The sequence below is a fragment of the Chiloscyllium punctatum genome, chromosome 33 (assembly GCF_047496795.1).
Source record: "Chiloscyllium punctatum isolate Juve2018m chromosome 33, sChiPun1.3, whole genome shotgun sequence".
In the NCBI taxonomy this organism is placed as follows: domain Eukaryota; kingdom Metazoa; phylum Chordata; class Chondrichthyes; order Orectolobiformes; family Hemiscylliidae; genus Chiloscyllium; species Chiloscyllium punctatum.
The window spans coordinates 28,351,049-29,466,440 of record NC_092771.1 but is presented as its reverse complement, the minus strand read 5'-3'; the positions used below and the strand labels follow the sequence as shown (position 1 = coordinate 29,466,440).

At 42.9% G+C, this 1,115,392-nt stretch overlaps 2 protein-coding genes and 1 pseudogene across 5 annotated transcripts; 2 read left to right on the top strand and 1 right to left on the bottom strand.

Moving 5' to 3' along the window:
• Nucleotides 1-29,122: 29,122 nt before the first annotated feature.
• LOC140458519 (uncharacterized) lies at nt 29,123-58,856 on the bottom strand. Of its 4 annotated transcripts, none has more exons than XM_072553250.1 (8): nt 58,781-58,856; nt 48,364-48,772; nt 47,556-48,038; nt 39,429-39,659; nt 39,295-39,329; nt 39,013-39,199; nt 31,867-31,901; nt 29,123-31,737 (listed from the first exon to the last, which is right to left on the bottom strand). In XM_072553250.1, exons 4-8 carry the CDS (start codon nt 39,461-39,463, stop codon nt 31,511-31,513), a joined length of 519 nt encoding a protein of 172 aa, XP_072409351.1. In that variant the 5' UTR covers nt 39,464-39,659; nt 47,556-48,038; nt 48,364-48,772; nt 58,781-58,856; the 3' UTR covers nt 29,123-31,510. The 4 variants fall into 4 exon arrangements, with proteins under 4 accessions (XP_072409351.1, XP_072409350.1, XP_072409353.1 ...); XM_072553249.1 differs by having other exon boundaries at nt 48,377-48,772; XM_072553252.1 differs by having other exon boundaries at nt 29,123-29,483; nt 48,377-48,772.
• Nucleotides 58,857-412,344: 353,488 nt separating this feature from the next.
• LOC140458518 (fibrillin-1-like) lies at nt 412,345-987,055 on the top strand. The gene is made up of 65 exons (XM_072553247.1): nt 412,345-412,976; nt 419,045-419,127; nt 419,307-419,405; nt 445,352-445,447; nt 453,787-453,882; nt 521,312-521,509; nt 541,954-542,079; nt 591,954-592,079; nt 626,793-626,945; nt 628,938-629,159; nt 629,257-629,394; nt 629,714-629,833; nt 654,537-654,662; nt 654,912-655,034; nt 665,114-665,236; nt 670,239-670,391; nt 717,230-717,283; nt 718,549-718,674; nt 728,760-728,885; nt 744,393-744,512; nt 746,943-747,080; nt 764,285-764,335; nt 769,201-769,326; nt 783,351-783,575; nt 788,704-788,829; nt 801,539-801,667; nt 803,682-803,807; nt 808,867-808,992; nt 811,561-811,683; nt 828,903-829,028; nt 829,243-829,368; nt 868,593-868,715; nt 869,372-869,494; nt 870,731-870,856; nt 871,895-872,017; nt 872,155-872,277; nt 873,896-874,057; nt 878,910-878,978; nt 879,087-879,212; nt 881,857-881,982; nt 882,111-882,269; nt 882,358-882,426; nt 886,636-886,761; nt 890,769-890,891; nt 893,562-893,687; nt 899,569-899,685; nt 901,741-901,869; nt 910,400-910,519; nt 912,479-912,601; nt 916,637-916,789; nt 920,212-920,280; nt 920,852-920,977; nt 921,563-921,682; nt 922,563-922,685; nt 924,058-924,189; nt 924,296-924,421; nt 936,465-936,671; nt 940,173-940,298; nt 943,878-944,000; nt 966,192-966,308; nt 971,055-971,183; nt 974,550-974,669; nt 980,437-980,668; nt 982,579-982,756; nt 985,655-987,055. Exons 1-65 carry the CDS (start codon nt 412,792-412,794, stop codon nt 986,042-986,044), a joined length of 8,679 nt encoding a protein of 2,892 aa, XP_072409348.1. The 5' UTR covers nt 412,345-412,791; the 3' UTR covers nt 986,045-987,055.
• Nucleotides 987,056-1,007,127: 20,072 nt separating this feature from the next.
• On the top strand, nt 1,007,128-1,007,858 carry LOC140458332 (general transcription factor II-I repeat domain-containing protein 2A-like; annotated as a pseudogene).
• Nucleotides 1,007,859-1,115,392: the final 107,534 nt, after the last annotated feature.

Sequence of the window (1,115,392 nt, the reverse complement as noted above, 5' to 3'; positions counted from 1 at the left end):
AACTCGCAAATGTCTGTGACCATATGCATGTCCTGCTGTCTCTTAAATGTCCCCAGTGACCTCACTTCCACAACTGCTGCTGGCAACGTATTCCATGCTCTCACAACTCTCTGCGTAAAGAACCCGCCTCTGACATCCCCTCTATACTTTCCTCCAACCAGCTTAAAACTATGACCCCTCGTGTTAACAATTTCTGCCCTGGGAAAAAGTTTCTGGCTATCAACTCTATCTATGCCTCTCATTATCTTGTACACCTCAATTAGGTCCCCTCTCTTCCTTCTTTTTTCCAATGAAAAAAGTCCGAGCTCAGTCAACCTCTCTTAATAAGGTAAGCCCTCCATTCCAGGTAGCATCCTGGTAAACCTCCTCTGAACCCTCTCCAAAGCATCCACATCTTTCCTATAATAGGGCGACCAGAACTGGTCACAGTATTCCAAGTGCGGTCTAACCAAAGTTTTATAGAGCTGCAACAAGATCTCACGGCTCTTAAACTCAATCCCCCTGTTAATGAAAGCCAAAATACCATATGCTTTCTTAACAACCCTGTCCACTTGGGTGGCAATTTTAAGGGATCTATGTACCTGCACCCCAAGATCCCTCTGTTCCTCCACACTGCCAAGAATCCTGTCTTTAATCCTGTACTCAACTTTCAAATTCGACCTTCCAAAATGCATCACTTCGCATTTATCCAGGTTCAACTCCATCTGCCACCTCTCAGCCCATCTCTGCATCCTGTCAATGTCACGCTGCAGCCTATAACAGTCCTCTATACTGTCAACGACACCTCCAACCTTTGTGTCATCTGCAAACTTGCTAACCCATACTTCAATCTCCTCATCCAAGTAATTAATAAAAATTACAAAGAGTAGAGGCCCAAGGACAGAGCCCTGTGGAACACCACTCACCACAGACTTCCAGGCAGAATATTTTCCTTCCACTACCACTCGCTGTCTTCTGTTGACCAGCCAATTCCATATCCAGACAGCTAAATTTCGATGTATCCCATTCCTCCTGACCTTCTGAACGAGCCTACCATGGGGAACCTTATCAAATGCCTTACTGAAGTCCACTGCTCGACCCTCATCAATTTGTGTAGTAACATCCTCAAAGAACTCGATAAGATTTGTGAGGCATGACCTGCCCCTCACAAAGCCGTGCTGACTGCCTTTAATCAAGCCATGCTCTTCCAGATGGTCATAAATCTTATTCCTCAGAATCCTTTCTAACATCTTGCAGACAACAGACGTGAGACTGACTGGTCTGTAATTGCCGGGGATTTCCCTATTTCCTTTCTTGAAGAGAGGAATTACATTTGCCTCCTTCCAGTCCTCAGGTACAACTCCAGTGGAGAGCGAGGATGAAAAGATCTTCGCAAGTGGCGAAGCAATCACATTTCTTGCTTCCCAAAGCAGCCGTGGACAAATCTGGTCCGGGCCTGGTGACTTGTCAATCTTAATGTTTGTCAAAATTTTCAACACATCAGCTTCCTCAATCTCTATCTGTTCCAGTATGCTTACCTATTCCTCAATGATTTCATTCACTACAAGGTCCTTTTCTTTAGTAAAGACAGAAGCAAAAAACTCACTTAGGGCTTCCTCTACCTCCTCAGACTCCACACACAAGTTCCCTATGCTATCCCTGATCGGCCCTACTCTTTCTTTGATCATTCTCTTATTCCTCACATATGTGTAAAATGCCTTTGGATTCTCCCTAATCCTTCCTGCCAAGCCTTTTCGTGCCCCCTCCTGGCTCTCCTCAGACCATTTTTGAGCTCTTTCCTCACCTGCCTGTAATCCTCTAGAGCTGAGCAAGACCCTTGCTTCCTCCACCTTACGTAAGCTGCCTTCTTTCTTTTGACGAGAAGCTCCTCTGCTCTCGTCATCGAAGTTTCCTTTATCTTACCCCTTCTTGTCTGTCTCAGAGGAACACCTTTGTGCATCACTCACACAACTGTTCCTTAAACAGTCTCCACATGTCTATAGTGCCCTTTCCATGGAACAATTGCTCCCAGTCCATGCTTCCCACCTCACGTCTGATAGCATCATAGTTTCCTTTTCCCAATTAAATATCCTCCCATTGTGCCTGCTTCTCTCCTTCTCCATAGCTATGTAGAATATGGGGCAGTTGTGGTCACTATCCCCGAAATGCTCTCCCACCACAAGATCTGACACCTGCCCTGGCTCATTGCCGAGCACCAAATCCAAAATGGCCTCTCCCCTCGTCAGCCTGTCAACGTACTGAGTTAGGAAACCGTCCTGAACACACCTTACAAAAACAACTCCTTCCAAACCATCTGCTTGAAGGAGGTTCCAATCAATATTGGGAAAGTTAAAGTCACACTTTACAACAACCCTCCTACATTCACACTTTTCCAAAATCTGCTGACCAATGCTTTCTTCAATCTCCTGCTGCTATTGGGGGGCCTGTAGTAGACTCCTAATAAGGTGACTGCTCCCTTACTGTTCCTAATTTCCACCCATACTGACTTAGTAGGCAGACCCTCCTTGACAATAGTAACTTCTGTAACTGTGATACCCTCTCTGATTAGCAGTGCTACACCCCCTCCTCTTTTCCCCCCTCCCTATTCTTTTTAAATGTTCTAAACCCTGGAACATTCAGCAACAATTCCTGCCCCTGAGAAACCCATGTCTCTATTATGGGCACAACATGATAGCACCAGGTCCGGGACTCCGATCGGGTGTATAAAATTCTGAAAGGGGAGGGCGAACAGCCAGAAATTGTGCTACATATTGGCCAGGAAAAGGCCAGGAAAAGGATCGAGGATATAAAAAGTGATTTCAGGGAGTTGGGGTGGAAGCTCTAATCTCATCACTCTAATCCATGCTCTAAGTTCATCACTTTTATTCCTGATACTCCTTGCATTAAAGCAAACACACTTTAACCGATCCCTTGGTTCTTTCCCAGGAAATTCCTTCCCACTGGCTGTGCTACCTCTTGCTCTTGCCTCATTTCCATGAACTCTCACCTCCGGTATATAGCTCAGGCTCCCACCCCCCTGCCATACTAGTTTAAACCCTCCTGAACCACTCGAGCAAACCTTCCACCCAGGACGTTGGTCCCCTTCCAGTTCAGGTGCAACCCATCCTTCTTGTACAGGTCCCACCTTCCCCAGAAGGCATCCCAATTAACTACATATCTGAAGCCCTCCCTCCTACACCAGCTGTATAGCCACGTGTTAAGCTGTGCCCACTCAATGTTCCTCACCTCGCTATCCCGTGGCACCGGTAGTAAACCCGAGAACACTACTCTGTTCGTCCTACTCTGCAGCTTCCACCCTAACTCCCTGAAATCACTTTTTAGATCCTCGATCCTTTTCCTGGCTATATCATTGGTGCCAATATGTAGCACGATTTCTGGCTGTTCGCCCTCCCCTTTCAGAATCTTATACACCCGATCGGAGTCCCGGACCCTGCTTGCCACCTTGCTAATATATATGGTCACTTACTTTCCTTCCCAGCAGCCCCTCTGGTCCATGTCGCTTCCACAGCTGTTCTCACTCCTTCTGTGGAGGGAAAACACCTCTGGCCACTACCGGTAGGTAATTTTAAAATTTAAAATAAAATTCCTGCTTAAGGGATAACGCATCACATCATTCAATTATATATTTGAAACAATGTTTATTGAATGCCTCTCCATTGCCTTAGCTACATCGTTTGCAATGTTGCATTGTTGTTCCTCAGCAGGGGCTGAAATTGGTCTTTGTTTACTGATGTGAAACTCCGTGAATTTCACACTGTGTCACATCCTCGTTGAGTTAACAATGAAACTGTCAAAGACCAATTGCAGCCCTGAATATATCCCATATTCCAGCCACAACATTCCATGACCCGGGTCCTTTGCCGTTTGAGAGTGGAATCTCAGAAAGTGACAAGTCTTTATGTTCTGCGTTGGTAACCACGTTACTGCAGCACGGTCAGTGAGCCAAGCAGCTGCTGCCAGGGGTTTGATTCAATCAGCCGATTAGGTGAAAGATTTATCTGCAGGAAGCCTTGCAGTTCAAGCGAGTACCATCTTATAACCTGTGAAAACACATTGGATTTTGAGGATATCAGCTGTACTGTCACATTTATGGTCCCTGTGCTCTCTGCCTGGATAGTAAGATGTGGAGGTGACAGTGTTGGATTGGGATGGACAAAGTTAAAAAATCACATAAAGCCAGGTTATAGTCCAACAGGTTTATTTGGAAGCACTAGCTTTTGGTGCACTGCTCCTTCATCAGGTAGCTGTGAAAGCCAGTGCTTCCAAATAAACCTGTTGGACTATAATCTGGTGTTGTGTGATTTTTAACTTTGGATAGTAAGAGAGAGAAACACCTTTAATGTGCTCCACTTCACGTGGATACAGTAATAAATTGGGACTTTCTCATTACGTGATACAAAGATCAAAGAGTCTTGGTGTTGGCTGAGGTGATTAAACTGAAAGACTGAATCTACTCACATCTCACTTCATGAATATCATGGTTGTCTCCATCTCTAACAATAAGGAACATTTGATAACGTAAGGTTTGAACAATGTAAAATTATTGTAAGTAGGATACTGCATAAGATTTTCCAGAACTCGCCAGATTCAGGAATTGTCAAAATCAGGAAGTGATTTCAAATGGGCTTCCGAACAGATCAAATGGGTGAATTCGAAAAGTATATCTTCTCAAACATTCCAAGATAACTTAGATTAGATTACTTACAGTGTGGAAACAGGCCCTTCGGCCCAACAAGTCCACACCGACCCATCCTTAAATCTCTTTGCCTCTTTACTACTTTAAGACACTCTTTAAAATCCACCTCTTCACCCCAGCTTTGTATCATATTCCCGAATATTGGCTTATCTGGCTTGATGCCAAATTTAGTTTTTTATTCCAGTGAATGTTATATTGCTGGGACTACGACAGGGACGCCAAGACAGCAGACTTCCTAGCAGCACTAGAATGCACACTCAGGAACAATGGACTGACAGAAGAGACACAACAAACAGTGAGACAAAGTATCGTGCCGCTGATAACAAGAAAAAGACAAACATATAACCTCAACACCAAGGAGAGGGAAGCACTAAAATCACGAAGAAACGATAAGAACATAATCATACTACCAGCAGACAAAGGCAGAATGACTGTCATCCTGGACAAAGCAGACGACATCCAAAAAGCAAAGAATAAAAGGAAATGTTGCTTTGGAAAGCAAGGGAAACAGGTGGTAGTGAAGAAGGATATATATAAATAAGACCACAGAGGGAGGGTGTCAATTGTGAGGCCAGAGATAAACATTTTGCCACGGACAAGACCAGATGAGTTCAGAGATAAACAAGAGTAGCGAGCGTCAGGCTTAGAGTAGTGGGAAATGTAAACAGGGGAGGAACAATGGGAGGAGGGAAGAGAAACGAATTACATAAATATTGTGTTACTTGTTAAACTTGGTGTGTGTGTGACTACCTTTTAAATAGTAGACACTATACCCCTTTTGCAAGAGCATAATAAATGACACTACTGCTTCAGATCTTGTCTCAGACTGAAATTATTGAAGTGAGTGAGCTTCGTTTCTCACACCTATAGCCAGAGTGTAAATGTGTGCTTTGTCCATTTCAGTGTTCTGTATAGGATTGACAATGATCATCGGAGCAACTTCAAGGCAAGATTCTATTGGAGCTTTGCAAGGTCTTTGGCATTGCCAGGATGGTAATGGGACAGCATTAATGTTCCCTCTAAGCTGCGGAGTTGCACAGACACTCTGAGATTCCACAAACACCGATTGTCATGCTGAAACATTGACTTACGTTTTTGAAAGTTGCTGCTGTACACAGAAGCCAGAGTGCCACACATCAGAAACATAACTCAAAGGAGCATTGATGGTTAGTGCCAACAATTCACCAGTACATGACATCACCATCTACACATGTTGCCTCCTGAGAGTAAACAGGCATGTCTTGAGTGTGTTCTGGAGCTGGTTTATCTTAATAAACAGTTCACTCATCCAGTGGCTGATCACCACTTCTTTGGACAAGCCTCTGTCCTCCCTGTGGATCACCTCAGACTCCACACCCATTCAGATCTGGATGGCCTGGTCAATGAGTGGACAACCAACTGTCAGACAAAGCTAAGTCAGGTGTTCACGATGTTGTCCAAGAGATGAAGAGAGAAATGCTGAGAAGGAAAACCTTGAAGCAACAAGAGTCGCCATTGATCCAACTCCTAGTGTCCTGACTGATCTTATCCCTGATCTAGGTGAACCATTAGAGAGCCTGGCAAATTGAAGGTAACAATACAGATAGGAGACTGTGAGGATTTCTTTGAGTAAGTGCTGGATAGCATGTAATGGATCCTTTAGCCATAGGTGATGAAAGTGAGAGAGGGCACCAAGCAGGGAATTGCAATAGCTGTGCTGTGACCTTCACCAGCAAGTGGCAATAGGGAGGAAAACCAACTGAAACAGCTGCACTCAGCCTTCCTAGAAAGAAGAGTTTCTCTGTGGGAAGGAGGCCTCATGGCATGAAAAAGGAGACAGACAAAGTAATCCTCAGCCCAATCTAGGGTTCACCAGCTTCATTCCATTGTAAAACACTGAAACATTGAAAATGGGGACATGGGGAGGCCATTCAGCTCTTCGAGCCTGTTCCACCATTCATTATGATCATGGCTGACCATCTAACACAACACCCTGTTCCTGCATTCTCCCCATATCCTTTGATCCCTTTAATATGAAGAAATATATCTAACTCCTTCTTGAAAATATTCACGACTGTATGGTGGAGAATAAGTACTTCTTTATTTAAGATTACTTCCCTTCACGTTTATAATGACTGGTAAACTTCGACTGTCAGGCAGGACAGATCACATCTGGAGTGAGACACAGCTAAAGTGAATATATAGTTTGGGGATGTTAGAGCAGCGTAGGAATTTAGGGCAGAGGGGAAGAGCTGCTTCTTGCTTGCTCATAGATTATAAGGTCTTTTTAAGGATGGACAGATCGATGAGGCTCCTCCTGTGGAATTTGGAACCGTGCAGGTAAATACTGCTGAGCTATCTGGCTTCACATTGAACAGCAGTGAACTGGACTCCATTTCATCTTTGATCATTTTGAATTGTTTACATTTCTGCTTACTTTTCTTAAGTTTGTCTTTTTCACAATCCCCATTTTTCTCCATTGTTCTGTGACACATCATTTTCTGAAATTCTGAACTGAGGTCACTGATCCTGCGCAAGGTTCCAGTGTCCGTGTTGTAGGAGAATCACTCAATGTTTTATAAAAAATTACCAGGAGACACAGAAAATCCTTCACAAAATTAAACTTTAAACTTGCAAAATCAAAGCTATTGCAGCCAGAAAAATGTCTTCCCTGACCGCCCACAATTTCTTTGTTCTCCTCCAGCTTATACAATTTGTTGGTCTCGCGCTTATCAGATAACACTAGCATAGCCAATCATGAAGGCTTTCTGAACTAATCATTGTCTGCCATACTGGTTCCCTCCATCACACTTAACCTATCACATTACAATACCAACATCTTTAGCATTAGCTCATCTCCTGGTGATTTAGCTAACCTATCACAATGCACTATCATTATCTGTTACTGGAACCCTATAACATTATTCCGGGCATACATTGCAACACTATTACAAGGGGGCATAGCTTTAAATTAAGGGGGGGTAGATATAGGACTGATGTTAGGGGTAGGTTCTTCACTCAGCGAGTCGTAAGTTCATGGAATGCCCTGCCAGTAGCAGTAGTGGACTCTCCCTCTTTATGGGTATTTAAGCGGGCATTGGATAGGTATATGGAGGATAGTGGGTTAGTGTAGGTTAGGTGGGCTTTGATCGGCGCAACATCGAGGGCTGAAGGGCCTGTACTGCGCTGTATTCTTCTATGTTCTATGTTCTATGTACATGACTGCCATAATAACTTCCACATCCACGGCACCAGAGGATGGGTTACAGTACAGAGGATGGGTTACAACCCTGATTGTAGGGTTTGGAGATAGACGGATCCTGTGAGAAAATGCCAGAAACAGAAAGGGTGATTTTAAAAATCCATTTGGGAAATATGACTAAACGCTCAATGTGAATCATAGCTCTGCTGAATGACTGATTCTAATCCAAGTAAACCCTGTCCACACAGTCTGGATACAGACACATCCTCATTCCCAGTATTACTCTGACAACGCTCATGCCTTCTACAATAGAAGATGATTGTGGTATGAGTTGCCCTCAATGGGGTATTTGTATCTTTTGTGGCAATACCTTTGAGAACCCCCACAACATAAGAACTAGTTTCAATAGAAGTTACAACAGCTGCTGATATCAGCACAGGTAGTGCTGTACCTGGGCTAGCACTGAGCATGTAGCTAGAAACTGTAACACTCTTCCCTCAGCATGTCACACTGCAGTAAGTTGGAGACTGAAACCTTTATACCATCAGAGTTGACAAGGTACTGAGAATATATGAGATGCGTCCAAATATTCTGAAGGAAGTGGGAATGGAAATTTTAAGGGGCACTGGTCATAATCTCTGTGTCTTCCCTGGACTCACGGCAGGTGTCAGAAAACTTGAAAATCGCAAACATTCTAGTCTTGTTCAAGAAAGTTTACAAAGATAACTCAGCAATTACAGGCCAGTCAATTTAACTTGAGTGGTGAGGAAGTTTCTGGAGACAATTTTCAAATTAAAGATCGAATCAATGGTTACATGGAAAAAGGGGGCTCATTAAAAAAGGCAGTATGGATTTCTTAAAGGGAAACCATGTTTAACTAAAGTTGCTAGATAGTTCAGAAGTGGTTCAGAAAGGCTCAATGAGTGGAAAACTGTTGATGCAGTGTTCATAGACTTTCAGAAGACATTTGAAACTGTGCCAGAAAACAGACTTGTGAGGAATGTTATAGGTCATGCGGTGATGGGGTCAGTCTCAAGACAAACCTGAAACTGGCTGAGTAATAGGAAACTGTCTGAAATAATCAATGGATATTTTTCGGGCTGGGGGAACATTTTTCCTGGAACTGCCCAGGGGTCAGTTTTGGGATACTTACTTTTCCTGGTAAATATATTAATGAACTTGATCTTCAAGTGCAGGGGGCAATTTGCAAATGACACAAACTTGGAAGAATTATAAACAGTGAGAAGGAGAATGTAGAACTTGAGGGAAACATGGACAGGTTCGTGGAGAGGCCAGATGGGTGGCAGATGAAGTTCAATACTGAATAGTGTGAGGTGATGTATTTTGGTAGGAAGAAGTTAAATGACAATATAAAACAGGGGTTACGATTCCAAAGGGGATGCAGGAGCAGAGAGACCTGGGTGTACATGTGCACAGATCATTGAAAGTGGCAGAATAGGTTGAGAGAGCAGCATTTTTATGAGAGGGATAGAGTACAAGAGTAAGGAAGTAATGTTGAATTTGTACAAGACATTTGTTGGAGTTCTGTATACAGTTGTGGCACCATGTTATAGGAAGGATGTTATTACATTTAAGAGAGTGCAGAAGTGGTTTATTAGAATCGTTCCAGGAATGAGGAACTTCAGTGATAAGGAACGATTGATGAAGTGGGAGCATTCTCTTCAGACAGAAGATGGTTGAGTGGAGACCCGGTAGAGGTTTAAAACCCATGAGCCAGCTGGATAGAGTAGACAGCTGTTCCTGCTTGTAAAAGGACCAAGAAGAAGAGGACATAGATTTGAAGTGATTTGCAAAAGAAACAAGAGTGGTGTGAGAAAGAGCATTTACACGTAGCAAGTAGCGAGGCTATGGGATACACTGCCTGGAAATGTGGTAGTGGCAGGTTCCATTGGGGTATTCAAGAGGCCATTAGATAAAAGTAATGTACAGGAGTAAGGGTAAAAATAGGAGATTAACACCAAGTAATGATGCTTGTTTACTGAGTGAGTCCAGTAAAGAGCCTTCTGTGTCAGAACAAGTCGGTAATTGTGTGACCAGTCACATGCCATGATGCAGTGATGACATCATCAGCATGTCTCTTAAAGCTGCATTACCTACTGGCTCAGTGACGCAACACAACAAAGTGAGGCTGTTGAAAGTCAGTACACACAAGGCCGGTCAATAACTGCTTCACCAATTACTTCCTCTCCATAATAAAGTTAGGTGTGGGATTGATTTCGGATGATTGGACAACAATCATTCTCTATCAGATCCTAAAGCAGACCTGCTCGGCAGTCAGCATGGGCTGCACAGTGCCAACTAACATTCGGACTACAAATAATGTCAGGCAATGACCATCTCCAAGGACAGAATGTCTCATTGAATCACCTCTCTGTTCAAAACTGTTCCTGTCATCAAATCCTCCAATGAAATTCTGCACGTTCCCATAAATCGGAAATGTATCAGGATTCTCCGTGTACATACTGTGGTGACTCGAGAAGCTCTGAGGCTGGGAATCCAGCAGTGAGCAACTCATCTTGTGAGCCCCCCTGAACCTGGCCCCCATTTACAAGGCACACACCAGGAGTTGTAGCTGATGAATGTAGTGGAGCATTTCTGAAGAAACACGTATTCATCGCTTACTCATCAGGACATTTCACAAAAATACCAATAAGAGAGGAAATCAATATTCATACTGCACAGCAGGAGAGTGCTGATTGATTGTTGTCAAGGAGAATGCAGCAGTTAATGATAATTGACAGTTAATTGCCAGGCTTGTTCAAATTTCAAGCCATGGAGATTGATTCTAATTGGTCAGGCATTGGCTTGAGAAATGAACCAGTGAATGGTTATCATTTATTTTGCTGAGTTGAAACAGGTGCAGTGGGTGGACACATCCTTTTTTCTGCAAGAACATGGCTCTGTGTATTGCTATCTGGAGCCTCTGGGACAAACATTTGAGCCAAACTGTGAGTCCAACTCAAGCCTCTCACAATCCACTTGTTAACCAATCAGCACTCTCCTCTTATACACTGTAAATGTCACTTTTGCTCTTTGTTGGCGTTCTTGTGAATTGTCCTGATGAATGTCAGACAAAAAGTTATGAGGAACTGTATCTTATTTCAGCAATGAACATGAATACTGTCAGAATGTCAGAGTCAGGGAATTTATGAAGCCTGACATAAAGTGGAAGTAATGTATGTTTGGATTCAAAAGGGTTCAATCAAACAAAAGTACAGAATATTAACCATCAGTCCATGGCATGTCCCCAGAACAAACTGACTAGCTTCCACTTCCCACATTCCGATCTCATTTGCAATCTCAAATGTTTATTCAATTCTTTTTGAAAGATACAATGGCTTCCACTGCATCCACTGATGGTGTCTTCCAAGCCTTACCTTGTTGCTTCGAATCTCTCTTCAGTATTTTATAGGAAGTGTTAAAGTGTTAGCCTGTTATTAAACTATGTTAAAATAGCACAATGATGATTATGATTCCAAAAGAAACTGATATTTCCAGATAAGTAACAGTTGACAAATAATGGAAAGTATTAATCCTTGCCTGTAGCACCTGGGAACATGAGTAAAAGGCACACACACAAAGCACTGAGTTTCAGTTCTGATTCCTAGCTAACCTTTCTTCTGCAGAAGCTGAGTTGCTGCTTTACCATAATCTTCTCATCTAAAACCAAAGAAAATGTTAGTGCTGTTTTTAGAGACAACAGAAGACAAAGACAGCTTCCTGTTTGACCCACAGAAGCATTGCATCATCTTGCACCACCCATTCTTTGAAAGGCTTAGCATCGACCACAGTTTAAATATTGGATTAGAAGATTATAAAGGCGAGAATTCAGCGTCTCCTACATCATGCCATCTAAGTGTTCCTATAATTAATCCAATGTCTCCTTTCCCACAGTTTTCCCAGCAGCAATAGGTAAACAGGATTGTTCGTCTGTGTTCAAATTTCTTTTCACCAGATATAGCTCAAACCCATTTTCTTGAATTTCAATCTATTTTCAATGGAGTCAGAATTTACGGCCAGAATAGTGGTTGATAGAGTATTTTAATCACACTTTAGTTTGTAAGCATTTTGAAATTCCAATATTTGTTGCTCTCCTCTAGTTATGCAAAACCGAACCGGAATCATACCGGAGGGATTGGAAAAAGGTGAATGTTGTCTCTCTTTCCAAGAAAGGTAATAGGGAAATCCCTGGCAATTACATGCTCAGCAAGGTTTTGGAAAGCATTCTGAGGGATAGGATTTATGACTATTTGGAAAAGCAAAGCGTGATTAAAGGCAGTCAGCATGGCTTTGCGAGGGACAGGCCTCACAAATCTTATTGAGTTCTTTGAGAAGGTGACAAGACAGCTCAATGAAGGTTGAGCAGTGGATGTGTGTATATGGACTTCAGCAAGGTATTTGATAAGGTTCCCCAAGGTAGGATCATTCATAAAGTCAGGAGATATGAGATACAGGGAGATTTGACTATCTGGATTCTGAATTGGTTGGCTGACAGAAGGCAGAGAGTGGTTGTAGGTGGAAGGTATTCCGCCTGGAGGTCAGTGTTGAGTGGTGACCCACAGGGCTCTGTACTTGGGCCTCTGCTCTTTGTAGTTTGTATAAATGACTTGGATGAGGAGGTTGAGGGGTGTGTTAGTAAATTTGCAGATGACACAAAGATTGGAGGTGTTGTTGATAGTACAGAGGGCTATTGCAGGCTGCAGCATGACATAGACAGGATACAGAGCTGGGCTGAGAAATGGCAGATGGAGTTCAACCTGGATAAATGCAAAGTGATGCATTTGGAAGGTCAAACTCGAATGCTGAATATAGGATTAAAGACAGAATTCTTGGCAGTGTAGAGGGATAGAGGGATCTTGGTGTTCAAGTACATAGATCCCTCAAAGTTGCTACCCATGTGGATAGGGTTGTTAAGGAAACATATGGTGGTTTTGCTTTCATTAACAAGGGGATCGAATTTAAAAGCAACGAGGTTTTGCTACAGCTCTACAAGTCTCTGGTGAGACCACACTTGGAATATTGTGTCCAGTTCTGGTCGCCTGACTATAGGAAAGATACAGAGGCTTTGGAGAGGGTGCAAAGAAGGTTTACCAGGATGCTGCCTGGACTGGAGGGCTTTCCTTAGGGAATGAAGAGAAGTTGACTAAGCTTGGACCTTTCTCTCTGGAGTGAAGGAGGAAGAGAGGAGACCTGATCGGGGTATACAAGGTAATGAGAGGCATGAATAGAGTGAATAGCCAAACACTTTTCCCCAGGGCAGGATTGACTGGCACGAAGGGTCATAGTTTTACGATATTAGGAGAAAGGTATAGAGGGAACATCAGAGGAAGGTTCTTTATGCAGAGAGTTGTGAATGCATGGAATGCGTTGCCAGCAGTGGTGGTGGAAACAGAGTCATTAGGGACATTTAAGTGACTGATGGACATGCACTTGGATAACAGTGAGTTGAGAGTGCATAGGTTAAGTTATTTTATTTTACATTAGGATTAATCTTCGGTACAACATCGTGGGCCAAAGGGCCTGTTCTGTGCTGTAACTTTCTATGTTCTAAAAGGTGATAGAGAGCTCACTTCCTGAGCTGCAGCAGCCCATATAGTGTAGGGATACCCACAGTGCTGTTAAGGATGAAATTCCAGGATTAAGACACAGCAACAGTGAAGGAACAGTGATATATTTCCAAATCAGGATGGTGTGTGACTTAGAGGGGAGATTGTAGATGATGGTATTCACAAGCATTCGCTGTCCCAGTCCCTCTCAACAAAGGGGTCGCAGGTTTGGGAAATGTTGCTGAAGAGACTTTGGAAATTTGCAGTAGTGTATCTCGTAGGTGGTACACATTGTTACTGCTCAGTGCCAGTGTTGAAATAGTGGATACTAAATTAATGCATGAGCCCTTTATATGTCATTGGAGGTGCTCCCTTCCAGGAAAGTGGGAGTATTCCATCACATTGCTTTGTGCCTTGTAAATGTTGGAAAGAATTTAGGAGTCAGGAACTGAATCAGTCACTGCAGAATTTCCAGCTCCTAATCTGTTGTTGTAACCACGTCATTCGCAAACCTGGTCAAGCTACGTTTCTAGTTAATGTAGAGACATTTCCTCAAAACCTCCCTCCACTAATACGGAGGGCAACACGGTGGCACAGTGGTTAGCACTGCTGCCTCATAGCGCCAGAGACCCGGGTTCAATTCCCGCCTCAGGCAACTGTCTCTGTGGAGTTTGCACGTTCTCCCCGTGTTGGCGTGGGTTTCCTCCAGTTTCCTCCTACATTCCAAAAATGTGCTGGTTAGATGGATTGGCCATGCTAAATTGCCCATAGTGTTAGGTGAAGGGGTAAATGTAGGGGAATGGGTCTGGATGGGTTGCTCTTCGGAGGGTCGGTGTGGACACTGTAGGAAATCTAATCTAGAATGTTGACGGTGGAGTTCCCAGTGATGAAAATGCCGTTAAATGTCAAGGACAGCTGGTTAGTCTCTCTTCCTCTTATTGGAACTGACCATTGCCTGACATATATATTGTGGGGTAAAAGTGAGGACTGCGAATGCTGGAGATTAGAGTTAATATTAGATGGCGCTGGAAAAGCACAGCAGGTCAGGCAGCATCCGAGGAACAGGAAAATCGACATTTCGGGCAAGGGCCTTTCATCAGGATTGAGGCTGGAAGCTTCAGGGATGAGAGATAATTGGGACGGGGTGGGGCTGGGGAGAAGATAGTTGAGAGTGCAATAGGCAGATGGAGGAAGGGGTAAAGGTGATAGATTGGAGAGGAAAGTGGAACGGATAGGTGGGAAGGAAGCTTGACAGGTGGGACAGGTCATGAGGATGGTGCAAAGCTGGAAGTTTGGAACTGGGGTGAGGTGTAGGGACAAGAAATGAGGAAACTGGTGAAGTCCACATTGATGCCCTGGGTTTGAAGGGTCCCGAGGTGGAAAATGAGACGTACTTCCTCCAGGCGTTGGGTGGTGAGGGAGTGGAGGTGGAGGAGGCCCAGGACCTGCATGCTCCCCAGCCCCACCCCCTCCCATTTGTCTCTCCATCCCCAAGGCTTCCAGCCTCATTCCTGATGAAGATCTCCTGCCCAAAATGTCAATTTTCCTGCTCCTCGGATGCTGCCTGACCTGCTGCGCTTTTCCAGCACCACTATAATCTTGTATATAAATCATGTGAATGTTTCTACCACTTATTAGCCTGAGCCTGGATAATGTCCATATTTTGCTGCATTTAGGCATAGACTGCTTCAGTATCTGAGGAGTCTTGAGTAATCCCGTACATTATGCACTTACCAATGAACATCCCCATGGATATACCCAGTAAGATGGACTTCTGAGGCCAGGGCTCAACTGCTCAGTCAGCATTTTGCTTTGTTTTCTCCTTCTTGCTTGTCTAGTTTTTTGGTTATACTTTCTTGTTTTTTTATTACCTAGCCTTGGAAAGAGCTTAATTGCAGGGACAGCACCCATTGATGGCGGTGAGAGGGCCCAACAGTGCAGACCCAAGTAGGCCCAGCAGCATGGCCTCAGAACGGTGGCATCAGAGGTGAGTTGGGTTTCCTGATGGCTTCTGATGAGGTGGTCCTGGCGCCAACTAATGGCTGCTATTGAGGATGGGAGTTTGGGTCCCCAGCAGCAGCTGCTTCCAGTGCAGATCCATGGGGGTGAAAGTGCAGGTGATTTTGGGCCCAGTAGGAGACCTAGTGGCATCAGCAGCTGTCTGCATCGGTGACATAGAACATAAAACATTACAGCGCAGTACAGTCCTTTCAACCCTCGATGTTGCACTGACCTGTGGAACCAATCTGAAGCCCATCTATCCTACACTATTCCATGTTCAGCCATATGCCTATCCAATGACCATTTAAATGCCCTTAAAGTTGGCAAGTCTACTACTGTTGCAAGCAATGTGTTCCGCACCTCTACTACTCTCCAAGTAAACAAAACTACCTCTGACATCTGTCCTATGTCTATCACCCCTCAATTTAAAGCTGTGTCCCCTCATGCTAGCCATCACCATCTGAGGAAAAAGGCTCTCTTTGTCCACCCTATCTAACCCTCTTATATGTCTCAATTAAGTCACCTCTCAACCTTCTTTGCTCGAACAAAAACAGCCTCAAGTCCCTCAGCCTTTCCTCATAAGACCTTCCCTCCATACCAGGCAACATCTTGGTAAATCTCCTTTGAACTCTTTCCAAAGCTTCCACATCGTCCCTCTAATGTGGTGAGAACTGTATGCAATACTCCAACTGCGGCCGCTCCAGAGTTTTGTACAGCTGCAACATGACCTCATGGCTCTGAAACTCAATCCCTCTACCAATGAAAGCTAATCCACCGTATGCCTTCTTAACAAATGTATCCACCTGGGTGGCAACTTTCAGGGATCTGTGTAGAGACACTCCGAAATCTCTCTGCTCATCTATGCGACCATGAGCCTTACCAATAGCCCAGTACTCTTTACTCCTGTTGCTCCTTCCAAAGTGAATCACCTCACACTTTTCCACATTAAACTCCATTTGTCACCTCTCAGCCCAGCTCTGCAGCTTTTCTATGTCCCTCTATAACCTACAACATCCTTTGGCACAATCCACAACTCCAAGGACCTTAGTATCATCCTTCTATGCCCTCATCCAGGTCATTTATAAAAATGACAAACAACAGATCCTTGTGGTACACCGCTTGTAACTGAACTCCAGGATGAACATTTCCCATCAACCACCACCCTCTGTCTTCTTTCAGCTAGCCAATTTCTGATCCAAACCACAAAATCACCCTCAATCCCATGCCTCCGTATTTTGTGCTATAAGCCTACTAAACGCCTTACTGAAATCCATTTACACACATCAACTGCTTTACCCTCATCCATTTGTTTGGTCCCCTTCTCAAAGAACTCAATAAGGTTTTTGAGGCATGACCTACCCTTCACAAAACCGTACTGACTATCCCTAATAAACATATTCCTCTCTAGATGATTATAAATCCTATCTCTTATAACCTTCTCTAACACTTTACCCACAAACCAAAGTAAGGCTTACTGGCCTATAATTACCAGGATTGTCTCTATACCCTTCATGAACAAGAGGACAACATTTGCTATCTCCAGTCTTCTGGCACTATTTCTGTAGACAATGATGACAATAAAGATCAAAGACAAAGGCTCTGTAAGTCCCCTCCCTGGATTCCCAGAGAATCCTAGGGTAACTCCCATCCAGCCCAGGGGACTATTTTCACATTTTCCAGAAGTACTAACACCTCCTCCTTGTGAATCTCAACACCGTCTAGTCTAGTAACCTATATCTCAGTATTCTCCCCGACAACATTGTCTTTTTCCATTGTGAATACTGATGAAAAATATTCATTTAATGTTTCCCCTATCTCCTTGGACTCCACACACAACTCCCCACAACTGTCCTTGATTGGCCCTATTCTTACTCTAGTCATTTGTTTATTCCTAATATACCTAGAGAAAGCGTTAAGGTTTTCCTTGATCCTATCTGCCAACGACTTCTCATGTCCACTCTTCTTAGCTCTCTCTTTAGGTCATTCCTGCCTCGCTTGTAACTCTCAAGCATCCTAACTGAGTCTTCATGTCTCGTCCTTACATAAGCTTTCTTCTTCCACTTGATATGAGATTCAACTTCTTTAGTAAACCATGGTTCCCTCGCTCTGCCACTTCCTTCCTGCCTGACAGGTACATACTTATCAAGGACACGCAGTAGCTGTTCCTTGAATAAGCTCCACATTTCAATTGTGCCCATCCCCTGAAGTTTCCTTCCCTATCCTATGCACCCCAAATCTTGCCTAATCGCATCATAATTGCCTTTCCCACAGCTATAGCTCTTGCCCTGCAGAATAAACCTATTCCTTTCCATCATTAAAGTGAACATAACCAAATTGTGATCACGATCATCAAAGTACTCACCTACCTCCAAATCTAACCCCTGGCCTAGTTCGTTACCCAGTACCAAATCCAATGTGGTCTCACCCCTTGTTGGCTTGTCTACATACTGTGCTGAAAACTGTGTTGCTGGAAAAGCGCAGCAGGTCAGGCAGCATCAAAGGAGCAGGAGAATCGATGTTTCGGGCATAAGCCCTTCTTCAGGAAAGAGAACCAGTTCAGTCAGTCGAAGGAGGGTGTCAGTGGAAGGGTACTGGTTGGTACGACGGGAAAGGAAGAAGCGGAGGGCTTTGAGTCCTTCGTGATGGGGGATGGAGGTGTATAGGGACTGGATGTCCATAGTGAAGATAAGGCGTTGGGGGCCTTCGACTGACTGAACTAGTCCTCACTCTGAAGAACTTCTCTTTCCAATCCTCCCACTTCCTCCAAACCAAAGGAGTAGCCATGGGCACCCGCATGGGCCCCAGCTATGCCTGCCTCTTCGTCGGATATGTGGAACAGTCCATCTTCCGCAGCTACACTGGCCCCACCCCCCATCTTTTCCTCCGCTACATCGATGACTGTATCAGCGCTACCTCGTGCTCCCACGAGGAGGTTGAACAGTTCATCCACTTTACTAACACCTTCCACCCTGACCTCAAATTTACCTGGACCATCTCAGACTCCTCCCTCCCCTTCCTAGACCTCTCCATTTCTATCTCGGACGACTGACTCAACACGGACGTTTACTATAAACCGACCGACTCCCACAGCTACCTAGATTACACCTCCTCCCACCCTGCCCCCTGTAAAAACACCATCCCATATTCCCAATTCCTTCGCCTCCGCCACATCCACTCCCAGGAGGACCAATTCCAATACCAAACAACCCAGATGGCCTCCTTCTTCAAAGACCGCAATTTCCCCTCAGACGTGGTTGACGATGCTCTCCACCGCATCTCCTCCACTTCCCGCTCCTCCGCCCCTCCAATCGCCACCAGGACAGAACCCCACTGGTCCTCACCTACCACCCCACCAACCTCCAGATACATCAGATCATCCTTCTTCATTTCTGCCACCTCCAAACAGACCCCACCACCAGGGATATATTTCCCTCCACTCCCCATCAGCGTTCCGGAAAGACCACTCCCTCCATGACTCCCTCGTCAGGTCCACACCCCCCACCAAACCAACCTCCCCTCCCGGCACCTTCCCCTGCAGCCGCAAGAAATGCAAAACTTGCGCCCACACCTCCCCCCTCACTTCCCTCCAAGGCCCCAAGGGATCCTTCCATATTCATCACAAATTCACCTGCACCTCCACACACATTATTGACTGCATCCGCTGCACCCGATGTGGCCTCCTCTATATTGGGAGACAGGCCGCCTACTTGCGGAAAGTTTCAGAGAACACCTCTGGGACACCCGCACCAACCAACCCAACCGCCCTGTGGCTGAACACTTTAACTCCCCCTCCCACTCCGCCAAGGACATGCAGGTCCTTGGCCTCCTCCATCACTAGACCATGGCAACACGACGCCTGGAGGAAGAGCGCCTTATCTTCCACCTAGGAACCCTCCAACTACAAGGGATGAATGCAGATTTCTCCAGCTTCCTCATTTCCCCTCCCCCCACCTTTTCTCAGTCCCAATCCTCGGACTCAGCACCGCCTTCTTGACCTGCAATCTTCTCCCCGATCTCTCCGCCTCCCACCCCCTCTCCGGCCTATCACCCTCACCTTAACCTCCTTCCACCTATCGCATTCCCAACGCCCCATCCCACCTTTTATCTTAGCCTGCTTGGCACACCCTCCTCATTCCTGAAGAAGGGCTTATGCCCGAAACGTGAATTCTCCTGCTCTTTTGATGCTGCCTGACCTGCTGCACTTTTCCAGCAACACATTTTTCAGCTCTGATCTCCAGCATCTGCAGTCCTCACTTTCTCCTTATCTACATACTGTGTCAGGAAACCCTCCTGCACACGTTGGACAAAAACTAACCCATCTTAAGTACTCGAACTACAGTATTCTCAATCAATATTTGGAAAGTTAAAGACCCCCATAACTACCCTGTCTTTCTTGCTCCTCTCCAGAATCATCTTTGCTCTCCTTTCCTCTACATCACTGGAACTATTCAGAGGCCTATAGAATGCTTACCACAGAGTGACCTCTCATTTCCTGTTTCTAACCTCAGCCTATACTACCTCAGTACAAGAGTCCTCAAATGTCCTTTCTGCGCCATAATACTGTCCTTGACTAACAATGCCACACCTCCCCCTCTTTTACCATCTTCCCTGTTCTTACTGAAACATCTAAACCCTGGAACCTGCAACAACCATTCCTGTCCCTGCTCTATCCATGTCTCTGAACTGGCCATAACATCAAAGTCCCAGATACCAACCCATGCTGCAAGTTTACCCACCTTACTCCAGATGTTCCTGGCGTTGAAGTAGACACACTTCAAAACACCTTCCTGCTTGCCAGTGCACTCTTTCTCCCTTGAAACCATATTTCTGACTCAATACTCTCAACCTCCTGGACACTGAACCTACAATTTAGGTTCCTATCCCCCTGCTCAATTAGTTTTAACCCTCCTGAAGAGCATTAGCAAATTTACCCCCCAGAATAGAGGTACCTCTCTGGTTCAGGTGTAGACCATCCTGTTTGTAGAGGTCCCACCCACCCCAGAATGAGCCCCAATTATCCAGGTATCTGAATCCCTCCCTCCTGCACCACCCCTGTTGCCACTCCTCTCTCTCCCATTCCTCACCTCGCTAGCACATGGTATGGGCAACAAACCAGAGATAACAATTCTGTTTGGTCCAACAGGACCTCAAAATGGACTCATGGCAGCAGTGCAGTTGGAGTTGAGTTTTGGCTAGTGTGGTACCCAATGGCACCAGCGGCTACTGCACTGGCGAGGGTGTTGGTGGAGGTGAGTTGACGTTGAAGAATGGCATCTTTCATTCCAGTGGCAGCGATGGGGCAAGGCAGACCGATGCTTGGCCCACACGCCCATGGGCCGTAGCAGAGCACTTCACAAGAAGAACTGTAGAATTGAATCATCTTCTTTCTCCATTTTTCCATTTTTCTGCCTTTATTTTCCTGTGTTTCAAGATGGTGCTGGAGAGTGGCGACATTATGCAACACTGTGTTTTGTAACAGAATACATGTGACAATAAACAAATAAATACAATATATGGGACAACGACGTTTCTTTGCAAAAATGATATCAGTGAACTTTTTCTTAAATGTAAGGATTCTCACCAAGAATTAATTTACCATAAAATTACAAACCACTATTTCCTATTACTATGCTGGAGGAGCTGTGGATGGTTGGGTCTTGGTCACTGCCCTGAGGAACTTCTGCAGAGATGAGGTGGCTGGCCCGCCAACAGCTACAACATCTGCCTTTGCATCTTAAAATTCACCCCTCTGATCAAATGCTTTGGCTACCTTTCCTATGGGCTCCTTTCTCTTTCACCAGTTTCTAGTTCTTACCCTCTAAGATGGACATGTTCAGAACAGTTCAGCTTTGGTACTAGTTCCTCGATCAAGGGCAATGTAACGATTCGCAGCTCGAGTACTGGTTGCAGTTGTGGATATGTTCGCTGAGCTGAGAAGTTAGTTTACAAACAGCATAGCCAACACACCCATAGCAACTGCACTGGTTCCTCATTGCAAGCTTTGACTTTCATATAACAAACAAAAAAGGGGAAGTCTGATGAATGTTTTAAACACAAATTTAAATTGCGGTTAATGGCTCATTTTCCTACCAAACAAAGAAAATACCTACTGGCCTAGAAATATCTACTCATTGCATGGTCTAAATGGGGCACATAATTATCAGGAAAATCAGAGACTGAAGATTTTTATATGTTAGGTTGGGTCCTCTGTGGAAAATCTCACGTGCTTGTCCATCAAGGTAGCAACTGTGAGTAGCCGAGTCTTCGCACTTGCTTTACTGACAGTCATCAGGAACATTTCACAATCGCCACAAAACGTCCTGCTACTTTATACAGAAGAGGCTTTCATGCTGAAGTAAAATTGATCAGTTAAGATCCAAAGAAGTCATATGGGACTTGAAATGTCAACTCTGTTTCTCTCTCTCTCCACAAACATCGCTCCACCAGCCTGAGCTTTCTCCGCACTTCTTTGATTTTATTTCAGATTGCTATCTCTTCACTTTTACTGTAAGTGTTAGTACAGCATTCATTCGGATTCACTTCACTCCAATCCTTGTTCTGTGTTGTTCACATTACAGTTTTCAGAACTTGGTTCATGATTGGACTCCAAAAAACAGGGTTGGAACATTCTGCTAATGGTAGGTAGCACGAGCTAAATAGCACGGAGCATTTTTTCAAACAACTTTTGTGACAGGAGTACCAGGGAGCAGGCCTAGATTTAAATGTAGATTTTATTGCCATGTTTACTTGAGTACAGGAATACAGGAGTACAGTGAAAAGTGTACAAAGTCGTCATTCTCTGGTACCACCTTACTATACAAAAGCCAAAAGAAAAAGAAACATCTTGATTCCACTATTCCCCCCCACCCCGCTCTGCTATGAATCCTCACCCCCACCAGGAAAACGCACTCACACAAAGTCCATCCCTCAGTCTGTAAACACTCAGGCACTCCAGGTACCCACATGCCGCAACATCTGGAACACAACCACGTCCAGATCACTGCCACATCCGGAACACCACCGCATCTGGAAAACCACCACGTCTGGAACACCACCGTGTCTGGAACACCACTGCATCTGGAACACCACCGCGTCCGGAACACCACCGCATCCAGAACACCACCGCGTCCAGAACACCACCGCATCCGGAACACCACCGCGTTTGGAACACCACCGCGTCCAGAACACCATTGTGTCCAGAACATCATCGCATCCAGAACACCACTGCATCCGGATCACCACCGTGTCCAGAACATAACTGCATCTGGAATACCACTGCATTCGAAACGGCACCGCATCCGGAACACCACCACATCCAGAACACCACCACGTCTGGAACACCATTGCGTCCGGAACATCATTGCATCCAGAACACCACTGCATCCAGAGCACCACCGCATCTGGAACACCACCACATCTGGAACACCATTGCGTCCGGAACACCACCACATCCAGAACACCACCACGTCTGGAACACCACCACATCCAGAACACCACCGGGTCTGGAACACTATTGCATCCGGAACATCATTGCATCCAGAACATTATCGCATCCAGAACACCACTGCATCCGGAACACCACCATGTCCGGAACGCCACCACATCCGGAACACCACCGCGAATGGAACACCACCACATCTGGAACACCACCATGTCCGGAACGCCACCGCATCTGGAACACTACCACATCTGGAACACCACTGCGTCTGGAACACCACAGCGTCTGGAACACCATTGCATCCGGAATACCACTGCGTCCAGAACACCACTGCATCTGGAACACCACCACATCCGGAACACCACCACGAATGGAACGCCACCGCATCTGGAACACTACCGCATCTAGAACACCACCACGTCCGGAACGCCACTGCACCTGGAACACTACCACATCTGGAACACCACTGCATCCGGAACACCATTGCGTCTGGAACACCACCGCGTCCAGAACATCATCGCATCCAGAACACCATTGCCACTGGAACACCACCGCGTCCGGAACACCACTGCATCCAGAATACCACCGTGTCCGGAACATCACCAAGTCCGGAACACCACCGTGTCTGGAACACCACCGTGTCCAGAACACCACCGCATCCGGAACACCACCGCGTCCAGAACACCACCGCATCCGGAACACCACCGCATCTGGAACACCATTGTGTCCGGAACATCATCACAACCAGAACACCACTGCATCTGGATCACCACTGCGTCCAGAACACAACTGCATCTGGAACACCACCGCATCCGGAACATCACTGTGTCCAGAACACCACCGCGTTTGGAACACTATTGCGTCCGGAACATCATCGCATCCAGAACACCACTGCATCCGGAGCACCACCGCATCTGAAACACCACCGCATCTGGACACCACCGCATCTGGACACCACCGCGTCCGGAACACCACCGCATCCAGAACACCACCGCGTCCAGAACACCACTGCATCCGGAACACCACCGCGTTTGGAACACCACCGCGTCCAGAACACCATTGTGTCCAGAACATCATCGCATCCAGAACACCACTGCATCCGGATCACCACCGTGTCCAGAACATAACTGCATCTGGAATACCACTGCATTCGAAACACCACCGCATCCGGAACACCACCACGTCTGGAACACCATTGCGTCCGGAACATCATCGCATCCAGAACACCACTGCATCCGGAGCACCACCGCATCTGGAACACCACCACATCTGGAACACCATTGCATCCGGAACACCACCACATCCAGAACACCACCGGGTCTGGAACACTATTGCATCCGGAACATCATCGCATCCAGAACATTATCGCATCCAGAACACCACTGCATCCGGAACGCCACCGCATCTGGAACACTACCACATCTGGAACACCACTGTGTCTGGAATACCACAGCATCTGGAACACCACCGCGTCTGGAACATCATCGCATCCATGACACTATTGCCACTGGAGCACCACCGCATCTGGAACACCACCGCATCCGGAACACCACTGCATCCGGAACACCATTGCGTCTGGAACACCACCGCGTCCAGAACATCATCGCATCCAGAACACTATTGCCACTGGAGCACCACCGCATCTGGAACACTACCACATCTGGAACACCACTGCATCCGGAACACCATTGCGTCTGGAACACCACCGCGTCCAGAACATCATCGCATCCAGAACACCATTGCCACCGGAACACCACCGCATCCGGAACACCACTGCATCCAGAATACCACCGTGTCCGGAACATCACCAAGTCCGGAACACCACCGTGTCTGGAACACCACCGTGTCCAGAACACCACCGCATCCGGAACACCACCGCGTCCAGAACACCACCGCATCCGGAACACCACCGCATCTGGAACACCATTGTGTCCGGAACATCATCGCAACCAGAACACCACTGCATCTGGATCACCACTGCGTCCAGAACACAACTGCATCTGGAACACCACCGCATCCGGAACATCACTGTGTCCAGAACACCACCGCGTTTGGAACACTATTGCGTCCGGAACATCATCGCATCCAGAACACCACTGCATCCGGAGCACCACCGCATCTGAAACACCACCGCATCTGGACACCACCGCATCTGGACACCACCGCGTCCGGAACACCACCGCGTCCGGAACACCACCGCGTCCAGAACACCACCGCGTCCAGAACACCACTGCATCCGGAACACCACCGCGTTTGGAACACCACCGCGTCCAGAACACCATTGTGTCCAGAACATCATCGCATCCAGAACACCACTGCATCCGGATCACCACCGTGTCCAGAACATAACTGCATCTGGAATACCACTGCATTCGAAACACCACCGCATCCGGAACACCACCACGTCTGGAACACCATTGCGTCCGGAACATCATCGCATCCAGAACACCACTGCATCCGGAGCACCACCGCATCTGGAACACCACCACATCTGGAACACCATTGCGTCCGGAACACCAACACATCCAGAACACCACCGGGTCTGGAACACTATTGCATCCGGAACATCATCGCATCCAGAACATTATCGCATCCAGAACACCACTGCATCCGGAACGCCACCGCATCTGGAACACTACCACATCTGGAACACCACTGCGTCTGGAATACCACAGCATCTGGAACACCACCGCGTCTGGAACACCACCGCACCCAGAACACCACCGTGTCTGGAACATCACCACATCTGGAACACCACCGTGTCTGGAACACTACCGCGTCTGGAACATCATCGGATCCAGAACACTACCACATCTGGAACACCACTGCGTCTGGAATACCACAGCATCTGGAACACCACCGCGTCTGGAACATCATCGCCTCCAGAACACTATTGCCACTGGAGCACCACCGCATCTGGAACACCACCGCATCCGGAACACCACAGCACCCAGAACACCACCGTGTCTGGAACATCACCACATCTGGAACACCACCGTGTCTGGAACACTACCGCGTCTGGAACATCATCGGATCCAGAACACTACCACATCTGGAACACCACTGCGTCTGGAATACCACAGCATCTGGAACACCACCGCGTCTGGAACATCATCGCCTCCAGAACACTATTGCCACTGGAGCACCACCGCATCTGGAACACCACCGCATCCGGAACACCACCGCACCCAGAACACCACCGTGTCTGGAACATCACCACATCTGGAACACCACCGTGTCTGGAACACTACCGCGTCTGGAACATCATCGGATCCAGAACACAACTGCATCCGGAGCACCACCGCGTCCGGAACACCACCGTGTCCGGAGCACCACCGCATCCGGAACACCACCACATCCAGAACACCAACCCATCCGGAACACCACCGCGTCCGGAATACCATCACATCCGGAACACCACCGTGTCTGGAACACCACCACATCTGGAACACCATTACGTCCGGAACACCACCGCATCTGGAACGCCACTGCATCTGGAACACCACTGCATCCAGAACACCACTGCGTCCATAACACCACTGCATCCGGAACACCACAGCGTCCGGAACACCATTGTGTCCAGAACATCATCGCATCCAGAACACCACTGCATCCGGATCACCACCGCGTCCGGAACACAACCGCATCTGGAATACCACTGCATTCGGAACACCACCGCGTCTGGAACACCACCACGTCCGGAACACCATTGTGTCCGGAACACCACTGCATCTGGAACAACACCGCGTCCAGAACACCACCACGTCTGGAACACCATTGCGTCCGGAACATCACTGTATCCAGAACACCACTGCATCTGGAGCACCACCACATCTGGAACACCGCCGCATCTGGAATACCACTGCGTACGGAACACCACTGCATCTGGAACACCATCACGTCGGAACATCATAGCATCCCGAACACCACCGCATCCAGAACACCACCGGGTCCGGAACACCACCGCATCCGGAACACCATCGTGTCCAGAACACCACCGCGTCTGGAACACCATTGCATCTGGAACACCACCACATCGGGAACACCACCGCGTCCAGAACACCACCACATCCAGGACACCACCGCGTCCCGAACACCACCGCGTCTGGAACACCATTGCATCTGGAACACCACCGCGTCCAGAACACCACCGTGTCCAGAACACCACCACATCCAGGACACCACCGCGTCCAGAACACCATTGTGTCCAGAACATCATCGCATCCAGAACACCACTGCATCCGGATCACTACCGCGTCCGGAACACAACTGCATCTGGAATACCACTACATTTGGAACACCACCACGTCCAGAACACCACCGCGTCTGGAACACCAATGCGTCCGGAACATCATCGCATCCAGTACACCACTGCATCCGGAGCACCACCGCATCCGGAGCACCACCGCATCTGGAATACCACTGCGTCTGGAACACCACCGCATCTGGAACACCAATGTGTCCGGAACATCATCGCATCCAGAACACCACTGCATCCGGAGCACCACCGCATCTGGAACACCACCGCATCTGGAACACCACCGCATCTGGAACACCACTGCGTCTGGAACACCACCGCATCTGGAACACCATCACGCCTGGAACATCATAGCATCCAGAACACCACTGCATCCAGAGCACCACCACATCTGGAACACCACTGCATCTGGAATACCACCGCGTCCGGAACACCACCGCATCTGGAACACCATCACGTCTGGAACATCATAGCATCCAGAACACCACTGCATCCAGAACACCACCACATCTGGAACACGACTGCATCTGAAACATCACCACGTTTGGAACATCACCGCATCTGGAACACCACCGCATCCAGAACACCACCACATCTGGAACACCATTGCATCTGGAACATCACCGCATCTGGAACACTGCTGCATTTGGAATACCAGCACATCTGGAACATCACTGCATCCAGAACACCACTGCATCCAGAATACCACCGCATCCAGAATACCACCACATCCAGAACACCACTGCATCCAGAACACTACTGCATCCAGAATACCACTGCATCCAGAACACCACTGCATCCAGAACACTACTGCATCCAGAATACTACTGCATCCAGAACACCACTGCATCCGGAACACTGTCACATCCAGAACACCACTGCGTCCGGAACACTGTCACATCCAGAACACCACTGCAGCCATTAAAACCATCACACCTGGAACATCACTGCATCTGGAACACCGCTGCACCTGGAACACCCTCAACTCTGCCAACAGGTACTCAGGCCCAGCCATGGCCTGGAGCTGCACTGCCGCCGCCGCTAGAACCATGTGGCTATTCTAGATTCAGAAAGGCTTTTGACAAGGCCATGCATGGGAGACTAGTTCACTCGCCAGCTAAAAGCCCTTGGCTAATGACAGGGAGTGCTGGCCGAAGTGTACTGTGGGGTTTGGTCTCTTGTTGCTTTGTGTTCATTAATAATCTACATATGAATGTAGAGATACGATCAGTAAATTCACATAATGGCATGAACATTGGTGATGTGATAAATGGTGAGGAGGAAAGCTTTAGACGACAGAATGATATAGACAGGCTTGCCTGATGGGTGGAACAGTGAAAATTGATATTTAATCCTAAACAGTTTGACATGATGCCTTTTAGGATCTTTTATTTTTCCTTATTCATTCAGAGGTTGAGGGCATTGCCGACTAGGCCAGCATTTATAACTCATTCCTAAGTGAAGCCTCAACCACATTGCTGTGGGTCTGGGGTCACATGTAGGCCAGACCAGGCAAGGATGGTAGTTTTCTTCCCTAAAGGACGTTAGTGAGCCAGATGGTTTTTTTCCCCGACAATCAACAATGGATTCATGGTCATCATTAGACTCCTAATCCCACCACTCAAACCAAGGTACCCAGAACATTATCTGGATCTCCGGTTTAATAGTCCTGCAATAATAACACCAGGCCATTTCCTCCCCTTCTGAAGAAGATCAGAGGATCAGAGTAATTAAAGTGAACAAAGAAAGGATGACAACAGGAACAGTGTTATATCTGTGGAGAGAGAGGACTTGGGCAGTGGTCAGTGCTGATTGGTCATGATCTTCTCAAACCCCAGAGATACCAAGCCTGACTGTCATGATTGTCACAGGCATTGGTTAACTTATTCAATCAGCTTAGCATAAAATCACTGCTCGAGTAATTACTCTGATCACCATTTAGATTTATAAAGCAATTTTTATTGAATGATTTAATGCACAAGTTATATTTGCATATCACAGAGCAGCATGCCTTGTTCCAGAGACCCGATATGGGTGTGGTGGAAATTAAATTGGTCTTTGTCAGTTCTGTGAAGCTCACAGTTAATCAGTGGCCAGTTTCAGGCTGTGCCAAATTTCCATTCCAATCAAAGTCCATTTGGTAAAGATCAATTTCAGCCCTGGATGTGTAATGGATACTTTGTCCCTCTGTGGGATCCCACAGATCTATCCTGTGTTAGTGAGGTCGATCTCTTCAAACAGATTCTATGCTGTAATTGGTTACAAGACACACTTGCCCTGGCAGGGGTCAGTTTCCATTTGAATTCTGTTTGCTGCCCCTTTCCCGAAAATGGATGGATGGACTGAAAGACAGTTTGCAATCATAGAGTCTTTCATAACCACAGGATGTTTCAGTAAGCATTACAGTGAATGAAGAAACTTTGAAATATAGGAAATAGCAGCCAATCTACACACAGCAAGCTTCTCTGAATAGTATTGTGATAATAACAAGTAAAATATTGACCTTAAAATAATGCCAAAGGACTCTTAAAGGCTAGCAGACAGATGAAAGGGGTCCTATCTTTAATGTTTCATCCAAAGGCAGCACCTTTGACACTGCTGCACTCCCTCAGTATCTCCCTGTTAACCTGTATTGTGCACTCGATTGTCACTCAAATTTCCTGATACACATTTTCAGCCTGTGAAGTTTCACAGTGAATCTCTAAACACATGCTCCACATTCCTCAGGCATCAACAAGCCATGCTCATCGCTACTAATTCTAAACAGCACTCCAGCAATATCAGGGTGATTACCCATTTCATAGACCAGCCTTCATTCCAGGCTCCCTCTCTGTCACTCCCACACTGAATGAGGTGCTGTGTTAGCCTGGAGGGTCAGGCAAAGCTGGGCGGGACACCTTTCACAACTCGATGTTACAAGACAGAAAAGACCACCCTCTAGAGATCTAGACAGTCCCAGATGGAAAAGGTGAAAGGGTATGGTGTTAAAGCTAGCATCAACAAAGCATTACTGGCATAGAAAGGTCAGGTGATGAAGGAAAACCACTCTGAACATCATTGTTTCTGTTTTTCTTTGTTTCAGATCTTCTGTATCTTCAGGTTGTTTTATCTGCATGTTTTAGCGCGCACTGTGCTAAGCTTTAATACGGCTTGTGCTGAGTAGAATTGGCTTTGTGTCAAACCTACGCTGCACCAGCTCTGGGTCCCCTCATTTCTAAATGATGGAGGCTAAAAATTGGATCTTGCTGCACCACAAACTACATTTGGCCATTAAGCTGAGCCAGGTGGATGGTGAGTTGAACCGTAAGGGTTCACCCGCAGCCTATTTCGTTCAGAAAGACTCGCAGATCACACATCAGTCAAGCTTCTGATTGGTTATCTACTAAAATTACAAAGCTGAAGCAGGGAGTCCCAGCAGACGCTGGGACTGTGGTTTCTGCTGGACCCTCAGGTGGAGGATCAGAATGAGCGAGATGTGTTATTCGTGCAGGGGAGGGTTGGGGGGAAGGGGGCTCTATGGGGTTGGGGTTCATGGGAAGAGGTGGGTCACCAGAGAGGGCAGTGAGGAGGCTCAACAGTCAGGAGTCCCGCACCCTGGGTCGAGCCCCTTGGACCTGCACAAATCAAGGACTGTTTCCCCTGTTGACCCACGTCAACAAGCTGACCTTCCTGCACCTGTTCACCAGTCGGCTCAACAAACTCAGAATCACCTTGTCTGGAACTGAAGTAATTGCAGTTCACATGGAATTAGGTCCTTAAAGTGATCATTAATGCAGCACTCCAGGCAACCTCATCATTTTGGAGTTGGTGGGTATATCCATTATCTGGCTTCCCAGCACCCAGGAAGGAAAGAGGAAAATTCCTGACCCTAGTTTCAGTCCCAGTCTGTGAGTTCTAGACATCACAACAAGGACAGAGCATCAATCACAAGGGGATGGAGCAGTTTGAGGGAGGGGACAGGATGTAATCGTTTAGGAGCTCACCTCCCAGACTATGGCAAGGTTCAGGGTAAAACCAATCTTCTACTTTTGTCGTACAACAAGTGTCAGACCCTTTACTACTGGACTCTGCCAGATGGACCTCTAAAGTCTGAATGTGGGTCAGCCCAGAGTTGCTGACAATTTGATCACAAAAACTTTGTCTTGATATCGGATTTCTCTTACACCCATTATATGAGTCAGGAGAAATGGTGCGGCAATAGCTAATTGTATCCATCCCGCCACACAGCAACAGTCCTCCCTACCCCTTTCAGGTGCCTGCAGTGGGAAAATATTCACTACCTGTTCCTGAATATGATAATTCTAAGATATTTAAATATTTGTGAAAAACATGCACCACTATGAATTTAAACATGAAATCCTCCAGTTAGTCAACTGTGGCATGGTTTCGTCTGTGTAGAATAAATCGGATTTTCCTCCATTTTTAACAGGCCATGCTTTGGGTCATTTGCCTTCATGTCAGATTGTGGTACTGTATGTCTGAGACTCTCTTCCCCTGGGCTGCCAATCAAAGAGTACATTGGATCTCCTTGGTTGAGCAGTGACTGATTGTTGAGCTCGATGGGTGCAGAGGCCCTATGGCTCCTGTCATCTTCGCCTAGATGTGAGGAGATAGCATGTTTAATGAGATTCGCAACAAACCATGGACATCTGGGAGATGTTTCATTCCATTAAACTTTAGAATGTTTACAGAGTGTGCTTAGATTCTAAGATCTAAACTACTTACTTTCCACTTCCTGAATTTCAGTCTTGTCTCCATCTCTATGAAAACACAAAATGAAACATGAAGACACACAGACTTAGACAATGTTAAACAACAGTCCGCAGTTCTTGTTTTGTTAAAGTATGTGGAGAGGTGATTATGCAATATCATCTTTGTTGTTTTGTCTCTCTCTTTCTCTTTCTCTTTCTCTCTCTCACTCTGTTCCTCTTTATCTGTCTCTCTCTCTCTGTGTCTCTGTCTCTGTCTCTGTCTGTCTGTCTGTCTCTCTCTCTCTCTGTCTCTCTCTCTGTCTGTCTGTCTCTGTCTCTCTGTCGCTCTCTCTCTCTCTGTCTCTGTCTGTCTCTCTCTCTCTGTCTCTCTCTCTTTGTCTTACTCTCTCTGTCTCCCTGTTTTTCTCTCTCTCTTTCTCTTCGGCTGGCTATCTCTAGAAATGTGAAAGATTTTGAAGGATTGATGGCAGGAGTATGTACTGGGGATGGTGGGAAGAAGGAAAAAAGGGATGCTGTGTCTTAGGGTGGAAGTTAAGGGAGGGGGGAAGCCAAAGGGAGTGGTGTTACGACAAGTAATTAAATAAAAGATTTATATGGAAGAGTTGTGAATGGCAGGAAAGCTGCTATCTGATCACAAAGTAAAGGTTTTAGCAGTAAACTACAAACTAGCAAAAGAAAAACACATAAAAATGAAATGAGGACAGAGGTGAGGATCTAAAATGTTTAAACTTCCTGTTGAGTCTGACAGCTGTGAAGTACCTGATGAAAGACGAGGAGTATGCATTGAGCTTCATTGAAACACTATGGCAGGTTATGGACAGAGTGGTCAGACTGGGAGAAAGGTAGACAATTAAAATGACAGGCAAGTGGGAGCTTGTGGTCAAGCTTGTGGATCGAATGAAGGTCTCAGTCCCATAATGTAGAGGAGACCACATCATGAGCAACAAATACCTTGTATAAAATTGAAACAAATACAACTAAATCACTGTTTTATTTGGAAGGAGTGTTTGTGCTCTTAGACTGTGAGAAAGGAGGATGCAAAAGGATTGATGTGCTTGGGTAATAACTCCATTTGGGAGTGATGGAGCTGTTAACCAGATACCAAGGAGGAAGCAGTCCCTTTAGAGTGTTGAATGGAGAGACAGTGAAAGGGACTTTGTCCCACTTATAATAAAAACAGAAAGCACTCATGCCGTCTCACTCCTTCAGCCTACACACGTGTTCCTTATGCCTCAATCCAATCACCTACCATCTTCTCTCATACCAGCTCTGTCCCCATCCAGCTCCCAAGACCCCTCAAACTCTTTATGCCAAGTTAAGGTACTTTGATATCCATGTTTCCATAGTATAGACCTAATAGCCCTAGTGATAATAGGGTATGTTAAAAATAAAGCTATAAAAACAGTTGGTCATTTAGTCATAACATTCCAATTTCTTTTAAAGAGACAGATTTACTTCAGAAAAATGCAAATGTCAATCATCCAGGCCCTTGAAAATATCAAAAGCAGAAACTGCAAGTACACCTTACACATTTTACATTTGAGGAAATAAAAATTGTGCAACTGACAGGATACCAGATGAGATGAGATCTTATGTTTTTCCGATATTATTATATCTCTTGTTGCCCAATACCAGCCGAGGCCTGATGAAGGGCTCCAGACCGGAACGTCGATTTTCCGGATCCTCGGATGCTGTCTGACCAGCTTTTCCAGCACCACACTCCCAACAGAGGATAACAGAAATGTCAATCAAACAAACAATTTCTTACCCTGGGTGCCAAAGCTCCTCATAATGCATACGGCATACTGAAAGACCTGGGCACCTTTAGACCTAGGCTGGTATAGAACATAGAACATAGAACATAGAACATAGAACAATACAGCACAGAACAGGCCCTTCGGCCCACGATGTTGAGCCGCACTTCTATCCTAGATTAAGCACCCATCCATGTACCTATCCAAATGCCACTTAAAGGTCGCCAATGATTCTGACTCTACCACTCCCTCGGGCAGCGCATTCCATGCCCCCACCACTCTCTGGGTAAAGAACCCACCCCTGACATCTCCCCTATACCTTCCACCCTTCACCTTAAATTTATGTCCCCTTGTAACACTCTGTTGTACCCGGGGAAAAAGTTTCTGACTGTCTACTCTATCTATTCCTCTGATCATCTTATAAACCTCTATCAAGTCACCCCTCATCCTTCGCCGTTCCAACGAGAAAAGGCCGAGAACTCTCAACCTATCCTCGTACGACCTACTCTCCATTCCAGGCAACATCCTGGTAAATCTTCTCTGCACCCTCTCCAAAGCTTCCACATCTTTCCTAAAGTGAGGCGACCAGAACTGCACACAGTACTCCAAATGTGGCCTAACCAAAGTCCTGTACAGCTGCAACATCACTTCACGACTCTTGAATTCAATCCCTCTGCTAATGAACGATAATACTCCATAGGCCTTCTTACAAACTCTATCCACCTGAGTGGCAACCTTCAAAGATCTATGTACATAGACCCCAAGATCCCTCTGTTCCTCCACCTGACCAAGAACCCTACCATTAACCCTGTATTCCGCATTCTTATTTGTTCTTCCAAAATGGACAACCTCACACTTGGCAGGGTTGAACTCCATCTGCCACTCCTCAGCCCAGCTCTGCATCATATCTAAGTCCCTCTGCAGCCGACAACAGCCCTCCTCACTGTCCACAACTCCACCTATCTTTGTATCATATGCAAATTTACTGACCCACCCTTCGACTCCCTCCTCTAAGTCATTAATAAAAATTACAAACAGCAGAGGACCCAGAACTGATCCCTGCGGAACTCCACTTGTAACTGGACTCCATGCTGAATATTTACCATCTACCACCACTCTCTGACTTCGACCGGTTAGCCAGTTTTCTATCCAATTGGCCAAATTTCCCTCTATCCCATGCCTCCTGACTTTCCGCATAAGCCTACCATGGGGAACCTTATCAAAAGCCTTACTAAAATCCATGTACACTACATCCACTGCTCTACCCTCATCCACATGCTTGGTCACCTCCTCGAAGAATTCAATAAGACTTGTATGTCACACATTGGGCAACAAGGGACATAAGAACATCATAAAAACATAAGATCTCATCTCAGCCTCAACTTCACTTTCCTTCCTGCTTTCCACAATCCTTCAGCCCATTACTATTTAAAAATCTGTTTACTTCCTTAGAGTCATGGAGTCATCAAGTCCTACAGCATGAAGACAGGCCCTATGGCCCAAACGGGTCCATGCCGACCAAAATGTCCATCAACATTAACCCCATTTCCCTGCACCTGGCCCACATTCTTCTCACCCTTTCCTATCTATGTATCTGTCCAAATGCCTTTTAGATGTTGTGAATGCACCCACCTCAACCATTTCAGCTGGCAGCTCATTCCATATGTGTACCACCCTCTGTGTAAAATTCTTACATTTATTCAATGTCCCAGCATCCACTGCACTTTGGGGTAGTGAATTCCACAGATTCATGATCCTTGGAGAGAATTAATGTCTCCTCATTTCTGTTTTAAATGTGCTACCCCAACCCTAATACTGCGACCTAGATTACCCCAGAAGGGGAAACATCCTTTCTACATCTACTTTATCCATCCCTCTTAGCATCTTCTTAATCTTAATTAGATCTCCATTAATTCTTCTAAACTCCAGAGAGTTTAGGGCTAACTTGCTCATCTCTCTTTATAAGAGATCTCTAGAATCAATCTTGTGAATCTCCACTGAACTGCCTTCAATGTAATTACATCTCTCCTCAAGTAAGGAGACTTAAATTGTACACAATATTCCAGGTGTGGTCTCACTAGTACTTTGTACAGTTGCAATAACTACTTTTCTACTTTATTCCTTTAACAGGTCCAAAAGGTGGAAAATGGGATTAGACTAGTTAGGTAGTTAGACGCTAGAATAATTAGATGGTCCAAAGGGTCTTTTACAATGCTGTAGACCTCTATGGCTCTGATTCAATACCCAAATTAATATCTGAGCTCATTGCTAAGAATGCATAATGCACGTATTTTCGCACCCAACTCCATGAAAATCCAACCCCCTGTGTTTGTATGTCTCTCTCAGTCTGTCTGCCTCTTTACGTCTTTGTTTCTTTGGCTTTCTACATCTTTGTCACAAACTCTGACTCTGTTTCTCCCCAAGCTTTCTTGATGAGATCAGCTTTAGAACATAGAACATAGAATATAGAACATAGAACAATACAGCACAGAACAGGCCCTTCGGCCCACGATGTTGTGCCGAACTTCTAACCTAGGTTAAGCACCCATCCATGTACCTATCCAAATGCCGCTTAAAGGTCGTCAATGATTCTGACTCTACCACTCCCACGGGCAGCGCATTCCATGCCCCCACCACTCTCTGGGTAAAGAACCCACCCCTGACATCTCCCCTATACCTTCCACCCTTCACCTTAAATTTATGTCCCCTTGTAACACTCTGTTGTACCCGGGGAAAAAGTTTCTGACTGTCTACTCTATCTATTCCTCTGATCATCTTATAAACCTCTATCAAGTCACCCCTCATCCTTCGCCGTTCCAATGAGAAAAGGCCGAGAACTCTCAACCTATCCTCGTACGACCTACTCTCCATTCCAGGCAACATCCTGGTAAATCTTCTCTGCACCCTCTCCAAAGCTTCCACATCTTTCCTAAAGTGAGGCGACCAGAACTGCACACAGTACTCCAAATGTGGCCTAACCAAAGTCCTGTACAGCTGCAACATCACTTCACGACTCTTGAATTCAATCCCTCTGCTAATGAACGATAATACACCATAGGCCTTCTTACAAACTCTATCCACCTGAGTGGCAACTTTCAAAGATCTATGTACATAGACCCCAAGATCCCTCTGTTCCTCCACCTGACTAAGAACCCTACCATTAACCCTGTATTCCGCATTCTTATTTGTTCTTCCAAAATGGACAACCTCACACTTGGCAGGGTTGAACTCCATCTGCCACTCCTCAGCCCAGCTCTGCATCATATCTAAGTCCCTTTGCAAACGACAAATGCCCTCCTCACTGTCCACAACTCCACCTATCTTTGTATCATCTGCAAATTTACTGACCCACCCTTCGACTCCCTCATCTAAGTCATTAATAAAAATTACAAACAGCAGAGGACCCAGAACTGATCCCTGCGGAACTCCACTTGTAACTGAGCTCCAGGCTGAATATTTACCATCTACCACCACTCTCTGCCTTCGACCGGTTAGCCAGTTTTCTATCCAATTGGCCAAATTTCCCTCTATCCCATGCCTCCTGACTTTCCGCATAAGCCTACCATGGGGAACCTTATCAAATGCCTTACTAAAATCCATGTACACTACATCCACTGCTCTACCCTCATCCACCTGCTTGGTCACCTCCTCAAAGAATTCAATAAGACTTGTAAGGCAAGACCTACCCTTCACAAATCCATGCTAGCTGTCCCTAATCAAGCAGTGTCGTTCCAGATACTCATAAATCCTATCCCTCAGTACCCTTTCCATTACTTTGCCTACCACAGAAGTAAGACTAACTGGCCTGTAATTCCTGGGGTTATCCCTATTCCCTTTTTTGAACAGGGGCACAACATTCGCTACTTTCCAGTCCCCTGGTACCACCCCCGTTGCCAGTGAAGATGAGAAGATCATTGCCAACGGTACTGCAATTTCCTCTCTTGCTTCCCACATAATCCTAGGATATATCCCGTCAGGCCCAGGGGACTTGTCTATCCTCAAGTTGTTCAAAATGTCCAACACATCTTCCTTCCTAACAGATATCTCTTCTAGCTTAACAGTCCGTTTCACACTCTCCTCTTCAACAATACGGTCCCTCTCGTTCGTAAATACTGAAGAGAAGTACTTGTTCAAGACCTCTCCTATCTCTTCCGACTCAATACACAGTCTCCCACTACTGTCCTTGATCGGACCTACCCTCGTTCTCGTCATTCTCAGGTTTCTCACATACGCATAAAATGCCTTGGGGTTATCCTTGATCCTATCTGCCAAGGATTTTTCATGCCCTCTCTTAGCTCTCCTAATCCCTTTCTTCAGGTCCCTTCTGGCTATCCTGTATCCCTCCACTGCTCTGTCTGAACCCTGTTTCCTCAACCTTATGTAAGCCTCCTTCTTCCTCTTTACTAGACATTCAACCTCCCTCGTCAACCAAGGCTCCCTCACACGACCGTTTCTTTCCTGCCTGATAGGTACATACATATCAAGGACACGTCGTATCTGCTCTTTGAAAAAGTTCCACATTTCCACCACATCCTTCCCTGACAGCCTATGCTCCCACTTGTCACCACTTTATCAGCTAGATCCACTGTGGTGATAGTGTGGAACTCGCTACCACAGAGTTATTAAAGTGAATAGTTTAGATACATGAAATGGGAGGTTGGACAACTTAGAAGAGAGAAGGCAATAGATGGTTACTCTTGTGGATTTCGATGATGGAAAATGGGCAGACACTTAAGTGAAGCATAGACACCAATTTTGACTGGTTGGGCTGAATGACCTGTGCCATCTATCCTGTGTGATCCTGTGTGATCCTGTGTAGTAATGTAAAGAGCAGCAGCTAAACTGACACTTTGACTCAAACAGGCTGTGAAGTGTGAGAAGTGAAGATGTCCTAGCTCCACTGAGTTTGAAGTTGAGAAATCTTGTTAATAGAGTGTAGAGAGATCCCTACCCTGTAACCCAGTGGCACAGGCTAATGTACAGTGATTTAAATAATGCAGGGTTTCAAAGGAAGTGGAATACAGTAGAATCCTTACTGTGTGGAAGCAGACCATTTGACCCATTGAGTCCGCAGAGTACCCCACCCAGACCCACCCTATCCACCTAGCCTGCACATCCCTGGACACTGTGAGCAATCCATCTAACCCACACATCTTTTGCAGCTCCAAAAGCTAGCGCTTCCAAAACACTTTAACCTGGTGTTGTGTGATTGTTAACTTTTTCCACCCCGGTCCAACATCGGCATCCCCGAATTATGACCTATTTGTTATGGTCTTCGAGGAGGGTCATGGTGGAGAAGAACTCATCTGTCAGTATGGGCTTCCACATAATTTAAATCATTTTCTGATCCTCCATAAACTTCCCTGCTGTCAGTTTTGTCAGTAAGAATATGGCAAGCTGTTTACCTTTTAACTGCTGGCTCTTTGATCAAACAATACACATGCTCTGTGGAAGCAGAGGTTGTGTGGATTTTCTCCTTCCCTTTGTCAGGCCTTGGCTGGTTTGGTGGTGCTGGAACCTCTGTCACTGAGTAGGCAACAAGTTCATTTTCAACTGACTTTTCCCTTCTGGGAACCACTGCATATGCAACACCTAGACAGAAGAACAGATACGCATCGTGTGATTTTACTTTCAACTCTGATTAAAAACAGACTTGGTAGAGGTGGAGAATAATTCAAGTCACTTACATTCATTTTCCTGTGTTAGTTGAGCATTATTATCGCTATAGTTATTAAAAGAAAAGAAGAAACTGTGAATGTTTCATTAAATGAGCAGAAGTTACAACAAATTTGCCCCAAAACTGAGAAAAGCCCATTCATACCTCAGTCCTGTTGTTGAGAGTTCGCCACAAGACATGTATGAGATTGGAAAGACAAAGTTAAAAATTGCTGTGAGGAGTTTGCACTCAATTACAATTTTCTAAGTTTGAATTCAACAATTTAAAGTTCTTACTTACCTTTGGCCATTTGTTGTTTTCTTCTGATTAAGTAAACCCCAACAATGCAAATTGGTACGACCACACATACTACGGCTATGATTGCGATGATTGGTTCTGCAGAGAAGAAGTAGCATTAATACAGGAACAAAACATATTTTCGTACCACAATTTACGGAATTATCAAGCTATGGATCAAATTCTGCAGCTTTAACCCAACTTGATATAACTTCAATTGTTTGAGACTCTAAGTGAATTTTTTGTAACCTTAGCTTTTATGTTTACCTGTAGCTGCATGAAAATGTACCAGTCAAGTTAAAACCTGCACTCATCCAAAAGCTTTTGGGATGTGTGTGAGAATGTCCTCCCTTAGGAATGGAACTAATGTCCTGTAGCAAAAACCAATGAGAAATCAATTACGTGGCACTGGTCAATTGGATCAAATGGTCTGTAAAGATTGAAGCCATTTAACTATTTCACAACATGAAAACAATGTTTACCAATAAATAAGAAAGTTTGTTCTGGGAAGGAGATATATTGATCAAGCATATGAACCCAATTACATTGTCATTTGAATTTCAGACAACTTTGAAATAAAGAGGAAGACATGCACAATTGGACAGGTGAGTGAATTAAATGTGATATAATATGAAGTACAAACACAATGGTGGAATTTTATGAGGTCCTGAGTGACATTCATGAGGTGAGATTGTGACCGAGTTGTGAAAGAAGGCTGGGAAGGTGTTTCTTGATGTCACGAGCAACTTGCTGCATCGTTCATGCCAGTTGCTGCACAGTGAAGTAGCAGCAAGTTGCCAATGAAAGGAAGATTCTAGTTTGTAAAGCACCTTATTAATGATACAGCTCTCCTCAGTAATATTCAGATTCCTATTGACTGAATGTGCCAAACAAGCTGGACATCACATATTCTTGACACGGAAATCAGAGAGGGTATCTGGCGTATTCAGCTCGCTGCTCACTCAAAAGGACCTCCATGTTGGACACCAGGCACCAACGTGGCAGGACATGATCCATGGGCACTGCCACACAAACTGCTTGTCCACAGACATTGGCATCTGACATGTGACAGTCTCCAAGAAAAACCATCACAGAAAATCATCAGTGCACTTACTGGATGTTTCTATACTTCAGTGCTGCCCCTCAGGCTGTACTGGCAGCTCTCATTGAAATCCTATAGCAAGGATATTGTGTGCTCAGGGAGACACACCCAACTCATGGACTGAACCAGGTGGTAACTCCAGGGTGTTCACCTACTGTCATAGCATTCACTCACTCTGTGTCTACCTTGATGCCCTCAGTACCCTGGCCTCTCATTTTCTTTGGACATTTCCCCTCCCCAATGAGAGGAAGCAGGTTCACTGTATTTCTGTTTTGCTGTGCTGTTTAGCACAGACACCAAGCCAAGAAGCTTGTCATTATGGCCTGCAGCTTTCAGTCAAGAGAAGGGAGATAGCCTTCACTCAGGGGCTGCCAGCAGAGTCTGCCAAGGGTAATCCCCGATACCAGTCTGGGGGCTTGGATACAGTCAGGGAGATCAGGGTCAGGAAGAGCGAGCAACTGGATATTGGGCAGCCCACCAATTCCCTTGACACTTTCTGCCCTACTGTGGACTGTTTCCCTCTTAGAATGAGAGACAGGCAGTTATTACAGGAGATGGAAGTGGTGGCACGGCTATTACTGTTGGTGCAGTTGGGAGGTGTCCCAAGCAGGAGAGTAGGCAGTACAGAGGGAAAGCAGGGGTTAATGATGTCAGGGTTGGGGAGGGTGACAGTGAGTGTGGAAAGATGTTGCAGTCAATAGTGAGACTTATGGAATGAGCCTTAGTGGGAGCTGGGTGCAGTAACAGACTGAGGGTAAGTCTGAGGTATCAGAGAGAAGATAATGGCATCTACCTTACCTAACCTTCTTCATACAGAAGATGGGTATTCCTCCAGATGGCTGAGACTGCTTTAACCCAGGTGGCAATCTCAGACTAGGTAGTGATTGGGCCTAATGTGTGTTCCTGGGGAAGAGGAAGCACAGCTCTCCCCACCCCCCCACACCTCACCCTCATCCCCACCTTTACACCACCCACACCACCCTGTTCAGTAGCACCCCCAGTTTCCTCCACACAAAGGTGGGACACTGATTACCCCATTTCTGACATATCTGTGGCAAATATCAGGAATGATGCAGAGCAGTTCCAGACTGACAGAGCTTGTCCCTGTGCACAACAGTCTTTTAAAGATTGCACTGGCACCACGAAAGCTGGTAATTTATGAGATATCCTTGCAGTGTGAGTTGATCCAAGGTGGGAATAGAATCAGACAAGAGGAATGGGAGTAAGGTAGATAGTTAATGATGTGAGTTTAGTAATACACAGCATGACATCTCACCTGGTCTCCTGGACAAAATCTCTTTCAAATAACTCAACATGACCGGACACTTGGACAAAAAAAAGATTCAGCCCCCAAAGTATTAATGTGTTACTCTGGTAATGTATTACTGTGCTAATCTGTTACTCTGTTAATGTGTTACTGAAGTAATGTGTTACTCTGTTAATGCATTAAATGTATTACTGTGTTATTGTGTTACTGTGGCAATGTTTTACTGTGTTACTATGTTAATGTAGTAATGTATTACTGTATTAATGTGTTACTGTAGTTAATGTGTTACTGTGGTAATGTTTTACTGTGTTAATGTATTACTGTGGAAATGTGTTAATGTGTCACTGTGTCATTATGTCACTCTGTCACCGTATGGAATTAAATGTGAACAATTAATTTATATTTAACATTATAGGAACATTTTACTGAATAGTTATGTCTCTCCAGGCTGCCTGAATGAGATATAACTATAAGTTCTTAGAATAAAAGATAGAGTTCATTAAAACTGGTCCGACCCCAAAAGGAATTGGAATAACTAACCTCAGGCATACTCAAATATTGTCACCATTGTGATAAAATATGGATTATCAATTTCCAAATTACATCATCAGATGCGTAATACCAGGCAACTTCTCAAACTGGAATAGTTTTAGAAAGGAAAAGCACTAACTGAAAATAGTCACAATAATCAGCTGTCCACAGATCGGGCTACATGAGAAAATTTGTGAAATAAACAAATGACCAGTCTCTCCTGAAATTGACATGTTAGCATTAGACTCAGAACCTGCATTTCCTACCTGACTTTACATGATGTTCTCATGTGGAAGATGAAAAAAAAATCCCCTGCCATTTTCCAGTTTGGAGACAGTGAACCGATATGTGGGTAGAAACAACAAGGCTCATATTTCAAATAAACTAAAACAAAGAACTGCAGATCCTGGAAATCTGAAACAAATCTATAACAGTTCTGATGAAGGACCACTGAACCCAAAATATTGACTCTGCTTTCTCTCCACAGATGCTGCCAGACCTGCAAAGTTTCTCCAGCAATTCCTGTTGTTGAATATCAAGTAATTGCTTATAGCAGAGCTAGACAGATGGATTTGTAACGAGAGAAAGCTCTGCCTGCTTTCTCAAGAAGGGCACTACTCCCAAAGGTAATGCTATTGGAGAAAAACAGCCATCACTGAGATCTGCAAAACACATGGCTACTGTTCATCCAAACCAATTGTGGTCTTAGGTTAAACTGAACAACTCAAGAACATTAAAATGCGACAGACCTGTGGAGACAGAAACAAACTGTCAAGTCCAATAAGACTCTTCTTTAGACAGTTCCAATACACTGGATTGGAAATGTTAGTCCTGTTCTTTCTCTCTTCACAAATGATGCCAGATATGCTAAATGTCTCCAGCACTTGTGTTTTTATTGGAGATCTCCAGCACATGAACATACAAACAAGGGGCAGGAGTCAGATATTGGAATCTGCTGTGCCAGTCAATAAGGCCATGATAGTTCTGATTTATTCCACATTCCCTCCTTACTTACCAAGAGTCAATCAATGTGCACCTTCACTTTCACTGCCTTCAGTGAGAAAATATCTCTCCTCACCTCCACCTTAAAGGGTTTATACATTGTCATACATTTTCTCATGAGAGGAAACATCCTTGCCACAGGTTAATGACTGGTCCCCACACAAGGGTGCCCATGTCATTACAATTCTGTTCTGGTTATGGGTTGTGTCCCAAACTGTGGACATAACATGAGGTGAAAGAAATTTAGTTCCAGGCAAAAGATAAAAGCGGGTGTTAAAAACTAATAGCAGCACCTGGCCTGTATGTGTTGAATGTGGGTATGCTAGTGTTGGGGGGCGTGTTTCATTATGATAAACAAATAGACATATGCACAAGGAGCAGGTTATGTTGGTGAGGAGGTACTGTTTCCTGTTCTTTACTCAACCCCTCCCTCCATTGTTCACAGCATGGTTAATTTAGAAAGCACCCCTTGCCTCGTGGACGTTTTTATCCAACCAAAGGTATTTATATCTCGAAAGGGGTTAATCAAACTAAGTTTTTTAAAGTTCAAGAAGCAATCCTACAGTCCAAAGCTGTGCAGGTCAGGTGAATTGGCCATGCTAAATTACCCGTAGTGTTAGGTGAAGGGGTAAATGTAGGGGTATGGGGGGGTTGCGCTTCAGTGGTCAGTGTGGACTTGTTGGGCCGAATGGCCTGTTTCCACATTGTAAGTTATCTAATCTAATCTAATGAGTTTATTTGCTACTTAAATGTGTTATGACTATAGGGTATGACTATAGAGATAATGATAGTTCAGGTTGCATACCATCTTTTATTTTGAAATATTGCTGTCTGAGTTACTGTTGATACTCTTCAGGTACAACCTCCAATAGTTCTTCTCAGGAATCTGTGTAATTACTGGATTTTTAGATACGGCTGGTATTAAAAATAAACACATGTTGCACCTAAGAGATCAATATATCTGTAACTTTTTTTAGGTTATGGTCCATTGTCATGACAACATCCATCCTGTTAAGAGTCCTCTGGAATGTGTTTCAATAAAGTTGCCTCTTAGTCTACAAAACATCAGTGAACACAAGCATCGCCTGTGTAGCCTTTTCTCATAAGACAATCTTCCAATTTCAGGTATGAGTCAAATAAACTTTCTGTGAACTGCCTCCAATTGTATTTACATTCTTCAGGGAGTGCAAGGGCCTAGTGGTATTATCACTGGACTGTAAATCCTGAGACCCGGGTAATGTTCTGGTAATGTTTGAATCCTGCCATGGCAAATGGTGGAATTTGAATTCAATAAAAGGAAAAAAGAACAGCATTAATAATGGAATGATGAGCATTAATCCATTGTTGATTGTTGGAAAAACCCAGCTGGTCTTACCTGGTCTGGCATCCTTGTGACACCAGACCCACAGCATTGTGCTTGACTCTTAACTGCCCTCTGGGCAATTAGGGATGGGTAATAAGTGCCACCTCGCCAGCAATACTCTCATCCAGTGAATTAAAAAAATAAATAAGAAGACCAGTACAGTACAAAGAATTCCATATGTGATCTCACCGATACTCTGTATAACTGAATCATAACCTTTCGTCTAAACCTATTCCCCTTGCAATGAATAGAATTTTTTTTTAGTTTTCTGAATTGCTAGCTTTACCTACATGCCAACCTTTTGTGATTCATGCACGAATACAGCCAAATCCCCCTGCATCTCTGAGCTCTGCAACCTCTCAATCTTTATAATAATGCCGTTCTTTCTTATTCTTCCTGCTGAATTGGACTATTTCATATCTTCCCTCATTACACTCCATTTAGTAAAGGTAAAGCTTAGATTTAGATTTTATTGTCATGCATATCAAGTGTAAGAATACATGAGCACAGAGAAAAATGTACAAAATCACATTCTCAAGCCACCTTGGTGCAACACCAGAATTTAAAAACCAACAGAAATAAAAGATAGCCAAAAGATAAGAATGACATCCAGATTTTAAAGTGTAAGTCTTATTTCCATAAAGGTGTTTGGAACCACTGATACAGGCCCACGGGCTAGCCATGACCTGGACTCTCGGACAGCCTATGAGTCTCATTTGATGGCCGGGAGAGCCGTGCTCCCATTCGAGAGAAATGGTGAGTTTAACCTGAGGGTCGCCTCTTTGCAGGGGAGGGGCAAGGTCGAGCAGATAGGACCTTCACAATGACCTCAGCTGGGGACAGGACCTGAATTCACGCTGCATTACAAACTCGCTGTCCAGCCAACCAAGCTAACCCAGCCTGGGATCTATGCCCACTCAAAATCTCTCCAAACTCCTTTACAGCTTCTGTACCATTTTGTCTTTGACAAGTTGGTAATAATCAGGATTCATATTTTACCAGAATAATTTTCATTCAATTACAAAAAATCGTGGGGATTTAGGTACAAATTCCACATCTCCACTACCCTCAGTCTTCAGGAGTAAGTAGAAAGAAGAAGCAGAACAATCCATTGAAAAGTGGGTACAGAATATCTCATGCAATCAAATGCTTGGGCAGCATGGTGGCTTAGTGGTCAGCACTGCTGTCTCACAGCACCAGGGACCTGGTTCAATCCTTGCCTTGGGCGACTGTCTGTGTGGAATTTGAACATTCTCCCTGTGTTTGCATGGGTTTCGTTTAGGTGCTCTGGTTTCCTCCTACATTCCAAAGATGTGCAGGTTAAGTGAATTGGCCATACTAAATTGCCCATAGTATTAAGTGCAATGGTTAGGGGAATGGGTCTCAGTGGGTTACTCTTTGGAGGGTCAGTGTGGACTTGTTGGGCCGAAGGGCCTGTTTCCATACTGTAGGGAATCTAATCTAGTCATTGTCACATCTCTATTTGGGAATCGCCACAAGTAAAAATGAAAAAGAGTGAAGGATTAAGGGATTAGTGTGGAAATTCCCGGATGTGACTGGTTCAAAAAGCCTTTGCTATTTTGGATGGCAATGGCCGCAATGGAAAAAGCTGAGTCAGTGCTTAGAAAGGAGATGTTACAAGAGGATACAGTCTTGTTTATCTGGGACAGAGTGGGAACAGCTTAAATTGGCCAAGGATCATCAAACAGCACCAAGCAATGTCCGCATGCTGTAGTTAAGGAGGAATGGAAAAGGACCCCTCATGTATATGAAAGTAATGTTAGCAATAAGAATACTGACTGGCATGATTTGATAGTGGAACTCATGAGGATCTTGGAATGGACTATGTACATATTCTTTGCAGGTCCCCAATGAACCAAAGTAACTATTGAGTCTTGTTCAGAAAGACAGTATCTAAAAGTATCTAAATGTGACGTTAGGGAGCCAGGGAAGGCAATTGGAGATTTTTTGGGAGTTAAGAATTCACTCACATGTGACATAACCATCCAGAATTAGGGAAAAGACCATATATGACAAGATGGGAACAGCCTGTGTTAGCATTAACCCCCACAAAATGTGAATGAAGAAGAGTTTTCCTAGATTCAAAGATCCACAGCTGCTTCAAGTCAGCCCAGACCACCTGAGTTGGGAATCATGCCTTGTTCTGGATACCAATTCATAACATCACTAAGTTTTTCAAAGTAACAGGAAATGCTCAAAATGGTTGCCCAGTTTGAATGTTCTATTCTCCCTTTATCATTATGTCTAAAATCCAATAGCGAGGGGAGACATTTCACAGCAGTATCTAATCAAAATGAAATGAGAAAGAGCAAAAGATGCAATAGAGAAGGGACTTTTAAGTAGAGGCAACATTGCTCTGTATTTTAACCCCTTGATGTCCCTGTCCCAGGGGTATTTGATGGGGACAGAGCTGAGGGGTCATTACTTTCAGTTTACTTTCAGTTTAAAAGATGTCAAATAATTCATAATCCAGATTATTGTACTTAATTTTCCTGTTTGTGTGAGCTATTCTGCTGATCATGGAGTATCTTCCAGATATTGAGTTGCCTGAGGATTCACTACTCCAGACTTCACTGCAGGTTTCCTGGGGTGACTGGTTAACAAATGAAGTTGAACTAACTTTTACATCAGATACAAACTGCACAACACATCCCTCAGGTGAATTATTGTTGGTGTTAAATGATTCATATTTCAAACTGTCAGACTTACGTTTCCTGTTTGTGGGCGTCCCATCACTGGTCCCCCAGGATATTCCAGATGTTGAGGTGGGGCTGTGAGTCGATTCCACACTCGACTCTGTCACAGTGAGGGAGATATTTGCTGCAATCTTCCAGATAGGTTTCCCTTTCGTCACACCGTGTATAACACAGAGATACCTGCCCGTGTCCATCACCTTCACTGACTGAATGGTAAGGTTGAGGAACTGTATTTTAGCAGTAGGATTAGGTGAGCTGTGGTTAAAGATTCTTTGTGCTGACTTGCCATCCACACAGCAGCGGGTGTTAGAATGAGATTCATATCCCTCAGTGTGAACAGAGGACAGGCACTTGTTAATATTTCCAGATGTGATCCAAAGCAGAGTGAAGGGCAAAGTGTGGTTAAGTTCAAATTGGCAGGGTAAAGTCACATTGTCTCCCTCTGGCGCTGTCAATGATGAGGGGCTTTCGTCAGTAGAAAATATTTCATCAGATTCTAGAAACAGCATTGAATAGAACAGTAATCATTTTATTAATATCTGAAGTAGAACTTTGTGAAATGATCACGTTAACCCCATCTACACGTTTGTCCATATACCTGGGCTGTTACCTCCTCAACAAAATATCCAGCAAAACTAGCTCCTCGGAAATCTGTGTAAGCTGTCTGTCATGGCTCTACTTGTTTATACATGCAGTAATTACAACTTAATAAAGACTCCATAATTGTCCAATGTCAGCTCTCTGTCCTAAAACATGACCAAATCTCATTTTGTATTTCTCAAATATTCCCCCCGTAATCACTCCCTAATACCTCCTCTTACCCAGTTCACATACCACTCAGCTTTACTACCAAGTCCAGGTGGTAGTTTTCACATCCAGGTCCTGTGAGTGTGATCCAGGATGGACACATCGATAAGGATCCTCCTGTGGAATTCGGAATGGTGCAGGTAAATACTGTTGAGTTATCTGGCTTCACATTGAATGTCATTGAGTTAGTCTCCATTTCATCTTTGGTCATTGTGCATTGTCTGCATTGCTGTTTACTTTTCTTAAGTCTGTTTTTTTCACAATCACCATGTTTATTCTTTGTTTTGCTACACGTCATTTTCTCAAATTCCAAACTGAGGTCACTGATCCTGCACAAGGTTCCAGTGTCTTCATCACCAGACGATGAGTTACAGTGCAGAGTGGGGACATTCTCTGATTGTAGGATATGGAGATTGATGGAGCCTGCAGGAAAATACCAGAATCAGAGGGAAATAAAATGTATTTAATTAAAAAAAATTAAACTTGCAATGAAAATCACACTGTGAATGAAGGAAGTGTGAATGTTTTTACATCACACAATGAGTTGTCAGTTATTTATTGTCAGTTCTTTCACAAATTTTTGGAATTAAGATATTTGCTTGGGATCCAATGACTGAGAGCAATATAGAATACAATATTTTATTCACAATGTCCAATTATACTGCAGACTCAATAATCTCAAAATGTTTGAGACAATTGGTGGAAATGTTTAGTTGTTCCTAATCCATAGATTTACAGATTCATAGAGTCATACAGGACAGAAACAGACCCTTTGGTCCAACCGGTCCATGCTGAACATAATCTCAAACTAAACTAGTCCCACTTACTTACTCTTTGCCCATATCCCTCCAAACCTTTCCTATTCAGATACCTATCGAAACGTCTTTTAAACATTGTAATTGTGCCCACACTCGCCACTTCCTCAGGAAGTTCATTCCACACTTTGCCCCTCATGGGTCTTTTAAATTATTCTCCTCTCACTTTAGGAACATGCCCGTTAGTCTTGAAATCCCCTTTCCTAGGGAAAAGACACCTTCCATTAACCCTATCTACACCACTCATGATTTTATAAACTTCTATAAGGTCACCTCTCAACTTCCTATGCTCTTGTGAAAGTCCCTATGCTCCAATGAAAAATGTCCCGGCTGATCCATCTTTTCTTTATAACATAAACTTTCCACACCTAGCAACATCTTCTTCTGAACTCTCTCCAGCTTATTTATATCTTTCCTAAAACTAGGTGACCAGAACTGGATACAGCACTTCGGAAGAGGCCTTCCTAGTGTCCTGTACAACCTCAACACGGTGTCCCAACTCATACTCAAGTGACTGAGCAATAAAGGCAAGCACATGCCTATATGTGATGTAAACTTCAAAGAATTATGTACCTGAACCCCTACATTCCTCTGCTCCAATGTAGGCCCTACCATTAATTGTATAAATCTGACCCCTGTTTGTTTTACCAAAATTCAATACCTGGCATTTATCCCAAATTGAAATTTAGATAATTTGAAGCCCCATGAAAATTGAGTGAGGGAACTGGAGCTGGAGCTGGATGAACTGCAGATCACCCGGTAGGCCGAGGGAGAAATTGAGAGGATGTACAGGGAGGTAGTCACTCCTCGGATACAGGGTAAGGACAGCTGGGTTACAGTCAGGGGGAAGAAAGGGAACTGACAAACAGAGCAGGGATCCCCTGTGGCCATTCCTCTCAGCAATAAGCATACCATTTCGGATACTGCTGATGGGGATGGCCGACCAGGGGAAAACCATAGTTGTTAGGTCTCTGGCACCGAGGCTAGCACTGTGGCTCAGAAGGGAATGGGGGGAATAGAAAAGCGCTAGTGGTAGGTGACTCATTAGTTTGACGAATTGGCAGGAGACTTTGTGGCCAGGAACGGGACTCCCAGAAGGTATGTGGCCTCCCCGGTGCAAGGGTGTGGGATGTTACAAATCAGGTTTACAAGATTCTGAAGGGGGAGGGTGAGCAGCCAGAAATCGTGGTACATATTGGCACCAATGACATAGCCAGGAAAGGGATTGAGGATCTGAAAAATGACTACAGAGAGTTAGGTTGGAAGCTGAAGAGCAGGACGAGTAGTGTTCTCAGGTTTGCTACCGGTGCCACGAGATAGTGAGGTGAGGAGTAGTCAGCAAGTGCAGCTTAACACATGGTTGCGAGGCTGGTGCAGGAGGGAGGGCTTCAGATATTTAGAACATTGAGATGCCTTCTGCGGAAGGTGAGACCTGTACATGAAGGATGAGTTGCACTTAAACTGGAGGGGTACAAATGTCCTGGGTGGGAGCTTTGCTCGTGTGGGTTGGGAGGGTTTAAACTAGTTTGGCAAGGGGTTGGGAATCAGAGCTACACATCTGAGAGGGGTTTAGTTGTAGACGGGGCAGTGACAGGATGTAGTAAATCTATCAGGAAGGTTTTTCATGTGATGAAACAAAGGGATAGGTTAAACTGTGTCTGTTTTAATGCAAAAAATGTCAGAAGTAAGGGAACTTAGAGCATGGATCAATACTTGGGACTATGATGTTGTGGCCATAATGGAGACATGGGTTTCACTGGGGCAGGAATGGTTGCTAGATGTTCCAGGGTTTAGAATGTTTAAAAAGAACAGGGAGGGTGGAAAAGAGAAAGGGGTGTAGTATTGCTAATCACAGCTACAGAAACAAAGGTTGTTGAGGAAGGTTTGTCTACTGAGTCAGTATGGGTTGAAGTTAGGAATAGCAAAGGAGCAGCTACCTCACTTGGAGTTTTCTACAGACCCTGTAATAGCAGTAAAGAGATCAAAGAACTCAAACTCATAGATTTTGGAAAAATGCAGAAGTAGCAGGGTTGTTGTTGTGGGTGACTTCAACTTTCCCAATGTCGACTGGAACCTCCTTAGTGCAGATGGTTGGGATGGAGCCGTTTTTGTCAGGTGTGTTCAGGAGGGCTTCCTTACTCAGTATGTAGACAGACCGATGAGGGGAGAGGCCATTTTGGATTTGGTGCTCAGCAATGAGCCAGGACAAGTGTCAGATCTCGCAGTGGGAGAACACTTTGGTGACAGTGATCACAACTGCCTCACATTTTCCATAACCACAGAGAGGGAAAGGAGCAGATACCATGGGAAGATATTTAATTGGGGAAAAGGAAATTATGACGCTATCAGACAGGAGTTGGGAAGTACAGATTGGGAGCAATCGTTCCACAGAAAGGGCACAGCAGACATGTGGAGGCTGTTTAAGGAGCAGTTGTCGTGAGTGATGCTTAAATTTGTTCCTCTGAGACAGGCAAGAAGAGGTAAGATTAAGGACCCTTGGATGACAAGAACAGAGGAGCTTCTCATCAAAAGGAAGAAGGCAGCTTACATAAGGTGGAGGAAGCAAGAATCTAGCACAGCTTTAGAGGATTACAGGCTTGTTAGACAGGAGCTCAGAAATGGACTGAGGAGAGACAAGGAGGGGGCATGAAAAAGGCTTAGCAGGAAGGATTAGGGAGAACCCAAAGGCATTTTACTCATACGTGAGGAATAAGAGAATGATCAGGGAGAAGGTAGGGCCGGTCAGGGATACTGTAAGGAACTTGTGCATGGTGGTTTGGGCAAATAGGGGCAGCTCTAAATGAATTTTTTGCTTCGGTTTTCACTAAGGAAAGGGACCTTGTTGTGAATGAGAACTTTGAGGAGCTAGAAAATAAGCTTGATTAGATCAAAATTGATGAAGTTGATGTGCTGGAAATTTAGGTAAACATTAAGATTGATAAGTCCCCAGGGCCAGACCATATTTATCCCAGGTTACTCCGGGAAATGAGAAAGGATGTTGCTAAGCAATTGGGGAAGATCTTTACCTCCTCACTCTCCATGGGGAGTCATACCAAAGGATTGGAAGGAGGCGAATGTTGTTCCTCTTTTCAAGAAGGGGAATAGGGAAATTCCTGGCAATTACAGACCAGTCAGTCTTACGTCTGTGGTCAGCAAGGTTTTGAAAGAATTCTGAGCTATAGGGTTTATGACTATTTGGAAAAACGCAGTGTGATTAAAGGCAATTAGCATGGCTTTGTGAGGGGCAGGTCATGCCTCACAAATCTTATTGAGTTCTTTGAGGAGGTGATGAGACAGGTTCACGAAGATCAGGCAGTGGATGTGGTGTATGTGGATTTCAGCAAGGCATTTGATAAGGTTCCCCAAGGCAGGCTCATTCATAAAGTCAGGAAGTATGGGATACAGGGAGATTTTGGCGATCTGGATTCAGAATTGGTTGGCTGACAGAAGGCAGAGAATGTTTGTAGATAGAAAGTGTTCTGCCTGGAGGTCAATGTTGAGTGGTGTCCTGGAGGGCTCTGTTCTTGGGTTTCTGCTCTTTGTAGATTTTATAAATGACTTGGATGGGGAGGTTGAAGGGTGGGTTAGTAAATTTGCCAATGACACAAAGGTTGGAGGTGTTGTTGATAGTATTGAGGGCTATTGCAGGCTGCAGCGCGGCATAAACAAGATGCAAAGCTGGGCTGAGAAATGGCAGATCGAGTTCAACCTGGATAAATGCAAAGTGATGCATTTTGGAAGGTCGAACCTGAATGCTGAATATTGGATTAAAGACAGGGTTCTTGGCAGCGTGGAGGAACAGAGGGATCTGGATGTGCAAGTGCATAGGTCCCTCAAAGTTGCCACCCAAGTGGATAGAGTTGTTAAGAAAGCACATGGTGTTTTGGCTTTCATTAACATGGAATCGAGTTTAAGCGCAATGAGGTTTTGCTGCAGCTCTACAAAACCATGGTGAGACCAGACTTGGAATATTGTATCCAGCTCTGATTGCCCTATTATAAGAAAGATACGGAGGCTTTGGAAAGGGTGCTAAGAAGGTTTACCAGGATACTACCTGGACTGGAAGGCTTGCCTTACAAAAAGAGGTTGACTAAGCTCGGACTTTTCTCCCTGAAGAGAAGGAGGGAGAGAGGTGACCTGATTGAGGTATACAAGTTAATGAGAGGCATGGATAGAGTCAATAGCCAGAGACATTTCCCCAGGGCAGGATTGACTGGCACAAGGATCATAGTTTTAAGATATTAGGAGAAAGGTATAGAGGAAATGTGAGAGGAAAGTTCTTTATGCAGAGAGTTGTAAATGCATGGAATGCGTTGCCGGTGGTGATGGTGGAAGCAGAGTCATTAGGGACATTTAAGCGACTGCTGGACATGCACATGGACAGTAGTGAATTGAGGGGTGTGTAGGTTAGGTTATTTTATCTTAGATTAGGAATAATCCTCGGCGCCAAAGGGCCTGTTCTGTGCTGTACTTTTCTATGTTCTATGTTCTATGAACTCCATCCGCCATTTTTCAGTCCATTGTCCCAAATGATCGAAACCCTTTTGTAATCTTAAAAAATCTTCTTCACTCTCTACTATTCCACCAATATTGGTGTCATCTGTAAGCTTACAAACCGTGCCTCATACATTCTCATCCAAGGAGATAGTGAGGACTGCAGATGCTGGCGAGTCAGAGTCGATAAAGTGTGGCGCTGGATCAGCACAGCAGGTCAGGCAGCATCTGAGGAGAAGGGTCCAGCCTGAAATGTTGACTTTTCTCCCCCTCAGATGCTGCCTGACCTGCTGCACCTTTTCCAGTTCCACACGTTCTCATCTAACTAATTTATATAAATGACAAACAAAAGAGGACCCTGAGAAAAACCGCTGGTGACAGGCCTCCAGTCAAAAAACAACTCTCACCATCACTCTCTGTCTCCTGCCATTAAGCCAATTATGTAACCAATTGGCAAGCTCACCCTGAATCTCATGTTACCTAACGTTACTAATTACTCTACCATGCGAAACCCTGTCAAAAGCTTTACCAAAGTCCAAACAAACAACCTTGAATGCTCAGCGGCACGGTGGTTCAGTGGTTAGCACTGCTGCCTTACAGTACCAGGGACCTGGGTTTGATTCCAGCCTTGGGTGACTGTCTGTGTGGAGTTTGCACATTCTCCCAGTGTCTGCATGGGTTTCCTCCCACAGTCCAAAGATGTGCAAGTTAGGTGAATTGGCCATGCTAAATTGCTCATATAGTTTAGGGATGTGTAGAATAGGTGCATTAGTCATGGATAAATATGGGAATGGGTCTGGGAGTCTTGTTGGGCCTGTATCCATACTGCAGGGATTCTATGCTCTGCCCTCATTAATTATTTTGGTAACTTGCTCAAAAAACGCATTCAAATTTGTGAGATACAATTTTTCCAGTTGAGACCTGAGTGATCACAGCCATAAATGGTCAAAGCGTAGCAGGGAAAGTCTTATTTGAAACTGCCTGAACCCTGAGTTCCTCACTGGTGACTCTTTGAGAACATGCCGGACTCACTGAAAACTGCCGCACTAACAGGAAAAACCATTGCCTCTCTTACCCACACCTTGCACAGCCTGGCCCTGTCAAATCCATGGACAAGTTCTGCATTCATCCCCAGATCCTTCCCTCATCCCTTCATCCTTTAGCAAGTCCACTTTATTGCAGGACTTCACAATCCATCTCCACCTCCCCTATCTCATTGCTTGATAGCCATCCAACCTGCTCCCATTGACTGCTCTGTTGTCAAGCCTCCATTCCTCATACTGCCCTCAGTGTTTCTGGAACATCCATTCCTACCTCACTTTCAGTGCTGCTAGAACCTATCACAATCTAATACCCTTGACCACACTCATATCTTCTGGCTTTCACAGAACACAGGCTCCCAAAACCAGAACCATCACCCATATCCTACCCTACAACAGCATCTAGCTCATCAGTCACTCCTGTCTTTTCCCTTCAAACACTGAGTTTAAACTTTTCTTAACATCCCTCAGACACTTACACAGAGAAACAGTCACACTGAACCATTCTCAGCTGCTTATCAATTACCTTCCCTCCATCTTAGATGCAGAGCTAGTGTTGATTAATGATTGCAGTATGTGGCTCACTTATAATCTTTCAACCTGTACCCAGATGGTGTGAGCCCCTACAATATCCAGCATCAAGCTGATAAACAGCAAGTGACACTCAAAATATTCAACTGACAAATTTATTCTTGGAAGAGGTGATGATGGACTAACTATCTCTTTTGAGACACAAAAAAACTGCAGATGCTGGAATCCAAAATAGACAGACAGGAGGCTGGAAGAACACAGCAAGCCAGGCAGTATCAGGAGGTGGAGAAGTCAATGCTTTGGGTGTAACCCTACTTCAGGACTGGGGGGTGGGTGTAAGGGGAGCTGCAGATAAAAGGGGAGGCAGGGGCAGGAGGGTGAAGTAGTGATAGGTGAAGACAGGCAGAGGTTAGGACCTGGTTGGTCAATGGGAAGAATGAAGTGGCTGGGAGTGGTGGAAGGGATGGGGAGGGGCTGGGAAGGGAGTCAGGGGGTAGGAAGGGAGGTTATTTGAAATTGGACAACTCAATGTTGAGTCCTCCGGGCTGTAGGCTGCCCGGGGGAATGTGAGGTGTTGTCCCTCCAATTTGCGGTTTAGTTCATTGTGGCAATGGAGGATGCCAAGAATTGTCATGTTGGAAAAGGAGTGGGAAGGGGAATTAAAATGGGCAGTGATTGGGAGGTCAGGTCAGCTCCTGTGGGCCCAGCTGAGATGCTCGGTGAGCCATTCCCTCAGTTCACACGCGGTCTCCCCGTTGGGAGTATCTGATATGGTAAACTAGGTTAGAGGAGAGGCCGGTGAACCTCTGTCTCACCGGGAAGGACTGTTTGGGGCCCTGGATAGAGGTGAGGGCGGGGGGTAGGGATGGTGGTGTACCAGCAAGTTTTGCATCTTTTCTGGTTGCAGGGGAAGGTACCTCAGGGTTCGGGGGCGGGGAGGGGTGTTGGTGGGGAGGGTGGCACAAACTAAGGGCTGTCGAAGGGAATGGTCCTTATGGAAGGCAGAGAGGGGTGGGGAGGGGAAGATGTTCTTGGTGGTGGGCTCTAGTTGGAGTTGGCAGAAGTGTTTAAGGATGATATGTTGGATGTGGAGACTCTGGGGTTGTAGGTGAGGTCCTTATGCCTGAAATGTCGATTCTCCTGCTCCCTGGAAGCTAACTGACCTGCTGTGTTTTTCCAGCACCACACGACAACCAAGAAAGACAAGGGCAGCAATGGCAGGGAGCAACCTCCAAGTTCCCCTCCAGGTCACAAACCATTCTAAACTGGACATAAACCACTGAGTCTAAACCTGAAACTGCCAACCTGAATCAGGGGAATGCTCGCAACACTTGCTTCAGCGGAATTGCAACCATTCAAGAGGAAAGGCCACCTGAAGACCCTGATATAAGAGGCACCACAGAAACATGTTACAGAGAGATCTGGGTGTTCAGGCCCATTGTTCTCTGAAGGTGGCAACACGGGTCAGTAGAGTGGTCAAGAAGATATACGACATGCTTTTCTTAATCGGACGGGATATTGAGTGCAAGAGTTGGCAGGTCATGTTACAGTTGTACAGGACTTTGGTTTGACCATATTTGGAATACTGCGTACAGTTCTGGTCATCACATTACCGAAAGGATGTGGGTGCTTTGGAGAGGGTGCAGAGGAGGTTCACCAGGATGTTGTCTGGTATGGAGGGGTGCTAACTATCAGGAGAGATTGAGTAGATTAGGATTATTTTCATTGTAAAGAAGTAGGTTGAGGGGGGGGGGGGGGGGGGGGGGCCCTGATTGAGGTCTACACAATCATGAGAGGTATAGACAGGGTGGATAGCAAGAAGCTTTTTCCCAGAGTGCGGAACTCGGAGTCCCGAGGTCAAGGTGAGAGGGGAAAGGTTTCAGGGAGGTATACATGGAAAGTTCTTTACACAGAGGATGCTGGGTGCCTGGAACACGTTTCCAGCAGAGGTGGTAGAGGCAGGCACGATAGCGTCATTTAAGATGTATTTAGACAGATGCATGAATGGGCAGAGAGCAGAGGGATACAGATCCTTGGAAAATAGGTAACAGGTTTAGGTAGAGAGTCTGGATAGGCACACCATACCACCCCTGTTGTAATCTGAGGTAACCCTCTTAGCTGTCCACTACACCTCCAATTTTGGTGTCATCTGCAAACTTACTAACTGTACCTCTGAAAATAGGAACTGGAGTAACCCTGGTTGAGTGTTGCAGACTGGAACGTTCCAAGGCCTACGTGCTGAGGGATGCTGCTGCTGCCAAGGTGCAGGGGGGAAAGATCAGCTTCGGAGGTCTTTCTGCCAAAGTACAATGGGGGTCCATCCAGTTATCGGATCCTCCCAGTGACTCAATGTACGTAAGTGTAGTTTTGTGTCAGTAAGAAATGTCTTGGATTTGTTCGTTCTCCATGTGGAGACTGCACAGAACTGATCAGCTCTAGTGACTATGTGTGAATATGAAGATATTTTATGAATGAAGTATCTTTGAAATAAGAAAGGAATATGTCATTCAGCACTTCAAGCCAGCTCCATCAGAACCTTGTTCCTGTTTTTCCTCCCTACCATTTGAATACTTGAGCCCGAAGAACTATATCCAACACCTTCCTGAAAACACTATTCTGGTCTCAATTTTTTTTGTGTGTCAGACAATCCCACAGGCTCCCCACTCTCTAGGTGCAGAAATTTCTTCTCAGTCCTAAATGGTGCACCCCGAAAGTTTAAACTGTGAACCCTGGGTCTGGACACATGGGCCATCAGGGACACCTTTCCTGTGCCTACCCTGTCTAGTCGTGTTAGAACATTATAGGTTTCTATGGGATCTCCCCCTCATTCTTTTGAACTCCAGTCAATATAGTCCTAACTGATACAGTCTGTCTTCAGGCATCAGTCCTGTTACTCCTGGAATCAATCTCGTATCAGTCTGGTAAACTTTCATAGCACTCCCTCCCTAGTCAGAATATCCCTCCTCAGATAGAGACTGAAACTGCACACAATACTCCTGTACAGTCTCACTAAGCCCTGTACAAGTGCAGCAAATCCTCATATGAGGATTTAATGCAATCATCTTTGTACTGTTGTAACACGGGGTTTTAAAATAAAAGACATGCCCAGCGTAAATGGAAACTGTTTGTCCTATGCTGCAGTCAAATCCATTGCTTCCACATTCCACATTCCACATTCCTGTATCCACATCTAGTTCAAATGCTTGTATAATTTTTATTTAAAACACACCAACTTGTGTCTATATATACGCGTGTCCATATTAATAAATATCTGCATAAAATATGCAGCTATCTAGCTGGCAAAACCGTCTGTGTAAAGAACTTTCTTCTAATCTCTTCTTATTCACTTCATGCAAATTTTAAACAGTCAATGATTCATAATAATCTTGTGATGGCTAGTGAATACATTTTCTGAAAGCAAGGACTGTGATGTGCCCTCATTAGACATCCAAACACCAACAGCGCTAGTAGGAGTTGCCACTTAAATATTTATATTTCTCCATTGAGATACAGATAGATACAGACATTTCCAGGTGAAGTTTAATTCTTACCATTAACTTGTTGAAGTAGAACAAACAGACTGAACAGCAACGCAGTGAGTGCCATGTCAGTTTCCTGGTCTATTGCTGAAAAATCTCAATAGTTGTTTCACAATCCGTTTCTGAATTCTGTTAAAAAAAAGAGAAGTTATTCTTAAAGGAGTAGAAGGAAACAAAGGACAGCTTCCTGTTTCTCAATTCAATGCAATTTAGAAAGTGGCATGTTTAAAAAGTATATTTTTTTTACCGTATGTGGGATTGCTGGCCTGGCTGTGTCTTGCCTATCTCTAAGTGTCCTGGAGGTGAACTGTCTTCTTGAGACACTGGGTCTCACAAGGCTGTCAGGGAGGAACATAAACAGGAATTGCTGGAGAAACTCAGCAGGTCTGGCAGCATCTGTGGGAAGAAAGCAAAGTTGATTTTTCAAGTCCCATGACTCTTCATCAGAACTGTTAGCAATTGAGAAAAAGTGGCATTCACGCTGAAAGTGAAGTGGGGGATTGGGTGAGGGGGGGGGGTGCTGCTGGCTGGGGAAGGGTGAGTGGATTGTGGGGGATGGAGCCCAGAGAGAGAGAGACATCAAGGGACTAGGTAAACAAGGAGATAATGGATAGCAGGCCAGGACAGAAGAAAAGCTGAATGACAGCAAACTTAGAATCCCTATAGTTTAGAAATTGGAGTGCAAATTTGGTGCCCAATATGCCAACATTTTCATGCACAGGTTCAAACAAGACTTCTTCTCTACACAGGACCTCCAACCAACATTATACACCAGGTATATTGATGATATTTTCTTCCTCTGGACCCATGGCAAGGAATCACTGAAACAACTACATGGTGATATCAACAAGTTTCATCCCACCATCAAACTCACCATGGATGACTCTTTAGTGTCTTGGACACATGCATCTCCATCAAGGATGGGCACATCAGCACCTCCCACTATCACAAACCCATGGATAACCTCATAATGCTTCACTTCTCTAGCTTCCACCCTAAACATATTAAAATAGCCATCCCATACAGACAAGCCCTCGCATACGCAGGATCTGTTCAGATGAGGAGGAACATGACGGGCACTTGGAAGTACTCAAGGATGCCCTCATAAGAATGGGGTACGATGCCCAACTCATCAACTGCCAGTTCTGATGTGCCATGATGAGAAACCGTAATGACCTCCTCAGGAGACAGACACGAGCTGCAACCGACAGGATACCCTTTCATTGTCCAGTACTTCCCAGGAAGCAAAAAAACGACACCATGTTCTTCACAGCCTGTAACACATTATCAATGAGGATGAGCACCTCGCCAAGACATTCCCCACAGCTCGCCTTTAAACAACCGCCAAACCTCTAACAGATCATTGTTCACAGCAAACTGCCCGGCTTTCAGGACAACGCCCTACAAGCCTGTCATGGTAGACACTGCAAAATGTGTCAGAGTGTGGACATGGATACCACCATTATGTGTGGGGACACCCCCCACCATGTACGTGGCAGGCACTCATGCGACTCAGCCAACGTTGTCTCTCTCATACGCTGCAGGCAAGGATGCCTGAGGCATGGTACATCGGTGAGACTGAGCAGATGCTACAACAACTGATGACTGGACACCGCACAACAATCAACAAAGAGTGTGTTCCCTCTCAGTCGGCGAGCACTTCAGTGGTCCGGAACCTTTGACCTCCGACCTTTGGGTGACTGTCCTTCTAGGTGGACTTCGGGACAGGCATCAATGCAGAGTGGGTGAACAGAGGCTGATAGCCAAGTTTGGTACCCATGCGGATGGCCTCAGCCGGGACCTTGGGTTCATGTCACACTACAGGTGACCCCACTAAACTATACACTCACTCACACACATGCACACAAGTGCACACACACAAACATACACACACACTCCTGCAGACCCACACACACTCATGCAGACCCTCTCTCATACACAAACTCTCATATGCTCACACATACACACCCCACAATCACACCCACACACACATCCTCTCACTGACTTATACACCATTACACTCGCACACATACACACACAGTCTCTCACAGACACTCACACCCCCGCATGCAGACACTCACTTGGTCTCCCCTGCATGCACACACATAAATGTTTGAGGGGTGAATTTGTACTTGCAGAATTACATTTTATTTTGCTGAAAAGCCATGTAAGTCTATGTAAGACTCTGTAAATCCCACTTTAGAAATAGAATCAGTCTGACCTAAAATTGGGTCACAGACAGACTTTAACCTCACACCTTCAATGCATTATCTGAGCTGAAATGGCACCTATTGTTAAAGCTATCTTAAGAATGTAACTTTAAAAAAGTTCTGGGATTTACATATGACTGAACTGAAACTACCATGGTCATTCTAAAAGATGAAAGACTCAAGCTAAATGTGTTTAATATTACATTCATGACACTGCAATCCTGTTGCTATAAAGTCTGTGTCTTATGATTCTGCTCCACAACCAACTGATGAAGGAGCAGCGCTCCGAAAGCTAGTGCCTCCAAATAAACCTGTTGGACTATAACCTGGTGTTGTGTGATTTTTAACTTGGAAAAGCATGAGTCAGTTAGGGATAGTCACCATGGCTTTGGTCATAACTAACAAATTTGCTTACATTTTTCAAAAACTGTGATCAAATGTGTGACTGAGGAAAGTTCAGCTGATAGAGTTTAAATGGATTTTAGCAAAACTTTTGAAAAGGGCCCACATGGCAGTCTAATTGAGAAGGTTAAAGCACATGGAATTCAGGGAAGTAGATAAGAAACTGGCTTAGTGACAGGACACAGAGGGTAGTTTGAGTTACTGGAGGCCAGTGCCCAGCGATGTACCACAAGGATCAGTATTGGGATCCTTAGTGTTTGTTATATTAGTAAATGGTATAGATGAAAATATGTGGGGTGAATGTTAAGCAAGTTTGCAGATGACACCATGGTTGGTAAAGTGGTTAATAGTGAAAAAGATGGTTGTAGGTTAGAGGAAGATATAGATGGGTTAGTCAGATGTGCGAGGTGATGCACTTTGGAAGAAGAAAAAAAGTGAGGGAGTATTTATGGGGTAGCTTAGATGATCAGAGGGATCTTGGGGTAATTATCCACAGATCTCTGAAGTCAGCAGAGCACTTGAATAGGACAGTTAAAAAGGCATATGGGGCACTTGCTTTCATCGGTTGTGGCATAAAAAGAGAAAAGAGGTAATGTTGGAGTTGTACCTATTGTTGGTTATGCCACAGGTGGAATACTGTGTGCAGCTCTGGTCACCTCCCTACAGAAAGGAAGCAATAGCGTGAAGGGCATACAGCAGAGCTTCATCACGATGTTGCCTGGATTGGAGCATTTTAGCTATAAGAAATTAGATTGTTTTATTTAAAGCAGAGAAGGCTGAGGGGGGGACATGATTGAGGTGTATACGATTACAAGGGGTATAGACGGGTGAATAGAGAGCAGTTGTTTCTCTTGATTGAGGGGTCAATCTCGAGAGGGCATAGTTTTAGGGAAAGGGGTAGGAGACTAAGAGGGGATTTGAGAAAAAAGAGGGTCATAGAAATCTGGAATGCATTGCCTGGGAAGGTAATGGAGGCTAGAAACCTTACAACCTTTAAAACATATTTGGATGAGCACTTGAAATACCATAACATTCAAGGATATGGGAGAAGTGCCGGAGATTGTGATTAGCATGCCCAATGTGGTAGGTATTGTTGGTGCGGACTCAATGGGCCTCTGGGCCTTTTCTGCACTGTATAATTGCATGGCTCTAGGTCTCGGCTGCCCTGGAAGACATCCCAATGATTCACATACCTGAAGCTCTCCTCCTACTCCAGCTCTTTAGCTGCGTATTTAATTGTACTATCTTCCTATTCCTAACCTCACTGGCATGTGGCACCTCCTGAGATTAAGATCCTAGAGTCCTGCTCTTCAACTTCCTACCTAACTCCCTGAAGACCCTTTGTGGGACCTCATGTCTCTTCTTGTCTATGTCATAAGTGCCAGTGCACCATGGTCTCTGGCTACCATTTTCCCATTGCCTGCTCAGACACATCCTTAACCCTGGCACCAGGGAGGCAGCACACCATCCTGGAGTCTCTTTTGCAGACACAGAAAAGCCTGTGTGTGCGCTCTTACTACTGCTTTGCTGCATTTTGATCTCTCCCTGCTATACTACAGAACCAGCTGTAGCGCCACTGTTCAGGCTGCTGCTGTCAGTATACTTGTTGGCGAGGGGAATAGCCATAGGGGACTCCCACACTGTCCACCTGCCCCTTCTCGCACTTACCAACCTAGCTGCGTGAACTGTGGAAGTGACCACATCTCTAAAACTGCATTTGGACATGGACTGCTTCAGTGTCTGAGGGCTGATAAATGCTGCTGAATATTGTGCAACTATCAGCTCATATCCCCACATCTGACCTTATGATGGAGGGAGGGTCATTGATGCAACAGACGAAGGTGGTTAGGCCTGAGGAACTCCTGATGTTCTGGAGCTGAGATGCCTGACCTCCAACTGCAACCATTGTCCTTTGTGCCAGATAAGTCTCCAATCAGCAAAGTGTTTTACCCCTGGTTCCCATTGCGAAGGCTCTTTGATCCCACACTTGGTCAAATGTTGCCTTGATGTCAAAGGCAGTCCCTCACTTCTCTTTTGAATTTGTTAGTTGGAGCAAGAAATTGGGAGTTGAGTGAGGTTTCACAGACTGAACATCAGAGGTCAGTTTATTGTTCAGTAAATGCCTCCTGACTACATTATTCATGTCACCTTCCACCATTTTGCTAATGCTTAAGAGTAGACCGAAGGGCAGTAAGTGGTCTATTGGAGATGTTCTGTTTCTTTGTGAACAGGACATACCTGGGCAATTTTCCACCATGCTGGTTAAATGCCAGTGTTTTGACTGTACTGGAACAGCTTGCCTCGGGGCGTGATTGGTTTTGGAGCACAAGTCTTCAATATTCTTGCTGGAATGTTGTCAGGGCCCATTGCCTTTGTACAGTCTGGGCACCACACTGAAGAGATTTACAAAAATACTTTGATGGATGAGAATCTTTAGTTATGAGGACAGATTAGGACTGTTGGGAAGGGTAAGAGGAAATTTGATAACAATTGGGATATTAGTTCGCCCATCCAAGCAGAGAAGGGACAGAGGGGTGAGAGGCTCTAAAATATCAAGTATTTATTTCTGAGAGTGCCATTGTGAGTAACACACCCATCAGACTCGTCATTTTTCATTATCCATCAGACTGTGATATTTATTCAATGCTGGAAGGGTTACAAGACACTAAATCATAGCCCGTCGGTGTCCCACAATGTTGATCATGCAGTCTTCCCAGTCATACCCTGGTGTAGTACAACACTGTGTGTGGTATGAGCAACATTATAATGTGTGGTTTTCCTCCAGCCGCAACCTTGCACAGTTAGCTAAAAAAAAGTCTTCAGCATTTCGCTTTACAGGAAGCAGGGAGATATATGCACTTGCATGTATCTTGCCCAATGATATGGGGCAGGGTTTGGTGTAGTATGGTGTTTAAGTACAAAGATGAGTATATGCTGCTCTTTGTGCTCCACCCACTGTTCCTGATCCTTCCCCTTTCACAAATCCTTCTTTTCCTTTCCCTTTCATTTACTTATCTAACTCCTCCTTAAATGAATCTATTCTAGTCACCTGAACTTCTCCCTGGCAAGTCTTTCTGCATTGTACAATTCTAGCTCCCTCATGCTTACTTATTTGCTAGTGGTGGCTCAGCGGTTAGCATTGCTGCCTTCCAGTACCAGGGACCTCGGTTCTATTCCAGCCTCAGGTGACCGTCTGTGTGGAATTTGCACATTCTCCCTGTGTGTGGTTTTGTTTCCTCCCACAATCCAATGATGTGCAGGCTGGATGCAATGGCCATGCTAAATTGCCCATAGTGTTCAGGCTAGGTGGGTTAGCCATGGGAAGTGTAGAGTTACATGAATAGTGGATATATAGTGGATATAGGATCTGGGCAGGATGCTGTTTGGAGAGTCCATGTGGACTTGATGGATTGAATGGCCTGCTTTCACACTGTAGGGATTCTATATTCACCAGCAGATAGTGCCTGTCAGCAGATTTTAAAATGGAAATAGACCACAGAACAAACAGGTTGAAACAATCTAAAGACAGGACATGAGCCCAGTTTCCTCCTAACTCCTGGCTTGAAGTATCAGCAGCCATCCCTGAACCATTATTAAATTAAATATATAAATAGCTCTTGAACAAGATGCAAAGAAATTTTACTAAACTGGTATCAGGGACTTTGGTTAAATGGAAAGCCAACAAAAGCTGGGGTTTATCTCCTTAGAACTGAGATTTATTGGGAGATTCATTAGAAGGATTCAAAACAATAGGGAGTGTAGATTGAGTAAAGAAGCAGGAACTGCATCCACTGTCAACAATGGCAGTGATTGATTGTAATTATTAGTTAAATAAATCAGAGAGGAAATTTTGATTTAGATATATTGTCACCTGTATAAAACTACAGTGAAAAGTGTCACCACCTTGTATTACATCATCATAGCCTTACCAGACCATAAGGGCAGCTCTCTCATTAGTGATAAGCAACTGGTGGTGACTTAACCTGAGGGCCACCAGATCTCAGGTGAGGGAAGAGAGTGAGAAGGAGAGTTCTTCATAGTAACCTCAAGCCAGTGAGGGGAATTGAACCCATACTGTTAGTATCCCACTGCTCAGTAAAGCAACAATCCAGCCAACTGAGCTAAACCAATTCTCTGGCACCACCCGAAAACAATACAATGCAAGATTTCACTGAACCTGTGGAAACCAAGGAGAGACAATGGAGCATGGTGGCTCAATGGTTAGCACTGCTGCCTCACAGAACCAGTGACTGGGGTTTGATTCCAGCCTCAGGCGATTGTCTGTGTGGAGTTTGCACATTCTCCCCGTGTCTGATTGGGTTTCCTCCGGGTGCTCCGGTTTCCTCCCACAGTCCAAAGATGTGCAGGTCAGGTGAATTGGCCATGCTAAATTGCACATAGTGTTAGGGTAGGGGAATGGGTCTGGGTAGGTTACTCTTCGGAGGGTCGGTGTGGACTTGTTGGGCTGAAGGGCCTGTTTCCGTACTGTAGGGAATCTAATCTCCAAAGAACCGAGAAAACTGTGAGAGGATGTACATGCGGGTGGCTCCATTGCACGGTACCATCTCCATGGTGCCCAGGAGGAGCTGAGCCCCGGGTCATGAGTAAAACACTGACTGACTCTGTTGCCACATCTTGAAATTGGGGAATAGTTTTTAATGTAACAAGTTATTGAGTCATAGAATCTTACAGCATGGAGACAGACCCTTCGGCCCAAATCATCCATGTCAATTAAATTTCTCAAACTAAACTAGTCCCATTTGCCTGCATTTGACCCATATCCTTAAACCTTTTCCCATTCATGTATTATCCCAATAATTTTTAAATGTTATAACTGCACCTGCATCTACTATTTTCTCTGGCAGTTCATTCCACAGATGAGCTACCCTCTGAGTGAAAAGGCTGCTTCTCAGGGCACTTTCTCAGCTCACCTTAAAATTATGCCTCTAGTTTGAAGTACCCAACCCTACGCTATTCGCCTTATCTATGCCTCTCATGATTTTATAAACCTTTATAAGGTCACCTTTCAACTCCTTACACTCCAGTGAAAAAAAGTCCCAGCCTATGCAGCCTCTCCTTATAACTCAAACCTTCCAGTCTGGTAACATTGTTGTAAATCTTCTTTACACTCTCTCCAATTTAATAATATCCTTCTTATAGCAAGGCGACCAGAACTCTACACAGTGCTCCAAAGGTGGTCTCACCAACATCCTGTGCAACTACAACACGATATCCCAACTCTTGTACTCAATGGTTTGACCAATGAAGGCAAGCGTGCTAAATGCCTTCTTTACCACTTGTCTAATTGTGATGCAACTTTCTATGAACTACGTACCTGAACGTCTAGATCTTTCTGTTGTATAACACTCCCCAGTGCCCTACCATTAACATTTTTGCCCTTGTTCTGCCCTTGTTCATTTTACCAAAATGCAATACCCCACATTTATCTAAATTAAACTCCATCTGCTATTCCTAGGCCCATTGGCCCAATTGATCAAGGTTTATTTGTAATCTTAGATAACCTTCCTCACTGTCTACTTTACCACATATTTTGGTGGCACCTGCAAACTTACTAACCATGCTTTCTACATTCTCATCCAAATTGTTGATACAAATGCCAAACTACAATGATACCAGTGAGAATCTCTGCAGAATATCGCTGGTCGTAATGCCCCAGTCTGAAAATCAACCCTCCAGCAACCACACTCTGTTTCCTACTGCCAAGCCAACTTTGTATCAAATTAGCAAGCTCTCCCTGAATCCCATATGATCTAACTTTACTAAACAGTCTACCACACAGAACTTGGTTAAAGGCCTTCCTAATGTCCATGTAGACGACATCTATTGCTCTGCCTTCATTTATCTTCATGGTCACATCCTCAAAAAACTCAAACAATTTTGTGAGACACGATTTCCCACACACAAAGCCATGTTGACTATCCCAAATCAATCCTTGCCTCTCCAAATGCGTGCAAATCTGACCTCTCAGAATCCATTCCAACAACTTACCCACCACGGACATCAGACTCACTGGTCTACAATTCACATGCATTTTCCTGCCCTTTTCCCTGTAACCCTGGATTCCCCTTCTGATAAAGAATTTACCCAGTTCAGCCTTAGATATACACAAGGATTCTACCCCCACAGCTCCCCATGGCAAGATGTTCTAAAGACTCGTAACCCTCTGAGAGAAGAAGTTCCTCCTCATCTCATCTGATGTCCCTTTATTCTGAGACTGTGCCCTCTGGTCTGTCCCATGCGGGGAAACACTTTCCCAGCATTCCCCCTGACAAGCCCCTTCAGAATGCTATACATTTTCATGAGATGGCCTATTATTCTTCTAAATTTCAAAGAATAGGGTTCTAATTTGTTTTGCCTTCTATACAATCCTTCTATCCAAGGTATCATCTCATGAACCTTGTGTTAACTGCTTCCAATGAAAATTTTCCTTAAATCAGGGGATCAAGATTGCTCACAGTACTGAGGATGTGGTCTCACCAGTCACAATAAGATTTCCCTGCTCTTATACTCCAATGCCCTTGAAATATGGGCCAATATTCCATTAGCTTTCCTGATTACCTGCTGTACCATTTGTGCTAGCTTTCTGTGTTTCATGGACAGATACCCCCAGGTCCCTTTTTGTGTGTTTTTATATCACACAGGGGATGTGAGCTTCACTGACTAGATCAGTATTTATTGCCCATCCCTAATTGCTCAGAGAGCAGTTAAGAGTTAACACATTGCTGTGAGTCTGGAGTCACATGTAGGCCAAACCAGGTAAGGATGACAGATTTCCTTTCCTAAAGGACATTAGTTGAGCTTTTTACAGTTTTTTTTCTATTTAATCACATTTTCCCACATTATAGTCCATTTTCCAACTTTTTTTCACTTACTTAACCTGTCAATATCTCTCTGTAAGCTGTTTGTATCCCACTCACAACCCGCGTTTTCACTTATTTTTGTGTTGCCTGCAAATTTGGCTAAGCACATCTGCTTCCTTCCTCCGAATCATGAAATATATATAGTAAACAGTTGTGGTCCCAGCACTGATCCCTCTGGAGCCCCACTGGTCACAGGTCATCAAATGAAAAATAACCACTTGCTGTTTCCTGCCCATAAGCCAACTCTCTATCCATGCTGATATACTACCTCCAACACTGTTGTCATATGGCTTACCCTATCGTGAAATAAAAACTGAAGGAACTGCAGATGTTCTAAATCAGAAACAAAAATATATATTGCTGGGAAAGCTCAGTATGTCTGACAGCAACTGTGGAGAGAAATCAGAGTTAACATTTTGGGTCAAGTGACCCTTTCTCAGAAGGGTTCCTTTTAAAAGAAGTTCTGGGATTTACATATTAATGAACTGAAACCTGCAAATCATTCTAAAAGATGAAAGACTTAACAACAATTGAGGTTTGTTCAATATATCGTTTTACTTGCATGATGCTGTAACCTTTTGCTATAAATTCTGTGTCTTATGGACCTGCTTCACAACCACCTGATGAAGGAGCAGCGCTCTGAAAGCTAGTGTTTCCAAATAAACCTGTTGGACTATAACCTGGTGTTGTGTGATTTTTAATGTTGTCCGATACTGGTACCTCCACATCATTGGAATTACAATGGTAGTTGCCAGCGCAGCCTAAGGTGCAGCACTGAAGCAACATCCTGGAAGTGGATCAGAGATGAGCCATGAGATGTCTCAAAGGCTGGCATCTTTCAGAGCAGCAGTATCCAGGTACCCACTCCAAGTTCTTTGTCTAGATTTTTCAAGGTTGAGCCCATTTTTGGCTCATTTGTCAAGATGGAAATATCAACGAAATGTGTTGCGTCCTTAATAAGAAATTCAACAAACAAATAACTCGTTGAGGCTGTTTTTGTTAGAGAGAAGAAGGTTGAAGGTGAATTAATTGATAATCAGAGGGTTAGATAGGGTGGACAGTGAGAGCCGTTTTCCTTGGATGACGATGGCTAGCACAAGGGGACATAGCTTTAAATTGAGGGGTGGTAGATATAGAACAGATGTCAGAGATAGTTTCTTTACACAGAGAGTAGTAGGGGTGTGGATGCCCTGCCTGCAATAGTCGTAGACTCGCCAACTTTAAGGGCATTTAAATGGTCATTGGATAAACATATGGATGAAAATGGAATAGTTTAGGATAGATGGACTTCAGATTGGATTCACAGGGTGGTGCAACATTGAAGGCCAAAAGGCGTGTACTGCGCTGTAATGCACGGTCTTCTATGTTCTTGGTTGATTTTGTTATCCTTAATATGGGAATCCCAAAATATTTCACAGCCAATAAAGCAAACAAATGTCACTGTTATAATCTAGGAAACATAGAAGCAAATATGTCAGAGCAAACTCCCACAAACAATAATTCAATAATGACCAGCTTATGTTAATTCCTGTTGGTTAAGACACATACATTGACCAAGACAATGGTAAAACTCTCCTGCTTTTCTTCAGAATGTTTTATATTCATCTGAGAGGGCAGACAGGATTTCAGTTTATTGTCTCCTCTGTGCATTACAGTACTGCCTCAGTGCTGCACCAGTGTCAGTGTAGATTTTGTTCTCAAATCCCCAGAGTGTGACTTGCACCCACAACCTACTGACTCAAAGGTGAGACTACTGTTTGGGGGTTAGTTGCAACTCGTACCATACTGACCTCAGCCACCAGACTGCCTGAGATTTTCATTAAAGGTAAGAGAAAGCTGCACCTCTTGAACATGTAACAAGGAATCCAGTCTTCCCAGTTGAATGAGCTTTGGGAGGATTTACTTCGTGACATCTGTGTCCCAGTAACTAATTGAGCAGCATTGAACTGCCAGTCCCAAAGTCTGAGAATGGGATTTGTGACTGAACAGTGCACAGAGGCCATGAATCTACTGACAGAAGCTTTCTATACTCAGTGTTTCAAACAACTTTAGCCACCATTCGAGGACATGCAACGGTGAAGAATACTCACAATTATTAATGAGACGTGTACTGGGTTATTTCACTAATGTTTGGAAACAAACGATTTTCAGGAATTCTGCTCCCTGCACCATTCCAAAGACCTATTGCTTGTCAAAGCCAGTGAGGAGTATGATGGAATATTCCCTACTTGCCTGGATAGGTGCAACTCCAACAACACGCAAGACTCTTGACATCATCCAAGTGAATGCAGCCTGCTTGATATCCATGAGTCACCTTAAAGACCCACTCTGTCCAACTTCAATGCATGGTAGCAGCAGCACACACCCTCTGCATGATGCCCTGCAGCAACTCACTAAGTCTGTGCAGACAACATTTTCTCTGTGGTAAAAACAGGACTGCAGATGCTGGAAACCAGATTCTAGATTAGAGTGGTGCTGGAAAAGCACAGCAGTTCAGGCAGCATCCGAGGAGCAGGAAAATCAACGTTTTGGGCAAAAGCCCTCATGGTCCCTACTAACACAAAGGAAAAAGGCAACATACAAATAGGAACACTATCAGCTGCAAACATTCTCCGAACTCACACAGTGTCAGAACCTGGAAATTATATCTCCATTGTTTTATCGTTGCTGGATCAAAACCATTGCAGCAGTGGGAGTGGTGAGAGCAGGGGGCTGCTGGGATGGTAAATTTTTCCTGCTAAATACTTAGATCATGAATAGGTGGAGAAAACACACAACTGGAGGTGAAGCAGACACGGGGTCTGCTGGGTACGTGAACTGATATATTCAGGTTGTGGCTGAATCCGAGACACTACACGTGTAATGTCTCCCACCCATCTGCCTCCTCTAACCAATAAAAAAGACCCTGTGTGGAGGGTTGCTAAGGTAAGGACTTTAAAATTTATTCAATCTCTATTGGCAATTTTAGAGCAGAGGGAATGGAGGCTCGGGCAGCTGCATGCTTCTCTTACAGGATGTGGGAGGTAAGGGTCACCACTAGTGTCTCTGCTGACTTTGCCTGTGGAGAAGTGCACCCAACTCCAGCTGCTCACAGACCATGTTAGGGAACTGAGGCTGGATGAACTTTGGATCATTCGGGAAGCTGACAGGGTGATAGAGAGGAGTCATAGGGAGGTGGTCACACCTAGGTTACAGGATAAAAATAGCTGGGCGATCATCAGGAGAGGGAAAGGCAATAGGCAGACAGTACAGAGACTCCCTGTGGTCGTTCCCCTTGACAATAAGTATACTGTTTTGGATACTGTTTGTGGCGGGGCGGCCGTATCAGGGGAAAGCCACAGTGGTCAGGTCTCTGGCACTGAACCTGACTCTGTGGCTCAGAAGGGAAGGGGGGAGAATAGGACAGCGATAGTGCTTGGAGAATCAATGGTTTGTGGAATGGACAGGAGGTTCTGTGGTCGTGAACGAAACTCCCAGATGATATATTGCCCCCTGGCTGCCAGGTTCAGGGATGTCTTGGATCAAATCTACAGGATTCTTATAGGGGAGGGTGAGCAGCCAGGAGTTATGATAAACATCAGTACCAATGACATAGGTAGGGAAAGAGAGGAGGACTTGAAAAGTGAATATAGGGATTTAGGTTGGGAACCAGAAGGCAGGATGAGCAGAGTAGTAATCTCAGGATTGCTACCAGTGCCACGTGCTAATGAAGCTCGGAACAGAGAGCGAGTGCAGATAAACATGTGGCTGCAGAGCTGGTGTAGGAGGGAGGGCTTCAGATACATGGATCATTGGGATATCTTCTGGGGAAGGTGGGACCTGTACGAGGAAGACAGGTTAAACCTGAACGGGAGGTTTGTGAAAGCTCTTTGTGAGGGTTTAAACTAGTTTGATGGGGGGGGGGGGGGGGGGGGGAGGGGAGGTGGGAACTGGAGATGGACCAGAGGATGTTGTATTTGGTGGACAGGCAGATACAGTGTGCAAGAGAGCCTGTGAGGAAGGATAGTCAGTTGATAGGGCAAAGTTGCAGTTAGTGTAATAGGTTGAAATGTGTCTATTTTAAAGTAAGAAGTATCATGAATAAGGGCGATGAACTCAGAACATGGATCAGTACTTGGAACTATGATATTGTGGCTATTAAGGAGACTTGGATATCACAGGGGCAGGAATGGTTGTTGGGTATTCCAGGATTTAGATGTTTCAAAAGGAATAAAGGGGGAGGCTAATCAGGAATAGTATCACAGCTGCAGAAAGAGAAGTTGTTGAGGTGTGTTTTTCTACAGAGTCAGAATGGGTGGAAGTCAGAAACAGGAAAGGAGCAGTCACTTTATTGGGAATTTTCTACAGACCCCCCCAATAGCAACAGGGATACAGAGGAGTAGATTGGGAGGCAGATTTTGGAAAGGTGCAGAAACAACAGAGTTGTTGTCATGGGTGACTTTAACTTCCCTAATATTGATTGGAACCTCTTTAGTTCAAGTAATTTGGCTGGAGCAGTTTTTGTCAGGTGTATTGAGGAAGGAATCCTGACTCAGTTTGTAGATAGTCCAATGAGAGGGGAAGCCATATTGGATTTGGTACTTGACAACGAACAAGGTCAGGTGTCAGATCTCTCGGTGGGAGAGCATTTGGTGATAGTGGTCACAATTCCCCGACCTTTACTATAGTCATGGACAGGGGTAGGAACAGACATTATGGGAAAGTAATTTGGGCAGGGGAAATTACAATACTATTAGGCAGGAACTGTGGAGCATAAATTGGGAACAGACATTCTCAGAAAAATGTCCGACAGAAGTATGGGAGGTTGTTTCTGGAGCACTTATTGATAGTGCTGGATAGGTTTGTCCCACTGGGGAAAGGAAGGGATGGTAGGGTGAAGGAACCTTGGGTGACAAGGGATGTGGAACAACTAGTCAAGAGGAAGAAGGAAGCTTACTTAAGGTTGAGAAGGCAAGGATCAGACAGGGCTCTAGAGGGTTACAAGGTAGTCAGGAAGGAATTGAAGAATGAACTTAGAGCTAGAAGGGGGCATGAAAAAGCTTTACCAGGTAGCATTAAGGAAAACCTTAAGGTGTTCTACACTTATGTGAGGAACAAGAGGATGGCCAGAGTGAGGGTCGGGCTGATCAGGGAGAGTGGAGGGGAATGTGTCTGGAGTTGGAGAAGGTAGGGGAGGACCTTAATGAATACCTTGCTTCAGTATTCACTAGTGAAAGGGACCTTGTCATTTGTGAGGACAGCATGAAACAGGCTGTTATGCTCGAACAGGTTGGTATTAAGAAGGAGGATGTTCTGAAAAGTTTGCAAAACATAAGGATAGATAAGTCCCCTGGGCCAGACAGGATATACCCAAGGTTGCTACGGCAAGCAAGGGAAGAGATTGCTGTGCCTTTGGCGATGGCCTCACTGTCCACTGGAGTAGTACCAAATGATTGGAGGGTGGCAAATGTTATTCCCTTGTTCAAAAAAGGGAATAGGAATGATTCTGGGAATTACAGACCCGTCTTATGTCGGTGGCAGGCAGATTAATGGAAAGGATTCTGAGAGATAGGATTTATGATTACTTGGAAAACCATAGTTTGATGAGACATAATCAGCATGGCTTTATGAGGGGTAAGACACAGCTTCACAAGCCTTATTGAATGCTTTGAGAATGTGACAATGCACATTGATGAAAGTAGAGCAGTGGATGTAGATTTTAACAAGGTGTTTGATAAGATTCTCCATGGTAGGTTACAGAGATACAGATAAATTTGGCTGTCTGGATAAAGAATTGGCTGGCCCAAGGAAGACAGACGGTGGTAGTAGATGGAAAGTATTCAGCCTGGAGTTTGGTGACTAGTGGTGCTTTGTAGGGATCTATTCTGGGATCTCTGCTCTTTGCAATTTTTATAAATGACATGGACGATGAAGTGGAAGCGTGAGTTAGCAAGTTTGCTGATGACATGGTTGGTGGAGTTGTGGATAGTGTAGAGGGCTGTTGTAGGCTGCAGTGGGACATTGACAGGATGCAGAACTGGGCTGATAAGTGGCAGATGGAATTCAACCTGGAAAAGTATGAAGTGATTCACTTGTAAGGTCAAATTTGAATCTAGATTGCAAGGTTAAAGGCAGGATTCTTGGCAGTGTGGAGGAACAGAAGGAACTTGGGGTCCATGCCCATAGATCCCTCAAAGTTGCCAACCAAGTTGATATGGTTGTTAAGAAGGTTTATGGTGTATTGGTTTTCATTTTCAGGGGGATTGAGTTTAAGAGCCACGAGGTTATGCTGCAGCTCTATAAAGCCTTGGTTAGACCACACTTGGAATATTATGTTCAGTTCTGGTCACCTCTTTAGGAAAGATATGGAAGCTTTAGAGAAGGTGCAGATTTCCCGGGATGCTGCATGGACTGGAGGGCATGTCTTATGAACAAAGGTTGAGATAGCTAAAAGTTTTCTCATTGGAGCAAAGAAGGATGAGAGGTGATATTGATAGAGGTGTGCAAGATGTAGAGAGGCATAGATAGAGGACATAGCCAGAGACCTTTTCCCAGGGTGGAAATGGTTATCACAAGGGGATATAATTTTAAGGTGACTGGAGGAAGGGATGATGGCACAGTGGTTAGCACTGCTGTCTCACAGCGCCTGAGACCTGGGTTCAGTTCCTGCCTCAGGCGACTCTCTGTGTGGAGTCCTTACTGAAAGCCTTAGCTGCACAATCCTCATCAACGTATTCAGTCACCATTTCAAAAAACTCAATTAAATTAGTCAGACAGGATCTCCCTCGAACAAATCTGTCCTAACTATCTCTTTCCAAGTGTTGATCTCAGAATTTCTTCCAGTAATTTCTCTACCTCTAACGTCTTACCAACTGGTCAGTAATTATCTGGCCTATCCCTACTGCTCTTCTTGAACAAAGAAACTGTATTAGCTATCCTCTAGTCATCTGGCAGTTGGCCTGTGGCCAGTGAAGTATTAAATATCTCTGTAAGGGGCCCGAGCAATTCCCTCCCTTGCCTCCCAAAGCAGATTGTGATACATCTCTTCATGCCCTGGGGATTTATGTTTCATTATGCTACTAACACATCTAATATCTCCTTTTTATTTATCTTAGCATACTCTAGACCCTCACCATCCCAACTAAAATCCCCAGCTACAATACCACCCACTCTTTTGGGGTGGTATAGTGGCGCAGTAGTTAGCACTGCTGCCTCACAGCATCAGGGACCTGGGTTTGATTCCTGCATCGGGTGACTGTCTGTGTGGGTTTCCCCAGATGCTCTGGTTTCCTCCCACAGTCCAAAAATGTGCAAGTCAGGTGAATTGGCCATGCTAAATTGCCCATACTGTTAGGTGCGTTAGTCAGGGGGTAAGTGTAGGGGAATGGGTCTGGGTGGGTTACTCTTCAGAGGGTTGGTGTGGACTTGTTGGGCTGAAGGGCCTGTTTCCACACTGTAGGAAATCTAATCTTTGTGGATAGAGATGAGAAATATTCATTTAAGATCTCACAATGACCACACGTTGCCCCTTTGGTCTCCAATGGGCATCAAATCTTTCTGTGGAAATTCTCTTGATATACTAATAAAAAGCCTTAGAATCAACCCCCTCCCATCCCAATCACATCCCTCTTAATCCTTCTCCAGCTGTTCCCTCACTGTTAAACCTAACCCAGGTTGAATCACCTCATCCACTGAATAGCCCCACTTTTATTATCATTGGCCTCCAGGAAGTTGGACCTATCTCCACGTGGGGATATAAACAGTGATACAAAAAAACTCATTGATGGCTCCCTGCTCTGGCTATCAGCCTTGCTTCTGGGGGTGGAGCAGATAAACTGTGGTTGGTATCTTAAATGGTGGCTTCACCACAACCTTCGGCCTGTGGGTCAGGTGACTGAAACCTTAGCTCTTTTATTTGTATGATGTTGTTATGGGGGCAGCATTTAGGTAAGAAAGAGGAGGGGGTGCCAGGCAAGATCCTTGAGGGTCACCAGAGGTAACAATGCAATAGCATGCACGGGAGTACAGTCTTAGCAAACTGAATAACCAACAGGGGATATTGGAAGGTGATGGTCAACTCATGCAAAGAGATGAAAAGATGGTTTATGGTGATCAGAGTTGCAGAGGAAATGTCATTTGCATTTTTGGGTTTTTGTTAGTTCATTCATGGCATGTAGGTGTCTCTGGCTAGGCCAGAATTTATTGCCCATTTCTAATTATCCAGAAAGCACCTAAGAGTCAACTATATGGTACAAGATGATTAGGGGGTTAGATAGGGTTGACAGTGAGAACCTTTTTCCACGTATGGAGTCAGCTATTACAAGGGGGCATAGCTTTAAATTAAGGGGGGATAGATATAGGACTGATGTTAGGGGTAGGTTCTTCACTCAGCGAGTCGTAAGTTCATGGAATGCCCTGCCAGTAGCAGTGGTGGACTCTCCCTCTTTATGGGTATTTAAGCGGGCATTGGATAGGTATATGGAGGATAGTGGGTTAGTGTAGGTTAGGTGGGCTTTGATCGGCGCAACATCGAGGGCCGAAGGGCCTGTACTGCGCTGTATTCTTCTATGTTCTATGTTCTATATTAGTGTGGGACTGGAGTTATATGTAGGCCAGACCAGAGAAGGATGGTTGTTTCCTTTCCTAAAGGACATTGGTGAACTAGATGTTTTTTTCTGACAACTACATTCTTAATTCCAGATTTTTATTGAATACAAATCCCTCCACCTGCCAATGTGGGATTCAAACCTGGGTCCCTGGAACATTACCAGGGTCAACAGTCCAGCCATAATGCCACTAATTTGTTACATCCCCTTAAGGTCTGGGATGAGGTGGAGTGAGAAAGGGAGGATGATGAATGGGGAAGAAGAGATGAGCTATAAAATGTATGGTGTGTGGTGAGGTTTCTGGCTGGCCTATGGTTGAGATGTGTGGGTGGGGTTCAGGGTGGGTGGGTGTTAGTGGTTTTTGTGGTTGAAGTGTGGGTGAAAATTTTGTGCAGGGTGTATGTTGATCAGAACCTATGTACCAAGGGTGAAGAGCAAAAATTTGAGATACTTGTTTTGAAAACTGAATTGAAAATGCATTTTTGACAAAGTAAATAAGTGAAGTAACATCAGGAAATAGTGATTGACGTGATAAAAATCTAAAAGTATTGAGAGGAAGGAAGGCCTTTAATGACAAGATCTGTGTTTATAGAATGTTGTACCCCATCAAAAGCTTTCAAAGACTTCACCACAAAGTTATTCTGAAGTAGGAATATGATGCTTACCATTGTGAATGAGGAGATAAGGAATTGTAAAGTTTGAGATTATGGAACAGAATAAACTAGACAGAGATGGAAATAAGGGTTCAGGATTAAGAAAGGACAAGGGATTAACATTCAGAAAAGCACAGTAATTCAGAGACTACACCTCAATAGTACTTCATTGGTTTTAAGTTGAAGTGGTGAATGGTGCTATATAAATGCAAGTTCTTTTACATTTTGTTCTCAAAACAATAATAAAACTGGAGCTAGAATTGTTACGAGAGCAGACAGGGAGGATGGGGAACGGGAAAGTGAGAGTGAGGCCACAATGACAGAATCAGTGAGTGGAATCTCCTCAGCCCTAAACAACAGGGACTAGGGTGAGAAATTTAGGAGAATTGTGTAAAATGTCTAGTGAAGCTTTGCTCAATGTTGAGGCTGCTAATGTTACATCTTCCAAATAAGTTCCAGATGAGATTCTCACTAGTCAGTGGTCAGTGGTCCATTAACAGGGATAATTGCACATTATCACCCTCATTGGTACTTAATCTCAGCTTTCCTCTATCCTACCACCCATAGGATCGAAACTAGCTACTGGGAATTCCTGAATGGAAGTCTGAGTGGGTATCTGACAACTCCGATTTGTTATTTGTTCCTCTAGATCTCCACCGTGGACATTCAAAACCAACATTTCAGGGCAGCAACTGCAGGTAGCCCAAATCTACTGGTATCAGGCAGGTACTAGCTTCTCCACATCTTTACAGCTCAATGGCTCTGATGGACTGAATGCTGCTGCATGGGTATGGTGTACACAGGGTTAGGCTCCCAGAGCTGTGTTTGCCAACACCAACAACTGTGCACAAAGGGCTCTGCCTGTGAGATCCTTTATGCACGCCTGGACTCTCAGACGTACCGCATGCTGCCCTCGAAGCAGCTGTGGTGGGGACGAGACCGTCACACACCTCCTTCTGGAATGTGCCTACACAGAAGAAGTCTGGAGAGGAATGCAGTGGTGTTTGTTGAGGTTCGTCCCGAGCAGTGCCGTGACGCGGGACTCTGTGCTCTATGGTCTGTTCCCCGGGACACACACCGAGACGAACATTAACTGTGCCTGGAGGATCATCAACTCGGTGAAGGATGCTCTCTGGGCGGTCCGAAACCTGTCGATCTTCCAGCTGAAGGAGTTGACCCCAACTGAGTGTTGCAGACTGGCACATTCCAAGGTCCAGGACTATGTGTTGAGGGACGCGCTGAAGCTTGGGGCAGCTACCGCCAAGGCACAGTGGGGAAAGACCACCATGTAACATCTGCCTACCTAAGAAGAACAGGGGGCTCACGCAGTCACTTGGGCTCTGCTGACGCCTCAGCTAAATATATGGATATATGATTGATAAACGTACAGACCTGTATATACAGATGATAAATTCTCTGATCTCTGTAGGCAAAGAAATGGAATGTTTACGTATGTATGGCATGACCAACTGTACAGGCCATCAAAATATTTTATGAATAAAGTATATATTTGAAATTTAAAAAAAAACTGTGCACAACTATACATGCGCTCATTGGTTAACACATGGTTCCGCGCACTGACATTATGACATTGACTTTATATCTGACGTCATACAAAAATGCATGACCATACACGTGTAGGGAAGCTTGCATGATTTTAAACTGGGATTCACTGGTGGGAAGAGATATTTGCAGGATATAGGGGGAGTTGCCAGAGTGAGAAGAGAAAAGGGCCCAGAAGCCAAAGGGTGGGCCTGGGACAAGGAAAGCCCAGGTGTTAGGAGGTCCTTTCTCTTTCTGTCTATCATCCACACTTCCTCATGGCTCTCACCACCCACCTTCTCCTTCAGGTCTCTGCCAGATTCTGACCTCCCCATCTCTCCCACTCTCCCACTCTCCCCATCCTGATCTCCACCCTGCCCTGTCTTAATCTCTTTCTCCATAAAACCATAGGATAGACGAGCAGCATAGGGCAGCACAGTGGCTCAGTGGTTAGCACTGCTGTCTCACAGCACCAGGGTCGCAGGTTCAATTCCAGCCTCGGGGACTGTCTGTGTGGAGTTTCCCTGTGTCTGTGTGGGTTTCCTCCCACAGTCCAAAGATGTACAGATCAGGTGAATTGGCCATGCTAAATTGTCCCATAGTCAAAGGGAAATGGGTCTGGCTGGGTTACTCTTCAGAAGGTTGCTTCTTAAACCCATTCCCCTGCCTTGATCTCCTTACTAAACAAAAAACTTTCAATCTCTGTTTTAAATACACTCAATGACTTGGCCTTGAAAATACACAGAGATCAGTCAGGGATCCGGCCAGTTGTCAGTCAGAACTGCCTATCCATTCAGTCTGGGGTGGGGTTGGGTTGGGTTGGGTTGGGTTGGGGGGGGGGGGGTTGGCGGGGGAATGTTCTGAAGAATAGTCATACTGGACCCAGAACATTAAGTCTGTTTGTTTGTCCACCGATGCTGCCCGACTTGCTGACTTTCTTCTACATTCTGTATGTGTGCTTTTTCCGATTTCAACATCCATACATACACACACACACACACACACACACACACACACACACTCTATCTCTCTCTCTCTCTTGTATATACACACTGTTATGAAGATGTGGGTGTCCTGTACCTTTCAGAGAGTTAAAAGCTAGCAGTGACAGTGTCCTCAATAAGACACAATGCCTGGAAACAACAAAACAGATTCACATTAGGCTAATCAGTTTAAATTGTGCCCCCAAAAATACCAAACTCCAAACCAGTTTGAATTGAGTACACTGATAATCTTAAAAGCCAATGACATAATCCAATGCTTTGGGGGGTATAAGACTGGGGAAAGTTGAACAGTTGAGAGGAGAACTGCTCAGCTACCAGCACGTAAAAAGGTTGCCTGAAAAATAGCTCTCTTAAAAGCACCTTTATTGATCAGTAACCTGTGAAGCAGAAATTCCTAAATAAAAGAAAAGAAGATTGGAGTTCTGAGAAAACAAAAGCTGCCTGATTTTGAGATAAGAAGTTTTGTGTTGTAAATCATAATCGGGAGTTTTATTGGACTAGTATTATAGAAGGGAAGGTAACAGATAGGTTAGAGTAAGGAATTGTAAATAGTTGCTAGTTAATTATTCTGTTATACTTTAAGAAATAAAGTTGTTAATTTTTACTTTAACTATTTCTTGGTCTATCGAATTTTCTCAGTTTACTGCACGGGATAAATCTATTCTGTGTTGTTGGTTTTAAATTAAGCAGGAGAGTTTACCCCATGTCGTAACAATGCTCACATAATCACTCACTCACAGACACATCCACACATACACTCTTACACACACTCTCACACATTTAAACTCACTCACACACATTTGTCACACTCACTGTAGAACTCATTGATGATGAGATCATTAATTGGGGTTGTTAACCTGTGCCAATCAGGGAGCCTTGGCTGACAGAGATAAATCGGAGATTCCCTGGCCAAACTGGCCATAAACAGGTCCAGGCAGCGGACCATGGAGGGGGTCGCTAGGGCCAATTGCCTGCCCCTTTTCCATGGTTACGTTAGAGCCCGGGTGTCTCTGGAGAAGGAGCATGTGGCGTCCACCAACACGCTTGAGCTGTTCAGGGAGAGTTGGGCGCCACAGGGAGTGGAGTGTATTATTTCATCGTCCAACTCTATTTTGATTTAATCTCTGCCCTCCCCTTCACTGTTTGATCATGCAGCATTGTTCTTTGATGTGAAGGGCACTGCTTGTCACTGGCCACTTGGGTGTTTCTTTTCTTCCTGGTGGTGGAAACTGAATAAAGATTTACTTGGTGATGGGATACTGGCAGTTATTTCACACACACACACACACACACACACACACACACACACACACACACACACAGAGTAAGGGAGGATAGATTGCCCAAATCAGTCTGTAAAACATAAAAATAAGTTTATAGTTCATAGCTGCAGAGCCGACTCTGGTGAGCTCACTTTCAGTGCTGAGACAGTTTAAAGGTGTACCTGAGTTTTCTGTTCTTTGAGGCGTATTGCTGTGGAATTGAATTCCTTCTTTAAAAAGAATCTGGCTCCTTCAGAATGGAAACAAATTAATAGACTTGGTCCAAGCTGGTAAGTTGTAAGGAGAGAGGGAGAGCAGGAGTTCCACATAGCTCAATTCCTGCACCAATTCTCCTCAGAAACCCATATGCATGAAGCATACAAATAATTGAATTAGTCATGCTATCTCTCTCTAACTGTCAGTCATTCAACCATCATTATATATTCCAATTATAGCTCAATAATGTCTTAACCGTGGGCTCCATTGTCTAAGCAACTAGTTTTTAATAATTCACCTTCAATAGTTAAACACTTCAAGAACAGATGCCTGTTAACAGGGTAGGATGGGAAATCATTTGCAAACCCAGGTTGGAATGGGATCATTGTCTACGGTGGGATTTGCAGACTTTCTGTCTTATTCCAATAGGATTGTCTGGTGGGGTGATGAATAATGTAATTTAGAGTCAACAAGTTTCTGTGACAACAAAGTTTATTTCTTTCAGAAGTTTAATTCCTGTTTTAAGCTGATTAATTTAAAATGAGCATTCAATATAAGCACAGCTTCACGGCATATGGAGCTCCTGAGTTCTGACTGAGGACCCCCTGTGGAAATACAACCATAGAATGAGAAATATTACTGGCAGTTTCAAACTACTTTTCCAGCAGATTCCATTGAAACACTCAATTTGAGCCAAAAAACAGAGTCCTAGAGTCATGGAGTCCTCCATGGAGCCATGGAGACAAGCCCTTTGGCCCAAACTGGTCCACGCCAACCAAAATGTCCATCTATGCTAACCCCATTTCCGTGCACTTGGCCCATATCCCTCCAAACCTTTCCTATCCATGTACTTGTCCAAATGCACTTTAAATGTTGTTAATGTAGCCGCCTCAACCACTTCTGCTGGCAGCTTATTCCATATGCGCACCACACTTTGTATAAAAAAGTTGCCCCTCAGGTTCCCTTTTATTAATTCCCCTCTAACCTTAAACTCATGCCCTCGTCCTCAATTCCCCAACTCTGGGGTAAAAAACAGAGTGTATTAACCTTATCCATACCTCTCGTGACTTTATACACGTTTATAGTTGCCCTCTCAGTCTCCTACACTCTAAAGAAAGAAGCCCTAGCTTGTCCAACCTTTCCCTATAACTCAGACCATTGCATCCTGGCAACATCCTCATAAATTTCTTCTGCACTCTTTCTAGTTTAATAACATCTTTTCTCTAGCAAGGTGACCAAAATTGAACACAATACTCTAAGCGCGGCCTCACTTACGTCCTGTACAACTACAATATAACTTCTTAATTTCTATACTCAATGCCCTGACTGATGAAGGCCAATGTGCCAAAAGCCTTCTTCACTGCCCTGTCTACCTGTGACTCCACTTTCAGAGAACATTGCACCTGAACTCCAAGGTCCCTCTGTTCCGCTACACTCCTTAAGGCCCTACCATTCACCAAAACTCCTAACTTGATTTGAGTTTCCAAAATGCAAGACCTCACACTTTTCTATATTAAACTCCATTTGCCCAATTCTTGGCCCACTTCCCCAGCTGATCAAGGTCCTGCTGCTATTTCTGATAACCTTCCACACTGCCCACAGTACTGCTTGCTTTAGTGTCATCAGCAAACTCACTAATCATGCATTGTAATTCTAATCCAAATCATTGACATAGATAAGAAGCAGCAATGGGTCCAGAATCGACCCCTGAGGCACTCCACTAAGTCACAGGCCTCCAGTCCGACAAGCATCCTTCCACTATTACCCTCTGCTTCTTACCATCAAGTCAATTGTGTATCCAATTTGCCAGCTTCCCCTTGGATTCCATGCAATCCAGAGCAGCCTACCACGTGTAACCTTATCAAATGCATTACTGAAATTCATATAGACAATGTCTACCTCCCTGCCCTCATCAATCATTCTGGTCACTTCATCAAAAAACTTGAACAAATTTGTGAGGCAGGATCTCCCACTCACGAAGCTATGCTGACTATTCCTAATCAAACCCTGTGTTTCCAAATGCATGTCTATCCTTTCCCTCACAATCTTCTCAAGCACAGATGTTGGGCTTTACTCTTTTAAAAAATATGATAATGGTGGCACAGTGGTTAGCACTGCTGCCTCACATGTAAGTGACCTGTGTTCGATTCCAGCCTTGGTTAACAATCTGTGTGGAGTTTGCATACTCCCCCCATCCCTCTGGTTTCCATCAATGTGCAGGCTAGGTGGGTTAGCCATTATAAATTGCCCATAGTGTCCAGGGATGTAAAGGGGAGGCAAGGGCCTATTGATACTATCACTGAACTGCTAATCCAGAGACTCGGGGAATGTTCCGGGAACTCGGGCTCAAGTTCCTCCTTGGCAGATGGTGGAATTTGAATCCAATAGAAATATGGAATGAAATCTATAATGATAATCACGAATCTATTGCCACTTGTTAGAAAAACCCACCCAGTACATTAATGCCCATTAGGGAAGGAAACTGCTATCTTCACCTGGTCTGAGTAAAAACAATGATTGCAGATGCTGGAAACCAGATTCTAGATTAGAGTGGTGCTGGAAAAGCACAGCAGGTCAGGTAGCATCTGAGGAGCAGTAAAATTGATGTTTCGGGCAAAAGCCCATCATCAGGAATACAGGCAGAGAGCCACCTGGTCTGGCCTATGTAGGACTCCAGACCCAACGCAATGTGGTTGACTCTTAACTGCCCTCTGGGCAATAATTGCTGGCCATCCAGCGATGCCCTCATCCCATGTGTGAATTTAAAAAAAAGGTTAGGTGGATTAGCCATAATAAATATGGGGATAAGGTAGGGTTCTGAGTGGGATGCTCTTCAGAGGATGGGTGCAAACTTGATGGGCTGAATGACCTCTTTCTGCACTGCAAGGATTCGATGACTTTCATTATCTCATGACATCTCAAAGTCCGTTTCAGCCAATTAAGTAATTGTTAAGGGTTACCTTTGCTGTGGTGTAGGATATGTGGCAGTGAACTTAGGTAGGGCAAGTTCCTTACAAGTGGCAACATGATAGTTACCAGTTAATCTATTTTTGATACAGTTTGTTATGGACAAGGAGAGGGATGATGGGATAGCTATTCCTCTTCTCATTTCTCAGATGTCTGTGACAAGATATATTTGAGAAGAAATCTTCTAACTGTTTGGTGTTGTGCTTCTCAGTCATCAACATAAAATAAGTTTTTGGATAAGTTTACATCAGAAGTAAAGGCATTGTTCATTCACACAAAACTGAAATGTAAAGACAACAAAATACATTCACTTTCTCATGCTCACAGAAACACAAACACAAGGAAAGATGGATCCTCAAAACAAAACATTTAGTTTTGTTATGAGGACAAACACGAAAAGAAAATCAGATGTGCCAATTTCAGTCCTTTCAGATGTATGTGGTGCAGGCCTGAGTAGCTTGTCTCTTGAAGCACTTTAATAAGTGGAAGTTGGCAGCCTCAGGGTTTCTAGACAAAATCATGGCCAATTTTCTGTTGAGAACCTTTGTGGGTGAAGGCAAGTTTTCTTTTATTCAATCATGGGACATGAGCGTCCCTATGTGGGCCAGCAGTTAATGCCAATTCCTGGTTGCTTTTCAGGAAGTGGTGGTGAGCTGCAGTCCATGTGCTATAGGTAGACCCACAATGTCCCACTGGAGGGAGTTTCAGCTTCAATGTTTGGAGAGCTGTCTCACAGACTAGTCAAGCAACAGCCTGACACAGTTAGTCTCATGGAATCATACCTTACAGACAATGACCCTGACATGACCACTAAGAGTAGTTCAGTAGCAGCACTACCCCTAATCGAGCTCATGGAAGGCTCTATGGAGGACTTGAACAGTGAGGCAATATGGGCAGAGCTCTGAAATAGGAAGGGTGCGGTAACAATGTTGGGACTGTATTACAGGCCTCCCAACAATGAGTGCGAGATAGAGGTACAAATATGTAAACAGGTTGCAGCATAAGGAGGGAGAAAGTATTGGTTACTCTAAAAGGCATTAAGGTGAACAAGTCTCCAGGTCAGGTTACTGCGGGAAGCAAGAGAGGAAATAGCTGGGGCCTTAACAGATTCTTTGCAGCATCCCTGAGTACAAGTGAGGTCCCGGAGGACTGGAGAATTGCTCCCTTGTTTAAGAAGGGTAGCAGGGATAATCCAGGAAATTATAGACCGGTGAGCCTGACGTCAGTGGTAGGGAAGCTGCTGGAGAAGATACTGAGGAATAGGATCTTTACATTTGGAAGAAAATAGGCAACATGGTTTTGTGAAAGGGAAGATCGTCTTACCAACTTAATAGAATTCTTTGAGGAAGTGACAAAGTTGATTAATGAGGGAAGGATTGTAGATATCATATACATGGACTTTAGTAAGGTGGGCGGCACGGTGGCATGTGGGCGGCACGGTGGCATGTGGGCGGCACGGTGGCACAGTGGTTAGCACTGCTGCCTCACAGCGCCAGAGACCCGGGTTCAATTCCCGCCTCAGGCGACTGACTGTGTGGAGTTTGCACGTTCTCCCTGTGTCTGCGTGGGTTTCCTCCGGGTGCTCCGGTTTCCTCCCACAGTCCAAAGATGTGCAGATTAGGTGAATTGGGCATGCTAAATTGCCCATAGTGTTAGGTAAGGGGTAAATGTAGGGGTATGGGTGGGTTACGGGTCGGTGTGGACTTGTTGGGCCGAAGGGCCTGTTTCCACATTGTAATGTAATGTAAAAAATGTGTTTGATAAGGTTCCCCATGGTAGGCTGATGGAGAAAGTGAAGTCGCATGGGATCCAGGGTGTGCTAGCTAGATTGATAGAGAACTGGCTGGGCAACAGGAGACAGAGAGTCGTAGTGGAAGGGAGTTTCTCAAAATGGAAAACTGTGACTAGTGGTGTTCCATAAGGATCTGGGTAAGGACCATTGTTGTTTGTGATATTCATAAATGATCTGGAGGGAGGTATAGGTGGTTTGACTAGCATGTTTGCAGATGACACTAAGATTGGTGGAGTAACAGATAGTGAAGGGGACTATCAGAGAATGCAGTAGAATATAGATAGATTGGAGAGTTGGGCAGAGAAATGGCAGATGGAGTTCAATCTGGGCAAATGCAAGGTGATGCATTTTGGAAGATCCAGTTCAAGAGTAAACTGCACAGTAAATGGAAAAGCACCGGGGAAAATTGATATATAGAGAGATCTGGGTGTTCAGGTCCACTGTTCCCTGAAGGTGGCAATGCAGGTCAGTACAGTGGTCAAGAAGGCATATGGCATGCTTTTCTTCATCAGATGGGGTATTGAGTACAAGAGTTGGCAGGTCATGTTACAATTGTATAGAACTTTGGTTTGGCCACGTTTGGAATACTGCATACAGTTCTGGTCGCCACATTACCAAAAGGATGTGGATAGTTTGGAGAGGGTGCAGAGGAGGTTCATCAGAATGTTGTCTGGTATGGAGGGCATGATTTGGAGGTGCCGGTGTTGGACTGGGGTGTACAAAGTTAAAAATCACACAACACCAGGTTATAGTCCAACAGGTTTATTTGGAAGCATTAGCTTTTGGAGTGCTGCTCCTTCATCAGACGGTTGTGGAGGACACTAGCTATTAAGAGAGGTTGAGTAGATTAGGATTATTTTCATTAGAAAGATGGAGGTTGGGGTGGAGGGGGAACCTGATTGAAATCTACAAAATCATGAGAGGTGTAGATAGGTTGGATAACAAGAAATGTTTCCCAGAGTGGGGTCTCAATTACTAGGGGTCACAAGGTCAGGGTGAGATGGGAAAAGTTTAAGGGAGATATGCATGGAAAGTTCTTCACACAGAGGGTGCCTGGAACGTGTTACCAGTGGAGGTGGTAGAAGTGGGCAGAATAGCATCATTTAAGATGTATCTAGACAGATACAGAAATGGGCAGGGAGCAGAGGGATACAGATACTTAGAAAATAGGTGACAAGTTTAGATGGAGGATCTGGTTTGGTGCAGGCTTAGAGGGCTGAAGGGCCTGTTCCTGTGCTGTAATGTTCTTTGTTCTCATCCGGTCCTAAAGGATATAGCTAATATATTGCATCTGTGGCGAAGGAAAAAGAGGGAAAAACATACTTGGCCTCATACTTAGTAATCTGCCAGCTACAAATGCATCTGTACCATGATGTACCACGTAATTGTATAAGAGTGACCATCACATAGCACTTGTCAAGACAAAGTCTCACCTTCACAGTGAAAATACCCTCCATTGCGCTGTGTGGCATGACTGGCGTGCTAAATGGGACAGATTTCCCATTTAGAAACAGACCTTGTAACTCAAGATTAGATATTCAGAAGATGACGAGGGCCATCAACAGCAGCAAAATTGTACTCCAGCACAATCTGCAATCTCATGGCCTAATATATCCCTCATTTGACCATTACCATTAAGGGAGGGGATCAACTCTGGTTCAATGGAGGGAACAGGAGGCCATGCCAGGAGCAGCACCAGGTATATCTGAAAATGAGATGTCAAACTGGCAAAGCTGCCAAATAGGACTTCTTGCATGCCAAACAGAATAAGCAGCAAGTGATTGACAGAGCTAAATGACCCCAGAAAAAACAGATCAGTCCTGCCACAGCTATTTGTGAATCATGGGGGATAGTTAACACAATGGAGGAGGAGGCTTCACAATTACATTGTTTGTGTGGGATTCAGTGATGGTAACACTTTGGAATGTTAGGGGGTGATTGTTAGATTGCCTCTTATTGGTGATCATTGTCGCCTGGCATTTGCGTGGCACAAATATTTGTGTAAAAGTCAAAACTTTTAGACCATTTTTTAAGTTAAATTTATGGGGTCGACTATTATTTTGAGGGGCAAAAATTCATGGTACAGTCCAAAATACTGTATCATTAGCAGAAGCCCAATTGATCTCTAAACAATTAAACAAAAAAAAACACAACAAATTACAGAAATTACTGGATAAAGACCATAGAAACAAAAATGAATTGTTAAGTTTTTAGTTATACATACAAAAAGTGAAGTCATAAAGTCATAGAGACGCACAGGACGGAAACAGACTCATCCATGCGGAACAGGTATCCTAACCTAATCTAGTCCCGTTGGCCAGCACCTGGCCCATATCCCTCTTAAACCCTTCCTATTCATATACCCATCCAGATGTCTTTTACATGTTATAATTGTATCACCCTCTGTCAACACATTCCATACATGCACCACCCTCTGCATGATAAAGTTGCCCCTTAGGACCCTTTTAAATCTTTTCCCTCTCACCCTTAACCTATGCCCTCTAGCTCTGGTCTCCCCCACCCCAGGGAACAGACCTTGTCTATTTACCCTATACATGCCCCCTATGATTTTATAAACCTCTATAAGGTCACCCCTCAGCCTCCAACGCTCCAGGGAAATCATCTCCAGCCTATTCAACCTCTCTCTATAGCTTGAACCCTCCAACCCTGACAACATCCTTGTAAATCTTTTCTGAACTTTTTCAAGTTTCACAATATCCTTCTGATAGGAAGGAGACCAGAATTGCACACCAATGTCCTTTACAGCTGCAACATGACCTCAAATGAGTGCTCTGTCTAATAAAGGAAAGCTTACCAAACGTCTTCTTCACTATCTTATCTACCTGCGACACCACTTTCAAGGAGCTATGAACCTGCACTCCAAGGTCTCTTTGTTCAGCAACACACCCCAGGACCTCACCATTAAGTGTATAAGTCTGGCTCTGTTCTGATTTGCTTTCCCAAAATGCAGCACTTCGCATTTATCTAAATTAAACCCCATCTGCCACTTCTCAGTATAAATAGAATATTGCTTTAAATCACAATTACATGATACATCATAAATTAAACATGTCAAAGACAAAAGTTCATTAAAATCCCACAAAATCACACTGTTCAACATCTTCAGCACCGAATAAAGCTTCAGGATCATCAGGATGAATAATATCATTGTATGGATCCTCTTTATCTTCGCTGACCTTGGTTAGTGGTAGCACATCATCCACTTCTTCTTCATTTCTGCCATCCCATAGATATTTGTCCTTTGTACCATCCAATGCCTTCGAAATTCCACATTTCTTGAATATTTTGAAAATACTGTCAGCTTTTGTTTCCTTCCATAACTCAACAATCCATTCACAGATCAGTGGCAGTGATGGAGCCCACGTACCGCTTCTTTTGCATATATTTTTTTCTCCATAACCCACCCAGTTATTCCACTTCTTTCTCATCATGTTTTTAAATGACTTATTGATACCATCATCTATTGGTTGCAAAACACTTCTAAGTCTGTCAGGAATTGCTGCTATGCCAGTGTTATGTGAGCGGATGTTACCAACTGATTTCTTCACTAGATGCGACCTAAACTGGTCCCAGATGAGCAAACTCCTTTCCTTGCGTAGTCCACCAAATCATAAATTCCAAACTTCCTTTATTCATTTTCTACATCTACCTTCATCCATCCAGCCTTGGGGATGTATATGGATGACAATTCCTTTTGGAAATTTCTCCTTTGGCTAAGTTTTTCTCTTAAAACAACCATTGGTTTAAACTTAATGCCAATCAGCCAATGAAGAAAGAACTAAAGTAAACCAATTTTTCTCATGGCCAGTGGATTTTCACCAATACTGTTTTTTGTCTGTTATGATTCACAGTTCAATTCTCTGGCATGTCAGGACTGCAGTCATAGAGTCATGGAGATGTACAGCACGGAAACACAACCTTCGGTCTAACTCATCTGTGCCGACCAGATATCCCAACCCAATCTGGTCCAATTTGCCAGCACCCGGCCCATATCCCTCTAAACCCTTCCTGTTCATATACCCATTCAGATGCCTTTTAAATGTTGCAATTGTACCAGCCTCCACCACCTCCTCTGGTAGCTCATTCCATTCACGCACCACCCTCTGCATGAAAAAGTTGCCCCTTAGGTCTCTTTTAAATCTTTTCCCTCTCACTCATTACCTATGCCCTCTAGTTCTGGACTCTCCGAACCCAGGGAAAAGATGTTGTCTATTTACCCTATTCTTGCCCCTCATGATTTTATTACCATCTATAAGGTCACCCCTCAGACTCCAAAGCTCCAAGGAAATCATCCCCAGCCAATAGCTCAAAACCTCCAACCCTGGCAACATCCTTGTAAATACTTTCTGAAGCTTTCAGGTTTCAGAACGTTCTTCCCACAGCAGGGAGACCAGAATTGCACACAATATTGCAAAAGTGTCCTGACCAATATCCTGAACAACCACAACATTACCTCCCACTCCTCTACTTAGTGCTCTGACCAATAAAAGAGAACATACTAAATGCCTTCTTCACTATCCTATCTACTTGACACTCCACTTTCAAGGATCTATGTAGGCATTTTGTCCATGTTCTCAATGCATGAAAACTTGTAGCCTTCCTTTTGCCAATTTTGATTATAAACTGGTGAACCTGCAGTATCTTATCTGCTCACTCAGAGGCAGCTTTTGTGCAATCTTTGCTTTCTGCAGAAGTACTAAGCCATGCACCATCCAGCACTCAATTTAAAATCCGAAAATCCATCTTTCTTTGATTCGCTTCGTGCATGGATTCGGATGGCTTCACCATTAACACATTTTCCATTTTGACGATTGTCAAGTACCCACTCAGCAACTTGTTTCTCCAATTGTGGCCATTTGCTAGGTTTACCTCAGTTGACACACTTTCATTTTAACATTGTCTAAAGTTGGTTCGATATCTCAGTCTCTCACAAGTTTCTCCCAAACACAAAATTCTCTTACTGCTGCTTCAGCTATTTGTCTTCTCTGCAACATCAGTCATTTTCAGTTTAAATTTTGCTTACATCTTTAAATATTTTGCCTTTTCTGGAGGGTATTTTTACACAAATTCATGAAGAAACTTCAAAACCTCTACTAGGTATACGACTGTATTCTATGAGGTTGGTTATCACCTGACTCTGACCTGATGAGTCTTAAACTTTTGCACCAAACTGGTACGAATTGTACATCAAATCACATTATAGCACAAAAAAATTAATTTCTTCATCATAACATTTATGTATAGGATAATACTTTGAGTTAAAAATGTTGATCTTTTATCTGTGAAGAACTAGGGTTGACTTTTAAACCAGATACATGGAAAAGGCCAGATTAGGTGTTTAACTTTTACATGAGATTGAGTTTTAATCGAGTATAATATGGTATTTATCACTTATCAGCCCAAACCTGGATATTGTCCAAATATTGTTGCAATTGAACATTGACTACTTCACTATCTGAGGAGTCATGGATAGTGCTAAATACTGAGTAATCAAAAAATAAAGTGAACATCCCCACCTCTGACCTTATGATGGAGGGAAGGTCACTGATGCAGCAACTGAAGGTGGTTGGGCCTTAGCGATTACCCTGAGGAACTCCTGTAGTGATGTGCTGGGGTTGAGATGACTGATCTCCAACAACCACAACTACTTTCTACCATGCCAGATTTGACTCCAACCAGTGGTGAGTTTGTTCCCTGATATTCATTGATTCTAGTTTCGCTAGGGCTCCTGGATGCCACACTCGGTCAAATGCAGCCTTGATGTCAAGGGCTGTCACTCTGACCTCACGCCTGGAATTCAGCTCTTTTGTCCATGTTTGAACCTTCGGTGTAATGACATCAGGAGCTGAGTGGCACTGGTGGAACACAAACTGAGGGTCACTGAGCAGATTATTGCTGAGCAGGTGCTTCTTGATAGCCCTGTTGATACCTTCCATCACTTTCCTGATGATCAGGCGTAGACTAATGGGGCAGTAATTGGCTGAGTTGGATTTATTGTGGGTGTAATCCTGTGATTACAATGTTTGAAGTCTTGCATTTTAATCTACTGCCAGCTCCCTGAACTCACTTATGCAAGATCTCAACCCTTGTTCTCTCTATATTGTTGATATCAATGTGTACCATGACCTCTGTCTTATCAACCCTGCTTTCAGAACCCCTGCAGCCACTGAGTGACATCCCTGACCCTGGCACCAAGGAGGCAACACACCATCAAAGAGTCATATCTGAGGCTGCTGAAATGCCTGTGTGCCCCTACATAATGAATTTCTTACAATTGCTGCTGTTTCCTTCCTCCTCTTCTCCTGTCCAGTCAGGCTGCTTGTGGTATCAGAAGCCTGCACTCCGTTGAGGTAGCAGTCCCATCCTCAGCTTCCAGAACAAGAGATCGCAGGGAACTCCTGCACTACCCATCTGTTTCTCTTTGACTACCTAGTGCTCACCCATTTCCTTTTTCCCTCCAATCCCTTCAGATGTGGTGTGACCATCTCTCTAAATGTTTTACCCACAGATCTCTGTGCCTCATGGATGTGCCACAGTGTCTCCAGCTGCTGCTTGAGCTCTTAAACCCAGAGTTCCAATCTGTGCAGTTGGGGGCACTTCCTACACACGTGGTCATCCTGGACACTGGGAGATTCTGTGACTCTTCACATGTGACAGGTCAGACATTCCACTCAGCTGCCCTCATTTGCCATGATTTAAACTACCTTAGTCTTCCTTAAACTTCTTTAGCCTTACTAGCTAACTCCGTCCCTAAATAATTTTAGACTTCTTAAAAATGTCAGCGATTTATAGTTCCCTTACCTGCCAATCAGTTCACTGGTTTCCTGTGCTGCTACCCTCATTTTTTCCCCTAAGACAGCAGGAGTAAACTTTTATATTCGCTGCTCCATATACCTCTCCCACAGGCTCTGACTCCAAGTCCTTAGGTGCTGAGCCAGATGAGATGATTTTTTAAAGTTTAGGGCGCTAAGGGTGAGAAAGGAAACTGCTCCAGGGAGATTGATTTCCTCCCCTGCTTGTAGACCTTTGAAGGTAATGGAATCTCAGGCCTGATGATACCTTGAGCATTCCCAGATGGTAGTTGTTTAGCTGATGCCCTCGCATGGAGCCAAAGGTAAAATGCCAGCAAACTAGCAGTTTGATTCTAATCAGGCCTTAGGGCAGTTTAATCTGCTGCCGATCTCTTGGAGCAGTGACCCTCTCACTGCCTGGTCCTGCTGGTGGGAAAATGTCCTTGAGGCTGGACTGCATCTGGAAACTATCTGATGTTGCTCCCCGTTATTTTACTAGGCTCCACCCTCCTCCCGACCCATCAGATGTCCATGTACCTCTTCTTACACCAGCGAACCTTTAGGAACTGCAGAAACCAAAGGATGATGATAGTCAGTGTTCCTGACACAATCACCGTATACTTCACTGTGGGTGCAAGGCTGCATGTCTCTTGGCTCACTATCATTGATTGGTTTGCTGAAAAAAACAGAGTTTGAGAGAGAAAACATTCCGTCAATTCATCTGTGAGCAAGAGCCCCCTTGTGGAGAACAATCATTTGAACAATATTAAAATGAGCAAGGTCTGGCCGTTTGTTCCTTAGAGATAAATGGCTGGTTTAACCTGATGGTGTCACCATGCCTCAGGCAAGGGGAGAGGTTGAGGAGGAGAGTCTTTTCTGGTAACCTCAGCCAGTACAGGAATTAAATTCATGCTCTTGGCCCAGCTGTCCAGTCAACTGATCTAACTGACCAAGGCATGCAGAAACCCAAGTACGTCAGTTGGACTGTCCTCTCTTGGTTTATTTGGTGATTTATGATTCAGTTTGTATCAGTCTTGTTCATTCAGTCAGTGTTCATTCAAGTTCCATTCTAAGGACTTTAACACAGAATTTACACTGCCATTGGCAGTATGATACTAAAGAAACATTGCATCATTAAAAATGCTATCTTAAAATGAGATATCAAACTGAGGTCCTGTCTGTCTAATTGTATAATCATCAACAACAAACATTTAGATTAGATTCCCTACAGTGTGGAGGCAGGCCCTTTGGCCCAACAAGTCCACATCGACCCTCCGAAGAGTTAGCCACCCAGACCAATTCCCCTCTGACTAAGGCACCGAACATTATGTGCAATTGAGCATGGCCAATTCACCTGGCTTGCAGATCTTTGGGGTGTGGGAGGAAACCCACGCAGACACGGGGAGAATGTGCAAACTCCACACAGACAGTCACCTGAGGCTGGAATGAAACCTGGGTCCCTGGCTCTGTGAGGCAGCAGTGCTAACCAGGGCAGCAGCCCCTTAGTGCCTTTTACAATGAAAATTCCCAAATTGTTTTAGAGGAACATTATGTCATAAAATTGCTCACTACTTCATAAAGTGAAATGAAGATAGATAGTCAAATAAATGGTTAAACAGGGCTTTAAAGATGAAAGTGAAGTTGAAAGGGACAGAGCTTTAGGGAAGAGAATTGCAAAGGTCAGGGTCTGAGCAGCCGAAGCCACAGCCGCTGATATGGAACAATTAAAAAGCAATACTCAAAGGCTAGAATTGGAGTACATACATCATGGAGAGTTGTGTAGTTAAAGGAAAGCAGAGAACAGGGGGGCAATTAGACATGAGGAAACAAGCCTGACAATGAGCCGAGTCCCACTTTGAAGGTAACAAAGACATGCGTCATGTATGACTTGCACTAAGAAAGCATGATCAGAAATCCAACATGACAACAAATGCCTGACAGGCCAGAAAGCTTGCAGATTGTAAACCTGCTTCAAATCCACCTTCAGATTCATTCAAGAGAATTATCCAAAAATGATATTTCAGTAGACAATGATATTTCAGTAGACAATGATATGTCCGTGTATAAATTTATGGAACTGTCTTTGATTTTTAAAAGATTTGTATAATACAGTTAAGATGGTAGCCAAAGGTCAAGTGACATTTTCAACTTCTGTACAGACTATTTTTTGTTTCCAGCAAGTTCCCAAGTGAATAAACCTGGGTGAGAGCTTTCCCTTTCAATGAACTTACACAGAAGGAACAAATGCCCTACACCTATTGTGGAATTTACACCTATGTTTCTTTATGGTTTATCCAAATCTCAAAATAAATGAAGTTCCAGACCTCATATTAACAAATTCAAAATATTACAGGGAATGCACCAACACACCATCATATGCAGTAGGGACAGAAGGCCATCCATTCTCAAATATTTGGTGATGTCTTCTAGCTTTAACCATTCTGAGTGAACAACAATTGATCATGTGACCCCAAACTATCTTCATTCCTTCATGCAAGAAGCAGGGAGAAGCTGATCTGTCTACACAAGATGATACAGAGAGGAACAGCACCTGCAGAAAGAGGTTATACTCAGATTTTCATTTTCAAAATCCACCATAACAAAATTCTAGCTACTGACCCTGACACTGCCTAGTCCACCCCTTGGCAGACAATCTCTTCTTGAATTAGTGTGCAATGACAGTTTTTCCTATGACAAGCAAAGACGTGGATTTTGAGTAATTATTTTGTTTACAACCATATCTTTAACAAGTTTGTATGTGCTTGTACATGTATGTGAGTAATGTAGCCTTTCAACTTTTGGGGTGAATGTGTGAACAGATTATCCTCTCGATGTAAACTCACAAAAACCTACTGCTGAATTTTTTTTCTCAATACTATATATTAGAGGTTAAGAAGCACCAATCTTACTTTCCAATAGTGTCCTAATAATAACAGGAATGAAAGAGGGACAAAAGCATCATTTCTCTCCCTCCACCCCCCTCTCTACAATACATGTGCTAAAGATCTAAATGATTTAACTGATGGAAAATGGGATTAGAATAGTTAAGTGTTGCTTTTGATTGGGGTGATTGTGATGGCCAAAGGGCCTTTTACTGTGCTGTACATTTCTACGATTCTATAAGGGTTTTAACAGCTGATGAGCTGAGACAGTGGTGGAATCAAATAATGTTGTGGAGATGACAATAGGTGCTTATGGTCTTGTCACACATATTGGTCTTAGAATCACCTTGCAGTCAAACGTACCATCAAAGTTAGTCTGTTGCTTTTTGTTTGGTAGCTAATGGGGTGTACAACTGGGACTGAAGAGTATACTTTCTGCCTTCACAATGTTTTAACTGGAGGAAATCTCTGTTCATTCAGTATTGGATGTTGATAAGCAGTTTTAAAATTTCTAACCAGTAGAGGGCTCAAGAGAGGTGATGGTGAAATTGAGCTGAAAATTGTAACATACATGTGAAAAATAGCACTGTGCTTTTGGATGATGTCACCAAGGGGCAGTGTGCAGCTGAGAAATAGAAGGATTGGAGCAGCGAGAGAAGTCAGTGCAAGTGGAGGAAGATGGTGCAGTCAGCCATGTTAAGGCTGCAGATAGCGTGGGGAAGAATAATTTGCCTTGGTTGTAATCAGATAAGATGTCACTTGTAATCTTTTCATTTAAAAGTTCTGGTTGAACGATAAATACTGGGCAGGACACCAGGAAGAACTGCCTAGCTCGTCATTGAAGCAATGCCATGAAATAGTTTACAGCCATAACCCCATAAGACATCAGAGCAGGCAGAGGCCATTCAGCCCATTCAATGAGATCATGGCTGATCTGATAATCCTTATCTTCATTTTCCAGCCTTTCCTCCATGATTCTTGATTCACCTCCTGATTAAAACTGTCACTCTCATCCCTGAATACACTTAATCACCTAACCTCTGCAGCCCTCCACACATTCACTACTCTCTAAGAAAATAAATTCCTTCTCAACTTTGTCTTCCCTTTATCTGAGATTAAGCTCTCTGGTTCTAAACCCTCCCAAGGGGTAAAGGAGTAAATAACCTATTTGCATCTGCTTTGTAAAGTCCCTTAATCTCTTGGTATGTTTCAAAAAGGTAATTTTTCATTCTTCTATATTCCACTAAGTGCAAGCCCAACCTACTCAACTGCTCTTCAGAGGTGCTGTACCTCCATACCTGGTATCAGCTTATTGTACCTTCTCTGCATTGCTTCCAATGCCAAAATATATTTGCTTAGATAAGAGGCTCAGACTGTTCACAGTATTCCTCCCGTGGTCTTACTTGTACCTTGTATAGTTTTAGCAAAATCTCCCTATTTTTATACTCTATTCTCAATGAAATAAAGGCATTTGAAAGGCCAATGAAGCCAAGGACTAATATCTTAGATGGAAGACCATACTTTTGTATATGCAGTTGTCTCTCAGTAGTGCATTTGAGCATCAGTCAGCAATTTGTGGTCAAGCATCTGAAACATAGTACGGAAAGACACCTTTTGTCCTTTGACCTTATTCCACTATTCAGTAAGGTTTGATCTGTATCCAAACTCCACCTTTTCCCCCAGATCTGTTAATTCCTTTGCTTAATAAAAAAAGTCTAGGATTCAAAATTTCTCTCCTAGTTTACTACATACCGGGAAATACAACCTTTGGTAGATATTATAGTGTGTAGTATTAAAAGATTTGTAATGACAGACCTGCAATGGATAGTGGTGGAGGCAAATACAAAATGGGCATTTAAAGCACTTTTAGATAAGTACATGAATTAGTAAGAAATGGAGGGATAAGGACCATGGACCGGCAGAAGGGAGTAGTTTAATTTGGCCTGTTCCCTTTCTGTATTGTTCCATATTACACATTCTATATTCTATAACCCATATCCTGAAAATGGTTTGATCACCTAAAATCAAAAGTGGGTGACTGTGAGGATTTCAGAATTTAACATTTTGGTGGATAAGGATGTTAAAAGTACCTCATTAATTCAATTTCTCTCTCAACAGATGCTGCCTGACGTGTTGATTCTTACAACGTTTTCTCTTTCTAATTTCTAATTTACAGCATCCATGACACATTACTTGTGTTTTGCTAAATTCAATGTATATCTCCATCATTGGAGGAAGAGGCAGTGACTGTGTTATGTCTGTTTCTGTAATTCATTATCCATCTGTGCTTTTCTTAATTATTTCTGTCATCGTCTGGATGGGGTATTCGATGGTATCAATTACACAGCTGGGTCTTAGCAAGGTTATTAATCAGACCGTTATATGAGAAAGCTTAAATCATCTGTATTTTCAATTCCCTGCTAATGAGTCTGTCATATTGTACAAGTTTGCTGTCTGTGAACAAATTGGGCTTCAGTCAAGAAGGAGACACTACTTTTTCTTAATGTTCCAGTAACTGAGCCAGGTCTGATTGATATTCCATAATTCTGGCAGTAAGTGCAATGATATGGGCTGAAGCCTGCTCACTGTAACTGAACCACATCATATATGTTACTCAGTTATTGCTGATTTGTGTTTCCAATACATAAACAGCAGGGTAGGTACAGAGGAAATATTTCCTCAGGCCAAATAATTAAGAATGAAGGACACAAGCTAGAAAAAAATAGAGCTAGGTGCTTCAGGAGCAAAATTCAGAAGCAATTTTCTCACAAGGGGTAGCAGAAAGCTGGAGCTCTGGGTCGAATTTCCATACTGATTTGGAAATAGGGCAGGAGGTCTAGATAAGGGCATTGAATGGTCAGTTGTTAGCAATTATCAAAGGTGGGCTGTTGGTCTGAGTCTCCCACACACTGTGGTGTCAGAACAAGGCCTTATGGGTGGCGGACGGCCAGGGTCAGGGTCGGGAGTAGTATCAATCCTCCAGGCCGACTTTGAGCCCCAAACTTGGCCAATGGCCACAGCTGAGGCTGCAGATTTCCCTGTGGAAGGATTTTCTCTCTAACGTGGACCTGATGGCTATACTCTTTTTTAAAAACATGTAAATGGCTCGATTGCAGGAATAGGTGATGTAATGGTAATATCGCTAGGCTAGTAATCCAAAGCCTGAGCATAATGTTCTGATTCCTTGAGTTTAAAACTCACTTTAGTAAATGGTGAAATTCAAATTAAATAAAATCTGGAATTAAAAAATAGCTAGCCAAATGATGTATTCATTGACAAGTGCTGTAAAATATTATCTGGTTCACTAATGCCCTTCAGGGCAGAAAATTTGTCAATCTTTCCTGGTGGCATGGTGGTTCAGTGGTTAATATTAGTGCCTCACAGTGCCAGGGGCCTGGGTTTGATTCTAGCCTCGAATGACTGTCTGTGTGGAGTTTACACGATCTGCCTGGGGTTCTGCTAACTGCTCTGGTTTCCTCCCACAGTCTAAAGACATGCAGGTTGGGTGGATTAGCTATGGTCAACGCAAGGTTCTGAGGATAGTGTGCTGGGTGGGTTTGCTCTTTGGAGGGTTGGCATTAGGCTGAATGACCTCTTACACACTGTAGGGATTGTGTGATTCCTGGTTGGGCCTATGTATGACTCCAGACCCACACCAATGTGGTTGATGCTTAAATGCTCGGTAGGAAATTAGGAATGGTAACAAGTTTTGGCCTTGCCAATGACTCACATTCAATGCAGTTTTTAAAAAAAAAGTAGCTGAGAAGGCACCCAAGATGGAGTTTTCTCAAACATCAAGAATCATAGAATCCCTACAGTGTGGAAACAGACCATTTGGCCCAAAAGTCTACACTGATACTCAAAGGAGTATCCTATCCAGACACATTCCTCCTGACTAATGCACCTAACCCACACATCCCTGAACACTATGGAGTAATGTGGCATGGCCAATTCACCTAACCTGCACATCTTTGGACTGTGGGAGGAACTCCCTGCAGAAATGGGGAGAGCGTGCAAACAGACAGTTGCCCAAAGCTGGAATCAAATGTATGTCCCTGGAGCTGCAAGGCACCAGTGCTAACTACTGAGCCACTGTGCCACCTCATAGCTCTTTCCAGGCTGAAGGGCTTCTTACTGGACGCTAGGTGTGGAATCTTAACTAAAAAAAGTCAGTGTTATTAAAAAGTAGCCTCACAAAACTAAACAGTAGACCTTGATGAAATCTCAAGAATCACCTTTAAAAAATCATTTTGACACCCTGTGGCAATATGATTTACTCTTGTTTCTTTTACCAGCCATGATCTAATTGAATGCTGGAACAGATGCAAGAAACTTTTGTTATTAAACTGCCTGTATTTGTTCAGGGCATTTCTATTCTATAAACAAGCCCTAACTCTTCCTGGAATTAATTCATTTTTGTTCCTTTGAACCTATAGCTTTCAATTCATTTCCATTTACTCTTTCAATGAATATCTATAAAATCATTCACTTTTGAAAGATCTCCAATGGCTTTCAGACACTAGAGAAGCTCCCCATAATCTTGGTCAAACTTTAGGTTTTCAAATTTAGGTTTTGGGATGCTATGGTGGCTCAGTGGTTAGCACTGCTGCCTCACAGCACCAGGGACCTGAGTTCAATTCCTACCTTGGATGACTGTCTGTGCAGAGTTTGCACATTTTGCCCGTGTTTGTGTGGGTTTCCTCCCACAATTGAAAGATGTGCAGGTTAGGTGAACTGGTCATGCTAAATTGCCCATAGTGTTAAGTGCATTAGTCAGGGGTAAATATAGGGTAAGGAAATGGGTCTGGGTGGGTTACTCTTCGGAGGGTTGGTGTTGATTTGTTGGGCCAAATGGCCTGTTTCCATACTGTAGGGAATCTAGAAGAACGTGTAATCTGTACTCAGGAATCTTCCAAAGCCATCAATAGAAAGAATCTATGATGGAAAGTTTTAACAACTTTTGTACCCCCTTCATTCTCTGTGTTCTAGGGAAATCCCAATTTGGTGAAAGAATTCACCTAACCTCATACCAGCTGGTGTCAGGGTCTAGGTGTATTCAAGGCTCAAATTATGCGAATGGCTTTAACATTCTTTTGCTCATTTTCCTATCAACACAAATGTTTGAAGGTAACAGGACAGGTTGAGAAGACTGTTGTAAAAGCAGACAGGGTCAGCTTTAACACTGGAGACAGAGAGTATAAAAGCAAAGAAGTAATACTAAACTTTTATAAATCATGTGTTAGATCTCAGCTGGAGTGTTGTGTCCAATTCAACACACTTGAGTTGGTTGCCAATTTGAATTGGATGTATTCCTGGAGGTTTCATCACATGATCTCTGCTTTCAACTGACAACCCAGTTCAACAGCCTTTCTCCAATCTCTAATATTTTTATAACTAACAAACAACATTGTTCAGAAAATGAGTTGGTCTCAGCACAGTCCAGCAGATTTAGTTTCCTATATCCTGTACACCTCAGAAAAATCCTGAGGAGTTGGCAACATCACATTTTAGGAATGAAATCAAGGCCATACAGAGGGTGTAGAAGAGATTTGCTCTAATGGTACCTGGGGTGCGGGATTTGAGTTACTGAGTGTGGAAAGACTAGAGAAACTGGCTTGTTCTCCTTGGTCCTGAAGAAGGGTTACACCCAAAACGTCGAATTCTGCACCTCTTGATGCTGCCTGGCTTGCTGTGTTCTTCCAGCCTCCTGCCTGTCTACTTGTTGTCCTTGGAGCATAGAGCATTGTGGGAGATTTAATACAGGTAGAAACTGCCTCCATTGGCAGGAGGACCATATGTTGGAGAGCACAGACAAAAACAATTGGCAAAACAAATCACAGGAGAATTTTTTAAAATCTCATCCAGATTTTAATAGTCTGAAATGTATTTTTTTGAAATCTGGAATCAAATGTAGGTCCCTGGAGCTGTGAGGCACCAGTGCTAACTACTGAGCCACTGTGTCACCCCATAGCTCTTTCCAGGCTGAAGGGTCTCTTACTGGACGCTAGCTGTGGAATCTTAACTAAAAAAAAGTCAGTGATATTAAAAATTACCAACATCTACAACCGTTACTCCAGTGGTTCAATTTTGAAAATACTTGAAAAACAGAAATTTGCAGTGATGTGAGGAAAGAGGAGGTAAGACTAATTGGACAGACTTTTCAAAGAGTTGGCACAGGAACAATGGGTTGAATGGCCTCAGTCTGTATTATATAATCCTGTCCACAAGTGGGTGTATTTAACATGAACTGGAAATGGGAGAGGAGAAAAAGCACAAAAAAGTCAGGGATATGGCAGAGCTGTTTTGGGCGAGATGTTCCTCAGAGGGTTGATGCAGATTCGATGGGCCGAATAGCCTCTTTCGGTACTTTAGGGATTATATGTGTGGTACCAACTGAACCTAGATGGGAACAAGTTCAGTCTGGGCAAGGTCATGATTTCCATCACAGAAACGAGTCCCCGAATTGCAACAACTTTTATTCATATAGTACCTAATTAGAGTAGAAAAATGTCCCAAAGGATTTCACTGAGTTGTGATCCAAAAACATGGATGTGCAATCTGAAAGGGACTGGGTGGTAATAAATGGTTCAGTGATATAAGTTCAGTGAGTTTTAAGAAGGGTCTTGGAAGAGCAGATGGACAAGGATAAGCATCGTAAATTGGAGGAAAAATATTCCGCTTTCAGTCATGAAAATTATTCCCAAAACACCCCCCTCCTGAATTAAAATGTGACAGGTGCAAGAGGCTTCAACATGTTCTCAAAAATATGTTAAATTGGCTGCTTTTGGAAAGAACTTTTCAGCAGAAAAATAAAAATATTGTTGGAATCAAAACCTACTGGGGCTTAATGGTGATCTCCTTGTCTTTAAATCAGGTGGTTGTCAATTCTCACTCCATATACTTCATCTCAAATCAATGAGAGCTCTGTGCTACTGAAAAACTGAATGGAAGTTAATTCCCTCTGAGATAAAAATGGTGGCAGGGGTCATTTAATCAGGGAGGAAGGTCCCAGGCAGATCCTACAATCTTCCCGCCTTAGTCCAGGATGAGATAGCTCAGAAAAAAAGTCTTACTGTTTTCCTCAAATTCATAGAATCCAAATTATATTAACTCACTGTAGAATCATAGAATCCCGACAGTGCAGAGACCCTATCCGGCCCATTGAGTCTGCACCCATCCTGCAAAGAGCAGCTCACCCAGACTTTGCAACCCCATAACCCAACATTTCCGATGGCTAATACACCTAATCTGCATATCCCTGACACTATGCGGCAATTTAGATGGCCAATCCGCCTGACCTGCACATCTTTGGGCTGTGGGAGGCAACCAAAACACCCAGAGGAAACCCACACAGACATGGGGAGAATGAGCAAACTCCTGAGTGAGAACCACTGAGTCACCATGCCACCCGGATTTGAAATCGTGGTTTAGTGCCCACTTCAAGCATCAACCTCCTGCTGCTGGTATTCACCCAGTGGCCAGTGGAGAGACTAGCCAAGTGGGAAGCTGGAAACGAAAACCATGTCGGGGCTTCCAGGAATCTCTCATTCAAAGACATTCCACATCTGGTAAAAGGGGGAATGGCTGAGGACCACACCACTGGCTTTGCTGCTGACCCTGAGTCCACCTGCAGCCCCTATCCCATTAACATTTCACTGGGTCACTCAGAGGGTGACCAGTGGCTGTTAGGGTGAAAGAATTTCTCCCACAGAAAAGGCCTGCCATTGTACACCTAATGCATAATTCATAGTTAACTACCACAGGAACCAATGTGGGACTGTGGCCTCTCCAGTCTGCAGGAATGGCCCCTCTGTGCTTACATTAAATACCTGCTGTCTTTCAGATGAGTATCACACAGAACCCTGGCAGCCTTCTCAATGGATGTAAAATATTCCATAGGACAAATGGAAAGAAGAGCAAAGGCATTTTTTCCCAACTGATCACTATTTATGCTACATTTAAAATCAATAATCCATATCTGGTTCACTAATGCTCTTAAGGGAAGGGAATCTGTCAACCTTTATCTGGTCTGGCCTTCATGTGACTTCAGACCCATAACTGCCCTCTGGTCTATTAGGGGTGAGAAATAAATGCTGGTCTGACCATGAAGGTAAGAGGGATTTGTCATTAAACCATATAATTGTTGTCAGAGTTCAGAAAGTCAGTACATGTTCTTTTCTTTAGGAACACAAACATCGGCAGGTGTAGATTAGATTAGATTAGATTACTTACAGTGTGGAAACAGGCCCTTCGGCCCAACAAGTCCACACCGCCCCACCGAAGCGCAACCCACCCATACCCCTACATCTACATCTACCCCTTACCTAACACTACGGGCAATTTAGCATGGCCAATTCACCTGATCTGCACATCTTTGGACTGTGGGAGGAAACCGGAGCACCCGGAGGAAACCCACGCAGACACGAGGAGAATGTGCAAACTCCACACAGTCAGTCACCTGAGGCGGGAATTGAACCCGGGTCTCTGGCGCTGTGAGGCAGCAGTGCTAACCACTGTGCCACCATGCCGCCCACCCGTGCCATGTAGTTGATTAAAGGCCGGGTTTTATGGCAGAATGTCTTTTGTTGAAATTGTAGCAACATGAGATTGGTCCACGTTGCATGTAAATATAAAATTTCGTCCAGAAACATTGATTTCTGGAGATTGATACTTGAGGCAGGCATTGCCTGGCATGGAATCTGGCTGTGATGTTAGCAAAGCTTGATACTTAGCAGACTGATGTTAAAGTAACTAGATCCATACCAGATTGAAACAGGGCAGTCCAGAAATTAGAATTAGCCTCTGCAGATTCCATAATGTAGGAGGGGAGTGGGGAAGGTTGGGCATGCTGGTGTTCACAAGACTGTAAGACCACCCATTGAAACTGCTCGGTCATTCAATTAAACACGTAACAAAACAACCCAGAGGTCACAGGCAAATCCATATCCCTGTGAGAAAGAAGGAATCAAGGAAGTAGATAAGCCAACCATGCTTAACCAGGAAAATTAAGAATAGCATCAAATTGAAAGTAAAATATACAATGTGGCACAGATTAGTAAGCCCAGGAATTAGAAAGGTCTAAAAACTAACAGAATACAACCACATGAATAATAAGGAAGAAAGTAAACATTGAGGATAAACTTGCAAGATGGACAGCAAGAGCTTCTCTAAATATATAAAAAGGGAAAGGCCAAAGTTAACATAAGCCCCTTAGGGAACAAGGCTGGTGAAATAGTAATGAGAACCAGGAAGTGGCAGATGTGAATAAATCCTTTACATCTGTCTTCAAAGTAGAAGATATTAATATCATTTCAATAATACTAAATAACCAAGGGAGGAAGGGAAAAAATATAATAGCTAACATCACATAGAAAGTGCTAGAATTTCTATTAGGCTAAATATTGACAAGTCACCTTGACATATTGGGATGTATTGGGATACAAAATCAATTGGCTAACAGAGATAGTAGATGCAGCGCCTGTAATCTTTCAAGAATCCTTAAATCCTGAAAGAGTCCCAGGGGTTTGGAAAATTGCCAATATAACACCTTCATTTAAAAAAGGAAAGAGACAAAAACATAAATATAGACCAATTGGCTTCTCTTATTGGAAAAGTTGCATTTAGACATAGAAAATGTAATCCAACAGGGTCAGCATGGCTTCATGAAGGGGAAATCGTGCCTAACAAATTTAGATTTGACTAGATTCCTTACAATGTGGAAACAGGCTCTTTGGCCCAACCAGTCCACATCGACCCTCCAAAGAGTAATCCACCCAGACCCATTTTCCTCTGACTAATGCACCTAAGACTACGAGCAATTTAGCATGGCCAATTCACCTGACCCACACATCTTTGGACTGTGGGGGGAGTCCAGAGCACCCAGAGGAAACCCACGCAGACACGGGGAGAATGTGCAAACTCCACACAGACAGTCACACGAGGCTGGAATCAAACCTGGGACCCTGGTGCTGTGAGGCAGCAGTGCTAACCACTGATCCACTGTGCCACCCACTAGAATTCTTTGAGGAGGTAACAAACAAGATAACAAAAGGATAGAAATTTTTACATTTTTAAAAGACTTTTGATAAAATTCTGCACGTCAGACTACTTAGTAAGAGCCCATATATATAGACAATTGGCTAACTCATCGAAGACAGATTTGGAATAAGGAAGGCATTTTCAGGATGGTAATCTGTATCTGGCGGAGTGCCACAGGGATCAGTGCTGGGGTCACAAATATTAATGAAGCTATATTAATGACTTGGACGAGGAAAGTTAATAACGCCAAGTTTGCAGATGATACAAAATTAGGTATGAAGGCAAAAAGTGAGGATGACACAAAGAGTCTACAGAGTGATAAAGTTAAGACAGTGGATAAAAATTTGGTACTTGCAAAATAATGTGGGAAAACGTGAGATGATGCACTTTGGCTGGAAGAATTGCTATTACTTAAGTGGCGAAAGACTGCAGAGAGTTACAGAACAGAGGAAATTGGGAGTCCTTGTGCATGAGTTAAGAAAAAGATAGCATCCAAGTTCAGCAGGGATTAGGGAAAGCAAATTGAAGCTCACCTTTAGTTTAAAGGGAACAGAGGATAAAACTACAAACCATATAATGCACGAGTCAAATCACAGCGGGAATAAAGTGAAGGTAATCCACAGGAGGTTCACTCCCAGGGACACAGATTCTGTCTTATCAGGAGAGGCTGAGTAGGCTGGGCTTGTATTCACTGGAATGTAGAAGAATGGGAGGCAACCTTATTGAAACATGCAGGACTTTTAAGGGACTTGACAACGCAAATGTGAAAAACTTTTTCTCCTTGAGGGAGAGTTTAGGACTAGAGGGCATAATTTCAGGGTAAAGAGTCACACATTTAAAGCAGAGATGAGGAAGTATGTCTTCTCTTGGACGGTAATGATTTTGCGGATTTTGTTTGCCACAGGAGGCTGCTGAGGCTGGGGTTTTAAGTTTATTCAAGGCTGAGATAAACGTATCTTTAATCTGGAAGAGTAATGGGGAAAAGGAAGGAACGTGGATTTGAGGATTATCAGATCAGCCACAAACCCGTTGAATAGATGAACAGAGTTAATGAGGTGAATGGACTACTTCTGCTCCTATGTCTTATGATCTCATGTCTACCACAGCCACTTTTCTATCATGCTTCACCTAGTCACAGCCTGTTACGTGATCATTTTGGAAGCCAAACATTACTACTCTCATAACTATGCAATATAAAAAAAACACCTTGACTGATACCAAGACCACCCCAATTGTACAGTAATAAACTGCAGCCAGATAGAGACCAAAACTATCACAAACTCAGGAATACAGGAACTGCTATTTGAGAAAAAAGTTCAATTTTGGTATCCACATGATAGAGTTGTTGACTACTGGCAATGATCAAACTCTAACAATTAGTCTGTAACAGACCTAGGTATGAGGTTAGAAAAGTCCCAATGCTGGAGGAACTTGAGAACTTTAGGCTCAGAATCACTTATCATGTCTCAAAGTTACTCAACTGTTTAAGACTGAGAAATAAAAACTTAAAATTATGCTCAAAATGAATGTTAAATCAAATCACAAAAATATACCTTGAACCTTTGTGAGAAACGCTAGCCACTTGAAAACAATGAGAATCATCGTGTTTCCTGAATGAACTGAAGGAAATTTTCAAAATGTTTTCCAGCCACAAAATAGGCTTTATTAGCTTTATGCTAATGAGGGGGAAGGATTGTGGGTTTCCTGTTTGATGTCAAATAGACCTTTTCAATCTATTTATAGCAATGGGATTAGTGATTTATCACATCAGCTCTCCGTACTGTATGGGGTGGGCAGCTGCTCACATATTGTTAGATATCAGCCATGGCCCACAGGGAGCACACTGAGGTCAGATTCAGAGTTAAATTTCCACTCCAGAGACTGGAGTTTAAAATCCAGTCTGACACTCCCCCTGCCTTCTTTCAAAGGCCAGCACTTATTGTCCATCCCTAATTCCCCAGTGGTCAGTTAAGAGTCAGCGTAATTGTTATGGGTCTGGAATAACATGTAGGTCAGACTGGGTAAGGATGGCAGTTTCCTTCCCTAAAAAACATTTATGAACCAATTGGGGTTTTTCCTGACAATGGATTCATAGTCATTGTTAGATGATTAATTCCAGACTTTTATTGAACTTAAATTCCATTATCTGCTACTACAGCATTTGAATCAGATCCCCAAAACATTACCTGCATCTCTAGATCAACAGTAATGCAATTATACCGTGACGCCATCAACTCTCCAGTATCAATAATGAGGGAAATCTTCAGAGAAGCCATCTTTTAGATGAGGTGTTAAACTGATGTTTTGTCCACATTCTCAGGTGAATATAGATTTGCTGGCTCTAAGAAATAACGTAATGAAAATGGATTGGTTAATCATTAGAAGTACATGTTTGTCTAAGTTACTGCTGTGTACAAATTGGCTGCTTTGTTTCTCATCTTGCAACACTAAGAATAATTCAAACATTTTTCACTGACTTTAAAGACTTTGGGATGTTCTAAGAACATGAAATGTGCCTTATAAATGGCATCTAGCTTTATTTTATACTCAAATGCCAATACTTTGTGCTCCATGTGTGGTAACCATTTATATCAGTGATCGCTATAAACCTTTACATAAAAAGGTGAGAAATAAATATTCAATAGCAACAAACACATACTCCTATACCAAGCAACTGCTTTAATACCACTGAGAAACCAAATTTGATGAACTGATCTGGAATTGAAAGAAATGTTTACAGTAGATCATCTTTTGTTATTGAACGACGTTCAAATAAGCTGAGAATCAGCTAACCCATTTGATATAAGATTGCTAAGAAGAGAGCTAGGAGCGAGGTATAAAGAAATTTCTTTACTCAGTGAAATGTACTGCTTGGGAGATTGGTGGAGGCAAATTGCATAGGAGGTTTCAAAGGAGAGCTGGAGATGAATTTGAAAGGGATGAAGTCAGAGGGCTACAGAGATAGGACTGGAGAATGGGACTAACTGGGTAGCTCATTCACGAGCTAATACAGACACCAACTAATGGGTTGAATAGCCTCTTTCTGGACTGTAACATTCGACGATTCTATCTATAATACAATAACATTTTAACGACTGTAACATTGTGTTCACAAAACTCAGTCAGCATGTCAATTAAATTAAGCTTTCCTAGTTGACATGAAAATTCATTATTTTATTGCGTATCTCCAAGGGCACATTCATCCTGAGATGCCCTCATCCTCTACTTGAGTAATATACACCATTCCTACTAAGGTTGCAGGTCATTTAAAGTTGTTGGCCCTCTGATTGGCCTAGAAGTTCAGAACTTGCCCACCATCCTTCAGTAAGTGGGACTCACAAGGCGGGCTATTCATTGAATTCCTCCAAAAAGGGTGCACAAGCAGGGTAGTCTTGCATATCTTCAGGGTGAAGTCTCATATTTGCCTCCACTTGGAGCAGAAGAACATAACAAATAGGAGGAGGGGTAGACCATAGCCCATTGAACGTACTATTCAAATTAACTTTTGCCTTAACTCCACGTTTCTGTTTATTCCTCAATTTCCCAAACAAGAAAGGCACTGAGGTTTCACCCGGTGACTCTCATTTTGTTGTTTAACTTTCTCCACATTACAAGTGACTTCCCCTCTGGTGAAGGTCTTGGATATTCAGAAGCAGAAATCAAGATGATCATTTTAGTAAAAATTATCCATGTTCCAAATTTGACAAGAAAATTTTATATCATTAATTTGGATAAACATTATTTTCCTAAAACTACTAAGGATGTTGCCAGAGTTGGAGGGTTTGAGCTATACAGAGAGGCTAAATAGGCTGGGCTGTTTTTCCTGGACCTTCAGAGGCTGAGGAATGACTTACATAGAAGTTTATAAAATCATATTCTGGATTAGTGGTGCTGGAGGAGCACAGCAGTTCAGGCAGCATCCAAGTAGCTTCGAAATCGATGTTTCGGGCAAAAGCCCTTCATCAGGAATAAAGGCAGTGAGCCTGAAGCGTGGAGAGATAAGCTAGAGGAGGGTGGGGGTGGGGAGAAAGTAGCATAGAGTACAATGGGTGAGTGGGGGAGGGGATGAAGGTGATAGGTCAGGGAGGAGAGGGTGGAGTGGATAGGTGGAAAAGGAGATAGGCAGGTAGGACAAGTCCAGACAAGTCAGGGGACAGTTACTGAGCTGGAAGTTTAGAACTAGGGTGAGGTGGGGGAAGGGGAAATGAGGAAACTGTTGATAAAATCATGATGGGCAAGGGTAGAGTGAATAGCCAAGGACTTTTCCCCAGGGTAGGGGAGTACAAAACTAGAAGGTATAGGCTTAAGGTGAGACAGGAACGATTTAAAAGGGACCTAAGGGGCAATTGTTTCACACAGGGGGTGGTGCATGTATGGAATGTGCTGCCAAAAGAAGTGGTGGAGGCTGGTACAATTCCAGCATTTAAAAGGCATCTGGATAGGTATATGGTAAGGAAGGGGTCAAAGGGAATGGGCCAACTGCTGGCAAACAGGACTAGATTAGTTTAGAATACCTGATCAGCATGGACGAGTTGAACCAAAGGATCTGTTTCCATGCTGGACATCTCTATGACACTATAACAGGATTTAAAACTTTAAAAAGGAGTGGTTTCAAAAAGACATTTGATTATTTTGTTGTTTAGAAATGTATCAGAATAATGTCAAAAGTAGGTCACCATAGGACTTCAGTTTGGTTTCTTTGTTGCAACAAATGGCACAAGGCCCACCAGGGATAGGCATGAGATGCCAGCCTTGACAGGAATGCCCACATCGCTGGCATAAATGTAAGAAAGGCATATAGACTATTTCTATCCAATCAAACAAAGGTTGTCAGTGGTGGAAGGATTTTGAGAAAAAAATTGAGTTAAGGAGAAATGGATGTGATAAAGATTTGCTTGGATTGATGAGGTAGTAAGTGGTTAGCACTGCTGCCTCACAGCGTCAGTGACCTGGGTTTGATTCCAGCCTCAGGCGACTGTCTTTGTAGAGTTTGCATATTCTCACCGTGTCTGTGTGGGTTTCCTCTGGGTGCTCCGGTTTACTTCCACAATTGAAAGATGTGCAGATTAGGTGAATTGGCCATGCTAAATTGCCTCAGGGATGTGTAGGTTAGGTGCATTTGTCAGGAGAAATGTACAATAATAGGGTAGGGAAATGGATTTGGGTGGGATTCTCTTCGGAGGGTTGGTGTGGACTTGTTGGGCCAAATGGCCTGTTTCCACTGTAGGGATTCTATGAATTCTTTGAAAAACCATAAGACATAGGAACAGAAGTAGTCTATTCAGCCCAACTGGTCTGTTCAGCTATTCAGTGAGAGCTTAGCTGATCTGATAATCTCCAACTCCAGTTTCCTGCCTTTTCCCCATAACCCTTGATTCCCTTCCTGATGAACAATCTATCACCTCAAGTATACTTAACAACCCAGTTACAACAGCCCTCAGTGGTCAGAAAAATTCCACTGACTCACTAGCCTCAGAGAAGAAATTCCTCCCCATTTCCATCTTAAATGTGTGTCCCCTTATGGAAGGGAATTGCCTTAAAATATTTTGATATATTGGGACCAAACTCCAGGAAGGATCCCTCCAAGCACTGAGAATCTAAGAGATTTCCACATGGAAAAAGTTCTCTCCTTCTGAAAATTCACAACAGGACTGCCCAAGTAGACCCATTGTTTCAGCCTGCCCACAGAACACATCTCTTCCGACCTTGACTTGGTCTTTTCTCCCTGGTCCAGTCCCTGCAATTCCTCTGACAGTTTCTGCCAGTTTCAGAATTTCCAGTTTGCAGGCTCCAGCCGTCTCCTCTTTACCATGGATGTGTATTGCCTTTATACATCCATCCCCCATCAGGATGGGCCCAGGGCTCTCCGCTTCTTCCTGGAGCAAAGACCTGAACCATCCCTACCTTCCACCACCTTCCTCCGCCTGGTTCTGTCCTCAACCGGAACAACTTCTTCTTTTGGTGGCATGGTGGCTCACTGGTTAGCACTGCTGCCTCACAGCGCCGATTCACACCTCAGGTAACTGTCTGTGTGGAGTTTGCACATTCTTCCTATGTCTGTGTGGGTTTCCTCCGGGTGCTCCGGTTTCCTACCACAGTCCAAAGATGTGCAGGTTAGGTGAATTGGCCCGTAGTGTTAGGTGCATTAGTCAGGCGTAAATGTAGGGGAATGGGTCTGGGTGAGTTGCTCTTTGGAGAGTCAGTGTGGACTTGTTGGGCCGAAGGGCCTGTTTCCATACTGTAGGGAATCTAATCTAATTCTTCCATCTCTGTCGCATATGTTCCAACGAGGTTAAAGGGTGACTCAGAAAAGTCCACCTTCTTCCTCAACATCATTGCTGACAAGGTCCTCAACCAGGTCTGATCCAGCGAAAGGGTTCCCCTTGTCCTTATCTACCATCCCATCAGCATCCACATCCAGAAGTTCATTAGCTGCCATTTCTACCACCTCCAGTAAACTGACACCACTGGACATATTCCCCTCCCCTTGTCTGCCTTCTGCAGGCACCATGGCCCCCCCCAGGACACTCTGGTCCACCAAAAGGTGTAACACCTGTCCATTTAACTTCTCCCTCCGCAGTATCCAAGGACCCAAACATACAAAAAGTGCTGAAGCAGCACTTTGCCTACATTTCTCACAATCTAGTTGACTGCATTTGCTGCTCACAACGTGGTCCCCTATACAGTGGGGAAATGAAGCATAGATTTGCAGAACATCACTACCTGGTAAGGCAAGTATACCATTCAAGATTGGAGATGGTTACAGAGAGTGGTGAACTCGGCCTGGACAATCAGAAAGGCCAACCTCCCATCTATAGAATCCACCTACCAGGCCCGCTGTCAAGGAAAGGCCGCCAACATTCTCAAAGATCCATCCCATCCTGACAATGCTTTTCTACAACCTCTACCATCGGGGAGAAGGTACAGAAGCCTGGACACACCCACCAGCCAGTTTTGAAACAATATCTACCCTACTGTTGTTAGAATACTGAATGGACTCACAAACATTTAACATTAGCCTGTTTTTGTTTTTGTTTTTGCGGCGGTTTACCTATAATTTACTTAACTCTACTATGCTACTTAACTCTGTATTCTGCATGGATTGCTCACAAGACAAAGCTTTTCACTGTGCCTTGGTACATGTGAAAATAAATTCAATTCAATTCAGTTCTACGTTTGGCCCACGTAAAAGACCCTGAACTTCCAGTTGCCTGTGACTTTAACACACACCCTGATTCCTGGCCAACATCTTGGTCTCAGGCCTGCTGCAGTGCTTCAAGCTGGAAGAGCACCACCTCATTTTCTGCTTGGGGACCCAGACTCACTACTGAATTCAATAATTTTAGGGCCTGAACTATCTGATGCCATTGCCCCCAACCTCCCCACTCTGGGCCTTGTTATCATATAGTCTGCCAGTACCTATTGTTAGTCACTAACAATCTCCATTAACAGCTAATCACTCTCCCAGCCAGATTGTTATCCACTCCTTTGTCTGTCCAACTGTTTTCTGTCTCTTTGTGCTGTATCCCCACCTATCACTTACTCCTTAACCCCCTCCGCCCACCTTATCTTCTGCATATAAACCGACAAGTTCCGAGGAAGGATCACCGGACCCGAACTGTCAACTCTGATCACTCTTCATAGATGCTGCCAGACCTGTTCAGCCTTTCCAGCAACTTCTGTTTTTGTTTCTGGTAAAATTTCAGGCTGCAGCTGAGGTTCACCTCCTTCATGCAGGGTAATGAGGGAGGTGGGCCTAGAGATTACACAACTGAAAACCAACAGGTCAATTAGAGGGCATTAAATTAGTTTGGGCCAAGGGAGATATCCATTATCAAAGGAAATAGATCAGTCACCCAATAGCCCTTTGGTTTCATAGAATCACAGAATCCCCACAGTTTGGAAGGAGGTCCCATGGCTAATCCACCAAACCTGCACACCTTTGGACTGTGGGAGGAAACTGTAGCACACAAAAAAAAACTCATGCAGACATGGGGAGGATGTGCAAACTCCACAGCCGGATACTGGAATCAAACCCAGCTTCCTGGCACTAAGAGACAGCAGTGCTAACCACTATATCACACTCAAATGGAGAGTGGGATAGTGCCAGAGTTCTTATTGAAATCCAAGATGGTTAAGTGGAATCCTCATGAGATTTCAGTAAAGGTAGACATCTTCACCTTGTAAGGCAACTTGGCAAGAGCTCAGCGGGTGGGATTGGGGTGGAAAGGATTCAATTGAAAGAGAATGTTTCTGATCAGTAACCTTGTCAGGAAATTGAGCCGAAATGTTTGGGGATTGTCCAGAGAGGTACACGGTTGGTGATTTTGCTTCACAAAGCAATTATTGCTTAAATGGTTAAGAGAATTTTTTTGTCAACTGCATCTGTAGTAACTTTAATGGTATTATTCATGGATCACACAAATTACTGGCCACAAATATATCCCCACCCCTTCTTGCTGAGCAAAGGGCCTATTACATTAAATCACAGGCAGATGTTCGAAACTTCTTGAACAGCTCAGTAAAACCATCAGTGCAATGTTCCCAGGCTGCTAAGAAAGCAAACAGAATGTAATGATGCATAGCAAGGGTCTGAACATAGAAATCCAGAGAAGTCATTTTCAAACTGTACTTGGCCTCAGTGACACCACATGTGGGTTTTTGTGTGCGGTTTTGATCTCTCTCTTTCAAAGAGAGATTGGCTAACAGACAGAGAAGGCCAGTCAGTGCAAAAACAGAAATTGCTGGAGAAACTCAGCAAATCTGGCACTGTCTGTGGAAAGAAAGCAGAGGCAACATTTCAAATCTGCTGATCCTTCTTCAGAATCTCTCCTCACATTTCTTCGATGTACTGGCATTGTCCTCTGCAAGCATTGATTCTCAAAAGGTAAAAAAACACAGTAAAACTTGTAAATCTCACAGGCTGGTCCGACTCATTGTCTATACTTCAAAAACCAAGGTGTAGTGCAACCAGGATGATCATTTCCAAGTGTAAATGTTCTTTTATTAGTTTACCCTCTGGGTTGTATTGAAGGGTACACCAGCAACTTGCATTGAAAGGCCACAGTAGGGATACTTTGTGCACATTGGCAGACACCTGGCTTGGAAAATAGTTCAGGAATGTTCTCTTTTTTAAAATTCATTAATACGATGAGGGAATCAACGGCCAGGTCAGCATTTATTTCCATCCCTAATTGCCCAGAGGGCAGTTAAGAGTCAACCACATTGTGAGAGTCTGGAGTCACATGTAGGCCAGACCAGGTAAGGGTGACAGTTTGCTTCCCTGAAGGACATTAGTGAACCAGATGGGTTTTTCCCAACAGTAGATTCATGGTCATCATTAGACTCCTAATTCTAGATTGTTATTGAATTTAAATTCCAGCATCTGTCATGGCAGGATTTGACTACAGGCCTGGATTACTGGTCTCTGGATTAACAGTCGAGTGATAACAACACTAGGCCATCGGTTCCCTTGCTCACTTTGCATCTACCTGTACTTGCTCAGAGGCCATTCAGCCCATCAATGCTTTGCACTGCCACGCCATGCAATTAGTGCAATCATAGAAGCAGGCAGCTTTGTCTTTCTGCCAAACAGTCATCAGCTGATAAGGCTGTAGGCATGTGCCAGTGGCTGATGTGGCAAGCACACTGCATGTGCAGCAAACAGGCAGCATGTCTCAAATGTTTATGGGATTAGTCCTCAATCAAGTCTACAAAGACATCTGTCAGTCAAGACAAAGGAATTCAAGGACTGGCTCCTATACCAGGTGAGGGAATTGGCCAAGCCAGACTTCTGGTTGGAGGGAGTGGGTCACAATTCTTTCCTCACAATCAGTGAGAAACCTGATGTCAGGCACCTCCAACACTTCAGGCTCTCTCTGCCTATTAAACGCTGTTGTCTTCTGTCATGAGAAAACAGAAGGCAATGAGTGAGATTACTGTGGTCAGTATGACTGTTCATTTGTTACACGTGGGGGAATGGTGGGAAGATGACCTGAGGGACTGAGGAAACAGATTGGAGGACATGCAAGATTAGTGTGGGAGGCTGAATGAGGAGAGTGAATAGTAGCAGATGCTATAGGCAGTAGAGAGAGTGATACAATAAGAGGTTTGCTCAGAGGTGGTTGCAGTGACAGGGATAGAATATGTGAGGAGGCAGGCAGAAGAGAAGGACTTACCCTACCAGTGAAGTAAAGATCATTGACCTTCTTTTTGTGTAGCTGGCTATTCCTCTGCCCCATGGAAACAGCACTGACCTGGCTGGTGACCTCGGACCGAGCCGGCAGGGTCTGGAAGAGTAGCTTCCCCTGGCAGTGGAGGCCACTTTCTGCAATAAGTGGATGGCCCTTCTTTGCAACACATTTCCAGGAGGACCTCAGGTCCCTGTCAGATAATCACAACGCCATCCTCCCTTCCTTAAATATCTTCTAATTCTGATCATGACCCGTGCAGGGTAACTTCAGAATACCATGCTCATTTAATACGCAGTGGCATTTTAAAGATGGCATTATGTGGCAGATATCTCTGGAAATGGCATGTGGTAAGAGGTGGAAATCAGACATGAGACATGTCATGGGGTTGGGAAGGCTATTAATGAGACAAAAAACACTGCAGCTGCTAGAATCCAAAGTAGACAGGCTGGAAGAACACAGCAAGCCAGGCAGCATCAGGAGGTGAAGAAGTCGATGTGGAGGTTGACAAGTGCCTACCTACCTTGGATTCCAGCATCTGCAGTTTTTTTGTCTCTGCCTTCTCCTTTGTCTCTCCAGCCTTTCTTCAGCTGATCCTGCTGCCAGGTATGATTCTCTGTAATTTGTTCTGAACACCTCTGTCTGCCAAATTCTGGTGTCAGAAGTATTATCTAAGAGTGTCATGTACCTTTATGAATAGATGATGGTTCTTTTGGTGAGTGTGGAAATGCCCTCATCTTTTATACACTTGGCAACCTTTTAATTTCTTTACAATTAGATTGGTTCCAGGTAGTTAAACCCATCAGATTTAAATTTGATAGGTTTTCAGTATCTAAGAGCTTAGTTTAAGTTAATTGCTGATTCAAGCTAATTGCCAAAACATCAAAAGAAGCCTAAGGTTTCTAACCATGCAGCCAATTGTTACATGTTTCCATTGTAGAACTGTCTGTACATCTGCAGCTGCTTACTGGCATTTTCTGGCTTTTCCTATAGGAGCCCTCTCTAGGAAAGTGGAGTTTTGGAATTGCATCTTCTGGGGTGCAATAAGACACTGCCTTTAAAACTTCTGATTGCATTGAATCTGTTTTGCTACAATTGTTGTAAAGACTGGACTGACTCTATGTGAGTATTCTTCTGTCGCCATGGAAACATTGTGACAGTCGATGTGATCACCTAAGTTGAAAGCTGTATCTGCTGGAAGTCTTGCAATTGCTGGTCGACACGTCTAGCCCTTCATTACCACTCTTGAGTAGTTTCATAGCTTGATTAACCAGCTTTGTAACTGCTTGTTCTATGAAGCATATATGGTTTAAAATGTTTGAACTTGGATAGTGGATGAATGGCTTTCCCGTTCTGAAGGCATGCATTCTTCTGCTGTTCTTTAATCTTTCTACTTTCAATTTAACTTTGTGCACTCCATCAATGCTTTCAGTACTGTAGTCAGTGTTGCTTTTTATTTTTTGGCTCAATGTTTGCTTTAGGGGTTGTTCTGTTGGCTCTACACTGCTCTTGAAAAGTCCACTCAATTTTGATATTTGCATTTAAGTTCATATTTTCTAGGTTCAGCATGAGGTTGATTCCCAAGGCTGTTCAAATGAAGTGGCTTCTCAATAGGCATAAACCCAGCCAACTTGAAGATAGTCAGTTTCCAAATAAATCTTATTTACTCCTGCTTTTGTACTTTGGAAACTGACAGACTGCTGCTTTTCCTTTTGTTTGTTGCTACTTCACTTCACCTTCAGATTTGTAAGGCTGGCTTCTCTTTTGCTGTTATTTCTTTCAGAAAAGAATCTCAGCTGCACACCATGCAATAATATTCTTGTTACCTAAATGTAACACAAATGAGGTACGTGGATTCTGTTTATTGAGGATCTGTGATGGGTTCATATACATCACAGACTTAAAATTCACACAACACCAGGTAAGAGTTGAAAAATGTGGTGCTGGAAAAACACAGCAGGCCAGGCAGCATCCAAGGAACAGGAGGATCGACGTTTCGGGCATAAGCCCTTCTTCAGGAATGAGGCTGGTGTGCCAAGCGGGCTGAGATAAAAGGTGGGGGGGGGGGGGGGGGGAGGGAATTTGGGGGAGGGGTGCTGGGAATACGATAGGTGGAAGGAGGTGAGAGTGAGGGTGATAGGCCGTAGAGGTGGTGGGGGTGGAGAGGTCGGGAAGAAGATTGCAGGTCAAGAGGGCGGTGCTGAATCTGGGGGTTGGGACTGAGATAAGGTGGGGGGAGGGGAAATGAGGAAGCTGGAGAAATCTACATTCATCCCATGTGGTTGGAGGGTTCCTCTCTCACTGCACCCCCCAGGTCATCTCCTCTGTCCTGAAGCTCTTCAGTCACGTCCTGAAACAACGCCTAGGAACCCTCCAACCACACGGGATGAATGTAGATTTCTCCAGCTTCCTCATTTCCCCTCCCCCCACCTTATCTCAGTCCCAACCCCCAGATTCAGCACCGCCCTCTTGACCTGCAATCTTCTTCCCGACCTCTCTGCCCCCACCCCCTCTCCGGCCTATCACCCTCACCCTCACTTCCTTCCACCGATCGTATTCCCAGCACCCCTCCCCTAAATTCCCTCCCCTCTACCTTTTATCTCAGCCCGCTTGGCACACTAGCCTCATTCCTGAAGAAGGGCTTATGCCCGAAACGTTGATCCTCCTGCTCCTCAGATGCTACCTGACCTGCTGTGTTTTTCCAGCACAACATTTTTCAACTCTGGTCTCCAGCATCTGCAGTCCTCACTTTCTCTTAGTTGATCTTAACACCAGGTTAGAGTCCAACAGGTTTATTTGGAAGCACTAGCTTTTGGGGTGCTGCTCCTTCATCAGGTGGTTGTGGAGTATAAGATCATAAGACACAGAATTCATAGCAAAAGTTTACAGTTATCAACTGAAATGATATATTGAAAAAGACCTGGATTGTTTGTTAAGTCTCTCGTTTTTGTTTAGAATGGCCATATTGGTTTCAGTTCTTTCATATTTAAACCCAAGAACTTTTTTTAAAGCTACATTCTCAAGTGAACTTTAACAATAGGTGCCATGTTAGCTCAGATAATGCATTGAAGTTAAAGTCTGTCTGTCTGTGTCACAGATACGCAGCTTCAAGTGCTAGAGTGCAAAGATGGCAAATTGACCTCTACATGACTGAGGCCAGATGCCAACTTGCTGTCACCTCCTCCTACCATCCCCTCGATTATGACCCCACCTTCAAGTCATCATCTCCCAGACCATCAATAATCTCATCACTTCGGGAGATCTCTCATCTACAACCTGATACTTCCCGAACCCTGCTCCAGCCGTTTCTTTCTCCTTCCCAAAATCCATAAATTTGACTGCCCCAGTCACTCCATTGTCTCTGCCTGCTCCAGACGCACCAAAGTCATCTCCTCAGTTCCCTGAGTCCTCACCTTCCACCCCATCAACCTCTGAATCCAACACATCATCCTCTGATATTTCTGCCACCTGCAATCAGACCCCACCACCAGAGATATATTTCCCTCGCTACCCTTACCTGTGTTCTGCAGAGACCATTCCCGCCATGACTCCCTCATTAGGTGCACACCCCCCCAAGAAATCCACCTTCCATACCGGGCACCTTTCCTTGCCACAGCAAGAGGTGTAAAACCTACACCCACATTGACCCCCTCACCTTCATCCAAGGCTCCAAAGGATCTTCTCACATCAGGCAGAGATTTTCCTGTGCATCCAAAGGGGCATGGATAGGATAAATAGACAAAGTCCCTTCCTTGGGCTGGGGTAGTCTAGAACTAGAGGGCATAGGTTTAGGGTGAGGGAGGAAAGATATAAAAGAGACATACTTGGCAACTTTTTCACGCAGAAGATGGTACGTGTATGGAACATGCTGCCTGGGGAAGTGGTGGAGGCTGGTACAATTGCAACATTTAAAAGGCATCTAGATGGGTATATGAATATGAAGGGTTTGGAGGGATATGGGGCCGGTACTGGCAGGTGGGACTAGATTGGGTTGGGATAGCTGGTCGGCATGGATGAGTTGGATCAAAGGGTCTGTTTCCATGCTGGACAACTCTATGACTCCACTGTATCCGTTGCTCTCAATGTGGTCTCCTCTACATTGGGGAGACAGGACACCAACTTGCAGAATGTTTCAGAGAACATGCACCAAACAACCCCACCACCCTGAGGCCAACCACTTCAACTCTCCTCCCACTCCACGAAAGGCATGCATTTCCTGGACTTCCTTCACTGCTAAATCCAAGCCTTCCAACACCTGGAGGAAGAACGTCTCATCTTCGCCTTGGGCCCCTCCAACCACACGGTATCAACATCGGCTTCACCAGTTTCCTTATCTCCCCTCCTCCCACCTAATTCCAGATCCAACCCTCCAACTCGGCACTGCCCTCTTGACCTATCCATCATCTTTCCCACCTATTCACTCCATCCTCCCCTCCAACTTATCACCATCTCCCCCACCTGCATCTACCTATTGCCTTCCTAGCTACCTTCCCCCAGCCCGCCCCCCACCCTCCTATTTATCACTCAGCCCACCTCCCCCCCACCCCCAACACATTCCCAATGAAGGGTTTATGCTCAAAACATTGACTCTCCTGCTCCTTGGATGCTGCCTGACTGCTGTGCTTTTCCAGTGCTACATGTTTTGACTCTGAACTCTCCAGCATCTGCAGTTCTCACTTTCTCCCGACCTAACCTGTCCACCTTCCTACTCACCCATCCACTCTACTTTTCCTACTGACCAATCACAATAACCCCCAACTGCAACCACCTATCACCATCACAACTACCTTCCCCCCAACCCCATCCTCTCTCCCTCTTTATATTTCTGAAATATAAATATTTATATTTATTCTTATTTCTCCCCCTCCCAAGTCCTGATGAAGGGTTTCAACCCAAAATGTTAACTTTTTCTGCTCTTCAGATGCTATCTGACCTGCTGTGCTTTTCCAATTCCATATTTATTGACACTTGAGTTCAAAAACCTGGGGCTGGTAGTCATGTGACAACTTCTGAGTACTTGATTTATTTGTGTATTGAGCTCTTAAAGAGACTTTGCTCCAAAGCTGATTGAAGTAACTCCACAGAGACCGGTATCCCATCACCAGGTCACCTTTTATTTACATGTACATAGTACTTGACACAGGTCTGACTTCCTCAAAGCCAGCTCTCAAAGTGAACAGAACCTCTGACACTCCTGTCAACTAGGGCTCCCTGATTAGACCAGATTAACAGTCCCAAACAGAGAACCCATATTCTATGAGGCCTACCTGGCTGACCTCATTATAATGACTACTCTGATAACACAAACAGGGGTTATAGCCAAAACCAGTGGAAGCCAGGCTAAAGGCAATGTTGGGCTATCAATGGTACCTGGCTACCAGATCATAGTCTTGGGATCTTGACAGGCCAGGTTTGACAGGCTTATTGAGCTGTGTTAAAGAGGGGCTGTGACACTGGTGGAAGACTACCTATAATTGAGACAAGGAACTCCCCTCCCAAAGGAAACCCCTCTTCCCCCAAAAGCAGGGTCCTCACTTTACCAAACCGCAGATTGACCAGTAAATGTTGCTGGGCTACTTACTTGGCAATGGGCCTCACCTTGCAACAGGTAAAACCGTGGTAGGGGCAGGATGAGGCACTTCAAAATCCATTAACTGGCCTTTAAGGACTTCAATAGGTCCAAACTGGTGGATGCCAACACCACTCCCACTAACTGCCCCTTAAAAATGGAAGACAGGCTGGGAGCTGTCAGTAGGAGATTGATATGAAGGACTCTGGACTGTCCTGAGGGTGCTGCTGAAATGCTAGTTTATTCTTAGTAAAAGGAGTCAATGTAATGTTTTCTGTTGCTGAGTTTGCTGCCATGACCTCTTTCATGTAGATTCACCGACAGTGAAGTTTTATGAATTAGCCCACCATAATTTGTCAAGAGGCACTGGCAGAGACTCCAGTGTTTGCTCTGAATATGACCCCACTTAATATTTCAGCCACTCTTGTGTACACAGTAATGAAAGATCATTGACCTAATGCAGTCTCTGCAATCCAATTGTCCCATTCTTACTCCATGGTTTGAATCTTATTTAATTAACTTACTTTATCAACATCCAGTTACATAAACACAGAGAGTTTGTTTCTAAGCAAACAATATGTTGGACTGACACAGATGATGATCTGACCTCTCAGTCTGTCACAATCATTTCTGGAAAACATTGAGATTAAAGACTATTTGACAATGTTAAGATGATTTCTGTATCACTAATAGCCGATAGGATGTTGACTCATGATAATTAAGTAATGTTTACACGACAGATGATTAACAAAAACATCGTTTAAGCCCTCAGTCTGGCATGAGGGTTGGGAGCAGGAGAAGAATTGGTCAGCACGGCTGGCTTCTCTTTTGTTCCCACAGAAAGGGCCGATATATTTAGTAGAGTGCTGCTTTTCATAAGGATAAGTGCCAAGTCCCTTCCCAAAGCAATTAACTTCCTCTAGAATACTTTGACTCTTTCCCACTCATGACTGTTGAGCAATGAATGGTGGGACGTAGCAACAAACAATTAACTGTTCCAAAATCTTCGGAATAGCTGGGAGTGTGTAAAGGTGCCAAGGTCAGTGAGTGGTTTGTCTTAATTAATTCACAATTGAAACATAGGAACAGGAGTAAACCTTTTAGGTCTGATAAGTACTTAAATGATTGTTTATTTGTATCTTGATACCATCTACCCAAGTTGGTTCCAAAATAAGTAACAAGGTTGCTTGTCAAAATCCATCAACCTGTTATGAAATTTTCAATTGATCCCCAACTTCATCAGTTTTTTGCTGAAGGAAAAGCACCTAGAATTTTTTTACTGGTTCTTGTGTAAAGGGGTTCTTCCTGACAATACCGTGAATACCTTTGCTCCGAAGTTAAGGCTATGTCCTTTTTTTTAATGGATTATCCCAACAAAATAGTTTTGCTCTGTCGACCCTATCAAATCTTTTAATTGATTTCAACATTTTAATTGAATTACTCCTTAGTCGGTCACACTCAAGGGGATACAAGCTTAACATATGTAACCTTTCCTCATACTTTATCATTTAAGCTGCTGTGCTTTCTTGAAACATGCCACTTTAACCAGAAATCTTCCCTTGGATGATGTGACATCATCCTCCTTGTCTTTCCTAACTGATTGGTGAACCACAGTTGGACCAACAAGAGGTGAGGCTATACTGGATTTGGTTCTAGGTAATGAACCAGGCCAGGTGTTAGACTTGGAGGTAGGTGAGCACTTCGGGGGCAGTGACCACAACTCGGTGACTTTTACTCTAGTGATGGAGAGGGATAAGTGTGCACTGCAGGGCAACAGTTATAGCTGGGGGCAGGGAAATTATGATGTGGTGAGGCATGACTTAGGATGCGTGGATTGGAAAAATAGGCTTCAAAGGAAGAACACAAATGATACGTGGAGATTGTTCAAGGAACAGCTAATGGGTGTCCTTGATAAGTATGTACCAGTCAGGCAGGGAGTAAAGGGTCTTGTGAGGGAGCCGTGGTTTAATAAGGAATTGGAATCCCTTGTGAAAGGGAAGAGGGCGGCCTATGTAAAGATGAGGCGTGAAGGTTCAATTGGGGCGATTGAGTGTTATAAGGTAGCCAGGAAGGATCTAAAGAGAGAGCTAAGAGCAGCAAGAAGGGGACATGAAAAGTCCTTAGTTGGTAGGATTAGGGAAAACCCAAAGGCTTTCTATAGGTATGTCAGGAATAAAAGGATGACTAGGGTAGGTATTGGTCCAGTCAAGGATAGTAGTGGGAAGTTGTGTGTGGAGGCGGAGGAGATTGGTGAGACACTAAATCAATACTTTTTGTCAGTATTCACTCAGGAACAGGACACTGTTGCTGATGTGAATATTGAGTCACAAGTGATTAGAATGGATGGCCTTGAGGTACGTAGGGAAGAGGTCTGGGGAATACTGGAAAGGGTGAAAATAGATAAGTCCCCTTGGCCTGATGGCATTTATCCTAGGATCCTCTGGGAAGCTAGGGAGGAGATAGCGGAGTCATTGGCCTTGATTTTTATGTCATCGTTGTCTACAGGAATAGTGCCAGAAGACTGGAAGATAGCGAATGTGGTCCCCTTGTTCAAGAAGGGGAGCAGTGATAGCCCGAGTAACTATAGGCCAGTGAGTCTCACTTCTGTTGTGGGCAAAGTCTTAGAGAGAATTGTAAGGGATAGGATTTATGAACATCTGGATAGGAATAATGTGATCAAGGATAGTCAGCATGGTTTTGTGAAGGGCAAGTCATGCCTCACAAACTTTATTGAATTCTTTGAGAAGGTGACCAAGGAAGTGGACGAGGGTAAAGCAGTAGATGTGCTGTACATGGATTTTAGCAAGGCGTTCGATAAGGTACCCCATGGCAGGCTAATGCAAAAACTACAGAGGTATGGCATTGAGGGTGCATTAGAGGTTTGGATTAGGAATTGGCTGGCTGGAAGGAGACAGAGGGTAGTAGTTGATGGTATAGGTTCATCTTGGAGCGCAGTTACTAGCGGTGTTCCACAAGGATCTGTTTTGGGACCATTGCTGTTTGTCATTTTAATAAATGACCTGGAGGAGGGGCTTGAAGGCTGGGTGAGCAAGTTTGCAGATGACACGAAAGTCGGTGGAGTTGTGGACAGCGAAGAAGGATGTGGCAGGTTACAGCGCGATATAAATAAGTTGCAGAGCTGGGCAGTAAGGTGGCAAATGGAATTCAATGTAGCTAAGTGTGAAGTCATTCACTTTGGTAGGAGTAACAAGAAGATGGATTACTGGGCTAATGGTAGACTACTTGGTAGTGTGGATGAGCAGAGGGATCTTGGTGTCCATGTACACAGATCTTTGAAAGTTGCCACTCAGGTAAATAGTGCTGTGAAGAAGGCATATGGTGTACTGGGTTTTATTGGTAGAGGAATTGAGTTCTGGAGTCCTGAGGTCATGTTGCAGTTGTATAAGACTCTGGTGCGGCCTCATCTGGAGTATTGTGTGCAGTTTTGGTCGCCATACTACAGGAAGGATGTGGAGGCATTGAAACGAGTGCAGACGTTTAACAGGATGTTGCCTGGCATGGTAGGAAGATCGTATGAGGAAAGGCTGAGGCACTTGGGACTTTTCTCATTAGAGAAAAGAAGGTTTAGGGGAGATTTGATAGAGGTGTACAAGATGATTAGGGATTTAGATAGGTTTGACAGTGAGAACCTTTTTCCGCGTATGGAGTCAGCTGTTACTAGGGGACACAGCTTTAAATTAAGAGGTGGTAGGTAAGGACAGATGTTAGGGGTAGATTTTTTACTCAGCGGGTTGTGAGTTCATGGAATGCCCTGCCAGTAGCAGTGGTGGACTCTCCCTCTTTATGGTCATTTAAGCGGGCATTGGAGAAGCATATGGAGGTTATTGGGCTAGTGTAGGTTAGGTAGGCTTCGGTCGGCGCAACATCGAGGGCTGAAGGGCTCTGCGCTGTATTTTTCTATGTTCTATGTTCTATGTTCTATAATGCAAAATACTATGGCTGCTGGAAATCTGAAATAAAACAGGAAACGCTGGGGCAGCTGTGGAGAGACAGATAGATTTACCCTCCACCACTGATACAGTGATACCAGTGTGTACTACATATAAGGTGCACTGTCGGAACTCACCAAGGGTCCTTCCAGAGCACCATTCAAACGCATGACCTCAACAAGCACAAGGACAGAAGATGCAATGTAACATCATTGCCTTCAAGTTCGTCTTGAAACCACACACTATCCTGATTTGGAATTATACCATTGTCCTTTCATTATCACTAGGTCTAAATCCAAGAACTCTTCAACAGCACCGTGGACTGAAATGGTTCAAGAAGACAACTCACCCTCACCTGTGATGTTGTTTGCTTTTTTTTGGCGGCACGGTGGCTCAGTGGTTAGCCCTACTGCCTCACAGTACCAGGGACCCGGGTTCAATTCCTGCCTCGGGCAAACGTCTGTGTGGAGTTTGTACATTCTCCCCGTGTCTGTGTGGGTTTCTTCTGGGTGCTCCGGTTTCCTCCCACAGTCCAAAGATGTGCAGGTCAGGTGGATTGGCCATGCTAAATTGTCCATAGTGTTAGGTGCATTAGTCAAGATGGGTTGTTCTTTGGAGGTTCGGTGTGGATTTGTTGGGCCGAGGGGTCTGTTGCCACACTGTAGGGAATCTAATCTAAACCTTCTCACGGGCAACAAGGGATAGACAGTAGATGCTGGCCCAGTTGGTGATGCCCACACACCAGGAACAAATATAGAAACTATGTGTTCAGTTGAGTATCATATAGGTGTTGGCTATAGTACAGTTGATAATGCTGTTCTTACCGAAGTCAGAAGGTGGTAAGTTCAAGGCTAGAGTACAAAGTTTAGGCTAACACTCTCAACCAGGCAGTAAAGGAGTGCTTTCAGACAAGACAATAAACCAATGCTTTGTCTGCCTTCTTATGTAGATGTAAAAGATTCCACTGTGCTATTTAAACAAGAGGTTCATGTTCATCTTCTTCAATATTTATATTGAATATTTATTCAATATTCAATATGAATCATTAAAACAGATCACCTGGTCATTATCTAATTGTAATTTTCTGGAACTTTGTACACTGACTGTTGGTTTTCTTACATTACAGCGGTAACTGCCCTTCAAAAGCATTTAACTGGCTGTAAAACATCTTAGGACATCTGAGGTATGAAATATGTTACATAAATGCACATTTTTTTTACTAATTTAAACTGCATGAGGAAATGTAGGTTTAGTTAATGTAATAGCAAGTTAGTAGCACTGAATACAGGACATGAGTCATGGTTTCCAGCCCACACTTCTGGTCCTTGTAGCCTTAAAGTTAGAACAATTACATGCTGCCCATTTCTGCCAGTTCTCACATTTTGGGTGTAATATCCTGAGTGGGTTACATAGGTACCTTCAGTAGACCAAATAAAAGCAAAAATACTGCAGATGCTGGAAATCTGTAAAAAAGAACTGAAAATGCCAGAGAAACTCATCAGTTTTTGCATTTGAATAATAACTTTGTTTTTCTCTCTCCACAGATGCTGACAGACCTGCTGACTTTCTCAGCCTTTTCTGCGCTTTATTTAGTAAAGTAATCTCAAAAACGTGACAGGAGGCTGCTGTGGAATATCTGATGGATTAGAAAACTTACTGAGTCGTAAGCTTCATATGATCAGTAGGAGAGATCACCTCTGGAGTCAGCCACACCTGCGTTACTGTGTATCTCTGGGAATTTGGAGCAGCATTGGATTTTGGTACAGAGAGAAAGTGGTGCTGTTTGCTTTTTATTGTTTCATAATTTGTAAAATGTTTTTAACAAGATAAATTGAGGCTCAGGATCAAAGGCCCAGCACAAAACAAAAAGTAACGTCACAGGAAAACCATGTTTATTGTTTGGTAACAGCTGCTAATTTGTTACAAGTTACTTTCATTTTAAAGATAAATAGGAGAACTATTTTGAAGATTATAAACTGAATGACGAGTAGGACATTTGTAAAATATCTGAATTGAAATTATAAGTAAGGCAGAGATGCAGGGCCAGGCGATTTGCTGTAGCTGCATAACATAGGAGCTGGTGGATTTCATTGTGGTTCATAATGACCACATCTGCAGCAAGTGTTGGTTGCTTGAGGAAATGCAGCTCAGAGTTGATGAGCTGGAGTCTGAGCTTCAAACACAGTGACATATCAGAAAGGGGGAGAGTTACCTGTCTGCCATGTTTCAGGAAGCAGTTATACATTTTGGTTTAACCACTTCAAATTTGGTTTGTGGTCAGGAGGGTGTGAGCGAGGCAGGTAGAGAGATCCGGGAGATAGTGCTGAAGGAGCCTCAGCCCTGGAACTTTGTTGAACAGGTTTGAGAATCTTGCTCCCTGTGCGATGAGAATGGGAGTGTAGGGAGGATGTACAAACTGACCATTGCACTGTGGTACAGGAAACCATTCAACAGTAGGAAGAAAGATAAATATAATTATAATTGGGATAGTATAGATCAAGAGTCCTGCAAGTTGTATTGCCTGCCTGGTGCCTGAGTTTGGGATATCTCATCTGGACTGCAGAGGAAATTAGAGTGGGAGGGTAAAGATCCAGAGGTCATGGTCCATGTAGGTACCAGCAATGTAGGTGGAATAGAGAAAGAGATTGAGGGAATATGAACAGTTAGGAGCTTAATTAAAAAACAGAAACTCTCTGATTACTACCTGATCCATGAGTTAATTGGTATAGGGTAAACAGATTGAAGGGATACATGTTTGGCTTAAAGATTGGTATGGTAGAAATGGGTTTGAATTCTTGGGATATTGGCAACAAAATTGGGGAAGGAGGGAATAGTTCCGATGGGATTGGCTTCACCTGAATCTTTCTGCGATCAGAATCCTGGTAAATCGCATAATCAGGGCTGTAGATCAGGCCCTGAATTATTGGGAGAAGAATTCAGTTGCATGGAAAATTGAAGCTAATGGGGAAGGTATCAGTGCAGGTTAGTGATGAATCATATTGTTATTAGAAAGGAGAGGGACAGAATGTGTGATTGCCATATCACGCTAATGAGTCGTACAAGAGTATGGAAATGCATAAAGCATTCAGAATAAAATTAATGTAGTGCAAATTGAGGTCTGATTCAGTGGTGATTACTGAGAGACCAGGTTTGGAAATTGAATATCCATGGGTACTCAGTCTATCGCAAGGAAAGGCAGGAATGAGGAGGAGGTGGTGTAGTTTTGTTAGTAAAGGATGGGAATGTGATATAGGCAGCAGAGATCAAAACATAGAAGCAGGCAGTGTAGAAACAAGAAATAGCAAATGAAAAAAATCCCAGATAGAAATAATCTATAGGTCTCCAAACAATTGTCCCAAAGTAGGGAATGGTATAAACCAGGATATACTGCAGATTTTTAAGAAAGTTGCAACAATAATCATGGGTGAGTTTAATATTCATATAGACTGGATTGATCAAATTGGCAAAGGTAATCTCAGTGAAGAGCTAACTGAATGTATTAGAGACTGTTTCTTGGAGCAATAAGATGAGGAACAAACCAGAGAGCAGACTATTCTAGATTTGGTATTGTGTAATAAGGTGAGATTAATTAATGATTTCATACCAAAAGATTCTCTTGGGAAGAGTGATCATAGCATGCTAAAAATTCAAATTCAGTTGGAGGGTTAGAAACACAAGTGTTCTGGAGTTAAACAAAAGTAATTACATAGGCATGAGGACTGACTGGCCCTTGTGGATTGGGCAGAAAACTGCAAAGTGGGACAGGTGATGAGCTGTGGCAACTGTTCTTGGAGCTATTCTCCAATCCTCCTAAATGAGACATATTCCAGAGAAGAAGAAAGATTGTAAGAGGGGGATAAAACATCCATGGCTAAGCAAGTAAGTTAAAGATATTATAAAGACAAAAACCAAGGCCTATCACATTGTAAAAGCAAATGACAGATTGGAAGATTTGGAAACCTTGAATGTTCAATAAAGGGTGAATAAATAAGTCATAAAAGGAGCAAAGGTAGATTTGAAAGAAAATTAGCATAACATATAAAAACAGAAAGCAAAAGCATCTGTAATTATATAAAAGGGAAAAGAGTAACTAAAATGAATGTTGACTGCTTGGAGGATGACACTGGGTACAGAAACGACAAATTCACTAAATCAACATTTTGTTTTAGTTTTCATTGTGGAGGATGCTAGCACCATCCCAATAGTAACAGGTAATGCAGAGGTTACAGAAAGGGAGAAATTTAGAATAAACATCACCACTAGGGAAAAGGTACTGAGAAAAGTATTGGGATTGAAAGTAGACAGGTTTCCAGGGCCAACATCCAAAGATCTTAAAGGAAGTGGCAGCAGAGATAGTGGATCTATTGGATGTAATATTCCAAAGTTCTCTGGATGTGGGAAAGGTTCCTGAGATTGGAAAAATGTTACTATAATGCCCTTACTCAAAATGAAAGGGAGGCAGAAAGTAGGGAACTACAGACCAGTTTGTTTAAGATGTGTGATTGGAAAACTTGTTAGAATCCATTATTAAGGAAGAAAGAATTTAGAAAGTCAAAATACATCAGAATCAGCATGAAGGGTAAATCATACTTGGCTAATTTGCTAGAATTCTTTGAAGATGCAACAGGCAATGTGGAAAATGGGAATCCCAGAGATGTAGTGTATCTGGAGTTCCAGAAGGCATTTAATAAGATTAACACACAAGGTAAGATTATATGGACTTAGGGGTAATTTGTTACTTCGGAAAGAAGGTTGACTGATGAAAAAAAGGAGTCAGGATAAATGGCTCTGGTTGGCAGGATGTAACTAGTGAGGTGCTATAGGATTTGGTCTTTGGCTCCCAAAAATTTATAATCTATATTCGTGATTTGGATGCAGGGATAGAAAGTATTATCGCCACATTTGCAGATGATACTACATTTAGTGGGAAAGTGAATTGCAATGAAGAAATAAGAAATTTACAAATAGATATGGATAGGCTAGGTGAATGGGCCAAAATTTAGCAGATGAAGCTTTTATCATGGCTATCCAGTTTGGTCAGAGAAATAAAAAGACAATTTCATATCTAAGTGGAGAGAAACTTCAGAGTGCTTTGGTACAGAGGGATCTGGGTGTCCTCCAGCATGAGTTGCAGAAAACCACTATGTAGGGACAGGTAATGAGGAAAGCAAATGGAACTTAGGTATTTATTACTAAAGGAATAGAGTAGAAAAGTAGGGAAGTGTTTCTGCAACTGTACAAGGCGTTAGTGAGACCATACCACTTTGCACACAGTTTTGGTTCCCTTATTTGAGGAGGGATGTAGTTGGAGGTAGTTCAGAAGAGGTTTACTAGATTGATTCCAGAGAAGAGTCTTATGAAGTGAGATCGAACAGTTTAGGCCTATACTATCTGAAATTTTGAAGCATGAGAGGAAATATAATTGAGGTATATAAGATGCTGCAGGGGATTGATAAAGTAGATAGAAAAAGAATGTGTCCTCATGTGGGGTAATCTAGAATGAGCGGTCATAGTTTTTAGGATAAAGCGTTTCAAATTTAAGTCAGAGTTGAGGAGAAATGACTTCTCTCAAAGGGTTGTGAATCTGTGGAATTCACTGCCACAGAGTGCGATGGGGGCTGGGACATGAATTAACTTAAGGAAGAGATCAATTGGGGGGGTAATGGGTTGAAGGGCTAGAATGAGCAGGCAGGAAAGTGGAGTTGAAGCCAAAATGAGATTAGTCATGATTGTACCCAATGCCAAAGCAAGCTCAAGGGGCTGAATGCCTTATTCCTGCTTCCAGTTCTTCTGTTCTGTGTAATTTCTTATTGAATGATGCTCATCATTCATTAAGGTGAAGAAAAATTGGATTGCAAGTTACAGCAATGTTTATCAATAGCACATTATTCCTTTTCTGATTATTGTGAAAGAGATAACATATTCTCTTGCACATAATGGGTGGCATTACCTTAAAACTAGAATCTGTCATCTGTTCAACTACCAGCAAAGGTGCCGTTTATTTCAATAGATTTAGAAGAGGGCTTTCATTTCAACAAAGCATGCTGGGATATCTTAACCTCCAGTGCTGCCTCTCACTCCCTTTTATCCTTCGGTGAAAGAAAGCATGTGGTTTCATGTGAACCCATGTCCAGGTTGAATGTGCAGAAACACAGCTTTAGAAGTGAGTTGTGTAGATGGAAGCTGGTGGTTCCAAATTACATGAAACTATAAAATAATATGATAGAATCAAAATTCCTTTTTTCATCAGGAAGGCAGCCAAGGGTTGAAGCAAACAGGAAAGTGGAGTTAAGGCCATGGTTAGATCAACTACTGATTTAATTCTGATCTGAAACTCTTCAGATTATTTCCAGTGCATGTGCGAGTGAGGGTAAGAACAGGAGGATATGGCAGATGAATGCATGGCTTAAAGAATTGGTGCAGGGAGCAGGGATTCAGATTTTTAGATCGTTGGGATCTTTCCTGGGCCAGGGGTGATCTGTTCAAGAGGGATGGATTGCGCATGAATTGGAGGGGACCAATATCTTGACAACCAGGTTAGCTAGTGCTGCAAAGGAGATACAGTAATCAGAAATAGTTAGTTGAAGAGACAGGTCAAGCTAGAATATGATAGGGAGCGAAGAATGTCTGTTGGATTAAATTGTATTTTTTCAATGCAAGAGGGCTGATAGGCAAGGCTGATGACGTCAGAGTGTGGATAGGTCTGTGGGACTGGGATATTATAGCCATTACAGAAACATGGCTAAGGGAGGAACAGGACTGGCAGCTTAATATGCTAGGGTACAGGTGCTTTAGGTGGGACAGAGGTGGTGGAAGGAGGGAAGGGGGTTTTGTATTTTGCAGTCAAGATTAGAGTGGTGCTGGAAAAGTACAGCAGATCAGGCAGCAGCCGAGGAGCAGGAAATTCCTGATGAAGGGCTTTTGGCCAAAACGTCAATTTTCCTGCTCCTCGGATGCTGCCTGACCTGCTGTGCTTTTCCAGCAGCACTCTAATCTTGACTCTAATCTCTAGCATCTGCAGAACCCACCTCCGCCTTTTGTATTTGGCATTCAGGCAAGTCTCACAGCAGTAGCTAAAAATGAAATAACTGAAGGATTATCTAGTGAGGCTTTGTGGATGGAGATAAGAAATAAGAAGGGCATGGTGAAGTTATTGGGGTTATACTATAGGTCCTAAAATAGTCAACTGGAATTAGAGGAACAAATATGCAGGAAGATTGGGGAGATTTGCAGAAGCAATAGGGTTGTCATAGCAGGGAATTTTAATTTTCCTAACATAGACTGGGACTGCCAGAGCATTAAGGGCTTAGATGGGGTGGAATTTGTTAAGTGAGTTCAGGAAGGGTTCCTCAAACAGTTGAAAGAGGGTCCTACTTAGGAAAGGGCAAATCTCAACCTATTCTTGGGAAATAGGGCAGGACAGATGACTGAGGTGACAATGGGGGAGCACTTTGGGACCAGTGACCATAGTTCTATTATTTTTAAAATAGTTATAGAAAGGGACAAAACTGGTCCACAGGTTCAAGTTCTAAATTGGAACAAGGTGAACTTTGCTGGAATTAGACAGGAGCTTGCAGGGGTTGATGGGAGTAGTTTGTTTGCAGGCAAAGGGACTTCTGGCAATTGGGAGGCCTTTAAAAGTGAGATAGCCAGAGTTCAAAGTCTATTTGTTTCTGTTAGAGTGAAGGGCAAGGTTGGCAAGAATAGAGAAGTCTGGAAGACAAGAGATATTGAGGTTTTGACCAGAAAAAAGGAGGCTCAGTTACAGGCAGCTGGGACCAAGGGAATTCTTGGAGGTATACAAGGGATACAGGAGTTTGCTGAAAAAGGAAATCAGGATGGCGAAAAGAGGGCACGAAATGGCTTTGGCTGAGAAGATTAGAGTGCATCGAAAGAGGTTCTTTAAGTATATTAAAGGAAAAAGAGTAACTATAGAAATAATAGCGTCCCTAAAAGACCAAAGTGGACATGTAGGTGTAGAACTACAGGAGATGAGCGAGATCCTCAAAGAATATTTCTCCTCTGTGTATACCAGGAGAAAGACCTGAAGACTTCGGAACTTGGAGAGGTTAAGGATGATACCTTCTGGACAGTCCTTATCACAGTAGAGGAGGTGTTGGATATTTTAGAATGTATGAAGGTGGATAAATCTCCTGCTCCAAGAACACTTCAGGAGGTTCGAGAAGAAATTACAGGGGCCCTGCCTGATCATTTTGCATCATTGTTAGACATGGGTAAGGTCCATGAAGACTGGAAGGTAGCAGATATTGTCCCATTATTGAAGAAGGGCTGCAAAGAAAGGCCTAGGAACTATCGAGTAGTGAGCTTAACATCTATGATGGGTAAGTTACTCGAGAAAATTCTGAGGGATAAGATTACATTTGGAAAGACAGGGTTTGATTAGGAGTAGAGCTGAAAACGTGTTGCTGGAAAAGCGCAGCAGGTCAGGCAGCATCCAAGGAACAGGAGAATCGACATTTCGGGCATAAGCCCTTCTTCAGGCCCGAAATGTCAATTCTCCTGCTCCTTGGATGCTGCCTGACCTGCTGCGCTTTTCCAGCAACACATTTTCAGCTCTGATCTCCAGCATCTGCAGTCCTCACTTTCTCCTCTTTGATTAGGAGTATTCAGCATGGCATTATGAGTGGAGATTATGCCTCACAAATTTGTTAGAGTTCTTTGATGAAGTGACCAGGAAGGTTGATGAGGGCAGGGCTGTAGGTGTAATCTATATGGATTTCAGTAAGGCCTTTGATAAGGTTCCACATGGTAGGCTGCTCTGGAAGGTTAGATCACATAGAATCCAGGGTGAATTGAATACAAAATTGGCTTGATGGTAGGAATCAGAGGGTAATTGTGGAAAGATGCTTGTCACACTGGAGGCCTGTGACTCATGGGGTGCCTCGGGGTCGGTGCTGGGCTCACTGCTGTTTGTTATGTACATCAATGATTTGGATGAGAATGTACAAGGCATGACTGGTAAGTTTGCAGATGATAATAAAACTGGCAGCATCATGGACAGTGAGGAACTGTGTCAGAAATTGCAGCAGCACCTTGATCATCTGGGAAAGTGGGTCAAGAAATGGCAAATGGAGTTTAATATAGATAAGTGTGAGGTCTTGCATTTTGGGAAGTCAAATCAAGGTAGGGGTTTCATGGTGAATGGTAGGGCCTTAAGGAGTGTAGTGGTACAAAGGAATCTTGGAGTTCAGGTTCATAGTTCTCTGAAAGTGAAGTCATAGGTAGACAGGGCATTGCAAAAGGCTTTTGGCACACTGGCCTTCATCAGTCAGGGCATTCAGTCTAAAAGTTGGGAAGTTATGTTGCAGTTGTGCAGGGTATTGGTAAGGCATGGAGTATTGTGTTCAGTTTTAGTTACCTTGTTACAGGAAGGATGTTATTAAACTGGAAAGAGTGCAGAAGAAATTTAGAAGGATGTTGCCTGGACTTTATGGTCTGAGTTATAGGGAGAGGTTAGACAAACTAGGACTTTTCTCTTTAGAGTGTAGGAGACTGAGGGGGGACCTTGTAGAGAGAGATAAGATCATGAGAGGCATGGAATGGTGAATGCACTCAGTTTTTTCCCCAGGATTGGGGAATTGAAGACTAGAGGGTATCAGTTAAAGGTTAGAGGCAAAACAGTAAAAGAGAACCTGAGGGGCAACATTTTTACACAGAGGGTGTTACGCATATGGAATGAGCTGCCAGTGGAAGTTGTTGAGGAGGGAACACTAGCAACATTTAAAAGGCATTTAGACATATACATGGATAAGAGAGGATTAGAATGATATGGGCCAAGTGCAGAGAAACAGGGAGGGACATTTTATTCGGCATGGACCAGTTTGAGCCAAAGGGACTGTCTCCATGCTGTTGGACTCTATGACTCTATAACTCATATGACTCACAAGGTTCAAGAGACCAAGTGACCTACTCCTCCTTGTAATATTTTTTGTGCTACTGTTATGATCTGTATTGTTCAACCTGAGAGGCTGCCATTGATTCAATCAATAATTTTGAAAAGGAATTAGATTGCCATTAAAGATGTGGGACTTAGAGGGTGATGGACAAAAAAAAATGGGAATGTGGGACTAATCAGAATTACTCCACTCTGAGTCAAATGGCCTCCCTCTGTGCTACAAGTTCTTATGATTCTTCTCAAAGATGCTGAATATTCCAAATATGAAATGAACCAATTATAATGCTATACAATAACATGAACACAATGTTGTACAGTAAACTAATAAGATAAAAGATTAATGTGCTAACGCATGAGAAATCATTTGTATACTGGAGACAACACATCAATCCTGAACAATTCAAAAGAAACTGTAGCTCATTAGTAGCAGTGTCACCACACCATCAGTCACATTGAAGAAGGAATTTTTAGTCGGTCTGTAGGAGGTAAACTGTTTCCTTTAATCACTGATTTTGGGTTTAAACTCTGTGAGGATGGAATTTGACATGTTAATCTGCCAAATATACAAGAGGAAAATTCAGGAATCGAATTTCAGCAGATCTGCTGACTGGCCCGGATCACCATTCTGAGGCTTTACACTTCAGCTAATTGCAATATAATATTTTTGTTAAAAGAGTGAACATCCAGCCACACAACAAAGCTCTAGAGCTGTATGCTTAGACTGTAGTAGAGTCAAAGTTTCCTGGATATTGTGGAGTACAGTAAAATAAATTTGGTATTGGATAAGTCACCTCAAGATCACAAGTTCAAACTCACCAGTTGTAAGTTGTGAAATTGAATTCAATAAATCTGTCTGCCCCATAACATTTGCCAGATGGTCACAAAAACCTGTTTTCGTAACATCCAACAGGAAAGAGAAACTCCTAACCTTACCAGGTCCATTCCATACATGATTGCAGTCCCATATTGGTGATATGAATTGCTGTGACGCATTTGTTCACATCCTGAGAAAAGAAAGGAGTTTTTTTTCTGTAAAACAAAGAACTAGCATTTATATTGTGTGTTTAATTACCTTAACCCAAAAGGGATTCACAGTCAATGAACAACAAATTGAAGTGTAGTTGTAGTTGTAACATAGAATGTACACCAGTAAATGGCTTCAAAACAAAGTTCCAGAAACAGCAACGTGACAATGACCAGACACATAATCTGTTTACGTGACATTGGCTGATGGAAACTGGTCAGGAAACTGGGAGAACTCTCCGGCTCTTCTTCAAATAGTTTCTGAAAGACAATGCCAAATTCAACCTTTACCATGCTCCAGAATAGAAATACAGAATATTTTTAAAAGGGAAAGAGACAAGTAAATGTTTGACCGCAAAAGGTTATGATTAACCTCATACACGAAACACAGGGAGTCAACATATAGCTACAGCAAGAAAGGGGAAGCAACTGGTACCTTGGATTTTATTGCAAGGATGTTGGAGTCAAACAAAATAAGAAAAAAAAGAAAAGAACGGTGACCAGAAACAGGCCATTTGGACCATTCAATAAGCTCATGCCTTATCTAAGTTAGCAGCAGTCAGCTAACCCAAAGTGATCTATTTCTTCCTATTCTGTTTCCTGCTAATTAGTCAATTCTCTATTCACCCCAACCCAACTAAAATTCTGCTCTCTGTCAACAGTTCTTGACTTGTGTAGGGTCATTGAACATTAAAGCAGAGGTAGAAATATTCTTAACTATTAACAGGGAGTAAAAGAACAATCAGGAAAGTGGATTTGATGCCTCAATCAGATCAGGCATGATTATATCTCCTCTACATTGGGGAGACTGGGCGCCTCCTAGCAGAGCGCTTTAGGGAACATCTCCGGGACACCCGCACCAATCAACCACACCACCCCATGGCCCAACATTTCAACTCCCCCTCCCACTCTGCTGAGGACATGGAGGTCCTTGGCCTCCTTCACCGCCGCTCCCTCACCACCAGATGCCTGGAGGAAGAACGCCTCATCTTCCACCTTGGAACACTTCAACCCCAGGGCATCAATGTGGACTTCAACAGTTTCCTCATTTCCCCTTCCCCCACCTCACCCTAGTTCTAAACTTCCAGCTCAGCACTGTCCCCATGACTTGTCAGAACTTGTCCTACCTGCCTATCTCCTTTTCCACCTATCCGTTCCACCCTCTCCTCCCTGACCTATCACCTTCATCCCCTCCCCCACTCACCCATTGTACTCTATGCTACTTTCTCCCCAGTCCCACCCTCCTCTAGCTTATCTCTCCACGCTTCAGGCTCTCTGCCTTTATTCCTGATGAAGGGCTTTTGCCCGAAACGTCGATTTCGAAGCTTCTTGGATGCTGCCTGAACTGCTGTGCTCTTCCAGCACCACTAATCCAGAATCTGGTTTCCAGCATCTGCAGTCATTGTTTATACCTCATTGAGGGACAAAATAGCCTATTCATGCTCCTAATTCTTCAGTTTGCTTGTTAATATATTTTTACATTTCCTGCTAGTTTTCTCTCATACTCCAATTTCTTGCTTTTTGGCCAACCTCTGTTAGTTTTGAAAACTTTTCCAACCAAATTTGACTGAAAAGCAAGAAATTGGAGTATAAAAGAAAATTTGTATGAAATATAACAGATATTTTCTAAATTTCCCACCGTTCTTAATTTCCTTAGCTAATCAGGGTGGTGCGTCAAATATTTTCTTAAATATCTGCCATGGCTTCCTTTAGAAGCATGGAATCCCTGTAGTGTGGAAGCAGACCATTTGGCCAATCAAGTCCACATAAACTCTCCGAAAAGCATCCCACCAGACCCACCTCCCTATCATATCCCCATAACATCCTATTTACCATGTGTAATCTACTAATTTCTCAAATTGAATGTTACATTCCACCATGTTATGATCATTCTTACTGAGAGGATCTTTTACTCTGAGGTAATTAATTATTCCTGTTTCATTACACATTACCTCATATCTCCTGTTTGGTTCAAGAACATATTGTTCATATACTCTATGATCACATCTTCCAGGATACCTTTGTCACTTAAATTCATCCAATCTATAAAATCTCCCATAAGTAGTGCCATACATTTCTTACAACCCTCCCATTTCTTTTCATTGACTTATACTCGGTCTTAGTTGAGCATAGCTGTTGAAAGAGGGCCTGTCATTCCACTGATTTCTTATTTATCCACAATGAAATTGATTCTACATTTAGATCCTTGGAACCAAGATAATTAGATTAGATTAGATTAGATTACTTACAGTGTGGAAACAGGCCCTTCGGCCCAACAAGTCCACACCACCCCGCCGAAGCGCAACCCACCCATACCCCTACACTACAGGCAATTTCAGCATGGCCAATTCACCTAACCTGCACATCTTTGGACTGTGGGAGGAAACCGGAGCACCCGGAGGAAACCCATGCAGACACGGGGAGAATGTGCAAACTCCACACAGTCAGTCGCCTGAAGTGGGAATTGAACCCAGGTCTCTGGCGCTGTGAGGCAGCAGTGCTAACCACTGTGCCACCGTGCTGCCCATAATTTCTCACTATTGTTCTGATCTGATTCTTTACTAACAAAGGTACTAATTCCCCTTTCCTTTTCTTCTATCTTTCTGAAATGTCAACTGTGCTTTCACTCCACAGATGTTGTCAGACCTGCAGAGTTTTTTTTAGATTACTGTACAGTGTAGAAACAGGCCCTTCGGCCCAACAAGTCCACACCGACCCTCCGAAGAGCAACCCACCCAGACCAATTCTTCAACATTTACCCCTCCACCTAACACTACGGACAATTTAGCATGGCCAATTCACCTAACCTGCACATTTTTGGACTGTGGGAGGAAACTGGAGCATCCGGAGAAAACCCACGCAGACATGGGGAGAATGTGCAAATTCCACACAGACAGTTGCCTGAGGCGGGAATTGAACCGCCTGTGGCGCTGTGAGGCAGCAGTGCTAACCACTATGCCACCATGCTATGCTGCCCACCGTTTCTCCTGCGATTTCTGTTTTTGTTTCAGATTTCTAGCATCCTTAATTCTTTGTTTTATTCTAATGTTGAACAGCAGTCATATATTGAGAGCCACACTCCTGCTTCACACTAAACACATGTTCATGGCTAAAAAGACAAAAAAAAACACAGAAGTATAAAAATTACAGACAGGAGCCTCATCTCAATTTTTATGAGCAACTTGACACTTCTCCTTTAAGAGACTGAAATGGAATTGGCTTAGTGTGTGACTACTGTGAGGGAAAAGGCTGAAGCTGATTAATAAGCAAACAATAATTTATTCTTCCTTTCATTGAGGGTTATATCATAGTTTTGGCTTATTAAAATAACCATGAATCCCTGCAGAAATGTATTTATAACTGTTGTTGACAAAGAAATGAGAGTACAGAGTGTTCTAATCTGAGAAGTAAAATCCACTGAGAAAAAAGATAGAAGTTAACTAAAGAGAATAAATGTCAAGTTAGAACTGAGCTCACCACTGGGTCTGGAAAGCTCTGCTAAGCACCATTCGACTTCAGTCAAATATGGGGATATGGGATTTGATCACTCTCCTGGTCCTCTGGGAGTTGAAAAGTGTGGCTCTGGAAAAGCACAGCAGGTCAGGCAGCATCCAAGCAGCAGGAGAGTCGATGTTTCGGACATAAGCCCTTCATCAGGAATGTGATGGGGCGAGGGGGCTGAGAGATAAATGGGGGTGGGATGGGGTTGGGAGCGTAGGTAGCTGGGAAGGTGATAGGTAGATTCTGTTGGGGTCTGATGGTGATGGGTCAGAGCGGAGGGTGGAGCAGGTGGGTGGGATAGAAGATGGACAGGTAGAATAGTTCAAGAGGGTGGTGCCTAGTTGGAGGATTGATCTGGGATAAGGTGGAGGGAGGGCCAACTACACGGCATCAACATCAATTTCACCAGTTTCCTTATCGCCCCTGCCCCCACTTCATCCCAGACACAACACTTCAACTCGGCACCACCCTCTTGAACTGTCCTACCTGTCCATCTTCCTTCACACCTATCCACTCCACCCATCCACCGACCTATCACCATCACACCCCACATGCCTTCCCAGCTACCTACACTCCAGACCCACCCCTCTCTGAGTTATCTCTCAGCCCCATTCCCCCCTGTCCTCCACATTCCTGATGAAGCGCTTATGCTCAAAATGTTGATTCTCCTGCTCCTTGGATGCTGCCTGACCTGCTGTGTTTTTCCAGCGCTACATTCTCGACTCTAATCTTCAGCATCTCCAGTCCTCACTTTCTCATAGTCCTCTTTCAAGTAATCTTCCATTTACTTCCTTTTCGGATGCTTTCAAAACCAGAGGTTATAAACATTATAGCGTCATAGAAATGTACAGCATGGAAACAGACCCTTCGGTTTCACTCATCCATACCGACCAAATATCCTAAACTAATCTGGTGCCATTTGCCAGCACTTGGCCCATATCCCTCTAAACCCTCCCTATTCATGTACCCATTCAGATTGGAATTGTACCAGCCTCCACCACTTCCACTGGCAGCTCATTCCATACATGCACTATCCTTTGCGTGAAAACGTTGCCCTGTAGGCCCCTTTTATATCTTTCCCCTCTCACCCTAAACCTATGCCCTCTAGTTCTGGACTCCTTCACCCCAGGGATCTTGCCTAATAATCCTATCCATGCCCCTCATGATTTTATAAACCTCTATATTGTCACCCCTCAGCCTCTGATGCTCTAAGGAAAACTACCCCAGCCTTTATCTATAGCTCAAATCCTCCAACCCTAGCAACGTCCTTGTAGATCTTTCCTGAACCCTTTCAAGTTTCATAACATCATTCCTATAGGAGGGAGGCCAGAATTGAATACAATATTCCAAAAGTGGCCGAACCGATGTCCTGTACAACCTCAACATGACCTTCCAACTCCTATACTCAGTGCTCTGACAAATAAAGGAAAGCATACTAAACGCTTTCCTCACTATCCTATCTACCTGAGACCCCACTTTCAAGGAAATATGAGCCTGCACTCCAAGGTCTCTTTGTTCAACAACACTCCCAGTACCTTATCATTAAGTACATGCACAGTTACAGAGATAGAATTGGGGGTGTGAGTCTGAGTAGTGTGCTCTTTGGAGGTTTGGTGTGGTCTCTATGCAGCTGAATGGCTTGCTTCCGCTGTAGGGATTCTAAGAAAATATAGATACATGGGAACACCACCTGCCAGTTCCTGTCTGAGCCACTCACCATCCTGACTTGGAAACATGTCACCGTTCCTGCCCTGTTGCTGCGTCAAAATCCTGGACCTGCCTCCCTAAAGGCATTGTGTGTCAACGTATAGCACAAGTGGTTCAAGTAGGCAGTTCACCTCACCAGTTTCTCAAGGGCAATTAGGGATGGGCAATAAATGCTAGCCCAGCCAGCGATGCCCATATCTGAGTGATTTTTAAAAAAAATGCTTTATAACTGTACAACAAGATTTCCCTACTTCTATGTTCTACACCCCGACTAATGAAGGCAGGCATTCGGTATGCTTTCTTCACCACCTAGTCTAACTGTGCTGACTCCTTTAGGGATCTTTGGACTTAAGAAGCTTTTTCTCTTAGTACTCCCAAGGGATGTGAGATGGCACGGTGGCTCAGTGGTTAGCACTGCTGCCTCAAAGCATCAGAGATCTGGGTTCAATCCCAGGCTCGGGCAACTGTTTGTGTAGAGTTTGCACGTTCTCCCCGTGTCAGCATGGGTTTCCTTTGGATGCTCCAGTTTCCTCCCACAATCCAAAGATGTGCAGGTTAGGTGAATTGATCATGCGAAATTGCCCATAGTGTTGAGGAATGTGTAGGTGAGGTGCATTAGTCAGGGATAAATGTAGGGGAATGCGTCTGGATTGGTTACTCTTCAGAGGGTGTGGACTTGTTGGGCCAAATGGCCTGTTTCCACACTGTAGGGATTCTATGGTAAGTGTATAAGATCTGCCTTAATTTGCCTTTCCAAAATGTAGCACTTCACATTTATCTAAACTAAACTCCATCTGCTGCTCCTTGGCCCATTGTACTCTGAGGTAAGCTTATTCACTGTCCACTGGACTTCTGCCAATAAATCTAACAGGTAATTCATGAGAAACTTCTTTAGCATTTGGAACTTATCACCCGTGTGGAATAATTGGCATAATTAGCACACATTAATTAAAGGGAAATGCTCAATAAATACATGAGAGAGGTAGGAAAGATTTTTTCTTTATTCATTCATGGGATAAAGGCATCACTAGCTCCTATGTGTTGAAAGAGTTAGATAAAGAGGGAAAGGAATAATATCTTTATACGAAGAACACCAGAATAATAGATGAGTTAAATAATCTGCTTCTGTGCTGTGGATTCTATGCAATTTCGTCTGATCATGACTAGAGATAGAATTTAGGGGTAATGACACCCTTCCCCCTTGTAGATATCTCTATGCAGCATCAGTACTCTCTGATAAACTAGAGGAATGTGGGATTGATAATTAGAAGCCAAAGGGGGTAAGTCAGTTTTTCCACATCCACAACAACCACACCTCCCAATCCATTGGATCATCTTCCATTTGGCAGCCCCACTTAGAACTGATGCAAGATACTCATCAGAAGTGTGTGAACTGAAGTGAAAGATAGCCAAGAAGCTTAGAGTTTCACACAGTCTGAATGTGAGTTGCCAGATGAATCTCACACATTCTAGTTGCTGAATATTATAGACTGCTGCATAATAATAGTTGATGGGTCTGTGAATAGTCTGTGGAATTGAAAGGTTTGAATTATGAGTGGATAGTTGGGCAGTTGGCAGCAGAACCTTGGCTGGAAATGTCCTAGCATCACATTTTAAAATGAGAAAATACAGAATACATATAACTTTCCCAGACATCACAAGAATGTATTTGCAGAATTGAAATAGGAAATTCCCAAAGACATGAAGACTGCTTTTCAAACTCCTGGCCCTGAACTGAGGCTCAAGCCTGCGGAGGTGTGTGATTGTGTAGTTCAACATTCGCACCAATATTAGTTTGAGAACTATAGTTCCTTGCTATAGGTATAATCTGTTTTTCAGATGTATTCAGTTTGTAGGAGCTGAAGAGGTGAGCAGGTGATAACTTTGATATTTCATTGTCTCATCTCAATATCTCAGATCAGGAGCAATAAGATCATGAGTATCCTGCACAAGGGCACATACTTGGTTCACAGTAGTCTCTCTATTCTGTGCCAGTTTTTTTTCCCATTTGGCAATAGCTCCCTTAAAGTTTCAAGTCATCCAGATAATTTTACCTATCTTGAAAGCTTCCTTCCATAATGTCTCTTACAAGACCAATTCCTCTCAAAATGTGCTCTATCCAGAGTCTCTGCCTTCCCTAATCATATTCAAACATTTCTTTTTGTCCATTCAATCTCTATAGCATTTCATCATGTGTTGCTTTTTCTGACTAGCTGATCGTTTCCAACAAACCCACATTTCAAAGTTATTCAGCAAGTTGGTCTCCTTCCATAAGGTCCATACCACACATTCACATAAAATAGTACTTCAAATCAAGTTCTTTACAAGTCCCTTTCTGAATAGTTACTTTCTTTCATTTTGCTATCCTTATTTCTTTATTGCATCTTCTACCCACATGTATTATGCTTCCAAAATACGTGAATTCTTGCACGTTTTCATTTTCATCCATCTATGAATACATTAATACATCTCCCGCCTCAGGCGACTGACTGTGTGGAGTTTGCACGTTCTCCCCGTGTCTGTGTGGGTTTCCTCCGGGTGCTCCGGTTTCCTCCCACACTCCAAAGATGTGCAGGCCAGGTGAATTGGCCATGCTAAATTGCCCGTAGTGTTAGGTAAGGGGTAGATGTAGATGTAGGGGTATGGGTGGGTTACGCTTTGGCGGGGCGGTGTGGACTTGTTGGGCCGAAGGGCCTGTTTCCACACTGTAAGTAATCTAATCTAAGTAATCTAATCTAATCTTGAAGTTATCACTGATGCCTCACAGCACCAGGGACTTTGGTTCAATTCCACCCTCTGGCAACTGTGGAGTTTGCACAATTTTCCTGTGACTGAGTGAGTTTCCTCTGGATGCTCTGGTTTCCTCCCACAGTCCAAAGATGTGCAGGATAGGTGGATTGCCCATGCTAAATTGCCCATAGTGGTCAGGGAAATACAGGCAAATGGGTTAACCATGGGAATTACAGGTTACAGGGATGAGTCTAGGTAGGATGCTCTTTAGAGTGTCGGTGTGAACTTGATAGGCTGAATGGCCTGCTTCCACACTATAGTGATTCTATAATTTTGAGGGATGAGCTTTGATTTTGTTAGTGTAGATTAGATTAGATTACTTACAGTGTGGAAACAGGCCCTTCGGCCCAACAAGTCCACACCGACCCTCTGAAGAGCAACCCACCCAGACCCATTAATGTTTGCTTTCGTTCCAAACTTCATGCCTTTTGGTCGGGGTTATCCTTGGGCAAAGGGATGATTGAATATAGCAAATGTCAGGAATCTGCTGTGTTAAGAACTAGTTAACATTTCCCCCTAGCCCTTTAAAGTTCCTGATTGTCAATAGATTTCACCCACAGCCTTCAGTTCATTGTGTTTCTGTTTTCCATGATTTATTACTTTGAAAATAATCTGAACTTAAAATTTTGCACAGTTGCACTGAGGCTTTTGCCTAAAACGTCGATTTTCCTGCTCCTTGGCTGCTGCCTGATCTGCTGTGCTTTGCCAGCACCACTATAATCTTGACTCTGAACTCCAGTATCTGCAGTTTCGCAGTTGGCAATACAGCCAACTAAATAGATCCCATACCTTGGGGGATGGGTTAGACCTATCTCAGTCAGTATCTGAATCATAATATTCAAGAATATTATCATTGCCATTACTGCCCAAATGGCAACTCAAACACTGAATCCCAGTTGATGCTCCAGTGCAGAAGACAGAGTGTGTAATATTGTCAGAGGTGTTGACTTGCTTAACCAATCTTTTGGAATTCTATGAAGACATTACGAACATGGGAAACCAATGGAGACTCAATAGATATAGTTTATCTAGATTTGCAAAAGGCATTTGACAAGGTGCCACCCAAAAGGCTGCTGTGTAAGATAAAAATGCATGGCGCTACGGACAATGTATTAGCATGGATAGAGGATAGGTTAAACAACAGGAAGTGGGAAATAAATGAGTGCTATTTGGGTTGGCAATCAGTGACTAGTAATGTGTCTCAGGGATCAATGTTGGGATTGCAAATATTCACAATTTATATAGATGATTTGGAGTTGGGGATTACATGTAGTGTGTCAAAGGTTGCTGATGGCACTAAGATGAGTGAGAGAGCAAAGTGTGCGGAGGACTGTTAAACTTTGCAAAGGGACATCGATAATTTAAGTGAATGGGCAAAGATCTGGCAGATCCAGTACAACGCTAATAAATGTGAAGTCATCCATTTCAGTAGGAATAACAGAAAAAAAAGGACTATTACTTGAATAAGAAGAAATTGCAGCATTCTGCTGTGCAGAGGGACCTGGGTGCCCATGTGTATGAATCACACACGATTGGTCTGCAGGTACAACAGGTAATTAAAAATAGCAAATGGAATTTTGTCCTTCATTGCTAAAGGGATTGAGCTTAAAAGCAGGGAGGTTATGTTGCAGCTGTACAAGGTGCTGGTGAGGTCACACCTGGAGTACTGTTTGCAGTTTTAGTCTCCTAACTCGAGAAAGGGTATACTGGCACTGGAGGGGGTGCAGAGGAAGTTCACTAGGTTGCTTCTGGAGGCTTATGAAGAGGTACTAAATAGACTGGGATTATATTCATTGGAATTTAGAAGAATGGGGGAATCTTATAGAAACATATAAAATTATGAAGGGAATGGATAAGATAGAAGTAGAGAGGATGTTTCCACTGGCAGGTGAAACCAGGACAAGAGGACACAGCCTCAAGATTAGGGGGAGCAGATTTAGGACTGAATTGAGAAGGAACTTCTTCACCCAGAGGGTTGTGGATCTATGGAATTCCCTGCCCAGTGAAGTGATTGAGGCTTCCTCAATAAATGCTTTTAACGCTAAGATGGATAATTTTTTGAACAGTAAAGGAATTAAGGGTTATGGCGAGAGACGGGTAAGTGGAGCTGAGGCCACAAAAAGCCATGATATTATTAAATAGCAGAGCAGGCTCGATGGGCCAGATGGCTTCCTCCTGCTCCCAGTTCTTATGTTAAACCAAAATTCTGTCTGCCTCTTCAGATGCATCAGGAGATCTGTATTATTGTGTGTCGGAAGTATTCCTGATATCCTGACTGAAAACAACAAATGCTGGCGATCACAGCGAGTCAGACAGCTCCCACGGAGAGAGAGCAAGCTCATGTTTTGAGTCCAGATGACTCTTTATCAGAGCTGACATGAAGTGTGGAGCAGACAGCATTAATACTATAGTTTGGGGTGGGGGGTTGGTGGTATGGGTGTAGAACAATGGTGTGTCTCCTGCCAGACTTGAAAGGACAGACAGTCCCACTGGGATAGGGGTAGAGGAGATAGTTCAGGATAACAGAATGTAACAAGCTACAAGCAAGGGATGAAATGGGAATTAGTTCACAATTTGAAGGTGTTGAACTCAATATTAAGTCCAGAAGGCTGTAAAGGGCCTGGTCTGAAAGTGAGATGTTGTTCCTCCAGTTTGTGTTGTGATTCACTGGAGCATTGCAGCATACTAAGGACAGACATGGATATGCGAGCAGGACAATGTTAAAATGACCGGCAATGGGAAGGTAATGTTTGTGCACAGATTGGAGGTGCTCTGCAAAGCGTTCACCCAGTCTGCATTTGGTTTCTCCAATATAGAGTCGGCCAAATTGGATTTAGTGAATAAAATACACAAGATTGGAGGAAGTACAGGGGAAGTCCTACTTCACCTGGGAAGACAGTTTAGGCCCTTCTTTCTGGATTAGTGGTGCTGGAAGAGCACAGCAGTTCAGACAGCATCCAAGGAGCTTTAGGCCCTTGGATGGTGAACAGGGAGGAGGTGAAGGGGCAGGTGTTGCAACTTCTGTGGTTACATGGGAAGGTGCCAGGGGGATGGAGGGGTGGTGTTGGTGGTTGTGAAATAGAATAGGGAGTCCCAGAGGGAATGATCCCTGCAAAATGTGGACAGGGAGTGAGGGGAAGATTTGTTGGGTGGTGGTGTTCTGTTGGAATTGTCTGAAATGGCAGAGAATGGTCCTTTGAATGCGGAGGCTGGCGGGATGAAAAGTGAGGACAAGGGGGACTCGATCATACTGTTGTAAGTGATGGGAAGGGGCAAGGATGGAAGCACGGGTGATAGGTTGGATGCGATTGAGGGCCTTGTCAACCACAGCGGGGGGGAAACCACAGTCATGGAAGAAGCAAGTCATGTCAGCAGCTCTGATTTGGATACCGTACCTAGCATTCATCAGTCAATTAAAAACTGAGGAATTGGCTATTTATTATATTTCCTGTGGAAACCTTGCCCTACATAAGTTGATTAGTCTAACAACATGGATTAAATATTAAATTATGATGTGTTCTGAGATGATATGAATACAACTGTTAATTGAAATTACTTTCTTCAGTTATTTCCTCTCCACCTTTTGTGAAGACATTTTTAATGGCCTTAAATATCCTAATGCCCCTAAAGTCATATTATCTCAGTCTATTGAAAGTGAAATGCAGGCGAGCCTTTTCCAGGATGTTTCCTTACTGAAGACAGCTTTTGATTTCCCAGCATTCATTTCGGAAATTATATCTAATTTGCTTTATTTTTTCTGCAATATGAATCTTGGGGTTGAGAAAGTGCTCTTCCAGTATTATTACACAGCACGGGCACAATGGAATAATATCTTTTCATCTCCGTGTTTGAGTCAAGACTTAGTTCGTTGGATGAAAGTCTCCTTTTTTCTTTGGTTGCAATGAACTTGGTAAATTTCAGTCTAGTTCCTAGAAATCTGTAACATAAAGCTGCTTTCTTGTACTATTTGCCTTTAAGTTAGAGTATCAATGGCTGAAAATGATGGTTAGAGTCATAGAGTCATAGAGAATAGAGACGGGGAAGAAATCCTGGCTTTGTTGGTGACACTCATATTCAAAAGTGAATTGAAAGGAAAAACACTTCATTAATGATGGAACTACACAATAGCACTGAAAATGTGCTGCTGGAAAAGCGCAGCAGGTCAGGCAGCATCCAAGGAACAGGAGAATCGATGTTTCGGGCATAAGCCCTTCTTCAGGCTGATGCCCGAAATGTCGATCCTCCTGTTCCTTGGATGCTGCCTGACCTGCTGCGCTTTTCCAGCAGCACGTTTTCAGCTCTGATCTCCAGCATCTGCAGTCCTCACTTTTTCCCTACACAATAGCACTGCCTTGCAACACACCATTCAGCCCATCAGATCCAGTTCATTAAAATTTTGCTATAATTTAGGTCATAGATTTGGAGAATGTTCAAGGAATTGAGTGCTAACAGGCTAGACTTTGTCTTGAAAGGAACAGAAACTTCTCTCCATCACCTACAAAATAGCTGAGAGTTCCTGGAGCTGGTCCGAGATCACAGCCATGCACATCAATGGCAGCTGCTAAGGTGAATTGATCTCTACAGGGGGAACATGGACTGCTCCAATTGAGGGCAGTCCTGGTGAGTAGCCTTAATCTTTGATGAAGCTGTGTCATTGTCTTTCTAGTTCCTTGGTCAATACCGGTGGATCAACCAGCTTGCTACATCATTGCAAAAGGACAGTTAAATGAGGGATCGAAGGTGGCGGTGGTCTGAGTGGTCTGCTGTGCTGGGCTCTGTGCCATACGCCCGAGCAATGTGGACCTTTACCCACCCCTCACTAACCACCCCCAGGAGAAAAAAGTACTAATTTAAACTTGTTGATCATCTGGAGCTGCTGAAATCATGTGTGACAGTTTTAAGGCCAGGATGAAATCAAAGGGGCCTAAAGGAGCACAGCAGACAGGACTCTCCCTACTGCATCGAGGGTGCGGGCAGCCAGTGTTCAAACTCCCGTGGCGGCCCCTTTGGATCTAACAGGACAGCAACATTTACTCTCAGAATTTGCCAAACTCTGAGAGAAGATTGAAGCAGCAGTAGAACGACTATTTGCCATGCTGAGAAAGCAGGAGTAGGAAATCCAACTACTGGACTGAAGAATGGAGGCAGTAGAGGAGAGGACTGCGGCATCTGAGACCATGGCAGAGGGCTCAGGAGGAAGGATCAAAACGCTGGAAGACTAGGTTCGGGACCTTCAGGAACAAGTCGACGACCTTGAGAATAAAAATAGGAGAAAAAACTTGCGGCTTGTGGGTCTTCTGGAATGTGAGGAAGGCGAAGACCTTGTACTCTTCTTGGAGGGGTGGAAAGACTGGGAAGAAATTCACAGGATTTAATGTACGAAGGCTCAAGAGTAATGTCTTTTTCAGGATTTCTCTGGAGCCCTAATTAAGAGAAGGGCATTTGATGAAGTCAAGAAAGAATTAAGGGACCTGAGCATTCAATATCCCTTGAGGTAAATGGCCGAGTTGCGTTTTACCCACGGGGGATGGTATATAGCTTTGACTCCGCAGAAAAAGGCAAAGGACTTTGTGAATTCTTTGAATTGAAGGACTTGAGTTGGGGTAGGAGGGGAGGGGGCATCGTTGCGGACAATGGTATGGGATTTTTTAATTGCCCCTTTTATTCACTTCTCTTTCCCCCTTTCTTTTTTGTGGTTATTGGCCTTATATGTACAGCCTTGTTGTAAAACTGGAATTATTTTACATATCAGTCGGTTGGGTATTATCTAGGGCTCCTTTTTTTTACTGCTGTCCTTTTGATTTTGTATTGGGGTGGATATATCTGTGGTTAAGATGAGTGGAGTGGGGATGGTCATCCATTGTTAGCTTTCAGAATGTAAATAACAGATTTTCCTCATTTGTGAATTGCCTGAGGCTAGAGCACGGCCTCAGCTACAGGGAGTTAAGATGGTAGTAAGGATTTGGGAGGGTTGCTTCAGTCAAATGTAGTGATTAGGTTTTTAGTTGTAGTAGTTTTTATAGGAGTAGTTTTTAGATTACATACAGTTAATGTCTTTGTAGCTCATCTCACCTCAGATAAGCTTCCTTCTCTTGGGAAACCATGGGCTGCCCTGGATGCATGGCTAGTGACTTGTTCAGGTGAGGCACCCGGAATATAAAAGGGAACCATTCTTCTATTAAAAGAAAGATGTTGTCAAGCCTTCGGAAGGAAAGGGTGGACATTGCCCTACTGCAAGAGACGCACCTAACTGATAAGGAACGTCTGAAACTGCAGTGGGGGGAGGGTTATGGCAGGGTATTCTTCTTCTCCTTCAGCTCTAAGAGTAGAGGAGTGGCTATACTGGTAAGAAGGATCCTCCCTTTCCAGGTAACGGAGCAGATTAAGGACGAACATGGACAGTTTATCATTCTTAAAGCCCTAATACATGGAGAAGAGCATGGCGTCGTGAATGTATATTGTACCCCCGGTGCACCCCCTTGCAGTTGCTAAATTAATGAATCATGGGTTGTGCCGCATGATCATAATTGCCTAATAGATCCTGAAGTTGACAGGGTGCCAACAGGCCTGGCAGGTATACCCGCACAATCTAAGCAGTTGGTGGACATGTATGAAGAGTTGGGACTAGTGAACATGTGGAGGCATCTCCACCCTATTGGAAGAGACTTAATGTTCTATTCCAACCCATATAAGTGACATACGTGAATTGACATGTCTTTTTTATGCCAATTGACGGTATGGACAGAACACTGGCGTGCAAAATTGTGAATATAGCTGTCTCGGATCATGCGCCAGTGTATTTAGATGTTAAAATAAGGGTAGTGGAATGGATGCATGGCACTGCCACATGGACCCATTTCTGTTAAGGGTTAGCAAATTTGTTGAGTATATCAGAAGAGAGTTCAGGGCCTTCTGGGATATCAACTAAGGTACGGCCAGTAATTCGGCAATACTTTGGTCGGCCACTAAAGCATATTTACGAGGCATGATCATTTCGTATTCTGCGATTAGAAGGAGGCAGAGGGAGGAGCAACAACAGATGCTGGAGGCCCAGCTGCAGATAACGGACGAAACATATTATAATAGGCCCTCTTTGGTCAAGTTGCAGCAGGTCACGGCCCTCCAGGTGGCTCTCAACTCATTGCACATACAAATGGCTAAAAAATGAGATCTCCTTTGCTTAACAAAGACTGTTTGAATTTGGAGATAAGCCAGGTAGATATCTGGCATATCTGGCTAAGAGGAAAAATGCTATTAGGGAGAAGGCTGGTATGATTACCCATGAGTTGAAGAAGATTTAGGGAAAAGTTTACAGAGCTATATTGGTCAGAGGGAGGCGAACGCGGTGCAGCGAGAATGCAGTCCTTTTTTGAGAATCTGGACCTCCCCAGTATAAACATGAAACAGGCTTCTCTATTGAATGCACCTGTAATGGTACAGGAAGTGCAGGAAACAATAAGGCATCTCCAGGATGGCAAAGCACCAGGGCCAGATGGATTCCCAAGTGAATTCTATAAGGAATTCATAAATGTGTTGGTGGAGCCACTTCTGGGGATGTATAGCTATTCAAATGAACAGGATTGTCCGCTGCCTTCTCTTAGGGCGGCTAATATCGCTCTCATTTTAAAGAAGGGGAAAGACCCTGAAGAGTGTGCTTTACATAGACCAATTTCACTGTTGAATGTAGAAGATGCTGGCTCTGAGGGTGGAAGAGGTCCTGGCCCATATTATAAAAGAAGATCAGACAGGTTTTGTTAAGGGCCATAGCTCGTCCAACAATATCAGAAGGGTACTGAACATGGTGCAGGTATACCAGCAAAGATTGATCCTGGGTTTGGTGGTCTCCCTAGCCGCAGAAAAAGTATTTGATTGGATAGAATGGCTGTATCTGTTTGGGGTCCTAGAGTGCTTTGGTCTGGGGGGGGATCCTTTGCCAGATGGGTGGCAGTATTGTATAATGATCCTAGGCAGCAGTCATTACAAATGGAGCTAAGTCAGATAACTTTAACATTGGGAGAAGTAGTTGACAGGGGTGTCCTCTCTCACCGCTATTATTCACCTTGGCAATTGAGCCTGAAATAGTGGCGCCAAGGGTGAGAATGCAGGAGCAAATATGCTGACGACGTCCTTTTGCTCTTGGCCACTCTGGAGAAGTCTGTTCCTTGACTGATTCAAACAATTAATTTATTTGGTAGTTTCTCAGGCTACAGGATCAACTTTACAAAATCGGAAGTGATGTTGGTGGGGGGATTATTGGAGGTGCCTAATCTGAAGGATGGAATGCAGTTCCCGTTTAAATGGTTGTCAAAAGGCTTTTTGTTTTTGGGAATTTTATTACCCCTTCCTTCCACCAGCTGCATAAAGCTAACTATATACAACTATTAGAGAGAATAAAATAGGATTTGCAGTGGTGGGAGGGGTTACCCTTATCATGGTTGGGCCGAATAGCCCTGATTAAAATGAATGTTCTTCCTCACCTGCTGTACCCCATGAGAATGCTCCAGTTGCTGTTACCCAGACGAGTGTTACAGAGGCTCAATGGTTGGCTAGGGGCCTTCATTTGGTGCCACAGGTGCTCTCTAATTAAATTTACTAAATTGCAGTTTTCGCAGGGTGAGGGAGGGGTGGATCTTCTGGATTTGAAGAAATATCAAATAAGCGCCCTGTTAGCATAGGTTGGTGACTGGGTATGGGGGGAATTCGGAGTCAATTTGGTTTGACATTGAAGCCTCGCAATCGAGATGTCCTCTAGTTAATTTATTATTTATGGATAAGATGAAATCCGTGACCGAGCAGTGTAAGAATCCAATCGTTTTAAATATGGTGAAAGCTTGGAGGATAATGAGGCAAGACGAGGACAATTGGTCTAAGACCTTGCCATTTACTCCTTTGGTGGGAGCCTAACGATTTAAACCTGGGGCAATGGACTCCGGCTTTAAGTTAATGGAGAATAAGGGAATCTCATGCCTGGGTGATTTGTTTAAGGGGGTGGTCCTGATATCATTTAGTCAGTTAAGCCAGAAATGTGGATTGTCTAATACGGACCTTTTCCGGTACTTTCAGATAAGGGACTATATACAGAGGAATACCACGCTCCTGGCTCAGTGTTACAAGTCAGACGTGGAGAAAAGAGTACTCCGGTGTACGGGTGCTTTTTCAGTCAGTACTTTGTATCATTTACAGACAGGTCATGCCCTGGGGATGTGGAATTGACAGCTAGGAGAGGATATTTCATCAGATGTATGGGAAGACTAGATTCCCTACAGTATGGAAACAGGCCTTTCAGCTCAGCAAGTCCACACCAACCCTCCCAAGAGTAGCCCACCCAGACCCATTTCCCTCCCACTTAACACAACGGGCAATTTAGCGTGGCCAATTCACCTGGCCTGCACATCTTTGGACTGTAGGAGGAAACCCACACAGACATGGGGAGAATGTGCAAACAGTTGCCTGAAACTGGAATTGAACCTGGCACCCTGGCAGCAGTGCTAACCACTGAACCACTGTGCTCCCTAGATATATAGGGAAATGTAAGGAAAATTTCAGTATGTAACAGAATGCAGGCCATGCAATTAAAGATCTTACACAGGGCTCATATGGCGCCAGAGAGGCTAGCGAAGTTCAAGAGAGGAGTGTCATCAGGGTGTCCCAAAAGTAACATTAGTATAGGCTTTCTTACACACTGCTGCTGGTCATATTGTAAGATCCAGAGATACTGGAGTGCTATAGTAAGGGAGCTAAAGGACATACTGGGGATTGAAATTAACAAGAATCTGGTATTTCTTCTTCTTCAGAAACACCACCAGGTCATATGGGGTGGCATAGGCCGGAGATGGAGCATCTCCTCCAAGATTACCTCACAAATATGGTGCACCACAAAATGGAGCCATTTTACAAGACGTGGCAGACCTTTTTAGATTATATTGACACAGACATCTCAGCAATATTAATTAGGGTTGTGGGTTGCCAAATTTGCCCTCTCTGGGGAAGAGATTGTGTAACATTCTTACCCACTTTGCGTGGAAGAACATTCTAGTGAATTGGACGTTGGAAAAATGACCAGGTCTTATGGGGTGGCGTAGTCTGGTGATAGAGCATCTCCCCCAAGACCACCTTACAAATATGGTGCATCACAAAACGGAGCAGTTTTACAAGACTTGGCGGCTCTTTTTAAATTATATTGATACTGACTTATCAGCAATATTAATTAGGGCTGTGGTATAGCCGTGGGAGTTAGTATGGGTGCTCGTGGGGCGCTGGGAGGAGGAGGCTGGGGAAAAAAGAATATGGGTACTGTAGCTGGTGCTCCCAGGGATGGGAGCCTCAGTGGAGGTGTTATGAGTGAAATAGAATAAAGTAGTGAGATATAAGTTAGTTGAATTTAGTTTAAGTTGATATTTATTTAATTTGTTTGTAGTTTAGTTTAAGTAGATATGTTTGTTCTGGTAGAATAGTAGATCGTTCATTAATAATAGTATCGTGTTATAGCTTTGTTGTACTGCCTCTATGTTTCTGCTTTTAAGTGTTTTTTTGTATATAGGTGTTTTGTAAAAGATTTAAAAAGGTCTTCAACAAAAATAATTATTAAAAAAAAACTACATGTTGGCCAGACCAGATAAGTATAGTGAAGGAAATCTCTTAACCATTTAACAGCAATTTGGTTGATTAATCTAGTAGTTTAGTCACCAATGTAACTAGCTTTTAATTTCAGTTTTATCAACTAATTAAATTTAAATTCCTCCAACTGTTGCACTGGGGATTTTTTGCCCCCTCATCTGATCCTATTTGCTAGAGTAGTTTAATGTTAGTTCATTTTGTCCCTTACTACCATACTGTAGTTATCATTATCCATATCACTATCATGCAATATTATATTGTTATTTCTAATTAATGTGGAATAACTCATTGTCTGAACTTGAGTTATGGTTTTATCTAAAGATGTGGAAATCAGTCAATTGAGTCAAGCATCAAGAAACTCACATCTCCTGATTTAATTTACATTTGAACAAAACAGTGCATATATTGAACATGAATGGATTGCCTGCAAATATTCAGCTTGGAAATACAATAGAGTCAGAATCAGGAATATACAAATGGACTATATTCCAGCTTGGCAAAGCAGAAGAGAAAAGGAAATGGATTTGGAACAGCAAGAAATGGAAGGCTCTGTTCCTGCTGCCTCTCAAAAGCCAGAACCAATGATAAAATAAATCAGGGGAACATTCAACAAGAATGCAAGGTTTCTACAAACTTTGTTACTACGTAGGATCCAAGACATCAACTTAACAGCTGTGGTATCAGGCACAGCTCTTACATGTCAAGGACACTTAAGAACTTTCCAACTTTTGTCTCTGAGTCTGTTTGTTGTTACTGTTTGCTGCTTTGCTGTAGGATTAGTAAATAATAAAGTTCCTCTCCTTCACTGAAGAAAACATTATAGCTGGCTCTTTAATTTTGAAGAGTACTGTGTTTTAAATGTAGAATGATGAAGCTGCGTGACAAAAGTATAAGTTGAGATCAACTGAGGGTGTTTAAAACAGTGCAGTGAATTCACTGTTCCTCACTTAGTTGTCACAGATTCAACAAGATGCCAGCCCCAACATGGCTCACCTGTAATGCAGTTTCATTTTTTCCTCAATATAGGTGCCAGTGTCCAATGAATTGAAACCCATTTACCAGAAACCAATCTTTAAGAGGCACACATTTAACTTTCTGATCTTTTCAGACCCTATGACAATTTGATTATCAATCAGATAGTAATCTAGGGATTATTTCCTTTGTGCTTCTGCTTTATAATTTAGGCCCTAGCAGTTCCTAGTCCCCAAGAAGAACATTTCCTTAGCTCCTTATTAAAGAGAAGAAGAGAAAACAGAATCTATAATGTTCAAATTGTACAGATAATTTGGGGAAATTCAATTTCATGTTTTGAACTATCAGCTTTCATAAGTATGCATCTCTATTAGCTGCATATATTTCCACTTGCTGAATCTTATGCTGATTTGTGATTTAGGTATTCTGCATTGTGATGCTCTAATTAAGAACATTCTGTACTTCCAATTCAAAATAATACTGTATCCACATTGAAGTTAAACTATTGGCATCTGTTCTGTCTAGGCCAGAGGAAATTATTGCTGATAGCCATCACTGAATCAGCAGTTTCCTTCATTTAACTGATTGGAATGAATTTATAAATTTAATTAGAGATTGCTGGTAATAATGGACTGATTGATTTTGCAGCTCATTCAGCCCAACCATGTTTTGGTGATAAAAAATAGAAGCAGACCGACATTCTGCATAAATCCCCTGATGCTGCAATTGCTTTGACCTCCACAGTTCATAGCATGAGGATTTCATCATTAATAATGCTTTCAGGGTGAAAGGACTGTGGTGTAGAAGAAAGACTAATGGAAGTGAAAGAAAAACTTTCGATTTGTTATAGACCAAATGAAGCCCCCTCAAAATATATTAGGGAAGATAGCCCAGATCCTAACTTTTTTTTATTTTAAAGGTAGATGCAATTTGATTGGTCAAGCCACTTCATGTTAAGCAAAACATACTTTAGTTTTACACTACTGTTAAAATACAGACAAAATAAAAACAAAATAATTAGCTTAACTATAACTATTGAAATGCTTAACAAAATGGTATATCTACTAAATGTTACTAATGAACTGTTCCAATATGGTAACATCCCAGAAACACACCCTTGGCAAAGTTAAACTCGATAAAATAGACTGTTTCACATGCAATTCTAGCAGCAGGAAGAGAACCCCAGCTTTTAGCTGTAACAGAGAAAAGAATAAAAATTTCCACATCTAGCCTCAAGAACCCAACCGCTGAACGCTAAAACTAAAAATCTTGATTCTGTTGGAGCTTGACCTCACCCATTCAGGCTGCTTCTTTTGTTCCAACTTTTAAAAAACCCAAGGCCTCATAACCTACTTCCTTTATTGACGTTGAGCAGACTGTTTAGAGCCTCTGTCTCAACTTTTCTTCATAAAAAAAAGACCAAAACATATCTCTTAAAGCCTGATATCATCATACATTTAAATAAATACAGGTTATTCTGCTATAATGCGACAGTTGTGTCCCTCTAAAACCTTGCACTATGGGAAACTGCTGAAGAGATTGCGCTGTAGAAAATCCCGTGAAGGAAAACCTTGCATACCCATTCAGCAGCAAGTTTGTGTTATGCATACAACATCCACGATTCATCAATTGCGTTATACCAATTTGCACTGACGAAACATACATTATAGAAAGACTACCTGTAGAGATTTTCACAAGCTCAGAACATCCCAAAGCACTTTATTAGAGTCAATGAAGTCATTCTGAAGTGCAGCTCTAGCTATAATATATAGCTATAATATAGACCGCTCCCTTCATGACTCCCTCGTCAGGTCCACACCCCCACCAACCCAACCTCCACTCCTGGCAACCGCAAGAAATGCAAAACTTGTGCCCACATCTCCCCCCTTACTTCCCTCCAAGTCCCCAAGGGATCCTTCTATATCCACCACAAATTCAGCTGCACCTCCACACACATCATTTATTGCATCCGCTGCACCCGATGTGGCCTCCTTTATATTGAGGAGACAGGCCGCCTGCTTGCGGAACGTTTCAGAGAACACCTCTGGGACACCCGGACCAACCAACCCAACCACCCCGTGGCTCAACACTTCAACTCCCCCTCCCACTCCATCAAGGACATGCAGGTCCTTGGATTCCTCCATCGCCAGACCATAGCAACACGACAGTTGGAGGAAGAATGACTCATCTTCCGCCTAGGAACCCTCCAACCACAAGGGATGAACTCAGATTTCTCCAGTTTCCTAATTTCCCCTCCCCCACCTTGTCTCAGTCAAATCCCTCGAACTCAGCACCGCCTTCCTAACCTGCAACCTTCTTCCTGATCTCTCCACCCCCCACCCCCACTCCGGCCTATCACCCTCACCTTGACCTCCTTCCACCTATTGCATTTCCAATGCCCCTCCCCCAAGTGCCTCCTCCCTACCTTTTATTCTAGCCTGCTGGACATACTTTCTTCATTCCTGAAGAAGGGCTCATGCCCGAAACGTTGATTCTCCTGTTCCTTGGATGCTGCCTGACCTGCTGCGCTTTTCCAGCAACACATTTTCAGCTCTGATCTCCAGCATCTTTCCTTTAAAACCAAATTTGGAGACCAGAACTGCACACAATACTCTAGGTGTGGTCTCACCAGGGCCCTGTACAGCTGCAGAAGAACCTCTTTGCTTCTATACTCAATCCCTCTTGTTATGAAGGCCAGCATGCTATTAGCCTTCTTCACTACCTGCTGTACCTGCATGCTTACCTTCATTGACTGGTGTACAAGAACACCCAGAACTCTCTGTACTGCCCCTTTACCTAAATTGATTCCATTGAGGTAGTAATCTGCCTTCCTGTTCTTGCCACCAAAGTGGATAACCATACATTTATCCACACTAAACTGCATCTGCCATGTATCTGACCACTCACCTAACCTGTCCAGGTCACCCTGTAATCTCCTAACATCCTCTTCACATTTCACCCTGCCACCCAGCTTAGTATCATCGCAAATTTGCTAATATTATTACTAATCCCATCTTCTATATCATTAATATGTATTGTAAAAAGCTGCGGTCCCAGCACTGATCCCTGCGGTACCCCACTGGTCACTGCCTGCCATTCTGAAATGGAGCTGTTTATCACTACTCTTTGTTTCCCGTCAGCCAACCAACTTTCAATCCAAGTCAGTACTTTGCCCCCAATACCATGTGCCCTAATTTTGCTCACTAACCTCCTATGTGGGACTTTATCAAAAGCTTTCTGAAAGTCCAGGTACATTACATCTACTGGATCTCCCTCGTCCATCTTCAAAGTTACATCCTCAGAAAATTCAAGAAGATGAGTTTAGCATGATTTCCCCTTCATAAATCCATGCTGACTCTGACCTATCCTGTTATTACAACACATCTGGATAGTAGTTTCATCCTTTATAATAGACTCCAGCATCTTTCCCACCACTGAGGTCAGACTAACTGGTCTATAATTTTCTGTTTTCTCTCTTGCTCCTTTCTTAAAAAGTGGTATAACATGAGCCACCCTCCAATCCACAGGAACTGATCCCGAATCTATCGAACTCTGGAAAATAATCACCAACGCATCCATGATTTCTAGAGCCACCTCTTTCAGTACCCTGGGATGTAGACCATCAGGCCCCAGGGACTTATCAACCTTCAGACCTAACAGTCTCTCCAATACCAATTCCTGGCAAATATAAATTCCCTTCAGTTCAGGTCCTTCAGCCAGTGTTACCTCAGGGAGATTGCTTGTGTCTTCCCCAATGAACACAGATCTGAAATACCAATTCAATTCTCCCGCCATTTCTTTGTTCCCCGTAATATATTCCCCTGTTTCTGTCTTCAAGGGCCCAAGTTTAGTCTTAACCATTTTTTTGCCTTTCACATACCTGAAAAAAGCTTTTACTATCCTCCTTTATATTTTTGGCCAGTTTACCTTCGTACCTCATTTTTTCTGTGCATATTTCCTTCTTAATAATCCTCTGTTGTTCTTTAAAAGCTTCCCAATCCTCCGTTTTCCCATTTATCTTTGCTATGTTATACTTTTTCTCTTTTAACTTTATGTTTCTTAACTTCTCTCGTCAGCCATGGCCACCCATGCCTCCTCCTAGGATCTTCCTTCCTTTTTGTAATGAACTGATCCTGCATCTTCTGCATTATACACAGAAATATCTGCCATTGTTCCTCCACGGTCATCCCTGCTAAGGTATTGCACCATTGAACTTTGGCCAGCTCCTCCCTCATAGCTCGATAGTTCCCTGTATTCAACTGAAATATTGTCACTTCCGATTGTACCCTCTCCCTCTTAAATTGCAGATTGAAGCTTATTGTATTATGGTCACTACTTCCCAATGGCTCCTTCACTTCGAGGTCCCTGATCAATTCTGGTTTGTTGCACAATACCAGATCCAGAATTGCCTTCTCCCTGGTAGGCTCCAGGACCAGCTGTTCTAAGAATCCATCTCGGAGGCACTCCACAAAGTCTCTTTCTTGATGTCCAATACCATCCTGATTCTCCCAGTCTACCTGCATGTTGAAATTCCCCATAACAACTGTAGTAACAAGTGCAAATGTCAAAAGAGCTGTCATGGTCCTGTCATCAACCATTTCTAGTTGCAGAAGATTGTTTCTGCTTGTCAGAGGCCGTTTAATGTCCGTTCTTCTGGTTTGTAATTCAACTTGAAGACAGAATTATGAAATCACAAGCAGAAATGTATGATATCTTGAGCTTTTAATACCGCTCCTGCCACCTAAATAGTGAAAAACACTGAATCATTAACTTTTCACAGTTTTCGTTCATAGCAATAATGTTTGTAGGGCTCACCTTAAACAGGCTTCAAACTCTCATTTATAATTAGTTCCATTAAAATTACAAAAGCTAAATTTAAATTGAACTTGAGACCTTTTCAGATATGCTACATTCATGAAAGAGATGAGTGATGATAAATTATGAACTTATTTTTCATGAACCAAGCTACAATAATTAAGTTGTAAAAATGTTATTGGTGCATCACTCTAGGTGTGCATCTCACCCTCCAATTCTCCTCTTTGGAACTGCATTTCAACGACTCACCAGAACGAAGGACCCGATACCCAGCATGAGCAAAACCAATGTAGTGTACAAAATCCCATGCAAGGACTGCACAAAACACTACATAGGACAAACAGGAAGACAGCTAATGATCCACATCCATGAACACCAACTAGCCACGAAACGACATGACCAACTATCCTTAGTAGCCACACGCAGATGACACACAACATGAATTCGTCTGGGACAACACTACTATTATAGGACAAGCCAAACAGAGAACAGCCAGGGAATTCCTAGAGGCATGGCACTCATCCACAGGCTCAATCAATAAGCACATCGACCTGGACCCAATATACCGACAACTGCAACGGACAGCTGGAACTGACAACCGGAAGCGGCAGATACAAATCACTATAAATGCCGGAGGAAAGATCACAGAAGTGCTTCACAGGAGGCTCCCAAGCACTGAGGATGTCACCTAGACAGGGGACAAAACGTCTGCAACACAAATTCCCAGCTCAGCGAACAGAACCACAACTGCATTTCCCCACTCAACTCTTTGATGTAATTTTCATTCTCTGTCTGGAAGGCCAGGGGTCAGACTTATTCTCTGCTCTACCAATAGGAGGAGCCCTCCTCCAGGACATACTAGGAACTCCTAGCTCTCCGTTTCTCACCTTTACTGCATAATTCACATCAGATATCCAAAGATGTTATGTAAAACACTCATGCATGTTAATGACATGTCATTTTGTTGGATGCATCCTTTTGAAAATTATTGGAAGCTCTTCTTCTTCCCTTTTGTGAAAATCTATTTAGATGAATTCATTTCCATGAATGCATCTACAAATACTTACATTTACATAGCCCCTGTAATGTAAAAAGTCAACTCAAAGCTCGTCACAGGACCTTTCAGACATAGTTAGATGAAAGAGGCCTGAATGTCCTTGTTGTTTCAAGAGCATAACTCAATCAGCTTCGGTGAAGTTGCTAACTGAGAGAAAAGCTGTGATTTGCTTCATATAACTTTTTATTTCTTACCATAGGGAGTGGTATTATTGGTTAGTAATAGTAATTCAGAACCTCAGCAAATGCTCCAAGGAAATGCAGCTCCCACCAGGGTACATGATGCAATTTGAATTCAGTGAAAAGCCAGTCTAATGACGAACATGTAACTATTATTGCTCATTGCAAAACAGCCCACTTGACCCTACAAGGTCCTATTAATGAACAGCTGGGGGCTAGTGCCAAAACTGGGAGAGCTGACTCACAGACTAGTCATAGTTGTACTCATGGAATCATACTTTACAGACAATGTCCCAGACACCACCATTACCATCACTGGATTTGTCTTGTCCCACCAGCAGGACAGACCCAGCAGAGGTGGTGGCAGAGTGGGATACAGTCAGAATAGAGTTGCCTTGGAGCCTACAACATTGACTCTGGACCGCATGAAATCTCATGGCTTCAGATGGGCAACTTCTCATGGGCAACTTCCTGCTGATTACCATGTACCTTCCTCCCTTGGCTGATGAATCAGCACTCTTCCATGTTGAACAATACTTGGAGCAAGCAATGAGGATGGCAAGGGCACAAAATGTATTCTGGGTGTGGGATTTCAATGTGCATCACCAAGAGATGCTTGGCAGCAGTACTACTGGTCGAGCTGGTCAGGTCCTAAAGGACAAAGCTGTTAGACTGGGTCTGCAGCAGGTGGTGAGGGAACCAACAAAACGGAAAATCATTCTTGACCTCATCCATACCAATCTTCTGGTTACAGATACATTTGTCAATGACCACATCAGTAAGAGTGACCACTGCATAGTTCACACTGAGAACAACCTCCACCATGTTGTGTGGAACTATCACCATGCTAAATGGGACGCAAGACTGGGCATCCATGCTGTGAACCATCAACAACAGCAGAATTGTACTCCAATACAATCTGCAACCTCATGTGTCAGCATATTTCCCCACTCCACCATAAGTGCAGGAGGGCATGCCAGGAACAGCACTAGATATAATTAGAAATGAGGCAAAAGTGAGGACTGCAGATGCTCGAAATCAGAGTCTACATTACAGTGGTGCTGGAAAAGCAGAGCCGGTCAGGCAGCATCTGAGGAGCAGGAAAATCGACATTTCAAGCAAAAGCCCTTAAAAATGAGGCATCAACCTGGTGAAGCCACCAAACAGTATGACCTACATGCCAAGCAGCATAAACAGCAAGTGATCGCAGAGGTAAATGATCCCACAACCAATGGATCAGATCTAAGCTCTGCAGTTCTGCTACATCCAGTTGAGAATGGCGGTGGACAATTCAGCAACTCACTGGATGAGAAGGCTCCACAAATATCCCCATCCTCACTGATGGAAGAGCCCAGTAGATCATTGCAAAAGATAATCAAAGTAATCTTAAGCCAGAAGTGCTGAATGGATAATCTCAGCCTCTTCCACTGGTCCCCAAAATCACAGATACTTGGGATAAGCCAACTTGGTTCACTTCACATGATATCAAGAACCAGCTGGAGAGACTGAATACCGCAAAGGCAATGGGCCTGAACAACATTTCAGCAATTGGACTGAAGACTTATGCTCCAGAACTTGCCGCTCCCTTAGCCAAGTCCAGTTACAACACTGGTACCTGTCCGACAATATAAAAGATTCTCCAGATTTATCGTTTAGGTAAAAAGCAGGACAAATCCAGCCCAGCCAATTACAGTGCCATCAGTCTACTCTCGATCAAGGGTAAAGTAATGGAAGGGGTCATCGGCAGTGTTATCGAGCAGCACCTGCTCAGCACAAACCTGATCAGTGACACCCAGACTGGGTTCCACCAGGGCCACTCAGCTCTGACCTCATTACAGCCGTGATTCAAACATGGGCAAAAGAGCTGAAGTCCAGAGGTGAGGTCAGTGTGGTAGCCCTTGACATCAAGGCTGCATTCAACCGACTATAATATCAAGGAGCTCGAGCTAAACTGGGTATCGGGGACAAACTTTCCACTGGTTGGAGTCATACCTGGCAAATAGGAAGATCATCATGGTTGTTGGATGTTAGTCATCCAGCTCCAGGACCTTTCTGCAGGAACTCCTCAGCGTACTGTCCTAGGCCCAATCATTTTCAACTGCTTCATCAATGACCTTCCCTCCATCAGAAGGTCAGAAGTGGGGGCATTTGCTGATGATTGCGCAATGTTCAGCATTATTTGTGATTCCTCAGATAGTGAAGTAGTCCATGATCAAATGCAATAAGATCTGGATAATATCCACTCTTGGGCTGACAAAAGTGGCAAGTGACTTTTGCACCACATAAATGTCAGGCTCTGACCATCGCCAATAAGAAAAAAAATCGAACCACTATCCCTAAACATTCAATGGTGTTACCATCATTGAATCCCACCCTATCAACATCTTTGGGGTTAACGTTAACCAGAAATTCAACTGGACCCAATAAATAAACACAATGGCCTCAAGAACAGGCCAGAGTCTATGAATACTGCAGCAAGTAACTGACCTACTGACACTCCAAAGTCTGTTCATCATCTACAAGGTAGGAGTGTGATGGGATACTCCTCACTTGCCTGGATGAATGCAATTACAACAACACTTAAGAAGCTTGACAACATTCAGGACAAAGAGGACCGCTTGATTGGCACCACATCCATAAACATCCGCACCCTCCACGAGTGACAGTCAGTAGCAGCAGTGTGTACCATCTACAAGATGCACTGCGGAAATTCACAAAAGATCCTTATATAGTACCTTCCAAACTAATGACCACTTCCATCTAAAAGAACAAGGGCAGCACATATGTGGGAACACCACCATCTGCATGTTCCCCTCCAAGCAACTCATCATTCTGACTTGGAAATATATCTCTGTTCCTTCACTATCACTGGGTCAAAATCCTAATGGCATTATGGGTTAACCCACAGCAGGTGGACAGCAATGGTTCAACAGGGCACCTGCTTCACCACCTGCTTCCAAAGGCAACTAGGGGCACAAATGAGAAAACCAGATGGTTTGATCAATGGCTGTTTAGGGAGGGAAATCTGTTGTCCTAACCTGGTCTGACTTATATGTGTTTCCAACCAAGAACAATATGGTTGATTCTTAACCACCCTCTGTGTAATTAGAGATGGGTTATAAATGCTGATCTGGTCAGTGATGCCATATCCCATGTACAAATTTGAAAAATTCTTTCCTCCTGTGTCATTCTCATTACTTCTGTATTGTTTCTCGGAAATCCTATCCCATTGTGTTTAACTTTACTCCCAACAGTTTCCCACTATGACTATACACAGCTCTTACCAATTCTTTTAAACTGAATCTAATTTTAATCTTTGTTCTAAATGGGAGCAAGATCAGAAGTGGGGATCCCAGTTATGGGGAGCAGTCAGGAATGGGAAAACCCCCATCCATCCCAGCAGATAAACTAACTCACAAGAAGATTGAGCCCGTGCTTTAAGTTATCTGGGTTGGCAGCTCAGAACATAAGGAACCAACACTCTGAGTGAGTAGGATGTCAGAGTCTGTGTCTTGAGATGGAACAGGTATTCATACCTTGGCAATTCGCCTGCATGCCAAGGACTCACATGTTCAGGACCCACAATGATTCACAGATGTGCAGTTTGGCTATGTAAAGCTAAAAAAGACCCAGAGCAAGACTGAGTCAATTTACATAACCTGGCTTTATAACTTGATTGTTTTGTATTTTGATATAATTCTAGTGAATTTGCACTGCGTACCTTACAATGCCAATATTTCCCTCCTGAAGTGTAGCACACAAAATTGAACAATTACTCCAGGTGGAGTCTGACCAAACTTTGCACCATTGAGACAAAACTTCCTCTCCTTTGTTTCAATTCCCTTCATTAAGAACAACATTCCATTCGTCTTCTGTAACCCATGTCCCTTTGCTCCACCAGTTTCTAGTCTTCTATATTAAGAAAATATTCCAACTGGTCTTTTTTAGAACCAATGTTGTTTTCTAATTCACCACATTGAACTAAGTCTGCCACTGTTTTGACCATTCATTCAATCAATATTGTTGCTTTGTAATTTCCTCTTCTTTAAAATTCAGTGTCAGTTATGAAAACATATATGACACCCTATTCCTTCATCTAGATTATTACGACATGAAGAAAATTCAAGGCACTTCAAGATGCTGGAGTCCACTACTTGGGACACCACTCATTTAACTGCACTATCATTATCCTCCGCTATGTCCTGTTTCACAATCAACTGCTGATCACTGATCAATGATTAATTTGGTTCTGAATTTGGTTTATAGAATCCCTTAACTTGCAGAAAGAGGCTATTTGGCCCATCAAGTCTGTACAAGTCTCTTAACAGCATCCCATCCAGACACATCCCATCCCCTAGCTCCTTATGGGGTCTTTACTGTGGTTAACCTACCTAACCTGCACATCCCTGGACACTTTAGCACAGCCAATCCAGCTAATGTGCACATTCTTGGACTGCGGGAGGGAACTAGAGCACCTGAAGGAAACCCATGCAGACACAGAGAGGATGTGCAAACTCCACACACACAGTCACCCAAATCTGGAATCAAACCTGGGTCCAGCCAACTCATTACTTTCTAATGAATTTGCTCAGAGATGTTATTACACACTTCTGGATCAGGTGGAACTTGAACTATGTCAATCCATTCGTTTCACGTTAACATCAATCAGTAATTTCACAACTTGACTACCACCTCACAATCACACTCTATTACAAATACTATCTTTCATTTATAGCATATAGACTAAAGCACATAGAATTTCAACAAGCGTCCTTTAGTTGCAGATCAGTGGAACTCTTGAAAAAGACATAAAAACAACCACTTATTAGCTTATCGGTATTAACACTCAGAACATTATTTCAATGAGCCACTACATACTGCAGCACAGAGGAACTACGCAGAGCGGAGAAAAATCACCAAAACAGTGTGTTCAAAAAGAATGGTACCAATGAACACAGTCTGCTGATTTCTCAGCAACAAACCCAACCAAGCAGACAAAACGTGTCCAGAAACCCGAGCCACTCTCCCCTACATCAAAGGCATCTCAGAAATTACTGGCAGACTACTCAGACCCCTTGGCATTATGGTAGCCCACAAACCCACCAACACACTAAAACAGCAGCTAATGAACTTGAAAGACCCTATAGAGACAACAAGCAGAACTAATGTCATTTACAAAATACCAGGCAAGAACTGTAACAAAGATTACATTGGACAAACAGTAGAAAACTAGCCACCAAGTTACATGAACATCAACTAGCCACAAAATGACATGACCCTCTCTCACTAGTATCCTTACGTACAGATGAGGAAGGACACCACTTCAACTGGGACAACACATCCATCCCAGGACAAGCCAAACAGAGACAAGCACAAGAATTCCTAGAAGCATGACATTCCAACCGGAACTCTATCAACAAACACATCGAGTTAGATCCCATCTACCACCCCCTGAGGAAAACAACAGGAAATGACATCACCCCAGGAAATGACATCACCAACCCAAAGAAACCCAAACATATAAATAGAAAGCAGGAATCATCAGCAGTGCTTCGTCTGGAAGCTCACTGAAGATGTTGCCTAGTATGGTGATGAAACATCTGAAAATGAACCTTCTAGCTCAGCGAGCAAACCTACTTCCAGAACTGTTAATATTATTTCATTGGGGTACATCAAGGTTATAGCAAAACATTTCGAGAATTCCCAAAGAAATTGAGGGTGAAGATTTTAGTCAGTGCAGAGAATTTCTTTAGGTCACTTTTTTGTTTGACTTCCTTTAAGATCAGGCTCAGCCAAGGTCAAAATTCAGAATTCAGGTGTTGTTTACACCTTCATTCAAAAACAAATAGGCAGTCAGAAATATTTTCATCTCAAAGTGTTTTACGCTTAGAATGAAATGTGGAATTTAAAGACAATTTATTCCATATGTAAGCTGGGCAGTCATGCGAGTGTGCTTGGAAATTATTTTCTGTGGTATAGCCCAAAGACTCACAAAACATGATTTTATTGGAAGCACTATGGTCTACTCTAGGTTTCAGCTCTGTAGTAAAATGTGAGGGAGTGATTGGAACAGAATTGGTGCATTCACAGGATGGAAGTGATACAGGGCTGGAGCAGCCAAGTAGAAAGAGATAGCAGAGCTGACTAACACTTTGAATTCCTTTATTGTTTTGCCTTAGATCGACTCAAAAGCTAAACAGGTTGGAAGATACTCTCTATACCGAGCAAAACATGTCACCCTATGTTTTAGCCAATGGAAACTGCTCACGTTTATTTTAAGTTCTCTAAGCTAAGCCATCATTTTTCACCCATATCTCTTCAAGAACACCAATTGTGATTCTTTTATCATACAAGTCATCAAAGAGTTCATCCCATGTGTTTGCTGTTACCAAAGGAAAAGGCTCTTTCTCCAACATAATGCAACTAGGTCTGGAAATTCACACATTTCACTTTGCATCTTCACAGGCTGGAATAGACAAGCACTTGTATTGAGGGTCTCACCTCAGGGTGTCAACAGAAATCTGAGCAAAGGACTCAGGGATAACCCTCCTATTTATGCAGCTGCTAAATGGGTATGTACAGAGTTGGAAAATGAAAAGAAATTCCACACTTGTGACTGGTGTCTGCAGGAATTGCTCATTGCTGGCTCTCGGCCCATGAAAGGGAAACAGACACACCCCCTCCAGCTGCCCTTTGATTCAGGTCTGGTGGCAGGAATCAGAAATCGGACACAAATCACCTGTGCAATCTGGCAATTAGCTCCATCTCTTTAATTAATCATGTCATGTGATGCACAAGAGACTTTTGCCTGAGAAGAACATTTTCGACTTCCAAGTATATGCAATAAACAAAGACCGAGTGATAGACATCATAAAATTCATCCAATGAGTTCTTAACTACACTAAGAGACCAGGACCATTTTGGCTGAGCTCAACACACCAGATGTGTCCATCCATTTACGGGCCACATGGGTGGATTCCATGTAAGCTCTGGGGTTCTATGCATAATTTAAATGTAATTAATTCTAATTTTAGTGTTTTCTATAACAATCACCTGATTAATACATTCCTATTCATATTTGGTCATGTTTTTCTAATATGCCTCTTTTATATGTAGTAGAACGTAACATAGTGCAAGAATGTATGTGTGTGTGTGGGGGGGGGGGGGTGGGGGTAGTACTAAGCAGTGAATAATGATTCAAACTCTTTCCTTGAGTATCAATGGGTAATCAGTTCACGGAACACCACTACAACTGGAGCAGATGGAAATGCATGGAAGAGTGGGTCAAAATTGAAGTTCCTGGCATTGATATCAAACAGGAGGGAGAATTGTATTAAAGTTGAAGTACACAGGGATTTGGCAGGGCTCCACTGCTCGGAAAAGACAGACTGGACCAGAGTTGGAGAATTCAGAGTAAGACAGGATTGGAGCAGAGCTGGGACACTCATGTAGTGAGGGATTGGAGCAGAGCTGGCACAAACAGGGAGTAAGGGATTGGAGCAGAGCTAAGACACTCGGAGTGAAGGATCGGAGCAGAGTTGGGACACACAGGAGTGAGGATCAGAGCAGAGCTGGGATACTCAAAGAGTGAGGGATTGGAACAGAGCTCGGACAGAGGGAATTGAGGGATTGAGAGGAGCTGGGATACACAGGGAGTGAAGGATTGGACCAGAGCTGGGACACTCGGGGAATGAGGGATCAGAGCGGATCTGGGACACCCAGGGAGTGAGGGATCGAAGCAGAGCTGGGATATACAGGGAGTGAGGGTTCAGAGCAGAGCTGAGAAACACAGGGAGTGAGGGATCGGAGCAGAGCTGGGATACACAGGGAGTGAGGGATCAGAGCAGAGCTAGGACATACAGGGAATGAGGGATCGGAGCAGAGCTGGGATACACTGGGACTGAAGGATCAGAGCAGACCTGTGACACATGGGGAGTGAGGGATTGTAGCAGAGCTGGGATACATAGGGAGTAAGGGATTGGAGCAGAGGTCGGACAGATGGGGAGTGAGGAGTTGGAGCAGATTTGGGTCAGACAGGGAGTGAGGGGTCGGAGAGGAGTTGAGACACACAGGGAGTAAGGATTCGGAGCAGAGCTGGTAAACAAGGGAGTGAGGGATCGGAACAGAGCTGGGACCCACAGGGAGCGAGTGTTCGTACCAGAGTTGGGACACTCAGCATGAGGGACTGGAGCAGAACTCGGACACGGGGAATTGAGGGACTGAGGAGAGCTGGGGCATACAGAGAGTGAGGGATTGGAGCAGAGCTGGGACACATAGGGAGTGAAGGATCAGAGCAGAGCTGGGATACCCAGGGAGTGAGGGATCGGAGCAGAGCTGGGATATACAGGGAGTGAGAGATCAGAGCAGAGCTAGGACACTCGGAGTGAAGAATCGGAGCAGAGGTGGGACACACATGGAGTCGGGGATCAGAGCACAGCTGAGACTCATGGATTGAGGGATCGGAGCAGAGTTGGGACACAAAGGGATTGAAGGATCGGAGCACAGCTGGGAAACAGGGAATGAAGGATCAGAGCAGAGCTGAGACACTCAGGGAGTGTGGGATCGGAGCAGAGCTGGGACACACATGGAGTCAGGGATCGGAGCACAGCTGGGATATCGATGACTGTATCGGTGCTGCCTCATGCTCCCACGAGGAGGTTGAACAGTTCATCCACTTTACCAACACCTTCCACCCCGACCTCAATTTACCTGGACTGTCTCAGACTCCTCCCTCCCCTTCCTAGACCTCTCCATTTCTATCTCGGGCGACCGACTCAACACGGACATTTACTATAAACCGACCGACTCCCACAGCTACCTAGACTACACCTCCTCCTACCCTGCCCCCTGTAAAAACGCCATCCCATATTCCTAATTCCTTCGTCTCCGCTGCATCTGCTCCCAGGAGGACCAGTTCCAAAACTGTACAACCCAGATGGCCTCCTTCTTCAAGGACCGCAAATTCCCCCCAGACGTGATCGACGATGCTCTCCACCGCATCTCCTCCACTTCCCGCTCCTCCACCCTTGAGCCCCGCCCCTCCAACCGCCACCAGGACAGAACCCCACTGGTCCTCACCTACCACCCCACCAACCTCCATATACATCATATCATCCGTCGTCATTTCCGCCACCTCCAAACGGACCCCACCACCAGGGATATATTTCCCTCCCCTCCCCTATCAGCGTTCCGAAAAGATCACTCCCTCCGTGACTCCCTCGTCAGGTCCACACCCCCCACCAACCCAACCTCCACTCCTGGCATCTTCCCCTGCAACCACAAGAAATGCAAAACTTGCGCCCACACCTCCCCCCTTACTTCCCTCCAAGGCCCCAAGGGATCCTTCCATATCCGCCACAACTTCACCTGCACCTCCACACACATCATTTGCTGCACACGATGTGGCCTCCTCTATATTGGGGAGACAGGCCGCCTACTTGCAGAACGTTTCAGAGAACACCTCTGGGACACCCGGACCAACCAACCCAACCACCCCATGGCTCAACACTTAACTCCCCCTTCCACTCCACCAAGGACATGCAGATCCATCACCAGACCATAGCAACATGACGGCTGGAGGAAGAGCGCCTCATCTTCTGCCTAGGAACCCTCCAACCTCAAGGGATGAACTCAGATTTCTCCAGTTTCCTCATTTCCCCTCCCCCCACCTTGCCTCAGCCCCAACCCTAGAACTCAGCACCACCTTCCTAACCTGCAATCATCTTCCTGACCTCTCCGCCCCCACCCCACTCCGGCCTATCACCCTCACCTTAACCTCCTTCCACCTATCGCATTTCCAACGCCCCTCCCCCAAGTCCCTCCTCCCTATCTTTTATCTTAGCCTGCTGGACACACTCTCCTCATTCCTGAAGAAGGGCTCATGCCTGAAAAGTCGATTCTCCTGTTCCTTGGATGCTGCCTGACCTGCTGCGCTTTTCCAGCAACACATTTTCAGCTCTGATCTCCAGCATCTGCAGTCCTCACTTTCTTCCAGTGAGGGATCGGAGCAGAGCTGGGATGCACAGGGAGTGAGGGATCGGAGCAGAGCTGGGATGCACAGGGAGTGAGGGATCGGAGCAGAGCTGGGATACACAGTGAGTGAGGGATCGGAGCAGAGCTGGGATACACAGTGAGTGAGGGATCGGAGCAGAGCTGGGATACACAGTGAGTGAGGGATCGGAGCAGAGCTGGGACACACAGGAGTGAGGGACCGGAGCAGAGCTTGGATACAGGGAATTGAGGGGGTCAGGGACACACAGGGAGTGAGGGTTTGGACCAGAGCTGCGACACACAGGGAGTAAGGGATCAGAACAGAGCCCAGACACACAGAGAATGACAGGTCGGAGCCGGGCTGGGACACTCGAGGAATGGGGGATCGGAGCAGTGCTGGGATACACAGTGAGTGAGGGATCGGAGCAGAGCTGGGATACACAGTGAGTGAGGGATCGGAGTAGAGCTGGGATACACAGGGAGTGAGGGATTGGAGCAGAGCTGGGATACACATGGAGAGAGGGATCAGAACAGAGCTTAAATACACAGTGAGCGAGGGTTCAGAGCAGAGCTGGGACACACAGGGAATGAGGGGGCAGAGCAGAGCTGGGACACTCAGGATATGAGTGTTTGGAGCACCTGGGACACACAGAGAGTGAAGGATCGGAGTAGAACTGGGATACACAGGGAGTGAGGGATCGGAACAGTGCTGGAATACACAGTGACTGAGTGATTGGAGCAGAGCTGGGACACACAGGGAGTGAGGGATCAGAGCAGAGCTGGGACACATGGGGTGTGAGGGATTAGAGTAGAGTTGGGACATACAGGGAGTAAGGGGTTGGAGCAGAGTTGGGACACACAGGGAATGAGGGATCGGAGCAGAGCTGGGACACACAGAGAGTGAGGGGGCGGAACAGAGCTTGGACGCTCAGGGAATGAGTGTTTGGAGCAGAGCTGGGACACACAGAGAGTGAAGGATAGGAGCAGAACTGGGACACACAACGAGTGAGGGATCGGAGCAGAGCTGGAATACACAGTAAGTGAGGGATCAGGGCAGAGCTGGGACACATGGGAGTGAGGGGTCGGAGCAGAGTTGGGACACACAGGGAGTGATGGATTGGAGCAGAGTTGGGACACACAGGGAGTGATGGATTGGAGCAGAGTTGGGACACACGGTGTGTGGGATCAGAGCAGAGTTGGGAGTGAGGTATCGGAGTAGAGCTGGAATACACAGTGAGTGAGCGATCGGAGCAGAGCTGGGATACACATGGAGTGAGGGATCAGAACAGAGCTGAAGTACACAGTGAGCGAGGGATCAGAGCAGAGCTGGGAAACACAGGGAATGAGTGTTTGGAGCAGAGATGGGACACAGAGAGTGAAGGATTGGAGCAGAACTGGGACACACAACGAGTGAGGGATCGGAACAGAGCTGGGACACACAGGGAGTGAGGGATCGGAGCAGAGCTGGGTCACACAGGGAGTGAGGGATCGGAGCAGAGCTGGGACACTCGGAGTGAGGGAGCAGAGCAGAGCTGGGACACATGGGGTGTGTGGGATCAGAGCAGAGTTGGGAGTGAGGGATCGGAGCAGAGCTGGGACACACAGGGTGTGTGGGATCACAGAGCAGAGTTGTGAGTGAGGGATCGGAATAGAGCTGGAATACACAGTGAGTGAGCGATTGGAGCAGAGCTGGGACATACAGGGAGTGAGGGATCAGAGCAGAGCTGGGATACACATGGAGTGAGGGATTGGAACAGAGCTGGAATACACAGTGAGCGAGAGATCGGAGCAGAGCTGGGACACACAGGGTGTGAGGGATCGGAGCAGAGCTGGGACACACAGGGTGTGAGGGATCGGAGCAGAGCTGGGAACACAGGGAGTGATGGATCGGAGCAGAGTTGGGACACACAGGGTGTGAGGGATCGGAGCAGAGCTGGGACACACAGGGTGTGAGGGATCGGAGCAGAGCTGGGACACACAGGGTGTGAGGGATTGGAGCAGAGCTGGGACACACAGGGTGTGAGGGATCGGAGCAGAGCTGGGAACACAGGGAGTGATGGATCGGAGCAGAGTTGGGACATACAAGGCGTGAGGGATCGGAGCAGAGTTGGGACATGTAGGGAGTGAGGGATCAGAGCAGAGCTGGGATGCACAGGGAGTGAGGGATCGGAGCAGAGCTGGGATACACTGTGAGTGAGGGCTCAGAGCAGAACTGGGACACATGGGGTGTGAGGGATCAGAGCAGAGTTGGGAGTGAGGGATCGGAACAGAGCTGGAATACACAGTGAGTGAGTGATTGGAGCAGAGTTGGGACATACAGGGAGTAAGACATCGGAGCAGAGTTGGGATATCCAGGGAGTGAGGGATCGGAGCAGAGTTGGGACATATAGGGAATGTGGGGTCGGAGCACAGCTGGGACACTCAGGGATTGAAGGACTGGAGCCGAACTGGGACACTCAGGGAATGTGTGTTCGGAGCTGGGACACTCGGAGTGAGGGACCGGAGCAGAGTTTGGACATACAGGGAGTGAAGGATCGGAGCAGAGCTGGGATACACAGTGAGTGAGGGATCGGAGCAGAGCTGCAACACACTGGGAGTGAAGAATCGGAGTAGAGCTGGGACACACGAGGAGTGATGAATCGGAGCAGAGCTGGGACACTCGGAGTGAAGGACTGGAGCAGAACCCGGACACAGGGAATTGAGGGGATCAGGGATACACTGGGAGTGAGGTTTCGGACCAGAGGCGAGATACACAGGGAGTGAGGGTTCGGATCACAACTGGGACACACAGGGAGTGAGGGATCAGAACAGAGCCCGGACACACAGAGAATGACGGATCAGAGCAGAGCTGGGACATGCAGCGTGAGGGACCAGACCAGAACCCGTTCACAGGGAATTGACGATTGAGGGGACCTGGGACACACAGTCCGTGAGGGATCAGAGCAGAGCTGGGAACACAGTGAGTGAGGGATCGGAGCAGACCTGGGATACACAGAGAGTGAGGGATCGGAGCAGAGCTGGGACACACAGGGAGTGAGGGATCAGGGCAGAACTGGGACGGGAGTGAGGAGTCGGAGCAGAGTTGGGACACACGGGGAATGAGAGGTTGGAGCAGAGCTGGGATACACAGTGAGTGAGGGATCAGAACAGATTTGGGACACACAGGGAATGAGGGATCGGAGCAGTGCTGGGACACACAGTGAGTGAGGGATTGGAGCATATCTGGGACACATAGGGAGTGAGGGATTGGAGCATATCTGGGACACATAGGGAGTGAGGGATTGGAGCATATCTGGGACTCATAGGGAGTGAGGGATTGGAGCATATCTGGGACACATAGGGAGTGAGGGATCAGAGCAGAGCTAGGACACATAGGGAGTGAGGGATTGGAGCATAGCTAGGACACATAGGGAGTGAGGGATTGGAGCATATCTGGGACACATAGGGAGTGAGGGATCAGAGCAGAGCTAGGACACATAGGGAGTGAGGGATTGGAGCATAGCTAGGACACATAGGGAGTGAGGGATTGGAGCATATCTGGGACACATAGGGAGTGAGGGATCAGAGCAGAGCTAGGACACATAGGGAGTGAGGGATTGGAGCATAGCTAGGACACATAGGGAGTGAGGGATTGGAGCATATCTGGGACACATAGGGAGTGAGGGATCAGAGCAGAGCTAGGACACATAGGGAGTGAGGGATTGGAGCATAGCTAGGACACATAGGGAGTGAGGGATCAGAGCAGAGCTGGAACACGTAAGGACAGAGGGATCAGGGCAGAGCTGGGAAACACAGGGAGTGAGGGATCGGAGTATAGCTGGGACACGCAGGGAATGAGGGATCTGAACAGAGCTGGGACACACGGGGAGTGAAGGGTCGGAGCAGAGTTGGGATCGATACAGAATGACTGGTTGAAGCAGAGCTGGGACACACAGGGAATGAGAGGTCGGAGCAGAGCTGGGACACACGGGGAGTGAGGGTTCGGAGTATAGCTGGGACACTCAGTGATTGAAGGATTGGAGCAGAGCTGGGACATGCAGAGTGAGGGATTGCAGCAAAGTTGGGATAGATACAGAGTGACTGGTTAGAGCAGAGCTGGGACACACAGGGAATAAGAGGTCGGAGCAGAGCTGGGACACACAGAGAATGAGGGGTTGCAGCAGAGCTGAGACACATAGTGAGTGAGGGATCAGAGCAGAGCTGGGACACACAGGGAGTGAGGGATCAGGGCAGAGCTGGGACGGGAGTGAGGGGTCGGAGCAGAGTTGGGACACACGGGGAATGAGAGGTCGGAGCAGAGCTGGGATACACAGTGAGTGAGGGATCAGAACAGATTTGGGACATACAGGGAGTGAGGGATCGGAGCAGAGTTGGGACACACAGAGAGTGAGGGGTCGGAGCAGAGTTGAGACACAGGGAATGAGGAGTCGGAGCAGAGATTAGATTAGATTACATTACAGTGTGGAAACAGGCCCTTCGGCCCAACAAATCCACACTGACCCGCCGAAGCACAATCCACCCATACCCCTACATTTTACCCCTTACCTAACACTACAGGCAATTTAGATTAGATTAGATTAGATTACATCTTTGGAGTGTGGGAGGAAACCGGAGCACCCGGAGGAAACCCACGCAGACACGGAGAGAACGTGCAAACTCCACACAGTCAGTCGCCTGAGACAGGAATTGAACCCGGGTCTCTGGCGCTGTGAGGCAGCAGTGCTAACCACTGTGCCACCGTGCCGCCCACTGCTGGGACACTCAGAGATTGAAGGGTCGGAGCCGCGCTGGGACACTCAGGGAATGACTGTTCGGAGCTGGGACACTCGGAGTGAGGGACCGGAACAGAGTTGGGAGATACAGGAAGTGAGGGATCGGAGCAGAGTTGGGATACACAGGGAGTGAGGGATCGGAGCAGAACTGGGATACCCAGAGACTGAGGGAATGGAGCAGAACTGGGATACTCAGGGACTGAGGGATCAGAGCAGAGCTGGGATACACAGGGAGTGAGGGATCGGAGCAGAGCTGGGACACACAGGGAGTGATGGATTGGAGCCGAGCTGGGACACTCAGGGAATGAGTGTTTGGAGCAGAGCTGGGACACTTGGCGTGAGGGGCCGGAGCAGAATTCGGACACAGAGAATTGAGGGATTGAAGGGATCTGGGACACGCAGGCTGTGAGGTTTCGGTCCAGAGTTGGGACACACAGGGAGTGAGGGATTGGGGCAGAGCTGTGAACACTCGGAGTGAGGGATCAGAGCAGAGCTGGGACACACAGGGAGTGAGGGATCGGAGCAGAGCTGGGACACTCGGAGTGAGGGATCAGAGCAGAGCTGGGACACAGGGAGTGAAGGATCGGAACAGAGTTGGGACACACAAGGAATTGAGGGATTGGAGCAGAATTAGGACACACAGGGAGTGAGGGATCGGAGCAGAGCTGGGACACACAGGGAGTGAGGGATCGGAACAGAGCTGGGATACACAGTGAGTGAAAGATCGGTGCAGAGCTTGGACACACGGAGTGGAGTTGAGCTGGGACAACTATTGAGGAGCTGAGTGGAGCAGTTCGGAAGTAAGGAAGAAAGGGAGTAGAATGCACTGTCCTGAGTGTACCTGCTCTGTTCCACGCTGAGGTTGATCCTCACCCATAGAACATAGAACATAGAACAATACAGCACAGAACAGGCCCTTCGGCCCACGATGTTGTGCCGAACTTCTATCCTAGATTAAGCACCCATCCATGTACCTATCCAAATGCCGCTTAAAGGTCGCCAATGAATCTGACTCTACCACTCCCACGGGCAGCGCATTCCATGCCCCCACCACTCTCTGGGTGAAGAACCCACCCCTGACATCTCCCCTATACCTTCCACCCTTCACCTTAAATTTATGTCCCCTTGTAACACTCTGTTGTACCCGGGGAAAAAGTTTCTGACTGTCTACTCTATCTATTCCTCTGATCATCTTATAAACCTCTATCAAATCACCCCTCATCCTTCGCCGTTCCAACGAGAAAAGGCCGAGAACTCTCAACCTATCCTCGTATGACCTACTCTCCATTCCAGGCAACATCCTGGTAAATCTTCTCTGCACCCTCTCCAAAGCTTCCACATCTTTCCTAAAGTGAGGCGACCAGAACTGCACACAGTACTCCAAATGTGGCCTAACCAAAGTCCTGTACAGCTGCAACATCACCTCACGACTCTTGAATTCAATCCCTCTGCTAATGAACGATAATACTCCATAGGCCTTCTTACAAACTCTATCCACCTGAGTGGCAACCTTCAAAGATCTATGTACATAGACCCCAAGATCCCTCTGTTCCTCCACCTGACCAAGAACCCTACCATTAACCCTGTATTCCGCATTCTTATTTGTTCTTCCAAAATGGACAACTTCACACTTGGCAGGGTTGAACTCCATCTGCCACTCCTCAGCCCAGCTCTGCATCATATCTAAGTCCCTCTGCAGCCGACAACAGCCCTCCTCACTGTCCACAACTCCACCTATCTTTGTATCATCTGCAAATTTACTGACCCACCCTTCGACTCCCTCATCTAAGTCATTAATAAAAATTACAAACAGCAGAGGACCCAGAACTGATCCCTGCGGAACTCCACTTGTAACTGGACTCCATGCTGACTCCACTGTTCATAAACACAAACCATCCAGCAGTGCTATCCAAAAAGAATTCGGAACTCCTCGAGGACATTTTTCCTGTCACTGCCTACAGGGGAAATGAGAAGAAAATATGGGGAATAAAATTAAGAGAACTCCAACTCAGTATTTTTAATTTAAATTTATTGTTTTTACTGCTCAGCAACTCACCCATCATTCTTCCTCGATATTTACAACAGAAATTGACAGCAACTCTGGTAGCTGACCATAAGTTTACCAGTGACATGTTAATTTTAATGGATTACCATCAACATTAAACCAAGGCCCAGAAATCTTTTTTTGCTTTTGTTTGAGTACTAATGTGTGACTCACAGCTAACAAAGTAAAATCACTGCATCACTCTTGCACTTCTACTGACTTCTATTGACAAATTCATTAACCTTTTAAAAATGAATCTTATGTAGAAGCCTAATTTATGTGCTTCCTCACAGATTTATGGATTAAATGCACTTTTTAAAAAACTCATTCTCAGGATTTGACCATCTAAGGCTATCACTATTCCTTAATTTCAGTTTCCTGCAGTAAATGGTGATACAATTGAGTTGCTTGATGTTCATGCCCCTGCAAGAGGAAGATGCTGTGAATTGGAGTCACCCACAGAACTGGATAAAGTTGGCAGCTTGCTTTATGAAAGCATTTTAGTGAACCAGTTTAATTTGTACTGCAGTATCTTTTGTGATCATTTCTACTGTCACCAGATTTCAGGAATATTGTATTACAGATATACAACTGAACAATCAATGTGCTGCCAACAATGAAAGTTAAGGTTAGCATCAAACTGAAAAAAGATCACACACAATGTGGCAAAGATTAGTGGTAAAGCAGAACCATAGCATTATAGATGTAAAGAGGTTTGTCGGCCTAGCACGTCAATGCCAGTCATCAACCATCTATCTGCTCTAATCCCATTTTCCAATATTTGGCCTATAGTCTTGTTTGCTATGGCACTTCAAGTGATAATCTAAATACTTTTTCAATGTCCAGCCTTTAGCAACATTCCAGAGAAGTGCAAATATCTATCATTTTTTGGGTGAAAAAAAATCTTCCTTAAATCCTCTCCAAACCTTGTATTCTTCACCTGAAATCTACTCTCCCTGGTCAATGATCCTTCTACAAAGTGGAAATGTTTCTTCCTGTCTACCATATTTATGCCCTTCAATTTTGGATAAATTGATCAGACCCACCTTCAGCCTTCCCTGCTCTAAGGAAAACAACCTATCTGGAACAAGACAAATTGCTGGCAAAACCCAGCAGGTCTGGCAGCCCCTGTGGAGAAAAAGCAGCGTTATTGTTTCAAGGCTCAAATTTCAAGACTCTTCATCAGCCTAACTAGTCTCTTCTTCATAGTTAAAATGGCAATGCAATATCTTGGTGAATCTCCTCTGCACCTTCTCTAGTGAACGACATCTTTCCTATATTTGGCAACTAGAACTGCACACTGTACTGCTAACATTTCCATCATACCCCTTCTGTTCCTGTATTCAGTGCCATGACTAAGAAAGGCAAGTATCTCATATGCATCTTATACACCTGCCGTGTTGCTTTCAATAATCATGCACACCGAGGTGCTGTTCTTCCAAAATCACCTCCCATACATTGTTTTACCTAAGGGAGTTCACAAAGCACTGCACTGTGGATGCTGGAAATCTGAAACAAAAACAAATTCCTGGAGAACCTCAGCAGTTCTAACAGCATCCAATGCTGGTAAGTGGACACAAAATGTGAATTCCATTCCTCCCTCCATAAATACTGTCAGACCTGCTGACTTTCTCCAGCGATTTCTGTTTTCATAGAAGCCCTTCAGTTCAGAAAGAGGCTAGTTAAACCATCGGGTCGTGTACTGAAGACCATGCCATTCAGACTCATCCCCCCTAACCTATCTCTGTAATCCTGCATTGACCATAATTAATCTACCTAGCCTACATATCCCTGGACACTACAGGGCAATTTAGCATGGCTAATCCACCTAACTTACACATCTTTGGACTCTGGGTGGAAACCAGAGCAACCAGAGAAAACCCACGCAGACACGGGAAGAACACACAAACTTGACACAGTCACCTGAGGTTCCTGGTGCTGTGAGGCAGCAATGCTAACCACTGTGCTACGTTTGTTTCAAACTCTCTTGCCTTTTTAGTCTTCCCAAAATGGATAGCAAGTCTATATCATCATGTAATTGAAGGTGCACCCCCCCTTTCCTTTTTCACATCATCATCAATTTTCGTATCCTTTGCAAACTTACTGATCAAATCTCCTAAATTTCATGTCTAGATCATTGATGTACACTACAAACAGCAAGAGAGCCAGCATCAAACCCTTCAGTACACTACTGGACACAGGCTTTGAAGCACAAGAACAACCTGTAACTATTACCTTCTATATCCTGCCTTTAAATCAATTTGGAATTCAGTTCGCCAAATTGTCTTGGATCACTTGCCTCTTACCATTGGGGACTTTGTCAAAGCCTCACTAAAGTCTATGTAGACTACATCCACTGCACTCAAAATATCAAGTCACCCACTTGAAACTCAATCAAGTCCGCCAGACCTTATATCCCTCTGACAAAGTCATGCTGACTGCATTTAACTAATCCCTGCCATTCTAAGAGATTAATACTGTCTCTCAGGATTTTTGACAGACATTTCTCAACTACAAAAATAAAAGAAACTATGAGAGTAAACAAGCAAGTAATATAAAAATAGACAGTGAGAGCTTTTGTAAATATAATGAAAGATTTGAGTTATAAGGAAAGGTCGGACAGAAGCATAGAGTCATAGAGATGTACAGCACGGGAACAGACCCTTGGGTCCAATTCATCCATGCTGACCAGAAGGCCTAACCCAATCTAGTCCCATTTGCCAGCACTTGGCCCATATCCCTCAAAACCCTTCCTAATCATGTACCCATCCAGATGCCTTTTAAATGCTGCAGTTGCACCAGCCTCCATCACTTCCTCTGGCAGCTCATTCGATACACGCACCACCATTTGAGTGAAAAGGTTGTCCCTTAGGTCCCATTTAGATCTTTCCCCTCTCACCTTAAATTTATGCCCTTCAGTTCTGGGCTCCCCCAACCCAGGGAAAGTGCTACAGCAAACAACCCAGGTCCCTCATGATTTTATAAATTTCCTCAGCCTCCAATACTCCAGGGAAAACAGCCCCAACCTATTCAGCCTCTCCCTATAGCTGAAATCCTCCAACCCTGGCAACATCCTTGTAAATCTTTTCTGAACCCTTTCAAGTTTTACATCATCCTTCCGATAGGAGGAAGACCAGAAATGCACACAAAGTGGCCAAAAGTGGCCTAACCAATGTCCTGTACAGCTGCAATATGACCGCCGAACTCCTATATTCAAGACCAATAAAGGAAAGCATACCAAACACCTTCTTCACTATTCTGTATACTTGCGACTCCACTTTCAAGTAACTATGAACCTGCATTCCAAGGTCTCCAGAGAGTGGTGGCTGTGTGGAATGCTCTGCCCCAGAGGGCAGTGGAGGCCCAGTCTCTGGATTCATTTAAGAAAGAATTGGATAGGGCTCTTAAAGATAGTGGAGTCAAGGGTTATGGAGATAAGGCTGGAACAGGATACTGATTGGGAATGATCAGCCATGATCATATTGAATGGCGGTGCAGGCTCGAAGGGCTGAATGGCCTACTCCTGCATCTATTGTCTATTGTCTATTGTCTCAGCAACACACCCTTCATCAATCCTCTTCGTTACTTCTTCAAAAAACTCAATCAGGTTCAAGAGACATGATTTCCCACGCACAAAGCCATGTTGACTATCCCAAATCAGTCCTTGCCTAGCCAAATATACGTATACCCTGTCGCTCAGAATTCCCTCCAACTTGCCCAACCATGTCAGGCTCACCGGACTTTTGTTCCCTGGCTTTTCCTTACCACCTTTCTTAAATTGTAGCACCATGTTAGCCAACCTCTAGTCTTCCGACATCTCACCTGTGACTATTGATGATACAAATATCTCAGCAAAGGGCTCAGTAATCACTTTCCTAGCTTCCCACAGACATCTAGGGTACATCCGATCAGGTCCTGGGGCTTTATCCACCTTAATGCATTTTCAGACATCCAGCACCTCCTCCTCTGTAACATGGACATTTTTCAAGATGTCACCATCTATTTCCCTACATTCTATATCTTCCATGTTCCTCTCCTCAGTAAACACTGATACAAAATACTCGTTTAGTATCTCCCCCATTTCCTTCGATTCCACACACAGGCTGCCCTACTGAGGGGTCTTATTCTCTCCCCAGTTACCCTTTTGTCCTTAATGTATTTATAAAATCCCTTTGGATTCTCCTTAGCTCTATTTGCCAAAGCTATCTCATGTTCTGTTTCTGGTCTCCTGATTTCTCTCTAAAGTTGTTATCTCTGGTTTGTTACCCTTGCCTTGTGCTAGCGAGGCGAGGTATAGGGTGAGAGAGAAGTTGAACACGTGTCTACAGGGATGGTGCATATTGGAGGGTTTCAACTACCTGGATAATTGGGGGCTCATTCTGAGGTAGGTGGGACCTCTACAAACAGGATGGTCTACACTTGAACCAGAGGGGTACCAATATCCTAGGGGGTAATTTGGTAATCTTATTCAGGAGAGTTTCAACTAATTCAGCAGGGGGAAGGGAACCAAATTGTAGTTTCAGTGCCCAAAAGGTTGAGAGTAGTGCGGTCAGAAATATGGTTTCAAGGTCGCAAGAGTGCACTGGCAAGCAGGAAGGTGGTTTGAAGTATGTCTACTTCAACGCAGGAGCATCAGGAGCTTGAAGCATGGGCTGGTACCTGGGACTTTGATGTTCTGGTAATTTCGGAGACAAAAATAGACCAGGGCCAGGAATGGATGTTGCAGGTTCCGGGGTTTAGATGTTTCAGTAAGAACAGGAAGGATGGTAAAAGAGGGGAAAGGTGTGGCATTGTTCATCACGGACAGTATTACGATGGCAGAAAGGATGTTTGATGACTCTCTACTGAGGGAGTATGGGCTGAGGTTAGAAACAGGAAAGGAGAGGTCACCCTGTTGGGAGTTTTCTATAGGTCTCCGAATAGAGATGTAGAGGAAAGGAGAGCAAAGATGATTCTGGATAGGATCGACAGTAACAAGGTAGTTGTTATGTGGGACTTTAACTTTCCAAATATTGACTGGAACTACTTTTGAAAGTTCTTGCCTAATACCGTCAAAATTGGCCTTTCTCCAATTTAGAACTTCAACTTTTAGATCTGGTCTACCCTTTTCCATCACTATTTTAAAACTAATAGAATTATGGCCACTGGCCCCAGAGTGCTCATCCACTAACACTTCAGTCACTTTCTTTCCTTATTTCCCAAGAGTAGGTAAAGTTTTGCACCTTCTCTAGTAGGTACATCCACATATTCAATCAGAAAGTTTTCTTGTACACACTTAACAAGTTCCTCTCCATCTAAATCCTTAACACTATGGCAGCCCCAGTCCAGGTTTGGAAAGTTAAAATTCCCCACCATAACCATATTACTTTCAAGAACTTTCAAAAGCTGAGTGGGGACAGATGTTCACAGGTAAATGGACAGCTCGGAAACATTCAAAAATGAGATTACAGGAGTCCAGAGACAGTATGTCCCTGTCAGGGTGAAAGGCAAGGCCAGTAAGTGTAGGGAATGTTGAATGACTAGTGACATTGAGGTTTTGGTCAAGAAAAAGAAGGAAGCATATGTCACGATTAGACAGAGTGATCAAGTGAATCCTTGGAAGAGTATAAAGGCAGTAGGAGTACACTTAGAACATCGCACATTACAGCGTAGTACAGGGCCTTTGGTCCTTGATGTTGTGCTAACGTGTGAAACAATCTGAAGTCCATCTATCCTACATTATTCCATTTTCATCCACATGTTTATCCAATGACCATTTAAATGCCCTTAAAGTTGGCGAGTCTACTATTGTTGCAGGCAGGGCATTCCACACCCTTACTACTGTCTGAGTAAAGAAACTACCTCTGATATCTGTCCTATATCTATCACCCCTCACTTTAAAGCTATGTCCCCTTGTGCTAGCTATCACCATATTATTCTTACAGATAATTGAGATCTCCTTACAACTTTGTTTCTTAATTTCCCACCTACTACTGGGGGTCTATAATCCCAATAAGGTAATCATCCCTTTCTTATCTCTCAGTTCCACCCAAATAACTTCCCTGGATGTATTCCCAACAATGTCCTTCTTAATTACAGCCATAATGTTATCTCTTATCAAAAACATCACTCCCTCCTCTCTTGCCCCCCTTTCTATCCTTCCTCGAGCATTTGTACCCTGGAAACATTAAATTGCCATTCCTGCCCATCCCTGAGTCAAGTCTCTGTAATTGCTATGATATCCCAGTCCCATGTTCCTAACCCAATGCCCTGAATTAATCTACCTTCCCTGTTAGGCCTCTTGCATTGAAATAAATGCAGTTTAATTTCTCTGATTCTCTTTGTTCTGGCCTGCCCTGACTGTTTGACTTGCTTCTGTTCCCAACTGTACCAGTCTCAGATTGATGTCTTTCCTCACTATCTCCCTGGCACCCAGATTCCTCCAAGGTCAGCTATGAACTTCGCTGTTTGTTAGACCATAAGACATCGGAGCAGAAGTTCGGTCATTCAGCCCATCAAGTCTGCTCTGCCATTCAATTATGGTTGATAAGTTTCTCATCCCTATTCACCCACTTTCTCCCTGTAACCCTTGATTTCTTTGATAATCAAGAACCTATCTATCTCTGTCTTAAATATAGTCAATGACCTGGCCTCCACAGCTTTCTGTGGCAATGAATTCCCGAGATTCCCCACTCTCTGGCTGAAGAAGTTTCTCCTTCTCTCTGCTCTAAAAGGTCTTCCCTTACTCTAAGGCTGTGTCCTCAGGTCCTAGTCTCTCCTACCAATGAAAACAACTTCCCAACGTCCATTCTGTCCAGGCCATTCAGTATTCTGTTTGTTTCAACTGGAGCACCCCTCATCCTTTAAGGCTCTATTAAGTATAAACCCAGAGTGCTCAAATGTTCCTTATATGTTAAGCTTTTCATTCTTAGGACCATTCTTGTGAATCTCCTCTGAACACACTCCAGGGCCAGTGCATCCTTCCTGAGATATGGGGCCCAAAACTGCACACAATTCTCCAAATGTAGTCTGACCAGAACCTTATAGAGCCTCAGAAATACATCTCTGCTTTTATATCTAAGTCCTCTCAAAATAAATGCCATCATTGCATGTGCCTTCCTAACTCAATCCGCAAGTTTACTTTGAGAGAATCCTGGACTAGAATTCCCAAGACCTTTTGCACTTCAGACTTTTGAATTTTCTCCCCATTACAAAATAGCCAGCACCTCTTTTCTTCCTACAAAAGTGCACAACTTCACACTTTCCCACGTTGTACTCCATCTGGCCCTTTGCCCACTTTCCTAACCTATCCAAATCCTTCTGCAGCCTTCCTGCCTCCTCAATGCTATCTGTCCCTCTACCTATCTTTGTATCATCTGCAAACTTAGCCAGAATGCCCTCAGTTCTTTCATCTAGGTCATTAATGTATAAAGTGATAAATTGTCCAACACTGAGCCTTGCGGAACACCACATGTCACTGACAGCCATCCTGAGAAGGATCCTTTTATTCCCACTTTCTGCTTTCTGCCAGACAGCCAAGCTTCCATCCATGCTAGCATCTTATCTCTAACACCATGGACCATTATTTTACTCAGTAGCCTCTTGTACAGTACATTGTCAAAGGCATTCTTAAAGTCCAGGCAGATAACATCCATTGGCTCTTATTGATCTAACCTGCTCATTACTTCCTCAAATAATTCTAGCAGATTTGTCAGGCATGACCTCCCCTTGATGAAACCATGCTAACTTTGCCCTATTTCACCAGACACTTCCAAATATTCAGAAATCTCTTCCTTCACAATGGATTCCAGGATTGTATCCATGACTGAGATTGGGCTAATCGGTCTGTAATTTTCCGTATTTTGCCTTACTCACTTTTTAAACAGGGGTGCCCCATTAGTGATGTTCCAGACTTCTGGGACTCTCCCTGATTCTAGTCATTCCTAAAAGATCACCACGAATGCCTGTTACTTCTTCAGCTATTTTCCTTAGAACTCTAGGGTGTAGTCCATCTGGTCCAGGTGATTTATCCACCTTCAGGTCATACAGTTTTTCTAGCAGCCTCTCCTTGGTGATGTCTACCATACTCTGCTCTGCCCCCTCACTCTCTTGAATTTTTGGGACATTACTCATGTCTTCCACCGTGAAGACTGACACAAAGTAATTATTCAGTTCCTCAGCCATTCCCTTGTTCCCTCATTAACTATATGGTATTCAAACAGATGAAAGACTTAACAATCAATTTCTCAATGTATTATTTCAGTTACATCACACTGTATATTTTTGCTATCAATTCCGTGTGTTAGGATTGAGCCCTCCACTATCGCCTGATGAAGGAGCGATGCTCCGAAAGCTAGTGTGCTTGCAATTAAACCTGTTGGACTATAACCTGGTGTTGTGTGATTTTTAACTCTGTCTGCTCCATAACAATCTTCTGCCAAACCGACAGGCCCGGGTTGAGAGGAAAAAGTTTTAAAAGGGACCTGAGGGGCAACTTCTTCACACAGAGGATGATGTGTATATGGAATGACCTGCCAGAGGAAATGGTAGAAGCAAGCATAACTACACTGCTAACTGACACAGCAGTGAATCTGCACACTTACTGCCTTTGCTGTTTAGGGACGTTTGGACAGGTACATGAATACAAAAGGTTGAGAGGGATAGGGATAATGAGTAGGCAAATGAGACAAGTTTAGTTTGGGAAACCTGGTCAGCAAGGACAAGTTGGACTGAAGGGTCTGTTTCCATGCTATATTGTCTATATAAAAATAATCAATTTGAACATAGCTTCCATAGGCAATGAGTCTGGGGAAATAATAATGGGAAGTATAAAATGGTAAAGGTATAAAAATACTTTGCATCATTCTTCAAGGTAGAAAACACTAATAGCATTCCATATACAGTAAATAGTTCCCTGGAACTGATAGGTTGCACTCTGGGATAGTACAGGAAGTAGCTACACAAATAGTGCATGCACCGGTAGTAATCTTCCAAACATACTTAGAAATGGAAATGTCCAAGAGAACTGGAAAACTGCATTCTCTAACATTCTCATTCAAAAAGGGGAGAAAAAAAAAAGTAGCCTATAGGCCAGTTAATTTAACATCAGTCATTGGAAAAATCTAGAGTCTATCAGAAAGGATGTAATTTCACAGTATTTAGAAATACATAACACAACCAGAGTCAGCAGGGCTTCATAAAGGGTAAATCATGCCTGACAAATATATTAGAACTATTTGATGATGTAACAAGCAGGATAGGTAAGAAAGGAAGAAATACATACAAAGGCATCGAGCACATCGTCAGGAGTCAGAGAGAGAAAGAAACCTACACTGCTAACTGACACAGCAGTGAATCCGCACACTTACTGCCTGTGCTGTTTAAGTTCATGTATCTCTGGACTTCAGAGGGCGTCTAGGAAAAATTAACAAACAGTGAAATTCAACTTGGAGGAACCTGTATGGGAGAGCTCACAGCAAAGGAACAGATGAGTGCATGGTTTTAACGTGTAACCTTGCTGCAAGTCTGCAGTAGTGGGCTCTTTCTTGATTGTATGTTTCATTGAAATCTGTCTCTTCAGTACATTTTAAAAATATAAACCATAAGTGCTAAGTTAGCATGGAGCACTTTTTTAAAGGCAAAAAGAGGGGCTATTTTCTGGGTCTGTAGTTTGTGTAGGAGTAAAAATGGTCTTTAGAACATCGAACATAGAACATTACAGTACTGTACACGCCCTTTGGCCCTCGATGTTGCACCGACTCGAGGAACCATTCTGAAGCCTATCTATCCTACACTATTCCATTTTCATTCATATGTTTATCCAATGACCATTTAAATGCCCTTAATTTTGGTGAGTCTACTACAGTTGCAGACAGTGCCTTCCACGCCTCTACTACTCTGAGTAAAGAAACTACCTCTGACATCTGTCCTATATCTATCACACCTCAATTTAAAGCTATGTCCCCTCATGCTAGCCATCACCATCCGAGGAAAAAGGCTCTCACTGTCCACCCTATCTAATCCTCTGATTGTCCTATATGCCTCAATTAAGTCACCTCTCAACCTTTTACTCTCTAACGAAAACAGCCTCAAGTCCCTCAGCTTTTCCTCATAAAACTTTCTCATATCAGGCAACATCCTAGTAAATCGACTCTGAACCCTTTCCAAAACGTCCACATCCTTCCTATAATACGGTGACCAGAACTGTACACAATACTCCAAGTGCAACCACACCAGAGTTTTGGACAGCTGCAACACGACCTCATGGCTCCAAAACTCAATCCCTTGACCAATAAAAGCTAACACACCATATGTCTTCTTAACAACCCTATCAACCTGGTGCCAACTTTCAGGGATCTGTGTACGTGAACACTGAGATCTCTCTGCTCATCTACACTGCCAAGAATCTTACCATCAGCCAGTACGCTTTATTCCTGTTGCTCCTTCCAAAATGAATCATCTCACACTTTTCCACATTAATCTCCATTTGCCACCTCTCAGCATGGCTCTGAAGCTTATCTATATCCTTCTGTAACCTGCAACATCCTTCAGCAGTATCTGCAACTCCACTGACCTTAGTGTAATCTGCAAATATACCAACCCATCCTTCTAGCTCTCATCTAGGGTCATGTATAAAAATAACAGCCAGCAATAGTCCCAAAACAAATCCTTGCAGTACATCACTTGTGACTGTACTCTAGGATGAACATTTCCCATCAGCCAATACTCTCTGTCTTGTTACAGCTAGCCAAGTTCTGATGCAAAACTGCTAAATCACCCTCAATCCCAGGCCTCTGTATTTTGTACAATTGCCCACTGTGGGGAACCTTATCAAACACCTTTCTGAAATCCATATATGCCACATTAACCATTTTACCCTCATCCACTTGTTTGGTCACCATCTCAAAGAACTCAATAAGGTTTGTGAGGCACAACCTACCTTTCGCTAAACCATGTTGATTATCCCTAATCAACTTATTCCTCCCAAGATGATTATAAATGCTATCCCTTATAACCTTTTCCAATACTTTACCCACAACCAAAGTAAGACTCACTGGTCTATAATTCCCAGGGTTGTCTCTACTCCCCTTCTTGAACAAGAAGTAGAATGGAGTACTTTAGTAGAGTACTGGCTTAGTGGTGCTGGAAGAGCACAGCAGTTCAGGCAGCATCCAACGAGCAGTGAAATCGACGTTTCGGGCAAAAGCCTTTCACTCCTCCTGTTGGATGTGGGAGTTTAGGGAAAGTTTCCATGTTATTGGTGATTATGTCTGTAATAGCTGTGTTTGGTTGTGAATTCTATTGGATCGCATGGATCAGCTGGAGTGACAGTTAGAGGCAATGAGGAATTTGCAAGAGCAAGGGGGTGTGATTGATGGCAGTAAAAGAAAGGGAGAAAAGCTGCAGATACAGTCAGATAGATGGATTAACTCCAGGAAAAGTAGGAGGACTAGGCAGGAGTCTCCTGTGGCTATCCCCATCTCTAACAAGTAAGTTGTTTTAGAAAATGTAGGGGGTGATAGATTCTCAGGGGAATGTAGCATGAACAGCCAAGTTGCTAGTATTGAGACTGGCTCTAATGCAATGAGGGGTACGTCTGGTTCCAAGCGATCGATTGTGACTGGGGACTCTCTAGTCAGAGGCACAGACAGACATTTCTGTGGCCAGCTGCGAAAAATCAGAATGGTGTGTTGCCTCCCTGCTGCCAGGATCAAGGATGTCTCAGAGATGGTGCAGAATGTTCTCAAAGGGGAGAGGTACCAGCAGGAGGTCATTGTACACATTGGAACCAATTACATAGGAAGGGAAAAGGATGAGATTCTGAAGGGAGGATATCGAAAGTTAGGCAGGAAGTTAAAAAGGAAGTCGTTGAGGGTAGTAATATCTGGATTACTCCCGGTGATACAAGCTAGTGAGGGGAGGAATAGGAGGATAGAGCAGATGAATGTATTGCTGAGGAGCTGGTGTAGGGGAGAAGGGTTCACATTTTTGGATAATTTGAATCTCTTCTGGCGCAAAAGTGTTCTGTACAAGAAGGATGGATTGCACCTAAATTGGAAGGGGACTAATATACTGGCAGGGAGATTTGCTGGAGCTGCTTGGGAGGATTTAAATTAGTAAGGTGGGGGCGGTGGGATCCAAGGAAATAGTGAGGAAAGAGATCAATCTGAGACTGGTACAGTTGGGAAAGGGAGCGAGTCAAACAGTCAGGGCAGGAAGGAACAAAGCAGAGAACAAGATAGGACTGATAAATTAAACTGCATATATTTCAATGCAAGAGGCCTAACAGGGAGGACAGATGAACTCATTGCATGATTAGGAACATGGGACTGGGATAGCATAGCAATTACAGAAACGTGGCTCAGGGATGGGCAGGAGAAAGTGAGGACTGCAGATACTGGAGATCAGAGCTGAAAATGTGTTGCTGGAAAAGCGCAGCAGGTCCGGCAACATCCAAGAAGCAGGAGAATCGACGTTTCGGGCATGAGCCCTTCTTCAGGAATGGGAATGGGCATCAGGAATGGGCAGGACTGGTAGCTTAATGTTCCAGGATACAAATGCTAAAGGAAGGACAGAAAGGGGGTCAAGAGAGGAGAGGGAAGTGGCATTTTTGATAAGGGATAGCATTATAGCTGTATTGAGGGACGATATTCCCGGAAATACATCCAGAGAAGTTATTTGGGTGGAACTGAGAAATAAGAAAGGGATGATCACCTTATTGGGATTGTATTATAGACCCCCCAATAGTCAGAGGGAAATTGAGAAACTTGTAAAGAGATTTCAGTTATCTGTAAGAATAATAGGGTGGTTAGGGTAGGGGATTTTAATTTTCCAAATATAGACTGGGACTGCCATACTGTTAGATGGAGAGGAACTTGTTATGTGTGTACAAGAAAATTTTCTGATTTAGTATGTGGATGTACCTACTAGAGATGGTGCAAAACTTGACCTACTCTTGGGAAGTAAGGCAAGGCAGGTGACTGAGGTGCCAGTGGGGGAACACTTTGGGGCCAGCGCCCGTAGTTCTATTAGTTTTAAAATAGAGGTGGTAAAGGATAAACTGGATCTAAAAGTTGAAGTTCTAAATTGGAGCAAGGCCAATTTTGACAGTATTAGACAAGAACTTTCAAAAGCTGATTGGGGGCAGATGTTTGCAGGTAAAGGGATGACTGGAAAATGGGAAGCCTTCAAATATAAGATAACGGGAATCCAGAGACAGTATATTCCTGTTAGGGTGAAAGGAAAGGCTGGTAGGTGTAGGGAATGCTGGATGACTAGAGAAATTGAGGTTTTGGTTAACAAAAAGAAGGAAACATATGACAAGTATAGACAGGAAAAATCAAGTGAGTCCTTAGAAGAGTATAAAGGCAGTAGATATATACTCAAGAGGGAAATCAGAAGGGCAAAAAGGGGACATGAGATTGCTTTGGCAAATAGGGTTAAGGAGAATCCAATGGGTTTTAAATAAATACGTCAATAACAAAAGGGTGACTAGGGAGAGAATAGAGCCTCTCAAAGATCAGCAAGGCAGCCTATGTGTAGAACCAAAGGAGATGGGGCAGATACTAAACAAGCATTTTGCATCAGTGTTTACTGTGGTGAAAGGCATGGAATATATAAAAAGAAGGGAAGTAGATGGTGACATATTGAAAAATGTCCATATTACAGAGGAGGAGGTGCTGGATGTCTTGAAATGCATAAAAGTGGATAAATCCCCAGGACCTGATCAGGTGTACCTGAGAACTTTATGGAAAGCTAGGGAGGTGATTGCTGGGCCCTTTGCTAAGATATTTGTATCATCAATAGTCACAGGTGAGGTGCTGGAAGACTGGAGGTTGGCTAACATGGTGCCACTATTTAAAAAAGGTGGTAAGGAGAAGCCTGGGAACTATCGACCAGTGAGCCTGAAGTCGAAGGTGGACAAGTTGTTGGAGGGAACCATGAGGGACAGGATTGACAAATATTTGGAAAGACAAGGTCAGATTAGGGACAGTCAACATGGCTTTATGTGTGGGAAATCATGTCTCACAAATTTGATTCAGTTTTTTGAAGAAGTAACAAAGAGGACTGGTGAGGGCAAAGCAGCAGACGTGATCTATATGGAGTTCAGGAAGGCATTCGATAAGGTCCCCCATGGAAGTTTGATTATCAAGGGTAGATCTCATGAAACACAGGGAGAACTTGACATTTGGATACAGAACTGGCTTGAAGGTAGAAGTGAGAGGAGGGTGGTGGTGGAGAGTTGCTGTTCAGACTGGACGCCTTTGACCAGTGGTGTGCTACAAGGATCTGTGCTGGGTCCACTATTTCCTGTCATTTACTTAAACGATTTGGATGTATAGGAGGTATAGCTAGTATATATAGCTAGTATAGCTAGTAAGTTTGCAGATGACACCAAAATTGGAGGTGTAGTGGACAGCAAAGATGGTCACCTCACATTACAACAGGATGTTGATCAGGTGGGCCAATGGGCTGAGGAGTGGCAAATGGGGTTTAATTTAAATTAACGTAAGGGGCTACATTATTGGAAAAGCAAATCAGAGCAGGACTTATGCACCTAATGGTACAGTCCTTGGGAGTGTTGCTGAACAAAGAGACTTTGAAGTGCAGGTTCATAGTTCCTTGAAAGTAGAGTCACAGTAGATAGGATAGTAAACAAGGTGTTTGGAATGCTTTCCTTTATTGGTCAAAGCATTGAGTATAGGAGTTGGGAGGTCATGTTGCAGCTATAAAGGACATTGGTTAGGCCACTTTTGGAATATTGCATGCAGTTCTGGTCTCCTTCCTATTGGAAGGATGTTGTGAAACTTGAAAGGGTTCAGAAAAGATTTACAAGGGTGTTTTCAGGGTTGGCGGATTTCAGCTATAAGGAGAGGCTGAATAGGCTGGGGATGTTTTCGCTGGAGCGTTAGAGGCTGAGGGGTGACCTGCTAGAGGTTTATAAAATCATGAGAGGCGGGGATAGGATAAACAGACAAGGTCTTTTCCCTGGATGGGGAAGTCCAGAACCAGAGGGCATAGGTTTAGGTGGAGACCGTCCCAACGGTACAGATCCCCCTGTTCCAAAACTGATGCCAATGCCCCATGAAGTGGAATCCCTCTTTCCCACACCAATCCCTTAGCCACATGTTTACTTGCCTAATTTTCTTGTCCCTATGCCAATTGGCACGTGGCTCGGGCAGTAATCCGGAGATTATGGCCCTTGAGGACCTGTGCTTCAATTTCCTGCCTAGTGTTTCGTAATCCCCAAACAGGTCCTCCACCCTAGCTTTGCCTATGTTGTTAGTACCAACGTGGACCACAACAACTGGATCCTCCCCTTCCCGCTCCAATATCCTTTCAAGCCGGTCAGAGATGTCCCGCACCCTGGCACCGGGCAGGCAACACACCATGCGAGACTCCCGATCCGGCTTGCAAAGTCTGGAGTTTGAAAGAGAGAAGGCAAAATCGGATGTAATGGTGTTAGAGTTAAATAAAGGTAATTATGAGGGCATGAGAGAGGAGCTGACAAAAATAGATTGGAAGCAGAGGCTAGTGGGGAAGACAGTAGAGCAAAAATGGCAGGAGTTTGTGGGTATAATTGAGGACACTGTACAGAGGTTCATCCCCAAGAAAAGAAAGATTATCCAGGGAGGGATTAGACAGCCATGGCTGACAAAGGAAGTCAGGAAATGTATGAAAGAAAAAGAGAGATCCTATAAAGTGGCCAAGAGCAGTGGGAAATCAGAAGATTGGGAAGGCTACAAAAACAAACAGAGGATAACAAAGAGAGTAATAAGAAAGGAGAGGATCAAATATGAAGGAAGGCTAGCCAGTAATATTAGAAATGATAGTAAAAGTTTCTTTCAATACATAAGAAACAAACGACAGACAAAAGTAGACATTGGGCCACTTCAAACTGATGCTGGAAGCCTAGTGATGGGAGATAAGGAAATAGCAGGAGAATTTAACAAGTACTTTGCGTCAGTTTTCACAGTGGAAGACAGGAGTAATATCCCAACAATTAAAGGGAGTCAGGGGGCTGAGTTGAGTATGGTTGCCATTACAAAAGAGATAGTGCTAGAAAAGCTAAAAAGTCTTAAAATTGATAAATCTCCTGGCCCCAATGGGATACATCCTAGAGTTCTGAGAGAGGTGGCTGAGGAAATAGCGGAAGTATTGGTTAAGATCTTTCAAGAGTCACTGGAGTCAGGGAAAGTCCCGGATGATTGGAAGATCGCTGTTGTAACCCCCTTGTTCAAGAAAGGATCAAGACAAAAGATGGAAAATTATAGGCCAATTAGCCTAACCTCGGTTGTTGGTAAAATTCTAGAATCCATCATTAAGGATGGGGTTTCTAAATTCTTAGAAGAGCAGACTCTGATTAGAACAAGTCAACATGGATTTAGTAAGGGGAGGTCATGCCTGACAAACCTGTTGGTATTCTTTGAAGAGGTTACAAGTAGGTTAGACTGGGGAAACCCAGTGGATGTGGTCTATCTAGACTTCCAAAAGGCCTTTGATAAGGTGCCACACGGAAGGCTGCTGAGCAAGGTGAGGGCCCATGGCGTTCGAGGTGAGTTACTGGGATGGATTGAGGATTGGCTGTCTGACAGAAGGCAAAGAGTTGGGATAAAAGATTCTTTTTCGGAATGGCAGCCGGTGACGAGCAGTGTCCCGCAGGGTTCAGTGTTGGGGCCACAGCTGTTCGCATTATATATTAACGATCTGGATGAAGGGACTGGGGGCATTCTAGCGAAGTTTGCAGATGATACGAAGTTAGGTGGACAGGCAGGTAGTACTGAGGAAGTGGGGAGGCTACAGAAGGATCTAGACAGTTTTGGAGAGTGGTCCAGGAAATGGCTGATGGAATTCAACGTGAACAAATGCGAGGTCTTGCACTTTGGCAAAAAGAATAAAAAGCACAGACTACTTTCTAAACGGTGAGAAAATACGTAAAGCCAAAGTACAAAGGGATCTGGGAGTGCTAGTCGAGGATTCTCTAAAGGTCAACATGCAGGTTGAGTCCGTGATTAAGAAAGCGAATGCAATGTTGTCACTTATCTCAAGAGGGTTGGAATATAAAAGCACCGTTGTGCTACTGAGACTTTATAAAGCTCTGGTTAGGCCTCATTTGGAGTACTGTGTCCAGTTTTGGTCCCCACACCTCAGGAAGGACATACTGGCACTGGAACGTGTCCAGCGGAGATTCACACGGATGATCCCTGGAATGGTTGGTCTAACATATGAGGAACGGCTGAGGATCCTGGGATTGTATTCATTGGAGTTTAGAAGATTAAGGGGAGACTTAATAGAGACGTACAAGATTATCCATGGCTTGGAAAAGGTGGACGCTAGGAAATTGTTTCCGTTAGGAGAGGAGACTAGGACCCGTGGACACAGCCTTAGAATTAAAGGGGGTAAATTCAGAACAGAAATGCGGAGACATTTCTTCAGCCAGAGAGTGGTGGGCCTGTGGAATTCATTGCCGCAGAGTGCAGTGGAGGCCGGGATGCTAAATGTCTTCAAGGCAGAGATTGATAGATTCTTGTTGTCTCAAGGAATTAAGGGCTACGGGGAGAATGCGGGTAAGTGGAGTTGAAATGCCCATCAGCCATGATTGAATGGCGGAGTGGACTCGATGGGCTGAATGGCCTTACTTCCACTCCTATGTCTTATGGTCTTATGAGGAAGTGCTGGATGTCTTGAAACTCATAAAAGTGGAAAAATCCCCAGGACTTGATCAGGTGTACCCTAGAACTCTGTGGGAAGCTAGAGAAGTGATTGCTGGGCCCCTTGCTGAGATATCTGTATCATTGATAGTCACAGGTGAGGTGCCAGAAGTCTGGAGGTTGACTAACGTGGTGCCACTGTTTAAGAAGGGTGGTAAGGACAAGCCAGGGAACTATCGACCAGTGAGCCTGAAGTCAGTGGTGAGCAAGTTGTTGGAGGGAATCCTGAGGGACAGGATGTACATGTATTTGGAAAGGCAAGGAGTGATTAGGGATAGTCAACATGGCTTTGTGAGTGGGAAATCATGTCTCACAAACTTGATTGAATTTTTTGAAGAAGTAACAAAGAGGACTGATGAGGACAAAGTGGCAGACCCGATCTATATGGACTTCAGTAAGGCATTTGACAAGGTTCCCCATAGGAGATTGGTTAGCAAGGTTAGATCTCATGGAATACAGGGAGAACCAGACAGAGGATGGTGGTGGAGGGTTGAGTTTCAGAATGGAGGCTTGTGACCAGTGGAGTGCAACAAGGATAGGTGCTGGGTCCACTACTTTTTGTCATTTATATAAATTATTTGGATGTGAGCATAAGAGCTACGGTTAGTAAGTTTGCAGATGACACCAAAATTGGAGGTGTAGTGGATAGCGAAGAAGGTTACTTCAGATTACAAAGGGATCTTGATCAGATGGGCCAATGGGCTGAGAAGTGACAGATGGCAGATGGAGTTTAATTTAAATAAATGCGAGGTGCTGTATTTTGGCAAAGCAAATCTTAGCAGGACTGATACAGTTAATGGTAAGATCTAGGGAGTGTTGCTGAACAAAGAGATCTTGGAGTGCAGGTTCATAGCTCCCTGAAAGTGGAATTGCAGGTAGATAGGAAAGTGAAAAAGGCATTTGGTATGCTTTCCTTTATTGGTCAGAGTATTGAGTACAGGAGTTGGGAGGTCATGCTGCGGCAGTACGGCACATTAGTTAGGCCACTTTTGGAAAATTGTGTGCAATTCTGGTCTCCTTCCTGTCGGAAGGATGGTGTGAAACTTGAAAGGATTCAGAAAAGATTTACAAGGATGTTGCCAGGTATGGAGGGTTTGAGCTATACGGAGAGGTTGGTTGGCCTGGGACTGTTTTCCCTGGAGCGTCGGAGGCAGATGGGTGACCTTATGGAGATTTATAAAATCACGAGGGGCATGGATAGAGTAAATAGACAAAGTCTCTTCCCTGGGGTGTAGGAATCCAGAACTAGAGAGCATAGATTTAGGGTGAGAGGCAAATAAAAAAAAGAGACCTGAGGGGCAACTTTTTCAGTCAGAGGGTGGTATGTGTATGGAATGAGCTGCCAGAGGAAGTGGTGGTGGCTGGTACAATTGCAACATTTAAAAGGCATCTGGATGGGTACATGAATAGGAAGAGTCTAGAGTGATATGGGCGGATTCTGGCAGGTGGGACTAGATTGGGTTGGCATATCAGGTTGGCATGGATGAGTTGGACTGAAGGGTCTGTTTCTGTGCTGTACATCTTTATGACTCTAAGTGACGTTATTGAAACAAAAATGTATCTTAGGTAGTTTGATGGGGTAAATACCCCCCCTTGTGAGGAGGCCACATCAACTCAGAATGAAGGCTTGTCCCCTCAAGACAGAGCTAAAGAGGAATTTCTTCTCTCAGAGGATAATAAATCTGCAGAATTCTTTGCTGTAGAGGGCTACTGAAGCTTGGTCATTAAGTATATTCAAGGCTGAGTTAGACAGATTTTTAATCCGTATGGGAATAAATGGTTACAGGAAAAAGGCAGGAAAGAGGAATTGAGAATTATCAGACCTACTAGCTGAGCTACAGAGCAGGCTCAATGGGCCAAATACCTACTTCTGCTAGCTGCTCTGATAACCCCATGGTCACAATGATCAGGAGTTATTCTGATAATTTCCTGCAGAGTGCAATAATGCAATTTTAATTTCTGGTGCCTGTAAAATATATTGGAAAACCTTATTGTTAAAGCTTCATCTGTAAGAAAAGGGCAATACCTGGCTGGGGAGTATTTGTAGAAAGAAAGAACTCACATTTATGCAGCCTTCCTTAAAAAGTTCCAAAGTATTCTCATCAATGAATTACTTTGATATTTGTTGATAGGTGGCAATTATGACAGCACAGCAAGATCCCACATCAACAACGGGATCATTACTTTTTTTTCTTAGCACTACATTGACCAGCACTGTCCTCCTTTTCTTCCAATACTGCCACGGGACTTTATGGAACTATCTGATGAAACGGACCAGACCTCTGCAAGACTGCAACTCCGACAACAGGAAACTCCCAGGAGCGTTAGCCTGGCCTGTGCATCCACAATTTGGATTTAGTTAAGATGTGGGAGAACTAGCGGACACCGCATGCTGAAGTAAATGATCCTCAAGGGAATGTTGTGTAGCACTCTGGCATCCTAATGAGTTAAACGTTACTGAAAGGTGGTCTCATCAACTTGCACAGAGCTGGAGTGGAAAAATATATTTGCAAAATTTTGTAAAACTCACAACTTGTTCTGCGTTAAATGTCGCGACTTTCTCAGGAGACTGCCTTTGCCTAATGAACTATTTATTCACCATTGCCTTCCGTGTGGTTTCCTTACACATTGTACCCATTTAAAGTGGAACAAACCCAAGCGGTAAGATAACTTCCAAGGAATGTTTCTAGGGTTCAAGACAAGTTTACATCAGAAAATTGCTGTGCACGCTTTCTACGAAGAAATAAATCCACATAATTACTTCAATTACTTCAAAAATCAGGCAATAAGGTATTGTGTAAGTATGTTTGCAGGTTAAAGCAAGGAGTCTTATTTCATTCACTGAAATCTTTGTGTTTCACAGATTAAAGAACCCCCAGTTGTTTTTGAATAGTCTTTGGAGGCTCATTGACGCCAAGTTACATAGCTTATTCCACATAGCCTGTCAAATGCAGCATTGTCAGTGTGCCAAATTCTTCCCAAAGCCTTGAGGGAGCATGTTCAGCTGGACATTAAAAGAACTTTCCTTGAGAATGCTGTCAGCTCTCTGCTTCAGTCGGATGGCTCGATGCTCACAAATACTTTAGCGACAGATCACACTGTCTTTGTCCAAAAAGTTAAACAAAGAATTTATTTTATGGCGCTGCCCTTCTATTCCCTGACTGAAAGCCCGTTAGATAACTCAGTAAGGAGGAATGGAACTCAGACAGGTGGGGCCTCCTGGCTCATGTTCAGCGAGTTCTCAGCAGCTGGACGCTGAACAGATCCCAAGCTAATAGCCAGCTAGGTCAGTAACCTTCGGCTGCAGCCACATGACAAGGAACAATCGAGAGGCTCGCATTTATTCGCTCTTAAGTCTAACTGTCAGTCGTCACGCCTGCCAGCCCTACTGACCACAGCATTATAAAATGACAGCTCAGGCACAGCGAATATTTTTAAAGCATACAAAGTTTTTTTTCTCTTTTAATTGTAGTGTTTGACGCACTGACTAATGCTTTCCCTGCCAGCAGTGGAAAGAAGGCACAATCCAAGCTGACTTGTTTTCCCACATAGAAAGATGAGCTGCAGCCAAATCCTCAAATTCGATCCCTGCAGCTTCTATTGCCTAAGTAGCTTTTTAATGGTTTTCCTCAAACTCCCTGAGAAATCTTTCTCTCCATTCCTCAATGGCATTTCTGGTCCGAATAATTCAATTAATGCAAAAAAGGGGCATTTTAATTCAAATATAAAGAAGAGTTTCCACTAACTATCGAAATGGTTGGCTTGAAAGACCTCTGAACATTTCAAAACTTTGTTAAACCCCTCTTTAAATGAGAAAAATTAGACTGGTTAGGAGTCGATAGGCTTGGTGATTTCTTTTTTGTCATTGTACTTGTTTACAATTATTATTTTTTAAAGAAATCTAAAAATGCTTTCAACATCTTCCATCACTTCTTTCCAAGAGAGAACAGACCTGGAGTATCTATAATGTCCTTGTTCTGCATTTTTTCAATACATCAGTGTAACATTCTTTGAACCAGGAGATCGGCCTTACAATCGGAATTCCCGTCCTATAATGCAGGCACGTATCAATAATTTGAATGGAGTTTGGTTTGCAGTACAACACCAAGAATATATCTTAAAGTTTCAAACTGTGTTTTAGGAGGGGGAGTGATTGAGATGTATAAAATTGAGGGGTATAGATAGTGTAGACAGTGAGAAACGTTTCCGTTTGATAGAGAGATCAGTGACCAGTGGGTATAGATTAAAGGCTTGGGGCAGAGGTTAAGAACTGATGTGAGGAAGAATATCTTTCCACCCAGAGGTTAGCAGGAATCTGGAATTGACTGCTGGAAGAGCGATCGAGGCAGAAATCCTCACAACATTTAAGTATTTAGAGGTGTGTACCTGCAATGCCAAAGCACGCAAAGCCAAGTGCTGGAAAATGGGATTAGAATAGTTAGGTGATTGTTTTTTGACTAGTGGGACATGATGGCCTTGAAGGGCTTTTCTCTGTGCTGTAGAACTCTCTATGATTTTAACACTGGGGTGAGGGTTATTTCAGAGTTTTTGTTTCCTCTATCAATGGTCAATCTTGTTGTCATTTGTAAAAGATCTGGAGCTTTAAAAACATGATTTTCAGCAACTACAAGATTTTACTTTGGATCTAATTTCCTGGTTGGTTAAACATATGTCTCACTTGAATTTGGAAATCCGATTCAGGGGTTTTACCCAGGACAGATAATCCCACATATTGAACAGAAAAGCCTACCACTTCCTAAGGTCTTAGTCCCAGGAATTTGACATTCTTCTCTCCATCCACTGGAATGTGATGCTTCCCTCCCCATCCGCAGGAGTTGATATTTCCTTCCCAGTTCCAGTTTGTTTGACACTTTCCTCATCATTCCAGGAATTTGACATCCCCAGAAATCAGACACTTTCCTCTCATTCATGGGAATCTGACACATCCTGCTCAGCACAGGCATTTGCCACATCTCTCCCAATCCCAACAAACTGACACCAACCTTCACAGGAATTTCATACTATCCTCCCCATCCCCAGGAATGTGACATCCTGAAACTATGAAACATCCTCCATCCTCCTTCAGAAATTTGATGCATCACTCCCCATCCTTTGTGGCAGCATGATGGGTGAGTTGTTAGCATTGCTACCTCACAGTGTCAGATTCCACCTTCAGGCAACAGTCTGTGTGAAGATTGCACATTCACCTCACACCTTTGTGGGATTCTTCTGGGCACTCTAGTTTCTGGCCACAGCCCAAGGATGTGCAGGTTGGGTTGATTGACCATACTAACTTGTCCATAGTGTCTAGGGCTGTACAGGTTAGGTGGATTAGCCATGGGAAATGTAAGGTTACAAAGATACGGTAGGGGGATGGGTCTGGGTGGGATGCTCTCCAGAGGGTCAGTGTGGATTCAATGGGCTGAATTGCCTGGTTTCTCTCCTGGGAATTTTACAGTTCCTTCCCAAGTGAGGAATGTGACTCTTTGTTCCCCATCTTGGAAATATGACATTCCCCTCCAATAGGATTTGACACACACTTTGTTGCTCATCCCAGGAATTTTATACTTCCCTCCACAGGAATCTAACATTTACCTAAACAGGTACAGGAATTTGGGGAATATGGCATTGTCCTTCAATCCAGAAATGTGACACTCTCCACCACGTCCTCCCACCTGGGAATTTTTACACTTAATGCCATTTTGCTGGGAATTTGACACCTCCTTCCTAATCTCAGGAATGAGACACACTCTGCCCCATTCAGGAATTTGATACCTCTTTTCCCAACACCAGGAATGTGGGACTTCACTTACCATCACCAGAACTTTAGAACTGCCTTCCCAACCCCTGGGATTCTGACATTTTACTTCTCATTCTGGGATTTTGACACTTGGCTCCTCTGCCACAGAAATCTGACACTCCCATTTCCATCCCAGTCATTTAGCACTTTCTCCTCTTCCCAGGAATGGGGTATTTTCTTCTAGCCCAGGAATATAGCAGTCCCTCCCCATCCTGGAACTTTGAAACTATCCTTCACGGGCCTTTGGAAATTTTACACTTCACTCAGCAGTCCCAAGAATCTGACATTCCCTCCTTAACCCTGGGAAATTTGACACTCTCATGCCTTGGGAGTCTGACATTAATCTCTCTTTCTCTGGAAATTTGGCACTGCCCACTGTACAGTGCGGAAAAAGGCCATTCTACCCATCAAGTCTGCACTGATCCCACCCAAACAGCATCCCAACCTGAAGTGCACATCCCACCCCAAAACCCTTCATTCACCATAGTTAAACCACTTAACCTACACATCTTTGGACGATGGAAAGAAACCAGAGCACTGTGGCAGAAACACATACACAGTCACCTAAGGCCAGATTTGAACCCGAATCCCTCGTGCTGTGAGGCAGCAATGCTAACCACTGAGCCACCATGCCACCCCAAGTTCTATATTGCTTTTCTGACATGTATCCACTTAACGTTGTTATGAGGCCATCTGTGGTTTGGAATGAGCACATCACTCACTCGTCATATTTCAAGCAGGGACATAGGAAATGAGCCAAGACTGAATTGAATTAAAATGGAAACCAGCCTCTCACACGTCATATTATGGTGTGGTGGAAGTTGCTGTGTGTTTTGTCAATGTTTTAAATAAATTGGAGAAACAGGCAAAATAATAACATGAAGGATATTTGGAAGACTAATATATCTCTGTCTTTAAACTTTCTTTCATCTCCCTGTCTGAATGGGACGTAGAAAATGTCCAGGCTATAGATGCTGAGCAAGACTGCATAAGTAGTATCAGATCACAAGTAAATATTTGCTGATGTTGATATTCTGTAACGAGATTTGTGGTCTTTCAGTAACATGCAAAGAGTTTTCTTCGGATTAGGTTTGACTACAGGTGCCAAGCAGAATAAAGGCTGCAAGAGCTGGGACCAGATACTGCCTTCTGCATCAGGTGTCTCTGTGGGTGCACTACCAAAACTTCTGCATTACAACAGTTACTATAGGTGGATAGTGGTTGTAGACACTTTGTGATGTTCTGAGGTTGTAAAGTGGGATATAAAAGTGCAACCACAATGAAACAGAATACAGGAAAGAGACTGAGTGCTTAGCAGCATGGTGTAAAGATAACAATCTCTCCATCAACACCAGCAAAATGAAAGAGCTGCTCATTGACTTCAGGAAGCGGAGTGAAGGGCACGCCCCTGTCAGCATCACTGCGGCACAGAGGGACTACGCAGAGCAGAGAAAAATCACCTCTACTGTGTATTCAAAAAGAATTGGTACCCAATGAACACAGTCCACCGATTTCTCAGCAACAAACTCCAACAAGCAGACAAAGCACGTCCAGAAACCCTAACCACTCTCCCCTACATCAAAGACATCTCGGAAATGACTGCCAGACTACTCAGACCCCTTGGCATCATGGTAGCCCACAAACCCACCAACATATTATAAGAGCAACTAATGAACTTGAAAGACCCTATACAGACAATGAGCAAAACTAATGTCATTTACAAAATACCAGGCAAGAGCTGTAACAAATACTACATTGGACAAACAGGCAGAAAACTAGCCACCAGGATACATGAACATCAACTAGCCACAAAACGACATGACCCTCTCTCACTAGTGTCCTTACATACAGATAAGGAAGGACATCACTTCGACTGGGACAACACATCCATCCTAAGACAAGCCAAACAAAGACATGCATGAGAATGCCTAGAAGCATGGCATTCCAACCGGAACGCTATCAACAAACACATCGAGTTAGACCCCATCTACCACCCCCTGACAAAAGGAACAGGAAGTGACTTCACCACAGGAAATAACATCACCAACCCAAAGAAACCCAAATATATAAATAGAAAGCAGGAATTTTCAGCATTGCTTCATCTGAGGCCCACTGCAGATGTTACCTAGTAGGGTATTGAAACGTCTGGAAATGAATCTTGCAGCTCAGTGAGCAAATCTACATCCAAAACCTCAGCTTGAGCTAGAAATCTTCTCAAAACTTGCTTCCATCCATTGAATCCAATTATACTGCCTCGAGAAAGCAACCAACATAATCAAAGATCCCTCCCACCCTGGTTATACTCTCCTCCACCCTCTTCTGGCTGACAGAGGATATAAAATTTTGAATACATATATGAACAGATTCAAGAACAACTTCTTCCTCGCTGTTATCAGACTTTTGAATGGATCTCTCAAATGTTAATTCTGGTCTCTTTCTCTCTACACCTTCTCTGTGGCTGTTACACTGTATTCTGACCTCTTTTCTGCCACCCTGATGGACTTTGTATGGTACAATCTGCCAGTATATGTCTCATTCCTGAAGAAGGGCTTATGCCCGAAATGTTGATTCTCCTGCTCCTTGAATGCTGCCTGGCCTGCTGTGTTTTTCCAGCACCACATTTTTCAACTCTGGTCTCCAGCATCTGCAGTCCTCACTTTCTCCCAATCTGCCAGTATAGCATGTAAAACAACACTTCACTGTATCTCGGTACATGTGACAACAATGAATGAATAAATCAAGTCTTTCTTTATAGACCATCAGAGACACATTGTTTATGCTGACAACCTGAAACTAAACTCTCTGGACTTAGTTGGATATGATTCTATAGGAAGACAGTCCTCAGTACTGGACAAAAACATCACTTGTGTGGGTTTGTCAGTGCAGATTGTTCAACAGAAATAGAAACTTCAATCAATTCCAAGGTTCAGCCATCTAGAGTAAAAATTCTTGTAATATTTAATGTTTGGAGTCTGTTCCTTTTGCCATATTGGATTACCTCTTCAATGAGAACCTCATTGACAAGACAACTTGTCTGTGGCACAGGCAACTGTTAAACAGAAGATTGTAAGGGAACCTAACACAGGTAAATGGAAGTCTTTTTGTGCTGTTTAAAAGTAAGGGCACAATTCAGCATTACATTTTCCATTGAGTCTGAATGCATCAGGTTGAATGAAGTAATTAATTATAAAATAGTTGAGAGCTTGTGGAATTTCTGACACCCAAAAAAACTTGGGCAGTGCTACATCATTGGAGTTGTGCTCCTCCACCCTCTCCCAGATTTGTTTCTTGGCTTCAACCCTGCTTCAAAGTGAAACAGCAGACAAGGAACACTAAGCTCAGCTGGGTACTCAACCAAGTTAGTGACACTGTTAGCCAGATAGTCTGGCAAACTTACAATGTATCTCTCAGTATTTGATGTAACTCCAATGACGCTATCCACAACAGCTGCATTTGGATGGTATTGTACTTTAATAAAATCGATGAAAAAAGTGGATAGATTGTCCAAAGTTATTCATCATAAAATCATAACTAAATTAAAGAAAGCAGAGGAGAGAGGGAACATAGGATTGCTTGTTAGATTGGGTTTTTCAATTCCTAATTTAGAACGAGTCCATAAATTAATATGACCAAAGTTTCAAAAGGACTCTTGATTAATTTCTGCTATCTCCCACACTCAATAGTTGATTTAAAATTCATTATCAGGGAGATTTAAATTGCGTTGGTGAAATTTAATCATGTGTTTTTGTAATCTTTAGCCCAAGCTTGCAAAAGTTGTTTTCTTTCTTTTGCACCAGTCAGGATTGCGTCCCTGTGCCTGTCACTATGTAGTGCTAAAGGTTTATTGGAAAGTTATTATTTTTAAAATCTAGTGGTGTTTAGGAAACTCCCAAATTTGAGTGAACTACATGTGAAGCAATCTTGTGTATGATTAAGGAACAAAAATTCAGCAAGACATTAGGGATCTTGATCAATTATGCCAGACAGTCAAGGAATGTCAGACGGAGTTTAATTCGGATAAATGTAAGGTGTAGTATTTTGTTAAGACAAACGAGGGGAGGATTTACAGTGTTAATGGTGGTACCCTGGGGAGTGTTGTCAAACAGAGAGACCGAGGATTGCAGGCTCATAGTTCCTCGAAAGTGGTGTCACAAATAGACAGGATGGTGAAGGCACACTTGCCTTCATTGGTAACAGCAATGAGTATGGGAAGTTGGGATGTCATGTCACAACTGTACAAGACATGATAAAGCCCATATTTGGAGTACTGTGTACATATCTGGTCACCATACTATAAGAAAGACGTTGTTAAACTGGAAAGGGTGCAAAAAAAGATTTATAAGAATGTTACCGATACTGGTGGGTTGAGTTATACGAAGAGGCTAGATAGGTTGGGATTTCTTTCCCTGGAGTGTAAAGAGGCTGAGGGGTGACCTTATAGACGGTGATGTGTATATGGAATGAGCTGTTAGAGGAAATGGTAGAGGTGGGTACAAATACAATGTTTAAAATATATTTGGACAGGTACATGGATAGGAAAGTTTAGAGGGATATGGGACAAACACAGGCAAATGGGACTAATTCAGTTTAGGAAATGTGGTCAGCATTGATGAATTGGGCTGAAAGGCCTATTTCTGTGCTGTATATCTCTATGACTCCTAAAAACTTCTATTCCAAATTCCACATCCATTCTTTTGGGTTCAGCAACTTGGTTTATGTAAGTGGACCACTTGCACCTTATCATCAGGAACTGTGTCTACCTGCAATATCTAATACCAGAACTGTGTGATCAAATGACTCGCGAAACCGATAAATGTACTCGGTCAATCCTCTGAAAGATGATTAATTAATATTTCAGTGAGGCAAGGCCTGATTAGTCTGATTTTCCTTTCACTGGGATGGTGCTGAGCTTTTTAAAGAATTGGAGAATGTTCCATCACACTCCTGACTTGTGTTTTGTAAACGGTTGACAGGCTTTGGGGAGTCAGGAGGTGAGTTACTCACTGCAGGATTCTTAGCTTCAGATCTGCTCTTGTAGCTACAGTATTTATACAGTTGACGCAAGCTCAGTTAATGGTCAATTAACAAGTCTTTATCTGACAGTATTGTTTAATTTGTCTCTGAATTCACAGGATTTTGCTAACTTCTTTATAATTACTACAAACTGGGAGTTGGATTTACCATCATGCTGTTTCTGCTTACAGAATCTCAACCTTTCAGTAATCACCAATCATTTTGGTGAAAAATGATTGCATAGGACTCCTATTATTTCTTCAAATATTTTTGAATAGCAGCTTCTCTGGCTGTACCAGGCTCCCTAGGATGTTAAAACACTTTCCCCCAGAATAAAATATTTTATTCATTAGCAGGGTTTAAAAGCCGCAAGGTTATGCTGCAGCTGTAGAGACTGCTGGTTAGACCGCAATTGCAATATTTTGTTCAGTTCTGATCACCTCATTATAGGAAAGATGTGGAAGCTTTAGAGAGGGTGCAGAGGAGATTTACTAAGATGCTGCCTGGACTGGAGGGCTTGTCTTATGAACAAAGGTTGACGGCTTTTCTCATTGGAGAGAAGAAGGATGAGAGGTGCCTTGATAGAGGTGTACAAGATGTTGAGAAGCACAAAGAGTGGATAGCCAGAGACCTTTTCCCAAGGCAGAAATGTCTATCATGAGGGGCATAATTTTAAGGTAATTAGAGGAAAGTTTAGGGGAGACGTCAGAGATAGTTTTTTTACATAGAGAGTAGTGGATGTGTGGAATGCAATACTGGCAGTTGTGGTAGAGTCAGATACATTAGGGGCATTGAAGCAACTCATGAATAGGCACATGGAAGATAGTACAATGAAGGGTATGTAGGTTAGTTTGATCATAGAGTAAGATAAAAGGGCAGCACAACATCGGGGCCTATACTGTACCGTACTGTTTTATGTTCTATGACTTACTGTCCACTGGAGTAGTACCAGATGATTGGAGGGTGGCAAATGTCATTTCCTTGTTCAAGAAAGGGAATAGGGATAACCCTGGGAAATACAGACGAGTCAGTCTTACATAGGTAGTGTGCAAATTAGATTAGATTAGATTACTTCCAGTGTGGAAACAGGCCCTTCGGCCCAACAAGTCCACACCGACCCGCATACCACCCAAACCCATACTCCTACATTTACCCCTTCACCTAACACTACGGGCAATTTAGCATGGCCAATTCACCTAACCTGCACATTTTTGGATTGTGGGAGGAAACCGGAGCACCCGGAGGAAACCCACGCAGACACGGGGAGAATGTGCAAACTCCACACAGAGAGTCGCCTGAGGCGGGAATTGAACCCGGGTCTCTGGCGCTGTGAGGGAACAGTGCTAACCACTGTGCCACCGTGCCGCCAATTATTGGAGAGGATTCTGAAAGACAGGATTTATGATTATTGGGAAAAGCGTAGCTTGATTAGAGATAGTCAGCATAGCTTTCTGAGGGGCAGGTCATGCCTGACAAGCTTTATCGAATTCTTTGAGGATGTGATAATGCACATTGATTAAGGTAGAGCCATGGATGTGGTATATATGGATTTTAGAAAGGTGTTTGATAAGGTTCCCTATGGTAGGCATAGTCAGAAAGTAAGGAGGCAGGGAATATCAGGGAAATTTGGTTGTCTGGATACAACATTGGCTGGCCCAGAGAAGACAGAGGGTGGTAGTAGATGGAAAGTATTCAGCCTGAAGCTCAGTGACCAGTGGTGTTCCACAGGGATCTGTTCTGGGACCTCTGCTCTTTGTCACTTTTATAAATGACTTGGATGAGGAAGTAGAAAGGTGGGTTAGTATGTTTACTGATGACATAAAGGTTGGTGGAGTTGTGGATAGTGTGGAGGGCTGTTGTAGGTTGCAACAGGACATTGACAGGATGCAGAGCTGGGCGGAGAAGTGGAGAATGGAGTTCAAACTGGAAAAGTGTGAAGTGATTCATTTTGGAAGGTCAAATTTGAATGCAGATTACAGGGTTAAAGACAGGATTCCTGGCAGTGTAGAGGAACAAAGGGATCTCGGTGTCCACATCCATAGATCCCTCAAAGTTGCCACCCAAGTTAATAGGGTTGTTAAGAAAGATTATGGTGTGTTAGCTTTCATTAGCAGGGTGATTGAGTTTAAGAGTCTATAAAGCCCTGATTGGACCACACTTGGAATATTTTGTTTAATTCTAAAAATCACACAACACCAGGTTATAGTCCAACAGGTTTAATTGGAAGCACACTACCTTTCGGAGGGTCACTCCTTCATCAGGCGATAGTGCGTGTTTAATTCTGACTGCTTCATTATAGGTGGGATGTGGAAGCTTTAGAGAGGCTGCAGAGAAGATTTACCAGGATGCTGCCTAGACTGGAGGGCATGTCTTATGAAGAAAGGTTGAGGGAGCTGGGGCTCATTGGATCAAAGAAAGATGAAAAGTGACTTGATAGAGGTGTACAAGATGATGAGAGGCATAGATAGAATGGACAGCCAAAAACATTTTCCCGGGACAGCAATGCTTATGGACAGACCATACCTGGGCAATTTTCAATGTTGTTAGGTAGAAGCCAGTGTTGTAGCTGTAGGTTACAGCTTTTTGGAGAAACGCTAGTTCGAGGAGTTTTGCTGGTTCAGTCTTCAATACTATTACTGGAATTTTGGCAGAACATGCCAATTTTGACCTGCTGGATCTGTTCAGAATCTATCCCAATTAACACGGTAATGGTACCACAAAATACAATGGAGGGCAGAATCAGTGTGAAGGCAGGACTTTGTCTTTCAAGGACTTTGTAATGTCACTTCTTCTGATATTCTCACAGACAAATATGCAACAGGTAGAGACTGAGGAAAAAGTTTCTCTTGTCGGCTCCTTTACCATTTATCACAGGCCTAATCTGCCAGCAATGTGCTCATGATTTAGCAAATTCAGTCAGTAGTAGTATTATCAAGCTACTCTTCATGACAGACATTGAAATCTCCTAAAGAAAAGCATTCTGTACACTTGACACCCTTGATGTTTACTCTCAGTGGGTTTTTAAGTGGGTTAGGGGAAATGATGTCTTTGTGGTATTCTCACTAGGATATTAATCCAGAGACCCAGATAATGTTCTGGGAATTTGAGCTTAAATCCTGCCACAGAAGATGGTGGAAATGGAACTGAAAGAACAACCTGGAATTAAAAGTCTAATAATGACCTCAAAACCATTGTCAGTTGACAGGAAAACTCATCACAGAGTCATACAGTATGGAAACAGACCCTTCGGTTCAAAACATCTTTGCCAATCAAAATCCCAAACTAAACTAGTCCCACCTGTCTGTGCTTGGCCCATATCCCTCCAATCATTTCTTATTCATGTGCTCATCCAAATATCTTTTAAATGTTGTAACAGTACCCGCATTCACCACTTCCTCTGGAAATTCATTCCACACATGAACTCTGTATAAAAAAAAATTGCTCCTCAAGTCATGTTTAAATCCTTTCATCTTAAAAATATGCCCCCTTGTCTTGAAATTCCTCACCCGAGAGAAAGATAAGGCTTTTCACCTTATCTATACCCCTCGTGATTTTATAAATCTCTATAAAGTCACCCCTCAACCTCTTAAGATCCAGGGAAAAAAAGTTGCAGTCTATCCAGTCTCTCCTTATAACTCAAACTCCCCTTTCCCAGACAGAGGGTGGTAGTAGATGGAAAGTATTCAGCCTGAAGCTCAGTGACCAGTGGTGTTCCACAGGGATCTGTTCTGGGACCTCTGCTCTTTGTCACTTTTATAAATGACTTGGATGAGGAAGTAGAAAGGTGGGTTAGTATGTTTACTGATGACATAAAGGTTGGTGGAGTTGTGGATAGTGTGGAGGGCTGTTGTAGGTTGCAACAGGACATTGACAGGATGCAGAGCTGGGCGGAGAAGTGGAGAATGGAGTTCAAACTGGAAAAGTTGTAAATGTTGTAACAGTACCCGCATTCACCACTTCCTCTGGAAATTCATTCCACACATGAACTCTGTATAAAAAAAAATTGCTCCTCAAGTCATGTTTAAATCCTTTCATCTTAAAAATATGCCCCCTTGTCTTGAAATTCCTCACCCGAGAGAAAGATAAGGCTTTTCACCTTATCTATACCCCTCGTGATTTTATAAATCTCTATAAAGTCACCCCTCAACCTCTTAAGATCCAGGGAAAAAAAGTTGCAGTCTATCCAGTCTCTCCTTATAACTCAAACTCCCCTTTCCCAGCAACATTCTGGTAAATCTGTTATGAACCCTCTCCACCTTAATAATGTCCTTCTTATAACAGGGTGACCAGAATTGGACACAGTACTCAAGAAGAGGGCTTATTAATGCCCTTTACAACATAGAACATATAACTGTACAGCACAGGAACGGGCTCTTTGGCCCACGATGTTGTGCTGAACATGAACCAAATTCAACTAATCCTTTCTGCCTGTCCTTGGTCCATATCCCTCCATTCCTTGCATATTCTTGTGCTTTTCTAAAAGTCCTTTAAATGCCCCTATCCTATCTGCCTCCACTACCACCCCAGCAGTGCGTTCCACACTAATACCACTCAGTGTAAAAAACTTGCCCCTCGCATTTCCTTTGAACTTTCCTCCTCTCACCTTACACGCTCCTAATGTTAGACATTTCAACTCTGGGAAAAAGATTCTGACTGTTAATCATTTCAATGCATCTTATAATTTCATAGACTTCTATCAAGTCTCCCCTCAACCTCCACCACTCCAGAAAAAACCCTGCATTTTCTAGCCTCTCCTTATAGGTTGTACCCTCTAATACCCTTTTCTGCACCCTCTCCAAAGCCTCAACATCCTTCCTTAATGTGGTGAGCGGAACTGAACACAATTCACTAAGTGTGGCCTAACTAAAAAATTATAAAGCTGTAACATGGCATCCTGATTCTTGTACTAAACTCCCTGACCAATAACAGCAAACATGCCATAGGCCTTCTTCACCACCCTGTCTACTTTCAGGGAGCTGTGGACTTGAACCCCAAGATCCCTCTGTCCACCAACGCTCTTCAGGGTCCTGCCATTGACTGTATACTTTTCCTTAATATTTGATCTCCCAAAGTGCGGCGCCTCACACATGGATTAAACTCCACCTGCCATTTCTCTGCCCCTATCTGCGACTGATTTGTATCCCTCTGTATACTTTGACCCACCTTCTACATTATCCAGAACTCCACCAACCTTTGTTTCATCTACAAAGTTACTAACCCACCCATCTACAGTTTCATCCAAGTCATTTATATATATCACAAACAGCAGAGGCCCCAGTACGGATCTCCAGCCTGAAAAATAACCTTCCACCACTACCCTCTGCCTTCTATGGGCAAAACCAATTCTGAATCCATGCAGCCAAATCACCGTGGATCCCAAGCAGCTTAATCTTCTGGATGTGCCTACCATGAGGGACCTTTCAAAAGCCTTACTAAAATCCATGTAGACAACATCCACTGCTGTACCCTCATCAATTACCTTTCTCATATCCTCAAAAAATTCAATTAACTTAGTAAGACGTGACCTGCCCTGAACAAAGCTATGTTGACTGTCTCTAATTAGGCCATGCTTCTCTAAATCCACATAAATCCTATCCCTAAGAATTCTCTCCAATAGCTTCCCAACCACCGATGTGAAATTTACTGGTCTACAGTTTCTGGATTATCCCTAGTTCCCTTCTTGAACAGATGAACAACATTAGCTACTTGCCAGTCCTCTGGGACCTCTCTAGTGGCTAGTGAAGATACAAAGATCTTGGTCAAGGCCCCAGCAATCTGTCTCTTGCCTCTCTCAATAACCTGGGGTAGGTACGATCAGGCTGTGGAGACTTATCCACCTTAATGCTCTTGAAGAGACCACTTCTTTCTTCATTTCAAAATGCCCTAGCATAAGAGCATGCTTCACATTAATCTAACTATCCTCCATATCCTTCTCCTGGGTGAATACTGACACAAAGAATTCACTTAGGATCTCACCCACATTCTCTGCCTCTAAGCACAAGTTCCCTCCTTTATCCTTCAGTGGTCCTATCTTCTCTGTTTTTTATGTATGTATAGAATGCCTTGGGATTCTATTTAACCCTACTTACCAGGGTCATTTCCAAATATTGACGGGAAATACTATAGCTCGTGTACTTTGGATAGGTCAGCTTTTATCCAATATGTGCAGGAAGAAGGTTTCTTGACACAAGTTTTAGATAGACTAACCAGGGGACGAGGCCACATTGGATTTGACACTGGGTAATGAACCTGGCCAGGTGTTAGATTTGGAGGTAGGTGAGCACTTTGGTGATAGTGACCACAATTTGGTTATGTTCACTTTAGCGATGGAAAGGGTAGGTATATACCGCAGGACAAGAGTTATAACCGGGAAAAAGGCAATTGTGGTGCAATCAGGCAAGATTTAGGATTCATAGGATGGGGAAGGAAACTGCAGGGGATGGGCACAATTGAAATGTGGAGTTTATTCAAGGAACAGCTACTGCGGGTCCTTGATAAGTATGTACCTGTCAGGCAGGGAGGAAGTGGTCGAGTCAGGGACCCATGGTTTACTAAGGAAGTTGAATCGCTTATCAAGAGGAAGAAGAAGGCTTATGTTAGGATGAGATGTGAAAGCTCAGTTAGGGTGCATGAGAATTACAAGCTAGCCAGGAAAGACCTGAAGATAGAATTAAGAAGCACCGGGAGGGGTTGAGGGGGGGGGTACATGAGAAGTTGTTGGCAGATAGAATCAAGGAAAACCCTAAAGTTTTCCATAGGTATATCAGGAATAAAAGAAAGACGAGGGTAAGATTAGGGCCAATCAAGGACTGCACTGGGAAATTATACATGGAGTCCGAGAAGACAGGAGAAGCCCGAAATGAATATTTTTCGTCACTATTCACACTGCTAAAAAAAATGTTGTCGAGGAGAATACAGGCTGCTAGACTAGACGGGATTGAGGTTTACAAGGAGGAGGTGTTAGCAATTCTGGAAATTGTGAAAATAGATGTCCCCTGGTCCAGATAGTATTTATCCTAGGATTCTCTGGGAAGCCAGGGAGGAGATTGCAGAGCCTTTGGCTTTGATCTTTATGTTGCCGTTGTCTACAGGAGTAATGCCAGAAAACTGGAGAATAGCAAATGTTGCCCCCTGGTAACTATAGGCCAGTGAGCCTTGCTTCAGTTGTGGGTAAAGCTTTGGAAAGAGATAGGATTTATAATCATCTGGAAAGGAATAGGATGATTAGGGATAGTCAACACTGTTTTGTGATGGGTAGGTCTTGCCTCACAAACTTTGAAAAAGTGACGAACCAGGTGGATGTGGTAAAGCGGTTGATGTGGCATAAATGGATTTCAGTAAGGCGTTTGATAAGGTTTCCAAGGTAGCCTATTGCACAAAATATGAAGGCATGAGATTGAGGGTGATTTAGCGGTTTGGATCAAACATTGGCTAGTTGAAAGAAGACAGAGGGTGGTGGTTGATGGGAAATGTTCATCTTGGAGTTCAGTTACTAGTGGTGTACCACAAGGATCTGTTTCGGGTCCACTGTTGTTTGGCATTTTTATAAATTACCTGCATGGGGGCACAGAAGGATGGTTTAGTAAATTTGCGGATAACACTATTGTCAGTGAAGTTGTAGACAGTACTGAAGGACGCTGTGGATTACAGAGGGACATCGATAAGCTGCAGAGCTGGGCTGAGTTGTGGCAAATGGAGTTTAATGTGGAAAAGTGTGAGGTGATTCACTTTGGAAGGAGCAACAGGAGTAAAGAGTACTGGGCTAATGGTAAGATTCTTGGCAGTGTAGATGTCAAATGTGAACTTGCCTGATAACAGCTCTTCCCAATTAACACTTCCTGGCTCTCGCCTAATACTGACATAATTTTCCTCCCCCAATTTAGTACTTTGCCACAAGGTCCTAACTTATCTTTGTTCAGCGCTATCTTAAAACATAAGGAGCAGTGATCACTGTTTCCAAAATGCTCTCCCAGTGAAAGGTACTTGGTCAGGCTCAATAGCCATTACAAGGTCCAGTATGGTCCCTCCTGTAGTTGGACTATCTGTATACTGCTTCAAGAAACTGTCTTGGATGCATTGACTAAATTTTGCCCTGTCTAAGCCTCTTGCTGTCAGGGAGTCCCAGTCAATATTGGGGAAATTAAAGTCACCCACTCCGGCAACTCTATTTTTATTGCATCTTTCCATAATCTGCCGACATATTTGTTCCTCAATATCTGTTGAGGGCCCTATCATATAATTCTATCAGAGTGATTGCACCCATCTTACTTTTGAGCTCTCCCCATGTTGCCTCAGTGACATTCTCCCTGATTAAGCATACCACGCCTCTACCTCTTTTAACCACCCTCTCTAACTAGTCTAAAACAACAAAACCCTGGAACGTTGAGCAGCCAGTCCTGTCCCTCTCTCAACCAAGTCTCTATCATGGCCACAACATCATAGACCCATGTGCTGATCCAGGCTCTAAGCTTATCCGTCTTATCTTCCTTGCATTGAAATACACACACTTCAGCCCATTCGTACCATTGTGTTCATTTACCTGTCTCTGCCTGTCCTTTCTTTCTGATTTATTGGTCCTAACATCTTCATTCTCCTGAATCTCTTCACTTGCTGACCTGCTGCTTTGGTTTAAACCCTCCTGAGTAGCATTCACGAACCTCCTTCAACTTAATGTCCAAACTCCAATACTCAAAAGTCTGAGTAACGAAGGCTTTTAGGGAAGGAAACTGGCCTACATGTCACTCCAGACCCACAGCAATGTAGTTGACTCTCAGGGCAATTAGAGATGGGCATTTTCTAAATTAATAAAAAGGAAACATGGAGTGAGTGTGTCACCTGGATCAGCTGGAGATTTCCTTGTCTATGTCTAACCTGATGGCATGAGACTTTATGCTGTCTACAGTCAATGTTAAGGATCCACAGGGCAATTGTCTCCCAACTCTATTATCACTGTCCCACAGGAGGCAAGTCAGTGGACAGTTTCAGCACTGAAACTCTTGGGCTACTTTTGCAGAAACTTCCGACATCTCCAAGTCTCTTATTTCACTGTTGAGAAAGACATGGCATCACATCTGGTTCACTTTCTTGGCATATATCCAGCTACTGCGTTAAACAGGATTGTTAAACAGCATTGTGCTGAATGATGTGTTTTTGGAATTTAAATACAGATATAATACTGAAATGCTAATGAATTGTTAGACTGTTTTTGCTTTGAGGCACCCATTAAACTGCCATGAATTATCGCAGACAGCACATACCATCTCTTGCATATTAAATAGCAAGAGGGATCACCTGGAAGTTTGAATTCAGTTGAACATTATATCTGTATCTCTAAAATTGTTTCAGATCTACTGCACCTCATCAACCGAGCCTTTTGTCACTGACACCGATGTTCATTTTTTTAAAACATGGTTTTTTTTGGCCTGCTGCCAATGTGGAAATGAATTGTAACTGAGGCTTGGTGTTATGGCCTAATACTTTTGGCTCAGTCCTCTGGTTCTGATTCATTACTGGTGAAACTCAGACTCCATGCAGCAGCCTGGTGCACATTTCATGTTAATGGATGGCCACAAATTCTGAATCTGAAATAAACAGATCTGTGCTCAATTAAAGTAAGAAACTGGCAGCGATGAACAGGTCAGTAGATCCGACAGTGTCAATACCTTCACCAACACTGGATGAAATTTGAAACTGGCCACTGAGTACAAGATGAGCATTGGGGACCAGTTCCTATAATAGAGGTGATCGTCTGCAAGCTTTCCCCTATTTCTGACAATCTTCTCCTGAGTTTCGACTGTGAGTTTTCATCAAAAATTCCCTGCACCGACTCAGGAGCTGTTGAATCGAGATATGTCCACGTGGCCAAACACTGCAGGTTATAGCTGACATTTTGCCATTGTGGCACTGAACCACAACTAGCTGCTAGAGTACTGATTGCTAAAGAGAGAGGAGAATCAATTGTTGCCAAACTCTGTTAAATCTTGTGCAGCACACACAGAGAAGTACTGATAGTTTGCTGTTGTTTAAATGCACGAAATTTAAAGGCTGGCTCATTATTCTCTATTCCTCTATTCTACCTTCATGAAAAGAACACAATATGTCTCTACATCTGCCCTCCAGGAGTGAAGTACTTTTTCCTCAGTGGTTAGTAATTACACACATTCTGATGAATGACTAAATTATCTTTGCCAGAACACATGTATTGAGTATACAAGTATGCATGCAACACCTGTGATTATACAGCTATGCAGCATTTTGGACTGCAGTGAGACCTGGACAATATGTCAGTATAACACTAAGGACTCTGAATTCTGAGGAAGGGTCACTAAACCCAAAAGGTTAACTCCGACTTCCCTCCACAGATGCTTCCAGATGTGTTGAGCTCTTCCAGAAATTTCTGTTTTTACTATATATACTTGAGTAATAGTCAATCTCATGTAAAATAATCTGGAATTTTCCATATATCTGTTGTAAAAGTTGACCCTAGTTCTTCACAGATAACAGATGAACGTTTATGAGTCAGTGTGCCGACTGTCACGTCCCGTCCAGCTTTCCAGTCTGCCGGTTGTTTCTCTTCACTCCCTGTATTCTAGTCCGTTGGCTGTTGTGTTCCGCACCGGGTTTTCAGAATTACCATAATTTGATTTTTTTTTGTGTCGTTTAGGGATTAATTAGGTTTCTGCTGATGATATGGGCATGAATTTCAGCCCCTCAAAAATAGTTTCCATGTCTAGCCCATAAATTTAACCTTAAGAAGTAGTCAAAAAATGTGACTATTCCTTGAGTATATACAGTATTTCAGATTTACCAGGTTGTTGCCTGGGCTGGAAAGTTTCTATTACAAAGAGAGATTGAACAGATTGGAGTTAATTTCCTAAGTATTTACATGTGCATTTGCAATGCCGAGGCAAACAAGGCTATAGGCTAAGCGTTGGAAACATGATTAGAGTAGTTAGGTGGTTTTTTGAGCAATGTGGATACAATGGCTGAAGGGCCTTCTTCTGTTTTGTATGTTTGTATGTACTTCATAAAGGCAGTTTATTTTCCATCATCAGTTGCTGTATCTCTTAACAGTCTTAAAGTCTTTCAACCAACATCAAAGATATTATAAATGTGAAAGATTATGCCTCCTGTACCAAGTGCAAGTGCAGGAGAAGAAAAATGAAAGAGTAGTAGGCCTTGGGAAGCCAAAAGGATTAGCCAAGCAAATCTGATCAACAAAGGCCATTGAACAGCTTTCCCTCAAACAATGACATTTTTATTTATGTTTGTCTGTGTGTTGGGCACATTTTATATGGGGGTTAGAATTTTAACTAGTGGAGAGATAGTTCATAACTGTCATCTGTAGCTATAATCTGTATCTTTTCAATAAATACTAATTATTGTACTGTATAGAAAATTGGTCCATGCTTTCAGTCAACTTTGGTCTAAACCCTGGGGTAATATTTTGTACTGTTATAAAATGTTTAACTTTTGTGAATCTCTGGAACAGTGGGGCTTTATTTTCAGCATGCAACCCCAACAAGGGAGGACCATCATACTACTGCTATTGTTCTTCTTGAAGTCATCTTTATAAACAGTCAAACAAAACTCCAGCCAAACCATAAGACCAGAAAAACATAAGAATAGAAGTAGGCCATTCAACCCATTGAGTCTCCTCCATTCAATGAAATTATGGTTGATCTGATAATCCTGCCTTTTCCCCATAAACCTTGATTCTCATATTGATTAAAATTCTGTCTATCTTGGAATTGAATATACTTAATGACCCATCTTTGGGTCTGCAGTAAAGAATTCTGTAGATTAACTCTGCTTCATGAGCAAAAATCCTCCTTCGAGGGTGATACCTTACTCTGATATTTATATGCTGAAAATGTGTTGCTGGAAAAGCGCGGCAGGTCAGGCAGCATCCAAGGAGCAGAAGAATCTACATTTCGGGCATGAGCCCTTCTTGATTTCCTGAAGAAGGGCTCATGCCCGAAACGTCGATTCTCCTGCTCCTTGGATGCTGCCTGACCTGCCGCGCTTTTTCAGCAACACATTTTCAGCTCTGATCTCCAGCATCTGCAGTCCTCACTTTCTCCACTGATATTTATATGTATGTATATATGTTTGTGTGTATATATAGATTCGAAAAAAGAATCACTGGACCCGAAATATTAACTCTGATTTCTCTGCACAGATGCTGCCAGACCTGCTGAGCTTTTCCAGCAAGTACTATTTTTGTATGTGTATATCACCATTGTTTTTCTTTGATCAGTACATACTCAAATCAGAGGTAGAAGGATTGGAGAATATGGTGAGCAGGTCTTTGGGACATTTGGTGACTGAATCCTTCTGTCTGTGGATGTTGTACTTTGTTTGCTGGAATACTTGCATTAATCTGGTGCCATGGCCTCTGTTGGCTCACTAAGTGTGGAAATGTTTAAATGTCACAATGCCACAATTTACACTTACCTTTTTAAAATTCCTGTTGAATAAGTGCAAGGAAATATTTAATGAAGTTTGCAATGGAATACAAATGCATTGGTTGCAACATATCTTAATTGTTTTAGGGCGGCACAGTGGCTATCACTGCTACCTCACAGCGCCAGGGACCTGGGTTCAATTCCAGCCTCAGGGAGTCTGTTTGTAGTTTGCACATTCTCTCCATGTCTGTGTGGGTTTCCTCCGGGTGCTCTGGTATCCTCCCACAGGAGGGTGCAAGTTAGGGTGGATTGGCCATGCTAAATTGCCCAAAGTGTTAGGTGCATTAAATAGAGGGAAATGGGTCTGGGTGGGTGACTCTTCGGAGGGTTGATATGGACTTGTTGGGCCAAATAGCCTGTTTCCACCCTGTAGGGAATCTAATCTAATCTAATATTCAGTATTTCTAAACTTTATAAGTTGAACTAGTGGAATTATTTGTTTGGGAGCACAATTTCTACTTCTGCATTATGTAAACTTAGATTTCAAAGCTGCAGAACTACTTTGAAAAGAATGAAGGGGACCGTGCTTGAGGAAAGTTGGACCAGCCTGGCTCGGAGCCCCTGTGTCTAGTTTAGCCTCAGCTTGATGCCTGCCCGTGGACAGAATGGTGAGTGTCTGGGCCTGGGGGGAATTGTGGTGGGGGGAGGAAGGGGTTTAATGGGGATGGGGGAGACGCCTGTACCCCCTCTCCCCTCCTGGGGTGGGCGGGGCATGATTAAGAGAGGGCCCTGTACCCTGTGTCCCCTCCTGGCAGGGTAAGAGAGGGCCCTGTATCCTGTCTCCCCTCCTGAGGGGTGGTTAAGAAAGGGCCCTGTACCCTATCTCCCCTCCCTTCCCTTCCTGGGGGTAAGAGAGGGCCCTGTGCCCTGTCTCCCCTCCCCTCCTGGAGGGGGAGTGGTAATAGAGAGCTGTGTACCCTGTCTCCCCTCCGGGGGGTAAGAGAGGGCCCTGTATCCTGTCTCCTCTCCTGTTCCCTGCTGTGGGTAAGAAAGGGCCCTGTATCCTGTCTCCCCTCCTCTCCCCTCCTGGGGGTAAGAAAGGGCCCTGTACCCTGTCTCCCCTCCTCTCCCCTCCTGGGGGTAAGAAAGGGCCCTGTACCCTGTCTCCCCTCCTCTCCCCTCCTGTGGGTAAGAGAGGGGCCTGTGCCCTGTCTCCCCTCCCCTCCTGGAGGGGGAGTGGTAATAGAGAGCTGTGTACCCTGTCTCCCCTCCGGGGGGTAAGAGAGGGCCCTGTATCCTGTCTCCTCTCCTGTTCCCTGCTGTGGGTAAGAAAGGGCCCTGTACCCTGTCTCCCCTCCTGGGGGTAAGAAAGGGCCCTGTACCCTGTCTCCCCTCCTCTCCCCTCCTGTGGGTAAGAGAGGGGCCTGTGCCCCCTCTGCCTTGTAAGAGCAGGGCCAGTGTCCCCTATCTCCACGGTGTGTGAGCAGGACCTTCCCGGGGTGGTAATCATAGAATCTCTTCTGTGTGGAAGCAGGCTATTTGGCCCATCGAGTCCACACTGACCCTAGCATCCCACCCAGACCTGCATCCCCCATCCCCACATTGCCCATGGCCAAACCATCTAATCTGCACACCTTTGGACTTGGGGAGGGAGTTGGGGCACCTGGAGGAAACCCACGCAGATACAAGGAGAATGTGCAGACTCCACATAAGACAGTTGTGTGGGGGTGGAATTGAATCTGGGTCCCTGGTTCTGAGGCAGCAGTGCTAACGACTGAGTCACTGTGCTGTTCCCAGCAAGTAATAACAGATTCTGTGCTCCATCTCTCCAGGGGGTAATGCAGATCCAGTGCCCCATCCTAGAATTTGATGGTGAGGGGGAGATTGTATGGGCCCATGTCTGCCCGTTTTTCCTAGGGTATAAGTTGGCCAGTGCCCTCACACATGGGGTGGGTCTCCTTCATAGAACAGTGCCAGTGTCCCCTCTCCCCAGGATGTTTGAGGGGCACTTGTACCTCCTTTCCTGTGAAAAGAGCAGATGCCTTCAAGCCCAGGATGGGAGTAGTGATGGTGTCCTTTGGGTTAGAACAGTTCCAGTGTCCCTGCTAGTAAGGGTGTAAGAGCAGATTCTCTGACCCTCTTCCTCCCTGCTTTAAGAGCTGGGCCTGACCTATATTTTCTGGGGGTGGTGTTTGTAAGAGACAAAAGGCCTATTTCCACACATTCTGGATTCTATGATTACCGCCCCAGGAAGGTCCTGGTCACACACCGTGGCGATAGGGGGCACTGGCCCTGCTCTTACCAGGGCAGACGGGGCACAGGGTCTTACCCTCAGGAGGAGAGGAGAGGGGAGACAGGGTACAGGGCCCCACTCTTATCCTCAGGAGGGGAGGGGGAGGGGATAGGCAGGGTACAGGGCCCTTTCTTATTCCCCCCTAGGAGGGGAGACAGGATACAGGGCCCTCTTTTTCTCCTCTGTTCACCCTTCCTTGGAGGAGGGAAGTGAGGACAGGAAGAATAGAGTCTAACCACTTTAACAGTCAAAGCCAGTTTCCATGGGGGAAAATGAGGGGTGGTCATAGAGGCAAAGGATTAAGGTATACCGTTGGTCACTGTTTAAGTACATTCAATTCAATTGCATTTTGAACTGCTTTGCTTAAGTTTTCTAACTGAGAGTGCTCAAGTTAATTACGTTCCAAATCATTCTAAATTATTGCAAATTGCTCTTTATTTTTGCAATGTCTATCTGTGAACTGTTAATACATGTTTAATATTATTTGTTTACCAGCTCAAACAAATACAAACTCAGTGCTGTATTTGCTCTAAAATCCTTCCTTTCCACTCCCATCTTTAATAAACCAGCTATTTTACTTTTAAATTATGCTTCACTACCAGGGGTTCTGAAGGGGACAGTTTGTAATAACATGGTGTTTCGTTTTAATGATCTTTAAAATGTTGCTGTTTATTTTCCATTTTGAGCCTGTCTTGCAGAATGCAGTGCCTGAGTTGTAAGTGGTGAATGCAATACATGGAACAAAGGCTCTCATAACTCTCCTTTTGACATTCATTCACATGGAAGGGCAGTATGTGTATGGAATGAGCTGCCAGAGGAAGTGGTGGAGGCTGGTACAATTGCAACATTTAAGAGGTATTTGGATGGGTATATGAATAGGAAGGGGTAGGAGGGATATGGGCCCTGGCAGGTGGGATTAGATTGGATTGTGATATCTGGTTGGCGTGGAAGGGTCTGTTTCCATGCTGTATATCTCTATGACTCTATGAAAGGGAATGATTTACAATGTGTGTGGGTCAAGAGGCAAATGGCTGGTTAACTGTTTAATGGGAATGGGGTCAGAAAAATAGGAGCTGAAACCCATGGGCAAGACGAACTTGGAGAAGGAGGGTAAGATATTGGGGTGATGCAGGAGGTTCAGTGTTCAGACAAGATGTGTATGGAATACAAAAACTGGCTTAGTGAGAAAGTAAAAGGGAGGAAGCAACTGAGACAACCAAGCAAGGTTTTTAAAATCTTAATGACAATAAAATTTATGAGTTCCTCGCATTATTAAAAGGTGAAGATGTCAGATGAGAATCACAATTATTATGGTGTGAGAAGAAGGCTTTTTGGCCCATTGTGTATGTACTGACTTTCTGAGTGAAGGCAGAGTGGTACTATCGCTAGACTATTAATTCTAGGAATGACTGCTCAAATCCCGCCACAGCAGATGATGGAATTTGAATTCATTGAAAATCTAGAATTAAGGGTGCAAACCTTTGTTGTTTGTCATAGAAACCTATCTGGTTCACTAATGTCCTTTAGGGAAGGAAACCTGCCAACGTTACCTGGTCTGGCCTTCATATGACTCCAGACCCACTGTGATGTCGATGTTTCTAAACTGTCCTCTGGACGACTGCCCAATTAGGAATGGGCAATAAATGCTAGCCAGTCAGCAATATCTACATCCCTAAATTAATAATAAAAAAATTCATCCCAATCTTCTGTCTTTTCCAGAAACCCTGCAAATTGTTCCTATTAAATAATCATCCAGTGTCCAGAATAAGTGAATTGACTTGCCTCCGCCATTTTGCCAGGCATTGTATTCTCAACCCTAACTACCTGCTATGTGAAAAACCTTTTCTTAACATCTCACACTTGGTTCATTTACAAAACAGTTTAAAACTGTGCCTCTGGTTCTTTTATTAGTGGGAACAGTTTGTCCATATCTACTCTATCCAGACCCCTCATGATTTTGAAAACTTTTATCAAATCTACACTTAGACTTCTGCTGCTGAAGGAAAACAGTTCCAACTTCTCCAATCTTTTCTCATACTTGAAGTGTTTCATCATTGGAACCATTCTAATAAACCTCTTCTCCAATATCTCTCCAATATATTCATATCCTTCCTATACTTTGGCACTTAGAATTATACACAATACTCCAGCTGAGGTATAACCAGTGACCTATATAAGTTAATCATGGCAATCCTGTTCTTGTATTCTGCAAGAATCCCTAATAATGAAGCCTAGAATAATGTGTGCTTTATTAACAGCTCTCTACCTCTCCTGCCTTTAACAACTTATGTACATACACACCCAGAATCTTTTACTTCTGCATACCCTTTAGAGTCACACCCTTTATTTTCTGGAGAGAAAGCAAGTTAATGTTTCGAGTCGAGATGACTTTAACTTTAAAGGTACCTCCGGTGACCTTATAGAGGTTTATAAAGTTGCAACATTTAAAAGGCATCTGGATGGGTATATGAATAGGAAGTGTTTGGAGGCATATGGGCTAGGTGCTGGCAGTTGGGACTAGACTGGGTTGGGATACCTGGTCGGCATGGATGAGTTGGACCGAAGGGTCTGTTAACGTGCTGTACACCTCTATGATTCTATAACTTGTTGTCTCTCCACAAATGCTGTCTGACATGAAGTGATCTCCAGCATTTGTTGTTTTCAGTACTGATTCCAATGCCTGAGGTAATTTGTTCCTATCCTTTATTTTATACTGTGTTTTCATGTTCTTTATCCCAAGGTGTATTATTCTTAAACTTCAAGAACTTGAACTGCTAGCTATACGCTTACGCCATCAACTTGTCAATATCCTTTTGAGTTTTTAATTCCGCCAGATTTTCTGCAAATTTTCAAATTGCCTTCTACACACCAAGATCTAGATCTTCATATATATCAGGAAAATAAAGGTCCTCAATACCCACCATTGGGAATCCAATATAAACTTCTTCCATCCTGGAAAATACTCATCAACGATTACTCTGTTTCATCTTAATCAGCCACTTTGCTGTTGTCTCTTTTATTCCATGATTTACAACTTTCTCCACAACTTACTGGCACTGTGTCAAATGCCTTTTGGAAGTCCATGGACACAACAACCAGTTGCCCTCATCAACCCCTCAAAAAACTCTAGCAAAATAGTTAGAAGTGATTCCCTTTTTAAAGGGATAGGATTTAATGAGACAAGTGGTAGTGAAGGTAAGAAGCTGAGAATTTAGGTTGTTCTTCAGGATGGCCCTAGAGTATTTGGTGGGTTTAGCAGAAGTAAAGCTCACATCAAGTAACCCTCGATATGGTCCAGATAAACTTGATGAATAAACTCTAAACAAATTACATGCAAATGAATGAAATGGCAGCATGTAAGATACAATTACAACATTTAAAGGGCGTCTGGATGGCACGTGAATAGGAAGGGTTTAGAGGGATATGGGCCAAATGCTGGTAAAAGGGAATAGGTCAGATTGGACTGTCTGGTCAGTATGGATGTGTTGGGTGCATAACTCTATGACTCTATGATGTAAAGACCAGCTGGTTCATCTAATTGGCCTCAGACTCAGGATGACTGGAGTCAAAACAGTCATAGAGTCATACAGTATGGAAACAGACCCTTTGGTCCAAACATGTTGAATATAATCCCAAACTAAATTAGTCCCACCTGCCTGCTCCTGGCCCATATCCCTTCAAACCTTTTCCTATTCATGCACTTATCTAAGTGTTGTTTAAACATCGTAACTGTGCCCATGTCCTGCACTTCCTTAGAAAGTTCATTCCACATTTGAGCCACCTTCTCTGTAAAAAGAAAATTGCCCTTATGTCTCTGTTAAATCTTTCTCCTCTCACCTTAAAAATATGTCCCCTAGTCTTGAAATCCCTCATCTGAGGGAAAAGACACCCACCAGTAACCCTATCAATACCCCTCATGATTTTATAAGCCTCTATAAGGTCACTTCTCAATTTCCTGCGCTCCAGTGAAAAAAGTCCTAACCTATACAGCCTTTCATTACACTCAAACCTTCCATATCCGGCAATGTCCTGGTAAATCTCTTCTGAACCCTCTCCAGCCTAATAATATCTGTCCTATAACAGGGCGACAAGAACTGGACACAGTACTCAGAAGAGGCCTCATCAATGTCCTAGGCATTTCCAAATCCCTACTCCCAAATCCCTAATTTCCAATCTTCTGGGAGAAGCAAAAACAAACCCAAGATCACCACGGGAAAAAGCCTGGCAATATCTCTGACTCCTTCAGGTGACAGAAGCCATCCGGATATCCTTTTCTGTTTATCGACAAATGAATGAAGTAATCTGTGCTCCATTCTCGTTCAATAACTTTTTATGTGGCACCTTATTGAATACCTTCTGGAAATCCAAATCCTCTATATTTACCAGTTTCCCTTTAGAAACTCCACTTGTTATATCCTCAAATTTGTCAAACATTATTTTCGTTTAAAGAAAAACCATGTTGACTATGATTGCGTTAAGCTTTTTTAAATGGCCTGTTATTTCTTCATTAATAACGGACTCTAGTATTTTCTAGCAAAAGTGCAGCAGGTCAGGCAGCATCCAAGGAGCAGGAGAATCGACGTTTCGGGCATGAGCCCTTCTTCAGGAATGAGGAAAAGGGCTGAAGGGCTGAAGGAGAAGGGCTGAAGAAGGGCTCATGCCCGAAACGTCAATTCTCCTGCTCCTTGGATGCTGCCTGACCTGCTGCGCTTTTCCAGCAACACATTTCCAGCTCTGATCTCCAGCATCTGCAATTCCTCACTTTCTTCTAGTATTTTCTAAACAACATTTGTTAGGCTGACGGGCCTATAGTTTCTTACTTTCTGTCACCCTCCCTCTGGGACAGGGATTTAACATTGACAGTTTTCCAATCTACTTGAACCCTCCTGGAATCTAATGAGGTCTGGAATATTTTGACAAATGTTTCCAAAATCTCTACACCATTTCCTTTAAAATCCTTGGATGCAGGCCAGCAGGTGCTGGTGACTGGTTTTGCCTTCAGTCGCATCAGTTTGTCAAATACTTTGTACTTTGTGTCAGGGATCGTTTCAAGATCTATCCTCCCATTATCACCTTGCTTGTCTGATATCTTTTGGGATGCTTATGATGTCCTACACTGTGAAGACTGATGTAAACTATTGGTTTAAATTATTATTTCCTGTTGTGCATTATCAATTCCCCAGTTGCATCTTCAAAGAGTCTTACCTGACTGTCTTTCTTTTTATGTACTCATAGAAGCTCTTGTTATATGTTTATATAGTTCTTGAAAAATTTACTTTCATAATCAATTTTCTTTCCTTTTATTAACATTTTGGTATTCTGCTTCTGATTCCTAAAACTTTGCCCATCCTTTGATCTTCCATTAGTTTTTGCAATTTTGTATCTGTTACCTCCTTAACCTCCTTTGTTAACCACAAATGGTTCATACTTTTCATTGAGTCACACCTTTTGATTGGGACAAACTTGTGCTGAGCATTATGAAGTACTTTTAAAAATTTACTCTTCATTACTGACCTTCCTCTTAGTGTATTTTCCCAAAGCATTTTAGACAACTCTTTCTTCATATCTCTGTATTTGGTTTTGTGTTTAAGTTGAGGACACAGATTTCAGACCCAATTGGTTGCCCTCAAAATGCATTTGAAATTCTACCATGTTGTGATCACTACCCGCGAAAGGATCCTGAATTATAAGAACGCTCATCAACCTTATTTCATTGCACATTACTAGATAGCCTGTTTCCAGGGAGACTTTGCAATGTACTGCTCTAAGAAAGGGAGAAGAGAGGCACAGAATTCATGAAGGGGAGGGAGATAAAACGCAATGTGGTGGAGTGTCAGTTTGAGTTGAGAGGGTTGAAGGTTGAGTATGTTGTGGTACTGGATGAATTATGCCATGCATTTTCACCCTCCGGTCTAAGTCAGTTTGAAATGGTACTAATCCAAATGAAAGATCAAATTAATTCTGCTCAAAAGCTTCAAAATTCAGAGGTACTCAGGAAAATACGAATAGTGGGAAGAGAAAATCACGTGTAACTTCAAGTTAAAGGTTTGGAACTAATTGAAAAGAATAACAAAGATGTGAATAAAAGTCTTTGGACACCAGCAAAGTCATCTAAACCAAACTGGATATTTTGCTAAGCTTGCAGAAGCAAAAAATTAAGAAGCGATTTCTGAGTAACCTTAAGTTATAAGGATAAGTTAGTTACATATTTTTAGGAGATGGTAGTATAGTGGTTATGTCACTAGATTAATAATCCAGGGGTCCAGGCTCATGACTTGAGGATTTCAAATTCCAACGCAACAGCTGATGGAATTACATATAATTCATAAACCTGTTAATTAGTTTCAGTAATGGTGACCATGAGGACTGTCATCAACTTGTTGTCAATACCCAGCTGTATTCACTCATGTCCTTTCACAAAGCAATGCCATAAGGGTCTAACAGCACATCTTTCTTTGCAAAGAGCAACCCTTCCATTCTGCCACTGGATGTTTTCCAGGAGGTTTTTATTATACTTAGAATACAGAAATAAAGACTTCCATAGTATTTATGTGCTCTCAGCAAAATTGTGATCAAAAATAAAAAAAAGCCTCTTTGGAAATTGTGCCATTTATATGCACAGCATAGATTTGGTTTAAAGTGTCCCATCCCCCATACATCCAAATCCTGCTATTAGGAGTTAAACTAGTGGTGGGAAAATTGAACTTTCTGCCATTGGTGGAATCAAAGCTTTTTGTCTTCCTTGATCCTAGAATGGAGTTTAACAGTACAAAACATTATTTCTGAAACATTTTAGAGTAATAGATAAAGTCATAGAGATGTACAGCATGGAAACAGATCCTTCAGTCCAACCAGTCCATGCCGACCAGATATCCCAATCCAATCTAGCCCCACCTGCCAGCACCCGGCCCATATCCCTCCAAACCCTTCCTATTCATATAATCATCCAAATGCCTCTTAAATGTTGCAATTGTACCAGCCTCCACCACTTCCTCTGGCAGCTCATTCCATACACGTACCACCCTCTGTGTGAAAAAGTTGCCCCTTAGGTCTCTTTTATACCTTTCCCCTCTCACCCTAAACCTATGCCCTCTAGTTCTGGACTCCCCGACCCCAGGGAAAAGTCTTTGTCTATTTACCCTATCCATGCTCTTCATAATTTTGTAAACCTCTATAAGGTCACCCCTCAGCCTCCAATGTTCCAGGGAAAACAGCTCAAATCCGCCAACCCTGGCAACATCCTTGTAAATCTTTTCTGAACCCTTTCAAGTTTCACATCATCTTTCCGATAGGAAGGAGACCAGAATTGCATGCAGTATTCCAACAGTAGCCTAATCAATGTCCTATACAGCCGCAACATGACCTCCCAACTCCTGTACTCAATACTCTGACCAATAAAGGGAAGCATACCAAACACCTTCTTCACTATCCTATCTACCTGCGACTCCACTTTCAAGAAGCTATGAACCTTCACTCCAAGGTCTCTTTGTTCAGCAAACCTCCCTAGGACCTTACCATTAAGTGTATAAGTCCTGCTAAAATTTGCTTTCCCAAAATGCAGCACCTCGCATTTATCTGAATTAAATTCCATCTGCCACTTCTCAGCCCGTTGACCCATCTGGTCATGATCCTGTTGTAATCTGAGGCAACCCTCTTCGCTGTCCACTACACCTCCAATTTTGGTGTCATCTGCAAACTTACTAACTATACCTCTTATGCTCACATCCAAATCATTTATGTAAATGACAAAAAGTAGAGGACCCAGCACCGATCCTTGTGGCACTCCACTGGTCACAGGCCTCCAGTCTGAAAAACAGCCCTCCACCACCACCCTCTGTCTTCTACCTTTGAGACAGTTCTGTATCCAAATGACTAGTTCTCCCTGTATTCCATGAGATCTAATCTTCCCAACCAGTCTCCCACGGGGAACCTTGTCGAACTGAAGTCCATATAGATCATATCTACTGCTCTGCCCTCATCAATCTTCTTTGTTACTTCCTCAAAAAACTCAATCAAGTTAGTGAGACATGATTTCCCACGCACAAAGCCATGTTGACTATCCCTAATCACTCTTTGCCTTTCCAAATACATGTACATCCTGTCTCAGGATTCCCTCCAACAACTTGCCCACCTCTGACGTCAGGCTCACCGGTCTATAGTTTCCTGGCTCGTTCTTATCACCTTTCTTAAACAGTCGCACCACGTTAGCCAACCTCCAGTCTTCGGCACCTCACCTGTGACTATCAATGATACAAATATCTCAGCAAGGGGCCCAGCAATCACTTCTCTAGCTTCCTACAGAATTCTAGGGTACACCTGATCAGGTCCTGGGGATTTATCCACCTTTACCCATTTCAAGACATCCAGCACTTCCTCCTCTGTAATATGGACATTTTGCAAGATGTCACCATCTATTTCCCCACAGTCTATATCTTCCATATCCTTTTCCACAGTAAATACTGATGCAAAATACTCATTTAGTATCTCCCCCATTTTTTGCTGCTCCACATAAAGGCCGCCTTGCTGATCTTTGAGGGGCCCTATTCTCTCCCTAGTTACTCTTTTGTCCTTAATATATTTGTAAAAACTCTTTGGATTCTCCTTAACTTCTATTTGCCAAAGCTATCTAATGTCCTCTTTTTGCCCTCCTGATTTCCCTCGTAAGTATACTCCTGCTTCCTTTATACTCTTCTAAGGATTCATTTGATGTATCCTGTCATATGCTTCCTTCTTTTTCTTAACCAAACCTTCATTTTCTTTAGTCATCCATCATTCCCTATACCTACCAGCCTTTCATTTCACCCTAACAGGAATATACTTTCTCTGGATTCTCGTTATCTAATTTCTGAAGGCTTCCCATTTTTCAGCCGTCCCTTTACCTGCGAACATCTGCCCCCAATCAGCTTTTGAAAGTTCTTGCCTCATACCATCAAAACTGGCCTTGCTCCAATTTAGAACTTCAACTTTTAGATCTGGTCTATCCTTTTCCATCACTATTTTTAATCTAATAGAATTACGGTCGCTGGCTGCAAACTGCTCCCCCTGCCCTGAGTCACCTGTCCTGCCTTATTTCCCAAGAGTAGGTCAAGTTTTGCACCTTCTCTGGTAGGTACATCCACATACTGAATCAGAAAATTATCTTGTATACACTTAACAAGTTCCTCTCCATCTAAATCCTTAACAGTATGGCAGTCCCAGTCTATATTTGGAAAATTAAAATCCCCTACCCTAGCCACCCTATAATTCTTACAGTTAACTGAAATCTCTTCACAAATTTGCTTCTCAATTTCCAGCTGACTATTAGGGGGTTTAATACAATCCCAATAAGATGATCATCCCTTTCTTATTTCTCAGTTCCACCCAAATGACTTCCCTGGATGTATTTCCGGGAATATCGTCCCTCAGTACAGCTGTAATGCTATCCCTTATCAAAAATGCCACTCCCCCTCCTCTCTTGCCTCCCTTTCTATCCTTCCTTTCGCATTTGTATCCTGGAACATTAAGCTGCCAGTCCTGTCCATCCCTGAGCCATGTTTCTGTAATTGCTATGATACCCAGTCCCATGTTCTTGACCATGCCCTGAGTTCACCTGCCTTTCCTGTTAGGCCCCTTGCATTGAAATAAATGCAGTTTAATTTATTAGTCCTACCTTGTCCCTGCCGGCCCTGACTGTTTGACTCGCTTCTGTTCTCAACTGTACCAGTCTCAGATTGATCTCTTTCCTCACTATCTCCCTGGGTCCCAGACCCCCCACCTTACTAGTTTAAATCCTCCCGAGCAGCTCTAGCAAATTTCCCTGCCAGTGTATTAGTCCCCTTCCAATTTAGGTGCAATTTGTCCTTGTTGTGCAGGAAATTTCACCCTCCATTTTTCTATTTATTTGGGATCAAATTGGAATTGTTTCTTGATAAGAATGAGGTCACTTATTTCTGGCTATGCAGCTGATTAACTCTGCATTCTTTAGCTTGTATTTGATTGGATGGATCAACTAACTGCAAATGCAGAGCATGCTGTATTCTTATTTGATCAGCAACTCATCAATATAACCGAATCAGAGATGTCATTGTACAAAGGGAAGTTATTCAGCTCATCAGCCTGCACCAGTCTGTTAAATGTACTTTATTGTCTGCATTCTGTCATCACCATCTACAGCACAAATATCTATTTAAGTAGCACCTCTAATATAGTGAAACATCTCAATGTGCTTTACTTGACAGGCAAACAAATGAAGTGGTAAGAGTGTAGAGGGCCCACTCTCTTATTTATACATATTTTACTTTTTTTTTCTCTTTAATCATCAATGACAACCTCTTTATTTTTTGCACTGGGTATCTCCGCAGGAAGCCATTGCAAAATAAGCACCAACACCTTTCAGTTCTGAACAAGAGTTGTAATGGATTTGAAATGTTAACCCTGTGTTTCTCTTCACAGATATTGCCTGTGTTTCACCAGCATTGTCTGTGTTTGCGTTTCAGATTTCCAGCATCTGCACTATTTTGCTTTTATTTGATATGATAGTTGGTCAGATAGAATGTAGACAATAAAGTACATATGCCAACACCTTGGTCAAAGTGGTAGGTTTCAAGAAGTGTCTTCAAGAAGGAAAGTGAGATAGTGAGACAATGGGCTGGAGAAAGTAAATTACAGAGTTTGGGAACTAGGCAACTGAAAGCACAGGCACCAACAATGAATTAACTTGACTGGGACAGCAGCAGAGGCCAGAATGAGAAGTTCACAGATTTTTATTCAGTCATGAGATCTGAACTTTGCTGGCTGTCTATGCCTGAATATGCTGGAGAAGGTAGTGGTGAGTTGCCTTCTTCTAATAATGCAGTCCTTGAGGCATTAGGACCCTAAAGTTGCTGTTAGGAAGGGAGTTCCAGGATTTTGACTAAACAGTAGTGAAAGAATGGTGATATAGTTCCAAGTCTGGATGATGTGTGGCTTGGGGGTGAACTTGCACATGGTGGTATTCCCATACATTTCTCCTTCTAGGTGGTGGAGGTCATAGGTTTAGAAGATACTGTCAGAGCAGCCTTGATAAGTCACTACAGTGCTTCATGTAAATGGGACACATTTGATGCCATATGTCTTCATGGTGAAGGGAGCCAATCAACAGCTGCTTTATCATAGATGATGGCAAGCTTCTTGGGTGTTATTGGAGCTTCACACAGTCAGGCAAATGGGGTATATTCCAACGCACTCCTGACATGTGCCTTTTAAATGGTGGACAGGCATTGGGGAGTCAGGAGTCAGTGACTGTTGTAGCCACTGTACTTATCTGTATTTATTCACAGTCAGGGAGGGAATGGATGACCACCAAGCAAAAAACAGACATCTGGACATGCAGTGTAGGAGTCTTCTGTGGGCATTCTCCTCCAAAACAGATATAATACTTTAGGTAGCTTTGGGGGGATGGCCTTTTAGGGGGAAGTAACTGTTTTACCACAGTTGTCTCTGTTGTTCAGGATAGAAGGAATAAATGTGGAAATGCTATAGTAGTGAAGGATTTAATATTAAGGATAATCAATAGTTTTTGTGTGGCCATAAACAAGATTCCAAGATGGTATGTTGCCTTCTGGTTGCTAAAGTCAAGATTGTTTCAGAGCTGCTACAGGACATTCTAGAACGGAAGGATGATCAGCCAGTGGTCATGGTACACATTGGTACTAACAGTAAAGTCACCTTCGTCCCATTGGGCTGCTCCCTCATAAGAGAGAAACAACCAGTCATGTGTTTAACCTGAGGTCACCAACTCTCAGGCAAGGGGAGAGGTTGAGAAGGCGGGACCCTTAACAATGCCCTCAGTTTGTATAGAATCCTGCAGTGTCTTAAGTAAAAAGAAGAGAGGAGGTCCTGAAAACAGAATGAAGGGAGTTAGGAAGCAAGTTTCAAAATTAAAACCTCAATAGCCTTGATCTCAGGATTGCTACCAACGCCACATGTTGGTTAGAGTAGAAACAGCAGCACAAATTAGATGAATATGTGATTGGAGAGACATTGTGAGGGAGAGAAATTCAATCTCCTGAGATCCTAGTACAGCATTGCAAAAGACAAGCTAAAGTATTTAAGTTATGGTCATTGGTACAACCCCCACTCCAGGATGTTGGTCGTGGAGGATGTTGGTAGTGGAGGTAGTGGAGTTACTTATCACTTATCAGTCCAAGCCTGGATGTTGGCCAGGTCTTGCTGCATTTGGATATGGACCGCTTCAGTATCTGAGAAGTAGTGAATGGTGCTGAATATTGTGCAATCATCAGTGAATGTTCCCATTTCAGACCTTATGATGGATGGAAGATCAGTGATGGAGCAGCTGAAAGTGGTTAGGCCCATGATATAGCCTTGTGGAACTCCTGCAGAGATGCCCTGGAGTTGAGATGATTGACCTCCAACCATTTCAACAGTGGAGAGCTTTCCCTTTGATTCCCAATGACTCAATGACTCCAGTTTTGTCATTCTCAATGCCATACTTGGCATAATGCTGTCTTGATGTCAAGGGCACTCAGCCTCACCTCACCCTTGGAGTTCGGGTCTTTAATTTGTGTTTTCACACAAAGGTTCAAGGGGAGGGGCAGGATATTCAGGGAGGATGTGAAGTATTTTTTTTCCCTGAGTCTGGAATGCTCTGTCTGGAAGGGTGGCAGAGAAGGGTTGCCTCACATCCATTTAACAAGTACCTGGATGAGCACTTAGCACATCAGGACATTCATAGGTTTGCGCCATGTGTTGTTAAATTAGATTAGGTTGAAAGTTAGGTGTTTGTCCATGCATCGGTGCAGAATTAATGGGCTGAACAACCTTTTCTGCACTGCATGATTCTGTGATTCCATGATTTTCTCAGATAAGATGTCACACATTAATGCTACTTAATAAGAAAAGAACCCATGGTTCAGAGGTGATCTATTAATATGGATAGATGATTGGCTAACTAATAGAAAACAGAGAGTGGGGATAAGGGGGCATTCTCAGGATGACAACTAGTGTTGTGCCACAGGCAAGTCTGCAGATGACATAAAATAGATTGGAAAGCAGGTGGTGAGGAAGACACAAACAGTCTGCAGAGGGAACATGGATAGGCGAAGCAAATGGGCAAAATCTTCGCAGATGGAATATAATGTGAGAAAATGTGAGGTTATACCGAAATAATAGAGGAGCTGAATATTATTTAAATGAAGAAAGACTGCAGAAAACTATGGAACAGAGGGATTTAGGAGTCCTTGTCCATAAATCACAAAACAAAAAACATCAAAGTTCAGCAGTTAATAGGAAAGGCAAATGGAATATTGAGCTTTATTTCAAAAGAAATGAAGTATAAAAATAGGGAGGTTTTGCTAAAACTGTTTAAGAGACTAGTCAGACCACATCTAGAATACCGTGATCAGTTTTGTGCCCTTTATCTAAGAAAAGATATATTGGTATTGTAGGCAGTTCTTAAGTTCACGAGACTGATGCCAGTTATGGAGGGACTATCTTACATGTAGAGGTTAAGTAGTTTGGCCTGTACTCATTGGAATATAAAGAAAGAGAGGCAACCTTACTGAAACATACAAGATTTTTGGGGGATTTGACATTGCAGATGCAGAAAGATCGTTTTCCCTTGTGGAAAAGTCAAGGACCAGAGGGCATAATTTCAGAATAAAGGGTAATACATTTAAGACAGAGTGAGGAGGCATTTCTTTTCCAAGAGCATAATGAATCTGTGGAATTCTTTACCTCAGAAGGCTGATGAGGCGGTGTTATTAAGTCTATACATAATTGTTGGGTACCATCTGGTTTAGGCACCATTACTATGGGTGAGTTCCAGTCACTGCAACTCACTTTGACTATGTTGTCTTGGAACATGCATTCAATCTCTTTTTGAACCTGAGCCAACTTTAATGGGTTAAGTCGATAAGGATGTTGTTTAATTGGAACAGCATTTCCTATATCTACATTATGCATAATTAGCTTTGTACTTCCCAGCTTATTCCCACATATTTCCCCATGCAATAGTAATAACTCTTTAAGGTCATTTCTATTTTCCTGTGGAAGGTAACTCATCTCAATTTTTGAGACCATCCTCATGGTCCAATTTAATTTGAGGAACGTCCAATTCAGAATCCTCTGAACTTGGTTCTTCACTTTGTGTTGTAATGAATAACACAGTCTCCTTTTACTTTTTTTTCCATATTTAAATACCTTTTGGGCATATTCACATGACACACTCTGTGAGATTTATTTCTACCTGGAATCCTCATCAAATAGTTCATCTCACTCAATCTCCTTTAGATTTGCCTATCACTGGAAGTAACACTAAAACACTTTATTTCTGTTAACAAAGTGAATGGTTTTTGATTTTGGTTGAGTTTTTGATTTTGTGTCTGCTTCCTATTTCATCATATGCTGTGATATATTTAAATGCTGTCTAGCTGACGCCCCCGCTCTATTTCATTGTTCCCTAAAACTTGACACATAATCCAAACATGTGGTCTCTGAATTCTGACTTACCAATTTCTCCTTAATTAATTTTAGCAGTCATCTCACTTCATGCCCAAAAGCTAATTCAAATGGACTGAATTTGTTCGATTCATTTGGTGAATTCCTAATGGCAAAAAGTACAAATGGAGTTCCTTTATCTCAATCGTCTGGATAGTCTTGACTATTAGTCCTTAACATGGTCTTTAAAGTCTGATGCCACCTTTCTAGCGCTCTTTGTGATTCTGGATGGTATGCAGTGGACTTGAATTGTTTTATTCCTATGCTATCCATGATTTCACTTAAAAGTTTTTATGTAAAGTTTGACCTTTGATCTGATTGATCTCTGTGGGTAGTCCACGTCGCGTGAAAGATTTGAGTAACTCTTCTACAATCCTTTTAGATGTGATATTGTGTAATGGAATGACCTCTGGAAATCCATTTTTGTCAACAAATACTGATTCCCACTTTCTGTTTTAGGTAGGGATCCTATACAATCAATTAAGATCTTTGTAAAAGGTTTCTCAAATACAGGAATGGGTATTAACAGTACTGATATATATATGACATGTCTTGCAAAATCCAACTACATCCTAATGCAGTCCAGGCCAGTACAAGTGATTTTGTATTTTAGCTTGAATTTTGCTTACCCCTAAATGACCTTTTACTGGTAATTCATGTTCTACCTGCAAGACCTTATTTCTGTAATCCACTGCTAATATAACTTGATGAACTTCTGCCTATTTCTCATTCGTCTGAATATGTGATGGTCTCCATTTCCTCATCAAGACATCATTTTCAAGGTAGTAACATTTGGGAATACACTCAGGTTTTTCTTCTGTGTACACTTTTTGATAAAATTGCTTCAATTTTTCATCTTTCTGTTGTAACTCAGTTAACTTCTCTGAGCTAAAAACATCCACTTTGTCCTCCACCTGTTCCTGTTTTGTCTTGACCATTCAATCAATCATGGTCTTTGATAATTTTACTTCAACTTCTTTATCTGTATTCTTTGATTTCTCCACCTGTTTCAACTGGTGGCTTATCACACAGTCAGGAAAAATCCCAGGATTTTTAGATTAGATTCTCTACAGTATCGAAACATACCATTTGGTCCAACAAGTCCACACTGACCAACCGAAGAGTAACCCACCCAGACCCATTTACCTCTGACTAATGCACCTAACACTATGGGAAATTTAGCATGGCCAATTCACCTAGCCTGCACATCTTTGGACTGTGGGAGGAAACCGGAGCAACTGGAGGAAACCCACGTAGACACAGGGAGAATGTGCAAACTCCATACAGATAGTCACATGAGGCTGGAATTGAACCTGAGGCCCTGGTGCTGTGACACAGCAGTGCTGACCACTTGTGCCACTGCCCTTAATGAGGGCTCATCCGAGATCTGAACCTGGGATCTCTTGCAGGTCCACCTAGCTGAAGGCCCAAAGCGAGAATCATACCCCTGGAACAACGAGTCACAAGCCCCAGGACAGGATATGTTTCCTGTAATACCTCAGTTGCCTGATCCTCAACTGGCTTTTTAACCACAGTAGGCAGCACTCCTAGTTCTGATCTAGTTATATCGTTAGCAAGGACAAATTGTATGCCTAGAGCCAAGAGTTTCTCCAGTACAGTTACTATTTCTCCACTTTTCAACGGACACTCCAACCTCATTTTATATAATGGAGCACTTCTCATCTCACCATGAATTCCACATACTAGCATCTTTTCTGGCAATAGCCCTTCTGAGTTACATATCTCCTCATCTATCAATATCAAAGATTGACATGATTCTCTATCTCTTAATATTGTAACCTCTTTACCTGCTACTCCTGGCTTATGCAGGTAAACCTTACCTTCACAAGTAAATTGTTTAAAAAGTTCTGGCATTTCCTTCCCAACCAACCTCTGACCAGGTTGTACATTCGGTGCAGCTTTTTAGTGTCAACTGTGCTTTCCTTTGCTACTTTAAAAAAAATCACTGGCTTATTCCTGTTTTCTTTCATCTGTCTTCCCAGTGCTTTTTCTAAACCACCAACACTGTGACTTCATGTGGCCTACTTTATTGCAGTGAAAAGACCTCAGCCTTTTAACTTCTGCTTCCCTTTTCTTTTTACTCTATGGTATCTTCATTATCTTCATTGAGAACAATTTTTCCCTTACCAACTGAGGACTTCTCTTCTTCATGGATTGAAATTGATGTTGGAAGCCAAACGTTGATTTATGAACCAATTCGTAATCATCAGCCATTTCAGCTGCTAATCTTGCTCTTTTAACTCTCTGCTCTTCCACATGAGTTCTCGCTATCTCAGGAAGTGAATTTTTGAACTCCTCCAAAATAGTATCTCTCTAAGAGCGTTATATATTTGACCTATTTTTAATGCCATCATCTACCGATCAAAATTTTGTTTGATCCTTTCAAACTCAATGTATGTTTGACCAGAGTCCCTCCTGAAGTGTTGTCTGTAACCTTCTGGCTCAAGCTGATATGTACTTAAGATGGCTTTCTTCATCTCCTCATAATCCCCAGATACCTCCTTTGATAGTGATACCTCACTCGCTCTGCCTACCAGCTTTGTTGATCACTTGGTCACTGGCTACTTTATTTGTTTAGGAAAACAAGCAGGAGGCTGGAAGAACAAAGCAAGCCAGGCAGCATTAGGAGGTGAAGTCATTTGTTTAGCCACTTTCTCGAATGAAATGAAAAAAACGTCTACATCCCTTTCATTAAATTTAGGCAATGCTTGAGTATATTTAAACAGATCCCTACCAGGCCTTTGGCAATGATGGGTTTGCTCTTTCTCACTGAGGCTACTTTCTGCCTTCACCTCCACCATTTTAAGCTAACTTCCTTTAGTGCCAACTTCTGACGTTCAAACTCTCCCTCCTTCTCCCTTTCTTCTGCTAATGCCTTTGTCTCCTTTTCTTTTTGTCTGGCCAGGGCAATTCTTTCCTTTTCTCTTTCCTCTGCTTTTAACCGTAATTCAAACTGTTTCAGTTCCTTTTCATGTTCAAGGTGCTTCATCTGCAATTGAACTCTCGCTATTTCCAAAGATTCCAATGGCATTTTCAGCAAACCTAAATGTCGAGCTATTGCTGTAATTACCTGTCCTTTCCACACAGATGAAGCCAACTCCAACTCCAGCCTATCAGCCAATTCCAGCAACTTTGCCTTGCTCACCCTTAGTAAAACCCCTAAAGTCACTTCTTCCTCCCTCAGAAAACTCTTAGTGATTGAAAGAGCCATTATTACACAAAGCACCGTTTAAACCAACCAAATTCATCACCTGGAACAAAAGACTCCAACATCTACCACTCACCACATTTTGAGTCCAACAACCCTAAACCTAAAGTGGAGTAATAGGATCCATCCAGAAAAGAGCCCACAATCTGTTGTGGACCAGGCCAGACCACCTCAAAATATTTTAGAAATGTAACCTAGACCCTAACGTTTTCTTATTTTAAAGGCAGATGTGAAGTGGATATTCCAGGTGTGATGCAGCTGGTTAACCACTCAACTTTAAGCAAAACAGAATTTATTTAAACGCTACAGTTGAAACATGAACAGAAGAAAGTGGAATTTAGAATAACTTAACTATTGGAAAACTGAACCGACCTGGTGTAGTAACTATTCCTAATTAGCTGTTCCAATACCATAATATCCCATAAAAATACCCCTTGACAAAAAGGTAAATTCAAACATAGGTTCTTACAGGCAGGAGGGAGCAGCATCAAAAAACAGATCTCAGAAGAAAGTCAGAGGAATTCTTTACTGAAGCTTGCAACTCCCCTGGACACTCACATCTTGTAGATATTCAGGATTGCAGATGCTGCAAAGTCAAAGTTGATAAAGTGTGGAACTGGGAAAAAAACACAGCAGGTCAAGCAGCATCAGAGGAGCAGGGGAATCGACATTTCAGGTCAGAACCTTTCATCAGGACTGCTGGTGGGTGCACAGTAGCTAGCACTACTACCTTACAGCGCCAGGGACCGAGGTTCACACAGGCAACTGTGTGAAGTTTATTTTTATTTTATTTGCAGTTCTAATGAAAGGTTCTGACCTGAAATGCTGACTCCCCTGCTCCTCTGATGCTGTTTGACCTTCAGTGCTTGTTCCAATTCCACACTTTATCGACACTCCCATCTTGTGACTGCTACACCTAAGGCAAACTAAAATAAACATGAACTGGGAGAACTAGCCACTCCCCTTCCATTATTAAACAAGACTCTTTGGCACTTCTGCCTTATAACTTCTCTTTAAAGAAACCAAGGACAAAATAACCTTTTTAAAGTGACGGCATCATCACATTTGAAACAAAAAAGGAAGGTTTAGGAGACTGAAATTGGACAGGGCCGATGAGGAATATAAAGAAAGCAGGAAAGAACTCAAGTATGCAGTTAGGACAGTGAGAAGGTGCCATAAAATGACCTTGGCAAGTAGGGTTAAAGGGAGTCCCAAGGCATTCTGTAAATACATTTTAAAAAATGATAACTAGGGAGAGGGTAGGACCATGAAAGGAGAGAACTTGTGCTTGGAGACAGAGGATGTGGGTGAATTCCTAAATGATCTTAGTCAAGGCCCCAGCAATCTCCTCTCTTGCCTCTCTTAATAACCTATGCTAGATACCATTTGGCCCTGGGGACTTGAACCCGGAGACTGGTGAGTAGCTAGTGTTGTTTTTCTGTTCAAGAAGGGAAATAGGGATAATCCAGGAAACTATAGACCGTGACTTTCACATTGGTGATTGGCAAGCTATTGGAGAGAATTCTTAGGTATAGAGTTTGTATGCATTTGGAAAAGCATGTCCTAATTATGGACGGTCAGCATGGTTTGGTGCAGGGTAGATCATGTCTTGATTGAATTTTCAAGGAGGAGACAAAGAAGATCGATAAGGGTAGAGAAGTGGATGTTGCCTATATGGATTTTAGTAAGGCTTTCGACAAGGTCTCTCATGGTAGGCTCATCCAGAAGATTAAGATTAATGGGATCCACAGTGGTTTGGCTGCATAGATTCAGAATTGCCTTGCTCATAGAAGGCAGAGACTAGTGGTGGAAGGGAGGTCCATGATTAGTGGTATTCCAAAGAGATCCGTACTGGGACCATTGCTGTTTGTGATACATGTAAATGACTTGGATGAAAATGTGAGGGGTGGATTTGAAGATGATAGGAAGATTGGTGGTGTAGTGGATAGTGTAGAAGGTTGTCAAAGGATATAATGGGATATAGATTAGTTGCCGATATGGGCAGAGAAATGGAAGATGGAGTTTAATCCGGGTAAGTGTTGCACTTTGGGAGATCCAATGTTAAGGAAAAATATACAGTTAACGGCAGGACTCTGAACAGCATTTATGTACGGGGGGTGATCTTGGGGTTCTAGTCCATAGCTCCCCAAGAGTGGTCACACAATTCAACAGGGTAGTAAAGGAGGGGTATGGCATGTTTGCCTTTATTGGTCTGGGAATTTAGAGTCAGGATGTCATGTTGCAGCTTTATAAGACTTTGGAAAGAGTATTATGTTCAATTCTGGTCACCACATTACAGGAAGGATGGAGAGGGTTTGGAGAGGGTATAGAAGAAGTTTACCAGGATGCTGTGTGGATTAAAGGATTAGAGTGAGCAGGAGAGGCTAGAAAAACTCAGGTTGTTTTCTCTGGAGCCACAAAGGCAGAGGGGAGACTTGATAGAAATTTATAAAGTTATGAAATACATGGATAGGGTTAACAGTCAGAATCTTTTTCTCAGAGTTGAAATGTCTAAAACTAGGAGCCATGCGTTTAAGGTGATGGGGGAAAGTTCAAAGGAGATATGAGCGGCAATTTCTTTACACAGAGTGGTAGAATGTGCTGCTAGGGGTGGTGGTGGAAGAAAGTACAATGGGGCATTTAAGAGACTTTTAGAAAGATGGAGTTAGTTTAATTTGGTGTCATGTTCGGCTGAAGGGTTTGTTCTTGTGCTGTATAATCCTATCTTCTCTCATTGTCAATATTGTACTTGTACTGGAACAGCTTTACAATTGGCACGGCTAGTTTGAGAGCATAAGTCTTCAATTCTGTTCTCAGGATGTTGTCAAAGGTCATACCATTTGCTAGGTACAGTAAGTAAAAGTAAAAAATAATGTAGCCATAGTATCTTCAGCTATGTCTTGATATCCAGGATTGAATTTAATTCATTGAAGACTGGTAGCTTTTATGCTGGGAACCTAGGAGTGGCAAAAATGGATAATTGCCTTAGTGTTCTGGCTAAAGATGTGTGCAAATCAGTTGTGCCTTTTGCACAGCTCTGCTGGTGTCCCATATTGTTGAGGAAGGGATATTTTTGGAGTCCTCATCTCCTATTAGTTGTTTAAATGTCGACCACCAGTCATGGTTGGATGCTGCAGAACTTTGGGCACTCGTTGGTTGTGGAATCACTTAGTGTTATCTACTGCATACGGAATCTATTGTTTGGTATGTAAGTAGTCCTGTGACTTAGCTTCACCAGGCTGGCACCTCATTTTTAAAGTGTACCTGATGCTATTCCTGGTATGCCATCCTGTACTCTTCATTAAACCAGGGTTGATATCCTGCATGGATACTAATGGAAGAGTGAGGGTTATGCCAGGCTATGAGATTATAGATTATGTTTGAATGCAGTTCAAACACATTGACTCATGGACGCCCAGTTTTGAGTTACTAGATCTGTTTGAATTCTTTTCTATCTAGCATGATGGTAGATCATGCCAAACAAAAGTCATGTCTGAAGGTTGTGATTTTCGAAGAGATTACAGAGTTAGGGAGGTGGGGTGGGGCGGGGTTGAGAGCATGAAGAAATTTGAAAAGAAGAAATAGAATTTTTAAATCAAGCTATTGCTTGACCGGGAATCATTCAAAGTCAGTAAGGAGGGGAACCTGACTTGGTGCAAGGCAAGACACAAACAGCAGGAATTTAGGTGACCTCAAGTTTATAGAAAGTGGAATGTGGGAAACTAATCAGGAGTGTGTTGGAATAGTCTAAATCCTGAGGTAACAAAGGACTGGATAAAATTTCAACAGCAGATCAGCAGAGGCAAGGGTGAACATGGAGGTAGGAAAAGGTGGTTTTAGTGCTGACAGAAATATGAGGTAGGAGGGTTATCTCAGAATCAAATATTGCAGAAAGGTTGCAAACTGACTGGGCTAATCTGAGACTTACCTAGGACAATGATGGAAGTAGTAGTTAGGAAACAGAGTTTGGAGTAGGTACTGAAAGGGAAAGGGAGGTTGGAAATTATTAGATAGTTTGTGAGGATGGAGGGATGAAAGTTTTTTTTTGAGGGTAGTGCTGATGATAACAGAATTGAAAAGTATAAAAATGGAACCTGAAGAGAGAACACTATGAACAAAATCAGCTAACATGAGGAGCAGGAAGTGAGTTTAATAAAAACAGAGTTGAAGGAAATGTTGGTAGGGCTCTTGGGCAAGATTAGGTCATAGAGGGCATGAAGGGAGATAAAGTGAGCGAAAGATAGTCCTATGTACAGCCCTGAAAGATTGTGAATATAGTTAATTCACTAGAGAGGTAACATAATATTTCCATTTGTTTAAATGAACTATGAATTATTCCTTCTTTTTTTTGTTTTTGCAATTAATTTGTGGCAATGATTTTGACATTTCTGGTTTGGCTCAATTCCATTGCCATTCTTAACAAAAGTTATTTCAATATCTCAGTTCATTGTGGCTGCATATACTTTTGTTAAGCCCTTAGCTTCATGTTCTGGGATGTGCATAGTAGCTGCAACTAGACAAATGCAAATTCTTTTTATAGCACACGAAAAGAACTACACAACTCACCCAAAGAATGTTTCCTCTTTCTCCTTGACCTTAGTCTGGCATTTTACTGATCAGTATAGTTCACTGGATAGCAGAAAGTAACACAACCTATTATTCACTATTGCCTGGTGCCAATCTTGCACATTTTAATGTTGTCTATTCATGTCAATTGCAAGTACTACACTGAATAAAAGATGGGAAAATCTAAACTTAGAGGTGAACTGGTTTGTACCACGTGGCTACCATTCAAATCAATGCAATTTTTGAACTTGGTTGCAACTAATATTTCAAAATATGTAGGATGCAACATGATCAAACATTCAATCTGCAATGCAGAATGAAATAGCTCCACAGAGGCCTATATCCCCATCATCAAGTCACCTTTTTACGTGCATGGTACTTGACACTGGTCTGGCTTCCTCAAAGCCAGTTCTCAGAATGAACAGAACCTCTGATATTCCTGATTATATCTGTCAGCCAGGGCTCCCTGATTGGACCAGATTAACAGCCCCAATCAGGGAACTCAAATTCTATGAGGTCTGCCTGGCTGACCTCATTATAATCACTACACATGAGCAAATTCTTAATTTACTAAAGTAATGGATTGTAAAGTAGCTACACAATGAGAATGAATATTTAGTTGAAACAACTAGAAGTTATGGCATGTTTAACTTTAGCCACAAATGATTTTGGTAAATTCTGCTTGAATGATTTTAAAGTGTAATCAATTCTTTGTGAATTTATCATCAGCTATAATGCACCTCTGCGGGGAATTTGTAAAGGTTCTTGCTTGCAATGTGTAATAACCTTAATCTTGTCCTCAGCTTGCCAAGTATAATTGTTCCTTCTCTTAAAAAAGTATTCCTGTCACTCTCCACTTCGTATTTATTGACGTGCTCTACTCCTAACCATCTGCCTCCAGTGCATAATGTTTCGCCCTGTTTTGCAGAACACAGTCTTTTTCTTTCTCTCCTCCTCCTTCTCTCCGTAGCTAAAATACACCCTGTTTCTTTCTTTTCCCTTCCAAATATGTTTATAAAGTGACTCATTTCCCCCCATTCTTCAAAAAAAACTTTCGTAAGCTGTTTTATTTTAGTTTGCCTTTTGTAATGTACCATCTGTGAATGAAACATTACTGTCTTTCGGATGAATTGGCAGAAAGAATTTCTGAGAAAACAATCCGCCTGAATCCCAATTTTAGACAAGGAGAAAGTTAAGAAAAATGATTGCTTTTGCTTTGCCATTTCAGTTTCTGACAGGCAGAATCTATAGTACTTCTGGTTCATCCCAGTTTATATTACAAGTAGGATTTGCAATTAAGGAGTTAAACTTTTTTAATGAAAAGATGCATTGTTTGTCCAAAATACCTGCCCAATATACTTGTAAACTTACACACAAAACCATTCTGTCTTGAACATTTTAGAAAGTTTATAATACAAACAGGCTTCAACTAAATTCAGAACCATAATCAAATTATGATATTTAATGAGTACAAGTGCCCAAATGGTCCCACAACTCTTTTTTTAGTATGCTTCCCTGCCCAGGACTTACACACTTAATGGTAAGGTCCGAGGAAGTGTTGCTGAACAAAAAGACCTCGGAGTGCAGGTTCATAACTCCTTGAAAGTAGAGTCACAGGTAGATAAGATAGTGAAGAAGGCGTTTGGTATGCTTTCCTTTATTGGTCAGAGTATTGAGTACAGGAGTTGGGAGGTCATGTTGTGGCTGCACAGGACATTGGTTCGGCCACTGTTGGAATATTGCATGCAACTCTAGTCTCCTTCCTTTCAGAAGGATGTTGTGAAACTTGAAAGGATTCAGAAAAGATTTACAAGGATGTTGCCAGGGTTAGAGAATTTGAGCTATAGGGAGAGGCTGAACAGGCTGGGACTGTTTTCCCTGCAGTGTTGGGGGTTTATAAAATCATGAGAGGCATGGATACGATAAATAAACAAAGTCTCTTCCCTGGGATGGGGGGAGTCCAGAACTAGAGGGCATAGGTTTAGGGTCAGACGGGAAAGATATAAAAGAGACCTAAAGGGCAATATTTTTCATGCAGAAGGTGGTATGTGTATGGAATGAGCTGCCAGAGGAAGTGGTGGAGGCTGGTACAATTCCAACATTTAAAAGGCATCTGGATGGGTATATGAATAGGAAGGGCTTGGAGTGATATGGTGGTGCCGGTGGGACTAGATTGGGTTAATTATCTCATCAAATCTCTTCCTTGATATAGATCAGTTGAAAATATGGATGGAGAAGTGGCAGATGGAGTTTAATCTGGGTAAATTTGAGGTATTGCACTTTTGGAGATCAAATGTTAACAAAAGTAAACAGTTAATGGCAGGATCCTGCAACAGCATTGATGTACAGAGAGATTTTTGAGTTCAAGTCCATAGCTCCTTGAAAGTGGTCATGTGATTAGATAGGGTGGTAAAGGAGGAGTATAGCATGCTTGCTTTTATTAGTCGGGAATTGAGTACAAGAGTCAGGATGTCATGTTGCAGCATTATAAGACTTTGGTTAGGCCACACTTCGAGTATTGCATTAAATTCTGGTGGCTACCTTACAGGAAGGATATGGAGGCTTTGATGAGGGTGCAGAAGAGGTTTATGAGGATTTGAGGGTATGAGCTACAAGGAGAGGCTAGAAAAACTTGGGTTGTTTTCTCTGGAGTGGAGGAGGCTGAGGGGAGACTTCAAAGAACCCTTTAAAATTATGATTTGGAGATGCCGGTGTTGGACTGGGGTGTACAAAGTTAAAAATCACACAACACCAGGTTATAGTCCAACAGGTTTAATTGGAAGCACACTAGCTTTCCGAGCGACGCTCCTTCATCAGGTGATAGTGGAGGGCTCGATCATAACACAGAATTTATAGCAAAAATTTGCAGTGTGATGTAACTGAAATTATACATTGAAAAATTGATTGTCTGTTAAGCCGTTCATCTGTTAGAATACAGTGATAGTTTCACTTCTTTCATGTGTAAATCACAAAATCTTTTTTTTAAAAGTTGCATTCTCGGATTAGCTGTTAACAATGGTGATAGCTCGACAATATGTTGAAGGCGTTAGCCCCCTGTGTTCTCTGTCTATGACCTGATGTTTAGATTGATTCTAATCTAAAAAGTGAGATAACAGAGTTTTACATAAATTCATGCAGTTTATGAGCAAAGTGTAATGTAACTCTGCAAGTACAAATTCACCCCACAAAATATATGTGTGCATGTGGGTCTTTGTCTGTCTTTGTGTGTGTGTGTCTGTCTGGGGTGGGGGTTGTGAGTGTGAGAAAGTGTGTGTGTGTGTATGTGTGTGTGTGTGTGTGTGTAGTGAGTGCAGAGTGTCTTAAGTCTGTGAGGGAGTGCATGTGTGAGTGTGGGAGTGTGTGTGTCTATAAGGGTGTGTGTGGGTGTCTGTGTGTACCTGTGTCCGTGTGTATGTGAGAGTGTGTGTATGTAGGAATATCTGTGTGTGTGTATGTAGTGCAATGGTGATCACCTGTAATGTGACATGAACCCAAGGTCCCGGTTGAGGCCCTCCCTATGGGTACCGTACTTAGCTATCAGCCTCTGCTCGGCCACTTTCCTCTGCTGCCTGTCCCGAAGTCCACCTTGGAGGATGGTCACCCGAAGGTCCGAGGCTGAATGTCCTGGACCACTGAAGTGTTCCCCAACTGGGAAGGAGCCCTCCTGTCTGTTGATTGTTGTGCGGTGCCCTTCATCCGTTGTCGTAGCCTTTGCTTGGTTTCCCCAATGTACCATGCCTCCAGGCACCCTTGCCTGCAACGTGATTGTGGACATAGATACCACTATTACGCGTGGGAACACCTCCCATCTTGTACATGGCAGGTACTCATATAACTCAGCCAACGTTGTCTATCTTATACTTTGCAGGCAAGGATGCCCGGAGGCATGGTACATTGGGGAAACCGAGCAAAGGCTATGACAACGGATGAAGGGCACCGCACAACAATCAACAGACAGGAGGGTTCCCTCCCAGTTGGGGAACACTTCAGTGGTCCAGGACATTCAGCTTCGGACCTTCGGATGACCATCCTCCAAGGTGGACTTCTGGACAGGCAGCAGAGGAAAGTGGCCGAGCAGAGGCTGATAGCTAAGTACGGTACCCATAGGGAGGGCCTCAACCGGGACCTTGGGTTCATGTCACATTACAGGTGATCACCATTGCACTACACACACACACACAGATATTCCTATATACACACACTCTCACATACACACAGACACAGGTACACACAGACACGCAAACAGACACCCATACACACCCTTATAGACACACATACTCCCACACTCACACATGCACCCCCTCACAGACTTAAGACACTCTGCACTCACAATATACACACACACACTTTCTCACACTCACAACCCCCACCCCAGACAGACACACACACACAAAGACAGACAAAGACCCACATGCACACATATATTTTGTGGGGTGAATTTGTACTTGCAGAGTTACATTGCATTTTGCTGAAAAACTGCATACATTCATGTAGAACTCTGAGCTCAAAAACTGCATGAATTTATGTAAAACTCTGTTATCTCACTTTTTAGATTAGAATCAATCTAAACATCAGGTCATAGACAGAGAACACAGGGGGCTAACACCTTCAACATATTGTCTAGCTATCACCATTGTTAACAGCTAACCCGAGAATGTAACTTTTAAAAAAAGGTTTTGTGATTTACACATGAAAGGAGTGAAACTATCACTGTATTCTAACAGATGAAAGGCATAACAGACAATCAATGTTTCAATGTATAATTTCAGTTACATCACACTGCAAATTTTTGCTTTAAATTCTGTGTTACAATAGAGTCCTCCACTATCACCTGATGAAGGAGCGTCGCTCCGAAAGCTAGTGTGGTTCCAATTAAACCTGTTGGACTATAACCTGGTGTTGTGTGATTTTTAACTTTATATAATTATGATATGCATAGATAGGTTTAACAGTCAGAATCTTTCTCCCAGAGTTGAAATGTCTAAAACTAGAGGATGCATTTAAAGTAATAGGGGAAAGTTCAAACGAGATGTGAGGAGCAAGTTTTTTATACAGACAACGGTAGGATTCTTGAACATTCTGCCGGGTGGCGGCGGAGGTAGATACGATAATGGCATTTAAAAGATTTTTAGATAAGCACCTGAATATGCAAGGAATAGAGGGATATGGACCGAGGGCAGGCAGAAGGGATTAATTTAATTTGACATTGTGTTGGGTACAACATAATGGGCTGAAGGGCCTATTCCTATGCTATACAGTTCTATGGCCTATGTTCTCTGATGTAAAGTGAAAATAACTTCCTTTACATTATATTTAATGAAGGTAAAACAAAGTGTTGTATTCAACTGTATAAATTCTGATTTTCAGGTGAAAATGCCATTAAATCTACCTGTTCATAGGTGGCATGTGGAGGAGGAACTCAAAGGGGAACAAGGAAATGGCTGAGGAACCGAATCAGTTCTTTGCGTCATTCTTCATGGTGGAAGACAAGAGTAATATCCTAAAAATTCAAAGAGTGGGGGTCAGAAACATGTACTGTGACTCCTCCTGTGCAAGGAGGAGGTGCTACAAAAACTGAATGGTCTGAAAATGGATAAATCACCTGGAGCAGATGGGCTACAGCCTAGAGTTCTGAAGTAGATAGCTGAAGAGTTAGTGGAGGCTTTAAGAGGTGATCTTACAGGTATCATTGGAGTCTGGTCCCAGAGGACTAGGAAATTGCTAATGTGACACCTCTATTTAAGAAGGGAGCAAGGCAAAAGATGGAAAAGTACAGGCCGATTAGTCATTGGTAAGATTTTGGAGTCCATTGTGAAGGATGAGATTTCTGAATATTTGGAAATGTAAGGTAAAATAAGGCAAAGTCAGCACAGTTTCATCAAGGGGAGGTCATCCGTTAGAATTCTTTGAGGAGGTAACAAGCAGGTTAGACTAAGAAGAGCTAATGTATGTTATCTATCTGGACTTCCAGAAGACCTTCGATAAGGTGCCACACAGAATGCAGCTGAGTAAGATTAGGGCCCATGGTGTTAGAGGCAAGGTGCTAGAATAGATAGAAGCTTGGCTGTCTGGCAGCAAGCAGAAAGCAGGAACAAAAAGGTCCTTCGCAGGATGGCAGCCAGTGATAAGTGGTGTTCCGTACGGCTCAGTTTTAAAACCCTAACTTTTCACTTTACACATTAATGATCTGGACGAAGGAATTGAGGACATTCTGGCTAAGTTTGCAGATAATACAAAAATAGGTGGAGGGGCAGGTAATATTGAGGAGCTGGGGAGGCTCAAATATGTAGAACAGGTTAGGATAGTGGGCAAAGAAGTGGCAGATGAAATACAATGTGAGAAAGTGTGTGGTCATGCACTTGGTAGGAAGAATAGAGGCATTGATTATTTTCTAAATGTTAGAAAAATCAGAAATCTGAAGTGCAAAGGGACTTGGGAGTCCCAGACTAGGATCTCTTAAAGTAAACTTGCAGGTTGAGTCAGTAGTTAGGTAGACAAATACAATGTTGTCATTCATCTCGAGAGGACTAGAATATAAAAGGCAGGGATGTACTTCTGAGGCTTTATAAGGCTCTGGCCAGACCACATTTGGAATATTGTGAACAATTTTGGGCCCCATACCTCAGGAAATATGTACTGGCCCTGGAATGGTCCAGAGGAGGTTCATGAGAATGATCCCAGGAATGAAAGGCTTAACACATGAGGACTATACTCAATGCAGTTTAGAAGGATGAGGGTGGCTCTGGTTGAAATTTTCAGAATACTGAATGGTCTGGACAGAATGGATGCTAGGAAGATGTTTCCATTTGCAGGAGATAAGAGGATCCAAGAACACTGTCTTAAAGTAAAGAGAAGACCTTTCAGAATGGAGATAAGAAGAAAATTCTTTAGAATAGAACATAGAACATCTGGAAGTCCAGATAGATAACATACATTAGCTCTTCTTAGTCTAACCTGCTTATTATCTCCTCAAAGAATTCTAACAGATTACCTCCCCGTGATGAAACTGTGCTGACTTTGCCTTATTTTACCTTACACTTCCAAATAGTACAGCGCAGTACAGGTCCTTCAACCCTCAATGTTGCACTGACTTGTGAAATTAATCTGATGCCCAGCTAACCTACACCGTTCCATTATTATCGATTGGTATGTCCAATGCCCATTTAAATGCCCTTAATGTTGGTGTGTCTACTACTGCTGCAGGTAATATGTTCCATACCCCTACTACTCTCTGAGTAAAGAAACTGCCCCTGACATTTGTCCTAAATCTATCACCCCTCAATTTAAAGCTATGTCCCCTCGTGTTAGCCTTCACCATCCGAGGAAAAAGGCTCTCAGTGTCTACCCTATTTAAAATGCAAGTACGTAAAGAGCCTGATCTGAAACATTTGTATCGAAAGGCAGTACAGTTAGCAGGCCAAGCAGCGGCTTCTACCAATGCAACAGGCTTTTGAACTTAGCCAAACAATTGAATGAGGCACTTAAATACCAAAACAACCTACTGAATTTAAATCTGATGGTTTTGATAACATGGGATCAATCCTATTGAAAGAAATATTGATATATCATCAAGGGTATGAAAGAAGAGGGCAGTTGGACAAAACCACAGAGCGAACAGCCCTCAGCTCTCGCTCAAGAGAAATTGGCTCTCACAGTCATCTGTGTATTAGAGAAAGCATCTAAATAACAGAGGCATTCTGACAGAAGAATCAGAGGAAAAGCTGTTCCTGACAGAAGAACCAATGGAGAAGTGAGACGAAGCTGCTCTTTTAACAGGGTTATGCAGTCCTTGGCTTTTTTTTCACAGTGGTCATAAATATCACAGACTCCAAAAAGTCTGGAGGTGAAGGGTCTTAGGACCAACTTGATAAAAGCTAACAGAGACTGCCTCAGGCAGACGGCTTTCAAGTTTTAAAACAATCTACTTGTACAATGAAAGGAGTGTGGCCAGTTCTCCCAGCTCAGCTTTTCTCTGGTTTGTTTCTTTTAGCAATAGTGTGAAAGAAAGGCTGCTGGATCCAAAGGAGCAGGTCCAGGCTGGTACTCGCTCTCTGACTTCTCTCCTGTAAGACCCTGTGTTTAATTTTTCCTTTCGTGCCAAGGGATGCTTATGGCGACTGTTGCAAGAATTTGGAACAGCATCATTAAGATGATCTGTTCGGTTTTTAGATAGGATAAGTTATTTGGTATACTGTTTTCTGTTGTTTGTGTTTCATTCAGCAATCTTGTAAATAAATTCTGTTTTGTTTAAAACAAAGTGATTTGACCAGCTCATTTTCTCCTGGAATATCTGCATTACACCTGCTTAAAGTTAGGTCTGGGCTATGTTCTTGAAATGTTTTGAGGGGTCTGGTTTAGTCCATAACAGATGGGGGCCTCTTTGTGGGATTTGTTTTGTAATTCCAATTTGGGATTAGTGTTGTTGGACTCGAAGGCAGTGAGTAGTAGGTTTTAGTGTGTAGTAGGAATTAGCAGACAAGCTAGGATTAGAGCTGTCTCCTTCCATGTGGAAAGGAGAGATAATTACAGCAATAACTTAGCATTTATACTTGCTGGAAACACCATCAGAATTTTTAGAGGTGGCTGAAATTCAATTGAAAGTAAAGCAGCTTGAGTTAGAGGCAAAAGACAAGGAATTGCGATTAAAAGCTTAAGAGAGAGAAAAGGAGAGAGAGGAGAGGAAAGGAAGAAATAGAGGGAGTCTGAACTTCAGAAATTGGCACTTAGACAGGAAAGTCAGCTTGACAGGATGGAGATGAAGGCTGAAGGTAGGCTTAGTGTGGGAGAGAGTGAGAATGAGCAAACAAATGGTCGCCAAAGGTCTGGTGAGAAACTGTTTAAATATATTCACGCAATGCCTAAATTTGATTAGAAGGATATGGAAGCCTTTTTCATCTCATTTGGACAATGTGGATTTTGTTGATTCAGTAGGTAGAGCTAGTGAGGTATTCGCATCACTATCAGAGGAAGTATCGGGGGCATATGAGGAGGTGAAGAAAGCCATCTTAAATGCATTTGCTTGTGCCAGAAGTCTGCAGGTAACGTTTTAGGAATCCAAGGATTCCTAGTCAAACCTACATTGAGTTTGAAAGGATCAAATATTTTTTTTAGATTAGATTAGATTACTTACAGTGTGGAAACAGGCCCTTCGGCCCAACAAGTCCATACCGACGCGCAACTCACCCAGACCCATTCCCCTACATTTCACCCCTCACCTACCACTACAGGCAATTTAGCATAGCCAATTCACCTAACCTGCACATTTTTGGACTGTGGGAGGAAACCGGAGCACCCGGAGGAAACCCACGCAGACACGGGGAGAATGTGCAAACTCCACAGTCAGTCGCCTGAGGGGGGAATTGAACCCGGGTCTCTGGTGCTGTGAGGCAACAGTGCTAACTACTGTGCCACCGTGCCGCCCATCAACAAAAACATTGTTGATATGTGCATTAAGAATAGAGCAAACCTATGATGCTTTTAGAGAGACAATTATTTTGGAGGAGTTCAGAAATTCACTTTCTAAAGTAGGGAGAACTCGGGTGGAAGAGCGGAGTTAAAATGGCAAGGTTAGCAGATCTGGAGAGATAGAAATTGAGGAAAAGAGAAATCCTCACTTGGAAAAGGAAAGGTACATCTCGGTGAAAATCACAAGGACAACTTACCACAGGGTTAAAAGGAAACCCTGGAAGGGGAAAGAGAAGTTGAAAAGCTCAGATGTTTTCAGTGCAATAAAGTAGGCCACATGAAATCACAGTGTTGGTGGGTTAGGAGAAACACTGGGAAGCCAGATGTAGGAAAACTGGCTACGCCAGTAAATTTTGTTGGAGTGCTAACTGAAAGCACAGTGGAGGCTAGAAAGCTGCACCAGAAGGTACAAGCTGGTCGGAGGTTGATTAAGGAGGAATAGCCAGATCTTCTTAAACCATATACCTGTGGAGGTAAAGTATATTTGCAAAGGCCAGGAGCAGCAGGTAGAGAGGTTACAATATTAAGAGATACAGGATCCTTCTCAGTCTGTGATGCTGAAAAATGAGGAAATTTGTACTTCTGAAGGACTATTGCCATAAAAAGTAATGGGAATTCACAGTGAGACAAGAAGCATTTAATTATGTAAAATGAGGTTAGAGTGTCCAGTGAAGAGAGGAAAACTTGTGGTAGGAGTACTGGGCAAACTCTCAGCTCCAGGAATACAATTTGTCCTTGCTAATGATATAGCTGATTCTCTGACAGGAGTGCTGCCTACTGTGGTTGAAAAGCCAGTGGGAATTCAGGCAACTGAACTATTGCAGGACACATATCCTAGAATGTTTCCTGACTGTGTGGTAACGAGGTCACAAAGTCACCAGCTGAAACAGGTGAGATCGAAGAGGACAGATAAGAAAACTGAAGTGGAATTAGCAGAGACCCTGTTTGATCAGATGGTTAGCACAAATCAGGAGCAGATAGGTAACAAAAGCAGGCATCTTTAGCTCAGATTAACTAAATTAACTGAATTAGAGCAAAAAGATGAAAATTTAAAGCAATTACATCAAAAGGCATACAAAGCAAATGAATTTGAATGTATTCCTGAATGCTATTTATCTTAAAAATGATTTTTAATGAGGAAATGGAGACCATCACATATTCAGGCAGGTGACAAATGGGCAGAAGTTCATCAAATCGTATTGCAAGTGAGGTATAGAAAGGAGGTGTTGCGAGTGGCGCATGAGCTACCACTTGGGGGTCATTCAGGAGTGAGGAAATCACAGGCTAAAATACAAAAACATTGCTACTGGCCTGGATTGCACAAGGATGTAGTTGAACTTTGCCAGATGTGTCATTCCTTGCATAGGTCCCTTACCTCAAAGAAAAATTGGGAATCAATATTTGTTCACTATAATGGATGTGTCGACTAGATTTCCAGAGGCCATTCCATTACGCAATATCACAGCTAAAAGGATTGTAGAGGAATTACTCGAATTTTTCACTAGATACGGACTACGGACAGAGTTACAATCATATCAAGGGTCAAACTTCACATCAAAATTATTCAAGGAATTATGGACAGCTTAGGAAAAAAATAATTCAAAGCTACTGCGTACCATCCAGAATCACAGGGAGTGCTAGAAAGGTGGCATCAGACATTAAAGACCATCTTGAGGGCTTATGCTCAAGACTATCCGGATGATTGGGATAAGGGAATTCTGTTCATGCTTCTTGCGATCAGAGATGCACCAAATGAATTGACCAAATTCAGTCCATTTGAATTAGTTTTTGCGCATAAAGTGGGAGGACCATTAAAATTGATTAAGGAGAAATTGGTAAGTCAGAATTCAGAGACCACATATTTGGACTATGTGTCAAATTTTATGGAACAATTAAATAGTTAGCTAAACAACATTTAAAAGTATCACAAGATACAATGAAACAGGAAGCAGGCAAGAAATCAAGAACTCACAATTTTGCTATCGGGGATAAGGTATTAGTGGATCTCATCAAGTCGAAAGGAAATTGAGTGAGGTGAACAACTTGACAAAAAGAAATCTCACAGTGTGTCATGTGAATATGTTCGAAAGATATTTTGACATGGAAGGAAAGCAAGAGGAGAATGTGTTATTGATTACAACACAGAGGGAAGAACCAAGTTCAGAGGATTCTGAATTGGACATTCCTCAAATTAGATTGGACAAAGAGAAAGTTGTCAAAAATTGGGATAAATTATTGAGTTACCTTCCAGAGGAAAATTGAAATGACCTGAAAGAGTTATTACTACCACATGAAGATATAAGTGGAAATAAGCTGGGAAATACTAACCTAATTATGCATGATGTAGATATAGGAGATGCTGTTCCGATAAGCAACATCCTTGTTGGCATAACCCTCTAAAGTTAGCACAGGTTTAAAAGTAGATGGAACACATGCTCCAAAGTAACATAATCAAAGTGAGTTACAAAGTGGAACTCACCCATGATGCCAAAACTAAATGGTACCCCATGGTTATATGTGGACTATCGCAAAATCAGTGCAGTTACAAAGACTGATGCATAACCGATTTCATGTTTGGAAAACTGTGTTGAGAAGGTGGGACAAACAACTTATATATTGAAGTTGGACTTGCTCAGAGTCAGAGTCATAGAGGTGTACAGCGCGGAAAAAGACCCTTCAGTCCAACTCGTCCATGCCGACCAGATATTCCAAACCCAATCTAGTCCCACCTGCCAGCACCCGGCCCATATCCCTCCAACCACTTCCTATTCATATACCCATCCAGATGCCTTTTAAATGTTGCAATTTTATAAACCTCTATAAGGTCTCCGGAGGATACTGGCAGGTACCTTTGTCAGAAAGAGCAAAGGCATTTTCGGCTTTCGCAACGCTGAATGGACTGTATCAATTTGAAGTCATGCTGTTTGGCATGAAAAATACGCCAGCCGCATTTCAAAGACTAAACAATAAGGTCATTGACATGCTACCCAACTGTGTTGTATATATCGATGACCTGGTAATTTTTAGTCACACACGGAAGGAATAATTACAACATTTATCAGACTTGCTTGATCAACTTCGGAAGGCAGGCTTGGTGATAATCATGGCTAAAAGTGAATTTGCCAAAGCCCAAGTCATCTTCTTGGGTCATGTTATTGGACACGGACAAATGGCACCTCAGATGCAAAATTGAAGGTGATTGGGGAGTTTCCCATACCATCGACAAAAAGAGCAATGCTACGGTTCTTGGAATTGAGTGGATTTTATCGAACATTTGTACCAAATTTTAGCAATGTGGCTGCTCCATTTACTGAATTGCTAAAGAAAAGCAAGAAGTTTCAATGGACTGTGGACTGTCAGAAGGCATTTGACAGCCTCAGATTTGTGTTAATCACTGCCCTCGTATTAGCCACACCTAATTACGCAAAGCCTATCGGAGTGGTGCTCTTGTAAGATGATGAGAAGATAGAACGACCTATTGGGTATTTCTCCAGGAAGTTGAACATTCATCAGCAGAAATATTCCACAGTTGAGAAGGAGATTTTGAGCTTGGTGTTGGTATTACAACATTTCAGTATTCATGTTACCAGTAACGCATGTGAGACAGTCATATACACTGATCATAACCATTGAAGTTTCTGGAGAAAGTTAAGGATAAGGATACCAGACTGTTTAGATGGAGCTTGTTGTTACAGCCATTCAATTTGAAAATTGTGCATGTGGCAGGATGAGAAAATGAATGAGCAACAGAGGCATTCAGAGGCAGGAGTATGACAGACTGAACCAGAATGTAGCTGTGCATGTTTGTACATTTATAGTCAATGAAATGTATCTGTGTGCTTTAGAGTACTAATAATTTCGGTTTAAGGGGTTTTAAAATGAAGCCACCTTTAGATATTGATGTTTCTTTTTTTAAGGGGGGAGGTGTGACAAAGCTACTCCTTTAACAAAGTTACCATGATGCGGCGGAGCCGATGTTGGACTGGGGTGTACAAAGTTAAAAATCACACAACACCAGGTTATAGTCTAACAGGTTTATTTGGAGGCACTAGCTTTCGGAGCGCTGCTTCTTCATTAGGTAGTTGTGAAACAGGATCATAAGACACAGAATTTAGAGCAAAACATTACAGTGTCATTCACATTAATATGTAAATCCCAGAACTTCTTTTAAGTCACATTCTCAAGATAATTTAATATTTTAATAAAAAGAAGTTACATCTCAGCTCAGACAATGGCTTATACTCTATCACACTCACACATACACTTTACCAAGATGCACAAATGAAAACGTACATTCTCTCACGCACACTCACACACACTCACTCTCCCTCTCTCGTGCATGCATACACACATATAGGTCTATGGGGTGAACTTGCATTTGCAGAATTATATTTGCAGATACAGACTATTTTGCTCAAAAAGCACACAATCTGTAGACAGTCAATGCAGGCAGTCAGTTCATGTAATATTTTATAAATTCCTACTTTGGAAATAGAACCAGTCTGACTCAAGACTAGGATACAGACAGACTCTAACCTCACACCTTTATTGCATTGTCTGAGCTGAGATGTTACCCTTTTTTATAAAACCTTAAGTTATCTCGAGAATATGACTTAAAATAAGTTCTGGGATTTACATATTAATGTGAATGACACTGTAATGTTTTGCTCTAAATTCTGTGTCTAATGAACCGAAACCTGCAACCCATTCTAAAAGATGAAAGACTTAACAGCAATCTTGGATTGTTCAATATATCATTTCAGTTGCATGACACTGTTTCACAGCTATCTGAAAACTAGTGCTTCCAAATAAACCTGTTGGACTATAACCTGATGTTGTGTGATTTTTAATTTAACAAAGTTATGCAGTCCTTGGCTTTTTCCTTCAGGGAGGTTGAAACCGACACAGGCCTCAGGCAGAAGGCTTTCAAGTTTAAAAAAAAGCACTTGTACATGAAAGGGGTGTTGCCAGTTCTCCCAGTTCAGCTTTTCTCTGGTTTAGCTTTTTTTAGCGGTAGGGTAGAAGAAAGGCTGCTGGACCCAAAGAAGCAGGTCCAGGTTGGTACTCTCTCTCTGACTTTGATCTGTAAGAACTTGTGTTTGATTTTTCCTTGGGTGCTCAGGGGTGTTTATGGGGATTGCTGCAAGTATTTGGAACAGCATCATTAAGTTGCCATAATCAGTTGGGTTTTCAGATAGGATAAGCTTTTTGTTACTCTATGTTCTGTTGTTTGTGTTTCATTCAGTAATCTTGTAAATAAATTCTGTTTTGTTTAAATTCTGGTTTGACTTGCTGATTCTGTCCTGGATTATCTGTGTTATACCTGCTTAAAACAACTAGCAAAATTAGGATCTGGGCTATGTTCTTGAAATGTTTTGAGGAGTTTGGCCTCGTCCATAACAGATGGCACAGGACATTACAGAAGACATGCAACCTGGCTGTAATTTCAAAAGACCAAATTCTATTTAGCATTCCAGTGGAATCTTGTTTTATTCAGGAATAGTTAGTAGTTAGAAGGGATTTATTCACTTTGTTAATAGTTTAGTTGATTTGTTTACTTTTAGAGTTAGATGGCACGGTCGCACAGTGGTTAGCACTGCTGCCTCACAGCGCCAGAGACCCAGGTTCATTTCCCGCCTCAGGCGACTAACTGTGTGAAGTTTGCACATTCTCTCCGTGTCTGCGTGGGTTTCCTCCCACAGTCCAAAGATGTGCAGGTCAGGTAAATTGGCCATGCTAAATTTCCCGTAGTGTTAGGTAAGGGGTAAATGTAGGGGTATGGGTGGGTTGCGCTTCGGCGGGTCGGTGTGGACTTGTTGGGCCGAAGGGCCTGTTTCCACACTGTAATCTAATAAATAAATTGTTATTGTTGATTTTGAAGTGAGTGTTCTGGATTTATTTTATTTAACCACTAGAAGTTGCTGAAAAGTAGGTCACACCACTTTTAACACTCTTTTTACAGATTCTAAGATGAAGTGTTCATTTTTGGGTGTTTCAGTTTTAGTTCTTGAGGGTGAGTCAACCTCCACTTTATAATAATAAGAAATTAAGAAAATTTGGCTTGTTAAGTAGCGCTAAGATGTGTAACTTTATTTCTGAGAATGAAGTTTCTCCACAAGAAGTTTGGGGTCATGAAATTAACTGCATGATTTCAACAATGTTGATTTCTTAATCTTTCAAACACAATTCAAATAGCTTATGTTCAGGAATAAAATATAAAGAATATATTGCTTCTCTATTTCCAATGTCAAATTTCAAACAATCTTCAACCTTATCCTAAACTATCTATGTATGATTCTATACCATGATTTAGATGGGATATTTAAACCATCAGAACTAGTGACTGGCCAAAGCAGAAAATGTTGCATAAAGTACCAAAGGTTTGCCTATGAATGAACAATATAAGCTAAATTCAGTGATTCTATAGTTATTAAATCTTTCAATAAATGATAACATGTCAGTAATAAGCTTACAATTTCATATTGAGGGCTTTTGTGGTGCAGTGGTTGTGTTTTTACCTTTGGGAAAGAAGGCCTAGGTTCACATCCCACCTGCTCCAGAGATGTGCGATAACACTCCTGACCAAGTTGATTTGAAAAATATCTGCACTATCATAATACCAACTTTCCGACTTGCAGCTTCCAGCTATGACCCTCCCTCCTAGCAGTCTTGTGATTTCAGTGGATCTATTTCCCTTCATGTGTGGTGTCATTGTAGCACGAGCCTCTGTTAACATCAAACAGAAACAGCAAAGATAATGTAAGGTGGGAATAACAGTAACAATGCCTGATACAACTCAGCTGAACAACTTCCAAATTTATATGAAAAAATTCTAATTCATATATAAATAAATATGTGAATACATACAAGGCAGCTTAAACTGTTAGAACTGCTGAACAGGCAGAAGAAATGATTAAATGTCTTTTCAAAAATTAATCCTTACACATCCCTTACTACAGCGAGATTTCAGCATCCTGTGTTTGCTACATCCCCGTACACAGCTACAGAAAGTCTCTTTCTAGCATGTTGCTCTGATCTGGCCATATTTGTATTGGCTGAGTTCTTTGGACATGGTCATACACACCCCTGCAGAATATAAATGCCATACTGTCAGATCTTGAGACAAACTACTCCCTGTAGCATATACACATCTGCTAGTGTACTACAGTATTCATTCTCTGGATAAAATTACAGTTTTGTTGATGCAGTGATATACTTTAGAAGATAATGAAAATAAACCTCAATGAAAAACATCTTGCAGGTACATTTCTCCAAATTAATAAAAACATCTTAATAACTTGATGAGAAGAAATGAAATATACTGCAGCCCAAATTATATTAATGATTTAATTTAAAGCATTCTATTGCCCAGAGTATCCATCATAGTATGTTGAAGCCGTGAGAAATCTGCCATTGTTTTCTGTTGGTTCAGCTGTTTTTATACAGGTTTTCATTGTTTTAATTACAACAGCACTTGAGGTCTAAAAACATTTCTTAAACTGTTTTGGCATTTGTCCCTTATATTGGCAATAGTTCTTATAGACAAGAAAAAAATATTAAATGGGAACCAAAATAGGGCTTTGGAGCCAAAGAAAATAAAAGGCATGGGAAAAGTCTTAGAAGAAAATAAAAGGTTAAGCTAGGTGACAAAGTTTAAAGCTCTTGAGATAGTGTTACTTTTCTAAAATATATAGGGCAGAAACATTTATGTCTAATGCTAGATTTGTGGCTCGTTTTTGGCTAAAATATGTTGCAGCGCCTGCTGTTCTGATTATACTTGAATTTGCGTTAGGGTATGTTTACTTGCGTGTTTTTCTTGGTTCGATTGCCTGGATTTTTGAAAATTGAGAAACCAGTAGTTAACATATCATTTGGCTTAAGTATACTGGGCAGATTTAATATCCAGCAAGACATGGTGCTGTTTTAGTCAAGAGATTTAAAAATTTCCAAATTACGTAGCTAACCACAGGATGCTTCACGACCAGAATGCCTTTAAGAAACTTTCATTCTAGAAAAGAGTCTTGAAGGAAGTTGTTTTTATTCATTCGTGGGATGTGGGTGTTGCGCGTTATGTCAATTTTTATTCCCATTCTGAGTTCCCCTTCAGAAAGTGGTGTTGAGCTGCATTCTTGACCTACTGCAGTCCTTTGGGTGTAAGAAGGGAGTTCCAGGATTATAACCCAGTGACAGTGAAGGAACAGTCATATAGTTCCAAGTCAGGATGTTATGTAGCTTGGAGGAGAACTTGTAAATGCTGCTCTTGTTCTTTTAGATGGCAGAGATCACAAGTTTGGAAGGTGTTTGAGAGGTAGCTGAGAAACAGTTTCAATCTCTCGCGAGAAACTCATACTTGTACACACATGCTGACGATGTATGTGCAATCTCTATAGTCCATTCCTCCATGCCTGTGTGCAATCTCTGTGTAAAGTAATCTGTTTGATTGGAAACATATTAATACAATTTAGATATGCTGGGCATGAAATGGCATTGCGCCAACTTTTTGGCATATAGGCAAGACACACATTTGAGCTACCCACCACATCCCCAAGGTTTCAGCATAAAGCTGTAACTTCAGCTCTTCTTGTTCCTTTTAAAAGCATACTGCATCTGAAGTGGAAGGTCATAAGATTGTGGAAACGTTTGAGAAATTATCATCATAGTATACGGAAGTAAATAAATGACTGAAAGACATAGTGCTCAATGCATCAGTAGTATAGATTGGAGAAGAAAATACTGTCATAGTGCAAACTTCACAACTTTAATAACTGATCATGGATTATGCAAATTGCAGGGCAGGCTGTTTCAACAGGCAGTTAACCCTGAATGTGACAAGGGAATTTACTTCTGATCAGAAGGCAAGCTGCAGAATTGTGGTCTCTGGATGTGTAATCAATGTTGGGGGTGAAAGAATCTAAAGAATCATCAATAATGTCACACCACAAACTTGAATGAGAGAATATTATATAAGAATTCAACTCTAGGATTCTTCGACAGCAGAACTCTGAGAAGAACAACTCTACACAAATATAGATTCCAGCATTAATCGGGTAATAGCTAAGTTGAGTTGTGAGACTTAACTTGCTTACTTGATGGGTCTTATTCTGGTTGCAACGTTCAATAAATTTTAAGTAATTATTTCAGTATTTGATTCTGTATGAGATTTCTTAGGTAGCTTGTGGTAACTTACCCACAACAATATCCCATGGAATGAAGTTGACAGGACACCAGCGAGGAAAACCTTGAAAAGGGAGTAGGAGGAGGTGACCAATGATGAGATCCAGATTATGCATCCAGAACACTGGCAGCAGTGCCATAAGAGGTCCAATACCTCATGCAGTTAAGGCAAACTCTGAATACATCTTCACATAAGACCAAAAATATAGGAGCAGAATTAGGACATTTGGATCATCGAGTCTGCTCCGCCATTTCATCATAGCTGATATGTTTTTCAATCCCGTTCTCCTACCTTCTCCTCGTAATCCTTGATCATTTTACCAATCAAGAACCTATCTATCTCTGTCTTCAATACACTCAATGACTTGGCCTCTGCAGCCTTCTGTGTCAATGAATTCTACAGTTTCATCACCCTCTGGATGAAAAAAAAACCCATCTCAGTTCTAAAGGGTTTTTCTTTGAGTCTTAGTCTCTACTAGCAAAAACATTTTTTCTACATCCACTCTATCAAGGCCTCTTAATATTTAGTTTGAATCAGAACCCCGTCATCCTTCTAAACTCTATTGAATATGCATCCAGAGTCCTCAACTGCTAAGCCATTTTTGTAAACTTCCTCTGCACCTCCTCCAACACCATGACATCCATCTTTACGTATAGAATCCTTCTTTACATGGCCAATCCATCTAACTTACACATCTTTGGACTGTGGGAGGAAACCAGAGCACCCAAAGAAACACTTGCAGTATATGCAAACTCTACACAAACGGTCACCCAAAGTTGGAACCTGGGTCCCTAGTGCTGTGAGGCAGCAGTGTTAACCACTGAGCCACAAGGCTGCTTTTGGGGCCCAAAACCTCTCACCATATTCCAAATGCAGTCTGATCATAGCTTCATATAACCTCAGAAGTACATCTATGCTCTTGAATTCTAGCCCCCCTGAAATGAATGCTAGCATTGTTTTTGCCTTTCTAGCTGCCAACTGAATCTGCACGTTAACCTTGAGAGTCCTGACCTATTTCTCTTAAGTGCCTTTGTGCTTCAGATTTCTGAACCCTTCCTCTATTTAGAAAATAATCTACACCTCTATTCTTCCAACCAAAGTTCATGATCTCACACTTTCACACTTTGTATTCCATCTGCCACTTCTTTGCCTACTTTCCTAGCCTGCCTAAGTCCTTCTGCAACCTCCCTGCAATCTCTGCAACCTTCTCAACACTACCTGACCTTCGACCTTTCTTTGATAGCTTCAAACTCACCATATCACTGCTCAATGCATGACACCCATCACATGACTAGTGGCATCCCATTAGGTCTGATGGCTAACATCATCTTACCTTTAGACAACTACCAAGCTACCAGCCTCACACCCACCTCTCACTACCAATCTAGCTATGGCTGGCACATCCCTCAAATGGCTGCAAAAGCATGAATGTCCTGCCCCCTCTCTTGGAGGATAAGGTGGTACATGATAGAATGGTGCATAGAGACACAGAAAATAGGAGCAAGAGTAGGCCATTTGGCCCTTTAGCCTGGTACACGATTCAATATAATCTTGGCTGATCAACCAACTCAGTACCCTTTTCCTGCTTTCTCCCCAAACATTGATCTCTATAGCCCTAAGAACTATATCTAACTCCTTCTTGAAAACATTCAATGCTTTGGTGAAAACCACTTTCTATGGCAGACAATTCGCAAAGGCTCATGAATCTATGGGTGGAGATGTTTTTCCTCATCTCAGTCTACTCCATGATTTTAAATTGTGACTCCTGGTTCTGGACTCTCCAGTCATCAGCAACATCCTTCCTGCATTTATTCTATCGAATCCTGTTAGAATTTTATCAAGTTCTATGAGATTTTCCCCTTCCCATTCTTCTAATCTCCAGTGAAGATAATTTTAACCATTCTATCCTCACTACATGCATCAATCCTACCATTCCATCACCTGACGAAGAAGCTGTGCTCCGAAAGCTTGTAATTTCAACTAAACTATTGGACTATGCAAAAACAGAAATTGCTGTAAAAGCTCAGCAAATCTGACAGCATAAGTGAACAGAAACCAGAATTAACATTTCGGATCTGGTGACTCTTCCTCAGAACTGTTGGATTATAACCTGGTGTTGTGTGGTTTCTGACAAAGAAGAGGGGCAGCTGCAGCACAACTTTGTTGAAAATATCCTCTCATTTGATTTGATATTCATTGCTACCTGATACTGGCACTGCACAAATATTGGTGATTTATAGAGTTGAGATCAACATGGGTTGAGATACCCAGCATGAATAACATACAACCAGGCCAGAACTGATGATTATTTTGTTCATGAACTTACTGGAGAACATGGTCGCAGTTGAGGACTGCTGTAGAGGACTCAGCTGAAGACTTTGATGGCATGTCTGATGTATGTTCAATGTATATTATACTTGAAAACCTGGGTTACCAACTGGGCAGAACCATAGGCAGATTTGATTTGTATTTTTATGCTGAGTATTACTAAATGAAGGATATAATTCCTTTTTGATTTGTCCTGTGAGTCGTTCAGAGCATTTAAAGTTTGTTGATATTTGAATTTTTACAGAGGGACACTTCTGGCTTGTTGCTGGATTCTTGGCAAGTAGTTGTCACAAGATAGATTTAACTTTAAAGCAGCATTGCACACCACAAAAATGATGACTGCAAACAAAATAAGAAAAGTGAATGGAGAGTGTTGTATTTTAATTAAAAATAAACGAACAACATTTTTGTCAAGGTGGAATGCAAGCTTGTATGCTTGAATTGTGAATAAATAATTTCTAAAATGAAAAAAGCTTACATGGAACGACAATACAGTATAAATGAAATCAGAACAGTATAAAATAATTTGGATGCACAGCAACAATTTCATAAAGCGGAAAAAGTAAGTAGGCAGTGTTACTGAAGCCAGTTATGTGGTTAGTGAACTCATTATAAAAAACTTAGGCCTCACCCCGAGGGAGAGTTTGTAAAGGAGTACATTATTGTGACCAGAACTTTATGGGTTCCAGGGAGACATTATTTCAGCAGATGAGCTTGCCTTGCAAAACTAAAAATCATACAACACCAGGTTATAGTCCAACAGGTTTATTTGGTAGCATGATCTTTCGCAGCCCTGTGCCTCCATCAGGTGGTTGTGGTTCATTGGATGACGGATGGTATGGAGCTGTCCTTATGTGACGAATGCCACTTGACCTTAGGAAATTTTTGAATTCCCTGATGGTAACTGACATCCCATTGTCCGTTACCGGTACTTCCGGGAGTCCGTGTATCCTGAACGATGCTCGCAGCTTCTCAATCATCATTTCTGAGTTTGGCAAATGAACGTTATGCATGTCCAACCACTTGGAATGGGTGTCCAGGAATATTGAACCCATGAATGGACCGGCATAGTCATGGATAACCAATCCAGGATTTACGCAGCCATTCCCATTAATGTGGGAGCAATGCTGGTGGCAATTTTTGTCCTTGTTTGCACTCTGGGCACGGTGCCACACAGCAATGTCAGCATCAAATTCTTAGCACCAAAAATAGCTTTTTGCAAGCATCTTCATCTTGGAAACCCCTGGATGATCCCGATGGAGTTCAGTCAGTAACTGGCAGCAATCTTTACTCAGGACAATTACCCTTGCTCCCCATAGTAGTATGCCGTCCTCTACAATATTTGGCCTTGCCAGGTCCAGAAAGGTTTAGGAGAAAGTGAGGACTGCAGATGCTGGAGATCAGAGCTTAAAAATGTGTTGCTGGAAAAGCGCAGCAGGTCAGGCAGCATCAAAGGAACAGGAGAATCAACGTTTCGGGCATAAGAAGGGCTTATGCCCGAAACATCGATTCTCCTGTTCCTTTGATGCTGCCTGACCTGTTGCGCTTTTCCAGCAACACATTTTTAAGCCCAGAAAAGTTTCAATCCTGGTTGTGATGGTCCTTCTGTTTCTCCCATTATCTCCAGCTCTTTTAGTTTTGCAAGGACAGGATTTTTTAATATCATAGAATCCCTAAAATGTAGAAACAGGCCCTTTGGCCCAACAAGTCCACATTGACCCTCTGAAGATTAACCTCCTCAGACCCATTCCGCTACCCTATTACTGTACATTTCCCCTGACTCATGCACCTAACCTACACATCCCTAAACAATTTAGCATGACCAATTCACCTATACTGGTCATCTTTGAACTGTGGAAGGAAACCGGAGTACCCGGAGAAAACCCACGCAGACACGGGGAGAACGTGCAAACTCCACACAGACAGTCGCCTGAGGCTGGAATCGAATCAGGGTCCCTGGCACTGTGAGGCAGCAGTGCTAACCACTGAGTCACTGTGCTGCCCACTCTTGTGTCCAGTTGGATGTTGTCAGTGATAACTGGAAGGGTGTCCACAAAGTTTAAAACCAAAACTGACTCTTCCGGGGAGGCACCACCAGCAAGGTATCTGCCAGTGGAAGGTGGCTCAAGACATCCGCGTTAGCCACTTGGCTTTTTGTACAGTGTACTAACTTGTACTTATTTAAAAATCATAAACATCAGGTACTTGAACTTTTATGTATTGAGAATAAGGGCCCAATTATGTGATGAGAATAAGGGCCCAACACTGAATTTTACCGGATCTATGCGCAGGACCACCTTCAGTTGCCCTCGCAGGGGTCTACCATCTGTTTTTGTGACAAATTTCTGTTTGTAAATGTTTTGGCGGAATTTTCTTAAACCAAAGATGATCACCAAACCTTTCTTTTCTGTCTGGGCATATTTGCATTCAGCATCAGCCAAAGTCTGGGAAGCATACACCATGGGGTGTTTCTGTCCATTGTGCTTTGCATGTGTGAGTTCAAAACCCACTCTCAATGCCATCAAAATAACTGCACAGCGGCCGATATCCTGTCACCAAGTCACCCTTTATTTACTAGTGCACAGTACACTGACTGTAGCCAGCCAGCTTGTAGTTGGTCCCCTGAACTGAGGAGATTCTAAATTTCCTAGTTATTTTAGTAGCCAGGGCTTTCCTGATTGGCCAAGTTTAAAACCCCTATCAAGCACCTTGTAGTCAACAAGATCTTGCTGATTCCAATCACTACAGGGATGCATAGTTAGAGTTGAGATTCAGAATCTTTTTCCCAGAGTTGAAATGTCTGATACTAGGGGGCATGCATTTAAGGTGAGGGGGAAATTTTAAGGAGATATGAGAGGTAAGCTTTTTATATAGAGAATGTAGGTGTCTGGAACATGCTGCCGGGGTGCTGGTGGAGGCAGATATGGTAGGGGCATTTAAGGAATTTTTTTGATAAGCAAATGAATATGCAAGGAATGGAGGGGTATGGACCAAGGGCAGGTGGGAGGGATTAGTTTAATTTGGCGTTATTTTTGGCAGAACATTTTGGGCCAAATGGCCGGGTTTTGTGTTGTACTGTTCTGTGACACATGGAGAAAGGCAGAACTATCTAGAAGCTCAGGAAAATTGTGCAGTTTTTTTCAGAAAGAATCAGGCCATTTAGTAATGAAAGGCCTGAAACAGTGGTCAGTACAAGTCCTGAATCATTAACATCTGGAAGAGAAGAGCTCCAGAAACAGAAGGGCGTAGAAGAGAGGCTTAAGAATCCTGTCAAGAATTAAATAAATTATGTTAGCATTGTGGTTAAGGATCTCCAGACGAGATATTAACTAAATAAATATCACCATATTGTTGAAATTTACTGAAAAGAAACTAATAAAAGCCATACCAGTTGTACAAGGAACTTTCAAGTTGAGACAGGGTGACCTTTCATTGAAGATTGGAGTATCTGTGAGGTTGTTCTTGAGGATAAATGAATTGAATCTTTATTTTCTGATGTTTGTGATAAGAGTTTTTAAAAATTTTTGTTATGTGCAAAGTGGGTATTGTGTTTTTTTTTTGCATGCAATAAACCTTGCTTGTTAAAGGTAGATTGACAGTCTCATGTTCAGAAACTGACCAGCTATGGTTTATCAAACCAGGTTTCAACCTGGGATCCAATTTGACCAGTACTGCCATCAGCTGGGATCATAACAAGTGGAGGTTCTTTGTGGGATTGTGTATCTTTAAAAATGAATGAGTGAGGTTCTGAGTTTAAGAACAGGAAAATTGTCATCAAGTATATTATCTAGGCTCAAATTTCAAAATAGCTTTGATTGTTGCTAACATGTTTCTGAAATAGAAAATGTATAAGAAGATAGAAAATGGTTCAAAATCATTGACAGAGTGACCAACTGAAACAGTCTGCAGCTAAATTGCAAGCTGTTACTCCTCACTTGGGTAGTGCATTGGAATCCAAGTTCTGCAGTTCCCAAAGTCAGCACAAAGCTTAAAGGTATGATAGACACACACGAAATACCCAGTTTCCAGATCCTGGTTGATAGACAGCATGGACCAGGTGACAGTATTTAATAAGAATTACTATTGATTACAAGTAAATAGACTATAGATCTAGGTGAACAATGCCTAACTATTAGCCTTTAACTCTGTTACTTTGAAGCCAAATCCTCGACAAACTCTCCTTTGAACAGAGACACCAACAGGAAAAAAACAAAATGGGTGTTCTGGACAGAGAGAAAACCGGCAAAGCATTTCAGTGGTCTCTGTTCACAGAATGTGCCAAGATGGTTCTTGGACTGATCAGAATGCTGTTCCTCAGTCTTCCTTCTCTGGATGCTTTCACTGATTTGCAGGAGGAATGCTTACAGTAGGTCTCTAATTTATTAAAAGTCATAGCTTACAGCAACTGCTGAAGGAGAGATATATTGGTTTTCTTCAGGTTTAAAGTGGCTTTTACTGCACTGAACAGATTCAACTCCTGAGCTGGTGGAGGTCTAATGCCTTTTCCCTGTGCTGTTCACAGGCCCCAGCTATTCAGCTATGTGGGAAATAATCAAATAATTGTTAACAGGCAAAAGGTCTGTCATTATTAACTAGTCATTAACAGTCTCTTGAAACGCATGCTGAGTTTCTCTGTATAGTGATTGCTATATTGATGTCAATCATGACACTGATTTCCAATTCCATTGCCATGCATGGACTTTGAAAATACACAGAAGAGACAAAATTAGAGGGAATGCTGCTGGTCACTAGTCCACAGACCAATTAGCTATTTATTTCCAGCTGAATTTCCATTTCTACATACTCCCCATCTCCAGCTTGTCAGAAAAGAACACTTAAATTACTCCTTGAACAAGGAGTTGTGTGTACAATGCTTACAATGAGTGTCAGGATACTTGCTTTAAAAAACTGCAAAAAACCTTCAGCAATCCTTGTTTTTGCAAGCAGTTCTTTCCCATTCCAGTCCACAATTGAGAAAAAACAGAAAAATGAAAAGTCATGGTCTTAACATGCCTCCAATCTTAAAAAATGTGAATTGTCTTTTTAACTATGCATTCCATGACAAAACGAGTGAAACACAAACAATAAAAGCAAGACTGACATCCATATATTTTCCTTCCCCTTTTAGAATTTGACACAATTTTAGCATTTCTTAAACCTTTAACTTTTTGGATTTTAGACTTTTTTCCAGCATTGTGAATGGTGTTTACATTAAATGGCTGCAGCAAAAGATACGTCTGAATATTCTTGCATTCTGGGTTTTAAACTTTTCGGTGAAGTCCGATGGAATATAATTGGTCTAAATCAGTCTTCGTTATCATGTCAGAGGAGAGGGTTGATATCTTGGAAGGATCATCAAATGAGTTGGACACACCATTGTTTAGTCATTTTCATATTCTAATCACTAAATCTGAACTATCAACATCCTTTCTCCCCCAGCAATCCACACTCCAACCCTGCAATTACAGCATAAATGCTGTCTCCACCACACTTCATGTCAACTCTTATGAAGAGTCATCTAGACCCGGGATGTTGATGTTGTGGCCATTTCAGAGACATGGATAGAGCAGGGACCAGAATGGTTGTTGCAGGTTCCGGGATTTATATGTTTCAGTAAGAGCAGAGAAAATGGTAAGAGGGCACAGATGTTAGTCTGTCAAGGTCAAGCATTGTTAGTCAAGGACAGTATTACAGTGGCAGAAAGGACGTTTGAGGACCCATCTACTGAGGTAGCATAGGTTGAGGTTAGAAACAGGAAAAATCGCTCTGCTGGGAGTTTTCTACAAGCTAGCAAATATTGTCCCCTTGTTCAAGAAGGGGAGTAGAGACAACCCTGGTAATTACAGACCAGTGAGCCTTACTTTGTGGTGGGTAAAGTGTTGGAAAGGTTATAAGAGATAGGATTTATAATCATCTAGAAAGTAATAAGTTGATTAGGCATAGTCAACACTGTTTTGTGAAGGGTAGGTCATGCCTCACAAACCCTATTGAGTTCTTTGAGGTGACCAACCAGGTGAATGAGAGTAAAGCGTATATGGATTTCAATAAGGCTTTCGATAACGTTCCTTACTGTAGGCTATTGCAGAGGCATGTGATTGAGAGTGATTTAGCGTTTGGATCAGAAATTGGCTAGTTGTAAGGAGACAGAGGATGGTGATTGATGGAAATGTTCATCCTGGAGTACCGCAAGGATTGGTTTTGGGGTCACTGCTGTTTGTCATTTTTATAACTGACCTAGTTGAGGGCGTAGAAGGATGGGTTAGTAAATTTGCGGATGACACTAAGGTTGGTGGAGTTGTGGATAGTGCTAAAGGATGTTGTAAGTTACAGAGGGACATAGATAAGCTGCAGAGCTGGGCTGAGAGGTGGCAAATGGAGTTTAATTTGGAAAAGTGTGAGGTGATTCACTTTGGAAGGAGCAACAGGCATAAAGAGCACTGGGTTAATGGTAAGATTCTTGGCAGTGTAGATGAGCAGAGAGATCTTGGTGTCCATGTACATAGATCCCTGAAAGTTGCCACCCAGGTTTATAGGATTGTTAAGAAGGCATACAGTGTGTTAGTTTTTATTGGTAGGGGGACTGAGTTTCAGAGCCACGAGGTTATGTTGCAGCTGTATAAAACTCTGGAGTGCCCGCACCTGCATACAGTTCTGGTCACCGCATTATAGGAAGGGTGTGGAAGCTTTGGAAAGGGTTCAGAGGCAATATACTAGAATGTTCCTGGTATGAGAGAAGGTCTTATGAGGAAAGGCTGTAGTACTCGAGGCTGTTTTTGTTAGAGAGAAGAAGGTTGAGAGGTGACTTAATTGAGATGTATAAGATAATCAGAGGGTTAGATAGCGTGGTCAGTGAGAGCCGTTTACCTTGGATGGTGATGGCTAGCACGCGAGCTCATAGCCTTAAATTGAGGGGTGACAGATCTAGGACAGATGTCAGAGGTAGTTTCTTTACTCAGTGTAATAGGGCTGTGGAACACCCTGCCTGCAACAGTAATACACTTGCCAACTTTAAGGGCATTTAAATGGTCACTGGATAAACATATGCATGAAAATGGAATTGCGTCGGATAGATAGGCTTCAGATTAGTTCCACAAGTCGCAACATTGAAGTCTGAAGGGCCTATACTGCGCTGTAAAGTTCTATATAGACTTGAAACATTAGCTTGCTTTCTGTCCACGGATGTTGCCTGACCTGCTATGATTTAGAATTTTTTTTGTTTTCATTTCAATGAGGTCAAATGAGTTGAAGTAAAAAAATCACAGAACGTGCAAGAAAGTTGCTTGCAAGAATGTTTCAGCTAGTACATAAAAAGCCCAACAAGGGAGGAGGCACGTCTGGATCTAATATTCAGAAATGAATCCATGGAAGATGCATTAGCAGGGGAGTATTTTTGAGATAGTGTAGTGATTGGAACCAGGGCCAGGTGGATCTCATTAACTAAGAGATCCTTGACTGGGCGGCCTGGATCAATCAGGAAGCCCTGGCTGACAGATATAAAAAGAAGATTCAGTACGTTTCCTCAGTCCACGTTCAGGCTTTGAGCTGGCTGATCAGAGAACATATTGAGAGCACACGTAAATAAAGTGGACACTGTCACCTGTCCGACTGAGCGTGGGGAACACCACTTAAGTGTATGCAATCACTGAGCCTTATGCAGGGCATATCCTGAGTAGAGAGACCTTACCTCAGCCCACAGTAAAACCCAACAACAAAGCCAAGCCTCGGCCAAATGGCTAAAAATTTCTCAGGATTTGGACTGGCAAGTTTTTGTATGTGAACTCAAGACAACAAAAGAGTCCTAAGAGACCTGACTTGAGTAAGAGAACTCAAAGGCCAATATCCAGGAGAGTGCACATCCTGGAAAGTTTACCTATATGTGGGTTGGAATAGTTAAATTGCTTAGCAACATCCAAATCAGAACCAATTAAAATAAATGGTCACCCAGTTCTCACGGAGGTCAATTTTGGTGCAATACAATTTCGCTCAGGGCTTCAACTCTAAAGTTTGCAGAAGACCTCAGCCCATCTCTATAACCAACCATAGAATCATGCAGTAAAGAGGGCCTTCAGTCCATCAAGTCAGTACCAATAACAATACACTGAACAATACAATAAAAATACACTATTACCTACAGTAAGACTGAAACGGAGGAGGTTGAGGGGTGACCTTATAGAGATTTATAAAATCATGAGGGGCATAAATAAGCTGAATACCAAAGATCTTTTCCCGTGGGTACAGGAGTTCAGAAGTAGAGGGCATATTTTAAGACAAGAGGAGAAAGATTTAAAAGGGGCCTGAGGGGAAACATTTTTACACAGTGAATGATTAATTTGTGGAATGAACTGCCAGAGGAACTGGTAGATGCAGGTACAGTTCCAACATTTAAAAGACGTTTGGACAGGTACATAAATAGGAAAGGTTTAGAGGGTCATGGACCAAACACAGGTAAATGGGATTAGTTTAGTTTGGAAAACGGGTAGGCATAGATAAGTTGGACCGAAGGGTCTGTTTCCATGCTGTATGACTCAATGTTATGTTAGAAATGAAATTAGAGGCTGGAAAGCGAAGGAATCATCAAACCAGTGCAGTTTGCAGAATGGGTAGCACCAGTCATACTGACTGTGAATCCTAATAGCTCAGTTTGCCTTTGTGGGGAGCTTAAACAGTATACTGCTTCTCACAGCTGGATAAATACCCATCGAGGACTTATATGCAAAACTGGTAGGGGGAGCTGTCCTTCACAAAACTGGACATGAGCCACACTTACCTCCAATTGCAACTAGATGAGGAGTCCTGGAAGTAAGCCACGATTAATACCCATAAGCATTTGTACAATATTCAAGACTGTCATTTAGCGTATCATCAACCTGCGCTGTTTTCCAGAGAACGATAGCGAACATTTTACAAGGTCTACCCAAGTGTGTCATTTATCTGGATGATGTGCTAATAACCAGGAAGACCAATAAAGAGTACTTGTACAACTTGAACATAGTGCTTAAATATTTCCTCCCAGCAGGCGTACATCTTAAAAGGGATAAATGCATGTCCCAAGTGCCCCAAGTGACGTACTTGTGCTACAGAGTAGGCAAAACCAGGTTACACCCATTGGAAGATAAAGTGAGGGTGATCAAAGTTGCCCCTGCTCTAATGTCTGTACCAGAGCTGAGGTCCTTCCTTGGGTTGATTAATTATTAGAGGAAATTCATATGCAACCTGGCCTCCATCTTGGCATCCTTACTCTTGCTATTGATAAAGGATCAGCTTTGGAAATAGTTGGGGTAGCCGAGAAGCAGCCTTTAGGGAAGTGAGAAAGCAGCTACTATCATCTAAGGTGTTGGCCTACTACAAACCCAAGTGAGAGGCGGTGCTGACATGCAATGAGTCTCTGTACGGTTTGGAGTAATGTTGACTTACTGGTGCCCCAACAGACAGGAACACCTGATACCACATGCTTCCTGGACATTGGCTATTGCTGAATGCAAACATTGCCAGACAGAGAAGGAAGGTTTGGCAGTCATCTCTGTGAGAAAGTTTCACCAATACCTTTACAAACATAAGTTTGTCATAGTAATGGACCACAAACCCCTACTAGGGCTACTTAAAGAAGACAAGGCTGCACCACACCTAGCTTCTGGCTGAATTTAGTGGTTGGCCCTTATTCTCAGTGTACACAATTACAAGTTGGAACACCATCCAGGAGGCCAAGTGGCAAATGTGGATGCCTTGAACCACCTCTCACTGACAGATTCTTCATCGGTGATGCCTCCCCTGGGGCAGTCTTTCTCGTTTTAAACTTTTAGGACACCCTTCCCATCACTGCTGACAATGTCCGAGTGTGGACACAAAAAGGTCCCATCCTGGCAGAACTAGCTGGTAGTAATGGGAGAAACAGAAGGGCTATCACAATCAGGACTGAAATCTTTCTGGATCTGGCAAGAGTAGTTCACCATAGAGGATGGCATTTACTATGGGGAGCAAGAGTGATTGTTCAGAGTATAGGTTACTCTCCCTCGTTATGGTCATTCAAGTGGGAATTGGATAAGCATATGGAGGTTATTGGGCTAGTGTAGGTTAGGTAGGCTTCGGTCGGCGCAACATCGAGGGCCGAAGGGCCTGAACTGTGCTGTATTTTTCTATGTTCTATGTTACTGCCAGTTACTAGCTGAACTCCACCAGGGTTATCCAGGGGTTTCCAGAATGATGATGTTGGCAAGAACACAGAACACAAAACAGTACAGCACAGTACAGGCCCTTTGGCCCTCAATGTTGTTCCGACCTTTTATCCTACTCTAAGACGAGACAAGCCTACATACCCTTCATTATACTATCTTCCATAGAAACATAAAAACATAGAAAAAGTACAGCACAGAACAGGCCCTTTGGCCCACGATGTTGTGCCGAGATTTAATCCTAACGTAAAGTATAATAACTTAACCTACGCACCCCTCACTCACTGCTATCCATGTGCGTGTCCAGCAGTTGCTTAAATGTTCCCAATGATTCTGCTTCCACCACCACAGCTGGCAACCCATTCCATGCATTCACAACTCTCTGCGTAAAGAACCTACCTCTGACGTATCCTTTATACCTTCCTCCTAATACCTTCAAACTATAACTCCTTGTACCAGTCAATCCTGCCTTCGGGAAGAGTCTCTGGCTATTGACTCTATCTATTCCACTCATTATTTTGTATACATCGATCAGGTCTCCTCTCTTCCTCCTTCTCTCCAGAGAGAACAGTCCGAGCTTATTCAACCTTTCTTCATAAGGCAAGCCCTCCAGTCCAGGCAGCATCCTGGTAAACCTTCCTTGCATCCTCTCCAAAGCCTCTGTATCTTTCCTATAGTAGGGCAACTAGAACTGGACACAATATTCCAAATGTGGTCTCACCCAGGACTTGTAGAACTTCGCAGCTCTTAAACTCGATCCCCTTGTTAATGAAAGTAGAAACACCATATGCTTTCTTAACGACCCTATCCACTTGAGTGGCAACTTTGAGGGATCTATGTACTTGCACAACCAGATCCCTCTGTTACACCACACTGCCAAGAATCCTGTCTTTAATCCTATATTCAGCATTCGGGTTCGACCTTCCAAAATGCATCACTTTGCATTTATCCAGGTAGAAGTTCATCTGCCAATTCTCAGCCCAGCTATAACATCCACACTATCCACCACTCCACCAATCTCTGTATCGTCGGCAAACATACTAACCCACGATTCCACTTCCTCATCCAAGTCATTTATAAAAATCACAAAGAGCAGAGGTCGCAGAACCTGATCCCTGCGGAACACCACTGGTCACCAAGCTCCAGGCTGAATACCTTCCATCTACCATGTTTGTTGGCCAGGATTAGATGCAGATAGGGCTGCATTGGTGGGGCAGTGTCCAGAGTGCCAACAAGGACAAAAGTTATCACTGGCAGCGCTCCCATATTCATGGGAATGGCAGGGTAAATCATGGAATAGTTATACATGGACTATGTCGGTCCTTTCATGGGTTCAATGTTCCTTTCATTGTGGATGCTGATTCAAAGTGGCTGGACAGGCATATATTTTATTTGATTTATTGTAGTCACATGTACCAAAGCACAATAAAAAATTTTGTTTTGTGAGCAGATCATAGCAAATAAGGACGTAGAGATCATTGGGTGCTTAGACAGAGCAAGGTGTGTAGGTCACCCTGCACAGGAGATGCATAAAGCAAGATCAACGTTAGCAAGATTAAAATTAATTGAAGTTAAAGAGTCCATTCAGCAGTCTAATAACGGCAAGGAAAAAGCTGTTCATGAATCTGTTGGTCCATGTGTTCAAGCTTCCATATCTTCTGCCCAATGGAAGCGGCTGTAGGAGAGCTTTACCGAGTGTGAGGGGTCTTTGATAATGTTGGCAACTTTCTGTGGAGTCCATGGATGGGAGGTTGGCTTCTGTGATGGTCTGGCTGTGCACACAATCTTCTGTAGTTTCTTAACAGTCGTGAGCAGAGCAGTTGCCATTCCAGGCCAATATGCAACTGGATAGTATGCTTTCTATGGTGCATCTATAAAAACTCCAGTGTTCACTTGGCAAACTCAGGGATGACCATTGAAAAGCTGGGAGTATTGTTTGCTATACATGGACTCCCGGATGTATTGGGCAAGGACAGTAGGACGTCATTTACCAGTAGGGATTTGAGTACGTCTTAAGTTGAATGGTATTTGGCATGTTTGGACAACTCCATACCATCCACTGTCCACAGTTAAGGTGGCAGAGGACTGGAAATTTGCTGACATTGTCTCATTATTATAAAAATGGAGGAATGGATAAACTAGGAAATTACAGACCAGTAAGGCCTTCACTGGTGGGAAAGGTTATTAAAAAGAAGTCTGAAGATCAGAGGCACAGATTAATCAGGGATAATCAGCATAGATTTGTTAAGGAGAAATCGCTGTATGGGAATCAACAATTTTGAGGAATCTGGAGGAATACAAAGATATTAAATTTTAGATAACAAGCTGAAGGACACCAAAATAATAAAGAAAAATGGCTAGAGTCTAAAAGTGCTGTAAAGATCGGCCACTTCGTCCTTGGTTGAGTCTGGCATGGCAGTGGTGAAACAGTAGCATAAGGGCAACACAGCAACATCGCTAAGGTGGGCCTAACAGCAAGAAATGCGACCCTGGCGTTGGTAGGTCTGGTGCATGTGATGGCAAGGCGGTGGCATAGGAGAGTCAGTCCAGCGATGAGAGTTGGTGCCTGAAGAGTGGTGACTTCAATGTTGGTTGGGTCTGGTGTAGTTGGTGGTGAGGCAGTGGAAGAGGGACGGCAGGACAGGGGTCATTGATGGACTCTATTTAAGCTACATCTTTCTTTTCTTATTCTTAAACTATTCAAATTGACACTGGATTGTGGTGACTGTAGAAAAGCTTTTCACTGTATTTTACTGTTTTTCTCAATATAAAATATACGTGAAAATATATAACATCATTTATCATTCAAGAAAATAATATGCTTTCATTAATAAGATTTGATATTCAAAGTTAGCTGCTGCAAGTTAAATGGAAGACTTGGCAGGAACATCCAAGAAATACCCTGGAAAGGGTAGATCAGGAAAGAAAGTAAGTATTAAAATATCGCAATAGCACAGGTGAAGTGTGTTCCCTTGAAATTAGTAGGAAGGGGCAGATGGTTCCCAGCAGTAAAGCAATTCTTCATTAATTATTGATGATGAAAATCAGACCACTGGAGTTTTGGAATATATTGCAAAAGGAATGGTATTCCTTATTGTTCTAATCAAGCAGGTAAAGTAAGCAAAATGCTGAAAGACCAAACCAATCGCTGATGCAGCCTGATGATACAAATTTTCCTCCAGTAGGACGAGTGAAGAAAAAAATTAAAACAATTTAACAAGACACTTTTGGATACAGGTTTGTCTGCTATCTTAACTAGGGCATTTGTTTAACCAGGATGGTTAGGTTTACTGAGCCCTGGAGGGGGGACTCATGAGGTAATACGGGAAGATATGCAACACTTCCGATTTTTTGTTTGGGGGTTTGCACCAAGCATGTTTTTTTGTATTCTTTTGTTTTTTTTTGTTTTATTAGTCACTTACTTATTTATTGCTGTTGTTTTGCATAGTGTTTGGTTTTGTTTTGTATTATAGGGTAGGTTAGTAGTTAGTAGACAGTAGTTTATTGTAATTTGCATTTTTCTTTATTATACTGGTATTTGTTATTTGTTATATTTTCAATAACTCTACTTTTTTGTAAAGTCAAAAACAGGGTTTTTTGCTAATAAATGTATTTTTATTAAAGCTTTTCATCTTGCACAAATAAGGACAATTTACAAAAATACCAATGTAAGCCACAAATAAAAGATCTTAAACTAAGGGAATCCTTAGGAAGCAGCAATCATAATATGGTAGAGTTCAGTCTGGAGTTTGAAAGAGAGAAGGCAAAATCGGATGTAATGGTGGGACAGTTAAATAAAGGTAATTATGAGGGCATGAGAGAGGAACTGACAAAAATAGACTGGAAGCAGAGGCTTGCAGGGAAGACAAGTAGAGCAAAAATGGCAGGAGTTTGTGGGTATAATTAAGGACACTGTACAGAGGTTCATCCCCAAGAAAAGAAAGATTATCCAGGGAGGGATTAGACAGCCATGGCTGACAAAGGAAGTCAGGAAATGTATTAAAGAAAAAGAGAGATCCTATAAAGTGGCCAAGAGCAGTGGGAAATCAGAAGATTGGGAAGGCTACAAAAACAAACAGAGGATAACAAAGAGAGTAATAAGAAAGGAGAGGATCAAATATGAAGGTAGGCTAGCCAGTAATATTAGAAATGATAGTAAAAGTTTCTTTCAATACATAAGAAACAAACGACAGACAAAAGTAGACATTGGGCCACTTCAAACTGATGCTGGAAGCCTAGTGATGGGAGATAAGGAAATAGCAGGAGAACTTAACAAGTACTTTGCATCAGTTTTCACAGTGGAAGACAGGAGTAATATCCCAACAATTAAAGGGAGTCAGGAGGCTGAGTTGAGTATGGTTGTCATTACAAAAGAGATGGTGCTAGAAAAGCTAAAAAGTCTTAAAATTGATAAATCTCCTGGCCCCGATGGGATACATCCTAGAGTTCTGAGAGAGGTGGCTGAGGAAATAGCAGAGGCATTGGTTGAGATCTTTCGAGAGTCACTGGAGTCACGGAAAGTCCCGGATGATTGGAAGATCTCTGTTGTAACCCCCTTGTTCAAGAAAGGATCAAGACAAAAGATGGAAAATTATAGGCCAATTAGCCTAACCTCGGTTGTTGGTAAAATTCTAGAATCCATCATTAAGGATGAGGTTTCTAAATTCTTAGAAGAGCAGACTCTGATTAGAACAAGTCAACATGGATTTAGTAAGGGGAGGTCATGCCTGACAAACCTGTTGGTATTATTTGAAGAGGTGACAAGTAGGTTAGACCAGGGAAACCAGTGGATGTGGTCTATCTAGACTTCCAAAAGGCCTTTGATAAGGTGCCACACGGGAGGCTGTTGAGCAAGGTGAGGGCCCATGGTGTTCGAGGTGAGCTACTGGGATGGATTGAGGATTGGCTGTCTGACAGAAGGCAGAGAGTTGGGATAAAAGGTTCTTTTTCAGAATGGCAGCCGGTGACGAGCGGTGTCCCGCAGGGTTCAGTGTTGGGGCAGCAGCTGTTCACATTATATATTAACGATCTGGATGAAGGGACTGGGGGCATTCTAGCGAAGTTTGCCGGTGATACGAAGTTAGGTGGATAGGCAGGTAATACTGAGGAAGTGGGGAGGCTGCAGAAGGATCTAGACAGTTTGGGAGAGTGGTCCAGGAAATGGCTGATGGAATTCAATGTGAACAAATGTGAGGTCTTGCACTTTGGCAAAAAGAATAAAAGCACAGACTACTTTCTAAACGGTGAGTAAATTCATAAAGCCAAAGTACAAAGGGATCTGGGAGTGCTAGTCGAGGATTCTCTAAAGGTCAACATGCAGGTTGAGTCTGTGATTAAGAAAGCGAATGCAATGTTGTCACTTATCTCAAGAGGGTTGGAATATAAAAGTACCATTGTGCTACTGAGACTTTATAAAGCTCTGGTTAGGCCCCATTTGGAGTACTGTGTCCAGTTTTGGTCCCCACACCTCAGGAAGGACATACTGGCACTGGAACGTGTCCAGCGGAGATTCATACGGATGATCCCTGGAATGGTAGGTCTAACATATGAGGAACGGCTGAGGATCCTGGGATTGTATTCATTGGAGTTTAGAAGATTAAGGGGAGACTTAATAGAGATGTACAAGATAATACATGGCTTGGAAAGGGTGGATGCTAGGAATTGTTTCCGTTAAGTGAGGAGACTCGGACCCGTGGACACAGCCTTAGAATTAGAGGGGGTAAATTCAGAACAGAAATGCGGAGACATTTCTTCAGCCAGAGAGTGGTGGGCCTGTGGAATTCATTGCCACAGAGTGCAGTGGAGGCCAGGACGCTAAATGTCTTCAAGGCAGAGATTGATAGATTCTTGTTGTCTCGGGGAATTAAGGGCTACGGGGAGAAAGCAGGTAAGTGGAGTTGAAGTGCCCAGCAGCCATGATCGAATGGTGGAGTGGACTCGATGGGTCGAATGGCCTTACTTCCACTCCTATGTCTTATGGTCTTCAACATTTCTCCCGTATGAAAGGAGAATGCCAATTGAATTGCAGTTGGAGTCTGATTTTTAGAGGCTTTTCACACAGAGAATGCACCAGTTAATGATGATTGACCATTGCTACCAAGCTTTGTTTAAAGTGTAAACCAGGCAGGTTGACACTGATTGGTTCAGGTAATATCCTGAGAAATTAAATATTGAATGGTTGTCACTTATTTTGTTGAGTTGGAACAGGCATAGTATGTGTACATTTTCAGTTTGCCTGCCCAGAATAAGGCCTGTCTATTAGTATATAAACTTCCAGTACACATTGGTGCATCAAGTTGACTGACAATCCTAAATTGGTTGCCAGCATGTTTTTTTTGATAGCCAGGATTATTCAACAAATGTTGTCAATTATGCCATCAGGTCTAACATTGAAAACTGTTTTGAGTCTTGCAAATACAGGGCTGTTTGGACATGGTCACTACCGGATTGTGGTGAACAACCAAAGGAATATGTTGTCTGATGCAAACTACCAGTCTTTGGGACGTATGACTTACGTACCTGACATTGCACATCACTGAAATGCATAAAGCACATTACTCATTTGCCTTAGAGGTAGAACATCTTTTTTGGCCTAACAGCAGCATCCAACCAGCCTATGCTTACAAAATTCATAACTGTATCCAACACAATATGCAATTGAAGGATGTTTGAACAAATAATGTCAACTGGAAGAAATAAAAATACTCCCGTTTGAGGTTTTGTTGCTGGCGTTAAGGTGTTGGTATGACTACCTGCCATTAAAAGTGAGATTCAAAGAACCTTTTCAAATAAACAATATATTCAATGATGTGAATTGTACAGAGAGTAGTCCAGACAGGAAGAAAAATCAACTAGCATGCATATGGTAAAGTTACTATGACAAGGTAACTTTCGGTGGCACAGTGGCCCAGTGGTTAGTACTGCTGCCTCGAAGTGTCTGGGACCCAGGTTCAACTCAAGTCTCAGGCAACAATCTGTGTGGGGTTTGCATGTTGCCCCCGTGTTCACTGGGTTTCTTCTGAGTGTTCCGGTTTCCTCCCACTATCCAAAAATGTGCAAGTTAGGTGAATTGGCCATGCTAAATTGCCCATTATGTTCAGGACGTGTGGGTTAGGTGCATTAGTCAGGGGTAAATGTAGAGGGAATGGGTCTGGCTGGGTTACTCTTCAGAGGGTCGGTGTGGACCTATTGAGCCAAATGACCTGCTTCCACACTGTACGGGTTCTAAGGGACAATGAACAGAAGTGTGTTTGCAGTGGTTAAAGACATAGGGAGTGAAATATAAATTGGAGTGATCTGAAAATGAAATAGAAATTAAAATTTCTAAATCAAACTTCCAGTTATTAGAATAATAATACACAGATTCTCAAAACCTTTGATGGAATATTATGCTAACTCACAGATAACAATTGAGGTGACTTACAAAAGCTATTACAGACTCACAAATCAATTTGTATCTATCGGCCTGAAAAAACACCTTTGACTGTATACAATGTCAATATGGGGAATGCATGGCTCATCAAACTGTATCCTTATAGATATAACCCAAAGAAATTCACCCAAGTGAAATAAAAGATAAAGTTCAGAATGGACAGTGACATTATTGAACTGAGTCACAGAAGCTAGTGCAGAAATCAGATTGATCACAACTATTGTAAATAGATTATTCAAATAACTTCATGGTAATGTTGATGGAGTAGTAGTCCAGAACTCTAGGCTCTTGTTCTAGGCAAAACAAAAACCCAAAAAACTGCGGATGCTGTAAATCAGATACGAAAACAGAAATTGCTGGAAAAGCTCAGCAGGTCTGGCAGCATCTGTGGAGAGAAATTAAAGTTAATGTTTCAGATTGAATGACTCTTCCTCAGAACTGATTTCTGAATAATAGTCTGAAGTAAAAAGCCAGTTTAATGACAACTATGTAATCACTGTCGATTATCATCACAAACCACAACTGGACCTGCCCTTAGCTGCTTGCCTACACAAGTCTCCAGACCCATACCAATGTGATTGACTCTTAACTGACTTCTGGGCAATCAGGAGAAAGTCAGGACTATAGATGCTGAGATCAAAAGCAAGAAATGTGGTGCTGGAAAAGCACAACCGGCTGGCAGCCTCCAAGGAGTGGGAAGTCGATGTTTCGAACTTAAGCTCTTCATCAAGAACTTATGCTTGAAACATTGACTGTCCTGCTCCTTGGATGTTGCCTGACCGGCTGTGCTTTTCCAGCATCACACATTTTGATTCTGCACAATTAGGGTAAGCAATAAATGCTGCCCTAGCCAGTGAACTCCATTTCCCAAAAATGAATTTAGAAAACATCAATGCAGTAACAAAGGCAGAGAAGGGCAAAGTTATTAAAACTGACTTGTTAAGGGGATCTTGGCAAGTTCCATTGATTGATTCTGCCAAAAATATCAGCTTTTACAACATCCAATAGACTTATCTATGTAAAGTTATGCTGTTTAGAATGAAAAATTTAATAGCAACTTTTAACTATTAACCAACAAGATCATCAAAGGATTATCTAACTTTTTAAAATTCATTCATGGAATACAGGTGGTACTGGCCAGGCCAATATTTGTTACCTGTGCCTAATTGCCCAGAGGGCAGTTAAATGTCAACCACACTGTTGTGGATCTGGGGTCACATGTAGGCCACATTAGGTAAGGACAGCAGATTCCTTCCCTGAAGGACATTAATGAACCAGGTGGGCTTTTCTGACAAGTCCAGATAGTATGTAGAGCTACAAAATAAAGACTACCATAAATTTTCCTGTGCCTAAGACAAAATTTTGTGGTGTATTGACATGAGTGTATTTTATCAAAAGGTTCTACTGAATTTCAACACTATATTGGCTCCTTTGATAAGTTTATTGAAGCAAGACAAGAAATTTGAATGAACAAAAGAATGGCGAAGTGCTTTTGACAACCTGAAAACAGTGTCTGCCACACCCTCCCACGGTTAAGTTAAACCAAGCTATTTAAACTGACTGTTCAAATCATAAACAATAGTAATAGCACAGTGTTATTACAGGAAGATGAGGCGTGGATTAAACAGCAGGTCAGGCTTTTTTTCATGCAAATTCAATGTATATTGACAGAAATATTCAACCATGGAAAAGGAGACCAAGTTTGACATTGGCTGTTTAACATTTCAAGTCTACATATAGAGTCATAGAGGTGTACAGCATGGAAACAGACCCTTCGGTCCAACTCGTCCATGTCGACCAGATATCCCAACCCAATCTAGTCCCACCTGCCAGCACCCACCCCATATTCCTCCAAACACTTCCTAATCATATAACCATCTAGGTGCCTTTTAAATGTCGCAATTTTATAAACCTCTATAAGGTCACCCCTCAGCCTCCGACATTCCAGGGAAAACAGCCATAGCCTATTCAACCTCCCCGTAGCTCAAATCCTCCAACCCTGGCAACATCCTTGTAGATCTTTTCTGAACCCTTTTAAGTTTCACAACATCTTTCTGATAGAAAGGAGACCAGATTTGCATGCAATATTCCAACAGTATCTAATAACTCTACAGAAACTGTTACTTGGACATATCATAAATGCCTAATTTTTTGAAAAAGATTTAAGTTGGGGAATCAAGGATTACAGGAAAATCACAGGGAAGCGGATGTGAGGAATGTCCAATCAGCCATGCTCCTATTGATTGGCAGATGGGCTCAAGGGATCAAACGGCCTGATCCTGTTCCTATTTCTTATGGTCTTATTTCATGAAAGTCTGAGTGTTTAATTGGGTTTTAATGCTGCAACCATACAATTTAATCTTGGAAAAGACACTTTTATAGCAGATTCTTTATCTAAGGTAAAATGAAAGAAAACACATGTCCAGATTAAAATAGAATTGATTGGCAATTTCTTGTGTTTAATCCAAATATTCTTACCAAAGTGAAATCTGTATAAGCAGAACACTTATAGTGATGCGTAATTATTGTAAAAAAATGAAAAATGCCTCTTAAAGATATTTATTTATTTATTTTCTGCTGAAGGTTCATGATATTTTATTACTTGGATTCTAAAGTGGACTGAACCATGCAAAGCTTTAAGTTTGATTTGTATTTTTACATCATGCATTTTAAGAAATTAAGGATATTGTTTTAGTTTTTATTTGTCTGTGAATACTAGAACATAGAAAAGTACAGCACAGTTTGGACCCTTTGGCACTCGATGGTGTGCCGCCCTTTTATCCTACTCTCAGATCAAAATAACCCACATACCATACAGTTTACTATCATCTATTTAACTATCCAAGAGTCGCTTAAATGTCCTAACGTATCTGACTATTACCACTGCTGGCAGTGCACTCCACGCATCCACCACTCTCTGTCAGAGTATCTGAAATTTACTGATATATGCATTTTGTAAGAGAATCTAAAGTCTTGGAGTAATACTTAAGTGAACAGTTCACTGAAACAGAAGTAGCAACATAGAACGTAGGAGCAATTACCCATTTAGCCCGTTGAGCCTGCTCCACCTATCAACATAATCATGGTTGATCATCCAACTCAGTACTTTGTTCCCACTTTCTCCCTCTGATGCCTTTAGCCTGAACTTCTATTTAATTCCTTCTTAAAAACATTCAACGTTTTGGCTTTACTGCTTTCTGTGGTAGCGAATTTCACATTCTCCCCACTCTCTGGTTGAAGAGATTTCTCATCTCAGTCCTAAATGGCCTACCTGTATCCTTAGTCTATGACCCCTGGTTCTGGATCCCCTGCCACTGAGGATATCATTCCTGGATTTACCCTATTGAACCCTGTTAGAATTGTATAGTTTTCTATGAAATATCCCTCATTCTTTTAAACTCCAGTGATAATAATCCCAAATAATCCAGTTTCTACCATCCCACAAATCAATCTAGTTAATCTTTGCTGCACTCCCTCCTTAACTGAACATATTTCCTCAGATAAGGATACCAGAACTGTACATAATACCCTAGCTGTGATCTCACCAATGCCCTGTACGTTTTCAGCAAGACATCCCTGTTCCTGAACTTGAATCCTGTCACTTATGAAGGCCAAGATACTATTTTCCCACTTAACCACCTGCTGCACCTGCACTGCTACTTTGAACGGCGGGCGTACAAGGACAGCACTTCACCTTTCCTAATCTATTGCTATTCAAATAATATACCTTTGTGTTTTTGCTCTCAAGGTGTATATTCTCACAATTGTCCATATTATATTAAATGCTATGCATTTACCCACTCAACTTGTCTAAATCACATTAAACATCTCTTCATTCTTCTCACAGATTAACCTCCCAACCAGCTTTGTGTTAACTGTAAATTTGGAGATATTACATTTAATTCCCTCTTCCAAATCATTAATACAGTGAATATCTGGAGCTGAAGCACTGATCTCTGTGGTACTCCAGTAATCACTGCCTGCTACTAGGGAAAAGGCCCATTTTTTCCTATTCTTGGTTTCCAGTGTGTCAACCACTTCTCTACTCATGGCAATGCACTACCTGCAATCACATGTGCATTAGTTTTACATGCTAATCTCTCATAAGGTCATAAGACATAAGAGTGGAAGTAAGGCCATTCGGCCCATTGAATTCACTACGCCGTTTAATCATGGCTGATAGGCATCTCAACACCACTTTCTGGATTAGTGGTGCTGGAAGAGCACAGCAGTTCAGGCAGCATCCAAGGAGCTTCGAAATTGACGTTTCGGAAGGGCTTTTGCCTGAAACGTCGATTTCGAAGCTCCTTGGATGCTGCCTGAACTGCTGTGCTCTCCCAGCATCACTAATCCAGAATCTGGTTTCCAGCATCTGCAGTCATTGTTTTTATCTCAACACCACTTACCCGCACTCTCCCCTTAGCCCTTAATTCCTTGCGAGATCAAGAATTTATTAATCTCTGCCTTGAAGGCATTTAATGTCCCAGCCTCCACTGCGCTCCATGGCAATGAATTCCACAGGCTCACCACTCTCTGGCTGAAGAAATGTCTCATTTCCATTCTAAATAGACCCCCTCTAATTCTAAGGTTGTGCCCACAGGTCATAGTTTCCCTGCTTAATGGAAGCAAATTACAAGTATCCACTCTTTCTTATCTATGCATTATCTTGTAAGTTTCTGTTAGATCTCCTCTCAACCTTCTCAACTGTAATGAATACCATCCCAGGATCCTCAGCCATCCATCGTATGTTAGGCTTACCATTCCAGGGATCATCCATGTGAATCTTTGCTGAACACGCTCCAGTGCCATTATATCCTTCCTGAGGTGTGGGGCCCAAAATTGGACACAGCATTCTACATGAGGCCTAATTAGAGCTTTATAAACTATCAGAAGCACATCGCTGCTTTTATATTCCAACCCTCTTGAGATAAATTACAACATTACATTTGCTTTCTTCATCACGGACTCAACCTGCAAGTTAACTTTCAGAGAATCCTGGACTAGCACTTCCAAATCCCTTTGTACATTGGCTTTATGAATTTTCTAACCGTTTAGAAAATAGTCCATGCCTGTATTATTTTTTCCAAAGTGCAAGACCTCGCATTTGTTCACGTTGAATTTCATCAGCCATTTCTTGGACACTCTCCTAAACTGTTTAAATCTTTCTGCAGCCTCCTCACCTCTTCATAACAACTTACCTGTCCACCCATCTTTGTATCATCGGCAATCTTTGCCAGAATGTCCTCAGTCCCTTCGTCGAGATTATTAATATATAAAGTGAACAGCTGTGGCCCCAATACCGAACACTGCGGGATACCAGTTGTCACTGGCTGCCATTCCGAAAAATAACCTTTTATCCCAACTCTCTGACTTCTATCAGACAGCCAATCCTCAATCCATGCCAGCAGCTCACCTTGAACATTATGGGCCCTCACCTTACTCAACAGCCTCCCGTGAGACACCTTATCAAAGGCCTTTTAGAAGTCTAGATAGATAACCTCCACAGAGTTTCCCTGGTCTAACCTACTTGTTACCTCTTCAAAGAATTCTAACAGCTTTGTCAGGCACGACCTCCCCCTACTAAATCCATGCTGACTTGTTCTAATCCAACCCTGCACTTCCAAGAATTTAGAAATCTCATCCTTAACAATAGATTCTAGAATTTTACCAACAATTGACATTAGACTGATCAGCCTGCAATTTTCCATCTTTTGTCTTGATCCTTTCTTGAACAAAGGGGTTACAACAGCTATTTTCCAAACACCTGGGACTTTCCCTGACTCCAGTGACTTTTGAAAGATCACAACCAACACCTCTGCTATTTCCTCAGCCATCTACCTCAGAACTCTAGGATGTAGCCCATCGGGGCCAGGAGATGTATCAATCTTTAGACCTTTTAGCTTTTCTAGCACTTTCATTTTTGTAATGGGTACCATACTCAACTCTGCCACTGACTCTCCTTAATTGTTGGGATATTACTCCTATCTTCCACTGAGAAGACTGACATAAAGTACTTAAAGTTCTTCAGCTATTTCTTTATCTCCTAGCACTAGCCTTCTTGCATCAATTTGGAATGGCCCAATGTCTACTTTTGCCTCTTGTTTGTTTGTTATGTACTGAAAGAAACTTTGCTATCATTTGTAATATTACTGGCTAGCCTAACTTCATATTTGATCCTCTCCTTCCTTATTTCTCTCTTTGTTATTCTCTATTTGTTTTTGTAGTCTTCCCAATCTTCTGAATTCCCACTGCTCTTGGCCACTTTTTAGGCTTTCTCTTTTTCTTTGAAACATTTCCTGACTTCCTTTGTCAGCCATGGCTGTCTAATTTCTACCCTCCCCTCCAGATAATCTTTCTTTTCTTTGGGATGAACCTCAGTACTGTGTCCTCAATTACACCCAGAAACTCCTGCCATTGTTGCTCTACTGTCGTTCCTACTAGGCTCTGCTTCCAGTCAATTTTCATCAGTTCCCCTCTCATGCCTCCGTTTATTTAACTGTAAGACCGTTACATCCGATTTTGCCTTCTCTCTTTCAAACTGCAGACTGAACTCTACCATATTTTGAAAGCTGGCGCCTAAGTGTTCCCTTACTTTAAGATCTATTATAAATTCTGACTCATTACATAGCACTAAGTCCAGAATAGCCTGCTCCCTTGTGGGCTCTATCACAAGCTGTTCCAAAAAGCCATCTTGTAAGCATTCTGTGAATTTCCTTTCTTTGGATCCACTGGCAACATTATTTACCCAGTCCACCTGCATATTGAAGTCCCCCACGATCACCGTGACCTTGTCTTTCTGACATGCTCTATCTATTTCCTGTTAGATCTTGCGCCCCTGGTCCTCACCACTGTTAGGAGGTTTGTACATAACTCCCATTATGACTTTTTTGCCTTTGTGGTTCCTCAATTCCATCCACACAGACTCCACATCATCTGACCCTATGTCGTTCAGTGCCATAGATTTAATTTCATTCTTAACTAACAAGGCAACCCCATCCCCTCTGCCCACCTCCCTGTCTTTTTGATAAGTTGTAAATACTTGAATATTTAACTGCCAGTCCTGAATCCTCTGCAACACATCTCTATGATGCTTACCACATCATAATCATTCATGATGATTTGTGCCATTAATTCATCTACTTTGTTACAAATACTACCAGTATTCAGGTATAGCGCCTTAATGCTATTTTTCTTATTCTCATGCTTTCCAACATCTCTTGTAATATGTCCTAAGTTATCCTTCCTTTTTGCTTCATTCCTAGTTGCCTTGAACTTAAACCCTGCACAAATGCTAAACTGTTGCTTTTCCTTCTACCTGACTCCGTACTATCGCCTTCCCTTTCCCTTCCCCCTGACTCACAAGTTTAAAGTCCTAGTGACCACCCTATTTATCCTTTTTGCTAGAACACTGGTTTCAGATCGGTTCAGGTGGAGACCGTCCCATCGGTACAGATCACCCTGGTTCCAAAACGGATGCCAATGTCCCATGAAATGGAATCCCTCTTTCCCTCTTAGCCATGTGTTTGCTTCCCTATCCTTTTGCCAATTAGAACATGGCTCGGGCAGTAATCCAGAGATTATAATCCTTGAGGACATGAACTTCAATTTTCTTCCTAGTGCTTGATACTCCCCAACAGGTCCTCCTTCCTAGCCTTGCCTATGTTGTTAGTGCCAACGTGGACCACAACAACGGGATCTTCTCCCTCCTGCTCTAATATCCTTTCAAGCCGGTTGGAGATGTCCTGCACCCTGGCACTGGGCAGGCAACACACCACGCAGGACTCTCGATCTGGTTCGCAAAGGATACTATCTGTCCCCCTAATTATAGAATCCCCTATAACAACTACTTGGCTTTTTGCTCCCTCCTCTGGAATGGACTTCTGCACCATGGTGCCATGGTCAGCTGGCTCATCCTGTTCACAGCCCTTTTCCTCATCCATACAGGGAGAAAAAATCTCATACCTGTTGGATAAAGTCAAAGGCTGAGGCTCCTCCACTCCTGAACTCAGAATCCCCCACCTGCTTCACTTACAGTCACACGCTGTTGTCCCTGATCATTAACTGAACTCGAATCGAAGGGTGTGACTGCCTCCTGAAACAAAGCATCCAGGTAACTCTCCCCCTCCTGGATATGCCGCAGTGTTTGAAGCTCAGATTCCAGATCATCAATTCTGATCCGGAGTTCTCCAGCAACCAACACCTGTGGTGGATGTGGTCTCTGCCATTCACAATGGAATCACCCAGCTCCCATATCATACCGCTACAGCACATCACCTGTCCAGCCATCTCTACTTATTTAATTAATTTATACAAATTTATGAGTCAAATCATTTCTAGTACTTGTCTATGGTCTTATTCAGGTGAAAGTGAGGACTGCAGATGCTGGAAATTAGAGTCAAGGTTTGAGTGGTGCTGGAAATGCACAGCAGGTCAGGCAGCATATGAGGAACAGGCAAATCGACATTTCGGGCAGGATTCCTTCATCAGTAATGTTTCCTGATGAAGGGTTCCTGCCTGAAACATTGATTTTCCTGTTTCTCAGATGCTGCCTAACCTACACTGCATTTCCAGCACCAATCTAATCTATGGTCTTATTCAACTAACCAACTATCAGTAAACTTTTAATCAATCACACAATATACAAGAAATATCAATTGAAAAGCCTTCCCTTATGTGGGACGTTGTCAAAAGCCTTCTGACAGTCTAAGTAAACCACATCCACTGACTCCCCTAATCAGCTGTATTAATTAAATCAGAGAGGAAAAAAAGGATGCTACCTCTCAACAAGACATCCATGATATAAGAGAAAGATAGAACCATCCAGAAGGATAGGCAGGTTTCTTTCAGAGAGAAGCAGGTTATTCAAAGAAAAAAGGCCTTTAACAGCAATAGTGCAGTTTAGCAGTTTCCAAAACAGTCATGGCAGAAGGAAGTAAATCCTGAGTGGCTTAATGCCAATAAGAGAAGAGCAACAGAAACAAAAGCTTGTAGAGGATTAATTTAAGGAACTCATGTTAAGAATCAATTGAGAAGTGTTCGCAGTGTATGGGACCCAGAAACCGACTAAATAAAGAAGATTGAGTAAATTGTGAAATTTCTGAAAAGAAAGCGAGTATAGCCTTGCTAAATGAACAATGAACTTTAAAGAGGAGACAGTATGACCTTTCACTGAGATTTGAGTATCTGTAAGATTGTTTTTGAAAGTAAAAGGATTGAATCTTTATTTCTGATATTTTAATTAGACCATCTGAAATCATTCTCCTATAGCGTAAAATAGTCTGTGTTTGTTTTTTGTAATAATAGTTGACATTCTTTTGCTAAAAGTATATTGGACCCTCTTGCAAAGGTATCAATAACTGACTACCATGGTAAACAAATTTCAAAAATATATGTTCTGTCAAGGCAAGTTCCACTTTGGCAAATGGCTTTTTAATATTGTCACCGATTGGGTTCATAACAAGTGGAATTCAGGAATCCACATTGAGATGCTAGCTTGCCAGGTTACCTATGTCAATGTCTTGTGAGGGGGTCCTTTAGTAAGGGACATGGTTCTTAAAAAAGGTGGTTACCGTCTGGATGTAACTTTGCTCACTGAGCTGGAAGGTTTGCTTACAGACGTATCGGTAACATCATCAGGAGCCTCCAGTAAAGCACTGGTGGCATGTGTTTAGGTTTCCTTGGGTTGGTGACATCATTTCTGTGTTGACATCATTTCCTGTTCTTTTTCTCAGGGGATGGTAAATGGACCCAAGTCAATGTGTTTGTTGATAGAGTTCCACTTGAAATGCCATGCTTCTAGGAATTCTTGTGTATCTCTCTGTTTGTCCTAGGATGGATATAGTGTCCCAGTCGAAGTGGTGTCCTTCCTCATCTGTATGTAAAGATACTAGTGAGAGTGGGTCATGTCTTTTTGTGGCCAGTTGATGCTCATGCATCCTGGTGGCTACCCTTTTCTGAGAGAGATGCAGATAATCCTTTTCTTTCAGATAGTTGTATGGTTTTGATGATCTGTATCCCTTTAAGAGGGGCCTCTTGGTTTGAGATCGGTCAAAGGAATCAACAAAGGCTGTCTATTCAAAAAGCCAGGTTCATTAGTTTATTAAATTAAGGTACCTTGACGCAATTCTATCCAGCAACACAGAGATTGAAGCTTCTGTGTTCCAGGGTGAAGTTGCGCAATTTCATTTGAAAATTACACATTATTTATATGTTTTTTAAGAAATAGTACAGCCTTAATTACAAGAAAGACCAATCACATATAATATAACATGATTAACAGCAAGTTGATCCAATGATATTTCCTGGGAAAGGGTTCTTAATTACAAAGAAAAGTCCAATCAATTGTAATTTGGTGATATGATTGAAGAGAGGCGAATCCAATGGTATTTTCTTTAATAAGGATATTTAATGTATGTAAATTGTCATGCCATGTATTAGCTCAAGGTTAGTTCAAATGGTAAATTAATGTGTCAGTATTCATCTTATGAAAACTCTATTGTCCTCTTATCTTTAAACTGCAAGTTAATTCTGCAAATCAGCAGTATGGTTCACAGGCCATTTTGTAGTATTCTTTTAAATCGAGAAACTATTTTGTTGAAATAAAATTCTACATATTTTGTTGCCTAAATTTCAATTTTAGATCCTCATTCCCCTCTTTGGTCATTTTATGATCACACCATAAAGGCATAAATCAAATCAATTCAATTCAACAGCAGCAAAAGACTGCCATACTTGCTCTTCCTCCGAAGGGGAACTAAGGGCAGGCAATGGTGTTTTCTCATCTTCATTTAAGTGGAGAAGGAGCATTTTCTGGGTGGAGCCAATATTGTCAATAGAAGTTAATATTTTAGCAATAATACACTTAACTATAGCAATACCAATACAAAGACCAATTAAAACAATAGCACCATACATAGCCATATTAATAAGCCAGTTGTATCATGAACCAAAACCCCAATCTCTCCATCCCACACCTTCAATCGACTGACAAAAGTGCGTATCTTATTAATATGTGTAGTAATGTTTTTAATAAGATCAGTGACCCCCATAATGCATTTTTCTTTAACTATAGTGCAAACTCCAACTTCCTTCGCAAGTATGTAATTAAGGGCATATCGATTTTGTTGGGCAAATAGGCGCAATTCTGAGAGCATATCTCTAAGCTCTATCAAGGCAGCACTTGTCTCATTTCCCAAAATCATGAGCCCGCAAATCAAATAATTACGATTCTGATGACTAATAATTCCTGAAGATCCTCCTAATGAAAGAACACTAAGAGCTGCATATGCTAATGAGTGAGCCTTGCTCCTTGATATGGCCTTTGGATTCTTCCATTCTGCACAGAAGTCAGGAGAAACTGAACGTTAAAGAGGGGAATTTTGACTTTGTTGCCAGGTAATTGGACAGGGAACAGTAGGTGGAAAGAGTGTTCCTATAGCTACAGCACGAGGAGTACTTGCTTCTTTTAGGACAAGGTAGTTAGATGCTTTATTATAACTGAAAAAAAAATCCTGGTTTAGTATAGATAATAGAGGGACCTTCCCAGTAGGAAGTGGGCCTATCTTTGTGACTTCCCGGAGTATGTGGATAACCCATGACTACATAATTTGGGCCTGGGCGTTGAGGGTGAAAATCATCTAATTGAATAAGGTGAGTTTCCTGATAAGAAACATGGTCGAGATCCCAAAATGGCTCTACCCATCCAATAATTGGGAAAATGTTAGTGCCGTTAGGGGTACCATAATGAAGGTGGGTGTTATTACCTTCTCCACATAGAGTTTGAATTCCAGCGGTAATAGGGATACATTTTTCATTTAGGCATACACATGAGATGCGAGGTCCTTCAGAAACGCAGTGACGACTAATACATTTAATCATAGCACAGGGAATAATTTTAGACACTTTTAGATAAGCACATCCCCATCCCTTACCATTGTAGCAATTTGGATAAGATATTGCAAATTTATTGGAGGAAGTCCATAAACAAGTAGCAGGTGGGGATAGGTAATAACTAAAAGAGATATTATGTCCTGTAAATACTTTAGTATTGTTCCATATCCCCATATTAGGATTTGGCAGGATAAAAGGAGTAAAAGAATCTCTCGTTGAAGTAGGAGCGTAACAAACTACTTCATCCTCTGCAAATATTTTATGATAGGTTTCTAAAAACAAATTATAGGTTAAAGGTAACATTTCCTCTTTGTCTCTTTTATTACGTGACCTATATAAATGAGGACAAGGCTTATCAGGGTTTCCATAGTACAACTGAAATCAAATTTATACATAACACCTTGACAAGGTAAAGACCATCTGGAGTTTTCCTGTAAATGGACTGTTCGATCTTTTTGATGCAGTTGTCCGTTATGACAATCATCTTGGGTAATATTCCATTCATCGAAGGAGTCAATCTCTCGGCACACAAGAATGTCATCCTGACATAGGTGATATACAGTCTCTTGTTGCCCAGGATAATTAGACAGTGATGAAAAAATGAATGAAGAAAAGAAGTCAGAACCAAATCAGTAGATCATAGTTGCCTTTTCGATTTGTAATTTTCTTTTTGTTTTAGATATTTTAACTTGCCACAGAAATGACTACCAGGAATAGAGTTATTTTCATCCTAATATATGGACTTGCCTTGGCCGGTATTAGTATACAAGAGGGGACCATTTATATGTGTGATCCTGGACAACAAGAGACTATATACCACCTATGTCAGGATGACATTCTTGTGTGCCGAGAGATTGACTCCCTCGATGAATGGAACATTACCCAAGATGATTGGAAGTACATGGAACATTTGACTTCAAACACAAAGAGATCAGCTATAACGTTATTGAATGGCAGAGCAGGCTTGAGGGGCTGAATGGTCTTACTTGAAACTATTTCATGTATTCATATGAACCAGAGATACTGACTGCTGTGAACCCATACCTTTTATAACAATTTTTACTTCCTCCTCTGACATCCTACAGAAGACACTCTGACAAACACACCAAAACCATCTGAAAAACAGTATGCTTTCAGTCACTTCCATTAGTAAATGTTCCAAAAATGTAACATTGACTTGGAAAGCACAACATGAATGGGTGGTAAAAGTAAATTCAATAGTTACTTTCAAAAGGGAGTTGGATATGTACTTGAAAAGGGAAAATCTGCAGGTCCATGAAGCAGGAGAGTGGGATTAATTTAATGGTTAAAGGGCAGGGCAGAGATATGGTGGTTCAGACAGCTTTGTTCCAAGGCATGGTTCTTTGCACAGGATATTTTGGATGACAGTATTTCCCATTTGGGAAAGAAGTCATCCCACCACAGAAAACTGCCAGCCAATTGGACGACTGGCAAATCGTAGTCCCCAAAGCACCAGGTTCAAATCGACTACTGTCAGTTCCCAAAGTAGAAGAGGTTAAGGAAGTCAGACTAATGGCAAATCTGGGTTATAGGTCAACAAAAGGAATGAAGAGAGTTGGGTCTGGGTGGGTTTGAAATTGCTGGGTGGCAAAAGGATTAAAGAGCAGTACAACCTTGGGGGTGCCTCCGATGGGCACAGGGGATCTCAAAGGAGGTGATCCCAAACCTTGGGCTAAGACGAATCTGTACAGTTGATACTGCTCGGGTTCGAGACTCCACTTGCCATCAGTAAAATAGCAGCAAGGGTGGCATGAGGTATTTATGTGTTCATTAATTGGCTGCTGTAAATACCTGAACAAGGCGAATGGATCCTTGACAACTCCAAAACACCCATAAAATGGGAGACTGGTTAAGTCTCCTGCCTGCATTTTATCAACCTCATGGTTTCAAATCTGCCAGTGGTGGAACACGAAATTCCACCTTATCGTCTTTTAATCACCCTCTGAAATAGCCAACAAGCCAAGGCAAGTTGGAATGGGAAACAAATATTTGACTTGCTGGTGATAATAAATCCTGAGAATAAATTTTTTAATTGATTTGCTTAAAATCAAGGTTCAGCAAAAATTCCTACAGTTAATATTTGACAAATCTGCTCAAAGAATATATTTTTGTATTTCTGCTCAAATATTTTAATCTAAAAATGCATCTCAGAAACTTCTTCTTTCTCTCTGAAATGCAATCTTCACTCTGGAGAAGTCAGACTGAACTTAAAACATTAACTCTGTTTCTCTCTCTGTAGATGCTGCCAGACCTGCCGAGTTGGGTAATCCACACTGGAGGACGGAAAAGAATTGTGGCTGTAAGAGCTGCTCCTTTTTTGAGGTATTTTCAGTGTTGGACTGTATTTGTTAGGGTTTAGAGGGATATAGGCCAAGTGCTGGCAAATGGGACTAGATTAATTTAGGATATCTGGTCAGCATATGAGTTGGACCTAAGGGTCTGTTTCCAAGTTGTACAAGTCTATGACTCTGTGAGAAACTCCAGCATGGTCTACTTTTATTTGAGATTTCAGGAACAGCACTATTTTGCTTCTATTTATGCACTCTCCATTCCGTTTGCCAGAGGGCACCATTTTCAGGTCAGAGAATAATAAATTAACTATTTTGCCAAATGCCAGGAAATGGGAGCTATCCAAGCAACACTTTTCCCATGTCTAATTCACCTTGAAACTACTTTTAAATTACTGTTAGTCACGTGTTGTAAATAATTGGTTAACTGGATTGCAGGAATCTTACTGCTACCTGCATAAGAATTGAAGAATATATGAAGCACGAGGATAGTCCACTGGTCCTTTAAGCCTGTCCTGCTATTCATGAGGATCACTTAAAGGTGCTCAGAACTGCTGGCACTCACATAGCAGTAGAACAGCCAATAAAACTATTAAATACTTTATCCATTCCCCATACTCGTTTGGTACTTAACTGAAGAAAAAGTGTTCACTTGCAAGAGGTTAAAAGGTATTATAAAAATGCTTTCTCCGAATTCAGATGATCGCTTGTGGCACCATTAGACTTCTTGTGGAACTGGGGCCAGACTCCAGGAAATAGCCTCACTGCTCACCTGTTTCCATTCAATCTCCAATGATGGACATTAACAGTTTCCTTTCTTTCTCAGAAATGCAGCACCTCAACTCTCTTCTATTCATTTCCACCGCAAAGGGCTCCAAGCCAATGGATGAGCCTTCTTTGTTCCCTGGTAATCCAGTTGTGTAGCTCCTAATTCGTCCAGTTTCAGAACAAGTGGGGTGTTTGGAGGGAAGACAGAGGGTATCTGGATGAGCCTCCCTCTCACCTAGTGTAGCTATTGTTGAGAATGCCAGTATAATCCTAAATTTAATTGCTGCCTTCATCCATGGTTACCCTGGTGTTGCAAATTGTAAATCACTTTTTCAGCCTTAAACGTTTCAATTAAATCACTTCCCATTTCTCTAAGCATTTGGAAACGAAGGGTTAGAATTCAGATAGCTAGCCAGGTCTTTAGAAATTTACAATCTTTTGTTTATAAATCTTTTTGAATCAACCTGTTCAGAGTTGTTGCTACACATCTCTGCAGCAGGTCGGACTTGAATGTGGGCCTCCTGGTTCAGAGGTAGGGACACCATCTCTGCACCAAAGAGGGCTCTAATCTTTCATTTTGTTCTTTCTTTCATTTTTATATCCACAAGACCCTGTGCCAAGAACCCAACTCCATTATTTTTGATTCACCCTAGACAATAATGAAACAATTAACAAGCATTAGCTAATGGGACTGAGGGTGGGGAAAGACGGAGGTGTTTCAATTTTGTTGGAGAGGGAATTAATGCACTCCAACCCCACGCCTTTTTAAAGGCTTCAAGGGTATTGATGAACAGCACGGGCTTCCTCTCCAAAGGCATCCAGATATAAACGTAAACATGGAAGAGGGGCAGCAAGTCAGGAACTAGGACCCCCTCTGCAGCCAGCTGCCCAGATATGTTGATGGATGCCTTAACCAGACCAAGATTAGATTAGATTAGATTAGATTAGATCAGATTAGGAGCAGGCCCACAAAGAGATCTTCCAACTTAACCTGCCATTGTGTACAGCAGGTGCCCAAAAGTTAGGAATATGGAGTTGAAGTGCAACCGAAAGAACAGCAATAGATTTTTAAAATAAGTATTCCAAAGCACCGAAAAAGAAACGGTTGGGTTAGGAGTCTATGAAACACCTTAACCTATGGTTGCATTTGACTATTGTATGCAACACCCTCCAGCCCAAGATTCCCATACAAAGTGGCAGGACTCCAGCATAGAGAGCCCTTCACTGAGGATGCTCACCACTATACAACAGAATGACAAGGAGTGAGGAGGTATTGGATAAAGGAGCAGAAGTGGATGGTGTGTAGCAGCACCAGCTTATAGCACAAAATGCACTTGGGACAGAATCCCCCGAGACCTTATTCATTGTAGAAAGTGATTTCAGTCAGGTCAATCTCAAGAGAATGCTAACAAAATATCACCAATACATCTCCTGTCCCACCAGATGGCTAAACACCTTTGACCATTGCTACACAACTGTCAAAAATGCCTACTGCTCCATACTCTGTCCACACTTTGGAAAATCAGATCACAATGCTGAGTTTCACCTCCTAGTAGAAGCAGAATACTGTGAGGACACAGTACAGAAAGCAGTGTAGTGCTAGTTTAATACAGAGGAGGAGCTTATGTGTAATTGCTTAAAATCGGTGAACTGGTGTATATTCAAGAATTCATTGGCCAACCTAGATGTGTATGCCACCACCATCACGGGCTTCATTAGCAAGTATGTAGAGGACTGCGGGCGAATCCCTCCGTTCTCCAACCGGAAAGCATGGACAAACTGGGAAATCCATTACCTACTGAAAATCAGGTGCTTGGCATTCTTGACCTTTACTGGAAATCCAGATACGACCTCCGTAAGGCAATTAGAGGAACCAAGAGGCAATACCAGACTTAGTTAGAGATTCAAACTAATCACATGGACACCCCCGCCTGTAGCAAGGCCTACATGACATAACGGGCTACGGAGTGAAGCAAAACAGAAGGGTGGACAAAATATCTCCCTCCCTGATATGCTCAATGCATTTTACTGTCAGTTCATCTGACAATCTCAGACGCACCTGTTCCCTCAGTCACTACTCCAGAGGTCAGATCAGACTTCTTGAGAGTGAACCCATGGAAAGAGAATGGTCCAGATGGAGTCCCTGGATGTGCACTCAGATCCTGTGTGGACCAGCTGGTGGGAGTATTTGCTGACATCTTTAACATCTCCTTGCTACAATCTAAAGTCGCCACCTGATTCAAGAAGACCATCATCATCCAAGTACCAAAGAAAACACATGCAACGTGCCTCAATGACTAATGCCTGGTCGTTATAAAGTGTTTTGAGAGGTTGCTCATAGGTCATATCAACTCTAGCCTTTCAGCCTGCCTTGATCATTTGCCTACCAATGCAACAGGTCCACGGCAGATGCAATCTCCTATCCCTACACTCATCCCTGAAACATCTGGATACTAAGGATACTTCTACTTATTGACTATAGCTCCATCTTCAACACTATAATCCCAACAAAACTATCTCCAAAGTCTGAGACTTAGGTCTCTGCTTCACCCTCTGCTACTGGATCCTCAACTTCCTGATCCACAGACCGCAGTCAGTGAATATAGTCAACAGCACCTCCTCCACAACAATCCTCAAAACTGGCACGCTGCAAGGCTGCATACTCAGCCCCTTGCAGTACTCCCTATATACTCATGACTGTGTGGCCAAATTTCGTCAGAACTCCATCTATAAGTTCGCTGGTAACACTACCGTTGTAGGCCGTATGCCAAACAATGATGATACAGAATACAAGAAAGAGATAGACTGCTTGGTGGCATAGTGAAAAGATAACAATCTCTCCTTCAATGTCAACAAAACTAAACAACTGATTATCAACTTCAAGAAGCAGGGAGGAGGGCATGCCCTATCTACATCAATGGAATTGAGGTGGAATGGTCGAGAGCTTCAAGTTCCTAGGAGTGACAATCACCAACAATCTGTCCTGGACCACCAAAGTTGATGCAACAGTCAAGAAGGCACAACAGTGCCTCTTCTTCAGGAAGCTAAGGAATTTCGGAATGTCCATAATGTTTCCCACCAACTTTTATAGATGCACCATAGAAAACATTCTATTTGTATGTACCACGGCTTGGTAAGGCAACTACTCTGCCCAGGACCATAAGAAACTACAGAGAGTTGTGAACATAGACCCGTGAATCATGCAAGCCAATCTTCCATCCATTGATTTCATCTACACTTCTCACTGCCTTAGAAAGGCAGCCAACATCATCAAAGACCACTCCCATCCCAGTTTAAGTCTCCTCCACACTCTTCTGTCAGGCAGAATATATGAAATCTGAAACACATGTACTAACAGGTTCAAGAACAGCTTATTTCCCGCTGTTATTAAACTTCTGAATTGACCTCTCATACTTCAAATCTTATGTTGATCTTGCTTTTTGTGCACCTCCTTTGCAGCTTTGATTTTATATTATTTATTTTGTTCTATCACACTGTGCTCTTTGTATGGTATGATTTGTCCGTACTGTATGCTAAACAGAACTTTTCACTGTACCTACGTACATGTGACAATAATAAATCAAATCAAATCAAAATATAGGAAACTACTTCACATCACATGGGTGGGCATGAAGAGTATTTCCAAGAGGCGGAGCTGGCTCTGGGTGCGGAATCCTGAGGGAGGCTTTAGTACCTCGGGCTAATATGCAATTCTCTCTGAGCAGGGATATATGCACATGGGACAGCACTGTGCATCTGAGCACTGTCCAATTGGTATACCATGCCAGGTCTGAGCTCCATTGTTTTCAGGCAAGGAATGGTGTCAGCTGCAAGCTGATGAGCGCTCAGCTTGCCAACTCCTGTAGCAACACAGCCCAACTCTCCAAAACCCAGTGTTATAGATCAGGCCAGAACCCCTCAAAAAGTTTCAAGAAAGTAGAGCAGACATTGCTAGTTGTTTTAGCAGATATAATATGGGATATTCCAGGAGAGATGCAGCTGGTCAAACCATTTAGTTTTAAACAAAACAGGATTTATTTACAAGATTACCATATGAAACAAACAAAAGGGAACAGACTAGAATAACTTAACCTATCCGAAAACCCAACAGATTACTGCAACTTAATGTTGCTATTCCAAGTACTTGCAATAATCCCCATAAACACCCTGTGGCACAAAAGGAAAAATCAAACCCAGGGTCTTACAGGAGAGAAGTCAAAGAGAGAGTACCAGCCTGGACCTGATTCTTTGGGTCCAGCAGCTTTTTTAACCCTACTGCTAAAACCAAACCTACAGAAAAAAGCTGAGCTGGGAGAACTGGCCACTCCCCTTTTAATGTACAGGCGTTTTTTAAAACTTGAAAGCCTTTTTACCTGAGGCAGTATCTGTTAACTATAATCAAATTGGCCTTAAAACCCTTCAAAACTAGACCTCTCAGGAACTCTGCGTTTATGACTGCTCTGACAAAATAACCAAGGACAGCATAACCTTGTTAAAGGAGCAGAATTGTCACAGCACCCCCTAAAAGAAACAATCAATATTCAAAGGTGGTTTGATTTTAAAACCCCTTAATTTTATACAGTTAGTATGGTGGCATGGTGGCACAGTGGTTAGCACTGCTGCCTCACAGCGCCAAGGAGCCGGGTTCAATTCCTGCCTCAGGCAACTGTCTGTGTGGAGTTTGCACGTTCTCCCCATGTCTGCGTGGGTTTCCTCCGGGTGCTCCAGTTTCCTCCCACAGTCCAAAAAATGTGCAGGTTAGGTGAATTGGCCATGCTAAATTGCCTGTAGTGTTAGGTGAAGGGGTAAATGTGAGGTAATGGGTCTGGGTGGGTTGCTCTTCGGAGGGTCAGTGTGGACTTGTTCGGCCGAAGGGCCTGTTTCCACATTGTAAGTAATCTAAAAATTAAAAATGCCCATATACATTACATTGACTGCAAACAAGCACTACTACATACGATATGTTTTACTCCTGCCACTGAACACCTCTGATTTCTCATTCAAGGCTTGATAACGTGTTGGCAATCACATTTTGTTGTCCTACCACATGCACAATTTTCAACTTGAATGGCTGTAACAAGCTCCATCTAATCAGTCTGGAATTTTTGTCCTTAAATTTCTCCACACATTTCAATGGGTTATTAGTGTGGATGATTGTCTCAGACATATTATTGGTAACAGACACATTAAAATGTTGTAACGCCAACACCAAACTCAAAGTCTTCTTCTCAACTATCAAATATTTCTGCTGATGAATGTTCAGTTTCCTGGAGAAATACCCGATAGATCTTTCTATTTTCTTGTTGTCTTCTTGTAAGAGCACAGCACTGACACCCACATCATTCACACTGATAGCCATTTGAGTGGTTTTGCATAATAAGGTGTGGGGCAGTGGTTAACACAGCTTTTGGGCTGTCAAATGCCTTCTGACAGTCCTTCATCCACTGAAATTTTCTGCACTTCTTCAATAAGTCAGTGAGTGGAGCAGCCACACTGCTAAAATTTGGTATAAAGTTTTGATAAAATCTACTCAATTCCAGGAATTGTAGTAGTTCTCTTTTTGTCAATGGTATGGGAAACTTCCCAATTACATTTGTTTTTGCCATTTGTCCATGGCCAATAACATGGCCCAGGAAGGTGACTTGGGCTTTGGCAAATTCACTTTTGGCCAGGTTTATCACCAAACCTACTTCCTGAAGTTGATTAAATAAGTCTGATAATTGTTGCAAATGTTCCTTCCATATGTGACAAAAAAGTCATCAGGTCATCAATATAAATGACACAATCCAGTAATCTGGAAATGACCTTTGAAGTGAGGCTGATGCATTTTTTTAATACCAAACTGCATGACTTTAAACTACTACAGTCCATTCAGTGCTACGAAAATTGAAATTACCCTAGTTCTTTTGGACAAAGGTACCAGCCAGTGTCCTCTGAGCAAGTCCAACTTAGAAATAGTAGTTGCTTGTCCCACCTTCTCAACATAGTCTTACAAATGCGGAATCGGATATGCATCAGTCTTTGTAATGGCACTGACTTTGTGATAGTCGGCCCATAACTACTGGGTACCTTCTGGTTTTGGCACCATTATTATGGGTGAGCTCCAGTCACTGTAACTCACTTTGATTATGTCATCATGGAGCATGCGTTCAATCTCTTTCTGAATCTGTGTCAACTTTAGAGAGTTATACCTGTAAGGATGTTGCTAATCGGAATAGCATCCCCTACATCTACATCATGCATAATTAAGTTAATAGTTCCCAACTTATTTCCACACATCTCCCCACGTGATAGTTATAACTCTTTTAGGTCATTTCGATTTTCCTCTGGAAGGTAACTCAATAATTTATCCCAATGTTTGAGTCCTTATCAAATAGTTCACCTCACTCGATATCCTTTCGCCTTGATAAGGTCCACTAAACCTTGCTCTTAAAGGTTCACTGATCACTGGAAGTAGCAGATAATCTTATCTCCGATTGCAAAATTGCAAGTTTTTGATTTCTTGTCTGGTTCCTGTTTCACTGTATGCTGTGATACTTTTCAATGCTGTCTAGCCAACTCTCCAGCGCTATTTAATCGTTCCCTAAAATTTGACAGAGTCCAAATATGTGTTCTCTCAATTCTGACTTACGAATTTCTCCTTAATTATTTTTAACAGTCCTCTCACTTCAGGCCCAAAAATAAATTTAAATGCACTGAATTTGGTTGATTCATTGATCACAAGAAGTACAAACGGAACACCCTTATCCCAATTATCTGGGTAGTCTTGACAATAAACCCTTAACTTGGTCATTAATGTCTGATGCCACCTTTCAAACGATCCCTGCAATTCTGGATGGTATGCAGTAGATTTGAATTGTTTTATTCTTAAGCTGTCCATAACTTCCTTGAATAATTTTGACGTGACGTCTGACCCTTGATCTGATTGTATCTCTGTGCGTAGTCTGTATCTAGTGAAAAATTTGAGTAATTCCTCTACAATCCTTTTAGCTGTGATACTATGACACATCCATTATTGTTAACAAATACCGATTCCCACCTTTTGTTTTAGGTAGGGGTCCCATGCAATCAATTAAGACTCTTGTAAAAAGTTCCTTAAATGCAGGAATAGGTATTAAATGTGTGGGCTTTATTACTGCCTGTGGTTTTCCAATTACCTGACATAATTCTACTACATCCTTGTGCAATCCAGGCCCGTAAAAATGTTTATTTTATTTTAGTTTGGGTTTTTCTTACCCCTTAATGACCCTCCAGTGGTAGTTCATGTACCACCCGCAATAACTCAGTTCTATAACCCAATGGCAATATAACCTGAAGAACTTCAGCTGATTTCTCATCTGCCTGAATATATCATGGTCTCCATTTCCTCATTAAGACATCATTTTTAAGATAATAACATTTAGGTATAAATTTGGATTATTTTTCTGTGTATGCCTTTTGATACAATTGCTTCAAATTTTCACCTCTCTGCTGTAACTCAGTTAATTTATCTGATCTAAAGATACCTGCTTTTGTCATCCATCTGCTCCTGTTTTGTGTCAACCATTTGATCTAATAGGGTCTCTGCTAATTCCACTTCAACTTTCTTATCTGTACTCTTCTTCAAAAAACTTAATCAAGTTTGTGTGACATGATTTCCCATGCATAAAGCCATGTTGACTATCCCTAATCAGTCCTTGCCTTTCCAAATAATGTACATCCTGTCCCTAGGAATCCCTCCAACAACTTGCCCACCACCGACATCAGGCTCACTGGTCTATAATTCCCTGGATTGTCCTTACCACCCTTCTTAAACGTTAGCTAAGCTCCAGTCTTCCGGCACCTCACCTGTGACAATCAATGATACAAATATCTCAGCAAAGGGCCCAGCAATGACTTTCCTACTTTCCCACAGAGTTCGAGGGTACACCTGATCAGGTCCTGGGGATTTATCCACTTTTATGTGTTTCAAGACATCCAGCACTTCCTCCTCCGTAATTCAGATATTTTTCAAGATGTCACCATCTATTTCCCTGCATTCTATATCTTCCATGTCCTTTTCCACAGTAAACACTGATACATTATACTCGTTTAGCATTTCCCCATCTCCTGTGGCTCCACACAAAGGTCGCCTTGCTGATCTTTGAGGGGACCTATTCTTTAGGTAAAAACAATGACTGCAGATGCTGGAAACCAGATTCTGGATTAGAGTGGTGCTGGAAAAGCACAGCAGTTCAGACAGCATCCAAGGAGCAGGAAAATTGACGTTTCGGGCAAAAGCCCTTCATCAGGAACACATGCAGAGTGCTTGAAGGGTGGAGAGATAAATGAGAGGATGGTGGGGGTGGGGAGAAAGTAGCACAGAGTACAATAGGTGAATGGGGTTGGGGATGAAGGTGATAGGTCAGAGAAGAGGGTGGAGTGGATAGGTGGAAAGGAAGATAGGCAGGTAGGACAAGTCATGGGGACAGTGCTGAGCTGGAAGTTTGGAGCTGGGGTGAGGTGGGGGGATGGGAAATGAGGAAACTGGTGAAGTCCACATTGATGCCCTGGGGTTGAAGTGTTCTGAGGCGGAAGATGAGGCGTTCTTCCTCCAGGTGTCGGGTATTGCATGGTGGCTTAGTGATTAGCACTACTGCCTCATCGCACCAGGGACCTGAGTTTGATCCCACCGTTGGGAGACTGTCTGTATGGAGTTTGCACATTCTCCCTGTGTCTGTGTGGTTTTAAAAAGAAAGTGCTTGGGACCTATTCTTTCCCTGTTATCCTTTTGTCCTTAATGTATTTGGAAAAACCCTTTGGATTCTCTTTAACTCTAGTTGCCAAAGCTATCTCATGTCCCCTTTTCCCCCTCCTGATTTCCTTCTTAAGTATACTGCTACTACCTTTATACACTTCTCAGGATTCACTCGATCTATCCTGTTTACACCTGACATATGCTTCCCTTTTTTAACCAAACCCTCAATTTCTTTCATCATCCAGCATTCCCTATACCTACAAGCCTTTCCTTTGACCTTAACAGGAATATACTTTCGCTGGATTCTCATGATCTCATTTCTGAAGGCTTCCCATTTTCCAGCCGTCCCTTTACCTGCGAACATCTGTCCCCAATCAGCTTTCGAAAGTTCTTGCCTAATACCGTCAAAATTAGCTTTCCTCCAGTTTAGAACTTCAACTGTCAGATCTGCTCTATTCTTTTCCATCACTATTTTAAAACGAATAGAATTATGGTCGTTTGCCCCAAAGTGCTCCCCCATTGACACCTCAGTCATCTGCCCTGCTTTATTTCCCAAGAGTAGGTCAAGTTTTGCACCTCCTCTAGTAGGTACATACACATATTGAATCAGAAAATTTTCTTGTACACACATAACAAATTCCTCTTAACATTATGGCAGTCCCAGTCTATTTTTGGAAAGTTAAAATCCCCTACCATAACCTCCCTACTATTCTTACAGATAACTGAAAACTTTTATAAATTTGTTTCTCAATTTCCCTCTGACTATTAGGAGGTGTATAATATAATCCCTAAAAGGTGATCATTCCTTTCTTATTTCTCAGTTTAACCCAAATATCCTCCCTGGATGTATTTCTGGGAATATCTTCCCTCCGTCCAGCTGTAATGCTATCCCTTATCAAAAACGCCACTCCCCCTCCTCTCTTGCCTCTCTTTCTGTCCTTCCTGTGGCATTTGTATCCTGGAACATTAAGGTGCCAGTCCTGTCCATCCTGTCCAGTCCTGAGTTCATCTACCTTCCCTGTTAGACCCCTTGCATTGAAATATATGCAGTTTAATCTCTGCTTTGTCCCTGCTTGCCCTGACTATTTGACTCACTTCTTTTTATCAACTCTACCAGTCTCAGATTGATATCTTTCTTCACTATCTCCCTGGGTCCCACGCCCTCAGCTTAATAGTTTAAATCCTCCTGAGCAGCTCTCGCAAATCTCCCTGCCAATATATTAGTCCCCTTCCAATTCAGGTGCAATCCGTCCTTCTTGTCCACGTCACTTTTACCTTAGAAGAGATTCCAATGATCCAAAAATGTGAATCCTTCTCCCATACACCTGCTCCTCAGCCATGCATTCATCTTCTCTATCTTCCTATTCCTACCCTCACTAGCTCGTAGCACCAGCAGTAGTCCAGATATTACTACTCTTGAGGATCTCCTTTTCAAATTCCTGCCTAACTTTGTATATTCTCCCATCAGAATCTCATCCTTTTCCCTTCCTATGTCATTGGTTTCAATGTGTACAATGACCTCCTGCTGGTCCCTCTCCCCTTTGAGAACATTCTACACCCTCCCTGAGACATCCTAGATCCTGGCACCAAGGAGGCAACACACCATTCTGAGTTTTCCCTGCTGGCCACAGAAACGTCTGCCTGTGCCTAAGACTAGAGAGTCCCCTAACACAATTGATCTCTTGGAACCCGATGGACCCCTCATTGCATTACAGCCAGTCTCAATACCAGAAACTTGGCTGGTTGTGCTACATTCCTCTGAGAATCCATCACCCCTTACATTTTCCAAAATAGCATACTTGTTTGAAATGGGGATAGCCACAGAAGACTCCTGCACTACCTCCCTGCCTCTTTTACCTTTCCTGGAGTTAACCTATCTATGTGATTGTATCTGCAGCTTTCCTCCCTTCTTATAACTGCCATCCATCACATCCCCTTGCTCTTGTGAATTCCTCATTGCCTCTAACTGTCTCCCCAACCGATCCATGGAACTGACAGGATTCACAACCAACGGCATTTATTGCAGATACAATCCTCAGTAACACGTAAACTCTCCCTAAACTCCCACATCCGACAAGAACACTCTACTAAAGGCCATTTTTGCTTCTTTCAATCTACAGAGCCAGAAAATAGCTCTGTCTTATTCCTCTGCAAAACACTGCACCAGGCTAACTTAACACTTTCAGCTTATATTTTTATGTTTAATCAAGAGACATATCTCAATAAGACATATAATCAAGAAAGAACCCACTCTACTCACTACTGCAAACTTACTGTGATGCCACATTTAAAAATATTCACTTATCTGTTTCTGTGTTGTGACCTCTCCCAAACAAGTTTCTCCAAGATTAGTTGTCAATTTCACTGTTTGTTAATTTTCCCAGACGCACTCCGATGTCCACCGATACATGAATTCAAACAGCAAAGGCAGTAACGGTGCAGGTTCATTGCTGTGTCAGTTAGCAGTGTGGGTTTCATTCTCTCTCTCCTGCACTGACCTTACCATGTGCACCTTTTGTCTGTTCCTCTCCCTTTTAAAAGTGCTGTTGTTTTGACTTTTTCTTCTCCCAAGTTCTAAAACAATGCAACAATGTATAAAACAGTAATTGCTGCTCCTAGAATTCAAGGAAATCACCTCCACTACCTAAAATACATCAAAAAAGAATCAGCTTGTTATAGCCAGAAATTTTTCCTGTCCTCCATCTTGGATTACCCAGAATCCTTGTATAGATTAGATCAGATTAGGTTCCCTACAGTGTGGAAACAGGCCTTTCAGCCCAACAAGTTCACACTGACCCTCCGAAGATTTCTAATCAATATGCGCAGAGATGTTATTACACACTTCTGCTGCAAATGGGACTTTAATGCAGGATTCCTAGCTGAGAGGTAGGGACACTAGCATTGAATCATAGATGTCTCCCCCACCTCCCCCATGATTTGATACTTGTTTAAATTATACCTTAAAGACTAAGATCAGAGATAAGGAGAAACCCTTTTTACAGAGGATTGTTCAGCTATGGAGATGACAAAAGGTCTTGTTCTTCCAGCTTGCGTTGAGCAATCCTCTGTAAAAAGGGCTTCTCCTTATCTCTGATCTTAATCTTTAAGATATAATTTAAACTCGGCAAGGTTGACTCTGATTAGTCAAGATATTGAATTGAAAAATGAACTAGAGAACGGCTATCAACTGTATGTTGATTTGAAACGTACTCAATATGTTTACAAGTTATTTCAGTCTGCGAAGAAATGGGTCCAATTAATTAATATATGTAGCTTCCAGTATATGCAAATATGTGACACTGTCAGCCTGATTGACAATCCGAAGTTGATTGTGTCAACACCATCACTATTTTTCTTTAATTTTTCTTCTTTTTTGTTTTGGAACTGTGACTTAAAATTTAAAATTGAACTTTTAACAGCAGCTTTTCTAAAAAAAAACTGGCCAGCAAGATAATGCAGCTTAATTATTGATCAATGGACACTAGACAAATCGGCGCTGTATAAAAATAGGTTTTTTAAATTTCTAAAAGTCTGCTGATACAGTTTGTATTAACAACTGACTTTGGTACTCTAATGAGCCTGCGAACAATTCAGCATCCAAGGATTTCATGAAGATCTGGTATCAGTCTTTGGGAACTATTTATTGAACTGGGAAATAATAATTCTTTTCTTTTTAAATGTATTCCTTAACTCTGTTTACCTTTCATTGCGTTGTGAATCTAGTTACAGTGAGGCTGATTAATTTGACTTGCTATTCCTGTATTGTGACAGTTTCCAACAAACCCTTCACACAATCAGGATTAACTAGTCACATTCTGTGAAAAATGATCTGATCAGTGTAGTCTTTACAGGAAATGTGAGAGAAAACATTTTCACCCAGAGAGTGGTGGGAATCTGGAACTCACTACCTGTAAGGGCAGTAGAAGCAGAAATCCTCATAAAATTTAAGAAATATTTAGAAACAAAATCAGAAATTGCTGGAGGAATTCAGCAGGTCATGCAGCATCTGGGGAGAGAAATCGGAGTTAACATTTCAGGTTCAGTGACCCTTCTTAACTGATTGTACCTCTGCAAAAGGTTAGTAAATATGCTAGAGAAGGAATGGGGAAGGGGAAAGAAGTTAATAATAGGTGCAAATGGAGTCCAAAGAGAGAAACATAGGACAGACATAGGAATCAGTGAAAGTCAGTCTGGGAGAATCAATATCTGCTAATGGGGCCCATATGATGACAAGGCCTGGTGAGTGGGGGATGGATTAAGGACATGTGAGAAGATGTTCAGGCCTTAAGATTATTGAACTTGATATTGTGTCCAGAAGCTTGCAGGGTTCTCAAATAGAAAATGAGGACTTGTTCTTCCAGCTTGCACTGAGCTTCGCTGGAGCACTGCAGCAAGCCTGAGACAGAGATGTTGACGAGGGAACACAGTGGTGTGTTGAAGTGGCAGCAACTAGAAGCTCAGGGTCTTTTTTGCAGACAGAATGAAAGTGTTCTGAAAAAGTTACCTAGTCTGCATATTGTCTCCCCAATGTAGAGGAGATCACATTGTGAGCTGCAAAGTATTTAGTATGGGCACTTGCAATGCCAAGATATTAAAGGCGAACTACAGAGTAATGGGATTAGAATAATTAGGTAGTTGTTTTGACTGGTGTGGATGAAATGTGCCAAAGGGCCTTTTTCTATGCTGCAGATCCCTTGGACTGTCATTATTCCACAGGATAATGTTCATGTACATAATTCAGAAACATGTTTATACAATTGCGTGAATGACTCAGATCTTATTTTTGAGACTGTCAATTAGGCCAATCTTGCAACATATGAAATTGCCAGAATCCTACCAGTGAAGGTATTAGTGTGGAAGACAATAGTAGAGACTCTACTGGGTGATTTTTCATCTAGAATTTAAGGAAAAGGAACTTATTTGACTGCTTCATTCCAAAGGTAAGTTTGAGTTCAGAATGAGACCATTAAGATATACTATAGATTCATATTTGAAAACTATATCAACTGCATTTCAGAAATATGCAAGATTTAGGAGGTCAGGTGTCATTCCACTGAATAAACGTTTCTCATGGAATCCAAAAACAATATGTATGACAGTGAGTCTAATGGGATCCCATGCAAATACTGTTAAAACTGAACTCAGCTGCATGAGCTGCTGAGTTCATAAGTTCAATGAATACTGATGATTTGGAGGTGCCGGTGCTCATGCTTCCAAATAAACCTGTTGGACCATAACCTGGTGTCGTGTGATTTTTAATCTCAATGAATACTGATTCACACAATTGTGGCAAGTCTAGGTCGCCATGATATTCTGCTGCACTACAAATGTCTCTTGCTTTCTTGAATGGAATTAAATGATCACTTCAGTTGAATATGATGCACATCTGACCCTATAACACTCATTCATTGAGGAAGACTTCAAGTTTACTTGTTGCCACACAGGTTCCCTGGCTCTCCAGGGACCCCTGACATGAACATAGTCAAAGTGAGATAGGTAGTTAGATTGAACAACCTCATCAATGTCTAGTCCTTTGTATATGCTTTGGAACAAACAAAATCAAAATTAGCAAATGAACTAGATGACACCCCCTTAAAGGAGTTCTTTTGAAAAGCAAATTGCATGTTAGTTTTTACTGCAAGGACACTGGAGTAAGTGAAGATTGTCTTGCCAAAATTATGTAGGACTTATGTGAATCAACACTAGGGATACTGCGCACAATTCTGATCTCTATATTTAAGAAGGAATGCGCATGCCTTGAAATCATACAACAAAGATTCCTTAGACTGATTCCTAACCTTTGAAGAAGTACTAAGTAAATCAGCCCATACACTTGAATTTAGAAGAACAGAATGGAATAAGCCCTTCTTCTCATTCCTGAAGAAGGACTTATCCGAAAAGTCGATTCTCCTGCTCCTTTGATGCTGCCTGACCTGCTGCACTTTTCCAGCAACACATTTTTAAGCTCTACAGAGAAGTGCCAGGTTGTGTTGTTGGTTCACAGAAAAATACTTAGAAGGAGGATAATTTTTTTGACTGTTCTGGATTGCAGATAATCCGTTGACTAAAAAGATCAAAGTTCACCAAATTTTGTTTACAGTGTTAATATTGGCCCATAATAAATAATCTAAGCATGTTACAAGATCTCTGAGCATCTGTGGAGGAAGGCAGCCGAAAACAGAACCAGGTAAGGACAGATTGGAAAGTTCTCAAATGGAGTTTCCAGTGAAGACATTTGGAATGAGAAGAAATTTTAAGGAAAAATGTGTCAATTCCGTAGAAAATAAATTTACAACATTACCAAAAACTTTAGATGCACTAAAATCATCTTTGACTTTTCTCTTTGGATAGTTAGAAAGGATTAGTTTTGCTTCAGTTGACAGGACTCATCAAGGAGAAAGTAAAGACTGCAGATGTTGGAGATCAGAGTTAAAAGTGTGGCACTGGAAAAGCACAGCACGTCAGGCAGCATCCAAGGAGCAGGACAGTTGACTTTTCGAGCATTAGCTCTTCAAAAGGAATGAAGGGGAGTCATCAAGGGATTATCAATGAAAAGGAATATTGTGAAGGCCAGCATTTCATTTTGTCACACGTATTTCTCCATGCTTGCATCATTATTGTCCACTAGAACATAGAACATTACAGTGCAATACATGCCATTTGGCACTCGATATTGCGCCGACTTGTGAAATTAATCTGAAGCCTATTCCATTTTCATCCCAATGTTTATCCAATGACCATTTAAATGCCCTTAACATTGGCGAGTCGACTACTGTTGCATGCAGTGTGTTCCACGGCCCTACTATTCTCTGAATAAAGAAACAACCTCTGACATCTGTCCTATATCTATCACACCTCAAATTAAAGCTATGTGTCCTCATGCTAGCCAAGAACATCTGAGAAAAAAGGCTCTCACTGTCCAACCTATCTAATCCTCTGATTATCTTATATGTCTCAATTAAGTCACCTCACAACCTTCTTCTCTCTCACAAAAATAGCCTCAAGTCCTTCAGTCTTTCCTCATAAGACCTTCCCTCCATATTAGGCAACATCCTAGTAAATCGATTCTGAACCTTTCCAAAACGTCCACATCCTTCCTATAATGCAATGACGAGAACTGTAAGTAATACTCCAAGTGCAGCCGCACCAGAATTTTGTACAGCTGCAGCATGACCTCCAAAACTCAATCCCTCTACTAATAAAAGCTGTATGTCTTCTTAACAACCCTGTCAACTTGGGTGGCAACTTTTAGGGATCTATGTACAAAGAACAAAGAAAATTGCAGCACAGGAACTGGCCCTTCGATCCTCCAAGCGTGTGCCGATCCAGATCCTCTATCTAAACCTGTGGCCTATTTTCTAAAGATCTGTATCCCTTTGCTCCCTGCCCATCCATGTATCTGTCTGGATACATCTTAAATGCCGCTATTGTGCCCACCTCTACCACTTCCACTGGCAACGTGTTCCAGGCCCCCACCACCCTCTACCTGAAGAACTTTCCACGCATATCTCCACTAAACCTTTCCCTTCTCACTTTTAACTCATGACTCCCCGTAATTGAGTTCCGCACTCTGGGAAAAAAACTTTCTGCTATCCACCCTGTCTATACCTCTCATTATTTTGTAGACCTCAATCAGGTCTCCCCTTCAACCTCCGTCTTTCTAATTAAAATAAGCCTAATCTATTCAAGCTCTTTACATAGCTAGTGCCCTCCATAAGAGGCAACATCCTGGTGAACCGCCTCTGCACACTTTCCAAAGCATCCACAACCTTTTGCTAATGCGGGGACCAGAACTGTACGCACTATTCCAAATGTAGCCTAACCAAAGTCTGAAACAACTGTAACATGACCTGCCAACTCTTGTACTCAATATTGAGTACAAGAGTTGGTAGGTCATGTTACAGTTGTATAGGACATTGCAATGAAGGAAAGCATGCCATATGCCTTCTTGACCACTTTACTGACCTGCGCTGTCACCTTCAGGGAACAAGGGACTATACACCCAGATCTCTCTGTATTTTCCCTAGGACTCTCCCATTTACTGTACAGTTCGCTCTTGAATTGAATCTTCCAAAATGTATCACCTCGCATTTGCCTGGATTGAACTCCATCAGCCATTTCTCTGCCCATCTCTCCAATCTATCTATATTCTGCTGTATTCTCCAACAGTCGCCTTCACTATCTGTTGCTCCACCAACTTTGGACATCGAGATCTCGCTGCTCAAATACACTACCAAGAATCTTATCATTAGCACAGCACTCTTTATTCCTGTTGCTCCTTCCAAAGTGAATCTCCTCTCAATTTTTCACATGAAAGTCTATTTGCCATCTCTCAGCCCAGGTCTGCAGCTTATCTATGTTCCTCTGTAAACTACAATATCCTTTGGCACTATCCACAACTCCAATGACCTTAGTTTCATCCGCAAATTTACTAACCCATCCTTTTATGCCCTCATCTAGGGCAGTTATAGAAATGACAAACAGCAGTGACTCCAAAATAGATCCTTGCGGTACACCAGTAGTAACTGAACTCCAGGATGAACAATTTCCATCAACCACCACCCTCTGTCTTCTTTCAGCTAGCCAATTTCTGATCCAAACTGCTAAAATACACTCAATCCCAAGCCTCCATATTTTGTGCAATGGCCTCTCATGGGGAACCTTCTCAAATGCCTTACTGAAATCCTTATACATCACATCAACTGTTTTATCCTCATCCACCTGTCTGGTCACCATCTCAAAGAACTCAATAAGGTTTGTGAGGCTTGACCTATTCCTAATCAACTTATTTCTCTCTAGATGATTACATATATTATCTCTTATAATCTTTTCTAACACTTTAGCTATAACTGAAGTAAGGCTTACTGGTCTATAATTACCAAGATTGTCTCTACTCCCCTTCTTGACAAAGGGGACAGCATTTGCTATCCTCCAGTCTTGTGGCACTATTCTTGTTGATAATGATGACATAAAGATCAAAGCCAAAGGCTCTGCAATCTCCACCCTGGCTTCCCAGACAATCCTTGGATAAATCTCATCCGACCCAGGGGACTTGTATATTTTCACACTAATTTTATGTTTTGTCACCTACAATAATTTTCTCGTAATTCCAGCAAGTTTTCTATTAGATTGGAGAGTTGTGAACATTTACCTCTGGGACGTGTAGTAATCTACTATTACAAAATTACTGCTGAAATGTTGACACACAATAGGCAGAATTTACCATACTTATCTAGATTAGATTAGATTCCCTACAGGTCCTTCGGCCCAACAAGTCCACACCGACTCTCCGAAGAGTAACCCACCCAGATCCATTTCCCTCTGACTAATGCACCTAACACTATGGGCAACTTAGCACCTGACCTGCACACCTTTGGACTGTGGGAGGAAACCCACACAGACACGGGGTGAAAGTGCAAACTCTACATAGACAGTCGCCCGAGGCTGGAATCGAACCTGGGACCCTGATGCTGTGAGGCAGCAGTGCTAACCACTGGGCCAATGTGCCACCCCATCTATAGCAGGTTTGGTAATAGGGGTGCTGAATCAGTTGGGCCGCTGATGGGTGAATATTCTGTTTTGTTCCCATCTCCCATTAAGTTGGGGTCATGAAAGCCTGTGGTCAGCTTTCCGTTGTAAGGGATGAACCTGATGCCTCTGGCATTTGGCAAGCAGAGTGGGGGAACTCACCAGGAAGGAAGCCTGAAAAGAAACTCTGTCAAAGCAGCTTTGAGGTTCCATGGGGCTGATACTTGTTCGAAGGTACTTCACGTCTGATTGAAGGTTATGTGTCAGTAAGATAGCCATATCCCTGCCCTTGTAACTGATTCTGTTTTCCACCACTCCCATTCCCACTGCCCCATTCCATAACTTTCACCCCTTGGCCCACCTCCTGCTATCAGACCTGTTGTCTGAGTCTACCATCAAACACAAACTTTGATAGTTGTGTTATCAATGGCAGACATCATATCTCCATTGTTTCTGTTGAGAATAACACACTTACTGTCCTGATTGGTCAGCAGCCCTCAGATGTAGGCATCTTTGACTCCAGGTAAGGATAGGTCCCTCACTAATTCTCCAGTCAACGGATGAGAACCTCATCAATTACATTCAATATATTCTTCACCAACCAGTGCAAAATGGAATAAATTTTCATTACTGAATTCAATGCATTTTGTTTTAAGCTTAACAAAGGTCAGTTTTAAATATTTATGAGATGTATTAACTTTAAAGATACATGAGCTAAACATAATGCAAAATGTGCTTAAGTAAAGTGGAATTTGTAATAATTTTCATTCAGATTGCCTTTATGTAATTCCTCAGAGTTTTAGTGTAATTACTGTGCGTCCATGAAAAGTCTGGTTTCATTCTAACATAAGCTGACGTCAGCCATTTATTGGTGCATATTCCCAGGTGGCAACTGTGGAACACTTGATTCTACAAGTTGTCATATCACATAGAAGATATTTATACTTACATTAACTGCTCACAAAACAGTAGAATAAAGACAAATATATGGAGAGAAACAACAAAAAGGATAAAGACACAAACACAGTTTATGGCACTGTTAACATTATCTGTTAGGCTGATCATTTTTTTAAATTTCAGAAACAGAATAGCTGTCATATAACAAAAAATGTAGAGTGGGATTAGCAACAGCAAATGACGTTAACTTGACTACAACTGCTGTCAAACAAACATCAACAATATGTAACTAAGTTAACGCCTAAGCAGTTGTACATATATTAAAACTGAACTAAGTGTCCTCAAGGCTTTCTTTTCATTGTAGATCAGATCCCTTAGTTACAATTCACCCATTTGCTGTAAAATTCTGCAGTTAATGTTTAAGAAAAACAGTAACATAAACTTTGCAGGGTGTCTGCCATTTTTTTTAACAGTAAATATCATTGAATGGATACAGAAAATGTTGAATACTGCAAATGTCACTCAGATGAAGAGATCACATTTCAAATGAGCACACTACAATTATTGACTTGGAGACTTGTATTATATATTAAATAATAATATTTGTTACAAAATGGGCATAGCAAAGTTCCTGGTTCTACAAAACATTCTGAGCTGAGCCAACGTGGATCACTATTATTCCACTGAACAGTCTGATGGATGCCTTGACTGAGGTTTTTGTTACCCCCTTGACTGCCTGTAATTAGTTCTCTTTATATTAAGGCTTGGGTTTAGATCCCATCTGCTCCAAAAGTGTGTTATACCAAATATGAACAAGTTGAGGAAAACCTAACATTTATTTATGTATGTCCCTACACTGAGGGAACCTGTATATCACCAGGGTCACCAATTGTAAATAGAGCCACCCAGGTCTTAATCTTTAGTAGTCTGATTAAATAGCAATTAATTCTACACAGTGGGGAACAGTAAAATTTAATATACACGCCACACGAATGGCAGGGTGAAACTGAATTAATGGCTGGGTTTCCTTTATAAATCAAACACTCTCAGAATGGTATTCACTTGGGAGGATGAAAACTGTCCTTATTAGTTTTCACACGAACCAAATAAGTATTGTCAAAAGTTAGGTGGACCACACAGTGACCATACAATGCAAAAGGGCTTGCATTTATTTTGTACTTTTCTTGACTTTTGGACAGCCAAAACATTTTAAAGCCACTGAATTACTTTTGAAGCATTTTTATGATCCCAGCTGATGGTTTCTACTGGGCAACTTAGATCCTAGAATGAAACCCGGCTTGATTGACCATATGTTAATTTATGTAGTCAGTCACTGTAGCAGGGTCATACAAGGCAGTATCTGTATATTACACAAAGAACAAAAGAAAATCATGGATTTGATGATAGTTAGACCTTAAATTAAGCTTCAAAGTGTTCTCCAACACTATTATTTTGCAGATACTCGGATTCAGAGAAATTTCATCCTTATCTTAACTCTAAGTGTTTAAATAGAGTCTTACCATCTTCCTTGAATGGCCAAGACAATTTTATGATTCCTTTCAGATTGCACTGACATGAATCTTTCAGAATTCTGATGGCCTAAACCTTTTCAAATCTAATAACTTGAAGATTCGTATGTATAAGCTCTCTGGCTGGGAAACTTCACAGACTAGAAACCACTTCTGCTGGGGTGACGGTTTCTCCTGAACCAAGAGTGTGAACTGAGACCTTCCATTGTGAAGTCAAAACTAAACTAATGGTCTTGATGTACTTACACAATCTATCAGTCATCATCACAATAGTATAAACATTTTATCCAATAATATGATAGGTTTTCCTAGGCACTTAAATGTTTTCACATACTTTTTGAAAATATTCTAAATGACACTGTCTACCTGCTCGCATCCACCTGCCTCCATTTTGCTACTCAAATCGCAAAATATATATATTGTACACATTTCATTATGGTGTAGGCACTAATGTACTTTAGGGAAACTTATTTATGCGCAGTTACATCCCACGAACAGGCACGTGATTACCACCAGATAATATGTTTTAGTGATCAGTCTACAGGGTTGCTGTGTCACCCGTCTTCCTGTATGCATTGGAGACACCTCAATTCCATGGGTGACATGGGTCCAGTGTAGTCTCTGTTCTGCTACTCTAGTGCACTTTGTATGGCATAATCTGTCTGTATTGCACAGAAAACAACACATTTCACTGCATCCCTGTACATGTAACAACAGTAAGTCAAACTCAAACTCACTGGATACTGCAAAGACTACAAGCCCTGACAACATTCCAGCAATAGTGAAGACTCGTGCTCCAGATCTTGCTGCTCCCTGGGCCAAGCTGTTCCACAACAATTACAACACTGGTATCTAATTGACAATGTGGAAAATTGTCCAAGTATGTCCTGTACGTAAAAAGTAGGACAAATCAAATCCGGCCAATTACCAATCCATTAGTCTATTCTCGATCATCAGTAAAGTGATGGAAGATGTCATCAACTGTTCTATCAAGCAGCATCTGCTCAGTAATATCCTGCTAAGTGATGCCCCGTTTGGGTTCCGCCAGGGCCACTCAGCTCTGGAACTCATTACAGCCTTGGTCCAAAGCATGGAAAAAAGAGCTGAATTCCAGAGGTGAAGTGAGAATGACAGCCCTTGACATCAAGACTGCATTTGACCAAGTGTGGCATCAAAAAGCCCAAGCAAAATATAAATGACTAGATTTGAATGTAAAAGGCATGGTTAGTAAGTTTGTGACTGATACATTGATAGTGAGGAAGGTTATCAAAAATTACAGAGGGATCTTAATAAGGTAGAAGACAGAGGGTGGTGGTGCAGGGTTGCTTTTCAGACTGGAGGCCTACGACCAGTGGAGTGTCACAAGGAATGGTGCTGGGTCCGCTACTTTTCATCATTTTTATAAATGATTTGGATGTGAACATAGGAGGCATAGTTAGTAAGTTTGCAGATGATACCAAAATTGGAGGTGTAGTAGACAGAGTAAGGTTATCTCAGAGTAGATTGGGATCTTGATCAGATGGACCAATGGGCTGAGAAGTGGCAGATGGAGTTTAATTTAGATAAGTGTGAAGTGCTACATTTTGGAAAAGCAAATCAGAGCAGGACTTATACACTTAATGGTAAGGTCCTGGGGAGTGTTGCTGAACAAAGAGACCTTGGAGTGCAGGTTCATAGTTCCTTGAAAGTAGAGTTGCAGGCAGATAGGATAGAAGGCGGTGTTTGGTATGTTTTCCATTATTGGTCAGAGCACTGAGTATAGGAGTTGGGAGGTCATGCTGTGGCTGTACAGGACATTGGTTAGGCCAATTCTGGTCTCCTTCCTATTGGAAGAATGTTGTGAAACTTGAAAAGGCTCAGAAAAGAATTTTAAGGATGTTGCCAGGATTGGAGGATTTGAGCTATAGGGAGAAGCTGAATAAGCTGGGGCTGTTTTCCCTGGAGCATCAGAGGCTGAGGGGTGACCTTATAGAGGTTTATAAAATCATGAGGAGCATGAATAGGATAAATTGACAAAGTATTTTCCCTGGGGTGGGGAAGTCCAGAACTAGAGGGCATAGGTTTAGGGTGACAGGGGAAAGATTTAAAAGGGACCTAAGGGGCAATTATATTTTACTCAAAGGGTGGTGCGTATATGGAATGAGCTGCCAGAGGAAGTGGTGGAGGCTGGTACAATTGCAGTATTTAAAAGGCATCTATATGTGTGTATAAATAGGAATGGTTTAGAGGGATATGGGCCAAGTACTGGCAAATGGAACTAGATTATGTTAGGATGGATTATAGGTCGGTATGGATGAGTTGGACAGAAGGGTCTGTTTCCATGCTGTACATCTCTATGACTCTATGACTCTAAATGGGGAAGTGGGCTGAGGATTAGCAAATGCAATTCAATACAGATAAGTGTGTGGTGTTTCACTTTGGAAAGTGAAACCAAGGTAGGACTTATACAGTAAATGGTAAGGTCTTGAAGAGTGTTTTAGAACATAGGGATATAGAAGTACAAGTACATAGCTCTTTGAAAGCTGCATTGCAGATAGACAGGGTGGGGAAGAAGGCATTTACATGTTGACGTTCATCGGTCAAGGCATTGAGTATAGGAATTGAGGCGTTATGTTACAGTTATATAAGTTATTTGCGAGGCCGCGCTTGGCATATTAAGTACAGTTTTGGTCACCCTGTTATAGGAAAGACATGGTTAAACAGGAAAGAGTGCAAATAACATTTACGAGGATGTTGCCAGGACTAGTAGGCCTGAGGTATAGGGAGAGGTTTCGCCAGGATAGGACTTTATTCCTTAGAATGTAGAAGAATGAGGTGGTTACCTTATTGAGGTGTATAAAATCATGAGGGACATAGACAGGGTGAACACATGTAGTCAGTCATCTTGCCACGGATAGTGACTTGAAAACCAGAGGGCACAGGTTTAAGGTGAGAGGGGAAAGAGTTAAAGAGTACCTGAGGGGCAACTTCTTCTTGCAGAGAGTGGTGTATGGACTGAACTGCCAGAGAAAGTAGTTGAGGCAGGTATAATAGCAACATTTAAAAACACTTGGATAGGTACATGGATGGGAAAGGTAGAGAGGGATATGGACCAAATGTGGGCAATTGGAACTAGCTGAATGGGCATCACAGTCAGCATGGACAAGTTTGGGCTGAAGTACTGCTCTATGATGTATTGCTCTATGACTTATGGAATCAATGGGTATAAGGGGCAAACTCTCTGGTGGTTGGAGTCATACCTGACACAGAGGAAGATAGTCATTGTTGTGGGAGGTTAGTCATCTCAGGTCCAGGACACCTGTGCAGGGGTTCCTCAGGTAGTGTCCTCGTCCCAAACATCTTCAGCTGCTTATCAATGACTTTCCCTCCATCATAAGGTCAGAAATGGGAATGTTCACAGATGATTGCACAATGTTCAGCACCATTCATGACTCCTCACATACTGAAGCAGTCCATATTCAAATGCAACAAGATCTGGACAATATTCAGGCTTGGGCTGACAAATGGCAAGTAACTTTCACGCCACATCAATGCCAGACTATGACCATCACAAAGAACAGACAATCTAATCACCGCCCCTTGGCATTCAACAGTTACCATCACTGAATCCCTCGGTATCAACATGCTGGGGGTTATCATTTACCAAAAACTTATCTGGACTTACCACACAAACATGGTGGCTACAAAAGCAGGTCAGAAGCTAGAAATACTGTGACAAAGTAACTCACCTCCTGACTCCTTAAAGCCTGTCCACCATCTACAAGGCACAAGTCAGGAGTGTGAGTATGCTCCTCACTTGTCTGGATGAGTGCAGCTCCAACAAAACTCAAGAAGCTCGACACCATCCAGGATAAAGCAGCCCATTTGACTGGCACTACATCTACAAGCATCCACTCCTTACACCACTGACATTCAGTAGCAGCACAGAACATAGAACATTAGAGCGCAGTACAGGCCCTCTGGCTCTTAATGTTTCGCTGACCTGTGGAACAATCTGAAGCCTATCTATCCAACACAATTTCATTTTTATCCATATGTTTATCCAATGACCATTTAAATGCCCTTAAAGTTGGCAAGTCTACTATTGTTGCAGGCAGTGCATTCTACGCCACTACTACTCTATGAGTAAAGAAACTACCTGTCATCTGTCCTATATCTATCACCTCTCAAGTTAAGGCTATGTCCCCTCATTCTACCCATCACCATCCGCAGAAAAAGGCTCTCACTGTCCACCCTTTTTAAACCTTTGATTATCTTATATGTCCCAATTAAGTCACCTCTCAACCTTCTTTCTAATGCAAACAGCCTCAAGTCCCTCAGCCTTTCCTCATGAGACGTTCCCTCCATACCAGATAACATCCTAGTAAATCTCCTCGGAACCTTTTCCAAAGTTTCCACATCCTTCCTATAATGCGGCGACCAGAACAATATGCAATACACCAAGTGCGGCTGCACCAGAGTTTTGGATAGCTGCAGCATGACCTCATGGCTCAGAAACCCAATCCCTCTACCAATAAAAGCTTACACACTGTATGACGTCTTAACAACCCTATCAACCTGGATGGTAACTTTTAAGGATCTACTTACATGGACACCAAGATCTCTCTGCTCATCCACACTACCAAGAATCTTATCATTAGCCCAGTACTCTTTGTTCCTGTTGCTCCTTCTAAAGTGAATCACCTCACACTTTTTTGCATGAAACTCCATTTGCCACCTCTCAGTCCATTTCTGCAGCTTATCTATGTCCCTCTGTAACCTGCAACATCCTTCAGCACTATCCACAACTCCAACAACTTTAATTTCATCCGCAAATTTACTAACCCATCCTTCTATGCCCTCATCTCGGTCAGTTATAGAAATGACAAACAGCAGTGGCTCCAAAATAGATCCTTGCGGTACACTACTAGTAACTGAACTCCAGGATGAATATTTCCCATCAACCACCGCCCTCTGTCTTCTTTCAGCTAGCCAATTTCTGATCCAAACACTAAATCACCCTCAATCCCATGCCTCCGTATTTTGCGCAATAGACTATCGTGGGGCTGAAGAAATAAATAGGAGGTTGGGGGTGGGGCTGGGGGGGGGGAAGGTAACTGGAAAGGCAATCAGTAGATGCAGGTGGGGGGTGATGGTGAAGGTTGGAGGGAAGAGTGGAGTGGAAAGGTGGGAAGCCCCCACATGGGCCCCAGCCATACCTGCCTCTTGATCAGATATGCTCCTTCCTGTGATGTCACTCTGATTTTTTTCAGAATAAGCAAATTTATATGAAGTGTTTATACTCACCACTCCGTTAACCTCCTAGGTATGTGGGCCCAAATCCTCAACTGTAAAATTTTTGTACTCATTACTCTGTACACCACCTCCACAGGTTCCAATTCCCAGGTAAGTAATAAATTTCTTTTGCATCCTCTCAAGCAGCCTCACATCATTCCTAACGTGTGGATGAAACTATCCATTTGTGTCTTATCCAAAGCTTTATCAAAGTTCAGCATAACGCTTCCACATTTGTACTTAATGTGTTCATCGAAGACCAAGATCCATATGTTTTGCTAACCACTCTCTCAATGTTTCTTGCCACATTCAAAGATCAGTGCATGTGCTGCCCATTTCTGCTATTGCTTTATAATCTTCAGAACTGTGCTATTTACTCTATATTACCTATTCCTATCCCTTCTACCAAAATGTATCCTCTCATAATTCTCTGCTTTAAATTCCACCCGCCATTTGCTTGCTCATTCTGCTGTTCTACCAATGACATGCTGAGGGCAATTTGTACACTCAATTTGGCACTCCAAATTTGGTATCACTGAAAAATTTTGAAATCCCACTCCATAAATCAAGATCTAAGCCATTTACATAGAATGAGTAAAACAACAGGCTTAACATTTAATTCTTGTTCAATAACAATTTACCATCCTCCATTTGTCACGACTTCTAATCACTGATTTTTCAGGTAGACCCCAAGTCAGGCTGAGTGCCTAAAATGCATCAAGGTCAAATGATGTACAGAGGCCCTGGGTTACTAATTTAGGAGAGGACAGATGTTAAAGCTGACGAGGTCTTGAAATGCTTCCAAGAATGCCCTTCTCTTGATATATTTATAATTGGCACCATCACCTTAGGCAAACAATGGACCAAAACTGATCTGCCTTGGATTTTGATTTGGTGTAGTCTTCAGTTGGATTCAATTGGATTTTGATCATAAAATTGTGATAGCCTCATGCTCCAGCATTAGCATCCATTTTATCAATCAAAATTAACCTGTTTGATTCGGAGCTGAGTTTTAAATCCAATCCTTATCCTTTCCACCTTAACATTTCCCACAACTGTTCTGAACTCAACCCTATCACTCTGAAGCTCTTATAATTGTAACCAACTACAGTTTCTCAAATGATCCTCCTTGGCTTTCCACCCACCGTAAATCCTAATTTTTCCAAACCTGTTTATGTTTCACCTCTTGTATTTCAGATTATATTCCCTACAGTATAGAAACAAGCCCACACCGACCACCCGCAGAATAACCCCCCAGACCCAGTCCCCTACATTTACCCCTGACTAAGCCACCTAACATTATGGGCAATTTAGCATGGCCAATTCACCTGACCTGTACATCTTAGGATTATGGGAGGAAACCCACGCAGACACGGGGAGAATGTGCAAACTCCACACAGACAGTTGCCCGAGGCAGGAATTGAACCCGGGTCTCTGGCGCTGTGAGGTAGCAGTGCTAACCACTGAGTCACATTGCACACTTATAAAACATTCAATGTTTTCAGTTCTCACAACACATTAAAAATAAATTTTTGATATCTTTAAATCCCTCCATGATCTCCATTCTAACTTATCACAACAAACTTTACTAGCCCTAAGTTCTTTCCCAAAACCTCTCCAACCTCTGTGTATCCCTGTCCTTTCTCAGTTACAAGTCATATCCCGCATATCGCTTCCAATCAACCTCACTGCTGCCATTTCTCTTCTAACATTTAAAAAATTCTTCCAATACTCAGGTATTCAACAAATTTTCGATCAGTCTTCTAAATTTTCTCTTTCTTGGTTTGGCATTCAGAACTGAATCATAGTATCCCTACAGTGTACAAGCAAGCTGTTCAGCCCATTTAGTCCCCACTGACTCTGATTTACCAAATGGTACATAAAGAGCATATCACCAATGTTGGCTCTGCTGCCATATCTTCCTTTAAGTCCCTTAGTTAGTCCCTTTTGAAAGAAAATGTAAGACTACTATTAACATATTTCCCTTAACATGTTACAACATGTGGGCGGCACGGTGGCACAGTGGTTAGCACTGCTGCCTCACAGCGCCAGAGATCTGGGTTCAATTCCCGCCTCAGGCGACTCTCTGTGTGGAGTTTGCACGTTCTCCCCGTGTCTGCGTGGGTTTCCTCCGGGTGCTCTGGTTTCCTCCCACACTCCAAAGATGTGCAGGTCAGGTGAATTGGCCATGCTAAATTGCCCGTAGTGTTAGGTAAGGGGTAGATGTAGGGGTATGGGTGGGTTGCGTTTCGGCGGGGTGGTGTGGACTTGTTGGGCCGAAGGGCCTGTTTCCACACTGTAAGTAATCTAATGGAGACATTCAGCCAAATCAAATCATCTTCCCTAACCTAACCCTGTATTCACAAAAGAGTAAATCTAAAATATTCAATCACCTCCATATTTGACCCCAATGGTTCCCAACCAAACGTTTTGAATGACCAATACCATGTTTATAGCATAAACAAGAGATTTAACAATTTATTAATAATACAGTAGTTTTAACAGAGCAAAGTTAAACCACAGGTAGTTAATTAATGTCTAAGATTTAAACCCCAGTCTCTTTAATTTTACTTGCGACTCTCACACAAAGTCAAACAGACAAACAAATACAGGTATGAGATAAATCAAAAGAAAAAGAAATAAATGAAATGGACTTGGCCAGTTCACTTAAGCTGTTTCCATGATTCTTAATCTCACAGGCACATTGTATCTGGTTTCTGATGACACCTATGCATGTAATAAGCTTCCAGTAGGCTCCAAAGTATGTTTATTTAATTCTTATAACTGAGATTCTATTCTGTGAACTTTCAATAAGCTGATATTGAGAGGACACCAGGGAGCAATCAAACCCTGTCCTATAGCCTTCATAGGCACATTCCTTCAGATCCAAACACAAACCCATAAATGAGTTCAAACGCTGACCTCTCCCTGCCAAATTAACTGTCTTCCCACATTCCCAGTTAACATTCGACATCTGCTTGAGCTTAAGGCCTCTCCAGAATCGAAGCATCTATAGAGCACTTTTTAACAAGAAACAACCTGCGAATAACTATCAGGCCTAGCCTTGTGAACAAATAAGTTTGTTCTCCTTTTAAAAAAAACAACTGCTGCTAACAGTCCAAAGGTCACCTTGAGGTCTCAGCTTAGAGTTCACAGTTCCTAACCAAAAATTATAAAAAGAATGTTTAAAAATATTGAAACATCAGCAAAGGTTCTAATAACTGTGTAACTTTACTATCCTGACCCTACTTTGCTTATTTATACTGCCTTATTATATTGACCCTGATTTTCACTTATTCGGGCTGTTGCTCAGTTAATTGCTTCTTCCAAAAAATAAAACACTTTTAAAAACATGAAGCATTCAATCTCTATTTCTCTGTGATGTCCCTATTGATTTGTGTTTTCAAAGCAGTAGACCCTTAAAGCTGCTGTTGTCAAACTTGGACTTCCCTCCCTCTGATCACTTGAAGCTGAAGAACATACTCGTACAAACTTAACTTACAAAAAAGATCTTACAAATTAGGAATCAAAAGAAGTGAAAAGCACCCATTCCCTTTTGCATCAAATTCCCACAGTGATCCAAATTTCCAAAGTACACACTCACGCAGGTTGTGTCTCACTCAGGGTGTGTTCTCTCCCAACTGCTCGTGCAAAGCTTACTTATCATTACATGACAGTAATTAATTTGGCACTGGACACTTTAACTCTTGAGATTGGGCTTGTGGTCCTTGGAGTAGATTATGAACAATTTTGACTGAGTAAAGAAGAATATTCTATTTCCACTAGTTATTATGTCAGTAACTAGGAGTCACAATGTTGAGATTATCAGCAAGAGAGCCAGAATGAGATCAGGAGAAACTTCTTTACTGAGGGAATTGTTAGTATTTGGAATATGCTGCCTGGGAGAATTTTGGAGGTGGATTTCATAGGAGGCTTCAAGAGAGAACTAGATATTGATTTGAAAGGGATGAATTTAAAGGGCTATGGAGAAAGGGCTGGAGAGTGGGACTAGCTGGATAACTCTTTCAGGAGGTGGTACAGACAAGATGGATCAAATGGCCTTCTTCTACACTGTAAAATGCTTTACTAATTTATTCTACTCTATTTCAGTAAAGATTTCCTTTAATAGCAAGTGGTATGTATACAGAATCATAGAATAATACAATGAAAATTGTTCAGTCATCAATGTATTTGTTTCTTCTCTTTGAAAGAGATATCCAATTAATTTCATTCCCCTGCTCTTTCCAAATAAGTGAATTTTTTCCCTTTCTAAGTTTACATCTGGGCCATTGGATTATTCATCCAGTCAATTAACCATTACATGAGTGTACCTATGTGTTGCCAAATTCAAGCTGATTTGGCTTACACGTGGAATCCACTTTCTTCACTTTATCACATTAAACTTTATGTGAGTTTTATAAAATGGTATTCCGATCTTCAACTTATTTTGCATCAGCTTGACTGCATTACAACATTCTAGCATGACCTTTCATTCTTTTCTCCCATACTTTGGCTTATTAACAGCAAGTGATGAAAGCTGTGGAATGTGCTCACTGACAGTTCATAAAGGGTGAGAATAAGCTGATGTGTCAGTTCAGTATAGTAGCACATATTGCTATGTCTAAGATATTTCTAACGAGTTGTCTAACTGCCAGCACTAAATAAAGTTTGCTTTGTTTTACTCTTTACTAAATTAACCATGCTGAATTTAAGAATAAATGATTTCAAGGTGCCAATTTTTGCATTAATTAGTAATCATGGGAGATTGAGATCATTTTAAACACAATTTTGATTAGAAGAAAATTTAAGTCAACACTACTTTTTGTTTTCAAGATGAGTTGATTAAATTATTACAGAATTGCCTCCAGGGCAACGTAGAAAATGTTATGAGGGTGTGCTTTTATGAGCCTACAGGAACGGAAATGGATGAACTATTAGGCAGGAGCCAGGATTTTGATTTCCCAGTGGCAGGTTGAGATGCAGATATTATGTCAGTGGCAGGCTGATGGCTTGTAGGACATAGGTAGACAAGCTGCAGGCTGGAACCCTTCTTCAGGACTGGTGATAGGTGTAAGGGGAGCTGCAGATACAGGTGAGGGGGGGAGGGGTTGGGTGGGGTGGATGGTGTAGTAGGGCTAGGTGAACATAGGTACAGGGTATGACCTGATTGGTTGATGAAAGGAATGAATCCAGTTAGAGGATGGAAAGGAAGGTTATTTAAAATTGGAGAACTCAATGTTGAGTCCTCTGGGCTATAGGCTGCCCAGGAGGAAAATGAGGTGTTGTTCCTCCAATTTGCAGCCTGATTCACTGTGGCAATGGAGGAGGCTGAGGATGGTCATGTCAGAAAAAGAATGGGAAGAGGAATTAAAATGGGTGGTGACTGGGAGGTCAGATTGGCTCCTGCAGGCCTGGTGGAAATGTTCAACGAAACGCACCCAGAGTTTATGTTTGGTCTCACCAATGGAGAGAAGGCCACATCAGGAGCACCGGATACAGTAAACTAGGTTGGAGAGAGGCAGTTGAACCTCTGTCTCACCTGGAAGGACTGTTGGACCCTGGATGGAGGAGAGGGATGGGGAGAGTGGCACGAGTCAAGGGTTAACGAAGGGAACAGTCCTTGTGGAAGGCAAAGAGGGGTCGGGAGGGGAAGATGTTCTTGATGGTGGGGTCTAATTAGAGTTGGCTGACGTAGGATATAGGGCCTAATATTGTCCTATGGTTGATTCTCACTTGTAATGTATTTATATTCCATGAACACTAGCAACTTCTAAACATTTTGAGGTTTAAGTCTAGCTGCATGATAAAGTCAGCCATGCGTGAGAATCTTTCGGAACCGAGTTCACATTTGTTTAAAAGGGCTTGCAACTGTCAACTAAATACAGTTGTGTCTGAGATCAGTGATTTTCCTTTTCCAGTAAGGAAATGCTTCTCCTAATTCTCAGAAAACCTGAATGTGTGGCTAGGGAGCCCTGACAACATTCCCCAGCACTAGTACTAAAGACATATGTGCCAGAACTTGCCACACCTATAGTCAAGCTGTTCCAACCAATCTCCAACACTGGCATTTACCCAACAAGGTGGAAAATTGCTCAAGTACATCCTATACACAAAACACAGCCAATTAAGCCCTGAAAGTCTGCTCTTGTTCATTAGTAAAGTGATGGAAAAAGTAATCATCACTACTATTAAGCAGCTCATCCTTAGCTGACTGATGAAAGTGAGGACTGCAGATGCTGGAGATCAGAGCCGAAAAATGTGTTGCTGGAAAAGCACAGCGGGTCAGGCAGCATCCAAGGAGCAGGAGAATCGACGTTTCGGGCATAAGCCCTTCTTCTTTTTCAATAACTGACTGATGCTCAGTTTGTATTCTCCAAGGGCCAGTAATCTGCTGACCTTATTAGTGCCTTGGTACAAACATGGACAAAAGAGATGAATGCGAAAGGAGAGGTGAGAGTTGATGCCCTTAACACCTAGGTCACATTTGGCAGAGTGTGTCATTAACCAGCCTTAGCAAACTTTGAGTTAATGAAAATCAGGGAAGAAATTCTCCATTAGTTGGAGTACAGCTGGCACAAACAAAGTTGGCTGTAGTTGTTGGAGGTCAGTCATTTCAGCTCCAAGACATCTCTGCAGGAGTTCTTCAGTGAATCACAGAATCATAGAACCCCTACAGTGTGGAAGCAGGCCATTTGGCCCAACAAGTCCACACCAACCCATTCCCCTACCCTAATGTGCTGCATTTCCCCTGACTAATACGCCTAACCTGCACGTCCCTGAACACCATGGGCAATTTAGGGTAGTATCCTAGGTCAAACCATCTTCAGTTGCTTTATCAATGACCTTCCCTCCATCCTAAGGTCAGAAGTGGAGATGTTCGCTGATGATTGCATGAAGTTCAGTACCATTCATCCTCAGATTTTGAAGCATTTTGTGTCCAAATTCAGCAAATCCTAGACTAAAGTGGCAAGTCACATTTGTGCCACAGAAATGCCAGACATTAGCAATCTCCAACTATAAAGAAATTGATCATTTTACCTCAAGACACTTAGTGGCATTACCATTACTGAATTGTTCACGTTAAACATTGTGGAGCGGTGTGGGGTGGGTTCCCAATGATTCAGGAAGTTATTATGTCATAGAGATAGCAAGCCATAGCAAATCATTCTCCTTATCCCTTATCTGCAACATAGTAAAATTTAAACATTCAAAGTTACCCTAATGGTGTCCAATCAGACTTTACAGTAACAGATACCAGACACCACATTTATATTTAAGGAAAATTAATTTATTATTAAATTAAAACTAAAACTAAACAAATTAATCTAAATAATGTCAATGATTTAAATCCATCTTCTTTGAAATTTGCCCCAATCACACACTGACAGACAGACAGATACAGTTAAAGATAAATTAAAAGAAAAATAAAGGTGATGTAACTGACTAGTTCACTTAAGCAGTTTCAACAATGCATAGTATCACAGGCACATGTATCTTGATTGATCTTTGAAGATACTGGTTAATGAAAATAGTTTCCAGTAGGGCTCTGACGAATATTTATTACAACTGGGTCTTTTTTTGTGAATAGCAGGCACAATCCTTCTGCTGCAAACATAATCCAAAAAGTTCAGCCTCTGGCTTCTCCCTGTTTCCCCTTGCTCTGGCAAGGAGCAGCTAGAAAGCCAGCTACTCCAGTCATTTGGCCATGCATCATGAATAGCCCAACATTAAAAAAAGAAAAATTCACCAATATCAGCATCCTCCACCAGGCTAATATCCCAGCACTGAGGCACTGACCATCCTTGATCAGCTGGGATGGGCTTGGTATGTCATTCGCATGACCAACATGAGACTCCCTAAGCAGGTTCTTTACTCCCAGTCTGAAACAACAGGCAAGCCCCAGATGGATAAGGAAATGCTTCAGTGATACTCTCAAGGTCTCATGAATGAAGTACAGCAATCTCACAGATATCTGGGAATCACTGGTCCAAGACCATCCAAAGTGGAGGAGGAACATTCAGGAAGGTGTTGAGCACCTTGAGACTTGCCATCAAGAAAAAAAGTAAAAGTCAGGAGAAAACAGTGTAAGGAATGCACTGCCACACCAATGTCCCAACCACTCTTTCCCATGACCACCTTCTTCCCCAGGTGTAACACAGGCTGCAGAAGCTGCATCAGTCTGTACAGTCACCTACAGACTCACCCTGAGTGTGGAAGAGAGTCATCCTCGTCTGTGAGGGACCGCCAATGTTGATGAAGGTGTTACTGAAGTAAAGAGGATGTGGATTCTGGTATTATGTTTCTTAAACAGTTAACATTAATTAGTTTGTGATAATTAAACTGCTTTTGTCCTTGTCATCCACTATGAATTTGATATAAGTTTCTGACACAAATTCCCTTCATCACAATGATAACTCTTTCTCTATACCTGCCTCAGTGTATTTGCAGCTCATCCATGACCTCATCAATGACCCATTCAACTAATCCAATATTCTCCTTTCACCTTTACCCTCTGTAAATATCAACTCTTGTGCTTGACTTCTATCACACACCAAAGTTCAGATCTCACATAATTTTTACTCTTGTTGACTTAAATCTGCAATAAATTTATGATTATTATCTATACTTCCTATCCATATGTTTAGACTGCTTCATTGCATTACCATTGAGGTTGTAGTGAGACACCAATTCCTTTCCAGTCCCATTTCTCTACTGGTCAGGATAAATTTAAGTTTAAAGAGAATGGTAATATCACTAATTATGTATGTTTTAAACTGTACCTAATTTGATATTAGATACAATTCAGCCAGGTTTCTTCCAACAACCAAGTATAATCAGCATATCACAAATAAAAGTTACTCAAACAAATCTGCAAAGATCATTGATGAGAAAAGTTTCAACTGTGCAAAGGTAGATATGACTTATATTCTAATATCCCAAACTTAACATGAGGTGAATATGGGTAACAGGCTTACACAGAACACAACAAATAGCAAAGGCAATCAAAAGCATGAATATCTCAGCAATTTCACCCACCATTTCCTACAGCTACTTCCAACACAGGCCTTAGTGACAGTGTGGGTTAGCAAATCTCATTCCCGATAAAGCCCTTATGCCAGAAACATTGATTCTCCTGCTCCTTAAATGCTGCCTGATCTGTTGTGCTTTTCCAGCGCCATAATCTCAATTCAGCACATCTCATTAAAGTTTCACAAGGCATTACAAGTTCTTCACTTTTGATGACCTAGCCTTGAAACTGCCTCAAAATCTGCTGTTCGTTCACTGCCTCAACAACTGCTCACATTCTGTTTGATCCACCTTCCTTCCTTGGGTCTAGGCTTCCAAGATTTTTGGAAACTTTACTCCAGTATTTACTCATTGGACAACCCCAGCTTTTCCACAGAAGTTTCACCAAGCCAATACTGCTCAGAACTTACTTCCTCAGCTCTAATATAGCTCAGTTGCACACAGAAAATACTGATTGTGGCTTTCAACCTCAATCTCTGCTGTACTCAACTATTAATTATACTTCTTCTGTCCCTTCATATCTCCTAAGGCTACCTAAAACCCTCACTATACTTAAAGTTTTCAAATACTCCTAGACTTCCTTCAGCCCTAACTATACTAAACCCAGATTTCAGATGCCGAACCAGGAATTGTCCTTCATGGTTCCTAGGACTTCCCCGTGCCCTCACTACACACAACCTCAATATTAGGCTGTTGTTGAGCCTTTCACAGTTAACAGGACTTCTCTGAGCCTTCAGTACACAGAGCTATTCACTTGTTCTTCGACATCTCTGAGCCCCATCTGCATAGAACCCGTTTAATCCAGTTGTCTTTACCAGCATTGTTAGAAAAAATTATAGAATCATAGAACCCCACAGTGTGGAAGCAGACGATTCAGCCTACCAAGTCCACACTGACCCTCTGAAGAATATCCTACCCACCTCCCAACCCTATCCCTGTAACCCTGCATTTTCCATGGCTAATCCATCTACCTTGGATACTATGGGCAATTTAGCATGGCTAATCCACCTAACCTGCAAATCTTTGCACTGTGGAGCAACCGGAGGAAACCCACGTAGGCATGGGGCAAACTCTGCACAGACAGTTGCCTGAGGCTGGGACCAAATGTGGTCCCTGGCACTGTGAGGCAACAGTGCTAACTATTGAGTAAAGCAGAAAATTTTGGATAATCTCAGCAGTTTGCACAGCATCTGTGGAGAGAAAAAAAACGAACTCTGGCCCTTAAATTACTTTTCAGTGACCTCTGAACTGACTGAAGTGACTTATTGAGACCATTGTTAACAGGATCGCATGCTTCAAATGAAGGAAACCCTTAGACCTCTTTGTCCTTAACTATTTCCATTTTCTTGCAGGTTTAAACCACAAATGCCTACAAACAACAAAAAAGGAATTAATTACAAACCCTTCCTACTTATGTAACATCCTCCAATCATATAATATGCCTACCAATACCATTTTTGACCTTCTCTGTCTTTATTCCTCTGGTTCTGCCCTCTTGTGCAAAATCCCTTCTTTTGCCAACCACTGTCAGTCATACCTTCATTTATTAAAGCTCAGCAGTTTGGAATCCTTCCTTACAATCTTCCTCTTGATATCCTTCTATGCCTTTAAGACCTCCTGCAAGCTTTAAATTTTGACCTTCCAAACACAATATCATTCTTTAGTTTGATATCATTTCCATTAGGTAAAAACAATGACTGCAGATGCTAGAAATCAGATTCTGGATTAGAGTGATGCTGGAAAAGCACAGCAGTTCAGGCAGCATCTGAGGAAAATGATAGAGGAGGAAAACTTCTTCAAGGCAGGCATCCTTTTCCTGCTCCTCGGATGCTGCCTGAACTGCTATCATTTCCCTTGCCTTTCTGTCAAGTGCATTGATTTACTCTTCCAATGAATGATATTAATGGAAGCTAATATGAGATTGTTAACTTGCTAGTTGAGCTGGTAAGTTTGTTTGCAGACTTTTCATCACCATACTAGGTAACATCATCAATGCAGCTTTGGTGAAGCATGGTGACGAAATGTCTGCGAACAAACTTACCAGCTCAGCGAGCAAGTCAACAACCTCATCCACAACCTGAGCTCAAAATCTTCTTGAATACTTAAAACTGGGCTCTGTTGATTTTCCAGCCTCTTTGTGCACGTTAGTTATGAACATGCATTATGCAAAGTATATAATACTAGAAGGATTTCAGTGTGTAGTGATGGAACTAGGGGAACCTTATTGTCTCCAAGGTCCTTGAGTGGGCTTGTTAACCCAGGCCAATCAGGAAACCCTGGCCGACCAACATAAATGGGGTATCACCAATACCCTGGAGTTGTTCAGGGAGAGGTGGGCGCCGCAGGGAATGGAGTGCATTATTTCCCCCTCCAAGGGGCAGCACGGTGGCTCAGTGGTTAGCACTGCTGCCTCACAGCACCAGGGACCCAGGTTCGATTCCAGCCTCGAGCGACTATCTGTGTGGAGTTTGCACATTCTCATTCTCCCGTGTCTGCGTGGGTTTCCTCTGGGTGCTCCGGTTTCCTCCCACAGTCACAAAAGATGTGCAGGTCAGGTGAATTGGCCATGCTAAATTCTCCATAGTGTTAGGTGCATTAGTCAGAGGGAAATGGGTCTGGGTGGGTTACTCTTCAGAGGGTCGGTGTGGACTAGTAGGGCCGAAGGGCCTGTTTCCACACTGTAGGGAATCTAAAAACTCTATTTTGATTTAATCCCTGCCCTCCCCTTCACTGTTTGATCACACAACATTGCCTTTTGATGTGAAGGGCACTGCTTGTCACTGGCCACTTGGGTGTTTTCCTATCTTCCTGGTGGTGGAAATTGAATAAAGATTCGTGCACCTTGTGTCTCTCACTGTGTCTCACACCTGCACACACACACCATGGGTGCTGGGGAAAAATAAGCACTACCGCAGTTAGGTGGTAGTGTGGGGGTTAAAAAAAAAGAGAAAAAAAGAAAGAAAAAAAAATCAAAAAAAAATCATGCAGCATTGCCCTCTGAGAAGTGCACTGCTTACTTGGGTGTCTCCTTTCATCCTGGTGGTGGAAATTGAATAAAGATTTGTACACCTATTGTCTTTCACTGTGTCTCATACCTGCACACACATATCATGAGTGCTGGGGAAAAAATAAGAGCGGTAGTGTGAGGTTAAGAAAAAAAAATAACCAGGAGATATAGAGTCTCCTCTGAAAGAAAAAAATACATAACAGAAGATTTACAGTCTCCTCAGTTTAGGGCAAAAAAACATAAACAAGGATTTAGAATCTCCTCACTTCAGGGGGCTACTCTGAGTTGGCTGGCCACAAATAAATAAAGGTAAAAACAATGACTGCAGATGCTGAAAACCAAATACTGGATTAGTGGTGCTGGAAGAGCACAGCAGTTCAGGCAGCATCCAACGAGCAGCGAAATCCTGATGAAGGGCTTTTGCCCGAAACGTTGATTTCGCTGCTCGTTGGATGCTGCCTGAACTGCTGTGCTCTTCCAGCACCACTAATCCACTTTATAACCTGTCAAGTGTTTTGTATTGTTCTTTTTTGGATTGTAAAGAAGGAAGCCACTTTTAGACAGCAGCAAATGGATACATTACAGATGGAGTGTGTCCTCTGCGTGCTATTTGGTAACTTCACTGTGCTTCCTCTTAAACCAATGGATACCTTCTAATCAACCTTTTCGAGGGGAAATCTCTGTATGGAGCCAGAGGATATTGGTAGAGTGTGATCAAGAAGTTTACAACTGTGTTCACTTGGGAGAAGGAAAATGTAGATACTGAATTTGGACAGGTGGACTATTAGGTACTTCAGCAGACTGATAAAGGGACTGAGGGGGTATTGGAGGTGTGAAAGTGGACAAATCGCCAAGTCTGAATGACTTTTATTCCAAGCTGCTGTGGGGGATGAGGGATGAAATCATAGGGTCCCCGAACCAAATTTTCAATTCCCTATTGACCACAGGGGAGATGCCACAGGATTGCAGGACAGCTAAGGTGGGTCAAAGTTTCAAGAAGGGTGGTAAAGATAAACCAGGGACTAACTGATCAGTGAGTCACACACCAGAGGTAGAGAAACTATTGAAAAAATTCTGAAACACAGAAGCAAAGTTTCTTCAGGAATAGTCAACATGGCTTTGTCAGAGGGAGATCATGCCTAACAAACCTACTGACTTTCTTGAAGAGTTGACCAAGTGTGTAGATGAGGGGTAGTGCAGTTGATGTAGTTTAAATGGATTTCAGCAAATGTATCCCAAGTAGGAGACTGAGGAAGAAGATAAAAGTTCATGGGATCCAGGGTAATTTGGCAAGTTGGATCCAAAATTAGCTCAGTGACAGGAGACAAAGGGTTTGCAAGAAGGCAGTTTGTAAGACTGAAGACTAGTGTCCAGTGGTACACAGAGATCAGTGCTGACTGAATGAATAGCAGGATACTAGGAAGCTCGAAGGAAGGGATGGATCTTGAAATGTTTATCCACAAATCCATGAAGATGAAATTGCAGATTAATAGGATAGTTAAGAAGGCACTTACTTTTATTAGTCAAGGCATAAATTATGAAGGAGAAAGTGAGGACTGCAGATGCTGGAGATTGGAGTCGAAAGGTGAGGCGCTGGAAAAGCAAAGCAGGTCAGGCAGCAGCCGAGGAGCAGGAAAATTGACATTTCGAGCATAAGCCCTTGATCAGGAATGTATGTCGATGTTTCGGGTATAAGTCAACTCTCCTGCTCCTCGGATGCTGCCTAACCTGCTGTGCTTTTCTAGTGCCATACTTTTTGACCCCACATACATTATAAAAGCAGGGAGATCCTGTTAGATTAGATTAGATTACTTACTGTGTGGAAACAGGTCCTTCGGCCCAACAAGTCCACACTGACCCTCTGAAGAGCAACCCACCCAGACCCATTCCCCTACCTTTACCCCTTCACCTAACACTATGGGCAATTTAGCATGGCCAATGATTACTTTGATTATTTCACGGCCTTTAAAAAGCACTTGGATAAGCATTTGAAATGTCATAACATTCAAGTCAATGAGCCTAGTGGGATTGGTGAAGATTTAGGGTAGTTTTCATGGTACAGATGTGATGGGACAAAGGGTCTCTATTGTACTGTATGATTCTAAAATGTTATTACACACCTCTAGATGACTACTCAACTCAATGGTGGTGAAGTAGCAGGGCTGCGTGCAGACTCTTGAGCCCCAGGCTCATCTGCTGCTACCTGCTCTTTTTCTTTTCTTTTTTGTTTCTTCTTGTTCATTTTTCTTATCTTTAAAGTCTTTTGCAGTGGATTAATCAGAAGCATCAGTACAGCAGCGAGAGCAGGCTGTGCATGGAATGGCAGCAGCCTCCTAACCATTGGAGGCACTGGTGGCAGCAGCAGCAAGGATGACATCCCAGTGTTCGGGGCCAGCAGTGGCAAAGCTCCTCCAATGTTCAGAGGAGGCAGTGGCAGCAGACCTTTCAAGATGGCAGCACCTGAAAGGTAGAATCTTAAGAGGATGGTGGCTGGAGTGGGACTCTTAATGAGGTGGCAGTGTTAGCGGCTTGGCCTGGTAGCAGAGCCAGGGACTCCTGGTGTTGATGAGTTGGCAACAGTGGCGCAGTATGCCTGGAGGGGGGACTCCTGACATCATCGAGGTGGCAATGGAGCCAGGGACTTGTGGTTGCGGGTGAGGCAGGCCTGGAATGGAGAGTCCTATTTATTGATGAGGCAGCGGCAGCAGCTGTTCCTGGTCATGATAGGCCTGGAGTCAGGGTCTCCTGGTCATCAGCGAGGCAGTGGCGACAGCAGAGCTGGAGACTTCTGTTTGTGGGGCAAGTGTGGGATCAGCACAGGACATTGGCGGTTGTGATGAGGGTTGCCCAGTGGCAAAGAGATAGCACCTAAAAAGCGTGGCAGTGAGGTGGTGAAGGAGGGATCGGTCATTGTTTCACTGGCTCAGGACTCCTGGTAGAGATGGTGGAACAAAGCTAGACTCTCTTTCACTTACATCTTTTCATCCTTAAACTATTTAAACTGGCGCCAGATTATGAAGCTTTTCACTGTATTTTACTGTATAAATTCACTATAAAATACAAGTGACAATAAATCATTCAATTCAACAGAGCAAATAGGATGTGAACCCAGGCTTCCTGGCTCAGAGGTAGGGAAACTATCACAAGAGCATTTACCTCTTGAACCAATAATTCAGTTTTTAAAATAGCTATAGTTCTTGATGAGCAAACTGCAGTTTGTACAGCAAACTCCTGTACAAACAAGAGGAGGTTTTATTTTATTCATTCATGGGATGAGGGCGTTGCTGGTTACCGAAGGCCTGGTTTCTGTGCTGTACTGTTTCATGTTCTAAAGTTCATTTGCAAATAGAAATCCAGCAATGCAACACTTGCACTTCATGTATCTCTGAAAACACTTCCGAGAATGGTGCAATGCTTCCAATAGCAACTATTTTGTTCATGGATAATGGCTCACAGTGATGAAGGAGACCACAACAAACAAATTAAGTGATGCAGTAAGGACATTTACACCTCGAGACACTGTCTCAAGGATATGACCTTTATTTAAACTTTAGGTTACAGAAAATTTCTTCAAATTCTTCCTACTTCACCAATGTCATTTTGTCAGAAATGGGGCTGAATCAGCAATAATGGTAATGGCCTATTCTCAGCAATACCATTAATGAAATATTACTAAGAAATGTGAATCTATATTTTTTCCTGATTTTATAATAATTTCCACTCTGCTGGTAAACTGTACTTTTGACTTTGATCCAGTACAAAGGTGATATCAAACAAATATCTGATGAAGTATAAAGGGATTAAATATTTTTACCAAAATGGTAATGAATATGAATGTTATAAGCTAACCTACTCCACAGTATAGCTATGTGCAGTTTTACATTGTAAATAGGAGATTCTCTCTGAAAGTGAACTCGTGACATTTAATAATGCAGAACATTTTAATACAGTGCACTCATTATATGCAAACAATAGGATGATTTTGTGCACTGTTAATTTCGCTGATTTTCTCAGTATAATGGACATATTATCTAATCATTACTGGGACAACTAATTAACAACAAACATCAAAATAGACAAGTAATTTTCAAAATGCTGAACCAGCTTTTTAAGACTGCCATTAATTAACTGAGTTGGCCAGGGGCAGGACATAATAGTTGAAACAATGCAGGAAACCAAAGTAATGATCTTGGTATTCAATTTGGGTTCATTTATGTCTATGAAGGCCAAAATTTACTACAGAAGGGAAATGCTTTCCCTCCTTTTGTCCCATATCCTCATTTTAACTGCCAACTACATTTGTTGAACAATCCTTTGTTTCAATTGAAGCAGAAGCAAAGCAGATGTTGTCCACATTAATGAGGTAGGGTTCTCATGGAACACTTCCATTAGTTATCCTTGAGTACTAAAATTAACTTGAATGCAGTCTAGTTGGAACCATTCTTTTCTTGACTTGGTCCTTAATGAGATAGCTACAGTTGTTACTCAACTCATATCACAACTGATTTTCACAGGAAGGTGGATAATGAACACAGAACAGTACAGTATAGTACAGGCCCTTCAGCCCATGATGCCCAGCATTTATATTAATCTAAGATCATCCTAAACTACACACCCCTCAAATTTCTGCTGTCCACGTGCTTGTCCAGTAGTCACTTTAATGTCCCTAATGTCTCTGACATTACTACCACCCCTGGCAGTGCATTCCACACACCCACCACTCTCTGCGAAAAGAACCTACCTCTGATATCTCCCCTAAACCTTCCTCCAATCATCTTAAAATTATGACCCCTCGTGACAGCCATTTCTGCTCTGAGTAAAAGTCTCTGGCTATCTATTCTCTGGCTCTCATTACCTTGTACGCCTCTATCAAGTCCTTCATCTCTCCAGTGTGAAAAGCCCTTGCTCCCTCAACCTCTCTTCATAAGACAAGCACTCTACTCCAGCAGCATCCTTGTAAATCTCCTCTGCACTCTCTCTAAAGCATCTATATCCTTCCCATAATGAGGCGACTAGAACTGGATACAATATTCCAAATGTGGTCTAATCAGGATTTTATAGAGCTACAGCAAAACCTCGCAGCTCTTAAACTCAATCATTCTATTAAAGAAAGCCAAAACACCATACGCCTTCTTAACAATCCTATCAACTTGGGTGGCAACTTTGAGAGATCTTGTCTTTAACCCTGCAGATAACTGGATTTAATCTAACACAAAGTACTCTCCAAGGTTTCATTCAAAGAGGTAAAACATGGCAGGAAAGCTCTCAGTTTGCTCCTCTTGCTCCATGTGGCAGGCCAGGGACAGTTCCAATTCACCAGATCAGTATGTGTGCAGGAAGTGTCTCCAGCTAAAGCTTTTGGAAACTTACATTTCAGAGCTGAAGCGGTGGTAGGGGTCACCATGGAGCATCCGTGAGGCAGACAGTATTGTGGATAGCACCCATAGAGGTGGTCATACCGCAAGCTCAGACTCTGCAGGCAGGAAGGGAATGGGTGACCAAAAGACAGAACGAGAGAGATAGGCAGGTAATGCAGGAATCTCTTGTGGCCATTCCTCTGCAAAGCAGACATACTGTTTTGGATACTGTTGAGGGGAATGACTTGTCAGGGGAAAACAGCAGCAGCCAGACTAGTTGCACCATGGTTGGTTCTGCTGCACAGGGGAGGCATAAAATGTGCGCTAGGACAATACTTATCTTGGCTTATATGTTAAGGAAACAGACAGGTGTTTCCATGGCTGCAACAAGACTCCAGGACGGTATGTTGCCTCCCTGATGCTAGGGTAAGGATGTCTAATTGGAGGAGAGGGAACAGCCAGTGCTTGTGATACAAATTGGACATAGGTAAAAGAAAGTTAAGAAATGGGACTACAAAGGTAGTGATCTCAGGGCAATTGGTGCCATGTGCTATTCAGACCAGAAATGACAGGAGATATTGGATGAATTTATGGCTGAGAAGATGGTGTTGGGGGAGGGTTTCAAATTCCTGGGTCATTGGGACCGGTTCTGGGGGATGTGGCACCTGTACAAATTGGACGTGTTACACCTGGGCAGGACTGGGACTGATGCCCTAGGGGGACTGTTCGCTAGAGCGGTTGAGGATGGCTTAAACTAATATGACAGGGATGGGAAAATATGTAAGGAGTTAGCAAGGACATAAACAAAAGGTAGAAAAACCAATTAGAAAACTGACAGGCAGAGAAACCAAGGACAAATTTCAAACAGGATTATTGAGAAAAATACTGGGAGCAAGACAAAGAATGTTAAAAAGACAATCTTAAAGGCTTTGTGGCTTAATGCGCAGAGCATTTGCAATAAATTGAATGAACTAATCGTGCAGATAGATGTACCGTAAATGGATACAATATAATTGCTGTTATGGAGATATGGCTGCAGGGTGACTAGGGATGGAAACTGAATGTCCCAGGGCATTCAGTATTTAGGAAGGAGAGGCAAAAAGGAAAAAGGTGGTGGATTGGCATTGCTGGTTAGAGGAAAACAATACTGAGAAAGGATATTAGCTCAATGTGGAGTCCGTATGGGTAGAGTTGACAAATACCAAAGTGCAAAAAAACATTAGTAGGTGTCACATATAAACCCCCCTAAACTGCAGTGGTGATGTTGGGAATGGCATTGAACAGGAAATTAGAGATGTATGTGATAAGGGAATATCAGTGATCATGGGTGATTTTAATCTGCACATAGACTGGGCAAATCAAATTGGCCACAATGCTGAAGAGGAGGAATTCCAGGAGTGTATATGGGATAGCTTTCTTGACCAATATGTGAAGGAACCAACTACAGAGCCGGTCATTTTAGACTGGGTACTATGTAATGAGAAGGGAGCCCTTGCCAACCTAGCTGAGCGAGACCCCTTGGGGATGAACGACCATAACATGATAGAATTTTTTAACAAGATGGACAGTGAGGTCGTTGATTCGGAGACTAGGGTGCTGAATCTTAATAATGAAAACTATGAATATACAGTAGCGCCTCGACATACGAACGACCCCGTTCACGTACAAACCGGTTTACGAACAGGATTGTATGTAAATTTTGCTTCAACGTACGTACGAAATTCAAAGTACGAACGCAAAAAGCCCGTGTGCGACCACATGGTTTCATTGTTCTGCTTTGCTACGCACTTGATGAACACAAAAGCTCTTGGGCCTCGTGTGATCTCATTCAATTCATCTTTGGCACGTGCGCTGTGAACAGCCGTCCAAGCATTCTTATGCTATCCGAACAACGGGAAAAATTGATTCAAATTGCGAACTTTTCGGTTCGCGAAACGGGTCCCGGAATGGATTAAGTTCGTAAGTCGAGGAGCTACTGTATGAGGCATGAGTTGGCCTTGATAGATTGGTGAGAGTTACTTAAAGGGATGACAGTGGATAGGCAATGGCAAAAATTCAAGAAACATATGAGGGAACTGCAACAACTGTCTGGCACAAAAGCAAAATGAGTAAGACAGCCAATTCATGGCTTACAAAGGAAATTAGAGATATATCCAATCCAAGGAAGAATCATACAGATTGGTCAAGAAAAATAATAGGTCTGAGGATTGGGAGCAGTTTAGAATTCAGTAAAGAACGACCAACGGATTGATTAAGAAGGGGAAAATGGCACGGTGGCACAGTGGTTAGCACTGCTGCCTCACAGCGCCTGAGACCCGGGTTCAATTCCCGCCTCAGGCGACTGACTGTGTGGAGTTTGCACATTCTCCCTGTGTCTGCGTGGGTTTCCTCCGGGTGCTCCGGTTTCCTCCCACAGTCCAAAGATGTGCAGGTCAGGTGAATTGGCCATGCTAAATTGCCTGTAGTGTTAGGTAAAGTGTAGATGTAGATGTAGGGGTATGGGTGGGTATGCTTCGGCGGGGCGGTGTGCACTTGTTGGGCCGAAGGGCCTGTTTCCACACTGTAAGTAATCTAATCTAAAAAAAAATGGTAAAGTAAGCTTTCAGACTGATACTAAGAATTTCTATAGGTATGTGACGAGAAAGATTGGTAAAGACAAACATAGGTCCCCTACAGACAGAAACGGGGGAATGTATAATAGGGGACAAAGAAATGGCTGAGCAACTGAATACACACTTTGGTTCTGTATTTACAAAAGAAGACACAAATCAGATACCAGAAATGTTGGAGAATGCAAGATTTACTGAGAGGGATGAACCGAAGGAGATCAATATTTGAACAGAAATGGTGCTGAGAAAATTGAGGGGATTGAAGTCCGATAAATCTCCAGGGCCTGATAATCTACATCACAGTGTACTTAAGGAAGTGGTTATAGAAATAATGGATGTATCAGTGGTCATCTTCCAGGAATCTATAGACTCTAGTAGAGTCTCTGCAGATTGCAAGAGAGCTAATGTCACTCCAATATTCAAAAAGAGAGGTAGAGAGGGAATTATAGACCAGTAAGCCGAACATCGGTAATGTGAAAAATTCTCAAATCCATTATCAAGGACTTTATAGTGGAGCATTTAGAAAGCAGTGGCAGGACCAGACAGAGTCAGCGTGGATTTATGAAGGGAAATCATACTTCACAAATCTGTTGGAATTCTATGAAGATGTAACTAGTAGAGTTGACAAGGGGGATCCAGTTGGTGTGGTGTCACACATGCATGCACGCAAGACATGCTAGCTCTATATGCAAACAGTAATCAAACCCTTTTCTCCCTCCCTGTGCCACACATACGCAGATAAAATGTAGGCAAATGGGACTAGTTTAGTTTGGGAAACCTGGTTGGCATGGACAAGGTGAACCAAAGGGTCTGTTTCCATGCTGTATACCTCTATGATTCTATTCGCCTAACCTTGCATGTACCATAGCTAACCCACCTAACCTGCACAACTCTCGACACTATGGAACAATTTAGCATGGCCAATCCACCTAACTTGCAAATCTTTGGACTGTGAGAGGAAACTGGAGCACCTGTAGGAAACTCACACAGAAAAAGGGAGGATGTGACCATTGAATAACCATACTGCCCATTATTGTAATGAAACTGAGGTATATCTGTGTACTTTAATATGTTTGGGCTGTTGGAATTGAGGTTTTACATGAGTTTGTCTGCGTATTTGAAGTTAACAATTCGGTTTTAAAAATTATTCCAAGTGAGAGGAAATTACCCCAAGTTTCTAGAGAATTACTCAGAGGGCTGAAAGGGAGAACTTTCTAGATTCTGGCTTTCATCTTAAAAAGTGTTGAGAAGGATGAAGTAACATGAGCTACTCAGCATTTGCAAGAAAAAGTGTTTAAAGTAATGAAATTATCATAGAACACAAAGTTATCATTAATCACAGATCAGACAGTTGGAATAAAGTGGCTGGCGAAGAAGTGATTTTTGTTTTGGAAGTATTTTTTTAAAAAAACATCAAGGAATTGAGGGTGTGCCAGGGTAGACAATATAGACAGTAGACAATTGGTGCAGGAGTAGGCCATTCTGCCCTTCAAGCCTGCACCACCATTCAATATGATTATGGCTGATCATCCTTAATCAGTATCCTGTTCCTGCCTTATCTCCATAACTCTTGATTCTACTATCCTTGAGAGCTCGATCCAACTCTTTCTCAAATGAATCCAGAGACTGGGCCTCCACTGCCCTCTGGGGCAGAGCATTCCACACAGCCACCACTCTCTGGGTGGAGAAGTTTCTCCTCATCTCTGTCCTAAATGGTCTACCCTGTATTTTTAAGCTGTGTCCTCTGGTTCGGCACTCACCCATCAGCGGAAACATGTTTCCTGCCTCCAGAGTGTCCAATCCTTTAATAATCTTATATGTCTCAATCAGATCCCCTCTCAGTCTTCTAAACTCAAGGGTAGACAAGCCCAGTCGCTTCAGTCTTTCAGCGTAAGGTAGTCCCGCCATTCCAGGAATTGACCTCGTGAACCTACGCTGCACTCCCTCAATAGCCAGAATGTCTTTCCTCAAATTTGGAGACCAGAACTGCACATAGTACTTGAGGTGTGGTCTCACCAGGGCCCTGTACAGCTGCAGAAGAACCTCTTAGCTTCTATACGCAATTCCTCTTGTTATGAAGGCCAGCATGCTATTAGCCTTCTTCACTACCTGCTGTTACCTGCATGATTACCTTCATTGACTGGTGTACAAGAACACCCAGATCTCTTTGTACTGCCCCTTTACCTAACTTGACTCCATTTAGGTAGTAATCTGCCTTCCTGTTCTTGCCACCAAAGTGGATAACCATACATTTATCCACATTAAACTGCATCTGCCATGCATCTGACCACTCACCTAACCTGTCCAGGTCACCCTGTAATCTCCTAACATCCTCCTCACATTTCACCCTGCCACCAAGCTTAGTATCATCAGCAAATTTGCTAATGTTATTACTAATACCATCTTCTATATCATTAATATTTATTGTAAAAAGCTGCGGTCCCAGCACTGATCCCTGCGGTACCCCACTGGTCACCGCCTGCCATTCCGAAATGGAGCCATTATCACTACTCTTTGTTTCCTGTCAGCCAACCAACTTTCAATCCAAGTCAGTACTTTGCCCCCAATACCATGCACCCTAATTTTGTTCACTAACCTCCTATGTGGGACTTTATCAAAAGCTTTCTTAAAGTCCAGGTACACTACATCTCCTGGATCTCCCTCGTCCATCTTCAGTTACATCCTCAAAAAATTCAAGAAGATTAGTCAAGTATGATTTCCCCTTCATAAATCCATGCTGACTCTGACCTATCCTGTTACTACTATCCAGATGTGTCATAATTTCATTCTTTATAATAGACTCCAGCATCTTTCCTACCACTGAGGTCAGACTAACTGGTCTATAATTTCCTGCTTTCTCTCTCCCACCTTTCTTAAAAAGTGGTACAATATTAGCTACCCTCCAATCTACAGGAACTGATCCCGAATCTATCGAACTCTGGAAAATAATCACCAACGCATCCATGATTTTTCGAGCCACCTCCTGATGTAGACCATCAGGCCCCGAGGACTTATCAACCTTCAGACCTAACAGTCTCTCCAACACCAATTCCTGGCAAATATAAATTCCCTTCAGTTCAGGTCCTTCAGCCACTGTTACCTCAGGGAGATTGTTTGTGTCTTCCCCAATGAACACAGATCTGAAGTACCAATTTAATTCTTCTGCCATTTCTTTGTTCCCCGTAATATATTCCCATGTTTCTGGCTTCAAGGGCCCAATTTTAGTCTTAACCATTTTTTTCCCTTTCACATACCTAAAAAAGCTTTTACTATCTTCCTTTATATTTTTGGCCAGTTTACCTTCGTACCTCATTTTTTTCTCTGCGTATTTCCTTCTTGGTAATCCTCTGTTGTTCTTTAAAAGCTTCCCAGTCCTCCGTTTTCCCACTTATCTTTGCTATGTTATACTTTTTCTCTTTTAACTTTATATGTTTCTTAACTTCCCTCGTCCGTCACAGCCACCCTTGCCTCCTCCTAGGACCTTTCTTCCTTTTTGTAATGAACTGATCCTGCATCTTCTGCATTATACACAGAAATATCTGCCATTGTTCCTCCACTGTCATCCCTGCTAAGGTATTGCACCATTGAACTTTGACCATCCCTTCCCTCATAGCTCCATAGTTCCCTTTATTCAACCGAAATATTGTCACTTCCGAATCCAATTAGGTTCCCCATGGTTGGCTCATTCAGAAAGTAAGGAGGCATGGGATTCCAGGACATATGGCTATCTGGGTACAGAATTGGCTAGCCCATAGAAGACAGAGAGTGGTAGTAGATGGAAAATATTCAGCCTGGAGCTCTGTGACCAAAGGTGTTCTGCAAGGATCTATTCTGGGACTTCTGCTCTTTGTGATTTTTATAAATGACTTGGATGAGGAAGTGGAAGGGCGGGTTAGTAAGTTTGCTGATGACACCAAGGTTATTGGAGTAGTGGGTAGTGTGGAGAGCTGTTGTAGATTGCAATGGGACATAGACAAGATGCAAAGGTGGGCTGAGAAGTGGCAGATGGAATTCAACCTGGAAAACTGTGAAGTGATTCATTTTGGAAGGTCGAATTTGAATGCAGATTACAGGTTTGAAGGCAGGATTCTTGGCAGTTTGGAGGAACAGAGGGATCTTGGGGTTCATGTCCATAGGTCCCTCAAAGTTGCCACCCAAATTGATAGGGTTATTAAGAAGGCATATGGTGTGTTGGCTTTCATTAGCAGACAGATTGAGTTCAAGAGCTGCGAGGTTATGCTGCAGCTATGAAGCCCTGGTTAGACCACATTTGGAATATTGTGTTCAGTTCTTGTCACCTCATTACAGGAAGGATGTGGAAACTTCAGAGATGGTGCAGAGGAGTTTTACCAGGATGCTGCCTGGACTGGAGGGAAGATCTTATGAAGAAAGGTTGAGGTAGCTAGGGCTTTTCAAATTGGAGCGAAGAAGGATGAGAGGTGACTTGATCGAGGTGTACAAGATGATGGGAGGCCTAGAGTGAATATTCAGACATTTTCCTAAGGCGGAAATGGCTATCACGAGGGGGCATAAATTTTAGATGTTTGGAGGAAGGTTTAGGGGAGATGTCAGAAGTAGGTCTTTTACATACAGATAGTGGGTGCTCAGAAGGCAGAACCAGCAGGGGTAGTAGTCAGAAATATTAGGGCCATTTAAATGACTCTTGGATAGACACATGTATGTAGTAAAATGAAGGGTATATGTAATAGTTTGATCTTAGAGTAGGATAAAAGGTTGGTACAACATTGAGGGCTGTAGGGCCTGTACTGTGCTGTGTGTTCTACATTCTATAAGTTTAAATTAAAGAAAAATTATAGGAAGATATTATTGAGAATACTTGACACTTTAACACATTATTGACAATGATGGTTGCTGTCAGATGACTGGATAAAAGTGGAATCTCCTGAGTTGTCTAATTATTATAACATTTAGGTCATTTCATCCACCGTGTCCATGCCAACTCTGCAACAGCAATTCAGCTAGGCCCACTCCAGTCTCCCTACAGTCTCCCCACCATGGCCTTGATAATTTCTTGTGTCAGGTGCTTATCCAGTTTCCTTTTTGTAGCCACAGTGAATGTTCCTTCACTGCACTCTGTTAATGTATTCCTGATTCTAACCTTCCATTGCTTTAAAAAAAAAATTGTTTTTTATGTCAATCACCTAAATTTACTGTCTTCTGGTTCATGACTTTTCGACAAATTGCCAGGAGGAGGCACGGTCTAATAACATTATCGCTCGTCTAGTAATATAGAACATAGAACATAGAAAAATACAGCGCAGTACAGGCCCTTCGGCCCTCGATGTTGCGCCGACCGAAGCCTACCTAACCTACACTAGCCCAATAACCTCCATATGCTTCTCCAATGCCCGCTTAAATGACCATAAAGAGGGAGAGTCCACCACTGCTACTGGCAGGGCATTCCATGAACTCACAACCCGCTGAGTAAAAAATCTACCCCTAACATCTGTCCTATACCTACCACCCCTTAATTTAAAGCTGTGTCCCCTAGTAACAGCTGACTCCATACGCGGAAAAAGATTCTCACTGTCAACCGTTTCTAAACCCCTAATCAACTTGTACACCTCTATCAATTCACCCCTAAACCTTCTTTTCTCCAATGAGAAAAGTCCCAAGTGCCTCAGCCTTTCCTCATACGATCTTCCTACCATGCCAGGCAACATCCTGGTAAACCTCCTCTGCACCCGTTCCAATGCCTCCACATCCTTCCTATAGTATGGTGACCAAAACTGCACACAATACTCCAGATGAGGCCGCACCAGAGTCTTATACAACTGCAACATGACCTCAGGACTCCAGAACTCAATTCCTCTACCAATAAAGCCCAGTATGCCATATGCCTTCTTCACAGCACTATATACCTGGGTGGCAACTTTCAAAGATCTGTGTACATGGACACCAAGATCCCTCTGCTCATCCACACTACCAAGTAGTCTACCATTAGCCCGGTAATCCATCTTCTTGTTACTCCTACCAAAGTGAATGACTTCACACTTAGCTACATTGAATTCCATTTGCCACCTTACTGCCCAGCTCTGCAACTTATCTATATCACGCTGTAACCTGCCACATCCTTCTTCGCTGTCCACAACTCCACCGACTTTCGTGTCATCCGCAAACTTGCTCACCCAGCCTTCAAGCCCCTCCTCCAGGTCATTTATAAATTGACAAACAGCAATGGTCCCAAAACAGCTAGTAACTGCGCTCCAAGATGAACCTATACCATCAACTACTACCCTCTGTCTCCTTCCAGCCAGCCAATTCCTAATCCAAACCTCTAATGCACCCTCAATGCCATACCTCCGTAGTTTTTGCATTAGCCTGCCATGGGGTACCTTATCGAACGCCTTGCTAAAATCCATATACACCACATCTACTGCTTTACCCTCGTCCACTTCCTTGGTCACCTTCTTAAAGAATTCAATAAGGTTTGTGAGGCACGACCTGCCCTTCACAAAACCATGCTGACTATCCTTGATCACATTATTCCTATCCAGATGTTCATAAATCCTATCCCTTACAATTCTCTCTAAGACTTTGCCCACAACAGAAGTGAGACTCACTGGCCTATAGTTACTCGGGCTATCCCTGCTCCCCTTCTTGAACAGGGGGACCACATTCGCTATCCTCCAGTCTTCTGACACTATTCCCGTAGACAACGACGACATAAAAATCAAGGCCAATGGCTCCGCTATCTCCTCCCTAGCTTCCCAGAGGATCCTAGGATAAATGCCATCAGGCCCAGGGGACTTATCTATTTTCATCCTTTCCAGTGTTCCCCAGACCTCTTCCCTACGTACCTCAAGGCCATCCATTCTAATCACTTGTGACTCAATATTCACATCAGCAACAGTGTCCTGTTCCTGAGTGAATACTGACAAAAAGTATTGATTTAGTGTCTCACCAATCTCCTCCGCCTCCACACACAACTTCCCACTACTATCCTTTATTGGACCGATACCTACCCTAGTCATCCTTTTATTCCTGACATACCTATAGAAAGCCTTTGGGTTTTCCCTAATCCTACCAACTAAGGACTTTTCATGTCCCCTTCTCGCTGCTCTTAGCTCTCTCTTTAGATCCTTCCTGGCTACCTTATAACTCTCAATCATCCCAACTGAACCTTCACGCCTCATCTTTACATAGGCCGCCCTCTTCCCTTTTACAAGGGATTCCAATTCCTTATTAAACCACGGCTCCCTCACAAGACCCTTTACTCCCTGCCTGACTGGTATATACTTATCAAGGACACCCATTAGCTGTTCCTTGAACAATCTCCACATATCATTTGTGTTCTTCCCTTGAAGCCTATTTTTCCAATGCACGCATCCTAAGTCATGCCTCACCGCATCATAATTTCCCTGCCCCCAGCTATAACTCTTGCCCTGCAGTGCACACTTATCCCTCTCCATCACTAGAGTAAAAGTCACCGAGTTGTTGTCACTGCCCTCGAAGTGCTCACCTACCTCCACCTAACACCTGGCCTGGTTCATTACCTAGAACCAAATCCAGTATAGCCTCACCTCTTGTTGGCCTGTCTACATATTGTGTCAGGAAACCCTCCTGCACACATTGGACAAACACCGACCCATCTAACGAACTCGAGCTATAGCTTTCCCAGTCAATATCTGGGAAGTTAAAGTCCCCCATAACAACCACCCTGCTACTTTCACTGTTCTCCTGACTCATCCTCGCAATACTTTCCTCTACTTCTCTTGGACTATTAGGAGGCCTGTAGAAACCTCCTAACAGGGTGACCTCACCTTTCCTATTTCTAACCTCCGCCCACACTACCTCAGATGGCAAGTCTTCCTCCATCATCCTTTCTACTGCTGTAATACTATCCTTGACAAGCAATGCCACACCTCCCCCTCTTTTACCCCCATCTCTGACTCTACTAAAACATTTAAACCCTGGAACCTGCAACAGCCATTCCTGTCCCTGTTCTACCCACGTCTCTGTAATGGCCACAACATCGAAGTCCCAGGTACCAACCCATGCTGCAAGCTCACCTACCTTATTTCTTATACTTCTGGCATTGAAGTATACACACTTCAAGCCACCTTCCTGTTTACAGGCACCCTCCTTCAAGATCGATGCCATATTCCTAATCTCCCTACACTCAAGGTCCTGTACCCGCAAGCTACATAACCTGGAGACACAGGTAATGTCTTGTAGCAGATGGTGCAATTTGAATTCAATTTTTAAAAATCTGGAAATAAGAGTCTAATGATGATGATGTAACGATTGTGGTCAACTGGACTAAAACCCATCTGGTTCAGTAATGACCTTTAAGGAAGTGACCTTTAAGGAAGGAAATTCCCAGTCTTACCTCATCTGGCTGATGGATCCTTGGAAATGTGGTTGACTCTTAAAAGACCGAGCATGCAACTCAAGTGAATCGACTGCAGAAAAGGATAAAATCTGAACACAATCATGGCATTGACTATGGTACCTGAAACAACAATGGCAAACACCCATTCAGCTGCACACTCCTCCTTACTAATATACTAATGTCAAATTAGGAGAGCTCTCTCAGAGACTTGTATGGCCCACCAACAGAACAGACCCAGCAAAGGTGGCAGGAAGGAACTACTCTAGGAATCCTCAAATTGACTCTGGACATCATAAAGTTTCAGGGCAACAGATCAAACAAGGAAACCTCTTTCCTTAAGCCTTTGTCTAGCATTATCTCTGCACAGAAAAACACTTACCATTTTAAGTCCAGTGATGCTTCATCTGAACTGGCAATAACTGGGAAAAGGTGGATTTTATGCCCAGCAAGAGAAAAGAAGGGTAAGCAAAAAAAGAAATAGCTGACGAGTAAAGTGAGAGAGATAAATACTAGCGAGAATCAAATGAGAAGTGTGAACAGTTCAAAATAGATTGACTGTGTAGGCAGTAATCACTGAACTACGAGAGTTAGGAGAGTGGGGGAACGTAACCAATCTGGTAACCTGAAATAAAACAGAAATTGCTGGAGAAATTCAGCAGGTCTGGCAGCAGCTGTGAAGAGAAAGCAAAGTTAATGTTTTGGGTCCAATGACTCTTCTTCAGAACCGATTGGAGCTAGGAAAGGCTTGGTAATAAACAAAACAGAGCTGAAAATGTGTTGCGGGAAAAGCGCAGCAGGTCAGGCAGCATCCAAGGAACAGGAGAATTGATGTTTCGGGCATAAGCCCTTCTTTAGGAATGAGGAAAGTGTGTCCAGCAGGCTAAGATAAAAGGTAGGGAGGGCTGAAGAAGGGCTGAAGGGCTTATTGAAGAAGGGCTTATGCCCGAAATGTCGATTCTCCTGTTCCTTGGATGCTGCCTGACCTGCTGCGCTTTTCCAGCAACACATTTTCAGCTCTGATCTCCAGCATCTGCAGTCCTCACTTTCTCCTCCTAATATACAAAACAACCTCGGTAATCCAAACGTTAATTATCTGAATTTTGGATTATCCAAGTAAGATTTCAAGGTTCTGTAAAATCGTTATCAGTTATCCAAACAATCAGTTCTCCGAATAATTATTCATCTGCCTGTCTCATTCGGATAATCAAGGTTGTTCTGTATATGGATGTTGGGATGGGAGGAGTAAATGATAGGTGGAGATAGAGCCTAGAGAGTACAGCAGTTGGGCAGACAAAGGAATGTGTAAGTGTTAGCTGGGAGAATCAATATCTTATAATGGGGACCTGATCTCTCCCCTCATTACGGCCCACCCGATCTTGATCCGGATCAGAGGGTGATGGTGGAGGGCTGTTTTTCAGACTGGAGGCTTGTAACTGGTGGAGTGGCACAGGGATTGGCGCTGGGTCCACTACTTTTCTTCATTTATATAATAGATTTAAAATAGTAATGGAAAAGGATCAACCAGATCTAAAAGTTGAAGTTCTAAATTGGAAAAAGGCCAATTTTGACGGTATTAGGCAAGAACTTTCAATTCGCAGGTAAAGGGACGGCTGGAAAATGGGAAGCCTTCAGAATTGAGATAACGAGAATCCAGAGAAAGTATATTCCTGTTAGAGTGAAAGGAAAGGCTGGTAGGTATAGGGAATGCTGGATGACTAAAGAAATTGAGGGTTTGGTTAATAAAAAGAAGGAAGCATATATAAGATATAGATCGAGTGAATCCTTAGAAGAGTATAAAGGCAGTAGGAGTATACTTAAGAGAGAAATCAGGAGGGCAAAAAGGAGACATGAAGTACCTTTGGCAAACAGAGTTAAGGAGAATCCAATGGGATTGTACAAACACAATTGAGGACAAAAGGATAACTAGGGAGAGAATAGGGCATCTCAAAGATCAACAAAGCAGCCTTTGTGTGGAGCCACAGAAAATGGGATAGATACTAAATGAGCATTTTGCATCAGTATTTACTGTGGAAAAGGATATGGAAGTTATAGTAGCAAAATAGATGGTGATACCTTGCAAAATGTCCATATTACAGAGGAGGAAGTGCTGGATGTCTTAAAATGGTTAAAGGTGGATAAATCCCCAGGACCTGATCAGGTGTACCCAAGAACTCTGTGGGAAGCTAGAGAAGTGACTGCTGGGCCTCTTGCTGAGATATTTGTATCATCGATAGTCACAGGTGAGGTGCCGAAGACTGGAGGTGGCTAACGTGGTGCCACTGTTTAAGAAGGGTGGTAAGGACAAGCCAGGGAACTATAGACCAGTGAGCCTGAACTCAGTGGTGGGCAAGTTGTTGGAGGGAATCCTGAGGGACAGGACGTACATGTATTTGGAAAGGCAAAGACTGATTTGGGATAGTCAACACAGCTTTGTGCATGTGAAATCATGTCTCACAAACTTGATTGAGTTTTTTGAAGAAGTAACAAAGAGGATTGATGAAGGCAAAGTGGTAGATGTGATCTATATGGACTTAAGTAAGGTGTTCAACAAGGTTCCCCATGGAGACTGATTAGCAAGGTTAGATCTCACGGAATACAGGGAGAACTGGCCATGTGAATATAGAACTGGCTCAAAGGTAGAAGACAGAGAGTGGTGGTGGAGGGTTGTTTTTCAGCCTGGAGGCCTGTGACCAGTGGAGTGCCACAAGGATCAGTGCTGGATCCTCTACTTTTTGTCATTTACATAAATGATTTGGATATGAGCATAAGAGTACAGTTAGTAAGTTTGCAGATGACAACAAAATTGGAGGTGTAGTGGACAGCGAAGAAGGTTACCTCAGATTACAACAGGATCTTGACCAGATGGGCCAATGGGCTGAGAAGTGGCAGATAGAGTTTAATTCATATAAATGCGAGGTGCTGCATTTTGGGAAAGCAAATCTTAGCAGGACTTATACACTTAATAGTAAAGTCCTAGGGAGTGTTGTTGAACAAAGAGACCTTGGAGTGCAGGTTTATAGCTCCTTGAAAGTGGAGTCGCAGGTAGATAGGATAGTGAAGGCGGCGTTTGGTATGCTTTCCTTTATTGGTCAGAGTATTGAGTACAGGAGTTGGGAGGTTATGTTGTGGCTGTACAGGACATTGATTAGGCCACTGTTGGAATATTATGTGCAATTCTGGTCTCATTCCTATCGGAATGATGTTGTGAAACCTGAAAGGGTTCAGAAAAGATTTACAAGGTTGTTGCCAGAGTTGGAGGATTTAAACTACAGGGAGAGGCTGAACAGGCTGGGGCTGTTTTCCCTGGAGCGTCGGAGGCTGAGGGGTCATCTTACAGAGGTTTACAATATTATGAGAGGCATGGATAGGATAAGCAGACAAAGTATTTTCCCTGGGATCGGGGAGTCCAGAACTAGAGGGCATAGGTTTAGGGTGAGAGGAGAAAGATATAAAAGAGACCTAAGGGGCAACTCTTTCACCCAGAGGGTGGTACGTGTATGGAATAAGCTGCCAGAGGAAGTGATGAAGGCTGGTACAATTGCAATATTAAAAAGGCATTTGGATGGGTATATGAATAGGAAGGGTTTGGAGGGATATGGGCCAGGTGCTGGCAGGTGGGACTAGATTGAGTTGGGATAGCTGTTCGACATGGACGAGTTGGACCAAAGGGTCTGTTTCTGTGCTGTACATCCCTATGACTCTATGACTCTCCACTCACCCCAACCTCCTGGTCCTGATCTTTACCCCACCCCACAACTTAATGCTAATTTCTCTCCTCCTCTCAATTCCTGATCCTGACTTTCCCCAACCCTACCCCTGTCCTGATTTATCATCCACTAAATCCCCAAACTCTCCTCTCACTCATCCCAGTCCTGATCTCTCTTCTCTCCCCAACCCAGCTCCAAAGCCTAGTGCCTATGTTTTGGTGACAGCAAACACAGCCTCTGAATGATGTGGTACGTGTCAGAGGCTGGGAATCTGCAGTGAGTGAGTGACTCTTGAAAGCCTCCTCTACATCTGATGGAATACTGTCTATTTGCCTGGATGACAAAGAAAATGATACAGCAGCTTTGCAGTGCAACTATTTTGATAATGATACCTAGACTCTGTACACATAGAAAACAATGTTAAAAGGGTTGAAGAGGGGAAAACGGCATAACGGCAAAATTATTGGCTCTTTACTTAAACATTCACGGTTTTTAGAGCAAAATAAATGAATTAAAAACACAAATAGATGTTAATGGACATTACCATCATTATGGAAAGATGTTTAGGCCATCTGGGTGGCACAGTGGCTTAGTGGTTAGCACTGTTGCCTCTCAGTGCCAGGTATCAGATGTCTGGGAGTTTGCACATTTACCCGGTGTCTGCATGTGTTTCTTCCAGGTGCTCTGGTTTCTTCCTACAATCCAAAGATGTGCAGGTTAGGTGGATTGACTATGCTAAATTACCCATAGTTTCCAGGGATGTACAGTCGAGGTGGATTAGTCATAGGAAATGCAGGATTATGGGGATAGGTTAGGTCTTGTTGGGATATTCTTTGGAGGGTTGGTGGGAACTCAATGGGCTGAATGGTCTGCTTGCACTGTAGGGATTCTATGTTTACAAGGACATCAAAGCTGGGACCTAAGTATTTGGAGGTGTGAGACATTTTGAAAGGTCAGGCAGAAAGGGAAGTGTGATGCAGTAGCTTTATTAGTTTAAGATGGAATAAGAATGATAGCAAGTAGCGATGACACAATTTGCAGATGACACAAAGATTGGAGGTGCCGTTGATAGTATTGAGGGCTGCTGCAGGCTGCAGCGTGACACAGACAGGATGCAGAGCTGGGCTGAGAAATGGCAGATGGAGTTCAACCTAGATAAATGTGAAGTGATGCATTTTGGAAGGTCGAACTCAAATGCTGAATATAGGATTAAAGACAGGATTCTTGGCAGTGTGGAGAAACAGAAGGATCTTGGTGTTCAAGTGCATAGATCCCTCAAAGTTGCCACCCAAGTGGATAGGATTGTTAAGAAGGCATATGGTGTTTTGGCTGTCATTAACAGGGGAATCGGGTTTAAGAGCTGCAAGGTTTTGCTGCAGCTTTACAAGACACTGGTGAAACCACACTTGGAATATTGTGTCCAGTTCTGGTTGCCTTATTAGAGGAAAAATATGGAAACTTTGGAGAGAGTACAAAGAAGATTTACTAGGATTCTGCCTGGACTGGAGGGCTTAGCTTATGAAGAGAGGCTGAATAAGCTTGGACTTTTCTCGCTGGAGAGAAGGAGGAAGATAGATGACCTGATTGAGGTATACAAGGTTATGAAGGGCATGGGTACAGTCAATAGCCAGAGACTTTTCCCCAGGGCAGGACTGACTGGCACAAGGGATCATAGTTTTAAGATATTAGGAGGAATGTATAGAGGAGACGTCAGAGGTAGGTTCTTGATGCAGACAGTTGTGAATATGTGGAATGTGTTGCCAGCGGTGGTGGTGGAAGCAGAGTCATTAGGGACATTTAAGCAACTGTTGGATGTGCACTTGGACAGCAGTGAATTGAGTGGTGTGTAGGTTAGGTTAATTTATTTTACATTAGGAATAATCCTTGGAACAACATCATGGGCCGAAGGGCCTGTTCTGAGCGGTACTTTTCCATGTTCTAAATCAGAACACAATGAAGGCTACGAAAATGGCAGTGACTGTAATCTTCATGTAGATTGGGATAGTCAAAATGACATTCACAGTCATGATGAAGAAGTCATACAGTATATTTGGAATAGTTTCCTGAACAATATGCTGTGAATCCAACCAGGGAGCAGGCTAATTTGAGTCTACTAAATTGGAATGAGGCAGATTTAATAAAAGATTTCCTAGAGAACAGCGAACATAAGATAGTAGGAATTCATATTCAGTTTGATAATAAGCAATGAGTCTGGAACAATTGCGTTAACATAAGGGTAATTACATAGGGATGGGGCAGAGTTGGCTTGAACAGAGTGGGAAAGGAATTTAGTTAAAAAAGACAGTTAAGGAACAATGGGAGATATTTAAGGAAATGGTTAGAACATAGAACAATATAATGCAGAACAGGGCCTTCGGCCCTCGATGTTGCACCAACCTGTGAACTATTCCCAGCTTGTCCCCCTGTACTATCCCATCATCATCCATGTGCTTTTCTAAGGATTGTTTAAATCTCCCTAATGTGGCTGAGTTGACTACATTAGCAGGTAGGTTATTCCATGCCCTTACCATTCTCTGCGTAAAGGTTCTGTCTCTGATGTCTGTCTTAAATCTATCACTCCTCAATTTGTAGTTATGCCCCCTCGTCCAAACTGACATCATCATCCTAGGAAAAAGACCTTCACTGTCTACCCTATCTAATCCTCTGATCATCTTGTATGTCTCTATCAAATCCCCTCTTAGCCTTCTTCTTTCTAATGAGAACAAACCCAAGTATCTCAGCCTTTCCTCATAAGACCTTCCCTCCAGACCAGGCAACATCCTGGTAAATCTCCTCTGCACCTTTTCCAATGCTTTCACATCCTTCCCGAAACATGGCGACCAGAACTGTACACAATATTTCAAGTGTGGCCGCATAAGTGTTTTGTAATGTGCATGATACTGCGGCTCCGGAATTCAATCCCTTTACGAGTGAAACCTAACACACCATATGCCTTCTTAACAGCACTATCAACCTGGGTGGCAACTTTCAAGGATCTATGTAGATGGCCTCCAAGATCCCTCTGCACATCCACACTACCAAGGATCTTTCCATTGATCCAGTACTCTGCCTTCCTGTTATTCTTCCCAAAGTGCATCATCTCACATTTAGCTGCATTGAACTCCATTTGCTACCTCTCAGCCCAATTCTGCAGTTTATCCAAGTCCCCCTGCAACCTGAAACATTCTTCCAAACTGTCCACTACTCCACTGACTTTAGTGTCATTGCAAATGTACTAATCCATCCACCTATGCCTGCATCTAAGTCATTTATAAAAATGACAAACAGTAGCTGTCCCAAAACAGATCCTTGTGGCACACAGTCAATCACTGTCAATTCCATGCCTCTGCATTTTCTCCAACAGCCTACCATGTGGAACCTTATCAAAGGCTTTACTGAAGTCAATGAAGTTCATGGCTCACAGTAAAGATATATCCCAGTGAGAAAGATTCTAGGAAGAAACTAACCATGGTGAACAAAGAAAATTACGAATAGTAACAAATTGAAAGAAAAAAAGGTAGAGCTACAATGTTGCCAAGACTCAGGGTAAACTTGGGTAGCAGAGTTGTAAAAGTCAAAAGATTGTTATACACCAAAGAATAACTGCATTCACATATAATTACAATCCACACTTTTATGTGAGAACTTTACTTCAATAAGCCATCCTCCATAAAACTCGCACCCTATTGATTACTAGCTCCCCATATTTATTCAAGCAATTCAAACCCACTTAAATCTTGATTAATGTACCAATCACCTCTTCTCTAATTCAGTTAGGTCTCAGGTATTCCTTCAGAGCATATCAGATAATAACAAAGATGACCCGGGGATCTGATGTATCCAAGGATTTTAAAGCAAGTAATTCCAAGATAGCGGATGTAGTGGAAGAATCTTTAGATTCTGGCCAAGTTCCAGTGGATAGGAAATGGAGCACAAATGTAACATTTTTATTCAAAACGAATAGGAAATAAATCAGTTAACTACACGCTATAGAGTCAGAAGTCTACAGCACAGAAAAAGGCCCTTTGTCCCATCAAATCTGCTCTGTTTAAAAACAACCTAACTAATCTAATCCAATTTTTTTAGCACTTAGTCTGTAGTCTTGTATGCCTTGGTACTCCTTAAATGTTTAATTTCTTAAATGTTACAGGGGTTTCTGCCTTCACCAATCTTACAGGCAGTGAGTTCCACATTTCCACCATTCTGTAGGTGAAAAACATCTTTGTCACATCCCCTCTAAAACTCATTACCCTTACCTTATGTCGATGCCCCTTTATAGTCCTTCACCATGGGGAACTGTTTCTTCCTGTTTACCCTGTATAATTTTATGCATCTCAATTACATCCCTCCTCAGTTTCCTCTGCTCCAAGGAAAACAATCCCAATCTATTCAATCTCTATTGATAATTGAAATTCTCCAGATCAAGCAACATTCTGGTAAATCTCATCTGCACCCTATCCAGTGCTATCATATCTCTCCTGCAATGTGGAATCCAGAACTGCACAGTGGCCTAACCAACCTTTATACAGTTCCAGCACAACCAGCTGGTTCAGTGGTTTGCTCAGTAGTTGACACTGCTGCCTCACAGTGCCAAGGATCAAGGTTCAATTCCACCCTTGGGTGGCTGTCTGTGTGGAGTTTGCACATTCTCCGCATATTTGCGTGGGTTTGTTCGGATGCTCTGGTTTCCTCCCACAGTCTAAAGATCTGCAGGTTAGGTGGATTGGCCATGCTAAATTGTCCATAGTGTCCTGAGATGTGCAGGCGAGGTCGATTAGCCATGGGAAATGCAAGGTTATAGGATAGGGGGTGGGGTGCTCTTCAGAGGGTTGGTGTGGACTTAATGGGCCAAATGGTCTGTTTCCACACTGTAGAGATTCTATGAAACTTTTTGCTCGTAAACTCAGCTCGTATTGCTCAGTTAATAAAGGCAAGTAACACATATGCCTTCTTAATCTATCTTTTATCTACATGCCCCACTACACGACCGCTGGACATGCGTACTAAGACTGCTTTGATCTCCAGTGCTTCCCAGGTCCTGCCATTCATCAGGTATTCCCTTGCAATGATAGAACCCTGGAGAGTGTTGTCAAACAGAGAAACCTAGGGGTTCAGGTACATAGTTCCTTGAAAGTGGCATCACAGGTAGACAGTACGATGAAGAAGGTACTTGGTATGCTTGTCTTCCTTGATCAGAGCACTGAGAAAAGGAGTATTGGGATATATGTTCCAGCTGTGCAGGAAATTAGTGATGCCACTTTTGGAGTACTGTGTACAGTGCTAGTTGTCCTTCTATAGGAAGAATGTTATTAAATAGGAAAGGGTGGAGAAAAGAATTCCAACGATGTTGCCTGGACTGGAAAGCTTGAGTTATAAGAAAAGGCTGAATAGGCTGGGACTGTATTCCCTGGAGCATAGGAGGTTGAGGGAATTACTTTATAAACTCACAAGAGGCATAGATAAGATGAAGAGCTATTTTCCCTGGAGCAAAATCTGTGACATTTATAAAATCATGAGGGGCATATATAGGGTGAATAATCAAGGTCTTTTCTCAGGGGTAGGGATGTTCAAAACTAGAGGGTACAGATTTAAGGTGAGAGGGGAGAGGTTTAAAAGAGACTTAAGTGCAAGTTTTTCCACACAGAAGGTGTCATGCATGTGGAATGAACTGTCAGAGGAAGTGGTAGAGGCGGATACAATTACAATATTTAAGACATTTGGACAGGTACATGAATAGAAAAGGATAGGGACATGGGTCAAACGCAGGCTAATGGATCTAGTTTAATTTGGAAAAATGGTTGGCATGGATGAGTTGGACTGAAGGGTCTGTTTATGTGCTGTATAACTCTATGATTCTGTTGTCCTGCCCAAATAATCACTTCACACTTATCACGTCTGAATTCCACTGATCAGCCTATCTGCCTAGCCTGTCTGTATTGTCGTGTAATTGAAGGCTATCATTCTCAATATTTACCACACCACCAATTCTTGTATTATCTGCAAATTTACTGGTCAACCCTTGTTCATTCAAGTCTAAATAATCTATAGAAACCACAAACAGCAAGTGACCAAACACTGACTCATATTGCAAAACCCAATGGACACAGATTTCTAGTCAGAAAAACATCCCCGCACACATCACAGTGATATAAGGTTAGCTTCTTTTCCCATTATGCTTTAAGATGTTAGCTGTTAGCCAGATGGCTATACTGATATGCTAGGTTATGGGGTTATAAATTATGGTTGAATACAATTCTGCTGTTGTGAATGGTCCACATTGCCTCATGTGCCCAGTTTTGAGCTGCTAGAAATACTCTGAAATAATTAGACATAGAACATTACAGCGCAGAATAGGCCCTTTGGGCCTCAATATTGTGCCAATTTCTGATGGAAACCGCTAAATCACTCTCAATCTCATGCCTCTGTATTTTGTGCAATAGCCTGCTGTGGGGAGCCTAATCAAACGCCTTACTGAAATTCATATACATCAACTACTTTACCCTCATTCACCTGTTTGGTCACCTTCTCAAAGAACTCAGTAAGGGTCATGAGGCACAACCTACCCTTCATAAAACCGTGTTGACTATCCCTAATCAACTTATTCCTTTCCAGATGATAACTGTTTCCAACACTTTATCCATAACCAAAGTAAGGCTCACTAGTCTATAATTACCAGGTCTGTCTCTACTCTCTTTGGACAAGAGAACAACATTTGCTATCCTCCAGTCTTCTGGGACTATTCCTGTAGACAATGACTATGTAAAGATCAAAGCCAAAGGCCCTGCAATCTCCTCCCTGGCTTCACAGAGAATCCTGGGATAAATCCCATCTAGCCCAGGGAACTTCTCTATTTTCACACTTTCCAGAACTGCTAACACCACCTTTTGCAAACCTCAATCCCAACTAGTCTAGTAGCCTGTATCTCAGTATTTTCCTTAACAAAGTCTTTTTCCAGTGTGAATACTGACAAAAACTATTCATTTAGCGCATCCCCATCTCCTCGGACTCCACACACAAGTTCCCATTACTATCCTTGATTGGCCCTAATCTTACTCCAGTTTTTATTCCAGATATACCTATAGAAAGCCTTATGGTTTTCCTTGATCCTATCTGCCAACGACTTCTCACGTCCCTTCCTGGCTCTTCTTAGCTCTCTCTTTAGGTCTTTCCTGGCGAACTTGTAACTCTTAAGCACCCTGAGCCTTCACGTCTCATCCTAACATAAGCTGCCCTCTTCCTCTTGACAAGAAATTCAACTTCTTTAGTGAACCATGGCTCCCTCGCTTGACAACTTCCTGCCTGACAAGTATACATTTATTAAGGACACACAGTAGCTGTTCCTTAAATTAGTTGCACATTTCAACTTTGCCCAGCCCCTGCAGTTTCCTTCCCCATCCTATGCATCCTAAATCTTGCCTGATCGCATCATAATTGCCTTTCCCCCAGCTATAACTCTTCCCCTGTGGTAAATACCTATTCTTTTCCATTGCTAAAATAAGTACAACCGAATTATGGTCACTATCACCAAAGTGCTCACCTACCTCCAAATCTAACACCTGGCCTAGTTCATTACCCAGTACCAAATCCAATGCGGCCTCACCCCTTGTTGGTCTGTCTACGTACTGTATCAGGAGACCCTCCTGCACACATTGGACAAAGACTGATCCATTTAAAGTACTTGAACTGTAGATTCCCAGTCAAGATTTGCAAAGTTAAAGACCCCATAAAATCTACCCTGTCACTCTCGCTCCTACAACAGGGTGACCTCTCCTTTCTTGTTTCTAATCTCAGCCCATACTACCTCAGTAGGTGAGTCCTCAAATGTCCTTTCTTCCACTGTAATACTGTCCTTGATTAACAATGCCACACCTCCCCTTCTTTTACCATCTTCTCTGTTCTTACTGAAACATCTAAATCCTGGAACCTGCAACAACCATTCCAATCCCTGCTCTATCCATGTCTCCGAAATGGCCACAACATCAAAATACCAGGTAGCAATTCATGCTGCAAATTCACTCATCTTATTCTGGATGCTCCTGGCACTGAAATAGACACACTTCAAAGCAATATCTTGCTTGCCGACGCTCTCTTGCGACCTCACTACTCTCAACCTCCTGTATACTGGAACTACAATTTAGGTTTCCATCTCCCTGCTGAATTAAAGAGCATTACGAAATCCACCCCTCCCCCCATGATAATGGTACCCCTCTGGTTTAAATGAAGACCATCCTGTTGTAGTGGTCCCACTACCCCAGAATGAGCCCCAATTATCCAGGAATCCAAAATCCTCCATCCTGCACCATTCCTGTAGCCATGTGTTCAACTCCTCTCTACCCCTATTCTTCACCTTGCTCACACGTGGCACGAGTAACACACCAGAGATAACAATCCTGTATGTCCTAGCTCTAAGCTTCCATCCTAGTTCCCTGAATTTCTGCCTTAGATCCCCATCTCTCTTCCCACCTACGTCTTTGGTGGACCATGACTTGGGGCTGCTCCCCGTACCCCTCAAGGATCAAGAAAACACATCACAGATCTTGGCAGCTGGGAGGCAACACACCAACCATGAGTCTCTCTCGTTCCCACAGAATGTCCTATTTGTCCCTCTAACTATGGAGTCCCCAATGACTAATACTCTGCTCCTCTTCCCCCTTCCCTTCTGAGCAACAGGGATATACTCTGTGTCCCATTGCTTACCCCGGTAAGTCGTTTCCCCCTCCCCAACAGTATCTAAAACAGCTTACTTGTTATTAAGGGGAATGACCACAGTGGATCGCTGCACTGACTGCTGGTTCCCTTTCCACCCCTTATTGGTAACCCATCTACCTTCTTCTTTGTACCTGAGGTGTAACCAGCTCCCTGTAACACCTCTCAATAACCCCTTCGCCTGCTGAATGATCGGAAGTTCATCCAGGTCCAGCTCCAGTTCCCTAATGTGGTTTTCGAGGAGCTGGAGTTGGATGCACTTCCTACAGATGCAGTAAGCAGGGACACTAGTGGGGACCCTTACCTACTACATTCTGCAGGAGGAACATTCAACTGCCCTAAACTCCATTCTCACTATTTTAAATTCCCAACAAGACTACAGAGAGCTAAAAAAAATTTAAAAAGTCACCTTGCCAATCCGGCGCATAGAACCTTTTTTTGGTCAGAGGAACAGGATGGGTGGGAGACACTAACCGAGTATTGTCTCAGGAAAAGCAACTCCCCTAATCTATAACCTCACTCGCCTGGCAGTCCCGTGTCCTTTCCGATTCAGCCTGCACTTTGCCTATACACAAGGTAAGTTTTTACACTTTAAATTTACCTTCCTGACAGGCCCATTGTCCTTGCTGTCGCTCTTCCCTTGATTGTGGTGCTACTGCCTCACAACACTATGGATATCCTTGATGTGATTGGACTTCGGTTCCACAATGAATGTGCGATGCAATGGCCCTCCTGTTGTGGTACATCTTTACATGGGTCTGGCTACTTTCTCTGTATACGTCACTCAAAGGGAAATTGTGCTGTATACCATCTGATTCAGTCTCAATGCAATTTTGGTCTGAGGAAGCTGCAGACTCCAATATGTGTGTAAGTTATTCAGCAGTATAATAAATTCTCAAAATTCTTGAATTAATTAAATAGGTAATTGGTACCTCATTTATGTAAGTTCAAAGAAGTACGGTGGCATGCTAGCTCAGTGGTTAGCACTGCTGCCTCACAATGCCAGGAACCCAGGTTTGATTCCAGCCTCAGTCTGTGTGGAGATTGCACATTCTCCTTACGTCTGCTTGGGTTTCCTCTGGGTGCCTCCAACAATCTAAAAATGCGCAGGTGCAGGACGGAGGGTTTGGATTCTGGATAATTGGGGCTCATTCTGGGGTAGGTGGGACCACTACAACAGGATGGTCTTCATCTAAACCAGAAGGGTACCAATATCATGGGGGGGGGGAGGTGGGGTGAATTTCGTAAAACTCTTTGGGAGGGTTTAAACTAATTCAGCATGCTAAACTGCCTATGGTGTTCAGGGATGTGTAGATTAGGTGTATTAATCAGGGATACATGTAGAGTAATATGGTAGGGGAATGGGTCTGGGTGGGATACTCTTCAAAGGGTCGGTGTGGACTTGTTGGGCTGAAGGGATTTCCACACCAGGGATTCTATGAGAAAAGATTTGTACTCCAGAACTTGCCACCTCAACCAAGCTACCTAATACAATACTGGCAACTACCTGGCAATGAGTCATGTTCCATACCCAATCACCTTCAGCTTCTACATCAGTGACATGCTTTTATCATAAAGTCAAATATTTCCCTTTGATTATGCAATTATTAGATACTATACTAGTCTATATATGCAGCATGATCCAGACAATATCCAGGTTTGGAATTAAAAATGGCAAGTAACATTCATGTCACACAAGTGGTTCCCTTGTTCAAGAAGGGGAGTAGGGATAATCCTAGTAACTATAGGCCAGTGAGTCTCACTTCTGTTGTGGGCAAAGTCTTAGAGAGAATTGTAAGGGATAGGATTTATGCACATCTGGATAAGAATGATGTGATCAAGGATAGTCAGCATGGTTTTGTGAAGGGCAGGTCGTGCCTCACAAACCTTATTGAATTCTTTGAGAAGGTGACGAAGGAGGTAGATGAGGGGAAAGCGGTAGATGTGGTATATATGGATTTTAGTAAGGCGTTTGATAAGGTCCCCCATGGTAGGCTACTGCAGAAAATACAGAGATATGGCATTGAGGGTGAGTTGGAGGTTTGGATTAGGAATTGGCTCTCTGGAAGAAGACAGAGGGTAGTAGTTGATGGCAAAGGTTCATCTTGGAGTGCTGTCACTAGTGGTGTTCCGCAAGGATCTGTTTTGGGACCATTGCTGTTTGTCATTTTTATAAATGACCTGGAGGAAGGGTTAGAAGGTTGGGTGAGCAAGTTTGCGGATGATACGAAAGTCGGAGGAGTTGTAGACAGTGAGGAAGGATATGGCAGGTTACAGCGGGATATAGAGAAGCTGCAGAGCTGGGCAGAAAGGTGGCAAATGGAGTTCAATGTAGCTAAGTGTGAAGTGATTCACTTTGGTAAGAGTAATAAAAAGATGGATTACTGGGCTAATGGTAGACTACTTGGTAGTGTGGAAGAGCAGAGGGATCTTGGTGTCCATGTACACAGATCTCTGAAAGTTGCCACCCAGGTAAATAGTGCAGTGAAGAAGGCTTATAGCGTACTGGCTTTTATTGGTAGAGGAATAGAGTTCCGGAGTCCTGAGGTCATGCTGCAGTTGTATAAGACTCTGGTGCGGCCGCATCTGGAATATTGTGTGCAGTTTTGGTCGCCATACTATAGGAAGGATGTGGAGGCACTGGAACGGGTGCAGAGGAAGTTTACCAGGATGTTGCCTGGTATGGTAGGAAGATCCTATGAGGAAAGGCTGAGGCACTTGGGGTTGTTTTCTTTGGAGAAAAGAAGGTTTAGGGGTGATTTGATAGAGGTGTACAAGATGATTAGGGGGTTAGATAGGGTTGACAGTGAGAACCTTTTTCCACGTATGGAGTCAGCTATTACTACAAGGGGGCATAGCTTTAAATTAAGGGGGGGTAGATATAGGACTGATGTTAGGGGTAGGTTCTTCACTCAGCGAGTCGTAGGATCATGGAATGCCCTGCCAGTAGCAGTAGTGGACTCTCCCTCTTTATGGGTATTTAAGCGGGCATTGGATAGGTATATGGAGGATAGTGGGTTAGTGTAGGTTAGGTGGGCTTTGATCGGCGCAACATCGAGGGCCGAAGGGCCTGTACTGCGCTGTATTGTTCTATGTTCTATGTTCTAAGTGGCAGACAATGGCCACAGCCAACAGGAGCAAATCTAACCATCTTCCTATGACAGTCAACAACACTGCCATTGCTGAACCTCCTATCAACGTCCTAGGGGTTAGTAGAAAATTTACTAATCAGATCACCTACACTTTGTTCCAAATCATTCATATATACATATGTATATATTACAAAAAACTGAGGTTCCAGTGCTGATCCTTGTGGAACATCACCCGTCACAGACCTCTAGTCAGAAAAACATCCCTCCACAATTACCCTTGTCTTTTCTGATCAAGCCAATTTTGTATCCAACTTACCAACTCATTGTGGATCCCATATGACTTAATCTTTTACCAGAGGGACCAGCCTACCATGAGGGATCTTGTCAAATACTTCAGTAAAGTTCATGTAGACAGCATCCACTGCCTTACCCTCATCTTTGTCACTTCCCCAAAAACCTCATACAAGACCTCCCCACAGACAGCAATGCTGACTATCCCTAATAAGTCCATTGTTTACCAAATTTGAGTAAATCCTGTCCCTAAGAACATCTTCAATAATTTCCTTATCACTGAAGTAAGGCTTGCCAGCTTGTAATTTCCTGGATTATCTCTGTTGCCCTTCTTAAACGAAGCAACAACATTGGCTATTCTGCAGTCGTCTGGGTCCTCACTTCTGGCTAAAAAGGAAACAACGGTCTCTGTAAAGGCCGTAGCAATCTTCTCCCTTACCTCCATCAGTATCCTGGGATAGATCTCATCAAGTTCTAGGGACTTATCTACTGAATGTTTTTCAAAATATTCAATACTATCTCCTTCTTAATATTGATGTGCCCTATAACATCCATCTACCCCTCTCTAATATTACATCATCCATGTCCTTCTTGATGAATACTGATGGGACCTCACCTACTATCTCTGGCCTAATGCATTAATTCCCTTCCTTGTCCTTAAGCTCCCTTTCCTTAAGTACTGTCTTGCTCCTAATGTACGTACTGGGTGATTTTAACTTTCCCAATATTGAATGGGTTTCCCTTAGTGCTAAGGGTTTAGATGGGCACAATTTGTTAGGTGCATCAAGGATTTCTTGAAACAATATCCAGCTAGTCCAACTTGGGAAGGGTCAATACTAGATCATACATTAAGGAATGAGTCTGGCTGAGCAATTGAAATGTCAATGGGGGAGCATTTGAGGAACAGTAATCATAATTTTGTAAGTTTTAAGATAGTTATGGATAAGGATGAGACTGGTCCTTGGGTGAAATTGCTAAATTAAGAGAAGGGTAGGACTGACAGTGCAACATTCCAACATTTAGATATTTCAAGCATAATAGGGCAAGATATAAAAGGGATGAATGAGTCATCATATTGATTCAGGAAAATCACAGCTGTATTAAAGACAGGACATCATGGATGACTTATCCAAAGGATGTCCATTGTGTAGAGCTAAGGAATCCGAAATTTGCCCCTCATAATTTTATAAACCTCTATAAGGTCACCCCTCAGCCTCCGATGCTCCAGGGAAAACAGCCCCAGCCTGTTCAACCTCTCCCTATAGTCAAATCCTCCAACCCTGGCAACATAGTTGTAAATCTTTTCTGAACCCTTTAAGTTTCACAACATCCTTCCAATAGGAAGGAAACCAGACTTGCATACAATATTCCAACAGTGGCTTGTACAGCCACAACATGACCTCCCAACTCCTGTACTCAATACTCTGACCAATAAAAGAAAGCATACCAAACACCACCTTCATTATCCTATCTACCTGCAACTCCACTTTCAAGGAGCTATGAACCTGCATTCCAAGGTCTCTGTTCAGCAACATTCTCCAGGACCTTACCATTAAGTGTGTAAGTCCTGCTAAGACTTGCTTTCCCAAAATGCAGCACCTCTCATTTTTCTAAATTAAACTCTACCTGCCATTTCTCAGCCCACTGGCCCATCTGATCAAGATCCCTTTGTAATCTGAGGTAATCTTCTCCACTGTTCACTTCACCTCCAATTTTGGTGTCATCTGCAAAGTTACTAACTATACCTCTTATGCTCACATCCAAATCATTTACATAAATGATTAAAAGTAGTGGACCCAGCACCAATCCTTGTGGCACTCCACTGGTCACAGGCCTCCTGTCTGAAAAACAACCCTCCATCACCATCCCCTGACCTCTACCTTTGAGTTAGTTCTGTATCTAAATGGCTAGTTCTCTCGGTATTCTTTGAGATCTAACCTTGCTAACCAGTCTCCCATGGGGAACCTTGTCAAACACCTTACTGAAGCCCATATAGTCCATTCCTCTGCCCTCATCAATACTTTGTTAGTTCTTCAAAAAACTCAGTCGTTTGTGAGACATGATTTCCCATGCACAAAGCCATGTTGACTGTCCCTAATCAGTCCTTGCCTTTCCAAATACATGTACATCCTGTTCCTCAGGACTGCCTCCAACATCTTGCCCACCACCGACGTCAGGCTCACTGGCCTCTTCTAAGGATTCATTTAATCTATCTTGTCTATACCTGATTTATGCTTCCTTCTTTTTCTTAAAGAAACCCTCAATATCTTTAGTCATCCAGCACTCCCAACACCTACCAGCCTTTCCTTTCACCCTAACAGGAATAAACTGTCTCTGGACTCTCATTATCTCATTTCTGAAGGCTTCCCATTTTCCAGCCTTCCCTTTACCTGGGAACGTTTGCCCCCAATCAGCTTTTGAAAGTTCTTGCCTGATACCGTCAAAATTAGCCTTCCTCCAATTTAGAACTTCAAGTTTTAGATCTGGTCTATCCTTATCCATCATTATTTTAAAACTAATAGAATTATGGTCGCTGGCCCCAAAGTGCTCCCCAACTGTCTTGGGTGAAGTCTTCAAAGGTGATTAAATACATTGACAAGGGTAGTGCAGCTGATGTGTTTACATGGACTTCAGTAAGGCTATTGACAAGGTCAAATATAGAAGGCTGGTCCAAAAGGTAAGAGCCCATGGAATGCAAGGCAAATTGACAAACTGATTCCAAAATTGGCTTACAAATAGGAAGCAACAGGTAATGATGGAGATTTATATTTTGATTAGAAGCCTGTGACCAGTGGGATTGATGCTTAGATCCTTTTCTGTTTGTTGTGTAAATTAACAACTTGGGTATGAATGTAAAAGATATAATTAGTAAGTTTGCAGATGACATGAAAATAGGTGATAGTGAGAATGGTCTCAGGCTACAGTCTGATATCAATAATCTGGTATATTGGGCAGGGCAATGGCAGATGGAATTTAATCCTGAAAAGGATGATGTGATGTATTTTGGGTGGTCTATTAGGGAAGGATAGTGGGTCCATATGGAGTACTGTGCTACAAAGGAACTTTGGACGACAAGTCCATAGATCACCCAGAAGGCATCAGCACAGATAGACATGTGATAAGAAAGGCATATGGAATGACTGCTTTCAGGGCACAGAATGTAGGAGCAAGGAAGTCTTGTTTATAAAACATTGGTTACACCAGAGATGAACACTATCTTCTCATTTGAATTATTTATGATAACAAAATCCACTGATGCGCTCTCTGTTATATCAACTTTCTCTTTTATGATTTTCTACAATCTGTAGTCAGGCAAGTTGAGTGGTACTCTTGTTTTGCTTTCTTGATGATCACTTGCACTGTATAACAGATCACATTTTTCACTTTTTCGCATATATATGAAAATGGAAGTTGGACTACTCTAACCAAAATCCCAAATATGATTTTCAACTTGAAAATCAAGTGCTGCAATTTGTTGAGCTATACAATTCAATGTTTATTTTTGGAAGCTGTAAGACAGTTAGAAACTGAACAGCACTTTCGAGTCAAGGAAATTTAATTGATAATAGTTCTCTGCAGAGTGTAACAGAAATCTAGAGTCTGCAGATCGAAAGATGCATTCTTCTTCTACCTCTCTTTGCGAGAGAAAGACACAAAAAGGTTTAAATGAAGGATTTCAGAAAAGATCTAAGTTTACCTGATCAACAATTGAACTGAAGTACAACCATCACCTACAGGCAAGTATATCATCGTTTCAAAAATCAAAAGCACTGACAGAAAAATAATTTTCTATCTTGCGGTCAAAACTTTTGACCATTAGAATTTTGTTTATTCTGTGCACATTATTTTTCCACCCATAGTTTTGAACTGTTTTTCTGTTGTCTATCTTAAACATGATTGTGTGATCATATTTGGGGTTTTGAAGGGGTATAGTTAACATAGAATATAGAACCGTACAGCACAGGTAAGGGCCTTTCCGCTCATGGTGTTGTGCCACAAGTGATGCTAATTTAAACTAATCCTTCAGTCTGCCCTTGGTCCATATCTCTTCAGTTCTTCTGCACTCATGTGCTTATTTAACAGTCCCTTAAATGCCCCTACTGTATCTGCCTCCACCACCACCATTGGCAGTGTGTCCCATACTCCTACCACAATCTGTGTAAAAAGCCTGCCCTTCATATCTCCTTTGAATTTCCTCCCTCACATTAAATGCATGCCTTCTAGTTTTCCACATTTCAACTGTGGGAAAAAGATTCCGACTGTCAATCCTTAAGTTGTTACATAAATTAGAATTTTCTTAATTACAGAAGCAATCTGAATTGATTTTGTACTATTAACAGTTTAGTGGTCTCATTGGAATTGTATATGTTTGTACATTTTGCGATAACTGATGGGACATGAATGTTATTGCACTCTTCCCAGTGAAGTTGTGACAATTCAAATTAATGTTAAACATTGTTATCTATATGATATCCCAAGATGAAATTTATCTTTTGGTTAAATGAATCACTAACAAAATTTGATTTGGCCTTAATTTTTTTTAGATTGGCTTTAAAACTGAGTCAATATTGGCTGATAGATCAACAATACTGGAACAAAACAGGCACTCACTCATTGTAATTGAATGAGGGTTTTACCTATATTAACAGAGCAGGCCTGTTCTGAGAGATGTTGTCACGGAGGAAAAAGCATTATTGTGTTTTCATTTGACATCACATAGGGTATAAATACAATTGATTATTTTACATGAAATTTAAAATGCATCTTCTTGGATTTGTTTCACACTGAAATGTAAATCAAATAAATTCCTGATCTAAAAAACCTGTGGATGCAGGAAATCAGAAACAAAAACAGAAATTGCTGGAAAAACATAGCACATCTGGTAGTATCTTTGGAGAGAAAGCAAATTGACCCTTCTTCAAAATTCCTCAATCTGTTTCTCACTAAAATGTAAATCCAGTAGTCTGCTTCATAGTGAAGTGTACATCCAGTAAATCCTTTATCTAATTCTTACTGTGTGTAAATTTTGCATATCCTTAGTTAAAAATCACACAACACTAGGTTATAGTCCAACAGGTTTAATTGGAAGCACTAGCTTTTGGAGTGCTGCTCCTTCATCAGGTGGTTGTGCATCTCCAAATCATTGCATATCCTTGACCGGGTTCTTAGTTAAATGTAAATCCAATGGTGTCTTTAAAATTGAAATGTAAATCTAGTAAATTCCTTGTTCTGTTTCACAGTTAAGTGTAAATCCAGTAAATCCCTTGGGTGTGTTTCAGATTGAAGTGTTAATTTCAGTAAATGCCTTGTGTCTGTTTCACATTCAAGGGTAAATCCAGCAAACCCCTTGGGTCTGTTTCATACTAAATGTAAACTTAGTAAATCTATTAATTTGTTTCACGGGAAGTCTAACTCCAGTAAATACTTTGATCTGTTTCTCACTTATATGTAAATCCAAACAATCCATTTGACTTCTGATATTTTTAAACCTACCTGCTGTTAATCCAAATGTCTGCATAACATTGAAGATTGCTGTTTGCACCCTTGATTAGTGGTTAGTTTCAACAAATGCCTCTCCGAGTTGGGAAATCAAAAGATCATCAGCGAAATGATTCTACAATTAATTTGAAAGTGTAGGCAGTACACATTCTTATCTAGCCATGCTTTATTTACGTCAACTACTCCTTAGGATTGCAAGCTCCATATCCTTATCACACTTTAGATAAAGAGATTTCTCCTTAATCCCCTGTTGGTCAATTGGTAACTATCACATTTATGACATCTAGTTTTGATCTTGCCAACCTACAATGTCAGGGTGCTGGATTATTAATGAATTAGGCCAGATTTGACAATAGTAAGATATCAAATGACCATGAATAGAACTGCCCTTCACATATTGCACCAAACATTCAGGTTTTTCAAATAAAACACATAAATTATTGCAGAAACTCAGGTCTGGCAGCTTCTGTGGAGGGAAAGCAGCATTAGGTAATGTCTCCCACCCATCCACCTCCTCTAACCAAAAAAAAGACCGTGTGGAGGGTTGGTAAGGTAAGGACTTTAAAATTTATTCAATCTCTATTGACAATTTTAGAGCAGAGGGAATGGAGGCTCGGGCAGCTGCATGCTTCTCTTACAGGATGTGGGAGGTAAGGGTCACCACTAGTGTCTCTGCTGATTTTGCCTGTGGAGAAGTGCACCCAACTCCAGCTGCTCACAGACCATGTTAGGGAACTGAGGCTGGATGAACTTTGGATCATTCGGGAAGCTGACAGGGCGATAGAGAGGAGTCATAGGGAGGTGGTCACACCTAAGTTACAGGATAAAAATAGCTGGGCGATCATCAGGAGAGGGAAAGGCAATAGGCAGACAGTGCAGGGACCATCCCCCTCAACAATAAGATACTGTTTTGGATATTGTTGGGTTGGACACCCTACCAATGGAAATCCTCAGCAGCCAGGTCTCCGGCACTGAACCTGTTCTGTGGTTCAGAAGGAAGGAGAATAGGACAGAGATAGTGATAGGAGATTCAATGGTGAGAGAAACAGACAGGAGAACCTACAATTGCATAAGAGATTCTTGGATAGTAATTCCTCCTCCTACCACCCTCTCCCCCACCCCCCACACTCCCCAGTGCCAGGATCAGGGATTCTCTGAGTTTAAAGAATTCTTAAAGGGGAAGGAGAGCAGCCAGAAATCATGGTACATATCGGTACCAATGACATAGCTAGGAAAAGGAATGAGGACCTGAAAAGCGAACATAGGAGTTAGGTTGGAAGGTAGAAGGCAGGACGAGCAGATTAGTAATCTCAAGATTGCTATTGGTACCACAGGCTATTGAGGCTGGGAACAGAGAGCGAGTGCAGATAAACACACGGCTGCAGAGCCGACATAGGAGGGAAGGCTTCAGATACACGGATCATTGGGATATCTTCTGGGGAAGGTGGGATTTGTACAAGAAGGAAAATTGCACCTGAACTGGAGGGGGCACCAATATCCTGGCTTGCTAGAGCTCCTTGGGTGGGTTTAAACTAGTTTGGCAGGTGGGTGGGAGCTGGAGTTATGGATCTGAGGATGGAGTAGCCAGTGAACAGCTAAATACAATGTGCAGAGAATCTGTGAGAAAGGACAGACAGTTGATAGGGCTAAGTTGCAGTCAATGTAATGGGTTGAATTGTGTCTATTTTAACGCAAGAAGTATCAGGAATAAAGGTGATGAACCGAGAACATGGATCAGTATTTAGAACTATGATGTTGTGGTCATTATAGAGACTTAAATATTAGAACACAGACCATAGAAAAGTACAGCACAGAACAGACCCTTTAGCGCATAATGTTATGCTGAGGATGAATCCTAATGTAAAATTAAATAGCTTAATCTACGCACTCCTCAATTCACTGCTATCCATGTGCATATCCAGCAGTCGCTTAAATGTCCCTAATGACTCCGCTTCCACCTCCACTGCTGGCAATGCCTTCCATGCATTTACAACTCTCTGCGTAAAGAACCTTCCTCCGACGTCCCCTCAATACCTTTCTCCTGATATCTTAAAACTATTACCCCTCGTACCAGTCAATCCTGCCCTGGGGAAAAGTCTCTGGCTATTGACTCTATCCATGCCTCCCATTATCTTGTATACCTCAATCAGGTCACCTCTCTTCTAGCTTAATTGCCAGGGATTTCCCTATTACCCTTCTTGAAAAGAGGAACAACATTTGCCTCCTTCTAATCCTCCGGTATGACTCCCGTGGAGGGTGAGAAGGCAAAGATCTTCGCCAGCGGCTTAGCAACCTCCTTTCTCGCTTCCCGGAGCAGCCTAGGATAAATCTGGTCTGGCCCTGGGGACTTATCAATCTTAATGTTTGCCAAAATTTCAAGCACATCAACTTCATCAATCTTGATCTGTTCAAGCCTGGATTCCAGCTCCTCATAGTACTCATTCACAACAAGGTCCCTTTCCTTAGTGAAAACCGAAGCAAAAAACTCATTTAGGGCTTCCCCTATCTGCTCAGACTCCACGCACAAGCGCCCTACACTATCCCTGATCGGCCCTACCTTCTCTTTGATCATTCTCTTATTCCCCACGTATGAGTAAAATGCCTTTGGGTTCTCCCAAATCCTTCTTGCCAAGCCATTTTTGTGCCCAATCCTGGCTCTCCTCAGTCCATTTTTGAGCTCCTTTCTAGCAAGCCTGTAATCCTCTTAAGCAAAGTTAAATCCTTGCTTCCTCCACTTTACGCAAGTTACCTTCTTCCTTTTGACGAGAAGCTCCTGTGTTCTCATCATCCAAGGTTCCTTAATCTTACCCCTTCTTACCTGTCTCAGAGGAACTGTCTGGAGGGCCAGGAATTGTTCTTGCATGTTCCAGGTTTAGATAAAGGAATAGAGGGGGAGGTATAAGAAGTGGGGAGTGGCATTGCTCAGGGATTATATCACACCTACAGAAGGGGAGGTCGTAAAGGGAAGGTTTCCCTAAACAGTCAGTATGGGTGGAAGTCAGAAACAGGAAAGGAGCAGTCACTTTATTGGGGGTTTTCTAAAGACCCCCAATAGCAACAGAGACACAGGAGTAGATTGGGAGGCAGATTCTGGAAAGGTGCAGAAGGTTGTTGTCACTGGTGACTTTAACTTCCCTAATATTGATTGGAACCTCCTCAGTTCAAATAGTTTGGATGGATCAGTATTTGTCAGGTGTGTCCAGAAAGGATTTCTGACTCAATATGTAGATAGGCTGACTAGAGGGGAGGCCATATTGGATTTGGTGCTTGGCAATGAACCAGAACAGGTGTGAAATCTCTTGGTGGGGCAGCATTTCGGTGATAGTGATTCATCGTGGGCCGAAGGGCCTGTTCTGTGCTGTATTGTTCTACAACTCCCTGACCTTTACGATTGTCATGGTGAGGATAGGAGCAGACAGTATGGGAATGTATTTAATTGGGGGAGTGGGAATTCCAATGCTATTAGGCAGGAACTGGGGCGCTCAAATTGATTACATTAGATTACTTGCAGTGTGGAAACAGGCCCTTCGGCCCAACAAGTCCACACCGACCCGTCGAAGCGCAACCCATCCATACCCCTTTTTACCTAACACTACGGGCAATTTAGCATGGCCAATTCACTTGACCTGCATATCTTTGGACTGTGGGAGGAAACTGGAGCACCCGGAGGAAACCCAGGCAGACACAGGGAGAATGTGCAAACTCCACACAGTCAGTCACCTGAGTCGGGAATTGAACCCGGGTCTCTGGCACTGTGAGGCAGCAGTGCTAACCACTGTGCCACCGTGCCGCCCTTTGAATTGGGAACAGATGTTCTCAGCAAAATGCACAACAGAAATGTGAAGGTTGTTTAGGGAGCTCATGCTGATTGAGCTGGATTGCTTTGTCCCATTGAGGCAAGGAAGGCATAGTAGATTGAAGAAACCTTGGGTGACAAGGGATGTGGAACATTCAGTCAAGAGGAAGAAGGAAGCTTACTTTAGGTTGAGGAGGCAAGGATTAGACAGAGCTCTACAGAGTTAGAGGTGGCCAGGAAGAAATTGAAGAATGGACTTAGGAGAGCTAGAAGGGGGCATGAAAATGCTTTAGCAGGTAGAATTAATGAAAGCTGCAAGAGGTGAGGAACAAGAAGATGGCCAGAGAAGGGATAGGGCCAATCAGGGAGAGTGGAAGGAAATTGTGCCTGGAGGGGAAATCCTTAATGAACACTTTGCTTCAGTATTCACTAATGGGAGGGACCTTGATGTTTGTGAGGAACAGCGTGAAACAGGCTGATATACTCAAACAGGTTGATGTTAAGAAGAATGTGTTGGAAATTTTGAAAAACGTAAGGATAGGTAAGTCCCCTGGGCAAGATGGGATCTACCCAAGGTTTCTACAGGAGGCGACAAAGAGATTGCTGTGACTTTCGCAATGATCTTTGCATCCTCACTGTCTGCTGGAGTAGTGCCAGATGACTGGAGGGTGGCAAGTATTATTCCCTTGTTCAAGAAAGGGATTAGGGATAACCCTGGGAGTTAAAGACCAGTCAATCTTACTTAGGTGGTTGGCAAATTATTGGAGAAGGTTCTGAGAGACAGGATTTATTATTACTTGGAAAACCATAGTTTGATTACAGATAGTCAGCATGGCTTTGTGGGGGGCAGGTCATGCCTCACAAGCCTTACTGAATTATTTGAGGATGTGACAAAACACATTGAAGTTAGAGCAGTGAATGTGGTATACATGGATTTTAGCAAGATGTTTGATGAGGTTCCCAATGGTAGGCTCATTCAGAAAGTAAGGAGGCAGGGGATACAGGGAAATTTAGCTGTCTGGATACAGAATTGGCTGGCCCACAGAAGACAGAGGGTGGTAGTATTTAGCCTGGAGCTCAGTGACCAGTGGTGTTCCGCAGGGATCAGTTCTGGGACCTCGGCTCTTTGTGATTTTTATATGACTTAGATGAGGAAGAGGAAGGTTGGGTTAGAAGGTTTGTTGATGACACAAAAGTTGGCGGAGTTGTCTATAGTGTGAAGGGCTGTTGTCGGTTGCAACGGGACATTGCCAGGATGCAGAGCTGGGCTGAGAAGTGGCAGATGGAGTTCAACGTGGAAAAGTGTGAAGTGATTCATTTTGCAAGGACAAATTTGAATACAGGGTTAAAGGCAGGATTCTTGGCAATGTGGAAGAACAGAGGGATCTTTGGATCCATGTCCATAGATCTCTCAAACGTGCCAACCAATTTGTTAAGAAGCTGGATGGTGTGTTGGCTTTCATTAGTGGGGGATTGAATTTAAGAACCACAAGGTTATGCTGAAGTTCTACAGAGCACTGGTTAGTCAACACTTGGACTATTGTGTTCATTTTTGATCACCTCATTATAGGAAGGATGTGGAAGCTTTAGAGACGGAGCAAAGGAGGTTTACCAGGATGCTGCCTGGACTGGAGGGCATGTCTTATGAAGAAAGGCTGAGGGAGCTAGGGCTTTTCTCATTGGAGTGAAGAAGGATGAGAAGTTACTTGATAGAGATGCACAAAATGATTAGAGGCATAGGTAGAGTGAATAGTCAGACTTTTTCCCAAGGCAGAAATAGTTATCACAAGGAAGCATATTTTTAAGGTCATTGGAGGATGATTTGGAGGAGATGTCAGAGGTGAGTTCTTTTCAGTGTGTGTAGGTGCGTGGAATGCACTGCCAGCAATGGCAGTAGAGTCAGATACATTAGGGACATTTAAAAGACTCTTGGATAGTACATGGATGATAGTAAAATGAAGGGTATTTAAGTTAGTTTGATCTTAGAGTATGATCAAAGTATTATCATATAGTATCATAGAGTATGAAGGGCCTGTGCTGTGCTTTACTATTCTATGTTCACGGTGTGAATCTAGTGATCATGACTCAGATGACGTAGAGTCCATTTGGATGGAGATAAATAACAAGAAGGGAAAGTATATACTAGTAACAGTAGGATATAGACACCCAAACAGTATCCACACAGTTAAAAAGGCATATTCAACAAATATTATGAGTATGCTGAAATAATAGAACAATAATTATGGGTGACTTTTAAATTTCATATTGATTGGTTCAGGCAAGTTGGAAAATATAGCTACAGCAATGAATTCTAGAGTGAAATCAGGAGAGTTTCTTAGAGCTATATTTTATGAAACTAACCAGGGAAGAGACTATCCTGGATTTGGCAATGGGCAATCAGGCAGGCTTAATAAATGATCTCCCAGAAAGTAGTGATCACAATATGTCAGAATTTAATATTCAGTTTAAGTGGGAGAAACCCGAGTTGGAAGCAACTGTCTTTAATTTAAATAAAGGACAATATAATGAAATCTGGACAGTTACCGAAAGCAGACTGGGCAGTAAGGAAGCAGCTGCAGACGTTTAAGGAGATAAATCATGACTCTCAGCAAAAAATATATTGCAATAAGGAAGAAAGCTTCTAAGAGAGAGATAAGGGTCAAGAGTATGGTGCTGGAAAAGCACAGCAGGGCAGGCAGCATCTCAGGAGCAGGAGAAGTGATGTTTTGGGCATAAGCCTTTCATCAGGCATTCCTCGGAATCTGCCTGACCTGTGCTTTTCTAGCACTACACTCTCGACTCTGATCTCCAGCATCTGCAGTCCTCACTTTCTCCTGAGAGAGGGATAAACCAATTATGGCAAAACAAGGAAGTTAGGAAAATATAAAGTTGAAAGAGAAAGCATATGAAGGAGGCTAACGTCAGTGATCATCACAAACACTGGGATAAATTCAGAATCCGGCAAGTGAGGACGAAAATAGAGGAAGAAAATAAACTGAAGGTAAACGAGTGAGAAATATGAAAAACTGATAATAACAGTTTCGTTAGATGGATAAAAACGAAGAGAACGGTCAAAGTGAACATGAAGTAAAAATGTATCAAGGGAGTTGGCTATAGGGAATAAGGAAGTGGCAGAGGAGCTTGTAGTGATTACAACGAGGTCAGTCCAGTTGACCTCAGAATATGAGTTCACTGATTGGGGCTATTAATCTGGTCCAATCAAGGAGCCCTAGCTGACAGATATAAATGAGAGTACCAGACAAAAAAAAATAAACGAGAGTGCCAGAGCCCGGGTGTCCTTGGAGAAGGAGCACGCGGTGTCCACCGACACCCTGGAGAAAAAAAAAGAAAAGAAAAAAAAAGTAAAAAAAAAGAATAAACGAGAGTACCAGACAAAAAAAAATAAACGAGAGTGCCAGAGCCCGGGTGTCCTTGGAGAAGAAGCACGCGGTGTCCACCAACACCCTGGAGTTGTGACTGGTCACAAAAAAAAAATATATAAACAGGAGTGAGCCCAGGTGTCCTTGGAGAAGGAGCACGCGGTGTCCACCGACACCCTGGAGTTGTGACTGGCCACTTGAGTGTTTCCTTCCCTTCTGGAGAGATTGGACCATTTCTGTGACTGTGCGAGGACTGTTCCTGTTGCAAAATAAAAAATAATAAACGAGAGTACCAGACAAAAAAAAATAAACGAGAGTGCCAGAGCCCGGGTGTCCTTGGAGAAGAAGCACGTGGTGTCCACCAACACCCTGGAGTTGTTCAGGGAGAGGTGGGTGCCACAGGGAGTGGAGTGCATTATTTCCCTGTCTAACTCTATTTTGATTTAGTCCCTGCCCTCCCCTTCACTGTTTGATCACACAACATTGTCCTTTGATGTGAAGGGCACTGCTTGTCACTGGCCACTTTGGTTTCTTCTTTCTTCCTGGTGGTGGAAACTGAATAAAGATTTGTGCATCTTGTGACTTTCACTGTGTCTCACACCTGCACACACACAACATAAAACATAAAAAACAGAAAAAAAAAGAAAAAAAAGGAGTATCAGAGGCTCTGTAAAAAAAATAAACAAGAGTGCCAGAGCCTGGGTGTCCCTGGAGAAGGAGCACGCGGTGTCCACTAACATCCTTGAGCTGTTCAGGGAGAGGTGGGCACCGTAGGGAGTGGAGTGTATTATTTCCCCCTCCAACTCTATTTTGATTTAATCCCTGCCCTCCCCTTCACTGTCTGATTACATAACATTGTCCTTTGATGTGAAGGGCACCGCTTGTCACTGGCCGCATGGGTGTTTTCTTTTCTTCCTGGTGGTGGAAATTGAATAAAGATTCGTGCACCTTGTGTTTTTCACTGTGTCTCACACCTGCACATACACAACATGGGTGCAGGAGGAAAAATAACCACAGTTAGGCGGTAGTGTAGGGGGACAAAAAAAAACAGGAGGGTCAGACATCCTGAAGAAATAAAAAGAACAAGAGTGCCAGAGCCCGGGTGTCCCTGGAGAAGGAGCACGCGGTGTCCACCAACACCCTTGAGTTGTTCAGGGAGAGGTAGGCACCGCAGTGAGTGGAGTGCATTATTTTCCCCTCCAACTCTATTTTGATTTAATCCCTGCCCTACTCTTCACTCTTTGATCACACAACATTGTCCTTTGATGAGAATTGCACTGCTTATCACTGGCCACTCATGTGTTTCCTTTCTTCCTGGTGGTGGAAATTGAATAAAGGTGTGCACACCTGTTGTCTTTCAGTGTGTCTCACACCTGCACACACAACATGGGTGCTGGGGAAAATATAAGCACTACCACAGTTAGGCGGTAGTGTGGGGCTTTAATTAAAAAAAAGAAAAAAAAAATAAACAAGCGTGCCAGAGGTTCTGTTCACTTGGAGAGCTTGCTCAAGAGATCTGGATCAGCGTCAAGATCTCTTCACGTGTGAATAAATGATGACTTGGTGACAGGATACCGGCCTCTGTGGAGTTATTTCAGAGTTGAATTGACATTTGCATCAGTTTTTTTGGAGACATAAAGATGTACAGCATGGAAGCATACCCTTCGGTCCAACCCGTTCATGCTGACCAGATATCCCAACCTAATCTAGTCCCACCTGCCAGCACCTGGCCCATATCCCTCCAAACCCTTCCTTTTCATATACCCATCCAAATGCCTCTTAAATGTTGCAATTGTACCAGCCTCCACCACATCCTCTGGCAGCTCATTCCATACACGTACCACCCACTGCGTAAAAATGTTGGCCCTGAGGTCTCTTTTATATCTTTCCACTCTCGCCCTAAACCTAAGCCCTCTAGTTCTGGACTCCCCGACCCCAGGGAAAAGACTTTGTCTATTTATCCTATCCATGCCCCTCATAATTTTGTAAATCTCTATAAGGTCACCCCTCAGACTCCGAAGCTCCAGGGAAAGCAGCCCCAGCCTGTTCAGCCTCTCCCTGTAGGTCAGATCCACCAACCCTTGTAAATCTTTTCTGAACCCTTTCAAGTTTCACAACATCTTTCCGATAGGAAGGAGACCAGAACTGCATGCTGTATTCCAACAGTGACCTAACCAATGTACTGTACAGCCGCAACATGACCTCCCAACTCCTGTACTCAATACTCTGATCAATAAAGGAAAGCATACCAAATACCGCCTTCACTATCCTATCGACCTGCGACTCCACTTTCAAGGAGCTATGAACCTGTACTCCAAGGTCTCTTTGTTCAGCAACACTCCCTAGGACCTTACCATTAAGTGTATAAGTCCTGCTAAGATTTACTTTCCCAAAATGCAGCACCTCACATTTATCTGAATTAAACTCCATCTGCCACTTCTCAGCCCATTGGCTAATGTGGTCCAGATCCTGTCATAATCTGAGGTAACCCTCTTCGCTGTCCACTACACCTCCAATTTTAGTGTCATCTGCAAACTTATTAACTGTACCTCTTATGCTCGCATCCAAATCATTTATGTAAATGTCAAAACGTAGAGAGCCCAACACCGATCCTTGTGGCACTCCACTGGTCACAGGCCTCCAGTCTGTAAAACAACCCTCCACCACCACTCTCTGTCTTCTACCTTTGAGCCAGTTCTGTATCCAAATGGCTAGTTCTCCCTGTATTCCATGAGATTTAACCTTGCTAATCAGTCTCCCATGGGGAACCTTGTCGAACGCCTTACTGAAGTCCATATAGATCACATCGACTGCTCTGCCCTCATCAATCCTCTTTGTTACTTCTTCAAAAAACTCAATCAAGTTTGTGAGGCATGATTTCCCATGCACAAAGCCATGTTGACTATCCCAAATCAGTCCTTGCCTTTCCAAATACATGTATATCCTGTCCCTCAGGATTCCCTCCAACAACTTGCCCACCACCGAGGTAAGGCGCACCGGTCTACAGTTCCCTGGCTTGTCTTTACCATCCTACTTAAACAGTTTGTCAACCTCCAGTCTTCTGGCACCTCACCTGTGACTATCGATGATACAAATATCTCAGCAAGAAGCCCAGCAATCACTTCTCTAGCTTCCCACAGAGTTCTCAGGTACACCTGATCAGGTCCTGGGGATTTATCCACCTTTAACCATTTCAAGACATCCAACACTTCCTCCTCTGTAATCTGGACATTTTGCAAGATGTCACCATCTATTTCCCACCATCTATGGTAGAAGATACTTTGAACATTCTTAAAGAGTATGAAGGAGGAATTAAGCACCAGAACGATCACTAGAGGACGAGCATTAGAAACTAATCGGGCGAAAGACCGATAAGTCCCCTGATCCTGATGGCCTGTATCCGAGGATCCTAAAAGAAGTAGTTTACAGACAGAGTGGATGCATTGGTTGTAACTTTTAAAAAATTCTTAGATTCTGGAATAGTACAAGAAGATGGTACAACTCACAATGTGACACTCTATTCAATAGGGGACGGAAGCAAAATTGGGCAACTTTAGGCCATTTAGACTAATATTTATTGTTGGAAAAATGTTGGATTCAATTATTAAGGAAGCAATACCAGAACATTTGAAAACCATAAGTTAATCAAGCAGATTTGATACAGTTTCATGGAAGAGAAATTAACTATTAAGAGAATTCTTACTATTGGAAAACTTAACCAACCCAATGCACCATCTTAACCAATTAACTGCTCCAATAATAATAACATCCCTTAAACATGATTTGAAGGTGCAGACAGACTTTAACCTCATACCTTCAATGCATTAATTGAGCTGAAATGGCACCTATTGTTCAAGTTCACTTGAGAATGTAACTTTTTAAAAATGTTCTGGGATTTACACTTGAAAGAACTGAAACCAACATGGTCATTCTAAAAGATGAAAGACTTAACAAACAATCCAGGTCTTTTTCGATATATCATTTCAGTTGCATCACAATGTAAACTTTTGCTATAAGTTCTGTGTCTTATGATCTTATATTCCATACCCACCTGAAGGAGCAGTGCTCCGAAAGCTAGTGCTTCTAAATAAATCTGTTGGACCATGGTGTTGAGTGATTTCTAACTTTGTAATCCCTTAAACAAACCCCTTGGCAAAAAGGTAAATTCAAAAATGATTCTTGCAGACAGGAGGGAACAACATGGAGTCATACAGAATGGAAACAGACCCTTCCATATGACAAACCTCTCATCTCTGGGATCAATCTAGTGAACCTTCTCTGAACTGCCTACAAAGGCCACTACATCGTTCCTCAAGTAATTCCTCTAATTAACTCTTCCATAAAATTTGACACATAGTCCAAATATATAGTCTCTGAATTCTGACTCACCAAATTCTCTTTAATTAGTTTCAGTGGTCCTCTCATCTCATACCTAAAAACTAATTCAAATGGATTGAATTGGTAGATTCATTTGGTGAATCCACAATGGCAATACAGTACAAACTGAATTCCTTTATCCCAATCATCTAGACAGTTTGGACTATAAGTCTTTAACTTGGTCTTTAAAGCTTGACGCCACATTTCAAATGCTCCCTGCAATTCTGGACAGTGTGCAGTGGATTTGAAATGTTGCATTTCTAAACTATCTACAACTTCATGAATAAATTTGATATAAAATTTGACCCATAATTTAATTGGATCTCTGTGGGTAGTCCACATCTGGTGAAAGATTTGAGTAACTCATCTACAATCCTTTTACCTGTGATACTGCATACTGGAATGTCCTCTGAGAATCGAGGAGACATATCCATTATTGTCAACAATTACTGATTCTCACTTTTTTCTTAGATAGGGGTCCTACACAATCAATTAAGACCCTTGCAAAAGTATTCTCAAATGCAGGAATGGGTATTAGAAGTGCTGGTTTTATTACTGTCCGAGGTTTTTCAATTACCTGACACATATGACATAGAACATAGAACATAGAACATAGAAGAATACAGCGCAGTACAGGCCCTTCAGCCCTCGATGTTGCGCCGATCAAAGCCCACCTAACCTACACTAACCCACTATCCTCCATATACCTATCCAATGCCCGCTTAAATACCCATAAAGAGGGAGAGTCCACTACTGCTACTGGCAGGGCATTCCATGAACTTACGACTCGCTGAGTGAAGAACCTACCCCTAACATCAGTCCTATATCTACCCCCCCTTAATTTAAAGCTATGCCCCCTTGTAATAGCTGACTCCATACGTGGAAAAAGGTTCTCACTGTCAACCCTATCTAACCCCCTAATCATCTTGTACACCTCTATCAAATCACCCCTAAACCTTCTTTTCTCCAATGAAAACAACCCCAAGTGCCTCAGCCTTTCCTCATAGGATTTTCCTACCATACCAGGCAACATCCTGGTAAACTTCCTCTGCACCCGTTCCAGTGCCTCCACATCCTTCCTATAGTATGGCGACCAAAACTGCACACAATATTCCAGATGCGGCCGCACCAGAGTCTTATACAACTGCAGCATGACCTCAGGACTCCGGAACTCAATTCCTCTACCAATAAAAGCCAGTACGCCATATGCCTTCTTCACTGCACTATTTACCTGGGTGGCAACTTTCAGAGATCTGTGTACATGGACACCAAGATCCCTCTGCTCTTCCACACTACCAAGTAGTCTACCATTAGCACAGTAATCCATCTTTTTATTACTCTTACCAAAGTGAATCACTTCACACTTAGCTACATTGAACTCCATTTGCCACCTTTCTGCCCAGCTCTGCAGCTTCTCTATATCCCGCTGTAACCTGCCATATCCTTCCTCACTGTCTACAACTCCTCCGACTTTCGTATCATCCGCAAACTTGCTCACCCAACCTTCTAACCCTTCCTCCAGGTCATTTATAAAAATGACAAACAGCAATGGTCCCAAAACAGATCCTTGCGGAACACCGCTAGTGACGGCACTCCAAGATGAACCTTTGCCATCAACTACTACCCTCTGTCTTCTTCCAGAGAGCCAATTCCTAATCCAAACCTCCAACTCACCCTCAATGCCATATCTCTGTATTTTCTGCAGTAGCCTACCATGGGGGACCTTATCAAACGCCTTACTAAAATCCATATATACCACATCTACCGCTTTCCCCTCATCTACCTCCTTAGTCACCTTCTCAAAGAATTCAATAAGGTTTGTGAGGCACGACCTGCCCTTCACAAAACCATGCTGACTATCCTTGATCACATCATTCTTATCCAGATGTGCATAAATCCTATCCCTTACAATTCTCTCTAAGACTTTGCCCACAACAGAAGTGAGACTCACTGGCCTATAGTTACTAGGATTATCCCTACTCCCCTTCTTGAACAAGGGAACCACGTTTGCTAGCCTCCAGTCCTCTGGCACTACTCCTGTCGACAAAGAGGACACAAAAATCAAGGCCAATGGCTCTGCAATCTCCTCCCTTGCTTCCCAGAGAATCCTGGGATAAATGCCATCAGGCCCAGGGGACTTATCTATTTTCACCCTTGCCAGAATTTCCAACACCTCTTCTCTACATATCTCAAAGCCATCCATTCTACTTATTCGTGCCTCAGTATTCATATCGACAACAATGTCCTGTTCCTGAGTGAATACTGACGAAAAGTATTCATTCAGCGCCTCCCCAATCTCTTCAGCCTCCACACGCAACTTCCCATTACTATCCTTGATTGGACCTATTCCTTCCCTAGTCATTCTTTTATTCCTAACATACCTATAGAAAGCCTTAGGGTTTTCCCTAATCCTACCAACTAAGCACCTTTCATGTCCCCTCCTTGCTGCTCTTAGCTCTCTCTTCAGGTCCTTCCGGGCTACCTTATAACTCTCAATTGCCCCTATTGAACCTTCACGCCTCATCTTTACAAAGGCCGCCCTCTTCCATTTAACAAGGGATTCCAACTCCTGTCTGGCAAAAGTCAAATGCATCCTTATGTTGTCCAAGCCAGTCAAAATGTTTTTGTATTTTGGCTTGAGTTTTTCTTACCACTAAATGACCTCTTATTGGTAATTCATGTGCTACCCGCAACACCTCCTTTCTACAACCCACTGGTAATACAACTTGAACTTCTGTCCATTTCTCATCCATCTGAATATGTGATGGTCTCCATTTCCACAGCAAGACATCATTTTTAAGATAATAACATTCAAGAATACACTCAGGTTCTTCTTCTGTGTACACTTTTCAATACAATTGCATCAATTTTTCATCTTTCTGTTGTAACTCAGTTAATTTCTCTGAACTAAAAAAATTTACTTTGTCCTCCGCCTGTTCTCGTTTTGTCTCAACCATTTGAGCAAACATGGTCTCTGATAATTCTTCTTCAACTTCCTTATCTGTATTTTTTGATTTCTCCTCCTGTTTCAACAGGTGTCTTTGTGATCTATCATAGAGTCAGGAAAACCCCCAGGATATACTTCCTGTAATATTTCAGTTGCCTGATTTTTCACTGGCTATTCAACCACAGTAGGCAGCACTCCCACCTGTGATCCAACTATATCATCAGCAGGGACAAATTGAATTCATGAAGCCAAGAGTTCCTCCAGTACCAGTTCTCCACTTTTCAACAGATGCTTCGACCTAATTGTACATAATGGAGCACTTCTCATCTCAACATTAGTTACACATATTAGCACTTCTTCTGGCAATAATTCTTCTGAGTTACGTATCTTCTCATCTCTCAATAATGAAGATTGACATGATCCTATATCTCTTAATACTGTAACTACATTACCTAATGCACCTGGCCGATGCGAATAAACCTTACCTGCACAAATAAATGGTTTAAGATGATCTGGCACTTCCTTCTTAACCAACCTCCAACCAGGTTGTACATTCTGGTGCAGCGTTTTAGTCTCCACTGGGCTTTCCTTTATCATTTACAAAAAAATCAGTCTTATCCTGTTTTCCTACATCCATTTTCCCAGTGCTTTTTCTAAACCACCAACACTGTGACTTCATGTGACCTACTTTATTGCAGTGAAAACACCTGAGCATTTTAACTTCTTCTCCCATTCACAGATTTTCTTTTTACCATGTGGCAAGCTACCTTTGTTATCTCCACTGAGATCTACTTTTCCCTTACTTCCTGAGGATTTCTTTTTTCCCCAGTTTCTATCCCTCACGGATTGAAATTGATGTTGGAAGCCAAATTTTGATTTATAAATCATCTGCCATTTCAGCTGCTCATCTTGCTCTTTTAATTCTCTGCTCTTCTACAAGAGTTCTCACTACCTCAGGAAGTGAAGTTTTGAACTCCTCTAAGAGCGTCATATGTTTGACCTATTTTTAATGCCCTTATCCACCTATCGAAAATACATTGAGTTTGAAGGGATTGAACAAAGTATGTTTGATCAGGGTTCCTCTTTAGATTCCTGAAACATTGTCTGTAGGCTTCTGGTACACGCTTATTTGCACTTGAGATGGCTTTCTTCACCTCTTCATACTCCCCAGATACCTCCTCTAATAGTGATGCAAATACCTCGCTCAATCTACCTACCAACTTTGTTTGGATCAACAAAATCCACATGGTCACTGGCCACTTCATTTGTTTAGCCACTTTTTCAAATGAGATGAAAAAGGCTTCTACATCCTTCTCGTGAAATCTAGGCAATGCTTCAATATATTTAAATAGATCCCCACCAGGCCTTTGGCTACAATGGGTTTGCACATCATTATCCTCTTCACTAAGCCTACCTTCTAACTTCACTTCCATCCTTTTAAGTTGACATTCCTGTCTAATTGCCAACTTCTGAAGTTCAAACTCTCTCTCTTCCTGCTTTTCTTGTCTCTCTGTTTCTGTTTCTTCTGCTCAGGCTTTCCTCTCCTTTACTTTCTGTTCTGCCAGGGCTAGTCGTTCCTTTCCTTTTTGTTCTGCTAGGGCTAGTCTTTCCTCTGCTGTTAACTGTAATTCAAACTGTTTCAGTTCCTCTTCATGTCAAAACTGCTTCATCTCCAATGAATTCTAGTCATTTCCAAAGACAATGATGGCATTTCCAGCAAATTTAAATGTTGAGTTATTCCTGTACTTTCCTTTCTTTTTCTCACAGACAAAGGTAACCCCAAGTCCAGTTTGTCTGCCAATTCGAACAACTTTGCCTTGCTCACTTTTTGTAAAGACCTCAAAAATCACTTCTTCCATCTCCAGAAAACACTTAGTGACTGAAAAAGCCATTACTACACAAAGCACTGTTTAAAAAAAGCGAATTAAACACCTGAAATAAAAGACACTAAAACCTACCACTTGCTGTCTTTGAGTCCAATATCCTAAACCCAAACTGAAACAATAGAACAATCCCGGATGAGCCCCAGTCTGTTGTGGACCAGGCCAGGCACCCTCAAAATATTTTAAGAAGATAGCCTAGACCCTATTTTTTTCTTATTTTAGAGGCAGAAGTGATATGGGTGTTCCAGAAATGATGATACTAGTCAAACCACCTGGCTTTAAGCAAAACAGAACTTATTTAAACATTACATTTGAAAGACGAACATAAGAAAACAGAATTTAGGATAACTTAACTACTGGAAAACTTAACCAACCTGATACTGCAATTCAACTAACTAATTGCTCCAATATAGTAATATCTCAAAAACACACCCCTTGGCAAAAAGGTAAATTCAAACACAGATTCTTACAGACAGCAGGGAACATCCAGAGAGATTTCAGAGAAAGTCAGTTAGGATTCCTGTGATGATGCTGCCCCCTTAACAAGGTTATGTTATACATAGATTTTTTCCCAAGATGGGTCGCAAAGGCAGAGGTGCTGATTTGTCCGGAAATGGTGACTTTGAACAATGGCAAGGGAGTGGCCAGTTTTCCCAGTTCAGGTTTTTTTTTCAATTTGGTTTGTTTTAACAGGCAGTTGGAAACTGCTAGGAACACAGAGAAGCAGCTATAGTGAAAAGAAGTTCCATGCTTCAACAGAGGTCTTGCCTGAACTTTCTCTCTGAAATCTTTCCTGCCTGTGTTTGAATTTACCTTTTGCCAAGGGGTGTGTTTATGGGATATTGCAGGGATTGGGACAGCTCCTTTGTTAAGTTGCGATAGTCGGTTGGGTTATCAAATAAGCTATTCTAAATTCTGAGGAGAAAGTGAAGACTGCAGATGCTGGAGATCAGAGCTGAAAATGTGTTGCTGGAAAAGCGCAGCAGGTCAGGCAGCATCCAAGGAACAGGAGAATCGACATTTCGGGCATAAGCCCTCCTGAAGAAGGGCTTATGCCCAAAACGTCGATTCTCCTGTTCCTTGGATGCTGCCTGACTTGCTGCGCTTTTCCAGCAACACATTTTCAGCGCTATTCTAAATTCTGGTTTTATTTGTTCGTGTTTCATGCATAGTATATAAATAAATTCTGTTTTGTTTAAAGCTGAGTGGTTTGACTAGCTGCATCATTCCTAGAAAATCCACTTAACATCTGCCTAAAAAAAAAGTTAGGGTTTGAGCTACGTTCTTAAAATGTTTTGAGGAGGTCTGGCCTGGTCCATAATAATCCTTTACTGAAGCTTACAACCCTTCTGGTACAAAACACCTTGTGACTGCTACAGCTAAACAAAACTAGAAAACTCTGAATTAGGAGAACTGTTAAACTGTTTTAGCTTTTCAGCTCCCTTGATTCTTTGTCATCTCTGTCTTTATAACCTCTCTCCAAACAAACCCAGTACAAAATAACCTTTTTAAAGTGACAGCATTGTCCCAAGTCTCAACCAGAAAAGATGGGAGGTATTAATAGATACGTTATATTTGGACTTCCAAAGGGCATTTGATGAGAAGATTAAGTCATAAGAGCCCATGGATTTGAAGGTAGTGTATTGGCATCAAAAGAGAACTGGTTAATAAGCATGAGAAATCATGTTGGGATATGGGGTTATTTTTCAGATTGGCAACCTGTAATTGATGGGGTTCCGCAGAGATCAGTGCTGGGACTGCAACTGTTTACAACATACATTAATGACTTGGAGGAAGGAAGCAAATTTATTTTGGCCAAATCTGCTGATGATAGAAAATAGTCTGAATGGCAAATTGCGAGAGGCACAATAACAGTTTACAGAAAGATATTGATAGATGAAGTAAGTGGACAAAAAGTTGGCAAAAGGAGCATAACATGGGAAAATCTAAAGCTGTTGATTTGAAACGGAGAACAAAGGAACATTATTATTTAAATGGAGAAAGGCCGCAGAAAGCTGCAACTCCAAGGGACTTAGGGGTGCTTGTGCATGAAACATGGAGAGCTAGCACACAGGTGAAGCAGGTAATCAGGAAAGCTAATGGAATGAAGGGCTTTTGCCCGAAACGTCAATTTCGCTGCTCGTTGGATGCTGCCTGAACTGCTGTGCTCTTCCAGCACCACTAATCCAGTAATGGAATGTTGGCCCCTATTTCAAGGGTTGGGAGTATAAGAGCAGGGAAGTCTTACTGCAACTGTACAAGGTGCTGGTGAAACCATAACTGGAGTACTCTGAGCAGTTTTTGTCTCCTTATGTAAGGAAAAATATCATTTCATTTGAGACAGATCAGAGAAGTCTCATTATGATGATGCCTGATATGGAAGGATTTTCAGCAAAGGAAAAGCAGGTTAGGGCTCTACTCACTGGCATATGGAAGAATTTGAAACGTACAGAATTCTTAAAGGGCTTGACAGTGTTAGAATTAGCATTAACCTTTATTGTCACATATACTCAATGAGGACAGTGAAAAGTCTTATAGCTTTGACAAAGAATATGCCCTTACTGGAGCAATGCTAGTTCAGAAATAGCACACACTCTGAAACTGAACCCTGCTCTCCTACTTGACAGGCGGGGAAACAAACCACTCTACTAATAAGAAGCTGCTGGTAAATGTTGAGAGGATGAGGTGAAACATGGAACAGAGAGCATAATCTCAGAATAAAGGGATGTTAATCTAACACTGAGATAAGAAGGAATTTCATATTCGCATTTTTTTGTTTTATTCAGGTTCTTCTATTTTCTTTGTGTGACATTTTGTTCAAAAGAAGTGCTGGTAATTGGCAGTGGGGAAATCCCCGCACTTAGGACATGACTACTGTGCCGTGAGGGCCTTTAAAGAACACTGTTAATCTCACAAGAGAATCTGGGTCATTATATTTAGTGTGTTATCGAATCAACTCTTTTTGAGCAACACCTCTCAGTAGCACCTTAATAGAATTTCTGATCACCAAGTGAGAACAGCTATCACAGATCTCCTGTCACATCAGTAACTCCAAAACTAATTCACATCTGCTTTCTCCAAGCCCCAAATTTTCTTCTGCTTGGAGTATTTAGCCAATATGCACATGCAAGATTAATATTTTCAGTCTATCATCCATGTAGCAAATCATTTCATGCTCTAACAAACCTGTATATACTAATTTCTTCCATCACCTCACTAAGTAACAACTTGTAAATTTATATCCATACAAACTGTTTTGTTACTCCATGATTTTCTAAACATTCATTTTGTAATCATGTTTAACAGTTTTTCCAAGACCAATGGTAAACTAACAAGTCTTGCTATCAAGTTTGTTCTTCTTTCTAATTCTTCAAAGATGTTAGTTTGGCTACTTTCCAGCGCCACTTGTTTCTCTTCAGTCAAACCTCATTTTGTTTTTAACCTATCCTCGTGGTTTCTTTCCTCATTTTGGTGAAAACATTTTTCTAAAATCAGATTTCTAGCTTTGATTCACATCCTCGCTTCAACCATTTCGCAACATCACATCTTCAGAACCTTTCCTACATCAATACAAGTTTCTTATATCCTCATTGGACAGTATATACTTAATTATTTTTATAATTATTTTGTAGTACAAATGCTCATCCTCTTAAACCATATGCTATTGTAAAATGCCCAGTTCACCCATTTTCACTTGAAGGTGGTCCCTCTACTAATGAGACACAATAGCAGCCTTCTACAGGGTGCACTGCAGGAATTTAACAAGGTTCCTTAGACAACACCTTCAAAATCCATTACTCCCATCATCTAGAAGGATAAGGGAATCGATGGGGGAGACAATGGTATAGTTGCTAGACATATTTGTAGTAATTATAATGAAGTCAGGACCTAATAGAGATATGATCGCTTTTACTCAGCAATTGAAGAACCAGGGGAATCTGCATCAAGGTTTTTGAATAGGTTAAGATGACTGGCAGAAGCATGTGAACTGGGTTTAACCCTTAATGAGATGCTCATAAACCATCTAGTATGTGGGATGAATGATGTGACTATGCAAAAACATTAACTTGCTGAAACTCAACTAGACTTCAAACAAGTGCTACAACTGACTTTATCACTGGAAAATGTGTCAAGTGGGGCACGAGTTGCAAAGTATTTTGATGGAAGTGGACACCCTCAGTCTGCCTAAGCTTGGGGAACACTGCTTCAGTGCGGGCAATTATATAGCTTCACTCAGGAAATAAGAGTAACTCTAGACTGGCCCACATCAAAACACCAAAACAAAGCTAAATCTTGGCTAAACAGCAACAATTTTCTTCAGGATCCTGCTGTTAACACATAGTAATTGTTGTTGATGTGCGGATTCAGGACACCAACAGAATCCTACTAGTCTTTAATGGAGTAAAATTACTGGTAGTCCGATGCGCAGGAGAGTTCATACTCTGGAAACTGGGTCTGGTTTGCAACAATTAAACTGTTTAGCAACATCCAAATCAGAACCAATTAAGATCAACATCTGGTTAAATAACCATCCAGTTCAAATGGGGGTCAATACCAATGTAGCCATATCAGTGGTCGCAGAACCAGTTTTTACTAAAATTCACCCTGGATTCCACCCTAAAATTTATGCAAGACTTCACAATGGCTGAGAACCTATACTTGCAGATTATGGGTACAACTTCTGTTCCAGTCTCTTCTAAAAGGTAGCTGGTTCGGTAACCAATGACTGGAGTTGAAGGCTCAGACCAAGCTTGATCGGGTGAAATTGGCTGTGAGATTCACCTAGATTGAATCAACATTTTTCATGTAGAAAACGGCTACCTGAATAAAGTCCTAATGAAATACCCAGAAGATTTTCAGGGGTATCTAGTTTATCAGAGGAGCCAAAGCAACTTTTCATGTTGACCAGGAAGGAATTCTGTGATTCTGCAAGTGCCATTTGCCTTACAGGTAAAAGTAGAAGCAGAACTCAGAGACTGGATAGTGGAGGAATCATCAAATCAGTCCAATTCATGGAATGGGCAGCACCGATTGTACCAGTTTTGAAGCCCGATGGGCCAGTTCACCTTTGTGGGAATTTTAAACAAACGATAAATCATTATTTACAGTTGGATAAATACCCAACCCTTCAGACAGAGGATTTGTATGCAAAGCTGGCAGGAGGTTTGTCCTTCACGAAGCCTGACGTAAGACCACACTTACTCAAATTGCATTTAGACAAGGATTCTCAGAAGTATGGTACAATTAATACCCATAAGAGCTTTCACCAATATATGAGATTGCCATTCAGCATATAGTCAGTCCATTTAATATGATTACATCTGATGCCCTGAGCAGATCATCCAACATGCACTAAAACAACTAAATGGTACAACTCCACAATGCTAGCTGTAAGGAAACCGTTAAGAAGGTGCACAGACACATCAATGAGGTTCAGAATCAATCAAATGAAAGGCAAATTTGAGCATGATCAAGCCTTTCATTTTGTTCACCTCATCACACCATATCATGTGATGATCCAAACCTTTTACAGCTATTAATATTGGATATCCTGAAAAGGCAGGATGGCACTCACAAGATCTGAAATCAACAAAGGTGCTAATGCCAATATATTGCCATGTGATGAGGTGGCACTCAATGGTACAACTTTTGAAAGACTGTTTCTCAGTGCCAAAACAGAAGCTTATTTTAACGCTTCAGAATATTTCATTGGTAGATAACAATGATCCAGCAATGGTAAAGCTACAATATACCTGTAGTCCCAATTCACGACATTCATGGCAGAACAGACCATATTATGCAATAAATCTGTGAACAATCTGCAAGGATATGACTTTGAGATGTAAACCTCATATCAGTATGATTACATCTGATACCCTGAGCAGATCATCCAACCTGCACTAAAACAAAGATATTCCCCTTGATCAGTAAGTTAAAGCTGTACACTACAAAGTTGAAAACATTCTGTTACACTTTGGTCAAAGTCAGTGTGGACAGTTGAAATCAGCAACTGCCAAAGATAAGCATATAACAGTTGTAAAAGATCATTATCCAGGATTAACCTGATAGTATTAAAGATTCATTTTTAGAAGATTTGTTCATTTTTCATACAGAAACAAACCTGTATATCACAAGTAAAACATTTTCTAATAACAAAAGCACTGCATCAAGACTTCATGTACATGTTACACCAGGGACACATGGAATAATGAATGCACAAGATGGCTAGCACTTGAATCTATGTACTGACGGGTTATGAGTCAGGATATTCAATGACTCATGAACGTGTTTGAAGCATACTAAATGTATCAATCTCAGCAGTGGAGGCAGTCTCCACATCCATATATGATGTTCCATCTGCTCCTTGTTTAAATCTAGCAATGGACTCAGACACAGTCTGGAGGAAAGATTACATTCTTATGAGTGATTAATTCTTCTCATTGCCCATGATTTTATGACCAAGCAACACAATGGGCATATCTGTTGTCAAGATGATTACATCTACTTTCAGTTCATTTAGTATCCTGAATCAAATGATGTCAGATGAGACATTAACTCATTTATTGGCAAACCATTTCAAGGCATACGTGCTAAGTTGGAGTGACCCATATCACTCCTGTATACACATTCAACACAAGGTAGCAGAAGGTATAGTACATACTATCAGTTCAATAATTACATGCACTGACAAAACATAATTTTTGAAATGCATGATTGCATTTTGATGCAATGCCAATGAAGAAGAGATTAGTAGCCTTAATGCAACAGTTGCTCAGAAGGCAATCTTGCCCAGCAAGATTGACCATTCCAAGATAGAGGGAAATCTTCTTCAAAGACAGAATGAAAGACGAATCCAACATGAGTCAAAAACCAAAAGAACTGCAGATGCTGGAAATCAGAAACAAAAGCAGAAATTGCTGGAATAACTCAACCGGTCTGGCAGAATCTGTTGAGAGAAATCAGAGTTAATGTTTCGGGTTCAGTGAACCTTCTTCAGAGTTTTTGCTTTTTGAGTATAGCTAAAAGACCAGATGGAGAGGTCCAGGTGGAAGGAGAGTGTTGGAGACGGGTGAAGGAGTCTGTGGGACAGGGAAAGGACTCTTGACCAAAGAAATAGGCATGGAGGCAAAGGCAACAAAAGAAGAACTCAACATCATGTTGTGCTTGAAATTCATTAAGACAAGGATGCAAATGGATAAAACTGAGACTTTTGCTGAGCACAAAACGTTCAGCATCAGAGAGCAAAAGGTCAGGATGAACATAATGCAAAAGGTTCAGGATAAATACACAGCAAGAACTGGGGTTGGGAAAGGGGATGAAGTCAGAGGGAAGGGGGCTGGAGAAAATTTCAGGAAGGTCGTGGGTATCTCTGAGTTGTTGCATCTTGTGTACCTTGATGCCTGAAAGGAAAAGGTTTCTTATTAGCATGTTAAGTGAGCCGGAGAGTGAAGTGGAACTAGGGAGCAGTGCAGCTCTGAGCCAGCATGAAGCAGTATCATTGGAGAGAAAGGTTGAGAGTGTCCATATGACAACGCATGCCACTGAGTGTGGATATCAGGATGTGGTGAGAACAGCTGTCGGTGAAACATTGAACATCATCATCTTTGATCCTGGGCAGATTCAAAAAATGAAGGATGAAACTTGACCTGGAATCCACGTGGGGTGAATCTGAGCCACAGGCATTCACAAAAGAACATGATGTGGCTATAGAAATGAGTTTTAGCAAATATCTTGTCAAACACCAAGAGCAACAGCAAAATTAGTGATGATGAATATGAAACAAGATTTGAGTGGAAATCCTATCAGAGAGAGAAGCAGAACCTCTTGAAACAAACCTGGAAGAGACGTGGCAGTGAGTTAAACACTAAGTAAGAAATCAAAATAACAGTGGAGATCAGAAACCAGAAACAAAAGTAGCAATTGCTGGAAAACCTGAGCAGGTCTGGCAACATCTATAGCGAGAAGTCAGAGTTAACATTTCAGATGTATTGACCATTCTCCAGAACAGGTCACAACATGACAGCAAGTACAGAAGTGGTAAAACTGTGTACAGTGCAGAGTATGAATTAGCAGTTTAAATATAATTCCCTGAATCATGTTGGGAGTACTGTCCTGGTGATTTGAATATCAAGGGCGTGGAAAGGGCTTTAAATATGTACGGAGGGAGGGTTCAGACAAGGCATATAAATGCTGTAGAGAGGATCAAATAAGGAAAAGTGTTTAAAAAGACAACATTAGGGCTCTTCACTTATCATTCAGAAAACTATATGTCAATTAATTTCAAAATGGAATTAATGGCTGTGCTTTTATAACTATTACGTGGACATGATCAAGTCTACAGGATTCTTAAGGGAGAGGGTGAGAAGCCAGTGGTTGTGGTACACATCGGTAGCAATGACATAGCTAGGAAAAGGGATAAGGACCTGAAAAGCGAATATAGGGAGTTCGGTTGGAGGTTAAAAGGCAGGACAAGCAGATTAGTAATCTCAGGATTGCTGTCGGTGCCACAGGCTAGGAACAGAGTGCCAGTGCAGCTGAACACATGGCTGTAGACCTGGTGAAGGAGGTAGGACTTCATATATGTGGATAGTTGGGATACCTTCTGGGGAAGGTGGGACCTGTACAAGGAGGATGGGTTTCTCGTGAACTGAAGGGGTATCATCCTGGGTGGGAGGTTTGTGAAAGCTCTTCGTGAGGGTTTAAACTAGTTTGGCTGGGGAATGGGTACCATTGTTATGGACCAGAGGATGGGGTAGCTAGTGAACAGGCAGATACAGAGTGCAGAGAGTCTGTGACGAAGGGTAGACACTTGATACGGCAAAGTTGCAGTCCGTGTGATGGGTTGAAGTGTGTCTATCTTAATGGAAGATGTGTCAGGGTGATGAACTTAGAATACAGATCGGTACTTGGAGCTATGATGTTGTGGCCATTAAGGAGACTTGGATATCACAGGGGCAGGAATGGCTATTGGATGTTTCAGGGTTTAGATGTTTCAAAATTAATAGGGACGGAGGTAAAAGTAGTGGAGGAGTGGCATTACTAATCAGGGATAGTATCATAGCTGCAGAAAGGGAGGTCGTCGAGGAGAGTTTGTCTACTGAGTCAGTATGGATGGAAGTCAGAAACAGGAATAGAGCAGAGTTTTTTTGGGGGGTTTTCTATAGACCCCCCAATAGCAACAGAGATACAGAGGAGAAGATTGGGAGGCAGATTTTGGAAAAGTACAGAAGGAACCAGGTTATTGTCATGAGTGACTTCAACTTCCCTAATATTGATTGGAACCTCCTTAGTGCAAATAGTTTGGATGGAGCAGATGTTGGCAGGTGTATCCAGAAAGGATTCTTGACTCAATATGTAGATAGGCCAACTTGAGGGGATTTGGTGCTTGGCAACAAACCAGGTCAGGTTCAGATCTCTCGTTGGGAGAGCATTTCGGTGACAGTGATCACAACTCCCTGACCTTTACTATAGTCGTGGAGAAGGGTAGGAACAGATGGTATGGGAAAGTACTTTAATTGGGAGGGAAAATTACAATATTATTAGGCAGGAACTGTGGAGCATAAATTGGGAACAGATATTCTCAGGGAAATGTGGAAGTTGGTTAGGGGGCATTAGCTGTAAGTGCTGAATAGATTTGTCCACTGAGGCAGGGAAGGGATAGTAGGGTGAAGGAACCTTGGATGAAAAGAGATGTGGAACATCTAGTCAAGAGGAAAAAGGAGGTTACTTAAGGTTGAGGAGGCAAGGATCTAGAGGGCTACAAGATAACAAGAAAAGAACTGAAGAATGGACTTAGGAGAGCTAGAAGGGGACATGAAAAATCATTGGCGGGTAGGATTAAGGAAAATCCTAAGGTGTTCTATACTTATGTGAAGAACAAGAGAATGGCCAGAATGAGGGTACAGCCAATCAGGGATAGTGGAAGAACTTGTGCCTGGAGTCAGAGGACGTAGGGGAGGTCATTAATGAATACTTTGCCTCAATATTCACTAGTGAGAGGGATCTTCTCGTTTGTGAGGACAGTGTGAAACAGGCTCGAACAGATTGATGTTAAGAAGGAGGATGTGTTGGAAATTTTGAAAACATGAGGATTGATAAGTCTCCAGGGCCCAAAGTTACTACGGGAAGCGAGGGAAGAGATGCTCCTCCTTTGGCAATGACTTTTGCATCCTCACTGTCCACTGGAGTAGTGCCAGATGATTGGAGGATGGCAAATGTTATTCCATTGTTCAAGAAAAGAAATAGGGATAACCCTGTCGTTGGTGGGCAAATTATTGGAGAGGATTCTGAGAGATAGGATTTAGAATTATTTGGAAAAGCATAGTTTGATTAGAGATAGTCAGCATAGCTTTGTGAGAGGCAAGTCATGCCTCACAAGCCTTATTGAATTCTTTGAGGATGTGACAAAACACTTGGGTCAAGGTAGAGCAGTGGATGTAGTGCACATGGCTTTTAACAAGGTGTTTGATAAGGTTTCCCATGGCTGGTTCATTCAGAAAGTAATGAGGTATTGGGATACAGTGAATTCTGGCTGTCTGGATACAGAATTGGCTGTCTAATAGAAGACAGAGGGTAGTAGTGGATGCGAAGTATTCAGTCTAGAGCTGGGTGACCAGTGGTGTTCTGCAAGGATCTTTTCTGGGACCTGTACTCTTTGTGATTTTTTTCAAATGCCTTGGATGAGGAAGTGGAATGGTGGGTTAGTAAGTTTGCTGATGACACAAAGATTAGTGGAGTTGTGAATAGCGTGGGAGGCTGTTGTAGTTTGTAATGAGACATTGACATGCAGAGCTGGGCTGAGAAGTGGCAGACAGAAGTCAACCTGGACAAGTGTGAAGTGATTCATTTTGGATGGTCAAATTTGAATGCAGATTATAGAGTTAAAGACAGGATTCTTGGCAGTGTGGAGGAAAAGAGGGATCTTGGGGCACCCGTCCATAGAACCCTCAAACTTGCCACACAAGTTGATGGGGTTGTTAAGAAGGTGTACTGTGTGTTGGCTTTCATTAGCAGGGATTGGGTTTTAGAGCCACGAGGTTACGCTGCAGCTCTATAAAGCCCTGGTTAGATCACACTTAGAATATGGTGTTCAATTCTGGTTGCCTCATTATAGGAAGGATGTGGAAGCTTTAGAGAGGATACAGAGGAGATTTACCAGGATGCTGCCTGGATTGGAGGGCATATTTTATGAAGAAATGTTAAGGAAGCTAGGGCATTTCTCATGGAGCGAAGAAAGATGAAAGGGTACTTGCTAGAGATGATGAGAAGCGTAGATAGGATGGATAGAACATAGAAAAGTACAGCACAGTACAGTACGGTCTCTCGGCCCACAATATTGTGCTGAGCATTTATCTTAATCTAAGATCAATTTAACCTACACACCTCTCAATTTACTGCAATCCATGTGCTTGTCCAGCAGTTGCATGGATGTCCCTAACGTCTCTGACTTTACTACCACTTCTGGCAGTTTCATTCCACGCACCCACCAATCTCTGCTTAAAGAACCTATGTCTGACATCTTCCCTATATCTTCCTCCAATCACCTTAAAATTATGAACCCTTGTGACAGTCATTTCTACCCTGGGGAAAAGTCTCTGCCTTTCTACTCTATCTATGTCTTTCATTACCTTGTACACCTCTATCAAGTCACCTCTCTTCCTTCTTCTCTCCAAAGTGAAAAACCCTCGCTCACTCAACCTCTCTTCATAAGTCAGGCTATCCAATCCAGGTAAACCTCCTCTGCACCCTCTCTAAAGCATCTACATCCTTCCTATAATGAGGTGACCAGAACTTGACACAATATTCCAAGTGTGGTCTAACCAGGGTTTTATAGAGCTACAGCAAAACCTCATGGCTCTTAAACGCAATCCCCCCCATTAATGAAAGCCAAAACACCATACATCTTCTTAACAACCCTATCACCTTGGGAGGCAACTATGTACATGAAACCCAAATTCCTGCTGTTCCTCCACACTGCCTGTCTGTAATTCTGTATTCAGCCTTCAAATTTGACCTTCCAAAATGAATTACTTCGCATATATCCAGGTCGAACTCCATCTGCCACTTCTCAGCCTAGCTCTGCATCCTGTCAATGTCTTGTTGTAGCTTGCAACAGCCCCCAACATTATCTACAACACCAATAACCTTTGTGTTATCAGCAAACTTACTAATCTATCCTTCCAATTCTTCATCTAAGTCTTTATAAAAACTACAAGTCGAGAGGCCCAAGAACAGATTCCTGTGGAACACCAACTGATCACCGACCTCCAGGCGAAATACTTTCCATACTTTACCACTCACTGAGTTCTTTTGGCCAGCCAATTATATATCCAGACAGCCACATTTCCCTGTATCCCATACCTCCTAACTTTCTGAATGAGCTTACCATGGGGAAATGCATCAAATACCTTACTGAAATCCATATACACCACATCCACTGCTCGACCTTCATCTACTTGTTGTGTATTCTCAAAGAACTCAATAAGGCTTGTGAGGCGTGACCTGCCCATCACAAAGTCTTGCCAACTATCTTTAATCATATTATGTTTTTCCAGAGACTTTTTCCCAGGATGGAAATGGCTATCATCAGGGGACATATTTTTATGGTGACTGAAGGAAAGTTTGGGGGACATGTCAGAGGTACTTCTTTACACAGAGAGTGTTGGGTCTGTGGAATGCACTGTCAGCAGTGGTAGTAGAGTCAGATACATTCGGGACATGTAAGCAATTCTTGGATCGGCATATGGATGATAGTAAAATGAAGGGTCTGTAGGTTAGTTTGAACTTAGAGTAGGATAAAAGGTCGGCATAACATTGAGGGCTGAAGGGTCTACATGTATTGTACTGTTCTATGATTACAAGGAGATCAATTCTGGAAACTAAATATTCAGCTGTACACAACATTCTGAAAGAGTAGCAGGAAAGGAAGTGGGGTGGATAGCTTTGATAGTACAAAATGGAAAAAGTACAAAACCAAGAAATAAACTTGGATTGGATGATGTCGAATCCATAATGGTGGAGGTAAGAAATAACAAAGGAAAGAAGACACTGGAAGCAGTGGCGATAAGCCCCCTAACATAGCTTTGCAACAGAACAGAGAATAAATCAAGATAATGAGAGCATTTAAAGGAGGCAGTACATGAATCACATGCAGATTCCAAAAGTTAAATTTGCAAAAGTAGCACAAGACTTCATATGTTGAGAACAATATGTTGTGCATCCAACATATGAAGGGATTGGACTAGACTGGATCTGTTAATTTCTAAGGAGGTAAATATAACAAACATTACTGTCCTTCAAGTATAAAGTAGAAAAACAAAGTTATAAAGTTAAAAGTTCAACATCACAGTCCTTCTTAAGTGCTTAGCCATACTGGCTCACTCCCTGAACTGGCTGGATCTCCCCTGCAGATGACAGGAACTCTTTGGCCGCCTGCTCTCACCCCCATCCTAGATGCCAGGAGACCTTCTACTGCCTGCTGTATGCACTGCTGCCCATTGTGCTCACCAGCTGACTGCCAAAATCTCAGATTAAGAGACTTTCAAGGAAAAAGTGACCATAACAAGATGGTGGCGGTGAGTAGGCAGCATCCAGGCTTCTGACTCCAGGGTTTGTACACTCTGTCCGGTTTTCTTTTTGTTCATTTTTTACTTGGCTTCTGGAAAGAGCTTGGTCGTGGAGGCAGCAGCAGCATCGCAGCTCCATCAAGGTCCGGAGCATGCCTGCGGCAAGGGGCCCGGACGGGATTTTGGCAGTCAGCTGATGAGCACAATGGGCAGCAGTGCGTACAGCAGGCAGCCGAAGGTCTCCTGACATCTAGGATGGGGGTGAGAGCAGGCAGCCAAAGTCTCCTGGCATCTGCAGGGGAGATCCAGCCAGTTCAGGGAGCGAGCCAGTATGGCTAAGCACTTAAGAAGGACTGTGATGTTGAACTTTTAACTTTATAACTTTGTTTTTCTACTTTATACTTGAAGGACAGTAATGTTTAACTTTTAACTTTATTTCTTTATTTTTCTACCTTGTACCTAAGATGCTGCCAGGAATGGCGACTTTCACTGTACTCTTGTACTTGAGTACATGTGACAACAAAATCTATATCTAAATTTAGCATTTAGTTTGAGAGTGAGAAATTTGGGGCAGAAACAACTGCTAATCTTAAACAAGAGTAATTACTCTGGGGGAGGCGATGGCCTTGTGGAATTATTGCTAGACTATTAATGCAGGTTCACCGAAGAGTGTAGGAGGGCATACCAGAAGCAGTCCAGACATGCCAATCTAGTGAACAGGACTACTTGCATGCCAAGCAGCAAGTAACAGCCAGATCTAAGTGAGCCCACAATCAATGGATCAAAACTAAGCTCTGCAGTCCTGTCACATCTAGTCACAAATGGTTGTGGATAATTAAACAACCCACTGGAATAAAGTGAGGACTGCAGATGCTGGAGATTAGAGTCGAGGGTATGGTGCTGGACAAGCACAGCATGTCAGCCAATATCCGAGGTGCAGGAAAATCAATGTTTCAAGCAAAAGTCCTTCATCAGGAATGAGCATTTCTGCTCATTTCTGATGAAGGGCTTTTGCCTGAAATGTCAAATTTCCTGCTCCTCGGAATCTGCCTGACCTGCTTGTGCTTGTCCAGCACCACACTCTCGAACCCATTGGATGAGGCAGCTTCATAAATATCCTCACTTTCAAGAATGGAAGAGCTTAGCTCATTAGTGCAAAACGTAATGCATTCATAACAATCTAGGCCTCCTCCAGTGTCTCAGACATCTGTTTTCAGCCAATTTCATTCACTCCATAAGAGATCAAGCAATGGTTGGGTACTGCAAAGGCTATGGGCCCTGACAATATTCTAGTAATAATACTATAGATGTAGAATTATGCTCCAGAACTTACCGCAACTCCAGCCAAGCTGTTCCAGGACAGCTACACGACTGGCATCTGCCCAACAATATGGAAAATTGCCTAAGTATATCCTGTATGCAAAAAGGACAAACTCAACACAGCTACTTATCGCCCTATCAGTCTACTCTCAATTAGCAGTAAACTGATAAACAGTATAATAAATTATGCTATCAAGCAGTACTTGCTTGGGCAATATCCTGCTCATTGACACCAGATTAGATTGAGTTGCTAGCGTCACTCAGCTTCTGACCTTGATACAGAGGCTCAGTGGGTTACCCAGCTTATGGGATGATGCTTCCTTTCAGGGTCATGTTTCCATATCTGGTGCTCCTTCTAACTTTGGTTCTCACCATCTTCTCCCTCCCTACTTCTAGATTTCGTTTTCCCTCCCTTATAAGACTCCACACCCAAATCCACCTCCCTGATCCTGACTACAGTTTCAGCCAGCTATTACTCAGACTATTGGTAGGAATGACATTTTTATAAAAAAGATTAAAGCTTTACACAATGTATATAAAAGGTTAGGTAGAAGATTATAAAAAAACTTACAAGTGGTAATCTCTGGTTTACTTCTGATGCCAAACTCAAATGAGGGAAGGAGCAAAGGTATAAGGAGATAAATGGATGGCTGAAGAGGTGGTGCTTTACAGCCATATAGCATTGAAAAAGATCCTCTGGTCTAACCAGTCCATGGTGACCATCATCCCAAACTAAACTAGAGGAGGGTGGAGCATTGAGCTTCATAAGCAAGTTGAGAACTAACAAGAATGTTCTCATGTGCAGCAGTGATGATCAGCTCAAGTTACATACAGATCTGTAACTTACCTCCAACCATCTCAACACACAATGAATTTGGAAGAAATAGTACATCGTGTAGCATTGTAAGGGTTAGAGGACAACACCCTTGTAAATGCATGATGTAGACGTGCCAGTGGTGGACAAAGTCAGAACTCACACGACACCGGGTTGTGGTCCAATGGGTTTATTTGAAATCGCAAGCTTTTGGAGCACTGCTCCGTCGATAGGTGAAGGGAGTCAAGAAAGGAGGGGGAATGGTATTTTTGATGTAAGAAAACATTACTGCTGTAACTGCAGAAGATATTTCTGAAAACTTGTCCAGTGAAAAGGTATGAGTAAAGTATGGGTAAATGTAGGGGCATGTGTCTGGGTGGGTTACTCTTTGGAGGGTCAGTCTGGACTTGTGGGCCGAAGAGCCTATTTCCATACCATAGGGAATCTAATTTAATGGCTTTGTCAAGTGTGTTCAAGAAGATTTTCTTTTTCAATACGTGGATGTGCCTACTAGAAAAGGAGCAAAACCTGACCTTCTTTTGGGCAATAAGGCAGGATAGGACTGAAAAGAAAGTCGGGAAACACTTTAGGTCTAGCGATCATAACTCTATTCATTTTAAAATGGTTATGGAAAAGGATAAGCCTTCCATAAAAGTCAAAGCTTTTAATTGGAGTAAGGCAAATGTTAATGGTTTGAGACAATAACTTTCAAAAGTTGATTGGAGTAGACTGTTTGCAGGTAAAGGGACAACGGACAATTGAGAGGCTTTCAAGATGATGTGGATTCAGAGGCATTTTGCTCCTGTTCAAGTGAAGGGTGCGACTGGTAAGATTAAGGAACAATGGATGAATAATTTAGGTTCTAGTCAAATAAAAGAGAATCTTTTATTAGTTGCAGACAACTGGGTTCAAATAATCTCTTAATCAATATAGAGTGTAGGGGCATCCTTAAGAATGAAATCAGGAAAGCAAAGAGGGGTTATGACATAGATAAAGTTAAGGATAATCCAAACAGATTCTATAAGGCAGGACAGGTGACTGAGGTGTCAGTGGGGGAGCAATTTGGGGCCAGCAACCATATTTCTATTCGTTTTAAAATTGTGATGGAAAAGGATAGACCAGATCTAAAAGTTGAAGTTCTAAATTGGAGAAAGGCCAATTTTGACGATATTAGGCAAGAACTAATAGTGGGCGGCACGGTGGCACAGTGGTTAGCACTGCTGCCTCGCAGCGCCGGAGACCCGGGTTCAATTCCCGCCTCAGGCGACTGACTGTGTGGAGTTTGCACGTTCTCCCCGTGTCTGCGTGGGTTTCCTCCGGGTGCTCCGGTTTCCTCCCACAGTCCAAAGATGTGCAGGTTAGGTGAATTGGCCATGCTAAATTGCCCGTAGTGTTAGGTAAGGGGTAGGTGTAGATGTAGGGGTATGGGTGGGTTACGCTTCGGCGGGGCGGTGTGGACTTGTTGGGCCGGAGGGCCTGTTTCCACACTGTAAGTAATCTAATCTAATCTAAACTTTTGAAAACTGATTGTTCGCAAATAAAGGTACGGCTGGAAAATGGGAAGCCTTCAGAAATGAGATAACAAGATACCAGAGAAAGTATATCCCTGTTAGGGTGAAAGGAAAGGCTGTTAGGTATAGGGAATGCTGGATGACTAAAGAAATTGAGGTTCTGGATTAGTGGTGCTGGAAGAGCACAGCAGTTCAGGCAGCATCCAAGTAGCTTCGAAATCGACGTTTCGGGCAAAAGCCCTTCATCAGGAATAAAGGCAGTGAGCCTGAAGCGTGGAGAGATAAGCTAGAGGAGGGTGGGGGTGGGGAGAAAGTAGCATAGAGTACAATGGGTGAGTGGGGGAGGGGATGAAGGTGATAGGTCAGGGAGGAGAGGGTGGAGTGGATAGGTGGAAAAGGAGATAGGCAGGTAGGACAAGTCCGAACAAGTCATGGAGACAGTTACTGAGCTGGAAGTTTAGAACTAGGGTGAGGTGGGGGAAGGGGAAATGAGGAAACTGTTGAAGTCCACATCGATGCCTTGGGGTTGAAGTGTTCCGAGGCGGAAGATGAGGCGTTCTTCCTCCAGGCGTCTGGTGGTGAGGGAGCGGCGGTGAAGGAGGCCCAGGACCTCCATGTCCTCGGCAGAGTGGGAGGGGGAGTTGAAATGTTGGGCCACGGGGCGGTGTGGTTGATTGGTGTGGGTGTCCCGGAGATGTTCCCTAAAGCGCTCTGCTAGGAGGCGCCCAGTCTCCCCAATGTAGAGGAGACCATATCGGGAGCAACAGATACAATAAATGATATTAGTGGATGTGCCAGTCAAACTTTGATGGATGTGGAAGGCTCCTTTAGGGCCTTGGATAGAGGTGAGGGAGGAGGTGTGGGCGCAGGTTTTACAGTTCCTGCGGTGGCAGGGGAAAGTGCCAGGATTGGAGGGTGGGTTGTTTAGGGGCGTGGACCTGACCAGGTAGTCACGGAGGGAACGGTCTTTGCGGAAGGCGGAAAGGAGTGGGGAGGGAAATATATCCCTGGTAGTGGGGTCTGTTTGGAGGTGGCGGAAATGTCGGCAGAAGAAATTGAGGGTTTGGTTAAAAAAAAGAAGGAAGCATATGTAAAGTATAGACAGGATAGATCGAGTGAATCCTTAGAAGAGTATAAAGGAAGTAGGAGTATGCTTAAGAGGGAAATCAGGAGGGCAAAAAGGGGACATGAAGTAGCTTTGGCAAATAGAGTTAAGGAGAATCCAAAGGGTTTTTACAAATACAATTGAGGACAAAAGGATAACTAGGGAGAGAATAGTGCCCCTCAAAGATCAGCAAGGTGGCCTTTGTGTGGAGCCATAGAAAGTGGGGATATACTAAATGAATATTTTGCATCAGTATTTACTGTGGAAAAGGATATGGAAGATATAGACTGTAGGGAAATAGATGGTGACATCTTGCAAAATGTCCATATTACAGAGGAGCAAGTGCTGGATGTCTTGAAACGGTTAAAGGTGGATAAATCCCCAGGACCTGATCAGGTGTACTCGAGAACTCTGCAGGAAGCTAGAGAAGTGATTACTGGGCCTCTTGCTGAGATATTTGTATCATCGATAGTCACAGGTGAGATGCCGGAAGACTGGAGGTTGGCAACTTGGTGCCACTGTTTAAGAAGGGCGGTAAAGACAAGCCAGGGAATTATAGACCAGTGAGCCTGACCTCAGTGGTGAGCAATTTGTCGGAGGGAATCCTGAGGGACAGGATGTACACGCATTTGGAAAAGCAAGGAGTGATTAGGGATAGTCAACATGACTGACACCTCAGTCACCTGCCCTGCCTTATAGAAGCAGTAGATGTGATCTATATGGACTTCAGTAAGGCGTTTCACAAGGTTCCCCATGGGAGACTGATTAGCAAGGTTAGATCTCATGGAATACAGAGAGAGCTAGCCATTTGGATACAGAACTGGCTCAAAGGTAGAAGACAGGTGGTGGAGGGTTGTTTTTCAGACTGGAGGTTTGTGACCAGTGGGATGCCACAAGGATTGGTGCTGGGACCTCTACTTTTTGTCATTTACATAAATGATTTGGATATGAGCATAAGAGGTACAGTTAGTAAGTTTGCAGATGACACCAAAATTGGAGGTGTAGTGGACACTGAAGAAGGTTACCTCAGATTACAACAGGATCTGGACCAGATGGGCCAATGGGCTGAAAAGTGGCTGATGGAGTTTAATTCAGATAAATGCGAGGTGCTGCATTTTGGGAAAGTAAATCTTAGCAGGACTTATACACTGAATGGTAAGGTCCTAGGGAGTGTTGCTGAACAAAGAGACCTTGGAGTGCAGGTTCATAGCTCCTTGAAAGTGGAGTCGCAGGTAGATAGGATAGTGAAGGCGGCGTTTGGTATGCTTTCCTTTATTGGTCAGAGTATTGAGTACAGGAGTTGGGAGGTCATGTTGCGGCTGTACAGGACATTGGTTAGGCCACTGTTGGAATATTGAATGCAATTCTGGTCTCCTTCCTATCGGAAAGATGTTGTGAAACTTGAAAGGGTTCAGAAAAGATTTATAAGGACGTTGACAGGATTGGAGGATTTGACCTACAGGGAGGCTGAACAGGCTGGGGCTGTTTTCCCTGGAACGTCGGAGGCTGAGGGGTGACCTTATAGAGGTTTACAAAATTATGAGGGGCATGGATAGGATAAATAGACAAAGTCTTTTCCCTGGGATCGGGGAATCCAGAACTAGAGGGCATAGGTTTAGAGTGAGAGGGGAAAGATATAAAAGTGACCTAAGGAGCAACTTTTTCACGCAGAGGGTGGTACATGTGTGGAATGAGCTGCCAGAGGATGTGGTGGAGGCTGGTACAATTGCAACATTTAAGAGGCATTTGGATGGGTATATGAATAGGAAGGGTTTGGAGGGATATGGGACGGGTGCTGGCAGGTGGGACTAGATTGGGTTGGGATATCTGGTTGGCATGGACGGGTTGGACTGAAGGGTCTGCTTCGGTGCTGTATATCTCTATGACTCTATAATAAGAAGGTAAGGCCCCTTAAAGATCAAAGCAGTTGTCTTTTTGTTGAACCTCAGTAAATAGGAGATATTAAATTAATATTTCAAATTTACTTTTACTGTGGAGAGAGAAATGGAGGCTACAAAACTCAAGGAAATAAATATTGATGGTTTTAAAATAGTTCACATTACAGAAGAGGAAGATTTAAAGGTGTTAGAGAACATACAGGTGAATGAAACTTATGTATCCCAGAATGCTGTGGGAAGTAAAGGAGGAAATTTAATGGCACCTTGCAGAAATATTTGCACAATCCATTGCCATGGGTGAGATGCCTGATGACCAGTGGTTGGCTAACGTGTCTTTGTTTAAAATGGATAGTAAGGAGAAAACATACAACTATAGATCTGTGAGTCAGACTTCAGTTATAGGCAGGTTGTTGGAGATGATTCTAAAATATAGCATTTATAGACATTTAGAGAGGCAAAATTGATTAGGGACAGTCAGCATTATTTTGTGCGAGGAAGATCATGTCGCTTAAACTTGATTGACTTTTTTTGGAAGTTACCAAAAAGATTGAGGGCAGAGCAGTAAACATTGTTTACCTGGACTTTAGTAAAGTCTTTGACAAGGTTCGACATAGTAGACTAAGTTAGGTGAAATAAAATTCAGGACGAGCTTGCCAATTGGATACAATAATTAGCTTAACGGCAGGAGACAAACAGTGGTGGTAGGAGGTTGCCTTTTGGATTGGAAGCCTGTCACCAGATATGTCGCACTAGGATTGATTCTCAGTCATCTTTTGTTTGTCATTTATGTAAATGATTTGAATGAGAATATAAAAGGCATAGTTAGTAAATTTGCAGACAACACCAAATTGGTGGCATAGTAGATAGCGAAGAAGGTTTTTCTAAGGTTACAAAGGGATCTTGATCAAATTGACCAATGGGCTGAAAAAGTGGCAGATGGAACACAATTTGGATAAATGTCAGGTATTGCATTTTGCTACAACAGACAGGGGCAGGATTTGTACAATAATTGGTCGGGCTTTGGTTAGTAGTGCAAAACAGAGGGACCTAAAGGTTCAGGTACATAATTCTTTGAAGTTTGTGTTAAACATAGACAAGGTGGTTAAAAAGGTTTTTTTTATATAAAGGCTTGCCTTCATTGCTCAGCCCTGAGTTTAGACATTGGAAAGTCATGTTGAAGTTGTACAGGACATTAGTGAGATCTCTTAGTTCTGGTCACCCTGTTATACCATGAATATTATTAAGATAGAGAAGGTTCAGAAGATATTTATCAGGATATTGCTGGGTTTCAGTTATAAAGAAAGGCTGGGACTTTTTCACATCGCAGTGGAGGAGGTTCACAGGTGACCTTACAGAAATTTATAAAATCATGAAAGGTGTAGATAGGGTTTATGGTAGGTTTCTTCTCCCTAGGATGGAAGATTTCAAGTTTAGGATACATAAATTTAAGGTGAGAGGAGAGGTTTTAAAAAATCATAAGGGGTGTTTAACTTCCTGAGGAAGTGGTGAATGCAGGGACGGTTGCGACGTTTAAAAGACACTTAGATGAGTACATGAATAGAAAAGATTTGGAGGGATCTGGGCCTGGAGCAGGCAGGAAGGACTAGTTTATTTTAGGATTATGTTCCATGTGGACTGGTTGGACCGAAGGGTCTGTTTCAGTGCTGGATGACTGTCGAGTGGGAGTGTTGAATTGCTATGGCGTTGCCCGGCTTCAAGTCGTCACGCTGTCTGGGGCAACAGGCGGTGTCAAAGGGACAAGATCGGATCCGGCTCGTGAATACCATCTCTCTCCAAGCGCAGTCAATGTCGAGACGCTGCGAAGAACGACTTACGTTTTAGGTTTCCTCCGCGACCCTTAGCTCCGACGCCGCGGTGTGGAAATCCCTCTGGAACCTTCTACCGCCGGCCACTGGCATCGACAGCTCAGCTCCTCGTGCCACGGAGCAGCAGTTAGTTGTTGGTGCTCTCGCGAGAGCAGTGCGTGCTGTCGCCCGGGGGGTGGGGAGGAGGCGGTGCACGAGCGGGTGACGGTTGGAGGGAAGGAGCGAACAGTGAACGGCTGCGGCGTGAGCTATTACACAGCCCAGTCTCGCACGGCACCAACTACATGCAGGCGAGTGGCTGCGGCAAGCTCGGGGGCCAAGACTTGTATCTATATATTTATATAAGAGAAAAATATACATTAGTTTTTTAAATACAAAAGCCCACTCGGTATGTCTTTCCCCCCTCTCTGCCGTTCAACTGGATCTCAACTAAAAGTCTGAACTTGGATTTCTTTTTTATCTTCATCTCCAACGCTCCTCAGTTTTCTTTTTTTCTTTTGGAGAGATTTAATTTGTTTGGCTTGCCTCTCGAAATCGAGAGGTGCCACTGCAATTGTGTTCGGTGTTTGCACCCCCTGCCACCAACTTCTCTATCTCCTGTCTGCCTTGGAGCACCGAGTATTTGGCTGAGACGGGAGGGAGTCCAGCCCCGGCTGCACTATGTGGATACGGTGGCTGCTGAAACTTTCCGTGGGATTTACAACTTTCTTATCTGTTGCGGTGCAGACAGGCGTAGGTGCGGCGCAGCAGAATCCCAATGCTGATAAATATAATAACAACAGCAACCAGAAGACTGCAAATAGGTTAAGACGACGAGGCGGATCAAGCCAGGACGTACTGAAAGGGTAAATGTTACCGTTACTCGTGGGATTTATTTTATCTGCAAATATATCATCTTATTTTGCATAATCTAGTCTGTCCGCACCTTGCAAAAAACAATCTAAAGTCAATGATTCAAACTTAAGCTAATGACGAGATGGTTATTCTGTTTAACCAAGCGTCTGGTTTCTGCAGTTAAATGTAAATCGGACGTCAAGGCAGACTTTTTAATTAAAAACACGATTTTTATTTTAAAAAGGCGGACTTGGCGAGTATGTTACATTAATATTTTTCTGTTTGGAAATCCGTGTAATGCTTTGCTGGAAGTGGTTATTGCCAATGGGCTTTTTTTTCGCCAAAGTAAATACTTTTTTGTAAATACTGAATTTTAGTTCACGATTGCATTTCCACCTCAGTATATGTAGGCTTCTCTGTTCGTTCCCTCCCGAAGCAGCTCTCAAATTCCTGGATGTGAAGTTGCAGGGACGTGTAGGTACAGAGAGAAAAGAGCCCCCCGTCTGTACCTCTGATTTCTCTGAAAAATATTAACCCTTTAGCAGATGCTGTGAATTACTGTGATAGCATTGCGCTCTTTTCCATCTGGAACTTGTTTGCATTTTTGAATGTACAATTCGGTGTCCCAGAGTGCTGAAGTTCGATATTCTAAGCAAGACGTGAAACTTTATTTTTGCTAATGTTTAAAGATGATTTTGCTGAACTTCTCTCCCAGGAACTTCTCTTCCTCTTTCCAGGGACGAGATGGGTCGGAATCGAACTGTTCTCGCAACTTTTTTTAAACTGGCAAAGTTATCGGCTATTTTGTTGCTTGTTGGAAACATTGCTGTTTCTAACCACAGCATTAACATGTATATTTAAGTGCCAAAATGAGATTGGGGGGTGGGGATGTTTGAATCTTAGCTGATTATTCTGATGACTGTAATTTTTAAAGGGATACAGGGAATATGCAAGTGCTTTTATTGCTCGATTATTCGCTGTATCCGAAATGTCTTGCACTCAGTTTTACGAGTGCAGTTAGTAGATGTAACGAGACTAGACTCTGCGATTACCCAAGTTAGTTCCATCTTCGGGCCAGGTATTGAAATGAAAACAAGCGCAATTGGAAACCTAACGATGCAGGAGTAGGCAGAGAATTTGAGATAAATGAATAATGGTTACCTAAATATCACTTAACGATCAGGGAATCGAAAGGAAACCCCTTGTTGGAGCACAACAGCCTCTGGTAATATTTCCCTTTTTCGTACAATTTTTGATCGCGTATGAGGACTTTTTTTTAGAACTTTCCGGGGAGGGAAATGTGATGTCGTTTTTGCCAAGTCTTCCAACTTCTCTCCGTATTGAAACGGCAACTGGATTACAAGTTCTTCTCAAAATACAGATCCCTCCCTTATAGCGCAAAATTTGCGAGTTGTAATGTATCCGCTACTAAATCTTTTAAAGGTTTGAAACTCTCACTGTATTTGGAGAAAACAGGAGGGAAACATGCCGCCTTTAATTCTCCATTCAGTGTGATTTTTTTTCAAAAGGGATGTAGTGTGGGGCTACGGGATGGATTTTAAATTGAGAGCTCTTTCGATGAAATGGCAATGATCAAATAGTGTGTTTTCAGCAATTCTATAATTCTAAATACACTTTGGAATCCACATTATAGGAGGTATGTGATATCACTGGAGAGGGCACAGAGGGGAATTACCAAGTTGCTTGGCTGGAGAGTTTATGAACAGAGATTGGACAGACTGGGAGCAGTTTCCCTTGGAGTAGAGGCAATTGATATCTTTAAAACTAAGAGCATAGATAGGGTAAACAGGGAAAAAAAAACTTTTCCCCATGACTGAGGGATCAGTGACCAGGTTTAAGGTTTGGAGGAAACACCTTACACCCAGAGAGTGGTGGATATCTAGAACTCATTGCCTGTGAGGGTGGTTGAGGCAGAAGCCCTCAAATGTTTCAGAAATACTTTGAGATTTGCACTTACGATGCTAAAACATACAAAACTAAGTGCTTGAAAATAGGATTAGAGTAGTTAGTTGGTTGATTTTGATCATTGCAGATGTGGGTGGCTGAAGGACCTTTTTCTGTCAAAGATCTGTTTCAATAAAAGCTTGCCTTCAAGGATAAATGCAAGTCTTTTCAGTCCATTTTTATCAACACTTTGGATGAGATTAAATGAGGTACGGTTAGTAAGTTTGTGGATAACACCAAAATTGGTGATTATAGTGGACAGGATCACCTTAAGGTCACCATCAGCCTCTGATGCTCCAAGGGAAAAAAAATCCCAGCATATCTAGTCTCTCTTTATAATTTAAACCCTCCAGTCCCAGTAACATCCTTGTAATTTTTTTTCTGCACCCTCTCTAATTTAATAACATTCTTCCTAAAGCAGGGTGACCAGAGTGAGGTACCAATAAATCTTGGTTAGATGGCCCAAATATGCAGCTTAATTTCGATAAATGCAAGCTGTTGCGTTGTGATAAGGCAGACCAGAGTAGGACTTGGACAGTTGGACTTGGTAGGCCCCTTGGGAATGTTATAGAACAGATCTAGGGGTGCAGGTTCATAGTACCTTGAAGGTGGTGTCACAGGTAGATAGGGTGGTGATTATGTTTGGCGCACTTTCCTTCATTGGTCAGTGCATTGAATATAGGAGCTAGAACCTCATACTGAGGCCATACAGGACATTGGTGAGGCCACCTTTGGAATGCTGCACACAATTCTGGTCACCCTCTTGTAGGAAGAATGTTAAACTAAAAAAGGTGCTGAAAAAGTTTACAAGGATGTTGCTGGGACTGGAGGGTTTAAGTTGTAAAGAGAGGCTGGATAGACTGGATCCTTTTCCTTGGAAAGTCAGAGGCTGATAGGTGACTTTTTTTTGACATTTATAAAATCATTAGGGACATAGACGAGGTGAGTAGGCAAGGCCTTTTCCCAAGGATAGGAGAGTCCAGAGTGAGATGACATAGGTTTAATGTGAGCTGGGAAAGATTTAGAAAGGACCTGAGGAGCAAGTTTTTCCACAGAGGGTGGTGTGTGTATGGAATGGGCTGCCAGAAGTGGTGGAGGTGGGTACATTTACAACATTTTGAGACATCTGGCAGGTACATGAATATGAAAGGTTTAAAAGGATATGTCCCAAATGCAGGCAAATGGGTCTAATTAAATTTGGAATACCTGGTCAGTATGAATAAGTTGGACTGAAGGGTCTGTTTCTGTGCTGTATGACTTTGACTCTAATATGCCAGTTCACTTCATAACCAATTAATTACTTTCTGGAGCAACAATCTTTGACGTATGTGCAAGTGTAGCAGGCAGTATTTACTTTAGGTTTTAACATTCAGAAAGTGAAACATGACTGGAATAATGTTGGTGAGGGCACTATGTTAAGCATCCTCTGTATGAACACATCCACATGATTGGGTGGCATTGGAACAACCAGTACTGCCTGAGCCTTTGAGTGGAATATGCCTTCACTGCCATCATGAGAAAGAGTTCTCCCAACAGATCCAAACTGGCAAAAAAGGAGGAATTTTCCACTCTGAGCTGGGCCTATGACTTCCCAAATGCACAATCGGATGGCACAACTGACCGCTACTTAAACTTAGTATTATGCTGTGATTTTCATGGTATCAAATTACTTTTGAAGTGAGTTCACTATTGTCAGAAAAATGGCAGCCAAGTTGTGCACAGCAAACAGCCACCATCTAAAATGGTATGAACAAGACTATCTGTTTTGGTAGTGTTGATTAAGGATTTGATATTAGTCAGGACTTTGGGATAACTCCCCTACTTTTGAAATAGTGTCATGGCTGCTTTTTATTGCCCCTCTGCATAGGCAAATGGGGCATGGGCAGGGCAGCATGGTGGCTCAGTGGTTAGCACAGTTGCCTCACAGTGCCAGGGACCAAGGTTCAATTCCACTCTCGGGCAACTCTGTTGAGTTTGTACGTTTTCCTCATATCTATGTGGATTTCGTCTGGGTTTTGCGGTTTCCTCCCACAGTACAAAGATGTGCAGGTTAGGTAATCCACCTAAGTGGTAAGTATGGGGTTACAGGAGGTGGCGGCGGGGGTGGTGCGTGGGATTATGAGTGGGATGCTCTTTGGAGGATTGGTGTGGACTTGATAGGCTGAATAGCCTGCTTCCACGCTGTAGGGTTTCTGTGATTTTTAAAAAAAAAATCCCACTTAAAAGATGGCATTGCTGACAATATGTACTTCCTCAGTTCTGCATTGGAATGCCAGACTTTATTTTTGTCCTCAAGTGCTGGAATGGGCCTTGAACCCAGGACATTAGGACTTGAGCAAGTGTGCTTTCAACTGAGCTATGACTGATGCACAAATGTTTTGAAAATAAACCCTTAAATGTTCAATGTATTTGAGGAACATAACTTTATTTTTAAATCCATTTGGTTTCTCACTGTGCAATATTAATAGTGCAGTCATTAGTAATAGCTATAAATTTGCAGACTGTCCAAATTGCAAACTTTACTTTTAATGGAGGGAAAATATTTTTAATCAAAGGAAATCAGTTAATGTCCAGTCTGAAGTCAGTCCCAATATTGGAGTCTAGGTATCTTCCAGATATTTTTAATCAAGCTGTCTAGACATTTTATTACACACCTCAGGAGCACATAGCACTTGAACTCAGATCTTCTGGCTCAGAGGTATGGGTGCTACCATTGCACCACAACTGGAAATCTTCCACTTTTCCTTTCATTTATCTATTTAGTCCAACTCTCACATGATATTCCTTGCTATTAGATCCTGCCTAAAAACAATAACAGATACATTTATGTTTTTCATCTTGAAATTATTGAATATTGCACCTTCCACATAATTTATTAGAATAATCTCACTGGTTTTAAAGTTAAAAATCACACAACACCAGATTATAGTCCAACAAGTTTAACTGGAAGAACTAGCTTTCGGAGAACTGCTCCTTCATCAGGTGGTTGTGGAGTACACAATTGTAGTGCTTCCACTTAAACCTGTCCAACACTAGCATCTCCAACTCACTGCTTATGTGACTATTAATTAGTCTTAATGAAAAAGGCAAATTTTTAGGACTTGTGCTTTTGCTCTGAAATTCATTTCAATAGTAGTGTCTGTGTTCAGTTTTCTTTTGGAAAACTCTTTATTTACATTATACAGTTTTCCTTTAATCCTCTAAGAAGTTTTAAGCCAACAGCACTGCCTAGCATACTATTTAAGAGTCTGGTCAGAAATAGAAATTTACAGTTGAGTTGGATTTTGTAGTTTCCTTCATGTTTTGAAGTTTAGGGGGTGCGTTAATTTTCCTGAAACAGTTGCACTTTATATTAATGTATTTATGTATGTACATAGCACATAAATGCAGTGACCTCTAGATGATCCATTTATTCATGCCATTGGAACGGTGAACATGTTCTGTGATTTGTAAAGGATATACCATCAGAGAGAAAGTGGGCCATTGTGAATATAATGTTATTCATGTAATAAACAATTTCCAGATATTTTCCAAGATATTCTTGTGAAAACCTAGTTTTCATATAGAAGTGGCATTGCTTGAATTAGCTTTTAAAATATATGCAGGTATTTCTTTTACGATGCTATGTTTGCATTCTTGTACAACCAAGCATTATAGGAAAATTGCGCTTTAGAAATAGTGCTTGAAGTGTTGGTGATGTAATCCCATTACAGCTAACACACATTTTAAAAATTCGTGCTTTAAAATCAGTGCCCCCCCCTTCATCAATCACGTTACAGCGAAATTAGTGTTAACAAAATGCACGTTTTAGGCCATATGAGCAACAACATTCACAAACAGCTCTTTTGTATTGCCCTGCATTGTGTTCCAAATTGCGCACAAATCAACTTGTGAACAGACTTCAGAATGGAACCCATTCGCAGCATGGGGACTGCGTAAAGAAATGTGCAAAATACTGTATCCAGTTGCAAAATACGAGTTGCATTAGGAGTGGCACCAGTTGCGTTTTGACTATGCCTAGACGTGTTAATATAAACATAAAGATGAAGCATTTATCTTGTTAAAACATAGAGCATTTTTATCTCAATAAATTTAATTGAATCCTCCTTTTTAGGCCAAATGTTTGTGGGTCACGGTTCCATTCATACTGCTGCCCGGGTTGGAAAACGTTACCTGGTGGAAACCAATGCATTGTCCGTAAGTGAAAGAAATGGGAATTGGGGTAACAGTTGTGAAGTAATGCTGGAAATCAAACAAGTTAATAAAGATGGGAGTGTTAAAGGAGGAGAAAATATTGTAAAGCTATTCATTTCTATTTTTGTCTTTTGTTATTTAAGAATGCATTGAGATTAAATACGCCTTTTCCCTCATTTCAGCAATTTGCAGGAACTCTTGTGGTGACGGCTTTTGTTCACGACCAAACATATGCACGTGTCCAAATGGTCAGATAGCGCCAACATGTGGTTCAAAATCAGGTGAGTGAAATTGATTATTTAATGAGGTGATTTATTTATTAGAGTTTATTTTGAGAATGTAATTAGTATGGTTGAAGAGAAATCGAGAGATGTAGTATCCTTGAATTTCCAGAAGGTAATTGAGATGCTACATTTAGATTAATATGCAATCTAAGGGGTCATTGACCTGGGGTTAATAGGGAGCATCAATGGAAGACTCTTTAATAGAAAAGAAGCAAGGGTTATGATGTATAAGCTTACAGGTTATAATTACTGATGTGACTGTTCTGGGGGCTCAAGTATTTCTGATTAGTGATTAGATAAAGAGACAATGTTTCCAGGTTTGCTGACCATACCAAGATAACTGGAATATAAATTAAGAATACCCTGGAGGTGTAGACCTGTTAAATGAGTGGGCAACTAGAATGGCAAGGGTATAGGAACCCAAGCAGGGAGATGGGCAACAAGAATAGAAACAAGAGAAAGAAGAAAGAAGCAAAAATGAAAAGATAGCGACAAATAGAGCCATAGAGTGAAGTAAAGCTGAGGAACAAGGTTAAAAAGACAAGTCTAAAGGCATTGTGTTAATATGCAGACATTCACAATATGAACAACATTCACAAACAACTGTTTTATATTGCCCTGCATTGTGTTCCAACTTGCGTACAAATCAACTTGTGAACAGACTTCAGAATGGAACCCATTCGTAACATGGGGACTGCGTAAAGAAATGTGCAAAATCCTGTATCTAGTTGCATTATGGAGACATTTGTAGGGTGACCAAGGATGGCAATTGAACATCCACCCGTATTCAGTACTTAGGAGGTGCAAATAGGGAAAGGAGGTAAAGCATCATCATTTGCAAAGGAATGAAAAACCAGTGTAATCGTTGGAAATGGCATTGGCTTGGAAAACTGTGGAATTTGTGTGGTTTTAGGAAAAACCAGGGAGCAGGAATATTTAGTGATTGTCTGTCGGCCCCCAAACCGTGGTGGAGAAGTAAGGGAAAATGTTATGCAGGCAATTAGATACGTGGACCATAAAGGTACAATTTGTAATGAAGGATGATTTTAATCTTCTTGTCGATTGGACACCAAACAAGCAATAATACTGTGGAAAAATGATTTCTTAGAATATATACATGTTCAGATTTTAGACCAATATGATGAACCAACTTGAAAGCAGGCTATCCTATACTGGGTATTGTACAATGAGAAAGGTTAAATTAACAATCTAGATGTTGCAGAGTCTGTTGAGAAAGAGCAACCGTAAAATGATTGAATTGATCATTAAAGCGAATGTGAATTGGAAACTAGGGTCCTGAACATAATTAAAAGGAACTACAAATGTATGAGGTATGAGTTGGCAATGATGGATTAGGGAACCTTGCTAAAAGTGTTGGCTGAGAACATGCAATGGCTAATGTTTAAAGAACCTTGCATGAATTGCAAAAATAAGTAGGATAAGTGGTTCAACCATAGCCTACAAAAGAAATCAGGATAGTACTAAATCAAGATGAGACTTCTAAAATTGCCAGAAAAAGCAACAAGTCTGAGGGCAGTTTAGAATTTTGCATAGGACAAAATTTGATCAGTAGGGGTAAAATAGAGTATGAGAATAAATGTACAGGGAATATATTAGCTCCTTTGAATATGGCCGTAGGCTTGCTCGCTGAGCTGGAAGGTTCATTTCCAGATGTTTCGTAACCCTACTAGGTAACATCTTCAGTGGGTCTCAGGTGAAGCACTACTGATAGGTCCTGCTTTCTTTGTTTGGGTTTCTTTGGGTTGGCGATGTCATTCCCTGTGGTGAAGTCCTTGCATACGGATGGGGAAGGACACCACTTCAAATCAGACAACACATCCATCCTAGGACAAGCTAAACAAAGACACACGTGAGAATTCCTAGAAGCCTGGCACTCCAACTGGAACTCCTATCAACAAGCACATCGAGTTAGATCCCATCTACCACCACTAATCCAAAGAAACCCAAACCTATAAATAGAAAGCAGGACTTATCAGCAGTGCTTCGCCTGAGGCCCACTGAAAATGTTACCTAGTAGGGTGACGGAACATCTGGAAACGAACCTTCCAGCTCAGTGAGCAAACCTATATCCAGAACCTCAACCTGAGCTACAAATCTTCTCAAAACTCACTTCTTTAAATACGTAAAGAGAAAAGACTACTGGAAATGTAGGTCCCTTACGATCAGAATTGGTGAAAATAAAAATGAATTGCACTCATATAGTGGTTCTGTTTTGATGAAAGAGAATGCAAATAATTTCTCAAATGTTTGGGGATAAAGGGTCTTGTGAGGGAGGAGTTGAGGGGAGGGGGTAAAATAATTTTCAATTTAAAAATTAAAAAAAAAACGAATGGTGTGGAAGGTTGACAAATCACCAAGGTCTGATAATCTGCATCCCAGTGTGTTTACGGAAGTGACCTTGGATGCATTGATGGTCATATTCCAAAACTCTGAACCAGTTTGTATAGATTGGAGGGCTACAAATGTAACTGCACTTTCTTTTGACTGAAAAAGGGGGAGAAAAACATAATTGCAGATCAGTTAGCCTAAAACCAGTCGTGGGGAAAGTACTAGAGTATAATGTAAAATGCGTCATGACACCATTTAGAAAGCATTACTTTGGTTAGGTAAAGTCAGTATGCCTTTATGAAAGGGAAGAGACAAAAAAAAACTGTAGATGCTGGGATCCAAAGCAGACAGGCAGGAAGCTGGAAAAACACAGCAAGCCAGGCAGCATCAGGAGATGCAGAAGTTGACATTTCGGGTGTAACCCTTCAAGACTGGGGATGGGTATGGGGTGAGCTGCAGATAAAGGCAATGGCGGGGGCAGGGTCGTGAAGTGGGGCTAGGCGGTGGAGGGTACAACCTGCTTGGTCAATGGGAGGAATAAATCCGGCTGGTGGTAGGAAGTAGGGGGAGGGGGAGGGGGACGGGCTGGGAAGGGATTTGGGGGTTGGGGAGGGAGGTTATTTGAAATTGGAGAACTCGATGTTGAGACGTTTGGGCTCTAGGGTGCCCAAGCAGAAGATAAGGTGTTGTTCCTCCAAGAGGTGCTGTGGTTTGTTGTGGCAATGGTGGAGGCCAGGGGTGGTAACCTTCTCCCATTGGTGACTTCCTGAGGCTGCCTGACTTGCTGTGTTCTTCCAGCCTCCTACTTGTCTACTTTATGAAAGGGAAGCCATGCTTAATTAATCGACTTTAGTACTTCGAGAATGTAATTTGCGAATAGGTAAGGGAGAACCAATGAAAGTGGTGTAAGATTTTTAATAGACTTCACAGGAGGATAGGAAGCCACTTTGGGTGTGATCTAGACAAGTTGTGTTTGGGCAAATAGATGCAGTATAACATGGTTAAAGTTTATACACTTCATTGAGGAAAATTAAAGGGCAGCATATTACTTAAATGGTAATATATTAGATGTCTTTGTTAAACCAATCAATAAAAGTAGAAGGTAGGTGCAGCAAACAATTAGGAAGACATTACAAGACAGTTTGTATTCTTTTTATTTTGTCAGGGGATCTGAATTTTATGGGTGAGGCTAGCATTGATTGCCCATCCCTAATTATACTTTACCTGAGTGGCTTATTGTGCCATTTCAGAGACCAGCTGAAAGTCAACCACATTGCTGTAGATCCAGAGTTGCTTGTAGATCAGACCAAGTAAAGACAGCCCATTTCCTCTGTTAAAGGATATTAGTGAATCAGATGGAGGTTCTTACAGCAAGTTTCAGTAGTTACATGGTTATCGAAAGACCAGCTTTTAAGTCCATATTTTTATTCAAATTTCTTCATTTGCCATGGTGAGTTTCAAAGCTCTATCACAACATTTGGTCTGTCAGCATCTGTGTAGAGAAAGTTAATGTTTCAAGTCCAGTAGAATGTGGGCATATAGTATTGAGAGAGGATTAGCCATGATCATATTGAATGATGAAGCAGACTCACAGGGCCAAATGACTGACTTGTGCTCCTGGTTTCTTTGTTAACAAGGTGATAGATACAGTATAACATGGGGAAGTGTGAGGTAACTTTTTTTTATTGAAAATGTAAAAGAATTTTTTATGATCTGTGAAACTTGTAAATGTTGATATTCAGTGGGTCTTGGGTATATTGTAGTTGGAACATAATTAGCTTGCAGGTAAAGTGTGCAATTAGGAAGAATGTTATTGCTAGGCGATGGAGAATAAATAAGGAAGCCTTGTTATAATTATTTGTTGAAACTACTTTTGGAGTATTGTACTAATTTGGTTGCTAAACCAAAGGAAGGATATGCTTATCTTGGAGCCTGTCTGATGAAAGCCAATTCAATTTATTTCTTAGATGAGATGGTTATCCTATGATTGGCTAAGTAAGTTGCGATTCTAATTTCTGGAGTTTAGGAAAATTAGAGGTGACCTTATTGAAACATACAAAATTCTGAAGAGGCTTATCATGGTAGATAATCAGGTTGTTTCCCTGTCTGGAGAATCTAGCATGTGGGAAGGCAGTCTTAAGATAAAGGATCCTTTTAGTAATAAACAAAAAATCCTTCAGTCAGATTATGAATCTTGGAGGTTCTGTTTCAAAGGTTTGTGGATTCTCAATTGTTGAATTTTTTTTTTGTTTTTTTATTATTTGGGTATTAAGTCCAGAATCTGTTGTCCTCAAGGTGGTGAACCACTGAGATACAGACTTCTGATGTCTCGAGGGAGCATCAGATCTGGATGTAGGCAGTAAAGTGAAGCTAAGGCAAAAGATCAGATGTGATTATACTGCATGGCAGAGCACATTCAAGGAGCAGTATAGTTGTCCTTTTTCATTTCTCTTAATGTTGTTTTCTATCGAGCTCTTGCTTTTGTGAATTATTTCTTGTTTTCTACAATCTTTTTTGCATTAGCCTATAAGTTAAGCTAATTAATATTTAAGGATGCCACTTGAGTCCTTTTCCTTCTAATTCCCTCTAATTTCATGGGGAAGTGCTTGAGTTTTGACTTGCTTCCTTTTGGTTTATGGTGAGATCCAGATGATGTGTAATTCTGGGCTGAATTTACAAGCCTCACCTTGTGGGGATGTACACTGACATACCATTGTGCTGTGTGACCATATGACTTCCCAGTGTTTTACATCCCATCAGGTTTTATTCACAATCACTATTTGTTGAGTTCTTTTTACTTGGATGAAGTACTATCCTATTAGCTCGTTATAAGATTTATACTGAATAACGTATGGTTGTTGACAACACTTTTTGAAGACTTGGAGCCATTTTACTATTTTGAAAGATGCTATACAAATGAACATTGATGTTACGCTTCTCCTTTTGAAGTGACATGGAGTAACTTTCAGTTCCTAGTGAGCATTTGGATCTGAAAGAAAAATAAATCTTTAGGCTATGATAGTATTATATTTTGTCTGAACTGCTTTGTTTAGTCATCTTAAGGTGTGAGTCTTGTCATAAGTGTAGGAAAATTTAATAATAGAAGAAACTTAACTCTAATTTTATTCCAAATGATTTAACTGTGCAAGTAGAAATGAAGAATGGATATGATTTATTGGTGATTACTGAGACATGGTTGCAGGAAGCACAAGTTTGGGAATAGACAATAGGTGCAGGAGTAGGCCATTCTGCCCTTCAAGCCTGCACTACCATTCATTATGATCATGGCTGATCATCCTTAATCAGTATCCTGTTCCTGCCTTATCTCCATAACCCTTGATTCAACTATCCTTGAAAGCTCTATCAAACTCTTTCGTAAACAAATCCAGAGACTGAGCCTCCACTGCCTTCTTGGGCAGAGCATTTCACACACCCACCACTCTCTGGGTGAAGACGTTTCTCCTCATCTCTGTCCTAAATGGCCTACCCCTTATTTTTAAGCTGTGTTCCTCTGGTTCGGACTCACCCATCAGCGGAAACATGTTTCCTGCCTCCAGAGTGTCCAATCCTTAAATAATCTTATATGTCTCAATCAGATCCCCTCTCAGTCTTCTAAACTCAAGGGTATACAAGCCCAGTCGCTCCAGTCTTTCAGTGTAAGGTAATCCCACCATTCCAGGAATTGATCTCGTGAACCCAACGCGGCACTCCCTCAATAGCCAGAATGTCTTTCCTCAAATTTGGAGACCAGAACTGCACACAATATTCTAGGTGCGGTCTCACCAGGGCCCTGTACAGCTGCAGAAGAACCTCTTTGCTTCTATAATCAATCCCTCTTGTTATGAAGGCCAGCATGCTATTAGCTTTCTTTACTACCTGCTGTACCTGCATGCTTGCCTTCATTGACTGGTGTACAAGAACACTCCGATCTCTTTGTACTGCCCCTTTACCTAACTTGACTCCATTTAGGTAGTAATCTGCCTTCCTGTTCTTGCCATCAAAGTGGATAACCATACATTTATCCACATTAAACTGCATCTGCCATGCATCTGTCCACTCACTAACCTGTCCAGGTCACCCTGTAATCTCCTAACATCCTCCTCACATTTCACCCTAATACCACCTTCTATACCATTAATATATATTGTAAAAAGCTGCGGTCCCAGCACTGATCACTGCGGTACCCCAATGGTCACCGCCTGCCAAAGGGAGCTGTTTATCGCTACTGTTTCCTGTCAGCCAACCAATTTTCAATCCAAGTCAGTACTTTCCCCCCAATACCATGCACCCTAATTTTGCTCACTAACCTTCTATGTGGGACTTTATCAAAAGCTTTCTGAAAGTCCAGGTACACTACATCTACTGGGCCTCCCTTGTCCATCTTCAGAGTTACATCCTCAAAAAACTCCAGAAGATTAGTCAAGCATGATTTTTCCTTCTTAAATCCATGCTGACTCTGACCTATCCTGTTACTACAATTCAGATGTGTCGTAATTTCATCCTTTATAATAGACTCCAGCATCTTTCCCACCACTGAGGTCAGACTAACTGGTCTATAATTTCCTGCTTTCTCTCTCGCTCCTTTCTTAGAAGTGGTACAACATTAACCACCCTCGAATCTGTAGGAACTGATCCCGAATCTATTGAACTCTGGAAAATAATCACCAACGCATCCATGATTTCTCGAGCCACCTCCTTCAGTACCCTGGGATGTAGACCATCAGGCCCCAGAGACTTATCAGCCTTCAGACCCAACAGTCTCGCCAACACCAATTCCTGGAAAATATAAATTCCCTCCAGTTCAGGTCCTTTAGCCACTGCTATCTCTGGGAGATTGCTTGTGTCTTCCCTAGTGAACACAGATCTGAAGTACCAATTCAACTCTTCTGCCATTTTTTTGTTCCCCATAATATATTCCCCTGTTTCTGTCTTCAAGGGCCCAATTTTAGTCTTAACCATTTTTTTCCCTTTCACATACCTAAAAAAAGTTTTTACTATCCTCCTTTATATTTTTGGCCAGTTTACCTTCGTACCTCATTTTTTCTCTGTATATTTCCTTCTTAGTAATCCTCTGTTGTTCTTTAAAAGCTTCACAGTCCTCCGTTTTTCCACTCATCTTTGCTATGTTATACTTTTTCTCTTTTGACTTTATATGTTTCTTAACTTCCCTCGTCAGTCACGGCCACCCATGCCTCCTCCTCGGATCTTTCTTTCTTTTTGGAATGAACTGATCCTGCAACTTCTGCATTATACTCAGAAATATCTGCCATTGTTTTTCCACTGTCATCCCTGCTAAGGTATTGCACCATTGAACTTTGGCCAGTTCCTCCCTCATATCTCTATAGTTCCCTTTGTTCAGCTGAAATATTGTCACTACCAATTGTACCCTCTCCCTTTCAAACTGCAGATTGAAGCTTATTGTATTATGGTCACTACCTCCTAATGGCTCCTTCACTTCGAGATCCCTGATCAATTCTGGTTTGTTGCACAATACCAGATCCAGAATTGCCTTCTCCCTGGTAGGTTCCAGCACCAGCTGTTCTAAGAATCCATCTCGGAGGCACTCCACAAAGTCTCTTTCTTGAGGTCCAATACCATCCTGATTCTCCCAGTCTACCTGCATGTTGAAATTCCCCATAACAACTGTAGTAACATCTTTTGCGACAGGCCAATTTCAGCTCCTTATTCAACTTAACACCCTACATCCATACTACTGTTTGGGGGCCTGTAGATAACTCCCAAGAGGGTCTTTCTACCCTTAGAATTTCTCAGCTCTATCCATGCTGACTCTACATCCCCTGATTCTAGGTCCCCCTGCACAAGGGACTGAATATCATCCATTACAGAGCCACCCCGCCCCCTTTGCCCATCAGTCTGTCCTTACGATAGCATGTATAGCCTTGAATATTCATTTCCCAGGCCCTGTCCACTTGAAGCCACGTCTCACCTATCCCCACAATATCGTAGCTGCCAATTTCCAAAAGAGCCTCAAGCTCATCCAAGGATACTCCGTGTTTTCAGAAGGATAGGAAAAGGAGATGGTGTAGCTTTGTTCGTAAAGGCAGCGATCGTTGTTGTAATGAGAAATGATACATGCTGGAGATCAAGCCTGGATAGAAATAGCAAGGGAAGGAAGTCCGTAATGAGGATAATCTATAGGTCCCCAAATGATAGTTCTGCAGTGGGGCACAGTATAAGCCAGGAAATGCTGCAAACTAAGAAAGGTTTGGAGAGGGTGGACGCTAGGGAATTGTTTCCGTTAGGCGAGGAGACTAGGACCCGTGGACACAGCCTTAGAATTAGAGGGGGTAAATTTAGAACAGAAATGCGGAGACATTTCTTCAGCCAGAGAGTGGTGGGCCTGTGGAATTCATTGCCGCAGAGTGTAGTGGAGGCCGGGACGCTAAATGTCTTCAAGGCAGAGATTGATAAATTCTTGTCACATGGAATTAAGGGTTACGGGGAGAATGCGGGTAAGTGGAGTTGAAATGCCCATCAGCCATGATTGAATGGCGGAGTGGACTCGATGGGCTGAATGGCCTTACTTCCGCTCCCATGTCTTGTGGTTTGACAGTCATGATTTTATCATGCAAGTAGACTGGATTAATCAAACTGGTACGGGTAACTTTGATGGAGAGTCCATTGAATGCATGAGAGCTGTTCCTTGAAGCATTCTGGAGTCCCATACTGATGACCTGGAGCTAAACAGAATTACATAAGTATGGGAAAGATTAAGCTATAGTGGACTTGGCAGGAAGACTAAAAGGTCGGAAGTTGATGTGCACTGGTAGCTATTTGAGGATATATTTAATTCTTCTCAACTAAAATATATTCCAAAGGAAGGTAGATTGCAAGAGGGGGATAAAACATCCATGGCTAAGCTAGGAAGTGAAGGATGTAAAGACAGAAATTAAGACGTACCACATTGCAAAGGCCAGCGGTAAGCTGGAAGATTGAAAAACCTTTAAAGATCACCAAACATTTACTTAATTTATCTTTGCTACTTTTATTATTTTTATGAAAGAAAACTAGTGCAAAAAGAAAACTAGGGGATGGCAAAAACTTCTAAGAATATAAAGAGGATGAAAGTAGTGAAAGTGAATGTAGTCCATTGGTGGATGATACTGGAGAGATAATGGTGGGGAACACAGAAGTAGCAGAAGGACTAAAACAATATTTTGCTTTAGTTTTTATGGTGCAGGACAATTGTACCATCCCACTAGTAACAGGTAATGTAGAAGTTATGGAAAGAGTATTATGGACCAGACCAAACCCACTCAATATCAAAGCTAGCCTAGACTCTATCTTTATTTTATTTAAAGACAAGTGTAAGGTACTGTGTTCCAGATGTGATTCAATTGGTCGAACTACTAGGCTTAAGCAAAATATTTTCTTACACCACAATTAAAATTCAAACAAGGGAATTGGTGTAACTTTAAACATTTATCAAGATAAAATATTATTTAACTGTTTATCAATGTTCTGATATAGTAGCATCCTGTAAAGGCAAATTCAGCAAAACAGTATTTTCTCTCACTTGCTTTCTCCTTCAGTCTAGGAGAAGGAAGACTGACAGAAGGAATCTAGCAGCAGAGAGGGAGAAAGAGCTGTTTATAGCAGCTTCAACTCCAAAACCCCAACTTCAACAAATGAAAGCTAAATCAAAATGCTGGGTCCGTGTGAGCCTGACTCCACACACACGTGCTGCTTTTGTCTTCATTTTTTTTTGAAAATCCCAAAGCTATTTACTCACCTTTTCATGGAGCAGACATCTTGTCACCTGGTTTGCAAAACCTTTCCAAGAGAAACCGGACAGAACAAGTTCCTCTTTAGAGGCACATTTTGTCCCAGGAGGAACTTGGTAATCATCAGCAAGGGAAAAAGTACTGTGAACTTGGGGCTGAAGACATAATTCTCCAGGCCCCATTGCAGAAATTGTTAGAATCCAATATTAAATAGGTAATAACAGGACATTTGAAGAGTTAAAACACAATCCATCAGACTCAGCATAGTTTTACGAAGGGTAAATCATTTGATTAATTTGTTTTGCTTAGACGTGGTGTTAGAGGTTTAGATGGAGCATAATTTGTAAGGAGCATCCAGGAGAGTTTTATAGTGCAGTGTATAAGTAGTCCAACTTGGGAATGGGCCATACTGGACCTAGTGTTGGGGAATGAGCCTGGCCAGTTTCAGTAGGGGATTATTTTGGGAATAGTGATCATGATTCCGTAAATTTTAGAATACTCGTGGATAAAGGTGAGAGTGGTCCTAAAGGAAGAGTGCTAAGCTGGGGGAAGGCCAACTGTACCAAAAGTCAGCAGGAACTAGGGAATATGGACTGAGAGCAAGTGTTTGAAGGTAACTCCACATTTGGTATGTGGGAGGCTTTTAAAGAGAGGTTGATTAGGACTGCAGGACAGACATGTGCCTGTGAAAATGAGGGATAAAAATGGCAAGATTAGGGAACCATGGATGACAGGTGACAATGTGAGACTAGCTAAGAGGAAAAAGGAAACATATGTAAGGGCAAGGTGACTGAAAACAGACCAAGCTTTGGAAGAATGTTGGGAAAGCAAGACCAATCTGAAATGAGGAATTAAGAGGGCTAAAAGAGGTCATGAAATATCTTTAGCAAACTGGGTTAAGGAAAATCCCAAAGTCCCTTATTCATATATAAGGAGCAAGAGGGTAACTAGAGAAAGAGTGGATCCACTTGAGGACAAAGGAAGAAAGTTATGTGTGGAGTCAGAAAATAGATGAGATTCTTAATGAGTACTTTGCATCGATATTCACCAAGGAGAGGGACATGATGGATGTTGAGGTTAGGGATGGAGGTTTGATTACTCTAGGTCAGGTCGGCATAAGGAGGGAGGAGGTGTTGGATATTCTAAAAGGCATTAAAATCGACAGTCCCCAGGTCCAGATGGGATCTATCCAAGGTTACTGAGGGAAGTGAGAGAGGAGATAGCTGAGGCCTTTACAGATATCTTTGTAGCATCCTTGAACACAAGTGAGGTCTCAGAGGGCTGGAGAATTGCTAATGTTGTCCCCTTGTTTGAGAAGGGTAGCAGGGATAATCCAGGTAATTATAGACCGGTGAGTCTGATGTCAGTGGTAGGGAAGCTGCTGGAGGAGATACTGAGGTATAGCATCTATTTACAATTGGAACAAAATGGGCTTTTCGATGATAAGCAGCATGGTTTTGTGCAGGGAACTTGTGTCTTACCAACTTAAAATTATTTGAGGAAGTGACAAAGTTGACTGAGGGAAGGGCTGTAGATGTCATAAACATGGACTTCAGTAAGGCGTTTGATAAGGTTCCCCCTGGTGGGCTGACAGAGAAATGGAAGTCATGTGGACTCCAGGGTGTACAAGCTCGATGAATAGAGAATGGGCTGGGCATCAGGAGACTGAATAATGTGGAAGGGAGTTTCTCAAAATAGAGAACTGTGACCAGTGGTGTGCTGGGACCCCTGTTGTTTGTGATATGCATTAATGATCTGGAGGAAGGTATTGGTGGTCTGATTAGCAAGTTTGCAGATGACACTAAGGTTGGTGGATTAGCAGATAGTGAAGGGGACTGTCAGACAATGCAGCAGAATATAGATAGATGGGAGAGCTGGCTAGAGAAATGGCAGATGAAGTTCAATCTGGATAAATATGAGGTGATACATTTTGAGAGGTCCAATTCTAGAGTGAAATATATAGTAAATGGAAAAGCCCTGGGGAAAATTGATGTACAGAGAGATCTGGGTGTTCAGGTCCTTTATACCTTGAAGGTGGCAACACTGACAGTGGTCAAGAAGATATTCGGCATGCTTTCCTTCATCAGGCAGGGTATTGAGTACAAGAATTAGTAGGTCATGGTACAGTTGTATAGGACTTTGGTTCGGTCACATTTGGAACACTGCGTACAGTTCTGGTCGCCACATTACCAAAAGAATGTGGGTGCTTTAGCGAGGGTGCAGAGGATGTTCACAAGGATGTTGCCTGGTCTGCAGGGTGCTAGCTGAGAAGAGAGGTTGGGACTAGATTAGGATTATTTTCATTAGAAAGACTGAGTTTGAGGGGGGACCTGATTGAGGTCTACAAAATCATGAGATGTCAACAGGGTGGTTAGCAAAAAGCATCTTCTCCAGAGTGGGGGGCTCAATTGCTAGGGGTCATGAGTTCAAGGTCAGAGGGGAAAAGTTTAAGGGAAATATACATGGAATGTTCTTTACACAGGGGATGGTGGGTGCCTGGAATGCTTTGTCAGTGGAGGTGGTAGAGGCAGGCATGATAGTGTCATTTAAGATGTATCTAGACGGATACATGAATGGGTAGGGAGCAGAGGGATACAGATCCCTGGAAAATAGGCGACAGGTTTAGATAAAGGATCTGGATCGGTGATGGCTTGGAGGGTTGAAGGACCTGTTCTTGTGCTGTAATTTTCTTTGTTCTTTAAAACCTCGAATTAGGGCTCGGAAACCCGCACTGCCCGGTTCTACCTCCTTCCCAAGATCCACAAGCCTGACCACCCTGGCCGACCCATTGTCTCAGCATGCTCCTGCCCCACTGAACTTATCTCTACCTACCTCGACACTGTCCTATCCCTCCTACTCTAGGAACTCCCCACAAATGTTCGAAACACCATCCACGCCCTCCACCTCCTCCGAGACTTCCGTTTCCTCAGCTCCCAACGCCTTATCTTCAATCCCCCTACACCTGCATCCGCCATGCCCAGGGACTCCAAGCCCTCCGTTTTTTCCTCTCCCGACGTCCCCAACAATACCCTTCCACCGACACACTCATTCGTTTGGCCGAACTGGTCCTCACCCTGAACAATTTCTCCTTTGAATCCTCCCACTTTCTCTAGACCAAAGGGGTAGCCGTGGGCACACGTATGGGCCCCAGCTATGCCTGTCTGTTTGTTGGCTATATAGAACATGGATCTTCCATAATTATACCGGCACCACTCCCCACCTCTTCCTCCGCTACATTGATGACTGCATTGGCGCCACCTCATGCTCCCGCGAGGAGGTTGAGCAATTCATCAACTTCACCAACACATTCCACCCTGACCTTAAATTTAGCTGGACCATCTCTGACACCTTCCTCTCCATCTCCATTAATGACGACCAACTTGACACTGACATTTTTTACAAACCCACCGACTCCCACAGCTACCTGGATTACACCTCTTCCCACCTTACCTCTTGCAAAAATGCCATCCCGTATTCCCAATTCCTCCGCCGTATCTGCTCCCAGGAGGACCAGTTCCACCACAGAACACACCAGATGGCCTCCTCCTTTAGAAAGACTGCAATTTCCCTTCCCACATGGTTAAAGATCCCCTCCAACGCATCTCGTCCACATCCCACACCTCCGCCCTCAGACCCCACTCCTTCAACCGTAACAAGGACAGAACGCCCCTAGTGCTCACCTTCCACCCTACCAACCTTCGCATAATCCAAATCATCCGCTGACATTTCCGCCACCTCCAAAAAGACCCCACCACCAGGGATATATTTCCCTCCTCACACCTTTTCTGCCTTCCGCAAAGACCGTTCCCTCTGTGTCTACCTGGTCAGGTCCACGCCCCCCTACAACCCACCCTCCAATCCTGGCACCTTCCCCTGCCACCGCAGGAACTGCAAAACCTGCACTCACACCTCCTCCCTCACCTCCATCCAAGGCCCTAAAGGAGCCTTCCACATCCATCAAAGTTTTACCTGCACATCCACTAATATCATTTATTGTATCCGTTGCCCCCAATGCGGTCTCCTCTACATTGGGAAGACTGGGCGCCTCCTAGCAGAGCACTTTAGGGAACATCCCCGTGGCCCAACATTTCAACTCCCCCTCTCACTCTGCCGAGGACATGGAGGTCCTGGGCCTCCTTCACCACCGCTCCCTCACCACCAGACGCCTGGAGGAAGAACGCCTCATCTTCCGCCTCGGAACACTTCAACCCCAGGGCATCAATGTGGACTTCAACAGTTTCCTCATTTCCCCTTCCCCCACCTCACCCTAGTTCCAAACTTGCAGCTCAGCACTGTCCCCATGACTTGTCCTACCTGCCTATCTCCTTTTCCACCTATCCACTCCACCCTCCTCCCTGACTATCAACTTCATCCCCTCCCCCACTCACCTATTGTACTCCATGCTACTTTCTCCCCACCCCCCACCCTCCTCTAGCTTATCTCTCTACGCTTCAGGCTCTCTGCCTTTATTCCTGATGAAGGGCTTTTGCCCGAAATGTCAATTTTGCTGCTCCTCGGATGCTGCCTGAACTGCTGTGCTCTTCCAGCACCACTAATCCAAAAAAACAGTAGTACACTGCTGCCTCACAGTGCCTGGTACCTGGGTTCGACTCCAGCCTCGGGCAACTGTATATGGAGCTCGCACATCTCCCCATATCTATGGGGGTTTCCTCTGGGTGCTTTGGTCTCCTCCCACAGTCCAAAGATGTGCATGTTAGGTGGATTGGCCATGCTAAGTTTCCTATCGTGTTCAATGGTGTGTAGTTTAGGTGGATTCACATGGGAAAAGTGGGGTTACAGGGATTGGGGGGGTCTGGCTTTCACAGTGTATGAATTCATTGATTCTTTGAAGACTAACAAGCAAGTAGATATTGGGGTTCCAGTAGATGTAGTATATCTGGACTTCCAGAACACGTTGGTCATGTGCCATGCCAGGTAGATCATGTGAGGTTGAGGTAATTTATTAGCTAGGCTAGAGGATTGGCTAACCAACAAAGCAGAGTGTTGGGACATAGAGCCCCTTTTCCTAGTTGGCAAGATGTAACTTGCGGGGCACCTGAGGGTTTGTTGCTTAGTTCCCCAACAGCTTACAATCTATATTAATGATTTTAATGCAGAGATAGAAGCTACCCCAGTCAGATTTGCAGATGACACGTAAAATAGATGGGAAAGTAAATTGTAACAATCGTAAATGGATAGGCTAGATAAAAGAGCCAAAATTTGGCAGATAGGGTTTAATTTTTTGTAGGTGTGAGATTATTGATTTTTGTCAGATGAGTAAAAAGGTAATTGTTTCTCTCCATTTAGATAATTTCATAATGCTTTGGTGCAGAGGTTTCTGGGTATCATGTATCACAGAAAGCAAGTATGCAGGTAATAAGGAAGGCAAATAGGTTTTGGCATTTATTACTGGAGGAATTGAGTGTAAAACTATGGAGTGTAGTACAGCTGCAACTATACAAGGCAATAATAAGACCACACCTGGAATATTGCATAAAGGTTTGGTAGTCTTTGAAGGAGGATGTAGTTGTATTTGAAGGCAGTTCAGAGGTCATTTACTTGATTGCAAAGATGAGTGATTTGTCTTTGAGTTTGAGTAGGTTAGGCCTATATTTTGGAGTTTAGAAGAATAAATGGAGATGTAATTGAGCTAGATCTGCTAAAGATGATTGACCGTGCAGGTGCAGAAATAATGTTTGTGGGGCAGACTAGAGTGAGGTCACAGTTTTTGGATAAGAATGAGCAAATTTAAATTAAATATGAGAAACTGCTTCTCATTGTGAATCTGTTTAAGCACTGCCTCAGCATGTGGTGAATGCTAAAGGATTATTTAAATTTGAGAAGTTGGTCAGATTATTAAATAGTAATGAATTGAAGATGCGCAGGAATGTGAATTTTAATCAGTTGAGATCAGCCATGACTGTTTTGAATGGCAGAGCAGACTTAAGGGTTGAATTGCCTACTCTTGCTCCTGGTTCTTCTGATTTGTTCTAATTTGATAAAGCTGTGGTGCATGAAGAAGCATGTGGGATTCTTGGAGGACTGGAGGTCTGGTGCAGATGTGGCACTAAAGGTTGGCCACCTAAAAGATGTGTTCTGCATATTTTTGTTAGCAATCTGGATTCTCCTTTACAGTTATGAAGATTTTTTTTATATAAATAGTGATTGCTGAGAATTACCAGTATCTGTCTTTCCCCATATCTATTTCTGGCTATGTTAATATATAGAACATAGCACAGTACAGGAATATATAGAACATAGCATAGCTTCAGCCCTCAATGTTGTCCTGACCTTTTATCCTACTCCTAAAATCAAACTACCTTACATTTTACAATCATCCATGTGCCTAATCAAGAGTTTGCTTAAATGTCCCTAATGTATCTGAGCTTACTACCACTGCTGGCAGTCCATTCCATGTACCCACCACTCTGAGTAAAGAACCTCCCTCTGACATCTTCCCTAAATCTTCCTCCAATCACCTTAAAATTATGCCCCCTCATAATAGCCCTTTCTGCCTTGGGGAAAAAAAGTCTCTGGCTATCCACTCTATCTATGCCTCTCATCATCTTGTACACCTCTATCAATGTCACTTCTCATCCTCCTTCGCTTCAATGAGAAAAACACTCAGTGAGGCTTGTGACACATGACTGCCCCTCTCAAAAACCATGCTGACGATCTCTGATCAAGCTATGCTTTTCTAAATATATGGTAATTGAGAATTTATAGTCATTACCTTCAATCACCTAGAACCACCAGGCTTGCAAAGGTGAGAAGAGTGTCAGGAGAGGAATGGCATGCAAGTTTGTTGGCCTGCGATGCAAGTGGATGGGTGAAATGATGGAATTGGATGCATGTGACCATATGGCAAGGAAAATTAATAGATGTAACTTATTCTTCAGAAGCATTCTGTTGCATTGAAATTATCATTTACTATTCTTGAGTGAAAATTTTTGAAAAGCCATCAGGTGTATTAGATTAAGGTGGTATTGTCTGATACTTGCAATGTACAGGATTAAAATCCTGAAACACTGTTCCCAGCAGCAATGTGGGTGTAACTGCACTAGATTACAGTGGTGCAAAATGCCAGGCCACCATTGCCTTGGGGCATATAGTGATCTGTTAACATCTACCCTGTAGAGCTTCTACTCCATGAGCATGCTGTGGTACAAACATAGATTCCAGTAAGGAGTGGTAGTAGTGTTGCAATGTAACTTGACTCTTGAGTAAGTAATTTATCATGGGATGTGACTGATAGATAAAATATTTTCAACAATAAATGCTGACGTTAAGGCAAGCAGATTTGAAGGAGATAGAATGTTCATAACTCAAATGATATTAAGCCCATTGGATGCTTCGGTCAGGAGAAAACATTTCCATAACTACTAAAGTAGGAACTGTTGAATAGCATCATGGCTGATCCAATATTTGTGACTCCCTTTTCTAATAACTCTACCTCTACTGATCAAGAATGTATCTTAAATATACACAAAGTTCTTCCCACAGTTCACTGCAACAGCGGGGTTCCAAAAACACTAAGCCCTCTCAATTCCTCCTTGTCTCAGTCTTAAATTGGCACTTTAATTGTGAGACTGCCCTGTCCTAGACTCTTCCAAGAGGGGAGAATCCTCTCTGGATTTATTCTGTCAAGAATTTATCCCCTTAAGAATCCTGTATGTATCAATGAGATCAGAAGGTTGTGGTAGAGAGCTGTTATTCAGACTGGAGGCCTGTGACCAGTGGTGTACCACAGGGATCGATGCTGTGTCCACTGTTGTTCACTTTTTATATAAAATGATTCGAATGAGAATTTAGGAAGTATGGTTAGTAAGTTAGCAGATGACACCAAGGTTCATGGTATATTGGTCAGTGAACCTAGGTTATCTGGGAATGCAGTGAAATATTGATCAATTGAGTCAGTAGGCTGAGGAATGGCAGATGGAACTTAATTTAGATAAATGCAAGGTGTTGCATTTTGGTGGGTTAAACCAGGGCAGGACTTGCACAGTCAATGGTACGGCCCTGGGGAGCGTTGTAGGACAAAGATGTGGGAGTACAGGTTTGTGTCACCTTGAAAGTAGAGTCACAGGTAGATGGTGGTGAAGAAGGGGTTCAGCATTGTTTCTTGCATCAGTCAAGAGTATTGAGTATCAAAGTTGGGATGTCTTGTTTCAGCTGTACATAACACTGGTAAGGCCACATACTGCATGCAGTTCTTGTCACCCTAATGTAGAAAGGATATCATTAAACTTGGAAGAGTGTAGAAAAGATTTAGCAGGATACTACCTGGACTGGAAGGTTTGAAGTATAAGGAGAGGTTGGATTTTATCTGGAGCATAGGAGATTGAGGGGTGACCTTTTATAGAGGTTTATAAAATCACGAGGAGTGCAGATTGGGTAGATAGCCAATAGCTTTTCCCAATCATTAAGGAATCCAAAACTAGAGGAAGTGGGTTTAAGATGAAAGGAGAGAGAGATAAAACAGTGCAGAAGAGCAACTCTCTTTCACATAGCAAGTGGAGAGTGTCTGGCATGGTCTGCCAGAGGTGGTTGTGGAAGCAAGTATAATTTTGATATCTAAGAAATATTTAGACAGGTAGATCAACAAGGATACATGTATCAGGATGTGGATCCTAATAGGCAATTGGACTAGTTTAATTGTGAAAATGGGGAGGGATGGGCAAGTTGGGTTGAAGGGCCTGTTTCCAATCTCTAGAGCTCCATGACTATCTCGTCTTGTTCTTCTAAACTCTAATGAGTACAGTCCCAACCTTTGCTCATAAGACAATCTCTCCATACCAGGGATCATCCTGGTGAACCTTTTCTGAATTTCCTCCAATGAAATAATGTCTTTCCCTAAATAAGGGGACCAAAACTGCTTTCAATATTTCAGATGTACATTTAACTGAAATTCTATGGCCATAAACAAGTCATAAGGTTGGACTCTTGATGAAATTTATATTCATATTTCTAAATCTGTATTTACACGTGAATAGTTTTGTATTTTTAAATATTTTCATAACAATTAGAAATTAAAGAAGTACTGCTGCAAGGATATTAATGTAGCAGAAGATTTGCTATTAATTTATCAGGAATTTATCATTTCACTTGATCACATGAAGAATATTAAAATGAATCAGACTACCAAAGGCTCCTTTTCAAGAGATGTACTGAAATTAATTTACAGAAGATTTCTTTTGGGCATTCTGGAGCAAAAACTTTCCAAGGAGGTTGAGATTCCCTTCTACACTGAGTAAATGAGTATTTCCTTGAGTACTGGAAGAGTAAGTTTGTTTTGTTTAACTGTGCAGTGGTTAGCTGAGTTTGTTACTGGCATTTATTGTGTTAAGATTTAAAATGTCTTATTTCCCAGCGCTGCTAGCCAGCTGGGATTTGAATACTTAATGAGCATTACTGTTTGAGCTGACCGGTCACAGACTTTCAATTATCCTGTGCAACTGAAATAAATTCACATCAAAAGTATTTAAATGTTACTAACCCCAGCATCTGCAGTACCACTTCTGCCTTACCTATTCCATGGCTCAGATATCTTGGTGGCTTCAACCAGCTTTATATTCAGTTCCAGTTTTGCTTTTTACAGAAATTTCGAGGTTCCGTTTCTGTGTCAGTTTGGATCTAATCCAAAAATGCGAGTTTTTAAATCAGTGCATCACCAGCACATCCATCAAGTCATCCCGACTGGTTCTGCAAGCAGCAAATCCCATCATAAGAACTTTAATAGAGTAAATTGCAAGGAAAGTTTGATTAATTGACACCTTTTTAGTAGTATAAAACCAGATTAGGGTTAAATTCATGAAGCTACTCAATCATTTACAAAAATAGTGCGCACAGATGAGTTTCATAATGATAGTAAGAATGTAATGTTGCGGAGGATGTAATTTTGTTGGATTACCTTCCTGTGAAGCATTTGGGATTTTTTAATGTTCACTATTCTGAAAATATGAGTAGATTTTCTTAATTGAAGGGGACTACAATTTAAAATGTTATATTGAGGCTAGCTGTCATTTTGATTAAGACAACAGATAATTTCCCTCCAGCTTAAAGCTCTTCAAAATTATGATCATATGACTATATATTTTTATTGGCTTCTATCCTATCAAGCATGTTTTGATATGATAAATATAAATTGAAAGAGTAACTTTTTGCATAATGCTGTGAATAATAAATAAATTTGTATGTGCAATTAGAAGAACTATTCATGCAATGAATTAGTGAATTTAAGACCATTTGCTAAACAGGAAATGGTGCGATCTGCATGTTTCTCTTCTTTTATTTCCCATGGTTCTTTCCGAACATTCATGTTTGGATAAACAGTACTTCTTTTGAACCCATGAGGTGTTTTTTTTCTGCAGCATAACAGAAAAAAATGCACTAATGTAGGAAAATGTGCGTTTTTGGCAAGAGAATGATAGCTGGAATTTAGCAAAGCAGTTTAGATCTGCATTTATGCCAAGTGAATCTCTACAGTTTGTTTGTATTTCATAGTTTTAAGATGAATATTCAATCCATAAATAACCAAAAACATTGTGACAGTTAAATTATTGAGTTGAATCTGTTTATGTTCTCTATTTTGTGATGCAGAATTAGTTTGTTGGAAAGCACAGCTTTAATAGAAGGAAATCTTGAGGTTAGATCTTTGCAAGATTAGAATCTCGAACATCTGCATTACCCATCCTAATGAGGGAAGATGTATTTTGATGGCGTGATTGAAATGTTACTTAAAAGTTAGTGGCAGATATTTTTGTGCGAAAGACTACTCCTTTTAGTGAAGTTTCAGCTTTGGCTTTTAGTTGTAACAGAAATTAGCGTCATAGAGATGTACAGCACGGAACAGACCCTCCATTCCAACCTGTCCATGCCGACCAGATACCTCAACCCAATCAAGTCCCTCCTGGCAGCACCTGGCCCATGATCCCTCCAAAGCTTTCCTATTCAAATAACATCCAAATGCCTTTTAAATGTTGCAGTTGTACTAGTCTCCACCACTTCCTCTGGCAGCTCATTCCATACATGTATCACCCTCTGCATGAATAAGTTGCCCCTTATGTCTCTCTTATATCTTTCCCCTCTCATCTTAAACCTATGCCCTCTAGTTCTGGACTCCCTCATCTCAGAAAAGATGTTATCTATTTATCCTATCCATGCCCCTCATGATTTTGTAAACCTCTATAAGATCACCCCTCTGCCTCCGATGCTCCAGGGAAAACGGCCCCAGCCTGTTCAGCCTCTCCCTATAGCTCAAATCCTCCAACCTCCAAGGATGGCAACATCCTTGTAAATCTTTTCTGAACCCTTTCAAGTTTCACAACATCCTCCTGATAGGAAGGAGACCAGAATTGCACTCAATATTCCAACTGTAGCCTAACCAATGTCCTGTACAGCCGGAACATGACCTCCCAACTCATGTACTCGATACTCTGACCAATAAAGGAAAGCATGCCACACGCCGCCTTCACTATCCTATCTACCTGCGACTCCACTTTCAAGGGGCTATGAGCCTACACTCCAAGGTCTCTTTATTCAGCAACGCTCCCTAGGACCTTACCATTAAGTGTATAAGTCCTGCTAAGATTTGCTTTCTCAAAATGCAGCACCCCACATAATGGAGATGAATTAAACTCCATTTGCCATTTCTCAGCCCATTGACCCATCTGATCAAGATCCTGTTGTAATCTGAGGTAACCTTCTTCGCTGTCCACCACCCCTCCAATTTTGTTGTCATCAGCAAACTTACTAACGACACCTCTTATGCTCACATCCAAATCATTTATATAAATGATGAAACGTACTGGACCCAGCACTGTGGCACTCCACTGGTCACAGGCCTCCAGTCTGAAAAACAACCCTCCACCACAACCACCTTCTACCTTTGAGTCAATTTTGTATCCAAATGGCTGGTTCTCCCTGTATTCCATGAGATCTATACTTGCTAACCAGTCTCCCATGGGGAACCTTGTCAAATGCCTTACCGAAGTCCATATAGATAACATCTACCATTCTTCCCTCATCAATCCTTTTTGTTACTTCAAAAAACTCAATCAAGTTTGTGAGACATGAATCCCCACACACACAGCCATGTTGACTATCCCCAATCACTCCTTGCCTTTCCAAATACATGTACATCCTTTCCGTCAGGATTGCCTCGAACAACTTGTCCACCACTGATGTCAGGCTCACCGGTCTATAGTTGCCTGGCTTGTCCTTACCACCTTTCTTAAACAGTGGCACCACGTTAGCCAACCTCCAGTCTTCTGGCAACTCACCTATGACAATTGATGATACAAATATTTCAGTAAGAGGCCCAGCAATCACTTTCCTAGCTTCCCACAGATTTCTGGGGTTTCTGGGTTTGCTTTTCTTGTAGTTCTTTGTAGTTTTGTGTTTACAAATGTTTGCAAGTAGCAACCTGGTGTGGGAATTATATAATGTATTGGATTTTTAATCATTTATACATTGAGCATTGATTTAAATGATTTTGATAAATGTTTATTTCTGAAGATATGAATAATCTAAAGGGAAGGAGGAAATTTATTGCAAATTTTATAACAAATTATGAATATGTTAGAATTGAGTTTTATTGTCATGAGAAATGCTGGAGTTTGAGTGCTGGAGTGCAATGAAAAGTGTGTAGTCACCTTTCTTTAGCACCATCTTGGTTCAAAAACCAGAACATAACAAACAAAAATAAAAATAAGCAAAGCAAGAAAGAGGGCATCTCAATAATGGTCTTTGGAATTCTCAGCCTCCGATGTAGGCACTGGGGCCTGTCCACAGCCTGCAGTCTTCTGCTGACCTTGTCACATCTGATTATCGAAAGGTTTGCTCTCATTGCCTCCATCGCCTCTGATTGACGGGAGGAGTTGCGAACTTGCTGCCGCCGTGCGTCACACCACCGTGAGGCTGCTGACATTCCTTGAACAGAGTGCTCTTGTTGCCATGCTGATGACCTGCTGCACAACTCTTAAAGAAAACTCTGAATGATAAGAGATTTCAAAGAGGCATAGAACGGCTACACGAGGAGGGAAAAAAACTTGGCAGATGGAATATAATGTGGGGAAATGTAGGCTTTGGCATGAAGAAAAGAAGAGCTCAATTATTTAACTAGAGCAAGACTGCAGAAAGTTTTGGAAAAGAAGAATTTGACAATCCTAATCCATAAATCACAAAAAGCGAACAGCCAAGTTCAGCAGATAAAGGGAAGATAATAGAACGTTGGCCTTTATTTCAAAGGGAATGGAACATAAAAGTAGGGAGATTTTGTTGAAACAATATAATACACTAATCAGTCTTCAAGATTACTGTGAACCGTTTTGGGGGCCTTCTCTGAAGAATGAAATACTGGCTCTGGAGGCAGTCTTCAGTTGATACCAGTATGGAAGGATTGTCTTATGAAGAGAGGTTGAGTAGTTTGGGCCTGTACTCAGAAGAATGAGAGGAGCTCTTATTAAAAGATTCTTTTGAGGTCTTGACAGGATAGATGCAGAGGGGTTGATTTTCCCTTGTGGAAATGCCTGGGATCCAAAGGCATAACATTAAAATAAGGGGCTGCATATTTAAGACACAGATGAGGAAGAAATTCTTCAGTGAGTAATGAATCTTTGGAATTCATTAACACAGAGGGCTGTTGAGGCAGCGTCATTAAGTAAATTCAAGGCTGAATGGATATTTAATCAGTAAGGAAATCCAAGGAATACAGGAAAAGGTAGCAAAGTAGAGTTTAGGATTATCACATTAGCCATGATCTCATTAAATGGTGCAGAACGTGTGATTTTTGCTTTTCAACAAATTCATTTTAGTTGTATTTCACGTAAAATCTCCCTTTACGTTTATCTCATCTCACTTAGCTGCATACTCTGCAGCTGAAGGGACAAGCAAGTAGCCAAACATATCTTCATAACCTTTGCCAAAGTATAATCCAAGGTAGAAAGGTTGCCACTTTTCTGGTTTTCAATTAAGCAGTTGATCTCTTTGCAGTGGTGTCATCTACTTGCCTTCCAGGGAAGTGTGAAAGCTAATGCCAAATAAGATTGGCATTTATTGTAGGGCTAACAATAATATGTAAGTATATTTGTTCTTGTGTTACAGCAGGAGTCAAAGAATTTCTTTTAGGCCTCAGATGTTTCTGAGGGCGACTTTTATATTTTGGGCAATTTTTCTGGAGCATCCTTTTTCACTCTGGATAACTCCTTTATTAGATGATACAGTCACTTAGCACTATCTTCTATATTTTTTGATAGCCGTTTCTTTTTAGGTAAAAACCTGGCACATGTACCAAAGTTTGCATACATCTATCTTCTAACTTGAAAGCTATAATTAAAAAGATTTTTTGCCTAAGACATACATTCACCAAAATATGGTTAAATACATCTATTATGTAAAATGATGCAACATTAATTCTGATTTTCCAGGGATTATGTCTAACTAGGAAAGATACTTGTAAATAGCTTACTGGTCATCTATGTGAAATTGAATGCATGTTGAATATCATCTAAGTAAACAGTTTTCAGAGTATCTATTGCTTTGTATACTCTATACAAAGACTGTTTTAAAAAGAAACTCTATACTCTATTGTGTCTCTAGACATTTAAAAAAAATGTTGCAGCCTCAGCTCTTTGATTTTGCTTTGCCTTTACAGAAAGTTCACTTGCATATCTTCTGCTATTTAATTATAAACTCCAACAAACATGGTCAGTATTGGATTAAGTTACATGATGCATAAAGTTTGTGGTAACTATCCAACAATTATTGGATCACCATCTCCCCTTGACTGATGCCTTGGCTCTGTTGTCACTTTAAACCCTCAACCCCCAAGACCCTCTGGGTCAGTCCTTACCCCTGGCTGACACACAAACCTAAGTATCATGTGTTGAATAGTGACTTGTGATCTTGTGAATCTCTGCATGGTAGCCTTTCACCTAATTGAAAGTTATTCCTCTACCCCATCCAATCATGGGCTGCCTCTCTGCTTTTGCTGCTCCTTCAATCAGAGCTTACTTCTCTGAAAACAAGAGAGGGATCTTATGATTGGACTGCAGCAGCTGCATTGAAGACAGAATGTGAGGTTGGAGGAAGAGGTCTTCACGGAATGTGTTCATCACATAGTAGTGACTCTTCTCCGATTGATCACCTTGCCTTCACTCATCTTCCCGCCAAGCCCCCCAAAAAAATGTATTTTGAAGGTTATGGTTGTAGCAGTGCTATTTAACTGATCATCGTGATAGGTTTAACTTAATTTTAGGATTAAAGCTAAATTTGACTTTTCAAATATTTTAATGTGGGATGAGAGCATTGCGGACTAGGCCAGCATTTATTGCTCATCTCTAATTTTCCAGAGGACATTTTAAGAGTCAGCTGTTGGTCTGCAAGCACATACAGGCCAGACCAGATGATGATGGCAGTTTCCTTTCCTAAAGGGCATTAGTGAAACTGAGCTCACTGAACCCTAAAACTGTAACGGGCATGTCTTTTCAAATAAATTAGTAGAGGAGCATGCATGTTTGCATTTAGAGCTTGTCTGAGAATTTTTAAGTGTACATACTTAGAAACTGTTTCAGTGGAATCTGTCAGGGTTATTTTAAGCAAATGGTTCAGCCTTATCTTTGCCACAATGAATTCAAGAGAATTGGACCAAAGGGTCTGTTTTCATGCTGTACATCTCTATGACTCTATGATTACTTGTTGGTATTCATTCTGGGGCTTCTGAATTTTTTTTTAGTTTTCAATCTGAAATTATTAATTCGCTTGAGTTTATTTTAAACCTACAAAAGTTTGATTTGTACACAATGGTCTAATTGTTGAACTAAATTGCAGCCCAAACTGTTTATTTTGCAGTCCAACAGTGTAACATTCGATGCATGAATGGTGGCTCCTGTGCTGAGGATCACTGTATTTGTCAGAAAGGATATATTGGGACTCACTGTGGACAGCGTAAGTAATGTTACCAATAGATAATTCTGATTCTTAAAAAGATTGTTTTTTAAATTCAGTCTCCTTCAATCATTATGTAATCAACTGCTGTGCTCACATTTCCACTGTATGTATTTCCTTAATAAAAGCAAAACTATTGCTGGGAATACTGAGCATGTCAGACAGCATCAATAGAGAGAAACAACTAATGCTTCAGGTCAAGACGATCTTTCATCATCAGAACTGAAGGAAGATGGAATGTAAGCTTTTTAAAAAATGAGTGGAGCGAGGAGATAGGAAGAACAAAAGCGAAGCTTTGTGATTGGTGAAGGGTGGAGAGATTAAATAATAACGACTTTAAATTGTAAAAGAGTGGTAATGGGTATTGTACAGAACCAGAAGTTGTCACAAATGGTTGTGTAGCAATCTTTTGAGTATTGCATGAAAAAGACAAAAGATCAGTCTAATCCAGCAAAACAAAACAAAAAGGGGGAAAAAGGAAGAAAACAGAAGAAATAAAATGACAAGTTGGGGAACTTAGAGTTCAGAAGCAATAGAGTTCCAAATCTAAATATCAAGTTTTGTGGTTGTTTTAATACCAGATTTATAACATCAATATTTTGGCTTTCTCATTTAGCTCATATTTCTCTTATAGTGACAAAGACACACAGGAGCAAATTAGGTGGCAGATTTTGGAAAGGTGCAAACATAACAGGGTTGTTGTCATGGATGACTTCAATCTCCTTAATATTGATTGGGACCTCCTTAAAGCAAATAGTTTGGATGGAGCAGATTTTGTCAGGTGTGTCCAGGAAGGATTCATATGTAGATAGCCTCCATATGTAGATAGCCTCCCCTCTAGTCCGCCTATGTTGGATTTGGTGCTAGGCAATGAACCAGGCCGGGTGCCACATATCTCAGTGGGAGAGCATTTCAGTGATAGTGAGCACAACTCCCTGACCTTTTACTATAGTCATGGAGAGGGATAAGGAGCAGACTGCATGGAAAAGTATTTAATTGGTGGAGGGGAAATTGCAGTGCTATTAGGCAGGAACTGTGGAGCCTAAATTGGGAACAGATTCTCAGGGAAATGCATGACAGAAATGTGGAGGTTGTTTAGGGAGTACTTGCTGATGCTAGGTAGGGATCAAGGCAAAGAAGAGATAGTAGGGTGAAGGAACCTTGGATAGCAAGAAGTGTGGAACATCTAGTCCAGAGGAAGAAGGGAGCTTGCTTAAGGTTGAGAAAACAAGGATCAGATGGAGCTCTGGAGCGTTACAATGTAACCAGGAAGGAACTGAAGAATGGACTTAAGAGAGCTGGAAGGGGACATGAAAAAGTGTTGGTGGGTTGGATTAAGGACTACCCCCAAGACATTCTACACTTGTGAGGAACGAGAAGGTGGCCAGAGTGAGGGTATGGCTGATCAGGGGCAGTGAAGGGAACTTGTGCCTGGAGTCGAGGAGGTAGGAAAGGTCCTTAATGAACACTTTGCTTCAGAATTCACTAGAGAGAGGGACCTTTTCATTTGTGAGGACAGTGTGAAACAGGTTGATATGCTCTAACAGGTTGATGTTAAGAAGGAAGACATGCTGGAAATTTTGAAAACTGTAAGGATCGGTAAGTTCCTTGGGCCAGACAGAATATACCCTAGGTTACTATGGGAAGCGAGGGAAGAGATTGCTGCGCCTTTGGCAACGATCTTTGTATTCTCACTATCCACTGCACAGATGATTGGAGGGTGACAAATATTATTCCCTTTCCTGAACAAGGGGATAGGGATAACCTTAAGAGTTACAGACCAGTTGGTCTGATATTGACATTGGTGGTGGGCAAAGTTTTGGCAAATATTCTGAGAGACAGCATTTATAATTATTTGACTTTTAGAGATAGTCTTTGAAGATGTGACAAAACACATTGAAGGTGGAACAGTGGAGGTAGTTAGCAAGGTGTTTGATGAGGTTTCCCATGTTGGGCTCATTCATAAAGTAAGGAGGCATGGAATACAGGGAAATTTGGCTGTCTGGATACAACATTGGCTGGCCTATTGAAGAGAGGGTGGTTAATGATGGAAAATATTCAACCTGGAGCTCGGTAACCAGCAGTATTCTGCAGGGATCTGTTGTGGGACCTCTACTGTGACTTTTATAAGTAACTTGGATGAGGAAATGAAAGGGTGTGGTTGCTGATGGCACAACATTCTAGGAAGGATGTAGAAGCTTTAGGTGCAGAGGAGATTTACCAGGGTTAGATTAGATTACATTACTTGCAGTGTGGAAACAGGCCCTTCAGCCCAACAAGTTCACAACGACCCGCCGAAGCACACCCACCCAGACCCATTCCCCAACACCTAACAGTACGGGCAATTTAGTGTGGCCAATTCACCTAACCTGCACATTTTTGGACTGTGGGAGGAAACCGGAGCACCCGGAGGAAACCCACGCAGACACTGGGAGAATGTGCAAACTCCACACAGTCAGTCGCCTGAGGCGGGAATTGAACCCAGGTCTCTGGCGCTGTGAGGCAGCAGTGCTAACCACTGTGCCGCCCAGGATGCTGCCTGGACTGGAGGGCAGGTCTTGAGACGTTGAGGAAGCTAGGGCTTTTCTCACTGGAGTGAATGGGGGTGAGAGGTGACATTGATAGAGGTGTAAAAGATGACAAGAAGCATAGATACTAGTGGATAGCCAGAGACCTTTTCCCAAGGCGGAATATGGCTGTCATGAGGGGCATAATTTTAAGGTGATTGGAGGAAGGTTATGGGGCGATGTCAGAGGTAAGTTTTTTATACAGAGTGGTGATTGAGTGGAATGCACTACCAGCAGTGGTAATAGAGTCAGATACATTAGGAACTTTTAAATAATACTTGGATAGGCTTATGGAAGATAGTGAAATGAAAAGTATGTAGGTTAGTTTGATCTTAGAGTAGGATAGAAGGTTCGCATAACATCGAGGGCCAAAGGGCTCTATTTTATTTCTTATTTGAATAAAGTATCAGTCATTGTTTTTTGCGGGAAAGTTATCAAAGAGGAGTCTTGAGTCCCGAGTTTGATGATACAATTCAATCTTCGTGCAGAGCTCTTTACCAATGCAGTGTGGGGGAGAAATGTGAGGTAGTACCTGAGATACTTATAGTCCCAATCAAATACTGTATATTTTTACATTCTAGCTTTACAATGCCACATTGATCTTGCAGTTTATTAAAGACACTAACAATAGCTATTTCCCTTCAACAAATACATTGACTTATACCCTCTAACTTCTTGACTTGAAGTAATCACCAAACATCATCGCTTCACAATAGCCATGTTGACCTCACCATAGGTGACTGTTTGTTTGATCTTTGGACTTTCTGTTCCTTCCTGCCAGTATGCTAATGTGACTAACACCTGTGCTCTCCAAGCTTATTTCTTACCAGCATGTTTATTTCCCTATGTCATGCCAAGCTATAACTATATTTTCCTATGAATCGCCTCTTCAGTTCCCTCTAATTGTCCTTGTCCACGCCCAAAGTGGCCATGATTTGGTTATGGCACTTGCCCAATACATAGACGCAGCTATCTAAGAATGCCCTCAATTTCCCTGTTTCTCTAAATCCTTCACTATCACGGTTACCAACTTTTCAGCTTTGGGATACTGTTTGTGTGGGAGTGAGGGCCCCTTTATGGCATCTACAGGTAACAACATATGTTCCTGTTTGTATGGCCCACACCTCTGGGTCCTAGCTATCAAAGAATCTCTACAGTGTGGAAGCAGGCCATTCAGCACATTGGGTTCAGAGAGCATCCCACCAGATTCACCTCTTTCCGCGCCCCCCTCCCCCCAGATCTCTGCTGTGAGGCAGCAGTGTTATCCACTGAGCTGCTATGTTGCCCCAATCACTCCCCAGATTCTCTGATCATCCAAGTCTACCTGCAATGTAGCATATCCTTTTCTTCCTGTCCATATTGTGGTGAGAAGATTGCCATGTTATGCTTTGGGTTTCTACATCTGTAGTCACATGTGACTGTTCTAAAAGGTAAATTCCCAGAATGGCCCCTTCCTTATTCTCACATAACCAGATCTGAATGAATTCTGCAACATTCCTGATTTGGTTCACTTAGCCAAGCTTTTTCAGTTCTTCTAATTTCTTTAATTTGGATTTGAGGAGGTGAGGGACAAATCCATATTGGTCATCAACTATGGATGTTCCTCTATCTGTTAACATCATACACTGCTGGCCTGTGACAGTGTTTCAATATAAATATTCTTGCATTCCTCCCAATTAAGAATGCTCCTCCCTCATGTATTTGCATAGGCATCCTTAAATGCCTGCACCCATCTCGTGGGCGTCAGTCAAACTTGTCTGTGTGGGACCTTTTTAAATTTGCTAAATTCTGCAACACACTCTTACAGACTTTGGCCCTATTAAGGATGTGTATCTCATTGTTGGTGAGACTGACCCTCTACCAGTTTGTCCATTTTCTCCCATTAAAGGCCTATCATTCCCTTCTACATAGACAATTCGTTTAATGGCATTTGTCTCTATATTGAGATAAAACGTTCTAATTTAACTTCCTTTCTCTCCTGTTAATTCTCCTGCCTATTTCTCCAGCCCTTAAGTAGAACCTGCAGAGATGCCATAGGCGTGGGTCTTTGATTTATAGGGTGTTGTTATCCCACCCATCATCATCCTTATGTCCATATGCATCCATTTTGTTGTCCAGTTCTCCCCAATCAATATCATTTATCCCATTACAGTCTGTCAGTTTAGGTGGGATACTGGGCACCGTCTGACCTTTGGCTGAGTGGACTACATCTGAGTGTTGTCACTCATGCTGCTGCAGCTTGTTAGTCATATTCCTGACACAGGCTGTCATAGAGCTGCCTTCTCCTATTTATCCTTTTTCCTGTCCTAGCCACCAAGCTTGTTCTGGTATTGGGGCTTTCTGGTATTGACTATTTCTTGATCAATTTCTGATTAACTGATGTCTGTACCTGCAGCACTCTGGCCCCCATATCACTTTTCCTGTACCTTTAGTTTTACAGTCCATAAGACACAGGAGCAGAAATTAGGCCATTCAGTCTATAGAGTCTGGTCCACCATTCGATCATGGCTATTAAGTTTCTCAACCCCTTTCTGCTTTCTCCCCATGAACCTTGATCCCCTTGATATTCAATAACCTGTCTATCTTAGCCTTAAATATGCTCACTGACATAGCCTGCACTCCCTTCTGTGGCAATGAATTCTATAGATTCACCACACTCAGGCTGAATGAGTATTTCCTTATCTCCATTCTAAAAGGTCTTCCCTTTACTCTAAGGCTATACCCCTGGGTCCTAGTCTGTCATGCCAATGGAAACATCTTCCTGACATCTACTCTGTCCAGGCCGTTCAGTATTCTGTATGTTTCAATTAGATCCCCTTTTATCCTTCTCAACTCCAAGTGTAAAACCAGAGTCTTCAAACATTCCTCAATGTTAAGCTTTTCATTCTTGGACCATTTTCGTGAACCTTCTCTGAACATGCTGCAGGGCCGGTATGTCATTTGAGATATGGGGGCCAAAACTGCACTCGATCCTCTAAATGTGGTCTGACCAGAGTCGTCTTGAGCCTCAGGAGTACATCCCTGCTTTCATATTCAAGTCCTCTCAAAATAAATGCCACCATTGCATTTGCCTTCCTAACTACTGACTCAACCTGCAAGTTTACCTTGAGAGAATCCTGGATTAGAACTGCCAAGTCCTTTTGCACTTCTGAATTTTCTCGCCGTAGTTCGTGCCTCTGTTCTTCTTACCAAAGTGCACGACCTCACATTCCCACGTTGTACTTCACTTGTCCCTTCTTTGTCCACTTTCCTAACCTCTTCAAATCCTTCTGCAGTGTCCCTGCCTTCTCAAAGGTACTTGTCTCTGTATCTATCTTTGTATCATCTGCAAACTTAGCCAGAATACCCTCTGTTCCTTCATCTGGATAGTGAATGTCTAAAGTGAAAAGTTGTGATCCCATCATTAAGCCTTGTGGAACACCACATGTCACTGACAGCCATCCTGACAGCCATCCACTCTCTGCTTTCTGCCAGACAGCCAAGTTTCTATCCATGCTAGCGCCTTGCCTCTGACACCATGGGTCATTACCTTACTCAATAGACTCCAGTGCAGCACCTTGTCAAAGGCCTTCTTGAAGTCCAGATAAAAACATACATTGGCTGTCCTTGGTCTAACCTGCTCATTACTTCCTCAAAGAACTCTAACAGATTTGTCATGCATGACCTCCCCTCAATGAAACCATTCTGACTTTGCCTTATTTTACCAGACACTGCAAATATTCAGAAATCTCGTCCTTCACAGTGGATTCCAGGATCTTACCCATGACCAAGGTTAGGCTAATCAATCTATAATTTCCCATATTTTGCCATATTCCGTTTTTAAACAGGGATATCACGTTAGTGATTTTTCCAACCCTCTGGGACCCTCCTTGAATCTAACGATACCTGAAAGATCACTATTAACACCTCTACCTTTTCTTTAGCTATCTCCCCTATCACCCAGATGGGTGTAGTCTATCTGGTCCAGGTGATTCATCCACCTTCAGGCCATTCAGTTTTTCTAGCACTTTCTTGGTGATGGCAACCATACGCAGCTCTGCCCCCTCGCACTCAAATGTTTGGGATATTACTTGTGTCTTCCACTTTGAAGGCTGACACTGAAATAATTATTCAGTTCCTCAGCCATTTCCTTGTTCCACTACTATCTCTTCAGTGTCATTTTTCAGTGGCCCAGCATCCACTTTTGCCTCTCTTTTGCCCTTTTATATATCTAAAAGTATTTCTTTTCTGTTACAGGCTAACTTACCCTCCTATTCAATCTCCTTATTTCTTTTTGTTGCCCTCTGTTGGTCTTTGTCAGCTTCCCAATCCCCTGGTTTCTCACTGCCCTTTGCCACATTATCTGCTTTCTCTTTTGCTTTTATGCTATCCGTGATTTCCCTAGAACAACCATGGTTGCCTCATCCTCCCTGTACCATGCTTATTTTTCCTCCAGGATAAATCAGTGTTTCCTGTTCTGGTCTTTCCTCCTACTCCCTCATGCCTCTGTAGTTGCCTTTACTCAGTTATACTGTTTGCTCTGATTCTGTCTTCTCCCCCTCAAATTGAAGAGTAATTTCAATCATTATGATCACAGCCTCCTATGGATTCATTCATCTGAAGATCCCTTGTCAAATGTGCCTCATTGCACAATACTAAATCTAGTATTGCCGTTCCTGAGTAGGTTCCACCACCAGCTGCTCCAAAAAGCCATCTCGTAGACATTCCACAAATTCATTTTCTTGCAATCCACTACAAGCTGATTTTCCTAGTCCACCTGCGAATTGAAATCTCCCATGGTCACTGACTTTGCCTTTCCTGCACATCTTTTCTATTTCCAGCTGTATCTTGTGCCCCAGCTCCTGACTATTATTAGGAGGCCTGTATGTAACTCCAACTATGGTTTTTTAACCTCTAGTTCCTCAATTCTACCTACACAGATTCTACAACATCTGACTCTATTTGGTTTCTTATTATTGATTTAATTTGGTTTCTTACTAATAAGGCAACCCACTCTCTCTGCCCATCTTTTGATAGGATGTATATCCTTGAATATTCAGCTCCCAATCCTGATCCCCTTGCTGCCACATCTCTGCGATGCCTACCATGTCATACCTGCCAGTTTCGGTCTACGCCACAAGCTCATTTACTTTATTCTGCATGCATTCATATATAGCATCATCAGTCTTGCAAAAGCCATTCCTCTTCTCATTGTCATCCGTTTGTCCAGTGTGCTTGACGTTTGATTGCTAACCCTTTCTGTACATTGTCACATTTGTGTCTGTGCTGGAGATTTTAAGTACCTCTGAGTTCTGCACTCTTACGTCCTCGTTTAATTCAGGTTTTCTAATTTTCCCTATAACTGAGGCCCCCCCCCCCCCCCCCCCCAAATCCAATTTAGTTTAAAGCCCTGTCTACAGCCCTAGTGCACTCTGAACCTCCCCTGTGACTGTCGTGACTGTTCTGCCAGTCTGTGGTTTTGCACCCTACTAGAATGCTTTACAGTCTGAATTTAGATGTCCTGCTTAGAGGCCTTCTCTTTGTTCCTAGTATAGGTTCTCTAATTCTCTATCCTGTTTTGCTGTGGATTATTCACCCATTCTGCTGTCAGCTCTATAAATAGAAGGTCAATTGTGGTTTTTTATTTTCTCGATTAATGCCTTTGTTTTGTGAAATTTAAAAACAAAGTTTCCGTGTTTAAGAAAATAGATGAATACAAACACTCAACATTATTTTTTGTACAGTGAAACAAATCCTGAATGCATTTCCAAAATTAAAAATGTTGTTTTTCAGCTACCTGTGAGAATGGCTGTTTAAACAATGGAAGATGTGTTGCTCCCAATCGATGTGCCTGTACTTATGGATTTACAGGAGCACAGTGTGAAAGAGGTAAGATAATCTTGTGCGTAACTGATTCTAAACATATCGTGATTCACTTGGACTGATGCCTGGGATAATTGTGTTGGCCTATGAAGAAAGGTTTAGCCATTGGATTTCAAAGAGTGAAGTGATTTCAATGAAATATAAGATTCTGAGGGGCCTTGACAAGGGTGGATGCTGGACGTCTTCTCTTGTAGAAAAATTTTCTATATTATCAAATAGTTACTGCCGTATTAATTTACATTAATGCTAAATGTTATGTTCTATTTGATTGTCATCTCTTATTTAATTTAGTGTGCAAAACTTATGAATATAAATTTTTCTGCTTCTGGTTTGTTTTTGACATGTGAAATCTAAGCTATTACTCCATGTCATTCCTCAAGGAAGCAAGAGGTGTGTACAGCCTGTAGCATTCTAGAGTCGGCCACGTCTTTTTGTGACTGCTTGGTCCCAATTTATTTTGTGGCATATCTGCTGTTTAGTTCTTTCAGACTAGATGAGCTGGTTGTAGCGTTTAGAGTTGGCCACCATTATTGAAGGCGTTTATCCACCTTTTTTTAAAACAAAAATTCACCTAGTAGGTTTGGGAACATGTTTCTTAAATTGATTCTGTGATTCCTCATCTTGTTAAACCAGCCAAGGGCGTATCTTTAAGAATGTATCTGAAGGGCTTTTTAGCAGTATGATCATTGCTTGGAATTGCTCCCATAGCATTTATTGTTTCTGTCACCTAATGCCACAAGACTCGCCACATTCTTCTTGGCAGACTGCAATATACACAGCTGTTCATTCATGACAGCATACATTTGGCCTATTCATTAATATTTCCCAGATCTTTCAGTTTATTTTACATGGACGTACGTGACTCATGGTTTACTTGTCTTGGCCAGCAACAATATTTATGTGCAGGTTATCTGAGGTTGGAATCGTTAGGCAGTGCAACAGTGACCAAAAAATTGCTGGACCTCCAACCAGTTGACACATAACCAGTGTCCGCTCCCATTTACTTCTCATCAGATACACAGTGACTAATGTTAGTATTTTGATCCTTTTGTAACTTATGTAGTTTTCTTAATGTTTGACACTGGTATTCGTGACACTGATGCTTGAGGTCTTACAGCACTAAGTGTTACTTCTTCATTAAAGGTGCTTTGAGGAAAAAGAAGGAATTGCATTCATAAACTATGGTGCCTTTTTATGACCACTGAATAGCCAAAAACACTTTGACAATTCAAATACTTTTAAAATTTGTAGTCATTATTTAACCTGGGGAATGTGGCTGCCAATTTGCACAAACTCCAGTAAGTATTTAATGACCAGAATCTATTGTGTGATGTTGATTTGAGAGATAAATATTTGCCAGGAAACTGGTGATTCGAAATAGTGAAATGAGATCTCTAATGGATACATGAGAGGGGGCTTTGGTTTAACATTTTATCTAAAAGATCACAACTCCAACAATGCAGTGCCTTCCCAGGTACTGAACTGTGGTGTCAGCTAAATTGTCTTGTCCAAATCCTGGAGTGGGAAATGAAATCACAATCTTCTGACTTAAAGCATGCTTTTATACTGACTGAATTATAGCAGTCACTAAAGTTTACTCATGATGTTTTAGAAACAAAGAAAAACGGGTAGACCATTTAGTCCCTTGAGCCAGTTCCACAGTTTTACAACATCATGGATGATCTGTGACTTAACTCCATATTCCTCCTTTGGCTCCAATCCCTTAATTTTTTGTTGAGCATAGATATTATCTATTTCAGATTTAAAATTAACAACTATCTAGCATCCGCTGGCTATGGAAGAGAATTCCAAACAGCTACTGCCCTTTCTAATCTGTCTCTCCTCAATAGTCTGGCCCTAGTTCAGACTACCTCCTATACCTCCTAGTTCTAGAATCCCTAACTATAGCCATAGAGATGTACAGATGGAGAAAAACTCATCGGTCCAACTCATCCATGCTGACCAGATATCCTAAATTAATCTAGTCCCATTTGCGAACATTTAGCCCATATCCCTCTGAACCTTTCCCAGTCATGTCCTCACCCAGGTGCCTTTTCAATACTGTGATTGTACCAGCCTCTACCACTTCCTCTGCTAACTTATTCTATACATGCACCAACCTCTGTGAAAAAGCTGCCCTTTCGGTTCCTCTTCTTTTAGTTCAAACCCTCCAGCCCTGGCAACATCCTTGTAAATCTTTTCTGAACCCTTTCAAGTTTCACAGCATCATCTTTCTTTCAGCAAGAAGACCAGAACTGAACGTAGTATTCCAAAAGTGGCCTCACCAATGTCCTGTACAGCTGCAACATGACCTCCCAACTCCTATATCCATACACTGACCAATAAAGGCAAGCATACCAAAAGGTCTTCACTACTGTCTACATGGGACTCCACTTCTGAGGAAGTATAAACCTGCACTCCAAGGTTTCTTTATTGAGCAACATTCCCCAGGACCATTTATATGTCCTGTCATTTATCTAAATTAAACTCAGTTTGCCACACCTTGGCCCAGCCTAGCAAGGTTCCACTGTGTGAGGTAACCTTCTTCACTGTCCACCACACCACCAATTTTGGTGTTATCTGCCAACTTGCTAATCATACCTCCTACTTTCGCATCCAAATCCTTTACATAAATGACAAAAAGCAGTGGACTCAGCACTGTTTCTTCAGCACACTGCTGGTCTCAAGCCTCCATTTCAAAAAGCAACCCTCCACCCTTTTAAACAAAAGGGGTAACAGAAACCGAGACCTGCCACATTCCCCCGCCCCGACACTACCTGCATCAAACACTCTGGGACTGGGACTGCGCCAGGTGAAAGGCAGAACAAGGCCCACACTGCTCTTTCAAAGCTGTCTTGACTTTGTTAAACAAAAATAAAGACCCTATTACTCTAGAGGGGAGAAACAAAAACAGAAAAAAAATGCACGCCCTTGACTCTATCCCTGTCAATTCCTTTGGGCAGGGACTAAAAGTGGCCAAGGTGAAAATAAACTCTAGCAAAATGAAAGAAAACAAACAACTAAATAAATAAATTGCCACTGCTCCATCCTCAACGAATGCTACTGGAACAGTGACAGTGTGGTTTAAAATCCAGAGGATGTTCCACTGCTCATTTAAACTAAAAATAAAAGTCGCCCCCCCCCCACCAACCCAGTCTCCAAGCACATTTTAGTACAGGGACAGTATGTGGCTAAAATAAATGCCCCCTTGTAAGAGCTCAGGGGTCTAACATTGGAACAAAGTGAAAATAAAACACCCAGCTTCCCTGGGCAACAAACCAAAAACAAACTCAAAAGGCAAAACAGAAACTTGTATTCCAGAAACAATGAACAAAATCAGAATGTTACTATCCAGGTTGATAATGCCCTCCGGCCCTTGTGGCGCTGAGCTGCCTTGAAAGGCCTTGATCTGTCAGTGAGCACTGTGTGCACCCTCTCCAGGGATACCCGAGCACAGATGTAATTGTGACAGGAGGCAGACGTTAAGAAACAGCGAGCCCCTCTTTCACTTGCTGCCTGAAACTGTTAATGGCCATCTTGACTAGACCCAGAAGCAAAGCCACGAGAAGACTTGTAGAGTTCCCTACACTGGGTGCCTGTAGATCAGGAGTGTGGGACTAAAATGCAACCAACGTTTTAACAGCAGCACCTTCAAAGAAAGCTAAGGGTCTGCAGGCGATCGCATTCAACTTGTAAGTGGACGATTGTCTCTTCCAGGCCACACATCTACCATATGCCAGGTTGCCTGCTCAGTTGCCAGTTGCACGGGACTGCTACGTGCAGTACACTTCACCCCACATGTAAGAGGGCGGACCCCTTTGTAGAGAGCCCTCCACTGTGGATCTCTGCTGCCTCAGAGCAAAACATCAAGGTGCTGAGTGGAGAGTGCGCGGCAACAACCTACACAAATAACACCTCCATGCTGTTTGTAAGGGCACTGGGATCGTATCCCGAGATGGCTCAGGTTGTGGGGCACCACGTCACGGGAATGGGTCCATGATACAGACCCAATATCAAGTTACTGACGGACAGCGGTCAGTTTTTCAGCATGCCTGATTAGCCTCTAGTGCACGTGAGATGTCCTTGTCAGTTAAGCTCTGGATAGCTCGGGTCATGAATTGGAGGGATCCTCTCAGTCAACTGTGCTGGCATTATCTAGTCCGCTCCTCTGCTATCCAGTGTGTCCCCAACTCTGTTCAGCTCTAAATCCCAAGCTCTCCCCTCCCTTGGCCAGTGCAAACTGCACTGAAGGAGGAGCCTATTTCTGAGCAGCAGCTCCCTGATGAGAGCAGCCATTCCCAGAAGAGGAGAGCCCCATTGTGAGCCGACCGTATCCCAGACCCTAGACAGGCAGTTCCTGGAAGAAAACGTGAGGCCGGGCCCACTTCACAAATGAGAATGTATTATAATGGAGGTTGTACACCTGATGGAAGAAATATATCATTGGAGCACACCACCTTGGAGGCTCAGTGTAAAGGTATCACTGCTGGGTCTGAAGGCAGAAAATCGCTACCTAGGTGTGAAGGCACACAAGTACCTGACCACCCCCCTCAAGCGGGAGACTGAGAACTGCAGCAGCAACCCAATTTTACCTCTTGTCCCAGAGAAACCATTTTTCCTGGATGTAGTGGCAAAGCGGGGGAAGGACCAAAGTGACCAGCTGGGACCACAACATGGCAGCCACCAGCTGGTTTGTGACCAGCCCTCTCGCCCTGTAGGACAATACTGAACAGTCCTGTCCAGTGAGCTAGGTGAGCGGTCACCTTGGTTTCTAACTCGTGCCAATTTGCTGGCCATGATTCCTTAGCAGGGTGAAGTTGTACTCCCAGATAGAGGTGGTGAGTGGTACTCCCATGGGAAAAACCTCAGCTCCTCTAGCTGGGGCTCCAGAATTCCTGAACACTTGTTCCAGTTGATTCGTAGAGAGGATGCCACAGTATGCAGTCATGCTTCCTCTGGAGATCAGCTGGGCCTGTGAACATGAGGATCACTTTGGCATGCGACAGGAGAGTCACCCCCAGCCCTGGCCCGTGCAGAGCCAAACCTGAAAGCTGTGTACCCAAGAGGTACACGGATGGGTTCACACAGAATAGAGTTGGCCGGACAGGAGCAGCCTGAACACATTACCCCCTCAAAGCGCAGGCCATCAACCTTCACTGGACACTCTGTACTGCTGTGCTCTTCCAGCACCACTAATCCAGAAATCTTATATGGGCAACAGAGTGGACCTGAATCTGAAAGCTCATAGAGTCCTGAGCAGGTGCTTGTGATCTACTTTGTTTGAATACCTTTGCCTGACTAAAGGAGAGCAAGCTGCTTGACAGGCCAACCTTCTGAGAATAATGGATCACATCCTGGACTAGGTGGATGTTGTTCTGGTTGCTCTGTCACGGGACACTGTAGGATTGGTCTGGGTGGATCATGTGGTCCAGCACGGTGCCAAGGTGAGTTGATTTTGTAGTCCGTGCTGAGGAGAGACAGCAGACATCAAACAAATGGAGATTCCCCCTTCTTAAACTTGACAGCCCTGCGCTAAGAATGGGTCTTGCAGGTCTCAATACATTTCCCCCAGGACATCCAGCTTTGGACACTCCCCCAGAAAGACAGTTGAGGCCACTGATTAATTCCTTCAAGCTCTGGCATGGAGCCCCTCGGCACCCTTGGGCTGATCTGCAGCACACTGACTGACAGAATTTTGCAAACTTCCTTGCTGGATGGATCCTGAGAGAAGAGAGCCCTATAATAATCCCTCATTTGCTGATGCCCTCTAGATCAGAAACTAGGGTTCTGTAGGCAGTGAGCAGCACAAGGAGCTGCTGGCAAAACCCTGTGCCCGATCTCCTCCAGCAGGTAGTGGAAGGGGGAGCTATGGTTGAGATCCCAAAAGAACTCGACCAGCAATCTTTCTCATATGAAGCCAATGGGATGTACATCCCAGAGTGTGGCAAACTTCTCTTACACCTTTCTCAGGGTCAGGTCCACATTGGGCTGACTAAGGTGTGATTCCAGGTCAAGCACCTCCTTCTCCAACCTCTCAATCCTGGATTTTTGCGTCTTCTTGCCTCCTATGCTATTGCTGACAGAAGACACAGACGGGAGTTACCCACATCCCACCATAGCCTGAGAGAATGAGCTCTGCCCACACCAGATTGCGATCAGAGAACGGCACCTGTTGCATCAAGGCCTTTTGGAATACAGGGGGCGTACGTTCTAGAAATGTAGAGGTGGTCAATTCTGGTGAGTTAGCTCTTGCTGATGGAGCTAGGAATTGACACGAAGAGGCAGTGTCAGGGATTCCTTTGCGGCATGATTGGGGGCGGTGGGGTGGGGTTCCCTCCTACTGCTCAGTAAATTGGGTTTCATTGTTTTAACTGGTGGTGGCAGCACATACCCCTGTGGCCTTCTCTCCCCTTCAGATGCTCTCCACACATCCCATTAGTGTCCATAACTGAGGTAGTTCCCTCTGGCGGCTGAGGGGGTGTCGGGAGGGGAGGGGCATTGGCACCTGGGTGTTGGCAGAAGCCTTCGAGGCAGGGTGATACCTCCAGAGATGCCCCATCTTGCAAGCATGACAGTGCACATCCCTGCTGACCAGAAGACTGGTTTACAGCACTTTTGTGCTCAACCATGCTCCTCTGTTACCATCACCTGGGCCAGGCAAATGAAAATCTGTCAATGGAAGGAGTAGTTGTGTCACAGGTGCTCCTCCTTCAGAGCGCAGTAGTGGCACCACAGTTGACCTCACCTCCCAGCTGGTGGAGGAGAAGGAGTTCAGATGAACCAAAGGGTGAGATGTTCAATAAAATTACCCTCTGAGCAACTACCTTCAAGGGGTGATAGGTAAGGACATCCCACCAACAATAAGCCTCTTGTTCCAGGGCGCAGTTCCTTCACTGCCTGTCAAAATTCTGGAATTCCCCTCCCTAATGGCATTGTGGATTAACCACAGCAAGTGGACTGCAGCAGTTCAAGAAGACAACTCGCCACTGTCTTAAGGAGAGCTAGGGACAGGCAATAAATGCTGACCAGCTAGTGATGCGCTCCTCCCACAAAATAAGTTTTGAAAATGCACCGCCTGTTTGCTCTTCAGAAAGCACAACCCCTTTCCATGAATCTTTGCAGCAACAATAGGGAGGGCACCGTCTACCCCTCCAAGGCCACTTTGCATACTTCAATGATCATGTTGGGGTGAATGTAACATTTTCACCCCAAGTTCTTTAGTGGAATAACAGCCAATTGGGCCCCAGGGGAGTGGGGAATGCAGAGGATGCAGCCACCTCTGCGTAGGAACGACTGGGCCCCACCTGGGATGTTGTTTTCGTGGGTTCTGTGGTTGCCATTCCCACCCGCCCACTTCAAAAACCAGGAGCAAATGTGAATTGAAAACTAGAGGGCATAGGTTTATGGTGAGAGGAGAAAGATTTAAGAAGGACCTGAGAGGCAATTTCTTTACGCAGAGAATGATGTTTATATCAGGGCAGCATGGTGGCTCAGTGGTTAGCACTGCTGCCTCACAGCACCAGGAAATCAGATTCAATTCCCACCTTGGGTGACTGTGTGGAGTTTGCACATTCTCCCCACATCTGTGTGGCCACGCTAAATTGCCCATAGTGTTAGGTGCATTAGTCAGGTGTAAATATAGGGTAGGGGAGTGGGTCTGGATGGGTTACTCTTCAGAGGGTTGGTGTGGACTTGTTGGGCCAAAAAGCCTGTTTCCATACTGTAGGGAATCTAATCATTTAAGTGGGCGGTACGGTGGCACAGTGGTTAGCACTGCTGCCTCACAGCGCCAGAGACCTGGGTTCAATTCCTGCCTCAGGCGACTGTCTGTGTGGAGTTTGCACATTCTCCCCGTGTCTGCGTGGGTTTCCTCTGGGTGCTCAGGTTTCCTCCCACAGTCCAAAGATGTGTAGGTCAGGTGAATTGGCCATGTTAAATTGCCCGTAGTGTTAGGTGAAGGGGTAAATGTAGGAGTATGGGTGGTTTGCGCTTCGGGTTGGTGTGGACTTGTTGGGCTGAAGGGCCTGTTTCCACACTGTAAGTAATCTAATCTAATTTATATGGAATGGGCTGCCAGAGAAGATGGTTGAGGCAGGTACAATAGCAACATTTAAAAAAATCATAGAATCCCTACAGTATGGAAACAGGCCATTTGGCCCAACAAGTCCATACCGACCTCCTCCAAAGAGTAACCCACCCAGACCCATTTCCTTACCCTATTACTCTACATTTGTGCCTAACCTACACATCCCTGAACTCTATAGGCAATTTAGCATGACCAGTTCACCTAACCTGCACATCTTTGAACAGAGAGGAAATCTGAAGACCTGGAGGAAACCCACACATTTGGACAGGTACATGGATGGGAAGGGTTTAGAGGGATTATGAACCAAATGCGTGCAATTGGAACTAGCTGAGTGGCTACATGGACCAGACCAGGCCTTAAGGGCCTCTTTCGAGGCTGCATTACTCTGACACTATGATCTTCCTTCACACACACACACACACAGTAAAAGAAACAGAGTCCCATTAGCCCTTGCCTGCCAGTTCAGGCCCTTCAGGCCGCTGTGCCCCAACCTGCCCCTCAATCCTCAGGTCAAAGACAATATTCCCCAAAGCACAGAGGCAATAGTTGTAATATGTTGTAATACAGTCACAACGAATTAAAAAGGAGATGGCCCAGGTTCTGAACAGTTCCAGGCCCCAGAATCTGAAATATGGTGTCTCACTGCAAATGTTCAGGGCTGAATCCTTCAACTGAATAAGTCCAGGCTCCAGGAGCAAGCCTCCTAGGTACTGGCCGAATAGAAGTACAGACCACCACGCTTCTCAGGGCAGCAGCAGCAGCAAGCCCCAAACTTCAGTTCTTCCATGCTACAACACCTGAGGCTCCAGGCCTCAATCAGCAGCAGCTTTTCCCCACCATGTGGCAGTCTACAACTCGTTGAGGAGAAATGCAGGCTTTCAAAGGCAGCAGCAACAGAATTTGAGTCCCTGTGGGCAGGCAGGCTGCAACACACAAACCCTCAGCCAGATCCAGCTGCTCTGTTGCAACAGATTTTGCTGTTCCAGCTGCCCAATTTCTAATTCCAGCAGCAGAGTGCAGATTCCTGGTACAGAGAAATAAACCCACCACCACCACCCTATGTCTCCCACTTCAAATGAATTTTGTATCCAAATGGCTAGTTTTCCCTATATTCCATATGATCTAACCTTGCTAACCAGTCCAGGACCTTGTTGAATGCCTTAATGAAGCCCGTATTGACAGCGCTACCACTTTGCTTTCATGAATCAGCTTTGTTACTTCAGTAAACACAATCAAGTTAATGGAACACTATTTCCCATGCACAAAGCCATGTTGACTATCCCTAATTAGTCCTTCTCTTTCCAAATATATACAAATCCTGTCCCTCAGAATCCTCTCCAACAACTTGGGGAAGCATGGTGGTACGATGGTTGGCACTGCTGTCTCAGCGCAAGGGACCCTGATCCGGCCTCTAGTGACTGTCTGCGTGGAGTTTGCTCATTCTCTCCATGTCTATGTGGATTCCTCTGGGTGCTCTGGTTTCCTCTCACTGAGCAAAGATGTGCAGGTTAGGCAGGGGCATGCAGACAAGGTGGATTAGTCATGGAAAATGCAGGGTTACAGGGATAGGATAGAGGGTTGGGTCTGAATGGGTTGCTGTTTAGAGGGTTCACAACGTTCAAGGATACACCTGATATGGTCATGTGGAGTTATCCATATTGACGTGTTTTAAGACCTCCAGCAACACTTCCTGTTGAACATGGGCACTTTTCAAGATATCACTATTTCTTTCCCCAAGTTCTCTAGCTTCAATATCCTTCTCCATAACAAACACTGATGCAAAATACTTGTTTGGTATCTCCCTTATCTCTTGTTGTTCCACACACAGCCTTGCTGATCTTGCTGATCTTTGAGGCGCCCAATTCTCTCTCTAGTCCGTCTTTTGTCCTTAATGTGTTTGTAGAATCCCTTTGAATTTACCAAAGCCATTTTGTCCTTCTGATTTCCCTCTTAAGTATACTCCTACTACCCTTCTACTCTTTTAGGGATTCACTAGACCCTGCTATCTATACCTGACACATGCTTCTTTCTTTCTCTTGACTAAACCTCAATTTATAGTGCAATCCCAATAAGGTGATCATTGCTTTCTTATTTTTCAATTCTATCTAAATAACTTTATGGACATACTCCCTGGAATATCTTCTATAAGTACAGTCATAATGTTATCTCTAATCAAATCACCATTGCCCCTCCTCTCTTACCCCTCCTTTCTATCTTTCCTATAGCATCTATACCCTGAAGCATTTAGACATGGATCTGCTTTGTCCAACACTCTGATTAGCGGCAGAAAGGGGAGGAGTAGAGATGGTGGCTGGGAGGAGAGAGGGGTGACTTCACAAACACTTTGTATGAGGCACAAATCCAGGATAGGACCCTCTGAGTCCTGTATTCAAAAATGTAAGAGAACCGGGAGTAGCCAGGCTTAGGGGATACCATCTTTACAGGGTCAAGTTTCAGCAGAAAGTGTGTATGGCCAATGGAAATAGTTTATCTTTGTCGACCCTGTCTTTTCCTATTATCTTGAAGCCTTTGATCAAATCACTCTTTAACCTAAATCCTAGAGAAAACAAGCCTAATTGTAATCTCTCCTCAAACATGTTCCCTGATGTCCAGCTATCATTCCTGTCAACCTATGTTGTACTCCATCCAAAGTTAATATTGCTTCCTGAGGTGTGGTGCCAAGATCTGCCCGTAGTGCTCCAAGAGGGGCCTAATCAGAGTTTTATAATTTTCAAGTCATTAAACTTAGAAAGTTATTTCTGTTTCTGAAACTGACAGAGTAGTGTGTGATGACAAATACGCCTCTAGAGAGGTCCTCTCTAGAGTATCTCAGGCAATTGTGCAAGGACCTTACTCTTGTTGACATACACAAAACATGTCCCTAACAAATTAACATAACAGACTCAAACTATTGGCAGATGATTGTAGAGTGCTCATAGTGAGAAATTTGAGATGAAATCAATTTGTAGCAAGGTGATCATCTAGAGTTGTGAAAATGGCAGAAGCAATGGGAGCTAGTTGCTGCAGTTATGCTGGGTCTTAGTGAGGCCACACATTGGGATGTTGTGTAGTTTGGCTTCCTTATGAGGGACAGTGCACTTGTTATAGAGAGAATATAACAAGATGTTAACCTCACTGATTTCTGGGATGACGGGACTGATGTGTGAAGCAATGTTGAATTGATTAGGATTATATTCTTGGCATACAGAAAAGTGAAGGCAGGTGGTGGTCTCATTGAAACCTTTTAAAATTCTAACAGGACTAGATGGGTATATGCAGGAAGAATGCTCCTTATGGCGGAGAAATCCAGATACAGGTGTCACAGCCTAAGGATACACCAGGGTACACAAAGAGCTTTTCAGACTGAGTCATAGTCATTGAGACAGAGTTTTACAGCACAGAAACAGACCATAAGACACAGAAGCAGAAATGAGACCATTCAATCATGGCTGATAAGCTTCTCAATCCTATTCTCCTGTTTTCTCCTCATAACCCTTGATCCCCTAAACAATCAAGAATTCTAATTTTTTTTGTCTTAAATGTACTCAATGACCTCGCTTCCACAGCCTTCTGTGGCAGTGAATTCCAAAGGTTCACCACTCTCTTGCTGAACAAGTTTCTCGTTATCTCCATTCTTTTACTCTAAGACTATATCCTTGGGTCCTGGTCTCTCATGCCATTGGAAACATCTTCCCAACATCCACTCTGTCCAGGTCATTCAGTATTCTGTATATTTCAATTAGAACCCCCCTCATCCTTGTAACTTCCATCGAGTATTGACCCAGAGTCGTCAAATATTCCTTAAAGCTTTTCATTCCTAGGACCACTCTTGTGAACCTCCTCTGAACATACTTCAGGGCTAGTACATCTTTCCTGTGATATTGGGTCCAAAACTGCAATCAGTACTCCAAATGTGGTCTGACCAGAGCCTTCTAGAGTCTCAGAAGTACACCCCTGTTTTTATACTCAAGTCCCCTCAAAATAAATGCCATTGTCTTCCTAATTACTGACTCAACCTGCAAGTTTATCTTGAGGGAATCCTGGGCTAGAACTCCCAAGTCTCTTTGCACTTCAGACTTCTGAATTTTCTCCCCATTTAGAAAATAATCCATGTTTCTATTCTTCTTACCAAAGGCTAATCGGCCTCACACTTTCCCATGTTGTACTCCATCTGTGACTTCTTTGCCCACTGTCCTAACCAGCCCAAATCCTTCAGCAGCCTCCCTGCCTCCTCAATTCTGACTGTCCCTCCACCTGTCTTTTTATCATCTGCAAACTTAGCCAGAATGCTGTCAGTTCCTTCATCTAGATCATTAATGTATTTAGTGAAAAGTTGTGGTCCCAACACTGAACCTTGTGGAACATCACTTTTCACCAGCTACAATCCTGAGAATCTTTATCCTCTCACCTTAAACCTATGCCCTCTAGTTTTGGACTCACCCCACCCCTAGGGAAAAGACCTTATCTATTTTACTCAATCCATGTCCTACATGATTTTATAAACCTCTATAAGATCATCCCTCAGCCTCCGATGCTCCAGGGAAAACAGCCCAAGCCAGTTTAGCCTCTTCCTATAGCTCAAACCTCCAACCCTGGCAACACCCTTGTAAATCTTTTCTGAACCCTTAAAATTTCATAACATCCTTCCTATAGCAGGCAGACCAGAATTGCATGCAGTATTCCAAAAGTGGCCTAAGTAATGTTTTGTACAGTCACAGTATGACCTCCCAACTCGTATACTCAATGTGCTGGCCAATAAATATATACCTACCACGTTGCTTACAAATCAAGAACAGAAAAGTAAAAAAAAATACAAGCTTCATTGCTACACTAAGGCCATGCTATGTTCCGAAAGTGCTGTAATTTGAATGAGAGGTTAAACAAATGTTTGTTTGTTCTGACTGACAATTAAGGTTTAGCGGCATATTTTAAAACTTGTTCTTCTTTGCTTTTTCTCATTGTGCTTTTGTGAATAGTAATGCTACATATATGGTTTTATGATCTACTAATCCTTTTCAGATTTTAGGGAATCTTGTAAGATTACCATCAATTCTTTTCCTGCTCCTGAAGCCACTTCTTGAAAGAAGGTTCAGAGGACTCAACAGAGTTTATTAATTTTCCTCATACTTTTATCTGTTTTGATAGTAGTTATTTTAACTTCCTCCCAGCCTTGTGCTCCTTGATTTTCCACTTTTCTTGGGATGCTTTTAATGTCTTCTGCCTTGAAAACAGGATGTTTAGGAGTGGACTGCTGTGTTGGAAAGCTAGCTTTTACATGATTGGCCAAATGATGACCTGTGCTATAAATGATTAAAGAACTCTAACTAATGCAGTAGCATGGAATTTGACAAAAACTTTAACCCAGGCAAAACCCAACTTTGCATAATTCAAGTATAATTGCAGATGAAATCTTGAATTTTGAAAATAAGGTGCACAGCAAAGGAGACTTCATAAAATTAAGTAAACAAGTACAGTGAGAATCATGGAATTGTTACATGATAAAATAAGGTCACTTTGTATGTCTGTGCTAGTTTTCAAAGTGGGCAACTTGCCTAGTGCCATTACCAATCTTCTCGCTCCTTCCTTTCCCATTAATAATTCAATTCTGTTTTTAATGCCTCAGTTGAATCTTCATCCATACTGGGGCAATATATTTCTTCTCTGGTCTCTGTTGCTTGTTTCACCTATGATCTTAAATCACTACCCTCCCATTCTCGATTCTTCATAGTGTCATAGAATCTGACAGCACTGAAACAGGTCCTTCGGCCCAAACTGGTACATGCTGAAACCCCATTTCCCTGCACTTGGCCCAAATCCTTCTAAATCTTCTCTGTTGATGTGTTTGTCCAAATGCCTTTTAAATATTAATGTACCCGCTTCAAATGCTTCCACTGGCAGCTCATTCCATATGTGTACCCCTCTGTTTAAAAGAAAAAGTTGCCCTCTGGTTCCCTTTTATTCCTTCCCCTCTAACCTTAAATGGATGCCCTCTAGTCCTCGAGTTCCCCAGCCCTAGGAAAAAGACTGAGTGCATTCACCTTATCCATGCCTCTCATGATTTCACCCCCCCCCCCCCCAAAATATAGGCTATAATCTACTGTTCAGCCCTCATCAACTTTCCTGGTCACTTCATCAAAGAACTCTAACAAATTTGTGATGCAATTAGTAGGAATGTTTCCTCCCATTTACTCTTCCTGAGCCATAATGATCTTAAGGAAAAAGTTTAAAAATAGGGGCATGTTTGAAATCATGAATGGCTAACAGACATTATAGAGTGACGTTATGGCGTTATGGAGTGAAGGAAAAATTCAGACACTGATTTCCGCTGAAGTTTGATTTTGCAAAGAATCTCTATCTGATGCATAAATTCACCAAGAAGTGAGATTTTCTCTCTCAGAAAACATTTGCAATGCTTGGGCAGCCACAGAAAAGTATTATTTTGAAAAGTACCTTAATAGGAAATGCTAGCCTTTCAGGAAAACAATAATACCTGTTGAAGGAGCATTGCTCTGAAAGCTAGTACTTCCAAATAAACCTGTTGGACTATAAGCTGGTGTTGTGATATTTAACTTTGTGCACCCCTAGTCCAACACCGACACCTCCACATCATTGCAAATACTTTGGATTAGGGAGGGTGTAGGTTACCTAAGTGCTTTGTTCCAGAAAATGGTCTACTAAGATAAGGTTGTTCAACTTGTGCAGTGGTGAGAACTAGGAATGTGTGACTGCAAATGAGGTGAGTAATGGGACTTAAAGTAGGAGTTTGGGAACTTTGGCTCTTGCAGATACCTTAGAGATTTGAGATTCTTGCAGGGTGGTTGGGCAGATTGACTATGACACATGTATCTGAAGCCATTCAAATGGGTACGGTGAATAAGGATGCACTGGTGTTTTTTGTCTTCGTGGGATGTGGGCATTGTTCGCTTTAGTTGTTCAGGCGGCAGCTAAGAGTCAACCACTTTGCTGTTAGTTAGAATCTCTCACATGCCAAACCAGACAAGAGTAGCAAATTTCCTTCCTTATTTTAAAATAGTTATGAAAAAGGTTAAGGCTTCCATAAAAACTAAAATTTTTAATTGGAATATTGCAAATTTTAATGGTTTAGACAAGAACTTTTAAAAACTGATTGATTGGAGTAGACTGTTCACAATAAAGGACATCTGATAAGTGGGAAGCTTTCAGAAGTTTGATAACGTGAATTCAGTCATTATGGTTCTTTTAGAGTGAAAGGTAAGGCTGGTAGGATTAGAGAACAATGGATGAATAAAGATATTGAGGTTCTAGTCATGAATAAAACAATTGTACATTGAATATAGATGAATGGGTTCAAATGAATCTCTTGAACAGTGTAAAGTGTGTCGGGGTATTCTTAAGACTGAAATCAGGAAGGCAAAGAGGATATGAGAGAGACTTGGCAAATAAGTTTAAGGATAATCTAAAGAAATTCTACAGAGGAGTATTGATTATTCGACGTTCGATTATCCAAGTATCTGATTGTCTGGCAAGATCGCAAGGTCCCGATGTTTGGCTAAACAGTTATCTGACATTCAATTATCCGGAATTCAATTAACTGATGTAATACTCCCTGCCCATGTCCTTCGAACAATTGAGTTTACTCTGTATATTAAGAGCCAGAGAGCATAGGGTCCTGAAAGATCAAGTATGGAGTCTCTGGAGATGGGAGAGATACTAGTTTAATATTTTGCCTCAGATTTTACTGTGGTGAACGAAATGGAGACTGGAGAACTCGGAAATAAATATTAATACTTTGAAAACAGTTAAAGTTACAGAACAGGAAGTGCTGAAGCTCTTAGGAAGTATCAAAGTGGATAAATCTCCAGAACCTAATTTAGTGTATCCCAGGACGTTGTAGGAAGTCGGGAAATTGCCATGCCTCTTGCAGAAATATTGTATTATCTTTAACTATGGGTCATGTGCCGGATGACTGGAGAATGGCTAATGTTGCCCCTTTAAGAAGGGATTTAAGGAGAAGCCTGGGGACTACATGCCTGAGTCTGACTTGGGTGGTGTGTAAATTGTTGGACACGACTCTGAAAGATAGGATTTTTATGCATTTGGAGAGACCAGGAATGATTAAGGATAGTCAGAATGTGTGAGGAAACAATGTCTCTCAAACTTGATGGAGTTTTTTTTTGAAGAAGTAATCAAGCAGATTGAGGGTAGAGTAGTTGACATTGTTTACTTGAAGTTTAGTAAAGTCTTTGACACGTTTCCTTATGGTCGATTAATTAGTAAAGCTAGATCACGTGGGATTCAGGGTGAGCTTGTCCATTCAATTCAAAATAAATGAAACAGAATTGTATATTGGACATAGACAACTGGGTTCAAATGAATCTCTTGAACAGTAAAAAGTATGTCGGGGCATTCTTAAGACTGAAATCAGGAAGGCAAAGAGGAATGAGAGAGCCTTGACAAATAAGTTTAAGGATAATCCAAAGAAATTCTACACATAGGAACCTCGATTATCCGGCATTCGATTTTTCTGAATATCACAGCAGGATACAGAGTAATGGTGTAGGATTTTTTTTTGGATTGAAGGCCTGTGACCACTGATGTTCCACAGGGGCTGGGTCCATCTTGTTTATCTTTAAATATGATTTAGATGAGAATACGGAAGGTATGATTAGTAAGTTTGCAGATGACACTAAATTGGTTTTATAGTGGACACTGAAGAAGGTTATCTAAGATTACAAAGAGATCTTGATTGGGTCAATGGGCTGAAGAATGGGAGATGGAGTTTTATTTCGATAAATGTGAGGTATTGCATTTTGGTAATACAGACAAGGGCAGGACTTGTACAATTAAAAGTAGGGCTTTGATTAGTGTGGTAGAACGTAGACCTAGGTGTACAGGTTCTTTGAAGTTTGCATCACGTTGATATATATATAGGATGGATAAGAAGCATTTAGCAAGCTTGCTTTACTTGCTCAGACTTTTGAGTATGAGAGTTTGGACATTATATTGAGGTTGTCTAAGACGTTGGTGAGATGTCCAGTTCTGGTCACCCTTTTATAGGATGGAGATGGTTCAGAAGATATTACTGGGACTGAAGAGTTTGAATTTGTCGAGGAAATTACTTCATCGAAGACATTGAGTCTTGTTTCCGGAAGCTTTATTTTTTGTGAATTCACAAAGAGGCTGCCACAGTCATCACTGTCTCTCACTCTCTCGAACTGAACAGTCAGCCTATACTTGTACAATGATACAAACAACTTTGCTTATATTCTGTAATCTACAATCATTCAAGATAAAGATAAGCATAGTGCAGCCTTTATTCTTTGATGTTGCTCAAGAATAGAGATGAGCTGATGATACACTCCCTATATTTTGTCAAATTATAATTACACAACCTCAGTCTTTATCTCTAGTCGTATTTTTCCACTAAAGCCATGAGTCTGAGAGCCAACTTACCTTTTTCTCTTCATCAAGTATCCCATCATGCAGCAGTGTTCTTACTACTTCCACAAAGTTATAAGGAGAGGCTGGATATGCTGCGACTTTTTTCACAGGAGGGTAGATGGTTGAGGAGTGACCTTCTATTTCAAGAGTAGGGAGCATATTTTTAAGGTGAGAGGAGAAAGATTTAATGAACAATTTTTTTTGAGTCTTGTGTGAAATGAACTTCCAAACGAAGTGTTGGATGTGTGTAAAATTGCAACATTTAAAAGACATTTAGATAGGTATATGAGTAAGAAACTCATTTACATGGACAGTTTGGACCGAAGAGTCTGTTTCCATGCTGTGTATAACACACTAACTCTGAGTGACATAGAAATGTAGGGACAAGAGTATGCCATTTTGGTCCTTTTGAACGTGCTCTGCTTTTCAATATGATCATGTCTGATCATTTCCTTTTGCCCCATACCCTTGATCTTTCTCCTCTCTCATTAAAAATATGCTCCATAGTCTTGATCCTTTTAGTCCTGACCGATTCAGTCACTCTTTGTATGTCAGTCTGATCATCCTAGGAATCAGTTTTGTAAACTTTTGTTGCACTCTCTCCGTAGCCAGAATACTTTTCCTCAGATCAAAACTGCACGCACCACTCAGGTGTGGTCTCTAACCAAGGCCCTGTAACTATGTGAATTGAGTGAGTTTTTGTTATAATCGATAGTGGTTAAATGCTATCAGTGCTCACCATTTGGATAGGTTTTTAGTTTAGATTTTTATTGAAATCAAATTTCACCATATGCTATGATGGGATTTAAATCAATCTCCAAAACATTACTTTGGATTTCTCAAAGTAGTCCAGTGACATTAGCATTATGCTACTGATCTCTTCCATCCAGCAGGGGGCAGTATTATCAGGATAGGCTGATTTTCCCCAGAACAGCAAGTGAAAGTCCAGAGGCAGTATTGTCTGCACAGTGGAAGGTTTGGGAGATATGTGCGCAAGAAATTTGCAGAAGAGGGGCAAATACAAGCGATCTGCTTTGCCTACACATGCTAATTAAAGTGCTCTGTGGAGTGTCACCCATATTTACTTAATGTTAATTTTGCATGTTGAAGTATAAGTATAGTTGAATGTTTTACTGTTTAAACTTTGTACAGTAAAGATTGTTTAAAACAAGAATCTTGTGCTTTGTTCTTTTGTAAATTCCTGAGATCTTTCACCTTCTGTACACTTTTAAGAAAATGCCACCTAGTCAGATTCAGCATGAATTCAATGGTCAGGCCTGAGGTTACATTGCCCTACTTCTGTGTTCGTGATCAGTCACCCAACCACCTAAGCATTGCTATAATTTTCTACATCCTATTCTGCTAGTCGATCTGCTCTTCCTGACATATCAGGCTATCAATTATATTTTTTGACTGCAGTAAAACTGGTTGTATGAACGTAACTTTGACATGTTACACAAGGTTTTGTGTTGTCATAGTCTGATGTACAGCACAGAAACAAACTCTTTGATCCAACTCATCTATACTGATTAGATATCCTAATCTAATCCCATTTGCCAGCACTTGGCCCATATACTTCCAAACCTTTCCCATTCATGTACCCGTCTGGATGTATTTTAAATACTGTAATTGTACTAGCCTCCAACACTTCCGATGGCAGCTCATTCTGTAAACGCACCATCTAATGTGTGAAAAAAGTTGACCCTTGGGTCCATTTTAAAAAATTTTCCCCCTCACCCTTGTGGCCTCTAGTCCTGGACTCCCCCAACCCAGGGAAAAGACCTTGTCCATTTACCTATCCAGGTTACCCCCTCTGCCTCCGATGCTCCAGGGAAAATAGCCCCAACCTATTCAGCTTCTCCCTATAGCTCAAACGCTCAATTCCTGGCATTTCTGACCCCTTTCAAGTTTAACAACATTCATCCTACAGAAGGGAGATCAGAATTGCACACAATATTCTAAAAGTGGCTTAACCAGTGTCCTGCACAGCTGCAACATGACCTCTCAACTTTCATACTCTATGTTCTGACCAATAAAGGAACGCATACTAAACACTGCCTTCACTATCCGATCTCCCTGACTTTCAAGGAACTATAAACCTGCACTCCAAGGTCTCTTTAACTGGTAACACTTCCCAGGACTTTATCATGCCTTGATTTGCCTTTCCAAAATGCAGAACCTCACATTGATCTAAATTAAACTCAATTTGCCACTCCTTGCCCTACTGGCCCATTTGATCAAGATCCTGTTGAACTCTGAGGTAACCTTCTTCGCTGTCCATAATACCTCCAATTTTGGTGTCATCTGCAAACTTGCTAACTATACCTCCTATGTTCACTTCCAAATCATTTATATAAATGACAAAAAGGAGTGGACCCAGCACCAATGCTTATGGCACACCACTGGTCACAGGCCTCCAGTCTGAAAGGCAACCCTCCACCATCACCTTCAGGTATTCTACCTTCAAGCTAGTTCTGTATCCCAATGGCTAGTTCTCCCTGTATTTCATATAATCTAACCTTACTAACCAGTCTATCATGAGGAACCTTGTCGAATGCTGTACTGAAGTCCATGTAGATTACGTCTGCTGCTCTGCCATCATCAATTTTTGTTACTTCTTCAAAAACTCAGTCAAGTTAGTGAGACATGATTTCCCACTCTCAAAGCTATGTTGACTATCTCTAATCAGTTCTTGCCTTTCCAAATACATGTACGTCCTGTCCCTCAGGATTCCCTCTAACAACTTGCCCACCACTGATGTCAGGCTCACCGGTCTGTAGTTGCCTGGCTTTTCCTTACCATCTTTCTTAACTAGTGGCATCATGTTAGGCAACCTACAGTCTTCCGGCACCTCACCTGTGACTATCGATAGAACATAGAAAAATACAGCGCAGTACAGGCCCTTCGGCCCTCGATGTTGCGCCGACCGAAGCCGACCTAACCTACACTAGCCCAATAACCTCCATATGCTTATCCAGTGCCCATTTAAGTGCCCATAAAGAGGGAGAGTCCACCACTGATACTGGCAGGGCATTCCATGAACTCTCAACCCGCTGAGTAAAGAATCTACTCCTAACATCTGTCCTAAACCAACCTCCCCTTAATTTAAAGCTGTGTCCCCTAGTAACAGCTGACTCCATATGCGGAAAAAGGTTCTCACTGTCAACCCTATCTAAACCCCTAATCATCTTGTACACCTCTATCAAATCTCCCATAAACCTTCTTTTCTCCAATGAGAACAGCCCCAAGTGCCTCAGCCTTTCCTCATACGATCTTGCTACCATGCCAGGCAACATCCTGGTAAACCTCCTCTGCACCTGTTCCAGTGTCTCCACATCCTTCCTATAGTATGGCGACCAAAACTGTACACAATACTCCAGATAAGGCTGCACCAGAGTCTTATACAACTGCAACATGACCTTAGGACTCCGGAACTCAATTTCTCTATCAATAAAGCCCAGTACGCCATATGCCTTCTTCAGAGCACTATTTACCTGGGTGGCAACTTTCAGAGATCTGTGTACATGGACACCAAGATCCCTCTGCTCATCCACACTACCAAGTAGCCTACCATTAGCCCAGTAATCCATCTTCTTGTTATTCCTACCAAAGTGAATCACCTCACACTTAGCTACATTGAACTCCATTTGCCACCTTTCTGCCCAGCTCTGCAACTTATCTATATCCCGCTGTAACCTGCCACATCCTTATTCACTGTCCACCACTCCACCGACTTTCGTGTCATCCGCAAACTTGCTCACCCAGCCTTCAAGCCCCTCCTCCAGGTCATTTATAAAAATGACAAACAGCAATGGTCCCAAAACAGATCCTTGTGGAACACCACTAGTAGCTGCACTCCAAGATGAACCTACTACCCTCTGTCTCTTTCCAGCCAGCCAATTCCTAATCCAAACCTCTAATGCGCCCTCAATGCCATACCTCCGTAATTTTTGCAGTAGCCTACCATGGGGTACCTTATCGAACACCTTGCTGAAATCCATATACACCACATCTACTGCTTTACCCTCGTCCACTTCCTTGGTCACCTTCTTTAGAATTCAATAAGGTTTGTGAGACACGACCTGCCCTTCACAAAACCATGCTGACTATCCTTGATCACATTATTCCTATCCAGATGTTCATAAATCCTATCCTTTACAATTCTCTCTAAGACTTTGCCCACAGCAGAAGTGAGACTCACCGGCCTATAGTTATTAGGGCTATCCCTACTCCCCTTCTTGAACAAGGAGACCACATTCGCTATCCTCCAGTCTTCTGGCACTATTCCTGTAGACAACGACGACATAAAAATCAAGGCCAATGGCTCCGCTATCTCCTCCCTAGCTTCCCAGAGGATCCTAGGATAAATGCCATCAGGCCCAGGGGACTTATCTATTTTCACCCTTTCCAGTGTTCCCCGGACTTCTTCCCTACATACCTCAAAGCCATCCATTCTAATCACTTGTGACTCAATATTCACATCAGCAACAATGTCCTGTTCCTGAGTGAATACTGACGAAAAGTATTGATTTAGTGTCTCTCCAATCTCCTCTGCCTCCACGCACAACTTCCCACTATTATCCTTGATTGGACCGATACCTACCCTAGTCATCCTTTTATTCCTGACATACCTATAGAAAGCCTTTGGGTTTTCCCTAATCCTACCAACCAAGGACTTTCCATGTCCCCTTCTCGTTGCTCTTAGCTCTCTCTTTAGATCCTTCCTGGCTACCTTATAACTCTCAATCGCCCCAACTGAACCTTCACACCTCATCTTTACATAGGCTGCCCTCTTCCCTTTTACAAGGGATTCCAATTCCTTATTAAACCACGGCTCCCTCACAAGACCCTTTACTCCCTGCCTGACTGGTACATACTTATCAAGGACACCTAATAGCTGCTCCTTGAACAAGCTCCACATATCATTTGTGTCCTTCCCTTGAAGCCTATTTTTCCAATCCACACATCCTCAGTCATGCCTCACCGCATCATAATTTCCCAGCTATAACTCCTGCCCTGCAGTGCACACTTATCCCTCTCCATCACTAGAGTAAAAGTCACCGAGTTGTGGTCACTGTCCCCGAAGTGCTCACCTACCTCCAAGTCTAACACTTGGCCTGGTTCATTACCTAGAACCAAACCCCGTATGGCCTCACGTCTTGTTGGCCTTTCTACATATTGTGTCAGGAAACCCTCCTGCACACATTGGACAAACACTGACCCATCTTACGAACTCGAGCTATAGCTTTCCCAGTCAATATCTGGGAAGTTAAAGTCCCCCATAACAACCACCCTATTTTCACTCTTCTCCTGAATCATCCTCGCAATACTTTCCTCTATGTCTCTCGGATTATTAGGAGGCCTGTAGAAAACTCCTAACAGGGTGACCTCACCTTTCCTATTTCTAACCTCAGCCCAAACTACCTCATATGGCAAGTCTTCCTCCATCGTCCTTTCCACCGCTGTATTACTATCCTTGACAAGCAATGCCACACCTCCCCCTCTTTTACTCCCCCTCTTTTACCCCCACCTCTGACCCTACTAAAACATTTAAACCCTGGATGATACAAGTATCTCAGCAAGGTGCCCAGCAATCACTTCCCACAGAGTTCTAAGGTACACCTAATCAGGTCCTAGGGATTTATACATCTTTAGACATTCAGCAACACTACCTCTTAATATAGACATTTTTCAAGATGCCACCATCTATTTCCCCACATAATTAAGGTTTTTTGACAATCCAAATTCAAGATGTATTTAGGTATGCTTTATTTGTGTGCTTAATATGCTCTGAGAATACTAGTATGCATATATATAATTCGCTGTTCTTGCATGAAAGATTTATTCAATATTTGGTAACCTTGGCAGCCATCATTCATGTTCACTTAATGATGGTGCTGTCCAAAATGAAATGCTGTCTAAAAGCTATTAAGATACCTAGTTTAGAGTTTTCTCTAGTCACTGTATTAGTAACACTAAAAATAATACCTTCTTTTTTAGTAAAACCATAAATTCATTTTCTAAAGTTTATTATTTCATTAGAAATAATAACCATGAGCGAGTCCTGATGCAGCAAAAGCAGATTGCAATTATGTAACACCTTTCATACATTAAAATGGCCTGCTCTATTCACGAGTATGATTATACAAACTTTGACACTGCACAAGCAATGTGGCCAAAAGTTCAGTCAAAGAAGCAAGTTTAATGGAGCACTGAGAGGTGGATAGATTTATAAAGGGAATTCCAGAGCTTGGGTTTTAGTAGCTGAAGGCACAACTGTCAATAGATTAGGAGATGCAAACTGTGGATGTGCAAGAGGTCAAAAATTGAGGTGTAGACTTCAAAGAGTTTTAGGTCTATAAGTGGTCACAGTGATAGGGAGGGCTGAGAGTTTTGAGGGGTTTAAGAAAAGAATTTTGAAACTGACATGTTGATAGTCATTGTAGGTCAGGGAACAATTTACTACACTAAACTCATGAGACGTAAGAACAGAAATAGGCCATTCAATTGATGAAGTTTGCTCTGCTATTTGGTGAGATTGATAATCCTCAACTGCACTTTTCTGCCTCCCCCCACCCCTCACCCTTGATTTCCTTAATGATTAAAAATCTGACTATTTCAGGCTTGAATATACTTAACCCAGCCTCTACAGCCATTTGTAGGCCTCAACTTTTGTTCTAGGACTAGGTACGTTATTTTCCATCACCATGTGGGTCAAAAGCATTCACACTCAAGTATGCAGTCTAACTGGTGTTAGACCTGATTGAATGTTAGAAGCAGATTTCCTTCTGTCAGAGGACATTAGTGAACTATTTGGGTTTTTGAACAATCCAGTTACCTTTTTGACCTTTAATTTTCTGACCTCATCTCATACATTGAAATCAAATCAACTATTGCAATCATTAACTTATTATGATGAACATAACTCAGAAATTCTACCTGTTTGTGATTGGACAGTTAGATCGCGTAAGAATATCAAATGTTAACATGCAAGAGATGCCACTAAAAACTGGTTATCTTAATAGCCAGAGGCCAGCATTTCATTTTGGAGACCACCATCATTAACTGAAAATGAGTGATTGCTAACAAGTATATCAAATACTGTGTAAAATATTTCATGCAATCTTACAGCAAATCTTACTTTTAGACTTTATATTGGAATCTTTCATACAAGTCAGTTCAAACCTTGGTATCAATGTGGTACTTATGCTAAAATTTGTAACCTTGGTCAGTCAGTTATGCAAATACTTAGCAATTTATTAACAGTATAGTAATGTAAGCAGAGCAAAAATTAAACAAGAGTATTCTAAGTGCTTTAAAGCGAAAGACTTTTATTTACAGCAAATGTGCTAAACGGCTTCTTAACCGCCCCATCTGTATGTGGTGGAAACATCAACATTATGTACCTGAACCCTTAGGTCTCTCTCTTTGACAACACCACTCAAGACCTTCACCCTTTTTGAATTCAATAAAGGCTGCATCTTTAAATTCTGGAACATTTGCATATTGCCTTGGGCACTAAGTTATGTACAACCAATAAATCTTTTTCTTAGTGTCATAATCCTTAGAAATCTCCTCTGACAGCAAAGCATATATTTCTTGTGCTTGCTTGTCAATTTACTCTGCATGAGCGATGTCCAGTCTTGTTTTGTCTAATTAATTTGTCCAGCCATTTTTTAAATGACACTAAGAATGACTCCATGTCCTTTTCTTCAAATTTTAATCAGGTCTATGCAGACTTAAACATTTCCTTATTGGACTGATGCATCTGATGTTTCCTTTTAAATTGAAACTCATTTCCTGGCTTTCTTTCTCTTGCCTTTCTAATTCTAGTTGCCTCATTTCTTTTTTTTTCTCAATTCCTTTTCCTGTCTGCTTAATTCCATTTCCTTTTTCTTGTCATTTTCTGCACCTAACTGATTTTAGGAACTGATTTACCCAGCCTGTCTCTCATTTCCTCTAAACCCAAGTAATGTGCTCGTACCTCAATTATCCATGCCTTCTTGGCTTTTTAAGGCAGTGCTACATCCAGTTTCCCTGACAAGTCATTGAACCTGAGATTTGAAAGTTCTCTTAAAACTCCCAGGGACAATTCTTAAAATCAATCAATGTCATTTCCAGATTGTCACAAAAGTTAAAGAATTTGAAAAACTTGCCGAATTCCCAGTTTACATGATTCTCAGACCTAGTTGACAGTAATTTTTAATAAGAATTACTAATTATTTTGGCTTGTACAGATAATTGCTTACAAACTGCTGGAATCTAATTCTACTAGTTAAAACTTTAATCCCCCACTTATAAACATTCCCTCAAACATACATACTGACTGACACAGAGTAAATAAATAATATTTGGGCAGAGGGAGAGTCTGGAAAGGCAGTTCGGTGTTCCCTGTTCATAGGATTTGCTGGGATGATTTTTATGTTGATCTTTCTACCCTGGGTGTTTTCTCATGTTTGTAGGAGCGGCAGGTTGACTAATCACACTTGCAAAGGCCTCTGACTTATTAATTAAAAATCACCGTTTACAGCAACTGCTGAAAGAAACTAAACTGATTTTCTTCACGCTTAAACTGTTTTTTTTCCTGCAGGGAACAGAGTCAACTCTGGACCCTCTGGAGATCTGATTGGTTCTCCCTATATTGTTTACAGCCCTAAGCTGTTCCACTACCTGGAACCAATCACATAGTTGTTGGCAGTTAAAGAAGGCCTTCATCATTAATAATTGTTCATTAGTCCACAGACCAATCAGCTACTTGTGCTATTTTAGTCCACAATCAAAAATACAAAAAAAAGGATAGACTTTACTTAATGATCATTTCCAGCAAGAGAGAATCTGACCCCTCCTGTTGACATTCAGTGGCACTACCATCACTGAGTCCCCTATTATTAACATCCTGGAGGTTACCATTGACCAGGACACGTTGGATTCCAGAGTGAAACCTGGCTTAATTAACTTTTGCAGTTGGTTAACATGGCAATTAGTATTCAAATATACCCACTTAAGGCTGCCAATGCCCAATAACAGAGGAATTAAAGGTTATTGTACAAGAAAATGAATAAAGTTGTGTGTTTATACAACAATTTTGAAAGATTGTAACTTTAAAAAGTTTCAACTTTTTTTTCCCCATGATAGCTTTTACAGAATAATTTCCAGTAAAGCATCTTTCCTACCTTAAGTCTTTAACTTCTTACTTACCTGACTCTTGTGTTCTGATGACCTAGACCACTTTATAGTTCTGCCAACTTGAAAAAACTTGTACACAGACTCTCATAATTTGGCGACTTCACACGTTCTCACATTCTTCAAACTAAGCATTCTGAATTTTCCACCAAAACATCAGGCTAACCTGCGTGAGGATGATACTATTCTTTTGCACCGAAAGCCAGTTCTCCTGAACTGAAAACTCAAAAAACTAGTGGCTTATTGTCTTTTTTTTTGTATGCTGTAAAAGTTAAACGTCATAGATATTTGATCAGTTAACATTACATATATCTTGATAGGCACATGTTTAAAAATAATATCTTCACAAAACTGAAACCACAAACCCATTAAATTTAACATTAAAATCCAAATTCCTAAATAGTATATTCATAAACCTTTATCTTGCATATCCCCGAGATGAAAATGTATCCTTAAGATACATCATTATTTATATTTAAAAATAAAAGAATATCTTTATTCTGCTCAGACATGTTATGGACTTTAAATCCAGATCTTCCACCCAGAGATAAGGGACACTGCCACTCCATCACAAGTGCAACATTAACGTTTCTATTCTGTTAACTTGAGGAATATATATTTACATACAATGCACTAGGCTTATCATAACACTCAAGCAAGTCAATTTTGGCCTGAATTATATTTCTCATACTTTCTCTTGTAATTTTTCTGACTTTTCTAAATTTTTTTTGTATAATATGTAATATTATATTCGAAATGAAACAAGCTTTGATTTTTGTTACTGAACCTCTCCTAGAAAAAAAAATGTTTCTCATAAATAAGTTTGAGTGTTGTTGGATATGGAAACTTCAAATTGATGTAGAGCCAGCGCTAGGCTTGGTGTCACTACCTCCAACTACCTCCACTATCAAATCAATCCCTATCCTACATTCATATTACCACTGCACCAAAACTGTTACTGGCATCCACAGCTAGTATAGATGGTAATTTGGTGCTTCTAAAGCTGGTGCCAGTTTCCCAGAACAGCTTTCAAATTGTCAACGGCAGATTGCAATCTTTTGTTCACATTCTTTAATAAATTCTTCATGGAAATTACTACAGTGCTAAAATTTGGATGGAACTTCCATTAAAATTTATTAGTGCCAATAATCTCAGAATTTCACATTTTGTCTTCAATGTAGGAATATCTTCTTCTTTTTACTCAAATTGGCCTTCAACCACAATGTGACCTAAGTAAGTTACTTGTTTTGGCAAGTTTACATTAAGCCAATCTACGATTCTTTGAATTAGCTCCGAATTACCTCTTTGTAATCAACCAGACAGTTCATTCAAGTGAAGTAAATGTTCTTACCAAGGTTGATTTTACATTTAACCAAATCATTGATGTTGACAACACAGTTGTATAATCCTTCAACAACCTTGTTGGTTAATTGTTGAAATGTCGCCAGCGTACTTTTCTTTCCAAATGGCATGATCTTGCATTGATAAAGTTTGTCCGGTATTACAGAAACTGATATTTCTTTAGTTCTATCACACAATGGAACTTGCCATTATTCTTTTAATAAGTCAGTTTTTGTAATAAGTTGTTTGTCCAATCCTCCTAATAGGATCGACCAATCATGAAATTGGCTAAGAATCGTCCTTTATTACTGCCTTGGCTTTGTAATAATCAATAGCCTTTTTGACCCATCCAGGTTTGAAACCATCACGATTGCTGAGCCTCAGCTACTGTGACTTGGTTCAGTAATCTCATTGCCAATCATGAATTTCACTTCACTCAATTGACCTAATGTCTCTGGCTTGAATCTGTAAGGATGGGTGGCATGGTGGCTCAGTGGTTAGCATTGCTGCCTCAGAACCAGTCACCTGGTATCGATTCCAACCTCTGGCGACTGTCTATGTGTAGTTTGCACATTCTGCCTGTGTCTGTGTGGATTTTCTCTAGGTGCTCCAGTTTCCTCCCACAGTTCAAAAATGTGCAGGTTAGGTGAATTGACCATGCTAAATTGCCCAGAGTGTTCATGGATGTGTAGGTGAGGGGATTTGTCAGGGATAAATGTACAGTAGTAGGGAAATAGGTCTGGATAGATTACTCTTCAGAGGGTCGGTGTGGACTTTTTGGGCCCAATGGCCTGTTTCTGCATTGTAGGGATTTTGTGATTTCATAAGACTCCCAAACTAGAAATGGTGTTGCTTTATCAGTAAGGTAACCTTTACCTTAACAGCATATTCAGCCAATGACCTTTTCCTCGCCTATGTACACAAATTGATTTAAGACTATAATAGCTTTAGTAAGTTCCTTTGACATTTTTCTAGGAGGTAGCATACGAATCAATCTAACTTGTTAAACACTTCCATGCAATCCATGTTTACTGAAGGGTTAGTTTTTCAATTTTATGCTTGCGGTTCATTCTCTAATCATTGTGATATTTTATTTCACTCTTTTTATTGTCATTGCGTATACATTTTTCTTCTGATTGTTCTCCCCGTCATAGTATCTCTTTAGAATATGAGTATTACACACTCACTGACCTTTCCTCTTTCACAAGTAATTATTCCATAATTGGTATGGTTGACAATTTTTATTTAATAAAATGTCCAGTGAACCTCTCTTTTAATGGTTTTCCAGAGACAAGTAACAATGCAAATATTTTGTCTCCATCGATAAAATTCTGAGCTTTGGCCTTTTTATCTAATCTGATTTCTGGTGAGCACTTTTCAAATACATTTTGGTCAACCCACATGTTTCGTTTAGTTTTTCTCTAAATGTTGTCACTGTTTCAGAATTGTAGTCTTTGAGCTTTGATTTAAAGATTTTTCTTTGATCAATTTAAGGGGGTCCTTTCATCTCATGTCTATATATTAATTCAAAAAGACTGCATCTTTGGCTATACCTAATGGCAAACATTAACAAGCGTTTTATCCCAATCATTTGGACTTTTCGGAGTACTCCTTATGAAGGGTTAAGCCCAAAACGTTGACTCTTTTGCTCTCAGTTGCTGCCTGACCTGCTGCGCTTTTTCCAGTACCACACTTTATTGACTCTGACTTCTCCAACGTCTGCAGTCCTCACTATCTCCTATTTGGACCTTTCTGACAATAATCCTTAATAATGGTCTTCAAAAGTCAATGTCATATTCCTAGTGCCTTGAGAGAGATTGTAGCTGCAAATTGTTTAATTCCTAAACTTTGAATATATGTGACACCCTATTAGGTAAAGGTTCACACTTTAACTATTTGGGCCCTATAATCTATTAAGAATTTGCTTAACAGTTGTTTGAAAGCTGATATTAGAGTTCAACGAGCAGGTTTAATGGATGGGGTTTCCCCAGTATCTGATATCTATGGCATGTCTAGCAAAAGTTGACAATGTACTTCTATTCCTGGCTAATAAAAATGTTGTAATATATTAGCCTAAGCAAAATTTGGAATTTTATGAGCTACTTGTAAAATTTCATTGTCATACTTTATGGAACTAACACTGGAAGGACTATTGCCCATTCTTCATTTGCTGGTATTTGAGGTGCTCTCCATTTCCTCATTTAACACTTTGTTAAATACAAGTTGATCTTCTGTAGTGCACGTTTTGTGAATATGAATTCGCTATAACACGACTGATGAACTGGGGACACTCATTCTAAGCACGAGCTTTTAAAGCGTCTGTTGGTTATATTGAGATTTTGGCCACATTAGTTTAAATGGTGCTGCTGCGACGTGATTTTCTTATAGCAGGATTGCACAAGAATGGAACTACTGCGATATAGCAAAACTGACTGTAATAACACATGGCTATTGATTCAAATTCAATTTCTGAATAGAATCCTTGGTAAAAAACTCTCAATTTAGGTGTATTTCTAGTAAAGAAAATTGGTGAATCATGTCAGCCTCATTCTCACCTCCTTCATCCTTATTTACATTTTTAACAATTGTGTCAGACAGCTAAATTTTTCAAGTTTTATTATAAACTCCTCTTCTACCTGTCTAATCCTATAGCACTGAGATACAGTCACACCCAATATAGTCATAGAACATTACAGCGTAGTACAGGCCCTTCAGCCCTAAATGTTGCGCCAACCACTGGAACGAATCTGAAGCCCATTTAGCTTACAGTATTCCATTTTTGTCCATTTGTCTATCCAATGACCATTTAAATGCCTTCAAAGTTGGCCAGTCTAGTATTGTTGCAGGCAGTGCATTCCACGTCCTTACTACTCTCCGAGTAAAGAAACTGCCTCTGACATCTGTCCAATATCACCCCTCAGTTTAAAGCTATTCCCCCTTATGCTAGCCATTACCATCCGAGGAAAAAGGCTCTCACTGTCCACCATATCTAACCCTCTGATTATCTTATATGTCTCAATTAAGTCAGAAAACTATCTAGGTTTTCTTCCCGTAGCACCACAATTTCTTTCACTTCTACTAGTGGTTCCACAACCCTCTGTAATGCCAGTATTTTTGGACCAGCCAGGTTATCCCCCATAGGAACTTGCTGGGATTTCTGTAGGGATTTGTTGCACTGTCCTAAATTATTAATTTACTATGTTACTATTTAATTTACTTCGATGAAATGGATTAACCATATTGGGACAGGTTTGTAATCTCTTGTGTATGCTTCTAATTGTTACCTTCTCCTTGACTAATCCCACGGGAAGATTAATTGTACCATCAGCTAGCATCAGTGAATGATTTCCTCCATTGTCTCTTAATGTTAAGGACATTCGTTCCTAATTTTCACTGGTCTGATTTTCTTTATCAGTAATGGAGAATAAAAACTCTGTCCTGTCCTAATCATCTCTGTTCTTAGCAGATCCTAAGAGAACATGCTGCACTTATAGGACATCTACGATTTTATTACCCATTTCCTTTCCAGGTGTGCCCTTCCAAGAATTTCTCGCATGGATTGAGTATTGTTATTCTAACAGCCTATTGTCAAAAGAACAATCTGAATAGTAACTGGTGTCCATATTCATTGCTGTATCTATCAACACACTTTGTAACATTAAAGTCCAAATGTCTTCTGGCTTCTTCATCTTTTGAAATGAGGTGAAGTATGTATCCACTCTATTCTCTGTAAATGTAGGTTTCTCCATAAAGGAAATTCCTCCGTGATCCGAATTGATGTTTAAAATACTACCACCTATTCTTTTTTCTTTTATTCTTAATTTTGTCTTTCCAAATAATGATGTTTGGATTGTCTCTCTTCTCTTAGAATTGCAGACAGTTAACTTCAATTTCCCTTTTTTTGTTTTTCTTTTGGATGTCCAGTTCAAGCCATTTTTATTTAGAACTTAATTTTCTAATTCTGGCAGTGATACATTGATTTCAGGTATTCCTCCTTTTAATTTAAATGCTAACTCATCACTAGCACCTCACCCTAATGAGATGCTAGTTTTATTTCTTTAGTCTTTAGTCTTAGAGAAGGACTTCAAGGTGGCTCAGTTGTTAGCAGTGCTTCTTCACAGCACCGAGACCCAGGTTCGACTCCAGCCTTGAGTGACTGTGTGGAGTTTGTACATTCTCCCCATGTCTGTGTGGGTTTCCTCCGGGTGCTCCGGTTTCCTCACACAGTCCAAAGATGTGCAGGTTAGGTGAATTTGGCTGTGCTATATTGTCCATAGTGTTAGATGCATTAGTCAGGGGACATGTAAAGCAATAGGGTAGCAGTAATGGTCTGGATGGGATACTCTTCGCAGGGTCAGTGTGGACTTGTTGGGCCAAGTGGCCTGTTCCCACACTGTAGGGATTCTAAAGCAAAATCCTCTGTTACATTGCAAAGGCTTTCCTAGGAGAAGACAATGTTCAAGGCCAACTTTGTAATCTGTGTAATATTCACCACCATAACCCTTCTGTTTTATGTCAAGTATCTCCATATAATAATTTCTTTAAAGATTCACAACTACCTCTTAATTTATTAAATTTATATCCTCCAAGAACCTCTTCTTTATAATCGTAGCTGATGTTAATACGAGACAAGTCAAATTCTTAGTGTCAAACCTGTGTTGATAGATCATAACATAAATTTTATAGATTAGATTACCTGCAGTATGGAAACAGGCCCTTCGGCCAAACAAGTCCACACAGACCCTCTGAAGAGTAACCCATCCAGACCCATTCGCCTACCCTATGTTTACACCTGACTTGGCAATTTAGCATAGCCAATTCACCTGGCCTGTACATCTTTGGATTGTGTGAGGAAACCCACGCAGACATGGCAGACAGTCGCCCGAGGCGGGAATCAAACCTGGGTCCCTGACGTGTGAGACTGCAGTGCTAACCACTGAGCCACTGTGCCGCCCTTTTGTAGTTAGATACTGTGGTGCTTCGTCATTGACAGCCTTGTGAGTATGTTGTGTGTTCTTGAACAAAAGTTTTTATGCAAAAGAGAACAAAGCTAGCATCAGTCTTATCTAACTCTTTAATTTCTTACTTAACTGACTTTTACCAATTCTGATAGCTGGATACTTCTTTCCAGTTCTAATGGCCTGGATTCCTTTTCAGTTCTGATAGCCTGCACCTCTCTTCAGTTTTAATAGCTTGAAAACTTTTACATAAATTCCCATAACTTGGAGATTCTATAAACTTAAGTCTTGCTGGAAATTTCTTCACAATAAATGGACCGTCGCTCTGCGACAATGGAACTGTTCTCCTGCACTGAAATCTGATTCTTAACTAAAAAAATCTAGTGCTGACTGGTCTGTTTTTCTTTGTCATTTAAAGTGCAAAATAAATACTTTGTCTCACATGAAAGTGTAAAATACATGTACAGTAAGTAAAATTGCTGGAAGCAAGTAATACACTTCTTTAAAGTCATGTATTTTTTTCCAATATGTAGCTGTTCATTTTCCACAGGATCTTTATTGCCTCTTTCCCACTTCACCTCAATTTTTAATTGATCTGTATAGATATAGAAGGCAAAGAATTAGCTAAGTCCTTGATACAAAATAGATGACATCCTCAGTGCTTGGGAGCCTCCTGTGAAGCGCTTCTGTGATCTTTCCTCCGGCATTTGTACAAATGCCGGAGGAAAGATCACAGAAGCGCTTCACAGGAGGCTCCCAAGCACTGAGGATGTCACCTAGACAGGGGACGAAACGTCTGTAACACAAATTCCTAGCTCGGCAAACAGAACCACAACAATAAGCACCCGAGCTACAAATCTTCACACAAACTTTGAATAAAATAGATACTGTGAGAAACGAAGCTCACTGTTCAATAATTTCAGTCCGAGTCAAATTCTGAAGCAGTCTTTATTCATACGGTCTTGCAAGCCGGGTGACCATAAAGTAGGCACCTCGATCAGGAGGTTACATTACAATTTATACAGTTCAGTTGAGTCTCTCAGTAACTCCCCTTTTACTTCATATCTGATAGTTGTATTGCTCTGAGCAGTTGCTAATCTTATTGGCTTACCACATCTGTCTGTGGCCTGTTGTTGGCATGCAACCCCCCCCTTGATAGCTGAGTCTTATTACTTTTGCTGACGCAACACTGGGTCTTATTTGGTTATCTTGTTCATACTAACTCCCTGTGTGTGTGACAATTGCATTGTCATGTCATGTCAATACATCTGTTTCTACCAGTCGGTCACCTCCCTTTTCGGCTAGTTATTTCTTGGTATATACTCTCATGATTCCGCCTTGCAATTATTGCAGAAGCAAGATACAGTTACTTGTAACTGTTTGTGCAAGCATATCCAGCTTAACGTACAACCATCCCTCCTCACCCCCCCCCCCCCCAAATGACTCAGTCTTGTGATTTTTGCAGAAACAAGGGCCTCTCACAGATGCCACGTAACAAAATCAGTGTCAGGCTAGTATTTGTCTTTGTTGGTGCAAGGCCTGACCTTGACGCTGATGGACAATGGGCACAGCTTGCGGCAGACAGATGCTAGAGTGTCTCCAATTCCTGGATTAACACCAACATAGACACTTTCACACTTCCTGTCTTTCATTCTGTTTCTCTCTCATACTTCCTCAATGCAATTGCAGACTTGCTCTCTCATGCTCACTGTCAGGTTCACATATTTTCTTCTAGTATCAGTTCCATGCTCTCTCATGGCCTTTCTCGCGCGTGTGCTTTATCTTGCACCTGACCTGGCACAAGTGCTCTGTCTTGGGCCCTTGCTGTGCACGTACACTCTGTCGTGCGCGCTTGTTGCACGTTTGATCCTCACAGCCCTCTCACCCCCACCCACTTCCCTGAAACACTTTCTCTTCACATGCCCCCAGACCCCGGTTGTGCTGTTTGCTCCCACACCCCCATTGTGCTCTTTGCTCCCACACCCTTGTGCTGTTCCTACTACACGCCGCCCTTTTCCCCTCCCAGTTACGCTATGCCCGCCCTTAATGGTTTTCCACTGTCGTCACTACTCCATTGCGCTCTTTCCCCTGCTTTCCCACTCGTTTAATGGAGGTGAGAACCCAGGTTATTAATCCAGAAACTTGGCTCATGCTCTGGAGACATGGATTCAAATTCCGCAACGGCAGATGGTGGAATTTGAATTCCATTTTAATGATCAAAGTTTGGGAGAAGATTTGTAGCTCGGGTGCTCGTTGTTGTGGTTCTGTTCTCCATTTTAATGAAGAACCTACTGATGATCAAGGAGTTGTTGATGATCGTCAGAAAAATCCATCTAATGTCCTTTAAGGAAGGAATCTTCCATCCTTACGTGGTCTACCTACATGTGGTCTACCTACATGTGAAAAAAGACCTCCACAGAGTTTCTATGATCTAAAATCAGCACTGAGTATCTATAACAGTGGGTGTGACACAGTGCAGATGGTCCCACATTCACCAAGCTGTGTAGCCTTGTGGTGAAAGTTACCTGCCACCAGTAAATCACAACTGGTAACAGCAGGTATTTCTGCTCATTGTTTCAGGCACATAGTTACTTCTGGTATGAATTAATGTTCCAATAGCTGCTGGTGATGACTGGTATTTAAGCAGTAAAGACAGGTAGGTGCTGTTACTGGTGCCAACTATTTTTTCTTTCTGGGTGAGTGTCTGTCAAGGATATTGCTGTTCATGTTGAGATATTTCTGACTTTATATAGTTTATATTTTCCTAATAAAGTTGTGTTTTTTTGTGAAAACATTGGCAGTCTCATGTGAATATGTTCAGTCACTATCCACCATGGTAACCACCTACAAAAATGAATCTTATGATTTATCAAGCCAGATTTGACTCTGGGCTTTGCTTTACCCAGGTATTACTGTTTGCTTGATGAGCGTTATGGGTTCTTGAGGGAAAGGGAATAAAAATTGCAACACATGTTCAGAATAATAATGAAGCTCAAACAAATTGTGTATCAATGCTTTACTGAAGCTTATGACACACTGAGCCTTGAACTCATCTCACAGATGAATCAACAGTTTAATGTAGTCATATACTCTGAATCATTCCTTACAAATGATGTCACAGGCAACACCTTTGTGCATCTCTTGTTATGTCTTGACGGACTGGCAGGACACACCCAGTAGAGGTAGCAGCACAATGATATACAGTTATTTGGAATGTTATCTTAAGAGTCCTCAACATTGAGTCCGGACTCCATGAAGCCCTATGACATGAGGTCATTATAGGCAAGAAAATGTCCTGCTGATGAAACGCTCTCCAACCTCCTACCAAAAGCTGATGAATTAACATGCCTCCATTTTAAACACCACTTGGAGGAAGCATTCAGTGTGAAAAAGGTGCAGAATGTATTTTGTGTGGATGAGAAATGTTCATCACCAAGAGTGGTTTGGCATCACTGTTGACTTGATCTAGTTCAAAAGTGGTGGATTGGGTCTGTAACAGGTGCCGGGAGAACTAATGAGGGGAAAAAACATATTTGACCTCATCCTCCCCAATACGTTGCAGATGCGTTTGTCCTTGATAGTATCTATAACAGTGACCACTATGAAATCCTTATAGAGATGAGGCTCTTGCTCACATTGAAGATGTTCTTCCTAGTGTTGTGTAGCGCTGCAAATTTACCGTGCTAAATGGATTAGGCTTTGAAAGGTGGGGCATCCTGGTGTGCACGTCAGCAAGAACAGAATTATACTCCAAAAACAATCGGCATATCCCCCATTTTATTGTTACCAGGCCAAGGAGTCAATCCTGGTTCAATAAAGACTTCAGGAAGACATGTCAGGAGCAGCACCAGGTATACCTAAAAATGGAATGTCAACGGAGTGTCACGACATGGCGGTAAACTCCTCTGCTAATTAAACCAAACACCCAGAAAAGCTCACCTCTCTTTGTAATCTGTTAAAATATGAGACTCAGAGAACTCCCAAATTCCACTATTTGAAGAAAATAACATCAATTTATTTTTTAAACTCTAAAAGTGAACATTAAACAACAACTATTCACAACTTTAAGCCCCCCTTTCTCTTAACTGCTTATTATCTGTCTCAAACTCTATAGCAATGTATTGTTCCAATAAAACACATTAAAATTACCTCAGCTTAATTTCATAACCATACAGGAGCTGTCATCTTCAGTATCTTTCTTCTTCCAGCTGAAGATCTCCCTGGGTCATCTTCTTTCTTTTTACTGCAAATATGTTTCAGATGAAAAGGTACGTTTGATAGACAGTGTTTCCCAATTTCTTCGATCTGTGTTGTGTTGATGGCATTTGCTCTGTCTGATTTTCAAAATGCCTGCCTTTTTTATATCTTTAACATCACATCGTCTCATTGGTTTGATGTTGGCAAAACAGTAAATTGAAACTCTATTCGGTTTTGGTATCCTGGGGCATAACTTAAACTGGTAAAATTTGAATTGTTATCAAAACAATAACCAACTCAAATATCCATTTCACAGCCAAATGTTATATGTTTTCAATTTCCCAGTACACTCTGAGACTGCCATCTAGTCATATGAGAGGTGCTTGTAAGCTCTCAGTTCAGAACAGCATTCACTCTCTTAAAGGTACAGTACACGGCTTCAAGTTCATAACACTAGTGAAACTGCAACACTGGCCTAAAACCAGAAATATATGGAGAAATCCAACCGGTCTGGTAACAACTGTGTAGAGAGATATAGCATTAACATTTTGACTTCAATGATTCGCAACAGTTTCCTGCCCTTTCCCCATAACCTTTGATTCCCCTATTGATCAAGAATCTATCTGTCTCAACCTTAAATGTATAGAAGGATTCTTTCTCTGCAGCTCTTTGTGGCAAGCAGTTTCACAGACATTCCTCATCTTAGTCTTAAATTGGCACCCTTTAATTGTCATTCTATGCCCTCTTGTCCTAGATTCTCCCATGAAATCTCCGTTCTGCATTTACCCTGTAAACTCTTGTAAGAATCCTATATGTTTCAATGAGATCACCTCTCATTCTTCTAAATTCCAATGAATTCCAACCAGTTTAATCCTTGCTCATAAGACAATCCCTCCATACTGGTGATCATTCGAGTGAACCTTCTCTGAATTGCCTTTAATTAAATAGTATATTATTTGAAATAAAGCAACTAAAACTGTACTCAGTACTCCAGACACAGTTTCACCAGCACCTTGTACAGTTGCAATCCTGCCCATCTCACAGTTATCCAGATTGAATTTTATTTGCCACTGATTAGCCCATCTTTATCATCCTGTAATCTAAAGCTATCCTCTTCACGACGTTCTACACCACCTACTTTTTTTTATCATCCACAAACTTATAGATCAATCCTGTTGACTTCAAGTCCAATTTGTGTATATTTTCCACAAACAGTGGAGGTCCAACAGTGATCCCTGCTGTGGAATCCCACTAGACACACTTCTAGTCACAGAAACAGCTCATGACCTCTGTTTCCTGTGAGTCAGCCAGTTGTGGATCTAATTAGCCAAATTGCTTCAGATCCCATGGGATCTATAATTCTCCTATGTGGGACCTTAATAAAAGCCTTGCTGAAGTCCAAATAGACTCATCTACACACCTGGTCATCTCTTCAAAATATTCAAACAAATTGGTCAGGCATGACCTTCCCTTAACAAAACAATGCAAACTTTGCTTGTTTGCCTATCCAAGTGCAGATTAATCTATCCCTCAGAATCCCATCCAATGGTTTCTCTATCACTGAGGTTAGACTAGTTAGCCTGTAGTTTCTTGATTTATCTCTTGCTCCCTTCCTGACTGATGGTACCACATTGTTTGTCCTCCAGTTCCCTGGTATCTCTCCTGTGGCTAAAGAGATTTGAAAATTAATGACAGCACCCTGCTGTTTCTTCTCTTGCTTCAGTCTGGGTGGTATTTCATCTGGCCCTGGAGGTTTATCCACTTTTAAGCCTGCCTGACTACTCAGAACCTCCTCTCTGTCTTCAATTATATCACAGTCTTCCTCCTTGATGTCTATACTGACATTGTCCCTGACACGAGTGGACACCAACATAATGTACTCATTTAGAACCCGACCGGTGTCTTGTGGTTCCAAGCACAAATTACCTATATGCTCCTAAGGGAAGTGGGGAGATGAGGAGAGCATTATTTGTTGGGGACTCCATAGTTAGGGGAACAGGTTCTCTGGGAGTGAGAGAGATTCACGATGTGTTGCCTCCCGGGTACCAGGGTTTGTAATGCCTTGGATCGTGTTTTCGGGATCCTTCGGGGCAGGGGGAGCGGCCCTAAGCCGTGGTCCACAAAGGAACTAATGACATAGGTAGGAAAAGGGATGGGGATTTAGGGCAGAAATTCAGGGAGCTTGGGTGGAAGCTTAGTGCTAGAACAAACAGACTTGTTATCTCTGATTTATTGCTTGTGCCACATGCAATCGAGGCAAGGATTGGGGAGAGAGAGGAGTTGAACACGTGGCCACAGGGATAGCGCAGGACGGAGGGTTTCAGATACCTGGATAATTGGGGGTCATTCTGGGGTAGGTAGGACCTCTACAAACAGGATGGTCTACACCTGAACCACAGGGGTACCAATATCTGGGGGGGGGGGGGCATGGGGGTGGGGGGTGGGGGAGGTGTGGAATTTGCAAATGCTATTCGGGAGGGTTTAATCTAATTCAGCAGGGGGATGGGAACCTAAATTGTAGTTCCAGTGTTCAGGAGGCTCAGAGTCCATAGGTCAGAAATAAGGTTTCAAGGTTGCAAGAGTGCACTGGCAAGCAGGAAGGTGGTTTGAAGTATGCCTACTTCAATGCCAAGAGGATCTCGAATAAGGTGGGTGAACTTGCAGCATGGGTTGGCACCAGGGACTTTGATGGCCATTTCGGAGACATGGATAGAGCAGGGACAGGAATGGTTGTTGCAGGTTCTGGGGTTTAGATGTTTCAGTAAGAACAGAGAAGATGGTAAAAGGGGGGTGGTATGGCATTGTTAGTCATGGACAGTATTACAGTAGCAGAAAGGACATTTGAAGACTGAGGTAGTAAGGGCTGAGGTCAGAAACAGGAAAAGAGAGGTCACCCTGTTGGGAGTTTTCTATAGACCTCTGAATAGTTTCAGAGATGTAAAAGAAAGGATAGCAAAGATAATTCTGGATAGGAGCGAGAGTAACAGGGTAGTCTTCTGGCACTATTCCTGTCGCCAATGACAACATAAAGATCAAAGCCAAAGGCTCTGCAATCTCCTCCCTGGCTTCCCAGAGAATCCTAGGATAAATTCCATCCAGCCCAAGGAACTTATCTATTTTCATGCTTTCCAGAACTGCTAACTCCTGCTTGCGAACATCAATCCTGTTTGGTCTAGTTGCCTGCATCTCAGTATTCTCCTCGACAACATTGTCTTTTTCCAGTGTGAATACTGACAAAAAATATTCATTTAGTGCTTCCCCATCTCCTCAGACTCCACGCACAACTTCCCACTACTATCTTTGATTGGCTCTAATCTTTTTCTAGTCATTCTCTTATTCCTGATATACCTATAGAAATCTTTAGTGTTTTCCTTGATCTTACCTGCCAACAACTTCTCATGTCCCCTCTTGGCTGTTCATAGCTCTGTCTTCAAGTCATTCCTGGCTAACTTGTAATTCTCAAGAGCCCTAACTGAGCCTTCACGTATCACCCTTACATAAGCCTTCTTCTTCCTCTTGACAAGAGATTCAACTTCTTTAGTAAACCTCGCTTGACCACTTCCTCCCTGCCTAACAGATAGGATTTATAATCACCTGGAGGAATATATTGATTAGGAATAGTCAACACGGTTTGTGAAGGGTAGGTCGTGCCTCACAAACCTGATTGGTCACCTTCTCAAAAATCTCAATCAGATGGATGAGGGTAAAGCAGTTGATAAGGTGTATATGGATTTCAGTAAGACGTTGATAAGGTTCCCCATGGTAGGCTATTGCACAAAGTATGGAGGCATGAGATTGAGGGTGATTTAGTGGTTTGGATCAGAAATTGGCTAGCTGAAAGAAGACAGAGAGTGGTGATTGATGGGAAATGTTCATCCTGGAGTTCAGTTATTCATGGTGTGCAGCAAGGATCTGTTTTGGGCCGCTGCTGTTTGTCATTTTTATAACTGACCGAGATGAGGGCGTGGAAGGATGGGTATGTAAATTTTTGGATGACACTAAGGTTGGTGGAGTTGTGGATAGTGCCAAAGGATGTTGCAGGCTATAGAGGGACATAGATAAGCTGCAGAGCTGGGCTGAGAGGTGACAATTGGAGCTTAATGTGAAAAACTGAGATGATTCACTTTGGAAGGAACAACAGGAATAAAGAGTACAGGTTTAATGGTAAGATTCTTGGTAGTGTAGATGAACAGAGAGATCTCGGGGTGTCCAAGTACATGGTGTCCTGAAAGTCGCCACCCAGGTTGATAGGATTGTTAAGAAGGCATACGGTGTGATAGCTGTTATTGGTAGAGGGTTTGAGTTTCAGAGCCACGAGGTCACGCTGCAGCTTATAAAACTCTGGCATGGCCACACTTGGAGTATTGCAAGCAGTTCTGGTCATTGCATTATAAGAAGGATGTGGAAGCTTCGGAAAGGGTTTAGAGGAGATTTACTAGGATGTTGACTGGTATGGAGGAAAGGCTGAGGGACTTGAGGCCATTTTTGTTAGAGGGAAGAAGGTTGAGAGGTGACTTAATTAAGACATATAAGATGATCAGAGGGTTGGATAGGGTTGTCAGTGAGAGCCTTTTTCAGTGATGGTGATGACTGGCACAAGGGGATGTAGGTTTAAATTGAGGGTTGATAGATATATGACAGATGTCAGGAGTAGTTTCTTTACTCAGCATAGTCGGGGTGTAGAACGCACTGCTTGCAACAGTCATAGATTCACCAACTTTAAGGACATTTAAATGGTCATTGGATAAACAGATGGATGAAAATGGAATAGTGTAGGATAGATGGGCTTCAGATTGGTTCCATAGGTCGGCACAACATTGATGACCGAAGGGCCTATGTTGCGCTGTAATGTTCTATGTTTCACCAGTCCGCCCTATATTTTGTAGAACAAAGCCTTTCTCCTTCCCTTTGCTTTCCTGATTACTATTTTGGTTCAATGATCAAGGATGTGACACTGGTATATTTCTTGGACTGAGTCATGCAGAATATCTTTGGACTGATCCAATTTTATTGATATCTGTCTTCGTATAAGGGTGCCATAAGCAACTTTTTTACTCTAGAATCGGGCAAACAATTGTTTCATAAGCCTATAGCTATGATATTTTTGTTGCAGTATCACAAATGCTATATAACTGCAATTTTTGTTGCCCTACCAACATATTTTAAACAAATTAAAGATAAGGCAGATTGGAAGAAACTTTTCCCCTTGGTGGAGGGACCAGTGACGCGGCATGGGCAAAGAGTTTGGCTAAGGAGATTTAGGTGAAATGTGAGAAAAAACATTTTCACCCAGAGGGTAGTAGCAATCTGGAACTTGCTGCCTATGGTTGTGGTAAGGCATATACCCTTATAACATTTAAGAAGTATTTAGACATGCACAAGGCACTCAAAGCTGTAGGCCAAGTGCTGGAAAATGGGATTAGGATAGTTAGGTGGTTGCTTTTAACTGTCACAGACTTGATGGGCCACAGGGCTTTTTTCCTGTCCTGTAGACCTCTGTGACTCTAAATTAAATTGGGTTATAATTTAGAGAAGAAATTATTTTTTGTTGGTTTTAGCTGTAACTAGACACTGCCAATTCAGGATCTGATATAGGATCCTGAATTGTATTGCAATAATAATTCTAATAAGGCCTGACTAAACCTTATCCATTAAAAAACTTTGTTTCAGAATAGAATATTTTGTCAAAAGATAAAGTATGATTCTACTGAAGTTTCTTTCTGCTTCAGCAAGCATTTGAATAAAAAGATATCTGCACTTAATGTTCTGGCACTTCTGGCCATTGGACACTGTCTGAGTTCTTCTATCTGTGATTTGGTTTTGTAAGAGTACAAATTGTTGCTGCTTTGTACATTATTAGAAATGATTTCATCTTTTAAGTTGTTTTAACAGTGATGATATTGCATTTTTTGAAATGAAGCATTAACTTTTGTAACACATCATAATTTTTAGTGTTCTATTGTAAAGTGAATCTGAAGGCATCTTGAATTAAAGGGAAATGTTAGTTTTCTATTTATGTTGAGGCAGTTTCACTTGGATTTAATACAAATAATTCTGTCTTATCTGTTCTCATGATGTGTATAACTGTCCAATGAAATATTGGCATACTAGAAGGCTTGAATACAATGGCCTGATATTTACTGTGTCCTAACATAAGAAATAAAAGCACAAATTGGCAATTTAACTCCTCAACTCTGCTTCACCATTTAATATGATCGTGACTTATCTCAACCTCAAGTTCACTTTCCTACCTGATCCCCATTACTCTTTAACTAGTTAATAATTAAGAATCTATCTCTCTACTGCTTAGCACCCTCTAGATTCTGGGTTGATGAATTGTATAGATTCATGATCCATTGAGAGAAGTAATTTCTCCTCATCTTAGTTTTAAATCTGCTACCCTTAGCCTTAAAACTATAACCTCTCATTCTAGGTTTCCCCACAAGATGTATGCACTCGATATCTCCGTTGTTGATCTCCTTAGCATTTGAGCTCAGTTAGATCTCCTGTGATTCCTCTAAACCTTAGTGAGTCTAAGCCTAAACTGTTTAATCTGTCTTTGTAAGATAAGCCTTTGATCTCTGGAATTAATTTAGTGAACCTTCTCTGAACTGCTTCCGATATAATTATGTCCTTTTCCCAAGTAAGGATACCATGACTGTACACAGTACTCGAGACGTGATCTCACCCACACCTTGTATAGTTCAAACAGGGCTTTCCGTTTATACTACACTTCTTAAGCAATAAATGTCAACAGTGCCAAATTCCATTTCTTGTGAGTTGGTGGGGTAGGCGAATAGAGTTTTGACTCTAAGTGTGTGTCTTTATTTGTTCAAGCAGGTTTTTCACCCAAATGGCAGCCGAAAAGACAGATTTGGCTCCTTTTTGGGCATAAGCCTTCCTTCTTAGGGAATGTTTTGGGAGTGGTCACAATCTAGGTGCAGGTCGAGGATCTGCAGCTGGGTAGTAGTGTACTTGTGGAGGAGCTTACCAACACTTCCTAAAAATGTGGTGTTGTGATAAACTTGAGGAAAAATTAAACCCAAAGAGTATATATGAGGCATGCAGTGTCATTAAGCAATTTAAATAGACAACACATTTCTTGGGAACAAGTTGGTTGCACGGATCATTAAAATTAAAATGTGAGTGATTGAGGTTGGACTGGAAGTTCACTGTGATTGGCGAAGGTTTAAACTAAATTGGCAGGGAATGGGCATCAGCATAAAGGAGTAAAGGGCAGCACAGTGGTTCAGCGGTTAGCACTGCTGCCTCACAGCACCAAGGACCTGGGTTTGATTCCAGCCTCGGGAAACCGTGGAGTTTGCACATTCTTCCCATCTACTCTTCTTCCATGGCAAATATCGAGGCAATGAGGACATTTTATCAGGTGGGATGGTAATGGGTGGTAATCAACCTCGATTAAGTGCATAGTGGGAATGGTGATGGACAAACTACCTTCCATCAAATAAGGCCCTTGCGTGAGAAATTAATGACCTCTTGCTGCCATGCTACGTGGACCCGTCTTCATTTACAGGGAGTGATCATAACTTTGTTAAATTCCAAATTGTTACAGAAAAGGACAAAGATGAGTCAGAAATCAAAGTTTTTGACTCAGGTCAGGCTGACTTTAATAACACTGGATATGACTTGGCTAGAATAAACGGGGTCTACATACTTTCAGGGAAGTCTTCTCAGAACATTTGGATGCATTCAAGAAGGAAATATAGAGAGTAGAGAGCCAACATGTAGCAATAAAGAAAAAGGTTGGGGCCATCAAATCCTGAATGTCAAGGTATATACAGCAATGAATTAAGAGAAAAGGTAAAGTTATAGTAGATCCCAAGGGCTGGTCTACACCTGAACCTGAGGGGCACCAGTGTCCTTGGGGGGAGGTTTGCTAGTGTTCTTGGTGGGGGGGGGGGTTTAAACTAACTCTGCAGGGGCATGGGAACCTAGACTGTAGCTTTAGGGTGCAGGACCTGGAGTGTAGGGAGGTTAGGAACATGGTATCAATCTCAAAGGAGATTGATAAACAGGAAAGTGGCTTGAAGTGTGTATACTTCAATGCAAGAAGTATACGAAATAAGGTAGGTGAACTTGCAGCGTGGGTTGGTACCTGGGATTTCGATGTTGTGGCTGTTACGGAGACATGGGTAGAACAGGGACAGAATTGGCTGTTGCAGGTTCCAGGGTTTAAATGTTTTAGTAGGGTCAGAGGTGGGGGTAAAAGAGGGGGAGGTGTGGCATTGCTTGTCAAAGATAGTATTTCAGTGGTGGAAAGGACGATGGATGAAGACTCGCCATCTGAGGTAGTTTGGGCTGAGGTTAGAAATAGGAAAGGTGAGGCCACCCTGTTAGGCGTTTTCTACAGGTCTCCTAATAGTCCCAGAGACATAGAAGAAAGGATTGCGGGGATGATTCAGGAGAAGAGTGAAAGTAATAGGGTGGTTGTTATGGGGGACTTTAACTTTCCTGATATTGACTGGGAAAGCTATAGCTCAAGTTCGGTAGATGGGTCGGTGTTTGTCCAATGTGTGCAGGAGGGTTTCCTGACACAATATGTAGACAGGCCAACAAGAGGTGAGGCCATACTGGATTTCGTTCTGGGTAACGAACCAGGCCAGGTGTTAGAATTAGAGGTAGGTGAGCACTTTGGGGACAGTGACCACAATTCGGTGACTTTTACTCGAGTGATGGAGAGGGATAAGTGTGCACTGCAGGGCAAGAGTTATAGCTGGGGGCAGGGAAATTATGATGCGGTGAGGCACGACTTAGGATGCGTGGCTTGGAAAAGTAGGCTTCAAGGCAAGGGCTCAATTGATATGTGGAGCTTGTTCAAGGAGCAACTATTGAGTGTCCTTGATAAAAATGTACCTGTCAGGCAGGGAGGAAAGGGTCGTGTGAGGGAGCCGTGGTTTAATAAGGAATTGGAATCCCTTGTTAAAGGGAAGAGGGTGGCCTATGTAAAGATGAGGCATGAAGGTTCAGTTGGGGCGATTGAGAGTTAGAAGGTAGCCAGGAAGGATCTGAAGAGAGCTAAGAGCAGCAAGGAGGGGACATGAAAAGTCCTTAGTTGGTAGGATTAGGGAAAACCCAAAGGCTTTCTATAGGTATGTCAGGAATAAAAGAATGACTCGGGTAGGAATAGGTCCAGCCAAGGATAGTATGGGCAGTTGCGTGTGGAGGCTGAAGAGATTGGGGAGACACTGAATGAATACTTTTCATCAGTATTCACTCAGGAACAGGACATTGTTGCTGATGTGAATACTGAGTCACAATTAATTAGAATGGACGGCTTTGAGGTATGTAGGGAAGAGGTGTTGGAAATTCTGGAAAGGGTGAAAATAGATAAGTCCCCTGGGTCTGATGGCATTTATCCTAGGATTCTCTGGGAAGCAAGGGAGGAGATTGCAGAGCCATTGTTTTTTGTGTCCTCGTTGTCGACAGGAATAGTGCCAGAAGACTGGAGGATAGCAAATGTGGTTCCCTTGTTCAAAAAGGGAGTAGGGATAACCCTAATAACTATAGGCCGGTGAGTCTCACTTCTGTTGTGGGCAAAGTCTTAGAGAGAATTGTAAGGGATAGGATTTATGGACATCTGGATAGGAATAATGTGATCAAGGATAGTCAGCATGGTTTTGTGAAGGGCAGGTCGTGCCTCACAAACCTTATTGAATTCTTTGAGAAGGTGACTAAGGAGGTGGACGAGGGTAAAGCGGTAGATGTGGTGTATATGGATTTTAGTAAGGCGTTTGATAAGGTTCCCCATGGTAGGATACTGCAAAAACTACGGAGGTATGGCATTGAGAGTGAGTTGGAGGTTTGGATTAGGAATTGGCTGGCTGGAAGAAGACAGAGGGTAGTAGTTGATGGTAAAGGTTCATCTTGGAGTGCAGTTACTAGCGGTGTTCTGCAAGGATCTGTTTTGGGACCATTGCTGTTTGTCATTTTTATAAATGACCTGGAGGAGGGGCTAGAAGGTTGGGTGAGCAAGTTTGCGGATGATACAAAAGTTGGTGGAGTTGTTGACAGTGAGGAAGGCTGTGTCAGGTTACAGCGGGATATAGATAAGCTGCAGAGCTGGGCAGTAAGGTGGCAAATGGAGTTCAATGTGGGTAACTTTGGTATGAGTAACAAAAAGCTGGGGTAATGGGCTAATGGTCGGATACTTGGTAGTGTGGATGAGCAGAGGGATCTTGGTGTCCATGTACACAGATCTCTGAAAGTTGCCACCCAGGTAAATAGTGCGGTGAAAAAGGCATATGGCGCACTGGCTTTTATTGGTAGAGGAATTGAGTTCTGGAGTCCTGAGGTCATGTGGTAGTTGTATAAGACTCTGGTGCGGCCGCATCTGGAGTATTGTGTGCAGTTTTGGTCGCCATACTATAGGATGGATGTGGAGGCACTGGAGCGGGTGCAGAAGAGGTTTACCAGGATGTTGCCTGGTATGGTAGGAAAGGCTGAGGCATTGGGGCTGTTTTCATTGGAGAAAAGAAGGTTTAGGGTGACTTGATAGAGGTGTACAAGATGATTAGGGGTTTAGATAGTGTTGACCATGAGAACCTTTTTCCACGTATGGAGTCAGCTATTACGAGGGGGCATAGCTTTAAATTAAGGGGTGGTAGGCATAGGACAGATGTTAGGGGTAGATTCTTTACTCAGCGAGTCGTGAGTTCATGGAATGCCCTGCCAGTAGCAGTGGTGGACTCTCCCTCTTTATGGGCATTTAAACGGGCATTGGATAGGCATATGGAGGATAGTGGGCTAGTGTAGGTTAGGTGGGCTTGGATTGGCGCAACATCAAGGGCTAAAGGGCCTGTACTGCGCTGTCTTTTTTCTATGTTTCTATGGCTCAAAACAGCAGAAGTCCTAGAGGAGTATAGAATATGCAAGATTCAACTTAGAAGGGAGATCAAGAGAGCTGCAAGTGGATATGAAAGGACACAGGGAAAATAAAGGAAAATCCTAAATTGTTTTACAGGTATTAGATTTAAATTTATTGTCACATGCAAATAAAAATACAATGAAAAGTGTCTTTTCCTGTGTTATATAAATGTGTTGCAAAGTTCCTGCACCATATTGAAACCCTGAATATAATGCAAGATTTTACTGCCATAAAGTTCATCTTTCTATACTCTTCTTGGTCCTCCTCCTCTGCTCGTCCAATTATTGCTTAACATTGGCTGGCGTCTCTGTAATAGGTGCTGGACTCTCGATTATGTGTCTCCATTGCTGTCACAATCGTGACCGTTGTGTCCAAGTTGGCACCATGGGCCTGCGGATGTGCAAATTCCATATCTCTTGGTCCCCATCTGATGACCTCATCGGGGTCCTCTGCTCCATCAGGTGCCCAGGCTTAGCTGCAGACCAGCCTATGAGTCTGGCCAGGAGAGTCAACTTGTGACTTGTTCTTCACTTGCCTGGAGACCCTGGAATGGGATGGAGCAGGGTCTGGATCAGCCATGCATTGCTGTTGCTGCTGCCACTGCAGGCCACCACCTTTATTTGCACTCTCTAGTTTTAAAGAAAAAGGAAAAAAAGAAAAAGAGCAAAAGCAAAAAGAAGAAAAGAGAAAAAGAGAAAGAAAGCAGACAAGAATAGACAAGCCCAAGGCTTAGACCTGCTACTCCACCGCTATCTTTCCATATGTATTAACTACAGGGTATATTAAGGGTAAAATGATAATAAGTGAAAGAGCAGGGTTCGTTAAGGAACACAGTTCTAATTTGTGCATTAGAACCAGAGGATTTATGATTCTAAATGAATAGCTTGTGTCGATGGTCAGTAGTGAGAGGGACAGTATGTTATAGAAATCGAGGAGAAAGGTCTGTGATAGCTTGGATATAGAAGAGGTTCTGAGTGGTCTGACAGGCTTATACATAGATAAATCTGCAGGGCCAGGTGAAATATATCCCAATGTTGCAACTGAGTGTGGCAAGGAACACTTGCAAAGATTGTCACTTCCTCTCTGACCGCAGGAGAGGTGCCAGAGACAGTTAATGTGTTACTATTATTCAAGAAGGGAATAAGGAATAAACTGAGTCAGTTAAACCTCAGTGGTGAAGAAGCTATTGGAAACAATTCTAAGGACAGAATTTAATATGCATTTGCAGAAGCAGGGGTTAATCATGGACAGTCAGCATAGTTTTGTTAACAGAGATCCTACCTGTCCAATCTGATTACCTCGTTAAAAAATGCAATGACAGGTATGTAGATGAGAGCAGTGCTTTTGATATAGACTACTTGGACTTCAACAAGGCTTTTGATAAGGTCCTGCATGGGAACTGATAGCAAAGCTACAAGTCAGTGGAATCCAAAGAAATTTGGCAAATTGGATACAGAATTGGTTGAGGGGCAGGAAGCAGACGGTAATGGTTTAATGGTGTTTTGCCGATTGAAAGTCTGTGTTCAGTGGGATTCCACGGAAGGGATCAGTGTTGGGGCTGATTCTGTTTGTAGTATATATAAATAATGTAAACTTGAATGTAGGAGGGTTGATCAGTATGTTTGCAGATATTTCAAAAATTGGTGGGATGGTAGATAGTGAGGAGGATAGCTTCAGGAGAATAGAAATGGGGTAACCAGTGGCAAATGGAATTCAATCTAGTTAAATGAGAAGTGATGCACTTGGGCAGAACAAACTAGGCAAGGGTATTAATACATGATGACTAGTAGGTCCTGGGAATCAGAGGGACCTTGGTGTGCATGAATGTATCAGGACAGGTAGATAAAGAAGATATACGGGATACTTTTGCTTTTTTTAAGCTAAGGTATAGAATTTAAGACCAGGGAGGTTTTGCTGGAACTGTTTAAAATGTTGGTTAGACCACACCTAGATTATTGTGTGCAGTTTTGGAATCCACATTATGGGATGGACGTGATAGCATGCGATTTACCAGGAGTGTTGCAGAGGCTGGAGATTTTCAGTAATGAAGACTGATTGGTTAGACTGGGATTGTTTTAGTCAGAGCAGAGAAGATTGAGAGCAGACGTGATCGAGTTGTATAAACTTATGAGGAGCATAGATAGGATAGACAGGAAGACACTTCTTCCATTGATGAACAGTGACCAGAGAGCAGAGACTGATTATTTGTTGGCATTATTAGCTCACTTCAAGACATCTCAAGGTATGATTGCTTCCAGATGTTGCAGAAGCAATCAGCCTGACCTGAGTGTTGGCCAGATGGAATATGTAGGAAAGGCAACTGGAGTGAACCCAGCTGTTTCTCAAATTGCAGGAAATCATGGATGAGGATGAGTGTAGTGTTTCTGAAGGAATTCTGACCAAAGCGTATTATTTGCTGAGAGTGATGGCAGTCCTACAAAGAGTATTTGTTGGTATGATTTTGAAGCAAGATTTATGAATGTGCATAAAAATGAAACAAATATGTTTTGACTGGCTAGTAAATTTTGCACTGATACAACTAGGGATTGAGGCTTAGTTAGTTATTAGAGCCTCCATTTACTGTTATTTTTGTATTACTGTACCTGGTATAAAGTATATCTGATGAATTGCTATTGATGAAAACTATGTTAACCTGAGCACTTGATAATCCTGTATTTCATAACTACAGAATAGCAGGTACTGTTGGATTTTATTGCTGCCCTAGCGACGTTGTGTTGTATTTGAAATATATTGAACAGTCATCAAGAAATGAGGCATGTCAATGATAACTTTGACTGTGTCTGTTTTTGTGAATTTCAGTAGATTTTGGAAATGGATTAGTGGTGCTGGAAGAGCACAGCAGTTCAGGCAGCATCCAAGTGATTTCAAAGCTACTTGGATGCTGCCTGAACTGCTGTGCTCTTCCAGCACCACGAATCCAGAATCTGGTTTCCAGCATCTGCAGTCATTGTTTTTACCTCGTAGAATTTGGGAATGCCCAGCCCATTTTGAGTAAGCATGTGATCTTAAAAAGTATTTGCATCAGAACACCAGCTAAGGTATAATACTTCACTCAGATCAAATTTGAACCCAGATCTAACCATCATCCCTGATATCGGAAGTTACTTGAAGCTATACTTAAAGTTTGTTTCAGCTTCTGTTAGAGATTTTTCAAGTGGTGATCCTGTATTCACCTGCAACCAACATCTCTGTAAAGGTGAAGCATTCAGCCTGTTTTAAAATGGAATCAAGCTACATATTAATTAGATTTGCTTTAAATTAAATAATTCTTGTGCAGTGTTTGCAAACCATACAGAATAATGGAACAGGCCTAATAAAACCATTGTGCACTTTCTAAAATGACAAATATTAATTAGAGATAACTATTTCATATGAAACAGCATTTAGTGAACAATATCAATGGAACATCTAGACTTCTGAAACAGAAAATTATTTTCTTTTTTCTTTCATGGGCATAACTGGAAGGCAAGTATTCATTGCCCTTGAACTGAGTGCCTTGCTAGGCAATTTCAGAATCACCCATATTGATATGCATCTGGATTTACTTGTAGGCCAGACTGGATAAGGTTGACAGATTTCCTTCCATGAGTGAACCAGGTGGGTTCCTATGACAGTTGATCATGGTTTTGTGCTCTCTACTGAGACCATCTTTATGTCAGATATATGAACTGAACTGATATTTCATTAGCTGTTCTGATGGAATTTGAACCAGTAACCCCAAGCTATTAATCTGGACTCCTGGATTACTCATCCAATGATATTACCACTATGCCACTGCCTCTCCCTCTCCCATTAAGTTTTAAATTACAGGGAGTCCCCAGTCTGTGAATGGGTTTTACTTTTACTTAGTAAAATGCAACCTGCTTTAGTAATATTCAATATTCTTTCCAAAACAGAAGCCACATATATTCAGTTGATGTTAAATAGAAAATAGCGATGGAAAATATTTGAGTGCATCAGAGTTGTGACTGCCCTAAACATAAAGCCACATTTAACCAAGAAGGCCTTGCCAAATTGAAGTTAACCCAGGGACATCTCTGCTGGTTGGAGTTACATCTATTGCTAAAGAAGATGGTAATGTAATGATTGTTAAAACTCAATAATCTCAGTCCTAGGAAGTAACTGCAGGAATTTCCGAGGCTAAACAATGTCCAGTTGCTTCATTAATGACCTTTTATCCATCTAATGGTCTGAAATGGGATATTTGCTTTTGATTGCACTATGTTTAGCACCATTCACAACTCTTTCAGAGACTGAAGCTGTCCATGTCCAAATGCAGCAAGTCTAGACAACTTCTAGACTTGGGTTAACAAGCGGCAAGCAATATTTATGCCACAAAAGAGCCAGGCAATGATCATCTTCAACAAGAGAAAATCTCCCCATCTCCCCATGACATTCAGTAGCATTATCATTGCTGACTACCCCAGTATCAACATTCTGGGTGTTGCCATTGACAGGACTGAAGAAATTAAACTGCACTAGCCATACTGAGAATACAATTGAAAATCAGAGACTAGGTATTCAGCAATGAGTAACTCACTGTCAGTTTCTCCGATGCCTGTCTACCACTTCCAAGGTACAAATCAGTAATGTGATGGAAACTATCCATTTGCCTGCATGGTTGCAGCTCCAACAACATTCAAGAAGCTTTGACTTATAAATTATACAATGCTAGTCTGAAGTAACGGATTAGCTCTAACATGGAGTCAGTGGACTGATCCATATTCAAGAGCTCAGCAGGCAACCTAAATAAGTAGGCCTCTACCATCACAGACTTCATCAGAAAGTGTGTCGAGGATTGTATACCAAAGAAGTCAATTCAAGTATTCCAGAAACCATGGTGAAGTAAGAGATCCATTCCCTACTGAAGTCCAGGTCTGAGATGTTTAAATTAGGTGAACCTGGCCTGTACAGGAAATCTAGGTATGACCTTAGAAAAGCCATCAAGGACACCAAGAGACAATACCAGATTAAACTACGGTCCGAGACTAACTACATGAATACATGTCGATTGTGGCAAGGCTGATGTGATATAATGGGCTAAAAAGTGAAGTTGTGAAGTTTCCGCGGCTGACAGTGAGAATGCAGAATGATATCTTGGAGAGAGTGCAGAATATTCTCAAAGGGGAGTGGGACCAGCAGGAGGTCATTGTACACATTGGAACTACCGACATAGAAAGGAAAAAGGATGTGATTCTGAAGGAAGAATATAGGAAGTTAGGTAGGAATTTGAAAAGGAGGTCCTCAAGGGTAGTAATTTCTGGATTACTCCCAGTGCTATGAGCTGGTGAGGGTAGGAATAGGTGGATAGAGCAGATGAATGCGTAGCTGAGGGGAGAAGGTTCACATTTTTGGATCATTGGAATCTCTTCTGGGGTAGAATTGAAGGATGGATTACATCTGAATTGGAAGGGGACTAGTACACTGGAAGGGAGATTTGCTAAAGTTGCTTGAGAGGATTTAAACTAGTAAGGTGGTGACCCAGGGAGATAGTGAGGAAATAGGGCAGCCTGAAACTGGTACAGTTGGGAAAAGGAGCAAGTCAAACAGTCAGGGAAGGCAGGAACAAAGCAGGTAGGACTGATATATTAAACTGCATTTATTTTAATGCAAGAGACCTAACAGCAAAGACAGATGAACTCAGGACATAGTTAGGAATATGAGATGGGGATATCATAGCAATTACAGAGATGTGGCTCAGGGATTGTCAGCACTGACAGCTTAATGTTCCAGAATACAAATACTATAGGAAGGGGAGCAAAAGAGAAAGGGAATGATGTTTTTGATAAGGGATAACATTACGGCTGCACTTTTGGAGGGATATTTCTGGGAATATGTCCAGGGACATTGTTTGGGTGGAACTGAGAAATTAGAAAGGGATGATCACCTTACTGGGATTGTCCATAGATGCCCCAATAGTCAATGGGAAATTGAGAAAAAAATTTGTTAAGCGATCTCAGTTATCTGTAAGAACAATGGGGTGGTAATAGTAAGGGGTTTTAACTTACCAGACATAGACTGAGACTGCTATAGTGTTAAGCGTTTAGATGACGGGAAATTTAAGTTTGTACACAAACATTTTCTGATTCAGTATGTGGATGTACAGAGCATTGCATACCAAAAAAATCAATTCAAGTCCAATTATTCCAGAACCCATGATGAAGCAGGAGATCCACTTCCTACTGAAGTCCAGGTCTGAGATGTTTAAATTAGGTGAACCTGGCCTGTACAGGAAATCTAGGTATGACCTTAGAAAAGCCATCAAGGACACCAAGAGACAATACCAGACTAAATTGCTGTCCCAGACTAACTACATTAATGCATTGTCGATTGTGGCAAGACTGATGTGATATAATGGGCTAAAAGTGAAGTTGTAAAGTTTCTGCAGCTGACAGTGAGAAGATGCAAACTTTGACCTACTCTTGGGAAATAAGGCAAGGCAGGGACTGAGATGTCAGTGAGGGGACACTCTGGGACCAGTGACCATAATTCTATTAGTTTTAACATGTGATGGAAAAGGATAGATAGGATCTGAAAGTTAATGTTCCAAATTGGAGGGAGGCCAATTTCGACGGTATTAGGCAAGAAGTTTCAAGAGTTGATGGGGTGGGGTGGGGGGGGGGGCGGGGGGGGGATATTCGCAGATAAAGGGATGGCTGGAAAATGGAAAGCTTTCAAAAATGAGATAACAAGAGCCTAGGGACTGTATATTTCCTTTAGGGTCAAAGGCAAGTCTGGTATTTGCAGGGAATGTTGGATGACTAAAGAAATTGAGGTTTTAGTTAAGAAGAAAGAAGGAAGCATACATCAGGTATAGACAGCAGGAATCAAGTGAATCCTTAGAAGAGTATAAAGGCAGTAGGAGTTTACTCTTAAAATGCATAAAGTTAATAAATCCCCAGGACCTAATCAGGTGAACCCTGGAACTCTGTGGAAAGCTAGGGAAATGATTACTAGACCTCTTGCTAAGATATTTGGATCTCAGGATGCAAAGATAGTCACAGGTGAGGTGCTGGAAGACTGGAGGTTGGCTAACATGGTGTCACTATTTAAGAAAGGTGGTAAGGAAAAGCCAGAGAATTATAAACCTGTGTTCCTGACATCAGTAGTGGGCAAGTTGTTGGAGAGAATCCTGAGGGACAGGATTTCCAAGTATTTGGAAAAGCAAGGACTGATTAGAGATAGTCAACATGGCTTCGTGCGTGGAAAATCATCTAGGAGTAAGTGAGGACTGTAGATGCTGGAGATCAGAGTCAAAAAGTGTGGCGCTGGAAAAGCACAGCTGGTCAGGCAGCATCCGAGGAGCTGGAGAGTTGACATTTTGAGCGTTGGCTCTTCATCACATTCCTGATGAAGAGCTTATACTCGAAATGTCAGCTCTCCTGTTCCCTTGGATGCTGCCTGACAGGCTGTGCTTTTCCAGCGCCACACTTTTTGACCCCGGTGTGGGAAATCATGTCTCACTAACTTGATTGAGTTTTTGAATAAGTAACTAAGAGGATTGATGAGGGAAGAGCGGTGGACTTCAGTAAGGTGTTTGACAAGGTTCCTCATAGTAGACTGGTTAGCAAGATTTGAAAAGTGTGGCACTGGAAAAGCACTGGATCCAGGCAGCACCTGAGGAGCAGGAAAGTCGATGTGTTGGGCATAAGCCCTTCATCAGGAATGTGGAGGGGGAAGGGGGCTGGAGATAACTAGGGGTGTGTGGTTGGGGCTGGAGGGGGGAAGGTAGCTGGGAAGGTGATAGGTGTATCCATGTGGGGTTAAAAGGTCCTGGGGGAGAGTGGAGAGGGTAGGTGGGAGGGAAGATGGACAGGTAGGACAGGTCAAGCGGGCAGTGCCGGGTTGGATCTGGGATGAGGTGCAGGGTGGGGGGGGGGCAGAAATTTGGAAACTAGTGAAGCCAGTGTTGATGTCATTTGGTTAAAGGGTCCCAAGGCAGAAGATGTGGCAATCTTCCTCCAGTTGGTGGGTGGCTTTGATTTGATGGTGAGCAAAGTCAGGGATTTACATGTCCTTGGGGGAGTGGAAGGGGGAGTTGAAGTAGTCGGCCACAGGACGGTGGGGTTGATTGGTGCGTGTCCCAGAGATGTTCTCTGAAATGCTCTGCGATTTGGCCTGCCCGATGTAGAGGAGACCACATCGAGAGCAACGGACACAATAGATGAGGTGAGTGGATGTGCAGGAAAATAACTACTGGATGTGAACAGATCCTTTGGGACCTTGGATGGAAGTGAAAGGGGAGTTGTGGGTGCAGGTTTTACACCTCGTGTGGCATCAAGAGAAGGTGCTGGTTATGGAGGGTGGATTGGTGGGTGGCGCGGACCTAAAGAGGGAGTCACGGAGAGAATGGTCTCTGTGGAATGCAGATAGGGGTGGGAGGGAAATATATCTTTGTTGTTGAGGTCTGATTGTAGGTGGCAGAAATGATAGAGGATAATGCACTGTCTCCGAAGATTAGTGGGGTGGAAGGTGAGGACTCCACCTGTGGCTGATCACTTCAAATCCCCCTCCCATTCCCCCAAGGACATATAAATCCTGGGTCTCCTCCACCGCCAAATCAATGCCACCCACTACCTGGAGGATGAACGCCTTATCTTCCGCCTTGAGACCCTTCTACCACACGGCATCAACATCGACTTCACTAGTTTACAAGTCTCCCCTCCTCCCACCTCACCCCAGATCCCTCCCTCCAACTTTGCACAGCCCTGTTGACTTGTCCTACCTGTCCATCTTCCCTACTACCTATCCGCTCCACCCTCCTCACTGACCTATCGTAATTACCCCCCACCTGCATCCACTTATCGCCTTCCTAGCTACCTTCCCCCCCCCCTCATCCATCACCACCCCACACCCCCAATTATCTCTCAGCCCCCTTCTCCCTCCACTTTCCTGATGAAAGGCCTACACCCTAAACGTCGACTCTCCTGCTCCTCGGATGCTGCCTGACCTGCTGTACTTTTCCAGTATCACACTTTTCAACTTTGACTCTCCAGCATCTACAGTCACCTGATTAACAAGGCGAGATCACATGAAGTACAGGGAAGCCAAGTCTCCATAATACAATAATGTCATAGTTCCAAGTATTAACCAAAGCTCCAGGTTCATCTATCTTGCCTATTATACTTCTCGCAATGACACACATGCATTCCAGGCCTCTCCTGCTGTTTTCTGTATTCTTTCCCTTCCTGTTCTTGTTTTTAGTCATGTTTGCCTTGATTTCTATCTGTCCCTTAACTTCTGCATCACCAGGTGAAAGTGAGAGCAGGGTGGAAATTGGAAGCGAAATCGGTATACTTCTCCAATGTTGAAAGGTCACTGGACCTGTAATATTAATTCTACTTTCTCTTCACAAACACTGTGTTTTTCAGCAGTGTCTCTGGTTTTGTTTCTGACTGTCTCAACTGAACTAAAATCCTCTTGTAATAGATGCCAATATACCATTTGTCTTTCTTAAAGTTTGCTGTATCTATTTGTCTCCCTTTATTGACTGATGTACCAGATCTCTTGGTACACTCGCACATCGCAATATATCACCACTTGAATGATCCATTTCTTTCTGTTTTCACACCAGAGAGTACAACCATGTTGACTGCATCTGCCATGTTTGTCTGCTCACTCAATTTGCCTAAATTGCCTTGAACCTCTTTGCATCCTCCTTATTAACTCCACCCAGCTGTGTGCCATCAGCAGTCATGGAAATTTTGCATTTGACTCAGTGGTTAGCACTGCTTCCTCACAGCACCTGGGACCCAAGTTCGATTCGGGTGGTTGTGTGGCGTTTGCACATTCTGCCCATGTCTGTGTGGGTTTCCTCCGGGTGCTCCGGTTTCCTGACACAGTCCAAAGATATGCAAGTTAGGTGAATTGGCTGTGCTACATTGCCCATAGTGTTCAGGGGTGTGCAGGCTAGATGCATTAGTCAGGGGACATATAGAGCAATAAGGCAGGGGTAATGGGTCTGAGGTGAGATACTCTTTGGAGGGTCGGTGTGGACTTATTGGGCCAAATGGTCTGTTTCCAGTCAGGTCATTTATGTATGTTATGAATAGCTGAGGCCCAAGCATTGATCTCAGTGTCTCAGTGGCCATTTAGGAAAATAAACATTTCATATCACTTAGTTTTCTGTCTGTAAACAAATTCTTGATCCATACCAATCTATTACGCTCTATCCCATGTGCTTTAACTTTTCCCACTAACCTCTTACATGGGACATTATCAAAGCCTTCTGAAAATCTAAATGTGCCATATCTACTCTACTAATTATATCCTCAAAAAGCTTCAGCACATTTGTTAAGTATGATTTGTCGTTTATAAGCCCACCCTGGCTTTATCCAGTCCCATTACTGCTTTCTAAATGTTCCATTGTTGCATCTTTTATGAAGAATCTTAACATTTTTCATACTACTGCTGTTAGGCTAACTTATACATAATTCTGTGCTTTTTCTTCCCCTCCCTTTTTAAATAGTGGGGATATATTTGCCGCCCTCTAATCTTCAGCAACAGCTTCAGAGTCTGTAGAGTTTTGGAAGGTGACCACCAATGCATGTAGTATTTCCAGGGTCACTTCCTTTGGTACTCTAGGACATAGATTATCAGGCCCAGGTTATTTGTCAGCCTTTAACGCCATTAATTTGCTAATACTATTTTGTTACACATACTGATTTCTTATTCTTACTGAACAGTTCAGAAGAAGGGTCACTAGACCTGAAACACTATCTCTGCTTTCTCTCCACATGTCCTGTCAGACTGTTGATTTTTTATCCAGCAGTTATTGTTTGTGTATCAGATTTCCACCATTTGCTATTCTTCATTTTAATTTTGACTTTTGACTTTGTCTTTATAACCTTGTTAGTCAACTTAGCCTTATTTTGCACAATGGCCTCATTTGTTTCTTGCTCTTTTTGTTATGCATTCCATTTTTGCTTACCTTTCTATCTTTTGTATCTATCCTTGTTTCTGCCTCTGTTTCCCTACTCAGATTTCTATCTCTTTGCCATTCTAGTTGAAACCTTCCCGACAATACTAGAACATAGCCCATTCCTGAGGGTATTGGTCCTAATCCTGCCCAGATGCTTGTCCAGGTGCCACCTTCCCAGGATCCAGTGTCCCAGGAATCTGACTCTCTCCCTCCTGTTTCCATTTTTTTGAGTCACATGTCCATCTGGTGTATCCTTTTGTTTTTACTCACACTAGCAAGTAGCACTGGAGTAATATTTTAAAACAAAACCCTGAACTTAAGAATCTAATGATGACCACGATGACCATTGCTAATTGTTGGAAAAACCCATCTGGTTCACTAACGTCCTTTAGGGAAGGAATTCTGCCATCCTTACTTTGTCTGGCCTACATGTGACTCCAAACCCACAGCAATGTGGTTGATTCTTAACTGTCCTCTGGACAATGAGGGATGGGCAATAAGTCCTGGTCAGCACTCCCCATATACTGTGAAGGAATAAAAAGTAAATCTTGAAATTTCTTCCCTTGAAGTCCTGCTTTTCAATTTAGGTCCTGATATCCTATATCCCTTTTTATTTTGTTAATAGTACCAATGTTTATCATGACCACTGGCTGTTCACCTTTTCCTTCAGAAAGTCCTGCACAAACTCTGAGACATTTTTGACCTTGGCACCAGAGAGGCAGCATACCATCCTGCCTTGTAAAAGGGGTCCCTTTTACAACTGCATAAAAAGCTTTCTGTTCACCTTATTATTGAATTTCCTCTCACTATTGCTGCTATTGTCCCTCCCCTCTTGTATACTAGAACCACCCCAGGCACCATGGCCTTGGCTTCCACTGTTATCCGCAGACAAGTCATTAATAAAAACAAAGAAACATAGAAGATAGGAGCAGGAAGAGGCCATTTGATCCTTTGAGCCTGCTCCACCATTAATCACGATCATGGCTGTTCGTCCAACTCAGTAGCCTAATGCTGCTTTCTCCCCATAACCTCTGAATCTATTTGCCCCAAGTGCTATATCTAGCTGCCTCCTGAATGCAATCAATGTTTTGGCATCAACTACTTGCTGTGGTAATGAATTCTATCGGCTCACCACTCTTTAGTGAAGAAATGTCTCCTCATCTTCGTCCAAAATGGTCCACCCGAATCCTCAGGCTACAACCCCTGGTTCTGGATGCACCTGCCATCGGGAACATCTTCCCTGCATCTACCCTGCCTGGTACTGTTAGAATTTTAATAGTCTTTATGACATTCCCCCTCATTTGTCTGAACTCCAGTGAAAACAATCCTAAACGTCAATTTCTCCTCATACATCAGTCCCGCCATCCCTGGAATCAGTCTGATAAACCTTTGCTGCACTTCCTTCAAAGCAAGAGCATCCTTCTTCAGAAAAAGAGACCAAGACTGTATACAATATTCTAGGTACAGGATAGGTCTCACTAAAGCACTGTGTATCTGACTGCAACAGCACTTACCTGCCTCTGTACTCGAAACCTCTTGCAATGAAGGTCAACATACCATTTGCCTTCTTTACCACCTGCTGTACCTGCATGCTTACCTTCAGCAACTGGTACACAAGGGCACCCAGGTTCCGCTGCACACTCCCCTCTCCTAATTTATAGCCATTCAGGTAGTAATCTGCCTTCTTGTTTTTGCTTCCAAAGTGAAGCATTTATCCAAATTATACTGCATCTGCCATTGATTTGCCCACTCACCCAAGCTGTCCTGACCATGCTGAAGGATCTCTACATCCTCTGCACAGTTCACCCTCCCACCTGACTTGGGATCATCTGCAAACTTTGAGATATTACCCCCCCCAAGAGTATCCAAATGGTAATATCTGATGGGGGGGGGGGTGGCTACAAGGGACTTCAGCATTACTTTCCCTCCTCTGTTCTGCCTGTAGTCACCCATCCCCTTTCTACCTGTTCATTTTTTACCAGCAGTGTGATTCCTTTACTGAACATGCTGTCTGTGGCAGTCTGAGCTTTGCAGATGGCACATAGTGAGTTGAACCTGCCATTCCAGCCTCAACATGCAGCTGGACATACTTCGTGAACAGATTGTTGCTAGGGACACTGGAAGAGATATCATGGAAGATCGGTTGAAACAACAGTATGATATACTAATAGATTTGGGTTAACCAGCAAAGTTAAATTTTGTGTATCAAAAAGGCAAAGCAGATTTTGTGACACTTTCTGTAAGACTCTGAAAGCAACAGTGGTAGAGAATATGAAGGAGCATTATTTTTAAAAAACCCTGAAATAAAATAAGAAAAATATTGGAAGAATCATTTTGACAGTCTGTATTGAAAGATTTAAATACCTGACCTGCTTGAATCAGAAAAAGAGTTGATATTGATCTTGTATTAACTAGAAATAGAGAGTGAGATAGAAGCAGCAATAATGGGATCAAAACTGGATAAGTGACTGGATTAGATGAAAATAACTACAGAATTATTTAAAAACATGGAAAGAGCTTAACGTTTATGTTTGTGGAGCTGTGCAAAGGTATTTACCTACAAGGAGATTGCATTCACTATGTAGCTAAAAACAGGCTGATGTCTGGTTTTGGAACAGAAGGTAGTATTGAGAATTCTAACAGAAGAGTGGGTGTGAACAAATGGAGCTGCTTTAGAGAATCATCAGTTTAGATTCCAGGAAAGAAGTAGATGGAGTATTCTGAAGAGGTAGAAAAAAATCTAGAACAAAGAGAAATGATGAATAGCTAATGGGGAACCGGAACCGTGTGATTTTAAGAGGTATTTGACAAGAATGTTGCTTATCATCAGTCTTCTCCAATATTTATGGAAAATTAATGAATCCAAAGGTCTCAAACATCGCAGATCACTATCTTTCATTCCATGTGATACCAAGAAATGTTTGGAGGTACTAGAAACTGCAAAGGCTATGGACCGTGATAACATTCCGGCAATAATAATGAAGATGTGTTCCAGACCTTGCTATGCCCCTAGCCAAGCATTTCCAAATTATCTACCTGAAAATGTGGTAAGTTACCACAAATGTCCTGTACACAAAGAGCAAGAAAAATCTAACCTGGTCATGTAACACCATATCATCTTCTTAGTCATCAGTAAAGTGATGGAAGGTGTCATCAGCAGTACTATGAAGCAGCAGTTGCTTAGCAATAACCTGTTCAAATGACACTTAGGTTGGTTTCCTCCAGTGCTACTCAGTTCCTGTCCTCATTACAGCCTTTGTTCAAATTTGGGAAAAAGAAGGTGAACATTGGCGGACCAATGCATGTCTCAAAGTCACCAAGAAATAGTTACATATAGAAGGAAGAGATCGAGAATAGGTACAAAAATTTGAAATATTTTGATACATACTATCTGCAGATAGAAGATGCAACAAAGAAATAAGAACAAGGTAGTAGTAGAAAAGGCCATATTTGGTGAGCTATGATGTGGAGGTGCCAGTGTTGGACTGGGGTGGACAAAGTTAAAAATCTAACAACACCAGATTAAAGTCGATCAGGTTTATTTTGGGCATACAAGCTGTCAGAGCGCTGCTCCTTCATCAGGTAACTAGTGAGGCAGGATCATAAGATACAGAATTTATAGCAAAAGATCACAGTGTCATGCAATTAAAACGATATATTGAACAAACCTAGATAGCTGTTAACTCTTTTGTCTTTTAGAAAGGGTTACAGGTTTCGGTTCATTAATATGTAAATCCCAGAACTTCTTTTAAGTCAATTCTCGAGATAACTTAAGATTTTATAAAAAAAAGGTGACATGTTAGCTCAAACAATGTATTAAAGGTGTGAAGTTTGAGTATCCCAATTCTGAGTCTTTATCTGGATTGGCTGCTTGCATATTGTGTGCTTTTTAGAGCAAAAATAGAACGTATCTGCAAAAAAGTTCTGCAAATGCGCAGTCACCCCATAGACTTACGTTTGGGTATGTGTGCATGTGAGGGAGAGAGAGAGTGTGTGAGTGTGAATGTGTGTGAGAGAGTGTGTGTTTGCGTGTGTACATGCTTGATAAAGTGGTGTGAAAGAGTATGACAGAGTATAAGCCTGTGAGAAAATGTGTGCATGGGTGTGAGTGTAGGGATTGTATCCGTGTGTGTCTGAGAGAAGAGTGTATGGTATAAGAGAGGTTCTGCGTAAGTGTGTGTGTATGTGTGAGTGTATAGTGTAGTGGGGTCAACTGTAGTGTGACATGAATCGAAGGCCCTGGTTGAGGTCATCCTCATGGGTACCAAAATTGGCTATCAGCCTTTGCTCGGCCACTCTGCGTTGTTGCATATCATGAAGTCCACCTTGAAGGATGGTCACCTGAAGATCTGAGGCAGAATGTCCTTGACCACTGAAGTGTTCCCCAACTGGGAGGGAACATCCCTGTCTGGAGATTGTTGCATGGTGTTGTGTGACTCAGCCGACATTGTCAGCGTTCTCATATGCTGCAGGCAAGGATACCTTGAGGTATAGTACATTAGCGAGACTAAGCAGACGCTACAACAATAGATGAATGGAACTGCGCAATAGTCGACAGACAGGGATGTTCCCTCCCAGTCGGGAAAGACTTCGGTCAGGGAAGTTCGGCCTTGGGTCTTTGGGTGATCATCCTCCAAGGTGGACTTCGAGGTATGCATCAGTGCAGAGTGGCCGAGCAGAGACTGATAGCCAAATTCGGTGCCCATGAGGATGGCCTCAACTGGGACCTTGGGTTCATGTCACACTACAGGTGACCATCTGATGTGAACACACATCTGTAGTGTGTTCTCACACACAAAGAACACATACACACACTCTTATATACTCACACAGTCACGTGGTCTCTCTCTCTCTGACAAATGCACATGCACCCCACATACTCTCACCCACGCACACATCCTGTCACAGGCTTATTACTCCATCACACTCACACACATGACCAAGCACACACACATGCAAGCACACACGCAAACACACACTCTCTCACGTGCACGTGCACTCTCACACGCACACACACAATCTCTCTCTCTCTTTCTCTTTGTCTCTCTCTCTCTCTCTCTCTCATCTATGGGGTGAATTTGTATTTGCAGATACATTCTATTTTTGCTCAAAAACACACAACCTACAGGCAGTCAATCCAGATAACATTTTATAAATTCCTACTTTGGACATAGAGCCGGTACAACTAAGATTGGATACAGACAGACTCTAAACTCATACCTTTAATGCATTGTCTGAGCTGAGATGTCATTTTTTTTTAATAAAACCTTAAATTATCTTGCGAATGTGACTTAAAAGCAGTATTAATGAAATATTAATATTAATAAAATCTGCAACCCATTCTACAAGATGAAAAACTTAACAACAATCTACATTTGTTCAATATATCATTTTAATTGCAAACTAGTGTGATCTTTTGCTATAAATTCTGTGTCTCACGATCCTGCCCCACTAGTTACCTGATGAAGGAGCAGCGCTCTGAAAGCTTGTACTTCCAAATAGACCTGTTGGAATATAACCTGATATTGTGGACTTGTAACTTTGTATTTGCCAAGAACAGATTTAAATGGAAAGCTGAATAAACATTTCGAGAAGCAACTTCAAAAGAAATTGATTTGAAGTGTTTTGTATGGATCTTATGGAAAGAGGAGATAGACTTGTTGAATAGCTTTTAAATGTGGGTTTGGAAGAGAATGAACAGGATTTGTTGGAGAGAACAAGTAACAAGATGAAATGTTGTGGAGTGTAAACAGTGAAAGAAATTTGTTGAATGTGATTAGGAAATTATTAGGAATAATTTGATTAGGGATAGTCAACATGGTTTTGTGAAGGGCAGGTCTTGCCTCACAAACCTTATTGCATTCTTTGAGAAGGTGACCAAACAGGTGGATGAGGGTAAAGCAATTGATGTGGTGTACATGGATTTCAGTAAAGCGTTTGATGAGGTTTCCCACGGTCGGCTATTGCAGAAAATGCAGAGGCATGATATTAAGGGTGATTTAGTGGTTTGAATCAGACATTGGCTAGCTGTAAGAAGACAGAGGGTGATGTTGATGGGAAATGTTCACCCTGGAGTTCAGTTACTAGTTGTGTACCCCAAAGATCTGTTTTGGGGCCACTGCTGTTTGTCATTTTTAGAAATGACCTGGATGAAGGCGTAGAAGAATGGGTTAGTAAATTTGCAGATAACACTAAAGTTGGTGGAGTTGTGGACCGTGCGGATCATCACAAAAGTTAGAGATTTAAATAAAGTAGTCAAAGGTTTACTGTTTACCTATCTAATAGACTCAGTTTAACAAAACACTGACCAGACTTCTGTACTTTCCTGTACTACCACAGGAAAACAAAATATGAATCATTGACTTAAACTTTCCTCGGTGACTCTCTAGCCACGTTTCTAAACCCTATATGCATGCAGACATTTACACATAAACAAACAAACAAATATTAGGAGTGGAGAAAAAAAGACTAGAATAATAGTTCAGTAGCACTAGCCTACAGGATTTGATCAGGTATCCTTTTCACTTCCCAAGTTCTTCCAATTCTAAGATTCTTATTCTTCCCAAATCCTTTACTACAAACACAGGGCAGTTGGCACATTAATTGTTCAGTCTTTCAGTCACTGTGTGAAGGCTTACAGCAAAAGGTGAGAAAGAATCTTCCAGGTTTTGGAACAGCCCTTTCTCTATTACAGTTTGGATGCTCTGTCCCTGTATTATTCACACATAGTGTTTACCTGCCCAGGAGACAGTCAGAGGGTTGTTGTCATTATCATTATTTGGAGATGCCAGTGTTAGACTGGGTGTACAAAGTTAAAAATCACACAACATCAGGTTATAGTCCAACAGGTTTAATTGGGAGCACACTAGCTTTCGGAGCGACGCTCCTCCACTATCACCTGGTGAAGGAGCGTCACTCCGAAAGCTAGTGCGCTCCAAATTAAACCTGTTGGACTATAACCTGGTGTTGTGTGATTTTTAACTTTGTCATTATCATTGTCAGTGATACTGTCTATCACTTCCTTCCATGGGGTTGGTAATTTGTTAGATTGGATTTGTCCTGCTTTTAATGAAAAAGACAACCTGGTCAATTTTCCTTGTTGTCTGGAATATGACAATATTTTAGAATTAATGGAGCAGCATAGCTAGGGGAATGGCTAGCTCTAGAGTCCTATATGTTTGGGTGCATGTCTTGCTCATTCTCCCTTATCTCTGAGAAATTGGTGGTAAACTACCTACTTGAACCTTGAATAGGGATGGCATATGGAGGGAAATGTGCTAAAATGTTGCCAAGGTCAACAGTATCTAGTGCATTCAACTTTTTCCTGATGTCGCATTAAGTGAATCAAATTGTCTAAAGGTTGGCATTGTCATGCTGGGACAGTTCTCCTTGAAAAAAGTTGCAAATACATCAGCCTAGTTTCTTTTACTGATTTGTGGGGCTGTCCTTTTATTGAGGATGAGAATGTTATGAAGCACGTCCTACATGCTGGACCATGGGGTTTACAGATTGGGGTTGAATGCAAGTCATCTTATGCTAATGCCTCAAAGGTGCCCAGATCTGAGCTGCTGCACCTGTTCTGAATCTATCCAATTTAATATAGTGCTAGTGCCACAACCTGATGCGTTACTTTGAAGACTGGGCTTTGTCCCGACAAGGTCTGCAGAATTGTCACTTCTACTACAATTGTTATTGGTAGGTAGATTAATGTGCAAATACCCAAGTAGAGCTTTCTTTTTTGTTGATTCCCTTCCCACTTGCCAGAGGCTAAGCCTGGTAGAAATGTTGCTGATGAATTCATGATTTCGGACAGTACTTATGTCACTGAGCCACTCTCGGTGATGAACCTCCAAGACCCCATCCAGGCTTTTTAAAAAAATACTTTTGTGTTATGTGGGTGTCGTTGGCAAGGCCAGCATCAATTGACCTGACCCACTGGGATAATGTGCTGGAAATCAAATCCCACTTTCTCAGAGTTATCAGAAAAGCTAAAGATTTACACACACACATGTGCACACCCACTTGTGGCACCCACACGCATTGATAAGGTGTGGCGTATATTTTCTGCATGGCACACCATTTCCCATTCGGTATATGAAATAGATGGGATGTTAATTTTTTGGCTGCTTTGCCTAGGTTTGTACCTTTGGAACTGTACTCCTTAGGATAAGTGGAGAGTTTTTCATCATACTGTGGACCTACCTTGCAGGTAATGGGCAGGTATCGAGGAGTCAGGAAATTAGTTGCTCACTGGAAATTCCAAATCTACAACTTGCCTTTGTAGCCGCAATACCTTTATGCCCTTGTTCAGTTCAACTTCTTGAGAGTGATACCCAGGATGCTGTTAGTAAAATGCTGATGCCCATTGAGTGCCAAATGGCAGGTGAGGTGAATCGACTGTAATGGTACATTTTGTATTTCAGATTACAGAACTGGACCATGTTTCACATCAGTAGAAAAACAGATGTGCCAAGGACAATTGACTGGCATTGTCTGTACCAAAATCCTTTGTTGTGCAACAGTTGGACGAGCCTGGGGGCATCCATGTGAGATGTGTCCCGCCCAACCACAACCATGTCGTCGTGGTTTTATTCCAAATATTAAAACAGGAGCTTGTCAAGGTAAGAAATTAATCACATTTAGAATTTTTGAAATGTAATTAAAAATCATGTTTAATTAACTTCTGTTGTTTCGTAAATACAAGATGAAAGCAATCTTAAGGAGATTATTCATCCTTAGGGCATGGTTCCCTAAATTTGCCAAAGATTGGCTATTGTCAGTTGGAGTAAATACAAGAAATCGTTTGATTACAGTGCTTGAATGTATACAATATTTTAGTGAACCAAATGCTAAGACCATAGAACAGTACAGCACAATATAGGCCTTTCGGCCCTCACTGTTGTGATGAGCATTTATCATAATGAAGATCAGCCTAACCTACCCACCCCTCAATTTACTGCCGTCCATTTGCTTGTCCTGCAGTCGCTTAAATGTCCCTAATGTCTCTGACTCTACTACCACCACTGGCATTGCATTCCAAGCATTCACCACTCTCTGCGTAATGAACCTACCTCTGACATTTCCCCTATGCCTTCCTCCAATCACCTTAAAATTATGACCCCTTGTTACTGTCATTTCTGCTGTGGGGAAAAGTCCCTGGCTATTTACTCTATCTATGTCTCTCATTACCTTGCAAATCTCGATCAAGTCGCCTCTCTTTCTCCTCCTCTACAGTGTGAAAAGCCCTAGCTCACTCGATCTCTCTTCATAGGACAAGCCCTCTGATCCAGACAGCATCCTGGTAAATCTGCTGTACACCCTCTCCACACCATCTACATCCTTCCTATAATGAGGCGACCAGAACTTGACACAATATTCTAAGTGTAGTCTGATCAGGATTTTGTAGAGCTGCAGCAAAACCTCGCGGCTCTTAAACTCAATCCTCCTGTTAATGAAAGTCAAAACGTCGTATGCCGTCTTAACAACCCTAACAACTTGGGTGGCAGCTTTGAGGGATCGATGTACGTAGACCTCAAAATCCCGCTGTTCCTTCACACTGCCAAGAATCCTGTCTTTAACCCTGTATTCCGCATTCAAATTCAACCTTCCAAAATGAAGCATTTATCCAGGTTGAACTCCATCTGCCACTTCTCAGCCCAGCTCTACATCGTGTCAATATCTTGTTGCTTGCAACAGCCCTCAACACTATTTACAACACCATTGAACTTTGTGTCATCAGCAAACTTACTAATCCACCCTTCCACTTTTTCATCCAAGTCATTTGTAAAACCTACAAAAAGCAGAGGCCCAAGAACAGATCCCTGCGAGACAGCACTGGTCACCGATCCCCAGGCGAAATACTTCCCATTCATTACCACTCGCTGTCTTCTTTCAGCCAGCCAATTCTATATCCAGACAGCCACATTTCCCTATATCCCATATCTCCTAACTTTCTGAATGAATCTACTGTGGGGAACCTTATCAAATGCCTTATTGAAATCCATATACACCACACGTACTGCTCAACCTTCAACAACTTTGTCGTCACATACTCAAAGAGCTCAGTAAGGTTTGTGAGGCATGACCTGCCCCTCACAAAATCATGCTGACTATCTTTAATCCTTTAAATGTTACCTTTTAATTGTTCTGCTGCTTGTTCTTAAAAACAACTGAAAGAAACATTTTTGAATGTTTGCCAGTTTTTAGCCAAAGTCGACCAAGTTTTAAATAGTTATTTATGTAATATATTAAGCATGCACTTCAGATGTAACATATCTTTTGCATTTTTATGAAATATATATCATTAGTAAAGATTAGATTACTTACAGTGTGGAAACAGGCCCTTCGGCCCAACAAGTCCACACCGCCCCGCCGAAGCGCAACCCACCCAGACCCCTACATCTACACCTTACCTAACACTACGGGCAATTTAGCATGGCCAATTCACCTGATCTGCACATCTTTGGACTGTGGGAGGAAACCGGAGCACCCGGAGGAAACCCACGCAGACACGGGGAGAATGTGCAAACTCCACACAGAGAGTTGCCTGAGGTGGGAATTGAACCTGGGTCTCTGGCGCTGTGAGGCAGCAGTGCTAACCACTGTGCCACCGTGCCGCCCACATATGTAACATTAGGAATAAAGTAAGACAAACTAACAGCATTATTTAATCATATTGGAACAGGAAGGTCAAAAATGAAATTTCCCTGGAGGAGCTTATGATTAGTCATCTTTAGAAACAATTCTTTTGAACAGTGTTTAGAAACATGACTCTTTCACTATCATGTTTATGAAAAGTGGCAGATTTGAATATTTGGTGATATTACAGAAATGGATAGTTTGTAGTAATAGGAGGCTAGAGATGAAATGCACCTTGAGAGATATTGCAGGGGGTAAGATTTTTAAATTTCTGAGCACAGACTGTTATCTGGAGAGATGTGAACTGTAGAGACCAGATTGTTCCAGTTTCAACAGAACGTGGCCTTGTTAGGTTTGTTTACTAGAGTTGTTGAAAAGGATATACATGGTAAGCTAATTTGGCAGAAAGATGGGGTAACAAGGTTAGGCATTCGAAAGGTGAAACAGGAACAAAGGATTAATAGAGATCAGTAGCACTTAGAGAAACGAATAGGAGATTATTAGGTAAAGTCAGACTAAGAAAGTTTAAGATAGATTTACTATGCATGCATGTAAATGCAAAGAACAAGGTAAATAAGGACAATGACAAATAGCCTTATGGGAGTATTGCATTCTGGTGATTGAGGTGACCTGGTTCAAAGTTGGGTTGGACTGTTTGGAATGTATTCTTGGATATAAGAGATTTAAGGGAAATAGGATAGTAGCATTATTTGTGAATGAGAATATTATATTGCTGGAGGGAGAGGTTGTCCTGGAGGAATCAAAAACAGAATCCATTTGGTTAGTGTAGTGATTGTAACACGGTCAACCAGAATATGAGTTCCCTGATTGGGGCTGTTAACTTGATCTAATAAGGGAGCCTAGCTCATCGCAACAGTTGTCTTTGTGTTGGGCGCATGCATTTCTGTCATTATGTCATTATTTGGGAAGCTTGACTTGTTCAAGCCTGCTGTTGAAAATTCGGCCCAGTATGTGGAAAGAATGCATTACTTGTTCCAGGCAACATTGTGGCAGATGAAAGACAACAAGTAATTCTCCTGACAGCTTGTAGACCCACAGCTTTATTGGTTATGAGGAGCCAAAAGTTTCCTGAGGCATAGAAACTAAAGCCTTCCAAGAGTTGACGATGTAGTTAAGGAATATTATGACACAAACCCTCCTCTCATTCTGAAATGCTCTTGGTTTTATTCAGCAGTTCAAGAACCAGGGAATTGCTGTCGGGATTTTTGTCAAGGTTAAGATGACTGGCACAGGCATGTGACTTTGGTTTAACCATTAATGAGATGCTGAGGGACCATTTGGTATGTGGGATTGATGATGTACCCATGCAAAAGTGCCTTCGAGCTGAAGCCCAACTAGACTTCAAACAGGCATTCTGTCATTAGAAAATATGGCAAGTGGAGCATATGAGTTACAGGGTATGTCAGTGGAAGTGGACAACCTTGCCAGGCCAGCTAAGCCTGCAGGACAGCACTGAATAAAGATAATTGCATAGCCTCAGTCAAGACATACACTGAACAGAGGAACTTGCAGTAAAATCCCAAAACAGAACCTAGGCCAAAGGGTTAACATTTTCTTCAAGATCCAGGTCAGCAAGCCACTGCAGTTGCTGCCGGTATGCAGACTCAAGATAGCAAAGGAGTCCCACTAGGCCTGAATTGAGTAATAGAACGAATAGGCCGGTATCCAGGAGTGTGAACACTCCAATAAGCCCATCTACATCTGGCTTGGAACAGTTAAATTGCTTAGCAACATCCAAATCAGACCAATCACAATAAACGTTGTGTTAAATAATCGCCCAATTTTGATGGGTATTGATACCTGCTTGGCCTTATCACTGATTACCAAGCCAGTCTTTACCTACATTTGCTGTGGACTCCAACCCTTAAAATATGCATAACACATCAGCTAGACTGAGAACCTACATCAGGGAACCTTTACAGATTAAAGGCACAACTTCGGTTCCAGTCTCAAATGAGAAGCAGCTTGTTTAGTTACTAGTGATTGTAGTAAAAGGCTCGGGCCCAAGCCTGATGGGGCAAAATTGGTTGAGAAAGATTCACCTTGATTGGCTCAACATTTTTCAATTAGAAAACGGCTGCCTGAGTGAAATCCTAGTTAAATATCTGAAAGTTTTTCAGGAAGGTCTGGAGACTATCAAAGGAGCCAAGGCCACTTTGCGTTTTGACCAGAAAGCAATTCCATAATTCTGCAAGGCCCGCAGAGTGCCATTTGTCGTATGTGCAGAAGTAGAGGCAGAAATCAAGAGGTTGGAAAGTGAAGGAATCATCAAACCAGAATAGTTTGCAGAATTGGCACCATTGGTCATACCGATTGTGAAGCCTAACAGGTTGGTTTACCTTTGTGGGGATCTTAAATAAACAGTAAACCCCTTCTTGCAGCTGGATATTTATTGGGTATTTACCCAATGTCATGCAAGGTGGACTTATATGCAAAGCTAGTTGGGGTTGGCTGTCTTTCCCAAAGCGAACTGCATACTTGCAATTGCAGTTAGATTAAGATTCCCAGATTATGCTACAGTTAATACCCGCTATGATTAGTATCAATATACGAAACTGCCCCTTGGGGTATCATCAGCCTTTGCCATTTTTCAGCAGTCAATGGAGAACATCCTACTGCAGGTCGCCATTTATCTGGATGGCATGCTAATAATGGTGAAGACTATTAAAGAGCACTTAAAGAACTTAGACATAGTCCTTAGATGTCAGACATATGCCTTAGAAGGGAAAAAAAGTGTGTTCCAGGCACCCCAAGTAACCTATTGGGCTACAGAATCAACAAGACCAGCTTACACACAATGGAAGGTAAATGGAGGATGATCAAAGGTGACCCGGCTCCCACATCTGTGCTGGAGCTTAGGTCTTTCCTTGGATTGGTGAAGTATTACAGAAAGTTCATACACCTGCTGTTGAAAAAGGGTCAGCCTTGGAAATGATTATGTAACCAAGACGTCTCCTTTAGGGAAGTGAAGAAGCAGCTAGCATCACCTAAATTGTTGGCAAGTTATGATCCCAAGTGAGATCTAGTCCTGACATGCGATGCCTCCCCTAACAATATAGGGGACGTCAAAAATGAGGACTGCAGATGCTGGCAATCGGAGTCTAGTTTAGAGTGGTGCTGGAAAAGCACAGCAGGTCAGGCAGCATCCAAGGAGCAGGAAAATTGATGTTTTGGAGAAAAGTCCTTCATCAGGATATCACTTTTGCCGAAATTGGGGTAGTGTTGGTTCACAGATGGTCCAATGGAGAGGAATGCCCAATAGCATATGCTTTGCAGACTTTGGCTGATACAAAACGCAAGTACATCTGGATAGAGAAGGAAGGTTTGGTGATCATCTATGGTGTGAGAAAGTTCCAGCAAAATTTTTATGGATGTAAATTTGTAATAGGAACATACCACAAACCCCTGCTAAGACTACGCAAAGAGGAGGCAAAAGTGAGGACTGCAGATGCTTTTGCCCAAAACGTCGATTTTCCTGCTTCTCAGGTGCTGCCTGACAGGCTGTGCTTTTCCAGCACCTCTCTAATCTAGACTTTACGCAAAGAGGTGAAGGCCACACTGCCTACAGCTTCAGTACTAATTCAGCAGTGGGCTTTCACTCTAAGTGTGTACAACTACAAGTTGAAACATTGTCTGGGAGGCCAAATAGCAAATGCAGACATTGTGCTGCTGTTGTGAGCTGCCTCTCACAATCAGATATAGATTAGATTACATTACAGTGTGGAAACACGTCCTTCGGCCCAACAAGTCCACACCGACCCGCCGAAGCGCAACCTACCCATACCCCTACATTTACCCCTTACCTAACACTACGGGCAATTTAGCATGGCCAATTCACCTGACCTGCACATCTTTGGACTGTGGGAGGAAACCAGACCACCTGGAGGAAACCCACGCAGACACGGGGAGAACGTGCAAACTCCACACAGCCAGTCACCTGAGGCGGGAATTGAACCCGGGTCTCTGGCACTGTGAGGCAACAGTGCTAACCACTGTGCCACCATGCCGCCCTATACTGGAAGATCTGTTCTGGTTTTAAACTTTCTTGGCATCCTTCCGGTCACCACTGACATTATCAGACAGTGGATGCAAAAAGGTGCAGTCCTGGCAAAACTAAAACAAGAGGAAACAAAGGGACCATCACAACTAAAATTGAAACTTTACTGGATCAGATCGCCATAGAGTACGGTATTTCATTATGGGGAGCAAGAGTAATTGTCCCTAACAAAGATTGCTGCCAGATACTGGCTGAACTCCCCTAGGGTTGTCCAGGGTGTCCAAGATAAAAATATTGGTGAGAAGTTATATCTGGTGGCCAGGATTGGATGCAGACATAGCTGCATTGGTAGGGCAGTGCCCAGAGAGCCAGCAAGGACAACAGTTCCTGCCAGCAGCTCCCCCATGTTCATGGGAATGACTGAGTAAACCCTGCACTCGGTTACACTTCGACTCTGCGGGTCCTTTCACGGTCATTATTGATGCCCATTCAATATGGTTAGACATACATAAAGTTAATTTGTCAAAGACAGGATGACAATATGTGGGCTCCCAGAAGTGTTGATCACAAACAACAGGCAATCATTTACCAGCAAAGAATTTGAGTATTTTCTAAATGGCTTTCAACATAAGGACAGCTCCATACTGTCCGTTGTCCAATGGTCTGGTGGAAAATGCAGTCCAAACTTTGAAGGCAGACTGATAGAAACAGCCTACGGCTTCGCGTGATACTCAGTTCCTTTGATTATTGGATCACGTCTCATGCAACTACAGAGATAGCTCCAGCTGAATTGCTAATGGGGAGAAGAGTCCGCACCAGGTTTAATGTGATATTCCTTGATCAGACTGGGAGGACGAAACAATATCAGGAATGGCAATGCCAGATTCAGGACTCCTGTCAGCATCAGATACCATTTACTTCAGGGGATGAAGTTTGGTGCCGAAATCATGGAAGTGGCCTGCAAGGCATCATCAGCATGAGGTCAGGTCCCATGAAGTACAAAGTTTGGGTTCTTTTCCCTGGGTTAGGGAAGTCCAGAACTAGAGGCATAGGTTTAGGGTGAGAGGGGAAAAATTTAAAAGGGACCTGAAGGGTAACTTTTTCACACAGTGGGTGGTGTGTGTACGGAATGAGCTTCCAGAGGGAATGGTGAAGCTGGTACAATTACAACATTTAAATGGCATTTGGATATTTGAAAAATAGGAAGGATTTAGAGGGATATAGGCTAAGTGCTGGCAACTGGGAGTAGGTTAGGTTAGGATATCTGGTTGGCATGAACATGTTGGACTGAAGGGTCTGTTTCCGTACCATACATCTCTATGACACTTGAGTCACCTCTCATCCTTCTTTGCTCCAGTGAGAAAAGCCTAACTCTCTCAACCTTTCTTCATGAGACATGCCCTCCCGTCCAGGCAGCATCCTGGTAAATCTCCTGTGCTCCCTCTCTAAAACTTCCATACCTTTCCTATAATGAGGTGACCAGAACTGCACATAGTATTCCAAGTGTAGTTTAACCAGGGCTTTATAGAGCTGCAGCATAACCTCACAGCTCTTAAACTTAATTGCCCTGCTAATGAAAAGTTACACACCATACAACTTCTTAACAACAAGTTGTGGCAACTTTGAGGCATCTATGGACATGGACCCCAAGATCCCTCTGTTCCTCCACACTGCCAAGAATCCTGCCTTTAACCCTATAGTCTGCATTCAAATTCGACCTCCAAAATGACTCACTTCACACTTTTACAAGTTGAACTCCGTCTGCCACTTCTCAGCCCAGTTCTGCACCCTGTCAATGTCCTATTGGAACCTACAACAGCCCTGCACACTATCCACAATCCTACCAACCTTTGTGTCATCGGCAAACTTAATAACCCACAAATCCACTTCCTCATCCAAGTCATTTATAAAAATCACAAAGAGCAGAGGTCTCAGAACAGATCCCTGTGGAACACTACTGGCCACTGAGCCCCAGAATGAACACTTTCCATCCACTACCACTCGCTGTCTTCTTTCGGCCAGCCAATTCTGTATCCAGACAGCCAAGTTTCCCTGTATCCCATGCCTCCTTACTTTCCAAATGAACCTACCATGTGGAACCTTATGAAAATTCATATACACCACATCCACTGCTCTACCTTCATCAATGTGTTTTGTCACACCCTCAAATAAGTTTTGCTCCAAGCTTGCTATGTTCCACCAGCTAACTTCAACTAAGACTTCTGCAAACTAAAACTAAAAAGTTTTTCATGATAGGGGTGTTTTCCCCTAATCAAAGATATGTAAATTGCTGAGCTTTCTAACTAAAAGCAGCCTAATGGTTGTTAATGTTCATTCTGTCTGGCTGTATAACTGTCTCAATGATAGCAAGTTCATATTTACATCTCATTTCTGGTTTAAAAAATAAATGTGGCTTCGGAGATACTGACAAATTAAGCGTTAAATTTCCTCATAACACAGACCAAAGCCTACATGCCATGTATTCAAAATTCAAACTCTAAAATAAATGATATTAAAATATGTATAAATCTCACTAACCTTGCATCACAGAAGCTCAAGCTTGTAGTTGGGGTTTATTGGACTGAGTTGTTGAGGGACTGGTGTTAGTGCAGGGTAATAATTCAAGATATATGGGTGGGTTCTTATTGACCATGGGAGGGAAAGGACATTCTCCCAATCATTATCACTCTGGTCCCAACTTGGAAATGTATGAACGACAAGGGCATGACAATTCCAAAACCATGGGTTCTGGGAATGAATTGGGAGGATTAACCATTCAGGAAGAGACTGAACAGAAGTAAGGAGGCTGAAAGGCCTTTAGAGACAGCAACACAGAATGTACATGAAGGATGGGGTATAATTGTTCATCTCAGGTGGAGCCTGCAACTCATAAGGATGAAGTAGCAACCTTGTCATTTTTGCACCAAACTCAACTGGGCCATAACAAGAGAAAAAGGTTGCCACCACATGCAGAGTGGATGGAGTAAGTTACTATTTTTCTCTTCAGGAGTAGAGTATAATTCTTTACATGTCACACCATCTTGTAGTCGAAGTAATTGTGCATCGCTGATTATGTAATGCCATCTATCAACCATCAAATTGGATTTTGTTAAAAGGTTTTTTTTGCAAGAGTGAACATAAAAGCATTATGACCTCAAGTAATCGTGACAGTTACATTTTTTGCATTGATTGTTACCTATAATGTCAGATATGCAAAGTCACGTAGTTGCAGACCTCAAAATTTCACTGTTGTTGCCATTTCTTCTTCTTTCTTATGTAGCAATGAAGATAACACTTGTCAGCACACCTAACTACTTGTGCAATGACATGGTCTGTGATATTTAGTGATCGCTTTATTTGGGAAGAAGCACTATAGTGGTGGATAAGTGCTTGAATTTTACTTCGTTCCTTTGGATCTGAATTAGGTGACATAACCAAGAGCGCCATATCAAGGCATGACATTAGCTTCTTTGCGAAGCCTCCATGACAAACTGTGTCGATGCATAATGTAGTACTTGTGATTGCAATCAGAAATATTTCTAAAGAACAGTCTTACCAGGCTTGAAAAGTTTACACTGTTTCTTTTTTCACATACACTGCCAGACCTGCTGAGTTTCTCCAGCATTTGTATTTGTTTCACTCCATCAGTGTCCAACTTATCTGTGTCCATAGAGGCCAAGTTTTGAAGATATACACCAGATATTCTGGAAGCTGCCATGCTGTGTGCACGCTCATGAGTTTTCAGGTTCTGAAATCCTTTCAAGTTCCTTGGGTCTTAAAGGTTGCTGGCTAACGAGGATGGCCCCTTCCAAACATGGCTGATAAAACCTTTACGAAATGGCCAGACTCTCTCACAACAGAAATACAATATTGCCCATGCTTCCACCAGGACCATAATGGAGAAAACCATTGAGGTTTCAATAATTGGACTGCTCCAGCAGGGCCTTGCGAGGGTGCATTGCACCGTTGTGATTTTTGTGTCCTTCACAATGGTAGCTGATAAATGTGGTAATGAGCAATATCTCCCAAATGCAGATGAAATGAGGCATCAAAAATGACCTTCTTTGGATGATGATCAGGACATTGTTAAGGAGGGATATCCAGGAGACCAAGATAAGTTGTTGAGCATGAGAGGTCAACCAGACCCTAATTGATATGTGCTTCCAGGATGCATGCATTGGATTTGAACTTCCTTTACATTGTGTTCGGTTCTATTGAGTAAATTGCTGTCAGCTGCTGGTCAGTCCAGAGTACACATGGACCTGGTTATTTTCAGAGCAGCTGATTCAACTTTGAAATATTTGCACTTTACAGGGCCTCCTCACCATTTGGGACAAAGCAGCAGTCACCGAGGCAGGGCAGTGATATGGCATGGTACTAAGATGAGATGGCTATATGCACGTGTTGTCTGAAGCCTTAAAAGCCACCTCACCTCAGCACCTTGCCATATCACAACCCCGTTACTTTTAAACTGGGAGCAAAATAGGGTATCCAAGTGTTGAGCAGTGCACTTCCTCATGAAAGACAGCAGATTAAGAGTACCTTCTTTTCATTCTTGCATCATTGGCTGTCTAATTAGACTGCTAAATTGTCCTGAAATGCTTCAGCAACCTGTAAACAGTGTTTAATATGAGAGAGGCATCACTTTGTACAGTTTCAGTCAGCAGGCAACTGAGCTATGAGGGAGAGTGAAGATGTGAACTTCCCATTACATATCTCCCAGATTTGAATAAAAATACACTCTCTGAAAAGCTGAAAGATAGTATTAAACCTATCCCACAGACATATGTGAAATCCTTATTGATTCTATCCTGTCACTGTCAGAGTGGATGTAAGTATGGATAAACTATGCAGGGCAGGCCCCAGATTTGGCTTCAGTGTTGTCCACATTAAAGTACAATGCCTTGGTTACAGTTGACAACATAATGGCTCAAGGACCCTTAATGCTGTCTGCAACGAGGGAGTCATTTGCTTTTAAGAGATGAGCAATGCTTGGACATTACAACTTCTTTCATTCTTGAGATATTTGAAGAGGGTGCTCATTTCTGAAATGGGTGCAACTTCACCAGATTTGACAACCTAGAGCAGATAGTTTAAGAATGTAAGTGAGCATATCTTTCTGAAAATACATGATTATTTACAATGAAGTGTGATCTGTGCCACTTTTAAAACCTTCAGTGGGGTGTTTTCTTATTTTCTTGTTCACTATGTCTAAGTGGAGTCCCAATTTTTGCACCTGGGGTGAAGGGAGCCTGCTCTATAGTCAGCCCTGTTGGCCTGAAAAACCTGGTTGATCACTCCAGGCCTTCTGAGAGTGTCCTGTCCAGATGCTCACCTTCGTTGGCTTTGACTTCTGCGGGTTTTGACACCACAGGCATTGGAGAGGTACTGGGGAGGAACCTCTGGAGTTGTCTGAGAGGAAGATTCTGGGTACTTATGTGTGACTCTTCTCTTGGAACGCCTGCAGGTATCCCTGGGTTCTCTGAGAGGAGGGAGTACCTGGAGTAAGGTGAAGCTGCATAGACGTTTATGCTGAGTAGTGTCAAAGATAGATGAAGTGCATATCTGTCAGGTACTGAATGTGGTGAATCTGGGTCTTCATGGTGGTAACCAAACTGTCAATGAAGGAAGTCATACACATACATGCTGGAACCAGTATGATACTGATAATGTTGATGGACACCTCTATCCTTTGATTCAATTTACTGACTGCCTCTTTCCAACCGACCTTATGTTCCTGTGTCTTTGTGTATTTTGATGAAGTCATTAATGGCAGAGACCATGGGATTGTTTTTTGCCTGGGGCTGAGCAAGTGCTTAGTGCTGGCAGTCCTCTGAGTATTAGAATATTTCTTTCTCAACTTGCTGTACGTACATGCCCTTTACATTTTCTGCACTATATCAGACCAAACCATAAAGGTATGCAAAATTTACTGAACTGAAAATAAATCTTAAAAATAGATTGTAATTTAAGTTCCTCAGAACTTCCATTAAGATACTATGGGTAAGTGTTAAATTTTACTGTCTCTCAGCGTTATTTGAGCAGAGTGCAAAAAGTAACATTTAATGAAGGTGACTGAAATCCAACAAAACTCATCAGATTCCTTTACATTTATTTAAAGTAAAAGAACTCAAATGATGTTGGCCTAACATGGCAAATTTCCTCCTCTGTTCTCCACACAAGTGATGCAAACTCCACAGGTTGTAAAGTCTAACATTGATTATATGTGTCTCTAATTTATATTAAAATAAGAGTGCCTAATTTATTATTCCATATGATTTCCATTGAGAGTATTATTTTAGTTGAATTGTTTTTTGACAATTCTGGTAGAAACAATTTATTGCCATGAATTTGTTTATGGAAAATGCTTGTTTTGATTTATGCAGAATCTGAGAAATGTAAATCAAAATATTATAAAGTATGAATACTTTGAAATCTGAAATAATGAAGCCATTTAAAGTTATGTTTTTGGGTGATCATGACATACCAACTCTGGGAATTCTTTTTACTCACCCTCAATGTCAAATACTTTAGATTAAATCTATATTATTACTAACAAAAGTCCTCAACCTCTGTCTGAACTGAGGCCCACTCAGCAGAAACTATGTTGCTGATCAGCCCTATTATAGCTTGCTTCACGAAAGCTTTTGGAAAGATTCTGTGCTGCATTTGGCTTCCATTCTAATTCCTCCAGCTGTGTAAATTCTTGTGTTATCTGTGTCTGGAAGGAAATATGGAAAGATTAAAATGGAAGCTTTCCTAGACTGGTGTACTTACTAGTATCACACATTTGAATTTGGAAAATTGTATACTTGCTTGTATTCAGGAATTGATTTTAAGATAATATATTTATTATAATTTTTTAAAATTACCAGATGCCAGACATATCATAGGGATTCGGATTTGTGCTTCTTTAGATGCTACACAGAACAGTTAAACTACAAATGTTTATATTCAAAACTATTGAGTAAATTCCTGCAATTAATATGAAGGAAAGTATTCACTCAGTGAGAATCGAATTTGACTACTAAACCGTCTTAAAATTAATAATGAGGTTAAAAATTCATATCATCACATAATCTGAAGCACGAGTATCAAATTCATAAATTTTTGAGCACTTATTTGTCATTAAGCAAAGGATGTAAATCTCATCCAAAAACTCACTTGTCCACACATCCACTCAAGAATAAATGCCCTGGTTCTGCTTCTAAAATTTAGGATTAATCTGCTTGATAGAATATAATATTGAGGAGAGATCTATTTCTTCCATGTTTTTGTCCAAGTTCAGCTCTACTTCTCGCCACCATCTGAAAATGAATGCATTTATTTATTTATTTAGATTAGATTACTTGCAGCATGGAAACAGGCCCTTTGGCCCAACAAGTCCACACCGACCCTCCGAAGAGCAACCCACCCAGACCCATTCCCCTTCATCACCCCTTGACCTAACACTATGGGCAATTTAGCATGGCCAATTCACCTAACCTGCACATTTTTGGACTGTGGGAGGAAACCGGAGCACCCGGAGGAAACCCACGCAGACACGGAGAGAATCTGCAAACTCAACACAGACAGTTGCCTGAGGCGGGAATTGAACCCGAGTCTCTGGTGCTGTGAGGCAGCAGTGCTAACCACTGTGCCACCATTTTCTTTGTTCTTTCATGAGATGGCTGCATTGCTTTGGGTCTGGAGTCATTGGGATTTCCCACCCTATAGGGCAGTAGTGTAGCAGATGGATTTTTGAGAGTTAACTGAGGCTAACTTTGTATAGATTTAATACAGGTGTTTTCCTAGGGTTGGGTAATCAAGGACGACAGGGTATCGGTTTAAGGTTAGAGAGGAAAGAATAAACAGGAACCTGAGGGGCAACGTTTTTACGCAGAAGGTGGTACACACATGGAATGAGCTGCCAGCGGAAGTGGTTGAGGCAGGTACGTTAACAACATTTACAGGCATTATGGGCAAATACATGGATAGGAAAGGTTTAGAAGGATATGGGCCAAGTGCAGGGAAATGGAGTTAGTGTGGATGGATGTTTTGGTCAACTTGTGCCAAAGAGCCTGTCTCCATGCTGCAGGACTCTATGATTCGATAACCTAATTTAAATGACGTCAGTTACTGTGTTGGGATTTGAATCACTGGACCTCTGGATTACTAGGCTAGTAACCTGACCACTATGCCCTTATTCTTTCAAAGAAATAAGGATATAATTGCATTGGAATATATATATCTTATTTTTCAATGTTGCTGCATTAATTTATATCCAATATAAAACAGGTGTCCTATGATGCCAACTGCTTGTAGTTATATAGAAGCATATAGAATCCCTACAGTGTGGAATTAAGCCACTTAGCCCAACAAGTCCACACTGACCCTCTGAAGAGTATCTCACCCAGACCCATTCCCCTACGCTATTACTCAACATTTCCCCTAATGCCCCTAAGCTGCACATACCTAAACACTATGGGCAATTTACCATGACCAATTCACCTAAACTGTACATCTTTGGATGTTGATTCACATTACATCACATCACATCACATTGGGCAATTAGAAAGAATTGACCAGATATTTCTATTTTTTTTTGTTCCTTTCCTTGCTATTTCTTTAAAAGCTTTGGCTTTGAAATGGGGTTTCAACTTGCATGCCTCATCAATTCTATAGAAGTACTGTCGGAGGAAATATCTTGCTATCTCTCCTTTTGAAAGAGTAAAGAAGAATCAACAGAAAGAGACCAATCACTCTTGAACACAAATGGTGTTTGCCAATAGGCCATTCCACAATATATAAATCATGATATTGGATCAGAAGATGCAGAATCTATATAGTTGGATGTAAGAAGTAACAGGAGAAGAGGACACTGATGGGAGTAGTCGACTGGACCACTGCCAGTAGCTACACAATAGAACAGAGAATAAATCAGGTAATAGCCCTGTATAGACTGCACATCATCCCTGCACATCATCCACCTCTTTTCCCTCATCTACCGCCTGGACATGCCTTGGTGTGCCCATTTGCCACCTGGCAGTGGGGATCTCCAGTGGAGGGCTCTCTATGCAGGAGTCGTCCTCCCGCTTTTGCTTAGTGATCTGGGGTGGAGGGTGCTACTTGCAGCAGTCCCCTGCAACCACAGGTTGTGGTGGTTCATGGGCTCCCAGCCCAACTGTTTCTTCTGTGGTGCTGCGGAGTCCATGTACCATGTATATTTTGGCTGTGGGCATTTGCCATCTCTTTTTGATTTTCTTAAAAACCTTCTTCTCTGGCTCTGGTTGCACTTCAGTCCCACGCTCCCCGGGCACAGATGGGAGGGTAGGTCAGAAGACGTCCTCGTGGGTTTGCTCCTGCGCCTGGCCAAACTGGCTATAAACAGGTCCAGGCAACGGGTCGTGTATGCGGTCGTTATGGCTGATCTTCCACAGCTATGTCCGAGCTCGGGTGTCCCTGGAGAAGGAGCATGCGGTATCTCCCAACTCCCTCGAGTTTTTCGGGGGAGGTGGGCACAGCAAGGAGTGGTGTGTTTTATTTCCCCCTTCAACTCTATTTTGATTTAATCCTACCCTTCCCTTCACCTTTTTGATAATGTAGCATTGCCCTTTGATGAGAAGGGCATTGCTTGTCACTGTCCACCCAGGTGCTTCCTTTCTTCCTGGTGGTTGAAATTGAAGAAAGATTTGTACACTTGTTGTCTTTCACTGTGTCTCACACCTGCACACGCACACAATATGGGTGCTGGGGAAAATATAAGCACCACTGCCATTAGACAGTAGTGTGGAGGTAAAGAAAAAAATATAACCAGGAGATGCTGGAAAAAATAAATAAATAATAAGAGCATGTAAAATGGCAAGACATTAATCAATTATATATAGTATATTCAAGGCTGAGATAGGTTTTAATCAGTCAAGGAATTGCAATTACAAGGGAAAATGCATGTAAACCAAAACCAGCAAATCCATTCTAAAAGATGAAAGATTTAACAATCTAGGTTTGTTCATTGTATCACTGTAATCTTTTGCTCTGAATTCTGTGTCTTATGTTCCTGCTTCACAACCACTTGATGAAGAAGCAGTCCTTTGAAAACTAGAGTTTTAAATAAACTTGTTGGACTACAGCCTGGTCTTATGTGATTTTTAGCAAAATTAGGAGGCATCATTGATAGCGAGGTAAGTTATTAAAAATTACAAAGGGATCTTGATCAGATGGGGAAGAGGGTTGAGGATTACCAAATGCAATTCCATACAGATAAGTGTGAGGTTTTGCACTCTAGATAGTCAAACCAAGGTAGGACTTATACAGTAAATGGTAAGATCCTGAGGAGTGTTGTGAAACAGGGACCTAGGTGTACAAGTGCATCGTTCTTTGTAAGTGGCACCACAGGTAGAAAGGGTGGGGAAGAAGGCATTTAGCATGCTGCCATTCATTGTTCGAAGCATTGAGCATAGGAGTTGAGACATTATTTAACAGTTATATAATTCGTTGGTGAGGCCGCACTTGAAGTATTGTGTACAGCTTTGGTCACCCTGTTATAGGAAAGACATAGTTAAGCTGGAAAGAGTGCAAAGAAAATTTATGACAATGTTGCCAGGACTAGTAGGGAGAGGTTGCCAGGATAGGACTTTATTCCTCGGAACATAAGAGAGTGAGAAGTGACCTTATTGAGGTGTACAAAACCATGAGGGGCATAGACAGGATGAATGCATATAGCCTTTTTTTCCCAGGAATGGGAATTCAAAACTAGAGGGCATAGGTTTAAGGAGGGAATGTGGTGCAACTTTTTCATGCAGAGAGTGGTGTGTATATGGAATGGGTTGCTAGAAAACATGGCAAAAGTGAGGACTGCAGATGCTGGAGATCAGAGTCAAGATTAGCGTGGTGCTGAAAAAGCACAGCAGGTCAGGCAGCATCCGAGGAGCAGGAAAATCAACGTTTCGGGCAAAAGCCCTTCACCAGGAATGAGGCAGGGGGTCTCCAGGGTGGAGAGGTAAATGGGAGGGGGATGGGGCTGGGGAGAAGATAGCTAAGAGTACAGTAGGTGGATGGAGGTGGAATTGAAGGTGATAGGTTGGAGAGGAGGGTGGAGCGGATAGGTGGGAAGGAAGATTGGCAGGTAGGACACTTCATGAGAATGGTGCTGAGCTGGCAGGTTGGAACTGGGATGAGGTGGGGGGGGAGGGAAATGAGGAAACTGGTGAAGTCCACATTGATGCCCTGGGGTTGAATTGTTCCAGGCGTTGGGCAGTGCGGGAGTGGCGGTGGAGGAGGCCCAGGACCTGCATATTCTCGGCAGAGTGGGAGGGGGAGTTGAAATGTTTGGCCACGGGATGGTGGGGTTGATTTGTGCAGGTGTCTCGGAGATGTGCGAGAAGGTATCCAGTCTCCCAAATGTAAAGGAGACCGCATTGGGAGCAACGGATACAATAAATGACATTTGTGGGTGTGCAGGTGAAACTTTGGTGGATGTGGAAAGCTCCTTTGGGGCCTTGGATAGAGGTGAGGGGGGAGGTGTGGGTGCAGGTTTTGCAATTCCTGCCGTGGCAGGGATGGTGCTAGGAGGGGAGGGTGGGTTGTTGGGGAGCATGGACCTGACCAGGTAGTCTCAGAGGGGAACGGTCTTTGCGGAAAGTGGATAGGGGTGGGGTGGTTTGTAGGTGGCGGAAATGTCGGCAATGTCGGCAGATGATGCGGTTTACGTGGAGATTGGTAGGGTAAAAGGTGAGGAAAATGTGGTTGAGGCAGGTACAATAGCAACATTTAAAAAAACATTTTGATAGGTACATGGATGGGATGGGTTTAGAGGGATATGGACCAAATGTGGGCATGAGTGGACACCATGGACCTGTTTGGACCAAATATCCTGTTTCCATGCTATATTACTCTATGATTCTAAGTAGGTTGTTAACTGCAAATCTGAGTAAAGCTATCACATTTCAGGTTAACCTACAGTGCTGCAATGTTTCTGTCATGGTGTGGTTGATGCTACCAGTTCCCCTGTTATTTGCTTATTCTGGAAGACCATATATATTGCATGCATATATATCTAATATATGTAGAATATTTGCACTTTATTAAAGTGAATAATCTCATGATTTTTGCCCCATAGCTCCTCAGTAAATCTCCTATTTCAGAAGAAGCAGTGTGATAATAACTTATAACCCCTGCATTTCCTGGTCACCATGCTGTATGCGATGCTTTTGTGGTTATCTTTTTGTTAGTATCTCCAAGGAATTGATGGCTCATTAATTGTTGTGAACAGTGGAAGAGATTTAAAAATGTTTGAGTAGCTGAGTTTGTCACTTGACTAAGTAGCTAAAAGAAAATATCAATCAAGTGTGCCCATAGGTTTTCTGTGTTCATATGGCTTAAGGAGGAAGAGTAGTAGAATGTGATAACAAAGCTTTCATTTCTTTCACACTTTTGTTCACACTTTCTTTCCTCCTGACTGCTTTCCCAACTGCTGCCATGTGTTTGTCATATTGGGTGAATGTTGGTTGGGTAATCTATTGTCAGGCTTCCTCCTTCCTTTTACTCTTGTAAAGAAAAATGTAGGTGATGTTTTCCAGTTGCAGTGTGATGGAACCTAATATCATGGCAATATGTTTGCAGATGTGTGCATCATGTGAAACTTTCTGTGTGACATTTCATGTAAAACTGTCGATTGAAGAATGCTTGGTGATAAAGGATGGCAGTGTAAACCATCCTGTAGAATCTCCAGGATATCAATGTTAAAATTTTGGAAAATCTTCAACATAATGAGGATAGATAAACTAGTAGAAAGTGAGGTCTGCAGATACTGGAGATCAGAGTCAAAAGGTGTGGTGCTGGAAAAGCACAGCAGGTCAGGCAACATCCAAGGAACAGGAGAATCGAAGTTTCAGACATAAACCCTTCACCATCAGGAATAAACTAGTGTCAAACAATGGGAGTTCTTGGACGGTCTATTAAATTCTGATTACCACATCTAACCTGTGTCAGATCATTAAACTTCTAACATGGCGTTTCTTGTGGAGGCTCATAGAAGTAGCACTTATTGTCAGAGCCTTCTACAATTGTAAAATCCCCACAGAGTGGAAATAGGCAATTCGGCCCATCAAGTTGACACTGACCTTCCGAAGATATCCCACCCAGACATCCCCATCCCTGAAACCCTGCATGTCCTACGGCTAATCCACCTGGCCTACACATTCCTGCATACTATGGGCAATTTAGCATGGCCAGTCCATCTAACCCACACAACTTTGGACTGTGGGAAGAAACCGGAGCACATAGAGGAAACCCACGCAGACATGGAAGAATGTGCAAACTCCACATGTCAGTCGCCGGAGGGTGGGTTGAAACCAGGTTCCTGGCGCAGTGAAGCAGCAGTTTTACCTTCTCTTGCCCAATCTCTCTGATATATATTTTCACTGTATCTTGGCTGGTAATTTACCCAAGATGCTAGAAACTGATAGCAACCTGAAAATTAGAGGCTTCATATAACACTTGCAGCTGAATTTGTTTCAGTAACATTCCATGCAATTAACCATTTTTAGAAGGAACTTATTTTTCTGACGGTTAGTGATAGAGCAAGAACAAAATTCATTTGAGCCTGTTTTCATAGCTTGAATCCTGTCTGAACATCACAACTGATGTTTCTTTCAGAATGTGTGTCTCCAATGAATTCCAGGGTTCAAATTGTCTAAATCAAGACACTCGAAGTACAAACAGATCAGCTGTTAAAACAGTCTGATGGTTCTTCAGGCTGATGGAGTGACAATCTTGAGTTTGTTAAAAGTGCCGAGTGTATTTACTCCACTTCAAATTAAGATAAATTGCAATATGCACTTTTGACTTGAAAAGTACAATATATGTGATTATATTTGTTCACCGAACTGTTAAAATTGATGATTTTAATTTATAGGTGGTAAAATTTAAAAAGTACTTGAAATTTAAAATCAGTGCAATCTTGTTGGTGAAATTCACTGTTGCTTAATGTTGGTTACATTTATGGATTCCATTTGCCTCTTTTCTGTTACTGACATAAGTTTTTGGAAGTGGCACATTATTGATAAATTAAAAGGATTGTCTTCTTGAACTCTTTTATATGCTTAACATCAAATCAGAGAAAAAGCTCAAGTGAAACTTGTGTTCTACTTTGATTTCCAAAATAATTTAATAAATGATGTCAGCAGGAATCTGAGTAGTCTAATTGTCCCTAAGTACATTGGTGAATAGGAATGTGAAAATGATTTCTTGCACTGTGCAGATCCATGAGATCCATCATTACAGATTTGACTCCTTAAAATAAAATTTACAAAATGGATACAGTAAATAGAAAGATAATTGTAAACGTTTGTTGTTGAATATTACTAAGGGTTGTGCAATTTTTGAAAATAAAAGATTGAATTAATAAAATATTTTCATTTACTTTGATAGATGTCGATGAATGCCAAGCTATTCCGGGAAGCTGTAGTGGAGGAAATTGTATAAATACTGTAGGCTCCTTTGAATGCAAGTGCCCAGCTGGACATAGATTTAGTGAAGTGACTCAAAAATGTGAAGGTAAGACAAAAGCATATTATAGATCAGTGCACAACAAATATTTTAAAAATCATTGATTTTGATTTAATTGACTGTAGACATTTGCATTCTGGAATTGTTGTGGTGCTGTTCGCCGACTGGGAATTTGTGTTGCAGACGTTTCGTCCCCTGTCTAGGTGACATCCTCAGTGCTTGGGAACCTCCTGTGAAGCGCTTCTGTGATGTTTCCTCCGGCATTTATAGTGGTTTGAATCTGCCGCTTCCGGTTGTCAATTCCGGCTGTCCGCTGCAGTGGTCGGTATATTGGATCCAGGTCGATGTGCTTATTGATTGACTCTGTGGATGAGTGCCATGCCTCTAGGAACTCCCTGGCTGTTCTCTGTTTGGCTTGTCCTATAATAGTAGTGTTGTCCCAGTCAAATTCATGTTGCTTGTCATCTGCGTGTGTGGCTACTAAGGATAGCTGGTTGTGTCGTTTCGTGGCTAATTGGTGTTCATGGATGCGGATTGTTAGCTGTCTTCCTGTTTGTCCTATGTGGTGTTTTGTGCAGTCCTTGCATGGGATTCTGGAATTTTATATATACTTAACAACAAAAACAAATCACTCAATAAATAATTCTATCTTCATCGTTTTTAGAATTTGTGAAAATTAAAAATTGTAACAAAGATGTACTCATTAAATAAGTTGTATCCTAGAATGTAAATATAGTTGATAACATTTGTTTTTATGGTTGTTTCCACACACCTTGTCATGTCAGTGCTCCACTGGAAATGAGGCAGTATTTTGAAATTAGTAAATCTGTCTTTGCCACAGCTATGAATCATCTCTACTGCAGCTGTGAATTTACTGTTAAATTCTCACATAGTTTATATTTCTTATTAAAATAAGTTTGCTGCATCCTAAATTTCTATAGAAACTATGAAGCAGAACATTTGGTCTATTTAGTCAGTGTTGTGTTTACCCTGATAAGCCCACCCTGTTGCCACATCCCTTTCCTCACCTTTTCTTCACATCACTCATCTAATTTATTAATATTGGCATAGTCTCTCTTTTAGTCACAAGCTCCAACAGTGAATTTTACAGCCTTATGGCTACTCATAAAAAAAAGGTTTCTCCTCTTCTGTCTAAAGTATCATGTATGTAATCGTCAATTTATGTCCTCCTATAATTGAGCTTTGAATTACTCATCATAATTTATTTCTACTTAGTCTTGATTTACCAGTAAATCTCAACATTTATATTTCACTCGACATTAAACTCAGTATTCCATTAAGTTTTTATATGGCTTTTTAAAAATATAATATGAGAGTGTTGTTGCACATCAATGAACTCATGGACCTGGACACAAGGTAGATACAGTTCCAATGGCAAAGAAACCTTGATGACTGGGTATGCTGCAAGCCTTCATCTGCTGTCAGAATTGTGATTATCACATGAATGTCATCTGCCTGAATCAGTAATGAGCACTTGATTTTCATTGAGCTTTGTCTCATTCTTCCCGTTTAACCTTGCTATCATGGCTGGCCATGCCAGGAACTGAGATTTCCTGATAGCATTGCTCTCAGGATTAATGGAACACTCGAGCCTCTCCACAGCAAGGCAGAAATCCATGGAGTGGAAAAAGATGTCTCACACATGACGTCTATGTGGACGACTTCAAAGCCTCCATGCACACAACACAAACTCTGCAGGATTAGGCGGGTAGTGACATGAACACAGTTGTGAGATCTGGAAGTTTCCAAGTTTGAACTGATGTGTAAATGGTGAAGTTTGATTCAGTCGTTTCACTCTTGGAATAAGAACTGGAGAGCATTTTGGCAACTGCCTTCACAGCTGAGCAACCCTCTTCTACAGTATTTAAAAGATGTTTGGTCAGGTACATCAATAGGAAAGGTTGAGAGAGATATAGCCAAATACAGGCAAATGGGACTAGTTTAGTTTGAGAAACTTGGTCTGCATGGATGAGTTGAACCGAAGGGCCAGTTACTGTGCTGTATGACTCTATCCATAGCTCTTACCCCACATGAGGAATGGGCTAGAAATGATGCCCTAAAACTAGTCTATTCCATTACCCCACCTGGTTAGAAAACCATGCATCTACCTGTGGCCTGAAAATCAAAGTCAAACTCAATCTTGGAACATGGGATGTAAGGAAAAATCATGGATAATGAACAAAACAATCGCCTGGAATGAAGTACTGTCCTTGTTACCTGTGAACTCAGCCACTTCATCATTGATAATGCTGCCCTGCAGATCACGTGAAAAGAAGACAAAGGGCAGCTGACAGAAGAAGGTGGTAGTTATACTTCTTGGAAAAGAAAACCTGAGGATCAATCCACGGCAAGTGAAATTGGAATTAATAGTGAACTCATCAACTGAATCTCATAGCTTCCTATTGGTATCATAAATCTCCATCAACAACTTACCAAGAACCAAGGCAATGATTTTGAGTGCCTATGCCCCACCCCTTAATGAATCCAAATAAAGCTTGTACTCCATCCTGGACACCATGCTCACCAGCATCTCTCAGGAAGATAAACTATCCCCCTTGGATGCTAAGGTTGTAGAGGACTCCCGAAACTGGAAAGGAAGGAGTCAGGAATTGCAACTCCTATGTGATTCTCCTGCTCATCAAATGTGAGGAATGCCAACTGGTCATCACCAACACGCAATTCCGCAAAACGTTAAGCTCAAGACTTCTTGGTGGCATCCATGATCAAACCACTGGCACATGCTCGATTGCGTAATCATTCAATTCCAAGATCAAAAATAAATTCTCATTACCAAAGGGATGACTAGTGTAGGTGATTGTTGGACAGACTACCGGTTCATCCACTGCCCTATGTCCATCATATACCACCAGAAACAGCTGAAAATGAAGAGAAAAATTCAGAAAAAAGCAGATGATCAAACTTTGAACAATGTCTTCACCAAATTCTCCAAGTTCATTTTAACGGAGTGGAGGAAATCATCATGTCATTATAATGAACAAACCATTGGCTATAAGATGAGGAAACACCAAGACTGGTTTGACAAATGACTACACCATCCAAGAACTCATCAATAAGAAGAGGATAGTTCTCCTTACCTTGCAAAATGACATCACCATTAAGTTAAAGAGGAGAACTCTTCCAACAACAAAGGCTGAGTCATAGAATCAAGAAACAATGGCAGACTCAGAAAGCTAAGGAGTTGCAACTGCTCACCAACAGTCATGATACCTGGCTGCTTCAATGCTACCAAGGCAAAATACAAACCCAATACCTTTGGTCTCAAGCTGGTGTAGAGTAACCTTTTGAGAGATAGAGAAAAAACCAAATTATGACAGCAAGAGCACCTCAAAGAACTCTTACGATCTACAGTTAAAATGTGTTTGAATCCTCCAACGTCCCATCAAAGATGAAGAATGGAAAAGCCTCAGAGGCCCCCAATAGTCAGCATGAAATCAAGGAGCAAATATATAGGGAGATTGCAGATAGCTGTAACAGCAACAGGGTTATCATAAATAATTTTAACTTTCCAAACAGACTGGGACTACCATGGTGTTAAGGGTTCGGATAGGCTTGAATTTGTTAAGGTCAAAAGAGTAATGAGGGAGAGAATTGGGCCTCTAAAGATCAAAGGGGTCATCTATGTGCAGGGCTGCAGGGAAGGAATGAAATCCTAAACAAATTTTTCTTGTTAGTATTTACCATGGAGAAAGATGTGGAAGCTAGGGAACTTGGTGATGTCTTGAAAAGTGTCCACATTACAGAAGAGGTGGTACTGGAGGTCTTAAAACGCATACACGTAGACAAATCCCTGTGACCTGATCAAGTGTATCCCAGGATATTGCAGGCAGCTGGCAAAAAAAATGCAGGGCATCTAGTGGAGATATTTGTATTATTGACCGTCAAGAGCGAGGTGCCAAAAGACTGGAGGGTGGCTAACATTGTGTCATTATTTAAGAACGGCTGCAAGGAATGACAGGTGATGAGTCTAATGTCAGTGTAAGTAAGTTGTTGGAGGGGATTCTGCGAGACAGGATCCACATACATTTAGAAAGGCAGGGACCGATTAGGGATTGTCAGCATAGTTTTGTGTGAAGGAAATCATGTCTCACAAATTGGATTGAACATTTTGAAGAGTTGACCAAGAAGATAAATGAGGACAGTGCAGTAGATACTATTTATATGGACTTTAGCAAGGCTTTCGACAAGGTTCATCATGGTAGACTTGTTAGCAACGTTATATCACATGGGATTCAGGGAGACTTTGGATACAAAATTGGCTTGATGGTAGAAGACAGAGAGTGGGCGGTAGGGGTTGTTCTGACTGGAGGCCTATGACCAGCAGTGTGCCGCAAGGACTGGAGCTGGGCCCATTGTTGTTCATTATTTATACAAATGATTTGGATAAGAAAATAGGAGGTGTGGTTAATAAGTTTGTGGATGACACCAACATGGGTGGTATGGTGGCCAGTGAAGGTTACCTAAGAGTACAACGGGATGTTAATCAACTGGGCCAGTGTGCTGAGGAATGACTGATGGAATTTAATTTAGATAAGTGTGAGGTGTTGCATAATTGGAAGACATACCAAGGCAGGACTTTCACTGTTAATAATATGGCCCTGAGGTGTGTTGTCAAACAGAGAGACCTAAGGGTGTGGGTACATACTTCCTTGAAAGTTGCATCACAGGTAGATTGGATGATGAAGAAGGCATTTGGAACCTTTGCTTTCATTGGTCAGGGCATTGAGTGCAGGAGTTGGATGTCATATTACGTTGTGCAAGACATTGATAAGTCCACATTTGGAGAACTACACGCAATTTTGGGTGCCCTGCTAAAGGGTGGAAAAAAGATACACAAGGTTGTTGCCGAGATTGGAAGGTTTGAGTTATAAGGAGAGGCTGGATAGGCTGGGACTTTTCGCTTTTGCCCGAAACGTCAATTTTACTGCTTCTCTGATGCTGCCTGAACTGCTGTGCTTTTCCAGCACCACTAATCCAGAATCTGGTTTCCAGCATCTGCAGTCATTGTTTTACCTGGGACTTTTCATCCTGGAGCATAGAAGGCTGAGGAGTGACCTTATAGAGGATTATAAAATCATGAGGGACATAGATAAAGTGAATAGCCAAGGTCTTTTTCCTAGGGCGGGGAGTCCAAAATTAGAGGGCATAGGTTATAGGGGAGAGGGGAAAGATTTTAAAAGGGACCTGAGATGCATCTTTTTACATAAGGATGCTGTCTGTATGGAACAAGCTGCCAGAGGAAGTGGCAGAGCCAGGTACCATTACAACAGCTAAAAGACACTTCAACAAGTGCATGGATAGGATAAGTTTTAGAGGGACATGGGCCAAACTTGTTTACTTTAGGAAACCTGGTCAGCATGGATGAGTCAGGCTGAAGGGCCTGTTTCTGTGTTATATGACTGTTTGACTCTAAATGGATTGGATTCTAGTGAAGATTTTCAAACTTGGAGGTGCAGGGCTAACCTGTCTTCTCCATCAACTGTTCCTGAAAATCTGGGACAAGGAAGAAATTCCTGCCAATATCTGGGATGCTATCACCATCTTCAAGAAAGGAGGTGAAGTAGACTATGGGAATTACTGAGGAATCTCCCTACTCTCCATCAGTGGGAAGATTGTCACCTTGAATCCTTGCCAAGTGCCCTGTCTCAGTTTCTGAAAAAATCCTCCCAGAAACCTGGTGTGGCTTCTGACCAAACTATGGAAGTATGGACATGATTTTCACAGCTTGACAATTACAAGATAAATACCAGGAACAACACCAACTAATCTATGGCCTTCATCAATCTGACCATAGCTTTTGAGTGAATCAATTGAGAAGTGCTAAGTAAGACCTTGTCAAAGGCTAGCTGTCTGGAGATATATATCAACATATTCTACCTCCTCCATGACAAGATGTTGTTGACAGTCCTCACCAATAGCATTGTGACAGAAACCTTTGAAGTCAAGATAGGAGTCAAGCAGAGATGCATCATTGCCACGTACCCTTTTCTCCATCTTCATTGCCGCCAGTCTTCATCTTGTCAACAGCAAGTTTCCCAATAGGATGGGCAGTATTTGCAAGATTGATGAAAAAAAAGGGCACTGATATAGCTTGTGGAACGTAAGTATGTGGATGATAATATGATCATTGTTCTCTTGCTAGAGACTCTTCATGCTTTACTTAATGCCTTTGCGGAAGCACACTGATGGATTGGTCTGAGTCTCAGGTAGGCTTGAGTCCTTTATCAACCCATCCTAGGGCAAGTTCTGATCTATTCCTCCATTAAGATCAACAAAGAGATCTTCTTAAAGATGGAACATTTCCCTTACCTAGATAGCCATTTCTCATCTAAGGTTGAAATCAATGCGGAGATCCAAAACTGCATCCAAACTGTCAGCTTCACCTTCAGACTCTTAAGGGTGAGAGTCTTCAATGACTGTACCACCCGTACTGAAATTAAGATCCTTGTGTCCAAGGTAGCATCCTTTGGACACTTCTGTTTGGCTCCTAAACTTGGACTGCGTGTGGATGCCACCTTAGTATCCTTTGGAAGTTTAAGATAGATTTTCTACATCAGCTGGGAGAACAGGCATATTAACATCAGTGTCATTGGACGATCCAGTGGGTCCATTGTCAAGGCCAAATCATCTGAAACCAACCCCACTGGGTCAACCATGTGCTTAGGATGTCTGGTTTCTGACTGCCAAAGAAAATTCTCTTGACCCAGCTAAGAAACACACTCGAATGGAAAGAAGACAAAGGAAGGATTTCAAAGACTCCGTGAATGTTTCCTTCAACAATGCAACATAAATGTCAACATGTGGGAGACTCTTGTTCAAAAGAAGCTGACTTGGAGGAGCTTCCTTTATGAAGGAACACTATTCTTCAAGAACACTTGTCAACAAGAGGAGCTACAGAAATGGAATCTGAGAAAGGAATGCCATCTTCATTGCTGCTAGTCTTCACCTTGTCAACAGCAAGTTTCCCAGTGGTATGGGCAGTGTCTGCAAGATTGATAAAAACTTCTCATCTTTGATCAACTGAAATGCCAAAGTGTAATTCCACCTCTTGGAAACACCTGCCAAATGTTTGATCAGAGATGTGACTCTTGATTCAGGCTTATCAGCCACTCAAGGACTCAAAAGAATCCAAAACTAATGATATGCCATGTCCTATGCAGACAATCGTACCAGTTAGTGAATGATTTTCAACAATGATGTGAGCTAAGTGCTGCCTTCAAGGTCTTGCATTTCTGATTTCCTAAAAATACCTATTATTTATCATCAACCAACTCCTCATTCTCCCTCCCATTCAGAACATAATAATTTCATCATGTGCCACATCAGCTTTACCGACGCTGAATTTCATGTTTTTCACCTTTCATTCAGTTTTGTGCTCAAAATTATTTCGTAGATTAGATTCCTGACATTATGGATACAGGCCATTTGGCCCAGCAGATCTACATGACCCTCCAAAGAGTAACTCACCCAGACCCATTCCCCTACCCTATAATTACCCCTGACTAATGCACCTAACACTGTGGGCAATTTAGCACGACCAATTCACTTGATCTGCACATCTTTGGATTGTGCGAGGAAACTGGAGCACCCAGAGAAAACCAGAGGAAGCATATACTATGCTTCTTATGTTGGATTTTGTTTTTGAATGTGGGTACTCTTTAGTCCTCTATTTAAGTCATTGCTGTGTTTGGTGAATAGTTGCAGTCGACCATCCCAATTGCAACAATTCAGAAAAATTGCCTTTAACTTCAGCTGTATACTTCATCCCTTCTTAAAAGCATTAAATCCTAATTTGTGTCACTTGCTCTGTTTTATATTCTTAATGGTTTCCAATTGCTCTAAAATTATTTTGCATGACTACTGGTCAAAAAAGGCACTGCAAATAACTTTTAAAATATTTTACCGTGTAATATGTCAAATGTTTCATTGAGGACAAAGTTGCAGTAAATGTGGGGGATGTGGAATTGCAATGTAATCAGGCAGGAACTGTGGACCATAATTTGGGAACAGATATTCTCAGAATTGCACAACAGAAAAATGAAGGTTGCTTAGAGAGCACTAGCTGCGAGTGCTGAGAGGTTTATCCCACTGAAGCAAGGAAGGGATGGTAGGGTGAAGGAACCTTGGATGACAAGGGATGTGGAACATTAGTCAAGAGGAAGAAGGAAGCTTACTTGAGGTTGAGGAAGCAAGGATCAGATAAGGCTCAAGAGCGTTACAAGGTAGCCAATAAGAAACTGAAGAATGGACTTAAGAGAGCTAGAAGGAGGCATGAAAAAGCCTTGGTGGATCAGATTAAAGAAAACCCCAATGCGTTCTATACTTATATGATGAACAAGAGGATGGCCAGAGCGAAGGTAAGACCAATCAGGGATAGCGAAGCCTGAAGTCGGAGGAGATAGGGGAAGTCCTTAATGAATACTTTGCTTCAGTATTCACTACTTAGAGGGACTTTGATGGTTATGAGGACAGTGTGAAACAGGCTGATATGGTTGGACAGATTGATGTTAAAAAAAGAGGATATGCGGAAATTTTGAAATATTAAATGAAGATAGATAGGTCCCCTGGGCCAGATGGGATATACCCAAGGTTTCTACAGGAAGTGAGTTTAGAGATTGCTTCGCCTTTGGCAATGTTTTTTATGTCTTCACTATCCACTGGCAAGGTACCAGATCATTGGACGGTGGCAAATGTTCAAGAACGGGAATAGGGATAACCCTGGCAATTACAGACCAGTCAGTCTTATGTCGGTGGTAGGCAAATTATTAGAGAGAATTCGGACAGACAGGATTTATGATTATTTTGAAAAGCGTAGCTTGATTAGAGAGAGTCATCAATGCTTTGTGAGCGGCAGGTCATGCCTCACAAACCTTATTGAAATCTTTGCTGATATGACAGGACACATTGATGAAGTTAGAGCAGTAGATGTGGTGTATATGGATTTTAGCAAGGCGTTTGATAATGTTCCCATGGTAGGCTCATTCAGAAAGTAAGGAGACAATGGGATACAGGGAAATTTAGCTGTCTGGATACAGAATTGGCTGACCCATAGAAGACAGAGTGGTAGTAGATGGGAAGTATTCAGCCTGGAGCTCAGTGACCAGTGGTGTTCCACAGGGATCTGTTCTGGGAGCTCTGCATTTCACGATTTTTATACATGACTTGGATAGGATGTGGAAGAGTGGGCTAGTAAATTTGCTGATGACAAGAATGTTGGTGGAGATGTGGATAGTGAGGAGGGCAGTTGTAGATTGCAACGGGACATTGACAGGATGCAGAACTGGGCTGAGAAGTGGCAGATAGAATTCAACCTGGAAAAGTGTTAAGGTTGAATTTGAATGCAGATTACAGGGTTAAAGGTAAGATTCTTGGCAGTGTGGAGGAACAGAGGGAGCTTGGGATCCACATCCGTAAATCCCTCAGAGTTGCCACCTAAGATGAAAGGGTTGTTAAGAAGGTGTATAGTGTGATGGCTTTCAATAGGAGGGGGATTGAGCTTTAGAGCCGTGAGGTTATGGTGCAGCTCTATAGAGTCCTGGTGAGACCACACTTGGAATATTGTGTTCAGTTCTGGTCACCTCATTATAGGAAATATGTGGAAGCTTTGAGAGGGTGCAGACGAAATTTACCAAGATGGTTCAGGTTGAGGCCTGGAAATAAGATCTGTGGGCGCAATGCGCTAAAAATGGCCTGAAAATGGGAAATGAATGCCATCCAACAGAGTGCCACCCGTGAACAGCTGTACTTCCTGCATGAATGCCTTAGAAAACAGATACTACCTAAATGTCTTAAATACAAACCTCCTCTTAACACCCTGCTAGCTAAAAGTATAGCAGAGCGAAACGGCCACAGAATGCTTACAGAAATGATTAATGACCTCAATCTGAGCTACAAATCTTCTCAAAACTATTTACCAGGATGCTGCTTGAACTGGAGAGCGAGTCTTATGAAAAAATATTGAGCAAGCTAGGGCTTTTCTCATTGGAGCCATGAAGGATGAGAGGTAACATTGATAGAAGTATATAAGATGTGAGGCATAGATGGAATGGATGGCCAGAGACTTTTTCCCCAGGATGGAAATGGCTATCATTAGGGGGCATAATTTTAAGGTAATTGGAGGAACGTTTTGGGGAGATGTCAGAGGTAGGTTCTTTACACAGAGAGTGGTGGGTGTGTGGAATGCACTGCCAGCAGTCATAGTAGAGTCAGATACATTAGGAACATTTAAGCAACCGTGTAGGGTGTGTAGGTTAGTTTGATCTTAGAGTAAGATAAAATGTCGGCACACCATTGAGGGCTGAAGGGCCTGTACTATGTTGTACTATTCTATGTTCTATGTAGTCTGTTTAAGCCACACCTATTGGACTCCCCAAACCCACATCCACTGCATTTTGCTATTCACTACATCTTTCACCTCTTCAAATAATTATACCATATTTCTGAAGTGAGATATTAATTTCTGAAACCTATGTTGGGTTTTTGTATATATTTTCTTTGTGTTTAAATGTTTAATAATTCTCTCAGTGAAGGTTCTAAGACATCCCCTACTAGAACTTTTTAAAAAATTACCCATGGAATGTTGGACGACCTTCTTGAACAGCTGCAGTTCATTTGGTGTAGGTACACACACACAATGCTGTTAGGGAGAGAGTTCCAGGATTTTCATACAATTACAGTGGAGGAACTGGAATATGTTTCCAAGTTAGGATGGTGAGAGTCTTTGGATAGGAGCTTGTAGATTGTGGTTTTCCTATGTATCTAGTGCCCTTGTCCTGCTTGGTGGTACTGCTTTTGGTTTAGAAGGTGTTGTCTAATGTTATGAAGGTGTAGGTGTGTACTGTACCTTTAAAAGTTGGCAAGGACTGACTAAAAGCACAGAGTGTGCTGAACAATTTAAGAAATGTAACATTTGGTTGCAGCAAATTGCAGGAGTTGCGTTGCTATGGAACAAAAACCAATTCCAATTCGGCCAATGAGTTTAAATTATGCCCCAGATACCGAGATCCATTCGAATTTGAATTTTACTACTTGGGATGACATCAAACCAATGAAATGATCTGATTTTTTGGAGTATAAAACCAGACATTTTGAACAGTTGGGGGAGAACTGCAAAGAGCACCAACGAATACAAACTGCTCTCTGAAAGGTACCTGTCCATAAAAAAGTTGTGCAGCAGAAGACCAAAGATAAGATGACCCAGGAAAATACAGAGGAAAATCTGTAAAGAAGAATTGACAGCTGGCTGGTTTTTGAAATGTCTTTTTTTTTGTAAATCGTATTTGGGGTTTTTTAATCAGACAAGTATTGTAGAGTGGGAGGTAAACAATAGGTTTAGGAGAAAGGGGTTGGAAATAGTTGTTATTTTAATGTTCTCTGTTGGACTTTAAAGTAAAAATAAACATTTTTGTTCTTTAATGGTGACATCTGGAATGGTTCTTTGCCTCTCGAAATTTAACAGTAGAGGCGCAAGGTGAGCTTCTCTGTGTTGGATTTAAATTAGCAGAGGGGTTTACCCTGTGTCATAACAGTTGTTATGAAGATGTAGGTGTGTACTGTGCCTTTGAGAGAGAGGAAGCTAGCAAGGACTGACTGAAAGCATAGAGTGTGCTGAACAATTTAAAAATATAACATTTGGTTGAAACAAATAGCTGGCATTGCACTGCCATGGAACAAAAACAAATTCAAATTTGATTGGATTTTGGTATCTAGGACATAATTTAAACTGATTGGCTGAATTTGAATTGGTTTTGTATATATTGACATTAGGTTTTCTAGTGCTTTTTAAGGAATGCTCAGTCAAATGCTGCCTTGATGTCAGAGGCAGTGAATCTCAAATTCCCTCCATGTAGTTCAGCTTTTTTCTCCTCATTTGGACCAAGGTTTTGATGATGCCAACAGTTGAACGGCACTGGCTTAACCCAGACTGAGACTCAGTCAGCAGTAAATTAGTTAGCAAGTGTTACTTGATAGCACTGTTAATAATAGGTGGAAGGAGATGAGGGTGAGGGTGATAGGCCAGAGAGGGGGTGGGGGCGGAGAGGTCGGGAAGAAGATTGCAGGTCAAGAAGGCAGTGCTGAAACCAGGGGTTGGGACTGAGATAAGGTGTGGGGAGGGGAAATGAGGAAGCTGGAGAAATCTTTATCCATCCCGTGTGGTTGGAGGGCTCCTAGGCGGAAGATGAAGCGCTCTTCCTCCAGGCGTCGTGTGGTCAGGGTCTGGCGATGGAGGAGGCCAAGGACCTGCATGTCCTTGGCGGAGTGGAGGGGGAGTTAAAGTGTTCAGCCACGGGACGGTTGGGTTGGTTGGTGCAGGTATCCCAGAGGTGTTCTCTGAAACATTCTGCCAGTAGGCGGCCTGTCTCCCCAATGTAGAGGAGACCACATCGGGTGCAACGGATAGAGTAAATGATGTGTATGGAGGTGCAGGTGAATTTGCGACAGATATGGAAGGATCCATTCGGGCCTTGGAGGGAGGTGAGGTGGAAGGTGTGTTTGCAAGTTTTGCACTTCTTGCGGTTGCAGGGCAAGGTGCTGGAAGTGGAGGTTGGGTTGGTGAGGGGTGTGGACCTGATGAGGGATTCGCGGAGGGAGTGGTCTCTCCGGAACGCTGATAGGGGTGGGGAGGGAAATATATCCCTGGTGGTGGGGTCAGTTTGGAGGTGGCGGAAATGACGGAGGATGATACGATGTATCCGGAGGTTGGTGGGGTGGTAGGTGAGGACCAGTCCCAACCCCCGGATTCAGCACCACCCTCTTGACTTGCGATCTTCTTGCCGACCTCTCCGCCCCCACCCCCTCTCCAGCCTATCACCCTCACCCTCACCTCCTTCCACCTATCATATTCCCAGCGCCCCTCCCCCAAATCCCCTCCCCCTTACCTTTTATCTCAGCCCGCCTGGCACACCAGCCTCATTCCTGAAGAAGGGCCCAAAACGTCGATTCTCCTGCTCCTCGGATGCTGCCTGACCTGCTGCGTTTTTCCAGCATCACATTTTTCAACTCTGGTCTCCAGCATCTGCAGTCCTCACTTTCTCCCAGCACTTAATAATGCCTCCATAACTTCCCTAATGATTGAAAGGAGACAAATAGGGTGGTAATTGACTGAGGTGGATTTATACTGCTTTTTGAGTAAAGGATATTGGGCAGATTTCCACAATGCCAGATAGCTGCCCATGTTGTAGCTGTACTGGATCTGCTTGGTTTAAGTGCAGCATGTTCAGGAGTGCAAGTCTTCAATGCTTTACTGGAATATTATTAGGACCCATAGATCCAATGACTCCAACTGTTTCTGGATTATACTGGCATTTGTGATGCTTGGGCTGTCCAGAGAAGGCCAAGATGGCACTTCTGGCTGAAGATTGTGCTTCACATTGTTTTCTTGTATTGATGTGTTATGATGGTGCAATGATAACCTTTCTCTCAATGTTGGCAAAATAAAAGAACTGATCATTGACTTCAGGAAGAAACGAGGAGGACACACTCCCATCTACATCAACGAAACTGAGGTGGAAGGGGTCAAGAGCTTCATGTTCCTAAGAGTGACAGTAATTGACAACCAGAAGGCACAACAATGCCTCTTCTTCCTTGGGCACCTTAGGAAATTCAGCATTCCATAAGGACCTTTAGCAACTTTAACAGATACACCATAGAAAGCATACTATCTGGGAGCATAACGGCAACTACTGTGCCCAGGACCATACGAAACTACAGAAGATTGTATGCACAGCCCAAACCATCACTGAAACCAACCTCCCATCAATGGACTCCATTTACACTTCTCATTGCCACGGAAAGGGTGCCAACGTCATCAAAGACCCCTTCCAACATGATAATGCTCTCCTACAATGTCTTCCGTCAAGCATAAGACACAGAAGTTTGAACACACTAACAACTTCCTTGCTGTTATTAAACTGCTGAACTCTAACTTCAAATAATGCTGATCTTGCTAATGTTGATCTTGCTTTGCGCACCTCCTATGCAGTGTAACCCGTATGCTTCGCTTCTTCAACGCACCATATGATCTTTATGTCCTTGTTTGCTATAATCTGCCTGTACTACTTGCATAACAAAGCTTTTCATTGTACTTAGGTACATGTGACTACAATAAATCATATCAAATCAAATCAAATCAAAATGAATTTTCCAAGCATTGAGGATTGGGATAGAAATGGAACTGCCTCCTCCTTTGAATTATTTGATCGCCCACCACCATCCATGACTGAGTGAATGAATGATTTTACTGTCAAATATATTTTACAGTAAGAATGCAGTAAAATACAATGAAAAGCTTTCATTTGTCACCTCAAGTCGGGTGTGATTTTGAATAATTTAAAAATAAGGGAAAAAGGATATAGCTGAAAGACCATCAGTACTGAGCCAACTTATTGCCATCAACAATATCTTTGCCGCCATCTATGCCAGACCCAATCAATGTCGAAGTCACCGATTCTCAGGCATCATCTTTTGGTGCTGGGCCAATACTCCTCCTCAACCTCACCACAGCCTGCGCCACCAACATCAGAGTTACGTCTCTCACCATTAGTCTCACTTTGTTGATGTCGCTCTGATGCCCTTCCACCACCACTTTGCTGCTGTCTACACCTGACGCAACCAACAATGAAGTTGCCGATCCTAAGGCACCATCTTTCACTGCTGGGCCTATCTTGCCGATGTCACCTCCACCGATGTAGCAGCTGTAGATTCTGATACCAGGACCTGTGCTCACCCCAAAAAATTAAGTAATGGCTGACTTGAGGTCCATGCTCGGTACAGTCTCCTCGGTGCTTAAACAAAGATATAAAGAGGAAAAAAAAGCAAAAAAAAAGAAAAAAGAACAGAAAAGTGGTCAGAACAAACAAACTCCGACTCAGGAGCCCTACTTGGCCACCATCTTGTTTCTGAAAAAGAATTTAGATTTGATCTGTTGTTTGTGGAATTGCTTAACCTTGTCTATCACTTGCTACTTATGCTGTTTTGCATGCTATCAGTCCTGCCTGTGTTGTAGCTTCATCAGTTTTACGCATCCCTGTTGTTGGTCCTTGCATGCCTTTTTTGTCCTCTTCAGTAAGTTGCACTCTTCTCTTGGTTTTAGCAATGAAATAAGTATATTGCAGAAAAATAATAATAATATAGAATAAGCTAATCTAGTTTTCGACAACATACTTGAAATTTGAAACACTCAGAAGGAACATAATTGCATTAATCCAAACAGTATCTCGTACATAGACTTTGACTTAGCCTTGGCTTCAATTCGCAGTCATGAGAATCTGATAGCCTCTTCCTTGATTTCTCATATAACTGAGCTTCAAATAACTCATAACTCCTTTGGAGTTTTAACCAAACACTTCTAAACTAAACTTTTTCCACTGAAGTAACCAATTTTTAATCATTTTAAACGATCTTTTCCCTTTCTCAGGAACAACTGCTCTGTACATCCAGTTCAGTTAAATACTCTGTGGAAGAGCCCTGGACTAAAAGTAAAAAGGAATTTTCCAAGCTATTGACATTTCCCCTAAGCCTGGAAAAGCAATTCCAGAATCTGAAAGCAGAATATACTACACTGTTTGTTTTGCTTGCTAATAAATTATCCCAGTGTAAATAAAAACTCATGTACTCTCCTGGAAATCTTTTTTACTGTCACCATGGCTACAGAAATAATTAAAAGTCGATCATTAAACCCCTTCAGAAAACCTACATACCACAAGTTTAAATTTAAACATCCAAACCTAATAATGAATGATAAAATAAATATCAATTACACACATTACATCTCTAGGATAAAAACTTCATTCCATATACCAACCAGGTTCTTTTGCTGACCCGAAGACTCAGTACCTGAAACACTTTGAACGTAACTATAGAATCTTATTTGCAGAATTGAATCCTTTTCCCCTTACTGCAATAATTTAGTATTGTAAGAATGATTTTTGTTTTGCTGTCTTGCAACAAATCATAGAATTCCTACAATGTGGAAACAGGCCATTTGGCCCAGCAAGTTTGCACCGACTCTCCAAAAAGTAGTCCACTCACACCCATTCTCGTATCCTATATTACTCTATATTTCCCCTGACAAATGCACCTAACCTACACGTTCCTTTGCACTATGGGCAACTTAGCATGACCAATTCACCTACCCTGCACAATTTGGACTGTGGGAGGAAACCGGAGCGCTCGGAGGAAACCCATGCAGATGTGGGGAGAGTGTGCAAACTCCACACAGTCACCTGAGGCTGGAATTGAACCTGGGTCCCTGATGCTATGAGGCAGCAGTGCTAACCACTGACCACTGTGTTGCAAATGTAGTTGAAAATTGGCATACTGTTTTAGTGTTTTTGTAACTCTGGATAATCAATTCATTATTATAGCTGTAATGAGTATTGGTTAATACAAATTACAATGTAAATGTGAAGCTGCAGATCAAACAACTTTGACAATATTTCATTAGGGTTGAGATGGTGGGAAGGATAAAGTGATGGTTACATGTTCAGTCCCATTGCAGGATTGTACTGGTGCATGTTCTATCTGTTTTAATGAAGTTTTGTCTGTTTTAAAATGAATCTAAGGAGATAATGGAAGATTCAATGGAGTCTGCAAGATTGGGAATTATGTATGTGGGGAGACTGAATTAGTGGAATACAAAGTCTCAATTTCCCAGTGGTGAGTTGAGATGCAGAGATTATCTGTTCTCATGCTGTTGTGTGGAATGTTTATACATATGACACTTTTGCATGCCATAAGTATTCATTAAAAGAGCATAAGAAATAGCAACAGGAGTAGACTATTCCACTTCTGCATCTCGCTCTACCATTCAACAAAATAATTTGTGTTGTAATCTATTTTTTTCTGGGGCGGCATGGTGGCTGAGTGGTTAGCACTGCTGCCTCATAGTGCCAGATTCCTGCCTCGGGCAATTGTCTGTGTGGAGTTTGCACACTCTCCCCGTGTCTGCGTGGGATTCCTCCGGATGCTCCGGTTTCCTCCCACAATCCAAAGACATGCAGGTTAGGTGAATTGGCCATGCTAAATTGTCCATAGTGTTAGGTGCATTAGTTAGGGGAATGGGTCTGGGTGGGTTACTCTTTGGAGGGTCGGTGTGGACTTGTTGGGCCAAAGGGCCGTTTCCATACAATAGACAATAGGTTCAGGAATAGGCCATTTTGCCCTTCGAGCCTGCACCACCATTCAATATGATCATGGCTGATCATCCTTAATCAGTATCCTGTTCCTGCCTTATCTCCATAACCCTTGATTCCACTATCCTTGAGAGCTCTATCCAACTCTTTCTTAAATGAATCCAGAGACTGGGCCTCCACTGCCCTCTGGGGCAGAGCATTCCACACAGCCACCACTCTCTGGGTGAGGAAGTTTCTCCTCATCTCTGTCCTAAATGATCTACCCCGTATTTTTAAGCTGTGTCCTCTGGTTTGGCACTCACCCATCAGCGGAAACATGTTTCCTGCCTCCAGAGCGTCCAATCCTTAAATAATCTTATATGTCTCAATCAGATCCCCTCTCAGTCTTCTAAACTCAAGGGTATACAAGCCCAGTCGCTCCAGTCTTTCAGTGTAAGGTAATCCCGCCCTTCCAGGAATTGACCTCGTGAACCTACGCTGCACTCCCTCAATAGCCAGAATGTCTTTCATCAAATTTGGAGACCGGAACTGCACATAGTACTTGAGGTATGGTCTCACCAGGGCCCTGTACAGATGCAGAAGAACCTCTTTGCTTCTATACTTGTTATGAAGGCCAGCATGCTATTAGCCTTCTTCACTACCTGCTGTACCTACATGCTTACCTTCATTGACTGGTGTACAAGAACACCCAGATCTCTCTGTACTGCTCCTTCACCTTAATTGATTCCATTTAGGTAGTAATCCGCCTTCCTGTTCTTGCCACCAAAGTGGATAACCACACATTTATCCGCATTAAATTGCATCTGCCATGCCTCTGCCCACTCACCTAACCTGTCCAGGTCACCCTGTAATTTCCTAACATCCCTATCACATTTCACCCTGCCACCCAGCTTATGTTTGCTAATGTTATTACTAATACCATCTTCTATATCATTAACATATATTGTAAAAAGCTGCGGTCCCAGTACTGATTCCTGCGGTACCCCACTGGTCACTGTCTGCCATTCTGAAATGGAGCCGTTTATCACTACCCTTTGTTTCCTATCAGCCAACCAATTTTCAATCCAAGTTAGTACTTTGCCCCCAATACCACGTGCCCTAATTTTGCTCACTAACCTCCTGTGTGGGACTTTATCAAAAGCTTTCTGAAAGTCCAGATACACTACATCTACTGGAGCTCCCTCGTTCATCTTCAGAGTTACATCCTCAAAAAATTCCAGAAGATTAGTCAAGCATGATTTCCCCTTCATAAATCCATGCTGACTCTGATCTATCCTGTTACTACTATCCAGGTGTGTCATAATTTCATTCTTTATAATAGACTCCAGCATCTTTCCCACCACTGAGGTCAGACTAACTGGTCTATAATTTTCTGTTTTCTCTCTCGCTCCTTTCTTAAAAAGTGGTACAACATTAGCTACCCTCCAATCCGCAGGAACTAATCCCGAATCTATCGAACTCTGGAAAATAATCACCAACGCATCCATGATTTCTCGAGCCACCTCCTTCAGTACCCTGGGATGTAGACCATCAGGCCCCGGGGACTTATCAACCTTCAGACTTAACAGTCTCTCCAACACCAATTCCTGGCAAATATAAATTCCCTTCAGTTCAGGTCCTTCAGCCACTGTTACCTCAGGGAGATTGCTTGTGTCTTCCCCAGTGAACACAGATCTGAAGTACCAATTCAATTTTCCTGCCATTTCTTTGTTCCCCGTAATATATTCCCCTGTTTCTGTCTTCAAGGGCCCAATTTTAGTTTTAACCATTTTTTTGCCTTTCACATACCCAAAAAAGCTTTTACTAACCTCCTTTATATTATTGGAGAAAGTGAAGACTAGAGATGCTGGAGATCAGAGCTGAAAATGTGTTGCTGGAAAAGCGCAGCAGGTCAGGCAGCATCCAAGGAACAGGAGAATCGACGTTTTGGGCATGAGCCCTTCTTCAGCCATTCCTGAAGAAGGGCTCATGCCTGAAACGTCGATTCTCTTGTTCCTTGGATGCTGCCTGACCTGCTGCGCTTTTCCAGCAACACATTTTCAGCTCCTTTATATTATTGGCCAATTTACCTTCGTAGCTAATTTTTTCTCTGTGTATTTCCTTCTTAGTAATCCTCTATTGTTCTTTGAAAGCTTCCCAGTCCTCTGTTTTCCCACTTATCTTTGCTATGTAATACTTTTTCTCTTTTAACTTTATATGTTTCTTAACTTCTCTCGTCAGCCACAGCCACCCCTGCCTTCTCCTAGGATCTTTCTTCCTTTTTGGAATGAACTGATCCTGCAACTTCTGCATTATACACCGAGATATCCGCCATTGTTCCTCCACTGTCATCCCTGCTAAGGTATTGCACCATTGAACTTTGGCCAGCTCCTCCCTCATAGCTCCATAGTTCCCTTTATTCAACAGAAATATTGTCACTTCCGATTTTACCCTCTCCCTCTCAAATTCCAGATTGAAGCTTATTTTATTATGGTCACTACTTCCCAATGGCTCCTTCACTTCAAGGTCCCTGATCAATTCTGGTTTGTTGCACAATACCAGATCCAGAATTGCCTTCTCCCTGGTCGGCTACAGCACCAGCTGTTCTAAGAATCCATCTCTGAGGCACTCCACAAAGTCTCTTTCTTGATGTCCAATACCATCCTGATTCTCCCAGTCTACCTGCATGTTAAAATCCCCCATAACAACTGTAGTAACATCTTTGCGACAGGCCAATTTCAGCTCCGGATTCAACTTACATCCGACATCCAGAATACTGTTTGGGGGCCTATAGATAACTCCTAAGAGGGTCTTTTTACCCTTAGTATTTCTCAGCTCTATCCACACTGACTCTACATCCCCTGATTCTAGGTCCCCCCCACGCAAGGGACAGAATATCATCCCTTACCAGCATGGTCACCCCACTCCCTCTGCCCGTCCTTACGATAGCACGTGTAGCCTTGAATATTCATTTCCCAGGCCCTATCCACTTGAAGCCACATCTCAGTTATCCCCAAAATATCGTATCTGCCAATTTCCAAAAGAGCCTCAAGCTCATCCATCTTGTTTCTCATGCCTCGTGCATTCATGTATAGTATTTTTAATTTGTTACTGCCCTCACCCTTCCCATCAACTCCTATTTCACTCAACCTTACAGCATGATCCCATCCTGAGTTTTCTGCCTCATTGATACAGTTGTCTTTCTTGACCTCCCTGGTTCTAACTTTCCCTCCAATTTCCTTCTTAAACATCCAGTTTGTCCCCTCCACCCCGCTACTTAGTTTAAACGTAGGTGTGTTGCAGTAGCAAACCTGCCTGCCAGAATGCTGGTCCCTACATATTAAGGTGCAAACCGTCTCTCTTGTAGAATTTATGCTTACCACAAAACACACTCCAGTGATCCAAAAATTTAAATCCTTGCTTCCTGCACCAGTTCCCCAGCCACACGTTCAAGTCCATTATCTCCCTGTTTCTGGCCTCACCAGCCCGAGGAACTGTAAGCAAACCGGAGCTAACCACCTTGGATGTCCTGCTTTTCAGCCTTCTCCCTAGTTCTCCGAAGTCCCGCTGTAGTATGTTCCTCCTCTTCTTCCCGACATCATTTGTGCTGACATGTACCACCACCTCTGGCTCTTCACCTTCGTCCTTGAGGATTTCCTGCAGGCAACACACCATCCTTAAGTCCTATCTGCTGCCACAAAAACCCCGGTCAGTTCCTCTCACTATGGAGTCCCCTATTACCACGGCTCTGTGCGATGTCCGACTCTTCCGCTCTGTCTCCACGCCAACTTTTGATTGACAAACCTGGGCTGCCTCACGGACTGGCAGTGTCATCTGAATCTACTGTTTCCAAAAGATTCAATTTGTTCCAGACAGGTACTTCCCCCAGAGTCTCTTGCACCTGTCTCCTCTCTGCCTTCCTTATCGTCTGCTCTCTTCTGGTACGATTGGTGTAATAACCTCACTGAAGGTCTTGTCCAGAAAGATCTTGTTCTCTCGGATGAGCATAAGGTCCTCGAGTTCTTTCATCAGTGCTGCAATATGCTCTCTCAGTAGCTGAACATGCACACACTTTCCACACTTATACGAGCCAGACACACCAGAGTTGTTGACCTCCCACATCAAGCACGTAGCACACTCAACCAGCTTGGCAGTCATGTCTTCATCCTCTTCAACTGTGGCGTAATCACTTCATTCAACCTCCTTGCCAAAGACTCCTGAGCTAAAGCCTCACTCTTCAATCCACAGGAACTTCCTTGGACCCTCTTTTTGGGGCAAGTCTGTGGACTTTTAATTTAGGTTAGAGGAGGAGGGAGGGATACTGTAGGAATCTAATTATTTCTTCTGCTATTGCCAAGTGCCTTGCTGTTATAAATGTATAGAAATCTGTCAGTCTTCAACATACTCAACAACTAAATCTTCACAGCCCTGGGGTAGAGAATTCCAAAGATTCACCCCCTTCTCAGTAAAGAAATTCCTCCTCATTTCAGTCCTAAATGACCTGCCTCTTATTCTGTGATTGTATTTTGGCACATTAGTGATAGTACTAAAACATCTTTACTGCTGCACTGTCATCCTATTATAAAGGGTTCAGTGAATTAAGAACAAGCATGCTCGGTTCCTTTGAGGTTCAGCACTTCCCAACACCTCTTGTATGGGACCTTACCTGTGGTTGTCTGAAAATGTAAATTCAGTCACTATTATGGATTCTAGTAAGTTCCTTAGAACTAACATTAGGCAGAAATTCTGCAAAGATCCTCAAACAGCACCTTCCAAACCCATGATTTGGAGGTGCATGTGTTGGTCTGAGGTGCACAAAGTTGGACCATAAACCTTTTAGACTATAACCTGGTGTTCTATGATTTTTAACTTTCCAAACCCATGACCACTTCCATCTGGAAAGATAAGGGCAGCAGATATATGGGAACACCACCATCTGCAAGTTCTCCTCCAAGTCACTCACCATCCTGACTTGGAAATATATTGCCCTTCCTTCACTGTCGCTGGGTTAAATTCTTGGAATTCTCTCACTAATGGTGCTGTGGGTCAATCCACAACAGGTGGACTGTAGTGGTTCAAGAAGACAGCTCACCATCACCTTTTCAAGGGCAACTTGGAATGGGCAATAAAGACTGGCCAATCAGTGACTCCCACATCCCACAAAATGAATAAAAAAGGTCTGTCTTAAATGTTGGAGTTTCATTTGCCACCTGCAATCTGCAGGAACCACTCCTGTGTCTATACAGTTTTGGAAGGTGACACAAATAAGTCCACTCATTCTATAGCTATCTCTTTCAGTACTCTGGAATGTAGATTATCAAATTCAAAAATTTGCTTAATTTTATGTCTTATTAATTTCTCTAGTAATATTTTCTTACTAATATTAATATTTTTCAGTGCCTTATTTAGACTAGTCTCTAGATTCTACATTGTTTCTAGAAGGTTTTCAGTATTTTTTCCATGAAGACAGTAATGAAGTATTTGATTAGCTCCTCTACCCTTTTCTTATTCCCCAGCATAGATTCTCCTCATTTATCTTTATTAACCCTTTATTTTCTACATGTTTACACAAGCTCTAACAAAATATTTTTGTTATTTACTAGTTTACTCTCACTCTGTCTTCCTTAATCATTTTCTTGGTCCTCCTTTGCAGAATTCTAAAATGGGTCTAAAACTTTCTAAAATTGCCTCTAATCTTCAATTTTGTGGCACCTGGTTCATATTCATTTAAAGGTGGCATGCACCAAGCAGCTTTGTGCTGTTATCAACTGCTTGAGTTCTTGTTGAACTCTTTGGCACAAGAGAGAGAGTAGGAGAATGACAGCTTGTGGTACACCTGTCTGGCTAGCATGCTGGGAAACAAGGCTTGCTATTCCCAGAATTGTCACAAAAGTTAAAAGTTTTTAGAAGTATGCAGAATTCCTCAATTTTCCTAGTATTTAGACCAAGGTTGACAGAAAACCTGAAACAGGTTTCTGTACTTAACAGGAATTGCTATTTATTATTATTAAATTGATTCAAAATATAGATGAACTGTTAAGAACCTTCAACATAAAATTTTACTCGTTAAAACTCTAACCCACTGATAAAACTTGTTCTTGACAGACAGATACATATACAAACACACAATGAAGGGCTGAAGAAGGGCTTATGCCCGAAATGTCAATTCTCCTGCTCCTTGGATGCTGCGCTTTTTCAGCAGCACATTTTTCAGCTCAGATCTCCAGCATCTGCAGTCCTCACTTTCTCCTATATATATAAAGATTATATATATACACACACACCCCTATGGAGTAAAGACTGGGAAGGGCGTTTAGTGGTTCCAATCCACATGATTTCCTGACATAGTCCTTTTGTTACTAAGAATACTGACTCTCAATCTTTCTTCTGGTGCTCTCACTTGTTTGCAGGAGGCCCAGGGAGACTGGTTCACACTCATAACCATCTCTAATTTATCAAATAAAGATCACAACTTACAAGAACTGATAAGAAAATAAACTGGCTATTTTCATGCTTGAGATGCAGAGCAAAAATAGTTCTTTCCATTTCAGAGGTCAGTTCTGTTCTTTCCCCATCCATTGTGGGTCAGTTGATTATTCTTACTCTAGATTGACCTATGTAATTTCCTACTATCATCATAAACCTTATTATCACTGTCCCAAAATGTACTCCTATTGCCACTTGATTTACTTGGCCCATTCCATTCCCAAGCATCAGGTCTCACAGTAAATCCTTTCTTTATACACATGCTGTTGTCGGAAATTCTCCTGGAATCAGTGCCCAATCTAGGAATGCTTGTTCCTTGCTACCTGTTACACTACCACAATTCCCAGTTGATATACAGGTAATTAAAGTCCCCATTATAACTACTCTGTTTACACATCGAAATGTCCTTTCAGAGTTGTACTTCGATATTCTTTCCATTAGCTGATGGTCTCTATATTGCACCAAGCAATGTGATTGTGCCTTCTTATTCCTGAGATGTAATTAAATTGATTCTTTCCCTAATCCTTGTGAAGCAGCAGTTCTGGCTCAATTCAGATGCAACCAGTCTGGTTTCTGCCATCTCCCCTGAGCCAGTCTCAGTGTCCCAAGAATCTAAAGTCCTGTCTCCTGCACCTAGTTCCTAACTTTTGACCACGTCCTCTTTCCTACCTATGTTTTTAGTACCAATGTTAATCGGCATTTTACCAAGAACATTCTGCAGCTGTTCTGTAACATTCCTAACCCGAGACACTATCTTAGAGTCACATTGGCAGATACAGAAACGCCTGTCTGTTCCCTTAACCCAAGGTTCCCCTTTCAATACTGCCATTTATCTCTTCTTCCTCTCCTCCCTTTCTTGTGCAATTGGGCCACTGGAGCTGCCATGGGGTTGATGCACTCCTTCATGGATCCATCACCCTCACTGATATCCAGAACAGAAACTGATCAGTGAGCAGGACTTCTTGGAACTCCTACACTACCTGCCTGTCTGTTTTGGACTGCCTGATGATTACCCATTCCCTATCAGCCTGCTTACCCCTAGCTTGCAGTATGACCATCTCTCTAAACATTGCCTCAAGACAGTTCTTTGCGTTACCAAACAACCTCAATAATTCTAGCTGCTGTTCAAGCTTTGAAATCCAAAACTTCCTGTCCTGCACATGTGCTCATCTAAGTCACAAGGAGTGTCAATTACTCCACACAAGCGACAGGATAACTATTCTGCTTGGCCAATTGCTCGATCATACCTTAACTTATACTTTTGAGTTGCTTATTATAACTTTAATGGCCCTCAATTAAGACTGCAGTTCAGATGGATCCCCGATTTATGAACATCCAAATTACAAATGCTTATACTTATGAGCACTATACAATAATTTTAAAGTCCCAACATATGAACATTTCCTGCAAAAACGATCACTTACACTCCTGCATTGTGTTCCAATTTGTATACAAATTAACTTGCAAATGGATTCCAGAACAGAACCCATTGCAACTCAAGGATTGTCTGTACTAAGAAGTAGTTTTTCACCCTAGCTGACAAATTACTCCCTTCCCTGTGCCTATAAATTCTTTCTTTACCTATAGCCACTTAGAAATTTGATTTTCAAAATTAAATTGAACCATAGATCTTGGACAATTAGTCCACTCTCTTATTTCCTGTAATTTTGCTCTTCAATTTTTTTCTTCTCATCCTGTTTTCTCTGATGTCACTCCTGTCTGTTGTGATTGTAGGTGCTGGTGACCATCTCTGGGTCCTCCTCCCTTCTGCTCTTTTGCATATTATTTATTTATTAAATTTAATTTACATATCAAGGCTGAATTCTACTGTCAATTTTGTCTCTACATCAGTCACTGCATTACAAAGAACTTAATTGTGTGAAGTATTTTGAGTCATTTTAAAAGTGTGCTTTAAAATGTAATTTTGCTAAAGTTTGAAGGAATGGTGACCCTTAGTTTTGTGACAGGGTTACAATTAACTAGTGAAATAATCTGTAACACAGAATTCCTGATTTGAGTAATACTGTGTATTGAGTGTGTAATAGGTGAATACCAAATGATGGTCAAACCAGCTATACAGAAACAGACTTGTTTAATTAATAGTAATTTAGTTCTGTTGCATTTTGGAGATTGATATGCAAATTTTTAGCCTGCGTCATCAGTGCTGCTTATTGAAACAAAGACATTCAAAAAATAAATTATGATGGACTTCACATGGGCAGAGTCATAAATTTTAAAATTAATTGCAATTTTTCATTACTGTTCTTAAAATGAATAGTTGGATGAGTCTCTCTTTAAGAGGCTGTAGAGGCCACCCTGTTTCTAAGAATAATGTTTGTTATACCTTTTAGTTATAATTACTGGTATTCAATAATCTAGATAATCATTTTAACAAAATATGGATGTTGATAAAAGCAATGATTGAAGCAATTATGAGGGAAAGATGGAATTCATATAAACTAAAGCAGTTTCCATCATTAAATAACTTAATAAGCAGTCTTTAGTGTTAAAACTGGTCTAAATATTCCCTTTTGATATTACTGGAGAATTGATGAAGAAATAGAAATGTTACGTCACAGAAGTGTTTGCTGTTTTTTAAATTGAAAACAATTGTCATGATGAAATTGAGTGCTTTCAATATAAGAAACTGTAGAATGATTTGTCTCATACGGCCAACTTTGCCATTCGCTGATTCTTTCTGTCAAAAATCACACAACACCAGGTTATAGTCCAATAGGTTTACCTGGAAGCATTAGGTTTGGGAGCACCGCTCCTTCATCAGGTAGCTGTGAAACAGGATCATAAGACACAGAATTTATAGCAAAAGATTACAGTGTCATGTAACTGAAATGGTACATTGAACAAACCTAAATGTTCAGTCTTTCATCTTTTAGAATGGGTTGCAGGTTTTAGTTCATTAATATGTAAATCCCAGAACTACTTTTAAGTCATATTCTCAAGATAACTTAAGGTTTCATTAAAAAAAGTGACATCTCAGCTCAGACAATACATTAAAGGTGTGAGGTTAGAGTCTGTCTGTAACCCAATCTTGAGTCAGACTGATTCTATTTCCAAAGTAGAAAATTAGAAAATATTACATGGATTGACTGCCTGCATATTTTGTGTTTTTTGAACAAAATAGAATGTATCTGCAAATATAATTCTGCACATGCAAACTCACCCCATAGGCTTATATCTGTGTGTGAGTGCATGAGAGTGTGTGTGTGTGCGCGTGAGACAATGTGTGTTTGTAATGGAGTTTAAACTGTGAGAGAGTGTGTAGATGGGTGTGAGTGTGCCTGAGAGAGGGTCTGTCTGAGTGTGTGTGTGTGTGTATGTGTGTGTATATAAGAGAGTGTGTGTATGTGTGCTTGTGTGTGTTGTGTTTGGGAATGTATAATGTAGTGGGGTCACCTGTAGTATGACATGAACCCAAGGTCCTGGTTGAGGTCATCCTCATGGCTATCAGCTTCTGCTCAGCCACTCTGGTTGTTGTATATCCCAAAGTCCACCTTGGAGAAAGGTCACCCATAGATCCAAAGCCGAATGTCCCTGACCATTGAAGTGTTCCCCAACTGGGAGGTAACATCTCTGTCTGGTGATTATTGCGTGATGTCCATTCATCCGTTGTCGTAGAGTCTGCTTGGTCTCGCCAATGTAACATGCTTTGTGGCATCCTTGTCTGCAGCATATGAGATAGACAACATTGGTCAAGTCACATACATGATGGATGGTGTCCTCATGTATAATGGAGGTATCCATGTTGACACTGACACGTCTTACAGTGGATGCCATGACAGGGTTGTACGGTGTTGTGGCCCATGTCGTCCTGAAGGCTGGGCAGTTTGGTCTGTTTAAGGTTTGGCATTTGTTTAAAGGTGAGACATGCGGCGTAGGGAAGCAATCTAGGTTTGTTCAATATATCATTTCAGTTGCATGACCCTGTAATCTTTTGCTATAAATTCTGTCTTTTATTGTCCTCTTTCACAGCCTCTGATGAAGGAGGAGCTCTCTGAAAACTAGTGCTTCCAAATAAACCTGGTGTTTTGTGATTTTTAATTTTGTCCCCTCCAGTCCAATACCAATTCCTCCACATCATAGCTAATTCTTTATGTCAGCTGCATTTGAATGATCCCCATATCTTCTATTTTACACTGTCCTTAATCTCTGGGTTCCTGTAGTCTCCAAGATCTATTGATTTCTGCCTTGGATATAATCAATGACTAAACATGCATAGCTCTGTGCAGTGAAAAACACTTAAGGGTTTACAACTTTTTGTACAAAGAAATTTGTCCTAATCTCAAACCTAAATAGATGACACTAGAGAGTTTGACTCCCAAATGAAAGGAACAGGGCAGAGTTTTACTTTCTCAAGGTTTCCTCTTCAGGGGTATTGTTTGATTTTCTTGGACTCCTCTTTGGTTTTGCGGGTTAATTTTTCATTCTCATTAACTGTTTTACCAATGGGTGAATGGTAAGATTCTTGGTTGTGCAGATGAGCAGAGAGATCGCGTTGTCCACGTACACAGATCCTTCAAAGTTGCCACCCAGGTTGATAAGACTGTTAAGAAGGCATATGGTGTGTTAGCTTTTCTTAGTAGAGGGATTGAGTTTTGGAACCATGAGGTCATGCTGCAGCTGTACAAAATTCTGGTGCAGCTGCACTTGGAGTATTGCATGCAGTTCTGGCCACCGCCTTATAGGAAAGATGTGAAAGTTTTGGAAAGCATTCAGAGGAGATATACTAGGATGTTGTCAGGTATGGAGGGAAGGTCTTACGAGCAAAGGTTGAGGGACTTGAGGCTGGTTTTGTTAGAGAGAAGGAGGTTGAGAGGTGACTTAATTGAGACATACGAGATAATCAGAGAGTTCGATCGAGTGGACAGTGAGAGCCTTTTTACTCGGATGGTGATGGCTAGCACAAGGGGGCGTAGCTTCAAATTGAGGGGTGATAGATATAGGACAGTTGTCAGAGGTAGTTTCTTTACTCAGAAACTCAGGGGCTTGAAACACACTGCCTGCAACAGTTGTAGACTCACCAACCTTACGGACATTTAAATGGTTACTGGATAGGCACATGGACAAGAATGAATAGTGTAGGTTAGATGGGCTTCAGCTTGGTTCCACAGGGTGGCACAACATTGATGGCCAAGGGGCCTGTACTGCGTTATAATGTTCTAAGTTCTATAAATGGTGCAGCTGAGCAGTCATATTACCATTTGTGTTGATGTATAGTGTATTCTTACAAGCAGAATTAGAAGAATTCATGTGTCCTCAATAAATATCGACCACATCAAACATAAAGAACACAATACAAAAAAATTATTTATTTCATAGGTACAACAATATTCAAATTGGCTGAAAATCCCAGGCAGTAGTTAGCGATAGTTTAAAAAAAACTATCTAGCATATACTTAATTATACAAATGTTTTCACCCTAAATGCATCGTCCATAGATGAGTGAGGTCACAGCTGATGCATCTCCATTGCATATTAACAAATTCAGAATATTTTAATCAGGTAGTGCCCCCCCCCCCTTTTAACTGCATCACAAATCTCCTGATTTGCTTATGCCCGAAACATCGATTCTTCTGCTCCTGAGATGCTGCTTGACCTGATGTGCTTTTCCAGTACCACACTCTCGATTCTGATCTCCAGCATCTGTACTCCACACTTTCTCTTCACAAATCTCAACCTTGGATTTAAATTTAACAAAGGTATTACAATAGCCAACACACAAATTTACCTGAGGAATAGCTCTTGAATATGTGCATCCTTTAGTAAGAGATACTACATTCATTTACAGGTAATTCGCTAGCTCAGTGATTTCAAGTTTTCTTAGCTCCTCATTAACTGAGCATTTGTAACTCTTCTTTTCCTTTGTACCCTTCCTCTCTCGTTTATTTTCAGCACTCTGTCTCCCAACCACCACCCTCTTGCGACCTTTCCATTCCTAAATTCTTCCAGTCCACGCAACCTCTTCCCTTTCCAACCTCTCCCCTCCAGCCTACTTGTGGCCTGCAGTTTCCCAAGCTCCTCGTACATACATATACTACATGCACCACTGTTCTGGACCAGACCAAACCCCCTCAAAATATATCAGGGATATCGTCTAGACCTTAACTTATAATCTTATTTAAAGACCAAGGTAAGGCAATGCATTCCAGATGTAATTTGATTGATCAAACTACTAGGCTTTAAGCTAAACACACTTTATTCTTAACACCACAGTTAAAATATAAACGAGAAATGAAGAATTGGCATTACGTTAACCCTGTTGAAATACTTAACAAAATAATATGTATTTTAACTGCTACACATTAACTATTCAAATATTAGCCGCACTCCATAAACACACATTTAAAAACAGATTTCCCTCACTTGCAATCTTTTCCAGTCCAGGAGAAAGGAAAAGTTGAAAGCATGAATCGAGTAACAAAGAGAACTCAAGCTTTTTGCAGCAGAGAGAGGGAACTATATCTAGCAGCTTCAACTCCAAAAACTCTGAGTTTAGCAGCCTAAAGCAAAACTAAAATCTTATGTTTGTTTGAGGCTGACTCCACCTGCTCATGCTTCTTTTATCTATTTTTTTTAAATCCCGAAGTTATTTACTCTGCTTTTCATGGAGCAGATATCTCAACACCAAGCTTACAGCATCTCTCTTCAAAAGAAACAGAGCAGAACAAACCCCTGGTAAAGGCATATTTTGTCACATCACATATACCTACCCTAGGAGACCTTGCAGTAATTCCCTTCTGCCTTTGTGGCAATCCATCTTTATCTTTATTCCCAGCTTCCCCTGTACCCAGCAAGCTGATGCACCCCTTCCTGGATATAGCTGTCAAAGATAGCTCCCATGTCTCCATCACTGCTGGAACCTAAACTGCCTGCTGCTCCTACAATCATTAGTTGTTTTTCTCTCTCCCATTTGTTGCTGTGAGGTTTACTAAAGGGGCTATCAACAGTAACACATGAGAGCACCAGCATGCCATTGGAGGAACAGCTCCACGGCTTTTCCAAACCTTCTGTTTGTGGGGCAACTTTCCCCTTAGTTCAGGATACCAGTATGTAGATTCGATTTGACTGGTGTTAAGAAATAATATGGAAAGAAGTCACTAGTCTATAGACCCCTTAGCGGTGACTACAATGTGTGACGAAGTGGACCAGAAGTGGACCATGTATTGGTTGCTTGTGATAAAGGGATGGCAATAAACATGGATGACTTTTAATTGTTATTTGACGAGGTACTGCATTAAAAGTTTTTACATAAAACTGAAGTTTTTGATATCAGAGGTAAGCATATTCACATTAATAGAGGATTTACCAACTGGCAGAAAATAAAGTATGTATAAATTTGTCTTAATCTGATTCACAATATGTGGCAATTGGGTCTTGCAGTGATCTATCTGAGGAGTTCCAACTTTTTACAATTCATACCAATAACTTAGATGAGGTAATGCATGAGGTAAATTTGCAGATGACACAAAAAACAGGTAGGAATACATCTTGTGAAGAAGACAATCAGATTGCAGACAGATTTAAATAAGTTAAGTAATTAGGCAGATAGCATTTGATGTGGGGAAGTGTAATGTGCACTAAAGGAGTGAGTCTTAACGGAGGTAATTTTTCAGGAGACATCAGAGCTCGAGCCAAGTAGTAATTTATTCATATATTCTACTGCTACAATACTAGGAGAGGCCAAAGACTTCCCTTAAATCTGGCCTCAACATGAGGACTCAGTTGCCCTCTTAATCTGCAGCTCAGATTGGAAGAAACATCAATGACACTCTAATTTAAACTTCAAGTGAAATGTCTTTTATACATTTTCCATGTGACATTAACACAATGGCACATACTCCCTCCCCATGTATCTGTATATATATTTCTATAACATGTTGAAATCTATATCAAAAATTGTCTTAAAGAATCTTAATTAAAGCCTACTTTTAGTATTATAACTGATTAGAAAAAGACTCAAAAGAAATAACTAATTGGTATGAAATGTTCTTATCTTTAGGGTAGCAAAGAACGTTGCATATTCAGTCTTGCTGAGGAACAGACTGCATTGTCCTGTATGCTGAGAACACATTAAACAGGTGTTTCTCATCCTTCATAGTTTTTGTTAAACATGCACCACAAAGCTTGTTGGGGCTGTCTTCAGCCATTTTTGCTGTACTGTCATGGAGTAGCACTAATAGTCCCCCTGTTGGCCCATGGCCAGAAGATAGCTATAGGGGCACCACTTAAATTCTGAAGACATTCACGTATTTGTTGGATCTTTCCCACTTCCCTGATGGGAATTTTGAATCAGAAATGGTGATCATTTTTAAAATTTTGTCCCATTAATCCTTTCAGGCCATAGGAATGTCCGCACCAAATTATAAATATAAAAATTCAGTTGCCCCAGTCTCTGCAGAAGGGATTCATTTTGGCAAAGTGATCCATTTTGCTACTTTGGAATCAAGGAAAAGAATTGGTCTTGGGGATACCTCCCTTTGATTGTATGGGAATGTGTGAACAACCCCAGCAACTGGGAGATATTAATGTGTTTGGCATAAGCATATGGCATGTATATAAACTTGCTAACGTTAAGTATTCTCTACTTATGCCCATTGATTCTTGGGGTAAAAACCAAAAGAAGCCCACAGAGGAGCCGCGTTTTCATGCTTACACTGCTATCATGTCATTCTTAACTACAATTGCCACTGCACAACCGCATCACAAATTGTTTTTCGAGGAGTCCAGAATTATGTTGATTGTTGGCAAAGTTCTAAGATGATGGTGTTAGAGGGCATCCTATGAATTGAGAAAGAGAAAAGAAAAGAAAATGTCAGGTTTGCTGATAGCTGTTCGTTTCTATACACTTTTAACTGAACAGGATGTATACATTTACCAATTCCATTTTAATTAACGCGCGCTCCTATTACCTATTAATATTACATCATGTGTTTCATCCCATTGAGGAGATAGGGCTACCTTGCATGAGATTATATTTACCAGGACCTTTAATCCTGGTGCTGATGTTCCTGTTTGTCATGGGCGTCCCTCAGATTCCCAGTTCTTGACAATCTACTGGTCTCATGCTTATCTTTAGGTTATGTGTAATGCTTGCAGAGGGATTTTGTGTAATCCCAGACTTGTCTCTTACTGTTAGTATGTTATGCTGCCCCAATAATCATGTCCTTGGGGGAATATCACTGCCTATCCTGTCATGAGCTCAAAGGCTTTTAGTCCAGTGGCCCTTGAGGGTGTTGCTCTGTTGCCCAAAAAAATGGCTGGTAGGGATAGGATCCATTTAACCCCTTCTCCTATCATTGCCTTAGTCAGGGCATTTTTTAGAGTTCTATTCATTCTGTCTACCATACCTGAGCTTTGTGGGTGATAGGGGATATGGTACTTTTGTGTGATTCCCCAGAGTTTGTATGCTTCTTTCAGACATTTGCCTGTAAAGTCGGTCCCTTGGTCTGAGTCCAATTGTATGGGAACTCCCCATCTAGGTATTATTTCTATGGCAAGTATTCTTGCTACTGTAGTTGCTGTACAATCCCTTGCAGGGAAAGCTTCAACCCTTCTAGCGAACTGGTCAACCATGACCAGGCAATATTTTCTATTCTGACTTTGTAGGAATGGTGTTATAAAATCCATTTGGATGTGTTCCCATCGTCCTCATGGGCGGGTCTGGTGGCCCATTTTAATTTGAATCCCTCATCTTGATTTTGTCTGTGCACATGCAGTACGTCTCTGACATAATTTAGCTCTGTCTTTTCCCATTCATTTCCCCCACCAGCAATTGTATATCAGTTTATCCTTTTATTCCTCCCCATGTGTGCTAGTCCATGGTAAATATTGCATTGTGTCTGTTGACAGAACCTTACCTTCCTTCCTCCAAACATCATCTGCTTCTAACACTGCCTCATCTTTAATCCATTCTGCTTTTTCTTTTAACCTATCTGCTGCTTGTAAACTTACTCGATTTGTCATCTTTGGCTTCTTGTTTTCTCATAGTTGCTACTGTTATCACTTTCTGATCTAATATTGCTTTTGCTGCCCATGTGCAAGTTTGCTTCCTCTCTGTTCTGGCATTTGGATCTTTCTTTGTGCTTTAATTTTAATTATTGCCCCCTCTTCATAAGGTAAGTAGTTTTTATTTTATTTTTTAGTAGTCTCTTTAGGAACTTAGAATAGTGGGAATGGCGGTAGGACAGATCACTGTTCCACCTGAAGAATGTAGGAAGTAAGAGCCACCAATAGTCTTCCAGCTGACTGCATCTGCAGGAAGTGCACCCAACTCCAGCTCCTCAAAAACACGTTAGGGAACTGGAGCTGAAGCTGGATGAACTTTGGATCAGAGGGGTTATTGAGAGGAGTTACAGGGAGGTCGTTTCACCTCATATACAAGACAAAGGTGATGGAAAGGGAACCGGCAGACAGTGCAGGGATCTCCTGTGACGGTTCCCCTCAACAACAAGTATACCGTTTTGTATACTGTTGTGGGGGGGACTTACCAGGTGTACAAGTCTCTGGCAAACAGTCTGTCTCTATTGCTCAGAACGGAAGGGGGTAGAGTGGCAGAGCATTAGTTTTGGGGACTCCATAGTTAGGAGGACAGATAGGAGGTTCTGTGGGAACGAGAGAGGCTCACGATTGGTGTGTTGCCTCCCAGGTGCCAGTATTCGTGATGGCTTGGATCTTGTTTTCAGGATCCTTAAGTGAGAGGGGGAGCAGCCCTAAGTCATGGTCCACATAGGCAACATCAAGATAGGTAGGAAAAGAGATGGAGATTTAAGGCAGACATTCAGGTAGCTAGGGTGGAAGCATAGACCTAGAACAGAGTTTTTTTCTCTGGCTTGTGACCCGTGCCACGTGCTCGCGAGGCAAAGAATAAGGAGAGAGAGGAGTTGAACACATGGCTACTGGGATGGTGCAAGAGGAAAGGGATTCAGATGCCTAGATAACTGGGGCTCATTCTGTTGGTGGTTGTGGATGCCCCCACTTTCTCTATCTGCCTCAGACTTGAGTTTGGCATAATCGTCTACCGATTCCCCTTTTTTCTGAGTGATCATGGTCACTTTTGGCCACTTTGGAGTAGGTTTGCCAAAGGCACGGGCACAAGCTTGCCTGAATTGTTTCCATTTCTGGGCTGTTGCTTGTCCTGTATTTTCTGTAATCAAAGTGTGGTCTTTAAAAGGTGCTGCTACACTTTCCCACACTGCCCTCGGGATTTTGGCTTTTGTAAGGACTTGTAGGCTGTCAAGTGTCATTTTGTGCCCTTCAGCGAGCTGTTCCAATTTTTCCCAGAAATCTATATTGGCTAAGTTTCTCATGGGCTTTGAGAGGGCGCCTAGTAATGCTTGTCTCTCCACCCCGCCCCCCAGTCAGTTGAGGGGCGCGGGGGAGCGTGCTTCCATCTTTTACTTCGTAATTCTCTCTCAGAGATTCGTGGAGTACCTAGTGCAAATCAGGCCATGGAATACTGAGGGTGGTCTGTCCCCATCTTCATACCTGTCATTCTCATAATGTTCAAGCATTGTGTTCAGAGTCTAGGTTGCAATAATTGGAACCATCATTGCCCTCGTCTCTTGTATACCGCCAAGAGTTTTCAGGCATTTCTGACTTCGGTGGTGCTGATGGCTAAGATAGAAACGTGACTCCTTTTGGAAGACTTTTATTTTGTTCTCTTTTGGCTGCCACTGCAGCTGTCTTATTTTTTTTCCCGCTGTTTGTGCAGCATTTTGTTTAAAAAGAGCTGCTAAGGTAATTAACTCTTTCTGTGCCTGGTTCTTTTCCTGGCCCAACCACCAAGCCTTCTGTTCTAATTCACTCCCCTCACTAGTCATGATTTTGGGTCATCTCTTTAATTAGTGCTTTGTTCTTTTCAAACACTATCTGCAGGATTGACCTATTGGGACCCCAGCTATTCTTATCATCTCCCCTCTTATCTGCCATTGCCTCCTGTTTACCTTTGTTTAAGTTTAAGACAGTTCTGTTGCCTCTCCTATGCGTATTTATTAGCACAGGCCTTTATTTTGCGACAATTTAAGGAGGAAAAAATCAATTATGTCTTTTTTGACTTTCCATTTACTTGAATCAACTGTGACCAATTCTAAGAAATTTTTACCATACTTTAAGACACAAATTCTAAATCAACATTTCCCATCTGGTTTTTTTACACAACCAAGACTCGTTCCCTTAAAGTGACACCACTTTAATCATGCATGATCCAAACTTAATACAGACGTACGCACTGTAATTTCAAATCATCATACGTTCCCCAAAATACAAACTAAACTCAAAATATCCCCAGTTCTCGAGCTGCAGAGAACAAAAACACACAAGACAACATGTAACAACGAATGAGCAAAGATGCATTCAAACCAGTCCACAAAAGACAAATTTCGTCAGCACGGTGATACTAAAAGCAGTGTGATCACAACTAGGAGTTTTTATAATTTTTGTGCAGGATAAATATTTATTAACTCATCAAGAATAGCTCTACAGCTCATTGAAATAGCACCTTTGAATCTTTTACGTCTACCTGGGAGGGCAGACCAGATCTCTGGTTAATTCATCTAATAGACACTTCAGTACTTACTGAAGTGTCAATTTTTTGTTCTCAAGTTCTAAAGTGTCACTTGAATCTACAACTCTTTGACTCAACTATGGTTGTAACGAAATAAAAATTATTCGATGTGATATAGCTTCATTCACTATAGATAAATTAATTGACTTCTACAATAAACATTGTAACTTAATTTTGAATCTAAAATAAAAGTTAAAAGTGAAAATTAAAGATGAAGTGTGCCTATTGAGATATTTGATTTCAAGTGCGAAAGAGTGAGACTAGAGAACTAAAAAATATTGAACACAACAAGAAAATTGGCTATTAAGAACATTAGACTGTTACTAGAAAGATGGAGTTTTCAATCATATATGAACCACTGTACCATAAGTGATCTTCAAAGGGTGTGTAAGTAAAAGGAAACAAATAAATTCACATTAACGAACAAAGTATACTCAAAGAAATTTGATGGAAGATGTGGAGTCATAGAGGTCCACAGCACAGACAAAGCTCCTTCTGGCAATCAAGTTTGCGCTTGTCAAACATAATTGCCTAACTATTTTGAACTTATTTTCCAGCACTTGACCCATAGCTTTGTATTCCTTGCATTGTAAGTGCATATCTAAATACTTTGGAAATGTTATAAGGATATCTGCAGCTACCACCAGTCAGGCAGGATCCGAGGAGCAGGAGAGTGGATGTTTCGGGCATAAGCCCTTCATCAGGTTGACCCAATGTCTCAGCCTGCTCCTGCCTTACCAAACTTATCCCTACATACCTTGACACCGTCCTGTCCCCCTTCGTCCAGGAACTCGCCACCTACGTTCGGGATACCACCCATGCCCTCCACCTCCTCCATGACTTTGGTTCCCTTGGCCTCCAACATCTTATCTTCACCATGGGCATCAATTTCCTGTACACATCTACTCCCCATAACGAAGGCCTCCAAGCCCTTACCAGTTCTGAAAGAAGTTGTAGAGAGAAACAGCATTAGCATTTCAATTCCTTTTCAGAACGAAGAGAACTGGAAAATGGAGATTTGTATTGGCAATTTGACTAGAGAGAAAGGAAAGACCTTTTTATTTCGGCACCCGGCACTGCTAACATCATAAATTCCCTTCTTTGACAGTCTCCCTGGGTCACACGGCTTCTCCAAGATGACTGTTTTGTGTACTTATGAAGCTGCTAGGAAATAGGAACAAATGACACCTCAACACACCATTGTAGCGTTTGTTTTCATTGAGAATCTGGAAGGAAACTTTGCTGATTGAAATCACACAAAGAGAAAAGCAATATAGTTCTGGTTATTGGGCATCAATCATCTCAGTCTTATATCGTCACTTCAGGAATTCGTCAGAATAATTGCAAGAACAAGAACAAAGAAAATTACAACACAGGAACAGGCCCCTCGGTCCTCCAAGCCTGCACCGACCCAGATCCTCAATCTAAACCTGTCGCCTATTTTCTAAGGGTCTGTATCCCTCTGCTCCTGGCCCATTCATGTATCTGTCTAGATACGTCTTAAATGATGCTATCCTGCCCGCCTCTACCACCTCTGCTAGCAACGCGTTCCAGGCACCCACCACCCTCTGCGTAAAGAACTTTTCATGCCTATCTCCCTTAAACTTTTCCCCCTCACCTTGAACTCATGACCCCTTGTAATTGAGTCCCCCACTCTGGGGAAAAAGCTTCTTGCTATCCACCCTGTCTATACCTCTCATGATTTTGTAGACCTCAATCAGGTCCCCACTCAATGTCTGTCTTTCTAAAGAAAATAATCCTCATCTATTCAATCTCTCTTCATAGCTATCATCCTCCATACCAGGCAATATCCTAGTGAACCTCCTCTACAAGCTTTCAAAAGCATCCACATCCTTTTGATAATGTGGCGACCAGAACTGTACCCAGTATTCCAAATGTGGCAGAACCAAAGTGCTACACAACTATAACATGTCCTGCCAACTCTTGTACTCAATACATTGTCTGATGAAGGAAAGCATGTTGTATGCCTCTCGACCACTCCACTGACCTGTGTTGCGCCCTTTAGGGTACAATGGACCAAGACATCCAGATCTCTCTGTATCTCAATTTTCCCATGGGTTTTTCCATTTACTGTATAGTTCACTCTTGAATTAGATCTTCCAAAATGCTTGAATCTTGCATTTGCCCAGATTGAATTCCATCTGCCATTTGTCTGTCCAACTCAGCAATCTATCTATATTTTCTGCATTCTCTAACAATTTCCTTCACTATCTGCTACTCCACCAATCTTAGTGTCATCTGTAAACTTTCTAAGACCACTGGTCACAGGTCTCCATTTTAAGAAACTCTCTTCCACTACTACAATCTGTCTCCTCTTGCCCAGCAGGTTCTCTATCCATCTAGCTTGTACACCTTAGACTCCATGCTACTTCACTTTCTCCATCAGCCTACCATGGGGAGCCTTATCAAACGCCTTACTAAAGTCCATGTAGATGACATCTACAACCCTTTCCTCATCAATCAACTTTGTCTCTTCCTCAAAGAATTCTGTTAAGTTGGTAAGATGATCTTCCCTGCACAAAACCATTTTGCCTGTCACTGATAAGCCATATCCTTCAATATCTTCTGCAGCAGCTTCCTTACCACTGACATCAAGCTCACTGGTCTGTAATTACCTGGATTATCCTTGCCACTCTTCTTAAATAAGAGGACAACATTAGCAATTCTCCAGTCCTCCAGGATCTCACCCTTGTTCAAGGATGTTGCAAAGACATCTGTTAAGGCACCACCTATTTCCTCTCTCACTTTCCTCAATAACTTGGGATAGAACCCATCCTGACCTGAGTACTTTCCCCCTTAATGCCTTTTAGAATATCCAACACTTCCTTCCTCCTTATGCCAACTGACCTGATGTAATCAAACATTTATCCCTAACCTTAACATCCATCACATCCCTCTCCTCCGTGAAAACCGATGCAAAGTACTCCTTAAGAATATCAGGCATTTTCTCTCACTTCACCATAACTTTCCTCCTTTATCCTTAAGTAGGCCAACCCTTTCTCTAGTTACACTGTTGTGACTTATATTTGAATAAAAGGCTTTGGGATTTTCCTTAACCCTGTTTGCTAAAGATATTTCATGATCCCTTTTAGCCCTCTTAATCCCTTGTTTCAGATTGGTCCTACATTCCTGATATTCTTCCAAAGCTTTGTCTGGTTTCAGTCACCTAGACCTTACATATGCTTCCTTTTTCCTCTTAGCTAGTCTCACAATTTCACCTTTTATCTATGGTTCCCTCAACTGCCTCTTCTATCCTTCATTTTCACAGGGATATGTCTGTTCTGCACTCTAACCAACCTCTCTTCAAAAGCCTCCCTCAAGCAGCTGCTCCCTATCCAAATTTTGCTTCCCCCAATTTAGCACTCTTCCTTTAGGACCACTCTCATCTTTGTCCATGAGTATTCTAAAACTTACGGAATTGTGATCACTATTCCCAAAATAATCCTCTACCAAAACCTCAACCACCTGGCCAGGCTCATTCCCCAACACCAAGTTCAGTATGGCCCCTTCCTGAGTTGGAAGTGAGGATTGCAGTTGTTGGAGATCAGAGTTGAGAGTTTGGTGCTGGAAAAGCAGCCAGATGGAGGGCTTATGCACGAAACGTCAATTCTCCTGCTCCTCGCTGCTGCCTGACCGGCTGAGCTTTTCCAGCACCACACTCTCGACCCCCTTCCTGAGTTAGACTATTGACATACTACTCTATAAAACCTTCCTGCTGGCTCCTTAAAAATTCTGTTCCATCTAAACCTTTGATACAAAATGAATCCCAGTCAGATTTGGGAAAATTAATATCTCCCATCATCACCACCCTGTTGCTCCTACATCTTTCCATAATCTGTTTACATATTTGTACCTCTATCTCTCTGTGGGGATGCCCCATAGTACAGTCCCAACATTTTACTGCACCCTTCCTATTTTTAAGCTTTGCTCATATTGCCTCACTGCTCAAATCCTCCATAATGCCCTTCTTCAGCTTGGCTGTGATATCCTCTCAGACCAGTAATGCAACTCCTCCACCCCTTTTACCTCCCTCTCTATCCTACTTGAAGCATCTATATCCTGGAATATTTAGTTGCCAATCTTGCCCTTCCCTCAGCCAAGTCTTAGTAATAGCAATAATATCATGTTTCTAGGTACTAATCCAAACCCTAAAGTTCATCTACCTTACCTACTATACTTCTCACATTAAAGCAAATGCATCTCAGACTATGTGTCCCTTTACGTTCATCAGCTGCTCCCTTCCTATTCTTCCCTTTAGTCACGCTGACTTCATTATCTTGTTCCTTGCAAGCTTTAGTTACTACCTTCTTGATGTCCACTGTCTCTCAAGCCACTCATTCTTCCTGCCTATTTTTTCATTTTTACTCTGACTAGTGCTGGTAGAAATCCTGAGATTACAACCTCAGAGGTCCTACTTTTTAACTTGGCTTGTAACTCTCTAAATTCTGCTTGTAGAACCTCATCCTGTTTACAGAGGAGCTTTGATTGTACGGTATTCGATTATCTGATTATCCAGATTTCCGATAATCCAAACAAACTAGTCCCCATCTATGTCTTTTGGATATTCAAGGTTCCTCTGTATTACCTATATCATTGGTGCCTGTATGCAGCACGACAGCTGGCTGTTCACCCTCCCCCTTCAGAATGTCCTACAGCTGATCTGAAACATCTCTGGCCTGTGCACCCGAGAGGCAACATACCATTCGGGGGTCTCCTTTTTGACCACAGAAACGCCTATTTATTCTTACAATTGAATATCCTATGACTTTTGCCCTTCCCCTCTTTATCCCGCCCTTCAGTGCAGCAGAACCAGCCAAGGTGCCATGAACTTGGCTCTGTTGCTTTCCCCTGGTGAGCCATCTCCTCCAACTGTATCCAAAGCGGTATACCTGTTTTGGAGGGAGATGACCGCAGGGGACACCTGCACTGCCTTCCTGCTCTTTTTCTGCCTTTTGGTCACCCATTCCTTTTCTGCCCCAGCAATCCTAATCTGCGGTGTGACAAATTTGCTAAACGTGCTATCTACGACCACCTTCAAGAAGAATAAGGTCAAACATTTTCAGTAGCTTCATCAATGACCAACCTTCCATTACAAAGTCAGAGATGGGAACGTTCGCTGATGATGTCAATGTTCAGTACTATTTGTGACCCTTCAGATACTGACGTATGTAACAAGACCGATACAACATTCAGAGTTGGATTAGTGGCAAGTGGTCATACAGCTGCCAGACGATGACCACCTTCAATAATTGTCAATGCCATTGCCATTGCTGCATCCCTGTCATCAACATTTTGGGATTTGCTACAGACTCAAGCCTGAACTAGACCAGCTGTATAAAGTCTATGGCTACACGAACAGGCCAGAGGCTAGAAATTGGAGAAGAAGCAACTCCTGTCTCCCTAAGGCATGTACCTACACAAGTCACAAATCAATAATGTGATAGAATATTGTCCACTTGCCTGAATGAGTACAACTCCAATAACATTCCAGAAACTCGATGGAAAAGAAGTCCATGTCTTCAAGCTCCTAAACATTAGTTGCCTTCAATTACAATACTGTGCACCATATTCATGCAGTAACTCGCTGCTCCTCCTTTAACATTACCTCCAAACCCATAACCTGAACCACGTAGAAAGACAATAATATAGCCTGATGAAGGGCTTATGCCCGAAACGTTGATTCTCTTGCTCCCCGGATGCTGCCTGGCCTTCTGTGCTTTTCCAGCACCACACTCTCGACTCTGATCTCCAGCATCTGCAGTCCTCACTTTCTCTAATAATATAGCCTTGTCAGCAATATTCATGTTATATGAAAGAATATTTTTAAAAACATTGATACAGTTTTGCTTTATAAACCCCTAATTTTTCTTTTGCACTCCTCCTTCCTGTGGAGTTATGTGTTAGCTTCATTTAAATTCAAGGAAACTCATGATTATGAGGCATTAAGAACTTCATGACTTAGTGCATCATTAAATCAACAGTGATTTACGTCACTCCTCATACTACATTAGCTGCGCTCCTGTTAAGTACGGCCATGTTAAAATTAAGCTGAATGACTTACTTCTGTTCTTACATTCAATGTAACTTTGGGACTCCATAAATATATATGTTGCAGTGTTTGAGTCCAGGATTAATTTGTTTCAAACTTGCACATCAGCAGGTTTTGCAACAAATTGTAAATTAATCTCTGACTTTGGAATACAAATGAGAAGAAAATGGCATTGAAACTGTTTAGGATTTATGCATAATTAACTCCCTAACTTCCAAAAAGCGTTCGATACTGTGCCAATCGAAAGACTTTGTTAAGTTCATGGAATATTAGGAACAGCATTAGAAGTCATAGAATCATACAGCACGGAAACAGACCCTTTGGTCCAACTCGTCCATGCTGACCAGACATCCCAACCCAAATCTAGTCCCACCTGCCAGCACCCGGCCCATATCCCTCCAAACCCTTCCTATTCATATACCCATCCAGATTTGGCTGAGGAATAGTAATAGGTAAAAATGGTTAATGGGTTATTTTTCTGTTGAAGATCTATTTCTAGTGGAGTTTCCAAGGATCAGGGTTAGGACCCTTTATTGTATTTCAATCTTAGTATGCAAGGACAACTTTAAAGTTTGCAGAGAATAAAAAAAAACTTGGGAGCATTTAAAACCGTGGGGAGGACAGTGTAGAACTTACAAGGTTTATGTATTGGGTGGATAGATGGTAGATAAAGTTCACTGTGGAGCAGTACGAAATGATACTTTTTTGATACAGGTCATTCTGCTATAAAGCGTGTTTCATCAGCGCGAAATGATAAAACTCAATGGACAAATTGTGGACATTATTTGAATAACGCAAACTTTTCGCTGAACAGGCATAGCCATTTTCTGTTAACATCTTTTACAGTGCGATTTTCAATAGCAGTTTTTCATAGCGTGATTTTCCAAAGCATGAGGTTGCAGAGGGACACAACTGTCGAGTTGTAGCAGACCAACTGTTGAGATATCTTTAGCAAACAAGGTTAAGGAAAATCCCAATGCCTTTTATTTATGTATAAGGAGTAAGAGGGTAACGAGAAAAAGGGTTGATCCACTCAAAGATAAAGGATTAAAGTTATGCATGGAGTCAGAGAAAATTGGTGAGATACTTAATGAGTACTTTGCAAAGGTATTCACCAAGGAGAGGGGCATGACCGATGTTGAGGTTAGAGATAGATGTTGGATTACTCTAAGTTAAGTCGGCATAAAGGAGGGAAGAAATGTTGGGTATTCTAAAAGGCGTTAAGGTGGACAAGTCCCCAGGTCTGGATGGGATCTATCCCAGGTTACTGAAGGAAGCAAGAGAGGAAATAGCTGGATCCTTTCCTTGAATACAGGTGAGGTCCCGGAGGACTGGAAAAATGCCAATGTTGTCCCCTTGTTTAAGAAGGGTAGCAGGGATAATCCAAGTAATTATACACCAGTAAGCCTGACGATACTGGAGAAGATACTGAGGGATAGGATCTGCTTACATTTGGAAGAAAATGGGCTTATCAGTGATAGGCAACATAGTTTTGTGCAGGGAAGGTCATATCTTACGAACCAAATAGAATTCTTTGAAGAAGTGACAAAGTTAATTGATGAAGGAAGAGCTGTAGATGTCATAAACATGGACTTCAGGAAGGCATTTGAGAAGGTTCCCCATGGTAGGCTGATGGAAAAAGTGAAGTCGCATAGGGTCTGGGATGTACAAGCTAAATGGATAGAGAACTAGCTTGGCAATAGAAGACAGAGAGTAGAAGGAAGTTTCTTAAAATGGAGATCTGTAACCAGTGGTGTCCCATAGGAATCTGTGCTGGGAACTCTGTTGTTCGTGATACATAAATGAGAAGGAGGAAAGTATAGGTGGTCTGATTAGCAAGTTTGCAGATGACATTACGATTGCTGGCGTAGCACATAGTGAAGGGGACTGTCAGAGAATGCAGCAAACTATACATAGTTTGGAGAGTTGGGCAGAAAAAAATGGCAGATGAAGTTCAATCCAGGCAAATGTGAGCTGATACATTTTGGAAGATCCAATTCAAGAATGAACCAGAAAGTAAATGGAAAAGTCCTCAGGAAAATTGATGTCTAGAGATGTCTGGGTGTTCAGGTCCATTGTTCCCTGGAGGTGGCAATGCAGGTCAGTGGAGTGGTCAAGACGACATACAACATGCTTTCTTTCATCGGACGGGGTATTGAGTACAGCAGTTGGCAGGTCATGTTACAGTTGTTAAGACTTTGATTTTGCCACATTTGGAATACTGGTCACATTATTTAAAGGATGTGGATGCTTTGGAGAGTGTACAGAGGAAGTTCACCAGGATGTTACCTGGTATGGAGGGCGCTAGCTCTGAAGAGAGGTTGAGTTGATTAGGATTATTTTCATTAGAAAGATGGAGGCTGAGGGGAGACCTGATTGTGGACTACATAGTCATGAGAGGTGGATAGCAAGAAGCTTTTTCACAGATTGGGGGACTCAATTACTAGGGGTCATGAGTTCAAAGTCAGTGGGGAAACATTTAAGGGAGATATGTGTGAAAAGTTCCTTACGCAGACATTGATGGCTGCCTGGAACATGTTGCCAGCAGAGGTGGTAAGGGCGAGCAAGATTGTGTCATTTAAGATGTATCTAGATGGATAGATGAATGGGCAGGGAGCAAAGGATGAAGACCCTCAGTAGGGGAACCTCGATTATCCGAACGACATAGGCGGGCACTATTTTGTTCAGTTGATTGATTAAATGCCTTTCCTCTGAGGCTTGGAGTTTTTAAAGTCTGCTCCCCCTTCAGTTGACTGCACCAGCGCACAGCATGCGAGACCCCAACCCCAACACTGCCCCCCCGCCTGCCCCCCAACCCTGTCCAACGCTGCCTCCGCTCCCAAACCACCCCGCGCCCTGACAACTCCTTCCCTCGCCCCGATCCCAACACCGCCCACTGCACCCCAGCCACCCCAAAACCTGTCCAGCACCAACCCCCACCCGCAACACCGCCCCCCAAACCCATCCAACACCTCCCCCTGCACCCAACACTGCCTCCGCCCCCATGCCCGTCTAACGCTGCTCTCCGCCCCCCATCCCTGTCCAGCACTGCCCCCCATCCCCATCCAGCACTGCCCCTGCCCCACTCCGGCACAGCCAGACTGGACACTAACAATAAGACTGCTGCCGTGCTGCCTTTGTGGGGTAAGTCTCCAAGTAGCGCGCGCGCGCGCACACACACACGCACACACACACATATAGGTTCCACCTCTGCCCTGTACAGAACGATATTGGTCAGATTATCTGGGGAGGCGGGGATGGAGGGAGGGAGGGTACACCCCTCTGTAGAACTCCAGGGAAAACATTGGGGGAGAGAGAGGGCGGGAGATCAATCATTTGGAGACGGTGCCTGTTTAATCATTGCAAGCAAAAGACGCGATTACTGTTGGAAACACATATTTGATGCACTGTTTCTATCGGGACCTCAAGATCCCCTTCGGGTAATATGATTTTCGGATAATTGGTATTTGGATAATCCAGGTTCCTCTTTAAATAGGCGACAGGTTTAGACAGAGGATCTGGATTGGTGCAGGCTTGGAAGGCCAGGCGGCCTGTTCTTTTGCTGTAATTGTTTTGGTTCTTTGTAAGGTAGTATCAAGCAAAAGATATTATTTGAAAGGGTGTGCAGCAATAGAGAGACTGGATGTATACAGTTAACAAATTGTGCAGTGTTTTGGGCTTCATACACAGTGGCATAGAGTACAACACCAGGAGGTTATGCTGAAACTATAAAAGATATTAGTTAGACCTCAACTGGAGTGTTGTGTCCAATTCAGAGCACCACAGTATAGGAAGGATGTGAAAGAATTGGAATGTTTGCAGAAGACATTTCCAAGAATCGTTTCAGAGCTGAGAAACTTCAGTTATGAGGACAGATTGGAGAAATCAATATTGTTTCACCTGGAGAGAAGAAAGCTAAGAGGAGAGACCCGAAAAGGATCTGGACAAAGTGGGTTGATGGAAAATGTTTCCATTCGTAAGAGAATTAAGGAACAGTGTGTGCCGATGTAGTGTTTTACAAAAGAAAGCAAATGTAAAATAAACAAATCTTTAGGGATGATGGAGACAAATTCAGTTAAGATATTGAAGAGGGCATTAGATGATTACTTCTATTCAAATAACATGTAGGGTTATCGGGAAGGGGCAGGAGATTGACACTGAGCCAAAACACTGAGAGAGCCATTGTGGACATGAAAAGCCAAATGGCCTCCTGCACTATAACTATTCTATGAACTCTCAGCAGTGCTTTTCAGGCAAAGCACTGACAACTGGATCCTGAAAATGATAGTGTCCTTCAGCTGTACTTTGAGGATATCAAATCTTTAACATAAACTGAAGAACATAATAACTTTTTGTAATTAGATTCATTTATTGGATGTGGGGTTGCTGGTTAAGGTCAACAATCGTTGCCTATCCCTTATTGCCCTAGAATTGAATGGCTTGCTAGGCCTTGTAGAGAGTAGTTCAGAGTCAGCCACATCTTGGTGGATCTGGAGTCACATATAATGCAGGCAAGGTGAGGGTCCCACGTTCCCTTCCCTGAAGGATAGTGAACCAAATGGAATCTTATGATTAGCTTAGATTCTCTACAGTGTGGAAACAGGCCCTTCGGCCCAATCAGTCCACACTAAAGAGTAACCCACGCAGACCCATTTCCCTCTGACTAATGCACCTAACACAATGGGCAATTTAGCATGGCCAATTCACCTAACTTGCACATCTTTGGACTGTGGGAGGAAACCGGAGCACCCGGAGGAAACCCATACAGACACGGGGAGAATGTGCAAACTCCACACAGACAGTCGCCCAAGGCTGGAGTCGAACCTGGGACCCTGGTGCTGTGAGGCAGCAGTGCTAACCACTGAGCCACCGTGCCACCCTATATAACTTTAGATTTATGAAAGAATTTGAAAAGTGTTCCATGGACATTAGCCTGGGCCTCTGGATTGTTAGTTCATTGACATTAAGCAAAGGCTATCATGCACCTGACCGTGTACAGAGGAACTCAATTATCTAGCATTCACTTTACCAAATTTCAGATGAGCCGAACAATTTTGCAAGGTCCCAACTCATGGTTAACTATTTTATCCGGCATTCGATTAAACGAACAAAATACTTCCCAGCGTGTCCTTTGGATAATCAAGGTTCCTCTGTATTAGCTATACTTATTTTCTTTAGAGATGTACCACCAAATTATTTGTGTCATAAGATTTAACAGATGGCGAGTTTGATTGTATTTGATTTCATTGTATTTGATTTCGTGGCTTGCTTGTAATATGTTTTATACAGACTGAAAATCAGTTACTTGATTTATTGCTTTGGATCAGATTTACCAGACTATCTCAGTAGTTCCCACGCAATTTCCTAATATGACTTAGACACACCCAATACATTTTATTGGTTTACAGTTGATATTTTATTTCAGTTGGCAATCTTAATCCTGAAACATCCAAAATGTGGAGGGTTTTGGAGATGATGAGGTGGAAGATGGAGAGTGGGAGAAAACTGAGACTGGTTTCAAAGTAGAAAAATGACATTACTATATAGGGGAATGTGAAATATTTAGTGCAAATTGAACAAGGAAATGCAAGAGCTCTCGTTAGGTGATCATATGCTTGTGCTCCAGAGGGCTGTGTCATTTGACATCACAAATGTTGCAAGCTGTATTCAAATCCAGTAAATGGACCTCTTTTAAAATTGGTTTGATTTGCATCAAGAGCATGTGTAGTGTATATCCAGTGCTGTTTTCAATGTACAAAAAGAGTCATTATCCCTCCAGATCCTATACCATAACACCATGAGACAAAGGAGTGGAAGTAAGGCCATTCGGCCCATCGAGTCCACTCTGCCATTCAATCATGGCTGATGGGCATTTCAACTCCACTTACCCGCATTCTCCCCGTAACCCTTAATTCCTTGTGACATCAAGAACCTATCAATCTCTGCCCTGAACACATTTAGTGTCCTGGCCTCCACTGCACTCTGCGGCAATGAATTCCACAGGCCCGCCACTCTCTGGCTGAAAAAATTTCTGTTCTGAATTTACCCCCTCTAATTCTAAGGCTGTGTCTACGGATCCTAGTCTCCTCGCCTAACGGAAACAATTTCCTAGCGTCCACCCTTTCCAAGACATGTATTATCTTGTAAGTTTCTATTAGATCTCCCCTTAATCTTCTAAACTCCAATGAATACAATCCCAGGATCCTTAGCCGTTCCTCGTATGTTAGACCTACCATTCCAGGGATCATCCGTGTAAATCTCCACTGGACACGCTCCAGTGCTAATATGTCCTTCCTGAGGTGTGGGGACCAAAACTGGACACAGTACTCCAAATGGGGCCTAACCAGACCTTTATAAAGTCTCAGTAGCACAACGGTGCTTTTATATTCCAACTCTCTTGAGATAAATGACAACATTGCATTCACTTTCTTAATCACGGACTCAACCTGCATGTCTACCTTCAGAGAATCCTCGACTAGCACTCCCAGATCCCTTTGTACTTTGGCTTTATGAATTTTCTCACCGTTTAGAAAGTAGTCCATGCTTGCATTCTTTTTTCCAAAGTGCTCACATTGAATTCCATCAGCCATTTCCTGGACCACTCTTCCAAACTGTCTAGATCCTTCTGCAGCCTCCCCACTTCCTCAGTACTACCTGCCTGTCCACCTGACTTTGTATCATCGGCAAACTTCACTAGATTAGATTAGATTACTTTACAGTGTGGAAACAGGCCCTTCGGCCCAACAAGTCCACACCGCCCCGCCGAAGCGCAACCCACCCAGACCCCTACATCTACCCCTTACCTAACACTACGGGCAATTTAGCATGGCCAATTCACCTAACCTGCACATCTTTTGGACTGTGGGAGGAAACCGGAGCACCTGGAGGAAACCCACGCAGACACGGGGAGAGCGTGCAAACTCCACACAGTCAGTCGCCTGAGGCAGGAATTGAACCCGGGTCTCTGGCGCTGTGAGGCAGCAATGCTAACCACTGTGCCACCGTGCTGCCCACTTTTTATAGATATCCTGGAATTCACTGGCATCCCTACAGCCCGAGACATCTTTAACAGCCCATTATGCTGTCAGTCCACAGATTAGATTAGATTAGATAACTTTACAGTGTGGAAACAGGCCCTTCAGCCCAACAAGTCCACACCGCCCCGCCGAAGCGTAACCCACCCATACCCCTACATCTACATCTACATCTACCCTTTACCTAACACTACGGGCAATTTAGCATGGCCAATTCACCTAACCTGCACATCTTTTGGACTGTGGGAGGAAACCGGAGCACCCGGAGGAAACCCACGCAGGTCTCTGGTGCTGTGAGGCAGCAATGCTAACCACTGTGCCACTAGAATGCCCCCAGTCCCTTCATCCAGATCATTAATATATAACATGAACAGCTGCGGCCCCAACACTGAACCCTGTGGGACACTGCTTGTCACCGGAATTTATACCGTATTTATACACTATGTACTTAGTGTTAACTTTTGATTCACAAGAATCTGGATATTTATATGGGAGTAGTGCTATGGGAGGAGATTAAAATGATACAGCAGGTTAATGTTTTAAAATTTGTTTTACTATGAATAAAATTTCTTTTACTAACATTGAACTTTTTTATTGATTAGATGTTGACGAGTGCAGTACTGTTCCTGGTATATGCCATGGAGGTGAATGCTCAAACACAATTGGAAGTTACTTTTGCAAGTGTCATCATGGCTACCACCCTGCTGGAGATGGTTCAAGATGCATTGGTGAGTGATGTGGAATTAAATGGATAAAGTAGCTGGATGTAGAGAATTAAATCTTTAGATTTCGGGCGGCACGGTAACTCAGTCGTAGGGCCGGTATGGTGGCTCAGTGGTTAGCACTGCTGCCTCACAGCACTAGGGACCTGGGTTCAATCCCAGCCTTGGGCGACTGTCTATGTGGAGTTTGCACATTCTCCCCATGTTTGTGTTGGTTTCCTCCGGTGCTCTGGTTTCCTTCCACAATCCAAAGATGTGAAAGTTAGGTGAATTGGCCAAGCTAAATTGTCCACAGTGTTCGGGAATTTGTGGAGTAGGTGCATTAGTCAGGGGTAAATGTAAAGTAATAGAGTAGAAGAATGGGTCTGAATGAGTTACTGTTCGGAGGGTCTGTGTGGACCTTTTGGGCCGAGGATCCTGTTTCCACACTGTAGGGATTCTACTCTATTCTAAATGTCATTTTGCATTTTAGTAGTAACGTATTTATTTGTTGGATTGTTCAGTAAATCAAATAAAAGTTGATGAATCCTAGTAAGTAGTCTATTCAGTTTTGGAAGAGTTTTTTTTAAAGGAAAGGAAACTGAAAGCTTGAAATGTAATACACAGTTGAAATTGAAAATAATTTAAGAGAAGACAAAACTGTTGAGATTATGCTATAGAATAGGTTAATGTATTTGGCAGAGAAAGAAATTTCAAACTCCTTCATTTTTGTTTCATAATGTAATTTCAGGACAAAGGTAAATTTATGAAGTACTCATTAAACAGTGCTAAGTTTGGATTCTAATTACCATAATGATAACGTAAAGAAGAAAGGTTAAGTCAGATTTCTACTTTTTTTAACCTAAAACATTACAAGTGTCAAATTTTAATTATGCATTTGTATTATTGAGTTCAGCAAGTATATTCACCTTAATGACCTTCAGAGATGCCAACACAATTGCACTAAAATGATTTTGGCTTCCACACCGTCAGGGTGGATCTACAGAGTGGCCATTCCAGCAACTCTTCCATAGAGGGGCAAGTCTTCTCCGTGCCATTTTGTGCTTTAGAGGAGTGGTCTTCCTCCCTTTTTGGACATGGTGTGCACTCTTCCTTTCACCAGAGGCCTCCTATTCCACATGAAGCCTAGTCTTAGTAAAAAGCTCTTATTGTCACAAGCACAAGTTAGATCTCTGGTATAGTTGCATAATGTTTGTTCTCAGGCATGGGGTCAGGCCCAATGATGTGCACCAGCACAATTGCAGGCTTGACTGCACACATGATCTCAACTGCAGAACAATTCTTGGGTTCTGAGATTTTGTCATGCCTTCTTTCCACACATGTGTTTCTCATCTCATTTTTGGATGTGCTTGCCTTGGCTACTAGAGTTAATACCCCTTGCAGGGTTTTGACTGGAAGTTTGAGGGAGGTGGACAGTGCCAGCCTTGGTTGTTGTATTGGTTTTGGAAGCCTGAGCCATTTTTTTTCTCATATGCCCTACTTTTTTCCATGCATGGCTCCACATGCTGTCAGATATTGAACAGTTCTGGTATGGGCTACTCATCTCGTGCACACTTCCCAACTATTCTTTGAAAAACACTTTGTCACTGGAAGGACTATATGTGCGAGAGACTTCCCTCAGCCCTATCTTGACCTCACTTCCCTCAGTTGTTGAAGATAGGACAGGAAGAGCTCACCCAGACAAAAGGGTAGTTGAAGGAGCCATGGTGTTTTGCTGAAGTGCATCTTGCAAGCATTACATACCGATGTTGTTGTGAGTTGGTGATGTGGAGAATGAATGTTGAAGACAATAGAAAGGTTGTCAGTCAAGAATGCTGATTTATCATGGACACTGATGAGTTTTGTGAGTGTTGTTGAAACTGCATCCATCCAGGAAAGTGAGTATTGCATCATACTCATGATTTGAAAAATCTATTCATTGAATATGGGAATTGATGGCGAGGCTAGTATTTCCTACCCATATGTAATTGCACCAAGGAATGTAGTTGTAAGCTGCCTCATTTAACTGTTGCAGTCCTCAGTGTGTAGGAACACAGTGCCATTAAGAAGTGAGTTTCATGATTTTGACCCATAACAGTCAAATTGTTATAATGGTGATATAGTTCCAAGTCAGGATAATGCATGGCTTGGAAGGGAACCTACAGGTGATAGTGTTCCCATACGTCTGGTACCATTGTCTTCCTAGGTGGTAAAGGTTGTGGGTTTGGAAGATGTTTTCGAAGGAGTCTTAGTGAACTACTGCTATGAATTCTAAAGAATGTACTATCTGATACTACTGTGCGTTGGTGGTGGAGGAAGTGAATATTGAAAGTAGTGGGTGGAGATGTGTCTGATTTGTCCTGAATTTTGTTATGATTCTTGAATACTGTTGCATTTGCACCCATCCAGACAGATAGGGAGCATCACACCTCTGACTTCTGTCTTTTTGATAGTAAACAGGCATCGGAGAGATGGCAGGTGAATTACCCATCACATAATTCCTAGACCCTGGTGTACTGTTGTAGCCCAGTATTTTTCAGCTGCCTTGATGCACTTTGTGTGGTTTGATCTGCTTGTATTGAGCTCAAAACATTACTTGTCACAGTATCTCGGTACAATAAATCAAATTAATTAAACTAATATCCAGGCTTACATAGAACAGTACAGCATAGGAACAGGCCCTTTGGCCCTCCATATCTGTGCTGACCATTATGCCATTCTAATCTAATCCTATCTATCTGTACATGGTATGTATTCCTCCTTCCCTGCCTGCTCATATCTGTCCAAATGCCTCTTAAACACTGCTATCATGCTATTACACACACACACACACACACCCACACCCCGAAAGCACATTCTAGGTACTTGCCTTACACATCTGCTTTAAACTTTTCCTTCTGTCATCTTAAATCGTAGCCCTTTGGTATTTGATGTTTCCACTCTGGGGGGAAAAGACAACGCTAACATCCACCCTAATCCTCTCATAATTTTACATACTATCAGGTTGTGCCTCAGCCTCTGACACTCCAATAAAAACAAGTTATTCAACTCTTGCAGGTGAACTTGCAGCGTGGGTTGGTACCTGGGATTTCGATGTTGTGGCTATTACGGAGACATGGGTAGAACAGGGGCAGGATTGGCTGTTGCAGGTTCCAGGGTTTAAATGTTTTAGTAGGGTCAGAGGTGGGCGTAAAAGAGGGGGAGGTGTGGCATTGCTTGTCAAAGATAGTATTACAGCGGTGGAAAGGACAATGGATGAAGACTCGCCATCTGAGGTAGTTTGGGTTGAGGTTAGGAATAGGAAAGGTGAGGTCACCCTGTTAGGAGTTTTCTACAGGCCTCCTAATAGTCCTAGAGACGTAGAAGAAAGGATTGCGAGGATGATTCAGGAGAAGAGTGAAAGTAATAGGGTGGTTGTTATGGGGGTCTTTAACTTTCCTGATATTGACTGGGAAAGCTATAGCTCGAGTTCGTTAGATGGGTCGGTGTTTGTCCAATGTATGTAGGAGGGTTTTCTGACACAATATGTAGACAGGCCAACAAGAGGTGAGGCCATACTGGATTTGGTTCTGGGTAACGAGCCAGGCCAGGTGTTAGAATTGGAGGCAGGTGAGCACTTTGGGGACAGTGACCACAATTCGGTGAGTTTTACTCTAGTGATGGAGAGGGATAAGTGTGCATTGCAGGGCAAGAGTTATAGCTGGGGGCAGGGAAATTATGATGCGGTGAGGCACGACTTAGGATGCGTGGCTTGGAAAAGTAGGCTTCAAGGGAAGGGCTCAATTGATATGTGGAGCTTGTTCAAGGAGCAACTATTGAGTGTCCTTGATAAATATGTACCTGTCAGGCAGGGAGGAAAGGGTCGTGTGAGTGAGCTGTGGTTTAATAAGGAATTGGAATCCCTTGTTAAAGGGAAGAGGGCGGCCTATGTAAAGATGAGGCGTGAAGGTTCAGTTGGGGCGATTGAGAGTTATAAGGTAGCCAGGAAGGATCTGAAGAGAGAGCTAAGAGCAGCAAGGAGGGGACATGGAAAGTCCTTGGTTGGTAGGATTAGGGAAAACCCAAAGGCTTTCTATAGGAATGTCAGGAATAAAAGAATGACTAGGGTAGGAATAGGTCCAGTCAAGGATAGTAGTGGGAAGTTGCGTGTGGAGGCTGAAGAGATTGGGGAGACACTGAATGCCAGTATTCACTCAGGAACAGGACATTGTTGCCGATGTGAATACTGAGTCACAAGTAATTAGAATGGATGGCTTTGAGGTATGTAGGGAAGAAGTGTTGGAAATTCTGGAAAGGGTGAAAATAGATAAGTCCCCTGGGCCTGATGGCATTTATCCTAGGATTCTCTGGGAAGCAAGGGAGGAGATTGCAGAGCCATTGGCCTTGATTTTTATGTCCTCGTTGTCTACAGGAATAGTGCCAGAAGACTGGAATATAGCAAATGTGGTTCCCTTGTTCAAGAAGGGGAGTAGGGATAACCCTAGTAACTGTAGGCCAGTGAGTCTCACTTCTGTTGTGGGCAAAGTCTTAGAGAGAATTGTAAGGGATAGGATTTATGAACATCTGGATAGGAATAATGTGATCAAGGATAGTCAGCATGGTTTTGTGAAGGGCAGGTCGTGCCTCACTAACCTTATTGAGTTCTTTGAGAAGGTGACTAAGGAGGTGGACGAGGGTAAAGTGGTAGATGTGGTGTATATGGGTTTTAGTAAGGCGTTTGATAAGGTTCCCCATGGTAGGCTACTGCAAAAAATACAGAGGTATGGCATTGAGGGAGAGTTGGAGGTTTGGATTAGGAATTGGCTGGCTGGAAGAAGACAGAGGGTAGTAGTTGATGGTAAAGGTTCATCTTGAAGTGCAGTTACTAGCGGTGTTCTGCAAGGATCTGTTTTGGGACCATTGCTGTTTGTCATTTTTATAAATGACCTGGAGGAGGGGCTAGAAGGTTGGGTGAGCAAGTTTGCGGATGATACGAAAGTTGGTGGAGTTGTTGACAGTGAGGAAGGCTGTGTCAGGTTACAGCGGGATATAGATAAGCTGCAGAGCTGGGCAGAAAGGTGGCAAATGGAGTTCAATGTGGGTAAGTGTGAGGTGATTCACTTTGGTATGAGTAACAAAAAGCTGGGGTACTGGGCTAATGGTCGGATACTTGGTAGTGTGGATGAGCAGAGGGATCTTAGATCTCTGAAAGTTGCCACCCAGGTAAATAGTGCGGTGAAAAAGGCATATGGCGCACTGGCTTTTATTGGTAGAGGAATTGAGTTCCGGAGTTCTGAGGTCATGTTGCAGTTGTATAAGACTCTGGTGCATCTGGAGTATTGTGTACAGTTTTGGTCACCATACTATAGGAAGGATGTGGAGGCACTGGAACGGGTGCAGAGGAGGTTTACCAGGATGTTGCCTGGTATGGTAGGAAGATCGTATGAGGAAAGGCTGAGGCACTTGGGGCTGGTTTCATTGGAGAAAAGAAGGTTTAGGGGTGACTTGATAGAGGTGTACAAGATGATTAGGGGTTTAGATAGGGTTGACCATGAGAACCTTTTTCCATGTGTGCAGTCAGCTATTACAAGGGAGCATAGCTTTAAATTAAGGGGTAGTAGGTATAGGACAGATGTTAGGGGTAGATTCTTTACTGAGCAAGTCGTGAGTTCATGGAATGCCCTGCCAGTAGCAGTGGTGGACTCTCCCTCTTTATGGGCATTTAAACGGGCATTGGATAGGCATATGGAGGATAGTGGGCTAGTGTAGTTTAGGTGGGCTTGGATCGGTGCAACATCGAGGGCCAAAGGGCCTGTACTGCGCTGTATTGTTCTATGTTCTATTGATGATCTTCCACCATTCAGTAGGTTCATACTGAATTGAAATTCCTGACATCCATTCTCCTGCCTTTTCCCTATAACACTTGATTCCCATACTGATTAAGAATCTACATAGGAGCAAATTACTGTAGATATTGAAATCTGTACTGAAATCAACAAATCTGGAGATCACAGCATGTCAGACAGCTCCCATGGAGAGAGAGCAATCTAAAATTTGTGAGTCTAGATGTGTGTTCATCAGAGCTGAAGTGAAGTGTGGAGGGAGCAGCATTTATGTTATAGTTGGGGGTGGGTACAGTGATGGTGGGGTGTAGAGTGCTGGTGGAGAAAAGATGCTGATAGTTCAGCTTAAGTGATTGGAATGTGAGAATGGCAAAACAATGATATGTCTACCTGCCAGACTTGAAAGAGCAGACAGCCCCACTGAGGTGTGGGAAGGGGAGAGAGGACATTGAAGTAAAGAATGTAACAAGATAAGTAAAAAGAAAGGAAAGAAATGGGAGAATGTAGCAAGTAAAGCTAAAAGAAAGGGAAAAAATAGGAGTTGGTTCACAATTTGAAGGTATTAGATTCAATATTGAGTCCAGAAAGCTGTAAAGTGCTGAGTCTGAAGATGAGATGTTGTTCCTCCAGTAAGCTTTTACTTAAGTCGTCTTCTGTAGTCAGCTTGATATCTCTGCCTTACAATCTTTCTTCATCCAAAAACAGGACAAAATAACCTCTTAAAGTGACAGGTTTGCCACATAATCTCTGTTTTAAGTAGGCAACGTCTTACTTTGAGATTATTCCTACTAGTCCCAGACTCTCCCACAAAGGAAAAAAAACTGCATCTACCCCCTATAAAACTCCTCAACTATCTTGCATTGTTTAATAAGATGTGCTTTCATTCTTTTAAACTTCAGTGAATACAGGTCCAACCTACTTAACATCTCATCAACAAAAGTCCCTCTAGACCCAGAATCAACCTTATGAACTTTCTTTGGACTGCTTCCAATGGCAGTTACTCTTTCCTTCAATGAGAGGACTAAAACTGTTCACGGTATTCCAACTTTGCCTGACAAGTGCTTTGTACAGTTTTAGCAGAGCCTCCCTACTTTTCTATATCATTTGCTTTCCCTCTTTTATACTCCATTCACTTTGAAAAGAATGGCACCATTCCATTTGTCTTCACTATTATCTACCGAACCTGGATGCTAGTGTTTGTGATTCATGTATTAATATCCCAAACAGCTTTCTGCAGTTTTTTTCCATTTTAATAATATTCACTTCTTCTGTTCTTCCTGTCAAAGCACACAACCTCACATTCTATCTGCGAGTTTCTACTAATTCATTTAATCTGTAACCTTGTGTATCCCTCTGTTGACTCCTTGCCTTCCCACCTATTTTTGTGTCATCTGCAAATTTGATCATAATACAGTCACTCTGTCATCTATGCCATGAATATTTTAAATAATTGTTACTTCAACACTGAAGCATTCCACTAGTTAAAGATTACCATCCTGAAAATGCTCGTTCATTCACAATTCTACCTTCTATTAGTTAGGCAACCCTCTGTTCATGTAGAAAGTTGCATATCAGCATTATCAGTGAGCCTCATTGAATGCCTTTTGAAAGCCTAAATACGCTACATCTACGGCTTCCTCTTTATCTGTTTTGTATGTTAACTTCTCAGTGAATTAGAGTGTAGAACATAGACCTGTACAACACAGGAATGGGTCCTTCAGCCCACAATGATGTGCCAAACATACCAAATTAAACTAATTCCTTCTGCTTGCCCTTCATCCATATCCCTCTACTCCTTGCATAATCATGTGCTTATCTAAAAAGTCTTCTAAGCACCCCTATCATATCTGCCTACACCACCACCTCTGGCAATGCATTCCACACTCCTACCACTTGCTCAACGCATCTCCTTTGAATTTTCTCCCTCTCACCTTAAATGCATGCCCACTAGTTTTAGAGATTATAACTCTGGGAAAAAGCTTCTGACTGTCAACCCTATCTACGCATCCCATAATTTTACAGACTCCACCAAGTCTTCCCTTAGCCACCACTGCTCCAGAGAAAGCATCCCAAGTTTTTCTAGTTTCTGCTTATAGCTCAAACCCTCTAATCCAGGTAGTATTCTAGTAAACCTCTCCAAAGTGTTCACATCCTTCCTGTAATGCGGTGACCAGAATTGAATGCAGTGCTTTAAGCGCAGCCTAACTAAAGTCTTACAAAACTGCAACATGACATTATGACTCTTGTACTCAATGTCCTGACCAATAGTGGCAAAAATGTCATATGCCTTCTTTACGTTTCCCATTCAGCAGCTATGCACTTGAATCCCTAAATCCCCCTGTAGATCAATTGTATTATATTTGTCAGTCATAATTTCCCCTTCTTGAAATCATGCTGACACTATTTGATTGTATCATCTTTTTCTAAATGATCTATTATTGCATCCCTTCTAATGCATTCTAACATTTTCCCACCAACGTGAAACCAGTGTTAAGCTAACTGACCTGTCTTTTTGTCATCTCCCTTTTTGAGAGTTGTTACATTGGCAGTTTTCCAATCTTCTGGGACACTTCCAAAATTGAAGAATTCTTGGAAATTGCTGCCTGTGCATCCCCTATTGCTGCAGTTCCTTCCTTTAAAATCCCAGGTTGCAACCAATCAGGTCCAGTGGCCTAGTGGCCTTTCGCTCCATTATTTACCCTAGTACTTTTCTCTGGTGACATTTATTGTGTTTATTTCCTCCCCACCTCACACCCTTAGTCCCTTGATTATTTAGTATTTTTGGAAAACTATTACTGGCTTCCACAGATCGAGGGAATTAGAATACAAATGTATAGAAATCATCATACGTTAGTGGTTCAAAACCCTGGTGTGATTAAATCTGGAGTATTGTAAGCATTTCCGGGAAGACTAAATTGGCTTTGGAAGGATTATGGCATAGATTTGTAAGACTGATATACAGACTTCAGTTCTTAAACTAGAAGTTGAGACTAATTAAACTAGCAATGTATTCCATGAATTCAATGAGTTATGGTTTGACCAAAGTTTTCTAGACATTAAAGAGAATGGAGAGGATCAGTGGACGGAAAGTGTTCCAACTGGTTGGAAGCCAGATCTCTCAGTGGTGAAATTAGGAAACATTGCTGCGTGCAACAGGAGATAGAAGTTTGAAGTTGTCCTCCTCAATTTGCAATTGATGTGAGATTAATTGTTCATTTTAAATTGATTTTGCTTTTCAGCAGCAACTTATTTTTAACGCAATAAAATGTCCCAACACACTTCAAAGGAGAAGTATAAACTTAAATATGACAAACAAGCCGCACAGGAAATATTAGGTCAGATTACTAAAGCTTTGGTCAAAGAGGTGATTTCAAAGAATGTTTTGAAGAAGTAAAACAAAAATGATGTATGGAGAGAATTCTAGAGCTACAGGCTTAAGAAACTGAAGGCATCATTACCATGATATATCAAATATTCAGGAATACACAAAAAGACAACTGAAGACAAATTATAGGTCCCTTACGATTAGAATCAGATGAATAATGAACACCAAAGAGATGGCAGACCATTCGAACAAATGCTTTGGATCTGTCTTCACTAAGGAGGTCACAAATACTATTTTGGAAATTTTGGACAGAAGGAGGAACTAAAGGAAATCCTTTTTAGTCAGGAAATGGTATTGGAGAAATTGGTGAGATTAAAACTTGATAAGTGCCCAGGGCCTGGGCAAGGAGTGTCAGAAATAAATATGATGAACTTAGAGCATGGAACTTGGGGCTTTGCTGTTGTGGCCATAACAGAGATGTGGGTTTCACAGGGGCAAGAATGATTGCTAGATGTTCCAGGGTTTAGAACATTTAGAAAGAACAGGGAGAGTGGAAAAAGAGGAGGGGGATATAACATTGTTAATCAGAGAGTGCATCACAGCTACAGAAACGAAGGTTGTTGAGGAAGGTTTGTCTACTGAGTCAGTATGAGTGTAAATTAGGAATACCAAGGGAGCAGCCACCTCACTGGGGGTTTTCTACAGACCCCGTAATAGCAGTGGAGAGATTGAGGAACTGATAGGCTGGGAGATTTTGGAAAAATGCAGATGTAGCAGGGTTGTTGTTATGGGTGATTTCAACTTTCCCAATGTCGACTGGAATGTCCTTAGTTTGGATGGTTTGGATGGAGCTGTTTTTGTCAGGTGTGTTCAGGAGGTTTTACTTACTCAGTACGTAGACAGGTCGATGAGGGGAGAGGCCATTTTGGATTTGGTGCTCGGCAATGAGCAGGTGTCAGAGCTCGCAGTGGGAGAACACTTTGGTGACAGTGACCACAGCTGCCTCACATTTACCATAGCCTTGGAGAAGGAAAGGAGCAGTTATCAAGGGAAGATATTTAATTGGGGAAAAGGAAACTATGACGCTATCAAACAGGGGTTGGGAAATACAGACTGGGAGCAATTGTTCCACAAAAAGGGCACAGCAGACATGTGGAGACTGTTTAAGGAGCAGTTGTTGCGAGTGATGCATGAATTTGTTCCTCTGAGACAGGTAAGAAGGGGTAAGATTAAGGAGCTTTAGATGACGAGAATAGAGGGGCTTCTCATCAAAAGGAAGAAGGCAGCTTACGTAAGGTGGAGGAAACAAGGATCTAGCACAGCTTTAGAGGATTACAGGCTTGCTAGAAAGGAGCTCAGAAATGGACTGAGGAGAGGTAGGAGGGGACACGAGAAAGGCTTAGCAGGAATGATCAGGGAGAACCCAAAGACATTTTACTCATACGTGAGGAATAAGAGAATGATCAGGGACAAGGTAGGGCTGATCAGGGATAGCATAGGGAACTTGTTGTGTGGAGTGTGTGCAGATAGGGGAAGCCCTCAGTGAGGTTTTTGCGTCGGTTTTCACTAAGGAAAGGGACCTTGTTGTGAATGAGAACTTTGGGGAGTTGAGATACAGGCTTGAACAGATCAAGATTGATGAAGTTGATGTGCTGGAAATTTTGGCAAACATTAAGATTGATAAGTCCTCAGGGCCAGACCATATTTATCCCAGGTTACTCCGGGAAGCGAGAAAGGATGTTGCTAAACCGCTAGCGAAGATCTTTGCTTCCTCACTCTCCACGGGAGTTGTATCGGAGGATTGGAAGGAGGCGAATGTTCCTCTTTTCAAGAAAGGTAATAGGGAAATCCCTGGCAATTTACAGACTAGTCAGTCTTACATCTGTGGTCAGCAAGGTTTTGGAAAGAATTCTGAGGGATAGGATTTATGACTATTTGGAAAAGCATAGGATGATTAAAGGCAGACAACATGACTTTGTGAGGTGTGGGTAATGCCTAACTAATCTTATTGAGTTCTTTGAGGAGTGACAAGACAGGTCGATGAAGGTTGAGCAGTGGATGTAGTGTATATGGACTTCAGCAAGGCATTTGATAAGGCTCCCCATGGTAGGCTCATTCATAAAGTCAGGAGGTATGGGTACAGGGAGATTTGGCTATCTGGATTCAGAATTAGTTAGTTGACAGAAGGCAGAGAGTGGTTGTATTCTGCCTGGAGGTCAGTGTTGAGTGGTGTCCTGCAGGGCTCTGCTCTTTGTAGTTTTTATAAATGACTTGGATGAGGAGGTTGAGGGGTGGGTTAGTAAATTTGCAGATGACACAAAGGTTGGAGGTGCCATTGATAGTATCGAGGGCTATTGCACGCTGTAGCACGACATAGACAGGATGCAGAGCTGGGCTGAGAAATGGCAAATGGAGTTCAACCTGGATAAATGCAAAGTGATGCATTTTGGAAGGTCAAACCTGAATGCTGAATACAGATTAAAGACAGGATTCTTGGCAATGTGGAGAAACAGAGGGATCTAGGTGTGCAAGTACATAGAACCCTCAAAGTTGCCACCCAAGTGGATAGCGTTGTTAAGAAAACATATGGTTTTTCGGCTTTCACTAACGGGGGATCGAGTTTAAGAGCTGCGAAATTTTGCTACAACTCTACAAGTCCCTGGTGAGTCCACACTCGGAATATTGTGTCCAGTTCTGGCTGACCTACTATAGGACAGCTACGGAGGGTTTGGAGAGGGTGCAAAGAAAGTTTACCAGGATGCTGCCTGGACTGGAGGGCTTGCCTTATGAAGAGAGGTTGACTAAGCTTGGACCTTTCTCTTTGGAGAGAAGGAGGAAGAGAGGTGACCTGATTGAGGTATACAAGGTAATGAGAGACATAGATAGAGTCAATAGCCAGAGACTTTTCCCCAGGGCAGGATTGACTGGCACGAGGGGTCATTGTTTTAAGATATTAGGAGAAAGGTATAGAGGGGACGTCAGAGGAAGGTTCTTTATGCAGAGTTGTGAATGCATGGAATGCGTTGCCAGCAGTGGTGGTGGAAGCAGAGTCATTAGGGACATTTAAGCGACTGCTGGACAGACACATGGACAGCAGTGAATTGAGGGGTGCATAGGTTAGGTTATTTTATTTTACATTAGGATTAATCCTTCATGGACCGAAGTGCCAGTTCTGTGCTGTGCTTTTCTATGTTCCTTGTTCTATTATCCAATCATGTAACATGTTCATGTCTTCTAACTGTAAGTATGTACTTATGATCATCAGAAATTCTTGACTGTTCTTTTCTCCCCCTTTCAGTCCCTCATGCTGGCCCTTGATAAATGCCCATGTAAGCTAAATATAGATGCTAAAAACTCCTCCTTAGTCCTTTGGATGGCCAGTCCAGATTTCAGGTGGAGTCCTAAACTACTAAGCCATATACACTATTTTTCATAGAACTTCTCCTTTCCCATTTTTCTGGGTTTATTGTGGGACTTTGCACTGTTGTACTCCCTGGTGATGACGTAAGGCAAATTGCTCACACTAGCACACTGTCAGTGATATCTGAAAATCCTCCCATTAATGTCTCTGCTATTTTGTATGCTTGGCAGATCTGGCCAACTTGGTTGTTGTTTGGGTAGTGAGGTTCACTTGAATGTATCCTTGATTTATTTGTTCCTTGGTTGAATGCACATATTGTTATACCAACTTTGTGGGCTTTTATAGTTTCATAGTAATAGAAGCAGGAGTAGGCCATTTGGCCCATCAGGCTTTCTTTGCCATTCATTAAGATCACAGCTGATCCTACTTGCATTATCCACATAACCTACCATGCAAAAACCAATCCAACTGTGACTTGAATATATTTAATAAAGGTGCCTCTAATGCTTCCTTGGGCAGAGAATTCCTTAGATTCACTACTCTCTGGAATAAGCAGTTCCTCCTCATCTCTGTCCTAAATCTACTCCTTCTACTCTTGAGGCCATGTCCCCTAGTTCTAGTCTCACCCACCATGGGAAACCACTTGGCTGCCTCTATCTTATCTATTCATTTCTTCCCACCTCAGGCAACTGTCTGTGTAGAGTTTGCACATTCTCCCCGTGTCTGCGTGGGTTTCCTCCGGGTACTCCAGTTTCCTCCCACAGTCCAAAGATGTGCAGGATAGGTAAATTGGCCATGCTAAATTGCCTGTAGTGTTAGGTGAAGGGGTAAATGTAGGGGTATGGGAGGGTTGTGCTTCGGCGGGTCGGTGTGGACTTGTTGGGCTGAAGGGCCTGTTTCCACATTGTAAGTAATCTAATCTAATCTAATTTTATATGTTTCTATATTGTTCTAAATTCTAGCAGAACAGTCCCAGGTTGCTTAACCTCTCCTTATAGGGTAATCCCCATATCTCTGGAATCAACCTGGTGAAACTCCTCTGCACCCCGTCCAAAGCCAGTATATCCTTTGTTGCGAAAGGAGACCATAACTGCGCACAATACTCCAGATGCGGCCTCATCAGTACCTTGTACTATTGCAGCAAAACCTTCCAGCTCTTAAATTCAATCCCTCCCTGAAATTCAATCCCTCCCGCAATGAAAGCCAATATTCCATTTGCCTTCTGATTACCTATTGCACCTGCAAATCAACTTTTAGCAATTCATGTACGAGCACTCCTCAATTCCTCTGCACAACATCATGCTACAATCTTTCACCATTTAAATAGGAGTCCAACCTATTATTTTTATTTCCAAACAGGATAACCTGACATTTACCGACATTGTACTCCTTCTGCCAGACCCTTTCTCACTCACTTTACCTATCTAAATCTCTCTGCATACCCTCCACATCCTCTGCACAAAAAGATGTTCTGGAAGCATTCCAAATAGGACATCCTCTACCTGACCTACTGTTCAAACTAAGCTCCGTGCTGTCATGTCAAGTTGATTCCAGAGATGAGGGGATTACCCTATAATGAGAGGTTGAGCCAACTGGGACTGTTCTTGCTAGAATTTAGAACAATGACAGGGGACTTTATAGAAACATATAAAATTAGATTAGATTAGATTACCTACAGTGTGGAAACAGGCCCTTCGGCCCAACAAGTCCACACCGACCCGCCGAAGCGCAACCCTCCCATACCCCTACATTTACCCCTTCACCTAACAGTATGGGCAATTTAGCATGGCCAATTTACCTATCTTGCACGTCTTTGGACTGTGGGAGGAAACCGGAGCACCTTTTCCTTGTATCGGAAGTTGGTTGCATCAACTAGTCCTTTGCTGCTAAAGTTTATTGCCTCCTGCCATCCTTTTCCTAGCATTATAATAGCTATAGGGCATATACTGTTCAGTGAACATTTTATTGAAATTCCTTGTCAGTTTCATCTGTAACCCATGATGCATAATAGTTTAATTAGTAAATTTAAGCAGAATTTAGTGCTGAGTTTGCATTTGCATAAAGGTCCCCTATGTCTTTTTCCACTTTCTCTTCCCCGTGTACCAGGAGCAATCTGAGTCTTATAGTAAACAATTATTTGCATTTGTAATTATAGTTTGCAGGCTACTTCATAGAGCTTGGATGTTTATGGCAGTCACTATAGGGCAGATTCTAAAATTGTAGGTTACTTGTGGGCATAGCATGAAAACGTGCAAAAGGGATTTTGCCTTCCCTGTCCTAATGATCTCACCTGGAGGTGTACTCTGTTTGGGCATCGAGTCAGTTTTTGGTAGCCACAAATACATAGATTGTAAGATTTTACATCATTACGATATCTTTCCCCTCTCACCCTAAACCTATGCCCTCTAGTTCTGGGGTGGGAGAGTCTAGAGAATTAATTGATGATCACTAAACATTATTTCTTTCCCTTTGGCGGAGGATGTGGTCCAGTGACATCTATCTGTATTTGTTGACAGAACCCCCTGAGACATGGTTGGTTTTGATTAAAAAAAAGGAAGGAAGCATATGTCAGGTATAAAAAGGAGAGATCGAGTGAATCTTTAGAAGACTATAAATACAGTAGGAGTACACTTAAGAGGGAAATCAGAAGGGCAAAAAGGGGACATAAGATAGCTTTTGCAAATAGGGTTAAGACGAATCCAAAGGGATTTTATAAATGCATTAAGGACAAAAGGGTGACTAAGGAGAGAATAGAGCAAGGCCGCCTGTGTGTGGAACCGCAGGAGATAAGGGAGATACAAAATGAGTATTTTGCATCAATGTTTACTGTAGAACAGGACATGAAAGATACAGAATGTGGGGAAATAGATGGTTACATCGTGAAAATTGTCCATATTATAGAGGAGCAGATGCTAGATGTCTTAAAACACATAAAGATCGATAAATCCCCAGGACCTGATCAGGTATACCCTAGATCTCTGTAGGAAGCTAGGGAAGTGATTGCTGGGCCTCTTGCTGAGATATTTCTATCTTCGATAGTTACAGGTGAGTTGTCGGAGGACTAGTAGTTGGCTAACATGGAGGTTGGCTAACTATTTAAGAAAGGTAGTAATGAAAAGCCATGGAACGATAGACTGGTGAGCCTGACATCAGCGGTGGGCAAGTTATTGGAAGGAATCCTGACGGACAGGATTTACATGTATTTGGAAAGGCAAGGACTGATTAGACATAGTCAACATGGCTTTATACTTGGCAAAACATGTCTCACTAACTTGATTGAGTTTTTTGAAGGATATAACAAAGAGGATTGATGAGGGCAGTGTGGTGGATGTGATCTATATGGACTTCACTGAAGCGTTTGACAAAGTTTCTTATGATAGACTGGTTAGCATCGTTAGATCACACAGAATACAGGAAGAACAAGCCATTTGGATACAGAACTGGCTCAAAGGTAGAAGACAGAGGGTGGTGGTGGAGGGTTGTCTTTCAGACTGGAGGCTTGTGACCAGTGGTGTGCCACAACGATCAGTGCTGGGTCCACTGCTTTTCATCATTTATGTAAGTGATTTGAATGTGAACATAGGAGGTATAGCTAATAAGATTGCAGGTGACCTCAAAATTGGAGCTGTAGTGGACAACGAAGAAGGTTACCTTATTAAGAATTACAATGGGATCTTGATCAGATGAGCCAATGGAGCGAGGAATGGCAGATGGAGTCGAATTTAGATAAATGTGTTGTGCTGTATTTGGAAAGGCAGGGCAGGACTTATACACTTTATGCTAAGTTCCTGGGGAGTGTTGCTGAACAAAGAGACCTTTGAGTGCAGGTTCATCATTCCTTGAAAATGGAATCATAGATAGATAGGATAGTGAAGAGGACATTTGTTATGCTTTTCTTTATTGGTTAAAGCATCAAGTGTAGGAGTTGGGAAGTCATGTAGTGGCTGTACAGGACATTGGAATATTGTGTGTAGTCAAGTTGAGCATAAGCTCTTCGACATTCCTGATGAAGAGTTTATGCTCGAAATGTCAAATGTCCTGCTCCTCGGATGCTGCCTGAGCAGCTGTGCTTTTCTAGCACCTCACTTTTCGACTCTGATCTCTCACATCAGCAGTCCTCACCTACTCTGAATATTGTGTGCAATTCTGGTCTCCCTCATATCAAAAGGATGTATTGGAGTTGGGAGGTCATGTTGCAACTGTACAGGATATTGGTTAGGCCACTTTTGGAATATTGTGTGCAATTCTGGTCTCCTTCATGTAGGAAGGATGTTGTAAAACTTGAAAGATTTCAGAAAAGATTTACAAGGATGTTGCCAGGGTTGGAGAGTTTGAGCAATAGGGAGAGGCTGAACAGTCTGGAGTTTTCCCTGGAGCATTGGACGCTGAGGTCCTTATAGAGGTTTATAAAATCATGGGGGGGCAAGGAGCAGGTAAATTGACAAGGTATTTTCCCCAGGGTGGGAGAGTCCAGCTTTGGAGGGCATAGGTTTAGAGTGAGAGAGGAAAAATTTAAAAGGGACCTAAGGGGCAACTTTTTCATGCACTGTGAGGTGCTTGTATGGAATGAGCTGCCAGAGGAAGTGGGGAGACTGATACAATTACAACATTTAATAGGCATCTGGATGGATATTTGAATAGAAAAGGTTTAGAGGGATGTGGGCCAAGTGCTGGTAAATGGGACTAGATTAGTTTAGGATATCTGATTGGCATGTACAAGTTGAACTGAAGGGTCTGTTTCCATACTGTACATCTCTATGACTCTATGCTTCTAGTAATAGCAGGGCTGTCCACAATCTTGTAATGGAGATGTAACTACATTTCAAAGCCATATGTTCTTCAGTGAACATATATATTCGAGAGTGTGGTGCTGGAAAAGCACAGCAGGTCAAGCAGCAACTGAGGAGCACGAGAATCGACGTTTCAGGCATAAGTCCTTTATCAGGAATGAAGCTTGTTGCTCGGTGCTGAGAGATAAATGGGAGGGGGGGGTGGGGTTGAGGAGAGGTGGCTGGGAAAGCAATAGGTGGATGAAAGTGGGGGAGAAGTGATAGGTCAGAGGGGGCAGTGATGGACGGGTCCGAAGGGTGGTGCCGAGTTGGAGGCTTGGGACTTTGGATAATGTGGGGGGAGGGGAAATGAGGAAGCTGTTGAAATCCACATTTATCCCGTGTGGTTGCAGGGTCCCAAGGCGGAATATGAGGCATTCCTTCTCCAGGCATCGTGTGGTTATTTGATGATGGAGGAGGCCCAGGACCTGCATGTCCCTGACTGAATGGGAGGGGGAGTTGAAGTGTTCAGCCACGGGCTGGTGGGGTTGGTGGATGCGGGTGTCCCAGAGATGTTCTCTGAAATGATCTGTTCTCCAACCTCAAATTCACCTGGACCATCTCAGCAACATCTCTCCCCTTCCTGGACCTCTCCATCACCTCTCTGGCGACCGACTAATCACAGACATATACTACAAGCCCACTGACTCCCACAGCTACCTAGACTACACCTCCTCCCACCCTACCTCCTGTATAAACACCATCCCTTATTTCCAATTCCTCCACCTCCACTGCATCTGTTCCCAGGATAACCAGTTCCACCTCAGAAAGTCCCAGATGACTTTCCATGGTCATAACTTCCCTTCCCACATGGTTGACAATACCCTCCAGCGCATTTCCTCCACTTCACATACCACTGCCCTTGAACCCCACCCCTCCCAATGTAACGAGCAGAAACCCCCCCCGGACCTCACCTTCCACCCCACCAACCTCTGCATACATCACATCATACTCCGCCACGTCCAAACAGACCACACCGCCAGAGATATATTTCCCTCCCCACCCCTATCAGCATTCAAAAAGACCATTCCCTCTGCGACTCTTTCGTCAGGTCCACGCCCCACTCCTGGGACCTTTCCCTGCCACCGAAAGAAGTGCAAAACCTGCGCCCACACCACTTCCCTCACCTCCGTTCAAGGCCCCAAGGGATCCTTCCACATCGATCACAAATTCACCTGTACCTCTGCCAATGTCGTCTACTGCATCCGTTGCACCCAGTGTGGTCTCCTCTACATCGTGGAGACAGGACGCCTTCTTGCAGATCATTCCAGAGAACATCTCTGGGACACCCGCACCCACCAACCCCACCGTCCCATGGCTGAACACTTCAACTCTCCCTCCCACTCCGTCAAGGACGTGCAGGTCCTGGGCTTCCTCCACTGCCGAACCATTACCACCCAATGCCTGGGGGAATAAGCCCCTCATATTCCGCCTTGGGACCCTGCATTCACATGGGATAAATGTGGATTTCAACAGCTTCCTCATTTCCTCTCCCCCCACATTATTCCAGTCCCAAGCCTCCAACTCGGCACCGCCCTCAGGACCTGTCCATCACCCCCCAACCCCTCGCTCCCCGACCTATCACCTTCTCCCTCACCTTCATTTACCTATTACTTTCTCAGCTACCTTCCCTCCAAACCCCACCCTCCCCCTCCCCCCCCCCCCCCCACCATTTATCTCTCAGCCCCGACCCACAAGCTTCATTCCTGATGAAGGGCTTATTCCCAAATTGTCGATGCTCGTGTTCTTCGGATGCTGCCTGACCTGCTATGCTTTTCCAGAACCATACTCTCGACTCTGATCTCCAGCATCTGTAGTCCTCATTTTCTCCTCGTGAACATATATAGCCCATCTGGCTTTTTAACCAGTCAGATTGGGGAATTGGTGGTTGAGGTGATGTCTATCACAATTCCCTGCTCCTTTAGGTCCTTGGTTATATGAAATACTGCCTTCCTGACTTCTGCTTTAATTGGTTACTGTTTCTTAGGTGGGTGTGTCAGACCAGTTACTTTAGCTGACTCTACGGCATGTGTCCACAGTCCTGTTTATCTTTTCCCCATATGTCTGGAAGCATTCCACATAGTCCCCTACATTCTTCCTTTGTTTGACAGTCATTCCAATCTATTCTACAGTGCCAATGCAAGTATACCCAACCTTTCTATGTGCTGAGTAAGTAAATTCCCCTTTTTTCCATGTCTGTGTGTTCTCCTGTGGATCTAGATTTGCCCCCAGTAGTCATATTGTGTCTAAAGGTACAATAGAACTCTCACTATTCCTGAAGAAGGGCTCATGCCCGAAACGTCGATTGTCCTGCTCCTTGGATGCTGCCTGACCTGCTGCGCTTTTTCAGCAACACATTTTCACCTCTGATCTCCAGCATCTGCAGTCCTCACTTTCTCCTATACCTAAAACTGGTCTGGTAATTCTCTTTCTTCCAGTTCTGGATGCACCCATTTATTTTTCTTAGCTTATATTCTTTCCCCTCCTACACCTTGTATTTATGTTAGCTGCTCTGTCATCAGGAATTGTAAGACATATTGATGCTTCTGTGACTATTAACAGTCTGCAATGCTGGCCCCAAACACTGCATCAATAAATATTTGTGAGTTTTCATCTTTTTTCTGGGGGTTGATGCTACCTATTTGACCTGTATGAGCTTCATCAAGTCTGCGTTACCTTTATTAGATAGCAACCTCCTCTTTTTCAATTTTATTCAGTTACCTGGGTTCATTACCCACTCAGGCTCTTTTGATTGATCAGCAATTTTCTTTTCTGGTGACCCACTTTCTGAACGTTGGTACATTGCATTCTCCTTTTGTCTCACTATTGGTGCTACTCTGCTAAAGTATCTGACCTGCCCACAACTAAAACAGATCCCCAACTGTTTTGCAGCAGCTACTTTGTCACTTCCATAGTGGCAAGTGTCGCTACTCTTTCTTTTACATCTAATCTTCTATTCTCTAGTTCCTCTATTCATATTACCAGTTTGTTATATGTTTGGGCCAACACTAGCCTTACTAAGCTTCAGAGTTGAAGAGTGTGATGCTGGAAAAGCACAGCCAGTCAGGCATCATCCGAGGAACATGAGAATCGACATTGTGGGCATAAAGCCCTTCATCAGGAATCACCTTACTAATCTTCACTCAACCCTTCCCAAACCATAATCAGGAATGGCACATCATCTTTAGGGGGCTGTATTGTTTGGCTGTACTGCTTGAACACTGCCCACTTCTTTTCTTCAAGCTGTTTCCTTTTGTCTTGTTCCCATTGTGGTTCCCCAGTTAGACCTCTCTTCATCCATTGCTTCTTGTTACTCTTTGTTAACATCTTCATCTTACATTCACCTGATATCTGATACCCGTCTCTTTGTATCTTGTTCAGGTAAATGCTGTCTCTAATATGTGATATCATTTTATCCCAAGTCCCCTGTCAACCTTTGCTTTTCCTAGTGTGTGGCAATCTCTGTGAGCTAGCAAGTAGGACTCCCTCAATTCATGTAACCTTTGCCAAACGTTAGCATGTCCACTATTTTTCTTAAGAGTGAGAAGTTATTTAATAGTATGTGTTTTTCTGTATTACTTTTGTATCCCTGACAGTCCCAGCCACTTCCTTGTTTGCTTATCTATTGTTGAGTGTGGGGCCATCAGCACTGAATTTGGGAGAGCTGTTATAATGGTCATATTTCCTCAACATCTCCCCTCTCTACCAACTCTGGTTGCCTCATTAGCCCAGTTCTACAGTTTGCTAGTCTTTCTGAGATAACTCAGCCTGTTGGAGCTATTAGCGCTATTGACTTGATGTGTGTTTGGATGATCTCAATTTGTTGCAGATGCAGGCTCAGTATAATATGTGTAGTCTTATCAGCTTTGTCACTTGTCTGCTTTTTTAACCACTCATTAGAGCATTATTATTTCTTCACCTCACCATTCAGCAGGAAATTCACGTTCTATCTTCTGTTCTATTACCATTTTATTTTTAAAAATGTATTGTAATGATCTTATCTGAGACTCTTATGTCCTGAATTGACTGGATATAATTGTTCTGCACTAAAGTGTAACTAATAATGTCTTTCTCTCCTCTAGAGTTTATTTAAAGCTTGTCCCTGAAGTTAAACATTCTGTGCATACAGGCGCTGAATCTTTTCAATGTTGCTTGGGCCTTTCTGATGTTTTCAGAGATTTCTCACATGTGAATGTCCATGTAAGCCTGACTTGTTTCTGAGTCCTCCTGATTCTATGCTCTGACATGCTTTGGGTCCCAGACCCAACTTTGAATCCGCAACTCAACATGTGTGCCCAAGTATGCTCCTGGTCCTTGACCAGCTCTGAAACATCAATATCCCTGACTTGACTGGATGTACTGATCTGCCTCCAGGTCTCCAACTTATTCCAAGTCACCACCTTGGCTGTTTGTGTTACAATCTGCTCCAGGTCCTAGACCCAGCTTCAAAATACTGACCGGTCCAAGTCCCTGATGCACTGACCTGCTACAAGGTCCCAGACTCTGTCTTGGCACGTGTTCCAACATGTTCCAGGTCCCAGACCTAATTCCGATGGATTAAAGTGTCTATCTTAGCGCAACAAACCAATTGCTCTGTTGGTCTGTGATCCAAGTACGATGCATGTTGTTAGGCCTCTTAAAGCAACCTGAATCCCAGATCTGAGGCTCTGATCTGATTGGGCCTCCGTTCTGGTGGTGCCAGTAAGTATAGGAAAAGTAATAATCTCTAGATTACTGCCTGCTTTAACAGAGCCCGGGTCAGTCCAGTCGGCTATCCCATTATAAAGGTGAATTTAAATCTTTAATTCTTCCTTTAGATCGGATGAGACTCAGATTTCATTGTTCAAAGTTCTAATCATGCATTTATTTGGGATTATGTTCGGCATGGATTGGTTGGACCATAGGGTGTGTTTCCATGTTGTGCGGTTCTACATATGGGAGGAGGATCCATCAAAGATGCGTACAACTCAAATGTTATGCCAAAAATCAATGGTTTTATATATTGTACAGATAACAAGTTTTCAATCGAAAGTTACACATTTACTCAAGCATATTTCTATCCAACAGTGTTCACATAGTTTACATTCCAGTTTAGTACATATGACGGTATTATCCAATCCTATTCAAACTAGTACACATGACTACATTATGAAATCATATCATGATATGTTCATATCATCTAGCTGTAAGTGCAACCTTGTGATTGTCAAAGACTCTTTACTGTGTTTCTACCCTGCTTTCATTTTTAGATGGTGGAGGTCATAAGTTTGGATGGTGTATTTGACAAAGCCTTGGAGAGTTACTGCAGTGTGTCTAGTAGATGGCAGTGATTGTAATGGAGATCATGAATGTTTACAGAGTCAGATGGAGTGCCAATAGAGTTGCTAACTGTGATCAAACTTTTTCCTGAAGGTTTCATCATATAACTTGGCCCTGTGTTACAGCAATTATTAAGCTAATACATCCATACGTTTAACGTACTGCCTTCATACTTCAATTGGGAGCAAAAAGACTTTTAATCAAATTGGACAATGCTTGACTATCAACTGGAATAGCCTTTTGTTCCCTATTTTCAAACTTTTTGTATCTGACAAAATAAAGTTCAAAAACCTTTAATGTTCATATCTCCAGCATTGCATGCAATAATTCTCTGAAGACTGATCTTCAAATACTGAAGACTCCAGGTCAGTCCTAGCAGATTGGCAACCTGAGTACCGATCAAGTGGGTTGCATTTTTTTTAACAGTTTTGAGTGCTTTGGTGTTGTTAGAGCTTCATCCATCTCGGTGAGTGTTTTTTCTGTTATCATATGTGACATATACCTTATAGCTGATGAACAGACTTTGAAGAGCATGAGGAAAGTTATTTGCTGCAGATTTTCTAGCCTCTGACCTTCACTGGTAGCCATGTATGGCTGGTCCAGTTAGGTTTCTGGTCAATGGTAGTCTCTAGGCATGATGGTGCGGGAATTCAGTAATGTTACTGCTGTTGAATTACCAGCATGGTTGTTAGAGATCTTTGTTTCCCTCCACTGTGTGGTGCACATATTACTTGCCACTTACTAGCCCAAATTTAAATGCTTGGTCTTGCTGCTTAGAAACAGGCTGTTTCGTTATCTGCAGAATTGAGAATGGAATTGAACACTGCAATCATCAATAATGTGATTGTCAAAGACTCCTTACTGTCTTTTTACCTTGCTTTCATTTTTAGATGGTGGAGGTCATAAGTTTGGAAGGTGTATTTGACATTATTACTGCTGACCTTATAGCAGAGGAAAGGATGTTGACGAAGAAGCTGAATATGGCTCAGCTTAGGATACTGCCCTGAGGAATTTTTGCAGCAATGACAACAGCAATAACCACCTTTCCATCTGCAAGATATGATTTCAGCGATTGAAAAGTAGCTTTGGAAGACACGGTTAATGAAAGTTTGGAGAATTGCTGCAGTGCATTTTGTAGACAGCATCTTTCGTGGTAGAGAGCATAAATGTTTTTGAGTGTTGGAAGGAGTGCCAGTAAGATTACCAACAGTGAATTTACTTTATTAATAGAGGTTTTACTGTGTGACCTGCCCACATGCTCCAGTCATTCTTTCGTTGGTGCTTCATCCTTTTTGACATAAAGCCTTCCAATGCCTTTTGGAAAGCAAAAGGCTCATTACCAAGCTGAATTGGATACTTGGGTGACTATCTGTGGAGTTTGTAGATTCTGCTGATGTCAGTGTGGGTTTCTGTTGGGTGCTCTGGTTTCCTCTCACAGTCCAAAGATGTGCAGGTTAGGTGGATTGGCCATACTAAATTATCCACAATGCCCGGGATGTGTAGGCTAGGTGGATTAGCCATGGTAAATGTGGGGTTACAAGGATAGGATAGGCTGGGTCTGACAGGGATGTTCTTCAGAGGGTCAGTGCAGACTTGGTAAGCGAAATGGTGTCTTTCCACACTGCAGGGATTCTATGCTTCTATGATTATTCATGATGTCTGTGAAACAAATCTTTCTTCCATATTTTCAGTATTTTCATACCATATAAAGACTTCAATTTACTAGAATTCTTAGATAAGACTATAAGGTACAGGAGCAGAATTAGGTCATCTGGTCCATTGACTCTGCTCCGCTCTTTGATCATGGCTGTTTCACAATATGTTTCTCATACCCTTTTCTTACCTTCTGCCTGTAATCTTTATATTCCTTACTAATCAAGAAACTGTCTATCTGTCTTAAATACAGTCAATGACTTGGCCTCCACAGCCTTCTGCAGCAAGGAGTTTCATAGATTCATCCTCATGTCTGTTCCCTCAGGTCCTAGTCTCTCCCACTAGTGGAACTATCTTGTTCACACGCTACTATTTCTTTCTTTATAATAGACTCTAGCATTATCCAAAAGACAGTTTGTAAGCTAACTAATCTATGGTTAGAACAAAGAACAAAGAAAATTTACAGCCCAGGAACAGACCATTTGGCTCTTCAAACCTGAGCCGATTCAAATCTACTGTCTAAACCTGTCGTCCAATTCCTAAGCATCTGTATCCCTTTGCTCCCCACCTACTCATGCGTCTGTCCAGACGCATCTTAAATGAATCTACCGTGCCTGCCTCTACCACCCCTGCTTGCAATGCGTTCCAAATGCCCACCACCCTCTGTGTGAAGTATTTGTCACCTGTATCCCTCTTGAACTTTTCACCACTCACCTTGAAACCGTGACCTCTCGTTATTGAATCCTTCACCATGGGAATAAGCTTGTCTCTATCCACCCTGTCTATACCCTTCATGATTTTGTAAACCTCAATCACCTATTACTCTCTGTCTCCTGTTGCTCAACCAGTTCTTTATCTACCTAGCTAGAATATCCTGCACACCATATGACTTCACTTTCTCCATTAGTCTACCATGGGAACCTTATCAAATGCCTTACTAAAGTCCATGTATATGACATCAACAGCCCTTCCTTCATCTATCAACTTGGTCATTTCCTCAAAGAACTCTATTAAGTTGGTAAGGCATGATCTCCCCCACACAAAACCATGTTGCCTATCACTGATAAGCCCATTCTTTTCTAAATATAAATAGATCCTATCCCTCAGTACCCTCTCCAGCAACTTTACCACCACCGACGTCAGGCTCACTGGTCTGTAGTTACCTGGAATATCCCTACTACCCTTCTTGTACAGGGGGACAACATGAGCAACCTTCCAGTCCTCCGGCACCTCACCTGTATTTAAGGATGCCACAAGGATATCTGTCAGGGACCTAGCTATTTCCTCTCTCACCTCCCTCAGCAACCTAGGATAGATCCTATCCGGTCCTGGGGACTTGTCCACCTTAATAACCTCTAGCCTACCCAACACATCTTTCCTACTTATGTCAACATGATCCAGACTAATCAAACTTCTATCTTTAATCTCAACATTCATCACGTTCACCTCCTCAGTGAACACTGATGCAAAGTAATCTTTCAGAATCTCACCCATTCTCTCAGGTTCGACACATAGCCTTTCTTCATTATCCTTTAGTGGACCAATCCTTTCCCTAATTACCCGCTTGCTTCTTATTTAAGAATAAAATGCTTTGGGATTCTCCTTAATTCTACTCACTAAAGCTATTTCATGACCCCTTTTAGCTCGCTTGATTCCTCGTTTAAGACTTGTCCTACTCTTCCGATATTCCTCAAGGGCCCATTCTGTTCTTAGCTGCCTAGACCTTATGTATGCTTCCCTTTTCCTCTTGGTTAGTTGTACAATTTCTTCTGTCATCCACGGTGAGCGAATCTTGCCCTTCCTATCCTTTGCCTTCAACGGGATATGCCTATCTTTGAAAGCCTTCGAGGAGAAAGTGAGGACCGCAGATGCTGGAGATCAGAGCTGAAAATGTGTTGCTGGAAAAGCGCAGCAGGTCAGGCAGCATCCAAGGAACAGGAGAATCGACGTTTCAGGCATAAGCCCTTCTTCAGGCTTATGCCCGAAACGTCGATTCTTCTGTTCCTTGGATGCTGCCTAACCTGCTGCGCTTTTCCAGCAACACATTTTCAGCTCTTATCTTTGAAAGCCTCCCACATATCAAATGTGGACCTCACTTCAAATAGCTGAATCCAAATTTCCGAGCTCCTATCTATTTTTCATCATATTGGCCTTGGCCCAGTTTAGTATGCTTCCCTTAGGACCACTCTCATCTTTATCTACGAGTATTCTAAAATTTACAGAATTGTGGTCACTGTTCCCAAAGAAATTCCACACCGCAACTTCTACCACCTCTCCTGGTTCGTTCCCCAGTACCAGATCCAATATGGCCCCTTCCCTCGTCGGACTATTGACATACCGCTCTAGAAAACTCTCCTGGACACTTCTTAAAAATTGTACCTCATCCAGACCTCTTACGCCATGTGTATCCTAGTCAATGTTAGGAAAATTAAAACTTCCTGCTTCCTACCTATTTCCCTCCATCCCTCCCTCCCTTCTTGAATGGGATATCACATTAGCAGTTTTGCATTCCGTTAGTATCCTCTGGAATCCACTAATTTCTGAAATATTTCAGCGAATGTCTCCACTATTGCTGCAACCACTTCTTTAAAGCCGTTGGATACAAACCATCAGGTCCTGATAATCTGTCTACCTTTAGTCTCATTTTGACAAATATTTTATTCCTTGTGATAGTAAATGTTCCAAGATCCTTCCTCCTATTATTAGTGCTATATCTATTTTCTTCGAAATGTTTGTAATGTTCTTCACAAGATTGTCGTTGCATTCTCATTTTGGGCTCCGCCTTCACTGTAGATGGTATGTTCCTCCTCCCATTAGTTTTTTAATTGATCACACCATCAGCACTGGGTGTGATAGGATTACAGACTTTTGATCTAATCCACAAGTCACCACTTTATTTATAGTATGCTGCTGTTGCTATTTAGCATGTCTGTAAAATCTATGCTGTAGTTTCACTTGGATGGAATGCTCTTCTGAGGGGCACTTCAGACTCAATGAGCCACATGGCCTCTTTCTGCACTGTACAGACTCTGAATTTCATACTCTCTATGAATCTAATGAATCTCCAACATATCTTTTTTGTAGAGTCATAGAGTCCTACAGCACGGAGAAGGGCTTTTGGCCCAAACTGGTCAAGCCAGCATGCTTTTCTCTGCACTTGGCCCATATCCTTCTAAACCTTTCCTATCATGTATTTGTCCAAATGCCTTTTAAATGTTGTTAATGTACTCGCTAAACCACTTCGGCTGGCAGCTCATTCCACATGCATCCTATTCTCTGTGTAAAAAAGTTGCTGCTCGATTCCCTTTTATTCTTTCCCCTCTAACCCTAAACTGATGTCCTCTAGTCCTTCATTCCCCAGCTTGATAACATCCTTCCTATAGCAAGGTGACCAAAACTGAACACAGTACTCCAAATGTGGCCCCACCAATGCCCTGTACAATTGTAACATAGCTTCACAACTTCTATAGTCAGTGACCTGACTGATGGAGGCCAGTGTGCCAAAAACAGCCTTCACTGCCCTGTCAACCTATGACTCCATTTTCAGACAACTGTGCACCTGAACTCCAAGGGTCCTCTGTTCCATTACATTCCTTAAGGTCCTACATTCATTTGACTTTCCAAAATGCAAGACCTCACATTTAAGTATATTACGCTCCATTTGCCATTTCTCAGCCTACTTCCCCAGCTGATTAAAGAGCTGCAATTCCTGATCAATTTTATTACTATTTTAGTGTCATCTGCAACCTTGCTAATCATTCTCATCCAAATCATTGATATGGATAACAAATAGTAACGGTTCAGCACCGACCCCTGAGACACTCCACTAGTCACAGGCCTCCAGTCCAACAAGCATCCTTCCACTGTTACCCTCTGCTACCTACCATCAAGCCAGCTGTGTATTCAATATGCCATCTCACCCTGGATTCCATGCAATATAACTTCCAGTGTAGCCTACCATGTGGAACCTCATCAAAGGCTTTACTCAAAACCATGACGACTACATCTACTTGCCCTGCCCTGTCAACCTTCCTGGTCACCATCAAAGAACTCTAACAAATCTGTGAGGCATGATCCCCCATGCACAAAGCCACGTTGATTATTCCTAATCAAATCCTGCCTTTACAAATGCATGTATATCTTATCTCTCAGAATCTTCTCAGGTAATTTGCCTATCACAGATATTAGGTTCTGGATTAGTGGTGCTGGAAGAGCACAGCAGTTCAGGCAGCATCCAAGGAGCAGCGAAATCAATGTTTCGGGCAATAGCCCTTCATCAGGAATAAAGGCAGAGAGCCTGAAGCGTGGAGAGATAAGCTAGAGGAGGGTGGGGGTGGGGAGAAAGTAGCATGGCGTACAATAGGTGAGTGGGGGAGGGGATGAAGGTGATAGGTCAGGGAGGAGAGGGTGGAGTGGATAGGTGGAAAAGGAGATAGGCAGGTAGGACAAGTCCGGACAAGTCATGGGACTGTGCCGAGCTGGAAGTTTGGAACTAAGGTGAGGTGTGGAAGGGGAAATGAGGAAACTGTTGAAGTCCACGTTGATGCCCTGGGGTTGAAGTGTTCCGAGGCGAAAGATGAGGCGTTCTTCTTCCAGGTGTTTGGTGGTGAGGGAGTGGCGGTGAAGGAGGCCCAGGACCTCCATGTCCTCGGCTCTTCCAGCACCACTAATCCAGAATCTAGTTTCCAGCATCTGCAGTCATTGTTTTTACCACAGATATTAGTCTATAGTTCCCAGGTTTTTCTTTGCAGCCCTTCTTGAATAAGAGCAGAACATTCACTACCCTCCAGTTTTCCGGGACTTCATCTGTGGCTAATGATGATGCAAAAAATATCAATCAGGGCTCTTCTATAGCCTCTTGATGTATCTGGTCAGGACCAGGAGATTTATCCACCTTCCTATATTCTAATACACCTAACACCTCCTCAACTGTGATATAGACTGTCCCCAAGATATGACCACTAAATAAAGTTCCCAAGTCTTCATGTCTTTCTTCACAGTAAACACAGAGGAGAAATATTCATTGTGGACCTCGCTCATCACCAGTAGTTCTACACATACAGGTCCACTTTGGTCCTTGAGGGATCCTATTGTCTGTCTAGTTATTCTTTTTACTTTAATATCCTTGGAAAGAACCTGTTTGGATTCACCCTAATCTTCTCAGCCAAGGCTATCTCATGCCCCCTTTTCACCCTCCTGATTTCCTTCTTCAGTAAATTTACAAAGTCTTGTAATAAACTATTGTCATTAACTATATTCAAGCTGAAATAGACAGCTTTTTAATCAGTAGGGGAATGAAGAGTTATAGGGAAAAGTCAGGAAAACTGAGTTGAGGATTATCAGATCATTCATAATCTCATTGAATGGAGAAGCATTCATGATAGACTGAATTACCTACTTCTCTACTATGTCTTATGACCCGCTAATAAAAATATGCCAGTTCTGTGATAACTATCAGTGAGGACCTTATTGAATGTTGTGCCAGTTGTGATGATTTAAGCGTTTGCCTAAAGTGTAACAACAATTGTTGGCCTTGATCCATTAATCAGTGTAGCTTTCTTTGAGTTCATACTTAATGTTTCCAGTTTAGGGAAATGATTTATAGTGCTTGTTTCAGTATGCATACTCTTCATTTTTCTTTCCTTTTTATCAAAACATGATATTATGTTCATGACTCATTCAGAAGTTGAAATTTAGTTTTGTTTGGACAGACATACTTAACGGAAAACAAGTATTTAGTCATGTCAATGAAAACGTTTTGTTTTCTGATGTAAAGCTGTACGTAAAGTATAAGGTGTTACATATTGTATTGTAACAACAAAGTATATTTTTTCATTTGTTTGTCCAAAATCTGTCAATCCTCCAGTAGAACTCCTAAGGTCATGACCAATTCATGATTTCTGTAGAGTAGTCAAATGTATGTCATGTGTTTTTCTCCTTCATGATTGACTTCTTGTTTCACCATTGAACCTTTTTGTAAGCTTTGAACCACATCTGTCCAAATAAAAATGCAACCTCTGGCCCTTTTTTAATTAGTCTTCAAGGAGGAGGCCATTTACAGTCATAGAGATATATAGCACAGAAACAGAACCTTCAGTCCAACTCGTCTATGCTGACCAGATATCCTAAATTAATCTAGTCCCATTTGCTAGCATTTGGCCCATATCCCTCTAAACCCTTCCTATTCATATACCCATTCAGAAGCCTTGAAAATGCTGTAATTGTATCAGCCTCCAACTCTTCCTCTGGTAACTCATTCCATACACGCATGAAAACATTCCCCTTAGGTCCTCTTTAAATCTTTCCCCTCTCACCTTAAACCCTCTCCCCTCTAGTTTTGGAATCCCTCACCCCCAGATCTTGTCTGTTTTGAGAAGATTAGTAGCTCAGGTTGAGGTTCAGGATGTAGATTTGCATACTGAGCTGGAAGGTTCAATTCCATGTAGATTTGCTCATTGAGCTGGAAGGTTCATTTCCAGACGTTTCATCACCCTACTAGGTAACATCTTCAGTGGGCCTCCAGGTGAAGCACTGTATCTGATTCCTGCTTTCTGTTTATATGTTTGGGTTGGTGAAATGAACCTTCCAGCTCAGCGAACAAACCTACATCCAGAACCTTGTCTGTTTATCCTATCCATGTCCCTCATGATTTCATGAACCTCTGTAAGGTCACCCCTCAGCCTCTGATGCTTCAGTGAAAATAGCCCCAGCCTATTCAGCCTCTCCTTACAGCTCAAACCATCCAACCTGGCCACATCCTTATAAACTTTTACTGAACCCTTTCATGTTTCACAACATCCTACCTATAGAGGGGCAATCAGAATTGCACATAGTATTTCAAGAGTAGCCTAATCAATGCCCTGTACAACAGCAACATGACATCCCAACTCCTACACACAATGCACTGACCAATAAAGAAAGCATACCAAACGCCTTCTTCATTTTCCTGTCTATCTGTGAATCCACCTTCAAGTGCCCATCACATGTCTGTAGGTCATAACTAAATCGTACTTTTCAAGTTTTCATTCATAACCACATAGGTTACAACATTCAACAACATATCCAATGTGATGAGGGTTTCTACCCCAGCATGATTTTCAACCAATGGGTTCTAAGCTTTCAGCAACCTCTTGGGGTTAGACTTAATGCAGTTCAACATGCTGCAAACATAATGGCTTGGCCCACTTAATGACAGGAGCCACCCCATATATTTTGCAATGGCCTCCCAGGGGTGTGGCAAGTCTTCCATTGTCAGGTAATCTCTGCCCAATTGAGGGAACCTATCATTGGAAAGAGGTGAAAGTCCCCTTACCTCTGACTGTGACCTGCAATTGCTTATTTCCATCATGCTTTAAATTGTCTCAAAGCTAGGATTCTACAGTGATTTTCAGGCATCTCAGGTCCTAGCAGCATGAAAGTCTGTTGGGCTGTGTTTGGCCAGCAGCTGTTGACAATCAGGAAATGCCCCACAGGGGAAATTAATTGTGGGTGGGTAAATTGTTGGAAGTGAACCAAAAGATAGGATTTATAGACATTTAGAATCCCTACAGTGTGGCAACAAGCCCTTTGGCCCAACAAGTCCACACCAATCCTCTGAAGACTACCCCACCCAAACCCATTCCCCTTCCCTATTACTCTACATTTACCCCTAACTAACACATCCGTGAACACTATGGGTAATTTACCATGGCCAGTTCACCTAACCTGCACATCTTTGGATTGTGGGAGGTATCCTGAGCACCTGGAAGAAACTCATGCAGACATGGGGAAAATGTGCAAACTCCACACAGACAGTTGCCCGAGTCAGGAATCGAACATGGGTCCCTGGCACTGTGAGGCAGCAGTGCAAATAATTGAGTCATCTTGCCTCTGCTAGACAGGCAACAATTGATAAGGGATAGTCAGCATGATTTTGTGTGAGGAAAATTGTGTTTTGATTGAGTTTTTTGAGGAGGTTACGAGAAAGGATTGATGAGGGCAGAGCAGTAGAGGTTGTTGGCTTCAGTAAAGCCTTTGACAAGGTTCCACAAGGTAGACTAATCTGTAAAGTTGGTTAAAAGGAATTCAGGGTGAACTTGCCAATTGGACACATAATTGGCTTAATAGCAGGAAACAGAGAGTGGTGGTGGTGGAAGGTTGCTTTTCAGACTGGAGACCTGTCACCAGCGGTGTTCTAGAGACATCAGTCCTGGGTCCTCTTTTACATAGAAGACATGGTTAGTAAGTTTGCAGATGACACCAAAATTGATGGCATAAAAGACTGTAAAGAATATTTTCTGACATTACAATGGGATCTTGATCAGTGGGTCAGTGAGCTGAGAAACAACAGATAGAGTTCAATCTGGATGAATGCATAGTATTGCATTTTGCAGGGTCAGGACTTGTAAAATTAATGTAGGGCCTTGGATAGTGTTGTAGAATAGAGGGACCTAAGGGTTCAGGGATGTAATTTTTAAAAGTTTGCATCACATATAGACAGGGTGGTTAAAAAGGCGTTTAACACACTTGCTTTCATTGCTCAGCATTGAACATACGAGTTGGGATATCACATTGAGGTTGTACAGGACATTGGTCAGACCTCTTCTGATATACTGTGTCCAGTTCTAGTCGCCCAGTTATAGAAAGGATATTATTAAGCTGGAAAGGGTTCAGAAAGGGATGTTGCTGGGGATGGAAGGTTTGAGTTATAAAGAAAGGCTGGATAGATTGGGACTTTTCTCACTGAAGCATAGGAGATTGAGAGGTTATAGAAACCTTATAAAGGTTTGTAAAATCATGAGGGGTATAGATAGGGTTAATGTTGGGTATCTTTTCCCTCGAATGGGGGATTTCAAGACTAGGGGACATATTTTTAAGGTGAGAAGAGAAAAACTTACAAAAGACACGAGGGACATATTTTTACATAGGGTGCGAAATGAACTTCCTGAAGAAGTAGAGGATATTGACAAAATTGCAACATTTAAAAAGACAGTTTGATAAGTAGATGAGTAGGAAAGGTTTGGAGAGACATGGGCCAGGAGCAGGCAAATGGGACTAGTTTAGTTTGGGATTATGTTTGGCATGGACTGGTCAGACTGAAGTGTCTGTTTCCATGCTGTATGACTCTAAGAATCTATGAAAGGCTAGATAGTGGCCACTTAAGTAACTTAAAGCCACATGATTCTGTGACGTCCTCTCCAGAAACCGATAGCACTCCCTATCAGTTCTCCAACCAGTGGACAAGATCTCTATCAGCCCAATAAAATCTCAGATCTTGGATAGTCAGCAAGGTGTCAGCAAGGAAAAATCATGTCTTACAAACTTGTTTGAGTTCTTTGAGGAAGTTACCAAAAGGTTGATGAGGGCAGAGCAGGAGAGGTTGTTTACTTGGACCTCAATTGAAGCCTTTGGTAAGGTTCTGGATATTAGGTTGATCAGTAAAAAGAGGTCACATGGAATTCAGGGTGAATTCAGGGCTGATATCCATCCAAAGTCTTGGTGAAAGATAAACTGTTGATTCATCTCTAATTTGTAAATTATTTTAAACCTGTTCCTCCTAGTTATTGACTCACTTAGTAAGGGAAATGGGCTTTTTTTTGTGAACTTTAAGATGGCTTTACATAACAATATGTATCAGAAGTCATCTTTCAGAGCCAGGGTTGCATTATTGGAAATCTGAAATTAAGCATAGCCAACTCAAAGAATGATTTGGAGATGCCGGTGTTGGACTGGGGTGTACAAAGTTAAAAATCACACAACATCAGGTTATAGTCCAACAGGTTTAATTGGAAGCACATGAGCTTACGGAGCGACGCTCCTTCATCAATGAAATCATAAAATCAAAGCAGGTATAAAACTTTTCAAATGGTATCTGTCCACAACAAATGAACATTTTAGAGACAATAGCTTATTAAACATGCATACAGTAGTGTAGTGAATGCTTGCTCTTTTAAAATATCCATGAAGGCGGGCAAATTTGTGATTCAGTATGGAGTGAAGGAGTAGAGTAGAATGGTAATTTCACAATGTCCTGTTCTCAGGGTGTACCTCAACCCCTCAACCCAATCCGTAATTTCAAACCATTGAATTGAAGTAACAGAAAATTATGTTGGCATCCCATCAAATTCAGTTTGCACACCCAATGGGTGAAGTACTGTGCCAAGTGAAATCATTTCTCAAAATTACTCTTCTCTCTCTAAAATAAGAGAGAGATAAAAGTACGAGTATTCTACATGCAGTTAAATTAAATAAGCTAGCTAGAACACTTGCCTTTTTTATAATTCTTATATTGTGGTTTAAATAAAATTTGAAAACATAGACACTTTGCTATGAATGGTTAACAGATTACAAAATTGTGTAATGTTAGGTATCTATTACTAAAATTTGTTGAAAATGTAGCATGATGCTAAGCTTTATGTTACTTTAGCATTAAAATAGAACACTTTTCAATAGATGCACGTCCTGGAATTTGCTATTCTGACCTGGTTAATGGTCGTTGTGCCAAAGAAAATCCAAGACCTTTAAACAAATTGCAGTGTTGCTGTGACGTGGGTCGGTGTTGGTCAGCTGGTGTAATTCCTGAAATGTGTCCAATGCGTGGAACTGGTATGTCTTGTTTTTGTCTCTTTTTAATGATTCCTGTATTTTTAAAAGAAAATTTAAGCATATTTCAGCTGGTCTAAGGTGATCTTTCTTTATGAGATAAGACAAGGTAGCCTGATATAATCAGAAGCTCTGCTGTGTCATTTCTGAACACAAACTTTGTTTTGTTGCTTGTTCTTTCTATTCTCTTCATCCTGAAATGAGGCACTTAGTTATAAAGCCAAATTTGGTTACTCATGAAATTCTCATGAATTTCACATTAAGAAGCTGAATTTGTGTTTAAGTTTTTCTTTTGCAACCATAGAATTACTGAACTATTCAAAATGTAATTACTTATACTGCTAATCAAGTCTACTGCATCCCGTACTCCTGATGTGGTCTGCTCTACATCGGTGAGACCAAATGTAGACTAGGTGACCGTTTCACCGAACATCTTCACCTGGCCCGAAATGGCCAGCCTGGCCTCCCAGTCACCGTCCATTTCAATTCCCCACCCATTTCCCCCTCCAACCTGTCCATCTTCAGCCTTCTGCATTGTCACAGTGAATCAGATTGCAAATTGGAAGAACAATACCTTATCTTCCACGTGGGCAGCCGACATTGAGACTTAGCACTGAGTTCTCCAATTTCAAATAACCTTCCACCCAACCCCCGCTCCCTTTTCAGCTCCCCTCCCCACCTTCCATTTCACCTGTCGACCCTTCCTTCCAGCTACCATTCGGATTCACCCCTCCCATTAAACAACCAGGTCATACTATCAGTAACACCATTTCACTACTCCCCCCTCCCTACTGCCCCATCTGTACCTCTCCTTACTCCCACACCTAGTCCTGAAGAAGAGTTATACCAGAAATGTTGATTTCTCCACCTCCTGATGCTGCTTGGCTTGCTATGTTCATCCAGCTTCCTGTTTGTCCCCTAGTAATTGATCCTTCAACCCTGGAGAAAAAAAACGACTTATGCTTTCCACTCTATTCATGCCATTCACAATCTTATAAACATCTATCAGATCGCCACTCAACCTCCTGCGTTCCAATGAAAACACACCCAATACATTTAACCTTTCTTTATGGCTAAAATCTCCTATACCAGGCAACATCCTGGTTAACCTTTTCTGTACCCTTTCCTTCTGGTAATGTGGTGACCAGAACTGTATGCAATATTGCAAGTGTGGCCTAACTAAAGTTCTATGAAGCTGCAGCATAGCTTGTCTATCCTTATACTCAGTGTCCCTTCCAATGAAGGCAAGCATTCCAAAACTTTTGTCATTACCATATCTACCTGTGCTGCTACCATCAGTGATCTGTAGACCTGCACACCCAGATTCCTCTGCGTATCAATACTCTGAAGGGTTCTGCCATTCACTGCATACTGTTTGCCTGTATTTGACCTTCCAAAATACATCAGCTTACATTTGTCCGTATTAAACTCCATCTGCCATTTTTCTGCCCATGCCTCCAACCGATCTATATCCTGCTGTATCCTCTGACAATCCTCATCATCACCAGCAACTCCACCAATCTTTGTATCGTCCACAAACTTACTAATTAGACCAGTCACATTTTTCTCCAAATCATTTATGTGAACCATGAACAACAGAGGTCTCAGCACTGATCCCTGTGGAACTAATCATAACCCTTTATTCTGTAAAGTATCCTTCCACTGCTACCCTCTGTCTCCTATGACTAAGCTAGTTCTGTAATACCATAAAACTTCACCTTTTATATTTTTTCTATCTGTAATTTTAAAAAATTATTATCTAACATATTGTGCCAATGTAAATAAATAAGTATTCATAAATATTAACAGCAGCCATTATAGATTATAAAGACCAAATAATAGGATGTTCTTATGGTAAATTAGCATGAAATAAAATGGCTGAAAATGTAATTGGTAACATTTTTATATGTTGGCTGAAAATAGAAATAATTAAGTTACTAGCTGAAGGTTTTTTCATCTTTGTGTCTCATGATAAGTATATCTCTGTACTTTCAGATGAATATATCAAGTTGTGCGTTGAAAGTTCTTGGACAGATGGTGGACTTAGACCCAGACCTGATGGCGGTCTCCGGCCTGACGGTGGTCTCCGACCTGACAGCGGTCTCCGGCCTGACGGCGGTCTTCAGCCTGACGGTGGTCTCAGGCCTGACAGTGGTCTCCGGCCTGATGGCAGACCTGACTATTGGACTAATGGGGGTCGTCCTCACCTTGGACCAAGTAAGATCGAAATACCATTGTTATTATTTACTTATTTCAATATTTGTTAGCTATTTCTCTAATAAAATTAAGATTTTTTTTCTTCCTTTTTTTTCAGGGCCTTTAAATGTAACTGATTATTGCCAGATTTATAGAAACCTCTGTTTATATGGACAATGCATTCCACTTCAAGGACCTAGTTATCGCTGCGAATGTTATATGGGTTATAAACTTGATGCAAGAGGAGAGTGTGTTGGTATGATTCAAACTGCTTTGTTGGGATGTATTATATTAATCCCTATCTGATGATGGAGTTTGTTTGTTATTTCAAGTATGATAATGTTTTCATTAAAGGCAATGTGAAACCAGTGTTTCTGGCTTGGTAGATATTTTAATTGTTTTTAGATATATATATATAGTCAAAGAATTGTAAAAGTGTTTGCAAGTTAAAGTAATTAAATTTAGCTGTGCGCTAATCTTTATTACATTTTTAAATGTTCTAATTTCCAAACATCTATTTTAATAACCAAAAATGAACATATTTCAATATAATTACAATATTTTGCTTCAAACAGATGCTGATGAATGTATAAGCAATCCCTGTATGCATGGAAAATGTGAGAACACACAAGGCTCTTACTTTTGCCGTTGTGATCCTGGCTTTCAAAGCACTGCTACTAAGATTACTTGTGTGGGTATGTTATATTTCCATATTTTCAGTACTCCATTTTCCTTTGAATACATTATGTTAGAAGACTCAACTGTGAAAGAAATTGTTACTCTCCAGTACATTATTGAAGAATCTATTATTTACAATGCAATAAGAAGCCCAACAACCTGTAGCAGAAAACCCAGTTCCAAATTCTAAATTCTAACTCAGAGTAAAGAAGTTTATCCAGAATTCTTTGTTTATTCTGATAAATCTTATATTTATGACTTAATTTTTGATACTTTGACAAATATAAATATTGCAATTTATTTTAAATTTATTTTAAATTCATAATTTTTAAGACCTCTATTAGACCAACCCTCAGCTTTTTCTAGATGAAAGAAAATCCAACTTGACTGTTTTTTCCTGATAGCTATTAACTCTTTTATTCTGTTCACTAATGTCATCAACCAAACTTTGTCTCTGATTTAGATAACTTAGACTGATATATTTCACTCAATTGAAATGTTTTCCCAGCTTGTTTGTGATGTTACTTGAAGCAATTGTTGTGTGATATAATTATCTATTATTACATAAGGTCTAAGGATTTTGAATAACTTAAGACAAATGGTTTTGGGCCTACATTTTGAAATTTTGTGTAATGCCCTGTACTCTGGTCAGATCAGAGATAACCATGAAAATCTCTAAAGCTAATTACAGATTTGGAAGTGTTGTGTTGTTCTGAGAAAAATTATTTCAAACAATACAGTAGAAGAGTATAAAGGATTTGTTGGAGGGAGGATTGCTGGGAGATAAGCATGTTTCAGAAATGAGAAGTAAGTTTTGGCACATCTGTATAAGTTCATAAGATATAGGAGCAGAATTAGACCTTTCGGCCCATCGAGACTGCTCCGCCATTTGATCGTGGCTAATGTGCTCCCCAACCCCATTTTCCTGCCTTCTCTCTATATCCCTTTACCCCATTACCAAGTAAACAGATGTCTAACTCCTTAAATTTACTTACTGTCCCAGCATCCACCGCACTTTGGGGTAGTGAATTCCACAGATTCACAATCCTCTCAGAGAAATAGTTTCTCCTCCTGTCTGTTTTCAAATTGGTACCCTTATCCTAAGGCTATGAGTTTTCATCCTAGAAAGCCCAACAAGAGGAAGCATCTGCTCCACATTTATTTTATCCACACCTTTTATCATCTTGAATACCTCAATTTGATCTCCCCTCATTCTTCTTAATTCCAGAGAGTATAGGCCTAAATTGTTCAATCTCTCTTCATACAACAGACCCCTCATCTTGAGGATCAAACTAGTGAAACTGCTGAGAACTGCCTCCAATGCCCCTACATCTTCACTCAAATAAGGGGACCAAAACTGTACACAATACTCAAGCCGCAGTTTCACCAAACATTGTATAGTTGCAACAATATTTCCTTATCTTTATATTCTATTACCATAGCTATAAAAGCCAATATTCCATTTGCTTTATTTATTATCTGCTGTATCTGCATACTGGTCTTCTGTGACTCATGAACAATTACTTAGATCCCTCTGCACCATCTGCCATGTTTTGGCACACTCTCCTAACCTATCTATATCCATTTGTAAGGTTCTTATTTCCTCATTATAATTTACTGTCCCGCCTATTTTTGTGTTGTCCATAAATTTGGCTCTAAAGCCTTGTGTCCCTGTATCCAAGTCATTAATATACATTGTAAATAGCTGGGGTCCAAGGACCAAACCCTGTGGCACACCGCTTGTTACATCTTATCATCCCTAAAAAACACCCACTCTGTCTTCTGTCAGTCAGGTAGGTAAAAACAATGACTGCAGATGCTGGAAACCAGTTTCTGGATTAGTGGTGCTGGAAGAGCACAGCAGTTCAGGCATCATCCGAGGAGCAGTAAAATTGACGTTTCGGCCAAAAGCCCTTCATCAGGAATAAAGGCAGAGAGCCTGAAGCATGGACAGATAAGTGAGAGGAGGGTGGGGTGGGGAGAAAGTAGCATAGAATACAATAGGTGAGTGGGGGAGGGGATGAAGTTGATAGGTCGGGGGCGGGGGGAGGGTGGAGTGGATAGGTGGAAAAGAAGAGAGGCAGGTAGGACAAGTTAGGACAAGTCATGGGGACAGTGCTGAGCTGGAAATTTAGAACTAGGGTGAGGTGGGGGAAGGGGAAATGAGGAAACTGTTGAAGTCCACATTGATGCCCTGGGGTTGAAGTGTTCCGAGGCGGAAGATGAGGCGTTCTTCCTCCAGGCATCTGGTGGTGAGGGAGCGGCGGTGAAGGAGGCCCAGGATCTCCATGTTCTCGGCAGAGTGGGAGGGAGAGTTGAAATGTTGGGTCACAGGGCGGTGTGGTTGATTGGTGCGGGTGTCCCAGAGATGTTCCCTAAAGTGCTCTGCTAGGAGACGTTCAGTCTCCCCAATGTAGAGGAGACCACCTCGGGAGCAATGGATACAATAAATGATATTGGTGGATGTGCAGGTAAACCTTTGATGGATGTGGAAGGCTCCTTTAGGGCCTTGGAAGGAGGTGTGGGTGCAGGTTTTGCAATTCCTGTGGTGGCAGGGGAAGGTGCAGGATGGGAGGGTGGGTTGTAGGGGGGCGTGGACCTGACCAGGTAGTCACAGAGGGAACGGTCTTTGCGGAAGGCGGAAAGGGGTGGGGAGGGAAATATATCCCTGGTGGTGGGGTCTGTTTGAAGATGGTGGAAATGTCGGCGGATGATTTGGTTTATGCAAAAGTTGGTGGGGTGGAAGGTGAGCACCAGGGGCGTTCTGTCCTTGTTACGGTTGGAGGGGTGGGGTCTGAGGGCGGAGGTGCGGGATGTGGACGAGATGCATTGGAGGGTATCTTTAACCACGTAGGAAGGGAAATTGCGGTCTCTAAAGAAGGAGGCCATCTGGTGTAGTCTGTGGTGGAACTTGTCCTCCTGGGAGCAGATACGGCGGAAGCAGAGGAATTGGGAATGCGGGATGGCATGTTTGCACTTCTGTCAGTCAGCCAGTCGTTTTTCCAGGCTATAAATTACCCCTAATCCTATATAATCCAACTTTGTGAATTACCCTTTTGTGTGGCACCTTATCAAATGCCTTCCAGGAGTCCAGATAAATTATATTCACAGCATCCCCATTATCCACTTTGCTTGTTACTTCTTCGAAGAACTCTATCAAATTAGTGAAATGTGATTTGCCTTTCTATAAAATCATGCTGACTGTGATGGATAGTGTTTTGACTTTCGAAATGTCCTGCTATTGCTTCCTTCAGTAATTGATTCTAACACTTCCCAACAACATGCCAAACTAACAGGTCTGTAATATCCCACATTTGGCCTCCTTCCCTTTTTGAATAAGGGCATTATATTAGCCATTTTCCATTCCACTGGAATCTTTCCCGTGTCCATGGAATATTGTAACTATTTAATTGGCTATTTCCACTGTCACTTCCTTTAATACCCTGGGATGTAGGCCATCAGGCCCAGGGGACTTGTCTGTCCTCAGTTTTAATTGTTTACTTAGTGCCTTTTCCCTATCGATATTGATTGTTCTAAGTTCTATCTTATTTTGATTAGATTCCCTACAGTGTGGAAACAGGCCCTTCAGCCCAACAAGTCCACACCAACCCTACGGAACGTCACCCACTCAGTCCCATTTCCCTCTGACCAATGCACCTAACACTATGACAAATTTAGTGTGGCCAATTCACCTAACCTGCACATCTTTGTGACTGTGTGAGGAAACCAGAGCACTCGGAGGAAACCCACGAGACACGGGGAGAATGTGCAAACTCCACACAGACAGTCGCCCAAGGCTGGAATCGAACCTGGGACTCTGGTGCTGTGAGGCAGCAGTGCTAACCACTGAGCCACCGTGCCATCCAATTATGCCTATGTAATTTATTGCCTCTGACTTACCCATTCTAACAGCAATGTTATTATTGTCTTCTACCATGAAAACTGAGGCCACGTGTTGATTCAACATCTCTGCCATCTCAGTATTCCTTACTCCTTGGTTTCAGCTTTCAAGGGACCAACATTCACATTTGCGACGATCTTTCCTTTTATGTATCTGTAGAAGCTTCTGCTATCCTTTTTGGTATTTTGTGCTAGTTTTCTTTCATAATTTACCTTAGCTCTTTTTAATTAATTTTTTAGTATCTCTTTGTTTATGTTTGCATGTTTCCCAATCTTCCATCCTGCCACTGGCCTTTGCAATTTGGCATACCTTAGTCTTTGACTTAATATTGTCCTTGACCATCTTGTTTAGCCAAGGATGCTTTTTACCCCCCTTACCATCTTTCTTTCTCACTGGATACATTTTAGTTATGAGGAATTGAGTAGCTCCTTAAACATGTGCCACTGCTCATCCGCTGTCTTACCATTTAGCCTTCCTGCCCAATCAACTCTGGACAAATCTGTTCTCATGCCTATGTAATTTCCTTTGTTTAATTCCAGAACACTGCTGTGGGACTTCATTTTCTCACCCCCAAATTGAATTTTGAATTTTGTCACATTATAGACACTACTCCCTAGAGTATCATTAACTATGATGCCATCAATTAATCTCTTCTCATTACACAGTACCAAACCCAGAGTAGCCTGTTCTCTGAATTGGTTCCATAACATACTGCTCCAAGAAATAATCTTTAATACTTCAATGAACTCTGCCTCCAGGCTACTATTGCCAATTTGATTCTTCCAATCTATGTGCATGTTAAAATCACCCATGATTATTGCCATAACTTTCTTGCAAAGCTCTAATATTTCCTGGTTTAGACTGTGCCAAACTGCAGAACCACTGTTTGGGAAGCTATAGATTACTCCTACCAAGTACTTCTTCTCTTTGCTATTTCTTAATTCTACCCAGACTGATTCGACATCTTGACCTCCTGTGCTTATGTCATTTCTCATTACATTATGTCATCTCTCCTTCAGCAAGGCCACACCACCTTCTTTTCCTTTCATGTGGTACGTGGAAAATTCCATCTTCCGCAGTTACACCAGCACCATTCCCCACCTTTCCCTCCACTACATCAGTGACTGTATCGGTGCCACCCCATGCTCCCACAAGGAAGTTAAACAGTTCATGAACTTCACTAACACGTTCCACCCCAACCTTAAGTTCACCTGAACCATCTCAGACATTTCCCTTCACAATCTGGAGTTCTCCATCACCATTAACAGTGTCCAACTCAACACGGGCATCTACTACAAACCCACTGACTCCCACAGCTATCTGGACTACATCTCCTCCCACCCTTTCTGCTGTAAAACTGCTATCGCTTATTTCCAATTCCTCAGTCTCCACCACATCTGCTCCCAGGAGGACCAATTCCACTATAGAACATACCTGATGGCCTCCTTCTTCAAATACCACAATTTCCCCTCCCACGTGGTCGATAATGCCCTCCAGCGCAATTCCTCCACTTCCTGCACATCCGCCCTCCAACCCCACCCCTCCAATTGCAATAAGGACAGAACCCTCCGGTCCTCACCTTCCACCCTACTAACCTCCAGATATATTACATCATCCTCCTCCATTTGCACCACCTACAAACAGACCCCACCACAAGGGATATATTTCCCTCCCCACCTTATCAGCATTTCAGAGAGATCATTCCCTCCACAACTCTTTTGTCAGATCCATGCCCTCCACCAACCCACCCGCCCCTCCCGGTACCTTCCCCCACCACCACAAGAAATGCAAAACCTGTGCCCACATTTCTCCCTTTACCTCCATCCAGGGCTCCAAAGGAGCCTTCCACATCTATCAGAAATTTACATGCACTTCCACGCACATATTGTACTGTATCAGTTGCTCCCCATGTGGTCTCCTGTACAATGGGGAGACAGGACGCCTACTGGCAAAATGCTTCAGAGAACACCTCCAGGACACATGCACAAAACAACCCCACTGCCCCGTGGCCAAATATTTTAACTCCCTCTCCCATTCCTCCAAGGACATGCTGGTCCTGGGCCTCCTCCATCACTGTTGGGGAAAATAAATCTTGTGCCAAATCATTTAAAACAAAATAATCAAGAGAGGAGACCTTGAGCAATTAACTAGCTTTATCATGGCCTTAGGGAATACATCTTCATTCAGAACAAAGTCTGACGTATTCCAATGAAATACAGGGCGTTACAGGTTATAGCATAAAATACAAGCCCACTGCCCATTAATTACACAACCTAAGGGCAGTTGTAAGACAATAGACAATAGGTGCTGGAGTAGGCCATTCAGCCCTTCGAGCCTGCACCACCATTCAATATGATCATGGCTGATCATTCCTAATCAATATCCTCTTCCTCCATAACCCTTAATTCCACTATCTTTGAGAGCTCTATCCAACTTTTTCTTAAATGAATCCAGAGACTGGGCCTCCACTGCCCTCTGGGGCAGAGCATTCCACACAGCCACCACTCTCTGGGTGAAGAAGTTTCTCCTCATCTCTGTCCTAAATGGTCTACCCTGTATTTTTAAGCTGTGTCCTCTGGTTCAGCACTCACCCATCAGCGGAAAAAAGTTTCCTGCTGCGAGAGTGTCCAATCCTTTCATAATTTTATATGTCTCAATCAGATCCCCTCTCAGTCTTCTAAACTCAAGGATATACAAGCCCAGTCGCTTCAATCTTTTAGTGTAAGGTAATCCCGCCATTCCAGGAATTGACCTCATGAACCTATGCTGCACTCCCTCAATAGCCAGAATGTCTTTCCTCAAATTTAGAGACTAGAACTGCACAGTACTCCAGGTGTGGTCTCACCAGGGCCCTGTACAGCTGCAGAAGAACCTCTTTGCTTCTATACTCAATTCCTCTTGTTATGAAGGCCAGCATTAGCCTTCTTCACTACCTGCTGTACCTGCATGCTTACCTTCATTGACTGGTGTACAAGAACACCCAGAACTCTCTGTACTGCCCCTTTACCTAAATTGATTCCATTGAGGTAGTAATCTGCCTTCCTGTTCGTACTACCAAAGTGGATAACCATACATTTATCCACACTAAACTGCATCTGCCATGCATCTGCCCACTCACCTAACTTGTCCAGGTCACCCTGTAATCTCCTAACATCCTCTTCACATTTCACCCTGCCACCCAGCTTAGTATCATCAGCAAATTTGCTAATGTTATTGCTGATACCATCTTCTATATCATTAACATATATTGTAAAAAGCTGCGGTCCCAGCACGGATCCCTGCGGTACCCCACCGGTCACTGCCTGCCATTCTGAAATGGAGCCGTTTATCACAACCCTTTGTTTCCTATCAGCCAACCAATTTTCAATCCAATCTAGTACTTTGCCCCCAATACCATGAGCCCTGATTTTACTCACTAACCTCCTATGTGGGACTTTATCAAAAGCTTTCTGAAAGTCCAGGTACACTACATCTACTGGATCTCCCTCGTCCATCTTCAGAGTTACATCCTCAAAAAATTCAAGAAGATTAGTCAAGTATGATTTCCCCTTCATAAATCCATGGTGACTCTGACCTATCCTGTTACTACTATCCAGATGTGCCGTAATTTCATCCTTTATAATAGACTCCAGCATCTTTCCCACCACTGAGGTCAGACTAACTGGTCTATAATTTCCTGCTTTCTCTCTCCCACCTTTCTTAAAAAGTGGTATAACTTTAGCCACCCTCCAATCCTCAGGAACTGACCCCGAATCTATCAAATTCTGGAAAATAATCACCAACGCATCCACGATTTCCCGAGCCATCTCCTTCAGTAAGGTTCACATACATTGTCCAGACCTACATTTCTTAATGTCTACAGAACTGAATGTTATCTTATACTACAAGTTCAGCTAGGTTAAAACGACCGATAAGGGACAGAGAGAAACAATACATCATTTTATGAGCAGAACTATCTAATGATCCGAGGAGCAGAGATAGCCTGCAGCTGCAAGGTCAGGCTATCAAAACAGGATTCCTCAGCCAGGGCTCTGACAGCATTATGCTAGCAGGCTAAAATCTTACTGCAAAAACTGCTTTGTGACAAGATGGCTTCCACACAGTTTTGTGTCAATTTTGGTCAAATTCTCCCACAAACGCCAAACCCTCGCCTCCTCACGCCTGGAGGAAGAACGCCTCATCTTCTGCCTTGGGACCCTCCAACCACACTGGATTAATGTGGATCTCACCAGTTTCCCCTTCTCCCATCTTATCCCAGATCCAACCTTCCAACTCGGCACCACCTTCTTGACCCGTACTACTTGTCCATCTTCCTTCCCACCTATCTGGTCCACCCTCCTCTCCAACCTATCACTTTCACCCCACCTTCATCTACCTATCGCATTCTCAGCTCCCTTCCCCCCAGCCCCACTCACATCCCATTTATCTCTCTGGCCCCTTGAGCCCCCCACATTCTTGATGAAGAGCTTATGCTCGAAACATCAATTCTCCTGCTCCTCAGATACTGCCTCACCGGCTGTGCTTTTCCAGCACTACACTCACGACTCTGATCTCCAGCAACTGCAGTCCTTACTTTCTCCTTTTCCTTTCAGTCTGTCTTGCAGACTTGCTGAGTACTCCAAATATTCAAATCCCAGACCTGGTCTCCTTGTAACCATGTCTCAGTAATCGTTACCAAATCGTACCCCCGGTTATGCGATTCACTAGGACTCTGGTACCAGCATGATTCAGGTGAAGACCATCCAATGGAACAGCATGATTCTTCCCCAGTAATGGTGCCATGAATTCAAACCCATTTCTCCCATACCAATCTTTGAGCCATGCATTTACCTGCTTAATCTTACTGACCCTGTGCCAATTAGCACATGGCTCAGGTTGTAATCCAGAGATTATTACCTTGTTGGTTCTGCTTTTTAATTTAGCTCCTAGCTATTCATACTCCCTTAGCAGGACCTCTGCCCTAGTTTATCTATGCCGTTGGTCCTACATGAACCACAACCCCTGGATCTTTACCCTCACATTCCAGGTTCCTCAACAGCCCAGATGAGATATCCCAAACCCGAACACCAAGTAGGCAAAACAACCATCGAGACTGTCGATCCTGTTCACAGAGAACAGTGTCTACACCTCTAACTATCCCCAGTTACAATGACATTTCTCTTCTCTCCCCCAGCTTGGATGGCTCCTTGCACTGCAGTGCTGCAGTCAACCAGCTCATCCTCCCTGCAGTCCCTATTCCTGTCCACGCAAGGAGTAAGATTCTTGAATCTGTTGGACAAGGGATGAAACTCCTGCAACTCTACCTCCTGGATCCCTCTACTTGTCTCACTCACAGCCACACTCTGCTGTCTCTGACCACTGGCCATATTTGAGTTAGCTAATTTAAGGGGTATGACTGTCTCCTGAAGCAAAGTGTCCAGGTAACTCTCCCCCTCCCTGATATATCACAATGCTTGAATCTCAGACTCCAACTCATCAACTCTGAGCCAGAGTTCTCCGAGCAACTAACATTTGCTACAGACATGGTCACTGGGAACCACAATGGTGTCCACCAGCTCCCATATCATGCATAAACAGCACATCACCTGCCCCAGCGTCCTTATTTAATTAGTTTTGAATGTTTTTATATTTCAGCATTTAATCTTAATCTAAATGCGAGTTGCAAGCAGTAATTTCACAAGGTTCAATTTAGCACAGAATCACATTTAACACACATTCAAATTTAGCAGACTCCCGAACGGCCAATCAAATCCTGTGACATCATTTTTCAGTTTCCCGCTCAGAATCAGAAACTCTTACCTTCCCAGGTTGCTTTCCTCTCACTCCCACTCAGCTCCACTGCTAAAGTGAAGGCTGTAAATTCCTGACGTAAGTTTTGCCTTCCCAGGCTACTCGTCACTTGCTCCCACTCAGCTCCATTGCTGAAGTTCGAAAGCAGCATGGTGGCTTAACATTTATCACAGTGTCACAGCGCCAAGAACCGTTGTTCGATACCATCCTCTATGTGGAGTTTGCACATTCTCCCCATGTCAGTGTGGCTTTCCTCCGGGTGCTCAGTTTCCTACCACACAGTTACAGGGATAGGGTAATGGGGGATGGTTTGGGTCGGACGCTCTTCAGAATGTCAACGTAGATTTGATGGGCTGAATCCCTTGTTTCCACATTGTAGGGGCCACATTGTAGGGATTCTATGATTCTTGTTTTTTTTTTAATTTGAGGTTAATGATGAGAGAGTTGTTGATAACTCAAGTAAACTTTGCTATATATAAAAGCTCTCTGTTTGAGTTTAAGACTCACTGAATAGATAAGAATTGTATTGAATTGATTTTATGAGTTTGTTTTAACAAGCAAATAATAGCAAATAAACTAAAATTTAGTTTGAGGTGTTTGTTGGGCTATTTATATAATCATAGAAATAAAACATCTTAGAACCATGCCAATTAAGTCTATACCTTTCTTCTTCATTCATGTGATGTGTTCATGGCTGGCCAGGTTAGAATTTATTGCCAATCCCTAAATGCACTTGAGGTCGCAGTGAGCCACCTTTTTGAACCGCTACAATCCATGCATGTTAGGTACACCCACAGTTAGGAATTTTGCTGTACTGACAATGACGCATACATTGGTGTCACCGGTGGTGTCATTCCAAGTCAGAATGGTGTGTGACTTGGAGGAAAACTTACAGATGATAGTATTCCCATCCATCTGTTGCACATGCCCTTCTTGGTATCAGAGGCTGCAAGTTTGAAGGAGCCATGGTAAGTTACTGCAGTATATCTTGTGTATAATGCTGACTGCTGCCATGGTGAGTCATTGATGGTATAAATGTTGAAGGTGGTGGATACAGTGCCAATCAAAGAGGCAACTTTGTGTGGGACTGTGTTTAGCATTTTGAGTATTGTTGGAGCTGTATATATCTGGGAAAGTGGAGGACATTCTATCATCCATCTGACTTGTACCTTGTAGATGGTGGACAGATTTCCAGGAGTTAGGAAATCATAGTGTGAGAGAGCTGTACAGCATGTAAACAGACCCTACTGTCCAAATCATCCATGCTGACCAGATATCTGAAATTAATCTCGTCCCATTTGTCTGCATTTGGCCCATATCCTCTGAATCCTTCCTATTCATATACTTATCCAAATGCCTGTTAAAGGTTGTAATTGTACCAGCCTCCACCATTTCCTCTAACAGCTCATTCCATACATGCACAACCCTCTGTGTGAAGAAGTTATCTCTTCAGTTCCTTTTAAATGCTTCCCCTCTTACCTTAAACCTATGCCGTAATATATTGGAATCCCTCATCACAAGGAAAGACCTTGGCTATTCACCCTATCCATGCCCCCCATGGTTTTATAAACTTCTATAAGATCATCCCTGAGCATCTGAGCATGCCAGTAAAAATAGCCCTAGCTTATTCAGCCTCTCCCTATAGCTGAAAGCTTTCAACCCTGACAACATTCTTGTCAATCTTTTCTGAACCATTTCAAGTTTCACAAAAACCTTCCGATGGCAAGGAGACGAGAATTGCTTCAGAAGTGGCCTAATCAATGTCCTGGACAGTCATAACATGTTCTCCCAACATGTTCTCCCATATTTAATGCACTGACCGATAAAGGCATGCATACCAAACGTCGTCTTTCTAGGAGTTATGAACCTGCACTTCAAGACCTCTTTGTTCAGCAACACTCCCTAGGACCTTAGCATTAAGTGTATAAGTCCTGCTAAGGCTTGCTTTCCCAAAACGCAGCACCTCGCATTTATCTGAATTAAACTCTATTTGCCACACATTGGCCCACCTGATCAAGATCCCATCATAATCCAAGGTAACCTTCTTCGGTGTCCACTACACATCCAATTTTGGTGTCATCTGCAACTTACTAACCATATGTTCTATGCTCACATCTAAATCGTATAAATGATGAAAAGCAGTGGATCCAGCACTGATTCTTGTGGGATACCACTCGGTACAGGCCTCTAGTCTGAAAAGCAACCCTCCACCACCACCCTCTGTCTCCTACGTTTGAGCCAGTTCTGTATCCAAATGACTAGTTCTCCTGGTATTCCATGTGATCTATCCTTGCCAACCAGTCTTCTATGAGGTACATTGTTGAACCCCTTACTGAAGTCCATATAGGTTGTGTCCACCACTCTGCCCTCATCGATCCTATTCATTACTTCTACAAAAAAATTCAAATCAAGTGTGTTATCTGAAGAATTTCTTCAGCGTTTCCAAGCATTCTTGTATCCACATGGACAAATTAAAAGAGGAAGTAAATTAGTCACTGGTGTTACTAATCATTGTGTAGACTGGAAAAATAAAATTGGCAAAGCTAATCATAAAGGAGAATTTGTAGTATGCTTAGGACACTTTCTTGAAACAATATACTGTGGATGCAACCAAGGATCTATGACTCTATTATTATTTGAATCTGACAAAATGTAGTGAGACAAGACTAAAGAAGTTGAGGGTTTGGTTAAGAAAAAGAAGGAAACATATGTCAGGTATAGATAGGATAGATTGAGTGAATCCTTAGAAGAGTATAAAGGAAGTAGGAGTATACTTAAGAGGGAAATCAGGAGGGCAAAACGGGGGCATGAGATAACTTTGGCAAATAGAATAAAGGAGAATCCAAAGGGTTTTTACAAATATATTAAGGACAAAAGGGTAACTAGAGAGCGAATAGGGCCCCTCAAAGATCAGCATGGCGTCCTTTGTGTGGAGCCACAGAAAGTGGGGGAGATACTAAATGAATGTTTTGCATCAGTATTTACTGTGGAAAAGGTGGATAAATCCCCAGGATCTGATCAACTGTACCTGAGAACTCTGTGGGAAGCTAGAGAAGTGATTGCTGGGCCTCTCGCTGAGATATTTGTATCATCGATAGTCACAGGTGAGGTGCCAGAAGACTGGAGGTTGGCAAATGTGGTGCCACTGTTTAAGAAGGGCGGTAAAGATAAGCCAGGGAACTATAGACCGGTGAGCCTGACCTGAGTGGTGGGAATCCTGAGGGATAAGACGTACATGTATTTGGAAAGGCAAGGACTGATTAGGGATAGTCAACATGGCTTTGTGCATGGGAAATCATGTCTCACAAACTGGACTGAGTTTTTTGAAGAAGTAACAAAGAAGATTGATGAGGGCAGAGCAGTAGATGTGATCTATATGGACTTCAGTAAGGCGTTCGACAAGGTTCCCCATGGGAGACTGATTAGCAAGGTTAGATCTCATGGAATACAGGGAGAACTAGCCATTTGGATACAGAACTGGCTCAAAGGTAGAAGACAGAGAGTGGTGGTGGAGGGTTGTTTTTCAGACTGGAGGCCGTGACCAGTGGATTGCCACAAGGATCGGTGCTGGGCCCTCTACTTTTTGTCATTTACATAAATGATTTGGATGCGAGCATAAGAGGTACAGTTAGTAAGTTTGTAGATGACACCAAAATTGGAGGTGTAGTGGACAGCGAAGAGGGTTATCTCAGATTACAACTGGTTCTGGACCAGATGGGCCAATGGGCTGAGAAGTGGCAGATGGAGTTTAATTCAGATCAATGCGAGGTGCGGCATTTTGGGAAAGCAAATCTTAGCAGGACTTATACACTTAATGGTAAGGTCCTAGGGAGGGTTGCTGAACAAAGAGACCTTGGAGTACAGGTTCATAGCTCCTTGAAAGTGGAGTTGCAGGTAGATAGGATAGTGAAGAAGGTGTTTGGTATGCTTTCCTTTGTTGGTCAGAGTATTGAGTACAGGAGTTGGGAGGTCATGTTGCGGCTGTACTGGACATTGTTTAGGCCACTGTTGGAATATTGTGTGCAATTCTGGTTTCCTTCCTATCGGAAAGATGTTGTGGAACTTGAAAGGGTTCAGAAAAGATTTACAAGGATGTTGCCAGGGTTGGGAGATTTGAGCTATAGGGAGAGGTTGAACAGAATGGGACTGTTTTCCCTGGAGCATCGGAGGCTGAGGGGTCACCTTACAGAGGTTTACAATATTATGATGGGCATGGATAGGATAAGCAGACAAAGTCTTTTCCCTGGGACCGGGGAGTCCAGAACTAGAGAGCATAGGTTTAGGGTGAGAGGGGAAAGATATAAAAGAGACCTCAGGAGCAACTTTTTCACCCAGAGGGTGGTACGTGTATGGAATGAGCTGCCAGAGGATGTGGTGGAGACTGGTACAATTGCAACATTTAAGAGGCATTTGGATGGGTATATGAATAAGAAGGGTTTGGAGGGATATGGGCCTGGTGCTGGCAGGTGGGACTTGATTGAGTTGGGATATCTGGTTGGCATGGACAGGTTGGACCTAAGGGTCTGTTTCCATGCTGTACATCTCTATGACTCTAAGTTCAAGAAATGATCTGAATAAAAGTTTCCCCTAAGGAACAGCTACCATAAAATGGTAGAGTTTAGTATTGTAGTTTGAAAGTGAGAAAGCTGGTTTGGAAACAACTGAGCTAAATTTAATTACGAGTTGTTAAATAGAGATGAGGGCAGAGATAGCTGGAGTGAACTGGGAAGATAGATTAGAAAAACTGAGCAAGTCTGGCAGCTGTGGAAAGGAAGTAGAGTTAACATTTCAGGTCCCATGACCCTTCTTCTGACCCCTTATGAGGAAGGGCCACTGGAGCTGAAACATAACTCTGGGCTTTCTCTCCACAGATGCTGCCAGACTTGCTGAGTTTTTCCAGCAATTTCTGTTTTTGTTTCTGATTTCCACAACCACATTTCTTTTGGTTTTTTGTTTGGGAGAGAAAAGTTTAACAGAAAACACTGTTGTACCTGCCTCAACAACTTTCGTTGGCAGCTCATTCCATATGCATACTACCCTCTGGATAAAAAATGTTCCCCCCCTCAGGTTCCCTTTTATTCTTTCCCCTCTAACCTTGAACTGATGCCCTTGAGTCCTCGATTCCCTAACCCTGGGGGGGGGGAATAACTGAGTACGTTCACCCTATCCATGTCTGTCATGATCTTATGCATGTCTATAAGGTCCTCCCCCCACCCCCCCTCAGTCTCCTGCATTCTAAAGAAAAATGTCCTACCTTGTCCAACCGTTCCCTATAATTCAGACCCTTGAGTCCTGGCAACATCCTTGTAAATTTCTTCTGCACTCTTTCCAGTTTAATAACATCCTTCCCATAGCAAGGTGACTAAAACTGAATACAATACTCCAGTGTGCCCTCACCAACTTCCTGCACAACTGTTACATAACTTTACAACTTCTGTACTCAGCCTTGACTGATGAAGGCCAGTATGCCAAAAGGAGAAAGTGAGGACTGAAGATGCTGGAGATCAGAGTAAGCCTTCTTCACTATCCTGTCTACTTATGACTCCACTTTCAGAACCATGCACCCAAATGTCAAGGTTCCTCTGTTCCAGGGAGCACCAAATATTATAATGACCCAAGTCATTATTTAATAGATGTAATATATTTGGATTTACCAAAGTATCACACATTAGACAACTTATTAAGTAGGAGCTGGTATATTAGGGGTTGTATATTTACAAGGATAGAAGATTGGATAAATAAATAGGGAGTTGGGATAAAGGGGACATTTTCAGGATGATAAGCCAGTGAAGTACAACAAGATTCAGTACATTTATTTACAGAAATTAGTGACTTGGATAATGGAAGTGAATTGCCATGTTTATGAGTGGGAAGGCAAATAGTGGGTATGACACAAGGTGTATACAGAGGGATACAAACATTTTAAGAGAGTGAGTGGGAACATGGCAGGTGAAATATGAATGTGAGGTTATGTATTTTGGGAGGAAGAAGAGAACAGCTGAATATTATTTAAATGAGGAAAGACTGCTGAAAGCTGCATCATAGAGAGATACAGGATCCTCTTACATGAATCACAAAAGTCTAATTTCACCAAGTAATAGAAAAGGCAAATGGACTATCGATCTTTATTTCAACTGGAATGAAATATTGTTAGAGCTGTATAAGCCACTGGTCAGACCACACCAGGAATAGTTTTGATCCTCTTATCTAAAAAAAATACACTGGCATTAGAGGCAGTTCGTGGAAGCTTCACTGCATTGATTCTGGAGGGATTTTCTTATGAGGAGAGATTGAGTAGGTTGGGCTTGTATTTGTTAGAGTTGAAGAGAATTAAAGAAGACCTTATTGACACATAAGATTCTTATGGGGCTTGACATTGTAAATTTGGAGTGGTTGATTCCCTTGTGTGTAAGTCCAAGATGAGAGAGCATAATCTTCATAGAATCCCTACAGTGTGGAAACAGGCTATTTTGCCCCAACAAGTCCACACCAACCCTCTGAAGAGTAATCCACTCAGACCCAATGCCCTAACCTATTACTGTACATTTCCCTTAACATTATGGGCAATTCACCTGACTTGCACATCTTTGAATTGTGGGAGGAAATTGGAGCACTTAGAGGAAACCACAGAGATTTGAGGAGAATGTGCAAATTCCACACAGACAGTTGCCCGAGGTGGGAATCGATCCTGGGTTTCTGGCGCTGTGAGGTGTTAGTGCTGACTACCGAGCCAGTGTGCCACCCATATGTATCTGGACCAATTGAGTAGGCAACGCAGATATCATTTAGGGTTAGTGGGGTTGAAGTGGGTGACAATAAAGGAGGGAGGATGTTGCTAGTAGTAGTCAGAGTTATAGATTATGATCCTTGGTGAGAGGTGGATTCAGGAGCAGAAATCGTGTAAGTGTGAAGCACTGGGGAGAAAATGATACGTACTTGCACTGGCAGAGTGGAGAGGGAAATTACTCTTCTTCCTATGGTCTTGGGAATTCCTCCAGACTGCTAAGACTGCTCTGACCCAAGTGGCAATCTCAGACCAGGCTATCATGGTCTCGTGTTGTGTCTTCCACTCCGAGGAGATAGGAGGAGCGTTAAATGAATATTTTTCATCAGTATTCACGCTGAAACATGACAATGTTGTCGTGGAGAATACTGAAATACAGGCTATCAGACTAGACAGGATTGAAGTTCATAAGAAGGAAGTGTTAGCAATTCTGGAAAGTGTGAAAATAGATAATGAGATTTATCCTAGGATTCTCTGGAAAGGCAGGGAGGAAGTTGCAGAACCTTTGGCTTTGATCTTTATGTCGTCATCATCTACAGTAATAGCGCCAGAAGACTGGAGGATAGCAAATGTTGTCCCCTTCTTCAAGAACGGGAGTAGGGACAACCCTGGTAATTATAGACCAGTGAGCCTTACTTCGGTTGTGGATGAAGTGTTGGATAAGGTTATAAGAGATAGGATTTATCATCATCTAGAGAGGAATAAGTTGATTAGGGATAGTGAGCACGTTTTGTGAAGGGTAGGTCATGTCACACAAACCTTATTGAGTTCTTTGCGAAGGTGATCAATCAGCTGGATGAGGGTAAAGCAGTTGATGTGTTTATGGATTTCAGTAAAGCGTTTGATAAGGCTCTGCAATACCTGAAATTGCAGAAAATACGGAGGCATGGGATTGAGGGTGCTTTAGCAGTTTGGATCAGAAATTGGCAGGTGAAAGAAGAGAGTGGTGATTGATGGGAAATGTTCATCCTGGAATTCAGTTACTAGTGGTGGACCACAAGGATCTATTTTGGGGTCACTACTGTTTGACTTTTCTTTAAATGACCTGCATGGGGATGTAATTGAAGAGTGTGGTGCTGGAAAAGCACAGCTGGTCAGGCATCATCCGAGGAGCAGGAAAGTCAACGATTTGGGCACAAGCTCTTCATCAGGAATCCTTACTGTTGATGGGCTTATGCCCAAAATGTCAACTCTCCTCATCAGATGCTGCCTGACTGGCTGTGCTTTTTCAGCACCATACTCTTTGATCTCCAGCATCTGCAATCCTCCATTTCTCCTGAATTAGGGTGTAGAAGGATGGGTTAGTAAATTTGTGGATGACACTAAGGTAGTTGTGAACAATGCTGAAGGATGTTGCAGGTTACAGAGGGACATAGATACATAGATAAACTGCACACGCTTAGTGACTTCGGCCCCCCCTCCACTGCCGTGTTTGCCCCCACCAATGCCACTCACCTGCATTCTGCTGACACGCCCCCCACAGATCCCACTGTCACCATCCCCACCCCCCAGAACCCAGAGGGGAATACCACCCCTACTCATGACTCCACGCCCATTCCCCCCACCACCACACCCACTCCAGTTACCAGCTCTGCCCCCACTCCCAGCTCCACACCCACATCAGCTCCCAGCCCTGCCGAATTTCACCATCCCTCCAGACCTCCCCTCAGCAAAGGACTCACCTTCATCCCCCTCTGCCTACGCATCAATGAATTTAATACACGCCGTGACATCAGACACTTCTTCCGCCGCCTCCACCTCTGAGCTTACTTTCACAATCAGGACTCCCGCCCACCTTCCAAGGAGCCCTTCGCCCACCTCCAACACACTGCATCCACCTGGACACCCCAAGCTGGCCTATTACCTGCCCTCGATCTCTTCATTTCCAACTGCCGCCGGGACATTAACCACCTCAACCTGTCTACCCCCACTCCAACCTCTCACCCTCACAACGCGCAGCCCTCCACTCCCTCTGCTCCAATCCCAACCTCACCATCAAGCCAGCAGATAAAGGGGGCACAGTGGTAGTCTGGTACACTGACCTCTACAACGCTGAAGCCAGATGCCAACTTGAGGACACCTCTTCCTACTGCCCCCTCGACCATGACCCCAATCCCCCCATCACCAAACCATCATCTCCCAGACCATACAGAACTTCTTCACCTCTGGAGATCTCCCACCCACAGCTTCTAACCTCTTATTCCGGGAACCCTGCACTGCCTGGTTCTGCCTCCTTCCCAAGATCCACAAGCCTGACCACCCTGGCCGACCAATTGTCTCAGCATGCTCCAGCCCCACTAAACTCATCTCCACCTAACTCAACACTGTCCTAACCCCCCTAGTCCAGGAACTCCCCACATATGTTTGAGACACCACCCAAGTCCTCCACCTCCTCCAAGACTTCCGTTTCCCCGGCCCCCAACGCCTCATCTTCACCATGGATATCCAGTCCCTCTACACCTCCATCCGCCATGACCAGGGCCTCCAAGCCCTCCGTTTCTTCCTCACCTGACATCCCCAACAGTACCTTTCTACCAACACTCTCATTCATTTGGCCGAACTGGTCCTCACCCTTAACAATTTCTCCTTTGAATCCTCCCACATCCTCCAGACCAAAGGGGTATCCATGGGCACATGCTTGCATCAGCACTCCCTCTTTGTATGCATTTCCAGGTTAAGATATCTCACCTAACTCAAGTTAAAAGGAAAATCACAACCTTGGAGTAAACCAGAGGTCACTGGCAGGACAGAGCATTGAAAGGGATAGAAGCAGTCAAGGACGCGAAAAGAAATGGACATTCTGTGATTATGAAATGTGAAAGTCGAACCCTGTTATAGAGATGTACAGCACAGAATTAAATTCTTCAGTCTGTCTCTTTGTTGGCTACATAGAACAGTCCATCTTCCGTAATTACACCGGCACCACTCCCAACGTCTTCCTCTGCTACATTGATGACTGCATTGGCGCCACCTTGTGCTCCCGCGAGGAGGTTGAGCAGTTCATCAACTTCACCAACACATTCCACCCTGACCTTAAATTTACCTGGACCATCTCTGACACCACCCTCCCCTTCCTGGACCTCTCCATCTCCATTAATGATGACTGACTTAACACCAACATTTTTTACGAACCCACCGACTCCCACAGCTACCTGGATTACACCTTCTCCCACCCAACCTCCTGCAAACATACCATCCCGTATTCCCAATTCCTCTGCCTCCGCCGTATCTGCTCCCAGGAGGACTAGTTCCACCACAGAACACACCAGATGGCCTCCTTCTTTAGAGACCGCAATTTCCCTACCCACGTGGTTAAAGATGCCCTCCAACGTGTCTCGTCCACATTCTGCACCTCCGCCCTCAGACCCCACCCCTCCAACCGTAACAAGGACAGAACGCCCCTGGTGCTCACCTTCCATTCTACCAACCTTCGCATAAACCAAATCATCCTCCAAACAGACCCCACCACCAAGGATATATTTCCCTCTCCACCCTTTCCGCCTTCCACAAAGACCGTTCCCTCCGTGACTACCTGGTCAGGTCCATGCTCCCCCTACACACAGCCTCCCGTCCTGGCACCTTCCCCTGCCAAAGCAGGAATTGCAAAACCTGCACAACACTTCCTCCCTCACCTCCATCCAAGGCCCGAAAGGAGCCTTTCACATCCATCACCAATATCATTTATTGTATCTGTTGCTCCTCTACATTGGCGAGACTGGATGCCTCCTTGCAGAGCGCTTTAGGGAACAGATCTTGGACACCCGCACCAGTCGACCACACCACCCTGTGGCCCAACATTTCAACTCCCCCTCCCACTCTGCCGAAGACATGGAGGTCCTAGGCCTCCTTCACTGCCACTCCCTCACCACCTGACGCCTGGAGGAAGAACGCCTCATCTTCTGCCTCGGAACACTTCAACCCCAGGGCATCAATGTGGACTTCAACAGTTTCCTCATTTCCCCTTCCCCCCACCTCACCCTAGTTCCAAACTTCCAGCTCAGCACTGTCCCCATGACTTGTCCTATCTGCCTATCTTCTTTTTCATCTATCCACTCCACCCTCCTCCCTGACGTATCACCTCCATCCCCTCCCCCATTCACCTATTGTACTCTATGCTACTTTCTCCCCACACCCACCCTCCTCTCATTTATCTCTCCACCCTTCAGGCACTCTGCTTGTATTCCTGATGAAGGGCTTTTGCCCGAAACGTCAATTTTACTGTTCCTCGGATGCTGCCTGAACTGCTGTACATTTCCAGCACCTCTAATCCAGAATCTGGTTTCCAGCATCTGCAGTCATTGTTTTTACCAAACTGCAGAGCTAGGCTGAGCAATGGCAATTGCCGTTTAATGCAGAAAAGTGTGAGGTGATTCACTTTGGAAGGAGTAACAGGAATACAGAGTATTCGGCCAATGGTAAGTTTCTTGGTAATGTGGAGGAGCAGAGAGATCTCGGTGTCCATGTACATAGATTCCTGAAAGTTGCCACCCAGGTTGATAGGATTGTTCAGAAGGCGTATGGTGTGTTAGCGTTTGTTGGTAGAGGGATTGAGTTTCAGAGCCATTAAGTCATGGCTGTACAAAATTCTGGTGTGTGCCCACTTGGAGTATTGAGAACATATCTGGTTGCCGCATTATAGGAAGAACGTGGAAGCATTGGAAAGGGTGCAAAGGGGATTTACCAGGATGTTGCCTGGTATGGAGGCAAGGTCTTATTCAGAAAGGCTGAGGCACTTTGAGGCTGTTTTCATTCGAGAGAAGAAGGTTGAGACAATTACTTAATTGAAATATACAAGATGATCAGAGGATTAGATAGGGTGGACAGTGAAAGCCTTTTTCAGTGATGGTGATGGCTAGCACGAGGGGCATAACTTTAAATTGAGGGGTGATAGATATAGGACAGATGTCAGAGGGAGTTTCTTCACTCAGAGTATTAGGGGCGTGGAACACCTTGCCTGCAACAGTCATAGACTTGCCAACTTTAAGGACATTTAAATGGTCATTGGGTAAACATGTGGATGATAATGGAATAGTGTAGGTTAGACGGGCTTCAGATTGATTTCACAGGGCCTGTACTATGCTGTAATGTTCTAATTTCTAAAACTTGATAAGCCTTGAGGCAAGAAAAGGGGCTGCTGAAATACTTGACAGAAATTGCGATTTTCCAGAAACTTTAAGATTCAGCCAAAAGTCTCTGACATTTGAAGGAAGTCACTATTGTAGAAGTTTATGAATGATAATGACATCTAAATGGAAAAGCAGCAAATTTAATAGGCAAGCTGACTAGAATGATAACTTTTCTACTCAAAAGTAATCTAATTTTTAATAGATAAATACTTAGTAATGCTGTCACATTATTAAGGAGTCTTGATGAGGATTTGGACACGCATAGTGAAATGGCAAATGGAATATAATATAGAAAAGGTTTAGGTTATCTGCTTTGGTAAGAGCTGCAGATGTGCAGCATATTTCTTAAATAGTAAATGTTTGGGAAGTGTAGATATACGAAGGGGCCTTGATGACCTTGTCAGTAAGTCTAATATGTAGGTTGCAGATTGCTTTTAGGAAGACTAATGAAATATTGGACTTTTTTGCAAGAGGATTTGAGTACAGGAATAGTGAAGTGTTGCTTCAAATGCATAAGATCTTGGTTAGACCATACCTAGAGTACTGTGTACAGATTTGATTCCCTTTTAGAAAACTATTATTGCCGTAGACAGAGTGTAATGAAGGTGCCGCAGACTTGTTCTTGGGATGCTTGATCTGTCCTTTGAAGGGAGATTGGGCAAACTGGACCTTCATTCTCTAAAGTTTCAAAGAATGAAAACGTATCTCGATGAAACCTATAAAACATTTGAAGTGGTAGATGGAATAGGTGTTGCTAAAATGTTTCCACACAATTTAAAAATAAGGGGGATGCCACTTAGGTCCAAGATGAGGAGAAATGTTGGTACTCAGAGTTTTGTGAACCTTTGGAGTTCTCTACTGGCACTGTGGTAGTTCAGTCTTTGAGTATGTTTAAGGTAGAGATGGATAATACTTCTGATGACCAGTGGGATACAGAGTTAGGCTGAGTAAAAGGCATTGAAGTGTTCAATCTTATTGAATGTCAGGGCAGGTTCAAGAGGCTGAACAACCTATTCCTGTTCCTTGATTCCTATATTGTATTTATAATATTCAGTTAGCAGCCTCGTAATTGTACTTGATGCTTTCAAAAACTTGAGCACAATACTTCCTCGCAACCACTGGTGATTACAATGAAATGACACTGCCAATTGCTCAAAATGATGAAGGAGCAACACTCTAAAAGCTCGTGCTTCCAAATAAACCTGTTGATTTATAAACTGTTGTGTGATTTTTAACTTTGTCTCCCCCAGTCCAATAGCGACTCCTCCACACCATGGCTTTTAAATTTGTAATTGTACCCAGCCTCCACCATTTCCTCTGGCAGCTCATTCCATCCACATACCATCCTCTGTGTGAAAAAATTACCCCTTAAGTCCCTTTTAAATTTTTCCCCTCTCACCCTAAACCTATGCCCTCTAGTTCTGAACTCCCCCACCCCAGGGAAAAGACCTTGTCTATTTACCCTATCCATGCCCCTCACGATTTTATAAACCTCTGAGGGGTGTAAGGTCACCCCTCAGCCTCCGAAGCTCCAGAGGAAACAGCCCAGCCTATTAGGCCTCTCCTTGTAGCTCAAATCTTACAACCTTGAACATTTCTGTCACCTTGACTTTCTTCCACATGCTGTCATTCCAGGCCCTATACCTTCTCAAAACATAGCAGATAACATCAAATTCCTCATCTCTGCTATATCTAGCCTTCCAACCTGCTGCTTTCTTCAAGGGCCAGTTCACACATGTATAACACAGGACATAATGCACAAACAAACACAACTTCTTGAAAATCCATCCCTTTATGCAAGGTGGTAATTTTAAATCACAGAGGAGATCAGCCACAACCTGTGTTTATTCCACACTGTGGTTGTCATGCCAAGCTTATGTCTTGGCAAATAATCAAGCCCAGGTACTTAAATTTGGTTGCCTAATTCATTCATAGTGTCATTGCATCTTAGTTGGTCCAGAAAGGAGCAATGCAGGTATATGGACTGCTTGCCATACATCTTTAGCCCATTATTTTTAAGGGCATTTTGCCATCAACTTTCTCTTTCCAGTAGCTCTTCCACACTTTTGTGATGACTGTCACAATATATACATACAGTATGTGCCAGGGTGGGTCTGATTTCAGTACCAACTCAAGGATGATCAACAGTAGCGGGCTGAAAACTGAGCCTTGGTGGACGCTAACTTTTAGCTCAGACTTTTGGCTTGACTTAGACATGCTACTCTGGTAATTGCCTCTCTCTCTCTCTCTCTCTCTCTCAGGCATGCTCAGATCTTTCTCCTTGGTAAACAATCCAACACTTTTTTAAAAATCCATATCAAGGAAGGACAGATATAAGTCCCTTTGTCCCTTATACTATCTCTTGAACAATTGGTGAAAGGTGAAATGGCAGTGTGATCCTTCCAGGCATGAAGCTGAACTGCCTATTACTGGCGTCCATGACTGTTCTTAGGCAAGAGTCCATTATATGTTCCCACCCCTTGAAGACGTAATACATCAATTTCACCACATTCTTGAACATCTCCCTTCTGTTAAAAAAACTAATACCCAGGATAATTTCTTTTGGTTGATCTGGCAAACCTTTCCCTGACCTTGACTACAGATAACTCAGGGTTTCTGTTTCCATGTTGCCAAGGACTTTCCAGCCCTCCATTGGGATCCTATCCGGTCCTTGAACCTTTCTATACTTCACTCAGCTCACAGCCACTCTAATGTATTTATTTTACAATGTCAGCTATAGCAGGACAATTCTTTGCTCAGTTGATCTGTTGTCCCAATTTTCTAAATCGGTACTCTTTGTTCAGCTGGTCTTCAAATTAAGAGAGCCTTTTTTTATTGCTTCTGTACTTGTGAAATTGCACTCTGCATTATCTTTGATCTGTCTTATATGGTTCAAATCTTCATCAGCTCTTTTTCTTTTTCACGATCCTGGACACCTCATTGTGGCCACCTTTGGACTCAATTCTTTTGTTGCCTCAGCCTTGAACCTTCATTGCAGGAGTTTTGGTCATCATCTTCTCCATTTCATATTTGGTCTGATCCATCTTGAAATAAGAAATTAACTTTTTTCAAAGCAATAAAATAATTATTTAATGTCAGTGGATTCTGTTGTTTTTCAGATATTGACGAATGTGTTCAGAATGGTCAAATCTGTAAATATGGACGTTGTGTGAATACAGAAGGCAGTTTCCAGTGTATTTGTAATGCTGGGTTTCAGCTGACACCAGATGGTAAAAATTGCATGGGTACGTAGAACATTTGAACACAATAAAATCATATCAATGAACATTTGCTTGTGAACTTTAAGTTTTTTTCTTCTGTTAATATTGTCTGCATTTTTAAAACTTGTCTTTATAAATTTATAAATTAAGACATTTTTGTTCAATTATCTATTAAACTGTTGTCCATTGGCAATGTTTAGATAAAAATAAATGCTGAGGTATAAAATGGGTTTTGATATTAATGCAATTTATTACTGTAAAATTCTATTTCAGACCAGGATGAATGTTCCCAGAAAAACATGTGTATGAATGGAATGTGCATCAATGAAGATGGCAGCTTCAAGTGCATCTGCAAACCTGGCTTTGAGTTAGCTTCTCATGGACGCGTATGCATTGGTAAGTTTATTATTAGAAATTAGCTGCATTTTAAAAAGTCTTTGGACATATAATAGTTACAGCTGGGAAAGAGGCCATTATGCCCTGTGCCAGTTAATATCCATTTAGCTCATTGAGTCCACATTGTCTGCCTGCAACACAATCCAATTAGTCTGATTTCCATTCTCTATCCCTGAAACCTTCAAATGGATTCCCTTCAAATGCTCATACAATTTCTGTTTGAAATAATGTCATTTCTTCTTGCTATCTCATACAGAAGTTATCACTTGCTGCGTAAAAACAAAATTATACCATCTGCATGATCGGGACATCTGCTCTCTAGAACTGTGCCATTATGTCTACATTGTTTTTCTCTATCTTCTGCTAAGATGCCTCACTTCACACCTCTCTACGTTAAATTCCGTCTGCCACATGTCAGCCAACTCTATTGACTACCTTTGTTCTTTTGTAGTCAGTTGCAATCATCTTCACTTATCTGCAGTTCTGATCTTGTTAGGTACTGATGACATTAACTAAAAAAAAGTAAGCAAAAAGAATCCAAGCAAATGGTCAACAGAACACAGCATATAGTTTCACATTTTACAATAAAGCACAATTTTTTATATTTAGAATAAACAAAACAGATAATCATAGCAAGGTATGTTATAACTTTGCATGTTATAACTTTGCATACTCACCACATCACCCCATTCCACCAATTTCCCCGTTATGTAACCACCAAAGTGCCCAGAGGGAAGTGACCCATTGTTTTTTAAAATAGGTGGCGGAATTTGAACAATCTGCAGTCCTAGTCCTGAATATTGGGGAATACCTCATAGAGTCATAGAGACATACAGCACAGAAAGAGACCCTTCGGTCCTACTCGTACATGCTGACCAGATATCCCAACCCAGTCTAGTCCCACCTGCCAGCACCTGGCCCATATCCCTCCAAACCCTTCCTATTCATATAGCCAGATGCCTTTTAACTGTTGCAATTGTACTAGCCTCCACCACTTCCTCTGGCAGCCCATTCCACACACGCACCACCCAACGCATGAAAAAGTTGTCCCTTAGGTCTCTTTTATATCTTTTATATCTTTCCCCTCTCTCCCTTTACCCTCTAGTTCTGGATTTCCCCAGCCGAGGGAAAAGACTTTGTCTATTTACCCTATCCATGCCCCTCATGATTTTATAAACCTCTATAAGGTCACCCCTCAGCCTCCGATGTTCCAGGGAAAACAGCCCCAGACTATTCAGCCTCTCTCTGTAGGTCAAATCTATCTACCTGTGACTCCACTTTCAAGGAGCTATGAACCTGCACTCCAAGGTCTCTTTGATCAGCAACACTCCCTAGGACCTTACCATTAAGTGTATAAGTCCTGCTAAGGTTTGCTTTCCCAAAATGCAGCACCTCGCATTTATCTAAATTAAACTCCATCTGCCACTCAGCCCATTGGCCCATCTGATCAAGATCCCATTGTAATCTGAGGTAACCTTCTTCACTGTCCGCTACACCTCCAATTTTGCTGTCATCAGCAAACTTACTAACTATACCTCTTAAGCTCGCATCCAAATTATTTATATAAATGACAAAAAGTTGTGGACCCAGCACCAATCCTTGTGGAGCTCCACTGGTCACAGGCCTCCAGTCTGAAAAACAACCCTCCTCCACCACCCTCTGTCTTCTACCTTTAAGCCAGTTTTGTATCCAAATGACTAGTTCTCCCTATATTCCATGAAATCTAACCTTCCTAACCAGTCTCCTGTGGGGAACCTTGTCGAACACCTTCCTCACGTCTTTATATATCACATCTATCTCTCTGCTCTCATCAATCTCTTTGTTGCTTCTTCAAAATGCTCAATCAAGTTTGTGAGACATGATTTCCCACGCACAAAGCCATGTTGACTATCCCGAATCAGTCTTTGCCTTTCCAAATACATGTACATCCTGTCCCTCAGGATTCTCTCCAACAACTTGCCCACCACTGAGGTCAGGCTCACTGGTCTGTGGTTCCCTGGCTTGTGCTTATCACCTTTCTCAAATAGTGGCACCCCTGTGTATCTTTGTTCTCAAAAGTAGCATTTAACACAATTTTCTCTTTAGAGTAGGAAATTGCCACCCTGACTTTGTCTGGCTCAGACCCACAACAAAATGGCTGATTTTTAACTGCCCTCTGAAATGGCCTAGAAAACGATTCAGTTATCTCAACCACTAGAAAGAAAAGAAAGGAACGAAACCAAACAAAACATCCTCGCATTGATGAAGCCATCAAATATGATAGCAGCAAACACAGCTCTATTCAAGTTCTCCATTGCTAACGTTTTTTGGGTGGGGGGGGGGGGGGGAGTAGTGGAGGTGCTAATGCCTAAATTGGAGAGCTGTCTCACAGATCAAGCAACAGCCTGACATACTTATACTCATGGAATAATAACTTTTAGAACCAGTAGTACAGCACAGTAGTATACAGTCGGATGGGACCTGTTTTCGGAATCTTCAATGTTGACTCCAGAACTTATGAGGTCTTGTGGCATCAGGTTAAACATGGGCAAGGAAACCTCCTGCTGATTACTGTGTCTTAACCCACCCCTCAGCTGATGAATCAGTGCTTCTTCATATTAAACAACACTTTGAGGAAGGATTGGTCGGCATGGACAAGTTAGACCAATGCTGTACAGCTATATGACTTTATGACTGAGTGTGATATGAGCAGAAAATGTAGCCTGGGTTGGGGACTTCACTGCCCATCATTGAAAGTGGCTCAGCAATATCCCTACTAAATGAGCTAGCTGCTCGACTGTATCTGTGGCAGGTGGTGAGGGAAACAATAGGAGGGAAAAGTATATTTGCCCTTATTCTCACCAGTCTGTCTGCCAGAGTATCTGACCGTGACAGTATTTGTAAGAATGATCACCAAACAGTCATTGTGGAGACAATGTCTCATCTTCATACTAAGAATATCCACCGTTGTGTGGTGTGGCACTAGCAATGTACTAAATAAGATAGACATCAAATCGATCGAGCAACTTGAGACTGGTCACCCTTGAGGCACTGTGGGCCATCATCACAGCCAATTTGTACTCCAATACAATTTGTAACTTTGTGGCCTGGCCAATGCTCCAATCTACCATTACCATCAACCCTGGTTCAATGGAGAGTGCAGGAGGTCATGCCAGGAACGGCACCAGACATGCCAAAAGATGAGGTGTCAAGCTGGTGAAGCTACAAAGCAGGACTAATTATGTGCCAACAGCCTAATCAGCAAGTGATAAAAGAGCTAAATGATTCCACAACCAATGGATCAGATCTGAGCTCTGCATACCTGCCACATTCAGTTGTGAATGGTGGACAACTCACTGAAGGGGGTTTCTCCTCAAACATCCCCATCTCAATAAGTCAGTGCATCAGTTTAAAAAATAAGGGCTGAAGTATTCACAATGATCTTCAGCATGAAGTGCTCAGTGGCTAATATATCTCAGTCTCCTCCAGAGGTCTCAAGCATCATAGGTAGAATTCTTCAGCCAATTTGATTCACTCCACGTGGTATAACAAATATTTGGAGGCTGCAAGTGCAAAGGCTATAGGCCCTGACAGGATTCTGGCAGTAATATTAAAGACTTGTACTCCACAACTTCCCATGCCGTAGCCACTGTTCCAGTACAGCTGCAATACTGGCATCTACTGAATTATGGATTGATTATATACTGTCTGTAGGTAGCTGCAGCCTGTCTAGATTCTGCAACATGTTTATTAGCACAGTCACTTTGGTCAAGGCTTGCCTTGGTTTCTCAGCATGCTTCAGTTATTGTCCAATCTTTGTAAATCCATCATAAGTTCATCATTTTGAACAGACAGTCCAGCCATAGTCCTATACTTAAAAAAAAAGTACAAATCCAACCCTGACAATTACTGTCCTACCCGTCTACTCTCAATCATCAGTGAAGTGATGGAAAGTTCCGTCACAAGTGCTATCAAGTAGCACTTGCTCAGCGAATTTCAGCTGGGCCAGTCAGCTACTGACATCATTACAACATTAGTCTAAGCATGGTCAAAGGAGCTGAATTCCACAGGTGAAGTCACATCAAGGCTGCATTTGACTCAGTCTGGCATCAAGGGGTCTTAGCAAAACTGGAGTCAATGGGAATCAGATTATCACTATGATAATTGGAGTCATACGCGGCACAAAGGACTGTGGTTGTTGGAGGTCAGTCACCTCAGCACCTCAGGTTAGTGTCTTTGACTCAGCCATCTTCAGATGTTTCCATCAATGATCTTCCCTCAGTTATTAAGTCAAAGTGGGAATGTTCACTGATGTCTACACAAATGATCAGTACATATTTGTGACTCCATAGATACTGAAGCAGCCTGTGTCCAAATGCAGCAAGACCTTGATCGTGTCTGGGTTTGGAGTTGACAAGTTGCTGAGGCACTACATTTTAAACCCAGAAATATTACCATATAGAAGGACAAGAGCAGTAGATCCATGGGAACCTCACTTCAGGCTTCCCTCCCAGCCACACACCATGTTCAAACTTCAAGAATAACTATGATGATGTACAATTAATGGGCGGTCAGACAAGTATGGACCAAACATCATAGCTTGATTGCTGGCAAGGTACAATATTAATACAGTGGTCAAGGAACCAATGTTGCCTCTTCTGCTGAATTCACTGTCTCTCTGATGCCTTAGTAAGCTGCACACATGCCTTCCTTTGGACCAAGGACATGGAGATCGTGGAAATCTCAACCCCGGAGACCTATCATCCACCTGCAACCCTCATGCCTGATTAACTTCTTCTCCTAGCCCCTAATCATGCCTCTGAAATTGATATTAAATTCCTCTTGAAGTATGCATTCCACTGTTTAGGCACTTCCAAGAGTTGGCCTCGACAGTCATATTGAGGTGTTTTTGTTCAATCTGAGTTAGCATACAAACTCAACGCACTTTGCAATTTGACACATGGTACCTTGGAAAAAGTCTTGCTTGAAGCCAGTCTGCATTATATATCAATGCCTCTGCACCAGCAATGATACTCCAAGTAAAGTTAAAGAAGCATTCTATGTTAATTTCAGCAAGACCATCAAAGTAATGCCACAGCAAGCAAGCAAGCTCATCATCCTTGCTGATTTCATATTCGTGTCCAGGCAAATGTGAGGTGATGCATTTTGGGAAGTCTAATTCTAGAGCGAATTATACCGTAAACGGAAGAGCCTTGGGAAAAGTTGATGAGCAGAGAGATCTGGGAGTTCAGGTCCATTGTACCCTGAAGGTTGCTGCACAGGTGGATAGAGTGGTCAAGAAGGTATATGGTATGCTTCCCTTCATCGGACAGGGTATTGAGTATAAGAGTTGGCAAGTCATGTTAAAATTGTACACGACGTTGATTCGGCTGTATTTAGAGTACTGTGTACAGTTCTGGTTGCGACCTTACCAATAGGATGTGGACGCTTTGGAGAGGGTGCAGAGAAGGTTTACGAGGATGTTGCCTGGCATGGAAGGTGCTAGTTATGAAAAGAGGTTGAGTAGGTTAGGTTTGTTTTCATTAGAGAAAAGGAGATTAGGGGGGACCTGATTGAGGTCTACAAAATCATGAAGGGTATAGACAGGGTAGATAGAGATAAGCTTTTTCCCAGGGTGAAGGATTCAATAACGAGAGATCACGCTTTCAAGGTGAGAGATGAAAAGTGTAAGGGGATACACACTGCAAGTACTTTACACAGAGAGCAGTAGGTGCCTGGAAAGCATTGCCAGCAGAGGTGGTAGAGGCAGGCACGGTAGATTCAATTAATGATGCGTCTGGACAGATGCAGGAGTAGGTGGGGAGCAGAGGGATACAGATGCTTAGGAATTGGACGACAGGTTTAGACAGTAGATTTGGATTGGCTCAGGCTTGGAGGGCTGAAGGGTCTGTTCCTGGGCTGTAAATTTTCTTTGTCCTTTGTTCTTATGTTGATGCAGGCTATCACACATGGAGGGCAATGTAGTGTCATTGTGATTGGTCAATTAAACTGCAATAGCAGCTTCTCTCAAAGTGTAGCATTAACATGGACGCACCCTAGATTTAAACATTTTTGATCTGAAACAAATAAAAGCAGAAGTTGTTGGAGAAACACAGCAGGTCAGGCAGCATCTGTGGAGTGTATGCCATCACCATCACTGAAGTAGTATTAGACAAACTAATGAACAGAATATTACTTAAATGGAGAAAAAAATCAAAAAGGTGCAACACAAAGGGACATGGTGATATTTGTTTAAAAACAACAAAAAAAGCCAGCACACTGATGCAGCAGGTAGTCAGGAGAACTAATGGAATGTTGGCACTTATTTCAAGGGTTTTGGAATCTAAGAATAGGGAAGTCTTATTGCAACTGCACAAGGTGCTGCTGAGAACATATCTGAAGCATTATGAGCAGTTTTGATCCCCTTATTTAAGGAAAGACATCATTTCATTGGAGGCCTTTATTGTTAAGGGCATTGAGTCAGGACGTCATGTCGCAGCCTTATAAAACTTTGGCTAGGCCTCGCTTAGAGTATTGTATTCAGTTGTGGGCACCACATTACGGGAAGCATGTGGAGGCTTTGGAGAGGGTGCAGAAGAGCTTTACCAGGATGCTGCCTGGATTAGAGGGTAGGAGCTATGAGGAGGGGCTGGACAAACTAAGGTTGTTTTCTCTGGAGCATTGGAGGCTGAGGGGACTCCTGATAGGTCATAAAAATCTGAGAGGCATCGATAACATTGGTGGTCAGAATCTTTTTCCCAGAGTTGAAATGTCTTAATACTAGAGGACATGCATTTAAGTTGAGAGGAGGAAAGTTCAAAGGAGATGTGAGGGGCAAGTTTTTGACACAGAGTGGTAGGTGTCTGGAACACACTGCCAAAAGTGGTGGTGGAGGTAGTTACGATAGTGGCATTTAAGGGGGTTTTAGAAGTGCACATGAATAAGTAAAGAATGGCGTGATATGGACCCTGGGCAGGCAGTAGGGATTAGTTTAATTTGATGTCATGTTTGTCACAACATTGTGGGCTGAAGGACCTATTCCTGTGCTGTACCATCCTATGTTCTACATAGATTCTATATATCTGATAGACAAAGTAATCACCAGGTAGAAAAAAAATCAAATAACATCAAAGCACTTGCTGAAGATCATCAAAGTGAAATGAAGAACTAATGGTGAGTGAACAAGGGTTCAGAAACTGCCACAAAGCAAGACCTGAAGGCTGTCTGTCAAGTTCTGTGATCTAGGTAAAAACAATAACTGCAGATGCTGGAAACCAGATTCTGGATTCGTGGTGCTGGAAGAGCATAGCAGTTCAGGCAGCATCCGAGGAGCAGTAAAATCGACGTTTCGGGCAAAAGCCCTTCATCAGGAATAAAGGCAGAGAGCCTGAAGGGTGGAGAGATAAGCTAGAGGAGGGTGGGAGTGGGGAGAAAGTAGCATAGAGTATAATGGGTGAGTGGGGGAGGGGATGGAGGTGATAGGTCAGGGAGGAGGGTGGAGTGGATAGGTGGAAAAGAAGATAGGCAGGTAGGACAAGTCATGGGGACAGTGCTGAGCTGGAAGTTTGGAACTGGGGTGAGGTGGGGGAAGGGGAAATGAGGAAACTGCTGAAGTCCACATTGATGCCCTGGGGTTGCACGGAGGCAGGCACTGAGGAAGCAAATGTGGCTGTGGTAGCGAGTTTGTTTCAGGACATGGTTGAAGAGCTTCAGGGCAGAGGAAATGACCTGGGAGTTGCAATGGGAGAGGGACTCCCTGAGATTCTTGTCGAGAGAGGAGGAAAACTTCTTCAAGGCAGGCATCCTTGCAAGAGGATTCGCAGTAGGGTTAAAATCAACGCGGTAAAAACAATGTTCTGTGATCTGCCTATGGCTCCAAACCAACCACAACACCTATCCTCTCAGTAGATGACAATCAGCTCCAAACAATGATATTTAGTTTTGTTTGGCGGAACACTTTAATTATCCCCTGAACCAGTGATCCACAGGGAGTGATGACACTATTGAATCAATTCTGCTGCATCAAGTGCTGGATGAATCAGTAAGTCAGTAAGAACAAAAAGCAACTTGACAGCATTCCACCTGAAGTATTCAAGTGTAAAGGAACTCGCCATGGTTATGAAACTTCTCTGCTTAATCTGGAATCAGGCATTGTGGTACAAGTTTACAGTGAAATTTCCATACTCACCTATAAAAAACAAAAGGAGGGAATCAAGTCCATCTTTGACAATTATTGTGGCATTTTACTTCTCTTCATAGCAGAAAATAAGCTTGTAGGTTTATCACTCACTTTACAGATTTGATATGCCCAGAATGACATTGTGTAGTTTTTCTTGTACACAAAGAACAGTCACTATGATCTTTGCAGTTTATCACACTTAGGATTGGTTCTGCAAACAGAAGAAGGACATCTGCTTTGTGTTTATTGACCTCATGACGACCTTTGGAAAGTACTATGCAGAAATAACTAATCTGAAAGGGTAATCAGGACCATATCATTTCATAACTGCGTGATGGGCAGAGTGATGCCTTATTAGATGTCTTTCCTGACAACACTAGCACCAGAAAAGGCTCTGTAATGGCTCTAGTTTTGTTTGTCATCTTTTTCCCAATGCTCTTGTATTTATTTAAAGATCCTGATGTTGGCGTACACTTTCAGTGTAATTGGCAACCTTTTAAATTTTCACAGGCTTGCACAAAGGTTATAACAGTTACAAAGTGAACTCTTGTTTGCCATGATTGTTGTGATAACACATTCCATGGATGGCAAACTATTTGTTGGCTGCTTTACCCAACTACAACCTTGCAATGATTCTGAAAACGACAGAGGTCTTGTACCAACCTTCCCCTGGCCACAAACTCTGAGACCCCATTTGTCTCAATCAACTAAATACCATCAACTCAATACAGGAGATTCTGCTTTTTTAGGAGTATTCTCTCCAAAAATACCACATTGTGGACTAATGAAACTGCCCATTGCCTGGCAAAAGCAAGCTGCTCATTTAGCTGGCTAACCCACAGGCTTTGAAAAGAGTATGAAGTTGTTTCAAGTCTACCAAACATTGGTTCTCAAAACATCTTTTTTATGGCTGTAAGATGTAGACAACCTACCAGTGTCTGAAAGTACATTCCACTTTTGTTCCTAAGGATCGATGGTTCCAAACCATCAAATGGCAGGACAGAACTCCTAACGCCAAATTTCATGGAAAATACCACCCATCTGACAACAAGAATATGTACATTTGACCCCTTTTTGGCTGCTTTCCATCTCATGAATTGACAGATTGCGCTGCTGTGGTTAACTCTGTATTGAACATCACCTAGTCTGACTCAGGCACTCCATTCTGTCATGGCTCCCTTACACATTTGCTGCAGAGCAAGATCGTTAGCTAAGAAAATGCAGGAACATTTAAGTTAGACCCCACCAAATAGGAGAATAAAGCAACCCTAGGAAGATTCAAATAGAGGAATTGCTACTATCAAATGATCTCCATATTTGGAAACAAAATCAAGTCATGGTTGAGCAAGTGTACCGCCAACAAAATAATTGACTTCATCCACCCCTCCAGAAGTGACTTCATATGTAACATTTGCAATTGAAACTGAAGGTCAGTATTGGATTTAACATTACATATGAGACAGCACCAATTAGACAAGTGAATATTTTGTCCCTTTGCTGAATGCAAATCTGTCGAATGATGATAGATTCCTTAAAATTCATTTTATATGTAAAATACCTTTTCACATACATATGTCTGTACATGTCATATCCTTCCTTAGGACAATGAGTGACATATGTCATTTGTGGAAACCTATTCAAATATTAGTGTCAAAACTAGATTTCTACTTGCTGAATTTTGTGTAGACTAATTGTAAACTAATCTTTAAGGAAATGTTGCTGTGCACTAGGCTACAGAATTAGAAGAAGGCCTACAGATTGTACTAGTAATGACTTCTCAAGTACAGACATCGTGTAACATTCAAGATGCAATAAATCACGATTTACCCTTAACCAAGATTCGCTTAAGCTTATTTAGTGCAATGCATTTTCAATTATTTTTATGTTATCCTAATGAGTGTATGTTCTGCTTTTATAATAGACATTGATGAGTGCCACACACCAGGAATTTGTATGAATGGGCGGTGTGTGAACACAGATGGCTCCTACAGGTGCGAATGTCCTCCTGGCCTAGCTATTGGACTTGATGGACGAGTCTGTGTTGGTAAGAAAATCAATTGAAATATATGCAATAAACAAGGTTTTGAAAAGCATGTATAAAGTATTTTAAAAACCATTGAAAATATTTTGTATTGTTCAAAGTCACTTTACGTAAGCATAGAGGAAGCTGAAATGTTCCTTCATCAAATTATTTCAAATTTTAACTTGTGTGCTTCCAATTTCCTTTCAAGGAGTTAACCATTAGTCTCATTCTGTAGAACCAAAACTGGTTTTCCTCCTAAAGTAATTTCATTTGATGCATGTGACATCAAATATAAGGTAGTATTAATAATACAATGTTATTAACTATAGTTAATAAATTGGTTATTAAATACAGTCATAGAATTACATAGCATAAAGCAGACCCTTGTGTCAACTAGTCTTGGCCAATCAGATATTAAACATAGAACATAGAACAATACAGCATTGTTCAGGTCCCTCGGCTGACCTTTTATCCTACTTTAAGACCAAACTAACCTACATACCCTACATTTTATGATCATCCATGTGCCTATCCAACAATTGCTTAAATGTACCTCATGTATCTGACTGTAGTACCACTGCTGGCAGTGTATTCCACGCACCCACCACTCTCTGTGTAAAGAACCGACCTCTGACAACTCCTCTAAACCTTCCTCCAATCACCTTAAAATAATGACCCCTCATGATAGCCATTTTCGCCATGGAAAAAAGTCTCTGGCTATCCATTCTATCTATGCCTCTCATCATTTTGTACACCTTTATCAAGTCACCTCTCATCCTTCTTTGCTCCAATGAGAAAAGCCCTAGCTCCCTCAATCTTTCTTCACAAGATAAACCCTCCAGGCAGCAGCCTGGTAAATCTCCTCTGCATCCTCTCTAAAGCTTCCACATCCTTTCTGTAATGAATCGAATGCAATGTTCCAAGTGTGGTCTAACCAGGGCTTTTTAGAGTGTAGCATAACCTCAAAGCTCTTCAACTCAGTCCCCCTGCTAATGAAAGCCAATACACCACATGCCTTCTTAACAACCCTATCAACTTTATTGTAAACTGATCTAGTCCCATTTGATAGCACTTGGTCCATATCCCTCTAAACACCTTTCTATTCATGTACCCAGATGCCTTTTAACTGTTGTAATTGTACCTGCCTCCACCACCACCTCTGGCAGCTCATTCCATACAAGCACCGCCCTCTGCATGGAAAAAGTTGTTGCTCAGGTCCCTTCCTAATCTTTCCCCTCTCACCTTAAACCTCTGCCCTCTAGTTTTGGATTCCTCTAACCTGGGAAAAAGACTTTAGTTATTCATCCTATCCATGCACATCCTGATTTCATAAACTTCTGCAAGGTCACCCCCTCGCCTCCAATGCTCCAGAGAAAAAAAACCCAGCCTATTCAGTCCATCCTAATAGCTCAAACACTCCAATCCCAGCATATCCTTTCCCCTCCCATGTGGTTGAAGATGCCCTCCAATGCATCTCATCCATATCCCGCACCTCTGCCTCAAACCCCACCTCTCCAACCACAACAAAGACAGAAATCCCCCTCACCTTCCACCCACCAACCTCTGCATAAACCGCGTCATCTGCCAACATTTCCGCAATCTACAAACGGACTCCACCACCAGGAATATATTTCCCTCCCCACCCCTTTCTGCTTTCCGCAAAGCCTGTTCCCTCCGTGACTACTTGGTCAGGTCCACACTCTCCAACAACCCACCCTCCCTTCCTGGCACCTTCCCCTGCCACCGCAGGAATTACAAAACCTGCGCCCACACCTCCCCGCTCAACTCCATCCAAGGTCGCAAAGGAGCCTTCCACATCCATCAGAGTTTCACTTGCACATCCACAAATGTCATTTATTGTATCCGTTGCTCCCGATGCGGTCTCCTTTACATTTGGGAGACTGGACGCTTTCTCACAGAGCACTTTAGGGAACATCTCTGGGACACCTTCACCAAATCAACCCCACCACCCTGTGGCTGAACATTTCAACTCCCCCTCCCACTCTGCTGAGGATATGCAGGTCCTGGGCCTCCTCCATCGCCACTCCCTGACTGCCCGATGAATGCAGGAAGAATGCCTCATCTTCTGCCTCGGAACACTTCAACCCCTGGGCATCAATGTGGATTTCTCATTTCCCCACACCCCCGCCTTACCCCAGTCCCAGCCTTCCAGCTCATTACCGTCCTCATGACCTGTGCTACCTGCCAATCTTTCTTCCCACCTATCCGCTCCACCTTCCTCGCCGACCTATCACCTTCATTCCCACCTCCATCCATCTATTGTATTCTTAGCTACCTTCTCCCCAGCTCCACCCTCCCTCCCATTTATCTCTCCATCCCGGAGGCTTACTGCCTCATTCCTGATTAAAGGCTTTTGCCCAAAACATCGATTTTCCTGCTCCTCGGATGCTGCCTGATTAGATTAGATTAGATTACTTACAGTGTGGAAACAGGCCCTTCAGCCCAACAAGTCCACACCGCCCCGCCGAAGCGCAACCCACCCATACCCCTACATCTACCCCTTACCTAACACTACGGGCAATTTAGCATGGCCAATTCACCTGACCTGCACATCTTTGGACTGTGGGAGGAAACCGGAGCACCCGGAGGAAACCCACGCAGACACGGGGAGAACGTGCAAACTCCACACAGTCAATCGCCTGACGCGAGAATTGAACCCGGGTCTCTGGTGCTGTGAGGCAGCAGTGCTAACCACTGTGCCACCGTACCGCCGATCTGCTGTCCTTGTCCAGCACCACTTTAATCTTGAGTCTGATCTCCAGCATCTGCAGTCCTCACTTTTGCTTGTAGTTGTTTGCACGTCAGTGATGCAGGTCTTTTCATGGGCTCAATTTTCTTAGTCATTGTGGACACCAACTCAAAATGGCCAGACATGCGTTGAGTTCATTTGTCAAACAGAGAGATGAGAGAGAAACTGCATACCTTTTGCAACACATAGACTCTCAAAAGTGTTGGTCACAGATAACGAATCATTGTTTACCAGCAGGAACTTGAGTATTTCCTAAAGGTGAATGGTATTTGTCATATAAGAACAGCATTATCCATTATCCAATGGTTTAACAGAAAGAGCAGTCCAAACTCTAAAGGCAGGTTTAAGAAACAACCTACAGCTTCACTAGTCCTGGTTCCTATAGGACCACCCCTCATGCAACTACCAAGATTGCTCCAGCCAAGTTGCTAAATGGGAGAAGACACTGCACCAGGTTAAACCAGATCTTCCTGGACCTGGGGGTGGGGTGAAGTGGTATCAGGAATGCAAGTGCCAGACAGGTGACTTCACTAAGCGAGAGAGGTGGTTTACTTCAGTTGATGAAGTTTGGTGTCAGAACCACAGGAATGGCCCTGTATGGGTATGATGCATGGTCAATGCATGATCAGGTCCAATGATGCATAACGTTTGGGTAAGTGTGATGGTCCTGAACAAATATGTGGACCATATGAAAGCTGCAAACAGTGTGAAGGCAAAACATGTCCGGCTCCTCAATGGACTTTGCAACTGTTCCAGAACCCATGGGTTCCTCTCCATCAACTGTTGAGGATAACTTGGAATTTAAGGTGGACACGGCAGTTGTTGTCACCTCGATGCCATTGCAGCCTAAAGAGGAGAATACATTTCTTCTGAGATGATCCGGGTGCAAGAGACAAGCTACTGTATATTACAAGCCACCTGTATCAGAGGCCAAGTTGGAGGAACCTGACCCAGTGTTAAAACACCCTAGGAGGATCTACAATAAAAAAAAAGGCCTATGTCCTCAGACTCAGGGGAAGAGATGTAGTGATTGTAACAAGGTCAGCCAGATGGACCTCATAGAATATGAGTTTTGGATTGGGGCTGTTAATCTGTTCCAATCAGGAAGCCTTGGCGGGCAGAAATAAACAGAAATGTCTTAGAGTGGTCGGAAGGTGGGAGGGATGTGGGCTTGCTGGGTCTGTATTGTATGCACTGTTTTTTCTGTAACTGGATTGGCTTTTTATGTACAAACGTCATTGTCGCTGTCTCATCATATATGAAACTGGGATTTGAGGTTTGTCCTCATCTCTCTGTAAACTGGTTGAACGGTAGCGTTTGGGGCCTGGCTTTGCTGCTCCTCTCCCTTGTAAAATTGCTGTAGTATACAGCTGTAAATGTTAATTGTTTTTTGTAAACTGTGTTTTGTAATTTGTTTAATAAAATAAAAAATAACAGGAATGTCCTGCACACACACAACATGGGTGCTGGGGTGAAAATAAGCACTACCGCAGTTAGGTAGTGGGGGTGTAAAAAAAGAAAAAAAAATAAACAGGGGGAATGTCAGAGGTTCTGTTCACTCTGACAACTGGCACTTAGGGAGCTAGATCAATGTCAAAGGCTCTCCACATTTAAAAGCCTCTTGGGCTGGAGATCTAGCTGCTGATGTTGCCCAGATTAACGTCTTGTTCCATTACTGCCATTGCTTTTTTAAACAGCACTAGTTTATTTTTCTGATAAAGGATGAAATATCACCTGAAATATCTCAACTTTACCTCCACTGATGCGGACTGACCTATTCAGTGTTAACTATTTTCCACTTTTACATATGTGACAATTGTTCATTCTCTGGGGCCAAAATCCATCTGTATGAATCTTCAGTATTTCTACATCATGCATGTACCCCAATCCCAATGTTTCTAAGACATTGGAATACAAGCCATTTAATTCTGAGATTACAACTGCCAGGATTTAGTTGTGAGCAGGAAACCTGCCCTGCCTCACTTCTGATGACAGCACAATGCCATTGGGAATCTCAGTTCCCAGTAATGCTTGTCTTGCCTTCATTGAAGGCTTGAAAATCTCATTTGTGTCTGAATCAGAATTTCTATCAGGACTTTTGAAACTATAATCTTTCCTTTCTATATTCAAGCATTCCTTCCTAATTTTATTTTGTCTTAATTTCTCCAGTTTTTTTTTGAATGTGTTTTACTCTGTGTTATAACTTTGCTGTCACTAAATTATTACTTATATGTTGTTTATGTTGATAAACAGATACTCATATGAGAAGCACCTGCTATGGTGGTTACAAGAGAGGCCAGTGTGATCGCCCATTACCAGGAGCCTTCACCAAATCTCACTGTTGTTGTGCCAATACTGATCACGCCTTTGGAGAGCCTTGTCAACCTTGTCCAGCAATAAATTCTGGTGAGTACTTTGCTGCGTATAACTGCTGGAAAATAAACCATGTTAATTTATTATCTTGTTCAGCAATTGCTAAGACAAAATAAAGAAGTCTGGAAAGAATTTAAAAATACAAATGAAAGAAAAACAGCTGTCACATAATGATTTACAAAGGATTCATTATTATCGCTTACTTATTCAGCAAGCGCATGTAGTTGCATTTTAAAATGACAGAAAAACACATTTCTGCTCAATGCATTTCAGCATTACCAATCAGGTGTTATTAAATTTAAAGTAAGTAGAACATTGATGTCATTATAGCAGGGGAAACAACATGAATCACACCATAAATACATAATCCAGTTCTTAAAATATATTGTTCTGGACCCTGAACAAAAAGAGCAAAAGTAATATCTTTGTCTTGTCTTGGCATTTACACTAATTAATTGTGTCGCTCAGGAATGCACATCAACAAAAATAACTTTGTGCATAAATGTTTTAAAACCTCATGAAGTCATAATTCTTATTGCCTCATTGTGCAAGATCATGAAACATTTTGATGATCAAGTACTAAGATCTGAATTCAATCTCTAGCAGTGGTAGAACTGTTCTGAAATACCCTCTGCATACCTGTTTATATTTAAGTAACTGCAGATCCTCTCCCATATTGGTATCTGTCCTAAGGAGTACTTACTTAGGACATCCAAAAGACACATCTTGTAAAAAGAAACTTTCATTTTATATTCCCACTTCAGGAGAACCAACAGCCAAACACTTGTCTCCTAATTTACATACCCAACAGTAACATTCTTCAAGCGCTAGGTAGAAACTGAGCAGTCAAATCTGGCAAGTAGTTTCATGTATAATGGCTCCATTATTTGTGACTTTCTTTCATAATAGGAGATTTGCTGTATTATGTAATGTTATACAGTTAGAGGATTCATTGAAAAATTGATTAAAACTTGAAAAAAATTGTGTCAAAATCATCTGTAGTTAATGTTCTTTGTTATAAACGCTGCCTGTATGGGTGCATTATTTTATGTCGTAATATTTTGTAAGTCATTAGCTTTTTTAAGAAAAAATAATTGTTTGACAACAGTGTTGTGTTCATGTCACCATTCTTCACTTGAGTTCAGTGCCCTTTTTAGTGTTTGTCCAATGCAAATGACTGCTATTTTAAATGTGTTAGAATTCAATTAGATTTAAATAGTTTTAACTATATATCACACAGTTTGGTGCAGATTTGTTCAACAGTGCACTGAAAGTAGCACACAGAAGCTGTGGATCTTGGATGGCAATCTCTCAAACAGTATCATAGGTCACTTGTCACTTTCTTGGTCTTTACTGTCAGCTTCACAGGAAGTTATTTGCTCTCAGCTCATTATACAACAACTGATGGATTGTTATAAGGGACTTTGTGTAACTTTGAAAGGTTACAAACAGTTAAGAACAGGAGTAGGCCATTCAGCTTTTGGAGCCTGCTCTGCCATTCAATACAATTATGGCTGGTCTGATTGTAATCTCAAATCCACATTCTTTCATAGTCCATTAACCTTTCATCACCTTGCTTAACTAGAACTTATCTGCTTTTACTGTAAGGAATATTCAAGGAATCTGATTTGACTTGTATTGTTCCAAAAGGTAACTTTATTTAAACAGAATTCAAGATCACATTCTTATATCTTTCAGCCCATAAAGTGCGCACTGTTCTCATCTCATTTCCTTCCACTTGGCTCATAGGTTATAACAAAGTTGCCAATGCAAGTTTGCATCTGAACTGTTTGGTAAGAGCACTGGAGATTTATACCATTCCTGACCTGGAAGAAGTGTTTCCCCCAAGAGGTGGGAACAATGTGCAGGCATGACTGGGATATGAACCCAGGATTGCCTGTCTAGTAGGCAGGCACTTTAACCAACTAAGCAAATGCGCCACTCCACACTCTTATATTGAGCTCTATTTCATTAAAGGCAAGTAACATGAAACTCATCCCTATAGATTTCTAGTTCTCTAAATTTGTACAACCAATTCAAACCCAATTAACTCTTAATTAATATATTCATCACCTGCTCTCTCATTCCATTATGTCTCAGGCATTCCTTCAGAACCTGATAAAATGATAAGAGATTCTCATTTTTATTTTTCTTTATAAATAAATGACAGCATAACATGTTTGGCTTTGCATTTTAAATTTCCAAGTGTCCTTTGGCCAGTATGTCCAACATTTTCTTAGAACTTGCTGCTTTCCTTGTACACAATCAGACAGCTGACTGCTTCTATCCACCCATTTCAGTTTAGAGATCTCTACAATCTGTTTTAATACTGCAATATCAATTCCCGTACATTCTGTTTGATTTTGTTATCCAAAAGTGACTTGTAATCAATATGGCACTCAGTGAGTATTGCTGCTAAATCACTTTTTGAATTTCTTCCAAGAAAGCAAAAAAAAAGCCATATTTCACCATGATGTGGAGATGCTGGTGTTAGACTGGAGTGGACAAAGTTAAAAATCACACAACACCAGGCTATAGTCCAACAGGTTTACTTCGAAGTACAGGCTTTCAGAGCACTGCCCCTTCATCAGGTAGCTAGTGGGGCAGGATCATAGAACACAGATTTATAATAAAAGGTCAAAGTGTCATACAACTGATGCGATGTATTGAACAAACCTAGATTGCTGTTAAGTCTTTAATCACTTAGAATAAGTTGCAGGTTTCAATTGATTAATATGTAAATCCCAGAGCATTTTGCAAGTCACATTCCCGAGATAACTTAAGGTTTTATTAAAAAAATGACATCTCAGCTCAGACAATGCATTAAAGGTGTGAGTTTAGAGTCTGTCTGTATTCCAACCTTGAGTCAGTCTGGTTCTATTTCCAAAGTGGGAATTTATAAAATGTCACATGGACTGACAGCCTACCAATTGTGTGACTTTTGAACAAAATAGAATGTATCTGCAAATGCAACTTCACCCCTTAGACTTATATATGTGTGTGCATGCGTGTAAGGGAGAGAGAGAGAGAGTGTAAGAGTGTGTATATGGGTGGAGAGAGTGGGAGAGATTGTGTGTGCGCGCGTATGTGCATGCTTGGTAGAGTGTGTGCACGAATGTGAAGGAATATATGCCTGTGAGACAATGTGCGCGTGAGTGTGGGTGTACGTCTGAGAGAGAGGATCTGCGTGAGTGTGTGAGAGTGTATAGTGTGGTGGGGTCACCTGTAGTGTGACATGAACCCAAGATCCCAGTTGAGGTCATTCTCATGGGTACCGAACTTGGCTGTCAGCCTCTGCTCGACGACTGTGATATTGAGTATCCCAAAGTCAGCCTTGGAGGACGGACACACGAAAATCCAAGGCCGAATGTTCTTGACCACGGAAGTTCCCCAACTGGGAGAGAATATCCCCGTCTGGCAATTGTTATGCAGTGTCAATTCATTTGTTGTCATAGCGTCTGCTTGGTCTCGCCAATCTACCATGCCTCGGGGCATCCTTACCTGCGGCGTATGTGATACACATTGGCCGAGTTATATGAGTATCTGCTGCACACATGGTGAGTGGTGTCCCCACGTGTAATGCTAGTATCCATGTTTACACTCTGATTGCTATGTCAGGGTTGTATGGTGTTTTGACTAATGTTGTCCTGAGGCTGGGCAATTTGCTGCAAAGAATGATCTCTTTAAAGTATGTCAGTTGTTGGCGGAGGTTTTGCTAGAGCTCTATGGGAGGATTTAAACTAGATTGGCAGGGGGTTGGGAACCCGGGGCTGCAGATCTGATGATGGAGTCGGTAGTAAACAGCCAGATACAGTGTGAAGAGAGTCTGTGTGGAGGAATACGCACTTGATAAGGCAAAGATGTTGTCAGTGGGATGGGTTGAACTGTGTCTATTTTAATGCAAGAAATCTCAGGAATAAGGGTAATGAACTTAGAGCATGGATCAGTATTTGGAATGATAATGTTGTGGCCATTACAGAGACTTGGATATCACAGGGGCAGGAATGGTTGTTGGATGTTCCAGGTTTTAGATGTTTCAAAAGCAATAGGGGTGGAGGTAAAAGAGGTGGAAGAGTGGCATTGCTAATCAGGGATAGTATTACAGTTGCAGAAAGGGAGGTAGTCAAGGACAGTTTGTCTACAGAGTCAATATGGGTGGAAGTCAGAAACAGGAAAGGAACAGTCACTTTATTGGGAATTTTCTATAGACACACCCCTCTAGCAACTGAGGCATGGAGGAGCAGATTGGGAGGCAGATTTTGGAAAGGTGCAGAAGTAACAGAGTTGTTGTCACAGGTGACTTTACCTTCCCTAATATTGATTGGAACCTCCTCAGTTCAAATATTTTGGATTTAACAGTTTTTGTCAGGTGTGTCCAGCAACAGTTTCTGACATGATATGTCGATAGGCCTACTCGAGTGGAGGCCATATTGGATTTGGTGCTTTTCAACGAATCAGGACAGGTGCAGGATCGCTCAGTGGAAGAGCATTTCGGTGATAGTGATGACAACTCCCTGACCTTTACTATAGTTCGTGGAGAGGGATAGGAGCAGATGGTATGGGAAAGTATTTAATTGGGGGAGGGGAATTACAATGCTATTAGGCAGGAGCTGGTGCACCCCGATTGGGAACAGATGTTCTCAGGGAAATGAACAACAGAAATGTGGAGATTGTTTAGGGAGCACTTTTCTGCGAGTGTTGGACATGTTTGTCCCATGGAGGCAAGGAACGAATGGTAAGTTGAAAGAAGCTTGGGTGACAAGGGATGTAGAACGTCTAGTCAAGAGGAAGAAGGAAGTTTACTTGAGGTTGAGGAGGCAAAGATCCGTCAAGGCTCCAGAGAGTTACAGGGTAGCCAGGAAGGAACTGAAGAATGGACTTAAAAGAGCTAGACGTGGGCATGAGAAAGCTTTAACAGGTAGGATTAAGAAAAACCCTAAGGCATTCTACACTTGTGTGAGGATGGCCAGAGTGAGGGTCAGGCTGATCAGAGATAGTGGAGAGAACTTGTGCCTGGAGTCGGAGGAAGCAGGAGGGGTCCTTAATGAATACTTTGCTTCAGTATTCATTACTGAGAGGGACCTTGATGTTTCTGAGGACGGCGTGAAACAGACAGATATGCTTTAAAGGTTGATGTTAAGAAGGAGGATGTGCTGAAAATTTTGAAAATCATAAGGATAGATACATCCCCTGGGCCAGATGGGATATACCCGAGGTTTCTATGCGACGCAAGGGAAGAAATTGCTGCACCTTGGCCAATCATCTTTGTGTCCTCACTGTCCACTGGAATAGTGCCAGATGATTGGAGAGTGGCAAATGTTATTCTCTTGTTGAAGAAAGGAAATAGGGATAACCCTAGGAATTATAGACCAGTCAGTCTCACGTCAGTGATGGGTAAAGTATTGGAGAGGATTTTGAGAGACAGAATTTATGAGTACTTGGAAAACCATAGTTTCATTAGAGATAGTCTGCATAGCTTTGTGAGGGGCAGATCATGTCTCAGAAACCTTACTGAATTCTTTGAGGATGTGACAAAACATATTGATGAAGGTAGAACAGTGAATGTGGTGTACATGGATTTTAGCAAGGTGTTTGTTAAGGTTCCCCATGGTAGGCTCATTCAGAAAGTAAGGAGGTGTGGGATACAGGGAAATTAGGCTGTCTGGATACAAAATTGGCTGGCCCAGAGAAGACAGAGGGTGGTGGTAGATGGAAAGAATTCAGCCTGGAGCTTGGTGACCAGTAGTGTTCCGCAGGGATCGGGTTCTAGGACCACTGCTCTTTGTGATTTTTATAAATGACTTTGATGAGGAAGTGGAAGCATGGGTTAGGAAGTTTGCTGATGACACGAAGGTTGGTGGAGTGGTAGATAGTTTTGGAGGGCTGTTGTAGGTTGCAATAGGACATTGACAGATTGCAGAGCTGGGCTGATAAGTGGCAGATGAAGTTCAACCTGGAAAGTGTGATGTGATTCACTTTGGAAGGTAAAATTTGATAGCAGAATACAGGATAGAAGGCAGGATTCTTGGCAGTGTGGAGGAAAATAGGGATCTTGGGGTCCATGTTCATAGATCCCTCAAAGTTGCCACCCAAGTTGATAGGGTTGACAAGAAGATGCTTTCATTTGCAGGGGGATTGAGTTTAAGAGCCACGAGGGTTATGCTGCAGTTCTATAGAGCCCTGGTTAGACCACACTTGAAATATTGTGTTCAGTTCTGGTCGCCACATTATAGGAAGGATGTGGAAGCTTAAGAGAGGGTGCAGAGGAGATTTACCAGTGTTGGGGGGAGGGGAAATTACCAATCTATGAGTCAGAATCAGGGTTCAATGACAGAGTTAATTGCACAAGGAAATACCGAAGCTCCGGGGAGAGAAAGACACCAACGGCATTGTGGTCAGCTGCGAGTCTTTTCTCAACCCGGAGCACATTTCAAGAAACGTTTATACATCTTGTGATACAATAAGTCAGTGATGAGATTATTGTCTTTGTCACATGGTTTGTTTATGGCAATCATTGAAGAATCATTGATAGTTTTGATACAGTCTTTGTCAGTTCCCGCACAGCCTTTGTTAATTTCTGCATGGTCATTGTCCATTTCAGTGTAGACATTGTCAGTTTCAATGTCTGCACAGAAATCCATTGCTGTAGTAATGGGCACTAATCACTCTTCCTGAGAAGGACGATTACTGCAGCCCTGTATTAAGTCTGTACCAAGCTGTTAGCATTTCTATGAGAGGTGTTGACTTTGGTGGGCAGTATTTGTTACTCATGTATTGTCTCCCCCACCCGCCTTAAACTAATCAACTGGGTTGTGAATGCATTGTGCTGGCATTCTGGTGGCCCCAGGCAGTGTCTGTATCTGCTCTGCTGTTTCTCTCCATATTGTGATCTGGTGGCCATCTTGTGTGTCAAGTTGACCAACTGATGGCTCAGTGGCCATCTTGTGTGTCAGTGTTCCTGGTGTCACCCTGCCCCTTGCCATGTCCCTCTTCACCAGGATGCTGCCTGGACAGGAGGGCGTGGATTATGAAGAAAGTTTGAGGGAGCTAGGGCTTTTCTCATTGGAGCGAAGAAGGATTAGAGGTGACTTGATAGAGGTGTGCAAGATGATGAGAGGCATAGACAGAGTGGATAGCCAGAGACTTTTTTCCCATGGCGGAAATGTCTATCACGAGGGGACATAATTTTAAGGTGATTAGAGGAAGGTTTAGGGAATATGTCTGAGGTAGGGTCTATACTCAAGGAGTGGTGGGTGCATGGAATCACTGCCAGCAGTAGTAGTAGAATCAGATACATTAGGGACATTTAAGTGTCTCTTGGATAGGCACATGAAGGATAGTACAATGAAGGGTATGTAGGTTTGTCTGATCTTAGAGTAGGATAAAATGTCAGCACAACATCGAGGGCTGAAGGGCCTGTACTGGTGTGTACTGTTCTGTGTTCTATATTTAAAGGCAAGAAGTGGAGGTGGTAGGAAAGATCTTGGTGAGGATCTCATCCTCAACAATACTGTGTTGCAGGCTGCAAAAAGCATGGTGTAGTTTCTGTATTCCCAGGGAAAACTGGACAACGAAGGGTACCCTATCAGTTGCATACTGTGATGGTCTCCTGAGGAGTCATTACGGTTTCCCGCAGTGGCATGCCGGAACTGGTGATCAATGAGTTGAGCATTGTATCCTGTTCTTATGAGCAGGTCCTTCACCATCAGGTGTCCATCATGTTCCTCCTCATCTGAACAGATCCTGTGCATGCATACATGTCCTGTGCATCCTGTCCATTGGTATGGCTGTTTAATATGTTTAGGGTGGAAGCTAGAGAAGTTCAGCGTCACGAGCTTATCCGGTTTATTGAGGTGTCCATCCTTGATGGAGGTGCATGTGTCCAAGAATGACACTGATTCTAAAGAGTAGTCCATGATAAGTCTGATTATGGGATGAAACTTGTGTTGTTGTTTCAGTGATTCCTCGCATGAGTTCACAGGAATAAATGTCGTTAATATATCTGGTATATAGTATTGGTTGGAGGTGCAGCAAAGAAGTCTTCTTTGAACTTGTGCATTAAACTGTTGGCATATTGGGATGCAAACTTGGTCCCCATGGCAATTCTGTGTGTCTAGATGAAGAACTTGTTGTTAAAGGTAAAGAAATTGTGGTCAAGAATGAAATGGATACATTGTAGGATGGTGCCCGGAGATTGGCAGTTGTTGGTATTGAGTACTAAGGTTGCTGCAGCGATGCTGTCATCACGGGGGAGGCTGGTGTAGAATGCTGAAACATCCATTGTGACGAAGAATGTTCCTGGTTCGACTGGGTGCTGAGTTTCTGTAAGAAATCTGTAGTGTCACGACAAAAGCTGGGGATCCCCTGTACAATGGGTTTCAAGGTGCCCTCGATATAGCCAGAGAGGTTCTCACACAGGGTCCCATTGTCTGATGCAATGGAACGTCCAGTTGTATTGGCTTTGTATATCTTCAGAATGCAATAGAAGTGCCCTACTTGAGAGGAACTCTTAAGGACTGGATCAAAAGTCTTGATCAATCTATTTAGTTCACTGGTGTGTTTTTTGGTTGGATCAGCTGTTAGTTGCATGAAGTGTTCTTGGTTGTTCAGTTGTTGGTACGTGTCGTTGGGTTAGTCCATTCTATTCTGAATGACGATGGCTCCTCCTTTGTCTGCTGGTTTGATGACAATGTTACGATTAGCCTTAAGAGCATAGACGGTGTTGCATTATGATAGGGTGACATTTTGCTGTATCTTGTGAGTGCAGCTCATCAATCTTGCATTTACACATTTCCTGAGAGTTTGAGCATACATGTCAAGCCCAGGGCAGCAGCCCTCCAGAGGTATCAAATTGACTCCGTCTTTGTTCTGTCCACTGCGGATCTCTCTGACGACTGTTCCGGTTCATTAGTTGTCTCATTGGGCACACTGCTGACATCTTGGAAGAATCTCTGGACTCTCATTCATCTGATGAATACCTCCATGTCTGTCACAAGACCAATGGGGTGCATTTTGGTGGGGGGGGGGGCAGAAATTGAACCTTCGGCTAAGAAGTTTAAACTCTTCCAGTTGAAGGGTACAGTCCAATAAGTTGACGATTGATTTCCCCATGGTGCACCATTTTCAACTGTTTTGCGAGGGTGGCTTGGTTATTGGTGCTGGTGATGCCAAGTTCCTTTATCTCACACACACACACACACACACACACACACACACACACACACCACACACACACGTGTATTAGGTGTAATTTGCAGATACACTCTATTTTAATAATAAAGCACACAAACTGTAGGCAGTCAGTCCATGTGGCATTTTATAAATTTTCACTTTGGAAATAGAACCAGTCTGACTTAAGGTAGGAATACACACAAACTCTAACCCCACACATTTAATGCATTGTCTGAGCTGAGATGTTACTTTTTATATAAAACCTTAAGTTATCTCAAGAATGTGATTTGAAAGAAGTTCTGGGATTTATATATTAATTAATTGAAAGCTGTAACCTGTTGTAAATGATTAAAGACGTAATACCAATCTAGGTTTGTTCAATATATGCATCAGTTGTATGACACTTTGATATTTTATTATAAAATCTGTGTCCTATGATCCTGCCCCATTAGCTACCTGATGAAGGAACAGCACTCTGAAAGCTTGTCCTTCAAAATAAACCTGTTGGACTATAACTTGGTGTTGTGTGATTTTTTTTAATATATTTAACCACTTCACCCATGACGAGGTACTAAGGTACTTTTCACTACTCCTATGATCTTTTTAGCTTCACAAGTTGAAGAATAACATTTACTTCGCTTTCCCACAAGAAAACCTATAAACTTCCTGCATTCATAAACTCATAGAATTTACATAACAAGATTCACTAAAGGAAACAATCTTCATGTTCCTGGCACTTCCCAGTGATGGAGATTTTAAAATACGATGCTGCATTTTTAACTTAAGTATATTGCTTGCCCATATAATAATTTCCGTGGAACTTTCCATAGTTGTACTCAAGTTTAATATTTAAAAACCTGCACCTGGCCTTGCTTGGGTGCCCAGCTAATTCAGTTGTCCAATTAGATTTTGCACTGCCCCACCTTACTTTTGAAAACTGTTTCATCATTTTCTGAGGCCCTACTTTGACTAATAGCAATGGACAGATATTTTCCAAATAAGATTACCGTTGCAAAGTGATACGTGATCCATCCTGCCTGATTTCTAATCCACTGTATTTATAAACCCCAGAAAAATGACTTACAATTCAACCTTAAGACCATTTATGACAATATTTTCAAAACAGCTTCTCCAACTTGACAAGAAAAATCTGCATGCATGGTAAAAATGCCTGAAAGCTTCCCCTTATGGCGACAGTAGGATCTGCATTTAACTCAGATTTTATTGAGAGGTGCCAATTTCTAGGGGTATTATCAAACATTTGTTTAACTTTCAGAGTGTTCCCACTACATTTGGTGCCCTTTTGAAGGACGAAGAACCATTTCCCTATTAAACTTATCACCCTGCAGAAATTCAGCTTTAATATTAATTAATCTACACTCCCATGTATCTGTTGCTAAAAGCTTTAAGAAATGTCTTTTTTCCCCCCCGTTATTAATAAATCTATCCTTATGTTTTGATTCCCAGTTATTCTTCAAAATGTTGTGTCACTAGCCTTATAAAACCCACCAAGGGACTCTTTTCTGTACACAGCCTCTATGCGATAGGTCTGTTTGTCCCCTATCTGGTATCTGTGTGGTACACTCCATATTCTTCGAACTTTGTAGTTCTTATGATCTTATTATTGTCTTCTAGATTGTTTATGTCCACTAAGACTCCCCAGTCACGTGAGTTTCTGCTCCTGGTCGTATTGCTGGTTTGTTTTATATTGCTGTCCTTATTAAACTGTATCCTCTATCTTGCCTCTATCATTTTCTGGACTGCTATTTCTTTCAAAGATTCATGATTTTTTTCTAGGGTCTTGTTTGCTCTTGGGCCCACTCTTTGAACTTCCAACTTTGTATTTCATGTTCCTAATCCATGGGCCTAACCTCCTGTCCCTGAACTGTAAGTTTATATTTTCCTGTGGCTTTTATATTTTCCAGTGGCTTTCCATGCTCTACCTGTAATTGTCACATTTCTCCATTGACTAACCCTTTTTGGTGATCAATTGATTCTGACACCCACTTTTGGCAATTGTCCTTTAGCACTCATGGCCTAACATTGACCATCAGAACTGATCTGTCCAACATCAGACAAGCTGTCAATTGTGGCAGTTTGACCCTCATATCTGTTCAACATTTGGGTGTGAGAAGTATCTGGCTCTTCACTGCTTTCCATAAATCTTTTGGAATCTGCACATTTGTAATCCATACCAAGCAATTTTGAAGAGTGTACTCAAACAGTGTGATTCCCATGTTGTACAATTATTGATTTTCTGGCTTTACCAATAACCTTTCCTGGCCTCTTCACTTTGTAGAATATCCTCATAATAAACCATATCTCCCAGATTGAAACTGGTATCTGTTGGCATTACCTTATATCTTGAGAATCATTAAATTCTTTGAGACTAGCTTTGATAAAAGCCTTTCTGCATGCATGGAGTGTATTCAAATATTCTGACAAAAAAAACTCATTGTGGTCCTTTTCCCTGCTGTGGGGTGATCACTTATTTCTGATGCAACATTAGGACTGTTGTGAAATTCTCCCACCATCTGTAATTAATTCTAAGCACGCACAGCCCATGCTATTGCAGATAATAACTTACTGTTTGGCTGATCTGCCAAATGTTTATAAAGAAAATTGTATCAAGTGTAGGCCATTCAGCCCTTGGAGCCTACCCCGCCATTCAATATAATCATGGTTGATCATCCAACTCAGTACCTTGTTCCCGCTTTCTCCCCAAACCCTTGGATACCTTTAGCCCTAAGAACTATATCCAACTTCTTCTTCAAAACATTAAATTTTTTGGCCTCAACTACTTTCTGTGGCAGAAATTTCTGTAGGCTCACCACTTTCTGAGTGAAGAAATTTCTCCTCATTATAGTGCTAAATGGTGTATCCCGTATTTGTAAAGTATGACCCCAAGTTCTGGACTCTCCAGTTATTATGAATATCCTTCCTGTGTTTACTTTGTGTAATCCGGTGAGAATTTTATAGGTTTCTATGAGACCCTTCCTTATTCTTCTGAATTCTAGTGAATAATGTCCTGCCATCCCAGAAATCGATCAAATAAACCTTCATTGCACTCCTTCCAGAGTTAGAACATCCTTCCTCAGATATGGAGACCAAAACTGTCCACAATACCCCAAATATGGTCAAATCAGTGTCCTGAACAATTGCAACAAGACATCCTTGCTCATATACTTGAGTCCTTTTTCTATGAAGACCAACATATCATTTGCTACCTTTACTGCCTGCTACATCTACATGCTTACCTTCAGTGACTGGACTGCAAGGACACCTGGTTTTATTTATTGCACCTCCACCTTTCTTAATCTATTGCCATTGACATTATCTGCCTTCCTGTTTTGCTTCCAAAATGGATAATTCAGTTATCGACATAATACTTCATCTGCCTTCCATTTGCCCACTGATTCAATAAATTACACTAAAACATTTCTACATCCTCCTTATGATTCACCTTCCCACCCAGTTTTGTGCTTTCTCCAAACTTGGAGACCTTACATTTAGTTCGCTCATCTAAATCATCAATATACATTGTAAATGACTGGGGTCCAAACACTGTTCTGTACACTACCCCACTGGTCACTGCCTACCATTCGAAAAAGACCCATTTATTCCTACTCTTTGTTTCTTGTCTGCCAACCAAGTTCTCTATCCATGTCAGGTCACTACCCCAAATCCCATCCCATTTTAAAATTTCTTATGTGGGACTCTATCAAATGCCTTTTGAAAGTTCACACTCACTGACTCCCCCATATCAACTCTTCTAGTTACATCCTCAAATAAATTCCAAAAGGTTCATCAAGTCAGTGTGTATTTCATAAATACACACTGACTATGTCTGATCCTGTTACTGTTTTGCAATGGACTCTAGCATTTTCCCCAAACCACTATCGGGCTAAGCAGTCAATAATTTCCTGCTTTCTACCTTCCATTTTTCTATATAGTGGGTCATATTAACTACCTTTCAATCCTTAGGAACAGAATCGATAGAATCTAAAAAGGTGAACATCAATGCATCCAATATTTCTAGGACCTCTTCCTTTAATACTCTGGGACTATCAGGCACTGGGGCGATCTGCAAGTTGGCAGATCCCTTGTCAGATCATGGTTAGCCCTCACCCCATTCCGGGAACCTTCCCCTGTCACCGCAGTAAGTGCAAAACCTGCACCCACACCTCCCCCCTCACCTCTCTCCAAGGCCCTAAAGGAATTTTTCACATCCAACAAAAATTTACTTGTACCTCTGCAAAGGTCATCTACTGTATCCATTGCATCCGATGTGGTCTCCTCTGTATCGGGAAGACAGGATGCCAACTTGTGGATCTCTGGGACACCTGCACTAACCAACTGCACCATCCCGTGGCTGAACACTTCAACACCCCCTCCCACTACACTAAGAACATGCAGGTCCTGAGTCTCCTCCGTCGCCAAACCCTAACCACCCGACGCCTGGAGGAAGAACACCTCATCTTCTGCCTTGGGACGCTGCAACCACACGGGATTAATGTGAATTTCACCAGTTTCTTCATTTCCTCTCCCCCCACCTTATCCCAGTTCCAAACCTTCAACTCAGCACCACCCTCTTGACCCGTCAAACGTATTTCCCATCTATCTGGTCCACCCTCCTCTCCGACCTATCACCTTTTCCCCCACCTTCATTTACCTATTGCATTCTCAGCTACCTCCCCCACACCCCCACCCCCTCCCATTTATCTCTCAGCCCTGCGGCCCACAAGCCTCGTTGCTGATGAAGGATGATTGCTCCTGTAGTTGAGCAGCCTTACCGGTATAAAGTTCACCAAATAGGAAGACAGCAACAGCAGACTCCCCTTCCTAGACATCACAGTAGAATGCAAAGCCAATGGAGAGCTACAGAGAGCTACAGGAAAGCCACACACACTGACCAGATATTCAACTACAGGAGCAATCATCCCAACACCCACAAACGGAGCTGCATCAGGACATTATTTAAACAAGCCATAACACACTGCAGTACCCAGGAACTAAGAGAAGCCGAGGAAAAACACTTGCACAACATATTCAAGAACAAAGAGTACCCGATAAGCGCAGTCCACCAATTCCTACATAACAGGCCAAAACAAGAAGACACAAAACACTAAGAAACTCTAGCCACCCTGCCATACATTAAAGACATCTCGGAGATAACGACCAGACTACTCCAGCCCCTAGGCATCATGGTAGCCCAGAAACCTACAACTACATTGAAACAGCTCCTGATGAATTTAAAGGACCCTGTACCAACAATCATCAGAACGAACGTCATATACAAAATACCCTGCAAGGACTGCAACAAACATTACAATGGACAGTCGGGCAGAAAACCAGCCACCAGGATACATGTGCACCAAATAGCCACCAAAAGACATGAGCAACTTTCACTAGTATCCATACACGCAGACAAAAAGTACGCCAGTTTGACTAGGACAATACATCAGTCCTGGGACTGGTTAACCAAAGACACGCATGGGAGTTCCTAGAGGTTTGGCATTCAAACTGGAACTCCATTAGTAAACATATTGATTTGGACCCCATTTACCAACCTCTCAGGAAAAGAACCAGAAGTGATGTCACCCACTACAACAGACCAAGACAGATAAATAGCAAGTGGGACAGAACACTAGCACTTCATCGGAGGCTACTGATGATGTTACCTAACATGGTGAAGAAACATCTGAGAACAAATTTACCAGCTCAAAGAGCAAACTTATAACCTGAACATAATTTATATGGCTAATTATTTATTAGGACATTCGTCATGTGCATTCTGTCTCCCATCTGTTGTTCCAGAAATATCACAAAAAGACCTCCACAATGCAATTATCATTCTCACTGATTTTATACACCTAAACAATGAAAATGTGACACAGCATTTAGAAGAATAAAGCTCTTGATCCTGGTGCTTATTCTTGGTGGGCCACAGGTATGTAGGGATAGCTGCTGAGAATCTGAAGAGGCGAGTTCAGAAATTCTATTCTCAGTAGACTGTGGACCGTGATGACTCTGCTTCAGTCTGTACTGTCTCAGCACCCCACGGGCAAGAACAATGGCAGAGTGAAAGGGGAGGAAGCAGCAATTCTGACATCCAGAGAGAGCTAAGTGGGTTCCTGCTCAGTGATTTAATGGCACTAACTCTATTGCTTTCTTCAATTGCCTATTGATGGGGGACACATTTGTGAGTGTGAGAGACATCTTTTACCTGAGAAACACCAAGCATCATGGCAGGAGACTGAACTTACAATACAGCAAGTTTCTACAAGCTACAGGGAAAATTGTGAATACAGACACTGCATGATATTGGGCCCCATGGGTTGTGACTGGAAGTTTTTAAAGGAGGTCAAAAGTTGGTTGGACGAAGTCCAGATATAGAGTCATAGAGGCCTATAGCACTGAAAAAAAAGACCTTCGACCCACTGAATCTGCATCAATCAAAAACGACCACTTATTCAAATCCCATTTTACAGCACTTGCCCCATCATCTTGTATGCCTTGACATTGAAGGTATACATCTCAATGTTTCTTAAATGTTGTGAGTTTTTCTGCCTCTTTGACCCTTATGGCATATATTTCTTTAGTTGGAGTTTTATTTCAATTTGCACATCACAAATTTCCAACCTTGTTCCCTATTATTTGTTCCCCATAAATATATTTACATTCAATCAAATACTCACCCAATATCCCTTACTTAGCATATGATCATAACTTGTTCCCTAATTCGATATGATCTCGGGCATCCCTGTCAGACCCTACTAGATTACAGAAATAATCAGCCTCACTACACCGGAGAAGGTGCACTCCCATGATTTATATCAGGCCATGGACAAATTGGATTCAGTGATTCAGAATCTTTTATTTCTCCCCAGCCCCAACTTGTAATCTTTTGACCATTACACCAGGTGTTTGATTTGTTGCACCATTGGCCTTCATTTGTAGCTTAGCACCTCTCCACTCATCCTTCATCCCTTCACTACCAGAAGAAAGAAGAGAGTGTGGACTGCAGCTGCTGGAGATCGGAGTCAAAAAGTGAGGTGCTGGAAAAGCATAGCAGGTCAAGCAGCATCTGAGGAGCAGAAGAGTCGACATTTCCGGCATAAGCCCTTCATCAAAAAGATGACACATCTGGTGCCCTTTCCATTCTGTACAAGTACTTACCTGAAGTGTCCAGTCCATATCATTGTTCTAAACTAGCCTTTAAGTTGCAGATGGGTTCATGATATTGAGCCCAGAAGGTTGTAAACTGCTTGATTTAAAGATGAGATGTTGCTCCTCCTGCTCGTGCTGTGATTCGCTGGAGCATTGCAGCTTACCAAATATCGACGAGCGGGCAAGTCACTGTGTTAAAATGACCTGCTATGGGAAGGTCAGGATCAAATAGTCTTTCCAGGTGAAGCAGCATTTCAGTGTATTGTATTCAGTGCACTCAATGTAGCCTATTCTATATTGCAGGCTGAGTTAAAAATCACACAACATCAGGTTATAGTCCAACAGGTTTATTTGGAAGTACTATTTTTTGGAGCACTGCTCCTTAATCAGGTAGTTCTAGAGCAGGATCATAAGGCACAGAATCTATTGCAAAAGATTACAGTGTCATGCAACTGAAATGATATATTGAGCAAACCTCAATTGCTTTTAGAATGGGTCGCAGGTTTAGGTTCGTTAATATGTAAATTCCAGAACTACTTTAAAGTCACATTCTCAAGATAACGTAAGGTTTTATAAAAGAATGTGACATCTCAGCTCAGACAATGCATTAAAAATGGGAAGTTAGAGTCATTCAAATTTGCATCCCATGTCATAGAGTCATAGAGATGTACACATGCAAACAGACCCTTTGGTCCAATCTGTCCACGCCGACCAGATATCCCAACCCAATCTAGTCCCACCTGCCAGCACCTGGCCCATATCCCTCCAAACCTTTCTTATTCTTATACCCATCCAAATGCCTCTTAAATGTTGCAATTGTACCAGCCTCCCCCACATCCTCTGGCAGCTCATTACATACTCATACCACCCTCTGAGTGAAAAGGTTGTCCCTTAGGTCTCTTTTAAACCTTTCCCCTCTCACGCTAAACCTATGCCCTCTAGTTCTGGACTCCCTGATCCCAGGGAAAAGAGTTTGTCTATTTATCCTAACCATGCCCCTCATAATTTTGTAAACCTCTATAAGGTCACCCCTCTACCTCTGACGCTCCAGGGAAAACAGCCCCAGCCTGTTCAGCCTCTCCCTATAGCTCAAATCCTCCAACCCTGGCAACATCCTTGTAAATCTTTTCTGAACCCTTTCAAGTTTCACAACATCTTTCTGATAGGAAGGAGACCAGAATTGCACGCAATATTCCAACAGAGGCCTAACCAATGTCCTGTACAGCCGCAACATGACCTCCCAACTCCTGTACTCAATACTCTGACCAATAAAGGAAAGCATACCAAACGCCTTCTTCACTATCCTATCTACCTGCGACTCCACTTTCAAGAAGCTATGAACCTGCACGCCAAGGTCTCTTTGTTCAGCAACACTCCCTAGGATCTTACTATTAAGTGTATAAACCCTGCTAAGATTTGCTTTCCCAAAATGCAGCACCTCACATTTATCTGAATTAAACTCCATCAGCCACTTCTCAGCCCATTGGCCCATCTGGTCCAGATCCTGTTGTAATCTGAGGTAACCCTCTTCGCTGTCCACTACACCTCCAATTTTGGTGTCAACTGCAAACTTATTAACTGTACCCCTTATGCTCGCATCTAAATCATTTATGTAAATGACAAAAAGTAGAGGACCCAGCACCGATCCTTGTGGCACTCCACTGGTCACAGGCCTCCAGCCTGAAAAACAACCCTCTACCACCACCCTCTATCTTCTAACTTTGAGCCAGTTCCGTATTCAAATGGATAGTTCTCCCTTTATTCCGTGAGATCTAACCTTGCTAATCAGTCTCCCATGGGGAACCTTGTCGAACGCCTTACTGAAGTCCATATAGATCACATCTACTGCTCTGCCCTCATCAATCTTCTTTGTTACTTCTTCAAAAAACTCAGTCAAGTTTGTGAGACATGATTTCCCACGCACAAAGCCATGTTGACTATCCCTAATCAGTCCTTGCCTTTCCAAATACATGTACATCCTGTCCCTCAGGATTCCCTCCAACAAATTGCCTACCACTGAGGTCAGGCTCACCGGTCTATACTTCCCTGGCTTGTCTTTACTGCCCTTCCTAAACAGTGGCACCACGTTTGCCAACCTCCAGTCTTCCGGCACCTCACCTGACTATCAATGATACAAATATCTCAGCAAGAGGCCCAGCAATCATTTCTCTAGTTTCCCACAGAGTTCTCGGGTACACCTGATCAGGTCCTGGGGATTTATCCACCTTTAACCGTTTCAAGACATCCAGCACTTCCTCTTCTGTAATTGTGGACATTTTGCAAGATGTCACCATCTATGTCCCTACAGTCTATATCTTCCATATCCTTTTCCACAATAAATACTGATGCAAAATATTCATTTAGTATCTCCCCCACTTTCTGTGGCTCCATACAAAGGCCACCTTGCTGATCTTTGAGGGGCCCTATTCTCTCCCTAGTTACCCTTTTGTCCTTAATATATTTGTAAAAACCCTTTGGATTCTCCTTATTTCTATTTGCCAACTTATGTCCCCTTTTTGCCCTCCTGATTTCCCTCTTAAGTATACTCCTACTTCCTTTGTATTCTTCTAAGGATTCACTAGATCTATCCTGTCTATACCTGATATATGCTTCCTTCTTTTTCTTAACCAAACCCTCAATTTCTTTAGTCATGCAGCATTCCCTATACCTACCAGACTTCCCTTTCACCCTGACAGGAATATACTTTCTCTGGATTCTTGTTATCCCATTTCTGAAGGCTTCCCATTTTCCAGCCGTCCCTTTACCTGCAAACATCTGCCTCCAATCAGCTTTCGAAAGTTCTTGCCTAATGCCGTCAAAATTGGCCTTTCTCCAATTTAGAACTTCAACGTTTAGATCTGGTCTATCCTTTTCCATCATGATTTTAAAACGAATAGAATTATGGTCACTGGCCCCAAAGTGCTCCCCCATTGACATCTCAGTCACCTGCCCTGCCTTATTTCCCAAGAGTAGGCAAGTTTTGCACCTTCTTTAGTAGGTACATCCACATACTGAATCAGAAAATTGTCTTGTATGCACTTAAGAAATTCCTCTCCATCTAAACCTTTAACACTATGGCAGTCGATGTTTGGAAAGTTAAAATCCCCTACCATAACTACCCTATTAATCTTACAGATAGCTGAGATCTCCTTACAAGTTTGTTTCTCAATGTCATGCACGCACACATACATATAAGTCTGTGGGGTGAATTTGCATTTGCAGATGCATTCTATTTTGCTCAAAAAGCGTACAATCTGCAGGTCGTCAATCCGTGTAATATTTTATAAATTCCTACTTTGGAAATAGAACCAGTCTGACTCATGTTTGGGATACAGACAGACTCTCACCTCACACCTTTAATGCATTATATGAGCAGAGATGTCATTTTTTAAACTAAAACCTTAAGTTATCTCAAGAATGTGACTTAAAAGAAGTTTGGGATTTACATATTAATGAACCAAAACTTGCAACCCATTCTAAAAGATGTAGGACTTAACAACAATCTAGGTTTGTTCAATATATTGTTTCAATTGAATTACAATGTAATCTTTTGCTATAAATTCTGTGTCTTATGATCCTGCTCCTCAGCTACCTTTTGAAGAAGCAGCACTCCGAAAGCTCATACTTCCAAATAAACCTGTTGGACTATAACCTGGTGTTGTGTTATTTTTAACTTCGCCCACCCCGTCCAACACCAGCACTTCCACATCATATTGCAGACTGGGTGACCACTTTGCAGAACACCACCGGTCTGTTTGCAGACAAGATCCAGACCTTCCAAAACACTTGTTACATTCATGTAACCTTCTCTCTCCTCCCCACACACCAATGGGATTGTCTATTTTTTCTAGTCTGGAAATTAGAGACACCATTGCGCTGCCATTTTCACATTCCAATCCCTTAATGTGAACAATCAATGTACTACAGCACTCAACCACCTCCAGCTGCCCACTCCCGCCCCTCCCCACCCCTGGTATTGCGTATCCCTCCACACTTCACTTCAGCTCTGATGAAGAGTCATCTCGACTCAAAACATTAGCTTGCTTTCTCACCATGGATGTTAGCTGGCCTGCTGTGATATCCAGGATTTTTTGCTTTCAGTTCAGATTCCAGCATCTGCAGTAATTTGCTCCTAAGTTGCACATGGTGTTGGTCTCTGAATTGGTATTTCCAACAGTGGTAGTTATTGGTGGTGTGCATTTTTCCTCTTTTTCCTCCTCCACATGATAAGGTGGGTTCATTCTTCTTGAACTTGCTGTGTGGAAAAAGGTGGATTTTACTGCTGGATGCATGCAGTGATGAAGCTGGAAGAGTTAGGCTATAACATTTGTGACTATTGTAGGAGAATGTCCGTGATGAAACCATATGGAGTCAGAATACTTTTGGGTGATTAGAGATTGTGAATTGTTGTGTATCTGCTTGGAAGCCCAAGTGATTACTTACCTCTAAGTAAGATGCCCATTCTCTGTCTCTGGCTAGAATGCTTCCAAATTCCTACATTGCCTCCTCAAGGTGAGCAATATCAAAGAAATGTGGGTAACTAACCCCTGTAAGGTCCTAATACTGCCTGTTTTTCTCATGGTGGAGTAAAATTAGTGATTGTGAATGAGAATATTTGTGGATACATTTTGCATGTGATATCTCATGTTGAACAGCGTGAGGTACACAGATTGTTGAACGTAGCAGGATAGGTTGATAAAATGGTTGATAAATCTTTCAGGTTGCTGGACTGATATTGCAATACCTAGAATGATTTGGATAAGAAGTTCAATTCTAACATAACTAAGTTTGCAGTTTTTAAAAGAACAGGTAGCTTTCATTTTACTTATATTTTGGGAATTAACTACCAAGCACAGAATAATTTGCATGGTATATGACATTGTGCGCATTATAGAGACTATAGTGATAAAATGTAATTTTTAAATTTTTATTCCACCACCATGAAACCAGCAATGAAATGTTCCTTTTTCATCTATCTTTTGACTGACAGGTTGCTAATATTATTGTAGTGCTAATTTTCTATAATTGTCAGAACAATTACATTCCTGTGCAGTTTTGTTATTCACAGTATTGTACATGGCTTGCACTACCTACACCTTTGACTTGACTTAGTTTCTTGCAAGTTCACTTCTTCTACGATTTAAAGAGCATAGAACCTTCGGCCCTCGGTGTTGTGTCGACCTTTTATCCTACTCTAAGAAAACATTTTCAGTGGAGAAAATCTGAGATAGCTTGCAAGTAATTTTTAAAGCCTAAACATCTCTGTACTTCAATGAACTAAGTGCTTTAGAAAGAATACCTGTGATTCTAATAGTACCAAATTAGCAAATTATGAAGTTAGTGCTGCAAACCAATAGATGTTGACGTTTTTCATAGAAGTCTTCACCTATGGCAATTAACGCAAAACAGCTCTTTCAGGAATCATCTCAGCTTCATTTTTTTTAATAGAAATGCAATACAGCAGGATTATTTTGTAAAACTGTAATACAAGTATCTGTCTTCTTTGTGTGACTGGAACCAAAATTTACAAAGTGCAAATGATCCTCAAGAGTTCACTTTTGATGTTTGCTGCTGCAATAATGAAGAGGGTTGCCTAAAGGTGAACAGCCTTGCTGATGATAAGTTGAGGATCTTGTTATTTTTCGAAAAACTTTCTAGTTTGGCTCAGCAGTTTTCCATGCAGCATTTTTTTTACTGTAGTTTGTTGCATAGTTACATCTTCCAAGCCAAGTGATTTTACATCTAAGACAATAATGTCAAAAGATAAGCCTGAGATTGCAAAGTAACTGCATCAAAAAAATTATTATTGCACAATTTCAAATGTTATAGAATCATAGAATTATACAACATAGAAATAGACCCTTCAGCTCAACTTGTCTGCACTGACCAGGTTTCTTAATAGTCCCATTTGCCTGCATTTCACCCATATCCTTTTAAACTTTTCCTATCCATCCTGTCCAAGTGTCTTTTAAATATTGTAAATGTACTCACCGCTATCATATCCTCTGGCAGCTCGTTCCATATACACACTGCCTTCCGTGTGAAAATGTTGCCCCTCAGGTGCCTTTTAAATCTTTCCCCTCTCACCTTAAACCTATACCCTCTAGTTTTGGCCTCTATGCCTTCCCCTAACCTAGGAAAAGACCTTGGCTATTCACTTTATCCATGCCCCTCATGACTTTATAAACCTCTGTAAGTTCACTCCTCAGCTTCCAATGCTCCAAAGAAAATGTCCCAGCCAATCCAGCCCCTCTATAACGCAAACTCTCTAGTCTTAGTGACATCCTTATATATCTTTTCTGCACCCTTTCCAGTTCATAACATCCTTCCTATTGAAGAACAATCAAAATTGTATGCAGTGCTCCGAATATGGATTCACCAATGTCTTGCACTGCCATAACATGATGTTCCAATGGCTTGACACAGTGCTCTGAACGATGCCGGCAAGTATGCCAAACACCACCTTCACCACCCTGTCTACCTGTAATGAGAGTGTGCTGCTGGAAAAGAACAGCAGCATTTGAGGAGCAGAAGAATCCGAGAGTTTGGTGCTGGAAAAGCTGTCTGATCTGCTGTGCTATTCCAGCACCACACTCTCGACTCTGATCTCCAGCGTCTGCAATCCTCACTTAACCCCTGTCTACATGTGAGACCAATTTTGAGGAACTATATACCTGCACATCCAGGTTTCTCTGTTCAACAAAACTCCTCAGGGCCCTAGACCTTAACTCTGTAAGTTCTGTCCAGGTTTGTCTTACCAAAATGCATTTACCTAAAATAAAATTCCATCTGTTGTTCCTTAGGCCCACTGGCCCAGTTGATCAAGATCCCATTGTACTGTTAGAAAACCTCTTCACTATCCTATATACTATCAATTTTGGTGTCATCCATAAACATAATAACAGTGTCTTGTATATTCTCATCCAAATTATTTATAAAACTGACGAACAGCAGTGGACACAACACATATCCTTACAATACACCGCTGGTCACTGGCCTCCAGTCTGAACACCACCCTCTGTTTCCTACTGTCAAGCCAATTTTGTATCCAATTAGCTAGCTCTCTCTGGATTCCACATGATCTAACCCTATTCATCAGTCTACCATGTGGAACCTTGCCGAAGGACTTGCTAAAGTCTATGTGGACAATGTCGACTGCTCTGCTTTCATCTATCTTTTTGGTCACCTCTTCAAAAATTTCAGCCAAGTTTGTGAGACACGATTTCCCATGCACAAAGCCATGTTGACTACCTAATTATTTGCTGCCTTTCTAAATGCATGTAGATCCTATCTCTCAAAATCCCCTCCAACAACTTACCCACCACTGATGTCACTGGTCTGTGGTCCCCTGGTCTTTCTTTGCAGCCTTTCTTAAGTAATGGCACAACATTAACCACTCTCTAGTCTTCTGACATCTCAGCTCTGACTGCAATGATACAGCGTGGCTCAGTGGTTAGCACTGCTGCATCACAGTGTCAGGGACCACGGTTCAATTCCCACCTCGGGCGACTGTCCGTGTGGAGTTTGCATATTTGCATATTCTCCCCATATTCTCCAGGTGCTTCAGTTTCCTTCCACAGTCCAAAGACGTGCAGGTCAGGTGAATTGAGCCATAATGTTAGTTTTGCTAATACTGTAGGTGAAGACTTCTTTGAAAAATGTCAGCAACTACTGCTTACTGCTACACTAACTTTATAATTTACTAATTTGGTACTATTAGGGGCACAGGTACTCTTTCTATTGCTAAATTGCCCATAATGTTAGATGCATTAGTCAGAGGTAAATGTAGGGGAATAGGTCTGGGTGAGTTACTTTTCGGATGGTTGGAGTAGACTTGTTGGGCAGAAGGGCCTGTTTCCATACTGTAGGTAATCTAATAATTCAAAAAAAAAACTTGAGATATCTCTGCTGAATGTCTTGGGATATGCTTGATTACGTCCCAGGGATTCATCTACCTTCATGCATTTAAGACCTCCAGTCCCTCCCTTAGCTTCCATGTCTTTGTCCACAGTAAATACTGACGTGAAATGTTTGCTTAGGATCTCGCCCATCTCCTGTGGTTCCACATATAGTTGGCCTTGTTGATCTTTAAGAGATCCTATTCTCTCCCTTGTTACGCTTTTGCTTTTATTATCCTTGTAGAATCTCTTTGGATTCTTCTTTACCTTATCTGCTAAAGCTATCTTATCTATCCTTTTTGCCCTCCTAATTTCCATTTTAAGTGTACTGTCACATCCCCTATATTCCTCAAGAGAATCACTCGATCTAAGTGGTTTATATCTGACCTATGCCTCTTTTTTCTTGACCAGACCCTCAATATCTCTATCCACCAGTGTTCCCTACTCCTGCCAGCCTTGTCCTGCACACTAACAGGAACATGCTGTCCCTGAACTCTCATTAGCTTGCTTTTGAAAACTTCACACGTCAGATGTCCCCCTACCTGTGAACAGCCACCCCCAATCAATTTTTGAAAGTTCCTGTCTAATATCATCAAAATTGGCCTTACCTCAATTTAGAACTTTAACTTTTGTACCAGGCTATCCTTTTCCATAACCATTTTCAACTAATAGAATGATGGTCCCTGGTCCCAAAGTGCTCCTATCACATTGACTCACTTGCCCTGTCTTCTTTCTCAAGAGGAGCTCAAGTTTTGCCCCTTCTAGTGGGTTATATAAATATTGATTCAGAAAGTTTTCTTGAACACACTTAGCAAATTCCTTCCTTTCCAAGTCCTGTGGTAGTCCCAGTCTATGTTTGGAAAGTTAAAATCCCCTACTATTGCAAACATGTTATTCTTACAGCTATCTGCGATCTCCCTGCATATTTGATCCTTAATTTCCCACTGACTATGGGGACCTGTAGTACAATCCCATCAAATTGATCAGCCCCTTCTTTTAACTGGAGGAATGGCCTATTAGATAGTCCTTGATTTACACTATGCACTGATCTGATATAAAATGATTCCTCACTCTGGTTCCATCCAGAGTTTAGCTAGGTAAAGATTAAGAGACAGAAACAGGCAAAGTTCAGGCCCACTCTGTGTTTTCTCTGTCAGTTTCAGAGTTGTAATGCCATTGTACTATGAGTAGCCATCCATTTTATCAGAATTGTTTAACGATTGCTATTCCCATACCAATCTACTGCAACCAGCCATGAGTTCTCTGTGATCTGAGCTGGCCATTCTGTATCAGTGTAACCAAAACACTTAACATTCTCCAGGAAGATGGCATATTCAGTTCAGTGTTGCTCTTTTCTCTTAGTCTTATTCTTCACATACAATCTTTTAACCACATTTTCAATCACCTTTTCAATTTCAAATGGCAGATAAATTCAAGTTGTTATTGCCATTTACTATCTTGTCAATCATTTTGTTCCAATCAATTTAATATGTATAATCTGCCTTAAATTCTGTGGCTTCTGAGAAATTTTATATTCTGTGAACACTTGGTAAATTTCAGATATATTCTCATCCCAAATGTGCAAATATATTCAGCAGAGGACAGAGCAGCCAGTCAATATTTCTCTCACAGATGTTTCTAACTATCACTATTGGCTATTTCTTGCTTTTTATCTGGCTTCAAATTTTATTATATTTTATAGAATCATAGAATGGTGACAACATAGAGGTCACTATTTTGCCCAAGTTTTTCATGGTGGATATCTGCAAAAACAACTCTACTTTTCCATTCTCTGACCCAGAGGAGTGGGATTCGCAGAGTTGCTAATCATGGTTTGCAACAGTTCCTGTCAAATATCAAAATTTTAACAACTCTAAAAATATAATCACTTTTCTTGAAACCAGTAAAATCAATCTTCCAAATTTTTAAAATTTGTCACTCTATAAACTGTGGGAGAAGCAAGGTTGTGATTCTTGGAAGTCAGTAATCTCAGCTCTAAGATATAAGAGCTCCTGATGGTAGTCTCATGCACCCATCCAACCAACCTTCCTTAAGATCAGAAGTATGATATTTATTGATGATTGCACAATGTTCAACACCACTCCTGACTTCTTAGGTACTAAAACAGTCCAAGTACAAAAACAGCAAGACCTGGATGGTACTTAGACGTGGCTGTCACATGGCAAGTAATATTCATGTCACACAAGTGCCAAACAATGACCATTTCCAAAGGAGAAAAACCAGGCATCACTCCTTGACAGTGCCATTGACAATGCTGAATCCTCCATTATTAACATCCGGGGGTTACCATTGACCAGAAACTCAACTGGGCTGGTCATACAATTATTTACAATATATAAATGATTGTATGAGGAAAATGAATGTACTGTAACCAGATTTGCAGATGACATAAAATTGGTGAGAAGGCAAGCAGTGTGGACGAAACAAAGAGTCTCTAAGGGAAATTGACAGGTTAAGCTGTTGGGCAAAACCTTGGCAGATGAAGGATAACATTGGAAAATATGAGGTTATGCACATTGACAGGAAGAATAGAGGAGCTGTTTATTATTTAAATGGTGAAAGACTGCTGAAAGCTTCAGCAGAGAGGGATTTGGGAGTCCTCATGCATAAATCACAAAAAGCTAATTTCCATGTTCAGTGGAAAAGGGAAGGCATATGGAATGTAGGCCATTATTTCAGAGGGAATGGAATGTAGATACAGAGAAGTTCACTAAAATCATAGCTGTTTAGACCATTGCTGGAATACGGTGAACAGTTCTGAACCTATTATCTAAAGTAAGATATATTAGCATAGGAGAAAGTTCACTAGGCCATTCATCATGCATTCCCTTGCCTTGTTTGTCCTGCTCAAGTGCATCATCTCACATTCATCCTGATTCACCATAACCTGTCTATGCTCTATAAGGCACAGGTCAGGATTATGATGTAATACTCTCCACTTGCCTGGATAAGTGCAACTCCAACAACAGCAGTCAAGAAGTTTGGCACCATGCAGAAAAAAGCAACCTAGTTGATCAGCACCATATCTATTAACAGTCACTGTTTTCACCAACAGTATACAGTGAGGGCAAAGTGTACGATCTACAAGAGTCATAGCAGAAATTCACCAAGATTCCTTAGACAGCAACTTCCAAATCCACAACTACTATCAGTAGATTCATGGGAACACCAAAATCTGCAAGTTACTCTCCAAGTGATTCACTAACTTGGAAATAGCTTGCTGTTACTTTTCTCATTAAAAATCCTGAAACTCCCTGTCTATCGACATTGTCGGTCTACTTACACCACATGGACTGTCGCAATTCAAGAAGGCAGCTCACTGCCAGCATATCAAGGGCAGCTGGGATGCTTAATGCATGTGTCATTCCAGTCAACGAAGCCCACATTGAATGAAAAAGAATCAAGTATTTAACATAAAGGCAAAATTATGTCAGAGAACCTTAGGAAAACATATGATTTGGTGCCCTCTGCTGACAGTTTAATTGTCCAGCATTGCAACAACCTTCTTTTTTGATTTCTGTTCTTCGTAAAAAGCATGACAGTTGCAGGCACACTGGGTGTTTTAGGAGATTATATTTTTCAGCTTGGAAATTATAATTTTGATGGTGCATATGATTTCATAATACAAAATTGCTTACAGATGCTGCAGAATTTTCAAATTCTACTGATTTTAGTTTGGGAATTGATAAAAGTTCTGTACATGAACTTGCAAAAAAACACATTCTACTGCATTGTAATGAAAGAGATTCCAAACAGAAGAAATAATTCTGTGTTCTGGCTAACTATCGTAACTCAACCAACTAAGGTGGAAAAAGGAATTTTGTACATCATTAGCTTGTTGCTGTTTGTAGTACGTAGTTATGTGAATATTACATTACAGCAGTGGTGGTAAGAATAACTTAAGAATAAAGTTAAAAATCACACAACATCAGATTATAGTCCAACAGGTTTATTTGGAAGCACTAGCTTTTGGAGTGTTGCTCCATCATCAGATGGTTGTCCATAACCACCTGATGAAGGAGCAGCACTCCGAAAGCTAGTGCTTCCAAATAAACCTGTTGCACTATAACCTGGTGTTGTGTGATTTTTAACTTTGTCCATCCCAGTCCAACACCGGCACTTCCAAATCATTATTATTTAAAATAAGTTATTGCCTGTCATTTAAATGTCCTAAGTTCACGAAAAACACCATATAACTACTTTTTCTTTGTCTTTCTTGTCATTGACATAAAGATAGAAAATAGGGGCAAGAATAGGCTATTCAGTCAATCAAGCCTGCTCCGAATTCAGTATGTCCATGGCTGATCATCCAATTTGGTATCCTATTCCAGCTTTTGCTTTTCATACCTTTTGATTCCTTTTAACCCTAAGAAATATATATTACTGTTTTTTGAAAACATTGGGTTTTAGGTTTAAACACTTCTGCGTTAGGGAGTTCCACAGGCCCACCACATTGGATGACCAATCTGAGTCCTAAATACCCTATATCCTTAGATGGTGAACCCTGGTTCTGGACTTATTAGTCCTTGGGAATATCTTGCCTGAGTTTATCTGTCTAGTCCTGTTAAAATTTTATAGGTTTCTCTGACATCCAGCCTTATTCTTCTGAACTCTTGTGAATCTAGTCCAAAGTGATCCAGTCACTTTTCGCATGTCAGTCCCATCATCTCAGGAATCAGTTTGATAAAACCTTGATGCACTCCCTCCTTAGTCGAAACATCCTTCCTCAGATAAGGAGACCTAACCTGAACACAGTACTTCAGGTGTGGTCTCACCAAGGCCAGCACAGTTACAGCAAGACATCACTACTTTTTTACTCAAATCCTCCCAATATAAAGGCCAAATTGCCATTTGCCTTCTTCACCATCTGCTGCACATGAATGCTTACTTTCAGTGACACTGTGTACAGGGGCACTCCGTCTCCTTACATCTTTCCTAATCTATTGCCATTCAGACAACCTGCTTCCCTTTTTTGCTACCAATGTGAATAATCTAAACTTTATTCACGTTATATGTCATCTGCCATGCATTTGTCTACTCATTAAGCTTGTCCAAATTACGCTGAAGTTGCTCTACATCCTACTTACAGTTTACCCTCCCATCTACCTTTGTAAAATCTGCAAACTTGGAGGTATTATGTCATGACTACTTAGATATTATTTAGCTACCTTATCCTAATAATTAATATGTATTGTGAATATCTGTTGAGGTAGATTATTGTACAAAATAACCTCAGGAGTTTGAGGTACAGGTTAATGAGGGTTTATTTTGCCAACACGATGAGAGAACACCACCCAGAGAAACTCCCAAATAGAGCTTTACCCTCAACGAGAAAGCTCAAATATTCATACAAGTAGACAGTATCTTACTTGAAATCCAAATTGGCCAGTGTTAGAAGAACACTGATTTTTCGCACATTCCAAAACTGCAGGGATGCCTAACATCCTTGTTTTATCTACTTGCCCTATATGCCAACCTGTCTCCCTTCTTTTAGGGTGGCACGGTGGCACAGTGGTTAGCACTGCTGCCTCACAGCGCCAGAGACCTGGGTTCAATTCCCGCTTCAGGCGACTGACTGTGTGGAGTTTGCACGTTCTCCCCATGTCTGCGTGGGTTTCTTCTGGGTGCTCCGGTTTCCTCCCACAGTCCAAAGATGTGTAGGTCAAGTGAATTGGCCATGCTAAATTGCCCGTAGTGTTAGGTAAGGGGTAAATGTAGGGGTATGGGTGGGTTGCGCTTCGGCGGGGTGGTGTGGACTTGTTGGGCCGAAGGGCCTGTTTCCACACTGTAAGTAATCTAATCTAATCTAAAGCCTGTGCTATTCTCACAGCCTTTAGATCAGTATGAGTGACGACCGTGCAGTTTTTGTAGCAACCATGTTCCTTCATTCTGAGGGGACACCGTCCATACCGCTGTGCTAAAATAGATAGATTTTGAGCAGATTTTGTGCATCAGGATTGGGCATCCATGAAGTGTTGTGGACTGTGAACAGCAGCAGAATTGTATACGACCATAATCTGCAACCTCATGTACTGGAATATCATCCATACTACTGGTCGTATCAAGGAATCAACCTTAGTTCAGTCAGGAAGGCATGCCAGGAACAGCATCAGACATACCTAAAAATTAAGAATCAGCCTGGTGAGGCTACCAAACAGGACTACTTATATGGGCAGAGGACTAGCATGGATAGATGACTGGTTAACCAATAGAAAGCAAAGAGTTGGGATAAATAGGTGTTTCTCTGGTTGGAGATCAGTGGTGAGTGGGGTGCCGCAGGGGTTGTTGTTGGGCCCACAACTTTCCATGCTATGTATAAACAGTTTGGAAGAGGAGACCAAGTGTAACGTATCCTAGTTTTCTGATGACGCTAAATTGAGTGGAAAGGCAAACTGCAGAGGCGGCGGCGGTGGTGGTCAGTTGGGGGGGGGGGGGGGGGGTGGGGGTATGGCTAGTGAGTTAGATAGGTTAAGTGAGTGAGCAAGAGTCTGGTAGATGGAATACATTGTTGGTAAATGTGAGGTTATCCACTTTGGAAGTAAAAATAGTACGTCGGAGTATTATTTAAATGGTGAAAAATTGCAGCATGCAGTTGATTTGGGGGTGCACAGGTAATCAGGAAGGCAAATGAAATATTGGCTTTCATTGCTTGCGGGATTGAATTTATGAGCACAGAGGTTATGCTGCAATTGTACAAGGTGTTGGAAATGGCCGCACCAGAGTAATGTGCGCAGTTCTGGTGTCCTTACTTGAGGAAGGATATATTGGATTTAGAGATTCACCAGGTTGATTCTGGAAATGATGGGGTTACCCTTTGAGGAGAGGTTGAGCTGCCTGGGACTGTATTTGCTCGAATTTAGAAGAATGGGAGGAATTATAAAGAAACATAAAATTATGAAAGGGAAATTATAAGATAGAAGCAGGCTAGTTTTTTTTTTCCTGGTGGGTGAGACTAGGACTAGAAGACATAGAGTCAAGATTAGAGGGAGTAGATTTAGGATTGAGATGAAGAGGAACTGCTTTTCCCAGACAGCAATGCATCAATGGAATTCTCTGCCTAAGGAAACAGTAGAGGCAACTTCATTAAATATATTCAAGAGCGAGTTGGATGGATTTTTGCATGGTAAGGGAATTAAGGGTTATGGGGATAATGCAAGTTGGAGGAGCTGAGACCATGGATAGACCAGCCATGATCTAATGAATGGTAGAGCAGGCTTGACGGGCCAAATGACCTACTCCTGCTTCTATTACGATGAAAAAATAGTATGCCACACAGTGTATGCAGTAAGTGATAGAGCTAAGCAATTCCACAACCAACAGATCAGATATATACTCTGCAGTCCTCCCACATCCAGTGGCAACTGATGGTAGAGAATTAAACAATCCGCTGGAGGAAAACGCTGCACAAATGTTCCCATCTACAATGGTGGGAAAGCTCATACATCAGTGCAAAAGAAAAGACTGAAGCATTTGGATGTGCCAGATGGATGATCCATCTTGGCCTACTCCAGAGGTCCCAAACATCACAGATTGCAGTCCCCAGCCAATTAGATTCATTCAGTGTGACAGCAAGAAACATCTAAAGGTACTTTTTACAAACGTACAAACAAATAACGAGGGTCAGCACATGGCCCTTCAACCTTGCTCCACCTTCCACCTTTCAATGGATTATGGCTCAACTGATTTTAACTTCAACTGTACATTCTTGGATATCCCCAAACATCTCACATTCCTTAGTAATCAAGAATCTATTGACCTCTGCCTGAAAAATATTAAAAGATTCTGTATCTCCTGCCTTTTTAGGAAGGGAATTCCAAAGACTCATCTCTGTTGAGAGAAAACCTTTCTCCTCATTTATGGCTTAAGTGAACCGCCAAATATTTTTAAACGGTGATCTCTAATTCTAGATTCTCCCACAAAAGGAAAAAACATTTTACGTCCACCCAGACAAATCCCCCCAAGATGTTGTATGTTTCAGTTAAGTCACCTCTCACTCTTCTAAACTCCAAAGCATATCAGTATAACCTGTTGAGCCTTTCCTCATAGGTCAATCTACTCATTCCAGGTATTAGAATAGCAAATCTTTTCTGAACTGCTAACATATTAATATTCTTTTATAAAGGCAGTAACGTACTGTACACTGTACTCCAGATGCAAGTCTCATCAATGGTCTTAAGACTGAAGCATAACCTTCCTACTCTTGCATTCAACTCACCTTGCAACAAACTGTAACATTCTATTAATCTTTCCAATTACTTACTGTACTTGCATATTAACCTTCTGTGATGTGCTAGGACATCCAGATCATTCTGCATTTGAGTTCTGCAACCTTTCATCATTTTGGTCATATGCCTTTTTTATTCTTTCTGCCAAAATGGACAATTTCAATGGACAATTTAACCACATTATGTTCCATTTGCCAGAACTTTCCCCACTCACTTAACCTATTTATTTCCCTTTGTAGGCTCCTTATTTCCTCTTCATGACTACTTTCCCATTTATCTTTGTGTCATCAGTAAATTTAGCTGCCATACCTTGGGTCCCTTCATCCAAATAATATATGTAAAGATTAAAGAGTTGAGGCCTCAGGATTAACCCTGTGCCACAACTTGCCTGCCAGCCTGAAAAAGACCCATTTATTCCTATTTCCTGCTTTCTGTTAGTTAGCCAAACTTCTATCTATGTCAATATGTTACCTCCAAAGCCACAAGCTTTTGTTTTCCACAATAACCTTTGCTGTGAAACCTTATCAAAATGCCTTTTGGAAAAAAATTGGCAAGTCATGTTGCAACTTTAGTTCGGCAACATTTGTGTACATTTCTAGTTGCCACTCTTGCAACTAAAGGCTTTTGAGATGGTACAGAAGTGGTTTTAACGGGGTGTTAGCTATGAGGGAAGGTTGGAGAAATTTGGTTTATCTTTACTTGAACATTGAAGGGTGCAGGGATGATCTGATAGATTACGAAATTGAGAAGGCATGGATAGAATGGATAGTCAGAGTCTTTTTCCCAAGGTAGAAATGTCAATTACTAGGGGACTTAAGTTTAAGCTAAAGGGGGTGAGTTTCAAGGAGATGTGAGAGGCAAGTTTTTTACACAGTGTGTAAGTGCCTGGTATGCCCTGCTAGAAGAGGTGGTGGAGGAGGATACAATAATGATGTTTAAATGACGTCTTGATAGATATATGAATAGTCAGGGAATAGAGGGGTACAGACTGTGTAAAGGCAAAAAGTTTTTAGTTCAGAAAGGCATCATGTGTCTCCGCAATCTTGGTGCACTGAGGGCCTGTTCCTGTGCAGTAATGTTCTTGTTGAAACCACATCTCAATAACTGCGAGATGTTTTGGCCTCCTTACTTAAAGAAGGATGTAAAGCATTGGAGACAGTTCAGAGGAGGGTACTAATTTGATACCTGGAATGAGTGGTTTGTTTTGAGGCAGATTGGAAGTGTGGTCTTGTTTCCACTAGTGTTTAGAAGAGTGAGGGGTGACTTAATTTAAGTGTGAAAGAGTCCAGAATTAGGGGGCACTGTTTCAAAATTAAGTATCACCCTTTTCTGATTGAGATGAGGAATTTTTTTTCTGGGATTTATGTGAATTTTAAGCTGTCTAAGAAAGTGCTGGAGAGGATCAGTAATCAAGAGTTGTACAGATGTACAGCAGGGAAACAGACCTTCGCTCTAATTCATCCATGTCAACCAGATATCCCAATTTAATCTAGTCCCTTTACCAGCACTTGGTCCATATCCCTCTAAACCCTTACTATTCATATACCCATCCAGATGCCTTTTAAAGAGGAACCTCAGTTATTTAAACGAGATGGGTGGACACTATTTCATTCAGTTAATTGATTATTCTGAGAATTTTAGCTTTAACAGGGGAAGCCATACTGATATGTGGGTGGCACGGTGGCACAGTGGTTAGCACTGCTGCCTCACAGCGCCAGAGACCCGGGTTCAATTGCCGCCTCAGGCAACTTTCTGTGTGTAGTTTGCACATTCTCCCCGTGTCTGTGTGGGTTTCCTCCGGGTGTTCCGGTTTCCTCCCACAGTCCAAAAATGTGCAGGTCAGATGAATTGGCCATGCTAAATTGCCCGTAGTGTTAGGTGAAGGGGTAAATGTAGGGGAATGGTCTGGGTGGGTTGCGCTTCGGCGGGTCGATGTGGACTTGTTGGGCCGAAGGGCCTGTTTCCACACTGTACGTAATCTAATCTAACACTGTACTCTACCAGAGAATGTGTTTAAGTCTGTAATTTTAATGAGTGTGCCATTTAAACAAACTAATCATTGCAGTCTGAAAATTACAGGTTAAAGTGAGAAGAACTAAACCCTTACCATGAAATCCCAGCATTAAACAAGGGCCCAAACTGCTTGTACAATCACAAGACCATTTATAGTATCAGTTTCCGGGAACTCAGTCTCACAATAGAAAGATGGAAGCCCTGCCTCACACATGCGTTTGTATTCTCGGCCTTTTTTGTTAAATGACCGGCTTGGTAAAGTGACTGGAATATTCTAAAACATTTTATTTTGCAAAAGGCTGTATAACAATCCTTACCTAAAAAAATCTAGTCATTGATGCTTGAGCTGCTTGTGTTTCATTGTTTTTGCCAGCGTTTTCACATCATCTTCAGTACAGGTAAATCACATACACTTACCTCTTTGGTGTAATGTTTTTGTGAGACCTTGAAATCTTCTTTGGATAATCCGATATTCGGATAATCGACATTCGGATAATTGAGGTTCCTCTGTATGTTACATCCACTGGTTCCTCCTTATCCAATGCACAAATTACTTCTGTAAAGAACTCCAATAAATTAGTTAAACATGACTTCTGTTTGACAAGGTCATGTTGGTTCTGCCTGATTATCTAGGACTCGTCCAAGTGCCATTTTATGACTTATTAAATAATAGATTCGAACATTTTCCCTATGACTGATGTTAAGCTAACTGGCCTGTAATTTCCTTCTTTCTGCCTCCCTCCCTTTTTGATTGAAGGAGTTACATTAGTTACCAAAGGGACTTCTAAAGAAACCTTCCCTGAATCGGATAAGTATTGGAAAATTCAAATCAACACTTCAACTATTTCACTAGCCATTTCTTTTAAGTTAAAAGTCACACAACACCAGGTTATGGTCCAATACAGGTTTAATTGAAAGTACAAGCTTTAAGAGTGCCTATCCTTCATCAGATAGCTCGTCGGACAGGTACAAAGGACACAGAATTTATAAGTAAAAGATCACAGTGTCGTACAACTGATGCAATGTATTAGACAAACCTAGATGGATGTTAAATCTTGCCCTGGGCTTGACATGTATGCTCAAGCAGTCAGGAAACATGTGAACACCAGATTCATCACCCATACTCACAAGGTAGAGCAAAACATTACCTGAACACAACGCAATGCCGTCTAGGTTCTCAATACCAATCACAACATTGTCATCAAACTAGCAGACAAAGGAGGAGCCATCGTCATTCAGAATAGAACAGCTACTGCAAGGATGTGTACCAACAACTGAACAACTAGGAACACGACAGGCAACTACCAGCCGATCCAATCAAAGAGCACACCTCTAAACTAAACAGATAGATTCAAACTTTTGATCCAGACCAGCAGAGTACCTTATCCACTCTCATCCTGTGTACTTTTTGCATTAGGGGCTTCTACTGCCTTCTGAACATACATAAAGCCAACATACTCTGGACAGTGGGAGTCTGTGTGAGAACCTCTCTGACTATATCAAGGGCATCTTGAAACTCATTGTACAAGGGACGCCAGCTTCTGTCACTACAGTACAGATTTCTTACAGAAACTCAGCACCAGTTGAACCAGGAACATGTCTCGCCTCAATGAACGCACACCCACCCTCACATGCACACGCGCACGCGTTCTGTCTTTCTCTTTCTCACACACACACTCATGCATATGCATGCACATGCACACACTTTCCCTCTCTCACACATATGCACACATATAAGTCTTTGGGGTGAATTTGCATTTGCAGATTTATGTTCACAGATATGTTCTATTTTGTTCAAATGCACACAATCCGTAGGCAATCAGTCAGCGTGACTTTGTATAAATTCCTACCTTGGAAATAAAAGAAGTCTAACTCCAGGTTGGGATACAGACAGACTCTAATCTCATACCTTTAATGCATTTTCTGATTTGAGATGTCACTTTTTTTATCCACTGATAAAACCTTAAGTTATCTCGGGTCTGTGACTTAGAACATAGAAAAGTACAGCACAGAACAGGTCCTTTGGCCACGATGTTGTGCCGAAATTTAATCCTAATGTAAAATATAGTTACAACCTACCCACCCCTCAACTCACTGCTATCCATGTGCATGTCCAGCAGTCGCTTAAATGTCCCCAATGACTCTGCTTCCACCACCACCGCTGGTAACACATTCCATGCATTCACAACTCTCTGTGTAAAAGACCTACCTCTTTATACCTTCCTCCTAATATCTTCAAACTATGACTTCTCGTACCAGTCAATCCTGCCCTGGGGAAATGTTTGTTGCTATTGACTCTATCTATTCCTCTCATTATTTTGTATACCTCTATCAGGTATCCTCTCTTCCTCCTTCTCTCCAGAGAGAAAAGTCCAAGCTTATTCAACCTTTCTTCATAAGGTAAGCTCTCCAGTCCAGGCAGCATCCTGGTAAACCTTCTTTGCACCCTCTCCAAAGCCTCTGTATCTTTCCTATAGTAGGACGACCAGAACTGGACACAATATTCCAAGTGTGGCCTCACCAGGGACTTGTAGAGCTGCAGCAAAACCTAACAGCTCCTAAACTCTATCCCCCTGCTGATGAAAGCCAAAACACCATATGCTTTCTTAACAACTCTATCCACCTGGGTGGCAATTTTGAGGGATCTATGTACTTGCACACCCAGATCCCTCTATTCCTCCACACTGCCAAGAATCCTGTCTTTAATCCTATATTCAGTATTTGAGTTCGACCTTCCAAAATGCATCACTTTGCATTTATCCAGGTTGAACTCCATCTGCCATTTCTCAGCCCAGCTCTGCATCCTGTCTGTGTCATGCTGCAGCCTGCAGTGGCCCTCTATACTATCGACGACACCTCCAACCTTTGTGTCATCTGCAAATTTACTAACCCACCCCTCAACCTCCTCATCCAAGTCATTTATAAAACTACAAAGAGCAGAGGCCCAAGTACAGAACCCTGCGGGACTCCACTCAACACTGTCCTCCAGGCCTTCTGTCAGCCAGCCAACTCTGAATCCAGATTGCCAAATCTCCCTGTATCCCATACTTCCTGACTTTATGAATGAGTCTACCATGGGGGACCCTATCAAATGCCTTGCTGAAATCCATATGTACCACTAAAAAGACTTGAAAGAAATTCTGGATTTATATATTAGTCAATCAAAACCTGCATCTCCATTCTAAGTGTTTAAATAATAGGTTTGTCTAATACATCACATCAGTTTTATAACACTTTGATCTTTTACTTAAAAATTCTGTGTCCTGTGTACCTGCCCCACCAGCTAACTGATGAAGGAGCAGCATTCTGAAAGCTCATACTTTCAAATAATCCTGTTGATCTATAGCCTGGTGTTGTATGATTTTTACATTTTTCCACCCAGTCCAACAACGGCACCTCCACTTCATCACTTCTTGTAAGACACTGGGATGAAATACAGCAGGATGTGGGGACTTGTCATAATGTCTCCAGCACTGAAAAAGGCCCATTAGCCTATCAAGTGTGCACTAGTCAGAAATAATTTCCTAACTATTCTAACCCAGCGCTTGGCTCACAATTTTGTCAACTTATAGTTCCAACAATTTACTCAGTGCTACTTCCTTTGCATTCATAATTTTCTTAAGTTCCTCCGTTTTAGTTCCTGATTTACAGCTATTTCTGGGATGTTACTTGTGTCCTCTCTAGTGAAGACCAACACAAAACATCTGTTTAATTTCTCTGCCATTTCTTTATCCTCTTTTACTAATTCTCCAGCTCATTTTACATAGGACCAGCACCTAGTCGTTTTTTCTTTTTAAAATATCTGAAAAACCGTTTCTACCTGATTTTATAATTTTGGCGAACTTTCTCTCATACTCATAATCTTTCCCTCCTTATTAATCTTTTAGTATTGTATTCTGTCCAGTGTTCTGACCTACCAACTATCTTTACACAATTATGTCTTTCACAGTGTGGAAACAGTCCGTTCGGCCCAACAAGGCCACTCCAACCCTCCGATGAGTAACCCACCCAGATGCACCCTATTATCCTGTATTTACCCCTGACTAATGCACCTAACCTGCACATCCCTGAACACTATGGGCAATTTAGTTCACCTAATCAGCGCATCTTTTGGATTGCAGGAGGAAACCTGAGCACCTAAAGGAAATCTGCACAGGCAGAATGTGCAAACTCCACAGAGACAGTCGCCCGAGGCTGGAATTGAACCTGACTCCCTGGCACTGTGAGGCAGTAGTGCTAACCACTGAGCTACTGTGCCGCCCCCTTCAAGTTTGATACTATCTTAAAAATCACACAACTCCAGGTTATAGTCTAACAGGTTTATTTGGAAGCACTGGCTTTCGGAGCGCTTCTCCTTCATCAGCTGTTTGTGGAGAATAAGATTGTAAGACACAGAATTTATAGCAATTGACAGTGTGATGTAACTGAAATTATAGGTGTTCTCCCAGTCGCAGAAAACTTCAGTGGTCCGGGACATTCGACCTTCAGGTGACCATCCTCCAAGGCAGACTTCGGGACAGGCAACAATGAATAGTGGCTGAGCAGAGGCTCACAAATGTTGCAAAACTTCTCTTTGGATGAGTTTCTTTCATCATTTCACTGATGATCAAAAATAAACTAATGGGGCAGTAACTGGCCAGATTGGATTATACTGCTTTTTACATACATGACATACCTGGGTAATTTTCCACATCGTCAATGCTGTAGCTATGCTGAAACAGTTGGCTTAGGGGCACGGTAAGTTCTAGAGTAAAAGACTTAGATAATATTGCTGAATTACTCCCAAGGCCCATCGCCTTTACAGTGTTCTCCAGTCTTTAAGATGGTGAAAAGGATGAAACTTAGGGCACCGTATTTTTACATGGAGCCCAAAACAAAACAGATGAACTAGTAGTAGAAATTAAGATAAATAAGTAAGATCTTGTGGCCATTACTGAGACATGGCTGCAGGCTGACCGAGACTGGACCTGAATGTTGCAGGATATATGACACTTAGGAATGGCAGCAACTATATCATGATTGAATTTTACACACAATTTAAGAGATAGAAGTGTGGGTACAGGACTACTTTGAATTTGAATAAAGGCAATTATGAGGACATGAAAACAGGATTAGTAAAACTGAACTGGCTACAGAAGAGGACAATAGAGATGCAGTGGCAAAAATTTAAGGAGATATTCCATAAAGCACAGAACAGATATAATCCAATAAATAAAAATTCTAGGGGACGGACCCACATTCTGAAGTTAACTAAGAATATCTAAGATAGTATTGATTTGAAGATGCCGGTGTTGGACTGGGGTGTACAAATTTAAAATTCACACAACACTAGGTTATAGTCCAACAGGTTTATTTAGAAGCATAGCTTTCGGAGCACTGCTCCTTCATCAAGTGGTTGTAGAGAATAAGATTGTAAGACACAGAATTCATAACAAAAGTTTACAGTGTGATGTAACTGAAATTATATATTGAAAAAGACCTGGATTGTTTGTTAAGTATATAATCTTTTAGAATGACCATGTTGGTTTCAGTTCTTTCTTATGTAAATCGCAAAACTTTTTTTTAAAAGTTACATTCTCAAGTGAACTTTAACAATTGGTGTCATGTCGGCCCAGATAATGTATTGAAGGTGTGAGTTCCCTGTGTGAGACTGTCTGTGCCACAATGGTCAGACTGACTTTAATCTAAAAAACAGATCTACAGAATCTTACATGGATTCATGCAGTTTTTGAGCAAAGTCAAATGTAATTCTGCAAGTACAAATTCACCCAACAACCTTATATGTCTATGTGTACATGTGTTGGTGCGTGGGGTGGGGATTATGAGTATCTGTGAGAGACTGTGTCTATGTGAGTGTAAAGGGATATAAGTCTGTGAGAAGGTGTGTGTGTGGGAGTGTACGTGTGAGTGTATGAGAGAGAGAGAGAGAGAGAGAGAGTGTGTGTGTGGGGTCACCTGTAGTGTGACATGAACCCAAGATCCTGGTTGAGGCCATCCTCATGACCCAGGTATGTCATGTATGTAAAAAGCAGTATAATCCAATCTGGCCAGTTACTGCCCCATTAGTTTACTTTTGATCGTCAGTGAAATGATGAAAGAAACTCATCAAAAGAGAAGTTTTGCAACATTTGTGAGCCTCTGCTCAGCCACTTTTCATTGTTGCCTGTCCCGAAGTCCGCCTTGGAGGACGGTCACCTGAAGGTCGAATGTCCCGGACCACTGAAGCGTTCTCCAACTGGGAGAACACCTATAATTTCAGTTACATCACACTGTCAACTGTTGCTATAAATTCTGTGTCTTACAATCTTATTCTCCACAACCAGCTGATGAAGGAGAAGCGCTCCGAAAGCCAAAGTATTTGTAATAATCTGCTCACTGACACTCAGTTTGGATTCTGCCAAGTTCAGTCACCCCCTGACCTCATTACAGCCTTGGTTAAAACATGGACAATAGAGCTGGACTAGAGCTGGACTCCAGAGGTGAGCTGAGAATGACTGCCCTTGACATCAAGGCTGCATTTGACTGAGTATGGCATAAAGATCCAAAGCAAATTTAAAGTCACTGGCAATCAGGGAGAAACTCACCATTGTTTGGAGTCATACATAGCATAAAGGAAGATGGTCGTGGACAGCAATCATCTCTGTCATAGCCCACTTGGGACCATATCAAGCCCTAGTATTTCCTGAGTCACCACAAATGTGAATATTGAATTAAACTACAGAACTGTTTGAGTTACCTTCAGATTCTGGTTTAAGTACATACACAAGTGTTTTATAATTGGCAAGCAAATAATTATTTATTATAAACAAATTGATTTTTTCGCTAAATTATGACTCTAACACTTAAACTTTGTGTCATACATGTATACACACATACACACTCAAAAAAACAGACTCATAGAAAGAAACAGACAAGACATAGATATTATGGGTGAAGAGAAAAATAGTAGTCAAAGAGAAACAGTGCTGTGTCACCAGCCCAGATGACAAAATGGGATAGATTGCTTTCACAATCTTTTTGATTTCTTTGATGACGGCATAATGTTATCTGCACAGCAATGATCACTTTGATTAATTGGTTGGACATGGGTCTTTCCTTTTTGTTTGGGTTTTAGTCTTCGTTCTTTCAGCAGCTCTGAATGAAGTTTTCTTGTTGTTTTGGCAGAGAATTAGAGAAACCAATTTTACAGATAAATGGTGCCGAGAGAGATTTTGATGCAGCCAGTTTTTGGAGGTTTCCCATTGCTTCTGTTTGCATTTCTCTCAGTGCCTGTATTAGGCTGTGCCAGACCATTGAAAGGGTTATTTTGATGTTGAACTGTCCTGAATCCACAACAGATGAGTCCAGGCATATTTGCACCACTGTCCCCAAAATGTAACATTGTCTCATTTGCATTGAATAGCTTCACTTGTTTTCTAAACAATTCCTTGCACATTATAACCTCCCAAAAACAATATCCACATTTTCAGTCCAAAGTCCAAAAATATAAAGATGCAGTCTTTACATTTCAGCTCTTGAAATATCTGATCTTTTATTGGGCTGAATATTTAAGCCTCGACAGGGGATTGGCACGAGATTAGCTGTTTATCAGTGTGCTAGACCATTTCTCTAGAGGGAGGAGGTGACAGTAGCAGTACCTGCTCACTATTAGTGACAATGCAAATCAGCTGACACAGTCAAATTTCCTCTCTTAAATCCCTCTCTTCTTTATATCTGCAACTCATCTCTTTCTTTTAAAAAGACCAATATTGACCTCACTAACATGGAAACAGCTACCTGGTCTTTAACTCCTTTTCTTCTGCAAAATGCATGAAGAAGTAGTCACCTTCCAAATTCCATCTTTTAAGAACTTCAGATTTGATACCCTCCAAATAAAAATCTACCCCATGCCTCAGTACCAAAACTGCTCTTATCAAAGTCAGACTCAACAATCTGTTTGACTTTTACAAATGATTAAAGATGAAAGGTCAGATAAATCCCACCTCATTGTTCTTGTTCTGCCTACAGACTTGCTGACAATTTCTTGAAGTGTTCCCCTCCATGCCTTTACGCTGGTTTACACCTAGGGCTGTTTTCATTGGAGAAAAGAAGGTTTAGGGGTGACTTGATAGAGGTGTACAAGATGATTAGGGGTTTAGATAGGATTGACCATGAGAACTTTTTTCCATGTATGGAGTCAGCTATTACGAGGGGGCATAGCTTTAAATTAAGGGGTGGTAGGTATAGGACAGATGTTAGGGATAGATTCTTTACTCAGCGAGTCGTGAGTTCATGGAATGCCCTGCCAGTAGCAGTGGTAGACTCTCCCTCTTTATGGCCTTTTAAACGGGCATTGGATAGGCATATGGAGGATAGTGGGCTAGTGTAGGTTAGGTGGGCTTGGATCAGCGCAACATCGAGGGCCAAAGGACCTGTACTGCACTGTATTTTTCTATGTTCTATGTTCTAGATGGACCTGCATGTGCCTGGTTCTTTTTCTAATCATACTAAGACTATCACTTGTACCCATGCCATACTCTCATGTGTCTCCCAAGGACCTTTTGTTTTATCTACAATGTTGCTCCTTGGTGACATGCAAGATTAGCTTTTATATGTACACTGAGAACACCAACTGTATCTCACTACAAGCTCTTCCAGTTCCTTCACTGTGATAAGTTATTAGATTGCTTTCACAACACCCAGCACCGGATGTAAGTTCCTCCAAGTAAACACTAGGAAGATGAGCTATTGTTTTTGATCCCCACTGCAAACTCAAGTTTACTATCCAATGAATATCTCACTCCCTAACTGAGGTTGAAAGACTATTGGTAGCCTGGGTGGCATACCAGACTCCAAGACAAGCTACCAACCACATATTTGTACAATAATTAAGAGCTCAGCCTGTGTTACATTGCCCAGCTGTTCATCTGCCTCAGCCCACCTGGTGCTGAAACACTTAACCATCCTTTTGAAATCTCTAAAATTTAGTATTGCAATGCATTTCTTGCTCATTTCTCACATGCTATTTTCTGTAAACCTGAAGTCATACAAAGCTCTGATGTTATTGTTCCTTACTTGCACCAAGTCCTGTCTATTTTGCATTGCCATATATTGATGAAAGCCACACTTTTGTCTTTTTTTTGTCAGGACAATTTGTAAGAATATCAATCCAAGGAGAAAGCTAATGTACGAAAAGAGAGTGCTAATTGGTTGGCAAGTGAAATCTGGTTAGTGGAGGTTTTGCCATGGTGTATGAACTCATTAGTGCTGATTGACAGTTAACTGCTAGGTTTTGATTAAATTTTAAACCAGGCAGTTTGACTTCTATCAGGGCATTGGCCTCAGAAATGAACCAGAAAATGCTTGTCATTTATTTTTTATTTAGTTGAAATAAGTGCAGTGCATTTGTGTGTTCTTTCTGTCTTCAAAATATAAGGCCCTGTGCATAATATATATATAGCTTCCAGACATGCAAACACTCCACACTGAGAACCTGATTAACAATGCTCAGTGCAGAAAAATATGTAATGTTGGACATTGTGCTGTGTTTTGCAAGTGCGGGTTGATTGGATATAGTTAATACCTTGTGTGATGCATACAACCAAAGGGATATGTTGTTTGATGTAGTGGTTCTGTTCGCCGAGCTGGGAATTTGTCTTGCAAACGTTTCGTCCCCTGTCTAGGTGACATCCTCAGTGCTTGGGAGCCTCCTGTGAAGCGCTTCTGTGCTGTTTCCTCCGGCATTTATAGTGGCCTGTCTCTGCCGCTTCCGGTTGTCAGTTTGAGCTGTCCGCTGTAGTGGCCGGTAAATTTGCTCCAGGTCGATGTGTTTGTTGATAGAGTCTGTGGACGTCCACAGACTCTATCAACAAACACATCGACCTGGACCCAATATACCGGCCACTACAGCGGACAGCTCGAACTGACAACCGGAAGCGGCAGAGACAGGCCACTATAAATGCCGGAGGAAACAGCACAGAAGCGCTTCACAGGAGGCTCCCAAGCACTGAGGATGTCACCTAGACAGGGGACGAAACGTTTGCAAGACAAATTCCCAGCTCGGTGAACAGAACCACAACAACGAGCACCCGAGCTACAAATCTTCTACCAAACTTTGAATGTTGTTTGATCCACCAGGACCTCAGCCTAATATCTGGCAACACACTAGCACTGGAATTGATATGCAACATTATTCATTTGTATGATAGAACATTCTTTGGCTTGACAACGGGTCCTGTTAGTGGCAACACCACTCCTTCTTATTCCATATTAATAGCATGAAAAAACTAGCTTCAACATTTGCTCAAAAATTTGAGATACCTTACCCCCAAATTAATCTGAGTTAGAATATGCACTTTTCAGGACCAAAATTAACTACCATTTAGCCTTTCATAAGTTTGTGTGATATACAACAAGAAATGATCCGATTGAAGTAGCCATTATCCAACAGGATGTTGTTGATGCATCCTATTTCAGCTTTTGATCCATGGCAATGTCTCTTTCAATTAGGCATCACTTACATACCAGTCAGGCTCCATTTGCCAACCGATCTGCACTCTCCTTATGTTATATATATGTTGATTTAACCCTTGAATTGGAGTTCTTGCAAAATGTTCAGATGATTGCAAGTTGAAAAACATCAGTAAAATGTGACTTTTTTCAGAAATATTTGAGTACTGTATTGCCAAATGACTGTTTGTGCTACTATGTTCATTAACCTATATTGACTCGAAGTCAGAAATGTCTCAGCTTTAAAATTCTCACACTTGTTTACAACCCTCCATGACCTCAACCCTCAGCATCTCTGTATCCAGCCTTATGTCTCTAAGATATTAGGGCTGATATGCTTCTGACCTCTTCAGCATCTCTGACTTAAACTACCATTAGTAGCTGTACCTTTAGCTGCCCTAAGGTCTTCAAGCTCCCCATCCCTAAAACTCTCTTTTGTCCTTTAAGGGCTTCTGATATCCTACTCTTTAACCAAGCTTCTAATTACCAGCCTTAATGTCGTTTTAGCATGGATCAGTGTAAAATGTTTCTTCGTGCCACTCCTGTGAAGTGCCTTGGGATAATTTATTGCATTAAAAGTCTAATATAAATACAAGTTATTCAAGGTAAACAGCATGGAGAGGCATTCTGGAAATGGTAAGTGAACAAGAGAAAGGGAATAATGGTAATGTTCTGCAAATAAGATTCCATGAAATAGGATGGAATAAGACCCAAGTTGAACATCAGTAGTGATTGTGAGATCATTTGACAAAAAATAGATTGTTTCTGTTTTGTGGATTCTATTTAAATCTATGCATTCACCTTTTGTGCATGATTTAAGATTGAATTAAATACAAAGCTGACTCGTTCTCATTCAGAATCGGTTATTCATCAACAATTCTTTAATCTGATTGGTTGAAGCAATACATACTTGGTTGCTTTGTTCAATGAGGTCTCAAAGTTCTGTAGAAGGTGCTGCTATTTTTAGATGATTGGAAACAGGCAACTACAACAAAATATCCCAATAAATCTATGTGCAAGTGCTCTGACAATAAAATCTGACCCTTTTAATATTTTAAAGAGTAAACGACCATCCTTTTCTCTCTCTTAACTGTCTGCTTTACTTGTTATTTATTTTCACCCATATTTTTCCATAAAGGCATTATCAAAATTATTTTATTTTATCCCTTTTCCAATATTTGTAATGCTTCTAACACAATGTTATCAATTTCCCTGGATCAGAAAAATTTGACTAAATATTTAAATAGACAATCATGTTTTCACTTACTGAAATATTGCTTCACCCAGTTCAATTTAGTGAACTGAAGGACTGATGAGTTTGGAAATTTTAATTTGTGTTTAAGGGACAATAGGTCTACAACAGAGTCATCCCAAGAAATTAATAAATACTGGAAGTGTCACCCATTGAAACTAGTGGAAGGCTTATGTAGGAAACGGAAATATCAGTCATACAGAAAAGGAAGAAAAGTTGTGTGGAATTTGAAGTTGAGCATATATTAGACAACTGAAATAATTCCACAGAGGCTGGTATCCCATTACCAACTCACCTTTTAAAATGTGGAAAGTCCTTGATCCTGGCATAGCCTTATCACAGAGTGTCGGTATCTCATACACTCCCCTTTCTATCTGTCAGCCAGTGCTCCCTGATTGGACCAGATTAACTGCCCCAATCAGGGAACTCATATTCTGTGAGTCCAGCTGGCTGACCTTCGTACAATCACTATAGCAACATAATAATAGTTTAGTGCAATTTTTCGTTATCTTACTTTAGCTTGGAAGACAACGTAACATTGTACATGTGCTCAATATATTTACTTTCCATTCAAAGTACATCTAACATTGCTTGCCCAGAAAATTTTAAAATAGTTTTATTATTTCTCTACAGCTGAATATCATGCACTTTGCAGCAGTGGACCTGGTATGACAAGTGATGGGAGAGGTAACTGTTGTTTGCTCATATAAGCTATACCATAAGACTCATTTTCATAATATATTCATTAGAATGTTGTTTCATACAATATAGACTAAAACAAGACTTTATAATGCTATAATACATATCTTGTGTTCCAAAGTACTTCATCTCAATAAGCTTGATTGCAATACAGAGGAACCCCGATTATCCAAACAAGATGGGCGGGCATTACTTCATTCAGAGAATTGATTATTCAGTTAATGCCTCTGTTCTAGGGCTCAGAGTTTTCAGAAGTTTCCTTTTTCCTCGCTCTGCATGCTTTGCTCCCCCTGTCTGACTCAGGGTTTGTTTCTGAGCAGACACACACTTGTGTATAAGGGACCTGCAGCATTGCTTAAGGCCTGCCCCCCCCCCCCCCCCCCCCCCCCCAACCTTAGTTCAATGGGATTGACACACGAGCACTTGCTAAGTCCGCTCCCTGTTCAGGAGACTAGGCAGCAACACACTGTGCACGAGCCGTCCTCACCCCAATCCCTACATCCCCCCCCCATCCACTCCTCAACCCCATCCAACCCTTCCCCCACCCTCGTCCAACCCCGCCACCGGAGCAGCTGGATTGGACGACATAGCAAGACTGCTGCTGCCTTTGGGGGAAGAGTTCTCAAAATAGCACACACGCAAGCAGCCACAAACGCAACTTTTTACTGCAACGTTTTACTGTACAGGACAATGTTGGAGAGATTATCTGGGGAAGGGACGTTTAGGGTACACCCTACTGTATAACTCCAGGGAATGTGTGGGGGGAGAGAGAGAGAGGGCGAGCGGTCAGTCATTTAGAGACAATGCCTGGGCTCCCATCGATGTCCAAGACTGTTTTTGGCAGCATTTCAGTAAGCCGAGTTCATTTTTAATCATTGTAAACAAAAGACATGGTCAGTGTTGGGAACACCTCTTTGATGTAATGTTTCTATCAGGACCTTGAGATCTTCTTCTGATAATCCAAAATTCGGATAATTAATATTCGGATAATCGAGGTTCCTTCAGTGTGGAAACTGCACATTAGAACAGATTCAATAAAAATATTAAAAAACTCAACAGATATTTGGCAGTTATTGAGTTTAACAATTTTTACACTTGAACATAAAAAGCATTTCACATTCATGAGTGCAATTTATTTTTATAAATTGAGCATCTTTTTTGGTGAAAAAAGTGGTAATTTTGTTATTTTATCATCTGACAATATTATGGGTTATTTATTACTGCTAAACAAAGGAAGTTCATTTTTTTTACAGACATCAATGAATGTGCATTGGATCCTGATATTTGTCCTAACGGAGTGTGTGAGAACACTCGTGGCAGTTACCGATGTGTTTGCAATTCTGGTTATGAAGTTGATATATCTGGGAAAAAGTGTGAAGGTATGTATGTAAACAGTGGTTAGTAGAAATTAAGTCAAATTGACTTAATTATCAAGTCAGTGAATGTATTTATTGATCTTAATTCCTTTGCATCCATGAAACTTAATGCTTTAATTTAGTAAGAGCTAAAAATAGCCATTTTCACTTATAATAGAATAGTTGTGAGAATGATAGAAATATATACTTTGCAATATTTTATGTCATGTATTTCTGTATGTTTAATTTCATGGTCTCTGGTTTCATGATGATCTGGTGGCTATTGTCTGTAGATGAAAAAAGTTGTCATGCTTCCCACTTTTTTCTGTGCTAATTTATTTTTTTCAGTCCTCACTGCTAGTTAGCAGAAGTGCAAGCATGAGAGTCAAATGTGTAAGTCTTACCTTGTCAATAGATAGTCTGTCCATCAGCAATTTCTCTGCTGTGCCTAGAAACTGAGAAGCTTTGCAACTGCCGGTTAAAGTTTTAAGGAGGTTTAGGCCTGAGACACGCAGTATATAGGCCCACTGGTCTGCTCTGGTGCTCATAAATCAAACTCTAAGTCATACTATCCCCACCCCCAGAACCCCGAGGGGAATACTACCCCTGCTCATGACTCCACCCCATTCCCCCCACCATCACACCCACTCCAGTTACAGGTTCCGTCCCCACTCCTAGCTCTACACCCACACCAGATCACAGCTCCCAGCCCTGCCGAGTTTTCACCATCCCCCCAGACCTCCCCCTCACTGAGGACGAACGATCAGTCCTCAGCAAAGGACTCACCTTCATCCCCCTCCGTCCACGCATCAATGAACTTAATACACCCCGTGACGTCGAACAATTCTTCCATCGCCTCCGCCTCCGAGCTTACTTTCACAATCAGGACTCCCGCCCACCTTCCAAGGACCCCTTCGCCCACCTCCAACACACTGCATCCACCTGGACACCCCGCGCTGGCCTATTATCTGCCCTCGACCTCTTCATTTCCAACTGCCGCCGGGACATTAACCGCTTCAACCTGTCTACTCCCCTCCCCCACTCCAACCTCTCACCCTCACAACGCGCAGCCCTCCAATCCCTCTGCTCCAATCCCAACCTCACCATCAAGCCAACGGATAAAGGAGGCGCAGTGGTAGTCTGGCACACTGACCTCTACACCGCTGAAGCCAAACGCCAACTCGAGGACACCTCTTCCTACTGCCCCCTCGACCATGACCCCACTCCCCATCACCAAACTATCATCTCCCAGACCATACAGAACCTCATCACCTCAGGAGATCTCCCACACACAGCTTCCAACCTCATAGTCCAGGAACCCCGCACTGCCCAGTTCTACCTCCTTCCCAAGATCCACAAGCCTGACCACCCTGGCCGACCCATTGTCTCAGCATGCTCCTGCCCCACTGAACTCATCTCTACCTACCTTGACACTGTCCTATCCCCCCTAGTCCAAAAACTCCCCACATACGTTCGAGACACCACCCACACCCTCCACCTCCTCCAAGACTTCCTTTTCCCCGGCCCCCAATGCCTCATCTTCACTATGGATATCCCAATCCCTCTACACCTCCATCCGCCATGACCAGGGCCTCCAAGCCCTCTGTTTTTTCCTCTCCAGACGTCCCCAACAGTACCCTTCCACCGACACTCTCATTTGTTTGGCCGAACTGGTCCTCACCCTTAACAATTTCTCCTTTGAATCGTCCCACTTCCTCCAGACCAAAGGGGTAGCCATGGGCACACGTATGGGCCCCAGCTATGCCTGTCTCTTTGTTGGCTATGTAGAGCAGTTGATCTTCCATAATTACACTGGCACCACTCCCCATCTCTTCCTCCGCTACATTGATGACTGCATTGGCGCCACCTCATGCTCCCATGAGGAGGTTGAGCAATTCATTAACTTCACCAACACATTCCACCCTGACCTTAAATTTAGCTGGACCATCTCTGACACCTCCCCTTCCTGGACCTCTCCATCTCCACTAATGACGACCGACTTGACACTGACATTTTTTACAAACCCACCGACTCCCACAGCTACCTGGAATACACCTCTTCCCATCCTACCTCTTGCAAAAATGCCATCCCGTATTCCCAATTCCTCCGCCTCCGCCGGATCTGCTCCCACGAGGACAAGTTCCACCACAGAACACACCAGATGGCCTCCTTCTTTAGAGACTGCAATTTCCCTTCCCACGTGGTTAAAGATGCTCTCCAACGCATCTCGTCTACATCCCGCACCTCCACCCTCAGACCCCACCCCTCCAACCATAACAAGGGACAGAACGCCCCTGGTGCTCACTTTCCACCCTACCAACCTTCTCATAAACCAAATCATCCGCCGACATTTCCGCCACCTCCAAACAGACCCCACCACCATTGATATATTTCCCTCCCCACCGCTTTCCGCAAAGACCGTTCCCTCCGTCAGGTCAGGTCCACACCCCCCTACAACCCACCCTCCCATCCTGGCATTTTCCCCTGCCACCGCAGGAACTGTAAAACCTGTGCCCACACCTCCTCCCTCACCTCTATCCAAGGCCCTAAAGGAGCCTTCCATGTCCATCAAAGTTTTACTTGCACACCCACTAATATCATTTATTGTATCCGTTGCCCCCAATGCGGTCTCCTCTACATTGGGGAGACTGGGCGCCTCCTAGCAGAGCGCTTTAGGGAACATCTCCGGGACAACCGCACCAATCAACCACACCGCCCCGTGGCCCAACATTTCAACTCCCCCTCCCACTCTGCCGAGGACATGGAGGTCCTGGGCCTCCTTCACCGCCGCTCCCTCACCACCAGACGCCTGGAGGAAGAACGCCTCATCCTCCGCCTCGGAACACTTCAACCCCAGGGCATCAATGTGGACTTCAACAGTTTCCTCATTTCCACTTCCCCCACCTCACCCTAGTTCCAAACTTCCAGCTCAGTAACTGTCTCCATGACTTGTTCGGACTTGTCCTACCTGCCTATCTCCTTTTCCACCTATCCACTCCACCTTCTCCTCCCTGACCTATCACCTTCATCCCCTCCCCCACTCACCCATTGTACTCTGTGCTACTCTCTCCCCACCCCCGCCCTCCTCTAGCTTATCTCTCCACGCTTCAGGCTCACTGCCTTTATTCCTGATGAAGGGCTTTTTCCCGAAACATCGATTTTGAAGCTCCTTGGATGCTCCCTGAACTGCTGAGCTCTTCCAGCACCACTCTAATCCAGATCCAAGTCATATATGAACAGCTCCACTGTCTTGGCAAACGTCTGTAAAATTGAATGCTAAAGAGGTAAATCTTGACTAAAAATTTAGAATGGACCCCAAAGGCAGTCTGATGTCTAATCTGCCATCTTTCCAGCAAATGCTGTTATAAAGCTAGTATCTGTTATGGTGCTTTGCACAATTTGGATTCCACCATGGAGATAGAGAATGGCACTTTCATGCTTGGGCAGCCCATCGTCTTCGTAAATTTTGCACTATATACTGCAGAATATTCTCAACTTTTGCTGCAGAACATTATCTCCAACATAAGAGTCAACTGTTACAATTGTTCATTGATATAGAAAATGTATATTATGGACTGTTTATAATGATAGAAGGGATCATTTGTCCCATCAGTCAACCACCACCCGCCTCAAGAATGGACAGCCATCAGTTAATAAACTGATGACCAGCCACAGTTCACCTGCCTCAATTGATTCTTGATGTTTAAATTCTGTCCTCAAGTCATGGACCAGATCTAACACATCAGATAAACAAACAAAAGATGATGCTACCTGTATAAATGGCAAGCTGGAACATTAAGACTAAACTGACGGACATTTGCATCTGGTTAATGATATGGGTAAGACAGCTGTGATCAACATGGAACTTGATAGGCTGAACATTGACATTGCTTCCTGACAAACATGATGTTTGACAAGAATAATTCACTGAAAGTAAAATATTACTTTCAGCTGGCAGGTGAATTCTGAGGTAAAGCAAGAACGTGTGTAGGCTTTGCTTCAGGAAATTGCTGCTCACAATGACAGAAAACCAGCTAAAAATGGTTCAGGTTATGTTCTGTCTATCTGCTTTCAACTCAAACAGCAACAATTGATATTTATATTTATATAATAGCTTTATTGTAATAAAAAGTGGCTCTCAGGAGCATTATAAAGTAAAATATGACAATAAGTCAAATAATGAACTGTTATTCCAAAACTGAAAACCTACATCAAAGAAGAAGGTGTTCTAGAAAGTGTCTTAAAGGTGAGAAATGAGTATTGATGCTCCAGACTCTGCTTTACGGTACAGTCAAAAAGACCAGTGTTATGAGGAAATTGCTAACAACAGATTTTTCAAATCAGGACATCTTACCAATTGGGCAATGAACCAATGCCACAATGTCCTGGCAACATTCAAGATTCAGGACATTGACACCAGCTGAAACTGATCATCATTTTTTCTCAGCAATATTCTAAGTGCATACAGTATGAGGTTACAGCCCTCTAAGCTTTTTCATTTCAGTAGAAAGACCATCCTGGTCAGCCATGATTTCTGCCTAGATAGGAATTCAGTTGATTGAACTGGTACTTTCTGGCAATTCCACACAATGCAGGTATGAAATGAATCACACTTTGAGATATCGTTTACAATACTCTGCAATCAGCATATGGAATGTAAGAGTGGTTCAAACTGATATGACCATAATGGGAGTAAAGCAGTCCAGCTTCATTAATTTCAGTAGGGGTCTGAATGGAAAGGTTCTGATGCTAACTCTACAACTGGCAAGCTGGAACATTAAGACTGGACCGACAGACACTAGTATCTGGTTAATAATCTGGGTAAGGCATCTGTGATCAACGTGGAACTTGATAGGCTGCTTGAAGTAAAATCCAGCAGATTGCAAAGCCCTGCACCAGTAGCTACAGGGTACAGTTGCCAGAATATCCAGATGTCATTTTGCACAGAGTCTTTTATAATAGGATCTAAAAGATAACAGGCGTGTCAGTAAGGAATGCAATTCCTTTGTAAATAAGGGAATTGGATGTAATCACCAACTCCAATAAACAGTTGAAGAGATGGATGAAGCACTACCTTGAACTGTACTCTGAAGAACAAAGTCATCAAGGGCTCTCCAGACAAAAAGAGAGCCTGCCTGTCATAGAAGATCTAGATGTTGTAACCACAGTTAGGAGCTTAGCAAAGCAATTGATTTATTGATTGATGTGCTCTTCGCAAAGTTCAAAATGTAATGTCATAATACATTAATCAAACACAGTTACTGACCCTCAAATGGTGACTACATGAATTTCTCGGGCAGTGCTACAGAATATACATGGTACACAGATTATTGTGACCTCTTATAAGAACAAGGACTGACTGCATCGGTGCTGCATCCTGCACCCATGCTGAACTGAAGCAGTTAATCATCTTGGCTAACAATTTCCACCCTGCCTTCAATTTCACGTGGTCCATTTTAGACACCTTCTTCCCCTTTCATGACTTCTCCGTTTTCATCCCTGGTGACAGCTAATGGACCAACAATTTCTGTAAACCCACAGACCCCCACCCCCTCCCACCCTGTATCATGCAAAAACTCCATCCCATTTTCCTAATTTCTCCATCTCTTATGGATCTGCTCTGAGAAGGAGATGTTCCACTCCCAAGCATCCCAGATGTCCTCCTATTTCAAACAATGTTTTCTCCCTCCTTTGTCATCCAGCCAGCCTTCAACTGCACCTCCTCCATTCCCTGCTTCACTGCTCTAGACTCCCCCCCAAACATAATGAAGATACAGTCCCCCTTGTCCTCACTTTCTACCCCACCAGCCTCCGCATCCAACGTATCATCCTCAAATACTTCTGCCAACTCCAATTTGACCCTACACTCAGAATATCTTCTCCTCCCCACCCCTTTCTGCCTTTCACAAGAACCGTTCGCTTCGCCACTCCTTGGTTCACACCACACTCCCCACCAACCCTGCCTCCTCCCTTCCATTCCACATACCAACCCTTTCTTCCAGCTACCAACCAGATTCATCCCTCCCATCTACCAACCAGGTCGAACCCACTACCTGTGTCCATCTATCACTACCTCACCATTCCACTATTCTCCCCACCCAACCCCCCCCCTTTATCTGTAGCTCCCCCTACTCCCACATTTTGTCCTGAAGAAGCGTTAATCCCAGAATATTGACTTCTTCACCTCCTGATGCTGCCTGGCTTGCTGTGTTCTTCCAGCCTCCTGTTTATCTACTTTGGATTACAACATCTATTCAAGCACCTTTCTGCTTGGTATCTTAGTATCAAAATTATTTGTCTGTGTTGCCCTTGTCAGACTTTGGATCTTGATTGAATCCATGTACCCCCCCCCCCCCCCCACCCAGTCCCATTTGGTTTCACTGGAGGATCCACATTTGACATGAGCTCCTCAGCCTTGCAGATGCAAAAGAAATGCTGCAATCAAATGAAACTGTCATATATTTTCTGCATTGATCTCACCAAAATATTTAACCCGTTTTAACAGCATCATGTCTGCCCAAGTAGATGCTGCTACCATGGGATCATCTCTGGACCCAACTCTTGCTGATACTTTCATTGGCTACAATACAAGGTGTGAACTTGATTGACTGGCTGCTAATCTCTAGCTACTTGCATTCTTCCATTGCATTATTTGCATGAATCTACAGCTGAATCAAATCATTTCTTCACAGAGCTTAATAAACACCATCCTGTACTCAAATTTTACTGTTGAAATGCAGCAATTCTTGATATGTTAATTGTGAAATCTGTCATAGTCATTGTAATCTACAGAACAGAAAAAGGCCCTTCAGTCCATCCAGTCTGTGCCAGTCTAAAGCAGTCACCTAACTATTCTATTCTAATACTTGGCCAATAGCTTTATATTAGAGTGGTGCTGGAAAAGCACAGCAGTTCAGGCAACATCCGAGGAGCAGTAAAATCAATGTTTCGGCAAAAGCCCTAATGAAGGGCTTTTGCCCGAAACGTTGATTTTACTGCTCCCCGGATGCTGCGTGAACTGCTGTGCTTTTCCAGCACCACTCTAATCGAGACTCTGGTTTCCAGCATCTGCAGTCATTGTTTTTACCCAATAGCTTTATATGCCTTGGCATTGCAAGTGCAGAACTAAATATTTCTTAAATATAATGAGGGTTTCAGCCCTGACTACCCTTTCAAGCAGTGAGTTCCAGATTCCCACCGCCCTCTGGGTGAGTAAACTTTCCTCACATCCCCTCTAAACCACATACTCCTTATCATAAATCTATAACCCTGGTCGTTGATTCCTCCACCAAGCGGGAAATGTCATTTCCTGTCCAATGTATTCTGTGCCACCGCCATCCCCCTACCAATCCCTCCCCCCCCCCTCATAATTTGATACAACTTAATCATGTCCCCCCTTAGTCTCCTCTGCTCCAAGGACAAGCACCACTATCTCTCCAATCTCTCTTCATAAGTAAACATTTCCAACCCAGGCAACATCCTGGAAAATCTCCTCTGCACCCTCTTCAGTGTATTAACATCCCGTCTCTAATGTGGATTCCAGAACTGCACACAACACTCTCGCTGTGGCCTAACCAGACTCATTGACTCTGTCGCCTAACTGACTGTCAGAAAAGGGCAACTTCATGGTAATGATCTCTGGCTGGCTACTCTGCTAAAATGATTGTACAAGAAACATTCTTGAATATGGCAATCCTTCGGAAAACTATGGTGTTTCAGGAAATAGTCTGCAACACAACATGTAAAGATAAGACGTTGTTTCGGTAAGAATTATGCACTGGTTGTGCAGATAAGGTCAAATAAATACTTCATTTGTGTTAAGTATCTTCCCACCTGCTACTGGCCCAGTGTGATGTATGCTTAAAGGAATTGGCTCGCTACTGACCCTGTCTTAGTTGTGGATATTGATGTCCTCCACTTGAGTACATTCAATGTCATTGCGGCTCTCAATATTTTTTTCATGTGCTGTTCAATGTGCATTACTTATTGATAGTCTGAGAGAGATCAATAGATCTCAACAAGTAAGAGATTTCAAGTTTAACCTGGTGCCACAAGACTTCATGGGATCCAGAATCAATCATGGTCAGGACCACTCCTTTCTAACAGAATACCACAGAGCTCCCACAGATTTCTTTGATTTGTTTTGTTGTTAGATACGCTCAGGGATAATGACAGCAGACAAAAGCAAAAATGCAAGAATTGCACAGCAAATCACGCAGCAAAAATTAACCTGAAACCTAAACTTACATCTTTCTCTGCACAGATGCAGCTCAGGTATTGTTAAAGTCAGAGCTAAAGTTTCAGGTTGATGACATTTCCACAAATGTTGTCTGACTTGCTGAGCTTATATTTTGCGACATTTTTTGTTTTTGTTTCAGATTTCCAATATTCACAATGCTTTCCTTTTGTAAGATAATAGAGGAGCCTGGCTTGTTGGCTGAAATGTCTAAGTGTGTTCTGATTTCTGTTCTGAAATCTGTTTCTGATTTCCAGCATCCACAATTCTTTGGGTTTTTGTAATATATATATGTTGTTTGACTGGTCAATGGAACAGCTGTTCAGTATTTTGTATGTATTGCATATCCCCAAAATTTAATGAGGAAATATTCGCAAGTCTGGTTGTCCCTTGTCGTTTCCAGGAAAAGTGCAGCAGGTCAGGCAGCATCCAAGGAACAGGAGAATCAACATTTCGGGCATAAGCCCTTCTTCAGGCTGATGCCCGAAAAATTGATTCTCCTGTTCCTTGGATGCTGCCTGACCTGCTGCACTTTTCCAGCAACACATTTTCAGCTCTGATCTCCAGCATCTGCAGTCCTCACTTTCTCCTTGTCGTTTCCAGTGTTAGACACAACAACGATTATCTCACTTCATTTTTGCATTGCAGTTTGATACAACTGAGAGTCATGTTAGGCCTTTTCAGAGTGCGACTGAGCTTCATCCATGTTTCTGTGATTTAGAGTCATATAGGACAGACTGGGACGATGCTGTAGATGTTCTTCCCTAAAAAATGTTCGTGAAAAAGGTCGTTTTTGAAAACTATTTAGTAGCTTCTTAAGTACTGTTCCATGTTCAAGTTTCTTTTATTCCAGATTTATTTAGTTACTATGTGTCATAGGGATTTGAATTGTCTCTGGATCATTAGTCTCTGAGTCTGGATTATTTGTCCAGTTACAAAAGCACTATGTTACACAACCAAACTCCAAAAACAAATGTCAGGGAAACGATTGATAAAATTTACTCTTAATGTTTCTACTTTCACTGAGATTCACAAATGTTGTGTTAAATCCACACATCACAGTGATTTGTTCACAAGTAGTCCATGTTTAAAAATCTTCGTATCATTATAAAGCAACATCTCTATGCACATCACGAGCATGTTCAACTTCACATTTAAATTTTAAAATATTGATTTCAGGTTGTGATATCTAACCATTCTTTTCAAACACCACTCTTATAATGTTGTGATATGTCCTGAAACCCTGAGAATCATGAATGCTAAAATTATTTATCTCTTGTGGCAAGACGATGGACTTGGTCATCTGCTCCCAGGATACTCTTGACTACTCACTAAGAAGCTGGTGATGTAGACTTCCCTTAAACCATGCAATTAGGAAATGTTTACTTGCTATTCACCATTTTATTGAGATAGTGAGACTGAGAGTGGAATCAAACCTGCGTAATTCTTTTGTAGAAGCATAAGCACCATCTCATTGCTTGAAGATAAGTTTGTCTTTCACATATTGGCAGGGTGGCACAGTGGTTAGCACTGCTGCTTCACAGCACCAGAGACCTGGGTTCAATTCCCACCTCAGGCTGTGTGGAGTTTGCACATTCTCCCCGTGTCTGTTTGGGTTTCCTCCGGGTGCTCCGGTTTCCTCCCACAGTCCAAAAATGTGCAGGTTAGGTGAATTGGCCATAGTGTTAGGTGTAGGGGAATGGGTCTGGGTGGGTTGCTCTTTGAAGCGTGGACTTGTTGGGCCAAAGGGCCTGTTTCCACACTGTAAGCAATCTAATCTAATCACATTGTGAAATTAATCTCCTGCTGAGTTTTAAATAATAAAATGAATGTTTGTTTATTATTTTAATGCTTAATGTTTCTTTATTTTCAGATATCGATGAATGTTTTATTAATAGTCTGTTATGTGACAATGGTCTCTGCAGAAACACACCTGGGAGTTTTACTTGTTCCTGCCCGAAGGGATATGTATTTAAACCTGAATCTGAAACATGTGAAGGTAAAAACTTCAGTCTACACAAGTGTCCCTCTAGGGGCTTTTTAACTTGCCTGTTTTCATATAAGATTCGTGGAGAATAGTTCTGTGTGTGTCATGTTGGATACATGTGAAGGATAAAGTTAACAGTTACATCTGACAACATAATTAATTTTAGCCCTAATGAGCAATCTCTGTGCTAAATTATACATTGTGTCAGATTCTCAATTTCTGCGCTGTTGTATAATTCGGTGTCATGCAATAGGACCAAAGGATACAGTTCTGTGCTCACCATTATTGATACTAGCTTTTTATTTCAGAATTTGAAAATTCTAACTGCTATGATGAGATTTGAAAATGTGCTTGTATCAATAGTTCCTGCAGTAGTTTCAAAGACTTCTGTGAAAGTGAAAAATACAATCCGTATAACTCAGGATTGTGATTGATTAGTTCAATTTTATATCTTCCTGTTTCCTTAGGCCCTGAGAACACATGTTCTCAGGGTAAGCAATGAGTACTGTAAGAGTAGGGGACTAAAAATGCCACGGTATTGAAAATTTTTGGTGAATGCACCCAATCTGGCTACACTAAATATGGATCATTTGGTCAATTTTCTTTTATGTAGAAGAAATTCTGTAATTGGGTGGCAAATAAGGACATACCACAGAGATAATTTAAGAATTGGGATAGGGCCTCTGTTATTTCCCCCTCAATTCCCACAGCAGCTTCGGATGTAAATCAACCAAACCTGGGGATTTGTCCACTCTTAAACCGTCTAAAGCCTCCAATGCTTCCTCGCTTCTGATATAAAACTGCTCAAGAACATCACAGTTAATCTTCTTGAATTTGATACTTATATGCTCCTGCTCTGGAGTAAAGACAGCTGTGAAGTACTTGTTTAACATTCCACCAAAGTCCTCCAGCTTCATGCATAGATTTCTTCCTTGGTCCCTAATGGGCCCTATTCTTCCACTGATTATTCTCTTCCCCTTGGTATACTTGAAGAATATCTTGGAATGCACCCTAATCTTGCCATCCAATCTTCTTCATGGCCCTTCTTTAAAACAGAGAACAGTGCAGCACAGTACAGGCCCTTCAGCCCTCAATTTATGCCGGCCTTCTATCATACTTGAAGATTAGACTAAACAACACACCCTTCATTGTACTAACTTCCATGTGCCTGTCCAAGAGTCACTTAAGTGTCCCTAATGTATCTGACTCTACTACCACTGCTGGCAGAGAATTCCACACACCCACCATTCTCTGAGTAAAGAACCTACTTCTGACATCTCCCTGAAACCTTCTTCCAATTACCTTAAAATTATACCCCTTGTGATAGACATTTCCGCCATGAGAAAACATCTCTGGCTATCCATTCTATCTATGCCTCTCAACATCTTGTAAACCTCTATCAAGTCACCTCTCAGCCTTCTTCGCTCCAATGAGAAAAGCCTTAGCTCCCTCAACCTTTCTTCTTAATCCATGCCTTCCTGTCCAGGCAGCATCCTGGAAAATCTCCTCTGCACCCTCTCTAAAGCTTCTACATCTTTCCTATAGTGAGGCAATCAGAACTGAACACAATATTCCAAGTGTTGTCTAACCATGACTTTATGGAGCTGCAGCATAACCTCACGGCTCTTAAACTCACCGCTAATGAAAGCCAGCACACCACATGCCTTCTTAAAAACCCTATCAACCTGTATGGCAACTTTGAGAGATCCATAGACATAGACCCCACGATTCCTCCATTCCTCCACACTGCCAAGAATCCTGCCTTTAACCCTATATTCTGTATTCAAATTCGACCTTCCAAAGTAAATGACTTCACACTTTTCCAGGTTGTACTCAATGTGCCACTTCTCAGCCCAGTTCTGCATCCTGTCAATGTCTCATTGCAACCTACAACAACCCTCCACACTATCCACAACTCCATCAACCTTGTGTCATCGGCAAACTTACTAACCTACCCTTCCACTTGCTCATGTAAGTCATTTATTTCTTTGCTTTCTTGAGCTCCCCACTCCTGCATTTTCCATCCCTTAGGTCCTATATTGTTTTGCTCCCTTTGTACCTATTATCCATCTCTCTTTTTTTATCCAGTTCTGAATATTCCTAGACATCCTGGTTTCTCTGGGCTTGTACTCTTATATTTCAGCCTACAGGGAACATATCAAAGGTACTCTTCCCAGTACCTTTGTGTACACATCCTACTGTTCTGCTGTAGATTAATCCTCAAGAGTTGTTCCTGTCTGCCTTATTTTACGAAAGTTTGCCTTACCCCAAACCAAAGCACTCTTTTTATAGACCATATTTCTCCTTTTCCATAACAGACTTAAGACACATTGTATTGTGGTCACTATCACTAAAATGCCCCCACTGTCACCTCAAATATCTGTCTGGCTACATGCCCCAGAATTAGGTCCAGCACTGAACTATCCCTTGTATAGCCACCTCCATATTGATATAAAAAGCTTTCCTGTATATATTTTGAGAAATCTACAACCAAACCTTTTGTATTGAAGTAACTAAAATCCACTAATATAATTAATCTATTATTATGTTTACACTCCTTAGTGAATTGATCCATATCTGCTGCTCAATTCCCCACTGACCTTTTGGGAGCCTATAATGCACTTGTAATAGTGTGACTGCCCCCTTTTTATCCCTTAGATCTACCCACAAAGCCTCATTTGATGACATTCCAAGATATCATTCCTCCTTATCGCAGTAACTGACTCCCTCACTAATCACAGAATCATAGAGAGCTACAGCACAGAAATGGGCCCTTCACCCCACCACATACTCACCTGTCAAAAATAACCACCTAATCATTCTAAACCCATTCTCCAGCAGCTGAGCCATAGCCTTGTATTTACCATTACAAGTGGCACATTTGAATACTTCTTATATGTTTGAAGGTTTCTGCCTGTAATAATGCAACATCAACTCCACTTTTGCACCCTTCCCTGTCCTGCCTGAAGATTGGAATCTTCAATTTGCCAGTCTTGTCTCTTCCTCAATCACATCTCTGTGATGGAAACAACATCACAATTCCACATGTCAATTCATAAACTTAGCTTGTCTGTTTTACCTTTAATATTCCTGTGAATAAAGTAGATGCCATCCAGACTGGCCTTACTCATTTGAGATATAAAATAACTGAACTCGCTGTACTTTTCTGTCCTGCCATGTCACTGTTGAACTAATTCATTCTGTCCCCGCCACTGCTGAACTAATTTAAAATCCTCCCTGCAGCACTAGGAAACTCTCCCGCAAAAATGTTAGTCCCATTTTGGTTCAGGTGCAGACAGTTCAACTTGTAAAGGTCCAACCTTCCCCAGAAACACTTCCCAGTGATTTGGGAATGTAAAAGCCTCCCTCCTGCACCACTCTTAAGCCACGCATTCATCTGCTTTATTCTCCTATTTCTGTGTTTGGTAGCGCATGGTACCGGGAGTAATCCTGAAATTACACCCTTCAAGGTCCTGCATTTTAATTTACTGCCTAGCTCCCTGAACTCTTGATGCAAGACCTCTTCCCTCATTCTACCTATATCGTCAGTATCAGAGCGTACCTCAACCTCTAACTTATCACCCTCCCCTTTCAGGATACCCTACAGTCACTCAGTGATATCCTTTACCCTGCTGCCAGGCAGACAACACAACATCTTGGAGTCGCAACTGTGACTGCAGAAACGCCTTTAATATCCCCTAACTAATGAATCCCCTGTTGAACTATTGCTCTTTCTTTCTTCTTCCTCCCCTCCTGTACATTCAGACTACTTGTGATGCAAGAAGTCTGGCTCTGACTACACTCCGTTGAGGTACAGTGGCACCCTCAGCTTCCAGAACAGAAAGGTGATTTGTGAGTGGGACTACAGGGGTCTCCTGCAGTATGTCTGTTTCTCTGTGACTGCCTAGTGGTCACCCATTTATTTCTTTTCTCCAGTCCTTTGAGTTGCAGTGTGACCATCTCTCTTAACGTGCTGTCCATGTACCTCTCAGCCTTACAGACGTGGCACAGAACCTTCAGTCACCACACAAGCTCTGAAACCTAAACCTCAAGTTTGTGTAGTTGGGGGCACTTCCTGCACACATAGTCATCTGAACACTGGTAAGGTCCATGACTCCCTATGTATAACAAATCACATATTCCACTTTGCTGCCTTTCACTGCCATGATTTAAACTTTGTTTGTCTTACTCTCTATCTTTATCCCTCAGTAATTTTACACTTTTTAAATAACTGTTATTTAGGATGAGTTACGAGTGATAGCTCCCTTACCAGCAAATAACTCACTACTTCCCTGTGATGTCACCCTGATTATTTCCCCGAGTTCAGAATGAATGAATTTGTCCTCAGCTGCAGGTTTATGCTGTCAGGTCTATGCCCATCTTCCACCAGCTTCCCAGGAATAAGGCCGGAATCCTCTGGATTTCTTTAACATTCTTCCGTTGATCCCTTTCTTCTTTCAAAAATGTCAGATTTCAGGGTTCCCAGTGGGAATACAGGCTATTCCCAGCTGTGATACAAAGGTAGAACATTTTATATTACCTTTCATGATTCCAGGTATCCTTACTTTTTAAGTTCTTTCATGGAACTGACTACACCAGCAAGGCCAACATCCTGAATTGCCCTTGAGAAGGAGAACCACAGTAGTCCTTGAGGTGTAGATACACCTAACGTACAGTAAGGAATGGAGTTTCAATATTTTGACCCGGCAACAGTCAAGAAATGAAAGAATATTTCCACACCACGATGTTGTGTAGCTTGGAGGAGAATTTCAGCTTGCGATTCTCCCATACATCTTCAGGGCCTCTCCGGTTAAGCGGTAGAGAGTTTGACCATAAGACCCTCCTACTAATGGAAACATCTTCTTCACTTCCACTCTATCCAAGCCTCTGCAAGTATTCTGCAAGTTTCAATGAAATCCCCTATTGTTCTTCTAAACTCTTGAGTGTAAACCCAAAGTCCTGAACCACTCCTCATATAACAAGCCCTTCATTCCCTTGATCCCTCCAATGCCAGCATAACTTTCCTTAGATACAGAGCCCAAGCTGCTCACAATATTTCAAATTGTGGTCTGACCAGATCTTTATACAGCCTTATCAGTATATCCCTGCCATGTATTCCAGTCCTCTCGGAATGAGTACCAATATTGCAGTTGCCTTCCTAACTGCCAACTGAACCTGTATGTTAACCTGAAGAGATTCCTAAATTAGGACTTTCAAGTCCCTTTGTGCTTCAGAATTCTGAAGCCTTTCTCCATGCAGAAAGTAGTCTACGCCTCTATTCTTCCCACCAAAGTGCACAACCTCACACTTTCCAACATTGCATTCCCTCTGTCACTTCTTTGCCTACTCGCCTGTCCAAATATTTCTGCAACCTTCCTGCTTCCTCAATACTACATTTCCCTCCGCCTATCTTTGCATTACCTGAAAACATAGCAATAATGCCATCAATCCCTTCATCCAGATCATTAATGTATAACATGTATAGTTGTAGTCCTAACATGGACCCCTGCAGAATTCCACTAGTCACTGGCTGCCATCCTGAAAAAGACATGCCTACTCTGTCTTCTGTCTGTCAGCCGATTCTCTAACCATGTCAGTACCTTCCCCCAAACATCATGGGCTCTTATTTAGCAACCTCCTCATCCAATTTCATTCTTAACAATGAACTCAAATCTTACCAATGACTGAGGTCAGACTGATTGACCTTTAATTTCCCATCTTTTGCCTCCTTTCCTTTTTAAATAGTGGTGCCATTACATTAGCTATTTTCCAGTTCTCTGGAATCCTCTTTGAACATAGAGCATTACAGCGCAGTACAGGCCCTTCGGCCCTCGATGTTGCGCCTACCTGTGGAACCAATCTGAAGCCCATCTACCCTATTTCCATTTTCATCTATATGTTTATCCAATGACCATTTAAATGCCCTTAAAGTTGGCGAGTCTACTACTGTTGCAGGCAGTGCGTTCTACGCCCCTACTACTCTCTGACTAAAGAAACTACCTCCTACATCTGTCCTTTGTCTATCACCACTCAATTTAAAGCTATGGCCCACCATGCTAAGCCACCACTATCCAAGGAAAGAAGCTCTCACTGTCCACCCTATATAACCCTCTGATTATCTTATATGTCTCAATTAAGTCACCTCTCAACTTTCTTCTCTCTTACAAAAACAGCCTCAAATCCTTCACCTTTCTTCATGAGACCTTCCCTCCATAACAGGCAACATCCTGGTAAATCTGCTCTGCACCCTTTCCAAAGCTTCCACATCCTTCCTATAATGCAGTGACCAGACCTGTACGCAATACTCAAAGTGTGGCCACACCCCAGAGTTTTGCACAGCTGCAGCATGACCTCATGGCTCCAAACTCAATCCCTCTACCAATAAAAGCTAATGCATTGTATGCCTTCTTAACAACCCTATCAATCTGGGTGGCAACTTTCAGGGATCTGTGTACATGAACACCAAGATCTCTCTGCTCATCTACACTACCAAGATCTTACCATTAGCCCAATACTCTTTATTCCTGTTGCTCCTTCCAAAGTGAATCACCTCACACTTTTCCACATTAATCTCCATTTGCCACCTGTCAGCCCTGCTCAGCAACTTACCTACATCCCTCTGTAACCTGCAACATCCTTCAGCACTATCCACAACTCCACTGACCTTAGTGCAATCCACAAATTTACTAACCCATTCTTCTACAGCCTCATCTAGGTCATTTATAAAAATGATAAACAGTAGTAGCCCCAAAACAAATCCTTATGGTACACCACTGGTAACTGAACTCCAGGATAAATATTTCCCATCAACCACCACCCTCTGTCTTCTTTCAGCTAGCCAATTTCTGATCCAAACCACGAAATCACCCTCAATCCAATGTCTCCGTATTTTATGCAATAGCCTACCATGGGGAACCTTATCAAATGCCTTACTGAAATCCATATACACCACATCAACTGCTTTACCCTTATCCACCTGTATGGTTGCCATCTCAAAGAACTCAATAAGGTTTATACAGCACAACCTACCCTTCGCAAAACCGTGTTGACTATCCCTAATCAACTTATTCCTCTCTGGATGATTATAAATCCTATCTATTATAACCTTTTCCAGCACCTTACCCACAACCAAAATAAGGCTCACTGGTCTATATTTACCAGGGTTGTCTCTGCTCCCCTTCTTGAACAAGGGGACAACATTTGCTATCCTTCAGTCTTCTGGCACTACTCCTGTAGACATTGATGACATAAAAATCAAAGCCAAAGGCTCTGCAATCTCCTCCCTGGCTTCCCAAAGAATCATAGGATAAATCCCATCCAGTTTAGGGGATTTATCTGTTTTCACACTTTCCAGAATTGCTCACAGCTCTTCCTTGTGAACCTCAATTCCGTCTAATCTAGTAGCCTGTATTTCAGTATTCTCCTTGACAACATTGTCTTTGACTCCAGTGATTGCTGAAAAGTCACCAACAATACATCCACAATCTCCTCCAACATACTGGGGTGCATTTCATTGGTCTGGGTGGATTATCTTCCTTCAGATCTTTCAGTTTCCCTGGCACTTCTTCAGTGATGACCACTATAATCATATGTTCTTGAAGTTCTAGTATGGTGCTGATTTCTTCCACTCTGACGCAAAGTACCCATTCTGTTTCTCCTTCATTTCTTTGCTCCCCATTATTACTTCTCCAGTCTCATTTTGCAGCAGTCCCGTGTCCATCGTTGTTTCTGTCTTATTTTTAATGAAAAAAGACTCTCACAATCTTGTTTTGTATAACTAGCTAACTTACCCTCATATTCCATCTTCTCCTATTATTGCTTGTTTTAGTTGTCCTCTTCTAGTTTTTAAAGGTTTCCCACTAATCTTAACCACATTGTATGCTTTTTCTTTTGCCTTCACACTCTCCCTGACTTCCCTTGTCAGCCATGGTTGCCTCATCCTCCCCTTGGTATGTTTCATCTTCCTTGGGATGAATTCCTGCTGTGACTCCAGAATTACTCCCAGAAAGATGCTTCTCCATCTCTCCTGCTAGGCTACCCTTTCAATCAGTTCTGGCCAACTTCTTCCTTGTGTCTTTGTAGTTACCTTTACTCAATTATAATATTGTTACATCTGATTCAATCATCTTCCCTTCAAATTGCAGGGTGAATTCTATCATATTGTGATCACTACCTCCTTGGGGTTCCTTCACCTTAAGTTCCCTAATCAAGTCATTGCACATCTCCAAATCCAGCTCTAGTGGGCTCCACCACACATTTCAAAAAAAATTTCATTGACATTCCATGAATTCCTTTACTTGGGATCCACTACCAATCTGTTTTTCCTAGTCCACCTGCATATTGAAGTCCCTCATGCTTATTGTATTAGAACCTGTCTTACATGCCTTTTCTATCTTCTGATTTATTTTCTGCTCTGTACATAACTGCCATCTGAATCTTTTCTCCCTTTGAGGTTCCTTAGCTCTACCCACACAGATTCTATGCCTTCTGACCTATATCATTTCTTGCTATTGATTTAATTTAATTTCTCACTAACAAGACAACCTTACCCTTCTGCCCATCTGCCTAACTCTTATATCCTTAGATATTTAAGTTCTAAGGTGTCCTTGCAGCCATACCTCTGTAATGCCTACAACATCATGCCTACCAATTTTAATCTGCATTGCCAGCTCATTCACCTTGTCACGCATACCAAGTGCATTTAAGTACAACGCACTCTGTTCTGCATTGACCACCTCTTTTCTCATAGTTACCTGCTGTGCCTGATATTAGATTCCTGATCCTTTCCATACTATCTGTCCTATTACTTGTTCTAGAAACTTGAAGACTTCTCCCCAGCCTTCCCTTCCTTAAACAAGCTTAAAGTCCTTGTGACCATCCTATTTAGCCTTTCCACTAGGATCTTGGGTCGAAACGTGTGGTGCTGGAAAAGCACAGCAGCTCAGGCAGCATCTGAGGCGCAGGAGAATCAATGTTTTGGGCATAAGCCCTTCATTAGGAATGCTGGGGGTATGGAGAAGGGGTTTGAGAGTTAAATAAGAGGGTGGGGATGGGGCTGGGGGAAGGTAGCTGGGAAGGCGATAGGTAGATGGAGGTGGGGTGTGATGGTGATAGGTCAGAGGGGTGGCTGGAGCAGATAGGTAGGAAGGAAGAGGGCAGCAGGAAACCAGCACCCACACCTCCACCCTCACTTCCATCCAAGATCCCAAAGGATCCTTCCACATCCAGCAGAGATTTTCCTGCAACTCCAAACACTTCATCTACTGTGTCTATTGCTCTCGACGTGGTTTCGTCTATATTGGCGAGACAGGACGTTTCAGAGAACATCCCTGGGACACACATTCCTCATTCCTGAAGAAGGGCTGATGCCCGAAACGTCGATTCTCCTGCTCCTTGGATGCTGCCTGACCTGCTGCGCTTTTCCAGCAACACATTTTCAGCTCTGATCTCCAGCATCTGCAGTCCTCACTTTCTCCACACACATACCAAACAACCCCACAGCCTTGTGGTTGACCACTTCAACTCCTCTTCTCACTCCACCAAGGACATGCAAGTCCTGGGCCTCCTCCACCTCCAAATCCAAGCCACCCACACCTGGAGGAAGAAAGCCTCATCTTCCACCTTGAACCTCCAACCACACGACATCAATGTCAATTTCACCAGTTTCCTCATCTCCCCTTCCCCATCTCACCGCAATCCAATCCTCCAAATCAGCACCGCTGTCTTGAACTGTCCAATCTGTCCATCTTCCATCCCACACACTATGCAAACTCTTGATGTAACTCACAAAGGATGCTATCTGACCCCCTAATTATAGAATCCCCTAGCACTATCATTTTCCTTTGTGCTGCCTTCACTTGAATGGCTTCCTGGACCATGATGCAGTGGTCGCTTTGACCATCTTCCCTTCAGACTCTTTCCTCATCCACACAGTGAGCAAGTACCTCATACCTGTTGGACAAGGTCAAGAGCTGAGGCTTGTCCATTGCTATGTTTAGGATCCCTCTACCTGCCTCACTTATCACACCCTCCTATCCTGACCAGTGGTCAAATTTGAAATATTTCAGCTACAGAACGTGACTGCCTGGAAGACAGTATCAAAGTAGCTCTCCCCCTCCCAGATTTGCAGCAGTGTCTGAAGCACTGATTCCAACTCATCAACTCTGAGCTGGCGTTCCTTGAGCTGGAGACACACACTACAGATATGCTCACATTGGCTCACAGTATGGTCCACCAGCTCCCACATCACGCAAGAACAACACATCACCAGTATTGCCATTTCATTAATTAGGTTTTATTTATTCTTAAAAAGAATTATTTTAGGCCAATCCCTAAGTTATTATATCCCCTTCTGAATCTACTACAGGTCATTCTGGTTTATCGCACGCTTAATTAACGCGATTTTGCTATAACATGATTGACAAATTGGGGGCACATTTTCTAAAGCATTTTAAAACGTGTTAGCTGTAATGCAATTACGTCGCCAACACTTCAAGCTCTGTTTCTAAAGCATGGGTTTTCTATAATGCAGGGTTACACAAGAAAGCAACCATTGCATTATAGAAGAACCAGCAGTGTCTGATTTAGGGCTAATTTGGAAGGTACGATTGGAGGAAGTAACATGAATGTTGCATTGCATCTTGTAAATTTGTTATGTTTTGCCAATCAAACAAGAGACTTTGTCCATAAGACACAGGAACAGAAATTAGGCCATTCAGCCCATTGAGTCTGCTCTCCCATTCAGTCATGGCTGATATGTTTCTTAACCCCATTCTTCTGCTTTCTCCCATAACCCTTGATCCCGTTGATACTCAAGAACCTATCTATCTCAGTCTTAAATATACTCAATGACCTGGCCTCCACAGCCTTCTGTGGCAATGAATTCCATAGTGTCACCACTCTCTGGTTGAAGAAGTGTCTCCTTATCTCCATTCTAAAGGGACATCCCTTTACTCTAAGGCTGTGCCCTCAGGTTCAAGTCTGTCCTACCAATGGGAATATCTTCCCAACATCTACTTGTCCAGGCCATTCAGTATTCTGGATGTTTCAATTAGATCTCCCCTCATCCTTCTAAATCCCATTGAGTACAAACCCAAAGTCCACAAATGTTCCTCATATGTTAAGCCTTTCATTCCTTGGACCATTCTTGTGAACCTCCTCTGAACATGCTCCAGAGCCAGTACATCCTTCCTGAGATATGGGGCGAATAACTGATCACAGTACTCCAAATGTGGCCTGGCTCAAGCCTTCTAGAGCCTCAGAAGTATATCCTTGCTTTTACATTCAAGTCCTCTCAAAATAAATGCCATCATTGCATTTGCTTTCCTCACTCCTGACTCAACCTAAACCTGGACTAGAACTCCTAAGTCTCTTTACACATCAGACTTTTGGATTTTCTCTATAGAAAATAGTCCATCCCTATATTCTTCCTGCCAAAGTACATGACCTCACACTTTCTCATGTTGTATCCCATCTGCCCCTTCTTTGCCCACTTTTCTAACCTGTCCAAATCCTTCTACAGCCTCCCCGCCTCCTCAATGCAACTTGTCCCTCTACCTTTCTTTGTATAATCTGAAAACTTAGCCAGAACGCCCTCAGTTCCTTCATCTAGATCGTTAACATATAAAGTGAAAAATTGTCCCCACACTGAGCCTTGTGGAAATCCCCACTTGTCAGCAACTGCCATCCTAAGAAGGGTCCTTTTATCCCAAATCTCTGCTTTCTGCCAGACAGATGGTCCTAGATTGTTTGAGTGTTTTGGTGAAATACTCATGCAAGCAAGTGGAGAATATTGCATCACATTTCTGACATAGTCATGGAAAAGTCATGACAGTCCTGGAGGAGACCACTTGGCCCATTTCATCTGCAGTGTTTCTCTACAGAGTAGACAGAGTAATCCAGTTTGTTCCTTTACTTGCTCTATGTCCAAATCCTCAAAAGTTTTGTTCTTTTCAATTGCCCATTAAGTTTCCTTTTGAAATCACTGATCATCTCTGATTTATTGGTTGTGCATTCCAGATCATTACCATAACAAAATCCTTTGTCAAATTCTCACCATTTTAACTTTATGATAATGACTTCACTAGAAAAAATAGTTTATTTGTAACTACCCTATTAACTCCCTTTAAAATTTCAAAGATCATGATCAGATTACCCCTGAATCCTCTAATGTCAAACTAAACATGTATTCATTATTGATCCCTTTAAGCCCTGGTATCACTTTGAGGAATCTTGTACAAATATCACAAGCAGGTTCTGGAAGGCTTGGATCAGGGCTTCCCGAACTGTAATGCTTCCCAATATCCACAAACAGGACTGCCCAGACAGACCCATTATTTCTGCCTGCCTCTGCCCAATTGAATCATCACTTTCTATCTTGAATCGGTCTTTTCTCCCCGGTCCAGTCCTTGCCCATTTACGTTGCAGTTCATCTCACACTTTACGCCGGTTTCAAAATTCCAGTTTGTGGGCATCAGCCACCTCCTCTTTACTATAGATGTGCAATCCCATTACTTGTCTGTCACCCTCCAGGATAATCTCGGGGCTGTCCGCATCTTTCTGGAGCAGACGCCTGAACTGTCCCCATCCACTGCCAGCCCCCCTTGCCTAGCCAGCTCATCCTCACCCTGAACAACTTCCCTTTTAACTCCTCTCATTTTCTTCAGGTCAGAGGGGCGGCAATGGTTACCTGCATGGCCCCAGTTATGCCTGTCTCTTTGTGTGGTATCTATTCCAGCCTCTACCTACAGCTCTTTTTCCGGTATACGAATGATGTCGTCAATGCTGCTTCCCTCTTTCATCCAGAATTGGAAAAATTTTTCGATTTCACTTCCAATTTCCACGCCACCCTCACTTTCACCTGGTCCATCTCTGACTACTTCATTCCCTTCCTCAACATCTCTGTTTCCAATGCCAGGGATAAGTTGGCCACTAATATCCAGTACAATCCCACCGGCTCCCATAGCTACGTTGTCTATACATCCTCACACCCTGCTTCCCGTAAAGACTCCATTTCATTCTCCCCAGTACCTCTGTCTCTGTTTTGGGACATCCTTAATCCTGACACTAGAAAAACCCCAGCATATGCTAGATTCACAGTCCCTGCAGCAGAATCTCCTGTCTGTACCTTTGACAGGAGAGTCTCCAATAACAATTATTGTTTTAAATTTTGTCAAACCCCGTCTAACATAAGATTTGTTCTTAGTGCCCAAGACTGCCTTTTCTGTTTTCCCCTGAGAGACTAACCTTTTCAACAGTACACAAAACTGAATATCTGTTTGAGAAAGGAATAGCCACGGGAGACTTCTGAACTAACTTCTTAGCTTTCCTGACAGTCATCCACCTATCTGAGTGATCATGCTGTATAATCATTTTTTAAACCACTAGTCATCACGCTCATGCCTCTTGTATGTCATCAGTGACATTAAACCTAAAAAGAAGTAGCTTATTCTATGTTCTATACTAGCACCTTTTGTATGAAACAAACTACCTGTCCTTACTCAAAGAATTAAGATTAAACATACAAAAAATAAGAATTTTTTTTTAAAAAATCAAATATGAATCTTAAATTAAAGCAACCACTTAACCAAACAATAGAATTTAAAAAAGACTTCTCTTCAAGTGGTCCAGCAGCCAGCTTTCAACCTTCTGAAACAAAAAGTAACTCACTCAAGAGCTGTCCAAAAGCTCCATAAACACAAATCCATTTTTAAAAAAACTCTCCTCTCTTCTACATCTATAATTATAGAGAAAAAAAAATGAGTTGTCCACGTGTACGTCTCTCCAAAAGGTCTGTTAATAGAACTCTTTACTCCCGTACTGAAATCCTCTTCTGATGAAGTCCAATGTACCATTTGCTTTCAGAACTGTTTGATGCACCTGTACGTCAGTTTTCAGTGGCTCATGAACAAGGACATTCAGGTCTCTTTAGACATTAACAATTTCCCAATCTCTTACCATTTACAAAATCTGCTTTTCCATGTGATTTTCCTTCAGCCACATTCTTGCTCCTTTATGTAAGCTATCCAAGTCCACTCCAAGCCTCCTTGCATCATCACTGCACGTAATTCCCATTGTGTTAACCAAGTTGAAGACATTTGGTCCCCGTATTCAAAACAAAAGTAAACTTTCCCAGTTTGCTGAACAGGAAGAGTCCTGTTCCTCAGCAGTTTGTCACGCACAGACAGGGTGTAGGAGGTCCTATGTCCACTTATTCGTCAATTGCCATTGCTAATACCAATACAACAGACTGTGTCCCTTGACCTAACTCTGGATGTAAATAAGTTAACCTCACCTTATGGACATGGTGTGTGGAGACCTGAGATGATGTGTCCCTGTCACCACTTGACCAGTGCTTAAAGTCAGGGAGTTTCGTTACACTATGACTGTGATTGGCATCCTAAGGGGGAGATTGAGCACAGACATCTAAAGTCAAGAGAGTTGCAGAAAAGATAATGGTGAGAGACTGTTTCTAGTGGCAGGAGGGTTGGTTACTTGACACAATTAGAATACTTGGCAAAAGACAACTTTTGCATGAGCTGTGGTTGTTGGGTAAGGGCTTAAGGTTGTCAGTAGACTCTCTTATTCTGTATATATCCCTCTAAGGTCTCTGTGTCATCCTCACTACTTGTCTTTCCACTTATTATTGTTTTGTCCACAAATCTGACAACAGTGTATTCATTTCTTTTGTCCAAGCCATTAATATATATTTTGCTAATTGTGGCCCCAAAACTGATCTCAGTGACACTCGACTAATTGCACAATGGCCTCCGAAAAACAACCCCCCCTCCCCCCCGCCCTCCCCCCCATTCCCAACACTGTATCTGCTATTAGTTAGCTGATATACTGCCCTCTCAACGCCAAGGACACTTATCTTCTAAGTAGCCTAAAGTGTTTTACCTGTTGAACTTTCCTCCACTGACTGCATTTTCGCTAAAGAAATTAGCCTGCCTTAATCTGGAGATATGACAACAGTGTAATACTTGCAAATGTCTAGATTGATAAATCTACCTGCCTTTATTTCATAATCTTCAATACTCTAACAATAGTCTAACATACTATTAATATTTGTCTTTCAATTTTACAAATTTTTTTTATTCATTCATAGGATGAGGACATCGTTGGCTCTGCTAGCGTTGATGTCTCAACATCTTTTTGAGGGAAAGTTTCAAATTTCAATTACACTTTTATACAAATGGCCAGTTTCTAATTTCCTGTTTAGTTCTGGAGGGGGAATATTTTTGATCTAAGTACCCAAGCAAGTTCTTTAATTTCCTTAAACACCTAATCTTCTGTACTCAGTAGAATGCAAAACTAGCATATGCAACTGAGGGCTAATGCCAAAGTATTGAGCACACATATAATTTATAAACTAACATATTCATAGCCAAGTAGCATCACTGTTAAAATGTCAAAGAACTACATTTGAAAATACAATTTCACTCCAAGTTTGACAAAAAAATCTGCAGATTCTGCACTGTGGCTCAGCAGCTGGATAACATGCATCTATTTTATTTCCAGATGTAAATGAATGCGAGACCAATCCTTGCATTAATGGAGATTGTAAGAACGTACCCGGCAGCTATTCTTGTCAATGTTTTCCAGGAAGTACTCTTGACACATCAAGAACTCGGTGCATAGGTATGTCCATTTAAATTTATTTTAAACATATGAAAAAGGCTCTCCCATTTCGACATGTCACTTAACCATTAAAATAACAACTGCGTTTTGAGTGCAAAGAAGCTCTAACAAACTACTTTTTGTGGAAGAAAAAGCAGTATGGATCTACCTATCAAAAACAAATTAATGATTATATGCAGTTTTGGTCTCCTTACCTGAGGAAGGATGTTCTTTCGATAGAGGGAGTGCAGCAAAGGTTTACCAATTTGTTTCCTGGAATGGCAGATAAAAACCAAAAGAACTATGGATGCTATAAATCAGAAAGAAAAACAGAATTGGCTGGAAAAGGTCAGCAGGTCTGGCAGCATCTGTGAAGAAAAATCAGAGTTAACATTTCGGGTCTGATGACTTTTCTGCTTTTGTTGCTAGAATGGCAGGACTGACATGAAGAACAATTGAGCTGGTTAGGATTATATTCACTGGAGATCAGACAAACGAGAGGGGATCTTCTAGAAACCTATAGAATTCTAATTGAACTAGGCAGATTAGTTTGATGGTGTGGCAATCCAAAACCTGGGGTCTTGTGTAGGGTAAGGGGCAAACCCTTTAAGACTGAGTTGAGAAGAAATGTCTTCACCCAGTGGGTGGTAAGCCTGTGCAACTTACTATCCCAGAAATGTCAGGTTGAGGCCAAAATATTGTGTTTTCAATAAAGAGATAGATATAGCTGTTGTAGCTGAAGATATCAAGAGATATGATGGGAGGGTGGGATCCAGGTATTGAGCTCAATGATCAACTATGATCATTATATATAGCGAAGCCGTCTTGAAGGATCAAATGACCTACTCCTGATCCTATCTTTTATGTTCCTCATTCTCTTGAGTGTTGTTTAGTTTCACTTGCTAATTCATTGCCATGGTAGCACCGCACCAGAAAACTGATGTTACCAAAAGTAAACATTTATGTGTATTCTTTCAAAACTGAACACATGCCACTAATCTACTGTGGATGAAAAATATAACTGGCAAATACGGTGTTTTTATTGCACAAGAAATGTCATTTTGACAATGTGTAAATGAATTTGAAATAATATATTTATTGGTTTCTTTGAGGTGATAATAGAAAAAAATGTTAATAAAAGCCGTAAAGTTTAAATTGAATTTCTGGCTGCTGAAATTCCCATGCTTAGTGTGTAATAGAAGCATGGGAAATATGCTGTGATGAAGTCAAAATAGCCGTTGCCAGCCTCTTAAACCATTGTAACCTATGCGATGCAGATGTTCCCAATACTATTAGGTTCATAGAATCCCTACAGTGTGGAAACAGGCCATTCGGCCCAACAAGTCCACACTGACTCGCCGAAGAGCATCCCACCCAGACTCTTCCTTCCTGCCCTATCCTTATAACCCTGCATTTCCCATGGTTAAACCACCTAGGCTACACATCCCTGGACACTATGGGACAATTTAACATGGCCAGTCCACCTAACCTGCACATCTTTGGACTGTCGGAGGAAGCCAGAGCACCCTAAGAAAACCCACACAGTCACAGAGTATGTGCAAACTCCACACAAGCAGTCACCCGAGGCTGGAATTGAACCCAGGTCCCTGGCTCTGTGAGGCAGCAGTGCTGACCGCTGAGCCACCATGCTGCCAGTATTTCAGGATTCTCTTGGGACAATGATACATTTCAAAGTTGGTGTGAACCAACTAAGTATCAATCTAATACTTAAGCCATTATTTTTATGAAAGAAGAAAAACATTGGAAACCTAAACACAATCTAACAATATTATTTTTAATTTAAAGACTATAAATATTCACCAATCTATTTACCAATTGCCTTCTTTCCCCACACTTCGGTTTTACTGATATTACTCTCTAACTGTAGGTCAGCCTTTCTGGATTCATGCCTTTCATTCTCTTCTACTCAACTCTTGCTCTGGAGAGTTTATTTCTTACAGTAAACCTCACTTAAGGCACCTTTGGATCAAATTTCTACTTTGAACCAAATTTCCAACTGTATTGTCAGTAACTCATCAGGCTTCTTCTCACTCGGCTGTAGTCCCACAGTGCATGAAATACTGTATTTGAGGTGACCCTTTTGACTTATCATCTAGGAATATATAAAATAATGAAAATCCCTTCTATGCCGTAAAGCTAGTGCTACACTATACTGTGGTTCATTCAAAAGGCTTACAGTCTTTACACTGATTCTTTACCTATTCTAAACAAAGAAAAGCAGGTTTTGAACTTGGAATATATGAAACTATGTTTATTGTAATTCAATAGTGTTAGTTCATGCGTACAAGTGTAAGACAGTTGACATGCCTGCTATTTTTTCTATTAATGTACTTTTTTTTTAAATTCAGGGAATTTAAGATTATTCTACTAACTAGAAACAAATTCTGCCAAGCAGTGTTTTCATCTAGAGTATGTTTATTTTTCTTACAGAAACAGTTAAGGGTACATGCTGGTTGCAACACATTGGTGGACAATGCGAAATAAACATCAATGGTGCCACACTGAAATCAGAATGCTGCTCAACATTGGGTGCTGCATGGGGAAGTCCATGTATTCCTTGTAAAATAGGTAATCATTGCTATTAGATGCCACCGTATTAAAACAGCTTACTTTGCACCGAGTTTACTTAACTCACTTGTTTGTTAATAATGCCACTACTAAAATTTTAAACTTTCTTTTTGAGAATATATACTGTATGCTGTCACAAACATTGTTAAAATATAGTTAATTAATTTTAACCCGAGTACTAGCCAGCAAGTCAGGGGAAGATAGTGAGCAGACAAGTTACACTTCACATAGAAATGGAAGAAAATTAATAAGATCAATGAAGCAATAAATAAGGTACATGCATATTGATCTGTGCTTGGATTTGCAGAAGGCATTTGATACAGTACCACGTCAAAGATATTGCACAAAAAGAAAGTTTGTAGTGTATGGCATAGCATATGAGCATGGATAGAAATTGGCTAAAAACATAAGAGTATGCATAAATAAGTCCTTGTCTGATTGGCAGGATGATATGAGTGGGAGTCCTGTGCTGGAGTCTCAATGTTTTAAAATTGCAATCTGTGAATTAGATGAAAAGAGCAAATTCTGGTCACAATTTTGGCAGACAACACCAAAAGAGGTAGGATGGTGTGTTGTCCAGAAGTTATGAGGTTACAATAAAATTTAGATAGGTTGAGTGAGTGGACAAAATTTGGCAGATGGAGTATAATGTGAGAAAATGTGAAGTTGTTCACTTTGGTGGGAAGAATGGAAAAGTAGAGTACTTCTTAAATGCAGAAAGACTGCAGAATTCCAAGTTTTAGAGGGATCTAGGTGTTCTATTGCATGACTTTCAAAAGGTGTGCCACTACAACAGACAGTGTGTTTTTTTCTGACTGGAGATCTGTGACTAATGGTGTTCCACACAGATCAGTGCTTGGAGCCCTGTTGTTGGTAATACATATACGTGATTTGGATGAGAATCTTAGTCACCTGCTGAGTTTGTGGAAAACACAAAGACTGAGGGAGCTGCAGATAGTTAGGAGGACTGCCAGAGAATACAGAAAGATATAGATATGCTAGAGACTTGGGTGAAGAAATGGCAGATTGAGTTTAATCACAAATGCAAAGTGATGCATTTTGAAAGACCTACAACAGGAGGGAAGAATACAGTAAATGGCAGCAGTTTTAGTAGCCAATTCACGTTCCCTCAAAGTGGTGACGTACGAGAATAAGGTGAACAAGAACGCAGATGAAATGTTTGCCTTCATTGGTTGAGGCATAGCGTACAAATATTGGCAAGTCAGGTTGCAGCTTTATAGAACTTTAGTTACGCAAAATTTTGAATATTGTGTATATTTCTAGATGCCACACTTGCAGAAGGATAGGGAGGCTTTGGAGAACGTACAGAAGTGGTTGACAGGGTGTTAGCTATGAGGAAAACTTTTAGAAATTTGGTTTGTCTTTACTTGAACGTTGAAGGGTGCAGGGATGATCTGATAGATTACAAATTGAGAAGGCATTGATAGAATGGATGGTCAGAGTCATTTTCCCAAGGTATAAATGTTAGTTACTTGGGTACTTAGGTTTATGGTAAAAGCGGTGAGTTTCAAGGAGATGTGAGAGGCAAGTTTTTTTACACAGAGTATGATAAGTGCCATGTATGCCTGCCAGAAGAGGTGGTGGAGGAGGATACAATAGCGATGTTTAAATAATGTCTCGACAGATATATGAATAGGCAGGGTATAGAGGCAAAAGGTTTTTAGTTCAGAAAGGCATCGTGTATTGGTGCAATCTTGGTCGACTGAGGGCATGTTCCTGTGCTGTAATGTTCTGGTTGAAACCACATCTCAACAACTGCGTGACGTTTTGGCCTCCTTAATTAAAGAAGGATGCAAAGCAATCGAGACAGTTCAGAGGAGGGTACTAATTTGATACCTGGAATGAGTGGTTTGTTTTGAGGTAGTTTGAAAGTGTGGTCTTGTTTCCACTGGAGTTTAGAAGAGTGAGGGGTGACTTAATTTAGGTGTGAAAGATCCTGGAAGGTCTTGATAAAATTGACATGGAAAGGCTGTTTCCTCATGGGTGAGTCCAGAATTAGGAGACACTGTTTTAAAAGTAAGTATTGCCCTTTTCTAATTGAGATGAGGATTTTTTTTTCTGGCAGTTGTGTGATGTTTAAGCTGTCTAAGAAAGTGCTGGAGAGGATCAATAATCATAGAGTTTTACGGATGTATAGCACGGAAACAGATCCTTTGCTCAAACTCGTCCATGCCAACCAGATATCCTAACCTAATCTAGTCCCATTTACCAGCACTTGACCCATATTCCCCCAAACCCTTTCTACTCATTTACCCATCCAGATGCCTTTTACAGAGGAAACTTGATTATGCAAATGAGATGGGTGGGCACTGTTTCGTTCAGATGATTGATTATTCAAATAATCAGTTTTACCTTAAACAGGGGAAGCCATACTGATCTAAAACTCTGCTGTACTGGAAAATTTGTTTAAATCTATAATTTTAATGTATAGGACACAGATTTCACATGATGAATAAAATAAAGCAATAATAACACAAGAAAACTTTAAAAATGCAGCACTTGTTAGCATTGGGAAGGAGCAGTGCAGACAGTATTAAACGAGGTCTTAACAGCTTCCACGATCACAAGAGCATTTGTCAGTTTCCGGGAACTCAGTTGCATGATATAAAGACAAAAGCACTGCCTCGTGTGTACATTTGCATTCTTGGCCATTCTTTTCATGATTGGCCCAGTGAAGTGACTGGAATAATGTAAAAAGCTTACTTTTGCAAAGGGCTGTGTAACAACCCTTACCTAAAAAAATCCAGTCGCTGATGCTTGAGCTGCTTGTGTTTCTTTGTTTTTGCCAGTGTTTTCACATGTTCTTCAGTACAGGTAAATCAAATACACTTGCATCTTTGATGTAACATTTTCGTGGGACCTTGAAATGTTCTTCAGATAATCCGAAATTCAGATAATCGATATTCGGATAATTAAGATCCCTCTGTAAATGCTGTAATTGAACTAGCCTCCACTATTTCCTCTGGCAGTTCATTCCATACATGCACCACCCTTTGCGTGAAGAAATTGCCCCTTAGGTCCTTTATAAATCCCTCCCCTCTCACCCTAAATCCTAAACCTATACTGTCTAGTTCTTGAATCTCCCATCCCAGGAAACAGACTTTGTCTATTTACCCTATCCATGCCCCTCTTGAATTTATAAACCCCTTTAAGATCACTCCTCAGCCTCTGACCCTCCAGGGAAAACCAGCCCCGGCTATTCATCCTCTCCCTGTAGCTCAAATCCTTCACCCCTGGCAACATCCTTGAACATCTTTTCTGCGCCCTTTCAAGTTTCACAATATCCTTCCAATAGGAAGGAGACCAGAACTGCACACAATATTCCAAAAGTTGCCTAAACAACTTCCTGTACAGCCGCAACATGACCTCCCAACTCCTGTACTCAATACTCTGACCAATAAAGGAAAACATACCAAACGCCTTCTTCACTATCCTATCTACCTGTGATTCCACTTTCAAGGAGTTTATGAAACTGCATTCTAAGGTCTCTTTGTTCAGCAACGCTCCCTAGGACCTTACCATTAAGTGTATAAGTCCTGCTCAGGTTGGCTTTTCCAAAATGCAACACCTCATATTTATCTAAATTAAACTCCATCTGCCATTCCTTAGCCCATTGACCCATCTGATCAAGATCCTGTTGTACTCTGAGGTAACCTTCTTCACTGTCTACTGCACCTCCAATTTCAGTGTCATCTGCAAACTTACTAACTATACCTCCCACGTTCACATCCAAATCATTTTTATAAAGAATGAAAAGCAGTAGACACAGCACCAACTCTTGTGACACACCACTGGTCACAGGCCTCCAGTCTGAACAACCACCACCCTCTGTCTTCTACCTTACAACCGGTTTTGTATCCAAATGGCTAGTTCTCCCTGTATTCCATGAGATCTAACCTTCCCAACCAGTCTCCCATGGGGAACCTTGTTGAACACCTTACTGGAGTTCATATAGATCACATCTACCACTCCGCCCTCATCAATCCTCTTCGTTACTTCTTTAAAAAACTCAATCAAGTTTGTGAGACATGATTTCCCACGCATAAATCCATGTTGACTATCCCGAATCAGTCTTTGCCTTTCCAAATACATGTACATCCTGCCCCTCAGGATTCCCTCCAACAATTGCCCACCGCCGATGTCAGGCTCACTGATCTATAGTTCCCTGGCTTTTCCTTACCACCTTTCTTAAACAGTGGCACCACGTTAGCCAACCTCCAGAATTTCGGAACGTCACCTGTGACTATTGATGATACAAAAACTTTGCAAAGGCTCAGCAATCACTTCACTAGGTTCCCACAGAGTTCTAAGGTACACCTGATCAGGTCCTGGGAATTTATCCACGTTTATGCATTTGAAGACTTCCAGCACCACCTCCTCTGTAATACGGACACTTTTGAAGATGTCACAGCTACATAACAACCTCAATTATCCGAACATCAATTATCTGAATTTGAGATCATCCAAACAAGATCTCAAGTTCCCATAAAAACATTATCCACTATCTGAACAATCAGTTATCCAAACGAAATACTCCCTGCCCATCGCATTTGGATAATTGAGGTGGTTCTGTATTTCCCAGCATTCTATATCTCCCATGTCCTTCTACACAGTAGACACTGATGCAAAATACACATTTAGTACGTCCTCCATCTCCTGTGGCACCGTGCATAGGCTGCCTTGCTACTCTTTGAGGGGGGCCTCTTCTATCCCTCATGGGGGCCTCTTGTCTTTAATGTATTTATAAAATCCCTTTGAATTCTCCTTAACCCTATTTGCAAAGGTGTCTCATGTCCCCTTTCTGCCCTCCTGATTTCCCTCTTACGTATACTCCTACTGCCTTTATACTCTTCTCAGGATTCATGCCATCTCTGCTGTCTATACTTGACATATGCTTCCTTCTTTTTCTTAACCAAAACCTCAATTTCTCTAGTCATTCAGCATTCCTTACGCCTACCAGTCTCTCCTTTCATCCAAGCATGACTATACTGTCTCTGGAATCTCATTATCTTATTTTTGAAGCCTTCCCATTTTCCAGCCATCCAAACATCTACCCCCAATCAGTTTTGAAAGTACTTGCCTAATACCTTCAAAATTGGCTTTCCACCAATTTAGAATTTCAATTTTTAGATCTGGTCTACCCTTTTCCATCACTATTTTAGAACTAATAGAATTATGGTCGCTGGCCCCAAAGTGCTCCCCCATTGACACCTCAGTCACCTGCCGTACCATAATTCCCAAGAGTAGGTCAAGTTTTGCACCTTCTCTCATAGGTACATCCACATACTGAATCAGAAAATTTTCTTGCACATACCTAACAAGTTCCTCTCCATCTAAACTCTTCACACTATGGCAGTCCCAATCTATATTTGGGAAGTTAAAATCCCCTACCATAACCACCCTATTATTCTTACAGATAACTGAAATCTCCTTACGAATTTATTTCTCAATTTCCCGCTGACTATTACGGGGTCTATAATACAATCCCAATAAGGTGATCATCCCTTTCTTATTTCTCAGATCCACCCAAATAACTTCCCTGATGTATTCCCAGGGATATCCTCCCACAGTACAGCTGTAATGCTATCCCTTATCAAAACGCCACTCCTCCTCTATTGCCCCTCTTTCTGTCATTCCTATAGCATTTGTACTGTGGAACATTAAACTGCCAGTGGTGTCCATCCCTGAGCCATGTCTCTGTAATTGCTATGATAGCCCAGTCCAATATTCCCAACTATGCCCTGAGTTCATCTGCCTACCCTGTTAGACTTCTTGCATTGAAATAAATGCAGTTTAATTTATCAGTTCTACCTTGTTCTCTGCTTTGTTCCTGCATGTCTTGACTGTTTGACTCACTCCTTTTCCCAACTGTACCAGTCTCAGATTGATCTCTTTCTTCACTATTTCCCTGGATCCCAGCGCCCCCACCTTATTAATTTAAATCGTCCTGAGCAGCTCTAGCAAGTATATTAGTCCCTTTCCAATTCAGGTGCAATCCGTCCTTTTTGTACAGGTCACTTCTACCCAGAAGAGATTCCAAGTATGCAGAGATGTGAACCTTCTCTCCTGCGCCAGTGCCTCAGCCATGCATTCATCTGCTCTATCTCCCTCTTCCTGCCCTCACTAGCTTGTAGCACCAGGAGTAATCCAGATATTACTACCTGCAAGGACCTTTTTTTAAATTCCTGCCTAACTTTATACATTCTCCTGTCAGAATCTCAACCTTTTCCCTTATCCTTTTAAGGGAGAGTTTGATTATTGTTAGGCAAGGGAATATTAGGGGTGAATGGGAATGCAGAATTCAAAAGAGAAACAGATAAATCCAAATCTTATTAAATGGTAAAGCAAGATTGAATGGACTACTACTACTTGCACTTCATAATTTTGTACATTAGATTCTTGAACCTGCTGTCAGAAATTACTTTGTCATATAATGAAATAAGGGAAAGGAACTAGATAAAGTTATTAGGCTCGTTAAAAATATAGCTTGCATTTGCTTCATTAACATTTTCAGCCACAAACAATTAGACAATTGCTGACCCAAATGATAAGCGAGAGTTAGGAAACCTTACCTACTTGTCATATTGTTGAAATCACTTTCCTTGCTGATCTATTGCTGGATAACAGTTATGGTCTTTTTGCCCCGTTTACACTGATCTGCTTTCTCCTTTGAAGGTAATTTCCATGTTGTGGATGAAATGGATAGAAATTATAGGGTGTGCTTCTATAACCAATCCCAGAATGCTTGTTGTTTGCTAAACCGAATATGCTGATGCCAATCTTTCAGATTGAAATTGTCCCTTGGGGCAATACTTATTGTTGGGAGAGCTGAAAAATGCCACATTTACAAAAATAGCTTTTAAATGAAGTGAATCTCTGAAACTGAGTACATTTCAGTATCGGGGCAGCATGATGGCTCAGTGGTTAGCACTGCTGCCTCACAGCACCAGGAACTCAGGTTCAATTCCCACCTTGGGTGACTGTGTGGAGTTTGCACATTCTCCCCGCATCTGTGTGGCCACGCTAAATTGCCCATAGTGTTAGGTGCATTAGTCAGGGGTAAATGTAGGTAGGGGAATGGGTCTGGATGGGCTACTCTTCAGAGGGTTGGTGTGGACTTGTTGGGCCAAAAAGCCTGTTTCCATACTGTAGGGAATCTAATCATTTGTTTCCGGCACGTGCACATTGTATTCAATTCAGTTGTCAAATGACATGTTGGTATTTTTAGCATTTAGAATTTTTAAAAAGATTGTTATATTTATGAATCTGAGCAAATATTTTAGTTTTCTGTAATTACAGCTTCTTGAATGATTCAAATAAGATATTCATGAAAAAACACAATTGTTTTATAGTTTGAAGTAAGCTGTAGTACAAGCAGTGACTGTCTTGAAACTTGTACAGATGCAACAATGTCATCCTGATTTAAATACTGAATTTATTTCATGTAATCAAACTGGACATTTTCTGGATGTTTAACCATACAATTTCAATTTGGCAAACTTACAACCATCATGCTACAATTGTTAAGCTATCATGCTTCTAATTGTCCAAGAAAAGCTTCACATGGTAGTCTCGCTATTGATTATAATTTTTACTGCAGGCTAAAATAGAGGGAACATAGAACAAAATTAGCTCATGTCACTAAAAGGTGACATTGAATAGTTTCAAGGCCATAAGACATGGGAGCAGAAGGAGGCCATTCAGCCTGTCAACTCTGCTTCATCATCAGTGAGATCATGATTTATCTGATAATTCTCAACTCCATATTCCTCACTTTTCCCAAGATCTTTGAGTCCCTTTCTGATTAAAAATTTGTGTATCTCAACTCTGAATATACTTAACAACCCAGCCTCAACAGCCCTTTGAGATAAAGAATTCCACAAATGCATTACCTTTGAGAGAAGAAATTCCTCCTTATTTTCGTTTTAAGTAGGCTGTCCCTTATTCTGGGATTATGCCCTCTGGTCCTGGATTCACAAGAGGAAAATAATATCGGTCTGCAATCTGTCTTGTCAAGTCGTAGAGTCATAGTCTTAGAGGTCTACATCATGGAAACAGGCCTTTCAGCCTAACTTGCCCATGCCACCCAATTTTCACAATTAAACTTGCCCCGTTTTCCTGCATTTGTACTATATCCCTCCATATCTACCCCATCTTGGTATCTCTCCAAATGTTTCTTAAATGATAAAATTATACTTGCTTCCAGCAGTACCTCTGGCAGCCTGTTCCAGATGCTCACCATCCTCTGTGTGAAAAATTGCCCCTCTGGATCTTTTTGTATCTTTCCCCTCTCACCTTAAACCTAAGCCCTCCAGTTGCTGTTCCTGTGAGGATAAAATATAAGAATGGCAAAATTCGGAACCCTGCATAACGCGATATTGAAAGAGTTTAGTCAAAAAGAAAAAGGCATATGTAAGGTTTAGGAAACTAAAATCAGACAAGGCCTTTGAGGAATATAAAGGAAGCAGGAAAAAATTTGAGCAAGGAACTAGGAGAGCTAAAAAAGGCCGTGAAATATCCTTGGCAAGTATGATTAAGGAGAATCCCAATGCAGTCATATGTATATATTAGGAGCAAGAGGTAGCTAGGGAAAGGGTAGGCCGACTTGAGGGCAAAGAAGGGAATTTATGAGTAGAGCGAGGGGAAGTGGATAAGGTCCTTAATGAGTACTTCACCAAAGAGAAAGACATGATGATGGTACGATTAGGGAGGGGTATGTTGATTTCTAGGGCATGTCAATATTAAGGAGGAAGTGTTGGGCACCTTGAAAAACATTAAGCTAGATAATTCTGCAGACCTGATGAGACCTATCCCAGGATACTGAGGGAGACAAGAAAGGAGATTGCTGGGGCTTTGACAGAGATCTTTGTATCCTCTATAGCCACAGGTGAGATCCTAGAAGACTGCAGAATAGCCAGTGTTGATCTTTTGTTTAAGTGCAACAGGGATAATCCAGGAAATTATAGGGCGATGAGCCTTACATCTGTGGTAGAAAAATTATTGTAGAAGATCCTGAGGAACAAGATTTATTCACATTTGGAAAATAATGGATTTACTTAGGATAGTCAGCATAGCTTTGTCTCAGGAGGTCTTATCTCAAATTTGAATTGGTTTTTTGAGGAAATGACTGATGAGGTATTGCAGTGGAAGTGTCGACATGGACTTTTCTAAAGCATTTGACAAGGTCCCTCGGTATAGACTTGTCCAGAAGATTAAGTCGTATTTAATCCATGGTAAATTGCTAAATTGGATACAAATATGGCTTAGTCATAGAAGTCAGAGGGTAACTGTGGAGGGATATTTTTCTGACTGGAGTCCAATGATGTTCTGCAAGGATCAGAGCTGTGATCTCTGACGTTTGTAATATATATAAATGATTTGGATTAAATTGTAGGTGGTATGATTAGTAAATACACAGGTGACAAAAAAATAGTGGAGTTGTGGATAGTGAGGAAGGTAGTCAAAGGATATAGCATGATGTAGATGAGTTGAAACGTTGGGTGGAGAAATGCAGATGGTGTTTAATTTGGACAAGTGTGAGGTGATACACTTTGGGAGGTCAAATGCAAGAGGAACGTATACAATAAATGGCAGAACTTTTTAGGAAAATTGATACACAGACTCCAAACCTCCATGAAAGTGGCAGCACAAATGGGTAAAGAAGGTGTACAGAATGCTTGTTTTCATCTGTGGGGGCACTGAGTATAACATGTTGCAGCTGTATAAAACTTTATGTCGCCCATATTTGGAGAATTGTGTGCAGTTCTGATACCACACTATAGGAAGGATGTAGTGTCTTTGGAGAGGGTGCAAAAGAGATTTATCAGAATAATGTCTGGATTGGAGTGTATGAGCTATCAGCAGAGGTTGGACAAACTTGGATTGTTTTCACTAGAGCATTAGAGGCTGAGGGAGGAACTGATAGTAGTGTATAAAATTATCAGAGACATGGATAGGGTGGACAGTCAAAGTCTTTTTCCCAGGGTGGAAATGTCAGTTACTAGGGGGCATAGATTTAAGGTGAAAGAAGGAAAGTTTAAAGGAGATAGAAACGTAGAAGATAGGAGCAGGAGGAGACTATTCAGCCCTTTGAACCTGCTCCACCATTCATCACGCTGATGGCTGATTGTCCAACTCAATAGCCTAATCTGTTTTCTCCCCATGACCTTTGATTCCATTCGCCCCCACTGCCATATCTAGCTGCCTCTTGAATACATTGTACGAGACAAGTTTTTTATGCAGAGGGTGGTAGGTGCCTGGAATGCTGTATAGGGGAGGTGGTGGAAGGAGATGCAAAGTGATGTTTTAGATGATCAAGGATAACCCCAAGGCATTCTATGCGTATGTGAGAAACCTGAGAATGACGAGAACGAGGGTAGGTCCGATCAAGGACAGTGGTGGGAGACTGTGTATTGAGTCGGAAGAGATAGGAGAGGTCTTGAACAAGTACTTCTCTTCAGTATTTACGAACGAGAGGGACTGTATTGTTGAAGAGGAGAGTGTGAAACGGACTGATAAGCTAGAAGAGATATCTGTTAGGAAGGAAGATGTGTTGGACATTTTGAACAACTTGAGGATAGACAAGTCCCCCGGGCCTGACGGGATATATCCTAGGATTATGTGGGAAGCAAGAGAGGAAATTGCAGTACCGTTGGCAATGATCTTCTCGTCTTCACTGGCAACGGGGGTGGTACCAGGGGACTGGAGAGTAGCGAATGTTGTGCCCCTGTTCAAAAAAGGGAATAGGGATAACCCCGGGAATTACAGGCCAGTTAGTCTTACTTCTGTGGTAGGCAAAGTAATGGAAAGGGTACTGAGGGATAGGATTTACGAGTATCTGGAACGGCACTGCTTGATTAGGGACAGCCAGCACGGATTTGTGAAGGGTAGGTCTTGCCTTACAAGTCTTATTGAATTCTTCGAGGAGGTGACCAAGCATGTGGATGAAGGTAGAGCAGTGGATGTAGTGTACATGGATTTTAGTAAGGCATTTGATAAGGTTCCCCATGGTAGGCTTATGCGGAAAGTCAGGAGGCATGGGATAGAGGGAAATTTGGCCAATTGGATAGAAAACTGGCTAACCGGTCGAAGTCAGAGAGTGGTAGTAGATGGTAAATATTCAGCATGGAGTCCAGTTACAAGTGGAGTTCCGCAGGGATCAGTTCTGGGTCCTCTGCTGTTTGTAATTTTTATTAATGACTTAGATGAGGGAGTCGAAGGGTGGGTCAGTAAATTTGCAGATGATACAAAGATAGGTGGAGTTGTGGACAGTGAGGAGGGCTGTTGTCGGCTGCAGAGGGACTTAGATATGATGCAGAGCTGGGCTGAGGAGTGGCAGATGGAGTTCAACCCTGCCAAGTGTGAAGTTGTCCATTTTGGAAGAACAAATAAGAATGCGGAATACAGGGTTAATGGTAGGGTTCTTGGTCAGGTGGAGGAACAGAGGGATCTTGGGGTCTATGTACATAGATCTTTGAAGGTTGCCACTCAGGTGGATAGAGTTTGTAAGAAGGCCTATGGAGTATTATCGTTCATTAGCAGAGGGATTGAATTCAAGAGTCGTGAGGTGATGTTGCAGCTGTACAGGACTTTGGTTAGGCCACATTTGGAGTACTGTGTGCAGTTCTGGTCGCCTCACTTTAGGAAAGATGTGGAAGCTTTGGAGAGGGTGCAGAGAAGATTTACCAGGATGTTGCCTGGAATGGAGAGTAGGTCGTACGAGGATAGGTTGAGAGTTCTCGGCCTTTTCTCGTTGGAACGGCGAAGGATGAGGGGTGACTTGATAGAGGTTTATAAGATGATCAGAGGAATAGATAGAGTAGACAGTCAGAAACTTTTTCCCCGGGTACAACAGAGTGTTACAAGGGGACATAAATTTAAGGTGAAGGGTGGAAGGTATAGGGGAGATGTCAGGGGTGGGTTCTTCACCCAGAGAGTGGTGGGGGCATGGAATGCGCTGCCCGTGGGAGTGGTAGAGTCAGATTCATTGGCGACCTTTAAGCGGCATTTGGATAGGTACATGGATGGGTGCTTAATCTAGGATAGAAGTTCGGCACAACATCGTGGGCCGAAGGGCCTGTTCTGTGCTGTATTGTTCTATGTTCTATGTTCTATGTTCTATGTATAGACAAGCAAGGAATTGAGACATATGGACCATGTGCAGGTAGATGAGATTAGTTTCGAATGGCATCATGGTTGGCGTGGAAATGAGGGGCCGAAGGGCCTGTTCCTGTGCTGTACTATTCCATGTTCTATGTTATTGATGCCACAGACTTGAGAAACCTATGTTTAAGCAGAAAGTCAGGTGACAGAAATAATACATTAGCGAAGACTTCATGCGTAGGCTTGAATTGTACCATAAACTGAAAAGTATAATATAGATTGTCATTTGTTTGAAGGATTCAAGTTTGATGAAATTTATTTGCTAAATTCAATAAGGACTTTGTTCTATTTGTGGGGGAGACCAAGACTAAAAGCAACCAGGTATAATACAATCACTTCATTATTCAATTCAAACTTGGTATCTAATTGTCAAGGAAACAATGGGTCTTGTAAGGATTTATCTTAATTTATTAAAGGGAGATGGGTGTCACTGGTTATGCCAGTATTTATTATCCATCCCTAATTTCCCAGAAGGCAGTTAAGAGTCAACCACATTGCTGTGGGTGTGGAGTCATAAGTAGGCCAGACCAAGTAAGGATGGCACATTTCCTTCCCTAAAGGGAAGTGCAGAAAATGATTTTTTTCCCTGAAATCAACAGTAATTTCATGGTCATCATTAGACACTTAGGTCCAGACTTTTATTGAATTCAAATTCTACCAGCTACCTTGACAGGAATCAAACTAGGTCCTCAGAATGTCACCTGGGTTTCTGGATTAATAATCTAGTTATTGTATCACTAGGCCATCACCTCCCCTTATAGTCAAGTAATGTCATCTCATCTACCAGATAATAGTTTATACATTATGTGTGGGCTTCAGGAGAAACATCTTTACCCAGTGAGTGGTTTTAGTTCTGAAAAATATCCAATCATCCGAATTTGATAGAAACATGACATGGAAAGGACAAATGACTACTAGAGATGGAGGACAGTATATGCCCAACGCCAGTACCTGAGCAAAGAGTCAAAATCTTCAGAGTGGGGATGGGATATCAAAAAATGGCACAACATGGGGAAAAGCAGGAAATGTATTACTACATTGCTCTAAATTGTGAAGAAGTTATTGAAAATATGCAGCGCAATCTGTAGACCTCACCTTGTGGAATCAGAAACATGTCAGAAAAATGATTTAATGCAGAGAATTAAATTGTTGAAGGTAGAACAGAAACAAATATGAAAAATAAGGTAATGGGTCAAAATGGCTATGATATCTTGATAGAAGAAATTATCCACTGAATTAAAATGCCTATGGGAAAGAAAATTCACACAAATATGTATAATCTTATCTGGTTTTTTGAACTAATGGTGGGAATTAACTCATCATAAAATGTTGATCGTTTTTGTTTATTTCAGGGTGGTGGGGAAGAGGGAGATTAAAGACATTTAAAATCCAGTATTTGAATCCCTGCTTTAGTTATGTTGCCTTGTCCATTTCTCTACATACTAGTGCTTGGACACAAAAGTAAGCAGAAACGTTTTTCTGTATTAAAATTACATACAAGAATGGAGATTCTTCCATTGATCCTCCTAGATATATTAACAAAATGTCTTTTCACCAGTATGTAACTCTATGCAAATTCATTTACTAATTAGTCAACATGATCTGCATGAAAAATTGAATAAACATTTGGGTTGACAAAGTAAAACGGTAAAACTATTAGCTGCATCTTCATTCAGGTTTTTAACTTCTTGTATGGTAATACAAGTGAATAGCATGTTATTTTCAATTTCTATTCTTAACTGTAGCGCAACAGCAGAATAAATTAAGTTTAAGCTGTTATAGAGTCATAGAGGTTTACAGTACAAGAAAAGGCCCTTCAACACATCACATCCGAGCTGGCAAAAAGCAGCCATCTAACTATTCTCATCCCATTTTCTAACACTTCACCTTGTATATCTTGGCATCGTAAGTGCATATCTAAGTACTTCATAAATATTATGAGGGTTTCTGCCTCTATCATCCTTAGAGATGGTGAGTTCCAGATTCCCCCCACCCTCTGAAGTAAGGTGAAAAGATTTTCCTCTCTTCTCCTCTAAACCTTCTCCCCCTTGTAATAAATCTATGCCCACTGGGTCATTGATCCCACCTTTAAGGGGCAATATTTCTTCCTGTCCACCCTAACTATGCCCCTCAATTTTATTCATCTCAGTCACATCCCCAAAGGGGACATGGGATAGCTTAGGCATATAGCGTTGAGGAGAATCAAAAGGATTTTAATAAATACATTAAGGACAAAAGGGTAACTGGGGAGAAAATAGGGCCTCTCAAAAATCAGAAAGGTAGCCTATGTGTGGAGCCACAGGAGATGGAAGAGATACTAAATGAGTGTTTTGCATCAGTGTTTCCTGTGGAGAAGAACAGGAAAGATACGAATATGGGGAAATAGTTGGTGACATCTTGAAATAAAATGGCCATATTAGAGAGGAGGAGTAGCTGGATGTCTTGAAATGCATAAAAGTGGATAAATCCCCAGTACCTGATCAGGTGTACCCTAGAGCTCTGTAGGAAGCTAAGGAAGTGATTGCTGGGCCCCTTGCTGAGATATTTGTATCATCAATAGTCACAGGTGAGGTGCTAGGACACTGGAGGTTGGCTAAAATGGTGCCACTATTTAAGAAAGGAGATAAGGAAAGGTCAGGGAATTATAGACTGGTAAGCCTGACATCAGTGGTGGACAAGTTGTTGGAGGAAATCCTGAGGGACAGGATTTACATGTATTTGGAAAGGCAGGGACTGATTAGGGATAGTCAGCATGGCTTTGTACGTGGGAAATCACGTCTTACAAACTTGATTGAATTTTTTGAAGAAGTAAAAAAGAGGATTGATGAGGGCAGAGCAGTAGACGTGATCTGCATGGTCTTCAGTAAGGCGTTCGACAAGGTTTCTCATGGTAGACTGGTTAGCAAGGATAGATCTTGTGGAACACAGAAAACTAGCCATTCGATACAGAACTGGCTCGAAGATAGTGGTGGAGGGTTGCTGTTCACCCTGTGAACAGTGGTGTGTCACAAGGTGCTGGGTCCACTACATTTCGTCATTTATAAAAATTATTTGGATGTAAACATAGGAGGTATAGTTAGTAAGTTTTCAGATGACATTAAAAATGGAGATGCAGTGGACAATGAAGAAGGTTACCTCAGAGTACAATGGGATCTTGATCAGATGGGCTAATGGGCTGAAGAGTGGCAGATGGTGTTTAATGTCAATAAATGCAAGATGCTGCATTTTGGAAAAGCAAATGAGAGCAGGACATATACACTTAACAAAGAAACCTTGAAGTGTAGATTCATAGTTCCTTGAAAGTGGAGTTGCAGGTAGATAGGATAGTGAAGAAGGTGTTTGGTATGCTTTCCTTTATTGGTCGGAGTATTGAGTACAGGGGTTGGGAGGTCATGTTGCGGCTGTACAGGACATTGCTTAGGCAACTTTTGGAATATTGTGTGCAATTCTGGTCTCCTTCTTGAAAGGGTTCAGAAAAGATGTTCAAGGATGTTGCCAGGGTTGGAGGATTTGAACTACAGGGAGAGGCTGAATAGGCTAGGGCTGTTTTTCCTGGAGTGTCAGAAGCTGAGGGGTGACTGTAAAGGTTTATAAAATCATGAGAGTCATGGATAGGATAAATAGACAAGGTCTTTACCCTGGAGTGCGGGAATCTAGAACTAGAGGGCATAGGTTTAGGGTAAGAGGAGAAAGATATAAAAGGGACGTAAGGGTCAACTTTCTCACACAGAGGGTGGTGCATGTATGGAATGAGCTGCCAGAGGAAGTGGTGGAGGCTGGTACAATTACAGCATTTAAAAGGCATCTGGATGTGTATGTGAATAGGAAGTGTTTAGAGGGATTTGGGCCAAGTGCTGGGAAATGGGACGAGATTAGGTTAGGATATCTGGTCGGCATGAGCAAGTTGGCCGGAAGAGTCTGTTTCTGTGCTCTACATCTCTGTGACTCTATGACTCTAAGGAAAACAACCCCAATCTGAACAATTTTAGATTAGATTACATTACATTACATTACATTACAGTGTGGAAACAGGCCCTTCGGCCCAACAAGTCCACACCGACCCGCCGAAGCGCAACCCACCCATACCCCTACATTTACCCCTTACCTAACACTACAGGCAATTTAGCATGGGCAATTCACCTAACCTGCACATCTTTGGACTGTGGGAGGAAACCGGAGCACCCGAAGGAAACCCACGCAGACACGGGGAGAACGTGCAAACTCTACACAGTCAGTCGCCTGAGGCGGGAATCTCTCTGTATAACTGAAATTCTACAATCAGGCAACATGCTAGTACATCTCCTCTCCAAACTTTCTGGTGCTATCATATCCTTCCTATTATGTGGATTCCAGAACTGCACATAGTATTCTAACTGTGGCCTAGCCAATATTTTATACAGTTCCAGCATAACCTCCTTGCTCTTAAACTTTCTACTTTGACTAATAAAGCCAAGTATACCATATGCCCTCTTGAACACTTTATCTACCTGCCCTGATACCTTAAGTGACCATTGTACCTGCACTCTAAGCTCGCTCTGTTGCCTAGTTCTTCCTAAGGTCCTGCATTCAACATGTATTCCCTTGCCTTGTTTGTCCTGTCTAAGAACATTACCTTACATTTATCCAGATTGAATTCCATTTGCTTCTGATCAACCCATCTGACCATATTCCCCTATTTACCATCCCACCAAATTTTGCTTCATCTGCAAATGTGCATTATTGTGTTAAGTAATAAAAATATCAGATTAAAAGTAATCTCTGAATTGCCAATTTCATTTAACATATGAAAGGTGATCTTTTAAAACAAAGGTTTATTGCCATTTTAGGTTAAAGGCTTTCCTGTTGAGTTTGTAAATTGTGTCACAAAATATGAGTGGAACATTGCAAATCTATCATGATGACAACCATTGTACCCATTCAAACATCTTCCTAGTTTCTTGTAAGTTAAAATAATTACACATCTTTGTTATATTTTCTATTTTAAAATAGCTGTTGAAATAATGGTTATGTTTTATTTTTAGACAGCATCTGCCCTAGAGGATACACAAGAGTTAATGGAACAATCTGTGAGGGTATGTAAAGTTCCGCCTGAATATATTACATTTCTTATTTAGTATCTGTCAATTCTGAATGCTAAAACATAATATAAATTAATAAGCGGCAACAAATAATTAGACTGTAAGTGTTTGTGAAGAATTGAATAAAAGCATGTGAAATTTAAATGCCTATTCAGGTAACATAAAAGTTTAAAAATAGGATGATGTTTGTTATTGACATATTATTACATGTTAGCAGGATATACTGGAAATATTCAGCAGGTCCAACTGCATATAGAGTCATACAGTTGTGCAGCGCAGAAACAGACCCTTCAGTCCAACTTTGTCCAAGCCGACTAGATCCTAAACTAATCTAGTCCCATTTGCCAGCATTTGGCCCATATCCCTCTAAACCCTTTCTAAATTGTACCAGCCTCCACCACTTCCTCTGGCCGCTCATTCCGTACTCGCACTACCCTCTGCATGAAAAGGTTGCTCCTTAGGTCCCTTTTAAATCTTTCCCTTCTCACCTTAAACCTATGCCCTCTAGTTCTGGACTCCCCTACCCTGGAGGAAAGACCTTGCCTACTCAACCTATCCATGCCCCTCATGACCCTGATAAACCTCAACAAGGTCACCCCTCAGCCTCCAGGGAATATAGCCCCAGCCTATTCAGCCTCTCCCTTTACCTCAAACCCTGCAACCTTGACAACATCCTTGTGAACCTTTCCTGAACACTTTCAGATTCTGGATTAGTGGTGCTGGAAGACCACAGCAGTTCAGGCAGCATCTAAGGAGCAGCGAAATCGATGTTTCGGGCAAAAGCCCTTCATCAGGAATAAAGGCAGTGAGCCTGAAGCGAGGAGAGATAAACTAGAGGAGGGTGGGGGTGGGGAGAAAGTAGCAAAAAGTACAATGGGTGAGTGGGGGAGGGGATGAAGGTGATAGGTCAGGGAGGAGAGGGTGGAGTGGATTGGTGGAAAAGGAGATAGGCAAATAGGACAAGTCCGGACAAGTCATGGGGACAGTGCTGAGCTGGAAGTTTGGAACTAGGGTGAGGTGGGGGAAGGGGAAATGAGGAAACTGTTGAAGTCCACATTGATGCCCTGGGGTTGAAGTGTTCCGAGGCGGAAGATGAGGCGTTCTTCCTCCATGCGTCTGGTGGTGAGGGAGCTACGGTGAACGAGGCCCAGGACCTCCATGTCCTTGGCAGAGTGGAAGGGGGAGTTGAAATGTTGGGCCACAAGGCGGTGTGGTTGATTGGTGCAGGTGTCCCGGAGATGTTCCCGAAAGCGCTCTACTAGGAGGCGCCCAGTCTTCCCAATGTAGAGGAGACCGCATTGGGGGCAACGGATACAATAAATGATATTAGTGGATGTGCAAGTAAAATGTTGATGGATGTGGAAGGCTCCTTTAGGACCTTGGATAGAGGTGAGGGAGGAGGTGTGGGCGCAGGTTTTACAGTTCCTGCGGTGGCTGGGGAAAGTGCCAGGATGGGAGGGTGGGTTGTAGGTGGGGCGTGGACCTGACCAGGTATTCACGGAGGGAATGGTCTTTGCGGAAGGCGGAAAGGGGTGGGGAGGGAAATATATCCCTACTGGTGGGGTCTGTTTGGAGGTGGCGGAAATGTCGGCGGATGATTTGGTTTATGCGAAGGTTAGTAGGGTGGAAGGTGAGCACCAGGGGCGTTCTGTCCCTTGTTACGGTTGGAGGGATGAGGTCTGAGGGTGGAGGTGCGGGATGTGGACGAGATGCGTTGGAGGGTATCTTTAATCACGTGGGAAGGGAAATTGCGGTTTCTAAAGAAGGAGGCCATCTGGTGTGTTCTGTGGTGGAACTGGTCCTCCTGGGAGCAGATACGGTGGAGACAGAGGAATTGGGAATACGGGATGGCATTTTTGCAAGAGATAGGGTGGGAAGAGGTGTAATCCAGGTAGCTGTGGGAGTCGGTGGGTTTGTAAAAAATGTCGGTGTCAAGTCGCTCATCATTAATGGAGATGGAGAGGTCCAGGAAGGGGAGGGAGGTGTCATGGATGATCCAGGTAAATTTAAGGTCAGGGTGGAATGTGTTGGTGAAGTTGATGAATTGCTCAACCTTCTCGCGGGAGCACGAGGTGGCGCCAATGCAGTCATCAATGTAGCGGAGGAAGAGGTGGGAGTGGTGCCGGTGTAATTACGGAAGATTGACTGCTCTACGTAGCCAACAAAGAGACAGGCATAGCTGGGGCCCATACGTGTGCCCATGGCTACCCCTTTGGTCTGGAGGAAGTGGGACGATTCAAAGGAGAAATTGTTAAGGGTGAGGACCAGTTCGGCCAAACGAATGAGAGTGTTGGTGGAAGCGTACTGTTGGGACGTCTGGAGAGGGAAAAACGGAGGTCTTGGAGGTCCTGGTCATGGCGGATGAAGGTGTAGAGGGATTGGATATTCTTGGTGAAGATGAGGCATTGGGGGCCGGGGAAACGGAAGTCTTGGAGGAGGTGGAGGGCATGGGTGGTGTCTCGAACGTATGTGGTGAGTTTCTGGACTTGGGCGGATAGGACAGTGTCGAGGTAGGTAGAGATGAGTTCAATGGGGCAGGAGCATGCTGAGACATTGGGTCGGCCAGGGTGGTCAGGCTTGTGGATCTTGGGAAGGAGGTAGAACCGGGCAGTGCGGGGTTCCTGGACTATGAGGTTGGAAGCTGTGGGTGGTAGATCTCCTGAGGTGATGAGGTTCTGTATGGTCTGGGAGATGATGGTTCACAACATCCTTCCTATAGAAGGTAGACCAGAATTGAACTCAGTATTCTAAAATTGGCCTAATCAATGTCCTGTACAGCTGCAGCATGACATCCCAATTCCTATATTCAGTGTATTGACCAATAATAACAAGCATACTCAATGCCTTCTTCACCATCCTGTCTACCTGTGACTCCATTATCAAGAAGCTATGAACCAGCACCCCAAGATCTCTTTGTTCAGCAACACTCCGCAGGACCTTAAGTGTTTAAGTCCTACCCTGGTTTGCCTTAACAAAATGCAGCATCTCACATTTATCTAAACTAAATTCCGTCTGACACTCCTCGGCTCATTTGCCCAACTGATTAAGGCCCCGTTGTATTCTGAGGTAACCTTGGCTGTTCATTATACCGCCAATTTTAGTGTCGTCCCCAAACGTACTAACCATATCTTCTGTTATTCACTATATGTGGAAAAAGAAGAAAAGTTAAAGCTTCCAGCCATCAGCAGTATCACCCCTTTCAGCAGGTTTAATTACAACATTAAGGTTGAACCTTCACAAACAAGGGCTACCAATTCAGGTTAGCTCAAATGAAAAGAAACAAATGTATTAAGGTGACTATATCATGCCAATAAAAGGGTTCAAATGAAAGGAGAGTATTGGAGACAAGCAAAGCAAGCTATTGAAGTGATGTAAGAGATAGAAAAAAATCACAACTGTTAAAATTGGAGCTAAGGATGGAACATATTTTTAGGGCAGGACCTTTATTCAAAATGCAAGTATATTCATAGGAATAAAGGAACAAGAGTACACCATTCAGCTTATTGATCTTGTCCTGCCTTCTATTTCATGACTTCTTTTCCTCAATGTCATTTACCTGTACTACCTCCACATCCCTTAATGTCATTAGTTTCCAGAAACTTAACAATTTCTGTCTTGAGCTTTCACAGTGACTGAACTTCCGCAATCTTCTGGGGTCAAAAATTCCAAAGAGTAGCCACCTTCTCCATGAAGAAATACCTTCTCAACTTGGTCTTAATTGGCCTTACCCTTATTCTGAGATTATTTCCCCTGCTACTAGAATCACCAGTCAGTGGAGGCATTCTATTTATATCCACCCTGTCATACCCTATGAAACTTTGTAAGTTTCAATGACATCACATCTCATTCTTGAGAGAAAGTAAGGACTGCAGATGCTAGAGAGTCAGAGTCAGGAATTACACCTGAAACACTGACTGTTTTGCAAATGCTGCCTGACCTGCTATGTTTTTTCAGTGCCACACTTTTCAACACTCGCATCACATTTTTCAAAACTGTCAAAAATAAGACCTAGATTCCTCAAATTCCTCAAATAATGACCAGCCCATCATCTCAGGGATTGATCTGGTGAACCTCCATAACATTCCCACTGTTGGTAAGAATATCCTTCCTTAGATAAAGAGACCTAAAGTGTCCACAATGTTCCAAGTGATGTCTCACTAAGTTTGTGTACCACTGCAGCAAGATATCTTTACTTTCCCACTCAAACCCACCTGAAATTAATGCCAGCATATCATTTGCCTTTCTGATTGCTTGCTGTACATCCATCTTTTAGCGACTTCTGAACCAAGAAACCCAGACCTTTTTAGACACCCACACTTCTGATTTAAGAAAGAAATATTCCACCTTTTAATGTTTTTTACCAAAATGAAAAACTTCACACTTTCTCACATTGTATTCCATCAGTCATGTTCTCAGCCGTTTACAAAGTTCAAGTCCTCAGTGAATCCTCCTCACAAATTGTATTCATATCTAATTTGGAGTCACATGTAGGCCATATCTTGTAAGGCTGACTGATTTCCTTTATAAAGGATGTTAATGATCTAATTGCTTTTTTATGGCAATTGATATTCTACTTCCAGGTCTTTATTTTACTATTCATAACATTTCCACATCTGCAATGATGGGATTCAAGCCCATATTCTCAGTGTTTCACTGGCTCAGTGATATTATCATGATGCCTCCGCTCAATCATATCGTGATTGGTTCCTACAAATGGCCACTTGCTGTGCCTTTGAGAGCTTATAAATGTTTGTATTTCAATTATACAACTTGACAAATGTTTTGCATTATAAAGTCTGCTTGTATTTCTTTTTCAAACTATAATGCTTCTAACTGAAGTCTATTGTAATTCTTTAAAGATGTAAATGAGTGTAAAGTCTTCCCTGGCGTGTGCACCAATGCTGATTGTGTGAATACACCCGGATCATTTAAGTGCGTTTGTTCTAATGGTATGACCTTGGACAGTAGTGGACGAACATGTGTTGGTAAGTATAGATTATATTTTTCAGCCATTTCAGATATTGCAAGGTATATATCAACTGCTCTTATGAAGAAAAGCTTTATTTTAGAATGGCCTTTTGAATGACAAGATTTGCTTTAAGAGAAGTCGGGATTTTTCTACAAATTAATGTACTTCCAGTTTATTTCCCCATAATACTTGAGTGTTCAGTGTCCATACACCTACAGCGAGCTATTTAGCTGTCCATTTGCTATTGGTAGTGGGATGTTTGTTTTTCTGAAATATACAGAAAATCTACTTAACTATGCCTGGTGAATAGATGATTAAATTGCATTCGGTAAACTGTTGGCAATGCCCAAATGTAAACTGAGAGATCTATTGACACAATCCTAAATTGCTAAACATCCTGTGCAACTGAGTTTTGCTAAAAAAAATTGCAGGAAAAACTATACTGAAGGGATCAGTGTTCTTTTCCCTAGATTTTATTTAATTTATACAGTTGTCAAGAAGTTAAGTTTACATGTCCCAAGATCTTGATGGGCAGAAAAGCATTTTCGCAATCGGTATATATTCTATTTTGATCATTTAAATATAAAGCAAAAAGTGAAATGATGAATTATTTGTTTTTTTACAAAGCATTTGAATTGGAAAGGTTTGGAGGAATATTGGCCAAATGCAGGCAAGTGGGATTAGTTTAGTTTAGGAACATAGTCAGCATGGACTAGTTGAATCAAAGGGTCTGTTTCCATGCTGTATGAATCTATGATTCTGTGACTGTATATAAATGGTTTGGATTGAGGATATCAAAGGCACAGTTACTAAATTTGTTGATGACACAATGTAGAAAGTAAGTTAGGAAAGGACTTGAGGCTGCAAATATGTATAAAAAGGTTAAGTGAGTAGGCAAACATCTGTAAATGGAGTGTACTGTGGAGAAATGTGAAATTATGCATTTTGGCAGGAATATTAAACAAGCATATCATCTGAATGGTGAGAGGTTGCAGAGTTTTGGAGAAATCTGGATGACACAGCACGGGAATCACAAAAGGCTGGCATACAGATTTAACAAGTAATTAGCACATCTCAAACAGAGTTTTATCAGTTAAGGTGAGGAGAATTGAGTAGAAAAGTACCAGTTAAAAAAGAAAGAAAGAAGTGGAAAAAGGACAGGCTGAAACAAAGGGTCTGCTAGAATAAGGTTGTTTACAGATTTTGGGCAGAATATAGAAGTGGGGTGTGGAGGGTTGGGAGACTATCTGGTGAGAAGCTATGGGTGATCACCAGAGGAGATAAGATTAGTGACAGTCCTGCAGACAACAGCACGAGATTCAGTGGTGGGATCTTGGTGTAGAGGGAGGAGGTATTTGAGAGTTGATGCTCAGCCTCTACAAGGTAGAGATTGACAGATCTCTACCTTGCAGATGACAGCAACATCATCCTTGTCAGCAGGTTTAATAAAGTCAGGATTAGATTTGAGAGAAGAGGTGCAACAGGATTAGATGGAGACAGGTTAGATTGTTTGAGTGGAGCAGAAAAGTTAAGGCAGCCACTGTCACATCAATAGTTCTTGGTGAGGAAATCAAATGCAAATCAGAGGTCAGATGGTGAGTTTTGGAGAGAATTAGAAAGGTCTGCGGAGTAAGGAGAGGACTGGAGGCCTCTGACCAGTGGTGTGCCACAAGGACCAGTGCTGGGTCCACTGCTTTTCATCATTTATAAAAATGATTTGGATGTGAACCTAGGAGGTATAGTTAGTAAGTTTGCAGATGACACCAAAATTGGAGGGGGAGTGGTCAGCGAAGAGGGTTACCTCAGAGTACCTGCTGGTATTCTTTGAAGAGGTGACAAGTAGGTTAGACCAGGGAAACCCAGTGGATGTGGTCTATCTAGACTTCCAAAAGGCCTTTGATAAGGTGCCACACGGGAGGCTGCTGAGCAAGGTGAGGGCCCATGGTGTTCGAGGTGAGCAACTGGGATGGATTGAGGATTGGCTGTCTAACAGAAGGCAGAGAGTTGGGATAAAAGGTTCTTTTTCAGAATGGCAGCCGGTGACGAGCGGTGTCCCGCAGGGTTCAGTGTTGGGGCCACAGCTGTTCGCATTATATATTAATGATCTGGATGAAGGGACTGGGGGCATTCTAGCGAAGTTTGCCGATGATACGAAGATAGGTGGACAGGCAGGTAGTACTGAGGAAGTGTGGAAGCTGCAGAAGGATCTAGACAGTTTGGAAGAGTGGTTCAGGAAATGGCTGATGGAATTCAACGTGAACAAATGCGAGGTCTTGCACTTTGGCAAAAAGAATAAAAGCACAGACTACTTTCTAAATGGTGAGAAAATTCATAAAGCCAAAGTACAAAGGGATCTGGGAGTGCTAGTCGAGGATTCTCTAAAGGTCAACATGCAGGTTGAGTCTGTGATTAAGAAAGCGAATGCGATGTTGTCACTTATCTCAAGAGGGTTGGAATATAAAAGCACCGTTGTGCTACTGAGACTTTATAAAGCTCTGGTTAGGCCCCATTTGGAGTACTGTGTCCAGTTTTGGTCCCCACACCTCAGGAAGGACATACTGGCACTGGAACGTGTCCAGTGGAGATTCACACGGATGATCCCTGGAATGGTAGGCCTAACATATGAGGAATGGCTGAGGATCTTGGGATTGTATTCATTGGAGTTTAGAAGATTAAGGGGAGACTTAATAGAGACGTACAAGATAATACATGGCTTGGAAAGGGTGGACGTTAGGAAATTGTTTCCGTTAGGTGAGGAGACTAGGACCCGTGGACACAGCCTTAGAATTAGAGGGGGTAAATTCAAAACAGAAATGCGGAGACATTTCTTCAGCCAGAGAGTGGTGAGCCTGTGGAATTCATTGCCACAGAGTGCAGTGGAGGCCGGGACGCTAAATGTCTTCAAGGCAGAGATTGATAGATTCTTGTTGTCTTGGGGAATCAAGGGCTATGGGGAGAATGCGGGTAAGTCGAGTTGAAGTGCCCAGCAGCCATGATCGAATGGCGGAGTGAACTCGATGGGCCGAATGGCCTTACTTCCACTCCTATGTCTTATGGTCTTATGGAGTACAATGGGATCTTGATCAGATGGACCAATGGGCCGAGGAATGGCATATTGAGTCTAATTTAGATAAATGTGAGGTGCTGCATTTTGGAAAAACAAATCAGAGCAGGACTTATACACTTAATTGTAAGGTCTCGGGAAGCATTTCTGAACAAAAAGATCTTGAAGTGCAGGTTCATAATTCCTTGAAAGTGGAGTCGCAGTTAAATAGGATAGTGAAGAAGTCGTTTGGTGTGCTTTCCTTTATTGGTCAGAGTATTGAGTACAGGAATTGGGAGGTCATGTTGTGGCTGTACAGAACATTGGTTAGGTCACTTTTGGAATATTGCATGAAATTCTGGTCTCCTTCCTATCAGAAGTATTTTGTGAAACTTGAAAGAATTCAGAAAAGATTTACAAGGATGTTGCCAGGGTTGGAGGATTTGAGCTATAGGGAGAGGTGGAATAGGCTGGGTCTGTTTTCCCTTGAGCATCAGAGGCTGAGGGGTGACCTTGTAGATGTTTACAAAATTATGAGGGTCATGGATAGGATAGATAGACAAGATATTTTCCCTGAGATGGGGGAGTCTAAATTGTTCTGGTATTGGAACATCTGCCTGGCACTGTGGAGAATTATTCAGATATGTCCAGTCCACATAAAAACAGAACAAATAAAATGTTTTCATTTGCTATGATAGTTTGCTTACTGTTATTCAGTTTGGGTTCCATCAGAACGCTAGTCCCTGGTCTTATTGGTTCAGCCTTGGTCCAAGAATAGACATGAGCCGAATGCCAGAGAAACTGTCTTTTACGTCAAGGCTACTTTTGACCAAGTGTGACATCAAGAAGCCCTAGGAAAGTTAAGTCATTGGAGTTGGAATTGGTGCAGTGGGGGGAGCTCTCTGCTTGTTGGAGTTATATCTGGCGCAAAAGATGCAAAAGGTTGGTGGAGGTCAATCATTATTATCTTAGGATATCATTGCAGGTTTTATCAGGGTAGTGTGCTAGGCTTAAGGATCTTTAGCAACTTTACCAATTACTTTCCCTCCATTGTAAGGCCAGAAGTGAAGATGTTTGCTGATGATTTCACAAAGTTAACATCATTTATGACTCCTTAATTACTGAACCAGCAAATGACTGTATATAGCAAGCTGCATGCAACCTGATGAGTAGTAAGTAAAATGTGTGCCACAAGTGCCAGCCAGTATAATCAAACTTTGTTCTCCTTCAAATAAGAGAGAATCTAAACATCACCACTTGAAATCCATGGTGTTACCATTGGAGAATTCCCCCAATATCAAAATCCCAGAGTTTCTATTGACCAGTACCTAAACTGGACAAACCATATATAAGTATTGTGGTTACAAAAACAGATAGGAGACTAAGAACTCTGCAGCAAGGAGCTCATTCTTGTATCATCAAAACATGTCTGCCAGGAATATTCCTGAAGAAGGGCTTATGCCGGAAATGTCAACTGTCCTGCTCCTCGGATGCTGCCTGACCTGCTATGCTTTTCCAGCACCATACGTTTTGACTCTGACTCTAGAGTATCTGCATCCCTCTGGGTACTACTCCAACCACAGTCAAGAAGCTCAACACCAACCAAGACAAAGCAACTTGTTTGTTGAGCACCCCACCTACCGTCATCAACATTCACTTCGTCTCTCTCTCTTCATAGGCAACACTGTGTACCAACTACAAGATGCAGTGTAGAAATTCAGTATGGCTCCTTTGACAGCATTTTCCAAATCTGTGACCTCTACCACTGAGAAAAGGAAGGATAGCAGACATATGGGAACACTACCATCTGCAAGCTCCTTTCCAAGCCAGATGCCATTACCAACTTGAAAATGTATCACTGTTCCTTCATTGTCTCTACATCCAAATTGTGGAACTCCTTTTTGATACTGTGATGAATATCCTTTCTCCCATGAACTTAAGCAGTTCAAGAAGGCCGTTCACTGCACCATCTCAAAGGCAATTTTAAAAAATGGCATTGCTTGAAATGATCACATCTTATGAATGAATTTTTAAAACCTGTAAAAGGAAATTTAGCCATTCCTTATCCATCCCAATTTAATCATCTGCAAATGAAAATTATGGGCAGTTTGGTACAAGGTATTCAGGAAAGATAGAAAAGTAGTGGGTGTTTAGGCCATTCAAAGGATCATTTTTCACCATTTCAGCAATTCAGATAATTCTAGTGGAACGTCACCACCAAATATATCTTCTCCTCATTGCCCCGTCTGCACTTCACATTTCACAACCACCAACACCACACCCCCACTCTCAGTCTTTCCAGGTGAAGCTGCATTTGACCTGTACCGCCTCCAATCTTGTGAATTGTAATCACTGCAACCAAAATGGCCTACTCTACATTGGAGAAACCAAATGCAGACTGGGTGACCACTTTACAGAACACCTCTGGTCCATGCACAAGCATGACCACACACACAAACCCCCCCCCCCCCCCGCCCCCAACCATCCCATAGCTGGTTACTTTAACACAGCGTCCTGCTGTCATGAGCACATATCTGTCCTTGGCATGCTGCGGTGTTCCAGTGAATTACAGCGCAAACTGGAGGAACAACATCTCATCTTCACATCAGGCACTTTACAGCTTTCTTCATATTGAGTTCAACACCTTCAAATTGTGAACCATATCTTTCCTTTTCTTTTAGGTTGTTACATTTTGTTGTCTCTCTCCCCTCACCCATCCCAGTGGGACTGTCTGTCCTTTCAAATCTGGTAGGAGACACACCATTGTTCTGCTATTCTCATATTCTGATCACTTAATCTGAACTATCAATATATTTCTCCCCACAGCACCCATCCCAAACTATAGTACAAATGCTGTTCCCTCCGCACTTCACTTCAGCTCTGAGGAAACGTTCATTTAAACACAAAACGTTAGCTTGCTCTCGCTCCATAGATGCTGTCTGACCCACTGTGGTCTCCAGCATTTGTTGTTCTCATGACTGGAAGCTTAATGTTCAGGGATATAGATGCTGTAGGAAAGTGAGAAGGAGAGTGGTGTTTTTGATTAAGGAAATTCCTTGGGGTATTCCTTGGGGATCATCCAGTGAAGCTATATGGATCGAACTGAGAAATAAAAAGGGGGTGATCATTTCGATGGTATTGTACTATAGAACCTCCAAAAGTCAGTGGGAAATTGAGGAGTAAATATGTAGAAGATAAGAACATAAGAGCACATAAGAACCAGGAGCAGGAGAAGGCTATCAGGCCCTTCGAGCCCAATCCACCATTCATGGCTGATCTTTTCGTGACTCAGCTCCACTTACCCATCCTCTCACCATAACCCTTAATTCCTTTACTGTTCAAAAAGTTATCTCTCTTAGCTTTAAAAACATTCAATGAGAAAGCTTCAGCTACTTTACTGGGCAGGGAATTCTACAGATTCACAAACCTCTGAGTGAAGCGGTTCCTCCTCAATTCAGGCTTAAATCTGCTCCCGCTAATTTTGATGCTATGCTTTCTTGTTCTAGTTTCACCTGCCAATGGAAACGTCCTCGCTGCTTCGATTCTTATCTATTCCCTTCATAATTTTATATGTTTCTATCAGATTCCCCCTCATTCTTCAAAATTCCAATAAATATTACCTCACTCTACTCAGTCTCTCCTCATAAGCCAACCCCCTCAACTCTGGAATAAACCTAGTAAACCTCCTCTGCCACCCCCTCCAGTACCAGTACATCCTTTCTCAAGTAAGGAGACCAAAACTGCATGCAGTACTCCAGGTGTGACCTCACCAGCACCCTGTACAGCTGCAACACAACCCCCCTGCTTTTAATTCAATCCCTTTAGCAATGAAGGACAAAAGTCATTTGCCTTCTTAATTACCTGTTGCACCCTGTAGACCAATCTTCTGCAATTCTTTCACAACAACACCCAGGTCCCTCTGCATAACAGCATGCTGCAATTTTTTACCCTTCCAATAATGGTCCTTTTTACTGTTATTCCTACCACAATGGATGACTTCACATTTATCAACATTGTACTCTATCTGCCAGACCTTTGCCCACTCACTTAAACTATTTGTATCCCTCTTCAAACTTCCAGAGTCCTCTGCATTCTTTGCTATACCACTCATCTCATTATCATTCACAAACTTTGACACACTATGTATCAGTGTAAATGGTAAACAATTGTGGCCTCAACACTGATCCCTGAGGCACACCATTAATCAATGAACACCAACCAGAAAATCACTCACTTTTCACCACTCTTTGTTTCCTGTTAGTTAGCCAATCCTGTATCCATGCCAATACATCGTCCATAACGCCATGTACCTTTATCTTACACTGCAGCCTTTTGTGCAGCACCTTGTCGAATGCCTTTTGGAAGTCTAGATACACCACATCTACTGGGTCCCCGTTGTCCACCTTGCTCAATGTCTTCAAGGAATTCCAGTAAATTATTAAACATAATTTACTTGCCTTTCATGAACCCATGCTGCGTCTGCCCAATGGGACAATTTCTATCTAGATATTTTGCTATTTCTTCCTTAATTGATAGATTCAAACATTTTCCTCACAACAGAAATTAAGCTAACTAGCCTATACTTCCCCTTTTTTGTCTACCTCCTTTTTTAAACAGTGGCATCACATTTGCTGTTTTCCAATCTGCTGGAACTCTCCCAGAGTCCAGTGAATTTTGGAAAATTACCGGGAGCACATTTGTTATTTCTCCCGCCATCTTCTTTAGAATCCTGGGTTGCTTTCCATCAGGGCCAGGAGACCTGACTACCTTTTTCATGTTAACTATCGTTTCTAGGTCCTCACCTACCTTCGTCTCCTTGTCAGTTACTGCCATATTATTCATGTCCTCCACTGTGAAAACCGGCACAAAATACCTGTTCGGCTAATTGCTCATTTCCCATTATTAAATCCCCCTTCTCATCTGCTAAAGGACCAATATTTACCTTAGCCACTCTTTTTCACTTGATATATTTGTAGAAACAGTTGTTATCTGTGTTTATATTCTGAGCTATTTTATTCTCATAATCTATCTTGCTTTTCTTTATAGCTTTTTTTGTGGTTTTCTGTTGACCTTTAAAGTTTTCCCAATCTTCTAGTTTTCCACTGGTCTTTGCCACTTATGTATGCCTTATTTTTCAATTTGATAGCCTCCCTTAGTTCCTTAGACTCCGATGGCAGATTACCTCTTTTCTTATAGTGCTTCCTTTTCACTGGTATGCAATTTTTGCTGAGCACTTCGAAAAATTGCTTTGAAAGTCCTCCACTATTCCTCAACTGTCCCACCATAAAGTCTTTGTTTCCAGTCTACTTTGGCCAACTCCTCCCTCATCCTTTGTAGTCTCTTCTGTTTAAGCACAGGACTCTGGTAATGGATTTTATCTTCTCACTTTCCATCTGTATTCGAAATTCAACCATGCTGTGATCCCTAACAATGCGATCATTAATTATTCCTGTCTATTATGCAGGATCAGATCTAGGATAATTTGCTCCCTCATCACTTCCATTACATACTGTTCAAGAAAATGATTGCGGATACACTCGATGAACTCCTCCTCAAGGCTGCCTTGACCAAACTGGTTCGACCGATCGACATGTAGATTAAGATCCCCCCATGATAAATGCTGTACCATTTTTACAGGCATTAGTTTTTTCTTTGTTGCCCGTGCCAGTGTGATGTTATTATTTGGCAGCCTATCGACCACATCTATCAGTAATTTTCTCTTCTTAGAATTTCTAATTTCCAACCAAAAGGATTCAACCTTATTCTCCACAGAACCTATATCATCTCTCATCACCTCCCTGATGTTATCCTTAAATGTCAGAGCTACGCCACCTCCCCTATTTTCCTGTCTGTCCTTCCAATCACAGATCACTGCAAAAATAATAGGGTTGTATTGGTAGGGGATTTTAATTTTCCAGACACTGACTGGGACTGCTATACTGTTATGTGCCTGGAAGGAGAGAAATTTGTGAAGTGTGTTCAAGAAAACATTCTCAATCAGTATGTAGGTGCCCCTACTTGAGAAAGGGCAAAATTCAACCTCCTCTTGTGAAATAAGGTAGGGCAAGTGAATGAGGTGTTAATAGGGGACACTTTGGGACCAGTGACCATACTTCTGTTAATTTTAAAATAATCATGGAAAAGGTTAGACTTATCCCACAAGTTGAAATTATAATTGTAAATGGGGCAAGGCCAATTTTGATGGTATTAGACAGGAAAATTCAAAAGTCTTTTGGGGGAGGCTGTTCACAGGTAAAGGGACATCAGGCAAGTGGAAGGCTTTCAAAAGTAAGATAACAAGAGCTCAGGGATAACATTCCTGTTAGTGTGAAGGACAAGGCTGGCAAGAAAGGGTAAATAGGCAAAGTCTTTTCCTTGGGGTCGGGGAGTCCAGAACTAGAGGGCATAGGTTTAGGGCGAGAGGGGAAAGATATAAAAGAGACCTAAGGGGCAACGTTTTCACACAGAGGGTGGTACGCGTATGGAATGAGCTGCCAGAGGAAGTGGTGGAGGCTGGTCCAATTGCAGCATTTAAGAGGCATTTGGATGGTTAGGAAGAGTTTTGATGAATAGGAAGAGTTTGGAGGGATATGGGCCGGGTGCTGGCAGGTGGGGCTAGATTGGGTTGGGATATGTGGTTGGCATGGACGGGTTGGACCCAAGGGTCTGTTTCCATGCTGTACATCTCTATGACTCTATGACTATGACTCTAAGAGTAGGGAGCAGCATAAATTAGAGATACCGATGCTTTGGTCAAGAAGAAGAAGGAAGCATATGTTAAGTGGATCGTTTCAGGAGTATAGGGAACATGGGAGTACACTTATAATAGAAATCAGGCTCAAAATGGGGACATGCGATAGCTCTGGTAGATAAGGTAAAAGGAGAATCCAAAGAGATTTTGCACAGTATATTAAGGGCAAAAGTGTTACTAGGAAGAAAATAGAGCCTTTTAAAGATCAATGAGGCCATCTATGTGTGGAACTACATGAGATGGGTGACATCATAAGCAAATATTTCACGTTAGTATAGACTATGGAGAAAGGCATGGAAGCTAGGAAACTCAGGAAATAAATATTCATGTCTTGAAAACACTCAACTTTACAGAAGAGGAGGTGCTGAAGGTCTTCAACGCATAAAGGTAGATAAATCCATAGGACCTAATCAAGGACATTGTGGGAAGCTTGGGAAGACATTGTGGGGCCCCTCACAGAGGTATTTGTATCATCACAGATACAAGTGAGGTGCCAGAAGACTGGAGTGTGGCTAATGTTGTGCCATTATTTAAAAAAAGGCTGCAAGGAAAGGCCAGGAAACTGTAAGCCAGTGAGCCTGACGTCAGTGGTTGTTGGAGGGGATTCTGAGAGGTAAGACCTACATACATTTGGATTGGCAAAAATGATTAGGGGTAGTCAGCAAGGCTTTGTGCATGAGAAGCTGTGTCTCACAAACTTGAAAGAATGTTTTTAAGAGGTTACCAAGAAGGTACATAAAGGCTACATTGGCGTTAGCAAGGCTTTCGACAAGGTTCCACATGGTAGACTAGTTAATAGGTTAAATCACATGTCATCCAGGGACAGCTAGTCAATTGGATACAAAGTTGGCTTGATGGTAAGAGACAGAGGGTGGTGGTAGATGATACTTGGTCAGACTGGAGGTCTGTGACCAGTGATGTGCCACAAGGATGGCTGCTGGGTCCATTGTTGTTCGTCATTTATGTAAAGGTTTTGGGTGAGAATATAGAAGCATAGTTAGTAAGTTTGTGGATGACACCAAAATTGGTGGTTTAGTGGGCAGTGAAGAAGGTTACCTAAGAATACAGAAGGATTTTGATCAACTGGGCCAGTGGACCAAAGAATGGCAGATGGAGTTTAATTTAGACAAACGCAAGGCGTTGCATTTTAGTAAGGTAAATCAGGATAGGACTTATACAGTTAATGGTAGAGCCCTGGGGAGTGTTGTCAAACAGAGAGACCTAGGTACATAGTTCCTTGAAAGTGGTGTCAGAGGTAGACAGGGGTGGTGAAGAAAGTATTTGGTATGCTTACCTTCATTGATCAGAGCATCGAGTATAGAAGTTGGAATGTCATGTTTTGGCAATAGAAGACATTGGTAAGGCCACATTTGGAGTACTGCATATAATTCTGGTCACCCTGCCGTTGATAAACGTTGATAAACTGGAAGGACGTTGATAAACTGGAAAGTGTGCAAAAAAGATTTATCAGAATGTTACAGAGACTGGAGGGTTTGAGATATAAGGAGAGGCTGAATCGATTGTGACTTTTTTTCCCTGAAGCATTGGTGGCTGAGGCATGACTCAGGTTTATAAAATCATAAGATGAATAGCCAAAATCTTTTCCCCAGGGTAGGTGAGTTCAAAACTAGAAGGCATTGGTTTAAGGTGAGAGGGGAATGATTTAAAAGGGATGTGAGGAGCAGCATCTTCACATGAGGGTGATGTGTGCATGAGCAAGCTGCCAGAGAAAGTGGTAGAGGCAGGTACATTGATATAGGTGCCATAGCTGGATGACTTATAAAACTTTTCATTGTATTTTTCATGTAAAAGTGCATGTGACAACAAATTTCTATTCTCGTCTATTCTATAGTTACAGCATTTAAAAGACATTTGGACAGGTGGGTGAATAGGAAAGGTTTAGAGAGATATGAACCAAATGCAGGCAATCGGGGCTAACTCAGTTTAGGTTGCCTAGCCGGCATGGATGAGTTACGCCAAAAGGTCTGTTTCCGTGCTGATTCAGAAATCGACGTCGATTTCGCTGCTCGTTGGATGCTGCCTGAACTGCTATGCTCTTCCAGCACCACTAATCCAGTATTTGCTTTCCAGCATTTGCAGTCATTGGTTTTACCTTCAACATATTGTCTAGCTATCACCATTGTTAACAGCTAACCCAAGAATGCAACTTTAAAAAAAAGGGTTTTGTGATTTACACATGAAAGAAGTGAAACTATCACTGTATTGTAACAGATGAAAGGCTTAACAGACAATCAATTCTTCAATGTATAATTTCAGTTACATCACACTGCAAATTTTTGCTATAAATTCTGTGTTACGATCGAGCCCTCCACAATCACCTGATGAAGGAGCGTCACTCCGAAAGCTAGTGTGCTTCCAATTAAACCTGTTGGACTATAACCTGGTGTTGTGTGATTTTTAACTTTGTTTCCGTGCTGTTTAGCTCTATGTGTACCTGGATTGCATGCATGAGAGCTTCCTACAGCAGTATGTTTCCAGTACTACATGGAAGGATAAACTATTGGACCTTGTTATTGGAAATTAAGTGTATAAACCATTTAGAATATTTAGAACTCAGTTTTCATTATATTGTAAGGTTCAGGATGATGATAGAGAATGATGTGTAACAATCCAGTATGAGAAGGATCAGTTGACAGACAACAGACTTCATTGGGAGAAGAATAAAGTTGGTAAGGATTGACTGGCATGAGAGGTTGGCAGGAAATAGCAAACAGAACAATAGGCTACCTTCAAAAAGATGATGGTTTGGGCATGTTCAAGGTATATTCCTTCAATTGTAAAAGGTAAAACAAACAATTCCAGAGCTCCCTAGATAACAGAGGAGATATAAATTGAGAATCAGGAGGAATATTGAAGCTGAAGAAGGGAGTTGAAAAAGGTTATCACCACCTTTCTTTTATTTTCTCACTTTTTTTGGTTTGGAACTGTAAGTTGAAGTTCAGAACTGAACTTTGAACAGTACCTCATTTTAAAAAAGAAAGCAAAGGCAGATGTTTTCTGTTCAGAACTGACCTTGAAAGATAATACAGTTTAATTGCTGACGCTCGAGATGAATGGCTTTGAAATTTTACTATGCTCAGGGCTGGTTGCTGGTTGGATATTGAAGAGGTAACAGGCTCGAAGAGAGGAACAAGATTGAAGTGGTGTACATAAACTTTCAGAAGGCATTTGAAATGGTGCTACACAGCAATCCTGTAAAGAGAGTTATAGGTCATGTAATAAAAGGATCAAACTCAATATGAACACAAAATTGGCTGATCGACAGGAAACTGACTGTAAGTGTGAATGGATATTTTATGGGCTGGAGGAATGTTTGTCATGGAATTCCCCAGGGTCAGTATTGGGGCACTTGCTTTTCCTGATCTATATTAATGATCTAGATCTTGGAGTGTAAAGTGCAGTTACAAAGTCTGCAGTGACACAAAACTTGGAAGAATTGTAAAAAGTGAGGACAGTGTAGAATTCAGGAGCATGTGAATGGCATGTGAGGAATTTCAGTTATGAGGATGGATTGAAGAGATTGGGACTGTTGTCCTTGGATAATTATTTAGTTAAAAACAATGTGAAAAGCTGTGGCGGAAAAGCAGAAGGTTGACACAAGATAATGATGTTTTGTTTAAAGAAGCTGGTATGGGCACAATAGGCCGAATGGCCTCCACTGCCCTGTGGCATTTCTGTGAAGTTGTGGCAACCATGAAATCAGATCTTTGTCTTTTATGTGCTCTCAGTATGCGATCCAATGTGAATATTTTGTTCGATCATACAATATAATTCTATATAAATGTAGGATTCCTTTATTTTGCATTCACAATTCAGTGTAAGAACTCTGATGCCAGACATTATATTTTCAGCCTGACTACAGCAAACAGTGTTTGCTGAAAACATCTGCCACTTCCACCTTTGATCTCAATATTTTGTGCATACTAACACCAAACTATTAAAAGACAGACAATGCAGGTGTGGAAAATGAAAATATAGTTATCTTTACCTCAACTGCTGACAATTCATGTAAACTCTTATTAATTTTATAGAATCAGGTGGCCATTCAGCCCAGCAAGTTCACGCTGGATAGATGTCAGTTTGTGCTTGTGCATCTATGAAAGGCCATTTACTTGAAACAGTAGTTTTGTTTATCTCTCCAGAGATGCTGTCAGAACTGCTAAATATTTGAAGTAATTTCTGTTTTACTTTTATGTTAACCTTTATTGACATTCAATTTGATCAGATATTCGTTTGGAGCACTGCTATTTGAAATATGATGAAGATGAATGCGTACAACCTTTAGAAATCCGATTACGCATTGATGCTTGCTGCTGTTCTATCGGCGCTGCTTGGGGACCAGACTGTGAGAGATGTCCCAAAAAAGGCACAAGTGACTACAAAGCTCTTTGTCCACGAGGATCAGGATTTTCTACCAGAGGAGAGCCCAATGGGAAACCATTGGTAAAAGGTAAAAATGTTTCAGTAAAATAAAGCAAATTTACAATTTGTAATCTTATATAGTTCAGGGAATAAATGCAGTATATTATAGTAAAAGCCATGCAAATTTTTCTCAAGGCTTGTGGAATTAGTAGTTAATTAGTAGGTTCTGACACTCGATATAGGAGGATGGTATCTCTGTGACATCATAGAGGAGAAAAACAATGATGCCTTAGATACTGATGATTTATTGTGCCAATATTTGTCATTCTATATCCACAATCCAGTTCTAAATCCTGTTCTGAATTTTCATTAATGCAGAATTAACTTTAAAGAAAGTTAAAGAAGATGTGGATCTGGATTCCACGTGTATCAAGATTTCTATTAAATACAAACAACATATTAAATCAGTAAATATTTGTAAAGACAATTAATTGAATCAGTATAATTAAAACAGGAAAGAGGCACATTGAAAATGTTTGGATGAGTGGATTTTGATTCTAGGTTACTTTGTCGAAGTCTTAAAGTGGATTGACTCATGTGGGCGCAGTATATTTATTATAATATTGTGCCTAACTGCGGTATCTTATGAGTAAGACGATAATAAGGCATGGTTAAAATTCAGTGATTAAGTTTTCTTTATACTAATACTTGTTTAGGTTGAATTGTGGGAATCAGGTGTCTATGACCCAATTTGGACCATTTGCGCTATTACTTGGGCAGAATTGTAATCACATGAAACTAATCAATAAGATAAGAACTGATATTGCATTTATAACAGATAAACTGATAATTTGATCCTTCAGTTTTATGGCAGTGTGTATGCTGCACATGACCCCGTGCTCCTCAGATTTAGAATCTGAGCTAAACAGACAGCACTATAAAAATGAAACCATATAGTGGAGAAATTTGTAGTGCGAAAGACTACACTTTTGTAATGTCCTGATTCATTAGTATGTTTTACCTGTATGTTAAAGATGAGAAGTGAAATGCACTTGGATCATTCAAAAAGATTAGTAGGAATCTTTAGTATTAAAATAGTAAAATCTTTAGTATTAAAATATCTATGACTATATTGGTGCAACTACTTATTACAGAAATTATTTTCAATGTAAATTGCAGTAATTGCAAAAGTAGATATTATAACTGATTGCAAGAAGAAATGTTTTGTCCCATGTCCGAATAACTGCATGTCATGAGGGCCACATGCCATTACATCTGTTGGAGCTGTGGTGTTGAAAGATACTATACAATCAAGTACTTCCTCAAAGTTCCTCAACGGAACAAAAATAAACTTAGGAGACAGAAAAGGGAACTTGCCTCCAGGCAGCCAGTTTTACAACAATTGTACATAATTCCAGGAATGTTGTTCACATATGATGCATTATAAAATAGGGCAGAATCAACATGACTTTGTCAAGGGAAGTCATGCCTGACAAATCTGTTCGAATTCCTAGATAAACAGATTATGGAAAGATGTAGAGGCAACAGGGTAGTGTTGATGGGAGATATTAATTTTCCCAACATTGACTGGGATATACTTAGTGTCAGAGGTCTGGTTGGGGCAGAATTTGTAAGAAGCGTCCAGGAGAGTTTTCTAGAGCAGTATGTCAGTAGTCCAATGAGGGAAGGGGCCATATTGGACCTGGTGTTGGGGAATGAGCCAGGCCAAGTGGTAGAAGTTGCGGTGTGGGATTTCTTTGGGAATAGTGACCACAATTCTGTAAGTTTCAGAGTACTTGTAGATAAAGAAGAGAGTGATCCGAAGGAACGAGTACTAAACTGGGCCAAGGCCAATTATATCAAAATAAGATAGCAGCTGGGAAATGTGGATTGGACGCCGCTATTTAAAGGCAAGTCCACATTTGATATGTGGGAAGCTTTCAAAGCTAGGTTAAAAATAGTGCAGGATAGGCATGTCCCATTGAAAACAAACCGTGGATGACAGGAGAAATCATACGACTAGCCAAGAGGAAAAGGGAAGCGTATATAAGGACCAGGCAGCTAAAAAGTGAAAGGTCCCTGGAGGAATATCGGGAGAGTAGGACCAGTCTTAAATGAGGACTTGAGCAGGCTAAAAGGGGTCATGAAATAGTTTTAGCAAACAGAATTAAGGAGAATCCCAAAGCCTTTTATTCTTATATAAGAAGCAAGCGGGTAACTAGAGAAAGGATTGGTCCACTAAAGGATAAGGAAGGAAGGCTATGTGTCGAACCTGAGAAAATGGGTGAGATTCTGAATGATTTCTTTGCATCAGTGTTCACTGAGGAGAAGGAAATGATGAATGTTGAGATTAGAGATAGAAGTTTGATTACTCTGGATCATGTTGACATAAATAGGGAAGATGTGTTGGATAGACTAGAGGTTATTAAGATAAACAAATCCCCAGGACCAATGGGATCTATCCCAGGTTGCTGAGGGAGGCGAGAGAGGAAATAACCGGGGCCCTGACAAATATCTTTGTGGCATCCTTAAACACAGGTAAGGTTCCAGAGGACTGGAGGATTGCTCATGTTGTCCCCCTGTACAAGGAAGGTTGTAGGGAATAAAATCTTTTTGTATATGGAAAAGAATGGGCTTATCGGTGATAGGCAGCATGGTTTTGTGCGGGGAAGATCGTGCCTTACCAACGTAAATAGAGTTTTTTGAGGAAGTGACCAAGTTGATAGATGAAGGAAGGGCTGTAGATGTCATATACATGGACTTTAGTAAGGCGTTTGATAAGGTTCCCCATGGTACGCTAATGGAGAAAGTGAAGTCATATGGTGTGCAGGGTGTTCTAGTTAGCTGGATAAAGAACTGTTGTTTGTGATATACATAAATGATCTGGAAGAGGGCACCGTTGGTATGATCAGTAAGTTTGCAGATGACATGAAGATTGATGGAGTAGCAGAGAGCATAGGGACTGTCAAAGAATACAGGAGGGTACAGATAGACCGGAGAGTTGGGTGGAGAAGTGGCAGATGGAGTTCAATACAGACAAATGTGAGGTGATGCACTTTAGCAAGACTAATTCCAGAACGAATTATACTGTAAACAGAAGAGCCTTGGAAAAAGTTGATGGGCAGAGAGATCTGGGAGTTCAGGTCCATTGTACCCTGAAGGTGGCTGCACAGGTGGATAGAGTGGTCAAGAAGGCATATGTATGCTTGCCTTCATCAGATGGGATATTAAGTATAAGAGCTGGCAAGTCATGTTAAAATTGTACAAGACATTGGTTCAGCCACATTTAGACTACTGTGTACAATTCTGGTCGCCACATTATCAAAAGAATGTGGACGCTTTGAAGAGGGTGCAAAGAAGGTTTACAAGGATGTTGCCTGGCATGGAAGGTGCTAGCTATGAAGAAAGGTTGATAAGGTTAGGGTTGTTTTAATGAGAAAAAAGGAGATTGAGGGGGACCTGATTGAGGTTTACAAAATCATGAAGGGTATAGACAGGGTAGATAGAGATAAGCTTTTTCCCAGGGTGAAGGATTCAATAACGAGAGGTCACACTTTCAAGGTGTAAAGTTTAAGGGGGATACATGCGGCAAGTACTTTATACAGAGGGTGGTAGGTGCCTGGAATGTGTTGCCAGCAGAGGTAGTAGAGACAAGCACGGTAGATTCATTTAAGATGAGTCTGGACAGATGCATGAGTAGGTGGGGAGCAGAGGGATACAGATGCTTAGGAATTGGGCGACAGGTTTTGACAGTGGATTTGCATCGGCTCAGGCGTGGAGGGCTGAAGGGCCTGTTCCTGGGCTGTAAATTTTCTTTGTTCTTTATTCTTTTAGCAGGTAGTGAGCAAATTAGACAAAGGAGAGCCAGTAGACATGATCTGTTTGGATTTCCAGATGGCCTTTGGCAAGGTGTCACCCAGGAGGCTGCTAAATAATATAAGAACCCATGGTATTAGGTACTGGCGTAGATAGACGTTTGGCTGACTGGCAGAAAATTGGAAGTACAGATAAACGGATCTTTTTCAGGATGGTGACTAGTGACCAATGGAGTTCCGCAGGGGTCAATATTATCGCAATTACTTGCATTATATGTTAACAATCTGGACGAAGGAATTGAGGGCATTGTTGTTACATTTGCACAAAATTAGGTTGTGGGACACTTCTGTGATTCTGTGGTAATTTTGCGGAAGCAGGCAGTCTGCATAAAGGCTTCAACAGGCCAGGGGAGTGGGCTAAGAAGCGGCAGATGGAATACAATGTGGGAAAGTGTGGGAAAAGAAGCATAGAGACACAACTATTTTCTAAATGGGGAAAGGTTTCGGAAATCTAAAACACACAGAGACTTGGGAGTCCTAGTTCAGAACTCTCTTCAGGTTAACACGTGTTCATTTGGCAGTTAGGAAGGCAAATGCAATGTTAGCATTCATTTCAAGAGGACTAGAATACAAAGGCAGCGATGTACTCAGACTGTATAAAGCTCTGGTTAGACCACATTTGGAATATTGTGAACAGTTTTGGGCCCTGTAGCTAAAGAAGGCTGTGCAAGCCTTGGAATGGTTCCAGAGGAGGTTCACAAGAATGATCTCGGGGATGAAGGGCTTGTCATGTGAGGAGCGGTTGAGGACTCTGGGTCTGTACTCAATGGAGTTTCGAAGGATGAACGGGACTCTGATCGAAACTTAAAGGATATTGAGAGGCATGGATAGAGTAGACATGGAGAGGATGTTGAGGTAAAAACAATGACTGCTTACATGTTATTTCAGCTGTTTGCATATAATTGCATTAGATTACTTAAAAATGAAATTGACACAGCAATTGTGCTGATATGTTTAAAAGTTGCAGATGGGAATTTTAGATACTGTCACTGCCAATAAAAAAAAACTCCAACACATACTTGCCCTAAGGTTAAGAATGCAGTCTCTTCCATCCCCATCTTGATATTGCACAGCAGTTTTATTTTACTGAAAGTAAATAAGGCAGAAGCAGACTCTAGGCTTACATCAAACTTTGTGACATTAAAAATGTGATGCCAGATGGAAAGCTGAACTGCTTTTTAATGTCATCTTATACGTAAAAATAAAACAAATATGCTGTTACTCCAGCATTAGACTTCAAAGTACAATGCTGCTTATGCAATAAATTTTGTATTGCTATAAACCTAATGTTCAATTGAAATAAATGTCTGTAAAAATAAACGTTGCACCATTTCTTTCTAGATATCAATGAATGCAGGACCATCCCAGGTATCTGCAGCAATGGGAAGTGCAGAAACACCATTGGGAGCTTTAGATGTAAATGTAATAGTGGCTTCGCCCTTGATTCAGAAGAAAGAAACTGTACAGGTAAACCACTTACTTACCTAATCAAATCAGTGGATAACAGTACTTCTGGAAATAATAATGATGTTGTGGGGAATTATGTTGTGAGGCAGAAGGGAGAATACTTTGCGGAAGATTGGTTTTGCACAAAGTGAAAGCCGTAGTAAAATCCTTAGTCTTATTTTATTCTTGCTTTTGGATAAAAATTTTGAATATTGCTGAAAAGGGATACATTTTGTCTAAGCTTTTCATATTGCAGTTGTCAGGACAAATTGCAAGAAATATCGATGTAAAGGGAACAACATTTATACTGTATGAAAGGAGAGTACTGATTGGTTGACAGATGGACTGCGATTGTTAGACATGTTGCCAAGTATCAGTTAATGATGCCCAATGCACTTAGCTGCCAAGCTTTATGAACAGTCAAGGCATTGCCCCAAGAAAGAAATCAGAGTTGAACCAGGCACAGTGCATGTATATTTTCTTCCCATCTGCAAAGAACAAGGCCCTCTGTATTAATACATGCGCCAAGCTTAGTGCCCAAAATCAGTTGTTAGGGTACATTTTTGCACGCTCAGGATTAATTAGTAAATGTTATCAAATTGCCAAATCACATCTACTGGTGGACACTTGTGAGTTTTGAAAGCACAGGTTGATTAGTTATGGTCAGTTCCTTGCATGATATGAAGAGCCAAAGGAATATGCTTGCCAGCAACATCCTGTTATTAATGTTGCTACTGCATAGGAGTGATGTGAAACAGTAAGGTATTCTGGTTCATGTCTCAGAATATTAGAATATTTTAGTTTTGAAGTTAAAACATGGATGGGATCAGGTCAGTCAGAAGATTTTCAGGAACCAAGTTTGGAATTTCTTTACACTTTGGAGATTTAACTCCACAGCATATCCACTAATCAATACAGTAAACTTTGTTTTAACTAACATTTTGCGAACCAGCTCTCTTGATAAACCAGTGTTGCACCTGCCACTTAGTGTGTTCTGACCCTTATATTCAGCAAAGAATTGTGAGTGAAGTCTTATCAATACTAAGAAATTATCTTTATCTATTTCAACACAATTAATACTATAATAACAAATACAAACTGATGACTAACACTGTAAATCTAATTAACTAACATACTTTAGCTTAACTTTGAATGATCAACTCGACTCGCCAACTTTCAGGACATTTATATGGTCATTGGATAGGCATATGGACGAGTATGGAATAGTGTAGGTTAGATAGGCTGCAGATTGGTTTCATAGGTTAGCACAACATCTAGGGCCGAAGAGCCTATACTGCGCTGTAATGTTCTGTGCTCTATGTCCTAAATACCACCATACTAGATCTTAGCCTTGATCCACGTGGCGATGCTCATTTGGTTCTCTTCCGGTGGTCCCAGGGTTGTCTTCTCTTCACGATTGTTTGTCTCAAGTTACTGCTGTCGAGGGTGGTGTTGCGGTGATTCTTATACTTGGAAGTTTTCACGCTTTGGAAGGGTCTTCGATTCCTACAAATGGGAACAATCAGGCTTGATGTGTGGATGGTGGGATGGTCCTTGGGCTTCCATTCCTGAAGGCGTTAGGGGCATGTAATCGGGTAGCCTTTCCCAAATAAGAATTGTGAGATGCCCCTTTGTTCTGGAAAACAACTTAATGTTTCCTGTTGTCCTGGGAATGGACTGGGTCATTTGTATACTGTGTAGTCTGTGGCATGTTTATTTCGGTGTTTTTAACACAGGTACTTACGGCAAGGCTTGGCTCAGTTTTCCGGCATGCTTTATTTGTTATCCAGTTTTTCATAAATCCACCATTTTGAGTGGCCCGTCCAGCCATAGTCTCTCCTCTTGACCCTGAACGCAAAGTACGATGGATCACATGATCACAGACCAATTTCCATGTGGTGACTTTATGATCATCCAAGCTCAAGCAAAGTACAACATACGCTCAAACAGCTAAACTCCGTTGTTTATCACAGATAACACATTGGAAACTGACAACTAACTGAGGTCAATAAAACATCGTCAAACTCTACATAAATGAAACATCAAAATTCAGACTGAATGGCTAATTAAGCAAGTTTGTTAAATTAGAAATAAATTAGAGATTGGAAATTCATGGCAAAAATCAAGCAACTTTACAAATCCTGAGTCACATCTTTAGCAGAACAGTGATCAAATAAGGGTCACTGTGTACAAGTGCACAAACAATCCGGAGAAACATGTTATACAAACAGGATAAATGAATATTTATAGTGACTTTTTAAAAGGCTTGTTGAGATTGTGAATTGAGTGAGGTCTCTATGTTCAGTCTTTGGGATAGTTCTATTTTCTACCTGGTGAATTTGACAGTGAGGATAATGATGTATACCAGGGTACCCAGGATTAGCCAACACAGATAGATATGACACATGATGGACCCAGGGATGGATTTGTATGTTGAAGCCCCGGTCCCAGAAATCTGTCCACCAAGTAGTAATTTTAATTTATTTTATTCATTCTTTGGCATTGTTGGCCTGCTGTATTACCTTGGTGAAGGTACTATGGGCTGTGGCCAATAGGTTTGAATTTGGTGTAACTCCTCCAGCAGAGGTTTGAGACCAGTATCTTTCTTCTCCCAGTATTCCCCCAGATTTTGGTGGAGTTTCTCATGTGCATTAAATTCCACCCTCTCCCTTTTGTGTATATTTATCAGCTGAGTTAGGCCTACCCTGGCAGGTATGTGTGGCCTAATACAGAGGGTGATGTTGGTAACATTGCATTGTGCATTCCCATACTGTTATGTGCTAAGTGAGGTTGTGTGGCAATATTCCCTTTCTCCCCTGTAGGCTACCCGTGTTATGTTAGTGTCCAAGTTGATAGCCTTTATGGGGCGATTCAGACTGGTGATTGTCTTGAAACTACACAATGCATTTTCATTCAAATAAATTGGGTACAGGCATGTTATTTCTGTGTTAGCTTGTTGTCATCCATCCAGAGTAGTGCCTATGAGCCTCCCTTCCTTCTCCACTGCATACAGTAAGGTGCCATCATATCTTATCCATTGTCCCTCTTGAATAGTGCTTATGTTTTCTGTTTTAAACACCCTTAGTCGAATTCTGTCATCTGTGGTTATTGAGATTCTTCATACCATCCCTTAGGCTTTCCCAGGAGTCCCTTTACAATCATCATTGAACCAGATTTTGGTCAGTTGGCAGTCTGATAATTTGGGATGCTTCTTTCCCCTAAGTAAATGCTCTATCTGTCCATCACTGATCCAGGATGGAACCTGTCTCTAGCTAACCTGATTGAGATTTTCTGTCAACTGTTCTATCATCTACTGTCCATATATGCTGCACACGGTCCAGTTCTGTTGCCTGCTATCATCTTCCAAATTCCATTTTATTTTCTGGTTTATTATTTTGGCATGTCGTTCTAATACAGCTACCATAAGACTACCGGCTTTAATCCCACTACTTCCCCTTCGCCATGCTGCAGACTTTCTCATTAATTGTATCCAAAGTCTGTTTTACTTGTTGGGTCAGGACTCTGAGTTTATTGTCCAGGTCGGTCAAATCAAGGGCTTTAATCGTTGATACCCCTGTCCCATTTGCTCTCGCTACATCATTCAATACTTCCGTTTTATGTCGCTTCTCCGTTCCAGGTTTGGCCTTCTCTTTGTCTATCCTAATCTCTCATCCCAATAATCTACGGGTCAAGTGGAGATGTAGTCTTTTAAGTTGGGGGGAACACCACCCTGCCAGTTGGGTTCCTGCTAAATTCACCTCCACAGGTACCAATTTGTGGTATATGTTATCAGACATGACTTTTCCAATGGTTTTAAAACTAGCCCATCTTGTGGACCAGGGGTGGCTTCCGGACAAACGGATTGGGCGCCACTGTGGCTGGCTTTAGGCTGTTCCTCATGTCATACAGCACGAACTTCACCTCTTTGAATTTTCCAGGTCATCGTGGTCTGAGTCTCAGTCCCTTTTCTACGCCACTTGCTCAGCATCCTCTCTCTGGGCACCCATTGTTTGCGAATCCCTACCAATCACCCATGATGTCTATGCTTAGGTAGCAAACACCTGAACTCTGATATGTTTTCCGATGTACTGCCCGCTGGTTGTTACACCCGGACACTATACTTTTATTGGGGTGTACCAATAACACATGTCCACATGGCCTGTTTCCAGTGGGCCAAACCATAAGTACCCTGGGTACATATATCCTGGTCTGATCGGTGTTTCTTGTGTATTATTTCCAGGAATGATGACAATCCCAATGAGATAGACTAGATTATGTTCCATGTGGCCACAGTTGTCCTGGGGAGAGATGAAGGTTGTTTCTGTTGTCATCCTTGTCGAAGATACGAATAGTTTAGAACAGGTGTAACGCATGCACTCTCACCCTTTCCCACTATGTTTTTAAGGAATGGGAAGCCCATATAGAATTTTAATTCAGTTGTAGATGTCTGGTAGGTTCCAACCTCGGTTTATAGTGGCTGTGGCCTCATTTCCTATTTGTAGGGGTTTATCACGTATGTAGGTTTAAATGGCCTGGCCGTGGAGTGGTCGGAAAGACTGGAATGAGGTGGTCAACTCGGACCCAAACAATGTACATTTGGTACTATGAAGTGGTCGTTATGACCAAAGGATTAGTAATACAAGAAGGTGAAATCAGTCACAGAGGTTGCATCAAGTGAGCGACACTGGGAATCTGAAGGTTGGATGGAAACTTGTAGGAAATTAGCTGTAAAGAGATAAAATGACATCTGGAAGTAAACAGGCAGTTGTCTGAACGGAGTGTAACTGATCTTTGATCTGTGCACTACTTTTCTAACATGATTAATCCTATCAGAATTTATAAGAATATGAGTTGGCCTCACTGGACCTATAGAGAAGTGTGAATTATTTTGAGTGTGGATAATCAGAAACAGCTGCACCCCACTTTGGATGTCCGTCAGAAACCAGTTCTTCATCTGGATTAATGACTTAGTACATTCATTAAATAGGCACCCAGTTTGTTCCGAATCCTCTGTCTTTGTGTGCCTGGCAATATTGTATCCTCCAAATTCCCATGTTCATGATCTGTCATTACTCCTAGTGGTGATGCTCTGAATGCTGAACATTGCTATCTGACAGTCTGATTCAGTCTATCTTTCCCTTGTCTGCACTAGTCTCTTAGTATTGTCTCACATCCATATTGTAGATACACCACCTAGGGTCCGAATTGAGGACTTTCGATTTCCTTGCCTGCCAGGGAGTTAAAGGGGAGTTCTGTCTTGTCTCGACCATCGGGAGTGTGTAACATGTCACTAGTGGTTGTTCCAATCTGTTAGAGAGTCCTCTGTTAAGTCAGTTAGTTCGTCTGGGGGTCCCACAGGTGTTGAAGCTGCAGTTAGTGGTAGTGATGGGAGAATGTAAATTTCATCGGGGGTGCATTGTGACTGAGAAGATGTCAGGGGTATCCTTGGTATCTGGGCTAACCTTGGTCTTATCACTTGCTCTAGGGTAGTGTCATCTGCCATACATAGCTCAAAATGATGAGAGTGGCTATGTTGAGTGCCATAGGCCTTTAGCTGGTTTACATGGTACCAGCCAGTCTTTCTTGTGGCTAGTAGAATCTTGTATACTGAGAACTCACCTTATCCACTGCGGTGCGGGGACGTGAGTATTTAGGGGAGATATTCTATAGGGTATTCGTCAAGGTTAACTTTACTGTCGAAGTAAGCCTTACTTAATTTCCTTTTATTCTCTAACCTGACAGCTGCTGCTAACTGAGCAGCCTTGATACTTTGGGTGACCTGCTGCACCACTTTTTTTGGGGTGAGGGCAGGTTCTGTGAGGTCGAGGCCAAATAGGTGGTCGACCCCTTTCATGGGTCAGACTGTCATTAGGGCATGGGAGTACACCATGTGGATCGGGAGATGGTGTTGCATGCTGTCGTATGGACAAACGTAAGTACTGTGTCCCAGATTTTATTGTTCTGCTGAACCATCTTCCTAAACACCCCTTTAAGGGTATGGTTTATGTTTTCCATGATCCGACTAGAATGAGGGTAGTATGCAACATGGAATGTGATTCCAAGCATAGTCATCACATTCTGCATGACTCAGCCAATGAAATGGGTTCCCTAATCTGATTCGGGATTGGAGGGAAGATCCCATCTCGTAAGTACCTATTGTGGTAGGATTTGTACGGTCATTTTGGCTGGATTTGTGCTCAAGTCATAGAGTCCTACAGTATGGAGACAGGCCCTTTGGTCCAAACTGGTCGATGCCAACCAAAATGTCCATTCATGCTAACCCTATCTCCCTGCACTTGGCCCATATCCTTCTAAACCTTTCCTATCCATGTATTTGCCCAAATGCCATGTTGTTAATGTACCCATCTGAACTACTTCTGCTGGCAGCTCATTCCATATGCATACCACCCTCCGTGTATAAAAGTTAACCCTCAGGTTCCCTTTTACTCCTTCCCCTCCAAACTTAAACTGATGCCCTCTAGTCCTCGATTCCCCAAACCTGGGAAAAAGACTGAGTGTATTTACCCTATCCATGCCTCTCATGATCTTATACATTTCTATAAGGTCCCCCCTTAGTCTCCTATGCTGTAAAGAAAAAAGTCTTAGCTTGTCCAACCTATCCCGAGAACTCAAACTCTTCAACATCTTTGTACATTTCTTCTGCACTCTTTCCAGTTTAATAACATCCTCTCTATAGCAAGTTGACCAAAACTGAACACAATACTCCAAGTGCGGCCTCACCAACATCCTGTATAACTGCAACATAACTTCCCAATTTCTATACTCAGTGTCCTGACTGATGAAGGCCAGTGTGCCAAAAGCCTTCTTCACTGCCCTGTCTACCTGTAACTTCACTTTCACAGAACCGTGCACCTGAACTCTCAGGTCCGTCTATTCCACTACACTCCTTAAGGCCCCACCATTCACCATGGAACTCCTACCTTGATTTGACTTTCCAAAATGCCAGAACACACACTTATCTATATTAAACTCCATTTGCCATTTCTCAGTCCACTTCCCCAGCTGATCAAGGTCCTGTTGCAATTTCTGACAACCTTCCTCACTGTCCACAATACCGCTTATTTTAGTATCATTAGCAAACTTACTATTCATGCCTTGTACATTCTCATCCAAAGCATTGATATAGATAACAAACAGCAACAAGCCCAGCACTGACTTCAGAGGCCCTCCATTAGTCACAGGCCTCCAGTCCTACAAGCATCCTGTCACTATTACCCACTGCTTCCTACCATCAAGCCAATTTTGTATCCAATTTGCCAGCTCACTCTGAATTCCACATGATCTGGCCTACCAGAGCAGCCTACCATGTGAAACCTTATCAAAGACCTTACTGAAATCCATATAAACTACATCTACCTCCCTGCCATCATCAATCTTCCTGGTCACTTCAGCAAACAGCTCGAACAAATTTGTGAGGCATGATCTCTCACTCACAAATCCCTGCTGACTACTCCTAATCAAACCCTGTCTTTCCAAATGCATATAGATTTTATCCCTCAGAATCCTCTCAAGTAACGTACCCACCACAGATGTTAGATTTACTGGTCTATAGTTCCCAGGCTTTTCTTTGCAGCTCGTTTTTTCATTCATTAATGGGATGTGGGTGTTGCTGGCTAGACCAGCATTTATTGCCCATTCCTAATTGCCCAGAGGATTGTTAAGAATCACACATTGCTGTCTGAAGTCACATGAAGGCCAGACCAGGTAAGCATGGCAGTTTCCTTCTTTAAGAAACGTTAGTGAACCACAGACATTCTTGAATAATGGTACAGCATTCGCTACCCTCCATTATTCCAGGACCTCACCCGTGGCTAATGATGATGCAAAACTTTCAGCCATGGCTCCCGCAATTTCTTCTCTAGCCTCTACTTCCTCAGAACGCCAGCTCATTGTGGGTTGACTCTGCAGGATTGAAGTTCACATGTGCCTTCCTCTCTCTTCAGTGGCTTGTGAAACTAAAGTCCTAGCCCACTTAGTTGAGTCAGTCACAGATAACTGACGCCTGTTTAAATCTCCATAGACTCTCACAAACTGTATCCATAAGTGACTGGCGAAGGCAGTGAGGTGTTATCCCTTCTTTCGTCTGCACTTGTTTAGCCTATCTCCAGGGTTTCCTTGATTGTACCCAATTGCTGTTAGGATTGCTTCTTTCAGGTCGACTAGGGTTCCTTTCCCTGCATTTAGAGCGGCTGGGGTTGCAGACTATGCTGACTAGCTCAAACACATTACATTGAGTCTACCTCTTTCTCATCTCACCCATTCAAAACTTTTTGTTGTCTGACCCTCTCAAAGCATACATATGGATCTGCAGATGGCTCAAAATCTGGAAACTTATCAGTAATTTCAGCTCATTGTACTGCCCTAAATGGGGTAGTGTATGTTATCGCTGGGGCATCTTGGAGGGTGCTGAAGGTTTTGGCGCCTCTGGGAAGGGTGGTGGCATACCCTAATCCTCCGCAGCCATGACATACTGCTATGCGTCTTCCCTGAGTTCATCCCAGTGTATCTCCAGTCCTTCCCTTTTAACATCCCCATTTACGCACATTACTCCATTGCAGAGTAAAAGTTGGGATTTTAATTTTTCAATCTCCCGCAGGCACTTAGTGTGGTCTGTGGCTGCTTATTTCTTATATGACTGGTGCATTATCTTTTGCTGCTGCTTGTAGATCTGCACGTTCATTTTTTAATGGCTTACTTTGTTCTCAGTGACTTCTTTAGCGGACACTGCTCGCTGGGTATGCTTTCTCACATTGAGTTTGCAGTTGCACCATGTGTACTACGTTGGCCTGATTTCTTTGGTCCTGAGTCACATTTTTCAGTTTCAACTCTGCTACTTCTTTCCTTGCATCTTCTAATTCTTTGCAAACTTTATTCAACTCCTGCTCAGTTCCTAGTAATTGTCCCAGACAGCATATTATTGCTATGGGTTTTTCAAGTTTGGATGCCTCCTTCCATTGAATTTTCCTCAAATCCTTCCAATATATTTGTTTTTGGGATCCTGATCGCGTTTCATCATTACAGCAAAATTCTGCCCACATGGGCCACTTTTTCTTTCTGATCTATTGTCTTAACTTTTTCTCCCCATGTGGGACAATCCTTTACTCTGGCGCCTTGCTCTGCCATTCTGTAATAAACTGAAGGGTATGGGGGTGGATCAAACTGAAAATACGGCTTTCACTATGTTCCAGTCCTAATCCCACCAGGTCTATACCGACGTTTGGTGTTTTAACTTACTTATACCACTAAGGGTCGCACACACCCCCCCACTAAGGATCTCTCTCTCTCTCACACACACGCACAGAAACAATAATTTGCTTAATTAGGAGTAGACACCTGTTGGCTTTATCCTTTAAAGAACAGTCCAATGTAAACCTTTCTATTACCTGTGATTTAGTTGAATTCCTGCCGTTACTTGGGACTTCGTCCTCTTAACTCAGGCTTAGGCAAAATTTTAGGGAATACTAGGTTCCGTGGGGTTCGACTTCAGAACAATGAAGTCATTTTTAATTGAGTCTCATCCCAATTTGTTGCACCTGCCACACAGTGTGTTTTGACCCTTATAATCAGCAAAAACTCTGAGTCAACTCTGAGTAATAAGAAATGATCTTTATGTATTTTGACACAAATAATACTATAACAACAAATACACTACAAACTAACAATTAATGCCATAAATCTAATTAACTATCTTATATTTTAACTTAACTTTAAATGATCAAATACCACCACACAAAATCTTGGCTTTAATCAATGTAGTGATGATCATTTGGTCATCGTCTTCCAGTGATCCCAGTGTTGTCTTCACTTCACAGTTGTTGGTCTCAAGTTACCGCTTCTGAGGGTCGTGTTGTGATAATTCTTATACCTGGGATTTTACGTGCTTTGGGAGGGTCTTCAATTCCTACCAATGGATCAATCAGGGCTTGATCACCCTGATCGACAGGGCCCAATCAAGTGTACATGTGTTGATGGTGGGATGGTCCTTGGGCCTCCATTCCTGAAGGTATTAGGATTTGGGCAGGTTAGGAGAGTGAGCAAAGAAGTGGCAGATGGAATACAACATGGAAACGTGTGAGGTCTTACACTTTGGTGGGAAGAATAGAGGCATAGACTATTTCCTAAATGGGGAGAAAATTCAGAAATCTGAAGTGCAAAGAGACTTGGGAGTTCCCGTCCAGGATTCTCTCAAGTTAAACTTGCAAATTAAATCAGTAGTTAGGAAGGCATACGCAATGTTGGCATTTATTTTGAGAGGACTTGAATATAAAAACAGGGATGTACATCTGAGGCTCTGTAAGGTTCTGGTCAGACCACATTTGGAGTATTGTGGTGCAGCTTTGGACCCCATATCTGAGGAAGGATGTACTGGCCCTGGAGTGTGTTCAGAGGAAGTTCACGAGAATGGTCCCATCTTAACATATAAGGAATGTTTGACGACTGTGGGTCAATACTCGATGGAGTTTAGAAGAATGAGAGGGATCGAACTGAAACTTATAGGATACTGAATGGAAGCTGTTTCCATTGGTAGGAGAGACTAGAACCTGAGGGCACAGCCTTAGAGTAAAGGGAAGACCTTTTCAAATGGAGATAAGGAGAAACTTCTTCAACCAAAGATCGGTGAATCTATGAAATTAGTTTCCACAGAGGGCTGTGGAGGCTAGGTCATGGAGCATATTTAAGACATGGATAGGCTCTTGATTGTCAAGGGGATCAAGGGTTATGGGGAGAAAGCAGGAAAATGGGCTTGAGAATCTTATCAACCATGATTAAATTGTGGAGCAGACTCGATGGGCAGAATGGCCTAATTTCTGCTCCTATGTCTTATGGCATGTAGGTCAGGTAGCCTTTTCCAAATAAAGGTTGTGAGGTGCCCCTTTATTCTCGAGAACAACTTAATGTTTCCTACTGACCAGTGAATGGGCTGGATCAATTGTGTATTGTGCTGTCTGCAGCTGCAGCCTGTCTGAGTCTGTAGCTTGTCTATTTCAGTGTTTTTGCGCAGGTACTTCTGATTAATGCTTGGCTCGATTTCCCAGTATGCTTTATTTATTATCCAGTTTTTTCTAAATCCACAATTTTAAGCGGCCCATCCAGCCACACCAGTGAAAATTTGTACCTGTAATAATGGAAGTTTACCGTTGTCATGATTGCCACAATGTCTAAGTAGTCAGATGAGAGTGCGAGTGAGAAGGCTCTCTGCCAGTAAGTTTTATTTAAAGCAAAGTTGCATTATTATTCATGATTTATGCTGTAAATGAAGTATAGCATTGATGTATATGCCCCCTGCATTATGTTTCAATTACTTAGTGAGTGGTTTTACATTGATTATGTGGATCTCTCGATCAACCAGCGCACTCCTGCTCCCATAGTAATACAGCAAACATTTTATTAATCCCATAGATGCCGATTAATAAAATGTTTGCTGTATTACTGATTAAGTCACAATCCGGAGTCCAGCCTGATTACACAGTTTGACAGTTATTAGGAGTATGTCCAATCTGACGGCCTCAGGCACATTTTTGGATACTGAAAGCAGGTACAAGGTATTTACATCCTGAATGTAGATTAAAGTACCAGGTTTCTAACGCTTGACTGTTCAAGTTGAAAAGAAGAATAACAATGTTTTGACTTCAGTATGCTTCTTCTGAGTACATTTGTCATCTAGCCATCTTCTGGACTCAGTCAAAATTAGAAATAGGCATTTTTTGGGTTTGGGAATGATTTTACCAGAGGTTAACTCCCTCCCCATCCAAACTAAGCCAAACTCAACTTTTTGTTAAATTAAAATTCCCCTGAGGGAGAAATTAATTGTTGTTGCATCTGCTTTTCATATGCTAAATGGTTCAAAGTTTGTGCAAGATTTGTAGCTCGGGTGCTCGTTGTTGTGGTTGTGTTCGCCGAGCTGGGAATTTGTGTTGCAGACATTTCGTCCCCTGTCTAATGCTGGAGAAAACATCACAGAAGCGCTTCACAGGAGGCTCCCAAGCACTGAGGATGTCACCTAGACAGGGGACGAAATGTCTGCAACACAAATTCCCGGCTCAGCTAAATGGTTACCTGGAGGAAATTTTGCTGACCTCTGTTGCCATATTTGATTATGGGGGATGGTTAGCCTTCATAATCATCCCCAACCTATCTCCCATATTAGCTTGGGCAGGTAAGGGGTCAATGAGCTGCTTACCTCAGACCTATTGAGGCCTTTGAATAGTCAGTTGAAGGCCACTTTATGGCCTCTTTCCACCTCCGTTGTGATGGGCAAGGCAAGGTGGAAGAATTGGCCAGTCTGCTACTTTCTTAACAGATGTAGAAGAAAAAAGTTAACCTCCTGAAAAACACTTCTAATCGCATTAGTACAGGTAGAAAAAATGCGTCCATAGCCCTGTGTCTTAGTCACACCTCTAACATTCCAATCAATCTCAACTGTCCTTCAGAAGTAAGACATTTGCCATTGATCTTTTCCAACATGCTAGGTTACTTGCCTTCACTGGCTGAACAAATTTGTTTTATGTTCTTACCTATACTGTAGTAAAATTGATGACAAAGAGGGATTTTAATCCTCAAGAATTGCAGACAAGCATATTAATCAAAAATTATCAGAAAACAGCAATATTTCCTGAATTTATGCATGCTTTAAAAGAAGAAATACTCCTTTCCTGGTTCAAAATTAAAGAAGCATTTTAACCTTGACTGCCACAATTTTTGATTTCAGATATTAATGAGTGTCGTATCTCCCCTGATTTATGTGGTCCTGGAACTTGTGTTAACACACCTGGAAGTTTTGATTGCGAATGCTTTGAAGGATATGAAAGTGGATTTATGATGATGAAAATCTGCATGGGTGAGTTACAAATAAGAGAAACAGTGATATCATTTGTTTACCTGAATGCTACAGGAAATGAGTGTACCACTGAAGTACCCATAATGTTTGTACATGTTTTACAACCTAAAACAAAAATCTAATTTGAAAGATTTAATTTCAGTTTCTAGTCATGTTACATATGCAACTACTTTTGTTGCCTGAATTGATGCTGTTCCTGTTCACCACTGTGTAAGTGACGTGGTACACTTGGAAACCACAATGCCATATGTTGTATCCTTAGCTAAAATTGAGAGGATTTTGGAAGTACATAAGTTGTTTCCTCACAAATTGAGAGTGAGTCAGCTGAACAATTTTGTACACTTCTCAGGGCTTACTTTCAGAGCACTATTTGTAAAAGTTTAATTGCAGGTTGCCTCTGCATTCTAGCTCAAATATAAATTACATGAGATGTGGGAAGGGAAGGGAGGGAATTTTTATAAATTAACTAGGTAGTCCCATTTGCGTTCTGTGCAATAGCCTAATTTCCTCTTGGAAAATAACTGCTGGTCATGGGCCGTTAACTACAAAAAATTGACCATTATTGAGTTTACATCACAGTCTGCCACAGCTGCTGCATAATATCAAAGAATAAGTCATTGTTTCCCAAAGGAGAACGAAACTATGTATTTCACTGGCCAGCATTTCATGGTTCTATAAAGATTTCATTATCATTTGATCTTTAAGTATTGCTGAACATTCTTGAAACCTTTATTATTTGTTGGTTTGTTCTGTTTGAGATTTGTTGTATGCGCCTATCTATCTATGCAGCTGACTTTCCCTTATCTTCCTTTGTGTCATTTTCCATTTGGGCACATTTACCTTCTCTAAAGAATGTTTTTGTTTCCCCCTGTTTGTCACCTCATCCCAGCCAGGATTATCATAAGGGCATTGGGATACTAAAATATTGACTGAAATTTATCACACTTCTAACTACACATCAAAATTCAGCATCCTGTGCTGGATTTCCACACACATGGATGTTATGAAGATGGGATCAGACTTAGCTGTAATGCCTCCAAGATTCATTAGCAAATGAGACTCCCCATTAAGGATGTCAGATGACAAATAACATCCAAGAAAAATGCTAAAAAAAACAGTGCTCGATGGTCATTACTACCAATGAAATCATATTCAAATAAGATGCTGACCATCTGCACTAACGTATGGTTCATGTTAGAGTGCTTCATAAAGTGTTGTCACTAAACATGTTGATGTACACTATATATTTTTATTTTACAAAAAACTGGCATCTCCATTTCAAAACACAGCTTTTAAGCAAGTCCGATGAATAATAGACATTCTTTTTTAAAAGCCCTGAAGAAGGTCTTATGCCCGAAACGTCGATTCTCCTGCTCCTCGGATGCTGCCTGGCCTGCTGTGTTTTTCCAGCACCACATTTTTCAACTCTGGTCTCCAGCATCTGCAGTCCTCACTTTCTCCTAATTCTTCTCTAAAATCAATGTTTTCAAAACAGTTAGGTAACAATTTTTTGAACAAATCTTAACAGCTAGCTAATCTCCCAAACTTTCATTTTTCCTCAATCTGAGGCCAGGTGTTGAAACAGCCTGATAGCTTTCTCTGCCACAATTCTCAAAACAATGTTCACCTGAAAACATTGATCTCTAAATGTCATATGGTGCTGCAAGTTGAAGTTGAGGATATCCTTGAAAATGTATCAATGTCGTGGTAATCGCTTTAAGAGAAAAGTCCATGCCTCAAGGCAGAACTTTACTGATAACTAATGTAGCAGCATTTGAATATGTTTAACAAAAATGTATTTACAGCAGTGATACATGTAAAGTTATATTGGTTCTTTTCCAGAAACATGCATTGGAGATTAAAGCTGGAATGTGTTTGAAATGTAGACACATAACAGAAATATTTGAGAATTCATTTTTGCTATCTACTCAATTTGTGATTTACAATGCTATGTTTTGTCTTGTATTCAATCCTTGTATGTTATAAACTTCAAAAATATTTTCTGTAATTCCAGATATTAATGAATGTGAACAAAATCCTCTTCTGTGTCGTGGTGGTACCTGTGAGAACACAGATGGAAGTTTCAAGTGTGTCTGTCCTCGTGGCCATGAAGTGTCTGTAGATGGAACGTCATGTGTAGGTGAGCTGCGATGAGTGACTGTAGACAAGAACTCTTATCCAAAGTGTGCTTTTAAGAGATAACTTCAATTCATTAAAGTATCTTTTTTGTATATATGATGATAAAATGTTAAGAATTTTACAATAATTTGAATAAGAGAAAACCAGTTATGTTGATTTAATGGTGTTTTGATGAAAAGAGTCGCAGTAATTTCATGACAAAGCATTTGGCAAGGTTTCTGGGTGGCCTTCCCAGCCTTTGAATGAGGTGGGGCATGCAAGAAAGTTGAGTAAATCATGTGAGATGTCCAGCGAAGAGCTTCTCTCATTGACAGCAAAATTTCCCCTTTTCCTTGTAAATGTTGAGACAAACTTCTTTTAATTGATTGGGAATCTGGGGGAGGTAAAAGTCAGCGTGGTTGTCAGAGAGGGGTATGAAGAAAGGATTTGGGGATTCACCAGTTATCATTGACCTTCTTCTTACACTGCTGAATGTTTCTCTGGACAGTTGAGATGCACTGATCCAGATGGAAACTTTGAATCAGCTGGCAGAGTCTTCTCACATGGCCTCCTCTGTCTAGAGATAAGAGGACATCCCTCCCCTGCACAACATCATTTAACAGAGCCCCCAGTTCCCTCTCCATGAAGCTAACACTAGTTTAATCATATCTGTCAACTCCAGGAAAATTTAATGACCTTGTAAGGCAGTTCTAGACTGCCAATGCTTGACCTGGTGCATTGTGGCTTTTTAAGTATCTTGCCAGTGCCAGGAATCCCAGGAGGTCCTAGCCGTGGCAAGTACTTCTTCCTACAGTGAGTGAGAGAATTACACCATAGGAGTATGATGCGTTGTTAGTGAGATGTGTTTGAGACAGTCACACACCAAGCCTTGCATCAAACTTGACAAAATGGCGCTGATTCGTTTCTGGTACGATTCAGTCTAATCTGTTTGTTTTTAAAGCAGGAGAACAATTCTTTTAATAAACTCTGAGTGTACCTTTTTTCTTTATCCCAAACTGCAAATTAGGTTTGCAAAGAACATAATACAGCACAATGATGTTGCGCCGACCTGTGAACTAATCTAAGCTCAGCCTCCTACGCTATACCATCATCATCCATGTGCTTATCCAAGGATTGTTCAAATCTCCCTAATGTGTTTGAGTTGACTACATTAGCAGGTAGGGCATCCCAAGCCCTTACCACTCTCTGAGTAAAGAACCTGCTTCTGACATCTGTCTTAAATCTGTCACCCCTCAACTTGTAGTTATGCCCCCTCGTCCAAGCTGACATCATCATCCTAGGGAAAAGACTTTCACTGTCTACCCTATCTAATCCTCTGATCATTTTGTATGTCTCTATCAAATCCCCTCTTAGCCTTCTTCTTTCTAATAAGAACAGACCCAAGTCTCTCAGCCTTTCCTCATAAGATCTTTTCTCCAGACCAGGCAACATCCTGGTAAATCTCCTCTGCACCTTTTCCAATGCTTCCACATCCTTCCTGTAATGGGGTGACTAGAACTGTACATAATATTCCAAACATTTTGTATAGTTGCAGCATGTCATTACGGCTCCGAAACTCAATCTCTCTACCAATACAACCTAACACACCGTATGCCTTCTTAACAGCAACTATCAACCTGGGTGGCAACTTTCAAGGATCTGTGTACATGGACTCCAAAGATCTCTCTGCACATCCAAACTACCAAGAATCTTTCCATTGACCCAGAATTCTACCTTCCTGTCATTCTTCCCAAAGTGAATCACCTCACGTTTAACTGCATTGAACTCCATTTGCCACCTCTCAGCCTAATTCTGAAGTTTATCCAAATCCCTCTGCAACCTGCAACATTCTTCCACACTGTCCACTACTCCACTGACTTTAGTGTCATCTACAAACTTACTACCCATCCACCTATGCCTGCGTCTAAGTCATTTATAAAAATGATAAACAGCAGTGGTCCCAACACAGATCCTCGTGGCACACCACTAGTAACCGGATTCCAGGCTGAATATTTTCCACCAACCACCACTCGTTGCCTTCTTACAGAAAGCCAGTTTCTAATCAAAACTTCTGAATCACCCTCAATCCCATGCCTCTGCAATTTCTCCAACAGCCTACCACGTGGAACTTTATCAAAGGCCTTACTGAAGTCCATGTACACCATGTCAACTACCCTACTCTTATCCACATGATTGGTCACCTTCTCAAAAAACTCAATAAGGTTTGTGAGACATGACCTGACCTTGACGAAACCACGTTGACTGTCTGCAATCAAATTGTTGCTTGCTAGATCATTATAAATCCTATCTCTTATAATTCTTTCCAAAACTTTTCCTACAACAGATGTAAGGCTCACTGGTCTATAATTACCTGGGTCATCTCTACTGCCCTTCTTGACAAGTGCACAACATTTGCAATTCTCCAGTCCTCTGGTAATAAACCTGTAGACAATGATGACTTAAAGATCAAAGCCAAAGGCTCCAACACTTCCTCCCTAGCTTCCCAGAGAATCCTCGGATAAATCTTATTCAGTTCAGGGGACTTGTTTATTTTCACTCCTTCTAGAATTGATAACACCTCTTCCTTACTAACATTGATCCTTTCTACTCTAATATATTGTAACTCATTCTTCTCCTCTACAATATTCTCCTTTTCCTGAGTGAAAACTGATGAGAGATATTCGTTTAGCACCTCTCCGATCTCCACAGGGTCCACACACAACTTTCCACTTCTGTCTTTGACTGGCCCTATTCCTACCCTAGAAAGGTTTAGGGTCCTCCTTTATTCTATTTGCTAAAGGCTGCTCATGTCCTCTCTTTGCTCTTCTTAACTCACTCTTTAAATCCTTCCGAGCTTATCTGTAACTCTCCATCGCCTTATCTGAACCATCTCGTCTAATCGTCACATAAACCTCCTTCTTCCGCTTAACAAGAGATGCAATTTTTGTAGTAAACCATGGTTCCCTTACCTTGTCACTTTCTCCCTAACTGACAGGGACACACCTATCAAGGACATGCAATACCAGTTCCTTAAATCAGCTCCACATTTCGATTGTCCCCATACCCTGCATTTTGCTACCATATTCTATGCATTGTAACTCTTGCCTAATTGCATTATAATTGCCCTCCCCCCATCGACAACTCTTGTTCTGTGGCCTGTATCTATCCTTTTCCATCGCTAAACTATACGTAACCGAATTATGGTCACTTTCTCCAAAGTGTTCACCTACCACTAAATCAAACACCTGGCCTGGCACATTGCTAAGCAGCAGATCCAGTGTGGCCTCCCTTCTTGTCAGCCCTTCGATATACTGTGTCAGGAAACCCTCCTGTACACATTGGACAAAAACTGATCCATTTGACATACCAGAGTTATAGCATTTCCAGTCAATGTTGGGGAAGTTAAAAGTCCATCATAACGACCACCCTGTTCCTTTCACTCCTACCCAGAATCATTTTGCTGATCCTCTCATCCACATCTCTGAAACTCTGCGGAGGTCTGTAAAAACAACTGTCCTGTTGCTAACCTCAGTCCATACTACCTCAGGAGGAGTCCTCGTCAAAAGTTCTTTCACTTTTATACTGTCCTGGACTAACAAGGCCACCCACCCCCCCGCCCTTTACTGCCTGCATGTTCTTAATGAGGGATCTAAACCCTGGAACTTGCAACATTCACTCCTGACCCTGCTTTGTCTAAGTCTCCAAAAAGCCACAACATCGACGTCCCAGGTACCTATCCTTGCTGCAAGCTCACTTATTCGGATACTTCTGGCGTTGTAGTAGACACACTTTAAACCAGATTGCTGACTGCCAGCATATTCCTGTGACCGTGAAATCCTGTCCATGCCCTACCTACTCTCATCCTCCTGTGCACTGGAACTACACCTCAGGTTCTCATCCCCCTGCTGAGCTAGTTTAAACCCACCCCGCATAGCACCAGCAAATTTCCCACCCAGGATATTAGTATCCCTCTGTTCCAAGTGAAAACCGTCCTGTGTGTAGAGGTCCCATCTTGCCCAGAATGAGCCTCAATTTTCCAAGCGCCTGAAACCCTCCTTCCTGTATCATGCCTGCAGCCATATGTTCAGCTGATATCTCTCCCTGTCCCTTGCCTTGTTATCACGTGGCAAGGGTAACAAACCAGAGATAATAACTCTGTTGGTTCTAGCTCTCAGCTTCCACCTAGCTCCCTATGCCTCTTTCTAACTATGTCGTTGGCACCTTCATGGACCACGACTTGGGGCTGGTCCCCCTCTCCCTTCAGGACCTCAAAGACACGATCCGGGACATCACGGACCCTGGCAACTGGGAGGCAACCACCAACCATGAGTCTCGTTCCCAACAAACCTTCTATCTGAACCTCTAACTATTGAGTCCCCAATGACTAACACTTTCCTCCTTTCCCTCCTTCCCTTCTGTGCAACAGAGACAGACTCTGTGCCAGAAATCTGCACCCCACTGCATGCCCTGGTAAGTCATCCCCCCCCCCCCCCCCTCCAACAGTATCCAAAACAGTATATGTGTTTCTCCGGGGAACGACCATGGGGGATCCCTGCACTGACTGTTTTTCCCTCCTTCGAACAGTTACCCAGCTTTCTTTTTGCTGAGGAGTAACTGCGTCTTTGTAACTCTTATCTGTCACAGCCTCTGCCTCCTGAATGATCCGAAGTTCATTCAGCTCCCGCTCCATTTCCCTTGGTCTTGGAGGAGCGAGAGTTGGGTGCACTTCCTGCAGATGTACTTGAATTGGATACTAATGGCGTCCCTCACCTCAAACATCATAAAGGAGGAACACTCCTCTCCCAGCACTCCTGTCCCAATTTAGAGATTCTGCCTATTAGGGAACATGATCGTACAAAAGCTGTTTGATATTTGTTTCAATTAATGGAAGTAGAAAATGTGAGCATACACAGTCTGAACCGTTTTGGCCTTGCAGTTTTCTCTTTGTTGGAGTTAGTAATCAAACCTAGTCACTTGCTGCATTTCCCAAAATGAAGAATCTTTAGGATCAAAATGCAGTGATTGTCCTTTTACATTTTTTAACATATTGTCTAGTTTAACTATTTCAAATATTTTTATAGATATTAATGAATGTGAGTTGAGCGACAACCTTTGTAAAAATGGACGTTGTGTCAACATGATTGGACAGTACCAATGTGCTTGTAATACTGGATATCAAGCAACACCTGACAAACAAGGTTGTGTTGGTAAGTGCTGTTAAAACTTATTGAATTATTAAATTGGTAAATTACTAAAGTAACTAGATTATAAGAAGTTATTTTTCATGGACTGGTGGAATGGTTCATTGTACCCTTGAACCCTACAAAAGTAAAGAGCACACTCATATAGACTGTTTAACACAGAATAAGTAATCCTTCCATCTATCAAGAAAAAGCAAAATTAGATGGATAATCTTTATAAACGTGTGTGTATCCTGACAGCTCGCCAATATTTGTATTGCCAGTTGCAAGTTTTCAGCTTCATGGCTATGTGGGTTGGGAACGAGGACTTCAGCAAAGACAAAAAACAATAATTTGCATTTATGTAATGCCTTATGAAGTGAGCTTCACAAGACACTTTTCATCACATAAAAATGCTATTGAGTCTCAGACGATATCAGAACAGATGACCAAAAGCTGGCCAGACAGGTTGGTTTTGAAGATCACGTCAAAATGGGAGAAGAATTTAGAGGGAATTCCACAGTGTAAGGCAACTGAAAATATAGCTGCAATCCTTGGACCAATTAAAATTAAGGATGTACAAAGGTGTCAGAATTGGAAAAACAGGGGGGGCAGCACAGTGGTTCAGTGATTAGCACTGTTGCCTCACAGCACCAGGGATCTGGGTTCGATTCCACCCTCGGGGAACTGTATGTGTCAAGTCTGCACATTCTCTCTGTGTCTCCGTGGGTTTCCTCTGGGTGCCCCAGTTTCCTCCCACAGTCTAAAGATGTGCAGGTTAGATGGATTGGCCATGCTAAATTACTCATAGTGTTCAGGGATGTGCAGGTCAGGTAGACTCGCTGCAAGCTAAAGTAGAGGGTTTTTGTATGAGCACAGGTTTATATAAGAAAGAAGATGGGTGGACAGTGAAGAGAGCATTGGAATTGTAGAATCTATAGGTAATAAAATCATAAGAGTTTTGGGAATATTTGTAGCTCAGGTTGAAGTTCTGGATATAGGTTTGCTGGCTGAGTTGGAAGGTTCATTTTCATATGTTCGTCACTACACTAGGTAACATCTTCAGTGAGCCTCCGGACGAAGCACTGCTGATGTTTCCTGCTTTCTATTTATTTGTTTGGGTTTCTTTGGGTTAGTGATGTCACTTCCTATAATAGTGTCATTTCCTGTTCTTTTTCTCAGGGGGTGGTAAATGGGATCCAAGTCAATGTTTTTGTTGATAGAGTCCTGGTTGGAATGCCATGCTTATAGGAATTCTCGTGCATGTCTCTGTTTGGCTTGTTCTAGGATTGATGTGTTGTTCCAGTCAAAGTGGTGTCCTTCCTCATTCGTATGTAAGGATGTTAGCGAGAGAGGATCATGTTGTTTTGTGGCTAGTTGATGTTCATGTATCCTGGTGGCTAGTTTTCTGCCTGTTTGTCCAATGTAGTATTTGTTACAGTTCTTGCAAGGTATTTTGTAAATGATATTAGTTTTGATTGTTGTCTGTATAGCGTCTTCCAAGTTCATTAGCTGCTGTTTTAGTCTGTTGGTGGGTTTATGGGCTACCATGATGTCAAGGGTTAAAGCTAATGCATCTTCTCTGAAGTAGTTCCAGTGCAAATATATTCCTCCTGAAATAAACGGGCCAAAACTGGATAGTTATGGTTTCAGCAGTAACCTGATCAGTTGTAGCGATGCTTCACTTCATTTATTCTCTAGTGCCATGCTCCTTTGTCTTGGGTTTATTTGCTCGGCTTCCCCATACAGTGAGTATACCTGGAGCCTACTACAAAGCTATTAACCCCGCTACATAATGTAGGGATCCAGTCAGAGAATCAGTGGATTGGTGAATATTTTTTTATTTTCCACTTCAAGTAAATTCAGGAAAACGTAATCCCATGAACCCCTGGAAAGACCATGTAAAAGGCAAAGATTATAACAAACAAACTAATCTTCATTTTTTTTCTCCCCTGGGAATGGTGGAAATTAAATATGAACCTCATACTCAAAATTGACAGTAATTGACAGTAAAAACAAAGACCAAATTGCTGTATAATTTGATTTGATTTATTATTGTCTCAAGTACAGAGATACAGTGAAAAGTATTGTTTTGAGTGCTAACCAAACAAATCATACCTTACATAAATACATAAGGCTAATAGAACAGAAAACAGAGTGTTCCAGCTACAGAGAAGGTACAGAGAAGGTAAAGATCAGCTCTGATATATGAGAGGTCTATTCATAAGTCTAATAACAGCAGGGAAGAACCTCTGTATAAGTTTACTGCACATTTCAAAAACGATGTCTTTATTGCTTTGTTCATCAAAAGATGTAAACGAAAGAATGAGTGCACTCATACACCACCTTGTAACAATTAAATTTATTCTTCAACTAGCACTTGAAGGTCTTTGACATTCTTTGACTGTTTCTGGATTGCAAAGTTATTGGTTTCAAACTCCCCGTTATTGGTGATATCAGATTTCATGCTACAGGTTTAACTTATTTTATGTACTGTACCTAACGTCATGTGGTTGTATCATCAATTCAGATTTGAAAATGTAATCTACCCAAACTAGACTGCAAAACTTATTCTCAAGTTACTTTCTGTTACAGACATCGATGAATGTACAATCATGAATGGAGGATGTGAGACTTATTGCACAAATTTTGATGGCAGTTATGAGTGCAGCTGTCGGAGTGGCTATGCATTGCTCCCAGACCAACGATCTTGTACAGGTAAGACATAATTATTCAGAAACCATTTTGCTATAAATACAGACAGTTAAGCAATTTCAGCAATAATCTGCAATCCCAAATGTATTGATCTCATTAGAATGTTCACTATTTCAGATTGAATCATTATTAAAGGGTATTAGAATTAATTCTGTGGTCTACTTTTTAACTCTAAGAAACATGTTGAAATTTTAAGTTGTCTTGTTTGTGTCAAGATATTCCATTGTGTCCCAGCAAAGTCAATTATAATAATTTTATCGCACTAGCATAATTTTAGTTAATATCTGTCAGTCATCTTTCATGAATTGAAGCTTAGACATTTTTTGTTATTAACCATGAACATGTCATTAATATACATGCAGCCTACTGCCCTGTTCCTAGTCTTAAATTCTCACTTCCAATGTTGGAACAAAGAAATTTCATGCAAACTGTGTTTAGATGTGTTATGTTTGTTATTGCACTTTATATAACTATAACATTTTGTTTAGAGTATAATCCAATATAAAATAACTTAGATTTCTCCTATTTTTAATTTTCTAGTAATTTTCACCTCCCCTCCTCAAATAATTGACTACTTGTTGAGATATGTACAATTGAGCAACCTCTTTATTCAGCCTTTCTGTGAGAGCATCACACGGTCAGCAAGTCAAACGTAGTTCTATCGTTACCTGATATTCACACATGCAGTTCCAGTAGGGGCATTGAATGACTATTGTTAGAACACTAGCCAATTTTTCACTTTCCAAATTCATGGATTATGAAGCCAGTTGTAATATGCATTTAACACTTCCCCAGTAAACTCAGATCTATTGGGGCAACTAATTCACATCATGCTATATAGCCTTCTGTAGCCCAACTGATCATTTGGAGAGCCTGATGTGTATTTTTCTAACACTTAGTGTTTATGTATCAGTTTAGCAAATATATTTTACAAAGTACAAAGTTGACTTTCTTCAAATATCAGCTATTGGTGTGACTGGCAGTTCTGTTCAAGTTTAATGACATAATGCCAAGAAAAACAGCAATTGTACTTTTACTGAAAAGCAAGAGAAGAACCATAATTATAATTTATACTCTCAGTTGCTTTTACTCATTGCTTTTAGTCAATGATAAAGAATGACAGCTGTGTGGAGAAAAAGGTTTCCACTGCCTGTCAAGACACTGGGAATGTGGGGAGGAGTTATAGGCATCAACATACCATAGAAATATTCTGGCTTTTCTACAAAACTGATTTCCAATAAACTGTAATTCAGTAAAAATGTTTCCTTCTATTTCAATCCATGCAGCATATCGAAGCACAGAAACATCTGAGTTTCTGTCATGTTAAGGATTCACTCAATTAAAAAGGGATGTCAAAACTATTATCAGTAACCAGTTGTACCTAATGAAATAAAATCAATAAAGTACTGGAATTACTCATAAGGTTAGGCAGCATCTGTGCAGAAAAACAGAGATTGAATGATAATACAAACATTCAAGTTTGGAGCAGAAGTACCCTATTGCTGCTTCGAGACTACTTTTCCATTAAAGAAGATCATAGTTGATCTCTTTATGTGCTGAATTCCATAAACCCTCTTAATCTCAACTGAAAGAACTGTGGATGCTATAAATCAGAAATAAAAACAGAAATTGTTAGAAAAGCTCAGCAGGTTTGGTGGTATCTTCAGAACAGGGAAGAAGGGTCACTGAACATGAAACGTTAACTCTGATTTCCATCCGTAAATGCTACCAGACCAGCTGAGCTTTTCCAGCAATTTCTGTTTTTGACTCTAATTAAACTCATGCATACTAATTTTTCATGACTTGCAATAGAAAGCAACTTGTGTATAATTTTTACAGGGGAGGTGAATTTTAATTCAATAAAAATCTGAAATTGAAATTCTAATGATGACCATGAAAGTGTTGTTGATTGTCAGAAAAACCTTTCTGGTTCACTGATGTCCTTAGGGAAGGAAATGTGCCATCCTTACCTGGTCTGGCTTACATGTGATTCCAGACCCACAGCAAAGTGGTTGACTCTTAACTACCCTCATTCTTGAATGAATAAAAATAAATAGATTTGTATACTAGAACACCTACCTTTCTGCGCCTCGGAACTGACAGTCAATCTCCATTTAAATCTTATTCTGTTTTTTTTATTCTTCCTTCTATGGAGGTCAGTAGTGTAGAAAAAGGCCTTTCAGCCCATTATATCTGTGCTATTCAAATACATGGACCTAACAGTTCAAATCCCATTTTCCAGAAGATGGCCCATAGCATTCTATGTCCTGGTATCACAGTGCACATATAAATATTTTCAAAATAGTACGTGGGTTTCTGCTTCTACTATTCTTACAGGCAGTGAGTTCCAGATTCCCACCACCCTCTGGCTGAAAAAATGTTTTCTCACATCCGTGGAATCTCCGCTAGATAAGGTGATGAAGAAGGCTTTCAGTATGCTTGTTTTCATTGGTCAGAACACAATACAGGAAATGGGACAAGACGTTAGTGAGGCCACATTTGGAGTACTGTGTGCAGTTCTAGTTGCTGTACTGTAGAGATGGTATTATTAAACTAGAAAGATTGCAAAAGATTTATGAGGTTGCTACCTGGACCGGAAGAATTTGTCATAAGGAATGGGTGGATAGGCGGAGACTGAGAGGTGACCTGTAAAAGGCATATAAGATCATGAGAGGCATGATTTTATGAGGTAGATAAGTAACAGCTTTTCCCCAAGGTGGGGGAGTCTAAAACTAGAGGTCACAGATTTAAGGTGAGAATGGAGAGGTACAAAGAGTCCAGAGGGTCAGCTTTTATTTCACACCGAGGGTGGACACCATCTAGAACGGGCTGCTGGAAATAGTGGTGGAAGCAAGTATAATTTTATTATTTAATAAACATTTAGTCAGTAACCTAGATGAATAGGTATGAAGGGATATGGACCAAACGTATCCCTTTAATTGTGAAAACTGGACAGTATGGGCATGTTGAGCCAAAGGGCCTGTTTCCATGCTGTAGACCTCTATGTCTCTATCCCCTCTAAAACCCCTACTCCGGCCTTAAATCTATGCCCCGGTCATTAATATCTCCAACAAGGGGAAATGTTGCTTCCCATCTACCCTATCTACACCCCTCATAATTTTTTTTTCGTTTAATCATAGAAGGTGGCCATTGCTGGCTGGTCAGTATTTATTGCCTATCCTTAGTTACCCTTAAGAAGTTGGTGGGAAACTGCCTTCTTGAACCTCTGCAGTCCGTGTGCTATAGGCAGATTAACAGTGCTGTTAGGGAGGCAACTCCATGATCTTGACTCAGGGAGAATGAAGGAATGGAGATATATTTCCGAGTCAGGATGGTGATTGGCTTGGAGAGGGACTTGCAGGTGGTGGTGTTCCCATGTAGCTGCTGCTCTTGTCCTTCTAGATGGAAGTGGTCATCAGTTGGACATTGCTGTCTTAGGATTTTTGGCAGATTTCTGCAATGTATCTTAGAAAGCACACACTGTTGTTACTGAGTATTAGTGGTGAAGGGAATGAATGTTTGTGGGTTTGGTGCCAGTTAAATGGGTTGCTTTGCCTTGAATGGTGTCAACCTTCTTGAGTGATGTAAGAGCTGCGCTCATCCAGGCAAGTGGGGAATATTCCATCGCACTCCTGACTTGTACCTTGTACATGATTGTCAGGCATTAGGAAGTCAGGAGGTGAGTTACTCACTGCAATATTCCTAGGCTCTGACCTGCTCCTGTCACTGTGTTTATGTGATGATCCAGTTGAGTTTCTAGTTAATGGTAACCTCCAGGATATTGATAGTGAGATATTCAGTACTTGTAGTGCCATTGAATGTCAAGGGATGGTGTTTGGATTATCTCTTACTGGATATGCTAATTGCCTGGCATTTATGTGGCGTGAATGTTACTTGCCACTTTTCTGCCCAAGCCAGGATATTGTCCAGATCTTTCAAAAAAAAGGACTTCAGTATCTGAGGAGTGCAGTGATCAGTAAATATTCCCACTCCTGACCTTTAAAATGGAAGTAAGGTCATTGACGAAGCAGCTGAAGATGGTTGGGCCTAGGACGCTAGACTGAGGAAATCCTGCAGAGATGTTCTAGAGCTGAAATGACTTACATAACCATAACCATCTTCCAATGTGCCAGATATGACTCCAACCAGTAGAGAGCTTTTCCCCTGGTTTTCACTGATTGCAGTTTTGCTAGGGTCCTTGATGCCATACTCAGTCAAACATGGGCGGCACGGTGGCACAGTGGTTAGCACTGCTGCCTCACAGCACCAGAGACCCGGGTTCAATTCCCGCCTCAGGCGACTGATTGTGTGGAGTTTGCACGTCCTCCCCGTGTCTGCGTGGGTTTCCTCCGGGTGCTCCGGTTTCCTCCCACAGTCCAAAGATGTGCAGGTCAGGTGAATTGGCCATGCTAAATTGCCCGTAGTGTTAGGTTAGGGGTATGGGTGGGTTGCGCTTCGGCGGGGCGGTGTGGACTTGTTGGGCCGAAGGGCCTGTTTCCACACTGTAAGTAATCTAATCTAATCTAATAGCCATCACTAAAGAGGAAGTGCTGGGAAGCTGAAAGTTCTGAAAGTGGATAAATCACCCAGAATGGATGGACAACCCTCCAGAGTTCTGAAGGAAATGGCTGCGGAAGTTTTGGAGACATTGGTGGTGAACTTTCAGGCATTTAATTAGAGTCAGAGATATTCCCAGAGGAAGGGAGGGAGGCAGAAAACAGGCAGGTTAGCCTGACCTCAGTTGTTGGTAACATTTTAGAGTCCATTATTAAAGATGCGATTGCAGAGTACTTGGAAGTCCGTGATATAATAGGCTGAATCAGCACTGCTTCATCAAGGGGAGATCATGCCTGACAAATCTGTTAGAATTCTTTGAGGAGGTAATGGGCAAGTTAGACAACGGAGAACCAGTGCATGTAATCTATTTGGATTTCCAGAATGCCTTTGACAGTCGCTGCAAAGAAGACTGCTAAATTAGATAAGAGCCAGGGGTAAGGTATTATCATGTACCAAGAATTGATTGACTAGCAGAAGGCACAGAGTGGGGATAGAGGCATCTTTTTCAGAATGGCAGCAGTGACTGGTAGTGTTCTGCAAGGGTCCTTATTCAGATCACAATTGTTCATGTTATACATTAACAATGTGGACAAAGGAACTGAAGGCACTGTTAAGTTTGTAGGGGACACAAAGATAAATGCAGGGACAGGTAGTGTTGAAGAGATAGGCAGGCTGCAGAAGAACTTGGGCAGGCTAGGAGAATGGGCAGACAAGTGGCGGATGGAATGAAATGGGGGAAAGTGTGAGATTATGCACTTTGGTCGGAAAAATAGAGGCAAAGACTGTTTTCTAAATGCGGAAAGGCTTTGGAAATCTGAAGCACAAAGGGACTTAGGAATCTTGGTTCAGGATTCTCTTAAGGTTCAGTTGGCAGTTAGGAAAGCAAATGCAATGTTAGCATTCATTCAGGTTTGCACTGCTGCCTCACAGCACCAGGGACCTGGGTTCAATTCAATCCTCAGACAACTTTGTGGAGTTTGTGCATTCTAAGAAGCCTATAATTAAGAGAAGGGATGGACTGCTGAGGCTGTATAAGGCTCTAGTCAGACCATAGTTGGAATATTGTGAGTGGTTTTGGGCCCCAAACATAAGGATGGATGTGTTGGAGAAGAATTACAAGAATGATCCTTGGGATGAAGGGCTTGTTGTATAAGGAGCAGTTGAGAAATCTAGGTCTGTACTCAATGGAATTTAGAAGGATGAGGGGATATCTGAAACATACAGAATACTTAAGAGACCTGGTTAAATTGGACATGGAGAAAATGTTTTCATTAGTAAAAGCAACTAGGACCCAAGAGCACAGCCACAGAGCAAATGACCACTTAAGAACTGAGAAGAGGAGGAAGTTCTTCAGCCAGAGTGTGGGGAATCTGGGAAGGTCATTGCCACCGAAGGCTGGGGAGACTAAGTTATTTGGTGTATTTTAGATAGAGATAGATAGGCTCTTGATTAAAGAGATCAAAGATTATGGGGAGAAGATAGGGGAGTGGGGGCAGACCTGATGGGCAGAATAGCCAAGTTCTGCTGTTATATCTTATCCTCCAAGTGTTGCTCAACATGGAGAAGTACAGATTCCTCAGCTGCAGAAGTATGATACATGATCATTAGCAGGAGGTCTCCTTGCCCAGTGTTTGACGTGATGCCATGAGACTTTTATGGGGTCCAGAGTCAATGTTGAGGACACCCAGGGCAACTCTCTGCTGACTTATACCACTGTGCCGCCACCTGCTGGGTCTGTCTTGCCAGTGGACATATTCAGGGATAATGATGGTGATGTCTGGAACATTGTAAAGTGTGATTTTGTGAGTATGACTATGTCAGGCTGGTGCCTGACATTTGGAGAACTGTCCAAATTTTGGCACTTGCCCCCTGATGTCAGTAGGGAGGACTTGGCAGGGTTGACAGGGCTGCTTGTATCATTGTCATTTCTGGTGCCTAGGTTGATACCCAAGTGGTCCGTCCAGTTTCATTTCTTTGTTGAGAATTCATAGCGGCTGATACAACTGAGTGCTCAGCCATTTCAGAGGGCAGTTGAAAATCAACTACATTGCTTTCGGTCAGGAATCACAGGTAGGTCAAACCAGGTGAGGATGGCTGGTTTTCTTACTTGAAGGACATCTATGATGCGTTTTACTAACAATCAACAGTGATTTTCTTGGTCATCATTAGATTCTTAATTCCAGATATTTATTTAATTCACATTCCACTGTCTGCCATGGGAGATTTGAATCTGGATTCCCCAGAACATCTGCTGAGTTTCTAGATTAATAGTCTAACAATAATACCACTAACTCATTGCATCCACAACATCTCAATCATACACCCTTCTCAGCCTCCTCTGCTCCAAGGAAAACAACCCCAGTCTATCCAGCCCAGGTAACATCCTGGTAAATCTCCTCTGCACTCTGTCCAGTGCAATCACATCCTTATATGATTCCAGCATATTCCTGCACCTACTTTCTGTGCTTCCTATGTGATCCTCCATAGTGATCAATTCTAGAACTGTTCCTATGACAGACATAAAACTCACTGACCTATAGTTTCCAGTTTTCTGCTTTCCACTCCCTCCTTCCCTTGATTAGTGGATTTGACTTGCTATTTTCCAGATAGATGCACTATTCCCAGAGCCTAATAAATTTTGGAAAATTAACACAAATCATTTAATCGCTCAATAGCCCCCTTTTTTTTTAAGAGACTCCATATGTCCATGAGACATAGGAGTGAAAGTTAGGCCATTTGGCACATTGAGTCCACTCTGCCATTTAATCATGGCTGATGGGCATCTTAACTCCGTGAACCCACACTCTCCCCATAGCTCTTCATTCCTTGCGAGATCAAGAATTTATCAATCTCTGCCTTGAAGACATTTAACATCCCGGCATCCACTGCGCTCCGTGGCAATGAATTCCACAGGCCCACCACTCTCTGACTGAAGAAATGTCTCCTCACTTCCATTCTAAATTGACTCCCCTCTAATTCTAAGGCTGTGCTCACGGGTCCTAGTCTCCCCACCTAATGGAAACAACTTCCTGCATCCACCCTTTCTAAGTCATGCATTATCTTGCAAGTTTCTATTAGATCTCCTCTCAACCTTCTAATGTCTAATGAATACAATCCCAGAATCCTCAGCCGTTCATCGTACACTCGGCCTACCATTCCAGGGATCATCCGTGTGAATCTCCGCTAGACACACTCTAGTGCCAGTATATCCTTCCTGAGGTGTGGGGACCAAAATTGGACACAATATTCTAAATGGGGCCTAACTAGAGCTTTATAAAGTCTCAGAAGCACATCACTGCTTTTATATTCCAACTTTCATGAGATAAATGACAACATTACATTTGCTTTCTTATCGCAGATTCAACCTAAAAGTTAACCTTTAGAGAATCCTGGACTAGCACTGCCAGATCCCTTTGTACTTCAGCTTTATGAATTTTCTCACTGTTTAGAAAGTTGTCCATGCCTGTATTCTTTTTTCCAAAGTGCAAGACCTCGCATTTGCTCACGTTGGATTTCATCAGCCATTTCCTGGACCACACTCCTAAACTGTTGAAATCTTCCTGCAGCCTCCCCACCTCCTCAGTACTACCTGCCTAAGTCATACTACCTGACTCAGACAAAGTCCACCAGAACCCGTGAATCCCATTAGTTTGCTCAGTACTACTTCCCTAGTGATTGTAATTACACCAAGTTCCATTTCTTCATTTAACCTCCTGATTTACAGGTTATACTGGGTTTCTTTTATATCTTCTATGATGAGGGTAGAAATCAAGTATTCATTCATTGCACCCACCATTTCTTCTCACCTCTGGAGAACCAACTCGCACTTTATTTTTTTCTTTTTAGGTACCTGTAGAAACTTTTGTTTGAACTCCCTGCCTCAAAAGACTGCAGAGGCAGGGTAATTGAATATTTTTAAAGCAGAGATGCTTAGATTCTCATAAGGTAGAGGAATAAGTGTTATTAGGACAGATGGGAATGTGAAATTCGAAACACAAACCAATTAGCTCGCATTTTATTGAATAGCAGAGCCAGCTTAATGGCCAAGTGATCGATTTCTGCTCTGCTTTCATATGTTCATAAAATCACTCACAATTATTACCATCCCTTCATCATAAGTACTCAATACTATTTCTTGTGTACTTCTTCCTACATTGTGGTTACTGTTTTGGGAACTTGTAGATCGTTCTCAAGTGACTTCTATCCCCTTATCATTCCTCATCTTTACCCAAAACAATTCTACATCATGATCTCTCTGAACCGAGGTCATCACTAACTGCTGCAGTAATGTCATCTTGATTAGGGGTGCCTCCCTCTGCCTTTACCTATTCTTTGGTATTCTTCTTGAATATCAAATATTCCTCAATCCTTATCATCCTGTACCCCATCCATATCTCCTTGATGATTATCAGATCGTACTTGTTCACTTTTGCGCTATCAATTAATTTACTTTGTTACGAGTGCTATTAACATTTAAGCAGAGTCTTTAGTTTTGCATTTTCTTTTGTTATCTGTGGAGCATCTATTCTATTGCTGACAAATTCTTAGGTTTTCTTTCCTGACATTCTCTGACCTTCATTTTCTGTATCTGTATTTTTCTGTCCAACCTTAATTCTACACCATAAGTTATTACATTTATCCAAGCTTGATCTCTCACTGCTCTTTTTATTAGTTTAACATTCTCTCCACTTCCCTCACAGTTCACAAGAACATCAGTCGCATCATGGTTCAGGCCTAGACCATCCCAATGATATAGGTCCAACTTTTCACAGTACTGGTGCCAGTACCTCAAAAAAGCAGAACCTACAACCTCAATGCTAGTCTTTGAACCATGCATTTACTCCTCTATTCTTATTCATCTCATGTAAATTTGTGCATGGCTCAGGTAGTAATACAGAGATGATTATTGTGGAGGTTCTGATTTATAATTTAACACCTAACTTCTCATACTCTCTGAGATGAGCCTCTTTCATAGTTTCTCTGCTCTCTCATATCACGGAGCCATGATTGGTTAGTTCATCCACCCTGCCGCCCTCACTCTCATCCAACCTCAAACCCATTGGGCAATTAATGAACCTCCTGCATTCCTACTCTCAGAATCCCCTTACCTGCCTCACTTGCAATTATGCTTTCCTATCCTTGACCATTGCCCAAATCAGAATATCCTATCCTAAAGGAGTGTGACTGCCACCCAGAACAAAATGCCCAGCTGATTTTCCACCTGCCTGATATGCTGCAGTGTCTGTAGCTCCACCTCCAGCTCAAAATATATTTTCTAATCAAACTGTTCACAGCTGTTATCACACATTTCTAGAGCAAGTAGGACTCGAATGCAGGCCTCTGGTTCAGAAGTATACAACATAGAACATTACTGCGCAGTACAGGCCCTTTGGCCTTCGATGTTGTGCCAACGTGCAACCAACCTGAAGCCCATCTATCCTACACTATTCCATTTTTATCCATATGTCTATCTAATGACCATTTAAATGCCGTTAAAGTTTAGGGTGTAGGTTTGCTCGCTGAGCTGTAGGTTTGATATCCAGACATTTCATTACCTGGCTAGGTAACATCATCAGTGGCGACCTCCAAGTGAAGCGAAGCTGTTGTCTCCTGCTTTCCATTTATATCTTTCTCCTGGATGGGGTTCCTGGGATTTGTGGCGATGTCATTTCCTGTTCGTCCTTTCCCATCTTCGGGCCAGTTGTAGCGTGTTAGCCCATAGGTAACATCATCAGTGGCGAACAGGAAATGACATCACCACAAACCCCAGGAACCCCATCCAGGAGAAAGATATAAATAGAAAGCAGAAGACAACAGCTTCGCTTCACTTGGAGGTCGCCACTGATGATGTTACCTAGCCAGGTAATGAAACGTCTGGATATCAAACCTACAGCTCACGAGCAAACCTACACCCTAAACCTCAACCTGAGCTACAAACCTTCACAAACCTTGCACCCTTAAAGTTGGCAGTACGTTCCACACACCTACTACTCTCTGAGTAAAGGAACTACCTCTGACATCTGTCCTATATCTATCACCCCTCAATTTAAAGCTATGTCCCCTCGTGCTAGCCATCACCATCCAAGGAAAAAGGCTGTCAGTGTCCACCTTATCTAACCCTCTGATTCATATGTCTCAATTAAGTCACCTCTCAACCTTCTTCTCTATAACACAAACAGCCTCAAGTCCCTCAGCCTTTCCTCATAAGCCTTTCCAGGCAATATCCTAGTAAATCTCCTCTGAACCCTTTCCAAAGCTTCCACATCCTTCCTATGATGTGGTGACCAGAACTGTACACAATACTCCAAGTGTGGCCACACCAGAGTTTTGTACAGCTGCAGCATGACCTTGTGGCTCTGAAACTCAATCCCTCTACCAATAAAAGCTAACACTCATATGCCTTCTTAACAACCCTATCAACCTGGGTTGCAACGATCAGAGATCTATGTACATAGACACCGAGATCTCTCTGCTCATCTGTACTACCAAGAATCTTACCATTAGCCTAGTACTCTATGTTCCTGGTGCTCCTTCCAAAATGAATCACCTCACACTTTTCCGCATTAAACTACATTTGCCACCTATGGACACTATTACTGTACCATAAGAGCCTACCCAATAACTCTGAGCTGAAGTTCCTTGAGCTGCAAACATTTACTGCTGATGTGTGCCCTATATCACACCAGCAGCCTGAAACTCCCACTTTCTGCAGTCAGAGCACATTGCCTTTCTTGCCATCTCTACTATATATCAGTTTATTATTAATTGCTAATTGGTCTATAATTAGCCAGTTTTGTGAAGATTTGTAGCTCAGGTTGAGGTTCTGGAAGTAGGTTTGCTCACTGAGCTGGAAAGTTCGTTTTCAGACGTTTCATCACCTTACTAGGTAAGATCTTCAGTGAGCCTCCTAGTGAAACAGTCCGGAGATTTCTCAGCAACAAACCCAAACAAGCAGAAAAAACGTTTCCAGAAACTTTAGCCACTCTCCCCTACATTAAAGACATCTCGGAAATAACTACCAGACTAGTCAGACCCTTTGGCGCCATGGTAGCCCACAAACCCACCAACACACCAAAATAGCAGCTAATGAACTTGAAAGATCCTATACAGACAACAAGCAAAACTACTGTCACTTACAAAATACCTTGCAAGAACTGTAACAAACACTACATTGGACAAACAGGCAGAAAACTAGCCACCAGGATACATGATCATCAACTAGCTACAAAAAGACATGACCCACTCTCACTAGTATCCTTACATATGGATGAAGAAGGACACCTCTTCAACTGGGACAACACATCCTCGGACAAGCCAAACAGAAACAAGCACGAGAATTCCTAGAAGCATGACAGTTCAACCGGAACTCTATCAACAAACACATTGACTTGGATCATATTTACTACCCCCTGAAAAAATAACAGGAAATGATATCACCACAGGAAATGATGTCACCAACCCAAGGAAACCCAAACAAAGAAATAGAAAGCGGGCTCCACCACCAGTGCTTCATCCAGAGGCTCACTGAAGATCTTACCTAGAAGGGTGATGAAACATCTGAAAATGAACCTTCCAGCTCAGCAAACAAACCTACATCCAGAACCTCAACCTGAGCTACAAGCCTTTTCAAAGCTCACGAACACCTATGGGCACAATACTCTAAAACTGGCCCGAAAATGGGAAACCAATGCCATCTGACAGAGCGCCACCTGCGAACAACTGTACTTGTACGAATGCCTAAGGAAATAGATACTACCTAAATGTCTTAGATACAAACCTCCCCTTAACACCCCACTAGCCAAAAGAATAGCAGAGCAAAATGACTACAGAATGCTTAGAGAAATGAATAATGATGCCCACCATAGACTCCGTAAATGCTACTGGGATATTTTGCGCCAAAAGTCTTTACTCACTCAAGCATCAGACCATGAATGGACAGACACATTACAACAACCATAGATATTAGACATCGACAAAAACAGAAAATGAAAAAAACTAGACCTGCAGAAAAAAAACAAGACAAACTTACACAAAATAACAACATTGACAACACAGAAGCATGGATAAAAACCTTATCTGACCAAACCTTACCAGACACTGAAAAAGCAGTCTAAATAAGAGGATTAAATTACAACTTCCAGGATGCAGACAAGAAAGATTTCTTAGCAGTATTAGAAACAACACTGAAAGACAACCAACTCACAGAAGAAACCCAGCAAACTATCAGATAGGCAGTCACATCAACATTAAGCAGGGATAAGGAAGGAAACACACTCAATACCCAAGAAAGGACACCACTAGAAAGACTAAAAAAAGATAAAAACATTATTATCCTACCTGCAGACAAAGGATGCTTGACAGTCATTTTAAATCAAAGAAACTACATTGAGAAAGTGAACTTACTACGTGCAGATACCAACGCTTACCAACAAGTGGCGATAGACCCAACCCCACAACTAGAGAACTGAATCACAGCCCTACTCAAAAAACCTCAGAAATCTGGAGACATAATTAAGACCGACTTCCAAAAAATGAAACCAGATGGATCCAACACACCATGCTTCTACGGATTACCCAAAATTCACAAACCAGGAGTCCCCCTCAGACCCATAGTCTCGCTACCTTGAACACCAACTTTAACATTGGCCAAGGAACTACACCAAAGACTAAAACACTTAGTAGAAGACTCATGCCACTCCATCCACTCCACCTAAGAATTCCTGAAGACCATCAAAGACACCAAGATAGAAGAGGATGAAATAACGGTCTCCTTTGACATAACAGCTCTGTTTACATCCATCAACATCAACCTGGCCAAGGAAACACTGACTACACTATTAGAAGAACCAAAGACACATACACCAAACACCACCAACTTTATCAGGGTGGACAGTATCATCAAGCTCGTGGAACCAAGCCTTACCAACTACTTCACTTTCAACAACAAAACCTACAGACAAACCAACAGAACAACAATGGGATCCAATATCAGGCTTCTCAGCAGAGGCAGTAATGCAGAGACTCGAACAATTAGCCTTGCCAACCATCCAACCCAATTGTTGGGTCCAATACGTGGATGACACCTTTGTCATTACTAAACGAAACAAGTTAGAGGAAACCTTCAAGACCATCAATAATACCCTTACTGACATAAAGTTAACTAAAGAGGAGGGAAACAACAACAAACTGCCATTCCTAGATGTCGCAGTAGACCGAACAGCCAATGGGGAACTTCAAACCAGCATCTACAGGAAAACAACACATATGAATCAAATATTGAACTACAGACGTAATCATCCTAAAATCCACAAATGAAGCTGCTTTAGAACATTATTTCATTGAACCACCACACACTGCGGCACAGAGGAACTACGCAGAGCAGAGGAAAATCACCTGCACAGTGTATTCAAAATGAATAGGTACCCAATGAAACAATCGGTCGATTTCCCAGCAGCAAACTCAAACAAGCAGGCAAAATGCGTCCAGAAACCCTAGCCACTCTCCCCTGCATCAAAGACATCTCGGAAATGACTGCCAGTCTACTGCGACCCCTTGGCATCATGGTAGCCCACAAACACAACACACTAAAACAGCAGCTAATGAACTTGAAAGACCCTATACAGACAACAAACAAAACTAATGTCATTTACAAAATACCTTGCAAGAACAAAATACGTTGGACAAACAAGTAGAAAACTAGCCACCAGGATTGATGAACATCAACTAGCCACAAAAAGACATGACCCACTAGTATCCTTACATACGGATGAGGAAGGACACCTCTTCGACTGAGACAACACATCCTCGGACAAGCCAAACAGAAACAAGCACGAGAATTCCTAGAAGCATGACAGTTCAACCGGAACTCTATCAACAAACACATCGACTTAGATCATATTTAATATCCCCTGAAAAAAATAACAGGAAATTATATCACCACAGGAAATGATGTCACCAACCCAAGGAAACCCAAACAAAAAAATAGAAAGCGGGCTACACCACCAGTGCTTCATCCGGAGGCTCACTGAAGATTTTACCTAGAATGGTGACGAGATATCTGACAATGAACCTTCCAGCTCAGCAAGCAAACCAAGCAACCCTGCATCCTGATCTATAACTGAAATTGTCTACACCTTCCAGTTGGTCTGAGCACTGTCGGTAACGCGTACAGTACTCGTAAAATAATACAATACTTACAAACTTCTTTTCTAGTGATAGTTACTGGTTTACCATCTCCTTCTGCTGCACAAAAGTGGAACTCAAATTCTGCAGGCTGAAAAAAAAAGTACAGTAGAAGAGAAAAGCACACTTCCCCACCCCACCCTTCCCCAGTGACCCTAAACTGCATACTTCTTTCTGGAACCCTTACTTAAAGCAATTCTTTGAGCTTACTTAAAGGACCCATGTTCAGCCAAATTCCCAAATCCCTCTACCTCACTAAGATGAAGTCTGCCCCGCACTGATCATGCATGCTTGCTGATCCTTCATGAAAATAGAAATAATATAGAAATTAACAGATTATGAAAAAGTGAAAGGCGATGTGATGGAATAAAGTGCAGGAGAGATTATAAACTAAAGATTTAATGGTAATAGATAAAGTAGACATAAAAGATGTAAAAAATTGAGGTATGAATGATTAGATAGCATCTATCTAAATGGAAGTAAACAAATGAGGAAAGAAATTTGACAAAAAGGAAGCCGAAATTTGTGATCTAAAAATTTTTGAATTCAGTTATAATTCCAGAGTTGAGTTGAAAAGTTAGGTGCTGTTCTTCAAGTTTGGGTTAAACTTCATTGGAACACTTAACCAAGCCAGTGAATAGAAAGGTCAAAGTGAGAGCAAGGTGGAAAATTGAAATGATAAGCATTACCAAGGTCAGTTTTTCATGTACACTGAACAGCTGTCTATCTTAAAGGTGTCACCCCATAGTAGAGGAAATTATGTGATGAACAGCTACTGAACCCTGTCAATATAGATATTAAAATGGGTAGTCTAGGCTTCCATCGATATTACTTTCTTTTCCCATTGTTTGAATTTTAATTGTGGACCTGGACATCTTGAAAGACTTATTCATATTACTGTGACTCTATCATATGATCTAATAGGACTTCTATTGATATACTGTCTTATTTTACCTCTGAGCATTGTCTCATAGCCTTTCATACTTTTGGTGGTTTTGGTTGATGGCACAAGGAGAAACAAAATGATGCTCATAGATAAAGTAGTTAAGAAGGCATATGGGATATTTGCCTTTATTAGTCACGACATAGAGTTTAATAGCAGGGAAGTTCTGCTGGAACTGTATAAAACTTTGGTTAAGCCACAGCGAGAGTACTGTGTGCAGTCTTGGAATCCATGTTACAGGTCGGATTTGATTGCATTGGAGAGAATGAGAGGAGATTTATCAGAATGTTGCCTGGGCTGGAGAGTTTTAGTTACGAGGAGAGATTTGATATGCAGAGGAACCTTGAATATCTGACATTACATTATCCAGAATTCAATTAACCCAATGAAATACTCCCACCCATGTCCTTCGGATAATCGCGGGTCCTCTGTACTGGGATTGCTTTCCTTGGAGTAGGGGAGACTGAGGGTGGATATGATTGAGTTGTATAAAATTATGAGTAGCGTAAATGTGGTAGACAGGAACAGACTTTCCCCTTGTTGGAAGGATCAGTGACCGGGGGCATAGATTCAAAGTAAGGGGCACAAGATTTAGAAGGGATGCAAGGAAACATTTTTGATTTTGCCTGGGGGTGGTGGAAATCTTGAACTCAGTGCTTCTAAGGGTGGTAGAAAAAGAAACTCTCATAATGTTGAAGAAGTATTTCAATGTGCACTTGTGATGCCAAGGTGGTTCTGTGGATTAGTAATCCAGGAATATTATCATTAACCTGTTATGTTAAATTAGTGGGCGGCACAGTGGTTAGCACTGCTGCCTCACAGTGCCAGAGACCCGGGTTCAATTCCTGCCTCAGGTGACGGTGTGGAGTTTGCACATTCTCCCAGTGTCTGCGTGGGTTTCCTCCGGGTGCTCCGGTTTCCTCCCACAGTCCAAAGAATGTGCAGGTTAGGTGAATTGGCCACGCTAAATTGCCCGTAGTGTTAGGTGAAGGGGCAACTGTAGGAGAATGAGTCTGGGTGGGTTGCGCTTCGGTGGGTCGGTGTTGGGCCGAAGGGCCTGTTTCTACACTGTAAGTAATCTAATCTAATCTAATCTAATCTAGTGTGTTAAACACTGGAAGGTAACTATATTTAAATAAACTTCAAGAACACACTGTCGTGATTGTAGTGAGGTCAGCCACGTGGACGTCACAGAGTATGGTTTCCTGATTGGGGCTCTTAATCTGGTCGAATTAAGGATTCCGGGCAGACAGGAATGTCAGAGGTTTAGTTCACTCTGATGAAGCTGGATCAATATCATGGACTTCCCACATGTACATAATGGGAGGCTTGGTGACGAGAAACCTGCATCTGTGTAATTATTTCACACATTTTGTAAGGATTAATTACACTTTATTAAATTCTCGCTCCACTTAACTAATATGTCCACCAACTGTTCTCTTATTCCTCCAGTCTCAGGCATCTCTTCAGACCATATTAAATGGTAACATTGGCCACTATCTCCCCAGGATGACAACGTAAACTACTGTTTTTCTTCCAGATATTGACGAATGTGAGGATAATCCTGATATTTGTGATGGAGGACAGTGTGCCAATGTACCTGGAGAATATCGATGTCTCTGCTATGATGGATTCATGGCTTCTGAGGATATGAGGACCTGTCTAGGTAAGACTTAGTTGGAGTTTTCTTGCTAATATCCTAAGATTATACCTGACATGTTAGGCTGAGTACATGAGAAAATATTAAAAGTAATTATATGAATTGTATAGTATTTAGAAGTGCATCATTCAAACTGTATAGCACTTCGCTAAACAGTTATTGACAATTCAGTATCCTAGGGCTATGAATGCTATAACTTAATTTTAACTTTGATCCACAGATGTCAATGAATGTGAACTTAATCCAAATATATGTCTTAGTGGCACTTGTGAGAACACCAAAGGATCATTCATTTGTCACTGTGAGCTCGGCTACTCTGTGAAGAAAGGAACAACTGGTTGTACAGGTAAGCAAATGTTTCACTCATTGTTACTTGCAGAACACATCTTTCTCCATTTAAATGTTGTACTTTTAAATATGTAATTGTTACTGGTAATGCCCTATACCTAATAAAATTTCTAACAGTCCTTTATTTTCCATATTTAAGGATAAGGTAATCCGCTTCTAAAATAAAACAGCAAGCCCTCCTGACACCCTCAAACTTCTCCATGTTAATGTAGGAGAATAAGGCATCTTGTCTGCCCTTGGGCTTTAGGGACCTGAAGGCAAAAGCAAGGTGGCCAGCCCAGCACTGTCCCTATGCAGTCCGCTATTTTTGGCTATAGGTGGAAAGGGCACTTACTTTGAAAGGCTGTCCTGTGCCTATCAGATGCAGCCTCTTCAAAGTTTGTGCCTACCATTTTAGAATCACCCTTGCCCTGGCTTCTAAAATAAGGCCCCCGTCTCTTTGCTTTGGTTTGCCAGGGAACCTGTCCAATATCTGAAGTTCACAAATCATCAGTCTTCTTCAGGACTGATTATAGTATGTTAATGCCACCATTCAATCCTGGGTGCTGCTGATACTGTAGAGCTTCCAGCCAGTCAGATTTTCCAGCAACTCTCTTCGTCCACCTGGGGTTAGAAGTCATATTCTGAGTCGTTTAAGTCTCCTCTGGTGTAATATTGCTGCAGGGCAATGGGTGCTCAGGTGGGCAGGCTGACCACTGTCCTTTCAGCTGGGGGTAGTGTAGGTATGGGAAAATGTCCTCCTCACCACCCCCTAACACCCCCAGCCTACCCCCCCTCCCCCCCCCACCCCAACATGTGAACTCTGCTCCAAAATCTCATGTCTTTATCTACAATGTCATGTCTTGTCATCAAAGGAAGTTTTAATACAGCAAAACAAAATAAATATAATGAATGTGCAATTTCTGTTGTTAAGTTTGTTACTGTAAGATTAAACCTAAACCTTATAACAAATATTTTATCATGCATTGAAAAGAGACAAAGCATCTTTAAGGTTATGTGTTTCAGTTTTTGTCCTGTAAAATTAATCAGCAACTACTTTTGAGTTAATAATAGGTAAGAACATGATCACAACCTGAAATGTTTACAGTTACTCTTCTGTAAAATTATTTCCCAATGAAGTTACAAAATAACAAGTAAAGTTTGTTTTGACTTTAACCTTTGGATTTTCAATTTATGATAGATTAATCAGATGGGTTTAAGCGATTTTAGCTTTGGACTCTTCATCTCACTACATAATGATTAAAATTTTGAATGCTGTAATTTGACTGAATGATGTTTTTTGATCAACTGGATTTTGACTGACATGGAAACTAATTTTCCATGTTAAGATTTTACAAGTCAAAATAATGAAACGGCTATACCTATAGATTCTCTGCTCAATTTATGGTGTAAAACTGATTGTTGCCATTGAACTATTGTGTTCAAACCTATTGTGGTCGTGAGAATATCTGCAGCACGACATAAATGATCAGGAAACTTAGTCAAATTTTATTCTCAATATTGGTTTGTACAGGCAGGCTAAGTAGCCACCTGGAGATCCCAGACCCCACCACTAGGGATATATTTCCCTCCCCTCCTCTATCTGCATTTCAGAGAGACCATTCCTTCAATGACTCCCTTGTCAGATCCATGCCCCCCCCCCTTCAGCCCACACCCCACTCCCGGCACCTTACCCTGCCAATGCAAGAAGTGCAAAACCTGCAACCACACCTCCCCCCTCACCTCTGTCCAAGGCCCTAAAGGATTCTTCCACACCTGACAGAAATTTACCAATACTTCCACACACGTTATCTATTGTATCCGTTGCACCCAATGTGGTCTCCTCTACATCGGACAGGGGGCACCAACTTGCAGATCGTTTCAGAGAACATTTCTGGCACACCCGCACTAACCAACCCTACCACCCTGTGACTGAACACTTTAACGCCCCCTCCCACTCCACCAAGGACCTGCCTGATCTGCTGTGCTTTTCCAGCACCACGCCCTCGACATGGAGAGATTTGGCAGCCATTTTATAAGTGTGATCTTTATAGATAAAGCTTCCAAAATTCCAACTTGTTTTTAACTCTTAAATTCAGTTGGGTAAATTACCGATAATTGAAATAGTGTAAGATATGCACATCAGTTGGTATATCTATAAAAGGAACTGTCAAGTAGATTTCAAACTGATATTTTTCATTTATATTGGGAAGTAATTGTTTATCATTATATAAATGTATATTTCCAGGCAAATTATTTGATTAATAGTAGGAAAAAATAAATAAGTAACAGCCAATTCCTTCTACTGTATTATCCTACTTGGCATGATTTAGTTCATGAAAGGTCTTACCAGCTTTAACATAAAATTTTTGCAAATCTTATCATCACCTCTGCTCCTCACTTAGAATGCTCCTGAGCATTTTGATAATGCTGTATTCTTCAAAAAATGGTTGAAATTTTCCATACAGGTCAATACCTTGAATGTATTTTCACTTTGAGCAATCTTGACTAACTAAACTAAGTTTGACTGCATGTCATTAATATCTGGCCTGTTATATTCTGAGTGGATATTATCATGTATTATCCTTTAAAATGTGGTCAGAACAGCCTCCTGTAATGACAACCCTTCTTTATTAATTATGATTAACATTGGAAATCAACAGCCCTTTTCTCCATTTAATCTTAAATTAAACTCGGTGTTATGATCTGGTGAGGAGGGCTAATAAATTATGTTACTTCAGATTTTAAAAAGATGATAAACTTTAAAAAGAGTTTGGAAGTAGGGTAGCTAAACACACCAAAGGGTTTTCTTTTAATTCCTTCATCGGCTGTTAGCATCGCTCACTGATCACTGAGCTGCTTTCTTGAACTGCTGTAGTCCCTTTGCTGTAGGTCACACAATGACGGAATTCCTTGATTTTGACCCAGTGACAGTGAAGGAATGACAATATATTTCCAAGTCAGGATGGTGAGTAGTTTCAAGGGAGCTTGTAGGTGGTGGCATTTCCATGTAATTGCTGCCCTTGCCATAGAGTCATGCAAGCACGGAAACAGACCCTTCAGTCAAACCAGTCCGTGCTGAACATAATCTCAAACCAGTGCCACTTGACTACTCCTGGCCCATATCCCTCCAAACCTTTCCTATTCGTGTACTTATCAAAGCGTCTTTTAAAGGTTGCAACTATGCCCACTTCCACCACCACCCCAGGAAGTTCATTACACACATGAACCACCCTTTGTGTAAACGTTTGCCTCTTATGTCTTCTTTAAATCTGTCTTCTCTCACCTTAAAAATATGCTCCCAAGTCTTGAAATCCCCCATCCTAGGGAAAAGATACTTACTGTTAGCTCTATCAATACCCCTCATGATATTATAAACCTCTATAAGGTCACCTCTCAACATCCTACGCTCCAGTGAAAAAAATCCCAGCCTAACCAGCCTTTCTTTATAACTCAAATCTTCCATACCCGGTAACATCCTTTTCTGACCCCTCTCCAGCTTAATAATATCCTTCCTATAACAATGTCCTGTAAAACCTCAACATATCATCCCAATTCCTATACACAAAGGACTGAGCAATGAAGGCAGACGTGTTAAATGGCTTTTTAACCACCTTGACTATATGTGATGCAAACTTCAAAGAATTATACACCTGAACCCTTGGGACCCTCTGTTCTCCAACACTACCCAAGGCCCTACCATTAATTGTATCAATCTTGCCCATTTATTGTACCAACATGCAATACCTCACATTTACCCAAATTGAACTCCATCTGCCATTTTCAGACACATTTGATCAAGATCCCTTTCTAATCTTAGAAAACCTTCTTTGCTGTCTCATGTGCCACCAATTTTTGTGTTGTCCGCAAACTTACTGACCATGCCTTCTTTATTTTTATCTATATCATTTGTATAAATGACAAACAAGAGAACCCAGAACTGATCCCTCGGTACACTGCTAGTGACAGGCCTCCAGTCTGAAAAGCAAATTGATATGGGATATGGAAAAGCAAATTGATATCCAGTCTGAAAAGCAAGGGGGCATAGCTTTAAATTAAGGGGGAGTAGATATAGGACTGATGTTAGGGGTAGGTTCTTCACTCAGCGAGTCGTAAGTTCATGGAATACCCTGCCAGTAGCAGTGGTGGACTCTCCCTCTTTATGGGTATTTAAGCGGGCATTGGATAGGTATATGGAGGATAGTGGGTTAGTGTAGGTTAGGTGGGCTTTGATCGGTGCAACATCGAGGGCCGAAGGGCCTGTACTGCGCTGTATTCTTCTATGTTCTATGTTCAAACTTCTACCATCACTCTTGACTCCTGCCATTAGGCCAGTGTTGTATCCAATTGGCAAGCTCACTATGAATCTTATGTGATCGAATTTGCTAATTAGTCTACCACACAGAACCTTGTCAAAGGCTTTACTAAAGTCAAGTAAACAACATCTATTGCTCTGCCCTCATCAATCTTTTTAGTAACTTCCTCAAAAAACTCAATCGAGTTTGTGGGACATGATTTTCCTAGCTAAAAGCCATGCTGACTATCCCATATCAATTTTTGCCCCTCTAAATGTCTGTAAATTCTATCTTTTAGAATCACCTGCAACAACTTACTCACAATCGAAGTCAGACTCGCTAGTCTATAGTTCCCCGTATTGTCTTTATAACCCTTCTTAAGGGCACATTAGCCATCAGACATCTCACCTGTAGTTATAGATATTTCAGATATTTCAACAAGGGGCCCTGCAGTTTTCTCCCTTACTTCCCACATCCATCTAGGATAGAGTAGATCAGGTCACACATATTTATCCATCTTTATATTCTCTAAGACCTCCTGAATTTCTGCTTCTGTAATATGAACTATTTTTAAAACACCAATATTTATTTCCTTAAGTTCTCTAACTTCCATTTTTTTCTCTACAGTAAAAACTTACACAAAATATTAATTTAATATCTCTACCACCTTCTGGGGTTCAGCACAAAGGTGACCTCTTTGATCTTTAAGGGGCTCTACCCTCCTACTCTTTATATGCTTGGAGAATCCCTTTGAATTACCCTTAATCTTATCTGCCAATGTTATCCCATCTTCCCTCTTTTCCTTCCTGATTTCCTTTTTAAGAATGCCCCGACACTCTTTATATTGATTAAGTTATTCATTTGAACCCAGTTGTCTATATCTAATTTATGATTTTCTTTTATTCTTGACTAAAACCTCAATATTTTTATTAATCCATTGTTCTTTAATCTTACCAACCTTACCCTTCACTGTAACAGGAACATAATGCCTATGAACTATCATCGCCACACTCTTGAAAGCCTCCTATTTGGCTGACATCTTTTTACCTGCAAACAGTCTATTCCAATCAACATTTGAAAGTTCTTGTCTCGTAGCATTAAAACGTTTATGGAAGTCTTATCCTTTTCTATAACCATTTAAAAACTGTTAGACCCAAAGTGTTCCCCTACTTTCACTTGAGTCATCTGCCTGCTTTATCGGCCAAAAGAAGGTCAAGTTTTGTTCCTTCTCTAGTAGGCACATCCACATATTGATAAAGAAAATTTTCTTGAACATGTTTGACAAATTCTTCACCATCCAAACCTTTAACACTATGGTAACCCAGTCAATGTTTGGAAAATTAAAATCCTCCCATTAATACACTCTTATTATGTTTACATATATCTGAAATCTCTCCACATATTTGTTTCATAATTTCTGTCTATTGGGGAACTGATAGTACACCATCAAGGTGTTCTTTCCTTTCTTATTTCTAATTTTCACAGGATGACTTTTTAGACAGAGTTTTGGGTTTGGAAGGTGCTATCTAGGAAGCATTGGCGAATTTCTGCAGTGTATCTTATAGATGGTACACACCACAAAGTGGTAGAGGGATTAAATATCTGTGGATTTGGTGCCAATCAGGCAGCCTAATTTGACCTGTTTGGTGTCAAATTTCTTAACTGTTATTGGAGCTGCCCTCATCCAGGCAAGTGGCAAGTATTCCACCACTCTCCTGACTTGGTGCATGATAGATGGTGAGCCTCAGGGAGTCAGGAAGTGTTCTCCTCATTGAGTTTCTGACTTGCTTATGTAGCCACAGAAATTATACGGCTAGTCCAGTTGAGTTTCTAGTCCATGGTAACTCCTAAGATGTTGATAGGTACTCAATGGTGATGATGCCATTGAAATCAAAGAATGATGGTTGGGTTTTCTCTTGATGAAGATGGCCATTGCCTGGCACTTGTGTGGCACCAAAGTTACTTCTCAGCCCAAAATACCGTAAGTGTAGGTCTTGCTGCATGTGAACATGACTGCATTCGTATCAGAGGATGATCAAACTGCTTAATTCTGGCTTTGTTTTCAAAGGCTGTTGTGTTTTATTTTTTTAAATTGGGTAACTCGTTATTATTAGATTTCCGCAAGTAAGTCTGCAAGTGCTGCTTTTGGATGCCTAAAGATGCAAGTCTTTGATGACCGTGACATCTGTGCTGACACTAAAATCCTTGGGTATAAGGCAGTTATCCTCCATCTATTCTGAGAATTAAATGATTTCAAAATTAGGACTATGTTTCGATGCCACCTCAACACTCTTGAGACACACCATCAATGCTGTGTGAGACAGAATTTCTGCATCAGCTGGGAGGACAGTCTTAATAACATCAGCAGCCGATAGTGAAACCACCTCCACTGAACCAGCCATGTACTTAGGATACATGAGTTCCACAGTAAATCCTCTTTACCCAGCTCAAGGAAGGCAGTCAAACCAGAAGAGGACAGTAGAAGTGTTTCAAAAGCTCCCTAAAGCTTCCCTCAAGAAATGTAACTTAGATATCATTGCTTGGGAGACCCTCATTCAGAAGAAACCGACGTGGAGAACGTGCCTATTTGAAGGGGCACAATATTTTGAGAACACCCATTGGTAGAATGAAGTATGAAAAAGCAATCTGAAAAAGGAATGCCACTGATCTCCAGGTTAAGGGGCAATTCCACCACCCAGAAACACCTGCCAAGTGGGCTCATCAGCCACACATCGACCCACAGACCCCATGACCAATGACACAGAATTTCCCAGGTGGGCAATCATACTTAAGAACCAGGAGCAGGAGTAGGCCATCTGACCCTTCAAGCCCGCTCCACCATTCAATAAGATCATGGCTGATCTTTTTGTGACCTCATCTCCACTGACCCACCCTCTAACCCTAACCCTTAATTCCTTTATTGTTCAAAACATTATCTATCTTAGCCTTAAAAACATTCAATGAGGAAGCCTCAACTACTTCACTGGGCAGGGAATTCCACAAGTTGACAGCCCTCTGGGTGAAGAAGTTCCTCCTCAATTCAGTCCTAAATCTGCTCCCCCTAATTTTGAGGCTATGCCCTCTTGTCCTAGTTTCACCTGCCAGAGAAAACATCCTCCTGCTTTTATCTTACCAGTTTCCTTCACAATTTTATATTTATCTATAAGATTCTTCAAAATTCCAATGAGTATAGTCCCGGTCTGCCCTCATTAACCACGCCCCTCAACCCCAGAATGTACTTCCTCTGCCACCCCCTCCAGTACCAGTACATCCTTTCTCAAGTAAGGAGACCAAAACTGCATGCAGTACTCCAGGTGTGACCTCACCAGCACCCTGTACAGCTGCAACACAACCCCCCTGCTTTTAATTCAATCCCTTTAGCAATGAAGGACAAAATTCGTTTGCCTTCTTAATTACCTGATGCACCCTGTAGACTAATCTTCTGCAATTCTTTCACAACAACACCCAGGTCCCTCTGCATAACAGCATGCTGCAATTTTTTACCCTTCCAATAATGGTCCTTTTTACTGTTATTCCTACCACAATGGATGACTTCACATTTATCAACATTGTACTCTATCTGCCAGACCTTTGCCCACCCACTTAAACTACTTATATCCCTCTTCAAACTTCCAGAGTCCTCTGCACTCTTTGCTATACCACTCATCTCATTATCATTCACAAACTTTGACACACTATGTATCAGTGTAAATGGTAAACAATTGTGGCCTCAACACTGATCCCTGAGGCACACCATTAATCAATGAACACCAACCAGAAAATCACTCACTTTTCACCACTCTTTGTTTCCTGTTAGTTAGCCAATCCTGTATCCATGCCAATACATTGTCCATAACGCCATGTACCTTTACCTTACACTGCAGCTTTTTGTGCAGCACCTTGTCGAATGCCTTTTGAATGAACCAGGATGTAGAGATCTGAAATTCAGTGCCCTTTTATAACAGTGTTAATTTTGGCTCAGATTGATACTTGTGTAGTGATCATTTTATCAGTTTTCACAACCTGGTCAGATGATCACAGCAGCCATTTTAGGTCAGTGTTTTGTATTTTTAAAAACCATTTGTAGTCTGTGAACAAATCACTATTAAAACAAGTAATCATATTTAAATATCGGTAGTCCGTGCTTATCGTTGTCTCACTAAAGTTGTCATTTATGTTATTACATTAATGAAAATGCAGTGCTTTTCTTTTATTATACAGTAGGGTAAAATTAAATCTAGTGAAATAAATAAATATTTCATATAAGAATAATACAAATAAAATAACAAATTAAATAATAAACATTAGCAAATCTGGACAATAACAAACTCTAAAATAAAACAAAGAGTTAGATGCTGAAAATCTGAAACGAAAAAGAATTGTTGGAGAAACGCAGCAAGTTTGAGCAGTCCAATGACCCTTTGGAACTTAATTGAAAAGTTCTAGTATGGTGTAGCACAACATACAAGGCCATTCAGCCCATTGAGTCTCTTTTAAGGAGCAGTACATTTCCACTCTTCTCTTTCCTCACATTCCTGCAATTTTCCTTCAAGTATTTGCTTAATTATTTTCAAAGCATACTGCTGAATCTGTATCCTCAAGCATCTCAGGCAGTGTATTCTAAACACTTTTTTTTCTTGTTAAAACTCCTATGTCACTTCTGGTTCTTTTGTCATTTCCGCAAATCTAGGCCATTTCTTTACTAAAGCCTTTGGCCTTTGGAAGCAGTTTCTGTTTATTAACTTTACCTTAATCCTTCATAATTTTAAACACATCTAGCAAATTCCCTCTTCATCATCTCTGCTCTTAACTTCACCAGTTTATCCACCTGACAGCACTGCCTCATTCCTGAAACCATTCTAGTAAATTTCTACCAAAAAAATATAATGGAAGCTGGAGATCAGTAATAAAAACAGAGTGTGCTGGAAATACTCAATAGGCCTAGCAGTATCTGTGGTTTGAGAAGTGGAGTTTTGAGTCTCCAATGTGATTCTTATTTTAAGACAATTTTATATATCATGGAGATTTCGTTTACATTGATAAATTTGATTATCACATGAAGTTTCCCTACTCACCATTTTTAAAATATAAAAAAAAATGTGATCCTGGGAGTTTTCTGCATTTGCAGTCATCAAACCAAGTTTATTTTTCTGTTCACTTGAATGGTGGGCAAGATTGTGGAAACGAAAGGAAACCGTTATGAATTCTGTGTTGAGTTTGTAATCACACTTTTTTTTGAAACAAAGACAAAAATAAATTGACTTGTTACTACACAGTGCTTTTCATGACCTCAGTGTTGTCAAACAAGAGTGTTACAGTAAAGGAAGTACTTTTTTAAGTAAAGTCCCTGTTATAGTAAGGAATTGGACTTATTGAGCAAAGTAAATTTCCATTGTGTCTGGCTGTTTCTCTGTCTTATCACACAGGTTCATGATTGCTTTTTTCCATTTATGAATTGACTCAATGTTCCAAGTGAAACACTGAATTGCTGTGTACTTGGATTAAGCATGAACAATTTGCAAATGTAACATTGAACATCCCTGCAATCTAATATGGTCACATGGTTGAATGTTTGCCTGTGCCAAGCTAGAACAAGGGATCTCAGTCAGAGCAGGAGTGGCCTGCTTCATTACTCCAAAGTTCAAGCTCCTATTTATTATCCACCAATTCCCATTTGTACTTGTGTGGGCATTACGTGAAACCACAATCAGACGTGAACCTGATATTGTACAGCTCAGTAAAAGAGACATTGTCAGAGACATCTGACACCCAGCCACATTATAGGGCACTAGGAGAGTTGATAAAACACTTCCTCGGTTTCAAGTGGCATAATGAAGGAGTGATTTTGAAGACTTAATTAGGGAATTCTAGAGCTTAAGACCTGGATACCCAAACACATGGCACCATGGAAGGACAGAGGAAATTAATGATGTACAAGAGGCCAAAATTAAAAAAGTAAGATTGTAGGACTGGAGTGGTTGTTTTCAAAGATTCTGAGTCAATTTTATTTTAAAAAAGAAGTGTATTATGACATGATTTGAAGAAAGGAGGAGCAATCATGGAGAGAGAAAAGCTTTAACACCAACATTTAAGTGGGAAACAAGGAAGACAGTTGGGTAGTCAGTAACAGTAGAGTGGAGGAAGCAAGAAATGGGTCTCATGGGTAAAATAAACTTGGAGAGGGCACAAGAATTGAGCTCCAGATCTGTATTCGGGGCTAGGTCAATGTGGAATCTTAGATAACATTTAGATCAGTAGGCATGGGGAAATGAGGGAAACAGCTGAGGCAGCTGAAAAAATATTTTATCCTTACTTACAAAATTCCCTAATCACCTCACAATTCATGTGGGTGATGAGAGTATAAAAGAAGGGGAGAGGGATTAAAGAAGACAGTTTACTGTAGACAAAAGAAATGGGAGTTATCTTTGTATTCCACAATGATCCTAAGGCAGTGATTTTAAAAAAGTAGTAATGATAAATGAAAATGAATATGTTGTATTTCAGAGACTTGTTAGGAAGAAACCAAAGCTAGTCTTTACTTGGAATAGACATATTCACAAAATGAAATATGACAAGTAAATAACTCCATGTAATGTCAGAGTATCTATTATTTTTATGGTGTGGAGTTGCCAGTGGGTGGACAAGGTCAAAAATTGCTTGACACCAGGGTATAGTCCAACAGGTTTATTTGAAATCACAAGCTTTCGCAGTGCTGCTGCTTTGGCAGGTGGAGTCCGATTTCATAAACTTGTTGGACTATAACCTGGTGTTGTGCAACTTCTATTACTTTTATATCGGCTTGTTTGATTGTATTGTGACATAACTGTTGACGTAGGATCTTGAGGTGGAATTTAAACCTGGATTTTCAGGCCCAGTCTTATATATACAGCCAGTGCACTACAAGATTTGCTTTTTCTAATCAATCAGTCTGGACACGTTATACAGTCATAAAGTCATACTGCATAGAAACAGACCCTTTGGTCCAACCAGCCCACGTCGACCATGCTCCCAAACTAAACTAGTCCCACCTTCCTGCACTTGGCCCATATGCCTCCACACCTTTCCAATTCATGAGCTTATCTAAATGTCTTTTAAACATTGTAACTGTACAAGCATCCACTACTTTCTCTGGCTGTTCATTCCACACATGAATCACTGTCTCTGTATAAATAAGTTGCCCCTCATATCCTTTTTAAATCTTTCTCCTCTCACCTTAAAATTATGCCTCCTAGTTTTGAATTCTCCACCCTAGGTAAAAGACCTATGACATTCACCTTATCTATGTCCCTCATGATTTTAAAAACCTCAATAAAGTTACCCCTCAACATCATACGCTCCAGTGAGAAAAGTTTCAGTCTTTCCAGTCTGTTTTTATATTTCAAGCCCTCAATTCCCAGCAACATCGTGATAAATCTTTTCCAAGCTCTCTCCAGTTCAATAATATCTTTCCTGTAAAAGGGCAACCAGGACTGCACACAGTATTCCATAAGAGGTCTCACCAATGTCCTGTACAACCTCAACATGACATCCCAACTCCGATACTCAACGGTCTGCTAAATGCCTTCTTAACCATTCTATCTACCTGTGACATAAATTTCAAAGATTTATGTTCCATGAATCCCTAGGTCTTCCTGTTCTACAGTACTACCCAAGGCCCTATCATTAATTGTATAAGTCCTGTCTTTGTTTTACCAAAATACAATACCTCATAGTAATCCAAAATAAACTCCATCCACCACTCCTCAGCCCATTGACCCAATTGATCAAGATCCCTTTGGATATCTTAACTTTTCACTGTCACCAGTGTTGGTCTTGTCTGCAAACCTACTAACCATGTCTCCTATATTGTTATCCAAATTATTTATATAAATGACAAATTACAGTGGACCCGGTACCGAACCATGCAGAACACTGCTGGTCACTGGCCTCCAGTCCAAGAAATAACCCTCCACCACCACCTTCTGTCTCCTACCATTAAGCCAATTTTGTATTCAATTGACAAGCTCTCCCTGAATTCTGTGTGATCTGACTTTACTAATTAGCCTACCATGAGGAACCTCATTGGAGGTTTTGCTGAGGTCCGTGGAGACAATGTTTGTTGTTCTACCCTCATCAACCTTTTTGGTTATGTCCTCAAGAAGTGCAACCAAGTGTATGAAACACAACTTCCTCTGCACAAACCAACACTGACCAATCGTAAACAGTCCCTGCTTCTCCAAACACATGTAAAACCTATATCTCAGAATCCCTTCCAAAAACCTACTCACCACTGATGTCAAACTTGTTCCCAGGCTTCTCCTTGTGGCCTTTCTTAAATAAAGGCACAATATTAGCCACTCTCCAGTTCTCCAACACTTCACCCATTGCTATAGGTGGTTTAAATATCTCTGCTAGAGGTCCCGCAATTTCAGTTAGAGCCATTTCAGAGGGCAGTTAAGAGTCAACTGTGTATTTGGAATCAAAAAGGAAAGTCACTATTGTCTTACCAAATCATAGGACTGTTTCCCATTTAAGATGAAGTGAAAGAGACGACTGATGGTAATTTAACCTGAGGGTCACCTAAGGTGAGAGGAAAGACTGACAGGGCGAATCCTTCATGTTGACCTCAGCTAGTGTGGGAATTGAACCCACACTATTGGCCACACTCTGCATCACTAAGCAGCTGTCCAGCCAACCAAACCCTTTGGCCATGCAGTAATCACATGTAAGCAGAAGGATGAGAGATTTCCTTCCCTAAATGGCATTGTGAACCAGATGGGTTTTTCCAACAATCGCCGTTAGTCTAGCTTTTAATTCCAGATTTAACCATCTGCCAGGTACAATTCAAACTCATGTCCCCAGAGCATTAGCCTGGGATTCTATATTTCAGTCCAATGACATTACCACTGTGCCGTTGCCTCCCCTGTCATTCATTAAGCAGCACAATACCTCACAGGGAGCAGGGAATCAGTTAATTTATTTGAGAACATGTTCTCCCAAACAATTTGACAAGCACTAACTAACGTATAGTCATTCAAACTTTAAAGTTGTGTACACAGTTTATTTCACCCAAGCACATCGGCATTTAAGCAGTAAACAAAATATGCAATCAAATAACTTCTGAGTGTTTATAGATTGTTCAAGTCCCAGGTAGTTTCTAAGAGAAAATTAAATGCAGACTTTATTTCAAATCTTACTCTTGCTACATTTTTGTTGCATGCTGTATTTATTTAATTGTAAGTATGGCACAATAATAAACTTGAGTGACTCATTCAATAAGCATTTCATACACGGACTTCATGTCTGCACTTTGTTTCTGGTTTACAAAGTTTTTGGCATTTAGCCTTTAAATTTAAGTTGTTTTGTTTCAATGAAAACAATAAAGCAACTATGAGAATGTAAGTATTTCCCATACATTAATCAATTAAACACAGATCATGGTTTATATTCCTAGTAGCTTAGAGAAGGCATTCAATGCTTTCTTAATTACAATGACGAAAATTTCTTAAATACTTACTTTGTTTCCCAAACAATGCTGAGTAAACATGACCTCATTCAATTTCTGTTAATCTCTTTCTGTGCTTCAAGACAAAGTTGGCCCCTCAGTTTCCTGTGAAGAGTGGTAGTATCATTAATACAGTTGTCGCTACCATGTTCATTATTTTTAATTGTTGCCTCGAACTGGTTTCCATAAAATATGAAATGAATAACCTGAGACATCTTTGGTGAACCATGTAAACCTGCATCTTAAAAACAAGTCTATTGAAATTATATAAAATTAAATGTAAATGATAATCTACCACAAACAAACACAGAGAATGCTGGAGAAACTCAGCAAGTCTGACAGCATCTGTGGAGAGAGAAACTGAATTCATGTTTTGAGCCCAGTAAGACCTGCTGAGTTTCTGCAGCATTTTCTGTATTTGTTTCAGATTTCCAGCAACTGCTTTATTTTGCATTAAATTATAATATACTGCGCTTCCTGTTTTAAACCATTAAAAGTTGAGCAAAATTGGCTTAGTACATGGCAAACTTCAATTAACATACAAACACATTTCTAAAACATAAGAACTAGGAGCAGGAGTAGGCAGTTCACCCCCTCCAGCCTGCTCTGCCTTTTTTATGATCGTGACTGATCTCATCTTAGCCTCAACTCCAATTTCTTGCCCACTCTCTGTAACCTTTCAACCAATTACTAGTAAAAACTCCATCCATTTCCTCCTTAAATTCTCATAATGTCCCAGCATTCGCCATATTCTAGGATAATGAATTTCACAAATTCATGACCCTTTCATAGAAGGTATTTCTCCTTGTCCCTGTTTTAAATCTGCTACCCCTTCTCCTAAAAGTGTGACCTCTCATTCTAGATTGTTTCATGTGAGGAAATATCCTTTCTACATCTACTTTGTCATTCCCCTTTAACATCTAATATACTTCAATTAGCGTTGTCATTCTTTTAAATGGCAGAGAGTATTGGCTTAAACTGCTCATACAAATCCATCTTCTCTGGAATCAATCTAATAAATCTCTCCTAAACTGCCTACAATATGACTGCATGCCTCCTCAAGTTACAGGAGCAAAATTGTAGGCAATACTTAAGGTACAGTCTCACTAATGCCTTGTACAGTTGCAGCAACACTTCCCTACTTCTATGCTCTATTCCTTTCACAATTTATGCCAAAATTCCATTTGCCTTCCTTATTACCTGCTGTACCTACATACTCGTTTTATAAAATCCATGCACAAGGGCACTAATCCCTTTGCATCAAAGGGCTATGAAGTTTCTCTCCATTCAGATGATAAGTTGCCTTTCTAACCCTCTTTCTAAAACTGATAACCTCACACTTATCCACATGAAACTTCATTTGACAAATTATGACCCATTCACCTAAACTATCCATATCCATTTGTAAATTTCTTACTATTTCTTTGCAACTTACTTTTCCACCTATTTTAGTGTCATCTACAAATTTGACTTTTGTGATATGGCTAAGCTACCCTTTGATCTTTGTTAGATTCTCCTAACAACAATTTGAACAACTCTAATTTGATGAAAATTCCATGCACCTATAACTATGTACTCACCCACATGGCATTGAAATCATGTGTGGTTCGAGGGTGAATATGTTTATTTGAAATCTATGCATTGTGTTATTAGAATATCGTGATACAATATTGAGTAAAATATTCATCAGTGCTGATTGATGATCTGCAAAGTGGAATTTTTAACCTGTTCCAATGTAGATTCATAGATTCATGCAATGCAGAAAAGGCCCTTCAATCCATTGAGTCGACATAACTATCACTAAAAATGCACTGATTCCAATTTCCTGCGCTTATCCCATATCCTTGAATGTTGTGATAATGTGCTTCTGATTTGGTTATGTGTTTCTGCAAGTTTCCAGATATACTAGTTGTTTTCTCCCCACCCACAATCAGAACATACAAACATCTCTCTGCATAACATACAGTGAGCATTTATTTTATTTGTAGCCAATTTGGAAAAGATATTCAGAAATGTCACTGATTGGTTTAATAGAATTTCATATCTGAACAGAAATACTTTGTCACCTTCCTCTGCTCCTTTGACTCCTTTGTCAGGGGGAGTATCTGCGATTGAGACTAATCAATGGTAAATTCCTCTGAAGAGATACAGCAGTGCAGTCACAGGACAGGCCCCAAAGAGTCCCTGGATAGCAAGGCTGGCTGCCATGGTCTCCACTGCCATAAATAGAGACAGAAGCAGGGTGACCACTGCATGGGAATACCTATACTTGCAGGGTACTGTATCTGTTGGAAGGCTGAGTAGATCACAGTGCCGTCTGGAACATTTGGATAGATAAGAATTTTAAGATAATGAAATTGATTTATGTAATGTTTTATACACTATTAACATGAAATGTGAATTATGATATATACAGATGTCATCAGATTCTCACCAAGGCTGTGAATACTGCAGTAGGTAGACCTTCTAAATGTGCCAAATGTATTGGGAATTATGTTGGCTTGATTGCCATTCTGTAGCAGCTGAAGCTTTATCCTGTGCCAGAGATGTGTTCAGTCATCTACTCAGGGATCTCTCAGCTGAATTACTATTAAATCAGGAAGTCCCTTTTGACAATCTCGTCCTGCATGGACTCTTCCATCACATTTCCTGGTGTCCCATGAAGCAAAACTGCTTTCCCCACCCACGTTTCAATCTCCTTGGCCTTGATTCCCCTTACCCTTCTCATTCACTGTCTTTCTTTTCCTCCTTATCTTACTTTGCCTTCTTTCTCCTCCTCCAAAAATGTGAGCACTCCCTCATCCTCCTCCTCTTCAGGAACCACTGTCCTTAGATGCAGCATACAGCATGCAAAGGGTATCCGGGATAGTTTAGCATGGCCATGACCTAATTAGTGAAAGTCCTGGTGTAACACTGCCTGTCAATATCACTGAGCTGAGGTTTTGTCTGTGGATCCCAAATGGAGTATGAAGCTCTGTTTTCACAGGGTAGACATTGGTGACCAGAATCCATCCATGCAGCGAGAGTATTGGGTAGAATAACTGAGGTAGTCTTGTCTTGAATGATATAGAACTATCATGGCAACATCCTGGAAAGATGTGCAATAAATTGTTCATGTGGAAGCAAACCTTCTGCACGCTTACTGAATCGTACTCCCTGCTGGTGGTGAAGTTCTCATTATTTATTTCTTTGTTGGTGCCTTGATATGTCCAATCCACAACACTGTAAGATTGCTGAAAACTTACTTTGGAAATTAGCTACATCTATTTAGAAGTTGATGAAGTCAACACACTGTGGGAAGGCATCTCAACAGTATGGATATCTGACTGGGATATTCCACAAAGGTCAGCAGCAGAGCATTAAGTCGTCAATGGCTATAGTGGCTTTCAGTGTGACAGGTACAGCATGACAATGAACTTAGGGACCAGGTCACCATTCAGAAAGAAGATTGGTCACTGTCTCACAGGACAGCCAAATTCTTCTCCTGTGCTAGCGCTTCACATTTCCAGAAGGGAAAACCATTACAGTGTATATGTTGTGGCTATTTTCTGATTCTTCTCTTTAGCAATGGCCACTGAGGCTTTGGCTCTAGCCTAATTCATGGGAACCTTTCCTTGTAGCATTTTATCAGGGCCGTGACCTGGTCAATGAATGTCCTGGTGTCGTGCTGGCTTGCATTATCACTTTGTGAATCCCTGAGTCAAGTTTGAAGCTACATTTTCAGAGGCTATTGCTACTGTTCCTGGCTGGGCTGCTCATTTGTTTGTCCAGAATCATAGAATCCCTACAGTGTGGAAACAGACCCTTCAGCCCAACAAGTCCACACTGACCCTCCAAAGAGTAACCCACCCAGATCCATTCCCTACTACTCTACATTTACCCCAGACCTACACATCCCTGAACACTATGGGCAATTTAGCATGGGCAATTCACCTAACTTGCACATCTTGGGATTGTGGGACGAAACCAGAGCACCTGGAGGAAACCCATGCAGACACGGGGAGAATATGCAAACTGCATCTTGACTTCAGACAGAATGCATCTTGATCACAGGACATTCAATTTCTTGTGTTGGTCAATAGCATTGGGACTTTTGCATGTGGTACTCACCTGTCTGCTTTCAGAAGGGACAGTACAGAGCAGTTTCTTTGTCTTGATACACCACTTGAGGGAATACATTCTAGGTTACAACAGTGATCTACACATAACCAATTCTAATTTCCTTGTTCATTCTTTTTTCAATAATTCCTCGTTGATGACTCCTTGTAAGTCTGAAACTATTAAAAACATTTTTTTCAGTATTTACCTTCTCAAAACTATCAGTTCTGAAAAGCTGTGTTCATATTTCCTTAACATGCTCCATTCCCACAGGAAGTTCTGTTTTTCAAGCATGTCTTCAAAGTTCTCATCATGGTATAATATTCCCACTGACATTAAACCAAGTCCCATTAAAAATCAATATCACTTCCGCAGCTTTGTTTTCAGTGTCTCTAAATATAAAATTATGAACCAAAATAGAATTTGCTGGAAAGATTCAGCAGGTCTGGCAGCATCTGTGGAGAGAAAATAGAGTTAACATTTTGGGTCTAATGACACTTCTTCAGAACATTTCAGGTCCACACCCTTCTTCAGATCATTGGACCTAAACGTTAACTCAGGACCTCCTGAGTTTTTTTCAACAATATCTGATTTCGTTTCTGAATTCCAGCATCTGCTGTTCTTTGGGGTTTTTCTTTTAAAAAATATGAAGGCCACTTGTGTTTTTATAACCTTTCTTTCCCTGTAGTTTTCATGTTCTCATTATTTATACTTTGAGAACTCTCTGCTCCTCCATTACATTAGAAATCATACTTCATAACATATTTTTATTTTCTTATTTTTCCAAAGTGTGTTATTCACTTTATTTGTTTGTTTTGTATGTCCACGTGGTAAAAGATTGTGTGCACCCTTGTGCACTTTTACAAGATGAACTGCATTTGCTTCTAAAGAAGTCATACTAAACTCAGAAGGCTAATTGCTTTCGTCTGCCCACAGATGTTGCTGGTCCTGTTGAGTTTCTTCAGCACTTCCTGTTTTTTAATTTCTGATTTCAACAATGTTTTATTTTTATTTAAATTGTTTAATTCACTTCCCAACTCCATCCCTTCTAATCCCCATCCCGTACATGTATTCAGAATACCCAGTGACCTTCCCCTCTGATACTGAATGATATGCATTCAGCAAAGGACTTAGTTTTATCAATTTACACCCCACCTAATAAAATTTGGCATGAAATGATGTTGAAAAGTTTTTTTTCCATCATCTTCACCTTCATGCCTGCTTCTTTGGACAATAATCCTGTCCCAACTTCACAGACCCTTTCCTCCACTTCCAATATTCAACCTTCATTAGGACTTGATCTCTCCATCGAGAAAGGCTGGTATAACATCAGTTGCCTTAGTTCCTTTCACACTGAATTTATGTCTCTTTTATCTTGACTCAATTTTTTTCCATCCTTATTCACTGTCTTCCCACCTACATTTGTGATTCTTCTGACATTTGGGTCAGTTCTACAATTCCCAGTCTTTTTGGCCTTCACTATGAATGTGCAATTCCTCTACATATCCATATTCCATCAGGAGATTCTAAAGGCTACCAGCTTCTTCCTTCAAAAGGCATGAGCAATACCCATTCCCCATTGCTCCCCTGGCTGAGCTTGTTCTCACTTTGGACAGCTTCTCCTTTGACTCATGTAATTTTCTCCAAGTCAAAGTGTATTTATGGGTACAGCCAAACTGGTCTCTTTGTGGGGTATGTGGAATATCCCCTGGTCCAGTCCTACTCAGGCCCCACCAATAACTCTTTCTCTCATACATCAGTGATGTCATCAATGCTGCTTCACGCTTTCATTGAGAATTGGAAAAATTAATAAAGGCTGAAAGAACCGCAGATACTACAAATCAGAGACGGAGATAGAGCTTGCTGAATGAGCTCAGCAGATGTGACAGCGTCTGTGTAGAGAAATCAGATTTGGAGTTTCAGGTCGAGTGACCCTTCCTCATAGGAAGTTCTGGGGGGGAGTGACTCAACCTGGAACGTTGACTCTGGTTTTTCTCCACAGATGCTGCTGGTGTGTTGGGATTATTCAGCGATTTCTGTTTTTGTCTTAGAAAAATTAATGTTTAATTCCAATTTCCATTCTTCTGCCACCTTCACCTGGTTCCTCATCCCTTCCTTTATTTGACTTGGGCAGTTTTCCCTGGAGCATCAGAGGCTGAGGGGTGACGTTATAGAGGTTTACAGAATTATGAGGGGCATGGATAGGGTAAATAGACAAAGTCTTTTCCTTGGGGTCCAGAACTAGAGGGCATAGGTTTAGGGTAAGAAGGCAAAGATATAAAAGAGACCAACGGGGCAACTTTTTCACACAGAGGGTGGTACATGTATGGAATAAGCTGCCAGAGGAAGTGGTGGAGTTGTGGTTCTGTTCACCGAGCTGGGAATTTGTGTTGCAGACGTTTCGTCCCCTGTCTAGGTGACATCCTCAGTGCTTGGGAGCCGCCTGTGAAGCACTTCTGTGATCTTTCCTCCTGCATTTGTAGTGGTTTGAATCTGCCGCTTCCGGTTGTCAGTTCCAGCTGTCCGCTGCAGTGGTCAGTATATTGGATCCAGGTTGATGTGCTTATTGATTGAATCTGTGGATGAGTGCCATGCCTCTAGGAATTCCCTGGCTGTTCTCTGTTTGGCTTGCCCTATAATAGTAGTGTTGTCCCAGTCGAATTCATGTTGCTTGTCATCTGCGTGTGTGGCTACATAGGACAAACAGGAAGACAGCTAACGATCCGCATCCATGAACACCAACTAGCCACGAAACGACACGACCAGCTATCCATAGTAGCCGGAACTGACAACCGGAAGCGGCAGATTCAAACCACTATAAATGCCGGAGGAAACATCACAGAAGTGCTTCACAGGCGGCTCCCAAGCACTGAGGATGTCATCTAGACAGGGGATGAAACGTCTGCAACACAAATTCCCAGCTCGGCGAACAGAACCACAACAACGAGCACCCGAGCTACAAATCTTCTCACAAACTTTGAAGTGGTGGAGGCTGGTACAATTGCAACATTTAGGAAGCATTTGGATGAGTATATGAATAGGAAGGGTTTGGAGGGATATGGGCCCGGTGCTGGCAGGTGGGACTAAATTGAGTTGGGATATCTGGTCGGTATGGACGGGTTGGACCGAAGTGTCTGTTTCCATGCTGTACATCTCTATGACTCTATGACTGTGGTGGCTGTAATTATGGTGGATATACGCTGGAAGAGTTTAAAAATGTAACCTAGCAGGTGCTAAATTGGGAAAGAACATTGAATCTCCATGTTATGCCTGAGTGTCTATCCTCATACTACCAAGTTTCCAATCACAACAGAATGAAACTGGAAAGAGTCCAGGGCTTCAAATTTTCCATATACTGACTACATTAACACATTTGTTTCAGTGAGTTACTATTAGCTTTATGTTAATAAAAACCTTTATATAGGTGCTTCTTCACAGACAATGTAATAATCATGAGGCGAATCATCCCAGATGGTCTTTTACCTTCTCATTACTGGTTCATAGCAACAATGAAAAAACCCAGGGAAAGGCTTCCCTTGAAGTAAAGATTATACATGACTTAGAGTAAACTGGCAAAAATATAGAGTAATATTCACAAAAAAATCAAAACCCGATTGAATATAATTTCTTCATATTGTCAGTTGATGTAGAATAAAATACTTACAACAGTTTGCAGTAGTAAAGTAACCTGTAAGTCTACAGAGTGTTCAAGAAACTACAATACTGTATATCAAATATTTCCATTGACTGAAGGAGTCGAGGGTGAAATTTGACTAGGATGGACTGTTATTGTGTCTGCTGTCAGCTGTGCACTCCATTGATATTTTGTGCATCTAAGTCAGTGGTTCTGAAAATGGGGCATGTAACAAATGGCAGATGCAATGCATTATATCTCTGCCCAAGTCAAATTTCACTCTCAATATTTTGTGAATTGAAACTTCTGAAGTAGTGCTAAATATAGTTCACTGTAAAGCCATAAAATCTGAATAAAGTTTTAAGATAAGTTCCAGTTATTTTTGGTCAGTGCTATATGATAGAATAACATTTTTGTTAAGGTGGCCAGTGTGATCTAGCAATACAGAGCTGGTACCCAAGAACCAACACACTCTTATGATTTAGAGGTACCAGTGCTGGACTGGGATGGGCAAAGACCAACAGGTTTATTTGGAAGTACAAACTTTCAGAGCACTGCTCCTTTGTCAGGCAGCTACTCTTAAGTTAGACATACCACTCTACGTAATTCCAAACCCAATCTGTCAAGGACTGATGTCTTTGTATTCTGACATCTACTTATTCAATGGTGAAATAGTCTACACTCTATTCTACATTGATTATTTAAAAGCATAACAGACATAGAGTAGTCAACAACTTAAATTCATAGTTACATAATTATAGTAAAGGGTCGAGAATGATTAATTGACTGAGACTTAGTGCAATGTTGGAATTATTTGTAATATGGATCAACTCCAACTACATATTGAAAGCATTATCAAATAGAGAAACATTAGCAGATGATGTCAAGATCAGGAGACTGAAGAAAAAATATCATGAACCAACAATTATGTTTATGTATGGAATAAAAAGCAATACTCCTTTCAGAAGGTGAAAAAAACACAGCTTGGAGTGAGGAACTCAACTGCTGGAATACCGTGTCCAATTCTTGGCACTTCATTAGGAAGGATGTGAATGCTTAAGCGAGGATGCAGAAAATATTTATGAAAATAGTTCCAAGAATGAAAAACGAGAGATTACAGAAGCTTTTTTTTAAAAAAACTGAGAATCATAGAGTCACAGAGATATACACCACATAAGCAGACCCTTCAGTGCAACTTGTCCATGTTGACCAGATATCCTATATAAATCTAGTTCCATTTGCCAGTATTTGGCCCATATCCCTCTAAACCCTTCCTATTCATATTCCCATCCAGATGCCTTTTAACTGTTGTAATGGTACCAAACTCCACCACTTCCTCTGACAGCTCATTCCATACATGCACCACTGGCTGTGTGAAAAAGTTTCCCCTTAGGTCCATTTTATGTCTTTCCCCTCTCACCTTAAACCTTTAGTTTTGGACTCTCCCACCCCGAAGAAAAGACCTTGCCTATTTACCCAATGTATGCCCCTCATGTATGCTTTTATAAACCTCTATAAGGTCACCCTCTCAGCCTCCAATGCTGCAGAAAAAATAGCCCCAGCCTATTCAGCCTCTTCCTATACTGAAATACTCGATCCCTGGCAACATCCTCGTAAATCTTTTCTGAACCCTTTCAAGTTTCATAACATCCTCCCTATAGGGGGGAGATGAGAACAGCACACAATATTCCAAAAGTGGCCGAACCAATGTTCTGCACAGCTGCAACATGACTTTCCAATTCCTACACTCAATGTTCTGACCAATAAAGGCAAGCATACCAAACACCTTCTTCACTATCCTCTCTATCTGGGGCTCCACTTACAAGGAACAATGAACCTGCACTCCAAGGTCTCTTTGTTCAGCAACACTTAAGGACCTTGGTATTAAGTGTATAAGGTTAAAAACAATGACTGCAGATGCTGGAAACCAGATTTTGGATTAGTGGTGCTGGAAGAGCACAGCAATTCAAGCAGCATCCGAGGAGCAGCAAAATCAACGTTTCGGGCAAAAGCCCTTCATCAGGAATAAAGGCAGTGAGCCTGAAGTGTGGAGAGATAAACTAGAGGAGGGTGGGGGTGGGGAGAAAGCAGCATGCAGTACAATAGGTGAGTGGGGGAGGGGATGAAGGTTATAGGTCAGGGAGGAGGGTGGAGTGGATAGGTGGAAAAGAAGATAGGCAGGTAGGACAAGTCATGGGGACAGTGCTGAGCTGCAAGTTTGGAACTAGGGTGAGGTGGGGGAAGGGGAAATAAGAAAACTGTTGAAGTCCACATTGATGCCCCGGGGTTGAAGTGTTCCGAGGCGGAAGATGAGGCATTCTTCCTCCAGGCATCTGGTGGTGAGGGAGCAGCGGTGAAGGAGGCCCAGGACCTCCATGTCCTCGGCAGACTGGGAGTGGGAGTTGAAATGTTGGGCCACAGGGCGGTGTGGTTGATTGGTGCGGGTGTCCCAAAGATGTTCCCTAAAGCACTCTGCTAGGAGGCGTCCAGTCTCCCCAACGTAGAGGAGACCGCATCGGGAGCAATGGATGCAATAAACGATATTAGTGGATTAGCAGGTAAAACTTTGGATGTGGAAGGCTCCTTTAAGGCCTTGGATGGAGGTGAGGGAGGAGATGTGGGTGCAGGTTTTGCAGTTTCTGCGGTGGCAGGGGAAGGTGCCAGGATGGGCGCAGGTTTTTAAGTACAACAAACGTTTATCTACCCACCTCCATAACCAGTGCTCCTCAAACATTCCAGAAGATTCCCCCGGCCTCTGGAACTAGTTGGAGTCTATTAGCCATGCGGCTGGTGCAGCTGCCACCCCCACGCTGATTGATGATGTCACTTCCGCCCCCCCCCATCATGGCCACTCCCACAGCCACTTCCACCCCTCACAACATCGCTGATGTCACACGCTCAGTGACTTCCGCCACCCCTACTGCCTTGTCTGCCACCACTTCCGCCCCCACCAACGCCACTCACCTGCATTCTGCTGATACGCCCCCCTACATATCCTACTGTCACAATTCCTGGGCCCCAGAACCCTGAGGGGAGCACCACCCCTGCTCATGACTCCACCCCATTCCCCCCACCATCACACCCACTCCAGTTACTGACTCCGCCCCCACCCCCAGCTCTACACCAACACCAGATCACAGCTCCCAGCCCTGCCGAATTTTCACCATCCCTCCAGACCTTCCCCTCACTGAGGACGAACGATCAGTCCTCAGCAAAGGACTCACCTTCATCCCCCTCCGTCCTCGCATCAATGAATTTAATACACGCCGTGACGTCGAGCACTTCTTCCGCCGCCTCCGCCTCCGAGCTTACTTTCAAAATCAGGGCTCCCGCCCACTTTCCGAGGACCCCTTCACCCACCTCCAACACACTGCATCCACCTGGACACCCCGCGCTGGCCTATTACCTGCCCTCGACCTCTTCATTTCCCAACATTTCAACTCCCCCTCCCACTCTGCCGAGGACATGGAGGTCCTGGGCCTCCTTCACCGCCACTCCCTCACCACCAGACACCTGGAGGAAGAACGCCTCATCTTCCACCTCGGAACACTTCAACCCCAGGGCATCAATGTGGACTTCAAGTTTCTTCATTTCTCCTTCCCCCACCTCACCCTAGTTCCAAACTTGCAGCTCAGCACTGTCCCCATGACTTGTCCTACCTGCCTATCTTCTTTTCCACCTATCCACTCCACCCTCCTCCCTGACCTATAACCTTCATCCCCTCCCCCACTCACCTATTGTACTTCATGGTACTTTCTCCCCACCCCCACCCTCCTCTAGCTTATCTCTCCACGTTTCAAGTTCTCTGCCTTTATTCCTGATGAAGGGCTTTTGCCCGAAATGTCGATTTTACTGCTCCTCGGATGCTGCCTGAACTGCTGTGCTCTTCTAGCACCACTAATCCAAAATTAAGTGTATAAGTCCTGCCCTGATTTGCCTTTCCAAAATGCAGCACCTCCCCTTTATCTAAATTAAACTCCATCTGCCACACCTTGGCCCATTGGCTCATCTGATCAAGATCCAGTTGTAATCTGAGGTAATCTTCTTTGCTGTCCACTTTGCCTTGCTGATCTTTGAAGGCCATATTCTTTCACTAGTTACCCTTTTGTCCTTAATGAATTTGTAGAATCCTTTTGGATTCTCTTTAACCCTATTTGTCAAAACTATTTTATGGTCACATTTTGCCCTACTGCTTTCCCTCTTAAGTATAAAATCTTTACACTCTGCCTTTATACTCTTCTAGGAATTCACTCGATCTCTGCTGTCTCTACCTGACATGGGCTTCTTTCTTTTTCTTGACCAAGACCTCAAATTCTCTAGTCATTTAACATTCCCTAAAGAGATGGAGAGGAGATTTCATAGAGATATTCCAAATTATTGAGGAGTGTTGCCAGAATACACAGGGAGAATTATTTCCATTGATTTCTAATTATCACAAAATTATTTAAGGACAGGAGTGAAGTCTTGCTTCACTTGTACAGGAACTTGCTTAGACCACGCCTCGAGTACTGTGTGCAGTTTAGGTCTTATCTCAGAGAATATATTATTGCCATAGAGAGAGTGCAGTGATGGTTCTCCAGATATGTTTGCAGGATGGTGGGACTGTGCAATAAAGAGAAATTAGGCAAACTGAGCCTGCATTCTTTAGAGTTTTGAAGAATCTTTCAGTAAATCATAATGGATGGTTTTATCAGACTAGAATTATAGAAGGGAAAGTAAAAGATAAGTTAGAGGAAGGAGTTGTAAATCGTTGTTAGTTAATTATTCTCTATTATACTTTAAGAAATAAAGTTGTTAATTTTTACTTTAAATAGTTCTTAGCCTCTCGATTTTTCACAGATTACTGCACAGCATAAATCTTTTCTGTGTTGCTGGTGAAAATTAAGCAGGTGATCTCATTGAAACCCAAAAATATTCAAAGGCGTTAGACAGCATAGGTGCAGATAAGATGCTTTCTCTCATTGGGAGGAGTATAGAACCAGGAAAGTATGTTTTAAAAATAAGGGAGATGCCATTAAGGACTGAGGAGAGGAGCAGTTTTTTTTTACCCAGAGGGTTGAGAATCATAGGAATTCTCTACCCCACATGGCTGTTGAAGGTCTATTTAAAGTAGAAGCTGATAAACCTTTGATTATCAGTTGCATAAATGGTTATCGGGATTGTAAAAGATATTAAAGTGTTCAAAATGCATTATCCTATTAAGTGACAGAGCAGACTTGATAGGCTGAATGGTCTACTCCTGTTCTTCTGTTGACGGAAAGATTGGAACCAGAAGGCCTGAGCGTAAGATAATTGACAACATTGCACTGCATAATTGTTATGACATGGGTAAACCCCCCCCCCCTGCTTAATTTACACCAGCAACACAGAAAAGATTTATGCCATGCAGTAATCTGTGAAATTTTGAGACGCCAAGAAGTATTTAAAGTAAAAATGAACAACTTTATTTCTTAAAGTATAACAGAGAATAATTAACTAATAGCTATTACAACTCCTTCCTCTAACCTATCTTTTACTTTCCTTTCTATAATATTAGTCTGATAAACCACCGATTATGATTTACTGAAAAATTCGAATTTCAAAACCAGCCAGCTGTCGAATCTTCTCTTTATATCTTCTTATGTAGATTTACTCTCCAGGTCGGTGTTGATGTTTTTCTCTGTGCAAACTCCTTCTCTAGACAAGTACTCTCAGAGAATTCTGACTAGCAGCCTACATCTGTTGGGATTTTGGCAGTTCTCCCCCAAGTGTTCAATTTTCCCCAGTTTTATACCTCCAAAGCATTGGATTGTGTCATTGGCTTTTAATGTCAATATACTAAATTCAAACTTGATTGGAGTCTTTGGGGCGGGGTGAGGGGGGGGCTGTATAATGAAATTTAAACTGATTGGCCGCATTCGCATTTGTTTTTGTCTCCAAGCAACTGCTGGACCAAAAGGTTACATTGTATCTTGTTGAGAATACTTGGTGATGTCAGGTAGTTCTACCAGCTTTTAACTTGCTGAAAGGTACAGTCCACCCATATCTTCATAACATAATGAAAAACACTTCAAATAGGTGAGTGTTTAGGACCTGAAATGAGAAATCTGAAATTTTGAGAGCATGGTAGAATAGATGCAGTCGTGCCTTCTAAAAGGAAATTGGAAAATTACCTGAAGAGAAAAATATTTCTGGGTTGTGGGGAAATGGCAGGTACTGAGATCAGTTAATTTGCTTATGTAGTAAGTTGATACATGAACTATGAGTGTATGGCCTCCTTCTGTGCAGTAACTAGTTTTGTATTCTTAGGGCTGAGTGTGTGCATGGTTTAGTCAGAAAATCTCTCATTTTTTATTTTGTGCAAACTTTATTTATTTTGTAGTTCGCATTAAACTGAAAGCTACAGTTCTAGTTCTGTAGTTCTAGAGTTTTGAAGTACAGAAAGATGCCCTTTGGCCCATTGTGTCTGTTCAGGTCATCAAGCACCTATATATTCTATCTAATTATCTAATCCCATTTTCCAGCACTGATCCATAGCCTTGTATGCTTTGGAGTTTCAAGCATTCATCTGAGGCATATTCCCTCAAGCTGTAGGGCCATGAAGCCTCTTGGAGGTTCCACACACTTGAATTGGTGTGCTGGTGGAATGGGCTTCACTTGAACTGTGATGGCACCAACATTCTGATTAATCCAATAACAAGGGAAATATAGAGGGCTTTAAACTAAATTGAAGTAGGGACAAAGGGGATAGAGAGGCTTACAAAGATTGTCAGAATCATTGGCGACCTTTAAGCGGCATTTGGATAGGTACATGGATGGGTGCTTAATCTAGGTTAGAAGTTCGGCACAACATCGTGGGCCGAAGGGCCTGTTCTGTGCTGTATTGTTCTATGTTCTAAAGGATATGGCAGAATTGCAGGGCAGCTAGTTAGATAATGAGACCCAGAGTAGGACAGGGTGTACAAACATTTAAAAATGGTGGGGGGTAGGGGAGAGAATGGTAAAAAGACAAAATTAATGCTGTTTAAATGCAAGGAGTATTTAGATCAAAATAAATGAATTAAAACACAAATGGAGGTTAATGGGTATGATCTGGTACCCTTGTAACCATGTATCTGTAATGGCTATCAAAACGAAGAACTAAGTATTCAGTGTCATGTAACTTTTTCAAAAGGACAGTCCAGAGGGATCATGTTGTGGGATAGGATGAATAGGCATGATAGCAATGAATGATCTTGGATCAGAAGGTGTTGAACCCATATTGGTGTAGGAAAGAAATAATAAGGGAAAGATTGCATTTCAAGAAATAATCTCCTACACCCCACTAACAATAGCTATGCTCTTGGACATAGAATAAATCAAGAGATTATGACGGCATGTAAAAGCAAAAGTACATTAACCATGTAGACTAGGAAGATTAAATTGGCAGAGCTGGCCATGAGAAAGAATTCATAGAGTGTATTCAGAACAGTTTCCTCGAACAAGAGCAGCATGGTGGCTCAGTGATTAGCACTGCTGCCTCACAGCGCTCGATTCCAGCCAGGGACAACTGTCTGTGTAGAGTTTCCACATTCTTCCTATGCCAGTTTCCACCCACAATCCAAAGATGTGCAGGTTAGGTGAATTGGTTGTGTTAAATTGTCCATAGTGTTCAAGCATGTGTAGGTTAGGTGAATTAGTCAGGGGTAAATGTAGAGTAATAGGGTAGGGGGAATAGGTCTGGGTGGGTTACTCTTCGGAGGGTCGTTATGGACTTGTTGGGTCAAATAGCCTGTTTCCACACTGTAGGGATTCCATGATAAGAAGGAATTGGGCTATCTTGGATCCGGTAATGTGAAATGAGGCAGGTTCGTAAGTGATCATGAGTTAAAGATTCCCGAGGAAATACTGACCATAATAGTAGACTGAGGGTAGAGTTGGCTAGATTGGGTTGGGAAAGGAGTTTAACAGGAAAGATGGTTGAGAAACAATGATAGATGTTTAAGAAATTAATTCATTATTCACAAGAAAGATGTATCCCAATGAGGAAGGATTCTTGGAAGGGGATAATCCAAGCATGTTTAGTAAAGAAAGTTAAGGAGGGTATCACATTAAAAGCAGAAAATATGAAAAACATTATAGATAAGGCAGAGGTTTGGAAAAGTTTAAAAAATGAGTAAAAGGTTATGAAAAAATATAGAGAGAGACAATGAACTTTGAAGGTAAACTATGAAATAAAAAGATGATAGTAAGAACATCTATAAATGTGTAAAAAGGAAGGGAGAGGCCAAAATGAACAAATGAAATGAGAAAGAATTTCTCCTCTGTGGAATTCTTTATCATAGAGGATGAATTGTTGCGTATTTTAAAGGTTCACATTGAGATTTTTAATCAGTAAGGGAATCAAATGTTATTAGGAAAAGGAAGGAAAGTGGATTTGAGGATTATCAAAGCAGCCATGATCTCATAGAGTAGCAGAGAAAACACAATGAGCCAAATGGCCCTCTTCTGTTCGTCCTTCTGTTCCTCTTATAGTCCTATTTGTTCAAAATCCTATTTAGCAAATGGTAGTATCATATAACATAAAACATGCAATATTAGTTCATAACATTTTGTACCTCGATACTTAAATTTCTTGAATGTAAGCTTTTCAAAGCTCTTCAAAGATGGACCATGATATTCAAAAAGATGAGGCTGGATATGAATCGATATAATGTGATGGCTAATATCAAAGTAGCTTGGTTAAATCAGTCCAACTTGGCTTCTCAGTAATACCTTATCAAACACACTGTGCTTTCTCACATTGGTGGATTGTATTGCTTAACTAAGCCAAGGTAGTTTTGAAGCAAAAACAGAAAGTGCTGGAAAAACTCAGCAGGTCTGGCAGTATTTGTGGAGAGAAAGCAGAATTAATGGTTTAGGTCCAGTGACGTTTCTTCAGAGCAAGTATTTCTAAATTACTGTGCTGAATTTAACCTCTTCAGTCTTTTCTGGGTCTGACTACAGTTGTGGGGTCTGTTGTTTTGCTAATCATGCTAAGTCAGAACTGTCTAGACCCTGCATTTGTCAGTGCAGTTTTCAAAAAGATAGCTGTAAATGGCCTTATGCTCTCCCCAAATAGGAACATGCTTTCAAATTTCTTGCAGCTTAACAAATGTTTAACAAAGTGGATATGGCTCATTGGTCAAATACTGAGATATGCCAGGAGTTAAAAGAGAAAAACCCTCTAATTGAATAATGAATATTACATACTGGTGTTTCCCAAATCGCTTCATGGTTAATGAAATGGCACATTGGACACCATCTGGTTTTGAGCCTTCCCATGCAACTTTGAGGTAGAATGACACTTCTCAGGTCCAAACGTTGGAAGCTTAGGTCTTAGTCCCATTTATGAGTATACATAGCAATCACTGGATCAGTTGAACGTTGTTACCATGCATTAGGAACAGGAGTACCAGGATGCTGCCATCAAGCTAAAAAGATCAGCTTACCGCACAAATGACAGATGTAATAAATGATTTCAGTGCTGGTCCAATGCCACATATGTAGGTTGTATTTACCAATGACTGCTGGAGTGTATCAAATGGCATGTCATTTTGGCTGTTGGCATTAAGCAGAGTACTGACTATATTCAAGTTACCTGTGCAAAACACAGAGCTTAATGTCTTATATTAGATTTCATTCTGTGGTTAATTTCTGAACAATCTTGAGAGTGCAAGGATTAGACCAACAATCAATTTCAGATTATCAGTCAAGATTTCAAAATTGCTTGCTTACACCAGCTAGAAGCTACTTGGCTTTATGTGCAGAGACCGGTTCTCTGCAGAAGAAAAAAAAATGTCCAAGAATTGCCTTTTTGAGTTAAACATAAGCGTGATGGAGCAATTGTTCCCTAGTGAATTCTCCATTGTGATGCATTGAGTAATCACCCTCATTGTACCAACCCTTTTCTTCATTGTGTAAACTGTTGATCCCTTTAAATGCAAATCCCTTTTTTACATCTGTCCTGATGAAATCTAAGATGCAAAAGGTTTGGTGGCTTGTCTTTTTTTTGACATTTCAAGTTGAAGGATTTCTATGAAAAATAATTCTCTGTAACATAACCTAACTGATAGTACATATAAAGAGAAGAAAACTCTCTCCAAAAATGAATAGCTGATTCCTCCTCATTGCGATTTGTTATACTACAGTTTTGAAAATATTAAAACTGTAAATGTAAAAATACTCTGGACGTTGATGAGTTGACATCAGCTGATAATGTACCTATTTCTAATGAATGGTAACTGGATAATACAGGTAAATTAACAAGAAACTTTAAACTAATCTCTAAACAAATCCTGTCTGGCATTTGTCTTTTTTTCTATATTTGAAAAGGTGTTATTAGATGTGATTCTGGAGTATTAGGTTGGTATGTAGTGTCTGCTTTATGACAATTGACAAGAAACACAAACCTTTAATACAATGCATGTTTGATGATGTATCTTCACAGGTAAGTGAAGACCTTACATTTTGAGTGTTCATTGAGTGGCACTTCTTACAGTAACTTACTAAAAATATGCATTTTGCATTTTACTGTTGGCAATAGTTTCTACTGAACCAGTGACTAACCCTAATGATTACTACATTATTCAGTAAGAACATGTTATCTCAATATAAGATAAATAACTGCATGAAGCATGCCCAGTTAAATTTGTAATGTTAAGTTCCAACATTTACCATGGCATTACTGAGTCCAACTTAAAACTAGTTTTAAAGAAGCAATGTACAGAACTAAGTATTTAACTAATTTGAAACCAAGTGTTACGACACGGAGGTTGAATCCCTCTGTTAATTAAAACCAAACACCAAGAAAAGCTTGCCTCGCCTCATAATCTGTTAAAATGTGAGTGACAGAGAATTCCTAAATTCCACTATTTAAAGAAAAATTATTTATGTTTTCTAACTCTGATTGCAAACACTAAACAAAAACTATTCACAAATCCAAGCCCTCCTTTTCTTAACTACTTACTATCTGACCCCAACTCTAATAAAACAATATGCTGTTCCAATAACACACTTATTAAACATTACATTAACTTAAACTCAAGACCACACAGTCTCTGCCTTCTTTGGTGTTTTCACTCTTTCAGCTGCTGATCTCTTTGTGTTATCATCTTTCTTTTGTACTGCAAGAATGTTTCACTGAAAAGGTACCTTTGATAGAGAGTGTTTTCTAATGTCTTTGAAAGCAAGACGTTCGATGGGCAGTTAGCTCTCCAGCAGTTGCTCACTGTTCAATGGTAGTTGCTCTCCTTCTAATGTTCAAATACCAGGTTTATATACCCCCCATGACACATTAAATGTTTATAATTTAGTTGGTTTCCAGGTGTAAAAACAATAAAATTTAAATTCCATTGGCTTCTGGTATCCTGGGCATAATTTAAATTAATTGGTTAAATTCAAATTGTTGTCAAAACAACAACCAAAACTCAGGTATCTATTTAACAGCCTATTGTTACATTTGGAACAGCCCGACCTTTAGCTGGCTACTATGGCTGGACTTTAAATTCAGAAAAGCACTTTCTAGCTTAAAGTGACCATACATGATTTCAACTTCATAACACAAGCCTCTGTTTGAACAGCTGATAAAAATGCACTTTTACTTCAGTGTGGTATTCTAAAAGTTGCTTCTGTTGATCTTTCTTGACCCAAAGATCATGGTAGCATTGATGAGTAGAGGAACAATTGCGTTATACTATATACTTCATGTAGCACCATGTAACCTATACCACAGTATGCATTTGTGATGGGTTTGTTTAAATTCAAAATATTATCAGATTAAACTCTCAACAAATTATAATTCTACTGCTAATAGGGTGTTATTACAGGATAATATTACATTCCTAATGTAATTTATTGACCCAGATCTAATTACTTATCTTTACAGAAAGGCAATGTTGGAGGTAATAAGGATTTAACAAAGCCTACGTTGCATTTTGAAACAATTACAAACATTTTTAAATGACTTCAAATGGTGTACTTTAACATTGTTTATTAATTTCCCTCTCCAGTATTTAAAAACAAATATTCAATTATTTGCTTTAATATTTGAACAGAACCAATATATCACAAGAGTTTGTTAAAAATGCAATTTACATTGACGATGTGGATAATTATTCTTATGAGTTTACATTAAAGATTTCAAAATGATTATACAAAATTATTAGCTTACACAGCTGCAGTAGGAAAGGAAAATGAAAATTTCCTAAAAGCTTGTCAAAATATAGTAAGGTTCACTATTTCTGGATAAAATTCCTTGCAAATTCTTTCATATCTCTGGCACTTCTACTAGCACCTCCCCCATGCTTTGAGTGAACATAAGAGATGTATTAGCAATATTTTTAAAAAATAATTTTCACAAGATGCCTCCATGGATTGCTGTAAGACTGCACACAGTGAAACAGCATACATTTCTGCATCCTATCCAAGTTCATACAAGAAGAAAAGGAATTTAATGTTAGTTAATTCCACACTTTTATGTGAGAGTTTTATTTCTATTAACCACACTCCATAAAACTCACCCCCACTAATTAGCAGCTTCCCAGATTTATAAAATCATTTCAAATCCAGTTAACTTAATTAATATATCCACCATATGTTCCCTCATTTGGTTAGTTCTCAGGCATTGCTTCAAGCTGTATTCAATAATTACACTTAGATTTTAATTGAAAAGACAAAACTGGTAGAGTATTAGGTGAATGAGTGATTTAAGTTGGAATGTATTTTCTGCGTAAATTGATTTCTTAAAATATTAAATTCATGAGATAAGTAGTATTTCTTATTGTCTGAACTTTTAAAGTAAGCCTGCTTTTAGTTGCACATTCCTGTGCTTTGAATTTGCAGTGAGTTGACTGCAGTTGACTGAACTGATAAGTTTTTATTCTTTAATCCTTCTTTCTTTGAAAATGTTTGCAAACATCATCCCTTATTTAGGAAGAAGATGATGCCCACATTTGTATCAGGGAGGATACGGACCCACGTTAGTCTCCTTAATCATGCAGAAATATCTGTTGTTCATTGCTACTTATCACTACAAAGCCACATAACGTTTTCCATAAATTTTCATTTTGGTCTAACCACATGCTTGAATTTCTACACTACTTTACACCAGGTTACTACTCGTAACACATCAACTTTTTTTTAAGTCATAGCCTGTATAGTGCCTCAGCAGATTTGTTGCGGCAAATTGTATAATAGGACAAATTCTATAGAATGCCAAAACACTCTGTGCCTTGCCACTTTAAATCTGATGCTGAATGCTGAAACTGTTAATTAAAATGTTAATGTTTCTCTGTCAAATTCCAACATCTGTACTTTGAAGCTTCCCAAATAAATAACTCTCCTTTTGCATTGTTGAAATACCATTCTGCACTGAAGCTCCATCCTGTGTTATGTCCCTAAGTGTTTTCAGCTCATTGCTATTGTCATCTCATGTTTGTGTCTTCATGGCTGTCCACATTTCTGCTTATCTAGAATGTGATTTTTTTTAATATCACTTATTTTTATGTTTACGTTTTAGAATTTAGCATTAGTGACGTATAGATTTTTCCGGGGTTCTGGAGAGTTTAATGATTAGCGTAGATATTACTGTAACCATGGCAATTTATTTTTAAAACAACTTGAGGGAGTTAGCTTCAGTAGTAAAGGGGGTTTTATATTTGTTGGGAGAGTTTTACAAACAAGATTATCAAGCTTGAGTTTTTTTTTAAAAACTCCCAGATCTCGATAAAGGCTTTTTCAGAAGCCTTTAGATAAAGATAGATGGAGAAGTGCTTCTGAGAAAGGGAGAAAATGTAAAAGTAAGGTTACTTTAGAAAAGAAGTTTAGTGATAGTCCCAGTCGTGAAGTCAGGATAAGACCCTCAATGGGGCTGTTTGAAGCTGGCAGGTATATGATTGCTTCTGGAAAAGGCTATCTGAACTTCCAGACTGGAGTTGAAATTACATTTAAATTAAATCTACTGAGGCGTTAGAGAAAGAGACTTTGTTTTCTGGTATGGGTATGTTTGGGTACTGTACAGGGGTGTTTTGGGGATCTGTGAAGGAGTTTTTTAGGGGATTAATGGGAGTGTATTTTACCATGCTTTTGAATTTTTTTGCATTTGTGTTATGAGTCAGTAGTCTGGTTTCATTCTGTTTTACCTCCTGCTTAATACACATGCCTTTTTGTTGTTAAAATCAAATCTGCAACATTGTATGCTTGATCACCTCATTAAAACCAAAATGAAACAATATTATCTAACAAGCCAGATTTCAGTCTGGTATCTGACTTGTCCAGTAATATCAGCTGGCATGAGGTAAGTGGATAACTATATAACAAGGGAGGAACAAGCACAAAATAAACTTGAGATTTTGGAGATTTGTAGCTCAGGATGTGGATTAGGTTGTAAGTTTGCTCATTGAGCTGGGTGGATTTGTTCTCAGACATTTTATCATAATGCTAATTAACATCACCAGTGAGCCTCTAGTGAAGCGTTGGTGTGTTCTGTCCCGCTTGCTATTTATCTGTCTCGGTTTGTTGTGGTGGGTGATATCATTTCCAGTTCTGTTTCTGAGAGATTGATAAATGGGGTCTAAATCAATATGTTTGTTTATAGAGTTCCAGTTTGATTGCCAGGCCAATAGGATTTCCCGTGCATGTCTTTGTTTAGCCTGTCCTAGGATGAACGTATTGTCCCAGTCAACCTGATGACCTTCTTCGTCTGTGTGTATGGATACCAGAGATAGTTGGTCATGTCTTTTGGTGGCTAATTGGTGCTCATGTATCCTGCTGGCTAGTTTTCTGCCCGTTTATTGCAGTCCTTCCAGGGTATTTTGTATATGACATTTGTTCTGCTGATTGTTGGTACGGGGTCCTTTAAATTCATCAGGAGCTGTTTCAGTGTGGTGGTAGGTCTGTGGGCTACCATGATGCCTAGGGGCCGGAGTAGTCTGGTTGTCATCTCTGAGATGTCTTTGATATATGGTAGGGTGGCTAGAATCTCTGGGCGTGTTGTGTCTTCCTGTTTAGGTCTGCTGGAATTGGTGGACTGTTCTTCTCTGTACCTGTTGTACCTGAATACATTGTATAAATGTTTCTACTCAGCTCCTCGTAGATCCTGGGTGCTGCAGTGTGTTGTGGCTCATTTAAATAATGTCCTGATGCAGCTCCATTTGTGGGTGTTGGGCTGGTATTCCTGTAGTTGGGTATCTGGTGAGTGTGTGTGGCTTTTCTACAGACACTGGTCTGCAGCTCTCTAGAGGTCTCCATTGAGTTTTCGTTCTATAATGATGTCTAGGAAGGGGAGTTGGTTTTCTTCACCTCTTTGGTGAATTTTATACTGATAAGGATGTTGTTTATGTGTTTGTGGGTTTCTTCTCATTTGTTGCATTGCATGTCATCCCCGCAGCGGACCCAAAGCTTGGACTCAATCGTGGGAAGGACAGTCCATTCTAGCCTCAGCATAACTCTTCTGATAGAAGTCCTGATATTGGTGAACCCATAGATGTCCCGTTGATTTATTTGTAGATCTGTCGTGAAGTGGGTTGTGAGGCATAGCTCTGCTGGTTTGTGTATGCTGTCCTTGCTGATGGAGTTGGTGCTGTCAGGTGTTTGTGTCCTTGGTTCGTCTAGCAGTGAGGCCAGTGTTTCTTTGGCTAGGGTGATGTTTATCGATTTGAATAGGGCTGTCACACCGAGGGAAACCATGACCTTGTTATCCTCTACCTTGGTGTCTTTGATGAAGTTAAAGAATTCCTGGGTTGAGTGGATAGAGTGGGTTGCGTCTTCTACCAGGTATTTCAGTTTGCGATGCAGTTCCTTTGGTAGCTTGTATGTTGGTGTGCTGGGAAATTAGATATGGGTCTGAGGGGGATTATATACAAAATACATTGCAAGGACTGCAACAAACATTACATTGGACAACGGGCAGGGAGCTATCCACCAGGATACATGAGCACTAACTAGCCACCAAAAGGCATGACCAACTATCACTAGTATCCATACACACAGATGAAGAAGGACACCCGTTCAACTGGGACAATACATCCATCCTGGGACAGGCTAAACAAAGACCTGCATAGGAATTCCTAGAGGCCTGGCATTCAAACTGGAACTCCATTAACAAATATATAGATTTGGACCCCATTACCTAACCTCTCAGAAACAGAATCCGAAAAGATATCACACACCACAATAGGCCAATACAGGTAAATAGCAAGCGGGTGAGAACACCAAACCTTCACTGGAGGCTCACTGATTATGTTACCTAGCATGGTGACAAAACGTCTGAGAACAAAGCCACCAGCTCAGCGAGCAAACTTACATACCAAAAAGTAAACAATTGATACTGAAGTTTAGTAAAATTAAACAGTATATATTGCTTCAAACTTTTGAATAATAGAGATGCTTAAAACATATGAACTACTATTCTCAATATTGTTTTAAAAACACTTAGTGCATCCATTTTACATCTCTATCCCTCCTTCATGTCTTGCTTTGGACACCCTCACAATCTGTTCCATTTGGTCCTCCCCTCCACCCTCTCGATGGGCCACATCTGTAATTACCTGTGTTCACACTCATTTCCTTCTAAAATGGTGGGGTGAGATGTGCTACCTTCTAAACCAAAGCAATCATTCTAAAATCAATGGAATTTTTGGAAGATAATCACCAATCTATGAAGACCTTCAACTTTCAGCCCTATTAATTTCTCAAGTGCAGTCTTGCCACTAACATTAATTTCGTGCAACTCCTTCAATTCTCTCTACCCACTTGGATCTCTACTTTTGAGAGAGTTCTTGTATATTCATCAATGCAAAGAGATGAAGTAATTAATTAGTACCCCTGCCCTTTCTTTATTCCCCATTATAAATTATGCTGATTCTGTCTTTGTTTTAGCCAGCTTTTATATTCCATTCTTATGTTTTTTGCCAGATTACATTCATATTCTATTCTCTGTTTCTTATTATTTTCTTGGTTCTCCTTTGTTGTATTCTATAAGTCTCCCAGTCCTCAGAATTACTACTGTTCCTAATAACTTCACAGGCAATTTTTAATCTCATGCAAGCCTGAATTGTTAGCAATGGTTGACTGAACATTTTTGAGTTTTTTTTCACCTTGAAGGATTGTGAAGTCATGCAATAGTTATTTAAAAGCTATCCATTTTCATACAGACATGCTTTTAATCTACCTCAGCTAATTTGTACCTCATGCCTTCATAATTTCCCTTATTCAAGTTTAACACTTTTGATTCAGAACAAATTACCTTATATTTAAACATAATGTAAAATTTTAAAATATTATTCAGACATTCCAAAACAACTGTGTTGTTTTCTCTCTGTAAACCTGTTGAGTTTTGTCCAACACTTATTATTTCAGATTTCCAGCATTTGCAATTTTTTACCTTTACATCATTTTTGGTTTGTTGCCATACATTTGAAAATGTAATCTATCTTATATTGATAAAGTATGGCCACAATCAAGGGTATTTTGTGAATCTCATGGTACTTATTTACTAGCACAATGAAAATCTTACTGTAACAACTTGTTGTTCATTTGGTAAGGTGTCATAACAAGAATGGTTTTCACCTTAAGTTCCTCTTCTCAAAAATGAAAGAAAACTCACAAACGCAGCACCTTCTTAGTTAAATATCATCTAAAATAGCATGTACAATTACATTCCATGAAGTGAGAAGGCTTTAACACAATCCGCTACTTTAACCTTTTATTTTAACACTATTTTTTCTCTGTTACAGACATTAATGAATGTGAGATCAGTGCACATAATTGTGACAAGTTTGCTATATGTACCAATACACCAGGAAGCTTTAAATGTGCCTGTGCAGATGGCTGGTCAGGAGATGGCATCAAATGTTCTGGTAAGAAAGCTTTTATTAAAGATAATTTTAATAAATAGAGGATAAAATCCAAGCTCTTGCTGATTTATTTTGAGATTTTCAGTTTCTTGACAATTGGCCCTGTTGTAAAATTAAAATTCAGAGTTATGGCCTTACCGCTAAATTATTTTCCCAACCTTACCAGCAGTGAATAAAGAATGATGCAAGTGGTGCCTCTGATCATATGAAACCAAATTCTCGTTATTCTCACAGGGGTGTTTTTAAGCTTCAATTCTAAACCATAATTAAAATGTTGGGTATTGAAATCTTCCCTTCATTTGAGTTGTCATGCTTCTTACATCACATAGGATCTTCTTTGTGTTGTCATTATAATTGCAGTGTAATTGTAATCATGGATCAATTGTCCGTCAATAGTATCAATAGGCAATATGAAGCATCAAAATGCTTTCATACATTAAGCAAGGATGTTGAGTTGTAATTAGTACTGGTCCTTACCTTTAGACTATTATAAATGTCCAGTCTGAACTAAATAGCGTGATCTCAATTCCAAATGTGATAGATTTCTCAAATGATTAATTTTACGTGGATGACAAAGTGGGACTGAATGCTATCACATGATTGGAGGAAACGTTAACCTATTCTGAATGCAATAACTATTTATCATTTTGTTTGCAAAGATGTGGATGAGTGTTCAAATGGAACCCATAAGTGCAGCCCCACTGCTGAATGCATGAACACAGATGGCTCATATCGATGTACATGTAAAGAGGGTTACAAAGGAGATGGCATGTTTTGTACCGGTAAGCTCAAAGATCAAATGCTTTTTAAAAAATATTCTTTTATTCATTATCATGCATAACTTTAATTACTACAAGGCATTAATCTGTTTATCTGTTAGTATACAAGATTATATTTTCCATTTTGCTTAAGATTTAACATTAAAGTAGACAAATGAAAGTTTCTTGTCCACCAATGTTGTTCTTGCTGTTACAACTTATATTTAAATAGTGCTTTCATATAACAAACCTGAAACCAAAAGTGATCAAAGGAAATTTAAAGGAAAGTGATCAAAAGTATGATTAAAGATACAATTTTGAGGAGGAACTTAAACAAATATACAGTTAGCAAAGTGGAGGACTTCCAGAATATAATTCAAGATGGTTTAAAAACACTAATGAAGCAAAAGCAGGAAACTCAGCTCATGGAAGTAACTGGAGCAGTAGGAGGTTGCACAAATAAGTAGGATGTAACTATATAGATAACTGCAAGGATTATGAATTTGATGTGTTGTGGGACCAAGTGTATTTGCAAAGGCAAGATGGTGGGCTGGCAAACTACAGAGTAGTCATAGTTTATAGATTATCTGGAAGGAAATTCAAAAAGTCAGCATTCACCAACAAATGAAGTCAACAATAAAGACAGAAGTGAGTAATTTTGCAGTAGATATGATTTCACTTTGTCATAAAAATTAGCATTAATATTAATTATTATTTTCTTTACAAAATCAATCTTTTCGAGAATCTTTTCATAATCTTCATCATTGAAGGCTTTAGTCCTCAAAAGAATTATTGACCTTAAAGAGTTTTGAGGCACAATTTGAAAAATAGGTTGATAATTATTGCATTAATACAATCCTATGTGGTTTGAAAGCGTCACCATTCACTGCAGGTTCCCTACAGTGAATAGCTGAATCTTTCAAACCATGAAGATTTCAGGTTTGGTCTATGATCTGTGCTGAATAAACTATCTAAACTGGAGAACTATTAAGGATACTAGAATTAGCTACAGTGTGCAAACATGGGGGTAGAGTTCCAAGTCCTGATGGATTTCCAGTAGCCTGTAGTTAGAATAAAGGAATGTGAGCAAAAGGATTCTTTGGAACTGGTTCTAAATATGTTTCTGAAAAGGGACTTCTCAGTATATGCTCCTTTGTGTTCTCGCCATTCTGGTCAGAATGAAATGCATCCTTCAATTTTTATATATAATAAAGAGTTTTAGTGTTCTCAGTATGTTGAATTTTTCATCTTTTGTAACAGACATTGACGAATGTGCTGAAAATGTGAACTTTTGTGAGAATGGCCATTGCTTAAATACACCTGGGGGTTACCGTTGTGAATGTGACATGGGTTTCACGCCAACTGTGGATGGCAGGGCATGTCAAGGTATGGATCATCTATCCATTTATAATGTGATTCTCTTCTCTCTAAACATTAGACATGCTGTGGAAATTTTATGTAACATGGATATTGGTATCCAAAAACTGCAGTGTGTTTTAACTGGACCATGTTACTGCTCAACTTATTGGACAATCAAATAATATATCAATTGGCCTTGCCTCTTGTCAGGTGGGTTCATGATACTGTACAGAACTTATCTGAAAAACATTTCCTCTCAATTTAGGTACTCAAAGCAGTTTCTGTTGCAAATAGACACTTTAATCATTTCATCCATGAGCACATCTTCATAAACTTTCCATGAGATGAGATTTAAAGGGCCATGTAAATAGTTGATTTCTTTTTAAAGATAAATAAGTATTGAAACTAAATTCTGCTGCACTTGTGCATTCACTTAGATTGGAGGATATTCAATATGACAATTGTGTTTATGGTGTATGGTGTAATGCAAAGATTTCATGAAGTGTAAATTCAATGCATGATTGATAAGATTAAGAAAGTAACCAATTTAAAAAGCCAGAATAGATGCACGTTCATTCACCCAAATGAAGAATTTTTTGGGAGCTATGAGACTTCCCTCCAACCACACTTTACAGTACATTGATACATATTATGTCAGACAGAGTCATAGAAATGTACAGCATGGAAACAGACCTTTCGGTCCAACTTGTCCATGCTGACCAGATGTCCAAAATCAATCTAGTCCCGTTTACCAGCACTTGACCCATATTCCTCTACAACCTTTTTATTCATATACCTATCCAGATGCCTTTTAAATGTTGTAATTGTACTGTGTTTAGACTTAAGATAAAGTTTTACAGCTATGGTATTAAAACTTGTTTTTGCGTTGCACTATTAATGTGACTTAATGAAATGTTTTCCAGAGTATTCTCCTCTGTATCTGTTGCAAGTTTTCAGAGATAAATAAATGATGAATAGATTTTGTTTTATATTTATCAGTCCAATGAACACTTATTCTATGTTCTACAAGGCCATTTTCTGTAAGTTCTTAATTTTTTTTTCTAGATATTGATGAATGCTCATTTGCTGATATTTGTGTCTTTGGAAGATGCCAAAATCTTCCAGGACTCTTCAGATGCGAATGTGATTTGGGTTATGAGCTGGACAGGAGTGGCGGCAACTGCACAGGTGAAATGTTGTCTTCTCTTGATAAATTATATTAGTAAGGTATTAATTCTCAGAAATTTAGAACAAGTAATGAAAGCTTTACAGTGATTAAAAGCTTGTCTTGAAAACATCTAATATGTTTTGAAAATCTTTTACAGATGTCAATGAGTGTGCAAATCCAGTTAATTGTATAAATGGAATTTGTGTTAACACCCCTGGAAGCTATGTTTGCAACTGCCCATCTGAATTTGAGTTGAACCCAACTGGAGTGGGATGTGTTGGTATGTTACAATTCATATCAAACAACTTGGATAAGACAATTTGTGTCATAATCATATTTTAGAAATGATCTCAAAGTTACCAAAAATAAACATGGGAAAGCTACTCATTTTAGAGAAAAAATATTGGTGAACTTTAGCACCTCATAGCATAGTGTGTTGAATGCAGGTTCAAACCTATTAGTAGAGTGTTACTGATTTTCAGAGTCATGGAGTCTCACAGCATAGAAACAGGCCTTTGCTGTTTATGCTGTTCTATGCTCACCAAGAAGCACCAAATACCCTAACTCCATTTACCTGCATTTGTTCCATAGCATTTGTTCAAATGACCTGGCATTTTAAGTGCTCATCCAGACATTTATTAAATGTTGCTCCACCACCCTCTCAGACAATGTGTTTAACATTTCCATCACCCTCTGGGTAACAACAGTTTTCCTCAGATCCCCTCTAAATAACTTACTCCTCACCTTAAATTTATGCCTTCTGGTCTTAGACATGTCTGCCATAGGGAAATGATTTTCACAATCTACCTTGTCTATGCCTCTCATAACTTTGTATACCTCCTTCAGGTCTCCCCTCAGCTTCCTCTGCTCCAGGGAAAACAAAATCATTGATCCAATCTTTCCCAACTGAGACCTTCCATCCCAGGCAACATCCTTATAAATCTCCAGTGCAGTCATGTTCTTCCGATAATGTGGTGATCAGTATTCTATCTGTAGCTTAACCAATGTTTTATAAATTATAGCAAGGCTTTCTTTATGCACCTTTATACCCACTAAAACATGTAATAATTTCTCCTTCCTTATTGCGCGTAATTTAAGAATATCTCAAGGAAAGGTGGATTCACCCCCAGAGGAAGTAGAGAATTATGAGTTGGCGAGTTATATGGAAATGCACCTTTAGCCCTCTCAATGGCAGATTTCATCGTAATATTACTGGTAACCTGTAAGCAGGCAGATAATGAAACTCTTAACCTGGAATAATATAGATTGCATAGAGAACCAATATAATAGAATAGGTGATAAAAGTATTTTTCATAGAATTTATTTGGGATCAGCTTGTAGCAATACATTACATTGATTCATGTCCTGGGTACACCATTAGAGCCCAAAAGTCATTTTCATGGTATAGAGGATGTAGAACTGGATACCAAAAAAGAAACTAAAGCTGTGTAATCATTTATCATAATGGTTAGACTCGTTGGTATCTGGTTTAAGGTTTTCTTTTTCAGGTCTGTGCTTGTGCATACAGCTTTAATTTAGAACTGTGACCACGTTCTGATCCATTCTTTCAATTTTAAGTAATTCTTTAGTATTAGCTATGATAACTGTGAAGCTGCTACTTCTTATTGGGTTTGATAATTTTAAGTAATCTGTTTGAATATGTTACATGTTTGGGAAAGATGGTCTCTAAACCCAGAACTCTGGCCCAGAAGTAGGGTCACTACCACTGTACCAGAAGAATCCTATTACATTTATGTGTACAACCACAGTTTAACGTTGGAAGTGCCTTTTAAGGAAATATGCAAAATGTGGTTCAAAGGTATTTCCCTTCTATAAACTACTTAATATTTACTGCAGCAAAATTATTAACATTTGTAAATGATGCATTTTATTACTAGATCCTCGCTTGGGCAGGTGCTTCTTGGAATATTCATTGCGTGGAGATAACACCCTTTCTTGCAGCAATGAGATTGGAGTGGGAGTTTCAAGAGCATCTTGTTGCTGTTCTTTGGGCAGAGCCTGGGGGTTTCCATGCGAACTGTGTCCTTCTATCAATTCATGTAAGAGTTTGGAAATGCTTTAAAGCTATTTTCTAATTTCATTTGTGGTATTTCACTCTATCAATATAGTACTTGCTATTATATCGGTATATTGAGATAATTAAAAATTGATTATTATTTTGCTGTACAGTTTTTCTGTAGCATATAGTTCTTTCTCATTCCAATGCTATGTAAGTATTTGGATGATAGAAAGTCATACAGCACAAAAGTCGGCCCAACCCGTCTATGTCGACCAGGTTTTCTTCACTGACCTAGTCTCGTTTGGCCCATATCCCTCTAAACCTTTCCTATATATCTATACAAATTACTTTTAAATGTTGTAAATGTATCCACCTCTACCACTTCCTTTGGCAGCTCATTCCATACATGCGCTACCCTCCATGAGAAAGATTTGCCCCTCAAGTCACTTTTAAATCTTTCCCCTCTCAACTTAAACCAAACCCTTAATTTTGGACTCCCATGCCCTGAAAATGTCCCAACTTATCCAACCTGTCCTTATAAATCAAATCTTCCAGCCTTGATAACAAGCATTGTAAAACTTTTTTGCACCCTTTCTAGTTTAATAACATGCTTCCTGTAGCACGGTGACCAGAATTATATGCAATACTCCAAATGTGGTCTTACCAATGTCTTGTACAGCTGTAACATAACATCTCAATTCCTGTACTCAGTGCTCCGACTGATGATGGCAAGCATGCCAAATGCCTTTATCATTACCCTGTCTACTTGTGATGCCACTTTCGAGGAACCATGTACCTTCACCGAAACCAGCGACTGGTATCCTGTCACAGTCACCCTTTATTTACGTGTTGTTGACACTGATCCAGCCTTCTGAGTGAATAGGATGTTTGACACTCCTGTACTTATCTATGAGCCAGGGTTCCCTAATTGGACCAGATTAACAGTGCAAATCAGGAAACTCATATGCCATGAGGTTCACCTGGCTGACCTCGTTATAATAACTACATCCCTTCCCCTCTGAGTAGGAAGGCATAAGCTAATTCTTCTTTTTTGTAGCTCCTTTTAGATTATTTTAGCACCAGGTTAGGTTCCTCCAACTCTGCTTCTCATACAGGCAGCATGTAACACACAGTAGCTCGCTCTTGCGCCCAGATTGTCTTGAAAGAAATTCATTGTCTTCTTCACACACTGGCACCCATCATGTCCATCTCAGATTCCAAGCTAGCTTCAATGCTTAATGGCGAGAGAGAACCCACAGGTTCCGAAACAGTCGGAAAGATTGTCGAGGAAGTGGGCACATTTTGCTCCTGCACGTTTGCGAGTTTGCAACTTTCATATGGTCCGTGTGATTGTTCAGGACCGTCGCATCTACCCGAACTTTCTACATCACTGGACTTGATCTTACGTTGACCATGCATCTTATGTAATGTAGAACCATTCGTGTGCTTCCTACACCAACTTTCATTCCCTGAAGTAAACTGTCTCTCTCACTTAGCAGAGTCTTGTGTCTGGCATTGTTGTTCCTCAATGCTGTTTTACCCTTCACCTCCCGAGGCCCAGGAAGATCAGATTTAACCTGATGTGGAGTCTTCTCCCCATTAGCAACTCTGTTGAAGCTATTGTTGTAGCTGCATATGAGGTTGTCCTATAATCAAATAGTATTAAAGACACTTTGGTATCTAGTGAAGCTTTAGGCTTTAAGCCTGCCTTCAAAGTTTGGAGTGCTCTTATATGTCGAATACCATTTGTCTTTAGGAAACACTCAAATTCCGTGCTGGTAAACAATGGCCCATTGTCTATGACCAAAACTTTCCAGAGTGTATGTATTGCAAAAGATGCGAGCAGTTTTTCTACTGTCGTCCCTGTGTTTGACAAATGAACTCCATGCACATCCAGTCATTTTGTGTTCGCATCTGCAATGGCTAAGAACATTGAGCCCATGAAAGGACCTGCATAGTCAACGTGCAACCAAGTCCAGGGTTACCTGGCCATTCCCACAACTGTTGGCGATAATTCTTATCCTTGTTCATACTCTGGGCATTGCCCACCAATGCAGCTGTGCCTGCACCCAGTCCTGGCCACCAGACATAACTTCTTGCCAACATCTTCATTTTGGACTCCCCTGGATGACCCTGGTGGAGCTCAGCCAGTATCTGATCACTCTTACTCCCCATAATAATATGCCATCCTCTCCTGTGATCTGGTCTCTCTGGGTCCAAAAAGGTTTCAGTTCTGGTTGAGATGGCCCTTTGGCTTCCCCCATTACTGCCAGCTGTTTCAGTTTTGTCAGGACCAGATCTTTCTGTGTCCAAAGTCTGATGACTGTGACTGTGACTGGGAGAGTGTCCAGAAAATGTAAAACCATTATGGACTTTTTCAGTGGCAGTACCATTGGTGGTGTATCTGCCAGCGGGAGGCGGCTCAATGTTTCTGCATTTGCTACTTGGCCTCCCGGACGGTGTTCTAATTTGTAATTATATTAGTATTAGAGCCCACCACTGAATTCAAGCTGAAACTATGGATGACACTGCCTTGTCCTCTTTAAATAAACCTCACAGGGGTTTGTGGTCTGTTATTATTATAAATTTACATCCATAAAGGTATTGATAGAACTTCCTGACTCCAATTATGACCACCAAACTTTCCCTCTTTATCTGAGCATATTCATGCTCTGCATTAGCTAAAGTCCTGGATGCATACACTATTGGGCATTCCTCTACGTGGGGCCACCTATGAGCTAATAATACACCAATGCCTATGGGGAGGCATCGCAAGTCAATGCCAGAGCTTGTTTCCAACACGTTAAAGGATGATAGCTGTTTCTTCCCTTCCCTGAAAGCTACACAACCATTTGCAAGGTTGATTCTTTTTTAAGGGTTGATGCAAAGGTACCAGGATGGAGGCAATGTTATGTATGAACTTTCTGTAATAATTCACCAGCTCTGGTGTGTCGGAACCCAGGCACCTTTAACCACCCTCACATTATCTTCCAATATGTGTAACCTGGCATTGTCAATTCTGTCATTTGGGACGTCTGGAACACATATTTTTCCCTTCTAACATGTAGCTGGCCTGGGAGAAATGTGTAAGTTTTCTCAGTGCTCCTCATTGGTCTTCCCTGTTATTAGAACGTCATCTAGATAAATGGCAACTTGGAGTAGACCTTGTAAACTGTTCTCCGTCAGCCACTGAAAAGTTGCACAGGCTGACACTACCCAAAATGGCAGTCTTGTATATTGATATAAACCTTTATGGGTATTAATTGTAACATACTTCTGGGAATCCTCATCTAACCACAATCGCAAGTACAGTTGGTTCACGTCCAGCTTTGAGAAGGACAGCCCCCTTGCCAGCTTTGTGTCTAAATCCTCTATGTGAGGAAGCAGGTATTTGTCCAGCCTCGAACAGCAGTTCACTTTTTGTTTAAAGTCCTGACAAAGACGAACCCACCCATCAGGCTTCACAATCCAGTGTTGCCCATTCCACAAACTGAGCTAGTTTGATGATTTATTCGCTTTCCAATCTTCTGATTTATGTCTCTACTTTTGCCTGTAAGGTAAATAGCATTGGGCAGGCCTTGCAGAATCATGGAATTGCTTCCTGGTCAACATGCAAGGTGGCTCTGAACAGCCACATTGCTAAAACCAAACCAAACCAAACCAAAAAAAAGCTGAGCTGAGGGAACTGACCACTCTCCTTTCATTGTACAAGTGTTTTTCTTTAAACTTAAAAGCTTCTTCAAGTAGATCAAGCCAGACATTTCAGAACTAATGTCTCATAAAACACTTTTGAAAAAACCAAGGACAACACAATCTTGTTAAAGGAGCAGCATAATCACAGATACTCCTGTACAAGTTCTCAGTTTAGTCAAAGTCTTACATAAATTAAGAGTTAGAGTCCAGAGCGAATTTGGAAAGGACTGATCCTGAGATCACTAAAACAGCCACGCTGGTATTGACCTCCATTCGAACATGGTGACCATTTAAACAGACATTTATTTTGATTGGTTCTGATTTGAATGTTGCAAACTTAACTGTTCCAAACCAGAAGTAATTAGACTTTCCAGGATGTGCACTTTCTTGGATACTGGCCTATGAGTTATCTTACTCAGTATAAGTGTAGTGAGATTCATTTACTGTCTCAAGTACACACGCATGTAGCAACTAAAAGGCTTGCTGGTCCAGATCCTGAAGAAATTTTTAACTGTTTGACCAAGATTTGACTTTGATTTGGGGTTTTGCTGTGGGCTGACCCAGAGTCCCTCTATTCAGGGTATGCCCTCAGTGAGGCTATGCAATTTCCTTCACTCAAGTGGTGTTCCCAAGCTCAGTCAGACCAGTGAAGCTTATATCTGAATACCTTGCATCTAATAAGCTCCTCTTGCTGTTGAAATATTCCTTAACTAAATCTGTCAACTGTTGAAAGGTTTTAGTATCTGGTGCCTCAGTTAAAGTTAGATTCCTAATAACCAAAAAAGCCATGTGTCCACAAGCAGTCAGGAGAATTACTCATTATTTTTCATCTCCCTTAATGTCATTTGCCCAGAAAAAGTAACTCATTTTCTCCACATATTGGGCCCAGTCTTTTTAAGTTCAAGACAGAGCAAGTAGATTGGTATATATATATATATCAACAATAGACTTAAGAGAGAATGCAAACAATGGTACAGGCAAAAGAATGTTACATGAGCAATAATCCCTTGACGTATTACCTACCTGAAATAAAAGTAGCTTGTTTCTTGGGATCAAAGTACATAGAATGAAAACAAAATTGGTAAGCTAAAGGAAACAAAATTTCCCTTAACCTGACTAACAATTCAAGGCTTAAAAAAGACATTGATTTACTTTTGTTTGTATTATTGTAACACTCTGAACCGTTATTTTTTAAACAGCGGAATACAGAACTCTTTGTCCTGGAGGAGAAGGCTTTCGTCCTAATCCAATCACAGTTATTTTGGAGGGTAACCACTTATACCATTTTGTAAATAACATTTCAGATGTTGCACCCTATGAGCAGTCTCTTCATATTGTTAACAACTTATTCAGTTATCTCTTACTGCTTTATGCAGATATTGATGAATGTAAGGAATTACCTGGACTGTGTCAAGGCGGAACATGCGTCAACACTTTTGGAAGCTTCCAGTGTGAATGTCCACGTGGTTTCTATTTGAATGAAGAAACCAGAGTATGTGAAGGTATATTTATTGAAGTTTGGCATTATTATTTATAATGTCAGAGCTTTCCTTTTGATTCATTGCTCTTTATTTTTCTTAAAGTATTAGTGATGCATATGATTCATTTTTCTATCTGCTACTTCTTGGAGACAAAATGGGTGACAAAACAGAATCTAGACCAAGAGAAGAAGAGATTGTGAATAAATAGTGCTCAAATTAATGTATTCCCACTGGCTGCCTTTCCAAGATTAAGAATTTAATGCAGGATATCATAGATTGCACCGACATTGTAATAATGTGTTAAACTGCAATACCAGTATGCAGTGCCATTAGCTGGTTTAGTATGTACTTAATGTCCAGTTGCACTGACTTCCTAATCTCACTGTACTGCTGCAAGAACCTTCTGATTAGCAGCTAGATAGTAATTTTTGTAATTCAACATTCCTAACCTGATGCTTTTCCAGATGGGACTACAGATTGGAAAATTGTACCTCTGTCTTTGGATGCTCGCCGACTTTTCACTTCAAGCAAAGGATTATAAAATAGCTCATTGTATACTTCATGACAGACTGAGTTGCTTTTGTACAAATGTAATCAGCTTAAAAATGTTTGGCAGATACTTAGAAACAAGTAAGTCGCAGTCAGTGTGCAAATTGGCTTGAAAATTGAGAACTTCCATTAAAGAAAAATAAATGTTAAGGTTTTAAAAGTTGAGATTGCTGAATAATTAGCATTATATCTTGAATGCACTTTATATAGTCCTTCAGGAGATATCTTATTATTGTCTGGAAATTGTTATTGCTGTGATGTTTAATATTAACCACTGTGTAGACTGTTATGTTGCACAATGCATGTTCAGTTTTCCACAAATTTAAAGTTGTAGCTGTATTGAAATGCTGTGCACTACAGTACTTAAGTTGTATATTATACATGTTGTGTCCATTCTTTCTAAGATTACTAGTCATTAAGAAATAAGCACACAAATTTCCAGTCTCCATACATTGTATAGACAATGCACTCAAGCACTCATGTAAAATAGATGACTTTGTTAACCAAAAGAGAAAATGCTGGAAAATCTCAGCAGGTCTAGCAGCATCACTGAGATTTTCCAGCATTTTCTCTTTTGGTTTCAGATTCCAGCATCCACAGTAATTTGCTTTTATCCTAATTTTGTTAACCTTGTATTTTAGGATCTAAAAAGAAACTAATGCAGACAGAAAATATAGTAAAATGGAGAATTTGTGCGCTGCTGTCAAACCACTTGAGAGGAAGCAAAGTATGGATGCCAATTCACCAAATTTAATAACTACTTCCCTTAAGAGTGACTGCTATTTCAGTCAGGAAAACCAACACCTTGATTTCTTTTCCCACTGACCGATAACAAGACAAGCCTGTGTAATTCTGCAAGTGATTGACATTCCTAAAGCACAAGAAATGTTGGCATACGTATGAGAGTCATATAAGTAGTATATAGTATTCTAACACAATTATAATTTATAATGACAATGAACATATCATACAGATCAAGTAGCTACTTTCAGACAGAAATACAAAGCTCATACCAAGTGTATTTGTGGACATTTGGGTACTGGAAGGATGACATCTTGGAGACCATGGCAAATCTCTTTAGCTAGTGCTAATAATGTTATTGCAAAGGCAAATACACATTTTAGAGAGCATCACACTGATCAAGCAGGTACTGATTAGTGCTATGTTTAATTTTAAACACGAATGTAATAAGGAACATTGCTGCATCAGATACTTATCCAATATATATTTAACCTTCCCCTTTAATAAACACTTCTGCATGCAAAACATTCCTTGAAAACCTTTTTTTTAAGCATTGTGTAGGGAATCTCCCTGAAATGAAACTGGATCCTATAAATCTACTGTCTGCATTAACAGTCAGCATAAATTGAAACCAAACTACAAACATTCCTTTAGAAGTGGGAGATCTTACACTGACCCAACAAAACTTAAGAGGAAAGATCAGAGAAGTGTAAGGTTTATTCTGTGTATGGCAATGCCACATCTGATCTGAGTGATTGATGTGGATATTGGGGTGACAGAAAACGAAAGGGTAGCTGTTAACCCACCCTGAATTCAATGGAAAAGTTTATTACAGCCTTGCTGTAAAATAGTTCTTATGCAATATATGCTGCCCAGAATAAACTTTCTGTTGAATTCAGCATGGTTAAACAGCTACTCTTTCATTATATGTCATCGTCTCAAAAACATTTTGAGAAAATATTTTAATTCCAACAATACTGATCCTCAATTTGATCATCGCAGGTTTGTCTTTTTGTTGAACTGATATTTCAATAGGAAATGTTATAAGTTCTCTGCAAACAGCTGGGAGCCCCACCAGTAACACAAGTCAAGGATTTGGGCACTCACTGTTGGCAAAGAGTCATTATCATCATACCCAAATTTTCAGTAGGAGTTGATGGCTGATGAGGATCCTTGGATGAAAATTACAAATTGTGTCAAATCCTGGTTTCAGCATCATTCTGCACTGAGCAGGATAGTTGCAGAAGTGTGAACAATCAATCAAATAATACAAATGTGAAAATGGGCAGTACTAATCTCAATTTGTTTTTTGTTTAAATAAGGAAAGCTTACTTTTTATACTCTCCAAACATTTGTTTGTCTGCTTTTTTTCCAGATGTTAATGAGTGCAGTGCTTCACCTGGCATTTGTGGCCCTGGTACCTGTTTCAACACGGTAGGAAATTATACCTGCATCTGTCCACCAGATTATATGCAGGTTAATGGTGGAAACAACTGTATGGGTAAGCATTCATCAACCAGTTAAAAGGATATTAGAAACAATAAATCATGTTTTTCAATCAACTGATTTCAGTTGTGCTTATCTATAATCTAGCAACTTAATGACCAATTTTATCCTTTCAATCTACAGACAATAGGAAGAGCTTCTGCTTCAAATATTTTGACCGAGAAAATGGTACCTGTAATGGCGAGCTGGCCTTTAATATGACAAAGAAGCTGTGTTGCTGTTCATACATGATTGGAAAAGCTTGGAACAGACCATGTGAGCAGTGTCCACTTCCTGTCACAGGTAGGTTTCAATGTATCAACTTCAGACATTTAGAATTAGAATTCATGATATGTATAGTATATTGACAATATGCTGAACCATGTTTCAGATGACTTTCTGTTCCTCTGCGGCAGTCGAAGGCCTGGGTATATTATTGATATAAGCGGACAGGCAGTTGGTAAGATCTATTTTTGTTTTCTAAAGAATTACATTTTTTAATGATAGAGACACTTAAGTAGTGAAATGAATAAAATGTGATTATATTTCTTCAAATATGATTACCTAGCTACTATAACTGCATTTCATGAGATCATTTGAAGACAGATATTCAAGTTAGACACGCCATTGTTCTGCCATCCTCATATTCTGATCACTTAACCTGAACCATCAGCATCCTTTCTCCCCCAGCACTCTAACCCTCAATTATTGCATAAATGCTGTCACTCCACACAACGTCATCTCTGATCAAGAGTCATCTAGACTCGAAAGGTTAGCCATCTTTCTCTCCATGGATGCTGCCTGATTTGCTGTGATTTCCAGCATTTTTTGTTTTCAATACAGGTTCCAGCATCTGCAGTAATTTACTCCAGTATTATCCAGGTCTTGCTGTATATGGGCACTATAATGAATCCTTCCTTTTCTAAGTGTTTCTGGTGCTGCAAAAACCCACACACTTTAGATCATTCAGCCTATCAAGTCTGCTTCACCATTCAGTCATGGCTGATAAGATTCTCAACACTTTCTCTCCTACTTTCTCCCCATACTTGATCCCCTTGACAATCAAGAACCTATCTACCTCAGTGCTGGCCAATGACCTGGCCTCCACAGCCTTCTGTGGCAATGAATTCCATAGATTCACCACTATCTGGCTAAAGATATTTCTCCTTATCTCCACGCTAAAAGGTCTTCCCTTTGCTCTAAGGCTGTCTTTCCCGCTAATGGTAACATCTTCCCAACATCCACTCTGTTCTGTATTCAATATTCTGTAAGTTTCAATTAGGTTTCCCCCCCACCCCATCCTTCTAAACTCCATTAAGTATAGACCCAGAGTACTCAAATGTTCTTCATATGTTAAGCTTTTCATTCTTGGGACCATTCTCATGAACTTTCTCTGTACTGGCCCTGGAGTGTGTTCATTCTTCCTGAGATATGGGGCCCAAAGCTGCACACCATGCTCCAAATGTGGTCTCACCAGAGCCTCATAGAGCTTCAGAAATACATCCCTGCTTTTATATTCCAGTCCTCTCAAAATAAATACCAACATTGCATTTACCTTCCGAACTACTGACTCAACCTGCAAGTTTACCTTGAAAGAATCCTGGACTAGAACCTCCAAGTCTCTTTGCACTTCAGACTTCTGAATTTTCTCCCCATTTAGAAAATAGTCCATGCCTGTATTCTTCTTACCAAAGTGCATGACCTCACACTTAGCCACATTGTACTCCATCTGCCACTTTCCTAACCTGTCCAGGTTCTTCTGCAGCCTCCCCACCTCCTCAATACTACCTGTCCCTCTATCTATCTTCGTATCATCTGCAAACTTAGCCAGAAAGCCCTCAGTCCCTTCATCTAGATTGTTAATGTAAAAGTGAAAAGTTGTGGTCCCAACACTGAGCCTTGCAGAATGCCACTTGTCACCAGCTGCCATCCTGAGAAGGACCCTTTTATCCCAACTCTCTGTTTCTGAGCCAGACAGCCAAGCTTCTATCCATACTAGTACCTTGCCTTTAACACCATGGACCCTTATCTTACTCAGTAGCCTCCTGTGCGGCACCTTATCAAAGGCCTTCTTGAAGTTCAGGTTGATAGCATCCCCATTGGCTCTCCTTTGTCTAACCTGCTTGTTACTTCCTCAATGAATTCTAGCAGCTTTTGTCAAGCATGACGTCCCCTTGATGAAATTATGCTGACTTTGCTCTATTTTACCATACACTTCCAAGAATTTAGAAATCTCATCCTTCACATTGGATTTCAGGATCTTACCCATGACCTAGGTTAGGCTAATCAACCTGTAATTTTCTGTATTTTACCTTACGCCCTTTTTAAACGGGTGTCACATTAGTGATTTTCCAGTTCTCTGGGACCCTCCTCAAATTTAGCGATTCCTGAAAGATCCTTACTACACCTCCACTATTGCTTCAACTATCTCCCTTAGAACTCTGGGGTGCAGTCCACCTGGTCCAAGTGATTTATCCAGCACTATCTCTCCTGCATCATTTTCCAGCGGCCCAAAATCCACTTTTGCCTCTGTTTTGCCCTTTATATATCTAAAGAAACTCTTACAGTCTTCCTTTATTTACTGGCTAGCTACCCCTCTTATTTAATCTTCTCCCTCTTTATTTCTTTTTTCGTAGCCCTCTGTTGGTCTTTGTAAGCTTCCCAATCCTCTGGTTTCCCACTGCCTTTTGCCACATTATATGCTTTCACTATCCCTGATTTCCCTAGTCAGCCATGGTTGTCTCATCCTCCCTATACTATGCTTCTTTTAACTCAGGATGAATCTCTGCTGTGTCTCCTGAATTACTCCCAGAAATTCCTGCCATTCTTTTCCACTGTCTTTCCTGCTAGGCCTCCCTCCAATTCTACCCAGCTCCTCCCCTTGCTTCTAGCTGCCTTTCTTCAGCTGTAATACTATTTCCTCTGATACTGTCTTCTCCTTCTCAAATTCCAGAGTAAATGCAATCATATTATGATCACTGCCTCTTAAGGGTTCCTTCACCTTAAGCCACCTTACCAGAACCCTCTTGGTCCTCACCTTCCACCCCACCAACCTCCAGACACATTGCATCATCCTCTGCCATTTCTGCCACCGACAAACAGACCCCACCACCAGTGACATATTTCCCTCCTCATCCCTATCTGCGTTTCAGAGAGACCATTCCCTCCGCAACTTCCTTGTCAGGTCCACACCCCCCACCAACCCACCACCCACTCCCGGCACATTCTTCTGCCACCACAAGAAGTGCAAAACCTGCGCCCACACTTCCCCCCCTCACCTCCATCCAAGGCCCCCAAGGATCCTTCCACATCCAACAGAGAATTTACCTGTACTTCCACACACATCACCTCCTGCATCTGTTGCTCCTGATGTGGTCTTCTCCACGCTGGGGAGACAGGATGCCTGATCGTTTCAGAGAACATCTCTGGGGCACCCAAACTAAACAACCACACCACTGTGGCTGAACACTTAAACTCCCTCTCACTCCGCCAAGGATCTGCAGGTTCTGGGCCTCCTCCACCGCCAAACCCTAACCATCTAACACCTGAAATACATATGCCTCATCTTCCGCCTGGGCACCCTCCAAATCACACAGGATCAATGTGATTTCACCAGTTTCCCAAATTCCCCTCCCCCTACGTTATCCCAGATCCAATTTTCCAATTCTGTACCACCCTCTTGAACTGTCCTACCTGCCCATCTTCCTTGCCACCTATCTGCTCCACCTTCCTCTCCAACCTATCACCTTCACCCCCACCTTCATCTACCAATTGTATTCCCACCAGTCTTCCCCCCAGCCCCACCCCTGCTCGCACTTATCTCCCAGCCCTCTTGGCCCACAAGCCTCATTCTTGATGAATAGCTTATGCCTGAAACGCCGATTCTCCTGCTCTTCGGCTGTGCTTTTCCAGCACCACACTCTTTGACTTGAAGAAGGGTCACGGAACTTGAAACATTAATTCTGTTTTCTCTCCACAGATGCTGTTAGACCTCCTGAGTTTTTTCAGCAATTTCTCTTTTAGCAGCAATAAAACTGTGCTTTACATCATGTAGATATGTGATAGTAGGTATCTGATGTGGTATTATTGAGGCCTTACTCATTAGAAAAGTTCACAACTGCATGAACGCAAGATAGAAGTAAATTGGCCAAACTTTCACTTGGATTATACCTTCCATGATTTTCTTAAAGGTGCCATGAGATGTATAGATGGCTGAAATTTGTTGATTCCAACAGGTTATTGAGTTTAGTTGGAGAGTGTATGCCATGGAAGGAAATAAAATCTATAAAATCATGACATTTTTGCTTCCCTGACTAATTCTGATTTAATGTTACCAAATAATTTTGATGCTGGTATACAAAGTGAATTGTGTTATCTAATCTACTCCTCCATTTCATTATGGAGTTTCTGGCCACACTGTACCTTCACATCTTGAAGAGTACAGTAGATATCAGTTTACTACAGATGTTCCAGTCCAAGAACATTTGACTTTGAAATACCACTCATTAAAAGTAGTTTTAATACTATTAATTAAAATATATGCAAGATCATTAAAAGAGTATTATATTCACACAATCATTTGCTCATGATTGTAAATGGAGAAAAATATACTTCAGCAAAAATATAAAGTTTTTCTACAAGGTTAACCTGAAAGTACACTTCATTGCAGACATTGACGAATGCCATTGGATTCCTGGTATTTGTGCAAATGGTGTATGTATTAATCAACTTGGAAGCTTCCGATGTGAATGTCCCATGGGATTTCAATATAACGATCAACTGATCAGCTGTGAAGGTAATAAAGAAATTTTTCTTAATTTGTAATCTCTTATGAATAGATTCCTTCAATTTATTTTAAACTATATGGAGAAATAAATAGTCTTTCTTAATGTCTGCTCTTTAAGGTATTCTGTTGAAGTTAAGAAAGACAACAGAATCAACAGAGCAGAAACCTCAAGAAGGAATCATACAGTATGGTCAAGTGAAATAAGGATTGATAAGAAGGGTGAGGGAAGTAACAAATTAAACATATATATGAATGCATGAAGCATCAGAAATAAGGTGGATGAGCTTGAGGCTCAGTTGGAAATTGGCAGGTACAATGTTGTGGGGATAACTGAGACGTGGCTTCAAGTGGACAGGGCCTGGGAAATGAATATTCAAGGCTATATGTGCTATCAAAAGAACACACTGACGGGCAGAGGGGCCCTGTTGGTGAGGAAGGATATTCAGTCCCTTACGAGGGGGGACATCGAGCCAGTATGGATCGAGCTGAGAAATTCTAATGGGAGTCTGGATGTAGGATGTAAGTTGAATAAGGAGTTGAAATTGGCCTGTCGCAAAGGTATTACTACAGTTGTTATGGGGGATTTCAACATGCAGGTAGACTGGGAGGATCAGGATGGTTCTGGACTCCAACAAAGATGAACTCTAAGAACAGCTTGTACTGGAGCCTAGCAGGGAGAAGGCAATTCTGGATCTGGTGTTGTGCAATGAACCCGATTTGATCAGGGATTTCAAAGTAAAGGAGCCATTAGGAGGTAGTGACCATAATATGATAAGTTTTAATCTGCAATTTGAGAGGAGAAGGGAGAATCAGAAGTGTCAATATTGCAATTGAACAAAGGGAACTATGGAGCCATGAGGGAGGAGCTGGCCAAAGTTCAATGGTTCAATACCCTAGCAGGGATGGCAGTGGAACAACAATGGCAGGTATTTCTGGATATAATGCAGAAGATGCAGAATCAGTTAAGTCCAAAGAGGAAGAAAGATCCGAAGGGTCGGCAGGGGCGGCCGTGGCTTACGAGGGAAGTTAAGGACTGTATGAAGATAAAAGAGAAGTATAACATAGCAAAGGTGAGCGGGAAGCCAGAGGACTGGGAAATTTTTGAGGAGCAACAGAGGATAACAAAAAAGGCAATACTTGGAGAAAAAATGAGGTACAAAAGCAAACTGGCTAAAAATATAAAGGAAGATAGTAAAAGTTTCTGTAGGTATGTGAAAAGAAAACAAAATTGGGCCCTTGAAGAGTAACCCACCCAGACTCATTTCTCTCTGACCAATGCACCAAACATTATAGGAAATTTAGCTAGGCCAATTCACCTAATCTGCATATCTTTGGACTGTGGGAGGAAACCGGAGCGCCCGGAGGAAACCCACGCAGACGCAGGGGGAATGTGCAAACTCCACAGACAGTCGCCTGAGGTGGGAATCGAACCCGGATCCCTGGCGCTGTGAGGCAGCAGTGCTAACCACTGAGCCACCATAAAGGAGGATGCATGTAACATCACAAAAATGTTGGGGAACATGTGGTCCAGTGTGAGAGAGCATCTGAAGAAAATTTATATTAGTAAGGAAAGACTGACAAATTCCCAGGGCCTGATAATCTACATCCCAGAGTAATTTAAAGAAATGGTCCTAGGATTAGTGTGTGCATCGGTGGTCATCTTTCAAGATTCCCTAGACTCAGGAATAGTTCCTATGGATTGGAGGATAGCTAATGTAAGCTTACTATTTAAGAAAGGAATTAGAGAGAAAACAAGGAATTATAGATTAGTAGTAGGGAAAATGCTAAAGCCCATTATAAAAGATTTATTGGTAGAGCACTTGGAAAATAGTGACAGAATTGGATAGAGTCAGCAGAGAATTATGAAAGGGAAATTATGTTTTAACAAATCTGACAGGATTTTTAAAGGATGTAGCTTCTAGGATGGATAAGGGACAGCCAATGGATGTGGTTACTTGAACTTTTAGAAGGCATTTGATAAGTTATGGATAAGAGGAGAGTTGTGTTAAAATTAAAGCAGATGGGATTGTGTTTGTGTACTGACATGGATAGAAACTGGCTGGCAGACAGGAAACAAAAAGTAGAATAACACAGATCATTTTCTGAGTGACAGCCAGTAAACAGTGTGGTATCACATAGATCACTGCTTGGACCCCAGCAATTCACAATATATATTAATGATTTATATGAAGGGACTAAATGTAATATCTTCATATTTGCAGTCAACACAAAGCTGGGTGGGAAGGTGAACTGTGAGGGGAATGCAGAAGTGCTTCGGTGTGGTTTAGACAAGTTGAGAGTGAATTGGAAACTGCAGATCCGGTGAGGTATAATGTGGATAAATGTGAGGTCACTCACTTACGTAGCAAAACAGAAAGACTGATTATTATCTGAATAGCAATAGACTGGAAAAGGGAAAGGTTCAGTGAGACCTGGATGCCCTTGTACATCAGTTTCTGAAAGTAAGCATGCAGCTCGAGCAGCGGGTGAAGAAAGCATATAGTGTGTTGGTCATCATGGTGAGAGGATTCAAGTACCGTACCAGGGATGTCTTGCTGCAATCGTTCACGTCCTTAGTGAGACCACACCTGGAGTATTGAGTGCAAGGGACTTTTGGTATATGCAATGCATGAAGGTGTGGAAAAGGGAGGGGTTAATAGAATAGGCATGGGCATTGTTGGAGGGATGTGGAAGGAGCATTGAGCAAGGTTAGAATATGCAAGGACATAGGAGGGAAATATGAACTGGGAGGTGAATATGAGCTATGAAGCGATGTGGGAGGTGGGTTAGCACTAAAAGGTCTAATATACAAAGGAACCTCGATTATCAAAAGGACTCAGACGGGGAGTATTTTGTTCGGTTAATCGAATACCAAGTAACATAGTTTAGCCAAGCATCAGGACCTTGCGATCTTGCCGGATAATCCGAAATTTGAATAATCGAATGCTGGATAATTGAGATTCCGCTGTACATGCAGGACTTGGACAGTGCTGCACTGACCAAGGGTGGCCTTCTAATCAATTCACCTCTCAACCCATGTAGCTCTAGTGCTGCTTTGGATCTGTTCCTGGGTCTACCCAGTTTTGTGTTGACTCATGGAAACAAAACTCTCACAGAACTACCCCAACTTTCAGAAATTAGGAACATAACATTGGGGAGAATTTTAGCCCAAGGTATACAAACCAAGGTGCAGTGTGCTCAAGGCTAGATTTTCTTAGAATTTGGACATAATCTTACATGAAGGTGTCTCTGATTTTATTAATTGCTGGCTATCTTCTGAGATTAGTTGGAGGCAGCCACAGTTTCCGAGGAGCACTAGTTTATGGCTTCAGATCTTGCCACTAATTCTCAGACTGAATGAATTTGGTTGGTTGAACCATCTTGACCGCAGCCCTGTTCACAGCTGTTCTTCCAATTTTATTTCTTCTCCACTAATATATTCACAACTTTCCTTATTCTCAGCTAAAGTAGTGTTTTGCCAACTTCTTAATTTGCTACTATAACTATAGAAAATGAATTATAGCATATTTGTGCAGCATATTTAGAAAATTAGGTGTCATAATTCAATTCAGTGACATTCTTTTGCACCCCCCCCCCCCCCCCCCACCGGCACACGAGTCTCCTTCCCACCACATCCCAACTTTGGACTTCCAGAACATCAGATAATATGTGTCAGAACAAGTCAGTATAGGTACTGTCTGAATGTCAGTTTAAGAACCAAATTCTTCTTTCTTATGATATGTTTGAATAAAATGTATTATATGGCTTTTGTATCATTTGATAACTGGGCTACTATATCACCATACATGCTTTGTAAACAAAATGTTCAAAGATAATAGCAAAAGCCACAAACAAAAAAGTATGTACATCTTAATTCTTCATAGGTGTTTGAATTTTATGGTAAGGGTATTGGTGACGAGCTCCCTTTACAATTATCAGATCAATTGTAAAAACCCTGATTTGGAACGTGATGCCAAAGCTATTTTAATTTGTTAATGTATTCTTTGTTCACTCAGATATGGATGAATGTCAGAATGGCCCCCTTTGTCAACAGAACGCTAATTGTATTAACACTCCTGGGAGCTATCGTTGCGAATGTTTGCCAGGTTACCGTCTCACAATAGCAGGACATTGTATTGGTAAGCAATATCTGTTAAAAGCTAAACATAATTATGTTTTCAGCTATGAACAGTCTTATCCTGCATATCAGGTAGATCTCCTTATTTTTGGAAAAGAAATATCCTAGTTTGATAAACATTTTAAACACTGCACAATGTATAGATTGGTTGTTAACCCTTATCATTAAAGACCTGTTGTGTGGTTGTCAGGCAGAATAAACAAAAATACAAAATGTTTAATTGCAACCTACAATACCTGTTTTTAATTAAAAGGAAATATCATTTTCCTGCAATTATATTCATTTCTGAATGTTGTGTAAAGATAAGTGTATAATAATTTTAAAATATTGTTGTGAGGGTCAGAATGTTTTACATGAGAATATAAAAACATTCCAAAGAAGTACTTGGGAAAAGCTGACTAACATGTTAAGACCCTACTGATCTATTGGTTTGCCATTCTAAAGAATGCTTCAGTGGGATAGTTGAGAACTTGTTAAAAGTAGTAAACTGGTAATTGTTTTTTTCATATTTCAAATGAAAGAAAGCAAAACAAATTGGTTTGGTTGATGTTGGTACATCCTTTCACTCAGAGAGTACGTGAATAATTTATATATCCCCAATTTACAATTTTCCACCCATTAACATAGAATCATAGAATCTGTACCGTGTGGAAGCAGACCATTCAGCTCATCGAGTCTGCATCGAACCTCTGAAGAGCATCCCACCCAGACCCACCCCACTACCCTACCCATTTAACTCCACATTTCCCATGGCTAATCCACCTAACCTACACATACTTGGACACTATGGGCAATTTAGCATGGCTAATCCATGTAACCTGAAAATCTTTGGACTGTGGGCTAAAACTGGAGCACCCAGAGGAAACCCACTCAAGCGGGGGGAAATGAGAAAACATGCATACTCCACACAGACATTAGCACAAGAGTAGAATTGAACCCAAGGTGAATTGGCCATGCTAAATTGCCCGTAGTGTTAGGTAGGGGTAGATGTAGGGGTATGGGTGAGTTGCGCTTCGGCGGGGCGGTGTGGACTTGTTGGGCCGAAGGGCCTGTTTCCACACTGTAAGTAATCTAATCTAATCTAATCAAAAAAAAAATCTTTGGCGGTGTGAAGCAGCAGTGCTAACCACTGAGTCACCATTCCACCCTAATGAAGTAAAAAAAATCATGGTCTAAAAGTTTGCAGTTAATAGTATACATTCAGAGTACAGGAAATGAAAGTGTTTACCCAAATTGAGAATCACCTTGCCATTTCTCACAAGTACTTCAACATTCATAGCATTAAGATTGAGAATATGTGATGGAATTACATGGCTGCTTCAAGTGTTGTGTGATATCTATCAAGATGCAGAATCACAGTGTATTGCAGCAGTGAAAGAGACCCTTCAACCCATTATGTCAGCACCAGCCATCAAGTACCTATCTACCTAAATCCCTTTTCTCAGCATTTAATCCATTGCCTTGTACACTTAAGCATTTCAAGAGTACACCGAGGTACTACTTAAGTGTTGAAATAGTTCCCAGTTTTACCGTCTTTCAGGCAGAGTTCCAGATCTCCACCACCTTTTAGGTACAAATGATCATGATTTCACAGCAAGCAGCAGAGAGGTTCCTGTTAATGCTATTTAAAATTATTGTTCTAATCCAGAAGCTCAGTTGGTGGGGGATAGAACTGGTATCAACTTTTACACACTTGTATATATGTTTAGAAGTACTCACACACAAGCTTAAACCTCCTAACCCTAAAAACCACAACTTTAGTCCATGTCTACACACAAAGGGGTGGTAGAGGTTTGGAACTCTCTTCCACAATGGCAATTGGTGCTAGATCGGTTCTTCATTTTACTTAGATTACTTACAGTGTGGAAAAGGCCCTTCAGCCCAACAAGTCCACACCAAAGTGCACCCACCCAGACCCATTCCCCTACACTTAATGCTACAGGCAATTTAGCATGGCCAATTCATCTAACCTGCACATTTTTGGACTGTGGGAGGAAACCGGAGCACCCGGAGGAAACCCACGCAGACACGGGGAGAATGTGCAAACTCCACACAGACAGTCGCCTGAGGCGGGAATTGAACCCAGATCTCTGGCGCTGTGAGGCAGCAGTGCTAACCACTGTGCCACCGTGCCGCCCATGTAAGTCTGAGATTTACAAATTTATATTAGGCAACTATATTAAGGGATTTGGAGAAAGGCCACAATCACATTGAATAGCAGAACAGGCTTTAGGGCTGAAAAGGTAAATCCTGTTCCTATATCTATTTATAGGAGTGAAATGGATCCTAACTGACTGCTCATCACCTGCAGGCAATTAAACACAATCTCTAAACATCACAGTTCACTTTCCGATGTGTACTAGTGTTACCACATATATAATGTGTACAGAAGAACACAAAACATTAGAAATACAGATCCATCAAATCTGAAAAAGGCAGATTAATGGTTGAAGCAGGAACATGCAGCAAAATTGGTCTTCACTTGACATTTCAGATACTGACCAACTACTGTATGTTACAATATTTTTAATCTTCTTTAAATTCTTGGTATTCAGATGGTATTTTTAATTGTTAAAAACTTTATCCTCAGTTGTATGAAAGAATGATTGCTGCTCATTGTTTCAAATTTACTTCCTCTGTTTTTGGAAAATTCCATTTCTTTTGTATGCAGATCGTAATGAATGTCATGATATCCCCAATGTTTGCAGTCATGGTCAATGTACTGACACTGTAGGAAGCTACTACTGCACATGTCGCAATGGCTTCAAAGCAACACCAGATAAAACAATGTGTATGGGTAAGTAAACAATGAACCATGGTCTTTGGAAGTTCATAGCATGAAATTGCACACTGAATGACTTTCCTAATTTTGCAATCCAATCGGCTATATTCATTTGTGGTCATAACTAAGTAGAAAAATGAGTGGAGATATCTTGTATCAGATTTCCTGAGTTTGTGTCCTTCCAGTTTTCTATTGGATTTTATGCTCCATGTACATAGATCCCTGAAAGTTGCCACCCAGCTTGATAGGGTTGTTAAGAAGGCATACGGTGTGTTAACTTTTATTGGTAGAGGGATTGAGTTTTGGAGCCACGAGGTCATGCTGCAGTTATACAAAACTCTGGTGCAGCCAGAGTCTGGCTGGATTTTTGTGGTTGGACTTTTGTGTACGGTTCTGGTCACCACATTATAGGAAGGACGTGGAAGCTTTAGAAAGGGTTCAGAAGAGATTTACTAGGATGATGCCTGGTATGGAGGAAAAGGTCTTATGAGGAAAGGCTGAGGGACTTGAGACTTTTCGCTGTAGAGAAGGTTGAGAGATGACTTAATTGAGACATATAAGATAATCAGAGGGTTGATAAGATGGACAGTGAGAGACTTTTTTCCTCAGATGATGATGGCTAGCACTAGGAGACATAGCTTTAAATTGAGAGGGTGATAGATATAGGACAGATGTCAGATGTAGTTTCTTTACTCAGAGTAGTAAGGGCGTGGAATGCACTGCCTGCAACAGTAGTAGATTCGCCAACTTTAAGGGCATTTAAATGGTCATTGGATAGGCATATGGATGAAAATGGAATCATGTGGATTAGATGAACTTCAGATTGATTCCACAGGTCGGCGCAACATCAAGGGCCAAAGGGTCTGTACTGCACTAGGGGGCATAAGTTTAAGGTAATTCAAGGAAGGTTTAGGGGAGATGTCAGAAATAGGTTATTTACTCAGAGAGTGGTGGATGTATGGAATGCACTGCCAGCATTCAGAGTAGAATCAGATACATTAGGGACATTTAAGCAACTCTTGAATAGGCACATGGAAGTTAATACAATGAAGGTTATGTAGGTTAGTCTGATCTTAGAGTAGGAGAAAAGGCCGGCACAACATCGAGGGCCAAAGGACCTGTACTGTGCTGTACTGTTCTATGTTTTGTATTTAATTACATTAAAGGCACTGTATAAACGCAAGTTGTTATAAGGCTAACATTAATAAGTATTAGAGAGGTGCCCACATTGCAGATTAAGGGACTAGAGAAAGGAAGGGAATTGGTGACCACCAGACAGTCCAAGAGAAATGTGCAGGGGTCCCCTGGTGTCCCACTGACAAATCATGTTTCCAGTTTGGAAGTTGATGAGGCTGCTGGTTCCTCAAGGAAGTGCAGTCAGAGCCAAGCTTCTGGCACCACAAGTGACTCAATTGTAACTGAGGGGAGGAAGAAGAAAAGAGGAGCAATAGTGATAGGTGATTCATTAATTAAGTGAATAGACAGGTGTTTCTGTGGCTATTAACATAACTCCAGAATGGTATGCTACCTCCCTGGTGCCACAATCAAGAATGTCCTGTAGTCTCTTTGTGGCATTCTTTGGGGGGAGGATGACCAGCCAGAGGTTATGGTCCATGTTGATACCAATGATTCTGGTAGAAAGGGGGCTGGGATTCTCAATTGGAACTTAGTGAGCTAGGTAGAAAGTTAGCTAAATAGAACCACAAATGTAGTAATGTCAGGGTTACTCGCAGTGCCACTTACAGGCCACTACAGGAACGGGAGGATAAGGCAGATGAATGCAGGGCAAGACAGATGATACAGGTTAGAGGGCTTTAGATTGCGGGAGTGACTGTGAGAGACATAGCACCTCTGCAAACAATATGATTGCACCTAAACAGAGCTGGGACTGAGGTTCCTGCAGAGTGTTTTGCTAGTGCCATTGAGAGGGCTTTTAAGTAACTTGGCAGAGCTGTGAGAACAAGAAAGAATAGTGGAGAAGAATATCATAGCCTGCGAAATACTTAGGGCTACAGTTGGCACTAGCATAGAAAGTAATAAGTTGATAAATGAAGTCCGAGTAAGGGAGAAAGAAAGCCCAGAATAGAGTTGATGTGCATGTAAGTAAATGCATCGGGTATGGTAAATAAAGCTGGAGAATCACATATGCAGATTGTAATGTGGAATTATAATCAGTGATGGAGACCTGGCTTAAGGAAGGGCAAGATTGGGTGTTTTCCTAGGTGTAAGTTGTTCAAGGAAGATCAAAAAGTAAAGTAGCACCATTAGTTCAGGAAGACATTGCAATGCTGAAGAAAGATGATGTCTCTCACTGTTCAAGGACAGAGTCAGTTTAAAGAACAAAGAAAGTTTACAGCCCAGGAACAGGCCCTTCGGCCCTCCAAGCCTGAACCGATCCAAATCTACTGTCTAAACCTGTCGGCCAATTCCTAAGTATCTGTCTCCCTCTGCTCCTCACCTACTTATGCATCTGTCCAGACACGTCTTAAATAAATCTACCGTCCTGCCTCTACTACCTCTGCTGGCAACACATTCCAGAGACCCACCACCCTCTGTGGAAAATTTGGCAAGAGCTATAGAATAAAAGGGTACAGTTACATTGCTCACTGTAGCCTATAGGCTACCAACTAGTAAAAAAAAGTGTAGAGGAACAAAACTGCAGGGAAATTACAGAGAAGTACCAATATTATGGAGTAGTTATAATAGGCACTTCAATTGGCCAAATGTGCGCTGGGATACTGGTAGTGTAACGGATAACAAGGGGCAAGTGTTCCTAGATTGTCTTTCGCAGTTTCCTGCAGTAATATGCTTTTAGTCGAACAAGGAAAGATGCAATGTTAGACACGGTCCTTGAAAGGAGGAGGGCGAAGTTGATCAAGTATCTGTGCAAGCCTGAGATAGCAATGTTGGCCAGGAATAAGGTGATGTGTTTAAGTGGCAGACATCTAGAACCTCAGGGTCTTTTTTGCAGACAGAACGCAGGTGTTCTACGAAGCAGTCACCAAGTCTCAGCTTCGTTTCCCCAATGTAGAGAAAGGAAACAGGATTAGCTGAGTGACAGGAGACAGAGAGTAATGGTCAGTGGATGTTTTTCAAACGTGAAAGAACTGTAAACTGTGAGGAGGACAGCATAGAACTCCAAAACGAAGTAGACAAGTTGGTGGATTGGATGGATAGGTATCAGATGAGGTTAAATGCAGGGAGGTATGAGGTGATGCCGAAGAACATTCAAGGACAATATAAAGTGGGGGCTACAGTTCTAAATGGGGTGCAGGAACAGAGGGACCTTGATGTATATGTGTATAGATCATTGCAGGTGGCAAAACAGTTGAAGAGTTCAGCTAATAAAGCATATCGTGTTCTCAGCTTTATTAATAGGGGCATAGAGTACAAGAGCATGGAGGAGATGATGAACTTGTACAAGACACACTTGTTAGACCTCAGCTGGAGAATTGTGCACTGTTGTGGGAGCCATGTTATAGCAAAGAAGTGAATGCATTGGAGAGAGTGTAGAAGCTATTTACAAGAATGACTGTAGGAATAAGAAACTGCAGTTATAAGGATAGATTGAAGAGGTTGTTCTCCTTAGGGAGAAGAAGGCTGAGAGGAGATTTGATAGAGATTTTCAAAATCATGAGTGGGTTCAATAGAGTGTTGAGGGAGAAGGCCTTCTCCCACTTGTGAAAGAAAAAAAAAACAGGAGGGCATAGATTTACTGATGTGCAAAAAAAAGCAAGGGTGTTACGAGAAAAAAAACTTTTACACACAACAGGTGTTTAAGGTATGGAATGCAATGCATGGAAATGTGTTGGAGGCAGGTTCAATTGAGGCATGCATGACAGCATTGAATGATAATTTGGGTAGAAATAATGTACATGAATATGGGGAAAAGGCAAGAGATTGGTACGAGGTAACAGAACCAGTGCGAGTCCAGTGTGCCAAATAGTCTCCTCCTGAGCCATAACAATGTCTTAGTTCTGTGATAGTAATCGGCAGCTATGTCAAAAAATCAAATCATTCTGCATCTTTACAGACATGTTTTTCTCAGGAGGGCGAGAAGCAGGATCACCTTATTCTGCACTGTTTTTACTTTACCTGATCAAATGGGATTTAACTGTTAAACGAATTCATTATTCATCACTCTCATTTTCATCCCTTCACATTTATTATATTAAACAAGGGACTTTGCCTGACAGTTTTGTTATCTAAACAACTTACTTTATTTATAAGTACATATAGAAATGATTATAAACATCTATAAGAAATATAAGCATTTTTGTCCCTTTTTAATTGGCACATTTTTCCATTTAATAATAATCTTTTTATCAATCCTTTTCTGCTTATATGGAATTTCTTACCTCCTGTAATAAATTCAAAGCAAAATTCTCAACATGTCCAAAACATCTCCCACATTATTAAGCTGGTGCTGTTCGTCTATCATTCCCTTGCTCACAAACCAACAATAGTTACTGGTCAGTACTGCTTCAGTTTAAAAATTCACAACTTATTTTCAAATTCCTCTAGAGTCTTATCTCTCTGTCTCTGTAACTTCTCTGACATTAGAACTCTGAAATCTTTGACTTCCCACAGTAATGATCTTAATTCCTCCTTAAAATCCTGATTTTAATTCCTCCACCAATGGTAACTATTTTTCAGGTGTTTGAGCCTTAAACTCTATAAGATTCTGCTACTTTTCATTTCTCTCTGGCTTCATAATAGTCCTTAAAATCTAACTTTTGAACCAAATGTTTTGTCACCTTTCCTAAATCTCCTTATATAACTTGTTGTCAAATTTTGTTTGGAAATGTTGCTGTGTAATGATTTAAGCACTTTACTACATTAAAAGCACAGTATTTTCTACAAGTTATTGTAGAAAATAATGCATTGGGCAGCAAACTAATGACGTCCAGGAATATGGAGATAGTGTGGGAAAACTGCAATGAAAAGATGGTCAACTATATCCTAGGATGGTAAGGCAGGCTGAATGGACTGAGGTGCCTACTGCTATTCCTAGTCCTATGATCCTATACCCACTTCGCTGTTTTGTGTAATCTTTATTACTGGACATACTACTATACTGTGGCAAATCAGGGGTATGACAAGCTAGTTTCTTTTTGTACTCTGAACTAGAGAGATAATAGAAAATGGAAATTTGGTGGAGGTTTATATTTACCAGTACCATGAGATGGACCTCAAAGTTAATGGTGGAACTGCCAGTCCCTGTTATTGACACCAGGAAAAATAATGATTCAGTGGGTGTAAAGCAGCAGAAACAATTACAACAGCAGTTGAAAAGCTGATCTTGTGAAAAGCAAATTGTTTGCCTGAGTAATGTGTTCTGATAGTTGTTTTTAATATATAAAGCAAAAAGCTCAGAGACCTCCTGCAGCAGAATGAAGTAACCAGCCAGCTTAATTAATCAACAGAAAGGTTGCATGATGAATAACATATGAGCATGTGACTGCTTATAGCTCCTTGTTGAGAAGTCATGGGTTTAATCCATATGTCATGCTACTGAGGAATAAGGCGTGCATTTACTCTGTGGTGTCAAGCTACGGTTCTAGTTGGACATTCCAGAGAGTCAGCTTATGCTGCTTTTGTATGCCTTCTGCCAACTAATTCAGATTTGCGTTGGCAGTAGAGTGACACCAGATTAGCTATAGTTGTCATTTAACCCAAAGGGAGAAGGATTGAAGGGCAATATTCTCTTTATAAAGTACATTATGTGAAGCAAAGGGATTCCTATCAATAGAAAAGTTGCATCAAAATAATGCATGTTTGCTAGTCTGATTACTTATTTCAGTACTCTTTTTTTTAAATGTGTAGAAAATCAGATGCAAAATAAAGTTTTTCCTAAATTAAAAGGTAACTGATAATTCCCTTTTCAATTTCCCAGATATTGATGAATGTGAACGGCAGCCATGTGGCAATGGGACCTGTAAGAACACAGTAGGTTCCTATAGTTGTTTGTGCTTTCCTGGATTCATGCTCTCACATAACAATGACTGCATTGGTAAGTTAATCATAGTGTTATTCTGAGCTAAGCAAATGTAGAAGTCTACAGGAAACAAGTTTAAGTGTTTCATATTTTATATAATACATGGTGAATCCTGTAATTAACTTCTAAATTCTGGATTTTAAAAAATGAAGGAATTTTGCATGAGAATCTTTTCTATTTTGTATTGAGGGAAACACAAGAAAGGATTCCACTCTCCTAAAAGGGAGCTGCACTCACAGGGATCGTTGTTCTGCAGACTGACATTTTTAAGTTGTCGCCCGATCTGCTCCTGTGCTGTATGTTTTTCCCTATGGTTTGAGACTAAGCAAAGTCATCGATTACCTAACACGTTAGCAGTGAAGTCTGTAAGCATAGTATTAATCACAAAATAGGACTTTAAACAAAGCTACAATTATAGAAGTGTGGCTTGTATGAGGTCATACTTTTATTTCTTTTAAATATACTGTCAGTGCGTATTACTCTAGTTTGTCTTCTTGGTACCGTAGTCAGTATATTTTTCCTTTAATTGAAGCATTGTGACACACATAAACTTAATTTACACAGTCAAAGCATTGGTTGCCATGCAAATAAAATGTCTCTGGGATTAGAATAGTTTAGTGGTTGTTATTGACCAACACACACTCAATGGGCAAAAGGGCTTTTTGCCTTGCTGTAGACCTTATGACTTTATTCAGAAATTAATAAGATATTTGAAGTCCTGTATCACGATGAGATTTCAATTGACAAGCTCTAAGTTGCTAGACTGTTAAAGAATATTCATGAGTAGAGTACAATGTTACTGTAAAAAAATATTTGTTCTGGACAATAACATCTCCAGTAAGAAAGAGCCTAACATTCCATTCCTCCCTGGCATTCAGTTGCACTACCATCACCATCAATATCCTTGGAATTACTATTGACCAGAAGCTTAACTGGACCAGCCATATGTGTATTGCAGCAACCTGTCAGAGATTGGGTATGCTGGAGGCAAGTGACTCACCTACTGCCTCCATAAAGCCATACCATCATATGCAAAGCGCAAGTTAGTAGTGTGTACTTACCTGGATCAGAATGCTCCAGCAACATTCTAGAAGCTCAACATCATTCAGAGCAGAGCAATTACCAGCATCCTCCACCAGAAATGCACTATCATATGCATCATCTACAAGTATAAGACTTGGTGATTGCTTTCTCTCTTTCAGAAAGTTTCTGACAACTAACCATAATTAAACAGAATATAACAAATTATATGCTTGGTTAATTGAGTAAAAATGTCATTTTTGAAAAATAAGAGTTGAGAGGGTGTTCCTGGAAAAGCACAGCAGGTCAGTCAGCATCTGAGGAGCAGGAAAATCAATGTTTCGGGCCGGAGCCCTTCCTTATGAAGGGTCTTTGCCCAAAACGTCAATTTTCCTCCTCCTCAGATGCTGCCTGACCTCCTGTTCTTTTCCAATAACACAGTCTCAACTCTGATCTCCAGCATCTGCAGACCTTACTGTCCCCCATTATTGAGAAATAACTCAACCTGATACAACAACCACTTTTACACCTCCCCAAGGCTTCTTCAGCAACAACTCCCAAACCTGCAACATCCTCTGCCTTGAAAGACAAGAGCAATAGATGTATGGGAAAACCAGCACCTCAAGTTCCCCATCAAATCACATGCTACCAAACTTGGAAATTTATCACTATTCCTTAACTATTGGGAAGTGCCAACCTGACAGAACTGTGCAAGTACCTTCACCACACAGACTGCAGCAGTTCAATAAGATGTCTCATCACTTCCTTATCATGGCTAATTTGGGATAGGCAATAAATGCTGCCTTGCCAGCAATGCCCACTTTTCAAGAACAAATAAAACCAAAATTTCACGTTGATACAGAAAATGCAACCAGGCAATTCCCTATGAATTATGTCATCTTTTTAACATGTAGAAAATTGGGTTCAGGTTTGTCAATGAACATGGCTGTTCAAAATTAAAAATATGGTATTACATTAAAACAGATCATAAAAGATCATGAAATAAATCAATATATATATATGTGACAATAATTTTCTGTTTCTCTTTAGATATCGATGAGTGCACTACCATGAATGGTGCTTTGTGTAGAAATGGACAGTGCATCAATACTATTGGAACATTCCAGTGCTTCTGCAATGAAGGTTATGAACTGACAGCTGATAGAAGAAGTTGTGTTGGTAAGCAAAGCTAATGAACCGAGGGGGAACAAGGTTGTACATAACTATTGCTATCAAATCTAGGAGCATACTACAACATCAAAGTTGTGAAGACTTGGTTGTTACGGGCGGCACGGTGGCACAGTGGTTAGCACTGCTGCCTCACAGCACCAGAGACCTGGGTTCAATTCCTGCCTCAGGCGACTGACTTGTGGAGTTTGCACATTCTCCCCGTGTCTGCGTGGGTTTCCTCCGGGTGCTCCGGTTTCCTCCCACAGTCCAAAGATGTGCAGGTCAGGTGAATTGGCCATGCTAAATTGCCCGTATTGTTAGGTATGGGGTAGATGTAGCGGTATGGGTGGGTTGCGCTTCGGCGGGGTGGTGTGGACTTGTTGGGCCGAAGGGCCTGTTTCCACACTGTAAGTAATCTAATCTAAAATCACAACTTTGTGGTATAGGATCATGTCTTCCTATCTTCATTGTAACATTGTAAAGGACTGTGTTATCTCCTCCATCCATGCTAATATATTAGTTCCAACACAATATCGTGTGTATTAATTCCTGAAGAAGGGCTTATGCCCGAAACGTCGATTCTTCTGCTCCTCAGATACTGCCTGGCCTGCTGTGTTTTTCCAGCACCACATTTTTCAACTCTGGTACTGCAGCATCTGCAGTTCTCACTTTCTCCTAGTCAAGGAGAGTTTCTCCAGTTCTGGATTGCAGATGAGAGTTAGATCATTTTGCAATAATGGAGGAATCGACAAAGATGGTGATGCAGAGGAACTTGATGTCATCAAAGTAGATGTAAAGACTAACTGTATGCTTTAGGGTGCTGTTGCCAAAGGATGTCGATCAGAAATGTAAGAGGACTAAGTGAAACTATGTGGGAGCCTGAAGAGAAGTCATTACAGGTGATAGTCTGACTGTGATGAGAAAGGTAAACATGGAACCAGATGAGACTATTCCTAACCAGTTACATTGATGACTGTATCGGTAGTTCATCAACTTTACCAGCACCTTCCATCCTGACCTTAAGTTCACACGGACCATCTTCAACATCTCCGTCCCCTTCCTGGACCTCTCCGGCAAACGACTCAACACCTATTTTAAACCCACCAACTCCCACAGTGACCTTGATTACACCCATCCCACCCCACCCCACCCAACCACCAAAAACCCCTCCCCGTAACAGCACGAATTCTTACTCCTAAAATCCCCGCCTCTGCCGTATCTTCTCCCAGGAGGAGCAATTCCACTCCAGGACATGCAGATCTCCTCCTCCCATTTATATAGCGCATTATCCTCCCCATTTTCACCACCCACAGTCAGACCCCACCACCAAAAGTATGTTTACCTCCCCACCCTTGTCTGCATTCCACAGAGACCATTCCCTCCAAGATTCCCTCATTAGGTCACACCCCCCACCAACCCACCCTCTACATCTGGCACCTTCCCCTGCCACAGCACTAGGTGCAAAACCTGCACTCACACCTCCCCCCTCACCTCTGTCCAAGACCCTAAAGGATCATTTCAGATCCAGCAGAGATTTTCCTGTACATCCACCCACCTCATCTACTACATCCATTGTTCTCAATATGGTCTCCTCTACATCAGGGAGGCCAAGCGCCAAGTTGCAGAGTGGTTCAGGGAACATTTGTGTTCCGCATTCACCAAACAACCCCCCACCGCCCTGTGATCGACCATTTCAACCTCCCCCCCCAACACTGCCCTAAGAACATGCAAATCCTGACACGCTTCCACCGGCAAATCAAAGCCATTCGCCAACTGGCAGAAGAATGCCTCATCGTCCACCTCAGGACCCTACAAGCACATGGCATTAACATTGACTTCACCAGTTTCCAAATCTCCCCAACCCCCCCTCCAGCTCATCCCAGATCTAACCCTTGGACTCAGTACCGCCCTCTTAAGCTGACCTACTTACCCATCTTCCTTCCCACTGATCCACTCCACCCTCCCCACTGACTTATTAATTCACCTCCCACCTGCATCCACCTATCGCCCATCCCACCTACCGTCCCCCCCAGCCCCACCCTCACCCCCTATTTATCTCTCAGCCCACTTCCCCATCCTCATTCCTGATGAAGGGCTTATGCCCAAAACGTCGACTCTCCTGCTCCTGAGATGCTGCCTAACCACAGCACACTTTTTGACTCTGACTCTCCAACATCTGCAGTCTTCACTTTCTTCTGGATGACAGTAAGACTCATTGAAGAAGGATGGTGTGGTAGCCAAGTCAAAATTTGAAAATAGATAAAGAAGAATGAGATGGTTTACTTTTGTTGCAGTGACATAGGACACAGTTTGTGATGTTCATAAGAATCTTTACAGTACTCCTGGAAAAGGTGGGCTCAGTTCTTGGAAGGTGAGATATTTTGCAGTAAAAGGAGAGATTGCAGATGGGTTGATGACCTGCAAAGCAAATGGGATCAGGGTTAATCTTTTTGAAGAATGGAAAGATAATGGCTGATTTAAAAGAGAGAGGGATAAAGCAGGAAAACAGAAAATTCTTAAAATACCAGTTCATGTAGGGACCATAAGGGGATGTTGGATAGCCAACAGTTTAATGGAACTTAGACTTGAAGGCAGAAGTGAGAGAGGAGGCAGGAGAGCTTAATTGAAGGCAAGGTTCAGGCACCTCCGTTTTAGCTTCAAGACAGCCGGAACAGTGAAGCTGTTTTTATAGCTGCAGCTAAATACACAGAGTGGATATATAATCAAACAGTGATGTCACAGGGAACTGGTGGGTGGACTCAGTAAATGCTGTTAAATTCAGTATATTATTAATTTTTTAAAAGAACTTTTAAAAATTTTGGCCCTTAGCTACTTATAACTATGAGTAATTTTCAGTAGTATTGGTAAAGTTTACTGCATTTATTGATTGTAAACTATTAAAATTGTTATTTAGTTAACACAAAATAAAAATGACAGGGCATTGTTGATCCAGGTCAAACATGTCTGCAGTAAGTGTCTGCAACTTCAGGTAGTTGGGCTTGGAGTCAATGAGCTGGAGCTGCAGACACTGTGGCACATCAGGAAGGAGAACTGTTAGCAGAACACATGATTCCAGGAGGTGCTTATATCTCTTAAATTAGAAACATCTGATTTCTAATCCCAGTGGTCAGGGACAGGAGGGTATGACTGTGGTGAGGCAGTAAGGCAACCCAGAGAATGGGGGTGCAAGAGCCTCAGCCTTTATAATTGTCCAACTGGTTTCAGTGTTTTTTTTCAGCTCATTTGGATGACAGTAAGGATTTCAGGGTAGAAGAAGCTAGCAGTAGGAGCTGGAGAATCCAGTGGTTGTAGTCCATGTCAGTCCATGCCACTGACATAGGTGGAACTAGGAATGCAATTTCACTGAAGGAGTATGAGAAGTTAGCTACTAGGTTAGAAAGCAGAACATCAAGGCCCGAAAATTTACCTAAGCCATGTGCAAACTGGCATAGAACAAGATTCAATAAATATGTAGCTCGTGGGGCTCGAGCACCAGTACTATGGAAATTGGGGTCTGTGCTGTTAGCGCAGTCTATTCCAGAACCATGCCAGGATTGTTTTCTAGTGAACTACATAATTCGGAAGTTAGGGAGCCTTTAAACAAACTATAGATGTTAAGGGATCAAGCTTGAAAACATGTTGAGTCTAGTCAGAAAAGCAAAATAGTAATTTGGGAAATAAAGGTCAGGGAATGGGTAGGAAGTAACAGAGAGAATAATCCTAAGAATACACCAGCAGTCAACACAAGATGTTACAAACATCACAAAAAGACAGGGCTAAAGGGTTTGTACCTCTATGTACATAGCATTCTTAATAAAGAAAACAGACAGTGAAGGTGTCCTTAGGAAGCATCAACCATAATATGATTGAATTTTATATTCAGTTTGAGGGAGAGAGAAGAAAGATTTATTTCTAAAATTTTAAATAAGAGCATTCATGAGGGCATGAAAGCACAGCTGGCTAAAGGGGTTGTTAATCTGGTCCAATCAGGGAGCCCTGACTGACGCATAAAAGGGTTTCAGAGATGCTGGCATTCTGGTACCTGACTCTGAATGAGGCAGTATTAAAGTCAAGGACTGTTCATGTGTAAATAAAGAGTGACTTGGTGATGGGATACCAGCCTTTATGGAGTTTTTTCACTGTCATCATTTATCACAAGGGGAATTGAATACAAAAGTAGGAAGGTTATGCTTCTTTTAAACAGGATGCTGGAGAGATCGCATCTGGAGTACTGCGCACATTAATGGTCACTTTATTTAAGGAAGGGATGTAAATGTGTTGGGGAGCATTGTTTGAGAGGGGTCACTAGTTGAATGCCTGGGTTGAGTGAATTGTCTTAGAAGGAAAGGTTGGATAGCTAGGCTAGTATAAACTGAAGTTTAGAAAAATAGGAAGTGACTTGATTGAAACATATAAAAACTTGAGAGGTCGTGACAGCATTGGTGTAGAGACAATGTTTCTCTTGTGGGAGAATCTGTATCTGGGGGTCACTATTCAAAAATCAAGGGTCATAAATTAGAAACAGAGATGGCAGAAATCTGGATATTTTTAAGGCAGAGCTAGCTAGAATTTTATTAGGCTAGAGAATGAAGGGGTATATTATTAATATATTATTAATATTATAAATTAATATTATAAATAGAGAATGACCTCAGAATAAAAACACTTCAAAGCAGCAGCCACAAATTGATTGAATTTTATATCCAACTTGAAAAGGAGAAGCGTGGATCTAAGACTAGTATGTTAAAGTTAAATAAGGGCAATTATATGTGAAGGAGACCTGGAATCCAGGAACAGGAGGAAGCTAATTGGCTGTTCCACCATTCAATATGATCATGGCTGATCTTTTCTCACGATTCCCACTTTCTCTCTATACCCCTCCATACCTTTAAGTAATTTTTCAAATTTTATTGCTTTCTTGAATATATTCACTGACTTGGCCTCCACAGCCTTCTGTGGTAGAGAATTCCACAGGTTCACTACCACTTGAGTAAGGGCGGCACGGTGGCACAGTGGTTAGCACTGCTGCCTCACAGCGCCAGAGACCTGGGTTCAATTCCCGCCTCAGGCGACTGACTGTGTGGAGTTTGCACATTCTCCCCGTGTCTGCGTGGGTTTCCTCCGGGTGCTCCGGTTTCCTCCCACAGTCCAAAGATGTGCAGGTCAGGTGAATTGGCCATGCTAAATTGCCCATAGTGTTAGGTAAGGGGTGGATGTAGGGGTATGGGTGGGTTGCGCTTCGGCGGGGCGGTGTGGACTTGTTGGGCCGAAGGGCCTGTTTCCACACTGTAAGTAATCTAATCTAATCTAATCTAATCTAAAGAAATTTTTCTTCTCCTCAATGCTAAATGGACTACTCTGTATCCTACCGAGATATTTGAATGGCACTGAAGTCTTCAAATCTACTTCTGCTCCTAATTCATATGTTCATAACTAGAGAAAGGTGCCAGTTAAGAGCTAAGCCAGGGTGGAAATTTAGAGTAACTTCTGCAAGATGGACCTATGAAGAGACGCAATCAGCAAAAGCGGCTGATCAGATGTTCTCAATCTTTGTGAAAAAGAAGTCCATTTACTCCTCCCACTTGTTGGAGGTGAAAATGGAGGCCACATAGGAGAGAGATTTAAGAAAGTGCTTTGTAATCACCTATTTTGAGAATCTATAGGATAGGAAGAGTTTCTATAAATAGGGTAGGGGAATTGGTCTGGGTGGGTTACTCTTCAAAGGGACTTGTTTCCACATTGTTGGGTTTCTATGATTCTCTGATCTCGGTGTCCTGGTAGCTAAGTCACAAAACGTTAGTATGCAGGTTCAACAAGTGATTAGGAAGACATGTAAAATGTTATGGTTTACTATTTCGGGGATGGATTAGAAAACTTGGGAAATTTTCCTGCAGCTATATAGTATTAGTGAGTCCACAACTTGAGTACTACATACTTATTTCAAAGAGGATTTAATGTGTTAGAAGCAGTTCACATGACTCATTCCTAGAATGAAGGGATTGGCTAATGAGATAAGTTTGGATAGGGTCAGTCTGTACCCATTGGAGTTTAGAAGAATGAACAGAGACTTTATTAAAATAAATAAGATAGTGAGGAGACTTGATAGGGTAGATAGCTGGAGGATATTTCTTCTAGTGAGAGAAACTAGTAATTAGGGGAAAAAGATTGTTAAAAATAAGAGGTCTTCCTTTTCTGTGGGAGGTAAGAATAACTTGTATTTTCAGATAGTCATAATGACAGTCATAACACTATGGGCAATTTAGCTTGGCCAATTCACCTAACCTGCACATCTTTGGATTGTGGGAGGAAATTGGAGCACCCGGAGGAAACTCTGTACCTCAGATTTCTGCCATCTCTCCATTTAAACAACGTGCTGTATTTAAATTTTTTTCAAAAAGAACATTTTATTTGACTTTGTTTTCTGATCAACCTGTTCAGAAATTGATAGAATTTGGAATTCGTTTCTCAGATAACAAGCTAAATGGCCTAATCCTGCTCCTATTTCATATGATTGAAGGTTTGGTTGATTAAAGGAAAACTAGTAGTCATAGTGTATTTGCATTTCCAATAGTTTTCTAGGAAGTGCCACACAAACGTTACAGTACAAATTAAATGAGCACAGGAGATGTAGGTGAGATATTGTCAGTTAATTGACAGGAAACATCAACTCAGCAGCCTGAATTTTTAAAAGTAACTCATGGAATGTAGGCATTGCTGGTTGGTTCAGCAGTTAATGCCCCTCCCTCACAGCCACTACTGTCTTATGAGCAGCTGGGGATGGCAATAAATGCTGACTCAGCTAGCAATGCCCATATCCCATGAAATAACTTCTTAAAAATACTTTCATGTTGGTAAACCTTAACCTGTGGCTGCCATAGCTGGGGCCTCAACTATTTACAGTCTGTCTTAATGATATAAATAAAGGGCCAGAGTGTATTGTAGTTAAGTTTGCTTATGATTCAAACACAGATGGGAAAACAAATAATGGACACAGAGACTATAAAGGGCTATAATTAGGTGAAGTGAGTGTGAAAAGGATTGGCAGATGTGAGATTATCTACTTAGGAAAAATAAAAAATAAAAATATTATTGAATGGAGAGAAACTACAGAATACTGTAGTAAAAAGCAATCAAAAAGTTAACATACAGGTACAGCAAAATTTGAATATTGGTCCTTTATTGCAAGAGGAATCGAGTGAAAGTGGACATGTTCTGGTCTCCTCATTTAAGGGCAGCTATTGATTTGGCGCTGCTCCATATAGGTTCAGGAAGTTTAATCTTGGGATGAAGAGGTTGTCTTATGAGAAAAAGCTTAAGTTGGGCCCTTATCATTCAGGATAATGAGAGGTGATCTTACTGAAACATAACATTCTGATGGGTCTTATAGATGTTGAAGGGATGTTCTTCATAAAGGTATCTAGAACAAAGATCTGGATTCAGAACAAAGGGTCTCCCACTTGAGATAGAGAGCAGGAAGAATTTATTTTCTCAAAGCCATTAATCTTTGGAATTCTCTTCTACAGATTACATTGGAGTCTGGGTTAATTTATAAATTTGAGGCTAAATTTTGATCCACATAGGAGCTGAAGGTTTGGGGAATAGTCTGGAAAGTGGAATCGAAAACAGAAATTGCTGGAGAAATTCAGACTAATGTTTTGGGCACCAGAATGGTCATTCTGGCAGCATTTGCTTTCTCTTCACAGATACTGCAAGATCTGCCAAGTTTCTACAGAAATTCCTTTTTTTTGTTTTGGATTTCCGGCATCTGCATTTCTTTGGTGTTTGTAGTTTGGAAAATGGAGTTGTGGCATAATCAGCCATAATTTTGTAAATATATTTGAATGGCAAAGCAGACTCAAGGGGTCAACCTGCCTACCATTACTCCTGTTTCTTATGTTTTTATGTTTGTGTGCTTGGACCCCAAAAGTTTCTTTGGGCCTCCACTGTTTCTAGCTTTTCACCATTTAGAAAGTAATCTGATGTATCAATATTAGATCCAAATTAGATGACTTCCTGTTCACCTGCATCTTGAAATCCTTTTGCATACATGTTGAAAATAATGCAATATTGTTTCTTCTGATTTCCACTTACTTTGGAAGACACTTTTCTTAAACATATAACAGCTGTTTAATGCTCAGGTAGAAAAGGACTTTTAAATTGAGTATGTGTTAGGAACTTGTATGTCAACTTAAAGAAATTTATGAAATTTGTCATGTTACTAAGGAAGATAAATTAAGCTAAATAAAAATCAAAAGAACTGGATGCTGTAAATCAGAAACGAAAGCAGAAATTACTAGAAAAGCTCAGTAGGTTTGGCAGCATTGGTGTAGAAAAATCAGAGTTTAACGTTTCAGGTCTGGTGACGTTTCCTCAGAACTAAGTAAGGGTATATTGAGGAAGAGTCACAAACGTTAACTCTGATTTCTCTTCACTGATGCTGCCAGACCTGTTAAGATAAATTGAGCTATTTGTCATGTTACTAGTTAATAGTATTTTTGTGTTTACATTGATGTTTTCTCTATAAATTCCTGTTTCACAGATATCAATGAATGCTTGACTGTGCCTCGCCCTTGTACACCAGGCACCTGTCAAAACCTGGATGGTTCTTACAGATGTATCTGCCCTCCTGGATACTCACTGATTGATGATAAATGCATTGGTAAGGAACTTATTGTTGAAATATGTTAATCATGATAAGGAATAATGCCAAGAAATTCATTGGTAGTGCACTAATGTTTAAGATGCACAACTAATGTCTAAATAACTGGTGGGTAAGCGAGAGACGCAAGTGTATTTACATCCAAAAGTGTGCTATCTGCTAATTTGGTAAATGCAGAAAATTAGTTCATTCCTGAAACAACATTGGTACCTTTTAATATGCAAATAGTATTCTGTATCATATGCCACATACCCATGCAAACTTGCATTGGGTTTATCTCAATTTTGGTAGGGAAGGTCCTAATTGCTGATATGATGCTGTATTCACAAAACTGAGCTGTCCTGGATAGAGCCGGGATGGGTCAATATTCAGTCTAATAAGTTGTCCATACAGAACTACAAGAGATCATCAGCAAAAAAAAGGTGCTTAACTTTTTAAATCCTTATCTAAATCGATAACTGAGAGATGCAGGTGTATGCCTCTAAGCGCAGCTGGAATAGATAAGAGGTTGCCTTCCAAATCTTACCTTCCATCTAGATCAGGTAACCCAACACTCCACCCACTAATCTCCTAATCCAATGCATCATCTTCCGCCATTTTCGCCACCTGCAGTCAGACCCTACCATCAGATATTTCTTTCCCACCCATATCCGCTTTCCTTAGAGACCATTCCCTCCATGACTCCCTTGTAAGATCCACACTCCCCACCAACGTCTCTTCCACACCTGGCACTTTTCACTGCAGCCACAGGAGGTGCAACACCTACCCCACACCTCCCTCTCACCTCCATCCAAGACCCCAAAGAATTATTCCAAGTCTGGCAGAGACTCCCTTGCATTTCCTCTAACCTTATTTACTGCATCTATTGCTCCCGATGTGGTCTCCTCTACATTGGAGAGACCCAACCACAAACTCAGCGACCGGTTCAGGAAACATCTACAGTCCACACGCTCCAATCAACCCCACCTCCTGGTTGCCAGCCATTTTAACTCCCCCTCCCACTCCCCCAGCGACATGTCCATCCTCAGTCTCCTCCACCATCAAAATAAGACCACATATAAACTGAAGGACGAACACCTCACCTTCCACCTCAGGAGCTTACAACCTTATGGCTTCAACATAGCTTTCAAATCTCCTCAACATCTACCTCCACCCAGGTCCAGCCCTCGCTCTCCACCCTACCCTCTTGACCTGACCTGACCTACCCTACCCATCTTCCTTCCCATCTATCCACTCCACCCTTCCCACTAAGCAATCTCAGTCACCTCCTACCTGCATTCACCTCTCGCTATCCCACCTACCTTTCCCCAAGCTCCACACCCCTGCCTTTATTTATTTCTCACCCCCCTTCCCCCATCCCAGGTCTGATGAAAGGTCCTGCCCAAAATATTGACTCTCCTGCTGTTCTGATGTTGCTTGGCTTGCTGTGCTTCTTCCAGCGCCATGTTTTATCAACTCTGGTTTCCCAGCATCTGCAGTCCTCACTATCTCCATGTTTCTGTATTGCTAGTCTAGTGATGCTACTTCCACACCATTTCCCCGAGTTTCAGCTTTCTCCTGATTTTTCCCACCTAACAATCAGCTAAGATGCCATTTTTCCCACTACAAGATAGGAAACTGAAACAGGGAGAAGAAATCAATATCATCAAGACTTTCCTGACCTCACAAGTGCCCACATGCACTCCACCTTATCTATGTCATAGAGCCGTAGAGATGTACAGCACGGAAACAGATCCTTTGGTCCAACTCATCCATGCCAAACAGATATCCCAACCCAATCTAGTCTCACCTGCCAGCACCTGGCCCATATCCCTCCAAACCCTTCCTATTCATCCAGATGCCTTATGTCCTGCTTGTAAGAATTTCCAGGCTGGTCTCTCAAATACATGTACTAACAAAACATTCCAAAACAAAACATTCCTATTGCATTACTGTATGTGATCTGATTTCATTTTCCAGATATCGATGAATGCGCATCAGACCCTGGGTTGTGTGTGTCTGGTACATGTACTAATACTGAAGGAAGCTACGAGTGTATCTGTCCACCAGGATCAATTCTGTCAGGTGGAAGAAGATGCATTGGTGAGTCTGCGATAACAACCAACCAGAATTACTGTCGAAGATCACTATAATAAGTGCTAAAATGTTTATGCTGCACAAGAGAGCTCACAGAATACTAGATCAGGAATTTGGTTTCTGTCAAGGCCTTGAGGCATCCTTACCTGCAGCTTATGAGATAGACAATGTTGGCCGAGCCACATGAGTACCTGCCACCACGTGTAATGGTAGTATTCATGTCGACACTCTGACATGTTTTGCAGTGTTTGCCATGGCAGGGTTGTATAGTGTTGTGGTTGATGTTGTCCTGAAGGCTGGGCAGTTTGCTGCGAACACTGGTCTGTTTAAAGTTTGACAGTTGTTAAAAAGTGAGAAGTGGAGGCGTAGGGACGATCTTGGCGAGGTGCTCATCCTCATCAATGATACGTGTAGGCTGCAAAGAACATGGTGTAGATTCTCCATTCCTGGGAAGTACTGAACAAGAAAGGGTAGCCTATAGGTCATTTCCAGTGTTTGTCTCCTGAAGAGGTCATTGCAATTACTCACTGTGGCATGTCAGAACTGGCGATCGATGAGTTGAGCATTATATCTTGTTCTTATGAAGGCATCCTTCAGCACCTTCAGGTGTCCGTCGCATTCCTCCTCATCTGAACAGATCCTGCGTATGCGTAGGGCTTGTCCGTAGAAGATGTTTTAATATGTTTAGGGTGGAAGTTCGAGACGTGCGGCATCATGAGGTTATCAATGGGTTTGCGGTAGAGTGAGGTACTGAGGTGCCCATTCTTGATGGAGATGAGTGTGTCCAAAAATGAGGCAAATACTAAAAAGTAGTCCATGGTGAGTCTGATGGTGGGTTGAAATTTATTGATATCACTGTGTAGTTGTTTCAGTGACTTCTCGTTATGGGTCCAGAGGAAGAAAATGTCATAAGTATATCTGGTGTATCGTGTTGGTTAGAGGTCCTATGCAGCAAAGAAGATTTATTTGAACTAGTGCATGAGAATGTTGGCATATTGGGTTACAAATTTGGTCCCCGTGGCTGTTCCGAGTGTCTGGATGAAGAACTGGTTGTCCAAGATGAAGACGTTATGATCGAGGATGAAGCGGATGTAGGATGGTGCCCGGAGCTTGGCAGTTGTTGGTATTGAGTGCTGAGGCCATTATCATGGGGGATGCTGATGTTGAGTGCCAAACATCCATTGTGATGAGGAATGTTCCTGGCTTGACTGGTACGTGGGTACTGAGTTACTGTAAGAAATCTGTAGTGTCATGATTAAAGCTAGGGGTCCCCTGTACAGTGGGTTTCAAGATAGCCTCAATATAACCAGAGAGGTTCTCACACAGGGTCCCATTGCCTGATATGATGGGACACATCCAGGTGTGTTGGCTTTGTGTATCTTTGTTGCCTGTAGTGTTCCTGGTTGTTCGGTTGTCGGTACACTTTCTTTTCTGTAGCCTGTTCTATTCTGGGAAGTACTGACTATAACCTGGTGTTGTGTGAGTTTTAACTTTGTCCATCCCAGTCCTATACCAGTACCTCCACATCATAACTTTTTTCAGAACATTCCTCTAAGATGTTTGTCAACAAGGGAAATGAGCCTACTATGACCAAGTTTGCAGATAACACAAAAATAGATGGGAAGGTAAGGGGTGAAGATGGTACAGAGTCTACAAGGTCTATAGACCAGTTCAGTAAATGAGCAAAGGTGTGACAAATGTAATATAATATGGAAAACTGTGAGTTTTACACTTTGACAGGAAGAGTGAAGATGCTGAAGATTACTTAAACGGAGGAAGCTGTGTCACAGAGAGGTAGTTGGGAGTTCTTGTTTAGAAATCACAAAGCTAGGCCTATATGTTCAGCAGGTAACAGGGGAGGAAAATAAAATGTTGACATTTATTTCAAAGAGAATGGAGAATAAAAACAAAATCTTGCTAAAAATATCTTAAAAACTTGATAAAAATATTCAAACATTAGTTGGACCACTGCTGGCATGCAGAGCGAAAGTGAGGGCTGCACCTCGGATGTTGCCTGACCTGTTGTGCTTTTCCAGTGTAACATTCTCAGCCCCACATCTAGGATACAGGTTTGGTCCCCTTATCGAAGTGAATATGAATAGACAGGGAATAGAGGGATAGGGACACGCAGACGCAAACGGTTTTTAGTTTAGAAAGACAACATGGGTTCCTGCAATCTTGGAGAGTCGAAGGGCCTGTCCCTGTGCTGTACTGTTCTTTGTTCTTTGGAAGATAAACTGGCATTGGAGGTTGTCCAGAGAATTTTCATTTGTTAGGCCTGTGCTTATAGGAGTGTAAAGGAATGCGAGGTGACTTAACTGAATTATAGAGAGAGAGGCTGTACAAGCTGGAGACTTTTTTCCCTGGAGCATTGAAGGCTGAGGTGACATTATAGAGGTTTACAAAATCGTGAGGAGCATGGATAGGCTGAGTGGCCAAGGTCTTTTTCCTAGGGTGAGGGAATCCAAAACTAGGGGTGAATAGGTTTAAGATGAGAGTGGGAAGATTTAAAACAGACCTAAGGGGTGATTTTTTCACGCAGAGGATGGTGCATGTATGGAACGAGCTGCCAGAGGAGGTAGTGGAGGCTGATGCAATTACAATGTTTAAACGGTATCTGAATGGTATATGAATAGGAATGGAGGGTCCAATTTCACAAAATTGCATTCTCAGCGATAAGAATTGCCCACTAAAGTAAAGTACTTAGTCAAAAATTGAACTTCTTGTACCTAATGTTTAATTATATTGCTCCAAAGGACAACTGTGCACTGTTAATAGACTTTCCTGCCGGACATTGACTTATTCAGGAAGTTTCAGAATGTTTTAAAAGTGTTTTGATTATTCTTTTTTAAGAAACCAATTGTTTTTATTTTCAAATGTTTTAAATCTTTCCTCAAAGAAATGTTTAAATCTAAGTTCATCCTGCCAGATTTATTAATTAATGAATCTGACACAATGTTGCAGGTGTGAAGTGTCTTGAATTATTTTTTCATAGAATCCCTACAGTGCAGAGAGGCCATTCGGCCCATCAAGTCTGCACCGTCCCTCCAAAGGACATTCTACCCAAACTTAGCCCACAACTCTATTCCAATAACCCCACATTTAGCATGACTAATCCACCTAACCTGCACACCTTTGGTTTGTGAGAGGAAACCGGAGCACCTGACAGAAACCTACGCAGATTCAGGGTGAACCTGCAAACTTCATTCAGTCAAACATCCAAGACTGGAATCAAACTGTGAGGTGGCAGTGCTAACCACTGAGCCATCTTTGCAAGCTTCACAGATCGCAAAGTTGACTTGAAAAAGGCGAAAAAGATCACAACTCATTGATTTGTGGACAGAATGCATTCTCAGCAATAAGAATTGCCCACTGAAGTCAAAATTTAGTCAAAAATTGAACTTCTTGTACCTGATGTTTAATTATGTTGCTCCAAAGGACAACTGTGCACGTTTAATAAACTTTCCTGCCGGACATTGACTCATTCAGGAAGTTTCAGAATGTTTTAAAAGCAAACTGTGGACATTCAGTAGAACAAGTTAGAGAAGATATGATGATGCATCCCGATATGCTGAATATTAGACTGATCATGCAATCCATGCCACTCAAAGCATCTAGAAGTACTTTACTGTGCCGCACATGATAGCTGCAGCTTCCATTTTTGTTGCAGTCAGCCCTAATGGAGGAGGAAACAAACAGTTTCCTCCCTAGCTTTCCTAGGCTCAGATTCTTCACCAAACTGATGTTTAAACCATGAAATTCGTTCTCTTTGTGCAAAGCAGGTGATAACATTAAAAAGAATTCTTCAACAGTTTTACAAGATGTGTATTTTGTGAATGCTACCATCAGTACCAAAGTGGGTTGTATTTTTCACATCGAGAAATCTTATTTTAAGAACTCCTGTACACTTTATTAAATGTAGACAAAGACATTGTGTTCGAGTAATTATGCTTTCGGTGATTTTTACCATGAGTTGCTTTTGTGAGAAGTGTTACAGGACTAACTTATTTTATGCTAATACATTTTTTATATCATTTGTAGATATCAGAGAGAGTTATTGCTTCTCTAAATTTGAGAATGGTGTCTGCTCTGCACCCAAGTTCAAGAACATCACAAAGGCAACATGTTGTTGCAGTTTAATGCCAGGAGAAGGATGGGGTGTCCCATGTGAGATTTGTCCCAAAAGTACAGAGGGTGAGCCAAATGTTGGTACAATAAATTCATATTACAGTTGAGGTAACAAAAGTAACAAAACTTCAAGGATGAAGTTTTGAGCATCCATTGTAATATTCTGAACAATGTATATAGAAATAGAAACGATTAATTTTGTGTTTGTACTGGGTAACTCATAGAATCAGTTGTCAAGAATGAACCTGCGGTTTATCTGTGCAATAATAATAATCTGAAAATCAATTATTATAAACAGACTGCATGACAGCCACATGATTAGCAAATATATTATCATAAACAAACAATGACAAACAGGAAAACAACAACCAACATAAATTCAGAAAAAGCAAGCTGACCAAACTCTAACTTTTATGAGCTTGTTACATTTTAAGGTGGACTGGGAAAAGCGAACATCACAGCACATGTCTGTTTTCATGATTGGAAGAAAACAGATGAAGTGTAAAAATCGACAGAATGTCTTTGCAGTTCATGTCAGGAGTGCTGAGTAGAGTTCCTTCAGACGCATTCATAACCTCTATAGTTCTGCAAAAAATTTGAATTGTTCAACAATAAAAAGCTTAACTCAAATTTTAGGTCTTTTATCCATCCTGTGGAATAAGGTATGAAAACAAAGGAAAATAATTTATGATTTTGCTACTTAGCTTAAATTAATAAACATATAATTATAAAAAAACTCAGAACAGTCAAAATTTCATGTACCAGAAAATTATCAGGCCTATCAAGCCCCTTGCAAAAAGAAAAGAGTGCATTCACGCTAGTGATTGACAAATATCTAGCTATACAATTTGCCTGGAAAATTGTCCTGCACATCTAATCTTTGAATTTCTTATTCTTATTGCCTATAATTATGAATTATTTCTGGCTTATTGGAAGAAAAAACGTGTAAATTTTAAATGATTTCGAACCTCAATTTTAAAAAAAATTATGTTTTTGCTTGATGATGGCACTGAACTACCAATCAGTATTAGAGAGAATACTGATTGTGATTCAAGCTGTCACTTACCCACCAAGAATATAGGAGGAACTAATCCAGAGACAAATTTGCTAATTCTAACATAGACGAGGGTTTGTTTTTCATCATAAGGCATATATTAATTTAATTTTAAGTGGAGCTGATAGCTTCTGAAATTGCTCAGCCTCACCACATTGAAAACAATAAATCTCCTCACATCCTGACAGTGCTGTCTGCTTCTCTGTAACTCCTGACTGTGTTCACCCACTCTTCATCACTGCTCTGCACCCAAGTTCAAGGGTTCATCCACTTCTCTCACTAATCTGACGATGTTCGCATCCTCTTTTATCCCTGCCTGTGTTCATTCTAACCCAATGAAAGCACGTAAATTCTCAGTGCTCATTCCCTTCACTCCCCAACAACACTGGCCAGTCCAATATCAGCCAGACAGGAGCAGAGACTTCCAGAGGTAAATCAGAAGAGGAAGTGCTGGAAGAGTGCGCACACTGTATGGAATGAATACTACCCCTGAGTCAGTGGGAGAGGAAGGGTGAACATTTCTGTGGGTGATAACTTGTTTTGACACTCCATCTTATTTATTTGCAAGTTAAACTGGTTTTGTACTTAATATTAAAATTCAGTGAAAACCAGGATCCATTTAGAGCAAATATTCAAAGTCTCTGAGACCTTGGTCATCTGATCTCACTGTCATTGCAATCATGGAGCAATCCAGGCAGGGTCAAAGCAGCAATCAGATCTTTAGAACTTGCCATATACGTGCCACATATGTGCAAATGTTGATTTTCTAAAGATCCCAAGGTGCATCACCGATCTAAGTTAAGACAAAGGCCTCTCCCCATATCGGAAGATTTGTGCGATTGATTCAGTGCTGACCTGCAATTTCTTCTGGGATCTTCCTAATCTTGACTAACCAAAATACAGTGCACTGCATTCCTGGGGAAACTGGGGGAGTGTAGTACAACCATAGGAAGACAAAACCTGCGCTTTCCTTCCCTTTAAAGCACATAACTGGTAAGTTTAAAGTTCTAACTTCTAATTATGCTTTGCTGATTTGGTAGACAGGCAGGAGGCTGGAAGAACACAGCAAGTCAGACAGCATTAGAAGGTGTAGAAATCCATGCTTTGGGTGTAATCCTTCTCTCCACCACCCCCACCCGCTCCGAAACGTTGACTTCACCACCTCCTGATGCTGCCTGGCTTGCTGTGTTCTTCCAGCCTCCTGCCTGTCTACTTTGGATTCCAGCATCTGCAGTTTTTTTTTGTCTATAATAGAATGGGTGAGCACGTGAAGGTTGGTGGATAATCAAGTTAGATCGAATGTTGATCAGTTAAGAGGACAATGAGGTTGGAGTCGGCAAAAGTGCAGCAGAACAGAGAAGTGCAAATATATAGATATTCTACACACAATTTGTACAATAGAGCTATAAGAAAAAGTAACTGTTGCTTCAAATGAGAGACAAAGCCTCTCACAGTCCCCATTCATTCCTCCTACTCCCACTCCATGTTCGCTAACACCTTGCTTACTACCTCTTCTGCTTAATGCTTCAATTATCAATCATCCTGCTCACTATCTCTTCATTCCCCAACTTTTCCACTCCCCAACCCTGTGACTTGACACCCCTTACACTTTCCAGTCCTCCCTTCATCACTTTTCTCCCTAGTTCCCTTCTTGACCCTCCCTCTTGTTTGTGCTTTCATCTCCTAAAACATGGATATGACCAAAGGGGCAGTGAGCATCTATGTAGACCCACCTAAGATGATGCTAAAGCAGAAGTTTCACTGCAAAATAAGTAGGTTTGATCCGTTAGTAATATGGCAAATGAAAATCTTGGATCATTCTTTGCACATTATCAGCTAAAATAGTTAGCAGAGCGCAAATTTAAGAACAAAGGAAATTCTAGAAATGCGCATAAGATAAGCCAGGGTCGAAAAGCAAGGCACATTATGTTTCATCAATGAACTTAGAATCTTCTGAGCATGATCATCTGAATACATCATAAGTGTTGTCGGCTGCCTTTTCACATTGCTGACATTAGCTCCTTTGTGTTTCCAGACCTTTTTTGTTTTTATTTTAGTGCTCTGTGGTAACAATCTGGTACAGTCAGTTCTGCTGTAACGCAGTCGTTCCATTCTCGTGCAATCCCATGTTACAAGAAAATTGTGTAATAGCAGCTCTATTTAAACTAATGGCGTCGCAATCGCATTACAACCAATACATGCTTTAAAACTTCACATTTTAGAAAGCGTCCCCAATTTGTCAGTCGTGTTATAGCGAATTTGTGTTAATGAAACGCGTGTTATAGCAGAACGACCTGTATCTACTAACATTAGAAAACATAATGCCGATGATTTTATCACCAATTAAAACATACAGATAGGTAAATACTGTAATTTGTATTTCTAACTTCTTTTGAAAACTGATTTCATTTCGCCTTATTCAATTCGATTGTAGAAGCATTTGGAAAACTGTGCCCCGGGGGCTTAATTGGAACTAGAATTGATGTGGATGGATCACATGTAGGTAAGTTAATCTTTTTATACACCATGAAATCAAAATAATTATCTGACTCACAGCAATTGAAAAATAACAAATTCAGTTATAGGAAGCACTGTGTTAAACATGAAATTGCTTTATTCTTAATGTTAACATCTTTGCATTCATGTAGTTACAAACCTAACTGGAAGAGTTATCCTAAGAGACTTTTTTGAAGCAGAATGCATGATCCATAAAGAAGCAGTGGAGAGGTTTTCCACTGTACTCAAAAAAAGCAACAAATTCCCTTGAAACAGTACAAGACAATCTGGCCTTGTGGGCTGAACAATAGAAGGCTAACTTTTAATTAACTATCATTATAAATGCAACATTAGTTTCACTACAAGGCAAAAATTAATCTAACTATTACATTAAAAAGTGAATTTTAATTAATTACTCTGTACCAAGATTACTATAAGCAGATTTCACTACCTTAGCACATTTGCAATATTAACCGTTACTTCTTGATTATAGAACCATGTTAAATTTGAGTCAGTTATAATTAGTCTGAATATATTTCATTAATTCTAATTTTGCCACATGTTTTTCTTGGTGAAAGATACTGATGAATGTGCCATAGACCCAGGAATGTGTAAAAATGGACAGTGCATCAACACTGATGGTTCTTTCCGCTGCGAATGCCCGTTTGGCTTCAGTATCGATTATACTGGAATCAACTGTGAAGGTAAGTTCCCTTGAAACACAGAAAACAAGTAATGCAATTAATATTCTTTAACATGCCGCTTTTGTTTGGTAAAGGCAGAGTCCCTACCTATTTTAAATTTTGACGTCATAGTGACAAATCGCACTATTCATCACTGTCATCATTCAACAACTCTGCATACTATATGAACAAAATTGATATCCCATTGGAAAGACATTTTACTGTGGAAAGGATCTGTATTCCTGAAGGTGGAAGGGTAAACAAACCAAATGCGACAGGATTGCTGCAATTTTGGGAATGACTCAATTCCAGTTGATTCCTGTCCTCTGAATTGGCAATATCAGTCATCTTCTAGAAATCCCATCAATTCTGCCACATTTGGCTCCAGTGTGAAGGACTTCTGCATGATGTCGGTGTCTTGGTGACATTTGACAGAAAAGAAACCTAGAATTGTGTTGCTTTGAAATTCTTAGCCCTCTGTGGCAAACACACTAGAAGAACCAACAAGGGTACCCATCATATAAACAAATGCTTTCTTGATCCTGTGAAACTGCAGAGGTTTTTGGCCAGCAATTTATTTCTACTGTTTTGTTTTGCCTGTAACAGACACAAATGAATGTTCTGTTGGTAATCCGTGTGGCAATGGGACGTGTACTAATGTGATTGGAGGATTTGAGTGTGCATGTGAAGAAGGTTTTGAACCAGGACCGATGATTACTTGTGAAGGTAAGCCTTTTGTTTCCATGTCCCTAACATATACATATGGCGAAACCAAGATATCTATCAGGCAAATACACTTGCTACATTGAGACACATCAATCAGTGAAGTTCTAAATTTCATGCCTGGTGTGACTTGACCTAATTGATGTGAATCACAACTGTAGTAGAAATAATACAAGTATTCTGGCTATTCTGAAATGCTAAGCGAAAACATTTATCATGGTATGTACTTTGATCATTTTCCAGTTAACTTGCCCATTGGTTAGTGTATAGGTCTCATTGGAGTTGAGAAGAATGAGATGAGACCTTATTGAAACATACAAGATGGTTAGGGGGCTTGACAGGGTAGATGCAGAGAGGTTGTTTCACCTAGTAGTAAGTGTTTAGGTCTAGAGGGCACAGTCTCAGAGGAAGGAGTCACCCATTTAAAAGTGTGGTAAATCTGTGGAATTCGTTACCGTGGAGGACAGTCAAGGCTGGGTCATTAAGTATATTTAAGTCTGAGCTATACAGATTTCTAATCAATGAGGGAATCAAAGGTTATGAGGATAAGACAAGAGTTGAGGATTTTCAGATTAGCCATGGTCACCCCCCACAGAGTGGTGAAGCGGACTCAATAGGCCAAATAGCCTTCTTCTGCTCCTACCTCTTATGGTCTTGAGAGTAGGTGAGAATAGATTTTAGATTAGGTATACTGCTTGTCATCATCAAATATTGAGTGCAATAGTGAACGTTGCAAGTATCTTTGAAATTATGTTGCAGTCACAGTCAATACCTTCAACAGAAAGATAGTGTAGAAAGTAAACAGGGATGAAAAGGCTACATAAATTGATCACTATGAAGTTTTGTATTTAGTAAGGGAAAAAATGTGCTTGTTCTTTTTCAGACATCAATGAATGTGCACAAAATCCTTTACTCTGTGCATTCCGATGTGTTAATACCATTGGAGGATATGAATGTACATGTCCTGCTGGCTATGTTCTAAGAGAAGATGGGAAGATGTGCCGAGGTTAGTACAAATTTCCATTTTAATATTGGATGACTTCCTATCTTTATCTTTATCAGACTGTTGAAAGCAAAACCATTTTCCGTGAACTTTGTTATACCACCAAACCGGGATTTCTTGGATTTGATACAGAGCATGATAGACCAAGGCTCTCTATTCTCTACTATTGGCCTCAAAACCTAGACCAAATTCTCTGCTCTTTGTTCATCTGCTCCAGTATAAGTTTCCCCATTTACTGCTTCAGTTATCATTATGGCATTGCTAACAGACATGTCCATGTTATAGTGAGCACAGAGGACAAAATGTAATAGGATAGATCTTGAATTTGTACATCGATATATAATGGGTAAATGGCACTCAGTAGTTTACTTTGTGTCTTTCCCCGGTTTCCCTTACTTGGTGTGCTAACTTAAAGTAGTTTTCTGAACCAAGACCATAGATATTAACAGTCAATGCAAATCATGAAATGTCTAACTACAGGATTTACAAAGTAGTCTTTTGTCTGAAAACTGACTGTGAATTCTAGAAACTTTTAAAAGTTATTACAATTACTCAGTTGATAACAAAAATTACAAAAAAAAATTTCAGTTCTTAATAAAACAAAGAATTGCAGATGCTGGAGATCCAAAACGGAAGCAGAAATTGCTAGCAAAACTCAGCAGGTCTGGCAGCACGAATGAGAAGAAAGCAGAGTTAACGTCTCAAGACCAGTGATGCTTTATCAGAACTACGTTTTTTAGAATTTCAATTTTTAATCTCTTTTTAAAAGATTTTACCAAAGTTTCAAATTCAGATTTGAAAAGAATGCCCATTAAGGTTAAGGAAAGATTTGCATTTATATAATACTGCATCAGATACATTTGAAGGCACTTTATTTGCAACAAATGGTCTATTGTTATGCAGACAAACATCGAAGTAATTTAAACAGAGCTGGATCCCACTAGCAACAATAAGAATCGTCATCTGAAATCTATTTTGATAAAGGAAGGGCTGCTGGCCAGGATTCTGAGCAAACTAACTCCTTTTCTTTGAATAATGCTGTAGGGCTTTGTGGTCAATCTGTACAAATGGAAGGGACCTTTACATTAGCATCTCAACAAAAAATTTGCACTACAACCAATGCAAAATCTCTTTCTGTCAATCTACATAATATGCTCAAGTTGTGAATTTGATCTTAAAGCCGAACATTCTGACTCTGTCAAGAACTGATGCAAAATCTCACATTTCAAAAATAATTAACTGGCCAGTTTATGATAATTATAATAAGTTCATATTTTGAGTTTTACATTCCTTTTGCTCTTGTTGCTCTTGTGAATATTTTTCATTTGTACTGACAATGTTAATGAAAATCACCAAGTGCTTCCCAAATTTGCAGATCAGAATGAATGTGAGGAACAACTTGATGGTTGTGCATCAAGAGGAATGATTTGCAAGAACCTAATTGGAACTTTCATGTGTATCTGCCCACCTGGATTAGTGCGTGCGCCAGATGGTGAAGGGTGTATTGGTAACAAATAAATCTTTTTAATCAACTTACTCTTCAGCTTTCAACATACTTAAGTTCATTTTTGCAACATGCAACAATAAATCAGTACTATAACTCTTTCCTGTAGATGAAAATGAATGTCGCACCAAGCCTGGCATTTGTCAAAATGGCCGGTGCATTAATACCCCTGGTAGTTACAAGTGTGATTGCAATGAAGGATTCACAGCAAGTTCCACACAGACTGAATGTATTGGTGAGTTTGATATTTAATTAAAAGATATGGGTTATTAAGTTCAGTAGCAATTGTAATTTATAAACTGAAATTGTAATTTCCTTGCTGCACCCACTCAGCATCACCTGCTGACATGAAAATGACCCAACTGCCTGTTTCCAGTCCATTAGCCAATTCTGTATTAGTGCTAATATATCACTCAGTGCCAATATGTCACTCAACTTCATGAGCTTTTATCTTATCCTTTTGTATGATACCTTTGGAAGTTACGTATATTGTATCTAATGGTTCCCTTTTATCTGAAACTGTCATGCTTCAAAGAACCTCAAATAATGTTTTATAAATTTGTGAAATAAGATTTCCTTTTCACAAAATCATGTTGACTTGTCCAGTAGTACAATGCTTTTCTAACATTGTTAAGACTTTCTTAATAATAAATTCTAGCACTTTTCTGTTAACAGTTATCAAGTTAAACCTTCCCCTTATTGAATAGTGATCTTCCATTTGTTGACTTAAAATCTGTTGACACTGTTCCAGAATCGAGGGAATTTTAGAAAATCATAGCCAGCACACCACTATTTCTGCAGCTGTTTCTTTTATCATGTAAATCCAAAGGTGTTGGGGATTTGTCAGATTTCAGTCTCTTGAGTTTCTTTAGTACTTTTTCTCTGCTGATATTAGTTACCTTAATTTCCACACTCTCATTAGGCCTTAGGTTGCTGCCTGTTTCTAGTTGGTAACTTGTCACCTAATGTGAAGTCAGGCATAAGATTTGTGCAATGACATTGCAATTTCCTCAATCCCTATAATATGAGGGCCTTGGAAGTGGAGTTGCAAGTAGACAAAGTAGTGAAAAAGACATTTGATACTCTTGCCTTTATTGGTCAGTGCATTGTATACAGGAGTTGGAAAGTCATGTTGCAGTTGTACAGGACTTGGTTAGGCCACTTTCAGAATATGAGCTGAAAATGTGTTGCTAGAAAAGCGCAGCAGGTCAGGCAGCATCCAAGGAGCAGGAGAATCGACGTTTCAGGCATGAGCCCTTCTTCAGGAATGAGGAAAGTGTGCCAAGCAGGCGAAGATAAAAGGTAGGAGGAAGAGAGCTTCTTCAAGGAAGGCATCCTTGCAAGAGGATTCGCAGTAGGTTAAAATCAACTAGGAGAAAGTGAGGACTGCAGATGCTGGAGATCAGAGCTGAAAATGTGTTGCTGGAAAAGCGCAGCAGGTCAGGCAGCATCCAAGGAACAGGAGAATCGACGTTTCGGGCATGAGCCCTTCAGAATATACTGTGTTCAATTCTGGTCTCCTTGCTATAGAAAGGATATTGTGAAACTTGAAAGGGTTCAGAAAAGATTTACGAGGATGTTGCCAGGATTGGAGAGTTTGAGCTAAGGGAGAGGCTGATAGGCTGGTGCTGTTTTCCTTGGAGCATCGGAGGCTGATGGGTGATCTGATAGAAGTTTATAAAATCATGAGGGACATGGAATAGGGTAAATGGTCAAGGTCTTTTCCCCAGGGTAGTGGAGTCAAAAACTAGAGAGTATAGGGTTAAGGTGGGAGGGAAAAGATTTAAAAGGAACCAAGGAAGCAACTTTTTCATGCAGAGGGTAATGTTTATCTGGGATGAATTGTCAGAGGAAGTGGAAGCTGATGTAATTACAACATTTAAAAGGCGCCTAGATAGGTGATATAACTGCACAGAGGCCAGTATCCCATCACCAAGTCACCCTTTATTTACTTGGGCACAGTACACTGGTTGTGGCCAGCTTGAAGTCAGTCACCTGGACTAAGGACAGCTAGCACTGCTGCCTCACAGCACCAGGGTCCCAGGTTCAATTCCAGCCTCAGGCAACTGTCTGTGTGGAGTTTGCACATTCTCCCCATGTCTGCGTGGGTTTCCTCCAGGTGCTCTGGTTTCCTATGGGCTAAATTGCCCGTAGTGTTAGGTGCATTAGTCAGAGGGAAATGGGTCTGGATAGGTTTCTCTTCGGAGGGTCAGTGTGGACTGGTTGGGCCGAAGGGAATCTAATCTAAATCTCCTGGTTATATTGGTCATCCAGGGCTTTCCTGATTATGATTGTTAAACTGGGCCAAAGATCCCGTAGTCAACAAGATCCTGCTGGTTCCAATTACTACAGAATGTCAGCTTGGTGTTTCTCTTGTAGCTTTTCTTGCATCGTTTTCATTCCAGGTCTGGTTCTTCCGACTCAGACTCTGACATGAGTGACGTGTACCAAATAGTAGCCCATCTCTTGCATCCAGAGCATCTCAGGAGAGTTTTATTCTCTCCTTCTGGCAGTAATAGTATTGAGGCTGCATCCATCTTGGACTCTGAGGTTTCCACAACATTAGACAGAGGAGGAGAATGTACAGTTTCTGACAGGCCTTCTGGCTGTTCTGAGGGACCAGATATGTTTTGTTCCTGCCCAGTTTATGAGGTAACACCTTTAAGGTGACCCACGTGTTTATTCAGGACTGTATCACCGACTCAAACTTTGTACGTCACAGGACTGGATCTAGCATCAAGCTATACAGGGCCATTCCCATGGTTTCGGTACCCTGAATTAAATTGTATCATGTGCTCACTGGAGTCATGTGGCTGGCATTGGTGTTCCTTACCCTCTTCTCCCACCACCCTTTCCCCCAACCCTCACTCCCCAGTCCAGATAAATAAAGGTTTAACCTGGTGCGGAGATTTCTCCCCATCAGCAAATCTGCTGAGCCATCCCTGTTGTTGCTTTAACTGAACAGGAAATGGGACAATTTGGTGTCAAGTGACGCTTTGGGCTGCATCTTTAAGCCTGCCTTTAATGTCCGGACCGCTCTTTCTACTAGAGCATTGGACAACAGATGGTATGGATTTGTCCTTATGTGCCATTTGACTTTAGGAAATATTCAGTCCCCTGATGGTAAATGACATGCCATTGTCCATGACGATTACTTCCAGGAGTCGAGAGTGTGGTGCTAGAAAAGCACAGCAATTTAGGCAACATCCGAGGAGCAGCAGCATCAACATTTCAGACATAAGCCCTTCATTGGCTTATGCCCGAAACGTCGATTCTCCAGCTCCTTGGATGCTGCCTGACCCGCTGTGCTTTTCCAGTACCACATTCTAAACTCTGATCTCCAGCATCTGCAGTCCTCACTTTCTGCCAACACCTCTAGGAGTCCATGTATCGCGAACAATGCTTCCAGCTTCTTACTCGTTATTGCTGAGTTTGCCAAATGAATTTTATGCACATCTAACCCCAATGACAAGGAACACTGACCCCATGAAAGAACCAGCATCGTCAACATGCATACAACCAAGTCCAGAGTTTATCTGGCCATCCCCATGAATGTGGAGATGTTGCTATTAAATTTTCTGTCCTTGTTGGCACTCTGGGCACTGCCCAGCTATGTCGGCATCCAACCCTGGCCACCAGACATCGTTTCTTGCTATCATCTTCATCTTGGAAACACCTGGATGACTATAGTGGAAATCAGCCAGTATCTGCCAGCAACCTTTACTCAGGACAATCACCTTTGCTCCCCACAGAAATATGCCATTCTCTACAATGCTCTAGTCTTACAAAGTCCAGAAAAGTTTCAATCCTGGTTGCGTTGGCCCTTCTGTTTCCCTATTACCACCAACTGTTTTGGTTTTGCTAAGACAGGATCTTTTTGTGTCTACAGTCAGATATTGTCCACGGTGACTGGAAGGGTGTCCAAAGTGGATTCTTCCAGCAAAGACACCACTGGTGGAGTATCTGCCAGTGGGAGGTGGCTGAAGACATTTGTGTTAGCCAATTGGCTTCACCGACAATGTTCTAACTTGTACAGGCTGAGAAGAACAGGCCAGTGCTGAAGCTATGAGTGGCATCGCCTTGTCTTCTTTCAGTACCCCTAGCTGGAGTTTGTGATCTGTTACTATGACAAATTCCTGTCGATAAAGATACAAGTAGAACTTCCTCACACCCAAGATGACCACCAAACCTTCCTTCTCTTTCTGGCTATATTTGCGTCCAACATCAACCAAAGCTCAGGAAGCATATGCTTTCAGCATTCCTCTCTGTTGGGCCACCTGTGAGACAACGTTACCCAGGTACCATACGGGGAGGCATCACATGTCAGCACTGCTCCTCGCTTTGGATCATAGTGGGCCAACACCTTAGATGATGATAGCTGCTTTTTCATTTCCCGAAAGGCTACTTCTTGGCTACAGTACCGTTCCCAAGACTGACCCTTTTTTGAAAGCAGGTATAAGGGTGCCAAGATGGAGGCCAGGTTACATATGAATTTTCCATAATAATTCACTAACCCAAGGAAAGTGTAAGCTCCAGTACAGATGTGAGAGTCAGGGCTCCTTTGATCGCCCTAACTTTATCCTCCAATGGATGTAACCCAGTTTTGTCAACTCTGTAACCCAAGTAGATCACTTCGGGCACCTGGAGCACACATTATTCCCTTCTAAGGTATATGCCTGCCTGGGAGAAATGTTTAAGCACTCTGTCCAAGTTCTCTAAGTGCTCTAGTTAGGTCTCCCTGTTATTAGTACATCATCCAGATAAATGGAAAACTGGGGTAGCCATTGTAAAATGTTCTCCATGGTCTGCTGAACGGCAATCTTTTATATTGATATAAACCCTTTTGGGTATTAATTGCAGCATATTATTGGGCCTCCTCATCCAGTCACAATTGCAGATGGGTGTGGCTTATGTCCAGCTTCATAAAGGAGAGCCGCCTCCACTCCCCTGGCCAACTTTGCATAAGAGTCCTCTATGTGAGGGATCAGGTATTTATCCAGCTGCGAGAAGTGGTTTACCGTTTGCTTAAAATCCCCACAAAGGCGAACTGAGCCTTCAGACTTCACAATCGATACAACCATTCTGCCCATACTGCAAACTCCACTGGTTGCATATTAATGGCCAGCTTGGTCAGGCCCAGGACAGACCCATGAGGAGATCCTCTGACCTGCCCTCCCTCCTCCACACCGGGTGCCCAAAGATCAGGAACATGGGTCTGAACCAAAAACATAAAAGAAGATCCTTAAGGAAACCAAAAAGGGAGTGCAGATAGCCCCACCCCATATATACATGGTCTGTGGAGTCTACAGCACACAGAACCAACAGTTAGACTGGGAGTCTGTGAACCACTACAATCTGCGATCGCAGGGGACTGCTATGTGCAGCACTCTCTACCCTTTCCTAAGCTTTTTTGCTTGTAAACCCCCACACTACTCTGTAACAGCAGTAGTGCTTATATTTTCCCCAGCACTCCTGTCGTGTATGTGCAGGTATAGGACACAGTAAATGAATGAATGAATGCAGAAATCTTTATTCATATTCCACCATCAGGAAGAAAAGAAACACCTGAGTGGCCAGTGACAGGCAGTGCCCATCTCATCAAAGGGCAATGCTGAGTGATCAAAAAAGTGAAGGGGAGAGCAGAGATTAAATCAAAATAGAATCAGAGGTGGAAATAAAACACTCCAGACCTCAAAATACCCACCTCTCCCTGAAAACCTTAAGGGTGTTGGAAGACACTGCATGCTACTTCTCCAGGGACACCCGGGCCTGGACGTAACTGTGGAAGAGGGGCAGGCAATCAGCCGTAACGACACCCTCCACAACTTGCTGCCTGGACCTTTTTATGCCCAGGAGCAAACCCACAAGGAGATCCTCTGACCCATTCTCCCCGCTCTACACCGGGTGCCCAAAGATCAGGAGCATGCGATTGAAGTGCAACCAAAAACAGAGGAGAATGTTTTCCAGAAAACTAAAAAGTGAGTGCAAACGCCCACACCCCATATATACATGGTCCACGGATTCCACACCACCACAGAACAAGCAGTTGGACTGGGTGTCCGCGAACCACCACAATCTGCAGTTAGAGGGGACTACTGCATGCAGCACCCTCCACCCTCTCCCCTCTACTGGTTATATTTTTTTTCTCCATAATGCAGCAATTGCTCACCTCTCAACACACACACACACAGGTGTTCAGTCTTTACAGAGGGCACAAAGAGCTAGGCCTACCCATATGGGGCCAGCTCATCTCATAAGGGCTCAGTCCAAACACCAAACAAGTAAAAACACATTCGAAAGAAAGAAAACCAGAGTGCAAGGGCTAAGCCCTGCCTCTAAATCAACATAATCCTCTTCTCGAAGGGAGTAACACACAGACTGTAACCAGCCAGTGAAACAACAGTTCCCTAATGAGAACTGAGCTACACCTGAAACACATTTACTGTGTTGATCAGGCAGCTTAAAAATCAGTCCTCAATAAAAAGCAATGCCAGTTAAGAAACTGACTAAATAATTCAGCCAGTTCAGGAATCAGGTTTCCCCCAAATAAAAGCAGAAACCAACAGCAGCAGTAACACACTGACTATGGCCCAGCCAGCACAGAGTCAGTCCCCGAAACTGAGGAGACTATATCACCTGGTTATGTTTTTCTTCTAATTTTGTTTTTTTTATTTTTTTTCCTTTTTCCCCTGCACTACCACCTAACTGTTGTAGTGCTTATTTCTCCCCAGCACCCATGTTGTGTGCGTGCAGGTGTAGGACACAGTGAAGAACAACAGGTGTTTAAATCTTTATTTGTAGTCCACCGACAGGAATGATGGGTAATGCTGCATGATCAAAAAAGAGAAGGGGAGGGCAGGAATTAAATCAAAATAGAGTTGGAGGGGGAAATAAAACATTCCACTCCCTGCGATGCCCACCTTCCTCTGAAAATCTCGAGGTTGTTGGTGGACCCCATATTCTCCTTCTCCAAGGACACCCAGGCTCTGACATATCCGCGGAAGATGGGCAGGTAGTCGGCCATAATGATACCCTCCACGGCCTGCTTTATGGCCAGTTTGGCCAGGCTCAGGAACAGACCCACGAGGGTCCTCTGACCTACCCTCTCTCCTCTGCACCGGGTGCCCAAAGATCAGGAGGATGGGGCTGAAGCGCAACCAAAAACAGAGAAGAAGGTTTTTAAGAAAATCAAAAAGAGAGTGCTAGTACCTACACACAATATATACAGGGTCAATGGACTCTGCAGCACCACAGAACAAGCAGTTGGGCTGGGGGGGGGGGGGGGTCTGTGAGCCACCACAATCTGTGGTTGAAGGGGACTACTGCATGCAGCACCCTCCACCTTCTTCTGGTTATATTTTGTTTTTACTGACTAAAAATATTTAATGCAAATTGTCAAGAATTACAGTATCACAACACTTAGAATGATTGCAAGGTTTTTAAACAATAGAATTGTTATACATACATGATAAGCTTGCATAAGACTGTTTTTTTAACTGGAGACCCAGTGAACCTGTTAAAATGTTTTACACCATGTTTATCTCATAAGTAGGTACAATAATTTAAGTCAAAACAATTATGTATTAAACTAACCCCACATTCACAATATGACTTAAATTCAAACATTTCTCAAATGCTCTTGACAGCTATTCAGTAAGAATAAAAAGTGTCAAACTGAAGTTGTTCAAAATCTATGGTAGATCTATCATACAGGTTAAACCATTTTATTTTATAACTAACTAATACTTGCAGCCCCTCTCCTGGTTATATAGGTCAGCCAAGGCTTTCCTAGTTGGCCCAAGTTAACAACCCTAATTAAGGATCTGGTCAACAAAATCCAGCTGGTTCCAATCATATACAAGAGTATATGAGTAGGAAGGTTTGAGAGGGATATTGGCCAAACGCTGGCAAATGGGACTAGATTAATCTAGGCTATCTGGTCAGTATGGATGAGTTGGATGGAAGGGTCTGTTTCCCTTTTGTACATTACTATGACTCTGTGATTCTTCGGCACAGTGGTAATATTCCCACATCATTCGACCTTGCTGCAAAAAAAACACCCAAGTCCATCTCACAATTAGCCAATAAAACATAGTCATTGAGTCCCTACAATGTGGAAGCAGGCAATTCAACCCATGAAGTCCACAGCAACCCCTCCGAAATGCACTCCATCCAGACCCACTCTCCTACTTTATCCCTGTACCTTGCATTTCTCATTGGCTAATCCACCCAGCCTGCAGTTCTCTGTATTGTATGGGCAATTTAGCATGGCCAGTCCACCTAACCTGCACATTTTTGGACTGGTAAGATTCAATTCAAAGTCCCAAAGTTAGAAGAACAGTCCCTCATTCTAAATTTTTTAAAAACTGCAGATTCCTTCCTGAAATGTGCGCAGTATTTACCATGACGTGTATGTTAGGGCCGAAATTTGCGATTGTTAGAGAAAAGCAATAAACAAGACAAAGAAAATATTTTTAAAAGTCAAAGTTATTAAGTTGAAAGGAATCTATTTGGGAAACTACGAGTTTGATCAATTTGATTGATGAGACTGTAAAACAGAGAATTATTTAAATGGAGAGGGACTGCAAAGTTCTGTTGTACAAAGGGATAGGAGTATCCTCTTACATTAATTGCAAACAGCATGCAGGCACCATAAGCATTTAGGAAGGCAGTTAGAATTGCACTTTATTGTAAGAGGGATGAAATATAAAAGAATGGAATTCTTGCTGAAGCTATTCAATAAATAATTTGCAATACATAGGTGAGATCACAGTTAGAGTACTTCATACACTTTTGACCTCACTATGCAAAGAACCAAATCTTAGGTGCATTCCTGAGATGAAAGAGTTGGCTTTTGAGAAAGGCTGAAACAGTTTGGACCTCTACCAATTGGGCCTTAGAAGAATGGGAGTAGCCTTAGTGATGCATGTAATGTTCTGAGAAACTTGACAGGATGAATGATGAGGGAATGTTTCTCCTTGTGGAGAAATCTAAAACTGGAAGAATAATTTAAAAGTAAGGAGTCTCTCATTTAAGACAGATCTAAAGATTTTATTTCTCTCAAAAGGACATCTTTGAATTTCTATACCCAAAAGAGCAGTGGAAACTTTTCATTCACAGAATTCAGTCATAGAATCTGTACTGTATGGAAACAGCCCAAATGGCCCAACAAGTCCACATCAACCCTCTAAAGAGTAACCCACCCAGACTTGTTCCCCTACCCTATTATTTTACCTTTCCCTGACTAATGCACCTAACCTACACATCCCTAAACTATATGGGCAATTTAGCATGGCCAATTCACCTAACCTGCACACCTTTGGACTGTGGGAGGAAACCCATGCAGACACAGGGATAATGTGCAAACTCCACGCAGACAATTGCCCAAGGGTGGAATCGAACCCGGGTCCCTGGCGCTGTGAGGCAGCAGTGCCAACCACTTAGCCACCATGCCACCCCTTGAAGATATTAGAGAATAAACAAAATTTTTGCTCTGTCATCCCACCATAGTTTTAGTACATAGAACAGTACAGGCCCTTCAGCCCTCAATGTTGTGCTGACCTTTAATCCTCGTCTAAGATCAAACAAACCTACGTACCCTTCATTTTACTATCATCCATCTGCCTATTCAAGAGTTGTTTAAATGTCCCTAATGTGTCTGACTCCAGTACCACTGCTGGCAATGCATTCCACGCACCCACCATTCTTTAACATCTCCCCTAAACCTTCCTCCAATCACCTTTAAATTATGCCTCCTCGTGATAGCCATTTCCATCCTGGGAAAAACTCTCTTATTATCCACTATATCTATGTCTCTCATCGTCTTGTACACCTCTATCAAGTCACCTCACATCCTTCTTTGCTCCAATGAGAAAAGCTCTTGCTCATAAGACATGCCCTCCAGTCCAAGCAGCTTTCTAGTAAATCTCCTGTGCACCCTCTGGAAAGCTTCCGCATCCTTCCTATAATGAGGTAACCAGAACTGAACACAATATTCCAAGTGTGCTCTAACCAGAGCTCTGTAGAGCTCAGCATAACCTTACGGCTGTTAAACTCAATCCTCCTGATAATGAAAGCCAACACACCATACGTCTTCTTAATAACCTTATCGACTTGGGTGGAGGCTTTGAGAGATCTGTGGAAGTAGACCCCACTATCCCTCTGTTCATCCACACTGCCCAAAATCCTGCCTTTAACCCTGTATTCAAACTCCACCTTCCAAAATAAATCACTTGACACTTTTCCAGGTTGAGCTCCATCTGCCACTTCTCAGCCCAGCCCTGCAGCCTGTCAATGTCCCGTTGTAACCTACAGCAGCCCTCTTCACTATCTAGAACTCCACCAATCTTCGTGTCATTGGCAAATTTACTAACCCACCTTTCCACTTCCTCATCCAAGTCATTTATAAAAATTATAAAGAACAGAGGTCCTAGAACAGATTCCTGTGGAACACCACTGGTCACCGAGCTCCAGGCTGAGTACTTTCCATCAACTACCACCCGCTGTCTTCTGTGGACCAGCCGATTTAGTATCCAAATAGCCAAATTTCCTTGTATTCCATGCATCCTTACTTTCTGAATGAGCCTACCATGGGGAACTTTATCAAACGCCTTGCTAAAATCCATGGACACCACATTCACTACCTTTATCGATGTATTTTGTCACATTCTCAAAGAATTCAATAAGGCTTGTGAGGTATGACCTACCTCACAAAGCCATGCTGACTAGCTCTAATCAAGTCACACTTTTCCAAATAAACATAAATCCTTGTCTGTCAGAATCCTTGTCTGTAATTCCCAAGGTTATCCCTAATCCCTTTCTTGAACAAGGGAATAACATTTGCCAATCTCCAATCATTTCATACTACTCCAGTGGACAGTGAGGACACAAAGGTCATTGCCAAAGGTGTAGCATTCTCTTCCCTCGCTTCTCATAGACACCTTGGGTATATCCCATCTGGCCCAGGAGACTTATCTATCCTCATGTTTTTCAAAATTTCCAGCACAGCCTCCTCCTTGACATCAACTTGTTTGAATGTATCAGCCTATTTCATGTTGTCCTCATAAACTCTGGCCATCCTTTTGTTCCTCACATTAGTGTAGAGTGCCTTGGGATTTTCCGTAATCTGACTCACCAAGACTTTTTCATACCCTCTTCTCGCTCTCCTAAATCCATTCTTCAGTTCCTCCCTGGCTGCTTTGTAATCCGATCCTTGCTTCCTCAACCTTAAATAAGTTTCCTTCTTCCTCTTGACTGGATATTCCACATCTCTCGTCATCCAAGGTTCCTTCACCCTGCCATCCCTTCCTTGCCTCAGTAGGACAAACCTACCCAGCATTCACAGCAAAAGCTCCCTAAATAACCTCCACATTTCTGTTGTGAGTTTTCCTGAGAATATCTGTTCCCAATTTGTGCTCCACAGTTCCTGCCTAATAACATTGTATTTCCCCCTCCCCCAGTTAAATATCTTCCCATACCATCTGCTCATATCCCTCTCCGTGGCTACTGTAATGGTCAGAAAGTTGCAAACACCATCACGGAAATGCTCTCCCACCAAGAGATCTGACACCTGGTCTGGTTCGTTGCCAAGCACCAAATTCAATATGGTCTCCCCTCTCGTTGGCCTAATCCTTCCTGGACACACCTGACAAAATCTGTTCCATCCAAACTATTTGCACTAAGGAGGTTCCAATCAATATCAGGGAAATTGGAGTCACCCATGACAACTTTGATGTTATTGTCGATAGATGATATCTTTCTTACAACTTTTGAAATAAATAACATTATGAAGCAATTTACGAACATAATAATTCCTTTTTTCATAAAATAATCTATGATATGTGAATGCATTTATAATAAAGTAGTGAATTATTTTATGTACAGTAATTTTTGGAGAAAGTAGTGGTAGCTGTATTTAACATGATTTGTTGTTAGTTATTCGTATATTTTTAAAATTATAAGCATACATATATGAGTTTCAAAGTGTTAGGTATAGTATATATGTTGGTACTCAATTTTAAAGGAATTAGTGCTTTGTAAATTCATAAACCATTGCATTTCAGTACTTGTTATTAACAGTTTTAAATGCAATATTGGCAACGAATTTCAAAACCTTGGAAAAATCAAAGCAGCTGGAGTGAATGTTGCCTGACTTATCACATAGCGTATACAAATTTAGTGATATGGATGAAAATAACTGTTACATTTAAACAATGCTTATGAAAGGAATGTGATATAACTTGATTTAGTCACATGTTGCAACACCTAATTTATTACAGACAACCGTAAAGGTTTTTGTTTCTCCGAAGTACTTCAGACTATGTGTCAGATGGCCTCCAGTAGTCGACGTCTTGTTACAAAATCAGAATGTTGCTGTGATGGTGGACGTGGCTGGGGTGCACAATGTGAAATCTGCCCTTTGCCAGGAACAGGACCCTATAAAAAGCTATGTCCACTTGGACCTGGTTACACCACAGATGGAAAAGGTAATTTGTCAAATGTGATCAGAGATACTCTATAATTTCTTTTTTATTGGTCTGTGTTTATATATTTCGATTCCATATGTTTACACTTCATATGATAATAACAGAATAATCCAAGTAATGATTTTCTTTATGAAAATAGTTCTAAAATTTGAAAGCACGCTATGTTTTCATTCTTATGAGTGTTTTCAGATATGTTGATGCGGGCTCTGTTGAAGCATGCATCCCTTCCTTTTCTTCCAACTCCGCCCCACCATCGCACTAGCCCACCTCAGCCAGTGACCCCCCCCCAATCCTGCCTTCACTCAGCAGTGGTCTAGGTCATTCACTACCTGGGACTCTTGTATTACCATAGCTAGCTACATTTAAAGAGCAAGAGACAAAAAAATCTGCAGATGCTGGAATCCAAGGTAGACAAACCGGAGGCTGGAAGAATACAGCAAACCAGGCAGTGTCAGGAGGTGGAGAAGTCAACATTTAGGGTGTAACCTTTCTTCAGAACTGGGGGTGGGTGTGAGGGGAGTGGCAGATAAAGGAGATGGGGAGGACAGGATGATGAAGTTGGGATAGGTGAAGACAGGTACAGGGTACAATCTGGTTGGGAGGAAGGGTCGATGAGAGGAATGGAAGGGAAGGGGAGGGGGAGGGGCTGGGAAGGGAGTCAGGTGAGGGGAAGGAAGGTTATTTGAAATTGGAGAATTCACTGTTGAGTCCTCCAGGCTGTAGGCTGCCCAGGTGGAAGATGAGGTGTTGTTCCTCCAATTTGCGTTTTGATTTGTTGTGACAACGAAAGAGGCCAAGGATGGTCATGTCTGAAAGGGGAATTAAAATGGGCAGTGATTGGGAGGTCCAGTCAGCCCCTGCATGCCCAGCTGAGATGCTCAGCGAAATGTTCCCTTAGTTAATGGTTGGTGCCCCTGATATAGAGAAGACATCGTCGGAGCACTGGATACAGTAAACTAGGTTGGAGGAGAGGCAGGTGAACCTCTGTCTCACCTGGGTGGACTGTTTGGGGCCCTGGATAGAGGTGAAGGAGGTGGTATGCCAGCAGGTTTTGCATTGTTTCCGGTTGCAGGGGAAGGTACCTGGGGGTTCGTGGTGGCGTGAACCAAGGATTGGCAAAGGGAACAGTCCTTACGGAAGGCAGAGAAGGGTGGGGAGGGGAAGATGTTCTTGATGAGCGGGGCTCTATTTGGAGTTGGCAGACATGTTTAAGGATGATGTGTTGGTTATGGAGACCGGAGGGGTAGGTGATGAGGACAAGGTCGTTTAGTGGGGGGTGGGGTTTAGAGCAGTGGAATAGGGGATGGAAGCAGTGTGGTGGAGGACTGTCTGGGTGACAGAGGGAGGAAAAGCACATTGTTCAAACTAGGCGGACATGTGGAATGCTTGGGAATGGAATGTCTCCTGGTCTGAGCAGATGTGGCAGAGGCAGAGGAATTGGGAGAATGGGATGGAGTTTTTGCAGGATACTGGGTGGGAGGGGGTGTAATCCAGACAGGTGTGAGAGTCTGTGGATTCATAGTAAATGTCCGTCTGGAGACTGTCGCCGGAGATGGAAATGGAGGAGCATGTCTGATCTGGACCAAGTGAGTTTGAGGGCGGGGTATAGAAGTTGTGGGTGAAGTCGATGAACTGCTCCAGTTCAGCCTGGTGTAGCGGCGGACGAGTTGTGACACAGTGCCCCAAATAAAGAGCTGCCAGCATCCAATTAACCAGACTGTCACCTCCCCTCCTTATCCCACCACCACCTTGGCTGAGGAATGACAAGCTGCTGGCTACTTAAACGATGTTCTGACATGTACTACAGTGGGCCTTCCCTGAAGGAAGTGATGGAGTTATCCCATTGACTGTCAAGTTATTTGAATTATGTTCTGTCTCTGCTATGAACTCAACATACTCACTGAAACTGGATATTAAAGAGCAGTTATTTTCTGATCTAGCTGCAAAGAGTTTCTTAAAGCTGAACTGCTCGAACTTATTACTTTACATTTAATGTTTTTTTGTTGGGTACATCAAATAGTCTCAGAAGTGCACTGCCTGCACTTGTCATTAGCCAAGTAAACTTCTCAACAAGACCAGGCGCAGCCAAAGGAAAACTGTTTTCACAAAGATTCAAAAGGTAGCTTGTTAAAGGTTTGCAATTTAGGCCTCTCCAGAAGCATTTGAGGATTTAAGGTAAATATTATGACTGTCATTGGATTTGCACTTGCTGATTTCTCTGAAGTTGTCATGTTATTTGTAATGGAATGTATAAAGTAAGCTGGTGATGGACATGTTATTTTCAGTAGAAAAGCAGGGCTATAGTAGTCAGCCATACTCCGAATTCTTTTTAAACTAACAGGCCGATGATCTTCAAATCATCAACTTTCGTAGTCAAAGAAAGCTATCAATGTTTACTCCAGAGATCAGATTTCTACTCCTCTATCCACTTGTTGCTTCAGGCTTCTCAGTGTCACTTGGTAACTCTTCGGGGCACTCTGTGCTGCTGCTTGCATTGTTTAATTTGAATGAAGGTAGTGTGCAATGAGATCCATAACCTCTACTTGCCCTCTAGTTCCAGAGGTATACCTGAAGACAAGGAAGAAGAAGGAATGTTGGAATGCTCTTTACAAGACAAAGCTTCAAACATGTTTCAGTAGCAATGTACACTGTGGCCACTTGTAATTGGTGTTTCCTTTTGTCACAATAAGTCATTGAGCAGCAAGTATAGATCTTAACAAAATAAATATCCTATTACCTGATGGGGTAAGGAGTCTAACCTTTCATTGCATTAATTTGCTAACCTGTACATAGATGATGATTTGTAATAGGCAAGTACCACAGTCCTCATTCCTGATGAAGGGCTCATACCCAAAATGTTGATTATCCTGCTCCTCTGATGCTGCCTAACCTGCTTTGCTTTTCCTGCACCACACTCTCGACTGATCTCCAGCCTCTGCAGTCCTTACTTTGTTCAAGAATCACACGTGACCATGTACAGCAGGAGAGAATTTAACCATTTCCATCCAACATTGAATTGCATTGCTATCACTGAATCCCCAACTTCAACATCCTACACATTACCATTGGCCAGAAACAGGAATGAGAAATTTTCACCAATTGGTGAATTTCTGACTTTTTGAATATAGACTGTTGCCATTTGAAATGTTTTCTCGACATTTGCTTCTTCCTATGAGGAGAAATGGTATGAATGTTTTCGGTCAATGATATATATTAGAAAAGTGTTATAAGAAACTGTATTTGGCCACAGCATCCATGCAAAGAGAGTTCCAGTTTCAGATTGGCAACCTTCACATTTAGAAAGCTTGTCAGTGCCGTAGCCTGGGCGCAGGAGAAATCACCAATTCAAAAAGCTAAGATGAACCAAATTATGTTACAGATATCCTACCACATGAGCAACCAGTACCTTCAGGAGAAAAGAATAGCAAATTATTTTGTGTTCTTTTAGGCCGATTCTATTATACTTGGACGATCTTTTATTAATTATTTATTTTGTTTCAGATATTGATGAATGTCAAGTTCTTGCAAACCTGTGTCTGAACGGACAATGTATTAATACTGTGGGATCATATCGATGTCTGTGCAAGACTGGTTACACCACCGATCTGTCTGGCGTATCTTGTGTAGGCAAGTATTTAAAAAATAGCTTTTAGATACAAGGATATAGATCATAAAAACTGTGCTGATACATTTAAGAAAATAATGGATGCAAATAGTCAGCAATTTACTGCATGTAGCAAACGATAGCCATTCATCTTTGAACACCACATTAAAACCAAAATTAGCTAACTGTAAGAAACCAAACGTTCTTGACAGTGCAACTAATCTGTTAATGCTAACAGATCCCCCTATATTTCAGTATTCGTAAACATTGATTAGGGTGGCTTTAATGTTATAAATGTCCTAAAACACTTCACAAAAGATAAATCTGTGGCAGAATTATTTTGAGAAAATTTAGACCTTGACAGAAAGAACGTTGGAAGCAGGAAAGAACTCAAGCAAGGAATTAGAAGAGCAAGAAGAGGCCATGAAATGACCTTGGCAAGTAGGGTTAAAGAGAATCCCAAGGCATTCCATACATTATTAAAAGCAAAGGGATAACTAGGGAGAAGGTAGGGTCACTCCAGGATAAAGAAGGAAACGTGTTTGGAGGCAGAGGATGTGAGAGAGATCCTAAATGTGTCGGTATTCACCCAGGAGAAGGATATGGAGGATAGTAAGATTTGTGTGGATCCTGCTACTATGCTAGGGCATTTTGAGGTCAAGAAAGAAGTGGTGTTGGGTCTCTTGAAGAGTATTAAGGTGGATAAGTCACCAGGGCCTGATGGTATCCAAGCCAGAGGAGATTGCTGGGGCCTTTACCAAGATCTTTGTATCCTCACTAGCCACTGGAGAGATCCCAGAGGACTGGTCCTCTGTTCAACAAGGGAAGCAGGGATAATCCAGGAAACTATAAACTGATGAATCTCACAGCGATAGTTGGGAAGAAGCTAATGGAGAGCATTCTTAGGGATAGGATTTATGCACATTTGTAAAAGCATGGCCCAATTAGGGACAGTCAGCATGGCTTTGTGCAAGGCAGATCATGCCTTGATCGAATTTTTCAAGGAGGTGACAAAGGTGATTGATGAGTAATGGAAGATGTCTACATGGATTTTAGTAAGGCTTTCAACATGTCCTTCATGGTATGCTCATCCAGAAGATTAAGATACAAGGGATCCACAGTGACTTGGCTGCTTGGATTTAGAATTGGCTTGCATATAGAAGCAGAGGGTAGTGGTGGAAGGGTGTTTTTCTGGCTGGAGGTCCGTGACTAGTGGTGTTCCACAGAGATCCGTACTGGGACCTTTGCTGTTTGTGACATTTTACAAATAACTTAGATGAAAATGTAGATGGGTGAGTTAGTAAGTTTGCAGACAATACAAAAATCGGTGGAGTTCAGTATATTGTAGAAGGTTATCAAATGTAGCAAAATATAGATCAGTTGCAGATATGGGCGGAGAAGTGGCAGATGGAGTTTAATTTAGGTAAGTGTGAATGTTGCACTCTGGGAGATCAAATGTAAAGGAAAAGTGTACAATTAATGTCAAGATTCTAAATAGCATTGATATACAGAGGCGTCTTGGGGTTCAAGCCCATAGCTCCCTGAAAGTGGCCACTCAAGTAGATTGGGTGGTACAGAAGTCCGATAATATGCTTGCCTTTATTGGTCAGAGAATTGAGTACAAGAATCATGATGTCATGTTGCAGATTTATAAGACTTTGCTTAGGCCACACTTAGAGTATTGCATTCAATTCTGGTTGCACACAATAGGAAGGATATGGAGGCTTTGGAGAGGGCGCAGAAAAGACTTACCAGGATGCTGCCTGGATTAGAGATACAAGCTGTAAAGAGAGGTCAGAAAAGCTTGGGTTATTTTCTCTGGAGCAGCGGATGCTGAGGTGAGAATTGATAAAAGTCTATAAAATTATGCAACGCATGGATAGGGTTGACAGAACCTTTTATCCAGTGTTGAACTGTCTAATACTAGGGGGCATGCATTTAAGGTGAGAGGGAAAAAGCTCAAAGGAGATGTGAGGGGCAAGTTTATTTTTTACACAGTCTGGAACGCACTGCCAGGGGTGGTGGTGGATGTAGATATGATAAGGGCATTAAAGGGACTTTCAGATAAGTACATGAATATGCAAGGAATGGAGAGATATGGACAAGGACAGGCAGAAGTGATTAGTTTAACTTGGCGTCATGTTCGGAACCACATTGTGGGCCCATTCCTGTGGTGTAAAGTTCTATGTTCTGTTCTAATTTTGGAACATTAAAGGAGAGAATTCCCAGAGTATACTACCGAAGGCAAGGACATTAACAGGATGGTTTTGGGAAGGTTTGAACTGCGAGCTACTCAATTATTACCAGAGAAAAATGAAACCATGCTCGAAAAATTGTCTTTCTATTTCAATTTTCAGGAAAACCTTGTGAATAGGTACTCAGCCTCCACCACACAACAAACAAGAAGCTAGTTAAATAGCAAGTTGTGGTCCTTGTCTATTGAAGGGCCTATTCACAGTTTTTATGTTCAAGTGGGTGAAGTAACTATTCGGCAAGGTTGTATCAAATGTACTAAGCATTAAATGCTTAACATAAGAGCACATAAGATATAAATCAGGAACAGAAGTAGGCTATTCAGTCATTCAATCTTACTCCACCATACAGTAATATCATGGCTGATCAATTTATGTTTTGAATTGGACAGGCTGGGGTTGTTTTCCATAGAGCAGAGGAGATTGTGATTGAGAGGTATAAAAGCATGAGTGGCACAGAAAGGGCAGACAGGAAGAAATTTTCCCTTTGATGGAGGGATCAATGACCAGGAGGCAGGACATTTTAAGGTATGGAGCAGAAGGTTTAAGAAGTATTTTGATATGTAGTTGGGAAGTGAAGGCATGCAAAGCTTTGGGCCAAGTGCTGGAAAATGGAATTAGAATAATTAGATGGTTGCTTTTTTTGATCACTGCGAATGTATTGGGCTGAAGGGCATTTCTCTATGCTGTATATCTCTATGACTCTAAAGGACCAATACTCACTTCACTTATTCTTGTTGTAGAAATGACTACAAGCCTTATATGAAATTTGCGTTTCGAGCCACCCTTTCTCTCATTCTATAATTTCTTTCTCCTAATTGCTTTTTGTCGTTCTTTACTGTTCTTCATTTTCCATCCAATCATCCTGCCACAGAGAGATAGACTACAGTAAATTAGGTATGTGTTCCTTAAGATTGTTGATGTTTAAAAAGAAAAGTCAGGTTGTTTAAAAGTAACTATTAACATTTGATAAATGTCCTAATCTTAAAGAGCATGCCATTAGGCAAAGTATATGTAATTGTTGTATCAATTCTAGTGGCACTGTGGTAGTGTTCCTACCTCTAAACCAAAACGCCTGGATTCAAGTCCCACTTGCTCCAGAGGTGTGTCATAATAAGTTTGAATGGGTTGATTCAAAAACATCTATGTATTTGTTGTAGGTGTACATTTAGGTGTTTTTAACATCTGTCTATTCACACTTCCTTACAACTTATATTTAATATGAATTTCTTAATATTTATGTTAGTTTAGTTATGAAGCATTTCAAAAATATGTTTCCATGTTATAATAACAATATAGTGCATATGATACATGCCAGTATATATAATTTGTAATTTCCTTAATTTGTAGATCTTGATGAATGTGTCCAGGCACCAAAACCTTGTAATTTCATCTGCAAGAATACAGAAGGAAGTTACCAATGTGCATGTCCTAGAGGATATTTATTGCAGGAGAATGGAAAAAGTTGCAAAGGTAATATAATATTGAATTATATCTTAACTGATCCAAAGAGTTGTTTTTCCTCAGTAATGATGTTCAATCAACCCAGCCAAGTTGTTCAGTCATTTTATCAGCTGAAAACAATAGCTATCATTGTTTCATTTCATTTAAACCATGCAGTTTAATCTGAGAGGCAAGCCTAGTTACAAATAGAAAGAATGGTTAAACTTAAAATGTAAATAACAACAATAATGACTGGACATATTGGAGAATCAAAGAATTATATTTTCATTGCCAGACCTTTATAGTTGCTGAGGTTAGCCATACGGCTGCAGAGATGCATAGAACAGTACAGCAAAGAAATAGGCCCTTCGACCCACTACGTTTGTGCCAACCGTTCTAAACTAATCCCATCTGCCTGAACATTGTTCATTTCCCTCTATTCATATATCTGTCTGAATGCTTCTTAAATGTTGCTATTGTATCTGCTTCTACCATCTTCCCTGGCAGGGGAGAAGGGCACTTATTCCTTGGCACCTCTCATCAGCTTTTTGAAAGTCAGGTTGGACAAGGTTCAGCTTGTACTAAAACATCCAGTTTCTCAATTAAAATAGCAAATAGGAGTGAAAAATTAAGGCAATTTCAGGTGAAGGCCAACAGGAAAGGTTATGGGAAAATATTGGGACACTATCAAGAAATCACGAATAATATCAAATGATGTTTCAACTGTTAATTTATGAAGGGTATTATTAGACACCTTTTAGTATGATGACATGTAAAAGTGTTGTTCTGTAATTATTTAGAACCTGTAACTAAACAATTCTACAATACAGCTAAAAAAAAGAGTAGTTAGTTCTGTCCACTGAATAAAACAATCCCAAATCCAAATATGTCCAAAACTATAAAAAGAAAACTCAAGACACCCTTTCAAAGGCAATTTTTAACTTATCTTTCACACTTGACTCTCCTCAACCCTCTTGATTGAGCTCAAATGCATTTCTGATTGAGCCCACTATGTCTGTCGTGACCGATGACTTCATAGGACTGAGGACATTAGTGGGAGCAGGAGTAGGTAATTACTAGACAATTCTGCTGTGTCATTCATTAAGATCAGGATCTTATACCTCAACTCCCATGTCCTTTCTTTGTCTTGAATATACTTCAACGACTGAGCATCTACAACCTCTAAGGTAGAGAATTGCAAAGGTTCACAGTTTCTTGTGTAAAGAAATTTCTCCCTGTCCTAAATGGCTGATACTTTATTTGGAGACAGTGATCCCTAGTTCTCAACATCTCAACAATGAAAAAAAATTACATCAAATCCTTTGTACAGTTTTTGATAAAACTTATCAGGATAATCTACATTCAGTATTGGAGTGGGCCCCCAAATGTTTAAATTGGTTAAGATTATTTTTGATAGAGGGAAACAGACTGTTTTTATGTTTAATCTGCTTAAATATATTGAAGAGAAACTTATTTTAAATCTTAAAAATAAATTCTTGCAAGTTCCGCCAGCAGTCTAGAACCCATGATGTACCCCACATTTTTTACCCATTTATTGCTAATTTCAGGAATTATGTAGCTGAACAGGTACCAAATTGGCTAAAAAGTGGAGAACAGACTAGCAAACTGACCTTCCATCTTAGTGAGGCCTACCCCAGCTTTCTGACAATCCCTCTTATCTAGCTCTGGATCATGACCTCACCACCGAGCATCAAGCCATTTTTTTCCAGCGCAGTCAGTAACCTCATCTCCTTCAGTTATCTTTCTTCCATGGCTTCCCACCTCTTTGTTCCCAAACTAAGTACAGCTGGCTTCTACCTCCTTCCTAAGATCCAGTAAAACGTCTGCTCCTTCCCTATTGAACTGATTTCTTCTTACTTGATTCTAATTATTTTTATCCCAGTCTCCAGCCTCTTTTACCTATGTCTGTCACTGATGCTATCCATTACTTTAAAACTTTTCATTTTCATGGCCCTAACAGTCTCCTTTTTACATTGTGCACCTCCAACCCCCACCATGGTGGTCTGATGGCTCTCCACTTCCTTGAATAAAGGTCCAATCAATTCCCAACAGCCCCTGGCTGAATTTGTTCTCTTATTGAACAAATATTCATTTAAATATTTTCTCCAAATACAATGTCTATATCCATATCAGTCCTGGCTATTCCTGCCTATTTGTTGGGTCTGTTAAACTTTTCTTGTTCCAGCCTTACTCAGGCCCCCTCCTTCAATTATTTTTCTTAGTAGTGTAATGACTGTATCTGTGCTGTGTCACATTCCTGTTCCAATTTGTAAATTGTCTTCAACTTTGCTTCCAATTTCCATCTTTCAGTTTTATATTGTTCCATCTCTAACTCTTCCATTCCCTTCTTCAACTTTTTTTTCACTATGAGAACACAGAACATAGAGCCCTTCAGCCCTCGATGTTGTGCCAGCTTTTTATCCAACTCTGAGATCAGACTAACCGACATACCCTTCATTGTACTAACTTCCATGTGCCTATCCAAGAGTTGCTTAAATGTCCCTAATGTATCTGACTGTACTACCACCGCTGGCAGTGCATTCCACACACCCACCACTCTCTGAGTAAAGAACCTACCTCTGACATCTCCCCTAAGGTTTCCTTACATTTATGCCCCTCATGATAGATTTTTTCGTCATGGGAAAAAGTCTCAGGCTGTCCACTCTATCTATGCCTCTCAACATCTTTTACACTGTTATGACGTCACCTGTCATCCTCTTCAGTCCAGTGAGAAAAGCCCTAGCTTCCTCAACCTTTCTTCATAAGATATGCCCTGCAGTACAGGCAGCATCCTGGTAAATCTCCTCTGCACCATCTCTAAAGCTTCCACATCTTTCCTATTATGAGGCGACCAGAACTGAACACAATATTCCAAGTGTGGTCTAACCAGGACAGTATAGAGCTGCAACATAACCTCGTGGCTCTTAAACTCAATTCCTCAGCTAATGAAGTCAACACCCCATATGCCTTCTTAATAACCCTATCAGCCTGGGTGGCAACTTTGAGGGATCTGTGGACATGGACCTCAAGATCCCTCCATTCCTCCACACTGCCAAGAATCCCGCCTTTAATCCTGTATTCTGCATTCAAATTTGACTGTCCAAAATGAATCACTTCTCTCTTTTCCAGGTTGAACTCCATCTCCCACTTATCAGCCAAGTTCAGCATCCTGTCAATGTCCCGTTGTAACCTATAACAGCCCTCCATACTATCCACCACTCCACAACCTTCACATCATCAGCAAACTTACTAACCCACCCTTCCACTTCCTCATCCAAGTCATTTATAAAAATCACAAAGAGCAGAGGTCCCAGAACCAATCCCTGCAGAACACTACTGGTCACTGAGCTCCAGGCTGGATACTTTCCATCTACCATCACCATCTTCTCGTTGGTGATTGACAATAAAGTCCCACTAAATCCTAAAACTACCTCGACTACACTACCTCACACCATACATGCTGTAAGTACTCCATTCCATCCCCCCAGTTCCTCCTTCATCCCAACAGTTTTGATGAGGTAACCTGCTACAGCAGTGCTTCTGAAATGTCTTTTATCTGAACTGAAGCTTTTTGCCCCCACCCTACCATCCCCAAACAACAGCACAATGATTGAGTGCTCACTGTGTCTGCTATCTTTCCTCAACTTCTGCTTTCAACTTTCTTCTTTCTTCCCAGACCATGATAGGACTCCCCATTAACCTTCATATATGATGAATCTTTTACTACCATTCCTGCCATCTCCACCAAACACATCTTACCCTTAACCTTAAATCACCCAAAACATTTGAGAGAGACTTTTCTATGATACATAGTCTATTCTTCAGTTGTGACTAAGACTTTGTCTTTTCCTCATGCAACATTCTTTGCAAGTACAGGAAATGTGACCTTTTACCTTCATAATTTTAGACCATAATCTTCACATCTATTTTGTTTTCTTCACTTGTTTTGATCTTCCTGTTACATTTTCTTTTTGACAGCGATACATCCTCTCCAGGAACTGTTTGTTTTGTGTTTATGCCCCTCTATCCATGTCCTTTCTCCCTCAAATACAAACGGCAGAAATCCTGCAAGGCTTTCAGCAACACGGGCTATTGGAAGACGCGGGGTAAAATAAGGGAAGATATTGAGATCATTTTGCCACATCTTGTAAGCTTTCCTCGTGTGATATGGTGAGATTCTCATCTAGGCAGTGGCAAGTTCCCAATTGATGCCCATTTTTGCTTGTTAGACATCGTGTTAGCAGCCTAACTTGCAATGGGTTGTGATCTTACAAAACTTGCCACATAAGCTCAGTATTTGAAACACTCAACATGGAAATCAAAATGTGTTCTTAACATGTTCAACCCGCTGTCTTCTCCGGAAACCTCAATGTTGCCCATGGCCAAATTGCAAAACAGCACGATTCACCAGCACCAGCTGCATGTACCCTTGCACCGGAGATGCTCTGCTTTCAGGGAGTCATCAGCACAATCCTGGCATCTTCCAAGCACTGGCATGGTGCCCTTCAGGAGTAGACATGTCTAGCAGGGCACACCGGTGACCAGCACTATACGACTCTATTTGGTACATGTGCATGCAGGGACAGGACCCATGGCGTGGACCACATTGTCTACCAGGGATACTTCCTAGCTCTCTTAGTATGCATTTGCCTGGTATCCAGTGACATGCCCATAACATCCATGCCTTGCCTTGCCCAACCTTGACATCATTGGAATTTGGCACAATCATATAATCAAGCAGGTGGCCATGCTGTACAGAAATCCTCAAACACCATGCACCTCATCGTAGGTCACTCTAGCACCTGTATCATATAGCCTCAGTCATACACATGACACCTACAACAATCAGTGAAATATGTCTAAAGATATTTGCACAACATTATGTATAATATATTGCAAAAACATTGTTAGTCATCGCCCCACACACCATGAGTACAGTTTTTTTCTTCCTATGCCTCCTGCTGCACAGAGGGAGCCTGTCCCATGGTGGAACCTGTAGACCCTGGAGGTTTGGTTGGGTAGCCACAGGAGCATAAAGGTCTGGATAGGTCAGATACGCCAAGAGTTTCCTTTCCACAGGAGAGTTGACCACAAGACCATAAGACATAGGAGCAGAAATTAGCCCATTCAGCCCATTGAGTCTGCTCCACCATTCAATCATGGCTGATAAGTTTCTCAACCCCATTCTCCCACTTTCTCTCCGTAACCCTTGGTACTCAAAACCTATCTACCTCAGTCTTAAATATACTCCACAGCCCTCCGTGGCAGTGAATTTCATAGATTCCCCACTCTCTGGTTGAAGAAGTTTCTCCTTGTCTCCATTCTAAAGGGTCTCCCCTTTACTGTAAGGCTGTGCCCTCGTGTCCTAGTCTCTCCTACCAATGGAAACATCTTTCCAACGTCTACTCTGTCCAGACCATTCAGTATTCTGTATGTTTCAATTAGATCCCCCCCATCCCTCTCAGCTCCTTTGAGTATAGACCCAGAGTCCTCAAACATTCCTCGAATGTTAAGCTTTTCATTCCTGAGACCATTCTCAACAACCTCTTCTGAACATACATTCTTCCTCAGATATGGGGCCCAAATCTGCCCAGAGTACTCTAAATATGGTCTGACCAGAGCCTTATAGAGCCTCAAAAGTACATCCCTGCTTTTATATTCCAGTCCTCTCAAAATAAGTGCCATCATTGCATTTGCCTTCCTAACTACTGACTCAACCTGCAGTAAAACTCCCAAGTCTCTTTGCACTTCAGACTTCTGAATTTTCTCCCCATTTAGTAAATGCCTCTATCCTTCCTACCAAAGTGCATGACCTCACAATTTCCCATGTTGTACTCCATCTGCCACTTCTTTGCCCACTCTCCTAAGCCGTTCAAATCCTTCTGCAGCCTCCCCCCTCCTCAATACTACCTGTTCCTCTCCCTATCTTAGTATCATCTGGAAACTTAGCCAGAATGCCCTCAGTTCCTTCACCCAGATCATTAATGTATAAAGTGAAAAGTTGTGGTCCCAACGCTGACCCTTGCAGAACATGACATATCACCGGCTGCCATCCTGAGAAGGACCCTTTCATCCCAATCTCTGCTTTCTGCCAGACAGCCAAGCTTCTAATCATGCTAGCATCTTACCTGTAACACCATGGGCCCTTATCTTACTCAGTAAACTCCTGTGTGGCACCTTGTCAAAGGCCTTCTGGAAGTCCAGGTAGATAACATCCATTGGCTCTCCTTGGTCTAACCTGCTCGATATTTCCTCAAAGAGTTCTAGCAGCTTTGTCAGGCATGACCTCCCCTTGATGAGTCCATGCTGACTTTGCCCTATTTTACCTTACAGTTCCAAAATTCAGAAATCTCATCCTTCACAGTGGATTCCAGCATCTTGCCCATGACTGAGGTTCAGCTAATCGGTCTGCAATTTTCCGTCTTTTGCCTTACTCCTTTTTTAAACAGGGGTGTTACCTTAACAATTTTCTAGTCCTCTGGGGCCCTTCCTGATTCTAATGATTCCTGCAAAATCACCACTAATGCCTTCGCTATCTCTTCAGCTGTCTCCCTTAGAACTCTGAGGTGTAGTCCATCTGGTCCAGGTGATTTATCCACCTTCAGGCCATTCAGTTTTTCTAGCACCTTCTCCTTGGTGCTGGTCACCATACTCAGCTCTGCCTGCTCACTCTCTTGAATTTTTGGGATATTACTCATGTCTCTCCATGAAGACTAACGCAAAGTAATTATTCAGTTCCTCAGCCATTTCTTTGTTCCCCACTACGATCTCTCCTTCGTCACTTTCAAGCAGCCCAATGTCCACTTTTACCTCTCTTTTGACCTTTATATACCTAAAGAAACTTCCAGTTTTCCTTTATATTACTGGCTAGCTTACCCTCATATTTAACCTTCTTCCTCCTTTTTTTGTTGCCCTCTGTGGGTTTTGTAAACTTCCCAATTCTCTGGTTTCCCACTGCCCTTCAGCACATCATATGCTTTCTCTTTTCTTTTATGCTATGCCTGACTTCGTTCATCAGCCATACTGCCTCATCCACCCTTCATCATGCTTTTTTCATCCTCTGGTGAATCTCTGATGTGTATCCTAAATCACTCCCATAAACTCCTGCTATTGCTATTCCACTGTCTTTCCTGCTAGGCTTCTCTCCCAGTCAATTCTACCTAGCACCACCCTCATGCCTCTGTAATTGCCTTTATTCAGCTGTAATACTGTTACCTCTGATTCTATCGTCTCCCTACTCAACTTGAACTTCCAATGCTCGGCTGAAGGGTGGGCAGAGTGATGGTGGGGGTCTGGCCACATCTGGACTCTCCTGAGTGGAGACTGTCGAGGGGACTTTATTGTGAGGAGAAGTATCTGGTCTCGGCTCAAGTTCCCATCACACTTTTGCTCTACCTCGGTCCTCACTAGTCAATAGGCATATAGGAAGCATCCAGCCAGAGGTGGGGCAATGGAATTCAGATGTTGGCAACTTTCGAGCAGCCCATGGAAGCTGCCAAACTGTCCGAGGAGGCAGACAGACAGTTGCAGGATTGGTTGTAAAGATGACAGGCATTGCAGTGCTGAGACTGCATGAGCACAGCCTCTCAGCTGTGAGGATTGGTGCACCCTGTATATGTGTCTGTCACTGCTGCTCCTCCCTGTGCATTGCCATGACCACAGTGTCCACTCCTGCTGGGGCCTTAGGTAGTACCTGGTGTCCAGCAGTCCTCCCGACCAACAGTGACACAGAGTGATCTCCCTTACCGATCTGTATAGCCGTCAGTGTATTGAATTCACCAAAATGCAATCTCACATTGTACATGCTTATGGACCCAACTAAATTTTCATCATCCATCCTACTGGATGGCCAAAGCAACAGTCTTAACAATGATTCCTGTGAAGCCACTCTCATCTGAGAACCTCTCTCTGTGAGACATGGACTGGTCCTTGGCAAGATGCCTGCACCTGTAAACATGACACAGATGCTTTGTTGCCACTGGTTAATAGGGGTGTTCAAGGCATTTCAATGACCATCTGGTTAATGTGAGTCTGGATTAGTGGTGCTGGAAGAGCACAGCAGTTCAGGCAGCATCCAAGGAGCAGCAAAATCTTGTAGAGAGAGGAGGAAAACTTCTTCAAGGCTGGCATCCTTGCAAGAGGATTCGCAGTAGGGTTCTTCCAGCACCACTAATCCAGAATCTGGTTTACAGCATCTGCAGTCATTGTTTTTACCTGGTTAATGTGAGTGTTGCAGTGCAATGACAATTATCACTTACTCGGGTGTTGAGACATTCTTGCGGCAGCAGTCCCTGTCTTTTCCTATGCGGGCAAGTATTCTTTCTTCAGGGAGGGTGAGGACTCAAATATCGGAATGGAACCACCTGTCTGGCATCACTCCATCCTTTTATAGGATGTCGTCTCCTGTAATGAAATAAATGGGCAGGTGTGTAAGACACAATGGGTGGCATGGCTGTTAGGACTGGAGCACATGGGGAAAAGGTATTCTGGTGTTCCAAAGGGTTGAGGAGGCAGCACTAAGGGGATGCAGAGCTTGTGGGATGATGAAGTGTAACCAAAGTTAGGGAGGGAAAATGTTCCTTGAAGAAAAAGTGTCAGGGCATATGCATCGGTGGGAGGTGAGTCCAATGGTGCAGGAAAGTGTGAGGTAGCAGAGAGCAGGGTATTGCACTTAGCTTGATGCAGTACAGAAGGTCATTCATCTGCTTCCTGCACTGCAGGTCAGTCCTTCTCAGCCTGGAGATGGCACTCTGTATGATCTCTAACTGAGCTGGCATGGTCTGATGCCATAGCCTCCTCTACCATTCCTCTGGGAAAAGGATTCCTTTCCTCTCGACAACATAAAGTTCAGCCTTGTCTCTTCAATCCCTTTTACTCATTGCAAATGTTTCTTCTGTCCTTGTCCAACTCACCACTTACTCAAAGCTTATTCTAACCCTTCCTGTTTCTGATGAAAGTTCATAGACCTGAACTTAATTCTTTTTCTTTGTCTGCACACAGATGCTGCCTAATTTAATAACTCCAGCATTTTCTGTTTCTATTTCATATTTCTAGCATCTGCAATATTTTGCTTTGCAAATAAAGTTTAAGAGTAGTTATTCAGGTTGGAGAAAAATAAAAAGGGATGTTCCTCGAGGATAAGTAGCTGGAAGTATTATTCATAACTTGCAATAATTATTGCAAATCAAGAAACACAAATAATCCTATCCTCCTATACAGATGTTAGTCTTCATCCAATTTGATTCATTCCATTGATACCAAAAAATGTTTGAAGGTACTGGATGCTGAGACAATGGACCCTGACAACATTCTGGCAAAAGTACTGAACATTTGTCTTTTGGAATTAGCCAGGTTTATAGCCAAGCTGCTCCAGTACACATAGAACATTGGCATCTACCCAGCAATATGGAAAATGGTCCAGCTATGTCCTGCCCATAAAAAGCAGGACAAAGGTAATCTGACAACTTCCACACATCAGTCTACTCTCAATCATCGGCACAGTGGTGAAAGAAGGGACCGCAACAGTGCTGTCACCAATGCAGTTCACTGATGTTCAGTTTGGGTTCCATCAAACCCACTCAGCTACAAACTTCATTATAATCAGTGGGCAAACATGAACAAAGGAGCTGAACCTGAGGGAAATTGTAAGCGAGTGTCCTTGACATCGAGCCGGCATTTGAATGAATAAAGCATCAAGTGATAACTGCTGGCTTGCCATCAATAATAGGGCAGCTAAGTCTTGAAATTGTCACCATAGTAGAACTTTGCTTTGACAGGAGAAACTGTAGTTATATATAGGAGCATAGGATTAGAAATAGGTCATTCAACCTCTTGAATCTGTTCAGCCATTCAGTGAGATTGAGGCTGATCTGTGGTCTAACTCTATGTGGGCTTTACCCAATATCCCTTCAACAAAAATGTATCTAACTCGGATTTAAAGTAATAACTGATTTAGCAATAGCTGCCATTTGTGAAAAAGGGGCTGTATAGCAACACATCTGAATAGATTGATTAGAAAATATTGTAAGAATATAAGAAGTGGGAGCAGGAATAGATCATTTGGCCCCTCACGTCTGCCCCACCATTCAACAGAAGTTATTCCAGCTCAGCAAAGCCAACATGTCCCTGTAACTTGAAAAATCTATCTGTCTCCTCTTTAAAAACTGTCAGTAATCTAGCCTCCACAACTCACTGAGATACAGCATTCCAGACATTCACTACCCTCTGGGAGAAGAAATTTCAGCACATCTTGCTTTTAAATGAGTGTCCCCTAGATCGAGATGCTTATCCTGTCAAGTCCTCTCATAATCTTGTATGTTTCAATAAGATCACACATTCTTTCAGAATCTAATAAAGAAAGTCCTAACCTATTTAGATGTTCTTGATAAACCAGTCACTTCATCCCAAAGAATCAGCTTAATGACTCTCTTGTGAACAGCCTCCAATGCCATCATATCCTTGCTTAAAATTTGGGGACAAAAACTGTATACAATACTCTGTACAGTTGGAATAAAATTTGTCTGTTTTTAACTTAACTCAATTGCAGTAAAAGTCAAAATTATATTTGTTGTCTTAATTATTTGCGGCACCTGTATGCAAACTTCAGGTGCTGCATGTTCAAAAACATTCAGATTGCTCTGTGCTTCACCTTTTTGAGATTCTCTCCATTTAAATATTGGTCTTTCTTTTGATTATTTCTGTTAAAGTGCATGACCTGGCACTTTCCTACATTAAATTCCATTGGCCAACTTTTCACCCACCCGCTCAACCTATATATATCCCCTTGCAGTTAGTTAAGGGTCATTTAGTCCTGAAGAAGGGTTACACCCGAAACGTTAACTTCTCCACCTCCTGATGCTGCTTGGCTTGCTGTATCCTTCCAGCATCCTGTCTACCTTGGATTGCAGCATCTGCAGTTTCTTTTGTCTCTAATTCAGTTGGCTAGACGACAGGTTTGTGATGCAGAACGATGCCAACAGCACAGGTTCATTTCCTGTATTGGTTCCTGTACTACCATGAAGATATCACCTTCTCAACCTGCCCCTTGCCTGAAGAATGGTGACCTCAGGTTAAGCCACCACCAGTTGTGTCTCTCTAATGGGAGAGAAAGGCTATGGTCCTCCAAGACTATAGCTTTACCTTAAGCTCTAATGGAGGCCCTAGAGCTCATCCTTGTGGCAGTCCACTAGTTATGTCATTCCAACTGAAATTGACCCATTCGAAATAACGTCTTTTGTACGTTATTAGTGGTAATTATTAGTTAGTGTGTTATGATAGTATGTAATCCATAATACCATGAGCTCCTAATTTGTGTAGTAGCCTTTTGTGTAGCATCTTATATACCATTAATGAAGAAGGGCTGCAAAGAAAAGCCTGGGAACTATAGAGCAGTGAGCTTAACATCTGTGGTAGGTAAGTTACTTGAGTAGATTCTGAGGGATAAGATATACATGTGTTTGGAAAGACAGAGTTTGATTAGGAGCAGTCTGCATGGCTTTGTGAGTGGGAGATCATGCCTCACAAATTTGTTAGAGTTCTTTGATGAAGTGACCAGGAAGGTTGATGAGGGCAGGGCAGTAGACGTATCCTATGTGGATTTCAGTAAGGCCTATGATAAGGTTCCACATGGTAGGCTGCTCTGGAAAGTTAGATCACATGGAATCCAGGGGGAGCTGGCAAGTCAGATACAAAATTGGCTTGTTGATAGGAAGCAGAGGGTAATAGTGGAAGGATGCTTATCGGACTGGAGGCCTGTGATTGGTGGAATGCTTCAGGGATCGGTGCTGGGCCCATTGCTGTTTGTTACCTACATCAATGATTTGGTTGAGAATGTACAAGGCATGATTAGTAAGTTTGCTGATGTCACTAAAATAGGCGGTATCATGGACAGTGAGGAAAGTGATCAGAAATTACATCAGGTCCTTGATCGGCTGGCAAGTGGGCCGAGAAATGGCAAATGGAGTTTAATATAGATAAGTGTGGGGTCTTGCATTTTGGGAAGTCAAATCAAGGTAGGATTTTCATGGCGAATGGTCCGGCCTTAAGGAGTGTAGTGGAACAGAGGGATCTTGGAGTTCAGGTTCATAGTTCTCTGCAAGTGGAGTCCCAGGTAGACAGGGCAGTGAAGGAGGCTTTTGACACACTGGCCTTCATCACTCAGGGCATTGAGTAGCAAAGCTGGAAAGTTATGTTGCAGTTATACAGGATGTTGGTGAGGTCACACTTGGAGTATTGTGTTCAGGTTTGGTCACCTTGTTATAGGAAGAGTGCAGAAGGAGCTTACAAGGATGTTGCCTGGTCTCAATAGTCTGAGTTTTAAGGAGAGGTTAGAGTGTAGGAGATTGAGGGGAAATGTTGTAAAGGCATGAGATACATAGATAGGGTGAATCAGTCTTTTTCCCAGGGTTGGGGAATTGAGTTCTAGAGGGCATCAGTTTAAGATTAGAGGGGAAAAAATAACAGGAAACCTTACGGGCATCTTTTTATACACAGAGGTAGGTATGTAAGTGGAATAAGCTGCCAGTGGAAGTGATTGGGGCAGGTACATTAACAACATTTAAAAGGCATTTGGACAAATACGTAGATAGGAAAGGATTAGAAGGATATGGGCCAAATGCAGGGAAATGGCATTAGCATGAACAGACATTTTGGTTGACATGAACCAGTTTGGGCAAAAGGGCCTGTCTGGAACTCATCTTATTAAACATCCAAGCGCACGACACAACCAGTTCCCCTTTATCAAGTGTTACAACACGAAGGTGAACCCCTCTGTTAATTGAACCAAACACCCAGAAAAGCTAATCTCTCTTCGTAATCTGTTAAAATATGAGACAGAGAACTTCCAAATTCCACTATTCAAGGAAAGTAACATCAATTTACTTTTTTTAACTCTAAAAGTGAACATAACAATTATTCATAATTCTAAGCTCCGCTTTCTCTTAACTGCTTACTACCTGCCTCCAACTCTATAACAATATACTGTTCCATTAAGACACTCATTAAAATTACATCAACTTAATTTCAAAACGACACACTCACTGTCATCTTCTATGTCTTTCTTCTTCCGGCTGTTGATCTCCCTGGGGCATCTTCTTTCTTTTTACTGTGAGTATGTTTCATATGAAAAGATACCTTTGATAGAGAGGGTTTTCTAATTTCTTGGAAAGCAAGATGTTAGATCTCCAGGCTTTTCTGTCTCAATGGCAGTTGCTCTCTCTCCAATTTTCAAAATGTCTGCATTTCTATATCCCCAAAATCAGATCGTCTCATTGATTTGATGTTGGCAAAACAGTAAATTCAAACTCAATTGGGTTTCAGTATCCTGCGGCATAATTTAAACTGATTAGTTAAATTCGAATTGTCAAAACAACAACCAAGGGTATCCTTTTCAAAGCCAAATATTACATGTTTTCAATTTTCCAGTACACTGTGGGACTGCCATCTTGTCAGATACACAGGTGCTTGTAATCTTTCAGTTCAAAACAGCATTCACTTTCTTTTAAAGGTGTAGTACATGTCTGCTTGTTAATCATTTATCAACTCTAGCATGTGTGTCAAACATGGCTTCCCTTTCACAAAACCATGTTGACTCTAGTTGAGTTGAGCTTTTCTAAATATCCTGCTATTTCTTCCTTAATAATGGATTATAGTATTTTCCCAATGGCAGGTCATAGGCTAACTGGCCAAAAATTTCCTCCTTTCTGTCTCCCTCTCTTGTTGAACAGGGGTGTCACATCAGCAGTTTTCCAATCTGCTGGAATCAAGTGAGTTCTAAATTATTTTGATCCACGATATATGCAGCCACTTGCTTTAAAAGTCATGAACGCAGGCAATCACATCCGAGCTGCTTTCAGTCTCATTACATTGTCAAATACTTGTCCTTTGTGACAGGAACAAAAGTTACAAATGGTTACAGAATCATTTCTCCCATGCTTCTTGCTTATCTGATATCTTTTGGATGTTTCTACTGCCCTCCATGAAGACTGGTTAAATATATTGGTTTAAATTATCTGTTCCCTGTTATCAATTCCTCAGTTGCATTCTCCAAGGGTTCCGCTGTTCCTTTGGCTACTGTGTTTATATATACATAGAAGCTCTTGTTGTTTGTTTTTATATTTCTTACCAATTTACTTTCATATTCAGTTTTTTCCCTCTTTGTTAGCTTTTAAACGTCCACTGCTGGTTCTGAAAAATATTCCCAATAACTGGCCTACCATTAGTTCTAATCACTTTGTATACTTTAGTTTTCAATGGGTACTCTCCTTGACCATTTTTGTTAACCAAATATGCTTTGTCCTTCTCATTGAGCCCTTTCTGACTGGAATAAATTTTTGCTGACCACTATGAAGTATCTGCTAAGTGTCCACCACTGTTCAGCTACAGACTTACCCCTTAGTTTATTTTCCCAGCCGATTTAGAACATAGAATGGTACAGGTCCTTTGGCCTACGATGTTGTGCCAAACATTTACCTTAATCTATAATCAACCTAACCTACACACACCTCAATTTACTGCTGTCCATGTACTTGTTCAGCAGTCACTTAAATGTCCTGAAAGTCTCTGACTCTACTACCACTGCTAGCAATGCATTGCGCATACCCACCACTCTCTGCTTAAAGAAACTACCTCTGACATCTCCCCTTCCTCCAATCACCTGAAAATTATGACCCCTCCTGACAGCTATTTCTGCCCCTGGGAAAAGTCTCTGGCTATCTACTCTATCTATGCCTCTCATTACCTTGTATACCTCTATCAAGTCACCTCTCTTCCTTCTTTCCAGTGTGAAAAGCTCTTGCTCTCAATCCAGGCATCCTGGTAAATCACCTGTTTACCCTCTCTAAACCATCAACATCCTTCCGATAATGAGGCGACCAGAACTGGGCACAATATTCCAAGTGGAGTCTAACCAGCGTATTGTGGAGCTGCAGCAAAACCTCACGGCTCTTAAACTGAACCCCCCATTAATGAAAGCCAAAACACCATATGCCTTCTTAACAACCCTATCAGCTTCGATGGCAACGTTGAGGGATCTACGTACAGGTCCCACCTTCCCCAGAAGGTACCCCAATGATCTATGTATCTGAAGCCTTCTCTCCTGCACCAGCCTTGTGGCAATGTGTTAAGTGCATTCGCTCTCTGTTCCTCGCCTCACTAGCACGTGGCACTGGTAGTAATCCTGTGATTACTATTCTGCTTGTGCTGCCTTTTAGCTTCCAATCTAATTCCCTGAAATCACGTTTTAAATCCTCATCCCTTTTCCTGGCTATGTCATTGGTTCCAATGTGCACCATGATTTCTAGCTGCTCCCCCTCCCCCTTCAGAATCCTGCACACTCGATCAGAGGTATCCCGGACCCTGGCACCTGGGAGGCAACATACCTTCTAGGAGTACCGTTCGCGACCTCAGAGTCTCCTGTTCGTTCCTCTCTAACTATTGAGTCTCCTACCACTACCACTTTTCTATTCTTCCCCCCTTCCCTTCTGAGCCACAGACTTGACTACTATGGCTTCCCCTGGTAGGTCATTCTCCCCAACAGTATCCAAAACAGTGTACTTATTATTGAGGCGAATGGCCACAGGGAGTCCCTCCACTGTTCCCTTTCCGTCCCTTGACTGTCACCCATCTGCTTTTGTCCTGTACCTGAGGTGAGACAACCACCTTGTAACTCCTCTTTATTACCCTGTCTGCCTCCCAAATGATCCGAAGTTCATCCAGCTCTGACTCCAGTTCCCTAATGCGGTTTCTGAGGAGCTGGAGTTGGCTGCACTTCCCAAGATGAAGTCAGTGGGGATGCTCGTGATGATCCTGACCTCCCACATTCAACAGGAGGAGCATGCAACTGCCCTAACATCCATTCCCACTGTTCTAAATTCCCAAAGAGACATTTGTAAAAAAACTAATAACCTTACTGAATCGGCACACAAAACCTTTTATTCCGGTTGGAGGAGGAGGATGGGTGGGAGACACTACCTAAGTAGTGTTTTGGGTAAAGAGACTGCCCAAATATTTTACCTCACTTACTCAGCAGTAAGTCCACTCTTGGTAAAAACAATGACTGCAGATGCTGGAAACCAGATTCTGGATTAGTGGTGCTGGAAGAGCACAGCAGTTCAGGCAGCATCCAAGGAGCTTCGAAATCGACGTTTTGCGCAAAAGCCCTTCATCAGGAATAAAGGCAGCGAGCCTGAAGCGTGGAGAGATAAGCTAGAGGAGGGTGGGGAGAAAGTAGCATAGAGTACAATGGGTGAGTGGGGGAGGGGATGAAGGTGATAGGTCAGGGAGGAGAGGGTGGAGTGGATAGGTGGAAAAGGAGATAGGCAGGTAGGACAAGTCCGGACAAGTCATGGAGACAGTTACTGAGCTGGAAGTTTGGAACTAAGGTGAGGTGGGGGAAGGGGAAATGAGGAACTGTTGAAGTCCACATTGATGCCCTGGGGTTGAAGTGTTCCAAGGTGGAAGATGAGGTGTTCTTCCTCCAGGCGTCTGGTGGTGAGGGAGCGGCGGTGAAGGAGGCCCAGGACCTCCATGTCCTCGGCAGAGTGCGAGGGGGAGTTGATGTGTTGGGTTACAGGGCGGTGTGGTTGATTGGTGCGGGTGTCCCGGAGATGTTCCCTAAATCGCTCTGCTAGGAGGTGCCCAGTCTCCCCAATGTAGAGGAGACCGCATCGGGAGCAACGGATACAATAAATGATATTAGTGGATGTGCAAGTAAAACTTTGATGGATGTGGAAGGCTCCTTTAGGGCCTTGGATAGAGGTGAGGGAGGAGGTGTGGGCGCAGGTTTTACAGTTCCTGCGGTGGCAGGGGAAGGTGCCAGGATGGGAGGGTGGGTTGTAAGGGGGCGTGGACCTGACCAGGTAGTCACAGAGGGAACGGTCTTTGTGGAAGGCGGAAAGGGGTGGGGAGGGAAATATATTCCTAGTGGTGGGGTCTGTTTTGAGGTGGCGGAAATGTCGGCGGATGATTTGGTTTATGTGAAGGTTGGTAGGGTGGAAGGTGAGCACCAGGGGCGTTCTGTCCTTGTTACAGTTGGAGGGGTGGGGGATCTTCCGTAATTACACCGGCATCACTCCCCACCTCTTCCTCCGCTACATTGATGACTGCATTGGCGCCACCTCGTGCTCCCGCAAGGAAGTTGAGCAATTCATCAACTTCACCAACACATTCCACCCTGACCTTAAATTTACCTGGACCATCTCTGACACCTCCCTCCCCTTCCTGGACCTCTCCATCTCCATCAATGACGACCGACTTAACACTGACATTTTTTACAAACCCACCGACTCCCACAGCTACCTGGATTACACCTCTTCCCACCCTACCTCTTGCAAAAATGCCATCCCGTATTCCTCCGCTGTATCTGCTCCCAGTGGATACAGTCTGATTGGGATGCTGGTCGGAGGGCCTTTAGGGACCTCGTTCCCTTATCACTCCTTATTTCCAACCAAACTGACTGTACCTATGTCCTTATTTCCAATTGCACTGATGCCTTGTGTTATTAACAAAGCTACCACACCTCCTTGCCTATTCTTCTGAAATGTCAAGTAACCTTGAATATTCACTTCCCAGTCTTGGTCATCTTGTAACCACATCTCTGTAACAGTTATCAAGTCATGTTCATGTATTTCTTCTTGTGCTGTCAACTCACCTATCTTGTAATAAATGCTTTGTGCAGTCACGTACAGAGCCTTTTTACCATTATTACTGTCACTGGTTTAATTTCTGCTGCACTGGTCTGCATATATTTCCAACCTTCCCTGTCACACTTTGTTTATCATTCACCCCTTCAAGACCCTGTGCCTGTGCACACTTGTTTCTTTTTCATTTTTGAAACTTTGTTCCAATTGAACCCTCCTATCCACTAATTAATTTAAACATTTGTCTGTAATCTTAGTTCGTAGAATCATAGAATCCCTACTGTGCAGGAAGAGGCCATTTGGCCCATCATGTCTGCACCAACCCTCTGACCAGCATCCCAACCAGACTGAGCTCCCAGTCCTATCCCTGTAACCCCGCATGTCTAATCTACCTAGCCTGAGCATCTCTGAACACTACATGGCAATTTAGCATAGCCAATCCACCTAACGGGAGAAAATTGGAGCACTGAACGGAACTTCACGCAGACACACCAGTTCCGAAAGAGTCCCATCCCAACAGAACAGCTCTCTCTTTCCCAGTACTGATGGCAATGCCCTATGGCGCAAAACCCATCTCTTCCTCACCAATCTTTGAACCACACATTTACTCTCTAATCTTATTGACCCTATGTTAATTTGCATGTGGCTCAGGTTGTAATCTTGGCATTATTGTGGGCGGCACAGTGGCACAGTGGTTAGCACTGCTGCCTCACAGCGCCAGAGACCCGGGTTCAATTCCCGCCTCAGGCGACTGACTGTGTGAAGTTTGCACATTCTCCCCATGTCTGCGTGGGTTTCCTCCGGGTGCTCCGGTTTCCTCCCACAGTCCAAAGATATGCAGGTTAGGTGAATTGGCCATGCTAAATTGTCCGTAGTGTTAGATGCAGGGGTAAAGGTAGGGGAATGGGTATGGGTGGGTGTGCTTCGGCGGGTCGGTGTGGACTTGTTGGGCCGAAGGGCCTGTTTCCACACTGTAAGTAATCTAATCTAGAACCTTTGTGGTTCTACTTTTTAATTTAGTCTAAGATTCTCATAATCCCTCAGCGGAGCCACTTTTCTAGTCCTAGCTGTATCAGTGGTTCCTGTGTGGACCACAACAGCTGAATCCTTCCCCTCCCACTCCAGGTCAGATGACATGTGCTGACCCTATGCACCAGGTTGGCAACAAGGCCTTGGGTACTCTGTCAATGCTGCAGAGAACATCTATTCTCATAACTATGCTGTCCTCTGTTACTGCTGCATTTTTTTTTTCTTTTCTCCCTCACTTGAATTACAGTTTTATATGCTGTTGTACTTTTTTGGAACTTTGGAGAAAAAAAAAGTCAAAACAACGGCACTTTTAAAAGAGAGAGGAACAGACAAAGACAGCACATGGTCAGGTCAGTGCAGGAGAAAGAGCGAGACACAATGTTATTGAGATATCTCTCTTGATTAAACTTAAAAATATAAGCCATAAGTATTAGGTTAGCCTTGAGTGTTGTTTTGTAGAGGAATAAGATGGTGCTATGTTCTGGGTCTGCAGATTGGAAGAAGCAAAAATGGCCCTTAGTCGAGTGATATACTCTTCTTGTCGGATGAGGGAGTTTAGGGAGAGTTTATGTGTTACTGAGGATTATATCTGCAATAAATGTCATTGGTTGCGAATCTTATCACATTGAATGGATCGTTTGGAGCGACAATTAGAGGCAATGAGGAATTTACAAGAGAAGGCAGGTGTGATGGAAGACAGTAATAGGAAGGGAGAAAAGTCGCAGATACAGTCAGATAAATGGGTTAACTCCAGGAAAGATAGGAGAGGTAGGCAGGTAGTGCAGGAGTCTTCGTGGCTATCCCAATTTCAAACAAGTATGCTATTTTGGAAAATGTAGGGGGTGATAGATTCTCAGGGGAATGTAGCATGAACAGCCACATTTCTGGTATCAAGACTGGCTCTAATGCAATGAGTGTTACATCGGTTTCCAATAGATTGATTGATTGTGTTTAGGGACTTTCTCATCCGAAGCACAGACAGATGTTTCTGCGGCCAGCAGTGAAAAATCAGAATGCTGTGTTCCCTCCCGAGTGCCAGGATCAAGGATGTCTCAGAGAGGGTGCAGAATGTTCTCGAGGGGAGAGGTACCAGCAGGAGGTCATTGTACACATTGGAACCAATTACATAGGAAGGGAAAAGGATGAGATTCTGAAGGGAGAATATAGAGAGTTAGGCAAGAATTTAAAATGGAGATCCTCGAGAGTAGTAATATCTGGATTACTCCCGGTGCTGTGAGCTAGTGAGGGTAAGAATAGGAGGATAGAGTAGAAGAATGCATGGCTGAGGAGCTGGTGCAGGCGAGAAGGGTTCACATTTTTAGATCATTAGAATCTCTTCTGGGATAGATGTCACCTGTACAGAAGGACAGATTGCACCTGAATTGGAAAGGGACTAATATACTGGCAGGGAGATTTGCTGGATCTGCTCAGGAGGATTTAAACTAGTAAGGTGGTGGGGTGAGACCCAGGGAGATCGTGAGAAAAGAGATCAATCTGAGACTGGTACAGTTGAGAAAAGATGCGAGTCAAACAGTCAGGGCAGGCAAGGGCCAAGCAGAGAACAAGGTAGGTCTGATAAATTAAACTGCATTTATTTCAATGTAAGAAGCCTAACAGGGAAGGTCGATGAACTCATGGCATGTCCAGGAACATGGGAATGGGATATCATAGCAATTACAGAAATGTGGTCAGGGATGGACAGGATTGGCAGCTTAATGTTCCAGGATACAAATGCTACAGGAAGGACAAAAAGGGAGGCAAGAGAGGAGGGGGAGTGGCATTTCTGATGAGGGATAGCATTACAGCTGTACTGAGAGAGGATATTCCCAGAAATATATACAGGGAAGTTATATGGGTGGAACTGAGAAATAAGAAAGGGATGATCACCTTGTTGGGATTGTATTGTAGACCCCCTAATAGTCAAGGGGAAATTGAGAAGCAAATTTGTAAGGAGATTTCAGTTATCTGCAAGAATAATAGGGTAGTTATGGTAGGGGAATTTAACTTTCCAAACATTGACTGGGACTGCCGTAGTGTGTACAAGGACATTTTCTGATTCAGTATGTAGATGTACCTTCCAGAGAAGGTGCAAAGCTTGACCCACTCTTGGGAAATAAGGCTGGGCAGGTGACTGAGATGTCAGTGAGGGAGCATTTTGGGGCCAGCGACCATAATTCTATTAGATAGTGATGGAAAAGGATAGACCAGATCTAAAAGTTGAAGTTTGAAATTGGAGAAAGGCCAATTTTGATGGTATTAGGCAAGAACTTTGAAAAGCTCATTGGGGGCAGATGTTCGCAGGAGGCTGAGAGGTGACCGTATAGAGGTTTACAAAATTATGAGGGGCATGAATAGGGGAAATAGGCAAAGTCTTTTTCCTGGGGTCGGGGAGTCCAGACTAGAGGGCATAGTTTTAGGGTGAAAGGGGAAAGATATCAGAGACCTATGGAGCAACTTTTTCACACAAAGGGTGGTACGTGTATGGAATGAGCTGCCAGAGGATGTAGTGGAGGCTGGTACAATTGCAACATTTAAAAGGCATTTGGATGGGTATATGAATAGGAAAGATTTGGAGGGATATGGGCCGGGTGCTGGCAGGTGGGACTATATTGGGTTGGGATATCTGGTCAGCATGGACAGATTTGACTGAAGAGTCTGTTTCCATGCTGTACATCTCTGTTACTCTATGGCTGGAAAATGGAAAGCCTTCAGAAATGAGATAGCGAGAGTCCAGAGACAGTATTATCTTGTTAGGATGACAGGAAAGGCTGGTATATGTAGGGAATGTTGGATGACTAAAGAAGTTGAGGGTTTGGTTAAGAAAAAGAAGGAAGCATATGTCAGGTATAGACAAGATAGATCGAGTGAATGCTTAGAAGAGTATAAAGGCAGTAGAATTATACGCTAGAGGGAAGTCTAGAGGGCATAAAGGGGGCTTGAGATAGTTTGGTAAATGGAGTCACAGGTGAGGTGCCGAAAGACTGGAGGTTGGCTAATGTGGTGCCACTATTTAAGAAAGGTGGTAAGGACAAGCCAGGGAATTGTAGACCAGTGAGACTCGGTGGTGGGCAAGTTGTTGGAGGGAACCCTCAGGGACAGGATGTACATGTATTTGGAAAGGCAAGGACTGATTAGGGATAGTCAACATGGCTTTGTATGTGGGAAATCATGTCTCACAAACTTGAGAAACATCCTGCCCTTATAAATCTCTCTGACCATCCTCCCCCTGTTATACTCATCCAGTGTTCCTTGAGGTGTAGGCATCCATTACTGGTCTTTAGGATCATGAACAACAGCTTCTGATGAGCCAGGAAGGCAGTGTTAAGGCCCCTGGTTTGCCAAAAACTCACTGAAGCTTGCTGGCCAATCCATAATGAGCTGATTCATATGGTGATTTTCTCAGCAGTGTGGGTGACAAATGGTTGCCACCTCACCTGTCCATCTGTACGTTAAAATAAATGGAAAGTTTCTTTGAAATTCTTCGTCTTCCAATTTAACACCATAATGGATTAAAATATTTCTTCCTTTCTTTTAGATCTGGATGAATGCGCTACAAAGCAGCACAATTGCCAGTTCCTTTGTGTCAATACGATAGGTGGATTTACTTGCAAGTGTCCTCCAGGATTCACACAGCATCATACAGCATGTATTGGTAAGTCACTGATTAGGGCAAAAACAAAGACAAATGTTGCAGAAAAGTCAAACCTAGAATATCAGAGATATGCAGCATGGAAGCACCACAGCCACTTTATAGGCTACAGTGAATTAGTTCATGCTGATTCCATCAGCAAAGATTACAACAGCATACGCTGTAGATGATAGAGTTATTGGTCAGCAGCTTCCAGATTTCCCTGAATAGGCAGATGTGAAAAGTTGCTGTCTGGTTTTCTCAATAATAAGGGCAAACACCAATAGCCTCACCATTATTGCTGTTGCATATTCTGGATCATTATCTTCAAACTTCACTTCAATTTGTTTTTGTCAAATTTGTTATGATTCATCATATATTTATAAACTAAGTTAAAGGTAGAACTAATCTCCAGAATAAAAATAAGCATATTACCATACCCTTATTAACCTTTTCCTTTTTGCCTAACTCCAGAAATTAAACAAGAAACTCGGAATTTGAAGAATAGCTTGTATCTCACAAAAACCTCATTAATACTCACTGTATGGTCTCTTCTGAAATAGTTAGCAACTCTTTGCCGAAACACAAACTTGTGATATACATCCGTATCCATTTAGAAATATATCAAAACTTCATAGCACCTGTTTCCTTTAAAGCAAGATCATGACAGCTGTACATCTGTCTTTTCACAAAATATGTCAAATGATTTGTGTATTGGTAAATTATCTTTTTATTCACATGCTGCTTAATTTTAGATACATGAAATGCAATCAAATTGTTGTCCAAGGTTAAATTCATTTCTGTACGTTTCGTGCTTTAAACCTTGGAATTGGAACAACCCTGCTTTTACTATTTTTAAAAGGCTAGCCATAATTTGGTTAATTTTATGTTTGTTTTAAAAGTTAGAAAAGTTTGTTATTTACCCACAGTAGAAATGTAGTGACTCAAGATGATTCATCTTCTGTGCAGAGCCAATTGTACTGAGAAAGGGTCATATTGCCTTAAAGATTATGGAACAAATTTGTAATGTTTCCATTTACTGAGAACATATTACGAATCAGTTTACTAATACCTGAGAGAAAGCTACAAGGTGCAAAGTTTAGATGATATCATGAACAATGGGAGTAATGACTATTAATATCATTGAGATTCTAGCATTAAATTCCAGCCCCTAATTTGTTCTTTGGTTCTTTTTCATTTTATGTCAGTGGTGCAACATTTTATGTTTGCCTACCATTATATGTACTGGCATACTGAGATGCCAGTGACATCACACAGAACTATAATCGTAACTGCTGACTTGAAACAGGTTTTGAAAGTATCCCTATTATATAGAGATATTACTTGAACGCCTAGTGATATAAAAGAATCCAATTTTGACTGAAGCATATGTACTGTTTTACCTGCGATATATAACAATTACAGTAGATATATTTTGGATTCATTTATCCTTTATGAAAAGGCAATGCATACTCAATATTTTATTCTTAAGCCACTTAAAATTTTCAGTATTTTTTCTGTCGATTCATCAAGCTATAATCTGACAGAATCATTTATTTTCATTCAGTCAAAACAACCTAAAGAATAGCTGGAGTATGAGCTGGATAAATACCTAATCCTTCTCAGAGCGGATTTAAATGCAAAAGTGGCAAGGGGCTGTCTTTCACGAATATGGGACATGAGCCATGTGTACTTGCAATTGAGAATACCCAGAAGTATGCTGCAATTAATACCCAAAAGGGTTTGTACCAATATATGAGACTGCCATTTTGGGGTATCATCAGCCTGTGTAATTTTTCAGTGGTGATGGCGAACATTTTACAAGGTCTACCCCAGATTGCTATTTATCAATATGACATGCTAATACAGGGGAGACCGGTAAGGAGCACTTAGAGAACTTGGACATAGACCTTAGATGTTTCTCCCAGGCAGGCGTGCACCTTAGAAGGAAAAAATGTGTGCTCCAATGACCCCAAGTGACCTACTTGGGCTATTGAGTTGACAAGATAGGGTTACACACACTGGGCGATGAAGTGAGGGTGATCAACTGTGCCCTCGCTCCCACATCTATACTAGAATCTAGATCTTTCCTTGGCCTGTGAATAATTATGGAAAGCTCACCCATAACCTGGCCTCCATCCTGGCACTTCTGAATCAGCTCCAAAAAAATGTCGTAGCCAAGTCATAGCTTTCAGGGAAGTGAAGAAATAGCTATCTTCCTGTAAGGTGTTGACACAGTATGATCCCAAACAAGATCTGTTAATGACATGTGATGCCTCCCTGTATGGTGTTGGGGTAGTATTAGCTAATAGATGAACAAATGGAGAGGAATGCCTAATAGCATAAGCATCCAGGACTTTGGCCAATGCAGAGTGTAAATACACTCGGATAGTGAAAGAAGATTTGGCTGTCATACTTGGAGTCAGGAAATTCTACCAATACCTTTATGGGTGTAAATTTGCAATAATAATGGACCACAAACCCCTGCTAGGACTACTTAAAGAGGACAAGGCAGTGCCATCCATAGCTTCAGGCTGTATTCAGCAGGGGGTCCTCATAGCAAGTATGAGTTGGAACACCATTTGGGAGGTGCAGGTGCATTGAGCCACCTCCTACTGGCAGATACTCCACTAGTGGTACGTCATTGAAAAAGTCTATAGTGGTTTTAAATTATCCAGACACACTTCCAGTCACAGCTGACAATATCAGACTTTGGATGCAGAAAGATCCAGTCCTGGCAAAACTGCAATAGCTGGTGGTGTTGGGGAAGCTAACAGACCATCATAACCAGAATCGAAACATTTTTGGACCAAGAGAGCCCAGATCACAGTAGAGGGCAGCATATTATTATGGGAAACAAGAGTGATTGTCCTGAACACAGCTACTGGCTGAACTCCACCAGAGTTATCCAGAAGAGTCCAAAATGAAGATGTTGGTGAGAAATTATATCTGGCCAGAATTGGATGCAGTCATAGCCTCATTGGTAGGGCACTGCACAGAGTGCCAACAAACACAAAACTCATTGCCAACTACTCCCCCACATTCATCTGAATGGCCAGGCAAACCCTGGACTTGGCTACACGTTGACTATCCAGGTCCTTTCATGGGCTGAATGTTCTTAGTCATTGTGGACACCCACTCAATGTGGCTGGGCATGCATAAAGTTCATTTGTCAAACACAGGTAAGACAATAGTAAAACTATATGCATCTTTTGCAATACACAGACTTTCAGAAGTGCTGGTCACAGATAAGGTATCATCATTTACCAGCAGGAAATGTGAGTATTTCCTAGAGTTAAATGGAATTTGACGTGTATGGACATTTCCATAACATCCAGCATCCAATGGTCTGGCAAAAAGACCAGTCCAAACGTTGAAGGCACATTTAAAGAAACAGCCTACAGCTTCACTATCCAGGTTCATATTTGATTATAGAATCACCCCTCATGAGTTGCTAATGGGAGAACACTCCCCACCAGGTTAAATCAGATCTTCCCAGACCTGGGGACAGGGAGCATGAAACAGCATCAGGAGCACTGATTGGCACTGCTGCCTCACAGTGCTAGGGACCCAAGTTTGATTCCAGCCCCGACTGACTGTGTGGAGTTTGCACATTCTCCCGTGTCTGCAAGGATTTTCTCCAGGTGCTCTGGTTTCCTCCCACAGTCCAAAGAAGTGCAGGTTAAGTGGTTTAGCCATGCTAAATTGTCCGTAGTATCCAGGGATGTGCAGGCTAGGTGGATTAGCCATGGGAAGTACAGGGTTACAGGGATAGGGTGGGGTTGGGTCTAGTAGGGATGCTCTTCAGAGCTTCATTGTGGACTCGATGGGCTGAATTGCCTGCTTCCACATGCAGGGATTCTATGATTCCAGCGCTAATGCTGGACACAAGACTCTGCTAAGGGAGAGGGACAGTTTACTTAAGGGGATGGAGTTTGTTAAGGGGATAAAGTTAGGAACTATGGGAATGGCCCTGCGTGGGTAAGAGACTTAGTCGATGCAAAGTCAAGTCCAGCAACTTATAAAGTTCAAGTAGGTTCGACAGTCCTGAACAATCATATGGACCCTATGAAAAGCTGCAAACTTGCAAATGGTGTGGGTGCAAAATGTGCCCGGCTCCTCGATAACCTTTCCGACTGTTCCAGAACCTGTGGGTTCTCCCTCTCCGTCAAGCATTAAAGATGCCTTAGAATCTGAGATGGTCACAGTGGATGTTGCCAAATCAACACCTTTACCACCTGAAGAAGAGATTGAATTTTTTTCCGATCATTCTGGGCAGAGCGTATCAAAGGCAGAGTTGGAGGAACCTGACCTGGTGCTAAAATGCCAAGGAGGATCTACAAAAAAAAACAGACTCTGTCCTCAGACTCAGAGGGGGAGGGATGTAGTGATTGTTACAAGATCAGCCAGATGGACCTCTAGAACATGAGCTCCCTAATTGAGACTGCTAATCCGGGAGTCATGGCTGACAGATAAAAACAGGAGTGTCACAGGTTCGGTTCACTCTGAGAGCTGGCTCTGGGAGAGCTGCATCAGTGTCAAGGGCTCTCCCCGTGTAAATAAAGGGTGACTTGGTGATGGGATAACAGCCTCTGTGGAGTTATTTCAGCGTCTTTTTGCCGAATGTTTTGGAAGGTAATCAAGATATTTGTTTAATCTTAATCCATGTCAAGTATTAGCTATTTGAATCCTGGGATTTTCCTTTAAATTACAGTAATTTAAATACCTTCACTGGCTGACCAAATATATTGTCTGATTGATCTTTTACAGATAACAATGAATGTATTTCTGAAACTAATGTTTGTGGAGCTAAAGGAGTGTGCCAGAATATCCCAGGCAGCTTTCTCTGTGAATGCCAGCGTGGATTTTTGCTGGATCAAACTGGCCACAGCTGTGAAGGTAAAGTTTGAATTGAGCTAGTAAAATGTCTTGGATAACAATCATGTAACAGGAATGGAGAGAGGCCACAAGTTGAAGGTGGGGAAGTGGAGAAGACACCAATTGGATTGCACTGGATTTTGCATTCAACAAATCTTGTGACCTGCAATAAGAATACAAGCCTTATTAACTTATTAATACTAAATTAAGCAAAGTTAAACAGAGCAACTTTACAAGCAGACTTACTCCTGTATACCAATGCTATCTTATCAAGGTTCTATACAATTGTAGAAATATACCTTTGCTCCTGTATTCAAATCACCTTACAGCAAAGGCCAATGCACTACTTGCCTTGTTAATTGCTTATAGCACCTCATTGGCCCCTTTTACTGACTTATGAACAAGGAAACCGAAGTCCTTTGAACACCAGCACTTTTTAGATTAGATTAGATTACTTACAGTGTGGAAACGGGCCTTTCGGCCCAACAAGCTCACACCGACCCGCTGAAGTGCAACCCACACAGGCCCACTCCCCTACATTTACCCCTGCCCCTAACACTACGGGCAATTTAGCATGGCCAATTCACTAACCTGCACATTTTTGGACTGTGGGAGGAAACCGGAGCACCCGGAGGAAACCCACGCAGACACGGGAAGAATGTGCAAACTCCACACAGACAGTTGCCTGAGGCGGGAATTGAACCCGGGTCTCTGGCGCTGTGAGGCAGCAGTGCTAACCACTGTGCCACCGTGCTGCCCACTTCTCAACCACTCACCATTTAATAAATATTCCATTCTTTTGTTCTTTCTACCAAAGAGGATAACTTCACACTTATTAAAATTATATTCGATATCATGTTCTTACCCATTCACTTAGTCTCTCCAAGTCCCCTGGACACCTCCTTGCATCCTTCTCACAACTTCCATTCCTATGTAGCTTTGTCATCTAGCAAACTTGGAAATTCACTTAATGGTTTGGGTCCAATGACTCTCACTGGACCCGAAATGTTTACTCTGATTTCTCTCCACTGATGCTGCCAGACCTGCTGACTTTTTCCAGCAATTTCTGTTCTTGTTTGTGTTAGAAATATTACATTTGGGCCCCATGTCCAAACTGTTTATAGAGATGGTGAACAACTACTGTCCCATTCTGATACATGAGGTACCCCAATTGTAACAGCCTACTTTCCTGAAAATGATCCATCTTTTCTTATTCTGTTGTTTTTTCTGTTAACCATTTTTCACTGCACAACTATTATCTGCAACCCATGGTCTTTAATTATGTTTACTACTTCCTCTGTGGGTCTTTGTCAAAAGTCTTCTTAAACTTCAAATACACAATGACCATTGGCTCCCCCTTATCTAGTCTGTTGGTAGCATTCTTGAAAACTCCAGGTTTGTGACACATAAATGAAAGCAGAAAGTGTTGGAGAAACAAGCAACTCTGGCATAATACTTCAATCCCAATATGACTGTTTGTCAGAATCATAGAGTCCCTATAGTGTGGAAACAGGCCCTTCGGCCCAACAAGTCCACACCAACCCTTGAACAGTAACCCACCCAGACCCATTCCCCTACCCTATTATTCTACATTTACCCCTGACTAATGCACCTAACCTACACATCCCTGAACACTATGGGTAATTTAGCATGGCCAATCTACCTAACCTGCACATCTTTGGACTGTGGGATGAAACTGGACGACCCGAAGGAAACCCACGCAAACAAGGGGAGAATGTGCAAACATCACACAGACAGTAGCCCGAGGCTGGAATCAAACCCAGGTCCCTTACACTGTGAGGCAGCAAAGCTAACCAGTGAGCCACTATGCCCCCCACCCCAGAATATGGAATGGATCATGAGTTCCCTTTCATAAATCCATGTTGACTCTGCCCATTCATACTATTATGTAGTAAGTGTCTTGTTATCACACTCTTTGTAATAGCTTCTAATGTTTTCCCAACTGCTGACATCAGCCTAACAGGTCTATAGTTCTCAATTTTCTATCTCTGCCCCTTCTTAAGTTGTGGAGTTATATTTGCTACTTCATAGTGTACAGGAATCTTTTCAGAATCCATAGAATTTTGAAATAATAACTACAAATCCATTCATTATCTCTATAGCCACCTCCATGAACACTGATGTGACTCACTTGGTCCTGGGGCTTTATCAGCCTTAATACCATTTGACTTTCAAACACTTTGTTAATATTCATTACTTTCTGTTTCTAATTTTCACAAGTCCCTTGGTTCCCTCATATTTCTAGGAGGTTTTCTGTGTCTTAATTGAAGACAGACACAGAGTAATTGTTTCCTTTTTACACCATTTTCCAATTCTCCATAATAGATTTTTCTCTCTCTGCCTGTAATGTAACACTTTGCTAACCTTTTCCCTTTCTTTACCAATTTCTGGTCACACTTTATTGTATTCTAAATTGCTCCCAATCCCTGGGTTTATCACATTTTCTAGTTATTTTATAAGCTAATCCTTTGATCTAATACAGTCCTTTACTTTGTTAGCCACAATTTATGTACCTTGTCTTTTGGGTTTTGTAACTTGGAAGAATCTGTATTTGTTGTAGATCATGTAATACTTTTTTAAGCACTAGCCACTGCCTGTCAACCATTAAATCATTTTGTATATTTTCTCAATCTACCATAGCCAACTTGCCCCTCATATCTTCTTATTTCCTTTGTTTATATTTTTCTGGATGCGAAATGTCCAAAAGGATGTAATGCCGCCTTTAACATTGTGTCCTATGGGAACCTATGATGTTTAAAGTCATTTCACTTAAAATTGCGATTTTCAGCAGCACAATCATAAGTGAGGACTCTTCCTGTGCTTATTTTTCAAGTCAAGAATCTGCCTGTTCATGTTGATAAGAAACCCGAACATTACATCTATTACAGTACCATATGACAGATTCTATCTCTGGCTGTTTTAATTCATCAATATGATCATTTTATTTAACTTGGTTGAGTTTGTTGCCAAGGCTACCATCAGGCTGCAAGTTGTGTTTTGCCTGGGTCAAGCAGTATCCTCAGAGCAGACAATTTAGTATTGGCCAAAATCGAGGAGAACAGCTGATTCGAACTAACATGACTTGTGAATAAGTCTTGTTAAACTAGCCTCATAAAAGTACAGCCAAAATAACCCACATAATGGCTGAATCTTGGTGGTGAATGTGTTAGCTCATAAATACTCAACAGGGCCTTCATTAGAGGGCTGCAGCAATGGAATTCTTTTCTTGAAAGTTGTGTATATAAAATTATACAAAGTTATTGTAACAAATTACAATCCTGTAAAATAAACCTTGCTGTTCACTGCAAGTATTAATCTTAGAGTATAGATTTTAAATACGTCTATGTATTTTAAATCACTTGTTAGATATTGATGAATGTGAAGGAAGCCATCGTTGCCAGCATGGCTGTCAGAACCTGATTGGTGGGTATCGATGCAGCTGTCCACATGGTTATCTGCAGCACTATCAATGGAATCAATGTGTTGGCAAGTACCTCATTCTTAGGAAACAAACTTTTGAGTGAAAGAATTTTTGTGTTTGTTTTGTTAACAGTATGTAAGTAATTCGCTCAGTTTTAATTTCTTACTCAGCGTTCCCACCTCCTAGTTCAGAACAATCTGATACCTACATTAACACTGGCAATACAGAACACAGTTTACTATCTCATGTGTCCCCATTGCCAAACTGGCCAAACCTTAATGTCTGATTTGCTGTGTTGTGAAACTCTGTGGAGAATGAACAGATCTTGTTGTTTACAAACATTGAATGCCCCCAGTTCCTGCCTGCACTATCTCAGGCCTCACCTTCATTACTGTCATCTGTCTGCCACTGCACCTTCTCTCGCAGGTCTGTGACAAACCAACACCCAACAACCACCACCACCCAAGATACACACAGACACGCGCACGCATGGGATCAGGCTACTGGCCAACATCAAAACTGAATTACAATGGGAAAAAGTTTAGAACGCACTGTTCAACATAGCAATCCAAGAGAACAAAAATATCTCTGCATCTAGGGAGTGCAAAGAGTCTCAATCTTTGATTGCGCAGTATCTGATAAGTAATCTACCACACTACCACTAAAAATGCTTCGGTCCCATTCCATGTAAATTTAAATATATTTCCATAAATGTGGGGTTTAGAAAGAACAGGGATCCCTTTGTGATTATTGTGTCCACATATCTTAACAAATTATTGGAAACAAGCTTCTCAAAGGAACTGTAATTTGATAATTTGCTACTCCCTGCCAAAGTTGTAATAGTTTCTTTCAGAATATAAAGACAGCTATTAATATCGCCAAAGAAAAATATATGGTAATTTTAAAGAAGTACTTTAATTAGAATTATTTACAGTAGACTACTAGAGAAATCTTATTTTCAACAAAACTGCTACATCACAAAGAATCTGAGCACCACATTACTGTTTCCTGGATATTGCTTCTTCATGCAAAATTAAGGTGATAATCTTTTTTAAATCTTGCACAATCTAATTGTGAGCAATTGACATCAGTAGGTGTTGAATGCCTGTTACCAACAAAACCATGTTTTTCCTATCTTTTCAATATTCTACTACTCTCTGTTTAGTGTACATGTTTCAGCCCACCTATCCCTTGCCTTGGTGCAAAGAAACATGAGAAGAATTTATTCTTTACCAAGGATTCACAAGTGCAACAAGCAGAGTCAAGAGTTGACCAGTCAAGTATAGCAGAATAATAAATTCTGAAATTTCTAACTTAGAACCCTCAAGAATGCCCAAAGATGAGCAACTTAAATTTCTTCAAAGTCGTTATATGAACATTAAATGAGTCATGAGCTACAGTTTGAACTTCTGACTATGTCTTTGTTTTGTATTTTTAGTTGTGGACTGAAATGGGACAAGAGCTATTTTAAAGCCAAAGATAGCTGGAGGATTATTGTATGATTATGAAAGCAAGTAACCTAACACTCTTTGTAAACACTATTTGCATTGTTGACAGATCCAGTTGTAGTTATAGAATCATGGAACAGTGTGGAAACAGGCCATTTGACCCAACAAGTCCACACAGACCCTCTTAACCATAACCCATCCAGACCCATTCCCTTACCCTATTTACTCCAAATCTACCCCAAACTAATGCACCTAACCTACACATATCTGGACACTATGGGCAATTTAGTTGGCCAATTCACCTAACCTGCACATCTTTGGATTGTGGGAGGAAACCAGAGCGCACAAGGAAACCCACACAGACAGTCACCTGAGGCTGGAATTGAACTCACGTCCCTGGCACTGTAAGGCAACACTGCTAACCACTGAACCACCGTGCCACCCAGTGAAGTGACAGGAGCTTTGTCCCATAGGATTCAGAGATCAGTCAGGACAGGGCGTGAAGTGGGGGAGAATGAGAAGGGATGGGGAGCTTTAAAATCTGAAGTGTAGTTTGCACAGAAGCTGGAGCTGAGGGTTTCTGTACAAATGGAACTTATCGATAGCAAAGACCGTCTACCTGTGAACAACTATGTGATTTGTTCCCAGGTAGCTGTACAGCTTGGGGCTATGAACAGGATAGTGAGAAGCCTTCAGACCTCCACTACCTTAGGAGCTCTCTCTCTCTGTTCTCTGTAGTAAAGCTCCTTTAAGCCTGAAAACAAGCAGTTTATCTTACCTTCAGCAGTTGCTGTGTGAACCAACCCCTGCCACCTCCTGCAAACCACTGAAAAAAATCAGAGAGGGCTGACTGAGAAGCAGTATTCTGATCAGCACATAAACTATGAACATGACATGCTGACCTGCCTCCCCAATTCTCCCTCCACTCATAACAATCATGTTTTTTTCCCAGTTTATCTGCATGTCTGTATATGTGTAGGGAAGTTTGCAAGGTGATTAGTTTCATAACTAGTAAAGTTCATAATTGTTTACCTGTAGCTACAGTCATTTTAATTATATCAAATAGTAATTCTTATTAAGCACAGAAAAATGATTAATGCTTTCTGTCAGCCTGGATCTGAAAGGTAGGTAAATTGGGGAATTTTGTGTACTTCTATGAAATCTTTAACTTTTGTGATGCCTCTCACAATTGCGGAGTTTGACTTGCAGGATGCTATCCTAGTGAGACATAATATAACATATATTTTGAAACGTAATTGAAAGTTGTGAACAGAACCATATTAAAAGCTACACGAGTAAGCTTATTTTAATTTTCTATATTATTTAAATCATGAGATCACAACACATAGGAGCAGAAGTAAGCCATTTGGCCCATTGAGTCTACTCCACTATTCAGTGAGATCATGGCTGATCTGATAATGCTCAATTCCATTTCCCTGCCCTTACCCCCTAGTCCTTGATTTCTTTACTGATTAAAAGTCTATATATCTATATAAATTAAGGAGCAGGGTTTTGCAACGAGTGGCTATTTCTCCCTTCGTTTTTCATAAGAGGAGGAGGCTTCACATTTCTGAGACAAGATTCTGCTCAGGGTTCCCTGAGAAAAGCAGGGCCGTACTTCCATTCTGACAGTCCTTTCGTAACACAGTTAAGGAGGGAATATCACACCCCCTTTTCATAGCTGTCAGCGAACATATTTTGAAATGTAAAAGTCCTAACAACTATTTTGACAGCTGCTGTCAAACAATGATTACATAAAGTAACTGTGATATCGGAGTGGCAGGTGGGTAGGGGGATTGGGTGCCAGATTATCAGGGGACCAACCTGGGTAGGATGCCAGGGTCATATATCAGATGGGAGGTGGAGAGTGCCTGATGAATATGGTACCAGCTGGGAAAAGGGTTGGGTGCCGGGGTAGTGGCTAAGGTACCAGGTAAGTTGGTGTGAGATAGGTGACCAGGTAAACAGGGTGCTTGCTGGATGTTCAGGTTGGTAGGACACCAAGTGGGAAGGGAGTAAGTGCCAGATTTGCAGCAATTGTGGTTGTCAGGTTGCTGGGTGGTGGGGTCTAGTTAAGGCGTAAGGATAGCGGATGGGATCAGGCAGGCTGTACTGATGTGTGACTGCTCTGCAGGAGATGGATGGGGGGGGGGTGAATTTAGTAGTGGGGTCATTTGGATGGTTCTTCAGAAGTTAATTTTATATTTTTAATAATCGAACTTTACTTGAGTAACTATTTGACTTAATTTCATTGGAATGCTCCAAAGTCTCCCTTTTAACTGGAGACTTTCAGAGGGATCCAGGCATGGAGGACTCGTCCAGTGGAAATTTCAATTTCCTTTGTGATTCATTTGGTGTCTAGTATGATGGAGATTACACAGAATCTGTATGTGCATCTCCTATCTATGCCTGAATAACAATTGTCTGGCCAGCAAACAATCATGATGTTTAAATTTGAACATCTGTAAGTAATCTAATGTTAGGAAATGTATATAAATGATATTATATTATTCTTTAGTTTTTAAAGGCATAGAATGAATTTAGTTTTCAAATTGGACAATTTGTTTTAACTATGTTTAATTTAAATGCTTTTAAACAAACTAGATTACAATTATATGACTGGAGATCCTTTTTATATATATTGATGCAAGTGGAATGTTTCCCATACTGATGGTACAGTGTGATCCTAAACTTCAGCCTGGGTGAACCAAGCAGATTGACTGTTAAAACACTCCGAGTGACCTCAGCTGCCCCTCTCTAATGACTGACACACTCCTCTTGACCTCAACAGTGATCGACAGTACTTAAGTACGATGCACAATCCTGGTGGTGCCCTGCACCTTCAGGCATGTATTTTTGCTGACCTCTGCAATTACCAATCCCCTCCTGAGTACATTTATTATTGACAATCCATTTTGGTTCTCTTAGAGTTGTACACTACAGCAACAGATCCTTTGGTCCAACCAGTCCATGCCAAACGTAATCCCAAACTTAACTAGTCCCACCTGCCTGCTTTTGGCCCCTATCCCTCCAAACTTTTCTTATTCATGTATCTTATCCAAATGTCTTTTGAATGTTGTAATTGTATCGGCAATTCCTCAGGAAGTTCATTCCACACAGGAACCACCCTCTGTGTAAAACAATGCCTCTCATGTCCTTTTTAAATCTCTCTCCTCTCACCTTAAAAATGTACCCCTAGTCTTGAAATCCCCCATCCTAGGGAAAAGACAACTATCGTTAACTCTTTCTATATATCTTATTATTTTATAAATGCTTCAGCCTTGACTTTTGCACTGCTTTTGATATTTGGCATGTAAGTAGTCCTATGTTGTAGCTTCATCAGATTGACATTTCATTGTTGAGTGTGCTTGATGATAGTGCTGTCACACCCTTCTGCACTCTTCATTGAACCATTGGCTTGATGATAGTGGTAGATTGGGAGGCATGCGGGGCCATGCAGATTATCTTGGAGTACAATTCTGCTGATGGCCACAGTCCACTGGCCCTCAGTCTGCATTCATATGTTAAAAATCTATTCCATTTAGCATGGCGATAATGCCACACAACACATTGGAGGATATCCTTGATGTCCACCACTTCCTCCAGCAGCTCATTCCATACACGCAGCATCCTCTGTGTGAAAAAGTTGCCCCTTAGGTGCCTTTTAAATCTTTCCCCTCTCACCCTAAACCTATGCCCTCTAGTTCTGGACTCTCCCAATCCAGGGAAACGACCTTGTCCGTTTACCCTATCATGTGCAGCTGAGAATAATGTTAATGGATACCCTAATTCAGATTGCACATTCACCAGTCAAGAATGTAGGTGGGCATTTGACACCATCAAGAAAACAAAAGTACATTGACTAGTAGTTATAGTACTCTTAAAATAGGCATAGAAAACAATCCCTAAACTGATTTTCACAAAAACATGAGAATTATTCAAAATAATCTTTCTGGATGTGAGGAAATTCACTTGCTTATGCATTTAAAATTTCATCACACAACTCATATTAGCAAACTTGATTTCTCAGGCACAAATTTTGAACTGCTATGACAACCTTTCTTATTCAAAATTGCTATGTCAATTATCACAGTGTAGTTGTGGGCCCTAGGCATTATATAGACCTACTGAATAATTCTCTGGCTATCCCATCATTGTCTTGTCTATAAAATAAAACTTGTTCACAGTTCAGTTTGTTGAAAAATATAACATTATCGGCAATTTATTAATTTCCATTGTTGAAATTTGTGTTGAATGTTTTATTATTTTCGAAGCATATACGAGAGGCAGAGATTAGAAGCCACAGAAAATATACTTTAAAATGTATAAATCTGAATCCTCAAATTGTTTTAAATAATTGTTATAATATTTTCTTGTCCAACAGATGAAAATGAATGCATGAATTCTCAGGTTTGCGGAGGAGCTTCATGCCATAATACACTGGGAAGCTACAAGTGTCTTTGTCCAACAGGTTTTTCTTTTGAGCAGCTGACTGGGTCTTGTCATGACGTTAATGAATGTTCTTCGTCCAAAAATCCATGCAACTATGGCTGTTCAAATACTGATGGAGGTTACTTGTGTGGCTGCCCACCTGGATATTACAGAGTTGGTCAAGGGTAATAGTAGATAAAATCATTGCAATTTAAAACTAAGTTATTCCAAATTATTTCCTTACTTAATTCTAAGCCATATTTTTTTTTTGTTAATGCCGACATGAAGTGTACTGCATCTTCATTGATGATTGCTTGATGATAAGTTACACTTTCCAGCACTTGGCCTGTAGCCTTGCATGTCTTGGCATTGCAAGTGCACATCTAAATACTTCTAAAGTGTTATGAAGGTTTATGCCTCTACCAGCCTTACAGGCAATGAGCTCCTGATTCCCATCACCTCTGGATGAAAAAAACCTTCCCTCTCATCCCCTCGAAATATCCTGCCCTCAGTCATTGATCCCTCCACCAAGGGGTAAATTTTCTTCCTATCTAAAATTTGATGATTTTATACATCTCAATCATGTCCCCCCTCCATCTCATCTGCTCTAAGGATATAACTAAAACTCTTCAGCCCAGGTAATATCATAATAAATCTGTGCACTGTCTTCAGTGCAGTCACATCCCTTCTATAATGTAGATTCCAGAACTGCACTCACTGTTGTAATTGCAGCCAAATCAATGTTTTATAAAATTCCATCGTTATCTACCTGTTCTTAAATTCTCTGTTTTGGCTAATAAAGGCAAGTATCACATCTGCCTTCTTTACCACTTTATCTATCTGTCCTGCTGCTTTAGAGGGCCAGTATACATGCATGCCAAGATTCCTCCTCCCTCAGGCATTCTCAGGTTCTGAGCATTGTTCCCTTTATTCTGCCAAAATGCATCACGTCAGACATCTGGTTTGGATTCCACTGATCAGCCCATCTGACCAGTCCATCTATATTTTCCTGTAGTCTGAGGCTTATTCTCCTCATTATTTACCATCCCAATAATTTTTGTAACAACCACGAACATACCTGTTCCATTCAAATCCACATTGCTCACATATATCCCCAACATTGATCTCTGCAAAACCCCACTAGACACAGGCTTCCAGTCACAAAAGCACCCCTTGACCATCACCCACTGCTTCCTGCCACTCAACCAACTAGATCCAATTAGCCAAATTTCCCTGGAGTTTATGAGCTTTTACCTTCACTGTCAGTCTCCAATGTGGGACCTTATCAAAAACCTTGCTGAAATCCAAGTAGATTACATCAAATGCATTGCCCTCATCTAAACACCTGATCCATCTCTTTAAAATAATCAATCAAATTAGTCAGATGTGACCTCCACTTAACAAAACCATGCTAACTTCCTTGATTAATCCCTGTCCCTCCAAACACATACTAACTCTGTCTGTCAGAATTGCTTCCCAATAATTTCCCCACCATGAAGGTTAGATTGACTATCCTGTAGTTTCCTGGTTTATCCCTTTCTCCCTTCTTGAAAAACAGTACCATATTGCCTGAGCTCCAATCCTGTGGCACCTCTTCTGTGGTCAGAGAGGAATTAAAAATAATTGCCCACGCCCCTGCTATTTCTTCCCTGGTCTCACTCAACAACCTGGGATACGTTTTATCTGACCCTGAAGATTTATCTACTTCTAAGCCTGCCAGACCACTCAGAAACTCCTCACTGTCTGTGCTTATTTCTTTAATTGATTTAAACCCATACCTATCTTCTCTGTCTCCACACAAATCCAATTGCATTTCATAAGCAAAACATTGTAATGAATGTATATCTTTACAGGTGTGAATCATTTTACCTATAATTGTAGCTTCAATGGGGTACATTTTCATCAACATCTTGATAAGTAAGTAGGAGAAATAAGTAACCTATCTGATTTTAAATGAATTGACTTCAATAAAATTAAACAGATGGTGGGTGGCCTTTTAAATGAGTACCCTGATGATGATGATAAAAATCTACCCCATACCTCTAATAGTTTTCAGTAGTCCTAAATTACCTTGGAATTAATATTTTCTCACTAGGCATTGCGTTTCTGGAGTAGGATTCAGCAAAGGCCAGATGTTTCCAATAGGAGGTGACACAGAGGACAATAGTCTGTCTCCTGAGGCGTGTTATGATTGCAAAATTAATGGCTACCCAAAAGGAAGAACCCGAAGAACAACAAATGAAAAAGAAGCTATAATTTCAAATGATGCAGAGGTAAATATTGCCGACTTTTATGTTGGTCAGCAGTGATTGCCATTATATGTCAGAAGACAACACAGTGTTTTCTTTTGCAGAGAGATTTCAGAACATTTAAAAGTACTCATTTCAACTGAATCTTTTCAGTAATACGTGATAATTTGAAATATGATTATGTGAATTTAGTTGATAGCTCATTCTCAGTCACAAGTTTTAATTCCTGTGGGAAGAAAGGACAGATGAGTTGTGTACAGAGGAGAAAGAGGAAAATGAAGAAATCAGGATGTTCTTATTTTAAAAATTTTAAAAAAGGGCACTCATGGGACATTTTGTAATTGGCAAGATGTAATGAATGATGACTCACGGGGACCAATGCTGAGGCTACAACATTGAGTCATAAATTACTGAGATGAAAAGAACAAAGTGAGGATTGCTAAATGTGCTCTAAATTGTGAAGGAATCTGGCAAATGGATGACAGTGTGGGAAGATGTGAAATTGTCCGTTTTAGTAGGAAGAATAAAAAAGGTGCACCTTATCTAAAAGCTGAGGAATTGCAGAGTTCTGAAATTCAATCGGTCAGGGAGTCTTAGTGCATGAACCATAAAGGGATAGGTGCAGGTACAGCAAGTAATTAAGCCAACAGAATGTCATTCTTTCTTCAGGGAGAGGTTGAATACATATAGGGCATTGGTAAAATCACATCTGTAGTACTGGCATTGGTCTCCTTATTTAAGGGAGGATCTAATATGTTGGAAGCATTCCAGAGAAGCTTTACCACACTAATACTAATGGTACTTGTCTTATGAAGAAATGTTGGACAGACTAGGTTTGTGTTTGCTAGACGAAAGTGAGGACTGCAGATGCTGGAGATCAGAGTCAAGAGTGTGTTGCTGGAAAAGCACAGCCACTCAGGTAACATCCAAGGAGTAGGAGAGTCAACATTTCAAGTATGAGCTCTTCATTATGAAGTATTTGCTAGAGTTTAGAACTGTAAAGAGGTTACTCATTTGAAACATATGCGATCCTGAGGAGTCTTTACAGGGTGATTGTGGAAATAAGATGTTCTCTTGTAGGAGATTCTAGATCGATCATTCACTGTTTAAAAATAAGTGGTCACCGATGTAAGACGAAGATTAATTTGTTTTGTCAAAGAGGGCCATTAGTCTTTGGGATGCTCTCTCTCATGAAAAGTAGTGAATTAAAAGTCTTTTAATCTCTTTAGTCTGAGGTAGTTGGACTCTTGATAGTAAGGGGATGAATTTTTGTCATCTGTAGTTAGATTATGAGCTAGTTGGATCAGCCATGATGTTTCTAAGTTGAAAAGTGTAGCGCTGGAAAAAGCACGGCAGGTCTGGCAACATCCAAGCAGCAGGAGAATCAACGTTTTGGGCATAAGCCCTTCATCAGGAAGATGGATGAGGAAGGGGGTTGAGAGATAAAGGGATGGGGGTGAGGCTGGGGGTAGGTAGGTGGGATAGCAATAGGTGAATGCAGGAGAGAGGTAACTGTGATAGGTCGATGGGGAGGGTGGAGCGAATAGGTGGGAAGGAAGATCAACAGGTAGGTCAGGTCAAGAGGGCAGTGCCGAGTTGGAGGGTTGGGTCTGGGGTGAGGTAGGGGGTGGGGAGATTTGGAAACTGATGAAGTCAATGTTGAAGCTGTGTGGTTGTAGGGTCCCGAGGTAGAAGATGAGGTTTCTTCCACTAGTTGGTGGCTGGCTGTATTTGGCAGTGGAGGAGGACCAGAATTTGCATGCCCTTGGCGGAGTGTGAGGTGGAGTTGAAGTGGTTGACCACAGGGTGATGGGATTATTCAGCACCGCCTTCTTGACCGGAACGTCGCTCTGACTCTCCAGCATCTGTAGTCCTCACTTTCTCCTATGATCTTTCTAAGTGGCAAAGAAAGGTTGAGTGGCCAATTGGACTACTTGGCTCCTTTGTTATGTTTGACTGAATTTTATTAAGATGATGCATGGTAGTTTATGAAATATTTTTCATTCCTCAATTCTTATATGTAACATTGTGCCATAATTAAAGGAATTAGTTTTTTTTTTGTTTTATTTGAAAGATCAAAATATCAATATTTTAAAGCCAAAATCAAAAGAATAAAAATATGTCATTACCTGATCCTAATCATGCAGGAATCAAAATTCCACGAATAGGAAACCATTCGGATATCACCATTTACTTACAGATATGTGACTTAGTGAATTAGGAGTTGGCATTTGCACCTCTTTTTAAATTGGAGCAATGCAAATTATGTGACCAATACCCTGCATCCAAGTAATATCTGAAAAACATCTGGCTAATGTACAAATGTCATTGTTGATGTCTCTTTATATTTTTATATGTGAAACTGGGATTTGAGGTTTGTCCTCATGTCCCTGTAAACTGTTTGAACGGTAGGGTTTGGGGCCTGGCTTTGCTGCTCCTCTCCCTTGTAAAATTGCTGTCTCTTGTATGCAGCTGTAAATGTATCTGTTTGTTATAAACTGTTTTTGTAATTTGTTTAATAAAATGTATATAACCAGGAGAAAAAAAACACATCTGGCTCAAATATTGTCAGTCCCTTCATCTGCTAACTGCTTAAGTTACAAGCAATAAAGTCACTGGACTATAGTGCTGCTCTCTCGTTGAGAGAGATGACTGATGGGGATTTAACCTGAGGGTCACCACACCTCATGCAAGGTGTGAGGTTGAGAAGGCAGGACCTTCATGGTAGCTTCAACTGGTGCAGAAATTGAACCTACACTGTTGCCATCACTCTGCACCACAAACTAACGATCCAGTCAATATTCCCTTTAATAGACAAATGGTGCACACTGGAAGCATGCTGAAAGTGCTATAGTTATTTGCAGATTAATAAATTATAACTTTGTTGCAACAAGTTTATACTCCGATTTTTTCTTTCCCCAGGAGAAAGGTGCAGACAGTTTGCAAATGAGCCTTGCCAGTTTAAGTACAGATAATCCATTTATCTTCAATCTCAACATTTCTGAACTCAGCAATAAGGACCACATCTTGCAGTTTGTTCCAGCTATTTCTACCTTGACAAATCATGTACGTTACTTGATTGACCTTGGCAATGAAAAAGGTCTGTTCAAAATTAACCAAAAGGATGGTATAAGCTATCTACATCTGACCAAGAAGAAGCCACTTCCCGGAGCCTACTCATTAGAAATAAGCAGTATGCCCCTCTTTAAAAAGAAGGAACTTGATCGTCTTGAAGATAAGCACGATAAAGACTACCTCACTGGTGAACTTGGTGGAATCCTCCAAATGAAAATTCAGATTGTGCTTCATTAATACTGAAAAAGAAGATCACACTGCTTCAGCCAAAAGACGGACTCTTCTATTGCCAAACAGATTCTACATATCATGGATACAATCTCTTATTAATTGTAATATGACTGAGCACTGCTTACATCTAATGTTAGAAAAGTCAGGATGCATACCATAGCTCGAAACCACTTACTCAGGCTTTGTATAAATGCAGCGCTGCTATTTCAGTAAGACTAGCTTTAGATGTTGTATAATGATATGTTGAATCTTGAAAAACACAGATATGAACGTTCCAATCCATTTGTTGGACCACTGATGCTAAGAATTTCCACTGATTTTTAGCAGAGCAATAACATCATTCTCTGCATTGAAAGACATTTCTTTTATTGATCTTTTAAGTTTTACTTTTCAAGTTACGTTTCACTAGAACAAACATTTATATATGTACCTGGTGCTAGTAACATGTCAACCTAGATTGTGACTGCACTGTAATATTTTACAAACTTGGTAGCCAAAAATGCAATTACTCAGTCTAAGTATTACCAGATTGTTTGTTCCATTACTTAACAAAGAACCAAAGTTAGTCCAGTAGCTTAACTCAGTTATGCATTTTTCACTCATGTAAATTAAGTGTGTGTATACTGCAACCATGCTACTTTTTAATCATGGAAAATTTTGTATACCAGATTTCTCTTGTGTGTGTATGTGTGTGTGTATGTGTGTGCGTGCATGAATGTTTTCATTCCAACCCTGAGTGAGGGTGTTGCAATGGTGCTTTCAGAACAACTATTTCTAAAAATTAGATGCAATATCCCTCTGTGAATAATAATATACGTATTGAGGACTTAATGAACAGGAACAAATCAGGTCATAGGATTTATAGCATTCTCAAAAGCAAGACAATCAAACTGTCAAACACAGCCTCATGTAAACCAACATATAACTGTACCAATATTTTTATGCAGTTCACCATCAACAAATGTTTAGATCTTCATTGTCAGTAATTCCACAATAAAACAGTATTTTCAGTTTTAATACTAACCGTGTTAACTGTTATGATTCCTTTCTGACAAGGACCAATTTCCCTGTCTCTATTGCAGTTGTGTCTGACACGCTTTCCTGCCTGTCAAGTATCTTTGAGAATGTAATTGAGCTTATGTGACTTTCAGAAGTTAAATGTTCACAAATTAAAATGTCTGCATGGGAAAAAGCTGGAATGGAATTCCAAAAGTTCAAAAAACAGGACTGACACTGGCATAGATATGGCTGACATGTTTATTGTTTCTTTGAATCTATAATGTGAATTTAATGCACCCTTGGCTTATGCAGAAAAGAAATCCTCTCCAACAATATAAAATATGCACTATAACCAGAAGAAATATTTGGAAAGATTTCTTGTGTTTCTAATAAAATCCTATCTGTTAATAACCTAATAATTACAATTTTATTAGAAATCTTCATCTTAATAGATCTTCTACTAATTAGGATGCTAGTAACTAAAATTGAGCAGAAGAATTATTTTCCCGTTGAGCCTTTAGAATTGCCATTGATGTAGATATTGGAACTTAAAACATAATCCTCTTGTTTATGATGTGTCATTTCCAACATTGACTTCTCAATAGTATGAGCACTTACGCCTCATAGTGCTACATAGACCATAGAACATAGAATATTCCAGCGCAACACAGGCTCTTCGGCCCTCAATGTAGCACCAACCTGTGAAACCAATCTAAAGCCCACCTAACATACTCTCTATTCCATTATCATCCATATGATCCAATGATCATTTAAATTCCCTTAAATTTGGCGAGTCTACTACTGTTGCAGTAAAGAAACTCTGAGTAAAGAAACTATCTCTGTCCTATATCTATCACCGCTCAATTTAAAGCTCTATCCCCTCATGCTAGCCATCACCATCTGAGGAAAAAATGGTCTCTCATTGTCTACCCTATCTAACCCTCTGATTATCTTGTATGTTTCAATTAAGTCACCTCTCAACCCTCTTCTTTCTAACAAAACAGCCTCAAGTCCCTCAGCCTTTCCTCAAAAGACCTACCCTCCAAACCAGGCAATATCCTAGTAAATCTCCTCCATACCCTTTCCAAAGCTTCCACATCCTTCCTATAATCCAGTGACCAGAACTGTACACAATACTCCAAGTGCAGCCGCTCCAGAGATTTGTACAGCTGCAGCATGATCTCATGCCTCTGAAACTCAATTCCTCTACCAATAAAAGGTAACATACTGTATGTCTTCTTAACAAACATATCAACCTCGGTGGCAAATTTCAGGGATCTATGTACGTGACACTGAGATCTCTCTGTTCATCTACACTACCAAGAATCTTACCATACCCCAGTACTCTGCATTCCTGTTACCCCTTCCAAAGTGAATCCACCTCATACTTTTCCGCATTAATCTCCATTTGTCACCTCTCAGCCCAGCTCTACAGCTCTTCTATGTCTCTGTGTAACCTACAACATCTTTCAGCACTATGCACAACTCTGCCAACCTTAGTGACATCCGCAAATTTACTAACCCATCCATCTATGCCCTTATCCACGTCATTTATAAAAATGACAAACAGCAGTGGCCACAAAACAGATCCTTGCGGTACACCTCTAGTACTGAATTCCAAGATGAACATTTCCCATCAACCACCACTCTCTGTCTTCTTTCAGCTAGCCAATTTCTTAACCAAACTGCTAGATCATCCTTAATCCCATGCCTCCATATTTTATGCAATTGCCTATCATAGGGAGCCTTATCAAACACCTTACTGAAATCCATATACACCACATTAACCACTTTACCCTCATCCACCTGTTTGATCACCTTCTCAGAAAACTCAATAAGGTTTGTGAGGCATGACCTACCCTTCACAAAACCGTGTTGACTATCCCTAATCAACCTATTCCTTTCTAGATGATTATAAATTCTATTTCTTATAACCTTTTCCAACACTTTTGGGCGGCACGGTGGCACAGTGGTTAGCACTGCTGCCTCACAGCGCCAGAGACCCAGGTTCAATTCCTGCCTCAGGCGACTCTCTGAGTGGAGTTTGCACATTCTCCCCGTGTCTGCGTGGGGTTCCTCCGGGTGCTCCGGTTTCCTCCCACAATCCAAAAATGTGCAGGTTAGTTGAATTGGCCATGCTAAATTGCCCGTAGTGTTAGGTGAAGGGGTAAATGTAGGAGTATGGGTCTGGGTGGTATACGCTTCGGCGGGTCGGTGTGGACTTGTTGGGCCGAAGGGCCTGTTTCCACACTGTAAGTAAGCTAATCTAATCTAATCACTTTACCCACAACCAAAGTAAAGCTCACTGGTCTATAAGTCCCAGGGTTGTCTCTACTTCCCTTCTTGAACAAGGGAACAACATTTACTATCCTCCAGTCTTCTGGCATTACTCCTGTAGACAAAATGACAATATAAAGATCAAAGCCAAAGGCTCTGCAATCTCCTCCCTGGCTTCCCAGAGAATCCCAGGATAAACCCCGTCCAGCCCAGGGGATTTACAATCTTCACACTTACCAGAATTGCTAACAGCTCCTCTTTGTGAACCATAATCCCATCTAGTCCAGTTGCCTGTATCTCAGTGTTCTCTTCGACTACATTGTCTTTTTTCAGTGTGAATACTGACGAAAAATATTCATTTAGCACTACCCCTATCTTCTATGACTCCATACACAACTTCCCACTGCTCTCCTTGATTGCCCTAATCTTTCTGTAGTCATTCTTTTATTCCTGATATACCTAATTACTGTATATGGTATTCTATACAGATTAGGTACACAGTCATTTGTGGTCATCATTCCTACATATTCCCTCATATTTGGGTATACATTTTGACAGTAGACAAAAGCAATTTATGTACTGTATGATGTACTTAATATGCTAAAACATGCCAAGGTGCTTTCTAGCTTTATCAAACAAAATTTGACAGTGAGCTACATTAATACTGTTACAAATAGTAACAAACACGTAGATAATAAGGAGCAATTTAAATAAGACGGTGATAGGTCATGAGCAAAGATGTTTCAGGAAGAAAATGCAGAACATTTGATTATTCTCATATATTCACTGTGAATTTATGTGAATGCAATCAGTTGTTACAACTGAGGTATGTCTATGCATTATGTTTACTCATAGTGGTCTTCTGTTCAGTTTAAGCAACACTTTGTCTCAATCTATTTTGTAGTGCTTATTGTACGTTAACTATATAAGTTCTGTATTACCCTTCATACTCTGAATAGTACAGTACTGCATTTATCAGCAGGCAGTTATTTATTTTTAATATATGAAGCTGGGATAAGTATATTGATGAAGAGAACTAAGTTTTGAGAAGATTTGTAGCTCAGGTTGAGGTTCTGGATGTAGATTTGTTCACTGAGCTGGAAGGTTCGTTTTCAGTTTGTTTCGTCACCATACGAGGTATGGTGAACCTCGGAATGAAGCACTGGTGGTGTAGTCCGCTTTCTATTTATATGTTTGAGTTTCCGAGGTTTGGTGATGTCATTTCCTGTGGTGTTGTCATTTCCTTTATTTTTACTCGGGGGTGGTAAATGGGATCCAAGTCAATATGTTTGTTGATAGAGTTACGGTTGGAATGCCATGCTTCTAGGAATTCTCGTGCGTGTCTCTGTTTGGCTTGTCCTAGGATGGATAGGTTGTCCCAGTCAAAGTATGTCCTTCCTCATCCGTATGTAAGAATACAAGTGAGAGTGGGTCATGTCGTTCTACATTTTGTCCAATGTAGGACAAACAGTCAGAAAACTAGCCACCAGGATACATGAACATCAACCAGCTACAAAACGACCCACTCTGACTAGTATCCTTACAAACGGATGAGGAAGGACACCACTTCGACTGGGATAACACATCCATCCTTGGACAAGCCAAACAGAGTCACGCACGAGAATGCAGAGAAGCATGGCATTCCAACCAGAACTCTATCAACATTGACTTGGATCCCATTTACCATCCCCGAGAAAAAGGAACAGGAAGTGATGTCACCATGGGAAATTATGTCACTGACCCTAGGAAACTCACACATATAAATAGAAAGCGGGCTACACCACCAGTGCTTCATTTGGAGGCTCACTGAAAATGTTACTTAATATGCTCACGAAATGTCTGGAAATGAACCTTCCAGCTCAACAAGCAAACCTACATCAATGAAGAGAATCATTTTACCACCATACGTTGTGACCTTTTTATTGAGTCACTGAAGGTTTATGTGCACGTTGATTAATTATACGCAAACTCAAGGTCAAAAGCAGTAGGGAAAAAAATACATTATTGCCTAATTTTGAAAAGGTTAAATAACCCTTATCACTTTGATTGGGGAATAGGTTGCAGTTATAGTTCTGCATAACATAGTTTGTGTTATAGAGGTTGTTGATTTGCGTCCCTTTTCTGTATGAGTTTGGCTCTTATATTAACTGGGACAAAGTGAGGACTGCCAGATGCTGGAGATCAGAGTCAAAATGTGTGGCACTGGAAATGCACAGCAGGTCAGGCAGCATCTGAGGAGCAGGAGAATCGATGTTTCGGGCATAAGCCCTTCATCAGGAATGTGGGGGAGGGGGAGAAGGTGGCTGAGAAATAAATAGGGGGGGAAGGTAGCTGGGAAGGCAAGAGGTTGGTGCAGGTGATAGTGATAGGTCAGAGCGCCATGTGGAGCAGATGGTTGAGAAGGAAAATGGACAGATAGGACAGTTCAAGAGGGTTGGACCTGGCAGCTTAATGTTCCAGCATATAAATGCTGCAGGAAGGATAGAAAGGGAGGCAGGACAGGGGGGAGTGGTGTTTTTGATAAGAGAATAGTGTCACAGCTATACGGAGGGAGGTTATTCCCTGAAATACATCCAGGGAAACTGAGAGATAAGAATGGGATGATCACCTTATTATAGACCCCCTAATAGTCAGAGGGAACTTGAGAAACAAATTTGTAAGGAGATCTCCGTTATCTCTAAGAATAATAGGATGGTTATGATAGGAGATTTTAACTTTCCTAACATTGACTGAGACTGCCTTAGTGTTAAGGGTTTAGATGGAGAGGAATTTGGTACAAGACAATTTTCTGATTCAGTATGTGGATGTACCTACTAGAGAAGGTGCAAAACTTGACCTACTCTTGGGAAGTAAGGCAGGGCAGGTGACTGAGGTATCAGTGGCAACACTTTGGGGCCAGCGACCATAATTCTATTAGTTTTAAGATAGTGATGGAAAAGGTTAGACCAGATCTAAAAGTTGAGAAAGGCCTATTTTGACAGTATTTGGCAAGAACTTCCAAAAGCTGAATGGTGGCAAATGTTCGCAGATAAAGGGAAGGCTGGAAAATGGGAAGTCTTCAGAAATGAGATAACGAGAGTCCAGAGAAAGGACTAGCCAGGGAAGTATACACCGGTGAGCCTGACCTCGGTGGTGGGCAGGTTGTTGGAGGGAATGCTGAGGGACAGGATGTACATGTATTTGGAAAGGCAAGGACTGATTCGGGATAGTCAACATGGCTTTGTGCGTGGGAAATCATGTCTCACAAATTTGATTGTTTTTTTGAAGAAGTAACAACGAGGATTGATGAGGGCAGAGCGGTAGATATGATCTATATGGACTTCAGTCAGGCATTCAACAAGGTTCCCCATGGGAGACTGGTTAGCAAGGTTAGATCTCATGGGATGCAGGGAGAACTAGCCATTTGGATACACAACTGGCTCAAGGTTGAAGACAGAGGGTGGTAGTGGAGGGTTGTTTTTCAGACTGGAGGCCTGAGACCAGTGGAGTGCCACAAGGATCGGTGCTGAGTCCACTACCTTTCATCATTTATATAAATGATTTGGATGTGAGCATGAGAGGTATAGTTAGTAAGTTTGTAGGTGACACCAAAATTGGAGGTGTAGTGGACAGTGAAGAGGGTTACCTCAGATTACAATGAGATCTTGATCAGATGGGCCAATGGGCTGAGAAGTGGCAGATGGAGTTTAATTTAGATAAATGAGAGGTGCTGCATTTTGGGAAAGCAATCTTAGCAGGACTTATACACTTAATGGTAAGGTCCTAGGGAGTGTTGCTGAACAAAGAGACCTTGGAGTGCAGGTTCATAGCTCCATGAAAGTCGATAGGTTAGTGAAGAAGGCGTTTGGTATGCTTTCCTTTATTGGTCAGAGTATTGAGTACAGAAGTTGGGAGGTCATGTTGCAGCTGTACAGGATATTGGTAAGGCCACTGTTGGAATATTGCATGCAATTCTGGTCTCCTTCCTATCGGAAAGATGTTGTGAAACTTGAAAGGATTCAGAAAAGATTTACAAGGATGTTGCCAGGGTTGGAGGATTTGAGCTACAGGGAGAGGCTGAATAGACTGGGGCTGTTCTCCCTGGAGCATCGAAGGCTGAGGGGTGACCTTATAGAGGTTTATAAAATCATGAGGTGCATGGATAGGATAAACAGACAAAGTCTTTTTCCAGGGGTGGGGGAGCCCAGAACAAGAGGGCATAGGTTTAGGGTGAGGGGAAAAATTTAAAAGGGACCCAAGAAGCAACTTTTTCACACAGAAGGTGGTGCATGTATGGAATGAGCTGCAAGGGGAAGTGGTGGAGGCTCGTACAATTACAATATTTCAAAGGCATTTGGATGGGTATATGAATAGGAAAGATTTAGAGGGTTAGGGGCCAAATGCTGGCAAATGGGACTTTAGGATATCTGCTCAGCATGGACGAGTTGGACCGAAGGGTCTGTTTCTGTGCTGTACATCTCTATGTTTCTATGACACAGTTCAAATTGAAAATGAACAAGCATACAGAAAATTACCGAGTGCCTTCCCACTCCAAGTTATGCTTGCATGCAGCATGGATCACAGCTGTGATGTTTTAACTGAATATGTTTAATTACTTGAAAATGAGAGTTTGGATTTTAAATGTGTACTTGAGGCACAGTTTATTTTAGTACCAGTTTCTGAGTGTTGCTTTAGTTGTTTTAGTATTCCTTTCTGTACTTTTCCTTTAAGTACAATGAGCCACAATAAGTACAAGCGTATAGATTCTGCTTGGTTACTGATGTCCACTTCACATTAAATACCCATCAGAATAAAATAAGTTGTTAATGAAAGTAAAGATTTATTACTGTGATTTACAAAGTTAAGTTAACAGCTCTATCCTAAAACAGTATGAAGTGTGCAATACTCTCTAATAAGTGTTGAATGCCTTTTTCGATTCATTAATAAGATGTGGCCATCACTGGTTAGGCCAGTATTTAATGCCCATTCCTAAGAGTGAACCACATTGCTGTGGATCTGGAATCACATCTTAGACCAGGTAAGGACGGCAAATTTTCTTCCCCATAGGACATCATTGAAGGATATCGCTTTTTGCAACAATCAACAGTAAGGTTGTCATTTAGACTAGCTGTTTTTTATAACAGAATTTTATTGAATGCAGAATTCACTATCTGCTATGGTGCGATATCCACCTAATTCCCCAAGATTAGAGTGGTGCTGGAAAAGCACAGCAGGTCAGACAGTATCCGAGGAGCAGGAAAATCAACGTTTCCAGCAAAAGCCCTTCATCAGGAATGAAGGTTTAACAATCAGTTCACTTGCTGACACAATAACCACATTTTAAAGGTAATTTATTGACCTTGAACTATTTGGGGCCTCCTGGAGGATAGATAAGTGCTATGTAAGTGTAGGGTTGGTTCTTCTCATTTCATAAGGGAGATATAGCACTTTATCTTCAGTCCTTCCATCCTTTTCTGTAAAAGGAATTAATTTTAGCAGTTAAGAAAGTGTTGGATGAAGTAATTCATGAGGATATCACTCTTGATCTCAGTTGGACGACTGCACTGAAAATGGCAACCTTTGACTGATAAAAATCGCAATAATGAGGATTTGAGGTCAATAGTGCACAAAATGTCTTGAGCATATTTTAATATATTTGTGCCTATGTTCTTAAGGTAACTTATTAATGGATGATGCAGAATAATAAGACAAATAGCATGAAATGTTTTCACTCTGGGTGACTCTTTACATAGAAATTAAATAACGAGAGAAGTTAAATGTATTTAATTTGCTGAAATCACTCATTTTCTGCTACTTGACAATAATTGCTTTTGCATCTAATGAATAGGAATCCATGAATACAATATATGAGACTATAAATCACACTATTGATCCACACTCTTTCAAGCAAAAAGAAAATTATGTTATTGATGCAATAAAAGAAATAGAAGAAAGATTACTAATTATGGACAAGAACAGTAAAGGCAAATGTTCGTCATATCAAAAAGTGAGAAAAGCAAATCATCCGGGAACATTTTATTTCCAAATGTATCCATTTATTAAATGAACATAGGACTTAGGAGTAGGAGTAAGCCATATGATTCCTCGAGTCTACTCTGTCAATTAATAAGATCATGACTGATCTGATTATTATCTCAGCCCCATACGTAACTCCAATTGTCATCCACTTTGCTTATCAAAGATCTTGTCACATTTGTGTTTGAAAGGGGGTCTTTATGGTCTTTATGGTATGCTAACAGTAAAAAACATTTACATGAAATATGCACTGATTTTCATAAAAACATACTTTACACAAGTTCATTTTGGTCATGGTATTTAGTTTCATTTATATTTGCTCTTGACAAAGTATTGCTATAACATTGAACTCCAACTGAATCATCTTAGATTTTTGTCAGAATTTCACCAAAAAAATAAATCTGAGTTGTTGATCATATAAATAAGCCCCTTCGGAGTTGTTGGGTATGTACATTTTGAATGTTCGTAGAGCCAACACAAGGTCAGTGTGTTTTTCTTAACCATCAAATACTTGTGTTGACAAAAGTGTAGTTTTTGACAAAGATAACTATATGACCATTGAATCACAATATCGTAATCATAGAGTAAACTTGCATCAATGGCCAGTTTGTAAGGCTTCTCATAATCAAAGATACTCTGACATTCTTTTGTTCATCGAATTTCTTGCTTCTCTTTAATAAATTTGTCAAAGGAGCCTCTACTATGTTGACATTTGGAACAACTTCCAATAAAATCCACGCATGCCAATATATCACAAAATTTGATGTGATGTCTTAGGCGCAGGGAAATCCAGATAGCCTTTATTGTTGATTCTCTCGGTACTGTTTACCCTTATTCCTCTTTAAGGCCCAAATAAGTCACCTTACTTTAGCAAATTCAGTTTTAGTCAGATTTATGACCAAAATGATTCTTTGTAGCCAATGAAATAGTTTGGTCAAGTGGTGCTAATGTTGTGTTGAATTTTGGATGAAGGCAAGCAAGTCATTAATATAAACAATGTAATCCTTCAATTACTTTGTTGATAAATAATTGAAACGTTGATGCTGCATTTTTTATTCTAAGTGGCATGACTTTAAGTTGACAAATGCCATCTGGTGTTACAAACGTTGGTACATTTATGGCCATGTCAGTCAGTGGAATTTACCAATATCCTTTTAATAAAACATTTTTTTTGATAAATCATGCCTGTCCAATTCTCTCAATACAATCTTCCAGTTGTGAAATAGGTTCGAAATCCACTTTTGTTACTGCATTGACATTGCCATAACTGGAGGAGAGTCTGTGTGACCCAACTGATTTTGGTATGATATATAAGCTCTAGCAACTATGACTTAGTTCATAGTGAACTTACATTAGCTCAAGTTCGGGAATAATTTATCAGTATTGTGTCAACAAGTACGTTGCTTTATGAGTAAAGCATTCTCTATATTAACATGCATCAAAGATTTTTTTCTGACTTACTCACACAGATCAATTCATGAGTCTTTTTTCTCGGATTAGATTCCCTACTGTATGGAAACAGGCCCTCCAGCCCGACAAGCCCAAACCAACCCCCTGAAGAGTAACCCACCCAGACCCATTTCCCTACATTTACCCCTGACTACTGCACCTAACACTATGACAATTTAGCACGGCCAGTTCACCTGTCCAACACATCTTTGTGGGAGGAAACCGGAGCACCCAGAGGAAACCTACGCAGACACAGGGAGAATGTGCAAACTCCACACAGACAATCACCTGAGGCAGGAATCAAACCCAGGTCCCTGGCGCTGTGAGCAGCAGTACTAACCACTGAGCCACCATGTCGCCCCTAAAGAACTTCCCTCCAAGTGAGACTGGATTTTGAGTCTTTATCCCGCAGTCAGTGTTGAACTCCCTCCCGAACACACACACACAGTCAATCCCAGAGTGTCTCACTGTACCGCTCTGCCTGACTTTTAAGTGTGTAGCTTTTGAAAGAAATGTGATAGTTTTGTCGAAGCACGTATAATTTTCCATCTAACTTTTTAGCACACTATTATCCAGTCTGCTGTGGAAATTTTGAGTTTTCAGTTTCTGATCAATTTTCCAATCATTCTGAGATATTTCTTTCACACTTTATTTCTTTCACTGCTGTGTGCACATTTTTTCCCCCGACTCCCTTCCCTGTCATAGTACTTCCTGATCAGGCAATCTTTGCTGTTACTGGTCCCCCAGCAACAACAATAATACCTTGTCTCCTGTAACAAAATCTCAAACTTTGGCCTTTTTTTCCCATCTGCTGTCACTTCCATTGTTTGTGGAGCACACTTTAGTTGTATTTTAAGGCAACTTGCTTGTTTTGGTCCATTTCTTTTGAACACTAGGTACATAAGTCAGAACCGTGGTTTCTGAGCATTGGTTTATAAGTTTATGTGTCATGAGTTTAAGGGATCCTCGCACATTATATCCCTATCTCAGTTCAAAAGGATTCTTGTAGATTCATTAGGAGCATTTCTAATTGTAAACAGTAACAAGGGAATTCCTTTACTCCAACCATTAGAACTTCACTGACAATTTCTAACCTTTGACTAATCAAAGTTTGATGGCATCTTTGTAATACTGCTTTGTAATACTGCGGGAGAATCGACATTTCGGCCATAAACCCTTCTTCAGGAATCCTGAAGAAGGGCTTATGCCCGAAATGTCGATTCTCCTGCTCCTTGGATGCTGCCTGACCTGCTGCGCCTTTCCAGCAACACGCCTGACATATGTGGCATGTCTGGCAAAACAATCACCAAATATTCATGTAGTTCTGGCCAGTAAAAATGGTTTCATATTTTAGCCTGTGTTTTTGTAATACCTTAGTGACCCGCCATTGGATTTTGTGAACGTTTGGACTGTTTGCTGACTCTACTGTTGTTATGACTCAATTTCCAAATGCATTGTTTGGTATAATTTCCTCAACTGACGTGTTACATTTCTATTATAGATGATGAGCTGGAATTATCAGCTTCAATCTCTTTACCTCCAGTTATTATTTCTGTTTTAGTTGTTTCAGATAATCATCTCCTTTATCATAGACACTTTTTACCTGCCCTGAAATCTCAATAGAGTCAGGAAACAATCCAAACATTCTTCCAGTATCAGTTCCTTTTTACTTCTATACACCACCCTGGATGAAGCCAATACTTTGGATTCAGTCAGATTATTCCCCAAGTAAAACCAGTTCTTTCTATAGGCATTTGTTGCATTCTTTTACTAAATCATTCTTTAATCTAATGCAGTATAATGGGACTGGTTTGCAACCTTCAACTATATTAACAATTAATATCTTGTCCTTCATTCACCTTTCTGGAAGACAAATTCTACCATCATCTAGCATCAGCAACAGACTTGGTCCAGTGCCTCCCAATATTTTTATTAGTTTATCTCCTTGATTCAAAGAATAAGGACATAAAATAATAAGGATATGAAATATTCAGAGCCTCCAGTAGTCTGATCCTTTTCATTTGTGTTTGAGAAATGTAACAGCCATGATTAAATGGTGGAGCAGCCTAATTCTACTCCTGTATCTTATGGTCTTATAACTAATTCAGGAAGAATTTTTTTTGAATACACTATGTCATCTCTCCCTCCCTAGTAGATTCCAAGACGGCATGTTCCGATTGTAACAAAACTTCAGTTTTATTATCCGTTTTCTTTCCCAATACCAACTTTTCTGGGGATTCCTCATGTGTTCTTATTTTTGGAATTGGCTTCCCATTATAGCTTCCAGCAATTGGCTTTTGTATGTCCTGTCTTTCTTATTATTCATTCGTGGAATATGAGCTGCCTTCTTGAATCACTGCAGTCCCCATGCTGTGGGTTGACCCACAATGCCATTCAGGCGGGAATTCCAGGACGTTGACCCGGCAACAGTGAAGTCAGGATTTCGAAATCGGGATGGTGAGTGGTTTGGAGGGGAACTTGCAGCTGGTGATGTTCTCCTGTATTGACTCCCTTGTCCTTCTAGATGGAAGTGGCCATGGGTTTGGAAGGTGCTGAATGAGGATCTTTAGTGAATTTCTGCAGTGCACCTTGTAGTTAATACACACTACTGCTACTGAGCATTGGGGGTGGAGGGAGTGGATGTTTGTGCATGTGGTGCCAATCAATGGGCTACTTTGTCTTGGATGGTGTCAAGCTTTTTGAATGTTGTTGGAACTGCATCCATCCGGGCAAGTGGGGAGTATTCCATCACACTTCTGACTTGTGCCTTGTAAATTGTGGACAGGGTTTGGGGAAACAAGACGTGAGTTACTCCTGCAGTATTCCTAATCTCTGACCAGCTGTTGTAGCCACTGTGTTTATGTTGCGGGTCCAGTTAAGTTGTTGGTCAATAGATGTTGATTGTGGGGATTCTTAGTACAATGAAAGTATGTAATTTTCATTATATTGCTGTTAAGTTTGGGTCTTTCCTCGTTATTATTTTGGAATCTTCCTAATATCTTTTCCTCCTCAGATTTTTTTATTCCTCCAATTTCCTTGTGGATCATTGTTGTTTAAAACAACTTACTGTGTGAGCTATCATGATGTCTGTGAGAGCTGCTGTTTTTCGATTCTTTGAAAATTGACACTCACCTAAAGACGTGGAATCTTCCCAGCCCTTAAATGACATGACCCATGTCCTGAAAGTTGATAAAATCAGGTTAGATTTTCGGCAAGGACTTTCTCTATGTTGAAGGCAAAACTGATCAAGTTTTGAATGACAATTCGTGGTTCACACTACAACATGGAAAAAAGCATCTCAGCATAGATAGTCACTTATTAACAGCCTCATTATTACTTAATGTCAAGATGTGAATTCACAACTTCCCATTCTCCCTCCTGTCGTGATAAACTAGAGGCTGAGTATGAAAGACAGAGCGGTTACCTGGTAACTCCATGTTGCTGTTTACTCCACCAGGCCTCCATTTTGGACACTCAGCACCAGCATTTCAGAGGGCACTCCAGTGACTACTCACACCCTCACGTCCATGGACCTTGGCATTTGCCACCTGCCAGCTTCACCACATTATCATGGTACATCTCTGATCCACTCAAAGCTAGGCAGATTGTCAGTCAAGAGGACGGGCATGTTACTTTATGCCACCATACCACTCCAAACTCACAACTGCATTCTGTGCCACCTGCATACATGCCAAGTGTGGACTGCATGTGCATCAACCAACAAGCATGTGACACAGTCAAACGTGACACAGTCCTTACTAAAGTCAAGGGAGATATCCATCATGCAAATGGTAGAATCATAGACGTTTGCATACAGAAGAAGGCCATTCAACCCATCATATCTATACCAGCTCCAGAAGAAGCTACCGAGCTAGTCACACTCTCAAGCTCTATCTCTGTAACCTTCTGACTTCATTCCTTTGAAATATATATTTAGCTCTATTTGAAACCTCCTATGGAATCCACCATGATTACTCTCCCAGGCAGCACATTCCAAGTCCTTGACAGCTCTCCGAGTAAAGAAGTTTCTCCTCATCTCACTCCAGCTCTCTTGTTGACATCTTGAAGTTGTGATGCCTAGTTACTGACATATCAACCAGTGGAAATAGAATATCCTTCTTCACCCTGTCAAAATTCTTCATAATTTTTCACACTTCATTAAGTGTTCACCTTCTCTGCTCCAAGTAAAACAAGCCCAATCTCTCTAATTTTCCATGATTGTCACAGAAAGTCAAGTCACAACAAAGTCAATCTGATATCAGTCTAGTTCCTTGGACATGGTCAGTGGATTGCTTGACATGGTCACAGTTAGGAATCCTCTTGTTGTAAGGGTGAGAACCTAAATGCTGGGTGCTACACCACCAAATATAGCTCTTTCTGTCCTACAAGAGTTATAGAGATGTATGGCATGGAAACAGACTCTTTGCTTAAGTTCGTCCAGATATCCTAACCTAATCTAGTCCCACCTGCCAGCACCTGGTCCATATCCCCCCCAAACCCATCAGATGGCTTTAAAATGTTGTAATTTTATCAGCGCCCACCACTTCCTCTGGCAGCTCATTCCATACACGCACCACCCTCTGTGAAAAAAATTGCCCCTTCGGTTCCTTTTAAATTTTTCCCCACACCCTAAACCAATGCCCTCTGGTTCTGGTCTCCCTCCCCCCAAGGAAAAGATTTTGTCTATTTAACCTGTTCCATGCCTATAAACCTCTATAAGGTCACCCCTCAGCATCCAACACTCCAGGGAAAATAGCCCCAACCTATTCAGCCTCTCCCTGTAGCTCAAATCCTCCAACCCTGGCTATATCCTTGTAAAGCTTTTCTGAACCCTTTCAAATTCACAACAGCCTTCCAACAGGAGCGAGACCAGAATTGCACACAAATATTCCAACAGTGTCCTGTACAGCTGCAACATGACCTCCCAACTCCTGTACTCAATACTCTGACCAAGAAAGGAAAGCATACCAAATGCCTTCTTCACTATCCTATCTACCTGCGACTCCACTTTCAAGGAGCTGTGAGCCTGCATTCCAAGGTCTCTTTGTTCAGCAACACTCCCTAGGACACTCCCATTAAGTGTATCAGGCCAGCTAAGATTTGCTTTCCCAAAATGCAGCACCCCGCATTTATCTGAATTAAACTCCATCTGCCACTTCTCAGCCATTGGTCCATCTGGTCAAGATCCCATTGTAATCTGAGGTAACCCTCTTCACTGTCCACTACACCTCCAATTTTGGTGTCATCTGCAAACTTACTAATTATACCTCCTATGTTCACATCCAACTCATTTATACAAATGACGAAAGGCAGTGCATCCAACACCGATCTTTGTGACACACTACTGATCACAGGCCTCCAGTCGAAAAAAACCCTCCACCACTCTCTGTCTTCTACTTCAAACCAGTTCTGTATCCAAATGGCTAGTTCTCCCTGTAATCCATGAGATCTACCCTTGCAAATCAGTCTCCCATGGGGAACCTTGTCGAACGCCTTACTGAAGTCCATATAGATCACATCTACTGCTCTGCCTTCATCAAACCTCTTTGTTACTTCTTCAAAACACTCAATCAAGTTTGTGAGACTTGATTTCCCATGCACAAAGCCATGTTGACTATCCCAATCAGTCCTTGCCTTTCCAAATACATGACATCCTGTCCCTCAGGATTCCTTCCAGCAACTCACCCGCCACCAATATCAGGCTCATCAGTATATAGTTCCCTGGTTTTCTTTACCACCCTTCTTAAACAGTGGCACCACGTTAGCCAACCTCCAGCCTTCCAGTACCTCACCTGTGACTATCGATGATGCAAATATCTCAGCGAGAGACCCAGCAATCACTTCTCTAGCTTCCCACAGAGTTCTAAGGTATGCCTGATCAGGTCCTGGGGATTTATTCACTTATATGCATTTTAAGGCATCCAGCACCTCATCCTCTGCAATATGAACATTTTTCAAGATGTTCTATATCTTAGTCTATATCTTCCATGTCCTTTTCCACAGTAAACACTGATGTAAAATACTCGTTTAGTATCTCCTGCAGCTCCACACTATGGCCGCCTTGCTGATCTTTGAGAGGCCCTATTCTCTCCCGAGTTACTCGTTTGTCCTTAATATATTTATAAAAACCCTTTGGATTCTCCTTAATTCTATTTGCCAAAGCTATCTCATGTCCCCGTTTTGCCCTCCTGATTTCCTTCTTCAGTATACTCCTACGGCCTTTCTACTCTTCTCAGCATTCACTCGCTCTATCCTGTCTATACCTGACATATGCTTCCTTTTTCTTAACCAAAACCTCAATTTCTTTAGTCATCCATCATTTCCTACACCTACCAGCCTTCCCTTTCACCTGATCAGGAATACACTGTCTCTGGACTCTCATAATCTCATTTCTGAAGGCTTCCTATTTTCCAGCTGTCCATTCACCTGCAAATATCTGCACCCAATCAGCTTTTGAAAGTTCTTGCCTAATACCATCAAAATTGGCTTTCCTCCAATTTAGAACTTCAACTTTTAGATTCGGTCTATCTTTTTCCATCACTATTTTAAAACGAATAGAATTATGGTCGCTGGCCTCAAAGTGCTCCCCACTGACACCTCCGTCACCTGCCCTGTCTTATTTCCCAACAGTAGGTCAAGTTTTGCACCTTCTCTAGTAGGTACATCCACATACTGAATCAGAAAATTGTCTTGTACACAGTAAACAAATTCCTCTCCATCTAAACCTGTAACACTATGGCAGTCCCAGTCTATGTCTGGGAAGTTAAAATCCCTTGTCCTGACCACTCTACTATTTTTACAGATAACTGAAATTGCCTTACAAATTTGCATTTCAATTTCCCGCTGACATTTGGAGAGGGTCCACAATACAATCCCAATAAGGTGATCATCCCATTCTTATTTCTCAGTTCCACCCAAATAACTTTCCTGGATGTATTTCCAGGAATATCCTCCCTAAGTACAGCTGTAATGCTATCCCTTATCAAGAACACCACTCCTGCTCCTCTTTTGCCTCCCTTTCAGTCCTTCCTGTAGCATTTTTAACCTGGAACATTAAGTTGCCAGTCCTGCCCATCCCTGAGCCACGTTTCTGTAATTGCTAGTTCCATGTTCCTAACTATGCCCGTAGTCCTTCCCTGTTAGGCATCTTGCATTGTAATAAATGCCGTTTAATTTATCAGACCTACCTCGTTCTCTGCTTTGTCCCTTGCCTGCCCTGACTGTTTGATTAGCTCCCTTTCCCAACTGTACCAGTCTCAGATTGATCTCTTTCCTCACTATCTCCCTGGGATCCCCCCCCCACCTTACTAGTTTGAATTCTCCCAAGCAGCTCTTAGCAAATCTCCCTGCCTGTACATTAATCCCCTTCCAATTCAGGTGCAATCTGTCCTTCTTGTACCCCAGAAGAGATTCCAATGATCCAAAAATGTGAACCCTTCTCGCCTGCACCAGCTCCTCAGCCATGCATTCATCTGCTCTATCCTCCTATTCCTACCCTCACTAGCTCGCAGCACCGGGACTAATCCAGACATTACTACTCTCGAGGATCTCCTTTCTAATTTCCTGCCTAACTCTCTATATTCTCCCTTCAGAATCTCATCCTTTTCCCTTCCTATGTCATTAGTTGCAATGTGTACAAGGACCTCCTGCTGGTCCCTCTCCCCCAGGAGAACATTCTACACCCTCTCTGAGATACCCTTGATCTTGGCACTAGGGACGCTACGCACCATTCTTATTTTTTGCTGCTGGCTGCAGAAACGTTGTCTGTGCCTCAGACTACAGAGTCCTCTATCACAATCACTCACCTGCAAGCCAATGTACCTCATTATATTAGAGCCGTTCTCGGTACCAGAAACTTGGCTGTTTGTGCTACACTCTCCTGAGAGTCCATCACCCTCTACATGTTCCAGGACTGGGTACTTGTTTAAGATGAGGATAATACGACCTGCCTCCCTCTCCTACCTTTCCTGGCAGTAACCCATCTACCTGACTGTATCTGCGGCTTTTCACCCTTCCTATAACTGCCATCCATCACACCCCCTGGCTCCTGTAAATTCCTCAATGCCTCTAGCTGCTGCACCAACCAATCCATGCGATTTACCAAGATCTGCAACTACATTTCCTGCCAGACGTAACCATCAGTAACATGGAAACTCTCCCTAAACTCCCACATCCGACAGGAAGTGCACGTCACTCTACTAAAGGCCATCTTCCCTGCTTCACAATCGACAGACCCAGAAAATACCTCATACTCCCATGGGCTCCTATCCTGTACAACAGCTTTTCTGTTTAACATCTTATTGAATGCTTTCTGAAAATCCAAATACATCTACCAATTCCCCTCAATCAATTCTGCTTGCAATCTTCTCAAAGAACTCTAGCAATGTTTTAAAAATGTCTTCATTCATGGGACATGCCTGTTATGTTCAGGTGATAATGAGCTGCCTTCTTGAACTGCTGCAGTCCATGTGGTGCAGGTAGACCCACAACGCCCTTCGGGAGGGAATGTCAGGACTTTAACCCAGCGACGTGAAGGAATGGCTATATATTTCCAACTCAGGGTGGTGAGTGTCTTGGAGGGAGCTGGGAGTTGGTGGTGCTCCCAACATATTTGATGCCTTTGTCCTCCTAGATGGAAGTGGTCATAGGCTTGGAAGGTGCTGTCCAAGAACCTTTGGAGAATTTCTGCAGTGTATCTTGTAGATAGTACACATTGCTGCTACTGAGTGTCAATGATGGAGTGACTGAATGCTTGTGGATGTAGTGCCAATCATGCAGACTGCTTTGTCCTGAATGGTGTCAAGCTTCTTGAATACTATTGGAGCTGAACCCATCCAGGCAAGTGGGGAGTATTCCATCACACTGTTGACTAGTGTCTTGTAGACTGTGGACAAGCCTTGGGGAGCCAGGAGGTGAGTTATTTGTTACAGTATTCCTAGCCTCTGACCTGCTCTTGTAGCCACTGCTTATATGTGATTTGAGTTTCTGGTCAATGTTCATAGTACAGGATACAGTGATGGTAATGCCATTGATGTCAAAGGTCAGTGAATGGATTGTACCTTATTGGTGATGGTTCTGTCAACATGCAAATTAAAAGTGCCCATGACAATTGAGATGCTCTTCTTACTAGCCTTCGTTATTTCCTGATATATACTTTTCCTACAGTTACGTAACACTTCGGGAACTACAGACAACTTCCACCATGAATCCTTTCCCTTACAATCATTACTTTCACTCAAACAGATTCCTCTTTAAGATCTTTTGCTCTTACATCACTACTCACTACTGCACCGATACCTTACATTACCAACAATGTTACCCCACCTCCTTTTCCCTTCTCCATATATTTCTCTTTATACCATCAACTCATCTATCTCGTTACAGATGCTGTGTGCATTGCGCATTCACATAAAGAGACTGACATTTTGACTCTTTATTATTACAGATTTGATTGTAGTTTCTGCTGCATCCTACTGTTTAAATTTTCTGTCCCTTCTTGTCACACTTATCATCCACCTCTTCACTCTGCTGTGTTGTCTAAATCTTCTGCTTTTTAAACTTCTCTATGATTGTTTCCCATTCCACTAATTAGTTTAAAGCCCTACCTACAACCTTCGTTGAACAAAGATGGAACCCAGCTCAATGAAGCAGCTCTTGCTTTCCCAAGGACTGGTGCCGATTACCACAGCTCAGAACCCATTTCTCCCACACCATTCTCTGAGCTATGTATTTTCTTCTTTAATCTTATTTATCAAATGCAAATTAGCACATGGCTCAGGTAGTAACCCTTAGATCAGACCTGGGCATTTTACGGCCCACAGGCCCTTTGGTCGTTCCTGTCCGGCCGGCATGAGGTCGATCATAAATTAGAACATAAATGAAAAAGTATTTACACCTTGCACACAATACAACTGCGTTGCTTTTGATTTGAAAAGGATGTTTTTTTTAATTTATATGGACACACAGGTGCTTGTATGTGCGTGTGTGAACAGCTAAAAGTGATGCTTGCTGGCTAGCCCTCAAAACGTCAGCTCACGCCAAGACAAGTTATGTCATATCCCACAAAATCGCCAGAAACAGTAAACCGTTTTCTGATGGAGAGTTTATTAAGGAGTGCTTGTTGGGCTCTGCAGAACTAATATGCCTGGAGAAAAAGGAGGCATTTGAGAATGTGCCCCTTTCCCGACACACTGTAACAAGAAGGGACATCGCGAGAAATCTGGAGCTTCAGCTGCAGCACACAGCAGTCACTTTGACTTTTTCTCCTTGGTTTTGGATGAGAGCTGCGACGTCCGTGATACAGCCAGCTACTCATCTTCGTACGTGGGATAACTACGGACTTTAAAATCATGGAGGAGCTGGCAGCCGAGCAGTCAATGAAAGGAACAACAACTGGTAATGATTTGTTCATGGAGGTAAATGCATGTTTGGACACATTGGGACTAAAACGGGACAAGCTGGCGGGTGTGACAACGGATGATTGTCCAAATCTAACGGGAAAAAATGTTGGACTCTTTAAGAGAATGCAGGATAAAGTGACAGAAATTGACCCTGAACAGAAATTGGTATTTTTGCATTGCATTATACATCAGGAAGTGTTGTGTAAGTCAGTGTTAAAAATTAACCATGTGGTTGATGTTGTAACTAAAATAGTTAACTTCATCAAGGCAAGAATCACAGGCAGTTTGTTGCACTTTTGGAGGAAAATGAGAGTGAACATCGTGACATAGGCTACCACACAGCTGTCAGGGGGCTCAGCCTGGGCAAAATGCTGAAAAGTGTATGGGACCTGAGAGAAGAGATTCAAGATTTCTGTGTGAAGAAAGGGAATGGCATTCCACAGCTTTCAGATACAGACTGGATTGCAGACCTTGGTTTTGCTGTTGATGTGACTGCACTTATGAATGAACTAAATGTGAAACTGCAGTGAAAGGGCCTTTTTGTGCATGAAATGTACAACTTGGCGAAGGCTTTTAGGAGAAAGTTGCAGCTTCTCTCAAGCCAAATGGAGGACAACATTCTCACCCACTTGCCAACACTGAAGGAAGCTGCACCTTCAGCTGATCACCTCCACAGGTAATCATCGATGTTAGAAGCACTGCGTGGTGAATTTTCAGGGCGATTTCAAGACTTTAAAACAGTTGAGAGTGAAATGCACATGACATTTTCCTCATTTACATGCATTGTGGAGAATGCACCTCGTGATGTTCAGCTTGAACTCATTGACCTGCCGTCTGACACACTTCTGGCAGAGTACTTTAGGTCAGTCTCATTGCTTGATTTTTATTCTCCCTCAAAGAGGAGAACTTTCCACACATGAGGAGACATGCTCCAGAAGATTCTAGTCCTCTTTAGATCTCCCTATATATCCCAACAGACATTCTCAGTGATGAAGTTCAACAAATCCAAATCCCGATCCTCTATCACTGATGATCACCTCTCAGCTGTCCTTCACATATCCACCTCAGATATTCAGTGCACTTGTTCAAGCCCAAAACAGACTGGAGTTTTCTCATTAAACAAGTAAAATGAGCTGAAAAACATCAAAAGTACTTATTGCTTTTTGTATGGAGTTGTTTGTTGTTTGTAATACTGAACAATAATGAAACAACTTTTCATTATTGGTTTGTGAGATTAACATGTTAAAAATAAAACGAAATACTGAAATTATTGTTTTTACTGTTTATTTATTCTATATTTGACCTACTCCACAATTTCATATCTTTATTGTAACAGAATATCCTTATTCTTTTGATTATACGTTTCTGTGTAAAACTATATAATTTAGTACTTTTTACAAACGGGAGAAAATTAATACTGAGCAGAATTATGTTCAACTTATTGTTGGTCCGGCCCTCCAACACAACTCCGGTTTCTCATGTGGCCCCTTGGAGGAATGAATTGCCCACGCCTGCCTTAGATTCTTGACTTTGTGGTTCTACTTTGTAACGTAACCCCGAGCAGCTCATCTGCAGAACTTTTCTCCTCGTCCGACCTCCATCACTGGTGCTTGCACGGGCCATAGCTGCATCTTTCCCATCCTATTCCAAAGAGATGTTATTGATGGACTTCAAGGAAAAGCTTTACTCATAGTTTTCAGATTGTTCTTCAGATAAACCGACATAGATATTCACAGCCACGTCTGTTAAAATACTCCAACACATTAAGGCCCAGATACCTTTTGGCTACTTCACCTTCCTGGATACCTTTGCAATGAGGTAAAATAGATTTCCACTCCACATTTAAGCAATGAAAGTAGATTTCTAGTCAAATCCCTCAATGACGTCAAAATCATCCTCTGAGATAGCACCACTTTCTTATTCTCTTCTCTCCAAGTCATGTTTTCTGAATTCTCTGGGTCTTTAAGATAAAACTTTTAAAATTCTATTTCCATTACTCCTCTTTATAATTCTTTTTTCTCCTCTAACTCGCTTTTTTTGTTTTTACTTCTAACTGTACTTTGAGCATTAACATCTCAATTTCGTAATCCCTCTTTAACAAAAGAATATGCATTCAGTGCATAGGTTTGTTCCACAGAGAGGTTCTAAGTAGTCTGGCAAGCTTAAAGGGGAGGTTCATTCAGAAAGTTAGGAGGTATGGGATACAGGGAAATGTGGCTGTCTGGATATAGAATTGGCTGGCTGAAAGAAGACAGTGAGTGGTAATGCATGGAAATTATTTTGCCTGGAGTTTGGTGACCAGTGCTGTCCCGCAGGAATCTGTTCTTGGGCATTTGCTCTTTGTAGTGCTTATAAATTACTTGGATGAAGAAATGGAAGGGTGGGTTGGTACGTTTGCCGATGACACAAAGGTCAGTGGTGTTGTAGATAGTGTCGGGGGCTGTTGCAGGTTATAACAAGACACTGACAGGATGCAGAGCTGGGCTGAGAAGTGGCAGATGGTGCTTAACCTGGATAAATGTGAAGTGATTCATTTCGGAAGGTATAGATAAAGTAGATAGGCAGAGACTTTTCCCCAGGGCAGAAATAGCAGTCACGAGGGGTCATAATGTTAAGGTGATTGGAGGAAGGTATAGGGGAGTTGTCAGAGGGAGGTTCTTTACACAGAGTGTGATGGGTGCATGGAATGGACTGCCAGTGGTGGTAGTAGAGTCAGGGTCATTAGGGACATTGAAGCGACTGCTGGATAAGCACAGAGACAGCAGTAAATTGAGGGGTGTGTAGGTTAGGCTGATCTTAGATTAAGATAAATACTCAGCACAACATGTGCTGTACTGTTCTATGTTCTATGTTCTATGTTCTATGTTCTATGTTCTATGTTCTGAATGGGCTGGCAGGCTTAAAGGTAGATGATATGCTGAGTCAGATGAAATTTATCTCAGCTTGTTGAGTGAGGCAAAGAAGGAAATATTATCAGCAGCAGCATTTGCAAACACTTTCGATTCCTGCCTGGCCACAGGAGAGGTACTGGAGGACACACAATGTTGAGGGAGCAAGGGATAAACTAGGAAACCACAGGCCAGTGACTCTAACCTTAGTCATGGGGAAACTACTAGAAACAATTCCGAGGGTCAGAATTAATCTGTATTTGGAGAGGCAGAGATTAATCAAGGATGGTCAGCATGGTTTTGTTAAGGGGAGGTCAAATCTGACCAATTTGATTTTTTTTTTAAAGAGGTGACCAGGTGTGTAGATGAGAGCAATACTTTTGATGTAGTTTACTTGGATTTCAGCAAGACTTTTGACAAGGTCCCTCAGGAGATTGATAACAAAGGTAAGAGCCCCTGGGATCCAAGAAGATTTGACAAATCGAGTTCATAGTTGGCTGAGCGGCAGGAAGCAGAGGCTGGTGGTTAAGGGGAGGTTCTCTGACTGGAGCTCTGTGTCCAGTGGGAGAGTTGATCAATAAGTTCGCAGATGATACCAACTTGGTGGGGTATTAATTAGTGAGGAGGATAGGGAGATAATGGTATTATGGCTAGACTATTAATCCAGAGATCCTGGTAATATTCTGGGTATCTGAGTTAGAATCCTACTATGAAAAATGGTGGAATTTGAATTCAATAAAAATCTGGAATTAGGAGTCAACTGATGACCATGGAACCATTTTCACTTGTTGGAAAAACCCAACTGGGGGTTCACTAAAGTCCTTTAGGAAAGGAAATTATCACCCTTACCTGGTCTGGCCTACGTGTGACTCAAGAGCAAGAGTAATGTGATTGATACTTAACTGCCCTCTGGACAATTAGGGATTGATCATTAATGCTGGCCTGGTCAGGGGCACCCACATTCCGTGAATTAATAAAATGAAAGGATAGAGACAGGCTGGTCAGGTAGCTGGTCAGTAGCAAACAGAATTCCATCCAGATAAATGTGAGATAAACAGCAGGGCCTTGGGTAGCACCTAGGATCCGAGAGACCTTAGTGTGCAGGTAAACTGGTCCCTTAATGTATCAGGACAGGTGGTGGGAGGGTGATAGATTCCTTATCTGAAGGACTTTAGTGAACCAGTTGGGTTTTTCCAACAAGCGACAATGGTTCCATGGTCATCAGGACAGGTGGATAAAATGGTTAAGAAAACATATAGTATACTTGCCTTATTAGCTCAGGTTATCATGCTTAAGAATAGGGAAGTTAGACTGAAATGGTATAAATGTTGGTTAGGCATTGTGTTTGAGTATTGTGTTCATTGCTGGAAGCCACATTATAGGGGAGATGTGAAGAGGATGCAGAGGAGATTTACCAGGAAGTTGTGTCTGCTAGAATTTTCCATTTTGAAGATAGATTAGACAGAGTGGGGTTGTTTTCCTTAGAGCAGAGGAGATTATGAAGGGCTATGATTGAGATGTATGTAATTATGAGATGTTGCCGGAGTTGTTATCCAGAGACTCAGGTTAACGTTCTGGGAGATGGATTCAAGTCCCATCATGGCAGCTGGTGAAATTTAATGCAGTTGTTATAAAAGCCCATCTGATTCACTAATGCCTTTTTCAGAGAAAGCAACTACCATCCTTGTTTGGTCGAGCCTACTTGTGACTCCAGATCCAACATCATGTGGTTCACTCCTACCTGTCCTCTGAAGCAGTATAGCAAGGCAGTCAGTTCAAGGGCAATTAAGAATGGTTGACGCATGCTGTCCTTGCCCAGTAACACCTATATCCCATGAAAAAAATAAAGAAAAAACAAGCATACTGTCATTAAATCTCATTGTGCTAATAAAATCAGTAACATCTGACCTGATGGGGCTTAAAACTTAGGCCAAGTCTATCTTCTCAGTGATAAAGTAATAAAATAACCTGTACCCCTCCTCCCCATCTAAAGAAGAGAAGAAGACATCAGCCAACCTCCTTAAATAAAATAGATATTCTATTTATTTAAGGAGAAAGTGAGGACTGCAGATGCTGGAGATCAGAGCTGAAAATGTGTTGCTGGAAAAGCGCAGCAGGTCAGGCAGCATCCAAGGAGCAGGAGAATCGATGTTTCAGACATAAGCCCTTCAGGAATGAGAAAGAAGGGCTCATGTCCGAAACGTCGATTCTCCTGCTCCTTGGATGCTGCCTGACCTGCTGCGCTTTTCCAGCAACACATTTTCAGCATTCTGTTTATTTATCTGATTACCCTTTGTGAATCTAATGCCTGCTGTACTTGCCTGCATTTTAACAGTCCCTACAAGTTCAAAGATACTTCTTTGGCTGCAAAGCATTTTGGGAACTCCTGAAGTCAGGAAAGGCACTGTATGAATGCAAGCCTTTTCCTTTTCCTTATTGATATCAGCACCAAAGTTTCACTGGCCAAGATAGTTCAGAACAAACCATTCTTCATTGTTCAGAAAACATGTTGTTTCAATTATCAAGCCTGGTTATTTCACAGAGATTGGCATAGAATGAATGCTGCATTCTCTTCGATGTACAATAGCTAGTTGGCACCACTTCAAGTTACTGTTCTGGTAACAGATATATTTTTTCTAGTTACAACATATTATAGATGATACACATTCTAACAAGTTGTAAACTAATGCAAGCGTTTGCATTAAAAAATGAACAACAAAAGAAAGAGTACAGATTGACTCTGCACCTACTGCTGGTTGATTTCTATTCAGTTAGGCTCGGAGTTTCCAGCTCAGGTTTACTCATTGTCCCAAACAACAGCACAGTGAGAGCTCAATCCTGACTTGCAGAATGGCCTCCCTGATACAGTATTAGTAATAGCTCATTGTGGTTACTCTATCATTCTGTGGCTGATCTATGGCCTCAACTTTCACTTACTTGCCCACTCCACTACCACTGATTCTCTGGAAGACCAAGAATATCTCTATTTCAACCTCAGCATATTCAAAGATCAATACCACACGATACCCACCGGAGTATTCCAAATGTTCACAACCTTTTAAGTAAATACATTTCTCCTCGTCTTACTCCTAACTAATCAGCCACAGGATATGTTCTGAAGGACTGTGCCCTGCTTTCTTAGTTCCTCAGCTCGGGGTAACCATACCTTTCCCTAGTGCTGTGGAAACAGATTGAACTAGAACACTTGCTTTTCCCATGTTTCATATTCCTGACCATTAAACTCCATGCATTGTTCACGTTGGGCAGTTTTGTCACTATAAAACTCTGTCTGGGGTCTGACTCTTAAAGAAGTGTGTTCCTTCACAGGTCAATGCCAAATTGGGAACCATTGGAGACATCAAAGACTCCAATTTTCTCTTCTCCCCAAAGGACTGTATTCACCAGGGTTTTCCTACAGATTCTGTATCTCTCCAAACCAATGCCTGAGGCTGATCAAGACCATGTACAACTTTCCCATTCTATTTGACCCTGAGACTGGTGTACAACCTCTGTATTGTCCTTCCCACCTCTTGAACATCTCCTATCTCTGTCCTGCCCCAGGTCCTTTGCTACTGAAATTCTCATGCAGTTTTGATTATTCCAGTATTCTCTTTCCCTCCAACCTTGCATCTCCATCAAGGTTTACTCATCCAATCCTCTGTTGTCTGTATCCTAGCCTACAACACATGCTGTTCTTCAAACAGCCCTGTACTTGCTAACCCACATTAACATGGTTGTAAAATTCTCATCCATGTGACCCAACTTATTAAAGCATTACCAGTGAAATAATTGCATCCTTAAAGTTCCAAGTGTTGGCCTGTTTGTGTTTAATATTTTACAGTGAGTATCTTTCACTTCTAGGGTGATGTTTGGATTCCTACCACAGTCTCCCTGAGGCACATGGATAGGAGGCAAGAACTCAACAGAATCCAGCATAAAGCAGGCTACTTCCAAGTTCCACTTCTAAAGGCCACAAGCCGTGCTAACCTGGACATACAATATCAGGTCTTGTGGGAGTGCCTTCCCCACATGAAGTGTAATGGTTCAAGATAGTGTCCCACTGTTTTCTCATGAGTAACTTGAGTTGGTCAATTATGTCCATAAGGAGTAGTTGTGTGCCCCTCGAGCCTCCTGCACCATTCAATAGGATCATAGCTGTTCTGACACTGCTCACATGCACTTTCCTGCACTTTCCCCAGAATCCTTTGTCCCCTTACTGATAAGAGTCTATCTGTCTCAGCCTTGCTCTCAGTGGCTAAGAATCCTGAAGGTTTTCAACACTCTGAGAGAAAAAAAATCCACCTCATCTCAGACTTATATTGGCGTCCCTTTATTGTGAGACTCTGTCCTCAGTTCCTAGACTCTCCCATGAGGGGAAACATCCTCTACATGTTTTAATGACATCACTTCTCATTCTCCTGATTTCTAATAGTAGATCCCCAACCTGTTTAGCCTTTGCTCACAAGACAATCTTTCCATACCAGGGATTATCCGAGTGTACCTTCTATGAACTGCCTCCACACAAATGAAATCTTTCCTTAAACAGGGGATCACAGCACTCCAGACACGGTCTCATCAGTTGAAGTAAGACTTGTCCTGCACGTACTCCTCATACCTTGAAATAAGGGCCATCATTTCATTTACCTTCCTGATTCATTTTATATTCGCTTTATACATTAACAATCTAGATATAGGAATGAAAGCCTGAAGAAGCCACTTTATTTTCCCTCAGCAGTTACTGTGAACTTTGGCTTATGACCAGTAAGTCAAAGATGTTAAAATTTGTGAATCAGTCTCCCTGTGCCTCCTGCAAGCAAGTGAAACCACCTGAATAAGAGAAAGATTGCTAAACATCAAATCCTGACAATCCAAAAGGGTCATGTCCCCACCCTCAACCACCCTGTGGACGGGAAGCATTGATCTGCCTGCTCAGTTTGTCCCTCTATTCATAATTCCTGATGAAGGGCTTATGCCCAAAATGTCAGTTCTCCTGCTCCTCAGATGCTGCCTGACTGGCTGAGCTTTTCCAGCACCACACTCATGACTTTGATCTCCAGCATCTGTGGTCCTCACTTTCTTCTCCATTCATGACACCAATTTTTTTGTATCAGTGTATAGGAGGGAGCTTTATAAGGGAGTTAGAGTTTTACCAATTACAGTTATATCAACAGTTCATAGTTGTTTAGATTAGATTAGATTCCTTACAGTGTGGAAACAGGCCCTTCAGCCTAACTAGTCCACACCGACCCTCCAAAGAGCAACCCATTCCCCTACATTTACCCCTGACTAATGCACCTAACACTACGGGCAATTTAGCATAGCCAATTCACCTGGCCTGCACATCTTTGGAATGTGGGAGGAAACCGGAGCACCCAGAGAAAACCCGACAAACGTGGGAAAATGTGCAAACTCCAAACAGATGGTCACCTAAGGCGGGAATTGAACCCAGGTCCCTGCCGCTGTGAGGCAGCAGTGCTTGTAGCCGTGGTCTGTTTATTTATAATTAGTAATAATTCTTACTAAGTACCGAAGCTTTCTGTCATCTTGGGTCTATAAACAGGTAAATTGTGGATGCCTGTGAACTTTAATTTTGGGGAAATAGTGGGGCTTGATTTTCAGGACAATACACCTAATGGCACATGATACCTAGCCTTAATGTTAATATTCTCATTCTTCTGATAGAGTCTTTTTAAGGCTTTGCCCTTCTAATTAGGCCCAATCCTAGTTTTGTTTTCCATACTTCCCTACAAATTCGTTTATCTTCACACTCTTTTGCCCAATTCCTTCTTTAACAGGACATTTTCCCTTCTGTGTTTTTACCTCTCTGGTGCCAGTAGAATGAACTGTGGAATTCTGACTCCATAATTGTTGTTAGGCCACATAGCCTATCAAGTTGCCATGCTGGGCAGAGCTTACCCAGGTGCCCTGCTGGTATGAGGAAGGAGCTGAATGTGATGTCAGTCAGTCATTCTGGAAGTTTAGACACACGGCTATGTGAGTCAGACAGAAAGCTTTGGTACTTAGTAAGAATTATTACTAATTATAAATAAACAGACCACAACTACAAGCACTGCTGCCTCACAGTAGTGTTAGGTGCATTATTCAGGGGTAAATGTAGGGGAATGGGTTGCTCTTCGGAGGGTCGGTGTGGACAAGTTAGGCTGAAGGGCCTGTTTCCACACTGTAAGGAATCTAATCTATTCTAAACAACTATGAACTGTTGATATAACTGTAATGGGTAAAACTCTACAGGATAGATCGAGTGAATCCTTAGAAGAGTATAAAGAAAGTAGGAGTATACTTAAGAGGGAAATCAGGAGGGCAAAACGTGGACATGAGATAGCTTTGACAAATAAAATTAAGGAGAATCCAAAGGGTTTTTACAAATATATTAAGGACAAAAGGGTAACTCGGGAGAGAACAGGGCCCCTCAAAGATCAGCAAGGCGGCCTTTGTGTGGAGCCACAGAAAATGGGGGAGATACTAAATGAATATTTTGTATCAGTATTTACTGTGGAAAAGGATATGGAAGATATAGAGTGTAGGGAAATAGATGGTGACATCTTGCAAAATGTCCAGATTACAGAGGAGGAAGTGCTGGATGTCTTGAAACGGTTAAAGGTGGATAAATCCCCAGGACCTGATCAGGTGTACCCAAGAACTCTGTGGGAAACTAGAGAAGTGATTGCTGGGCATCTTGCTGAGATATTTGTATCATCGATAGTCATCGGTGAGGTGCCGGAAGACTGGAGGTTGGCAAATGTGGTGCCACTGTTTAAGAAGGGTGGTAAAGACAAGCCAGGGAAATATAGACCAGTGAGCCTGACCTTGGTGGTGGGTAAGTTGTTGGAGGGAATCCTGAGGGACAGGATGTACATGTATTTGGAAAGGCAAGGACTGATTAGGGATAGTCAACAAGGCTTTGTGCATGGGAAATCATGCCTCACAAACTTGATTGAGTTTTTTGATGAAGTAACAAAGAAGATTGATGAGGGCAGAGTAGTAGATGTGATCAATATGGACTTCAGTAAGGTGTTCGACAAGGTTCCCCTTGGGAGACTGATTAGCAAGGTTAGATCTCATGGAATACAGGGAGAACTAGCTATTTGGATACAGAACTGGCTCAAAGGTAGAAGACAGAGGGTGATGGTTTTTCAGACTGGAGGCCTGTGACCAGTGGAGTGCCACAAGGATCGGTGCTGGGCCCTCTACTTTTTGTCATTTACATAAATGATTTAGATGCGAGCATAAGAGGTACAGTTAGTAAGTTTGCAGATGACACCAAAATTGGAGGTGTAGTGGACAGCGAAGAGGGTTACCTCAGATTACAACAGGATCTGGACCAGATGGGCCAGTGGGCTGAGAATTGACAGATGGAGTTTAATTCAGATAAATGTGAGGTGCTGCATTTTGGGAAAGCAAATCTTAGCAGGACTTATACACTTAATGGTAAGGTCCTAGGAAGTGTTGCTGAACAAAGAGACCTTGGAGTGCAGGTTCATAGCTCCTTGAAAGTGGAGTCACAGGTAGATAGGATAGTGAAGAAGGCATTTGGTATGCTAGTTTGACTCTATTAAAGAGGTTCATTGAAAAGTCACATAACAGCGGGGAAGAAGCTGTTCTTACATTTGTTCCTATGTGTATACAAACTTTTATGTCTTCTGCCCAATGGAAGAGGGTGGAGGGGGATATAACCAGGTGGGAGGGGTCTTTGATGATGTTGTTTTCTTTCCAAGGCAATGGGAAATATAAATGAAGTCAATGGATGGGAGGTTGGTTTGTGTGATGGACTGGGCTGTGTTCACAACTCTCTGTAGTTTCTTTCAGTCTTGGGAAGTGCAGTTGCTGTACTACACTGTAATGCATCCAGATAGGATGCTTTCTATGGTGCATCTATAAAAAATGTATGGACATGCTGCATTTCTTTAGCCTCTTGAGGAAGTAGAGACATTGTTGTGCTTTCTTAATCATTGCAACGTGGGTGGGCCAGGACAGATTGTTGGTGATCATCACTCTCAGGAACTTGACGCTGTCAACCATCTCTATCTCAGCTCCGGTGATACAGACAGGCATGTGCCCTTCACTCCACATCCTGGAGCCAATGACCAGCTCCTTCATTTTGGTGACATTGATGGAGAGTTTGTTGTCTTTACACCATGCTGTTAAGCATTCCATCTCCTTCCTCTCTTTGACCTGGCGTTGTTTGAGATCCGGCCTACAACATTGATGTCATGAGCAAACTTGTAAATGGAGTTGGTGTGGAATTTGGTCACACAGTCGGAGTGTATAAAGAGTGCAGCAGGGGGCTGAGTACACAGCCTTGTGGGGCACTGGTGATTCAGATTATCCTGGAGAAGGAGTTGTTGTCTATCCTTAATGACTGCGGTCTGTTGATAGGAAGTCAAGAATCCAATTACATAGCGGGGAGCAATGACGTAGTTCCCTGAGTTTGTGGTGTTGAAGGCAGAGTCAATAAGTAGGAGCCTGATGTGGGTATCCCTTTTGTCCAGATGTTCCAGGGATGAGCATAGGGGCAGAGATGTGGGGTCTGCTGTAGACCTGTTGTGCCAGTAGGGGAATTGCAGGAGATCAGGACAATCTGGCAGGCTGGAGTTGATATGAACCATGACCAACCTCTCAAAGCACTGCCTAGTTGTGGAGGTCAGAGCGACCGGGCAGGAGTCGTTGAGTCACATTGCATGATTTTCCTTTGGGAATAGAATGATGGCGGTCTTCTTGAAGCAGGTGGGGACTCCAGGTCATAAGAAGGAGAGGTTGAAGATGTATCCCACCAGCTGGCTCTGCAGAGGATGTGAATGCACGAGCAGGGCCTCCGTCCGGGACGGTCACTGTTATGAAGGCTGATCTAACATTTGTAGCAGTGACCAAGAGTACAGGTGTATCCAAGGCCAATGCAACAGGTGATATCATTTTACTGCCATTCTATTCAAAGCAAGCATACAATGCAGTTGCTTTTCGCACTGGATGTGGAAGCTCTTAGTCCTCTTTCTGTTACATCTAAAATCTGGAGTTCTCTTCCTGCTGCAAGAATTGCACATGAAGCGATCTATTTTACTGAATTTGCCTTTGCTGAGCATTTATTAATAGGATGTTACTATATTGGAATGGTTAATTGGTAGTAGTTATTATCTTGTTAAGTATTTTAATAGGGTTACAGTTAAACTAATTATTTTTGTTATTTTAATTTTGTCCATATTTTAATTATAGCTTGTGAATAAAGTGTGTTTTGTTTCAAACCTGGTAATTTGACAAATCAGACCAGAACACAATGCCTTACACTCACATTTAAGATAAGAAAATGTCAGGGTCATGCGCAGGTCAACTGACAGAGATCTCCTCGGACATCTTCAACCCCTCCCTAGAGCAGGCCACTGTCCCTGCCTGGTTCACGAGGGCCAACATCATCCCTGTACCTAAGAAGTCTCATGCAGCATATCTTAATGACTACCGCCCAGTGACCCTAACTTCGGTGGGCATGAAGTGCTTTGAAAGGCTGGTCATGGCATTAATCAACTCCAGCCTCCCCACTCCTCTTGACTCACTCCAATTTGCCTATCGGACCAACAGATCCACATATCACTTGCCCTTCACTCCTCCCTAGAACACCTTAATATCAAGAACTGCTACATAAGAATCCTACTCATTGACTACAGTTCAACACTATTATTCCCTCGAGGTTGATTAGTGATCTCGGACTAAGCTCCGCTCTCTGTAACTGGATTTTCAGTTTCCTGACCAACAGTGAAGATTGGGGACAATATGTCATCCTCACTAACACTTAACACTAGAGCACCCCTTCCATACTCACTGTATACCCATGACTGCGTTGCCAAATACCAGACTAATGCCATTTACAAATTCGCTGATGACACCACCATAGTCGGTCAAATCTCAGATGGTGACGAAACAGACTACAGACAGGAAGTGGAAGACCTGGAAAAATGGTGCACTGAGAACAACCTAGCTCTCAATGCCGGCAAAGCCAGGAAACTCCTTATTGACTTTCGGCAGGATATTACTCATGCCCCCCTACACATTAACAACACAGCGGTGGAACAAATGGAGAGTGCTTCTGGGAGTGGTCATCCACAACAAGCTTTCTTGGACTCTTCATGTTTACGCACTGATTACAAAGACCCAACAATGTCTCTTCTTCCTCGGGCAGTTGAGGAAATTTGGCATGACGGTGAATACCCTTGCCAACTTTTACACGTGCGCCATGGAGAGCATTCTGTCAGGATGCATCACTCCCTGGTATGGCAACTGTATCATTCAAGATCGGAGACGGTTACAGAGAGTAGTGAACTCGGCCTGGACAATCACAAAGGCCAACCTCCCATCTATAGAATCCATCTCCCAGACCCGCTGTCAAGGAAAGGCCACCAGCATTCTCAAAGATCCATCCCATCCTGGCAATGCTTTTCTACAACCTGTAACATCAGGGAGAAGGTACCGAAGCCTGAACACGCACCAGCCGGTTTCGAAACAGTTTCTACCCTACTGTTGTTAGAATACTGAACAGACTCTCAAACCCTTAACATTCACCTGTCCCTGTGTTTTTGTTTTTGCCACAGTTTACCTATTATTTATTTAACTCTGGGATCTGCCTGGATTGTTCGCAAGACAAAGCTTTTCACTGTGCCTCAGTACACGGGACAGTAAATTCAAATTCAATTCAATTCAGGGTCTAGTCTACCTTCTTAATATATTTTGAGAGGGTTTGGTCTGGTCCATAACAATGAGGTAAAACCTTTACCCCCCAGAGGGTGTTGGGCATCTGCCATTCACTGCCAGGTCTGGTGTTTGAGGCAAATACCCTTGACTCATTTACAGGGAGTCTGCAGTTCTGAAAAGTCACACCAAGACTAGAAATGTTAACTCTGATTCTGTTTCCACAGATTCTGCCAGAACTGCTGAGTTTCTCCAGCATTCTGTTTCATTTCAGATTTCTAGAATCCACAGTATTTTGGCTTTATTTAAAGGGACCCTGAATCTGTACCTGTAACCTGCAAGGCTGGTAAGTGGAAGTACAATGGATGGCTAGTTTGTTGGCTGATACAGACATGATGGGCTGAAAGGCCACCTTCTGTTCTGTACCCTTGCTACGGTTTAATGATTGCAAAATTAACAGGTGGATGAGAATCCAAACAGCAAGGTCAGTTTCAGAGAATACAGCATAAGATATTGTGCCAAACAAGATGCCAAATTAAACTGATCACTTCTCCCTGCCTTTGATCGATACCACTGTTCACTGTCACTAGAAAAGAATCCTGACATTCCCGAGTGAAGGGCATTGTTATTCAACCTACAGCATGGGGACTGCAACAGTTTAAGAAGACATTTTACCCCCACCTTCTCAAGGGCAACTAGGGACAGGAGATAAATGCTGGCCAGCCAGCGATGCCCACGTGCCACGACTGAATAAAATAAAATATAAACTCAAACACGGACAGAGACAGACAGCGTCACAGGGAAAGTAGGCATTTGTGGAGACAAAGCAGACTTAGCGTCCAGAGACAATCTACAGAATAACATGAAACACAGAAACAGGAGGAGACCATTCAGCCCCTCAAGGACTGCTTCAAGAGGACCAGTTCAGCCAATCAAATGAGTGTGTCAGTAGAAGAGGACCAGTTGGGTCTGTGTGTGTCGGTATAAGGGTACTGGTTGTGTCAGTGTGTGTCGGTATAAGGGTACCGGTTGGGTCCGTGTGTGTCGGTAGAAGGGTAGCGGTTGGGTCACTGTGTGTCCCTGTAAGGGTACTGGTTAGGTCCGTGTGTATTGGTTGAAGGGTACTGGTTGAGTCAGTATGTGTAGGTAGAAGGGTACCGGTAAGGTCAGTGTGTGTCGGTAGAAGTGTACCGGTTGGGTCAGTGTGTGTCGGTAGAAGTGTACCGGTTGGGTCAGTGTGTGTCGGCAGAAGGTTACCGGTTGGGTCAGTGGGTGTCGGTAGAAGGGTTCCGGTTGGGTCAGTGTGTGTCGGTATAAGGGTATCGGTTGGGTCAGTGTGTGTCGGTAGAAGTGTACCGGTTGAGTCAGTGTGTGTCGGTAGAAGGGTACCGGTTGGGTCAGTGTGTGTCAGCAGAAGGTTACCGGTTGGGTCCGTGTGTGTCAGTAAAAGGGTACCGGTTGGGTCAGTGTGTGTCAGCAGAAGGGTACCGGTTGGGTCCGTGTGTGTCAGTAAAAGGGTACCGGTTGAGTCAGTGTGTGTCGGTAGATGTGTACCGGTTTGGTCGGTGTGTGTCGGTATAAGGGTACCGGTTGGGTCAGTGTGTGTCGGTAGAAGGGTATCAGTTGTGTCCATATGTGTTGGTAGAAGGGTACCGGTTGGGTCAGTGTGTGTTGGTAGAAGGGTACCGGTTGGATCACTATGTGTCAGGAGAAGGGTGCCAGTTGCGTCAGTGTGTGTCGGTAGAAGGGTAGCAGTTGGGTCACTGTGTGTCCCTGTAATGGTACTGGTTAGGTCCGTGTGTATCGGTAGAAGGGTACTGGTTGAGTCAGTATGTGTCGGTAGAAGGTTACCGGTTGGGTCAGTGGGTGTCGGTAGAAGGGTACCGGTTGGGTCAGAGTATGTCGGAAAAAGGGAACCGGTTGGGTCAGTGTGTGTCAGTATAAGGGAACCGGTTGGGTCCGTGTGTGTCGGTAGAAGGGTACCGGTTGGGTCCGTGTGTGTCGGTAGACGTGTACCGGTTGGGTCCGTGTGTGTCGGTAGAAGGGTACCGGTTGGGTCCGTGTGTGTCGGCAGAAGGGTGCCGGTTGGGTCCATGTGTGTCGGTAGAAAGGTAGCGGTTGGGTCAATGTGTATCCCTGTAAGGGTACTGGTTAGGTCCGTGTGTATCGGGAGAAGGGTACTGGTTGGATCACTGTGTGTCGGTAGAAGGGTACCGGTTGGGTCAGTATGTGTCAGTGTAAGGGTACCGGTTGGTTCCTTGTGTGTTGGTATAAGGGTACCAGTAGGGTCAGTGTGTGCCAGTGTAAGGGTACCGGTGGGGTCACTGTGCATCCATATATGTGTACCGGTGGGGTCACTGTGCGTCCATATAAGTGTACCAGTTGGCTCCGTGTGTGTCGGTGTAAGGGTACCGGTAGGGTCCGTGTGTGTCGGTGTAAGGGTTCCGGTTGGGTCCGTGTGTGTCGGTATAAGGGTACCGGTTGGTTCCGTGTGTGTCAATTGAAGTGTACCGGTTAGGTCCGTGTGTGTCGGTAGAAGGATAGCGGTTGGGTCCTTGTGTGTCGGTAGAAGGGAACCGGTTGGGTCAGTGTGTGTCGGTAGACGTGTACCGGTTGGGTCAGTGTGTGTCGGTAGACGTGTACCAGTTGGGTCCGTGTGTGTCGGTAGAAGGGTACCGGTTGTGTCAGTGTGTGTCGGTAGACTTGTACCGGTTGGGTCCGTGTGTGTCGGTAGACGTGTACCGGTTGGGTCAGTGTGTGTCGGTAGACGTGTACCGGTTGGGTCAGTGTGTGTCGGTAGAAGGGTACCGGTTGTGTCAGTGTGTGTCGGTAGACGTGTACCGGTTGGGTCCGTGTGTGTCGGTATAAGGGTACCGGTTGGGTCCATGTGTGTCGGTAGAAGGGTACCGGTTGTATCAGTGGGTGTCGGTAGACGTGTACCGGTTGGGTCCGTGTGTGTCGGTAGAAGTGTTCCGGTTGGGTCCTTGTGTGTCGGTATAAGTGTACCGGTTAGGTCAGTGTGTGTCGGTATAAGTGTACCGGTTGGGTCCGTGTGTGTCAGTAGAAGGGTCCCGGTAAGGTCAGTGTGTGTCGGTGTAAGGGAACCGGTTGGGTCAGTGTGTATCGGTAGAAGGGTACCGGTTTGGTCCGTGTGTGTCGGCATAAGGGTACCAGTTGGGTCCGTGTGTGTTGGTAGAAGGGTCCCAGTAAGGTCAGTGTGTGTCGGTGTAAGGGAACCGGTTGGGTCAGTGTGTGTCAGTAGAAGGGTACCGGTTGGATCATTTAGCCCCTCAAGTCTATCCTCCCATTCAACAAGGTCATGGCTGATCTCCCCTGGCTTCAATCAATCTTTCGCACCAGCTCCTCATGCCCCTCCAATCCTCAATATTTCAAATGATCTATCTTACTCTTCTCTAAGTACTTTCAATAGTATTGCCTCCCCAACACTTAGGGAAAGAAAATTCCAGGCATTCATAACGCCTCTGGAAGAAGCAATTCCTTTTTATCTTCCTTTTCGATGAGGGGCCTGTTATTCTGAATCTATATCCTCGCCAGTGGAAACATCTTCTCAACATCTCCCCTCGCAAGCCCTCACAGAATCTTTTCTGTTTAAATAGAATTACCCTCATTCTGATAAGCACTATATACTGAAGGAGAGCAATAGGCAATTCAGCCCCTCAACCTTCATGGTAATGGTCTTTCCTACCCCTGTCTGGAGAAAAGTGTTGCTCACCCACCGCTGGATATCTGTCAAGGAGTGAAGCAACTCAGAAATTGGATAGGAATCAAGGGAACTGAGAGTGAGGTCAAGCTGAATGTTATCAATTTTACATCTGAAATGTGAGGTTCTGCTCCTTATTTCTAACTGTATTAACAGCATTTCCCCCGTGTGATGATCCTGCTTCTTTATCAAGGTTATGTTGTCCTTGGGGCTCACACATTTTACAGATTATAGGGTCAGAAAAGCAGCAATTCCAAAAAGTCTGCCTTTCGATGGGCTTTAGGGCCGGTTTGATCATAGTTAACAGACACTGCCTCAAGCAAAAGGCTTTCAAGTTAAACGAAAAACCCTTGTACATTGAAAGGGGAGTGGCCAGTTCTCCCAGCTCAGCTTTTCTCTGGTTTGGTTTGGTTTGAGCAGTAATGTGAAAAAGCTGTTGGACCCATAGCAGCAGGTCCGTGCTGATCCCCTCCTCTCTCTGATATCTCTCCTGGAAGACCCTGTGTTTGATTTTACCTTTTGTGTCGAGGGGTGTTTATGGGGATCGTTGCAAGTAGTTAGAACAATATCATTCAGTTGGGGTATTCTTTTGGGTTTTCAGATGGGATAAGTTATTCGGTATTCTGTTCTCTTTTGTTTGTGTATCATTCAGTCATCTTGTGAGTAAATTCTGTTTTGTTTAAAGTGTTTGGATCAGCTGGAATATCCAGCTGCTTAAAACAACAAGCAAAGTTGGGGTCCAGGCTACTTCCTTGACATGTTTTGAGAAGTCTGGGCTGGTCCATAACACCATAGTAGGGGAGTTTAAACTCGAGGACATAAATATACAAAATGGTTCAGGGGGCAATTGTTTCACACAGAGGGTGTGAGTGTCTGCAACAGGCTGCCAGAGGTAATGGTTAAAGCGAATACAATTTCATCATTTGGGAAGCATTTAGACATGTACACGAATGCGATAGATATGGAGGGATAGGGACCAAACTCAGGCAAATGGGGATTGTTTAATTGTGAAAACTGGGTGGCCACTGTGACTGGAAACTCACAGGAAAGTTAAGAATTGTTATAAAGTGGAGGTTGACCCCCCCCCCGAACTAAAACTGAAGCACCCGAAGAGGAGCACCTCCCCCAATAATCTGTATAACGTGTGTGAAAAGTGATGTAACCTGCTTTTCAACAAATCCTAATGGTTAAATAAAACATACAATAGACAATAGGTGCAGGAGTAGGCCATTCTGCCCTTCAAGCCCTGACACACATTTATCTAACTCTAACATGGAACAAATTAACTAAACTATTAACAAACTAAATAAACCCCTTCTAACCACTAACTATTCCCGAAAAAAACGAGATTCTAATGGTATGTTCCAATAAATACAAGTCCCACTCATTTCGAAAATAACAAAATTTAGTCTCTCAAAATTACAGACAGGTTATGTATCTTCCAGAATATTCTGTGCCTTCTCCGTCATTTCTTCCATGAGGAATGCCCACTCCTTCATTCGTATTGTTCTTGTTTAGATGGTGCTTTCTCTAAGACATAGATGAGGCTGTGAGAGCCAACAATTCTCTCTCTCTCTCTCGAGAGAGAGAGAGAGAGAGAGAGAGAGAGAGCTGAGAGCCGTTAGCTCTGGTGGATGGCAGCTTGCTCTGGGGTCTTCGTCCAACTGCCCCCCCCCCCCCCCCCCCCGTCTGTTATACCCGTGAGGGCTTCTCAATATTTCATACAATAGGATTGGTCCTATGTTGTCAAAACCATCAGATTTACATTTATTAGGTTTTTTGGTATCTAAATGCCTGGTTCAAATTGATTGGCTAAATTCAAAAGCCTGTTGTCTTAGTAAGACCTGCTGCTTGGCCTGCTAACTGTATGGCCTTTCGATATGAATGTTTCAATTCAGGTGCTCTCTGTGTACTTGCAAACTTCCAAGCTGCTGCTTACAGACATCCGTTTTAAATCTCTAAGCACAGAAAAAAACACGTGATCTTTTAAAGGGACTATGCAATGCATTCCCTATTTTACATTTTTACGAACACCAAATTCTAACTTCCTGCCTCCTAATCTACAATTACTCTATGCAACTTCGCAAAACTATGGAATGCCATTTTTTGCAAAGCCATGGGCAGAGATTGCTAAAGGTCCTGGAGGGATTTGTAATATGCCAGGTAGCTAATCATTGTCAGCAGTTGTTGGTGAAATGCCACATGAACAGTGGAATCATTTATCGTTATCTTTTCAGAAAACTCCGGTCCACAGCCAAGACGACAGCAGATTGACCAAATAGTGATAAATTGGCATATGTTTCTCACACAATTTCAAGCTCAAATCTCCCACACTGTTCCAACAAATAAAACAAATATAAGCTCCAGAACAAATACCAGAGACTGACTGAAACAAGTATCAGATGTTGCAGGTCTTTCTGAGAACACAAGGAAAATAAATAAGAAAACCTAGAATTATGATCCACAGTCAGCAAGTGTGAAATCGTGGATGTACAAAATGTAGAAAGGCATAAGAAATGGAGCAAAAGTGTCTGACTGTAATAAAGAAGGGGATTAGGCATAAGCAGACACAATCTAGACATTTACAAATGTGGGAGGCACGGTGGCACAGTGGTTAGCACTGCTGCCTACCAGCGCCAGTTCAATTCCCACCTCAGGCAACTGACTTTGTGGAGTTTGCACATTCTCCCCGTGTCTGCGTGGGTTTCCTCCGGGTGCTCCGGTTTCCTCCCACAGTCCAAAGATGTGCAGGTTAGGTGAATTGGCCATGCTAAATTGCCTGTAGTGTTAGGTAAAGGGGTAAATGTAGGGGAATGGGTGGGTGTGCTTCGGCGGGTCGGTGTGGACTGGTTGGGCCGAAGGGCCTGTTTCCACACTGTGAGTATTCTAAATAATGGAAATACGTGGAATCAAACAGATGGAGGGAGAAAATAAAACAAAGTGAAACAAATATAGAAAGAATGAGAAAACAGACCTTGAGTTTATATCAGCCTTGAGGAATTCCAGTTCCCTGAGGCGTATTGTATGATATTATTTTGTGGTTCTTGTTGGCAGCTGTGCTTTCAGAACCAATAGAGGCCCTGATTTTGTGTTGGGCAATATCTTTGGATCCCCACCATTTATATTAAAAGTTAATCCAATCCACAAGACTGGCATACAATATTCTGAATGTTCACCTTCTGGCAGTGCACAGTCAGAACGTGCTGGAAATTTGCTCACAATTCTCCTTCACTTCCCTTCAAACTATTGGCACTTAGTAATCTGAGAAGACACACTAACTTCAGAATTAAAGTTTAATTCTTCAAAATTAAAGCAAGAAGTTTACAAGGTTATCTGTCATCATGCTTTCCAAATAGAATTGAATAGTTGACAACGAGCCCAGACCTTCAAAGAAAATCCACCCACTTTGGTGAATCCATAGTGGAAACGAACAGTGAATCAGGCATTTCCCTGGTTCCCCAACAGTTTCCCATAAATAAATCAACAAATTTATAATCAGTATTGCCAAAGAGGACACATTTTGTCAAAACTTTTCATCTCGCACTCATCAGGACAGTTTGTACAATAACTGATCCAAAGGAAGAGCCACATTCATATTACATGAGAGGAAAGTGCTGATTGGTCAGCAAATGGACTCCAATTGGTAAAACTATTATCATGGGAAATGCACCAATTAATGACGATTGACAGTTACCTGCCAAGCTTTGCATAAATTTTAAATCAAGCAGTTGACTCTGATTTTTCAGGGCATTGTCTGAGAACAAAACCAGTGAATGGTTGACATCTATGGGCCTAATCTATGGAACTTCCTGTGAGCCGGTCGAACAAACCTGGTTGTCAATACAATCCTTTGTACTCAGGATTATTTGGTAAGTGTTGCCCAATTGCAAAATCACATCCATTATTGGATACTGTGATGCGAGTACGGAAAGTCCAGGTTGGTTGTGTACAATCAGAAACTTGCTTGTTGCAGACAGCCAAAGGGATATGTTATTTGATATGATCCAACAATCTTTGGGACATATGTCCGACATACCTGGCATCACACCAGCACTAAAATTCATACAGCACATTATCCATTTGTACAATAGGCAAAACATTGTTTTATCACTTAATTGTGTTGCTACTCCATTGTAATATTGCAGCTAATTTGTTGATCGAACATTTCATCCGGGGTACCTTCCAAGGTAATCTGAAGTGAATTGGATGTTTACTAGGGCCAAAAGTCATCAAGATACATTGATGTTCGAAGGCAGTGATTTATTTATGCAGAGCCTTAGGAATCCATACAACAGGATGTGAGAGGTGTAGCCTCGATAAGCAGAGTGTTCAATTAGGAAGCAAAGCACAAGCTATAAGATAAAGATATAAATAGTTAGAAGATTAAAGAAAGGATAGGAAATTTGCAATTCCAAAAATATAGAAACCTATTGCTTAAGCAATCAGATTGGCAAGGGTGAAAATAACTAACCATTTGTTGTGCATGTTATTACATCTGTTTTAAAAATAAAGGACATTTGGACTCAGGAGGCAGTGTTTAAAACAAAGTCCCCTAACAAAATCAAACAAGAATGGCACAAGGTTTTATTTTTATTTTTAGAGTCATTATTGCTTAAAACAATCCATTTTCAGATTGTTCAGCAAGAAAGAGGTAACTACTATCTCTTGGAGAAAGCAAGGGTTCGCACTGAGCTATCAATTAAAAATAAGAGCATTTTTCAGGAAATAGAATCAGTTGGAATGCTTCCGAAGCATGTCAGGAAATTAGAGGGAAATTAGGGAAATGTTTTACAGGTCACTAGAAACCAAATGAAAGGAACACAGCCCCGATTCCAATTGTTATAAAAGGCCAGCAGTTTCATCCAGGGTACAGCTCAGTATTTGCAGCAACAGATCTATCTGGGTCTATCATGAAGGAAGCAATTCAGGAGCATTTAACAAGGACAGGCTGATCTCAAAGCCAACCTGGTTGTACACAAACCAGATCTTATGTAATGAATTGGGTTTGTCACAGTCTGATGAATGATGGTCATTCTGTTGCTGCTGTGATTCTGTTTTCTGAAGTTATTTTACAATTGGCCTCCTAAAAGACCTTTCAAAGCACTAAGACTAAAGGAGTTGTTACAAAGTGAAAATAAAATTGGTAAAATAATCAGTAATAAAGTAATATTCTACTTCAACAATTGTAATATGACCTCTGTTTGAAATATTAACAACTTTAATGTTAACAATTAACTCAGACCCATAGTATCACTACCAGGGACACCATCACACAAACTGGCTAAAGAACTACAGCAGAAACTGAAACACCTGATCAGCGGATCCAGACACACTATACAATTGACACAGGAATTCTTGGATATCATCAGAAATATACACATAGACAAGGAAGAAACTATGGTCTCATTCGATGTAACGGCACTGTTCACCTCCATCGACAAAACCCTAGCCAAAGAAACAATAGCCAACCTGCTGGACATACAGAACAGACAACAGGACGTTGAACCTATCAACAAAGACGGCATACTCAAACTACTGGACTCGTGCCTCACAACACACTTCACATTCAACAACCAAATATACAAACAAATCAAGGGAACACCCATGGGCTCACCGATCTCTGGACTCATAGCAGAAGCGGTAATGCAAAGGTTAGAACAAACAGTCTTACCACAACTTCAACCCAAACTCTGGGTCAGATACGTGGATGACATCTTTGTAATAATTAAAAACACAGAAATAGAGAACACACACCAGATCATCAATGCCACACTCACAGGAATCCGATTCGCTAGAGAGGAAGAAAAGGACAACCAACTCCCATTCCTAGACGTGATGGTACAGAGAACACCAAACGGAGAATTCACCACAAAGGTTTACAGGAAAGCCACACACACACAGACCAAGTCCTGAGCTACGAAAGCAACCACCACAACACACGCAAACGAAGTTGCATCAAGACACTATTCAAAAGGGCCACAACACACTGCAGTACACCAGAACTACAAAAAGAGGAAGAGGAACACCTATACAAGGTATTCGCCAAAAACTGATACCCTCGCAATTTCATCAACAGATGCCTAAAGGGAGAGACAACGGAACGAGGACATGCCGCAACCCAAAGGACTAGCCACACTACCATACATCAGGAGCATTTCTGAACTGACAGCCAGACTACTGCGACCACTAGGACTCATAACAGCACACAAACCAACAGCCACGCTCAGACAACGACTCACCAGAACGAAGGACCCGATACCCAACATGAGCAAAACCAATGTAGTGTACAAAATCCCATGCAAGGACTGCACAAAACACTACAGAGGACAAACAGGAAGACAGTTAACGATCCGTATACACGAACACCAACTAGCCACGAAACGGCACGACCAGCTATCCTTAGTAGCCACACACACAGACGACAAGCAACATGAATTCGACTGGGACAACACTACTATTATAGGACAAGCCAAATAGAGAACAGCCAGGGAATTCCTAGAGGCATGGCACTCATCCACAGACTCTATCAACAAACACATCGACCTGGACCCAATATACCGACCACTGCAGCGGACAGCTGGAACTGACAACCGGAAGCGGTAGATTCAAACCACTACAAATGGGAGAGGAAAGATCACAGAAGCACTTCACAGGAGGCTCCCAAGCACTGAGGATGTCACCTAGACAGGGGACAAAACGTCTGCAACACAAATTCCCAGCTCGGCGAACAGAACACAACAACAATTAACTATGACATGGCCTTACTAGGACAATGGATGGTGTTTGTGGGCTGAGGATGCAACTACCTAAACAAAAGGTTACTATTAGATTTGATTTCCTACAGTGTGGAAACAGGCCCTTCGGCCCAACAAGTCCACACTGACCCTCCGAAGATTAATCCTCCTAGACCCATTCCCATACCCTATATTTGCCTGTGACACCTAACACTATGGGCAATTTAGCATGACCTATTCACCTGACCTACACATCTTTGGATTGTGAGAGGAAACCCACGCAGACACTGGGAGAATGTGCAAACTCCACACAGTCACCCAAGGCTGGAATCAAACCCAGGTCCCTGGTGCTGTGAGGCAGCGGTGCTAACCACTGAGCCACTGTGCCAACCCAAATTAAGATAATTGGAGAGATGAAGTTGGAGTTGTATTTCTGAACATAGAGGCCCCAAAAGGTTTGAGGTGGAGGCGATGGTGGGCTCGATGCCCCAATGTGGTCAGAGAAGCCGGGAAAGCCGAAGATGCGGAAGACCTTCCGAACTTAATAGCAGAACCTCATGAATATTATTCCCCAAGTTTCCTGCCCAGCAGCTGGTGAAATGGACGGTCTGTCCACTAGGAGGCCACAGCCAGAGATAGACAATCACCAACTAACAGGAGGCTGGGAGACCAGAGGAAGCTCAATCCTTAAGCCCAGGGAGGCATGTAAGGGTCAACTCTCTCTGTCTCTCCACAGAGGCTGCCTGACTGAGAATTCCCAGCATTTACATTTTTATTTTATGTTTCCAACTATTTTCCTTCACTATTTGGTGCAGTTGGTGTAATAAAACCTCCTGAGGCACTTCTCAAACAATATAGGACCCTGAATCACCTCAGGAGACATTAGATCAAATGACCAAATTTAATCAAAGAGTGTGCCTTAGAGAAGGGAAACGAAGAGGAGAACTGTAGGGAGGGATGGTGGTGTACAGTGTGGGGCACGACCTTTGGCAACTGCAGGGACAGACATGAATAATGGAGCCATTAGACCAGGCTAGATTAATGGAGTGTGAAATCTTGGAGGAATCTGGCTGGAGGAGATAAGAGATAGGGAGGGGTGAAGCCATGGGAGATTTAAAAACAAGGGAGAGAATTTTAAAATCAAAACATTACCTCACTTGGAGCTAATGTAGGTCAGTGAGCATAGGGGTGATGGGTGGGGGGACATGCCATTCCTGATGAAGGGCTTTTGCCCAAAATATCGATTTTCCTGCTCCTTGGATGCTGCCTAACCTGCTGTGCTTTTCCAGCACCACTCTAATCTTGATTCTAATCTCCAGCATCTGCAGGACCCACTTCCACCTGCCATTTAAGACACCGTCAATGGGGCTTTCAGTAAGTGCAAATATTCAGAGGATAGATCAGCCCAGAGTGTGTTGGAATAGTCACCAGTGACAATAGTTCAGGTGACAAAGGCATAGGTGAGGGTTTCAGCAATGGGCAGGCCCAGACAGGAGCAACGTCAGTGCAAAAAGACAAAACTTAGTGTCAATGTGAACTTGGGTCCTTATCATGAGATGATCCATGATGCCAAACTTACAGCAAACTGGATTAATCTCAGAATGTTGTTAGTGAGTATTTCAGAGATAGTAGACTGGTTTGTGTAATACCACCCAGATCTTGTTTGGGGTGTGTGTGTGTGTGTGTGTGTGTGTGTGTGTGTGTGTGTGTGTGTCACCACGCCACCTTCGGGTGTACCAAGAAGAGTTTCAGAGAGTAAACAAGTTGGACTTTATTACATTCTGCAACTAACAACAGGTAGGTTCTACCAAAGGCAGAGTGTTATTCCAGAACTGTTTGATCTTGTCTTCTGTTATGGACCAGACAAAACCCCCTTCAAATATATCAAGGAGACCCTAATGTTTACCTTATTTAAAGGCAAGTGTAGGGTCCTGTATTCCAGATGTAATTTGATTGGTCACACTACTAGACTGGAAGGCAAACACACTTTATTCTTATACGACAATTAAAGTAAAGACGTTTTGGTATAACTTTATTAGAAAACTTAACAGAATGATAGGTTATTTATCTACTACACAGTAACTGTTCCGATTATAGTAACATCCCATAAAACACCCTTATCAAAGGCAAATTTTCTAAAACTGATTGTCTCACGTGCAATGTTTCTCCAGGCCAGGAGGAAAGATCTTCCAGAGAAAATTCTGGTAGAGAGACAGAGAGAGAGAGAGAGGTACAGCAGCTTCCCCAACCAACTTCAAAACTCCAGCAACTACTGAAAGCTAAACTAAAACCCAGGTTCTGTGGGAGCCTGACTCCACCCATTCAGGCTGCTCTTATTGTCCTAACTTTTTAAAAAAACACAAGGCCTCACAAGCTGTTTACTTTAATGGCTTCAGATAGACAGCTCGCTACCTATAGCTCAAAACCTATCTTCAAAAAAGCCACCACCAATATGTCTCTTAAAGCCACAGTATCATCACACCAACCTCCCCCCCCCCCTTAAGAAAGGGAGCCATCAATGTACAAAGATGACTTCAGTTTTAGAAACCTTTAGCCTTACGTTATGAGTATACTACAATACCTATACATTACATTGTCTCTAAGCCATGCATATATTCACAACTAAAGTCCATTCCAGTCCGCCTCTTTCACCTTTTCTTCTGCCATCTTTGTCTTCCTTCATCAAAGTTGTGATGACATGTCGGCAATTACACTTTAAGGCCAGTCTGGTCTGAGGTTGCCACCCAGATTAAAGCCACTCCACCAGTGTAAATGCCATTATCTTCTCTCCAATACCGCACACATGCTCAGTCTGTTAGTGCACCCAGCTCCCACACTGTAACAGTCTCACTATTGACTGCAACATCTTTCCACACTCACTGTCACCCTCCCCAACCCTGACATCATTAACCCCTGCTTTCCCTCTGTACTGCCTACTCTCCTGCTTGGGACACCTCCCAACTGCACCAACAGTAATAGCTGTGCCACCACTTCCATCTCCTGTAATAACTGCCTGTCTCTCATTCTAAGAGAGCAACAGCCCACAGTCGAGTGGTAAGGGTCAAGGGGAGTGGTGGGCTGCCTGGGATTCAGCCCCGTACCCTTGTGTGAGCCGCGACCTGACCCAGACTGCCCTGAGCAGGCCTTATACTGGTATAGGAGGCTGCCTTGATATGTTGTGTCAGGAATTGCTGAGCGAAGGCCAGTGTTTCCTCGGATCTGTGGGGCGGCTCAGTGGCTTTCACAGCGCTAGGGCCCGGGGTTTGACTCCAGCCTCAGGCAACTGTCTGCGTGGAGTTTGCACATTCTCCCCGTGTCTGCGTGGGTTTCCTCCGGGTGCTCCGGTTTCCTCCCACAGTCCAAAGATGTGCAGGTCAGGTGAATTGGCCATGCTAGATTGCCCAAAGTCAGAGGGAAATGGGTCTGGGTGGGTTACTCTTCAGAGGGTCGGTGTGGACTTGTTGGGCCGAAGGGCCTGTTTCCACACTGTAGGGATTCTCATCTAATCTAATTTAATCTGAGTGCCATTTTGAAGTTCTGTGTGCATCAATGAACGCACAATAATTGGCTTGCTTTTGCAAAATCTGCTGCAGTGTGCAAACTCAGAGACCACACACGCATCTCTCGACCGTACACAGTGCAGAGCTTAGAGACCATCATACAGAACCAGGAGACCATGCAGCGATAAAACAAATTACAAAGAGCATTAATGAAGGCTCTATCTCTCGAGTTGACTGAGGCCTGCTGCTAACCAAGACCAGAGCTGAAAATGTGTTGCTGGAAAAGCGCAGCAGGTCAGGCAGCATCCAAGGAGCAGGAGAATCAACATTTTGGGCATGAGCCCTTCTTCAGGAATGAGGAGAGTGTGTCCAGCAGGCTAAGATAAAAGGTAGGGAGGAGGGACTTGGGGGAGGGGTGTTGGAAATGCGATAGGTGAAAGGAGGTTAAGGTGAGGGTGATAGGCCGGAGTGGGGTGGGGGCAGAGAGGTCAGGAAGAAGATTGGTCTTATGGTCTTATTAAGGGCTATGGGGAGAATGCAGATAAGTGGAGTTGAAGTGCCCAGCAGCCATGATTGAATGGCGGAGTGGATTCGATGGGCCGAATGGCCTTACTTCCACTCCTGTGTCTTATGGTCTTATGCAGGTTAGGAAGGTGGTGCTGAGTTCGAGGGTTGGGACTGAAACAAAGTGGGGGGAGGGGAAATGAGGAAGCTGGAGAAATCTGGTTGGAGAGTTCCTAGGCAGAAGATGAGGTGCTCTTCCTCCAACTGTCGTGTTGCTATGATCTGGCGATGGAGGAGTCCAAGGACCTGCATGTCCTTGGTGGAGCGGGAGGGGGAGTTGAAGTGTTCAGCCACGGGGTGGTTGGGTTGGTTGGTCCGGGTGTCCCAGAGGTGTTCTCTGAAACGTTCTGCAAGTAGGCGGCCTGTCTCCCCAATATAGAGGAGGCCACATCGGGTGCAGTGGATGCAGTAAATGATGTGTGTGGAGGTGCAGGTGAATAAAGGCGTCCTCTATATTGGGGAGACAGGCCGCCTACTTGCAGAATGTTTCAGAGAACACCTCTGGGACACCCGGACCAACCAACCCAACCACCCCGTGGCTCAACAATTCAACTCCCCCTCCCACTCCACCAAGGACATGCAGGTCCTTGGACTCCTCCATCGCCAGACCATAGCAACACGACAGTTGGAGGAAGAGCGCCTCATCTTCCGCCTGGGAGCCCTCCAACCACAAGGGATGAACTCCGATTTCTCCAGTTTCCTCATTTCCCCTCCCCCCCATCTTGTCTCAGTCAAATCCCTCGAACTCAGCACCGTCTTCCTAACCTGCAATCTTCTTCCTGACCTCTCCGCCCCCACCCCACTCCGGCCTATCACCCTCACCTTGACCTCCTTCCACCTATCGCATTTCCAACGCTCCTCCCCCAAGTCCCTCCTCCCTACCTTTTATCTTAGCCTGCTGGACACACTTTCCTCATTCCTGAAGAAGGGCTCATGCCCGAAACATTAATTCTCCTGTTCCTTGGATGCTGCCTGACCTGCTGCGCTTTTCCAGCAACACATTTTCAGCTCTGATCTCCAGCATCTGCAGTCCTCACTTTCCCCGCTAACCAAGACCAGCTTTGTGTATGCACTAAATGGCATGGCAATACAGCTGTACAGGGAGCCTGACTGCACAGGGAGCCTGGCTGAGGGGGCAAAAAGCACAACAGCAAAGCAAAGTGGGGATGCTGTGAGCATTACATAGAACATAGAACATTTTTAGATTAGATTAGATTACTTACAGTGTGGAAACAGGCCCTTCGGCCCAACAAGTCCACACCGCCCCGCCGAAGCGCAACCCACCCATACCCCTACATCTACCCCTTACCTAACACTACAGGCAATTTAGCATAGCCAATTCACCTGACCTGCACATCTTTGGACTGTGGGAGGAAACCGGAGCACCCGGAGGAAACCCACGCAGACACGGGGAGAACGTGCAAACTCCACACAGTCAGTCGCCTGAGGCGGGAAGTGAACCCGGGTCTCTGGCGCTGTGAGGCAGCAGTGCTAACCACTGTGCCACCATGCCGCCCAGAACATAGAACAATACAGCACAGAACAGGCCCTTCGGCCCACGATGTTGTGCCAAACTTCTAACACAGATTAAGCACCCATCCATGTACCTATCCAAATGCCGCTTAAAGGTCGCCAATGATTCTGACTCTACCACTCCCACGGGCAGCGCATTCCATGCCCCCACCACTCTCTGGGTAAAGAACCCACCCCTGACATCTCCCCTATACCTTCCACCCTTCACCTTAAATTTATGTCCCCTTGTAACACTCTGTTGTACCCGGGGAAAAAGTTTCTGACTGTCTACTCTATCTATTCCTCTGATCATCTTATAAACCTCTATCAAGTCACCCCTCATCCTTCGCCGTTCCAACGAGAAAAGGCCGAGAACTCTCAACCTATCCTCGTACAACCTACTCTCCATTCCAGGCAACATCCTGGTAAATCTTCTCTGCACCCTCTCCAAAGCTTCCACATCTTTCCTAAAGTGAGGCGACCAGAACTGCACACAGTACTCCAACTGTGGCCTAACCAAAGTCCTGTACAGCTGCAACATCACTTCACGACTCTTGAATTCAATCCCTCTGCTAATGAACGATAATACTCCATAGACCTTCTTACAAACTCTATCCACCTGAGTGACAACCTTCAAAGATCTATGTACATAGACCCCAAGATCCCTCTGTTCCTCCACCTGACTAAGAACCCTACCATTAGCCCTGTATTCCGCATTCTTATTTGTTCTTCCAAAATGGACAACCTCACACTTGGCAGGGTTGAACTCCATCTACCACTCCTCAGCCCAGCTCTGCATCATATCTAAGTCCCTCTGCAGCTGACAACAGCCCTCCTCACTGTCCACAACTCCACCTATCTTCGTATCATCTGCAAATTTACTGACCCACCCTTCGACTCCCTCATCTAAGTCATTAATAAAAATTACAAACAGCAGAGGACCCAGAACTGATCCCTGCGGAACTCCACTTGTAACTGGGCTCCAGGCTGAATATTTACCATCTACCACCACTCTCTGCCTTCGACCGGTTAGCCAGTTTTCTATCCAATTGGCCAAATTTCCCTCTATCCCATGCCTCCTGACTTTCCGCATAAGCCTACCATGGGGAACCTTATCAAATGCCTTACTAAAATCCATGTACACTACATCCACTGCTCTACCCTCATCCACATGCTTGGTCACCTCCTCAAAGAATTCAATAAGACTTGTAAGGCAAGACCTACCCTTCACAAATCTGTGCTGGCTGTCCCTAATCAAGCAGTGTCTTTCCAGATACTCGTAAATCCTATCCCTCAGTACCCTTTCCATTACTTTGCCTACCACAGAAGTAAGACTAACTGGCCTGTAATTCCTGGGGTTATCCCTATTCCCTTTTTTGAACAGGGGCACAACATTCACTACTCTCCAGTCCCCTGGTACCACCCCCGTTGCCAGTGAAGACGAGAAGATCATTGCCAACGGTACTGCAATTTCCTCTCTTGCTTCCCACATAATCCTAGGATATATCCCGTCAGGCCTGGGGGACTTGTCTATCCTCAAATTGTTCAAAATGTCCAACACATCTTCCTTCCTAACAGGTATCTCTTCTAGCTTAACAGTCCGTTTCACACTCTCCTCTTCAACAATACGGTCCCTCTCGTTCGTAAATACTGAAGAGAAGTACTTGTTCAAGACCTCTCCTATCTCTTCCGACTCAATACACAGTCTCCCACTACTGTCCTTGATCGGACCTACCCTCGTTCTCGTCATTCTCAGGTTTCTCACATACGCATAAAATGCCTTGGGGTTATCCTTGATCCTATCCGCCAAGGATTTTTCATGCCCTCTCTTAGCTCTCCTAATCCCTTTCTTCAGGTCCCTTCTGGCTATCCTGTATCCCTCCACTGCTCTGTCTGAACCCTGTTTCCTCAACCTTATGTAAGCCTCCTTCTTCCTCTTTACTAGACATTCAACCTCCCTCGTCAACCAAGGCTCCTGTCTTACAGCATCGTAATTTCCCTTCCCCCAATTATAAAATCTACCTTGTTGTGTGCACCTATCTCTCTCCATAACCAAGGTGAAAGTCACAGAATTGTGGTCACCATCACCAAAATGTTTACCCACTAACAAGCCCACCACTTGTCCCGGTTCATTACCAAGTACCAAATCCAATATGGCCTCCCCACTGGTTGGACAATCTACATACTGCGTTAGAAAAGCTTCCTGGACACACTGCACAAACACCGCCCCATCCAATCTACTTGATTTAAAGAGCTTCCAATCAATATTTGGGAAGTTGAAGTCGCCCATGACTACAACCCTGTGGCTTCTGCACCTTTCCAAAACCTGTTTCCCAATCTGTTTCTCCACATCTTTGCTGCTATTGGGGGGCCTATAATAAACACCCAACAAGGTGACTGCACCTTTCCTATTTCTGACTTCAGCCCATACTACCTCCAGAGGCAGATCCCCCCTCAAACTTCCTTTCTGCAGCCGTTATACCATTTCTAATTAGCAATGCCACCCCCCCTCCTTTTTTACCACCCTCCCTAGTCTTACTGAAACATCTATAACCAGGAACCTCCAACAGCCATTCCTGTCCCTCATCTATCCACGTTTCCATGATGGCCACAACATCGTAGTCCCAGGTACCGATCCACGCCTTAAGTTCACCCACCTTATTTCTGATACTCCTTGCGTTGAAGTATACGCACTTGAGCCCATCTCTGTATCCGCAAGTAGTCCCTGTCAGTGCTACCTTCTCCACAGCTTCCCTACAGTCTTGGGCATCCTGACACACAGCTAGCTTACTTGCTGGACTACAAGTCCGGATCCCATCCCCCTGCCAAATTAGTTTAAACCCCCCCGAAGAGTGCTAGCAAACCTACCCCCCAGGATATTGGTGCCCTTCTGGTTCAGGTGCAACCCGTCCTGTTTGTACAGGTCCCACCTTCCCCAGAATGCAGTTCAATTGTCCAAATATCTGAAGCCCTCCCTCCTACACCATCCTTGCAGCCACGTGTTCAACTGCACTCTCTCCCTATTCTTTGCCTCACTGTCACGTGGCACCAGCAACAACCCAGAGATGACGACTCTGTCCGTCCTAGCTTTTAGCTTCCAGCCTAACTCCCTGAGCTCTTGAATGACCTCCCCACCCCTCTTCCTACCTATGTCGTTGGTGCCAATGTGTACCACGACTTCTGGCTGCACATCCTCCCCCTTAAGGATTCTGAAGACACGGTCCGAGATGTCTCAGACCCTGGCACCCGGGAGGCAACAAACCATCCGAGAGTCTCACCCATGTCCACAGAACTGCCTGTCTGTCCCTCTAACTATAGAGTCCCCTATAACTAGCGCTCTCCTCCTCTCCCCCTTTCCCTTCTGAATCTCAGAGCCACAGACCCCTTCACTGCAGCTTACACCTGCAAGGCTGTCCCCCCCAACAGTTTCCAAAGCTGTATACTTATTTTTTAGGGGAACGACCACAGGGGATCCCTGCACTGCCTGCTTCTTCCCCTTCCCACCTCTAACTGTTACCCAGCTACCTCTGTTCTCCGGCGTAACTATGTCCCTGTAGCTTCTATCTATCACCCTCTCAGCCTCTTGAATAATCCTCAGCTCATCCAGCTCCAGTTCCAGTTCCCTAACTCGTTCGGTGAGGATCAGGATCTGACTGCATTTCCTGCAGACGAAGTCGGCAGGAGTATTGGTGGTCACCCCGACCTCAAACATCCTGCAGGAGGAACATTCCACCACCTGCGCTGCCATGACTGTACACTTTGTCTCCAAAAACAAGAACACTGAGTCAATAACACTGAGTCACTTACCTGTGGACTTTAAAGTTAGGTTAGAGGAGGCCCTACGAAGGTAGGACCTGGGGTCTAGAACACACCCACTCAAATACTAATCACTTGCCTTCCCGCCCAGCTATGCGCTCCAACCTCACTTCCGCTGCCCACTACAGGTAAGTAATTTTGAAACAAACTGTCTTACCTTAGCTGTAGTCTCCCGGGTTCGCTTTTACTCGGCCGCTGCTCCCACTCAAATGACCGTTGGTGATTAAAGGGTGAGTATTTATACATTCAGTGAGACACAGAGAGAGTGAGTGCTACAGCATTGAGTGAAGAGCCGTGAGATACAGCCTGGTGCAGCCCAGGAGCTGGAGTGTGTCGCTGAGCTCACAGTGTCCTTGCTGTAACGTTACAATAAGACTTACCTGGTACAGCAGTGAAATGTAGAAAGATCCTGTAAGTTCAGCAGAGATACACCATGAGGGTTCTCCGAGAATGGCACATACCAGCTGCATGTACCTGGTGCCCATGACACGTTCCCTGAAGTGCTGGTGCCCAGTGTCATTCACAGTAAACGTAGAGCTGAATCACTGGATTAGTGGTGCTGGAAGAGCACAGCAGTTCAGGCAGCATCCAAGGAGCAGCGAAATCAACGTTTCGGGCAAAAGCCCTTCAGCTGAATCAGTCAGGTAACAACGCAGATTTCCTCATTGAATTTTCCCAACACAGAGCTCATTCGACGGGTTTGTTAAGATGGGATATTGAATATTAATGAGATGAGTTGGGCTGTTAACAAAACTGTTAATGAGCAATAATCCCCGTTAAATGACAACTCACCATTACCTAGTGAGAATCTTGCCATGCAATTTGCAAATAGCATAAAAATGGTGCAAGATGATCTTGAAATTGAGATGCATTTGTTGCCAATATGTGCTCAATATCTCACCATAGCCCAAGTTACACAGAGCCCTGGAGGATTCCATTGATAAAGTCTCCTCTTATTGTTGCCATCGGTGGTGTTTGTGTACAATTTTCATCCTGTCTGATGTCGATTGATTTTTATTACATTAACTAGTTGATTTGTTTTGGACGTTCGTGCTCACCCTCAGGAATTGATTTTTTTTTGTGAACTCAGCTTGTTCACTGTCTGGCAAACCTCCTCTGCACCCTCACCAAAGTCTCCACATCCTTCCTGTAATGTGGTGACCAGAATTGAACGCAATACTCTAAGTGTGGCCTAACCAAAATCTTATAAAGTTGCAAGATGACATCCTGACTCTTGTACTTAATTCCCTGAGTGCAGCACCTCACATTTACCCAGATTAAACCCCATCTGTCATTTCTCCACTGATATCTGCAACTGCTCTATATCCCACTGTGTCCTCTGACAACCTTCTCCACTTTCCACTCTTTCCACAACATTAGTCATGGACCTCCAGCCTGAAGAATACCCTCCAACACTACCCTCTGCCTTCTATGGGCAAGCCAATTCTGAATCCAAGCAGCCAAGTCACCTTGGATCACATTAATCTTAATCTTCAGGACGACGCTACCATGAGGGACCCCGTCGTAACCCTGACTAACATCCATGTAGACAACTTCCACTGCTCAACCCTCATCACTGCTCAACCTCCACTGCTCAACCCTCATCACTGCTCAACCCTCATCACTGCTCAACTCTCATCACTGCTCAACCCCCATCACTGCTCAACCCTCATCACAGCTCAACCCCCATCACTGCTCAACCCCCATCACTGCTCAACTCTCATCACTGCTCAACCCTCATCACTGCTCAACCCCCATCACTGCTCAACCCCCATCACTGCTCAACTCTCATCACTGTTCAACTCTCATCACTGCTCAACCCTCATCACTGCTCAACCCCCATCACTGCTCAACCCCCATCACTGCTCAACTCTCATCACTGCTCAACCCTCATCACTGCTCAACCCTCATCACTGCTCAACCCCCATCACTGCTCAACTCTCATCACTGCTCAACTCTCATCACTGCTCAACCCTCATCACTGCTCAACCCCCATCACTGCTCAACCCCCATCACTGCTCAACTCTCATCACTGCTCAACCTCCACTGTTCAACCCTCATCACTGCTCAACCCTCATCACTGCTCAACCCTCATCACTGCTCAACTCTCATCACTGCTCAACCCCCATCACTGCTCAACTCTCATCACTGCTCAACCTCCACTGTTCAACCCTCATCACTGTTCAACCCACATCACTGCTCAACCCTCATCACTGCTCAACCCCATCACTGCTCAACCCTCATCACTGCTCAACCCTCATCACTGCTCAACCCTCATCACTGCTCAACTTCCACTGCTCAACCTCCACTGCTCAACTCTCATCACTGCTCAACCTTCATCACTGCTCAACCTCCACTGTTCAACCCTCATCACTGCTCAACCCTCATCACTGCTCAACCCTCATCACTGCTCAACCCTCATCACTGCTCAACTTCCACTGCTCAACCCTCATCACTGCTCAACCTCCACTGTTCAACCCTCATCACTGCTCAACCCTCATCACTGTTCAACCCCCATCACTGCTCAACCTCCACTGTTCAACCCTCATCACTGCTCAACCCTCATCACTGCTCAACCCTCATCACTGCTCAACTCTCATCACTGCTCAACTTCCACTGCTCAACCCTCATCACTGCTCAACCTCCACTGTTCAACCCTCATCACTGCTCAACCCTCATCACTGTTCAACCCCCATCACTGCTCAACCTCCACTGTTCAACCCTCATCACTGCTCAACCCTCATCACTGCTCAACCCTCATCACTGCTCAACCCTCATCACTGCTCAACTTCCACTGCTTAACCCTCATCACTGCTCAACCTCCACTGTTCAACCCTCATCACTGCTCAACCCTCATCACTGCTCAACTCTCATCACTGCTCAACCCTCATCACTGCTCAGCTTCCACTACTCAACCCTCATCACTGCTCAACCCTCATCACTGCTCAACTTCCACTGCTCAACCCTCATCACTGCTCAACCCTCATCACTGCTCAACGTCCACTGCTCAACCCTCATCACTGCTCAACCCTCATCACTGCTCAACTCTCATCACTGCTCAACCCCCATCACTGCTCAACCCTCATCACTGCTCAACCCTCATCACTGCTCAACTTCCACTGCTCAACCCTCATCACTGCTCAACCCTCATCACTGCTCAACCCTCATCACTGCTCAACCCTCATCACTGCTCAACTTCCACTGCTCAACTCTCATCACTGCTCAACCCTCATCACTGCTCAACTTCTACTGCTCAACCCCCATCACTGCTCAACTCTCATCACTGCTCAACCCTCATCACTGCTCAACGTCCACTGCTCAACCCTCATCACTGCTCAACTCTCATCACTGCTCAACCCTCATCACTGCTCAACTTCCACTGCTCAACCCTCATCACTGCTCAACCCTCATCACTGCTCAACTCTCATCACTGCTCAACCCTCATCACTGCTCAACTTCCACTGCTCAACCCTCATCACTGCTCAACTCTCATCACTGCTCAACCCACATCACTGCTCAACCCTCATCACTGCTCAACCCTCATCACTGCTCAACCCTCATCACTGTTCAACCCTCATCACTGCTCAACTCTCATCACTGCTCAACCCTCATCACTGCTCAACTTCCACTGCTCAACCCTCATCACTGCTCAACCCTCATCACTGCTCAACTCTCATCACTGCTCAACCCTCATCACTGCTCAACTTCCACTGCTCAACTTCCACTGCTCAACCCCCATCACTGCTCAACTCTCATCACTGCTCAACCCACATCACTGCTCAACCCTCATCACTGCTCAACCCTCATCACTGCTCAACCCTCATCACTGTTCAACCCTCATCACTGCTCAACCCTCATCACTGTTCAACCCTCATCACTGCTCAACCCTCATCACTGCTCAACCCTCATCACTGCTCAACCCCCATCACTGCTCAACCCTCATCACTGTTCAACCCTCATCACTGCTCAACCCTCATCACTGCTCAACCCACATCACTGCTCAACCCTCATCACTGCTCAACCCTCATCACTGTTCAACCCTCATCACTGCTCAACTCTCATCACTGCTCAACCCTCATCACTGTTCAACCCTCATCACTGCTCAACCCTCATCACTGCTCAACCCCCATCACTGCTCAACCCACATCACTGTTCAACCCTCATCACTGCTCAACCCCCATCACTGCTCAACCCTCATCACTGCTCAACCCCCATCACTGCTCAACCCACATCACTGTTCAACCCTCATCACTGCTCAACCCTCATCACTGTTCAACCCTCATCACTGCTCAACCCTCATCACTGCTCAACCCTCATCACTGTTCAACCCTCATCACTGCTCAACCCTCATCACTGTTCAACCCTCATCACTGCTCAACCCTCATCACTGCTCAACCCTCATCACTGCTCAACCCTCATCACTGTTCAACCCTCATCACTGTTCAACCCTCATCACTGCTCAACTCTCATCACTGCTCAACCCTCATCACTGTTCAACCCTCATCACTGCTCAACCCTCATCACTGCTCAACCCTCATCACTGCTCAACTCTCATCACTGCTCAACCCTCATCACTGCTCAACTTCCACTGCTCAACCCTCATCACTGCTCAACCCTCATCACTGCTCAACCCTCCTCACTGCTCAACTTCCACTGCTCAACCCTCATCACTGCTCAACTTCCACTGCTCAACCCTCATCACTGCTCAACCCTCATCACTGTTCAACCCTCATCACTGCTCAACCCTCATCACTGCTCAACCTTCATCACTGCTCAACTTCCACTGCTCAACTCTCATCACTGCTCAACCTTCATCACTGCTCAACTTCCACTGCTCAACCCTCATCGATCACCTTTGTCACCTCCTTGAAAAGTTCAATCAAGTTTATAAGACATGAACTGTCCTGCACAAAGCCATGCTGACTGTTTCTAATTAGGCCATGCTTTTCTATGCATGTAACTCCTATTCTCTCCAATAGCTTCTTCCCAACTATCGCTGTGAGATTCGCCAGTTTATAGTTTCTTGTATTATCCCTGCTTCCCTTGTTGAACAGAGGAACAACGTTAGCTACTTGCCTGTCTTCTGGGATCTCTCCAGTGGCTAGTGAGGTTACAAATATCTTGGTGAAGGCCCCAGCAATCTCCTCTGGCTTGGATACCATCAGGCCCTTGCGACTTATACATCTAAATGCTCTTCAAGAGACCCAACACCACTTCTTTCTTGATCTCAAAATACCCCAGCATTGTAGCAGGTTCCACACAAATCTTACTATCCTCCATATCCTTCTCCTGGGTGAATACCGACACATTTAGGATTTCTCACATCCTCTGCCTCCGAGCATAAATTTCTTCCTTTATCCTTGAGTGCCCCCATCTTTTCCCGAGTTATCTTCTTGCTTTTTACTGAATGTATAGAATGCCTTGGGTTTGTCTTTAACCCCACTTGCCAGAGTCATTTCTTGGGCCCTTCTTGTTCTCCTCATTCCCTGCTTGAGTTCTTTCCTTTATATTTCTTTATATTCATCATGGGCCATGTCTGATTTTAGCTTCCTGAACCTTACAGATCCTTTTGGCTAAATTCACAAACTCACCCATTACCCGAGGTTCCCTTGCCTTGCCATCCTTGGCCTTCCTCCTCACTGGAACATGCCGATCCTGAACTCTGACCTGTAGATCTTTGAACAACTCCCACATGTCAAATGTGTAACTTGCCTGATAATAGTTCCTCCCAATTAATACTCCCTAGCTCCTGCCTAATACTGACATAATTTGCCCTCCTCCAATTTTGTACCTTCCCACAAGGCCATGACTTACCCTTATTCATCGCTATCTTAAAACATAATGAGTTGTGATCACTGTTTCCAAAATGCTCTCCTGCTGAAAGGTCAGTCTCTTGGCCAGGCTCATTAGTCAGTGTAAGGTTCAATATGGCCCCTCCTCCAGTTGAACTCTCCAGGTACGATTTCAAGAAACATCCACAATATACGGTGAACATATTGCGGGTGTATTTTGGGAATACTGTGAATGTATTGAGACTACACTCAAAGCTGTGCCTCAGCAATGGTCAATACCTTGATGAGAGGGAGAGAGGTGCCTCACGGCTCTGCTTACTCAGAACGCTGACACGGAAATAGCCAAGCAAAATATAATGATTGAAAAATGCGAACAGTTGCATTAGAAATAAACTGGGATAGATTTCTTCATCAAGGAGATTAGGAAGAAAGTTTTGATAACTTTTAACCTGCTTACTGGAGTTACAATCTTAAGGGTTAGTTAATGTGCAGAAATTGTTGCAGATGTGTGGCCAAGATATTGCGTAAATCACCATTTTTTGAACATGATGCGGTGTTGGCTAAGGCTGTAACCAGTAAACTCCATTTTATAGTAAATCTCACAGTTAGTTACATTCTAAAAACTTGTTTGTTAGAAAGATCTGAAGATTTGGACATTTTACAGGACTGAGATTGCAGGGTTTTTTTCACTTTATCTGCCAAAACGCAGCATTCCTGGAGGGTTCCTGTCCTCTGCGGCAGGAGAAAACGCCATGCACATGTTTTTAGTTCCTAGAAGTGAATGTAACAGCCTCCAAAGGCTAATGGGAGACAGAAATGCAGCACATATTTGTCAAACTAATCAGCTCCAAATTAGGAAAATCCTGGAGAAGGGAATTTCCTTGTAGGGGATTGTATGCAGGAGGGGCTGCAGGATGGTACAAAATACAACATTCTTTCCTTTTCAAAAAAAAAGCTTGCAGATTGTCCAATTGTATAGACCAGCTGCTCTATTTAACAATCTCTGAGAAAAGGGAACTTGACATCTGAATGACATGGCCTGATTAAAATTGTCAGTCAATTGCTTTTAATAATAACATTTAAGCAGAGTATGTATTTGACATAATACTTTAACGGGAAATATCAAGACAGCCAGCGCAGTTCAGTTCCTTGCTACTCAGAAGTGTCAGTCATTGACAAAAGACGGGCTGAGAGAAAGCATTTTGTCTCGAATTATTAAAATGTTGCAGCAGAAACTGGTTCCCATAAATTTATACTAATTTATGCTAATGTATACTGATTTATACAGATGTGCACTAATTTATACTAATCTATGCTGACTTATACAAATGTATAGTAATTTATATTAATAGATACTGATTTACAAATTGTAATTTTAGATAAAAAAGCTGCAGTGTTGACGTAATTCTTACAGCTCTCCTTGTGATTGGTGGACTCCGTGAGCAGCAGTCTGTGTAACATCATGGGTGTGCACTTACAATGGCTCCCATTTCTTTATGAATAATATAACAAAATAGCCTTATTTCCTTTATGCATTATATCAAAATCAAAAAATATTAAGAGTAGGCTTTTATAATTAAACTGGTTATGGTTCCAGTCTGATTTAGCTTGTTTCTTTTTGATGTATTATTCATGGTGTTGCTTTGAAGATGGGATTTTATACCTTCATTCACGACTCTGTGTGAAGAGCTGTCAGGTTCTGTGGTCAGTATTGTACAGCTCCTGGTGTATCCGATTGCTGCTGGATCTCACCCATGGTCGGGCATTTGCTATTAGTGAAACTGGTGGTGTTTACTTAGAGTCATAGAGACGTACAGCACAGAAACAGACCCTTCGGTCCAACTCGTCCATGCTGACCAAATATCCTAACCTTATCTAGTCCCATTTGCCAGCATTTGGCCCATATCCCTCCAAACCCTTCCTATTCATACACCCATCCAGATGCCTTTTAAATGTTGTAATTGTACCAGCCTCCACCACATCCTCTGGCAGCTCATTCCATATATACACCACCCTCTGTGTGAAACAGTTGCCCCTTAGGTCTCTTTTATACCTTTGCCCTCTCACCCTAAACCTATGCCCTCTAGTTCTGGACTCCCCCACCCCAGGGAACAGACTTTCTCTATTTACCCTATCCATGCCTCTCATAATTTTGTAAACCTCTATAAGGTCCACCCCTCAGTCTCTGACGCTCCAGGGAAAACAGCCCCAGCCCGTTCAGCCTCTCCCTGTAGCTCAAAATCTCCAATGTGCTAGTTAGTGATGCTGTTGCCACTTACTTGCTGGTTAGCGACGTTACTAATGGGAATTGCTAAACTCATTAGTGATACTGCTGGAGTTTACTTACTGGCTAGTGACGTTACTGGCTGTATTGCAGTGGTTAGTGATACTGCTGGTATTTACTTGCTGGTTAATGATAACAGTGGTGTTTACTCACTGGTTCAAGACGCTACTGGTGAGGTTCTGCCGGTTAGTGATGTTATTGGGATTGATTCATGAGTTATTTATGCTATGGTGATTTGTTACTGGATAGTGATGTTACTGGTGTTAATTCACTGGTGTTTAGTCGCTGGTTAATCATGTTTCTGGTGTTGTTCTGCTCACATTTATTCACTGGTTAGTGATGCCATTGACCCAGTTCAGCTGTGGGTTAAATATGGACTCTATTCCCTCTCACTGATGCTGGAGGCTGAGCTTTATCTTTCTTTTCCTTCGTTCACAGGATATGGGCACCACAAGCTGGACCAGCATTTACTGCCCATCCCTAATTGCCCAGAGGGCAGTTAAGTGTCCCCTCATTGCTGTGGGTCTGGAGCCACATGTAGACCAGACCAGCTAACAATGGCAGTGTCCTTCCCTAAAGGGCATTGGTGACCAAGATGGGTTTTTCCAACAATTGACAATGGCTTCATGGTCAACACTCAACTCTTAATTCCAGATTTTTATTGAATTCCAAATCCACTTTCCGCCATGTCAGGGTTTAAACCCAGGTCCCCAGAAGGTTATCTGTTCTGGATTAACAGTCATAGAGTCATAGAGTCACAGAGATGTACAGCATGGAAACAGACCCTTCGGTTTCACGCCGACCAGATATCCCAACCCAATCTAGTCCCACCTGCCAGCACCTGGCCCATATCCCTCCAAACCCTTCCTATTCATATACCCATCTAAATGTCTCTTAAATGTTGCAATTGTACCAGCCTCCACCACATCCTCTGGCAGCTTATTCCATACACGTACCACCCTCTGTGAAAAAGTGATAATACCACTAGGCCATCACCTCTCCTGCACTAAAACCCATTGCTGCTTTCCATGTTTCCATTTATTGGATCCTTTTCACTGGCTGACTACCCTTTCAAAGCTCAGGCTGAGATTGAATGTGTTTGTTGAAGTACTGAGTTCTTTCTACCTGTGAACGAGTCAGCTGTTGCCTGCTTTCAACTGGTCACTTGGAGGAACAGTCTTGTTTGACAGAATTATCTTGTCCTTTCTTCCAATAGTAGCGTTTTGTAAAATTAATTAATTGGATGTTGGCATCATCAGCTAGTCTAGCATTTATTGCCCGTCCCTAGTTGCCCTTGAGAAGGTGGTGGTGAGTGCCTTCTTGAACCGCTGCAGTCCACCTGCAAGGTTGACTCACCCTTAGCGAGGGAATTCCAGGATTTTGACCCAGCAACAGTGAAGGAGCAGCCATTTCATGTCAGGGTGGTGAGTGGTTTAGAGGGGAACTTTCAGGGTGTGGTGTTCCCATGTATCTTCAGCTTTTGTTCTTCTAGATAGTAGTGGTCATGGATTTAGAAGATGCTATTTAAGGACCCGTGGTGAATTTCTGCAGTGCATCTTGTAGATAGTACACACTGCTGTGCAAGGTTAGGTGAATTAGCCATGGGAAATGTAGGGGGTGAGTCTGAATAGGATGCTCTTCAGAGGGTTGGTGTGGACTCAGTGGACTAAATGGCCTGTTTCCACACTGTAGGGATTCTATGATTCTGTGATTCTATGCTGCAAATGAGCTTCGATGGTGGAGTCAGCGGTGCCAATTAAATGAGCTGCTTTGTCCTGAATGGTCTCAAGCTTCTTGAATGTTGTTGGAGTTGCACCCATCCAAGCAGGTAGGGAGTATTCTGTGACACTCCTGACTGTGTTTTGTAGAAGGTGGTCAGACTTTGGGGAGTCGGAAGGTGAGTTATTCACTGCAGGATTCCTAGCTTCTGAAGTTTCTGGTCAATGGTAACCCCCAGGATGTTGATAACAGGAGAATTGGTGATGGCAATATTATTGACTATCATGGGGAAGTGGTTAGATTGTCTCTTATTGGAGATAGTTATTGCCCGGCATTTGTGTGGCACACATGTTACTTTCCACTCGCCAGTCCAAGCCTGGATATTGTCCAGATTTTGTCACATTTGAATATGGATGGCATCAGTATCTGAGGGATTGTGAATGATGCAGAACATTGTGCTATTATCAGCAAACATCCCCATTTCTGATCTTATTATACAGGAAAGATCATTGATGAAGCATCTGATGATGGTTGGACTTAGGACACTATCCTTAGGAACTCCTACAGAATGTCTTGGAGCAGAGGTGACTGACCTCCAACAACCACAACCATCTTCCTGTGTGTTTAAGCAGCAGAGAGTTTGCCCCCTGATACCCACTGATTCTAGTTTTGCCCAGCTCCTTAATGCCATACTTGTTCGAATGCAGCCTTGATGTCAAGGGCTGTCACTCTCACCTGCCCTCTGGAATTCAGCTCTTTTATCTGTGTTTGAATCAAGACAGTAATGGGGTCGGGAGCTGAGTGACCCTGGTGAAATCTAAACTGGGCATTGCTGAGTAGGTGCTGCTTGATTGCACTGTTAATGACACCTCCAACACTTTACTGATGAACAAGATTAACGTGATGGGGCAGTAATTTAGATTTGTCCTGCTTTTTGTGTACAGAATGTACCTGGGTAATTTTCCACGCTCTCGGGTTAGATGCCAGTGTTGTAAATGTTTGGAGCAGCTTTGCTAGGGGAGTGGTAATTTCAGGAGCACAGTACTATTGCCAGAATGGTGTGAGGGCCCACAGCCTTTGCAGTATCCAGTGTCTCCAATTTTTTGGTAGAAAGAACAAAGACAATTTACAGCCCAGGAACAGGCCCTTCAGCCCTCCAAGCCTGAACCGATCCAAATCTACTGTCTAAGCCTATCACCCAATTCCTAAGCATCTGTATCCCTCTGCTCCCCACCTACTCCTGCATCTGTCCGGACGCTTCTTAAATGAATCTACCGTGCCTGCCTCTACCACCTCTGCTGGAAACGTGTTCCAGGCACCTACCACTCTCTGTGTAAAGTACTTGCCGCATGTATCCCCCTTAAACTTTTCACTCTCTCACCTTGAACTTGTGACCTCTCATTACTGAATCCTTCATCCTAGGAAAAAGCTTATCTCTATCCACCCTGTCTATACTCTTCATGATTTTGTAAACCTCAATCAGGTCCCCCCTCAATCTCCTTTTAATAATGAAAACAAACCTAACCTACTCAACCTTTCTTCATAGCTAACACCTTCCATACCAGGCAACTTCCTTGTAAACCTTCTCTGCACCCTCTCCAAAGCGTCCACATCCTTTTGGTAATGTGACGACCAGAACTGTACACAGTATTCTAAATGCAGCCGAACCAATGTCTTGTATAATTTTAACATGACTTGCCAGCTCTTATACTCAATACCCCGTCCGATGAAGGCAAGCATACCATATGCCTTCTTGACCACTCTATCCACCTGTGCAGCAACCTTCAGGGTACAATGGACCTGCATTCCCAGATCTCTCTGCTCATCAACTTTTCCCAAGGCTCTTCCGTTTGAAGTATAGTTCGCTCTAGAATTAGACTTCCCAAAATGCATCACCTCACATTTGCCTGGATTAAATTCCACCTGCCACTTCTCCGCCCAAATCTCCAGCCTACCTATATTCTCCTGTATTCTTTGACAGTCCCCTCTGCTTTCTGCAACTCCTCCAATCTTTGTGTAATCTGCAAACTTGCTGATCATACCAACTGACCCCTGTGGAACACCACTGGTCACCTTTCTCCATTTCAAGAAACTCCCTTCTACTATTGCTCTCTGTCTCCTGTTGCTCAACTAGTTCTTTATCCACCTTAGCTCGAACACCCTGCACACCATGTAAGGCATTTGAGAAGGTTTCCCATTAGTTTTCCAGGGAGAACCTTATCAAACACCTTACTAAAGTCCATGTATGTGACATTTACAACCTTTCCTTCATCTATCAACTTGGTCCCTTCCTCAAAGAACTCAACTTTCTCAAATACCACACGGAGTGAATTGAATTGGCTGAAGACTGATACCTGTAACACTGGGGACCACTGGAGGAGGCTGAGATGGATCATCCACTCGGCAGCTCTGGCTGAAGATTGCTGTGAAAGCTTCAGCCTTATCTTTTGCACCGATGTGCTGGGGCTCTTCCATCATTGAGGGGGGGGGGGATGTTTGTGGAGCCTCCTCCTCCAGTGAGTTGTTTAATCGCCCGCCATCATTCATAACAGGATGTGGCAGCTCTGCAGAGACTAAATCTGATCCATCGGTTGTGGGATTGCTTAATTCTGTCTATCACTTGCTGATTATGTCATTTGATATGCAAGAAGTTTTGTACCTTCACCAGGTTGACACTTCATCTTCAGTTATACCTGTTGCTGCTCCTGACATGTCCTCCTGCACTCTCCCTTTTGTTTGAAAAAATGGAGGGGCATGGTGTCAAGGTGTCAAGAGCGTCCTGGTGATACAATTGTGGGCGGTGAACACAAAAGAAAGTCTACAACACTGGGAGAGAAGCTCAGTGTTATAAAGCATTTTGAGCATAAGGAGAGAATATGTGATAAAACTCACTTTAGATTAGATTACTTACGGTGTGAAAACAGGCCCTTCGGCCCAACAAGTCTACACCGACCCGCTGAAGTGCAACCCACCCATACCCCTACATTTACCCCTTACCTAACACTACGGGCAATTTAGCGTGGCCAATTCACCTGACTTGCACATCTTTGGACTGTGGGAGGAAACCGGAGCACCCGGAGGAAACCCACGCAGACACGGGGAGAACGTGCAAACTCCACACAGTCAGTCGCCTGAGGCAGGAATTGAACCCAGGTCTCTGGCGCTGTGAGGCAGCAGTGCTAACCACTGTGCCACCGTGAATGAGGGAGTCTATGCACCATGATGACCCTCTGTCCCTGCATTAGTAATATTTTTAAATGGATTGTGTTAAATTTACTTTAGTTTTATCGATCAATATGATTTATACCTTCACTCAGGCTGTGCTATACTGTGTGTCACACGTTTGGGTGATTTTTGAGCCATCGTGAGTGGTCTGCCCCAACCCCACTTTTCCCAGAGGCTCTATTACTTACATGAAGTGATTTTTTTTATTAAGTGAGGTTTCACTGGATTGGAAATGAAATGTGCATCAAACCATTTATTTTTGTCAGTCGTATTTGTGAATGAATGTGAGATTGTTTGGGGTTTTTTAAAGGTATGTGGGTTAACTTGCGTAGTAGTACTGGAATGAGTAATCTGTTCTTGTTTGTCAGTTGTTAAAGAATATGTTTGTTTACAATAAATACTTATGTCCTTGTTAATGACAAAACCTGATGTGAATTACATTTACTCTGAATTGCAGTCCATCCGCGAAATGGATCAGCTTGCTGGTTTAATTTGGTAGTTACACATTTCTGATGGCTTTGTGGAATAGTGGAGCTCAACTACTGGTGCATTCTTCCACATGAGTTGAGACATGTTACACGGGAGAAGGTGATGGGTTCAGGTTGATGAAGCCAACAACTGCCCTGAACTCGAGACAAACATCTATCCCATGAACTCTGCTACTTCCTGCACAGATGCTGCCTGGCTTTCTGTTCCAGCATTATCCATTCATATGTCAAATTGTTTTCTCCAACATTCTTCGTCTCCCTCTGATTGTTCCTTTGCTTGGGGTTTGGTAGATTTCAATAGATGTTAGCCAGACTAAAAGAACCACACAGGATATGCTTGTCTAACTTTGTTGATTTCTCCCTGTAGCCCATCAGCTTGGAAAGCAGACAAGACTTTTTTTTTAATATTTATGTTAGTTTAGGCTGGGACAAAGATTCTGACTGTAGCTGCTTTGTTTTAAACATTTTGACAGCCAGTATCGTCTTCAAATCTAAGTAGGTTATAAACAGTTTAGAATTGATGTAAATTCTGACACAAAGCTCAAGTGAAAATTGCAAATGATTTTATTATTTAATCTCATTGGCACAACTATTCACAGTAAACAGTACAGGCTTAGAGAAGTCTGATGGGCGATGACATGATGGGAGAAAGCTGTGTCCAGGTCAAATGTCAAGAAATTGTAAATAAGACAAGCTCAAAAACAATGTAGAAAGCTTTAAGTGACATATGAACCCAGCTTTACCAAGGACAAATGCAGAGGAGGTTGAGAAATTTCAAGCAAAACAGAACAAAGTAAAAAATAATTTAGATTGTAAATTAGAAGCAAGTTGCAGAACAGCCTATTTTAAAATCCTGCATTATCCTGCATTGAGGGGACAATACCTAAGGTGTGGAAAAAGAGAGGCTGGATCGAGAAAGGAGGCAGGAGTAAGGGGATGTCAACCAACAGGAAACATACATGTACAAACATTTGCTTTCGTTATTCTGTTGCTCATTGATAAACATCACACTCAAAAGACGTAACATTAATTTCTTTTAATAATATTGGTTTAACCTGACTGGATCACAATGATGTTCAAGTACCTATCAATAGATAATAAAATCAGAACATGCTGGAGAAATTCAGCAGATCTGGCAGCATTTGTGAAGAGAGGATCAAGAGTTAATGTTTTGAGTCCAATATGAGTCACCTTCAGAGCTAGAATCAATCAATAGAGATTGCTCTGATTGACTAAATCATATCGACTTCTCAGCGTTTCCAGACAACACTAATATGGACTGGTGTATTTTAACATTTTCTACCCTACTCCACTAATGGGTCTCAGTGATTTATGAGGTTTTATTTTTGTGTAAAATGTGAACATACTGAACCATCACTGTTCTAAAACAGTGGGTGATATTTTTAAATTAGCAGTTTGAGTGTATTTATGGCTTTCAAATACTCTGAAATTCTTCAGTGGTGAGCTGTAGTCCACATACATATCATTGAGATCAGCAGCCAGCAATTTTTTAAATTATCATTCATTTGTGGGACTTGGGCGTCACTGGCTGGCCAGCATTGATAGCCCGTCCCTATTTGCCCCTTGAGAAGATGGCGGTGAGTTGCCTTCTTGAATCGCTGCAGTACATTTGCTGTGGGTTGACCCACAAATGCCTGCCGGGTGGGAATTCCAGGATTCTGACCCAACAACTGTGAAGGAATGTCAGTATATTTCCAAGTCAGGGTGGTGAGTGGCTTGGAGAGGAACTTGAAGGTGGTGGTGGTGTTCACAAGTACCTGCTGCCCTTGTCCTTCCAGATGGAAGTGGCCGTGGGTTTGGAAGACGCTGTCTAAGGATCTTTGGCGAATTTCTGCAGTGCATCTTGCAGACAGTACACACTGCTACTACTGAGCACCAGCAGTGGAGGGATTGGTGCTTGTGGATGTGGTGTCAATCACATGTGTTGCTTTGTCCTGGATGGTGTCAAGCTTCTTGAGTGTGGTTAGAGTGTGGGGAGTATTCCATCACACTCCTGACTTGTGCCTTGTAGATGGTGGATAGACTTTGGGGTGTCAGGAGATGTGGTACTTGCCGCAGTATCCCTAATCTCTGACCTGCTCTTGTAGTCACTGGTGTTTAAGTGGTGAGTCCAGTTGAGTTTCTGGTCAGTGGTAACCCCAAGGATGTTGACAATGGGGGATTTAGTGATGGTAATACCATTCAATAGCAAGGGGCAATGGTTAGAGTGTCTCTTATTGGTGATGGTCATTGTCTGGCACTTGTGTGGTGCGAATGTTACTTGCCGCTTGTCGGCCCAAGCCTGGATATTGTCCAGATCTTGTTGCGTTTGAGCACAGACTGCTTCAGTAACTGAGGAGTCGCAAATGGTGCTGAACACTGTACACTCATCGGCGAACATCCTCACTTCTAACCTTATGACAGCTGTTGATGAAGCAGCTGAAGATTGTTGGGCCTAGGACGCTATCCTGAGGGACTCCTGCAGAGATGTCCTGGAACTGAGATGACCGACCTTCCATAACCAAAACCATCTTCCTCTGTGCCTGGTATGACTCCAGAGTGGGTGACACCTTCCATCACTTTTCTGATGATGGAGGGTAGACTGATTGGGCGGTAATTGGCCGGGTTGGATTTGTCCTGCTTCTTGTGTACAGGGCATACCTGGGCAATTTTTCAAATTGTCGGGTAGATGCCAGTGTTGTAACTATCGTAGAATAGCTTGGCAAGGGGAATGGCAGATTCTGAAGCACAAGGTGGTTTTCCTCTGCTCTGTGTACAGAGATTAGATTAGATTAGATTAGATTACTTACAGTGTGGAAACAGGCCCTTCGGCCCAACAGGTCCACACCGCCCCGCCGAAGCGCAACCCATCCATACCCCCACATCTACCCCTTTACCTAATACTATGGGCAATTTAGCATGGCCAATTCACCTGACCTGCACATCTTTGGACTGTGGGAGGAAACCGGAGCACCCGGAGGAAACCCACGCAGACACTGGGAGAATGTGCAAACTCCACACAGAGGGTCACCTGAGGTAGGAATTGAACCCGGGTCTCTGGCGCTGTGAGGCAGCAGTGCTAACCACTGTGCCACCGTGCCGCCCCGTGTAGTTCCTCTGTGGTGCAGTGTGTGGCGGTTCATTGAAATAATGTTCTAATGCAGCTTCGTTTGTGGATGTTGCGATGATTGCTTCTGTAGTTCAGTATTTGGTCCATGTGTGTTGTTTCCCTGGAGACACTGGTTTGAAGTTCCCCATTGGCTGTTTGCTCTACTGTGACATCTAGAAATGATGTTGTTTTCCTCCTCTTTAGTGAATGTTATGCCAGTCAGGATATTAGTGGCCAGTCTTGAACTTTTCCTCTAATTTGTTTTGTTTAGGTGTCATCAACGTGGTGGACCCAGAGGCTGTCCCTGTTGCTCAGAAGAGAAGGGGAGAGAGGAGCAGAGCGTTAGTCATTGAGGACTCCATAGTTAGGGGGACAGATAGGAGGTTCTGTGGGGACGAGAGAGACTCACGGTTGGTGTGTTGCCTCCCAGGTGCAAAGGTTCGTGATGTCTCTGATTGTATTTTCGAGATCAGGGTGAGGAGGGGGGCAGCCCTGTGTCATGGTTCACATGGGCAGTTATGGCACGGTGGGGGAGGGGGGGAGGGGGGATTTGGGGTGGAGGTTTGGGGACCTGGGCTGGATGCTTGGTACTGGAGCAGGCAGGGTTGTTGACTGGTTTGTTACCCATGCTGTATGCTGGGGGGGTGGGGCAGGGTGGGGCGGGGGGAATGGGGTTAGGGGTTGGGCAAGTGTCACCCTGTCAGGGGTTTTCTGTGGGCCTCTGAATGGTTGTGGAGGGGGTCATGGGGTGGGGGGGGGGCGGGCTGCGGGGGATGGGCACAATTGAAATGTGGAGCTTATTCAATGAACAGCTACTGTGTGTCCTTGATAAGTGTGTCCCTGTCAGGCAGGGAGGAAGTTGTCGAGTGAGGGAGCAGTGGTTTACTAAAGAAGTTACTTTAATAAACTACTAGTCCAGATGGGATTGGGTTCACAAGGAGGAGGTGTCATCGATTCTAGAAAGTGTGAAAATAGATAAATCCCCTGGTCCGGATGGGATTTATCCTGGGATTCTCTGGGAAGCCAGGGAGGAGATTGCAGAGCCTTTGGCTTTGATCTTTATGTCATTATTGTCTACAGGAATAGTGCCAGAAGACTGGAGGATAGTAAATGTTGTCCCCTTGTTCAAGAAGGGGAGTAGAGACATCCCTGGGAATTATAGACCAGTGAGCCTTACTTCAGTTATGGGTAAAGTGTTGGAAAAGGTTATATGAGACAGAATTTATAATCACCTAGAGAGGAATATATTGATTACGGATAGTCAACACGGTTTTGTGAAGGGTAGGTTTTGCCTCACAAACCTTATTGAGTCCTTTCAGATGAGATGGATGAGGGTAAAGCAGTTGATGTGGTGTATATGGATTTCCACTGACACCCTCCTTCGACTGACTGAACTGGTCCTCACTCTGAACAACTTCTCTTTCCAATCCTCCCACTTCCTCCAAACCAAAGGAGTAGCCATGGGCACCCACATGGGCCCCAGCTATGTCTGCCTCTTTGTCGGATATGTGGAACAGTCCATCTTCCGCAGTTACACTGGCCCCACCCCCCACCTTTTTCTCTGCTACATCGATGACTGTATCGGCGCTGCCTCGTGCTCTCACGAGGAGGTTGAACAGTTCATCCACTTTACCAATACCTTCCACCCCGACCTCAAATTCACCTGGACCGTCTCAGACTCCTCCCTCCCCTTCCTAGACCTCTCCATTTCTATCTCGGGCGACCGAATCAACACGGACATTCACTATAAACCGACTGACTCCCACAGCTACCTAGACTACACCTCCTCCCACCCTGCCCCCTGTAAAAACACCATCCCATATTCCCAATTCCTTCGTCTCCGCCGCATCTGGTCCCAGGAGGACCAGTTCCAATACCAAACAACCCAGACGGCCTCCTCCTTCAAAGACCGCAACATCCCCCCAGACATGATCAACGATGCTCTCCACCACATCTCCTCCACTTCCCGCTCCTCCGCCCTTGAGCCCCGCCCCTCCAACCGCCACCAGGACAGAACCCCACTGGTCCTCACCTACCACCCCACCAATCTCCATATACATCGTATCATCCGCCGTCATTTCCGCCACCTCCAAACGGACCCCACCAATAGGGATATATTTCCCTCCCCTCCTCTATCAGCGTTCCGAAAAGACCACTCCCTCTGTGACTCCCTCGTCAGGTCCACACCCCCACCAACCCAACCTCCACTCCCGGCACCTTCCCCTGCAACCCGCAATAAATGCAAAACTTGCGCCCACACCTCCCCCCTTACTTCCCTCCAAGGCCCCAAGGGATCCTTCTATATCTGCCACAACTTCACCTGCACCTCCACACACATCATTTACTGCATCTGCTGCACCCGCTGTGGCCTCCTCTATATTGAGGAGACAGGCCGCCTACTTGCAGGTCCTTGGACTCCTCCATCGCCAGACCATAGCAACACGACGGTTGGAGGAAGAGCGCCTCATCTTCCGCCTGGGAACCCTCCAACCACAAGGGATGAACTCAGATTTCTCCAGTTTCCTCATTTCCCCTCCCCCCACTTTGTCTCAGTCCCAACCCTCGAACTCAGCACCACCTTCCTAACCTGCAATCTTCTTCCTGACCTCTCCGCCTCCACCCCACTCTGGCCTATCACCATCACCTTAACCTCCTTCCACCTATCGCATTTCCAACGCCCCTCCCCCAAGTCCCTCCTCCCTATCTTTTATCTTAGCCTGCTTGGCACACTCTCCTCATTCCTGAAGAAGGGCTCATGCCCGAAACGTCGATTCTCCTGCTCCTTGGATGCTGCCTGACCTGCTGCGCTTTTCCAGCAACACATTTTCAGCTCTGATCTCCAGCATCTGCAGTCCTCACTTTCTCCCTGTATATGGATTTCAGTAAGCCTCCCATGGTAGGCTATTGCATAAAATACGGAGGCATGGGATTGAGGGTGATCTCGCAGTCTGGATCAGAAATTGTCTAGCTGAAAGAAGACAGAGGGTGGTGGTTGATGGGAAATGTTCATCCAGGAGTTCAGTTCCTAGTGGTGTACCGCAAGGATCTGTTTTGGGGGCACTGCTGTTTGTCATTTTTATGAATGACCTGGATGAGGGTATAGAAGGATGGGTTAGTAAATTTGCAGATGATACTAAGGTGGGTTGTGGATAGTGCTGAAGGATCTTGCAGGTTACAGAGGGATGTGGATAAGCTGCAGAGCTGGGCTGACAGGTGGCAAATGGAGGTGATTCACTTTGTTGGATCAACAGAAATACAGAGTCCTGGGCTGATGGTAAGATTCTTGGTAGTGTAGATGACCAGAGAAATCTTGGTATCCACGTACATAAATCCCTGAAAGTTGTCATCCAGGTTGATAGGGTTGTTAAGAAGATGTGTTCGCTTTTATTGGTAGAGGGATTGCGTTTCGGAGCCACGAGGTCATGTTGCAGCTGTACAAAACTCTTCTGCGGCCGCAGTTGGAGTATTATGTACGGTTCTCATCGTGGTGTTTCGGGAAGGATGTGGAAGCTGTGGAAAGGGTGCAGAGGAGACTTATTAGGATGTTGCCTGGTATGGAGGGAAGGTCTTATGAGGAAAGGCTGAGGGACTTGAGGCTGTTTTTTAGAGAGAAGAAGGTTGAGAGGTGACTTAATTGAGGCATATAAGATAACAGGGTTAATTAGGGTGCAGGTTCATAGCTCCTTGAAAGTGGAGTCGCAGGTAGATAGGATAGTGAAGGAGGCATTTGGTATGCTTTCCTTTATTGGTCAGAGTATTGAGTATTGGTCAGAGTTGGGAGGTCATGTTGCGGCTGGACAGGACATTGGTTAGGCCACTTTTGGAATATTGCTTGATATTCTGGTCTCCTTCCTATCAGGAGGATGTTGTGAAACTTGAAAGGGTTCAGAAAAGATTTACAAGGATGTTGCCAGGGTTGGAGGATTTGAGCTACAGGGAGAGGCTGAATAGGCTGGGGTTGTTTTCCCTGGAGCGTTGGAGGCTGAGGGGTGACCTTGTAGAGGTCATGGATAGGATAAATAGACAAAGTCTTTTCCCTGGAGTCAGGGAGTCCAGAACTAGAGGGCGTAGGTTTAGGGTGAGAGGGGAAAGATGTAAAAGAGACCTAAGGGGAAACCTTTTCACACAGAGGGTGTTGTCTGTGTGGAATGAGCTGCCAGAGGATGTGGTGGAGGCTGGTACAATTGCAATATTTAAAAGGCATCTGGATGGGTATATGAATAGGAAGGATTTGGAGGGATATAGGCCGGGTGCTGACAGGTGGGACTAGATTGAGTTGGAATATCTAGTCGGCATGGACAGGTTGGACTGAAGGGTCTGATTCCGTGCTGTACATCTCTAGGACTATTGTCAGATTGTGTCCGTTGCCATTGCCTTTGCAGTATCTAGTGCCTCTTGTTATCATGTGGAATGAATCGAATTGGCTGGGGACTGGTATCTGTGATGCTAGAGAACACTGGAGGAGCCCAAGATGGATCATCCACTCGGCTGTTCTGGCTGAATGCATCAGCCTTACCTTTTGCACTGAATGCTAGGCTCCTCCATCGTTGAGGGTCAGTGGACCCTCCTCTCCAGCGAATTAATTGTCCAGTGATTCAGTAGTTAACACTGCTGCCTCACAGCGCCGGGGACCCAGGTTCGATTCCAGCCTCGGGTGGCTGTCTGTGTGGAGTTTGCACATTCTCCCCGTGTCTGTGTGGGTTTCCTCTGGGTGCTCCGGTTTCCTCCCACAGTCCAAAGGTGTGCAGGTTGGGTGAATTGCCCGTGATAAATTGCCCATAGCGTTCACAGATGTTTAGGTTAGATGTACTAGTCGGGGGTAAATGTGGAGTAATAGGATATGGGAATGGGCCTGGGCAGGATACTCTTCGATGGGTCAGAGTGGACTTGCTGGGCCGAAAGGTCTGTTTCTACACTATAGGGATTCTATGATTCTACCATTCACGACTGGATGTGGAAGAGCTGCAGAGTTTCGATCTGATTCGTTGGTTGTCGATCACTTGCTGTTAATGCCATTTGGCATGTAAGTCATCCTGCTTGGTGGCTTCACCAGGTTGACACCTCATTTTTAGGTATGCCTGATATTTTTTTTGGCATCTTCGAGGAGAAAGTGAGGACTGCAGATTGCTGGAGATCAGAGCTGTAAATGTGTTGCTGGAAAAGCGCAGCAGGTCAGGCAGCATCCAAGAAGCAGGAGAATCGACGTTTCGGGCATGAGCCTGAAGAAGGGCTGATGCCCGAAACGTCGATTCTCCTGTTCCTTGGATGCTGCCTGACCTGCTGCGCTTTTCCAGCAACACATTTTCAGCACTGTTTTTGGCATGCCCTCCTGCACTGTCCATTGAACCAGGGTTGATCCCCTGACTTGATGGTAATGGTCGAGTGCGGGATGTGCTGGGTCATGAGGTTACAGATTGTGCTGGAGTACAGTTCTGGTGCTGTTGATGGCCCACAGTGCATTTAAATTAACTTACACTGAGCAACCTTACAAGATATTCCTTTTGTTTAAATATAAAATAGGAACTGATTTTTATGAACTTTCTTTAATGATCTTGACAGGCAGTTGTGCATATGACTTGTAAATATCCCGTTACCGTTCAGATGCCAGGCTGAACTTTGTTCCAAATCTGTTTGCTATCTTTCACATGATTTGGATGGGTTTTGTGGCGTTATGTCAAAAATCTCAGTCATTGCACAGCAGCCAAAAAGTGCTTCTTTTTGCCCGATTTTCTAAGAATTTCTCCCAGCAGCCTTTGTGAACTGCAGCACGAGGAGGACAGAACATCTCTTGAACAGGTACAACACATTGACCAGCTGGTGGCCTTTGAGTAGAACCATGTGGCACCCCTTATATACAGCAGCAAGAGCCCCCATTCTCTTCGATGTGTGGACAGTGAGGATTGAGAACTGCTTAAAAACCAATTGATGGATCCACGCACCCTCCACTAGAATCCCCAGTCATTTTTTTAATGTTATCACCTTCAACCCGAAACGTCAGTAAACTGTTTAATACATCTGAATTTGTAGAAAACCAGCTTACTCTTTAACAGAAATGGAACTCAACAGACCTAAATAAAACTTTTTAAAAGTCCCACTCCTACTCTACACTTACAGCATTGGGAATCACAGAATTGGCTTGATGCAGAAGGAGGCCATTCAGCCTATCATGGCTGTACTGGCTCTTCAAGTGAGCATCATTGCCGAGTGTCAATCTCCTGTGTTTTCCATGTACTCCTTTCATATTGTTTTTATCCAAACAAAGGGGTGGCGCGGTGGCTCAGTCGTTAGCACTGCTACCTCACAGCACCAAGAACCTGGGTTCGATTCCAGCCTCGGGTGACTGTCTGTGTGGAGTTTGCACATTCTCCCTGAGTCTGTGTGGGGTTCCTCCCACAATCCAAAAGATGTGCAGGTCAGGTGAATTAGCCGTGCTAAATTGCCCGTAGTGCTAGGTGTATTATCAGGGGGTAGAGGAATGGGTCTAGGTGAGTTGGTGAGTCTTCGGAGAGTTGGTGTGGACTTGTTGGATTGAAGGAACTGTTTCCATACTGTAGGGAATCTAATCTAATCAATTGTCCATTGCCTTCTTCAATGGAACCAGCCTCCAATCACATTTCCATGGAGTGCGTTCCAGACCCTAACTACCCATTGTATGAAAATGTTTTGACTCACATCACCCTTTCTTCTTCTGCAGATCACTTTAAGTCCACCCCCCCCCCTTTCATTCTTGTTGCTTTTAGAAATGGGAACAGCTTCTCCCTATCTACTCTCTCCACTCTGTTCTTGATTTTAAAAACCATTATGAATCTCCTCTCAGCCTTCCCTCTAAGGAGAACAGTCCCTTCAATCTATCCTCATCCCAGGAACCATCACATCACATTGCAACACTTGCCTATATCCCAGTGGTTTAATTCTTTTTTAAATGTTATCACCTTCAACAGGAAAAGTCAAAAGGTCATTCTAAAATATTTATACTTCATTATGAAGTATAATGTATACAGAGTCCAATGTAAGAAAAAAAACTTAATAATAACTATCTAAGGGAATTAGGATCAGTGTTTGAGAGGGGAAGAGTGCAGGGTAGAGGGAACATTTAGACAGATGTTTTGACACAGGCCGATGAGCTAGAGTTTAAAGCTTTTCCGATTTATTTGGGAAGGGAAATTCCTGGGTTGTTTTCGTTAATCAGCCTCACCACTGGGTAAAGAGTTGTGAGACAGAGCTGTGAACAGGGACTGTCTGAATCAAAGTCCCCTCTATTGGAATGATGACTTTGATTGACTGCTCCACCCTCTGTCCCCGACTTGCTGTTTGTTCCCTAGTGGAACCGCAGCTGATTGAATTGCAATAGAGGGTTGCTGTGACCCTTTGCTGAGACTGATGAGACCAGTCTCAAATTCAGATAATGGGGAATATGAAAAAACAGGTGGCCCTTCAGACTTGCCCTTGCAGACCGCCACAACTCACTTAATTGGCCTTTAATTCCAGAAAAGTTCCTTCTGTTCTCGAAGACATTACAGACAAGAAGAACACAGTGTATAGCATGTGAGACTGTGATCATGTTTGCAGTGTTGTGCTACCGCCAAGAGCAACAAACAATAAATACTTTTAAATTCAAAGCACTGCCGATGAAATGTTGCAAAATATTAAACCAGACCCATGCTAACTTCCTTTCCATCACACTTCCAGACATGTTCCAAATAACATTCATTCCAACCAGTTCATGGAATTAGATTGCATCATTACAATACAGACCATCTGCTGTGGGATGGCCAAATGAAATAGTGTGGTCATGACTCTGTGGTTAGCTGTATAAAGAGATAAGTTGACCATGAAATGTTCAAATTTGAAAGATGTATTTAATATACCATCAGTGTTGGCATAGAAGTTGAACTCTTGTAAAACCCTTTCATAAATGGAGGTGAACTTATAAACTGAGTGCAAAAGTAAACTAGCAGTTTGACCATGCTTGGTTGCTATTTTAAAAGGTCACAACCATCTACTGCAAAGAGCAGGGGTGTTTTAAAGTACACACTTATAATGCAGCCCGTGGAGATGGTGCACAGGGAGATGGGAAAAGGCAGAAGATTCACATCAGCTAATAGAACCAGTACAGGCCTTTCGGGCCAAATGGCCTTCTTCTGTGTCATGTCTGTGCTTCTCTGGTATCATCTACTCTGTCTGTGTGCTCAATTAGAAGATGCCTGTGAATAAAACATGTTTTTTTTGGGGTGGAACTGGCTGCTAGTGCAAGGGGTGTATTTCCTGTCAGTGGGATCATTTTAAGTGGCAAGTTGACTCATACTCTATCACTTATTGTACTTGTTCTGTCAAAATAAATTGTCTGAGCTATGCCAGGCTACCCCAGCCCCACTCCCCTGATTAACTACAAATACAAATAGCATAAAGTTGCACAATCTGGCCATATTCCTGTTGGTGAAATCATTAATTAAACCGGCTCACCAAATACCCTCAAACTCAATTGCCCCATAACATGGAAAACAGCCACATGATAAATGTTCCTTTCCCAGCTGGGAAGATATATCCAAAGCCTGATATTTATTATTTCAACATCAGTTCCCACTTAAGTTGTTTGCACATATGAGTCATCAATTTCCTATTTTTTCAAAGGGGTTTGAAAAGAATTAAAGTTCAGTCACAGACTTACATTCTCATGTCAATGCTCAGACGACCCATAGAGAGTTCGGTTAATTCTGACCATGTGTCCTTTGTTAATGGATTTTAGAACAAATTTGATATTGTTCAAAGAAAACAGCCCAATAATCCCTGCAAATCATTTGAACAGTCTAAAGTAACACAGACATTTACCATTCAAAGTAATTGAATTGAGAATTCCATTTGCACATTCTCCCTGTGTCTGCGTGGGTTTCCTCCGGGTGCTCCGGTTTCCTCCCACAGTCCAAAGATGTGCAGGTCAGGTGAATTGGCCATGCTAAATTGCCCGTAGTGTTAGGTAAGGGGTAAATGTAGGGGTATGGGTGGGTTGTGCTTCGGCGGGGCGGTGTGGACTTGTTGGGCCGCAGGGCCTGTTTCCACACTGTAAGTAATCTAATCTAAAAAATTCTCTCCAGCTTTGAAGGTATGTAATCTGTCATTCAGTTTCGTGTTGCAGGCATTTTATTGGATCAGCTGCTTTTACTTTGGTCGAACTTGGTTACAACTTCACAGGTTTGACACTTTACACAAATGGAGGCAACGGTGTTAATATCACTCCCCTTGGGTCAAGGGAGGTCAGGGGTCAGTCTCACCTGCCCTGGAGGTTGGTATTGTTTTAAATGGAGACAAGGTGTGTCTGCCCAAGAAAGAACTGCTGTCACACTTTGTGGAAGGCAGTTCAGCAGCCTCTTTGAACAGTCTAAAGGAACACAGACATTTACCATTCAAAGTAATTGAATTGAGAATTCCATTTGCACATTCTCCCCGTGTCTGCGTGGGTTTCCTCAGAGTGCTCCGGTTTCCTCCCACACTCCAAAGATGTGCAGGTCAGGTGAATTGGCCACGCTAAATTGCCCGTAGTGTTAGGTAAGGGGTAGATGTAGGGGTATTAAAGATGTAGGGGTATTTTAGCCTCACTAAAATCCCCAACTTCTAATCTCAAACCGAAAGGTGACTGGCACTTGAGATGGTAGCTCAGTGGTTAGCACTGCTGCCTCACAGCACCAAGAACCCAGGTTCAATTCCAGCTTCAGGCAACTGTCAGTGTGGATTTTGCACATTCTCCCCGTGTCTGTGTGGGTTTCCTCTGGGTGCTCTGGTTTCCTCCCGCATTCCAAAGATGTGCAGGTCAGGTGAATTGGCTTTGTTAGATTGCTCATAGTGTAAGTTAGGTGCATTAGTCGGGGGAAATGTAGAGCAATAGGGTAGGGGAATGGGTCTGGGTGGATTGCTCTTCGGAGGGTCGGTGTGGACTTGTCGGGGCAAATGGCCTGTTTCCACACTGTAGGGATTCAATAACGAGAGGTCACGCTTTCAAGGTGAGAGGTGAAAAGTTTAAGGGGGATACACACAGCAAGTACTTTACACAGAGGGTGGTGGGTGCCTGGAACACGTTGCCAGCAGAGGTGGTAGAGACAGGCACGGTAGATTCATTTGGGATATGTCTGGACAGATGCGGGAGTAGAGGGATACAGATGCTTAGGAATCGGGCGACAGGTTTAGACAGTGGATTTGGATTGGCTCAGGCTTGGAGGGCCGAAGGGCCTGTTCCTGGGCTGTAAATTTTTTTTGTTCTACTCTAATTACTTTAGGCATTATTAATGTTTACAAACAGATGCACTAGGAATAAGGTTAGGATCTTCAGCCCCTCAAGCCTGCGCCATCATTCAGTAAGATCAAGGTTGAGCTAATGATACCACCATTCTGCCTATCTCTGATCACCCTCAAAGATGTTTAAAGAGGTTACTTCCATTGCTTTTTCAGAAAGAGATTTCCAAAGTCACTTGGTCCTCTATGAAACATTTTTCACCTCCATCGTTAATGGGTTATCAAGAGGCTCAACAACCAAGACAAAAGCACTTTCTAGCTCAAAACATGTGACAATGTCTTTGAAACAAGGTTCATGAAGAATGTGGGCGGCACACTGGCACAGTGGTTAGCACTGCTGCCTCACAGCACCAGAGACCCGGGTTCAATTCCCACCTCAGGCGACTCTCTGTATGGAGTTTGCACATTCTCCCCGTGTCTGCGTGGGTTTCCTCGGGGTGCTCCGGTTTCCTCCCACAGTCCAAAGATGTGCAGGTCAGGTGAATTGGCCATGCTCAATTGCCCGTAGTGTTAGGTGAAGGGGTGAATGTAGGAGAATGGGTCTGGGTGGGTTACGCTTCTGCGGGTCGGTGTGGACTTGTTGGGCCGAAGGGCCTGTTTCAACAATGTAAATAATCGAATCTGAGCCTCACAAGAATTGCAAGGCTCCTACTACATTTGAGGTTAACAGATTGGCTGGTTATGCGGATGATATGGGTCAAACTTGGTCCATACTTGCAAGCTCCCCACCAAATCACACAGCACCCTGACTTAGAACTTTATTACCTGCCCTTCCATGTCACAAGTAAAAGTCCTGGATCTCCCTCCCATTTAGCACTGGAGCTGTCCTTACACCATGTGCTCTGCAGTGCTTCCAGAAAGCAGTTCACCATCACCTTCTTCAGTGCAGTTAGGAATGGGCAATAAATGTGAATCTTATCAAGGAAGATTCCATGAAGCAATAAAAAAGAAACATTCTCATTTAAGGAAGAAAAAATTGATCAGATTTGCTGCTTCCAATCTTTATTCAAAGAAGGAAGCACATGGTGAGGTCAGTGTACGAGAGAGAGAGAGAGAGAGAGAACCAGCACAGTTACTGCCTTTGCTGTTTGATTTCGTGTATCGCTGGACATCGGAGTGCATCTGGGAAAATTAACAAACAGTGAAATTCACAACTAATCTTGGAGTAACTGTTGGGCGAAGTTCACAGCACAGAGTCAGATAAGTTAATTGTTATTCTAAGTCTGTCCTAGAGAAACGCTGCAGTAGTGGGTACAGTGGATTCTTTCTTGATTATATGTTTTTGGAGATAAATCTCTTGATTAAACTTAAAATATAAGCCATAGCTATTAATTTAACCTGGGGCAGTGTTTGTAGACAAATAAGACGGTATTATTTTCTGGGTCTGTAGATTGTGAAGGAGCAAAAATGGCCTTTGCAGTGATATGTACTTCTTGTCAGATGTGGGAGTTTAACGAGAGTTTAAGGGTTACTGCGGATTATATCTGCCATAAATGCTGTTGGATGTGAATCTTATCAGATTGAACAGATCGGTTGGAGAGACAGATAGAAGCGATGAGGAATTTGCAACAGCAACAGTATGTGATGGATGGCAATTATAGGAAGGGTCTCAGATAGAGTCACATAGATGGGTTAACTCCAGGAAGGGTGAGAGAGGTAGGCAGCTAGTGCAGGAGTCTTTTGTGGATATACCCATTTCAAACAGGTATGCTGTTTTGGAAAATGTAGGGGGTGATGGATTCTCAGGGGAACGTAGCACAGACAGCCAAGTTTCTGGTATTGAGACTGGCTCTAATGCAACGAGGGGTACGTCGGCTTCCAAGAGATCAATTGTGTTAGGGGATTCTGTAGTCAGAGGTACAGACAGACGGTTCTGTGGCCAGCAGAGAAAAAGCAAAATGGTGTGTTGTCTCCCTGGTGCCAGGATCAAGGATGTCTCAAGGAATACAGGGAGAACTAGCCATTTGGATACAGAACTGGCTCAAAGGTAGAAGACAGAGGGTGGCGGTGGAGGGTTGTTTTTCAGACTGGAGGCCTGTGACCAGTGGAGTGCCACAAGGATCGGTGCTGGGACCTCTACATTTTGTCATTTACATAAATGATTTGGATGCGAGCATAAGAGGTACAGTTAGTAAGTTTGCAGATGACACCAAAATTGGAGGTGTAGTGGACAGCCAAGAGGGTTACCTCAGATTACAACAGGATCTGGACCAGATGGGCCAATGGGCTGAAAAGTGACAGATGGACTTTAATTCAAATAAATGTGAGGCGCTGTATTTTGGGAAAGCAAATCTTAGTAGGACTTATACACTTAATAGTAAGGTCCTAGGGAGTGTTACTGAACAAAGAGACCTTGGTGTGCAGGTTCATAGCTCCTTGAAAGTGGAGTCGCAGGTAGATGGGATAGTGAAGAAGGCATTTGGTATGTTTCCTTTATTGGTCAGAGTATTGAGTACAGGAGTTGGGAGGTCATGTTGCAGCTGTACAGGACATTGGTTAGGCCACTGATAAAATATTGCGTGCAATTCTGGTCTCCTTCCTATTGGAAAGATGTTGTGAAACTTGAAAGGGTTCAGAAAAGATTTATAAGGATGTTGCCAGGGTTGGAGGATCTGAGCTACAGGGAGAGGCTGAACAGGCTGGGTATTTTTCCCTGGAGCGTCGGAGGCTGAGGGGTGACCTTGTAGAGGTTTACAAAATTATGAGGGGCACGGATAGAATAAATAGACAAAGTCTTTTCCCTGGGGTCGGGGAGTCCAGAACTAGAGGGCATAGGTTTAGGGTGAGAGGGGAAAGATATAAAAGAGACCTAAGGGGCAAATCTTTCACGCAGAGGGTGGATTATGTATGGAATGAGCTGCCAGAGGATGTGGTGGAGGCTGGTACAATTGCAACATTTAAGAGGCATTTGGATGGGTATATGAATAGGAAGGGTTTGGAGGGATATGGGCCAGGTGCTGGCAGGTGGGACTAGATTGGGTTGGGATATCTGGTCGGCATGGACTGGTTGGACCGAAGGGTCTGTTTCCGTGCTGTACTTCTCTATGACTCTATCTCTGTTAAACGTGAACCACGAATGTTGAGTTCCCAATTCTGCTTACCTTTCAGTCATCACCATGATACCATTACTCACATGTGCCTATCTGAGTACATGATTCATCTATCATTCCTCAAGATTCCTTCATTAAAGTATACTCCATTTACCCTTATTAACTAAAGTTTATGTTTGCTGTGCCTTTCAAACTGATTCACTCGTGTTTTAACTACAAATTCCATCAGACCCCTCTCCTCTCGAAACTACTCGTTTGGATCCCAAACTTTGCCAATTTACTTTAAACCCGTCCCAGCAGCATTTAGAAAACTTCCCCACGAGAATGTTGGTGTCTTTCCAGTTCAGATGTAACCCTCCCAACATGTACAGATCCCAACTCCCCTCACACACTGTCCCAACCCCCCTCACACACTGTCCCAACTCCCCCCAGACACCGTCCCAACTCCCCCCAGACACCGTCCCAACTCCCCTCACACACTGTCCCAACTCCCCCCAGACACTGTCCCAACTCCCCCCAGACACACACCCAACCCCCCTCACACACTGTCCCAACTCCCCCCAGACATACACACAACTCCCCCCACACACACACCCAACTCCCCTCACACACTGTCCCAACTCCCCCCAGACACACACCCAACCCCCCTCACACACTGTCCCAACTCCCCCCAGACACACACCCAACTCCCCCCAGACACCGTCCCAACCCCCCTCACGCACTGTCACAACTCCCCCCAGACATACACACAACTCCCCCCAGACACACACCCAACTCCCCTCACACACTGTCCCAACTCCCCCCAGACACACACCCAACTCCCCCCAGACACCGTCCCAACTCCCCCCAGACACCGTCCCAACTCCCCCCAGACACCGTCCCAACCCCCCTCACACACTGTCCCAACTCCCCCCAGACACCGTCCCAACTCCCCCCAGACACCGTCCCAACTCCCCCCAGACACCGTCCCAACTCCCCTCACACAGTGTCACAACTCCCCCCAGACATACACACAACTCCCCCCAGACACACACCCAACTCCCCTCACACACTGTCCCAACTCCCCCCAGACACCGTCCCAACTCCCCTCACACAGTGTCACAACTCCCCCCAGACATACACACAACTCCCCCCAGACACACACCCAACTCCCCTCACACACACCCAACTCCCCCCAGACACCGTCCCAACTCTCCCCAGACACCGTCCCAACTCCCCCCAGACACCGTCCCAACTCCCCCCAGACACACACCCAACTCCCCCCAGACACCGTCCCAACTCCCCCCAGACACACACCCAACTCCCCCCAGACACCGTCCCAACTCCCCCCAGACACACACCCAACTCCCCCCAGACACACACCCAACTCCCCCCAGACACCGTCCCAACTCCCCCCAGACACACACACAACTCCCCCCAGCCACACACCCAACTCCCCCCAGACACACACCCAACTCCCCCCAGACACCGTCCCAACTCCCCCCAGACACACACCCAACTCCCCCCAGACACTGTCCCAACTCCCCACAGGCACACACCCAATTCCCCCCAGACACACACCCAACTCCCCTCACACACTGTCCCAACTCCCCCCAGACACACACCCAACTCCCCCCAGACACACACCCAACTCCCTTCAGACACTGCCCCAACTCCCCACAGACACCGTCCCAACTCCCCTCAGACACCGTCAGAACTGCCCCCAGACACCGTCCCAACTCCCGCCAGACACCGTCCCAACCCCCCTCAGACACCGTCCCAACCCCCCCCAGACACCGTCCCAACTCCCCCCAGATACCGTCCCAACCCCCCTCAGACACCGTCCCAACCCCCCTCAGACACTGTCCCAACCCCCCTCAGGCACCGTCCCAACTCCCCCCAGACACCGTCCCAACCCCCCCCAGACACCGTCCCAACCCCGCCCAGACACACTCCCAACTCCCCCACAGACACTGTCCCAACCTCCCCCAGACACCGTCCCAACTCCCCCCAGACACTGACCCAACTCCCCTCAGACAATGTCCCAATTCCTCCCAGACACTACCCCACCACCCCTCAGACACCGTCCCAACCCCCCCCAGACACACTCCCAACTCCCCCCAGACACACACCCAACTCCCCCCAGACACCGTCCCAACTCCCCCCAGACACACACCCAACTCCCTTCAGACACTGCCCCAACTCCCCACAGACACTGTCCCAACTCCCCTCAGACACCGTCCCAACTCCCCCCCGGACACACACCCAACTCCCCCCAGACACACACCCAACTCCCCTCAGATACCGTCCCAACTCCCCCCAGACACACACCCAATTCCCCCCAGACACACACCCAACTCCACCCGGACACACACCCAACTCCCTCCAGACACACACCCAACTCCCCCCGGACACACACCCAACTCCCCCCGAACACACACCCAACTCCCCTCAGACACACACCCAACTCCCCTCAGACACACACCCAACTCCCCCCAGACACACACCCAACTCCCCCTGGACACACACCCACTCCCCCCGGACACACACCCAACTCCCCCCAGACACCGTCCCAACTCCCTTCAGACACCGTCCCAACTCCCCCCAGACACACACCCAACTCCCTTCAGACACTGTCCCAACTCCCCTCAGACACCGTCCCAACTCCCCCCCGGACACACACCCAACTCCCCCCAGACACACACCCAACTCCCCTCAGATACCGTCCCAACTCCCCCCAGACACACACCCAATTCCCCCCAGACACACACCCAACTCCCCCCGGACACACACCCAACTCCCTCCAGACACACACCCAACTCCCCCCGGACACACACCCAACTTCCCCCGGACACACACCCAACTCCCCTCAGACACACACCCAACTCCCCTCAGACACACACCCAACTCCCCCCAGACACACACCCAACTCCCCCCGGACACACACCCAACTCCCCCCGGACACACACCCAACTCCCCCCAGACACCGTCCCAACTCCCCCCAGACACACACCCAACTCCCCCCAGACACCGTCCCAACTCCCCCCAGACACCGTCCCAACTCCCCCCGGACACCGTCCCAACTCCCCACAGACACACACCCAACTCCCCCCGGACACACACCCAACTCCCCCCGGACACACACCCAACTCCCCCCAGACACACACCCAACTCATCTGCACATGAGAGGACACATTGTAATCCATAGAGATACAAATTCTACTGTGACCCCATTATAAGCAAATGGCACTCCTCTTGGTATGAACTGCTCCTTCCCAACTCCCCTCAGACACCGTCCCAACTCCCCCCAGACACACAGCCATCTCCCCCCAGACAGCTGCCCCATCTCCCCCAAGACACTGCCCCAACTCCCCCAGACACACACCCAACTCCCCCCAGACACCGTCCCAACTCCCCTCAGACACTGCCCCAACTCCCCTCAGACACTGTCCCAACTCCCCCCAGACACACTCCCAACTCCCCCCAGACACACACCCAACTCCCCCCAGACACCGTGCCAACTCCCCCCAGACACACACCCAACTCCCTTCAGACACTGCCCCAACTCCCCACAGACACACACCCAACTCCCCTCAGACACACACCCAACTCCCCCCAGACATACACACAACTCCCCCCAGACACACACCCAACTCCCCTCACACACTGTCCCAACTCCCCCCAGACACACACCCAACTCCCCCCAGACACACACCCAACTCCCCCCAGACACCGTCCCAACTCCCCACAGACACACACCCAACTCCCTTCAGACACTGCCCCAACTCCCCCCAGACACACACCCAACTCCCCTCACACACTGTCCCAACTCCCCCCAGACACACACCCAACTCCCCCCAGACACACACCCAACTCCCCCCAGACACACACCCAACTCCCTTCAGACACTGCCCCAACTCCCCCCAGACACACACCCAACTCCCCTCACACACTGTCCCAACTCCCCCCAGACACCGTCCCAATTCCCCCCAGACACACACCCAACTCCCCTCAGACACACACCCAACTCCCCCCAGACACCGTCCCAACTCCCCCCAGACACACACCCAACTCCCCCCAGACACCGTCCCAACTCCCCACAGACACACACCCAACTCCCTTCAGACACTGCCCCAACTCCCCCAGACACCGTCCCAACTCCCCCCAGACACACACCGAACTCCCCCCAGACACCGTCCCAACTCCCCACAGACACACACCCAACTCCCTTCAGACACTGCCCCAACTCCCCACAGACACCGTCCCAACTCCCCACAGACACACACCCAACTCCCTTCAGACACTGCCCCAACTCCCCACAGACACCGTCCCAACTCCCCTCAGACACCGTCAGAACTGCCCCCAGACACCGTCCCAACTCCCCCCAGACACCGTCCCAACCCCCCTCAGACACCGTCCCAACCCCCCCCAGACACCGTCCCAACTCCCCCCAGACACCGTCCCAACCCCCCTCAGACACCGTCCCAACTCCCCCAAGACATCGTCCCAACCCCCCTCAGGCACCGTCCCAACTCCCCCCAGACACCGTCCCAACCCCCCCCAGACACCGTCCCAACTCCGCCCAGACACACTCCCAACTCCCCCACAGACACTGTCCCAACCTCCCCCAGACACCGTCCCAACTCCCCCCAGACACTGACCCAACTCCCCTCAGACAATGTCCCAATTCCTCCCAGACACTACCCCACCACCCCTCAGACACCGTCCCAACTCCCCTCAGACACCGTCCCAACTCCCCCCAGACACCGTCCCAACTCCCCTCAGACACCGTCCCAACTCCCCTCAGACACCGTCCCAACTCCCCCCAGACACCATCCCAGCTCCCCCCAGACACACACCCAACTCCCCCCAGACACCGTCCCAACTCCCTTCAGACACTGCCCCAACTCCCCCCAGACACACACCCAACTCCCCTCACACACTGTCCCAACTCCCCCCAGACACACACCCAACTCCCCTCACACACTGTCCCAACTCCCCCCAGACACACACCCAACTCCCCCCAGACACACACCCAACTCCCCCCAGACACACACCCAACTCCCTTCAGACACTGCCCCAACTCCCCCCAGACACACACCCAACTCCCCTCACACACTGTCCCAACTCCCCCCAGACACACACCCAACTCCCCCCAGACACACACCCAACTCCCCCCCAGACACCGTCCCAACTCCCCCCAGACACACACCCAACTCCCCCCAGACACCGTCCCAACTCCCCTCAGACACACACCCAACTCCCCCCAGACACCGTCCCAACTCCCCACAGACACACACCCAACTCCCTTCAGACACTGCCCCAACTCCCCACAGACACCGTCCCAACTCCCCTCAGACACCGTCAGAACTGCCCCCAGACACCGTCCCAACTCCCGCCAGACACCGTCCCAACCCCCCTCAGACACCGTCCCAAACCCCCCCCAGACACCGTCCCAACTCCCCCCAGACACCGTCCCAACCCCCCTCAGACACCGTCCCAACCCCCCTCAGACACTGTCCCAACCCCCCTCAGGCACCGTCCCAACTCCCCCCAGACACCGTCCCAACCCCCCCCAGACACCGTCCCAACTCCGCCCAGACACACTCCCAACTCCCCCACAGACACTGTCCCAACCTCCCCCAGACACCGTCCCAACTCCCCCCAGACACTGACCCAACTCCCCTCAGACAATGTCCCAATTCCTCCCAGACACTACCCCACCACCCCTCAGACACCGTCCCAACTCCCCTCAGACACCGTCCCAACTCCCCCCAGACACCGTCCCAACTCCCCCCAGACACCGTCCCAACTCCCCTCAGACACCGTCCCAACTCCCCCCAGACACACACCCAACTCCCCCCAGACACCGTCCCAACTCCCCCAGACACACACCCAACTCCCTTCAGACACTGCCCCAACTCCCCACAGACACCGTCCCAACTCCCCTCAGACACCGTCCCAACTCCCCCCAGACACTGTCCCAACTCCCCCAAGACATCGTCCCAACTCCCCTCAGACACTGTCCCAACTCCCCCCAGACACCGTCCCAACTCCCCCCAGACACTGTCCCAACTCCCCCAAGACATCGTCCCAACTCCTCTCAGACACTGTCCCAACTCCCCTCAGACACACACCCAACTCCCCCCAGACACACACCCAACTCCACTCAGACACCATCCCAACTCCCCCCAGACACCGTCCCAACTCCCCCCAGACACACTCCCAACTCCCCCCAGACACACACCCAACTCCCCCCAGACACCGTCCCAACTCCCCCCAGACACACCCAACTCCCTTCAGACACTGCCCCAACTCCCCACAGACACACACCCAACTCCCCTCAGACACACACCCAACTCCCCCCAGACATACACACAACTCCCCCCAGACACACACCCAACTCCCCTCACACACTGTCCCAACTCCCCCCAGACACACACCCAACTCCCCTCACACACTGTCCCAACTCCCCCCAGACACACACCCAACTCCCCCCAGACACACACCCAACTCCCCCCAGACACCGTCCCAACTCCCCCCAGACACACACCCAACTCCCCCCAGACACCGTCCCAACTCCCCACAGACACACACCCAACTCCCTTCAGACACTGCCCCAACTCCCCCCAGACACACACCCAACTCCCCTCACACACTGTCCCAAGTCCCCCCAGACACACACCCAACTCCCCTCAGACACACACCCAACTCCCCCCAGACACACACCCAACTCCCCCCAGACACCGTCCCAACTCCCCACAGACACACACCCAACTCCCTTCAGACACTGCCCCAACTCCCCACAGACACCGTCCCAACTCCCCTCAGACACCGTCAGAACTGCCCCCAGACACCGTCCCAACTCCCGCCAGACACCGTCCCAACCCCCCTCAGACACCGTCCCAACCCCCCCCAGACACCGTCCCAACTCCCCCCAGACACCGTCCCAACCCCCCTCAGACACCGTCCCAACCCCCCTCAGACACTGTCCCAACCCCCCTCAGGCACCGTCCCAACTCCCCCCAGACACCGTCCCAACCCCCCCCAGACACCGTCCCAACTCCGCCCAGACACACTCCCAACTCCCCCACAGACACTGTCCCAACCTCCCCCAGACACCGTCCCAACTCCCCCCAGACACTGACCCAACTCCCCTCAGACAATGTCCCAATTCCTCCCAGACACTACCCCACCACCCCTCAGACACCGTCCCAACTCCCCCCAGACACCGTCCCAACTCCCGCCAGACACCGTCCCAACCCCCCTCAGACACCGTCCCAACTCCCCCCAGACACCGTCCCAACCCCCCTCAGACACCGTCCCAACTCCCCTCAGACACCGTCCCAACTCCCCTCAGACACCGTCCCAACTCCCCCCAGACACCGTCCCAACTCCCCCCAGACACACTCCCAACTCCCCCCAGACACACACCAAACTCCCCCCAGACACCGTCCCAACTCCCCCCAGACACACACCCAACTCCCTTCAGACACTGCCCCAACTCCCCACAGACACCGTCCCAACTCCCCTCAGACACCGTCCCAACTCCCCCCCGGACACACACCCAACTCCCCCCGGACACACACCCAACTCCCCTCAGATACCGTCCCAACTCCCCCCAGACACACACCCAATTCCCCCCAGACACACACCCAACTCCACCCGGACACACACCCAACTCCCTCCAGACACACACCCAACTCCCCCCGGACACACACCCAACTCCCCCCGGACACACACCCAACTCCCCTCAGACACACACCCAACTCCCCTCAGACACACACCCAACTCCCCTCAGACACACACCCAACTCCCCCCAGACACCGTCCCAACTCCCCCCGGACACACACCCAACTCCCCCCCGGACACCGTCCCAACCCCCCCCAGACACCGTCCCAACTCCCCACAGACACACACCCAACTCCCCCCGGACACACACCCAACTCCCCCCAGACACACACCCAACTCATCTGCACATGAGAGGACACATTGTAATCCATAGAGATACAAATTCTACTGTGACCCCATTATAAGCAAATGGCACTCCTCTAGGTATGAACTGCTCCTTCCCAACTCCCCTCAGACACCGTCCCAACTCCCCCCAGACACACAGCCATCTCCCCCCAGACAGCTGCCCCATCTCCCCCAAGACACTGCCCCAACTCCCCCAGACACACACCCAACTCCACTCAGACACCGTCCCAACTCCCCTCAGACACCGTCCCATCTGCCCCCAGACACACATCCAAATCCCTCCAAACACTGCCCCAACTCCCCCCAGACACCGTCCCAACTCCCCTCAGACACTGTCCCAACTTCCCTCAGACACACACCCAACTCCCCCCAGACACTGCCCCAACTCCCCTCAGACACTGCCCCAACTCCCCCAAGACACCGTCCCAACTCACCCCCAGACACCGTCCCAACTCCCCCCAGACACCGTCCCAACTCCCCCCAGACACTGTCCCAACTCCCCCAAGACATCGTCCCAACTCCCCTCAGACACACACCCAACTCCCCCCAGGCACACACCCAACTCCCCTCAGACTTTGTCCCAACCCCCCTCAGACACACTCCCAACTCCCCTCAGACACTGCCCCAACTCCCCTCAGACACTGTCCCAACTTCCCTCAGACACACACCCAACTCCCCCCAGACACTGCCCCAACTCCCCCAAGACACCGTCCCAACTCACCCCCAGACACCGTCCCAACTCCCCCCAGACACCGTCCCAACTCCCCCCAGACACTGTCCCAACTCCCCCAAGACATCGTCCCAACTCCCCTCAGACACTGTCCCAACTCCCCTCAGACACACACCCAACTCCCCCCAGGCACACACCCAACTCCCCTCAGACTTTGTCCCAACCCCCCTCAGACACACTCCCAACTCCCCTCAGACACTGCCCCAACTCCCCTCAGACACTGCCCCAACTCCCCTCAGACACACTCCCAACTCCACCCAGATACCGTCGAACTCCCCTCAGACACCGTCCCAACTCCCCTCAGACACACACCCAACTCCCCCCAGACACTGCCCCAACACCCCTCAGACACACTCCCAACTCCCCCCAGACACTGCCCCAACTCCCCTCAGACACTGCCCCAACTCCCCTCAGACACCGTCCCAACTCCCCTCAGACACACACCCAACTCCCCCCAGACACTGCCCCAACCCCCCTCAGACACACTCCCAACTCCCCCCAGACACTGCCCCAACTCCCCTCAGACACTGCCCCAACTCCCCTCAGACACTGCCCCAACTCCCCTCAGACACCGCCCCAACTCCCCTCAGAGACCGTCCCAACTGCCCCCAGGCACACATCCAACTCCCCCCACACACTGCCCCAACTCCCCTCAGACACACTCCCAACTCCACCCAGACACCGTCGAACTCCCCTCAGACACCGTCCCAACTCCCCTCAGACACACACCCAACTCCCCCAGACACTGCCCCAACTCCCCTCAGACACTGCCCCAACTCCCCTCAGACACTGCCCCAACTCCCTTCACACACTGCCCCAACTCCCTTCACACACTGCCCAACACCCCCCAGACACTGTCCCAACACCCCCCAGACAGTGACCCAACATCCTCCAGACACTGACCCAACACCCCCCAGACACACACCCAACTCCCCCCAGACACACACCCAACTCCCCACAGACACACACCCAACTCCCCTCAGACACACACCCAACTGCCCCCAGACACAAACCCAACTCCCCCCAGACACTGCCTCAACTCCCCTCAGACACTGCCCCAACTCCCCTCAGACACTGCCCCAACACCCCCCAGACACTGCCCCAACACCCCCCAGACACACACCCAACTCCCCCCAGACACACACCCAACTCCCCACAGACACACACCCAACTCCCCTCAGACACACACCCAACTGCCCCCAGACACAAACCCAACTCCCCCCAGACAATGCCCCAACTCCCCTCAGACACTGCCCCAACTCCCCTCAGACACTGCCCCAACACCCCCCAGACACTGCCCCAACACCCCCCAGACACACACCAAACTCCCCACAGACACACACCAAACTCCCCACAGACACACACCCAACTCCCCACAGACACACACCCAACTCCCCACAGATGCACACCCAACTCCCCTCAGACACACACCCAACTCCCCTCACGCACTGCCCCAACTTCCTTCACACACTGCCCCAACTCCCCCCAGACACTATCCCAACACCCCCCAGACAGTGACCCAACATCCCCTAGACACTGCCCCAACACCCCCCAGACACACACCCAACTCCCCTCACACACCCAACTCCCCTCAGACACTGCCCCAACTCCCCTCACGCACTGCCCCAACTTCCTTCACACACTGCCCCAACTCCCCCCAGACACTATCCCAACACCCCCCAGACAGTGACCCAACATCCCCTAGACACTGCCCCAACACCCCCCAGACACACACCCAACTCCCCTCACACACCCAACTCCCCTCAGACACTGCCCCAACTCCCCTCACACACTGCCCCAACTTCCTTCACATACTGCCCCAACTCCTCCCAGACACTGTCCCAACACGCCCCAGACAGTGACCCAACATCCCCCAGACACTGACCCAACTTCCCCCAGACACACACCCAACTCCCCCCAGACACACACCCAACTCCCCCCAGACACACACCCAACTCGCCTCAGACACTGCCCCAACTCCCTTCACACACTGCCCCAACACCCCACAGACACTGCCTTAACACCCCACAGACACTGCCCCAACACCCCCCAGACACACACCCAACTCCCCTCAGACACCGTCCCAACTCCCCTCGGACACCGTCCTAACTGCCCTCAGACACCGTCCTAACTGCCCTCAGATTCACACCCAACTCCCCCCAGACACACACCCAACTCCCCCCAGACACTGCCCCAACTCCCCTCAGACACTGCCCCAACTCGCCTCAGACACTGCCCCAACACCCCCCAGACACTGCCCCAACACCCCCCAGACACTGCCCCAACACCCCCCAGGCACACACCCAACTCCCCACAGACACACACCCAACTCCCCACAGACACACTCCCAACTCCCCACAGACACACTCCTAACTCCCCACAGACACACACCCAACTCCCCTCAGACACACACCCAACTCCCCTCACACACTGCCCCAACTCCCCTCACACACTGCCCCAACTTCCTTCACACACTGCCCCAACTCCCCCCAGACACTATCCCAACACCCCCCAGACAGTGACCCAACATCCCCCAGACACACACCAACTCCCCCCAGACACTGCCCCAACTCCCCTCAGACACTGCCCCAACTCCCCTCAGACACTGCCCCAACTCGCCTCAGACATTGCCCCAACACCCCCCTGACACACACCCAACTCCCCCCAGACACACACCCAACTCCCCTCAGACACCATCCCAACTCCCCTCAGACACCGTTCCCAACTCCCCCCAGACACCGTCCCAACTCCCCCCCAGACACCGCCCCAACACCCCTCAGACACTGCCCCAGCTCCCCTCAGACACCGCCCCAGCTCCTCTCAGACTCACACCTAACTCCCCCAGACACACACCCAACTCCCCTCCGACACTGCCCCAACTCCCCTCAGACACCATCCCAACTGCCCCCAGACACCCCCCAGCTCCCCTCAGATACCGCCCCAACCCCTCTCAGACACACTCCCAACTCCCCTCAGACACTGCCCCAACTCCCCTCAGACACTGCCCCAACTCCCCTCAGACACACTCCCAACTCCACCCAGATACCGTCGAACTCCCCTCAGACACCGTCCCAACTCCCCTCAGACACACACCCAACTCCCCCCAGACACTGCCCCAACACCCCTCAGACACACTCCCAACTCCCCCCAGACACTGCCCCAACTCCCCTCAGACACTGCCCCAACTCCCCTCAGACACCGTCCCAACTCCCCTCAGACACACACCCAACTCCCCCCAGACACTGCCCCAACCCCCCTCAGACACACTCCCAACTCCCCCCAGACACTGCCCCAACTCCCCTCAGACACTGCCCCAACTCCCCTCAGACACTGCCCCAACTCCCCTCAGACACCGCCCCAACTCCCCTCAGAGACCGTCCCAACTGCCCCCAGGCACACATCCAACTCCCCCCACACACTGCCCCAACTCCCCTCAGACACACTCCCAACTCCACCCAGACACCGTCGAACTCCCCTCAGACACCGTCCCAACTCCCCTCAGACACACACCCAACTCCCCCAGACACTGCCCCAACTCCCCTCAGACACTGCCCCAACTCCCTTCACACACTGCCCCAACTCCCTTCACACACTGCCCAACACCCCCCAGACACTGTCCCAACACCCCCCAGACAGTGACCCAACATCCTCCAGACAGTGACCCAACATCCTCCAGACACTGACCCAACATCCCAGAGACACTGACCCAACATCCCCCAGACACACACCCAACTCCCCCCAGACACACACCCAACTCCGCCCAGACACTGCCTCAACTCCCCTCAGACACTGCCCCAACTCCCCTCAGACACTGCCCCAACACCCCCCAGACACTGCCCCAACACCCCCCAGACACACACCCAACTCCCCCCAGACACACACCCAACTCCCCACAGACACACACCCAACTCCCCTCAGACACACACCCAACTGCCCCCAGACACAAACCCAACTCCCCCCAGACAATGCCCCAACTCCCCTCAGACACTGCCCCAACTCGCCTCAGACACTGCCCCAACACCCCCCAGACACTGCCCCAACACCCCCCAGACACACACCAAACTCCCCACAGACACACACCAAACTCCCCACAGACACACACCCAACTCCCCACAGACACACACCCAACTCCCCACAGATGCACACCCAACTCCCCTCAGACACACACCCAACTCCCCCCAGATACTGCCCCAACTCCCCTCAGACACTGCCCCAACTCCCCTCACGCACTGCCCCAACTTCCTTCACACACTGCCCCAACTCCCCCCAGACACTATCCCAACACCCCCCAGACAGTGACCCAACATCCCCTAGACACTGCCCCAACACCCCCCAGACACACACCCAACTCCCCTCACACACCCAACTCCCCTCAGACACTGCCCCAACTCCCTTCACACACTGCCCCAACTCCCTTCACACACTGCCCAACACCCCCCAGACACTGTCCCAACACCCCCCAGACAGTGACCCAACATCCTCCAGACACTGACCCAACATCCCAGAGACACTGACCCAACATCCCCCAGACACACACCCAACTCCCCCCAGACACACACCCAACTCCGCCCAGACACTGCCTCAACTCCCCTCAGACACTGCCCCAACTCCCCTCAGACACTGCCCCAACACCCCCCAGACACTGCCCCAACACCCCCCAGACACACACCCAACTCCCCCCAGACACACACCCAACTCCCCACAGACACACACCCAACTCCCCTCAGACACACACCCAACTGCCCCCAGACACAAACCCAACTCCCCCCAGACAATGCCCCAACTCCCCTCAGACACTGCCCCAACTCGCCTCAGACACTGCCCCAACACCCCCCAGACACTGCCCCAACACCCCCCAGACACACACCAAACTCCCCACAGACACACACCAAACTCCCCACAGACACACACCCAACTCCCCACAGACACACACCCAACTCCCCACAGATGCACACCCAACTCCCCTCAGACACACACCCAACTCCCCCCAGATACTGCCCCAACTCCCCTCAGACACTGCCCCAACTCCCCTCACGCACTGCCCCAACTTCCTTCACACACTGCCCCAACTCCCCCCAGACACTATCCCAACACCCCCCAGACAGTGACCCAACATCCCCTAGACACTGCCCCAACACCCCCCAGACACACACCCAACTCCCCTCACACACCCAACTCCCCTCAGACACTGCCCCAACTCCCCTCACACACTGCCCCAACTTCCTTCACATACTGCCCCAACTCCTCCCAGACACTGTCCCAACACGCCCCAGACAGTGACCCAACATCCCCCAGACACTGACCCAACTTCCCCCAGACACACACCCAACTCGCCTCAGACACTGCCCCAACTCCCTTCACACACTGCCCCAACACCCCACAGACACTGCCTTAACACCCCACAGACACTGCCCCAACACCCCCCAGACACACACCCAACTCCCCTCAGACACCGTCCCAACTCCCCTCGGACACCGTCCTAACTGCCCTCAGACACCGTCCTAACTGCCCTCAGATTCACACCCAACTCCCCCCAGACACACACCCAACTCCCCCCAGACACTGCCCCAACTCCCCTCAGACACTGCCCCAACTCGCCTCAGACACTGCCCCAACACCCCCCAGACACTGCCCCAACACCCCCCAGACACTGCCCCAACACCCCCCAGGCACACACCCAACTCCCCACAGACACACACCCAACTCCCCACAGACACACTCCCAACTCCCCACAGACACACTCCTAACTCCCCACAGACACACACCCAACTCCCCTCAGACACACACCCAACTCCCCTCACACACTGCCCCAACTCCCCTCACACACTGCCCCAACTTCCTTCACACACTGCCCCAACTCCCCCCAGACACTATCCCAACACCCCCCAGACAGTGACCCAACATCCCCCAGACACACACCAACTCCCCCCAGACACTGCCCCAACTCCCCTCAGACACTGCCCCAACTCCCCTCAGACACTGCCCCAACTCGCCTCAGACACTGCCCCAACACCCCCCTGACACACACCCAATTCCCCACAGACACACACCCAACTCCCCTCAGACACCATCCCAACTCCCCTCAGACACACACCCAACTCCCTTCAGACACTGCCCCAACTCCCCCCAGACACACACCCAACTCCCCTCACACACTGTCCCAACTCCCCCAAGACATCGTCCCAACCCCCCTCAGGCACCGTCCCAACTCCCCCCAGACACCGTCCCAACTCCGCCCAGACACACTCCCAACTCCCCCACAGACACTGTCCCAACCTCCCCCAGACACCGTCCCAACTCCCCCCAGACACTGACCCAACTCCCCTCAGACAATGTCCCAATTCCTCCCAGACACTACCCCACCACCCCTCAGACACCGTCCCAACTCCCCTCAGACACCGTCCCAACTCCCCCCAGACACCGTCCCAACTCCCCTCAGACACCGTCCCAACTCCCCTCAGACACCGTCCCAACTCCCCCCAGACACCATCCCAGCTCCCCCCAGACACACACCCAACTCCCCCCAGACACCGTCCCAACTCCCTTCAGACACTGCCCCAACTCCCCCCAGACACACACCCAACTCCCCTCACACACTGTCCCAACTCCCCCCAGACACACACCCAACTCCCCTCACACACTGTCCCAACTCCCCCCAGACACACACCCAACTCCCCCCAGACACACACCCAACTCCCCCCAGACACACACCCAACTCCCTTCAGACACTGCCCCAACTCCCCCCAGACACACACCCAACTCCCCTCACACACTGTCCCAACTCCCCCCAGACACACACCCAACTCCCCCCAGACACACACCCAACTCCCCCCCAGACACCGTCCCAACTCCCCCCAGACACACACCCAACTCCCCCCAGACACCGTCCCAACTCCCCTCAGACACACACCCAACTCCCCCCAGACACCGTCCCAACTCCCCACAGACACACACCCAACTCCCTTCAGACACTGCCCCAACTCCCCACAGACACCGTCCCAACTCCCCTCAGACACCGTCAGAACTGCCCCCAGACACCGTCCCAACTCCCGCCAGACACCGTCCCAACCCCCCTCAGACACCGTCCCAAACCCCCCCCAGACACCGTCCCAACTCCCCCCAGACACCGTCCCAACCCCCCTCAGACACCGTCCCAACCCCCCTCAGACACTGTCCCAACCCCCCTCAGGCACCGTCCCAACTCCCCCCAGACACCGTCCCAACCCCCCCCAGACACCGTCCCAACTCCGCCCAGACACACTCCCAACTCCCCCACAGACACTGTCCCAACCTCCCCCAGACACCGTCCCAACTCCCCCCAGACACTGACCCAACTCCCCTCAGACAATGTCCCAATTCCTCCCAGACACTACCCCACCACCCCTCAGACACCGTCCCAACTCCCCTCAGACACCGTCCCAACTCCCCCCAGACACCGTCCCAACTCCCCCCAGACACCGTCCCAACTCCCCTCAGACACCGTCCCAACTCCCCCCAGACACACACCCAACTCCCCCCAGACACCGTCCCAACTCCCCCAGACACACACCCAACTCCCTTCAGACACTGCCCCAACTCCCCACAGACACCGTCCCAACTCCCCTCAGACACCGTCCCAACTCCCCCCAGACACTGTCCCAACTCCCCCAAGACATCGTCCCAACTCCCCTCAGACACTGTCCCAACTCCCCCCAGACACCGTCCCAACTCCCCCCAGACACTGTCCCAACTCCCCCAAGACATCGTCCCAACTCCTCTCAGACACTGTCCCAACTCCCCTCAGACACACACCCAACTCCCCCCAGACACACACCCAACTCCACTCAGACACCATCCCAACTCCCCCCAGACACCGTCCCAACTCCCCCCAGACACACTCCCAACTCCCCCCAGACACACACCCAACTCCCCCCAGACACCGTCCCAACTCCCCCCAGACACACCCAACTCCCTTCAGACACTGCCCCAACTCCCCACAGACACACACCCAACTCCCCTCAGACACACACCCAACTCCCCCCAGACATACACACAACTCCCCCCAGACACACACCCAACTCCCCTCACACACTGTCCCAACTCCCCCCAGACACACACCCAACTCCCCTCACACACTGTCCCAACTCCCCCCAGACACACACCCAACTCCCCCCAGACACACACCCAACTCCCCCCAGACACCGTCCCAACTCCCCCCAGACACACACCCAACTCCCCCCAGACACCGTCCCAACTCCCCACAGACACACACCCAACTCCCTTCAGACACTGCCCCAACTCCCCCCAGACACACACCCAACTCCCCTCACACACTGTCCCAAGTCCCCCCAGACACACACCCAACTCCCCTCAGACACACACCCAACTCCCCCCAGACACACACCCAACTCCCCCCAGACACCGTCCCAACTCCCCACAGACACACACCCAACTCCCTTCAGACACTGCCCCAACTCCCCACAGACACCGTCCCAACTCCCCTCAGACACCGTCAGAACTGCCCCCAGACACCGTCCCAACTCCCGCCAGACACCGTCCCAACCCCCCTCAGACACCGTCCCAACCCCCCCCAGACACCGTCCCAACTCCCCCCAGACACCGTCCCAACCCCCCTCAGACACCGTCCCAACCCCCCTCAGACACTGTCCCAACCCCCCTCAGGCACCGTCCCAACTCCCCCCAGACACCGTCCCAACCCCCCCCAGACACCGTCCCAACTCCGCCCAGACACACTCCCAACTCCCCCACAGACACTGTCCCAACCTCCCCCAGACACCGTCCCAACTCCCCCCAGACACTGACCCAACTCCCCTCAGACAATGTCCCAATTCCTCCCAGACACTACCCCACCACCCCTCAGACACCGTCCCAACTCCCCCCAGACACCGTCCCAACTCCCGCCAGACACCGTCCCAACCCCCCTCAGACACCGTCCCAACTCCCCCCAGACACCGTCCCAACCCCCCTCAGACACCGTCCCAACTCCCCTCAGACACCGTCCCAACTCCCCTCAGACACCGTCCCAACTCCCCCCAGACACCGTCCCAACTCCCCCCAGACACACTCCCAACTCCCCCCAGACACACACCAAACTCCCCCCAGACACCGTCCCAACTCCCCCCAGACACACACCCAACTCCCTTCAGACACTGCCCCAACTCCCCACAGACACCGTCCCAACTCCCCTCAGACACCGTCCCAACTCCCCCCCGGACACACACCCAACTCCCCCCGGACACACACCCAACTCCCCTCAGATACCGTCCCAACTCCCCCCAGACACACACCCAATTCCCCCCAGACACACACCCAACTCCACCCGGACACACACCCAACTCCCTCCAGACACACACCCAACTCCCCCCGGACACACACCCAACTCCCCCCGGACACACACCCAACTCCCCTCAGACACACACCCAACTCCCCTCAGACACACACCCAACTCCCCTCAGACACACACCCAACTCCCCCCAGACACCGTCCCAACTCCCCCCGGACACACACCCAACTCCCCCCCGGACACCGTCCCAACCCCCCCCAGACACCGTCCCAACTCCCCACAGACACACACCCAACTCCCCCCGGACACACACCCAACTCCCCCCAGACACACACCCAACTCATCTGCACATGAGAGGACACATTGTAATCCATAGAGATACAAATTCTACTGTGACCCCATTATAAGCAAATGGCACTCCTCTAGGTATGAACTGCTCCTTCCCAACTCCCCTCAGACACCGTCCCAACTCCCCCCAGACACACAGCCATCTCCCCCCAGACAGCTGCCCCATCTCCCCCAAGACACTGCCCCAACTCCCCCAGACACACACCCAACTCCACTCAGACACCGTCCCAACTCCCCTCAGACACCGTCCCATCTGCCCCCAGACACACATCCAAATCCCTCCAAACACTGCCCCAACTCCCCCCAGACACCGTCCCAACTCCCCTCAGACACTGTCCCAACTTCCCTCAGACACACACCCAACTCCCCCCAGACACTGCCCCAACTCCCCTCAGACACTGCCCCAACTCCCCCAAGACACCGTCCCAACTCACCCCCAGACACCGTCCCAACTCCCCCCAGACACCGTCCCAACTCCCCCCAGACACTGTCCCAACTCCCCCAAGACATCGTCCCAACTCCCCTCAGACACACACCCAACTCCCCCCAGGCACACACCCAACTCCCCTCAGACTTTGTCCCAACCCCCCTCAGACACACTCCCAACTCCCCTCAGACACTGCCCCAACTCCCCTCAGACACTGTCCCAACTTCCCTCAGACACACACCCAACTCCCCCCAGACACTGCCCCAACTCCCCCAAGACACCGTCCCAACTCACCCCCAGACACCGTCCCAACTCCCCCCAGACACCGTCCCAACTCCCCCCAGACACTGTCCCAACTCCCCCAAGACATCGTCCCAACTCCCCTCAGACACTGTCCCAACTCCCCTCAGACACACACCCAACTCCCCCCAGGCACACACCCAACTCCCCTCAGACTTTGTCCCAACCCCCCTCAGACACACTCCCAACTCCCCTCAGACACTGCCCCAACTCCCCTCAGACACTGCCCCAACTCCCCTCAGACACACTCCCAACTCCACCCAGATACCGTCGAACTCCCCTCAGACACCGTCCCAACTCCCCTCAGACACACACCCAACTCCCCCCAGACACTGCCCCAACACCCCTCAGACACACTCCCAACTCCCCCCAGACACTGCCCCAACTCCCCTCAGACACTGCCCCAACTCCCCTCAGACACCGTCCCAACTCCCCTCAGACACACACCCAACTCCCCCCAGACACTGCCCCAACCCCCCTCAGACACACTCCCAACTCCCCCCAGACACTGCCCCAACTCCCCTCAGACACTGCCCCAACTCCCCTCAGACACTGCCCCAACTCCCCTCAGACACCGCCCCAACTCCCCTCAGAGACCGTCCCAACTGCCCCCAGGCACACATCCAACTCCCCCCACACACTGCCCCAACTCCCCTCAGACACACTCCCAACTCCACCCAGACACCGTCGAACTCCCCTCAGACACCGTCCCAACTCCCCTCAGACACACACCCAACTCCCCCAGACACTGCCCCAACTCCCCTCAGACACTGCCCCAACTCCCCTCAGACACTGCCCCAACTCCCTTCACACACTGCCCCAACTCCCTTCACACACTGCCCAACACCCCCCAGACACTGTCCCAACACCCCCCAGACAGTGACCCAACATCCTCCAGACACTGACCCAACACCCCCCAGACACACACCCAACTCCCCCCAGACACACACCCAACTCCCCACAGACACACACCCAACTCCCCTCAGACACACACCCAACTGCCCCCAGACACAAACCCAACTCCCCCCAGACACTGCCTCAACTCCCCTCAGACACTGCCCCAACTCCCCTCAGACACTGCCCCAACACCCCCCAGACACTGCCCCAACACCCCCCAGACACACACCCAACTCCCCCCAGACACACACCCAACTCCCCACAGACACACACCCAACTCCCCCCAGACACACACCCAACTCCCCACAGACACACACCCAACTCCCCTCAGACACACACCCAACTGCCCCCAGACACAAACCCAACTCCCCCCAGACAATGCCCCAACTCCCCTCAGACACTGCCCCAACTCCCCTCAGACACTGCCCCAACACCCCCCAGACACTGCCCCAACACCCCCCAGACACACACCAAACTCCCCACAGACACACACCAAACTCCCCACAGACACACACCCAACTCCCCACAGACACACACCCAACTCCCCACAGATGCACACCCAACTCCCCTCAGACACACACCCAACTCCCCTCACGCACTGCCCCAACTTCCTTCACACACTGCCCCAACTCCCCCCAGACACTATCCCAACACCCCCCAGACAGTGACCCAACATCCCCTAGACACTGCCCCAACACCCCCCAGACACACACCCAACTCCCCTCACACACCCAACTCCCCTCAGACACTGCCCCAACTCCCCTCACGCACTGCCCCAACTTCCTTCACACACTGCCCCAACTCCCCCCAGACACTATCCCAACACCCCCCAGACAGTGACCCAACATCCCCTAGACACTGCCCCAACACCCCCCAGACACACACCCAACTCCCCTCACACACCCAACTCCCCTCAGACACTGCCCCAACTCCCCTCACACACTGCCCCAACTTCCTTCACATACTGCCCCAACTCCTCCCAGACACTGTCCCAACACGCCCCAGACAGTGACCCAACATCCCCCAGACACTGACCCAACTTCCCCCAGACACACACCCAACTCCCCCCAGACACACACCCAACTCCCCCCAGACACACACCCAACTCGCCTCAGACACTGCCCCAACTCCCTTCACACACTGCCCCAACACCCCACAGACACTGCCTTAACACCCCACAGACACTGCCCCAACACCCCCCAGACACACACCCAACTCCCCTCAGACACCGTCCCAACTCCCCTCGGACACCGTCCTAACTGCCCTCAGACACCGTCCTAACTGCCCTCAGATTCACACCCAACTCCCCCCAGACACACACCCAACTCCCCCCAGACACTGCCCCAACTCCCCTCAGACACTGCCCCAACTCGCCTCAGACACTGCCCCAACACCCCCCAGACACTGCCCCAACACCCCCCAGACACTGCCCCAACACCCCCCAGGCACACACCCAACTCCCCACAGACACACACCCAACTCCCCACAGACACACTCCCAACTCCCCACAGACACACTCCTAACTCCCCACAGACACACACCCAACTCCCCTCAGACACACACCCAACTCCCCTCACACACTGCCCCAACTCCCCTCACACACTGCCCCAACTTCCTTCACACACTGCCCCAACTCCCCCCAGACACTATCCCAACACCCCCCAGACAGTGACCCAACATCCCCCAGACACACACCAACTCCCCCCAGACACTGCCCCAACTCCCCTCAGACACTGCCCCAACTCCCCTCAGACACTGCCCCAACTCGCCTCAGACATTGCCCCAACACCCCCCTGACACACACCCAACTCCCCCCAGACACACACCCAACTCCCCTCAGACACCATCCCAACTCCCCTCAGACACCGTTCCCAACTCCCCCCAGACACCGTCCCAACTCCCCCCCAGACACCGCCCCAACACCCCTCAGACACTGCCCCAGCTCCCCTCAGACACCGCCCCAGCTCCTCTCAGACTCACACCTAACTCCCCCAGACACACACCCAACTCCCCTCCGACACTGCCCCAACTCCCCTCAGACACCATCCCAACTGCCCCCAGACACCCCCCAGCTCCCCTCAGATACCGCCCCAACCCCTCTCAGACACACTCCCAACTCCCCTCAGACACTGCCCCAACTCCCCTCAGACACTGCCCCAACTCCCCTCAGACACACTCCCAACTCCACCCAGATACCGTCGAACTCCCCTCAGACACCGTCCCAACTCCCCTCAGACACACACCCAACTCCCCCCAGACACTGCCCCAACACCCCTCAGACACACTCCCAACTCCCCCCAGACACTGCCCCAACTCCCCTCAGACACTGCCCCAACTCCCCTCAGACACCGTCCCAACTCCCCTCAGACACACACCCAACTCCCCCCAGACACTGCCCCAACCCCCCTCAGACACACTCCCAACTCCCCCCAGACACTGCCCCAACTCCCCTCAGACACTGCCCCAACTCCCCTCAGACACTGCCCCAACTCCCCTCAGACACCGCCCCAACTCCCCTCAGAGACCGTCCCAACTGCCCCCAGGCACACATCCAACTCCCCCCACACACTGCCCCAACTCCCCTCAGACACACTCCCAACTCCACCCAGACACCGTCGAACTCCCCTCAGACACCGTCCCAACTCCCCTCAGACACACACCCAACTCCCCCAGACACTGCCCCAACTCCCCTCAGACACTGCCCCAACTCCCTTCACACACTGCCCCAACTCCCTTCACACACTGCCCAACACCCCCCAGACACTGTCCCAACACCCCCCAGACAGTGACCCAACATCCTCCAGACAGTGACCCAACATCCTCCAGACACTGACCCAACATCCCAGAGACACTGACCCAACATCCCCCAGACACACACCCAACTCCCCCCAGACACACACCCAACTCCGCCCAGACACTGCCTCAACTCCCCTCAGACACTGCCCCAACTCCCCTCAGACACTGCCCCAACACCCCCCAGACACTGCCCCAACACCCCCCAGACACACACCCAACTCCCCCCAGACACACACCCAACTCCCCACAGACACACACCCAACTCCCCTCAGACACACACCCAACTGCCCCCAGACACAAACCCAACTCCCCCCAGACAATGCCCCAACTCCCCTCAGACACTGCCCCAACTCGCCTCAGACACTGCCCCAACACCCCCCAGACACTGCCCCAACACCCCCCAGACACACACCAAACTCCCCACAGACACACACCAAACTCCCCACAGACACACACCCAACTCCCCACAGACACACACCCAACTCCCCACAGATGCACACCCAACTCCCCTCAGACACACACCCAACTCCCCCCAGATACTGCCCCAACTCCCCTCAGACACTGCCCCAACTCCCCTCACGCACTGCCCCAACTTCCTTCACACACTGCCCCAACTCCCCCCAGACACTATCCCAACACCCCCCAGACAGTGACCCAACATCCCCTAGACACTGCCCCAACACCCCCCAGACACACACCCAACTCCCCTCACACACCCAACTCCCCTCAGACACTGCCCCAACTCCCTTCACACACTGCCCCAACTCCCTTCACACACTGCCCAACACCCCCCAGACACTGTCCCAACACCCCCCAGACAGTGACCCAACATCCTCCAGACACTGACCCAACATCCCAGAGACACTGACCCAACATCCCCCAGACACACACCCAACTCCCCCCAGACACACACCCAACTCCGCCCAGACACTGCCTCAACTCCCCTCAGACACTGCCCCAACTCCCCTCAGACACTGCCCCAACACCCCCCAGACACTGCCCCAACACCCCCCAGACACACACCCAACTCCCCCCAGACACACACCCAACTCCCCACAGACACACACCCAACTCCCCTCAGACACACACCCAACTGCCCCCAGACACAAACCCAACTCCCCCCAGACAATGCCCCAACTCCCCTCAGACACTGCCCCAACTCGCCTCAGACACTGCCCCAACACCCCCCAGACACTGCCCCAACACCCCCCAGACACACACCAAACTCCCCACAGACACACACCAAACTCCCCACAGACACACACCCAACTCCCCACAGACACACACCCAACTCCCCACAGATGCACACCCAACTCCCCTCAGACACACACCCAACTCCCCCCAGATACTGCCCCAACTCCCCTCAGACACTGCCCCAACTCCCCTCACGCACTGCCCCAACTTCCTTCACACACTGCCCCAACTCCCCCCAGACACTATCCCAACACCCCCCAGACAGTGACCCAACATCCCCTAGACACTGCCCCAACACCCCCCAGACACACACCCAACTCCCCTCACACACCCAACTCCCCTCAGACACTGCCCCAACTCCCCTCACACACTGCCCCAACTTCCTTCACATACTGCCCCAACTCCTCCCAGACACTGTCCCAACACGCCCCAGACAGTGACCCAACATCCCCCAGACACTGACCCAACTTCCCCCAGACACACACCCAACTCGCCTCAGACACTGCCCCAACTCCCTTCACACACTGCCCCAACACCCCACAGACACTGCCTTAACACCCCACAGACACTGCCCCAACACCCCCCAGACACACACCCAACTCCCCTCAGACACCGTCCCAACTCCCCTCGGACACCGTCCTAACTGCCCTCAGACACCGTCCTAACTGCCCTCAGATTCACACCCAACTCCCCCCAGACACACACCCAACTCCCCCCAGACACTGCCCCAACTCCCCTCAGACACTGCCCCAACTCGCCTCAGACACTGCCCCAACACCCCCCAGACACTGCCCCAACACCCCCCAGACACTGCCCCAACACCCCCCAGGCACACACCCAACTCCCCACAGACACACACCCAACTCCCCACAGACACACTCCCAACTCCCCACAGACACACTCCTAACTCCCCACAGACACACACCCAACTCCCCTCAGACACACACCCAACTCCCCTCACACACTGCCCCAACTCCCCTCACACACTGCCCCAACTTCCTTCACACACTGCCCCAACTCCCCCCAGACACTATCCCAACACCCCCCAGACAGTGACCCAACATCCCCCAGACACACACCAACTCCCCCCAGACACTGCCCCAACTCCCCTCAGACACTGCCCCAACTCCCCTCAGACACTGCCCCAACTCGCCTCAGACACTGCCCCAACACCCCCCTGACACACACCCAATTCCCCACAGACACACACCCAACTCCCCTCAGACACCATCCCAACTCCCCTCAGACACACACCCAACTCCCTTCAGACACTGCCCCAACTCCCCCCAGACACACACCCAACTCCCCTCACACACTGTCCCAACTCCCCCAAGACATCGTCCCAACCCCCCTCAGGCACCGTCCCAACTCCCCCCAGACACCGTCCCAACCCCCCCCAGACACCGTCCCAACTCCGCCCAGACACACTCCCAACTCCCCCACAGACACTGTCCCAACCTCCCCCAGACACCGTCCCAACTCCCCCCAGACACTGACCCAACTCCCCTCAGACAATGTCCCAATTCCTCCCAGACACTACCCCACCACCCCTCAGACACCGTCCCAACTCCCCTCAGACACCGTCCCAACTCCCCCCAGACACCGTCCCAACTCCCCTCAGACACCGTCCCAACTCCCCTCAGACACCGTCCCAACTCCCCCCAGACACCATCCCAGCTCCCCCCAGACACACACCCAACTCCCCCCAGACACCGTCCCAACTCCCTTCAGACACTGCCCCAACTCCCCCCAGACACACACCCAACTCCCCTCACACACTGTCCCAACTCCCCCCAGACACACACCCAACTCCCCTCACACACTGTCCCAACTCCCCCCAGACACACACCCAACTCCCCCCAGACACACACCCAACTCCCCCCAGACACACACCCAACTCCCTTCAGACACTGCCCCAACTCCCCCCAGACACACACCCAACTCCCCTCACACACTGTCCCAACTCCCCCCAGACACACACCCAACTCCCCCCAGACACACACCCAACTCCCCCCCAGACACCGTCCCAACTCCCCCCAGACACACACCCAACTCCCCCCAGACACCGTCCCAACTCCCCTCAGACACACACCCAACTCCCCCCAGACACCGTCCCAACTCCCCACAGACACACACCCAACTCCCTTCAGACACTGCCCCAACTCCCCACAGACACCGTCCCAACTCCCCTCAGACACCGTCAGAACTGCCCCCAGACACCGTCCCAACTCCCGCCAGACACCGTCCCAACCCCCCTCAGACACCGTCCCAAACCCCCCCCAGACACCGTCCCAACTCCCCCCAGACACCGTCCCAACCCCCCTCAGACACCGTCCCAACCCCCCTCAGACACTGTCCCAACCCCCCTCAGGCACCGTCCCAACTCCCCCCAGACACCGTCCCAACCCCCCCCAGACACCGTCCCAACTCCGCCCAGACACACTCCCAACTCCCCCACAGACACTGTCCCAACCTCCCCCAGACACCGTCCCAACTCCCCCCAGACACTGACCCAACTCCCCTCAGACAATGTCCCAATTCCTCCCAGACACTACCCCACCACCCCTCAGACACCGTCCCAACTCCCCTCAGACACCGTCCCAACTCCCCCCAGACACCGTCCCAACTCCCCCCAGACACCGTCCCAACTCCCCTCAGACACCGTCCCAACTCCCCCCAGACACACACCCAACTCCCCCCAGACACCGTCCCAACTCCCCCAGACACACACCCAACTCCCTTCAGACACTGCCCCAACTCCCCACAGACACCGTCCCAACTCCCCTCAGACACCGTCCCAACTCCCCCCAGACACTGTCCCAACTCCCCCAAGACATCGTCCCAACTCCCCTCAGACACTGTCCCAACTCCCCCCAGACACCGTCCCAACTCCCCCCAGACACTGTCCCAACTCCCCCAAGACATCGTCCCAACTCCTCTCAGACACTGTCCCAACTCCCCTCAGACACACACCCAACTCCCCCCAGACACACACCCAACTCCACTCAGACACCATCCCAACTCCCCCCAGACACCGTCCCAACTCCCCCCAGACACACTCCCAACTCCCCCCAGACACACACCCAACTCCCCCCAGACACCGTCCCAACTCCCCCCAGACACACCCAACTCCCTTCAGACACTGCCCCAACTCCCCACAGACACACACCCAACTCCCCTCAGACACACACCCAACTCCCCCCAGACATACACACAACTCCCCCCAGACACACACCCAACTCCCCTCACACACTGTCCCAACTCCCCCCAGACACACACCCAACTCCCCTCACACACTGTCCCAACTCCCCCCAGACACACACCCAACTCCCCCCAGACACACACCCAACTCCCCCCAGACACCGTCCCAACTCCCCCCAGACACACACCCAACTCCCCCCAGACACCGTCCCAACTCCCCACAGACACACACCCAACTCCCTTCAGACACTGCCCCAACTCCCCCCAGACACACACCCAACTCCCCTCACACACTGTCCCAAGTCCCCCCAGACACACACCCAACTCCCCTCAGACACACACCCAACTCCCCCCAGACACACACCCAACTCCCCCCAGACACCGTCCCAACTCCCCACAGACACACACCCAACTCCCTTCAGACACTGCCCCAACTCCCCACAGACACCGTCCCAACTCCCCTCAGACACCGTCAGAACTGCCCCCAGACACCGTCCCAACTCCCGCCAGACACCGTCCCAACCCCCCTCAGACACCGTCCCAACCCCCCCCAGACACCGTCCCAACTCCCCCCAGACACCGTCCCAACCCCCCTCAGACACCGTCCCAACCCCCCTCAGACACTGTCCCAACCCCCCTCAGGCACCGTCCCAACTCCCCCCAGACACCGTCCCAACCCCCCCCAGACACCGTCCCAACTCCGCCCAGACACACTCCCAACTCCCCCACAGACACTGTCCCAACCTCCCCCAGACACCGTCCCAACTCCCCCCAGACACTGACCCAACTCCCCTCAGACAATGTCCCAATTCCTCCCAGACACTACCCCACCACCCCTCAGACACCGTCCCAACTCCCCCCAGACACCGTCCCAACTCCCGCCAGACACCGTCCCAACCCCCCTCAGACACCGTCCCAACTCCCCCCAGACACCGTCCCAACCCCCCTCAGACACCGTCCCAACTCCCCTCAGACACCGTCCCAACTCCCCTCAGACACCGTCCCAACTCCCCCCAGACACCGTCCCAACTCCCCCCAGACACACTCCCAACTCCCCCCAGACACACACCAAACTCCCCCCAGACACCGTCCCAACTCCCCCCAGACACACACCCAACTCCCTTCAGACACTGCCCCAACTCCCCACAGACACCGTCCCAACTCCCCTCAGACACCGTCCCAACTCCCCCCCGGACACACACCCAACTCCCCCCGGACACACACCCAACTCCCCTCAGATACCGTCCCAACTCCCCCCAGACACACACCCAATTCCCCCCAGACACACACCCAACTCCACCCGGACACACACCCAACTCCCTCCAGACACACACCCAACTCCCCCCGGACACACACCCAACTCCCCCCGGACACACACCCAACTCCCCTCAGACACACACCCAACTCCCCTCAGACACACACCCAACTCCCCTCAGACACACACCCAACTCCCCCCAGACACCGTCCCAACTCCCCCCGGACACACACCCAACTCCCCCCCGGACACCGTCCCAACCCCCCCCAGACACCGTCCCAACTCCCCACAGACACACACCCAACTCCCCCCGGACACACACCCAACTCCCCCCAGACACACACCCAACTCATCTGCACATGAGAGGACACATTGTAATCCATAGAGATACAAATTCTACTGTGACCCCATTATAAGCAAATGGCACTCCTCTAGGTATGAACTGCTCCTTCCCAACTCCCCTCAGACACCGTCCCAACTCCCCCCAGACACACAGCCATCTCCCCCCAGACAGCTGCCCCATCTCCCCCAAGACACTGCCCCAACTCCCCCAGACACACACCCAACTCCACTCAGACACCGTCCCAACTCCCCTCAGACACCGTCCCATCTGCCCCCAGACACACATCCAAATCCCTCCAAACACTGCCCCAACTCCCCCCAGACACCGTCCCAACTCCCCTCAGACACTGTCCCAACTTCCCTCAGACACACACCCAACTCCCCCCAGACACTGCCCCAACTCCCCTCAGACACTGCCCCAACTCCCCCAAGACACCGTCCCAACTCACCCCCAGACACCGTCCCAACTCCCCCCAGACACCGTCCCAACTCCCCCCAGACACTGTCCCAACTCCCCCAAGACATCGTCCCAACTCCCCTCAGACACACACCCAACTCCCCCCAGGCACACACCCAACTCCCCTCAGACTTTGTCCCAACCCCCCTCAGACACACTCCCAACTCCCCTCAGACACTGCCCCAACTCCCCTCAGACACTGTCCCAACTTCCCTCAGACACACACCCAACTCCCCCCAGACACTGCCCCAACTCCCCCAAGACACCGTCCCAACTCACCCCCAGACACCGTCCCAACTCCCCCCAGACACCGTCCCAACTCCCCCCAGACACTGTCCCAACTCCCCCAAGACATCGTCCCAACTCCCCTCAGACACTGTCCCAACTCCCCTCAGACACACACCCAACTCCCCCCAGGCACACACCCAACTCCCCTCAGACTTTGTCCCAACCCCCCTCAGACACACTCCCAACTCCCCTCAGACACTGCCCCAACTCCCCTCAGACACTGCCCCAACTCCCCTCAGACACACTCCCAACTCCACCCAGATACCGTCGAACTCCCCTCAGACACCGTCCCAACTCCCCTCAGACACACACCCAACTCCCCCCAGACACTGCCCCAACACCCCTCAGACACACTCCCAACTCCCCCCAGACACTGCCCCAACTCCCCTCAGACACTGCCCCAACTCCCCTCAGACACCGTCCCAACTCCCCTCAGACACACACCCAACTCCCCCCAGACACTGCCCCAACCCCCCTCAGACACACTCCCAACTCCCCCCAGACACTGCCCCAACTCCCCTCAGACACTGCCCCAACTCCCCTCAGACACTGCCCCAACTCCCCTCAGACACCGCCCCAACTCCCCTCAGAGACCGTCCCAACTGCCCCCAGGCACACATCCAACTCCCCCCACACACTGCCCCAACTCCCCTCAGACACACTCCCAACTCCACCCAGACACCGTCGAACTCCCCTCAGACACCGTCCCAACTCCCCTCAGACACACACCCAACTCCCCCAGACACTGCCCCAACTCCCCTCAGACACTGCCCCAACTCCCCTCAGACACTGCCCCAACTCCCTTCACACACTGCCCCAACTCCCTTCACACACTGCCCAACACCCCCCAGACACTGTCCCAACACCCCCCAGACAGTGACCCAACATCCTCCAGACACTGACCCAACACCCCCCAGACACACACCCAACTCCCCCCAGACACACACCCAACTCCCCACAGACACACACCCAACTCCCCTCAGACACACACCCAACTGCCCCCAGACACAAACCCAACTCCCCCCAGACACTGCCTCAACTCCCCTCAGACACTGCCCCAACTCCCCTCAGACACTGCCCCAACACCCCCCAGACACTGCCCCAACACCCCCCAGACACACACCCAACTCCCCCCAGACACACACCCAACTCCCCACAGACACACACCCAACTCCCCTCAGACACACACCCAACTGCCCCCAGACACAAACCCAACTCCCCCCAGACAATGCCCCAACTCCCCTCAGACACTGCCCCAACTCCCCTCAGACACTGCCCCAACACCCCCCAGACACTGCCCCAACACCCCCCAGACACACACCAAACTCCCCACAGACACACACCAAACTCCCCACAGACACACACCCAACTCCCCACAGACACACACCCAACTCCCCACAGATGCACACCCAACTCCCCTCAGACACACACCCAACTCCCCTCACGCACTGCCCCAACTTCCTTCACACACTGCCCCAACTCCCCCCAGACACTATCCCAACACCCCCCAGACAGTGACCCAACATCCCCTAGACACTGCCCCAACACCCCCCAGACACACACCCAACTCCCCTCACACACCCAACTCCCCTCAGACACTGCCCCAACTCCCCTCACGCACTGCCCCAACTTCCTTCACACACTGCCCCAACTCCCCCCAGACACTATCCCAACACCCCCCAGACAGTGACCCAACATCCCCTAGACACTGCCCCAACACCCCCCAGACACACACCCAACTCCCCTCACACACCCAACTCCCCTCAGACACTGCCCCAACTCCCCTCACACACTGCCCCAACTTCCTTCACATACTGCCCCAACTCCTCCCAGACACTGTCCCAACACGCCCCAGACAGTGACCCAACATCCCCCAGACACTGACCCAACTTCCCCCAGACACACACCCAACTCCCCCCAGACACACACCCAACTCCCCCCAGACACACACCCAACTCGCCTCAGACACTGCCCCAACTCCCTTCACACACTGCCCCAACACCCCACAGACACTGCCTTAACACCCCACAGACACTGCCCCAACACCCCCCAGACACACACCCAACTCCCCTCAGACACCGTCCCAACTCCCCTCGGACACCGTCCTAACTGCCCTCAGACACCGTCCTAACTGCCCTCAGATTCACACCCAACTCCCCCCAGACACACACCCAACTCCCCCCAGACACTGCCCCAACTCCCCTCAGACACTGCCCCAACTCGCCTCAGACACTGCCCCAACACCCCCCAGACACTGCCCCAACACCCCCCAGACACTGCCCCAACACCCCCCAGGCACACACCCAACTCCCCACAGACACACACCCAACTCCCCACAGACACACTCCCAACTCCCCACAGACACACTCCTAACTCCCCACAGACACACACCCAACTCCCCTCAGACACACACCCAACTCCCCTCACACACTGCCCCAACTCCCCTCACACACTGCCCCAACTTCCTTCACACACTGCCCCAACTCCCCCCAGACACTATCCCAACACCCCCCAGACAGTGACCCAACATCCCCCAGACACACACCAACTCCCCCCAGACACTGCCCCAACTCCCCTCAGACACTGCCCCAACTCCCCTCAGACACTGCCCCAACTCGCCTCAGACATTGCCCCAACACCCCCCTGACACACACCCAACTCCCCCCAGACACACACCCAACTCCCCTCAGACACCATCCCAACTCCCCTCAGACACCGTTCCCAACTCCCCCCAGACACCGTCCCAACTCCCCCCCAGACACCGCCCCAACACCCCTCAGACACTGCCCCAGCTCCCCTCAGACACCGCCCCAGCTCCTCTCAGACTCACACCTAACTCCCCCAGACACACACCCAACTCCCCTCCGACACTGCCCCAACTCCCCTCAGACACCATCCCAACTGCCCCCAGACACCCCCCAGCTCCCCTCAGATACCGCCCCAACCCCTCTCAGACACACTCCCAACTCCCCTCAGACACTGCCCCAACTCCCCTCAGACACTGCCCCAACTCCCCTCAGACACACTCCCAACTCCACCCAGATACCGTCGAACTCCCCTCAGACACCGTCCCAACTCCCCTCAGACACACACCCAACTCCCCCCAGACACTGCCCCAACACCCCTCAGACACACTCCCAACTCCCCCCAGACACTGCCCCAACTCCCCTCAGACACTGCCCCAACTCCCCTCAGACACCGTCCCAACTCCCCTCAGACACACACCCAACTCCCCCCAGACACTGCCCCAACCCCCCTCAGACACACTCCCAACTCCCCCCAGACACTGCCCCAACTCCCCTCAGACACTGCCCCAACTCCCCTCAGACACTGCCCCAACTCCCCTCAGACACCGCCCCAACTCCCCTCAGAGACCGTCCCAACTGCCCCCAGGCACACATCCAACTCCCCCCACACACTGCCCCAACTCCCCTCAGACACACTCCCAACTCCACCCAGACACCGTCGAACTCCCCTCAGACACCGTCCCAACTCCCCTCAGACACACACCCAACTCCCCCAGACACTGCCCCAACTCCCCTCAGACACTGCCCCAACTCCCTTCACACACTGCCCCAACTCCCTTCACACACTGCCCAACACCCCCCAGACACTGTCCCAACACCCCCCAGACAGTGACCCAACATCCTCCAGACAGTGACCCAACATCCTCCAGACACTGACCCAACATCCCAGAGACACTGACCCAACATCCCCCAGACACACACCCAACTCCCCCCAGACACACACCCAACTCCGCCCAGACACTGCCTCAACTCCCCTCAGACACTGCCCCAACTCCCCTCAGACACTGCCCCAACACCCCCCAGACACTGCCCCAACACCCCCCAGACACACACCCAACTCCCCCCAGACACACACCCAACTCCCCACAGACACACACCCAACTCCCCTCAGACACACACCCAACTGCCCCCAGACACAAACCCAACTCCCCCCAGACAATGCCCCAACTCCCCTCAGACACTGCCCCAACTCGCCTCAGACACTGCCCCAACACCCCCCAGACACTGCCCCAACACCCCCCAGACACACACCAAACTCCCCACAGACACACACCAAACTCCCCACAGACACACACCCAACTCCCCACAGACACACACCCAACTCCCCACAGATGCACACCCAACTCCCCTCAGACACACACCCAACTCCCCCCAGATACTGCCCCAACTCCCCTCAGACACTGCCCCAACTCCCCTCACGCACTGCCCCAACTTCCTTCACACACTGCCCCAACTCCCCCCAGACACTATCCCAACACCCCCCAGACAGTGACCCAACATCCCCTAGACACTGCCCCAACACCCCCCAGACACACACCCAACTCCCCTCACACACCCAACTCCCCTCAGACACTGCCCCAACTCCCTTCACACACTGCCCCAACTCCCTTCACACACTGCCCAACACCCCCCAGACACTGTCCCAACACCCCCCAGACAGTGACCCAACATCCTCCAGACACTGACCCAACATCCCAGAGACACTGACCCAACATCCCCCAGACACACACCCAACTCCCCCCAGACACACACCCAACTCCGCCCAGACACTGCCTCAACTCCCCTCAGACACTGCCCCAACTCCCCTCAGACACTGCCCCAACACCCCCCAGACACTGCCCCAACACCCCCCAGACACACACCCAACTCCCCCCAGACACACACCCAACTCCCCACAGACACACACCCAACTCCCCTCAGACACACACCCAACTGCCCCCAGACACAAACCCAACTCCCCCCAGACAATGCCCCAACTCCCCTCAGACACTGCCCCAACTCGCCTCAGACACTGCCCCAACACCCCCCAGACACTGCCCCAACACCCCCCAGACACACACCAAACTCCCCACAGACACACACCAAACTCCCCACAGACACACACCCAACTCCCCACAGACACACACCCAACTCCCCACAGATGCACACCCAACTCCCCTCAGACACACACCCAACTCCCCCCAGATACTGCCCCAACTCCCCTCAGACACTGCCCCAACTCCCCTCACGCACTGCCCCAACTTCCTTCACACACTGCCCCAACTCCCCCCAGACACTATCCCAACACCCCCCAGACAGTGACCCAACATCCCCTAGACACTGCCCCAACACCCCCCAGACACACACCCAACTCCCCTCACACACCCAACTCCCCTCAGACACTGCCCCAACTCCCCTCACACACTGCCCCAACTTCCTTCACATACTGCCCCAACTCCTCCCAGACACTGTCCCAACACGCCCCAGACAGTGACCCAACATCCCCCAGACACTGACCCAACTTCCCCCAGACACACACCCAACTCGCCTCAGACACTGCCCCAACTCCCTTCACACACTGCCCCAACACCCCACAGACACTGCCTTAACACCCCACAGACACTGCCCCAACACCCCCCAGACACACACCCAACTCCCCTCAGACACCGTCCCAACTCCCCTCGGACACCGTCCTAACTGCCCTCAGACACCGTCCTAACTGCCCTCAGATTCACACCCAACTCCCCCCAGACACACACCCAACTCCCCCCAGACACTGCCCCAACTCCCCTCAGACACTGCCCCAACTCGCCTCAGACACTGCCCCAACACCCCCCAGACACTGCCCCAACACCCCCCAGACACTGCCCCAACACCCCCCAGGCACACACCCAACTCCCCACAGACACACACCCAACTCCCCACAGACACACTCCCAACTCCCCACAGACACACTCCTAACTCCCCACAGACACACACCCAACTCCCCTCAGACACACACCCAACTCCCCTCACACACTGCCCCAACTCCCCTCACACACTGCCCCAACTTCCTTCACACACTGCCCCAACTCCCCCCAGACACTATCCCAACACCCCCCAGACAGTGACCCAACATCCCCCAGACACACACCAACTCCCCCCAGACACTGCCCCAACTCCCCTCAGACACTGCCCCAACTCCCCTCAGACACTGCCCCAACTCGCCTCAGACACTGCCCCAACACCCCCCTGACACACACCCAATTCCCCACAGACACACACCCAACTCCCCTCAGACACCATCCCAACTCCCCTCAGACACACACCCAACTCCCTTCAGACACTGCCCCAACTCCCCCCAGACACACACCCAACTCCCCTCACACACTGTCCCAACTCCCCTCAGACACCGTTCCCAACTCCCCCCAGACACCGTCCCAACTCCCCCCAGACACACACCCAACTCCCCCCAGACACCGTCCCAACTCCCCCCCAGACACCGCCCCAACTCCCCACAGACACTGCCCCAACTCCCCTCAGACACCATCCCAACTGCCCCCAGACACACACCCAACTCCCCTCCGACACTGCCCCAACTCCCCTCAGACACCATCCCAACTGCCCCCAGACACCCCCCAGCTCCCCTCAGATACCGCCCCAACTCCCCTCAGACACACACCCAACTCCCTCCAGACACTGCCCCAACCCCCCCCAGACACTGTCCCACTCCCCTCAGACTCAGGCCCTAATACCCTGGAGATAACTACCTTTGAAGTCGTGTTTTGAATTTCCTCTCTAATTCCCTAAACTTCTGCTTGCAGGATATCATCTGTCCTTTCTTGGTCAATTGTGCCAAGATGAACCACAACCTCTGGCTCTTCACCTGACATCTTCAGAAAGCTCTGCAACTCCATGACATCCTTGACCTTGGCATCCAAGAGCCATCATACCATGCTGCAGCCACATCTATAGGTGCAGAAATGCCTAGTCTGTACCCTCCACTAACAAATCCCTAACCACCATTTCCATTCCACCCCCTCCACCTCATGTACCTTTCATTCTCATGAAGGTACCATTATGGGACCCAGCTACATGCACCTCCAGGAGTGTCTCGGATTTCCCAGAGTGCATCACAAGCTTGAGCTCTCAGATGTACGTTAACTAAATGAGACTGGACTCTTGCTGTTATTGTCCACTTGCCCCTACGTACGTTAATGCTCGAAACATCCAGTTACCTGTGTAAAGATTTTCAGCTGCGCTGATGGTCTTAACTTCAATCACTTCAATCACACCTCTGTCAAGCACGAATAAAGGCCAGATGGGAAACAACCACATTCCACACAACTGTCCCCTTGGAACCCCTTCAGAAGAGAGGAAGATTGAAAATTGGCAAGAGGAGAAAAATATGAAGCTTAGCAAAGGCATGGTGACCCACAGGTTCAACACATTATGTCTCTCTAAAGCAGGATCAGGCAATGGAAACTTTCACACCAGCATGTGTTATGAATATGAACAGATACCCGAGCTTCATATCTAAGCTAAAGAAAGGAACATAGTTTTTATTATACATAACTTAGTCTAAGTAAAACAATGAAAACAGTCCAAGTTTCACACATACTCACGTAGTCAGGTTCAGATGTAGTGGGAGATAGATTAAAGAATATTTTAATGGTTAAGGCAATGTGATTCTCAGAGGCTAATGATTCAGGTGGATCCAGGCAGTATTCAGAGTTATTTCTATCTTTGACATTAAGGTGGTCTAAAGGATTAACAATCTGTTCTCCTGGCAGCAACAACTGTGGAGTTGGATTCTTTAAAAATATCTTTACTTTAGGCACAGTGATAGTCAAAAATCAGCAGTCAGGGTTTGAGCATGTAAAAATAGGTCAAGGAGGAGAGGGACTACCCAGGGATCTTTTGGATTGTCCATTCTCAGGTCGGTTTGTTCACTGTCATTCTTGGAGTACAAGAAATCTGAAGTGAGTTTCAGACATTCGACCATCTGATTCAATACTGACACAATGGGGAATGAATGGCAGCTACTCATCCTCGTTATGATGAAATGATTTCTTCTTAAGATTTGAGGTTGAAAACAGTGAATGGTGTCCATTGATTTGCAGATTTTGCTAAATCCACAATCAACTTAAGGTGTAAATATCATTGCCAGTTTTAGCTCAGTATGTCTATTCTGTCGAGGGTCATTTAATTAATACTTCAGAGATATGAAGTCTTAAAATGCACCTGACTCTCAATGGCCTTATTATTAGTTTGTTGTTTTACACTGTCGAAAATTAGTGATCTCAACCCAGTTATTACATAGTTTCCTAATGCATGGCTTTAACCAACAAGTTAAATCAGCATGAATTACTTTTCAACATCTAATCTGTGACATTTAAGTTCCAAGCCAAATTTCGGGAGTTCAGCCTTTGTTGAGTGTGTTCTCCTCCCATGGACACAGTTGTTGGAACACCTGCTAGTCTGCTGGGGAGATTCTCTCAAAGCTGGAACCAAGGCTTACTGGATGTTGTTTTGCAATTTCTGAAAATTTGTAGCTAATCTTCCCTCTCATGTTACGTTACACATCCTGTACCTTTACTTTGCCTCCATTTTATTGACTCCTTTTTTGATGTCAGGATTTGTCTTCAAGAGAAGTGGACAAGTGAATCCAGGGGTCCACCACGTCCACCACATTCAGGGCTACATGAATTATTGGTGATACTGCTGGACCCATGCTCATAAGTGGGTGGCACGGTGGCACAGTGGTTAGCACTGCTGCCTCACAGCGCCAGAGACCTGGGTTCAATTCCCGCCTCAGGCGACTGACTGTGTGGAGTTTGCACGTTCTCCCCGTGTCTGCGTGGGTTTCCTCCGGGTGCTCCGGTTTCCTCCCACAGTCCAAAGATGTGCAGGTCAGGTGAATTGGCCCATGCTAAATTGCCCGTAGTGTTAGGTGAAGGGATAAATGTAGGGGTGTGGGTGGGTTGCACTTCAGCGGGTCGGTGTGGACTTGTTGGGCCGAAGGGCCTGTTTCCACACTGTAAGTAATCTAATCTGTGTTGGCCTGGCTTTTCTGAAGAACTGAAATAACAATGGGAGCTATAATATGGGGCTGTCAACTCACTATCACCTTTTTTCCACTCTCACTCAAAGCCACGATTTACCCCTCTGTTGCAATGTTTACTCTCACCAGCAACTGTACAGATTTTGGTTTGGAAAGGGCAAATAGCCAGCAATTGTTTGAATAGAGCTGGTCCATCTTTCAAAATATTCTCGGATCAGGACATTTATGAAGTTGTTTGTAGATATTTAAGTGTCCCCTTGACATCCTGCCCATAGACCTGACCACTTGTCCCATAGATCAATGAGGTTACAACTATTCCAAGGTTATTTCTGTTAGAATCATAGAATCCCCACACTGTGGAAGTAGTCTATTCAGTCCATCAAGTCCACACCGAACCTTTAAAGAGCATGCTACCCAGACCCAATCTAACCATCATATGCATTTCCCATGACTAATTCACCTGGCCTGCACATCCCTGGACACGATGAGGCAATTTAACATTGCCAATCCGCTTCACCTGCACATCTTTGGAGTGTGAGAGGAAACCAGAGTACCAGCAGGATGCCTTTTCTGTGGAATGAGGGTGAACAACAACAATCTGGAATCTTTGTAGTTGCTATACAATTGTAGAATCCCTACACTATGGAAACAGGCCATTTGGCCCGACAAGTCCACACTGACTCTCCAAAGAGTATCCCACACAGACCCATTCCCCTACCCTATTGCTCTACAATTCCCATGATCAATCCACATAAACTACCCATCCCTGAACACGCTGGGTAATTTAGCATGGCTGATTCACCTAACCTGCACATCTTTGGATTATGGGAGGAAACTGGTGCACCCGGAGGAAACCCACGCAGACACGGGGAGAACATGCAAACTTCACACAATTTCCCGAGGCGAGAATCAAATCCGGGTGCATGGCGCTGTGAGGCAGCAGTGCTAACCACTGAGCCACTGTGTCACCCTCAAAGAGATCAGACTGGTTGTGTAGTTTCTCAATGAGCTGCTGATTTTCTGAATCAATTTGTAATTGTCATTCTGGTATTAGTCTTAAGCAGATTTATTACAGGCTTCATAAATGTTTTAATTTAAAAAATAGTAAGAAGTTGGAAAACCTAATGTCAGTCAAGTCCTACAAATCTTTGTAATAAATTCTCCTTTTCCAGAAACATACATAGCTCTTTGGCATATGCTGAGATCTATATCACATAACTTTGTACCGAGGCCAAACGACATACAGCTTTAGCAGAAATGTGAATAATTACTCTCAGATCCATTTTGAGGAAGCTGAGCAAGGTCTTCATATACAAACACTAGCAGTTAGAAAGGATTCAATGAAACGTGTGTTTGCCAACACTCCTTGCATTGGTTCAATCTTGTGTGTCCCCTCAGCTCTGTTTTCTTCACATTGCCAAGAACACAGTAATGGAAACATCTTGCTGTTGTTTGAAGCTGTTACCTTATAGGAGGCTGACATGGACCTGCCCATGGATGGTGTGAATGTACTTTCTATTACACAATTAAAATGACCTATACTCAGAAACCCCAGTGCCTTACATTTTGTGGTTGTTCTTAGAAACAGTACAACATTCGAAAACTCTGCATTCCTCATTAAAAGACCTTTTTTTTCAGGGTTTGGACAAGGTTGTAGATTTTCTAATATGAAATTGACAGGGTCTTACACAACATGTAATGAAACTGTCATTATATCTACCTGATGGTAAATTAGAGGAAAACAGAACAATGGGGGAGATTTTCAGCTGCTGCCTCAGGGCAAGATCTATAAGTGCATGCAGAAATCTGGGCAAAGAGGCTATCTGACCAGCACCGCTTCTCAGCCTTTCAACTTTCATGGGAGATCTGCCCGGTGTGGTCCAATGAGAAACAGCAACGATCTGGCATAATCTGAACCTCAACAACTTTCATGGGAATTCTGCAAGTTGCCTGTCAAGGAGCCCTGGGGAATTTCACCACATTATTCTGAAAAAAATCCATAAAATATGAGCTGTACAGGATGCAAAAGATTAAATTTATAAAGCAATGTTCATGACCTTAGGATAACCAAAAGTGCTTCACAGTCAATTCAGGATTTTCAAAATGTAGTCATTGTTGCAACGTTGGTATCGCCTATTGCAGTGCTTCAGTGAGGCTGAAGAATAGCACCCCATTTTCTGCTTGGGCACTCTCCTGTCTTCTGGATTTTAATAATGATTTCAATAACTTTAGAGCCTGAATACCACCTTCCATGTCTTTTAATCAGTCCCACATCCAAGGTCCTGTCACGAAATGGGTTGCTTTCTGCGCAGCCAAGCCACCTCCACCCACTCGTTGTCCCCATTATTACCTACCTAGCTTCTCTTTGTGCTGGCTTACCTATCCCTTTGTCTGCCCAACCCCTCTCTCTCTCTCTCTCTCTCTTGCTCTGGAATCTGTCTCCATCTATCCTCTCACAACCCAACCCTCTGGCATAAATCTCAAGGGACTGATAACTTACAATCCAGAGTACTTAGGGAAGTAGCCGTAGAAAGAGCAGATGGTCACCTTCCAAAATTCTATCAAGTTTTGGATTAGTTCCTCTGAATTGCAGGGTAGCTCATGTAACTCCACTCTTTAAGCAGGAGGTAGAGAGAGAAGGCGGAATTACAGACCTGTTAGCTTGACATCAGTCGTGTGTAAAATGCAGGACTCCATTATAAAAGTTGTAATAGTAGAACACGTGGAAGATCAGTCAGTGTCAGCACGGATTTGTAAAGGGGAAGTCGTGCTTGACAAATGTGCTGGAGGTTTTTGAGGATGTAATGAGCAAAGTGCATAAAGAGGAGCCAGTGGTTTACTTGGACTTTCAGAAGGCTTTCTTAAGAAACTGTAAAATGTAAAACATGTCAAATTAAAGGGGGGATAGTGCACTGACATCGATAGAGAATTGGTTCACATCCAGGAAACAAAGAGTAGGAATAAATGGCAGTTTTTATGAACAGCATGCAGTGACTTGAGGGGTGCTCCAAGGATCAGTGCTCAGATCCCAGGTATTCATAATATATATTAATGATTTACAAGGGAATGAAATGTTATATCTCCACGTTCGTAGGCAACGCAAAGCTGGGTGGGAGGGTGAGCTGTGGAGAGGAAGCAGCGACTCTGCAATGTGATTTAGACAAGCCGAGTGAGTGGCCATATTAGATGCAGCATAATGTGGATAAATGTGAAGTTATCCACTTTGGGAGTAAAACCAGGGAAACAGATTCTTCTTTTTTTTAGTGAAAGACACAAGGTGCACGAATCTTTATTCAAATTGCCACCAGCAGGAAGAAAGGAAACACCCGAGTGGCCAGTGACAAGCACTGCCCTTCACATCAAAGGGCAATGCTGTGTGATCAAAACAGTGAAGGGGAGGGCAGGGATTAAATCAATATAGAGTTGGAGGGAGAAATAATACACTCCACTCCCTGCGGCGCTCACCTCTCCCTGAACAGCTCAAGGATGTTAGTGGACACCGCGTGCTCCTTCTCCAAGGACACCCGGGCTCTAACGTAACCCCGGAAGAGGGGCAGGCCGTCGGCCCTAACGACCCCCTCCACGGCCCGCTGCCTGGACCTGTTGATGGCCAGTTTGGCCAGGCCCAGGAGCAGACCCACGAGGAGGTCTTCGGACCTGCCCTCCCTCCTCCGTACTGGGTGCCCGAAGATCAGGAGCGTGGGACTGAAGTGCAACCAAAAGCAGAGGAGAAGGTTTTTAAGAAAATCAAAAAGGGAGTGCAAACGCCCACACCCAATATATACATGGTCCACGGACTCCGCAGCGCCACAGAACAAGCAGTTGGGCTGGGAGTCCGTGAACCACCGCAATCTGCGGTTGCAGGGGGCCACTGCGTACAGCACCCTCCACCCCAGATCCCCGAGAGAAAGGGGGAGGACTCCCACGTAGAGAGCGGCACGGTGGCACAGTGGTTAAGGGCAGCACGGTGGCACAGTGGTTAGCACTGCTGCCTCACAGCGCCAGAGACCTGGGTTCAATTCCCGCCTCAGGAGACTGTCTGTGTGGAGTTTGCACGTTCTCCCCGTGTCTGCGTGGGTTTCCTCCGGGTGCTCCGGTTTCCTCCCACAGTCCAAAGATGTGCAGGTCAGGTGAATTGGCCAGGCTAAATTGCCTGTAGTGTTAGGTAAGGGGTAAATGTCGGGGTATGGGTGGGTTGCGTTTCAGCGGGTCGGTGTGGACTTGTTGGGCCGAAGGGCCTGTTTCCACACTGTAATCTAATCTAATCTAATCTAATATTATCTGAACAGCTGCAGTTTAGAAAAGAGAGAAGTGCAACAAGAGTGTCCTCATACACCTGTTGCTGTAGGTAAGTTTTGCAGGTAGCAGCAGGCAGTAAAGTAGCTGAATGGTATGTTGGCCTTCACAGTAAGAGGATTTGAATACAGAGGCAGGGATGGCTTGATGTAATTGTACAGGAGCACGGGTAAGATCACACCTGAGGTAATGTTGTGCCATTTTGGTCTCCCTGTCTGAGGATAGATATGCTGGCTATTGAGGGAGGACAATGCAAGACTATTGAACGGATTCCTGCTATGAGGAGAGACTGGATTATATTCATTGGAGTTTATAAGAATGAGGGAGATCTTACAGACGAATTTGGCAAAACACTGACAGGACTTTGTCTCCATTTCCCAGAATACCTGAGAGTGTTCTCAGTAGACCATCACTCCAGCTATGGTAGCTGGGGCAGGTACATCCCTCCCTTGGCAGTGACTGGGTAATGCCCAGTGGAGTTTCAGTGCCTCATGGCGCCTGGAGGCAGCATTCCTACAAAACACGATCACATTGTTACTCCAATATTAACATATTATTCTAATTGTTGTGTGTCACTTTTAATAAAATTCCTTTTAAAACTTCAGGACTCCAAAGCACATTACAGGCAATAAAATGTAATCACTGCTGTAATGTAGCACCTAATTTGTGCAGTTACCTCTCATAAACGGGAATGCAAGAATGAACAGATAATCTGCTTTCATGGTGTTGATTGAGGGATACATATTTGCCATGGGGTCAGGGAGGACCCCCTCCCCCTCTTTCCCTGGGATGGTTTTCAGCCTGGTGATTAGTCAGGGCCTGGGTTTTGAACCTCTGACAGGGCACGATGTTTCTGAACTTACATTTCTGGAGCTGGGCAACCACCTTGCTGTGAGAAGCAATGTGACCAACTGGGTCAGGGCTGCCAGTGCAAATAGATGGCAATGTTTGTTCTGTTGCTGTAGTGACTGATGTATGTTTCTGCGTTCAGCATGGTGTGGGAAGGGAGGATTTAAATTCTTTCCAGTTCTCTCAGACTGTAATCTAAATCACTTCAAAGGGTAGTAAAGAATTAACCACTGGAATTGCATATGGACTGGGATAGTTAAAGCCAACATGTACCATGTGAGTTGTTAGAACAATCCAATAATTTGTGGTCATCTTTCACTGGCACCAGATGTTGATTTCATAATTGACTCCGAATTCCCATGCGGCCAGAGTGGAATGATGACACATTTTCTGGATTACAAGCGCAGGACTGGATTCCACTTCCCAACCTAGTTTTCTATCAGCTGACCCAAGTATTGGACTCCCTTCACCATAAACTAGGAAAGCAGAAGCTGTGCAAAACCATAAACCAGGAGGTGCTCCATTTGCTGCAGTTCGTGTCACTAAAATGTCAAATCTCCACATAATGAGCTCATTACTTTGTGGCTTTGTTACTTCGCAAATTAATATAAATTGCTCTAAACATCCTGTGTCTTTCATTTACAGTCTTGATTTGACAAGCATCTTTCCAGATTGGCTAATGACAGGCTTATAAACGCCAGTTAAAGAATTCCAACATTGAAATTGTGGTAATAGCTGACTCTGTAATGAAGTGTGATCGTCCAGTTTATTGTGTTAGCATGCTGGGTTAACATCCCTTGTTCTTTTCTACCATTGCACAACACTTAACCACTGACACCAGCAGTCAGACATTCTTTCTAGGTAAAAGTGAGGTCTGCAGATTAGAGTCAAGGGTGCTGGAAAAGCACAGCAGGTCAGGCAGCATCTGGGGAGCAGACAGTCGATGTTTCGGGCAACAGCCCTTCATCAGGAATAAGCCTGGGAGCCTCGGGGCTGGAGAGCTAAATGGGAGGGGAGTGAGGCTGGTGGAGATGGTAACTAAGAGCGCAATAGGTGGATGGAGTTGGGTTGAAGGTGATAGGCCAGAGGAGAGGGTGGAGCAGATAGGTGGGAAGGAAGATGGACAGGTAGGACTGTTCAAGAGGGCGGTACCAGGTTGGAAGGTTGGATCTGGGATAAGGTGGTGGGAGGGGAAATGAGAAAACTGGTGAAATCGACATTGATGCCATGATGTTGGAGGGTCCCAAGTCGGAAGATGAGGCGTTCTTCCTCCAGGCACCAGGTGGTTAGGGAGTGGCGAGGGAGGAGGCCCAGGACCTACATGTCCTTGGTGGAGTGGGAGGGGGAGTTGAAGTGTTTAGCCACGGGGCAGTGGGAAATAAGGGACC

What these genes read in the sequence shown, in the direction of transcription:
- LOC140458518 (XM_072553247.1), top strand. Translation starts at nt 412,792, where the DNA reads ATGTGGATACGGTGGCTGCTGAAACTTTCCGTGGGATTTACAACTTTC. An exon ending in AGATGGTAAAAATTGCATGG is followed by an intron (nt 654,663 to 654,911) that starts GTACGTAGAACA and finishes ATTCTATTTCAG; the next exon opens with ACCAGGATGAATGTTCCCAG. An exon ending in ATCTGGGAAAAAGTGTGAAG is followed by an intron (nt 718,675 to 728,759) that starts GTATGTATGTAA and finishes CTTTATTTTCAG; the next exon opens with ATATCGATGAATGTTTTATT.
- LOC140458519 (XM_072553248.1), bottom strand. Translation starts at nt 58,835, where the DNA reads ATGGCACTCACTGCGTTGCTGTTCAGTCTGTTTGTTCTACTTCAACAA. An exon ending in CTTGGTAGTAAAGCTGAGTG is followed by an intron (nt 48,039 to 48,376) that starts GTATGTGAACTG and finishes TGCTGTTTCTAG; the next exon opens with AATCTGATGAAATATTTTCT. An exon ending in GACGCCCACAAACAGGAAAC is followed by an intron (nt 39,660 to 47,555) that starts GTAAGTCTGACA and finishes TCTTCTCTGCAG; the next exon opens with AACCAATCATCGCAATCATA.